We start from the raw sequence: 1,153,433 nt of genomic DNA, 5'->3' as shown, positions 1-1,153,433 counted from the left end.
GGAAGGGGTTCAGGTAAATGAATTCACATTATTTAGGGAACAAGAAGCCCTGAATTTGCTTCTTTAAATGTCTCAAATTTTGAAGTTTGATGAAAATTATATGCCAGATCTGAAGTTACTTTATTATTTTGTCCACCTAAATGACACTCAAGGAAAAGTAACATACGTTTAATTACTTATTATTCTGCTGTGTTGTAATGATCACAGAGTCAGGCTTGATGTTTCCCTAGAGTCTATTTTGTAGGAAGTATTTTCCTTATTCAGTAACCCTGTTAGTAGCTGAATCACTGCACAACACTCATGTTTCATTGAAAACTCAAGTTTCATGCATATAAAGAAAACTACATCCAATTGAGGGCTCAAATTAACATGTGGAATACATTAATTAAGTATATTTTATGTTCACTAACTGTAATCATACATTATTTGAATTTATGCTTTTTACCCTGAGAATGTAAACAAGATGGGGTTTCACAGCTGTTTAATCTCCTTTAAAGAAGCAGAATTGTATTAATGAAACAAAAAGGAATATATTGGCAAGAGAAGACTCACCTTGAGTTGATAACACATGGATCAAATGCTTCTCTTTGTTAGTTTATGAGCATCTTTAAGGCAGGCAAAGTGATGTACAAATTATCTTAGAATCTCTGAAGTAGAGCATCAAGCTTGCCACATGATAGGTGGTAAATAGCTGTGGAAAGAAGAGAGGAGAGAGAGTGTGAGGATGGCAGGAAAGGAGGAAAAGATGTAAGGAAGAAAAGAAGAAAGGGAGGAAGGGAGGAAGGGAGGGAGGAAGGAGGCAGCTTTTGCGCATCACTATGATACCTATAAAGAAAGAGGAAACCTAACCCACTTCTAGAACCTGGGTGTCTGGGGCATAAATGCAGATGTCCTTAAGTATTACTTCAAATGTTTCAGTTCAGTGAAATCTTACATATTCCATCAACATGATTAAATATTTTAGCTCCTTGCAGCAAAGATTACATAAGAATCTCTTAAGCTACATGCCTGAACTGGAATTTGTGTTTTCAGTGGTGTATGGCACTTGAAAGTCTCTGTGAAGTTGAGGAGCATGCAGCCCATGTCAGCAAATCTTATCACTCCGATGAGTCAAATATTTCTGAGCTGCACCCACGTTTTGAGAGGACTGTTTCTTCCTTTCTTAATGACCTAAACTTCATTTTTATCCTGACCCCATTTCTTATAACTTCCATGTCTTTTCTTTCAGCAAAAACTAAATTTCATAGACAGGATAGGATGGTAGAAAGCCTCTTGTTTTCTTCCTGCTCTTGCAGAGACCTCATCAACTCTGTAAATGTTTCTCTTCAAGGGGAGGAGTATTGTGACTGAACTGTACCTTCAATAAAACTCTTTCCAGCTCAGGGGGGAAATTTCCTTGGCTTGGTCAGGGCATTTTAGTCACACCCAGATGAAATAATGGATGTGAAAGCACTTTGAAAGTCAAGTATCTTGTCAAGCTGTATTAACGTGGCGAGTGTTATACTCTGCACGAGGATATGGGATGAGGATGGTCAGCCATGGGTAGACACACAGCCAAAAGCTAGTGCAGCACAAAAAGGTAGTATCCATTCTGCTCCAATTGTTCCCTCCCTTAGTCCAGGCTGCCATAGAAAAATATCATAGATTGCATGGCTTATAAACAACAGAAATTTATTTCTCACAGTTCTGGTGGCTGGAAGTCTAAGATCAAGGCTCCAGCAGTTTTGGTGCCTGGTGAGAAATCACTTCCTGGTTCATAGATGGCTATCTTCTTGCTGTGTCCTCACATGGTAGAAGGGGGCAGGAAGCTCTCTAGGATCTCTTTTATAAGGTAACTAATACCATTCGTGAGGGCTCTACCCTCATGACCTAATCACCCAAAAGGCCCCATTTCCGAACACCATCACATTGGGGATTGGATTTCAACATATGAATTTCGGGGGACACAGACAATCTCTAGCCCTCCCAAATGTGCAAATCACTGCCCAAGAGTTTCAATATGGGGGAACTACCAACAGTAGAAAAGAAGAGGAATGTACCGTGTTCTGAGAGGAACCTCAAACAAGGAAAGATTGGGGCCATAGACCTGAGTGACTTGGTTCTCCATTTCTTATGTCCCTCTGGAGGAGAGGGTGGGAGGAGTAGGGTCCCCTGGTCATAGGATTCTGGTTGCTGTTGATGTCACTTCCTGCCTTGGCAAATTTGACTGGGAGAAGAGTGTAAAAAAGAACATGCCTCTTATTTCCATCCTCCCACCATTACTCTTTCTTTCCTCATTTGCCCTACTCATCTTTCCTTTAAATATATTTTAAAAAATAATCTTTAATACAATTTTATTGGCTCCCCATCCAGGTAACAGTGTTTCTTCAAGTGTGATCCATAAACCTCTGGTGATTCCAGGGAATGTAGAGACAATTTGACAGTTTCAGAAGCTACAGCACTGATAATAAAATACTAATAATATCACAGCATAAAACGTTTTAGAGCTTATATAGTTGATAGCATACGTTCTGCTTCATATTTGGCTAAAACCACTGATGTATAGAATTTGAATAATTTCTCAGCATAAGTGGAGCATATATGAAGAAGAAATGATCAACATATTTTTATTATGTTAATATTGAAAAGTCATGGTATAGAAAGATAACATTTTAAAATAGTTAGCAAAGAGTTAAATACCAAAGAAAAGAGTTAAATACAATTCATGAGATAGGTGTATGGGATCAGTACTAAAGGACACCATTTATATATGCTGCTGTGAACATTAAAGGAGACTAAAGTACTTGAGCATTAGAACCCTACTGTTTGCAAAGAGAATAGTTGGCAGAATATTTCCTGATCTTGATCTAATATTGAAGTAAATGAGGAAAACTGAATACTATTATGTTCTAGCCAATAAGCATATATCTTTTTGGTTCATGAGCAAATACATAGGCATCTTGTATCAAAACCTTGCTTTTTTCCATTAAAGTATGAGGAAGCCAAGGGGAAATTTGTCATAAGAGTTTTTGAAATGAGGAAAGTGAAAACAATCATTTCTCCATGACACTAATGATGTCAATAAACACCATTTCAATGATTTCAAGGGTTTTTCTCAAGAGGGATATCTCAAAATACAGTCAATGTCTTGAATAGCTGAAATTCATTACTTGTGAGCTGAAATAGCATAATTTTTAAGGCTAAGAAAATGATACCAGGATTTCTGATACAGATCAAATTGAGCTAAATGTTTGACTCTCTACTGATACTTTTTTTTTTCAAGATAGGGCTGGTGTTGACTATACTATTATAATTATATTACATATTATAACATATAAATATATAATATATACAAGTTATATATATAATATATATATTTATATTATGGTAGACTGTTAGGGTCTTGATGATAACGTGACACTTTTAGTTAAGGCTTGAAGGAAGTGCAAGAGAAGAGCAAGCCATTGGATGTCTGGGGAAGAAAACTACACTCAGAGGGAACAGCAAGTGCAAAATTTCTGAAGCAGAAACATGCTTGGTGTCCTCAGGGGATATCAAGGAGGTCACTATAGATGAAGTACAGTGAGGAAGGGAGAGAGTAAGAGTGATGAAATCAGAGGTAGCAAAATATTGGGATAAAGTGAGGACTTTGGATTTTACTCTGAGATGAGAAGTTATTGGAGAATTTTGAGCAGAGAAGTGTTTATCTCCTTTTTAATGAGTTCACTCTGACCGCTGTGTTGGGAATAGACTGAGGGAGGCAAAAGCAGAAGAAGGGAAATCAATTAGGAGGTTATTTCAGTAACTGAGGCAAGAGAAGACGGTGGCTTATACCAGAGCAGAAGCAGTTGAGGTGGTAGGAAATGGCTGGATTTTGGGCATATTTCCAGTCACTTATTCAATAAATGCTTATTGAACATTTACATACCTGGTACTATCTTGAGTACTGGAAATGCCATGCTGAGCCAAACAAACAAACAAAAACAAAAAAACAAACACAAACCACCAAGGTCTCTATTCTCTTGAGTTATGGTCTATTTGGTGATGGGAGGTTGGGAGTAAAAACAGGCAATATAGATGTAAACAAATAAGCAGGAATACATACTATGAAACAAGTTAACCAGTATAACGCGAAAGAGTGCCTAGGTGGGTGGATGGACTTTGCTACTTTGAATTGTGTGTCCGGAAAAGGCCACTGAGGAAGAAGTGACCTATCCACTTGGACCTGAGTGAGGAGAAGGAGGCAATCAAGTGAAGATCTGGTGGATGATCATCCAGGTAAAATGAACTACAAGTTCACAATCAGAGAGCTTGCTCAACCAACAGACATAAATTTGGTAGTGTGGCTGGAGCATAGTGAAAGAACGGGAAAATGATAGGAAGTGAGATTAGGGAGGAAAATTATGTAGAACCTTGAGGGCCATAAAAAGGAATTTGGACTTTATTCTAAGTATTTTAGAAAGCCATTGGAAGCCTTTAAGTAAGAAAATGGCATGATCTACTTTACAGTTTTAGAAGAGCCCTCTGGAAACTTTGCAGAGGATGGATTCTGTTGGAGACATACAAATGCAGAGCTCAAGTAAGCAGTCGGAAGCATGAGTCTGAGGCTTAGGAGAGAAGTCAGGTTTGAAGGTACAAGTTGAGGAGTAATCAGTGTATGGATGGCATCGAAAGGGAAGGATATAAGTGAAATGACTTCAAAGTGAGTGTGGGTGGTGAAGAGTCAGGACCCCGAGGACTGCCCGGTCTCTTTCAGAGACCACTTGTTCATCTGCTTCCTGTCACAGCAAGACTCTCTAGTTCTTACCTCCCACCCCCTCCTCAGCCCACTGCGATCGGACATCTCTACCCACTGCTTTACTGCATCTGCCCCTGTGACGCTCACCTTTCCCTCCCTGAAACACACAGCAAATGGGTTTTAGTGAATGAATAACAAGCAGGAGAATCGGGGAGAATGAGAGCATTAGAGCGACAGGACGCCAACAGAGAAAGAGCAATGTCTCCAAAAACTGAGGAGTGACAAATTAAAGTGTTGAGGAGGGTCTCCACCATATTTGAGAGAAAATTCCTACCAGAAGTACTGTGGCTTGGGTCTGACCTCTCAAATCTCAACTGCTTGCCTGTGTTTCTGATCACCATCTGCTCCTGAATTTCCCAAGGCCAAGCTTTACTACCCATCTCTGTGACTCCAAGTTGGGCCTCCCCAGGGCTGTGCCAGCCTGGCATGCCACCTGCTATCTGTTATCAGGCCTCTCAGACTCTACATTATTCTGCCTGCTAGACTGAACCTCTCTCTCACACCTACTAATACATGTCCCTTTCCCACCATCTCTTGTGTGGCTCTAGTCCTAATTCCTGATTTTGCTAGTCTGTGCATCTTGCAACAATTAATGAGGTCCTGATGAGCCATGTCTCTCAATGTGACATTTCCTATAACTATTCCAACTTAGTATCCTTTTACAGTATTCTTTAGGGTGTGGAAGATAGCTTACGAGTGCTGAGTTTTAAGTCCCTAACTTACTATGCCGTAAGAATTTGCAAACCTTAAAAGGTCTCTGGGCTCAGTTTAATACATACGTTGTGATGAAGCTTGACTCCCAGTGAAGCCTGCCCCTTTACAAAGCATGTACTCTCATATGTTTATCAAAATTAATAGAAACAGTGAGGGAAACAGGGACTGAAATGAGGAGCACTTGGTAATAAGGTCTTTTTAATATCTTGTAACGGGAAAGGCTGGACCGAAATTCGGTGGACAGTAAGGGCTTTGCTGCAAATTATAACTCTTCTCCCTGCTACTTGGTAAAGGAAGACACAAGAGTCCTGAGGGAGTTACTAGAAGTTGAAAAGCAAATGTCACACTAATCTTGAAAAATCAACTTACAATTTAATATATATTTATTGAATTACATAGTCTATTATTTATTTGAAGCTTGTTATGGGTTGAATTGTGTCCCCTACAAATTCATATGTTGAAATCCTAACCCTCAGGATCGCAGAATGGGAAAACAGGTTTGCTGCAGTTGTAATTAGTTAAGATGAGGTCATACTGGAGTAGGGTGGGCTCCTAATCCAATATGACTGGTGCCTTAAAGGAGAAATTTGGACACACACACAGGGAGGTTGTCATGTGAAGATGAAGGCGGAGATCTTCAAGCCAAGGAACACCGAAGATTGCCAGCAGACCACCTGAAGCCAGGAGAGAAGAATGGAAAAGATTCTCCTTCAGAGCCCCCAGGAGCCAACCTTGCCAACATCTTGATCTCAGACTTCCAGCCTCCAGAACTGCGAGACAATAAGCTTCTTTTGTTGAAGGCACCCAGTTTGAGGTACTTTGTTACGGCAACCCCAGCAAACTAATACAAAGCTTGAGCAGACATAAATTAGATTTTCTACAATATTTTGGTCACATTTTCCATCTTGCATTAATAAACGTGCAGCACAGTTTGTCCGCACTCCAGAATTTTGCTAGCACAAACACTCATCTCATCACAATCACCACGGGGAGGAAGAAAAAACAAGCCAAGCCGAGGTGTGTGTGCAAACACATGCTCGCTCTTCTGAAGAAACTGAAGGCCCACTTCTTAATTTAGGCGTATTTCCAAAGAGGCTGAAGAAAGGAAATCACATTTAAAACAAACATTTACCCCTGTTGCTAAGTAAATGCCTCACAACATTACTATAGTATCAGCCATGAAAATTAAGCCAGAATTATGCAGCTGGGTCTAATGCTGTCTATTCAGGCGCTAGTGATTGACAAAGAGAAATAGTTGCATTTTGTATGATAATTGGTTGGGGATGTGCAGCATGCGTTTCAAAACCGTGTCAGGACACTTTTGCATATCAGAAAACAATCTCATTAACACATTTCATGAGACGCTTGTGTAGTCAAGGAATTTTAATAATTCCCGAGGCCTTGGACAAGGAATACAATTCAAACCATTTCAGTAACAGAAAAAAAAATCGATAATCTTTATATTGCCATTGGTAATGTCAAACTCATAATTCCACCTTTATTAATATTTCATCGTTTTATCGGAATAATTACTACTTTGTAGTATAAGTAAAATTATGTGCTTATGGAAACATGGACATGAGCAGCATATTTCTTCCATTCAGCTGACACAGTAGAATCTACTGAAATCGGGACTAGGATGACAGAGGGTATGCAAGAAAAATGCTGACATCTTATTTGTTGTTTTCAAATTTATACAAGACGCAAAGGGTAAAAACCAATCCGAACAACAGGTAACTTTCCCAAGCTTGATCTGGTGGTTTGACTTCATGAAACTTGCACTGAACGAGACATTAGGCTTCGCACAGCTGACCAAGGACTTAGGAAATCACCGCTTCTGTTCTGATGCCACATTCTTGATCTGCCCCACTCCCATCCCGCCTAGACACACAGGGCTCAAGACTCCTTCTGAGCAATTCAGACAGGATGGAGCAGCACATGGAATCCGCCTAGCAGACCCTAACCAGCCTGGTTTCCAAAGCCCGTCTGTTAGAACTAAGGTAAGGGTGAGTCATGGGGCCCATGTTCACCACCCAACCTGTTTGGGAGCATTGCTCTGTCATTTTCACAGCTAGACCTGAAGGCAACATGTGCTCTGTTATGATAGGGCAAGGAGTGCTCAGCTTATCAGGGATCTGATTGGCAGAGCAGCCTTAGTACTTTATAATAGTTGTTAGAACTGTTTACAGAACACTGTTTTTTGCACCTCAGGGTAAATCATGTGGCGTGAAGCCATGCCCCATCCCATGGGGAGCTGGGGGCCGGTGGGAAACTTCAGTTTTCCCAGGAAGGGGGAGCCTCTCTCTTTACTCTAAGCACTACAGAGGAGGCACTAAATTTAAATGGAAACAAGAGAGATGTAGATGAGACCTGAAGAGCTTAGGCTCCTACAGGAAGAAGAATGGTTTGTCTTTCTAACAGAATTCAGAGTCTCCTTGGAGGGGTTTTAAACAATGAAAAGGAAGATTTCTCTTTTACCCATTTTGGAATACCTATATTCCATGTACCTGGAAGATATCGAGAAATATGTCAGACAAACTGGTGCCTCATGGTTTAAAGGACTAGGACTCTGTTCTTTTCTGTTGCTATGAAATCCCTTGGAACTATAGGAAAGAAATTAGTTCTTCCAACTCTTAATCAATGAACACCTCACATTCCACCCACGGGTGCTCTTCTTTTAGGTGTCTTTGCTGTTAATCCTCTTTTTTTTTTTTAATAGAGCTTAATTTCCAGCCCCTCCCCCTTCCAATCCTCTATTCTGTTGGTCTTTCTGATGACCAACCCCATCTTTTTTTTTTTTAACATCTTTATTGGAGTATAATTGCTTTACAATGGTGTGTTAGTTTCTGCTTTATAACAAAGTGAATCAGTTATACATATACATATGTCCCCATATCTCTTCCCTCTTGCATCTCCCTCCCTCCCACCCTCCCTATCCCACCCCTCTAGGTGGTCACAAAGCACAGAGCTGATCTCCCTGTGCTATGCGGCTGCTTCCCACTAGCTAGCTATTTTACATTTGGTAGTGTATATATGTCCATGCCACTCTCTCACCCTGTCACATCTTACCCCTCCCCCTCCCCATATCCTCAAGTCCATTCTCTAGTAGGTCTGTGTCTTTATTCCCGTCTTGCCACTAGGTTCTTCATGACCTTTTTTTTCCCCCTTAGATTCCATTTATATGTGTTAGCATACTGTATTTGTTTTTTTCTTTCTGACTTACTTCACTCTGTATGACAGACTCTAACTCCATCCACCTCACTACAAATACCTCCATTTCATTTCTTTTTATGGCTGAGTAATATTCCATTGTATATATGTGCCACATCTTCTTTATCCATTCATCCGATGATGGACACTTAGGTTGCTTCCATGTCCTGGCTATTGTAAATAGAGCTGCAATGAACATTTTGGTACATGACTCTTTTTGAATTATGGTTGTCTCAGGGTATATGCCCAGGAGTGGGATTGCTGGGTCGTATGGTAGTTCTATTTTTAGTTTTTTAAGGAACCTCCATACTGTTCTCCATAGTGGCTGTATCAATTTACATTCCCACCAACAGTGCAAGAGTGTTCCCTTTTCTCCACACCCTCTCCAGCATTTATTGTTTCGAGATTTTTTGATGATGGCCATTCTGACCGGTGTGAGATGATATCTCATTGTAGTTTTGATTTGCATTTCTCTAATGATTAATGATGTTGAGCATTCTTTCATGTGTCTGTTAGCAATCTGTATATCTTCTTTGGAGAAATGTCTTTTTAGGTCTTCTGCCCATTTTTGGATTGGGTTGTTTGTTTTTTTGTTATTGAGCTGCATGAGCTGCTTGTAAATCTTGGAGATTAATCCTTTGTCAGTTGCTTCATTTGCAAATATTTTCTCCCATTCTGAGGGTTGTCTTTTGGTCTTGTTTATGGTTTCCTTTGCTGTGCAAAAGCTTTTAAGTTTCATTAGGTCCCATTTGTTTATTTGTGTTTTTATTTCCATTTCTCTAGGAGGTGGGTCAAAAAGGATCTTGCTGTGATTTATGTCATAGAGTGTTCTGCCTATGTTTTCCTCTAAGAGTTTGATAGTGTCTGGCCTTACACTTAGGTCTTTAATCCATTTTGAGTTAATTTTTGTGTATGGTGTCAGGGAGTGTTCTAATTTCATACTTTTACATGTACCTGTCCAATTTTCCCAGCACCACTTATTGAAGAGGCTGTCTTTTCTCCACTGTATATGCTTGCCTCCTTTATCAAAGATAAGGTGACCATATGTGCGTGGGTTTATCTCTGGGCTTTCTATCCTGTTCCATTGATCTATATTTCTGTTTTTGTGCCAGGACCAAACTGTCTTGATTACTGTAGCTTTGTAATATAGTCTGAAGTCAGGGAGCCTGATTCCTCCAGCTCCATTTTTCGTTCTCAAGATTGCTTTGGCTATTCGGGGTCTTTTGTATTTCCATACAAATTGTGAAATTTTTTGTTCTAGTTCTGTGAAAAATGCCAGTGGTAATTTGATAGGGATTGCATTGAATCTGTAGATTGCTTTGGGTAGTAGAGTCATTTTCACAATATTGATTCTTCCAATCCAAGAACATGGTATATCTCTCCATCTATTTGTATCATCTTTAATTTCTTTCATCAGTGTCTTCTAATTTTCTGCATATAGGTCTTTTGTCTCCTTAGGTAGGTTTATTCCTAGATATTTTATTCTTTTTGTTGCAGTGGTAAATGGGTGTGTTTTCTTAATTTCACTTTCAGATTTTTCATCATTAGTGTATAGGAATGCAAGAGATTTCTGTGCATTAATTTTGTATCCTGCTACTTTACCAAATTCATTGATTAGCTCTAGTAGTTTTCTGGTAGCATCTTTAGGATTCTCTATGTATAGTATCATGTCATCTGCAAACAGTGACAGCTTTACTTCTTCTTTTCCGATTTGGATTCCTTTTATTTCTTTTTCTTCTCTGATTGCTGTGGCTAACACTTCCAAAACTATGTTGAATAATAGTGGTGAGAGTGGGCAACCTTGTCTTGTTCCTGATCTTAGTGGAAATGGTTTCAGTTTTTCACCATTGAGGACAATGTTGGCTGTGGGTTTGTCATATATGGCCTTTATTATGTTGAGGAAAGTTCCCTCTATGCCTACTTTCTGCAGGGCTTTTATCATAAATGGGTGTTGAATTTTGTCGAAAGCTTTCTCTGCATCTACTGAGATGATCATATGGTTTTTCTCCTTCAATTTGTTAATATGATGTATCACGTTGATTGATTTGCGTATATTGAAGAATCCTTGCATTCCTGGAATAAACCCCACTTGATCATGGTGTATGATCCTTTTAATGTGCTGTTGGATTCTGTTTGCTAGTATTTTGTTGAGGAATTTTGCATCTATGTTCATCAGTGATATTGGCCTGTAGTTTTCTTTCTTTGTGACATCTTTGTCTGGTTTCGGTATCAGGGTGATGGTGGCCTCGTAGAATGAGTTTGGGAGTGTTCCTCCCTCTGCAATATTTTGGAAGAGTTTGAGAAGGATTGGTGTTAGCTCTTCTCTAAATGTTTGATAGAATTCGCCTGTGAAGCCATCTGGTCCTGGGCTTTTGTTTGTTGGAAGATTTTTAATCACAGTTTCAATTTCAGTGCTTGTGATTAGTCTGTTCATATTTTCTATTTCTTCCTGGTTCAGCCTCGGCAGGTTGTGCATTTCTAAGAATCTGTCCATTTCTTCCAGGTTGTCCATTTTATTTTCATAGAGTTGCTTGTAGTAATCTCTCATGATCGTTTGTATTTCTGCAGTGTCAGAGGTTACTTCTCCTTTTTCATTTCTAATTCTATTGATTTGAGTCTTCTCCCTTTTTCTCTTGATGAGTCTGGCTAATGGTTTATCAATTTTGTTTATCTTCTCAAAGAACCAGCTTTTAGTTTTATTGATCTTTGCTATTGTTTCCTTCATTTCTTTTTCATTTATTTCTGATCTGATCTTTATGATTTCTTTCCTTCTGCTAGCTTTGGGGTTTTTTTGTTCTTCTTTCTCTAATTGCTTTAGGTGCAAGGTTAGGTTGTTTATTCGAGATGTTTCCTGTTTCTTGAGGTAGGCTTGTATTGCTATAAACTTCCCTCTTAGAACTGCTTTTGCTGCATCCCATAGGTTTTGGGTCGTCGTGTCTCCATTGTCATTTGTTTCTAGGTATTTTTTGATTTCCCCTTTGATTTCTTCAGTGATCACTTCGTTATTAAGTACTGTATTGTGTAGCCTCCCTGTGTTTGTATTTTTTACAGATCTTTTCCTGTAATTGATATCTAGTCTCATAGCGTTGTGGTCAGAAAAGATACTTGATACGATTTCAATTTTCTTAAATTTACCAAGGCTTGATTTGTGACCCAAGATATGATCTATCCTGGAGAATGTTCCATGAGCACTTGAGAAAAATGTGTATTCTGTTGTTTTTGGGTGGAATGTCCTATAAATATCAATTAAGTCCATCTTGTTTAATGTATCATTTAAAGCTTGTGTTTCCTTATTTATTTTCATTTTGGATGATCTGTCCATTGGTGAAAGTGGTGTGTTAAAGTCCCCTACTATGATCGTGTTGCTGTCGATTTCCCCTTTTATGGCCCCTCTAAGTACTTTTTTAACAGCATTTTATAAATTTTTGTTTTGTGTCTTCATTTCCATTCTTTTCAGTCTATTTTCTATCAATATTTCTGATTTCTTCATTGATTAATTTGTTATTTAGGAATATGTTGTTTAATTTCCACATCGTCATGAATTTCCCTCATTCCTTTCTGTGTTTTGATTTCTACTTTCATTCTACTGTGGTTGGGGAGAATACTTTGTATAATTTCAATCCTTTTAAATTTTTTGAGGCTTTATATGAGATTTTTAGAAATATTTTTGATAGATATTGTCAAATAGCCCTCCCAAACCAGTACATATCTTCCCACTATGTGATTGATTAAAATATTCAAAGGATTTGTCAAAAACCAGAGTGAAATAAAATCTTTTGTAATTCCCTTTCTGAATTTATTTAGTTAATCACTAAAATTAGCTGAAATTATGTTACTCTTGTGGAGATCACAAAATGATAATTAAAGTGCCCACTTAACACTATGGTTCGTGCTAATGCTGCATATTTATAATACATTATCTGTAATCTTCACTATAAAATAGGTATTAATATTCCCATATTGCAAAGGAAGAAACTGAGTGTCAGATCATTTAAGTAACTTGTCCAAAATCACAGAGAAAATGAAGAAGTATTGGAATTAAGACTCAAACTTACTTCTACCATCATACTCTTCTTCTAAGGCCAAGGAAAAATGGTCACACAGAGATCATGCTTTTCCCTCATCTTTCCTTGCTTCTGTAATACCCTAAGACCTATCAGGAGTCATGTTCAGACTATTCTCAGCAGCCACAAACTTCCATTTTCCATTTCTACTTTTACCTTTTTCCCATTCCAGAGGCCAACTGCGTCTTATAATTGGACAACATGCTTATTGGCTTCTTCCCAAGTGAATTAGGTCTGCACAGTGGATTTTGTATTTTAAAATACTGAATCATTCATACCTTTAGATGGGGCATGAGCTCTCTAGTAATCTACTGTGCTCACAGCCTTATTCTGACTGGTATTGGTCTAAGCAAAAATGTGTGTTATCTGCCTGATCCTTGGGGATCTCTGAATATGTGAGTATTGATGTAGAACCTTGGCTCTTTTTTTTTTTTTAACTCAATCTATGGTAGGAAATGTATTTTACATTTTGATCCAGTACACACTCATTTCCTACATATGTATGTAAAAGAACACACCCTTACTATTGATACATTCTATTATTTAAAAAAGTCTGGTCATGATTCAATAAGTTTATTTCATGAGACAATAATGGGCTATAACCTATAATTTAAAAATAACTTATAGTTTGAGAACCCAGAGAAAAGGCTAAACTAGGCCAGTTGTTCATTGTGTACTAAATAATAATTACTAATCATTAAGAATAAAGACACATCTTTCTTCCCACCCCACCTCCCAAGTTCTAAGGTCAAACCTTCTATAATTATTGTCCTCAACAGCAAAGTCCCCAAATGCTTGACTACTTTGACCCCTAGAAAGCCACAGTAAATGATAAGCAGAGACTAGACAAATTACACTACTCAACTGCACGTAACCTTTTTGAAGTCTCCTTCGACTGGATTTCCAGCACTCCCATATTTGTATTGCAAGACCAAGTTTAGAAGAAGGTAAAATAAGGAAAATGGAAGGCTTGGCAGGAGGGGAGGAACCATACAATGAGTTACTTGGTTGGGGCTTTGGGGCAGCATGCCCTGACCAGTAAAGGAGTTCATTCTATGGCTTCTAAAAGGTTAAGTATTAAAGCTCTGAAATGGGACTTGGACCAGCCTGAGCTTCCCTGGAAGCTGAAGTAGAGGCAAAGGCGTGGATGGTGACATGAGTGAGGTGGGTCTGAGGTCCAGAGACAAATACTTTGTGAGAGGCAACAGGGCCCAGATGCCCATCAAGGGTCACTTTCAGGCAATGCCAAGGCAAAAATCAGCCTGTGATTCCCTCTTTGGGAGAGGCCATAATGATCCACTTCCACTATGAGGATGTGGACACCTTTTTCATATATCTGCCCCCCTGCATTCCCCCACCACTCCACCCACCCACTATGATTGCATTATTTAATGGGATTAAGAAGGTTGATCTAACAATGAGGCATCATTCAACACACTCTACTCTGAATAAAAATTTAAAAGAACAATATTTGGAAGGGACACTTTCTGGGCAGCTTTAAACAAACAAAATTACTTAATAACCCTTGTGGAAAAAATTACAGTAGGTTACAAGAGGGGAGGAAGCCATGGTAATTGGAAAAAATGTATGTTCCTTTGGAACGACTTAACTAATAGAAGACACTTGGTTTTGTTAGTAATAATTGAAACAGATTTCCATGATGAAGTAGGTGAAATTCTCCCATGCTTGGAATTTAATAGAGAATTGTTTTAACATGTTGCCTTTTCCTTTGCTGGTATTCTAGAGTCAAAACACAGAGTTTCTCTATAACCCTAGCAATACTTGTGTGGAATTCGGGATTGTTGAGGGTAACTTAGATCTCTTCCCAAAGAGTTAGTTACTGCAAGTATTAGAAGGATCTTGATACACAGTCATATCCATGGCACAGCAATACATCCTCCAGCAAAAATGGTTTCTATCAGTTTCTGCTTAGTTGACTATACACACACATACACACACACACACACGCACACACAATCTCAGAGTTTTCCCTGGAACATGCATGAGGTCCTACTTGACTTATTTATATGGCTATAGCAATCTGTTCAATTAGGCTCTCTGGAAGCTTTCCTTGGTTTTCTGAAGTTAAGTCCATCTGTTTTGCTGCAATTTAGTGCTAATATTAGTATGACTTGGAAATATAAGTTCAAAACCCAGTCTAGTTGTCCCACTTATATCCAGGGACACATACCCTTTTTGTGGCTTTTTCATAACCCTCCTATAGGTGATGTGCTTTGCTGAATACAGCTTGAGACTTATCCATCATTGTTCTCAGGCAATTTCTGTGCCTCATTAGTCAGGATAATTGAGAATCAGCTGGATTTGTCAAACAAAGTCCACTGGCTTAGCTTCAAATTTTTCTTGCGTTTGTCCTACACTAGATGACATTAGGAAAACAGTATTGGTAGCAGATCAACTCTTGTACCCAATCTTGTACCTAATGGCTTAGCTGCTTGACATAATAATGTATGTACTCTGCAGTGATGTCTACTGGCATGGGGTGAGACAAAATGCTGTCTGGCTGGGACAGATAGGGTCCCCACTCCTGGAAAATAAACATATTTGCTGGGTTATTCTTGGAAGAGCTGTTTGAAAATTCTTCAAGCAAGGGGTAGAGAGTGGTGATGAATTACAGACATAGTGCCAAATGAGTCCCCACCTCCCCAGCTCATAAGTCCCACAGTTGGCTACAGATGAAAGTCCATAGGGATAGAAGCAGAGATTAAAAGTGCTGGCAGCTTGGACCACTCCTTCCTGTGAGCTCATTCTATGCATAAAGTGAAAGAAAACCTTATGAAAATCCCAGACTTTGAGAACCTCAACAACCTGGACATTCAGAGTCAAGGATGACCTGCACCTAGGACCACAGCTGTACTGCACAGACCTCTCATTCATTCCCCCAACCTTCTCAACCATAGAATAGAACATCCTATAGAGAGCAGTAGCTAGAGATGTGAAGCCAAAACCCATGAGAGACCATGACTACTGACAGGCAGATTCTTCATGTCCAGAGTCAGAGGGTGAGCACCTAAGCCAAGTCCAGCACAGCCATCTAACTAAGCCTCTGTCTGGCTGCACCCCCCTCTCCTGCACTTCCAGGTCTCTAGCCCTTGTTTAGACTCTCCTGTTGAGTCTGCTCAGCTACTCTCTTTCTCTCTCTTATTGCACATTAATACTACTCTTTGAGTGGTTACTGGTGACTTATAACTTCAATCTGTCTTCAGCTTCTAGCACAAACCATGAGTATAGAATTCATGGGTTTTGTAATGAGGCAGATCTGGATTTGATTTCTAGCTTTTTTTTTTTTTTTTTTTTTGGCCTATTTGCAGTGACACCTTGAGCAAGATGCTTAACTTCCCATCTGTAATCCCTGCAGGATGGCTGGAAGAATTAACTCACCCTTTCATTCAGCAAATGTTCATTAAACATCCTAAAATAGGAAAAGCAGAAAGCACAGTGCCTGGCATATAATAAGTTCATGATCAAGAATAATTATGCTTAGTGTGATGAAAATAATAATAGAGACAGAAGTAATATTAAGCACCAATCTGACCTCGTCCCACATCCTTAGCTACTTCAATCTGAGATCAGTAAATATTGATCCATTGCCCATAGTTTCTATGGCTTTGGTTGGGCCTCTAACTTCTAGTTCATTATCACTATACATAGCATTTCTTTCTTGGCTTGGCTCTTGCAAAGTTCTCAGGTTGTAGTCTTGCCTTTTTATCTGGATAATATAATCATCTACGAGAATTTGAACTCTTCACAAGCTTTGTGTATCAAGTGACGCTCACTAGAAGAGTTCCTGCGCGGAGGAGCCGTTGGATGGCATCCTGAGATATCTCCACCTGCCATATGGTGTGGCAAATGTCATGAGGTAATTGCTTCCTTCATTCCAGGCCAGCTTGCCAGGAACCTGATGCTACCTCTGTAACACATGATACCAGTGGCTTAACTGTTCTAAGGCCTTCAAAAGCAACTACTTTGCATGTTCTAACGCCATGGATTCCCTAAAGTCTTCACCACCCTACAGAGCTGGGCTTTCCGAGTTCCTCCTCCTAAGTACAGCTCTCTAGTTTTATGTTAATTGTGCTTGTTCCTACTACTCATTCCTGGAATTGGTCTAAGTTAATAAGAGTGTTCTGAATACAATTACCAAGTGACTGTTCCCTTAGAATTTATGGTTCATACGCCCCAGCTAATAATATCATAACTTGAAAGAACTTGTTTGTAACTGTTTATGAATGTTCTGTCTATTTTATTTTCTTTACTTAGAACAAAATACTAATTATGTTTTTTTCTTGTTCTACAGCTGTTTATGTCATTATATGACAACATCTACAACATGGATGTCTAGAGGGCATTGTCTTTCTTTAGGTGAACATATTGTCTAATTTACTAAACACATGTAATGGATAATTGATCAAATTAGTGACTTTACATAAGAGGCCTTGTACAACAAGGTTTTTATTTAGTTATTTCTCTTGGTCACATCCTTAGGGTTAAGTAAGCAACAACATAATTCATCCTTAACTTCTTGCAACCTGTGTTTACTAATTGCCTTGTTAGCTGTTTTGATATTTTTTCTTAGGGCTGCATTCAAGTCTCTCAATAGAGTGAAAAGGGCACGTGGGAGAGGGCTGGAAGGAAATGATGAAGCCATGCTTCACATAGGCAAGCTCAGTGTTGCTGAGGTTTCTGATTTTTCAGAATATTAATAGATACTAGAAACCAAAAGAAAAATCAGTGGACCAGACTTAATTGATGGAATGGCAGTGTACAACCCCTGATTTACTATCCTTGGGTTCTTGCTTCCTTGAGTATTCTTCACATAATAAAGGCCAAGGTACTTAACAATGAGATCTATGCTGTCGGAGGCTGAGGACATTACATTATGCTAAGAATAGTAATTATTCTTAGGATTTAAAACATATTTTAGAGTTTTTTGGCTGTCAGTGGTTGATCTGTCAACTTTTCAATTGATTCTGGAGAATATGTGTATGTGTGTGTGTGTGTGTGTGTGTGTGTGTAAAAGAAATGACCCTCCTCAGTTCTACAGCTAGGTATTTTCTTATTAGCATAACGTACATGTATCTGTAGGACTTTGTTTCTACATTCATATAATGTCTCAGAGGGTTTTCTCCCACCGTAAAGTCATGGAGATACAATTCAGATTTTTCTCCCAAATCTTCAAGAATTTGGCAAAAGAAGCATCTAACCAGCATTTTGGTTGATAGACCCAGAGGTGTGTTACTAAGTGTTCGATAGGGCTTTCTCCTGTGGTTGGCATATCATGTTCCCTGGACTTCCGTACAGTGTGAAAATGTTAGTAAAATCTAAATTCTCGACTTCTTTAATCATCTGTTTAAGGAACTACTTAAAGCTCATGCCACAACTACTGAAGCCTGCGCGCCTAGAGCCCTTGCTCCGCAACGAGAAGCCACCGCAACGAGAAGCCCGCGCACCGCAACGAAGAGTAGCCCCCACTCGCCGCAGCTAGAGAAAGCCCGTGTGCAGCAACGAAGACCCAACTCAGGCAAAAATTTTAAAAAGTAAATTAAATAAATTTAAATAAGTAAATAAATAGTTTATTTACTTATTTAAATAAATAAATTTAAAGTTTATTATTTATTCCTTATAGTTTCTTGATACGCTCTTAATTTTTCTGTGTCCACCCTAGAAAGCATCTTAATAGACTCACACAGAGATAAATGCTGATGGAGCAGGGAGAACTGAAGGGGAAAGCAGAAGCGAAGGGAAAAGAAGATTTCATCATTCAAAGAAACTTTATATCTTTGACAAGTACAACTGGAACTTCTGCTGAAGAATAACTAGAGGAGTGCACAATTAAACCCCCAAAAATCTCTAGCACTTTCTAGTAGCCTTTACCCTCACAGCCTGCAGATAGTTTATGTAATATTTCAAACACATGCTTCCCTTTTCAAAAGCCTGGGATAATTCTTAGATAAAGCAGAAGAAATGTGACCTATCCCTAAACAAAGATTTTGCTTATATTGTCCCAGCAGGATATTTTCTTGCTCCATTAGATTTCTAGTTCTTTGTCTTTCGCTGATTTTTAAAATAAATTTTGTAATCTTAAAAAGCAACAAAATTTTTGGGAGAAAATATTTGCAAATGAAGCAACTGACAAAGGATTAATCTCCAGCAGCTCATGCAGCTCAATAACAAAAAAAACAAACAACCCAATCCAAAAATGGGCAGAAGACCTAAATAGACATTTCTCCAAAGAAGATATACAGATTGCTAACAGACACATGAAAGAATGCTCAACATCATTAATCATTAGAGAAATGCAAATCAAAACTACAATGAGATATCATCTCACACTGGTCAGAAATCTAGAAACAATAAATGCTGGAGAGGGTGTGGAGAAAAGGGAACACTCTTGCACTGTTGGTGGGAATGTAAATTGATACGGTCACTATGGAGAACAGTATGGAGGTTCCTTAAAAAACTAAAAGTAGAACTACCATACGACCCAGCAATCCCACTACTGGGCATATACCCTGAGAAAACCATAATTCAAAAAGAGTCATGTACCAAAATGTTCACTGCAGCTCTATTTACAATAGCCAGGACATGGAAGCAACCTAAGTGTCCATCGACAGATGAATGGATAAAGAAAATGTGGCACATATATACAATGGAATATTACTCAGCCATAAAAAGAAACGAAATGGAGTTATTTGTAGTGAGGTGGATGGAGTTAGAGTCTGTCATACAGAGTGAAGTAAGTCAGAAAGAAAAAAACAAATACAGTATGCTAACACATATATATGGAATCTAAGGGAAAAAAAAAAAAAGGTCATGAAGAACCTAGTGGCAAGACAGGAATAAAGACACAGACCTACTAGAGAATGGACTTGAGGATATGGGGAGGGGGAAGGGTAAGATGTGACAAAGTGAGAGAGTGGCATGGACATATATACACTACCAAACGTAAAATAGCTAGCTAGTGGGAAGCAACCGCATAGCACAGGGAGATCAGCTCGGTGCTTTGTGACCACCTAGAGGGGTGGGATAGGGAGGGTGGGAGGGAGGGAGATGCAAGAGGGAAGAGATATGGGAACATATGTATATGTATAACTGATTCACTTTGTTATAAAGCAGAAAGTAACACACCATTGTAAAGCAATTATACTCCAATAAAGATGTAAAAAAAAAAAAAGCAACAGAAGACTAAAATTGCAGTAGCATTCATTGGGATCTTTATAGTTGGATCACGATGTAGTGGATACTGTCCTGTACCACTCTGATGCCCCCTTCAGGACCAAGGTACTCATCTCCTCAGTTGCCAGAAATGTTGGCTGCTGATGGCTCGCAGCTGAGTCTCAGCTCCATACGGTATTTGCTTGTGGACAAAGGGACCTGACTCACGCAAGTTAACATACCTTCCCTGGAGGCGGCCAGAATCCAGTGACTGGTTCTGGTGACCTCCTAGCCTCAATTTGGGAAATCCCTGACATATCATCACAGTGCCATAGATCCCAGAGAGACCTGCTAAGGCCTCTATTGCAACCACATTGGAGTTCAATTTCTCTTTCTCACAGTCTTACTTCTCTCATTTCCCCTGCAAACTTCTTGCATACAAGTCTTTATCTCAGAGTCTATTTTCTGGGGAATTGACAAAAGAGAGTTGATACCAAAAGTGGTCCTAGGATGCAGTCTCTAAACTGGAATTTTTGAACTAGATTATTTGCCAGCCAGCTGCCAATGAGAACCCCATCACTAGTGACAGGTTGAGGACTCAGAGCCCCCAGTGTGTGTGGGTAGTACTGGTGCAGTTATTAATGCTATTACCAGTGGCAAACTGGAATGAGATACCAGCTAAAAAGAGTGCACTGGTTGGTGCAAGATCTGAGGAGAGTTTGAGAAGTATGGGGGAAGTAGAAATCATGACGATTATGAAATTGGATGGCTGCTCTTGTGCTATTGATGTATTAGGATAAAGACAGCAAAATGCTGAGGAAGATTAATCCCCAACATAAGACAAAATGTGAAAGTCAGAGGGTCTTATTGGCAGCATAGAAAGAGACTCATTTCTAATAACTGAGGACAGAAAAATCTGAGAACCAGGCCCAGAACTTAATTATCAGGATAGTAGAGCTCAGAGAAGGTTGAATACTCAACCCCAATCAGTCTGCTTCACCAACATCAATTTCTAAACTTGGGTCTATATCTCAGATTTGAACTCACTGACAGAAAGGGAAGCCATGTTCTGATCAGAAAGGGCCCTGCAGCATCATAGCAAGAGTGTACAGGAATGAGTCTCCCAATTGGAATGGAACAACATCTACTTCCTTGGGTAACAACATACCAAGGAAAGGGGATAACCAGACATTTTGAGAACTCCTTGGGAAATGTTCTGTGTTAATGTTGCTAGCCTAGGACTTAAAGCATCATCATAGCCCCTGTTAGAGCGGTGGCATCTGAGTGCCAGGTAATAAATGGGATCATGTCCTGTGTTTGGCTCAGAGGGTCCAGTTGGTGGACCCTTCAGCATGGACGGTCATGCTTAGAAGTTGGCAGAAACCCTACATTGGTTCCTTGGCCTGTGGTGAAATAGCTATTATAGTGGGTAAGTCGAAGTAGAAGTTTATGAAACTGCCCCTTCCTCTATCCAAGAGAGTGAATCAAAAAGATTTTTGCATCCTGAGTAGATTGTCAGAGGTTAGTGTTACCCTTAAAGACCTAGAGGGTGGTCACCTTCGCTTCTCCATTGAATTTACCAGTCTGGCCCCTACAAAAAGCAGATGGATCCCCACTGATGATACTGGACTTCCACTAACTCAACCAAGCATTAGCCCTAACTGTAGATGCTATGTCAGATGTGGTATTTCTACTCAAACAGATCGACATATCCTTAGGAACATAATTGGGCAGATGACTTCTTTTCCAACCTTATCAAAGGAGGATCAGAAGCAATTCCCATTCATGCAGGAATGACAATATTTAAGATCTTGCCTCAGGGCTCCATCAATTCTCTAACCCTCTGTCATAGTGTGGTATGAAGGGACCAGAACCATCTGGATATTCCACAGAATATCACATTGGTTCACTGTATACGTGGCATGTTAATTGGACTTGAAGGCTATTGCAAAATACCTTTGTTCCTGAGGGTGGGAGGTAAACTCTATAAAGATTTGAGTTTCCTCTACATCAGTGAGGTTTTTAAGTGTCCAGAGGTCCAGGGCATGCTTAGACATTCCTCTAAAGTAAGGGACAGATTGTTGCATCTTGCTTCTTCTGTCACTATGAAGGAAACACAGGTTCTAGAGGCAGCATATTTCACAGCTGGGAATACTGCTCCAATCCATTTACTAAGTGACACTAGGCTGAGAGCATTAAGTGGAAAATAAAGTAGCAAATGCAGTCCATGGAATAATCATCCCTGTACCCTGGACCACAAAATCCAGCAGATGCTACGGTACTAGAGGCACTGGTATCAAAAAGAAATATTCTGTGGAGCTTATAGCCAGCCCTTACAGGGAAATCACAATGTAGACCATTACGGTTCTGGAGCAAGGGCCTGCCATCTGAAGTCTAGAATCACATACACCATTCAAAATACAGCTCCTGCTATGCTACCGGGCCCTGGTAAAGACTGAGCTTCTAACCAGATCACGAAGTGACTATGAAGCCACAGCTGTCCATTATAGATAGGTTTTGTTTACCAAGCCATAGATCATGCAGTCTCAAAAGCAATCGTAAGATGGAAATGGTACATCTAGGATCAGAGATGAGCAAGGCCACAGACACAAGTAAGCTGCACAATCAACTGGTCAAGATTGCCATGTCATCAACCACTATTTAACTGGCTTCTCTCTCTCAGCTCACATCTCTGACCACGTGGGAGTCCTTCAGACCAGCTGAAGGAGGAAGAAAAAGACTGAGATTATTCATAGATGAGTCAGTTCAAATGTGGGCACAGATGAAAATGGACTGTTATTGTACTACAGTCTTACTCAGGAATGATCCAGGGAAAGGACAGTGAGGAAAAATCCTGCTAGTGGGCAGAGTTTGGGGCAATGCATCTGGTCATCCACTTTGTGTGGAAAGAGAAATGGTTGAGGGAAAAATAGACATGGATACTTGGGCAGTAGTGAATAGTTTCACTGGTGGTTCAGGGGTCATGAAGGAATAATATTGAAAAATAAAGAAGACAGAGGGCAAAACATGGTGATGGGCACAAAGGGTGAAGACCTTTTTTTTGCCTGTCAACACTCCCCAGAGAGCATCCACCCAGGAGAGTGCTTGCCAGGGTTCTAGGCAGAGAATAAGTCCTCAACAAAGATGTATTAACTGGGAAATAACAGGTAATGGTGGTTGTCCCCAGGAGAATGCAATGGAAAAAAACTAAATGTTTGCATCATATAGAGGAACAAAAACCAAAATATTCTCGGTTGAGATAGGTTTTTAAATATGCATAACTAGAAGCAAAAATGAGATAACAAAGCAACATCAAGTGACATTTAAATCTTACATTGTTCTGATGAAGAGGATGTTTTAACTTGGAGTCAATGAATGGGCCTCAGCATTTCAAGGGAGATTTTTGTGAAGCTGAGTGGATGTTTGTGTGTAGGTATATTAAATGGGAAGTGTTTCACTACCTTAAACACTGGCTAGTTCAAAGAGCAGTGGTTGAAGAGTCAGGGGACCTGCATTCGAGCCTCCTCTTTCTACAAACAAGCTTTGAGACTTGAATCTTTCTAGACCTTGATTTCTGCATCTATAAATAAGGGGGGCAGCCTAGATCAGAAGCTTTTTTCGTTTTTCCTGCTCTAGCATGTACGTGTCTTTGTGCAACCCAGGATCATATGTGATACCTAGACATGTACAATCAGACTTTGACCATAGGCAGCAGCCCCAATAAACTGACCACTTTAGAAATTCCCATGCCTCAACCACTACAAATAGGAGAAATCTTGGTCAATAACGTATTTAAATTACTGTTCAATTATGAAGTTCTATCTTTTTTATATAGCTTCTAGAAATAGAAATTGTTATGTAAGAGGCAAACACTAGGCTTTTTTTTGGGGAGGGGCGTCTCTTTTCTTGAGCTTCTAGAATACTCCAGGACCCACACATTTTTGTTTTTTCAATTGCCAGTCACCTTTTAGTAAGTGTGTCTTCATCTTGGCCCAAAAACGCAAATAGAAATTAAAAAAAGAAATTTATAATGTTCTAATGCCACTTTTATGCACTCTATGCTTTTCCTGTGAAAACATGAAACATTTCCTATGTGACTACAAGTCTACAGAAAAACAAAAAGAGCAAATAAAAGTGAATTTGAAAATATTTATTCCACAGGGAGGGTGTTAAGTAATTAAGAAGACATGTCTCAAGTGCCTTAAATACATGAATTAGATTAGAATAAAATGCAAAATATGACCCCACCCCATAAAAGGGCATTTTGGCCCATACAAGTATTTTTCTTAAAAAAAATTACTTTTGGATATACTTTAGCAAAATTAAACAGTAATAAAAGATTAGCCACCAGGAAAATGCAAATCAAAATAACAATGTAATACCATTGTGTACCTACTGGGATGGCTATAATAAAAAAGATAGATAATAGGTTTTGATGAGGATGTGGAGAAACTGGAAATCTTATACACTGCTGGTGGGATTTTTAAATGATATAGCCACTTTGCAAAACAGTGACAGTTCCTTAAAGATTAAACATAGATTTACCCAGACTTACCATATGCTCCAACAATCCTACTCCTAGGTATATATCCAAGAAAAATGAAAATATATGTTCCCACAAAAGCTTGTACATGAATGTTCATAGCAACATTATCCATAATAGCCAAAAAAGTGGAAACAACTCAAATTTCTATCAACCAATGAGTGGATAAATAAAATGTGGTATATCCATAAAATAGGATATTATTTGGCAATAAAAAATTGTGAAGTATTGATACATGCTACAACATGGATGAACCTTGAAAACATTGTCAAGTGAAAGATACCAGATGCAAAAAGTCACAAAGTGTATGGTTCTATTCAAATCAAATATCCAAAATAAGCAAATATATAGAGACAGAAAATAGATTAGTGGTTACCTAGGGCTGGGGTTGGGGGGGGAGAAATGGGGAATGACTACTAATGGGTATGAAGTTTCTTTTGTGGTGATGAAAATCTTCTAAAATTGATTGTGGTGATGGTTGCACAACTATGTGACCATAATAAACATCATTGAATGGGTGAATTGTATGATATGTGAATTATGTCTCAATGAAACTGTTGTAAAATATGATAGAAGAAAGACAAACACTCAGAATATAAGATATACCACACAGTGCAATGAAGAAGTGAATGCAAGAAATCCTACTATGACAGCTAGGCAGCCAACTGACAGAAGTTGATACATATTAGAGCAAACAAGACTACAGGAAGAATACCTTCAATAAGAAAACAAGTGTCACTACACACTTATACAATTTAGAAGTACAACAGAGTATTGATAAAGTAAAGACATATATCTCTTCTGATAAATAAGAACAAAGAAAGGCAATTAGAAGAAATACACACAAAAAAATCATCACCCAAACACAGCATGACATTTAGCAAATGATGCCCAAGGAAAAGTACTGTCTGAAACACTAAGCTACACCCCCGCAGGCTGAGTAATTCAGGCATGAGGAGATGACCAATGTCACTCAGAATTTATAGGTAATGTACTTGGGCCAATAGCAAAACAGCTAGAATTATTTTCTTGTGATGAATTTGTACTTTTCCTGAAAGTGAGTTGTCACTTTGATAGCATATTTGTTCACAGAACAGTCTTTCCCTTTTAATCATTTATGGAAAAACATTCAAAAATATGTTTGCATCTTAAAATTTGTTTTTCTTTTATAAAAATAAAAGGGCTTACATAAAGGATATTTTCGGATTTTTACTTGTGAATATTTTTTAGAAACAACTGACTAAATTTTATCTTCTGGAAAATTTAAACTTATTCCCATGTAAGAAACATGTAGCTTAAAAAAATAACCTCAATATCTTAAAGATTTCATAACCTCTTTTTAATTTATAATGAATTTTTAGGAACCAACAGCTCTAGTTTTGCTCTAGCTTTAGAGAACTTTTGGCTGAAGTTTAGCAGCTTTTAAAATTTCAACTCAATTTCTTTTCTTTCTATGCAATTCAAATATAACTATCAGATTATTCTTATTTAAAAAGCGAAATCATTACTTATAGCTTATGTAATTTATAATAATTATAATTTTCTACTTCTCCTGTTTTTTCAAAGTCTTTCTGACATGGCCATATGTTACTTTTAAAATAAGAAAAGTGTTATTTAAAATTTTAAGCTTGTCTAGTTCTAGTTCTACTTCTAGTTCTAGTTCTACCTCTTCCTGGTTCAATCTTGGGAGATTGTACCTTTCTAAGAATTTATCCATTTCTTCTAGGTTGTCCATTTTATTGGCATATAGTTGCCTGTAGTAGTCTCTTATTGTGGTCCTTTGTATTTTTGTGGTGTTGGTTGTAACTTTTTCATTTCTAATTATGTTGATTTGAACCGTCTCCCTTTTATTCTTGATGAGTTTGGCTAAAGGCTTATCAATTTTGTTTATCTTTTCAAAGAACAAGCTTTTAGTTTCATTGATCTTTTCAATTGTTTCCTTAGTCTTTATTTTATTTATTTCTGCTCTGATCTTTATGATTTCTTTCCTTCTACTAACTGTGGGTTTTGTTCTTTTTTCTCTAGTTGATTTAGGTATAATATTACGTTGTTTATTTGAGATTTTCCTTGTTTCCTGAGGTAAGCTTGTATCGCTATAAACTTCCCTCTTAGAACTGCTTTTGCTGTGTCCCATAGGTTTTGGATTGTTGTGTTTTCCTGTTAATTTGTCTCTAGGTATTTTTTGATTTCCTCTTTGATTTCTTCAGTGATCCATTTGTTGTTTAGTAGCATACTGTTTAGCCTCCACATGTTTGTGTTTTTTGCAGTTATTTTCTTGGGTTGATTTCTAATCTCATAGTGTTGTGGTTGGAAAATATGTTTGATATGATTTCAATTTTCTTTTCTTTTTAAAAAAATTTTATTTAATTTTTTTTAAGTCTTTATTGAATTTGTTACAATATTGCTTCTGTTTTACGTTTTGGTTTTTTGGCCACAAGGCATGTGGGATCTTAGCTCCTCGACAGGGATTGAACCCACACCCCCCGCATTGGAAGGCAAAGTCTTAACCACTGGACCCCAAGGGAAGTCCCGATTTCAATTTTCTTAAATTTACCAAGGCTTGCTTTGTGGCACAGCATGAGATCTATCCTGGAGAATGTTCCATATGCACTTGAAAAGAATGTGTATTCTGCTGCTTTCAGATGGAATGCTCTATAAATAGCAATTAAGTCCATGTGATCTAAAGTGTCATTTAAGGCCTGCATTTCCTTATTGATTTTCTGTCTGGATGATCTGTCCATTGATGTAAGAGGAGTGTTAAAGTCCCCCACTATTATTGTGTTACTGTCAATTTCTCCTTTATGTCTGTTAACATTTGCCTTATGTATTGAGGTGCTCCTATGTTGGGTGCATATATATTTACAATTGTTCTATCTTATTCTTGGATTGATCCCTTGATCATTATATAGTGTCCTTCTTTGTCTCTTGTAATAGTCTTTATTTTAAAGTCTATTTTGTCTGATACGAGTATTGCTATTCCAGCTTTCTTTTGATTTCCATGTTCATGGAATACCTTGCTGCATCCCCTTACTTTCAGTCTGTATGTGTCTCTAGATCAGAAGTGGGTCTCCTGTAAACAGCATATATACAGGTCTTGTTTTGGTATCCATTCAGTCAGTCTCTGTATTTTGGTTGGAGCATTTAATCTGTTTACATTTAAGGTAATTATGAATATATATGTTATTATTGCCATTTTGTTAATTGTTTTAGATTTGTTTTTGTAGGTCTTTTTTTCCCTTTTTTTTTCTTTTGTTCTCTTCTCATGTAATTTGATGACTATCTTTAGTGTTATGTTTAGATTCTTTTTTCTTTTTTTGTGAATATTTATAGAGATATTTGGTTTGCAGTTACCATGACATTTTGATATGGCAGTTTATATAGACAGGTAATTGTTTTAAGTTGATGCTTACTTAATTTCAAATACATTTCAAATACCCTTACTCTCCTCCTCTTATGATTATTGTTTAGATGTCATATTTGTGTGTGGATGATTTCTTGCCTTTAGAAAATATGAACAGACTAATTACAAGTACTGAAATTGAATGTGTGATTTAAAAACACCCAACAAACAAAAGTCCAGGACCAGATGGCTTCATAGGTGAATTCTACCAAACATTTAGAGAAGATTTAACACCTATCTTTCTGAAACTATTACCAAAAATTGCAGAGGAAGGAACACTTCCAAATTCATTCTATGAAACCATCATCACCCTGATACCAAAACCAGACAAATATACCACAAAAAAGGAAAATTACAGGCCAATATCACTGATGAACATAGATGCAAAAGTCCTCAACAAAATATTAGCAAACCAAATCCAACAATACATTAAAAGGATTATACACCATGATCAAGTGGGATTTATCCCAGGGATGCAAGGAATTTTCAAATATCCACAAATCAATCAGTGTGATACACCACATTAACAAACTGAAGAATAAAAACCATATGATCATCTCAACAGATGCAGGAAAATCTTTTGATAAAATTCAACATCCATATATGGGAATAACTCTCTAGAAAGTGGGCATAGAGGGGATGTACCTCAACATAATAAAGGCCATATATGACAAACCTACAGCTAACATACTCAACGGTGAAAAGCTGAAAGCATTTCCTCTAAGATCAGGAACAAGACAAGGATGCCCACTCTTACCACTTTTATACAACATAGTTTTGGAAGTCCTAGCCACAGCAATCAGAGAAGAAAAAATAAAAGTTAAAGGGATCCAAATTCAAAAAGAAGAAGTGAAACTGTCACTGTTTGCAGATAACATGATACTATACATAGAAAATCCTAAAGATGCTACCAGAAAACTACTGGAGATCATTAATGAATTTGGTAAAGTTTCAGGATACAAAATTAATACACAGAAATTGGTTGCATTTCTACACACTAACAATGAAAGATCAGGAAGAGAAATTAAGGAAATAATCCCACTTACCATCACATCAAAAAGAAGAAAATATGTAGGAATAAATGTACCTAAGGAGGCAAAAGAACTGTACTCTAAAAACTATAAGAAAGACACTGATGAAAGAAATCAAAGATGATACAAACAGATGGAGAGATACACCATGTTCTTATATTGGAAGAATCAGTATTGACAAAATGACTATACTACCCAAGGCAATCTATAGATTCAATGCAATCCCTATCAAACTACCAATGGCATTTTTCACAGTATTGGAACAAAAAATTTTTAAATTTGTATAGAAACACAAAAGACCCTGAATAGCCAAAGCAATCTTGAGAAAGAAAAACAGAGCTGGAGGAATCAGGCTCCCTGACTTCAGACTATATTACAAAGCTACAGTCATTAAAAGAGTACAGTCCTGACACAAAAACAGAAATAAAGATCAATGGAACAGGATAGAAAGCCCAGAGATAAACCCACACAACTATGGTCAATTAATCTATGACAAAGCAGGCAAGAATATACAATGGAGGAAAAACAGTCTCTTCAATAAGTGGTGCTGGGAAAACTGGACAGCTGCATGTAAAAGAATGAAATTTGAACATTCCCTAACACCATACACAAAAATAAACTCAAAATGGATTAAAGACCTAAATGTAAGACCAGATATCATAAAACTAGAGGAAAACACAGGCAGAACACTCTTTGACATAAATCGCAGCAATATCTTTTGAGTAATGGAAATAAAAACAAAAATAAACAAATGGGACTTAATTAAGCTTAAAAGCTTTTGCACAGCAAAGGAAACCATAAATCAACGTAAAGACAACATACAGAATGGGAGAAAATATTTGCAAATGATGCAACCAACAAGGGATTAATCTCCAAATATATAAACAGCCAATACAGCTCAATATCAAAAAAACGAACAACCCAATCCAAAAATGGGCAGAAGATCTAAATAGACATTTCTCCAAAGAAGACATACAGATGGTCAAAAGGCACATTAAAAAAATGCTCAACATCGCTAATTATTAGAGAAATGCAAATCAAAACTACAATGAGGTATCACCTCACACCAGTCAGAATGGCCATCATCGAAAAAATCTACAAACAATAAATGCTGGAGAGGGTGTGGAGAAAAAGCGACCCTCCTACACTGTTGGTGGGAATGTAAACTGGTACAGCTACTATAGAGAACAGTATAGAGGTTCATTAAAAAACTAAAAATAGAGTTAACATATGATCCTGCAATCCTACTGCTAGGCATATATCTGGAGAAAACTGTAATTTGAAAAGATACATGCATCCCAATGTTCATTGCAGCACTATTTACAATAGCCAAGATATGGAAACAACCTAAATGTCCATCAACAGATGAATGGTTAAAGAAGATGTGGTATATTTATACAATGGAGTATTAGTCATAAAAAAGAATGAAATAATGCCATTTACAGCAACATGGATGGACCTAGAGATTATCATACTAAGTGAATTAAACTAGACAGAGAAAGGCAAATATCATATGATATTGCTTATATGTGGAACATAAAAAAATTAATACAAATGAATTTATATACCAGACAAAAATAGACCCACAGACATAGAAAACTTACAGTTACCAAAGGGGAAAGGAGGTGGGTGGAAGGGAAAAATTAGGAGTTGTTTGGGATTAACATAAACACATTACTATATATAAAATAGATAACCAACAAGAACCTACTGTATAGCACAGGGAACTATAATCAATATTTTGTAATAACCTATAAGGGAAAAGAATCTGAAAAATATACATATATATGTATAACTGAATCACTTTGCTGTATGCCTGGAACTAACACAACATTGTAAATTGACTACAATTAAAAAAAGAAACAAAAATTAAACTCATCAAAATTATCTTTGAAAATATTAACATGTAATGTTATATTCTTCAATAAATACTATCAGGTTGACTGGCTAATTAAAAAAATAATAATTTTCTGTTCATCATACCATACCTCAAAATATATTAAAGATAGATTAAAAGCATATGTCAAAAAAAACCCTTAAAGTACAGTAAGAAAAAAAAATAACAAACACTGGTTTATTATATACTAGTATATACTGGAAGGGGGAAGTTTTTAAAAGCCTCACATTCAAGGCAAAGCCAAAGAAGGAAAAAAAATAGATTGGCCAACATAAAAATTATGTTTGTACATAAAGGCATACCTCAGAGATACTGCAAGCTCAGTTCCAAACCACTGCAGTAAAGCAGATATCAGGATAAAGTGAGTCACAGGAATTTTTTGGTTTCATAGTGTATATATAATTTATGTTTACAGTATGCTGTAGTCCATTCTGTGCAATAGCATTCTGTTTTTAAATTGTACATACCTTAATTAAAAAATACTTTCGTGCTAAAACAAATGCTAACCATCATCTGACAATGCAGGGTTGCCACAAACCTTCAATTTGTAAAAAATGCAGTATCTGTGAAGCACGATAAAGCAAAGTCCAATAAAACAAGGTATGCCTGTACATGTGAAATGAGAACGTTAGGATAAATGAAAGACAAAAAGAAAACAAAAAGGGCATATTTATAACATGTAACATACAATGAAGTTATTTTTTTAGTTAAAAAAAGAGATGTCGGGCTTCCCTGGTGGCACAGTGGTTAAGAATCCACCTGGCAATGCAGGGGACACGGGTTTGATCCCTGGTCCAGGAAGATCCTACATGTCACGGAACAACTAAGCCCATGAGCCACAACTACCGAGCCTGCGCTCTAGAGCCCACGAGCCACAACTACTGAGCCTGCGTGCCACAACTACTGAAGCCCGCTCATCTAGAGCCTGTGCTCCACAGCAAGAGAAGCCACTGCAGAGAGAAGCCCGTGCACTGCAATGAAGAGTAGCCCCCGCTTGCTGTAACTAGAGAAAGCCCACGTGCAGCAACAAAGACCCAATGCAGCCAAAAGAAAAAAAGAAAAAAAAGAGATGCCAATAAAAATTAAAGGGCCAAAAAATAAGAAATTCACAAAAGAAGAATTACAAAGGGACAATAAAATATTTACTCTCACTAGTAATCAAGGAATGCAAAGTAAATCACAAATGAGATACTGTTTTTCCTGAGCAAAGGAATGAAGATATTTTATAACAGTAGAAGTTTTATATATAATGTAACAGTATATGATATAATATAAAACTTTGTATATTAGCAGGCCATGAATTTGCTGAAAGAAAAGATTTTTGTATGAAAATAAAATATGAAAAGCTCTTACCTCTTTTTCTAAATTAAAAATTCTTTTTAGAATATGTTCTGGGGATGTAATGTATGGCATGATGATTATAGTTAATAATACCATATTACATACTTGAAAGTTGCTAAGAGAATAGATCTTCAATGTTCCCATCACAAAAAAGAAATGATAATTATGTGATGCGATGGTGGTAATCATTTTGCAATATATAAGTGTATCAAATCAACCTGTGTACACCTTAAACTTACACAGTGTTATATATCAATTATAATCTCAATAAAGCTAGAGAATAAATAAACTTTTTAATGAGGGACTTTCATGTATCATTGAAAAACTATCCATCTTACTGTCACTGAACTTAAAAATCTAACACAGTGGCTGGCAACTAAATAGTTAATATTTATCTGAATGAATTCATAATGATATATCAGTTTAATGAAACAGTCTTCCCAGAGTTCTTTTTTCTGCATGGCTGAGTCTTCACCCACAGAGCCTCATGAGGCAGCTGATCCTGCAGAAGTGGTGGGTGGAGCTCTTTTGACAGCCTACAGGGCCCTGAGGAAATAAGGCCCCATTGTGTCCATTGTGTCCAGTCCCGGAAGGAGCAGCAATTCCATAGGCAGGCAGGTCTCAGCAAGCCCAACCATAGGGGAACCATTCAGGTCAGCTATCTACAGGCTCGTCTGTTGAGAATGTCACCCATGAATAATTAACAAATAATGCTAGAAGATTTTCCATTTTTACCGTCTAACAAAAAGTAATGTTGGAAGCTAAATTTAAGCTCCTCTATTATAATTTACTTCTGTCAGTCAGCTTATGTAAAGCCTACAGGTTTCCACTTATTTAGAAATGAGGTTGCATTTGTTTAGGGGCCTGGTCCCCTAAACAGGATTGTCCCAGAGACTGCTACCAAAACATCTAAGAAATTAATATTTAATAAGAGCTAACATTTATTAAGCACATACCAAATTCCAAGTGTTGTTCTAAGTATTCTACATATTTTAATTCATTTAATCCAATGAGAACATTTTACAGTTGAGGAAAATAAGGCTCACATAAAAGATAACTGACTTGCCCAAGGTCACACAACTACAAATGGCAAGGCCAGAATTTAAACTCTGGTGACAGGGTGCCTGAGACTCTGTTCTTAACTACCAAGATATTTGACAAAGAGAAAAGAGAAAAAAGGACTGACTATGGAAGAATAGTTGGCTATTTTTCTAATTATAAATTGTTCTAGCAAATATAGAGTTGGAAATTTATGATGTGACTAAAGAAACAAAATTACTATCTCAAAATTTAAAGGAGAACAAAAAGGTTTCAAAGGCAGGTAGCGCTGGCTGGGATGGTGGGTTAAACGTGGAACTGTGGTTGCCAGCGATATGCGTCTTTTAACGTGTACCAAGCCAACACACTAAGCCTCATTACCTCAGTCATATTGAATTACATTTTATAGTTTAATAAAATGTGAAGTTAGACCATGAAGTGCAGTCATCAGCTCAAAGTGCTGACGTGTTCTCTGGCAAAGGATCAACTGGACAGACCTGATTCCCAATCTTCCCCACTGATGAAGGTGATCAGATCATGACACTTCGGCCAAAACGCCAAATGCTTCTTTTTCTGCATCTTTTCTCAAGATGGTTATGTTAGAAGTAAAATAGACAAATTATATTTTTATCTTTTATCATGATTTCTCTTTTCCTTTTGATAAGAAGGCCATGAGTAGAGAGACTGCTGGAAAAGTGTAGCCCAAGATTGTGAAGACTCTAATACGAGACAGAGCCTTGCTTAGATTGACTCCAGTGTCAATAGAGTACAGACCATTAAGCGTGCTCTTGGGGTTTTTAGAAAGATCCTGGTACTTCGGTAATTAGACCCTATTAGCTAAGCTGCAGGAAGAACTTGCCTCATGCCCAAGTTGTTTTGTTCGTTTTGTTTTTTAATCTTTATTTTTATACGGGAAGAGGAGGGTGTTACAGTGAGGCTTCAGAGCACGTATGTTGAACTGATGCTGTAAAGGTCCCTCAAAGTAAAATAAAGATAGGATGTCAGAAGAGAGGAGGAGGCAAGAATGGCTTATGCCCTCGAGTCTCTTTCTATTTTCTCTCTAGTCAGTTACTCCATGAATAAACAGAAAGAGTCAGCAGGCTTCTCTTACAGCAGTGGTTCACAGAACGTGGTCCTTGGTCTATCAACATAAGCAACACCTGGAAGTTTGTCAGAACTGCAAATTCTCAGGTCTACTAAATCAGAAACTCTGGGGGTGGGTCTCAGCAATCTGTGGTTCAACAAGCCCTCCAGGTGACTCATGCACACGCAAATTTGAGAGCCAGTAGCTCAGGTTACTCCTAAGCGTTTCCCATCTGTTGAAAATTAATAGTCAACAATTAATATTTTGGAAGCAAATAACTGATGTTAACCCAAATGCACAAAAATAGAAGATTTTGCCATTATGAGTTGTCTCCTGATTCATGGAGCTGTGTCAGATCCTCACCTTAAGTCCAATTTAATGACCTAACTCAGGTATCACATCCAGAGTTGGGAGTGACGGGAAATAAAAGCCAATATTTCCTCATCTAAAAAGACCATTTGAAAAATAAATATTTTTACAGATGATATCTGTACCCTTGTCCAATTATTTGCTTAAAACATACTCTTAGCAATGGACTTTCTGAGATGAAGACCACAATTATTTAAAATTGTAATCTGTTTTGCTAAATCCCCCTTGAGAATATTGTGATAATCTACACCCTCATCTCATGGGTGCAACGTCATCGCTTGGTACAATTTTTCCTATTTTTCCCAATTTAATTGGCAAAAAAATACAGCATTTTAAATTTGTTTCCCTCTGATTATCAATGAGATTAATTTATCAGATGGATTTACTTGTCACCCGTATTTCTTCTCTGAATAGCTTTTCTTTATTCTTTTTTTGCTTTCTCACTTAGCTTCTTAGCATACACTGATACTGATAGATTTCCTATTGTATCCCAGGGATAAATACCAGCTAGGCATGATACATATGCACATGAACACACACATTCACTCACTCACATGCACATGCTGGATTCAATTGAGTAGTGTTTTTAATATTTTTTATCTACCTTCATAAGAGTAATGGGACTAGGTATTTTTTTCTTAAATTTGTCTCATCTGATTTTGATAGAAAGATTATACTACCCTTACAAAATAAGTTGGGCATTTTTCCTTTATTTTTTTATGCTCTTAACAACTTTTATAGTATATGGATTATCTATTTCTTTACGTTTTGTAAAAGTTGCCTGAAAATTTGTCTGGGTAGGTGGGTGTTTTTTGTGAGAAAACTATTTTTGCTATAATTTCAAACTTTGATAGTTACTGATCTACTGAGATTGTCTACTTATTCTTGAGTCAATTTTGATAATTCATATTTTCTAGAAGAATATTTTATAAATATTGATGCAAAAACTTGAATAAAATCTGATTAACCAATTACAATAGAGAAATTCAAAGGCTACTGAGGTCTCCACAACTTAATAGTCTGATTTTTTAAAAATCTTTTTATTTTGAAATAATTTTAGACTTATAGAATAGTTGCAAAAATAGTACAGAATTCCCATCTTTCTCTAGTGTTAACATCCTATGTAACCATAGTAACATTACAAAAACCAGGAAATTAACATTGCTGTAATACTATTAACTAAACTATAGGCTTCATTCAGATTTCACCAGTTTTTTCACTAATCCTGTTCCAGGATCCAATTCAGGATCCTGATCATTGTACTTAATTGTCATGTTTCTTCCAGTTTGTGATAGTTCCTTGGTTTCTCCTTGTCTTGTAGGAACTTGACACTTTTGCAGAGTACTGGTCAGGTATCTTGTAGAATAGCCTTCAGTTTGGCTTTGTCTGTCATTTTCTCAGAATGGATTAAAGTTATGTATTGGGTTGGCCAAAGAGGTCATTCGGGTTTATCATAAGATGTTACAGAAAAAACCGAATGACCTTTTTGGGCAACCCAACATATTGGGAAGAACACCCGAGAGATTTGCCCTTCACTGGGTATCCTATCAGGGTTTAAATGATGTCAGTAAGTCTTACTATTGATGATGTTAACTGTTCTCATTTGGTTAAGGTATTATCTGCCAGGTTTCTCCACTGTATCTTGAGGCAGGTGATACTTTGAGGTTATACAATGTCCTGTTACTCTTAAACTTTTACTCACTAATTTTAGCAATCATTGGTGGATTGTACCTGTAACAACTACTATGGTATTCTATGGTGATTTTCTGTTTTCCTCATTTCTTCTACATTTATTAATTGGACTTCTTTGGTAAGGAAGAGTAGTCCTTTCTTCATCCTTATTCATTCAATTATTTATTTATACCATCACAAACTTATAGATATTTAATTATCCTTTCCTAATTCTGAAATCAACCACTTCTTCAAGTAGCCCTGGTTACTTTTATTGGAAATGGTATTTTGACACTAAGATCTGAGCATGGATATTTTAATCTTATTTTATATTATCTGTCTTTTAGAAAGTGAGTTAAATTCATTTATATTTTGTTATGGAGACTGACATATTTAGAGTAACTTCTATCACCTTTTTAAAAATAAGTTTCTGTTTACTATGCATTTTCTTTCATTCTTTTACATCTGTCCTACCATCTATTAACTTGGCGAAATTTACTTTATTATCTGTTTTTTCTTCCTCTGACTTGGAAGCTGCAGAGTGTATTATGTATTTAGTTATGACCATTAAATTTTTATTATAAGTATTTATCTAAATATTTTTCTAGCAAAGTCCAGCGTTATTCAGTATTCCTAGCCCCCTCCTATACAAGGCATCTATCCATAGCATCTATACACTGAATCCTCTTCATCTTCAATAACTGCTCTAATTTTACTTCAACATTTAAAAAACTTTTTATTTGAGTATACATATAACATGTGTACAATTGGATTAATTTTCGTAAAATGGACAATTAAACACACTGTATAAAATGCATGCAGATCAAGAAACAGAATATTATCAGTACTCACAGAAGTCCTCACTAATCCACTCATCCTGGAATCACAGCCTCCCCCTAGCCCCTTCCCTGGGTAACCATTACTTGACTTTTAGCAGCATAGATTTGTTTTACCTTATTTTGTACTTTTATGTAAATGAGTTTTTGTAGCATTTACTCTTTCATTTTTAGCTTCTTTCATTCAATATTATTCTCGTGAGATTATATTTTTGCATATAGTAAATAGTTTAGTCTTACTGCTATATACTATTTTGTTGTGTGAATATAAAACTTATTTATACATTCTCCTGTTAATAGGCATTTGAATAGTTTCCAGTCTTGGGCTACTTCTGCTGCCTTTTCATGAACATGTACAGAAGTCTGAAGCCTGCATGACTTTTTCTCCCATTTTAGGTGATCTGTGACTTCTGTCTCAATCCTTTTAGAACTATTTGCCTTTGAATTTCAAAATGTCATAAGAAATTGTTGACAGCATTCCAATAATTTCACCTAGTGGAGTAATTATTTTTACTCTGCACAGTTTCTTTTAATTCAACTACAGTTTTTTCTTTTGTATTTTTAACTTTTTTTAAAGTACTTCATTCACACTCATTATTCATATGCAGGATATCTGTTTTTGCATTTTATGTCTATTACTTTCTATTTTATTATTTCCAGCTTTCTGCCCTTCCCCTCTGCATGCTTTAGAATTTCCTCCTATTCATCTTTCAGGCTACGGATTTGCCTTTCTGCATTTTTGATTCTTTTCTCTATATCTATATCTCTGTCTCTTTGACTTACACTACCATTAAAAATTTGAAATAACTTATTTGTTTTTATAACTAAGCTGGTACTTTTAAATTTCCAGTCTCTTATTTCATCTCTTCTCTTTTTTTCTTAGTTCATGGTTTTCTCTTTTTTCTATATTTCCTTTAAAATGAAAATATTTATTATCTACTTTTTTTCAGTTTCCCAGAATAAATATTTTCTAAAACGATGTTCTTTCTTGGAATGTAGTATTTACTTTCCTTTTTTCTTACAGATTTTTTTCAGAAGTCTCGTTTATCCCTTTGCTTGAGTTAAAGAGACAAGGCTATCTATAACTGTCATTTTTAAATAAACAAACAATAAATAGTATAGATGGAGTCTTGTATTTCCTCTCATTGTACTTGGGTGAATTTCCTGTCTCTCCTTTGAATCTAGGCTGAATGCCTGACTGGACAAACTAATGTCATCTGTTCAGCCATTTAAGTCATTCAGAAGTCTTTTGTTGAGCAGATAGTTGGGATTATGGATGCTTACGATTAAAACAATGTTTAATTATAAGCTTTTCCTACATATGTTTGAAACTAGTTCATCAAGTTCCAGTTCCACTGAGTTGGGAGAATATTCTGTTTTATTCAGTAGGCTCTAGTTACCAGCCATACTGGTTCAAATTCAACATCAAGAAATTCCCACTACTATGTCCTTTTTGTTTGGTGAAAGGGCATATATTTTTTTCTTCATCACCAGTTTCTTCCCTTCACATACTACCATCCACTTTATATGTACAGCAGAAATAGCTCCAAGTGAGGTGAGTTCCATCTCTTCAATGATGCATATTCTAGACACTACTTCTCCAGATTACCACTGCTAATAAACTTCTGAGTCAAAGAAGCCCCAGGGAAAACATCCCTTGCTTTCCTCAAGGGATCTATGACTTCTAAACACAGCACACAGATGGTTTCCAACTTCAGTGGTTACTCCTAACTCTTTCAGTCTTTGTCCTTTCAAACTAAGGGATATTTAGAAGAATGTTCTAGAAAGATCTATTCTTATTTGTCGCAATTCATACTCCCCCATCTTTCTCTCAGTTGTGTGGTAGCTCACTGAATCATTTTCTGCTATGTTTCAAAGGTCATTTTTTTCTGTTAGAAATGTCAGAAATTTTAGAGTACCAGATTGACACTATTACAAAGATTAAATGCTGGTATAATTTTTATATTTCCCTCTTTGTAGTCTTTGAGTCGGTTTTGATGATTAGAAGGGAAGGACTGTTAAAATTGCTTTCACTTCCATCTTCTACTAAACCCGTGTATTTTCAGTATTAGATGTTGTATATCTTTTCTGTTTTTCTTAATGAATCCTGTATGGACCTAAGCCTTATAGGGTATAATATCTTGGGACAATTCACCACTTTCTTTATCTGCTTAATAAGTGTGGCTTTTCATAAATTAGGTTTAATACATATGGAGTTTAACTGTGGTTATGGCAACATACTTCCCAATTTGCTCACTTTTTTCTTTCCCTCTTTGATTTTTAATGAGGCAATTATACTCTTTTTCACATATGCAGAATTCTTCTGCTGGGAATAATATTGCGACTTACTTTGCCAATAAAATTTCTGTTGCAGCAATATGGCAGGAAGTAAAGTGTTTTTTCCATAAGAATTCAGTTTTAGTTCATTTCTTGAAGGTTTCCACTGCATAAATCGAATACACTGTAATCTATATATGAATAAGAAAGCTTCTGAAATCGCAAAAGATGATGAGAGATACTCTAACAGTGCTTTCATACAATCACTTTGTTTTAAAAATTCCTTTGCATGGTAGAGAGGTATGGGGCTAGGGGAAATGCACATGTAAAGTAAGTTATTAAAAATAGCATTTGTGATCTATAAACCTCTCGTTTCCACCCCTTTCACTTTCTTTTAAGATCAGATATGAATTGAGGGCTCTCAGTGCTCAACATCATAAAAAAAAGGAAAGAATACAGAAGCAGTGGGGCTGCTCTACAGTATGTCCTTCTGCAAGGGTATCATCTCTTTGAATTATTAAATCTCTTTTAAGAGTTTGTGAGTATGGTCTGATAAAAGAATCTATGGTGTAGTAAGTCAAGACTGGATTAGGAATCAGGTGATATGGGTCTAGTACTGCCCTTGCCCTAAACCAGTTGTGTGACCTTGGGTGAGTCACTTTACTTCTCCAAGCATCTGCTTTTCAATCTGTAAAATAAGGGGGTAACATTAGAGGTCCCCAAGCTTCCTTCCTGTTCTCAGACTCTGAAACGCAAAGAGCCTCAGGTGTGCAATTACAAATGAGGGGTCTGCTGAAGCTCCTGAGCATGAACAAAAGCAGTCAAGCAGGCAGGGAGATAGAAATAGTTTCAGTAGCCCCTAGGATATGCTTAGATATTGTCCAACTAAATATTGTGGGAAAACACTTTGATCACTATGCAAATCACTAGAAACTCATTTAGTCAAATACGAGACTAGGCTTGACAATTTAAAACCAATTGTGACGCCAGTACTGCTGCCTCAGACACATGGCAGATATCACTCATCCTGTCTGAGCATCGGCACTGAGCCCGTTCCTCCCACTCCCCCTCTCAACAGAGCATTCCAGAAACTGCCCCTGTCAGTGAGGGTCAGCATGTAAGATGTCACTGCTCTGCCATCCTAAACCCTAAAGAGTTACTCAATATCCACAGTAAGTTCCATTTTCAGAAACCTGAGGGAACTTGCTGTGCCCTACACTGCTTGCCAATTTATTTACTGAGAAATGCCCTGCCATCTTCCTTGAAGAAACTTCACAACTGAAAATACTTGGAGAAAACTTTGAGAAGAAATTTCTATGAAATATTCTTGGCTTATGGAATTTAGTTTATCTCTACTTTAGTTTTAGTTATAATTGATCCATTGTAAGAACACGATATTAATTCCCTCTTATGCGGATAAAGCTTGAAAAAAGTGAGCAAAGAGCTTTAGAATCTTGCCCTCTGGTAGAAGCACTGCTAGAAACTTTCTACAGAAGTTTCCTGACCTGGAGCATCTCATTACAGTGAGAATATACAGAATGACCTAATTTCAGGACTCACTAGCATACTCCCAGCAAAAGTACACTACTAGATCCTTGGAGAAAGAGTGCATTCTTAATTGCCATTTTCCATTTATATAACAAATATTCAATGTCAAAAACTAAGAGAGGGAGGGAAGGAGGAAGGGAGGGAGAGAGAGAGAGAAATCTAAAGAGAAAGTTAAAATTGCCTATTATCCCACTATTTTTGAAAAACTGCCATTAAAAGTATTGGTATGTAGATATTTTTTTAAACAAATCAATAATCAGAACATCTACCTGCTAAAAATGCCCATTTTTTTAGCATTTCTCTGCTCTCAAGCACATTTCATGTGTTGGCTAAAGTTTTTTGAGGTAGAGAAGATTCTTTCTCACCTAATTGAATCCCTCAAACCATAAAACTGAGACACGGCTTTTAACACTCAGGTTTGTGTCCTTTGAATTGTCCATTAGAAACAAAGATATATTTTTATTGGGAATGGGACCCAGAAACTCGAATCAGAACTAAGGAAACGTCCGGATTCGTCAGTCTCCAGTTTCCTTTTTAAGCATTGCCATCTGATTCTCTCCCTTCTCCACCCATCGCTTTGTATAGGATGAGCACTGTTTCAGTATTTCTCTGAAGCAGAATTATGCCATTGCCTGGAGCCCAGTGACAGTGACCTGATGTTTAAATCAGCGTTGTTATAACAGTGAGCATGGAAGTGGAGGAGAATGAAGAAATAGACTGCACTTTACTACGTTTTCTAGTGCTTTTTAGCCTATTGGCCCACCTGCAGGAAGGATGGAACTTGAGGAATTATGCTTGTTTACGTTAAGCAACTGGTCTAACTCATCAGCGGAGGAACATTTGGAAAGGTTCTCCTTTCCTTTGGAATGTTGGCCAGTCCTGCATCCTTCCCTCCACACGGTATGAAATGTGAACTGCTCACTAACTAGGATTTTTAGTATCCATGTGCTTTCTGAGGAGTGGCAATGTTCTTCTTACCTGTCAGGGATCAAAAACCATGTGACTGATATTCAAAGAGAATCAGAGGGAATCCCTCTTTTAGGAAAACACAACTGTCAGTGAGATAGTTAAAGAAGAAGGAACAGGGTGAATAATGTCCACTAATGGATGACCACATGCAGCCAGGACACATGTCCCATGTGAATGGGCAGAAGACTGCAGCAAGGTGCTCCTTTTCTTGCTTAAAACCCAATGACAAGGATGATGGGAGGACAGTTCTGGCAATGTTTCTACAAGAGCACATGAAACCCCAAAACACCAGACCCAAATAAAAGAACTGCCAAACCCTAGAGAAAACCATAACCACAGGGACTCCTAAAGCTTTCAGCAGGGCCAAAAAAAAAAAAAAAAAGACTAACTCCACCAACTTGATTAAATGAGCTATTCATCTTATGGACTGTGGTTCATAATTGTCATCCTATTACTTGGGAATCAAGGATGGATCCTGGTAGTGACCCAGTTAAAATTGAGGGGATAGAAAATTAAATTGTTGTGTCTGGTTTATCTTTTTTTTAAGTGAACAATGAAACAACTGCAAGGCATATACTGCATACTTCATGTCTTGGATCAACAAGGGAGCTATGCCAAATGTCAGATTAAATATTCCACAGCTGAAGTGTTTGCATAACTTTTTGGTGGCTACCATTTAAAGAAAGAAAAACAGTGATGGGCCTTTAAAAAAAATATTCCCTTAACTTGACATGCTCACGGTGTCCTGCCAGCAATTGCTCTCAACTTGGAAGGCGAGGCCACGCATATCTCGTCCCTCGAGGGACAGTGCCAGCTGGCAAGCGAGTCTCTGTGTTTCCATTCACCCCAGGAGCATGAAGTCCCACTGTGCGCCCTGAAGGCCACAGCTGCACTGCTGTACTGTTTAACCATCTCTGCTTTGGCTAAGAAGCAAGGCATTTCCAGAAGGAATCTCCTGGTTCCTGAAGTGTCCGTCATGTTTCAACAATGCGTTTGCAATGGCCACGTGCGTTTTCAGTCTGGGCTGGCTCTGTGGACCTGCTCAGGAAAGTGGAGGCAGGTCTCCTTTTGAAACAAAATAATAAGTCTGGACAAATCAGCTTTATTGTCATTGGCTCTGGCGCAGCCTGGATTAATTTTAGCTTTAAGTTTCTAAAGGATCGCTCAAGAGGTGACACTCTTCAATCTCAGATTATTTGAGGGAAGAGAGGGAACTGACATATTTTAAGTGCCTACTAAGTGTCAAGGGCTTTGCATGTATGATCTCAATGACTTTTCCTAACCATCTAAGGAAGTAGTTGTTCCTCTATTCATTTTACCAATGAGGAAATGGAGGCACTGAGAGGGTCATTCCCTTGCCCAAGGTCACGTAGTTAAGAGCACAGGCTGTGAAGTCCAATTGCTTTGTTTTATCCCAGACCTGCCACTTACTCTCTGTGACCTGGGGCAAGTCACTTCACCTCTATTCTCCAACTTTCTCCTCTGGAAAATGAGAATACTAATAAGAATCCTCCATCGAGGACTAAATAATGTGTGTAAAGTGATCAATACCTAAGCTGGTCAATACATTCAGCCCTTGTTACATGACGGTGCAGAGATTTCAACTCATTGCAGCTCCCTTCCATGCTGGTGCTAATGCCACCTGCTCACCAGTTTTGCTGACCAATGCCACTCTTCTCCATGGGGAAGGCTTAAGTCAACACTGATATTCAAGACCCAAAGCTGAAGGCAGATTTAACGTCCTTGTTTTAAAATTATTTTCTCTATTGAGGCAAACAAGGTCTGCAGCTCTGGCTCAGACTCAGGCTCCTATAAGAGAAGCTCTTTCTGAAAAGGAACCAGAAAGAGAGGAGAAATGGTGGGAAGTATAGAGGCTGGAGGGCTCTATTGTCTCATCGTCCAGGCCAGGGGCTTGGATTCAGAACTAAAAGCTGAAAATTACCATGTGATATGTTTTCTCATGACAGCTGATGTCTAGTGTATTCACTGCAGCCAAAATCAGAGTTAAACTGGTGATGCTAACTGATATCAACCATCACAGGGCCTGTCAGCCTGGCCCTCAAGCCCTGCCTGGGAGCTTCCAGGGTGCCAGGCTCTTTGCTGGGCCTTGGGATGCAAAGATGGGTAAGACATGGTCCCTGTCCTTGCAGAGCTCAGACAAGTGATCAAACGAGTCTAAACAACACAGGGACCTTGCTTTCCAGCAAGGCTGTTTAAAATCTAGATCCTCTGAAATCCATTCAGAAAGAAACACGTACTTCATTAGTTGTCTTATAACCAGAAATTTCTGGAGCTTTGTGAAGAGGCTTAGGTAACTTTCTTTAATAATCCTCAGTGAGAAATCAAAATCCAAGTAGGAGGGAGGCCCATAATGCAACCAACTCAGTTAATCACTTGGAAGTTTTTCCAGTCTTGCAAGGATTTCTTGGGCACCAGTTGCCCCAATAACTACCCCCAGGGACTTGGAATCAGAAGACCTGAATATAAGTTCCAGTCTTGCCACTTACAAGCTGTATGATTTTAGCCAAAATCACTCAACCTATCTGAGTCATATTTTTTTATCTGTAAAATGGGGAAGATAAATAATATTCAGACTACAGGTTTATTATCAGAGAGTAAATAGATTAATGTCTTTGAAAGCCTTCTTATGCAGTAAAGACTTGTAAATACTTGTTCTTGTTACTTCCTTTCATACTTTCTCTTGCATTCATCTTGGAATCATTTGTATCGTATGACTTTTAGATTCTAAGTTTGTTGCTTTATAGTTTGATGTCTGTGAATATTTCAATAAAGAAAGGGTGGGAAAGAATAGCATCAGTGAGCAATTTTTCAATACCACCTCCATGAAGGACAATAGGTAAAAAGAGGGCATCTCTCACTATTTTATTTTTAAACAATTATTTGTGAATTATTTACTTTATGTCAGGTATTGTGCAAAATACTGTGTGTGTGTATGTGTGTGTAAAATCCCACAACATTCTCATTCTCACAACAAACTCCTCAGGATATCATCATTTCCATTTTACAAATAAAGAAACTATGGTTTCAAAAGCCTAAGCAATATCCTCAAGGTCAGAAATCTGGAACCAATTGAACTGGGATGTGAATTTCTGTCTGCCTAACTCCAAAGTATGGGTTCTAAACTATCCTATATCTGAAGTGATGATAATAATAATCTGAAATGGGAAAGGGGTGACTAATAACGATGTCCACTTATTATGTTTATAGGAAACTGAAATGTGATCATTTACGACTATCTTTGTGGGTTGGATAATAATTATAAATATGTACCTGTGGATAGAAATGTATGAGTTATGATCTAAGCAAAAGATGAGTGAAAAATATAAAAGATTATGTAAATATGTGGTGCTTTTATACAAGCCTCTTCTTTAGCAGGACCTCTATTTTCCCTGAACTGATCTTGAGGGTCTTATATCATTATCGACTCTCTTAGCTAGAAATAATCTCATCAACTCTGAATTCCCAGAGCCTGTTAGAAGAATATTTTTTATGACTAACATACCTGCCTCTGGACATTTGCACTTGCTGTTTTCGCTGCCTGCAACATTATCCTCCAAGAAACCTGTTCAGCTCATCTGCTCACTTCATGGAAGTGTCTGTTCCAATGTTCCTTAGCAGACTGACCCTCCAGTCACATGACTTGACTAGGTCTTTTCTCATCACATTGTACAAAATAGCCAAGTCACCCTTACCACGATTTTTCCATTGCCTTACTTTATTTTTCTTCAAAGCACTTCCTACCACTGAATATATTATTTAATATTTATGTATTTGTTTATTGACTGCTTCCATGACTCACATAAAAGCTCTGTAAGAACAGGGAATTTTTTGTTTGTTTGTTTATTTATTGCTGCCCCAAATCTAGCACTTGGCACATAGTAGATGCTGAATACATGTCTGTTAAACAAATGAATGAATGAATGAAGAATGAATGAATATGGCCCTTTCTCTTTTGTATCATAGTTGGTTATACACGAGTCTTACCTCACCTAGGAAACTGAACTTTTTGAGGTTTTCAAACCTTTTCAAGGTCTGTACCTGGCTCATTTTTACATCTCTCTAGTTCCTAACACAGTACTCATAATTTGTTTAGTGATTGAAAATTTGCAGAGATTTTATATATGTCTCATTTGTGATCTAAGGACTCTATAATATAGGTTGGTATTTTTATCCCCATCTGTTTTAGTCAGCTTGGCCTGCTATAACAAAATACCACAGACTGGGTGGCTTAAAAAATATACATTTATATCTCACAGTTCTGGAGGCTGGGAAGTCCAAGAATAAGATGGCAGCTGATTTGGTTTCTGCTTAGACCCCTTTTCCTGGCTTGCAGACAGCCACCTTCTCACTGAGTTCTTACATGGTTGGGGAGGGGGGGAGAGAGAGAGAGAGCGAGAGAGAGCTCTAGTCTCTTCTTCTTATAAGGGCACTAATCCCATTCATGAGGGCTCCACCCTTACCACCTCATCTAAACTTACCTACCAAATCCCCACCTCCAAATACCATCATATTGGGGTTAGAGCTTCAACATACGAATTTTGGGGGGACACCAACATTTGGTCTAAAACACCATCTTACAGATGAGAAACCATAAGTCAGAGAAATGTAATGATTTTTCCAAGGTCAGAGATAATGGATAAGTCAGATCTCAAGCCCAGTTCTTTTCTCTACAAGTCTAGGACTCTTTGAAGGGCCACTGCCTCTCCCTGTGTTAGGCTCATAAACAACTACTGAACCAGGAAAGAATAAATGGATACTGAAGCAGTGGTCTCTTAGAGGTACAGAGGAGACAGGAACTGTAAAAGCCTTTCATACAGTCAATGTAAATGTAGATTTCTACTTTCAGGTTTTCTTGAATATTATTTTTTAATCAAACATGGTTTTAAATTTTTATTTTGTGATAGGAAATCTATCCTCACACTGTTACCCCCTCTGCCTTCAGGTTGAAGGAATAGAGGCTCTGTGAGGTAGAATAATTTGAATAGGCCACATAGCAACTAAGTTGAGAGAGACAGGATTTGAACTCAAGCCAGGCTGTCTCTTTTTATACCTGCAAGGGAGCTCAGTTCTTAATATGGCCATTGAGAAAATACTGTGTGTCCTATTTGGCTTGCTTGCTCTGGTGGGCATGGTTTAGAATAGAGCTCTCTTCTCCCATAGAAGTAGAAAAGACATAAGCCTCTGAAAATGTGAAGCTTTGGTTATTAATTCTTCCCTCCTAAGTGTGTGTGCATGTGTGTGTGTGTGTGTGTGTGTGTGTGTGTGTACACACACAAACATATATATTTGGGGGGACATCCTTAAAGGACATGCATTTTTTTCCTGGATTTGATGAGCTCTTTAATCTCCAAATACTTGTGTAATCTGTCACTAAGCCCCAGAATTCCTGGAACCCTTATATAAAGTCAACCCAGATTCCAAACTTAATGAGATTTATCCACTACTAATCTCCATATCTATTTTTAACAGAAATATCTCACTTATTTTCAAGACAGAACATGTCTCTATAACATGCCATTGCAGCAAATTCTACATCCTTGTAGATCAGAGTATAAGACAGAGTACAGGGTTAGATCTCAACCCAGAGAATGCTTTACCTTTTATGTTTTAGGTTGGACTACAGATAGAAGGAAGAACCGTGGGGTTTAGACATTAAGCAGACTAATTCAAACTCAAAGCTACATTTAAATTTGTTTGCCTGGGAATGCCTGATTATGTAATTCCATTCTCTGTTCTACCCTACCATGGGCCAAAACAAACCAAAACAAAATCCAAAACCTGCCTTGTTTGATGCCAATAATAAATTCACATGATAAGCTGCCTTTCCCCGGTACCCACTATACATAAAAAATTGCATGTACCGAGTGTGACCTGAGCCAAGAACCTTCAGAGGAGCCACTTCAGAAGGTCTCCACCTCTGAAGCCAACAATGCCAATCCTTCTTCGGAACTGTTCATTGGAAGTGGATCCATCTTTTAAGGTTAGCTTGGGAAGAGAAACAGAAATGCTTGGAGGACAAAACAAAGATGCCCATTCTACTTTTTGCACCTACAATATGAAGGATTTTGCCTGATTAAGAGGGTGCTAAGGACCATTAAAGCTCCAATATTCTCCGATGATCTGATTTTCCCCATATAACACGCTGTTCTGCCAATCCCAATCTTATTTTCTTTCTTCACAGAAATCCAAACAACTTGACATGGAGTAGGCAGTTTAATATGATTTCCCTGTGAGTAAAATAAAATGAATTTTCTGAGGTTGGAAATTGATTCACAGCAAATCAGTGCTGGAACAATCATTTTCTTCTTTGGCCTCTTATTCTGGATTCACAAGCCACACAGCACATGACACAGACAATTAGCTGTTTATCCTACTTCTGGCTGGCTTCAGAGAGCGTCAGCGTCCGTGCTAGAATAATGAAGAGAACACAGGTATGCAGCATTTCCAGCAAATCCAGAGTTCCTGGGAAATAAATGTTTTCAAACTTTAAAATGTACTAAAGCAGCTTCTTATTTAAAGTGTTGACACGTAAAGGACCCTTTTCTTTAGCAGACAATCACTTTGCCAGCTTTTCTATTTGGCAAGTCTAAATTTTTATAAGTTGTATTTATTTAAAGTGAGCACACCCGTGAGTAAACAGAGAGCATTAACCTCAGGAGAGTGACATAATTCCTGGTGGACGGGCTGGAGCTGGTGTTTGGAGCCTGTGGCAGCAAGGCCATGAGGGTTCCTCACTGTCATTGCATTTAGAAGCTAAGAATCTTGGACGTGACATTTCTTAAAAGCACATATTTATTGCTCCCATTTGTATATGACTACTTCCAGAGTACTTTCATCATGATACCTAAGCAAGGTAAATAGAAAACATTTTTAAAATGAAGTCTTCTGAAGAGTCATTCTTGAATGTAAGTAAAAATAAAGTGTCAAAATAGCAATTCAAAAAAAGAGGATGGCTGCAAAATGTTAAGATGTAGGCATGTACTCTGAATATTTTCTGAAGTAGACACAGAGACCTTTCTCTCTTCTCCATGTTGCACTCTGTATTTCCAAGCCCTCATTTAACTAAGCAGGGAATGGTTGAAATAAGCTGCTTTGAATATGAAACTAACTTGGGGAGGCTACAAAAGAGTCATTTTATAATAGCACCGGATCTGATAAAATTTTAACCTCCAAGTTTTCCTGAGGGACACTGTGAGGAAGATTTTTATTAAAATCCCCAGTTTCCAAGGCTTCAAGAGACACCACTGGCAGTGCAGGGCTGTCATCAGCATCACTTTTCACTTGATATGATGTGCGGGGTGCTTTCTGAGCCTATGCAGAACCTTCATGTTAGAGACTGAATGTTTGTCCCCCCAGAATTCACATGTTAAAAAACCTAACCCCCAATGTGATGGTATTAGGAGGTGGAGCCTTCGGGAGGTGATTTCATGAGGGTAGAGCCCTCATGAATGGGACTAGTGCCTTTATAAAAGAGACCCAGAGAGCTCTGTTGTCCCTTCTACCATGTGAGGACACAGCAAAAAGACAGCCATCTATGAACCGGGAAGCGGGCTCCAACCAGACGACAAATCTGCTGGAGCCTTGAATTTGGACTTCAGCCTCCAGAACTGTGAGAAATAAATGTCTGTTGTTTAAGCCCCCCAGTCTATTACAGCATTTTGTTATAGCAGCCTGCACAAAGACACATAGTAAGCCCTGATACTGCCTGACTGCACTGCTAAGAAGCAAATTTTATAAACTTCCCCTTCCTTCTTATAAACTCCAGCATTTTACCCGCAGCACCTTGTAAGCCCATACAAATCCCTGTCACATGTTGCTTAGCTTCTTTAAAGCTATTTATAGCTCAGGTTATATCCTCCTCCGACTCCTCTTTTTTTCTCCTCATTTCATAAATTGAGTGTCATGTTTCAACTTGTGAGGCTTGTTTTAATTGTTCCCTCCATCATTCCCCATGTTAGGGATAATTTGCAGTGGTTAGAGAAAAAAATTTATGCATCTGCCTAACATTCAGTGAACATCTACATGCAAAACACTGTGGAGCATCCAAAGTTGAATCAGGGTCAGATCCAACTCTCACATAGTTTCAATTTATAGGAAAGATAAAACATAAAAAAGTATGTTACAAGAAAAGGATGGAAGAAACTGTTAGATATTAGTAGCAAGTTCCAAGGAAAATGACATTTGGTCTCCCCTGGAGATCAGGAAGAGTCTCATGGAAGTCATTTTTGGATTGAGCCTTGAAATATTCTTTTTAATTTTATAGGAAGCAATATATTTTATTTTTCTGACATCACAGCCCCAGCAAGTGGTTTTGTACCGAATTTAATGGAAGTTCCGCAGAACACTTTGTGTGTGGGAGCAGGAAGAAAGGGAAGTAACCACAAAATTTCCAAAAACAAAACCAAAATCCTAGATAACTGTTAGCATCCGTTCCATCCCACATTAATAAAATTCACCTGGAAATTCCGCATAAAAGGAGACCAGAAAACAAGAGTGGAGGCAAAAGAGGGCATATTGGCAAAGAAAAAGTCACCCGGGAGGAGAAAGTCACAGAGCATTCCAGGGACAGACCTCACTCTCCCTCCCAAAACCAGGAGAATGCTCAGCAGGGATGTTGAGGCTTTACTAGATCTATCTCCCCAAAATAATGCTGAGTACGCAGCACCCAAGGGAAAAGAAGGGAGGGAGGCAGGGCGTGAGCAGGCTGGGGGTGGGCACGAGGGAAAGAAGCACACTTAATGGAGGAGATGGTGAAGGGTGAAGGAGGTGGATGTGTATATCGAGAGAGACAGACAGTGCTGAGGCGCACTTAAACTGAAAAGCAATGTCTTAAGTTTCATTATTAAAAAAAAAATAGATTTCCTTATTATTCCTACCCTACACTGAACTTAGTAACAGTTAGTTTTTTTTAAATTAATTGTGTGTCTGTGTGTGTGTGTTTCATTAATATTTTGCTCTTGCCTGAGAGAGGCCAGGGATCGTATTGGGTTGAGGCTTGGCATGGTTACACCTGTACCAGGAAGGATGCCCAGAGTTTCCACAAACCCTGGACCTCCCAAGCCAGGCAAAGCTAATACATTCTCGGGGCTGGTCTGCCCATCATCCCCTGCGCAAAAACCCAGGTCTAGGATCCCAGGGCTGTTTATGGCCTGGGACTTCCCCTCATGGAACCATTTCAGTGTCTGGCTGGGCTTCTCAGATGGAGTGTAGAGGACAGGTCCAACTCAGGTATGACTTCCTGCAGATCTGGGTCCGAAAAGACTGAAGACAGGCTATTCCCCAGCACAGTGATGGAGTCAGGACCCCTCGGGCCCCCAGGCTTTTAAAGTGCTGAATTCTAAATTGGGTGTTAGAATGGCCAAATGTGCCTTCTCCTGGGACACCCATGTCTCCAGGAAGTTGCTCTGCCTCCATTGGGGCCATGGTAAGAAAATGATACCTGCTGTGGGAGAGACTCATCTTGGAGGGAACTCCTGCGAAAACCCATCTGTCCTTGAGATGCCATCTCAGGCTCCTGGGACCCAAGACCCATCATAGGATTGTGTGACATCAAATCAGACCCCATTGAAACACCATGAGGAAGCATGTTGGTTCCCATGGTAACCAAGGAGGGCGTCTGGTTATAGTGAGGAGTGGCTGGGTCATTCCCATGGGGTTGAGTGTTGGCATCAGAACCTGAAATTCGAGGATTTTTATGTATTAATGCCCATTCCTGGCAGGTTATTCATTGATGAGAAGTTGAGTGAAGGAGCTGGAGGGGAGCTTGTCATCTGAGTCGATTGCCGTCTTGATGGTATGATGGAATAATCAGGTAGAACTGGACATTGCAAACTTGAACATTTAAGACACCACAATGGAGAGCACGCTTGGGGAAGGATAGGCTCTGAAGGCGAGTTGTACTAGAGAGAAGACATCTGGATATTCACAGAAGCAGATCATCCACAGAGCAGCAGCAAACCCTAAGAAGGCTGTTTAATGAAGGCAGCAGCGTCTGGGCCTGCCATCAGGCCTACCATGTACAAAGGAATCTGGAGGCACTTGAGGTTTCCTGAGGGTGAGCCCAGCATTGATGACTGGACAGTACATGGTGGGAGGTTGCAGAGGGTTCAGACCAGGAGAATGCACAGGGCTGCTTGCCACAGATTTATTCAAGGGCTTTTGCCCCGGGCCATTTCAAACTGGAGGAGCTGTGTTGAGGCTAATGGGGTTTCTAGAAGGGTTGAGATGTATTGGTGGCTAAGACAGAGCTGGCCATTAGTCCTTCTGGTGGGTCCAATTGTTTCTCTGAGATTCTGCAAACCACCGTTGCTTCCTGGACCTCGAGACACGGAAAGCATGGCCTAAAGCCCAGGACACACTCCTGCTGAGGGCGCTCACCAGATGGCAGGGAAGCCATCTTCTGCTCAGCAGGCAGCATCTCAGGGCCACCTGAGTGCAAGTCATCATCTCCCCAGGGCACACTGAGCCTCTCATCTTTCGAGGTATCGTCTGAAAGTTGGATCCCTTGTTGACATTTAAATGGACATTTCCTTTCATGACATTAAGGACCATCCCAAACTCAAATTCCCAACCAGGGCTCATTGGTGGGGAATTGTTTTTGGAAAGTTACCCTGGCAGGACTACAGGAAAATGGGAATGTTATCTGAGAGCCTGGGATCATGCTAGTCATCTCCATGTTGGACCTTATTCCTGTTATGCTTATCCCAGGGAGACCACCTTGAAATTTCTCTGCAAGCTGCTGTTGAAACATCTCTGCAGACAATCTTTGGGGATTTTGGAAGCAATCCCATCAATCAAAAAGACCCCCCTGGCCAGGAATGAAGTTTCAATTATTTGGAATGTTTGACATGTTGTCTGGCCAACTGACTCCAGAAAGATGTGGTCTGGATGCAGTGTTGGTGACATTTGCCCTTCCGTTTCAGAGATTATCATTCCTGCAAATCCAGGAAGGCATATCTGATCCCTGGTATGTTGGAGTCGAGGGCTGTGTCCCTAAGAGCAGAGAACATGGTGTAGTCATACTATCAGAAGATGGTTCTGCTTGCCCAGGTGCCCAGCCTTCACTAGGGGTCATCTGGTATCTAGGGAGAGGCCCTTAGAGAAATTCGAAGGTCTGTGCAGATAAACCTCTGTAACCTGGAGGGAGCACTAGGGTACAGCCACTTTTCCCTGATACCTCTTATTCTGTTTATTAAAAACTCCTGCTATAATTTCAGCCAAACTATCTGCTCAGGAGTCATATGATCTGGGTGGTTGGGTCTTAGAGGCCCAGACTGGGAGTTCATGGAAGGTGGAATCCCTTCATCTGGACAAAAGGGCACATCTCTGCATCCTGGAAGGACAAGTGGAGCTTCCACAGCTGTCTGGGACCCAGGTTCCCTACCTAAGCTTTGTTACTAAGCCACTCTGGCCTGTATCAACCCTTCTGGTTTCTTTGGAGGTTCATTTAACACTCCAGCATTCTGCATGCCTTGTGCTGCTATGAATGTCTTTTCATCAGGGGAAAGCATAGGCTAGATTTGAGAGTTTGTAAGGAATGCTCCAAATGCTGAAGCTGCTCATGATGTAGTCTATCTGGGGTTTATCCCAGGGTGGGGGGATCTCCACTGGACACTAGTGGAGGGAGGTGGGGAAAGAGTACATTGGGATCTGCCAGAACCATTGTCCCTGTAGGAGACAGAGGTAACTGCTTGGTTTGGGGGCATCAGGCCTGGCGCAGTACCATGTCGGAGCAGTGGAGTAGAGCTGGCAGGGCTGCCTGCAGAAGGAATCAGTTTGTTCTCTACCCCAGGCTTATCGCAGGGGACATATGGGAGCAGCAGGTGTGGGTGCTGGTGCCAGAATGCACAGAGTTGGCTGCGGTTTGGTATTCAGAGAAGAATTCCAACCCTGGTTGGCTGGAACTGGGAGAGGTTTCAGGTCATTCCAAAGGCACATATCTGCCTGTTCACAGAGGTTTGCTTCTCTCTGTCTTGCTGCTGGGGATGTCATGGATGTGAAAAGGGGCAGCAGTTTCAACTTGACCCTTAGTGCAGAATCTGCAGCTTGAAAACATACACACCATTTGGTCTAATGTCTTCGGAGCAGGTGTGGGCTTTGGATAATAGTCTGGCTGTGGAAAGGTCTGGAAGAGCTGTGGGTCGCGTAATATGATGGGATCATCAGTGGGTTGTGCACTGGGAATCCTGGGACTTTAGTGGTCAGCAGAATTCCATTCATCAGTCCCAGGAGCTCTGACCAAAGCAGTGAGGCGGGGGGGGGGGGGTGATGGTGAATACCTTGCTCCCTTGGCACCATTTGCAGCCCCATTCTTCAGGTCCAGGCTCCCACCAGGCCCAAGGAGTGCTTACACTGTATGGTTCCCACTCTTGGAGTCATAAAGAGGGGGGACTAGGATTGACTGGCCAGCCCCCTTGTTTTCTCTGCCTGGAGAATTTGAAAGGCAGGTGGGGATTCCCAGATGGGGTCATCACTGTAAGGGAAGGCCATCATCTCCTGCTTTGACTTGGACTCTTTTTTTTTTTTTTTAACATCCTTATTGGAGTACAATTGCTTCACAATGGTGTGCTAGTTTCTGTTCTATAACAAAGTGAATCAGCTATACATATACATATATCCCCATATCTCGTCCCTCTAGCATCTCCCTCCAACCCTCCCTATCCCACCCCTCTAGGTGGACAAAAGCACCAAGCTGATCTCCCTGTGCTATGCAGCTGCTTCCCACTAGCTATCTATTTTACATTTGGTAGTGTATATATGTCCATGCCACTCTCTCACTTTGTCCCAGCTTACCCTTCCCCCTCCCCGGGTCCTCAAGTCCATTCTCTATGTCTGCGTCTTTATTCTTGTCCTGCCCCTAGGTTCTTCAGAACCATTTTTTTGTTTGTTTTTTTAGATTCCATATATATGTGTTAACATACAGTATTTGTTTTTCTCTTTCTGACTTACTTCACTCTGTATGACAGACTCTAGGTCCATCCACCTCACTACAAGTAACTCAATTTTGTTTCTTCTTATGGCTGAGCAATATTCCATTGTATATATGTGCCACATCTTCTTTATCCATTCATCTGTCGATGGACACTTAGGTTGGTTCCATGTCCTGGCTATTGTAAAAAGAGCTGCAATAAAAAGATACTTAATACGATTTCAATTTTCTTAAATTTACCAAGGCTTGATTTGTGACCCAAGATATGATCTATCCTGGAGAATGTTCCATGAGCACTTGAGAAGAAAGCGTATTCTGTTGTTTTTGGATGGAATGTCCTCTAAATATCAATTAAGTCCATCTTGTTTAATGTATCATTTAAAGTTTCTGTTTCCTTATTTATTTTCATTTTGGATGGTTTGTCCATTGGTGAAAATGGGGTGTTAAAGTCCCCTATGATTGTGTTACTGTTGATTTCCCCTTTTATGGCTGTTAGCATTTCCCTTATGTATTGAGGTGCTCCTATGTTGGGTGCATAAATATTTACAGATGTTCTATCTTCTTCTTAGATCGATCCCTTGATGATTATGTAGTGTCCGTCTTTGTCTCTTGTAATAGCCTTTATTTTAAAGTCTATGTTGTCTGATATGAGAATTGCTACTCCAGCTTTCTTTTGGTTTCCATTGGCATGGAATATCTTTTTCCATCCCCTCACTTTCAGTCTGTATGTGTCCCTAGGTCTGAAGTAGGTCTCTTGTCGACAGCATATATACGGGTCTTGTTTTTGTATCCATTCAGCCAGTCTATGTCTTTTCCTTGGAGCATTTAATTCATTTACATTTAAGGTAATTATCAATATGTATGTTCCTATTACCATTTTCTTAATTGTTTTGGGTTTGTTATTGTAGGTCTTTTCCTTCTCTTGTGTTTCCTGCCTAGAGAAGTTCCTTTAGCATTTGTTGTAAAGCTGGTTTGGTGGTGCTGAATTCTCTTAGCTTTTGCTTGTCTGTAAAGGTTTTAATTTCTCCATCGAATCTGAATGAGATCCTTGCTGGGTAGAGTCATCTTGGTTGTAGGTTTTTCCCTTTCATCACTTTAAATATGTACCGCCACTCCCTTCTGGCTTGTAGAGTTTCTGCTGAAAGATCAGCTGTTCAGCTTATGGGTATTCCCTTGTATGTTTGTTGTTTTTCCCTTGTTGCTTTTAATATTTTTTCTTTGTATTTAATTTTTGAGTTTGATTAATGCGTGTCTTGGCATGTTTCTCCTTGGATTTATCCTGTATGGGACTCTGCACTTCCTGGACTTGATTGACTATTTCCTTTCCCATATTAGGGAAGTTTTCAACTATAATCTCCTCAAATATTTTCTCAGTCCCTTTCTTTTTCTCTTCTTCTTCTGGGACCCCTATAATTTGAATGTTGGTGCATTTAATGTTGTCCCAGAGGTCTCTGAGAATGTCCTCCATTGTTTTCATTCTTTATTCTTTATTCTTCTCTGTGGTAGTTATTTCCACTATTTTATCTTCCAGGTCACTTATCCATTCTTCTGCCTCAGTTATTCTGCTATTGATTCCTTCTAGAGAATTTTTAATTTCATTTATTGTGTTGTTCATCATTGTTTGTTGGACTTTGACTCTTTCGTGGTGGAGTTCCTCTCTTTTGGGTTACTGGACTGCACTGGTTGAATGACTGAGCCTGCAGTCATAGACAGGGACAAGCTCTCTGCGTTCTTCTTGGACCACAGCAGAAACAATTGCTGAGTCAGTGACAGTGGCTTGCTGCTTGCTGGGTGCGTTCCTTCATGTTGGCTGCCAGTATACCTTGTTCCTCTTTGTTTTTCTGTGCTCTGGAAGTGGGTCTTGCAGCTTCAGCATTCTCGGAGTGTGCTTCCTGCTGCCAGAGGAGAACCTTGCATGTTGAGGGCACACAGTACAAAAGGGTCACCATGCTGCCATGCTGATCCTGGAGCTCTGGGGTCTAGAAGCCATGTTCTCAAAGGCAACCCCCACCTTTCGGGAGTTCAATTTGCTCTTCAATCTACATTGGGACACAAAAGAACTTTCCAAAGATGATCTCTGCCACCTTAACTGAAGTGACTTTCTAGGTGAAAATTGGGCTGACACCAGCTAGTTCCACATTTAGTCCCTGGAGGCAGGGTGGGGGCAGGGAACAGGGAGTGGGCTTGGGTCCAGGTCCCAGCCAACTGTTCAGCTGGGTGGCAGCCTCCCCTCTTCTGTCTCCCCACTGCAGCACTTAGAGTGTTTTAACCACTGGAAGGACCACGTAAAGAAAGCATATAAGAAATAAGCTTGGAAAGGTAAGTTGGCACAGATTTTAGGAAAGTCTTAAATGCTAGATTATAAATTTGGAGGGTTTCTTTGGTAGGGAGTGGGGAACTACTGAAGATTTCTGAATGCGGGAGTAACATGATCTTGACTTGGCTTTAGAATGATTCACTCTCCCATTACTGTTTAGAGGAAAAAGAATCAAGATACTTCCAGATGCAAGTAAGAGAATACCAAACCAAGACGGTTTGGAATGATAGAGATTTATTACCTCATATAATAAGAAGTCCCATAACTGTAAAGAGAGATTCAGTTGTTTTTCACAGAGCAATGATGATATTTGAAACCAAGAGACTGACTGAGGGTGTCAAGAAAGGACACAGAAACAACAGCAACAAAAATTGACCACTAACAGAAATCTGGAGAATGTCAAGGAGGAAAACTGGGAAGCAGAAAAACAAAAAAATAAATTTCTTATTATCTGATTTTTGCTACTTCTAGTTTAGTATGAAAGCTCACCTCTACCCCCTAAATGATTATTTTTAAATGAAAATAGTTCAATATGAATACTCATTCTCTCAGGAATATTACATTCTCATTTCAGAAAACCAATTTAGCCAAGCATAAGGATAACTGAAAGAGTCCTTTCTCTATAGACAAGACCTCTGATCCATTTCAAAATCATTTTATTTACTGTCACCAAAAGTAATTAGAGCACTCATCCGTAGTCACTGGTCATCTTACGAGAAGTTTCCACATTCATATAGGGAGCACCCCTGAAATCTGTAAAGAAACTCAGCAACCCACAGAGCACTGTTTCCTCACTGGAAACAGGAGTGGGCAGCTGCTACAGCTGTCTGTAACCAGGCAAGGTGCTCATCAAGAATTTCAGAATGCCCAGGTCAGGGGCACCTCTTCACATGTCTTGGCAGAGTGTCCTCCAAGACCTTACTGTGATCACCATGAGATCCTATTTTGCACAGCAGGATAAAGGGATGTAGATTTGAAACTGAAAAGTGAAAACACTATTCTCCATCTTTTACTTTTGACTGAGCATAGTTAACACATCACCTCTATCATTCTTCTGAGCACTCCGGGTGCGAGTGGCAATACCCAGCCAAGGCAGGTGTCACTCAGTGCTCTGTCACATAATTGTTTTTTTTTGCCAATAGACCAAAATGACACAGTTATAAGAAATGGGCACTAATGATTCTGCGAGGAAACCAAAGGGGATGTTGAACCTTTGTAGGTGATGAAGTTGATGCCAGACAACCTGCCCTTGCAGATTGATTCTACTGCCCACACCTAAGGACTCAACTCCTTGCCCTTGGGGTGATGTGCTTTTGCCACAGACAATAATGATAAGGTCTAAATTGAAATGAACAGTGCTATGTTCTGTAAAATTATACCAGAGCTTTTAATTTAAAAAGCTCAATTGTATAATTATTAGGTTGATCCCTCAGATACCATGTATTTTTTGAGTGGATCTGAATGAATGAAAAAATAAGTAAACATCTATAGATGTATAGATAGAGGTATAGGCAGTTAATATTTACTGAGCACTTAGTATGTGCCAATATGTTTACATATGTTAAATCATGTAAACCTTATGAGGAAGATACTGTTATCATTATATTCTTTTCATAGATGAGAAACAACAGGAATAGAAAAAGACATTGATAGATGGGTTGCAATGAGTTCCAAAATCAAAGTAACAAATGGAATGTCAACAATGACATTTGCATATCCCCAATTTATACATACTTATCTTGTCTTTTTTTTTCCCCCCCTTTCTCCCAGCTTCACCACACAAAACAGTTTTGAACCTGGCTAGGCTGAGCAACCATCTTCAGGACTGTAAGGGAAAGCTGCTGTTAATTAGCAGCTCTTAATTAGCAGCTTTCCAGAAGACAATGTTCCATTCTCCTCTGGAACAATGTGTCCATGGACATTTGCCTCCAAGAGGTAGCTGGTAAAGAGCTCGTGGTGGCTCTTCTAATCCAGTCTTCATATTTTGCAGTTACAACATGCCCTCAATTCAATGCGTTAAGTAATTAGTTCTCAGCACCTTGTGAACTGAGGACCTATTTCCAGAATGATTTAGTGCAGTTTCCTCTGAAGTCCTTGATAACAGAGGAAATAATTAGGCTCAGAAGGGTTTTACTTAAAACCTTGTGTCTCTACTTATCTAAAATTACTGTGCTAATTAAGCCTCTCATAAATTTCCCTGCCATGCTTCACTCTGAGGACTTGGGTCTTCACCTCAGGTTTTCCCTCAGGGTCTGGCATAGTGCTGGGAACATCCTGAGGTGGGAGCCACTCAGACTGTTATCCCTAGAGACATGTAATTCACTTTGGGACACAGGCTCTTCTCTTGTACAGCCATACATTCAAATGTGTTTTCGTTTTTTTCTGTAATCATATTTAAGTCAGTTGGCTTGAGGTTAAAAAAATATTGGTCTAATCAGGGCTACATCAAGTGTGGTCTACAGACCAGCTGATGGTCTGTGGATTGTTACTGGCCATTTCATGGAACAATAAGTATAAAACATGGGAGCAAGCATGTGGAAACTTTTATAGCAATTTGACAGAATAATTTCTTTTATGTCCATTAAATTTAATAATTTTTTAAAAATGGGTCTTATATTTTTATGTCATTTTTTTGTTTCATTTTTATATAATTCATCTTCTAACAGTTGATTTTTTTCCCTTCGTAAGGATCATATTTCCTGCTTTTTTGCATACCAGGTAATTTTTTTTTAAATTGGATTGGAGACTGTGTAAATTTTCACTACTGGGTACTGAATTTTGCTGTATTCCTTTACGTAGCTGTGGTCTTTGTTCTGGCATGCAGTTATGTTACCAGGGCTCAGTTTGATCCTCTCAAGTGTGCTCGTGGGCTGCCTCCAAGAAATAAGCTGGGGTGATAGGGCTCACCCTGTTTGTTTCTTTTCTCTGAAGGGATCATACTCCTAATTCAACTTTTGTTCAATATCTGAAAACCATTGTTTCGTATATTATTCTGGTTTCCTAATTGTTTAAGGTAGAAGAGTGAATCAATCCCTTTTACTTCATTATGGCTAGAAACAGATGTACTAGGACTTCATCTTAACATCCTTCATCTTGATATCCAGTAATTCACTGGTGGTAATTTTACTGTATTTTATAAAAGTATCAATCTATAATGGAAGACAAGTTAAACAACAAAATAAATTGAAAAAGAACAACAACAAAAAAACCAAACACCTCAATTAAAAAATGAACATACAATTTGAAAAGACATTTCACCAAATAAGATTTACAAATGGCCAATAAGCACATGAAAAGATACTCAAAATCACTAATCATTAGGGAAATGCAAATCAAAACCACAATAAGATACCACATTATACCCATTAGAATGGCTATTTTAAACAACAATAAGCTCCAGAAAATAACAGGTCTTGGGGAGGGAGAAATTGAAATGCTTGTCCATCACTAATGGAAATATAAAATGGTGCAGCCTCTGTAGCAAACAATATGGCAGTTCCTCAGAAGATTAAAAATAGAATTACCCTATGATCTAGCAATTTCACTTTAGGATATACACTCAAAGGAACTGAAAGCAGACACAAACAGATATCTGTACACCATATTCATAGCAGTCTTATTCCCAATAGCCAAAAGGTGAAAGCAACTCAAGTTTTTATAGGATGAATAGATTTTTAAAATGTGGTGTATCTATATAATAGAATATTGTTCAGCCCTAAAAAGGAAGGAAATCATGACATATTCTACAACATGAACGAACCCTGAAGACACTGTAAGTGAAATAAGCCAGACAGCAAAGGACAAATACTGTATGATTTCACTTACATGAGGTACCTGGAATAGTCAAACTGATAGAGTCAAAAAGGAGAAGAATGGTTGCCAGGGGCTGGGGAGAGATCGGAATGGGGAGTTATTGTTCAATGGGTATAGAGTTTCAGTTTGGGAAAATGAAAAGAGTTTTAGAGATGGGCACTGGTGCTTGCACAACAACATGAATGTACTTAATGCCCCTGAACTGCACGCTTACAAATGGCAAAATGGTAAACTTTATGTTATGTGTATTTTACCACAGAAAAAGAATACTTAAAACAAAAAAGCAACTTCATCTCCCCCTCCAGATAGCTTGAGAATCGTTGAATTTCAGAGGCTGAAGGTAGGAAAACGCCTAAGTGAGGGGGAGTTTGATAAACTTTCTACCAGGGTTAAAAGATGACAAACAATACCCTTTCAGGCCACCCAGGCACTTCTGGCCAGGGAACCAGGGAGGTCTGTCAAATCTTACAGAACCTGCCACGATGGCTATTTTTGTATTACCTGTTTTCCTACTCAATTAGCAGTGAAATCTTTAACAATGGTCTGTGTGGTGGGCTTCATGGACAGTGAGGAAAGCAGAATCTGGGGATGCTGTATTGTCTTCTGCAGTACGTATTAGGGAGACACCTCAAGAAACTGGTGAGGGGATGGCTGCTCTGAAGAGGAAAGAAAGCAATTAAGTCCCTGTGGCCTGAAGGGAGGAAGAGAGACAATACCATCCCAGGGCATGCTGTTTATCATGAAAAAAGAGAATGCTATTAAGTAATATGTATAACACAATGCCATTCCCAAATATTAGGAAAATAAATATATATTTCTATGTATTATGCATAGAAGAAAATCCCCTGGAAGAATATAAGCCAAAATAACACTATAGTAATATCTTATGCATGCCCATATGTATGTATATGTTGGCTTATATGTGTATGTATATATAGAGAGATATATATGTATAGTCAATTTATAAATTAAAATATCTCTATGGAAAACAACAACAACAACAACAAACAGATATAATATGGTTACAAACATATAACATGGTTATATCTGTGTGGTCAAATCATAGGTGGTTTTTATTTTCTCTTTGTAAGTATTTTTTAATCATCTGTTGTTTTCACAATGGGTAGGTAAAACTTTTATATCAGGGCAAGAAAGCATTTTTATGTAAAAATTAGGAAAGGATTGTTAGGAGATGTTATGTGGTCCAGGCTTGAGATACCTTTAATTGTTTTTGGAGATTTATGCATAAATTAGTCTATGTTGCATTATCTCTCATTCCATTTTTGTTTTTAACATTAGAGATCAGACCAGCAGCTTACACATTATAAGGTAACAATGCCTACCATTTTACGTGGAAATGCATTTCATTCATTTAGGTCAGATGAGATTAGAGTAATTAAGGTCACTGGACTTTGCCATTTAACAAATCCTTAAATCCAATTCTAATCTCATTCATTAATGCCACAAACAAAAGGGTTAATTGCTAACATATAATGTTTCAGATCCACCCTGGCACAAATGTTATAATATTAGATGGTATTAATGCCTTGCTGTGTAACTTTAGAGAAGGGCTGATGTATTCAGTATTCAAAGAGTTACAGATTTATTGGTTCTGAAGAGGTTATCCCTGCGGTAACTCATTATCACTTGTACAATCATGGAATGTTCTGTGACAGGAGAATGTCTAAAATGAAACAAGCTAATTAATCAAGATGGGGCATGCATGTGGTGACTCTGCAGTACGAGCAGATGCTGTCAGCTCCTGAATTGTCACCATGCAGCCTCGTGGCTGAGGCAAGGCCCCAGCCAGAACAGGTTGGCCACTGATATGGGGATCCTGATAGTCTGTTGCCACATCAGACTTATGCTCAATTGCCTCACTTCAGCTCTGACCCAGCTGGAAAGGACAATCCTATTGTCTTATGATTCTCCCGCACCAAACCTTTCACCACTTTAAAAAGGAGAGAAACTGATTTGAATTTTAATCTCTCTCCTTTCTTCTTTTTCCAATTCTGACAAAGGTACTAAGGGGAAGCGAAAATTCCTAAAGGTGTTCTTGAAAGATCAGCCGACAACCAAATGTGTTATCTCAATGTCTGGAATCCTCAGCAGCCATTAAAAATCATGTTGCTAAAGGTTCTTAAAGGCATGGGGGTGGGACAGGGCCTGGGGTCTTGCCCTAAGGCAGCAGGTTTTGTTTTGTTAGAATTTCCCGGCCAAAGCCCACCTGACAATGAGAGCATCTCTGGAGCTCAAGTTTATGTTGAAAATACTTCAAGTTCTACCTGTCCTCACTCATCTGTGGATTTCTGTGAGACCAGGTATAAGGAAACCTTTCCCTCAAACTAATTATGACTTATAGTAATTTGCTAAATTATACCTTTGTAAGCAGAATTGAAACATTTATTTTGGGGGGGGGGGACCTTCAAGATGGTGGAGGAGTAAGATGTGGAGATTACCTTCCTCCCCACAAATACATCAGAAATACATCTACATGTGGAACAACTCCTACAGAACACCTACTGAACACTGCCAGAAGACCTCAGACTTCCCAAAAGGCAAGAAACTCCCCACATACTGGGGTAGGGTAAAAGAAAAAAGAAAATACAGAGACAAAAGAATAGGGATGGGACCTGCACCTCTGGGAGGGAGTTGTGAAAGAGGAAAAGTTTCCTCACACTAGGAAGCCCCTTCACTGGCAGAGATGGAGGGTGGGCGGTGGGGGAAGCTTCGGAGCCACAGAAGAGAGCGCAGCAACAGGGGTGCGGAGGGCAAAGCGGAGAGATTCCTGCACAGAGGATTGGTGCCAACCAGCACTCACCAGCCTAAGAGGCTTGTCTGTTCCCGCGCCGGGACGGGTGGGAGCTGGGAGCTGAGGCTCGGGTTTCGGAGGTCAGATCCCAGGGAGAGGACTGGGGTTGGCTGTGTGAACACAGCCTGAAGGGGGCTAGTGCACCACAGCTGGCCAGGAGGGAGTCCAGGAAAAACTCTGGAACTGCCTAAGAGGCAGGAGACAATTGTTTCGGGGTGCACGAGGAGAGGGGATGCAGAGCACCACCTAAACGAGCTCCAGAGACGGGCGCGAGCAGTGGCTATCAGCACTGACCCCAGAGACAGGCATGAAATGCTAAGGCTGCAGCTGCAGCCACCAAGAAGCCTGTGTGCAAGCACAGGTCACCATCCACACCTCCCCTCCCAGGAGCCAGTGCAGCCCGCCACTGCCAGGGTCCCATGATCCAGGGACAGCTTCCCCGGGAGAACACACGGCACACCTCAGGCTGGTGCAATGTCACGCCGGCCTCTGCCACTGCAGGCTCGTCCTGCATTCCAGTTATAACTACTGTACACCTCCCTCCTCCTGGCCTGAGTGAGCCAGAGCCCCCTAATAAGCCACTGCTTTAACTTCGTCCTGTCTGGGCAGGAACGGAAGCCAGAGGGCAACGTACATACAGAGGCGGGTCCAAATCCAAAGCTGAACCCCAGGAGCTGTGCGAACAAAGAAGAGACAGGGAAATCTCTCCCAGCAGCCTCAGGAGCAGCGGATTAAATCTCCACAATCAACTTGATGTACCCTGCATCTGTGGAATACCTGAACAGACAATGCATCAACCCAAAATTGAGGCGGTGGACTTTGGGAGCAACTGTAGACTTGGGGCTTGCTGTCTGCGACTGACTTGTTTCTGATTTTTATGTTTACCTTAGCATAGTTTTTAGCACTTGTTATCACTGGTGAATTTCTTTATTGGTTTTGTTGCTCTCTTCTTTTATTTATTACTTTTTAAATTTTTTATTTTAATAACTTTAAAAAAAGTATTTTATTTTATTTATTTAATTTTTAATTTTTTTTCTTTCTTTTTTTCCTCCCTTTTCTTCTGAGCCAAGTGGCTGACAGGGTATTGGTGCTCCGGCCTGGTGTCAGGACTGAGTCTCTGAGGTGGGAGAGCTGAGTTCAGGACATTGGACCACCAGAAACCTCCCAGCCCCATGTAATATCAATTGGTGAGAGCTCTCCCAGAGAGCGCCATCTCAACCCAAAGACCCAGCTCCACCCAATGCCCAGCAAGCTCCAGTGCTGGATGCCCCATGCCAAATAACTAGCAAGACAGGAACACAACCCCACCCATTAGCAGAGAGGCTGCCTAGAATCATACTAAGTTCACAGACACCCCAAAACACACCACCGATGTAGCCCTGCCCACCAGAAAGACAAAATCAAGCCTCACCCACCAGAACACAGGCACCAGTCCCCTCCACCAGGAAACCTACACAAGCCACTAAACGAACCTTACCCACTGAAAGCAGACACCAAACACAATGGGAACTAAAAACCTGCCACCTGCGAAAAGGAGACCCCAAACACAGTAAGTTAAGCAAAATGGGAAGACAGAGGAATATGCAGCAGATGAAGGAGCAAGGTAAAAATCCACTAGACCAAAAAAATGAAGGGGAAATAGGCAGTCTACCTGAAAAAGAATTCAGAGTAATGATAGTAAAGATGACCCAAAATCTTGGAAATAGAAAGGAGAAAATACAGGAAATATTTAACAAGGACCTAGAAGAAATAAAGAGCAAGCAAACAGTGATGAACAACACAATAAATGAAATTAAAAATTCTCTAGAAGAAATCAACAGCCAAACAACTGAGGCAGAAGAAAGGATAAGTGACCTGGAAGATAAAATAGTGGAAATAACTACCATAGAGCAGAATAAAGAAAAAAGAATGAAAAGAATGGAGGACAGTCTCAGAGACCTCTGGGACAACATTAAACTCACCAACATTTGAATTATAGGGGTTCAAGAAGAAGAAGACAAAAAGAAAGGGTCTGATAAAATATGTGAAGAGATTAGAGTTGAAAATTTCCCTAACATGGGAAAGGATATAGTCAATTAAGTCCAGGAAGTGCAGAGTCCCATACAGGATAAACCCAAGGAGAAGCATGCCAAGACACATATTAATCAAACTATCAAAAATTAAATACAGAGAAAAAATATTCAAAGCAGCAAGGGAAAAACAACAAATAACACACAAGGGAATCCCCATAAGGTTAACAGCTGATCTTTCAGCAGAAACTCTGCAAGCCAGAAGGGTGTGGCAGGATATATTTAAAGTGATGAAAGGGAAAAACCTACAACCAAGATGACTCTACCCAGCAAGGATCTCATTCAGATTTGAGGGAGAAATTAAAAACTTTACAGACAAGCAAAAGCTAAGATAATTCAGCACCACCAAACCAGCTTTACAACAAATGCTAAAGGAAATTCTCTAGGCAGGAAACACAAGAGAAGGAAAAGACCTACAATAACAAACCCCAAATAATTAAGAAAATGGTAATAGGAACATACATATTGATAATTACCTTAAATGTAAATTGATTAAGAGCTCCAAACAAAAGACATAGACAGGCTGAATGCATACAAAAACAAGACCCGTATATATGCTGTATACAAGAGACCCACTTCAGACCTAGGGACACATACAGACTGAAAGTGAGGGGATGGAAAAAGATATTCCATGCCAATGGAAACCAAAAGAAAGCTGGAGTAGCAATTCTCATATCAAACAAAATAGGCTTTAAAATAAAGACTATTACAAGAGACAAAGAAGGACACTACATAATGATCAAGGGAACAATCCAAGAAGAAGATATAACAATTGTAAATAGCTATGCACCCAACATAGGAGCACCTCAATACATTTGAGGTGAAATGGGGAAATCAACAGTAAGGGGAAATCAACAGTAACACAATCATAGGGGACTTTAACACCCCATTTTCACCAATGGACAAACCATCCAAAATGAAAAAATAAGGAAACAGAAACTTTAAATGATACATTAAACAAGATGGACTTAATTGATATTTAGAGGACATTCCATCCAAAAACAACAGAATACGCTTTCTTCTCAAGTGCTCATGGAACATTCTCCAGGATAGATCATAGCTTGGGTCACAAATCAAGCCTTGGTAAATTTAAGAAAATTGAAATCGTATCAAGTATTTTTTCTCACCACAACGCTATGAGACTAGATATCAATTACAGGAAAAAAATCTGCAAAAAATACAAACACATGGAGGCTAAACAATACACCACTAAATAACCAAGAGATCACTGAAGAAATCAAAGAGGAAATAAAAAAATACCTAGAAATAAATGACAATGAAAACACAATGACACAAAACCTATGGGATGCAGCAAAAGCAGTTCTAAGAGGGAAGTTTAGAGCAATAAAATCCTACCTCAAGAAACAAGAAACATCTCAAATAAACAACCTAAGCTTACACTTAAAGCAATTAGAGAAAGAAGAACAAAACACCCCCAAATTTAGCAGAAGGAAAGAAATCATAAAGATCAGATTAAAAACAAATGAAAAAGAAATGAAGGAAACAAAAGCAAAGATCAATAAAACTAAAAGCTGGTTCTTTGAGAAGATAAACAAAATTGATAAACCATTAGCCAGACTCATCAAGAAAAAAAGGGAGAAGACTCAAATCAATAGAATAAGAAATGACAAAGGAGAAGTAACAACTGACACTGCAGAAATACAAAGGACCATGAGAGATTACTACAAGCAACTATATGCCAATAAAATGGACAACCTGGAAGAAATGGACAAATTCTTAGGAAAGCACAACCTTCCAAGACGGAACCAGGAAGAAACAGAAAATATAAACAGACCAATCACAAGCACTAAAATTGAGACTGTGATTAAAAATCTTCCAACAAACAAAAGCCCAGGATTAGATGGCTTCACAGGCGAATTCTATCAAACATTTAGAGAAGAGCTAACACCTATCCTTCTCAAACTCTTCCAAAATATAGCAGAGGGAGGAACACTCCTTAACTCATTCTATGAGGTTACCATCACCCTGATACCGAAACAAGACAAAGATGTCACAAAGAAAGAAAACTACAGGCCAATATCACCGATGAACATAGATGCAAAAATCCTCAACAAAATACTAGCAAACAGAATCTAACAGCACATTAAAAGGATAATACACCATGATCAAGTGGGGTTTATCCCAGGAATGCAAGGATTCTTCAGTATATGCAAATCAATCAATGTGATACACCATATTAACAAATTGAAGAAAAAAACCATATGATATCTCAATAGATGCAGAAAAAGCTTTTGACAAAATTCAACACCCATGTATGATAAAAACCTTCCAGAAAGTAGGCACAGAGAAAACTTATCTCAACATAATAAGGGCCATATATGAGAAACCCACAGCCAACATCGTTCTCAATGGTGTAAAACTGAAACCATTTCCTCTAAGGTCAGGAGCAAGACAAGGTTGTCCACTCTCACCACTATTATTCAAAATAGTTTTGGAAGTTTTAGCCATAGCAATCAGAGAAGAAAAAGAAATAAAAGGAATCCAAATCGGAACAGAAGAAGTAAAGCTGTCACTGTTTACAGATGACACAATACTATACATAGAGAATCTTGAAGATGCTACCAGAAAACTATTAGAGCTAATCAATGAATTTGGTAAAGTAGCAGGATACAAAATTAATGCTCAGAAATCTCTTGCATTCCTAAACACTAATGATGAAAAATCTGAAAGAGAAATTAAGGAAACACCCCCATTTACTATTGCAACAAAAAGAATAAAATACCTAGGAATAAACCTACCTAAGGAGACAAAAGACCTACATGCAGAAGACACTGATGAAAGAAATTAAAGATGATCCAAACAGATGGAGAGATATACCATGTTCCTGGATTGGAAGAACCAACATTGTGAAAATGCCTATACTACTCAAAGCAATCTACAGATTCAATGCAATCCCAATCAAACTACCAAAGGCAATTTTCACAGAACTAGAACAAAAAGTTTCACAATTTGTATGAAAACACAAAAGATTCCGAATAGCCAAAGCAATCTTGAGAAGGAAAAACAGAGCTGGAGGAATCAGGCTCCTGGACTTCAGACTATACTACAAAGCTACAATAATCAAGACAGTATGGTACTGGCACAAAAACAGAAATATAGATCAATGGAACAGGATAGAAAGCCCAGAGATAAACCCACACACATATGGTCACCTTATTTTTGTTAAAGGAGGCAAAAATACACAATGCAGAAAAGACAGCCTCTTCAATAAGTGGTGTTGGGAAAATTGGACAGCTACATGTAAAAGAATGAAATTAGAACACTCCCTAACACTATACACAAAAATAAACTCAAAATGGATTAAAGACCTAAATGTATTGCCAGACACTATAAAATTCTTAGAGGAAAACATAGGCAGAACACTCTCTGACATAAATCACAGCAAGATCCTTTTTGACCCACCTCCTAGAGAAATGGAAATAAGAACACAAAGAAACAAATGGGACCTAATGAAACTTAAAAGCTTTTGCACAGCAAAGGAAACCATAAACAAGACCAAAAGACAACCCTCAGAATGGGAGAAAATATTTGCAAATGAAGCAACTGACAAAGGATTAATCTCCAAGATTTACAAGCAGCTCATGCAGCTCAATAACAAAAAAACAAACAACCCAATCCAAAAATGGGCAGAAGACCTAAACAGACATTTCTCCAAAGAAGATATACAGATTGCCAACAGACACATGAAAGGATGCTCAACATCACTAATCATTAGAGAAATGCAAATCAAAACTACAATGAGGTATCATCTCACACCAGTCAGAATGGCCATCATCAAAAAATCTAGAAACAATAAATGCTGGAGAGGGTGTGGAGAAAAGGGAACACTCTTGCACTGTTGGTGGGAATGTAAATTGATACAGCCACTATGGAGAACAGTATGGAGGTTCCTTAAAAAACTAAAAATAGACCTACCATACGACCCAGCAATCCCACTACTGGGCATATACCCTGAGAAAACCATAATTCAAAAAGAGTGATGTAAAAAAAAAAAAAAAAAAAAAAAGAGTGATGTACCACAATGTTCATTTCAGCACTATTTACAACAGCCAGGTCATGGAAGCAACCTAGATGTCCATCAACAGATGAATGGATAAAGAAGATGTGGCACAGATATACAATGGAATATTACTCAGCCATGAAAAGAAACAAAAATGAGTTATTTGTTGTGAGGTGGAAGGACCTAGAGTCTGTCATACAGAGTGAAGTAAATCAGAAAGAGAAAAACAAATACCGTATGCTAACACTTATATATGGAATCTAGAAAAAAAAAAGAAAATATGGTTCTGAAGAACCTAGGGGCAAGACGGGAATAAAGATGCAGACCTACTAGAGAATGGACTTGAGGATACGGGGAGGGGGAAGGGTAAGCTGGTACAAAGTGAGAGAGTGGCATGGACATATACACTCTACCAAGTGTAAAATAGATAGCTAGTGGGAAGCAGCCGCATAGCACAGGGAGATCAGCTCAGTGCTTTGTGTTCACTTAGAGGGGTGGGATAGGGAGGGTGGGAAGGAGATGCAAGAGGGAGGGGATATGGAGAGATATATATACATCTAGCTGATTCACTTTGTTATACAGCAGAAACTAACACAACATTGTAAAGCAATTATACTCCAATAAAGATGTTTAAAAAAAATAAGCAAAGACATGGGAATGTGTTCACTTCACGCTATTATTATGAAAGGAGCAGCTTACAAATGTAACCCTATGAATATAGGGTATGATTACAAGCTTTACAATCTTGCAAACTAAAAAGATGTACAAGATGAGAAGGAGTAAAAGACTTAATGTCAACATTAGAAGGGGAGATTAAAGGTTAGTTGGGTTTTTTGTTTTTGTTTTTCTAAGTTTTTTTTTTGTCTATATACTTTTCTACATTTTCCAAATTTTCTTGAATAGAAATATATTACTTTCTAAAAAATAAAGACTCCCAATAAATGTTATTTTTAAGGTTATTCTCTAAACCAATGAGAGGGTAGCTTCTATTTCCTAATATCAATTCGATAGCAACAGATACTTTTCTATAAATCTCCTTCATTTTGCCATGTTGAGATGAGGCCTAAACAGAAATAGTTTGACCATGCCACACTTTTCTCAAACTAAAATCTTACCCTCATCTTCTTTATCACAAATTTAGAAAACTTATCCAGAAGGGGGAAAAGACACTGCCTAATCAGCTCTGCTTTTTCTCAAAGGTTCTACAGGAAGATTTAATAAAGAGGCTGCCTTGGTCCAAGGGGTCACTTCCTTTGGGAATGCTTTTCTCTCTCCTTGCCCTGACACCAGGAGGGAAATAAATAACAATTGACATTCATACTCAGAGCCTTAGAAGTACTTTTGCAAGTAATAAAAAGAATGCAAAAAGAAACTCTCCAAAATAGTCTGATGCCCTGGTGAAAAACACACCCCCTTACCTAAGCACATTCTAACTTGGTTTACAAGTGGCAGCGAAGGGAATCCCAGAGGCACTGAATAGGGGAACTCACCAAGTCATAGAGCTGACTTTAGGCCAGGCACTGTTATCATCACTTGACGTACAGTATGTAGTCCTTATGACACACTGGTGAGACTGGAAGGAAGGGGACAGGGCACAACCATTAAAAGAATGATGCTACCATTAAGAAGAACATGATACAGTAAGTCCCCTACATATGAACCTTCAAGTTGCAAACTTTCAAAGATGCAAACATGTGTTCTCATGTCCAATCATATAAGTTAGTTCACGTGTCTGGCATACATTGTCACACGCCTGCATCCTCTACAAGTGGTTTTGCTATTGTGTACTTTACTGTACAATACTGTATAGAGTACGGTAGTATGGTACTTTTATTTCAAGCCCAGGATGTCTGCAAGCAAGCTTAAAAGCAACGGTGATGTAGCTGGTACTACTGTACTTTTCAAGGTACTGTACTGTAACATTTAAATGTTTTCTTTATTTTTTGTGTTTTTTTTAATGTATTATTTGTGTGAAAAGTACTATAAACCTATTACAGTACAGTACTATATAGCCGATTGTGTTAGTTGGGTACCTAGGCTAACTTTGTTGGACTTACAAACAAATTGGACTTATGAATGTGCTCTCAGAACTCGTTTGTATGTAGGGGGCTTACTGTACAACAAAAACTGATTAGAACCTACTAGGCCCAAGATGGAGGAAGATTCGACTTCCAGCAGACCTTGAGCCTCATTATACGCTCATTGTAATGCATCAGCTAAGTGACACATCCACAGGCGCCATGACAGTTCCAACGCTGACCACAAAAGGCCAAAAAGTGGGCGGTGGCCCTATTCCTGGAAATCCCCACCCCTTCTCTAAGACAGAATATTCCTCCCACTCATTAGCCTATGAAATTACCCAGCCCCTAAAAACTAACCACCCCTGCACTCCGGGGCCTCTCGCCTTCTGAGACAGCCCACGCTCTGTCTACAAAGTGTATATCTCTCTAAATAAACTTGCTTTCACTTTACTATGGCTCACTCTTGAATTCTTTCCTGCACAAAGGCAAGGACCCTCACTTGGAAGCCTGTACCAGGGACTCACCTGAGACCTGGGACATGACCATCCCCTCACGTCCCATCTTTCCTACAACACTGGGAGGAAAGTATCGTTATCCATATCGATATGGATATGGGGTCAGCAAACTATAGTGCATAGGCCAAATCGAGCCTATGGCTTGTTTTTGTAAATGAAATTGTATTGGAACACAGCCACGCCCATTTGTTTTTTGTCTATGACTGTTTTCCTACTATAATTGCAGAATTGAGTATTTACAACAGAGATCGTTTTTCCTGCAAAGCCTAAAATATTTATTATTTGGTCCTTAACAGAAAATGTTTGCCAACCCCTGATCTACATGATACCTATGAGGAAAATGAGGCTCAAGGAAATTCAATAATATCTCAGTGTCGCTCAGCTAATTACTGCGAGGACCAAGATACAAATACATATCTACCTTACTTTTAGCCCATGTTCTTTTCATTTCTCCAAATCAGAACTCAAAGAGTAAGACCCCAGCCTCCAACAAAGTATATCATATGTGTGACACATTACAAGCTGAGAAAGATGAAACATGAAAAGCTATGCTATTATTTTTAAGACACATTATGAGACATAACTGTTGGATTCCTTAAACTAAAGAACATTCTACTGAAAGTTACCTTTTTCCTTCAACTTCTAGTACAACTGTACAGTAAAAATTATGAGACAGACCATTTATAAAAATAAACTCATGGAATTTCACATGCAAAATTGCCATTAGGTTTCACTGTATAACTTTCACATTAAAACATTCAAAAATATTTGATGTGTGATATGGTACCACCTCTCTGAACTTGCTAGCTTCCTCCCATCCTAGAGAGAGAGAGGGGAAAGAAAACATGTGCTTAAAATAAAAGCCTAACCTATTCTTCATTTGTAGCATGACTTTTAAATGTCAGTTTCTCTTTCAAATCCTCTTTTGCTTAACTCCTTAACCACTTGATTAGCTGAGGCAGGGGGTTTCGAAGGGATGTTTTCTAGGCGCCTAATGGAAGAAACTGCTCTGGAAGAAATGCTCTCACTGCCCACACCACCTCACCTATTGGTGACGTGAAGGTATGAGGTGTTAAAGATGGAGACCAGAACAGGGTGGCAGGCTGGCTCAAGCCACACCAGGAGCAGCAAAGGCAGATCTTCCCAAGACCCCATTCTTTCCTAGACAGAGTCCAGCAGTTTTATGGAGGAAAAGTAAGGGAAACCCTAGAGGATTTGTCCTTGGTATGCTCAGTGGCAAGGAGGATCTGGTTCATTGTTTCTTCCTGTGAATCCCCAAGGAACACGTCTGACTCTGTGGAAAGACAACTGCTCTAATGTTTACAAAAAGGCATGGAGATTCAACCGTCTTCTGGAAGGAGTCAGCAGAGGCAGAATGAATATAGAGAGCATTTTAAAGTGACATCCCCACCATGGAAAGAGAAAGGAGGGAGATTAAAACAATGTGGTGGAAGTTAAGAACGGTGAAATAATTTGAAGCCTGTGAAATCTCAAATAAGAGTTCACAGAGGGGGACTTCCCTGGTGCTGCAGTGGTTAAGAATCCGCCTGCCAATGAAGGGGACATGGGTTTGAGCCATGGTCTGGGAAGATCCCACATGCTGCGGAGCAACTAAGCCCGTGCGCCACAACTACTAAGCCTGCGCTCTAGAGCCCATGAGCCACAACTACTGAGCCTGCATGCCACAACTACTGAAGCCCACGCACCTAGAAGCTGTGCTCCGCAACAAGAGAAGCCACCGCAATGACATGCCTGTGCACAGCAACGAAGACCCAACGCAGCCAAAAATGAATGAATAAATAAATAAAATTGAAAACAAAAAACAAAAAAGAGTTCACAGAGGAAGCTACTAACATAAAAGGCAAGTAAGAGCCTCAGTTGCCACTCTAATAATACATTAAGAAGAGTTAGCAACAGACTGAAAATGGAAAGAAATTTCCCCTTAATGTCATTTATTTTTAAACAGTTTCATTAAGGTATAATTGACATAAACTTTACATATTTAAAGAATACCTTTTGAGAAGTCCTGACATATGTATACATCCTTGAAACCATCACTGCAATCAAGTAATGAATATATCCATCACTGTCAAAAGTTTCTCCATGCCCTTCTATAATTCCCTCCTCCCTATACTACCCCTTCTACCCTCAGGCAACCATTGATCTGTCACATAAATTAGTTTGTGTTTCCTAGAAATTTATACAAATGGAACGCAGTTTTTGCCTGCTTTCTTTCTCTCAGCACAATTATTTTGAGATTCATCCATATTATAGCTCATAATGTAGCTTTATGCCTCTTTTTGTCTGAGTAATGTTTCATTGTATGGATATACCAAGGTTTGTTTATCCTTTCACCTATTAATGGACATCTCAGTCATATCCAGTTTGGGGTTATGACCATTCATGCTCAAATCTTTGTAGGACATGTACTTTTATTTCTCTTGGTAAACAACTACGAATCAAGTAGCTGGATCACATGGTGCATGTTTGTTTAAATTTTAAAGAAACCATTTAATTTTTCCAAAGTAGTTGTACCATTTTACATTCCCACTAGTATGGGGATTCCAGTGGCTCCCCACCCTCACCGACATTTGGTATGGTTAGTCTTTTTAATTTTAGTCATCCTAATAGATGTATAGTCGTATTTCTTTGTATTTTTAAATTACATTTCCTAATGACAAATGATGCTGGATATATTTTCATGTGCTTATTTGCCCTCTGCAAATCTTCTTTGGTCAAGTGTCTGTTCATGTCTTTTGCCCATTGTTTAGCTGGGTTGTTTGTGTTCATTTTAATGAAATCCAATTTATCAAGTTATTCTTTTGTGGATTGCATTTTGGTATCAAAGCTAAGAAATCTTTGGCTAACCCGAAGTCACAAAGGTTTTTACTTACGTTTTCTTTTAGAAGATTTTTAGTTAGGTCTATGGTCCATTTTCATGATTGTATACAGTGTGAGTTGTGGATTTAATGTTTTTTGTTTTCCATATAAATATCCAATTGTTTAAAAGGCTGTTCTTTTTACACTGAATTGCTGTTACACCTTATCAAAAGTCAGTTGTCCATATATATGTGGGTATACTCCCATCCTCTCTGTTCTGGCCCACTGATCTATTTGTCAATCTTTATATCAACAGCACAGAGCCTTGATACTGTAGCTTTATAATGAATCTTGAAATTAGATTGTGTTAGCTCTCCAACGTTGTTCTTTTTGTCAAAGTTGTTTTGGCTATATTATATCCTTTGCATTTGCATGTAATTTTAGAATTAGCTTGCTAACTGCTTAGGTTTTGACTGAGATTGTGTTAAATCTATAGATTAATCTGGAAAGAACTGATAACAATACTAAGTAGTTTACTCATGAATATATCTCTTCATTTACCTAGGTGTTCTTTAATTTCTCCCAGCACAGTATTATAGTTTTCAGTATATAGATCTTTCTCATCTTTCATCAGATTTTTCCCTAAATATTTAATTTTTTTATGCTATTTGAGATCTTTTAATTTCTACTTCTGGTTGTCCCTTGCTAGTATATAGAAATACAATAGAATGTTTTTATTGGTCTTGTATCCTGCCAACTTTCTAAACTTACCTGTTAGTTCTTGTGGGTTTTTTTGTGGATTCTGTCAGATTTTCTAAATAGTTGATCATGTTGTCTGTAATAAAGGTTTTACTTATTCCTTTCCAATCTAGATGCTTTTTTTATTCATTCATTCATTTATTTTTGTTCTTATTGTACTGTCTAGAAGCTCCAATACAATGTTTAATAGAATGGTGAGAGCAGAATCTTTGATATCTTCCTGATATTATTCCTATAGATCATTTTAAAAGTAGATTTTAAAGTAGAAAGAAGAAAAATGCAAGAAGCAGGACAATATCATTCAAGTAAAAAGCTTTAATAAAGGAGGAAAAAAGGACTAGGGCAAGGGAAAAACTAGCAGGTAGGGGCAGGATTTAGATCAATTCTATGGAAAGTTCAAGCATTGTTCCAGCATTTGGAGGAATGCGATGTAGGTAAACAGTACTTGTAATGTCCATAGCTGGGCACCAGTGCAGACAAGCTATAGAAAGATGCCCACAATCTGACCCCTCTAGTGATCATGGATGTGTCTTTCCAACACAATCTTGCATCATAATGGTGGAGACTCCATTTTGACACTCTCAGTAATAATTTATTTACCAGCCAGTGAGATTAAAGATATGCCTCAAATCCTTAGTTGCAATCTCTAGGTTGCTGGGACCTGACCCAACTTTTGGACATTACAGAGAAATAAAAGCACACATGGATAAAGTGACCCAAAATGAAGTAAATATATCCACACCCTAGATCCAGCATGAACTTATTTCTTACCCAGCAGAGCTTGATTATTGATTTTTTTCCCCAGTGTTTTATATGAAAAACAAGTTAAGTTTAAGTTAAAATAATTCTTCTTGGAACTGAATCATCAATCAAAACACAGGCAAAGTCTCCTGCTCTTTGCAGGGATTTTGCTGTATGCATCTCTTTGTATTATGACATGTGACCTCAAACATCATCAATTCGTGTTCATGTCAGCAAGTAAACCTGGTGCCACAAAAAGAGCACTCAACCAGGAATCAGAAGATTTGGACTCTAAGTTCATAAGACTCAAAAAAAAGAAAAAACAAAAAAACACAGGACAAATACAGAGAGGCACACCTGAGCAGTGGGAAAGGACACTGAAATCCCCGGAGTCAGAGGTGGAAGGGAAGGAGACTGAGAATGACGACAGAAGGGGTCATGAATACTTAGAAGATTCACATAAGTGAGATCTGAGAGGTAGAATGGGTGAGGGACTTGGGCTCTGTGGTGGGAGAGACATTCGGGCTCTACCACTTCCTGGTCGTGTTAAATTAGGCTTTTTACCTCTCTTGCCTTTGTTTCTCATTCCTTAAATTGGGATGATAATAATGCCTGCCACATAGGGTTTTTGTGTGGCTTAAGTGGTGCCACACAAATGTGCAAGTGCCTTATAAATATGTCTGGGTTATCTGATAACATTATAGCTGAGGTGACCTCATTCACTGAACAAATACTTATTGAGCACCTACCATGTGCTAACACTGTTCCAGGCACTTAGGGTACATTAGAGAACAAAAGAGGAAAATCTCTGCCTTCATGGTGCTTACAGTCTATCAGGGGTGATGAAGAAGGAGCATAATAAACGAATAAATGCTACAGCATGATAAAAAGTAGTAAGTATTCAGAAGGAAAGAAATGGGTCAAGTAAGGTGCCAAGGGGGATTAAGAGCATCATGGCGGCTCAGTTATCATAATAAATGGGATGGTCAGGGCAGGCTTCATTAAGAAGGTAACATATAAGAAATGGTGAAGTGAGAAAGGCAGTCAGCTCCATGGGAAGAGCATTCCAGGTAGACGCAACAGCAGTGCAAGGCACTAAAGCAGCAGCATGCCCGGAGGGTTTAAAGAACAACAAGGAGTTCAGTGGAGGGGAGACTTGTAAGGGAAGAGGTTAGGGGCCAGGTCATTAGAGCTCTACGGACCCTGATGACGACCTGGGCTTCGACTCTAAGTGAAATGGGAAGCCATTGGAGGGTTTGGCATAGAGAAGCAGCTTGATCCAATTTATGTCTGAAAGGTTCCTCTGGCTGAGAACAAACTCTAGAGTCACATGGGTGTCAGTCGGGTGGCTACTGCAGTGATAAGGAGTGGGGAGTGGGGTGGGTAACATTAGCTCAGATCCAGGGTAGTAACAGTGAAGTCATGAAATGTATTTTGAGGGTAACACTTCTGAGGAATTTTGGGAAGAACTGGATGTAGAATGTAAGGGCAAGTGAAGAATCATGATGACGTGGAGGTGTTTGGCCTGAGTAATGGGAAGGCTGGACTTGCCATCAGTGAGACAGGATACACACTGTAGGAGTTCAATTTGAGGCAGGATAGGCTTGGGATATCTTTTAGTCATGTCTATTCATTTCCGTGATGCTCAAATGAACTAAAGTATGTAATCTGGATGAATCCTTAAGCTGTACCTATGTAAGGAGGAAGCAGATGGAGTAGGTTGTTCAGGGAGCACGTGCCTGCAGGAAATCCACCTGAGGCCAGAAAATGTGAGGTCACTGCTTCAATCCCATTGCCTATCACCTGCTTCCTCTCTTCACCGTCACTGTTTATACTTAAAAGTATTTCAACGGTTACATGAAGCCCCAAGACTTCCAGATTTTCTTTCCACTTTTCTGTTACATTTCATTTAAAATGTTCATTCCGACCTTATTTCCAAATGTGAAAGGTGCAAGAGTGAGGTTTGGCTGTCACGTGGCAGAGAGTGGGAGTCTTGGACCACTTGACAGCTCACGCCCAAGTCATCACTACAAATACCATAGCATGGTTGCCTTCCACAGGAACTGAAGCAGGCACTGTATAAAAGACCATTTCCTTTCTTTTGCCCCCCTCCTCATGCCTGAAGTACCTACATATGCTCTGCTGGGTCTATCATGGGGCAGGGTCCCACTTCAGCAATCTTGTGGAGAGGCCCACCCTAGGTAATGGTCCAAGGATGTGTAACACATGCTCCTGTCCGCAAGAAGCACATTAGATGAGAAAACCCCATATTCTATCAGCCACACAGATTATTTGAAAAGAGGACCAGTCATCTGGAGTTTCCTGACTACCACTGAGGTCTTGAAATCTGAGCAAGGGAAACAGTAACAATGGCGTTTATGGTGTTTCCCACAGCAGTGCTGATAGCCACTTACTGCTGAGCCTTGTTCTCCTGAGGGCAGCAGATGTGTACCTTTAGGATTCACAACATCAGGAACCAAGGCAATGCCTTCCTGTCTCTCTGTTCTCTTTTAATGTCCTCCTTCTGTAAACCAGGTCTCTGGAGGGCAGATAGCAGGCTCTGGGGAACTACCCAGGAAAGCTATGATGCCATTGCTTTATTTCCCCTTCCCTGTGCACTGATTTAAAGACATCTTGTCCCCTGAAAAGCCAATTTCTGACTCATTTTTTTGCCTATCCACCAAAAAAAAATGTTTTTAACATTGTTCATAACATATTTGCACTGAAGAAAAGCGATAAAAGTCAGAACAAAGTTTGTCCTGAGATTCAAAAGAAATGGGGAAATATAATTCCCAGCTTAAAAACCAAGCTGTTCTTTTGAAATCCATTTGGGCGGGGGGGACATCAATATTCTGCATCAATGCCTTAGTACTTAAAAGGGATATATTGGGCTCTATAATTTAACTGCCAAATCTGACATTCATATCCATCTGGACATTTTTAAAAGGATCCTTGAGCTAGTCAGAATTGGCAGTTGGCTGTGTTATCACACCTGCATATGGCATAGGAGTTTTTTTTTAATGGGCAAGAGTTAGAGCATGAAAGTATTGCATGATATGCCTTTGCTGAGAACCCACACTTAAACATGTTTGCACATGTGAATAATTATATTTTAAAGCTCTCTGTTAACAAGCCTTTGTTCTTTATTTCCTACAAACCAAATTAGTTGGGGATCCAGTTTATTTTGAAATTATTTGGAAAATGTTTTGGTGTTCTCAAATTTCCTTTGCACCAAAGTTTTGCAAAGTTAAAAGGCAAGCCACAAACCTCCACAACCAGTGAAAGAAAAATGCATAAAACCTACAACAAATTAAATATGATAAACACCCACATAATAGGAGAGTGTAAGTAAATCTTGGGTCTCTAAATAATGTCGACCTCCATGTGGGATTTAGCTTCCACTCACTGCAGATGAAGAGAATCTTTAATGCTTATATTGATATATCCAGAAAGCCTGACTTCAGAAAGTCCAATTTAGGCTGCCAGGTTTCTCTTTTTACCTTCCCTGAGAGTGCAAGTCTAATTGCACATACCCCGGCACCATCTGGGAGTGAAGCTGTTGTATGATGGGGGATACTCTTTAAGACGATTTTCAGAGAAAGATCAAAGGCAATGGGAAAGGGAGCCTTCTTACTTGGGAGAGCCCAAGAAATTATCTTCAACTACCTACGTTGCTTCCTTTACCGGAGCTCAGTTTGGGAAAGGCAATGAGATAACCTACAAAAAGCACTTGGGATAGTCTTAATAAGAATGGACCACTGAGTCTGGCCACTCTACTTCTTGAGAATAATGGTCACTGTGTGAAAAGTCTATACAGAATGGCCACTCATCCCTATGCAGGAGATTCCATATAAACAGCTTTTGGGGAATGCTTTAATAACTTCCAACCACCAATGTGCAAGAGGACATCCAAAAACACATGGAAGATTAAAAATTGTATTTAAAATGCAGGGTGGGGGCCTACAGGCAACTTTTAACTCACATGTGCAGGGTATCTGTGGCTACTATTGTTGTGCTGGGAATTTCCTCTTCCTCAGTCTCCCCCCTCACCCACCCCTTTTCTGCTTTCCATCTTCCCATTCATCCCCTGAATGGACCAAACATTTCGGACACCAAAAGCCACTTTCACCCTTTTTGTGTAGAAAACTCTTGAAAAATCAGAGCTGCCTAACGTAAAAGACTATAGTCATCACAAACATCATTTGAAAATAAAATTATGTTTCTTAACTAAATTTGGTTCTTTTGGGTAGATATAAAGCAGATATATGAATTTATAGGATAAAACTCATGCTTGATTTGAACTCCCGAAATAAGTCCAAAAAAATCATTTTATATTTCTTAGCCAGGAGTGAAAACTTGGATGGGCCACATGGCAGTACAGAAGATTTTATAATCACCACAAATATGACTTGAACACTCAAGCCTGGGAAGGAAGTGTCCTGGTGGGAACGGTGGGGATAACATTTAGGAAGATAGTCATTCTTACCTAGGATCATAAGTTTGGATCGCATAGTTGTTTTCCTATGACTAATTTTTGTTTCTGGTGACAAAAATCCAATTTTTAAATGGAAAGAAAGGCACTCATATTAACATAACATGGCTCAATTCAGCCACTTTATGAACAATCAATGATTGACATGGACATGAATTTATATCTCACACAAATGGATCAGTCAGAATTCAGATAACAAAACCACTTTAGATGTTTTAAGTGGAAGAGGATTTAAAAGGAATTAAATGCTTACAAAATGGATCGAAGGGCTCTAGGCTGATTTCTGCATGAGTGACTTATAGAACAACACTGCAGAACCTGCTCACCAGGGACACTCTTCTCCATCATCATCAGGTACCCAGGAAATCAGGGAGTTTCTGTTCCAACTGCAGGCTCTCATTCCACTGCACCTCTGCTGAGGTCCAGCTCAGCAAAATGGTTACCTTACCTTTTGACATGCGGGAAACTAGAGATAAACACTGGGGCCCCTGAACTGCTTCTACAGGAAAACCACGACTGTGTACCAACGTATGCCTCCATACGTATGCCTCCCAAATAGTGCTCAGACACATTTACTTGGAGGAAGTCAGGTCATTTGAAGACATAGATCAGTAGAAAATAAAATATTTAGTTTCCCAGTTACTATCATGACATAAGGTGGTGGTTCTCAAACTTTGCTGCTTATAGAACTACCTGGGAAGCTTTCAGAATCCAAATACCCAGGCTACACCTCATAACAAGTCAATTTAAATCTCTGGGGCTTCATGTGTTATTTAATAAAAAGCATCACAGGTGATTGCAATGTGTAGCTAGCAGAGACACAAAGCATGGCTTCTCAAACTTCACTGTACACATGAATAATCTGGGTATTTTGTAAAAATGCGGAATCTGATTCAGTTGGTCTGAGTTGGGGCCCAAGATTTTACATTTCTAATAAGCTCTCAGGTGATGCTAAGGCTGAGGCAGATGAGACTCTGAGTAGTAGAGATGCACTGCAGTGGTTCTCAAATTTTAGTGTGCCTCGGAGTCACCTGGAGGGTTTGCTAAAACACAGATTGCTAAGGTCCACTTCCAGAATTTTTGATTCAGTAGGTCTGGAGTAGGGCCTGAGAATTTGAATCTCTAACATGTTCTTAGGTGATGCTGAAGCTGCCTGTTCTGGAGACCACAGCACCACTGACGCAAAGCATGCTACAAGGGGGTTGGAATGATGTTGAGCCAGCCAATTGCTCTATCTGCAACAGATGGCCACCATGTGGAGTTTCTAATGAATTCGAAGATTTTATATTCCACTTGGATCTAACAGATAGAGAGGAACTCAGAGGAGCAAGTGAAATGCAATTAGTTATGCCAAATCCAGTTACCTTTATCTATTTTCCTTCCACACATGGAATTACTGGTGAGTTAGCTGGGGAGACCTACCTCACAGGAACATATAGCTGGATGGCAGAAGCAAGGAAAAGGAAAGAGAATATTAGTTTTCTATCTCAGTAAACAGACAGGACTGTTTATCTCCACATTTTACTCTTTGGACAATCAAGGGACAATATCTGAATGTTAGATGGATGCCAGAGGTAATCTATCTGTGGCCCATGTGGTTCCCATGGGAAGAAATTTCAAGTGACATCCAACTTACTGATAGTTCATTAGACACACATCAGATGTTGGGTATTTATCTTCACTGCAGTGCACTCTGTGGGGAAATTTTCCTGAATGCATCAACCAATAGCTTTTAAAAAGAGTTTTATCATAAGCTAGGCAAATAAAATTGGTATAAGGCAATAACAGTCTTCAAACAATATGCTTTATTGTAATTTACTATATCAGATAGAGTTTCATTCAAAATTATGGTTTGGGATAATTACTTACAGTTTATTAGGGTATCTCCTATCTCCCCATTTTCACCACTTCTACTTCACATTCACAGGTTACTGGACTCCCAAAATGGAGGTCCAACATTTCACTCATGGTTACTACATAAGCCAAATGAACCTGAGAATACTATGATGATCTGATGCTCCATGACCTCCATTTATTGAGGAATTGAGATAGCTAAGCACCTGAACAACAGCTTTCATTAATAGAGGATGAAAGAACCCCATGTGAGAAGAAAGTTTGACTAGTTGTCCCTGATTCTTTTCTTGAGTTTCAACTCGAAATGTCCACAAAATCGCCCCCTAACTTGCCCCCAGTGGTTTCAAAGCATTTTCTCTGACACTAGTAGAGGGACTATCAAAACCACGGAAATGCAGGGCTTGGGAATGCAAAGACATATACGACAGTGAGCTGTTTTTACTCATAACACTTCTGATACCAGACAAGAGGGTGTGTGTGTGTGTGTGTTTCCCTCATAGCAACCAATTCTGATTCCAGACACCAACTGGGTGTCCAGCAATTCAATTCAGTGCTAACACTAACTGCCCAGAGTTAGCACAGCCCCACAGGTTAAGGGCTCAGTCCCACAAGACCCTTCCCCCACACTTCAGATGCCTGTCTCAAGTCCCAGGACTTCCATTCTTCTGACTGAATGACTCTGCATTGGGATTTCCCACGACCCCCTCTCCTCAGGTTTGATAATTGCTAGAATGGCTCACAGAACTCAGGAGCACACAACTTACATTGACTGGCTTATTATAAAGGGTATAACTCAGGAACGACAAAATGGAAGAGATTTATAGGCAAGGCGTTGGGTGGGGGCTTCCATGCTCTCTTCAGGTGTGCTACCCTCCAGCACATGAATGTGTTCACCAGTTGGAAGCTCCCTGATTCTTATCATTTAGGGGGGTTTTTAAGGAGGTTCCCTTACATAGACATAACTAATTAAATTATTGGCCATTGGTGATTAACTCAATCTCCAGCTCCTTTCTCCTCCCTGTAGATTGGGGAGTGAGGCTAAATCTTCCAAACTTCAATTGAAAATTAAAGGCTTGGGCTTTCTGGCAACCAGCTCCCATACTGAAACTAGGGGTCCGCCAAGAGTCACCTCCTTAGGACAAAACACATTCCCATCAGCGTTATCACTTAGAAATTCCAAAAGTTTTAGGAGTTCTGAACCAGGAATTGAGGACAAAGACCAAATACCTTTCTATTATACCACATACAGGGTCAACAGCCCTTGAATGTTTTGTAACCAAGTTGTGGAGGCAGGACATGGACATAATAGTATAATGAACAATAAAAAATACGTATCATCATTGAGTACTACTGACTCACTACAGTGTTGTTACAGGCCTTCAGAGAGGAGAGGATTCAATCACCAAGGACTAGGATAACCTGGACCAACCCAACATCCAAGGTGAGTGTGGAGGTTATTGTACTTACTCTGTCCCAGGCTGGGCGCAGACACACAAAAAGAAAATCCTTGAAGCTCACTTCTTCTGATCTGAGGGACAGTAGGGAAAAGGAGAGAGTGAAATCAGGAATGAAACCCCATGCCTGGATTTTATCATCCCCATTCTCAGTCTGTGCTCCAACCTTGGGGGGGAGGAGAGAGGTGACAGGAAGACAGGAGGAAAGACACTTTAGAAACATTAGATGAGTGACATTGGGAGGTACTGGCCTGCCTTGCTAGTCAGAGTGAAGAGTAGCCTGTAACCCCCTGGAGGAACCCCAGCCTACAATTTGACACTAACACAAATGTAACACAGAAATGGCTGTGTGGGAGAAGGCAGCAAGGAGGAAAGATGTTGCATGAGCATTTCAGTTCACCACACTTTGCACAGGATGTCAAGGAGCCGAGAAGTCCTTGGGGGGGTTCACGAGGAAATGCAGAGGTTCTGAGAGAACCTGCTGAGTGGCAAAGGCACAGGGAGGGATGGAAGATGTCTCTGTGGGCAGGAAATTCAAGATGGCGGCAAGTGAACAGGACCTTGATTGTTGGAAGAATATTCCAAAGAGCCGGACAGGACCAGTCATACTTCAGCAGGAACTCATCAAATGGGCAGACCATTCTGGCCTCTCACTGCAAAGGCCAGCCAAATCCAAAGATCACACACACATGTTTAGTTAGGAAAATAACTTCAAGAAGTTCAGAGAAAAAATAATGGGAGCATTCCATGATTCTAAGAGAAAATGTAGTTGGGTATGTAGATAAGGGGTTCACCCCTATAAAAGTAACAACTGAAGCCATGCTAATGAATGAAATCTCTGAGGGGCAGTGTAACATGTGCCAATCATATGGGAGGAAGGAGTGTGGCTCTCAAAGACAGTGGGGTGACCACAGTAAACTTTCACCTCTCCATTTTGTGGTAGAAAGTGAGGATCAAAGGCAGGGACAGAAGTTTGGGATTTATAAAAATGTGATTGAATGAGATTTCTAACGCTACCCAAAACCTGCTGCCAATTCACTATTCACACATCAGATGCTGGAAGCTGTGTTATCGACACCATGTGGCAAAAAAATTCAGCTAAAAAAAAACTTCTGAATTTTAGCAGTGCTTCATCAGTTAATGATTATTAAACTGAGATAACACAGCAGCTTTGGAGGTGGGTGAATGCACACATAGCAGGCAAGAAAGAAGACAGCTTTATGAAAAAGTGTGTCATCAACGATGAGGCTGAATGTCCAGTGAAGCCTGAATTCTAAGCTAAGGCTTGTAAGGGTTAGATTAGAAGAAACCAGAATTAGAAAAATGGGGGTGGGGAAGGACAGAGGGAAGAAGACATTTTTACTCATATATGAGAAATGCTGCAATAAAAAAGAAAGAGGGTGTGTTTCAAATGGTTGAGAGAAGAGTTTTTGAGTCACCAATCATTTAATATCTATTTGGGGGATGCCTACTAAGTTAGAAAGATCTGGTCTATATTTATAGACCAAGGGGGAAAGAGGAATTACAAGAGGAATAATGACGGATGAAAGAGAAGGAGGGGGATGGGTGATGGAGTAAAGACTTGGAAGAAGAAGGAAGGGTAGGGGGTGGAGGGAACCTCCTCTTCCGTAACAGCAGAAGTGGAGGACAGCATGATGGAATTCCAGACCATGAGCTGTGGACAAGGTGAGGTGCGGTCATTGCTTACAGCATGTTTTCTCAGCCTCAGCACGGTTAACACGTTGGGTAGGTAACTCTTTGTTGTGAGGGGCTACTCTGTGTGTGGTGTTTAGCAGCACCCCTGACCTTGATACATTGGATGCCAATAGCAAGCCTCCAGGTGTGAGAATCAGAAGGTCTCCAGATACTTCCAAGTGTCTCCTGGGGGAGGCAGGGGCAAAATCACCCTTGGTTGAGAGCCACTGGGTTAGATAGACTGCTGGGAGGCACCAAGGCGAGAAGGCTGCTCCCATATCAGAGGACCTTGAACCTCCAAGAGGTGAGACCTTCTGGGAGAAAGAGGAAGGTGTGTGCAGGACCCTGGTCTAAGCCTGAGGCGGGGCTTATAAACAATGGAGAAGGGGCTAAATCCCACTTTCCCTCCCTCTTCAGTGCTCTCTTAAAGCAGCAAGGTCACATGGCCTGGTTAGAACCATTCACTACCTTTCCTGAAAGGCAGCCATGAATCTCGCAAAATCCTTGTCACTGTTACAGATTCTGCAGTAGCTGAGGTTTATAGCTGACACATCTCTGCCTTTGTAAAATTATATAACCTATTCCTTAGGTTCAAAAGCCTTGGGGGATGTTTACAGCAAAGTATTGCAGCCGCTGACTTTCAAAACTGCTTGTGAAGGGGTGGAGGAGGTCACACCCTGCTGCACGGTGGGTCCTCACAGCCTCTTCAAAACCCCAAGGCCACCTGCCACGTGCCGTGGGAGAGGAAGCGTGGTCACGAGGCCAAGTGGGTAAGTGTGGCTAGTCTCCATGTTCTCAAGGAAGTTCTGAGGGATAGAGATGGGTAGATTAAATAAACTAGAGATTTTAGAACCCCTCACTTCTGAATCAAACTGGAAAGGAGAAGCTTACCATTTGTAGGTGTAAGCTTAGGAATACAAAACACTCTGTGGCAAGGAGGTAGCTCCCTCGAATCTCTCCTAAGCTCCGGTCTACGCTGCCACAAAGTGATCGGTGGCAATGACAACTAGGCATTCATTTCTTCACATATCAGGCATCTCTAGTAGCAAAGCTACAATACAAGTAGTTCCCCCACCTGAGTATTACATAAAATAAGACTAGGAACCTTCCCCTGGCCCTGGACAAAGCCATACTTGCTGCTGTTTAGTTAGACACACGGTTACACAATGCTCATCAAGCCAATGGCACAAGATGGGGCACATGCATTGAGAAAGTTGAGAAGAAGAACAAAAGCTTCCCTTTCCTCATGATTCTGGTCAAGGGGAGTTTTCCTGTCAACTCATATGAAGAAAAAGAGCTCCAAGAAAATGAAATAGAATTCCAGAGGAAAAAAATGGCTCTTGCCTTTCATCAAGCTTAGGAAAAGAATTTATATTTTTGCCACTTAGGAAAAGAATTTATATCTCCAGGATCCTCATTTCATTATCCTTTTCACAACTTGAAAAGAGCAACAGATGGCCATCATCATCTTCTGATGATATGGGGAAGAGTGCTACAGGGGAAATAACACTGGATTTGTTCATTTGTTCACTCATTTGACCTATACTGATTAAGCCCTGGCACTGTATTCAGCTCTGTGGATAAATAACGAATAAAAACTGGAATGTTCCTGCCCTCCTGGATTGTGAAGGGAAGGTGTAGTGCTAATCATCACTCTGCTTCAAGAAGGTATTGGTCTTTAGGCTTCTTTTATCCACAAAACAAAGGGCAACGACTTCAGTCTTAAAGCCTATTCTATTTTAACATTCACATTTGGTGAGTTGGTCTATAGCAGAGGACCAAAACAATTGGTCTATGCTATGAACTGAATTGTGCCCTCCCCCAACCCCCAAAAATTCATGTTTAAGTCCTATCCCTCAGTACATCAGAATGTGACAATATTTGGAAATAGGGTTTTACAGAAGTGATTAAGTAAAATGAGGTTATTAGGTTAGACTGTATACCAGTAAGACCGGCATCCTCAGAAGAATTTGGAAACACACAAGTACAGAGAGAAGACCATTTAAAGATACAGGGAGAAGGTGGCCATCTGCAAGCCAAGGAGAGAGGCCTCAGAAGGAACCAACCCTCTCCACACCTTGATCTCAAATTTCTAGCCTCCAGAACTGTGGGAAAATAAATTTCTATAGTTTAAGCCACCCAGACTGTAGTATTTTGCTATGGCAGACCTAGCAAATTAATATAGTCTCTATTAAGACCCGCTCAGAAACACTTATTTAAAGATCCACAGGCCTGGTTTTAACCCACCAATGAGAATGTCCAGGTATCAGGGGCCCAACATGTAAAAAATTTGAAAGAGATACATTTGATGTCACAAAACCAGAGATCCACTGGTCTATAGAGTTTAGTGAAGCATCAGTCCACTCACTCTATGGATATCCTTAACCTTTTTGGAGGAGTCACTTACTTTCACTGAGACACTTACTGAACCTTCACTTTATGTCAGATGCTTGTGAAACACAGAAACAAACAGGCACGCTTTCCTGAGACATCCACTGTCATGCACTCCTTGCTACCTAGGGATGTTCTGAAATTTAATTACTAAATGCTTGTTAAAGCTCTCCATGAAGCCTTTTGATGAAACAAACTTTCTAACTACAAAGTGTTGTTTAATATGGAGGTCCAGCCTGGAGAAAGTGCAGTCCCCAGCAAGGCCTAGCTGCTTTTTTATGCAAATTAAGCACCATCTCAATCCCCCTGGCAAATTACTGAGCCAGCAGCAAGCTTAGGTCAGGGGCTTTATGGGTGTCCTTGCTACTTCCTCCCAATTCCTCTCTACTTTTTCACCTCAATTGTTTCAGTGTGCTCCCCGTCAGAAAATCCCCCTAGTATCATTCGCATTAATGACCTTCTTGACACCCACGTGTTGTTATTCTGGTGGGGTGATACTGTGTTGACTTAAACATAAGCGTGACAGAACTAACTGGCTTTATGGATGTTGTACTCATTGTCCTCTTCTTGGAGTAGAGCCCTGAGGGAATGAATGTGCTTAGAGCGCTGGCTGTGTAGAGTTGAAAGGAGGTAGAGAAAGTTCTCTAGAAGCCACAGGAGAAGACCAGGCAGAGAGAGCTGGGTAGTAGGAACTGCTCTGGCAGTTTAGCCAAAGGCCTTCCTTATCACTGAGGTCATTTGCATTTCACATTGATTTCTTACAAGAGAGAACGTAAGCACCAGAGATAGGACTGAATCAGAGCTTTCAGAAGCTCTGATGTGCAGAAAAAGGCTTACAGATGTGCCGAAATGCCTAGATTAGTGATTCTCTTCAGCCCTTGGAGTAGTCTACTTGCCTGGGAGAAGCGGTCCCCAGGCCTGTCCCCTCCAAGAGCTGAAAACCTAAATCAGAGGATTTAAATTCCTTTCAATTTAACCAATATAGAAATATTGATAGAGACAAACATCAACTTTTTTTCACATGTTCCATGATGGGAAAAAAATCAGGAATGACAGGATTAATGACCTTCCACAGCATCCTCTACTTTCACTGCTTCCTCTCTCCCTCCTCCAGTTTAATCGCCACACACATCCAGGTGCAGCCTGCTAAAATGCCCTGCCTTGGTTCAGCTCCTTCCAAAATTGCCCATTGTTCTTAGTCACATTAAGGGATTTATCCTAACAACGCCCTTCATGATCTGCCACTATGCATATTGTAGGCCACGTATCTCACCATTTCCCACCTCATTCTCTGCTCTGACCAAGCTGTTTTCAGTTCCACCAAGTCATGTAGACTCTTAATTCCAGGTTTTTACACATGATACTTCCTCTGTCTGGAACACCACCGTCCACTTACACACACACACACCCCTGGGCAACTCCTACTTGTTCATGTGGGAAGAAATCATACCTGCTTTGTTCACCATTGGTCCCCAGTGCCTAGTACACTGTTTCACACATAGTAGTACTTATTGGATGGGTGGATGGATGGATGCATGAGTTTCTTTCATACTGCAGAATCAAGAGTTTTCTTGCTTTCAACTTTTTTGTTTTAGTTCGTTTTGTTTGCTTTTAATTCTGTATCTGCACTGGAAATAAGGTAACTGTTTCCTCATTGAATCTCCTCAAAAGGGTTCCACCATCTCTTGACACATTATAGACATAAACGTTCACAAAATCAGGGCTCTGTTAGCAAAGAAGAAGGCTGGGAAATAAATATTGGGTAAGAAACTACTCATGTTTTCTGTAGTGTTCAGGAGAGGAAATAAAGAAGAGGGAGGAAGTAATGAAGAAAGGACTGAAATTCCACAATACTGAGTCCCTCTTATGCCCTGGACATAGTGCTAAGACTTAGGGATAGAATGGTTTACCAGACATAAGATCTCTCCTCAGAGATCTTAGCCTCCGGATGGGAATCCATACACTGAAGTAATTTCATTCTGAAGAAGGTATGAAGAAGAGAAGCATAGTTGCCATGGGCAAGCTTAGTGAGACCATTTAATCTAATCTAGTGGCAAAGTTAATGCTTCCTTGAGGAAGGGACATCTTAGCTGAGATTTGAAAGATGACTAGGGGTTGAACAAGCAAAGTGTGAAGAAAAGGAGTGTTCTAGGCTGTATGCCAAAGGTCTGGCTTCCAGAGATAGAACGATGGGCTCAAAAAGCTGACAGGATATCAGAGTGACAGGAGCATAGACAGTGAGGGGTGTGTCCTGAAGTGAGTGTAGAGAAACAGATGGTTCATGCCACCCGGAACCTTGTGGACCATGTTACAGATTTGAAACTTTACCCCAAGAGCAAGTGAAAAAAAAAACGCTTTAAGCTGAGGAATGACACGATTGGATTTGTGTTTTATAAGATCACCTTGCACACAGTGTGGAGAATGTTCAAGAAGGACAAGTGGGAATGTAGGACTCCACACAGAAGGTCCCTATGAAACATTTGATGAGGGTGCCTAAACCAAAGGGGCAGCAGTGGGAGTGAAGAATGGTAGGTAGATTGAAGACAGACTTAGTAAGCAGAAGCAACAGGGCTTGATGATTTAACAAGTGAGGGCAGGAGGAGTGAAAGAAGTGAAAAGGAAGACTTTGAGGCTTCTTACTAGAAAAACTAGGTGAAACATGCTGCCAGTTCCTAAAACGGGGAAATATAGGGAGTGTGGCAGGCGTAGGGACTGAGTAATGAGTTCAGTACTGCATACTTGGGTTTGAGGTGAAAGAGAAATATCCACATTGAAAAGAGTCACAGTATTTGCCAGACCAGTGGTCATCAAAGTGTGGCTGCAGAGCCAGCAGTTTCAGCGTCACCTGGGACCCTGTTAGAAATACACTCTTTGACATAAATCACAGCAAGATCATTTTTGACCCACCTCCTAGAGAAATGGAAATAAAAACAAAAATAAACAAATGGGACCTAATGAAACTTAAAAGCTTTGGCACTGCAAAGGAAATCATAAACAAGACGAAAAGACAACCCTCAGAATGGGAGAAAATATTTGCAAACAAAGCAACTGACAGAGGATTAATCTCCAAAATATACAAGCAGCTCATGCAGCTCAATATCAAAAAAACAAACAACCCAATCCAAAAATGGGCAGAAGACCTACATAGACATTTCTCCAAAGAAGATATACAGATGGCCAACAGACACATGAAAGAATGCTCAACATCATTAATCATTAGAGAACTGCAAATCAAAACTACAATGAAGTATCACCTCACACCAGTCAGAATGTCCATCATCAAAAAATCTACAAACAATAAATGCTGGAGAGGATGTGGAGAAAAGGGAACCCTCCTGCACTGTTGGTGGGAATGTAAATTGATACAGCCCCTATGGAGAACAGTATGGAGGTTCCTTACAAAACTAAAAATAGAACTACCATATGACCCAGCAATCCCACTACTGGGCATATACCCTGAGAAACAATTCAGAAAGAGTCATGTACCACAATGTTCATTGCAGCTCTATTTACAATAGCCAGGACATGGAAGCAACCTAAGTGTCCATCGACAGATGAATGGATAAAGAAAATGTGGCACATATATACAATGGAATATTACTCAGCCATAAAAAGAAATGAAATTGAGTTATTTGTAGTGAGGTGGATGGATCTAGAGACTGTCATACAGAGTGAAGTAAGTCAGGAAGAGAAAAACTAATACAATATGCTAACACATATATATGGAATCTAAAAAAAAAAAATGCTTCTGATGAACATAGGAGCAGGACAGGAATAAAGACACAGACGTAGAGAATGGACTTGAGGACAAGGGGAGGGGGAAGGGTAAGCCAGGATGAAGTGAGAGAGTGGCATGGACATATATACACTACCAAATGTAAAATAGATAGCTAGTGGGAAGCAGCTCCATAGCACAGGAAGATCAGCTCGGCGCTCTGTAACCACCTAGAGGGGTGGGATAGGGAGGGTGGGAGGGAGACGCAAGAGGGAGCAGATATGGGGATATATATATACGTATAGCTGATTCACTTTGTTATACAGCAAAAACTAACACAACATTGTAAAGCAATTATACCCAAATAAAGATGTTAGATTAAAAAAAAAAAAATGCACATTTTCAGCCCTCTCTCCAGATCTATTAAAGCAGAACCTCTGGGGCCCCTGATCTATAGCTCATTGTTTTTCTACTTAAAATTCACTATTTATCAAGAACTGCTTTTTTTTTTGTTTTCTAATTAATTAATTTATTTATTTATTTTGGCTGTGTTGGGTCTTCGTTTCTGTGCAAGGGCTTTCTCTAGTTGCGGCAAGCGGGGGCCACTCTTCATCGCAGTGCGCGGGCCTTGCATTGTTGCGGCCTCTCTTGTTGCGGGGCACAGGCTCCAGACACGCAGGCTCAGTAATTGTGGCTCATGGGCCCAGTTGCTCCGCGGCATGTGGGATCTTCCCAGACCAGGGTTCGAACCCGTGTCCCCTGCATTGGCAGGCAGACCCTCAACCACTGCTCCACCAGGGAAGCCCAAGAACTGCTTTTTATGAATATTAGGATGCAGTGATATGTCATGGATATAATAACACTTGGAACCCAGAAATGCTGATCCAAGTCACAAGGCCCACCTTTAACAAGGCTTCCAGGTGATTCTGATGAACTCCCAAATTTGAGACCCACTGGACTATAGTCAATCTATGATGAACAGGAATAAAAAAGGGTTGGAGGAAAGGAAAGAAAGTAGGACAAAGAATATGCAAGATCTGCACTACTCTGGGTGGGAAATTATTCTACTTTCTTCTACTTTGTCGACCAAACTGGAATGATTTATCACCTCTCATTGGTCTGTTTTGTATTTCAAAGATGGCTCTTCCTTTCAACAGGTCTCCCTTCTTTCAATTTTTCTTGAGCCAATTTCAGATGGCTGCTAGAGACATCTTAAAATATAGCCCCAGAACTGTCCTCAGGTTAAAAAGCTTCAGAGGCCACAGGGGCCTACTTAACAAATCCCAAGCTCCTTAGCTGGCAGTAAGGCTGTCTGTACTCTAGACCTGGTGTGACAGCTCACCCACCTGCCTTTACCCCCTACTCACACCCCATGCTCAAGCCCAACTGAGCTGGCCATCAATCCCGGAACATGCTTGGCACTTGCCCACTCTTATGATGTGCCTCTTGCTCTTTCTCCTCCATCCATATACTCTATCTTCAACTGTTGATATCCTACACTGAGCCCAGAAGTCTTCAGTGATACTCTCAAGCAGTAATACACTGGGGCTGGTCTATACATTCCTCTTCCCAACTCCTCATTTAGTGACTTCATGCCTGTAACTTGAAATCAAAGATGGAGGTAGTATTTACACCACAGAAACGGGCAACCATTACAAATCAGGCTCCCCCACTCCCACCTGCAGATACCCAGTTGTTAAATATTTACTAGTACACCACTGCCAAGAAGGAATGAGCCTGTCCCCCTATAGCAAAGACAGACAAACTATGGGACAAATTTGGACTGCTGCATGTTTTTGTATATAAGGTATTATCGGCACATATATAAGATATTACTGGCACATAGTCACACCCATTTGTTGATGTGCTATCTACAGCTTCTTCAACACTACAATGACAGAGTAGAGTAGTTGCAATAGAGATCCTACAGCCTGCAAAGCCTAAAATACTACCTGGACCTTTCTAAAAACGTTTGCCAAGCCCTACTCTTTAACACAATATTGTATATTCACTACCTATCACATACTGCTTTCATGAATACTAGGATGCAGTGAGATGTCCTGGAAATAACACTTGGAATTTAGAAGATGTGGTTCAAGAGTCTACTTGCTAGCTATGAGTCTTGGTCAATTTACTTAACCTTGCTGAATTTGAATTTTCTCATCTAAAAAAGAATGGCCTACCTGGGAGCAATGTTCTGAAATCAAACGTCTGTGAAAATGCCTTGTATATTATAAAGCACCCATGAAAATACAAGATAATACAATTGCAACTTATGTGCAGATTTTCTTTCCCCACTAGACTCTCCCAGGGCAACTTCCACACCTCCTCCATGTTTGCCTCCATCACAAGTAGCATCTTGCATGCAGGGGGTGTTTGTTACATTGCTGTGGAATGGAGGATGAATGGTGGGGATTCTCTTTTTCAAGCCCTAAGAACTAATTCGTTTCCTAGCAACGACAGCAAGATTAGCCTAAACAAAAACACTGTGATGTGATCCCACTGCCTTCTTGCTTCCCTGATTGCCCCATTCTCTATTTTACCATTGCTGCTGCAATTCTCCCTATCTGAACCTCCTTCCTTCTGGGAATCACCTGTGCCCGTTAAATGCAGGTGTCAGCTGAACTGTGTGTGCTGATAAAAGTAGGCAAACTGTTTTTTGAACAGCCAACTCCTTGGGATATAAACATGAGACAACTTTTTTTCCCAGAACAACTGCCCACAAGATTGGCTTTGTTGAGTCTTTTTCCCCATTGGTGGTGGTTCCTTTAAGGATATCTTTCCCAGGTTTTATAATTTTTGTATCATTTTCAGTATTAACCTTGTGTCAGTCTCCTTTGAATCTTTTACTTTGTTCATTAATAATTTTATACAGCTAGAGCAATACTGGCATATAGTAGGTAATCAATAAATATTTGTGGAATGAATGAATGGCTTTCAGTATTTAATATTGAGTCCTCTGCATTTTAAAACTAAAGTGTCAAACTCAATGCAGGTGCACTCTTCCTCTCTGCTGCACTGGCCAGGCCTGTCTGGGGGAAGGGGGGCAGGTATGCTGTCCCCACACTTCCTCTGGCTCTTCCCAGCTCTTTCCCTTAGGTGTAGGAGCCAGGAGAAGAGATGGGGGAGGCGATTTTCCCTGGGGGACTGCTATAGTAAGGCCGAAGTCTCCTCCTAGGTTGACTGCTGCGGTGTCTCTCACCAGCACCAGTGTGCTCACATGGCAGTCGTCCACTTTCTGCCTGTCTCCCAAGCCAAACCGACGTGTTCCTCAGAGAAAACAACTAGGGTCTCCTCGGTGCATGGTTTCTGATGAGAAGATGCAGTTGTGACTTACCCGTTCTCCTCAACCCCTCCTTCAGCTCTCGCCTTGGTGGTCCAGCACCCACAGGCGATCTCTTCCTGCCACTTAGGCTGCTCTCCTTGGTAGGACACCCGCTGCTAAACTGTCGTTTGGTGGTCCACTCGATCTGAAAACTATTCACACATTCTTGCCGCGCTAAGCGGCAGGAGTTCAGGCTGCCTGGCCTTTACCTCTTCTCATGGCCCCATAGTCACTCTCCGGTTCTTCCTCTACTTCTGCTGGCTACACGGTTACCTATCAGGGTAATGAAATGGCAGCACCTCCAGTTTGACTGGTGAGTCTCTGGAGACTTTCCTGAGTTGGTTTCAGGGGAGCCAAAGCCCCACCTTAACAATGCGAAAATAAACGAGAGCTTCTCTCCAAGAACACTATGCTTCCTACAAGGGACCAGGCTCTCTCCACCAGTGCTCTTGCTATAATGATCAGGTGGGAAGAAGGATGGGTGATTGGATGAATGGAGCTGATTCTGGGGCCCCCTTTTATGCTGAGAGGACAGCTCTTCATACTGGCAGCTCTCTTGACTTTGCAAACTGGATTCTTGATAATTTGGGTATCCACTTTTGGCTTTGGCTACAATTCTGGGACCTTTTCAGCTCTTCAAGATGTAAAAGCTAAAGTAATTATTGATGATAGAGGGGAAGGTGGTTGGATCAAGGGTTAGGAGATCCCATGAGAAACAGCCATCCTCACCTTCATAAAAGTGGCCTCTACTGCAACAACACAAAATAAGAAGACTCTGTCTCTAAAGTTCTAAGGTCATGTCAGACTGTGCTTCCAACCTAGTCTACTGTTGGCCGTGAAGGCCTAAACTTACTGTACCAGAGAGCTGCAATCCAGGAAGACTGTGGAAGGGGCAATGAATAGGGAGCAGATAAAAGCGAAGCAATGCCAACTAAGGTCCAAGATTACTGTGATGGATTTGGAGGAGCAAAACAATGGATTTCTTGGAAAAAGACTATTTGGAGTCTGAATCATGAATCCTTGTAACCCAGTGTCTTAGTAAAATGAAGTCAAGTAATCATTTGAAACTTTTAATGAGAACTACTGGAAATTCTTTAAATTTGAGAAATTGTCGTTTTTTTTCATTGTCTTTCTTATTTTCCTTCCAATTAAAGACGTCTTGAACAATGTTTAATAGCTGTTTTCTGATAGAATATTTCTTTCTCACAAGAAGCCTCAGCCACAGAAATCAGTGAATAATCTGTAAGTGCTCTCAAATGATAAAAGGGATGGAAATGGAAAAGTAATTGTGTCTTGCACCTGCCTCTTGATATTCATTAGCAGCTTATGGTACTCTGAAATCCTCTTTGAGGATGTTAAAAACAATCACACGATTTTCTCCCTCATCCTGTGTTTTGTGATTCCAGCACTTAAGTGGCCCCAACACAGAGGAAGGTTTTAGATACCTAGCCTGTTTTCAGACACAGAATAGATCTCCACATGCCCTTAATGCTGAATTCTCACCACTTCTCAAAGGCACCTGTTTTTGCTTCAGTGGAGCCATACCAACTTGAAACTAACAAATAAGTAACACATGAGGCAAAGAGAAGTCTGAAAACTGATTGTACTTTTAAAGTAACTTCACAAGCAGAAACCTTGAATCGGTAGCTTCTGCAGTGCTGTAATTTATTTCTAAGAAACACTTCATTTCCTTACATAGAGATGCCAAACAAATTGAGAGGTTTAGGTGCACAAATAGGAGAATCTTTCTCCTTTCCGTATCTCACTCAACTGATGTTCCTCAAATATTGCACTATGGACACCACCCCCGACGGCATCGATGCCTCCTCTTGCTTAGTACTATTCTGATAGGGCTTCTGCAGGGTGCCTCATCCAATTTATGCCCCACAGTCATCCTGCAAAGTTTTCACAGCACCATTTTCACCAAAGAGGAATCTCACTTCTCCACTTACTGCCTCCATGCCCTTTTTGTTATAGCTGTTTGTGAATAACTGTCCCTAGAAGAGGAAATGGTAATCATCACTACCCTTCATTAAGCATCTACTATGTAGTGCTGTGCTACATTATTGATATGTTTTCACACCAGTCCAGAAAAAAAGTGTATTTTTAGCCCACTTGATAGTGGGGAGCTGAGGCTCAGAGAGATTGTGACTAGCCAAAGATCTCCTATCTCTTTCTGGAAGAGGTTTTGTCTCAACAAAAATGGTAAAGGGCTTCCCTGGTGGCACAGTGGTTGAGAGTCTGCCTGCCAATGCACGGGACACGGGTTCGAGCCCTGGTCTGAGAAGATCCCACATGCCGCGGGGCAACTGGGCCCGTGAGCCACAACTACTGAGCCTGCGCATCTGGAGCCTGTGCTCCGCAACAAGAGAGGCCGCGACAGTGAGAGGCCTGCGCACCGCGATGAAGAGTGGCCCCCGCTCACCGCAACTGGAGAGAGCCCTCGCACAGAAACGAAGACCCAACACAGCCAAAAATAAATAAATAAATAAAAATGGTAAAAAGGCCATAACTTGGGCCCACATATCTGAGGGGTGAGACTAGATTATTTATTTCAAGAATTCAAGTAAATCTGATCAATTCATCAGAAGTTAGTTTGAAACCCCAATGTCCCAGGTGCTGAGAGGGATGAAGAGCAAGTACATGACGTCATCCTCCTGCCCTCAGGAATATATCAATACATTTCACCTACTAGCCACGATTAGCCTGGGACAAAGAGAATCAGATACAACAGGTACAAGACAGTATATTCACAAAGTGGAAAGTTGTGCTGCAGATAAAACGTGTTAAAGAGGCCAGAGCAATGGCCTCAATTTCAGGAAGAGGGAACTGAGATGGGTCTGCAAAACTCCTTGTTATTTCAACAAAGGGGGAAGAGGGCAAAAGGATTTTCAGACCAAAAGTCAACTGGTTGCTGCTTAATCAAATGCTGGCCTTCCCCCCGACACTCTCCACTTCTGCTCAAAGGAGTAAACGTTACCTTGCTTTCGCGTAGTGCCCGGAGTACGGGGTCCTTTCCTACAGAGTGTGCACTTGAGGAGCTGACCCAGGCTGCTTTAGCCAGCGTCCAAACCCAGAAAGCCAGCTGCGACTGTGGACTCCCTTGGGCCGCTGCTAATTGAGCTCAGCTCTAATTAATTGACCAGCTATTTGGTGCTAAGTCGCTATCAGAACTACCTGGCACGAAATTTATTGCCAAGTTTTATTTGCCTTTCTCGGTCAAAACAGAAAATAGGCAGATATCAGGCTACTTAACTATTCACAGCCCCTGTACAACCTAGCATTGGTCATCTATCCATCAGGAAAAGGGAACCACACTTTTTTCTCTGGGAACCACACTTGTCACCATCTCCACCCGCAAGAAGGCTCCTTTGAAACAGCAGTTTTTGTATGATGCTTTCAAATGCTCAGATACAGTACATTTATTAACTATTCAAGCATTTTCTAAACTTATACATTTCATTAAAGTTCTGCCTTTTTTTGCCTTTATTTATTTCTTTAGGAATTACAGTGTTATTAAAAAATGTTTATCTTACTCCCTAGTATATAGTGGGTACCAAATCACCATTAATCACTCCTCTTCCTCCTGTCTCTTTCTCTTTCTCTCATGATTTGCAGATGAAGAAACAAGCTCATAGAGATGAAGAATCTTACCAAAGTCCCAGTTCTGAATGTATTGGTCCTAGGACTTAGAGCTGTGGAAGGCCTAAGCTCCTGTTCTTTATACTGAACAAAATTGTTTCCAAAGATATAACCAGACATTTAGTTTATCTGTGATCAATGATTCATAGTCTCTCTCTCGCTCTCATTCCCTCTCTCTGTTTCGACTGGATTTATTGAGCTATAAGTCACATACCGTAAAACTGAGTCATATGAGGTGTACAGTCTTATGGGTTTGGCAGATCCATACAGTTCTAGAACCAACACCACAATCACAATATAGAACTTGCCATCACCCCAGAGTCGCCCCCTGCCCCTTTTCTAGTTAATCTCCTCCCCAAACCCTGAGGTCTTACGACTTGAGACTTGGTTTCTCTTACTATGGTTTTGTCTTCTACAGAATGTCATATAAATGGAATCACATGGTATAAACTCTTTTAAAAATCAAGATCCAAAAAACTAAAAATAAAAAATTGAGATCTAATTCATATACCATAAAATTCACCCCTTTTAAGTGTACAATTCAGTGGTGTTTAGTACATTTGCAAAGTTGTGCAATTATCACAACCGTCTAAATCCAAAACATTTTCATCAGTCAAAAAAAAAAAAAAAAAACCACACACCCATGCCCGTTGATAGTCACTTCCCATTCCCCTCTCCCCCCAGCCCCTAGAAACTACTAATCTACTTTTTATCACTATGCATTTGCCTATTCTGGACATTTCTTATAAATGGAATTATACAATACGTGGCCTTTTGTTTCTGGTTTCTTTCACTGAGCATGTTTTCAAGGTTTACCCATCTTGTAGCATGGATCAGAACTTCATTCCTTTTCACGGCTGAATAACATTCCATTGTGTGGATATCCATATTTTGTTTATTCATTCATCAATTAATGAACATTTGAGTTTTTTTCTACTTTCTGGCTATTATGAATGATGCTGTTACAAACACTCACGTAAAAGTTTTTGTGTGAACATAGGTTTTAATTATTTGGAGTCTATACCTACAAGTGGACTTTCTTGGCTCACATGGTAACTCTATGCTTACCTTCTTGATCAACTGCCAAACTATCAAAGTGGCCATACCATTCATTTATATTTCAGTTGGGTTGTCTTTTTTATAGCCTTTTATCTGACTTTTTCCACATAGTACAATGATCTGGAAATTCCTTCATGTTGTATTCCTGCTTATTGTTGAGTAGTATTTCATTGGATGGATATACTATAATTTGTTTATCCATTCACTATTTGATGAACATCTGAGTTGTTTCCAGTTTGGGGCAATTTTGAATAAAGCTACTATAAAAATTCTTAGACAAGTTTTTATTTGGACATATGTTTTCATTTTTCTTGAGTAAATAGAAGTAAAATTATTGTGTCACATAGTAGTATATGTAGATCTTTACAAGAAACAAAATTGGTTTTCAAAGTAGCTGTACCATTTTGCACCCCCATCAGCAACGTACAAATGTACAATATAACTCATACAAAGCTTGATAGCTCCATGTCAGCACTTGGCATTTTTAGTACTTTTAATTTTAGCCATTCTGGTATATATATATATAGTAGTATCTCATTGCGGTTTTAAATTCCATATTTAATATGCAATGTCTAATAATATTGACCTTTCCTTTTCATTTTTAACAATTTTGTGGGGGGATTTTTTATTTGTTGTTTTGGCTTTTTAAGATCAGTTTTATGTTTACAGAAGAATTGAGTAGAAAGTACAGAGTTTCCATACACCCCACTCACTATCCTAGTTTCCCCTATTATTTAGATTTTTTATTAGTGTGGTATATTTATTACAATTGATGGGACAATATTGATTCATTATTATTAACTAAAGTCCATAGTTTATATTAGGGTTCATTCTTTGTGTTGTATATTCTGTGGGTTTTGAAAATATCCACTGTACAGTATCACACAGAATAGTTTCCCTGCCCTAAAAATCACCATGTTCCACTTATACATCCCTCTCTTCCACCCTCCAAACCCCTGGCAAACACAGATTTTTCTTTCTTTTTTTTTTACTGTCACTATAGTTTTGCTTTATCCAGAATGTCATACAGTTGGAAATATGTAGTATGTAGACTTTTCAGATTGGCTTCCTTTATTTAGCAATATTCATTTAAGTCTCCTCCATGTGTTTTCATGGCTTGATAGCTCATTACTTTTTATTGCTAAGTAGTATTCCATGTATAAATGTACTATAATTTGTTTATCCATTGACCTATTAAAGGACTTCTTGGTTGCTTCCAAAACTTGGCAATTATTAATAAAACTGCTATAAATATTTGTGTTCAGGTTTTTTTGTGTACATAAGTTTTCAACTCATTTGAATAAATACCAAGGAGTATAAATGCTGGATTGTATGGTAAGAATATATTAGTTTTGGGAGAAAATGCTATGATATCTTCCAAAATGGCTATACACTATTTACATTTGCATCAGCAAGGATGGGAATTCCTGTTGCCCAACATCTGCACCAGCATTGGTGTTGCCAGTTTGGGGGATTTAGCCACTCTAATAGATTTATAGTGGTATCCACTGTTATTTTAATTTACAGTTCCCTAATGATACATGATGTTGAGCATCTTTTTGTATGTTTATTTGCCACTTGTTTACCTTCTTTGGGAGATGCCTGTTTAGATATTTTTCTTATTTTTAATTGGGTTGTTTGTTTTCTTATCGTTGAGCTTTAAGTTTTTCTTGTATATTTTGGATATACCCAGATATGTGTTTTGCAAGAATTTTCTCCTGATCTGTGCTTGTCTTTTTATTCTTCATTATCAATGTCTTCACACAACAAAATTTTTGAATTTTAATGGAGTCCAATTTTTTCTTTTTCTTTAATAGATTGTGCTTTTGGTGTTGTGACTAAAAAGTCATTACTAAACCCAAGGTCATCTGAATTTTCTACTATGTTATCTTCTAGGAGTTTTAGAGTTTTGTATTTTAAATTTAGGTCTATGATCAATTTTGAGTTAATTTCCGTGAAGAGTTTAAGGTATGTGTTTAGTCATTTTTTTTGCATGTTGCTGTCCACTTGTTCCAGTACCATTAGTTGAAAAGACCATCCTTTCTCTATGGAATTGCCTTTGCTCCTTTGTCAAAGATCAGTTGACTTTGTATAGGTATTTCTGGGCTCTCTATTGATCTATTTGTCTGTTCTTTTATCAATATGACAATGTCTTGATTACTGTAGCTTTAAAGAAAGCCTTGAAGCCAGGTAGTGTCAGTCTTCAGATTGTTCTTCTCCTTTAATATTCTGTCGGGTCTTTTGCCTTTCCATATAAACTTTAAACTCAGTTTGATGATATCCACAAAATAACTTGCTGATATTTTGATTGATATTTGAATGAACTTACAGATAACTTGAAAAGAACAGATATCTTGATAATATTGAATCTTCCTATCCATATATATGGAATATCTCTCCCTTCATTCAGATTGATTCAGAGTTAGGAAGTATTTTTTCTGCTTCAGATCTTCTTTGACTTCTTCATCAGTTTTATAGTTTTTCTTACATAGAACTTGTACATATTTTGTTAGATTTAAACGTAAGTATTTTGTTTTTTCATTGTTGCTAATGTAAATGGTATTGTATTTTTAATTTCAAATTCTCATTGTTTATTGATGGTATATAAGATAGTAATTGACTTTTGTATATTAACCTTGCATCCTGTAACTTTGCTATAATTACTTATTAGTTCCATGAATTTTTTCACTGATTATTTTGGATTTTCTACAGACACAATCATGTCATCTGCAAATAAAGACAATTTTATTTCTTCTTTCCCAAACCATATACATTTTATTCCTTTTGTTGTCTTACTGCCTTACCCAGGACCTCCTGTATGATGTTAAGTAGGAGAGGCAAGAGCAGAATCTTTGCCTTGTCTCTGATCTTAGCAGAAGCATCTAGTTTCTAAGCTTTAAATATGTTTTAGGTTTTTTGTAGATGGCTTTTATCAGGTTGAAGAAGTTCCCCTCTATTCCTAATTTGCTGAGAGGTGTTTGTTTGTTGGTTTACCAAGAATGGGTGTTGGATTTTGTCAAATGCTTTTTCTGCATCTATTGACATGATCATATAATTTTTTTCTTTAGCCTATTAATGTGATAGATTACATTAATTGCTTTTTGGATGTTAAACAGCCTTGCATATCTGGAATAAATTCCACTTGGTCATGGTGCATAATTATTTTTATACATTGTTTTGGTTTGCTAATATTTTATTGAGAATTTTGGCATTTATGTTCATGATATCTGTTTGATATCAGATTAATGCTGGTCTCATAGAATGAGTTAGGAACTATTCTCTTTGCTTCTATTTTCTGGGAGATATTGTAGAGAACTGGCATAATTTCTTCCTTAAAATTTTTGATTCTAGTGAACCCATCTGATCTGGCTACTTTCTGTATTGAAAAGTTATTAATTATTGATTCAACTTCTTTAATAGATATAGGCATACTCAAATTATCTATTTCTTCCTATTTAAGTTTTTGAAGATTGTATCTTTCAAGGAATTGATCCATTTCACCTAGATTATTAAATTTGTGGGCATAGAGTTGTTCATAATATTCTTTTACTATTTTTTAATGTCTATGGAGTCTTTCATCTATGATATTAGGAATATGTGTCTTCTCCTTTTTTTTTTTTTTCTCTTCTTAGTCTGGCTAGAGGCTTATCAATTCTATTGATCTTTTGAAAGAAACAACTTTGGCCTTGTTGATTTTCTCTATTACTTTCCTATTTTCAACTTCATTGATTTCTGCTCTAATTTTTATTATTTCTTTTTTCTGCTTATGTTGAATTTAATTTGCTCTTCTTTTTCTAATTTCCTATAGTGGAAACTTAGATTATTGACTTTAGATCATTTTTCCTTTCTAGTATAGACATGCAATACTATAAGTTTCCCTCTAAGCACTGCTTTCACTGCATCCCACAAATTTTGATAGGTTGTATTTTAATTGTCATTTAGATCAAAATATTTTTAAGTCTCCCTTGATACTTCTTTGACTCATGTGTTATTTAGAAGTGTATTGTTTAATCTCCAAGTGTTTGGGGATTTTCCAGCTAACTTTCTCTTACTGATTCCTAGTTCAATTCCATTGTGGTCTAAGAGAATATTTTGTATGATTTCTATTCTTTTAAATATGCCAGGGTGTGTTCTGTGGCCCAGAATGTGGTCTATCTTGGTGAATACTCTGTGTGAGCTTGAGAAAGCAGAGTAAAGGAAGACAGATGCATATATATTGCTAGATGTGGTAGTGGCAAGTTTGTGAGAGTTCTCTTATATTTTAAACATTTTTATTGAACTATGATATATATGCAGTAAAGTTCCCAGATATTAAATGTATAGCTCAGTAAACTTTTATAAACTTTTACTCATGTATCCAAATCAAGAAATAGAACATTACCAGGAATCCACTGGCAATCACATTAAGTTCACTCTGTACTATCAAGGCTTCTTTAGAATGGTAGTGGAGCATAATACACAGGAGAAAAAAATCCTGCAGGAGGAGGGTTGAGGGGCAAACTACAGCCCCACTGCTGCAGTTGGTCACAGTGGTATAATGCAGTTCATTATCTCCATTCTCTACAACACAGTCTAGATTCTCTTCCCTCTCAGCCAGGATATCTGTCAGGCTAAGTGATTTGACTGATGGAGTAACGTCAAACTTCATACCTGAGGATCCCTGGTTACCGTGCTTGTCAGTCTACTGTTGACATTATTTCCCATTTATATGTATAACTGAGCATGGGTCATCCATGAGATGACCCGGTGGATCTCCTCAGTTGCAATATGGAGCCCCTGTCCCATTATGCAACAGCAAAATTGATCTCGTCTTGGTGATCAGGGTCAATTACCCCTGCCAATATGGTAGCTCCTTTCTTTACCTACAACCCAGCACAAATTACCCAAGTTACAATGTGGGAGAAGGTTAGCCAGTCAGTATCTGTAGTTTTATGTTTAGTGACATCTTGTGATCCATGGTAGAGGCATTGCCTCTCTTGAAAATAAGAGCTCTAGACCTATGCCTCCAATATAGAAGCCACAGGCATGTGTGGATATTTAATTTTAAACTGAATTAAAATTCAATTCTTCAGTCACAGTAGCCATATTTCAAGTATTCTATAGCCACATGTGGTTAGCGGTTAACATATTGGAAAGCACAGAACATTTCCATCATTGCAGAAAATTCTATTAGACAGTGCTGCTCTAGACTCATATATTCTACTAATTGGAGACACAGTACCAATGGCCACTGATATATATTTTATCATCTTATATTTGTATGTACATATACACATATATATCACCCAATTTCACAGAGTGTCATCTCTAATTTGGCACTTCAGCTGTGCTTTCAAGAAGGTAACCCCAATTCTCTCTCAGGCTGTCAATTTCTGGGCAATGTAATATGTGGTAGGAAAAGATCATATAATCATGTACTGTTTGTAATATCTCCTTCACCATAAAATGGCTCTCTTGATCAGAGGCAATGTCAGTAAATCAGATATTCTGTGTGTCTTTGGGTATTGGTGCTGGATTAGGTACAATAGGTAGGAAAGGCAACCTCAGAACTAGAAATTAGGTATTTCTTGGTTTGGACAATTCATGGCCTTTACCAGGGAAGAGGGGGTCTCATATAATCAACTTTTTATCAAGTAGCTTGTTAGTCTTGTTAAGGTGTGGAGCCATATCATGGGCTCAGAATTTCTCTCAGCTGCCAACAGATTGGGCATTCATTAATAACAGTAACTTGATCACTCTTGGTGCAAGAGGGGTCCATGCTCATGGGCCAGTGTGTAGCTTTCATTTCTTTACCAGGGCTACTTCTTCCACAGGCCCACTGTGCATGCTTTAGGATGATGGAGTGCAAGGGCTGGCTGCAATCCACTGGATGAATCACTCTTCCCACAAGGGTGTTCAGCATTGTGTCTGAAAGGAATGTTCTCTGGTGATTAACTTAATATACAAAGATCCTCACTGTTTTGAGGCCCCATTCCCATAGGTCTGATTACATGCCTCTTCCCCAGGCTTCCTTATCTTCAATCTCACACTCTGTCCCCTCCTGATGAGTGTTAAAATATAAACATTAGCTAGATCAGTAGTCATATGCCATGTATCAGAGGCTGTGTTGAATTTTTCTGTTAAAGATACTACATCTAGTGCAGCAGTTGTGATCAGCATTACCACTGAGTTGTTTATAGTACTCTGCTGTCATCTGCTTTTTGTAGGGGAAGGACTGGTGACTTGAATGAGGATATAATGAGTGTCACTAGCCCTGTATCATTTAAGTCTTTGAGAGTGCAATAATCCCTGCCATTCCACTGAAGATGCAATATTGTTCTTTGTTTGTTGTTGTTTTTTTAACTTACAATCTTGGCCAGGAAAGGAAATATTTTCAGGGGAAGACTAAGGTCTTTCCATAGGTTGAACAATAAAGGTGAAGGCTAAAAATGTTCATCCTGACTATGAATTTGGGAAATAGGAGAACCACCAGGTGGATATACGGATTCAGTGGGCTTACTATAAGATAGACCTAGGTAAAGATTGGACTTATCATCTCCCAATTGCCTCTGCCTCATTGCAGTTACTGGGTCTAGTGGACTACCTCCAATTACCACTGTGTATGTTCATGAAATAGAAGAGAGAGTTTTATATTATAAACTCATAATTCTATCATGACTGAAGGTTTAGAGGTCCCAATGCTTTGGTCTTTATAATATATCCTTTGATCCATCAGAGATTAGCAGTTACCACATACACATATTTGATTAGGGTGAATTTTTTTTTTTTACTTATCTCCCCAACTAAATTATTGGTTCCTTGACACTGTTCTATGTGCCGTTTGATGTTCCTACAAAGCCTAAATACTAATAATTAGTCAATAAATACTTGCTAAAAGAACCAGAACCTTTATAGGTTTTCTATATTTATGACTCTATAAATGACTCACGATAGTTTTACAATAATAGTAAGTGAAAGTTATTTTAAAATACATGTATGGGATCTGACACTCCATAACTGTAAGACATTAGCCCCCAAATTTGGATATCATGTGATTTGCCCATGCGCCATTCAAAACATAGTGCTCCCAATGCAAAGTACTGGCTCAGCCTGTCATCACATGTTGGCTCCAATCTCTTACCAGAGCCCATTTTTCAGCACAGGGCAGGAGACATGGCCACCAACTGCACCCAAATTGTATAGTTTATAACCTCCATGCCCTGACAGGAGCTGACCCATGCTCACTATCAAGTTAGAGAAATCCTGATGATGTTTCTGGTTTACTGGTTTCAGGTAGATGTACTAAGGCAGGTAATTTAACCTCACAAACCTCAAGGCTCTGAGAGCAGAGGGGTGGATTCATGTCAAAATATGGAAACTCCTTCTGAACCACTAATTGGAGTATGAAGAAGAGGCATTTCTAGAAGTAGTGACAATACTGAGATGACTAAAAAACAGGTGTCTATCATCTCCAGTAATAAATTAAAAAAAAAAAAAAGATAATTGTATCCTTTTCTCTTAACAAAAATCAAATAGCTTGAAAAGGAAAAGTCAGCACTTTTGGGATACTGTATTATTCTACCTTCACATATTAAAAAATTCATGTTTTCACAAATGGCTTTTAATGAAGGAATTAAAATACTTTCCTTCCTTTTTTATATTTTTAGGCAACAAAGTCACTGGTTCACTGACAATCCAAGGCAGTTGCCTCTTCATACACTTAGCAATTGCAGTAGTTACAGCTTTTTGACAGCAGAATCAGGGTGAGATAAGTCGACTTTAACATTTTTGTTAAAAATAAAAAGCCCCACAAACCTGGCCCATCATCTCTAACTGGCAAGAATATAAATAGCTGATGCACTTTACTATGTATAAAGCCAAACAAAGGCCAAAAAGATGTTGTCTAAAGGTGATTAGAATGTGTGTGTTTAAGGGATCAAGACATGACCACCCTCTGGCTTAGGGTCCATCTGATTTGGTCTGTTTATAAACAGAATTCCAAAGTGAATGAACCCACTTCCTGTTAGTCTCTCTCAATCTCATATTTTTTCCTCTAAAGTATAAATTTGATGTCTTGCACTATTTGGAAGGAAAAAACGCTGTTTGTCATTTATCAAAATCTAAACAGCTGCAATCAAACAACGTTCATCCAATTTTAATAGTAGGTAAATAAATGTGAGCAATGACTATATTACAGAAACGTGGATCTAAGGTTCTAATTCAACGAACTTTACTTCCAATCCAGTTTCACAAGGTTTCAGATTTTCTTAAGCTCTCTTCAGGTTATCCAACTTTGCTAGATTAGTATGGACAGCATATTCTGTAGAAATAGTCTCCTAACTCACTCCCAATCCATAGTGCTAAGCCTGTTTAGATTTGAAGACATTTTTTTCTCTTGAAAATTCAAAACAATTTACTTTGAGAGCAAGAGTGAGTGATTTGAAAATATGCTGGCTTGAAAACCATGGAGCAATAAAAGACATCATTATGCTTTCCAGATCAGGTGTAAAATGGACAGGAAAAACATATGTATTTCTCTATAACTCCATCCATGTGACTCATCCACAGTAATTGTGTACCTAAGACTTGCTTCAGTCTTCAGCCAGCCATTTCAATGTACTTGTACTTTGGATCAAATTTTGGGTTATTTCAGAGTTTTATAGAGTCAAGGTTATTAAGGTTATCAGTCCACAGCATTTCTTATGAACCCACTGTATGCCATTTCTAATTTACATCCTTCAAAAAGGAAAGATGGTGTGCCTTTGGACACTTGCAGGGGGTTTGCAATAAATCAATACATGGTGAGACAGCTTGAATTAAATAATGGTCTTTTAGAACCAAGCCAACATTTAACTCTATTGAAAGGCTAATTTGAAAATTAAAGTTCTGTTTTTCTGTTGAAGCATATGTAAATATAAAACATAATTTGGAGAGACCCCTATGCTAACATAAAATGTACTCTGAATAAATAAATTATTTTCCCTCAGCTAAGAGTATTTTAATCAAAGGGTTTTCTAAAGTTAACTAAGACAGCTATATAGTAACAAGTGGGTCATTATTAACTTCTTATTCATTTCCTAGAACACTCCCCATAGCAGCTGGTCTAAACCTTCTTTAATTTTCTCAAGGCCAAAGTCTGATGTTATGCCTCTATTCTCAGGAGATCAGAAGGGAGTAAAACTTTCTCTTTTAGCTTATTAGTTGTTAGACCATGAGAAATTGTATCAAGATATGATAGAGAGAATGGTCTACCACCTAGAGAGAGTGAACTTCAAGCTAGATGCAGTAACTGCATGAGATTTGGGGAGGGGTTTAGTGCATTCCATGCAAAACATAGGTATGGGAGTACTTCTCTTTACAGTCATGTGAACTAAGAGGCTTACCTTTCTGCCTTAAATAACTAGAACACTGGACCAGCTTTCCAACACTGGACAACAGGCCTCACAGGACTACGATGCCTAGGAGGAAGGAAACAAAGAACGTGTGCTCTAGGAGTGCCCCACATCACAATTTTAAGAAAATTTCCAGACTGCAAAACATGGAGGAAGAACCCAATCAGAGCCAGACTTTCCTGTGTTGAGGAAACAGAGTTTGGAATTCAGTAGGTGCCTAGAATATGCAAGGCAAAGTACCAGAGAGGAAAGAGGTGCACAGAGGAAAAAAGAGCCTCAGAGACCTACAGAGGGTAAAGTTCAAGTCTGTGCCTGAATACTGACTTGTGCATGCATGTGAGGAAACTAAGGGGAAGTCACCAGAAAGAAGTAGATGAAATAATCCCCACAGCTGACACAAAGCTGGGACCAGCTTATTTTTCCAACACTCAGAGACTAAGGACCTTCTAACACACAGGACATTGAGCAGTGTCCTAACATAGGTATTACCTCAGTAGTGAGGGATAATCAGCCTTAGAGTAAAGTCTGTTCTGGACCCACCCTAACAAAGCTCAAAACCAAGAATCAAACTGATTCCAAGTAACTGAATTTCATCTCAGAACACAGTGCCTAAATATTTAACAAAACATAAAAATTTTAAGATGGAGGGGCAAGATGGCGGAAGAGTAAGACGCGGAGATCACCTTCCTTCCCACAGATACAGTAGAAATACATCTACACGTGGAACTGCTCCTACAGAACACCCACTGAACGCTGGCAGAAGACGTCAGACCTCCCAAAAGAGCCGTGTGGACGAAAGGCTCTTGGTGCTCCAGCCAGGCATCAGGGCTGTGCCTCTGAGGTGGGAGAGCCAACTTCAGGACACTGGTCCACAAGAGACCTCCCAGCTCCACATAACACCAAACAGCGAAAATCTCTCAGAGATCTCCATCTCAACATCAAGACCCAGCTTCACTCAACGACCAGCAAGCTACAGTGCTGGACACCCTACGCCAAACAACTAGCAAGACAGGAACACAGCCCCATCCATTAGCAGAGAGGCTGCCTAAAATCATAATAAGGCCACAGACACCCCAAAACACACCACCAGACGTGGACGTGCCCACCAGAAAGACAAGATCCAACCTCATCCACCAGAACACAGGCACTAGTCCCCTCCACCAGGAAGCCTACACAACCCACTGAACCAACCTTAGCCACTGAGGACAGATACCAAAAACAACGGGAACTATGAACCTGCACTTTGTGAAAAGGAGACCCCAAACACAGTAAGATAAGCAAAATGAGAAGACAAAAAACCACACAGCAGGTGAAGGAGCAGGGTCAAGACACACCAGACCTAACAAATGAAGAGGAAATAGGCAGTCTACCTGAAAAAGAATTCAGAATAATGATAGTAAAGATGATCCAAAATCTTGGAAATAGAATAGACAAAATGCAAGAAATATTTAACAAGGATGTAGAAGAACTAAAGAGGAATCAAGCAATGATGAAAAACACAATAAATGAAATTAAAAATACTCTAGACGGGATCAATAGCAGAATAACTGAGGCAGAAGAACGGATAAGTGACCTGGAAGATAAAATAGTGGAAATAACTACTGCAGAGCAGAATAAAGAAAAAAGAATGAAAAGAACTGAGGACAGTCTCAGAGACCTCTGGGACAACATTAAACACACCAACATTCGAATTATAGGGGTCCCAGAAGAAGAAGAGAAAAAGAAAGGGATGGAGAAAATATTTGAAGAGATTATAGTTGAAAACTTCCCTAATATGGGAAAGGAAATAGTTAATCAAGTCCTGGAAGCACAGAGAGTCCCATACAGGATAAATCCAAGGAGAAACACGCCAAGACACATATTAATCAAACTATCAAAAATTAAATATAAAGAAAACATATTAAAAGCAGCAAGGGAAAAACAACAAATAACACACAAGGGAATCCCCATAAGGTTAACAGCTGATCTTTCAGCAGAAACTCTGCAAGCCAGAAGGGAGTGGCAGGATATACTTAAAGTCATGAAGGAGAAAAACCTACAACCAAGGTTACTCTACCCAGCAAGGATCTCATTCAGATTCGATGGAGAAATTAAAACCTTTACAGACAAGCAAAAGCTGAGAGAGTTCAGCACCACCAAACCAGCTTTACAACAAATGCTAAAGGAACTTCTCTAGGCAAGAAACACAAGAGAAGGAAAACACCTACAATAACAAACATAAACTATTTAAGAAAATGGGAATAGGAACATACATATCGATAATTACCTTAAATGTAAATGGATTAAATGCTCCCACCAAAAGACACAGACTGGCTGAATGGATACAAAAGCAAGACCCATATATATGCTGTCTTCAAGAGACCCACTTCAGACCTAGAGACACATACAGACTGAAAGTGAGGGGATGGAAAAAGATATTCCATGCAAATGGAAATCAAAAGAAAGCTGGAGTAGCAATTCTCATATCAGACAAAATAGACTTTAAAATAAAGACTATTACAAGAGACAAGGAAGGACACTATATAATGATCAAGGGATCAATCCAAGAAGAAGATATAACAATTGTAAATATTTATGCATCCAACATAGGAGCACCTCAGTACATAAGGCAAATACTAAACAGCCATAAAAGGGGAAATCGACAGTAACACAATCATAGTAGGGGACTTTAACACCCCACTTTCACCAATGGACAGATCATCCAAAATGAAAATAAATAAGGAAACACAAGCTTTAAGTGATACATTAAACAAGATGGACTTAATTGATATTTATAGGACATTCCACCCAAAAACAACAGAATACACATTTTTCTTAAGTGCTCATGGAACATCCTCCAGGATAGATCATATCTTGGGTCACAAATCAAGCCTTGGTAAATTTAAGAAAATTGAAATCGTATCAAGTATCTTTTCCGACCACAACGCTATGAGAATAGATATCAATTACAGGAAAAGATCTGTAAAAAATACAAACACATGGAGGCTACACAATACACTACTTAATAACGAAGTGATCACTGAAGAAATCAAAGGGGAAATCAAAAAATACCTAGAAACAAATGACAATGGAGACACGACAACCCAAAACCTATGGGATGCAGCAAAAGCAGTTCTAAGAGGGAAGTTTATAGCAATACAAGCCTATATCAAGAAACAGGAAACATCTCGAATAAACAACCTAACCTTGCACCTGAAGCAATTAGAGGAAGAAGAACAAAAAAACCCCAAAGCTAGCAGAAGGAAAGAAATCATAAAGATCAGATCAGAAATAAATGAAAAAGAAATGAAGGAAACAATAGCAAAAATCAATGAAACTAAAAGCTGGTTCTTCGAGAAGATAAACAAAATTGATAAACCATTAGCCAGACTCATCAAGAGAAAAAGGGAGAAGACTCAAATCAATAGAATTAGAAATGAAAAAGGAGAAGTAACAACTGCCACTGCAGAAATACAAACGATCATGAGAGATTACTACAAGCAACTCTATGCCAATGAAATGGACAACCTGGAAGAAATGGACAGATTCTTAGAAATGCACAACCTACCGAGACTGAACCAGGAAGAAATAGAAAATATGAACAGACCAATCACAAGCACTGAAATTGAAACTGTGATTAAAAATCTTCCAACAAACAAAAGCCCAGGACCAGATGCCTTCACAGGCGACTTCTATCAAACATTTAGAGAAGAGCTAAAACCTATCCTTCTCAAACTCTTCCAAAATATTGCAGAGGGAGGAACACTCCCCAACTCATTCTACGAGGCCACCATCACCCTGATACCAAAACCAGACAAAGATGTCACAAAGAAAGAAAACTACAGGCCAATATCACTGATGAACATAGATGCAAAAATCCTCAACAAAATACTAGCAAACAGAATCCAACAACACATTAAAAGGATTATACACCATGATCAAGTGGGGTTTATTCCAGGAATGCAAGGATTCTTCAATATATGCAAATCAATCAACGTGATACATCATATTAACAAATTGAAGGAGAAAAACCATATGATCATCTCAATAGATGCAGAGAAAGCTTTCAACAAAATTCAACACCCATTTATGATAAAAGCCCTACAGAAAGTAGGCATAGAGGGAACTTTCCTCAACATAATAAAGGCCATATATGACAAACCCACAGCCAACATTGTCCTCAATGGTGAAAAACTGAAACCATTTCCACTAAGATCAGGAACAAGACAAGGTTGCCCACTCTCACCACTATTATTCAACATAGTTTTGGAAGTGTTAGCCACAGCAATCAGAGAAGAAAAAGAAATAAAAGGAATCCAAATCGGAAAAGAAGAAGTAAAGCTGTCACTGTTTGCAGATGACATGATACTATACATAGAGAATCCTAAAGATGCTACCAGAAAACTACTAGAGCTAATCAATGAATTTGGTAAAGTAGCAGGATACAAAATTAATGCACAGAAATCTCTTGCATTCCTATATACCAATGATGAAAAATCTGAAAGTGAAATTAAGAGACCACTCCTGTTTACCATTGCAACAAAAAGAATAAAATATCTAGGAATAAACCTACCTAAGGAGACAAAAGACCTATATGCAGAAAATTATAGGACACTGATGAAAGAAATTAAAGATGATACAAATAGATGGAGAGATATACCATGTTCTTGGATTGGAAGAATCAACATTGTGAAAATGACTCTAGTACCCAAAGCAATCTATAGATTCAATGCAATCCCTATCAAACTACCACTGGCATTTTTCACAGAACTAGAACAAAAAATTTCACAATTTGTATGGAGACACAAAAGACCCCGAATAGCCAAAGCAATCTTGAGAACGAAAAATGGAGCTGGAGGAATCAGGCTCCCTGACTTCAGACTATATTACAAAGCTACAGTAATCAAGACAGTTTGGTACTGGCACAAAAACAGAAATATGGATCAATGGAACAGGATAGAAAGCCCAGAGATAAACCCACGCACATATGGTCACCTTATCTTTGATAAAGGAGGCAAGCATATCCAGTGGAGAAAAGACAGCCTCTTCAATAAGTGGTGCTGGGAAAATTGGACAGGTACATGTAAAAGTATGAAATTAGAACACTCCCTGACACCATACACAAAAATAAACTCAAAATGGATTCAAGACCTAAGTGTAAGGCCAGACACTATAAAACTCTTAGAGGAAAACATAGGCAGAACACTCTATGACATAAATTACAGCAAGATCCTTTTTGACCCAGCTCCTAGAGAAATGGAAATAAGAACACAAAGAAACAAATGGGACCTAATGAAACTTAAAAGCTTTTGCACAGCAAAGGAAACCATAAACAAGACCAAAAGACAACCCTCAGAATGGGAGAAAATATTTGCAAATGAAGCAACTGACAAAGGATTAATCTCCAAGATTTACAAGCAGCTCATGCAGCTCAATAACAAAAAAACAAACAACCCAATCCAAAAATGGGCAGAAGACCTAAACAGACATTTCTCCAAAGAAGATATACAGATTGCCAACAGACACATGAAAGAATGCTCAACATCATTAATCATTAGAGAAATGCAAATCAAAACTACAATGAGGTATCATCTCACACCAGTCAGAATGGCCATCATCAAAAAATCTAGAAACAATAAATGCTGGAGAGGGTGTGGAGAAAAGGGAACACTCTTGCACTGTTGGTGGGAATGTAAATTGATACAGCCACTATGGAGAACAGTATGGAGGTTCCCTAAAAAACTAAAAATAGACCTACCATACGACCCAGCAATCCCACTCCTGGGCATATACCCTGAGAAAACCATAATTCAAAAAGAGTCATGTACCAAAATGTTCACTGCAGCTCTATTTACAATAGCCAGGATATGAAAGCAACCTAAGTGTCCATCATCGGATGAATGGATAAAGAAGATGTGGCACATATATACAATGGAATATTACTCAGCCATAAAAAGAAATGAAATGGAGGTATTTGTAATGAGATGGATGGAGTTAGAGTCTGTCATACAGAGTGAAGTAAGTCAGAAAGAGAAAAACAAATACAGTATGCTAACACATATATATGGAATCTAAGGGAAAAAAAAAAAAAAAAAGGCCATGAAGAACCTAGTGGCAAGATGGGAATGAAGACACAGACCTACTAAAGAATGGACTAGAGGATATGGGGAGGGGGAGGGGTGAGATGTGACAGGATGAGAGAGTGTCATGGACATATATACACTACCAAATGTAAAATAGATAGCTAGTGGGAAGCAGCCGCATAGCACAGGGAGATCAGCATGGTGCTTTGTGACCGCCTGGGTGGGTGGGATGGGGAGGGTGGGAGGGAGGGAGATGCGGGAGGGAGGAGATATGGAAACGTGTGTATATCTGTAGCTGATTCACTTTGTTATAAAGCAGAAACTAGCACACCATTGTGAAGCAATTATACTTCAATAAAGATGTTTAAAAAAAACATAAAAATTTTAAAAAGAGAGAAAGATAAAATATAGTACCTCACAATGTAAAATTACAACTATTATAAATATATTTCACATGTCAGTGAAGGCAGAAGAAAGTGTGAGCATGATGAGAAGAGAAATGTTAGAAATAAAAAAGACCCAAATCAAACTTCTAGAGATGGAAGATACACTATCTGAGATAAAAATTCATTGACTGGTATTAACAAGAGATTAGATTTTCCAGAAGAAATATCACTAAATGTGAAGACAGAACAATAGACCAAAATATAATACAGAGAGGAAAAAAGTTAACAAACATCAATGAGCTGTGGGGTGACATCAAGTGACCTCCCCAGAAGGAGAGGAGAAGGGTGGAGGGGCAGAAAAAGTATTTGAAAATATAATGGTTGCTAATTTTCCAAATGTACTGTAATCTGTACACCACAGATCCAAGAAAAGCAACAAATTCCAAGCAGAGGAAACATTAAGAAAAGCACACCTAGGCATATCATAATCAATTGCTGAAAAACTAATGAAAAGGAAAAAATCTTAAAAGCAACCAAAGGAAAATAAGAAACACTATGGAAGAACAAAAATAAGAATAAAAGCAGACTTCTAATCAGAAACAGTGCAGACCAGAAGACAGTGGAGCAAAGTCCTTAGAAAGAAGTCTCACAAAGTAAAAGCCTTTTGTCTTGAGCCTTCCTTTCTGTCTTAAGAAAGCATGAGGATGTGATGTCTACAACACAAACTGCCAACCTGACACCATGAGGCAATAGCTTGGGGTCCAGAAAAAAACAAAAAACAAAACAGAAAATCACTCCGAGGATGGCAGAGTAGAAAGATAGGGCTTGGTCTGATGCATTTTTGAGTTGCCAAATCAATCTTGAAACCCCTTCACTCTGGATTATATATTAACTAATTAAGAAACATATTTATGTTTTAAGCCACAGGTCATCAAATTCCTATTACGTGCAGCCAAATGAAGACTATGGTCTTGGGGCTTTCTTCTCCACTAGGAAGATAAAGGTCATTTAGCATAAGTTCCCTCACGCAGCCTCCTCTCTGTCTCTGTAATGTTCTAGTACATAGCTTTGCCGCTAGTCTTAGAGGGAAAATACCTCCTTTTTTTTTTTTTTTTAAGCGAAGGCAAAGGTGTCCATTTGGGCTCTGTGTCTCTCTTTTCTTTCATTTCCTCCAGGAACTTGTGTCTTCTAGTATTTCCAACAACTGTCTTTTCATTGTTTTTATTACTGTTTCCTCTCTGCTTAATTCAGTTGACTCCTCATTGGGTAGAATTAATCGTTTTCTCTTTGGCACCTCAAATTAGTGGTCAGTGCTTGTTGTTCTATATTCCCCCCCCCTCATCAACTTGTTCCTCACCCTGTGATATTCTATTTCTTCCCCTTATTCTAATTCCTCATAAAACCTCCCAATATTTACTTGCCATATTTGATTTTTTTCCTCCATGTTCGTTCTCCTTGACTCCTACAATATTCAACTTTTCACCCAAAACTTTTCAACATTGACTTTCATGACATATATTATTCTGAATCTTCCCCATGTCTTTAACTGCTTTCCACTGTTGTCAAGAACATAACATTCTCCTATTCTCTGGCTATGGCTATGACCCAACATTGAATTCCTGGTATTCTAGCTCTTTCTCCTTTCCTGTAAAAAACTGATCCCTCATGGTTTTAATCATTATACAAATGCAGGTAATTTCCAGATCTATATCTCCAGCCCCCTAATCTCTCATAAATTTTCAGTGTCTTATCTCCAATTGCATTCTAGACAATCATTAGTCTAGTCAACATATCTAGAATCCAACTCATCCTTAGCTCCAATCCAGTCCCCTTCATTATTTTGCTACACCTATTGATGGTACTACTATTGTACCAGTCACCAAACTTGAAATTTTAAATTCACCTTCAACTATTCCTTTTCTATCCTTTATTTAAAAGCATTCATAAATTATGATCAAATCTTTTTGTGGACATTATCACCTTACTTTAGATATTTTTCATCTTCCACTTATAAAAATTCAGTAGCTTTAGCTCTCCAACCTTCAAATCTCTCATCGCCCAATGAATATACAACTATACTCCACTAGAAGCATATTGCTAAAGCATTCTTGTCAACAGATTACATTTAAAATGGCTTCAAATTCCTGCTGGATTTCTGAATCCAAAAGCAGATTTTAAGGAGTTAAAACCTGGCACAACAGGAAGCTTTTAGAACCCCATTAGAGCAGAGGCCTAAGATTGTAAAGTATTTCGTGTACAACACCTTCAGAGACCCAAGAGATAGCAGCAATTAATTACAGTCTAGTGTGACTAGACTGTTAGCCATGAGTAATAAAGGTGAAACTTGATTTTCTGAAATTTATGTAGTTATTAAAAAAAAAAGGGTTTCTTGATTTCTGGCAAGTATGTTATCAACAGACTTGATCTTAGTAGTAAACATTCAAGTAACCTTCCTTCCTAGGCAGAACCATAACTGCTAAATCAAGCTCTATATACTTGAACCAAATTGATGTTTCAAAGCCCACGTTCAGGTACAACTTACCTTTCACCACTTTCAGTTCTGTGTTTTGATCCCCTATTTCTTCCTAATGTACAATAATATGTGTAAAATCTAATTTTTCTTCATTTTTCCCTTCAGTTTCCATGATATGATCTCCACAGACCATATAATCTGTTAAAAATTAGTAAAGAACACTTTTTTTAATTGTGCACATATTAAAAGATTTGGGCTTAATTAACAAAATACTAACCAAAGTCCTTTAGTCCAGTTGCATCAGGTACACTCTAAAATGATAAGAAGTATGCTAATATGTCTAACATGAACATGTATGCAAAGCATGTCTTTTTCCACTTTGGACTGAGGTCTCAGCCTTTGACTAGACCAGATCAAAGAGACATGCTCCCTATGTTCCACGGTCAAGGATGGAAAGGACTGTTCCAAGATTTTCTAAGTTTGTCATCAAGATAATGTTCATGGGCTCTGATCCTGGGGTTCATCCTGATTTTATTGACTTTGTTCATATTTTCCAAACCATTCTTTTGCATTTTATAAATAGTAACAATTTTATACTAGTAACAATTTAATTTCTAGGGCTGTTTCTAAGCTTAGAAGTTATTAATAGTTTGTAGGGGATGGTAACAGATTTATTTCAAGGATAGGTAATTTAGAATAATAGGAATAATGGATTAGAAGTTTAGAGTCCTGGGTCTTCCTCAGAGCTCTGTAAGTAATCAACACTCTGATGTAGACCAATGTTTTTTCAGTATGCACATAATTACTTGTAATAGGTGATAAAATGCAGCTTATGGGACTCCATTTCTAAAGATTTTTTTTTGTTAGTAGCTCTAGATTGGGGACCAGAGATTTGCATATTAAGCAAGTTCCCCAGGAATTGAGACAAGTATTCTTCTAACTACACAGTTAGAATCACTGCCTTAGGCAAGTCAACTCCTCTGGGCTTCAGTTTCCACATCTGTAAAATGACAGAGCTGGATTAGATGACAGTTGGGGATAGTGTCAGCTCTTAACATTTTATGACTCAATTAAAGTGTTTCCTATTTCTAGGAATACAATCTTGATCAATTCAACATAGGTGGCATTCAAGTGACTGGACCTCTCTTCTTTCATTAGCGTACTGCCTAAAGGAATTTTTTTTTTCTCTTTCTATACCTACTGTTATCTTTTTTGTATCCATATTACCTCAAAGGTAGCCTTTCATGAATAACCCCAACAGCTGCCCATCACAGAACTTGACAACAGGAAAAAGCAATAGAGACTATCAAATACGGGTACCATCCCCCAACAAAATCCCAAATAGATGGTCATCCAGCCTGTGATTATTCACTTCCATTACTGGGAACTCATTATCTTGAAACATGGAAACATCTTCTTTCTCTTAAATGAAAATCTTTCTCATTAGAGGTTCTATCCATATGTCCTGGCTCTGATCTATGGTTCTATATAGAATAAGTATAATTCCTCCCCCATGTGACAACTATTTGAATATTACAGTCTTTTTTCCATACTCAGTTTCAGCTCTTTTTACACACAGTTTATGTTTAGTTGCCCTTCAGTGGATCTCTCCTAAGGTATGTGCCCAGCTGTTGTCTGGGTAGGACCATGTAAAACTAAGGGACACATTTGAAACTCATATCACAGAAAAAAGGGAATATCTCCCTAATATATTGTTCGACATTAGTTATACTCTTACGCAGATCCATATACTTATCCGCTTCCCTCCTGGAAGCCCTAGAAAAAGCTCATATTACTCCTAAGGTCATATGAGTTTTCACCATCTCTGCAGACCAAAGGGCTCAGTGCAGCTGCTGCTTCAGGATTCTCTTGCTGCTCATAGGAATTCCCACCACAACCTTACCCCTGCCCATACCCACAGCTCTTCCTTACTTCCCAGGGGTTTCCCTCTTGAGATAATTGAGACTGCTGAACTTAATCGGTGGCTTTTTTCCCCCCCAAGAAGAAATAAATGTTGATCGATAAATTTTTCTTCTTCCCTCCATCACCACAATGACCACCCCCACCAGATAGCCAAAAATGAAGAAATATTATCTTCAAGGGAACAACAAGAAAGATTAGAGCCGTTGTTTTAACATAAACAATGGGAGACAGAAGGCAATGAAATGGCAGTTTTAGGGTGTTAAAAGGGGAAAAAAACCTGTCAGACAGGAATTATATATCTAGCAAAAATATTCTTTAACTAATGGCTAAAGAAAGACATTTTCAGGTAAGAAAAAATGAGAATAATTGTTGCCAACAGAACCATACTACAAGAAATACTAAATGAATGTCTTCAGGGTAAAAGGAAATTATCCCAGATGGAAGCATGGAATTGCAGAAAGAGACAAACAGAACTAGAAAGAGTAAATGCAAAGGTAAGTATGAAATAAAAAATTTTACTTTGTAAAAAAGAGTGTTTAAAGCAAAAATAATAATGATTTGTGGAATTTATAGTATATATAAAATTAAACTATATGAGAACAATAGCAAAAAGAGCAGGTGGGGCTGAAAGCTTCTTACATTATTTGTGAAGTGGTAAAATCTTAATTCAAGATTTTATTAAATTAAGGATACATACTTTAATATATAGCATAAACACTAAAATGAAATACAAAACTGTGTTAAAAAGCCAACAAAACATATAAAATAGAATAATAAACACACTTGAATAATCCAAAAGAAGGCATGAAAGAAGTAACAATGCAATCAAACAAGATGAGGAAAATAGAAAACAAAACAGTAGCCTTAAATCCAAACATACCCAGTAATTACATTAAATATCAAAGAAACAAGCTTAAATACTCTAATTAAGAGATGGAGGTTATAGGAATGGATATATATATTTTTAAATCCGTGATTCGGTATGTGCCATAAAAAGGACACATTCTCATATAAGGATACAGATAGAAGGAAAGTAAAAGGATGGAAAAAGTTATAGCACAAAGGCATGAATACTAAAGAGGGATATTTTACAATGATAACAGGATCTCAGGAAGATGTGACAAGCCTAAATGTATATGCAGTGAATACCATAGCTTAACATATGATGCAAAACTGACAGATCTAAAAGGAAGAATAGCCTAATCCACAATCACAATTGGAGATTTTCACACACCTCCCTCAATCAGAGATAAAGCAAGCTATTTAAAATAGCAATATATAATAATTTGAAAATCTATTAACCAACTTGACATAATTAATATTCATATAACACAACAGCTAACAAATGGAGAATACACATACCTTTCAAATATACATAAAATAATAACAGTGTAAACTGTATACGTGTCCTTTAGATAATTCTTGTACATTTCAAATGATTGACTCATTCAGAATGTTTCCTAACCACAATGAAAATTAACTGGAACTGAGTAACAAAAAGTTAACTAGAAAGTCCTCAACATTTGGAGATTAACAACATAATTTTAAAAAGCCCATGAGTCACAGAAGAAATCACAATGAGCATTAGAAAATATTAGGAAGTAAAAATAATGATAATACATTAAGACTATACATTAAAAGGGTGAATTCTACTGTACGTAAATTATATCTCAATAAACCTGACTTAAATTTTTTAAAAATGATGAAAATACAACATATCAAATTTTGTGAGATGATGCTAAAGCAGTACTTAAAAGAAAAATGTACTGGCTTTAAATGCTCATATTAGAAAAGAATAAAGGCTTATTTGCAGAGATATGGATGGACCTAGAGATTATCATATAGTAAGTCAGAAAGAGAAAAACAAATATCATATAATATTGCTTATATGTGGAATCTAGGAAAATGATACAGATGAACCTATTGGCAAAGCAGAAATAGAGTCACAGATGTAGAGAAGAAACTTATGGTTACCAAGGGGGGAAGAAGGGGTGGGACGAATCGGGAGATTGGGATTGACACATATACACTACTATGTATAAAATAGATAATGAATGAGAACCTACTGTTTAGCACAGGGAACCCTCCTCAATGATCTGCGGTGACCTAAATGGGAAGGAAATCTTAAAAAGAGTGGATATATGTATACGTATAACTGATTCACTTTGCTGTACAGCAGAAACTAACACAACATTGTAAAGCAACTATACTCCAATAATATTGGCTTGGCCATCTGCAAGCCAATTAAAAAAAAAGAAAAGAACAAAGTCTTAAAAATAATGATCTAAGTGATCACCTCAACTGTAATAAAAGAAAAAAGTATTATCAAAGAAAGAAGGAAGGAAATTGTGGAGAACCCAGAGGCATGCCACTCAGATCCCCCATCAATATTAATGAAGACAGATTGCCCCAGCTATCAGCAGATAGACTCTGGCTGTCAACTCCTTCAGGATTTGCCTCAGTTGCAGAGAACCTCCTCACCCAAGGGCATGCCCTTCTTGGGCAGCCAGATCCAGTAACTGATTGCAGTGGAAGTATATAACATTCAGACATTTCCGACCAAGGCAGGACACCGCTGAAAGCCTAAATACGCCTCAAGATCTCCATAGGGTTGTCTGACATTTTCCAGACGCCATCACAGTTACATTTCTCCCTCTGACCAATGAGGTTTCACTCTCCTCCCTTCCATGTGAGCTAATCTCTAATAAATACCCTGCATGCAAAAATCCATCACAGAGTTTTCCCTCAGAGACAGACTTTCAACAGAATAATCAAAATGAAAGCAGAAATCAATGACAAAGAAAATAGGCCAAAAAAAAAATAGAGAAAAATCAAAAAAACTAAAAATTGGTTCTTTGAAAGATCAAAAACATTAATAAACACCTAGCAAGACTCATTAAGAAAAAAAGAGCAAAACAAAATAAACACTCAGCAAAAACTGTTTGATATTGGTACAGTCAAGATACACACTTCCAACACCACAAGAATCACTCTTGTTGCCCTTTTATAGCCACAAACACCTCCCCCTCCCCACCCTCACCCCAATTCAAAATCCCTGGAAATCACTAGTCTCCATTCTATGATTTTATCTTTTAAAGAATATTATATACATAAAATCATATGGTATAATTGGTATTGGGTTTTTTTTTCTCTCAACATAATTCCCTGGAGATTCTTCCACATTGTATGTATGTCAATAATTCATTCCTTTTTATTGCTGAGTCATAATCCATGGTATAGGAAGTACTAGTTTGTTTAACCATTTACCTATTGAAGGACATCTGGATTGTTTCTAGTTTTTAGCTATTAGGAATACACCTACTATGAACATTCATGTACAGATTTTTAAAAACACAGATCTTACTCTTTCTGGGATAAATGGTTAAGTACAATTGCTAGGTTATATAGTAGTTACATGGTACTATGGACTGATTTGTGTCTTTCCAAAATTCATATGTTGAAGCCCTAACCCCCAGTACCTCAGAATGTGACTGTATTTGGAAATAGGGAATTTAAGGAGGTAATTAAGGTAAAATGAGGTCACATGGATGGGCCTTAATCCATTATGACTGATGTCCTTATAAGAGGAGATTAGTATACAGACAACACACAGACTGAAGAGCGATCATCTGAGGACACATCAAGAAGGTGGCCATCTGCAAGCCAAGGAGACAGGCCTCAAAAGAAGGCCTGCTAACACCTTGATCTTGGATTTCGAATCTCCAGAACTACTAGAAAATAAATTTCTGTTTATTTCTAAGCCACTTAGTCTGTGGTATTTTGTTATGGCAGCCCAAACAAACTAATAAATGTGGCCAGTTTTACAAGAAACTGCCAAACAGTTTTCCAAAGCCACTGTACCATTCCCACCAGCAATGTATGAGTGAGTGATCAGACTCTCTGAACCCCTTCCAGCATTTGGTGTTGTCTTTACTTTTTATTATAGCCATTCTGACAGATGTGGTGATATCTTATTGCTGTTTTAATTTGCATTTCTTAAATAAGTAATTATGCTAAACCTATTTTCATGCACTTATTTTTCACCTGTATATCCTCTTCATAAAATATCTCTTCATGTGGAAGCCCATTTTCTAATTAGATTTTTTTGTTTGTTTTTCACTGTTAAGTGTTGAGAGTTCTTTACATATTCTAGATACTGGTCCTTTGTCAGACATGTGATCTGCAAATATTGTTTCCTTGTTTGTCGCTTCTCATTCTCTTAACAGAATCTTCTGCAGAGTAAATTTTTTAAAATTTTGATGAGCTCCAATTTATCCATTTTTCCTTTTATAGATCATGCTTTTGGTGTCAAGTTTATGAACTCCTCATGTAACCCCAGATCCCAAAGACTTTTCTCCCATTTTTTTCTACAAGTTTTATAGTTTTATTTTCCTTTTAACCATATGAACCATTTTGAGTTAATTTTTGTACAAAGTATGAGGTTCAGATCAAGATTCATTTATTGAAAAGGCAAGCCTTCCTCTATTGAATTCTATTATCCGATTCTGAATGGAGTATGTGACCCAAAAAGTCTAAGAATAATTGTTTTACATAAAAGAGCCTCCATAAAAATTCCTAGACTTTATTAAGGCAAAGCAAACACACTGTGAGTCTCTGTTTTATGTTCTTGCCTCCAAACAATGTACATGAGCCCTCTTTTATCCTCCTTAGCTGAAGAGATAAAAGAACAAATGAGCATGCTCTGAGATCCAAAGTTTTATTTGGTGATACTTACAGGTTCGTGACACTTATTCTGCTCTAATTCATTATTATGTTTGTGAGGGATCAATGCTTATTCTGTCTGAATTCCTGTATTAAACCTCTGGCCTATCTAAACCCAAAGAACCAGCCCAGTGATTTAAGACCAGGCTGCCTCTTTGGAATTCAGTCTCTTGTCCACTGAACCATCAGACTCTCTCAAACTGAATTTCAGTCTCCCCTGGCCACTCTGCACTTGGTTCATCCACACCGTTTTGTAAAGTTATGAGTACTTCCATGGTTGGTGTTTCCCCGGAAATGGTACCATTAAGTCACTTGGCAGAGGGAAGGAAAGTGAGCTGAATTTTTGATCACAGACTATGGCCTGGGAGAGTCATTAGTTCTGTAGACCAAATACTTCTTCTCTTTCTGGGCACATGAATTGTGCTACCCTACCCTACTCTTTGAAGTTTAGAAAACCATGTGACTTGCTCTGAACAATAAAATATAAGCTGAAGTAATATGTTCTGTTTCATTGAAGTTTTAAGAACTCATGTGCTTCACCATTGCCTCCCTGTATGGATTAGCAATGTTCAGATGGTAGAGACTCCATCAGCCTGCAGAACTAAGTGAAAAACAACATGAAACAGAGCCCTAGCAACCCAAATGGACATGTAGCATGAATGAGAAATAAACACTGTTGTTTTAAGCCACTACATTTTTTTTTGATTTTTTGAGTTTTGTTTTTTATCACTGCATAATTGCATCCATACTTATGGATATAGTCCCAATGGCTTTACATGTATTTATTTAGTTGTGAAAATTCATTAAATGAAAATCAAAATTTGAATTAATCTTGATATCCTTGTAAGTCTATATATAGAAATAAATTTGCTAATTGAAAAAAACTTACAGTCACACCATGTTCCTGAATTAGAGTTTTGAAAACGCAGTTTCTACATGTAGATTAGTAACAGCATTCCATGCGCTAAGACACAAGCAGACTAAAATTTATTACTGGCACTGAGTCAATACTTAATATTTTTTGAATAACTACAATCCACAAGAGGGAGATGAAGCAATTAAACAGCAAAATGCTGAGCAGAAATAGCTAAGTAAATATTTCAACTGTTTGACAGTAGCTTAACAACAAATAATTTAACAAAATTTTGTATCCTCTGAGCAAAGTGCTAGATAGATTAAAAACAAAGTAAAAACAAAAAAGAAGTCCTTTGCACTTTAGTTTGTGGGTGAGGCAGATGCTAAAAAGATATGACAGCAGAGATGTGCCCCCCGGTTCTATGGGAGCACAAAGAAGGGGTAACGTTATGGTATCCAAGTTTATACATCATGGCAAAAATCCATTTTCAGCTCATACCCACAATGGAAAATTATGTTCTTGATTAACCAGAGCAAAATTTAATCCAGAATGCATGAAGGCAGAACCCAGGAGAACCCAGCCAGAGAACACAGTGTACTCAGAGTACAGAGCCAGAGAAGTGCAGGGTGGGTGCCCCAGCAGAGACAAGTCACTCCTCACTGGAAAACAGAGACAGGCAGCTCAGGAGCTCACTGAGAGAAGCAAAATCTCCCCAGCAATGGAACTGATGGTGCCTAAACCTGCTTAAAGTAAACTTTGAGAGTTGTATAGGTCCTATGTGAACCTCACACAATTTTCTCCCTTGAGGTCCTCAGGGCACTCAGACTGGGAATATAATTGAGATCACTTATTTTAAGACGCACCAGACTGGGGTTTTTCAGCAATTCTTTAGTGAGGATGGAATGTATATTCATAGCAGTCCTTGCTCTGTGTGTGTGTGTGTGTGTGTGTATGTATGTATGTGTGTATGTGTGTATATATATATATTTGTAAATTGCAAATTATCCTGAATAGTTATGCTTAAATTTATAGTCAGGTCTAGAGTTTTCATTAGATTGTGGGTTTATTTATCATCAACTAATCCTACTTCCATCTTCATAAAATTCTGGATTGAAGAACCATTCTAGGAAATGTAGAGGAGTTTTGGGTTGAACTGCCCTGAATATTACCCAGAGTGGTCAAAATGCGTTACACAGCATCCTATACAAAGTAGTATCTTGACAAGGCTGTTTCCACATAATGCACTTAAGCGAAAATGATGCAATTGGGAGATTAAGCTGAAAAAAACAAGGAGAAAGGATTTGGGGGTAAAAATCTATAAAAATAAAGCCATAATATTCCTCATCCTCACCATCATATGCAAAATCATGATTTTCTTTCTGTTTTCCAAAACATGAACTTTAAGCAGGTCTATGTGCTCTGACCCAGAAATCCCACCTCTAGAATCTAACCCTATGAAATGATTTAAGACATACATGGAGATTTATAAGCAAAACATCTTAACTGCAGAATGAATAATATTGAGGTGATATTAAAATTTTAAATGATTATAAATATTAACAAGAAATTAAATGAAATTATTTTTTTCTAAATTGGAAAGAAAAGAACGCTATATAAATCTGAGTAGTGACTCTATGTGAAGAAATGCAAAATTATGATCAGCTTGGCTCAAATGCCAAGGAAACTTCTGACCTCTGGCTAGTTCTTAGAATGCACAGTGTTGAAACTATTTTAATCCTGGACCTCAAAGTGAAAGCCTGGATTCCCTTAGAGTTCACCTCTTACCTTCTTCCTCCTTCTAAAAATGAACACTTCTCAAAGCTGAAAATTTCAGAAGTTGAGTCATTTTCATGTTTTTTTTCTCTTTGCCTGTTTCAAAGAATGGGACACAAAATGCACTTTGTGAAGTCAGACTTTGAACCAGAACTTAATTATCATGCTGGCAATGAATCTTAGTGGGTGATTTCCCTGTCATTAACCAAATCATCAATTAACTATTTCATTAAGTCAAGAGTATGTGCTTAACACTATACTGGGGCTACAAGGATATAGAAACCGTGTATGTAAGAGCTGGGCTTTGGCCTCAGGGTACTTGCTCTCCAGCTGACAAGTTACCACCCATAAAAAATGAACCAGGAGTAAATGGCACAGGATGAAAGGGAAGAAAGAGCTAAGTCAGCATGTAGAGGCTAGATGCCAGTAACACTGGTAGAAACTCAATAAGGACCACAGTGACCATGGGGAACTTGATAGGAGAAGTGAACTTGCACTAGCCCTTGAAGGATAAATAGGGTTTGTGTAAGGAGATGTTAGGGAATTCTAGGAGTTTAGCACAATATGAATGAAAGAATGGTACCAGGGATAACCCGGTTTTAGATTCAAGGGACTTGACATAGAAAGAAGCAATGGAAAATGAAGGTGGGAGAGTGCTTGGGAAGAAAATAGAGTCCCTCTGGAGAAAAAAAAGAAAGAAAGAAAGGAAGGAAGAGATGGTTGGAGGGAAGGAGGGAGAAAAGAAAGAAAAAAAGGTGTATTTTGGTTTTTGTGTGTATGTATGTATGAGATATTTTTCCTGAAACTTGAAAGGTAAAATTGCTTTAAATGTTAACTACAGTCTTGATAAATCTAGACTTAAAAGTGTTTTGTGAATAATTTTATACTTGATTCAATATAACGAAAAGTAACAACAGATAGGATTTCCTCCATCAAAAGAGGGTGATAGCTAGAGCTCAGGTACCCAAGTCATAATTTCTAGATACTTTCTGAATGCTCCTCAGTTATCCCCAAATAATAATGGTGACCAAGCCAGCTACCCACACCCTCCACCAGCCTCAGCATTCAGAATATCCAGCCCAGGTCACATTTAAAAAAAAAAAAAAAAAAAAATACTTTCACCTTTGCTTATATAGCACCTTATCCACTGCTCAGCTCCTCCAGGGCATTTCTTTCCTTTGCACCAAGAAGATTTATTCTACATGTATTTACTACTACACATCAGTTACCATATTTTGAAATCACCTGAGGTATGCATGGAGAAGGAGAGGACAGATAAATAGAACAGGCAGATGAATATGGATAGACAGAAAGCCAGGTTGATTGTGAACACATGGAAATTCAATCTCTGCCCTCCAGGAGTTTACAATCCATCAGGAACCAGGTTTGCAAATCAGTATGATACACAACAGCTTCAATGCAGAGATACACAGGGCACGTTTACGTGGGGCCAAAGGAGCACCCAAGTCTGCCAGGGGAAGATGGGAAAAAGCTTCACAGAAGTATCTGAGATAAAATTGAAAGAATAGGTAGGAATTCTTGGAACAGGCTCGGGGAAGGCGTTCCAGACAGAATGACCACGCACAGAAAGACACAGATGCATTAGAAAGTATAACATATGTGAGAACCTCTAGGGAATCGAATATTGCTGAGAGAATGGTTAAGGGGAGACAGGTGGGAGATGAAGCCTGACAGGTAAGCAGCAGCCGTCTCATGTGTGATCAGGATAAGTCATAACGGTAGGATACGCCATAGAGAAAACTAAAAAGCATTCCGTTCCGTCATAAAGGTGAAGCGTGCTTCATTTTTGTTCTTTTTAAAGAGTCTGTTTTATTTATTATTTATATTTATATATTTTTAATTTGGTTTTAATGTGTAGTAAGTAGTGACTATATAACAAGGATATGGAAAACATAGGTAAGGTGTGAATAATAATAGAAATAAGGCCCATTTACCTGCTTTAACCAAAGGAATGTTACTATCCGTCTCTAAAGCCCCTCCCAGGGCCTTGCCCTGCCTTCGTGCTCAGAAATAACCATTAAAGAGCTAAGCCCAGGCTAGGCCACTTCCCTTTCACTCCCTGCCTCCACATGGATATTTAATTGACTCTTTCCTTCCCATCTTAATCCCACTCCCTGGACATGAAAATAAATGTTTTTGCTTTTTTTTTTTAACAGGAAGGGATGTCCCAGATTTTCTATTCTAACACCTTTATTTTACACCAGAAAGCTGAAGCACAGGCAAGTAATATCATCTTGTTAACTAGTGCTAAATTTAGCACTAGCACCTAGAGCTCTAAATGCCAATTCTAGTTTGAGTCAGAAAACCAAGCCTGATTTTGCCTCTAGTTGAGTTACTGCCCCATCTTGCACGAAGCAGTCATCCCTTTATGACACCCTCACTTCCTTGAAACTTCTTTAGTTTGAATCATAGGGAGGCTCAGGATAAAGAGCCAGAAGGAGATAATAGTGAGAACAGCATGGTAAATTGCTATCCTTGTATTTTTGTAACTTTAGGAGAGTTATTATAATAAATTACATCTTCTCCATCTCTGCTTTAATATTTTTTTGAGGGCTTGAGGGTGTATAGTTCCCTCATGTGAAATGGACTAATTATTCATCGTCTCAGCCAAGAGGTGTGCCCAATTAAAGTCTGAGTCACTAGGAGCTTCGATTTAAAATTCAAGAATCCGGTTGGCTATAGATCAAAGATACCATTTCAAGGAACACTAAAATGAGAAAAATTAAAACTTATTTTTTGTCCTTGCTAAGGAACCAAAAAATTACTACAAGAATTAAAGCATCATAAACAAGTACCACGGGGCCCTGCTCTCACATGCTGGGCACAAACCTCAGAGATGTTTGCATGTTGTCTGCAGATGTCTACTTACAGACTCATTAGGGAAGATGGCTTTTGAAAGGCTTTGCATCCTAGGTACGAAAATCATTATTTAGCAGGTAACTTCCAAGCTCCAAATCATTAGCTATTCTTCCCTCATCTGGGTCTTATCTTTTTGTCCTTTAGACTAAAATAACAATAAGGCTGGAACAGACATCCAAAGGCCATTTAATTGTTGAGTGTTGGAGTGGGAAGGGACTTCAAAGACTGATTAATTAACCCCCTCTGTTTACAAGAAGGAAACTGAGGCCCAGAAAAGTATCAGTATCTGTTGAAGGTCATGGAAAGGTGGGACTCGGAATATAGTTCACTATTCTTTTTACTAAATCAGTCATTTTAGCAGGCAACAATATAGATGGCACTTCTTGCACAAAATGCCTACCCTTGCCCAGAGACACGGCTGGTGGAGTCTGCCCATGAACAGAGCCATAGCCCTTGACTTTTCTCTTTAACTCCATGCTTTTGCTCAGAAAGAGCCAGCAATCTATGTTTCATCCCAGGAAAGCCATCTGGAAGAGTTCCCCGGCAGCCCACAGGGATACATCAAGGCTTCCAAAGTGAGCTTGCCTGTTCATTAGTCCTGTCAGACCCTGGGGTGGGGGTGGGGGCAGGCCGGGTGGAGATTCTATCATGAAATACACTAGGGAAAAACTAGCATATTAACCTATCAGTACTTTACAATAGGCTGCCTGACTTTGTTGAACCTAGGATATCTCCAACTAGTTTGACCACTGTTCCCTCTCTCCTTTATTTTTTCTTTTTAGATACCTATTTTTTTTTAATTTTTTAATTTTATTTTATTTATTTTTTTATACAGCAGGTTCTTACTAGTCATCCATTTTATACATATTAGTGTATACATGTCAATCCCAATCTCCCAATTCATCCCACCACGACCCCTGCCACTTTCCCCCCTTGGTGTCCGTACATTTGTTCTCTACCTATTATTAACCCACAGAGTTATATCCTGTGGAATGCACCTCGTGAATCCTGCTCCAGGGAACGTCCTCTGCCCACCCTGTTGCCTTGATTCAGCTTTCCAAAAAAGGCTTGTGTTCTACTTAGCCACACAGGTAAGCAGAACTTCATTGCTGGGGGTGTGTCCATTTCATCACTTTGTACAGATCCACAATATCGGTTACTGTGACCCATGACAAGTTAGTGATGTTTGTGAGGAGATGTGCTGTTAAGTGTCTTCCACAGGCTTTGACAGGATAAAAACATCAGATCCTTATTCCCATCCCTTATAAAAAATTGCCACAAACTCCGTGCCAACGTTTTTTGTTTTTTCAGGCAACAAGTACACATTTTTCACATTGAATCACATATCATAATAAACATAATTCAACTGATCCTTACAAATAACAATATTTATAGGTAAATTGAAATCCCTTTTTCACCATCTAACTCCTTCCTGAAGGCCAGTTCTTTCGTTCAGGTAAGCAAAAGTGAGTCGATTTAAAGAAAATATTTAATAAATAGCAGTGCAAGTAATTTAGATGTTGCAGAAACTGTGTAGTTGGAAAACAAGTGACTGGAGTTAGAAAAACACTATCCTTGCTTCACAAAAGTCGATGGCAAATTTCTTGATTTCCCTCTTGCTATTAGATTCATGTACCACTAGACAGTGGGTTGCTCAAAAAGCCATAGTTACTGGTGATTTTTATCTCTGTATTATATGTGGAAATTCCTGCCTGTGTCTAAATACCTTCCTGATGATAATAGTATCCTGTCAATAACCAATATGGGATTTCAGTCCTCTTTGAATCTGCAAGCTGCCCTTAATCCTTTGAAAATCTTTTTGCTTGTGGGTTTGGAAAAAAAACAAGCAGCAATCATGTCACATTGTATCTCCCCAATGACCTGACAATTGTTTTAAGGATTTCTGATGACACTTGTAATTGGAGTGCAAAGAGCCTCCATGCTGACTGGAAGACGTTACTGCAATTTTTCATTTGACTAAATGATTAGAATTGTTATAAAAATCCTGACATCTGTCATTAGTATCCTGGAAAGAGTTGAAAATTTACCCCAAAGCAAGGATATTTCAACTGGGTCAATTGTGTCAACTGAGCCAGTCACTCTTAAGTATCCATCCAGCCCTCCTGTCTCATATTTATAGATGAGACACAAGATGTACTGGTGTTGCAATGGTGTTAAAAATAAAATAACTCCCCATAAGCTTAAACATGATCAAAAGTAACACTCATGTAACACCTGGACCTTTCTATCCACCCCACATGTTCCTCCTACCAACCTGACTGCTGACAGTGGGGCTGGATGGCCTGAAAAATATATTTTTAGCACAAATCATCTTGTTATAAATCAGTCAGCATATCAAGAGAACAAACATTTTATTCCTCCTCTCTTCCCTCTCTCTCTCTCCCCCGCCCTCTCTATCTCTCCCTCTCTCTCTCTTTCTCTCTCTCACTCTCTCACACACCCTTTGCTTTTTCTAGAATGTGAGTCCACATGTGAATTTATCTTATCCTTCAAAGTTCTTGCATTTTTGTATTATCTTAAAACTTTGGGTTATTTCCTTCCAAGAAGCCAGTGAATCCAAACAATCTTTACCCTATTCTTCAGTTTGTTCCTCAAAAAACAGAATTTAAAATTCAGTTTTATGCAATCTTCCCATCCTCTGAAAGTAGCTGCTTACACTTGTTAGTTTTTATTAAAGTCATTTCAACAAAACTCGCTTCAGAAATTGGCTTTCTATAGATAATCAATAATGGTATTTTAAATAGTTCTAGATGAAAGCTAGGCAAAATTGGTTGAGTCTATGAACCTTTCTAATACATTCCCAATGAAACCACGCTGGGTTAAATTTCCTATGCAAGCACAGTAAATCCACTGAAGGAGTGGGTTATAAACTGATATCTGAGAAGCAGGGAATGAGTTATTCCACGATCACTATATCCTCTGCCTTCTGCCCACAGCGAGGCCAAGCAGGGTACAGAGTGATGCACACCAAGCCCAATGTGGCTGCAAAAACTCATGTTGCTTTTTGCTTCTGAGCACACATAGGCTGGGGTTGGCTTGCTTTTAATTTTTGTGTGTGCGTGCTTGCAATTGCAGCTCATTCCCAAGACATAATCCAAACAGAAAAACTATAAGGTTTTCAGACTGGCTCCACATGGAGTGTCTACAAAGGCCTGCAGTGCACGTTGGATGACTTTCAAGTTTTTTCAAAGCCATCTGGAGTCTTTTAAAGTTGTCATTGTTTAAAGAACCTGCAGAGAGGGGAGAGAGCATTTGGATTCTCAGGAGAAAAGGAAGAAATAAGATGTAAGGTAGCCAACAGATGTGGTAGAAAATCAGGTACTGTTCCCTCCACGTGCTTTGGCTATTATCTACCTTCCTCCTGCTGACTCAGCTATCCTCTCCTAAGGTGGTTCTTCCTCCATAAATACCACCTGCCTCAACACAGGGAGAGTGGCAATCTGCTTTGCCTTTTCTCTGAAAGACCTGGGGTCTTCTCATTCTCTATCATTCTATCTTGTCATTGAAATCTACACAATAGCTGTTTCTCCTTCATTTTTCTCCTACTGTCCTGGGCATACATTGCCAAACCTAGTTCTGAATCTGCAACCAGATAATTTTTATTCTTCCAAGTCTCTTTATCAAATTCTGGCACATCAGTATTTTACTAATGGTAACTTCTCTGCTTTTCATTTCTGGTACATTTAGGCTTTTGATCCCTTCCCTATAAGAAGATCTCCCTCTGCTGCCATGCCCTTCCAGTTCCCCTCTCTACAAAACTCTTGATTTGAATCTAACCATTACTCTCCTTTCAGCTCACTCTTCTACATCCTCCTGCCATATTCACTATTTTTCACTCCCTGCATCTGATCTACTTCCATCAGGATGCTGATTTCCGCTTTAACTTAGGTTTTAATTTCCTGTTTTTCTCTTTTTAGCCATAATTAACTTTCTTCTCTACCCCACTATTACTACTTGAATAAATATCAAAGATCCATGTGAGCAAAATGAAATTTTTATGACACAAGACTTTATTTTAACTGAATTTCCCTTGAAACGCAAAAAATAAAAGCACAAATCAAAGAAAAGTTGACCCAGCTTGACCCAACAATGTTCTTCAGTGAACGCAAATAAAGGTGATTTACTGTCCACACGTCTATTCAAACACATTCCCCATCGGTATCATAGAAACCCCATAATCACTGTTCGGGAGTAAAAGGTACACTCAGTTCACATTCTTCCTATTTAGATAATGTGGTCTTAATCAGCAGAGGCTAAAAATAGAGATCCCTGGTTCCTGGAAAAGACTGACTCCAATTTCTCTTTCCAAGGAATTGGAAATGAGATGTCGAAGGGTCTTTGCCTCCTGGGAACATCCAAAAAAAAAAAAAAAAAAATTCAAAACACATTTCCTCTACCAGTATTTTCCAAATGAAAGAAGGTTGATGAGTATATTTAGGCTTTGAAAAAACTTTTCCTATGCAATGCGTAACCTAGAGGAATACACAGTTCCTGTTACAGAATTGAATATATATTTCTGAGCCTTGAACTCTTGCAGACAAAGTCAGTCCTAAGTCTAGGAAATGCAGTCTTTTGAAATGTAAAGTTTTACTGCAAAAGGCTGATTTTCTTATCCTTTTTGTCTTGAGAGTTACTAGAAGTAGTGGACATATACATACAGTAGTTATCCCTTATCCATTGGGATACATTCAAACCCCCAGTGCATGCCTAAAACTACAGATGGTACCCAACCTTATATACACTATGTTTTTTCCTATACATACATAGCTATGATAAAGTTTAATTTATAAATTAGACATATCAAGAGATTAACAATAACTAATAATAAAATAGAACAATTACAACAATACTCTGTAATAAAAATTATGTGAATGTGGTCTCTCTCTCAAAATACCTTGTACAAATGTAATCCATTTTCCATCTCAGCTAACCACTTACCACACACTATGGTGGTAACTTTTGCAGTTTGAGGCTCTACAGCAAAACTAGCTCAAATTTCTTTTTCTTTCTTCACAATTTCACAGAGAGAAGATTTGTTCTTACTGTAGATCTTAGCAACCTCAGCATCTGATTTTTTTTCTTTCCTTATTAAATTGAGAACTTTCACCTTTTCACTTAGAGGAAGCACTTCACAGCTTCTCTTTGACATATCCAAATTGCCAGCATCTCTACTCTTTCACTAGGGCCATTATCAAGTAAAATAAGGGTTACTTGAACACTAGCACTGTGATACCTTGACAGGGTATCTGATAATTGAGTTGGCTACCAAGTGACTAATAGGTGGGATACGCTGGACAAAGGAATGATTCACATCCCGGGTGGGATGGGGGGACAGCACAAGATTTCATCACACTACTCAGAATATCACACAATTTAAAACTTATGAATTGTTTATTTCTGGAATTTTCTGTTTAATATGTTTGAACTTTCATGGAAAGTAAAGCCCTGCATAAGGGGGGACTACTGTAGGTATGTATTTATCTACTTATCTATCTATCTATCGATTTATGTATCTGCAGTGGGTTTTTTGGTATTTGGGGGATGGTCAATCTGTCCACTAGATCATAAATTGATGATTTCAAACATGGTCATCGGCATGAGTAGATCAATAGCAAACAACATATAATGTTATGTTCCTTAATCCTGAACTGATTTCAATTATCATGTGTTATTCCTCTCTGTTTGGACTTACAAAGTTAAGAAAATTGAAGTTCTGAATATGCCTGTGTTATGTGGAGAAGGGTAGTGTTAGAAGTCATTTCAGGTAATCTGGCACAGTGATAACTGGAGATGAAGAAAGCTCAGTAAATACTGATTATGCTCATTCCCTCCCATCCCAGGCCTGAATGAATCATCCGGAGTGACCACCCACACAGGCCTGTTTTTACTTAATGATTACTCTATGCTATTGTGACCATATATACTTTGATTACAGTATTTCAGAACACTCAGAGTTCTAACCGAACACAGTATTTTTATTCTTCCCTCTTCTATACAATGTCCTTATGGAGAAGAATGCATCTTCACTATTATCAAAGCTGAAAAACAAAAAATACCTATGATCACAAGGTTCAACAAATTTCCCTGAGAATGGGGGGAGGTATTTTATATTTTGTTATACTGCTATGTCACTGAGTCATTTTTATACTGAGGGCTAAGTTCCTTCCTGGAAGTAAATTTAGAGCAATGAAAAAATGGATTTAAATCTTCTGGGCTACCTAGGGCTAGATTATTGTTAAATTACAAGACTCTTCTAGGGAACCAATTTGTCTTTTCTATCAATTAACAGCATTTGTTCATAAGCTCAAAATACAAATTGAGTTTTAAATCTATCTAAGAATAAAATTGGGAGAGTAACAAGTGAATTATGTTTACCTGTAAGGGAAAAAAGAGGGATAAAGAGGTTTAAGTTATCTAATATACTATTTAGAAAAGACGAGAGTAAAATAGAACACTGCTGGCACAAAGAATCACATCTTACATCTTCTCTGCTTCTCTGCTAAGTGATAAAAGATCACATGATTTGAACAGCGAAAAGTGAGATGACGCCTTTGGCTGGGTTTTTCAAGGACAAAAGAGGTAATACTGGGTTGTTAAATGCGCAATCACCTTTTTTATAATACTGTTGTGCAAATGTCAACATCTTCAAATAAATGGCAGGTCACTAAGAAGCTAATAATTAAGTCCCAAGTTTTTGGCTAAAAATCAAAAAGGTAAAACATATCTAACATATAAAAATCATTGCAATTTAACAACAGGGATGAAAATGGCTACTTCTAGAAATACATCAGTTGCAAACTTCTGTCCTTTGCACACACTATTTCCATACCCAAAAGAGTCTTCTCTCACTATTCACTTGAACTCTGACATCCTTCAGATCTCATGCTAAAAAGTTATTTCCTCAGAAAAAAATTCTGATCTCCTTCAGACTAGGTCAGTTTCCCTGGTATATGCTTTTTTTTTTTTTTTAATTAATGAAAATAATTTATTTCACTCTTTTGGCTAGCCAATAATTTTAAAATTTTCTATAACAATTTTGACCAAAGGGGGACATACTTTTTAAAACCCTTAGATACACGATGCAGTAAAGCAATCATCAATAATTCATATGGTATTTAAACTTAGCCCAAGCACCGCAATACATAGAGTTTTGTAGCATAACTGAAAAAAAGAATGACTTTCATCTCAGTTTGGGGATCAGGGTATCAAATCATAAAGTTATGAACTCGCTTTCTATTAGATGAGAACTATAATAGAATTATACCTCAATTTTGGGGGGAATTTTTTAAAAGTCCTTATAAAATTATGTTTTCTTCCATGTAAAGTTATTTTTTTGGAGTCACGAATCTGCATAATTTCAGAAATCCTTTTTTCACCTATGCTTATTGTATTTATCATCCAACAAATGTGTTGGTACTTAACATTTCCGACGAATATGGTATTCTGTGATTTAAAATTCTTTAGTTATTATCATAATGTTGTTTACCTTGAATCACAGTGGTCTATACCAAATGTTTACTGTTACTTTATGTTTGCCTTATCTCTTCTCTATGTGCTTTTTATTATGAAATTGAATCAAATTATTTTAGAAACTATTTTAGTCATCTTAAAAAAATTGCAAGTCAAGCATGCCAAAAGTTCCCTTCTGGGCATACTTTTGAATATATAAGTGTGAATTACGTCTAATCTTAAAATTTCTATTAAAAATGGGTTGTTACGAAATCGGCCTAGTGCTGAGGTGATTACTGAAACCATTCCCTTGTGAATGGTTTATAATTTTCATGCTGGTTTCTCATTTTTCCACAACCTTTAAATGTCTGATTTTAAAACATTCCTTTTCTCTCCCTCATTTCTAAGTTTTTGTAGAGTCTCAGACTAGTTTGTTTTCCATGTTTTCTGCATGTAGACACTAAACTTTAAAGCTTATTCATTTTACCATTTTTCACATAAAAAGCAAGTCATCAGTGAATATTATGGTCAGAACTCATTTCTGGCAGCGAATGATTATGATTGGATGCAGGAGACACTTTCTCTAAGACAATCTCCTCCTCAAAAGTATGTGGGGTATGAGGCAGTGATGAGAAAGGTAAGTGTTTTTATAGGCACTGTATTAGACAAACCACAAATTATATGATATTAGGAACCATATATACTAGCAGGTGCTTAATATGTGTTTGTTAAGTAAGTTAGTTAATTCTCTGCTGCGAGAGACATCATTCAAGATACATCTGATGTACCAACTTTGTTAATTATTCAGTCCCTCTATCTCTTTTCATTTTGTTTGATTTTTGGCTATGTAATCAAAGACTGAGTTAAAAAATCTTTCACTACAGTTGTGCTCCATTGTGTTTGGCAACTTCTCCTTAATCTCTAGCAATATTCCTGTCCTTGTGAAGCTTACATTCCAGTAAAGTGGTCTGTCAGTAAAACAAGCAAGCAAATACACAAAAATGCATTTGATAGTGGTAAGTGCTATATTTTCATCATAAATTTTATCTTCAATCAATACAAAAATATAATGCTCTTAGTTTTTTGTAGTAATTTCTACTTAAATTTTATTTTTATGCTAGCATGGCAATTCCTAATTCTGATTTGTTAGCATTTGCCTAATACAACTCTGTCCTTGTTTTTATTTTTAATGTTTTTATTATATTTTATTTTGAGAGTCTGTGTCTTTTAATAGCAGAGTATGTCCATTAACATTTATTATTACAAATGATATTTGAATTTATGTCATAAAGTATACAGGATTTGTTATATTACTGATTTATTTGGGGAGAACTAGAACATTTAAGGAATACATAGATGAAAGTAGCCTGAAAAGGAGATTACAAATGAAGAAATAGGATACGAAGGAACCAAGGGAAACATATTTGATCAAAAGATGAAAGATGGTCAACAGATTCAAAAAGCTACAGAGAAATCTAGTAAAGTGATAATTGACTTTGACAGCTCATCAGCAACAGCAGCCTTCCATTTTCAGCAAGTTGAGAAGAATGCGAGGTAAAATCAAGGTCAAATAATGCACATTGTCTTCTTTAAGAGGTCTTCTCCTCTCTCTCTCTCTCACTTCATAGTTCTACTCTGTTTGTTTCCTTTTTCTTTCCCTCTACCCAAACTTCTCCCGGTACACACACAATTACCAACAGTTGCATTAAGAGGAACCTGGTCATACAACCAACATTCATTCTCAATAAGACATCTATGGCTTTACTGATCATCCAAGCTAATCCTCTAGAACAGCACTCACTACACACACCGCTGTCCTTCAACCAGAAAACATCAATCGCTGAGTTACAGTCCTGTGTAGTTGTGCCACCTACTCTCAGGAGTTGATTTTCCAAACTCAGATGTATTTATTTCAGGTTTTATACACTGCATCCCAGGACTGCAAAATTTTTTTTTAGAGCCATGGACTCCTCTCTGTTCTTTGTTTGCTTCTTCGCTACAGGAACGTAGCTTTTGAAGGAAGCTAGAGGGGTGGGATAGGGAGAGTGGGAGGGAGGGAGATGCAAGAGGGAAGAGATATGGGGACATATGTATATGTACGACTGATTCACTTTGTTATAAAGCAGAAACTAACACACCATTGTAAAGCAATTATACTCCAATAAAGATGTTAAAAAAAAAAGGAAGTCTTCTTAAACATACACTTGGTGTGCTTCTTTGACTAGAACCAAAGATTGAACTAAACTTAAATTCCACTGACTGCAAAATGAAGAAACAGGTCAGTAGTACTTATTTGCTAAGTGGTTCCTCCTTTTAATATTTTTGATCATTTTTGAAGGAACAGCAACATTTACTACTTGGAAATTGCATTCATACCTAATATTTCCTGCCGATTTGTAAACCTGTGGCCAAGCTGAGGTTGTATGGTGAAAGTGACATGGATAAAGATGCAGAGGACTTAAGTTCAGTCCAAACTGTGCCTCTTTCTAACTGAGTAAACTCAGCACATCACTCAGTTGTCTGGATTTTTGTTTCTTAATTCCTCAACTTTAAAGCAGAAATAACCTCTGCAAGGTTATTGTTGAATTAACCAAGATCGTGTGATGTCCTTGTTTACTGTAAACCGATAAACAGTATTATATATTATTAGGAGAGGCAGTATAGCATTGTAGAGTGAGAATCAATCAGATCTCTAATCAAATCCCCACTTTACCACTTACCAGCTGTATTAACCTGAGCAAAACATTTAACCTCTCTGAGCCTCTGTTTCTCAAGTCTATAAAATAGAGAAAATACTAGCTAACCTAATATTTGCTGTGAGGATTCATAACCATGTATGTAAAATATTTAATAATAATATCTAGTATACAGAAGATGCTCAATACATATTATATATTATTGATTTAATTATTATTGCACAACTGGGAATATCCAATTTTTTTGAGTGAGAAAAACCATTTCTACAAGAAAATATTTTTTGTCTACAAACTAGCTGAAGAATGAGAGGAATAAAAATAAAGATGAGGTATTTTAGGAACAGAAAGCATCCGCATCCAGTCTAATGTCCTGGCTCATTTTCTAGAACATTTCATTTAATTTAGTTTTCCTGAATTTTTCACCAGACTCCTCACAGCTCATTGAAAAGAGCAAGGTTATGTAACCAGGACACAAATTTTATTAACTCCAAGGATCCCAAAGACCCTTTTCTCCTCCAGTTTTTGTTTTGTTATATGCAAATCATGGAAGATGTGGGCTTAAAATTTACACTGAGGTCATTTGTTATTTTGCTTTGGAATTTTTCTTATTATAAACCTAGGTATAGTGAAATTCCCAAATGAAGCTATTTTATAGTCTTATTATATTCCAAGAGTCATTCTTCTTTACTGATATGTAGCTTGATATATTCCATCCATCTAGATTGGTTTTAGGAGAGAAAGGCGGAAAGAGTAGATTTTCAAAGTGCTTAGAACAAACTGCACAAATCAACACAGCAGCCATGGAAAATGCACTCTCATTCAGTGTGAATAAAACCCATCCTTAATTTTAATCCATCACATCTGCTTGTATCAAAACATCTCAAGTCAAGATCTTCCTCTACCTCCTTTGAAACACCTTATCTCCAAAATACACAAAAGCGATTGAATCATGTCTCTTTTTAATTCTAAAATTATAATCATATGTTTGATTCTAAATGTTAGTCTGGATCTCTCATTCCAAATTAAATTAACTCTCAGAAGCAAACCTAAATCAGAGATAACCATATGCTCTCATCTCAAACACAGGCGCGCAAAGCTATTTCTAGGATGTTATTTAGTTATGTAATCATCAGTCATTTCATTTTTAGGGTTTTCTCTTATATTATACTGACCACAGGAAAATTAGGTTAGTAAGCATGATATCATATATAACTCCTGGACAAATTATATCAGTAACACCTTCAGATCATATATAAAGTACCAGGACAGAAGCCAGAAAAGGGCATTGGAGCACAGCCAAATGCCAGTCTCAGAGGCCACATCTAGCACCAGTGAAGCAGCACTGAACTGAGTTTGTATGTGATAGATGGGCCCCAGAAGACATTGCCATATCATCAGTCATCATCATTGTTATTTGGAGGTGCCTCCTGGCATCACAATGGGAGTTAGGGGAAAGAGGAAACATTACCAAGCTACTATAAAGCTATTAGTGTCTCTTCTCATTAAACTAGCTTACTTTCTTCTTTTTTAATGTTAAACCATGCACTACAAATATCACAGCTGCTTCTGTATAGACATGAGGAAATCCTCTATCAAGTAAAAGGAAGAAACACACAGGAGCCCTTTGTGAAAAGGCAAAGTACACATAGACAGCCTACACTAAGAAGTCAAACCATGCAGCCAGGAGGCCAAGCAGTGCTCAGAAAGAGATGTTTTTATTTGAAGAAAAATACGACAGCACTGGAAGTGATAACCTGGCTAGATTCTAATAAGAAATACCATCCTCAGATAGGCCAAAGATTTATCCAGCTCGGTGTTGTCTTACATAGCAGCCCTAAGCACTTTTTTCTGGAATCTGACTGCTGTCATTATCGGCAACTTTAACTTTAAAAAAAACAAAAAAACCTAGGTGTGTACCTAGACCTCCTATCCTTTTATAACGTGTAGAGTTATCCTAGAAAAGTTTAATGAGTTCCCATAAGGAATCGTAGCTGGTGGGATGGTTCTTTTACTGCCTGTGTTTCATCCCAATTGAAAGGAACTTATATCCTGGAAAGAAGAGAGTCAATGTTTTAGCTGATAGTTGGCCAGAAAATGGAATATGGAGCATATCATTCACAGGAAGAAAAAGAAAGTATTGGATTGGCCAAAAAGTTCGTTTGGGTTTTTCTGTACGATGTTACGAACTTTTTGGCCAACCCAATAGAAGCCCAGAGTGTCTTTCATTTATCATTATTAGAGAATATCAGAAACCCACAGATTAAGATTAGAATAATCTTAAATTTTATCATCATCTCTATGTGTTATTCTGACTTTACTCTGACTCTCAATACAAATCTAAAAAGATACAGGGGAACTTCTTGGCCAGTTTTTGGTTGAAAGTCTATAATCAAAGGATAAGGAGAATGCTGAAGTTTCAAATGCTACTTTTGTCTGGAAATCAAGCTTTTGAACTCTGCTTCCAGCTGGGCCAGAGAGATAGAGTTCAGAAGCCCAAGCTCTGTCCAGAGTAGGAATACTTGTAAGAGAACTTCTCTCCATGGAGATGGATCACAAGAACCTATTTCCTCAGGTTTACAGTAAAGACCTAGATATGACTCAATGTCCTATTTAATAGTGAAAAATTGGAAGTTTTTCTTTTGGTACTAGGAATATGACAAGGTATCCTGCTGTCTTCACTTCTATGCAACATTGATCCTACCCAGTGAATCAAGAAATTTTAAGAGAACATAAGAATTTGAAGGAAGAAAAACTGTCACTATTTGCCAATGATAGGATCAAGCATATAGAAAATCCAAAATCATCCTGTGTAAATCTTCAAATAATAGGCTAATTTAGCAAGGTCACTGGATACAAAATTCAGTATACAAAAGTCAACTGTTTTTTTTTTTTGTATACCAGCAACAATTAGAAAACAAAATTTTTTAAAAGAATTAATTTACCCATAGCATCAAAAATGTCAACTGAGAACCAAGGAGTAAATCTTATCAAAGGTGTGTAAGACCTCTAGATAAGAAATTATAAAACTTTATTGGGAAATATTAAGACCTAAATAAACAAGAGACCTATCATGTAAATAATTTGGAAGATTTTGAAAAGATGTCAATTCTCCCCAAATTGACTTATAAATGCATTGCAGTCGTAGTAAAAATCCTAGTGCACTTAAGTGTGTGTGTGTGTGTGTGTGTGTGTGTATGTGCTTGCTTTTTAACTTGACAACTTCTTAAATTTATTTAGAAATGCATATAATATGAAAACACTAAGAATAACAGTGATACCCTTTAAGAAAAAAGAACAATGTGGAAGAACATGTTTTATGGGATGTCGAAAAATATTATAAAGCTGTAACGATAATTGGCAGAGTAATAGGCAAATAGATGATGGAACGAAATAGAGAGCTCAGAAAAAGACCCATGAAATAAATGTACGCTAGATTTATGAGCGAACTGGCACCAAGGATCAGTGGGAAAAGATGAACTTCATAATAAATAGTTCCAGGACAAATATCTGTTTGAAAAGGTATTTAAATGAACACCTACTTCATACCATATACAAAGATCAATTTCAGCTGGATAAAAAAGCTAAATATGAAAGCCAAATTGGGGCTTCCCTGGTGGCGCAGTGGTTGAGAATCTGCCTGCCTATGCAGGGGACACGGGTTCGAGCCCTGGTCTGGGAAGATCCCACATGCTGCGGAGCAACTACGCCCGTGAGCCACAACTACTGAGCCTGCGCGTCTGGAGCCTGTGCTCCGCAACAAAGAGAGGCCGTGATAGTGAGAGGCCCGCGCACCACGATGAAGAGTGGCCCCTGCTTGCCGCAACTGGAGAAAGCCCTCACACAGAAACGAAGACCCAACGCAGCCATAAATAAATAAATAAATAAAGGAGTTCCTTAAAAATAAATAAATAAATAAATACAAATCCCTGGGCCCTAATCCAGATTTGGGTTCTGTAAATCAGAGATAAGACTGGAGTATGTGGGTCTGTTACAAGAGTGTTAAAAAAAAAAAAAAGAAAGAAAGAAAGTCAAATATATAAAACCTTTAGAAGAAACTATATGAAAATTGCCCTTCAACCCTGAGGTTTAAAAAGATTCTCTTTTTATATAACAACTTTATTATGTTATAAATAACATACCATAAAAATCATTCTTTTAAAGTGTACAAGTCAGTGACTTTTAGTATATTCACAGAGTTGTGCAACCACCACCACTAACCAATTTTAGAATATTTTCAACTCCTAACCCCTAAAATCCTCTTCACCCTTTACCCATTACTCTTCCTCCCAGCCCCTGGTAGCCAATAGTCTACTTTCTGTCTCTGTGAATTTGACTATTCTGAACATCTCATTTAAAAGGAATCATACAATATTTGGTCTTTTGTGACTGTCTTCTTTCACTTAGTATAATGTTTTTAAGGTTCATCCACACTGCAGTAAGTATGTATCAGTAATTAATGCCTGGTTATGAATGAATAATATTCCATTGTTTGGATATACCACATTTTGTTTATTCATTCATCAGGTGATGGAGATTTGGGTTGTTTCCATTTTTTGGCTATAATGAATAATACTTCAATGAACATTCATGGGCAAATTTTTTTGTGGACATATTTTCATTTCTCTTGTGTGTTCATTACCTAGGAGTAGAATTGTTGTGTTATATGATATTACTATGTTTAACATTTGGAAGAACTGCCCAACTGTTTTCCATGGTGGCTACATCATTTTACATCCCCACCAAAAATATATGAGGGTTTCATTTCCTCCACAAATCTGTTAACACTTGATATTGTCTATCTTTTTATTTTAGCCATCTTAGTGATTGTGGAGTGCTTTCCCCTTATGGTTTTGATTTGCATTTTTCTAATAACTAATGATGTTGAATATATTTTCATGTGCTTATTGGCTATTTTTATATCTTCTTTGGACAAATGTCTTATTCAAATTCCTTGTCCATATTTTTAATTGGCTTGTCTTTATTATTGACTTGTAAGAGTCCTTTATGCATTCTGGATATAAGTTTTTAATCAAATATATGATTTTCAAATATTTGCTCCCATTCTGTGGGTTGTCTTCCACTTTCAGATGGCTTCCATTGAAGCATGAAAGTTTTTAATTTGGATGAAGTTTAATTTATACATTTTTTCTTTTGTCATTTGTGCTCTTGGTGTTGTATCTAAGAAACCATTGCCTAACCGAAGGTCATAAAGATGTACTCTAAGGCTTTCTTCTGAGAGTTTTATAGTTTTAGCTCTTTCACTTAGAACTGTGATCTATTTTTAGTTCATTTTTGTGTGTGGTGTGAGACAGAGACTCAAATTCATTCTTTTGAATGTGGATATCCAGTTTCCTGGCACCGTTTGTTGAAAAGACTGTTCTTTCCCCAATAATTGGTCTTGACGCCCTTGCTGAAACTCAATTGACCATAAATGTAAGGATCTATTTCTGCACTCAATTCTATTACAGTGATCTATATATCTATTCTTATGACAATACTACACTGTCTCAATTATTATAGCTTTATAGTAAGTGTTGAAATTGAGAAGTGTGATATCTCCAACTGTGTTCTTCTTTTTCAAGATTGTTTGGCAATTTTTGGTTTCTTGTAATTCCATATGAATTTTAGGATAAGTTTGTCAATTACTGCAAAAAATGCAACTTAAATTTTGATAGGGATTACATTGAATGTGTAGATCAGTTTAGAAAGTATTGCCATCTTAACAATATTAAGTCTTTCAATCCATGAACATGGAATATCTTTCCATTTATTTATGTCTTTTTAATTTCTTTTAATAAAGTTTTATAGGTATGCATCTTGTCTTTCTTTTGTTAAATCTATTCTTAAGAACTTTATTTTTATTTTTTGGTAGTATTGCTCATAAAATTGTTTTATTAACTTCATGTTCAGATTTTTCATTGGTAGTGTTAGAAAAAAATTGTTTTAATATATTGATCATATCCTGCAATCTTGCTGAACTCATTTATTAGTTCTGTTAGTTTTCAGAGTATTCTTTAGGATTTTCTATATATAAGATCCTTTGTGAATAGAGACAATTTTACTTCTTTCTTTCCAATCTAGATGTTTTCACTTCTTTTTCTTGCCTAATTTCCCTGGTTAGAACCTCCAATGTTGAATAGAAATGGCAAGAAGAGACATCCTTGTCTTATTCCTGGTCTTAAGGAGAAAGCATTCAGTCTTTAAACACTAAGTATGATGTTAGCTATGGGTTTTTATAGGTGTCCTGTATCAGGTTGAGGAATTATTCTTTTATCTTTAGTTTGTTGGGGATCTATGGAAAAAATTTTAAAGTAAACAGAAATTTTAGTAGAGTGGAAGATTGATCAATTTGGCCAAGTTAAAATTAAAACTTGTGCTCACTGAAATACATCACAAAAAAAGTGAAAAGAAGAATCATGGACTTGAAGAACTCTGAAACATATATTAACTAAAACATAGCGATTTTTTTCAGAATATATAAGGAACACCTATAATTCAATCAGAAAAGTGTAGACAACTCAATAGAAAAATGGTCAAATGACTTAAATAGGCACTTCACTAAAGAAGAAGTCCAAATAGCCAGTAACCCAGTAAAAAGGTGCCAAACATTAGGAAAATAAAAATTTAAGTCATGATAAGACACTCCTACTCATCCATTAAATTGGGAAAAAATAAAAGTCTGACAATACTTAACATGGGCAATGATATAAGCATCAGGAACTATTCTACTGGTAGGAGTGTAAATTGTTACAGCAACATTAGAAAACTGTCATTATCTGGTGAAGCTGAATGTATGTAAACACTATGATTTAGCAATTTCATAGTTTCAAATTTTGAAATTTAGCAATTTCACTCATACATATATACTTTAAAGATATGTTTGCTTATGTATACCAGGATTCATATTATAAAATGCCCATAGAGTACACTGAAAACTCTAAAACATTAATGAAAGAAATTGAAGAAGACACAAATAAATGGAAAGATATTCCATGTTCATGGATTGAAAGAGTTAATATTGTTAAAAATTTCCATACTACCCAAAGCAATCTACAGATTCAATGCAATCCCTATCAAAATTCCAATAATACTTTTCACAGAAATACAACAAACAATCTTAAAGTTTGTATGGAACCCCAAAAGACCACACTAGCCAAAGCAATATTAAGAAAGTGAAGCTGGAGGCATCATGCTGCCTGATTTTGAACTATATTACAAAGCTATAGTAATCAAAACAGAAAGGTATTGGCATAAAAACAGACACATAAATCAATGAAACAGAATAGAGAGCTCAAAAATAAACCCACCCATATATGGTCAGTTAATTTGACAAAGAAACTAAGAATATACAATGGGGAAAAAACAGTCTCTTCGATAAATGGTGTTGGAAAAAACTGACAGCCACATGCAAAAGAATGAAACTGGGCTACTATCTTACACCATACACAAAAGTTAACTCAAAATGGAGGAAGGACTTGAACATAAGACCTAAAACCATAAAACTCCTAGAAGAAAACATAGGTGGTAAACTACTTGACATAGGTCTTGGTGATAATTTTTTTAATTTGATACCAAAAGCAACAAAAGCAAAAATAAACAAGTGAAACTATATAAAACTAAAAAGATTCTGCAGAGCAAAGGTAACCATTCACAAAATGAAAAGGCAACCTACAGAATGGCAGAAAAATATTTGTAAATCATATATATGATAAGGGGTTAATATTCAAAATACAAAGAAATCATACAATTTAATAGCAAAAAAAACCCAACCTGATTTAAAAAATGGGCAGAAGATCAGAATAGACAGTTTTCCAAAGAAGACATACAAATGGCCAACAAGTACATGAAAAGATGCTCAACATCCCTAATCATCAGGGAAATGCAAATCAAAACTAAAATGAGCTATCACCTCACAACTGTTAGAATGGTTATGATCAAAAAGACAATAAATAACAAGTGTTGGTGAGGATGTGAAGAAAAGGGAACCCTAGTGCACTGTAAGTGAGAATATAAACTGGTGCAGCCACTATGGAAAACAGTATGGAGTTTCCTTAAGAAATTAAAAATACAGCTACCATATGCTCCAGCACTTCCACTTCGGGGTACTCATTTTATCTGAAGAAAACAAAAACAATAATTTGAAAAGATATATGCCCCCCCCATCATGTTCACTGCAGCATTAATTACAAGATCAAAGATATGGAAATAACCTAAGTGTCCATCAATGGATAAATGGATAAAGAAAATGTGGTATACATACAATAGAATATTATTCAGACATTAAAAGAATGAAATCACAATTTGGGACAACATGGATAGACTTTGAGGGCATTATGTTAAGTAAAATGGCAGACAGAGAAAGACAAACACTATACACCTTAAAAGTTCCCATCACAAGAAAAAAAATTTCTAACTGTATAAGGTTGTGGACATTACCTAGACTTAATTGCCGTGATCACTTCAAAATGTATACAAATATTGAATCATTATGTTGTACACCTGAAACTAATTAATGATATATGTCAACTATACCTCAATAAAAATATGCTTATAATAATATTGCTTATAATTACCCACTCTCTGAAAGAACCCCCATGCCCACCATTAGCAGAGTAGATACATAAAACGTTTATGTTCTCACAATGCGATACTACATCAAAACAGATTTGAATACACTACAGATGTGTATACAAAATTTACAATGTATGTGCAGGAAAAAGCAAGTCATAAAATAGTAATTACAGTATTATTCTATTCACATATAGTTCAAGAACAGGCAGCACTAATCTAATTTTTAAGGATGTATACACAGGTGGTAAAAAAAAAATGCAGAGAAAGAAAAAGTACTACAGAGATCAGGGTCATAGTTACCTTAAGATGCCATAAGGCACCTTATGAGGACATAGTGAAGTCAGAGCAGTAAAGGATGTAAGGGAAATTTTGTGGTTTCAGCAATTGACTTGATGGAGTTATATGGCTATTTGTTTTATAGACAAATGTTAAAAAATGTTTTACAGACAAAAGTACCTATAATCTTACACAATCTTCTGCATATCATATTTTATAATAAAGCTGTTTAAGCCAATAAACAAACACATTGCTTTTCCTTGATTAGCTAATCCTGCCTTTTATCAGAGATAGATGTTTGCAAAAACTAAAGTTTTTTAAAATGATAATCTTACACTGTTTTTGTTGGAAAGCAAATCAAACCTAGCTGTTCTATCTGAAGTGGGGAATGGGAGGCCTGGATCATGGTTCACTCAAATCTCTCCCTTGGACATCCCTTCCCTCAACCCAGTAACTCCTTCATGAAATCCTAGATCTCCAGGGCATGAACAGTTTGGAAACCACTATTAAAGACTTGGGGCAGGAAAAAACCTTGGATGTCATCTAACTTAAGCTCCTCATTTTACAGAGAAGGCTTTATGACATGCCCAAGGTCAATCAGCTAGTTAATGGCAGAACTGGCTTAAAACCCAGATTTGATTTTTAGTAGTGTATTTATTTTCATGGCTTAGTTTTTCAATGAAGTTACATTAAGAATCACTCATCTGTAGTTTCTTATATGTCTTTCAGAATTTTTCTTACGGCAACTAGTTCTATTAGCAAAGCATTAGCAATAAACCAAAGCACAGGCTGCAATTCTATGGGGGTGTGTTTGTGTGTGTGTGTGCATTATATTAATAAATACAAATCTATACTATATATGGTATATGTACTAATAAATGTATGTTATAATGCATATTTATGTATATATATTCTAAAAAAATAAGGCCACTGCATAAAGTTAAAATCAGTTGGGCCACTTTAACTTAAATGAGAAAAGCAAGCAAGGGGAATTATTTGTTACAGGGTAGGTGAAAATCAGCTGTGTTTCTTCTCCACTAAGTCAAGTCAAGATGAAGGGGGTTGAACAGAGCAGGATGAGAGATTTAAAACATTATTACAAGAATTTCTTTGTACTGTGAGAGTTAAATGTGTAAGTAAAATGTATTAATTCTCTTATGGAGAAGATTCTAAAATTCTTTTTTCTGATAGTATATAAAATAGGAGAGCTTTCTATGGGACTTTCATAGTAACTGGAAAGACTAAACGTTTTCTTCAGTGGCATTTTATGCATAACAATACAAGATTCAGGCTGTCATGAGGATATGGCCACAGGGCCAACCAACCGCACCCTATTTCCAGCCTTGTGTGGCAGCCAAGGAAATGCACTGTCCATATCTGCCTTCAAGAAAGAACTTGCCAGTCCGTTGTGATCAGTAACATTGGAGCCAAGGACATGCTCTTCCTGGGCAGTCTCTAGCTAATGTCTCAGCACAGCAGAGGTACCAGGGCACCATTTCCGACAATGTAGGATGGCTCCATGGTACTTTTTGTGCCACAGCCCCCAGTGGACTGGCCAAGACTCTGTAGAGCTGCAGTGCAGTCTGAAGTTCCTCCTACCTAACTCTCCTTCTCTCCCCTTCTCCTTTTATAGGTAGCAGACCTACACCATGATCTAAAGGTTTTCCTTGCTTAATATTTCTCCTTCTTCCTTTTATCTTTCATGAGCATTACCCCCAATACATCTCTGTACTTTGAATTCTATCCCAGGGGACTCAAGTGACATAGAGGGGCAGAGAAGCTTTGATTACTTCAGTCTCTACTCTTTTCTTTCCTAAGGACACTGTCACATGCAGGTACAGAAAAGAAGAAAGCTGTTTTGCTTCATCACAGTATATGAGGCTTAGAAAAAAACAAAAAAAATATATTTTTAATACCAGTCTAGGAAAAATTATGCCTAGAAAATGGTTCCTTCCCAGAAAGTTTTTAAAAGGGCTCCTTTCCATACCACCCCACCCATACTTTCCCTTTATAAAATTTAGAGAAAAAAAGAAGGAAAGGAGAACAGAGAATTTTGGGAAGAAGAAAAAATAGGGTGGGATGGGGTGGAGTGGCTCCTGTGGAAGGGTGCTGAAGAAGACCTCTGGATTTGCTCCTGCTGGCCTCCTGGCCCTCGCACTCCCATTGTATCCAGTTGTCACTACCTGTACAATTCCATCAGCATATTTTTTCTTCCTGAGATACCCTTTACCCTAGAGAAACAGCAGAGAAGTCCCATTGCTGAGGTAATCAAGACTCATTGATGTTTTTTTTTTTTTTTTTTCAGAGGGATGGGACCACATTCCTCTTCCTCCTCATGCTGCCTTTGACAACGGTTACACCTTAGTTAGACTCACCTTATGCAGACCTTCCTCCTAACAAGCATGTTTCTGGTTCCCTGTCTGTTTCCTTGCCTCTGCACTACCCCTGGAAATGTACTTGCCCTTCTGGTCCACTGTTTTGGTAGCTTTAATATGTGCCACACCCCCCTGCCTGTGGGATGATGTTGACAGGCAGCCTCTAAGGTTAGAATTTGACAAATGAAGTCATTCACCTCTGTGTGCTTGCCTAGACAATCATCAGGTTAGGATAAGCACTGAAAAATCATCTCAATTGACAAGGTCCAATTCAAACCCCACCAATAATCACCCTAAAAGTGATTATGTTTCACACAGAAGACAGAAAACACTATAAATGACTATTTGTTTGCCAATTATTCAAAAGACTATTCATTTGTCAATTATTCCTTCCAGTAACTCAATTCTGGCTCCATTGATCCCACTCTGTCTTGAATATGAATAGTCTATTTTGGGTCCCACTCACTTGCCTGTCTCAACTTCCTGACTTGTATTGTTCACTTCTTTGCATAGGAAACCCTTGAGCATTAAGGTTTATGATCCTAGGAGCTGCAGATTTGAACACTCATGACCTACTTACCCATGGCTACCCTTAGTTCTACTTGCAGATATCTTGAACTGAGAATTAGCCCCAGTTGTGGCTTTTTCTCTGGTGCCAAAGGAATTGGTAAAAGGGAGCCCATGCAGAAAAACAATGCAACAGTTATATCTTATTTTGCTTGCAAAAAAATACTTAAAATTTTTCTATTCCTGTGGATCTTTGAAACTCCTCACACTCCTGTCCCCCAGCATACCACACATGCACTCGCACACACACACACCTCGGGCACTCTACTCTCAAAGCTCCCCATACCCACACCTCTATGACTCAGTGTTTTTTCTCTTCTATGTGAAACATAATCACTTTTAGGGTGATTATTCTGGTCTTGTTGTCTTATGCATCATTGTACCCAAGTGCCTATCTTAACAGAAGAATCATAGTAGACATCAAATAATTCAAGGAGAAAGGAAGAGAGGGAGGGACTAAATGAATCTAGGGTCCATTTAAGTTTAAGATATACCTATACAAGTAAACTTGGTCAAGTAATTTGTTTCTAAACCTCAATTTTCTCAAGTGTAAAAGGGGAATATAATGCATTTAGAATATTGCTTTTCTAGTGCATATAACTCTACATGAAATCTAAATTTAGAATTGCTGTTAAGTCAGTAACCAATTTGTGTTCACCCAAAATAAGCTAACCCTTTCACATTTTTTAAAACTAAATATTAAATATCAATTTGTGTTTAAACCAATTTAGTTTTAAAGGTTCACACTGTGAGATTAATGTTCTACAATGAAATTTCATTTAATTCTCACCCTTACCCTTGAGCTACTTTTTTCAGCTGCACATTTTTATCTATGTATGTTTTCACGTATGTTCATCATGACAGTCTGAGTTTTCTCATCTACTTATTCAGGTTGACTTAAAATACATCCAGATATTTTGTGGATGAAGCAATTGCATTGACATTATAAAGTAAAATCTTCCAGAAAGAAATTGTTTAGACTTGCATATGTGTGACCTATTTGTTGAATTCTCCCACAAGGCTTTATGCCAGGCAGAATCATTTCTTCTCCCTGTAGATTTAATCGAATATATATTGCCAGCACACAGACACACTAAGCCACCATCCAGTAGGTTGACTCACTTGAATTTATAGTTATAATAAAGTCATTTGGAAAAACAAACTCAAGCTGTTAACCAGTGAGAACTAATCCCAGATTCAAAATCCAGTCCACGAATGGGGCTGTGCCACTGTGGCTGTGAACATTCGGTCATGTAAATGTTCCCCTGAAGGCTCTGCATGACAAGGCTGATGAAAAGGAAGGGGGAATATCAGGCCTCCAACATTGCTCACCAAATGTGGTGACTAAATCGAACAACCAATTCTGTACAGGACCCAGAGTCTTTGGCAGCCCTCAGGGCAGCTTCTGCCTTTGGTGGCAAAACAAAGTTTGGGTGGTTTTTTTGCATTGTTTTTGAAAGGGGATGAGTATAATCATTTTTTAGCATTGGCTCCTTTGTGTTACAGTCTGTTAGCACACATTTTCAGATCCACTTCAAAAAGGAAACAAAATAGAAGTGTGGATGCATGTTAATTACCCAAAAACATGGCGCACCAGATGGCCACCAAGGTCTGCTTCTGTCTAGTAGGTAAATAAGGCTTCCCAATCCCTTTGTCCCCTCTGAAAACCAAATTTTGAATTATTTTCCCTCCAATTACTGTTAACACAGGATGGAACCAAGGGGAACAAGAAAGCCACATTTATGAGTGGACCAGTGGGGGTAAAGGCAAACATTTTTTTCACTCTTGCTAAATTCTGCAGAATTCATCGGGTCCAGAATAAGTCAAGAGAAATTCTTACAATGCCAAAAAGCATGGAGTTGGACCTTCAGTCAAAGCTCAAACACCAGAGAAATGAGATTTATTTTTCCAAGCTTGAGTAATGTTTCAGGCCTTGTGTGCCTCTTTGATATAGGTGTGATGATTTTGACTTCAAGGCTCCCCTCACGGGCTGTGTAATAAGCCCTCTTGTATTACTTATGGAAGATTTTAAAATTCACTAAGTCGGTATATACAGTCATGGTCCATTATAAGACAAACAAAACTTGAACTTTTAAAATATCTTTTTGCTGAGCTGGGTATATGCCATAAATTCTGCATGACATTTCATTTCCTACATATCACCTCAGTGTGCTCTATGGTAGAAAGCATTACCTTCCATAATATGTCTGTAAACTTGAGGGGCAGGCAATAGATTTGTGATACTGACCTTTGGTCCTCCCTTCTCTGGTAGTCCCTTCCTTTTTCCCTCATCAAGTAGGTAATTAGCTTTGCATTCATTGTTACAAATGAGGGATGTGTCAGGTGGGAGAGTAGAAATAATGTGCAAGTCTTTGGTTTTTATAAAATTTTAAAAACTGAAGATCATAGAAGAACTTAGTGGCTCAGGATACAGACCAAATAATTAGGAGAGTCTGGGAAGAAAGCATAGCTTCCCTAACTTAGGGAAGGAGTCCTATGTTCTAGCACACATGCAACTAGAGGAGACATCAGACGAGATGGGACCGTGCACATAAGAACCACACCCTCCCAGTGAGACTAGTGATGATGGATGGAGATCAGGACCAGGCCAGAACACTGCGACCACTCCTTGCACATGTAAGGATAAATGCCCCTCCTTCCCAAGCTTTGGCATTATGTATGTTTCACATACTTACACATAATCCCAGGAAAAGGAGAGGGAAAAGGGGGGAGAGAGATCTCAAGTTGATGGAGAGTGTTTTTACCCTTCCTGGCAGAATAAAGTCTCAAAATAAAAATCAGGTTGGGTTTGAGGAAAATAAAAAATTTATTTTGTATAACTGAGTTTGCTGATTGGGGACCATACCTGTAACCTTTATAAAGACAATCTTGAAATTTGGGAGAAGGCGATTAAGGAGAGCAGAAAGACATTTAATAAATGAACTTGGGACAGATGAAAATAAACAGATCAACAATTCTACGGAGGGAATTCTCATGTTTAAGAATGTTGGTCATGCCACATATGAGTTTCCTGTATGCCATGAGCTTTGCCGTGTTAACTTATTCAGTCTTCCTAACAACCTTATGAGGATAGCAGCACTGTTATCTCCAATTCACAGATTAGGAGAGTGATGTTCATAGAAGGAAATGACTTGCTTGGGATTCAAAACTGCACTAGAAGGAAGTTAAAGGTGCTGAACACAGGATGTTAACCTCAGTGCTCTGCTGCATCCTGAACAAGCAGAACTGATGCAAAGTGGGAGGGGCTATTTAAAGCATCCTCCTCCTAGTCCCTCAACTGCCTTGGCTCAGAATCCAAGCAGAAGTTGGAGCTAGGACTCTTGCCTTCAGAACGCTATCTAAAACTACAAATTTATTGCGACCCATTTATTTCTTCCAGTTCCCATTCTCTCTATGGTGAGATTAGGGTTAATTACTTCCCAATAAAACTAGCATTTTTAGTGTCTTAAAGTAAAATGCTATACAATTGAAAAACAGGGCATAGAAGTAAACCTATCTCTCACTTTGGAAATTTTCCACTTATCCGAAATGAAGCAGTATATATATATAAAACAATAGTATATGTGTGTGTGTATATATATACATATATATATATAAATAGTAAAATGAAGACTCAGCTCTTTTTTATAAGGTCAGACAATCATCATTTTTTTCTAAATATAAGGAGGAAATTTTACAAAAAGGAAAATTAGGAAAAGGGATGGCTGTCTATTAAGTTATAAGTCAAGGAAACAAAATAATTTTTGTTGAAAAAAATTAAAGGTTATACATTGGCCAGAACTATGAGGGAACAGAATGAAACTTCCTTTCTTTGTACCTTTTTGCTTTCCTCTCTGACATCAGTGATATTTTTTCATTTTGTATAAATTGACTCAGTTTTAAGTAGCATCTCCCTATAGATGGAGAGTCTCATAAGAAATACAGATTCAACTTCCAGATGACCAACTGGTTGGCCCAGTTTCCAGGACAGAAGCCAAGATTTGATTTAAAATAAAGAACCAGATAGTTTCTCAACAAAGCTTGTTGCCTGATTATCCAAAAAGTCTGCTCAAGCCTCCGGTTTAATTTATCCAAGGCACACTTTGTAGTTTTCTACTCATTATAGCTTGTAACAACATGCCATATGATTTATGTCTTCTTTCAAAGGTAAGCTCACCTTGCCCACATGGGCAGAATTTTCCTCCTGTTTTGCTGGCTGCTGCCCCTAAGGCTGCTTTGCTGTTCGCTCTCCTCTGCTTGATCTTTAACAGTGGACTTCCTCAAAGTTTAACCCTTGGTTCTCTTTTACCCAGCATTCTCTCTCCAGATGATTTAATCAACTCTCATGGCTTTTGTTACTGTCAGAATGTCAAGGACTACAAAAGGTACAGCTCTACACCAGATCTCCCTCTGAGCTCCAGGTCCCGATGTCTACAGAAAGCTAACATTTATTGACTGTTCGCCAAGTGCTCTGCCAAGTGCCGTAGTGCACGTTTTTAATTTAGTTTTTTTTTTTAATGTGATTAGTTTTATTTATTTATTTATTTATTTATTTATGGCTGTGTTGGGCCCTCGTTTCTGTGTGAGGGCTCTCTCCAGTTGTGGCAAGCGGGGGCCACTCTTCATCGCGGTGCGCGGGCCTCTCACTATCGCGGCCTCTCTTGTTGCGGAGCACAGGCTCCAGACACGCAGGCTCAGTAGTTGTGGCTCACAGGCCCAGTTGCTCCGCGGCATGTGGGATCTTCCCAGACCAGGGCTCAAACCCGTGTCCCCTGCATTAGCAGGCAGATTCTCAACCACTGCGCCACCAGGGAAGCCCTAGTTTCTTATGTATTATCACATTTTATTCTTTTCTTCGTTTCTAAGTATACATACATTAATAAGATATACATTTTTATAAAAACTAAAATGATAAAAAAGATGAGTCATATCAGCCGACCTACTGTTCCCCTTTCTACACCACTTCATCTCCCACCCACCCTCAAGTATCTACCATTAGTTTGATGTGTGTTCTCATTTAATCTTCACAATAACTCAGTGGAGGTACTGTTATAGTTGTCTCCATTTTACAGATGGAGAAATTGATATATAAGATTATTTTAAAACTTGTCCAAGATCTCATAGATCGTAAGTGGCAGAATAGGTATTACAAATTCAGTTTCGTCTCACTTCAGCACCTCCACTCTTCCATTTTTATTTTGTCACCTCTCCTGGGTGTTTCTCAGAGACACACCAAATTCAACTGTCTGACCTTAAACTTATAAGTTACCTGCACTGTACCCATTCACCAAGCCTGGTCCTTCTCTTGGGTCTTAATGTCAGCAAATGACTCAATCAAATACACATTTGTTCTCTGAGAAAACTTAATACCCTCTTCTTCTTTCATAATTCATACCTAATCATTCACCAAACCTTGCTGACGTGATTCTGAAATCTTTCTTGGACCTGTGAGATTCTTTCTATCATCACTGCCACCAGCACCTCTTGACTAAATCTGCTTTCATGCTTGCCACCTTCCAAATCAACCTATGCACAATCGCCAAATGGACCTTTTAAAAATGCTCACATTGGAGTGTCACTCCCCTCCTTAAAATCTTTTGCTTCCCATTGTCCGTAGAATACAGTGTAAAATCATTAGTGTGGCTTACAAGGCTCTCTTAGTCCAGTCCCTGCCTACTTCCCTGGCCTCCTGTCAGCCTCTGTCCTCCAGTCACATTGGTCTTCTCTCAGTTCCTCAAACGAGCCAATCCCTTTTCAGCCACAGGGCCTTCAGACACGCTGTTCCCTCTATTTGGAGCTCTTCTGCCCTCTTTCTTAACTTGCATAACTCTGTTCAGTAATCAAGCCTTGCATTGCCCAGGAGAGCCTTTGCTGCCCCCCAGTCTATTTCTAGTTCCACTCTTAGATGCTCTCATAGAACCCTTTACTTTGGATTTATTCCATTTATAATCACATAATTAATTCATTAGTCCAAAGTGTGTTTTCCTCACTAGACCACAAGCTCCAGGAAGGCAAGAACAGTGTGTCTCTCCTCTCACTCACCCCTGTGCCTGGAACATAGCAGGCTCCTAATATCTTACGAAATGAAATTCAGTCTGACTCTTAGTAAGTAGCTTACTTAGTTGGCTCTCAAGTTTCCATTCCTGGAAAATAGGGATGGCAGCACTAGCTGAGAGTCACGTTACCTCTTTCCGGCAAGTTGGATTCACCTCCAGCAGCCCTGGCCTCTGGTAAGGGTATTTAGAGTTTAAACAGTTCAAGGAGTTAAAAATGTTCTCCGATGGACGTCCCTTGGGAAGAGAAATGGTGCACTTTAAATACTGGCCTTCTCCCTTTCCTCTTCTCTCCAACCCAAGAGTCATCAGAGGAAGTCTAAACATCACAAAGCAAGATTACAGGAAAATCTTTTGCAAACTCACTTCTCTGTATATTTCCAAACAGTACTGCTTTAATTGATTCAAGTTTGCAGGATTGGATTCTAATTTCAAGACAACTCCCCAAACAATTCACCACAGAACAGAACATTAGAATTATGGCAGGTATAATTAAAATGCCACTGCATTCTAATATTGTCTCTTCCTCCATTGCTCCCACCCACAGTTGGTTTTCTGTACCAACAAAGAAACAGCTGTATGATCAGTGGGCATCCATCTGTGTGCTTCCATCTGTGGCTTCTTTTACACTTGTACCAAGTGGATCTGGAAAAGCAAAATGTGTTCCATTCTTGATTTTACTCTTTTCCATTATTTCACATGTGCAAAAACAAGAGCTGAAAGAGGCTTCAGGGCTCTCCCTAAAATTAGTACTTCCAAGAATTTCAAGGGTAGTTAATAATATTTCTTTGGTCTTCTGATTAATGCCATTGTCAAGAACTCAGAAGCAGTTAAGGAGGAGTGAAGGACAGAAGGACAAATCCTTATCACATTACCTGGGAATGAACTGTAATGTTCCGGTTAATGGCACTGTTATGACAGTGCCTCATTCAACATAGAAAGAAATAGAATCTGAAAAAATGAAAATGATGAGGCACCTAGCACTTCAGAAGTTGTCAAACTTCTGCATTCCCAATACTTCCTTCCTTCCCCACCATCAAACTCCCATCATATATTCATGAAGCAGGTTTATTTCAAGCTTGTTGCCTCAGCAGACTTAAAAGCCCGGGGAACGGGAAATGTCCTGGAAGCTAGACTATCGTTTTTATCAGCTTTCTGGATGTTTGTTCTCTACAGCAGTTTTTTGGGCCACTGTTGCCATAGGCTCTGTACATTCTTTAACATGGTTGTAAGGAATCGACTGGCAATCCCTTACTCATCCTTCAATTCTCAGTTCAAGTGTCACCTCTTCAAAAGGTCTTCCCCAGTTTCTCCCGGAAGAGTTAAGGGCTTAAGAGGTCATTCTATTTTTCTCTTATTGTTCGTATCAATTATACGTATGATTACAATGCTATAATTTTTATATACATGCCTAAATCCTTAATTCACTGATTCTAGTGTTTCCTATTTTTCTTGTCTCCAGACTCTAAAATATGGATAAAAGAATGCATGAATGAATAAAATTTGTTTCTTGATTTTTATTAATTTCTCAATGGCACAGCAAAATGCACCAGACAAGTAAAAACTCTGTGAAGTACAGTAGGACATCCATTGTCCAGAATATTCTCTGTAATCCATGGACAGGAAAAAGTTTCTTTGAAGAAATCAACTATAAACTCAAATTCCCAATTTAGCCCCTCACTTCTATCTTCTCTCCAATCATATTTTTGCCACTTTTAAATATAAAGAATGAGAAACCAGCTCTAATTATGTAACTGTGACAGCTTACTTTATCTTGCCAAAGTTTAATTTCCCAAACTAAGATTTATAGGGTTGGTGTAGGCTAATACACAGCACACGTAACAGCACTGTTTATAGTGTCTGACAGATAGTGAGTGGTGAACAGTACTTAACACTCATTTTTATGAATATTAGGAACTTAACATCACATTTTTGATTTCCCCCTATTCTCCCTGTATCTGTGCTCTTACAAAGCTGTTAGCCATAAAGAAATGATCAAAAGACAGGAAATGAGAGGGAAAATGTGAAATAAAAATGGCCTAAAACCCAGAAAATCCATCTTTGAAGAGTAACGATATATTTTATTTATATCAGATCCACATGCAATCTAGCCAAAGGAATTTTCGCTACCCACATGTCATGTCTTCTTTGGTAACTAATGGTCTGACATATCTTTTGGCTCAAAAACTTAGCACGCTATAGTGCAAGGGATGTGTTTACTGGGGACAGCTGGCACACAAGCAGCTCTGCAGATGACCTTTATTTAACTAGCTGCTTTCAGACATCAGCAAACTGGCTGATATATATATATGGAGAGAAAGAGAGAGAGAGAGGCTAAAGTATTGGTCTCATAACTATACTATTCTAGTTAAAACTAATAGACAAAAGACTATAATATATCAAAGGGTAACCACATTTATATCTGCAAAAGTTCTATCAGTGACTCCAAAGGGTTTTTTTTTTCTTTTTTTTGCCTTACCAGAAAAAGAATAAACTGAATATCAATTAAAGACTAAATTTTGGACATAAAAAAAATATATATATATATATTCCTAAGATTCTCATCATGTGTACCAGGATCTCTCATTTGCCACCCAAGTAGGCTCAAGCACTCAATTATCAATCAACAGATACATACTGAGGTCCTGGGAGATGCCAGGTTCTCTGCTGTTTGTTGAGGATTCTTAGTTAAATAAAACACAGTCCCTGTTTTCAAGAAACTTATGTTCTAGTAGATAAGACAGGCTAATAAATTTAAATTGTCCTACTTAGTACAAGTATTATTATAACAATAGGGGCACTTGTGGAGCCCTGAGGGGGGAAAGCATCCTAAAAGAAGTGGCATAAGCTAAATTTTAAAGCATAATCAGGAGATATTAGTCACAGAAAGAGAGGGGTAACCAGAGTGGGGGAACCACATGTGCAAAGGTGTGAAGGCCAACAGTATAACTTGTTCAGTGAGCTGCAAATAGATCACCATGGTGCCAATGGGGTAATCTGGAGGCCATAGACAAGAGTCAAGGCTAGAAAATAGTTTAAGATTTCCAAGGGCCTTGTGTGTAAGGAACTTAATTTTTTCCATGAAAGCTATTGAGAGATTTAAAGAGTAAGTCGGAAGGTGACATAACCAGATATGCACTGCAGATCACTCCAGGTGACTTAAGAGAGAATGGGCCATATACAGAGATACATCAAACTTTGTCACCCAGAGGAAATGCTCTTACATAGCAACCTAATACACTCAAACAGAGAAATAGAATTAAAGAATAGTTTCATAAAGCAAAATAGAGTTGCACAGCATGTGATGCACTGACATTTTCTATTCTGTTTCATTGTTTAAAATTCTGGTCTCGGCCTATTCAATTGATTTCATAACCCTCTAATGGGATGTGAGCCATGGTTTGAAAAAACCTTGATAAGAAGAAACAGACTGGAGTCAGGAAGATCAGATAGGAGGTTATTGTGGTAATTCAAGCAATAAGAGATGTGGACCTCAGCTAAGGCAACATAATGAAAAGGATCTGGTAACTTTTGTCTTATTATTAAAGCTCTATTTATTTCAGTTGCTATAACCTAGTTAAGTAAACTTGGCAGCCTTAGTGCACTTATGAGATAATCATTATCTGAGTGCCTGCCATGTTTCACACTGTGCAAAGAGCTTTACACATATATTAACTCTAATTCTGACTGCAACACTGCAGGGTAGATATTATCTCCATTTTACTGATAGGAACACCAAAAGTCCAGGGAAATTAAGTAGATTTGCAAAGTCATGTTGATAGAAACTAGCAGATAGCTGCACAGCCAATCTATTTAGTGCTAGTTAATTCATATTAACTACTGAGCAGTAATGTGTTGAATGAATACATTGTAGTACTTTGAGGCTTATTTAGCTTATTTCTAGCTTTTTGCTACAACACTATCATAGACATTTGGGTGCCTATGTACCAGAGTTCCTTGAAAGGAAAATTCCTGCATTATAAGGTAGGGTTATCTTTAGATATATTTTATCCTTATTAAGGATGCATCCATCAATTACACTCTACTGAGTGCTTTGAAATGTAGTTGCTGGATTTTTCTGTAGGCCTTTTCTGCATCTGTGGAAATGATCATATGATTTTGTAATGTAGTTCTATTGGTGTGATAGATTTTTAATGTTTTTTCTAATATTAAACAGTCTTGCATTACTAGAATGAACCCCACTTGTTCATACTTTTTTAAAAAAATGTACCAATAGGCTCTGTTTATTATTGAACACCCTAATATTTAAATTTATTTGAGATGTTTGTATCAGTATTCACAAGATTAGTCTATTGTTTCTTTTCTGATGCAATCTTGTGTTAGCTTTGGGGATATAATACCTACTTCATAAAAATAAACTTGAATTTTTTTCTTCTTTTTTACATTCCTGGAATAATTTAAGTAGCGTTATAATCATGTCATCATTAAAGGCGTAGTTGAATTCTCCCATGAAACTATTGGGAGATGGTGCTCTTTCATGGGGGTGTCTTTAGCTAATTTTCCTATTTTTTTAAGGTAATTTGTCCGTGTAGACTATCTCTCCTAGGGTCAATTTTGGTAATTTTCATCAAAAAAAATTATCTACTTAGTTTAGGCTTTCGAAGTATTTCCATAGAGTTCCAAAGTGTTTCCAAAGAGTCTTAAAATTATTTAAAATTTTCCTCTTTTCATGGTTATTTACTTTTTATTTTTTCTAATTGTGTATAATATGCTTTCTCCCCTTCTTTCTTGATCAGATCAGTGGCTTTCTATTTTTTTTTTAAATACAGCTTTTGGTTTTATAGTATTTCTGTTTGCTAACTTGTTAATTTATGCTTTTTATTAATTCCTTTCTTGGCTTATTTTGGTTTATTTTGTGCTTTAATTTTTAACATTTTGAATTGAGTTTTTTAATTCTTTATTTTCCATTTTTTTTTTAGTCTTACAGATGTAGGATTTAATGGCATAAGTTTCCACATATTACAATGTTTTGTGAGTTTTTTAGATCATTAATTCCTGGTTTTATTGCATTATGGTAAGAAAATGCTCCTGTAATATATCTAATATTTGGAATTTATGAATTTTTCTATGGTCTACATTAGGCTCAGTTGTTCTGCATGTTCCTCACACACTAGAAAAATATATACATATATAATTAGATAGCTATATATAATCTATTTAATTACATAGAAAGATATATGCATATACATATATTTGATGATATTTTTTAGTTTTCTATATCAGGGGCTAGTTAGCAAACTACAGTCTGGCCCAGCCTGCTTTTGTAAATAAAGTTTTCTTGGAAAAGAGCCACACCTATTTATTCATGTATTATCTTTGGCTGCTTTGGCACTACAATGTCAGAGTTGAGTACTTGCAACGGGACACTATGGCCCAAAAATCTAAGATATTTACTAGCTGGCCCTTTCCAGAAAATATTTGCTGGCTTTGTCCTATAGCATCATTAATTTTCAGTCTAATCATGTTTTGCATTTTAAAAGTGTTAAATTTTTAAAATATTATTAAATTTGGACTATTTCCATTCAATCTCCTGTAGAATGAAAGATGTTTCTGTGAGTATATAAATGTAGGTAACTTTAATATTTTCATTGTGAATTTTAGCCTTTAGCTTTATAAAGTATCTTTATCTCTTTTTTATTATTCTTGGTTTAAATTCTACCTTGTCAGACATCAAAATTTTGACCACTGCTTTATTTGTCTGTGCTTGATATATCTTTGACAATTATTTTATTTTCAACCATTCTGAATCTCTGTGCTTTGGGTGTGTCTCATATATAACATAGCGTTAGATGTTATTAGTTTGCCAATCAGAAAAAAAAATTTATGTCTATTAACCCTTTTTTAATTTTTTGATATGATCAATATTTTGGCTTCAACTCTGCCATATTGTTGTTGTTTTTCTTTAATACAGCAGATTCTTATTAGTTATCTATATCTATACATATTAGTGTAAATAGGTCAACCCCAATCTCCCAATTCATCCCACCACCACACACCCCCCTGCCGCTTTCCCCCCTTGGTGTCCATACATTTGTTCTCTACACCTGTGTCTCTATTTCTGCCTTGCAGACCAGTTCATCTGTACCATTTTTCTAGATTCCACATATATGTGTTAATATACAATATTTGTTTTCCTCTTTCTCACTTACTTCACTCTGTATGACAACCTTTAAGTCCATTACGTCTCTACAAATGACCCAGTTTCATTCCTTGTTATGGCTGAGTAATATTCCATTGTATATATATACCACATCTTCTTTATCCATTCATTTGTCAATGGGCATTTAGGCTGCTTCCAAGATCTGGCTATTGTAAATACTGCTGCAATGAACATTGGGGTGCATGTGTCTTTTTGAATTATGATTTTCTCTGGGTATATAACCAGTAGTGGGATTACTGGGTCATATGGTAATTTTATTTTTCATTTTTTAAAGAACCTCCATACTGTTCTCCATAGTGGCTGTAACAATTTACATTCCCACCAACAGTGCAAGAGGGTTCCCTTTTCTCCACACCCTCTCCAGCATTTGTTGTTTATAGATTTTCTGATGATGCCCATTCTAACTGGTGTGAGGTGATACCTCATTGTAGTTTTGATTTGCATTTCTCTAATAATTAGTGACATTGAGCAGCTTTTCATATGCCTCTTGGCCATCTGTATGACTTCATTGGAGAAATGTCTGTTTAGGTCTTCTGCCCATTTATTGATTGGGTTGTTTGTTTTTTTAATATTGAGCGGCATGAGCTGTTTTTATATTTTGGAGATTAATCCTTTGTCCGTTGATTCATTTGCAAATATTTTCTCCCATTCTGAGGGTTGTATTTTCATCTTGTTTATGGTTTCCTTTGCTGTGCAAAAGCATTTAAGTTTCATTAAGTCCCATTTGTTTATTTTTGTTTTTATTTCCATTTCTTTAGGAGGTGGGTCAAAAAAGATCTTGCTGTGATTTATGTCAAAGAGTGTTCTTCCTATGTTTTCCTCTAAGAGTTTTATAGTGTCCAGTCTTACATTTAGCTCTTTAATCCATTTTGAGTTTTCTTGTGTATGATGTTAGGGAGTGTTCTAATTTCATTCTTGTACATGTAGCTGTCTGGTTTTCCCAGCACACTTATTGAAGAGACTGTCTTTTCTCCATTGTATATCCTTGCCTCCTTTGTCATAGATTAGTTGACCATAGGTGCGTGGGTTTATCTCTGGGCTTTCTATCCTGTTCCATTGATCTATATTTCTGTTTTTGTGCCAGTACCATATTGTCTGGATTACTGTAGCTTTGTAGTATAGTCTGAAGTCAGGGAGTCTCATTCCTCCAGCTCCATTTTTTCCCTCAAGACTGCTTTGGCTATTCGGGGTCTTTGGTGTCTCCATACAAATTTTAAGATTTTTTGTTCTAGTTCTGTAAAAAATGCCATTGGTAATTTGATAGGGATTGCATTGAATCTGTAGATTGCTTTGGGTAGTATAGTCATTTTCACAATATTGATTCTTCCAATCCAAGAACATGGTATATCTCTCCATCTGTTGGTATCATCTTTAATTTCTTTCATCAGTGTCTTATAGTTTTCTGCATACAGGCTTTTTGTCTCCCTAGGTAGGTTTATTCCTAGGTATTTTATTCTTTTTGTTGCAGTGGTAAATGGGAGTGTTTCCTTAATTTCTCTTTCAGATTTTTCATCATTAGTGTATAGGAATGCAAGAGATTTCTGTGCATGAATTTTGTATCCTGCAACTTTACCATATTCATTGATTAGTTCTAGTAGTTTTTCTGGTGGCATATTTAGGATTCTTTATGTATAGTTTCATGTCATCTGCAAACAGTGACAGTTTTACTTCTTCTTTTCCAATTTGTATTCCTTTTATTTCTTTTTCTTCTCTGATTGCCGTGGCTATAACTTCCAAAACTATGTTGAATAATAGTGGTGAGAGTGGACATCCTTGTCTTGTTCCTGATCTTAGAGGAAATGCTTTCAGTTTTTCACCATTGAGAATGATGTTTGCTGTGGGTCTGTCATATATGGCCTTTAATATGTTAAGTTTCCCTCTATGCCCACTTTGTGGAGAGTTTTTATCATAAATGGGTGTTCAGTTTTGTCAAAAGCTTTTTCTGCATCTACTGAGGTGATCATATGGTTTTTATTCTTCCATTTGTTAATATGGTGTATCACATTGATTGATTTCATATATTGATGAATCCTTGCTTCCCTGAGATAAACCCCAATTGATCATGGTTTATGACCCTTTTAATGTGTTGTTGGATTCTGTTTGCTAGTATTTTGTTGAGGATTTTTGCATCTATAATCATCAGTGATACTGGTCTGCAATTTTCTTTTTTTGTATTATCTTTGTTTGGTTTTGGTATCAGGATGATGGTGGCCTCGTAGAATGAGTTTGTGAGTGTTCCTTCCTCTGCAGTTTTTTTGGAAGAGTTTTAGAAGGATGGGTGTTAGCTCTTCTCTAAATGTTTGAAAAAATTCACCTGTGAAGCCATCTGGTCCTGGACTTTTGTTTGTTGGAATATTTTTAATAACAGTTTCAATTTCATTACTTGTGATTGGTCTCTTCATATTTTCTATTTCTTCCTGGTTCAGTCTTGGAAGGTTATACCTTTCTAAGAATTTGTCCACTTCTTCCAGGTTGTCTATTTTATTGGCATAGAGTTGCTTGTAGTAGTCTCTCATGATGTTTTGTATTTCTGTGGTGTCCATTGTAATTTCTCCTTTTTCATTTCTAATTTTATTGTTTTGAGTCCTCTCCTTATTTTTCTTGATGAGTCTGGCTAAAGGTTTATCAATTTTGTTTATCTTCTCAAAGAACCAGCTTTTAGTGTTATTGATCTCGGCTATTGTTTTCTTTGTTTCTATTTCATTTATTTCTGCTCTGACCTTTATGACTGTTTTCCTTCTACTAAATTTGGGTTTTGTTTGTTCTTCTTTCTCTAGTTCCTTTAGGTGTAAGGTTAGATCGTTAATTTGAGATTTTTCTAGTGTCTTGATGTAGGATGTATTGCTATAAACTTCCCTGTTAGAACTGCTTTTGCTGTATCCCATAGGTTTTGGATGTTTTCATTGTCATTTGTCTCTAGGTTTTTTTTTTTTTTTAATTTTTATTTATTTATTTTTATTTATTTATGGCTGTGTTGGGTCTTCGTTTCTGTGCGAGGGCCGTCTCCAGCTGTGGCAAGTGGGGGCCACTCTTCACCGCGGTGTGTGGGCCTCTCACTATCGCGGCCTCTCCTGTTGTGGAGCACAGGCTCCAGACGCGCAGGCTCAGCAGCCGTGGCTCACAGGCCCAGTCGCTCCGCGGCATGTGGGATCTTCCCAGACCAGGGCTCGAACCCGTGTGCCCTGCATTGGCAGGCAGATTCTCAACCACTGCGCCACCAGGGAAGCCCTCTAGGTATTTTTTGATTTCCTTTTTGATTTCTTCAGTGATCGCTTGGTTATTTAGTAAAGTATTCTTTAGCCTCCATATGTTTGTTTTTTTTTACGGTTTTTTCCCTGTAATTTATTTCTAATCTCATAGCGTTGTGCTCAGAAAAGATGTTTGATATGATTTCAATTTTCTTAAATTTACCAAGGCTTGATTTGTGACCCAAGATGTGATCTGTCCTGGAAAATGTTCTGTGTGCACCTGAGAAGAAAGTGTAATCTGCTGTTTTCGGATGGAATGTCCTATGAATATCAATTAAATCTATCTGGTCTATTGTGTCATTTAAAGCTTCTGTTTCCTTATTAATTTTCTGTCTTGATGATCTGTCCATTCGTATAAGTGAGGTATTAAAGTCCCCCACTATTATTGTGTTACTGTCTATTTCCTCTTTTATAGCTGTTAGCATTTGCCTATGTATTGAGGTGTTCCTATGTTGGGTGCATATATATTTATAATTGTTATATCTTCTTCTTGGATTGATCCCTTGATCATTATGTAGTGTTCTTCCTTGTCTCTTGTAACATTCTTTATTTTTTATTTATTTATTTTTTTTAATTTTATAGCTACTTTTTTAATTTTTTTATTTATTTATTTATTTTTGGCTGTGCTGGGTCTTCGGTTCGTGCGAGGGCTTTCTCTAGTTGCGGCAAGTGGGGGCCACTCTTCGTCGCGGTGCGGGGACCGCTCTTCATCGCGGTGCGCGGGCCCCTCACTATCGCGGCCCCTCCCGTTGCGGGGCACAGGCTCCAGACGCGCAGGCTCAGTAGTTGTGGCTCACGGGCCCAGCCGCTCCGTGGCATGTGGGATCTTCCCAGACCAGGGCTCGAACCCGTGTCCCCTGCATTAGCAGGCAGACTCTCAACCACTGCGCCACCAGGGAAGCCCCAACATTCTTTATTTTAAAGTCTATTTTATCTGATATGAGTATTGCTACTCCAGCTTTCTTTTGATTTCCATTTGCATGGACTATCTTTTTCCATCCCCTCACTTTCAGTCTGAATGTGTCCCTAGGTCTGAAGTGGGTCTCTTGTGGACAGCATATATATGGGTCTTGTTTTTGTAACCATTCAGTGAGCCACTGTCTTTTGGTTGGAGCATTTAATCCATTCACATTTAAGGTAATTATCAATATGTATGTTCCTATGACCATTTTCTTAATTGTTTTGGGTTTGTTTTTGTAGGTCCTTTTCTTCTCTTGTGTTTCCCACTTAGAGAAGATCCTTTAGCCTTTGTTGTAGGGCTTGTTTGATGGTGCTGAATTTTCTTAGCTTTTGCTTGTTTGTAAAGCTTTTGATTTATCCATCGAATCTGAATGAGATCCTTGCCAGGTAATCTTGGTTGTAGGTTCTTCCCTTTCATCACTTTAAATATGTCATGCCACTCCCTTCTGGCTTGTGGAGTTTCTGCTGAGAAATCAGCTGTGAACCTTATGGGAGTTCCCTTGTATATTATTTGTCATTTTCCCCTTGCTGCTTTCGATAATTTTTCTTTGCCTTTAATTTTTGCCAATTTGATTACTATGTGCCTCACCATGTTTCTCCTTGGGCTTATCCTGTATGGGACTCTCTGTGCTTCCTGGACTTGGGTAGATATTTCCTTTCCCATGTTAGGGAAGTTTTCGACTATAATCTCTTCAAATATTTTCTCGGGTACTTTCTCTCTCTCTTCTCCTTCTGGGACCCCTTTAATGTGAATGTTGGTGCATTTAATGTTGTCTCAGAGGTCTCTTAAGTTGTTTTCATTTCTTTTCATTCTTTTTTCTTTATACTGTCCCACAGCAGTGAATTCCACCATTCTGTCTTCCAGGTCACTTATCCGTTCTTCTGCCTCAGTTATTCTGCTATTGATTCCTTCTAGTGTAGTTTTCATTTCAGTTATTGTATTGTTCATCTCTGTTTGTTTGTTCCTTAATTCTTCTAGGTCTTTGTTAAATATTTCTTGCATCTTCTCGATCTTTGACTCCATTCTTTTTCCAAGGTCCTGGATCATCTTCACTATCATTATTCTTAATTCCTTTTCTGAAAGGTTGCCTATCTCCACTTCATTTAGTTGTTTTCTGGGGTTTCATCTTTTTCCTTCATGTGGTACATAGCCCTCTGCCTTTTCATCTTGTCTCTCTATCTGTGAATGTGGTTTTTGTTCCACAGGCTGCAGGATTGTAGTTCTTCTTGCTTCTGCTGTCTGCCCTCTGGTGGATGAGGCTATCTAAGAGGCTTGTGCAAGTTTCCTGATGGGAGGGACTGGTGGTGGGTAGAGCTGGCTGTTGCTCTGGTGGGCAGAGCTCAGTCATACTTTAATCCACTTGTCTGCTGATGGGTGGGGCTGGGTTCCCTCCCTGTTGGTTGTTTGGCCTGAGGCGACCCAACACCGGAGCCTACCTGGCTCTTTGGTGGGGCTAATGGCAGACTCTGGGAGGGCTCACGCCAAGGAGTACTTCCCAGAACTTCTGCTGCCAGTGTCCTTGTCCTCATGGTGAGCCACGTCACCCCCCGCCTCTGCAGAAGACCCTCCAACACTAGCAGGTAGGTCTGGTTCAGTCTCCTATGGGGTCACTGCTTGTTCCCCTGTGTCCTGATGCGCACACTACTTCGTGTGTGTCCTCCAAGAGTGGAGTCTCTGTTTCTCCCAGTCCTGTAAAAGTCCTGCAATCAAATCCCGCTAGCCTTCAAAGTCTGATTCTCTGGGAATTCCTCCTCTCATTGCCGGACCCCCAGGTTGGGAAGCGTGACGAGGGGCTCAGAACCTTCACTCCAGTGGGTGGACTTCTGTGGTATAAGTGTTCTCCAGTCTGTGAGTCACCCACCCAGCAGTTATGGGATTTGATTTTATTGTGATTGCGCCCCTCCTACCATCTCATTGTGGCTTCTCCTTTGTCTTTGGATGTGGGGTATCTTTTTTGGTGAGTTCCAGTGTCTTCCTGTCAATGATTGTTCAGCGGTTAGCTGTGATTCCAGGGCTCTTGCAAGAGGGAGTGAGAGCACATCCTTCTACTCTGCCATCTTGAACCAATCTCTGCCATATTGTTTTATGTTATATAATATACTTAACAACCTCCACTTTTTGATTATTTCCTATTTGGTCCCCACTATGAGCAATATTACAAGATAATAACCTCTTTTCTTTTCCTTGCATTTCCCCCAGCATCTGGTTTGAAATAATATTAATTACTCCTAATAATAACCATAAAGTAATTAGTAAGCTTTTTATACTTTTCATATATTCTTATTTTCCTTATATTTTGATAGTAATGGTATATCATAATTTTCAGACTATGTAGCAACTGCATACTACACTTTCTCTTATATAACTACCATTTGGTATTAGTTCTACATGTAAATATATTTTTAGTATTTATCACCAGCACTTTTGTCAATTTTCTTTCATTCTTTATTGTTGCCTGAAGTGCATTCTCTAGTACATACCTCAGGAAAAAATATATTCCCTGAATTATTGCATATTCATAGCAGTTTGGGTGCAACTTTTATATCAGAGAGTCATTTTGGCTGCAAGAAAATGACTGGCTCACACTTTCTTTTATTGAGTATCTTTAACATGATTCTCCATTGTTTTCTGGTGTAAAGTATTACTGTCAAGTAGTTTGATGACATCAGAATTTCTTTTCTTGATAAATGTATTGGTCTTTTTTCTTAGTTTTTATTTTCTTTTTCTTTATATTTCAGTAATTTTACTATAATATGACTTGCTACTCTACGCATATTTTAAATGACATAATCCTATGCCAAATTTCAACAGATATATGGTAAGGTCTTTCAGTGTATTGTATTATCTTATTTTTAATTTCAAAAACATTTTCTTGAGTTATAGCTTTTAATGTTTGCTCTTTTCCATTGTTTTGGTTTTCTTATTCAGGGATTCCTAACTATGTACATGCTGGACCTTCTTCGCCTATCCTCATCTTTCACTTTTTCTTGAATTCCTTTCTCTTCCTGCACTTCTTTTTCTTTTTGCTTACTATTTATCTTCAGGTGTTAATGGTTTTATTCACTTATTCTCATGTTTGCTCAAGTTTAGTCTTCAATTCTGAAATAATATTTTTTTGTTTTCTTTGATTACAAATTCTTTCCTGACTTCTATTATTTCATATTTCATTCATTGTATTCTATTGATGCTGCTCTTTAATATATTAATTTCTAGCTTGTTTTGAAATGCTAGGTTATCATGTTATATTTTGAATTCATTTTGTGGGCATATCTTTCTAGCTTCAGTTTTCTGTAGGGACATTGTTATACTCCTTATTTTCTTTTTTTAATAACTGTTTTACATTGAATCAAATTCATTTTTCCTTAACTTATAGGAGGTTTGGATGGACCATTATAACTTTTCTAGCATCACTTATCTAGAACTCTGACTTATAGTTTTAATGAAGTGTTAAAAGATACAGCCCCTTACTTTCTGACAATCTCTTGACTCTGTTCCCCTCCTCCACTTTTTAAAAAAAATTTTTTAAACATTTTTTTAAATTAATTAATTTATTTATTTATTTTTGGCTGTGTTGAGTCTTTGTTGCTGTGTGTGGGTTTTCTCTAGTTGTGGCGAATGAGGGCTAATCTTCATTGTGGTGTGCGGGTTTCTCATTGTGGTGGCTTCTCTTGTTGCAGAGCATGGGCTCTAAGCACATGGGCTTCAGTAGTTGTGGCATGTGGGCTCAGTAGTTGTGGCTCGTGGGCTCTAGAGTGCAGGCTCAGTAGTTGTGGCTCATGGGCTTAGTTGCTCCACAGCATGTGGAATCTTCCCAGACCAGGGCTCGAACCCATGTCCCCTGCACTGGCAAGCAGATTCTTAACCACTGTGCCACCAGGGAAGTCTCTTCTCCTCCACTTTTATATAAACCTTTTCTTTCTGGTCCTACTATCACTGTTCTGCCTAATTTAGATTATCTTTCTGTCAGTTTCTCAAAGATTTGTGTTTAGTTTTGAAAGTCAGTAGTGCTGCTCTGACCTTTTCAGACCTTACTATATCCCTTGCACTCATCCTCAGATTGGTGTGCATAAAAACTTTTTCCCATTTCAGCCGCTGTTCTAAAATTGGCCTATGGTATTTTCCAGTAAGAACCTGTTTGATTATTTTGAAATACTCCTGTGTTTTGCTCTTTATGCTTGCCTAGTCACACATTACACAATGTCATGTTTTGTCCTTACTTCTTCTCATCTGTGGTTTAAGAATACCTTGTCTCAAAACAGAAATATAGATCAATGGAACAGGAGAGAAAGCCCAGAGATAAACTCACGCACATATGATCACCTTATTTTTGATAAAGGAGGCAAGAATATACAGTGAAGAAAAGACAGCCCTTCAATAAGTGGTGCTGGGAAAACTGTACAGCTACATGTAAAAGAATGAAATTAGAACACTCCCTAACACCATACACAAAAATAAACTCAAAATGGATTAAAGACCTAAATGTAAGGCCAGACACTATCAAACTCTTAGAGGAAAACATAGGCAGAACACTCTATGACATAAATTACAGCAAGATCCTTTTTGACCCACCTCCTACAGAAATGGAAATAAAAACAAAAATAAACAACTAGGACCTAATGAAACTTAAAAGCTTTTGCACAGCAAAGGAAACCATAAACAAGACAAAAAGACAGCCCTCACAATGGGAGACAATATTTGCAAATGAAGCAACTGACAAAGGATTAATCTCCAAAATTTACAAGCAGATCATGCAGCTCAGTATCAAAAAAATAAACAACCCAATCCAAAAATGGGCAGAACACCAAATAGACATTTCTCCAAAGAAGATATACAGATTGCCAACAAACAAATGAAAGGATGCTCAACATCACTAATCATTAGAGAAATGCAAATCAAAACTACAGTGAGGGGCTTCCCTGGTGGCGCAGTGGTTGAGAATCTGCTTGCCAATGCAGGGGACACGGGTTCGAGCCCTGGTCTGGGAAGATCCCACATGCCGTGGAGCGACTAGGACCGTGAGCCACAATTGCTGAGCCTGCGCGTCTGGAGCCTGTGCTCCGCAACAAGAGAGGCCGCGATAATGAGAGGCCCGCGCACCGCGATGAAGAGTGGCCCCCACTTGCCACAACTAGAGAAAGCCCTCGCACAGAAACGAAGACCCAACACAGCCAAAAATAAATAAATAAATAAATAAATAAAATTAAAAAATACAATGAGGTACCACCTCACACCAGTTAGAATGGCCATCATCAAAAAATCTACAAATAATAAATGCTGGAGAGGGTGTGGAGAAAAGGGAACCTTACTGCACTGTTGGTGGGAATGTAAATTGATACAGCTACTATGGAGAACATTATGGAGGTTTCTTAAAAAACTAACAATAGAACTACCATATGACCCAGCAATCCCACCTCTGGGCATATACCTTGAGAAAACCATAATTCAAAAAGAGGCATGTACCACAATGTTCACTGCAGCTCTATTTACAATAGCCAGGATATGGAAGCAACCTAAGTGTTCATCGACAGAAGAATGGATAAAGAAGATGTGGCACATATATACAATGGAATATTACTCAGCCATAAAAAGAAATGAAACTGAGTTATTTGTAGTGAGGTGGATGGACCTAGAGAGTGTCATATAGAGTGAAGTCAGAAAGAGAAAAATAAATACCATATGCTAACACATATATATGGAATCTAAAAAAAAAAACATGGTTCTGAAGAACCTAGGGGCAGGACAGGAATAAAGACGCAGACGTAGAGAATGGACTTGAGGACACAGGGAGGGGGAAGGGTAAGCTGGGATGAAGTGAGAGAGTGGCATGGGCTTATTTATACTAACAAATGTAAAATAGATGGCTTGTGGGAAGCAGCCACATAGCACAGGGAGATCAGCTCGGTGCTTTGTGACCACCTAGAGGGGTGGGATAGGGAGGATGGGAGGGAGACACAAGAGGGAGGAGATGTGGGGATATATGTATATGTATAGCTAATTCACTTTCTTATAAAGCAGAAACTAACACACCTTTGTAAAGCAATTATACTCCAATAAAGATGTTAAAAAAATAAAATACTACCTCTGGAAAAAAAAAGAAAAAAAAAAAGAATACCTTTTCTCCCAGCTGTATTACATATAGTGTCCCTTGTTTTCCAAAGTGACATTCTCGTTACTTGTCTGCATTTGTAAAGAGATTTGGGGGATTTCTCTGGTGGCCCAGTGGTTAAGATTCTGCCTGCCAATGCAGAGGACACGAGTTTGATCCCTGGTCCAGGAAGATCCCACAAACAATGGAGCAACTAAGCCCATGTGCCACAACTACTGAGCCCGTGCTCTAGAGCCCCCAAGCCACAACTACTGAAGCCCGCACAGCCAAGTGCCCATGCACTGCAACTACTGAGCCCATGCGCCACAACTACTGAACCCACGCGCCAAGAGCCAGTGCTCCACAACAAGAGAGTCCACCACAGTGAGAAGCTCGCACACCACAACAAAGGGTGGCTCCTGCTTGCTGCAACTAGAGAAAGCCCATGTGCAGCAACGAAGACCCAATGCAGCCAAAAAAAAGAAAAAAGAGATTCAGGAAGATTCAAAATTGATACCACTTCTACCATTTCCCCCAAATCCTTATCTAACTTTATAAAGCTATCTTTTAATGGCTTATTTATAATGCTAAATAATATTTGCAATTGTGAGTGTTTGTACTCCCATCTCCCCAGAAATTATTGCTAAATCTATATAACTTTCTTTTGCCTCTTTTAAAAAAAAGAAACTTCTATCAGGTGACCCTTATAGAACCAGGTTCCAAGGCTACAACTCTTGTTTCTAAATGTATTTTTAAATTATTATTTCCAACTATTTAGTCCTGTGTCTTGGACTGAAATCCTCCCAAGGTGACCATGTCATCACCTCACATACTTACCATTTTGGCTTTTTTATTTTTTCTCTTTGTTTTTGACTCCTACAGATTTTTTCCCAGATACACATTGAAGTTGTTTTAAAATATACATTTTATCTTAAATTGTTTTCTATTTGTAATGAGTGGGGCTCTCAGAAGCTCAGTCTCTCATGTTGCTGGAACCAGAGGACCAACTTATCCTTTTTAACATATACAAAGTGTGTACTTAAATAAAATGAAATGCAGTAAGTGAGCATTTAGATTGTTTTCAGTTTAGGCTATGACTTACAGTGTTTTAACAACATCCTTAAATACTTCTATGAGTATTTTCATAAAATATATTTTTTCATTCCTAAGTGTTGAATTGTTCTGTGCATACTTCAAATTCTGGCGTAAATTTTCAAATTGCTTTTCAAAGAGGCTATAAGAAAGATCTAAGTTCTTACAGACTCAGACTAGCACTGCTACTTTTCTGAGAATTGGAAAGCCCAAGAAGTATATAGTGCTCCCTGTTGCAGAATGAAAGTGAGTCAAAGGTCAACCGATGAACAGCTCCCAGATTTTCCTCAAAAATCAGTTTGAGGGTTGCTCCATTCAAGCACAGACAGACAACCTGTCACTTGAAAAATCCGAAATCTCAAGCCATGGCTACAATAATTTTAACTTGAAAAAATATTATATTAATATTAACTCCTTTCAACTTTAACATTCCAGTATTCTCTGTTTTGTATGCAGGTTTTCTCCATGATTAGAACGCTGTTTTTTGTTTGCAATTTAGAAACTAAGTCATATTTCGTTTAAGATAAAGGCAGTAAAGATAAAGCAACATATAAAGAAAAGATAGAGGACTAAGATAATTAAATCTTAAGGTGAAGAAAACTTACAAATAACTAGCAGGATAAAACGTCTTAGAGAGAAAAATAATATAACGTAGCAAAAACAGTATTTAAGATACAGGGTAAAAACACAATATATTCAAAAACACAAAAACAGAGAGGAGAAAAAGATTACAAGAGAAGGTAATAAAAGCAAGTAAATTAAAAATAAATTTAGAGCAGAAGCAAGAAGAATTACAATCTTGCAGTATGCGGAACAAAAACCACATTCACAGAAAGATAGACAAGATGAAAAGGCAGAGGGCTATGTACCAGATGAAGGAAAAACATAAAACCCCAGAAAAACAACTAAATGAAGTGGAGATAGACAACCTCCCAGAAAAAGAATTCAGAATAATGATAGTGAAGATGATCCAGGACCTCAGAAAAAGAATGGAGGCAAAGATCAAGAAGATGCAAGAAATGTGTAATAAAGATCTAGAAGAATTAAAGAACAAACAAAGAGAGATGAACAATACAATAACTGCAATGAAAAATACACTAGAAGGAATCAATAGCAGAATAACTGAGGCAGAAGAACGGATAAGTGACCTGGAAGACAGAATGGTGGAATTCACTGCTGTGGAACAGAATAAAGAAAAAAGAATGAAAAGAAATGAAGACAGCCTAAGAGACCTCTGGGACAACATTAAATGCAACAATATTCACATTAGAGCGGTCCCAGAAGAAGAGAGAGAGAAAGGACCCGAGAAAATATTTGAAGAGACTATAGTCGAAAACTTCCCTAACATGGGAAAGGAAATAGCCACCCAAGTCTAGGAAGCGCAGAGAGTCCCAGGCAGGTTAAACCCAAGGAGAAACACGCCAAGACACATGGTAATCAAACTGACAAAAATTAAAGACAAAGAAAAATTACTAAAAGCAACAAGGGAAAAACGACAAACAACATACAACGGAACTCCCATAAGGCTAAGAGTGATTTCTCAGCAGAAACTCTATAAGCCAGAAGGAAGTGGCATAACATATTTAAAATGATGAAAGGGAAGAACCAAGATTACTCTACCCAGCAAGGATCTCATTCAGATTCGATGGAGAAATCAAAAGCTAAACACACAAGCAAAAGCTAAGAGAATTCAGCACCACCAAACCAACTATACAACAAATGCTAAAGGAACTTCTCTAAGTGGGAAACACAAGAGAAGAAAAGGACCTACAAAAGCAAACCCAAAACAAGAAAATGGTCATAGAAACATACATATCGATAATTACCTTAAACATGAATGGATTAAATGCTCCAACCAAAAGACAGAGGCTCACTGAATGGATACAAAAACAAGAGCCATATATATGCTGTCTACAAGACACCCACTTCAGACCTAGGGACACATTCAGACTGAAAGTGAGGGGATTGAAAAAGATATTCCATGCAAATGGAAATCAAAAGAAAGCTGGAGTAGCAATACTCATATCAGATAAAATAGACTTTAAAATAAAGAATGTTACAAGAAACAAGGAAGGACACATGTAATGATCAAGGGATCAATCCAAGAAGAAGATATGACAATTATAAATATATATGCAGCCAACATAGGAGCACCTCAATACATAAGGCAACTGCTAACAGCTATAAAAGAGGAAATCGACAGCAACACAGTAATAGTGGGAGACTTTAACACCTCACTCACAGCAATGAGCAGATCATCCAAACAGAAAATTAATAAGGAAACAGAAGCTTTAAATGACACAATAGACCAGATAGATTTAATTGATATTTATAGGACATTCCATCCGAAAACAGCAGATTACACTTTCTTCTCAAGTGTGCATGGAACATTCTCCAGGATAGATCACATCCTGGGTCACAAATCAAGCCTCAGTAAATTTAAGAAAATTGAAATTATATCAAGTATCTTTTCTGACCACAACGCCATGAGAGTAGAAATCAATTACAGGGAAAAAAATGTAAAAAACACAAACACATGGAGGCTAAACAATATTCTACTAAATAACTAAGAGATCACTGAAGAAATCAAAGAGGAAGTCAAAAAATACCTAGAGACAAATGACAATGAAAACACGATGATCCAAAACCTATGAGATGCAGCAAAAGCAGTTCTAAGAGGGAAGTTTATAGCTATATAAGCCTATCTCAAGAAACAAGAAAAATCTCAAATAAACAACCTAACGTTACACCTAAAGGAACTAGACAAAGAAGAACAAACAAAACCCAAAGTTAGCAGAAGGAAAGAAATCATAAAGATCAGAGCAGAAATAAATGAAATAGAAACAAAGTAAACAATAGCAAAGATCAATAAATCTAAAAGCTGTTCTTTGAGAAGATAAACAAAATTGATAAACCATTAGCCAGACTCATCAAGAAAAGGAGGGAGAGGACTCAAATCAATAAAATTAGAAATGAAAAATGAGACGTTACAACAGACACTGCAGAAATACAAAGCTTCGTAAGAGACTACTACAAGCAACTCTATGTCAATAAAATGGACAACCTGGAAGAAATGGACAAATTCTTAGAAAGGTATAACCTTCCAAGACTGAACCAGGAAGAAATAGAAAATATGAACAGACCAAAAATACAAGTAATGAAATTGAAACTGTTATTAAAAATCTTCCAAAAACAAAAGTCTAGGACAGGATGGCTTCACAGGTGAATTCTATCAAACATTTAGAGAATAGCTAACACCCATCCTTCTCAAACTCTTCCAAAACATTGCAGAGGAAGGAACACTCCCAAACTCATTCCATGAGGACACCATCACCCTGAAACCAAAACTACATAAAAAAAGAAAACTACAGGCCAATATCACTGATGAACATAGATGCAAAAATCCTTAACAAAATACTAGCAAACAGAATCCAGCAGCATATGAACAGGATCATACACCATGATCAAGTGGGATTTATCCCAGAGATGCAAGGATTCATCAATATAGGCAAATCAATCAACGTGATACACCATATTAACAAACTGAAGATGAAAAACCATACGATCATCTCAATAGATGCAGAAAAAGCTTTTGACAAAATTCAACACCCATTTATGATAAAAACTCTCCAGAAAGTGGGCATAGAGGGAAACTACTTAAACATAATAAAGGCCATGTATGACAAACGCACAGCAAACATCATTCTCAATGGTGAAAAACTGAAAGCATTTCTTCTAAGATCAGGAACAAGACAAGGACGTCCACTCTCACCACTATTATTCAACATAGTTTTGGAAGTCCTAGTCACAGCAATCAGAGAAGAAAAAGAAAAGGAATACAAATTGGAAAAGAAGAATTAAAATTGTCACTGTTTGCAGATGACATGATACTATACATAGAGACTCCTAAAGATGCCACCAGAGGGCTTCCCTGGTGGCGCAGTGGTTAAGAATCTGCCTGCCAATGCAGGGGACACGGGTTCGAGCCCTGGTCTGGGAAGATCCCACATGCCGCGGAGCAACTAAGCCCATGAGCCACAACTACTGAGCTTGCGCGTCTGGAGCTTGTGCTCCACAACGGGAGAGGCCGCAACAGTGAGAGGCCCACGCACCGCGATGAAGAGAGGCCCCCGCTCTCCGCAACTGGAGAAAGCCCTCGCACAGAAACGAAGACCCAACACAGCCAAATATAAATAAATAAATAAATAAATTTATAAAAAAAAAAAAAAAGATGCCACCAGAAAAGTAGTAGAGCTAATCAATGAATTTGGTAAAGTTGCAGGATACAAAATTAATGCACAGAAATCTCTTGCATTCCTGTACACTAATGATGAAAAACCTGAAAGAGAAATTAAGGAAACACTCCCATTTACCACTGCAACAAAAAGAATAAAATACCTAGGAATAAACCTACCTAGGGAGACAAAAAGCCTGTATGCAGAAAACTATAAGACACTGATGAAAGAAATTAAAGATGATACCAACAGATGGAGAGATATACCATGTTCTTGGATTGGAAGAATCAATATTGTGAAAATGACTATACTACCCAAAGCAATCTACAGATTCAATGCAATCCCTATCAAATTACCAATGGCATTTTTTACAGAACTAGAACAAAAAATCTTAAAATTTGTATGGAGACACAAAAGACCCCGAATAGCCAAAGCACTCTTGAGGGGAAAAAACGGAGCTGGAGGAATGAGACTCCCTGACTTCAGACTATACTACAAAGCTACAGTAATCCAGACAGTATGGTACTGGCACAAAAACAGAAACATAGATCAATGGAACAGGATAGAAAGCCCAGAGATAAACCTACACACTTATGGTCAAGTAATCCATGACAAAGGAGGCAAGGATATACAATGGAGAAAAGACAGTCTCTTCAATAAGTGGTGCTGGGAAAACTGGACAGCTACATGTAAAAGAATGAAATTAGAACACTCCCTAACACCATACACAAAAATAAACTAAAAATGGATTAGAGACCTTAATGTAAGACCAGGCACTATAAAACTCTTTAGAAGAAAACATAGGAAGGACACTCTTTGACATAAATCACAGTAAGATCTTTTTTGATCCACCTCCTAGAGAAATGGAAATACAAACAAAAATAAACAAATGGGACCTAATGAAACTTAAAAGCTTTTGCACAGCAAAGGAAACCGTAAACAAGATGAAAAGACAACCCTCAGAATGGGAGAAAATATTTGCAAACAAATCAACGGACAAAGGATTAATCTCCAAAATATATAAACAGCTCATGCAGCTCAATGTTAAAAAAACAAACAACCCAATCAGTAAATGGGCAGAAGACCTAAACAGACATTTCTCCAAAGAAGACATACAGATGGCCAAGAGGCATATGAAAAGCTGCTCAATGTCACTAATTATTAGAGAAATGCAAATCAAAACTACAATGAGGTATCACCTCACACCAGTTAGAATGGGCATCATCAGAAAATCTACAAACAACAAATGCTGGAGAGGGTGTGGAGAAAAGGGAACCCTCTTGCACTGTTGGTGGGAATGTAAATTGATACAGCCACTATGGAGAACAGTATGGAGGTTCCTTAAGGAACTAAAAATAAAATTACCATATGACCCAGCAATCCCACTACTGGGCATATACGCAGAGAAAACCATAATTCAAAAGAAATATGCACCCCAATGTTCATTGCAGCACTATTTACAATAGCCAGGTCATGGAAGCAACCTAAATGCCCATCAACAGATGAATGGATAAAGAAGATGTGGTACATATATACAATGGAATATTACTCAGCCATAAAAAGGAACGAAATTGGGTCATTTGTAGAGACGTGGATGCATCTAGAGACTGTCATACAGAGTGAAGTAAGTCAGAAAGAGAAAAATACTGTATGCTAGCACATATATATGGAATCAAAAAAAAAAAAAAAGGTTCTGATGAACCTAGGGGCAGGACAGGAATAAAGACGCCGACATAGAGAATGGACTTGAGGACACGGGGAGGGGGAAGTGTAAGCTGGGACAAAGTGAGAGAGTAGCATTGACATATATACACTACCAAATGTAAAATAGATAGCTAGTGGGAAGCAGCTGCATGGCACAGGGAGATCAGTGCAGTGCTTTGTGACCACCTAGAGGGGTGGGATAGGGAGGGTGGGAGGGAGACGCAAGAGGGAGGAGATATGGGGATATATGTATACACATAGCTGATTCACTTTGTTATACAGCAGAAACTAACACAACATTGTAAAGCAACTATACTCCAATAAAGATGTTAAAAAATAAATAAATAAAAATAAAAATACATATGAACAAGGTCAGATTGACACAACACTTATTAACCCTCCTGGCTATATAAACAATGCCCCTAACCTTTGTGAGCTTCTGTGCTAAAATTTGGGGGTTGGCTTTTTAAGCTTAATTTAAAAAGAAAATATAAGCCTATAATTTTGATGAAAATGCAGTTTTATTGTGTCCCTTTGATAGTAAAATAATCTTAAATTTTAGAACTTTCTTTTTATCTTGAATTGAAACCAGCTTTAGAAAAATGGAGAAAGGAAGGGGAGGAGAATCTTTTTCCTTAGTATCAAATCTACAGATGTGGAATCAAAGCCTGTGTCTATAAGACAGTTACATTGTTGAGTATATGCTTCTCTTGTTTCTCCCACATCTTACAGTAAAAAACCTAGGAGAAGACCTTAGGAAGAGACCTAGGTGTTACTCACTGATGGCCAGTTAAGAAGCCTTTATGTAAAAACTCAGAAGAGCTGAACAAGAGGGCTTGAAATATATCTTCTGATGTAGTTTCAGAGGGTAGTGGCAGCTCTACTTAAAAACTAAAGGTACACAATTTGAAACCTTTGCCCCATACATCATTCTCAACAGTTTTTTGCATTAACAATCCAGAACTCTGGTTCATGCAAATCTGATGATTCTAATTGAAACATTCAAAAAATCAATATAAAGAGATATAGTCTATGATATCCACTTTTGTTCAAGGAAAACTATACATAAAATACCCTAGTAGGAGCAATGTAAATATTCTATATTAATAGGTGATGCAAAAAAGAAAAAAAGAAAATGAGCATTTGGACTTTCCTACATCATCTTATTTCTACAAATATCTCCCAGCTTCAAATTAAGGTTCACATACAAAAACGACTGCCAATTGCTTCACTAAAATGACTTCATTAAATTTTCCCATGCAATTCCTTTAACACAAAATCTATACACTAAATGAAGGATTCTAATTATATAGGATAAAGGGTGTGTCTATAATGTTTCATAGAGAATATCATCAAGTTAAGTAAACAAGGAAAAAAATCATAAAGACCGAAGAAACATCAGAATTTTTTTTAAAAAAGAGAGGATATGAAAGAAAAAAATAAATAATGAAGCTAACAAAAATCTACAGTGTGGGTCTTCTACTATATGCTTCCCAAAGTGGGTTAAAATACATCCATTCCAATCAAGAATAGCCAATTATGTAAATCTGTGCTCTTAACATAGAACGTTAACTGAGGCCGTGAGAAAGAAGGAGCAGATGGAGAGACCCTTGGGAGAGCTGGTGTAAATAAAAACTCCTGAGGCAGAAAGGATCCTTTCACTCAAGGGAAAAATCCAATCTTTTCCCTGAAACAGTTTTCTCTTTGTGCACTTAGAGTGCAATACAAATGTGCAACAAGGAGTTGGGTCCATCAGGATATTCAACCTTCCAAAACAGTGTCCAGCTCCACAGTTAATAATTTAGTATGGTCCATTTCTTGGAGAAAAGAAGAGTCTCCTTTTAGAGGACCATTTTGTACCGATTACACTCATCTCTGAATTCAGAGCTCAAACTCACTTTATAGCTAGTAGGCCAGAGATCTCAGCCACTTTCTCATGGGCCTTACCAACCACAGCAGGTGGTAGTAACACAATGATGCTCTTTTGGACATGATCGTGATGTTGGTAATGTATTTCACTGCTAATATTCATACCATCATCCTCTATGGAGTAGAAGGAAGAAAAGGAGTTGGGTGGTATTTTATCTTACATATCATTTTTTTCATGGACAGCTCTTATCCTGCAGTCCCCATTTTTTTTCCCCATTGCCTTCTCTCTGCCCTTTCCATCTTTATCCTTTACTACCTCTCCAGCACCTCCTCATCTTGCTTCTCATGAACTAAAATAGACAACCTAGTAGGTATTCTCCCCTACATTTCTCCCTGGTCATTGAAACTATTGAAGGGAGGACTTGCCTTATCAGTCACAAAAATATTCTAGAAAGGTACTGCTAATAAAAGACTATGGTCTTGGAATAGACAGATAAGTTAGTGGAATAAAAAACAGTGAAGAGAAATAAATCCTAATATAAACTGGAGTTTAATATGTAACTAAGGTGATATTTCAATAAGTGGGAAGAGGTAGTTCATTTCATAAATGGAGCTTGAACATAAGTCACCCTTTCAAAGTGTACAATTAAGCAAGCCATTTATTTTTATTTTTATTTTAAACTTTCATGGAAAACTACCAAAGGAAACCTGGAGTGCAGAATGACTGTTTACTCAAGCAGAGGATAGAAACACAGAAGCATCAGAAGCTTATCCTTAAAGTAAAGGCACAGTTGAAAGATGAAACACTAAACATCTGTGGTTACTGGTGCCACATAGAAACATTCTTGGTGAAGAAGGTCAAACAACAGGATAGTCAAAATATATTTCACCTGGAGCTTCTTGTCATTTAACCTAAATGAAACTCTCCTTTTCCTGATTACTCCCCCATTGCAGGAACAAACAATATTAGAAGACCATGGCTAAGAATTTGATTGACACCTCATTCTAGAAAGGTTTTCTACCTCCAGGAATCCTCTCTTTTCAATGGCTCTAAACCAGATGTTCCAGAGAGCACCAATCTCATCCCCCTAGAGGTGTGCATTGTGGCAATCCTGGCCACATGAGGTTTAAATACTGAAAATGAAAATCAGCAAATATTAAACTGATGATTTTTACCTTTTCCTTTAATGCATCTTTCACTGCTGTTTTTCATCCTGGAGGTCAAGCTATGAGAAATATTACCCCATAGCAGGAGAGGGTGAAATTTCACTTCTTAGGGAGATTTTAGGCTTAAAAACCAGGTTTTGTGGAAAGAGAAGCTTTGCTAAATTCCTTTGTCTCCTTCTTTAGCGTATCGAGAGCAATCCTGGAGGGCCCAGGTAGTGGCCTTCTGTAGTATAGAGATGATATCCCCAGTACCCTTGTTTAAGGCTTAGCTAGAGTCAAGGGGAAGAAGTGGTTAAAGGAAAATCCTATTCCTTCATCTCCTTCCTGAGGAAGACAAAGGGAAACCTAGGTGGGAGAAAGTAGCAATGGAACACGTGTTTCCTGACTGCCCCTCTGGGCTTTGTTCCCAAGGGTGGGAGGCACGCGAGGTAACGCAGAAGTCAAGCTGCTCCTCTTAGGTTGCCAGACAGCCACCTGAGCTGGACCCCAAAAGGACACGGCATCGAGGTAATGTGACAGAGAAGCCCTGGGCTTTACTGCTGAGCTGATCTCAGCCCCCAGGTGGCCCACACACTGAGCTGGGAGAGTGGGCTGCCAGGGACCTTATGGGACACGGCTAGGTGACCTTGCAAAGGCAGAGGAGGGTAGGGCAGGCGGGGGATGTTTCACAGCCGGTGAGAGCTATGGGAAGGCCAAATCAGGAAGAGGAAGGTGGCCCAGGCTCCGAGGGGACATTCTAAGCCAAAAGAAGCCATGCACTTTCCAGCTGCAGATATGAAGCCAGTAAGGAAAGAGTACCCAGGGGGCCAAAGGACAGTGCCAAGGAGCTAGCTGCTACAAGCCACTGCACGGGTGAGCCAGAGGCCAGGGCCATTTCCTCCAAGTGACCCACAAAGCCAGACGCCATTGAAAGGAGAGAAACCTGCGGAGGAAGAGACTTTCCAAAGACTGAGCATTTTTGTTTGAAAGTCTTTGTTCTACCTGAAAAAGAGTAAGTAAATGACTGGGACAAAAGTAAAACTTTAAACCGCTTTAGGCCCTCAGTTAATTTTTGTTTTCCTGCTAAACAGCCAGTGAGGGCACAGGGAAATGCCGGCTAAATCACAAACAAAAGTAGTTAATTTTCACTGCAAAACCACGTGGCAGTGCACGTTCAACCTCTGCCTGGGCAGCTCGGCTCCCTGGTCTGTTTCTGGATTTTCAGAGAAGCAGCGCCAGGGCTCACTAAGAACCACCTTCAGGGGTTTGAAGAAGAACCCAAAGAAGACGATGCTAACTACCATCAGAACGTATATTCTTCTTAACCCACTCCCAGAGAAATTCAGGCACAGAAAAAAACACTTCTAAACAATTTTACTATCAACAAGTAATGAGCTGTGCAGCGTGAAAGAGCACGTGCAGAAACCTCTCATCCCCACTCCTCTATTAGCTGTTTCCAACCTCTTTCCACGTCTCCTTGGTTAGGCATTGAATCTTGGCTAAAGAAGATATTCTGATTTTTTTTTTTTTTTCCCTTTTTCTTCTCAAACCACAGTAACTCACACAGGAGCCAAACCCCTTAACTAAAGAATAATTTATGGCACAGCTGCTAGTGTTTTAAACAAAATCATTTGGGAGATGGGGGCTGGGAGCCAGGAGGTCAGAAGTTGATTTCTGAGGAATGTATGCGGGGGCCTCCTCCCCAGGCTGGCCTGCTGGGTTATCACATTACCCCAAGGCCTGTGCCAAGGCTAGGGACAATGCTGCCTGGACCCTATTCGTCCCCTCCGTGGACTCAGCAGAGCCCGCAGAGCGGTGGGGCTCTCCGCTCTAAGGACACTTGCCCTGCGGAAGGGCTCGTGTTTCAGTGGTGGAAGGGTTACTGAGATGTAAGAGGTTCTGTGACCTCAGTGAAGAGAGGCCATGTTGCTTGGATAAGTGATCCTTAAGCACATCATGTGGATCAACTGAAGGCAACCAGGCTCCCCAACAAAAGCTCTAAGTGGCGCTTAGCAAGGCAAGGTCCAAGCAGCACAATACAGAAGGGTGACTCATTAAAGACTTTGTGCACACACGCTTGGCCTGTCCTCTCTGCTTATAGATCCCACACATGACACTGAATGCCCCTCCTAGGTTACCTTGACAGCTGGGCAGGCTCTAGGCCGTGGTGTCGAACCCAGGTGTGAATGATTAAGAGCTGGCCTGCCACTGCAGACAGCGGGACCAAAACAACACCAGCTGGGAACGGCTTCTGCAGTAGGACTTCCAGATCTATGTGCTGGGTGTCACTGGAGGCAAAGTGGAGCCCGGACTGGCAAAAACCCTGTTTCTCCTTTTCCTGTTACAGAGAAAGTTTCAGCTGCTCTATAGAAAATGAGACAGTCAGGAGAATGCCCCCCCAACCAGGAGACTGGCAGTGAGTGTCCGGAACATAGTGTCCGGGCGCTGGCTTGAGGGAAAGTGCTTTAGGTGGAGAGAGCTGCCGCTGTGTTGGAGAACCCATGTCCTAGTGATGGCCCTTCCTCCTCCTGCCTTGCCGGGTGTGTGGACCAGAGCAAGCCGTCCAATGTCAGTATGCACGGGGTCAGCGGCTGGTGCTGCCTTGCAAAGAATTGTGCCCACTCCCTCCAGCATCCTGTGTGTCTGTGGGAAGCCTGGGATCTGTGAGCTGAGGGAACCTCTGTGGTCTACACATGGGCCTCCTTGGGGATACACTGTGCTGACAGAGTGAACAGGCTCGTGAAAACTTCTGTGGTGTGGTAAACTGTGGTCGACTTGGCAAGGCTTCTCTGCATACGAATCAACAACATAAGTGTCACTCCACTCAATTCAAAAAATACTTCCAGCAGAATTTCCCGAATGGTTTATAACAGTACATGCTCAATATTTTGCATTTCAAGAGTCAGCTTTCTCTTGGAAGACTATAAGGTATACCAAAAACCATACAAAATCCCCCATATCATATATGCTTTTTACTATGGCTCTAACTATACAACATCTAATAACTTTTCTCCCAGATAAAGAAAATTTAATCCACTCATCTTCCATCTACTATCTTTTCAGTTTCAATGGGGAAAGAAAAGCAAAAGTGGAAAACAAATTATTTTTGTTTTAAGAGAATTAATATAGTTAAGAAAGTATGCCCTTCTAGACCGGTCATGATAGGCCCCTGCCTGGCTTCAACAGCGGATACTGTATCAAACGTTATAGCACGTTACAGCATTTTGCTGATGAACATGCCCCACTGAATTTCTAACCATTCATTTGCGAAATTGTACTTTTTAAAACTTGACAAGACTTGTTTGGTTACTGAATTATATCCTCTTCCAAATTTCTTCCTTCTGAAAGGTTTTCTTTCTTTCTTAAAGGGATATTATCCTTGCTTTGCACAGCTTTCTTAATAGTCAGATGTTCTCAATATACTTCACAGCTCCATCTATCCCCACTGGTTAATTTTCACATCTGAATGGTATATGGTAAAGGCCAATTTCGCAATCAGAAGGTGTTGCCTTAAAAACAATTTACTAGAGAAGGAAAGGGAATCTGGTGTCAGAGCAGGTCTGACCAAGGCTCTGCATTTTAGTTGGAGGCTTTTACCCCCTTGGTTTCTCTTAAAAGGGTCAAATGAGATACAAACCAAAGGGCCACCGGTCCATCCTCCTGAGACGTGATTGTTTATGCCCAGCAGACAGAAAGGACTTCATGAAACAATGCTTGTTGCATCCCACTCCTTGTTGGTCTACACAGAAATTTAAATATAGAAACCATCTTCCAGGGCCAGGAAGGAAAATAGTTTTTTTTTTGTTTTTTTTTAAATATAGAACTATCTGGCCAACATTTAGGGTATATGTCATTTTTATTGTCATATTCCGTATACCCACAAATCCCAAAGTGTGTTCCATATTGAGATTTTGGCTGCTATTAAGACCACAACTTTGGAACAGAAAGGCCTGCCTCCTTTCATAGAAGCAGGAGAGAGAAAGAATAGAGGCCTCAAATGTATCTATTTATACTGATCTTACTAATCATTACTACTGATCTTTAATATTGAGCTTCAATTATTTTTTCACCTACTTCTTATTATGGGAAATTCTTATGCCATAAACAATCACTTAATTCTCTTTGCTTCTACCTAGGATATTAATTGCTTCTTTTTTTTTTTTTGCTAAAAATCAGTAGTTTCTAAGGTTCATGACCCTTCAGTCACATTACCCTCCTAGGATTCTTAACTTGGGGTTTACTTGGATGGGGAAAAAAAATTTGTAGTGGTATCAGTGACTTTAACAGTATAAATTACAGATTTTTTATATCATGTAAAAACTGTACATACAGAGGAATTATTTATGCTCATTGCTGTGTTCAAATCAGGTAATTTTTATAAAAACTCACTGATAGCTATTGTTTTTAGCTTATTTATAAAAGGGCAAATTTATCACCATATTACAGATCTTTAAAAATTTTGGTAATTGCATGTCACAATAATCCTATGCATTTTACTTTATGCATTTAATTTTTTTCTGAAAAGTAAAACAAATTAGCATTATTCTGAGAGAGAGAGTCCACAGGCATTGCCAGACTGCTGAAGGAGATGGTGGCACACAGACACACGAAAGCTAAGAAATCACATACCAAGTCTACATGATTGGTGGTGCAGCCCTGGTGATATATGAAGAAGGATTCGAAGGAGCTAGGGAAAGAGGGCCTTCTTAGTAATCAATGTTGGCCATACGTGGGGGGAAAATACAGGGATGTGTGCTACGTATATGCTATTCCCAACTCCAACACCGATGGGCAATATTTACATATTTGTTGGGGCGGGGGGGAATAATGAGCTACATTATGGTTCAATCATCATAAAAAAATGCTAATTTCTTTTAAGTCCACTAACTATTGCCAAACATTCTATAAGCAAAATTCATGCAGCTAATTCCATTGTAAGGATACTTTTAAAACCCTACAAAATGCTTCTTTATTTTGAGGCCAATCCAGGAACAACAATGTGAAACAATTTCTCATTTTCCATAGAAATGTTTTTCATTTTTTAAAAAAATCTCATCTAAGGCCTTAAATTGAGACTGCCTTGTTTTTGCATAAACTGCTCCCAATCTTGTCACATATTTTTGTGGCTTTGTGCTGCCAGTGATAGAAATCTCATAGTCACTTCAAATATAAAACCTTCTCATGAAGTTCGTTTCAAAATCCTTGTAGTGGAGAAGTCACCTATTAAATCACCCCCTCAGCAGATAGGGTGTCGGCCATGTGGTCTGGAATGGAGTACTTAGCAAGGAGTAGCTAAGGAGAAGGCAGGTAATTGAAGTAATTCGTGGCACTTGCACATTTGAAAGCATTTTACTACATTTCCTGACCAAGCAGAGGCCCTCTTGCTGATTAAAAAAAAAAAAAAAGTTGGGCATTTGAAAATGTAATACATAGAAAAATGGAAAGGTACAGTTAGGGAGTGGTCGATACTGGAAGAACTGTCGGGAAGTGGGACCTGGGGTTTCCAGACACTTGGGGCCCAAAGAGAAAGTACTTGTGAAATTTATAGCAGTCACTTTCTCCATCTTATTATATCCTTCACTATCCTTTTTTTTTTTAACATCTTTATTGGAGTATAATTGCTTTACAGTGGTGTTAGTTTCTGCTGTATAACAAAGTGAATCAGCTATACATATACATATATCCCCATATCCCCTCCCTCTTGCGTCTCCCTCCCACCCTCCCTATCCCACCCCTCTAGGTGGTCACAAAGCACTGAGCTGATCTCCCTGTGCTATGTGGCTGCTTCCCACTAGCTATCTATTTTACATTTGCTAGTGTATATATGTCCATGCCACTCTCTCACTTCGTCCCAGCTTACCCTTCCCCCTCCCTGTGTCCTCAAGTCCATTCTCTACGTCTGCGTCTTTATTCCTGTCCTGCCCCTAGGTTCTTCAGAACCTTTTTTTTTTTTTAGATTCCATATATATGTGTTAGCATACGGTATTTGTTTTTCTCTTTCTGACTTACTTCACTCTGTATGACAGACTCTAGGTAAATCCACCTCACTACAAATAACTCGATTTCATTTCTTTTAATGGCTGAGTAATATTCCACTGTCCTTCACTATTCTTTTCTACCTCCTATTCCTTTCCCTTCTCCTGTCTCCATTATTTTCTCCTCTAAATTTGCAAACCCTCTCTCTCTCTCTTCCATCTTCTCTATTTTTTGTTCTCTCCTCTCCCTCTCTTCCTACAAGAAAATCCCACTTTTGAAAAGGAAGTAGTCAAAAAATCTCTGAGGTTGTAGTGTTTGCATGACATATCATTTCCCATTCTTTTGCTTTCAAACAACCTATGTCTTTATATTTGAAGTGTGTCTCTTGTTAACAGTATGTATTTGGGTCATGCATGTGTGAACACAGGTGTGTTTTAATCTATTCTAATAATCTCTTTTAATTGGAATGTTTAGATCACTTACAGCAAATGTAATAATTGATAAAGTTGGGATTAGCTCTACAATTTTGTTATCTGTTTTCAAATTATCTAATCTGTTCTTTGGCCTTTTATTCTTCTCTTCCTTACTTTCTTCAAATTAAGCAAATATTTTTATTATTCATTATATTTCTTCAATTGGCTTTTTAGCTATATCTTTTGTATTATTTTTAATGATTACACTAGAGGTTAGAATATGCACACCTGATTATAATTTACCTTGGATATTTTATGATATCACAAACGTTTTTACCACCCGCTCTGCCTTTTGGTATTGTTGTCATATATATTACTTCTACATGTTATAAAAATCACAAAGCATTGTTATTTTGTTGTATATCTTTTTTTTAACTGACTTTTATGTTCACCCACATATGTATCCTTTCTGATACTTTTCCCTTCTTGTTAATATAGTTTCAAAATACACAAAGCAAAACCTGATAGATTGCCAAGATAAACAGACAAATCCACAAATGAAATTAGATATTTCAATACCCTCCTTCTCAGTAAATAATACAAGTAGACAGAAAATCAGTAAGAATATAAAAGATTCAACACTATCAACCTGATGAATACTTATAGAACACTCCATTCAACATGAGCAAATATACAGTCTTTTCAAGTATACACAACATATTTAACATTATATACATTATTTTGTGCCACAAAACAACTCTAAATAAATTGAAAACGATTCAAGATGTACATAATATGTACTTTGACCACAAAGGAAGTGAATTAGAGATCAATAACAGAAAGCTACCCAGAATACCCAAATATGTACCAACTAAATAACACATTTCTAAATAACCCATGGGTCAAATGAAAAATTAAAAGGGAAGCTAGAAAGTATTTTGAACAGAAAAGAAGGGAGTATATTAAACACAAATAAAGTAGAGAAAATGACATAATATAGATCAGAGCAGAAATCAATGAAATGGAAGAAAAATACCATATCGATGAACTCAAAAGCTGATTCTTTAAGGAAAATCAATAAGATTGCTAACCCTCTAGACTACTAATCAAGAAAAAAAATAAGAGAAAAGATATAAACTGCCAATATCAGAAATGTGAAATTGACATCATTATAAATTCTGCAGATATTAAAAGAATAATAAGGGACAATTATAAAAAATACTTTATGCCAATAAATTTGACAACTATATGAAATGATCAAATTCCCTGAAAGATGCTAAATATCAAGGCACACTCAAAAAGAAATCAAGAATATCAATAGCTACATATCGGCTAAAGAAACTTCTTAGGAACCTTCCCACAAAGAAAATTCCTGGTTTATATGGATTCATTAGTGAATTCTACCGAACACTTGAGGAATAAATACCATCAATTTTCATCAACTCTTCCATAAAAGTGAAGAGAAGTAAATAATTCCAAACTCATTCTATGAAGCCAGAATTACCTGATATCAAAACATGATAGATATTACAAGAAAACAAAACTAGAGATCGGTTCAAGATGGCGGAGTAGAAGGACGTGTGCTCACTCCCTCTTGTGAGAGCCCTGGAATCACAACTAACTGCTGAACAATCATCAACAGGAAGACCCTGGAACTCACCAGAAAAGATACCCCCCACACAAAGACAAAGGAGAAGCCACAATGAGATGGTAGGAGGGGCGCAATCACAATAAAATCAAATCCCATAACTGCTGGGTGGGTGACTCACAAACTGGAGAACACTTATACCACAGAAGTCCACCCACTGGAGTGAAGGTTCTGAGCCCCACGTCACGCTTCCCAACCTGAGGGTACGGCAATGGGAGGAGGAATTCCTAGACAATCAGACTTTGAAGTCTAGCGGGATTTGATTCAGGACTTTGACAGGACTCGGGGAAACAGAGACTCCACTCTTGGAGGGCACACACAAAGTAGTGTGTGCATCGGGACCCAGGGGAAGGAGCAGTGACCCCATAGGAGACAGAACCAGACCTACCTGCCAGTGTTGGAGGGTCTCCTGCACAGGCGGGGGGTGGCTGTGTCTCACTGTGAGGACAAGGACATTGGCAACAGAAGTTCTGGGAAGTACTCCTTGGTGTGAGCCCTCCCAGAGTCTGCCATTAGCCTCACCAAAGAGCCTGGGTAGGCTCCAGTGCTGGGTTGCCTCAGGCCAAACAACCAACAGGGAGGGAACCCAGCCCCACCCATCAGCAGACAAGATGATTAAAGTTTGACTGAGCTCTGCCCACCATAGCAACAGGCAACTCTACCCACCACCAGTCCCTTCCATCAGGAAACGTGTACAAGCCTCTTAGATAGCCTCATCCACCAGAGGGCAGACAGCAGAAACAAGAAGAACTACAATCCTGCAGCCTGTGGAACAAAAACCACAGTCACATAACGATAGACAAGATGAAAAGGCAGAGGGCTATGTACCAGATGAAGGAAAAAGATAAAACCTCAGAAAAACAACTAAATGAAGTGGAGATAGGCAACCTTCCAGAAAAATAATTCAGAATAATGATAGTGAAGATGATCCAGGACCTCAGAAAAAGAATGGAGGTAAAGATCAAGAAGATGCAAGAAATGTTTAACAAGGACCTAGAAGAATTAAAGAACAAACAAACAGAGATGAACAAAACAATAACTGAAGTGAAAAATACACTAGAAGGAATCAATAGCAGAATGACTGAGGCAGAAGAACAGATAAGGGACCTGGAAGACAGAATGGTGGAGCTCTCTGCTAAGGAACAGTATAAAGAGAAAAGAATGAAAAGAAATGAAGACAGCCTAAAAGACCTCTGGGACAATATTAAATGCAACAACATTCCCAGAAGGAGAAGAGAGAGAGAAAGGACCAGAGAAAATATTTGAGGAGATTATAGTAAAAAAATTCCTTAGCATGGGAAAGGAATTAGCCACCCAAGTCCAGGAAGTGCAGAGTGTCCCATACAGGATAAATCCAAGGAGAAACATGCCGAGACATATAGTAATCAAATTGGCAAAAATTAAAGACAAAGAAAAATTATTGAAAGCAGCAAGGGTAAAACGACAAATAACATAGAAGGAAACTCCCATAAAGTTAACAGCTGATTTCTCAGCAGAAACTCTACAAGCCAGAAGGGAGTGGCATAACATATTTAAAGTGATGAAAGAGAAGAATGTACAACCAAGATTACTCTACCCTGCAAGGATCTCATTCAGATTCAATGGAGAAATCAAAAGCTTTACAGACAAGCAAAAGCTAAGAGAATTCAGCACCACCAAACCAGCTCTACAACAAATGCTAAAGGAACTTCTCTAAGTGGGAAACACAAGAGAAGTAAAGGACCTACAAAAACAAACCCAAAACAGTTAAGAAAATGGTCATAGGATCATACAAATCAATAATTTCCTTAAACATGAATGGATTAAATGCTCCAACCAAAGAAAACAGGCTCACTGAATGGATACTAAAACAAGACCCATATATATGCTGTCTACAAGACACCCACTTCAGACCTAGGGACACATACAGACTGAAAATGAGGGGATGGGAAAAGATATTCCATGCAAATGGAAATCAAAAGAAAGCTGGAGTAGCAATTCTCATATAAGATAGACTTTAAAATAAAGAATGTTACAAGTGACAAGGAAGGACACTACATAATGATCAAGGGATCAATCCAAGAAGAAGATATAACAATTATAAATATATATTCACCCAACATAGGAGCACCTCAATACATAAGGCAACTGCTAACAGCTATAAAAGCGGAAATCGACAGTAACACAATAATAGTGGGGGACTTTAACACCTCACTTACAGCAATGAGCAGATCATCCAAACAGAAAATTAATAAGGCAACACAAGCTTTAAATGACACAATAGGTCAGATAGATTTAATTGATATCTGTAGGACATTTCATCCAAAAACAGCAGATTACACTTTCTTCTCAAGTGCACATGGAAGATTCTCCAGTATAGATCACATCTTGGGTCACAAATCAAGCCTCGGTAAATTTAAGAAAATTGAAATTATATCAAGCATCTTTTCTGACCACAATGCTATGAGATTAGAAATCAATTACAGGGAAAAAAACATAAAAAACACACACACATGGAGGCTAAAGAATACGTTACTAAATAACCAAGAGATCAGTGAAGAAATCAAAGAAGAAATCAAAAAATACCTAGAGACAAATGACAATGAAAACACGACAATCCAAAACCTATGGAGACAGCAAAAGCAGTTCTAAGAGGGAAGTTTACAGCAATACAAGCATACCTCAAGAAACAAGAAACATCTCAAATAAACAATCTAACCCTACACCTAAAGGAACTGGAGAAAGAAGAAATAACAAAACCCAAAGTTATTAGAAGGAAAGAAATCATAAAGATCAGAGCAGAAATAAATGAAATAGAAACAAAGTAAACAATAGCAAAGATCAATAAAACTAAAAGCTGGTTCTTTGAGAAGATAAACAAAATTGATAAACCATTAGCCAGACTCATGAAGAAAAAGAGGGAGAAGACTCAAATCAATAAAATTAGAAATGAAAAAGGAGACGTTACAACAGACACCGCAGAAATACAAAGCAACCTAAGAGACTACTACAAGCAACTCTATGCCAATAAAATGGACAACCTGGAAGAAATGGACAAATTCTTAGAAAGGTATAACCTTCCAAGACTGAACTAGGAAGAAATAGAAAATATGAACAGACCAAACACAAGTAATGAAATTGAAACTGTTATTAAAAATATTCCAACAAACAAAATTCCAGGACCAGATGACTTCACAGGAGAATTCTATCAAACGTTTAGAGAAGCTCTAACACCCATCCTTCTCCAACTCTTCCAAAAAATTGCAGAGGAAGGAACACTCCCAAACTCATTCTATGAGGCCACCACCACCCTGATACCAAAACCAGACAAAGATACTACAAAAAAAGAAAATTACAGACCAATATCACTGATGAATATAGATGCAAAAATCCTCAACAAAATCCCAGCAAACAGAATCCAACAACACATTAAAAGGATGATACACCATGATCAAGTGGGATTTATCCCAGGGATGCAAGGGTTCATCAATATAGGCAAATCAATCAACGTGATACACCATATTAACAAATTGAAGAAGAAAAACCATATGATCATCTCAATAGATACAGAAAAAGCTTTTGAAAAAATTCAACACCCATTTATGATAAAAACTCTCCACAAAGTGGGCATAGAGGGAAACTACCTCAACATAATAAAGGTCATATATGACAAACCCACAGCAAACATCGTTTTCAATGGTGAAAAACTGAAAGCATTTCCTCTAAGATCAGGAACAAGACAAGGATGTCCACTCTCACCACTATCATTCAACAGTTTTGGAAGTCCTAGCCATGGCAATCAGAGAAGAAAAAGAAATAAAAGGAATACAAATTGGAAAAGAAGAAGTAAAACTGTCACTGTTTGCAGATGGCATGATACTGTACATAGAGAATCCTAAACATGCCACCAGAAAACTACTAAAGCTAATCAATGAATTTGGTAAAGTTGCAGGATACAAAATTCATGCACAGAAATCTCTTGCATTCCTATACACTAATGATGAAAAATCTGAAAGAGAAATTAAGGAAACACTCCCATTTACCACTGCAACAAAAAGAATAAAATACCTAGGAATAAACCTACCTAGGGAGACAAAAGACCTGTATGCAGAAAACTATAAGACACTGATGAAAGAAATTAAAGATGATACCAACAGATGGAGAGATATACCATGTTCTTGGATTGGAAGAATCAATATTTTGAAAATGACTCTACTACCCAAAGCAATCTACAGATTCAATGCAATCCCTATCAAATTACCATTTTTTACAGAACTAGAACAAAAAATCTTAAAATTTGTATGGAGACACAAAAGACCCCGAATAGCCAAAGCAGTCTTGAGGGAAAAAATGGAGCTGGAGGAATGAGACTCCCTGACTTCAGACTATACTGCAAAGCTACAGTAATCCAGACACTATGGTACTGGCACAAAAACAGAAATATAGATCAATGGAACAGGATAGAAAGCCCAGAGATAAACCCACGCACCTATGGTCAACTAATCTATGACAAAGGAGGCAAGGATATACAATGGAGAAAAGACAGTCTCTTCAATAAGTGGTGCTGGGAAAACTGGACAGCTACATGTAAAAGAATGAAATTAGAACACTCCCTACCACCATACATAAAAATAAACTAAAAATGGATTAGAGACCTAAATGTAAGACTGGGCACTATAAAACTCTTAGAGGAAAACATAGGAAGAACACTCTTTGACATAAATCACAGCAAGATCTTTTTTGATCCACCTCCTAGAGTAATGGAAATAAAAACAAAAATAAACAAATGGGACCTAGTGAAACTTAAAAGCTTTTGCACAGCAAAGGAGACTACAAACAAGACGAAAAGACAACCCTCAGAATGGGTGAAAATATTTGTAAATGAATCAACGGACAAAGGATTAATCTCCAAAATATATAATATTTATATATTATAAATATAATATGTGAAATATAAATAATATATGTTTATATTAAAACATATAAACAGCTCATGAAGCTCAATATTAAGAAAACAAACAACCCAATCAATAAATGGGCAGAAGACCTAAACAGACATTTCTCCAAAGAAGACATACAGATGGCCAAGAAGCACATGAAAAGCTGCTCAACATCACTAATTATTAGAGAAATGCAAATCAAAACTACAATGAGGTATCACCTCACACCAGTTAGAATGGGCATCATCAGAAAATCTACAAACAACAAATGCTGGAGAGGGTGTGGAGAAAAGGGAACCCTCTTGCACTGTTGGTGGGAATATAAACTGATACAGCCACTATGGAGAACAGTATGGAGGTTCCTTAAAAAACTAAAAATAGAACTACCATATGATGCAGCAATCCCACTACTGGGCATATACCCAGAGAAAACCATAATTCAAAAAGACACATCACCCCAATGTTCATTGCAGCACTATTTACAATAGGAAGGACATGGAAGCAACCTAAATGCCCATCGATAGATGAATGGATAAAGAAGATGTTGTACATATATACAATGAAATATTACCCAGCCATATAAAGGAACGAAACAGGGTCATTTGTAGAGATGTGGATGATCTAGAGACTGTCTACAGAGTAAAGCAAGTCAGAAAGAGAAAAACAAATATCATATAATAACACATATATGTGGAACCTAGAAAAATGGTACAGATGAACTGGTTTGCAGGGCAGAAATTGAGACACACAAGTAGAGAACAAATGTATGGACACCAAGGGGGGAAAGTGGCAGTGGGGAGCTGGTAGTGGTGTGATGAATTGGGAGATTGGGATTGACATATATACACTAATATGTATAAAATGGATAACTAATAAGAACCTGCTGTATAAAAAAATTAATTTAATTTAATTTAAAAATAAAAAAAAAGAAAACAAAACTATAGACCAATATTCCTAATGAGCATAGATGGAAAAGTTCTTAAGAAAATTTTAGCTCACTGAATCTAACCATATATAAAAAGGATAATACATAATGACCAAGAAGGGTTGACTCCAGGAATGCAAAGGTAGTTAACATTCAAAAATCAATCAGTTAAACTTCCATTTATAAAATAAATGAGTCATGAAAAGGTAAGGTACAGCAGCGTGACTGTAGTTAATAATACTGTATTGCATGTTTGAAAGTTGCTAAGACAGTATATCGTAAATGTCCTCATCACAAGGAAAAAAATTTTTTGTGACTATGTATGGTGACAGATGTTAACTAGACTTATTGTGGTGATAATTTTGCAATACATACAAGTATCAAGTCATTGTTTTATACACCTGAAACTAATGTAATATGTCGATTATACCTCAATAAAATTTTTTAATCAAGAAAAGTAGTTTATTGTTATAGAAAATCAGAGTCTGGCTATCTTTGGGAGTGAGGAGATGCCTGAGTGGAAGCACAGAGAAGATTCTGGGAGAGGCTGATATATATCTTGACCCAGATAATGATTATGCAAATATATGAACAAAAGGAAAAAAAAATGGTTTCATTAAGACTATAAATAAAAAATATTATTTTTTATTAGTGATAGTGGGTATTATTCACTGGTGAAAAACAGTAACAAATATCTTCTGGCTGTTTTCAGAGACCATAAATTTTAAAAAAAAAATTGCATTTGATTTCATAAAAACTTAAACTTCTATATAGAAAAACATACTCTGAACAATTGAAATGGCAAATGATACACTAGTTTTAAAAATTGCAACATATCTTTAATATATAATGATTTTCCTACAAATAAATACAAAGATGAACGTAATAATAGAAAAAATAGACATCAACTATGTCTAGACAATTCAGAAAATTAAAAAATACAAATAGTCACTCAACCTATGAAAATTATGTTTATTAAAAAAAGGAAATCATCATAAAACATAACAAGGTGCCATTTTAGCTTATTAAAATGCTAAAGATTTTTAAAATATTTAAGAGTGATAGTATTTAAGAGTGAGAATATAAAATTCTCTTGAGACTCAGATGTCCAAGGCATCTAGACCAGAACTAGTTTGGTCTTTGAGCTCCCAGGAATAACTGAATTTTTCTACTGCATCATTTATTACTGAAATATTTGAGACAGAACACTGGCTATTTTATAATGAAACTGGCAAAACTAATCAAATTCTCTGCTTGTGCGTTGGTGAGAAAAGCTTGCAATAACTTTCTCATGACACATCCTCAATTTTAGAACTCATTTGGAACTTGATGACATTCAGACTGAAAGAACCAATTTATTTCTTCTCTAACATTACCCCAATATGTGATGAAATGTGGCTAAGAGAAATGGCTTATATAACCCATGGATAAATGAAAACAACTTTGTCATGTGATGACTTGAAAGCTGTCTTAAATTTACAGTAGTATTTCAGAGAATAGTGGTTAGAAAAAGCTCTACACACACTATAACCCTTTATCTTCTTTCTCTAGATAGTAGTTTTCAAAATGTGGTCCCTGAAGCAGCAGCACTGTTAGAAATGTAAATTCCTGGGCCGCCCTCTACTACTCAATATGAAACTCTGGGGTTGGAGCACTGCAGTCAGTTATTTAACAAACCCTCTAGATGATTCCAATGAATATAAAGTTTGAGAATGACTGTTCCAGGTGGTCTTTGATACAGATCCTTAAAGATCTACTTAAGAGAATAGAATAACACAATAGCTAAAATCTATAGGAAATTTTTTCTTCCATGATGTATTTGTGGAAATTTTACAGCATTTTTATCATTTGTTATGTCTGAAAGGTAAATATTCCACATTTATCAGAATTCTTATCATGAATAAACAATACAGTGACATTTCAGAAGAAAAACCATACGTCGGGCTTCCCTGGTGGCGCAGTGGTTGAGAATCTGCCTGCCAATGCAGGGGACACGGGTTCGAGCCCTGGTCTGGGAAGATCCCACATGCCGCGGAGCAACTGGGCCCGTGAGCCACAACTACTGAGCCTGCGCGTCTGGAGCCTGTGCTCCGCAACAAGAGAGGCCGCAACAGTGAGAGGCCCGCGCACCGCGATGAAGAGTGGCCCCCGCTTGCCACAACTAGAGAAAGCCCTTGCACAGAAACAAAGACCCAACACAGCCATAAATAAATAAATAAATAAATTTATATTAAAAAAAAAACCCATACATCAATGTGTTTCTGTTTAACATGGAACATGGGGAAGACAGCAAAATCCTACTAAAAGAACCTTGGTCTTGTTTATCTTCCATTACACATTGTCATGTAATTTTTCTATGTACCCTATGTGTGTTCATTAAGTTGGACTCATGCTAACACCAAAGCCCTAAAATCTTGGCATCCACCAACGCTAATGTAATAAGAATGTTCTGCTATCATTACCATACAGCTCAAAAATTAGAGTTTAATATTACCTCATTTAGCATCTCAGAAATAAGAGGATAGAGGTAAAGAATTTGGGGGTACACATTGCCAAAAATAAAAGAAATCTGCAAATTACCAATTTAGCTCAGTTGAGTCTGCATTCTACAGCAAGGATGTTTTCTAGAAAAGAAAATCACAATATACGCTTTGGTAGAAGGGAGCGAAATTTGACAAGAGCCTCATGCCCATTTCTAACTAGACAGGAAAAATATTTCAGCAGGGATGATTAATAAAGCCATTTTTGTTCCATAGTAATCTCTGGGATCTTCAGAAAATTTTTAATACATCCTCTCTCTAATCTTTAAAGCATAATGTTTCAGTTATCTGTTGCAGTTGTCTATTCTTCTTATAAATCTGCAATTTTTACCAGACATTGTGGGGATAGCTTGTCTCTGTTCTGCATGGCATCAGCTGGCATGGCTTGAAACCTGGGGGCTGGAGTGAGTGAAATCTCATTTACTCACATGTCTGATGAGTGATCCTAGCTGCTGGTTGAGGATTTTGCTGGGATTGTCAACCAAACACTTACCCATGTCTTCTTTATGTGTACTGGGCTTCTAAGGGTAAGCATTCTGAGAGAGAGCCAGGTGGAAAGCCATATTACCTCTTCCAGCCCAGTCTCTAAAGTCAAGGCTGGCAAGACTTCTGCCATACTCAAATAGTCAGAGCAGTCCCCATCCTTCCCAGGATCGAGGGGAAAGAACATAAACCCCACTTCTTGATGAGCAAGTGCCAAGGTCCTGGGAAAGCATGTAGGACCAGAAATAAAACTACGGCCACTTTTGCAAAATACAATGTAGCCACAGTCCACTGTCCATAACAATTCACATTTCTTCTCTAGACATGAGAGTGAGTAAGCCTGCAGATAATTCCAACCTCTAGCCTTAGCACCAACCCAGCTGATTGTGAGTGGAGGAAGAGAAAGCTATTCCCACTGAGCCCTGCCCAAGTTGCAAACTCATGAGCAAAAAAAAAATATTGTTTTGTTTTAAGCCTTTACCTATGGATTGGAATGTTATGTAGCAATAGATAAGCATAAGACAGATTCTCAACTCTTTTCCTTCATTAAACACAGGTAAGAGACACAATGGCACAGGAGACACTGTTCAACTCAACCGGACTTAAAAAATAAGATAGGCTGGCTCTCAAGCTCTCCCTCATTCTGTTTCTCCAGAAAGCATTTTGGAATATCTGAGGGTTATATCATTATAGTGATAATGCTGAATTCACCTGAATTTATACATAAATAGTATGTTACAAATTTTGGTGCCTTACCTATCATTTATGATACACCTCTGATTACACTCCGATGTGTTACAACAAGATGCAGGTTGAAAACCACTGTCCTAGATACTCGTGGGGGTAAAAATTTCTTCAAAAAATTTTAACAAATAACTCCAAAATTAACAAATGAAAGAAAAACCCTGAGTTCAGTTATGTCTGTCTTTCAGAAAGGTTTGCCTAGGGTAGCTTGTTGCTGGATAGACAGGAGCATGTACAAATGGAATGAGAAATGAAAACAGTATCAATAAGCAATTTGTTCTCTTCACACTGAGAGATGGTAGAGGAACCATCGGTCACTCTCTCCATCATTGGGCGAGTTCTTCTTAAGTACAGTGACCACAATTCTCATTGCGCCCAGTAGAGTCTCAACAGTCTACCTGATTTCACATTCTCCCCAAATAAAATTCTGAATAATAATTTATGTGGTCATTTTATCCATAAGTCAAGTATTTACAAAAACAACTTGCGGTTTTGTGGGATGTCTTCTGATGTCTCTGGACAAATATTTGGAACAATTTCTAAAAGAATGGATCTGGATAATGTGCTTTACATCCCAATGGATAGTCCCAATCTGGAATCAAGACGTGGGAATCATGTTTTCCATGGATTCATCATGTTACACTCTGTTAGCTGTCCTCCACTTAACAATCTGACACCCTTGCAGTTATACCACTACATCTGTTGGTTACAACTGAGCAGTAAGTAGAATTTTCACTAAAAGCACTCAACATATTTTTCCAATGGTCTCCATTGGCATTTTAAATTCAGCTTTTAAGTGCTTTGTAAAATTAATTTGCTTGCTCAGGATTTCATACTTCCTTTATCGCAGTATGTAAGGAAACTGCGGGAAGAAAGTCTTTGCCCAAGTTTCTGTTGATGGAGGAGCTTTGCTTTCTATACCACTTCCATACCATACCACTTCCATACCATACCACTTCCATTAAAACACTTTAACTGATTGCCTATTATGTCATCCCCATAATCAAAGCATTTTGTTGAGTTTTCTAACAGGTATTGACACATGGGTTTTGATAATTGTTATCAGACTTGAAGCTCTCAGACCAATCATTAAAATTTTTCTTGGTCTAAAAATAAATCCCCAAATAGTTTATGATTACTATAAAATGGAAAAATCTGAAACATTAAAACAAGTGGCCTAGTACATGCTGTTCTCAAAATGAAGCCAAGGTCTTGGTTTTCACCTGCGAGGAGCACATCACTGCACAGATGGGAAGGCACTGGGTCCTCAGTGCTCTGGGCTAGGCTATAAATAAAGGGCTTATCATATGACAGACAAAAGCAGAGCCTGATTTCCCTGTCCATCCTCAAACCCAAAAGATCAGAAGGTCAATTCTTATCTCTGAAGTCCAAAACCATCAATTATGAAAAGTCTTTCACTTAGAGATGACTTTTATTTTCATCAGTCACCATAAACTTGGAAGCACTGAATATCCAAGTTCATAAGATATACAGTAAGTGCCCTACATACAAACTTTCAGGTTGAGAACTTTCAAAGATGGGAACGTGTGTTCGCATGTCCAATCACGTAAGTTAGTTCACGTGTCTGGTGTACATTGTCATGTGCATGCATCCTCTACAAGTGGTTGTGCTTTTGTGTACTTTACTGTACAGTACTGTATAGAGAACAGTATCTTTATTTCAAGCCCAGGATGTCCAGAAGCAAGCGTAAAAGCAGCGGAGATATAGCTGGTACTGCTAAGAAGCACCAAGCAATAACGATGGAAGCAAAAGTAAAAATAATTGAAAGAGTGGAGTGAGGTGAAAAGATGCTAGACGTCGCTCGTTCTTATAACATGAATCGTTCAACCATCGGCATTATTCTAAAGAACAAGGACAAGTTCATGGAACACGTGAAGTCTGCTGTGCCAATGATGTCGACAATAGTATTGAAGAAGCGTGGAAAAGTGATGGAGATGGGGAAACTTCTCAGTGTGTGAATGAAGGATCAGCATCAGCATCAAGTCCTGCTCGGCTTAATGCTGATTCAAGAGAAAGCTAAAAGCCATTATGAAGACTTGAAAAAGAAACACAGTGAAGAATCAGAAGGTGTGTGTTTTAGTGCCAGCCATAGCTGGTTTTATGCGTTCAAGGCTGAGCCAAACTTCACAATGTAAAAGTAAGTAGCGAGGCAGTGAGTGCAGATATGGTAGCAACCCGGGGATTTCCTGAAATGCTTCAAGAAATTATTGATGAAAGCATGTATTTACCCGAGCAGGTTTTTAATGTGGATGAGACAGGACTGTACTGGAAGAGGATGCCAGACCAAAGTTACATCAGTAAAGAGAAAAATTTGATGCCAGGCTATAAAGCAGTAAAGGTTAGGCTAATTCTGTTGTCTGGTGGCAATGTTTCCGGCAATATGAAGCTGAAGCCTCTCTTAGTTTATGATTCAGAGAACCCAAGAGCCCTTAAAAACATAGTCAAGGGCTATCTTCTGGTTGTGTGGAAGAGTAACGCCAAAGCCTGGGTTACACAGGCCATTTTCCAGGACTGTTTTTTTTTGTTTTAACTACAAATTTTATTTATTTATTTTAACATCTTTATTGGAGTATAATTGCTTTACAATGGTGTGGTAGTTTCTGCTTTATAACAAAGTGAATCAGCTGTACATATACATATATCACCATATCTCCTCCCACTTGAGTCTCCCTCCCTCCCCCCCATCCCATCCCTCTAGGTGGTCACAAAGCACTGAACTGATCTCCCTGTGCTATGTAGCTACTTCCCCCAAGCTATCTATTTTACATCTGGTAGTGTATATATGTCCATGCCACTCTCTCACTTCGTCCCAGCTTACCCTTCCCCCTCCCTGTATCCTCAAGTCCATTCTCTATGTCTGCGTCTTTATTCCTGTCCTGTCCCTAGGTTCATCAGAAAGTTTTTTTTTTTTAGATTCCATATATATGTGTTAACATATGGTATTAGTTTTTCTCTTTCTGACTTACTTCACTCTGTGTGACAGACCCTAGGTCCATCCAACTCACTACAAATAACTCAATTTCATTTCTTTTTATGGCAGAGTAATATTCCACTGTATATATGTGCCACGTCTTCTTTATCCATTCTTCTGTTGATGGACATTTAGGTTGCTTCCATGTCCTGGCTATTGTAAATAGAGCTGCAGTGAACATTGTGGTACATGTCTCTTTTTGAATTATGGTTTTCTCAGGGTATATGCCCAGTAGTGGGATTGCTGGGTCATATGGTAGTTCTGTTTTTAGTTTTTTAAGGAACCTCCATACTGTTCTCCATAGTGGCTGTATCAATTTACATTCCCACCAACAGTGCAAGAGGGTTCCCTTTTCTCCACACCCTCTCCAGCATTTAGTTTGTAGATTTTTTGATCATGGCCATTCTGAATGGTGTGAGGTGATACCTCGTAGTTTTGATTTGCATTTCTCTAATGATTAGTGATGTTGAGCATCCTTTCATGTGTTTGATGGCAATCTGTATATCTTCTTTGGAGAAATGTCTATTTAGTTCTTCTGCCCATTTTTGGATTGGGTTGTCTGTTTTTTTGATATTGAGCTGCATGAGCTGCTTGTAAATTTTGGAGATTAATCCTTTGTCAGTTGCTTCATTTGCAAATATTTTCTCCCATTGTGAGGGTTGTCTTTTTGTCTTGTTTATGGCTTCCTTTGCTGCGCAAAAGCTTTGAAGTTACTCTAGGTCCCATTTGTTTATTTTTGTTTTTATTTCCATTTCTCTAGGAGGTGGGTCAAAAAGGATCTTGCTGTGATTTATGTCATAGAGTGTTCTGCCTGTGTTTTCCTCAAAGAATTTGATAGTGTCTGGACTTACATTTAGGTTTTTAATCCACTTTGGGTTTATTTTTGTGTATGGTGTTAGGGAGTGTTCTAATTTCATTCTTTTACATGTAGCTCTCCAGCTTTCCCAATACCAGTTATTGAAGAGGCTGTCTTTTCTCCATTGTATATTCTTGCTTCCTTTATCAAAAATAAGGTGACCATATGTGCATGGGTTTATCTCTGGGCTTTCTATCCTGTTCCATTGATTTATATTTCTGTTTTTGTGCCAGTACCATACTGTCTTGATTACTGCAGCTTTGTAGTATAGTCTGAAGTCCAGGAGCCTGATTCCTCCAGCTCTATTATTCTTTCTCAAAATTGCTTTGGCTTTTCAGGTGTTTTGTATTTCATACAAATTGTGAAATTTTTTGTTCTAGTTCTGTGAAAAATGCCATTGGTAGTTTGACTGAGATTGCATTGAATCTGTAGATTGCTTTGGGTAGTATAGTCATTTTCACAACATTGATTCTTCCAATCGAAGAACATGGTATATCTCTCCATCTGTTTGTATCATCTTTAATTTCTTTCATCAGTGTCGTATATTTTTCTGCATACAGGTCTTTTGTCTCCTTAGGTAGATTTATTCCTGGATATTTTATTCTTTTTGTTGCAGTGGTAAATGGGAGTGTTTCCTTAATTTCTCTTTCAGATTTCTCATCATTAGTGTATAGGAATGCAGGAGATTTCTGTGCATTAATTTTGTATCCTGCTACTTTACCAAATTCATTGATTAGCTCTAGTAGTTTTCTGGTAGCATCTTTAGAATTCTCTATGTATAGTATCATGTCATCTGCAAACAGTGACAACTTTACTTTTCTTTTTTCCGATTTGGATTCCTTTTATTTCTTTTTCTTCTGATTGCTGTGACTAAAACTTCCAAAAATATGTTGAATAATAATGGTGAGAGTGGACAACCTTGTCTTGTTCCTGATCTTAGTGGAAATGGTTTCAGTTTTTCACCATTGAGAACAATGTTGCCTGTGGAATTGTCATATATGGTTTTTATTATGTTGAGGTAAGTTCCCTCTATGCCTACTTTCTTGAGGGTTCTTATCATAAATGGGTGTTGAATTTTGTCAAAAGCTTTTTCTGCATCTATTGAGATGATCGTATGGTTTTTCTCCTTCAATTTGTTAATATAGTGTATCACATTGATTGATTTGTGTATATTGAAGAATCCTTGCATCTCTGGGATAAACCCCACTTGATCATGGTGTATGATCCTTTTAATGTGCTGTTGGATTCTCTTTGCTAGTATTTTGTTGAGGATTTTTGCATCAGTGTTCATCAGTGATATTGACCTGTAGTTTTCTTTCTTTGTGACGTCTTTGTCTGGTTTTGATATCAGGTTGATGGTGGTCTTGTAGAATGAGTTTGGGAGTATTGCTCCCTCTGCTACATTTTGGAAGAGTTTGAGAAGGATAGGTGTTAGCTCTTCTCTAAATGTTTGATAGAATTACCCTGTGAAGCCATCTGGTTCTGGGCTTTTGTTTGTTGGAAGATTTTTCATCACAGTCTCAATTTCAGGGCTTCCGATTGGTCTGTTTATATTTCCTATTTTGTCCTGATTGAGTGATGGAAGGTTGTACTTTGCTAAGAATTTGTTCATTTCTTCCAGGTTATCTATTTTATTGGCATATAGTTGCTTGTAGTAATCTCTCATGATCCTTTGTTTTCCTGCAGTGTCAGTAGTTCCTTCTACTTTTTCATTTCTAATTTTATTGATTTGAGTCTTCTCCCTTTTTTTCTTGATGAGTCTGGCTAATGGTTTATCAATTTTGTTTATCTTCTCAAAGAACCAGCTTTTAGTTTTATTAACTTTGCTATTGTTTCCTTCATTTGTTTTTCATTTATTTCTGATCTGATCTTTATTATTTATTTCCTTCTGCTAACTTTCGGGGGTTTTTTGTTCTGTTTTCTCTCATTGCTTAAGCTGTAAGGTTAGGTTGTTTATTTCAGATGTTTCTTGTTTCTTGAGGTGGGATTCTATTGCTATAAACTTCCCTCTTAGAACTGCTTTTGCTGCATCCCATAGGTTTTGGGTCATCGTGTTTTCATTGTCATTTGTTTCTAGGTATTTTTTGAATTCCTCTTTGATTTCTTCAGTGATCTCTTGGATATTTCGTAGTGAATTGTTTAGCCTCCATGTGTTTGTATTCTTTACATATTTTTTCCTGTAATTGATACCTAGTCTCATAGCATTGTGGTCAGAAAAGATACTTGATACAATTTCAATTTTCTTAAATTTACCAAGGCTTGATTTGTGACCCAAGATATGATCTATCCTGGAGAATGTTCCATGAGCACTTGAGAAGAAAGTGTATTCTGTTGTTTTGGGGTGGAATATCTTATAAATATCAATTAATTCCATCTTGTTTAATGTATCATTTAAAGCTTGTGTTTCCTTATTTATTTTCATTTTGGATGATCTGTCCATTGGTGAAAGTGGGGTGTTAAAGTCCCCACTGTGCAAACTGTGATTGTGTTACTGTCGATTTCCCCTTTTACTGCTGTTAGTATTTGCCTTATTTATTGAGGTGCTCCTATGTTGCTTGCATAAATATTTACAATTGTTATATCTTCTTCTAGGATTTATCCCTTGATCATTATGCAGTGTCCTTCTTTGTCTCTTGTAATGGTCTTTATTTTAAAGTCTATTTTGTCTGATATGAGTATTGCTACTCCAGGTGTCTTTTGATTTCCATTGGCATGGAATATCTTTTTCCATCCTCTCACTTTCAGTCTGTATGTGTCCCTAGGTCTGAAGTGGGTCTCTTGTAGACAGCATATATATGGGTCTTGTTTTTGTATCCATTCAGCCAGTCTACGTGTTTTGGTTGGAGCATTTAATCCATTTACATTTAAGGTAGTTATCGATATGTATGTTCTTATTCCCATTTTCTTAATTGTTTTGGGTTTGTTATTGTAGGTCTTTTCCTTCTCTTGTGTTTCCTGCCTAGAGAAGTTCCTTTAGCATTTGTTGTAAAGCTGGTTTGGTGGTGCTGAATTCTCTTAGCTTTTGCTAGTCTGTAAAGGTTTTAATTTCTCCGTCAAATCCGAATGAGAACCTTGCTGGGTAGAGTAATCTTGGTTGTAGATTTTTCCCTTTCATCTCTTTAAATATGTTCTGCCACTCCATTCTGGCTTGCAGAGTTTCTGCTGAAAGATCATCTGTTAACCTTATGGGGATTCCCTTGTATGTTATTTGTTGTTTTTCTCTTGCTGCTTTTAATATTTTTTCTTTGTATTTAATTTTTTATAGTTTGATTAATATGTGTCTTGGTGTGTTTCTCCTTGGATTTATGCTGTATGGGACTCTCTGTGCTTCCTGGACTTGATTGACTATTTCCTTTCCCATATTAGGGAAGTTTCCAACTATAATCTCTTCAAATATTTTCTCAGTCTGTTTCTCTATCTCTTCTTCTGGGACCCCTATAATTTGAATGTTGGTGTGTTTAATGTTGTCCCAGAGGTCTCTGAGACTATCCTCATTCTTTTCATTCTTTTTTCTTTATTCTGCTCTGTGGTAGTTATTTCCACTATTTTATCTTCCAGGTCACTTATCCGTTCTTTTGCCTCAGTTATTCTGCTATTGATTCCTTCTAGAGAATTTTAAATTTCACTTATTGTGTTGTTCATCATTGTTTGTTCACTCTTTAGTTCTTCTAGGTCCTTTTTAAAAGTTTCTTGTATTTTCTCCATTCTATTTCCAAGATTTTGGATCATCTTTAGTATCATTATTCTGAATTCTTTTTCAGATAGACTGCCTATTTCCTCTTCATTTGTTTGGTCTGGTGGGTTTTCACCTTGCTCCTTCATCTGCTGTGTGTTTCTCTGTCTTCTCATTTTGCTTAACTTACTGTGTTTGGGATCTCCTTTTCGCAGGCTGCAGGTTCATAGTTCCCATTGCTTTTGGTGTCTGCCCCCAGTGGCTAAGGTTTGTTCAGTGGGTTGTATAGGCTTCCTGGTGGAGGGGACTGGTACCTGTGTTCTGGTGCATGAGGCTGGATCTTGTCTTTTGGTGGGCAGTACTGCATCCGGTGGTGTGTTTTGGGGTGTCAGTGATCTTATTATGATTTTGCCCAGCCTCTCTGCTAATGGGTGGGGCTGTGTTCCTGTCTTGATAGTTGTTTGGCATAGGGTGTCCAGTACTGTAGCTTGCTGGTTGTTGAGTGGAGCTGGGTCTTAGCATTGAGATGGAGAGCTTTTGTCATTTAATATTACGTGGAGCCGGGAGGTCTCTGGTGGACCAATGTCCTGAATTTGGCTGTCTCACCTCAGAGGCACAGGCCTGACACCTGGTCAGATCACCAAGACCCTGTCAGCCACACAGCTCAGAAGAAAAGGGAGAAAAAAAGAAAGAAAGAAAAAAATAAAATAAAACAATATTAAGTTATTAAAATAAAAATTTAAAAGTAATAAAAAAAAAGGAAGAAAGTAGAGAGCAACCAAACCACAAAACAAATCCATCAATGATAACAAGCGCTAAAAACTATACAGAAAAAAAAAAGAAAAAAAACGGACAGACAGAATCCTAGGACAAATTGTAAAAGCAAAGTTATGGAGACAAAATCACACAAAGAAGCATACACATATACACTCAGAAAAAGAGAAAAAGGAAGAATATATATATATAATCTCTATATATTAAAAAAAAAAACGGAAGAGAGCAACCAAATCAATACTAATCTACCAATGATAATAAACTCTAAATACTAAACTAAGATAAGCATAAAATTAAAAACAAATTAGATGCAGAAGGCAAACCCCTAGTGTACAGTTGCTCCCAAAGTTCACCGCCTCAATTTTGGGATGTTTTGTTGTCTATTCAGGTATTCCACAGATGCAGGGTACATCAAGTTGATTGTGGAGATTTAATCCACTGCTCCTGAGGCTGCTGGGAGAAATTTCACTTTCTCTTCTTTGTTTGCACAGCTCCTGGGATTCAGCTTTGGATTTGGCCCTGCCTCTGCATGTTGGTCACCTGAGGACTTCTGTTCTTCCCTCAGACAGGACGGGAAGTAGCAGCTGATTAGGGGGCTTTGGCTCACTCAGGCCGGGGGGAAGGAGGGGTATGGAGTGCAGGGCGAGCCTGCGGCAGCAGAGGCCAGCATGACATTGCAATAGCCTGAGGCATGCCATGTGTTCTCCCGGGGAAGTTGCCCCTGGATCATGGGACCCTGGCAGTGGCGGGCTGCACAGGCTCCCAGGAGGGGAGGTGTGGATAGTGACCTGTGCTTGCACACAGGCTTCTTAGTGGCTACAGCAGCAGCCTTAGTGTTTCATGCCCGTCTCTGGTGTCCACGCTGATAGCCATGGCTCGTGCTCATCTCTGGAGCTCATTTAGGCGGTGCTCTGAATCCCCTCTCCTTACGCACCCCAAAACAATGGTCTCTTGCCTGTTAGGCAGTTCCAGACTTTTTCCCGGACTCCCTCCCGGCTAGCTGTGGTGCACTAACCCCTTCAGGCTGTGTTCTCCCAGCCAACCCCAGTCCTCTCCCTGGGATCTGACCTCCGAAGTCCGAGCCTCAGCTCCCAGCCCCCACCCGCCCCAGCGGGTGGGCAGACAAGTGTCTTGGGCTGGTGAATGCTGGTTGGCACCGATCCTCTGTGCGGGAATCTCTCCACTTTGCCATCTGCACCCCCCGTTGCTGCACTCTCCTCCGTGGCTCCAAAGCTTCCCCTGCAGCCACCCCCCAACCTCCGCCTGTGAAGGGGCTTCCTAGTGTGTGGAAACTTTTCCTCCTTCACAGCTCCCTCCCAGTGGTGCAAGTCCTGTCCCTATTCTTTTGTCTCTGTTTTTTCTTTTGCCCTACCTAGGTACGTGGGGAGTTTCTTGCCTTTTGGGAAGTCTGAGGTCTTCTGCCAGTGTTCAGTAGGTGTTCTGTAGGAGTTGTTCCACATGTAGATGTATTTCTGATGTATTTGTGGGGAGGAAGGTGATCTCCACGTCTTACTCCTCTACCATCTTGAAGGTCTCTCTGCAGGACTGGTTTTTCCACCACTTTATCCCGGAGGTAGAGAAATATTTCTTGTAGAAGGTCGTCCCATTCAACATTCTTTTGCTGCTTGACAGTGCTCCAGGCCACGCCCCATTCATGCACAACTTTCATCCCAAGGTCAAAGTAGTGTATCTGCCATCAAATACTACATCGCTCATCCAACCTATGGACCAGGGAGTTATAGCGACTTTCAAGAAATATTATTTATGTCACACTTTTTTGTCAAGCAGAAAAGGCAAGTAACAAATCAGGAATAACCTTGTGACAATTTTGGAAGGGCTATAACATCTACAAGTCCATAAAAAACACTGACTTTGCTTGGCATGAGGTTACAGCTGTCACCATGAATGGGGTTTGCAAAAACCTTTGCCCGCAATTTGTTCACCATTTTTGTGGATTTGAGAAGGTGAATGAGGAGTCCAAAGAAGTCTTCAGCAATTTAGTGACCCTCAGCGAGAAGCTGGAGCTAGATCTGCAAGAGGACGACTTCAATGAACTCCTTGCTGTGAAACATGAGGAGCTTACTAATGAAGACCTGATGGAATTGGAGGCCCAGAGAAAGGACGAAAAGAGACAAAAGGAAGAAGAAGTAACTGAACCGAAGAGATTCACAACGCAGTAAATGGCAAGGGGATTTCTTTATTTGAGGAGGCACTGTTAGTTTTTGAGGCACAGGGCCTGAACAAAGAATGGTACATGAAGGTTGCAACAGCCGTTCAGAATGCAATCTAGTGCTACTGTGTCATCTATGATGAGAAAAAAAGAACTCCTACCCAGACATCACTGGATCATTTTTTAAAGAGGGCAGATAGAATTGAATCTAGCAAGGAACCAGAAACTGTGCCATCAACATCAGGCATGAGTGAAATTTCAGCTTGCCCTCCATCTCCTATTGCTGACGATCCTTCAGCTCTACCATCTCCCACCTCCTCTCCCTCCTCCAGTCAATAACTCTTCTTGCCTGTTCACTTGATGCCAGCCCCTGTAAGCCAGCTGTTGTACTATACTACTGTACTTTTCAAGGTACTGTACTGTAAGATTAAAAATGCTTTCTTTATTTTCTGTTTTTTGTTTTTTATGTATTATTTCTGTGAAAAGTATTATAAACCTATTACAGTACAGTACTATATAGCCGATTGTGATAGTTGGGTACCTAGGCTAACTTTGTCGGACTTACGAACAAATTGGACTTACAAACGCACCCTCGGAATGGAACTCGTTCGTATGTAGGGGATTTACTGTATGTGCACTGAATATCCAAGTTCATAAGATATATATCTCTGATTTGCTCACAAATATACAGAGTAGACTTGTATGTGCATTTGTATATGCATAGATATTTGATAACAATAGCTAACACCACCTCTCAATATTTTGTGAAATAAAAGCAAGCCATCATTTGTATTTATAAAGGAGGCCCTCTCTCTTTTTCACAAAAACAAGGCTTTTAAAATAAAGGTGCAAAATTCTGTGAGGCAGGCCCCTGTTAATCGCCTACTACATTGGTCATTTTAAGTGTACTTTCAACTGAGGAAGCTGACCGAGTGTTAGTGGGATATTCTACAGGCTTAATCATCTATTTGCCCAAATCAAAAGGACTGTAGCTCTGGGGACTGTTGACTATAACTGGTCTCTTCCTCATTACCTAGCATTAATGAAGAGATATAAATTCAGAACATCTAATTTGGTCTAAAAGCCAAAAATGAAAGTTTACAAAAGTTAACTGGGGAAAAGGCTTTTGGGGCTGGGCCACAGGCATCCAGGAAGCTACTATGGCTAGTGTGCCTTGTGTACCCCTGACCCCGTGCTCTGTGCTGGGTGGATTCAAACCCAAACAAACTCTCCCTGCCATGCGGGCTGGTCCATGGATTTAACAACAGGTTGCCGGGGATGCTGAGCCTCTTCCCTGGCACCATGACCCTTCCTGGCTCAGCGTGGGGTGTCAACCAGGCAAAGTACATGAGTGTGAGGAAGTGCATAGTGCTGAGGTTCTTCTATGTGTGTCTCTGCAAGAAATCTTGTTCAAGGAGTTCAAGTTTGGGTAGCTTTAAGATGAAATACAAGAATCATAAACTGGCTTTGTTAAGCTGTCAAAAATAGCTATCACGTAGGTGGGCAGGCAGAAAGTAAATGAGACCATATTGAATGGTCCTTTCATGTCTCTTATCAATGAGATATCAACCGCCTATGTTTAAACATATCTATGTTCTGAGTTTAAACAGTGGCTATTTCTCAAAGGTTTGGAGCTTTGGCAGTGAGTCTCCTTTGGGGTCAGAGACTGTATTTAATTCACTATTATATCCCTAGAAGTTAGTAGAGTACCTAGCAAAGGTGTTCTGTAAATATTAAGAGAATAAAGCATTATAGGCTCAGTTTAGTGTATAAACATGCTTTAAGCCCATTCTAACATTCTAGAGCCTGTTCCTTAAATTTATGTATACGATTCACTAAAGTTCTTTTACGTGCTAACTGTTCAACCAATGTTTTTATTATCATCTGCAGGAAAAAATTACAGTGTGTCAGCACTCCCCTCCCTACTCCTCAATAATCTCTTCTGCTTATCTTGTACTTAGTACAATAATAAAAACATAGAAAAAAGCTTTTCTCCTGGGATAGCAGGATTAAAATATAAGTTACAGCTCTTGCCTAGCAGCTGTGCAGATTTAGGAAAGATGCTGTTAAAGAGGAAATAGCACAAACACAATGCTAGGTAGATCTGCTGTTCCTAGAGAGAAGTCTTTTTAGAAGCATTTTACAACAGTCCTTCCTCTCTCAAATCACAGTGACAAATAAATGTCAGTTCCCAGAAGGATCATGAAGACCTTAGAGTCAAGAAAACAATCCGTGAGGTAACATGCAACACAGCATTTCTTCTGCCTTCAATCTCTGCACCTTCTCATGGTACAAATACACTCAAGAAATGCTCAAGGACACAGCCATTTCACAGGTTTTCCATTTACACTGCCTTGGAAATTGCATAGTACTGATTTTTGCTCAAGACTCAGGTGCCTTGCTTTGGCCTAAATTCCTCTCAGGCCCATTTATCCACTTCTATTAGGTTTTCAGCACAGCTGGAAGGTAGATCAGGGAATGGCAAAGAAAACACTTTCAGTATATTCAAATCAAGTATATTTTATTTAATTAGATCCCTCTATGCATTCCATAAGAATGTTAGGAATACTCTCTTTCTAGTCTCAAACACACCTCTTAATCCGCTTATTCTCTGAAAGAACTAAGTTCACTACCAAAGAATAACTTGAGTCAATGATTCCCAGGGTTTTAAATTTCACAATACTGTAAAAATTAGAAAAAAATAATCAGGGAAGCTACATAAATTATTGATTTATTTTTCTAGGTAAGCACATTAAAAATTTCCCAACTATTATCCCCATTTTATTATTTTTCAAGATGATATTTTAAACCCCAAAAAGAATAATATAATTTGAACATTCAAACAAGGAAAAAGTTAATTTAGAATTATCAAAACTTACTACATTTTAATTTTACTTAATTTGTTATGTTAGTAAATTTAACTCATGTTGAGACTCACTGGTGTAAACTGAAGTGAGAAGGCCTCCCTCACCAGTAGAGGACAAAAGCACATATCTAGGAAGACACTGGTGTGGGTAAACTATCCTATTTCCCTGAAGATTTTGATGAAAAACATATTAGAATGAGAAACAAACATCAACCGGCCTGGACAATTGAGAATCACTTGTGCCTTGTCTTTTCTGCTATTTTGTTTACCAGCATTTACACTGGTCTTTAAAACAAGCACAAACAGAGTGCCTATCTTACCCTGCATGTACTAATTGGACCCAGGAATACTCTCACGAAAGTATGTACACAAGATACTAATATTGGAAAACTAAACCCCTCCCAGATCTGTTTCCATGCTTAAAATGAGACTCTTATTTAGTAAATAAGCTTTTCAGCTCGTTAGTAGTTGCCCCAATTTCACATACCCTGTTGCATGTTAGAAGAGGACACTGCATTCTTCGCAAGATAGTTTCAGTGAAGCACACACTGAGATTGAGTAATCATGCTGATTTGATTTACTTCTGCAACTCCTGCATCAATCACACCAAAAGGGTATAATTAGAAGGTAGATGTTCTTAAATGTTAAAAGCATAATGACTGCAAACCAGGTTGAGGAGCAATGACTATCAAGGTTGAACAGCTTCTATCAAGCAGGCATCAGGGTGAATTCCCAACATGCCAAACCATGAAGCAGACTTTTAGAGAGACCACAACAATTTACTTCCTATACTTCCTGAGAAAAGTACAAAAGGCATAGGTCCCTAAAATGATATCACATTGTCTTCTGAGGTAAGTTATTCCTGGTTATAATAAATTTGTTTTCTCTATTGATACATTTGCTTATTTCAAATAAGCTAATCTGTGTTTGTTTCCAGTTTGTATTAGCCTTGATTTTTGAAAAAAAAAAAAAGACTTTTTGTGACATGGTTAGCTAGAGTTTTTCCTTTACTGGAGGTCACTGGTTTTCCCAATTTTTATTCAAGAAGAAAATTTACTGGCTACATTCTGTCAGCCACACTTTACAAATCAATCCCCACGAATCTTCAGGAAAGTCCTGGCTTTACCTATAGAGCCCTCTACTAACCCAGTGCCATGAAGATGTAGGGTAAACTCTGTTTAACCATATCACGAGACTGTACAGTGGCCTAGGCTCACAGGGATCAGTAAAATGGAATACCATCACTCTGACCTTTACTTCCAGCTCCTATCTAAAGCCCACGAGAGGACTTCCAGCCAAGATGGGCAGAAAGTCAGCCCCCTGATGCAAACTTTCTGCTCCTAACATATAGCAACAATAGGAGAAATATACAAAGAAAAACCCCCAAGAAAGATATAGGCAGATTAAAATGCCTCTAAATTCTGCTTATAAAAGGCATTCAGAAATGCTGAAAGAAAAGGTATGGAAAAGTTCCATTGGGCAAATAGCTGCTATGGAAAAATAATAGGAGATAAAGTAGAATTTAAGGCAAAACTGATATTCTACCAAAGAGTTCTAACAAGTATGAATGTATTTGCTACAAGTAACAGAGTCTCAATATAAATTGAATAAAAACTGATAGAATGATAAGGAGGAATTACTCAATCTACAATATCAGAATAGGATATTTTAACAGTCCTCTACAGAAAAAAAAAATCCAAAACCTTGAACTACATAAAAATAAGAAGACATATACGTATTTATCTTTAGAACAATACACCCAATAAACACAATATGTTTTTCCAGTTCATGTGTAAACTTTATAAAAAATGATCACATACTAGGCCACAAAGCAAGTCTCCAAAATGTCAAATAATTTATATAATAAAGACAACACTTCACAATGCAATTTAAATGAAAATCAATAATTAAAAGATAATTTATAAGTATATTTGAAAACCCAAAATACACTCTTAAATAACTCCTTGGTTAAAGAGGAAACTAAAATGAAAGAGAATGACAATAAACATCCCACTAAAAATTGCAGCTAAAGTAGTATGTAGAAAGAAATTACAGACTTCTTTCTAAGGACAAGGCTTTCAAGAGGTAGAATCAGTGAAAAAAGAATTACAAAAATCCACAGATTCTAGGTGATTCTAGTTTTTGTTTTGTTTTAACCATTTTTTAAAATGGAAGTATAGGTAATTTACAATGTTGTGTTAGTTTCAGGTGTGCAGCAAAGTGATTCAGTTATACATATGTATATGTATAATATATCTATATTCTTTTTCAGATTCTTTTCCATTATAGGTCATTACAATATATTGAATATAGTTCCCTGTGCTATACAGTAGGTCCTTGTTGGTTATCTATTTTATATATAGCAGCTTGTATATGTTAATACCAAACTCCTAATTTATCCCCCCCCTCCCTATTCCCTTTGGTAACCATAAGTTTGTTTTCTATATCTGTGAGTCTATTTCTGTTTTATAAATAAGTTCATTTGTATCATTTTTTTAGATTCCACATATAAGTGATAGCATATGATATTCATCTTTCTCTATCTGACTAACTTCACTTAATATGATATCTCTAGGTCCATCCATGTTGCTGTAAATGGCCTTATTTCATTCTTTTTCATGGCTGAGTAATATTCTTTATCCGTTCATCAGTTGATGAACATTTAGGTTGCCTCCATGTCTTGGCTATGGTAAACAGTGCTGGGCTTCCCTGGTGGCGCAGTGGTTGAGAATCGGCCTGCCAATGTAGGGGACATGGGTTCCAGCCCTGGTCTGGGAGGATCCCACATGCCACGGAGTGACTAGGCCCGCGAGCCACAATTGCTGAGCCTGCGGGTCTGGAGCCTGTGCTCCGCAACAGGAGAGGCCACAATAGTGAGAGGCCCGTGCACCGCGATGAAGAGTGGCCCCCACTTGCCGCAACTGGAGAAAGCCCTCGCACAGAAATGAAGACCCAACACAGCCATAAATAAATAAATAAATAAATAAATAAATAGTGCTGCTATGCTGCCCATCAATAAAAGTCTACTAATAATAAATGCTGGAGAGGGTGTGAAGAAAAAGGAACCCTCCCAAACTATTGGTGGGAATGTAAATTGGTGTAGACATATGGAGAACAGTATGGAAGTTCCTTAAAAAAACTAAAAAATAGAGTTACCATATGATCCTGCAATCCCACTCCTGAGCATATATCCATCCAGAGAAAACTCTAATTCAAAATGACACATGCACCCCAATGTTTTAGCAACACTATTTACAAAAGGAGACTGTTAATGACAACTTTTGAACTCCTACACCATGTCCTATCAGACATTATTACATCCACTTTGTGGTGTTTCATTAAGCATTTATGTGTTGTACTTTTAGACCATAGCAGGTTTGATGGTTCCAAGGTTTATGCTTAAGGAGTTATTCATGAACACAGAAGTCAGATGGCGTGGGGCTGAATTTCTGCTCTTCTAGTTGAATGACTAATGGCAAGATTTTAGCATCTTAAGCCTCAGATTCTTCATCAAACAAAAATGTACATAGTAATAATATCTACCATGTAAATTCCTTATGATGTTAAATGATTTAAAACAGCTGAAACATATTATTGGGTTGGGCAAAAGATTTGTTCGGGTTTTTCCATAATATATTATGGAAAAACCCGAACAAATCTTTTGGCCAACACAATATAACACTGAACAAGTAGTAGGAGTTCAATAACTGTGAACTAGTATTTTGACATGTACAATACACACTTGGTTTCTTGTTCCATCACTCCTACATGATTATATGCTCCTTGAAGAGAAAAATAATGCTTTGTGCATCTTTGACCAATGAAGAGCACATAATAGTGTCAACTACACAGTTGGTTCTAAGTATATTTGTTGTATTAATGAATGAAGTTTAGCTAAACTTATCCAGGCTACTTTGGTGTTAGATATCAAAATTATCTAGCAAAATAAAGCAATAAATATGAAGATATTGCTAGTGATTTGTAATTATGTTTGCCCTATATTTAATTACCACTCCTCATTGAGTATTGACTTGACACTCGAAATAGTTAAATCAGTTTTGCTCCATCAAGTCTGACATTTTCAAATATTCATTAAGAATCAAAACTGTTCAATAGGAAGATATTATTATTGAGTGAGGGTGGAGTTGGAACCTGGTTTGTTTTTCTAATTTTAGACATACGATGGTGATGGAAAACATCCACTCACAGATGAGACACACAAAGACAAGGGTATAATTGTAAAGGGCACAGAATACATAAAATGTGTAATTAGATAGGAAAAAATACATTTATGTAAAGCAAGGTGAGATCCTTTGTATTCCAGAAGAAAAATTTAAATTCTATAATTTCCAGAATCAACTGTTTCTACAAAATTTGTTAAAATTAAAATGCTAATTTCATCCCAATTGCAGCACATTTATTTTCTTTTAATCCATTAATTATATCTAGTAATGTTCTGCAGGGCTTTTTTTTTTTTTTAGTAACTTACCTTTTATTAAATTTCATAGTAACTTAATGTGAGATATGGTTGGCTGAGTCCAATAAAAGGCCACAATAGATAACTGGGGGTTAATTTACTTTGCTGCTAGTGCAAACACCTCTGGCATACTTCTCACAATGCTATTGTTGGGGCAGAATGAACATCTCTTTTCTTCTTTTACTATGTAGATCGTCAAAGACTAGAATGCATCACTCAGGATTGAAAGTTTCTTCTGGAGATTGTTAAAAGGAAAGGAAAGGAAAGGAAAAGGAAAAGGAAAAGGGAAAGGAGAGGGGAGGGGAGGGAAGGAGAAGGGGAGGAAGGCAGGAGGGCAATTTCAGTGTAAAAATCAGGTGTCCTGACCTACTGGGAGTTGGGGTAAGAAACTAAATGGAATGACAATGTCTTTCCAATCCTTGGATTTAATTTTTTTCAAATTGTTGTGGCTTGAATTAAAAGTAAAAATCACGCAAACACTCACACACACACACACACACACACACAGAAGACCTGAAATGAAAAACTAAATATAGCATTAGTTTCCATGACAGCACATCCCAAGAATGGAGATTCATCACTCACCATGCAATACAAATGTATCCAGGAATCTCATATGCATCAGCTTCAACCCTACCAAGCCTTCTTTCCATCTTCCTGAATCCTGACTTTTTAAATACAATAGTGTCAGTATCAGTTCTCAGTCAGTATGCTTAATTTAGTTCTCAGTGACTGCCTGTTGTGGACCCATTTTCCTCCTTGTAAGTAGTATACGCTTCTTCTTTATTGCTTACTCTTTATGCTACATGAGGTGAAAGTAACTCAATATTTCTTGTTAGAAGTATAGAACCTACCCAGTGTTCTATGGAAACACCTCTTCAACAAGTGAATTAACTAATGAATATTTTGGAAAGGGGGAGGGGCTAGGATACATCTTTAGCTTAGGAGCTACACATGACAACTGGATTTTCAACTCTTCTTAACAATTATGACATCTCTCAGAAAAGCATTTATTTCACTTATAAAATTGCCCCAAGATTTTAATAGTGTGAGCATGTGTGGAAGGGAAAGATTTATATCCACCTCTTCTGAGGAAAATTTTCAAAGACATAAATTCCTCTTTTCTGAAATATCACTACATCCAGATTTATCTATTCAACCCGTCTTTATCAAACCTTTGTGTCTCCCAAATGAAAAACATATATTTACATGCTACATATAAAGAGTCTCAGTCACCTAAGTGATCCAACCTGCCTCAATTATCTGCTTTTTGCCCCCCTAAGATCATTTTTTGGTTCCTTATAAATTATTTTCTCATACAAATTAATGCTGTACTATAAGATACTAAAATAGGTATAATATTATTAAATTAAATCCTTTTATGGAAAAAGAGAGAGAATAGAACAATTAACATATTATAAAGGCCTGGGAAAAGACGCTATGGAGATCTGGAGGGTAAGGTGGGACCACTTGGACTCTTCTTGAGCTAAACTCCCTTCATTAATGGAATGGCGAATTTACTCTAAGAATCAAGTTCAAGCCCATACTTTTGGACAAAGGAAAAGGAAAAACAATTTTACACAATTCCAATGTTTGCATGTAGAAATGACTATTTTGATAACTAAATGCCATTTAATAGGGAAGAAAAGGAAGGAAAGACATGAAAATTGGGGAAAGAGCATTCACTGCTTAGAAAACCCTCCTATCAGATTTCCAATCTTCGGTTTCTAAAGAACACTCAGTGAGATTTCTCCACTGAGGGCTTGAACTCTTCTGAACAAATTCCCTTTTTGCTTCTTTTCTGGGGACACCTTTCTAGGCTGATTCATGAAATCCCTTTAAAAATCTCTCATGTAGACTAAAATGTAAGTTTACAAGGTTGCAGAATGTGAGGTCAACACACAAAAATCAACTGTATTTCCATATAGAAGTGGTAAAAAATTGGAAACCAAAATTTATATACATTATCATTTGCAATAAAAACAAATATGAAACACAAGTATAAATCTTAAAAACATGCACAGGGTCTATATTTAAAACCATAAAATATTGAGGAAAGAAATCATCAAAGAAGATCTAAGTAAGTGGAAAGGCATACCATGTTTAAGGACTAGAAATCTTACACAGTAAAACATTAATTGTCTCCAGAATGATCTATAGATTTAATGCAATTCCTACCAAAATCTCAGCAGGATTTTATGTAGATATAGACAAGCTGATTCTAAAATGTGTATGGAAAAGCTAAGAAACAAGAATAATTAAAACCATTTTTAAAAATAAGAACAAAGATGTAGAAATTGCACTATTCAATAGTAAGGCTTATTTTAAAGCAACAATAATCAAGGGAATGTAGTTTTAGTGAAGGAATAGACACATATCAATAGAATAGAATAATAGAGAGTCTAGGATTAGATCCACATAAATATGGCCATTTGATTTTGACAAAAGTATAAAACAATTCAATGGAGAAATAATAGTTTTTTCAACAAACGTTAGAACAACTGGTTATCTGTATGCAAAAATTGGACCTAGACCTAAACTTTATACATTATAGACAGATTAACTCAAAATGCACATAAATCTAAATGTGAAACCATAACACTCATAGACAAAAAATAGGAAAAAATTCTTCCTGACCTGTGATTAGGCAAAGAGTTCTTAAAAGTGACACCCAAAGCACAATCCATAAAAATGGAAATTGATAAATTGGTCTTCATCACAATTAAAAACTGTTACTCTGCCAAAGATACTGTTGAGAGAATGAAGAGACAAGCTACAGACTGGGATAAAATATTTGCAAATTACGTAATTGACAAAGGACTTTTATCCAGAATATAAAGAATTTTCAAAATCCAACATTAAGAAAGCAAACAACCCAATTTAAAAATGGCAAACGACCAAAGAAGACATAAAGATGGCAATTAAGCACACAGAAAAAGATGCAACATCATTGGACATAAGGAGATGCAAATTAAAATTACAAGGTGTCTACACACTACATATTTATTAGAATGGCTAAAATAAAAGGTATTGACAATATCAAGTGCTAGCAAGGATTCAGGACAACTGGAACTCTCATACAGTGCTCATATATATTTGTATACCCACTCTAGGAAAGAGTTTGTCAGTGAAACATACACTTAGTGTATTACATAGCATTCCCACTCCTGGATGTTTACCTAGAAAAATAAAAACTACGTTCACACAAAAACCTGCACATGATTGTTCATAGCAGCCTTATATGTAAAAGCCTAAACTAAACAACTCAAATGTCCTTGTATAAGAGAATGGATACAAAATGTAGTACGTCCGTACAAGAGAATACTACTCACAATTAAAAGGAATGAACTACTGATACATGCAATAAAATGGATGAATCTCCAACACATTATTCTGAGTGAAGAAATCAGTTTCAAAAGGTTATATACTGTTTGATTTTATTTATATAACATTCTAGAAAAAACAAAACTATACTGATGGAAATTAGTGGCTGCCAGAAATCATGGGTGGAGGGAGGTGTGATGACAAAGAAATAGGATTGGGGGCACTCTGGGGCGGTTGATGGAACTATTCTGTATCCTCCTTGTAGTGGTGACATTGCAAATATATACATGTGTTAAAATTCACAACAATGTACACCAAAAAGGTCAATTTTACTGTATGATAAGTTGAAAAATAAAATTGAAAAGCCCTGCATTTGACATTACAAATTCAGAAAATGTTTCAGCAATGCCTGGATTTAACAATGTGCCCTATTATTCAAAATCTAAGTTTTAATCTGTAACTCAGGAGGGAGCCAGCTCCACTATACACCCTCAGAGAATGGGGGGAGTTCTCCAGCACCACGCCCCTCGCAGTTAGCAGTCACTCTAGCTACAGCTACTGTGCAAGATATTTTCTGGTATGGCTTCATTCTCTTCTTGGGCAGTCCCTGGACCAGCAGTCCCACTGGCTACACCAGTGATAACAGAAGAGAGGACTGCTACTACTGCCATTATCAAGACTGGAAGAAGAGATAAGATGCCATTGTACAGACCATGATAACATTGCTTCAGGCAAGAGTTAGGGGAGGGTGTCCATGGTTGTAAAGTATTGGATTGGCCAAAAAGTTTGTTCAGGTTTTCCAGGCTATTAGGCCAACCTAATGGTGTAAGTTAAGAGAGAAGGAAGAAACAGGACCTTCCCTAGTTCTCGCATCTTCATAAAACCTTATATACACACAATCCTAGCTGAGTTCTTCTAGTTTTTGCTTCTTATGTTCTTTTCTTTCCTTTTGTATATATTCTGCATTCTACTGCTATAAAAGAAGACACAAGTGAATAGCTAATATCAGAGATTAATTTTTAAATAATTCCTAGGGATGTATCCTAGGCTTAGTATAGGCTCAGCACCACTTCCCAGAGCTTCCACATATGTAGTCCTGCATAATAATTTCTTGGTTGATCCTAGCAGTTTTTGTTTCTGTGTTTTAGTTTGGAAATTCCTAAACTATCTACAGATACAAATCAGATTAAATCATTTCCGGGATAGTGTTATTGCTAAGCGTACTGTATTAAATTCAAATTCATATATCAGAATGCTCGGTTAATCAGAATATTCATTTAACTGAAAGTAAGACCCACTAAAAATAAACACTCTTTTGCAAAATGAGCAAAGTCCACTGGTTCTAAACCATAAAGAATAGGCTATGAAGTCATCATTACCTCGTCAGCACATGATTGAAAAATATTTAATTGGTATTTATGAACCACAAAGAAGTAGGGCTGATAGTTGCAACTCTGAAAGTCCTACACTTGGTTTCATTTCTCAAAGGACATTTTCAAAGCTTCTAGGAAAAAAGACTCAAATAGCTAGTGCTCCCAATGACCTAACTACAATTTATCATCCTCATTTCCTAGAAGGTCCTACATAATGAATATTCTTTATATTTTATCTTCCCAAATATAATTGTCTTGACCCTTTGGACACTGACTCTGACTTTTTTTTTTTTTTAAGTACATTTTTTTTTAATTAATTTATTTATTTATTTATTTATGGCTGTGTTGGGTCTTCACTTCTGTGCGAGGGCTTTCTCTAGTTGTGGCAAGTGGGGGCCACTCTTCATCGCGGTGCGGCCTCTCTTGTTGCGGAGCACAGGCTCCAGACGCGCAGGCTCAGTAGTTGTGGCTCACGGGCCCAGTCGCTCCGCGGCATGTGGGATCTTCCCAGACCAGGGCTCGAACCCATGTCCCCTGCATTGGCAGGCGGATTCTCAACCACTGCGTCACCAGGGAAGCCCCTGACTTTTTTTAAAATATGATTTATTTTCCAGCATTTTGTGTGCAGAAAGTAATTATTAAATAATTGTTGAGTGAATTAATTAATGAAGGAATGAATGCAAGAACAAAGCACTGTGGGGAAAAGAAAAAGGAGTAGAACAATTCTATCCAGTTATGCCAATGAAGATGCTAATCACAGGTAGCATGCCACAGCGCTAAGGGTGTGTGCCCTGCACCTTTCTTCTGGGATGAGTAGATGGGTCTGTGGTCACTAAGCCCTCTCACAGACCCATTATCTTGCACTGTACCCCGTTTCTCTGCCTAATTAAAGTATTCTTTCCAGAAGGCATGACTAAGTCAAAGATGCTTCGAACCAGATGTGTGTGGCATGTGGAAAGATTCTGGCCCGAGCAAACTGCAGTCTTCTCATCTGGGTGACATAAGCACTGGCCTGGGCTGTACCCAGTTTTGACATCAGAAACTTGTCCATTTGTTCTATGCTATTTATCCATTATACTCATTCAATTTTCCCACATACCTTTCCCAATTATCTACCAATTTAATCCATTTAGTCTATCTCTACCACAGTAAATATGTTCCCCTTTAGCATTTACTAGCACTTGGGCTGGACTTTCAAGGGCCTCTAACAGGCCTTGTGATTCATTTATTTTTCCCCTTCCTGTTCAATTTTATACTTCTGACTCATCACTAAAGTGGACGCTGCTGCTACAGACAAATGCACCAGCAAGAACCTAACTACACAATAGACCATTTAGTCCTGAAACTAAATGAAACAGAATAATGGCTGCAAAATTGATCTGGGCCATGGGGCAGAAGTTATGCTTAAACTTCATTCAGCATAGCACCTGCCACACAGCTGATGCAGTGAAAATTGTATCATGATGAGATGTCCTAGGTCTGGGTGCCATTTGCTGTCTTTTCCATTATTGTTGATAATAACAGTGCTTTCAAATGGAACAACATTCCTCCTGCTGCAGATCAAAAGGATTTAGAAAAATATCCTATCATCTTATTTGAGAGACCAATAAAGTAATAATTCAATTTTCTCGGTTTTGCTGGGAACTTGGGCAGCTAATATTAATTATTATCTCTAGCCATTGGGCACCAGTGAAACTAGTACTTGTAAATTAAAATAAAGTGCATTTGTCTATTTTTGTTTTGTAGGAGAATTAGCCCATTCTGACTTTTTTTTTTTTTTTAATTTATTTACTTATGGCTGTGTTGGGTCTTCGTTTCTGTGAGAGGGCCTTCTCTAGTTGTGGCAAGTGGGGGCCACTCTTCATCGCGGTGCGCGGGCCTCTCACCATCGCGGCCTCTCTTGTTGCGGAGCACAGGCTCCAGACGCGCAGGCTCAGTAGTTTGTGGCTCACGGGCCCAGTTGCTCCACGACATGTGGGATCCTCCCAGACCAGGGCCCGAACCCGTGTCCCCTGCATTGGCAGGCAGACTCTCAACCACTGCGCCACCAGGGAAGCCCCATTCTGACTTTTTGAAAGAAAAAAGTTTAGCTCACTTGACACTTGGGTACTTCAAAGCACCCCTAAGTTTCTCCTTCAACACTGACCATTTGGCATAAAGATCTGGAAGGCTAATTTGTCATTAGTTTACCTTTGCATCACCCATAATATCCCACATGCCATCTCTCTATTAGGAAGGCTTCTCTGTCTTCATATGTTTCTTTGCTCTTCATGAAAGCTACTTCTCCTACGTGCCAAGAAAAATACCTCAACATTATGGAAGAAAAGTACACACACAACCTCAAGAACCATGAGGATGAATCAACAATTTCCCCCACTGGAATTAGAAAAACAGAAAAATATAACCACCTAGTTGACAGTAGCCGCATTAGCCTTCACAAGCTTGAGATTACTGAAAAATAGATCATGGCAAGGACGGCTGTTAGACCACCTGGTTTGCATTTTCCCCTTCTTCCTTACCTACAGAATCTGATCTTATTCAAGGAGGTGATATGCCCAGCTGAAAGTTTATATTTCCTAGTCTTTCTACAACTGGTCATGAATAGTGAAACGTAAGTGGAAGTAATTGGGTGGGGATTCTGGGAAAGCTCTTTAAAGGGAGCTGATTCCCCAGGGGGTGTGCATACGTAGCCCTCTCCACCTCTACGAACCACTTCTTTCTGACTGGAATACAAACGTGGGGGACAGCAGCACTCTAGCCGTCATTTTGGACCATTTGAAAGATGAATATGAGGCACAAAGGATGATGAAGCAGAAGGAAGAGGAACCTGGGTTCCTGATAACTGTGGCCCTGATTTGCCAGCCCCAGACCTCCTACCTCTTATAGAAGAGAGAAAAGAAAACCTGTGTCTTTTTAATGTCACAGATTCCTGGGTTTTCCATTTAGGGGATTCTGCAAAGCCTAATACTAACTAACAAACTGATCAAGTAATCATCTAAGTTGATGGAGTTCCATGTTCTTAACATTGGGTTAGTGCTTCCATTAATATAGCAGACATTCAAGAGGTTATACTTGGCCTCTTACTTAAAACTTAAGGAAATTAGACCGACATCGAGCACAATGAAGTGTCAACACTTCTGTCAGTAATACACATGAATTCACATAGCACTCTATACTTCTGTTAGAATGCCACTTTCCACATGATTTTTCCTTCTTAATAAGACCAGATTACTCTTGAGAGAGAAGCTGAGTCTAACTCATAAACTGAGTAATCAGTAAGAATAATACAACTATGACACAACAATAATGATGGTATATGAGTTCTCCTGGCCTTCTTCTTACCTCTTACAGGTAGAGATAATGCCAGCTTGGTCTACCCTGTGTCTTGCCCACTCCTTGCATGTAAGAAGCTCCTGCTTAACCATGTAAGTGCTTGGACTTATTTAATTAAACAAGGAGGTCATTAGACTGAGGGGGCTCTACTGCCATGGCTGCCTGCACAAGCAAATCAAAATCTAAGCCAGTAAATGTCTCAAGATTAAGAGACTGAAACCTAAGGACAACCAATCACAAAGAGCCAACTAGGCTTTAAGCTATAGCCAATCAATCATTTCCTTATTTTTCTTCCACCTTTTCTCTATAAAAGTCTTTCCCCAGCTCCTGTCCCCACAGTACTTCTAACCACATTTGGTTTGGCGCTGCTCAATTTGAATCAATTTTTTCTCAAATAAACTCTTAAAATTTTAAATATGTCTTAGTTTACATTTTAGCAGACTTCTGCAACTTAGATTCAGGAAGAAATGGGAGAATAGGGGTTCCTTTAGGCAAGGGACACACAGTGGCAAAGGCTGAAGGAATATTTTCTTCTTAATATTCAATACCTTTTTTTAAAAGTTTAAGATCTACTTCTCTCAGTCATCTGGTAAGTGTATTTTAATCTTTTCAGAAACTGCCAGACTATTTTCCAAAGTGGCTATTCCATTTTATAGAACGAGCAGTGATGAATGAGAACTCCAGTTATTCCACACTCTCAGACACACTTGTTACTGTCAGCTTGTTTATTTTAGCCATTCTGATGATATACAGTGGTATCTCACTGTGGTTTTAATTTACATTTTTCCGATGACTAACCATAGTATCTTTTCATGTCTAATTGGCCATTTGTAGATCTTCCTTTGTGAAATGTCTGTTCAAATTTGTGCTCATTTTTAATTGGTTCGCTTAACTATTAGGGAATTATGAGTTATTTCTATATTCTGGGTGCAAGTGCTTCATTCAAAATTTCCACACGGTTCTTTTTTATATATCTTCCATTCCTCTCTGCATTATGTTTATGTTTTATTTTAAATTGTGGAATATTTAAAGTTTCTTTTAAAGTCTTTGTCTTCTAATGCCATCACCTCTCTCAATGCTGGGTCTATTTATCATGCCTGAATTTTCTCTTGGTTATTGGTTACATGTTTTTGCTTCTTTTGATCTCTGGCACTTTTTGATTAGATGCTGCATTATGAATGCTATGCTGTTGTTTATCTAAATTGCATTGTCTTCCTTTAAAAAATGTTGCCTTTCAATTTGTTAGGCAGTTAAATTGAAAGGATCAATTTGATCCTTTTAAGGTTTGTTTCTAGGCTTTGTTAGGCCAGGTCTAATTTGGCTATATTTATGAAGTTTGACCTTTCAGGAGTCTCTATTGAATGCCTTAGGTGTCCACTGAGTCTCTTCATTCTGGCTGATTAAAACTAGAATGTCGTTCTTCCCAATATGACCTTGTCTGGCTTACAGCTCCTTGGTCATTCTTTGTCCTCCTAGAGTTTCACCCTGTATATACAGTTTGGTTTTATTTCAAAAACTCAAGAGCCACCCACCCATGAAGAGCCCTAAAGCTCTTTCTCTGAGAAGCTTCCCCTCTTCTGGTACTTTGCCCCAGCACTTCTAGCTGCCTCTGTTTCCATGAACTCTGGTATCTGTCACCTCAATTTGGTGAAGCCACCAATACTTTCCTTGAGTTTCCTCTCTCCGGGCCAGGGTCCATTGAACATCTACAGGCAGAAATTTGGGTCGGTCTAGGGCTCTCCTTGTTTGCTTCTCTTCTCTCATGGGACACAATCTTGTCTGTCTATATTCTGATGTCTGAAACCTGTTGCTGTGTATTTCTTCCAAGTTCCTAGTTGTTTACAGTGGAAGGGAAAGAAAGTTCATTGCTAGCTACTCTGCCATGACTGGAAGCACACTTATCCTAGATGAATATTTCTCTGTGTGGATGTGTAATGGAGGGTTATTGAGAAAAGAGATTGGAGTAACTGTGGTGTGTGAGGGCAGTAGATGCAAGAAAACAGAGAATTTGAAGGAGCTGATGAGTATATGCTCCTTTCAAATAAAGGACTTTTATGGACTACACATTTGCCTGTGACATCCCTCTGGAACTGGCCATGTGAATCATGACTTTATAAGCATTATACATATTGGCAATATAAATGTAAGTGTAAAAGTAATGAGATACTGACTACAAATGCTTTAGAAGACCAAAAACGAGAGAAATGAATGGACTGGAAAAAACAGGGATATTTGTTTAGAGATGGTTAGGCTTGAACTGAACCCTGAAAGAGTGATAGGACTGAGAATAAAAGTGAAAACAGGCTTCTGAAGAAAACTTCTCAAGTCTTCCAGCTGCCTCCAATAAAGAAAAGAATTACATATCCACCCAGTTTATGAGATATCCGTTAAAGTCCTTTGAAACCAATAGTACAAATAGTTATCAATATCATTATTAATCCGTGTATGTGGGATGGAGGTCCGGTAGTATTCCTCCCCAAATACTCAACAGCTGTTATCAGAATAACTCTGCTATGGAATTGAGGAGAATCCAACCTTCAAAGGCAGTGAGTGTCACATGTTTCCAACATAACCTTTACCCAATTATACTTTCCTGACCAGCCCAAGGGTGATGTTCAATGATACCACTTTATACTTAGATCTGCTATATTAATAATAAGACACCAACAGGCTTAGCAGATGTTGCAATGAAGAAGTAAATATGTTCCAGGCAATAAATCTGCAAATAGACATTCAGGATAGCACTAAAAAATGTGCTTCATTCTTTCCAATGTAATCACAACAAGTAATATTTTATGACTAATTATAGATGTATACAAATATTCATGATCTATTGAAAGTAGAATCTCCATGTGGTATGATTTGCAAAGACCCTACACATTTCATGCATTATTATATAGTTGAGAGAACATTTCAGCATTGTGAATATTCTTTATTTCACATATCAGATGGTTATGTGACTTGGTGAAAAAAATCACTACCTATTCTGGTCACATCTGGGTTACGAATTGAATATCCTAGCTTGAGAATATCATTTTATACCTCTCTATGCCTGAGTTTCTCCATTTCTAAATTGAATAATTAGCTAAACTGCCAAACAACTTGGTGTAATGAAGAAAGGACAGAAAGTTGTTCTGACAAAGAAAATATTCTATTTACATTAAAAAAATTATAATATAATATGGAATTATTGCTGCACAAATTTCCCCCTTGGATGCTAGAACGAAAAATTAAGGCTGAAGACAGAAGCAAATATGGCGTTAAATTATTTCAATGCTTAAGGTAAATAGGAGTCATCAATCATTCTCACTTTTATCCTTTCCTCTAACAAAATAAAATCTTATGTCTTATAAGATAGCAATAAAATTATGTAGAGAAACTGTACTTAGTGAGATAATTAAGTCTAATATTAAAGATCAGGATTATAAAAACACAGAGCTAAAAAAAGATATTTATTGCAAAATTTTAAAAAAGATTCATTCTTTGGACCCAGAAAAATTTTGGACAAATGTTTTTCACATTTTTAGTTCACCAAACAACTACTATTTGGCTTTATTTCTTCATAGCGGTTAAGCCAATCCATCTAATGAGACTATTTGCCTAATAGTTATAAGGTAAAGCAGTAATTAATTGGATATCAAAGAAAAGTTAACATGTTACATAATACTGTTAGTTTTTATTTTGAGCAATATCATCGTTTCCGTAGACCTCCTACGCTGTGGTGGCATATAATAGGTTCTCAAGAAATAGTGGATGAATAAATAAATGCACAGTAGTGGGAAATTCTTGTAAGATTAGTTATAGAAAAATAAGAAAATCCAAGAAATTTGTAACCCACATTGGCAAAACATATAACTTAGTAAAAAAGTTATTTTCAGGTACTCCAACATAATCACCGTTTTAGCCCTATATAGTAATGTTCTTTGTCCCCAGCTACCAAAAACCAAAAGAGGAAAGTAAGGCTTTCCTTTGTACGGTTCAATTTAATTCACAAAATGAGGAAACAATTTATATAATGAGACCAAGGGTTGCAAGATTATTTTTTTTTTGTGGTCCTATAGGTAGTTACTGTATATACCATCCCATATTTCACACACTAGCAATGTTAGGCAGAGTTAGTATGTGAAGTAACCTGCTTCTTCTTCTCCATACATGTTCATTATTCCCAGCCCTGAGCACTACTATTCTAAGGTATAGCCAATCTGCTTGAGTATTCAGTTTCACATCTGTCCTTAAAACAATGCCCTAAAACAATGCCTTAAAACAATCCAGATTAATCTTAAAACGTCTAAATAATCTTTAGCCTATATTGGCAAGGTGTATTCTCAGATCATACTGGAAATGTTTTCTCTGATGCCAAGTGGAACCATGAAGCAGCACTGGGCTCGTCTGTTTATGGGCTGGCATCCATTTAAAGCGAGGTTGGGGCAGATACTCAGCCGCTTAGCTGTGTGCACTATCCTCTTTCATCACCACAAATCAGCCACTTCTCTTTGTGTTGTAGTCTCCATGGCGGCAAGATAGAATCAATAATAATGAGTTCAGCATAAGAGTTATTCACAATAAAGAAAAAAAATAGTCTACCAAGTGCTTTGAGCTCCTGGGAAACTGCGTAAACACAGTTCATCATTTGTATTCTGAGACCTTGTCCTTGTTGGAATCATGTGACTCCCAGCGCCATGTTCTTGTGCATTCTTTCCACATGGGTTGCTTTTTCTGTTTGATGCTTGGACATGCCAGTGCAAGGTTTCACAATTTCCACCCACACCTTTTTTTTTTTGGTTTAAGAGAAAATTTTCCTATGCCCATAATCATGCATTTATTTTCCTTTTTAAAAAAGTGAGGTTCTTGGTTGTCATTTCAATACTAAGTGTTAATTTGAAAGTCAGGAGACAACTTCCAGACACTGTGTGATTTTTAGATGGCATTTAATCACTGGGCTGGGTTCAGTGTCCATTACCATCAAAATGAAGATGGCAGACTATGCAGTCTTGGGGCACGTTTCTCCAAATGTGGCCTGTGGGCAAGACCATCTGCAACAGAAAACTTAGAGGGCTCAGTGAGAATGAAGTAGATACCATCCCAGGCCTCACTAAATAGAAATATTTAGTTTGAGACATTTTTAATATGCACCTTTGCCACAGTTATCCGTGATAAAGTTTGAGAGCCACAGCTCCAAGATCAGCAATTGATGACCTCCAGGATTCAGGGACTTCAAAGAAGAGATTCAAGCTTTGTCACTCTTCTTAACTAATAGCTCTGAGGGAGACGTCCTTAGTGGGGCCAGCTCTGCCTTATACAACACTTTCCCTCTGACTATATTAGACAGAGCCAGGGCAAGCATCCCTCTGCAGTGCAGTGTGGCACAGTGTAGGGAGGCATCCACGATGGCAAGTAGGGTCCCATCTACCAAACTCTAATCCTGAAGAAGCAAGGCTTGGGTGTCTTCCTAGTCTATCCCTGTAATGGCTTTCCCCAGGTGCAGACTACAAGAAGCATAACAAGAAAGTGTGGTCTCAGATAGACCCAAACCCCACCAACTGGAAGCTAATATACTTAATTATTAGGATACAGTGATTTGTTCTTACATCTTGGGAGTTTATAGAAGCATTTCTGATGGCAACTCAACACAAAGGTTTTCATTAAATCTCTGCTCTAAAGACCATCTGCTTTTTAACTTTTAAGCTTCAGGCAAAAAACTTCCAAAAATGTCTTTTTCTTCTGTCTTGAAAGAAGAATGCACCTTTAAAGACACTTTTCAGTCTATCCAAGATATCAATACATAGTAAGAAGGGTGGAATGTTAGAACATCAATTCCAATTCTATAAACAGGAAAAAGATTGCATGATTTGGTCAAAATCCTCATTCAACATGGCCAGAGAGAGCAGCTTTCACTAAATTTGACAAGGTATCTTTTCATTCCATTACAAACCTATCATTCACATCTGTAAACAGTGGGGCTTTATACCTGTCAAAGAGTTTCTTTGACATTGTTCAAGAACTATATTAGGGATTTGAACCATATTTTATATATACACACATCTATATATGTATATCACCTATGTCATATAATTTTATAGAACATTTCATCTCAATTTTTTACAATATTCATTAAAGACAAAAGAATTCTTATAATTTTCCCCAGAAGAAAAATGTTTCCCATCTAATGAAGAACAATTAAGAAAAAGGGCTGCCTGACACATTCAGTCGTATATAAAGTTAATGGAAAGTAACTACAGAGGAGCAGTATGAAGGAGTTCCACTGTAGTGATAGAACAGTTCTGTATCTTGGTTGTGGTAGTGGCTACATGAATCTATACATAGGATAAAATTTCTTAGAAGTACACACATACAAAATGCGTACTTGTTAAATACTGGTGAAATTTTGAATAAGATTTGTAGTCTACTTAACTGTATTATGCCAATATCAATGTCCTGATTTTGATAATGGACTAGAGTTATGTAAGATGTTACTGTAAGGCGGGTGGCGGGTGGAGGATAGCTGAGTGAAGAGCACATGAGACCTCTCTGCATTATTTTTTGCAACTTCTTATGCATCTATAACTAGTTTAAAATAAAAAGTTAATGGAAAGGTTGAGAGTTCATCCCATTGTTTATTCCTCTTCAAATATACTGATGGCTGACGCTTTACCCACACACACATTATCTGTGCAAAATACAATTCATTTAATTTGAAAAATTCAATAGGGATCAGGGTCAGCTTCACTAATCACTCATCACCCTTTAAAATTCAAGCTAAATTCTACAGAACATAAGCAACCCGAAAGTGAAATTCAAGCAGGTGTTTTAGCTGACTTCTAAACACAGATTTCTCAGACTTTGAAAAACTGTCGAGAGATTTATTGCCCAGACCTCAGCCATTTGGTCACTTGAGGGAGTTGCCTCTCTTTTAACCCTTCTCTGTACACACTTGCTCTTTCTTCTCTACATCTTCCTATCTCTTCTCACCTCTTTACTTGCTAAAAACAATCTAATTCTTCTTGGAAGTTCCTGGATTTTTCCCCAGAATTTGGATCTTGGACAACCTTCATTGAGCACCATGGATGGTCTCATGGATCTGAGACGTAATTTCTTGTAAATTTGTCCTCCTATGCTCGCGGGAGCTTGAGAAGTACGTGCCTGCTCTGTTCCCTTTCTTCTGAAATAACTGCAGAGAAACCGATTTGAGTTTTAATTGCTTAATCACTACTTAAGGACACTCCAGGAACCCCAGCTTTACACTCAGCCTACTACTGCCAGTGAACCCTGAACAAAACCAGAGTTGGTAACATGGAAGTGTTTGGGGGGCAGGGAGTAAGCAAGGGATGTGAATGTGTGTTAAAAAGAATAAGACATCAGTGGGAAAGAAGAAAGCCTGTATACTAAGAAAAGAAGATCTATTTCTCTTGGCCTCAGTGTGTTCATCTATAAAATGGGAGTTTTGACTGGAAAGTCCAATACTATAATATTCTGTTATTTGGACCACTCTAATAAATTAAGCAAATAATCCAAAAAGCAGAGAAAATCACTTCTCCACATGTAGCTTATTTTGTAGATCAAAAATAAACATTTTCTTGTATTTTATATTAGAGAATTCAAATACAGGGAGCAAGGAGGGATTTCAGAAATAACTTTCTCCCTGGTTCTGTTCATAATTAAACTGTAGTCATCAGATCATGTGTGATTCTATTCCTGTCCACAGTCTCCAATCTGTTTCCTAGAGCTTGTTCTGAGTGAGAATTGGAATAAAGAGAAATGGTCTGCTGCTCTTGGTCCTTCCTTGTGAACAATCCACATACGGAATTGAAAAAAACATAAAAACCATACTGCAGGCTCCAGAACTGCCTTGTCCATTGAGCTGGGGAAAAAAATGTTTACCTATCTCGGTCTGCCTTTGCCCTGCAGGATTTATTGCCTGTGGAGGCCTCTGGATCACCCCAGCTCATATAAACAGGAAACACAATTCCAAGCAGAGAAGAAAAGGAAGAGAAAGCTGGAGCAAAGTAAGCACTGCAAGTACAATGCACAATGAAAAATTAGCATATTGCTAAATTTCCTTCCCTCAAGATTACACGATTCTGGACTTCCAAAGAGCTTGAGATTGTATATAGTTGATGCAAATCAGGTGCCTCAGAGTCTCAGATGGGAAGTTCATAAGTCCAAAGTTAAACATGGTGGAGGTGCCCTGTTGCAGACACTAGAAACAAAATTTCAATCTGCCTGGGTCACATCCTCCCATGATAGGTAGGCCCTGTAAATACTGAAGTGCTGGGGAAATGGAAGTATCATCTGACACCAGCCAAAATGCATTTAGGAAGTGAGAAATGGAACAGAATTTAATGATACGGTAAATTGTGATACTGCTAGAGTTTGTACAGTAATTGTGCAGAAAGTCAAGCTAAGCTTCCATAGAGGACAATTTCCAAAATAAGAAAAACCTGTGGTTAAGTACGATATTATATCTCTCTATATGTACTGTTACATTTTATATTTCTATATATAATGCATAACTAAAATTTTAATTTACATACTTTTAGTATTCTCAAACTTCAATTTATCTGCTGTTGTAAATAGATACATCAAAGGGTCATAAATCATACAGGTATTCTAATAGTGCGTTGGTGGCAAAAGCTACACAGATGTGGCCCTTTCACACTCTGGGGCTTCCTGTGTACATTCATGAATAGTAGCAGTGACACACTATTGTCTTAAAATTGTGGGGTGGGTTTATTTTTCCTTTTTGGGATACAATTTAGGCTGGTCTCTGGAATTGATTTACTGAGTAGAAAATGCTATTTGTGAAAACTCTGATAAGTGGGGACAGGAGGTAGGGATGGCATAGAGATAACAAATAAGAGAGAAGTAATTCCTACTTGAGGCGCCACAGTTTTGTAGTGGACAGAGAAATAAGCAGAATCTAAAGATATGTGCTTAAGGTGCTATGGGCCCTGACATATTAGGCGAAGCTTAGGAAAAGCTGCCTGGGAAGAGTGATCTGAGTCACAGAGTAGGTTGGGCAGAGGAGCAGCTTATACCAGAGATCATAAAGAGCATGGGACACCTTGAAGGAAACAGCCAGTGCATAATACTGCTATGGTTGAGTGATGACGCTACAAAGTGGGTAGTGGTCACATCAACATGGGCCTCGTGTGCCCTGTTAAGAATTATGAATTTGATCCTGAAAGTTATAGGAGACATGGAAGGATTTTAAGCAAGGGAATAATGTGTTCAGATATTCCTTTTAGAAAAATCATTCTGCCAATTATATGATGGTTGAATTTAAGTGCCAGTGAGACCAGTTAGGAACCTGCTGCAGGGAACTGATGAGAGCCTGAACTAAGACAATGCCAAAAGAAATGGAAGAAAGAGCATGAAATTGGCAGATAACGAGGAAGCAGAGTCAACAGAACTTGGAGATGGACTAGATGCAGTGAGGAGAGAGAAAAGAGGGACTTGGGTGTTCCCAGGCTTAATGAGAAGATGGACAGTGGCATCAAACACAAATAATAAATACGTGAAGGATTTAGAGGGTGATGAGTTAGCTTAAGACATGTTTGATTGGGAGGTATCCATGGATCGTGCAAAAATGAATAATTTGCAATAATCAGGGACTCCAATAAAGAAGTCTTGGGCTTTCCTGGTGCGCAGTGGTTGAGAATCTGCCTGCCAATGCAGGGGACACGGGTTCGAGCCCTGGTCTGGGAAGATCCCACATGCCGCGGAGCAACTAGGCCCGTGAGCCACAATTGCTGAGCCTGCGCGTCTGGAGCCTGTGCTCCGCAACAAGAGAGGCCGCGATAGTGAGAGGCCCGCGCACCGCGATGAAGAGTGGCCCCCGCTCGCCGCAACTAGAGAAAGCCCTCGCACAGAAACGAAGACCCAACACAGCCAAAAATAAATAAATAAATAAATAAATAAAATTAAAAAAAAAAATACAAGGTGCTATAGAAGCACTTTAAAAAAAAAAAAAAAAGAAGAAGTCTTAATTAGAGATGCAGCCTTGGAATCATCACAATGTCCATGATCAAAGCTATGAGTATAGCTTAGGTCACCAAAGGACAGGGTATAGTGTGAGGAAGCAGAGGAAAGACAATTTAACTCTGGGAAACACATTCATTAAAAGAGTGGATAAATGGGGGAGGTATCCATAAAGGCATCTGAGAAGAAGCAGCAAGACACAGGATCAAAGTGTCATACAACCCAAGGCAGGAGAGCATTGAGAAGGAGGGAATAATCAACAGAGAAGATGGAGGCAACACTATGGAAAAGTTCCCATTAAATTCGACAACTTTGGTATATTGGCAAGAGTAATTTCAAAAGATAACAAAGACAGGGAGTTTAGGTTGAAATTATGAAAGCCTTGGAGAAACTTATATACTGAGAGTGAAGATCATTAGAAATGAAATAACTGGGGCTTCCCTGGTGGCGCAGTGGTCGGGAGTCTGCCTGCCAATGCAGGGGACACGGGTTCGGGCCCTGGTCTGGGAGGATCCCACATGCCGCGGAGCGGCTGGGCCCGTGAGCCACAATTGCTGAGCCTGCGCATCTGGAGCCTGTGCTCCGCAGCGGGAGGGGCCGCGATGGTGGGGGGCCCGTGCACCGTGATGAAGAGTGGCCCCCGCTTGCTGCAACTGGAGAAAGCCCTCGCACAGAAGCGAAGACCCAACACAGCCTTAAATAAATAAATAAATAAATAAATAAATAAAATTTAAAAAAAAAAAAAAAAAGCAAAACTTCCAGGATCTTATTAAAAAAAAAAAAAAGAAAAAAGAAATGAAATAACTGAAGATCTAAAAGAGAGAAGGGACCTCTTATAGAGTTCACAGAATGAGTGTGCATTGGGGGGAGTTGGGGAGGATAGTTAGCAAAGGGGTTGAGAACACAGTTGAAGAGATAGGTCCTGAACAAAGGAATGAATATCTCTTTCACTGAGTTAGTGATGAAGGAGAGGAGAGTTACAGAAGGTTGAGACATATATCCTTAGGATGGTTTCTATTTTCTCCCATGAAAAGAAAGGCAAGGTTATCAGTTGCCAGTGAGTAGGAAGGAGGTGAGATGAGGAAAAGGAGGCTAGTATGAAGGTTTCTTTCATTCAGTGAACATTTACTCAATACCAATGTGCCAGTCAGGACCAGATACTGAATTCAAGTTGCTCGCAAGTGAATGGCAGGAGAAAAATCTAGAACAGTCACCAGAAGCAACCTAAGCAAGAACTGGCTGGTTACAAACTGAAGGATCACCCCAACCAGACTGGAGACTGTGCAGTGCTAACAGCATCAATGTGAACACTTAAATGGGGTGAGACTTTCTCTAGCAGTGCCAAGAAGTCTAAGTACAGGAGTAAAATGCAGATGCTCACATGGATCCAGAGTTGGAGATTGTGAGGAGAGTGTAGCAGAGAGAAAAAGGGAGAGTGTTGGTAGGAGAATTAGAGAGTGAGGTATTGGTAAGATGGGGAGATATTTAAATAGAGGAGGAAACAGCCCCTAAATTGCTAATACATCTGGATACAACAGAGCAGTCAAAGCACTGAAGGTCTCAGTGAGCTTAAAGGGAAGGTTTGGGAGGCAAAGAGATAAGACTGATGGATAAATAGGAGGTTTTTTCCAAAGCATGATATGGCAGCTATGAATTCAAAAGATATATTCTTCTGAAATGTGGCCATGGGAGCGAGTTGGTTCGGTTCCTTAGCCTCCAAATTTCTTAACCTCCTAATCGTCTCTGCCTCCACTTGAGCAACTCACTCCCATACATTTGGAGTAATAACTATATCCCAGGTTTCATCCTACTTTTACTAACCTTATTACTTTTCCTCACTTAATTTTTTTCTTGTTAGGCCTATTTTTATAAGACATCTCTACTCTGCTTAAAATGAGGAGGGGTATAAATACTAGGCATTTTAGTCTGTGATTAATTCAAGCTTTGCACATAGGACATAATTAAATACTCAGCTATTAGACACCTGAGAGAGAACATTTATTACCACAGAACTTTTAAGAACATTATTGATTCTGCAAGTCACATTTGTTGCCAGGTTTACATCTTGTATATATACTCTAATATTGATATTAAGATTTCATAGGCAGAGCTCAGGCTCCTAATTCCCATGAACCTCACTATTAAAGTGACCGAAAAATTATTGTCCAAACCCAGGCACTTTTGAGAGTCATAAAAAGCACTACTAACAATTCTGCCAGTACAATAAGTATATACTGAGACATGAAGATGTGGTATGTGTGTGTGTGTGTGTGTGTGTATATACACACACACACACACAATGGAATACTACTTAGCCATAGAAAAGAACGAAATTTTGCCATTTACAGCAACATGGATGGACCTGGAGGGCATTATACTAAGTGAAATAAGTCAGACAGAGAAAGATAAATACTGTATGTTATTGCTTATATGTGGAATCTAAAAACTACAATAAACTAGTGAATATAACATAAAAGAAGCTGACTCACAGATATAGAGAACAAATTAGTGGTTACCAGTGGGGGGTCACTATAGGAGTGGGGAGTAGAAGGTCCAAACGATTGGGTGTAAGATAGCTCAAGGATGAATTGTACAACACAAGGCATATAACCAATATTTTGTAATAGCTGTAAATGGAAAGGAACCTTTAAAAATTATATAAGAATAAAAAATTTAAAAATAAAAATAAAATAAAATATGGAGTTAAGTTCAAAATTACCCTGATTCTTTAAGGAAAATCCTTAATTTTGTTATATTACTCTAGTCATTTTCTACAAGAAAACAGCTTTGTATATGAGTTTGTTCAGTTCCAGAGAGATCTGGAGTGGCCACAGGGCTCTGCTGACTTTTGACAAAGGATTATAGAGCTATCAGTCATGATGGGTAGGAACTTTCCAGCCACTCAGTCAAACTGGTTAGCCCATTATGCTCATGGTGAAAACGTCCAGGAGGATGGAAATGGGGGAGAGTGACGGAATTTAGACAGCAGTTCTGTTCCCTTCGCTGTACCACTGAAATTTGTTTCATTTGATTACACCTATTCAATGTGAAAACAAGTCCCATGCATTTGAAATGCACAATGAAAAATATCACATGTACCCTGTGGACCAAATATGAATTGAAATCATTTGTGTTGGATCATGGTTCCATGTGAGCTGTCAGGGAATGATAATCGTGGCCATTTTGGTAGATAAGTTTTTAAAAAGTTCTTAAAAGGAGATTTATCCTTTTTTTTTTTTTTTAAACAGTAAACGTTAGTAAATCCATGTCCACATCTCAGATGGCCCTTTGGTCTCAGGCCTGTCTTCTCACTGAAATGTCAGAGAGAAAAATGCAGGGCACAGTTCCAAGCAGATGAGAGTGAGGAAACAGAAGGAAATTTCTGATGGAAATATAGAGTGACAATTTCCCATCCTAGAGTAGAACCCCCAAGACCACCCACATGGCAGGGTTTTTCCAACTCTGAAAGAAGGGCCCACCCTGAATGTGAACATTTATGTTAAGTATCTAAAAATAACACGTAGGGGCTGAGTTATTTAAGCTTCCTACTCTGATAGATTCTTTTTCCAGATCATTATTAAGCAATGCATCCTTTAGGAGGAGATGGTTCCAGAGACACTGAATGCTTTAGCTGTTTCTGACCGTAATTGTGATCTCCCATCTCCTGGCAAGGCAGGTAACCTTAAAGTGACAGTGGTCCAGGGGGAGAAAACCTCTTACTCCAGCTGCAAGTTTTTAAAACTGAAGGGCATTCAGTCTCAGAGAGGTTCTGAGGGTGAGTCCAGTGCTAGGCCTCCAAGAGTGAAATAAAACCCCAGCTAAAGTCTGGAGCTGAAGCAGAGAGAAGGGCATTGAGAAGAAGTACCACAGCAAAGCAAAGCACACAGGAGCCAGCCTGGAGAGATTCCAAAGAGGCTGGCCCTACTCACAGGTTCTTTTTTCTACTCCCAGCCCTTCTCCTCCTTGGACATCAGTTCACTTTGGCATCCCAACAAAACCTGAGAACCTTTTGGATGAGACATTATACCATACCCTACGCAGTTCAGATTCCATCAGTTTGGTGTTGCTTCCCTTCATAAAGAATGGTCTAATTCTCTGTACACAGCTGAAAGTATAACATATCTTAGGCCAATATTTATATAATAAAAATTAAACTTCCAACAGAATGTATCAATGCTGATAAAAGAAGATGTGCTATCTTTATTTTATTTTATTTATTTTTTATATTTTCTTGGCCGCACTGTGTGGCATGTGGGATCCTAGTTCCCCGATCTACGCCCCTGGCATTGGAAGCACAGAGTCTTAACCACTGGACCGCCAGGGAAGTTGCGCTATCTTTTTTTTAAAAGTACCAGTTCCTACATATGCAACTTGTGTGCATTAGCTTGTAACCTCCACAGCTATCCTGCGAGGGAAATTCTGCTATTCAGTCCATTACACAGATAAGAAAAACTGATAACAGATAAGTGAAAAAGTAAGTTAAGCAATTTGCTTAAAGACATATGACTTATGACAAAGCTACAATTTAAACCAGGTACTTTTGACTTCAAAATCTTAAACCTTCTAAATTTATTAATGAAATTTCCAAAGGCGATCAATACAAAAACTTCTAATTGTATAGCACATGTAGGATAGATTAGTGATACAGAGGCTCCCACTGAACATCTTTCCACCTTATTTACACATTTCCAAAAATGGTCTAATCAACATGTGGTTAGTTTTAATCACCCAAACCTTTTGCCATGACGTTTACCAGCAAGAAATTTTCAACACTTTGTGCTTATGGTTTGTGGGTACGTTAATGCCCTCTATTCTAGTAGTATTCAGAGAAACAAAATAGATTTCAAATGTTTCTACATGGGAAAAGGATGGCATGGTACATTAAAAGAAGGCAAAGTAATACAATGTTTTTTACATGTGGTAGATAATGTGACAAAGCACTGGCTTATTCTCCCATGGTTTTACAAGTCATTTACTGAGCCTGTTCAGAAAATGTGTAAATTTACCAAAATTTTTGCAAAGAAAAACTCTTTTCAGGGCTTCCCTGGTGGCGCAGTGGTTGAGAATCTGCCTGCTAATGCAGGGCACACAGGTTCGAGCCCTGGTCTGGGAAGATCCCACATGCCGCGGAGCAACTGGGCCCGTGAGCCACAACTACTGAGTCTGCGCGTCTGGAGCCTGTGCTCCGCAACAAGAGAGACCGCGATAGTGAGGGGCCCGTGCACCACGATGAAGAGTGGCCCCCGCTCGCCGCAACTAGAGAAAGCCCTCGCACAGAAACGAAGACCCAACACAGCCAAAAATAAATAAATAAATTTATAAAAAACAAAACAAAACTCTTTTCTTTGTTAGTGTGTAAATAATCTCAGTAGGTATTTACTAAGGATAAAATGAAATGACATTAGGCAATTAATCAGAAAAACTCTCCTAATGTGGATCTTTTTTGCTATAATCAATCAGATGGATAACTTGCCCTGAACTGAATCAATCTGAAATCATTAGTCGATGTGGCCTCAATAATTCTCTCACCTTCTTTCCCACTTAAAGATCCCATTGTTCTCCTCCAGTGCCACCAGACTCTATCCTAGTAGTCCCGTAAAACTCCGTATGAGAACTAAACATGATTTTCAAAATTTTATAGCACAAAAATCTGGCTTTTTAGAGTTATTACATTATAGACTGCAGCTACCCCACTGACAAGATAAGCAGAGTGCTCAACCAAAATCTTGGCTTTCCTTAAGCCCCAAGTGTTGAAATAAACAGAATGTTGAAACAGCACTGCTGTTTCACCACTCTACATTTATATCATCACATTTGGTACGCTCAGCTATCTCACACTAACTGCTATCCCAAACTGGAGATTTCTGCCTGTCTTCTACTTTCACCTTAGTGAGGGGGGAAATTTGATTGGGTCTCACTGGGATATAAAGTAAAAACAGTTTAATCATTTAAGAATCTATAATAAAAGAGAATGGTAAATTCCAGTTTGTTCAAGAAAAAGAAATGTATTTAAGACAGGTTTACAAAGAACATTTCATCCTTCCTGAAAGAGCCGGGCTTAGTTAATGGCTTTGCCAGGAAAGGAAGCAAGGAAGAGAAATCTACGTCCCACAGGTTAAGGCGGCACCCACTGTGGGAAGCTCTCAGCTTCTTCAAAGGTGAGTTTTCCTCCAGGTGAGCAATATGCTTGAGGGCAGGATCTATAGTCTGAAAGAAATGTACTCAAATTCTGGCTTTATCTAGAGCGTAACTTAAGCAAGTTACCTTATTTCTCTAACCAGAGCCCCAAATATGTAAATGAGGATGATAATAGTAATATCTACTGCACTAAGTTGTCCGCAGAATAAAGTGAGGTAACACATGTAGGTGTTTAATATGGTACCAGGCATGCAGTAAGCATTATTTATAAAGCATTATTACTTTCTTACTATTTTCCACACAAAGCCCTAAGGCTAAGAAATGTTTCTAAAGCCTAGTAAATTTGGAATGCTTACAGGCAGAACTAATGGTAAGGCCATCCCAAGGTACTCAGACAAATGTATTTACATTTTATGTAAATACGGGGTTTTATTACTCTCTACCTGTCACCTCTTCTCTAGTTCTGCCAACCTTTTTTTTGTTAATTTTCTTCACTGAAGTAAAATTATACACCCTTCCTCTTACATCTGAATGAATTACGATGTTCTGTGAAACATATTTGCCAAGGTCTTTGCTTAAATGAGAAATTTCAAATCCTACCGTTTAACTTACATATCATCAGTAAAAAACACCTTTTCCAGTTGTTGAAAAGTGAGCAGAGAAGAAATGCATGAATTTGAATAAAAGATTCCACACCTCATTACTGTCATGAATACTACAGAAGTTCTACAGAGCATGTGCTAGAAAACAACATGGGACCGTATCAAACATTTAGGGGATTTTTGATAGTTCAGACTGTAGCACTGGTGGGTCAAGAATCACTTAAATTTACCAGAACAGTCACGTCAAAAACACAGTTTCATTCATCACAGCCATATGCTGTATTGGCTCTCCATTAACGGTTTGTGCTTACAAAGTTCAAATACTTGGCCATTTTCCATTTATGATGTGCAAGATGTTGAAGGTTATAAACACTCGAGAGGGAGAAATTATTCTAGGTGGTCTTGGTAAGGGGGAAGAGGACATAATTAGGAAAAACATAATTAAGGGGAAGAAAGGCTTTAATCTGAGCAGAGCAAACAACTTTTCTAACTACACCAAAAGCTAAGATGATATTATCCAAAGAAAATTGAAGGAAACCAATGACACAAAATGATTTGATGAGGCCAAATGAAGAATTTTAATTCCTCAAACATCATTAATGCAATTTTCAGCAGAAAGCAAGAGCACTGTGAAATAAATAATAGCGTGTTTACTTTACCGTGAATGTGAAAGGAACAGAATAACCAAAAGGGAGCATGTATATTTGAGATCATGTCTTTCATGGCAGGCTTGGAAACCTCAGTTAACATGACAGCCCACGAGGGAACCAGGGCAAGGGCCTGCAAGAATCTCAAATTTTCTCCTGCCCATTCTCTGGCTTGGGATAGTGAACACCTCAGCCAAATGAGACCGGGAAACCAGGAAGATTTTCTTCTAGAACTAATATTTTGGACGCAGAAATCATGAATCATTCCCAAACTGGCAGCAGAAGTGTGAAGAATTTGGAAAGGCACAAGGAGAGCCGAGAAGCCAGCACAGACACCTCAAAGAGAAGGGAACAGAGAAAGCTGAAGGACGGCCAGAGGACAGCCAGAAACCTGTGGGGGAAGGGGAAGCCAGAATTGCTCTGAGAGAAAGGTGCAAGGCAAGGCATGATGAGAAAGAGTTCTTCCAAAGAGGTTAAGAGCAGACAGCCTGCCCTTATTAAAAGAGAAAATTGTTTACACTATCAAAATGGTAGAACTCTGATATTAGGCTCATCCCTCCCTCCCCATGTCCCCCAACCTCTATCTTCCCCAGGTAAAGCTTGCTTGGTGCTGGAAGAAAAGAAGGTAGAATTAGAGTTGCTGACCTTACTTCTCAATGCCTTTGGATGTGCATGATTAAAACTCAGCAAATGAGGAAAAGGAGGGAGGACTTGGGAGATGGGGGCAGGGAGAATGTGAGGATGAACACTGAATAAAAGAAAGAGATGGTCGGGAGCCTGGAGGAACTGTAAAGAGAAGGGGCAGATGAGAGTGAACTTCAAGAGTATAAGGGGAAGGGGTCAGGAGGACCCGCTGAGCTTGAGGATCTTGGGACATTTCCAGACACAAAACATATGGATGAGGAAATAAACAATACCAATTCCTATGGCTAAAATGAAAAAGAGTTCTCCATTTCCTGTGAAAAATTGGCGTCTGCTCAAAACACTGGGGGTGACTGTGTTTGGTTTTCTTTGCAAATGCTCTACTATAAAATGCTAGTACTAAATAATCTTGAAGTTTTAATTTGCAGGCTCAGTTAAGCTGCAGAAGAGCTTCCCCTGTTTTAATTTTCGAATTCTAAATTCTTACAGTTGGGACTATGGAAGTCAACTAGGCCAGCTCTTATCGGCTTCATAGAAACCCTGTCTCTCAATGAGCCAACACCTCCCATAGGAATCAGTTAAGCAATGTGGTCTAAGCTCCATGTATTTCCAATGAGGTGATATCTCAAATGATGGGCCAAGGTCTGGGATTGAGAAATGTGGATTTCATATCCCAGCTCTCTTGGCACGTTAATGAGCAATCACATGAAATCCTGGAACTCTCTTGACACTAATGATGACCTTTGCATTTATATAGCATTTGCAAGTTTGCCAAAAGCCATTTTCATCAATGTTCTCATCTGATTCTCACTGTAGACACAAGAGGGATTATATTTCCTACTTTTCAGGTTCGAACACTAGTAGGACTCAAAGAATTTATGAGACTTGCCTAAAATCACACAATTAATAAGGTCTTCTAACACCAATTTACTTCTGCAAACGTACAGAAGCACTTACTAAAGTAATTTTATTTCAAATCATTAAATTATATAGTACTTAAGAAACTTCCAATAAAATGGATAATTAAGAGTATGCTAATTCAAGCATATTATGGGTAATTAATCTGATCAAATACATTTTGCTTCTCTCAGTTTGTGTATGTAAGTATTTGAAAATCTGTGAACCTACAGCATCTTATTACTTCACAAAAATTATGTTATTAATAAGCCATTATTTTAGGAAAAAAAAGTTTCTGCAGAAATCAAGGTATGCTGCATATGAGAAAGGAATATATGTTCCATAAATCCAAATCAAAGCCTTGTATTCCTTAATAGAAAAGACCCTTCCTGTTGAGAGATAGGTTGGTGTGGTAGCTAAGCACATAGAATTTGGTATCAGTCTGCCCTAAATTTAAATCTTGGTTCCAACGCGGAGTAGATGTCTGATGCTGAGCAAGTTACTTAATCTCCTGTGCCTCTGTTTTCTCATCTGTAAAATGGGAATAACATATTACTGACCCATTGAGATATTGTGAGAATCCAGTGGGTTAATATCTTTAAGGCGTTTAGAACTATGCCTGATATATAGTAAGTCCTGTGTGTATGAGTTATTCCTACTTCTATCTGTCAAGGACTATTATGCTAGGCGCACTGGGGTCTTATCCAATCTACAAAATAACTGTGAGATGGGTATTATTACACTGTCTAGAAGAGGGGGGGAAAGAGCCTCATAGAAGTCCAGGAATTAGCACCATGTCACACAGAGCATTTGGCTTTGAAGCCCCGCGGGGCTTGATCTCAGGAACTCCTTAGGACTGGGGAAAACAGAAACTCTTCTCTTGGAGAGTGCACACAAGGTCTGGTGGGCACCAGGACCCAGGGAAAAAGCAGTGACTTCACAGAAGCTTGGACTAGACCTACCTGCTGGTCTTGCAGGGTCTCGGGGGAGGCAGGGAGCAGCTGTGGTTCACTATGGGGATAAGGACACTGGAGGCAGAGGTATCGGAGAATATTCATGAAGAGACTTTTTTAAAATAAGCTTTCTTCTGTGTGACTAAAAATTGCACTTCTCCACCTATAGCCACTAAAAATGTGGTCATGTTCCACCCTGCCTCAAACTGAAAAAGGTGGTAGGAAATGTATGCATATAAAGTGTTTTTCAAGGTCCTCATATAAAAACTTTCAGGAACATCAATGTGGAATTAGGGTGTTTTGATATTTATCTGGCAAAGGGATTGTGCAACCAGCCATGTTTTTCCCTTCTGATCACCCTATTCCAGGAAAAAGATCCAAAGGAGCTTCTCTGAAATTTTACTTTGACAAAATTTCAAAAGTACCCTCTCTAAAATTGCTACTCAGCAGAAAGAAATCCCTAGTTTCAGTTCACTTGGGAGCTATAAACTCAGAAATCAGGAGAAAAAGCTCTGCTTACACTGATTTGAGTTGGTTGGTGCAATTAAACAATTTCATTGGAATATTTCAGAGCTGCAGTTCTAAGTAGAAGGTGAAAACTAAATAAGATGCCATGGTATTTATCACTTCTCCAAGAATTTTAGACACTCTGTCAGATTTTATACCCTCTGGGGAACAAATGTCCATTTTGGAGCTCATTCCAATATCTTCTAAGAACAAAGTGTTTCCGGGACTAACTTCAAAGGGAATCACGTAATCAGGGCTTTTAAAGCTTTATACTAAAAACATTTCAAATCAGTAGGTATCTTAAATCAGTTATTCCGACCAATATCATTAGCTAGGCAATGAAAGTGAAAATAATCCAGTTTTTTTCAGGTCCGTTATTCTTCCTTTCACAAACTGGAAAAAAATATATTACTAATTGTGATTCTAACTATTGAGATTGGAGCCCTTAGAAGTATTCAATAAGATTTAAATTGTGTGTATTTCACATGGGCCAAAATGGGAGCAGTGCGGGGGAAGGGTTCTCTTGAGCTGATTCCATTCAAGTTACTCACTTTAGCGTTTAATTAATGGCCTGGTGACATGTTTTGAAAACAGCAATGTTTCTAAGTCCCTTAGCAATGTTAAGTCCAGGACTTCCTTCTCACTGCAGCCAAGGTTGAGCTTAACCTCCAGCTCCATGGATAATAAGGAAACAAGCTTTCTGTTATGGTAGCTAAAAAATGTATGTCCACCCCAGTGACTATGTCATGAAACAAAGAAACAAAATATAGGAAAGGTGGGATAGGAAGAGGGCTGAGACTGAATAACTAGGCAAGCTTACCTCAGCCACAATAAGCAGCAGATTATTTGAAACCATTCTTGCAAGGCTTCTTACATCCCTCATAAGAGGGAATAACTAGACATAAAAGAAGAGGCCCTGCAGAGGTACATTAACAGTGCCATGAAAAATAGAGAATATATATATATATATATATATACACACAGTACGTTCACTTTTGTGTTCTAAGAACACAAGATTTCTAATGTCATTTTCTCGAAAGCATGCCTAATCCATTTTTAACCTAAAAGAATACACTTCACATCAGAGAAATACAAAGTATGTGTTAAATTACAAATGTCCTTTGGTAACATGAGCTCCTAGCTGGTTGCAGTTTCCTCCTCCTTCCATCTATTATGTTGGTTTGAGTCAATGATGCTACTGTTGACTGACAGAAGGAAATACATCACTCAAAATCTTTTCCTCTCAATCATTTTCCCACTTGGAAGGCATGTACATACACTGCCTACTGTACGTCTATTCTTTAAACTAATTGCAGCTCAAATGATCTCTATTTACAAAACTAGTATGTATATTCTCTATAACTCTTTTCCCTCCTCTTTTCTAACTCTTGCCTAATTACTTCAGCAAAATCGCTCATCTTCTCTTGGTTATATATGCAAACAACAACTTCTTGTTGTTTTGGAGTTTGAGAAGTATAAAAACACAACTACTAGACAACTATATCAAATAAAAAGAAAGCCTTTAGATATTAAATGAAATTAGATATAATAAACGTTTATCTCCAAAACCCTTAAAAGTACTCACAAATCTAAAATCATCCCCAAAGTTTCTATCTACTTCCTCATCCTCCTTTCCCTTAAACACAACTATCTAAGAGTAAAATATAACAACTTTGACCTTCTCTTTTTACTAATATTGTAACAGCATTGCTCTTTTTATCTTATTTTATTGCAAATGAGCGTATTTAGCTATTTCATGGCTTAACTAGATTACAGGTTTGTCTGGAAATTTAACTACTCCTTATAAAAATGTTCCTATGGAGAAATATGTTAGTATTCCGGATTCTTCAATTTCAAAATAATTGCCAAACAGAACCCATTCAAAAGGTGCAAAATACAGACTTCTGAAGAATCTGACAGACTACACTATGTATTAAGGACTAGCAAAAATAGAAGCCCCCAAATGGGCTTGCTCTTTCATTCATTGTCACCAAGAGCTACAGTGAAAGGCAGGGTGGCATAGTGGTAAATAATGTGGGCTTTGGAGCCAGATGGCCGAGGTCCAAACCTTACCTCTGCCACATACTAGTTGGGAAAACTTAAGCAAGTCACTTAGTCTTAGTGCCTAAGCTTCTTCATCCTTAAAGTAGGGATATTTATAATATCTATGTCACAGAGAAGCTACGAGACTTTAATGAATTAATTCATATAAAGTTCATAGAACAATTCTTGGCAGAGAGTGAAACTTCAATAAATGTTTGGGACGATTATCGCGATTATTATTATATCAGACACCAGAATCTCCTCCTCTCTTGTATCTTCTTACCAAAACTCACATGGCAACGGACACACATCAGAAGAGATGTGATGACATCCTGCCATCGAAGCGTGCGTTGCGCGTGGTAATAGCTAAGCTGTGAGGAAGGGAGGCCTATAGAGTGGCTACTGCTATCACCCAGAGCTAATGAGGGCTTGAATTAGCCCAGCTGCAGTGGGAATAAAGATGGGTAAATCGGATCGAAAAATCAAAATGGGAATGTTACTATCTTTCTCACACTCATGCAAATACTCCTGGTACAGCACAGAAGCCAATCAATAATAAAAAAAACAAATATTTTTGGGTGACCAACTCTGCCGTGTTCCCAGAACCCTGCCTGCTTTCTAGAACCTTTAGGACTCAGCTTCAAAGGAGTTTAGAGTATAGGATCCCTGAGGTCCCATGCAGTTCTTAGGTAACACCACTTTTGACATGGCAAATATCAATATTACTGAAATATTTTCCTTAGCAAACATCAAGACGCCAGAGGCAAGATGGGGGTAGGCACTGACAGTCTCTGTAACGTTTTATTTCTTCACAAATGAGAACGATCTGGAGCCAATAGGGTAAAATATTAACATTCATTAAAGATGGAAGATGGAAATACGGGTGTCAATTCATTTCCCGAATTGTCTGTAGTTTCAAATATTTGATAATTAAATTAATAACTTAAAAATGTAAATACAATCCAGGATGGGCAGACTCAACATGCAGTAAAGAGGAATAAAAATACACCAATGTTTCTGATAAAATTTCTGTTTTAGTTTCTAGTTATGGACTTTCACTTGAAGGGACTGGATCTAGATAGACAGAAGCAGAAGTAAGGAGGCAGGTCAGGGTGGGGTGGAGTGAGGTGAGGAAGTCCGTTGCCGTCACTGTCTATAGAATGGAATCCTGGTCAGATGGGGGCTAATGAGTTGTTCGTTGAATGGTTGTAATGTCTTCCAAAATAAGCCTCTTTATGTTCAGGCTCTAAAATGCTTCAAGATTTGGGTCCAAATAAGGACCCTACATGTAATGCCTTCTGTCTAAAGGTCACCTGGTCTGAGGAATCTTCCTTCACTCCCCAGGCCTAGCTAGCTGCCTCCCCTCTGGGCTCATCATGCTACAACAGTATGACTAACACATGGAAGGTGTTGAGAAGGCTCCAATCATGCAACACTGTTCAATATACTTTGCTTAAGCATAGGGGTTTAAGAGTAAACCTGCCCTAGATCCTGATTCTTCCCTTTTGCCCTCCAGGATTAGGCTGTTAAAGAACCCCATCGCCTTATCTAATGAACAGAAACATTCAGTGATGATTCACTGTCCTTTTTCCCTAGAATATTTTACTTTCCCCATGCTCTAGTTTAGGGATTATCAAACCTGGGAAGAGTGTCAGAATTCCTTGGGGAAAATTTTTAAATATACAGTTACAAGGCTCCATACCTGACCCACTGGATCAGAATCTCCTCCCTTGTGGCCAGGTATCTGTAGCTGAACTGCAAATCAAACCAAGGTTTCCCTGCTCCTAGATGGGCATTCTTTTACAAATTGTTGCTTTACTGGTCATCCCCAAAGTTTGGACCCATTACACCTGCCTAAAGTTAGACTTGTTTCTAAATCTCTACCCACAGTCCCAGCAAATATTTGATTAGGAAGAAGATGACTCTGTGTGGCAGGAAAGCATGGAGATAACAGGCTGAGACCTCTGGTACAGGGAACAGAAAGTGAGGAACATACATTATCCAGAAGGCCTGGCTGGCTCTTGACTCATGTCTAGATCCTGCACAGATGGCTGAACACTGACGAGCAGAGAGGCAATAGTCAGCTGGTTACGAGCCAGGGTTTTAGAGTCAGACTTTTCTGAGTTCAGATTCTAACTCCGCCACTTAGCAGGCATGTGACCTTGGGCAAGTTACTCATCCTCTGTTTCCTCCTCAGATGGAGACAACAATGGCACCTTGGCTCATAAGGTTGTTATGGGGATTAAATAAGTTAAAACCTTTAAAATTTTTAGAAAAATGTCTAGAATATAGCAAGTGCTCACTAAGTATCACCCACAATTATCATCATCATTAACATTATTATTTGTCCTGCTATCTATTCCCTGGACTGGAGTATCAATTGCAGGGAACCATCTTTCTTACAGATACACAAACCAAGTCATTCTGAAATTCCATTCATCCTTTTGCTTCATGGTTTATAATAACTTCTGTACTTTTAATAGGTGAAAATCCATCTATATCAGCAGTGATGAAACTGACTGAACAAATAAAACAAAGAGAGTAAGCCTCAAAAGTCTAAAAGGATTTCATCAAGGTTGTACCAGGATGTTCTTTCAACCATGTTAGGAAAATCACTATTTGCTTGGATTATGAGTTAAGAACACATCCTCCAGCACCAAGACTCTTCCTGTGTAATCCCAGCCAATGTTACCCTGGAAGCAGCAGTACCACTGTTTCCATTCATGGCCAATCATTTTGTAGGTGGACTAAAAAAGGATTTATTTAAAAACACATTGCTGAACTTTAAAATATCTTTGGTTCTCAGAGTTGGAAAAATAGAAGTAGAGTGGTGCTATATGCAGGGGAAAAAATTACAGTTATACTACAGAGTCACAAATGTCACAAAATCTCACTCTCACATGTAATGTTGCTTATGTTAAAATTTTTTTTCTCATGTGCTGCTCAACTCCCTGAGGATACAGTGTCTAAAACCATTGCCACTACATCCTTTTACAGAGGAGAGAGGCAGAGAGACACCAGGGAAGGTACACAGCCAGAAAAGATATTGCAAGAGTATTTTAGAGGCATAAAGTACCAGACTGCATCGGCTGGCCCAAACTTTTCAGTATCATGGGTGGGCAAACTGAAGCAGAGGGAGGAACCTGTGTCGCTCAAGGTCACCTAGATGGCTGGGGGCAACTGTGGAACTGAGGTTTCAGTTGCCTGACTCTAGTCTAATCCTGTGCTCCGTGGTGCTGGTTTATACAAAAGAAAGAGTGGTGAAATTACATTTTATATCTAGCATTTTAATTAAATATATATATATATTTCAAATTAAAGTAACTAAAAAGCAAGGAATGTTGCTTATAAACTCCCTTTTTGATTTATATTAGCTTTTTTTTTGCAACCCAAGTCCTTAATAAAAAGAAAAAGAAGGAACACCATTTTAGTGAAGTATGTTGTATATATTCTATTCTAAAAGTGAAACACATGCATTTGAGCAAAATTAGACAATATCAGGCTAGAAACAACAACAATATCAAAATAAGCCTTAGACCCACCATCCAAACGCAATCACTCTTAATTGGTTGGTATATTTCCTTCCAGTTTTATTTCTCTGCCATAACTTTTATATATTTGTAGTTAGATTATATATATAATACTGAATTTTCATTTTCACTTAGTATAACATAAGCATTTTTTTCTGTTTTAAAAATGCATGCTCTGAGGAAAAACTGGAAAATAGAAAAATAAAATTTATTTTCACTAAATTTAACAATTAATATTAGTTTAAATAATTAAATACAATTTAAGTCACCTATATCACACCACTGGTATATATGATCTTTCCTATCATTGTTCAGTATAGCTTCCTGTCCCCTCCATTTTCCCTGCAGGAGCACCTACTCTGCTCTGCATAAATTCCAGGGACTGGCTTTGGAGCCTCAGAATACATCATGTAAACAGTGGAGAGAAGAGGAATTAGCAAGAGAGGCTGACCCCATGAGCTCTTCATTGTGTCCTGCTCAAGTCCCACCCAGGCCTAAACTCTCTTCATTTAGGACTGTATCATTCTCGTGTTCAGCCAGAGGAGATTCTGAGAGGATAAGGAGGGAACAGAATGATCCAAGGAGGGGCAGACAGTTAAAGGTGAGGCTCTGACCAGCAGTGGATAGTAAGTCTCAAACAGAAAGCCTCCAAGGACTCTGGGACCAAGCTGGTGAAATCCCAAGTGGGAGATGGAAGAAAGAATAATGGCGAAAAAAGAGAGAAAAACTAAGAAATAGAAAAGAAAAAAAAGAGATTGACAGAGAGAGAGAAACTGCTATTCCCTTCCTTTCTACCAGCTCTTCTGTAACCTAGACTCATAATAACATGACTGCCCAAAGCACATGGTGAATCTGGTGATAAATTTTCCTCCCCTGATGTTCAGCTTAGCTCTCCATGTTATTTTCCTTTTGATTTATGACTTGACCGCTGCCCAGCACCCCTCAAATGGTGGAGAACTGTGATAACTTACTTCTCTTACTCATTCTCCTGCCAGTTGGAACAAAAACTTGAGAGAGCCCATGGTTGAAACAATGGCATATTTATAGATATATTTGAGAGAAGCTTCTGAGGTTTCATATCCCTCAGTTTTTACAATGATGTTTTTACCTTCTTCCATAAAACAGGTTCTGACTTAAGGAAAGATTACCCATCATGTCAACTGATTGGCCATAGTAGAATTTATTCAGTTAGGATTTGCACTATTGTCCTTGATATCTTTCTTATGGTGGAGTACACAATTTGTTTACTTTTCCAATGGGTGTTTGTGGACATAACTATTGAGTTTAGAGTTCTATATTTAAAATATTTCTCTTTGCAAGAAAAGATACCAAAAAACAGGGGATTAGTAATTTACAACTATTAAAACAACAGTTCCTCATTCATGTTTTCTAGTGTGACTTTAATAGATTTATAAGAACTTTTATAATTAGATCATTTATATAAAATAATTGCCCATGTGTTTAGTCTATATATTTCTAACATGATTGCCTTTATTTGTAAATGAGCTACCCAAGATACCATGAGAAGCAAAGGTAAGCTCATTCGGCTCCCTCATTCCACCTGGCAGCTGGTTATTCCACAGCTTCAAAGGGTAACCCCACCATCCTGAACTAGTATGAAAAGTATAAATTATCCTAAACTGGACAAGTGTCCAGTAACTTCTGCAGAATTCCTAACCTAGGTTTCGGCCAGGTCTCTCACCTTTTCTGAACCCTTACAGGTTCATTCACGGCGCAGTCTGACGCTTGAAGAACAAGTAAACCTCTTCCCTCTAGCTTATCTTTAACCATTTCCTATCCCTCATACAAGCACCTATGCCAGTATTATACTGATAGAGCACATACACAGTTAAGTATCAATGTTCTATCTTTGCAATACAACCCTGTGTGTGTATGCACATGTAAATAGATACATACTTCCAGTCAGGAAATAATTGCAACTGTACTGTCACATATCACTGGAAGGCTTCTTTGAAAATGAACAAAGAGAACAGAATCTAGTTGAGGGATCAATCACGGCCAAATATGTCAGGCTACAGATTCATGACTTGGGTGCTTGTGAAGCACCAGACTGTACTGATGTATTTCCACCTATATAAAATGGGAAAAGAGCATAAAAATCAGCCAAGTGCAATGCTTGGAAGGAAAAAGAGTAGGAATATAGTGTTTTTTGAAAATAAGTAAACCTATGTGGGAAAGAATATACACACATTTTCTTACATACAAGTAAACAAACATTAAAAAATCAAAATGTCCCTTTAGCTTTGCTTGCCTCTTGTTCTACTTTAGATCTGTAGTGTTTTCTTATTTCTAAGGAATTATCCCTTTATTGACTCTAGACTTCAATTCTTACATTTCCAGTAGAAACATTAAACAACCCACCATACCCCCATTTACCTATGTGGAAATGGCTTAAGTAGCAGATCAGACAGAGCAAAGAGGGTATCTACTAAATGCTCACACCAAATCTTCTTTCCAAAGTTGAATGAAAGAAAGAGAAGGCCCATTGAGCCAGGGCCAGAATGCCACAAAAGCATATTTTATATTAAAGCGAGCTTGGCCAAGAATCTATTCTTTCAGAGTTTCCAGGCAGATGCCAGCACACGGTCTAATCATTGAACTAGCGCATAGCTGGTCCCTGGCCCCAAGACACCACCAGCGGAACCTGCCAATGTGCCTGAGATTCCATTAAAAACACATTCCCTCAGGTTAGGACACTGCCTATTCCTAGATAAACCCTTTACAAATTAATCCTCTTTTAAATTAAATTCCTAATGTTAGGAAGGATAATATACTAATATATTACTTATCCACAAGGCCATTTTGTAAATACTGTCCTGGCTCTTTTCTATCCTGACTAGAAAAGCTTCCTGGGGTCTGTATTTGTGTCCACCTCTTAGTAGCTGTGTGAGTGTTCACAAATTACTTTATCTTTCTGAGCACTGTTGCCTTTGTCCATAAAATAAAATATTTACCTTCCCAGATTATTGTACAGTTTCATTCATTCATTTCAAAACATTTATTGAGAGTACCTTTGTGTCAGGTACTCTTCCAAGAACTGGAGACACAGCAGTGCACAGAACAGGTAATATCCATGCCCTCTTGTAGCAGACAATGGTGTGTGTGGGTGTGATGCGGGGGCAGGGTTCAAGTAAATAGATAGACAAACAGACAGACAGTTGCCTGGTGGTAAGTGCTATAGATAGTTCCATTTTTATATAAGGTGATTAGCAATAGCCCCCAGCTGGTAATGCAGATATTGGATGGAACAGTCGTTCTGGCAGAGGTCATAGCAGGTGCAAAGGCTCTGATGCAGGAATGTGATGCAGGAACTGTGAAGACACCAGGCTGGCTGGAGCAGAGCCAGCGAGGTAATGAGAGGCAGGGGATGAGGTCAGAGAACCAGGAGGGCTGAGGATCGTGTAGGGCTTTCTGTTGTGGATCTTCATCACAAAGGCTGTGTGTGGTGGATGATACACAATGATTCCACTAACTAGAAACTGGCAATGGTCTGTGACATAGGCTGGAAGGTTCTGTCAGTTTTACTAAAAACAAAACAAACAAAATGAGAAAGCATACTAGAGAGATTCAGAGAAGGAGTTTTTCTTAACAGTCAGTGAAACTGTACCAGAGAAGAACAAAGCTGACTCCATGTTGGATCTACATTTGTGCTCAGTTGCCTGTGCCTTGTCTTCTCAATCAGTAAAATAATGTTGCCTATAGCCTGAAATATACATAAAAGCCCTTTCTTAAGGCTCTGGCTCCCAGGTTTGACCTTTAAAGGTATAATATGTTTCATTCATATAAAGATAAAAAGTTGCAGAACAGAGAATAACATTTGCCTTGTTGGAGGTTTACAGGAACTTGGTGACCAGACTGACAAGGCTTATCACATACCCTCCGGGGTCTGGCTGGCACCAAGAAGCTTGTAACAACCAGCTACGCTCCCTTCCCTTTCAGTACAAAAGAAGTCTGAATTCTAACTCGGGTAAGATGGTTCTTTGGGACACTAGTCCACCATCTTCCTGGTCTGCTGGCTTTCTGAATCAAGTCACTACACCATGCTCCACCACCTCATCTCTCCACTTACTGGGCTGTCATGAGGCAAGCAATACAAGCTTGGACTCAGTAACAACATGAGCAAACACTTATATGACATCTTCTTAGCCCTAAAAAAACAGGTGCATCCTGAATTGCTCCTCAAGTAACATTGTCATTACACCCTGGATATCGTGGGTTAGTCAGAAATGAAAAGTCCTAACGGGGTGGTGGTTTCCAAAGCAAGGTGAGAAGGGCTCCTCTCTGGGACAGCTTCTTGCCTGTCAGTGAGGATTTCTAGGTGGTCTACTGCACGCAGTGGGCTGGACCAAAGGACTCGAGTTATTTTCTGCTCTATCTCTATAGACAGGAAAAATAGCAAAATCCCCTGTAACCTAAATGACACATTTTATCAGTTGGGCTTTACAGGTAGTTTCAAGTACAAAGTGACCTGGAACAGAGATTCTCACCCATGATATTTTGGAAGTTCAAAGTTCTCAAATGTTTTCAATACACGTCATATAACTCTCAAACCAAAATAATTTTTAACTCACTTTGAGTTTTTAATGTCAAAAAATATATGCACCATGCAGTTTTTTTAGGAGGTTGTGCATTTGCATATGTGTGAATAGACTATGTGTCAATTCACACCCAGGTGTATGAGCATGTGTGCGCACACACACACACACACATGCACACACACACACATACACAGGAGTTGCTGAACATAGTAGTGGGCATTTCATCACCATCTGAGGCAGATTCTATATGAATCTACTAACATCTAAGCTTCAAGAACCTTCCCTTGTGTAGATCCCTTCCAAGGTCTTGAGTTGTCCTACTTAGTAATCTGATCAATTGACCATATGTTTTAATAAAATGTGTAAAAGAAGATGTTGTTTCAGTTTTCTACATGAAGAGGTGGTCCAATGTTGTGCAAGCTTTTGGCCTCACAAAGCTGGATGTATCACTGAGTAGCATTAATAAAGTCAGTATATGGCTGGAAGGAGAGGAGCCAGGAAGAGGGAGTGATATATAGCATTTATTGAGTGCTGAATATGTCCTAGGCCCAATGAAAGGTATTTTGTACAAACTAAAGCTTCAGCAGGATTCCTGAGCTTTGATTTCCTGCTGAGACTGCCCTTCACTTCCTGGCTCAGCGTGAAGTCAGTCCAGCTGAATTGTGAGGGCCTACAAAGGCAGTTGGTCCACAGCTACCCCCATAGGGATGAATGTAATGGGAAAGAGAAGGGGGATGTTTATCCCTGTCTCAATTCTTCACTGTCTGTCGCTTCTCTTCTTTCCTTGTTTGATAATATTGCATTTTATTTATAATCACTCTGGTTTTAAAGTGCTGTTTATCATATTTCACCTGACCCTTCAACCACCCTAGAAGTTAGGCAGGTGTTATTAAAGCCATTTTACAGACCCAAAAAACTAAAATTTAGAGATGTTGGATAGTTTGGTGAAGGTCAGAGGCAAATAACAGAATGATCACCAGTGAGCTCCCACTACTCCATCCCTTGAAGAAGTGTAAGAAGCAAATGGTAAACAGGCCAACCTTCCTCAACAAAATAACATTAGTTTCTAAATACAAAACACGCCCCCGGGCCCATCCCAGGCTAAATGCGAGTCACACACAGCCACAGGAACTCAGAAGGAGCAAAACCACTAACACGATAATCTTCTCTCATGACTTTCATTGTGAGAGCATCCACAAACGAGCCCATCCATCTAACCCAAGGCCAACACCAAACACTGAACCCTTGAATCTCTGCCTCTAAAATAAACGCTTTGCCCTCGGCCTCCACCACCGCATCCCCCAAATATTAGTCTTCTCAACTGTCTTCCACTAGCTTCCTCCTCTCCACCCCTCCCCACTGTCACTTTGATATTTCAACAAATTTGCCCTTTTAGGAACGCAGATCTCATTTTATTGCATGTGGAAACCATGAGAGTAGTTCTAACGTCAAAACAGAGCGACTCATCATTATCCAATGTTATTAAAATAGAGAAAGAAGTTGAATGTGAAGATGGCCAAAGAGGTGACCTTGCCAACTCTGCCCAAATTCCCCAGCTACAGGAAATACTTTTCCCTTCCTGACTCAAATGAAAAGTTTTTATAACTCAAAATGAGCCAACAGAATGGAAAAGTAAAGGTAACAGACGTGAAAAATGATATCCAGAGAACATGGCCACATTTCTAGAATAAGCAGGTTACAGTCATTGCTTCCATTTTCTCACCACTTGTATCTTATTACCTCTTTGCAATCAGCTTCCCTCCTTACCATTCTACTGAAATGGCACACTTCAGAGTCTCCAACAGCCCCTTTGTGACAAGTCAGATTCCTTCTTTATTCATTCCTTGTTTTCTGCATTCTCTAGGTGGCCCTTTACTCTGTTAATGAAACCAAGCAGGGCCCTATGGGGCCTTCCCTGTGGGGCACACCCTTCCGCCGTATCCTCTGCTTTAGCTCCTCTATGACGTACCTAGATAACAGTGTCTGATGCACATTCCCTGAGTTGTTTTACAGTTGCCAAAACCCCCGCCAATGGAAGATGTTAACTACTTGATGATCATATGCACATAGCCCTCAGGCCTCCTGGAGCCTGAGGATTGATAATGTTAACCCCTGAGACATTGCCCTGTTACCTCACCATCAACCAGTCAAAGAAGTGTGCATGAGCTGATAACATACCCTGAGACTCCCCTCCCTCACCTGGCCTTTAAAAATGCTTTCTGGGAGTTTGGGCTTTTTGAGTACTAGGTGTCCGGAACTCCTTATAGGGTGCCTTACAATAAACTCTGCACTTTCCTTCACTGCAACGAGGTGTCAGTAGATTGGCTTTACTGTGCATGGGCAAGCGACCCGAGTTTGGTTCAGTAATATTAACTTCCCCTTCTTGAAACTCTCCATGCCTTTGGCCATTGGGGCATACCAGGGTTCAGGTTCTTCCCTGTTTCTCCACTTGCTACTTTTCTCTTTTGTTCTCTGGGTCTACCTACAGAACATCCTGCTAATCTCTGTCCCCAGGTCTGTTTTGCTATTTTTCCCATTCCCATTCCCACGATAAAAAGGATTCAAAACCTATGTGTCACCCTCTCAGTCCATCTGATAGCACTTGTTCCTACTTGCAAATATAAAGTGTTTTCAGAGTTTAGCTTAGAAAAGACTATGGAGGAAGGCAAGGGACACTGCATTTTCCTTGGGTTGAGACATTCATAATCTCAAGCCGAATGAAGTTATCTAAGGAGTCAGAGACCTCTCTGCCAAAGTCTTCCCCAAGCTGGTAGCAAACAGTGAACATTTTTACCTCCATCATTATAGGCCAGCTGCCAAGGATTCAAAGTTCATCGCACACGGGCCACGCACTTAATTTGATTCTCCAATATCCAGAATTTTGCTGCTGATCAGTCGCAAGCTAAATTGATATATAATTAAAAGGATCTTTTGCCTGTAAGCACTCCGTGAGAATCAGCACGTTTGTCTAATAAAAGGGCAATGTAATTAAAGAAGTTCTGCATAATGGAATTAGGAACTCACAGAGGGATGCACTTGCCCACAGTGTCTCCTACTTAAACAAGGAATCCTCCAGAGCCTTTACCAGTCACATGCCCAGGGAAAAAAGCAGTGGTCATTGACTAAAAGCTTGATTGATCTGATACAAATAGAGGTAAAATTCCTTGCTGTCCCAATAAAATAGTCATTGAATGTTAATATCACTTTAAGTTTTACAGGGCTCCTTGTAATTCAGTAATTCGACAAGTCACCTAATTGACTGCTGGGCATGTGTAGGCACTGTAGGAAATAGTTCCTCTGGACAAGAAATTGACAATCTAGTAGTATGACTAAATATGCATTTAAATAACTACAATATAAGTGGAAAATAAGTGATGTAAGAACTGTCCAGATAAAATACTACATGTTTAGCTTTTTTAATATCAGGATAGAGAGATTACTTTTAAGTAGTATTTGATCCGTATTGCATATTCCAATTCATTCATTCAACAACTACTTATCACTTGCCCACAAAGTGCAAGGGTGTGGGGGGATACAGAGTGACAAGATACAGTGACCCAATCACTATGTAGCTCAGAGTCGCATAAGGAAAGCACACATTTTATATACATATGTGTATATTTATATAATATATATGTATATGCAATTGCAATAACATATATATATAATATATATGTATATGTAATTGCATATATATATAATATATATGTATATATATAATATATATTATAATATATATATATTATATATGTATATATATAATATATATATTATAATATATATATAATATATATATGTATATGTAATTGCAATAACACTGAGACTCACCAAAGTAATGTGCTGGGTCTTATAACTTGGCAATATCCAGGAAGTCTTGCCTCCTCCTCCCCATCCCCCATAAGATATCCTTGTGCTTTCCATTTCCCAGTCAGGAAGCCCTAAAATGTGGTCATGGGGTTGAAAATGTCCACCTATGGTACAAAAGATCCATTTATGAGTAACAGACAATATTGCTGTTCTATCTCCCAAGAACCCCATTTCTGCTGAGAAATAAAATTAGGGCAGTCAAACATATGTTGGCTATTGAGCTGACCATGAATGTAGCCTGACTAAATACTAGGTAATGTTCCTCAATTAGACATGATAATCTTCACAAAAGCCAGATAAGCATATTATGTGTTTATACCAAATCCCTCAGCTTGTTGGTGAAAATGACCTTATGTTAGGCAGCTGAGACAACTCACCTGGGACACAGACCCAAGACAGCAAGTGAAAAAAGAAGGTGACCCCTTTTACTCCACATAAGCAAAAGTACTCATATCCATCCTTGGTAATTCGTTCACTACAGATATAAAAAACTCATTAATAGATAGTTCTAAATATACTATGGCTCTGTGTAAAATGGAGGTTCCTTTATAAAATGCTCATGGTGCATTTTCTTAAAAAAACAAAACAAAACAATTCTTATCTTTTTCTGAAAGCTAAATGAACTTTAAGAAGTTACAAGCTTATTTCATTTATTTACCGATTTATTATTTTACTTGCTCGTGTACTCAGCACACATTTAGCATGGTGTACTAGACACTACACGTGGAATTAAAGACAAATAAAGTACAGCCCCTGCCCTCAAAGTGCCCACGGTCCAGTTATCAAAGCGCAGAAGAGGGAGCGATCAACTCTCAAAGCTTAACCAGGGCTTTAACGGAGGTGGGTCTTAAAAGAATCACACAGCCATTATTCACAAAATGTGGCCATGGGCATGCCAGGCTAAGACAACAGCTGATGGGGAAAAGCCCAGAGGCTTAAGAGAGAGCAGTGAAGAAACTTTTATATTTAGAGCTTGGTTTAATTAAATATTAACTTAATATTTAAATATTAATTTTTATCCCGAGAGAGTCTTAGAAGCATCTAAAATTTTTTAAAAAACACATTGACTATGGACTTTAAGTGTTTCTCTCTAGATAAAACCCTCCTAGAAGTCCCATCTTCAATCTGAGCTTCAAGTTTTATGAAAGTGCTGTTTACTAAAAGCATGTCTTCTCCAGAAGGGAAGATAAACTCTAAGTCCTAAGAACAAATGTGGAGGAAAAGTCAGAGTATATTGAGTGCTTTAACAGTTACATAGTTACTTGAGCAAATGCACCCAGAATTGCCAACAAAACAGATATTTACATGAGGGCAAACAATATGAATCAGTTACTTTAACAGCCCAGTTTCACTGAGAGAGAGAGAGAGAGAGAGAACACTTTCACAGCCATGAAAGAAAGACTAGTATTTTCCTCACCAGTTTTTCATTCCTACTTCCCAACGTTCCTGACAAGTATCATCTGATGGAATTTATATTATCCCACAGCTGAAGTCTACAGGGGTTAAGAATTTGACACAAATACATTAACTCAGGATAGCAGAGATGATGCTGGATTTCAGGCCCAGAGCTCAATCTACCATTCTACTTCCAAAATAATTCTGGACAACACTTTCAAAAATGAGCTATAAATCAGAAAGGAAATGAACTCTGAGTCACCTCGTAACTGATCCAAAACACCTCAATTCAGAGCCACCACACCCTCCAACTTAGAGTGACCAAGGGCCAAGAAATCTCATAGATCTTTCATCTTTCATGCTCAAACAGTGAATTTCTGCTTGCAACTGCAGAGAATTTCCCCTCCCCTCTCTTCTCATCCCTCAAAATATAGGAAGTGCCCTGTCCTGCTATACTCTCTGGGGAGAGAGTAAACTCTTCTTTTGTGTCCATTACTTTTTTCTATTATTTGCTCATATTAATTTATTTTTCATTTTAATTGTACAGCTTGATAAATTTTGACAAATGTATAATTTGGTATGACCATTACCCCTGTCAAGATATAGAACATTTTCATCACCTAATAACTTTCCCTAATGCCTTTCCCAGTCAATTCCTGTCTATCCCCAATAGAGGCAACAACAGCACTGATTTCTATCTCCATAGAATAGTTTTGCCTGTACTAAAATTTCATAAAAATGTTATGTTATCCAATATGAACTTTTTTGTGTCTGGCTCCTTTCACACAGCATGTTTTTGAGATTCATACATGTTATTGGGTGTATCGGTACTTTGTTCCTTTTCACTGCTGAGTAGTATTACATCACATGAACATACCACAATTATTTGTCCATTATCCTATTGATGGACATTTGGGTTATTTTCACTAATAGGCTGTTAATAATAAATCTGCCATATACATAACTTAAGAAATCTTTTTGGGAACAGCTGCTTTCATTCTTCTTGGATAAATACTGAAAAGGATCATAGATCAGGTATATGTTTAACTTTGTAAAAAAACAATTTTTGTTAACCTGCAAAACCTTTTTTCTTTGGAGTTTGCAATATTTTACCCTCCCACAAGTAATGAACTGTTGTTCCACAACCTCAGCAAAAGTTGTTGTAATCAGTCTTTTTCATTTTAGCCAATTTAGTAGGTATGTAGTGGTATCTCATTGTGGTTTTACTCTGCATTTCTCTGACTAATTGCATTGATCACTTTTTCATATTTATGTAGGCTATTAATAAATTTTCCTTTGTGAAGTGTCTGTTCAAGTCTTTTGCCCAATGTGTCAAATATTGTCATATTTGTCTTGTCATATTTATGTTTTGTGCCTATTTTCTGCCAGCCTATTTATTTTTTATTCATATCTTCTGTTTATGATGTGAGATAGGAGTTTGGTTTCTCTATTTTTTTCCATAGAGGTATCTAATTGTTCTAGCACCATTTGTTGAGACCTTTCCTTTCTTCACTGAATTGCTTTGGAACATTTGTCAAAAATCAATTGTATACCTCTGAGTCTATTTCTGGACTCTGTTTTGTACCATTCGTCCATTTGTCTAACCCTACTTCAGCCCACACTGTCTTATTTACTGTAGCTTTATGGTCCATTTTGAAATCCGGTAATATAAGTTCTTCAACTTTGTTCTTTGTTCTATTCTAGATACTCTACTTTCCCCATAAACATTAGAATTAGCTTGTCAATTTCAAAAACAACAACAAAAACCTGCTGGGATTTTTATTGGGATTGCATTGAATCTACACGCCAATTTGAGGAAAGTTGACATTTTTAACAATATGGATGTTTTTATCCTATATTTCTGCTTTCTGTATTAAAGGTTATTTACCTCATTGTGATTATTGGAAATACCAATCAGCCAAAGAAGAAAAGGAAGGAAAGATCATGCAGGGACTAAAATAAATAGTCTGTTAAAGGGATCAGCTTTATCATGGTCTGTGAAAAAATATTCTACCCATATCCTTTTTTAAAAGCTTTGCAGTATAAAGCATTCTCAGCCCTCTTCTGTTTAGTCCCTTGATTCTACTTACCAGTTGTTCCGAACATTTTACAGCTTGGTTTCCACTGATTTCTTTAACTGTGCTCAGAAAATATGACCACAGAATGTTCTCATGCCATTGGGGTATTAAGGAGAAAGTATAATAATGTTCCTACAAAAATAAAAACTGTGTCCTATAGTCCTGGCCAGACAGAAAGCATTTTTAAAAGAGAAATGAACAAACATCTTCTCTATTGTTTCTTCTTGATTAAACAGATGTGAAATAGGTAATATTCTTGGGATGGGTAATCTAAGTAACTGACGATGTATAATTGGCAGATTTCTCACAGTGGCTTGATTGGTCTGATGTCATCCATGCATAAGTGAGCAGGAGATACTTAAATTGGAAAAAAAAAAAAAAACTGCTAATGCAGGGAAGCATTTAATACAGCAACATTGATGCACTGCAATGATAAGAAGAGGCAGGCCTCTAAAATTTCCAGAGTTCTGCGGCAGACATTTGTTGGCAGTGCAGATATTAGAGAGCTGCATCTCCTTAAATTCTGTACTATGTGGATACATGAATACTAATCAAAACATAAATCATCATAGCTTTATTACAACAGATTATGAGGATTCTGAACTGAAAATTTGAACTTTCAGCAATTAAAAAGTGATAAAAAAATTCTCTTCAGTAAGTCTAATAATCATGATATGAGAAGCTTATTCATTTGATCTAAAGCAGATACAAACTGGAAGAAGCTTGAGGACTGCTCAGAACCAGGAGATGAAAGAGGAAAGACCATCAAGACTAGGATCGATACCTCCCTTAGCCCCTTCTAGATAAAGTTTCAACTGTACCTTGTTGCGGAGAATTGGTATGAAATACCAATTATCATCACAGGTGATGGCAACGTCATCCTTCTAATTGACTGGGCCAAAAACCATGGAATCATCACTGACTCTTTCATCTTATATCCAATCCACCAGGAAATCCTGTTTGCTCTACCTTCAAATATATGAAGAATCTGAACAATTCTTACTACCACCACTGTTCCTATCCTACCCAAGCTACCGCCATTTCTCAACTACATTACTGCAATAGCCTCCTAAGTGATCTTTCTGTTTCCAGTCCTCACTTTCCTATAGTCTAGTTTCAACTCAATAGCCAGAGCGATCATTTTACAACAAAGATACACCTTGTCAGTAATTTGCTCAGAACTCTGACATGGCTCCTCATTTCATTGAAAAACAAACCAACATCAACGACCACAAAACACTAAAGGTCTTCATGTGGTCTACGCATACTGGTGCAGAACCATCAGCAACAATCAGTCAATAATGCTACCATATGGCCCAGTAACCAGGTCCATATTTATGCACAAGGCAGAATAGACCACTTCCAACAACTAATGATATGACTTTATGGAGCCAGAAAGTCTCCCTCACTTAAAAACCCTCCTCTTGCTGATGAAAATTAGGAATTCAAGCAAGGGGATCTTTATGTCTGACCTTATGACTTTGATCTCTGTTGAATAACAAATATATATTCAAGGGCAAAAATGTATGCTCTTAGAAATTATTTATATTTAAGAGTATATGCATTTCTCATACTCTTCTGGGCAGTAAATTTTGATAGAAAAATAACATGGGTGCTGCAATAGGAGAGAAGGAAATGGAATCAAATCTTACAGAATAAGGAGGCAGAAGTTACAGACCACAAACTTTAACTGCATCATAATTTTACCAAGGGTCAAAACTGAAAGTAATTTACTAAAAATGTAATTTCCTTTTAAAAATTCACTATCAAAAATAATATTACATGCTTGTTGCAACAATTCAAGTAATATAAAAATACATATAGAAAAGTCTCTACTGCTGTCTCTAATGCTATACCCAACACCATCAAGATACATTATTTTAACAGTTTAGTGTATATTTATATTTGAAGTGTACCTCTAATGCTGAGCTTAAATTTTTACAATCAGTTCCATTATAGTTTCCTTGGATTAAGCTTATTTTTCAAAAAATTATCTTAGGTTTCTCTAGAATATTTGAAGGTAATTATTTTATTAAAAAGAAAGAAAAGATGATCCAAATGTAAAAGAACTTTTATTACATCTCTCACTAAGTCTGGCAAACTAGCTCATTAAGCAATTTTTTGCTTAAGTTTGAGATCTTTGTCAAAGGTCATGCATTCTTTCAGAAGGAAATGAGATGCTATTTTCCCAGTGGAAAATTTACAGAATTACTTTTCTTGTTTTTTACATTGAAAATACATTTGGGTAAATTAATAATTTCTGTGATTGAATCCCTATTCAGTGACAGTCTGTGTTCAGTGAGCACTCTCCATTAATTATCTTAAGTCCTCATAACAAGCAGAGAGGTTTATTCTGGTTTTACAGATCACACAGTTAAGGACTAAAAATTACTCAAGGATCTTCTAAAATCCAGAAACAGAATATGTTCAAACTAGGGTTTCTCTGATTTATAGAGAGGTGTCTACCTAAATTACATTCAATTCTAATTTTTTTTCAGTCTGGTCTTCAAACTTTCAAAAAATATGTTCTAGACTAAAATCTTCCATATTTTTTGCTAAAATAAATGGGAAATACATTTTTCTTTTGATAAAATATAATAATAAACAAAGTAACAAAGTATTATAATCAACTCAGGGTAGTATAACTTTGTATATCCAAGCCCTAGTAAACCATACCTTTGGTTTCTTGGAACCATTTTAGAATACAGGAAAAGAAACAGAAATCAAGGGAGAACGTGCGTAGAACCTGTTCTAAAACAAAGTCAGAAGGCAAAGTGCTAGACTGAGATGGGGTGGGTACTAAGCAGACAGATGTAGCTGAACCATATATAGAAATGGAAAAAAAAATCATCTCTCATTTATCCACGACAAGATGACAACTCTTATCTCATGTGTGAATTCTATCTGATTGACAGACAGTAGCAGCCTGGAGTGAGGGCTGAAAGGGATTCTAAGGCTCTCCTTGGGCTCAGCCAGAAAGTATTAGGAAGATTTTGACATGTCTAATTTGGGCATAAAATAGGGAATGGCAACATATATTCTATGTATCTGCTATCTCTAGGATAGGGGACAAAGAAGAGATGGGGACTCATAGTAACTAAGTACTTGCTTTGCATCCGGTGCTTCACACACATTCTGTAAATTTTCCTGGATCCAATGAGGTTAACATTATAATCTACATTTTAGAGATGAGGAAAATCATTCTCTGAGTGAAATTTGAAGAAAAAGGGAAAAAAAATCACTTTGTAATAGAGGGAAGGAAAGGCAATGTGCAAATGACCAGTCCTACATAAAAAGTTTATGGGCCAGCGGGCTTCCTTGGTGGCGCAGTGGTTGAGAATCTGCCTGCCAATGCAGGGGACACGGGTTCGAGCCCTGGTCTGGGAAGATCCCACATGCCGCGGAGCAACTAGGCCCGTGAGCCACAACTACTGAGCCTGCGCGTCTGGAGCCTGTGCTCGGCAACGAGAGAGGCCGCGACAGTGAGAGGCCCGCATACCGCGATGAAGAGTGGCCCCCACTCGCCGCAACTGGAGAAAGCCCTCGCACAGAAACGAAGACCCAACAGAGCCAAAAGTAGATAAATAAATAAATTTATTTAAAAAAAAAAAAAGTTTATAGGCCAGCTATTGTCATCAGGAAGAACCTATGTACACTAGTGTCTTCCCATTCCATTCCTTCTAGTGTTTCCAATGCTTCTTATATTTAAGTATCACAAATATTCAGCAGTCTAAATTGTCTCATTCTTCAAGATGTGCCATTATGCTAATTATAACCTCTTCATAAATGATGAATAATTTTTCCATTTGGAAATTATTTTAGAGTCTGAAAGAAACTTTATTTGAACTCTCTGATTACTACTCCTAGACGACAAAGAGATTATTTTAGAATGATCAAAAAGAAAACATGCTAGTCCAAGAGTACAGAAATTAACAGCAGTCTCAGCTACAGAGATACTTAGCTACTTACAACTTGGTCTGCACCTTGGATTAGTCACTGTCTTCCTCTGGGCCTTAGTTTTCCCATAGGGGGTTGGACCCCTCCCTCTAAGCTTAATGTTGACTCCCACATGCTGTGGTTTCTATAAGTTCAAATGCAACTCTTACTAGAAAGAGTCAGAGAGCCTTTACCATGAATAATAAATAATGTTGGCTGGGAATAAAAAATCTTTTCTTTCTTTCTTTTTTCAAGTCACGTAAGATATTTTTAAAATATATTGGGCATCTACTAGCCCACAGGCCCAGGGACTGGGTACTAACCAGTGGCTGTAAGTAAAGCACTGTGTAGATGTGAGAGGAATTTAAAGTTGTATCAAGTATAAATTTGCTCTGAACTTTTGAATAATAAAGGTAAGTAACTAAAATATATAACAGAAAGTTAAAAAGAATTATCAGAGTTACACGGATAAGTTTCTATGGAAGGTAAAAGGGGGGCATATTACCTCCTGTGGGACCATGGACATGGTAAAAGAAGTCTCATGGATAGAGTCTTGTGAGCAGGCCTTGAAAGATAAGGAAGACTTGGCCACATACGGAAGAGTGTGAAGAGGAAGGTGATCCAGCAGATGGTCCACCATGAGCAAAGGCAAGGTGGTGGGCAAGTGCAAAACATAAACAGAAAAGTAAAACTTTCATCATGGCTGGGCTGAAAGGCCCCTACAAGAGAGTAGTGGTAACTAACAGTGGAAAATAGTAGGGAATCTGCAGTGCCAAGCAAAGGAGTTAAAGACTTTATTTTCTAAATTAAATCTTTTTGAGCAGGAGAATAAAAATGTTTGCCATCTCTCAGATTAATCTGGTGAATAGAAGCGGAATGGAAGGTGAATTGGACTGAGAAGATCCTGGGGATGAGGTCAATTAAGAACTACTTCAGTGCCCAACCAAGAACCAAAAGTGCCTGGATTAGCATCGTTACAGGAAGAGGAGAGGGAGAGGGTGAGACACATGCAAAAACTAGTAATAATCATAATAGCTCATATCTATTGGGTATTTACTGTGTATCCTGCACTGTTCTGAGAATAAGTAAATAACTCATTTAATCCTCACAACAGGGCTATGAGGTAAGTTCTATTCTTTCACTTTTATAGATGCAGAAACTGAAGCACAGAAAGGTTCAAATTTGCCTATGGTCACTCATTAAGGGATTCAGCCTCTGGTTCCAGAACCCTGTTTCATAACCAATCTGGTACACTGCTTCCCTGAAGAATAAGAATGAAATAACGTGGTCATTGATTGATGATGGGAGGCAAGGAAGAAGGAAAACTCAGAGCTGATGGAGAGATTCCAAGCCTGGTTGCCAGGAAGATGGAGAAGCAACTGTCAAAAGATGGAGGAAGAAAGAGGCAGGGCAGTTTTGGAAGAAAGAGTATGAGTTTAGGGCTTGTTACTTTCAAATGGAAGCCATGAATTAAGGTATTGTATGTAATAACAAACAGAGGCAAGGAATTTGAGGGAGAGTTGAGGTCAGTGACACTGACTCATAGAGGTAAAAGTCGATGCCATGACATTCCGCAAGTGGAGAGTGTGATAGGTCAGGTCCTGGTGGAACATTTAAATGGAAAAGAAGAGGAATTGAACAAGAGAATGGGTTAAAAACCAACATTGCCCATAGACAAAGGGAAAAAGCCTGGAGACCACATGCTATGAAATCTAAAGAAAAAGTGGCTCCAGGAAAGAAAAAAGGAAGATGTCAATGTAATTAGGGAGAACAGATCAATGTGTGAAGCCAGCTAGGAAGGCCCTTTCCAGTGAGTTTGATATTTCATAGTGATCCCAAAAAGGCAACCTCATTTCTACAGGGATTTAACCTACGATCAAGGACACAGAGAAAGTCTGATTCGTCATTGAATGTAACTCATTCTAAAAAGCGGAAATGCACAAATCATTACCTAGATTCTGATTCTTTCAGGGAGCCACTGCTTGTATATATAAAAAAGAGGTAGATAAATAAAATATGTAATAAGTAAAATAAACATTCCCAACTTACCTATAGCATTTGCTCAACTCTTCAAAAATACGTACATTACTGAATGATCAACTCCACCATCAAATGGTAATCCCATGACCTCACTAACTGAAACAGGCTGTGGACCTCTCAGCCCTGCCTGCCATTGCGTGCACTCTTGGCTCCCCAGATGAAATATGTGTGAAATTCATTTTTGAATTTAGTAAGGGAAAAGAGTTCCCAACCCCAGCCCCATTGTGTGACAGCTAATTTTGCCATGGGAAGGTGTGTGGCTTTATGCCAGGTGAGCCAAGGGTGTGGATTCAATAACTGTCTCCTCCCAATTTTCCCTGACCAGTCAAGCTGACTCAGCCCTAGTCCTCTCAGCTTTCGGCCGCAAGACCTGACTCAAGCTGAACCAGTGATTAGGAACGATGTATCCTCAGAGAAGGACGCAGGACTGGAGTCTATTTTAAAGGAATGTAGAACAATATTTACAACTCCAATTTTCCCTAATTCTCAGAGGTAATCCTAATAGTTGCGAGAACAGGCAGTGACACCCCATAACTACCTATCCGCAGTCTGTATTTATGTGGCTACCACACCATTTTCTTTTTTGCTTATTTTATTGCTTTTTGTTTGGGTGTCAATAACAATGCTTAGGAAAACAATGACATAAGTGACATAAAATGCTGGAAGGAAGGAGAAATGTCAATGATTAAAAGTCAAAGAGATTCATATTTAGAAGCCGAAACAACTGCCAGTTACATAATTCCAAAGAATGTGCCCTTGCTTTGGAGTCAGCCCACTTCACGATCAGTGCTTCTATTCCCCTGCAGCCCTCTCGTGTTGGTCTTCTAGCTGGCAGAATTCAGTGCAGGGAAGAGCATAGTTACCATTTGACAAAACATATTTAATTTCCAGTGGGGAAAATTAACGGTCTTTACAGCACTGCTCTTGATGTAAATATGTTGTATATTTAATACCAAACCATGTACTAATTTGCTTTAAATTGGCCTAATAATAATTATTGCTTAAAGTTACGGCAGTGAAACAGCTTCTGCTTTTTGAAAAGCTAATTTTGACAGCAGGTGCTTTTCATGCCACTGTAATTTTTCCTATAAAGATCATTATCACTTAATTGTAAATGGCAGCTGCTTTGAGGGTATTTCATGATGATGGTTTGATTGATTGATGGATCCCCAATTTCACTATGATACCTACTCTAGTCTGTTGGATTTCCGAAAGGCATCATCAAAATTCTTAATACCAGCTCACATTGGTTCACTCTGTCACAAACTGGCAACCATGAGGTAATGTGTTTTCTTTGTAAAACACAAAGACAGTTATCTTTTCCTGGTCAAGAAATTTAAAAATTAAATAAAACACTTGTGTGTGGCTTAAAATAATATGTTTCTTTAGCTTCTAACTCAACTAGATATGCTTTGAAGAAAACTAATTTAGATAAAGTGTTTTGTTTGAAGGACATTATTATATTTAAAGAGGAACAGGAGTTCTCTAGATTTTAAGGAAACACATATGATGAAGGCAATGCATCTAAGACTTTTCATGTTTTAAAAAGTAATACCTATCTTCTTAGAAACCCAATTTTGTTATTTTCTCCAAACTGTATGATAAACATAAAAGTGAGCCAGTGTGGTTACTTATCCTTGAAACTCATGCAAACCTTAGGCCAAGATTCTGTAAATATGTGTCAATCTACATTTGTTTTCCATCAGAGAGAGGGATGTTGAATACGTCAATCGCAGGGACACTCTGTCTTCTTTTGGAGCCTAACCCAACAGAGGAAGAACATATACAGTTGCCTCTATCCCAGTCTTACTTCTTTTCTAACTTCTTAAAGACATACAGCTGCATGATCTTTGGCAAGTCCCTCAGCATCTCCATGCCATGACTATCTCATCAGTAAAATGGTGCTGACAATATGATCTGGTTTCGTGCAAACCAAATGATAGAACCTACGTTAAATTCTTAGGAGAGTTACTGTCACCTATGAAGCATTAAAATATTATAGGATATTTTATGTTCATTATTAAAGAGCTGCACATTTTTATTGAGCTCCTTCTCAGGGTCAGGCACTCTACTGAGTGACAGAATGAAATACAATCTCCCTCCTCTAAGGCTGACGTCAGCAGCCTGCAGCATGCAGCAGCATGTTTTTGCTTGGCCTCCAAGCCAAGAATCAATTTTATATTTGCAAAGGGTTAAAAAGAAGAACAAATAATAATATGCAACAAAGACTTGTAAGACCCTTGAATTCTAAAATATCTGTTACCTGGCCCTTTAGAGGATAAATTTGCCAAGTGCTGCTCTGGAAGGGCTCTCAGTCTAATGAGGGTGAATATTATTCTAGTGAATACTATGGTAAGAGTCCCACAAGGAACAGAAAGGTTCTGGTGAGGAAACACCAGGCTATTAATCTTGCCAGGGACAGTGGAGAGAACAACACAGAAGGCTTTACAGAGAGATTATATATGAGCCAGGACGTATGGACTTGCAGAGTAGGTAAGATCTCATCAGCCTGAGAAGGGAAAGGATTATGCACAAAAACATGATCAAAACACTAGGATGGTGTATTCAGGAATTGTAGCTAATTGAGTGTGGTTAATTATAGGGTGTCTATATGTGTAGAAGGTGGGGTGGGGAAAGGAAGAATTAACAGCCAAAAATGATTGTGGAAAGAGTTACGATGTGAAGGGCCTTAGATGCTCTACTTAAAGGTTAGAACTTTGATTTGAAGCTAAAAAGTTATCACCAAAGGCTTTTAAGCAGGAGAATGACAAAAATTAGACCAGAGATTCAGAACAATAATTCATGCAATAGTTTACAAAATTAATTGTAAAGAAACTCTGGCTTTGGGCCCAGATGGAATAACAGGAACCAGATTTAACCTTCTGCCTGAAACAACTGAAAAAACTAGACAAGATATATGAAACAAGGTTTTCAGACATTGGCAACAAGTAGTGCCAGACACTGACTCTTGAGAAGGGGGAAAAATTAACTGAGCCCTATGATTTCCCAGATTCCTGTGTGGAGAGAGGTTTTTGGCTTCAGCATCAGAGGAGGAAAATATAGTCCATAATGAGTAGAAAAAACAATCAACAGAAACAAAGTCAGAAATGACAAAGATTAAAGAATTGGCACACAAGTACATTAAAAGTTATAACTATATTCCAAATGTACAAATGTCAAAGTAATGTTTGAGCATGTTAAGTAGAGATTTAAAAGATATTTTTTAAACATCAAAATTGAAATCTAGAGACAAAACAAGTCTAAGATGAAAAATAAACTGGATAGGATTAACAGAAGATTAGATACTATGGAAAAAAAGTATCAATGAACCTGAAACATAGTAATAGAAACTATCCAAAATAACAGAGAGAAAAAAAGCACCCCCATGCCCAAACTTAAGTGAGTATTAGTGAGCCATGGAGAACTCCAAGCTTCCTAATATGCGTGCATTGAGTCCCTGAAGGAAAGATAAAAGAGGTTGTACAGAAAAAAATATTTGAAGAAATAATGGACCAAATTCCCCAAAATGGATATAAACTATAAACCCACAGATTCAAGGAGATAAATGAACCCCAAGCATAAAAAACATGCATGTAATAACACCAAGGTTCACCATAGTCTGGTTGGTTAAAAACCAGTGATATATTTGCAGATGACATGATACTATACATAGAGAATCCTAAAGATGCCACCAGAAAACTACTAGAGCTAATCAATGAATTTGGTAAAGTTGCAGGATACAAAATTAATGCACAGAAATCTCTTGCATTTCTATACACTAATGACAAAAAATCTGAAAGTGAAATTAAGAAAACACTCCCGTTTACCATTGCAATAAAAAGAAGAAAATATCTAGGAATAAACCTACCTAAGGAGACAAAAGACCTGTATGCAGAAAATTAGAAGACACTGATGAAAGAAATTAAAGATGATACAAATAGATGGAGAGATATACCATGTTCCTGGATTGGAAGAATCAACATTGTGAAAATGACTCTACTACCCAAAGCAATCTACAGATTCAATGCAATCCCTATCAAACTACCACTGGCATTTTTCACAGAACTAGAACAAAAAATTTCACAATTTGTATGGAAACACAAAAGACCCCGAATAGCCAAAGCAATCTTCAGAACGAAAAATGGCGCTGGGGGAATCAGGCTCCCTGACTTCAGACTATATTACAAAGCTACAGTAATCAAGACAGTTTGGTACTGGCACAAAACCAGAAATATAGATCAATGGAACAGGATAGAAAGCCCAGAGATAAACCCACATACATATGGTCACCTTATCTTTGATAAAGGAGGCAAGCATATACAGTGGAGAAAAGACAGCCTCTTCAATAAGTGGTGCTGGGAAAATTGGACAGGTACATGTAAAAGTATGAAATTAGAACACTCCCTGACACCATGCACAAAAATAAACTCAAAATGGATTAAAGACCTAAGTGTAAGGCCAGACACTATCAAACTCTTAGAGGAAAACATAGGCAGAACACTCTATGACATACATCACAGCAAGATTCTTTTTGACCCAGCTCCCAGAGAAATGGAAATAAGAACACAAATAAACAAATGGGACCTAATGAAACTTAAAAGCTTTTGCACAGCAAAGGAAACCATAAACAAGACCAAAAGACAAACATCAGAATGGGAGAAAATATTTGCAAATGAAGCAACTGACAAAGGATTAATCTCCAAGATTTACAAACAGCCCATGCAGCTCAATAACAAAAAACGAACAACCCAATCCAAAAATGGGCAGAAGACCTCAATAGACATTTCTCCAAAGAAGATATACAGATTGCCAACAGACACATGAAAGAATGCTCAACATCATTAATCATTAGAGAAATGCAAATCAAAACTACAATGAGATATCATCTCACACCGGTCAGAATGGCCATCATCAAAAAATCTAGAAGCAATAAATGCTGGAGAGGGTGTGGAGGAAAGGGAACACTCTTGCACTGTTGGTGGGAATGTAAATTGATACAGCCACTATGGAGAACAGTATGGAGGTTCCTTAAAAAACTACAAATAGAACTACCATACGACCCAGCAATCCCACTACTGGGCATATACCCTGAGAAAACCATAGTTCAAAAAGAGTCATGTACCAAAATGTTCATTGCAGCTCTATTTACAATAGCCAGGACATGGAAGCAACCTAAATGTCCATCGACAGATGAATGGATAAAGAAGATGTGGCACATATATACAATGGAATATTACTCAGCCATAAAAAGAAATGAAATGGAGGTAATTGTAATGAGGTGGATGGAGTTAGAGTCTGTCATACAGAGTGAAGTAAGTCAGAAAGAGAAAAACAAATACAGTATGCTAACACATATATATGGAATCTAAGGAAAAAAAAAAAAAGGCCACGAAGAACCTAGTGGCAAGACGGGAATAAAGACACAGACCTACTAGAGAATGGACTTGAGGATATGGGGAGGGGGTGGGGTGAGATGTGACAGGGTGAGAGAGTGTCATGGACATATATACACTACCAAATGTAAAATAGATAGCTAGTGGGAAGCAGCCGCATAGCACAGGGAGATCAGCTCGGTGCTTTGTGACCACCTAGAGGGGTGGGATGGAGAGGGTGGGAGGGAGAGAGATGCAAGAGGGAAGAGATATGGGAACATATTGTATATGTATAACTGATTCACTTTGTTATAAAGCAGAAGCTAACACACCATTGTAAGGCAATTATGCTTCAATAAAGATGTTTAAAAAAAATAAAAATTAAAAAAAATTAAAAAATTTAAAAAACAGTGATAAATAGAAAATCATAAATGAAGTTGGGGTTGAGGGGAGACATTACATACAGAGAAATAAACATAACAACAACAGCAGGGTTTTACTGGAGGTAATGTAAGGCAGAAGTCACTGAGAAACATCTTTAAAACACTAAAAGAAAAGACAAACTGTCAACTTAGAATTTTATACCCAGATAAAATTTCTTTTCAAAACCAGATTAAATACAGATTTATTCATAACATAGAAAAGCTGAAGGATTCATAGACCTGTACTACAAAAAAAAAAAAATTAAAAGAAGGTCCTTTGGGCAGAAGAAAAGTAATACCAGATGGAAATCTGGATCTACCAAAAGAATGAAGAGCACTGGAAATAAATTTTTTTCAATTTTTAAAACGTATTTAGGGACTTCCCTGGTGGCGCAGTGGTTAAGAATCCACCTGCCAAAGCAGGGGACAAGGGTTTGAGCCCTGGTCTGGGAAGATCCCACATGCCACGGAGCAACTAAGCCCATGCGCCACAACTACTGAGCCTGCATCTAGAGCCCATGAGCCACAACTACTAAGCCTGCATGCTGCAACTACTGAAGCCCGTGAGCCTAGAGCCCGTGCTCCGCAACAAGAGAAGCCTCCACAGGGAGAAGCCCGCACACCGCAATGAAGAGTAGTCCCAGCTAGCCGCAACCAGAGAAAGCCTGAGCACACCAACAGAGACCCAACGCAGCCAAAAATTAAATAAATAAATAAATAATAAATTTATTTTAAAAAAACGTGTTTAAAAGAAAATTGACTAAGGCAAAAGCAATGACAATGTATTGCAGGGTTTATAACATACACACAAATAAAATGTATGAAAACAATAGCAAATCAGAAATAGAGAATTCTTTGACCTGAATAAAGACAGCTATGTAAAACCTACAGCTAATATTGTTTTTTTTTTTTAACATCTTTATTGGAGTATAATTGCTTTACAATGGTGTGCTAACATTGTATTTAACAACCAAAGACTGGCATCAAGAGCAAGGCAAAGATGTCCTTTCTCACCCCTTGTATTCAACACTGTACTGGAACTTCTAGCAAGGGCAATAAAGCAAGATAAAGAACCAAAAGGCCCACTACTGGGCATATACCCAGAGAAAACCATAATTCAAAAAGACACATGCACCCCAATGTTCATTGCAGCACTATTTTCAATAGCCAGGTCATGGAAGCAACCTAAATGTCCATCAACAGATGAATGGATAAAGAAGATTTGTTACATATATACAATGGAATATTACTCAGCCATAAAAAGGAACGAAATTGGGTCATTTGTTGAGGCGTGGATGAATCTAGAGACTGTCATACAGAGTGAAGTAAGTCAGAAAGAGAAAAACAAATATTGTATATTAAGGCATATATGTGGAACCTAGAAAAATGGTACAGATGAACCGGTTTGCAGGGCAGAAATAGAGACACAGATGCAGAGAACAAACGTATGGACACCAAGGTGGGGAAGTGGCAGGGGGGTGGTGGGATGAATTGGGAGATTGGGATTGACATGTATACACTGATGTGTATAAAATGGATGACTAATAAGAATCTGCTGTATAAAAAAATAAATAAAATAAAATTCAAAACAAAAATCTGTTGGGGGCGGGGGGGGAAAGAAACAAAGGAATCCTGATTAGAAAGGAAGAAATAATTATGCTAAGTGAAAGAAGTTAGAAAAAGAGAGGACATTCCACTTATATCAAACTCTAGGAAATGTAAACATCTATAATAACAGAAAGCAGATCAATGACTGGAAATATATTTATGTGGGGAGGGGAGGGAGGGGTAGATTCAGGGAAACACATGGAATGTTTTGAGGATGAATGTATGTTCATTATCTTTAAGCAGTGATGGTTTCAAAAGTCCTCAAATTGTGTATTTTAAATATGTGCATTTATTGTCTGTCAATAATATCTCAGTAAATCTAAAAAAAAATAATGACGTTCATAATAATGAGATACAGAGGTAAGGATTTATCTAGGAGATAATGACAATAGACAAGTGGAGAAATGACTAAGATCCGAGCTAGAGAGGTGACTTTGGGAGGGAAGAGAATAAATGAATATGAGGTATCCTTCTGAGGTTGAATGGACAATTGAGTAACTTGGTGTATGGTGTAACTATCAACAGCATTAAGGAAGACAGAAGGAGCATCTGGTTTAAAGGCAAAGGTAATGATTTGAGTCCTAAACATGTCCTATGGGGGATCAAATTACAAACTGAAGAAACACTTGCATATATAGTACTTGGTTTCAGGAAAGAGGTCTTGGTTAGAGATATAGATTTGGGAATCATAAGCATATACAGTAGAAAATTGAGGCCATGGGAGTGGGTGAGAATGCCCAAGGAGAGTCCTTAGGTTAAGAAAGAAGTGACAAAGTGGAACCTTGGGGAATACCAATATTAAGGGAGGAACAACAGGCTTTGTTCTCTGAGAATCTCAGTCATCTTTGTATTATCTTATACTCTAGTGTGAATTTACTAATCAGGTCAGATGAAAATAAACCAGCATCTTCAGCAACGAGAGATGCATTTCTCTCCAGGAACTAAGATGTTTGCTTACGATTTCAACTCAGTCTTAGGTCAAATCAAAAACTGTTTCTTCAGGTTTTCAAGTGCCATACAAAATACATCCTTAACTCTTCTCAGGGTACACATCGTACCTATATTTTTCTATGCTAGGTAAGAGACAGTAGAGACCTGGGATATGCAGGAATGAAAGAAAGACGAGAGTCTTAGAAGACAATCTTCCTTATCCTGGCAAGTATATTTCTAATTCCCATCTCAGGTACTGAAATAAGATTTCAACAAATATGAAAAAAAATATTATGCTTCATTCTCCTTAAGATAAAGAAAAAGAAATTTCCACTCTAAATTCCTCTGTGATTACCAGGAAAAAAATAAAAGGGGTTGAATTGAAAGGTGCTCTTTATTGACCAAGCAGATAGAGATTATCTCCCTTCACATAAAATACAAGCTTTGGACTACCACCACTTCCTTCCCCTTCCCATCCCAACCTCAGCTGTTGTACGTGCTTAGGGAAGACAACACTGTTCACATAACCACCACCTCTAATGACAAAAATTCATATTTTGATTTCCAAGAAAAACTTTCAAAGAGCCAAAGCCTCTTTATTCTTTGCTCAGTTCAATTAATACAAACCACTCAGCCCTGTACACATCAAAAATGAAATGTCCATTGCAGCACTATTTACAACTGCCAAGATATGGAAGCAACCTAAGTGTCCACCAACAGATGAATGGATAAAGATGTGGTACACACACACACACACACACACACACACACACACACACACACACAGGAATACTACTCAGTCATAAAATAGAACAAAATTTTGCCATTTGCCACAATGTAGATGGACTTGGAGGGCATTATGCTAAGTGAAATAAGTCAGAGAAAGACAAATACTGTATGATATCACTTATATGTGGAATCTAAAAAATACAACTAGTGAATATAACAAAAAAAGAGGTAGACTTACAGATATTGAGAACAACCTCGTGGTTACCAATGGTGGGGGTGGGAGCAAATAAGGGTGAGGGAGTAGAAGGTATAAACTACTGGGCATAAGAGAGGCTACAAGGGTATATTGTGTGACATGTGGAATATAGCCAATATTTTGTAGTAACTGTAAATGGAGTATAACCTTTAAAAATTGCAAAAAAAAATTTTTTTTTAAAGAGTAAATTTGGACACAGCCACATGCACAAGAAGAATGAGATGTGAAGATGAAAGCAGAGATCAGGGAACACCAAGGATTGCCAGCAAACCACCAGAAGCTAGGAGAGAGCCCTGGAACAGAACCTTTCTCACAGCCCTCGGAGGAAACCAACACTGCTGACACCTTGATCTCAGACTCCCAGTCTCCAGGACTGTGAGACAATAAATTTCTGTTATTTTAGCCAACAAACGAACAAACAAACAAAAACAATTGGAACACAAAATAAGGAGCTACAGCAGGAGCATCCTTTCTTGAATATCCTTACAAGCTAGGGAGCATTTAGGCAGTAATTTTACTTTGAAAGAGAAAAAAGATTGTAAGCAGAGAAGGCTACCTCTTGCTCTCTGACATTTAACTTGGTCCTCTTTTCTTTTTCTACCTTCCATATGCAGGCCAAATTCAAACTCATTAAACTCTCAATTCATCAGACTCCTGTGTAGATTTAAATGTGGAGTCAGGTATTGGATAACACTTGAAGTTTTGTTTTTGTGTTTGTATTCTTGATTTACACCCTGGACTGCAAATTATCCTTTCTATCAGGTCAACTCAGAAATCTAAGTGTTTCTAGAGTGGATACAAGCAGAGTTGACAAGAAGAAAGCTTCAGATAAATAAAATAGAAAAAAAAATCCAAATTTCACTGCATGGATATATAGATAGGACTCCCACTAGGACTTCCTTCCATCGGAAGAAAAGCTAGTGGTCCTCAAGGAACTCCTCCTGTGTTTGCTATGGCTGGTCTTACAGTAACTGTTGACTGTCACAGTTTTCAGGTCACAGACAGAAGACATGGCATGGTAAAATCATCATCCTCAGAAAAGGATATGTTACTTGCTAACATAAGCAGATACCAATAGCATTTACTTTGTTTTTAATCATCTGAAATACACTGTATCCAAGAAAAACAACTTAACGGATTATCTTGGTAACAAAGGTAGATGAAAAGAGCAGAACAAGGGCAGTTAAAGCCCCGGGTCCAACCCTGAGTGCAGAAGGAATAAGTGAGTTAACCTCAAGTCTCTTAAAGATTTGTTGGTCCAGCTCTTAACTTAATATGTTCATCAGTCCTTTCATTCAAGCAGGCTTTTTTGAGTTTTAAAAGTTTTAATAGCTTTTCTTTCATTGTCTCTAGCATCAAGTTTTCTTTCTTATGTGTCCTCTTTCCTTACTTCTAGCCTTTTATCTACTTCAAAAGAACTAAAAGTACTTGGATCTCCTAAACAATAATCCTCAAAGAGATTCTGCACACAGTTTAGTTAAAAATACAATATGAAGGGGGAGAAATATAATTGCTGAATAACTACTATTTTATATATGTTTATAAAATATTATTTGTATATTTACATATATATATATTTCAACATGTAATCCAAAAGAATGGAAATACTCTAAAGACACAGCCCCTTGAGGAAATAAATGATAATAACCCATAAAGAGTAAATAGAACATTCCTGGTGTACTCCAAAGTGGCCAGAAGAATTTAATTACAAACTTCATAGTTACATTATGAAGGTTTACACCAAGGCTAGAAACAAGAGCATCTTAATCATGTTTCTCTCAGATTACCAATGGTCTCCTCTCTCATAGAAACATTTTTCACCATTTCTAAATAGCATTTACATAAACTTTTTCAAATGCCCTGTTAAGCTCACAAGTCACACGATGCGGAATGGTAAAGATGTCATATTTAAATCTTTCCTGAGAAAAGGTAATAGAAGCAGCCACATCCAGAATGGTCAGCAGTCATCACAATACCATTCAAAGTGTACATCCAGCAAAACACACTCTACCTGGTTCCATGAGCAAGGCAGGTAACTTTTAACGTAATGACATATAGGATTCTCCATAAGGCCTCATTTGCCCTAGAATAACTAACCTCCTACCAACTTAGAGTTCTGCTTACCTCTGATCAAGCCTAAGATTTGACTCATTAGAAACAAGAATAGATTAAACAACAAAGACAATGATATTGTTTCCAGAAGGCTTCTTTTTCAGTACAGATACTACTTAGGAGCAGAGACGGGTCTTATCCTATAATCCAAGATCAAGATTCTGAGGCTGCTTTTGGCCGCAAGTAATAAAAAACCACAGATACAATTGCCTTTATCAATTGGAAAATTTATGGTCTCACATATAAAGAAATACAAACATAGGGGAGATCTAGACACATATTGTGATATAATAAGAAACATATTTGGTCTTTGTCCCTAGTTCCTGACACAGAGCCCCTAAAACTCTGAGAATTTCCTGATTGATGGGAGTATCTGTTGCTGTTCATAAGAAGCCCCTTTCTATCACACTTGAGCTAATGAGGTGACTGATGGTGGGGCCCCTGGATAAGCTCATGATGGGGCTGGTCACCAGAAAGACCAAGCGGCTAGAGGGTTGGAAGTTTCAGCCCTAGCCACCAACCTCCAGAATAGGATGTGGGGCTGGACACCAAGCTCTATAAGAACTCTTGAATGATGAGATTTGAGGAACTTCTGGGTGGTGAATACAGCAAGGGGCTGGAAGGGTGGTATGCCCAGAAGGGGAAGGAAGCTCTGTGAACCTCTCCTCCCATACCTTGACCTATGTATCTCTTCTACTTGTCTGTTCCTGAATTGTACCCTTTATAACCAACCCATAAAAGTAAGTAAATCACTTTCCAGAGTTCTGTTAGCCATTTTAGCAGATTATTGAACCTGAGGAGAGGGTTGTGGGAACCCCGATTTATAGCCATTTGGTCAAAGGCTTGCCCTTGCCACCTAAAGTAGAAGCAGTCCTGTGGTACTGAGCCTTTAACCTGTGGGGGGCGTCTGTGCTAAACCCCAGTAGTTTGTGTCAGAATTGAGCTGAATTGTAAGACACCCAGTTGGCATCTGGGGCTTTGGAGAATTCTTTGGTTTCAGGAAAGACCCACCACACGTTTGGTATCAGAGGTGTTGTGAGTAGAAACAGATCATGATACACATCAAGCTAGATTCTACGTCAGGGCTTGGCAACTAGAGCCCAAAGGCCAAATCTGGTCTATGGCATTTTTTTGTTGTTGCTGTTAAATAAAGCTGTATTGGAATATAGCTTTGGGCATTCACGTATGTACTGTCAATAGCTGTTTTTGTTCTGCAACAGTAGAGGTGAGTACTTGTGGCAAAGATCATATGGCCATAAATCCTAAAATATTTATCATCTGGCCCTTTACATAAAAAAGGGTTTCTGACCCTGCTCTACCTTTGTCTTCCTATAACTCTCTAGGCTCTGCTCTCTTCCATGTATTGACTCCATGCTCAGACCCTGACTCTTTGACCTGGGGGTCAAAAGGTAGATATTCCAGGTATCATATCCAAGTCTGACAATATTCTCAGGCAGAAAGAAAGCCATAGTTTTCTTATATCTTTATTATGAACAAGGAAGCTTTTCCTGGAAGTCCATAGAATACTATTATGCATGTGGTATTGCCCTAAAACATATCACAAGCCAATATCTGAATCAATCACTGGCAAGCAGATTAGAACTGCCACCATTGGATTAGACCAATCAGAATCCACTCTCTGGGACTGGGGATGGGTCAGCGTATGACAATGGAGAAGACAGTGAATGTCTAAACTAAATCAGGACTCATTTAGGACAGAGGATGGTAAGGAGAATGACTGTTGGCTACTACCAAGGGGCTGAGTAATAGGCAAAGTAAAGGAACTGAGCTTGATCTGGATATCCACAGGGGAAAATACTAACAAGAAAGATATAGGAGCACATGAAGAACACTCCAGAGAGGAACTAGTGAGGGAACACATGCCACCCGTTTTGAGCTTTCTACAACTAGCCCTGCCAATATCCAAAGCAATAAATGCCTTACCATTCGATGGCTCTACTATTAAAAAAAAAAAAAAAGTAAGTTATATATTTTGTTGAAGAAGGAAAGAAGAAAAAAAACAAGAATGCAGTTCTTCTGAGGAAAACTCTCTGGAGTAAGTCTGACAATTTGTGCTTAATAACTACGTGACACATATTTAATGCAATCATCAATGCAGATCCGAATGACTTCTGAAGACTATTGTTAGAAAAGGATTCATAAGGTATGCTTCCCAACCACAACTAATCAATAAATAATTGTTACATACAATACATTAAAACATGAAATTATAATAGCACAAACAATTAAGATATGTAGCTCATGCTTTCACTTCCATAGGAATACTTTTCATCATTTTAGTATGGGAAAATAGTTTTTAAACATTTCCTATGTATAGCTCCTCTCTGATACATGAGAGTACATGGCAAGTGGTTTAAGTCTGCGGTCCCCAACCGTTTCGGCACCAGGGACCGGTTTCATGGAAGCCAATTTTTCCACGGACCAGGAGTGGGGTGGGGGGTTGGTTTCAGGATGAGTCAAACGCATTACATTTATTGTGCATTTATTTCTATTATTATTACATTGTAATAGATAATGAAATAATTATACAACTCACCATAATGCTGACATGAGGCAGAGCTCAGGCGGTAATGCGAGCAATGGAGAGCAGCTATAAATACAGATGAAGCTTCACTCGCTCGCCCACCACTTACCTCCTGCTATGCGGCCCGGTTCCTAACAGGCCACGGACCGGTACCAGTCCCTGGCCCAGGGATTGGGGACTCCTGGTTTAAGTAAAGGCAAGTAGGGACAGACTGCAGTATATTCTTTCAGCTGAACAATTTTATGGGTTCTGACTTTCAATAACATGTACATTTCATACGACCCATTGAGCACTCAAACATACATTGTTCTATCTTATAAATGGTTTCACTAAATTACAAGTTTCATTACAAAATGTATCCCCTCACCGCCCCCTGCCCAGGATAGCTATTTTATTTCCTCCTGATAAACCTTGCCAATAAGAGGTGCTCAGCATAAAGCACTCTACTTTTTCAGCAGTCCAGTTTTTAAAATATTTGCATTCAAAAATTTCACTTGTAAACTTGAAATTGAAAGTCGAGTCAACTTTTTCCCCTTAAAAGAAATGTGAAAAATAGTAGTTAGGTATCTAGAGTTGTCCATGAAAGATTATTTAACAAATAATTCAGCTAATACCGTTTACCTTTACAATGAAAAGCAGTAGAAAACCACACTAATAGAAGGCTGCAATGATTGCTTTAGAAGATCATGATTTCAAATCATAAAGAGTGCCCTTGAAAAGTAAAAGTATTCAGTAGTCATCATGGCAGGGAGTACCTCCACAATTAAAAGCATTGCAACTAGAAAACATTGACCCCAGCCCAAAATGCCACCCCATTTCACAGTCACTAGCATCCAAAAACTTCTTTATCTGGTTTTTTGTGTGTCAGCACATGCTAAAAAATTACACCAACACGCCAGCAGTCTTCTAAAAAACAGTGATACAGTGATACCAGTTTAAATAAACAATATTTTCATTTTGTTTGACTCATTTGCCACCAAAACAAAAACAAACTTTACATGCCGGTTGCATTGGAGAAGGGGAAAGATGGCATGGTGGGGAATGGAGCAAGATTCAGAACATCATACAATTTACCAATCAATGAGGACAATATTTTTCAAAGTATTGGTACACCACTTAAAATATTCAAGTATAAATACTCAAGTTTACACTGGTCTTATTTCTAAAATCTTTTGTTAAAAGGAATTTCTCTAAAACTTAGGATCCAGCCCCATAACCATCCGAATAATGTTTCTCTTCTCTTTGCATAGATACCTATTACAGTTACAGAAATGGTTTCAATACTCCATCCTGTGCCTCTGTTTAGCAACTCAAACCTAATTCTTAGAGTAAAATTCAAGTCATCATGCTTTCTGGCTCCCTACAGCTTGTTTTATAATTAGCATAATTAGTCAAACGTAGCTAAGTGGGGAAATCATATCATTTGTTTCCCAGGAACATAACCTGGGATGCCTCACCAATGTTTTCCATTAATGGAGAGAGCAGAGGTTGTGCAAACGATAAGCAATGTTTCTTTTGCAGGCCTATCTTTACCAAGTTATTCTTTCAACTGTATAAAAATATTTAATAGTTATTAAGTGCCAAACGTCCTGCATATACACTACATGTGATGAGAATCTGGCAATTCCAAAGTTATTTGGAAAATAACTAAAATGAGGATAAAGTAATATCTACAATGTAATTATTATATTAAGTGAGATAAATCTTAAAAGAGGAAGGTGACTAACACAAGTGGTCAGTAAAAATTACATGTATGTATACATGTGGGCAGTAGGTTGGTGATAAACGTTTAACAACTAGCTGGGGAGAGGGCCGCCTGATTTGTAACATGTGCTCATTTCTATGGTGTACATACTCTCTCATCACAGCTGATTTCAAGCTACCAACATGATTTCACTAACCAGGGAACTTGGAAGAGATGGGCACAACCAGAGCACCGTTGTGTTTATGTGGACATTAGGAAAAGAGAAAACAAAAACTAGAGTGAGTGAAAGAAAAAATGTCAGGGCTTCAAGTTTCCTAAGAAGTGTGGTATGAGAGAGATAACCTCTCACATAAATGTAGGATAAGTCCTATGAGTGAAAAATAAAGGGATTAACGAGAGACTGTAACAGGGAGACCTGGTTAAAGAAAATTTTTGAAGTGGTGACTTTTAGGCTGATTACTAAAGAATTAGTAGGTATTGCCAGGCAAAGTTGGGGGATGGTGCTCCAGGAAATGGAATTCAAGGTCAACGAGATGGGGAAAGCCTGTTTCAAAAACTAGGAAGGGAGGACTTCCCTGGTGGCGCAGTGGTTAAGAACCCGCCTGCCAATGCAGGAGACATGGGTTTGAGCCCTGGTCCTGGAGGATCCCACATGCCGCGGAGCAACTAAGCCCGTGCACCACAACTACTGAGCCTGCGCTCCGAGAAGCCCATGCACCGCAACGAAGAGTAGCACCCGCTCTCCGCAACTAGAGAAAGCCCACACGCAGCAATGAAGACCCAACACAGCCAATAAATAAATCAATAAATAATTAAAAAAAAAAAAAAAAAAGAACTAGGAAGGAATCTTCCTGTGATATTCACTGTGGGAATCCGGTCGAGATCCCAGAGCCACATGAGTGAATGCTGACAGCCAGAGCCTTTTTGGCTGTTTATGGGCCCTGGATCTGGCCTTGACTCCTGTCACTGGCCTGCCCTGCTGGGCTTAACTGCAGCTAGCTCCTCCAGCTGTGCACCTGCACCTGGCTGGCCTAACTCTCCTCACCAGCCTTCAGTGCTGTGCAAACAACAGTGGTGAGACCTACAGCCACAGAAGTGCACACTGACAACTAGGGCTCCTGCAGCCCCAAGTCCACCTGGAGTTGGCCCCAGCCCTTGCTGCTGGCCCTGGCCCTTGCCACCATATGTATATCTGCAACGGGCCCCTGCCACTACTCAGGCACCTGCTTTCCCTCTAAGATCAGGAACAGGAGAAGGGAGTCCAATCTCAACACTCCTTTTCAATATAGTACTGGAAGTCCTAGCCAGAGCAATCAGAAACAGAAATCAGAAAAGGCTTCCAAATTGGAAAGGAAGAAATAAAATTGTGTCTGTTTGCTGATGATCTTGCATATAGAAAATTATAAAGATCCACAAAGTGTTAGAAATAATAAACAAATTCAGTGAAGTTTCAGGATACAAAATTAACATACAAAAATCAGTTGTTTCTATACACTAACAATGAACTATCTGAAAAAGAAATTTAAAAACCAATACTATTTACAATAGCATCAAAAACAATAAAATAATTAGGAATAAATTTAACCAAGAAAATGAATGATATATATAACAAATCTATAAGACATTGATGAAAGAAACTAAAGAAGACATAAATAAATGGAAAGATATCCAGTGTTAATGGACAGGAGTTAGTATTGTTAAAATTGCCACACTACCCAAAGCCATCAATGCAGTCTCTATTAAAATTCCATTGACATTTTTTGCAGAAATACAAAAAACAATCCTAAAATTTGTATGGACCACCAAAGACCCCAAATAGTCAAAGCAATCTTGAAAAAGAAGAGCAAAACTGGAGGCATCACATTTCCTGGTCTCAAACTGTATTATGAAGATATAGTATGGCACTGGCATAAAAATAGACACATAGATCAATGGAACAGAATTGAGAGCCCAGAAATAAACCCATGCATATATGATCAACTAATATTTGACAAGGGAGCCAAGAATACTCAATGGGAAAAAGATAGTCTCTTCAATAAATTGTGCTGAGAAAATGGATATTCAACATGTAAACAAATGAAATTGAACCACTATCTTACACCATTCACAAAAATAATCTCAAAATGGATTATGGACCTACACGTAAGACCTGAAACCATAAAGCTCCTAGAAGAAAACATACAGGGAAAGCTCCTAGACATTGGTATTGACAATGATTTTTTTGGTTATGATACCAAAAGCACAAGCAGCAAAACCAAAAATCAAAAAATGGGAAGAAGAAAAACAGAAAGCTCTGCTCAGCAAATGAAACAATCAACAAAATGAAAAAGCAACTTAGGGAATGGGAGTAAATATCTGAAAACCATATAGCTGACAAGGTGTTAATATCCAAAATATATAAAGAACTCATACAACTCGATAGGAAAAAAAAAATAATCTGATTTAAAAATGGACAAAGGACATTTTTCCAAAGAAGACATACAGATGGTCAAGTACATGGAAAGGTACTCAACATCACTGATGATCAGGGAAATGCACAAAACCACAATGATGTATCACCTCACAGCTGTAAGAATGTCCATCCTCAAAAATACAAGACAAAGGACTATTGTCATTATTTGCCATTAAATAAAATTATCTTTTAAATATTCACAAATGCTGGTGAGAATGTGGAGAAAAGGGAAACCTAATGCACTGTTGGTGGGAATGTAAATTTGTACAGCCACTATGGAAAACAGTATGTAGGTTCCTCAGTTAAAATAGGACTATCATAAAACAGCAAACCCACTTCTGGGTATATAACCAATGGAAATTAAATCATTATCTCAAAAAGATATCTGCTCTCCAGTGTTCATTGCAGCATTATTCACAACAGCCAAGGCAAACAACTTAAGTATCCATAGACAGAAGAATGGATGAAGCAAATGTGAGAGATACATATCTCACTTTTATGTTTGTATATATACAATACATATTATTCAGCCATAAAAAAAGGAAATCCTACCATTTGTATCAACATGAATGGACCTTGAAGGCATTATGCTAAGTAAAATAAGTCAAACAGAGGAACACAAATACTGCACGATCTCATTTAAATGTGGAATCTTAAAACATTAAACTCATAGAAACAGAAAGTAGATTGAGAGTTACCAGGGACTGGGGGCTGGGGGGGGAATATATGGGGAGATGTTAGTCGTAGGGTACAGACTTTCAGTTATAAGATGAATAAATCCCAGGGATTTATTTAATGTATAGCATGGTGACTATAGTTAACAATACTGTATTGTATACTTCAAAGCTGCTGTGAGGGAAGATCTTAAGTGTTCTAACTATAACAACCACCAAAAAAAAAATAATAATTACATGATGTGAAGGATGTGTTAACTAACCTTATTGTGGTAAACATTTCACAATATATATAATTACCAAATCATCACATTGTACACCTTAAATGTACGCATTATATGTCAATTATATCTCAAGTAAGCTGGGGGGAAACTTTAACAACAACAACAAAAAAAGAAAAAGAACTTATTCTGAACAAAGAAGAAGCACAACATGAGGCCAGAGAAGTGGGCAGGGGTCAGATCCCACTCTTCCCTGTGCACCAGTCATGTTGAAGAGTTGGTGTTTTATTCTAAGTTTAACAAAAAGTCATTGCAAGTTTCAAATATGGGAGTAAAATGCAATTTAAAGTGTAAAACATCAATCTGGATGCAGTATGGAAAAAGGATTGTAAGAGGACAAAAGTATGAAAGTTGAAGAGCTATGAGGAAGATGAAGAAAAATTAGGAAGCTCAACGCAGGAAGCTGTGAAAGTACTTGCAGGAGAAATGTGACTTTGAGTTGATACAGGATAATCGGGAAGGCAAAGATGGAGAGTTAGAGATTCAAAACACTCTAGGAGAAGGAGTCATCAAGATGTGTGGGTAGTGAAACAGATGCAGAAGTCAAAGATGACTTCCAGTTTCTAGCTCATACTAGTGGGTTGATAGAAGCACCATACACTGAGAGGAGAAAAACTGAGGAAGAGCACATTTGGGAAAAAGACTGTTTGAGATGTCAATGGTATATCAAAGTGAATTTAGAATATCCTTTCGAATATGTGGTTCTGATCTTCATGTGAGTTTGAGATTGAAATTTTGGCTTTGTCTGTATATAGCTGGAATTTAAACCCACAGATGAAGATGTCTAGAAGAAGAGTGTAGAGTAAGACCAGGAAAGAGCCCAGGACAATTACTGGCTGGTAAGGGAAAGAGACATCTTCAAAGGAACCTGAGAAAGAGCCATCAGAGGAGAAGGAAAAATTCAAAAGAACATGGTGTCATGAAAACCAAGAGAGAAAATTTTTCAAAGAGAGGGAATAGTTAACCACTAAGAGGTCACATAAGATGAGTAAAATATAAGTCCATTGGATTTAGCAATTTGGGAAGTCATTGGTAATGTTAATGAAAATTATTTCTGGGGAGGGACTGAGGTAAAATCCAGGCATCAGTGGCTCAGGCAGAAAATGATTCTACCACATGATTCCTCTGATTTTGAATATAAATTCATGCCACTAGGATGGCCTGGATTGCTTAAGGGTTTACTCAGTCACATGATTCAAAGGCCCATGTGTGATACCCATTATAAAGACATAGGAATTCACCTTCTTGGAGCAAGCTGAAAAATTCACAAATTCTGCAGAGAAGAAGCAACTAAAAATTTCCACAGAGTGCAAAAGTAAATAATGAATGATTTTTGAAAACATGTCCTGTAGCCTTCTCAGGGCTCCTTTCACAATGGGCGATACATGCATGTAAGAGTTCAATGGAGGAAAGAAGTCAGCTAAAAAATAAGATGGCATTGACTTCCCTGTCCAGTGCAGCAGTGCTAGAAAACACTGGATCTAAATTAGTGTAAGAAAGATACAGGGTTTCTTGTTTGCTGGTTTCGGGGTGGTGATGATGGGTTTTGATGTTTTGTTATTATTCTCATTATTTGCTATTAAATAAAATGATGTTTGAAACTAAGTCCATCTATAACTGTGGCATAGAAAAATGTACTGTTTTCATTTCAAAGCGTTAAGTGTCAAAGTTCTCGGCAAACATTTTAAAAGAGGTATGTGCTATATTCCCAAATTCTTCACACTGAAAAGAGAAAAGTTAAATAAATTGTGATTCTTTCCTCAGAGTAAATGATTTGAATTCTACCATGACTAAGAACCACGATTGGTCAACTTCAGGCATTCCTGCTCTGGTTTCTTTAAAAGACCATTTGGCAGACTGAATTATTTCTTCTTGAGTTTAAATATTTGCTTAAAATAGATATTTCATAAGTCTGTTCTCTTTACAGCTGAATGTACAACTGTAAATTAAAAATCTTTAAGCAACTAGGAAGATAAAAGATTCTCTTACTCGATTTAAATAAATCTTTTTCAAATAAAAATGTGTATTAGCAGCCCAAATTATACATTTTTTTCACATTGTGCAGTACATGTAGAACCTACTTATACTACCATCATCACGGAAATTTAGAGTTGAAATTTAGAAGTTGAGAAAAAACTTAGAGTCCCTCTTAGTCAACTAATAATCACAGAAGATGAACATATCTGCATAACATTTTTTAATGAAATCTGCACAATGTTGAATTTCATATTTCTAACCAGACACATATGACAAATATCAGAAATGACCTTTTGTCATTTTGGAAAAAACACCAGAATTTGAATGTTGCATTGTGGAAATTTCTCTTCTGGGAATACAAGAGTTCTAAGGTATAGTCCCATCTTTAATGTACGTATTAACCAGATGTGAAAAGAGAATAGATAAGTGAGTGGGGGCAAAGGGTAAGATCAGTCAAGCAATCTTTGCTACAATCCAGGCATGAGGGGAGTAGGGTTAAGTTCTGGGGTACTGGTGGTGGGAAATAACAAATGAGAAGCGGGGAAGGATGTAGAGTGAAAGAGCCAATGGGATAGTCCCAGGTGACTGCTACATATGTTAGGGATGGGAGGGAAAGGAAGACATAAAGGCAGACTGAAGTTTTCAGCTGCAGTGAGAATAGGGGTGCACTGAAAGAAATATGGAAACCTAGAGTGGGACTTAAGAGAAAGTAGAGCTTTCTCTTAAGCAGAGCTCAGTTTTAGATGTACTGACTGAAATGAAGTAAGGGTAGGACCACCACATTATCAGGAAGAGAGAGATATGGGACTGGAGCTCAGGAGAGAAGTCGGGCCCAGAGAAGCAGATTTGTAAGTCATCTGTGTAAACGTGATGGTCGCATCAGAAATAGACGAGCAGTGTGAGGGCAGGAATGAAGAGGAAGGAGAGCAAAGGTGTCCTCCCGATGCCCCTGAGGAAACCCTAATTTAATGGGCAGCAAACGGAAGTCAGTTGGACATATGTACCCCTTGTCAAAGGAGTATAGTTTCACTTAGTCTTTCCAATACAGATTAAAATATTTAAATCTCATAACTCTATATTAAAAAGCAGCTACAAGCAGATTCTACCAGTAGAACTTTAAAAATAAAGGAGAAAAAATGAAAATAAATGAGACAAATTTTATTTAATTGCAAAATAAAATTTGAAAGTAATATCAGTAAATTAAAAAGTAAATTTTATAAAAACTTAAAGTTTTGAAATAAGTGGGGAAAACAGGGATCTTTTTTAAAGAGTTCTCACTGTCTTTTGATTTCTATTATCCAGAATACAATTTGTTGAATCTGAATATGAGACTCTCTATGCTGACCATTTTCTCTTTCTAGAAATATTAGTTTTCCCATTTAAGAAAACATTTAAGAGATTCTAAAATTAATTCCGTATTTTAAAAGGCTTACTAAGTAGTATGGCCTGGGTGTGTGTGTGTGCATGTGTGTGTGTGTGCTGTGTGTGTGTGTGTGTGTGTGTGTGTGTGAAGTACTTTAACCCCTTGAGACTGTTCGGTCAGCCACAGGAAGGACTGAGAATCATTCATGGGGTAATTTCCCATGTAGCTCACAGTGGGAGAAGCAGTAAGGGTAAAAGCCACAGCCCTCCTCCCACTGCTTTCCCTAACCTAACCTAAACTAGGTTTACTTTATCCTCAAGACTTTATCTATAATTAAAAGAACTAAAATTGAATAAATATATCGTTTTCCTTTTGCAAAGTGAAGACAGAAAATTCACCAGTTGTTAGCATTTCTTCTTCTGATTTCAAAAATCAAAAAATGTGATGCAGCAAAACAAAGGTAGAATGTTTACTAAAATGAGGTAGAAAAGAAGTAGAATGAGTAAACTTAAATACAGCTGGCAAACTTGGATTACTTCTTCAAGGAGGTAGGATATATTCTCACAATGCCAGATAGAGTTTATAGGCTATTTCTCTCCCACCATCTATCTAAATGCAAAATGTTCAAGTGCCCCATCCAAACAGATGTGCCAGGGCCTTCTGGAGCAGGCAAGTCCAATGAGCTGGGAGAAAGGAAACTCAAACTGTCTGGAAGGAAGAAGTGCAGATTTAAAAAAAGGAGAAAGAATTCTTTCTAGGTGGTTGAAACTTTCAGCATTTGCTGGCTGAGCCGTGGCACACTCAACCCCGCTCTCTAGCGCTGTCCAGTTCTGGCTGCCTGCCACTGCTGGGAGTTATAGATATGTAACCTCAGGAGGTATCCTGCCATCTTCCCCTTGTTGGTCATTCATCCCAGCTAACTCACATTCACATGGTATTAATATATGGGGAAACAGAGCTGACGGTGTATATTTCAGAGCACCCAAAATACACTGTGGGCGTCATTTATCTTAACACAGAGCAAAAGCTGTATCAATGTAACAACTCACATGGTGAGCTTATCAGTGTGCAAATGTCATCCCTCAAAGTAGCCCTCTCTGGGACCCCATTTAAATTTTCAATCCTGATTGCTCTACTCTAGCTGTGCTCTCCCCTTCTCCCCTTCTTTCTCTCTCTCCCTCTATCTATCTACCTGTCTACACAACACACATACGTATGTATTTACTAGCTTCGGTGTGGGTGTCACCTCAACTAGAATGTAAGTTCTTTCTGTGAGTACAGGTATTTCTGTCCATGTTGTTTACTGCTATACCCCCAAAACCTACAACCGTGCCTGTCATATAGAGGCACTAGTAGATATTTGTTAAATGAATGTATTATTTTAGATAACTAGATGTGTATATTTAGTTGATGGTCATAAATGAATATTCTATGAGCTGAAAGAAACCACGGTCTTCTTTTTTCTTACCAATGAACTGCTTGTTAGTTTGAAGATACATGCTTTCTTGCTAAATAAAAAATTGTCAAACACTTATACAATTACGCCAAGATTCAAAATGTATAATAAAACTGTAGGTATTTGGGGGAGGGTTTTGGACAAAGTGATTATAGAAATAAGCTCAGGAGGCATCTGATTCTCAGTTCCCTGCAGAAGAATAAAAGGCATAATTTACATCTTCCAAGTATACCCAATATAGACATAAAGGCTCTCAATCAGTGCTTTACAAATTGCTAACTTTAATAAACACAGCCAGTGACAGACTCTGCTCAGTAAGAAGCAGAGAGTCACCCACCTTTAGATGTAGACCTCATCTGAGATAGTGGTGATGACAGTGCTAGGAACTACAAAAATCACACCCGTAATTCGCAGCTACTAGCAATTTCCCCCCCTTCCCAACAACCTATTTCTATGAAGTTGCTCCTATTGGTAATAATTAAATGAAGCAATCTGTGAAAGGGACTTACAGCCATATCTCACACCTAGTAATTGCTCTAAAACTGTTAGATGTTACTTAGATTATCATTTTAAAGATGACGAAATTCAGTTAAACAGCCATCCCCCAAATCACAGAGATGGTAAGTGGTAGAACTGGGATCTGAATCTAGAAATAAATTCTATCCTCAGAACTGAGCCATTAGTCTGGACAATTCTGTCTCCCCCTGGCTCTGTGCCTCCATCCCTAATCTCATTCCTTTATGTTCCAAAACCCTGCACCTGTATATAACTGAAAAGACTAAGTCTGAATAATATAATCAGTAAATACTGTTGATCAAAATTACTTACTCAAAGAAAATTCAAACACTTCTGAATTCACTGATTTTGTAAGGTGAGCATTAATTTGCAAATGCTCATATATTGACACTTTTCATTCTCATTGTCACTGGTCACAGACCTGACTGGATCATTGAATGAAACTGTCACCAATTCAACTGGAAGTGAGAAAAATCCATCTCTTCCATATCAGACAACCAGCTACGTTTTAATTGCATATGGTAAAGCGAGTAGTCTCAACCTAATACCATGAACACAACTCTGAAAAACTTTAAACCCAATTTCCATCACAGAAGTTCTTTCTTCTTATTGGATTTTATACAAATTACATTTTGTCTTCTACTGGGAAAAAAAATGGGTTTCTAAATGAAATAATGTCATGTGCAAACAAAATACATGTTGTAAAATCACGTGAGAATGATAATATTTATAAAAAGCTACCTATTTCGATTAGACAAGGGACAATTAGACAAGTCCATCCTCCAAGTAAGTCGTAACATGAGTAAACCATGCTGGCACTGCAGCATCTTAAGATGCAGGCTGTCTGGTCCACTGTCTGCCTAATCTGCTTTGCGAACAGCAGGAATTTGAGTTAAGCAGTATTTCTGTCCGTTTCGATTTCCCTTACGGAATCTTCAAATAATAGCACAAAGATATAATAAATAATTCATTTATTTATACATTTCCTACCAAGTATTTTTCTCCCTAATCTACTTTAATGAACAGCTCTTCTAGAGAAAAGAAAGCTGACCATCTGGCAGACACAACCCAAATACTTCTTTTAGTCCGAGTAATTGAATATGAGGATGTGATGAGGAGAATGAGATTTTGCTGAACAGAGCTGATCCTAGTCAGCAATTCCTAGCTAATCAGTAGCTAATCCCACTTCGGCTGCATGAAACCTGAAGCTAGGAAAAACTCTAAGCTTCTTTCAAGCACCCAAGAGTCACCTTCTAGAAATAACAACTTCAGCTAAGAGGCAATCTATGCTCTTTCGTACCTTCCACCCCTTCTGGCTATGTAAGTTTAGTCCAAGTTTGGCTTCCCACCCTGTGATCCCAGCCCTCTTTGCAATGCCCCTGTACTTACCTTGTATTTACCTTCAAGCAGCCTATCTCCCACATTCCTACAAACAACACTACTTTCTACCAGGCATCAATGATTTTTAAGTCTTATTTCTACAACAAGAGCATACATTCTTTGAGAACATTGGCTGCATTTAATTCTTGTAAATGTTTTTAGAGCAAATGCATGCTTGATTGACTTAACTATACAGTTGACCCTTGAACAACGTGGGAGTTAGGGATGCTGACCCTTTGCACATTTGAAAATCTACATATAACTTACAGTCAGCCCTCCGAATACGCAATTCTTCCGTATCCATGGTTCCAACCAACCGTGGATCATGTAGTACTGTAGTATTTACTACTGAAAAAAATCTGTGTATAAGTGGACCCACGCAGTTCAAACCCACATTGCTCAAAGGTCAACTGGAATTGTTTATATGGGGTACTTACTCTGAGCTAGCACCATGCTGCAGAAATCAACTACCTGTTAAGCCATTTCTCTAGTCTGGTTTGAAAAAGTGTTTTAAATTTAATCTAGAATTGAGAAATTACTAGAATCTTCTCTCTCTTTTTTTTAATAGGAAGAACTGATGCAGAACTAAAAAAACAACGTTATTTCCTTCTTGTTCTTCATGATGAGGACCAAGTCCTGTTATCTATTTCCAGGCTTAAATCCTTGCTATTGAAAGTGTGTTCCATGGATTGGTCCATGGCACTGACATCACCTTGGACCTTCTAAAAACTGCAGCAAAAGAAGCTCCACCCCAGACCCAGTGAACCAAAATGTGCAGTTTAACAAATCCACAGGTGAATTATATGCACATTAAATCTTAAGCACTGATTTAGTTTATAACTTTTTCTTTATAACACTATATTTTGTCTTTTGTTTCATTTGATTGAATTTTTAAAAACTACTATGTACCTGATGTAACAAGTTAAACAATATAAAATTGTATGTGTAAAAAGTTAATAAACACTTCCATCCTAGCCACCTGTGATAATCAATGTTAAATGTTGACTGCGTATCCTACATCTTAGTCTACGTTCATATATACTCACACAAAAAATACACGTGCACATAAGAGATAAGTTGTTTCTTGTTTTTTTTTTTTTAATTTTTGGCTGCATCGCACAGCACGCAGGATCTTAGTTCCCTGACAAGCGATCGAACCCGTGCCCCCTGCATTGGAAGAGCGGAGTATTAACCACTGGACCGCCAGGGAAGTTCCAAGAGATAAGTTCTGAGTGATGGAACAATCTTATTTCCAATTAGCTCCAGAACGTAGACATTGACACAAAGAGGCTGTTAACCCAAATCAACATCAGCTGCCTACAACTGCCTAAGCCATTTCTCAGATTCCCTAGGTGCTAATGGGCATGTTCACAGTAATCTGTGCACAATTGCCAACCTCCAAGCAGTAAAACAAAGATGAATAAAGTGAACAAACAGAAAAATCCTCAGGTTATGAAGGCCTAAGCCTTTGTATATGATATATTTCATATGATGACATGCACATCATGTCGACAGAAAAAAATGTTTATGTTATCAAGTCAGCACAGTGTGGTATTTTCTTTCTCCATTTACAGTTGGGCAGCAGTGACAGTGATGAAAATTATATGGCTTGATTCAGAGGACAAAAGACATTGGTAAGCACAATTTGCCCCTAAAGTCAAATGGCAATGTTACAAAGCCAGAAAATGGCTCTGTTATATATTCACAAATTTTTTCTATGAAAACAGCACAGATTACGTAGGCATTTATCAGGTAGACTATATAAGTAAAAAGGAATAACTATTGCCAGATATTGTGCATGAAATAAAGTTATAGATTATCCTAGGACAACCGGTAGCTGAAATCATCAAAATAAGATAAAGCTGAAGAAAAATGAAGAATAATGTTAACAGTAATGAAAGGCAGGGTATGAATCAAATTATGAACTCACCAACTCTACTGATAGATTACTTCCTTAGTGTGGGACAAGTCTAACTCTAGAGCCAGTAACATACAGTTGTTACATTAGACACCCAAATTAGCTCATATAGTGTTTGTCCATGGTCTGAAAACTGGTTGTACCTTTTTTCTCTACAGATGGAAGTTTGATGGGTCCATCTAGGGCCCCACCAAGGGGTGGGTCAATGAAGGGTCAAAAGCCCTTCCTGATGGAGCAGCTCTCTCTGATGACACAACCCCTGGCATAGAGCATAGAGTCTATCATCAGCCGGGGAGTCAGTCTTTTTAAGTTACCCTTGAGATCTCATTCCATAGCTTAGCTCTCCAAATATCCAAATCCTAATACTACAGGGTATTCACCTTTGACCCAAGCCTTCTGGTGTGGTCTGCAAAAAAAAGTGGAACAGAAAAATCCTTAAGTTAATGAACAATGACTAGGTAAGCTCAAATGGTAATATAATACAAGACCATTAACCAAGTCCCAGTGCCCTGCAGTTAGTGGATACTCATCAGGGTCCAACCAGCCTGGATATCAAGAATCAAGAATCAAGAATCAGCTTTATTTCTCTTGTGAAACCTTCCTTGTGTATAATAGAACTCTATTACAGGAGAAGATGCAGTAAAACATAAGGAGGTTTGAAACATATTTCAAAAAGGGTAGTATTTTAAAAAATTATTCCCCATGAGTTACGTTGCCAAGAACATCCAAAGGCCTGACTTAAAACAGGAAACACACACACACACACACACACACACACACAGCTAGAAATCAGTACTACTGAACAAGAGCCAGCTATGTACCAGGCAACATGCTGAATGTTTTACCTCACGGAATCACTACAACAACTCAGTATGTTAAAAATTATCACCATGTTACAGATAAGGAAATAGAGACTTAGAGAGATTAAATAGCTTCCAAGGGTCACACAACTATAGTAGCCACAGAGATGTCTTTCGATTGCTGGTTTTTCTGCTGCCAGAGCCCATGGTCTTTTACACTTATCGATGGATAAATACATTAACATATGGGGGGAATAAAGCACTAGATTTGGAGTTACAATATGTAAGTCTAAAAGCTGGCTCTGCCACCTGCTGCAGGCAAGTTACTTAATATCACTGAGTGGCAGGATCCTCATTTTAACATAGGCTGTTTTAAGAATTAAATAGGTTTACAAAGAAAATAGAGTGCCTGGTGTGTAGTAAAACTTTACAAATAATAAGTCCCTCAAAGCGACCTTCATCCTTGGCTATTTAGAAGCACTGTAGCTACTTATCCTTGACATATATTTTAAAGCTCTTGCTGCATGTTAGACAATGAACAAACAAGGGCCATCAAGGTCTAAATGATCTTGTTGAAAGAAAGATGACATCATCCATACTTATATTGAAAAACAGAGTTGGAGAAAATGCCTGTGGTGTTTTACCTTTCTCATTAATGTATGGCTTGAAACATAAATTGACAAAGCTTATTACCCTCTTAATATCAATCCAATTAATTCAAACAGAATTTGAAATTAACATATAGATTTCAATTCAGGGGCATTGTTATTTTTTAACTGGTGGTGTATATCTAGGCTAATATTTATGAAACAGTACAAATCTTATTTAGCAAAAAGACTGCTTCTAAGCTGGGCGACGTGCAGGGCTCACTAAATCTCATCAACACAAAAGCCAAAAAAGGTTAATCCTGATTTAGCCGCCTAGACATTAAAAGCTGATCATCTGTTTCTGTCCTTTTGTTCTACCCCACCTGCACAAATCCTCAAGGCTTTATCTAACTCTGCTCCAATGTGCTGGGTGTCAGGAGGGCCCCAAGCTGGTGACATAAAGGGAATTTACTGAGAATGTTCCACCACCATCTCCACCCTGCACACATGTGCCACTGCCAAAGGACTCACACATGGAGTCCAGAAACTCAGAAGAGAAAATCACGTCTGTCCCAGCTTTGTATCATGTAGGGTCTTACAAGAGTTTATATATTCTCTTTATTTTTGTTTAAAAACAAGAGTGAGAAAGAGAAAACAATCAGATTTTTGCAGTATCAGGGGTTATAGGTTGGGGCTGGTACATCTGCAAACTGAGAATGTCCAGGAGCTGTGGTGCTCTAGGTGCCAACCCAAAAAGGTCCGAGAGTAGACAAGATGAGAAAAACTAAGAGTCAAGAGAATTCTGCAACTCAGTAGGTCTTTTGCTATCATCACACAAACAGTCAAGAAAATAATAAGCAAGAAATAAACAGGAAATCATTGGGTCCAACACATGCTTTTTGCCGATTTAAAAAAAAAAAAGTCCAAAAATGGGAAGGGAGGAACTCAAGTCTGTTTGATTAAATAAAAAACAAAAACAAAAATCAAAGTAGGCCTTCCTTTGACCCACTCCCCTCCTCTAATTATTATCTCCTTGCTCTCTGCCTCATATTGGCTTTGTTCAAATCTTGCTTCTGGCTGCAGGTTCATGACCAAGTTATTTAAATGACCTGTACCTTATTTCCTCATCTGTAAAAAGAGGATACTAAGGCTCCATACCTCGTTGAAGTGTTGTAAGGACTGACTGAATACCTGGAAAGAGTCCTAAACTTATGAGGGATGCTACGAGACCATGGCAAGTCTGGGATTGCACGCATCTGCAAGACAGGAGTGACCGCTACACTTTGAGGATGTCCCTGAGTGATGTGGAGTCACTGAGAAGCAGAGTTCTACAGCGGGCACTTCACGTAAGGAGACGAGGTAGCATGTAGTCTTCTGAGGAGCATTTATAGACTTTAACTCAAGGTTTGGGACATAAAAATCTGAGAAGATGGAGCAGGTGGTGGTAGAAAATAAGGAGAAACAAAAGGGCCTTTGTGATGTGTCCACTCCCTGGGGAAGAAACTTAAGGTTGGGAGAATTGACAAAAGTTGTTGGGAGGGAAGGAGGAAGATGAAGGCCAGAAGGTAGCCCTCGCCCAGTGTAAGTGACCAGGAACTCGGAGAGAAGGTAAGGATCACCACTGTGTTAGGTCAGGGCTTCTGAGAAGCAGAAACCAAGACATGATTAGATGGGTAGGGATTTATCGGAGGAAATGCCTGGGAAGGGAACAGGGAAGGGAGCCAGAGAAGGGCAGGGAGAACCTGGAGACTGTGATGCGGGTCTGAGTTCTGTGAAGGAGAGAGGGAAGGAAGGAGGTTGGGCAGGAAGAGTCCCAAACTGCAGTGCAGTTCCACCAAAGTCTTGGCCAGCCCAGTGGGATGTCCCCAAGCCAAAGTCGTCCATCAGAGACAAGGAAGGACCCGCTTTAGTCCCCCGCTGTGCCCTGTCATTGGCTAAGAGAAACCTGTAGGAAGTGAGGCTCCAGTGGGAAATGCTGGTGGATCCAGGGAAGTAGCTGGGGCCATAGGCCAACTATGCTCCTGAAGGAGAAGATCTAAGCGTGCCCTTCATGGCCACCACACACTACTTGTGCTGCACACGTTTTTTTCTGTAAGCAGACTTAGGAGCAGTTCCTCCACGGCTCCTGGTTGGCCTCTCTTACTGAAGGTGGTTAGTGGGTCTTAGGACCACCACTGCTTCTTAGCCTTTCCCTACTCCACTGTCCATTCCAAATTCCCTCACACTCTGCTATCACCTCAGCAGCTCTTGGTGGCTTATCTGGTAGTAGGACCCACACTTTCATTCCTTCTGGGAAATCACACCTTTCTGCACCTGAGGTTGCTACACATATTCATTCTCAGCTCCATAGGGGTAGGGAGTGCTGGCAGATGCCAAAGTGGATCAGAAAGTTTCCACACACATTCCTCCACACCCCACTGTGCAAACGCAGCCCTATTGCCCCTGCCAGTCGGGATGAGTTACCCCTGACAGGATGGTAACTTTTCTTCTTGCCTGCTGGGCTCTGGACGTGAGTTGTCCAAAGTGCTTTGGCAGTAGGGGTAACTTGGACTTCAATAGGACCTAACTGTGTCCTCTTCAACCCTGTGAGCACAGAATTTCAGGGAGAGGAAAATCTCGAGTAGGTCACTGGGAGTGAAGGTAAATGGAGCCACTCCCGATTCCACCCCTTATTTCCCAGACTTGTAGATTTTTCCATGGTCATGTCCCATTCCCACTCCTCCTGTGCTGCAAAGTCAGATCCCTGGTTGGATGCATGTCTGTGGATCAGACATTCTGTGAGTCCCTGGATAGTGGTAGTGGCTGAGATTCTGCAGACACAAAAGGCAAGCACATACCCAGAGGAGGTATCTATCTGTGTGAGGATGAACCACTTGACCTTCCAGGACAGGCCCAGTGTAGCCACTTTACCACCAAGTGGGCAGTTGGACTCCTCAAGGAATATGCTATATCAGGGGCTCAGATCTCGCTCTCTTGCAGACAGGTAGGGCATTGTGAGGCAGCGGGGAATACATCTGAGTGGCGCACCGTTCATGGCCACCACTCTATCTACACTGCCCAAGGGAATGGGCAACCTTGAGCAAATCACATGGCCTCTCTGCACCTTAGTTTCCTTTTATGAACAGTAAGGGAGGTTGGACTAAATGTTCCCTGAAATTTCTTCCACGACCAACACTATGAAATACTATGTTATGAAGATAAGATATTAATGAACTGGGATGGGGATGTCCCTCTAATCCCTAAATCCATGCACAGTAAGCCCTTCCTTGAATTGCTTGAATTACTATTTTCTTTTTTTTTTTTTTAACATCTTTATTGGAGTATAATTGCTTTACAATGGTGTGTTAGTTTCTGCTTTATAACAAAGTGAATCAGTTATACATATACATATGTTCCCATATCTCTTCCTTCTTGCATCTCCCTCCCTCCCACCCTCCCTATCCCACCCCTCTAGGTGGTCACAGAGCACCGAGCTGATCTCCCTGTGCTATGCGGTTGCTTCCCACTAGCTATCTATTTTACATTTGGTAGTGTATATATGTCCATGCACTCTCTCACTTTGTCACAGCTTACCCTTCCCCTCCCCATATCCTCAAGTCCATTCTCTAGTAGGTCTGTGTCTTTATTCCTGTCTTGCCACTAGGTTCTTCATGACCTTTTTTTTTTCTCTTAGATTCCATATATATGTGTTAGCATGTGGCATTTGTTTTTCTCTTTCTGACTTACTTCACTCTGTATGACAGACTCTAGGTCCATCCACCTCACTACAAATAACTCAATTTCGTTTCTTTTTATGGCTGAGTAATATTCCATTGTATATATGTGCCACATCTTCTTTATCCATTCAACTGTTGATGGACACTTAGCATTTTTCGCAGAACTAGAACAAAAAATTTCACAATTTGTATGGAAACACAAAAGGCCCTGAATAGCCAAAACAATCTTGAGAAAGAAAAACAGAGCTGGAGGAATCAGGCTCCCGGACTTCAGGCTATACTACAAAGCTACAGTAATCAAGACAATATGGTACTGGCACAAAAACAGAAATATACATCAACGGAACAGGATAGAAAGCCCAGAGATAAACCCACGCACATATGGTCACCTTATCTTTGATAAAGGAGGCAAGAATATACAGTGGAGAAAAGACAGCCTCTTCAATAAGTGGTGCTGGGAAAACTGGACAGGTACATATAAAAGTATGAAATTAGAACACTCCCTAACACCATACACAAAAATAAACTCAAAATGGATTAAAGACCTGAATGTAAGGCCAAACACTATCAAACTCTTTGAGGAAAACATAGGCAGAACACTCTATGACATAAATCACAGCAAGGTCCTTTTTGACCCACCTCCTAGAGAAATGGAAATAAAAACACAAATAAACAAATGGGACCTAATGAAACTTCAAAGCTTTTGCACAGCAAAGGAAACCATAAACAAAACGAAAAGACAACCCTCAGAATGGGAGAAAATATTTGCAATGAAGCAACTGACAAAGGATTAATCGCGAAAATTTACAAGCAGCTCATGCAGCTCAATATCAAAAAAACAAACAACCCAATCCAAAAATGGGCGGAAGACCTAAATAGACATTTCTCCAAAGAAGATATACAGATTGCCAACAAACACATGAAAGAATGCTCAACATCATTAATCATTAGAGAAATGCAGATCAAAACTACAATGAGATATCATCTCAAACCAGTCAGAATGGCCATCATCAAAAAATCTCCAAACAATAAATGCTGGAGAGGGTGTGGAGAAAAGGGAACCCTCTTGCACTGTTGGTGGGAATGTAAGTTGATACAGCCACTATGGAGAACAGGATGGACGTTCCTTAAAAAACTAAAAATAGAACTACCATACAACCCAGCAATCCCACTACTGGGCATATACCCTGAGAAAACCATAATTCAAAAAGAGACATGTACCAAAATGTTCATTGCAGCTCTATTTACAATAGCCAGAACATGGAAGCAACCTAAGTGTCCATCAACAGTTGAATTACTATTTTCTGTAGAGAAATATATTGGCAGAAATTCAGAACAATCTGGATTGTAAAATATTTGAGGTTTTGTTACTTTCAAGTACACTAGGCTAATGCTTAGTAAAGACTTTACTTTAATGAAAAGAAAACACTACGTGGTTTTTATTTTCATTTCACTAATTTGCACGTGAGTGGATTGTTAAAAACAAAAAAAAAAGCAAAGAAAACCCCAAAAAACCCTGTCTCCTCCTCGTTCCTCAAATTCACTGCTCAATCAGGTCTGTAATCACCACCAGCAGGGCCCTTCATTTAAACCACTTAGGATTAGGGTATCACCAGGGTGACAGCTGTAACCACAGCAGTAAAAATCCAGATGTTTCATTATCAAGACTGAGGTTTCATGGCTTCAGCCAGTTATCTGTTTTCCTGCCTATTTTGTCCCTGCTTCTTCTCTTCCTGAGAAGTTCCTGGTTACTCTCATCCAGGCTGACCTTATACAAGTTACTTAACTTCTCTGTGAGCTTACTCAGTTTTTTCACCCATAAAATGGAGATCATTCCATCTACCTCACAATGCAGTTGTGAAGATTCAATGAGATAATGTACTTAAAGTGGTTAGCCAAGATCTGGAGTGTGGTTGCATACATGATCATTTTCATTATTATGACTTGATAATGTACTTGCTCCAGTCTGCTCTCACCCCGCACTCCCCTTGCCAATTGATAACCTCTGCACTATTTGGTAGGGTTTGGGTCTCCCCTCATCGTTCTCAGTTCTCAGAAGGAAGTTAATTTAAATTTCCACTGTTCCCCTGTCCCAGATACTGTCGTTTCACATGTATCTCAGCCTTAATAATTTTACAACACCCAGGACCCTGTGTCACCTTGAAAATTCCAAAATGAGGGAGCTCAAAAGGAGTCTGATTTCAAATATTTTAAATAGTTTCCCCTTCCTACACTCAGAAACACAGTCATCTTTTTGTTCATAATAACTGGCACAATCTGGGAAGGAAGATTTCATGTACTCAACAAAGACAAGCTAGAGCTCAGACTTGGTCCAAAGTACCAAGGTCTGATTTGAGAGCAATATGCAACATGTGCTCAAAGCAAATAATTTGATGAAATGTGTTGTCCCCCAAACAAAGTTGCCACAAAATAAGTCCATCATTTTCCCTCTCCCAATTTAAAATCACTCATTTTTCAATGGAAAGAGGCCACAAGTTTTGGATGATTCTGTTTACTAATGTCTAGTTGCAGGTGATGGTTTTCAAACTTTCCCCCCATTTTCTTTTATTTGTGAGGCTGTCAGGTTTAATCATCCCAAAGTCACAGACAAGGGAGCAGACTCAGAGAAGACATGCCATTTGCCAGGGATCACAGAGATGATGGAATAGCTCTAGATCCTTTCTTACTTAGACTATATTGGAGTCAGCAAACTCTTACTGAAAAGAGAAAGATAGTAAATTTTTCAGGCTTTGTGGGCCACATTTGGCTTATGTTGCATATTCTTCTTTGTTATATCTTTACAACCCTTTAAGAATGTAAAAATCTTAGTTCACATGCTATATTAAAACAGGTGGTGGACTGATTTGGTCTACAGGCCATAGTTTGTCAACCTCTGTACTAGAACAATTTTATTGACGTATTATTTGCTTTTTATTTTACACCGTCCCATAAACCAGATAAAATTTTAAATGCCTTCAGGTTTTACACCAGTTTTTGTTTTTGTTTGGGTGAGACAGTGGTGTGCATTTGTTTGTTCAACAGCAATTGAAGGACTTTTGACTCTTTTTTCATAGTTAATTCTCTTCCCAAAGGTTTTAAAATTAAATTTAGAATTTATAGGTCTCTAAACTAAGTGATTTTTCTGCCAAAAAGAGCTAAATAATTTGACTATATTTCTATGAAGAGTAAAAAAATGTCAGTCTAAACCTTTTGATTTAAAAATAACTTATGTAGTCTAAACTTGCAAGGATTTTGCATGGTGTCTTTTATTTCTAAAAATTCCTGGATATAAAAGGAGGAGAAAATGGGACTTCTGAGCTTCTTGGGCTAAACTTTACTACTTGTCAGCACTTTGAACTTAACCAGAGCATTTCAGAGTCTCTGAAAAATCCATCAACCCAATGAATAGCACACAAAGAAGTCAAAATGAATATGAGGAATTAAGTTCTTTCATCAACATTCACTTGTCTGACTATTTAGTCCTCATAACTTTTTTAGGGGTTAAAGATCATTTGCCATGTTGACTCAGAAAAAGCAACCAGGAAATCAATACCATGTTAATAAATATAAGGGTCACCCTGGGTGAAAATAAGTCATTCTTCAAATGTTATTGGCCTTAATCTGTTATGGGAATTGCTCTTCTTATGACCTAGAGTTATAGGAAATGTGGAGTTTCAGTAAGCCAGATGCTAAGGTGACCCTCTTCATAATCTATTCCATATGCTAATTGTTTCCCAAGCCCACTCATCTCTACAACCAGGTGGGTCAAAATCTTTTTGGCATAATGTTGACAAAAAACATATCCCACATGTTATGCATTACGAGATTGGCATCTACACAATAGAGACAGGGTCCATCCTTCTCCAACTTTCCCCAACCTTCCTTCAGGGAATTAGGGACTGGCTACAGCCAGAAGCTGGATACTGCATGTGCTCTATCAATTCCTGTGGGAGCATTTCTAAACCAAGCCCCAGTCGGTCTCTGCCTGCTCTATATAACCACATGTTTCTTCTTCATGGGCCTCAATGTCACCTTCCATCCTCTTTTGCATCTACCTACATTTCCTTAGTATTTTCCTCGTTTCCCTTTAAATAAAATAATTACACTATGGGGCTTTTTCTGTGATGTTTTAAACTTGAATCTATCGTATAATTCCATCCAATGACAATAACTAGATCCTATTTAAAAGAAATATATAACCCATCCATAATTCATATTTCAAAGAAAATGTATAATCCATATAGCATTTATCATCTTATCATTTTCCTCACTGGTGAATCCTTCTTCAGTTGCTAGTTTTGGTCTCAGTAATAATAGTCTCCTCCTCAGCAATTTCACTGTCCAGGCAAAATCAAAAACGAATACCATAGAAATCAGTGGTTCTCAAACTTTTATGTGCAAGAGAATCAGAAGAACTAGTTAAAAATACAGATCACCAAGTCCCACCCACAGAGATTCTGATTCAGTATGTCTGAGGTGGAGCCTGGAAATCTGAATTTTAGCAAGCTTCCCAAGTGACTCTGATATAAATGGTTCATTGGACAGGTACATAGCTTAACAGGTTAGGACTCTTTGGGAAATGTTCTGAAAATCATTGGGTAAAAGTTGGTCTGAGTTTGCTTAATGATGCCACAAGAGAAAAGTAATATATTAATAATTTATAAAATTACAGGTCTTATAGGTCAGTATATCCATCAGGGTTCTCCAGAGAAACAGACCGTTCATATTTCATATATATATATGTGTGTGTGTGTGTGTGTTTGTGTGTGTGTGTGTATATACTCTTGCCTATTTATATATATAAAGAGATTTAATTTAAGGAATTGCCTCATGAGGTTGTGGAAGCTTGATGTTTCCAAAATCTGTTGGGGGATTCTAGCAGGATGGAGACTCAAGAAAGAGTTGCAGTTCAAGTCTAAAATAGTCTGCTATAGAACCAGGAAGAGCCGATGTTACAGATGAAGTCTAAAGGCAGTCCGCTAGAGAACTCGCTCTTGCTCAGGAAAGGTCATCCTTTTGTTCTATTCAACCCTTCAGCTGATTTGATGAGGCCCATCCACATCAGGGAGGGCAATCTGGTTTACTCAAAGTCCACCAAACTAAATGCAAATCTCATCCATAAACATTCTCAGAGAAACATCCAGAATAATGTTTGGCCAAATATCTGGGCACTGAGGTCCAGCCAAGTTAATACAAAATTAAACATCACAGGGAATCCAGTACAAGGGGTTGAGATTTGGGAGTCATGGGTTATAATGCTATAGCCCTCTGATTATAAGATTCATCCACTTTCCAGCTTTAGCGCCATCTCTAGGATATAACTTCTAACATAAAAGTCCCGCCTTTAATAGGCAAACATGCCTATTGACTATAATGGTTTGGGGGCTGACCATACTCCTCCTCCTTCCCTCACCTGCTCCCTCTCACCAGGAGAGTGAGAGCAAAGATTTCTAAATAATTCTTTTGTCTAAGAATACTGTCAGTGACTTTGGGAACTTCTTCATTTAGGAATCAAAGGCCTCAACTTCTTTAGTATCAGGCTCTAACCAATTGCATAACCTGATTATAAAAAAAAAAAGATAGGCTTTGGAAACGAGTGTGAGGTTTTCTCATTACTTTAAATGTGTAGGTTGTAAGCTGAGGATTCAGGAGGCAGTTTTATTTTCTCTGATATTTCACCATTTATTCATTCAATCACTTAACCTTTGTTAAGCTACTACCCTGTTCTAGGGTTTTGATGTGCTGGGCATGTTAATGTAAGTAAGGCAGTCTCTAACCTCAAGTAGGTCAAAATACAATGAGAAACAAACATACAGACAGCAAAAATAATCATAACCATTTACTAAGGGTCTACTATATGATAGGAACCATCCTGTATATATTTTTTTAGACCTCACAAACTTGCTGAAGTGTAGTTAATCCCACTTTGAGAAAACTGAGTCTGAGTGGTTAAATAACTTGTCTAATCTCATAGCCAGTTTCTAAGAGACTGAGCTATAAATCCATTACTGCATATTTCTGACTCCATAATCCACAATCTCACTCTGCTATAGAATTATCACACAACAGAAGCCCAATAATTGTCAGTAATTGTCATGCCACAGTCACCATGGCATGAAGAAAGAAACACAAGAATGACTGATTTGGAGAACATGACACTCAAACTGGCCCAAGTGAGCAAAATTTTGCCACACTGAAATGATAAGAAAGGGTAGTCTAAATAAATGCATCACCACACACATACAAAAATAGCATGGTAAAATAAAAGTGCCTATATTTAAATATCAAGGGGTAGCCTATTACAGCAGAATGTAGGGATGTAAAGAATAAAAATTCAGAGATGAGGCTCGGGATGTATAAAGTCTTAAATACTAACTTTTCCTTACAGGTATGGGGTGTTTTAAATTCAGAGTTTGCCATCACCGTGTGGATGGCTATCCTGTCATAACATCATAACACAAACAGCAGGAATTCAACTGTAGTTAGTATTCAACTGAGCTATTAACCTTTTTTTCCATTCAATCAGTATTTACAAGGGAATAGAAAGCTCTTAATTTTAAAAAATGTAATAACATTAAAATCAACCTTTTCGTTAGTAACATGGTACTTCTAATTTTAAAAACATCAGGCTATCATAAAATGTTTAAAATAATACCTGTTTCAATGTAGGAAAATCTATCAAAAACAAGAGAAATTTACATTCACAAATTAAAGTGGTTTTTTTTTTCTTTTAGGGTTCTAATAATGAAAGCAGTTTTATTGTGTAGGTATTTTTTTATTGTAAGCTAAAAATAAGTTGGTTGAACAAAGGCAAATCCTTTCTTATTAGCCCTTCAGTCCCCACGCTCAGAGGACTCCTCATCTCCTCTGTCATCTTTGCCCTAAACAATATTGCTGACAATTCCAGCACAAACACCAACAAGAAGTAGAAAGGCCAAAGGCCAGCTATTCAAACAAAGCCCTTCAACTTATTCTGTAGAGCTTTGATTTACTTTTGGGGTGCTAATTACAAATTCCAAACATATTCCAAATAACGGTTCACATCATTCAATTTGTGTTCTGTAATTAATTGACATCATATTTGATTTCAGTTTAATAACTGGCATTATAGAAACTCAGGCTTTAAGAGAAATGCCTGTGTAACACATTATAAAATATTTCTAAAGCAAGGTTTAAAATAACTATCTCTATTCAATTCAAAAGCTTACTTGCTTCTCTTTAATCTTTAAGTCTTTAAGGTGAGAAACCATTAGTTCTTTTCCATCATTTACTTAATTGAGATTCAAAACACCCAGACTTCTGGAGGTTAGAGTTCTACAGAACTCATTTATAGGTACACCCTTTGTCTCAACTTCCTTCATAACTATGATTTTAAAATTCTACCAGATGATTGTTATATGTTTCCTTAATTATCAGAGGAAGCATAGGTCATTGATATTTCCTTTCAAAAGATATTTTCATAAATTAAAACTCTAATTTCTCAAGTCAATGCCAATAAAACTGGGTCCCAAGGACCTCCAAGGGAATATTGAGGAATTTTCTTTTGCTTTTGAAACGAACCTATATGGCCTAAACAGAAACACTGTTTTTTAAAGGTGATATCTAGCAAAACAAATGTCCTTGGTGTTTTGAGGGGCAATAAAGTGGGAAATGCATGCTCTGTACAGATATTCCAAATTTTCCTGGTATTTACATGTACATTCTAATAATGAAACTTCTGCAAGAATAGAAGGAGGAGGATATCCAAATGCCAACACAAACAACTCTTATCAAAGCCTACACAGTTTTAGGAAGCATTGCCTACAAAAGAAGTTACTCCACACCAGAGCATTAACAGTCTAAAAACTCTTACAAGAAAATTATATTACAAGTCAAAAACCAGAATGACAAGCTCCAAGATATGGTCCACGTTCTTCATTTGCCCAGGAATTTTGCTGTATCAAACACTGATACACATAATTTAGCCATTACCTAGGGTTGAGAGGTGCATTTATTTTGTTTAGCATGGCATCAGACATCATCAGGTATTAGTGAGTAAACTGTATGCATGTGCCACCACAGATATATACATGGATCTACAGGTTTAGAAACCAGGTGTGACATAAAACAAGTATATAGAGCTCTATCTGGATATGCAAATTGAATCAATAAAAGTTATTCACTCAACAGGAATTTTTTTTTCATAGAATGTTACAGGAGCTTGCCACTCTGTGAGGTTCTTTCCTGAAAGAATTTAGTTCTGTCCAAATCTTGGTTCTGTGTGTTTCCTCTTCTCTCCAGCATAGAGCAAACTTACCACAGAATCATCACAAAATTTTGTGGGCCTCTCAAATTTTTGTGTGCGTGTGATTTTTTTCATGTGTACATTTTCTTTCTTCCAAAATGCTAAGAGATTCAGTTTGCTCTCTTGAAAGCCTGCATAAATTCTTGGATTAAGTCAGTCAGATCAAATTGCCAGTTCCAAGTGTTGGCTAGAGCACCAGAACAAACACATTTGTGCTTGTGGAAAGTGTCCTGGGCGTTACTGGTCAGACCCACTTTGGGTGTTGGCTTGGTTCCTCACATAGCACCTTGAGAAAGGTCCATACTTCTTAGGGGAAAAAAAATCCTCTTCAAAACCATCTATTCTTGAAAAAGTTAGGAGTTTTACTTATATTCTGAAAATGACTGATTGGTTTACCTGTACTAAGGGTACTAAGGGTACAAAGCATAAAGCTAAAGCATTTGTCCATCTAAATCTTCCTTGAGCATCTGTGCTAAGTGATGAGGATAAACAGATGAAATGGATATCTTTTCTCTCCTCTAACTGCTAAAATCTACTGAAAGAGACAGATACATAAACAGATAATTAGACTAAGTGCTATAAGGATATGTGAATACAGTAATGCGAAACCCAAAGGAGGGGAGGATTTGTGTGTGTGTGTGTGTGTGCGTGCGCGTGTGTGTGTGTGTGGTTGTTTTTCCCCATCACTGGCATCTCTTTCATGAAGCCTCATGAGTCGGCAGCCAAACAAAGAAGTTCTGAATATGCATCTGGAAGCATCACACAGGGCTGAGGGCTTCATTGTACTGGGATTGAATAAGGTGCCGATTATGTAAGTATCATTACCTGCCTGTGTTGAGCTCTGACTATTTCTAGCACATTGCTAAGAACGAAGGCTTCTCAGTGGCAGTGTCAAGGAAACTGTTGGAGGTTGCCAGTCATTTTAGAGAAATGCCACAGAACACTGCGTGCCAGATGGCTACTGATGAAAGTGATGAAGGTTCATGCTTGGAAATGAAGTCCAACTCCATATTTGGTCCTTCTTTCCTTCTTCCTTTTTTGAATGCATAAGAGAGCACAAACTCAGTCTTATTCTACTCTTGCCACACAAAATCCCCATTATCCTTTCTTCTTTTAATAAGGTCCTGGAGAGATGGAGTCAAGTTAAATCCGCTTTATTCCCAAAGCCTCAGAGGCCCCAGAATCCTGTCTCTCCCTCAGCCAGGCCTTTTCTCTTTTACCTCTTCTTATTCATGACTGCCAGAAACGACCGTCAATGGAACCCACTCAGGGTCAGCCTGCCAGGGACTGAAGTTTCTGTGAGGTAGGATTTTCCCATCTCAACACCTCATGGAAGGGGAAAAAAAGAAATGCCCCACTGGAAATGTTTTCTAATGGTTCTGCTTTGGGGAAGAAGTTCACCTTGTCTCTACTGAGGACATTCCCCACAACCAGAGCCCTGGCCACTTTGTCTTTCTCTGACCAGTGCATAACATTAGGAATAACTGTTTCTTCCTAACTTCTAATGTCTCACATGGAAGGGGCTCCACCAGGATAACAATCCTAGTCTATGTCCCCAACTTTTTTCATTCTACCCCAGGAAAGTGAAGTGGTAAAGGGAAAAATAAACTGAGGCTGCTTCTCCCCAAATCTTCCAAGTTGGGGGCCAAGTCACCACTGTTCCTCCATGCTGGGGCTTAGGTGGGTGAGTCTGCTTGGTGGGGGCTCAGTATCAGTAGGCTGTCTTGCCTAGAGTCATACAACCACTGTCCAAACTAAAGTTTTATCATAGTAAAGGTGACATTTTGGTTCTTTATCTGTTTTTAGGTCCTCTCAGAGACCTTCTGCAGGTGAGAAACAGTGATATGAATTCTAAGAAGACAGACTTCACTCCGAGTAGGTTTTTAATGGACAAAAGCATTAGGTTGCCTTCTGTTCCTCGGCTTGGAGGTAGAGGAGGGCTCACTAGGAGAAAGGGAAATGGCAACAGATTTCTCAGTCCATCTTGAGGGCTATAAGAAAGCCCTGAGATAGGGCAGAACAAGTTAGGAAAACTACTTTTTGATGGCTTTAACTTGATTCTTGTCCTTTAGGGTAGGTAAAAAAAACATTCTGACATTCACATATTCTGGGCACATAACTGCCTTAGGTCTCTCCCTTCCTCCTACCTACCATGTTCTCATAGCTACATCTACAAAAATCCCTCCTAAAACTTTCTAAGAAGTGTTCTCTAGTCTCTCTCTTCTAATTTTCCACTGTGCTTGCTCTAATCACATTTGAATGAATGAAGGGTAATGGTTTTTTAAAAATGGAATATCCCTTGCTTGCCCATCTGTATAAGAGAGATGGAACCTTCCCTGATCTTCTTTAGGGTTACTTTTCCTCTGCCACATTGAAATGTCTTGGGGACAACAGAAGCTCAAAAGCTCTTCATCCAATAGCTTAATAAAAAGTGTGAAGATCAAAGCAGCTCAGAGATCAGCAACTTGATTTTCATCACACTGGACTTCGCTTTGCATTGCCTTGGACTTTGGGGTCAGCATAAGGTCTGTAACATTTAGGCTTGAAGTCTTTTCATTTGGGCCAGAGAGCCGGACCGCCCAGCCTGAGACCAGGTCTCCACCAACACGGGATGGTGAGGCAGAGGGCAGTGTTCCAGGCAATTTGGAAGAACAGAGACTGAGCTTGGCTAGAAAAGACCTGAGAAAAGCAATTTTGATGCCTGGATAATCGCCCCCGTTGCTTGCAAAGCATGCCAGTGGAAACCTGTCCCAGGGGTTCCAAGCTTAGAAAGTAAAGTGATTGAAGCTCAATCCAGAATGGGGGTTAGTGAGGCAATTAAGCAGGGGAGCAAGTGGGGCCTTTGCCTGGAGCAACTTCTGTTCCATCAATTGAGAGAATTTACTTGCCCTCAAAGGAAGGTTATTTCAGCACCTGGCACCAGAATTCTCAACATATGAGCTAAGCAGTCTCCTTTGATCTGCACTTACTAGTTCCTGGATTATCAGGCAGTAACCAAGGGAATAAACATGTTCTCCAGCTGCACTTGGCCTCTGGGCTGTGATCAGCTCTGAAGGTTGCAGCTCCCACATGGTTAGCCTACTTTGTATATAGGTTTACTCATCAGGGTTCTTTTCCAAACACCCAGTTGAACAGAATTCAGTCACCTCTAAGGTCAGCTTACATCTATACCTATGCTGTAGGTTACTTTTAGCTTATCACCTTTTCATTTCCTAGCCCTACAATGATGACTCCAGTGATACGATGCCATCCACAGAGATTCAGGTACTACTTTTTTTTTTTTTTTTTTTTTTTGAGAGAGAGGAACTTGTATTCACTCAATCCTGCATTCAAATCTCAGTTCTGTGACTCAGAAAAGGAAACACTGACTTCTCAATTTCCTTACCTTAAAAAAAAATAGCAAGATATAATCTCGTAGATTTGTTATGAGGACCAAATGAAACATTTTATGTCAAGGACCAAAACAGTGACTGGCACACGGTAATTATAAAATAACTGATCACTCCCTTCCTTAATCCTCTTCCCCAAGCAGGCCCTGGAGAGCTGTTCTAGACCAGCAGTTCCATTCCCGTGGTGTGCTCATGAGAGCCGATTGTTAAATTTTTAGGAGTTTGTGACACAGTTGATATCATGCCAAGAGCTTGAAATTGGCCATGATGGGAGTATTCACATCAGAGAGATAAGCAGACACTTTAATCAGGCCTTCTACCCACCGACCCAGAGATCTGATTTATCATCACACCACCAGTGGTTCTCCAGGTGCCGGTCCTGCAACACCAGCAAGGAGGTCACCTGGAACCTCTTAAAAATGCAAATTAACCAATCACATCCCAGCCCTGATGAATCACAAATTCTGGGGGCAGGGTTCAGAAATCCATATTTAATTCTCTTAGTGAGAGTTGTGCCTGGCATGTTCAGTGACTAGCAGGGAAATAAATCAGTGTGGCTTGAGGAAGTGAGCCGGAGGGAGAGTAACAAGAGGCTATGGGGGGTGGTGGGAAGCAAGTTGCAGGGAGCATTACAGACCACCATAAGCATTTTGACGTGTGTTGCAAGGGATAAGGAAACCACTGGAGGGGTTTGAGCAGAAGAACATAATGTCCTTAAATCTCATTTAGAAGGATTCCTCTGACTGCTGTGTTAGGAATAAATGGTGGGGAAAAGGGTGGTAAGAGAAGACAGTGGATTGAACCAGGGGGACAGAGACACATGAGGTAAGAAGTGGTTGGCTTCCAGATATATTTTGGAGATAGAGCCAAGAGCATTTGTTGTTGATGGTTTAGATGTAGAGAGTGAGAGAGAGGAGTCAAGGATGACTCAAAAGTTCTTTAGCCTGATCAACTGGAAAGATGGATTTTCACTAAGATACAGAAAAGTTGGGCTGATGGAAGATAGAAGGCTGAGTTTAGGAAGTCTATTAGACATCAAGAGTAAGTGTCAAGGAGATCATTAGCAATAAATCTGGAGTTTGGAGGAGAGGTTGGGCTGAGGATTTAACTTTGGAAGTCATCACCTTCCAGGTGCTATTTGATGAGTTGGGATAATATAGTGAATGCACTTAGAGAAAAGTAGGACCTGGCCGTGGAAGGTGTAGAGGTCTGGAAGAGGCAAAGGACACAGGGAAGGGGCCATCAATGAATATTAGTGCTACACAAGTTATGGAAGCACTCAGAGAGTTGAAATAATACATTGCAAGTAGCTATAGAACTTTAGCTGGTGTAACATCGTCTTCATCCATGGCCTCCTAACTTAAGACACTGGACTCTGAAGGCAGTGTGAGCTACATGTGAAGGGTGACCCTACTAAGCCAGTCTGCTCTTTCTTCACCCCCTACCATTGGTGGGGCTGGCTTCTCCCTAGGGAGGAGAAGAGTCGTTACCACAAGCTAATCACAGCTGGCAATAGGCTCAGCAAGGCCAGTCTGGAACTACATCTGTGTTTGTGAATGTTTTTGCTTTATCAAAAGGAACATGTAATTATCTTAAAAATATAATTTTCCATCTTTAACATAAGCTGGAACAGTCAAACCTCCTTAAGCCCAGAGCGCTTTTACAAGGACAGTTTATTCAATTACCTTTTTAAGCTTTTAAAAGTCTCTGACTCATTTGAGCAAGTGGGGGAAAAAGACAAAACATCAGTATCTTGCTGGAAAAATATTGTGGTTATTGGCACTGAAACAAAAATAACGCTATGATAAGGGCATTGTGTTCCCCAAATCAAGTGTACACCTCATCTTTTTCTTAAGAAATCTTCCTGCACTGGGTACTTCAGGAACCGTGAATGTTTACAACCTACATGATGTACCCCTGGACAAGTTCATCTCTCTGAACATTAGTTCCCTTCTGGATAAAATGGGGATAGTAGTACCTATACAATAATATATGCGTGGGAAGCAACCAACACAATGCCTGATGCTCAGTAACTCCCTTTCCATTGGCCTTAAAACAAACATGACACATGTAGCTGGAACAATCATTCCATATTGAAAGAACTGCTGCTGCTGTCTGTCTATCCCATGCCTACCTCCGAGTCCCTCTCCAATCTCTACAACAATACAAGATGTACTTGGGATCGTTTTGCCAAAGATGGGCACTCTGACTTTGTTGTTTATTTGTACAGAATATCAGGACACAGCCTCATCAAAACAAATGTGAACAAAATGTGAAATGACTTTTTTAAAAATTACAGTGATGTGCAAAACAGATATCACTGATCTACTTCGACCATGGCCTTCGCCTTAACTGAAGCCCATCTTCAAGAGAGAGGTTAGGGATGTCTATTTCCCACATTATTTGAGTTTTTCTGAACTAAAAATTTAGTGCTTATTTTTGTAACCCAGTCAAAACATATGGGTCAAAAGGCATCTTGCTATGGACACATGCTAACATCATTACACATGTATCCAAACCTATAAGATGTATAACACCAAGAGTGAACCCTAATGTAAACCGTGGATTTGGGTGATAAACGATGTGTCGGTGTTCATCAACTGTAACAAATGTACCACTCTGGTGGGGGAGGTTGATGATGGGCGAGACTATGCATGTGTGGGGCATATGGGAGACCTCTGTAGCTTCCTCTTAATTTTGTTGAGAACCCAAAACTGCTTGAAAAAATAAAATCTATTTTAAAAATTTTAAAGCAAAACTAAATTATATTTAATAAACAAATTTTTAAAAAGTCATCCTGAAGTAGCACATACCCACCTTTGTGGTCAATAGGGAGGCTCAGTGATATCCAGGGAAATAGTTCTTAAACACTGAGTCGAGTTTATGTAAACAGCCTTGCTCAAGGTAGAAAGCCATGGGATGGCCTCCTCAGGGCTGAGGGTCTGAGTAAGAGCTGGCTGAGCCTCCCGACCACAGGTAGGACTTGGTATGTGAATCACTTTAAATGCAGTTTCGCAAAGTAGTTATTTCTCCCATATATTAGACTTCCCCAAGGGAAACCTTTCATCTTACTTCATTCTGGATCCTTCTAGAAACTTTCTTAAAAATGAAAAAATATCATAGCAAGCAACAAGAAATAGGGCAATTACAGTCACTATCTTCTGGGAGAATGTATCCAAGGCAACCTGGATTCTACCAGCACTGAAGAAAATTCAGACAAGTTGTTTCTCAACCCCTCTCTTTCTTGAACCTCTCCTGACTTAATTTCTGTGACTAGTGTTCGCTTGGAGTCCCTCCCACTTTTCTGATAGGCAAGTGAGTCCCCAGTGAGGTCCTCTGTCTCCACCTACCTCTGAAATGTGGAGACACCTCCACTTTTCCCATGCTTCACATTCTTACTCTTATGTTCCCCCTCCCAGACACAGTCACCTGGGTTTCTCTCGGGGTTGCTGGGGTTTCAGGAAATGGTGCTGGACCCAAGAAAGGGGAAGACCTGTTGTGGAAATTTGTATTGATGGTAAAGGGTAGCAGGCTTGAATGGGGGAGCCTTGCCTGAACTATAAGTGCAGAGAAAATTAAGAGCTAATTCTTTTTTGTTGCACTGATTTCAGTTACTATTTATATGCTGAGGAATTCTCCAAATCTATATCTCTAGCATAATACCTCTCACAAGCTTCATAGCCTTATATCTCTACCTGGATATCTCACAGGGAACTCAAACTAAAAATGTCTAAAATCACAATATTCATCTTCTACCTTCAAACCTATTTCTCATTCCGTTTTCTAGGCTTTTTGTGGGACCACCATCCATCTAGTTATCCAAGACAGAAACGTATTTCCAATCTCTCTCACTCCCATTCCCCAAATCCAATCAGAAATCTTATAAATTCACATTCCAAATGTTTTGTGGATCCATCACACATCTCCACCGTTAAGTCAAAGCATCAGGCATCAGTTCTAGAAGCTGCCCTGATCTGGCCCCAGGCTAGCCCTAGTGATTAAATCCAGAATACATAGGTGTCTTGTAAGGACCTCTCAAGAGACTCATCACCCTTCTAGCCACATACATTTTCTCCTTCCAGTAATTAGTTTTTACTCCTATAGTAAAGTCCTGGGCATTTTTAATTTTCTTTGGCATTTTATATTCCTCTAATCCTCCCAGTTTCTCTTTTGGCATGTAATCAACTCTTAAGAATTCCAGAATTCAGGTCTTTGCTAGGCCAATAACATCATCATCTGTTAGCTGCAGCCTCGTGACTATCATAAGTTGCAATGTAGAGGTTCCCAATGCCAAGAGCAGACACAGCCTTGGGCTCTCTGAGCCCTGGGAGGACACCATCACAGACGACATATGCATAAAACTAGGGCAAATGCTGGAAAAAGTTATTAGGCATTTTCTAATTCTACAAAGACTCTAGGAGTCCAGTTCCTACTTGAGAGATAAAAAGATAAACAATTTGGAGATAAGCAGAGGTTGGGAGAAAGGAAGGACACAGCACAGGGACATCTTCATCCCAATCAACAGAAAGAAAATCAGGAAAGGACTGTCAATTGTCATGAAGTTAAGACATCATTTCATGGTATTGTCACTCTGGCTAGGCAGTAGGGACAGATAGACAGAGCTGCAAATAAGACCATGACTGTTGTTTCAGCAAGTCTACAGTACAGAGGGAGATGAAAACAAGGAAACAAGCACTTACAAAGCAGTGTTATTAGAACTGTAATGAGTGTGATGGGGATAGTTTCTTACTAGCTACATGAAGAAATTTAGACTTTGTCATGTTCTGTGTCTTAGAAATATCACTGTTTGGTGGAGAGAATAGATTACAGTGGGAGAAAACTACAGGAAAGGTTATTTATTAAGAAGCTCATTGTAATAATTTAGATGAGAAATTATGGTGGTTTATACAAGAAGACTAGCAATGGGATGTAAATAAGTGATTGTGTTAAAAAAATATTTAGGAGTTAGAATCAATAAGACTTGATGATTACATGTGAAGGTAGAGGATACAGAAATGAAGAATGACTCCAGGTGTCTGACACTGGCAATTTGTTGGGTGGGAACAGCATTCACTATTATCAGAAACTAGACAGAAGAAGCACGTTTGGGGAATGGGAACAGAGAAGAAACATAAGCTGTGTTCCTGATACGTTAAATTCCACATTTTTGCAGTGTATTCAAGAGGAAGTATGCAGTAGGCAATTAAGTATGGAAGTTAGAAAAGTGATCTGGACAGGAGGTAAAACTTAGAGTCAAGAGCATATAATAGTGAATGGAAGTAGATGGTATCTGCCACGGAGAGGGTGGGAGCTAAGACTCTGAGACTCTTGAACAGGACACAGGAACTGGTCCTTGTAGAGGAGACTAGAAGATGCCTACAGAGGGAAGGAGGAGCACTGCTGTGGCCTGGCAAGCAGGATCTTCTCAGAAGGAGGGAGTTTACAACAATGCGCTGCTAAGTGAAGATGTTCAAAACACATTACATGAAAAGAGCACGATGAAGAACAATATGTGTGGCATGACCTCCTTGTATTTTTTTCATACTGAATCTGAATTGAATATTTCTGGAAGGACATATAAGAGACTGTCAAAAAAGGTCCTTAAGAAAGTAAGGCTGGAGAGTCATAGAAAAGAAAAGGGGACTGTAAGTTACCACTTAGTGTACCTCCAGTATCGATGGAATATTTTACCTTGAGTGTGTATTATATTTTATATATTTTCAGTTAATTAAAAAGATGAGAGTGATCAACAGTATCAATGGTGCAGAGAAATAAAGTAAAATCAAAATGAAAAATATTCATTAGCTTTGCAACAAGGAGGTCATTAGTGAGTTGATGGAAGGCTTTTCAGGGGAGTGATGGGGCTGCATTTGTGGATGGTTGTTTTGAAATGGGAGAAAAACAGGAGAAAATCTGTGTAGATAACTCATTCTGGAAGACTGGTTATAAAGAGAAAGGAAAAGATAGGGCAATTACAGGAGGGGGCATAGAGTTCAGGAAGGGGATTTGTTTAATATGTTGAGTTTAGAATACTTTGACATCTTGATAGGACTCACCTCATTATTAAGGGGAGCGGGGACTTGAGATAGTCATCTCAGAGGGCTAGGAAGGGATGGGACTTGGAGAAAAGGTTTAGGAATTAATCTTGGACAGGAAGAGAGATACCCCTCTCACTGCTACAAAAAGAAAAAGTGAGAAGGAAAGAGTAGAGGCAATGCAGATAAGTCTGTAGGGTCGCTAGCAGTAACACTCACCAGTATCTTAGGCTTTTGAAATTTCCCTCAGTGCAATAAAAATGTAACCAAATTCCACACTGCAGGCCTATAGCAGAGTAATTTAGAGTTTGAATATTGATATCTACGATAAAAACATATTATCTCTTTAATATCTTCACCGTGCAAAGCAAGCACATGTTAATAAAAGATCTGATGTACAATTAGCGGTTTTGAAGGATTATCATTTATATCTGAAGAAGTTGTATGAATTATAAGTTGTCTAATCATTCTTTATTTACACCCAAGAAGTCATGCAATGAACACGGGAACCTTAATTTATTTTATGAGTAATGCTGTGAGTTTCTTGAGGGCAGAGTTTGTCTTCTTTGTCTTTATGTCCTTGTATCCAGCCAGGGCCCAGCACAAAGTCACTGCTCAATTAATGTTTAATGAATAAATAAATGTAATTCTGGGAAAAAAGTTGCTGCTTTATTCTGACTGATATCACCAACAAAAAATTTTAATGGATATATGTACCTATATAAAAGTGCCATATAGATTTTATTCTTTACATCCTAAAAAGGTGCTTTTTTTTTTTTTTTAGCAATTGCAAGGGTGCTCTCAGGAACGGAGAGGAGAGAAAGTGTTACAAAAGCTCTTAACAGTGCAGGCTCGCCTGTGTATATTTATTCCATACTGCTCACTCCAGCTTTGGTCATGACTTCAAAATGATAGCACGAGTTAATGCATTTTCACACCTCAAAGAAAGGTTACACTCTTCATGCCAGCCTGCTGTGCACAATTAGAAGAGAGAAACAACAGGGAGTAACCAGCTGCTGACAAGCGTCCTCCAGAACATCCGAGGATTTTCACCAACACATCCACTCACCCAAACTGCCCAGCACAAATTCAATCAGACCTTTCATTTAGAAATTACGATTCCAATGGCAGACTCTTCTGAAGGACCAGCTTGTTCCAAGGGACGGCAGGGAGTGGAGCTTTGCATTATTTTTTTCTCCTCCTTGGCTACAATTAGAATTCATTACCATCTGAGGGCTATTTACCAGGCTGTATAAAAGGAGTTAAATGTTGAGCTAACAGATTGGAAATATGTCCTCGTAACACGATTTGCTCTCACCACTGGCACTCCTAATGGCAGCCTAGAAAAAGGGCCAAGAATGTAAAACACATTACATCTGCTTAGCCACGTCCCTAGGTGAGTCGGCTCCAACAGGGTTAAGGCAGACTGACCAGAAAGCCATTCGCAATCTGCACTCTGATTTTACTCAATAGGAAGCCCTTTCAGAAGTACTAAATTTATTTTTTAAAGTAGATTGAAAGGCTGGCTTTCTACACAGAGCACGCCCCGTACAAACTGCAGAGACGCTCATCACACACTAAGATGAGCGATGTCTGACCGAGGCCTCCCTTCTGAAATACCTTGCTTCTTTCTGCTCTCATTCTCACTGCATAAGCTAGAACTTTGACAAGCTAACCTCCAGCAAGTTTCTTTCTTCTGCCAGGCTCAAAAGATTTGAGAGGCAAAAAAAAAAAAAAAAAAAGAGAGAGAGAGAGAGAGAGAAGGAAGAGAGTGGGATAATGATGCAAAATTAAAGGAAAGCAGAACAAGATGGGGGTCTCCATGCGGGTGTATGTGACATCTTTCTTCTAAGCAGTTTAAGGCGAAATCACACAAACTCAACCGAAGACTCCAGAGTATATTCACGGCGTAAGCATTCATCACCTTACAAAAGCAAAGAAGCAACCATCTGATAATATGGCCCAACCTTTAGGCCTCAACTTCTTCAGCTGCTAAATGGGAATAATGCATATATCTCAGGGAAGTCGTGAGGATTAAAGAGATTACATAGCAAAGTGCTTAGCACAGACTGAGTACGGTGAAAGCACTCAATCCATTATGACCATAATTATGATTAAACAGAGTAAGAATCTTACCTTTGGATGACAAGATAAACTGCCAAATTATCCCTGTTTCCTTGTTTCTTTCTGAGGTTGTATCTTGTTCTTTTGTTTGGAACATATTCCTGTTTCCTCATTTTGCTTGATCCTCTGTGTTGGTTTCTATATATTGGATGAAACAATCCGCTCTCCCAGTCTTGAAGGAGAGCTTGTATAGGAAGTGAAACCTATTGTTCAGTCCTGCCCTAGCTGTCGGTTGTCTCTCAAACCTTTGTGAGTGTCCAAGCAGCCTATTTCATTTTTAATCTCTCCCAGTGGTTGACGGTGTGCCGAGACCTGTCGCTGTCCCAAGGCAGGGAGGGGGATCTCAGTCAGCACCTAGATTCAGGCTGATTGGAAGCCAGACCCTCAGGAAGCAGGGTTTAAAATATGCAAATATATACCATCCTGTGGGAATGCATGCGTAAGTCCCTCTGGCCAGATGATCTGGAGGTGTCCCCAGGGTGAAAGTCACAAAACTCGGGGCTCCAGACAAGTGTATGAGCTCCTTTCTGGGTGATACCAGTGAGCTGGAGCCAGGCAGAGGGAGGGCACAAAGATGGCATCCCCCTGCCTCCGCTTCCGAGAGCCCCTCCGTGGGCCCCTAGGAGTGTGCCAGCCCAGAAGCCTGCCTTCCAGCCGAAGCTCCAGAACAAGCAATAGGCCTCTTTCTTGGAAAGACTGTGGGCGTCTCATTCTGCCATCTGTGCAGTGCCCTGGGGGTGGTACGTTACCATGCCGAGGAGCCCAGGAACGTTAAGTCCCCTGCCTCCAGAGTCAGATCATCAAGGGGCATCTCCTGGGCAGCAGCTGCAGAAACCAGGCGCGAATGCTCCCCCGTGGGAGCCCCAGCTCTGTGGAGCGCGGCAGTGGGAGAATGTGAAGATGGTGCCCACCAACTGTCTTAAAAAAAAAAAAAAGTCTAGAATTTTTTTTAAAAATGAAGCCTACCGCCTTAGCGAGCATGAAAATGGCGTCCACCCGAGGCTTTACGATCAGCAGGTGAAGCTCTTTGACAGAAAGTCCAGGTGATTTTCAATCAGCTGCTTCTGCACATGCCCTTGGCCGGTGAGTTTGAGCACCAGCCCTTCCCCAGTTCATTACAACACTTTGGGTCCCGAGGACACAAGCCCTGTTGGTTTTCAAAGCCAGGTATTTTGGGGGCTTTCTCCCAGGTGAGGTCTTAAAAGCTGGGGCACCTGATGTGGGGTCCGAGCCCAGGTTGTGTGTTCCTTCCCAATGTGGGTTGCCATGCCAGGTGTGGGGTTTATGGAAAGATTGTGTCTCAGCCTCTCCTTCCTTTTTCTTCCCGGTGGATGTGAAGGGGTTGCTCAGCTAGTTTTCAGATCTTTTTCAGAGGAAATGGTTCCATATGTAGCTGTAGATCCGATGTGTCCACGGGAGAAGGTGACTTCAGGATCCTCCTATGTCACCATCTGGAACCACCTTCTGCCAGATTATATTGACCCATGAAGTACAAGGCCACTCACTACATCAACCTGCATTTTAGGAAAAATAAAAGTCCTTGGGCATTGATTCACAGCAGTTACCAAAAGGATCTTGTTGTTATTAAACATGGCAAATGACTGAATTACCCTCAAATGCACAGAGTGGAAGCAAAGCTATAAAATGAGTGTGGGCATCCTCCACCCCCTTTACAGGCTTCACCCCCAGACCACAGGGGGAAGGTCTGTGCCCTGGGTGAGGCCATAGCAGAAGCCATCCTGTGAGTGCCTCACCTCTATCGCCTCAGCACTAGCCAACCCAATGGCTTCCACCTGCACGCACCTGCGGCTCTTTGCTGGGTGGTTTTCTTTGGCCCACTGAGCTGGAAGGGGGAGCGGGCAGAATACCAGGGAGTTAATATCCCCTGGAGCCAAGCTCTACCGATAACTGGTGGAAGCTGGCGGATCACTAGCTCCTCGGGTGGGATAACCTGAGACATCTCTACACTGTCTCCAGAACTCCCCAGCAGATTGGGTCCCGGTTGCACACAGCAGTAACCTGTTCAATGAGGTCGGTTTCATTCCCTTCTCTCACTTCTCCACTTTCCTACCAGTGTTTCCTGGACCACCTCCCATTTCCTTTTCTTCAAGGTCTCCTTCTAGAAACATCCAACCTAACACACCCAAAAGAGTCCTTCGTTTAGGCTCCCATCACAGTTCCCATCCCCACCCCCATTCTATCACGGGCATTATAGCAATTGCCATTTCTGTTTGTGGATTTCTAATTTAGGGACATCCAATGCAGCTCCCAAAACAGCTTTTACCCTGTGGGAAACTACACCAGCCAACGTTTCTTGAGAGCTCAACTTGTACCAACCATCATAAGAATCAATTCTCGTTTACTGTCTCTAACCATCACAATAAAGACGGTATTATTATCCCCGCTTAATAGATGTGCAAATCCAAGTTCAGGGAAGTTAAGTCACTTGCCAAAGTCTAACAGCAAGTGAGATGGAGAGCTGGGTTGGAACGCATGTCGGTTTGGCATCAATGACCATGAAGTTTAATTCCTTTTGCTCCCTGTAAGACCTGCGGAGGGGCAGTTCTGGAGTCTGTATATTTATAGGGCATGATTGGGTGACTAACATATTTGGACTTACTGGTACAGTTTAACACTTTTTCCTTCTTCTTTCCCATTAGCAACTTGCAGTCTAGTCTGCTTTACCGTAATCCTCAATCATTTTTCAACATGTAATTTAACAGCATGAGTGATATTGGTCCCCTCGCATCATTCTCCACTTTCTCCATTTGATAATAGAACCCCTTAGTTTTAACTGAACACTTGGCTACCATCTAGAGACTTCCTCCCCCAGTCTGTCTTGCAGCTATGATGCCAAAAGATGTAGCCAAAAGGATGTGAGTGAAAGTGCTGAGGACAATTTCCAGGACCTACCAGGTGGTGCTGTACTGCCACATCTTCCTTCTCCCTCCATTTGGGAGTGAATGCAGATGTGAGGGTAACGGAGGGTCGACACCGACCAGGAGCACCTGGGCACCACCCCTACAAGGTGGCAGGACAAGCTAGAAGGAGCCTAGGTCCCTCTGATCATTCACCAGCACATACTGTCATGGGAGAGACAAACTCTTACTAGTTTGAGCCACTGTTATTTGTTCTGCTTTGAAGCAGCCAAACCCAAATCCTAACTAATACAAAGAGAGAAAAGAGAAGGAAAAACGGAGAAGAAAGTCAGCAGGAAAATGGTGTAAGACTGTGGGGATAGGCGTTGAGGAAGGGAAGACCAGGAAGGAGAGCAAGGCTCAGAGGGGGCTGAGCTATATTTTATTTGTTTGCTTGTTTTCCCATTTTCCAAAACATAAAGGAGGAAGAGAAAATCAAAGCCAGAGAAGAAAGGAAAAGCAACGACATTCTCTTTCATCCTGCCTCTCGGAGACTGCGGGTGGCAGGAAAACATAGGGGGAGAGGAGTCCGCAGCTGCTAGCAGGGCCCATCTGAAGTTCAAACTCAACCCTCTGCTGAGGAACAGAAGATGTCATCCACTCCGAAGCACAGGGGGTTCTCGGGATTAACTAAGTGTCCACAGGGGCCTTTGCACGGGCAGAGACCTCAAGCCGCCCTGGGTCTCCCACCCTGTAACAGAGCAAACCTTCTCACGTGAAGGGGTAAGGGGTACAGGTCAGTCACCAGGTTTTTACTTAACTCACAAGTATGCTAATCATGCAATGCAAATGTGTGCAAATTTCCAGTCATCTTCTAAGAGGACACATGCTTTGAATCATTTATTTCCAGAGTCCACCCAATAGGACACTGTCAGTTATTGACACAAAAGCAAACACAGCTACTCTGAATTAAGGGACACTTTAGAAATCACATGCTAATTATTCTCCCATGAAAGCCTTGTCGCAGCCGGCAGTTTTGTGAGTGAACCTCACTGCCTGCCTTTCAGGACTCAGCCAAGCCCCCATCCCACATGGGCCCCACACACAGCGTTGCTCAGAGTGGCTGCCAGGCCTCAGCAGCTCAACCACACTTCGCCAGGGCAGTGGTTGTGATGTGGCACTTTATAAGCAACACGCAGATCAACTGGAGAAGCAAACTTGCCATGGTCACTAAACAACAATAAGTGAGAAAAAATGCAACAACAGCAGACAATTTGAATTGGGCTGTATCAAAAGTCAAAAGCCAGCAACCCTGGACGAATATGAATTCGAATGTGCAATCCAGGTTTCCCATCTCTTTAACTGTCACGAGTCAGTCTTGCCTTTAACACCCAGTAAGTAGCCTGAGAACCCATTCTGCAGAACTTCAAGAAGCCCAGTTTGGGGGAAATTTTCCTTCCTCAACTATTTCTGAACCTTTCTGGAGATACCTGCACATCACACAAGTTCGTCCTTGTTGACACCCGCCACCTCAATCTGCCTCCTGGTTCTCAGCGACTCAACTTATCACTTGCATGGATCATTACTCACCAGCTCACAACTAGCTGTCCGGGCTGTTGTCTTTTTCTCTGAACGGCTACTCCCTGAGGTGAGTGTTAATGCCCTCAGGAATGGCTGAGACCAGGATATAATATCCAGCAATAGACAGGCTAGGGGATACTCAAGGGAATAACCATGCAGAAAGAAAACCTTAAACAGGCTAGTGGACATCACGCGTACAAGGACCCACAGACCAGGGCACTGCTTACGTGGTGGCCAGCTTGCGCCCCAGTGCTCCCAAGCCTGCCAAGATGTTAGGGGAGAACGGAAGGAGATTATACTTTACTCTGACTAGACTTCAAGTAGTTCAGCACCACTGGCATCTCCACTGGAACGTATCTTCCTCTTTGTCCTTGGTCATTGGTTGACCTAGGGAGGTCAACATCCCTCAGAGATGCAATTCTGGCTCAAGAAAGGTGGCTTCCATATCATCAGGCAGGGCCTCTTGATTCCTCAGTGTCCTGAACCTGATCTGGGCTTTATCTTGCATGAACCAAGTTACAGACGTGAGGAATCTGCTTAAGCCTCTAACTAAACAGGAACTGCCAACAGCTTAGAAAGAGCAGCTGTCACTCCTGCCCCTCACTTTATTCTGATTGAGGTTTCAGAAATATTGGGGTTCCATAAGGGTTGGATTAAACCATTGGAGAGCACTGAGAACATTCTCGTGCCCCCAGCCAGTATGAAATACAAATTGAAACCTACACCATAATATAAGTATAATGAAATCCCACCACATTCTCATTTTTCTCATCATGATGATTCTGGTACTTTTTCAAAACATCTTTTTAAATTCAAATACTTCCTCGAGATGCTCTCATTTTCTTTGGAATATTTCCCTGCTGGTGCCCCAAGGCCATTCAGCCTCCTGGGAAGCGCAGCACCGGGTCCAGTGTCAGAACCCCCAATTACACGTGTAGACCTTAGTCTCAGAGCCCCACTAATGTCACAAGAGCCCCTGCCGAGAAATCCACCAACCTTCTATAGTAAAAAAAAAAAAAACTGTGTTTCCTCTCCATTGTCTTTCTACTGGAGTGTTCCTGAGAACAATGGGCTTTTGTACTCAGCAGATAAGGTTGAGCTGTCCTCTAGATTATTTAGAATCAAAGGTATCCCCTCCCTTTCTTTTTGTCCTCTCTTTCCACTGGGGCTTAAACCTGAAGGTCAAAGGAAACCTCCTATGACTCATTTATTCACCAATGTTTGTTGAGCACCTGTAGAGGGCTGAATAGTGTCCCTCAAAAATTCATGTCTACACAGAACCTCAGAATGTATTTGGAAGAGGGTCTTTGCGGATGTAATTAGTGAGGATGCAGTCATATTGGAGTATGAGAGACCCTAAATCCAATGACTGATGCCCTTATAAGAAGGGGAGAGGACCCAGAGAGATCCAGCTGGGGAAGAAGGCCACGTGATGATGGAGGTAGGCTTTGGAGTGATGCAGCTACGAGCCAAGGAACTAACTCCAAGGACTGCCAGCAACCACCAGAGGCCAGAAGACAGGCAGGGAACAAGTTGTGGCTTACTTAGAGCCTCCAGAAGGAACCAACACTGCTAACACCTTGATTTCCAACTTCTGGCCTCCTGAACTGGGAGAGAGTAAGTTTCTGCTATTTGAAACCACTCAGGTTGTGGTAACTTACAGCAGCCACAGGAAACATACAGCTCCTAATAGTTTCTCGTCACAGAACCAAGCACTAAGAGTACAGCAATGAGCAAGACAAGTAAGATCCCTGTTCTCAGGTGGCGAAAAATCTAGTGGCGAAGACAAATAGGAAGTAACCAGATAAATAAATAGGGTTCTTCCAGAATGGATCGATTTCATGAAAAAACAAACCAGAGTTATGTGATAGAGCAGGACCAGGGTGGAAGGCAGGGCAATATTGCCTTTTAGAGCGGGCTATCTCTGGGACGTCCACCCAGGGCGGACTCACTCTCCGGTCCAGCCAGGACACTCCAGGGAGTGGCTCCCTTCCACTTCTGCATGCTCCTCTCATCCCGACCACAGAGATCTGGCCTTTCCTCTCCTCTCTTCTGAACCCAACGCCTCGGAGTTCCATCAGCAGTTCTGCTTCTGACATAGCCTTCTGTTTTCATTCCACAGAAATTCTTCTTCCTTCACGTGCTCCCGAGCTTGAACATGTACATAACCGACAGGAATTGTTTTTCTTCCCCACATCCAGCCTGTACATAATGGATGTCAGTATATTTCCTCACCATACTAAGAGAGCAGATCCAATTTGACTTAATTACTGCTGGAGCTCTGTAAACAGCCACGAGTTACTGCCGAGCCCTGTGGTTTATGAAGAGAACACCACAAATGACAGGAAGCTGCAGGGAGAAAAATAGTCTGAGCTGACTTTGGCGTGTTCATTTCCGAGTACAGATACTTCCATTCATCAGTGGGGACATTTATGAAATCTGGGCTGTCAAGATGATATTCTAGAAAGGAGCAACAGAGACCCAAAGTGTGGTAATTATGAGGCCATCTCTGAGCAGAAGCCCTGTGACTAGAATGCAAGCTGCTCCACGGGAACCAGAATCGGTCAGACACGGAGAACCTACCCACCTGAGGGTAATTTCAGTGCTACCCGCCCCCACCCCCCATCCCCACCAAAGCGACCCTGGCATTCGGGAATCAGCGAAGACCCAAAAGGAAACTCATTTAACCAGAACTTGACTTCTTAAGATTTCCACCCCACAAGAAGCTGCACCACCATCTGACAGACTGAGAAGTACACAATGGGCACAGAGGCGAAGAGCTGGAGAAAGGAAAGCAGACACCTCCTTTCTCCCCAGTGACACATGGGAGCCCTGAGCTGAGGCCTCACGGCTCACAGAGAGGAGCAGACAAAGGCGGTACCCAGAGAGGGCCGTGCTCAAGTGTGCAAGTGGGGATCCTATTAAAATGCAGGTTCTGGTTCCGTGGGTCTGGAACAAGGGCCTAGAATTCTGCAACCGGAACAAGCTCCCGGCGATTCCAACAGGCTGTCTAGAACCTAGGGAAGCAGCTGCAGTGTGAGGATGGACTGGGGAGGGGGTCCTCTTAGGAGGCTGTTGTGAGGCCCCAGGAGTCCAGGGAACAAGCAATGCTGCTCTGCTTCTCATCCAAATTTAGGCAAAGACAAACTCTGTTACATGATAGATGTAGTTTATCATCAACAAAAATCATTTATTAATTTAATTGCATACAGTAATTCCATGTGTTGAATTAAGACAATTTCAATAAGTAGTTTTTAAAAGACGATAAATCAGCATCTTTCAAATCCACCTGCATGTTACAGTCATCTGGGGAGCCAATCATCTGGTTAAAAATAGCAGTACCCAGGGGCTTCCCTGGTGGTGCAGTGGTTGAGAATCCGCCTGCCAATGCAGGGCACACGGGTTCGAGCCCTGGTCTGGGAAGATCCCACATGCCGTGGAGCAACGAGTCCCGTGAGCCACAACTACTGAGCCTGCGCGTCTGGAGCCTGTGCTCCGCAACAAGAGAGGCCGCGATAGTGAGAGGCCCGCGCACCGCGATGAAGAGTGGCCCCCGCTCGCCGCAACTGGAGAAAGCCCTCGCACAGAAACGAAGACCCAACACAGCCAAAAATAAAATATATAAATAAATAAATAAATAATTACTATTTTTAAAAAAAATTTTTTAAATACCAGTACCCAGGCCCCAATCCAAGGCAACTGAATCAGGATCTCTTGCCCTAGTGTGTATACAGGCAGATGCGGGGAGGGAACGGAAGAGGTAAAGAGCCCCGAAGGGAGAAAAGAGAAGAATCCAAGACAAGAGGGACTGGAGAGAAAGATTAAATCCACACGTTTCTTCCTTCTATTCCCACTTCTTTCAATTTCGCTTCTCTCTCCCCAGCGGTCTGCTAATCAAAGGATGTTCCACGGGTCAGCAGTTTCAGCATCACCTGGGAGCTTATTAGAAACAGACTCCTAAGCCCCTCCCCAAACCTACTGAATCAGAATCTGCATTTTAAGAAGATCCCCAGGTAATTAGTGGGCACGGTAAGTCTGAAAGCACGGCTCTACATAGACTTGAGCCCAAGCTTCCTGCGCAGGCGTATGCTAGGTACAAAGGCAATCAGCTGCTCGGGCATTGCAAATGGGGATCAGCTGCCGCTGGTACCCCGCCAGGCGACTGTAGGAGAGGGTGCCTGCAAACGTGTAATTGATTTACAACATCATCTGGCTGTAACCCAGCAAAAGCCAAGTTGTCTCTTTCTCTGTATTGATATAATTACTGACATGAGGGGAAGCAGGTTCTTTCTTCAGATCAGGTAACCTTGTTATTTATCAGCCTGTGCTAGCTTCGCTTCTGATTAGCAATTTATTCTGGGTGGTTATTGACTGGCCCCACTTGGGTCTCCTTATTCATTCTGTTCCCACCAGCAACAATGATTTAGCTCTCAGCGTGATGGCAACATAGATGCAGTTATATATATTTGCATTCTCTGTACATTTTCCTATTTTCTTGCCTGCTTTAATAGATAGAATATTACGTAAGGACCATGATTGCTTTTTTAACTCCTCACAATACCTAGCAAAGCAGCACTTACTGAAAAATGTAATGGATGCTGCTGGGTGGTGCCAGGAACCATTCTTAACACTGTTGTTCTCAATTCTCCATCTCATGAGCCAGAAAAGAAACTGTTTTAAAGGCACCTTGGAACACCTGCACTTCGACAGAACTCACCGCCTGCCTCTGTTCACCGACTCTGTGCTGTCAGTCATAAAAAGCAGATGCTGTCACCAGCTTAGAGGCTGCTTCCCAAGAGTTCATTTCAAAGTCATTTATTGGAACTTCGAGTGTATTATTCCCAAACAATTCCTTCAGTTCCCACTGTTGCCAGGCTGGACTTCAAGAGTGGGAAGCCTTACTCTTACAATACTACTAATCAACAGCAACAATGTTAAATTAAGTCCAAATGGGTTTTTATTCAACTTGATGTTTGGTGCTTAAGGAATAGTTTGCATCAGAAGACAATTAGGAGGTAGGAACAGATAATATTACAGATTCTGACTTCTGTATATTTCTAAGAGCTTTAAAGATGGATAGCATTAATTCTTCATAATAGTTTATTAAAACTTCTGATTTTCCTTTTTATTACAAAACATGTAGGTGTGCCTTCATTTTTACATTTATTTTCCACATGTATCACCATTCTGTGGCTCACAGGTGAACTCAGAAGAGGGAGAAAAAAGAAAGGAAAAAATAAAAGAGAGAAAGAAAAATGAAAGTGATCACAAGTTTAGCGAGCCTGGCATACTAGAAGGAATTTAAAAGGCTCCGTATACGAATGACTGCGTAAAGTAGATATAATTGAATAATTGAATCACTGAATTTTTAGAACTGGAAGGGGCCACAGTCAGAATTACCACATTTTCCCTTAGGGCAGTGTTTTATAAAATGGGGGATTTGGGGGTGATTTTCCCCGTGGGGGGACATCGGGCAATGTCTGGAGACATTTTTGGTTTTCATACCTGGTGAAGTACTACTGGCATCTAGTGGGTAAGGACCAGGGATGGTGTTTAACATCCTGCAATGCACAAGGCAGCCCCTCACGACAGAAGCTCAAAATGCGGCCCCAAATGTTGATAGTACTGAGATTGAGAAACTGCCTGGGAGGAAAGGAGCAACAGGTAAGATGGCCGCGGGCTGGTTGACTAGAGAGAAGCATTTCAGGTTGTTCTACAGCAAGGTAATGAGGTGGAGAACTGGAATGGCTGATCTGACAACCCAAGGCTTAATGCAATTGAGAAGATGATACTGTCCATCAAATACTAAGAGTAAGACAAAGCAGAAAAAGAGCCAGTTGTTGGGAGAGTTATGAGTAGGGAAAAGCAAGGTGCAAAGAACGGATCAAGAAGGACAGTTCCAGATTAAGCACCCCTGATATTGTGGAAGTGGACAGGATAGCCTAAAAGAGTTGCCTTGGGCAAGTCAAAAAAGTCCCTCCTGTGGAGTCTGAGACCTGGGCTGAGCCTCAGGATTGGTAGAAGTAGAGACTGGGCCGGCTTCTGTACAACAGTTCACTACTATGAACATGAGATGTCTGTAAGGAAGATCCCTGAAACTTGGAGGGCATCAGTATATAAAATGGCCTCTGACCTCCAGGAACTAACAATCTCATTAAGATAAAATTTACATATACATGCTGATGGCTCCCCAATTTTTCTCTCTAGCCAGACCTCCTCCCCTGGACTCCTAAATCATGTATCAAATGCCAATTCACCTTCTCACCTTAAATATCCAATAGACATCTCAAATTAGCATGTCTAAAAATAAACTGTTAATAATCCCCCAAACCTGTACCTCTTACAGTTTTCCCCATCTCAGTTGCTCAAATAAAAACATTGGCATCATTCTTTATTCCCTCTTTCTCACACCAAATATACAATTAGTCAGCAAATTCTCTCAATGCTACCTTCAAAATATATCCAGATTGAAAACATTTTGTTAAGTGAAAGAAGCCATAACAAAGGACTACATATTGTTTGATTCCATTTATATGAAATGTGCAGAACAGGCAAATCTATAGAGATAGAACATGATTGGGGTTGCTTTGGGCTGAGAGGAGATTGAGGAATGATGGCTAAGGGGTGCAGGATTTCTTTTGGGAAAGATGAAAATGTTCTAAAATTGATTGTGGTGACGGTTGCACAAATCTGTGACTATACTAAAAGCCACTGAGTTGTACACTTTAAATGGGTGAATTGCATGGTATATCTCAATAAACTGGTTATTAAGAAGTATACATATACACACATATATAGTTATATCTCTCTAGAATCCGCCCTCTTCTCACCATCTGCATCATGACCTCACTGGCCCGAGTCCCCATCGCCCCTCACCTGATTACTGCAGCAACCTCCTTACCTGACTGGCCATTGGCTTCTCTTCCTGCTCTACCTGGACCCTTCTGCATAAGCACCATAGTGACCCTTTGAAAGCTTAAGTCAGATCTTATCATTCTTCTTCTCAAACCCTTCTGGTAGCTCCCATCTCACTAGAGAGAAAGCCAAAGCAGGCCCCACATGAATTGGCCCCCCTGGCACCCAGCCTCCTCTTCCCTGACTCCCTCCCACTCACTGCTGTAACCACTAGCTTCCTCCCTGCTTCTCAAACACACCAGGCCTGCTCCCTCGGGGACTTTGAACTTGCTGTTTCCTATGCCTCTTCTCTCAGATCCAAGTGCCTTGTTCCCTCACCTCTAGCAATCTTTGCTCAGATATCACCTTTGCTGTAGGGCTTTTTGATCATCCTATTTAAACCACAAATCCCCATCCCCCGCTCCAACACTTTGTAACCCTGTGTCCCGTTTTAGTTTTCTCTGTAACACTTTTCGCTATCTAACAGAGAGTGTATTTCACTTATTTCTTTTTATAGTCTGAGTTCCCCAAAATGGAAGCTTCGTGAGAGCAATAATTTTTCTCTGTGTGTTCACTGCTTTACTCTTAGCACCTAGAACACAGCCTAACATAGTAGATGCTTAATATAGTTTTGTTGAATGAATGAATGAATGAAACAAAGAATAGTGCAAGACAGAATATAGCTAAGTGTTAAACTATGTAAAATTGAAAATACATGCTATAGAATTTTTATGATGAAATCATTTCATGTCTCTGTTTTAAAACCTTGATGCCTTTTACGCTCTTTTAGCTATGTTCTATTATTTTCAAAAGCAATGATTAGTAAACACAGAAGAGGACTATATGGTCTTTAGAGAAGCACAACTGTAAAAAAAAAATTCAGTAAGAATAATATACCTTTAATAATTTACAGTGTTAGGAGGGGCCATAAAGGAGGACAGGTTCCTTCCAAACTGGACATCATTCGCTGGTTAACCTGTCTTCTGTGGATTTTGGCTTCACCCCAACAATGAAAAGGCAGTCCTTTCATAGGTACTTAAAAAAAACAACAACAGAGAGATTATAAGAAAGAGGAGAGCTGAGGTGCCACGCATGGTTGGAAAAGAAAAGTGACCATTAAGAGCCAATAAGTCTCTTTGATTAGACTCTAACCACAGGTTTCTGGCACCTCCTAGGGTTACTGGAAATCCTAGAGCTTCTCATCTTTCCCCCAAAGGGCTTTTGAATCAGATAAGTGATTGCAGATGAATTACAGAAAATATCCTAATAAACCTAGGAGAAAATCATGATTTGATTGAAGAATCAATAATGATTAGTGAATAACCATCTATTTGTACTCATTCGTAAGCATTTCTCTCAGCCCTGCTCTAATATATATCTTATTTAAATAGACTTTAAAATAGAATGTGCTTAGCACATTGGGTGTAAAACCATGCTGAGTTCTGTTGACTGTGTGTTGGGTTGGTCCTAGAGTTGGGGGCATGCAGACCCCTAGTACAGGAGCCACTATTTACACCTGGCGGCCTCATGTTACAACTGCATTCAAAGTACCCAGAGGAAAGGGGCAGTGACCTGTGGAAACCCACAGCCACAAAGGAGTAACAATATCATATTTCTGAAGAAGGGATTTGTGGAATCAAGGAAAACTTCATGGAAAAAGTAGAATTTCAGATAATAGAGCGTTGGATAGGTGAAGAAGAGTGAGAGTGAGATTTTGGTTGATAAAGGGGATTCTAGGTAGATGAAAGCAAAGACAAGCCCTCTATGATGACAGCAGAGAAGCCCCTCCACTCATGCCTCCCAAGGAATTTAAATTGTGTGTCCCAGGACTTCCGTGGTGGCGCAGTGGTTAAGAATCCACCTGCCAATGCAGGGGTCACGGGTTCAAGCCCTGGTCTGGGAAGATCCCACATGCTGTGCCGTGCATCACAACTACTGAGCCTGCACTCTAGAGGCCGCGAGCCACAACTACTGAGCCCACGCACCGCAACTACTGAAGCCCACGCACCTAGAGCCTGTGCTCCGCAACAAGAGAAGCCACCGCAATGAGAAGCCTGTGCACCACAATGAAGAGTAGCCCCTGCTCGCTGCAACTAGAGGAAGCCCACACGCAGCAATGAAGACCCAACACAGCCAAAAATAAAATAAATAAAACTAAATAAATAATAAAATAAATAAATTTTTTAAAAAACTGTGTCCCAAGGGAAGTTCCCAGAGGCATAGTGCTAGACGCCGTCTGGAGGTCATGGTATTCCAGAGTGCTGGAGTTGGGGAGCAGATTATGGCCAGGAGCCCCAAAATTTTCTCATGTGCAACTTCGTGCATAAACAGGTCTGCTTCAAATATTTTCAGAGCCTAGGGCAAGAGTATAAATGGAGGCCCTCATGCCATATATCTGAATTATCACTCACAGAAGGAAACTATTAAATATGTTCTAGTCTCCTACTTAACAGATACTCCTTTTCAACAACCTGGATGGCCAGATTCCAAAGCAGAATACTCAGAATTTGTACCAGAACATGACATCAGAGGATGGCATCTAGGGGAGAACCAACCCCAGCCTCTGACTTGAGGACTGCCCCCTTGTCTTCCCAAACCCAGCTCTATCCTGCACCTCTATCCACACATATGTGGACACCCAGGTTACATATCCAGACTCCATCCACAGCAGTCATTTGACCATCCTTCAGACCTAGAAGTTTCCACATCAGTGGCCCAGGATGCCTTCTGGAGACAGACCTGGAGAAGAGGGATATGGAGGGCCATTTGAGCAGAAAAGTCCAGGGTCCTGGATACCAGGGGCATGATCTTAAAGGAGTAGTGCAGGTTCTGGGGAGTGGGGGGTTGGATATGGGGAAAACCTGCTTGGGAAAATGCCAGAGAGGATCTAAAGCATGTGGCCCCATTGTCTGTGTGATGCAGAAATAACTGCCTCAGAAAATTTCTCACGTCTCCAAATGTTCCCAAGGAAACAGGTGGGAAAATCAAAATTTATACTTCTCCCAAACAAACAGCACTAGGCTTTTTACTGCTTCAGAAGATTTTCATTACACTGACATCTCAAAAAATCATTCAGGAGAGAGGGGACAGATCTTTATTACAGAAGAATTCCAACAATATAAGTAGATATCCTCCCTCCAGAAACTGGAGCTTCAACCCCTCCCGCCTTGAGCATGGGCTGGACTTAGTGACTTGCATCCGAAGAATAGAGTTTAGAGTATAGAAAAGGAAAAATAAAAACTTTAGTGGAACAACCTGGCTACCTTAGCCAAATGATCAGGGTTAACCTCATCAGTGAAAGGTCATGTTGATAACGTGTACCCCCAAGAACATGCATGTTGATGATGCACGCTCTCCGTGGTTTTCTTTCCAAAATCCCATAACCCCAGTCTAACCAATGAGAAAAACATCAGACGTGTCCAAAATGAGAGACACTGGTAAAATAACTGGCCAGATCTCTTCAAAAGACTGTCAAGGTCCTAAAAACCAAAGAGAGACTGAGAAGCTCCACAGACCAGTGATTAAGGAGACATGAAAACTGAATGCAGTGTGGTGCCCTGGATTGGATCCTGGCACAGAACAAGGACATTAACGTGGAAACTTGTGAAATACAAATAAAATCTGGAGTTTACTTAATAGCACTATAACAATGTTGGTTTGTTAATTTTGCCAAATATACTATGGTAATGTAAGATGTTAACATTAGGAAAAACTGGGTGAGGAGTGTATGGAAACTCTCTGTGTTATCTTGGCAACTTCTCTGTAAACCTAACATTATTCCCAAATAAAAAGTTACTCAAAAAAAAATGTTCATCCACAGCAACAAAGAATCACAGAATATCCAACGTTCTGTCTCATTGTGGCCCACATTCACTTGATGGGGCAATGGGATGGCATTTCCCAGGTCTGGAATGTTGATGTGGAGCCCTTTCTCATGAGATCTCAAAGATGCCAATTCTCACGGTCAAAGTCAGTCTGATCCCAGAGGGGCATGTAAGTGACAGCTCCTCGGAACATCAAGATGTGTCTGTAAGCATTCCAAAGAAAATAAATAAGGTTTGGAAGAAGAAGAAAAAGGGAAGTTACTTGTGGCATGTTTACAATTTGGAACAGCATAAAATAGGAAATGAATGACATATATAAAACTCTGGTAATAAACTTAAGGAGGAATCCTAAAACAGACCACAGAGACAATAACGCTCTGGGATAGAACTTCAAGCTGTAAAACCTCCCTCTAGCAAGCACACAATAGGCGGTCCACAGATTTAACTCAAACGGAAATGAATTGTAAACATATGCCATCACTTGCACCTACTGGTTATGGAGGGGACATTGGGAATTTGCATTAAACTTGATAGATCAACTACCTTTAAGAAAAGCATTTGGTTTTCCATGGGCAAACAGCACAGGACTTAGATCTTGCCAGGTCCCATTCACTCAAACGTCCAGAAGAAAACGTGTTGTTTCATATACATAAATGTGTAGGATTTTATAGTGAAAAAAACAGAACTTCAAGTATTTTCCATATTTTCTCATCAAAAATAATAATTTCTTTCCTAATTAATTTAGTTATCCTTCAATCAGCCCCACCAGGTTTTAGGGGAGCAAAATCATGTAACTGTACCATAACTGTTCCAATTAAACAGAGAATGTCAGGAAATTCATCAGTACCTCTTTCAAAAGACACATTTTGCTCTCTCATTGGGATTCTTATTGTTGAGAAGTTGTTTTCAAAGTGATTAATTAATTATACAAAACTCTAGGCCTTACAGAATTTAGTAGCAACATCATTTACATTAGAAACATCATTTGCATTTATATAGACTTAGTTACTTTTGAATAGATGTTTCAACATCCATCTATGACTTAATTGTTAAGCCTTCCTTTGTCAGATCACCACAGGAAGAGGAAGAGATTTATGTGTATTGAGCACAGACTGTGTGCTATGAATTACATGTGCTATTTCATTCATTCCTCCCCCATCTCTGTGAAGCAGGTATTATACTTCTTTTACACACAAGGTAATCAGGTGTGTGAGGGCTTAAGTCCTAGGTAAGGCCACACTCCTGGAAGTGCTAGAAAATGGAGGTGAAGTTAGCATTGTTTCCTATCAAAGTGAAAGATGTTGCCATACTCCCACACTGACCCCAGAAATACTTTGGAAGACAGAAGAGATAGAGTTGGGATCAAGATCTGCTGTAGGCAAATTCTGAAGTAAAGCAAGTTTCTCTTTGTCTGGCCATGCTCTGATTGCTTGTTTTCCCTTCTTCCTTTCCTCCGCTCATCCGAACTTTCCTGTCTTGGAAATCATCCTTGCAGGTTTACAATCACTTCTGTTGCTAAGAACAGAAACTCCAGCTCAAAAAGGCTTGAATAGTAGAGGAAAAATTTTAGATCAATTACTAGAAAATCCAGAAACAGGGCAGGTTTCAAACCGTCTCTATCTTAGGCTCTCACAGTGGGGCTGGGACCTATTTGGTCTCTCACTTCCTTTTTCCACACCTCCACATTCATAGAGTGGCCTTCCCCATTATAGCTCCCAAGGAGAACTGCTTTCTCATTTGCATCCAAAGAGAGACATGTTAGAAACTGAGGTAAGAGAGTGGCATGGCAACACAGAGTAATACAGGAAGCCCCGAATTCCGCCTTGGCTTTATTAAGCACTGCCCCTCATCCTCCTCACCACTGCCCCCATCCCTCACCTCCAGCTTTGTGGTTTCCTGTGGGATGTGTATACATAGGACAAAGGGAACTGGGAAATAAAACCCCACCTTACCACTTGCCAGGTACACATAACCCACAAAGCAGAGTTCCCTGGTAAATTTGACAAGAGTCCTTGATGAAGGCTTAAGACTTCAGAACAGTCTTTCTTTTCCAGTCACCAAGTTCAATGTAAGGAGAACTCCCCAATACTTGAATGTTTCTTTGCGAAGAGGAGAGAGAGATCCTACCTAGCTGAGAGCATGGTGACGGAAGAGGAAGAGAAAACAAATCCAGGGCCAATTTCTTGTTCTAAACATTATTCAGATGGAGGAAGCAGCACACAGCCATGCCCACGTGTGGGACTTCTCCCACTAGAAAATGTGGCTCCATCAGTGTGTCCTGAAATCTGACCAAGTCATTTCAGTATTACTTCCTCTTAGAAAGGGAAATACATTATTATTAGGGGTTGCCTCCAAGGCTCAGAAGATATTTCTTCCTATAAGGAACTTTCTAGCTTCTTAGGTGGGATGAGTGGCGTTTTTCATGATACAGCTAGGACAAGAAAAGTAACCCAAGGACTAGCTGGGTACATTGCTTTGCATCACCATCCTGGGAAAATGTGCCCTTAAGCAGCAGTCAACTTTACTTGACTTTTCCAAAGTGAAGTGACAAACTCCATATGGATTTGTGGTACAGAAATTTGTTGGAAAATGTCTGCAGGATAAGACATTGGTCTTATCTTGGTCTTCACACCCAAGTTTTTCAACACTTAGAGACTATCACCTATTGGGTAACTCTAAGCAAATCACTTTCCTTCCCTCTGCTTTAGTTTCCTCATTTGCACATTGGGAGAAGGCGGGGGTTGGCTAAACCCTCAGATTTCTTCCAGAAGTCTCAAATATTGGAAAAACATAAAGGTATTTATATATAAATGTGGATTCTAGTGTTGTTTGCTCAGAAGTAACACTTATTTGTACACTATCTTGTTTTACAATAGATGTAAGGCTGTTATCATTTTTTAAGCTCAACAGAGAAGACACTGTGCCTTAAAAATGTATACAGCGCCTCGTGTTCAGAAGATCCCGGGTAAACTTTCAGTAACTGTACTAATGAGGGTGAAGTCACTCGCACTCAAGGGTCCAGTAAAGAAATAAGATCTCGGTCACCAACTCAGGTATGTAAACTATTCCTATACTGGTGTGAAATAATAGGCCCAAACAATAAAAGTAGGTTACAAAAATTAATGTATTTGAGTCTACAGAAATATTCTAATAACGTTATGCCCAGCTTAGCTTTCAGCTTACCATGTAGGTAAAAATGTTCCTTCTTACTCATTTTCTCTTTCCTCAAAGAGGATATTATTCTACTACTCCTCAGCAAAAGCTAAGCATTGAATATGTCATTGATTCTAGTGCTTTTTTCTCCATTATTAGTATTTTTAAAAATAAGCCATGTGGTGTAAGTGAAACAAGCATGAGATCAAAAGAACCAAGTTCAGGGTTCGATTCTTCTTCTGCATAGGTGTGTGACCTAAGCAAGTGACTTCTCTAAGATAAAATAAAGAGGATGATTACATTTACCTTACAGGATTACCGTGAAAATCATTTTTACTTATTTATACCTTATGCTCTTTCAGAAAAGAGTTAAGACAGCCCCCATGAATATATTGATATAAGAATATAAGCTGGCCCCCAAAATGGGACTAAGACAAGAAAAAACAAGACTTGGGATATAAAATGGAATTGGGAATAAAATTTAAATAGTTCATTACGCAAAGACCTAAATATTTGCTACAGATAAGCCGTAAATCAGACAGCTGTGGCAGTGAGTGACATCATAGACAGAAGAGGGCCGAGGAAGGTCTCAAGTGCTACGTGATTGTAACTTGCTTTCGTGGGAAAAGCCCAGGCTTTGATATCACGACAGTCTCAGTGTGACCACTGGCTCTGTGTGCTTCTTTTACAGCCTTTTAGGACCTCAAATTTTCTCATCTATACAGTGAGGAGAATAAATCATCCTTTGCAGGGTTGTGGAGCTACGAAGTGCCTTGTGTGTGGTGGCAGCCAGTGTATGTCAGCTCCCTTCACCTTCTCCCCCCACCCCACTTCAACCTCTCCTTTCCACTTACTCCAGGTAGTAAACAGTCCTGTGAGAAATTTTTGGTAGTTCACTAACCCTCTGTTTATCATCATTTTATTTATAATAATTATTAACAGCAATACAATACCAATATCTGCCTCAGAGGGTTGCATACGTCCGTATTTGATAGAAAGCTGTTTCCTCTCAAGGTGTCGACAACAATAACAAAACAGCAAGGTACCTTTAAGAACTTGCCCTGCAACACACAGAGCCATTAATGTCGCATGCAATATAGCAGATGATTTCTTGACAGAAGGTTAATTAGTTCTCTCCCATAGGATGGCATCACCATAATTAAACCAATAACAACGAGGAAAAAATACACCCCTGGGCAACTGAAGACATTCTGACAGTAATGAGAAATGGCAACGGGCATTGAGTACCAAGGCTATTTTCTAGTTGCTGTTGTTTAATCATCATTGGCACAAAAAGCCAGTCGTCCCATGCGAGATAACGTCTGTTCCTGAGAGAGCCCTGTTTAAAAAAGAAGGCAAGTATTTCAGCTTTATATTAGCTTTATACAATCTCTTGGTAAATGTAAGCAGGAAGCTCCAAATGGGGGTAAAACCCTGTACCTGTGGTTACGTGGTGCCATATATCATTTCCCCTGGTAATGACATGATTTATAGCATCTGCTCTGTGACCTAATTATAGCCAAATTCATGCATATTCTTGATGGGGAGGGGAGGAGTGGAGGCTACCTGCATAGGCAGGTTTCCCTAAAGGAGGGTCCTAAATAAGACCCCTGCAGAGACTGCTGTTCTGAGGGCTCACTGACACCCGCTGGCAGGGCTAGGGGGCACATTTTCCTCTCCTCCATTCAGGCATGCTGGACATCCACAGTTTCCCTGTGACACCCTTCTCAAAACCTGGAGAGAGTCCAGGGAAGCGGTATTCAGCAGCTTGGACGCACTGGGATGCCCTTCACAAAGGTTTGAGGGGTTTCAAATTCAAAAGAAGAAAAGCAGTACCTTGTGGTCACACATATCTCTACACCCCACTGCCTAAAGGTTGGGTATGTTGGGGATAATGCAGCCTCCCACCCCTGTACATTCAAGACTTCAGTGCGCTGAGAGGTGACCATCAGTGTCCAGTCTGACCTTGATTCAAACAAACACCTTCAAGGCTCAGCTGAGCACCTGGGGGGCTCATGACTCAAAGAAACCGGGAAAAATAGAACCAAACAAAGATGACTGCTAAGAATACATAAAAACTGCTCCAAAAGCCTTCAGTCTGAATCCCAGAGCACTGTCTGTCTTCTAAGCCTTGTCTCTTGGCATGATATTGGAAGATCACGGGCATTAACAGTTCCTAGGACCTTTACTGTGATCCGCCAAGAGAAACTCCAGTGCAGAATATGCAGGATCAAATGAACAGTAGTACTTCTCTATCTAAAATTTGGCTCCATGGGAATTTGGATACCCTGGTTTTCTATCCAGAAACACTTCTGCATTCTCTCTGTCCATTTTCTGGGCTCAGCCTTGTTTTCAGGGTAGCCCATAAACCAATGTTTGCCGAGCAAATAAAGGAGTCTGCTCCAAGGAAGCAGGTATGCAGGTGTTTATTATTTCCTCAAAGATCTAGGACATTAGCAGACATAATCAATGTGCACTGGAATCAGGTATCCTTGGAATATATTTTCAGTGTCACTGAGAAGTCATAAGTTGATACTACTTACTCCCAGATGGTTCCTAACACATGACAGTCAAAAAAGTTCGCCTGCTTGGAAATAATTTATAAGAATCTTTATTGAGATGTGATTCAAGGCAAGGTATCACAATATATCTAAAAATCTGCAGAGTTCTGCAGAAATTGAAACAACTTTAGCTAAGTTTTGATAATTTATGAGAAATTTCGGTCCATATATCAAGACACATGAATTATTAAATTAAAACCTGATGAGGGACCAGAGACCTTCAAGACGGCAGGGGGGTAAGACATGGAGATCACCTTCCTCCCCACAAATACATCAGAAATACATCTACATGTGGAACAACTCCTACAGAACACCTACTGAATGCTGACAAAGACTTCAGACTTCCCAAAAGGCAAAAACTCCCCATGTACCAGGGTAGGGCAAAAGAAAAAAAACAAACAAACAGAGACAAAAGAATAGGGATGGGACCTGCACCTCTGGGAGGGAGCCACGAAGGAGGAAAAGTTTCCACACACTAGGAAGCCCCTTCACTGGTGCAGACCTGTAGGGTGGGCAGGGGGGAAGAATCGGAGCCACAGAGGAGAGCGCAGCAACAGGGGTGCAGAGGGCAAAGTGGAGAGATTCCCTCACAGAGGATCGGTGCCGACCAGCACTCACCAGCCTGAGAGGCTTTGTCTGCTCATTGGCTGGGGCAAGTGGGGGCTGGGAGCTGAGGCTCGGGCTTCGGAGGTCAGATCCCAGGGAGAGGACTGGGGTTGGCTGCTTGAACACAGCCTGAAGGGGGCTAATGCGCCATCGCTGGCTGGGAGGGAGACTGGGAAAAAGTCTAGACCTGCCTAAGAGGCAAGAGACCATTGTTTCGGGGTGCTCAAGGAGAGGGGATGCAGAGCACTGCCTAAACGAGCTCCAGAGACGGGCGCAAGCCACGGCTATCAGCGCAGACACCAGAGACAGGCAGGAAACACTAAGACTGCTGCTGCAGCCACCAGGAAGCCTGTGTGCAAGCACAGGTCACTATCCACACCTCCCCTCCTGGGAGCCTGTGCAGCCCGCCACTGCCAGGGTCCTGTGATCCAGGGACAACCTCCCCAGGAGAACATACAGCGTGCCTCAGGTTGTTGCAACGTCACACTAGCCTCTGCTGCCGCAGGTTGGCCCCGCATTCCGTACCCCTCCCTCCCCACGGCCTGCGTGAGCCAGAGCCCCCTAATCAGCTGCTCCTTTAACCCCGTCCTGTCTGAGCGAAGAACAGATGCCCTCAGGCGACCTACACGCAGAGGCGGGGCCAAATCCAAAGCTGAACCCCGGGAGCTGTGCGAACAAAGAAGAGAAAGGGAAATCTCTCCCAGCAGCCTCAGGAGCAGCGGATTAAATCTCCACAATCAACTTGATGTATCTGTGAAATACCTGAATAGACAATGAATCATCTCAAAATTGAGGCAGTGGACTTTGGGAGCAACTGTAGACGTGGGGTTTGCTCTTTGCAACTGACTGGTTTCTGGTTTTATGTTTATCTTAGTTTAGGAGTTAGAGTTTATTATCATTGGTAGATTTCTTTATTGATGTGGTTGCTCTCTTCCTTTCTTTTTTTATATATAGATATATATATATTTTTTCCTTTTTCTCTTTTTGTGAGTGTGTATGTGTATGCTTCTTTGTGTGATTTTGTCTATATAGCTTTGCTTTTACCATTTGTCCTAGGGTTCTGTCTGTCCTTTTTTTTTTTTTAATAAGTATAGTTTTTAGCATTTGTTATCATTGGTGGATTCGTTTTTTGGTTTGGTTGCTCTCTTCTTTCTTTCTTCTTTCTTTTTCTTTTATTAGTTTAAAATTTTTTTATTTTTTATTTTCATAACTTTATTTCTTTTTATTTTTTTCATTCTTTCTTTCTTTCTTTCTCCCTTTTATTCTGAGCCCTGTGCTCCACCTGGGCGTCAGGCCTGTGCCTCTGAAGTGGGAGAGCCGAGTTCAGGACATTGGTCCACCAGAGACCTCCTGGCTCCACGTAATATCAAACAGTGAAAGCTCTCCCAGAGATCTCATCTCAATACTAAGACCCAGCTCCACTCAACAACCAGCAAGCTACAGTGCTGGACACCCTATGCCAAACAACTAGCAATACAGGAACACAAACCCACCCATTAGCAGAAAGGCTGCCTAAAATAATAATAAGGTCACAGACACCCCAAAACACACCACAAGACGCAGTCCTGCCCACCAGAAAGACAACATCCAACCTCATCCACCAGAACACAGCACTAGTCCCCTCCACCAGGAAGCCTACACAACCCACTGAACCAACCTTAGCCACTGGGGACAGACATCAAAAACAACAGGAACTACGAACCTGCAGCCTGTGAAAAGGAGACTCCAAACACAGTAAGTTAAGCAAAATGAGAAGACAGAGAAACACACAGCAGATGAAGGAGCAAGGAAAAAACCCACCAGACCAAACAAATGAACAGGAAATAGGCAGTCTACCTGAAAAAGAATTCAGAATAATGATAGTAAAGATGATCCAAAATCTTGGAAATAGAATGGAGAAAATACAAGAAACGTTTAACAAGGACCTAGAAGAACTAAAGAGCAAACAAACAACAATGAACAACACAATAAATGAAATTAAGAATTCTCTAGAAGGAGTCAATAGCAGAATAACTGAGGCAGAAGAATGGATAAGTGACCTGGAAGATAAAATAGTGGAAATAACTACCACAGAGCAGAATAAAGAAAAAAGAATGAAAAGAATTGAGGACAGTCTTAGAGACTTCTGGGACAACATTAAACGCACCAACATTCGAATTGTAGGGGTCCCAGAAGAAGAAGAGAAAAAGAAAGGGACTGAGAAAATATTTGAAGAGATTATAGTTGAAAACTTCCCTAATATGGAAAAGGAAATAGTCAATCAGGTCCAGGAAGCACAGAGAGTCCCATACAGGATAAATCCAAGGAGAAACATGGCAAGACACATAATAATCAAACTATCAAAAATTAAACACAAAGAAAAAATATTAAAAGCAACAAGGGAAAACAACAAATAACGTAAAAGGGAATCCCCATAAGGTTAACAGCTGATCTTTCAGCAGAAACTCTGCAAGCCAGAAGGGAGTGGCAGGACATATTGAAAGTGATGAAAGGAAAAAACCTACAACCAAGATTATTCTACCCAGCAAGGCCTCATTCAGATTCGAAGAAGAAATTAAAACCTTTACAGACAAGCAAAAGCTAAGAGAATTCAGTACCACCAAACCAGCTTTACAACAAATGCTAAAGGAATTTCTCTAGGCAGGAAACACAAGGGAAGGAAAAGACCTACAATAACAAACACAAAACAATTAAGAAAATGGTAACAGGAACATACATATCGATAATTACCTTAAATGTAAATGGATTAAATGCTCCAACCAAAAGACATAGACTGGCTGAATGGATACAAAAACAAGACGCATATATATGCTATCTACAAGAGACCCACTTCAGACCTAGGGACACATACAGACTGAAAGTGAGGGGATGGAAAAAGATATTCCATGCAAATGGAAATCAAAAGAAATCTGGAGTAGCAATTCTCATATCAGACAAAATACACTTTAAAATAAAGACTATTACAAGAGACAAAGAAGGACACTACATAATGATCAAGGGATGAATCCAAGAAGAAGATATAACAATTATAAATATTTATGCAAATAACATAGGAGCACCTCAATACATAATGCAAATGGTAAGAGCCATAAAAGGGGAAATCAACAGTAACACAATCTTAGTAGGGGACTTTAACACCCCACTTTCACCAATGGGCAGATCATCCAAAATGAAAATAAATAAGGAAACACAAGCTTTAAATGATACATTAAATAAGATGGACTTAATTGATATTTATAGGACATTCCATCCAAAAACAACAGAATACACTTTCTTCTCAAGTGCTCATGGAACATTACCCAGGATAGATCATATCTGGGTCGCAAATCAAGCCTTGGTAATTTAAGAAAATTGAAATTGTATCAAGTATCTTTTCCGACCACAATGCTATGAGACTAGATATCAGTTACAGGAAAAACTCTGTAAAAAATACAAATACATGGAGGCTAAATAATACACTACTAAATAACCAAGAGATCACTGAAGAAATCAAAGAGGAAATCAAAAAATACCTAGACACTAATGACAATGAAAACACTATGACCCAAAACCTATGGGATGCAGCAAAAGCAGTTCTTTTTTTTTTATAATTTTTAATTGACATATAAATCACATAACATTATGTTAGTTTCAGGTGTACAACATAATGGTTATATATTTGTACATATTGGGACATGATCATGATAATAAGTCTAGTAGTATATCCATCACCACATATAGTTACAATTTTTTTCTTATGATGAGAACTTTTAAGATGTATTTTCTTATCAACATTCAAATATATAATCCAGTATTAACTGTAGTCACTGTAGTCACCATGCTGTACATTACATCCTCATGACACTCATTTTAGAACTGGAAGTTTGTAACTTTTCACTACCTTCACTCATTTTGCACACACCAACCCACCTCTGGCAACCACCAAACTGTTCTCTGCATCTCTGAACTCGTTTTTCGTATTTAAGATTCCACATATAAATGAGATCGTATGGTATTTTTCTTTGTCTGATTTACTTCACTTAGCCTAACGTCCTCTAGGTCCATTCATGGTGCTGCAAATGGCAAGATTTTCTACTTTTTTGTGGCTGGATATATGTACATATCACATTTTCTTTATCCATTCATCCATCAATGAAGACTTGTGTTGTCTGGCTATTGTAAATAATTCTGCAACGAACATTGGGTCACAAAAATGTTTTCAAAGTAGTGTTTTCATTTTCTTCAGATAAATAACCAAAAGTGAAAGTGCTAAATCATACAGCAGTTCTATTTTTAATTTTTGAGGAACCTCAATACTCTTTTCCATAGGGGCTGCACCAACTTACCTTCCCCCTAACTGCACACAATCTTTCATTTCTCTCCACATTCTCACCAACTCTTGTTATTTCTTATCTTTTTTTTTTTTTAAGATTTTTTGATGTGGACCATTTTTTAAAGTCTTTGGAATTTGTTACAATATTGCTTCTGTTTTCTGTTTTGGCTTTTTGGCCATGAGGCATGTGGGATCTTAGCTCCCTGACTAGGGATTGAATAGTAATACAATCCTACCTCAAGAAGGAAGAAAAATCTCAAATAAAAAACCTAAACGTACACCTAAAGCAATGAGAGAAAGAAGAACAAAAAACCCCAAAGTTAGCAGAAGGAAAGAAATCATAAAGATCAGATCAGAAATAAATGAAAAAGAAATGAAGGAAACAATAGCAAAGATCAATAAAACTAAAAGCTGGTTGTTTGAGAAGATAAACAAAATCAATAAATCATTAGCCAGACTCAACAAGAAAAAAAGGGAGAAGACTCAAATCCATAGAATTAGAAATGAAAAAGGAGAAGTAACCACTGACACTGCAGAAATACAAAGGATCATGAGAGATTACTACAAGCAACTCTATGCCAATAAAATGGACAACCTGGAAGAAATGGACAACTTCCTGAGACTGAACCAGGAAGAAATAGAAAATATAAACAGACCAATCACAAGCACTAAAATTGAGACTGTGATGAAAAATCTTCCAACAAACAAAAGCCCAGGACCAGATGGCTTCACAGGTGAATTCTATCAAACATTTAGAGAAGAGCTAACACCTATACTTATCAAACTCTTCCAAAATATAGCAGAGGGAGGAACACTCCCAAACTCATTCTATGAGGCCACCATCACCCTGATACCAAAACCAGGCAAAGATGTCACAAAGAAAGAAAACTACAGGCCAATATCACTGATGAAAATAGATGCAAAAATCCTTAACAAAATACTAGCAAAGAGAATCCAGCAGCACATTAAAAGGATCATACACCATGATCAAGCGGGGTTTATCCCAGGAATGCAAGGATTCTTCCATATACGCAAATCAATCAATGTGATAAACCATATTAACAAACGGAAGGAGAAAAACCACATGATCTTCTCCATAGATGCAGGAAAAGCTTTTGACAAAATTCAACACCCATTCATGATAAAAACCCGCCAGAAAGTAAGCATAGAGGGAACTTACCTCAAGATAATAAAGGCCATATATGACAAACCCACAGCCAACATCATTCTCAATGGTCAAAAACTGAAACCATTTCCTCTAAGATCAGGAGCAAGGCAAAGTTGTCCACTCCCACCACTATTATTCCACATAGTTTTGGAAGTTTTAGCCACAGCAATCAGAGAAGAAAAAGAAATAAAAGGAATCCAAATCGGAAAAGAAGAAGAAGTAAAGCTGTCACTGTTTGCAGATGACATGACACTATACATAGAGAATCCTAAAGACTCTACCAGAAAACTACTAGAGCTAATCAACGAATTTGGTAAAGTAGCAGGATACAAAATTAATGCACAGAAATCTCTTGTATTCCTATACACTAATGATGAAAAATCTGAAAGAGAAATTAAGGACACACTCTCATTTACCACTGCAACAAAAAGAATAAAATACCTAGGAATAAACCTATGTAGGGAGACAAACAACCTGTATGCAGAAAACTATAAGACACTGATGAAAGAAATCAAAGATGATACCAACAGATGGAGAGATATACCATGTTCTTGGATTGGAAGAATCAACATTGTGAAAATGACTATACTACCCAAAGCAATCTACAGATTCAATGCAATCCCTATCAAATCACCAATGGCATTTTTCACAGAACTAGAACAAAAAATCTTAAAATTTGTATGGAGACACAAAAGACCCCAAATAGCCAAAGCAATCTTGAGAAAGACAAACGGAGCTGGAGGAATCAGGCTCCCAGACTTCAGACTATACTACAAAGCTACAGTAATCAAGACAGTATGGTACTGGAACAAAAACAGAAATATAGATCAATGGAACAGGATAGAAAGCCCAGAGATAAACCCATGCACATATGGTCACTTTATTTTTGACAAAGGAGGCAAGAATATACAATGGAGAAAAGACAGCCCCTTCAATAAGTGGTGTTGGGAAAACTGGACAGCTACATGTAAAAGAATGAAATTAGAACACTCCCTAACACCATACACAAAAATAAACTCAAAAAGGATTAAAGACCTAAATGTAAGGCCAGACACTATAAAACTCTTAGAGGAAAACATAGGCAGAACACTCTATGACATAAATCACAGCAAGATCCTTTTTGACCCACCTCCTAGAGAAATTGAAATAAAAACAAAATAAACAAATGGAACCTAATGAAACTTAAAAGCTTTTGCACAGCAAAGGAAACCATAAACAAGACAAAAAGACAACCCTCAGAATGGGAGAAAATATTTGCAAATGAAGCAACTGACAAAAGATTAATCTCCAAAATTTACAAGCAGCTCATACAGCTCAATATCAAAAAAAAAAAAAACCCAATCCAAAAATGGGCAGAAGACCTCAATAGACATTTCTCCAAAGAAGATATACAGATTGCCAACAAACACATGAAAGGATGCTCAACATCACTAATCATTAGAGAAATGCAAATCAAAACTACAATGAGGGGGCTTCCCTGGTGGCGCAGTGGTTGAGAATCTGCCTGCCAATGCAGGAGACACGGGTTCGAGCCCTGGTCTGGGAAGATCCCACATGCCACGGAGCAGCTGGGCCCGTGAGCCACAACTACTGAGCCTGCGCATCTGGAGCCTGTGCTCCACAACAAGAGAGGCCGCAATAGTGAGAGGCCCGCGCACTGCGATGAAGAGTGGCCCCCGCTTGCTGCAACTGGAGAAAGCCCTCGCACAGAAACGAAGATCCAACACAGCCAAAAATGAATAAATAAATAAATGTACTATTCAATTAAAAAAAAAAAAACTACAATGAGGTATCACCTCACACCAATCAGAATGGCCTTCATAAAAAAATCTACAAACAATAAATGCTGGAGAGGGTGTGGAGAAAAGGGAACCCTCTTGCACTATTGGTAGGAACAGCCACTATGGAGAACAGCGTGGAGGTTCCTCAAAAAACTAAAAATAGAACTACCATATGACCCAGCAATCCCAATACTGGGCATAGACCCTGAGAAAACCATAATTCAAAAAGAGTCATGTACCACAATGTTCATTGCAGCTCTATTTACAATAGCCAGGACATGGAAGCAACCTAAGTGTCCATCAACAGATGAATGGATAAAGAAGATGATGTGGCACATATATACAATGGAATATTACTCAGCCATAAAAAGAAACGAAATTGAGTTATTTGTAGTGAGGTGGATAGACCTAGAGACTGTCATACAGAGTGAAGTAAGTCAGAAAGAGAAAAACAAATACAGTATGCTAACACATATATATGGAATCTAAAAAAAAAAAAATGTTTCTGAAGCACCTAGGAGCAGGACAGGAATAAAAATGCAGACGTAGAGAATGGACGTGAGGACCCAGGGAGGGGGAAGGGTAAACTGGGACGAAGTGAGAGAGTGGCATGGACATATATACACTACCAAATGTAAAATAGATAGCTAGTGGGAAGCAGCCACATAGCACAGGGAGATCAGCTCGGTGTTTTGTGACCACCTAGAGGGGTGGGATAGGGAGGGTGGGAGGGAGACGCAAGAGGGAGGAGATACGGGGATATATGTATATGTATAGCTGACTCACTTTGTTATAAAGCAGAAACTAACACACCATTGTAAAGCAATTATACTCCAATAGAGATGTTGAAAAATAAATAAGTAAATACCCTATAAGTTATGCGATAGAAATTAAGATATAGCCAGTGAGCACCAGGAGCTTATAACCTAGGTGAAAAAGTGAATGATGTAAAAGAATAGCTTTAAGATGAAGGAGGATGTGAAAAATGTCATTGGATACCAACGAAAAATAAATGCTAATCTTGTCCAGGCATAGAAAAACAGGAAATCAAACCAAACCCGGAGACTATTATTCCATCTCCAAATAATGTGAAACTCCTTCTACATACACAAAAACATAAATTTTTTTTTTTTAATGTCTTGGTTCATCCTCAGAAATAATGGTTTTAAGTTGTTTAATTTATTTATTTTTATTTTTATTTTTTTTATTTTTTATTTTTGTCTGTGTTGGGTCTTTGCCTCCGTGCAAGGGCTTTCTCTAGTTGCGGCGAGCGGGGTCCACTCTTCATCGCGGTGCACAGGCCTCTCACTATCGCGGCCTCTCTTGTTGTGGAGCACAGGCTCCAGACGCGCAGGCTCAGCAGTTGTGGCTCACGGGCCCAGCTGCTCGGCGGCATGTGAGATCTTCCCAGACCAGGGCCCGAACCCATGTCTCCCGCATTGGCAGGCAGACTCCCAACCACTGCGCCACCAAGGAAGCCCAAAAACATAAATTTCTTATCCTTCATTGATGAGGTCCTAATCGATACGTATGTCAGATCAATTATTCATTTTGTGGCCTAATGTTATTACCTTCTCCAGTAGCCACAGCTCTAAATTCACCAAGATGATGAGGCCAGTTAAACAGATTATGAATGAGATGTTCTGGTGGCATCATAAACCCAGAAGGCAAACCAAGTCCTCAAGATGGAAAGCGTTTGATGTATTAGAATTTAATCTTGCTATCTTAAACAGATGGTGCTCCTGGGAGAAACGCCAAACACTCAAAATGGAAAGTTCATTGATTGAATCTAACCTCAAAGTTTAAAAATACATAACATCAAGACAAGATCCCTAGTTTGGGCCTAAACTAAAGAGCATTTAAAACTCAGTTTAGGGGCTTCCCTGGTGGCGCAGTGGTTGATAGTCTGCCTGCCAATGCAGGGGACACGGGTTCGAGCCCTGGTCTGGGAAGATCCCACATGCCGCGGAGCAACTGGGCCCGTGAGCCACAATTACTGAGCCTGCGCGTCTGGAGCCTGTGCTCCACAACAAAGAGAGGCCGCGATAGTGAGAGGCCCGCGCACCGCGATGAAGAGTGGCCCCCACTTGCCACAACTAGAGAAAGCCCTCGCACAGAAACGAAGACCCAACACAGCCATAAATAAATAAATTTAAAAAAACTCAGTTTAGTACTCAGTAAATATTTATTGGTGATTGACTGAAAGAATACAATTGCCATTCATATCGTATGATATTGTATCATTCAGCTTTTCCACAGCCAATTATTATTTACTCCCCCAGAATAGTGGGGCGCATATGAACTAAGACATTAACATGGAAGGGTATGGATCCCAGTGCTCTTGACACAGGTGTGTTTCACGTGCTGCTAAAAGCTGAATAATTGGAATGAATGTGTTTCAGTACACATGCTGAGCCCTCCCAACTTAAAACATCCATCTGTACTGACTTAAGCAAAATACTATCAAGGAAGTGTTAAATAATAAGTCTCCTTTCCTTTATTCTTCTACCTTCAGCATTCTCTCTTTTTACCTTGACAAAGGAATTCATTCATAACTAGGAATTTGATCAAGTGGTGTGGATGATTATAGACCTTGCACAGATCCCTTTTCACTAAGTTGGGATATAAAAATTAGATCACTTATCTTTAAATGTTCTAATTCAATGACTTCTAGCTCCCTTACGTCTTCCCTTCCTGTGATAAGTCCGAGACCCCAAGAATGCTGGTTCAGCAGGGAATCAGCAGGCCCTGACTGTTCCGGCTGTTTCCCAGAATGACCAGCTGCTCAACCCAGAAGTGCGGGGTTGGGGGGAGGGTTCTGAGATGCCTCTTCAGAAGGCCTCTTTGAAGGCATCCCACATGACTGAGCGCGAAGCTGCGGTCTGCTCTGTAACACACCCTCTTGTATTTCCTCTCCCTCCCTCCCTGCCTCGCATCTTTCCCCTCCACCCCACCCCCTGCCTTTTGCTTCCCTGGAATGATAAAGCACAGCGAAGCACATAAGCTTTTCCCTCAAGCTATTTTCTAGTAAATCTGGGATAAAACTCTACCTCTGCTGATTAAACTGAAACATCTCAGGTTCCCAGCAAACGGAGAAAATCTGTGTCCATATATGTTACGTGCAGCTCAGTTTACTCTACATCACTGTAGCCTGGGCTCCTAATGCTGCTATAGTTAGAAGCAGTGTACTTTTAGTATGCACACATACACACACACACACACACACACACTCTCTCTCTCTCTCTCTATCTCCAAGAAAATATCACACCTCCACCCCAGGGCCAGGGTAGCTAGGACAGAAGGGGCTTCAATCCTTAACTATACTGTGTCCAGGAACCCATTCCCCTCCATCCCCAACCGCATGACGTTGGTGCCTCCTTTAAGAGAAAATATCTCCCTCTTCTCGTCTTGAGAGCCACCCTATTTCCTGCTTTAAAAGAATGGATTTTTTTTTTTCAGAGAAAATTTCAGTTTACTATAAGAGGTTATGAGAACATCATGATCATTCAGAAGGCTGTTTCAGTGAGACCCCTTGTGTGGCTCTCTATTCCCCTGTGGGTCGCAAAAGGACATCACAAGGCTGACCATGACAAGAAGAATCCATTCTCCCCTCATTATTGTTTAGCTAGGACAAGGCCTACAGGCACACGTTTATTCAGCTACCTTCACTGTATAGTTTGAAGGGCAAATAAAGGACTTTCTCACCAAAACCAGCTAGTCCCTTCTTCCCTTCCTGACATGTTGTTGTTAATTCCTGGCCTTGAATTTCTTTCTTAATAACCCTCTGGATACATGTGAATCTCACCTGGATAAAACCATTAAGGGGCAAGGCAGAGAGGAGAATGGTTTGATATTAGCTAGTCAATATACTTGCATAGATTAACTGGCAGAAGGTCTGGTCCTAATGCAGTTGGATTTCATTCAACAACTTGTAGCCAACGTACAGAGAGCCCTTACTCCATGCCAGGCATTGTGTCAGGTGCTAAGGGAAAAGAGAAGCAAAACTCCCTATCTCCATCCCGAAGAGACACACTGGAAAATGGTTGGGACTTGTTTTGTTTCCTTTGTTATCATCAATTTTATTATAAAACGTCATGTTTTACAATAAATAAATATTGAAAAAAATCCACGTCTTTGTCCATCACTCCGAGTGCATTTTGGAGAGTCATATAGACATATAAATGCTTTTTTACACAAAATCATTATTCACAGAATATTTTTCAATAAATATGATGTCACACATATCACATCCCTACATAAACCTAAATGTTAACATTTCAACAATTGTATATAACAGTAATTTTTATTCTTCTTTCTGTTCCAATATACCTTATAAAGGTGATAACCTCCTACCAGTGACAATGACGTGTTAGAACAGTGGTCAAGGAGACCCCTCATTCCTATCCCCTATTCTGATCCTCATCAATATGTAAATAACATTTCATGGTGATGAGGAACCAGAGTTTACTTAAACATTACTCTACTGATCATCATTTGAGTGACTGTTCTCTTTCGTATATATTAATTGGTACATTTCACTGCTGTGGACATTTTTTAATAAATCATTCTTTCTTTCCTTTGGGGGTATATTCTTCAAAGTAAGTGTGTAACTTTTATTATACCATGCCAGGTCACTGCTCAGAAAGGCTAGAACAACAGAGAGCCACTAACAAACAATTAATGTGCATGTGTGCCCTTAGCCCACTAGGCTGGATCAGTTACAGTTATTTCTTCTAACTCAAGTTGTTGTCATTTTCATTTTCTCACTTATTTTCAAAGCTATGTATTTTATTCTACGTGATGTTTCACTTACTCTATTTTCTTCTATGTAAACCGTCTGTTCAAATTCTTTGACACTTAGAGGTGAATTTTTATGTGAAACAGGAGGAGTTTCTAGAGAATTGGGGCAAAGTCAGGCTTATGGGCTTTGACTGCCAGGGGTAGAGTCCTAACCATGGGGCCCAGATCCTGAGAGGAAGGAGATGGCATCAGGGGAATTCTATGCCAGGCCAGCCCTACCTTCTACACAGAAAGCCACAGACCTCCACCCAAGAAAGGGAAGTTCCCCCAGTGTTTGTGCCAGTTCCCAAACCATAGATATAGCCAATCATTCTACAGGAGCTGAGATTTTCAAAGGCCTTTCCAACATGCCTCACAGCTCTCGAATTAATCTGACCACCCCCAATTTAAAAAGAAAGGAGCTGAGTCACAGAGGGTTTGGCTGACTGACATGGAGGGCCAGGAGGACCAGGCCCCATTAGTGGGAGAGCTGGAGGCAAGAGGCAAAGCTCCTGAATTCTTGTCCTGGGCTAGGGGAAAGAGGCCACTCTGCCTCTTTATTGTGTCCATCAAGGAACAGACAACCAATTGTGATTATCCCAATGCCCACAAAAGAGCAATTTGCTGCTTTGCCAATAGTGGGACCTGAATAAACTGGCTTTGTGCTGAGAGTCTGCTGAGCACAGCTCTCTGCCCCAAGCCAAGAACAGCCCCAGCTTGCTGCCCAGCTGTATCATCTACAGGCCAAATCCCTGGGGTGATGGGAAGTCCTCTTGTGCAGATACAGTTCGTTTGGGTGTGAAAGAGGGAATCATTCCTTCCACTTTCTGGAAGAAGAAAATGAAAAATGCATAATGCATAAAAGTCAAATTTTTTCTAAAAAGGTAAATTAATCCTAATTTCTGAGTTAGACATTCAGATTCATTGACTCTCCAGAGGTTTAAAGACAGTATCAAAACACTGGGTCAATTTAATTGATTCCTCCCCGACCCCCCGCCACCGCACCAAGTTGCTTAACCAGCTTTTTGCCCAACATCCATGTAGGTTGTAGAACCACATTGCTGGTACCCAATGGACCAGATGTTTGGCAATGAATAAACATTTTCTGAAAAAGTCTGGGACTCCAAATACCAGTTTTTCAATGTTCTGACTTTTATATTTTGTATCACTTGCAAGTGACAGAAGAAGCAGACTTGTCTACGTCTAAATTAGCCCTTTCAGACTTCCCTGGTGGCGCAGTGGTTAAGAACCTGCCTGCCAATGTAGGGGACACGGGTTCAAGCCCTGATCCAGGAAGATCCCAAATGCCGTGGAGCAACTAAGCCCGTGCACCACAACTACTGAGCCTGCACTCTAGAGCCTGCGAGCCACAACTCCTGAGTCCACATGCCACAACTACTGAAGCCCGGGCACCCTAGAGCCTGTGCTCTGCAACAAGAGAAGCCACCGCAACGAGAAGCCCACGCACTGTAACTAGAGAAAGACCGCATGCAGCAACGAAGACCAACGCAGCCAAAAAATAATAAATAAATAAATAAATAAATAAATAAGCTCTTTCCACCTCATTGCAAGGCAATTCAGATGCTCCTTAAAGAGCTAGTCTCTTCTCCCATATAAAACCACATGAGATTCTGTTGTCAGGGTTTTATTTCACTTTCTGGCTATTACTGAATAGGTATATCTATTTATTTTATTTTTTTTATTGTGGTAAAAGTCACATAAAATAAAACATACTATTTTAACCATGTCTAACTGTACAGTTCAGTGGCACTAAGTACATTCACATTGTTGTGCAACTCTCACCATAGTCCATCTCCTGAATTTTTCACCTTCCTAAACTGAAACTCTGTCCCCTTTAAACATTAACTCCCCATTCCCACTCCCCATCCCCCCACCCCCTGGCCCCTGGCATCTACCAATGTACTTTCTGACTCTATGAATTTGACTATTCTAGGTACCTCGTATAAGCTGAATAGATATATTTATTTTTTAAGGGATGATGGATCATGAAAAAGAAAACCAAGGTTCATGCAGCCCCTTGGAAATTCACTACCAAGTGTATATAGTGGGAGTCTCAAGAATGGAGACATCTCTTTAAAAAGCCTTTCCTTCAAAGTGTTGTAATCATTCTAAGCAAATAAATAAAGCAGCACTCACTCCTGGATTCATTTGCAGCCAGAGACAGAGAGCTATCAATACAAAGGCTGCCAGTGCTCCTTGGGTCCTAGGCCAGCTCTTCCTGTCTCCTATTTGCTGCCCTGTTCCTCGCAGGCAAACAGACTGCATTTGTTGCGGGCAAATCCCCAGACTTTACCTTGACAGTAATGCATTCCATGAGTTTCACTCTCCAGTTGTAGGGGAAATGCCTCTGTTTTGATTAGGCTCCCAACAAACCAGCTCTTGCGTGCTAACTCTGCCCAGAAGGGCAGGTACATGGGGGCAGCTTGCTTACTGTGAAACCAGGGGCTGCTCACATATGGCTTGGTCCTCTATTCCCTTTTGCTTCCACAGTCCCTAGCATAGGAGGCCATAATTCAACCAGTAGTAACTTAGGACCTCGTGTACGAGGTTGTTTTAGGCTCAAGGGGATACAGGAATGAACGAAAAAGACAAGGTCCTTGCCTCAGAGCAGTTTACTTTCTAGAAAGGGAAACAGAGAATAAACAATAATTTGTTTGAATATTAATAATTAATAGATGTGACCATTGCAAGCACTGTTAGCATCTTGGTGAAAATGAAATTGGGTGACATGACAGTGACTGGTGTTACTCTGGGTTTCAAGGGAGTCCTCTCTGGGGAGATGACAACTGAGCTCCTTGTGGCTAAGTGACAAAGGCAGAAGGAATAAAACATGTAAAGATCTTGGAGATAGAATGGGCAGAAACATTTGCGGCCTCAGAAAAAGATCCATGAACTCCAAGCTCATCTCAGCCTGTTAGCCTAACCAGAATAGGTGTCGAGGAGACCAATTTACCACTGAGATACACAGCAGAGAGCCAACTGTGGCCCTGGATGTCATCTCATCCAACCCCTTACTTTAAAGCTAGAGAACAAAGGCTCAAAAAGACAAAGAGTGATTTGCCGTAAGTCACATGGCTTCAGGTGTTGCAAGCTCAGGGTCAGGGTTGGGGGTCTGAGGAGGTGGTGATATTCTAAGGTAGAATAGCCTTTCTAGAACCTCTAAATCATAGCAGACTACTCCACAACAGGGAAAGAAGACCCTGAATTCTCATCGGACCTGCTTAAAAATCGATCAGGATAGGCCAGGTGATGTCACCATAACAAAGAACTCCAAAATCTTAGTGACTTAAAAGCAACACAAGTTGTTATCATGGGGCAGCAGAAAGGGTCTCTTTATCATAGTCAAGTCAACATCCTGAGCATTCCCCAGAGGGAAGGGAGAGTTCTCGGGGGTGTTACATAGGCAAAGAGATATTCCAACTCAGAGGCGATGACTGTCACTCTGCTCACAACTCATTTGCCAGGTCTACTCAAATGGTCCCTCCCAACCAACAGGCGGCTAGGATATGCAGCCTACACATGTACCCAGGAGAGAGAAGAGCTAGATATATTTGGCAAATTGTACTTATGACTCTACACCTTGTTCTTCTAAACTCTACAGGCTGCACCAGCAAATAGAAAAATCCTCCACAGGACCAAACAACAGGCCTTTCACTTTCCATCCTAGAAAAGCTGAGGCACTACCAGGAATAAAGTAACCAGAGAATGTGATGAAGAGAGAAATACCCAACAAGCAATCACTGATTCTTACCGTCAACAGTAGGAGAGAGGGGAAAGGATGGTTGGCTGAGGAGGAAGAATGGCATGCAGAAAGCTGACAGTTGGGCCGGTGGCACAGTGGTTAAAGAATCCACCTGCCAATGCAGGGGACACGGATTCGATCCGTGGTCCAGGAAGATCCCACATGCCACGGAGCAACTAAGCCCGTGTGCCACAACTACTGAGCCTGTGCTCTAGAGCCCACGAGTCATAACTACTGAAGCCCGCATGCCACATCTACTGAAGCCCGTGCACCTAGAGCACGTGCTCCACAAGAGAAGCCACCGCAATGAGAAGCCCGCGCACCGCAATGAAGAGCAGCCCCTGCTCGCTGCAACTAGACAAAGACCATGCGCAGCAACGAAGACCCAATGCAGCAAAAAATAAAAAAAATAAATAAATTTATTATTAAAAAAAAAAAAGAAAGAAAGAAAGAAAGAAAGACGACAGTCAGTTCCCTGGGCAATCTGGGCTTTGGACCCTGGATCTAAGAGGTCCTATCCTATCAGGAATAGGAACCCTAAAGTATATCTTAATACCTAGTTAGTAGGAAGTCTTAATGTTATTTCAGAAGACAGCTTCAATGGTGAACTGGCTCCAGAAAGAGTCTTGGCTCTGACACAGAATCTGCTCATTTCAAACCTTGTAGAGCTGTTCTCTAAGGCCGTCTAAACAGGTGAACTCAGTCCTACATATCCCCTAGGACAGTTAATACCAAAATAAGACCCACCCACATGCTCAGACCAACTAGATCTTGCCTTCGAACTAAGTGTATACAGATTTACTGCCTGCCTGGACCTCAGGCATCTGCAGCCCACCTAAAGTTTTCATCTGCTGCCTCTCTGGGCCTTAGTGAGCTCGTGCATCCTGGTGACTCTTGTACTATTGCTGCACCTGGCGTAAGACACAGAAAATCACCACCAACATATGCACATGCCCACATGCTCTCAAGTGAGAGCTCACCCTATCTAATCGAAACACAGTGTGAACACTGAGGAACAGAATTATCTTCTGTTCTCTTTTGCCCCAGCATAAACCATGGCAGGGGTTTAGTGCTCTGTTCCCAAAGGCCACAGTGAGAGATGAGTTTGAAAATTCAGTCAAAGGATTCAGCACTTCAAAGAAACCACACAATAGAGCTCTAGTCACATGAACCCCAAGAATGCGTTTGTTATTTTTAAATCTTCAAAATCTGCCTGCTTTTTCCACATACATCACTCTTTTAGAATCCTCTTTACCAAAGCCCCCCTGCCAAAAGGAGAAGCATTCCAAAATCACATAGACTTAATGGCTACAGAATTCTTCACCACTTTTCCACGGAAATTGTGCAAAAAGCTGCCTTTACAGCAGGATGTCAAAATGGTCTCAGCCTGCTGACCTCTCTGTATGAAACACTGGAATCCTTCTTAAGGAAATTCCATCCAATGACCTTTTTCAGCACATAATTAGAGTGTGAGGTTTCCTTAAGCCCTGTGCTAAGATGTTTCTGATATAAATCCACTGGCGATCTGAAATCTCCTGTGATGACTGGAGATTGCCGTGCCACTTCTCAGAGTTCAAAAGCCAAGCAGACAAATACCACTGGGCTTTGGGGACACACAGCACCGATGTGTTTGCCAAACTAAAATGCTTTCTCATTAGAACTACATGAAATCTGCAATTACTGGTCTGCTGAGGCTTTTGAGAGAATTCCTATACATATCCTTCACCTCACAATGAATCTGCAGGAGTTCACAGACCCCCCCACCCCCCAGCCCCATCTGGCTCAACTTTGTCAAGGCTTGTTTTAATCATATTAAAATGTCACATCTGGGGGATAAACTTTTTCATGGGGCCGCACATATGGCCTTTACGAGGGACTTTTAATGCTGATTCATGAGCTGTCTCCTGTTTGAGTTGAGGTTCTGGTTCGGTTCCTAGCCAATGGTTATCTCTCCCACCACCCCTCTCCTTTTCCCTCCCTCCACCTTGCCTCTTCATCATCACCTTCACCACTGGTACTTGGTCTGCACTTTCACCAGTTCCACAGCTGGGGAGGAAATTCTCCCTCATCATCTACTGTGCAGCTCACCTCCTCCACTGAGTCATCCAAGAGCATTGGTTTCACCAGCTGAGAAGCAATTTTTCAGGGGTGGTATGCCCTCCCTCCTGCAGGCAGCCCACCAACACTCTCTCTTTATAAGGTCACCGCCCCCAAAATATCCCTATTCAGTGTCCCCTTCCCAGGTCAGGCTGAGAAATGTGAAAGTGGGCAGCAGTGGGTTACTGGTAACGACTATGAGGACATTATCACCATTGTGGTCACGGCTAACATTTTTGAGGGCTTACTCTTTGTCAGGCACTAACCTATTCCTCTTCCTATATCATCTCATTCAGTCCTAAAAACAAATGCATGAGAGGGCAACTCATTAGCTCATTTGAGTCTCAAGGAAAGTAAATAACTCTCCCAAGGCCTTGTGTCCACTTAGTGATAGAGCCAGGATAAATCTTGGACACTCTGACTCTGGAACTCATTCTCTTATCAGGAGTCTTTCTAAGTGATACACAGAAAAACACAAAAGGTTCCCCAGAAAAGGATGCTCTCATCACCTGTGACCTACCAGTTTTCTGCTCTCTCCTTCTTTCCTGCTGAGGAACAAAAGAACCCATCCACCCTGCAGAACCGTAGAGATCTTGGTGAGGGAGAAGGCAGCCCAGCCTCGTGCCCAGCACAGGCCTCACTTCCATTCACAGCCTGGTCATCTGCCAGGCTATGTGAAAAGGAGGCAGACACAGCCCCAGCTTTCACAGTCTTGGGCTCCTCTGGGACCTGCAGGGTCTCCATTTACATCTATGTAATGGATGTACCTGAAGGAAAAACCAGCCAACGGTTCCTGTTAGACCAGGATGAAAACCAAAGTTTCCTCTCCGAGGCCAGCTCCACCTCAATTCCCAGATGGCCACTAAATGGATCCAAGACCAAGTCCTCGCTCCAGTACTGGCAGAGTGAAGATGTGTGATCTGGTGTTAGTAACCCGACCTCTCTGAGACAGTTCCATTGCAACGGGGCTGCTGTAGGCCTGCAATGAGCCTAAGGGTGTGAAGCATGGAGCCCGCTTCACAGGCCCAGCGCATGTTGCTTCTCTCTCTGGAGATCGGTGGTCTGCCCTCCTGTCCGGGCTTTAGTGAGTTACACTTAAGGATCTCCAAATCCCACAAGCTCCTCCACTCCTGACTGATCCTGACTCTGTGACCTCTGACTTTCTCTCAGTTTTGTTTATAACCTCACCCCTGCCTGACCTCTACTTTACCTCTCTCATTCCTGGCACCGTGTCCTCATTCCCTGATTGCCTCCTGCCCTTGGCTCAGCCTTGCCAGCCCCCCACGTGGGTATGGGGCTCCTCTGGAGACAAGGGTGAGGACCACCGAGTATTTGAGGAGCGCACCACATGGAAGGTCCAAGGCAAAATGACTAAGTAGGTGATCTGTTTCAACACACCCACCAAATATGCCTGGTCTGTTCCACTCCTGGTTTATCTCCTGGACAAATCCTGGTGCTGGTTCCTTCACTCTCAGACTCAGATTTTGAGTACTATTTTATGGCCCACATAATTGAGCACAAATTCTTGCTGAGGTACTCCAAACTCACTGCCATCCTTTCCTTCGGCCACTTTTTGGCTTTATTCTCATTAGACCTCTCCACAGGACCTGCTCCCGCCAAGCAGAAGCATTGCCAGCCCCTGTACAGCCACTGACCTTCAGCAAGTTCCTTCATCTCTCAGGACGTCAGGTTCAACGACAAATTTCAGAGGCTCTCTAAATCCCTTTCCCTAAAATACTCAGCTTTCCGACATGAGAAAATGAAGGCTCGTTTGACAGCAGCAGGGCCAGGAAGCCACAACATTTTTTTTAACCTTGGCGGGAGTTATTTTTGAGTCCACAGTACCTTAAAAAAAACTGCCACTTCATTTCGTATAGCATCACCTTGACCTGTGCTTCAGGATGACTATCTCTGGTCCCTGGAGTAGCCCCTGCAGTGTGGAATAACAAGTGTCCTCACATCCCTCCAGACCATGCCAAAGGCTCATCAGGGTCCGGAATGACGCAGTGATAAAAACTTATGAAAGCTAAAGTTGCTACAAGTGAGAGAACATTTATGAATGAGATTTTTCTCACTGTACTAACATCAGGAAGTGAATCATTCAACCTCCCACTCACCAGAAATTCCTCTCTTTAGATCTGCAGGATTCACCATCCAACAGCTTTTACATCCAGTTGGGGAACAGGAAAGCGGGTCCCCCTATGGTGGGTGTTAAAATAAACAGGCTCTGGCAGCGTGAAGAACCTCCTGTTTCTTAAGAAGGATCTGAGACAGAGGAGGAAGTGCATGGACACGACATGCAGGTTTTTATACACTGCCCTAGTGTATAAGTCAAACTCAATTTACAAATGATGACACAAATGCTAATACCCATTTCCATATAAAGCCGCAAACCCATTTTTTGTTTTTTAAGAGTTTATGCTGCTAATCACTACAGGCAAGAGGACAGGAACTGAGAAAAATAAAACATCATGAGGGGCTTCCCTGGTGGTGCAGTGGTTAAGAATGCACCTGCCAATGCAGGGGACACAAGTTCAAGCCCTGATCCGGGAAGAGCCCACAGGCTGCGGAGCAACTAAGCCCGTGGGCCACAACTACTGAAGCCCACGTGCCTAGAGCCCATGCTCCACGAGAGAGGCCACTGCAACGAGAAGCCCGCGCACCGCAATGAAGAGTAGCCCCCACTCGCCGCAACTAGAGGAAGCCCGCGCGCAGCAATGAAGACCCAATGCAGCCAAAAATAAATAAATTAATTAAATTTTTAAAAAAAATCATGAAAGTTACAGATGCTTTAGAAACCTCCCAAGTCCTATTTGTAAGAGTTACATGTGTTCTTTGCTCAAAGGCAAATAGGTCCTGGCCCCCACCTACCCACTTCCAGGAATTGCTTTCCTTCATGTTTTACACTTCATTCCTGGCAGTGGCCCTCAAAGGACACATGAACCCCCTAAAACAGTATCCACATCCTTGCATTTATGTTTGTATGTGCACTCCTTTAGGAAGGAAGCTCGTACATTTCATTAAACACCAAAGGATTTTGAAACTCAACGAAGGTCAAGGACACAATTTGAATAAGAGGTCCTCAACCATCTTTCAGGGCAAAGAAGTAGATCAAATGGAGCCCACATGGATGTCTCTAGAGTCTATGGACTATTTACACCAGGAAGAACTTGAAACAGATGTCTGCAATTTGTATCCTCGATGCTCAATCAGGACCCTAACTGTATTATATTCAAATTGTCTGGTTACAACTCAAAAAAAGTATTTATTGGACAACTACTGTGCCATGATTGTTCTAAGCATTAGTGACACAATTGGCTTGCACCACTACAACTGTGTGGGTAGTTAAACTACTGAAGTTCTCCTGTACTGCCCCAGCCAATGTCCCCTCCATCTGGAAACCCTGGAGTTCTCCCAAATCCCTCAGCTAAAGGGTGAACACCTGGAAATGCAGAGGGCCTCCAGGGCCCTACTCAGCACTGCAGTCAGTGCCCTTATAGATTGGTTGGTCCCAGGGTCATGGCATCTATTAACACTTTGAATACCACCCCTGGATATAATCGTGAGCAAAAATTGGTCTGGTCCTTACCCTCTTTTGTTTACGGTCTGTATTAATCAGAGTAGTTAATAGAAGCTGCTGTGAGAAACAACCCCCAAATCTCAGTTACTTAACACAACAAAGTCTAGTTCTCATAGTCGCATACAGGCTGGCAGTATACCTGTCAGGACCCAGGCTTTGACATGGATTATGTCACTTCCATGATATTCCATTGGCCAAAACCCAATCACATAGCCAATCTAACTGCAAGGAAAGCTAGGCCCTTTGCCACCTGTTAGAAGGGAAATTTAGTTACCATCTTGTTTCTCTTGAGGGCATTCTGCAAATAAATAGGAAAGAGGATTAAATTCTTTGAGATCCTTGAAAAGGATTATTCTATAAATTCAAACCTATGATTATATAAACCTACAATATCAGTAAGTGAACTAAATAGACTATTTGATGTAAACTTGTTTTTCTAGATGAAAGATTTGTCTCCCAAGAAGGGATTATCTACAAATAATACCCACTGAGAATTGAAGTTGGAGGTTGGGTTTTGTTTTTTGGGTTGCTTGTTTTGTTTTAACTGATTTATGCCCACATGAGCCTGAACATGGAAGTTTTAACCTGAGATCCGATACCTAAATATTTAGAAAGGTTTTATAGCAAACTGAGGATTAAACATCAATACATCATTCAGGAGAAAGCAGACGTCACTATTTTAACCCAGGGCTGAGTTAGTGTAATCTCCTCTCTTTCTCCTTACGGCATATCGAGTACCTGGACCACTTAGCACGTGTTCCAACAGCCTCCAGAATCTGGAAATATCCAAAAGCAATGCTGCTGCAGAAAGGAAATTAGGAGAGCTGATGCCATCCATCAGGAAATTGAGTATTTAGGATAATGTGCTTTTCCAGCTTAAAGAAGTCTGTGAACTACATCTTTCTCACTCTGTTAATGACAGGAAATGAATCATTCCCTGCTTCAGTAAGCCAGTGAAGTTCCATTTTCCAATGTTAGGGAGTTAGCCTGCAGCAGGATTCCTCTCTCCAGAGGGCAGCACTGGAAAGGCCCCCTAACACTCAGAATTTCATAATAGGCCTGGACAAGACAGGAAAGGTTGGTACAACTCAGCACATGAGGAACACATATCCACTGGGCTGGGAATTCAAAAATGTAGTGTCCCTTCCCTGTCATTCTCCACAGAACAGTAAACCATCAGAGATTTGTGCATGTGTGGTTTTTGTTTGCCCCCTGTCCCTCTCCGCCTTGCACAGACAGAATGAGCTTAAATATACCAAAATCAATAAAGATGCCTAGTAAAATGATAGCTTGCCAGCCTAAAATCCAGCAAACAATATTACAATATTAAAAGTGGATTCTAATGAGTCAACACATTTTGTAATCTATCTTTTTCCCTGAGGCACCCCAAAGCACCCCTTTCACCAGGGAAGCCTGAGCAGGTCTTAAATGTTTGGGAAGAAAAATGTTAGGGAGGAATTAAAAGAAGGGAAAGATCATTGGTTAGCACCTAAATATGCCGAAGTCTCTTCTAAGTGCTCCATGGGGTTCATCTCATGTAATCTGAACAAATCAGGCCCAGGGTTGGTCCAGCCCTACACATTCATGATTTCTTTCCTCCCAGTGCCTTTTGCTTCTCAGAAGCAGCCCTCACTTGGTGTCACTGATTTTAAGCAGGGATACTTAATTACAGGCAAAAATGTAAACCCACAAAACAGGAAAGGGCATGGTCATCCCTGTATACAGAAAGAACCTTGGAGGGCTGACCTGGGAAAACAGGACTTCCTCATCCACAGAGAAAGCCTGTTCCCAAGCCAGTGCTCAGCACACATTTCAGATGGAACACTGCATCCTAAATGGGTAGTGTGGAGAGAAAAACAAGGAGGATAAGATGAAGGGCAGGTCTTCTAGGTGAGGAGAAACTGCACAAAAGCACACAATCATACAGAACCAATGCAAAGGAACAGCAAACTGATTCTTCAATAGTACTGACTAGGAAAGAACAGTGGGCCAATTACATATAAACAGAGGGAAGGAGGGAGGGAGAGAGAAGAGAGAGGAGAGAAAGGGAACAGAGAGAAAGTGGAAGGGTAAGAAAGACCCCTAGGGCAGCTTATGCTATATTTGGAGTGACAGGATCCTTACTCTTCTCTCCAAAGAATAAGCACTTTGATAGCTAAGCTTGAAGTTGAAAGTGGATTTTATTCTTTTCCTTTATGCTAACTACCTGCCCCCACCCTCACCTGCATACACACACACAGAACAGAAAGTTTGGTCATTTTCAGCCTGAGGGTTTGAAATGCTCAGACTCCCTGGAACCACAGGTTCAAATTCTAGCAGAATACTTAGAGCCCTCCTCCTTCAATGGTTGATGATTTGGAGGGGGTTATTCACTTTCTTCTTCAAGGTCCAAGTCAACAAATTTCCAGTATGTACCAAGAGTCTCTATTATTTATCAGGGTTGGTAGGACAAAGACGGGTGTGTTATCACAAGGGTAAAAGAGGAAAAGATCTAAAGTGCACAATGGGGGAAACATTTTAGCAAATTAATAACTCAGATCTCTTATTATCCATCTTTGTGAGGAATAATCATCTGTTAACTTAGACGAGTATGAGATGAACATCTTGATTCCAAGCACCAGGAGAAGAATATGTTGGTTAGAAATGAGTCCCAACTTAGAGACACCAGAAGCAGGAAAATCAAACATATTCATATTTGCTCCTGACGATTCATGATTTTAATCGAAGTGTTATATCTTTGGTAAAACAAATGATTAACTGTGACCGTAAGATGGAAACGGGTCATTGTTAGTGGTTCCAGAGCCCATTAGTGCTCCAGACCATTGGCTCTGGAACAAGACAGCCTGGGTTCTCTTCCTGCTTGATCACTGATTAAATGGTGTGATCTTGTGATCTCTCTGTGCTTCAGCATTCTTGTTTGTAAATTGGGGAAACAACAGTACCAAGATCATTGAGTTGTTGAAATAATTCAAAGAAATGACTTAATACATGTACAGCAATGAGGAACAAGGCCTGGCACGAAGTGTAAACTTGAAACTTATAACTTTCATGATGTCGAACATACCTGTAATGGGATAGAGCAGTGGTTTTTGAGGAACAGAGAGGACAAAGGGGCACCATCATCTACCATGTTGTTTAAGAGTGAGGGTCACTACCCAAAGTAAGAGTCAGGACAAGGGGTATGTGTTGCCTAGGGAAATGGTATGAAGGTTTAAAAAAAAAAGTTAACTGAAACATAGGCATTGGTTAGTTTAGTATTTAACCACGAATGTTCACCATATGTAGACATATAGCTGAAAGATGTTATTTCATTTTCAACAAAACTTATCTTGCAGGCCCTTCTAGCTACATGAGAGCTGCAAATATAAAGAAAACCATGATCCTCACAGTTTAGGGGCACACAGCCTAAAAAGAAAAGCTGTATTACAATGTAATGTTACAGCACTGTGTCAAGGCATGTACAAAGTGCTAAAGGGGCACAGAAGACGAAATTATTGACTCTCTCTGGGGAACTCAGGAGGAATATGTGTGCTGAGTTTCGAAGATATAAGTTAGTTCTTTACGGGGTAGAAAGTCCTCTAGGGACAAATTGGTTCAAGACTATGAAGAGCCTTATATGATATTCTGAAGAGAATGGATTTTATCCCATAGTAAACTCAGCAAGAGATTACTCAGTGAAGTGGTGTGACGTGTGTCTGTGTTTCAGAAAGCTACCTCCAGTGGCAGTGTGGAGGATGGGTCTGAGGCAGGAGAGAGACAGAGGAAGAACAGGCAGACTACTGAAACAGCCGAAGCATGAAAGGATGAAAGCCTGAACCAGGACAGAGTCATTAAGGATGGAGAGCTGCAGACAGCTGGACAGGAGAAGTAGAAATAGCAGGACGTGTTATCCTGAGATGTTAGGAGTCAAAAGTCAAAATAATCCCAGGGACTCCATCTTGCACTATTGGCTGGATGGTGGTGTCCGATTAGAAAGACTGTAGAATAGAAACAAATGTCCTTATTTTGGCTTTGGTTGGCATGGGGCAGATACAAAGGTATTGGGACATACTGAGTTTGAGGAGCCTCTAGGTGATTAGATGAAGGTGTCCACAGGTAGTTGAGATCAAGTCCTGGAGTTCAGGCAAAAGACGAAACACAGACCTAAACATCAATGACATTCAGACTATCTTTAAAGACAGAGTCAAGGAGAGCATGTAAATTGAGGGGAAGGTCAAGGACGGAGTCCATGGGCAAACAAAGGGAAAGGCAGCTGACAGAGCAGTCAGAGAGATAGGAATGTGGTTGGAGCAGCTGGTCGTGGAAGAACTCAGGTTTTAACTTCGGGACCTCCGGTGAAATTTCGACTCCCCAAGATTCTCTTTCTCACCATATACATCGATCAGGAGGGTGTTTACCTCTGATCTCACGATGAACAGTTTAGCAAATATCTGTGAAGAATACAGAGCCTGGGAGCTGGCATTAGAAACATCACGGATGTATGATGGGGATACCACTTTCTGTCTTGCTATCCTTTTGAGAGCGTGGACTCTGGCACAAGACTACACATGTTCTTTGTACGACCTGTCACTGCTGAAGGATTAGCCTTTTCACCTCTACTGTTTCTCGAGAGGCGCCACCCCACTTCTGGCTCTGTGCCAGATCACGCTGGCTCCACATAGCATTCTCAGCATTCCACATTGCTAAGTGTGAGGCTTCAGTTGCTCCACGAGCTTTTACAACCTCCTAAAAGAATCTTACTTCAAATGCACCCTCATGGTCTGAGTATTTGCAAAAGATGCAGGACAGCTATATATTTACCTGTTTTAGAGATGTGTAATCACTGGAGTCAAATGAACATGGATTATCATTTTATCTCTGCCCCTTGGTAGCCACAAGACATCACGCACTTTACTTAAGCTTTATGGTTGCCAGTTTCCTCATCTGAAAAATAGGGATGATCTTTTAATTGGATGCTATTGGGTACCAACCCTATATCCATTCTTCTTTCTTAACAAGACCCCAATTTTGCCAGGTGTCCACCTCTTCTCTTGCAGGCATGAGCTTTGGGGCAGCTAATCCCACCCTTAACTACAGGAGTGGACTTGATTGATCTAAGAATAATTATATTCGCTTTTCCAATGACTGATTCAGAAACAGGCAAAATTCTGAACACTAAAGTGTAATAGAAAGTCTGCAGCAGACATTTGGGGAAATTGTTCTCACTTTTAAGAGACAGCCAAGTGAAGAGATGATCTCACTCTGGACTTTGCTGTGTTTGGCTGTGATGTCTGAAACTACTGCCACCATCTTGCTTCTAGCTTGAGAGTGAGGCCAGTGTAGGGATGGCAGATGAGAGAGAAAGAAAAGCTTGCACTTGACATTTTCGATCACTGAATCAACCAACTCTGCAGACAGCTCTAATTCTGGACTTCCTGTCGTGAGAGAGAATGAATTTTCTCATCATTTAAGCTGGCTTGCTTTGGGATTTCAAATATTGTAATGGATAAAGTAGTGGTATCCACTTCCTAGGACTACAGTGAAAATTAAATGAAACCTGTGAAGTGCTTGGAATGTAGGAAGTACTCAAGTAGCTATTGCTACTACTGTACTGCTCCATTACTTCCATTTCAACACACCTTCCACATCAGTTACTCTTTGCAGGAAAGTTTCACCTTGTATGGTTTACCTTGGGAAAATGTCACTTGGATTCTACATATTACTTTGTTCTATAGTCTTGCAGTTGGTGAACCATTATATCCATAAATTGAGTACTCCCCATATCATGAGCAACTGGGCTGAGTGCATTTCCTGAGTTATCTCATTGAATCCTTAGAATAATCCCGGGTCAAGGGCTCACTTTTAATATCCCATTTTGCAGATGATAAAACTATGTCTAGAGAAATGGACCTGAATCTAGGCTTATACCTCCAAGCCTAATATTATACTGCTTTGCTCTTGAATGTTGAAAAGACCTATTTCATAGACACCTGTGAAGGAACAGATGTCTCCTGCAGCTCAGCCACGTCTAAAAACTTTTGCAAACGGGTACTTCTGTCTGTGATGCTCCAGGTGGGGCCAGCCGAGGTACAGAGAATTGAAGCTACTCAGATCTAACCAAAGGGTCAAGAAAGCATTCTGCAAAAGGGTGAGCAGAAATGCAAATGTTGAGATGTTTGTGACTGAGCTGAGCAGATTAAACTGAATGGTGAGCTCACTGGAAAGGAGCGTAAGCTCTGACAACACTCAGATCTTCTCTGAAGATCAGAGAAGGCCAGGGAGTAAGTTCCCTGTGTCAGGCAAAAGACATACTTATTCTAATTTAGCCTAAATAGAGTTATCAATAATGAGCAGACATGTGGTCATTCCTAATCTAAAATATATGTTATATATGCAGCATGTGTGTAGTCATACAAAGACAACTGGAAAGAAACATAACAATGTTTTGCAGAGATTTCTCTGGAAGGTGAAATTATGGATAATTTTATTTACCTCCTTTGGGTTTTTTCCATATTTTCCAAATTCCCTAACCAAAATTATTATATATGTATTAATTTTATATAATTAGAAAAATAATCTCATAAATATTTATGTGTGTATGTGTGCACACTCACACATATACACTTTATATTAACCATACTTAACCATACTTCTACTGGGCCAGCCCACAGAGCCAGGACGGGAGATGGCACCCTGGGAGCAGCAGAGGAGACAATGTGCTCTCAGACAACAGCTCCCCAGGGGCTCTTCACTCGGTCTGTGAGAGAGCTAGGAGGTGAGCGTGACCAACGAACTACTGCTCAGTGGGAGAAAAAGGAAGGATTCTCTGAAAATTCAATAGCACTGGAAAGGGACAAAATAACATTCAAGACACATATTGTTCTTGATATTAGAAAATACCTAACCAATGAATTCAGTCCTTTTCTTATGTTTAGGAACAGGGAAGTAAGGCAGGCGTGGAGGAAGGAAGGCAGGCAGGGAGGGAAGGAGAAAAAAAGAAGACCACCACCACCAACAAAAAAGGCTTCTCTTCCTTAAAATCAGTGTCAGAGTGAAAAAAGAAATTACCTTAACAGCCAGCTCCAGAATTCTCTTTAGGAAACTGTTTCATAATGAAAACATCTTAATAAGGTAGAGCATAATGCTGTGAGAACAGGAATTAGCAGGAGAAAAGGCTATAACAGCTATGACATGAACAATGTGGACTTTTAAGAAAAAGTGCATCCAATGTTGAACTGAGAATATATGTTTTTCTGAGAAGTGAAGATACAAATTCCCCTCTGAATCCCGCAGAGCCCTTGGTAAAACTTACTAAACATACACACAGGGGCCCAGAGAAATAGGGGTAGTTTTATGGAAATCAGAAGGACTAAATTCTACATTGGGGTTGACATGGGAGTAGAACCCAGGCAGCCAAGGATGAGACACTCCATGGACTGAATTTATTTAGCTTAAGTAGGAGCCCAAGTCCAGAAGTAACATCCATGGTAATCATTAGGCCCCGAGTCTTACTGTGTTCTTGCACGGGTGAACTAGTTTAATCATCACAACCACCCTGCGAAGTGGGAACCATTCTTATCTCTATGTTCGGATGAGGAAGGTGAGGCACAGACGTTATGTCCTCCACAGCCCATGCTCCTAATCAAGACGCTGAACTGCCTCTCCCAAAAAAGGATACGTTGTCCCCAAGAACTCACAAGATGCTGTTGGACTTTCCTCACATTTTTGGATAGTGGTGAGTTTCTTGTTTATTCATATCTGAAGTGGCAGGAGGGGCCCAACAGACGTTTGGGTTAAAGGGATATAATGTAATAATGCTTTGTAATCAGACACCCCAGTTTTGCTTTCTAATTTCTATCTCTGTGACCTTGGAAAAGTTATTTATCTTCTCTGACCTTCGATTTTCTCTTCAATAAAGTAATGGGCTACTAAGAAGACCCACCTCATAAGATCACCTAAGTAATAAATCAACTAATGAACCTGCAGCATGGAGCACAGGGCCCAGCACATAAGTGCCCAATAAATGGAGCCTTTTATTTGTTCTCTGCAGTTAAAATATATACTGATGCTGAGAATACGAGCTAACAGCTGGCAACCAGCAAACCTGCTAAGGCTCTATCAGGTGCACCTTCTGTAAATGGAAAACATCTGGTTCACTTCATATAGGCCACTAGGGTTTCAGTCAAATAAAATAAATATAGGCCTGAAGAAAGTTTAGGGAAAATATGCATTTAAAAGGTCACTTTAATGCATGATTGTGTGTACTAAATATTAAAATGGGAAATAAAATGTTCCTGCCACTGTCTGAATATACTGTGATTAGTTGTAATCTGTAATTGACACAATACTGTTTTTCCAAGGATTAAAGTTTCTCATTCCAAGTTCAACACATATGTTGAAGCTTTGCTTTCTTTCTCCCACCAGGATTTTTATAGAGGAGCCTGAATTAAGATTAAATAAACATATAACAAACCCATATCACATTTTTAGTTGAAAAAAAAAAAAATGAAGGCTTGAATCAGTCAACCCACCTCTCTCCTTCCAGCTGGGCCATAAATGTCAGTTGTTCTACTTAAACAGAAACAGAGGGCCTGTCTCATGTCTCTATGGGAGCCAAGTAAGATGAGAAACCAGAGAAAAGAGACGATTGTTTCAAAAACTGCAATGCTGGGTGTACTTGGAGCTCTCAAAAAGCAATAATTGCTGAACATCAAATTTTGTGCTATCAAAGGGCTCCTGTTCAAGAGTTAAACCTCATCCCATCCCACAACAGGGCTTTGATGACATGTGATGTGAATAGAAAAGTTTCTATACAATTTCTTTCTTAAAATGTTCTAGGGAAAATACCAAGGCTGGTAAAAGAGAATCACTTAGCGAAAGGGGAATGATGTACTGTTCCAGCTTTCAAAAATCACTGAAATGCATCCCGCATAGTGAGCTGAGTTGTGGAGTCACATGCATTCATGCTGACATGCACCTGAAACACTAAGGATAACAAGTGTAAAACTGAATCCATAAATTTATATCCAGAAAATAATTTTCCTTTAAAAAATTGCATATTTAATACGTCTTAAATGAAGAAGAGCTTTTGTTTAAAAAAAGAAGAAAGAAAGAAGAGAAATTCCATGATTTTCAGAATTCCAAATGGCTTAGATTGAATTTTTTAACCTCTGGAAACAAAATCAGAGCGCTCATATGAGACATAAGAAGGTCTCACTTATGCTTTCCCAACTTGTCCAGAGCAGATACAAGCTAACCTTTAACAGCAGTGCCCTAGCAACTTCTTTGTCAGCTTACTTCAGCCTGTGCCTTAGATTTGGACAATCTCAGGTGCCATTTCAAGGGAAGAGTTTTCCCACAATTGAAGGAAAATAAAGCTGCTAATGATGTCTGATAAACTCCTCACCCCAACACCCCCATGCCCCCTACTCCTATTAAGAAGCCCATGCTCTGTCTGTGACCGTCCCTTTGTCATGCATCACACTGAGAAGGTCACACTCAGGACAGGAGACACAGTTCTCAGAATATTCCGTAATCCCCTGCTGGGCGAGGCAAAATCCTTGGAACAAGAAATCTAAAGGAACAAAAATCACGTTGAAAGTGTTTTGAAACAGTGAATTTTGTGTATGTCAAACAGAGGATCATTTGATTTCATTTTGTTTTATAAAATGCTTGTGGGCAGAATGGTCTGATGTGCCACTTCTGTGGGTGTTCCCGGCAAGTTCACCCAGTATGAAATTCTACCCCAGGAACTCTTCCCCTTCAAAAAGAACACATTGTCCATCTCTACCTCCTTTTGCATGTGCAGAGGTTAATAATTCAGCAGCAGATGTTCCTTCACCAGAGGGAGAGGGTATCCTGAGAGTATGAAAAGATTCACTTGTCCAAAGATCACTTCCCATCAAGCTTTTCAATTAGAATCAATTGTTTGAAGACAGGGATGGGATGTCAAATGGGTATATCTGGGTGGACGGCTGGGGCCAGGGTGAAAGGGACCCAGCAGCAAAGATGTAGAGCAGAAACCTGCTTGGGCTTCACAATGGGGCTGTCCAAGACCCTCAGGGGTGGGATGAACAGGCACACTCAGGAACTGGGATGATTAGAGAACCTAGAGACTCATATTTCTTACTTCTGAATTATTTTTCTCCAGAAAGCCCAACCAAGACCAGGACACAAGAGTGGACCGGAGCATGTACCTGCAACTGTCCTCATGTTACAATGAAAACATAATAGATTTAGGGAATCACAGCCCCCTCACAGAATACACCAGAATAACCTTAGAATCACAGATGTGCAACAGCATATTCAAAGACTGTTAGGATATTTAAGGATCCAGTTCAGGAGTTCTTAACATTTGGGAAGCCATGGACCACTTTAGGGAATATGACCAAAGTAATGAGCCTTCCCCAGAAAAATGCCCATCTGCACAAAGATATAACACACTGCAAACCAGTTTGGAGGGTTCACAAGATCTCTAAGGCCCTCTGGATCATGAGCAAAAAACATCTAACCCAGCCACTTCTCACTTTTCCTACCCCATTATAAAATGAGAAAGCAGAGGGCCCAATGGGTAAAATAATATCTCTAGTTTTGAAGCGCCGAAGTCGCAGCCGAGCCAAAGCTAGTTCCATTTCCCTCGACTCTTAAAGCAACATTTTTTTCCACTGCTTTATAAATCATTTTAAGAATTTGTTATCCTTTTTGTTTATTTATATCTCAGTTCCAAGATACATAAAAATCAGTGTCTTCTGCTGCCACTCAACTCTAAAGGGGCCACAGGAAATGTAAAAGGTCTAGACAATTAAACAAGAGCATCCTTGTTTTATATGCAGATTGATTTTTTTTAATTTTTTTGATTCTGGGAAAAGAATGTTCTGATTAGAGCTACCTGGATACTCTTAAAGTGAGTGTCCCATTTATCCCTGTCCGGCCCCTCCTGGGTGTGACCTTCCATACTCAAACCATCCACCACATGCCCTACTGGCTGGACATCTTTTTGAAGTAGTTTCATCTTATTCTCATCAGTGTTCAGCTGAGAACTCTGTCCCCTTTTCCCTCTCTCTATTCAGAACATGGGCTGTCGTTCTTTCCAAATCAATGGCAAATGTTCCAAGTTGTCATGGGGCCAAACTCCCCGCTTGCCCCTGACTAATAAATCTTCTTGAAATCTAGGCCCAAAGTGTAAGGTATTTTATTGTGAAGGGTCTCTTTACACAATGAAGCAGGGATTTGGGTGGGCTCTCATAGAACTTCAGAGCATGTAATAATATATCTTATCACTTGGCTAGGGGTGCTAATTGAAAATTACTGTGGACCAATATTTTTTGGATCCCTTTCTTCCTTCACTCTGCAAGAGCAAGGACTAGTCCTTAGAGAGGCAAAGATTCTAGGAAAAAGTAGAACACCGGTTGCATAAAAAATTTTTTAACCAAGTATGTAGAATGCTAATCTTTCCAAGATTGGTCATTATCTGGGGGTGATATAGTCATTGCTTAATGGGAGAGGCAACGTGGAACAAAAATGCAGGTCCTTGGGGCACTGGCTGGGCCCATCCCAAGGAGGGGAGGCCCTGATGCCAGGTCGGATCATTCCAGGCCATCAAAGGTGACCATCCTAAGCCTTTGCTGTGACTTCCAAGCTATGTGCTTATTTCATCTGCCCTCTCCCCCAAAGGCTTTTCACAGCCCAGAGGGTACACACAGCAGAGCCACCTTTGGGGGGCTCCTTAAGAACCATGTGTTAAACCCCAAAGTCTGATTTGGCTTCCAAGGGTCATTTGAATGCAGGAAGCTGCAGGAAATGCACCTATCCTTACTACCCCAGAGCAGCTTGAAGCCCAGAACACTTTGGCTTCATCCCATTTCTCACATAGAAGAGCCGGCAGACATCTTGGTGCTGAACCATCACTGGGCCTGGGGCAGAGCTGCCCCATGGCAGGGCCTCACGAGCAGAGAGAGGGGAGAAGAGCTGGCCTGGTTCCCCTCATGCACTCCCAATGGTGTATACTGGAATGGCTCCTCGAGGTGCTGGCCCTGACTTAGCTTTACAGAGCTCCCTCTAAGCTGGCTGCAACCTCACCAAGGAGAATCTCAAGATCTCATCCTCAACTCGCCAATAGCTCAACCTTCTTTAAGACTAAGCCCACCTCTCTCGGCTTCTCCAGCCTGCCTGGGTGACTGTATCCATCAATCCCACTAGATTCAAAGTCCTGGATCATCTATGCCCCTTCTCTTCCAGTGTGTTGATAGTATAAATTGTATGACCTACTCCCCTCAGGATCTTTCCTTTCCATTTTTAAGAGTCCATTTTTGGCAATTCCGCTTCTGGATATACACCCAAAAGAACTGAAAGCAGGGACAAGAACACCCATGTTCATAGCAGCATTAGTCACAAGAGCCAAAAGGTAGAGGCAATCCCAGTTTGTCAACAGATGAATGGATAAACAAAATGTGATATATACCTACAATGGAGTATTATTTAGTTATAAAAATGAATGAAATCCTGATACATGCTACAATATGGATGACCCCTGAAGACATTATGCTAAGTGAAATAAGCCAGTCAGAAAAGGACAAATATTGTATGCTTCCACTTATGTGAGTTACCTAGAGTATAAAAATTCATAGAGATAAAAAGTAGAATGGTGGTTGTCAGGGGCTGGGAGGATGGGGAAGGGGGAGTTATTGTACAATATAATGGGTATGAAGCTTCAGCTTGGAAAGATGAAAAAGTTCTGGAGATGGATGGTGGTGATGGTTGCAGAACACTGTAAATGTACTTAATATCTTTGAATTATACACTTAAAAATGATTAAAAGGATAAACTTTATGTTATGTATATTTCACTGCAATTATTTTTTTAAAATATTAAGAGTCTGTATTTGGAAGCAAAATAAAACTAACAAAAAATAAATCAGGGCTTCCCTGGTGGCGCAGTGGTTGAGAATCTGCCTGCCAATGCAGGGGACACGGGTTCGAGCCCTGGTCTGGGAAGATCCCACATGCCGCGGAGCAACTAGGCCCGTGCGCCACAACTGCTGAGCCTGCGCGTCTGGAGCCTGTGCTCCGCAACAAGAGAGGCTGCGATAATGGGAGGCCCGCGCACCGCGATGAAGAGTGGCCCCCGCTTGCCGCAACTAGAGGAAGCCCTCGCACAGAAACGAAGACCCAACACAGCCAAAAAATAAATGAATAAATTAATTAATTAATTAATTAAATTAAAAAAGAGAGAGAGAGACTTCACGTGTTTCAATGCATCCTCTTAAAAAAAATTAAAAATAAATAAATCAATCAATCAAAGTGTCACCTCTTTGGAGCATATGTGCTGAATGCTATGCTACTGAAATTGAAGAGAGAAGTCACTTCCTGGGCTTCCCTTCACGTTTTCACTCCTCGGTTGTGCCTCAGCAGCTGCCCTCAAGTTGCCAGTGGCTCTTGGAGGCCTGGGAGGCGTGACATGGCTCTGGGAGAGACAGCATCCCTGCAGGCCCCAGGAGATGCCATCTTCCGCATGTGTTTCTGCTGAGATGATAAGTATTCACAGCGTGACATTCTGAGAGAGAATTACATAAATGCAATTTTCCTCAGTACTATTTCTGGACCGTGTATGAGTCATTCTCTGCCTTCTGAAGTGCTTGCATTGCTAATGAAGGCTTTCGATGCACAATACAGCAAGAATCCTTCAAAATTCTATTGAGATGGAGAACAAAAAATTTGCTGTTTCATTCTTATGTTCATCCTGAAGGGTTAGAGACAATTAGATGGAAGAATCAAACACTTATTCACTAGGTGCTTTATCTACAAAGCCAACCACCTGGGAAGTACTAGCTCAATGTATCTAAAACCCCCCAGTAATATTTAATGCTTCCAAGAGCTTGTTGTGCCAGTAATGAGAAACAGAGTGACACATTCCTTAGAGGTAGGTCCAGCTCACATTTTTGTGTAGAATTGAAAACTTGCATTGAGTATGACTAATGACATTTATAATGACCACCTTCATAACTGTTGTAAGTTTGAAGGACCTCAAGGTTGAAGGTCTCCTAAAACATCAATTCAAGACACCTTAGATCGACTAGGGCCCTAGGCCAAAAGCTTCTCATAGATGGACTGTTCACAGGACAGTCCATTACCAAAGGACTTGTGCAAATTAATACCTGCCTTCCTTTCTCTCTACCTCTCTGGCGGAATGAAATAAGCATGCATATGAGGTTACTTTGAAAAGTATAACTCATTACCCAAACATGAAGAATTCTATCAGCCCCCTTTGTAAAAATGAGGAAACAGAGACACACCAAGACATCAAAGAGTGTGACACAAGGCAGCTTTTAGTGACTTAAAGACCTTCGCTTTTCCTCCTCAACTCCTCTCACAATGTAAATCCCCAAAACTCAAGGGGCACCCACTTACTGACAGGGACTTAGACCCCTCAGTCTATTCAATGAAGGGACACAAGACCAAGGCAACCAGCCAAACAGAACTTCTCCCTCCTCCCCCTTCTACAAACGACCCATGTGGCAGGAGAGCTCCTTATTTGGAAGGGAGCAATGATCCCATTTTGAAGGGGACTTTGACGTCTAGTGAACTCCCCTGACAATGGGCTGCTTCCACCTCGTGTCCAGGTGGAGTTACTGTTTTCTTATTCTTCCCTCTGGACAGTATTGTCACCAAACAGAACATCCTTTCAGAAGTCCTTTCTGCCACTGACACCTAAGCTAGCCATCCCTCTCCCTCCCCCATTTCTGTTGACTTCTTAGACTCTCAGAGAGAGCAAGTACTAGAGATGCAGTCCAGTCCCAGAGAAGTTTAGTGACTTGCCGAAGGTCACACAGCTAGTTAGTGACATACCTAGTTAGTAGCATAGTGTTTTTCTTCTCATCACTCTCTCCTTTATCTCTAGCTCAGTGCCTGGCATACAGTTACCATTCAACCTATATCTGATACAATAAGTGAATGCTTTTCATATCTTCTATGGAACCAATCATTCTCTTTCTTGATGGGAGGTGGGATAGGGAACAGAAATGCAAACCACCTTTATTATTAATCCTATGGCCAGCAGATAAGACGACCAGGCACCTGGAGCTGAAGGATCTGAGGGTGTACTCAATCTTCTGAGTATTGAAAGTCACCTTTCCTGTCACCTGCACATCTAGATGTGGTCATGCTTTTTTGTAGCTTGTGAATGAGCCCCATGTCTTGCCCTTGGTCTTGCGTGGGAAATTATGAAATTGTGTGTGTGTGCGTGTGTTGGGGAGAGATAGGGCAGAGGCCAAAACATAACGACTGCCTCTCACAGGTAGGGAGAGCAGGTGATAAGAAAGACCAGGGGTGCAGGCCTGGGGCTGCAGTTCCTGTGCCACCAGGTCCCTCTGCGGCAGTCCATGCTGCCGGAAGCATCCTGCCGCATTTGCAGGTGAAAATGAAATTGAAGAAGAGCAAATTCTTACTTACTGCTATGAAATCCCAAACCCCATCAATACTCCCTCCCTCCGGGCTGGGAAAATTGTGTTGCCCTCCAGCACAGTGTTTCCCAGCCCTGACGGAGGGCTCCACCTATGAGTGGAGCCACAGAAAAGCTGCTTCCCTTGTGTTGAGAAGGACCCTTACAACCATTAACAGTAAGGATAGCTCAGGGCAGGAATCTCTTTGGGGCCGCTGACTGCTCCCTGGCCCTCGGGCAGCTCTGCTCCACCCTGGGCTCTGCTGAACTTGACAGGCTGAGGGATAAGGACCTGGTTGCTTGCTGAAGTTTTGTATGTGGCTGGCAAAGCTTTTGAGCATTTTAGAGGCCGTGTGCCATTTGAATGAAGAATGACACTGTGATTTTCAATCTAATTTACTATAAACTGTACTCCAAAATCCTTTCCAAACCTTAGTGCATTAAAAAGGATAAAATTATTGCCTTCTGTCTTCCTTTGCCAAGGAAAATCAGGGAGGGGCCAGTGCTGGTGCAGTCCTATTCTCTGCCAAAGGGATGACAAAGTGTTGCAAGCTCATCTCCCAGCTCTTTTATAAGAACAGAATCAATGCAGACAAAGGGAAAAGGGGACCCTTTGTGACCCACTGTCACTTTTCTTATCCCTATATATTGGCCTTTTATTTGAGGTCAGGGGGTCTGAAATCCTCTGAGAAGAGGTAGTAAAATTAAAAGTATGGTAAAGTTTGTTCAGACCTAAAGAAAACAAAAATTACGAGTTGTGGTTAAATTCTTACAAGGAATGTTATCCAAAGAGCTTATTATATTTTCAAGATGGAGTCAAGCCCGACACAGAGATGTTCAAAAGTATTTCTTTCGTTTAAAGCTTCACAAAAGCAATATATCACAGTAAAAATGAAAAGACATCTGAGGAAAGGTTTTCTTCTACTCAGAGAAATGGACAAGACAAAGCTTTTAAGTGGGCTCCACTGGGCACTCAGCCTGGCTGAAATAGCACCAGCAGAGCCTCCAATGGCCCCATCAGCATGTTGACATTCAGTGACTTTTCACACTTCAAAATCTAAGTGACAAGCTTATCTCATTGAAACTACTACCATCCTCAAAACCAAAAGATTCTCAGCACAAGTGGCTAAGAAGGAAGAAAATGTTTCAAAACCACAATGAACATGAGAAAAATGGAAATCAAAATAAAAAGGATGTTTGAACTTGAATTCATGTTGCTTTGAGGGCTTTTCTATCATTCATTCATTCCTACATCAGGCTGCTAGGGGATTAAGGGCAGTGCCAGAGAGCGGATGAGAAAACCAAGGCTGAGTTACCGCAGGCCAGGTCTAGGGCTTCTGACCAAATGCCAGACCTTAAGGCTGGAAGGAGCACCAAAGCTGCCTCCTTTTCCAAATTCCAAGTAGCATCTGGAGATGCTCTAAGACAAGATTCAACAGCTACAGCCCTGGGCCAAATCCAGCCTACTGCCTGTTTTAGTATGGCCTATAAGCTAAGAATGGTTTTTACATATTTAAATCAAAAGAAGAATATTTTACCACACGTAAAAATTACATGAAAATCAAAATGTTTCGGTGTCCATAAATAAAGTTTTACTGGAACATGGCCCCACTTGTTCCTTTACATGTTGTCTGTGGCTGAGTTTTAAAACTACAACAGCAGAGTTGAGTAGTTGCAACAGAGACCTTATGGCCCACAGAGTCTAAGATATTTACTATCTGGCCCCTTACAGAAAAGTTGCCCATCTCTCTCTAAGATCACAGAGGGAAAGAGTAAAGAACAGGGAACATTCTGTGTGCTTCTGCATGTGGACCAGGAGGAAAGAGGGTTGTTTTCCCCATTAAAGATTCCTTCACCATGGAGGAGAACCTGGAGGCCAAGTTGCTCTTGGATGCTGAGGCCTGAGATAAGCAACTCTGTCATGGGATTCTGACCCCTCTGGTTGTGCAGCCATTAAAGTAAACGATCTATGCATTTTCAGCTCCTGCACTCAAGTTGCTTGGGCCCCCCTGTTATCTTATGGTAAATAATAGACTGTAATCACACAAATGTGTAATTACATCAGCTAGACACTGAGGAGGGAAAAAGAGGCAAATGGGCCCCCAGTTTGTGGCACTGGGCTGTGTAACCTGTCAGACATTCCAGACTCATACCCAGGGGCAGAACTCTGGACTTGCCTTGTTGATAAAAGGATGTTCTCAAGATGAAAATTACTTGGATTGAAGATCTTAATGCTGTCCTGTTCTTACAGTGCTCAGATTGAGTGTCAAGCAATTCTGGATCTTGGGGTAGTTGGCATTTATCCATTGAATGCCCCACAGAGCTTCACACCCAAGCATGCAGTGCTTCCCAGAGCTCGGAGAATGTTGCCCTACTTGGGGGAGAGAAAGGGAAGACAATGCAGGACTGTTTGCCAACAACAAGTTTGATTCATCCCTTTGTTAAAATGAATCTAAAAAGCTGCTGCATCTGTGTGTGCTGTGGAGTCAGCACAGTTGGCACTGTTTACAGCCCCATTTGTTGTGGCTGCTTCATGTGCACAGATTTGGCGAGGGGAGAGATTTCCATATTAAAGTCATTCTTCTGAGCACTTGGTGGTTGGTTCTCCAGTTACACAGGTCTTTGCCTACCATGCTCCTGGACTTGACAGACCAGCCTGGAATAATTTGGGGATGGGGTAGCATACAGGGTAGCCAGTGCCTTGAGTCTGAGGATGAACAGGCATCTTGAGATGGAGGGAAAAGGCCAAAGAAGGACTCTGACACGGAGGACACATGCTGACATAGTTCTAACTTATAGCATGAATTTTTCCAACAAAAAGCATCCTAAAAATCCAATCTGCACCTTGGAAATCTGCTTGAATTCCAAATCCTAAAGAAGAAGAGTTCTGGAACTCTTTAGGAAGAAAGGAAGAGACGGAGGGAAGGGGGGAGGGAGGGAGGGAGGGAGGGGTGTGACGGGTTTTGATATGGCAAATTGGCTAGGGTAAACTATAAGGACAGAGGAGAGGGCAGCAGCCATTTTGCAGCAAACACGTACCTTCTCCCCGTTATTCAATCGAACACTAATCTAGGCACCGCTATAAAGGGATTTTGCAGATCAAATTAAAGTCCTTAGTCAATCGGCTTAAAATAAAATTATGTCGGTAGGCCTAACTTAACCAGCGGATGCCCCTTAAAGAAGGCGTGGGCATTCCCTGTGCCGCACACCAATAACATCTTGGTGTTCGGCTGCTCTCCCCTCACAGGCACTTCCATTCCTGCCTGCCCGCAACAGCCTCAGCCTATGCCTGTGGGGTTCAGATTGCTCTTGATCTTCCCTCCTAGATCTGTCTGCCCATGGATTCCAGCTTCTACAATCATGTAAGCCAATTCCTTGTAGTAGCTACTGGTTCTGCTTCTCTGGTTGAACCTGACTCATACAGAGGACAAGTTAGCTAGCCTTGCAAATCAGGACAGGACACAGGCCCATGATGTTATAAAGCCCACCAGCAAAGTTGTTCTCGATTCTCTTCCACCCCCACCTAAGGGATGTGACAGTTTTATATCTAAACCATGGCTCAGTTGGGCCACGATTTGCGATAAGGGGGTTAGTAGGGGACTACAGCAGATGCTCCAGAGTGTGTCGTTCACAAAGCCTCCAGAAGGTCCTGCTACCTTCCTCCCATACGTAGGCTGAGAATCTCTGCAGCCAAGAGCCTCTGTGAGGTGGGCAAGGGAACTTCGGTTTCTTTTCTTCCACTGATAATATGTTCACCCAAAGGTATATCCGGGTGGGAGAGTGCTAGAACCTGGCAATGATGGAACAGTCACACCACCAGATCTAGATTCAACACAAGCTTTTCTCTGTTCTCCCCACTTCCAGCACCAGAGCAGGAATGATTCGGCCCAACCAGCACATTTTTTGTTAGTTTGCATACTCCTTTTCTACTCAGTAAATCATCAAGTAAGAAAACTTTTTTCCTGTATTTAGCCACCACTCCCACCTGGCCTTAGGGCAGAGTCAGAAGAGAGTACAGGTTTGCATGGCGGGGAAGGGGGCTTTGTGGCCTTCAACACTGGCCCATCCTGGGATGCTCAGGTTCCCTAGGGAAGGATGCAGAGGGCCCCTCAGTGGTGGAAGAGGATAAAGGAAGGGGAGGGTGGGCAGGGATGGGAAAGAGCCCGATTTCTTTCAGCTTCCCCATCCAATTTCCAGACTCTTCACCCAGGGAGGCCTCAGAATCCAGGTGGGAGTCCCTGAGGCTAGAAACTCCTGTGTTTGATTTTATGTTTATGTCAGGCACAGTCAGATCAACAGGCCCTTGGAAACGCAACTAAGGAGGTTTCTGCTTGTTTACCTCACAAATGACCAAGAAGAAGTTGACACACAAGTAGTATGTTTTTAATGATGCACTAATTTAAAATCTTATGTATGCGAAGACATGGTACACACGGTTCCTATCAAAATCAATTTAGCCTGTGGTTTTGCATCAGAGCCAGCAGAGGCCCTCAGCTGAAGTGGGCATCATTGAGAAGAGCATCTGTTCCTCTCTCAGTATCCCTGCTCGTGTGGACCTTGATGGGCTGCACTTGCTGCCCAACTCAGTAATATTGCAGAAGCAATATTTCCATGTTTTCTTTATGAAGACGCTTTCTTTTCTAAAGAAAAAGAAGACAATAGTTCTTGCTGAAGATAAAGATCTTATAAAGGTTCTTTATCTTCAGCAAGAACTATTTCTGTAGGAATTAGACTATAGGATAATATCAATTCGGGAACAAACTTTTGGCTAAGACTGAAGATTCTCACTTGGCTGGATCAAGTTTTTGGAAAGTGAAAAAAATTTTAAAAAGAAAAAAGAAAGAAAACAATTCAGACAAGGCATTCCTTTGTATTTAGTTGATTCAAAATCAACTTTATATCGAATGAGGGAAAAATAAAACTGATCACGTGAATACTATTTCTAAAAGGAGAGAGAACCTTTTTACCAATTAAAAATACATTGGTAAACATAAATATTTAAACACACACGCACGCACACACACACACACACACACACACACCCTATGTTTCAGACCTACCAAAAGCAAAAGAAGTAATACATTCACACAACTAGCCTTTTGCCTCTTTCAAAACTAAAACAATTCAAATTATTAAAGAATCCTGTTAGCCTCAGTGAGGTTTGTGAACTTTCCTGTAAAACAGGCTTTATGTCTGTGATTAATATATTTCTGAACCAAAAATTGAGACACAATGTCTGACACAGAATTTGCAGGGGGAGAGAGGTTAGTTCCAGGAAATCCTAGACACGTGGTTGCTGTAATGACGCTACATGTAGAATAGCACCAATTTTTAAAGTTCTTCAGTTATAAGAATTATATTCTATATATTCCTTACATCCCTCCTCCCCAAAGGGCCTAGAAGATTACTGGTCATGCAGCCGGGCTCAATATGCTTGGATCCTACTTTATGGTTTATAAAATATTTTTACCTTTTTTATTTCATTTAATCATCAAAAATACCTTGACATGAAACAAAGAAGCAACTATGACTATACCCATTTTATTGAAAGTACTATTATAAGGACCTACTATATAGCACAGGGAACTCTTCTCAATACTCTGTAATGACCTATACGGGAAACGAATCTAAAAAGAGTGGATATTTGTATATGTGTAACTGATACACTTTGCTGTACAGCAGAAACTAATGCAACATTGGAAATCAACTATAATAAAAAAATGTTTTAAAAAGGAAAGTACTATTAAATTCCCCATTCTGCTTTTATAGACAAAGGGGCAAAATGCCAAAGGTCATATAAACAGTAAATGGCAGAGCTGAGACTCATAAACACTCATTGATTAATGAACTGATTGATTCAAGGAATTGCTCTTTATTACCTGTGTAATTGGCAAAGACAAGAATAGAACTGAAGGCTTAGCTGATGTGGTTAGCTGTGCATTCCCGCGTAGCTCTGCAATGAGCACAAGAAGCTGGAATATATCAAAATTAAGTTTCTGCAGCATAAAGACAGTTGGTAAAAATGAAAAGAAAAGCTGCATACTGTGAGAAAATATGCACAAAATGCATATCTGATAATGGACTGGTACCCAGAATACATAAAGAGCTCTCAAACCTTAATAATAAGAAAACAAACAACCTTAATTAAAAATGGGCAAAAGATTTGAAGAAACACTTTGTCAAAGAAATATGGATGGCAAATAGGCACATAAAAAAACTTTCAAAACCATTAGTCATTAGGGAAATGTACATTAAAATGACACTGAGATACCACAATACACCTATTAGAATGTAAACAAACAAACAAAAAACTGGCATTACCTAGGGTTGGTGAGGATGCAGAGCACCTGGAACTCTCATACACTGCCGGGGGCATGAAAAGTGGTATACCCACTTTGGAAAACTCTTCAGCAATTTCTTAGAAAGTTAAACATACATTTCCCACACAAACCAGCAATATCCATTCCTAGGTATCCATCCAAGGAAATTAAAATTTATGTTCACATAAAAAACTATAAAAAATGTTTATAGCATCTTTAGTCATAATTGTCAAAAACTGGAAACAACCCAAGTAGGAGATAGATAAATTGCAGTACATCTATACATTGGAATACTACTCAGCAGTAAAAAGGAACTACTGATACATGCAACAACATGGATGAATCTCAAAAATAGTATTTTAGGGTCTTTCCTGGTGGCGCAGTGGTTGAGAATCCGCCTGCCAATGCAGGGGACATGGGTTCGAGCCCTGGTCTGGGAAGATCCCACATGCCGCGGAGCAACTGGGCCCGTGAGCCACAATTACTGAGCCTGCGCGTCTGGAGCCTGTGCTCCGCAACAAGAGAGGCCGCGATAGTGAGAGGCCCCCGTGCACCGCGATGAAGAGTGGCCCCCGCTTGCCACAACTAGAGAAAGCCCTCGCACAGAAACGAAGACCCAACACAGCCATAAATAAATTAATTAATTTTAAAAAAAATAGTATTTTAAGTGAAAGAAGTGAGATACAAAAGGATAAATACTGTATGATTCCACTTTTATGACATTGTTGAGAAAAAAAAGATCTGTAGGAGTGAAATCCAATCAGTGGTTTCCAGGGAGTATGGTGGAGGGACAGAATTAATTATAAGGGGGCATGATGGAACTTTTTCTGGGGGTTGTGGAAATATTCTATAACTTTAGTTTGGTGCAATATGGCACCAAACTAAATATGGCAATACAAGGACATGAGTATACATGCCTAATTCGACCACAGGAAGTAGGCCCTGTGTGAATTTTTCTTGGATTGTACTGACCAAGGTATCATGTTGCTTAAATTGTTTCTCTACCTCTCAACATCACACCTGGTGGTGGGCCTGCCCAGAGGAAGAAGTAGAACCACAGCAACTGCAGTAGAGGCTGCTCCTTGCCGACCCAGTGGCCACTCTCCCTTCTTCCTTAGTAACAGGCACCTACACAGACTCTGCAATGAGCTCAGCAGACAAGCTACATTTCCAAACATCCCTTTTAGATACAGGTGGCCAATGAGATTTAAGTAGAAGTTACTGGGGAAAGCTGCAGAGAAAGGTCTCCAAAAGAAGTTGATTCAAATGGGATGCAATTGACTTTACTCACCTCCTTTCCTTCTTCCTGATGTCTACCAGGCAGAAGTGATGGATAGAGCTCCAGCAGCCATCTCTTGACAGTGAGGTGACCTTGAACATAGAAGGCATGCACTAAGGATAGAGTAGCAAGAAAGATAGAAGGAGCCTGGGTTCCTAAGGACCATGGAGCTGCTGTACTAGTTCTGAGCTGCTTGCTTCTGTTTCACATGAAAGGAAACACAAAAGGGCTTTATTTTGTTAAAACCATTGTTATTTTGAGTCTCTATTAGTAGAAGTCAAAAGCAATTCCTAACTGATTTCAGGATCTAATTAACTTTATTAAATGATACTGAAAACTAGAAAGTTAAAAATGAAAAGTTGTGAATATCTGGATTTCTCCTCTGCTTTAGTTTTCTTGAGAACAAATGTGCTGATCTCATAGAAGATTCCTATTATTTTAATCTGCTAATCTCTGCTTTTTTTCTTTTTCAGTTAAACTGAAAATGAATAGAAATGTACAAGTTAGTTATAAGTCACATCACTCTATGTCCTCAAAACTGCATGAAAAGAGTACCCAGCCCTGTTACTTGTTCCAAATCAGGAAAAAAGATACCTTAGCAGCCAAATTACTAATTCCCCCCATCTTCTTATATTAGTACCCAGTGTACTCAAAGAGCATCAAAACACTTCCTTACTAAAGTATGTAATTTTGCCTTTTTTAGGGGCTGGCTAACTTATTTGGATTCTAAAGAATTCAGACAATTTTCTCCTGATCACTAAAAACACAATTAAATCTACAAAACAGGTATAAAGATGCAAATTCTAAAATCTTAAAAAAAAAAAAAGTAAACCCTCAGATGAGGGGAATGAATAGGGACAATTGCGGAGTGAAGTGCTTAAAAGCAGATTTATAAAAGAATAACTAGAATAAATGATAAAAATGAGAATAAGAATAAAAGAACCTCCTGAGGCTATAAAATGTAAGAGGACCAGCAGCCGATAGGACTGACTGCCTGTGGGCCTGAACCTTCTCAGCCTCACTTCTGTTTACAAGAGCCCCATTCACACCACCTTACAAATCCTCCATTCACACCACCTCACAGGCTGTCCTGGGGGAGCAGTTTGGGGAAAGCAAGGAATATAAACAGAAGGAAGGCATAATAAACAAGATCACAAGTCCTGCCAGGTACAGGACATAAGGCAAAACAGTTCGTCTACACTGGGCTCCTAATCTAATTTTACCCTCGTTTGCGTTTCCTTCACCCCCATGTTTCCTAAAAGGGAGGTTTAAACCAGTTCAGGGGAAATCAAAACTGAGACGTTCTTGTTGGGTGCACTTCCTGTTGAAAGGAAGCCACTGTACACACACAGGGTGACACTCCATGGAGCACTGTCCAGGGAACCACCCTAAGGACACTTCCCAAACAATTGTAACCATAAATGTGTCTGTTCAGCTTATGCCACTGGGTAACAAAATTGAGAGGAATGGGGAGTCACTTCAACTACACTTTAATTTCTGCTGGGGAACATTATTATAGACATCTGAATCTGCCAAATCTGCTAGCAATCACACAGGGGTCCACTCAAACCACCATCTTTTCTTCACTCTACCACATCACATGTTCCAATACTGAAGTTAAACATGCCATTTTGGCTAATTCTACCATGATGGAGCAAGAGACTGAAAGTGAAATTGAAAGTTTAGTCAACAATTTACATGAAATCAAGTTATGGGGGAGGGAGGTTGAGAAGACACATACAGACACATACAGACACATACAGACACACACACATATACACACACACACACGGGTTGAGTAACCAATGATTGATTGACTATATTCATTTGTTTCCCTTTGTGAATTCAGTGAAATGAGTTTATGGGAATAAACAAACTATGAATCATGCACTTTAATTCCACAAATGTTAATTAATGTTTAAATGTATAACTTTATTCTAATTTGAGTCAGCTTACACTTACACATATAATCAAATATTAAATTAACTTAATTATCAAAAAAAGATAATTAGAACAAACTGTTAAGAGACCACGGAGAAAGAGGCACTCTCATATTGCAGATGGGAGTATGAAATGTTACAATCCCTACAAAGGGGAATTTGGAATTCTAGATGAATTTACCATTTAGATCTGAAAAAATCCACTTCTAGGAATATATCTTGAAAATACACCTGCATCCATGAGAAATAGCATATGCATAAGTGTATTAACTATCTATTGCTGCATCACAAATACACTTACCAATCGTCTCAGTTTGTCTAGGACTGTGGATTTTACTGAAACTCATAACTTTCAGTGCTCAAACTAGAACAGTCCCAGGCAAACACAGACTGTTGGTCATTCTAATAACAAATTGTCCTAAAATTTAGAAAATATATTCAGTAAGCTTGACAGAGGTCTTGGCAATGATTTTTTTTTTCTGACACCAAAAGCAAAAACAAACAAGTGGAAGTACATCAAACTAAAAAGCTTCTGCACAGCAAAGGAAATCAACAAAATGAAAAGACAATATACTGAATAGGAGAAAATATCCTCAAATTATATATCTGATAAGGGGTTAAAATTCAAAATATATAAGGAATTCATACAACACAACAGCAAAAAAAAAACAAGCAATCCAATTTTTAAAATAGGCAGAAGATCCAAATAGGTATTCTTCTAAAGAAGACATACAGATGACCAACAGGTACATGAAAAGATGCTCAACATCACTAATCATCAGGGAAATGCAAATCAAAACCACAATGAGATATCTATCACCGCACACCTGTTAAAATGGCTATTATCAAAAGGACAATAACAAGTAGAAAAAAGGGAACCCTTGTGTACTGTTCGTGCGAATATAAATTGGTGGAGCCACTATGGAGAACAGTATGGAGATTCCTCAAAAAATTAACCTAGCGATTCCACTTCTGGGTATTTATCCTAAGAAACCAAACACACTAACTTGAAAAGATATATGCACCCCCATGTTCACTGCAGCATTATTTAAAATAGCCAAGATACAAGAAACAACCTAAGTGTCCACCAGTGGATGAATGGGTAAAGAAAATGTGATACACACACACACACACACACACACACACAGAGGAATATTATTCAGCCATAAAAAAGAATAAATTTTTGCTATTTGCAACAATATGGATGGACCTCAAGGGCATTATGCTATTTCTATGTGAAATAAGTCAGACAGAGAAAGACAAATACTATGTGATCTCACACATAGAATCTAAAAAACAAACAAAAACCAAGCTCAGGTGGTTTGTGACCACCTAGAGGGGTGGGATAGGGAGGGTGGGAGGGAGGGAGACGCAAGAGGGAAGAGATATGGGAACATATGTACATGTATAACTGATTCACTTTGTTATAAAGCAGAAACTAACACACCATTGTAAAGCAATTATACTCCAATAAAGATGTTAAAAAAAAAAAGAAACAAGCTCATAGATACAGAAAACAATTTGGTGGTTGCCAGAGGTGGAAGATTGGGGGGGAGGGGAGAAATGGGTGAAGGGGCTAAAATATACAAACTTCCAGTTATAAAAATATGTGATGGGGATGTAATGGTCAGCATGGTAACTATAGTCAATAATACTGTATTGCATATTTGAAAGTTGCCAAGAGAATAGCTCTCATTACAAGAACAAAAATTGTAACTATGTGTGGTGATGGGTATTAACTAGACTTATTGTGGTTATTATTTGGCAATGTATACAAATACCAAATCATTATGTTGTACACCTGAAACTAATATAATGTTATATGTGAATTATATTTCAATTCTAAAAAAAAAGTTTAAAAAAACAGAACTTAAAATGCTAAAACTAGAACAGTCCCAGGCAAACCGGGACTGTCTGTCATGCTAGTAACAAAATGCACTAAAATTTAGCAGCTTAAAACAATACACGTTTATTTATCTCACAACTTCTGTGAGTCAGGAATCCAGGCAAGGCTCAGCTGAACTTGTGTTCACAGCCTCTGACAGGGCTGCGTTCAAGCGTCAAAGAGGGCTAGGGCCTCCTCTGAAGGCTCAACCATGGGAGGATCTGTGTCCAAGCTTACTTACGTGATTGTTGGCAGCACTCAGTTCCGTTGGGCTGTTGGAATGCAGGCTTTGGTTATTTGGTGGCTGCGGACGGGGAGGTCACCCTTAGTTCCTTGCCATGTGGGCCTCTCCAACATAGCAACTTGCTTCATTAAAGCCAAAAGAGAGAATTTTCTAGCAAGGAAGAAGTCACATTTCTGGTAACCTAGTCACAGAAGTGATGGCCGTTCAATATTGCTGTCTTCTTTGGTTAGAGGTAAGTTATGCAAGGGGAGTGGCTTACACAATGCCAGGAGATAGGACTCACCTGGGGCCAGCAAAGACTGTCTGACCCTTGGCCTCGGCACAGCAGAACACATCTGTGTTCTATTTCAAATCCTCTCAACTCCTACGTGTTACTGAGCAACCAGTGCAACAAAGCCCCAGGCTTTGATTAGCTTTACACAGGTGCAACCTGACAGTGCTTTGCTTCGAGCCTGTGCTGATATCTGATACAGATCATTGTATTCTGAGGGGTAACATAGATGGACAGAAGTACAGTGTTCCTTAAATTTTATTTAAAAGAAGAAAAAAAAAAAAACTTAAGAGCTACAGAGCAGAAAGCTGAAGTTGGATGCTACACTGGAAAAATCACGGCCCTCCACCTGGGTTTCCAGGTAAGTTTGTTCATAGACTCAGAGCCCATTGATTGAAGGGGAGACTGGGTCTCCTCGAAGAAGAGCCCTGCAAGTCCATTACAAGCATAAACAATAAACATTCCCTCAATCTTTCCCCAAAGTGACCTATGGACACCTACCAGAACAACTGTGTACTGGAGAAAGGGAAATGCAGAGTTGTTTCGACCTTACACTGCTACCAAGAAATCATAAATGCCATTTGCTACTATTTCTCTGGTTAGAGGAGAAAGTACAGAGGACAGGTAATAAATGAAATTCTCACCCTGCTCCATGTCATAGTGAAACCACTAGTTATTTCTCCAGTAATTGAGTTTATAATTGGGATGGGTAAACTTAGAAAATGGAAACCCTTCACATTAGTTCCCTGAATTTTGAAGTTAGAGCCTTTATAGTAAGAACTGTCATGTAGAAGGCCAGTGTGATTTTTATAGTTCTAACAGCTTTGGGTGATAGGTATATGCAAAGCAAAATTAGATACCACCCAGATTCTTCTCGGGCATCATTTCAGGGGTGTTTAAAAGTCCTGAAGCCAGAATGTGCCCTATGGGTGTAATGTGAGGCACACTGGGCACCCTAAGTATGCCCTCCACCCACCAGTCTACTTTTGTAAAAGGTAATTACCCCTGAGGGGAGTAATACATTAACAGGAAGTCAGCTATACCTTCTCTATCACCCATCAGAGGATCTTCTTAGCCCCAACTAGACACTCACATGATAATCATAGGCCACAACTGATCTACTCAGAACAATGTAGGGCAGGACCACAGGTCACCAGCAGGGCAGCACCAGGGGTCTCCATCAGGGAAAGTCTGTATATCAACCTGAACAGCCATTCAGCACTAGCTTCTGCTCAGATACAAGGGATGAGAGCCACACTGGGCAGGTGTGAGAGCTAACCTGGCTTAATATCCTCACTCCCCAAAGGAGCCAGTATCTCCTATAGCAACTTCCTAGACAGGCTTTCCTGCCCCCCAGGGGACACCCCGTTATAAAAGTCACCACACCCAGGGAGGCCTAAAGAATGGTGTCCTTAGCAGGAATGTATGGTCCTTGATAGCTCCCCCCAGCCCGAATACAAATGACCAGACAGGGGTTATTTTATTGCCAGCAATGTTGCTTGGAAATACAGTTTGCATTTTACCCTTAAGAGGTTGCCAGAATAACAGAGCTGTACAGTTACCCAAAGGTCAAGTCCTCATGCACAAGAGAAAGGCTTATTTGCCCTCAGCCACCCTGGGTAAAGAGCAGAGCCTACACATTCTGCTCTTCTTTAGGAAGGGGCTACTAGAGCTGCAGGAGTGTTCCGGCGTCTTTGGGGAGATGCATGGAAAGACATGGGTGGAAGGAGGGGAATTCCTGAACCAGCTTTATCTCCTCCCTTTGTTTTTCTGAAACAAGCCCTACTTGAAGTATGAGGCCGACGTGTTTGTTTGTTTGTTTGTTTCAAATATAGGGAGGCTAGGGTGGCGACAACCCAGACAAATCTTAGGGCTTCATCTGACAACAGAGACTGAGGTGCTTGGGACCATTAAAGCAAAATGTTAACTTAATAGATGTCCTACAAACAGAAATTCGGGAGATGGATGATGGTGAGAGTTGCACAACAATGTGAATGTACTTAGTGCCCCTGAACTGTACAGTTAAATATGGTTAAAATTTTAAAAAAATAAAAATAAAAAAAGCAGAACGTAAATGCCGCCCAGTCTCCTCCACTGCACCCTTTAGATCAGGCAGGACAGTCTTACCCAGGGTCCACAAAGTCCCCTAGTAGCTACCTATTAGGCTCGCCCTGGGGGGGTACTCAGGAGCAGCTCTCCTGAGCCCCTGAAAGCTATACTGCCTCCCAGGTAAGCCTGCAGGCCTTCAACACAGGTCCTGGGTTGGCAGGGGCCCCTCACCTAAAACCATTCCTCTCTCAGGCCCCTGAGCCCTTAGGCCCCTTCAACTCTCTGCTCCCTTCCATAGGGCACCCTCTTTTCCTCTCCTAGATTTTGTCATTTGGCTCCATTCCACGTCCCCTGGGATGGAGCTGGAGAGAGTTTAGGGTCCACACGGATGAAGGGAAGAATGAAGGTCAAGCGTTCATTTCCACAGTGATCAAACTGTTCTCCTAGTGAGAGTGGATGCCTCAGTAACAATCTTCTGTTCTATTTTGCTGAAAGGATCTCTGATTCTTTTCTCCCCCTCTGAGTTATGTTAAGAAAAGGTCTTCTTCTCTCCTCTTAGTTTGATGGGTGCCATCCCCCAGGAGATGAGAGGCAAGGAACTCATTCTGCATATCAATACTTCCAATTTTACAGAAGCCTGCCTTGTTTATTCCAAGACACTGAATGTCCGTGGAAAATGGTTTGCCCTGAAAGACTTCACCTCTTCCCAGGAATGTGCAGCAGGCGAACTCTTCAGGGCCTGCCCTGTCCTCCTTATGGCCAAGCTCTCCCCTTGCAGCTTGCGGACTGGCACCAGCCCAGTGGAGAAAACTCGGTTCTTTTCTCCCTCAGCAAGTCCAATATGCTCCTTTAATGAGTCTAGTGGTGCTACGGTCAACCGTCCAGAGAGCCGAGAACAGGCTTGGTGGGGGCAGGGAGGGTGGGTGAGGACAGATGAGCCGGCATCTGTGAGTCAAGGTGAGCTATGCAATGATTCCTTAATGAATTTGTTTAAGGGGGGGGAGATGAAATATGGGGCAGTCTGAGAGGACAGAGGGGGGCAACTAGGGAAAGAGAGCAGATGTTGTAAAAGATACTCTTTCATGTTTCCTGTGCACTAGAAATCTGCAGATGTATGTTGGCAGGGCTACAGTCGGAGAACAGAGGGAGGCTGGAGTTTACACATCTGGAAATCATTTGGCAGGGGGCAGAGTTCAAACACTTTCTGCTTCAGCCGCTCGCAGACCTTCCTTGCTGCGCCGGCTGTGGCTGAGCGAGGGGCTGCCATTCAGACTCCCTCCGGCCTCACCCCAGGGGAAGCCCTACCTAAGCCGGTGGGTTTGCCTCTGTATCGGTTCAGCCACAGAGAAAAGTTGAAAGGCTGACAGAGAGAACGGGATTGGGGAAGGACAGGAGCGAAGCAGAGAATTCACCACAACTGAGAGAAGGCTGGCTGGAAATCAAGAAACAAAATGTACTTGGACCAAATCCAGTGCATGAGTTAACTTGAGAGCAAAGAACACCATTCAGTGGAGGAAAAAAAAAAGGCCTCCTCTGCTGCATAGTAACACCCAGGGATCATGCTCACACCACAGTTACTTTTCTCAGAAATCCCTGTACATTTTGCCTTCATTGATTTCAGGAATGCGGAGGGCCCTCTTGATCCTGAGGGAATTACTCCCTTTGGAAGGATTTATGGGGTTCTGCAAAGAGAGAGAGCAAGGTCTCTGAGGGCCCGGTCATCACCCCACTGACCCGCAGCCTCTGCTGCCACTGTGAGACGGGGTCCCTCCCAGAAGGGGGCAAGGTCAGCTCAGGTGTTCAGCTTCCCTCTGAGGGGAAGCACATCTCGGGTGAACTGGTGTCCCGGTTCAAAGTTCCTGCCATGCTCAACCGTGTAGACATATTGGCTGCAGCTGCCGGCAGGCTAGGCTTCGGTCTCCATGCGGCCTGTGCGGGAGGTGAACTCACAGGGAGCGTGTCGAGTTAAAGGCACTGGGGCTCACCCAGGCGGGTTAACATGGCCCAGGACCGCAGAAGGATCAGAGTCCGCCTGGGGAGAGAACAGAGCACATGGAAAGATGAGCCCCAAAGTACAGCCAAATGGGATCAATGTCAAGTGTGAGATGAAACATGCTCAGATGGATCTCCTCATAACCCCCATCCCCAAACCCTGTTTAACTTCCTGTCCCCTCTACCTTAATGGATGTCTCTGCCATCCTGTGGTTGCCCAAGGAGAAATATTCATTTCTCCCCCTCAGCTTATGTCCAATTTGGCCACAGGTCCCATTGATCTTATGCCTTCACACCTATTGAATGTCTGTCACCCTCAGCATCTCTAGCCTGAATCGCTGCAGCAGCCTCTGAATCAGTCTCCCTGCTGCCAATCTTGTCCCTTGAGTCCATTCTCTGAGTTATCTTTCTGAAAAGTGAATCTGAGTGTGTCATTGCTCTAAATGGTTCAGTGGCTCTCCACAGCTTTCAGGATAAGCTCAGCCTCCTAAGCATGACACACAAAATCCTCACGACCTGGCTTTTGTCCACTTTCCGCACCTCATCTTCGGTGGTGCGCTGGTAAACGTTTAACAAGCAGGCTTCCAGACACGCCGTGTGTCTTCTTATACGACACACTCCCCCTGAACAATGAACTTCTTCCAGCTTCCTGGCCACGCCCCAATCTCTCCCTCCCCCGGGCCTCTGCACATCTTTCTCTCTCTGCCCAGAAAGACCTTCCTTCTGCCTCCCCGCAACCAAGTCATCCTTCCAGACCTAGCTCCACCAGGTGGTCAGCCCTTAGCAAGCAGAGTGGCCACCAAATGCTGCCTTGTAATTGGGTGATGGCAGGGCTGCTGCTGTAGCCGGGCACCTTTGAGAACAGGAACCATTTTTATCTTTGCATCCACGCTGCCCGCCGTACTGCCTAGCACATGTGTAGGTTTTCAGTAATCATTGACTTAAAGAACAAACTGTGCTGGTTTTTAATTTACTACTTACATTCTACCCTCTTATAAAAAGATTCAAGGTTGCGAATGAGTGCTATAAGCCTTTCCACAGACACAGAGCTCTGGGAAGTACTGAAGTCAGAGTAGCCAGAGAAGACTTCTTGGAGTAGATCTGCCAAAATTAGCAAATTAAAATACAGGATGCCCAGTAAAATTTGAATTTTAGAGAAGCAATGATTTTTTTATTATAAGTATGTCCCATGCAATATTTGAGAAATACTTATAGTAAACGAGCATTCGTTTATCTGAAAAGCATATTGAACTGGGCATCCTGTATTTTATCTGGCAAGCCTATCTTTGAGGAGGCTGCACTTGAGCAAAAGCCTGATGGATGAGTCAGATTCAGAGCGGGCAAGAGAAGGGGGACTGGTTTTTCTCACTGGAGACTGGTGGGAGGGGCAATAAGCAAAGTGCACGGAGAATGGGACCTGCAAGGAATTTTCAGATTGGTCTTGTTAGAGCCCGAGGTTTGTGCTCACCAAGGATGAGAGGCCGAAAAGGAGGAGAACGGTGAAATTGAAATTGAAATGGAAGTGATCAGAGAGAAGAGTGCGGCCATTATTCAGACATTTGTTCGGTTTACAAGTCCTGAACTGGCCCAGAGGCGACTGGAAGAAAGGACAAGAAGAAAGGGCAGATTTCTAAATGTGTTGGAGGATGGGAAGGTGATCTAAGAAATCCACAAAGATTTAAGACTCAAGAGGAGAGGCCAGAGTAGAAGGGGCAGGCAGAGGAGGATGAGCTTCATTTAGACCAAATGACATTGATATGAAAGTAGGACCCCCCAAGGAGAAATGTACAGCCAAGTAGGAGATGGGGTGCTAGGGCCTGGGCATGACAGTGATCATGGAGTGTCACTACATACGTGACAGGAATGGTTTCCAAGGGCTCTCAGTCACTTACATGGTCTACATACATGACAGAGGAATGGGACTATCCTCACACATATCCGAGGCAGTGTGACAGATCACTAACATGCTCGTGTGTTCAATGGCTCATCCTCATTCCAGGGATTCTCAAGAGTCCACCAGGCCACTGGGGAGATGTCTCACTCTTCCGTTTCTTGAAGGAACGACTGATGCAGTTCACTATAAGACATTCATAAGATGGAAAAGGGCATTTTCCCAGTAAGTTACCTGAATGTATTGTAAAGTCCAAATTTAATATACTTCAAATATGTGCCTAATTGGAGCAAATTTGCTTATCTACATCAAACTGGCAGAGGTACAGTCTGTGGATAGGAAAATACTTTGAAAATTATACTGCACTATACAAATTTAAGAATATTATTTATACAAACTGCATATCTAAGAGATAACTGAAAATAATCACCCAGATATCCAAAATTATGTTTGTGTATTGCCAGATGTCTGGCTATTTCAAGAAAATCAAATTCAGCCTTATGCCCCTTCACTCCCTATGCTCCTCTTGTCTTTTCCCTTTTTCATAGCACTTATCACTGTCTATCATACCCTATAAGGAATACCTTATTTTGTGTCTTCCCTGACTACCCACAAGACTGTATGAGCCTTGAGGGCAAGAATTTAGATCTGTTTTGTTCATGGCTATACCTCGTGCTCCAAGCAAAGCTTATTTCTGATTGAGTGAATTAACTTTAGTTTTCAAAGGGATGACTGAGCTTGCATAAATATATCTTGGTAGCTAGGAAGTATCCTGAAAGACAAATATGAAGAAATCTCCAAATCACAATATCCACTGTCCTATAACTGACCATCAAACGGTCATGCAGGCCCATTAGGAGACACTGACCATGTAAACTTGATTGTCCTAAAAATAAGACATGTGTAGGCCAATGCCTGAGTTATTCCTGGTAGAGGACACTATAGGCATCTCAGGTGACCCGTGAGAGTTAATTTCCCTCCCTGAGTATGGACCTTGCTAAGCTCAACTGTTTGATAGCTCTTCTCATGTCCCTAGAGGCCTCAGGTCCTCACCCCACCCCTGCTGAGGATTGACTTAACAGAGGCACCAGGCAGACTGTGCTTTTCCCATCTTCCTAGGATATTGTGTTTGTCTCAAGCATGAGAGCCACATTTGAATTCCAATTCCAGAGCTCAGCATGTCTATTTGAGCCTATGATTCTTTTTGCACAGTTCATTCCCCTGTTGTCTGTAGCAATCCTAATGGTCTTAGAGTGATGACTGGACACCGCCTTGCACATGGTGTTCCGCAGAGCAAATGCAAGAAAAAGGATCCCTGCTCAGCTTCCCAGCATGAACTGGCATCCCTGATGCAGACAAACACAAAAAAAATACACTGCAGCTAAGGCTCAGATGAGCCTTGAAAGGCATCCAGCTGCACTCTTAAACCCAGCCGGTATGTGTTCTGGTTAAATAATGGAACAGACTGGCAAGTCTCAGAGAACCCGGTGCTGAAGTCCAGAAGGCTGTCATGTCTGTGTGTGCTTGGCCTCCCTGGGAGGCAGGAGGACAAGGGGGAGAAAGACTCAGTAGCAAGATGCTAAGGGAGATGGAGCTGTCCCAACTAAGAAAGACCCTACTAAATAGCCGAATCCTTCTTGGAGTCTAGTTTCAAGGAGATGGGTAGAAATTAGCAGTGAGAGGTGGGCCACAAGGCCCATAGAGGGCAAACTGGAGAAACTGAAAAAGTCACGGATGGCAGTACCTGAATCCCAACAGGTCATTGTGAGGAAACCTCATGTACCTCTCAACACTCCCTCTGTCTCCTCTCATTGTGTCAATCACCTGGCCCCCCACAAAGAGCCAGAGAGGAGGCTCCCCTGCTGTCTCTTTCTACCTTGGGGGACTGTCTCCTGCAAGCCCTCCTCTTCCTCTGTAAAGCCACCCAGCTCCACAGAGCCTATCAACCCTTTCTCTTTTCCACTCCTGTCCTCAGTCGATTCATCACAGTGTTCCTCTGGCCTCCTAATTACTGCCAGACATGAAGCTGATGGGTCGGCCTTTATAGACACTATTACTGCCAGATCCTCTTCCCTTCACTGTCTGCAAGCCTGTCTCTATTTAAGCCCTAATCCTTTTTGCCATTTTTGACCTAGTTCCCATTATTTTATATTTTTCCATATTAAGTTAAATAAGCCACTTGTCAGCCTGCATATATCTTATCAGATCCAGCTCTTCTTTTGTGACTTAAATGAATGCCTAATGGGAAAAAAATTGCACCGGCCAGTCCCAGGGATTTATTCACTTTCTTAACTTCCAGCGTAAAGGACTAGATGGAAAGTCCCTTTAAAAATGCTGGTTACCACCTACAGGGGTGGGATAGGGAGGGTGGGAGGGAGACACAAGAGGGAGGAGATATGGGGACACATGTATATGTATAGCTGATTCACTTTGCTATAAAGCAGAGACTAACACACCATTGTAAAGCAATTATACTCCAATAAAGATGTTAAATAGATAAATAAATAAATAAAAATGCTGGTGATATTCCTTAACTAGGCAAAGAGGGGCTGTAACTCATTACCATCCTACTTTCTGCAATCTTCAGATGGACGAATATGTTTAAATATATCAAAAATGTATAACAAGTGTGGACAAAGCACTCAAAACTGGGAAATCTACCCATTCCTGGATGAAAAACTGACAGCAGTTGATGAATGTGTTTCACAGATAAGGAGAAAGAAGAAGAAACTGACCCAGAGAAAAAAAGGAGAGTGTGAGGAATCAAGAGTTCAACAACAGACACTCAGCTGAGGCATAATTAATCCTCCCTCCTCATCTTAAGCCCCAGATAACTGTATGTGTAACCGAACAAAAGCCAAAGAGGCACCACTTTAGAAAATATTATTTCTTGAAACATGCCTGACATGACCAGGGGTCTGAACAAAGACACCGCTCATGATAAAGAACCCACAGACTGGCACCTCACCCTCTTCCTGACAAATTTCAGAAAGAATTACACGCACTGTGTTTGTACCACAAACTCTTCGCACCAAACCAAACTTTTCAAGGCTCTCTTTATTGCTTGAATGTGCTCTATCTTGCTTGTCCATCACTTAGGGAAACATAAAGACTACTCAGTGGTGTTTTCATGTGCTATTCTTAGTCTGTTTTTCTCCTTCAAAATCAAGTAGTTTCACAGCTAACCAACTGAAACTGTAGAGCACGTGGAACTCTCAGGGATTATACCCAGAAATAGTAATGTCCAGGTGGTTTTATAATCTTGGCAAGGAGTGGTGGCTGCCTTGCCCTGGCTGGTGGCAACCTGCATTGCACAATACAGAGACGATGACAGGGACACGTGAAAAATAAGAAATATAATTTATTGGTTTTGACCCGCCTAGAAGAGGAGCTGATGCTTATTTTTTCAATTCTCATTGAATTGTAGAATCAATCTTTTCTATTTTGAAAGAGTAGTTTTCATTACTGATAAAATATCAACAGTAAAAAATAAAGAAATAACATTAACTCTGACAAATCACGTGCTCAACAAGATCCTCCCTGCCCATTCAGTTTAAAGTAGACTCCGTCACTCTCCTATCACATCCTCCTGTTTTATTTTTCTAAAAACATTACCATGAAAATGTTAACTTCTCTGTGTAGTGTGTATCTTCTCCCCTCAATTTGTCTCCCCACATCCCCACCTTGAAGGCAAAGTTTCAGAAGAGTCATAATTTCTGTCTTGAACATTATTGAATCTCTAAGGACTAGATGAGCACCTGACACAGAGCAGGTGCTCAATAAAAATCTGTGAAATGAATGAATAAATGAACAAACTCAGGCTTTGTGAGTCGTGGTGAACAGTTTGGTGCAAACAGCAGGCATTTTATAACCAGGCAGACCTATGTTTGATTCTCAGTCTCAGTCCTTATTTAATTTGAGCCCTTGGGAAAAATACTCAAAGTCTTAGAATATTGCTTTCTTTAGTCATAAAAATGGGGTGATTAGTTACTACCTCATAGGATTGGTTTGAGAATTAAATGAGAAAACATGCATAAAGCACTAGCATAATTTCTGGTACACAAAACTCAAGATATGTTAGCTCTTTGCCTATTCCTGAGCTATTTTCACTCACCGACTAGTACCTTTACCTATGTTACAACTGGGGAGCTATGGAATTTACTGCTCAGAGAGCCTCAATGTTAAACAAAACTTTCAAATTTGGTAAAACAAACAAACACACAAAACAAAGAAAGAAAGAAAGAAAGAAAGTGCTACCATCTGGGATGGGTCTTTGTTTCAATTAGTTTCCTGAAATTCAGAAGGAATACAGAGTTCAGCAAATTATTCCCTGCCCTAAATTGGAACATGGAGTCAAAGACAAGGACAGTTGAACAAGTCAACAAAAAACTTAATTTTGCTACAAATCAACATGATTTGGGTCTCTAATCTTAATGCCACATTAGGGGAAAATACTCACTACTCAGATGTCACATAGCACATTGGACTTATAAAAGGAGGTATTAAACATAATCCCCAATGGAGGATCCAAAATTCAAATAAATCGATGATTACAGTTTCCTAGAGCAAGTTCACTGAGTTTCCAAGAGCCTCCCAACATCAAGGGAGTACATAAATTATACAAGGCTATAAAGTCTGACACAGTAAAAGTGGTTCGTTCTGAAAAAGGAAATGAATTCTTTAACCTTGACTATCAAAACACCACCACTGATTTTTCTATACTTTCCTTTGGAGTTTACAATTGAGAAGCCACTTCATTTTGTTTCTCTTTTATTTATATTTTGGGGGTTTAAGCACTTGGATACAAGTTTCCTAAATCTCAGGAAGGGTCACCAGAAAGGAAAACAATCCCAGTTTGTGGCACCCTCCGAATTGTGAGCAGCCCTACTTAGGATCAGGGTTCACTCTACTTGAAATACTACCTGGAAAGTAGTAGACACAAAATTACAGGTCATCTGCTATTACAAAGAGATTTGTATGAGCCTGTTGTTTTGTAGTTTTTATTTTGTTTTCTTTTTTGTTTTTAAACAAACATGCAGCATATGTTTTCCCAAAAGAAGAGCCAGCCAGCACCAGACAAGAGTACAAGTGAAGCTCAGGGACTCAGAACATGGACTTTGGAGCATACTACTGGGTTTGAATCCCTGTTCCACATCTTACTAGCTGTGAGACCTCAGGCAAGTTACTTTACCTTTCTGTGCTTCAGTGTTCTTGTCTGTAAAATGGAATGATAATGATAATAACAGTACTCTACATTGTAGGTGTTGTAATGAGGAACCAATGAGAATTTGTAAGGAAATCAGTAAGCTTGTTAAACCTTTAGTAAGTCAATCATAACTCAAAGGAGATTTTCAGTGTTTTTTTTGTTCTGTGAATGTGTGTCCTCAGTGGGAAGGGTAGGGATAACCACCCCACCCTTAGTGGGGTGATGAACAGGGACTTCTTCACCCTTTTCCCCCCTTGTCCCAGAAGGTGGAAGAGGTAAACATGAGTTGCCACACTTTTATTAAGTGAAAAACTGACAGAAGTGAAATGAATAAAAAAGCCAATCCCATTCACCTTAAAAATCAAAGGAGGATACAGAAATTGAACCCTAGTTCTTGGGTTTCCAGGCCTCCCTGTCACTTTCTACAGGCATCATTATAAATCGTGATCTCTTCCCAGGACACAGATCCTGAAGATAAGTATTGGCAAAGTACGAATGTCAAAATCTCTACCTTCTGAGGGCCACCATGGAGTCAAAAGAAGTAAAATAAGACAACATCATTCTAATACTCCTGAGAATATAATGCTTCAGCATGAAAAGAACCCTTCAAATTCTTCAGAGTGTCAATCTGACTGTGCCCTGTTCCTTATCGCTCGCTGCCTTGGCTATGTCTACCTTTGCCCACTAAGTACTGGGTGGTCTCTTTGAAATCTAAAAATAATTTTCAGTACACTCATGAGAGCAGCCCATCCGCTAAGAGAAAATTTAAATGAAACTTCTGAATAGCTTTCTTTACCATGAGATGGGGATGGTTTTAAAACTAAAGTTTCTGAGGGGGAAGAGGAAGTGTAATTTGTGAACCCAACCTGGGTACCCACCAGAGAGGGCTGTTCATGGATTTTGGGCCAGTCCAGATGAGCTATGGATCTCCAGAACCCAGGGCAGACTCTCCTAACCAGAGGATAATTCTAGAAAGTGAGAACAGAGACAACATCACCCCACTCATCACTACTGTAATAATGAAGAACCATAATGACAATGGCAGGAGAAAGCAGAGAAAATAAAATGTTACAAGACAGAGAGGCAGTTAGGAAAACTGCATACCGATCATTTTTCTTCAGGACACACCATTGAGAAAAATTAAGTCTTTAACCTCTGATGGCTTCCTGTGGTGAAGCCATAGAAATCTAATTGAGAGACTCAGGTCCACAGAAATCTGCTGTCTGCTCCGGCTGCAGAATCATATTATGATAAGCCTTTGACTTGATTACTGTAAGAAACAACGAATTGTTGCTAAGACATCATTATGTAGACTGCACACCCAAACGATGCTTTTCTAGTCTTTGTTCACTGGTCTCTCCCCCCATTATCTCTAGCAAACAGATGAAGGAGAAACCTCAGGGGACACTGTATTCTGTTTGATTCTGGGGGGTTTCCAAATGCATTTTGTATTTCCATTGTAGAAAAGACACAATTGAGTGGTGTAGAAAAGACAGAAGGGCAATTACTTCTGGGATAGCATTGTAATATTACTGATATTACAATACACTTTCTATTTGTGGAGTTAGTAAAGATGCTGGAACCACAAAGGCTTCTCACAATTATGTGCTTGCTGCTCATTATATCTGCCCGTTGCACATTCTGAGACAGTAGAAGTATATCTTTCTGTTTGCCCACAAAATTTAACTCCAATAGTATCTGTACAGAATAAACCCTAGCCAAGGGGTGGGGGTCTCAGCACACTTTTATACTTTTTCTTTCTCTGGCTACTAGCAGGTGTAAACAACTTGACAAGGCCTGTGGGCTTTCAGAGGAACAAGAGGTGCCTGAAATTTTGTCTCAAGTCTCCCTCCCTGCTCTCCATTAGAGTAACTTCATTCACTGTTGCTGTAAACCTCCACCTCTTCTTCATCCAGGAATCCCCATGTGAAAAATGAGCTGCTCTGGCCTTCCCTAACTCTCCCAGAACACACAGCACAGCCCTCGCCCTCCTGACCAAACAGAGCTTTTCTCAGAAGCATCACTTCCTGTTACAGTGATCTCTCTACAAGTCTGTCTCCCCGACTTGGCATTTGCAACCCTAGAGCCAAGCTTAGTTCCCAGCTCTTGGGAAATGTTCTCTGAATAAATGAATGGATGAAAAAATTAATCAACTAAAGATTGCAACTAAACAGTTAGGAAGCCTAGGAACATAGGATGTTCACACCTCCTAGGAGTACAATTCTCTCATTAAGTATGAAGTTGAGGTTGCAACTGCAAATAGAGTACCCCCAAAGTAGCACGATAATTTTTGATTGACCAAAAGTATCCAGTATGGTTGTATTAGCTTAATCTTCTATGACATGAAACCAATAAAGGGCAATACAGGTTAATTTACCATAAAGAGTAACAGTATGAGTAGATGTTATTTTCAGTGATGTTCTTGTTCTGCAAATGGGCAGTGGGTTCCTAGGCATTCATTATCCTATTAAAAATATTGAACCACACAGGTCTTGAACCCAAGATTGTGATCAATGATCAATTAATTCTACACAACTAGGGGTTTAAAAAAATTAAAAAGAGCAAATCTTCCTGTAATGTATAATCCTCAATCTTTTATTATAATTATCTGTTTTTGTATAGCTCTTCAACTTAACTAGTACTCAGTGTTCTTACTTAATGATTTAGATTTTTTGTCTAAAGCTTAAAAAAATCCTTTGTTAATACTGAAAATGGTAGATAGACAGTGCTCAATATCCGTAAGTGAGCTGAACAGTGATATGAGCCTTTGATTTTAAGCAGATGTTCTGTTTAGGGGACATTATGGACTCATGACCTATTTGAATCTACACAATAAACTATGTTAATATAAAAAGAAAGAAAACAAAGACAATAGGTTTTGCTATATTCAGGCACAAAGCTTAAAAGAAGACTGTGAAAAACCAATTCAGTCCTATTTTCTCTCATTCATGAGCAGTGTCCTTTGCTGTCATAAAAACTAATCCTGGTTAAAGTTCAATTCAGAGGACAGAACTGAATTAATTAATGTTCCAACAACAATAACAACAATAAAAAGAATACTAACTGAGTGATGACTTTCCACTTGTATAAGGCTTTGCTGTTTCCATGACATTAGAACCCATATTTGTTACCAACGCTAGGATTCACCCAGCACGCAGCTAGCAGAGCAGAGAGCCCAGTCTGAGCTGAATAAATAATCATTTGTGACGGTCACTGCGTTGACGAGACTATCCACAGCATTCTGCATCAATCGTTCAGGAGTTAGTATGAAATCTGATCATAAACACTTCATTTTATGGCTTGCTTAGTACTTACCTAGAGAGAGCAACACGATTAACAGGAATGAGATTAGAATTTAAGCAGAGGGAGCATTTTACTATGTAAGGCTATAACGGTGCCTAAAACGAGTCAATCAGCTGCAGGTGGAGAGCTCACCCTAAACACAGGAGGATTTCCGATCATGAAGAAAATGCCATTTTGCTTTATGTTATTGGAAGGATCTCTGAGTTACCATTTAAACCTGGGCTATAAGAGACTATCACTCCTGAGGCCTTCATAACAATTGTTCTAAATGTGGATCTCATGGATGGCAACCTATCTGCAAGGACCTTAGAGGGAAGTGCAATGTCACAGAATATGGGTTAAGGAAAGGGTTTTGCTGAGGAAAGCGGAGGTTTGCACAGCTAGGCTCAGCAACAGTAGAGGAGGTGAGGTCACCCACTGTATCCATGGAGAGGGGGGCCAGGGCACCCTTCTGGACAAGCAGTGTGGCTTATGCCCCAGTAGAGGAACCCGAGCCCCTTTCTCTATGCCTTTGTTCAGGACACACAGGAGAAGGTGGCTTTGTTATAGGAAGGGCAGATAGACTCCTGCTGCTAAGTGGGCTGGCTTTAGATGCCAGCTGTTTATTAGAATTGTCCAGGAAAGCCAGGCACCCAGCAACCAGAGATCTTGAGGCCCATGAGGGATTGCAGGCCATCCTGCTAGGGAGAAAAGCCACCCTTCATGTGAGAAGCTGAGCTTGGACACAACTCCTCTCCCTGTCAGGGGGAAACCCCCAGGGCCAGCTGAATCACTGTCAAGGCAACATAGAGAGGGCATCTAAGGTCATCCGCAGATATCTATTCCTTACATCACAATATGACCCATGAAAGTTTGCAAAAGACTGTGAAATGAAATCATGCTAACCTAAATTCTTTGCTTCCCTGTGTCTTGATGTGGCTTTATTAGAATGATCCTGTTCTAACTAATGTTCAACAAAGTATTCTGTGAAAAGAGGGCATCCCTTGCCAGGTTTCTTTCTTTTCTTAGAACTAACTGTACATATTTCTCTACCAAGCAATTATAAATCCTTTGCCTCCTTTTATTTTGTAATTTATTACACTAGGACCAACGCTAGGAAAAAAAAAACAAACTGTGGTGTAGATCACATTTGTCATCAGAGCTCCCCACTTGCACACTGCTGTCTCCCTCCCCAGGTACAAGGTCCTTGCATTGCCCACTTGGGCCTCAGCCTCAGGGCCCTAACCTCCCAACCTGACCTGCTTTCACCAACAAGACTGACTGCCTGCTTCGTGCCTGATTCCGTAACAATAAACGCTGATTTCATATACAGGTAAATAAACTCTATTAAATTGTTTCACTTTCTAGTGTGCAGTGAACTGAGTGGTGATGAATATTCTAAGCACTCAGGGAGGATAGGCTTCTTAGTTCCTTACTTTGTGTCTGTGTCTTTGCACTTGGATTCAGCTTGGCTTGCTGCCACAGAGGAGGCCGGACTGTAACAGCCGATGAGCCCTCACGTAACACACTTGAAGCCCTTTGGTTAGGTTCACACCAGCCTCTTGTCCCGGTCTGCATCTTCCAGCTCCTCCAATTTACTTCTTACCATCATTCATTGTATGTGTCACTGTTGCGGACCACTTCACTCCTTTTATGGAATGAGGTTGTGTATAAATCAACTAGTGATAAATGTGCCCTCGGGCATTGCGCCCTAACAGTTAGTTTCTGGTGTATGTGAATCTCAGAAATGAAGCCACAGTCTCAAGTTCTTGTTGATTAGCTATTAAATACTTGGTTGACTATGAATAATGTCAAAACAGTGTACTGAACTTGGAACCACAAAATCTCAGTTTGATTCCTGACCCTGAATTTGCTTATTTACCCTAAATTTCCCTTTCTCCTTTGTTGTTTCTCCATACTGAGGAGGGGTGGGGCATAATAAAAAAAGAAAAGCAAAAGGCATATTCCACAGGAAATCACCAGAGACTACATTCTTGGCAACCCTTTACTGTCAGGGACAAATTTTTTTTTTTTTAAAAAGGAAATATCATAGAAAATAATTTATTAACTGATTAACTAGCATGACAAGATATGATTCGTAAGTCTCATTAACAAACCAACTGCTAGCCAACACTCCAAACCTTCTTTATGAGACCTTTTAATATTCCTTAAGCTAAGTTTCCGAAGGTCTAAGGCAGATTGCTTGACCTTGAGCCCATATAAACAAAGTTCTCCCAAGTATCCCCCAAGCCCTCCGGTGAGGGCCGGATGGCTGGATATGCGATGGCACAGGAAGTTCAGCATGTACTGCACGATGCATGCTGAGGAATGTCTGCAGCCTTGGAGAATCAGGCAGGTACCTGTCTGTGTTTCTTGTGATCTCAGGACCTGGGAACCAGACCAAGTCACACCATGTTTCAACTGCAGCAAATCATCAGCAAAACAGGCAAATGGCAACAGTGCAATTGCAACAACAAGCAGGTGGCACTTTTACCAAAGATGTTATCCTGAAAACACAACTAATAGGCTAGAATGTAAACAGCACACCTTTCTCAGAAACAAAGAAGTCTTACAGCTGTCAGTGGATCCAAGTCTCCTGATTCACTTCTCTACAGTGGGCATCTGAGGTCCCTTCATAATACATAGGAGTGAACAACTGAACAAAGAAACAATGAAATAAATGGCACTCCTGTCAATGTTTCAGAACCACCAGAGGACACATCAAAAACTTCAACATAAACCCCAGGTCTTCTGCTTCCGTCAAAATGTTTCTTAGTTGCTCTTACTTCTATATTAATCAGCCTCCAGCTGGTTCAAGATTTGTCATCATAGTGTGAGATTCTTTCCTTTTTTTATGTAAAATTAGGAATTCAATTCCTTTGTGGTGCATCTTTTTAAAATCTATAATGATTTTTTCTTCTCAACTATTATGTCTTTCAATTTTGAGAGCCATAGGACAAAGCGTATATTTTCTCATTTTTTAAAAACATCAAAATATCTGAATATTTTAAGTATGACTGAGTGATGAATTGTCCTAAATAAATCTCTTAGATCCTTCATGTATTATGGGATTTGACATCAAAATCGAATATTCCACAAGTACAAAAGCATTATATGTGTCAGAAGTAGCCCAGCTGCTCCAGAATAAGCTGAAGTGGATGACCAAAGCCCACCTGTCCCATTACACTCCCTCCACACACACCATCACCACTCTCACACACAATATTTCCCTACACACAACCTCCCAGATGGATACAGAGGCACCTCTGCAAAAGATAGGCTAAACACTACTACCCTAAATATAGTTCAACCATAAAGTTTAGTAATAGATATATAGTTCTTTCAGATACTTCAAAACAATAAAAAGCATTTTTTAAATATTTCTATAGGCTTAAGATTCTAACAGCACGCTGAGTAACTACTATATATCACCCTGTCCTTGGAGTTATATATTCTCATTAACATATTTTTCCCGAAGCAGGAACCAGTTGATTTCTATATGATGAACTGAACTTCCAGCTGGGTCAATGCCTCCGTAGTACGAATTATCTGGGAGATATCACAGCTACAATTTTCATGATCAACTTGCACTGTTTTCCCCAGCTACGGCAAAAATCCAGCAGTTTTTCCAGGCCTCCTGCTTTGTGGATGGTAGAAAATGTTATAGTTACGCTGAGACAGAAGTTGATGAAAATTTATATAAAAGAAGCAAAAAAAAAATGTGTGTGCATGTGTGTGTGTATTACGATATATACATCACTCATCTGGTTGTACAGGAAGCAGGCACTAGAACAGAGCAGGTCTCTTTCTTTCAAAGAGACCCATGTCATTTTCCCAGGTTTTATCCAAATACAAATTGCAAGACAACCTAGACCTTTTTCCCTTTCACATCCTTGCACTGTGCTCCCATGAATAATTTCTGGGCTTACCTCCTGAGTCTGCCACACAGTGGCTTTGTGACAGTTGACAGGTTACTTAACTTCTTAGAGCCTCTCCTTGAAAATGGAGATATTAACATCATCTGTCTGAGAGTTGCTATGGTGATGAAATAAAGGAGCAACAATGTAAACTTCTGGGCGCTTCTACTCACTTACATTAGATCATTTGCCACTCCTACCTTTCTTCAAGAGTAAGATTATCTGCACCATTATATCAATACCCCACCTTCAGGGTACAAACTTGCAAAATATCAGCTTTTCATCTCTCTGTCCATCAGTAAATGGATACCCTATGCACACACAGAATGCACAAACATGAAAATGTTCACTTTTAATGACAATGGTACCAGCATCAAGGGAGTCGCATAACAGACAACATGTTTTAAAGTAAGGAATTATTTTCCGAGTATTAACTTACCAACTTTCCACACGCCAAGTTCCCAAAGCAGTCAAGAACATTTGAGATCCTGCAGGCTTCATGTTTCCCCTAATGGGGCACTAATTGTTTTCAAATAAATGCCCTTAGTGTGCAAGCTCTCTGTGTAGAATGAAAATGGATTAAGGAATGGTAAGCATAACCCATCATTCTGGTGTCTACAATGTCACACTTCAGAAGATTCCCAGAAATATCTGGTTGGGATTAAATATACTTAATATCCAATAAAAATATTTAATACTTGAACTATAAGAGTATCAATTGTAAAACACCTCCCTCAAAAACAAACACAATTCTATCACTGCTTCCTATAACATTTACTCTTCCTAAAATGATTTTATCTTTAATACACACGTGCACACACACACACACACACACACCACTCCTTTGATACAAAGTATTTTCTATGTGAAAGGCTCTTTAATTTTGTGTTTTCCTTCTTTATTTGCAACCTTTTTAGGACTTTAAAATGAGGTGTTTTAACAGCGCCACCTTGTGGTGATGAGCCATTTCAAATTCATCACTTCTCTTCCCCCACCTTTTCTCGCTTCTGTTTTGTGAGCTGTTTTTTCATTTGTACTCATTAATCATTCCTCAGCTTTAATGCTACTGAGGATGATAAAGATTTCATCAAAACAAAGTAGGTCATTAAAGAAACTAACAAAAAAGCAATAGTGTGAGCAGAACAGTAGAACCCGTACACTTAAGAATATGCCTCTCTTCAGGGGAAAGAAGTGTAACTAAAAATCAACCAGAGATTTATTAAGAAGAATTTCCAAGTGGGTTTTAAAGGAAAAGCTAATCTGATTTAAAGCACTTGGGCTGGAGTTTTCCTTTCATCTCCACCACATTTTCTGCCCTGTTGCCAGTCTGAGAGCCAGGCAGTTCAGAACAGTAAGCAAATGTTTCCCAGAAACAAACAATGGAATATCGAAGCCATTGATATTCTTCTCACAGCAGCCGGAACCATAGCCAGGTGCTCAAGGAATTGGTTCTTTATGAAGAAATAATCAAATATTCCTTCCTTTCTTCCTTCCTCCTCATTTCTGCTTCCTCTCACATTAACTACCAGCATCCCTTTCCCAAGGGGCCAGAGTGCTACTTGGGAAACTAATAATAATGTACATTTTTTCCTAAATCGCTTCAGCTCCAAGGATTTAGACATTCATTAGGAGCTTATGCCCAGTAGCAGGTCTGACCAGTTGATCATAAAAACAGGTAATGCATGTACTCTTTTGAGGATTAGATCATTAAATCCATTGGAAACATCATCCAGCCTTTAAAAGTCCTTGACTCTTTCAACTTTGAAAAAGACCATTACGTGGATTTGCATGGTGAAAAATGAGAGGGAAGGAGTGAAGACTTGAGAATGGTGGCTGGAGAACATCTACTCATGAGTCTAACAGCAAGAGCACCCAGGCTACTAAAAGACCTTCCCTGTGCAGAGAGGCCCAAAGGGAAGGTGACCTCCTGATTTAAAGGTCAAACTCAGATACGCACACATATGTGCACAAAGGCACACACATGAACACACACACACACGTGCACACATATTAATACACACGTACTGAAACAGTCATCCAGTTCATTGGCATAAGCATAGGGTTGAACCCAAGCTTTTTGCACTGACCTTCTATGGAAAGACATTTGTCTTAGAGGGCCTCAGACCTGGGACTCAAAAGTCAAGTTGTCAAGTTTTGTGGAAGATGAAATTGAGAGAAGACAATCTTTGCCTATAGAAGATTTTGATTAACAGGAACAAAGGCTTAGCATTGGCAGATGATAAATGGGGTGAGGCGTGAAACGGTGGGGGGAATAATGTACCTGACTGTGAGCAGGAAAGGATGACTGGAGCAGCCAAAGGAAGCTCTGAGCAGGCCACAGAAATCACCAAAGCCCAGTGTATCATCCTGTGAGTATAGAGTCCTGGAGGCCTGCCAAAATCAGACATGCATCCTCGCTGACCTTTCCAGGTCTGACTGACTCCCAACCAGACTGAAGACTGTGACCAAGGAGTGAATTCCTTTTCCTTCCTGATGACCCTGCATTACTTTCCAGTAATTCTCCTGTGGTACAATTGTTTCTGTATCTGTACAGGAAGGGAATTTGTGATTCCTTCTGGAAACGGGAGTGCGGTGGGTGCCAGGCTCACTCTCTTGGCTGCTGGCTCAGAGTCCGATTATACACAGACCTGGAAGGCAGCCCAGTCATGTGTGGGCTGTGATGCAGCAGTCTGGCTCACCAGCAGGCTTGGTGGTGGCTTTAACTCTCTAGGACGCAGTAGCCTTTTGGTGACCATCAGGCAGAAATTGCCATGACTCCAATGGTGAAAAACAGGGGACAAATCAGGCCTACCACTGGTGTTTGTAAATAAAGCTTCACTGGAACCCAGCCATGCTCATTTATGGAACTATCCCCTATGGCTGCTTTCACATAAAAATGGCAGAGTTGAGCAGCTGTGACAGCAACCATTGGCCTGCAAAGCCTAAATTATTTACTATCTGGCCCTTTACAGAAAAAAATTGCCAACCTCTGATTTAAAAGAAGGATCATCAAGAGAAGGCAGTGTGGTACAACAGACGGACCATGAGAAGGGGGCTCCCAAGGCTTGGGTTCTAGCCCTGGTTCTGTTACTAACCATCTGGGTCTCCAGCTCTGAGTGACCGTGAATGTTTCTTCTAGCTACAAAAGATTTAAAAAATTCTGTGATTTAAGTATTTGGTAATGCACAGGTTTCAAATGCCAATTTTACTGCCCAATACTTTCCATTTTCAAAAAACGTCGTTTTTCTATTTGTAATCCAAGGATTATGATATTTAAAATCATTAGATTGGATTCCATACATTGTGCTTTAAAAAGAAACATACAAATATACATACATGCACACATGCACACACACACACACACACACACACATAATCAGAGCAAGCCATCCAGCCCACTGGTATACGTATAGGGTTTCACACCCAAGACCCTTGCACTGACCCTCTATGGGAAAGACATGTGTCTTCTAGGGCCTCACCACTTGCTCAGTGAAAGCTGCTGTGTCTAGGGCCTCACCATCTGTAAAGCTATGATCAAAACATCACTATTCAGTTTCACCTAAGACACAGCTGTAGAATTATGGAGAAGTGTTTTTACAAAACTGAGCAATTGTCTGAGTCTGTCTCCTGACTGAGGGAATAAAAATGCCTAATTCACAAAACATTTCATATTCTGTAGTACATTTATATAGTGGATATTATCCTATTTACTTGTATTCTGTACCATCTTTGTTTAGTGGTTACTTTTGAGACTTGCAAACAGTTTCCAAACATCTCTCAATCCGAGAAAAATATAGCATAGTGAAGCTGGTTTTAAATGAGGGCTTCTGTCTTAGTCTAGGTTCTCCCCAAAAGCAGAGCCTGAGACAAGAACATTTATTTTTGGGAAGTGATTCTAAGGAACAGGAGTAGAGGACTGGGCAGATTTAAAGAGGGAAGGAGGGGAAGCTATCCAAGGACACTTCATTGAACTAGTAACTAGGATGGGCAATTGCAGCTCCATACCCCTGAGATGCTTTGAATTGCCTTGTAGAATGAGACCCTGATGTCTTCCTGAATAATATGGGGTGGGGGGGAATATTTATCCCCCAACTCCCATCATTGCCCCAAGGGGTTTTAGTTCACTCCCACTTCCAGTGTGTACGCGGGGCAGAATGGCTAACCTGGTCTCTGCAAGCAATAGCCTCAGGGAAGCCCCAGGTCAGAAAGCAAGAGTTATGTGGTGCGATTGAGGCAAGGACCTGATGGGTCACAACTGCACAGAGTTGTCATAGCAATGGCTGGAGTCAAAAGGTAGGCAAAGAGGATATAAGGAAGGGCACAAGAAGTGTCCCAGACAGTGTGTAATGCTTAAGTTTTACTACCCCATTCTCCCAACACGCCATCAATTAGGTTATTAGCATGATGACAGCACTCCTTCACCCAACATCAGATGAGCATCTGCCTCATGCTAGAACCCTGGAAGAAAGAGATGAAGACTCTGTCCTTGTGTTCAAGGAGAACTCCACTTTTAAAAAGGACACAACTCTGTAAATAAACCATGTTAATGCATTCCGATCAACACTATCAGTTAATATGTGAACACAGACAGATTATCCTACTCTGTTGGATGGATAGCAACGAATGGAGGTCAATGTAAAGGAAGTCTTCAGAAAGAGGGTGATGCCTGAGAGGTCTCAAAGGACCAATAGCAGTTTTCCAGGAAGTAAAGCAGGATGGAAGAATAAATCACCTATGAAAGTCATGGAAGTTGGACAAATCAGAATGTGTGCAGGAAAATACAAGGATTTCAGAAAGGTTAAGATAGAGATAATGTGTGGGGAAATGGTCAACCACAAAGAGGGAGCAGAGTCTAACCAGAAACACTGGATCCCGTCCTAAGTACCTTGAACTCCTTCTATTGACAATAAAGGAACATGGAAAGACTGTTAAAAAAAATAAAGGGCTTCCCTGGTGGCACAGTGGTTAAGAATCCACCTGCCAATGCAGGGTACACAGGTTCGAGCCCTGGTGCGGGAAGATCCCACATGCCGCGGAGCAACTAAGCCTGTGCGCCACAACTACTGAGCCTGCGCTCTAGAGCCTGCAAGCCACAAATACTGAGCCTGCGTGCCACAAATACTGAAGCCCGCGTGCCTAGAGCCCGTGCTCTGCAATAAGAGAAGCCACCACAATGAGAAACCTGCACACTGCAACAAAGAGTAGCCCCCGCTAGCAATGAGAAAGCCCGCGCACAGCAACAAAGACCAAACTCAGGCAAAACTAAATAAATAAATAAATTTTAAAAATAAATAAAAACATAAAGAAGGGAGTTATTCAATTTACTTTGAAGAACGATAACTCCGATAACATCATGGAAGGGAATTTATATCATCTCAAAGGAATTTCAGAGGTAAATTAACGTTTGTATATCTAATGATCCCAAGATTAAAATAATTCAAGTCTGTCAAACATTTCAATTCATAGAATACACAATAACCTATTTTTCTGTAAATATACAGAACATTATAACTAAATTTAACACAAGACTAAATGAAAACCATGGCAAGGTTTCATCAGAGACTTTTGTGAGAGCGCAGGTCTGTTATTTATTATTTAGTGTTCACAGCACTTTACCATGTAGGTTTAGAAATAACTGAAACCACTGGTCACTTCCCTAGCCCTTTACCTCTGTGAAGCAATGTGATAATTCAGGAAGACTACTGCCAGGACTCAGTCCAGAAGTGTAGATTTTTCCCACCACATTGAGAAGAAAATCAGTCATTTAGGTTTTTTATTGAGATAATGAACAATGGGCATCCAATAAACAAAGTTGCTGTTCTCAACTTAAATTTGCCAAACCAGTAATTCTAAGGCTCCTTACATGAATTTGTGTGCCAAATACAAGAGGCAGGGTCACGTCAATGGAGGAAGAAGGCAAAGATGTGACACTAAACATGAAAGGACAGACACAGTGACAAAAGAAAGACTTAAAGGAGCAACAAACTTGCTGTGCCTCAGTTTCCACATTATCTAGAATGAGAGAGTACCCAATTTCTCCCTTTGCTAGACCATTCACAATAATTGATGTTGATTCTGGGTGGCTAGACATATGACCCATTTCTAGAGAGGCAATCCACAGCCCCTCAGCTTGTGTTCAAGCCCCTCCCGGTCATGGAGCCAAGGCTGCCATCTATTTTGGAGTCATGGTCCACTCTGGCAGTCTGGTGAGACCTGGAGACCCCTTTCCTATTTCTATTTTCTAAATAATAATGAATTTAAATGTATAAAATAAACTTATATTGAAATATAATTACCAAACTATTACAGAAAAAATTTTGTGATATACTAATGCATGTGCTCCTTTATCAGTACACTACACATCAAGATCTAATGGTGACTCTGAAAACTAGCATAATTTCAATGACATGATGAGCATGAATGATATTTTGAAATATCTGCAACACTGTGAGATGATATGAAAACATCAGTAATTTCTATTGGTGACAAATGCATGTGCTGATAATACTGCTATGGTTTATTGCCTACTAATAATTGAAACATATGCTAAAGTTCAATTAGAGGTCAGTGAAACTAAAGATTTAATTTACGAATCCCTGGTTAAGCCTGCTAGCCACACTTCTGAAGGTGTGGCCTCCAAGTTTCAATCCATTTCCTGGGAAAAAGCAACTCCAATTTCAAGGAATTCCTCAGATCTCCATAAAATGGAAGTGGTAATTTTCAAATCAATTGATTAAAAACATAAATAATAACTAAAAGCTACCATGAATTTAGAGTTACTTAGAAATATTTGAATTTCATAAATCACAATCCCATCCACATGGATTAGACCTAGAACAGTGCCCATATAGCCATACGTGTTAAGACCTTGTGTTTATTCAGGCCACAGACAATGCACTAAGCATATAAGAATTTGAACAGCTGTTTTTAACAGAAATGGTATCTGTTTAAAAACGGAATATAGGAAGAGGACTTTCATGACGGCAGAGGAGTAAGACGTGGAGATCACCTTCCTCCCCACAAATATGTCAGAAATACATCTACATGTGGAACAACTCCTACAGAACACCTCCTGAACGCTGGCAAAAGACCTCACACTTCCCAAAAGGCAAGAAATTCCCTACATACCAGGGCAGGGCAAAAGAAAAAAGAAAAAACAGAGACAAAAGAATAGGGATGGGATCTGCACCTCTGGGAGGGAGCCATAAAGGAGGAAAAGTTTCCACACACTAGGAAGCCCCTTCACTGGCAGAGACAGGGGGTGGGCGGGGGGGAAGCTTTGGCGCCATGGAAGAAATTACAGCAACAGGGGTGCAGAGGGCAAAAAGGAGAGATTCCCGCACAGAAGATCGGTGCCGACCAGCACTCACCAGCCCGAGACGCTTGTCTGCTCACCCGCCGAGGCGGGCGGGGGCTGGGAGCTGAGGCTCGGGCTACGGAGGTCAGATGCCAAGGAGAGGACTGGGGTTGGCTATGTGAACACAGCTTGAAGGGGGCTAGAGCACCACAGCTGGCCGGGAGGGAGTCCGGGAAAAAGTCTGGAACTGCTTAAGAGTCAAGAGACCATTGTTTCGGGGTGCGCAAGGAGAGGGGATTCAGAGCACCGCCTAAACGAGCTCCAGAGATGGACATGAGCCATGGCTATCAGCGCAGACACCAGAGATGTGCATGAAATGCTAAGGCTGCTGCTACAGCCACCAACAATCTTGTGTGCAAGCACAGGTCACTATCCACACCTCCCCTCCCAGAAGCCTGTGCAGCCCACCACTGTGAGGGTCCCGTGATCCAGGGACAACTTCCCCAGGAGAACACACGGCGCGCCTCAGGCTGGTGCAACGTCACACCAACCTCTGCTGCCTCAGGCTTGCCCCGCATTCTGTACCCTCCCTCCCCCTGGCCTGAGTGAGCCAGAGCCCCCGAATCAGCCGCTCCTTTAACGCCCTCCTGTCTGGGCAAAGAACAGACGCCAGAGGGGGACCGATATGCAGAGGTGGGGCCAAACCCAAAGCTGAACCCCAGGAGCTATGTGAACAAAGAAGAGAAAGGGAAGTTTCTCCATGAGCTCAGGAGCAGCAGATAAATCTCCACAAACAAGTGATGGACCCTGAATCTGTGGAATACCTGAATAGACAACGAATCATCCCAAAACTGAGGTGGTGGACTTTGGGAGCACCTGTAGAGCTGAGGTTTGCTTTCTGCATCTAATTTTGTTTCCACTTTTATGTTTATCTTAGATTAGTATTTAGCGCTTATTACCATTGGTAGATTGTTTATTGATTTGGTTTTTCTCTTCCTTTTTATTTATTCCTTCCGTTTTCCTTTTTGTGAGTGTGTATGTGTATGCTTCTTTGTGTGAATTTGTCTGTAAAGGTTTGCTTTTACCATTTGTCCTAGGGTACTGTCTGTCCATTTTTTTTTAGTATAGTTTTTAGTGCTTGTTATGATAGGTGAATATGATTATTGGTTTGGTTGCTCTTTTTTTTACTTTTTAATTTTTTTATTTTAATAATTTTTTTATTTTAATAACTTTATTTTATTATTTTTTTTCTATCTTTCATTTATTTTGTTTTCTCCCTTTTCTTCTGAGCCATGTGGGTGACAGGGTCTTGGTGCTCCAGCCGTGTGTCAGGCCTGAGCCTCTGAGGTGGGAGAGCCAAGTTCAGGACATTAGTCCACCAGAGACCTCCCAGCCCCTTCTAATATCAATAGGTGAGAGCTCTCCCAGAGATCTCCATCTCAACGCTAAGACCCAGCTCCACTCAATGCCCAGCAAGCTACAGTGCTGGACACCCTATGCCAAAAAACTAGCAAGACAGGAACACAACCCCACCCACTAGCAGAGAGGCTGCCTAAAATCATAATAAGGCTACAGACACCCCAAAATATACCACCGGACATGGTCCTGCCTACCAGAAAGACAAGATCCAGCCTCATTCATCAGAACACAGGCACCAGTCCCCTCCACCAGGAAGCCTACAGAACCCACTGAACCAACCTTACCCACTGGGGGCAGACACCAAAAACAATGGGAACTACGAACCTGCAGCCTGTGAAAAGGAGACCCCAACACAGTAAGTTAAGCAAAATGAGAAGACAGAGAAAAACACAGCAGATGAAGGAGCAAGGTAAAAACCCACCAGACCAAACAAATGAAGAGGAAATAGGCAGTCTACCTGAGAAACAATTCAGAGTAATGATAGTAAAGATGATCCAAACTCTTGGAGATAGAATGGAGAAAATACAAGAAATGTTTAACAAGGACCTAGAAGAACTAAAGAGCAAACAAACAATGATGAACAACACAATAAATGAAATTAAAAATTCTCCAGAAGGAATCAATAGCAGAATAACTGAGGCAGAAGAACGGATAAGTGATCTGGAAGATAAAATAGTGGAAATAACTACCACAGAGCAGAATAAAGAAAAAAGAATGAAAAGAATTGAAGACAGTCACAGAGACCTCTGGGACAACATTAAACACACCAACATTCGAATTATAGGGGTCCCAGAAGAAGAAGAGAAAAAGAAAGGGACTGAGAAAATATTTGAAGAGATTATAGTTGAAAACTTCCCTAATATGAAAAAGGAAATAGTCAATCAAGTCGAGGAAGCACAGAGAGTCTCATCCAGGATAAATCTAAAGAGAAACACACCAAGACACATATTAATCAAATTAACAAAAATTAAATACAAAGAAAAATATTAAAAGCAGCAAGGGAAAAGCAACAAATAACATACAAGGGAATCCCAATAAGGCTAACAGATGATCTTTCAGCTGAAACTCTGCAAGCCAGAAGGGAGTGGCAGGACATACTTAAAGTGATGAAAGGGAAAAACCTACAACCAAGATTACTCTACCCAGCAAGAATCTCATTCAGATTCGACAGAGAAATTAAAGCTGTTACAGACAAGCAAAAGCTAAGATAATTCAGCACTACCAAACCAGCTTTACAACAAATGCTGAAGGAACTTCTCTAGGCAGGAAACACAAGAGAAGGAAAAGACCTACAAAAACAAACCCAAAACAAGAAAATGGTAATAGGAACATACATATCAATAATTACCTTAAATGTAAAGGGATTAAATGCTCCAACCAAAAGACACAGGCTGGCTGAATGGATACAAAAACAAGTCCTGTATATATGCTGTCTACAAGAGACCCACTTCAGACCTAGGGACACATACAGACTGAAAGTGAGGGGATGGAAAAAAATATTCCATGCAAATGGAAATCAAAACAAACCTGGAGTAGCCAATTCTCAAATCAGACAAAATAGACTTTAAAATAAAGACTATTACAAGAGACAACGAATGACACTACATAATGATCAAGGGATCAATCCAAGAAGAAGACATAACAATTGCAAATATTTATGCACCCAACATAGGAGCACCTCAATACATAAGGCAAAGGCTAACAGCCATAAAAGGGGAAACCGACAGTAACACAATAGTAGTACGGGACTTTAACACACCACTTTCACCAATGGACAGATCATTCAAAATGAAAATAAATAAGGAGACACGGGCTTTAAATGACACATTAAATAAGATGGACTTATTGATATTTACAGGACATTCCATCCAAAAACAACAGAATACACTTTCTTCTCAAGTGCTCATGGAACATTCTCCAGGATAGACCATACCTTGGGTCACAAATCAATCCTTGGTAAATTTAAGAAAATTGAAATCAAATCAAGTATCATTTCCAACCACAATGCTATAAGACTAGATATCAATTACAGGAAAAAAACTGTAAAAACTACAGACACATGGAGGCTAAACAATACATTACTAAATAACCAAGATATCACTGGAGAAATCAAACACGAAATCAAAAAATAACTAGAAACAAATGACAATGAAAACACGACAACTCAAAACCTCTGGGATGCAGCAAAACCAGTTCTAAGAGGGAAGTTTATAGCAATACAATCCTACCTCAAGAAACAAGAAAAATCTCAAATAAACAACCTAACCTTACACCTAAAGCAATTAGAGAAAGAAGAACAAAAAAACCCCAAAGTTAGCAGAAGGAAAGAAATCATAAAGATCAGATCAGAAATAAATGAAAAAGAAATGAAGGAAACAATAGCAAAGATCAATAAAACAAAAAGCTGGTTCTTTGAGATGATAAAATTGATAAACCATTAGCCAGACTCATCAAGAAAAAAAGGGAGAAGACTCAAATCAACAAAATTAGAAATGAAAAAGGGGAAGTGACAACTGACACTGCAGAAATACAAAGGATCATGAGAGATTACTACAAGCAACTGTATGCCAATAAATGGACACCTGGAAGAAATGCGACAAATTCTTAGAAAAGCACAACCTCAAGACTGAACCAGAAAGAAATAGAAATATAAACAGACCAATCACAAGCACTAAAATTGAGACTGTGATTAAAAATCTTCCACAAACCAAAGCCCAGGGCCAGATGTCTTCACAGTCGAATTTGATCAAACATTGAGAAGAGCTAACACCTATCCTTCTCAAACTCTTCCAAATATAGCAGAGGGAGGAATACTCCCAAACTCATTCTACCAGGCCACCATCCACCTCATACTGAAACCAGACAAAGATGTCACAAAGAAAAGAAAACTACAGGTCAATATCACTGATGAACACAGATGCAAAAATCCTCAACAAATACTAACAAAGAAATCCAACAGCACATTAAAGGATCATACACCATGATCAAGTGGGGTTTATCCCATAAATGCAAAGATTCTTCAATACACGCAAATCAATCAATGTGAAACACCATATTAACAAATTGAAGAATAAAAAGCATATGATCATCTCAATAGATGCAGAAAAAGCTTTTTGACAAAATTCAACATGCATTAATGATAAAAGCTCTCCAGAAAGTAGGCATAGAGGATTCTTACTTCACACTACTAAAGGCCATATATGACAAACTCACAGGCACAATCGTTCTCAATGGTGAACAAACTGAAACCATTTCCACTAAGATCAGGAACAAGACAAGGTTGCACACTCTCACCACTATTACTCAACATAGTTGTGGAAGTTTTAGGACACAGCAATCAGAGAAGAAAAAGAAATAAAAGGAATCCAAATAGGAAAAAGACAGAAGTAAAGCTTGTCACTGTTTGTAGATGGACATGATACTATACATAGAAAATCCTAAGATTGCTACAAGAATACTACTAGAGCTAACCAAGGAATCTGGTAAAGTAGCAGGATAAAAAATTAATGCACAGAAATCTCTTGCAATCCTAACACTAACGATAAAAATCTGAAGAGAAATTAAGGAAACAATCCCATTTACCATTGCAACAAAAGAATAAATACCTAGGAATAAACCTACGTAGGGAGACAAAAAACATGTATGCAGAAAACTGTGACACTGATGAAGGAAATTAAAGATGATACAAACAGATGGAGAGATATATACCATGTTCTTGGATTGGAAGAATCAACATTGTGAAAATGACTCTACTGCCCAAAGCAATCAACAGATTCAATGCAATCCCTATCAAGCTACCAATTGCATTTTCCACAGAACTAGAATAAAAAATTTCAAAATTTGTATGGAAACACAAAAGACCCCAAATAGCCAAAACAATCTTGAGAAAGAATGGAGCTGGAGGAATCAGGCTCCAGGACTTCAGACTGTACTACAAAGCTACACTAATCAAGACACTATGGTACCGGCACAAAAACAGAAATATAGATCAATGGAACAAAATAGAAAGCCCAGAGATAAATCCACGCACATATGGTCACCTTATCTTTGATAAAGAAGGGAAGAATATACAATGGAGAAAAGATAGCCTGTTTAATAAGTGGTGCTGGGAAAACTGGACAGCTACATGTAAAAGAATGAAATTAGAACACTCCCTAACACCATACACAAAAATAAACTCAAAATGGATTAAAGACCTAAATGTAAGGCCAGACACTATCAAACTCTTAGAGGAAAACATAGGCAGAACACTCTATGACATATATCACAGCAAGATCCTTTTTGACCCACCTCCTACAGAAATGGAAATAAAAACAAAAATTAAAAAATGGGACCTAATGAAACATAAAAGCTTTTGCACAGCAAAGGAAACAATAAACAAGATGAAAAGATAACCCTCAGAATGGGAAAAAATATTTGCAAATGAAGCAATGGACAAAGGACTAATCTCCAAAATATACTAGTAGCTCATGCAGCTCAATATCAAAAAACAAACAACCCAATCCAAAAAATGGGTAGAAGACCAAAATAGACATTTCTCCAAAGAAGATATACAGACTGCCAACAAACACATGAAAGGATGCTCACCATCACAAATCATTAGAGAAATGCAAATCAAAACTACAATGAGGTATCACCTCATACCAGTCAGAATGGCCATCATCAAAAAATCTACAAACAATAAATGCTGGAGAGGGTATGGAGAAAAGGGAACCCTCTTGCACTGTTGGTGGGAATGTAAATTGATACAGCCACTATGGAGAACAGTACGGAGGTTCCTTAAAAAACCAAAAATAGAACTACCATATGACCCAGCAATCCCACTACTGGGCATATACCCTGAGAAACAATTCAAAAAGAGTCATGTACCACAATGTTCACTGCAACACTATTTCCAATAGCCAAGAAGCAACATAAGTGTCCATCGACAGATAAATGGATAAAGAAGATGTGGCACATATATACAATGGAATATTGCTCAGCCATAAAAAGAAACAAAATTGAGTTATTTGTAGTGAGGTGGATGGACCTAGAGACTGTCATACAGAGTGAAGTAAGTCAGAAAGAGAAAAACAAATACTGTATGCTAACACATACATATGGAATCTAAAAAAAAAAAATGGTTCTGAAGAACCTCGAGGCAGGACAGGAATAAAGATGCAGACATAGGAAATGGACTTGAGGACATGGGGAGGGGGAAGGAGGGTAAGCTGGGACAAAGTGAGAGAGTGGCATGGACACGTATACACTACCAAATGTAAAATAGATAGCTAGTGGGAAGCAGCCACATAGCACAGGGAGATCAGCTCGGTGCTTTGTGGCCACCTACAAGGGTGGGATAGGGAGGGTGGGAGGGAGACACAACACGGAGGGGATATGGGGATATATGTATATGTATAGCTGACTCACTTTGTTATACAGCAGAAACTAACACACCATTGTAAAGCAATTTTACTCCAATAAAGATGTTTAAAAAAATAAAATAAAAACAGAATATAATCCCAAGTGCAAGCCATAGACCTTGGTTTCTTTGTGTGACCTTGACCTTGAACAAATGAACTTAATTTTCTTATCTGTAAAATGGGTATTAAAATTATGTTGATTTCAGGACTTCCCTGGTGGTCCAGTGGCTAAGACTCTGCACTCTCAATGCAGGGGGCCTGGTTTCAATCCCTGGTCATGGATATAGATCCCACATGCCACAACTAAAGATCCCACATGCTGCAACTAAAGATCCCGTGTGCCGCAACTAAGACCTGGAGCAGCCAAATAAATAAATATTTTTTAAAATTATATTGCTCATAAAATTACTGTGAAAACTGAAATGAACTAGTGTTTTTTTTTATTTTCATTTTTGAATTTTATTTTATTTTATTTTTACACAGCAGATTCTTATTAATTATCCATCTTATACATATTACTGTATATATGTCAATCCCAATCTCCCAATTCATCACACCACCACCACCACCCCTCCACTTTTGCCCTTGGTGTCCATAGGTTTGTTCTCTACATCTGTGTCTCTATTTCTCCCTTGCAAACTGGGTCATCTGTACCATTATTCTAGGTTCCACATATATGCGTTAATATACGATATTTGTTTTTATCTTTCTGACTTACTTCACTCTGTATGACAGTCTCTAGATAAATCCATGTCTCTACAAATGACCCAATTTCGTTCCTTTTTATGGCTGAGTAATATTCAATTGTATATATGTACCACATTTTCTTTATCCATTCGTCTGTCGATGGGCATTTTGGTTGATTCCATGACCTGGCTATTGTAAATAGTGCTGCAATGAACATTGGGGTGCATGTGTCTTTTTGAATTATGGTTTTCTCTGGGTATATGCCAGTAGTGGGATAGTGGGGTCATATGGTAATACAATTTTTAGTTTTTTAATGAACCTCCATACTGTTGTATCAATAGTGGCTATATCAGTTTACATTCCCACCAACAGTGCAAGAGGGTTCCCTTTTCTCCACACCCTCTCCAGCATTTGTTGTTTGTAGATTTTCTGATAATGACCATTCTAACTGGTGTGAGGTGATACCTCATTGTAGTTTTGATATGCATTTCTCTAATAGTTAGTGATGTTGAGCAGCTTTTCATGTGCTTCTTGGCCTTCTGTATGTCTTCTTTGGAGAAATGTCTGTTTAGGTCTTCTGCCCATTTTTGGATTGGGTTGTTTGCTCTTTTAATATTGAGCTGCATGAGCTGTTTATATATTCTGGAAATTAATCCTTTGTCCATTGATTCGTTTGCAAATATCTTCTCCCATTCTGAGGGTTATCTTTTCATCTTGTTTATGGTTTCCTTTGCTGTGCAAAAGCTTTTAAGTTTCATTAGGTCCCTTTTGTTTATTTTTGGTTTTATTTCCATTACTCTAGGAAGTGGATCAAAAAAGATCTTGCTGTGATTTATGTCAAAGAGTGTTCTTCCTATGTTTTCCTCTAAGAGTTTTATAGTGTCCAGTCTTACATTTCGATCACTAATCCATTTTGAGTTTATTTTTGTGTATGGTGGTAGGGAGTGTTCTAATTTCATTCTTTTACATGTAGCTGTCCAGTTTTCCCAGCACCACTTATTGAAGAGACTGTCTTTTCTCCATTGTATATCCTTGCCTCCTTTGTCATAGATTAGTTGACCATAGGTGCGTGGGTTTATCTCTGGGCTTTCTATCTTGTTCCATTGATCTATATTTCTGTTTTTGTGCCAGTACCATAGTGTCTGGATTACTGTAGCTTTGCAGTATAGTCTGAAGTCAGGGAGTCTCATTCCTCCAGCTCCATTTTTTCCCTCAAGACTGCTTTGGCTATTCGGGGTCTTTGGTGTCTCCAAACAAATTTTAAGATTTTTTGTTCTAGTTCTGTAAAAAATGCCATTGGTGATTTGATAGGGATTGCATTGAATCTGTAGATTGCTTTGGGTATTATAGTCATTTTCACAATGTGGATTCTTCCAATCCAAGAACATGGTATTTCTCTCCATCTGTTTGTATCATCTTTAATTTCTTTCATCAGTGTCTTATAGTTTTCTGCATACAGGTCTTTTGTCTCCCTAGGTACATTTATTCCTAGGTATTTTATTCCTTTTGTTGCAATGGTAAATGGGAGTGTGTCCTTAATTTCTCTTTCAGATTTTTCATCATTAGCATATAGTAATGCAAGAGATTTCTGTGCATTAATTTTGTATCCTGCTACTTTACCAAATTCATTGATTAGCTCTAGTAGTTTTCTGGTGGCACCTTTAGGATTCTCTATGTATAGTATCATGTCATCTGCAAACAGTGACAGTTTTACTTCTTTTCCAATTTGTATTTCTTTTTCTTCTCTGATTGCTGTGGCTAGGACTTCCAAAACTATGTTGAATCATAGTGGCGAGAGTGGACATCCTTGTCTTGTTCCTGATCTTAGAGGAAATGCTTTCAGTTTTTCACCATTGAGGTTGATGTTTGCTGTGGGTTTGTCGTATATGGCCTTTATTATGTTGAGGTAGGTTCCCTTTATGCCCACTTTCTGGAGAGTTTTTATCATAAATGGGTGTTGAATTTTGTCAAAAGCTTTTTCTGCATCTATTGAGATGATCCTATGCTTTTCATTCTTCAGTTTGTTAATATGGTGTATCACATTGATTGATTTGCGTATATTGAAGAATCCTTGCATCCCTGGGATAAATCCCACTTGATCATGGTGTATGATCCTTTTAATATGTTGTTGGATTCTGTTTGCTAGTATTTTGTTGAGGATTTTTGCATCTATATTCATCAGTGATATCAGTCTGTAATTTTCTTTTTTGTAGTATCTTTTTCTGGTTTTGATATCAGGCTGATGGTGGCCTCATAGAATGAGTTTGGGAGTGTTCCTTTCTCTGCAAATTTTTGGAAGAGTTTGAGAAGGATGGGTGTTTGCTCTTCTTTTAATGTTTGATAACATTCACCTGTGAAGCCATGTGGTCCTAGACTTTTGTTTGTTGGAAAATTTTTAATCACAGTTTCAATTTCATTATTTGTGATTGGTCTGTTCATATTTTCTATTTCTTCCTGGTTCAGTCTTGAAAGGTTATATCTTTCTAAGAATTTGTGCATTTCTTCCAGGTTGACCATTTTATTGGCATAGAGTTGCTTGTAGTAGTCTCATAGGATGTTGTGTATTTCTGCAGTATCTGTTGTAACTTCTCCTTTTTCATTTCTAATTTTATTGATTTGAGTCCTCTCCCTCTTTTTCTTGATGAGTCTGGCTAATGGTTTATCAATTTTGTTTATCTTCTCAAACAACCAGCTTTTAGTTTCATTCGCCTTTGCTATTGTTTTCTTTATTTCTATTTCATTTATTTCTGCTCTGACCTATATGATTCCTTTCCTTCTACTAACTTTAGGTTTTATTTGTTCTACTTTCTCTAGTTCCTTTAGTTGTAAGGTTAGATTGTTTACTTGAGGTTTTTCTTGTTTCTTGAGGTAGGATTGTATTGCTATAAACTTCCCTTTTAGAACTGCTTTTGCTGCATCCCATAGATTTTGGATAGTTGTGTTTTCGTTGTCATTTGTCTCTAGGTATTTTTTGATTTCCCTTTCATTCTTCAGTGATCTCATGGTTATTTAGTAACGTATTGTTTAGCTTCCATGTGTTTGTGTTTTTTACGTTTTTTTCCCTGTAACTGATTTCTAATCTCATAGTGTTGTGGTCAGAAAAGATGCTTGATATGATTTCAATTTTCTTAAATTTACTGAGGCTTGATTTGTGACCCAAGATATGACCTATCCTGGAAAATGTTCCGTGTGCACTTGAAAAGAAAGTGTAATCTGCTGTTTTCAGATGGAATGTCCTATAAATATCAATTAAATCTATCTGGTCTATTGTGTCATTTAAAGCTTGTGTTTCCTTATTAATTTTCTGTTTGGATGATCTGTCCATTGGTGTAAGTGAGGTGTTAAAAATCTCCCACTATTATAGTGTTACTGTTGATTTCCTCTTTTAGAGCTGTTAGCAGTTGCCTTATGTATTGAGGTGCTCCTATGTTGGCTGCATATATATTTATAATTTTTATATCTTCTTCTTGGATTGATCCCTTGATCATTATGTAGTGTCCTTCTTTGTCTCTTGTAATAGTCTTTATTTTAAAGTCTATTTTGTCTGATATGAGAATTGCTACTCCAGCTTTCTTTTGATTTCCATTTGCATGGAATACCTTTTTTCCAACCCCTCACTTTCAGTCTGTATGTGTCCCTAGGTCTGAAGTGGGTCTCTTGTAGACAGCATATATACGGGTCTTGTTTTTTTATCCATTCAGCCAGACTGTGTCTTTTGGTTGGAGCATTTAATCCATTCACATTTAAGGTAATTATTGATATGTATGTTCCTATTACCATTTTCTTAATTGTTATGGGTTTGTTTTTGTAGGTCCTTTTCTTCTCTTGTGTTTCCCACTTAGAGAAGTTCCTTTAGCATTTGTTCTAGAGCTGGTTTGGTGGTGCTGAATTCTCTTAGCTTTTGCTTGTCTATAAAGCTTTTGGTTTCTCTGTCAAATCTGAATGAGATCCTTGCTGGGTAGAGTAATCTTGGTTGTAGGTTCTTCCCTTTCATCACTTTAAATATATCATGCCACTCCCTTTTGGCTTGTAGAGTTTCTGCTGAGAAATCAGCTGTTAACCTTATGGGAGTTCCCTTGTATGTTATTTGTTGTTTTTCCTTTGTTGCTTTCAATAATTTTTCTTCGTCTTTAATTTTTGTCAATTTGATTACTATGTGTCTCGGCGTGTTTCTCCTTGGGTTTATCCTGTATGGGACTCTCTGCGCTTCCTGGACTGGGGTGGCTATTTCCTTTCCCATGTTAGGGAAGTTTTCGACTATAATCTCTTCAAATATTTTCTTGGGTCCTTTCTCTCTCTCTTCTCCTTCTGGCATTCCTATAAAGCGAATGTTGTTGTGTTCAATGTTGTCCCAGAGGTCTCTTGTGCTGTCTTCATTTCTTTTCATTCTTTTTTCTTTATTTTGTTCCATGACAGTGAATTCCACCATTCTGTCTTCCAGGTCACTTATCCATTCTTCTGCCTCAGTTATTCTGCTATTGATTCCTTCTAGTGTAGTTTTCATTTCAGTTATTGTATTGTTCATCTCTGTTTGTTTGTTCTTTAATTCTTCTAGGTCTTTGTTAAACATTTCTTGCATCTTCTTGATCTTTGCCTCCATTCTTTTTCCGAGGTCCTGGATCATCTTCACTATCATTATTCTGAATTCCTTTTCTGAGAGGTTGCCTATCTCCACTTCATTTAGTTGTTTTTCTGGGGTTTTATCTTTTCCTTCATCTGGTACATAGCCCTCTGCCTTTTCATCTTGTCTATCTTCCTGTGAATGTGGGTTTTGTTCCACAGGTTGCAGGATTGTAGTTCTTCTTGTTTCTGCTGTCTGCCCTCTGGTGGATGAGGCTATCTAAGAGGCTTGTGCAAGTTTCCTAACGGGAGGGGCTGGTGGTGGGTAGAGCTGGGTGTTGCTCTGGTGGGCAGAGCTCAGTAAAACTTTAATCTGCTTGTCTGCTGATGGGTGGGGCTGGGTTCCCTCCCTGTTGGTTGTTTTGCCTGAGGCAACCCAACACTGGAGCCTACCTGGCTCTTTGGTGGGGCTAATAGCAGACTCTGGTTGGACTCATGCCAAGGTGTACTTCCCAGAACTTCTGCTGCCAGTGTCTTGTCCTCATGGTGAGCCACAGCTACCCCCCACCTTTGCAGGAGACCCTCCAACACTACCCTCCAGCAGGTAGGTCTGGTTCAGTCTCCTATGGGGTCACTGCTCCTTCCCCTGGGTCCCGATGCACACACTACTTTGTGTGTGCCCTCCAAGAGTGGAGTCTCTGTTTCCCCCAGTCCTGTCGAAGTCCTGCAATCAAATCCCGCTAGCCTTCAAAGTCTGATTCTCTAGGATTTCCTCCTCCTGTTGCCGGACCCCCAGGTTGGGAAGCCTGACGAGGGGCTCAGAACCTTCACTCCAGTGGGTGGACTTCTGTGGTATAAGTGTTCTCCAGTTTGTGAGTCACCCACCCAGCAGTTATGGGATTTGATTTTATTGTGATTGTGCCCCTCCTACCATCTCATTGTGGCTTCTCCTTTGTCTTAGGATGTGGGGTATCTTTTTTGGTGAGTTCCAGTGTCTTCCTGTCGATGACTGTTCAGCAGTTAGTTGTGATTCTGGTGCTCTTACAAGAGGGAGTGAGCACACATCCTTCTACTCCGCCATCTTGAACCAATCTCTCCAGTTCTTGTACTCTGGGATATAGTAGTATTTGCTCCCGAACTGGTCTGTGCCCATTTGCTCCTTCACTTCCTCTGACAGCACTCTCCACAAGACGTGGAACAAATTCTGAGACCAACCCATGCCTTCCCACCAGCTCCAGCCGAGCTAGTGTTTTACTAAACAATGGGTTATAAACCATTTAGCAGGATATAAAATGAGACATGAGACAACCAGCATTCTTTAAATGAAACAGAATAAAATGGAAAGTAACAAAGTGTATCACAAATAGTAAATATAAGTGTTGTTTCATGAAACTTTTTTCTGAATATATATATGTATAACTTAGTCCTGATTTACAACACTATTGTTTTTAACTATGAGTCAAATTTTTTTTAAATACTGAAATAAAACATGTGAAGTATATAGCAGAAGGCATGGTCCATAGCAAGCTATTGTTAGTGACAACAGGAAATCACTGGTACCCCAAGTTCTAGAGTCACAAATTGGGGACCACTCCTGTAAAGACCTGGCTTGCTAGGAATGTAGTGGGCCATCATTTTCAATATATCCTCCAGAGGCACCAGAACAAGGCTTACCATAGAGAAAGGAGAAAATAAAAATATGCCTCTAGAAAATAGGATAGAGTTTTATTTAGCTCGCCTCAAGAGACAGCTTGAATACCATCTATGTTAATTGCTGGTCATTTGACTTCATACCAGTTATTTAATTTCTCTGGCCCTCAGCTCCCTAAAATAAAGATAATAATAGTAGCTACCACATAGGTTTGTCATAAGAATTAAATTAGTTGAATTTTAAAAGTGCTCACTATGCCTGGCACATAGTAAGTGCTCAAAAATCATCAACTGTTGCTATAGTTGCTATTATTATTATTACTATACTGAGAATAGACCAAGCTACAAATAGTGACCATTTTTCTACTTCCTCTCTTAGTTTCAAATGATTTTTATCTCTTATTGTTATTCCTGCAGCAAAACAAAAGACTTTTTTTAAAACCAAATAAAAGACTGTGAACAACTTTTTCTTTAGGAAGTCCTTTATATATTACCACCTACATTCGTCTTTTCTCTGAGCTCTAAGTTATTTTTAATAATAATAAAGGGTTATTTATTTTTTGTCTTGGGTGCCTGGCAGAGGTTGTATGTATATAAATGCTCACATCCTATCTGTATACTGAAATTTCATTAGGAGATCCAAAGGTGCTAAGCCCAGCTTTCTGGATATGCTATTTCTTGCTTCCACGTGGAAAATACCATATGGAATTGATGTGACCCATGCAAAGGGGAGTTGAACTTTCTAATATTCACAGACATATTGGCCCCTGGATTAAATTTGAGATTTAATACACTGAAACCCAATCCCCTGACAGAGCCTGGTAACCACCAGACTGGAAATAGACTTTCTGGATGACCACTGAGTTTCTAAATCACATTAGCCTTTTGTCAAGTCACACAGCAGGTAAATAGTGGAATAATTTAGGTTCTCGACATCAGGGAAAAAGCACACACTCCAGCAAGGAATTAACCTCTCCAAGGCTGCATTTCTTCTTTGCCTTCCTCTTGCCCTACAAGTGTCTCTTAAAATCATAAGGCATCTACCTACCATGCTTTGACTCATGGTCCTGTTCTATTGGGGCCTGCCAGCCCAATCGGGTTTGGATGCCATCCATCTGACATCCCACCTGAATCTCTATGCTCTGTGTCTGTTTTAAGTCTCCAGAGACAAACATTTCTGGCCCAAAGTAAATAAACTGCCTAGGGGGCCAGGCAGAATCTCATGAGAATAAATAACAGCAACCGAAGGCAGAGCCAAAAGAAATGGACCATAACGAGGGAATTTTCCCCAACATTTTAACATGAAAATTTTCCAAAATGAAAGTTGATAGGCTAGTATAGCCAGTATCTACATACCCACCACCAAGATGGAACAGCTGTTCATATTTTGGCATTATGTATGTATGTATGTATGTATGTATCCATTTGATCCTGCCTATGTGTGTGTATGCTGAACCATGTGAAAGTAAGTTGCTGGTATCAGGACACTGCATCCCTAAATATTTCAGCATGTGTCTTCTCAGAATGAAGACATTCTCCTTTGTAACCTTAGTAGAATAACCACACCTAAGCAAATTAAGAGGAACTAATATCATCTAATATTAGCCCACATTCCAATCACCCTCCTTATCCTAAGAATTAAAACATGGTATTTGATTACTATAGCTCTTCAGGGCCTTTAAAATAGAGCAGTCCTCTTACCTCTTACTTCAATGGCACTGACTTCTGCACGTGTCTGGGCCAGCTGTCTACAGAATGTGCACTGGTAAGTTGTAATCGTGAACGGAAGGAGCAGGAGAGGAGAAAGGGGCACAGCTCAGGGTAGCAGGGAGAATAAGTTGGACTTTGCATCTCACTCAGAGTAGAGGACAATGGCTCCCCAGCCCGACACACCCCTGCCCTCACTCCACTTCTCCACCTCACAGACCTCACTGCAGCCACGCTGGCTTCCTTGCTGCTCCCCAACAAGCTAACAACACACCCAGCTCAACACGTTGGCTCTCTTTCCTTTCCTTGGAAGGCTCTTCTCCCCCATAGCCAAATGGGTGCCCCTACCCCACCCCCCTCCCCCACCACCTCCAGATCTTCACTCATCCTATTTAAAATTGCAAACCATGCTCCCCACCTTATTGTGTCCTCACAGCATATTTCACCATCTAGCTTTTTATGCATTTTGTTTCTTTTGCTGACTGCTTCTCTCACCACGTGGAATTTACGCTCCTCCAGAACAGGGTTTTCGTGTGATGGTGCTCATGGCTGCATCCCCAGCTCCTATATTAGTACCAGGCTCTGTTCAATCAACAAATATTTATCAAGACCCTCTGCTATGCTCCAGACACTGGCAGAGCAGCAGGACGTCAGATGTGCCCCTCAGAGTTGACACATGCCCTAGGCCAGCAGTGAGGCTACTGCTCAGCATTAAGAATGGCTCTCAGAAGTCAGGTGAGACCCTGGACCTGCCCAGAGCCATTCCCAAGCCTTGGCATTTGCTTGGAGCTAGAGCTGACCGTACAGCTCACTCCTGCTGTCCCACTGTCCCCCTCATGAATCCCACAGTTGCCTGTGCAGGTCTCTGACAATTCACCTGGGCCTGACAACTCCTCAGTGTGTCCACTACAACGTTGCCCTCCCCTTCCCTCAGGACCACATCATCCCTCCAGTCACCCCCTCCCACCTGTCCTCCTCAAGGCCAATGCACTGACCTTTCTAAGAAGCAACTGTGGCCAAGCCACTACCGCAGCTCAAAATATGTCACTGGCATCCCTCCCCACATAGGAAACACATCAGCACCTAGTCTCACGTACGCATAAGACCCTTCTTGACCAGACAACCACCTTCCCCACCCCCTCTCCTGCCACTCCTCACCTCACATTTGACAACACTGAATTATTTTTAGAAGTTTCTGGAATAATCCAGGCTCCTCATGCCTTGCACTTACTTAAACTTCTCTCCAGCATGCATCTCGGCTCCGACCCCATCACCTCCAGTTTGTGGTCCTGGGAAACTTCTACTCTTCCTGCCAGTTTCAACTCAAATGCTATCTCTCTGGGCACCTTTTCTGACTAGTAGGTGAACATGGCCTCTCCCTTCTGTTATTCTTACACAGGGAATTTTGTCTAAAATGAAACTCACTTTAACAGTGCCACCTCATCATTATTTGTTTCTCTGTCTACCAGCTAGACATCAGCATGGTCCTGGGAGGCATGCCCTATGAAGGGGCAAGGGTCTTTCATCTTCCTATCCAAAGAGTCTTTGACAAAATACTAGGTGTTTAATAAATTTGGACGACTTGGTCTAAGGAGCTATTTTGCCCTGGGGAGAGCTGTTTGTTGAGGGCCTTAAGGATCAGAATTAGTGACCCTCATCTTCCCCCATTCTGATTTTATGGCTCAGGCCTTGAGTTAATGGTAAACGTCCTCATTGTTTCGGTTTGCTGAAACATTATGTAAACCCAACATCAGGCGGCTGTTTGACTGGCGACAAACAATTCTGCATTCCAGAGCATGCTGACCCCGTGGCCAGTTTGTTTTGTTTGCTTTTCACTAACAAAGAGCCTCTCATTTAAACTTCTGAAAGTTAAACCACATTCTATGTTCCATCTTGTGCTCCTTCATACAAATGTCTGTGTGTGTGTGTGTGTGTGTGTGTGTGTGTGTGTGTGTAAGACAGGGACAGAAATAGAGGGATACAGAGACAGAGAGAGATTAAGCAGCCATGGAATTAGCTGGCTGCTATGCTTCAAACTAACTCTAATGCCCTGACCCAAAAGAGGACTGCATAATGCACAAGGGACTGGACACCAGGTCCAAAGGGTCATGGTGAGGTGCCACTAGCCTTAGCAGACCACCTGCTTCCAAAGTATTATTTTTTTAATTGGAGTATAATTGTTTTACAATGTTGTGCTAGTTTCTGCTGTACAACGAAGTGAAGCAGCTATATATACACATATGTCCCCTCCCTCTTGGACCTCCCTCCCACCAGCCCCATCCCACCCATCTAGGTCATCACAGAGCACTGAGCTGAGCTCCCTGTGCTATACAGCAGGTTCCCACTAGCTATCTGTTTTACACGTGGTAGTGTATATATGTCAATCCTAATCTCCCAGTTCATCCCACCCTCCCCTTCCTCCGCTCCCCCATGCCCACAAGTCCATTCTCTACTTCTGTGTCTCTATTCCTGCCCTGCAAATAGGTTCATCTGTACCATTTTTCTAGATTCCACATATATGCGTTAACATGGACAACATCCTTGCCAATTCTCCACTCCATTTTATTTCCCTCTTAGAGACAGTATCTTTTCTACCCAACTGAGTCCAGACAATTATATGGGTCTAATGTTCTGGTCATGGTCAACACTCAGTATAACAGCAGCATTAAGAGTTCTCCAAGGAGTTTAGGCTAATTTTCTACAACTAAGAATCTTCTATTTTGTGAATAAGCTTCTGTTGTTTCTACCCATGATATGTTGACATGGCTGCAATATCACCTAGTGTTATTACTGAAAAATTTTCAACCATTATCTTTTCCCATTGAAGACCTTCATCCATGGTTCTGTGCAGGGTGGCAGTGCAGAAGGACACTTGGACTGCTAGAAGGCTCATGCTAAGAGTCTACAGTCTTCAGGCTGAAGGTGAAGAAGCATTTCTTGCAGGGTCTAGAATCCTTCCTGTGACTGTTGACATTGTTTTAGTCTGTCTGGTTTGAACCAAAGCCAGCTGAATCTCCTCCAAGTTCCAGTCTTGGTCAGATCTCAGCAGACAGCCTGTCTGGTTGTTCAAAAAAAATATCTGCCTGAATAGCCACCCCAACCTGGAGTCACAGCAGATCACTGATGCCTTGTGAGCCCAGCAAGTGTCCCTATTCATGGTGGAGGGGAGGGGCAACAACATTAAATCCTGCAATCTCCACATCTTAGGTTACTGAAGCTTGAATAAGAAGCCCTATGAGCAGACAGTGAGGCTTCAGGGCCCGCTTCCATCTTGCACAATCAGCCTCTCCTGCCAGGCATCTATGTCGTCTTCATTTTTTCCCCTCTTTACTCATGGGCATCTCCTCTCAGGGCCTCAGAGCACTTTTGATTGTCCACCACTATTTAGTAAGCATATAAAGGGTCTGACCATGATCAGTTCCCTGAAAAGATAGGAGAGAACTAGAAAAGAGGTCTCCACTCACGAGGAGCTTATAATCCGGAGATGGAGATAAAAATGAAAACATTAAAAATGGATATGGGAGTTCCCTCCCTGTTGGTTGTTTGGCCTGAGATGACCCAGCTGGAGCCTGCAGGCCCTTTGGTGGGGTTAATGGTGGACTCCAGGAGTCACACCAAGGAGTACTAACCAGAAGTTCTGCTGCAGGTGTCCTTGTCCCTGCGGTGAGCCACAGCCACCCACTGCCTCTGCAGGAGCCCCTCCAACACTAGCAGCCGTGTGGCTGACAGGGTCTTGTTGCTCTGGCCGGGTGTCAGGCCTGAGTCTTGGAGGTGGAAGAGCCGAGTTCAGGACATTGGACCACCAGAGACCTCCCGGACCCACGTAATATCAATCAGCGAGAGCTTTACCAGAGATCTCCATCTCAACGCTAAGACCTAGCTCCACTCAATGACCAGAAAGCTCCAGGGCTGGACACCCCATGCTAAACAACTAGCAAGACAGGAACACAACCCCACCATTAGCAGAGAGGCTGCCTAAAATCATAATAAGTTCACAGACACCCCAAAACACACCACTGGACACGGTCCTGCCCACCAGAAAGATAACATCCAACCTCATCCACCGGAACACAGGCACCAGTCCCTCCACCAGGAAGCCTACGCAACCCACTGAACCAACCTTACCCACTGGAGGCAGACACCAAAAACAACTGGAACTATGAACCTGCAGCCTGCGAAAAGGAGACTCCAAACATAGTAAGTTAAGCAAAATGAGAAGACATAGAAACACACAACAGATGAAGCAGCAAGGTGAAAACCCACCAGACCAAACAAATGAAGAGGAAATAGGCAGTTTACCTGAAAAAGAATTCAGTGTAATGATAGTAAAGATGATACAAAATCTTGGAATTAGAATGGAGAAAATACAAGAAACGTTTAACAAGGACCTAGAAGAACTAAAGAGCAAACAAATGATGATAAACAACACAATAAATGAAATTAAAAATTCTCTAGAAAGAATCAATAGCAGAATAACTGAGGCAGAAGAATGGATAAGTGACCTGGAAGATAAAATAGTGGAAATAACTACTGTAGAGCAGTATAAAGAAAAAAGAATGAAAAGAAGAGAGGACAGTCTCAGAGACCTCTGGGACAACATTAAACACACCAACATTCAAATTATAGGGGTCCCAGAAGAAGAAGAGAAAAAGAAAGGGACTGAGAAAATATTTGAAGAGATTATAGTTGAAAACTTCCCTAATATGGGAAAGGAAATAGTCAATCAAGTCCAGGAAGCACAGAGAGTCCCATCCAGGATAAATCCAAGGAGAAACATGCCAAGACACATATTAACAAAACTATCAAAAATTAAATACAAAGAAAACATATTAAAGGCAGCAAGGGAAAAGCAGCAAATAACATACAAGGGAATCCCCATAAGGTTAAAAGCTGATATTTCAGCAGAAACTCTACAGGCCAGAAGGGAGTGGTAAGATATATTTAAAAGTGATGAAAAGGAAAAACCTGCAACCAAGATTACTGTACCCAGCAAGGATCTCATTCAGATTGGAGGGAGAAAAAAAAAGCTTTACAGACAAGCAAAAGCTACCAGAATTCAGCACCGCCATACCAGCTTTACAACAAATGCTAAAGGAACTTCTCTAGGCAGTAAACACAAGAGAAGGAAAAGACCTACAAAAACAAACCCAAAACATTTAAGAAAATGGTAATAGGAACATACATATCGATAATTACCTTAAATGTAAATGGATTAAATGCCCCGACCAAAAGACACAGACTGCTGAATGCATACAAAAACAAGACCCGTATATAAGCTGTCTACAAGAGACCCACTTCAGACCTAGGGACACATACAGACTGAAAGTAAGGGGATGGAAAAAGATATTCCATACCAATGGAAATCAAAAGAAAGCTGGAGCAGCAGTACTCATATCAGATAAAATACTTTAAAATAAAGACTATTACAAGAGACAACAAAGGACACTACATAATGATCAAGGGATCAATCCAAGAAGAAGATATAACAGTTGTAATTATCTATGCACCCAACATAACAGAACCTCAATACATAAGGCAAATGCTAACAGCCATATAAGGGGAAATCGACAGTATCACAATAATAGTAGGCGACTTTAATATCTCACTTACACCAATGGACAGATCATCCAAACAGAAAATAAATAAGGAAACAAAAACATTAAATGACACATTAGACCAGATGGGCTTAATTGATATTTATAGGACATTCCATCCAAAAATAACAGAATACACTTTCTTCTCAAGTGCACATGGAAAATTCTCCAGGATAGATCACATCTTGGGTCACAAAGCAAACCTCAGTAAATTTAAGAAAACTGAAATCGTATTGAGCATTTTTTCTAACCACAATGCTATGAGACTAGATATCAACTACAGGAAAAACAACTGTAAAAAATACAAACACATGGAGATTAAACAGCATGCTACTAAACAACCAGGAGATCATTGAAGAAATCAAAGAGGAAATCAAAAAATGCCTAGAAACAAATGACAATGAAAATATGACGACCCAAAACTTATGCGATGCAGCGAAAGAAGTTCTGAGACGGAAGTTTATAGCAACACTATCCCACCTCAAGAAACAAGAAAAATCTCATATAAACAGCCTAAACTTACACCTGAAGCAATTAGAGAAAGAACAAAAAAAAACCCAAAGTTAGCAGAAGGAAAGAAATCATAAAGATCAGATCAGAAATAAATGAAAAAGAAAGGAAGGAAACAATAGCAAAGATCATTAAAACTAATAGCTGGCTCTTTGAAAAGATAAACAAAACTGACAAACCATTAACCAGACTCATCAAGGAAAAAACGGAGAAGACTCAAATCCACAGAATTAGAAATGAAAAAGGAGAAGTAACAATTGACACCGCAGTAACACAAAGAATCATGAGAGACTACTACAAGCACCTGTATGCCAAAAAAATGGACAACCTGGAAGAAATGGACAAATTCTTAGAAAAGCACAACCTTCCGAGACGGAACCAAGAAGAAACAGAAAATACAAACAGACAATCACAAGCCCTGAAACTGAAACTGTGATTAAAAATCTTCCAACAAACAAAAGCCCAGGGCCAGATGGCTTCACAGGCGAATTCTATCACACATTTTGAGAAGAGTTAATACCTATCCTTCTCAAACTCTTCCAAAATATAGCAGAAGGAGGAACACTCCCAAACTCATTCTACAAGGCCACCATCACCCTGATACCAAAACAAGACAAAGATGTCATAAAAAAAGAAGAATACAGGCCTATATCACTGATGAACATAGATGCAAAAATCCTCAACAAAATACTAGCAAAGAGAATCCGACAGCACATTAAAAGGATCATACACCATGATCAAGTGGGGTTTATCCCAGGAATGCAAGGATTCTTCAATATATGCAAATCAATCAATGTGATACACCATATTAACAAACTGAAGGATAAAAACCATATGATGATTTCAACAGATGCAGAAAAAGCTTTTGACAAAATTCAACACACATTAATGATAAGAACTATCCAGAAAGTAGGCATAGAGGGAACTTACCTCAACATAATAAAAGCCATATATGACAAACCCACAGCCAACATCATTCTCAAAGGTGAAAAACTGAAAGCATTTTCTCTAAGATCAGGAACAAGATAAGGTTGCCCACTCTCAGAGCTATTATTCAATATAGTTTTGGAAGTTTTAGCCACAGCAATCAGAGAAGAAAAAGAAATAAAAGGAATCCAAATTGGAAAAGAAGAAGTAAAACTGTCACTGTTTGCAGATGACATGATACTATACATAGAGAATCCTAAAGACGCTACCAGAAAACTACTAGAGCTAATCAATGAATTTGGTAAAGTAGCAGGATACAAAAGTAATGCACAGAAATCTCTTGCATTCCTATACACTAACGACGAAAAATCTGGAAGAGAAATTAAGGAAACAATTGCATTTACCATTACAATAAAAAGAATAAAACACCTAGGAATAAACCTTCCAAAGGAGACAAATGACCTGTACGCAGAAAACTATAAGACACTGATGAAAGAAATTAAGGAAAATACAAACAGATGGAGAGACATACCATGTTCTTGGATTGGAAGAATCAACACTGTGAAAATGACTATACTACCCAAAGCAATCTACAGATTCAATGTAATCTCTATCAAGCTATCAATGGCATTTTTCACAGAACTAGAACAAAAAATTTAAAAATTTGTATGGAGACACAAAAGACCCCGAATAGCCAAAGCAGTCTTGAGGGAAAAAAACAGAGCTGGAGGAATCATACTCCCTGACTTCAGACTACACTGCAAAGCTACAGTAATCAAGACACTATGGTACTGGCACAAAAACAGAAATACAGATCAATGGAACAGGATAGAAAGTCCAGAGATAAACCCACGCACCTATGGTCAACTAATCTATGACAAAGGAGGCAAGGATATACAATGGAGAAAAGACAGTCTCTTCAATATGTGGTGCTGGGAAAACTGGACAGCTACATGTAAAAGAATGAAATTAGAACACTCCCTAACACCATACACAAATAAATTCAAAATGGATTAGAGACCTACATGTAAGACTGGACACTATAAAACTCTTAGAGGAAAACATAGGAAGAACACTCTTTGACATAAACCACAGCAAGATCTTTTTTGATCCACCTCCTAGAGTAATGGAAATAAAAACAGAAATAAACAAATGGGACCTAATGAAACTTAAAAGCTTTTGCACAGCAAAGGAAACCATAAACAAGATGAAAAGACAACCCTCAGAATGGGAGAAGATATTTGCAAATGAATCAATGGAAAAAGGATTAATCTCCAAAATATATAAACAGTTCATGCAGCTCAATATTAAAAAAGCAAACAACCCAATCAAAAAAGGGGCAGAAGACCTAAATAGACATTTCTCTAAAGAAGACATACAGATGGCCAAGAAGCATATGAAAGGCTGCTCAACATCACTAATTATTAGAGCAATGCAAATCAAAACTACAATGAGGTATCACCTCACACCAGTTAGAATGGGCATCATCAGAAAATCTACAAACAACAAATGCTGGAGAGGGTGTGGAGAAAAGGGAACCCTCTTGCACTGTTGGTGGGAATGTAAATTGATACAGCCACCATGGAGAACAGTATGGAGGTTCCTTAAAAAACTAAAAATAGAACTACCATATGACCCAGCAATCCCACTACTGGGCATATACCCAGAGAAAACCATAAATCAAAATGACACATGCACCCCAATGTTCACTGCAGCACTATTTAAATAGCCAGGACATGGAAGCAACCTATATGCCCATCGACAGACAAATGGATAAAGAAGATGTGGTACATACATACAATGGAATATTACTTAGCCATAAAAAGGAACGAAATTCGCTCATTTGTAGAGACGTGGATGGATCCAGAGATTGTCATACAGAGTGAAGTAAGTCAGAAAGAGAAAAACAAATATCGTATATTAACACATATATGTGGAACCTAGAAAAATGGTACAGATGAACCGGTTTGCAGGGCAGAAATAGAGACACAGATGTAGATAACAAACGTATGGACACCAAGGGGGAAAGTGGTGGGGGCGGGTGGTGGTGGTGTGATGAATTGGGAGATTGGGATTGACATGTATACACTGATGTGTATAAAATGGATGACTAATAAGAACCTGCTGTATAAAAAATTAAATAAAATTAAATTTAAAAGAAAAGAATATACAATGGAGAAAAGACAGCCTCTGTAATAAGTCGTGCTGGGAAAACTGGACAGCTACATGTAAAAGAATGAAATCAGAACAATTCCTAAGACCATACACAAAAATAAACTCAAAATGGATTAAAGACCTAAATGTAAGGCCAGACACTATAAAACTCTTAGAGGAAAACATAGGCAGAACACTCTATGACATAAATCACAGCAAGATCCCTTTTGACCCACCTCCTAGAGAAATGGAAATAAAAACAAAAATAAATAAATGGGACCTAATGAAACTTAAAAGCTTTTGCACAGCAAAGGAAACCAAAAAGAAGATGAAAAGACAACCCTCAGAATGGGAGAAAATATTTGCAAATGAAGCAGCTGACAAAGGATTAATCTCCAAAATATACAAGCAGCTCATGCAGCTCAATATCAAAAAAACAACCCAATCCAAAAATGGGTGGAAGACCTAAATAGACATTTCCCCAAAGAAGATATACAGATGGCCAAGGGGCACATGAAAAGATGCTCAACATCACTAATCATTAGAAAAATGCAAATCAAAACCACAATGAGGTATCACCTCACACAGGTCAGAATGGCCATCATCAAAATATCTACAAACAATAAATGCTGGAGAGGGTGTGGAGAAAAGGGAACCCTCTTGCACTGTTGGTGGGAATGTAAATTGATACAGCCACCATGGAGAACAGTATGGAGGTTCCTTAAAAAACTAACAATAGAACTACCATATGACCCAGGAATCCCACTACTGGGCATACACTCTGAGAAAACCATAATTCAAAAAGAGTCATGTACCACAATGTTCACTGCAGCACTATTAACAATAGCCAGGACATGGAAGCAACCTAAGTGTCCATCGACAGACGAATGGATAAAGAAGTTGTGGCACATATATACAATGGGATATTACTCAGCCATAAAAAGGAACAAAATCGAGTTATTTGTAACGAAGTGGATGGACCTAGAGTCTGTCATACAGAGTGAAGTAAGTCAGAAAGAGAAAAACAAATACCATATGCTAACGTTCATATATGGAGTCTAAAAAAACGGCACTGATGAACCTAGGAACAGGGCAGGAATAAAGATGCAGATGTAGACAACAGACATGAGGACACAGGTGGGGAAGGGGAAGCTGGGACAAAGCGAGAGAGTAGTATTGACATATATACGCTACCAAATGTAAAGTAGACAGCTAGTGGGAAGCAGCCGCATAGCACAGGGAGATCAGCTTGGTGCTTTGTGACCACCTAGAGTGGTGGGATAGGGAGGGTGGGAGAGAGACACAAGAGGGAGGGGATATGGGGATATATGTATACATATCGCTGTCTCACTTTGTTGTACAGCAGAAACTAACACAACATTGTAAAGCAATTATACTCCAATAAAGATTTTTTTAAATTATTATACTGTATACACATATTTGGAGCCTTTTGATCATTAAGTTTTTCTACAAATGGCTGAGATCATCTTCAGATTGTCATTTAAGACCTGTCCATGAAGGGGGCAGAGGTGGAGTGGGATATGATTCAGTACTTTAAATAATCTACTTTTAAGACATTTTAAAACACTATGGAATTGAACTATAGTGACTTCAAATATTTTTCATTTAATTACAGTCTAACTTTTAAATTTACTGAAAAAATCCTCATCAAATTTACCATTTCAAATTTATGTTTAAATGTGCAAAAATATACACATTTTATTAACACAGGCTTTTCTCTTCTCTTTCTCTCCTTATTGCTATCTATTATCTATCTATATACGTGTGTGTGTGTGTGTGTGTGTGTGTGTGTGTATGTTTCTCGTTCTACCAGGAAAACGTAGAGAAAATTTTAATGCTGATCTCCAAACACTAATATAACTGAGATATCTGGTAATTAATATTAAAAACAATTTAGTAAAGAGACAGATAAGTGTGGTAGAAAGAGCTTAGGCACTGGAGAAAGGAAGCATCAATTTAACCTGCTCCTTTCTCATTATATGGACTTGGAAAAGAATAATAATCCTTATCTCATAAGGTTTTTTATGGGGGAAAAGGATTAATGTACATAAAGTATCTAGCACAGTATTAAATATGCTGTTTTAAGCTGCCTTGTATACCTTTGGGAATTAGGTATAAATCATTAAAGTCCATGATAACTTAACTCTCTCTTTTTAGAAGTTAATAAGCATTTATTAATTAACTGTATTATCTTCAATAATGAAATCATGCTTTCAAGCCTTATCTGGAAATGTGTGATAACCAGGACCCCTGCACGTGGACAGTTTAATCAAAGTCAGGTTAAGGTTTACTTAGCAATAGGAGGAGTTGTGTGTTAAATGGAGGTTTAATTAGAAGGTATACATTCTGACAAAGGGAACGGAGAGGAGATTCTGCATGAGGAGCACATGAGTGAGAAAGGAAGAACAGAAAAAAGCTGGAGACAAGAGAAATCAAATCCATCAACTGAAATAGAAACTCTGGAGTCCCTGTGGAGTGACAGCGTGATCTAGTGGAATGCTCACAGGCTTGGCAGTCAGCTGGTTCCAAATTCCTGGTCAGCCACTGGTAGTTGGGTGACCCTGGGCGAGGCATGTGACCTTTCCGAACGTCCACCTCATAGTGGCAAAATAGGTAAGATATTCCCTACCTGGCATGGAAGATTAGAGGTGATCTACATAGAACACATGACACAATGCCTGTCCACAGGGACATCTAATAAGTAGCTCATTATTACCTCCTAGTTATCACCTGCTATTGTCATCGCCTAATGCCAGTGCGAAGCAGATCCATAACATAACAAACTAAAACTAGTCAACTATCCAGCTAAAATAAGAGCAGATACTGATGAGCTAGAAAACAAACAACAGACAACAAACAAAAAATCTTTTCGTAGCACTAGCAAGGTCAACCAAGAAAAAAAAATAGAAGGAATAATAATAGTATGAAAAAAAATGTTTTGATGTGCCTATAAGGAATGAGGTTTTAGAAGACCTGGTAGCTAAATATCAAGAAACCAGAGTTCACCAGCTACACCATATCACCTTCAGTAAATGCAGCCATGTTCCAGTGCAGAGTTGCCGAGGTAGAACCAGAAAGAAAGAAAGCTTGGCTAACAAACTAGAATTGCAGACATCGGATCAAGAAATTCAGTATGTACCTGGTGGAATAGCACTGGATGACACCCTTTCTGTGGAGAAGATTAACATGCTGATTTGGGAAGTGGGATTCTGGCCCTTGGAAGGGGGAGGAGGAGTCAGAGAGGTTTTCTTTCTCCCAGAGTTCCCCGACGATGGCTTACAGTACAACAGTGATCAACAGTAGAAGGACAGGGCTTAGAGGCTGACCGCTCCAAAAAGACAAGGGAAATAGGTAAAATCCCAACAACGTGGACCCACGACATTCCTTAAGAATTTCCCTGCAAAATTTCAGTTCCTGCAGGGGCCAAAGAGTGGGATCATTTTAGGAAAGACACATCCTGCTCGTGGGTCCTGGATGCCAGATCCTGAACAGCAGCAGCGGCATCCCAAAACACACAGGAAAACAAAGGAGCAAAAACCATAAGCTCCAGAATCCTTTAAAGTAGTAACACCATATCCTAAATCCTATAAAATAAGAATAAATATATTGTATGCACTGATTATACAAGGCCTCTCTGTGTTCTCTAAACAGCTCTACCGTGTAGCCTAAAAATGTATATTTTAGTTACAAGGAGCTTTAAACATGTAACTGACAATAATTGTCTTCTTGGAATTCAGAAGAGTCTTCAAGGTAATGCTACAAATGGCCTAGCTCTCCTAACAAAACTAAACAAGTACAAACTCCAACCCAAGAAGTCTGTGCTGCTGCCTTCTTATTCTCATCACATTTGTTAAATTAATTAAACAAGGAGGCCATTAGACCAAGGTGACTCAAATGCTCTAATACAGCTCTAATGCTTGGCACCTACATAAGCAAACCAAAATCTAAGCCTGTAAATGCCTCAGGGTTAAGAAATCGAAACCTAAGTAGAACCAATCACAAACAGCCAACTAGGCTTTCCCAAATGAGGCAACGGCTTAAGCTACAGCCAATCATATAATTTCCTTGCTTTGCTTCTAAGTCTTCTCTATGAAAGTCCTGCCTCTAGCCCCTAACTACCTCTGGTTTGTCTCTGCCTGATTAGCGTCCATATTTGCTCAGGTAAACGCTTAAACATTTTAATATGCCTCAGTTTATCTTTCAGCACATTGAAACTCAGTCCTAACTACCATCCTGGCTTATTATCATGTTCTCTGACATTTAAAAGAGATCACCTGGTCCACCTCACCCCCACTCTCACCCCGCCACAGTTTAAAATAAGGGAAGTAAGACTCAGGGAGGTTGAGGGATGGTCACAATCATAATGATGCCAGTGTTTATCCCTCCATGAATGCTAACCAAATCATTTTAATGATACCTATTATATCCACGTAGGTTGCCAGTCCTCAGCACGTATGAGTGACTAGTGTAACTCAGTTATGACTGATAGAAAAACTAAAATGAAAATTAAGGTGAGGTATCTTGTTCAGTCACATGAGAAATCTATTATTTTGAAGGTTGCCACAAATGCACTGCAATTTGGATGTTCATATCAGACCAAAGACAATTTGGAGTGTTCTTAGTCATGTGAAGCTTATAGTGACGGTCAGTCCTCCAAGCAATTCACACATCGCAGAAATGCATTTTTAATCATAATTTTATAGGGCTGTATATTTAAAAGCAACTTTAAAGATATTTCATTGAAACGAATATGTCACTAAAATGACTAGAATTCTGAAATCCAATTACAGCTTCCTTCACTTCCTCTCCTTCCCCACTCCCTCCAAGCCACCATCAGTCCACACTCGATTCTGACCCCACTTGCCTGACATAAGCCTGCAAGAACCATCACTGCAACACCCTGCTGGTCTCCTGAGAAAAGCATTCTGGTCTCTCCCTTTGTCTCTCTGCCACAAATTTGCAAGTCCCTCCCTAAGTCTTGGTGGTCCTTTTGTTTGCCTTGAATAGACCTACTTTCACATCCACTATAATACCAGCAGCAAACTGATTCCATATTGCAGCCTAAATCCTACCCAAATCCACAAGAAGGATTGGGCCATCCAAGCACCCATTACAGATACCAATTTATTAGGAACGTGCACTAAGCCAACACAGGAATGTCGGCAACTTGTTGCCAGTGAACTCAGCTGTCCACATGAAACTTTTCACATAACTGGCCAGACATAAGCCCACTCCTGGCTCCCACCAACATATATATTAAAGCATCCTGCAAGGCACTGCCTTTTCTCTACAGTGCACTTTAGCAAGTTAGATGGTTTGCCCATAGAGTCACAGATCTTGAGATCAGCTGATAGAACAGCCGAGGCCAGCACCAAGGGACCAATGACATGCTGAAACTACAGGATGCAGATTGTAGTATTTATCAGTAACAAGTGGTTCACATTATTATCTCAATTTTAAGACTTCCATGAAGTTGTCTGGTTCAGAAAAAAAAAAAGAAACTCAAAAAAAGAGAGAGAGAGAGAACTAAAGAAAAATGAGATCTGTTTTGCTATCATGTAAGTCAGGAAAAGAAACTTTTAAATACATTTTGAACTACACTTTACTACTATTCATGTATTCAATACATGAACAGTACACTTCCCCTATACTTAGTAAATAGGAGTACTTATCACTACAGAAAATATGTGATGTGCGAGACAATTTCAACTAAGTGTAAATGTTATGCTACATCTGGGTCTGTAATAAACCCCAATTTCTAAATATAAACATAGGCATGCAATTTTTTAAAGAGAAAACCAGCTTCTCTTTGCCATAAAAAAATGACTACTAGATAAATATTTAAGGAATACCACTTCAAGACTGCCAAACTATTGCCCTGCCCCGAGAATTACCCCACCTCCCCATAACATGCTGGTCTGGCCCTGACCTCAGGCCCATTTTATTAGCCCACCCACACATAACATGAATCCCAGCTCTTCTCCTGCAATCCCTCCTCTCCCGCGCAAAGTTATCCCCCTTGTTATTTCTGTCTGTGGCTTCTATTTCAAAAGCGGAGAGGTTCCTTTTCTTTCCAATCTTGCTTCTTACTCAGTTCCCACATATAATTTTGGTTTTATCAATCCCTTCCTCCCCCACCTCTTCAGTCTCCTCTTCTTTACTTCAGTCCTTCCTCTTGGGTCACACCAAAGGGAGCGCGAGTCTCCGTTACCCTAACACACCCATTCTTCTCCTCCCTGCTCCCCTGACTAACCACCCCGTCCTCTTCTGCATGTCATCTCCAATCTTTCAAAGGAGCATTCTACTTGAAAGAGTAAGTGACCTCTATTTCCTCACCAGTACCACATGCCTTAACCAAGTGCAAACACACTAACAGCAGAACTGCAACAAGGAGGCTGGGGGCAGCTGCGGCAACCTGGAGGGGGCAATCCCCCCCCCCCACCTCTCACACTCCCTCCACTACACCACCGACACAGGGCCTCCAGCCAACATCCAACCCAAGAGGAATGAGGGCTATGGGTGGTTTGAAATTTGTGATTTTTATATGAAATCTAACAATTTCTAAATATTAGCTATTAATCTGATTTTTTTAAACACTGAGGATGAAATGAATTACCTTCTTATGGTTGGATTCAGCCTACGGCCCTGAAATTTGCAAACTATGCTTTAAATCTAAAAACAGTTTTAAAAGTCATCAGTGACCACTTAGCTGCCATAACCAATAGCCTTTCTCACCTCATTTTTCTCACCCTTCCGTGTGTGTTGGTGGGGGGGGGCGTTTTATCACCAACTCCTGTGTTAAACTGCCATAGCCAAGATTCTGTGACTCCATTCTTTCCTTACTGTTCTGTCGTAACCTCTTTCCTTAGCTTATCTTGCTTGATCATTTTTTTTCTCTTTCAAAAACCCCTAATTGCAAAATCATCTAATAATCTGGGATTCAACTATTCCCACTACAGAGCTCACTCTCCCCGAAAAACTCCAGCTTCTCCCCCAAGCTCCAGTCTCAAACTTCTGTGTATAGGGTACAAGAACCCCCAAAAACCCCCTAATTCTCTTCCTTAGCATTGTTGCCACCAAATCCACTTATTCTATCCCTTTCCTTTTAGCCAACCAGCCTCAAAACTCCACCAACTGCTCCCTCACTCCTGACACCCAATCAGTCATCACTTCTCCTCTGTGCCCTTTGCAAAATCTGTCATGAATGTCTCCACCTTTTCTTTCTTCCTCCTTGACTCTCATTAGAGAGTCACCACCTCCCAGGCCCAGGTCCTTCATCTCTTCACCTCCACCCTGCTGCAAGATTCATCTTCCTGAAGGACTCACGTCCTGGCACTCCTGTGCTCAGAACAATTAAACTGGTCCCTGTTGCTCACCCAGAATGGAACTCATCACCCTACCTGATATTTTCAGACTGCTCCTCCTCCATTTCTTTCAAACCCTGTGCATTTCAACCAAGCTTACTCACCTGTTCTGCAAACACACCTCACCTTCTTTACTTAAGCCACTCTCCTGCATGAAATATCCTCCCTTCCTTCTACCAAAATCCTAAGTGGCAAGCACAGTCCTTTTTATAAATGTTCGGACTGCCTCCTGACTAATGTAATCCTCTTCTCTGAAACTCCATAACTCTGGATCTATTCCTCTGGTGGACTTAACACAGTGAAGCCTCCATTAAGAGCTCATGATTCGTGTGTTATCTCTGTAAGATGATGGGTTCCTTGGAGTGGCAGGTTTGGCGTCTCATTTGTCTTGGACCACTCACAATGCTAGCAGTGACTTCCATCTCCGTATTTGAGGACCAGATGACTGGGCCAGTTTCCTGACTGCCTGTAACAGTAATAATAATCACAGTATAGGTTTTCACAGACTGGGATGGAGCCTAGCAGTATGAGAGAGTTGAGGACCACCTGTCTTTCTGGCTGAGGCAATTTTGGGATTAGAATGATATATAGTGGCATAGTGGGCCAGTTACAGGTTCAATCTCATACTTCTTACTTTAACTTGACATTGGTTCCTGTCAAGTGAACTTTAACTGTTATTTCCAATTCTCCTTCCAGTTTGAGATTAGAGCTGGTGTTTAGTCACCAAGATAGCAAGCTCCTCTGTGGCAAACCAGATCTCCTCAAAGATCCCCCCTCCAGGGCTTCCCTGGTGGCGCAGTGGTTGGGAATCTGCCTGCCAATGCAGGGGACACGGGTTCGAGCCCTGGTCTGGGAAGATCCCGCATGCCGTGGAGCGGCTGGGCCCATGAGCCACAACTACTGGGCCTGCGCGTCTGGAGCCTGTGCTCCACAACGAGAGGCCGCGATAGTGAGAGGCCCGCGCACCGCGATGAAGAGTGACCCCCGCTTGCCGCAGCTAAAGAAAGCCCTCGCACAGAAATGAAGACCCAACACAGCCAAAAATAAAAAAAATAAATTAATTAATTTTAAAAAAATGGATGCCATTATTTGGCATCTATATTAAAAAAAAAAAAATCCCCCCTCCATCCTGTCCCCTGGTTCTCTATCCACTGTACTACCTTGGACTTGTCCTTCTCCAGGATTCAGCCCACAGCGCCTGATCCGCAAAGTTGCCTTGGACTACAGGGTTTTCATTTCATTCTCCTAAAAAATAAATGTAACATTTTTTATTGAAACATCCCACATGGCTAAAAGAATTCAAACAGAACAAAAGTGTACTAAATGAAAAGTCTCCCTCCCACACCATAGTTCCCCAGTTGAGGAGTCTCTCAGTCTCCTAAGGACAACCGCTAAACCATTTCTTTGGGTACCCTTCCAGAAGTTTTCCCTCACCTGAAAATATATATAACATATAATCACTTTTGCATAGGAACAAAAGAACACAACGCACCCTAGTGTGCTACTTGGTTTTTGTTCTTCACAATATTCAGCAATTACAAATATTCAGTAACTTGTAAATCTAAGTTAATACACAGAAAGCCCTTGGAACAGTACCTGGCCCCCAGTCAATGCTCAATGACCCTTCACATGGAACCTAGCAGAGGACATTCCAAGATTCTAAAGTTCATACCAATTAGACCCTAGGAGCACACAAAAAACCACTGCAGTTCTGCTGCACGAGAGCTCAGAGGTGCTTCTTCCAGCCCACATTCCAGAGACAGGCTCCTGCAGACTTGGCTGTCACCTCTCACACTGCCACCAGAGCTCATGCTCCTCTCAACCGAGACACACCTCCCTTCCTCGGATCCCACCAAGTCTAAGCAATCCATGCAAGAATAAAGGCCTCATAATGGGTTTTGCTGCAACCCCTTTCAGAAAACTGAGAAAAAGCCGCTTCTTGCCCTTTAATTTGATTACATGGCAACGAAAGATACATTCACCCGTATACTATGCGCTGTGTGAAATCAGCACCCCCGGTTTTGCCCAGGCTGGCTCGGCCCCGCACCCCGTCACGGTAACGTGGAGCGTCTCCGGCCTTCGGCTCCTGTCCCAAACCTCTCCCACCAAGTCCTCTGATTAGAGCAGAGCTCCCAGGAGGAGTAAATTAAGAAGTTAACCAGGACCAGGGCACAGCTGCGGGTTGGAGCGCCCTTGGGAGACCACCAGAGAAGTCTGTGCTCCCCTCAAAAGCAGTTTTCAGTTTAAAGCTCTGAAAAACTTCTCCCCACCCTCGCATCCCCGCCGTTTTCGCCATTTTCAGTCCTCCCCTCCCCCGCGCGGAGGCCTGCAGGACTTCCCGTTGTTTGGTTCACACACCCGGGGCGCCCCTCACTTCCGCTGCTGCTTACAGCCAGCCTACCCAGCATGCACCGCGGCAGACCGCGCACCCGCCGGGGGCGGGGGGAGGGGCGGGGGGAGGGGCGGGGGGAGGGGCGGGGGGAAGGGCAGGGCCAGAGAGTTTGGCTCTTGAGGTTTTGGGGGTGTCTGTAGAATTGGGGAGAGCTTGCGTTTAGGGAGAAGCTGGTGACCACTGCTCCTGAACAACGAGTTGAGAGTCCTTTTAAATTCCATCCCCCCTAGAGACTTTTCTTTCCAAGTACACGCGGGTTTATGGGCTGGAGGACACAATGTGCACGCACAAACGGGGTCCCCCAGCGACTGAAAGTGGGGAGAAATGCCATCACGGTGGCAGCTTGCTTCTCATTAGGGGAAGAAACATGAGATGCTTGACCCTTTCATGTTACTTGCTGAGAGGCTTATGTAGGGTGAGAGACTGGGTCAAAACAGGCCAGCCGTAGACAACTGTTTTGCCACTGACTTTGCAGACATTTCCCAAAGCCCTGTAGCACCCGATACCCGTACCGGCATAACTGCACACACACAGGGAGAGTGAGCCTTCGTTCATAACAGCTGCAGCTTCTTAACGGAATGGCCTTTCCACTGAACCTGTCATGGAGACTAGCCCAAAGCCCCTGCCAACAAGAATATTAAAAATTCAGGAAGAAGTTGAGTAAACAGGGCACTGTTACTTAAAGTGGCACTTGGTCAGGCCACCCCGCCCAACAGAGATCCAGGGGCTACTGAATGACCTCAACTGTTCTGGACCAGAACAAATGAGGAGAAACTTCTGTGAGCAAAAATAATAACCAGGCCAACCTCCTAGAGCCCTGGGTGTGAACAAGAGGCTAGGGTCAGAAGGGTACCCCAAGCAGTGTGTCAAGGCTCAGAACAACCTCGAGAGGAACATCCAAGGATGCCCTGGGATTGTGTCACGGATGGAATGTGGGCTGCAGGCTGAGCATTGTGCTGAAGGCAAAGCGACGGAGTCCCTGTGCACGGGTGTGAGAGAAGAGCGGGGCGTACGTTTAGGGGAGGGACCAGACACTCTCCAGGGGAGGACGGATGGCAGCTCTGAGCAGCTGTCTGCAAAGTTCAGGACTGCAGAGCCGTTCCAGTGGCTTTAGGGAATTAAGATGTTTGGGGCAGGAGTTCCAGACAAAACTCTGAATTTAGTCTAGCTTCCAGTTGCTTCCAGCCAAAAACCTGGGCGTCATTCTTGGCATCTCTCTCTCTCTCTCTCTCTCTGGCCCCCACCCCACGTCCAGTCTATCAGGGAATCCTACTGGCCCTGTTTTCAAAATATATCTCAATTCTGCCCAGTTCTCACTACCTCTGCTGCTATCTATCACCCTGGTCCAAGCTATACCATCTCTCACCTCAATTACTGAAGTAACTTCTGCAGGGTTCTTATTTCCACCTTTGCTCCCCTGCAGTCCGCACAGCAGCCAGAGGGATACAATTAAAATGTGAGTCAGATGGTGTCCCTTCTCTGCTGGAAACCCTCCAATGGCTCCCCATCTTACTCAAAGGAAAAGCCAAATCCTTCCACTGTCTTACAAGGTCCTGCACAGCCTGGCCCCATGGTCCCTTGGTCCTCATCTCCTCCTGCTCTCAGCCTCACTCCCTCACTCCAGCCGTACTGGCCTCCTCATCCTCCTTGAACTGACCATGTCCCCTCCTGCCTCAGGGACTTCCTCCACTGTACTTCCCTCGGCCTGGGAAGCTCCTTCCCAGGATATATTCATGACTCACCCCTCAGCTCATTCAGTCTTTTCTCAAATATGAAATTCTCAGAAAGCTCTACCCCATCCAAAATTACAAGTGCATCCCCTTTGAACTGCTCTATTATTTTCATATCATTTATCACTTTCTAATGTGATATATAAGCACTATATATAGAATGCATTTATTACACATTTATTATACATTATCCTTCCTCACACTAAAATGCAAAGTTCCATGAGAGCAAGGAGTTTCATGTAGTTTGTCATTTGGTGGATTTTTTGAGGCTACTAGAATGTCTGGCTTACAGATGGCTCTCAATACAAATAGTTTAAATGAATAAGTAAAGTAATTTAGGGTTGAAGCCACCGAATGGCCCCTTCACCAGACTAGTAGCTCCTCTATGGCAGGAAAGGTACCATCCATCCATTCATACATGTGATACATATTTATTGAGCACCTAACCTATACAAAGCACTTTGCTAGGGTCTAAAATATAATGGTGAAAAAAACATATACGGTCCTACCTTCAAGGAGCTTACAACTTAGTGACTGGAGACAGCTATTCAACAAATAACCCTGCAAATAAGGAGATAATTACAATTGACATAACTGTACTATTAAAATAGTCCAGGAAAGACATTCTGTTTTGAGTTAGGTTGGTAGCAGAGGAAATGGAAAGAGCCGAACTGATTCGAGATTACTTAGAAGATGGAAAATACAGGCGTTGTCAATGGATTAGATGGGGTTGGGGAGAATTTTATGACAAAGGTGAGTCCTGAATTTCTGGTTTAAGAAACTGGGTGGATTAAACTGCCCTTTGCATGGGTTAGTGTAGGAGGCTTGATAATGGACCCTCAAAATATATCCATGTCCTCAACTCTGGAACCTGTGAATGCTACCTTATCTGGAAAAGGAGTATTTACACATATGATTAATTTAAGGGTGTTGAGAACGAGAGATTATTCTGGATTAACTGGATGGGCCCTAAATGCAATCTTCCTTATAAGAGGGAAGCAAAGGGAGATTTAAACACACATGTACAAGAAGGCAATGTCAAGATGGAACAAAAAGAGATTTAAAGATGCTGCCCTTGAAAATTGGAGTGATGTGGCCACAAGCCAAGTCTGATAATTAATTTTCTGTGTCACCTTGACTGGGCCATGGGATGTCCAGACATTTGGTCGAACATCATTCTGGGTGTGTTTGTCAGGGTGTTTCCTGATGAGATTTTGTTTGACTCAGTAGACTGAGTAAAGCAGGTTGTCCTCCCTAATGTGGGTGGTCCTCATCCAATAAATTGGAGACCTGAATAGAACAAAAAGTCTGAGAAAGAGGAAACTTCTCCTGCCTAACTGCTTGAATCAAGACAGTCCTCTTCTCCTGCCCTCAGACCGGAATTTACAGCATGGACCCTCCTGAGTCTCTAGCTTGACGACTGCAGATCTTCTCACCCTCCATAGTTACATGAGCCAGTTCCTTATAATAAAACTATACATACACACACACAAACACACACACACACACATACACACTACTGGTTCTGTTTTTCTGGGAAACCCTCACTAATACACCAAGAAATTTTGGCAACCACCAGAAACTGGAAGAATCAAGGAACAGATTTATCCCTGAAGCCCCCAGAGAAAGTGTAGTCCTGCTGACACCCTGATACAGCCCAGAGGAACTAATTTTAGATTTCTGGCCTCCAGACTGGGAGTATAAGTGTGTGCTATTTTAAGCCAATCCATTTGTAGTAATTCATTACAGAAGTCACAGGAAACTAACACAATGGGAGACAGTGTAAGAGGATCATCTAAGGGTAGGGGGACATCAAGATTCAGTTTGGAATATGGGATCTGAGGTGCCTGTCACACACCTAATGGAGAAGCAGGCCAAAAAGGGATTTGGATACGCAGGTAGGAGACTGATGGAATGGTCTGAGCAAGCATTATCAGCCCCACGGTCCCAGAGCCTGGAAAGCATGAGAAGTAGAGTGAAAAGGAAAGATGGCCAAGCACCATGTCCTGAGGAACTCTCAAGATTGAGAGGACAGGTAGAAAGGTAGCCTGAAAAAGAAACAGGAGAACATGGAGTCATTGAGGCCAAGAGATATGAATGTTTTTGAATGACAAGAGTGATCAATTCTGGAGCAGAACCCAGTCTGGAGTAGATTTAAGATTGAATGGTTGATGGGAAAGCAGAGAGAGCCTGTGTGGGCAACTTATTCTTGAATTTTGTTTGACTTGGAATGTACATAAAGAGAGCGGATAGTTGCTATGGGCAATGGATCCAGGGAGGATTTTTCATTCTTATTTTCAGATAAAAGAGTTTCAGGCATTGTTTATGACTTGGAAATGACCCAATAGAATGGAAACAAATAGAAATTCAAGTGAGGGTGAGGTTACCTGCTGAAGCCTGAGAAGGGGAGCATACAGAGATCACGTCTCAATCCTGGCTGTAGTTTAGGTGTCCCTGAAGACATTTTAAAAATTCCGATTCCCAGCCTGCACTCAAGACCAAAGACATCAGATTTTCTGAGTTGGGACCCAGACATCAGTCATTGTTAAAGCTTCCCAGGTGATTCCTATGCGTGGTCCGTGGGATTCAGAGCACATCTGGAAGGAGTGGCATTGGGTCCAAGGAGGATCAGGTGCAGGTGCAAGTAAGTTTGGAGGTTTGGTGGGTATAAATTAGAGACTTCCCAACTTCACCTTTATATTTCCAAAATTCAAGACAAGGTCAAGTGCTAAGCATGTGCTGAGTGTATAACGGAATAAGGAGAAGACTGAGAGCTGAAGAAAAAATGACATTGTTCATACTGAGAGTGGAAAGGGGATGATGCCTCAACTGGAAAAATGTGGGAAGAGTGTGGAAAGGGCTGTGAGTTTATAGCTATACCTTCCATCCATTCATTCAACTAGCATTCGTCAGACAGACACCAAACCAGGCTGTGGGGATAAAACATAAGCAAGACATTGTCCCCAACCTCACAGCTTTCACAGTTCAATGGAGGAGAGGGACATACAAGGAAACAGAACATTCAAGAGCTGTAATAGAATCAAGTACAAGGGATAGTGGGGACTTAGACCTTTGTAGGGACAGAAGTCACCTCCTCCCATCACAGTACTTGGCACACGCTCTTGAGACATATTCATTGTACTCCAAGCACCTTATCATTCCGAGGAAACAGAGGAGGAAATGACAGCTCAGCTCTTATTCTGCAGGTATGACTAAAGCAGCCCTAAAACTGTAATGACATGTCAGCTGGTCAGTGCCACACGGGGTCTCTAAGCAGGAGAAAGTCTCAGCTGTCAGGCAGGGTGGTGGCAATGCTGAGGTCAAGATGGGATGTTCTACATCAGGGGTCCCCGACCCCCGGGGACGAGGACCACTAGCGGTCCTCAGCCTGTTAGGAATGGGGCCGCACAGCAGGAGGTGAGCGGTGGACGAGCGAGGGAAGCTTCATCTGCTGGTCCGCATCGCTCGCATTACCTCCGGAACCATCCCCCCCACCCCCACCATTCCCCCGCCCCCGTCCATGGAAAAATTGTCTCCCACGAAACTGGTCCCTGGTCCCAAAAATGTTGGGGACCGCTGTTCTACATGGTAATCTTCCAGGTGACATTCAGAAAGTGGTCACTAGGTGGCAGGGTTAACATTTGCAAAATAGCTGCCAATAGCAGTCACTACTAGCTGGATACTCGCTGGAAACATTTTTTGTTTCCATCCCAAAGGGAAAGTGGAGTCAAGTCCTAGGGGCATAGGATGCTTGGGTAGAGTTTCTCGAATTTCACCCAGAGCTCCCTCCATATGCAATCCCTCGCTTCTAAAGCTGGACCCCTCTCTGCTTTAGGGACACTGGCCTCAGTACACACCCTGTCCTAAAGAGCAGTTTCAGAGTGGGGCTTGCGGTGGGGAGGGGGAGGAGAACAGGCTGCAAAGTTTTCTTCAAAACACTGGGGGAAACAAGCGCCTCTGATGTTTTTTTTCCCTTCTTCAGATTTCCCTGTCCCCGTCTTTCTCCTGTTTTATCTGGTGCCAGGCTCCCTAGGTTCAAGCCCTACCTCAGCCACAGAGCCAAATGACCTTGAGCAATTTACTTAGCTTCCTTGTGTTTCTTTACCCAGAAATGACAGAGTGTAGTCATAAAGATTAAATGAGTTAAAATCTCTAACTTACTTAGAACAGTACCTGGCAATAAACAGTAAGCACTATGTACTAAATATTATTATTATTTTCTCGATGAAAAAAAAAGAACTTTTTTCTAAATTCCTTATGAAGATGGTAAATAGTTGGCACTCTAAGTTGTAATTTAAAAACGTAAACAACTTCCAATCCCAATTTTTCAGATGAAAGTATAAAGAAAAAAGTGACAACACAACAAAAGGTACATCTATTCTGGAATGGTGAACCATGGTCGGGCTCTTTTCCTGGTAGAATTCTGGACTGGAAATGGGCCACCTCCTGCCAGGGAAGCATCTAACCCTCCAGGTATCCAGCTTCCCACTCCCTTCCCTACAGAAAAACAAAGCCTGAGACCCCAGTGTCAGCAGGTGCTTTACAACCTGTCCTAGGTCTTGACCGTGGTGGTGGTTCTCTCATTCCCCATATGAGCACAAAATTCTGGCATCACAGCCAGCCTCTCCAGACACTCCAAAACTGCATTGCCCCACCAAGCCTATACATTTTTTTTTTTCCGAAAAAAAAAAAAAAAACACAGCTTGGGATAGCTCAATTTCAACCTTGGTTATGACCTTATCAACTCATATAAAGCAAATTTTTTTGTCATTTGTTTAGTTTCTAATTGACTCTTGAATAGTGACTGTGCGTGTGTTTAAAAGCTACAAGTCAGCCTCATTTTTCACAGCAGATAGACATGTAGTTAAATTTTGAAAAATCTGGTCATAAAAACTGCACGAGATTTGGTTACAGGAATTCTACGATACAGTGTAGTCACAAACTGAGTTCTTTGATAAAATAAATGCTTGTATTTTATCAATCCTGCAATTTTAAATTTTTATGCTTGATTTGTTTAAAGCAAATTCAACTCTATTTAGAAAGTAGTAAGTTTTAGAATTTCTTCCTTCTTCTTTTTTTTTGTTTGTTTATTAATAACAGACTACAACAGGAACAGACTGTGTTCCAAAGAGGAAGACTATGCTAGAATTGAAGCTACAATCTTATAATTTTCCCATAATTAGCCACTGCTGATTGACTCTCCATGTAGAGACTTTTTCTCTTAACTTGATGTTAATTTATGGAGAGTCTTATCACAATATATGTTTATTCACAATACAAAATGGATTTTTCTCTCTCTTGTTGAAAATCCCAAGATACCCCAGTGCTTGGCTTCCTGTTGTCTTCCCCCAAAGACTCCACATATTTGCATCTCATATGAAAAAAAAAAAAAAGGCCAAAACTAGATTGGTACCATCTCAGAGGTGAACTGCCTACTATGTTGGTCAATGTCAGGGCTGTGGGCTATGACACACGCCAGGTGTTTAGGGCTTCCCACTCCATGACTTACCTTCAACCAGGCACATCCCATCGACCAGGCTCAACTGACCACTGGGTCCCAGTCCCAGAAGTGAAGGTAGCTCAGAGCTAAGATCTCCAACCATCCTGGCTGCTGACCCGATAGGCACCTGGGCAACCCCACAAGGACTTGGAATAACTTGCACCCACAAAACAAAGTTCTAAGAGGAAAGAACAAATGCATGCTGCCTGGGCCCTCCAGAGACCAAGAAACACGATGATCCAACAGAAAACAAGTTTTGACAAGTAAGGGACAAAGGGGGGTGGGTAGGATGATGAACAGCCATTGCTAAAGGTGAGGTTCAAAAATAAAATATGAAAATCAGAAGGAAGAAATGTTAGAGAGAGACACAATTGAAGCGAGAACCAAATGCTAACAAAACAGTGAGACCTGACAAGAAAAAGATTTTCAGAAAGGAAATGCAATAGAAGTGAAATGGGAGATAGGCAAGGAAAGAAACGCAGCCTATAACAAAGCCAAGGAAAAGAAAGAAGAGGCCTTTTCCTGAGCACAGAGGCCAGGGAGATTATAAGGTATGGACCAGCTCTCCAGCTATCTCCATCTGAACAGATATATTCCTACCACTGGGGTTGGTTTGGTTTGGTTTTTAAGTCAGAAACAATAGTAACTTGGTAAACACTTATAGACACAATTTTTTGATGATTATTAAATTAAAAACTCTCAAATGTCAATTGTCCCAGACTAGCAGATCTTCCCTCCAAACCCCAAAACCTTCAATATGTTCCAACTATGCAGGGGCTAAAAGAGAAGTATTAGGAGTAGGTTTTATTACTGCCATTTACGGGCATTGGGACTTCAGGAGTTTACCTGGGGCAAATAGCACCTCTGTCAGGGGGAGGTAGAGGGAGAAGAGTTTGGTTCCAGCTGTGCAAAATTCAGTGGCTTATTGGAGGGACCGTCTCTGCTTTAAAACAGACAGAAGCTGGTGTGTGAAATTCAAGCCATCTCTAGAAATGTGTTTAGAAAACGTGTTCTGATGTTGCCACATTATAAAGGCCCTCTGTGCAGAATCTTAACCTTTTTCTTCTAATTCCTCAGCTTTTCCCCAAACCCCTTCGTCCTCCACCCAGGGATGATTCAAGAACTCCTGTGACTTGAGAGACCCTCCGTCACAGGAGGAAGCAGCAGCACTAAGCACAGATTGGGTATGCAAACCCGGTGAGCCACCTTAATTATCTTCTTCGTATGTACAAATATTTCCTCTCATCCCTACTTAACAATCAGCAGTCTTGATGGGCTCTAATTACAACGATAAATTGGGCCTCGGACAGCCACCTCCTGCTCCATCATTAAAGGGGACTATTTACCGGGGCCTTTGCAGTCAGTCCATCTCCTTAGTACTGGAAAGACACCACGGCTCACAGTGGTCACTGGTTCTGAGCAGGGAAGCACTCAGTGGCCCCAGCAGCAGCTCATAGCCATGGATTCTGCACAATTAAGAAAACACATCTGCATGAAATGAGGAGTGGACCAGGGGCCTGGGGACCAAGTCAGCATGTCCTTGGCATTTACTAAGTCCAGATGTCTTTATCTTCTGGGCAGGAAGTCAGAGTCTGTCCAGATGGCATCTTGATTGCTTTCAGCTCAGCTGATTAAATTTCTAAGGCTGACATCTCTTCCAAATACCCTCTCCATTCTATGAAAATGTGGTTGTCAAATAGTGCCAGGAAGAGTCATCTGAAGATGACAGACTGAGAGGGCCCAACTGAGAACCTGAGTGCCTGGGACATAGAGCCAGGCAAATTTCCTGCCACATGTCTGGGACTCTGGGATTCTTTCTGCTACAAGCAAGGGAATTTCTGGAGAGGCAGTGCTGAGGGGCAAGATCGTGACTGGATCAGAGATCCAATTAGGAGTCCTGGCTCCTCCACTTTCTGACCTGTGACCTTGTGCATATTCCTAAGCCACTCTGGCCTCAGTTTACTCACCTATAAATCTGGGATAACAAAAGGAACCACTTCAAGAAGCTGTTCTGAAGATTTATGAGATCATGCACATCAAGTGCTTATAAGAGAACCAGGCATGTGGTAAGGGTTCCCTGCATACATTTTATTAGTACATTTGGCCCTCTGTATCCACAGGTTCTGCATCGATGGATTCAACCAACCATGGATAGAAAATATTTGGGGAAAAAAATTCTAGAAAGTTCCAAAAAGCAAAACTTGAATTTGTCACAAACTAGCAGTTATTTACACAGTATTTACATTGTGTTAGGTATTATAAGTAATTTAGAGATGATTTAAAGTATAGGGGAGGATGTGTGTAGATTCTTTGCAAACACTATGCCATTTTATATGAGACTTGAGCATCTGTGGATGTTGGTATCCATTGGGGTCCTGGAATCAATACCCCACAGATACTTGGGATGACTGAAGTCTTGTTAATTTTTGTTCCTGGCTTTACTTTGCCTTCTGAAGAGGTGCTCCTTAAAAACACAAACCTGCATGAGGGCAAGGGACCAGCCTGGTCACTTGCACATGCTTTATACCAGAAATAATAAATAATTCTTTATAGTCCTTTGTGGGTTACCTTTCTTTCACAAGCACTCTTGAGAGGTAAGCAAGGCAGACGGTATTTCTCTTCTACTGAAGTTGAGACTCTAAGAGGGTAATGACTTGTCCAAGGTCACTTCGGTAGCTGTGTCTGAAGATGGAAACCCATAAAGGCTGTTGAACTCCTATCTGCTACAGATCCTACTCATACGAGGAAGTCAGTGCTACAAATGGAGCAGAGGAATGAACACGCTCCCCTCTGACCACCACCATCCCACCCCCAACAAACACTTCTGGTCATGCCAATGGGACACGCGGAGCATCACCAGGATGAAGAAAGGAGGCCATAGTGATATTTACAGAAACTGCTGCCTACCTCTGCTACTTTAGAAACTCCTTTCCTCCTATGCTTCACTCTAAAGGGCTGTGGGAACTTAATCTAATACTATGCTCACAGGAAGAAGCCTGACAAGAGACAGGATGTGGAAAATGTTCCAGAAGGCCTAAAAGTCAATGGCTTAATAATAATGTAAATAATCTCAACTCTTAGGATGTTAGACTCACATTATTCGTTTACATTCTTAAAGGAAAAAAGATGGCAGGGTTGGATTAGGTTATTTTAAAGCTTATTTTTAGCTTTAAAATGTTTGATTTAATGGACCACTATTAGGAAGGACCCCTTTATTTCAGAGTGGAGAGTTTATCTGAGAATCCCAATTCCCAGTCCTGTGCCCCCATATCTCACTGCCTGTTAATATCATTAACTTAAAGCTTGAGAGAAAAGCCCTAAGGATGCTTTTAAAATTTCTGCCTTTATAAAATACACCAGGTGAAAGAGAAGTTAGTAGATGGCACTTACCGTATGGTTAATTAGAAGTTAAAGCTGGACAAATATTCTATTTTTTTTTAGTATAAATTTATTTATTTATTTATTTATTTATTTATTTATTTATTTATTTATTTATTTTTGGCTGTGTTGGATCTTTGTTGCTGCACGCGGGCTTTCTCTAGTTGCGGCGAGCGGGGGCTCCTCTTCGTTGTGTTGCGTGGGCTTCTCATTGCGGTGGCTTCTCTTGTTGCCAGAGTATGGGCTGTAGGCACATGGGCTTCAGTAGTTGTGGCACTCAGGCTCAGCAGTTGTGGCTCGCAGGCTCTAGAGCGCAGGCTCAGTAGTTGTAGTGCAGGGGCTTAGCTGCTCCGTGGCATGTGGGATCTTCCCAGACCAGGGCTCAAACCAGTGTCTCCGGCATTGGCAGGCGGATTCTTAACCACTGTGCCACCAGGGAAGCCCCAAATATTCTATTATGTTACTCATATTTCCAGAACCATATATGTGTAACTGGATGACCACAGAATAGTGAAACCTAGTTTGGGGGAAATGTCCCAAATCAGAGAGTTTTAAAATTGTTATAACATGGGCCCCAGGGAGTGGATATTTCTAGTATCAATCATCTTGGGAAGAGGGTAAATCCTGGGGCAGGAAATGCAAGGAAGAACCCCCCATTTCCCTGGGTACAAAGCCAAGAAGGCTTGGACTCTGGGATGTGAAAAGGGCCGTAGTATTTTTTGTGATGGAGAGGAGCTGGTGATGCCATGGGAAGACACTGTGTCTGCTTTGATGGTGGTGGTGGCAGCAGTGCCATCAATTACAGGGCAGAGGAAGAGCCGGTTCTGGAGCAGCAGGATCAAGGCTGGCATCTTGAAGCCGTCAACACAACTGAGTTTGAACTCAAGCAGGACATGAGAAGAACCATGTCCCCTCTCCAGGTGGAAGAGGCCCGTTAGCATCGCTTGCCCTGTCTAGCCTGGGGACCTCACAAGAGCCCTCAACTGCAAGGCAGCAGTTAAACAGCATGGCAAGCAGGCTTGAGGGCTCTGTTTACGTGTGCCCACAAGGTAGCACACCCTCAGATAGAAGTGGGGACAACTTCCGGCCTTTATGGCTCTGAACCTTGTGTCATAATAATTTGGTAAAATAAATAAACAAATATGGAGAAATACAACGATAAAGAGGAAAACTGGGGGCTTCCCTGGTGGCGTACTGGTTGAGAATTTGCCTGCCAATGCAGGGGACACAGGTTCGAGCCCTGGTCTGGGAGGATCCCACATGCCGCGGAGCAACTAGGCCCGTGAGCCACAATTGCTGAGCCTGTGCGTCTGGAGCCTGTGCTCCACAACAAGAGAGGCCGCGATAGTGAGAGGCCCGCGCACCGCGATGAAGAGTGGCCCTCGCTCGCCGCAACTAGAGGAAGCCCTCGCACAGAAACGAAGACCCAACACAGCCAAAAGTAAATATTAAAAATAAATTTTAAAAAAAGCACAATACAACGGATATAGTCAGCCCTTTGTATCCATGTGTTTCGTATAAAATAAAAAAAAAGTAAAACTGACCGTAAAATGCATTTGAATATTCAAGTTAAAGTAGCATTTTAGATGCAAGTAGATTTAACCGTCTGGAGACAGTGGGGAAAGCAGGCGTGACCCAAAAAGCAGAACAAAAACTAAATGTACAAGAAGGAAAAAAAAAAAAGGACAGTTTAATACCAACCAGTGCCCATAAGCTAGAACAGATATTAAACATCTAGTTCTTTGCTAAAGGTGGATCACAAAAGCATATTTTGGTTTGTACACCCTTGGAAGAAAACAAACTAGCCATTGGGTCATTGCTAAGAAAAGGCATAAAGAGCCAGACAAGGTATCCAAGGACCTCACATCGCTCCCCAGACTATAATCGCCTTGAAACACAGAAAAGTGAGTTCACAGGTCTCCCAGACATGAAATTGGGGGTTCTATGGAGTCCCCCATGGGTGACAGCTGACCCTAGGGATGAACTGCATGGAAACCTGGTGCAAAACAAAACAGAATACAACAACAACAAAGAATGGTTTGGGGTTTGTATGTAAATATGTCATATAAGGGTCCTTGAACTTTATGAAAACTTCTGGGGTCCACAGATCTGTTGTTTCCCCACTGACATGGGTACCAGTCTGTAGAAATAAATGAGTTACCGGTGCCTTTTCTCAGCTTCTCCTTTCCCTCTCTTTATCTCTGCAAGACCTAGTCCTTGTAACAGGTAACAGCAGTCCATTCCTAAATGGCACTGGGAATGAATTAAGATTGCAGCAGTCATGATATGATGCCCATAGCTCCAGCCAAACCTCTCTCTCTATTTTTTATATTTGTGGAAGGGGTAGGACCACCTCCGTTAGTAAAGAAAGAACGATTGTCAACAAAGAACCAGTGTAACTCTATTTTAGTGGCTCAAGCCAATGACTGTTAGATAAGTAAAATGGAAATCATTGCTTTGAAATAGAATAATGGGATTTTTAGATGAAGAAGTGCCTTATAAATAGTTCAACTCCATCATTTTGCAGATGAGGAAATTTCGCAGCCACACACAACTAGTTAATGGCAAAGCTAGGAACAGAATTCAACTCAGTGCCTTTCTTGGGAGATTTGGAAAATATTCAGATAAAGAGACTGTTAGGGACTATAATGCATGAACTTGTGACACAGCTAAAGGAACTAGAGATTTTTAACCTAGAAAGGGGATAGTTCAGGTACATAATAACCATTTTCAAATACCTTAAGGACTCGCAAGTAGTAAAGGGTCTTGAACTTGTCCTGCTGGACTGAGGAAACAAGGACAATTGTGGGGAAGTTAGAGAAAGACTTTAGCAGTTCAGCATAATATAAAACCTTTTAAATGGTCAAAATTTGCCAAAATAATTCATTGGGAGATAGTAAGCTTTCTGTCACCTGAGGCAGTTCAGGAAAGACTGGAAGATAATGTAGTGTGTATGTTTTGTCCACGGAAATGAGTGGGGTAAGAGGTGTGGAGGAGAAAATTCAGGAATGAAAATCATTTGGATGGGGTGACTTTTAAGAGTATGTGATTCTTTACAACCTGGGATCAAATAAGGGTTTCAAACTTGCCTCCAAACTCGACAACTTATCTTCCCATCTGTTTGCAATAGTTTAAATTTTAATCTATTTCATATTTCAGGGTATTATGCCCTGAATATTTGATTTGAATGCTGTGGCAGAAGGTCACTCATATTCATTTATTTTCTTTTACTCTTATACACTTGCAGTGAGTCTTTTGAATTCATTATGCAAACATATGCAAATCATATGCAGATAGTGTGCCCTCAGAAAATGACATAATCTTATGGCCTTAACTGAGCCATCAAACCTTTCTTTAAGAGGGAAAGTAATACGCCTTTTGAATGTCTCTGGGGCAGGAGACAATTTCCTGAGAGTGATATTTACATGACGTTGGAATTGGTTACTCAGAGGAGTCTTTGCCTCACATTCTTCACATTTATGTAGGACTTTGAGGTTAAGAAAGTATTGTCACGTAAATGATCCCATTGGATCCTCATAATTACCCTGTGATGTTGGCAAGACAGGAATTGGAATTCTTGTTTTATTATTCAGATGGGAAATAGACTCAGAAAAGTCAAATGACTTGCCCAGGTTTGCTCTGTTGGTAAATGATGGGTCTGAGGCTTCAAAGTAGATCTCTTTTCAGTCCGAGAACTCTTCCATGACACTGTGATGCACGTCTTCTTCAAAGCAAGGTGGTTGTCATCAGTCTGGGTTTGCTTGGACGGCGTTTTGCCAAAAGCATCTTTGAAGGTGTTTTGTTGATGAGGATGGCATTTTAAGGGTGACCAGAAAAGTCTAATTATTTGTAGTAGCCCTAGCACAGTGCCAACTACATAGTTTCTCTAACCATCCCCTGCTTTTTCGCATCTGCTCTGAAATCTCCAGATGAAGAACTTTCTTCACACCGTACACTCTTCAGCTTTTTCAGGAGGCAAAATTCTTTCTTAAACTATCGGGAGTAATAGCACAGTCTCTGCAGTGAGACTGTCTGGATCTGAAGCCCCAATCTACTACCTTCTACTTGTGTGGTCTTGGAGAGGTCATTTATTCCTCTAAGCATCAGTTTCTACATCTATAAAATGGGGGAAATAATAGCACCTCTTTGATAGAGTATATGATAAGGAGATATCTATAAAACAAAAGAAAACCTACTTAGACACATAATATGTGCTCAATAAATGGTAGCTACTGTAATTATCATATTAGTGGTTGTAACACGGTAGTGGTAGTAGTATTATTATCTCAAGGTATTGTGAACTCTGATGCTAAGAATTGGCTCTTGGAAATGAAATGGGAGGACAGTAATACCAAATATCTCCTATATGTCAAAGGACTGGAGGACAGACAATGTCGGAGGTAGCCAAATTCAGCCCAGTGAGGAATACATGAACTTTAACTTTCTTTAGTCACTACCATATCTTGCATCATAATGAGGGTAGTTGCAATCCTGTTTCGAAGGTATTTCTAAGAAAAAATAGAGCCAAGGCTGGCACCCTTAACTCTTCTCTCTCTTAGTCAGACTGCTCTGTATATGGCAGTGGCCTCTACTTCCCTGGGTCACCTTGGGGTGGGAACAAGAGGGGATTCCACTCCAGCCGCTTTAGCAGGCCTGAATCACGGGGTCAAGGGATGGATTCGTCCTCCTCCTGTACCAAGACCGGAAGTGGGTACTGTGAAGGTGGCCAAGGCAGCAGCTCCACTCCCTTTCTGGGATGACCCTGCTCCCTCTTGCCCTAGTTCCCAGCTCCAGCAGGTGCCCCTGCAGGGCACCTTCCCTCTGCCCCCCACAGAGTGCTCTGCCCTTCCAGTGTGCCCCAGCACCTCTCCTGGTCACTCACCTAGGCCAGCTAACAAGGTGGCCTCCTCCGTGAGGACAGACTCCTGCTCCCACAGCCTCTCTGATGGAAAGGAACCAGAAGCTGTTGCTGGCCAAACCGTTGAAGCTCGCCTAGGGTCACTAGGAACCATCACCCTGAGAGTCCATGTGACCAGCGCAAAGGAACTGCACCACTGATTCACGTCGGCCAGGAAATGCACTGGGCCATTCTGAGGCTGGGTGCTCAGCTATTTTTGGCAAGAATGGGTACTATGCAGAAGTGACTTCCCCTTTTTTGCAGCAAAAAGCCACCAAATGCTGAGCAGTCAACAGCATTTCTTGTTCTCAGATTACCCTTCTGAGCACTCTCTGGCTGCCAGATTATCGAGGCCATCATAGCTTGATTCGATTTCTCAGCTCCAGGCATTAGCTAACCCTGCCAAGCTGGGTTGCCTCGGTCCTGTGATGGCTCCCCGTGTCGGCTGCTTCCTGTTGGCGGTGCTGATGTCTGCCAGCTGTGAAGTCATCACCTCCTCAAATCCAATGTGCACTGAGGTGAGTCCAAACTATTTGTCTTTGTCCAGATTAAACCATCTGGAAATGTTGAGATTCAGCATGCAGTCCTATCTGAGCCTTAAAAGGGCAACGAGGTGTGTAGGAGTTTTTCTTTAGAGTGAAAAAGGAACCAAAGGGCTCAGCCGGGGAGATGATCTTACTGATTCATAGTAGGAAGAAGTGAGAGTTGTTTTCCTCTGCAAACAATTTCCCCCAAATAATCCCAGTTGGGACATAAGATGTCAACAGGGTCCCAGTGCAAAGAGCAGACCTCCAAACCTGCTCCCTAGCATGGAGGAGCGTCTGTCCAACCTCCCAGCACATGGCCACTTCCCCAAAGAGTCCTTCAGTTCCCTGGCATTCAGGACAGAGACTAGTAAAGACCACCTGTGCCAGGCTTTAGAGCATATAAAGATCACTCTGAATGAGTCTGGCTTTCTCCTCGAGTTGGACAGCCCTCCATCTGTTTCACTAACCCACAGGAGAAGCATCTGAGCATAGAGCCAAGTTGCACCTTCTGTTTTGGACCATAACAGTATTTATCAACCTGTGGGAAGTTCTTGGGGAGGGTGGTGAGAGAGAGAAAGGAGAAGGGCTCATTCTCTTGCCATCCTCCACTTATTACCTCTGATCCCAGCAGGTATCCAGCACCATGTGGCCTGTCAGACAAGTGCTGTAAACAGGAAGGACCATCAGTCTTGGTGGCTGAGTGGGCTGCTTTCCTAGGTTGGGGCTGAATGGTGAGAAAGAAGCAGGAGTAGCAGGATGGAGAAAGGCAGGGCTTAGGAGCCAGGGTTAGGAGAATAAGGGAGAGCGGAGCAAGGACCCACCAGACAAGAGCAAGAATCAAAGCTAGGACTGGAACAAGGCCTAGAAGCAGAAAGCAACAGAACCTTGTTAGTCTGGTACTGGGATGGAATCAGGATGCATGCTCAGACCAAAAGGAGGTACGATGCCCAGGGGAAATTTCTCAGTCTGCTATAACAAAGTACCACAGACCAGGGGACTTCAACAACAGAAACTTACTTTTGTACAATTCTGGAGTCTGGAAGTCCAAGATCAAGGTGTCGGCAAGGTTGGCTTCTTCTGAGGCCTCTCTCCTTGGCTAGTTGATGGCCTTCTTCTCCCTATGTCTTCACATCATTTCCCCTTTGTATGCATCTGTGTCCAAATTTATTGTTCTTATAAAGACACCAGTCGTATTGGATTAGGGCCTACCCTAATGACCTCACTTTAACTTAGTTACCTCTTTGAAGACTCTATGTCCAAATAAAGTCTCATTCTGAGGTACCGATGTTAAGACTTCAGCATATGAATTTGGGGGAGACACAATTCAGCCCACAACAGAAGGGGGCAAGTAAAAGGCTTTTATCAGCTCCAGAAGGCTGTATCCTCATCATTCAGGTTGAAAAATCAACTGCACAGAGGCCTGTAGGTAACGTGTAAGAGGGTAGGAGTGGAGACACCATCTCCTCAGTAATCAGGTAGGGTATGCCATCCACCTTCTAGCAACATCCTCAGATGGGATAATATTACCATTAAATTCCAGCTCATTGGGAAACAGTCCATGTTAAATATCTTACTCTTAAGTCTACCAGTTCACTTTTTAAATCCCCACATTGCAGCAAAGTCTGTGCAGCCTTTCTGAAGCCCACAAGGGCCCTCACTGCTGGGAGATTTTGGAAATCCCTGAAAATATTGGACCAGTCTAGATTCCTATTGAAGACACCAGGCCCTAGAGTCACCAGTTGCTTTTTGCAAATGGTACCTGCTTTAGCAGAGGGAAGGAGAAAGAGGCAGGAAGAACTAGTCCTTTTGCTGCCTATTCAGAGGACTTCCATGCCATTCAGGTGGCAGGAGTGACACTGAGCATCCCAGGACCTCCAGGCCTGCCCTATGCTACAGTGAGAGATTTCCTTTTTGGAGAAGTCAGGTGAGACTGAAACCTTCCAATATCACATCCTCCCTGCAGCCCTGCCTCTGAAAGGACTCTGATTTTAAATGCCTTGGGACCTATTCAATTAATAGTGGGTCTATATTTTCCTTTACCTCTTCTATCATGTTTGAGTTCATGATAGCAGGATTCTAAGGCTATTTATAGAGCCCTCACTTCTATGTCAATACTGGGGAGGGAACTGGGAGATACGACTTGTTCCTGAAGGTAAGGACCGTCTAGGCTTCAGAAAAGTGGGATAAAGTAGAAGTGGTAGGAGAGGATGCTTTTGATTTAACGGTTTGGCCCTTTTTCAGGTGAAATTCACTCCAGCTTGCCCACTCCTTCCTCTTGTTTTCCTTTCCTCATTCATTCTTCCTCTTCAGTTTCAGCAAAATTAACACATACTGTATATATGTTTATGTGACCACCATGAATTTATCAGGCCCTATCCTGAAAACAAGGGTTTGGTTTGGTTTTGAGTTCAGTAAATTTTTTATTGAAGTAAAATATACATACAGAAAAGCTCACCAATCCTAAGTGTAGAGCTCAATGAGTTCTCACCAAGTGAACACATCCACGTGAGCAGCACACAGATCAAGAAACAGAACTTTCTCAGCACCTCAGAAGCCCTCTCATGTCTCCTCTCGGTCACTAGCCCCCAAGACCATCCAGTACTCTCATTTATGTCACCAAAAATTGACTTTGCCTCTTTTTGAATTTTGTGTACATGAGACCATACAGTGTGTACTCTTCTGGGTCTGGCTGCTTCCACTTAATATCAAACACGTGATATTTATATATGATGTTGTGTGCAGCCATCATGTGCTCCATTAATCACTGAATGGTATTCTGTTTCATTAGTGAAACTATTTATTTATACATTCTACTGTTAGTGGACATTTGCATTGTTTTCAATTTTTTGCCTATTATGAATGTTGCTGCTTTGGATATTCTTACCTAGGTCTTTAGTAAACAAATATTTATTAGGTGTATAATAGAGAGTAGATGTATTTGGTCATAGGGTACACATATGTTTAACTTCAGTAAATATTGCCAAACAGTTTTTCAATGGGTTGGTACACATTTATTCTCACCAGCAATGGATGTGAGTTCTGATTGCCCTACAGCCTCACTAACATTTGCTATTGTTTGTTTAAGAACATTAGCTCTTCTGATGGATAGGGGTATTTCACTGGGATTTTTTATTTTCCTGATAAATAATTAAATTGAGTATATTTATGTACCCTTGTGTGTGTTTGTGTGCCTGTGTGAGTGTGTAAGTGCCTATTTCAAGTCTTTGGCCCATTTTCTCTTATGTTGTCTGTATTTTGGTTTTTGTTTTTTGTTTTTGTAGTGGTTCTTCATGTATTCTGGATACAGGTTCTTTATCACATTACAAATATCTTCTCCCACTCTGTGGCTTGCCTTTTCACTCTCTTGACATTTTTGGATGAACAGAAACCCTTAATTTTAATATTGCTTGATTTATCATTGTTCCTTTATTTATTTTCAGTGCATATCTGTTCTGTTTAAGAAATTTTTGCCGGGACTTCCCTGGTGGTGCAGTGGTTGGGGGTCCGCCTGCCAATGCAGGGGACGCAGGCTCAATCCCTGGTCCAGGAGGGGCCCACATGCCATGAAACAGCTGGGCCCTTGTGCCACAGCTACTGAGCCTGCACTCTAGAGCCCGCGAGCCACAACTACTGAGCCCACGCGTGGCAACTGCTGGGGCCCGCCCACCTGGAGCTCGTGCTCCGCAACGGGAGAGGCCACAGCAGTGAGAGGCCCACACACAGCAGCGGAGACCCAGTGCAGCCTAAATAAATAGATAAATGATAGATAGATAGATAGATAGATAGATAGATAGATAGATAGATAGATAGATAGATAAATAAATAACTTAAAAAATTTTTTTGCCAACACAAGGCCATGAAGATATTATCCTATGTTTTCTTCTGGAAGTTTTATAATTTGGTATTTATGTCTAAGTTTCACATGTAAATTTACAGTCCACTTGGAATTGCTTTTTGCATATGATGTGACGTAGGAGTCAGGATGAATTTTTTAATAAAACTTTTTGTTCGAAAAAAATGTCAAACCTTGACAAATTCTAAAATATTCTAAAAATATTATAACGAACACTCATAAATACTCCACACAGAACCTTCCATGATTAAATGCTCTGTGTGTGTATTCATGTAGGTGTGTGTATCATAAGTAACAAAATTAGATCTATGACCAGGTTTTTGGAGGCTGACCAATATGCAAAGAGTAGCTGGAATTCAGTGTTCTGTGATTTGGACTCAGGTAACATTTTACATGTGCTCTTGAATAATTGCTTGGGAGTGTAGGCATGCCTCCTCATTTCAAATGGGCTCATCTTGACTATTCTGTCCCCTTAAAACCACAGTAGGAGACAGTCTTTTGGGTCTAGGTATGGGGAGAGTGTTTACGTAGAGCTATGTTTTAAAAGAACTCCAAGTTCATGGATACAAGGGCTTTCCAATAGCTCTAGACGATGACAATGATGTTTTGATGATCCAGGGAAATGCTAACTTTTCTTGTGAGAGTGACGTACATTACCTCATTAATCCTCAGAGTTGGTCTGTCAACAGGGGTTATTACCCTCGATCTACAGCTGGGCAAAAAAGGAAGCGCAGAGAACACAGCTTGGTAGTTGAGAGCTGGGATTTGAACCTGGGCAGTCTGCCTCAAGACACAGGAAAAGAACCACTTATAATTGGAGTGCCCTTTGCCTGGAGGAGTTAGACTGACAGCAAAGTTTTAGGGCTGTGACCTCTTGGGAGTGTTTTGTTTCATTTTCAGAGAGTAATTATGACTCTGTGATTTGGCTCAGTCAAATTGCTATCTCTGGATAGAGGAGTGATCACCAAGGGAGGGCTGGGGTTCAGTGTCCCAGACTCCTCGTGCCTGGCGGAGCTGGCTGCTGTGGGTACCAAGTGCAGAGGAGACATCCCAACAAGTGGGATCAGCACTTGCGTGAAACTCAGAGAATTTGAAATCAGAAAATGATCTCAGCACTTGTGAGGAGAGAAAATATTGTGGAATGGCAGGGGGTTAGAGATGCAGCAGAAAGAAGCAAAAGAAGATCCTGATTGAAAAAATGCATATGAATACCTGGAGGGAAAAGGGATTGCAGACACAAATGTAGCACTTGGGAGTCCTGCTCTGTGTAAAGGCACAGCTCTGTGGCGGAGCTGGAGATGAAGTGACCGGCACAGGTCCCAGTGCAAATGCCCATGATATGGAATAGGGATGGGCATGGGGCAGTTGTCCTGAATACCAGCTGGCTTTGTCTCAGCCCTGCTGGCTGCATAAGTTCACATCCAGAAGGGTCCTGTCTGCGATGGAATGGCCAAAGCAGAAGAATGAGAAAGTGACTTTGGAAACTGACCCTAGACTGAGGTCTAGCGATGAAGTCTGGGTCTGTAAGAAGTGGTCATGTGGGGCTCAGAGAAACCACAGGAGCTGCAAAAGCGGTGGTGGGTGTTTGCCTAGAAAAGCAACTGAACCCGTGATCCTCACAGCTGGCCCAGCCCTGGGCAAAATGGCAGTGGCTACACAGTCAGGACCCAGCAATCCTCTTTTACACCCTGTCCTTTCCTGCTCCGTTGTATTATCATTCTGCTGCCCGGGAATCCTGTGCTATGCTATCAGAACTCACCCCTAGAAAGTTTTGCTGTGAAAACTGACAGTGAATAAGATACAATCTCATTGATGTAGTTCTATGAAAAATGTATAACCTGAATCAAATCATGAGGAAACATTCAAACCCCAAAGGAGTAACATTCTGCAAACTATGCGCCTGGATTCTTAAAAAAATTAATCAATGCCAGGAGAGACCAGGAAAGGCTGAAGAATCATTTCAGATTACAGGAGACAAAAGAGACATGGAAATGAGATGCAGTGATTGTACGGGAGTGTGGCTGTGAAAGCCGTGGCAGAAGAGCCCAGAACAGTCTCTGAAATGTGTGTGGTTTTCAAATTTTCTCATGAGCTGCAGTTCTTGTCATTCACGTCTTTCTTTAGGAATCAAGGGCAGAGAGCTCATTGCAGTTTATGTAACTAGAGATTATTGAGTGTACGACCCAGGCTCGTGGTGGTGGACTTCTCAGTACTCCTGGGAAGTGTTATGCACTGGTTCTTGGGTTTTCACTGGGTTGAAACTGAGCTATTCCTTTCCATTTGCTAGGCGCTCCCTCAGGCCACTGGCTCAGGGGAGCTAGTGCTCCATTCCAACTTTGGGAATCACATTAATGCAGTGAAGTGCTTAGTAAAGCATACAATTTAGTTGTCACGGGCACGTTATATTCTGGAAAAGGAGGGAATTGCCAACGTCGAGCCTTTTGCTAAAGGACCAGAATAGAGTGAGATGAACTGAGAAAAGGCCCCCTTTCTCCACGTATATATGACATCAGCTATGCCAGTGGAGACCAGAAAAGAAAAATGTCTCCTCAAAGCTAATCCAGACCTTAGCAGCTGCACATACATCTTCTCTCTAGGTCTTCCATGTTCAGGGGGACCAAAGAGGGGTCTAGCAGCATGTGTTTCCCCCACCAGTCAATCAAATATGTTTTAAATGCAAAGTGTGCATTTCAAGGGCATTATGTAGATTTGTGGCAGTGCCTGAAGGGCTTTGGGTCTATGAAACAATTATGGATTACAAGAAAATATAAATATGGCAATTTCCTCAGTGACTTTCTTAATATTGCCACAATATAGAAGAAAACCAGTGATTTCCTGTAAATGAGCATGCTCACTGTACCTACAAAAAAGTGCCCAACTAAGCAGAAGTTGGAGTGAATAAAGGAAAAAGCAGTTAAATTGGCAACACCTCTAAAACGTCACACTTCAGAGCAAAGGCGGATGTGTGCCATCTTCTGTTTCTAACTAAGCAGACCTGTTTACAACTCAGGATGAGGACAACTGCTGATTTAGACTTTCATGGGGCAGGTCTTTCCCAGTCCAGGGCAGTCTCAACGGGGCGTCTAGTGAGACCAACTGCATGGCCCAGAGAAAGCAGGGCCTGAAAGGTTGGATGAAATCACATGGAGCCTGAGATGAGCTGAGAGATGGCCTATGGTTCCGGGATGTCTTTCTTCTTTGTATCCCCAAGTGTACTTTTCTTGGAGATCATTTCTTTCTTTCCCTGGAGCCTCCCCATGCAAAATAAACCCCAACAGACCTTCATACCTGCCCCACTACCCTTTATCCTAAGGCATCATCCAGATAAGTTATGAGCCCACAATTCTATAGGCTTCTAACTAACCCCTTCCCATTTTTACCTAGTTAGTCCAAGATCTATAACTTGAGTTTGCACCTCTAGCAAGCAGTAAACAACAGACGTCAGAACACTTGAGTCTCCTGGGGACCCAGAATGAGGAAGTCCTCTGAATCTGTGTGCAGGGCTGCGCCCAAATGTTAGGTCTGGTATCAGCAGCAGAGATTTAAAACTCAGTCATTCTTCAAGATTACAAGACCTATGACCTAAGATCTGTGCCATGCTGTTAGTTCTCTTTAAAAAAGATTGTATTAAGAAAATTTCTAAATATGTACAAAAGCACTTAGTTACAGGGAACCTTGCGTGCATCGCTCCACATTCAACAACCATCAACGTTTTGCCTACTAATTTCCGCTTTCCACGCCTTCCTTTCTTGCCAAAGTATTTTAAAGCAAATCCCAAGCATCATGTCATTTTGCCTCTAAATCCTTCAAAATGCAACTCAAAATAAGAACATTTCTCCTACATAACGGCAAGGTCATTATCATTAACAAAAGTCACAGTTTCTTAGTATTCTCTAATATCCTGTCCTCATTCAAAGTTCCCTGATAAAATGTCTTTTCCCAAATGCTTTATTTGAATCAGCATCTAAAGAAGGGCTACTCTATGTCATATGATCCAGAAATCCCACTCCTGGGCATATATACAGACAAAACTATAATTTGAAAAGACACCTGCACTCCAATATTCATTGCAGCACTATTTACAATAGCCAAGACATGGACGCAACATAAATGTCCATCAGCAGATGAATGGATAAAGAAGATGTAGTACATATATATACAATGGAATACTACTCAGCCATAAAAAAGAATGAAATAATTCCATTTGCAGCAACATGGATGGACCCTAGAGATTATCATACTAAGTAGATCATAAAGAGGAAGACGAATACCATTGATTTCACTTATACGTGGAATCTAGAATACAACACAAATGAACTTATTTACAAAACAGAAACAGACTCACAGACATAGAGAATAGACTTGTGGTTGTCAAGGGAGTGGCGGTGAGGGAGGACTAGAGTGGGAGTTTGAGATTAGCAGATGCAAACTATTATATATAAAACAGATAAACAACAAGGTTCTACTGTATAGCACAGGGAACTATATTCAATACCCTGTGATAAACCATAATGGAAAAGAATATGAAAAAGAATGTATATATAAAATATATATACACACATACATATATGTATAACTGAATCACTTTGATGTACACCAGAAACTAACATGACATTGTAAGTCAACTATACTTCAATACAACATTTAGAAAAGAAGGGCTCCTCTATTATTTGTTGGTTATGTCTCTGAAGTAGCTTTAGTATCTGTCTCTTTTTATAAGAGCAGCCTCATCTCTCATCTCACCCCCTTGCTCTCCGCGTCCGCCAAGCATCATTCACATTTTGATAAAACGAAGTCAGTCATGCTACGGAATGCTCCACCTTCTGCCTTTGGCTGACTGCTACCTTGTGGTGCTGTTTACCTGAAATCCCCCAAATCACTTATAGACTGAAAGTTAGGCCTAAAGTCTTGACTGGATTTAAGGTTAAACTTTTTTTGGCAATACTTCATAGGTGGTGCTGTGTACTTCGTACTGCATCACATCACAAAGTATGTAATATCTGATCGTATTCTTTTGTCGAAGCTAATCTAGAGTTGATTTGTTTGTTTCAAAGTGAAAGAGAACATTTCCATTGCGTCCAAAATCAAAACTATAAAACAAATTGCGTTCAGAGAAGGCTTGTTTTCATCCCCGCTCCTCCATCTGGTTCCTTCCTTTCCCTTAAATATGACCAGTTTATGGTTTTTCCCCATGGTTTCTTCTTGTAAATGTAAGAAAATACACACATACCTTCCTTACACAAAAGGTAGCATACTGTATACCATATACCATATACAATATATACTAATAGACGTTCTGCACCTTGCTTTTTTCACCTTACAGTAAACCTGCATATCACTCAATTATCAGTTTATGGAGATCGTGCTTACCCTTTTTTCAGCTACACAGGGTTCCATTCAGTGAATATACCATATTTTGTTCAAGTGGTCCTATATGGATGGAAAATCTGATTATTGCCAATCTTTTGCTATTGTAAAAAATACTAAAATGAATAATGTTATGCATAAGTCATTTTGCGTTTTTCCAAGTATTATATTTGGTGAAGATTCCTAGAAGTAAGACCGCTGCTCAAAGGATAAAACATGTAATTTTGCTAGATAGTCAACCATACACCATATACTGTCTGATACTAATTTACATTGTTTCTCTCATCAGAAAGAAGCCAACAAGACATATAACTGTGAAAATTTAGGTCTCAGAGAAATTCCTGACACTCTACCAAATACAACAGAATTTTTGGAATTCGGCTTTAACTTCTTGCCTACAATTCAAAATATAACCTTCAGCAGGCTCATAAATCTTATCTTTTTGGATTTGACCAGGTATGTATCTGAGTTCTTTGCATGTGCTTGATGTTTTACTTAGGTCAAAACACAACTTGCATTCAAATTGTTTCCACGACCTTCTTTTGGGGCACAGGGACAACATGCTTATTCTGCATGTTTACCCTTTCCCATGAAATATTTTTATACAGGTAAAATATAATTTAAATAAGCACCAATCAATGGAGAGGAAGGTGGCTTGTTCTCAAACTAGATTGTGTCAGCAGTGCTGTTTTATGAAGTTCTAAGGATTATCAATAACAAAACTGAAAATAAATCCTCTACTAAATCGGATGCCATATCGTACTATATTTTAGCACAGTTGACTATTAATGGGTGTGACATTTTAAGAAAAAAATTATAGGAGAAATACATGCCATCTACTAATTTTTTCCTGAAACTTGGTAAAAAAAGAGTTCCATTATTTGGTTTTAGAGGCAGAATTAGGATTCTAAATGCTGAACCAGTGCTTGTGAACCAGCAGGCAGAAGTATCATAAGAAAATAAGGAAGAGAGTGAAAGAGAAATGCAGCTGGGGTGTGTGTGTGTGTGTAATGGGGGAAGGGCTCCGTATGTGGATGAGGTCTGCACCCCTTGCAACAGCTCTGCTTCTTCTACTTTGGTCCTTCAACTTAAGCTTCTACAGAGCAGGAGAGTATTCACATACATAGAACTGTACGTTCACATCTGCATAACCACCACTGGGAGGTACATACTGCCATCCCACTCGTGTTAGATGGGAAAACAGAGGTTCAATGAGATTTTATGAGCTTGCTTAAGGTCACACGGGAAGGAAACTGGGACTCTGCTCTCCTGACTCCCAGTCCAGAGTCCCCCAAATAACCCTAGGCTACCTCCCAGCCAAGACTCCGTGAGATACAATTGAGAGAAAGCCTTGCCCTTTCAGATCTTTCTGTTACCTACCTAGTTTTGCCACAAAGAAATTTACTTTCCCTCTCCTTTATCATTTCTCATTTTCAGATGAGATGAGTTTGACCACATTTTTAAGAAGTGTTGGGCCAGGATAGCTTTTGTAGCTGAAGGACTTTTAGTTTCCTCTACTGCTATTTTGAAAAAGTGATAAAAACAGGACCTCATACTTTCTAAAATCCTCCTCCTCTGCTGCCCTCCCCGCCTGTAATCTGCCTACAAATGAGGCACTGTTTTTATTACTTAACACAGTCGTGGTTTCCTTAGCTTTACCAACTTGCTTTCTATCCCCTTTTCTCATTCTTCTGTCTTGCTTTTCAGACATTCCTCTCTGGAATGATTCCTCTCTGGAATCATTTTCCTTTCTCCTAAAGCACCTCCTTAGACATTTCTTTAGTGAGTGTCTGTTAGCAGTCAACTCCCTCAGTTTTTGTTTTTCTGAAGATATCTTTATTTCACTCTGATTCTTGAAAGATAGCATTTTCTGGCGTATGATTCTAGGTGGACAGTTGTTTTTTTCTCGGCCCTTTGAGGCTATCATTCCAGTCTCCCACTGTTGCTGTTGGGAGGTCATCTATCTGTCTAGTCGTTGTTCGCATGTTGGCAACCTGCCTTTTCTTCTCTGGACATTTCCAATAGCTTCTCTTGGTCCTTGGAATTCTGTAATATCACAATGATGCACTGTGTAGATCGTCAGGCTCCTTGAATCTGAGATTGGCGTCTTTCATCAATTCTAAAATATTCTAGCCACTATCAATTTGAACTCCGGTTTGCCCCCATTCACTCCTGTATCTCCTTTGGATTTCTGATGAGACTTATACTGCATCCTCTTATCTGTCCTTTATATATCTTAATCTCTCTTTCTTGTTTCCCAACTCCTTGTTTTTTGGACTACATTCTCGGTAATTTCCTCATATTTACTCCTAGTCCATTAATATCCTCTTCAGCTGTGTTTAATCTCCTGTATAAACTATCCATTGGCTTATAATTTCAATTATTAACTTCTCTCATTTCAATAAGTTTCACTGATTTTTCATTTTACAGATATATGAGATCAGTTTTAATATTTTTTCCTTCATCATACTTTTGGTTCTTGGTTTACCTTTAAACATATCAAACATATGTTTGACAAAAGCATATTTATTATATGTTCTGATAATATTCAATACATAAAAGCTATATAATATATTCTTTATATATCATATATATACATATATATATGATATATATACATACACATTATCAGATATATCTGATAACTCTGGCATCTGCTACCTTTTTTTTTTTTTAAATAAATTTATTTATTTATTTATTTTTGGCTGCGTTGGGTCTTTGTTGCTGCACACAGGCTTTCTCTAGTTGCAGCGAGTGGGGGCTACTCTTCGTTGCGGTGTGCAGGCTTCTCATTGTGGTGGCTTCTCTTGTTGTGGAGCACGGGCCTAGGTGTGTGGGCTTCAGTAGTTGTAGCACGCGGGCTCAGTAGTTGTGGCTCACGGGCTTAGTTGCTCCGCGGCATGTGGGATCTTCCCAGACCAGGGCTCGAACCCGCGTCCCCTGCATTAGCAGGCGGGTTCTTAACCACTGCGCCACCAGGGAAGCCCATGCTACCTTTTTTAATCTGATTCTGTAGAACTTTTTATTTTGGCTGACTTAAGCTAATGTGTTTTCCTTATGTGTTTAGTGAATTTAATTTTAAGCTCATTTATCATGTGGAACTTTGTGTAAATCTTTGTTTAAAATGTTTTCCTGGAACTAGATAATACCAATGAATTATTAATATTTTCATGTGTGACAATGGCATCATGGCTATAGAAAATAAACCTATTTTTTTGGAGATGCATACTGAAATATGTATGGACACCTAGGATTTGACATAAAATAATTTAGGAGAGAGAAGTAGGTATAGTTGAAGCAAAGAAGCATATATGGCAAAATTGTGAGAATTGTTGCATTTGTGTGAAAGATATATGGAAGTTCATCGTACTATTCTCTTTACTTTTATGTAAATTTGAAAGTTCTTCTTATAAAAATTTAAGTAAGTACATGACTCCAGAAAAGGTTTCTCTTTACTTCTGCTAGTTACCTGAAGTCACTACCATCCTGGAACTGCTTTAAGCTAAATTTTCCACTTGGGTTTCTTTGGGGAAGTCCACAGAGGTAGCATAAATTCAGGCTACAGTTCTCATAGGTGGAAGCTTCTGGTTAAAGGATCTCAGAGGAGACTTTTCTTGTTGTTCTTGTTGTTGTTGTTCTACCCAGAGCCAAGGCCAAGACAAAAGCATATCCTAAAGGTCTCCCTCTGTGGGTTTTCTTTTTTAAGGTCACCCATTGAAAGGATCCTTTGAGGGTGTTGGTAGTTGGCAGGTTTTGATAAGACCTCCTATCCTGTCCCCAAGTTTGTCTCCTGACACGGGTCCCTGTGGCTCATTAACACCCAGGCTCTAGGCCACTAGGGATTGGCAAATATTGGCAGATATGACAAAACTAGCTCCAGAAATCCCTTGGTTCTACGGATTCAAGCTTCCCTTTGACAATGCATTTCTACGTAATTCTCTTACTGACCTTCAGGGGAGCTCTCTGTGTGTGTGTGTGTGTGTGTGTGTGTGTGTGTGTGTGTGTGTGTGTGTATAATCCAGTATTTTTAGGTGTAATATCAGGATGGGTTTCTCTGAACCTCTAGTGTTCCATATTCCTATGGGGCATTTTCATATATACCATTTGAATCACAACCATTCTACAAAGTAATCATTGTTACTATAATTTAGAGAAGAAAAAACTGAGGTTGAAAAAAGTTGTGACTTGCCCAGGATGGCACAGATTCATATTTTACATAGCATATGTTATATATTATGCAGTATATAAGACATATTTTATATCACTTATAATAGTAAATAATAGTTTGATTTTGACTACAATCAAACCACTAAACTGTTCCAAACAGAAACCTCTGAGAGTTCAATCTAAAATATCTGGAAAAAAATTCTAAATCAGAGTGTTCAGATCTGAGGCTAGTCATTAACTCAACAGGCCATCTGTAGGTACTGAAGAAAGTTTATTATGTTTTACTTTGAATAATAATGTACACTGTTTTTACTATACACAAAAGATGGCTTTGTTACTACAGGTCACTGTGACAGAATTTTTTTCTTTTCCCTAATTAATTCTTATTAAATACTGTTATCTTTTTAAGGTGCCAGATTAACTGGGTACGTGAAGATACTTTTCAAAACCATCATCAACTGAACACCATTGTGTTAACTGGAAATCCCCTGATATTCATGGCAGAAACATCACTTACCGGGCCCAAGTTGCTGAAGCATCTTTTCTTAACCCAAACAGGAATATCCAATCTTGAGTTTATCCCAGTGCACAACCTGGAAAACTTGGAAAGTTTGCATCTTGGAAGCAACCATATTTCCTCTATTAATCTCCCAGAAAACTTCCCAACACAGAATCTGAAAGTCCTGGATTTTCAGAATAATGCTATACACTACATCTCTAGTAAAGACGTAAACGGTCTGGAACAGGCCACGAACCTAAGCCTTAACTTCAATGGCAATGACATTAAAGGCATTGAGCCTGGGGCTTTCAATTCAAAAATCTTTCAAAGTTTGAAATTTGGAGGGTCTCTCAACTTATCTGTTATATTGAAAGGTCTACAGAACTCTACTATTCAGTCTCTTTGGCTGGGGACATTTGAGGACACTGATGACCAAGACCTCACTTCAGCCACATTTGAGGGACTTTGTGACATGGCTGTTGAGAGCATCAACCTACAAAAGCACCATTTCGATGGCTTCTCACCTTCTACATTTCGGTGCTTCACTCGACTCCAGGAGTTGGATCTGACGGCAGCTCACTTGAAAGGATTACCCTCTGGGATTGAGGGCATGATCTCTCTCAAGAAATTAGTTCTCAATGCAAATAGTTTTGACCAATTGTGTCAAATCAATGCTGCCAGTTTCCCATCCCTTACAGACCTCTATGTCAAAGGTAACATGAAGAAACTTGACCTCGGTGCCAGGTGTTTGGAAAAACTAGAAAATCTTCAGAAACTTGATTTAAGTCACAGTGACATTGAGGCTTCTGACTGTTGCAATCTGCAACTCAAAAACCTGCCCCACTTGCAATACTTAAACCTGAGCTACAATGAGCCCCTTGGTCTCGAGGATCAGGCATTCAAAGAATGTCCTCGGCTAGAACTCCTGGATTTGGCATTTACCCACCTGCTTGTTAAGGCTGCACAAAGTCCTTTCCAAAACCTCCATCTCCTGCGGGTTCTGAATCTCTCTCACTGCCTCCTTGATACCAGCAATCGACACCTTCTAGAAGACCTGCTGGATCTCCGGCATCTGAATGTACAAGGGAATCACTTTCAAGATGGGAGCATCTCAAAGACCAACCTACTTCAGACAGTGAGCAGCTTGGAGACTCTGATTTTATCCTCTTGTGATCTCCTCTCCATAGACCAGCAAGCATTCCACGGCCTTGGGAAAATGAGCCACTTAGACTTAAGCCACAACAGCCTGACAGGCGATAGCATGGATGCGTTTAGCCCTCTTAAGGGGCTCTACCTCAATCTGGCCGCCAATAACATTCGCATCATCCCACCCCATCTCCTCCCCGCCTTGTCTCAGCAGAGCACCATTAATTTAAGTCACAATCCCCTGGACTGCACTTGCTCAAATATCCATTTCATAACATGGTACAAAGAAAACCTGCATAAACTCGAGGGCTTGGAGGAGACCATGTGTGCAAATCCCCCATCTTTAAGGGGAGTTAAGCTGTCTGACGTCAAACTGTCTTGTGGGCTGACGGGTATGGGCATTTTCTTTCTTGTAGTATTTGTATTCTTGGTCATCATTCTGCTCATTTTTTCAGTTAAATTTCTTCTTAGGTGGAAATACCAGCACATTTAGTGCTGAAGATTTCTAGAGATCGAAAATAAATATGTTTAGCAAAATTGCCCTCAGTAAAGGAACTGTTGTTTGTTAGTGACCAGACTTTTCAGATGGGTTCCTGGAGCCGGGTAGGGATTCACTGTGCTTTTCTGAGTCCCAGAACTAATGTCCCAGCCTCCTGGGAAGGTAAACTGACTAGGGCCAGAGGGCCAGATGCAGCTGTGAGAGACACAGAGCCTTTTCCTCACATGGTCGGTGGCTAGAAGTTGAGGAGGACCCATGGCAGGGAAAGGCCAGGAGAGTAACCTACTAGGAGGCCATCACTTCCATTCATGAGCATCCTTTGAAGCACCGCCCACCTTGACCCTAAAAGGAGGTCATCAACTCCCACAGCTTGGCAGTGCCAAGGACCCCAGCTCCCCAGCTCTCTCTCCCACAGCTCAGGCATTGTGCTTGGGTCTGAGTTCTCAGTAATGTAGCCATTTGGGAAACAAGTTGGAGATAAAGTCTCAAAGCTTATTTTAAATGACAAAGAGACAACAAAGAATTTAAAAGAAGAGGCTGAAAAATGAATCTTGCCATCAAATTGACTTCGTTAACCTCCTTAATCCTTACTTCTCCAAGGATTCTACAATGCCTCTGCAGTGCAAATAGCTCCAAGAAAAAAAAAAAAAAAAAAAAAAAAGACACCCCTGCCAGGATGGCCCTCCCCCAGGGTTTAGGAGTTTTGCACATTGGCCACCCTCACTTCCGAACCAAGGAGACTTTTGCTACCTACCTGGTGTTCTCGCTCTTATTATGTTACAGATCCTAACTTACAGGTGGGCTGTGGTCCAAATGCTCTTCTCATTTGAATGTCTGGTCCCTAGAAGGTTCTTTCTCACAGGAACCGTGAAATAGATGGTGGTTTGGTTCCCAGGCCAGCTCTCAAAAGCCTATTCACCGGGGATAGCAACTGAGATAGCACATTTACAAAAACTAGTGGAAGAAGGAAAGCATCCCGGCACACTCACCACTGGGAACGCAATAAGCTGCCTTAGTGAGCAGTAGTTTCTGTTGAGGCTGGGGGTACTGCAAAGATTACACCAGCAACAGAGAGGGGGCAAAATCATTAAATGCAGATAGACAACAGGGAAGCTGGCAGTGTAATGACTTAGGCCTTCTTCTCAAGGTCCAAAGGGTGACACCCATGCAGGGCTTGATCTTCTGAAATCTGCATTGGCAGACAAGAGAGTTGAGCTCTTGTACTCAGGCGTTGCATTTATAAGGCCTGGATTAAGCTGAATAACCCATTTTAGGCTAGAGATAGTAGCTTATAGTTATATAAAATTCTGATTGGATACCAAAGTGAAAATTAATTAACATCCAATGAGAATTAATTAGCCCTTAGGTTGAGGGCATATTAGTGGAACAGAGTAGAAACTTGGGGACCAACTCTTTACCTCTGTACCCCCCGGAAAAGCAGGAAAGACAAAGGAATAGTGAAGGAAAGCCATAAACTTTCACTGCAAATGCTCTGTCAGTCTTAGGGGATTTTTTCGTGTAATACTACACAGGAGCCTAAGTTTTCCCAGATGTTCTTGGTTAAGGACACAAGACGGGGGCTAGGGTAAGGGGAGTGAGGCACTTGATTTGGGTGCAAAATTTAAGGGGGAACCAAAAAACTCAGTAATCAGGCAAAAAAGTTACTTTTAAAACTTTAAATTAATGCAAAAAAAAATCCATGATAAATACGAAAAGTTTTTAAACATAGCCAGGACCCACAACGGCACCATGCGGAACCATATTAGAGCCTGAGGCAAAAGGAAAATCACTAGTAGCCGTCCTGCCTTTGTTTAAAATTTTGGTATTTTTGTTCATTGTGGACATTTTACATTAGTTTTGATATCTTAATGTTGCATTAAAATACTATTGTTCTTTGTTACTGAGTTTTTGGTGCCCCCTTAAATTTGGTGCCCACGGTGGGTGCCTCACTCACCACACCCTGTCCCTGCCTTGAGGACCGGGAAGAAGTGGGGCTTCCCAGCTAACCCAGGCCGCAGTTTACTGAAGGCCTATTAGCAGGCACATGACCTCAGTTTTACTCCAAAATGTCCCATCTCCTTCCCCTTTAGTTTCTGGAAACAGGAAGAAGTATTCAAGATTTTACACCTTGTTCCCTCATCCTCATCTAACTCCCAACTCCTGGGCTCAAAGGCATCCTTCCTTCAAAGCCAAGAGAGGTGGCAGAGATGAATGGGTACCAAAGCCCTCTGAGCGCTAGGCAGCCTGGGCCTGGTGAGAGAGGGCAAGCAGAGCACACTCTACTAATGAAATGAAACATCACACAATTAACTGCTTTAATTATCTTGAATACCAGCATTTGGGAAAACAGGTGGCTGGGAAGGGAGTTTTCTTCGGTTTTCCTGAGGGAGCGTTAGTAAGGCAGTCATTTAAGGATGTGGGTTAGAGGGAGAAAGAAAGTGCCTGGAAATATGAGGACATCGTGACACACCCCTTCAGCCACCTTCGTTCCTTCCCTAGGCCTAGGATGGTAGGGCATCACTCTGAGAAGGCCAGTGCGAGCCACTGCTGGGTTGTTATTGGCCCTGAGTCTAGCAGTGACCAAGGCCTTTTCCCCTTGAGTTTTGGGCTCAGGAGGGACCTAACGCAGAAGTGGGCGCAGCTGCCTTGGCCTGTGCTGAGCGGGTACTCTTCTAGGAAGCTTCCTAACTGCTGCTACAGGAAAGGCCCCTCATTCTAGGGACCCTTCTGAAGGCAGGCAGCCAACCCTCCCAAGTCAGAGAGCACACTTCCCTCTGACTCGATGCCACCCATGTGGCCCACTCTCATGGTGCAGAAAGCACTCACCTTTGGGAACTCAGGCAGGAATGTAGCAGGACACACAGTTATTTCGTTTTGTAGATTTTGTTCATTTGCTTGTAGCAAATTCGATGATCAGCTCTGGAAACTTTGGGAGATATTCCTGGTGGTGACCTGAAGATGCCAAAACCATGCTCACTGGTCCCTCCTTCCCTTTTCTTTTTCTCTTTCCTTTTACTTTCTTTGCTGTTTCTTCCCTTCCTTCATTCCTTAACTCTTTCTCTCCCTCTTTACTTCCCTCCTTTCTTCCTTCCTTCAATCCTATCAGAGAGTATGGAAGTCCACACTCTTAAGGGAATCCAGTCTGGGACTTCCCTGGTGGCGCATTGGTTAAGAATCCGCCTGCCAATGCAGGGGACATGGGTTCGAGCCCTGGTCTGGGAAGATCCCACATGCCACGGAGCAACTAAGCCTGCGAGCCACAACTACTGAAGCCCGTGCACTTAGAGCCCGTGCTCCCCAAGAGAAGCCACCACAATGAGAAGCCCGCGCACCGCAATGAAGAGTAGCCCCTGCTCGCTGCAACTAGATAAAGTCCACATGCAGCATAAGTAAATAAATAAATTTATTTATTTATTAAAAAAAAAATCCAGTCTGATAGCACCAACCCACTGAGTTCCCTGTGCATTCTAACAAACTTAAGCTCCTTTCTGCCTTAAGGATTTAAGCTGCAGATAGGAAATACTAATTGCTGACCTACCACTCCCTAGCCACACTGTCCTCCATAATATTTAATGTGTAACTTGGAAAAACAAAAACTTCCTGTAGAGCATCTTTGATGCGGATTGCATTGCACTAAAGACCGTAGGGACCCAAGCCCTAGCAATATGTAATTGCCCATCTTGCTTTCACGTATCAGGCCCCTTCCATGCGATGCCATGTGCTACTCCATAACTGAGCACTGGTCTATCTATAGGGCTTTGTGACAGCTCCTGTTTTAAGCAACAGTCAATTCACCCTACAAAGTCAGAAAGGGAGTTTTTGATGGCTGCTGTCACTTTTATTGCTTTATCCTGGTTACTGGGATAGACTCTGCAGACATGGTGTGTTCATTGGTTTTATGTATCGCATGTTGTGGCTGCTATGACAAGCTACTCCTATAAAAACGTGTTATTATTGCATATTGTAGCTCAGTGAGCTGACCCTGCATTTCAAAGTGTACTGAAGCAAATAGCGTTGAAGTCCATAAAAGCCGACTTGGCCTTCATCACAGGGGGCTCTCCACGTGAGCTGCAACTCCCACAGTCTGGGAGCACGTTTTACATTTCCCCTGTGCCAGCAGCCATCACTGTTAACTGAACGCAGCACAGACCCAGACACAGCCGTTAGCTATGTATCTATGTAAAATTTCAGGGCAGGAAACTGTCATTTTATTTCTACCCATCTAATTCCCCAGTAAGTGCCGCTTACAATTTTGAAGTTTACAAAAGCATGAAATAAATGACTATAATGTGTTCATATATTAGTATAGGAGGCAAGAGGGGTGGCTGACGTTGCTTTCTATCTGCCCTGAATGTTAAAGAGAAAATTAACTTGAATTACAGCAAGAGAGGAAGCAGTTAGTTCTACGCAAGTCACGACGGGGTGGTCCTGCGTGTTGAGTTTGAATCAGTTGCCCGATACATCAAGAGCTAGGATGCCTGGTGTGGCAGGAGTTAGTCTGAAGGCTGCAGAGGAATCAGCAGTCCAGTGTTTCTCCCAGAGCTCCCGGATACTGCTTTATCAGCAGAATCATCTGGGGAATTCTTTACCAAACAGATTCCTGTGCCCCACTTCTGGATACTGGGATTCTGTTAGACTAGGGTTGGCCTTGGACTCCCAGCCAAATGATCTCATGTAAAATCCTTCCCTTCTCTTAACTTTATCAAACAGTAACAGAAACCTGTGTTAGGCTCCATGAGTCAAATGAGCTGAAAAACTACGTCGTATCTTGTAAGAGGAAATTTCCGAACAAAATGGGAAAAAAGTGTTAAGGAGCCTTCCAAGCCAAGGGTGAGACATCTGGGCAAGCAGCTCATTAGTCTCTTCTGCCACCACTGCCAGGCCACAAGCCTCTGCTCCGCAACTACCCTGCTCTCCCACCTACCCCCATTCCATCCCAGCTGTTGACAATTTGAAATCACTTATGGAATACTGTGGGTCTTGAAAAAGGAAAGGACTAATCTATTATTCTTAAATTTGGTTTTTAAAAGCCATTATTGCTCATGAAAGATTAAACAGTGAACTGCATTGAACATTCAACTCTCACCACCCCTCCCCCCATCTTTAGATAATATTCTCTAAACATTTGGCTGTTCGAGACATGGTACTAGATACTGCAAAGGTAAGTAGAGGACAGGGGTCACCTGAGCATTCATCTGTCTTCCCCTTCTCCATTTATGTCGGTTCATGGGCTTTCTAAACAGCTTGGGAGACCTTTTTCTCTTTCTCCTGTCTTTGGAAACAACCTAAATATCCAACAAGAGATAAATGATTAAAGACATTCTACGTTCTTGGGTGGGATAACAACATAAACATGCTGATACTACTAGGAATTAAAGAAAAACAAGTTAAAATGAGATAAAGTTTTATATCAGTCTGGCAAAAAGAGGAAGCTGGATAACAGTGTAGGTGGGATGTGGGGTTATAGGAACTGCAGTGCACTGCTTATGGGTGTAGACTGGTGCAGCTATTCTAGGACCGTGAGGCAAAAATTCATCAAATTAAATATGTGACCCACCAATCCCGAGCTGGGTGTGTATCACAAAATTTCACAATTCCACAACAATATGCAGTACAGCGTTATTGATGGAGGGGGAAGTTCAAAGCAATTTGAGAGCTCATCACTAGGAAAATGGGCAGGTAAAACGTATAAGATGCACACCATGGGGTATCATACAGTAGCCAGAAGCGCTGGATTAGATACAGCTGCAGCAATGTAGTTGAATCTTAAGCATATAGTGTTGGAGGAGGTCACAGAGAGGACATGATCGCCAGTTGAACCAAAAGCTGGACCCGGGCAATTGTAGTCCTCATCTCCTCCCCTGGCCCTGTAAATCATGTGTGGTGTTCCCACAGTGGGAGCCATTTTCAAGGATGCGGCCTTGAGAGAGCAAGGTGTTGCTGAGACCATCTGCACGGTATACACAACTGAACCCCGGTAAGGTTTCTATATCAACTTTTAAGATCCTGGCAGGTGGGTGCGGAGATCTCCTCGTCTTGTGGCAGCCCAAGATAAACCTCATATGTAAGTTCCCTTGCTTATTAAACCTGCCACCTACCACTCTGGAGTGACTGCCTCTTTCTTCGGTCTCTCCTTGTCCTCTATGTATGAGAGTCATTTTGTGAACCAACAGATAGAGCTTGATGGAAAAAAAAAAAACCCAAATGACATATTAGCATGATTTTTATCAATTAAAAATACATGTATACAGAACAATGATACCTATGTTTTTTAAGAACACAAAACCAAACCATTAACAAAGTTGCCTGTGGGGTAGGAGAGGCGGCTGGATGGGAGTGTAGGGATAAGTTACATGAACCTTGGCGCCAAGGTTGATGAGCCAAGAACTGAAGAGTAGGATGACCTCAAACATCTGCATCTGAGCTTCTCTACTTGTGCACGTGGGCGTGGGAGAAAATAATGCGGCACGTCCTTAACATGAAATGCCATGCGGCCATTATAAATAATATTGCAGAAGTATATTTATAGACATTGAAATATATTTTTGATTTCATACTAAGCAAAAGAGGTTACCAAACATCATGCCCACTATTATTTCTTTTTTTTGGTAACATAAAAATCCATATACATTGAAGAATGAAAGTGGCTGGGGAATTGCAGTGATTCAAACTTTTTCTTTTGCTTTTCTGTATTTTTAATTTGCCTTCAATTGATCATGTATTGTGCAATAAAGAAAAAAATCAGAATTTTTCTTTTGAAAGATTTTTTTGTTTTCACAAAGGCACAAGAATAAGGAGGTAGTGAGAATTTACAGGTAGTACTGAGACAGGAGCAGCCTTTTCCTAAGGCTTTGTGATTTCAAATGCAAATGCTCAAGCCCAAGCTTCCTGGGTTGCTCTTTCCTTTTCCTTGAGGACAGAGGGGGCCATAGTTGTTCTAAGGATCTCCACTTGAAAGCGGCAATAGGCTGAGGAGCTAGGATTCGCATTACTGGGTAGCACTGAACTGATGGGAGTGGGAGGCCGTCCACAGGAACTACCCTCTGTCCCGACAAAGGACTGCCTCCAGCCGAGGAAAGTCACTTCAGCCCAGTACTGTTTCACACAGCATATGTAGGCCAAAGGGACAGAACTTTCAGGCAAAAGATTTTTATTTAGACAGGTTAGGGCTGGAGGATATGGAGACGCCAGCTGACATACGAAGGCTCGGTAGCTGCAACATGCTTGCTTTAGGCCTTGTAAATAGCTTCATCCTTCACCTCCAGGTTCTGACAGCCCTCTCCGGGCAGTGCTTCAGTGAAACAGCAGATGACTTTGTTAGAGTCTGTCAGCTTTACAATATTAAGAGACTTTCTGTAAAGCTGCGTGGAGCAATTCCTAGTAACCATATGCAACAGATCTTCCTTTTCCACACATCTGAACAGATCTGATGTTCAGTCCGTCTCGGTAGCAGATTCTCTTTTATTGCCTGCATCCAAGTATTGGGCTTGACAGTCCCACCGGCAGCCTGTGATAAGAGACAGTGACCTTGTCTTTTGGATTCCCAGGAATCCAGGCGATGCTGCTGCATGTTTTTTATGACGAATGGTGCTAATGCTTCCAGCACAGGGTCTGAGGTGTCTGAACTGCCACACACCTCAGGCCCTGAACCTGGGCCAAGTGACTGACGTTTAGTATACAGAAAGTAATAAAACCAAGGTTCAACAAAGCTGTGGGGCTTCCCTGGTGGTGCAGTGGCTGAGAATCTGCCTGCTAATGCAGGGGACACGGGTTCGAGGCCTGGTCTGGGAAGATCCCACATGCCGCGGAGCGACTGGGCCCGTGAGCCACAATTACTGAGCCTGCGCGTCTGGAGCCTGTGCTCCGCAACAAGAGAGGCCGCGATAGTGAGCGGCCCGCGCACCGTGATGAGGAGTGGCCCCCGCTCGCCGCAACTAGAGAAAGCCCTCGCACAGAAACGAAGACCCAACACAGCCAAAAATAAATAAATAAATAAATAAAAATGTGCATTCCCTTAAAAAAAAAAAAAAAACAAAGCTGTGGTCATTTCCAGCTTTCCTAGATATATGAGACGCATACAATACGAACTGGGGTAGGAGGTAGGAAGAAAGAGGAATAACACAAAATGATGACTTTGTGGAAAGTGTTAAAAACATACAGGTAGGAAGGAAATTAAACTGAGTGAACTGCCCTACCACTGAATTCCTTAATGTCTGGCCTATATTGAAGTAAGCAAATTTCCGCAGTTAACAGAGCTACACTTTTTCATGTAACATTTGTGTTGTGAACCAAAAATCTAGATGGGAAATTGCCTACTGATTAATTAGTAATTAATTAGGACTAATAAAGGAGCCCTATTACAGAGAACGATTAGCTTGCTTGGCTCATGGTTTCCCGCCAATCATCAGGTTTGTAATTTTGCACCATATGATTTTTTTGCACATAAACTTAGAAAATGAGATGGCTTAGATCATTCACAGAGGGCCCTGGGTCTTGAATTCAATTGCATGATACCTGGTAATGTTTAGAAAGGTCAAGAGCTTTAGAACCAGAAAAATCCACGCTCTAATCCAAGCTTTCTTTACAGGGTATATGTTAAATAAGTCACATAGCCTGTCTGGGCCTATTTGCTCATCAGTAAAATGGGGATGCCACCACCATCTGGTCTGAGGCTTGTGCTGGGGCTCAAATAAGACGGCAGATAAAAAGCATCTTGCCCAGTACTAAGGGTACACATATAGTAGGCAGACAATAAACGTTAGGTTGCTTCCTTCCTTCCTGATGGTCTTAATGCTTTTTAATTATGAGGGAGGAGACAGGATGGGAGGAAGAGAAAGATGAGAACACAACGGTAATTGATGGAGCAAGGTTTGGGGAGAATTGAAGTAGGTGGAGTCATGGAGAAAGGACACTTCTTCCTGAGACACTAGGGAAGATGGTGAGCATGATGTGAAAGTTGGTAAGTTCTGCAGGAAAGGAAGACGGTTGGTAGAAAACAGAGGAAGGAGTTAAAGGAAGACTTAATCTCAAAGAATGGAACATGTTCGTGTGGGTTAAAAAAAATTAGCAAACCATTCCACTCACCAAAAGGAATCTGCAGAAAACCATCCTTTCCATAAGAGAGAGTTACATTCAGTAATGTTTTAGAGATGCTATGTATGTGTGTATATGGGAAAAAACTTAATAGTCATGATCTTTTCATGCTAAATTTTTATTTCAATGTTATGCAACTGCATAAGTATAAATATTTGTTCAATATACAACAATTATGACATCCATAGGGAATTTCTTAGAGAAAATAAGACTGCAAACACTTTATTGCACAGATCCTAACAAACTTTTAAGCTGGTAAATCTACAGCTGGGAATACTACCGAGGAGCACATCTTACAATCACAGGAGACCGACCAAATAGAACACAGGAGAATTCCTACCAGCTGACTGGAGAGGTTTACAACAACAAACAGGTATTACATGAATGCAACCTTAGGTACTCTGTAGCCATCCAAAATGCAAAAACGTATTTGGCAAAAATGATAATACACTATACAAAATATACATGAAAAAATATCATTTGTAAACAAGCAGCTAGTTGTGCTTTAAAGGAAAGTGGACAGTTAAAAAGCAAAGGCTGTAAACCATAAACTACCTCCCCGATAGGCCTGTCTAGATGTCTGGGTGCAGAAGGATCAGGTTATGACAACCACCAAATGCACGTATGAATTATAAATGTTGAGACCATTTTTGAAACCCATTCAAGATCTTTCAACATATTTGTTTCTTCTACAATTCACAACATAGTGATGGGGAATGGCTAAAACCTCATGGGAAAAAAATTCGGAGCAAGGAGGAGACTTTTTTCTTTTTTCTTTTGCCGTTGCCAACTCATTTTACAATGAAGGACAACCGAGCAGTTTAAGTTACGCCTTTGTTTTTGGAGCGGAGTTTACAGCCTCACTGAATGATTTATAATTCACAGGGCTGTAAGATGAAGCTGTGCTTAGGTGAACAATTTTATAGCCTGAAGATACTAAGACATCCCCGAGGGGGGTTGGGTGCTGGATTAGTATTTCTTGGTGATTTTTTTTTTTTTTTTTTCTCTTACAAAACAAAAAATCCTGCTACGGATCCCAAGCATCTTATAAATACTTATCTGTGTGTATTTTCTCTTAGTGCCTTAGTACTTATGTCAGCCAAGTGCTGTCTTACAATATAAAACAATCCACCAGGAAGGAAAACTGCAACAAAAAACAAACAGAAAGACCCCCTCAGCACTAAAATGATTGGACAAATTCTACATATTCCATGGTATACAAAATTTAAATAAGGCTTAGCAAAAGTAAAAAGGACAGTCACATTCAAGCACCAAATAGCTCCAACAAGTCTTTTTGTTACAAAAATGCTGCTCTTTATCAATACAGTGTGTTTTTTTTTGCATACAAATAAAGAGATCATGTTATGAAATGTATGGAGCTACTTGATGCATCAGAAATGAATGTGAAACCCAGGAACTTGCTAAAAACAGCAAGCTTCATCTACAACATAAGGCCCCAGCTATGTATTAAAATGTATCTGATGTCCTGATTATTCCTTAAAATATATGCTATGATGCCAAAATCCACAACCCCACCCCGTCCCCTGACTTTTCCTCAAAAAAGCAAACTTAAAACCTCTTCCAATGCCTGATGCTTATTACTCAACCTAAGTACTAGCAGATTTGTGTGCGGCCAGCAACTTTCCTTTATGTTCAACAGCAGGGCTGGTGCAGAACTACTATAAAATGTGTGCTTCTTAGACTAGTGGCTCATAGCATAAAGGCCCGAGTTTAAGAGCATGAAAAGGAGAAGCGAGAGAACAGAAAGGGAAAGCAAAAGAACGGAAATAAAGTCGACATGTGTCTATAGCCCCCGCTCTACCTATGGTGAGGAGTCGACATACACACCCACACACAAGGACAACCGGCCTTTCAGACAGCTGGGCCCAGCATCAAAGGCTATTAGGATGCCCGTGAAATGAAAACGGCTAGCTCCATCTGTTGTGGCCATTTCTGATGGAGGAGGATTCCAAATGCAGTGATTCGAGCAGTTCTTTAGATCTGGAAGTATAGGTAGCCAGATACAGTACTATCAAAATCACCGGTTAAAAATACACATGAAAGCTTACAATCTATAGTGTATTTTGGGCTTTCTTTCACCTTCAACTCGACTTAGAATGTTTTAACGTAGAAAAATGTAGCCTTGAAATATTCTTTTCAACCACAGACCAAAACACGTGGGTGGATGTGTATATACACGAATATGGGTGTATCTATACTTTTACATATACCCAGGTTTAACCATTTTGCTTCATTACTGCATTATGATCAATGGTAGAGCAAAAATCTTATTAAAAAAAAAAAAGTTGTAGTAAATGACGCCATCAGCAGCAAAGTATCGACTCTATATCCCAAACCAAACACATTGCTAGGTATTTACAGAGAAAATCTCTTTCCTCAACAACCCTCAACCTCAACCAAAAAGATTTTTTGTTTTTTTATTTTTATTTTTTTGTACAAACACTATCTGGTAACAGTTTACCGGTTCCAATTGGGAAGGCATTTGGAAGAAGGTCCCTTCTTTTCCTGTCTCTTCTCTCCCCCTTCTTCGGTGAGGCTCCAGGCTCTGCCTGGGGGGGTTCCCACAGTGCTGGTTTCCAAGGTAGTCAAGATGCAGTTACACACGCAGGCTGGGTCCCCCAGTCCCGCCGGGGGCCTGCCCCATCACAAGGCCTTTTTGTGTGGGCTGCCGCGCAAACTCTCTTTCCCCCGCCTCTGTCGCACCCCGGAGTCCTTCTCAGAAGGAAGGGCGATGGGGCGCTCCGTGCTGGGAGCGGGGAACGGCTTGGTCACCTCTCGGCACACATTCTGCTTCCTAGTCTGAGCTGGCTGGGCGGGGGCTGGCTCTTTCCCTTTGGTTTCTCCCGCGGTGGCTGTTCCTGAGAGGGCCCTGTCCCGGTGGCTGGCGCCCTCCCCCACGCCTGGGTTGGGGTGATAGGACTCCAGAGTGATGGCTGAGCTGCGGAAGGATGGCAAGGAGTCGCTCTTTGTCATTTGGGTTCTGCCATCCCCCCCAGGCAGGGGCTTCCGGGGGTCCCTGCCGCTGGAGGCTGGGGGCTCAGCCGTGGCCCTGCCGGCCTTGGCAGAGAAGATGTCGCTGCAGGTTGTAGAAGTCTCTGGAGCTACTGACCTGGCCTCGGGAAAGCCAGAGGAGTAGCTCAGAGACTTCTCGGGGAGGGCGGCGCAGCGGAAAGAGCTCTGCGCCGTGGCCGAGGGCGACCGTTTCATGCCGCTGGGCTCGTCCGCCTCCGTCAGTGGCTTCTGGGAGCCGGGCCCTTTCCCCTCGGCCTCCGGCCAGCCCTTCCCGGCTGCTGCTGCCGGCCTCTCCGTGCCCTTGGGCCCAGCCTCACGTTGCGCCGGGGAAAGGCTGGCCCCCGGCTTCCCGCTGCCCACAGGGGAGTAAAGTGCTTCGGTGCGTTTCTTGCCTTCAGACGTCCCGGCGTCAGCGCGGGCAGCCAGCGGACTCAGGCTCCTGTCTGTCTGTTTGCACAGAGGGGGATAATCTTTCACAGTGGATGGTTTGGGGGCCTTTGGAGATGGGTTTTGCCTTTCCCCGACAGCGGGAAGTTTCTGGTCCACCGACTCACTGACCCCTGGGGGTCCTTGCCGCGGTGGATGTGCGGGCTTCTCCAGCGCCTCTGGGGGATGCCCACTGCTGGTGGGTCTCAGCTTGGTGTCTAGAGGACCCCATTCCGTGTGTAGGGGGACCGAGGGCCCACTTGCTCCCTGGCCAATCACATCGCGGGCTGTGTTCTGGGGCCCTGGGAGGGCAGGGAACCCCTCTGACACACCCTTACTGCTGCCCTTCCCCTCTTTGCCGGGGGGCTGAGCACCAGGCTGTTTGCCCACTGCAGCCTCAACGCTCAGCTTCTGGGAGGAGAGGGGCCGGTCTGGGTGCTTAGACTTTGGAGGGTCTGTGTCGGGGCCAGACCTGGGCTTGCGGCTGCTGCTTTCACAGAGCACAGCAGCGGGCTTGGGAGGGTCCTGGAGGCCCAGGCTTGAGTCTGTAGCGCAGGGCTTGCTCCCAGGCAGAGAGCCAGCAGGGTAGCTTTGTTGAATGTAATGCTGCTGAGCGGCCAGGCCAGGGAGCTCTTTGGTGGTGGGCAGGGGCTGAGAGCTACTGGTGAGATGCTTCTGCAGGGGCTGTTCTTTCCTTTCTGGTTCCTTGGGACCATCTTTCTGCACAGATCGGACACTGGAGAGCTTTTCACTCTTCCCACTCTCTGTCCCGCGTGGCTCCAGAGACCACCTGGCAGGAGCGGATGCCGGCTTAGATTCCGGGCCACTCCTTCCCTTGCCCAGCTCCCTCTCACAAGGAGCCGCTGCAGAGTGCAAAGAGGGCTCTTCTCTGGCCAGTGGCCTCACCTCATCTCGGCCGTCTTTGGGGTTTGCTCTCCCACAAGGCCCGCATGCTTTCTCCAAGGCCTGGGTCTGGGTGGAGACATCTGGGCGGGTCCTCCCCACAGCGGGGAGGGTTTTGGAGTTGTCACTGGTTTTAGCAGCTTCTAGTGGATACAGCTCCTTGGAGGGGTCTCTGCGGATGTCGGCCCTCAAAGCCAACCGCTCACTTCTGGCTGTGGAAGGGACCCTTTCGGACGACTCCCTCCCGCTCGGCTTCTCCCTCAAGGGGGCACCTTCAGGTGGGAGCGGGCTGTGCAATCTAGACGGCTCAGCACCTTGGAGGCTCTGCCCCAGGAGGGGAAGGAGCCTAACGTCGGGGCTGTGGTCTTGCTGTTGGCTGGGGCTGCCCTCTCCCCGCTGGGGGTGGCTTTCCGCAATGGTCGCCGGGGTCCTGGCTGCGTGGGAAATCTTCCTGTCCAGCTTCAGCTCTGCGTCAGGCAGGGGTGCCGCCGGTGAGCCCTGCAGACCCCGGCTGGGTGGTGGGAACCGAGGCTCGAGCAGGTAGGATTTGTTCACCTTGAAGCTGGCAGGGGAGGACTCCCTCTGACCCGCAGTTTCACCCTTCCTCCCCACGCTGCCGGCGGGAGCCTGTGGCACCGGGGGCCCTACATCACTGCCTGGGCTGGGGCTCTGGGCAGGCTCTGGTGAAGGCAGCTCCGTCTTGGAGGCCTGCGGTCCAGACAGAAGAGCAATGTCCAAAGTGCCCTCAATGGGCTTCAGGCATGACACAGACCTCCCTTCCAGCTTATACTCGGAGGGGCTCTTCCGGACAGGCGACTCTGGAGCAGCCAAGCCCGGCTTCTCCGCTCCGCTGTCCACCCGGCCAGAAAGGGCCTTGAGAGGGACAAAGGAGACGGTGCTGAGCTGAGCCACGTGGCCGCTGATGAATGGCGCGCGGCTCTCGGAGGCCGGCTGGGCCTCCTGCTGCCCTCCGGCCGGTCGGCCCGCGTTCCCCGGCAGGCCCTCCTGGGCACCGGGTGTCATCTTGGGCTTGAGCACAGGGCAGAGGCCATCATCTTTGTCTTCAAGGGACATCTTCTTTCGGAGGTAATCGATGTTGGCCAGCTTGCTGTCTAACTTCTCACACCGGGGACCCTCCTTGGCCTGCGGGGCCTTCTCTGTGTAGTCGCCCTTCCCGGAGGTGGCCCTGTGGGTGGCGTGACAGAGGCCGTCTTGGAGGGTGCTGTGAGCCGAGGCGCGTTTGAGGTCACCGGTGCCCTGGCTGTGGTCCCCGGGAGCTGCCGCCCCCTCCGAGGTGACGGCCTCGCTGGCCCGCACACTGGCGTGCTTGTGGAGAGCATCTTTCAGCAGGCTGCCCAGGGCCTGGGCCTCCTGCACGGCTGCTTTGTTTTCAAAATGATTTGACCTTTCCGAAGCCTTTGGATAGATTTTCTTCTCTCTCTCTTCTAGCCTAAAAGCAGAGAGGTTTTCCACATCATTGCCAAGTCCATGGGGTTTCTGGCGGGATTCCTGTTTCTCCGGGAGCCCGTCGGGTTTCTTCACCACCACCTTGGCCTTCAGCTTCTCTCGGTCCAGCTCGTCCACAGACTCCTGTCGGCCCAGCTTCCGGGACACAGGGCGTTTCAGGCAGCCTTGCTCCACGGGCCTGGCCCGGCTGAGGGCAGGCGCGTCGCACACGTTCTCCTCCAGGCTCTGCAAGGTCACCTCCCGCTGGGACTGCTCCCGCTGCACCTCCTCCTGGGTGACCTCCAGGCTGTGCTTGCGGGAGCACAGGTGCTTCTTGTCACTGCCGTAGGAGGGAGAGAGCTTCTCCTCCGACTGCACGCGCTTGAGCAGCGGGGACCGCGGGGGCTCTGCGCTCTTGGGCCTCACGATGTGTCTGACGATGGTCGGGGGGGAGTGCATTTTGCTGGGAAAGGCTTGAGAGATCTTGGAGTTGCCAAGTGAATGTCCCAGCAGAGGGGACGGTGACCGCTGAGGGGAGGGGGGCTGTGGAGTTGGAGAGGGCGTCCGGGCCAGCGGGGAGAGGGGGATGCTGCCCGCTGACTTACGTCTTCCTGACCGGTATCGCTGCCCGCTGAGTTTGGGGGCCAGACCGTGGAGAGTGCTGGGCCGGATGTGTCCTGACCCCGCCGGGGAGTTGGGGGCACTAGAGCTTGGGGAGCTGCTCTGCGAGGAGTTAGTACCTGTGGGTGGAAAACGGGATGCTGTGAGCAACGGCCACTTTCCCTTTTCTTTCCACGCTTCCAGACCTAGCTGTTTTAGATAAGGTCAGGTAAAGGTCAGCAAATTGTCTCAGCATCTACGTCTAGTGAATAAATGCTTTTCAGATAAACCTCCCCACACCAAGGGTTAACCCCGTACTTCCCGTCTTTTTTTAATGGACCGAACAAGCTGTATCTTCTGACCTTCCTATAAATCCTGTTCTCTGTCAATTACATCCTCAACCTTCTTTCCTTAAGTGGGAATAAGCCTCTCTTCCAGGATCTCAGATGGTGACCCCTCAACTCTTGAGAGGCAAGGAGACTCACTCACCGGATGGGAAGTCAGGGGTGGAGCGGTAGCTGGGAGTAGGAGATCGGGGAGACAAGCTGTGAGTGGGGGACCCCGGGAGGCTCTCCCCTGATGACAGGGATCTGTTCAAGCAGGAGAAACTTCGGCTGGTGTGGAGTAAAGGAGAAGGCTGCTTGGCTAGCTTTTTGAAAAGGGATCTTCTCCTAGAGTGAAAACAGGAGAAAACTGATCAGATTCTACATTCAGAACCACTCCTCCTACCCCATAGCACCAGTGCATTCAGTACACGCCTCTGTGCCGGAGACGGTGATAGGATGATGGCAGATCCTTTTCAAGAGAAGGATCCCACTTTTATATTCAGAACTTTTTTATGACTTAGAAAGGAAGAGCTTTTGATAATACACAATGGAAGCTCTCTTCTCTTAATTTCAAGCACTTTAAGAAGAGTTGTGAAAATAGGAAAAATATATAATAAATATACATTCATTTATTTATATGTCAGGTTTTTGAGGACACTGTTTTTTGCCTGAAAGCTTCTGAGTACATAGCCCCAAACACACTGACACAATTTAATTAATTAAGAGATAATAAAAAGTAAATCCCTGGAAGAAAAATCATCATCTTGGATACAGAATTCTTTGATGGTGATACACTGGGTGGAGGCTTTATCTCTGAGGGGCTGTTTTGCTGTGCTTATTCCATTGTGAGCTCTTGAATATTCCTAATGACTGTGCAGGCTGTACATTTACATAGAAAAACCGAGCAAGGTGAAATGAAGCTTATCACATCAGCAGGGCAGGAGACATCACGCTGCAGCACAAGCAAATGTGTAGTTAGTGTCCAACGAGCACATCTGAAAGCTAAAAGCACAGCTTCAGGTGGCTTCGAAGTGCAGGTGGCTGTACACAGTCCCTTCACCCCCAGGTAGTTTACACTCTGCTACCCCTTGAAGCAAGTGTGTTCTATATGACCTAAACCACAATTAAAATATAAAGCTCACATGAAAAAAAAAAGGAGGATCTCAGAATGTGTATGTGTGTGTGTGTGTGTGTGTGTGTGTGTGTGTGTGTAATTTTAATCACAGTAATACATGTACTTGGGTTAAAAAGTCAAATAGTTTGTAATGAAAAATAGCAACTCCCTGCTCTGCCTTTTTCCCAATCCCCTAGAGAAACCACTTTCTAGTCTTTTAGCTGTTTCTTCTCCTATTTGTCTGCATATTGTTATGAAATGTGCTTACGCTGTTTTTTTAGTTTTTCGATTTTAGAAATTATCCGTTGATTTCCTACCACAAAAAATGAGAATTAAGCTCTTATACAACCGTTTCCACCTTCTAATCGAAAACACTTCCCTGTTTCTGTTCCTCCTAGTATAGCTAAGCCAAAATAGAAAGAAAAGGCTGGTGTTTTCTTTATTTTACATGATAAATACTGTTCACAGCTTGGCCATAATTCTATTTTCCTTCCTTGTATAACTTTGTCTTTCCTGGAGTCAATAATCATTCCTTTTTCATTTGCTTATTTTTCTTCTCTATCATCAAAAGTCCTCATAATGTGATCCAACACACCAAATCCAAGTGGGTATAAAGTAGGGCTGCTGTGGCATCGTGCAGGGAGCACATCTAGACAACTGCCTGGCAAGAAATGTCCTCACCAGAAACACACACACACACCTTGCCAGTGCCTGCACGGGGCACAAAATGGTACTCACGGTACCTCTCACAGTGCAAACGTGTAGCCAAGTTAGGCTTTCAGTCAGTAAAACAAAGCCTTTTTATTTCTAGGCTTATTTGGATGCTTTAAAGATCTAGTTATCTTCAAATATCTGGCATTAAAAAATAGCAACTGTTTGTTTCTAGATAATGTAAAGGACATTATTAAATAGAGATATAATGCTAAAAACTGCCTGAAGTTTCAGTTCCTCAAATCCAACTCAACTGAAATGAAGTCTAGAGGCTTAAGAAAAGGCAAAGGGCTTTTCATGGTTCTCACACATGAGAAGAAGCAATATAAATTCTTCTACAGTGTAACTACGTTAAGTCTTTTCACTATGAAAAATAATGCTGTTATGAAGGAATATAAACTCTAATGTATAAATACATGTGAACCACGGGGCAACATTTCTCACAGAGAAATAGATCCTTCTCATATGCAAGCATTTAAATTAAGTAAGGAGTAAATTTCCCTCAGTGTGGGAATGCACCAAACCCATGAAGGGGACGGCTCTAACTCACCTTTCTAGACTTTCCTTCTTCTTACATTTCTTGCTCCGCCTCACCATCCGGCTCTTATAGCTGTTTCTCCTGGCTGGTCCCGTTTTGATTGATGTGTTTTCAAATGGGGTGGTCGTGATCGACACCTTATTTCCACTCTGTAAAACATGACGTGGTATTAAAGCGAAATGCTGTGATGAAACAAGACCAGAACAGAGATAGGAGAGCCAAAGACAAAGAAAGATCCATAAGGACGGACATACAAAAGGCTTCCATGTGTCAATGACCCTTCAAGCAGTGAAGTCCTGACAAACTCGGTGGAAAAAAACTGTGAGGTTTCCTTAAGAGGGTGGGATCTGGAACTCCACAGAGCTGAGTTCAAATCTGAGCCTGTGACCTGAGCACTTGCTTTCCATCTAACAGGAGAGTCACACCTATCTCATAGGGCTCGTCTGAAGATCAAGGCGATAGAGTCTGTAAAGCCTTTAGCACTGAGGGTGACACATGGAAAGGACTATATAAATAACAGTTATCCTCATCCATACGTATTAAGTATAAAGATGCCCAGGGGCTCTCTAGAAATCATAAAAAAAATCATAAAGCAGCAAAACTGAATGAGACTTCTATTTTAAATTATTTTTAAAGGTTCCTTTTCTACCACCAGAAAACCTGTCAGCATGCAGAGCTGGGAAGTTTATGCCAGCAGGTATGAAACAGCCTCTGTTTTGCCAGGTGAGGTCATTCCTGGTGGGTTTCTGTGCCCTTCCACTTGAACCTGGGACAGGGGCCGGCTGGGCAGGCCCTGGGGGTGGATTTGAGAGCAAGGTCAGAGGGCAGGCTGAGGTGTACCCTGGGCAAGCGGGCAGGACCCACCCCCTTCACTCCCGTATCAATGACCTCTTCTTGAATTTCTTAATAACCAGGAGACAAACATGTCCTTTCGGAGTCACAGATGGCCCGGATTACCTTAAAAAGACAAGAAGCATATGGAGAAGGGCCTTTTAAAAGGCCTATGCCTGGAAGATGCCTAGCAACTCAGCTCTAAGTGGTGTTAAGAGATGGGGAGTTGAGTATGATGGGGGCCGGGGACTGAAAAAACAGAGATTGTTTTAATATCAACATCCACCTCGCCTCCCAACTTGGGAAATAATACGTGCCATTATAAGAAGAAAAGAGTAAAGCATATATATATAAAAAAAAAATCATTGAGGGGCCTACCGCCCAGCTAACATCAGTAACATTTCTGTATATTTCCTGCTGGTCTCTTATCAGGCATGCATAAAGTATGTATATATAGAGACACACTTGATAAATAATTTAAATCTTAATTAAATATCTCATATTTAGTTTTATGTTTTTTGTTCACATTTCCTAACTTTGAAAAACTTGCCCTTCGTCATTGAATATTCCTTAAGAACGTGATTTTTACTGGCTATTTAAAAATATTCCATGAGATGGGTGAATCATAATTTAACTATTTCCCTACAGCTATTGTTTTCTATTTTGCAATTCTTGTAAGGGTTGAAATAAATACCTTTACCTCTAAATCGCTGTCCGAGCCTCTGACATTTCCCTTAGATTACCTAATTAGACCCAATACATGTAGCAAAGGGTCTAGGTGGACTTCTTAGCGACTGTTGGTGCCTGGTGATACACTGATTTCCAGAAGGGTTATGTCACCTCATGCTCTTGCCAGCAGCGCACAAGCAGCAGCCTTAGAACGGGCTTGTCAGAACTGAGTATTAACATTAAACAGATTACCAATTTTACAGGAAAAAGTTATATCAAGTTTTAATCTTTGTTCTTTGGCTATTAACAAAGCTGGACTTTGACTCATTTATTTTCGATCATTTCTATTTCTTTAGAGAACGATTTGTTCATGTCTTACATCCAACTTTGTATCAGAAAGTCTTAGTATTATTGATTGTAGAGTTCTTTATATATTTAAGAACATATAATACCATACTTAATGTCAAATTGTAAACAAATATTTTAGGGAAATTAGATTTGAACTTGAACAAGAGAAAAAATTTTTCTTCATTCTCAAAGAATAAATTACGTGTTTTATATGCAAATGCCAAAACTTTAAAAATAAACCTTAACCTGATAGTAGAGACTGACATTCAATTTATTCTTTAAACTGAAAATTCAACTTTTAAGTATGAAAGGCCTACCATTGAAGGTTGTTTGGTATGGGATTTTCTCTTTACAAATTGAGTGAGGCCAGGCTAACTGAGTGAGGCCAGGCTAAAGTTTTAGTTTTTCCTGCATGTCTTAGGGGAAGGAAAGGGGCAACAAACATTATGGGAGTTCATCTTTCATTGAAGTTCCTTCCGTCCTTTTCTACATCATATACAGAGTGGACACAGAGCCACAATGATCACTGGGGCTGCTAGAGCCCATGAGCCATCTAAGCTTGAATCCACTTCCACCCCTTCTAGCACAATTCAGCACTGACTTTTATATCTTTACCTGTAAGAGGCTCACAATGCCACTGAGCATTTTAAAAGCACATTGTGAATATTAAAGCACTTTTCACGTATATTCTCTTACTTTATTTTCACAACCAAGTCATGAGGGTTTTTTGGTTTTTTTTTTAAACCCTATGAGGTAGGAAGGGATTATTATTCTTCGACTAGAGGTAAGGAAAACAGATTCAGAGATACTGAGATTCTTTTTTCCCAAGGTCACAGAGCCCAGTGGGAGAGCCCAAACCTGGCTCTCCCGCCCCTCACCGCACACTGCCCACTCCTCATGGGCAGGGCACGCCCTGATCCCTTCCACCTCTTGCTCCCAGCAGAGTGCACAGCTTGTACTTAATGAGTGGTGGTGAGGGAACGAGGCACTGGATCCGTATAAGGAATGATCAATGTATCAGATTGTCAAGAAAAATTTTTAAAAATATAATCAACATTATATGAAAAAAATATAATATAAATGCTGAACATTCCTCACCAGAAAAGTTATGACCAGGGTTTGCTGAATCAGAGCACGTCATTAAGTTCTGTACAAAAGTCCCTTTCCACTACAAAACCAAACCCAGTTTTCTGTTTTTGTTCCTACATATGGCTGTTCCAGACGACAGTTCACTTGACTTATGGAAATACACAAAGAGATAACTCCCCTAAGGGGAAATACAGACACAAAAAATGCAGAGTGCAAACATCTGGTGGGAAACGTTAATGATTACAAAAATGGTAAGTAAATGACTGAAAAATATTATAATTTTATGGAGAATAGGTGAGAATTGTGAAGCCTGCCATCTGGTGGATCCATCGGCTATAGCAAGTGCTGCCAGAACTCGGCACACTGTGTTTTACTGGGTCCACTGACCTCAACAAATTCTTTTGAAGAAGAAGCAGTCTCTTATTAGGGAAATTCTGCGGCACTGTTTTAAAAAATAACAACAACGAAATGGGGCCAGAAGACTGTTAAATGTTCTATTAGTTAAGTTTTACTTTAAACTACTTGTGTGATTAGTGCACGGTGGGAGGGAAATTATTTTAAGCTGGCTGAACTGAATACAAAAGCAGAAGTCAGGCTATCCAGTCTCTTCACTCAGTCTGACTCCACATTAGCTTATCAGCTGGCCTTGGGTACTTCACTGAGCTAGACTGTTTTTACATTTCTTTCTCTGCAAGACGCACATGGGGAACAGCACTCTTCCTGCATACGTGCGTCCTTGCCCTGACTCAACCCTCCATGATCCAGCTCCAGCCATCCTGCACACTTCATCCCAGGTGCTATGAACTCAGGCTCCAGCCACACTGGTTTACTCATGCACCTCAAGCACTCTGAGCTTCCTGTCCTTGTGGTTTTAAGCATCTTCTTTATTTTGCCTAGAAGGGCCTGCGCTCCCTTCCCATACGCTAAATGTCCACCCATCCTTCACAGCCCTGCACAGAAAACCCCCAACTCTTCACCCCTGCCCACCCTGGCGGAAAGCTCTCTCTCCTTTAGAACTTGGGCCATATTTACAGTTTGTTCCTTTTGTCTGACACTCTGATTATAGCCTAGTGTTGCCACTGTTTCCCCTGTGAACGCTGGACTGTAAGTTACTGGCAATCAGAAGGCTTCATGTACAGAGCACAGTGGTGTGCTGGTTGAAAGCACAGGCTCTGGAGCTGCATTGCCGAGATGCAAATCCTCGTCTGCTCTTTCCTAGCAGATAACCTTGGCTGCTTTGCTAACTTCTCCCTGCTTTAATTTCTTTATCTGTAAAATGGGGACATCTATATTTATAGCACCTATGCACAAGGTATGAGGATTACCTGAGTTTATTCATGTAAAGGCTCTCGATTACCTATTATTCATATGTGTCATTTGTTGTGTGACTCTTCGGTACCTCGCACACTTTTGCACATTTTGGGGGCCCAGCTAATATGTGAAGATGGTAATAATGATGCTATTTGATGGTCCCCATTTTAGTTTCCAGAGGTTCTCCAGAGTTCAGGGAAAGGAAATTTTGAGGCAGGGGCTGGTGATATTTTAGGGCTTCTCTTACAATTGGGGATTTAAACTAACGCTGTCCTAAGAAAGCAACCTGGTTGAACAGAGAGTTTTCTGGATTAGGGAGGCTACACTGGGCAGGTAATTATGTGAGCAGGGGATATGACTGGGTCCATGTGGCCTCCACCCCTCACTACAGTGGCTGGAGAGAGATTTCAGTGCTTTGACAAAGTTCTTTTTTAACAAGCTACTTGCAAGCTGGATGGAGGTGATGAACTCCTTGTGGCAGGAGAGGTTTAAGGCGACGCCGAAGGAGCACATTTACAGGGATTCACAGAGCTCTGGGGAACTGAACCGGATGACCGTGACTTTCTATTTCCTTGTGCGTGTAAGTCAGTGCTTCCATAGCAGGCTCATTTTGAAGTTGTGAGGGTAAGTGAGACCAAAGCTGCAGCCATGAAACACGCGATACGCTGATTAGGTTCACAATCCGAAAGATAAATAAGTATTGCACATGTATCTCTAAATATACATACAGCCCTACGGAATGGCTCTTCCACCTTTTTCTAAGGATGCCGTGAGATTTTGTGAAGTAGTTTGCAAGTATAAAACATCGTGTAAAAAGCATCTGAGAATACCAAAATATAGCTGCTACCCCGATGGTCCGCCAGTGACGAAGCCATCAGGGAGCCCAATAGTATAGTATGCATTTGTGAGAAAGTTGACTAGAGTTAGGGGAACCACCTGTAGGTATGGAGGATAGCAAAGCCCGGCCTCAACTCCAGTGGGGCCTAAGGCCAAGACCAAAGTTTCATTAATGCTGTGAACTGATCAACGGCAATAACTTTCCTACAATCTGCCACTTCACAATGGACCTTTGAATATGCATGCTATTACTCTTCCTGGAACCTAGGCCACACACTGAATCATTTGAAGAATACACTTGTGTTGGCTGGGGGATGAGAGAAGGAAGAAGAAAAGTCATTTAACTGCACTTACTTTTCAAAGGCTTTGTACACCCACCTACCTGCACTACCTTCCAAATCCTAATTTTCTTTCAAGTTCCAGTTCAGTGTCACTTCTCTGTGATGGCTCTCCTCGTTCACAGAATCTTCTCTCCAAAAGTACGGGATTCCTCCCCCTGCTATGGCCCTGGCTAATCAAGTTGAACTTTATCTGCTTGCATACCTCTTCTATATCTCCCATAGTCCTCGAGGGCAAGGACCATACCTGAATTCCTATGTTGCCAACATCTACCATGGTACCTGCCTCAGAGCGAGTGCTCTAGAAACAGTCTGAATGTACCTTGTTTAAATGACACATATGTGTTTATATTGTGCCTCTCAATAGGCTGCAGGTGATCTGAGGTCATGGCTCACGCCTCTCTGATAGCCCCTTATAGCCCAGCCCCTCCCAGTGCTCACACAGCCAGAGGCCATCCGTAAACATCTGTTGACTTGTAAGATAATCCTACAATTAAAGACTGTATGTTTGATCACAGATAGTCTTCTTTCCTTGAAAAAACTTAAAATCAAACTCAAATTTATCTTTGTTTTAACCAGATCCATATCTGGAGCTATAACTTTATATTCTGTAGTCAGCAGGTGGCAGAGCAAATAACCCAAAAGAAATGAGAGGATCAGTATAGACTGTCTCTCTCTATCATACTCATGCTTCTTGTGATCTTCGTACTCCATTGGCTTGAATCAGCTTACATTCCAAGTAGAAACTGATCTACATTCAAATTCATTTGTACGTATGAATGGGAAAAGGCCTAATGGTCGCTAGAATCCCTTCTTCCATTACCACCTATTTCTATCATTTATAGTGTATGTGATATATTCACAGTTCTACCTTTCAAAAGAAAACCCAAGTCTCAGACTCAACCTTCAGATCTGACCTCACAGTTTAATACTACTTTGTCTTCTGCTATATAGAATAAAATTTACTGAAGAAAATCACCTTTAGGATGGACGATTTCCAAACAGATTTTACTATGTGTAGTATATAAACAAAGAGAACTCTATTTGTAATTTCGGATAAGAAGCAAAATTAAATTAAGAAGTGACTGTGCAGATATACGAACGTGTATGTCATGATATAAAACCAAAAAATTCATGTTATTTTTGCCTTTACATTAAACAGACTACTGAATATTCTCTCAGCGACGAGACTGAGTGTGTACGGATGTGCCATAGAAGTGCCATGTGTCAAGAAGTGCCATGTGTCAAGATGTGCCATGTGTCAAGAAGAACCCTAGACCTTGAGTAAAGAACTCTTGGTACTAGTTCTTTCTGGCTACCTCCTTCATCTGGATGGCCGTGACATCAAAAAGATAGTACCTTTAGCAGGAGCTCTATAACTTCTGTGTGGACGAGTCCATGCACTGGCTCTCCATTGACGTGTGTGATCAGATCCCCAGCCTTCAGTCCTGCCTGGCAAGCTGGACTTCCTTCTTCTACGTTCTAAAGTCCAAGAGGAGAGTATATATTAGTAAGCAAACAAATGACAACCCTGACACCTACTGTTTCTTGTGGCTCAGTGTTCTGAGTTAATCAGCACATGATCCTGAGCTCCTAAGAGGAAGCCAGTAAGACATGGTTTGCTATTCTTTTTCTGTCATCATCCTAAAATAGGGTAATTCCTATGGTTCCTTAAACAATTTCCAGTGATCTGAGAAAGTACTTAAAAAAAAAAAAAAAAAAAAGGAAGACCAGGGAAAAAAAACTAAGAAAAGAAGAATGAAAGAGGATAAAAACAGGACTATCTTTGACTATTTCTACCAGCTTGGTATGCAGAGTGGATAATCAGATACGAAGGCTAACAGAATTACGAGAAAGAATTAACTTTTGCTAAATTCAATCCCACCACATAGATAAAGGGCAAGAGTATGAAACAGGTCCCAAATGCCAGCTTAACAGAAAAAATCATTTGCTGTTAACTACGCCTCAGCTGACATATTTATTTTCCAGTTTGGCTGGGAGCAAAAACTAACCAGAAAGAGAGACTGTCGGTCTTACCCAAACGATATGATGCACTGTGTAAATGTCGCTGTCTCCCACATACACCCGGATGGCTCGGATGGTGAAACCATAGTTCTTCCCTGAACTGTGGATCACGACAGGCTGGTGCAGATTGGCAGAAGCGCCTGAGGAATCTCGGCTGGGAGAGGAATCCCTCGAGGAAGAAGGGTCCGAGGACAGAGAATGCGGAGACATTGGGCTTCCCAGTGGAGAAACAGCAAACATATCTGCAACAAAGAAGCCAGTCATCACAGCTCATTCTGGTCCCACAACCTGCTCGCAGGTAGCCCTCACTAGGTAGCCCTGCTGGGATTGGGAGCACAGTCACAAAACAAATCCATTCCTTTCTAATAAAGAAGAAATAACATAAAAATATTTATACTGGTAACTAGCATGGATTTCAAAACAGAAGCCTGTCAAGGAAATTTCAGAAGTGTCTCTTTTTAAACTAACTTTTAAACTCACATTCTGAAGTTACAACTCCTTAGTTCTCTACACAAATTAAAAAACACACAGAACTTCACTGCTATCTGACTGTGATCTTTTAATACATTCTCTTTTAATTAAAGAAACAGGAACTTCCCTGGTGGCGCAGTGGTTAAGAATCTGCCTGCCAATGCAGGGGACAAGGGTTTGATCCCTGGTTCGGGAAGATCGCACATGCCGCGGAGCAACTAAGCCCGTGAGCCACAACTACTGAGCCCGCATGCTGCAACTACTGAAGCCCACACGCCTAGAAGCCCGTGCTCCGCAACGAGAAAAGCCACCACGATGAGAAGCCCATGCACCACAATTAAGAGTAGCCCCTACTCGCTGCAACTATAGAAAGCTCGCATGCAGCAGCGAAGACCCAACGCAGCCCCCAAAATAAATAAATAAATAAGTAAATAAACAAATCATAGGTGCACAAATTTCAGGTATACCCTCACGCAGAGAAGGCTGTATGGACTATAGTAAAAGACACTCAGGCTCCAAATCTTGCCCTAAATAACTTTAACGTGGTTCTTTTCGAAAAAACCTGGCCCGGAAAGCAATTCATCAATTTACCTCTGCTTTTTTATAATATTACTGAACTAGTACTGATTAAACAATTTTGATCAAGAAAACACTGCAATGTTAACTTCTCTATAAAAGAATCATTCCTTATTACTATGATTAGAACTGATTCTCTTCATATATTACCTGTAATTCTAGCAAGGTTTCTGAGAGGATAATGCAGGTGGATAGAGAAATTTTAAGAAAAACTCACTTCATATTCTTCAACACCAATACTATTCTGTTTTCCTTGTTTTATGAACAAACACGCTTTTAATTTATAGTTCTTATCACTGTTTCACCTATGTGAATCTAAACAGATCCTAACTGGTCATGTGAAATTGCATGTGTGTGTGTGTGTGTGTGTGTGTGTGTGTGTGTGTGAGTGTGAAAAAGAATAACCTACAAAAAGATGCTGAGGTTTAAATGTGAGCTCAGTCAGGGCCAGGCTACAAAGGCCCAGCGCAACTGAAGGCTCCTGGGGTGCAGTGAGTAACAGCGTGGCCACAGCAAACTGAAAGTATCCAGACTATCTTTTGCTCTAATTCTTATGTCTGTCCAAAGGAAAACAATTAGCTAAATGTATCACTATCCAAGCTCCTTCACTTTCTGACTTCATGTGGCATCCTGACCCTTTCTTCCTGGCTACCTCTGTCTCATCCAAAGGCCAGGCGAACAGATGCACACTGGTGGGCAGGGAACTTCAACACATGCAGAGGCAGGAAGAAGATAGAGTGGATACACAGATCCAAACTGCTAAAAGAGCCAGGCCCCCGACCCTTTACCTCAGTACATTTTACCTTGTCTCCTCAAATTGAATAACTGACCTACATTCACCAAGATGTGCGCTTTCTCATCAGCTCTCAAAGCGGACTGGACCACATCCCACTTACCTTCCTGACTGCAGCTGCACTGGGGCCATTGCCTGCTGGTTATGAATAGTCACTCAAACTAGGGAGATAGGTGTTTGTTTTATGGTGCTACACAGACATTTCCCAGAAAACAGAATATGCTACAGTGAGCATTACCCGCCAGGGAGCTTTTGTTTTTACCCAATTTCTTTCTGCACGAATTTGAAATTTCAACAATGTAAACAATCCCTTTTATACATGGTCTGTATTCTTCCAACTGCAAGCCATCTGCAATATAATTCGACTGCCACTTCCACTGTCTTACTGTCATTTGAGTGATAAGTCATAACCACCAGGGTATATATTTTCATCACAGCCAGTGAAATTACTGTAGACTTTGTGATTAGTAGAGGCAAAACTAGGTTGTGGAAACATACTGCAATTGAACAAAACCATAATTAAGCCCAGTTTTTTAATATAGGGTAGAAAATAATACCAGTAGGAGGAAGCATAACCCAACAGACAGGGCTGGTAAACCTTGTAATTTCAGTGCTGTCTGTGACTCTGCATCCCCAGAAAGGAAAAACTTATGTTCTCTGTGTCGATTTCCTCGTTAATTAGATGAGAAGAACTATACTTAGCTTTCCAACACAGGTGCTGTAAACAGCTCTGTAAAGGATACAAATGATGCATAGTCTAGGGAAGGAAAATTATTCAGAAGAGGGAAATTTATCACTTAACTTGGGGGGAGTGGGAGACAAGGAAAGAAAACAAATAAAAGAAATAAGCCTTTGTGGGAAGGGAGCCTGCCTCATCTCCTGCTGCAGAAAGAAGCGAGAAGGAATAAACCACATATGCCCCTGGGGGCTCTGGAGGTCTTGCGGGGAGACACTCTGGAGGGCTGTGCCAGGACACCCCCCGCTACTGTTTCAAGCCATCTTGTATGTCAATCAGCATTGCAACCTGGGGGCGGGGGGTGAACATGCACAAATCACACAATTTCATGCAAGTAGATGTCTCTCTACCTCCTGGGATCATGAGGGACAGAGCACTGGCAGAAAGGGACTTGGTGACTTTCCCCGAGATTTTCTTTTTCTCTGTGCTTTCTAATCGCTGCCGAGCCATGTGAGAAGCGGGTTCACTGGAGGGCTTTGAGGAATTATCTGTACTGTCCACACACTCGCTTCGTCCATTTATCTGATCCAAGTGCTCTGAAAAACTGCCAACTGTACAAAGAAGAAGGGATAAACATGTTCAGGAAAATCTGGGATAGGAGAGGTGGGGAGAGGGGGAGAGAGAGAGAGAGAGAGAGAGAGAGAGAGAGAGAGAGAGGGAAGGACAAACGCTGGGAAACAGATGCCCATGTGGTTCATGAGTCCATGTGGTGTCAGGCAAACATGAAAATCATGTGACCGGTTTGAGAAAAGTGACGTGGAGGAGGAAGAATGAAAGAGGTGTCCATTCAGATTTCGTTCTACTTGTACACAAGTCCACTAACTCTCAGTTGACTCCATTTAACTAGGAGAATAATTACTTTTTAGAATCTGTCTTTTACAACCCTAGTAGAGACAACTCTTCCCCCCGACCCCGCCATGAAAGGCCACGAACCAAACATCAGCTTATGGACCACACAACGCCCACCGTATAGTATGATCATCCTGTGACACAAATGATCATCATTAGCAATGCTGTTAATATTGTTTTTTGCTATGTGGACATCATTTAGTCACTTCATGGACATTTATGCCCATGTCATCTCCTACCATCTTTCTAGGACACACCTCACACTTAGGCTCAGGTTTGTAACTTATGGAAAAGTGCCTAAAGTGTCGCCTTTGACTTCCCACACCTGCTTTCACTCTGACCTCCTTGTAAATTTCACAGGACAAGACAAAGGGTATGCTTCACTATGGTACCCAATGGTTCCCTACATCTTCTTGCCTTTAGTCTAGACAGTGCCAAATGCTGATCTGCCCTGAAGTTACTGGAAGTGAAAAGATCCGTCCCCCTCTAAGCCAGCCATCACACCTTCTTTATTTTTAATTTTATTAATCCTCAGTATACACTGGAGAGTTTTGTTTTTTTTTTAAGTTAAAAAATTAGGACTTCCCTCAGCAGAGGAACATAAGAGAACATGTAACCACGTAGAAGGATGCAGAAATGGAAAATCACTGATACCAGTCTGGTAATTGCACACGCCCAGAGTAAAGAAAGTTCTTTACTCTTGTCAGAAGTGACATGTTGAAAAAAGTCAAGTGACCATCCCTTTTGGTTTCTCCTATTCTTTCTTTCACAGGCTATCAGTTTTCTGGGTTCTTTTTCTTTCTTTTTTTAATCACTGATAATACATCTTTGTCCAGAAAAAAACAATGCTTATCTCCTTTTTCCTTCTAAATGCTATATTATAAGCCCCCTGTGCTTTAAAAATCATCAACACTATCACCACATTAAGATATACAATCCACACAGAGAATTTAATACCATTATAAATGATCCTTTGAAAGACCAACCAGCACATTTTAAAGTGCTGACCATGACATTCTTTGCCTAGAGAAGAGGCTTAATCAGACTTAACTAACATTTCTGTTACAGTGCTATATACACATCACTCAATTGCACAGCAGGTTTGGTCCTAGTTCACAGAGGTGGCACAGACCCACAGGTGGGGTCCAAGCTAAGGGAAGCCTGGGACTTGGGACAGTGGGCTTGGGCATAGCACAGCTCATGGCCACCTACTGTGCTGTAGGTACAGGGTAAGATTCACAAACTTCCATGTGACACCCATCTGACCTACTAAGGAAGACGATCTTAAGGCAGATATCAACAACCTTTCTACTTCTATATGCCAAACTCAGTCCCACATAACAGCATATCTATTCTATTCACTCTAAATGAAGAAATCAGCTGCTGAGGGACTTGACAAAAACTGCTTCACAAATCAAAAAAATCTTATCTCAGAAACATTTAGTTTACTTTGGGGTAAGTTACACACTCCCTTCTCCTTTCTAATTTGGCTTGGATGGGATCACTGACAAGCATGAACTGAAAAGCTGAATCTCTTCACAATGAATAATTTGTTGGATGCATTCAAGCACCACACCTAAAACTTCAAGACTTACTTTTCACTGATTCAAATACATCGTAGCCATGAAAAAAGAAACAGGTATAAAGCTGCACTTCCCTAAATGCCAGAGTGTGAATATTCAATGTTCTCTTTTATCATCCCTCCCTCTTGCCTCCGCCATTTCATCCCGCCATCTCATTTCATAGCACTGTATATAAACGTGTGTTTCTTTTCTGCCAGTGGTAGATAATGTCACCTTAATGTTCTATAAATGTCAAGGATTCTTTCTTTTTGATGGTGGAGCAATATAAAAATCAACAAATTTAATTTTACTACAGTCACGGTTTTCAGATTCCCTAATTACCCTTGGCTGTGAGCAAATCAGCTCATCTCTCTATTCTGTACGGCCCCCAAGGTCTTTGATTATTTTTAGTGTGTGTATGGGGGAGACAGAGAGAAAGGTGGTTTGAATCTATTAATCATAATGCATAGCAGGATATAGACAGATTTTTTTTTAAATTGTGAAAGTAATCAATCAAATGCTTAGACACCATTCCCCTCCTTTTACCTCCTACCTTTCTGATAGTGAGTAGGCAGAAGAGACCAAGAGATCATAAACAATTCATCATATTAAGAATAAATGTGAAGTAGAGGTAACTCTATTCAGAGTAAATAATAACTAAGAAACAGATGAGAACTTAGTAACCAGAAATATAAAACACTTGACATATCTACATTTGATCTGACTACCAAGATGAACTAAAAATGGTCAGGCATCTTAGACTACCAGCTTGTTTCTACAATACTTCTTCATTGCTGTTCTCTTGGCTCTCTAGATTTAGGACAAGTGGAATTACCCTACATGGAAACAGAACTGAGGTGAAGAGAGAGAAGGAAAAAACCCAATAGCATTCTTCCCCACGATCAACTGTAAGCTCATGTGAAGCTCCACAGAACCAGACTTTTTAGTGAGGCGGAAATAAACCCAGCCTGTAAAACTTGTAATTTTGAAATGATTCAAAACAAGATGAAAACATTACACCACGAATATTCAGTTAGTTAAAAAAATGTTCATGAAAATTCTTGGAATCACTCATGGTTATCAATATAGCATACTGGATATGGCTTAATGAAAACATTTATCATAGCAACCTTAATCCATATCCATGTTTTTATTTTTTAAGCATAAATACACATTGCTCTGTAGAAGGACATGCTGTGCATAAAATTTGTATACACCGAATAATATTTGAAATGCACTTCAAGGACTTGCTCTGAGGGAAGCACGAGGCCAATCATCTAATGAGGACACCTCCGTGATTAAAGGCCCCAAGTATCCATGATACAGTAAGCATTTTAAAAACCTGTGGAGATACTGCTCCTGGTGTCAGGAAGGTTTACTTCACACAAAAGTGACACCATAAAGCGCCCCCTAGGAAAGGCCCAAGCCCCACTGTTTCTCACACACCCAAAGATGTCTTAGGGTTATCTGCATCAGTTATCCAGAGGCTGGGAAGGCAGCTTGTGTGCAGCGGAGACTGTGTCGGTATTTCTGACTCCCCTCTCCCCGCTCCATCCGTGAACCTCAAAGAATAAGCATCTTTTTTTTTCCCCCTTAAAGAAACTTTATATCCAAGTTACTTTTGAAGTAAAACACTTCAAAAGTATAGATCGAGGTATGAGGTATTTTTTTTTTTTTTACCATCAAAGATACAAGATATTTGCCCACCTAATTTCTTGCTTGTCTTCTTTCTTATATGTCCCTGAGATTCTCAACAGCCTCTGTTTCTAGCCAGCTGTGCAAACAGAATAAGCATCTTGCTGCACTGACTGAGGGTCTCACGTGCAGACTGCTTGGTTATTGGGTATAAGTGGTCCCATAACAAAACCCAACTCCTCCAAAGAAACACCCACCCGTCTCAACAGTAGAAGGAAAACTGGCTTACACGGTACCTTATGGGTGGTGATTTAAGACACTGTTGAGGGTAATTTTGACCATTTGACTATTTAACAGGGTCGCTTACTAGTAACTTTGAGTTAGATGCAAGTCCACGAGGCATGCCTTTGTATCCACAACAGAGAACATGCTCCCTTATTGTGTTCTGACAGCCATCAAAGGACGCCACTGAAACCCAGCAGAGGATGTGAAGGCTACAGGTGAAGCAAGAAGGATCTGCCGTACAGCCATGCACTAAGGAGGGGTCTGAGACATGTGATCTCAGTTCTGAGGAGCCCGTCGCCCAAGCTCAAGGAGTGGGGCTGTGGAGAGAGTCTAGTGGCACAAAATGCCCATCGTCGCTGCCTGGCTGGGCCAGGCCTGGGGCTCCGAGCGCCAGCGGTCACTTCTCAACGTGGTGGGCGATGCCTGGATGGCAGGGGCCACGCCCAGGGCCTTACCTGACAAGGTGGAGCTGCTGATGGTGCTGGCCGGAGTGCTGACCTCGGGCTCCTCCTGAGCACTGTCTGCAGCGGGGAGGGCTGCCTTTCCCGGCTCCTCATGCAGCTCTCTGGGGTGGGGGGCAGCCTCATCTTGTTCTGCCTCTGCCGAAATAGCCAGCTTGGGAAGCAGGCCAGAACCGAGTTTATGTCTGTTGCTTTCAGTATCCGAAGAGTTGGATGTGGATAACTGTTGCCTTAATTAAAAACAAAAACAAAGTCACGCATCTATACATGCTATGAAACTGTGTTCAAGGTGAATTTTGGAAGAAACCAGGTAAAAATGGAACTGAGGTAGCCTAACCAAGACACGTCGAGGGCAGTGATTCTTACAGTGTGGTGCCCAGACCAACGGAATCAGCATCCCACGGAACTTGTTAGAAATGCACATTCTAAGCCCCTATCCCGGATCTCCTGAGTCAGCAATCTGCTTGTACAGGCCCTCCAGAAGATTCGGATGCACACTCATGTTTAAGAGCCACTGTCCTAGTAGCTGCTTTTCATGATATTTGTTTACAAGAATTTCACATACATTTCAGAATACTCTGAACTCCAGCTTAATGTTTCCGTGGATGGCAAAGTTGTGCTTTTGGTTTTGTCCCCAGGGTCTTCCTTCTCTTCTCCTGGATTCTGAGTACCTCGATCTATACTGCTGAAAACCTGCAAGGCAAATAGCCAGTGCTTATTAATACCTTCTTGAAAGGGATTGTCAGAATAAAAAAACAAACAAATCCTGGCAGAACAACCTGAGACTATGACCGAAGTTTGAATTGGGACTGTATTCAAAAGGTACTTTCCAATGCTGTTTACTTGAGTCCTGAGGTGAGTGGTCAATGTACAATTTTTTCCTTTTGGAGTGGGAAGCTATGAATTCATCACCCTCTCACCGTATCTCACTATGGACTTTGTATCTGCAAACAAAATCCATAGATGCATTGCGGTTTCTAGGCCTGGGATCGATGCACATGTTAGATTACTTTTTAACCATGAAGTCAATCAGAAAAAGAAAATCACAGAGAAAAAGATTTAATGGCCCCCAGTCAGGGGCGGGAAGGAGAAAAATGAATTGGAATTGAGGGCGAAGAGAAGAATAAATTACCTGTTTCAAGACATGTTGGGGGGAGATGCAGTGCATATTTGGTTAGGAGTCAGAGGTACTTGTTTGGCTTATAAATCTCATATACAGACAGGCAGTTTCATATGTTGGTACCAGGATTACTGAAGGGGAACATAGCTTAGGCAAACTCAGATCTCTGCTGTACCACAGGGAAGATGGAAGCTAAAATAGGGAGCTGAGAGCCCAGCCCAGGAAGCGCTCACTACTGCCCAACCCAGCCACTTGCTGCTCTCATGGGAATGGACCTTAGACCTCCTATAATCTCCTGGGATTTGGAGGAAGGTGGCTAAAGAACAGGAGACAGTGGGCAGGGAACAGTTTAGGGGCTGGCTTTGATGGGCCAGAGAACAAGTACTGGGAAAGCCCACACTCTGTGTTATCAAAGCTTCTGTCCCGTCTCTGGGCCAGACCTGCGCCTCCCCTCCAGGGAAATCCCTAGCTCTCCATGTCCTTCCTATGAATGGGGAGGGCAGAGCCAGCCAATTTGCAGATGCACCCTGGGCAGTCACTCAGAAAAAGATACGGAACACTTTAAAGTCACTCAATGCTATAGAAAAGCTACACACTAATCATGCAAAATGCCATGGCAACAGAAAATACATCGCTACTGAAAATAGCAAAAGGAAGGCAGGATGCCCTCTAGGTTCATGTCTATCTTCCTAGGGCCCTGCCCCCATCTCAGGACTATCAGGTGTGTCTTTGTTTTGTTTGTCTTTTAAATCTTACCACTACCAGTGAAAAAGCATCTTTCTCCAATGTCGATTTTATCTTCTACCGTTTCCAAAATTCTAGCTTGGCTTCCTACTGCCCCTTTAATATAATAACTTACACTTTCTATCATCGGTTAAGAGACTTTCTCATTCCGCAATCAACTGTCCCCAAGTGTCTGGGCTTATGTCAAGGACCAAGCTTTCTCCTTTGTGTTGTATTCCGTGGGATACTAGAAGAGGGCTCTGCACACAATGAGCTCAACGTCCTTCACTATAAGATGAAAGAAATGGAAGGACGCCTCCAGGGCCCGGCAGCACTGAGCTAGACCAGGGTCAGCATGTAAATGGTATCAGGTACTCCAATAATGACTATGAATGCAAGTCTCTGCCTCCAAGAAAAAAGATACTCATCTTTGGATCATGAAACAGAGAAATATACCCCTGCAGGGCGGTAGGGACTCTGGATTATCAAGATGGTGGGGTCATTACCCACCCCCCCAAAAAAATCTCAAGCCCCAAAACACTGCATGGGGTTGTTACAACTCTGTGCAGCTGTTTAAGGCACCAACTATCTGACCAGTAGGAAATTCTCCCAGAGACCTTCTATGTTTATGCCATATTTTACTTACTTTAGAAAACCTATGTGAACATGAGGAAAACTGCCTTATTTCCACATTAAAGTCTTCGTCATTTGTGTCATCTTCTTCCTCAGTCTCCATATGATGGTACTTCTCTGACCGCGCTGCAGGGAAATGTTTGGAAACAGTTCCAATTATTCAGAATTTCAGCTTTAAATTTAGATATTTTAATTATGAGTTTTTATATCAAAGCAGCATTATGTTTCAGAACCCATGCGCTCAAGACTGGAAGGTACTATCAAAAGTAGAGCTGATTTTCTACAAAGTAAAGGCCAAATAATGTTTTATGTCAGATAATGCACGTACTATCAAAATAACTTGTGTCATCTTCAGATTCCAGTTGGGGAATGAATTCTGCCTTCTGTCTCAGCAAACTGTTCCAGTCTAAGGAACGGAAGAATCGATGCTGTTTGACTTCATACGCACCACCTTGGGGTAGGGAGTGGAGGGGAAGGACAGAGGGAAATGTGTTAAATGATCCTCCCAGCAAAGGTAAGAATCAGTTTCAAAGAACAACCAAAAAAAAGAAAAACAAAAAAAAAGTTCTATCAACAGACAACTAAAGAAGTCAGAGAAATCTTTTTCATTCTACAACCAAAACCTCCAAAAATTCTTCCATAATTTATCAGCAGGAGATCTGATTTTGCTAACAGCAGTTGTTACAGCACAGTTTTTCTTCGTTAATTCTTCCATGACTTCCTCCATTTTTCAAAGGTTAATGATGCGGCCACTGAAAATCCCATTGTGCTGAACCTGGGGATGCGGACACACGCTGGCCCAAAGCAGACTTGCTCATTACAAACCCCCCAAAAACCTAAGAAGGTGCAAAATGTGTTCACAGCAATATTTCCTCTGGAGGTAAGGTTTTAATAAAGATGAATTTTCCCTAAATTGTATATAATGGTTAACATTTGATTTTATTGGATTGCTCATTAACATTGGTAGCAATTATATTCTGTGGATTACAGATTCTTAAGTAAGAATATTACTCAGCCAGAATAAGAAATGAAATTGAGTTATGTGTAGTGAGGTGGATGGACCTAGAGACTGGCATACAGAGTGAAGTAAGTCAGAAAGAGAAAAACAAATACCGTATGCTAACACATATATATGGAATCTAAAAAAAAAAAACAAAAAAAAACAAAATGGTTCTGAAGAACCTAGGGGCAGGACAAAAATAAAGACACAGATGTAGAGAATGGACCTGAGGACACGGGGAGGGGGAAGGGTAAGCTGGGACGAAGTGAGAGAGTTGCATGGACATATATACACTACCAAATGTAAAATAGGTAGCTAGTGGGAAGCAGCCGCATAGCACAGGGAGATCAGCTTGGTGCTTTGTGACCACGTAGAGGGGTGGGATAGGGAGGGTGGGAGGAAGACACAAGAGGGAGGAGATATCGGGATATATGTATATGTATAGCTGATTCACTTTGTTATAAAGCAGAAACTAACATACCATTGTAAAGCAATTATACTCCAATAAAGATGTTAAAAATAAATAAATAAAAATAAATTTTAAAAAGGAGAAAAAAAAAAGAAACTGGCAAACCTGTTTGATAGATTTATAATGCATGTGATGAACATCAATCACAATCCCTAAGTTTTAGGCTTCTTTTTGCCAAGTTAGCATTACAGCACAATTCAGTGAAACAATATTTTTAATTCAGTTCATGATTTTAAAGAGAGATTTTGGAAGGGCAGGCCCCATCAAAATATTACACTATCCCTCATGTAAAGAGAAGAAGGTACACATTTTATTAAATCCCAGCATGAAAATCAGACCCCCGCCCCGCCACCAACATGCACACTATTGATGGGGGAGATAAGGAAGAATCAATCTTCAAACAATTCCAGGAAGAGAGATTTCTCGCAAGACTAGTGCCAGGGTCTAATCAGCCTCCCTACCAGGAGATGCCCCTCGATGTGTGTTGCAAATGCCTCTTTAATACAGTTGTCACTCATGCTTCTCACCCTGTCCTCAGTGGGGTACAAAAGGAATAGGATGAGAAATGCAAGCTGAATGAAAAATGGGCTTGGATCTTGGGGCTGGGGAACTGTCTGTAAGCTTCAAAGACGTGGCTCTGTCCCCAGTGGGTCCCTTGAGCACAAGGGGCAGGCTGGCTAGAGCTCTAAACCCAGCCAGGGGAAACCAGTGTTCTGAAGACAATGGAACAGAGAGAAAAAAACAAAGTGGAAAAATCACCCCCCAAAAAGGGAGAATGGGCTCTTTACAAAGCATTTGATTAGAATCTTCATATAGAATTCCAGCCAGGCTTTTTCCACGTTTATAGCACAATACTCAAGTCTGATGTTGATCCCAACAGCAAAAGCATTAGCAGCTGTGATTTGAGGGCCAACTTTGACTAGTATTACACTAGATGCTAGAGGAAGTTGCTTCTTTTAATTAAACCATTGAAAGTAACCCCACGAAGTAGGTATTGTCAACCCCATTTGTGGATGGGGAAAGTAAATAAGCAGTAAAGCATACTGGACCATGATTACTAGGTGAGTAAGGGTTAGAGGGGCTGAGCCGAGGTCTGTCTAAAAACACCCAGGTCCAACCTCAGTGCCACAGCGCCACAGGCTATATAAGGGGGAGGCACGTTTCAGTTTGGATTCTACCCTGCCATCTTTCTCGCATCAGTTTACAACCGGATTCTCGACTGCCGATCCTGGGGAACACAGCCAAACAGCCAATTCCCAGCACCTCTGCCCAGTCCGACCCCAGTCCTCCATGTATCCTGGTTCTCTTCTATCCCAATCAACATCCTCAAACACAGCTGCCAGGGACATTTTCTTCCAGTGGTCTTTTCTTGGAGAAGTTAAAAGGGCTTAAGTATTTATCTATCCAACTCCCTCACTGTGCCAGTGACACTGAGGTCCAAAGGGTCAAGCCCTACTTAGTGGCCCACCATGCACTATCCAGCGATGACTATGACTTCAGCTGCCACAGCAGAGGACAGCTCTGACACGCCCAGGTCGTTCAACTTTACCCAGAAAAGCATAGTTCTCTAGACTCAAAGGCTCGAAAGACACTTCCAGACAATATCTGGAGTTTTAGCTCCCCGACCTGCTAACCTTTGGGACCCACCCACGTCGGTGAGAGCGTTCGCTTCCTCTCTGTGATGAGTGCCAAATGGGTTCTACCCAAGGAGCCCCAGCCCACTGCCGACCCAGTGCACAGTTCTCACCCTTTGGCCTTTGTGCCCCACTGCGAAGCAGTTGCTTCTCACTGGGTCATGTTTCTCATGCACTTTTGGAGAGATGGGGAACAAAAGAATCAAATGGACACATTGGGGAAAAATTAACTCTGGGCTAAACCGTTGGTATAATATAGATGATGGCTTTACGAGCCAAATACAAATCATCAGACACAGGAACTCATGCAAATGTCAGCTCTCACTGTAAGAATTCACCAGGAAGGGAAGGGAAAGTGACTATTTCTTGAGCTCCTATTATGCACTAGGTTAATGTACCAGATACCTTCATAAACATGCCTGCACTCAATCCTCACAATAATCCCTCGAGGTGTGTAACATGCCCATTTCCATAGATTAGGAAACTGAGACTCCGGGCAATGAAGAAATGACTCACGACCTCCGAGCTGGCTCATGGGTGGGAGTCAGTCACATCTGAGCAGCTCTCAAGTCCAGTGAGCCTGGCTGCCACTCAATACTCTGCAAGTTCAACAGTCGAGTTCAAGTACGACAAGGTCCCAAATTGCAAATTATGCTTTGGCACTAATGTTCTCCTTTGAGCTTTCCTCTCCCTTCATAGAAGCTTCTTAAACATCCATTATGTTCTTCACACTCCTTTTCTCTGTCTCTCTAGTCTCTCGGGCAAATGCGCACTTGCACATTTTCACGGTGCATTATTTTGCCCGCTAAATATGCATTAAATCCAAAATGCTGTCACTGGAAGCAGCATGGCAAGCCTGCGAGATTCTCAGCCTCATTCTCCGGGCCCTACTGGGACCTGTCACGTTGGACCTGCCTGTTTGACAAGCTCTCCTCGACAATGCTAAGAGCTTGGGCAGGGTCTTTTAAATGTCTCTTTTGAGCTTCTGCTAGAAGATTTGTTTCTCAATCTGTCAAACCCTGAAAAGACCAAAAGCAGCGGTCAAGGAGAAAATGTGCGGAGATAACTTGCAGCGTATGATATATAAACATGGATGTACTGACCACCATCATAGCCCTGTCTTGTTAAGTGAAGCCGAATCCAGTGTCCACATATTCTTTTTTTTTTTTAATTAATTAATTTATTTATTTATTTTTGGCTGTGTTGGGTCTTCGTTTCTGCGCGAGGGCTTTCTCCAGTTGCGGGGAGTGGGTGCCACTCTTCATCGCGGTGCGCGGGCCTCTCACTATCGCGGTCTCTCTTGTGGCGGAGCACTGGCTCCAGACGCGCAGGCTCAGTAGTTGTGGCTCACGGGCCTAGTCGCTCCGCGGCATGTGGGATCCTCCCAGACCAGGGCTCGAACCCGTGTCCTCTGCATTGGCAGGCAGATTCTCAACCACTGCGCCACCAGGGAAGCCCCACATATTCTTAAAGAGGACAGAAATGGGCAGAATACTAAGGAGGAAAACTCTCCAAAGTGACACACAAACACTGAAGGGAACTCTTTAGGGGGTGTGCTGATTCCAATATATTTTTAGCCCTACCTTAGGATAACACTCCCCTGGGACAGCTGATTAGGATATACAAATAGGTACTTGTATTGTTGTAGGACAATCTTAAAATGCCACTGTTTCTCATATTTGGCTCAAGTGAGTAAAATCACCCCTCAAAACTCTGCCCCACACAGAGCCTTGACACCCATTCTGGGACAGCTACTCTTATCGCTTGAACTATAAAGCAAATCTAACTGCAGGTCACAGATGGTGGGAAATAACCAGTTTGCTAGTCACTTCAGACAAAAGGAAAACCAAATAGGGCGACAAGAAATATAAAGGATTCTGTTCAAAGAGTTCAGTCAGCCCAAAAGTAGGGGCACCACCACAATTTCTCAATCTCACATGTCCAAAGGGGAAAGCAAGAGATTATATACGCAGAAAAATAAAAATGATAATACCGCAGCAGTGTCACATCTGGTCCTAAGAGCCAGAGTCGATGATCTTTTATCCTCACAAAAGTTCTGGGATATAGTGCTACTGTCAGCTCCATTTTATAGATGAGGAAGTGAGGCACACAAGGGAAAACAACCTGCTCATGGTCACACAGCTGAGATTTAAACTCAGGCAATCTGACTCCGGAGTTTATCCCTTTAAGTCCCATTATATTGCCTTTCCTAGTTAAAGGCCCACTCATCCACTGAAAAAGGCAAAAAACACATGGTATTCCAGTATGAAACTCAAAGCAGTTTTGCCAACTGAGTCCTGATTTTAAAACTTCTTGGGAATTACCTAGCGGTCCAGTGGTTAGGATATGAGCTTTCACTGTTGTGGACCCGGGTCCAATCCCTCATTGGGGAACTAAAGAGACCACAAGCTGCACAGCACGGCCAAAAAAAAAAAAAACCCCCAAACTTCTTGGATTCTCTAATGCAGGGTCTTCAAGAGTGTTCTGTCAAGAGCCACAAAGTAAATGTTTTAGGCCTTGTGGGCCATGCAGTTGTTCATGACTATTCGACTCTGCCAGAGTAGCACGAAGGTAGCCATAGACAATATGTGACTGAACAGCATCGCTGTGTTTCAATAAAACTTTATTTACAAAATAAAGGTTGGGCCCAGGGGTTTTAATGCATCATCATAACCTCTAGGTAGCACAGCATTCCATACTTAAGCAAGAACTGGGCTCTCCAACTGGGGAAGCTGTGAGCAGAAGTGGAGAACAATATAAGATATATATTTGGAGCTGTTGCAAATGATTTTGGCCTTGGAAAAACTGGGTGAGAGAATGATCTCGTCAGTATTTTCTGATTTTTCTAGCAAAATGAGGTAGAATGAAACAGCTCAGAGTAAACAACCCATCAAGTCAACAATTTTCACGGATGAAAATTTGTATCGACACGGTGTGCGTGTGTGGTGTGTGCTGTATGTGTGTGTGCATGCGTGTATGTTATATGTGTTTATTATTTAGTCTCGTCTAGATAAATTCACATACTGGGGTTGGCTAGGACTCTGTATTGGGATCTCTAAGTCTGTCTATTCAGAATATAAGGAAGAAAAGGAAAAGAGCTGGCAAAACAAAAACTGGTAGCAGAACAGTCAGGAAAATAATCAGCAGAAATAAATCTACTATCTCCGTAACCTTGAAAGTCAGTGTTTTTTAATCCTCTTTCTTGGGCCATGGTGCTGATCAACCCCAGGCACTCATTTCCAATAATTAGTTCAAGTACTGATAACCTGTTTCAAAGCCTGCAGATAGTAACTGCTGGGTCAGATCCTTCTAGGAATATATATATATTTTACAACCCCAAACAAACAAACAAAAAAACCTCCACATCCCTAATCCTCTGTTTCAAATTGTTAAGATTCATGCTTTTCAGGACAGAAGAGTTACATGTGCCCTTGAGGTTTTCTTCCAGAGAAATTTTATTTACTGAAACAAATTAAGAATAATTTCTGCTTTGCAAAACAGAAGAAAAACAACAACCAAAAAAGACAAACAACAGCCACCAACCCTCCTAGCATACATACTACTCTGAATCAGGAAAAAAAAATCCAAAATATTATTGTTATAAACATATTGGCAGTCATATTCTACTCAACCACAGATGTTTCCTATGAAGAAAAAAAGCAAAACAAAAACACAAACCTCTGAGTGCTCCACATTGACATTATTTCCTGCATATTAGCAAAATTAAAACGTATGTGCTCTAACCTGTTCCCAGTCTCTCCAGGGGATTCTGCCTGAGAAGCAAGGTAATCAGATCCTGGGCATCAGGTGGTGGCGCCTCATCCTTTTCAGGCCAGTTGATCTCATCTAAAAGGAAGAAAAGTAGTTTACGACTTCACTGCTGAAAGGCTGGTCCACATCCCAACAGCATGGACATCACCCGGGAGTTTGTTAGAAATGCAGAATTTCAGGCCCCACCCCAGACCTGCTGACTCAGAATCTGCATTTTTAACAAGACCTTCAGTTGAATCCTAGGCCCAGTCAAGTCTGAGAAGCACTATTGCACAAGATATGAATAGCACAGCTGTCAACAAGGCAGGGAGAGAACACTTCAACGAGCAGTACCTCTCATCTGCCTTTTTGATTCACTTTTCTTTGGTAGAACTGGGTCACTACTAATTGGTCCTCTAGTGATTAAGAGGGCTCAATATAGCGGAAACTCTAAACTTCTGTGTTTTAGGCGATCGCCCATCCAGGGATCGTGGGGAGTCAGGGTTTCTCTCTACCATCATCCTCAACTGAGAATCTGGCTACAGCCCCAGAGTTCTTCAGCTCCAGAAGCAAAAAAAAATTTTGTAAAATAACATTTCCAGAGACAAAGGAAAGGTCAAAATGCTAAGACTGAAGAAGAAGAAGAAGAAGAAGAAAAAAAAAAACCCCAAGGAATTGTAGTAATGGAAGTACTTAAAATCTGTCATAAATATTAGAATATGTTCTACATTCTAAAGGAGTTTGCCTGAAGATAGGTGTGCATGCTTGTGTGCATGGGAATGCAATAAAAACAAGAGTTATTTCTGCATGTGCCTGCCTCTAGCTTCCTCTGCTGCAGTTTAAATCTGATTTGGAAAATAAAACATGAATATGCATCTGAGCCATAAGGCATCGACAGAACAAAGCCAGCATTTGCTGCTTGTGTTAATTAAACAGTTGATTCCTTTTGCCATTCATCCCTGGTATATCAGAAAACAGCCTAGTTATAAATCCATAAAGAGCTCAGATATTGTATAAAAGGGTTATACACTGCAGGCAACTCACAAATCTACTTTGTTAAAGTTTACAAATATGCCTGGCTTGCAAAGTCAATGATGGAAAATAATGCTGTGATTAAGAGGCTCCTCATACCAAAAGGAATTGTCCCCCTATTTCCACTGTTGGACACTCTAAGCACAGTCCAGAATGGACCAGAGGTAGGTGATGAAGATGTGAGTGATGACTGACAAACTTTGAGGAAGAGAGGCCTTTTTGATCTCTGCTCCAGAGAAATTTATAAAAACAGCAGGTAGGGTAGTAATAATGCCTATTTAATTATCATTTCGTTTTGCCACAAGCCACATAACAATAGCTAGGGTCAGCTTGCAGGTTAAGATCTAAAGGTTACTGAATTTAAATGAAAGATGAACAGCTGTTAAGAAATAACATTACACCATAACAACTACCAATGAAATCTTAACAATCTGTGGATATTTGCTTCCCTCCTCCCATGTCTCATTATTTATGATTTGGTAGACATTTGTTTTAGGGTTTATTACATTTTTGTTAATTTTCGTCACCGTGCCAATAGCCATTTTTTCCCATTGTGTAAATGTTACCCATGTTACCTTTTCTTCCCTGGTGCAACTTTCCTACTGTGGAAAGGAAGACTGGACAGCAGTGAAATCATTTGCAAATCCCACACCATTTCTTCTGCAGAAAAGTACACCATAAAATTGGTCACATTGCTAGTACATTTCCAAATTCCATGTTAACAAAAACTTCCCTCAGATCAATTCCCAACACAAATTGCTCTCTTGAGATTGTTGAAAGTCAGTTATGTGCTAGTGATGAGTGAGTTCTTTTAATTTGTTGCTAAACCCTCTGATAAGGTTACACTTTAGTAAAAACAGGGATACTCCCCCGAAGTACATTAATAGCTGCTTCCCAACAGTGGCTTAGAGATAACTGCTGACAATATTTACCACTGAGACTTGTCCAATAGCTCTTCTGGAGTGTCCCCAAGAATGGCAACGCATCCAACCAGAAATTCATAGAGGATAATCCCCATGGCCCACCAGTCTACCGTCTATACCCGGCTTCCCATAGCCCTGCCCTCAGAATCACTTCTGGTGCAATGTATTCAGTGTGCCACAGACCTAAAGATGATTGCAATATTAGAATAATTAGAAGAGTAGACATGAATTAAAATGAGCAAGATGGCTAAATATCAATTATTTTGCCTAGAGTGCACCTGCTCAACCACATGGAACCACATGGACAAAGAACTTAAGAACAGTGATTCCTAAGTCGGGTAATCGTATCGTAAACCAAAAGCAATGAATTACTCTTAAAAATAACCAAAAAAAGCAAAGTTTAAAATGCTGCTCTAATATGAAACTGTGTGTAATGTCTAATTTCAAATTTAAGTAGTTTTACTTACTTTACAAAAACATTTGTAATCCTTGGATTTAAAATAATACTGCATTTTTTCGTCTGTCACTATCAGAGAGAGTTTTAGTATTTATATGACTGAAATATATTCACAGCCTGGTTACTTCATAAAAGCCTGACAGTTGAGATGTGTTCACCTTAAGTAACTGTACAATGAACAGATTGTGGGCACAGGGTAATGAGGCATGCTTAAAGGGAAATGGGCCATGGCTCGGAGTTTGGCACCTGTGATTGTACAACGCATCATGAGTTTCATGAAGGCTCTACTGAGACTCCCGAATTCCTTACAAAACCAGTTTTTCCATTTGTCTCTCTCACACTCTCACTTGTGTGCAATTAGATCGTTCATCTTACTAATAGACCATAATGTCGAGGGAGGAATGTGGAGGGACCGACATTTCAAAGAGGCCCAGAGAGAAAAATGGAAGCAATTTGCGCTTTATTAAACTTTAAGGCTTATACAGACATCTAAAGCCCCAGCACTAATGTCAAGATGGCCTAGGCGAGCTGATTCTGAATTCCACTGTCAACCTTGCACTTTGTATTTCTCTCTGGAACCAAACAGCACGCAAGCTTACCTGTTTGTCCAGGAACTCTCGAGCATCCTTCTCAATATGACCCTCATAAAGATTGGTAGTCATGCTCATTAGTCCCACCTTGGATAATCCAAAATCTGTCAGCTTTATGTGCCCCATGGAGGTGACCAACAAACTGTGAAGCAGAAGGACATATATTACAACACTCACTTTGAAGCTCATTTCTTGTTTTTACTTTTCTCCCTCCCACTGTGAATTGATAAGACTATGGAATATATAGGTATCAATCTTATCACAAAACCCAGCCTGCAAAGAGGTGAAGTCACACAAAGATGTTAAATATGTGTATCTGGCGGCCGAGAGTAATCCACAAGGGAGGACCAGAGACCGGGCTCAGCCCATCTTCCTTGGAGCAGTCACATACAACATCATTTACAACTTGAAGCTCTCAGAAAAATTCAAGTATGGGACTCTGACACCTTTCCATTTCCAGAATAAGAAAAGAGCTGAGAAAGGGCTACTGATAATCCCACGTCACACATCAGCAACTAACATAAGCAACCAATCTGTGATTCAAATGAGACAAAAGATAAAGAACTTGGAAGAAAAATGTAGCATTGTTCCAGATTTCAACTTCTGGCTCGAACTTAAGTGTCTACTCACTAAGCACAAGACCTACACGTCTTATACATGCAAAGAATTCACATTTGAAAGCTTTATGAATTTACAGTTAAATTTTTTTCATTTTAAGTGGCAAAGAAAATTTTAATTATTTTAAAAATTAAAGGAGTGGAGGAGTTAAAAAAAATAAAGCTATTGGAAGGATACATGCCAAAATTCTAATAGTTGTCTTCGTTTGGGAATGTTGTGAATGAAGTTTTTTCTTTTTGTACTTCCCAAATTTTCTGTAATGAGCATAAGTTAATTTTATAAAATTTTGGCACACTTAAAATCTTTACATATTAATAAGAAATACTTCTAGAGGTGTCTCAGATTAGTGGAGAAAGCATGGAACATTTAATAAATGGTGTCAAGATGAATACCTAGTCATTTGGGGAGAAATAGTCTATCCGTATCTCAAATCAGACACCAAAATGAACTCCACATAGACTAAAAATTAAATAAAAAATTAAATTGTGAATAAAATAGAATAGAATATAAAGGATATCATCTTGGGGGAGAAAAAATTATCTAAGTATGATTCTAAATGCAGAAACTATCCAGAAAACAACTCATAGCATTCTATGTACCTATTATTTACATAATAAAAAAACCTAAAAAATAATTAACTAACCCTGGCTTAATACTCTTTTTCTGTTTGTTTGTTTCTTATAAGCTGCTACTGTAAACACCATAGCCTTTAAAAAGATTATACAAAAATCATCATGTATACTGCTAAAAATAACTCATTTGGGAACATTATGGGAGAATTTTAAAATGTACAAAGCAGCATTAAAAGAAAACATTTTTATAGACATAAAAATTTTTGTATTGTGTGATAAAAAGATGTATTTTATCAGTGTACATACTTGTCTGGTTTCAAATCCCTATGTACAATTCCATAATTATGTAGATATTCCAAGGCCAGGACTGTCTCAGCAAAGTACATCCTGGCCATATCAACAGGGAGAGGACCCATGTTCTTCATTAAGGTAGCACAGTCACCTCCTATAAAACACAAGAAAAAGACTTAGCAGGTATAGTATCAGCTAGGATTAAAGACCGCCAGTTTAGACTGCAGAATTTCTAAGTAGAATGGTATCTATCCATAGACATAGTCGATCGTGTTCATAAGTGGAGACTGTGTTAGGTAATCATGTTTCTACTTATGATGTGGTGTGGAGAAAATATAGACTTTTATTTAAGAAGCGCTGCTCATGAGAGAGCAGATGTGGCCTGAAGTGAAACTAAATGTTGAAGAACTGATGATGTGTTTTAGGAACAGTGTGACGATTTAAAATAAACCATTTTAAAACATGGATTCTGGAATCAGGCTGCCTGAGTTCAAATTCCAGCTCTGACTCTTACAGGTGGGGACATCTTAGGCAAGCTGGTCTTGGTTCTTTCAGCTGTAATATCAGGATATGAATAGTGTCATCCCTTTTATTGTGAGGATTAAATGAGGTAATCTGTGTAAAGAATTCAGGATGCTGTCAACACATATTAAACATGTGATAAACGTTAGTTATTGTTGTTAAAATAACCATAACAAAAGTTAATAAAGCAAAGTACTGGTGTGGTGAAAAGAACAATGGGTGGAAATCAGGCAAGTTGTGTTTTTGTCTTGTACCTACCACTAAATATCTAGTGAAACCCCTTCTTGGGTTTCAGTTCATTCATCTGCAAAATGAAAACGATATTTAACGGTTCTTCAAGTTATAAGTTTTGGGATTCTGTTCAAACAATCACAAGGGCTTAAACTAGATGCTTTGAAAATTGTTTTGGAGACTGAGATTGACATATATACACTAATATGTGTAAAAGAGATAACTAATAAGAACCTGCTATATAAAAAAATAAATAAAATAAAATTTTTTAAAAAAAGAAAATTGTTTTGGCCCTTGCTTATCTATTCATTTTATTAGCTTTATTTATGTCAATAAGTCATGGCTATGGAAACACTCAACAATTTCATGTAAAACTGATGGAAATAAGATTACTTGGAGCATTTAAAAGGTAGACCACAAACTTCCAAAAGAAAACAAGTTAGTTTTTAAAAATTAAACTATAGTTGATTTATAATATTGTGTTAGTTTCAGATGTACAGTTTCAGACTCTTTCCCATTATAGGTTATTACAAGATACTGAATATAGTTCCATGTGCTGTACACTAAATCCCTGTTGTTCATCTATTTTATACATAGTGGTGTCTATCTGTTAATCCCATAGTCCTAATTTATCCTCCTCCCTTTCCCCTTTGATAACCATAAGTTTGGTTTCTATGTCTGTGAATCTATTTCTCTTTTGTAAATAAGTTGATTTATATTATTTTTTTAGATTAGAAGTTAGATTTTCTTGAATGTATCTTTCTCCTAACTCACCTTTAATTTCACACCATACACCAAAAAGGATATATTTTTCATACTTTCCTTAAGAAGATCCATTGTAATGAATGTTTTCATGATATGTGATAAAAATAAGTAGGAAAAAGCCCATCACCTATATTCTAACTTTAATGACCGATTGAGAGGAGGTACTTAGGATGAAAAGCTATTAAAAAGGGAAAACAACCTTTTTCCAAATAGCACTAATTTTCCCTTTGTTATAGTAGAGCTGGCACTTTGCAAGCAATTATGAGAAGATAATGACTGGGAATACAGCCATCTAATTGCCTGGCCTTGGATCCTACGTGGATACAACCATCGTATGGCACAAGTACAGAAAGCGTCAGCCGCACAAATGAGCCAGTGGTTTCTGGGTACAGGTGTCATGTTCTCTGTGTCAGAGTGACTCACCTTCGACATATTCCATGACCATGCACAAGTGGCGCCTGGTCTCAAAGGAGCAATACATGCTGACAACAAAAGGGTTTTCTGCAAAAGTCAGGATATCCCGTTCCACAAAGGCCTGCTGGATCTGGTTTCGGAGGATGAGGTTCTGTTTATTAATCTTCTTCATGGCAAACCTCTGCCGCGACTCCTTATGCCGAACAAAATAGACTGCCCTGAAAAGGAGCACAAGAGTTGGGGTTCAAAGGAAGAGGGGATGTTTCTGGGTACAGTACACCACTTTTTTTTTTTTACGTTCACGTGATAGCCGGGATCCAGCCCACATAAGCTATGCTGGCAACTACAAACATTCCATTCCAGGCCAAAGTCCTTTGGCTAATTGATTTTTTTTTAAAATTCTTTCAATAAAAGTTACAGGTCACACATAAGGCAAATTCATTTCATTGCTTCATTTCACGGAAGAAAATGGACAGTCTCCAGAGTGAGCTACTTTCCAGTAGCTAGCTGTTGTTTTCAGTTTTTCTATAACAGAACAAAATCTGATATATAAGTTAAAACAGGAAAACAATGAACAAAAGTACATAACATATTCTGAGCTAGATTCTTTCTAGCATTAGATATCTATTAGGCATTTTTTCCCAACTGACTAAAGCAATAATTTTCTATATGATACTCATGGGATCTACAAAAAGGGACCATAGACTATAGCTTCTTAAAGTAGCTGGCTTCCAACTTGAGAGTAACTTACTCCCCATGAACTTTCTAGATAAATAAGAAGTATGTAATAGGTCATATGAGGCTGCCGTCCCTGCTACAAAGAGTAGCATATTTCTTCACTACAGACCTCGGCATGAGTTACACCTATGCCTGTTTCAACAGGAAATGCATTTCCCAACCTAAAAGGGGGTCCAGAGTACACTGCATTTCTGGTCCATGTGACCCACAGCTGAGGTGTCTGGCAACTGTACTGTAAAATGAGCAGGCCGCATGGAATTTCTGCCAAAAGCCTCACCCAAATACTCTACAGAACCAATTCTGTCTGGGTAAAGACAATGGACTCCCTGAAGCTTCAAATGATGTAGAAAAAAGAAGTAATTCGGAGGAGGATCCTTCAAACCCCACCTGGAAATGATGAGCAAGAAGGAAAATGTCTTGGACGGGCTCCTTTTCTCATAAGTTACTCCTCACTTATCTCATTATTAAGGGACAACAGGTTTGAACTCTCAGGTTAGACAATTCTCAAATAATTAATAATTTACCTAAAGAGCCATCATCATTAGAAGTGTGTAACAGGTTATACGAGGCTGTCCTGAAACAAACGCAATGATCAACTAAGTAATAATTTACCTGAAAAGCTATCAGTCATAGTAAAGTACATCCAGTAGTCTGTTTCCTAAACAAGGGGTTATCTGAGATGCATTTTTCACTAGTGATTTTCACTGTCTCCAAAAAATGAACTCGAAGGGGACTAGGACACCCTATATTCCTGCTGGACCAATATGTCAGAGTGATCCACTTACATAAATCTTAAGTATATTCAATCTCAGTTTAACCAATATTCACATTTTCCTCTTAAGCGTTCAACTAGGAATTCATCTTTCTTTGAAGTGTGTACGTCTTTGTCTTCTCACTGTATCCATCTTTTCCCTTCACTCACAAAATCACACATTTGTGGGGTCTCTGGTTAAACATTCTTTTTTTTTAAATCTTTACTCCTTTTTCTCTCTCCTCTTTTCTCTGGCCTTCTAGTTCTTCCTTCCCTGTATAGTAAAAAGCTGTCTTAGCCACACTCCACATAACCAACTCGAGGAATAACCTGGTACTCTTATTCCCACTGTACAACAAACTGACAAGGGAGCTGGCTGGCTGGATGCTTACTGCTTTCTGCAGAGGCTGGACATCCTCTTCAGGATTCCCAGACACTTGGGCTCCCACCAGCTGGGTTAATTTCTACACCTGTTCTTCTGGCTAGGCTTGATATCATGACTGACTAATTTAAACAAATATTTAAACTGATGAAACACGAGTGTGAAAAGAGAAAGCACTGTTGTTTATAAGAAAACTGAGTGGAATGCTTGGGAAAGCACTGATAAATGTGAGTTACTAAATAAAATTCCTATTGATTTAGTATGAGTGAGAAGATTCCAAACGTTGAGAAAATAATAAAAATCTAAGCAGACTGCTTCCAGTTCTTGCTTCACCTGTAAAAAAGCTAAAAGTGGGAAACAAACAACATACTACAGTCAGCCCTACATAGCCACGGCTTCTGCACCCTCAGATTCAATCAACTGAGGATTGAAAAATATTAAAAAAAAAATCCAGAAAACTGCATGAAGCAAAACTTGAATTTGCCACACTGGCAACTACTGATATTTACACAGCATTTACATTGTATTAGATATTATAAGTAATCTAGAGATGATTTAAAATATATGAGAGGATGCCATTTTATATAAGGGACATGAGTATCTGTGGATTTCGGTATCTGAGGGGGGTCCTGGAACCAATACCCCTCGGATATCAAGGAATGACTGTATAAGTATTGTTTATACTGGCTGTCTTATAAAGGGCTTACATCGAAAGGCTAGTCAATTTACATACATTTAAGTTAAATTAAAATGTTTAGAGTACATATCATTTTTTGGTGATTTCCTACTTCAACTTTTTCATTTACCAACTACTCATTCTTTCTGAATCAGATTAAAGGCTACAACAATTTTTTTCTTTTTCCAATTACTGATTGGATAAAATCAAGATCCAAAGACACTTGAGCTTCTCCTAATCAGAAGCTGATAGCAGGACAGAGAGATTCAAAGGGAGCACAGAAAAGAACTTGGCCTCCCCTTACATATATGAGACAAGCATTGGCAGATATTGTCATGAAGAGGGATTCTTGAGATACAGAATCTGTTTTTTAAAATGAACTTTAGAATCGAAAATGTTAAAAGGAAAAAGCCAGAATCTTTATATAAGCACTTGCCTATTCTTGAGAGTCAACTGGAATACAGCTCACTTTCTATCACTTCTTTCAATATTTAATATTGAGTAAGTTTAGGGCTGAGGACCTCCAGACATATGATATTGTGAACTTCACTTTTAGACTATCAGTAGGCTGCCATTTTGATTTTCAACCAAGCTGCACCATTTCTTACATAAATAACTGCTCCTCAATATGTCTGAGAACAACAGGAAGTGAAAGAAAAAGAATAGGGTTGTACATGATTTTATGAAAGAACAAAAGAGAAAGATACCTCAGACCCAATTTGACCAGTACCTACATTAGGTACTGTGTAAAAAGGCCTTCAATCTTTATTCTTAGATTTTCAATTCATAAAATTTGATTTGACTTTCTGTTTTCCCTTGCTATTGTACTTAAAATAATCAGGTAATCCTTAGGGAAATTTACCTAAACCAGTTGAAATTAATCCTATAGGTAGCTTGGGATACCATTTCCTCAGGAGAAACATACCTCGATCAAGTTGCAAAAGTCAACTAGACTTAATTAGAATTCCCTGTAGCTGCATTTTTGTTTGTTTCGTTTATGTTATGTTTTTACATTTCTGTACTGCTTTGGAAATATTATTTCTAATGCTGAGATGTGTTTATTTAGTAATACGTGTTGTCTCTCACATACTCCTGTCCTCCCTTCTTATAAATTGCTGTTCTAAATCTACTCAAGTCAGCAGAGAGTGAGGCAGAGGGAGAGAGAGAGAGAGGGGGAGGGAGAGGCTGAACAAGAGAGAGAGACAAACAGAGCGGGACAGACAGACATCTAACACTGCTAAGCAGAGCTGCAAACTGCCCAAGGTTATAAAACTAGACTGAACTGATTTGGCCCCCATTTCTCTGTTTTCTGGCCTCAAGGGTTGTTTTCTTTGAAAAGGCTTCTGTGTCTCTTTTCCTACGCTGGCCGGCCGTGTGAAATAGGAAGACCCAAGGGTGGGAGGTGATGCGTGGGGGGAGGCAGCCAGTGGAGCCAAGCATCACTCCACTCATGCAGAACTGAGGCGGGGGAAGGGAGAAATGGAACCGCAGGCAGGCAGGATCTAGAGCAGAATGAATCAGTCCTGTTGGGAGTGTTAACGTCTCATGCATATAAAATTATGCATGAATCTGAGAGCCTGATACACGAACCCCTGTGAGCAGATCCGCATGTGGGAAGGAGAGTGCAAGTGTTAGGGGGAAGCTGAGGGGAAAGGCTATCAAGAAGGAGCATCCGTCAACTTGCACACCTCATCCGTCTCTCAGGTAAATGACCCTGTCCTTTGAGGGTTAAAAAAAGCAGAAAGGGCAGCAAGGCTAGAAAGCAACGTGAAGTGGGGAAGAAGCGTTGTGCCTCTCAAATTTAGCTTTCTTACTTTAAAAAATTTTAGGTCAATCTTATTCTTCTACTTCGAAAACATTTGAAATTGTTATTTAAAAATCTAGGTGGAAGCGCTCAGTGGAAGAAGGATTTCTATACCCCGATTAAGACGGCTAAAAGTTATAAATGATATTCAGAGGGAGAAAAGAGCTCTGCTTGCAGTCAGGGTATGTGTGACCAGGCTTGGGAGCCTCTTTCTCCACATCTAAGTGGAAGTGACATCAACACCTCACAAGGGCTTGTGAGAAGAGAACAAATAAAGAGAATAAAGAGACTAGTCCAGTGCCTGGCACACAGTAGGTGTTCGCTTTCTACAAAGTGCTAAGTTGGCATGAAGGGAGGTGCAACTTCCCGTCAGAATCTGAAACCTGTTAAACAGAGAAGGAAATTGGGTGCTTCTCAAATTGGCAAATTGGCTTTATACCATGAATTGCCACTAAGTAGGATGTTGAGAAAAGCATGACGTGTTAGCTCTCTCGAATGAAAGGGTTAGTTTCCAGCATAATCAGTATTTGAAAAGTCACAGAACGGTTATCACTATAAGTCACTGATGTGAGCGAGGGACTCGGTTACAGGGATGCCCAAGAAAGCCTCGAACGGCTCCAATTCATGGACCTACGTGATCCATCTGTTCAGCCAATTCACATGAGCCCACTATCAGCATCCTCATCAGGTGGGCCAATGGGCGTAGCTCCATTCAAATTTTAAGTTAAAAATAATTAAATCGTAGAGGAAATCTGTCAGAAATGTAATGAGAGATTAACTTGGAGAAGAGCAAAAGAGAAAAAAAAAAGTTTTGGCTGATCGGCAGAGGCTCCCACAGGCAGCTTGTAAGCCCATTAATGACTTGGCCTGCATCCTGGGTGTTTACTGATTCACAGCTTGTTTAACTTCTTGTATATTCCCAACCATTCCCCAAAGTGTGATATACCTCATCTACTATACAGTGGTTTAATTGCACTACAAATGAGTTTACTCAACCAATTAGAACTCCAAATACTGCTAAGATATATGCCCAAATTTTATAAAAGTGGTGCTTCATAGACAATCCTATGCCAGAATTCCACCGGCAATAAAATTCAGCAGTGCTCAAACCCACAGACCCCTTAAATCAAAGTTCAGTCTTTTCCCTAATCAAACAAGAAATCCTCAGATGATTTCCAGAACTAAAAAGGACTAAAAGCCAATAATATATAAACAAAACCCACAAACAACTGCATGCTAAAACAATCTTCTTAGGTAGAAGAGTTTCAGTGAGGTCCTCAAAAGAAATAAAATGTTGTAAAAATAAAACATCAGAAAGCATTTATAAGCCACATCAGGAAATATGCCATTTGACATAATCCTGAAAACAAATCAGTGAAGCATAGAAAGCACTCACAAATATTTAAGTTCTTCACTAAGTTAATGGTGTGGAAAATATTAGAGGTGAAAAAAACAGCATAAGGAGAAACATCCCTTGTGGCGTAACAAAAATCGATTCTATCTCATCTGCTGTGTGTGTTATAAATGGCAATAAATGTCTATGGGATTGTTTATTGCTCTCCACCTACAGATGGAATTGGGATTAATACTTAATTAAACTAGAGTTCTGGGCTGTCTAAAATGGATCAGGACATAGTTTGTGTATTAATTACTCTTCCAAACTATTAGTAACTCAGAGGGATCTTGTCAGTATTGACCTTATGCCCTGAGAGGGAAACCGTGAATCTATAAAAATGAATCAAGGAAGGGGCACCACTAACGTGGTCGGACTATAGCATAGAGTTCAACTGAAAAAAAAAATCCTGGTGTTATATAAAGACTAAAAGAAGTGTATTGCTTTAAATTTTCAATCAGCCTTCTTATTAAAGTACTACTCTCCCAAGGTTGACTGCTGGTCAGACAGGAAGTACTGGCTAATTCTCAAGTAGAAATGCTATAAATGAATTTATATATATTCAGATATATATATCCAGATGTGTATGTGTATCTACATAAAAACAGGCATATACAAAAATTTTCCCTTACTTTAGAAATTTTTACTTTCTAAATTCTTCCTCTCCCACGCTCTAAAACAACCCCCAGGTCACTTGAAATGTTTTCTGATTGGGTATCCAATGAAAAATGATTTGGGCTTCACCTGATACCCACCAATGAAGGAGCAGTGACCTGAAAACTCAAGTCCCCAACAACATCTATTTGGCATAAGATCAATGTGAAGAATATATTTCTCAGGTGTGTTAAAATATAATAGAGAGTTTTCCTGAATTACTCACCCATAGGCTCCATTGCTAATCAATTTAATCGTCTCAAAATCACTTTCCCGAGGTTTCCTTCGAAGTTTCAGGGAAGCATTAGAGCTCTTGGAGACAAAATATGGATGTTAAAAAATAGCTCAGAATTTAAGAAAATGATTTTAGCAGCAAAATAACTAATATTTGAATTGCATGCTCTATTGTTTAATATGTTAAAGTGCAGTATTCTAGTCAAAGGAACCTGGGGGACAGCTTTAAAGCTCAATTTTCCACAGCAGTGCTGATAAACTACTCCTCATGACTGGCTCAGTTTCATTTAAGTGAACATCATTTCCAGGAGATAGAGGCACCACGTTTTTGAAAATTCCTGATTTTTAATTTACCTCCGTAAACTATTCAGGTGAGCCTCACCCCAGTCTTTTAAAGTTTTAAGATTTAAGTCCAAAATGCCAAACCTTAATTCTAGTTTCAGTCAATCAGAAAAGAATGGGCTGGAGTGGCTCTATACGGGTTGGTGGATCATGTGGCTTCTCTGCCACTGACCAGAGCGTGTCTATTTCATTCCTGTGGCAACCTTTCCCGTTTGGAAAAGGCAGCTGGCAACAAATGAGACAGCCAGGCAGAGCATGCCTGTCTTTCTTTACTTCCATCCACCGTAAGTCTTACTTACCGTGGTTTAGACACCAATTTTCAAAACGATAGCTCTTTAAAAAGTTTAGTTCAAAGGACACGAATAAACAAAATTTTTTCTTTTTTTTTTTTACAAAATTTTCTCACGCCCCATGTATCTTAGCACTGAGAGGGGAGTTAACAGTCATTTTGCTCCCTCTGCAGAGACCAGAATCCCCTTCCCATAATTTTGGAAGAAACCCCATGACTCTGAGGTATGTGCCATTCTCCCCCACTCAGTGCTGGCACCTGCCCACTCGGCTGCCCCACCACCTTTGGAAGATTTAGACCGAGCTTCCCACTGTCCTCAGTGCCTGCATTCTCTCACCATCCTGAGTGACTTCAGTGTCTACACAGATAACTCAGCCAACAACCTGGCCTCTGGGCTACCTGACCTCCTCAATTCAACCAGCTCCTTTCTCTGTTTCTCCTTGGCCTCTGGCCATAGGACCTGGGTCTACTCATCACCTGCCAACACCCCACCTCAGAAAACATAATCCAAGACTGGGCCCCCTTACTTCTTCAGCCACCCCACTCTGACTGCTCTCCACAGCTCCAGCTACAAGGCCCTGAACCAGCCCTCTTGTCTCATTAACTCTTCCTCACCCGAGTGACCTCACCTATGCCTATGGATGACCCCTAAGTCACCTAGACCATCCACCAAAAACTCTCCCTCTGAGGGCCGGAAGATCCCACACCTTATGTACAATTGACTGCTTGATGGCTCTCCTTGGATGTCTCAAAGGAACCTCAGCTTCAGCTCATTCAAAATTATGGCAGTTATGATGAAACTAACAAAAACAGCTATCCTTTACTTAGCATATGTGAAGCTGTCCTAACCATTTTACACAGACTACCTTACTTAATCTTCTATATCTATTTTACAGTTGAGGAAACTGAGGCACAGAGAGATTTTTTTTTTTTTCCCCAAGCTAGTAAGAAGTGAAGCCAGCTCTGAAATCTGGAAACCTGACGCCAGAGCTTGGGTTTTTAAGCCCCCAGGCTACACAGCTGCCCCTCTTTCCTGACCACCCCCGATGCTGGGGGTGGTCCATCCTGGTTCCTCTTCTGCTATTCACAATTAGGAAGAATGGCACCAGCATCCAGGACCTCTCATCTGTGTCACTGCTGCAGACTTTCAAATGGCCTCCCCAGGGTCACTCCAGCTGGCTTTCCTCACCCCATCTACTTCCTACACTGCAATCAGTGTGATTTTTTTTCACGTCGTTACTCTGTTTGGGTCATCTCCCTATCTACTCCTCCTCATCCTCCACACACATACATTTCCTCCACAGTTCAACAGCTTCCCACTGTTCTTTGAAAGAAACAATTTGACAAAGATGAACAGCAAGCACGTCTGTGTCCAGTTTTTACCCGAGCTCTCTAGGCTGCACGGTCTCCCTCACTCTTAAGCCTTCAGATATACTCTCTCCCTTGTGTCACATGATGGTGGACACCATCATGGAATGTTCCCTCTGCCCCTTCTGATCCTAGTAACTTCTCACATCTCGAGCGTCCTTTCCTTAGGAGATCTTTCTGGACTGGTAAATCTCTTTATATTATGAAGGTAAATCTCTTTAATGTTATGTTCCAGGAGCACATGGCCCTTTTTCTTAATAGATCTTATTCACGTTTCTCATTTTGATTTTTTTGTGCATGATTTGTCTTTATTAATTTGTTTCTCTTTGAAGAGAGGGGCTAAAACTGTATGCCTGGTGCCTTGCATATAGAAGCACAATAAATAAGTGTTGAACAAATAAAGTAATTAACACAGCCAAAATCTCCAGATGCTAATAAACAGAAAAACCAACATCACATTTCATCGAGAAAGATACTTACATTCACTGATTCGTCTGTTTCTGGTGTTTCTGCTGTCCCACTATCATAGTTTCCCAGCTGAGCCATTTCTAAATTAAAAAAAAAAAAAAAAGCTAAGTTTAAGAGAAATAGGACAATTGTTACTAGAGTACTATGCTGAAACAAAAGAAGCACAATTTCTCCAATATTAAAAAAAGAAGAATTTACTCTATACTCCAATGTACACATGAGAAAATCTTAAATCCAAAATGGCAAGAACCAACAACTGATATTGATATTTTGAAATCGTTCATTTCATGCCCTTTTTCCTAGAACTCCGTTTCTTATGAACACATAGACACAGCTACTTAGAGCTGGGCCTCTGCTCATGTTAGCAGGAATCACTGGCTGACACAATCACCACAGCTTGGAAAGGGTTTGGGGGCTCAGTGATTATGCTTGTAATCAGATACTCAAGAGAGGTAAGTTTCCCAGGCTCTGACAGGCATCAGAGATGCACTGACTACAGCTCAGAGATGAGTCTCAAGTTGTCATGAGCATACCTTGCCCCATTCCTTCACATCCACTGAGAGCTAGCCCTCCTAGTACATAAGAATCTGCAACTTGTCAGAAAGGAAGCAATAGTAGTTGTTAAGAGGAGTTTGGAGTTGAAAAGACTCGAGTTGCCACCACTAAGAGCACTTACTAGTGGCTTTTTAACCTTGGGTTCTTCCTCTGTAAGATGGGAACAATATTGTTTATCTCTTGGAGTTTTTTATGAGTATCACATGTGATAATGCATGTAAAGCTCTTAGCATGTTGACTAACAAAAATTAAGTGCTCGCTGAATGTTGATTGTTATTTATTACAATTATATCATGTAAAGTAGTCAGTCCTAGGCTGGATGCCACATGCTTGACACCAGCCTAAATTCTACCCTAGTGGTCTAGTTAAGAGACAAAGCATTTCATTGCTCAACCTACATTGGAATGCATCCTTAAGTCTATATAAGTAAATGAGAAAACCTAATTATTTTACTGTTCATTTTGATTTTTATCAAACAATGCACACTTAAGAAAAAACAAAACATGTTTTATTAAAAAAAAGAACATGAAAAAATTTTCTCCAAAACTTTAAAAGGGGGTTATCACTAAGTGGCAGGATCACAGGTAATTTGAATTTTCTAATTTTTGAAAATCGAACGTGTATAATAAAAAGTTATAGTTTTTAGTTACATATTTTTGTGTGCATCTAATATTATTTCTTAGGCTCTCAGAATTTTATGTATTCATGTTCTTATAAATATAATCATCCTTTTTTGGGAGAGATTACACATAAAACACATGAAGCAAAGCAACAATGGAGTGCTGTCTTTAGAGAAAAATTAACTCCAGAAACTAAAACAACTGGAGATTGACACTATCCCAATTTACTTACAGAAGAAGTTCAGGAATTAAAAATGAGCTCAGTACAAACTGTGTGCTTTCTTGGTGTCATTCAAATGACCTCAACGTCCTATGTGACTAGCACTTTAGATTTATAGACTAGGAGGTAGACTATAATGTATTCAGTTGGAGGGGCTCAAAGGGGCAATTTTACTAATATTTATTTATTAAGCATTATTACATCTTAGGTGCAGAGGTGAACTCATATAATCCTAAAAACAACCCTATGAATAGGGACCATTATCCAGTTTTTATGAAGAACACTGAGGCACAAAGTAGCTCATCACAGTGTGATCAAGGTCACACAGTCTGCACTGACACTCTGGGTAGTCCCATTCTAGACTTTCACTCTTAACCTTTCAAAGGTCAGGCTTTAGGTCTGCTGGTGTCCATGATGACAAGAAGGCAAACAAATGTAGATCAGAGTTTGTAATAATCACATTTTAAGTGATTATAGCAAACAGATTAAAAATTACCCTCAGATCTGAATCAAGAAAATTAAGTGTTCAAAGTTAAAAACAACTCCCAGTGATAGATTTGTATAATTAAACATGAAACTTGTCAAAAATCACTATTAAAATGTTTTAAAGACAATAAAGGCATATAAATGGGCCTCAGATTATTCACCTACCAAAGGTTCAGCCTACAGTGATATTTACTACCAGGTAAGAAAACTGTGAAGAGCTCACTCAGTCTACAATTCAAAGGCTGACACAACTAACTCTGCCGGCGTGAAGAGTCACCGTAATATACTTTGACGGTCTCCCCCACTCCAATTACTTCCATAAAAAAACAAATTAAAAGATGGTTCTGTTTTAAATAGAGTTTCTGCTAAATAACTATTATCTGGGAAATACATATTATTTGTAAGCAGTGGGTAGTAATGGAATGGAACCGAGAGTCAGCTTTTGAAGCAGGAAGCTAAGGCATCATTTTGTAATGCCTGAAGAGATTTTTAAAACTCATCTAAATACCATTAAACATCTGCCCTTTTTATTTCAGTGATTTAAACCATTTCTGAAGACTCATGATTCAAAAAGGTAAAGATGGTAATTTAAAAGCTATGGGGAAAAAATCTCTCCCCAGGGAACTTTTCAGAAAAGCAGCCACCAGACTCTGATAAGTGATGAATCTGCTGTGGTATTGCTTTCAGTACAGTATAAATTTATCCGGCATTATCTCCCAGTAAGGCATGCATCATTTCACTGGAAGCAAAGATTTGATGGCCATAAGAGCAAATAAAGCAGGGGAAATAGGAGAGCAGGCAGAGAACAGCAGGTTCCCTGGCTGTAGATGGGAAAATATCTGCCAACAGTTAGCCTCACCACAAACAATTTAGCATATAACACTTTGCAAATTCAACTTAATGAACCAGGAAGACAGTTTTGAATAGAGGAGTCTATGATTGTTTTTGAGTCTTTTCAGGCAGTATATAACCTAAGTGTTTTAAATGACAATCCCAAACAATAATGAACAGGAAAAGGTGGTGGAAGGAGTGGTTTCCCAATATCACATTTGAAAAAAAATCACTAACAGGGTGCTTCCTCTTCTCTGCATTTAATAGCATTAGACCTATTTTTTTTTTTTTTTGAATCAACCAGAAAGCCTTGTATAAGTTCTGAAAAGCATTTCCCCCCGACTGGCTCTCCAGTATATTACTATTTTTCATACCTTTTTGAGACAAGTAAGTAAAAACAGATTTACAAACACTGAACCTGATTTAAAGTTAATCATCAGTTATCAGTTACCTGACTCCCAAATTACATTTAAATGTCACTTTTAGATCAAATGTAATTAATTGATTTACCAACATTTTCAAAATGTGCACCCTTGAGAAGAATCCAAAGGAGCTCTGCAAGAGAAAAAATACCTCCAGAGAAGATGGAAATCTAAACCCTTCTTGGATGCTCTGGCATTGTTAGGCTGATAAGACTCTAGGATTTCGAGGTCTCTTCCCTACTCTAGTTAAACACAAAATTCAACACATAGTTCTTTCCTTTAAATCACAATTGGTCCCCAAATTTGGCCTTTTCAATAGATAGAGCCAAAACATGAGGAAAAAATAAAGATTTGCCACTAAGTTTTTCCATGAGGTCATGGTGCCTAAGCAAGTAAAAGTTTAGCCCAACCACGGTACTCACCTTCCAGAGGATCCTTATTGAGACCCAGCTGGCTAATGATGTACCTGGGAATGTCAGTTTTAATACCCTGTCCTTCTTTTGCATGGCCTTCTGCTGCTTCCAATAGGTAGTAAAATTCTTCAGGATCAAATTCCTAGCAGAAGACAAACAGAGGTGGATACTTCTTCGAGCCAAAATTGTCTGCGGTTTTATTACATAAACCCCATTCACAGTAAAATTGCTGGATATACATGGTAATAAGTTATTTATACAGAAAGAAGGCAGATGGATTACTTCATTTAAAAAGCATACAATTTTCAGTTCATATTCAAAGCCTAATCATATTCTAAGACAATACATTTAAATACTTGGTAACCCAAAGATAATTTCCATTTCCAACTTCCTTGTAAAGTGACTTTGAAGGTACTAGGCTCCACTTAAGATATCTATCTTATTGAAAATGAACAGGTCGGAATTTTTGATTGTGCCTTTTTAGTAAAGTTTTAAAAATCTGTGAATCTCATCCAGAAGATTCAGTTTCTCTCTCTATACAAATAGCCACAAAAGAAGTAATGTTAGGATGCATTTTTCTCAAAGGTTTTGTAGGGAACTCCCTTGGTACAGAGGTGTCCAAAAATATTAGAAAGAAAAATCCCCAAATTTTATCACCGAGCTCTAAAATTAAGTTATTAATATTCACATAATGTGAACATTAAGAAAGAAAAATATGACATTAGTACTTCCAGTTACCTCTGTCCTCAGTAAAAATTTGGGAACACGTTTTTCCTAAGCATGTTACTTTATTTTGCTGTCTGTTGCTTCTAGTATGCAATAAAAATCTTAGGATCACATCACTGTAGCCGGATGCCGCGGATTTATGTGTTGTAAACAATTGTAGATTTAAAGCACAGGTACCGTTTTCAGTTATATTTCCTAGATCCTCCCATTCCCAGAATTTTTCTCATTTTGATTAGTGCCCCATATACTGAAATCTCAGTATTTCACCTGAGAATTACTCAAGTATTTCTAAAGGCCATATGAAAAAGCATGCTACAAAGGGAGTAAAGCCAAACCAATGTCCACGCTCAGTACCCTTTATATAAACCTACAGCCAGAGACAAGGCAAGCCTGGGACTACAGGCCTAAGATGACTGGTTGGGGGAAACATTCCCTAAAACTCTCAAACTCCAGTTTCATTTGAGCTTTAAACATCATGGAAAGCAGCAACATCTTCAAATCTACTTCTAAGCTCACTTGTTTCTATCTTTGATAGGCTACATGTACTTTTACTGTTTCTCTTCTGATTAAGAGTGATTACCGTTAAAAAAAAAGTCATTTCCCCTTTTAAGGCAACATCTCTCTTAGCATGTCTTCTGCCGTCCAGAGAAGCAAGTTTTGATGCTCAATGGTATTTTCCCCCAAACTGAACAACTGCAGGGAAGTACAAGTCTGTGGTGCATAATTCAAAAGGTACAACAGGAAGAGCAGGAAAAACTCAGTCTTCTGCCTGCATCTGCCAGTCACACAGTTCTCCCCCTCCCAGAGGCATCCTGAGTATTTTTCTTTCCCTTTATCCTTCCGGAGACACTTAGTGCTGAATGATGCTTTTGATTCTGTGATCGCAAGGGTCCTGGCCATTGATGGAAAGCCTTCCTCCACCACACACCTGCCTTTCTCCTCCAGACTCACCTTCCACCACATCTCACTCTGCACAGGTATATGTTTACAGGGCCGTGAACATTTCACTGTTATAGAAAACTATGAATTTTAATTAAAATAAGAGCAAAACCAAAGCAATATCACCATGTCTGTACATATGTGTACGTAAAATTCTGAAAAGCTGTACTGTACTCAGTAGTGTTATACATAACTATTAGCGAAACTTAAAAGTGAGTTTTGACACTACATTAAGCCCCATAAAACTATTCTTATGTTCGAAGCTTCGTCTTTGTTCAGTGTTGACTGAAATCTCAATCAAAATTACGTAAAATAAAGCAAAGATTTTAAAACAGGAAAATGGTCACTGACTAAAGAAAGTATAATTGATAAAACAAACTAATCTTGGAAAGTCTCATTCCTTTAGGTCTGGATAAGGCCATACTGTATTCTCCAAATGGACTGCTGACTAGCACTTATTTCGAACATGCCACATTTTAAAAGTAACAATTATAACCACAGGTCACCGTATATCGTATCTCTGATTTCCCTCTCTGCATCTTGGCACCTCCAAAAAAGTGGGGTACAGCGAGTGTTCTAAATGAGCTACAACATAGAAATTATGCTGAGATAAAGTCAAGCACATTACTCCATGATCATTTTGTAGGTTTGACCAGACTGTGATACAACTATCTCTTAACACAACACAAGTCCTAGAACTTTTACTGAAAACCAGACAAGGAAAAGCACACACGGCTGTTGTCATCAACCTTCACGTGTTGCTGTTTCTCTTGACTCTTTCTATTTAGCTCTGTCTTTGGAGCCAAATGCAATTGGAGCTTTCTGGTGGACCCTGCTTTCCCACAGTTAACAATAAATAACAAAATCACCTCGAGGGGCAACTCACCAGGCACTCTAATAACCGAGCAGGACGGGCAATAACAATTAGGATCTTTCGAACTAGCTGTTTAATAAACGCCAATTCTCCACTTTCTGAACGATCATGAGCCTACGAGGAAGCAGTGAAAAGAATGATGAGACAGAGTTGCTCCCCTAAATGGGAAAGAAAATCAGCAAAGCATGCTAATCAGATAACTGCAAATATCCAAAAATTAAGTGACTTAGAAAATACTTTTAAAAGATTGATAAGCAGACATTATCTCTACATAAATGGACACTATTAAACGTCTATATCTATCTACAAACAGGTCTATCAGCTAAATTTTAATTGCAAAACTTTGATTTATTCTCTGTGTTAAAAATCAAATATTAGGGCTCTCAATGTGAACCATGAGTGAAGTAGACATTAAAAGTTCATGATACATTGAGTACATGGTACAAGTAGAGTGGGCAGCTGATGAGGAACCTTGATTTTCCAGACGTAACTTCTTAAATGTATGAAATGGCTAACATAGTGAAGGACTGATTTTGTTAACCTGGGCATTTAACACATTCATGAAATATGTTTTATATATACAACACTATTAGCCTGTAAGTTAGTTATTTCATAATATGTAAGAAGTTGTACACTGCTTATTTCAAATGTTAGGTGAATACTGTTTATACTTGGATACATACATATGAATTTGATTTCACATAATGAATAAATAATACCTAGATACTCAACTCAGTAAAATTTAACTGACTCAAAATCTTCTAAAATTTTATTTTACGTGTTGCCTAACATGTGAAATCTAAGCACAAAAGATATCCTGAGGACAGAACTTAGTTTATTAACAGTCATTTTAATTTTCAATATTTTTTGAAGAAATGAGGTAAATCTGTATCAAGACAGATATAAAACCAAAGGTTTAAAAGTTTAAATATAAACTTCTACACATGCTCACTTTCAGGCTTTCTTAATTTTTATGATTTGCTTTCCTTCAAGGATTAAAAAAAAGTATCAAGGTGATGTTGGTGCAATAGAATATAATTTCATAGATATGGTAATAAACATTTAAAGTCATTCTTGAAGGTGCTTTATTCTGCCAAGAACTAGCCTGCCCATAAAAAGTGTCAGACCAAATCTATGAAAAATGATTATACTTAGAAGTAGTATGTTTACTAAATTTAAGTCATTAAATCAAAGGCAACTTTCCAAAATGTAGGCAGAGAAACCATATACAGGAAAAGCCAAAAAGCTAACATTTAAAAGAAAAAACACAGAGAAGATGACCACTGGTGAATAACTGTACAATAGAATGTGTTTAAAGATAACCAACTGTTAACTATAACTATAGGTTCTAGTAACCAGTAAGGATGTCAGGACACATACGAGGAGACATACATAATACTTGAACTGTCTTTAAGTTTTCTTTTCATTTTTTGTTTTGTAACAAAAACGGATTTAGGAAGATACAGTGAATGCCAAGAAATAAGGTTATATGTCTTTTTTATAGTTTATCCTTAATCAAAACTAAACAGAAAACCTTAAAGATGCAGCAAAAAAACCCCACCTAACTTCTGGATTGATAATCCTCTTACTATAATAATTACTGCTTTATAAATTAAGGCATATAAAGAAAATCTAAAAAGCCTAAACATGTTTTGGTGGTCTCTTCAAGGAGAAACAAGATCTTTATATCTTAAAAAATTAAAAATAGCTCAGATTATACAAATTCCATTTCAGAAATTGTAAAAATAATCAGTTCATTCCAACTTCTTACTTCTGAGAATTATCAGCTGCAACCAAGGCCAAAATATACAATGAGTTATACTAACACAAATACTATTTTGTCTACTATCAATAGGGGAGATGGGAACTTTGTTAAAACAACACCAAACAAAACCACACACTCAGCATGAGAAGAGAAATAGTTTAGTGGCTGCCGGCAGCAAGCTCCAGCATTCCTGGATTCCCTGTGTTTGTACTTTAAGTGTTGGCCAGTATAAAAAATACTGAGACTAAGATTTGAGAGTAGGTTATAGCTTCCTGTGCATTTTATTTTCTTTGGCTAAATACACCTAAGTGAAGAAAAGAATGGAGACATAAAAGCTTTCCTCTGGAATTGACCTAGACCTCAGGACTTTAAAAAGGCATCAGTTAAATCAAGCTACTCAACCTCAGGGGGACTTGGCCTGAGTGTGCAAAGGATTGACAATGGGAACAGTGGCGGGGAGGCAGGCTAGACAGGCACACAATGTCATGGCTGGGAACTGACAATAATTGCATCGACGGGAAGGCAAAGCCAGGCCTCACAATGTGATTCTATCCAAAGGAGCAAGTTCCCCTGCGACCTGTTAGCTCCAAACTCTGGAAGGACATTGTGAATGTGATTCTGAAGACAGTTTTAATTTTCACAAAAGGACTGAAGGAAAATGTCTATCTGTGAAAATAAACAAGAAAACATCCTTATTCAAACCTGACAATGCTCTTTATGTTACACACGTATACATGCTTCTCTGCCCAAGAGAGAAATTTCTCTAAAAGTCAACAATGTTAATCTATTACATGGTGCATTCAGATGATTTTTGAAACCCTAAGTTTTTTTAGTTGCCATGAAAAAACCTGCCACGTCTATCATACAGAAACAAAATTAAGTGGGGGATTTCAATGTAAATAGCTTCAGCTTTGGGTTCTACCCTTTTCAGGGAATGCCTGTGAAGGAATGAACCACAGAACTTAACCAGTAATTATGGTAATTGCCTGGGACTGAACTATGGAATTAAGGAAGAAGTATCTCACAGAGGTAAATTAATTTTCATCATAATTTATAGTAGAATTGGTCCATGACAAATTGGAAATTGACAACAAAACCTGAAGACAATGTGTTCATCCAAAGACAGCCTGAGAAACATTCCCTTAGTGAGCTGCAAGAGGCTGAAATGTGAGAAATGGGAACGGAGCATAGAAAACTGTTGGGAGGTTTAGAATGGGAAAGGGAGGAAGAATGGGGGCTGCTAGTGAGAGAGGGATCACCTCATCTTGCCACAACTAAATTCAGGGTGCGCAAGGACAGATGGATTTCTAGAAAATTAGGATGCCAATATTTTCCTTCAGTTCCATGCAATTATTTACACAGTCATGCTTAGAGAAAACCACCTACGATTTTATTTACATGGGCATAATGTACGCCGATGGGATACAGAAATACAATATATCCAAATATATTGGCTAAATAGGTTTTACTTATAGGCTGTGGCTGATCAATTTCAGTCAGGACAGCAATATTATGCATTAATTGCATTCCACTATACACACTCCCTTCCTGTCCTGGGTGTTATCAGGAGCTAGGGCTGCAAGTGTTAGGCCTGGAAGGGGCCTGTGTTTATCTGTCATTTCAGAAATTGGATATTTTGTTAGAAGAAAAACTGACACTAATGAAAATACAAGTTGCCGTTTACTACCCAACACCACCTGCAGGTTAATTAACAGGATACATGGCCTGGAAGAAACCAGCAATTTTCCATTTAGCTTTTCCAGATATTAGAACTAGATAGCATCATCAAATAATGTACATACACTCAGGCAATTTCTAACTTTATGGTTAAGGAGGGAAAAAAAAATCACTGCTTCAAAATCCTTCACAATCCACTTATCCTAGAGCCATAGATTGTTGGGACCCAAGGTTCCTGTAAAGGTTATTAACATTAACTTTCTATTACTCTAAATGTTGACCAGAATCAATTCACAGCAAGTAGCGATCAATTTTTTTTTTTTCTTCTTCCTCTTCGCTTCCCTGGAATATGAACTCTGTCTCATGGCTAAAACTTGCTGAGCAAATGCTCTCATAAAATTTTTCTTGTTTCAGGGGAAAAGCAAAACAAATCAGAAAACGTTATAAGGTGTAGGGTCTATACCTCCTGTAGCAACTTATCTAATTTGTGCTGTAATTCAACGAAGTATCGTGAGGTGATGAGACCCTGGTGGGATTTATCCAAGCAATCACGAGCCAGTTCAATAATCTGATGGTGAGTGAAACTAAGCACTCCATCTGCGAGGGGGAGGACGTGGTCCGGAGAGTAGTTGGTGATTATTTCCTTTAGGCGCTCTTCCATCTGAGCTGTAGCCTATTTCGAGATGACAGGCACACACGGATGTAATACAAGGAAACATATATGTAAACAACTCAATAGTCACATTTATCTAGCATTTACAGAGACCTCCACAAGTTATTAAATAGAATTCTAGAAATTAAATTTAAAAGAAGCCTCCCTTCTGTAAGATACTATAATGGTACACATATATCATTATACCTTTGTCAAAACCCACAGAATATACCACACAACAGAGAACCCTAATGTAAAGGATGGACTTTGGGTGATTACGATGTGTCAGTATAGGTTCATCGATTATAACAAATAGACCGCTCTTGGGCTTGGGGGGGGGGATGTTGATGGGAGGGAGTTGTGCATGGGTAGCGTCAGGGAGCATTTGGGAACTCAGTACTTTCTGTTCAATTTTGCCATGAACCTAAAAAATAAAGTCTATTTGGAAAAAAAAAAGAAAGAAGAAGAAGAAGCAGCAGCAGCCTCATCATGTGGGAAAAAGATCTGAGGTATATAGGAGAAACTGAATCTCCCAGGGTGATAATTACTTTTTTCCTCTGCCCTATCAAATGTAAAGTGGTACATGTAAGCTTCTCCAAATAACTCAGTATCTGTGAATCACTGTGCTCTCATTTCAGATCCTGGGCTCTTTCAGATAGATTGCCAAAAATATCAAATACTGTAGCTCTGTTTTTACCTATTCAAAAATCAGGATCGTTGCTGGAGTTCCACAGGGTGGGCCAAGAGTTTGTTCCTTTGGCTGTGTTTTAATGTACTAGGAACAAGCATCCTCTACCATCTTTACTCACACCTCAAAAAGCTACATCATGGGCAAATGGCCAAGGGGATCCCCTTGGTAACATAAATCTAAAATTTCCTTCCCAACTTTTATTTCATTCTCTGGGATCCCCGACTGCCTAATCAATGTTCCTTGCCTGCATTAATTGTATATGCTGGGAGACTCCTTCTGCCTCCTGTTCCCTTCTAAAATCCTAACCAGTATTAACTAGTATAGTCAGGATCTATTTCCCTGGTGAACAAGTGACATGTGATAAATGGCTAAAATGGCTGTAATCAATGACATCAATGTTGGGTTCATTACAAATAATAAGTACTCTACTCCTGATTTATGAAGCCAAAGATTTCCTTTTGCTCTATTGCCTAGGGTTACAAAGGTGATGGGGGAGGGACAGGAACAGAATGGAGAAATTACTTCTCCCACACGTGTAGGAACACGCTGGTGGAAAAGCTGTGGAGACGAGGTGACGGGAGCTCCTTGCAGCCAGGGCATCCGGCAACAACCCTTCGCCAAGGCCTCTCTGGCTCAGTCCAAATTGCTGGTCTAACAGGGAACACTGCAACTGGACCTTTCCTTCTAAGTTGAGAGGATTAGACGTATGATTGCTAAAGAGATTGGAAGCCACAGAAAAGAAAAATCAGGCGAAAAAAGTAAAAGACTTTCATGACACATACCAATTTACAGGCTTCTGAGGAAGAAAAACAATTTCTGCTTGACCATACAGCAGCAGGCCTAGAACACAGGCAGAAGGAGAACCAGGGTCCAGAGGCCTTTCAAAGCTGACGCTCTCTGGAGTACCTCACCAGACTCACCCAGTGGGTAGGACAACCAGCGGGATTCACGTTACAGCCAGTTCAGCCCACGGACTGTGTGGCTAGTTCTCGGCAGCTTTTAAAAATGTTTAGTGATTTTATCTTTCTAAAGAAGGCTATGGTGCTATTTTATAAAGAGAGTCATGAATGGACTGGACCATTACTCCCCACGACAAACACCTTACAGACGCTAAACCTAGGTTGCCTGTTTGTTTAGATGGTAGGCATCTTCAATTCAACTCATTACCTTTGGGAATCTTTCCTTGTAGACATGGTTCATCATAATTATTTCATGGTCACAGCAGGCGGGAGAGCGTCCAGGGCTGCAAGCAAAGCAAATTACCATTTTAAACTTGCCACAGCATGAAATGAAAATAAGCTTTTCATTTATAAACAATTGGTTGCATCAAAAGTACTATGCAGTCTTTGTAAGAAAAGTATATTAGGTAATAAACTACAAAATCAGTCATTAGCACACACGCACGCATACATACTCACGAACGCACAGAAACCCCGAATAGTGTTCATAAAGAAAGCTCCAGAAGTGGAATGCTGCAAATTAATTATAGCTACAATATAAAGGTTCAGAAAACGTTCTTAAATTGCGATTATATTTTGTATGTAGCATGCGTTTGCGTGGTTCTAGAAACCAATTAATGAACTGCAATATAAAAGAAGACAGGGTAGCCACAAACAGCAACATCTAGGGCACGCTGAACTGTATAATTTCACACTTTCATCATACACCTGCGCTCTGCCACGTACCACTGAAGAGGTTTAAGAGTTTTCCACGGCACAGGTGTCACCACTGAAATCCATTTTCTGGCCTGGCAAATATTTATTTGGGATGCTGAGGAAGGCATTGCGTACAGTACAAGACACAGGCATACAACTCTGTGTTTTCCCTATTCCAACAGTAGGTGCCTGCTCCTTCCTAGTGGTATACAGTCAGGCAATTTCAGTGTGAGTTTATATATTCCTCAGAGGACATAGCTGCTTGCAGTAGATATCCTAGGAACTCCTTTCATAAAACCAAAAATGGCACCCATTTTGTGGTAAAATACGATGAATGAATATGTGTTGAATGAATACAGCTCTAAATGAATTCATAAAATTGGTCTTTTATTCCATATCTCAAAATAATCTAACACAGTTATGCCATGTAGCTGCACTTACTATATGACACTAAATAAGAAGGGTACAAAGGGAAAAAAACCCTTCTGAGAAAACTTTGATGCTCAACTGAACACCTGACAAACTATGTTTTACAATAAACCTTAATATGTCAAAGCGGACCAGTTCTACAGCATGAAGATCTCATACTGTGGAGGACCTGAAGAAGGACTACCTTGCTTCCCTTGCAGAGAAGGGCCTGTTGTCCAGCTGCTGGGATTGCAGAAGGCTTCAGCTGCCAGTTCCTTCAGGGATGGCCTCAGCTACAGAGCCCCCTCCCCCAAGGCCATGTCCTACCCAGGGTACCACATTCCAGGACTGAGGCAGGGATATAAAGGAAGGGCCATTTGGCCCAGAGGGACGGCTCTGATGGGTCGTGTCATCCCTAGAGCTTCCTGTGTGGTTGGCTGCGGCTGTCAGGTCTGCACTGCAGCTAGATTTCTCCCTCTGCCCAACCCTGCTTCCTCCCCACCTCCCACAGATGTACTTCCCAAGCACTCCCTAATAAACATCCTGGTTTCTGTGTTAGAGTCTGCTTCCTGAAGAGCCAAACTGTGATATACGTAATTTTTTGAGACAAGGCCAAAACAAAACTGGCTCTGCTCAATGTCAAATGGACTACATATGGTACCCACAAAATACAAGGGATACAAACTCCTAACAATTTGCTCATAATCCTGGAGAAAGTAAGACTTGTGATGGGAAGAAAGAATGAAAGATCTGGGTGGCTTTTCGTAAAGTGGAATCTGAATTCCACATGTGAACCTGAACGTGCTGTCCTTCCTTTTCAGCCAAGCCTCTTCCTCGTAAAATATTAATTGATGTAGCACCATAATTAGATGGTCTTGAAATTTCCAATGGCTCGAAGTTTCTCTAGGTGGTCCCTGCAGTCCATCATGGTTACTGCTACCAGAGCAATTAGCAAATTGTAAGAATTTAAAAGAAAAATACTAAGATGCCTTTCAATGGTAATTCACAATATCACGTGTAGATGGAAAACTATATACAGTAGTTCATAAATTAATTAACACATATATGAATTACAGGACCAAAAGTCTTCCCTTGAAATGGTTGAAAAGAGATTATCCAGCTCATTGAAATTTTTCAATCAGGGCTACAAACCTCAGACTTCGGGAACGGGGGCGCATGGGTGTATTCCTGCCTCTGCTCTCTGCGGCGATGCTTTCGGTGGTACAGAAATGTTTCGATAAGAAGTGCAATTCATCTGGTGTTGGTTGATATGGTAACTGATGCAACTTCTCCTGGGAGGAGCAGGATGACTGAAACAAACCAAAGTGAGGTTTTACGACTATCTCAAAAAGAAATTCTTTAAATGAATATGAGATCGCAGCGTTAAATTTTGTTATATCACCATTTTATACTACATCCTTTCCATGTTATAATTACAATAGCTAGTGCCTCAATGTATACCTTGATGTTGTCTCTGGGAGGTCAAAATGGCTTCCATATTTCATCTCATTTGTCTATAAGATAATTTCCCAAAACAAAGCTTACTCTCTGGAGAAAACCCAGGCTCCGAAAATGGATAGGACCCAGTCAAAGCCACAGCAAGAAAGTGACAATTGGAGTAAGAATTTAGGTTCATTAAATGACAGATGAGTTCACATGGTACCCTTGCTTCTACCACTCGCCACAAACACTGAGACTTTTAGGTAAGTAACATAAAATGAATTCTGTGATGTATGGTCATAAATAGGTAATGGGATCTCTCTTTACAAATCATGCTATCCTTTGATGCAATTTCCATCAGTATGTGTCCTGGGTAAAAAGGGGAGGGGATAAAGAAGATACTTGTCTTACTAATGCCATTGTTTTAAAAATTGGGATTTTCTCTTTCTGTCTTCTTTGGCTTAGGCTTCTTTATGTTAAAAAAAACAAAAACCTTCAATGGTGGTGAGTTTTTTATCCCTTGAATATAGATTTGCTCTTTGAAAACTGTCACTCACCACTTGGAGCAAAGTAAGGTAGAAAAGGTGAATGGCTAAATAACGCTGTTTTTAATCAATCTGAGAAATATAACTATAAAGCAAAGTGATTGCTTTTTTTGTTTGTTTTTATTGAGAGGTGAACTCTTTTAGCATTCTAACAAAAGAGATGAGAAATGTCTGAGTAATGGAAACACAGGTAGAATAAGCATATTTTGAAAGATATCCCTCATTTGAATATTCCATTCTAGCAGGGTTTTTTTATTTTAAAAAAACAAACAAACCTGCCACACTAAGAGCACACTTCATAAACACTGTAGCACCACAATGCAGTAACTAGAAATTAATGACTAAAGCTTAAAAGTATCCTTATACCTTGAAATTATAAAACACCTTCTAAGTACATACTGAGATAAACAGGACTTTTTACAGTGTAATGAGATTACTTTATAAACTATAAAAATGAGAACACTACTAGAAAGACTTATGAGGTAAACCAAAGCTCTATTCACAAAGTACAGGTATAGTCTTAAATACTGTCACTACAAAGAAAGAAATAAAACACACATAAACTAAGTCAACTCAAGAGATCAGTAAAAGAATAAGAAAATCAATGCCAGCAGAAGAGAAGCAGCAGCGATAAAAGCAAAGATGATGAAATGAGCAAATAGAAAAACAGAATTAAGGATTTGTACATATGTCTCAAAGGTAAAGCAATGTCCACAATTCTGAATCCAAGAATTCAAAACCCCAAAACCCAGAAGTTTGTTCATAAGTATACAGTAATCCCTTTTGGTGGCAAAGCATTAATTGAACTGATGGAAAGCTATTTAAAATATGTATTTAATCCACTTAGTATGAATGTTGATTCAGGTTGCTGTAGAAATATTAATGTAGTTGATTCTGAGCTGCTGACCCAGTTGCTGCTGGGCTGTGATGTACAGTACAGGGAGGATCATGTTACCTTTCTAAAATGTGAAAGTTAATTCCAAAAACACACCAGGCTCAAGAGTTTCACATAAGGTACTACAGACCCTTGCTTGCAGGGCAAGGACACAAGCTACTTCAGGAGGGTGGTTCCCTCTGTGGAGTGAGGGAAGAGAAAGGGAATGGGTGCGAGGGACTTTAGCTGTATTTTAATGTTTAATTTATTTTAAAAGTTTAACAAAAAGCTGTAGCAAATATAACAAAATATTAATACGTGCTAACTCTAAGACGAAAATTTTGTGGTTATACCATATAACTGAACTCCATAGGGAATGTGCTCTGGGCTTACTGATGGGGACATGTTAAAATGAATGAGGAGGTGGGATAAGTAAGTATTAGAGAAGTGAGAGGCAAGGGGCTTCTCTGGGGAGAGAGCTTCTCTCCTTTCAGTTGGAACAAACAAGGTGTAAATGGGAAAAGGGTGACACTGAACCCAAGCGACGCCGAGATGAGTTTATGGAACTGGGAACAACTGTAGGCTCTCCAAATGGCCCGGGGGTTCAAAAGGTACCAAACAGGGCCCCAAAAGTGAGTCAATAACGGACAACAGAGAAGTCCAGGGGTCAGTTTCAGCAGAGGTCAAGAACTCAGAGGAGAACTTGTGAGTCCAACAGAGGCTGCAGGTGTCATCCTCAGGACCTCATATACTTACTGAAAAGATACTTCCGCTGGTCAACGCATCCTTGGAACAGCACTTTTACTAGAGTTTCAAGAATTAGTTTGGGAATTTCCTAATAAACTGAGTCCCATGACTTTATATTTCTAGTATGTTCTCTAAGTGTGGTGCCAGTGAGTCTCATCATCCAACTAGTTTGCATATGACTTCTGACTACATCAAAAATCAAATCCACTTTCAAAGAGTGAAGATTTACAGAAGAAAACTGTGCTTCTAGTTCTCAAGGCAATTAGAAGAGTTCCCCCAAAATGTTCTGAGTAATGGTATCATTCAAATAAACATTTAGTCTCTCAAGATAACCACTTTGCAAGGGACAGTATCCATATGCATGTGTAATTTTCCACTTGTTATTTATTAAAAGTAATATTATTTTATAGTCATACCTCATATTTATAGGTATTTATTTTCGTATTTCCATTCTTCCCCTCAGCAGAAAATAATTCATCTGGTAAGAAATACATGGGAGATGTCCTCCTACTGCTTCAATTCCATATTACTTATATTCAAATTAAAAATTATGTTCTGAATATTATCTTGGAAAAGCTCCGCAAATTAATTTTAACTACAAAATTTGAAGTTAAGAGAAGCTGCAATCGTAAATATTCTGTGGAAGGACTGATTAACTTCACATAGCCAAATCTTTCCAATTTCAGAATAGAGCATTTTAACACTTGCGAATTTTGCAGTTTCCATAATATCCAAGGGATCAAGACATGGCGTTTACTTTTCAGTGTTAGCAATTCTGGAATTCAGCTAACAACAATTATCTGTAAAACTTAAGCTGCATTTTCAAAGTGTTTGTAACTTATTTGTACATATTCTGTGTTTTCATCTTAAGAAACAACTAAAATGCATTTCTAATTAGCTAAATCACAACCAGTTAACCCAGAAAATGAGACTCTAAGAGTGATTCAGGTTAGATTTAGAAAAGAAGAAAATGCAACTCCTAAGCAGTTTTGCACAATGTTCGCCCTAATATTTGAAGGGCAAGAACATAAAGAAACTGGGGGAAATGAGAAGCAGCATTTTAGATTTTCAATTAGCATTTTTATCAATAACCAATAAGGAGAAAAAATAGCTGAACTTCTGGGCAACAGAACCTACACTCCACAAATTTAACAGTTCCTTTGGTCTTTTGGTAAAAAGGTTAATTTTGAAAGAAAATTCGAGTTTGAAGGGAAAAATAGGAATAAGAGATCAACGATTATACGATACTACCTTCTTCAATAAAATAAACACTTAAGAGAAAAGCTGCCCTACCTCTGGGCAGAAGCTGTTAGAAACACAGAATACATGTGTGTGACTAAAAATTGTCTCAGGAAGCTTTCTCTTTAGGCCTATATGCAAGTCAGGTACAACAGTGATTCCATTATGACAGATGGCCAGGTCAGATTTATTAATTATCAGGTTTGTTTTAAGAAATACCTTGTAAATTCCTTAAAAAAAAGCCAAGCGCCTAGAACCCTTACTTGTATTCTTATTGCTACGACAAGGGGTTAGTAGACAGCCCTTCGGTTCATTCTCTGTGCCTCAGTTTTGATCCATAAAATGATGACAATTATGACAACCACATTATGAGGTATGTTTCTACAATTAAACAAGCCAATGTGTTGTAAGTAGTGAGACTAGGACCTAACACATAATAAGTATTTATAAAAATATAATTTCCAAAGTAATTTGTACCAAATGGGGTCCAATTCTATGTAGCTCACCTTTGCTTTTTAGAATCACTTTTTAAAATAACGTATGATTTACTAGAGATGGAAAGAAGAAAGATCCTGTGCTCTCCCCTATTTTTCTTGCAAAAGAGAAATTTCTGTATCCAAACTATAATAAAACTTGACTGAAGGGCAAAGCAAGGTGATACAGTAAAAATAAAAAGGATTTAGAGTCAAGGAACATGATACACGTTTGGGGCATGGGGAGGATTCAATGAGAGTATGTACGAGTAAGCCACAGACCAAAGAGACAAGTACTCTGTTTACTGGTGGTTGGGTTCTAATCGGAGACACTTAGGAGTCTAGGGAAGAACACCACTTAAAATTTGAAAATTATTTTTTTGCTTTTTGGTCAATCAATTTCAGCATTCATTTTCACACTGTGGCGGCCCATGCTTTCAACATCTAAAATATGTGTATAACTGAGTCACTTTGCTGTACAGCAGAAATTAACAACATTGTAAATCAACTATACTTCAATTTTAAAAAAGTAAAATAAATAAATAAATAAAGCTCTGTGGAGACAAATATCCCACAACATCACTAATTTAAACTGAGAAAGCATGTATCTGACCCACTGAATCACTTCTAGTAATTGCTAGGGCTCCTGTTGAAATGTTGTAGTTTGCGGCAAGAGTATCCTTCTTCCTCTATCCTATTTTCATGGTTTCATCTTGTCTCTTTATTGATCTTAATCTACTACTAAGTTCTTTTAATCTCTCCTTAAAAGAAAGTTCTTATCCAGAAGGCACAGATTTAAGGCTTGCCATTTTTTTTCCTTTGAATGAGAAAAACTAAAAAAACAAAACAAAACTCCGCATCTAAGCCACACAAGAAAAAAACGACCCAGGCCATCAAAGTTTAATGGCATTTTCAGTACTAATATCACTGGTGTGGAACCAAAGCAATGAAACCAGATTGTGCTTCCTCCTCCCACCCAAAACACCAAATGGTATGAAAAAGAAAGCTCCCAGTCTCCTCCCAACTGGTGGTCCGGGGACTCACTCAACTTGTGCATCATAGTTTAAAAGCCTGCAGCAAAAAGTATGTCCTTTTAATGTTTGTCAGCTCATCATTTGATGTGTTGCCTACTCTGAAGGGCAGACATGCAGAATTTATCCTCTCCTTCCTATCAGGAAGCACCCAGAGAAAGCACTGCCTATGTAAGAGCTCTGGGGTGTGAGAGAGGAAAAGTCGGGCACTTACAGAGACCGTGGAGCTGGGCGTGTTTGTCCCATAGCCAGAGGAGGGAAGAGAAGCCAAGGACCAGCGGCGTCCATCAGTCCTGGTGAGAAAGTGAGATTAGCTTAGGCCAACACTGGAGTACGGTTACATGGGAACCCCAGGGAAACCGAGTATTTTTAGTTGAACAAATGACACAAACACAGTCAGTGAGGATGTGGAAATGTTCAGCAAGGGCCAGAGTAAACAAACATTATACAGTAGGTTGACTTTTATTTAAAGTGAATCAATACACCCAAACAAGTAGAAAGTGAATGGGGTGGTCCATATTATTGATCTCTCACTAATACACTTTGACAAAATGAATACCAGGGATAATTACATCAGTCAGACTCAGCAGATTCAGATGACTAAAAACAGAAAGGGAAGAGGAAAAACACTCTTATCTGGAAACTGATAACCGGGGCCATGATCTTTGGAAGGGCCTGAATTCCAGCATGGTACAAGAGCCTGTGGGGACTTCCACTGCATCCTCAGGACTTCTGCTTATTATTTTCCGGGGAGCAGTCCTACTCATCACACCGAGGGGAGAAGGGATCAGGGGGCTCAAGACCGGCTCAAACCTTAAGTGGCAAATAATTTTAGCACTAAGAAAGTGACTGACCTTGTGCACAGAATCTCTTAAGAGTTATTATACCTTCTGACACGACCTGGCTTTATAAAGTGTTGCAGCAAAAGCCTCTTGCAGGGTTTATGAGCATGCAGCCCAGCTCTAGCTAGTGACAGGGAGTGAAGAATGAAAATTCGCCACTAGTGATAGAACCTAATGCAAAGAGTAGGGTTACCTGCCCTAATCATAGAGGCAAAGCTGTCAGGAGTCTTAACAGAGTATGGTTTTTATCTCCGAGTCGTAACAGGATGGATAGCTTCTGGGTTGAACTCTGGCTATGAATTATAGTCATTACAAGGGTCTCAGATGAGTTGCTGAAGTAGTAAAGACAACACTGTTGCTAAGGCAAGGGGACACCAGAAGGTCAATTTTCTGAAATCTCTGGCATTCCAGAACCATTAATTTACTAGCAATTTTGAGTGGACTATGTCTTCAAAATCACATAACAGTGTGAAAACAAATATACACACATTTGCCACGAGGAATACAGGAAACACATACTTTTCTCAAGAGCTATACTGCTTTCTTAGGTGCAGGATCATATGTAGACTTTTTGTAACACATGATTTGATTAATTTACCAAATGAGAGACAAGAGTAGACCAAATTTACCACAGACACATTCACAGTAAGTTGAAGTCAGGGAATTCATCAGCATTCGACTTGACTTTGAGAAATGTCACAATCAGATGTTTATATAAAAAACTGACATTTTAGCCTAAATTATAGTCAAGGGAGAATACAATCATAGGCCACCAGGGATGTTGCCTCCAATAAATGCAAATGGTCCACAAAGACAAAATGGAGAAATTCAGGTGGACAAATCACAGAAGTAGTACAATGTTAAGATTTTAGTAAAATTTACCTGTCGTTTCTGTGACCACGATTGGAGTACAATTGAATCAAGTATGTTTTTTTTTTAAAAAAAGAAGCAAAATAAGATGTTTGTAAATATACCAGATAAAAGGAATGAAAAGAAGTAAATCACATGTTCTCTAGAAATAATTTTATACTATTGAAAATGTTAAAAGAAAATAATTCTAAAAACATGCTTATAAAGACATCTGACCATCAATTAAATGGACACAGGTTGGTTCTAGTTTATTTGCCTAATTATTAAAGACTTAACCCATTCCTGGACTTTCTATTTTAAACACCTCCAATTTTTAAATGGACTTGTTCAGTCCGTTTAATAGCAATTATCAGAAACTAATCTCTGGAAAGAGTGAGGGACACAATTTCCCCCACCATGATCTTGCTTTGTGATTCCTTAACTCTCCTTTCCCTCAGGTATCAATGAACATATTTCAGATGAATGAACAACTCCAAGAGGAGACATGTTCTTATTAGTTCTGAAGCATAAATTACATTTGCTTACTCTGGAAAACACACAACTAGAAAGATGTTTAAACAAGAATATGCTCAGTACTCTGTTCAGCCACGGACCAGAAATAAGTTATGTTTCATAAAGTTCCCTAAGTTGTCCGTGTCTATTTACTCAAACGGAGCACAAAGGACCATTGCATTTTCATTACCATGACAACCGCACGTCAGAAATTCCTATATATGCTATATACAGTGCTTAAGAGACAGCATGCCCTTTTCTGAAGAAAGCTATCACACAAGTATAATTTGGATCCTACTAACAATGTTCTCTTTTCTTTGCAGCAGCTACCAGTAAAATGTTACCTGAAAACAAGAGTATATTCTTGCCAAAGCAACAAGGCTTTTTTGAAAAGAGTGCCTTCTTTGTGGGTGGAAACCTTAATTTTACACTAAATGAAAAAGTAAGAAGGGAAAAACATCTGATGGGAACACAGGATACAAAGAGACTGGCAAACAAAAAAAAAAAACAAAACCCCCCAAACCCAAAAAACCCACATTATTTCAACACTAACCACAAAAAGTTAGATTAATATGGTATATAACAAAGGAAGAAAGAAAAGTCCCTATTACAACTGTATGAAGAGGAAGAAGATTCTTTGTTTGTTTGTTACAGTCATCTGGTGTGAAACATTTTATGGTCTAGCTGATATTGGAGCAAGATGAACTACGCCAGTATAATGCAACCAGAGTAACTCTGCCCACCAGTGCTCAACAAGTGCCTCATGACCTGACCTCTCAGCAGGCAGGTCTGTTCCAGTAATTTGCTTATGGAAATATATTCTGAGATTTAACCTGATAAATAACAGCTAGACAGCTAGGAGACATCTACAACATTTATTCAGGGCTCTCTCTATATTTCTTTTTTTTTATTTTTAAAAATTTTTTAAAATTTATTTATTTATTTTTGGCTGCATTGGGTCTTTGTTGCTGTGCACAGGCTTCTCATTGCAGTGGCGTCTCTTGTTGCAGAGCACGGGCTCTAGGCACATGGGCTTCAGTAATTGTGCACATGGGCTCAGTAGTTGTGGCTTGCGGGCTCTAGAGTGCAGGCTCAGTAGTTGTGGTGCATGCACTTAGCTGCTATGCAGCGTGTGGGATCTTCCCGGACCAGGGCTCGAACCCGTGTCCCCTGCATTGGCAGGCAGATTCTTAACCACTGCGCCACCAGGGAAGTGCCTCTCTCTACATTTCTAATGAAAGTGAAAGCAACTTATGTTACCTAAACCTCTACAACTTCTGGGGAAGGCAGAACAATGTCATTACCTCCATCTTACCACCACCAAGGAATAAAACATTAAGTAACTCCACAATCAGATGGATTGTAAACCAGCATCATCACAGTGATTAGCAAATTACACAATATGTTTCCTTGCTCCAGACAAAATCTACTACACTATGATGCTCATTTTCATCCTTTTATTTTAACTCAATACTAAAAAACTAACTTGATAATTTTGCTCTCAAACACCTATTAGATAATATGGAAAGCAGTGTGTGTCATCCTATTTCCCAGTCTGAAATTCAACTTTACAGGGGATGTCTACTGGGGGGTAAATTATCACGTTATAAGTAAGATCAGAAAAGATTAATAAGTCTGACCTTTATCCTGTCACCCAAGAATAATTTTTAAAATAGGACAATCTCTCCCCTCTGTTGGACTGAATATACAAAATGATAAAATGTGGGACTCCCCAAATGGCATTACTTCCTAAAGGCTCAGAAATGCATGCCAAATGGTAGGGAATGGAGACCCATGGAATTTCCATGTTTCTTGAATGAAAAATCAACTTTAAAATGGAAGAGAAAGATGCCTGATGTCAAATAAAAATAGGCCAATTTGAGTTTGCATAGCAAACACAGGGTTCTATTTACGTGAATAAAAGTTCAAAAAGATGATCACTCATGTCCTAATCTAAATTAATGCTTTTTGAAGAGTGTGGAGGGAGTTCCATCTGGAAATTCCTGCAAAATGAACCAGAGGTCTCCTGTGATAATCTTCTGTTACGGTTTATGGTTTATTTGTTGAAAATTAACATGCCTAGGGGTTTGTGTATTTTTTTTTTTTATAGCATAGAAACCAGATTCATCTGTCCTCCAGTCAGCCACTTAATTATTAGATTATCTTCATTTTTATAAATCTGGCAGGATTAAAAGACTGATTTCAGTCACGTTTAAATGCGGGCTATAATGAGATTTGCATTTTCTTTCTACTTGTAATTAAAGGCATTCCCTTTTTAAGAGAAATGTATTTTAAAGACTATTTTCTTTTAATCAGTTTTTATAAGATTTCCCTTTTCACTTAGAATGGTACCACCACAGTGAATTAATATTCATTGGGCAAACAAACACAGGCTTTGTGGGACCAGTTAATTGTCACATTTTCTTTATGGTGCTTAAAATGAGCACCGAAAGTATCAAAAGTTGGAATTGGGGAAAATCGGGGTATCGGTCTCAGGAAGTCCCTTGGAGATCACATCTTAATTACTCTGTGTCCTCCCTATGGTGGAGGCCTGGTACACATAGGCATTTACCATATGGTGGGGAATGTGTGATTTTACAAGAGAATCTTAATTATCAGGAATTCCGAAAATGCTGCAAGCAGGTCCTTTTCTCTGGATTTAGTTATATAAAATGCATTGAATGCTGACAAATGACAGTGAAGACGCTACAGGTTTTGCTCGTTAGTAACACGTGTTAAATCTATTTTTTTAACCTACCTATGTGTCTTAATTAAACGCTACTTTTATTCATTTCAAGGTACGATTAGGTCTCTGAAGAAAATTTAACAAATATCTAGGACAGGGACTTCCCTGGTGGCGCAGTGGTTAAGAATACACCTGCCAGTGCAGGAGACACGGGTTCGATTCCTGGCCAGGAAGATCCCACATGCCACGGAGCAACTAAGCCCATGTGCCACAACTACTGAGCCTGAGCTCTAGAGCCCGTGAGCCACCACTACTGAGCCCACATGCCACAACTACTGAAGCCTGCGCGCCTAGAGCCCGTGCTCCACAACAAGAGAAGCCACCGCAATGAGAAGCCCGCACACCGCAATGAAGAGTAGCCCCCGCTCGCCACAACTAGAGAAAAGCCCACGCGCAGCAACGAAGACCCAACGCAGCCGAAAAAATATATGTATATACACAGACATATATATATATAAACAAATATCTATGACATGCAGACCATAAAATGAATTCATTCTGAATATGCAGAAACCTAGCTAAAGGGGCAATTTTGTTTTCCGTGTGTTTTTCCTGGGTGGAAGAAGGCAGGGTATATACATGTTGAGAGGGATGATGGAACCCAGGAAGGTGAAGATTTGAATGTGACAGGGTGAAGTACACTAATTCCACACACAGAACGCAGAAGAGGTGGCTGTGTAGACTCCTCTGACTGGGAGAAATCACAGTAGAAGATCCAGAACTGAAAAGGTTTGATAATAGATCATATGCCCACTGTCCTCTGAGCAACAATACTTTCTCATGACTCACTGACCCAGATATGAGACATATAACTTTGATATTTGGTGTCCAATTCTAACTAAGATAGGAAGAGAAAACATAAAACATCCTCATGGCTTTACCTCAGGGGGATCACTAAATTGCTGGCTTGGTGCCCTCAAGGAAAGGCGTCTTAGAGTTTATACCTTGTGATGCCAAGTAACGTCATTTTTTTTTTTTTTTTTTTTTTTTTTTTTTTTTTTTTTTTTTTTTTTTTTTTTTTTTAAAAGCACTTTTCTTTTTTATAGCTACTTTATTTATTTATTTTATTTTATTTTTGGCTGTGTTGGGTCTTCGGTTCATGCGAGGGCTTTCTCTAGTTGAGGCAAGTGGGGGCCACTCTTCATCGCGGTGCGGGGACCGCTCTTCATCGCGGTGCGCGGGCCTTTCACTATCGCGGCCCCTCCCGTTGCGGGGCACAGGCTCCAGACGCGCAGGCTCAGTAGTTGTGGCTCACGGGCCCAGCCGCTCCGTGGCATGTGGGATCTTCCCAGACCAGGGCTCGAACCCGTGTCCCCTGCATTAGCAGGCAGATTCTCAACCACTGCGCCACCAGGGAAGCCCGTAACGTCATTTTTATTAAAAAAAAAAAAAAAGGTATTTCAACAACAACAAAAACAATTGCACCAAGACATATAGGTGAATCAAGTCCTTATAATATAAGCTCAGATAATTCAGTAAAAATCTGTTGATCATCAAAAGCATGTATGAGACACTGCACTGGGGATGGGAGAAAAGGTGGAAATGGTTTTCTCCTGCCCTCAGTGAGAGCCCACCATCTAGGAAGGAGCAAGAGAGGTACATATAGCTCTAAAGGGTAGTGGAGGGAGTCGGGTGGGGGGATGGGATTCTCCACGTAACACTTCATTATTCTACTCACAAGAAGTCCTTACCTCCGTGCAAATGAAAAATGGGCAGAGGCACTGGGGGAGAAGTTTCTTGGACTATCTTGAGGGCTATTTCCTGTAGAGAGAAAGAAGAAAAAAACTTGACACCATGACTTTGTTTTTGTATCTTTATCTACATCCAAAACCTTCTTCTCTTTAGTAGTAAGTTTCTGTACACCTTCGTAAAATGTCCATCTCCTCAAAAAATGTTTTACTTTTACCTGGAGCAGAAACAGGGGGTCGGCTTGAGTTCCAGCGCAGCTTTCCAAGTGTGTAATATACGAATAAACAAACCTACATCACCAATCAGCAGTTTTCCATATATTTAACAATCTAAATATTTCAGTCCTACAGAATAATGAATATACAAATGTCCTGGTTCCTACTCTTCCAGATGTTAACATTTCCAACAGCAGGATGGATGGAGAAGTATATGCTTCAATTGGGAGGGCGAGGCTTTCCATTTTAAGGAGGCAGTCTTGATATTTTTATTTACAGAAACCGAAATAAAATTCTGAGCTCTCAAAAATGAATCCTCATATTTCAAAGTACATATTTTAAAGGGAGAAATGTCAGAACAAGTCATAAAATACTGGGGAGAACCCAACAGTTCAGACCTATTCCTCAAATGATCCAGCTCTGTCTCAGCATGGCCTAGTGGCCCAGCAGGACTAACCCTTATCAGTATTTTCTTCAATAGTCTCTCTGCTCCTAAGCAGCTGGGTGGTGACTGGCCAGGCAGCCTTTAAAAGCCACAGTCACACAGAGGCTGGCAGAGGGTGTCCCCCCCAAGTCCTCTGGAGGCAGGTGGAGCACGGGTTGCTTACTGTAAAGTGGCAGCTCCTGGGGGACTCGCTACTTTCCCCATCAGAACCTGTAACCTGCTACTGATCACTGAGAAAGCTTGGCAGGCAGCAGGTGAGGGGAGGTTCAGGGCACTCCAGACCACCCTACCTCCCTCTGCATGTTTAATTAGGTTGGCAGAATTTCCTGAGGACCGGATGGGACTGTAGCTGGTGTAAATAAGGAGGTTAGGAAAGGCGGCAAACTAATCCTGTATGTTCTTGAAACGCAGAAAATAAATCAAGAAGACATGTTTAATCCTTAACAACAAGCCAGTTGCCACATTACTGATTTCTTACCGGAAGTGACAATTGTAATTAGGGGTAAGGAATACAAGACGGCACCTTCAAGTCAGTACCTAGCTATAAAGGTAAACAATTTATTACCTGTGTGCAAAAAGAATAGATTAACGCATTAAAGTGGATAATTTCAGTGTTACCTTGAGGACTTCTGGACTGGCTACACCTCTACCGAAATTTTTCAATTAAAGTCGCAGATTTTATAGTGATGGCATCAACAGATGCCATTAAGTTTATGACAGACAGCACAATTAAAGCCATTTAACTGGGAAGCGCTGAAAAGCCCATTTCTTTAAGGACAGAGAATCAGGAAGCATTTTCCCCCTGCAGCAATGAAATTTATCATGCCTTTGCATCTGTTGTTCCTTGGGCCCCCGGAGAAATGGATTCTGCATTTGCCATCCAGTAATCCAGGACTCTTTTTGTCCATTTATCTACACAGCTAAATTAAGTTCTTTGAACTTTTCCCAACAGCCTTCATTCCCCCTGCCCCCCTCCCCAATTTAGTTTGTGCATCACTCTTCATATTCCTTAAAAGGTCTTGATTTCAAGATGGCTAGAAATCTTGTTTCTAAAGGGAAACAAATCAAATGCCAGAAATCTCCATGTCGATTTTGTTTTTATTTGGGAAAAAAACGTTCGCTTTGCTCACACCCCACATAGAGCAAACTACCAGTAAATTATGAGGAGAAACAAAACAATTGATTGAAGCCAAGGCATTTTGAGAACAATCCCTGCTACCCTATTCACTGAGAATAAATAATAAGGCCAGTGAAACTTGGCACCAAATTCTTAGCCCTGTGTTCTTTGTAAAGAGAACACTATATCTGGAGATTTTATGAGATCAACCAGAACTAGAGAGAACTTGTTAAATGTTTTTAAGACTCTGAAGGAGGGAGAGACAAGGAATTATCTTAAAAACCTTTTCACTTTTAGAGATTTTAAGGAGTGGTCCCCCAGGAAGCTGTGTAACATCTTATAATACATGGCGGACCATCACTTTGAGGATGAATGGGCAGAGATAGAGATAGAGAGGTAGGTTAATTTTACTCTGCTTTTTAAACAAACAAACAAACAAAAAACCCAGGGCTACCATTAACCATTTCTCATCTTGGGGTTTTGCCTTCCTATTCTATGCTGCCTTTCCAGGCACTTCCATTAACAATGTTCCTCAACTCCAAGCTATAGAGCCATTCCTATTATCTTACTAACCACAGATCTTTCTTCTTGTTTCATGTCCCACTGAAGAGCTAGTTGAAATGCAAATACACACCCCCACATTATCACAAAGGCCCTTAAGTGCAATGGGATATTGGAGAAAATGAAGGTGGCCTGAACTAGACTGATAATTCCTTAAGGACAAGAGACTATAGCTTAATGTGAGGTCAGTTCAGCAAGCTGGAGATAAAGAGAAGGAATGGAAGGACTTCAGGAAGGGGACAGAATCAACCCAAACACAGCGGGGCAATGCAGTGGAGACAGGCTCTCTACAAGCAGGGAATTCAGACTGGTAAGGCCAATGAGTTGTGAACTACATGTATTGGTACTACCTAGTGGAAGGCCTTAAGAGATGTTTGGATGCAAGAGAGATGCTAGAGATTTTAAGCTGGCATGAGTATGCCGAGTGGACAGATGTGTTGCCGAGGAGAAGGAGCTAGATTAGGGCATGGAAAGCCAATAGAAAGGATATTCTGGTGAGCAAACCAAGGGTAATTGGTGATGGATTAGAAATAAGTCATGAAAAAGATTACAGACTAAAAGTGACTGAGGCTTCCAATGTGAGTAGACTGTCCCATTAACAGGGAACTTTCAGAGAGAATTGGGGCGGTAGTAATTGTAGAAGAAAAGGGTAGATGAGTATTCTAGACATTTTTGTCATTTGTTACAGAAAATTCCTCTATTTTCCTTAGGGAGAAATTAGAAGATTAGCAGATTAAATAGGCAGAAGTCAATCTTTGAGGTCTTTGTTCTCATTTGAAATAAAAATTGATTTCTATGTTGTCTCTTAAGTCTTAGGGGTACTATTTTGTTATACAAAACAACACTAATTTAGAACAGATTGAATTATAAAGCACACCTTATATAGTCTTAACTTAGAGATGAGGACCGGACTGTTGTGGACACGCACAGCACTTCCCCAGGACAAGAAAGTAAGATGGATTGAAACCAGAGTCCTATACTTGACCTTCACTGCTCACAGCGCTGCTCTCTGAATTCATCCACCCATCTGCAAAGCAATACCTGAGAGACGCTCAAACGAAAACTGGTGCCAGTTAATTCTCTGCCCATATGTGCAGCACTCGCTTATAACTCAAATCCAGCTGTTCCCAGGGATTTGCTGGCTCTCGGATGTTTGAGTGCCGTGACACTTTATAGACTACTGTTTCTGACCTGGTAAAGGAAACCTTAGTAGTGGTCAGGCGTTGAATAGGTAATTAACTCCAGGATCCCCAGGGGCAACTAGCGTTGCTAATACACAGGCAGTACATCAAAACAGTACTTTACCTAACGGAGCTACACAGGGTGCCTCATTTTAGAGGCAGTTATTGTTAAGAAAGTGATTTCCAGATTAATTAAATTGTTTGATTGCTTTGTAATTAGGTTGGAGAAGTCCTGTGTCTTTACCACAGAGAAACAAGCTGCAAATCTTTTTAGAAGGCATATGCTATACCCACTATAGATTATTAATGTGCTTTTAATAGCTGTCTGTTCACAAAATGATAGTTTCTGGTTGCCTTGATTTTCTATCAGGACTTGAGGGATCCAAGAATTAATGATAATTGCCATTTGAAACTCTTGGTAGATCAAAAGAGCAAGCCCCCACTTGAATCCTTGTTATCATTACTTGGTGATCGGCTTAAATGAGCTGTGACTTCTTTACACCGTAACAACCAGCGCTGTGTTTCTTAGTCGTTCTGTAGGAGATTCTCAGCGACGAATTGACACTGCTGAAAAACCTTAAGTCCAAACTTCACAGGACCAAACCTAGGACCCCCTCACAAGATGTTATGGCAGCAGATAAAGGGGGCAATGGAACAGTTATGCAGGGACCTCAAGCTGAGTGGACTTTGAAAAATAACAGTTCAATTTCAAGTGAGAACTTTAAGTCTATGCTACCAGATCCAGCGGACGCCAGAGGAGAGTTAGAAATCCTCCTTTCACTTAGCTGTCTCAGAAACTGGCTCCTCTCCAGATATAACTGCAGAATATTAATTAAACCTGGGCAGCTGTTTAGACTCTAAGTGGACGGAGAGAAACCTTGATTGGCCTTCGGTGGCATTCTCTCAGGGTAAGCTGTGAAGTGTTCACAGCAGGCCAATAAATAGACTTTTATGCCTGGGTTTTCAAGTAAAGAGAGAATTATGCACAATAAATCAAGCCTTTCTTAAAATCTGGCCTCTCTGAACCTCTTTTGGTTTTCCCATCCCTGCCACATTGATCCTTCTTATCCAGCACCACTATTCACTGTCATCTGATTAATTCATTCAACAAATATTTATCAATAAGTAAATGGTGTGATTTGATTTGCATTTTAGAAAGAGCCTTCTAGCTGTTCTGTGGCCAACGGGCTCTCAGCAGGCACAAATGGAAGCAGGGAGATCAGTAAGGAGGCTACCAGCATAGACAAGGTAAGAGATGATGGTGGTTTGGACAGGATGGGAGTAGATCTCAGGTATGTTCTGGTTGTAGAGCCAACAGGATTTACTGAAAAACTGGACTGAGTGGAAGTATGGGGGAAAGAACAAAATATTGCCATTTGCAACAACATGGATGGACCTGGAGGGTATTATGCTGAGTGAAGTAAGTCAGACAAATACTATATGATACCACTTATATGTGGATTCTAAAAAGTAATACAAATGAATCTATATACGAAACGAAACAGACTCACAGATATACAAGACAAACTTATGGTTACCCAAGGGGAGAGGGAGGGGAGGAGGGACAAATTTGGTGTATGAGATTAACAAACTACTATATATAAAATAGATAAGTAACAAAGGATTTACTGTATAACACAGAGGATTATACCCAGTATCTTGTAATAGCCTATAATGTAATATAATCTGTAAAAACAAACAAGCAAACAAACAAAAAAACCAAAGCACTATGCCATATGCCTGAAACACAATCTTGTAAATCAACTATACTTAATTTAAAAAATGCGAAAAGCCCTGGAAAATCTGGGTGAGATTTATGCTCTTTTATTTACGGAGGCACCACCTCAAATAATTTTAAATATATTAAAATGTACTTATGTTCCATATTATATGCAATCACATGTAACAATGTTACACTTCTTAGATGTAGCATTTATATTACTCAATTAAACATTGAAAAGTTCTATTATAGTTTTTTATTGTACTTGAGAGCAAATAACATTTTTCCAGCTCACATTATTCAGTACCTAACAGATTTAATAGCCCTATCTGTTTGATATAGCCAAACTAGAAAACAGTGCTAGTTAAAGGTTTGCAGAGAAGGAAAATTCTATAGGCTAACTAGTGAAGTTTGAGGAATGATAATTTCAATCATTCTATATCATGTCACCATAGGTAAAACAGAATGACGTGTAATGACAGGTATACTGTATTTCATTTCTCTCTTCTTCTCACTAACTTATAATTCTAAATGCTGGTGAGGGATAAATTTTGGTTATACATGTAGACACACAAAAAGCGTATTTTGAATTCTCAGTGCCTAAGCTAGTCCCTGTTACACTGTAAACTAGAAATGTATTTTTTTCTAATTCATCAATTATGCATTAAGTTCTTTTTATATACAGAGCTTTGAGTTACCTGCTAGAATAGATTAAATAGGTAAACAAGACCCAAAGAGCTAAAAATCTACTGACAGAAGATCTGTACATCACCAACTCTAGACTCATCTTGTGAAACCAATTCTGGATCCTTATTCATGTGAAAAAGAAATTTTCTTAGATCAAAGCCCTTAAATGTGTCAAAATTACTCACTAAAAACAAACTCTCAATGATGATACCACACAGAATGCACTATGTCACCACAGACACTTAAAAAATGGACACGCCCTGCTTTCTAAGGAATGACTGATGAGTTTATAGGGTGGAAAACATGTAGGGAGTAAGAGAGATATCCAATAACAGGTCAATTTCTATGTCATAAGACTCTCACAGATGCCTATTGCCTCCATTTCATGAAGCCATTCCTCTGAAATTTGTGTAGTGTATTTGAAATGCTGTGTCATTGACACGAATCTCTTGGAGATGTGTTATAATGAGTTCTTGGGAATGTTTTAGCTTTTCATTGACCCCTCCTTATTACTCTGAATTGATGTCATATCTCAAGGTGATCCCAAGTAAAGACTGGTGAATGTCAAGAGTGATGAAGAAAGTTGATTTTTAGTTGTATGTTTTCCTCCCATCTACAGTAATTCATCTTCCCAGCAATAGAGAAGAGATTACTTTTAGCCTTTGTTTAAATTTACTGAGAAGCGTCTGTAAGGTCAAGGTAGGGGAGGTAAGAACATAGCTACTGTAACAGATATTCCTAAGTTTCATGCAGTTTTATGAAATGTGATGTATTCTATTAATCTTAGATAATTAATTAGTCTCTGAATGTGGATAAAAGACTGAGTTAAAGAATGTAATCTAAGGTGTGCATATTTTTTTTTCTATCTTACATGAAGGGATTTCAATTCTTTAACATAATTAGATACAAAGAATTTCCATTTTTACCTAGAAGAGGGATGGACAATATCAGGAAATTGGTTCCTCTCAGACTGTTTGCTTCAGTTGCTGAGTAATTTCTAGTCAAAGAGACAGTATTTAAGTGAAACGCTGCACATCCATATAACTTGCTGAAAGTAATCTGAATGTATTCTCTATTATAAATCTCCTCCTTTCAGCTCCCCTTAAAAATATAAATACTAAATTTAAGGTGGTCCTACTTAACAAAATGGTAAATGTTCCTTTGGCTTTTGATAAAAAGGCATTCATTCCATCTGAAAGAAGCAAAATAACTGTTACGTATTTTTTTAACAGTTAATTATGTTTGGTTTCTAACTCCAGAAATATCTTGAGAGTTAAAAGAATTGAAGACATTCAGTTCTATTGTTTCATAATAAAATAATATGTAATGTGCCAAGTATCTAATAAATCAGAATGCTGACTTTCAGTTCTCATAAACCATTCTATACAAGATCTTAGAAATTCCCTGGCCCCAAGACTCTCCTCTAATATTTTTCTCCCACTCTCCTCTTCCATACCTTTAGATTAATAAACAGTTCTCAATATGAGGTGCACAGGTGGATTACTTGGAAAGCTTTAAAAATGCTGATGCCCCGGCCCTAGTCTACCCCTTTTAAATGAAGTGACTCTAGTCAGCTGCCAGGGCTGAGAACTACGGCCTTAGAATTTCCTTGTACTCCGTAAATCATACCCAAGACTTCATTAGCCATTTAGAGTTCTCAACCAGGAAGTCTTGGATTTTTTTACACTCCCCCCCCTTTCCTTCTATAACTCAACTTTCCCCGCCTTCTTGTCTCAGCTATACTAATTTAATGTCCCTATTATACATTTACCTCACTCTGACCTCCAAGTAGTCTCAAAACAGGACTCAGACTGGAAATTCCTTCTCTATCAGCCCAAACAAAGAGTATCCCACCATGTCAACACTCCAGAAATCCCACCTGCCTGCAGGTGTCCTCTTAGGTTAATCAAGTAAGTTATTACACTTCTTCTACCCGAGTTCTATTGCTATTCTCCTCTAAACTCAATTATTTCCACAATTTCTCCTTTCCTCTAAAACAGGAACATCCCCCAAGCTAAGCTGTGTATCATTCCTATGTTCCTGGGTTAAGATTAAAAGTCTCTGTATAAGGAAATCATAGGGAAGAAAACACTCATAAACCATAACCCTGTTTATACTTTTACTATCAACTTTAATCATTTGATTGCTCAAAGCTGAAACACCAGCTATCGTTATAATCAGTATCTAACAGTATACGAACGAGATATTTGCCTTAAAACTGTACATCTCATTCTTTCATCTTTGTAATAAGCAGAATGCCTAATATTTGGCCCAGGTAATATCAGAACATGTAAAATTATTAGAAACGTTAAAATCAAGACATGGGGGGCTCAATTCAACCAGTGACTATCAGAAGCAAAACTAAAATCATTCTAATTATCCTAATCATTCCTCCTTGCAGAAAGCATGATTTGCCCTTATCCATAATAGGGATGTGTCCATTCAGGGCCTTATTCTATTTATGGTCTATACAGGTATCCATATTTTTAGCATACAATCCTAAGTAACTGATGGGTGGGGTGAGGGGAGCTTGTTTCAAACCACATGCAACCCTGAGATTCTGTATACACAAATATCAACCTTCAGGGACTCACTACCCTAAGGAGCCACAGATATTAATTATAACGTGTTGAACCCTTCAGGTATGTTGGGGTGTATTGAGGCAGGGAAACAAGTTGTAATTACTCTCTTAAAAAGCACAACAGGGTCCTCAAGGTCCTCTGAATGAAAAATTAGGTACATAGCAGGTACATAATTTGGCATATTAAATCATTTAATAAATACTTATTTATCTTACTAAATATAAGACCTGATACTATAAAACTACTAGAAGGAAACGGAAAAAAAACTTCCCTGGTGGTGCAGTGGTTAAGAATCCACCTGCCAATGCAGGGGACATGCGTTCAAGCCCTGGTTGGGGAATTTCCCACACGCCACGGAGCAGCTAAGCTCATGCGTCACAACTACTGTAGCCTGCGTGCCTAGAGCCCGTGCTCTGTAACAAGAGAAGCTACTGCAATGAGAAGCCCAGGCACCGCAACGAAGAGAAGCTCACACACCCCAACGAAGAGTAGCCTCCGCTTGCCGCAACTAGAGAAAGTCCGCACTCAGCAATGAAGACCCAATGCAGCCAAAAATAAATAAATAAATAAATTTATATATAAAAAAAAAACTTAAAAAAAATTCCTTGACATTGGTTTTGGAAACAATTTTTTGGATATGACAGCAAAAGGGCAAACAACAAAAGCAAAAATAGACAAATGGGACTACATCAAACTAAAAAGCTTCTATGCAGCAAAAGAAACAATCAGGGTTTCCCTGGTGGTGCAGTGGTTAAGAATCAGCCTGCCAATGCAGGGGACATGGGTTCGATCCCTGGGCCGGGAAGATCCCACATGTCGTGGAGCAACTAAGCCCGTGCGCCACAACTACTCGCCTGCGCTCTAGAGCCCGTGAGCCACAACTACTGAGCGCATGTGCCGCAACTACTGAAGCCTGTGCCCCTAGAGCCTGTGTTCTGCAACAAGAGAAGTCACTGCAATGAGAAGCCCACACACCGCAAAGAAGAGTAGCCCCCGCTCGCCACAACTAGAGAAAGTCCCCGCACAGCAATGAAGACCCAGCGCAGCCAAAAATAAATAAAACAAACAAATTAAAAAAAAAAAAAGAAACAATCAGTGAAATGAAAACGCAACCTACTGAACGAGAGAAAATATATGCAAACCATGTCTCTGACAAGGGACTGATATCCAAAAAAATAATACAATTCAATAGCAAAAAACCAAACAATCTGATTAAAAATGGGCAAATAACTTGAATAGACATTTTCTCAAAGAAGATATACAAATGGCCAATGGGTACATTAAAAGGTGCTCACCATGACTAGGCATCAGGGAAATGCAAATCAAAACCACAATGAGATTTCACGTCACAACTGTCAGAATGGCTATTATCAAAAAAACAAGAGATAACAAACAGTGAAGATATGGAGAAAAGAAAACCCTGGTTCACTGTTGTTGGGAATGTAAACTGGTGCAGACACTATAGAGTCTCCTCAAAAAATTAACAATGGAACTACCATATGGTCCAGCAATTCCACTTCTGCACGTTTATCTGAAGAAAATGGCATCACTATCTCAAAAAGACATCTGTACTCCCACGTTCACTGCAGCATTATTTACAACAGCCAAGACATGGTAATCACCTAAATGTCCCTTGACGGATGAAAGGATACACACACACACACACACACACACACAGTGGAATGTTATTTGTTCATTAAAAAAAGGAGATCTTGCCTATTGTGACAACATGGATGGACCTTAATGGCATTATGCTAAGTGAAATAAGACAGAGAAAGACAAATACTGTATGTTCTCACTTATATGTGGAGTCTAAAAAACTCAAACTCAGAAATAGACAGTAGAAATCTGGTTGCCAGTTACTTGGGGTGGGAGAAATGGGGAGATTGTTAAAGGGTACAAATTTCTAGTTATAAGATGAATAAGTTCTGAGGATTTAACGTATAGCATGGGGACTATAATTAACAGTATTGTATTATATATTAAAAGTTGTTAAGAGAGTCAATGTTTAACATTAACACCATACACACAAAAATCGTAATTATGTGAGGGGATGTAGAAGTTAACTAACCTTATTGTGGTAATGATTTCATAACACATACATGTATCAAATCAACACGTCATATGCCTTAAACTTGCATACGTTATATGTCATCAATATCTCAGTAAAGCTTGGGGGAGAGTCGATATATGCTGGGTACCTTGCTAGACCTATTAAGTCAAAGGTAATTGATATGGGGGGGCTTCCTTCAAGTGATGTTGGCAGTGATGCTGGATGAAATGGAATACTGTCATTCTGGAGACTGTTTAAGCTAGAGCTCTGTATCCTGAGAACACTCAAAGGGTCAAAAATAAACAATCACTTTGGGTGTCAGGTCAGTGTGAATGTAACGCAGACCAGTGCTTAGCAGTTGGACAGGAAAGCCCTGCCATATTTCCCTCCTTTTTGGCTACCACGTGGCAGACCCTTGGTAGCCTTTGGAGGAAGTTAGATGAATCACACCATCTCTGACAATGCTCTCACCCACCAGGCAAGAAAGAAAGACCCAACAGAACATAATGGGATACTGCACTCATGGTGATATGTATACATAAAGTGAGGAAGCCACAAATTCAGAAGACAGAAGAATGGATGGCTGCAGAGAGGCAACCTTTCATCTGAACCCTGAAGGAAAGTGGTAACTGAAAGGAAAGGAGCCTTTTGAAGCAGAGGAAACTGAACAAACAAAGGGACAGAGTCTCAAAAGTGAACAGCACATTTTTACATGTCTTAATTTTATTACAAAAGCAATTATATACATTGTAAAAAAAAATTCAAATAGTTCAAGGAGGTATAAAATAAAGACTGAAAATCTCTCCTAGCCTCTGACTCTCACTCATTGATTCTTTCAAACACTTAATATGAACTCATTATGGGCCAGGCACCGCAACAAGCTATGGGCCACATGCTGCCTCCTCACCCCCAGTTCTACTCTTCAGATGTATGGATTTATCTAGAAATACATGTAGATATATAAGTATATATTAGGTATATTTAAAAATTCCCCAAATAATACCATGCCATATATATATATATTTATACATATGCACACACTTATATATACAGTTGAGCCTTGAACAACACAGATTTGAAGTGTGCGGGTCCACATATATGCAGATTTTTTCAATAGTAAATCCTACAGTACCACATGTGTTCAGCAGGTGACTGAATGTGCGGATATGGACTGCAAATGCAGAGGAATTGTGAATCAGAGGAACCTCAGGTACAGAGGGACGACTCGAAGTTATACTGAGATTTTCAACTGCACAGAGGGCGGGTACCCATAACCCCTGTCAACTATTTATATCCTGTCAACTATATATATATTCTATAATTGCTGTTTTTTGTTAATAATCTAGCTACAACTTTCTATATCAGTTCATCTAAATAAATCTCTGTCATCTTTAGAATCAAATAAAATTCCAATATATCTTGTACCATAATTTACTCAGTCTTCTATTAATGGATATTTAGACTGATTTCAGTGCTTTGATTATCCAATGAATATCTTCTGAATATTTAAGTGATTATATCCAAGAGCTAAATTCCTGGAAGCAGAACTACTGGCCCCAAAAGTGATTTCAGAAATCTCTTGCATTCCTATACACTAATGATGAAAAATCTGAAAGAGAAATTAAGGAAACACTCCTATTTACCACTGCCACAAAAAGAATAAAATACCTAGGAATAAACCTACCTAAGGAGACAAAAGACCTGTATGCAGAAAACTATAAGACACTGATGAAGGAAGGAAATTGAAGATGATACAAACAGATGGAGAGATATACCAAGTTCTTGGATTGGAAGAATCAACACTGTGAAAATGACTATACTACCGAAAGCAATCTATAAATTCAATGCAATCCCTATCAAACTACCAACAGCATTTTCACAGAACTAGAACAAAAAATTTCACAATTTGTATGGAAACACAAAAGACCCCGAATAGCCAAAGCAATCTTGAGAAAGAAAAACGGAGCTGGAGGAATCAGGCTCCCAGACTTCAGACTATACTACAAAGCTACAGTAATCAAGGCAGTACGGTACTGGCACAAAAACAGAAATATAGATCAATGGAACAGGATAGAAAGCCCAGAGATAAGCCCACGCAAATATGGTCACCTTATTTTTGATAAAGGAGGCAAGAATATACAATGGAGAAAAGACAGCCTCTTCAATAAGTGGTGCTGGGAAAACTGGACAGCTACATGTAAAAGTATGAAATTAGAACACTCCCTAACACCATACACAAAAATAAACTCAAAATGGATTAAAGACCTAAATGTAAGGCCAGACACTATCAAACTCTTTGAGGAAAACATAGGCAGAACACTCTATGACATAAATCACAGCAAGGTCCTTTTTGACCCACCTCCTAGAGAAATGGAAATAAAAACACAAATAAACAAATGGGACCTAATGAAACTTCAAAGCTTTTGCACAGCAAAGGAAACCATAAACAAGACCAAAAGACAACCCTCAGAATGGGAGAAAATATTTGCAAATGAAGCAACTGACAAAGGATTAATCTCCAAAATTTACAAGCAGCTCATGCAGCTCAATATCAAAAAAACAAACAACCCAATCCAAAATGGGCAGAAGAACTAAATAGACATTTCTCCAAAGAAGACAGACAGATAGCCAACAAACACATGAAAGAATGCTCAACATCACTAATCATTACAGAAATGCAAATCAAAACTACAATGAGGTATCACCTCACACCAGTCAGAATGGCCATCATCAAAAAATCTACAAACAATAAATGCTGGAGAGGGTGTGGAGAAAAGGGAATCCTCTTGTACTGTTGGTGGGAATGTAAACTGATACAGCCACTATGGAGAACAGTATGGAGGTTCCTTACAAAACTAAAAATAGAACTACCATATGACCCAGCAATCCCACTACTGGGCATATACCCTGAGAAAACCATAATTCAAAAAGGGTCATGTACCACAATGTTCATTGCAGCTCTATTTACAATAGCCAGGACATGGAAGCAACCTAAGTGTCCATCGACAGATGAATGGATAAAGATGATGTGGCACATATATACAATGGAATATTACTCAGACATAAACAGAAACGAAATTGAGTTATTTGTAGTGAGGTGGATGGACCTAGAGTCTGTCATACAGAGTGAAGTTAAGTCAGAAAGAGAAAAACAAATACCATATGCTAACACACATATATGGAATCTAAAAATAAATAAATAAATACAAATAAATAAAAATGGTTATGAAGAACCTAGGGGCAGGACAGGAATAAAGATGCAGATGTAGAGAATGGACTTGAGGACACGGGGAGAGGGAAGGGTAAGCTGGGACAAAGTGAGAGAGTGGCATGGACTAATATACACTACCAAATGTAAAATAGATAGCTAGTAGGAAGCAGCCGCATAGCACAGGGAGATCAGCTTGGTGCTTTATGACCACCTAGAGGGGTGGGATAGGGAGGGTGGAAGGGAGACGCAAGAGGGAGGGGATATGGGGATATATGTATAGCTGATTCACTTTGTTATAAAGCAGAAACTAACATACCATTGTAAAGCAATTAGACTCCAATAAAGATGTTTAAAAAAAAAAAAGGGCGTTCACTTTTCACTTTGGTGCATATAACTAAATTGCTCTCCAAAGACACTGCCCTAATTTACACTGTCACTAGTGGCATCTGGAACACCATCTCCCCTCAGTCTTGCCAACACAGAATTTTTTCATATTTTGGTGGTATCGTTTTGATATGCGTTTCTTTAGGATGAGTGAAACTGAGCCTCTTTTAAAATGTTAACTAACCATTTGTTCTTTTTTGTACTAACCACCTGCTTCATACTTTACTCCTCTGAGTTATGTAAGTCTTTTTTTGAAATTAATTTGTTTTTTTTTTTTTGTACAATGAGGCAATTCTGTCAATACACTGAAGATGTTTCTCCCATTTGTGCTTATCTTTTAATGTTGCTTATGGTAACTCATCTGCAGAGAAAATTTTATGTAATCAAATTTATCAACCATTTTCCTTTATGGCTTACAAGGGTTTGTACCTTGTTTGGAAAGACCTTCCCTACTCCCAAATTATTTTCTAAATGCAACCATATTTTCTTCTAGTAGTTTTATGGGGTTTTTTTTTAATTAAAAATTTTTTCTGTATCTACATGGGATTTATATGATTTAAGGAGTAAGATATAGCAGTCCAGTTTACTTCTTTTCCAAATGGCTAATCAACTGATTCAAGACCATTTATTGGCTTTAATAATCTACATTTTCCCCAATGATTTAAGTCAGGCATATTTAAGGAATGCCAAGTAACATGATGCCATAGAGGGGGAGCTGTAGGAAGTTAGGACAGAGCAGTAAATGATGGGGAGCATAGAGAATGGATGAGAATCAAACTAGAGAAATCTGAAGACCAGTTGGAAATATCCTTTAGGGCAGTATTCCAGGTGATTTTTGACCTGGATGGGACCGTGGAATCCCTATTTGTATCAAGTATTCCAGGTGATTCTTAGGCACACTAGAGTTTCAGGATGGCTTTAGAACAGTCATTCTTAACGTTGGTTTCAGATACAAACAGCCTAGGGAACTTTAAAAAATCCAATGACCAAGTCACACTTCAGTCCAATTAAATCAGAATGGGGATTGGGGTGAGGGAAGTATCAGTCATTGTTAAAGCTTCCCAGGTGATTCCAATGTGCACTCAAGTTGGAGAAACACTGCTTTAGATTCTGCTAAAGAAAGTGAATTTTATAGATTAAGTTGTTCTCTAACCTAACTATGTATCAAAATCCCCTGGGGAGCTTTTAAAAAGATATACACTGATGCCAGGCCAGACAGATGAAGTTTCTGATTTAATTGGTCTGGGACCTGGGTATTTTTTTAAGCTCCACAGGTGATTGTAATGCGCAGCAAGGCTTTAGGACCTACAGTACAATCATTCTCAAACTGCAGAGTGCATCAGAAAGAATCACCTTGAGGATTTACTGGGCACCACCCCCATAGTTACTTAATTAGTGAGTATGGGTTGGAGCCTGATAGTTTGTATTTTTTTTTTTTTTTAGCCACAACACTACTTTTTTTTTTTTTTGGCTGTGTTGGGTCTTCGTTTCTGTGCGAGGGCTTCCTCTAGTTGCGGCAAGCGGGGGCCACTCTTCATCGCGGTGCGCGGGCCTCTCACTATCGCGGCCTCTCTTGTTGCGGAGCACAGGCTCCAGACGCGCAGGCTCAGTAGTTGTGGCTCACGGGCCTAGTTGCTCCGCGGCACGTGGGATCCTCCCAGACCAGGGCTCGAACCCGTGTCCCCTGCATCGGCAGGCAGATTCTCAACCACTGCGCCACCAGGGAAGCCCCGATAGTTTGTATTTTTAACTAGTCTCCCGGTGCTGCTCATCAGTGGATCACACTTTGGGAACCACTACACTCATGCACGTCATGACAAACCATGGGATGTTTTTCTTTAGTTAAAAGACATAATTAAGTTCCTGTCTTAAAAAATAATAGCTTCAATGCTGAAGAAAGATTTGAGAGGCAGTGAGAGTATGCAGGAAGATGGAACCCAGTTCTCATTCCACTGCAAAAGCCCTGAGCAACTGGTTGGGGAAAGGAGCCAGGTGTACAACACATTTCAGGGGAGACTTAGCAGGGAGGGTTTAACGAAAGATGATGCTGAAGTTGCTAGCTTGGGTGACCGTGTGGATGATGTTGCCAATAGCTGAGAATAAACAGCATTGGTGACAAGATACTTGGTATTGAATAACAGTTGGATTTAAGGTGCTGGTGGGACACATTCAGATGGAGAAAGTGCTAGTAAGTACAAACAGGCATCTGCGTTCAGGAGAAAGGCCCAAGATAAAACTGCAGGAAAAATCAGCACATGCATGAATCAGAGGACCTTGGACAAGAAGTGACTGTCACAAGTAAAAGGGTGACAAAGGATTTAACCCAAGGGATCCCAAGAGTTAAAATGGATGAGAAAACAAAAAGGAATCATAGGAAGCAAGGGAAGAGATAGTCAAGACGTAGAAAACGGTTCCTGACGTCAAATCCTGCAAGGGTACTCACACTGAGTAATATTATTTTACAAAGAAGTCATTGCATTTGACCACTGGAAGACCATGGTTTTCGTAGAGCAGTAGGACAGGAGTGGTGTTGTGCCTGGGTGCATCATCAGTGAATCCTGGCCAGTGTTGGACCTGAACGAGTTTCCCAAGGGAACCAGAGTAGGAATATTTGGCTTTGTTTAACTGAGACATTAAATGAAGATAACAACATCTACACTTGGTTATTAATTTAATCAAGTTATAATTTTTAAAAGACATTTCAAATGTTATAATAGCTCATAATTTCATAGAATGATTTAAAACCTAATATTAAAAATGTGCTATCAGGTGGAAAATCAAGGAAGTAATACCTAAGTGAGGGGTTGGCTTTCACATTTTCTGACAGGAAGCTACAGCAAACCAAAATGTTTCCTCTATAGTCTAGAATATCTAATTGTCAAACCTTAGTACAGAACAATTTTACTCAGGATATTTTTAATTAACAACATCTCTTTTACTAGAAAATATAGGAAAAAGTTCTGCTAAATAGTTTTGTAATGTTTTCCAACAGCAATTAACTCAGATAAAAAAAGAAAGAAAGAAAGAAAGAAAAAAGACATTTTTATTCAGCAATGTATGTCATAAAAAAACAATCTTCACCCAGATCCTACACTACCCTTCAGCAGACGTATGCTTTTCTAAGTGATGTTAGGGTAGAATATAGTAGCATATGCCCATCACCCCCATGGGGCTGACTAAGGATAAATTAGACTGAGGGGATAACTTTAGTAGTACTACTAATATTGGAAAATGCTAAACATAAAACTGTTTAACTGCTTTAAACTGGAGGCAGATGGTGAGGGTGGAAGCAATATGCACATAGGATCTTGCTGGTGAAACGTTTAAAATCCGTAGAAAAGGAACTGCTCACTTTTAAAATAACCTTAAAAAGCCTGAGTCTAAAGCTAACACACACTCATGGTTGAGGACTTGAAAATACCTAAAATTATAGAAATGAAATTGGTAATTCTACAAATGTAATGTGGGGTTTTTCTTTGGTCTGTTTTTTATAGTGTGTACTCGTATACACAAACATACTTTTAAATAGGATCATGCACCATATTGTTTTTGTATCCTGCTCTTTATAATTAGATTAGAATTATAATAATATTAATATTAATATATTATATTAATATTATTATATTATATTAATAATATAATTATTAATTGTGATTATAATTTTCCTATCCATTAAATATTTTTTAAAATGTGATGATTTTTTAGTGGCTACACATTATTTATTATACAGGTGGCCTATCATTTAAAGCATCACTCTTCTTACTATTCAATGTTTAGGCTGTTTCTATTTTTGTGCTATACAATGCTGCAATTAACATCCTGAAATATGTATTTCTGAATACTTTTCTGATTTTTTCCTTAACTTATATTTCATGAAGAGCAAATAATAGTTCAAGGGATATGAACTATTTTTAGGGTTCTTGACATAAAATATCACTCTGGTTTCTAAAAAGACTGTAAATTTACATCAATGTACTGAGAATACCCATCTCACTGTACCATTACCAGAAAATGATTATTACCATGTATGCTTTTAATATTTGCAAATCAGGTGAAACCTGGTATTTCATTATTTTGATTTGCATTTATTTGATTAGTGAGAGAATGAACTTTTCATTTGTTTACTTGTCATTTCCATTTCTTCCTTTGTGAGCTGTCTGTTCATGTACTTTGCCTATTTATTTAGTGGGATATTAGAATTTTTTCTTACATTATTTAAAAGAGCTCTTTATGACTTAATAATACTAAACTTCTGCCCATTATATTTGTTGCAGATATTTTTGGTTATTTGTTAGTGTTTTCATTTTGTTTATGATATTTAACTTACAGAATTTTAAACTCTTAATATACTCATATTATCAATCTTTTCCTTAGCAATTTCTTCCACTTTTTTATGCTCAGAAATTATTTCCCCATCCTAAACATACAAATATTCAACTGCATATTAATTTTACTTTTTAGGGCTTACTTTTTTGCAGGTAAGTTAAAATACATACAGAAACCATTTTAGTATATAGTATGAAGAAAGCTCACCTCACATATTTTCATACAGAGAGCCAATTTTTTCAATATCATTTGCTGATTAAACTTTTTCTTTCTCAGTGGTGTGTGATGTTTCCCTCATCATATCATCTTCAAACTCTGTCAACTTTTATTTCATGTGTAAATGGCTGCTTGCATTTGTATCATTTTATGATATGTGTTAATCTCAGGTAGTCAGGTCTGACTCACTGAATTCACTTGGCCAACTCTATCGACCCAGTCTTCCAAATGTGCTCTAGAGTCATCATGCCATGTTACCACAGTGAGCACTTGTCATCTTTATGGTCACCCAGTATCTTCTGAACAGCCTCTCTACAGGAGAGAAACTTCCCATATCATGAGACCTGCCACCCCAAGCTTGGTACTCTCACCCACTTTTCCAGTTTTCCTTGTATCTAGAGCAGGGGTCCCCAGCCCCCGGTCTGTGGCCTGTTAGGAATCAGGTCGCACAGCAGGAGGTGAGCTTCATCTGCCGCTCTCCATCACTCGTATTACTGCCTGAACCACATACGCCCCCACCCCTGCCCCCGCCCTGGGTCTGTGGAAGAACTGTCTTCCACAAAACTGGTCCCTGGTGCCACAAAGGTTGGGGACCGCTAATCTAGAGCACAGGTGAGGCTTTGCCAATTAAGTCTAACTCAACTTTAGCTTGAAAGAAGGCAGTATGAGGAAGGAGGTGCCAGAGGAATCAATTTTGGTGGCAAAGGTGGTGGTGGAGGCATCCCTCTTGGATGGCAACAGTGTCAGAGTTTCTGGAATCCAGATATCAGGGGGAGCAGTAGCCATGACTTGCACTGGCACAATGCCAAACTGTGGTTGGGCACCACGTGGCCGTGGCTATGTGGCCTTCAGTGGCTATGTGGCCTTCAGTGGCTCACTCTCTGGCCCTTCTGACAGTTCTGTGAGCTACGTAATACACCTTAATAAATTCCTCTGCTTAAACTAGATAGAATGAGTGTGGTGCTTGTAATGAAGGAAACGGAGTTACACACCACACACACACACACACACGCAAGGATTCTGATGGGAACTACCTAAGTACTGTAATATAATTTGGGGAAATGATAATATTTAGGCTTTTTTAACCTTTTCTCCAACGAATATGGCGTGTCTTTTCATTATGGAAAAACAGTTTAGATTACAAATAAAGTTTTGTTGTTTCTTTATAGCAATCTCTTTCAAGTCTCTTTCTAATTACTTCAGAGGCATGATATTTTATGACTTTTTTTGCAGGGGAAAGGGAGTGTGGGAAAAGAAAGTAGAATGCTATCATGAATTGATGCCTTTCTTTCAGTATCGTTTATAACTGGTTAAAATTGATAATATACAGTAAGATTAATTTCTATATATTCATCTTATATACAACCTACTTAATGAATGCTTTTGTTAATTTTAATGCACACCTTATTCTGTTGGATATTCTAGGTTATTTATATCATCTAAATTAAAAAAATTTTTACCACCTTTGAGTTACAGATTTTGTTTCAGTTTTAAGTGTTGCTTGACTGCAAAGAACCTCTAGAATAAAGTTAAATATTAATGGGGAGAGATTTTCATAGAATTCCTCTAGTATTTTACTTTAGTAAAGTAAGATATTGACCATTAGTCTAAACTAGATATGTCTCTTACTACATTATGGAATTCTTTGTTCATTCTCAGTCTCTAAAGAGTTTTGAGCAGAAATGGATGTTTAATTTTATAGTGTTCTTTCAACATCTGTTCCGATGAACATTTGACCCATTGCTATGATGTATTAGTAGTGTTCATACTATTAAACCAATCAGCATTCTTGGGATAAACCTCAGGAGTTTATTGTAAATAATTCTTACAGTATTCTATTAGATTTTAACATTTATATTTCAAAAGTGAAGTTGGGGGGCTTCCCTGGTGGCGCAGTGGTTGAGAATCTGCCTGCCAATGCAGGGGACATGGGTTCGAGCCCTGGTCTGGGAAGATCCCACATGCCGTGGAGCAACTAGGCCCGTGAGCCACAATTACTGAGCCTGCGCGTCTGGAGCCTGTGCTCCGCAACAAAAGAGGCCGCGATAATGAGAGGCCCGCGCACCGCGATGAAGAGTGGCCCCCACTTGCCACAACTAGAGAAAGCCCTCACACAGAAACGAAGACTGAACACAGCCATAATTAATTAATTAATTAATTAATTAATTAATTTAAAAAAGTGAAGTGGGTTGGTGGTTTTCTTATTTTGTGCTATATGAGCATTTTCTTTTTATTTTCTTCTGTGAGGTACAAGGAAATCACTGTTTTTCATGCTAGTATGTTATTACCTTTAAGTCTTTAAAACACACACCTGAATGCATATTTTACTAATTAATAAATTCAAAAGGAATGCAGTATAACTCTTGTTTCCTGCCCCACTCCCCAAAATCAGTCAAGGAACTTAGTGTATGTGTACTTCTGCCACATCTCCATCTCTCATCTTAGTTGATATGAGTTCCAGATCTACATTGCTAATGGTGAGTCATTATTTATACTACTACATTTTTAAAAAACGTTTTCAAGCTTTCATTTTTCTATTAATGCTCACCACTGTACTTTTATACTTCATTTTTCCAATTCTTTAATTCTTCATTTTAATTTAACTCTCAGTCATCTTCTATTTATCTTTAAGTGAGTTTCTCAGGAAAGATATGGAAAGTACATTTTACATGACCCCAAACATATGAACATACACATATATATGTATAATATCTTAGCAAATAGAGCTCTTTGACTACAACATCATTATACAGCAATTTGTGGAAGGAAAGTCTGAGGCCAGTATGAATTTTATACCTTTGTAAGCAGTTTGGGGTTTTTTTTCCTGTTCAGATATTTTTCCTTCATTACTCAAAAATTTAAAAGTCATGGGACTACATTTAGGGCAGAGTTTTATTTCTGTTTCTTTTCTTTTCTTTTCTTTTCTTTTCTTTTCTTTCTTTCTTTCTTTCTTCTTCCTTCCTTCTTTCCTTTCTTTCTTTCTTTTTTGTTACTCGATTTTTCTTCCAACTTGGGAAAGTCTTCATTAGTAGTATCTTTCATTATTGTTTTTGTTCCATTTATCTGGTCCCGCACCAAAAGGATATATTGCTATAAATTAATTAATGAATTCCCAGTTTATCTGGTATGGATGTTTAATACCAGAAAGTATAGTTTCTTAAATCTAACACAGAAATTTGAGGCTGTTGCGGGGAGGTGGGCAGCTGATGTCTCTGGTCAGCTCAAAAAGCAGCTTTCCTGTTTCCGGAAGTGACTGCCAGATATTTTGGTGTAGGAACTAAGTCTCCTCTGTTGGGGTAAGTAGCGTAGGAGGGTGAGATCCATCTTTGTCTTCTGCCTATTGAGTTGTCATACTGTTTCTGAGATCTAGCCATGAGCTGACTGTTTTTGAATCATGAGATTTAGTGTTGTACACAGGGGTAGTTCTTCCTAAAGACGTAACCAATCATTGGTGTATTCTTAATCTACAGTATTGCTGCAGTTTTACAAATTGGGGATAGTGGGATATTACAAATATTTCAATGAAAAGCATGATTAACTACCAAACACTCAAGGGTTGACCCGTAAGTTAACCATTCACTCTGAGGTATGTTAATGTCAGTGACTAAAATTAGGTGTTGTAACTTCTATCTTGCTAGTTCAGATAACAACTTCTATCTTGGCATTTCAGGAAACAAAATGGTAAGTAGGAGCAGGTTAGATAGAACATATTCATGACAGAAATGGTTAAGGCCTCACATCACCAGAAGAAATAAATATCCATCATTTATGTCAACAATAAGAGCAGGAGGGAGGAAATAGAACAACAGACAAAGCAGACTGCTACTGGTTACGTGAAATTTGTTGCAGAGGAGGTATCTACATCTCTTGTGTTAAAAGTCTGCCTGGGTCTCCAGAGGAGGGAGAAGAATTTGCATTTGGCCTTTCTCTTTTGAAAATCAAAACTGTCAAATGAAATGACTAGTGATAAGCTTAAAACCCACATTTCCCGAATTCCACTGAAATAATGGCACAAAAGAAATAAATGTGAACTAAGTCAAGGTATTTTTTTTTCTTTCAATTTCAAGGATGCTAGAATGTGTCCATTCCCCAGCCAAATTACTGATCCCACAAGGAAGCAGGCTTTTTTTTTTTTTTTTTACCAATTAAGGAACTTGCTTCATTTCCTGCATTTGGCCTATTTAAAATGATTTGCATCTCTTAACATTGAAGTGGGGCATGTTCTTTGCCTGAGGATCTCACATACACACACACACACACACACACACACTCTCTCTCTCTCTCTCTCACTCACTCCCTCTTTCAAAACCTTCAAAACTAAATTCATTCCTTTAATGACTGGTTGGTCACTCCAGTAACTATTGTAGAGTTCTGGAACATTTCCACATGTGCAAAAGGAGGCTTTCAGGCCTAAAAGTTCCAGTTTATAGATATACCTACCACTAACTGAGATGTAATGTTACACCAAATAATCAAAGGGGATAGCCTTCAAAGTGTGCCTGGGAGGCCCAGGCAACAGGACAACCAATTTTCCCATCGAAAGTCCAAATGGAACATCCATCCTCATATGATGATAAAATGAAAAAAGTGACCATATCTAGAACATGCTTGTGGGTCATTCAGGCATGTCCCCCTCCCTCCATTTAGGTCTGCAGAGTCCAACCTGCTGTCCCACCCAACTCTTTTCCTTAATATTTTAGATGCTGACAGACCATTTTCCTTCAGACCCTAAAGCATGATCCCAATGAAGAACACAAGGCCAATGTGAATTAATACTGAAAACACAGGGTGAAAACAACTCCTTTAAAACAAACCAAAAAAAAAAAAAAAAAATCTGGGAATATGGAGTTATAGCCTTAGAAAACATACTTCAAAAGATTATTAGAAAAAATACATGTAATTCAATCTTCTCCTTTAACAGAAAAGGAAATTAAAGCCAAATAAAGAGACTTGACTGACAGCAGACCACCATAAAGCTTTAAGAATATTAACCTGAAATATCACTTCTTTTTATCTAAGGAAAAAAGATGAACATAGTGCATGTAATCAAATGCTGGGTTTTAGTTCACACCTGATACCTTAAGTGACGGACCACTTTGGAATGTTTATGCTTTAGGGGAAATCCTTTGGTGCCCCTATATCAGAGATTCTCCACCAGTGAGGGGGAATGTCAGCATGAGATTCAGCAGCAGTATAATTAATGGATGCACAGTTTTCATAAAAATGGGTAGGGATTTCCTCTCTCAGCCCACTTGTTTACTAGGTAAGTGCCATTTCCTGCTGACCATCCTTGATCTGATTTAGTCACATTGAGGGTTGTTAATACACTATTATCCTGCTCATCTCCTGACTACCAGTTACTCTTTTCATGTATCAGAGCAATAGTTCATTCCTAAAATAATCTGGGATTTTTCCTCTATCCTCAAAACACAACATGAATGATAACTGTAACAACAAAATGCCTGTAAACCTATGTGTTTCTTTTTGTAAAAAGTGAGCTCCCCCCTCCACTTTGGGGGAGGCGGGGGCAAGTTCTTTGACAGAGTAGAAGAGAAGAAACAGAAGTGAAGAAAAACATTGATCTAGGCACTGTGTCTCGCCCAGGAGAAAAGAGTGAATCAAAGCTCACTCTGGAAGGCAGCTATGCTCACCACGACTTGGGATTAACATATACACACTACTATATATAAAACAGATAATCAACAAGGACCTACTGTATAGCACAGGGAACTCTATACTCTGTAATAACCTATATAGGAAAAGAATCTGAAAAAGAATAGATAGTATATGTATAACTAAATCACTTTGCTGCACACCTGAAACTAACACAACATTGTAAATCAAATAAACTCTGATACAAAAAAAATAAAACATAAGATGTGAGGTTAAATAAAAGAAATAAAATAAAATAAAATAATAAATAATAAATAAATAATACTGAAACTGGTGGGGGGCGGGGGGGGAGCTCACTCTGAGGATGTCCCAGGTCTTCCCTGATCCCTCCAGAAGGCATTTTTGGGGCCAGATTCCAGAGCCTCTTCTGGGAGGGGTGCAAGAGGCAGTGACCGGGAAGCAGCGTTCCAGACCTGGCTCTGACACCAACAAGCCATGCGATCCTCAACACTTGGCTGCACGGGGTCTCAGTGTCCTTAAAACCGTTTTCAAACCTGAATGTGTATGTGTGCGCGTGTACATGCTAAATCTTTAACTCAAGCAAAAGTCTACTTTCTATCCTCAAATGTGACAAAGTTTGAGCTTCTCTGGCTGAAGCAAAGGTGGAGTGGGTGACTGCAAAGCCCACTTCCACATCACCCTTCCCGTTCCCTAACCCTGAGGCAGCTCCTCTATAACTGCTGTGGTTCTGACCCACTGGAGTTGGCTCTTTTAAAAAAATGCTGTTCATTTCCCAAGTCAGCTCTAAACCAGAGGAAGTACACAGCAGAGGGACCTCCAAAGGCTGGTGTGCCAAAATGAAAATATCACAGACTACTACAAATGTGTCCCAGCAGAGACTGCTACAAGGAGGCCACGTTCCATTGCCAGCACCCCACCTGCAGACTGCGACAAGCCTGTGCTCTACTTTGTTTTGTATTTACACACTGTATTATCTTATCATTTTAACTACATTATGAATTCAAACTGGTCATAATAATACTTTGACAGTTTCTTCAAACCTCACACTGTGTGGCACTTTATCATATTGCAAATACTATCACATTCAGGCAATCATATGAGACTACAAGGGGAAAGTTCTATTATTTCCGTTTTATAGATAAGGAAGTTGAGATCTAAAGAGTGACTTGCCCGAATTAACGCCGCTGATACACGGAGCGCTGAGGTCCGGTGTTTATTACATACACCATTTAGTACGCTTATCAATTGTTCGAGATCTCAAAATTAAAAGGGTTTGGGGAGCATGATTACTGAGTTACATAGTAGCTGGAGGTTTCTACACTAGAGTCTAGTCCTCAATGCCTGGGAAAGCAGGAACACAGTGTGAAGTGGTAACAACTCCACAGCTTTGTGTAATAGTTCCTTCTCTATTTACCTCACTAACTTCACCAGGTCACCATGATGTTAGTGGGTGCAAAGTTCCTGGAAGTTTATAGAGCTAGCCATTGTTTCACCTAGAGAGAACACACTTGAGATGTACTTGGAAACGCGTAAAGTTGTTCTGGTGCCTACATAACACATTCTTGATCCTTATTAAATGTCATCTGCAGCAAGCATTAAAGAGCATTTCCTGTGGACCCAATCTTTGACTCTTAATGACTCAAAAATCTCAGTCAGACAACAATGGATGGCCCAACGACACAAATACAAGACAATAGAAGGCCAGCACTTTAAAGAATACCTTCCCAGATTAGGCTGAGAAACTAATCAAAGTTGATCACAAAGATTTATGTACAATGCTATTCACCACAATATTACTTATAAGAACAAAAAACTGGAAAGAGCCAAAATACTCATTACGGGGAGGTAACTATGGCACATTCATGAAATGGAATATATCTACTCATTAAAACCAAGTATTTGAAACAACAACGAAAAGGTATTTAATGGTATCTAAAAATCTCAAAATAATACCAGAAGAAAATGATCTAGATACAAACTTATATCTGATCCCATACTTACATATATATATATACAAAGCTATGTGTACATATGTAATTTTATGTTTGTATATACAAATTTACAGATACATAAATGTTATAAACATTATAATAGATGTAGATGTGTAAAATCTACATATTTAGACAAGTACCCAATTGTTAAGTAGTTAATTCTGAGTGGTAAATAAGAATATAAATGATGTTTATATTCTTCTTTATACTTTCCTGTATTTTCCAAACTTTCTGTAACAAACACGTACAGCTTTTGTGAACAGGAAAAAAAGGTTTTTAAGGACATTTTTTAAAAACCTAAAATTTCTTTTTTTAAACAAAAATGATCTCTTCTTCCTAAAACTATATGACTTTTCTTGTATGTATGTATGCTCTCCTAAATTTTCTCCACCTCTCTCTTCCCTAGTCTACAGAAACCAAATCTGCTATCAATTCTAATGTAGGAGTGTGGATGGGCTCCTCTTCCCACAGCTGAACCCTCTAAATTGGTGATAGTTAACAGATTGTATGTACACCTTAACATCCCATGACAAACTCTGCAATTACCCACTGTTACTCCTAACATCAAAGCTTAGAACTTGAAAAGCCTGCAATTTGCATGGCTTTGTGGAGAAGTGCTCACACATTACCACAGTAAACACAACAATCTGCATTAAAGCATCATTAAAGCTGAAATTGTAATTATGCCAGGGTAAGTTCAAAGATAGAGATGGCATTGCTAGACGTGATATTTAAGAAAATGCTCTTTAGTGTAGGTACTTGAATTTAAAACACAGACTTTTAATCCTCCCTTACAGGTTGCCCAAGAGGGAGCATCTAGCCTTCTACCAAGGGCGCGGGGCTCTTAATGAAGACAGCTGGCCGATCCCCAGGCTAACAGGACCCTTACCTCAAGTTCTTTTATCTCTATGGAACAGTTAGGTTTCCTGTGATACAAATCCACACACTCTCACCAGCCTAATGGGCTGAAGAAGACAGTCTGTATTTACATATAGCTGAGAATTTTTCACTCTAGTTCAGAGACAACTTGGGAGTAAGCTAGTGAAGAGGGTGCCAGAGCATCAAAGTGCCAGAAAAACCGAAGTCACTGTGACAGTCACCAAAGCAGACTGTCCAGTCTGAGACCATCAGGTAGTGAAAACCTCAAGGGTGAGGAGAGAAGTGATTCAGCAAGGATTTTAAATGTACCTTTTTACTTTCTAGGTCATCATTTACTTATCATATATCTTAGAATAAAAGCAACCCTAAACGTAAGGCAATCCCTTATTTCTCAACTAGCATATAAAAAAGGTTTTTTGGGGGGCCAATTTGAATATATAAACTTCCCAGAGATTTAGAAGATATAATAATACATGTCATTTATATATTTTAAATCAATGAAATACATAATTATCATACTTAAGAGATTTAAATCTGAAAATGTCTAATCTCAAAGACAAAGTTGATAAACCAATTATTTTAATATTCATTTGTAATATTTTATAGAATTTGAAATTAAAAATATTCTATATCTCACTAACTTTAGAGAAAACTGGCTATTTGAGACCTGAGTTTCTTAAGTATTCTTATCCATCTAAAATTTTTAAGAATCTCTTTTCTCGGAGACAAAATAACTTCAAGAATTCCCAATGTCTTTTCTCTATCAGAAAGAGAACATTTCAGATTTCCTTAATTTCAGTGAAACACTGCCTTGTTTGATTGCTCTGTGGACTTGGGAGGGAGTAAAGCACCTTAGCAACCAAACTAATAAAGAGTATAAAAGGCAACAGCTCCCTCTCAGCTTTTAGCAATGGTTGAAACAGATTATATTATGGACAAGGCAAATGAAAGATTTGCTAAAATGACTTTCAAAATAAAGTTATTAAGATAATGCACTATAATGCATGGGGCTTCGTAAGTACTCAGACAGATATTTCAGAGGACTTTCTCTTTGCGGGGAAAACAAACCTTGCCTTCGATCATAAGTTCGGTGCATTTTTAGTCAACAGAGTAAAAATGACCTCTGTGCATTTCTTTATAAACAGTTATTTACTCTTTCAACAAATATTTGTTATGTGCCCCATAGAGATTACTGACTTGATGCTAAAATTCACCAGTCCCTCTCTGGGAGCCCTGTCTTCTTTTGGCATCTGTGACACTACCTTCTCCTCTTTCCCTCCTGCCTCTCAGCTTGCTGCCTCTCAGTTTCTTGTCGGCTACTTGTCTTCTCAGAATGTCTAAATGTTGGCCTTGTAGACTCAGTTCAAAGTTCTGTCTTCAGAACCTCCAAAACTCTTTCCCTCAATGATTTTATCCCCTCCCCACGTTTTAAATACTGTCTATAAATACATAGTCCAGACTGTTATCACCAGCACAGACTCCTGAATTTCAGGCCCATGGAACAACTGTTTATTTACATCACTTACAAGTCTCTTGGGCATCTTAAATCCAATCAGCAGCAAAGTGAACTCTTAAGCGTTATCTCAGATCTGTTCTTGTCTCCTGTATCTTGGGAAGCACCCCTTCCACTGACCCATGTTCTCAGCAAGGTCTCTGGAAGCCACCCTTGATCAACTCTCTCTCACCCCACAAATCCATCAGTAAATACTGTCAATTCTAACTTGAAAAATATGTAATGAAGATCCAATTGGTACTTAAGAAACCAAACCAAGCCAAAGAAAATCCACAGTTGATGCATAAACACAAAAAAAGTTGCCAAATTTTGATTTAAAAAAATAAATAGAAAGGAATAGCGCTTCCCAAAGGATGGAAGAGCAAAATCTTCCTGAGTGGCTGCCCAGGGGACCCATGTTCACAAACAAAAACAAAAACAATACCACTTTTGTTAACACAGGGGTGCATTAAGATTAAATTTAGCAGTAAGCTTCCAAAAGCTTCAATTTATAATAAAGGAGAAACCAAAAAGCTAAATCAAAGACCATTCAGGTTAAATTCTACATTTAGATTTAGGGGACTATCTAGAGATTAGGGGAAAGATGCCAGTCTTTATTTATCTATCTATCCATCTATCTATTTATTTATTTATTTATATTTAGAGATTAGGGGAAAGATGCCAGTCATTAAATTATCATTAGGAATATACTACATGTAAACATTACACTCTTCTCAAAGAACCAAAATGATAAATGCAGGTCACAGGACAGATGGAGCTGCATGAAGGAATTAACAAATACTAATGATGTTGGTATATACCCCTGATTAGTGACTCAACACAAAGCCATACCCAAAACTAAGAAAACACAATGACTGACGTCAGTTCATCTGATTTTATCATCCTTTTCCTTAAGCAGGAAGGGCAAGATGTGTCATTACTCAAGCCAACAATTGGCAATTACACAAAGGCTAAGGATTAAAAAAAAAACCCAAAAAACAAAAAACTGTGGGTACAACGTGAAATAAGAAAGATGTATTCTCTGTAATTCAGAGAAACTGATTTATGAAATACTTGAAATCACAGAACAGTTGCATTGCGAAATCATACACCGTGGACACACATACTAGATTAAGAACTCTGGTCTTGAGCTCGTTTAAGGTTTTAATAAAAGCAGATGATTCCAAGGTAATGTTCCACCCAAGGGTGACTATGTTCAGCCATATGATTTGCCAATTTTACCTACATAAAATGAAACTCTATGAGGAGGACATCAAGGTGCTCTCACCTGAACACAATGTTTTACAAGTTTAAGTTGATTTTGTTGAGATCTGCTTATAAGTAGAAAAAAATAACGAATGACTATATCAGAGATTGCTCTTGAGTAAAACAAGAAAGTTTCTATCACTTTAAAGAAAGAGTGGTTATATGGGACATCTGCCAACTTAATTTGCATTAAGGTTAGCCATCAATTTGCTATGACTCTAGAAGCACACAACCTTGCTTTGTCGTATTCCTCAAATATAAAGAAGCAAAGCAACCATCTGTCTTGTACCATCATGTCTGCGTAGCCAAAGGAGGTCACTGCCCTGCTGATTGAACATTTTTATTAAAGATCTACAAATCATATTTAAACAGTCTGGCAAACAATATTTCAAGCACAGAAAACCTACTGAAAGCTTGAATGAAAGTCACAAAACAAAATGATGAAACAAAGGCACTCTTACGCTCAGGGCTATGTCCCTAGTCTCACCTTATCTAAGAAGAAATCTTTCACTTATACCTAAAGATCATTCATCTCTATTGACTGGGTTGTTCCCACCAGCAAACTAAAATTCATGGTAACGGCTTTCCTTCTGTGTGCTGCATGCAAACCTGATGGGGCCACAAATATCTGAGCAGAAATATGTAAGTGTACCGTCTCCCCCTAGTCATCTAGGGGGTTGAGAGAAACTGTCTTAATGCCTTTTTTTTTTTTTTTTTTAATACCGCTATCTTCCTCCCTTTGTAGGCTAGCCTATAAGGTTTAGGAAGAATTCAAAAAAGACCTTGTTCCTCAAAAATTCACTCACTGCTTGGGAAAACCATCACCCTAAATGGCAGACTAAGAACACGAGGAGGTAAAGAAACACTTCACTGATATTAAGCTTGTCAAAATTAAGAGGCAGGGGAAACAGTGAGGTCAGAGCAGCGATTCTTAGAGGAAGACCAGCCTTGTTTTTTAAAAAAAAAAAAAAGAAACTGTACAACAACTAGATAAGACAAAAACAAAAATGGAAGAAATCCATTTTATATATATAAAAAAAATGGAAGAAAGAAAAAGACAAACTTGATGACAACAAAATTAAAAATAAAAACTTGCATTCATCAAAAAACAGCATTAAAAAAATAGCAAATCATGGGGCTTCCCTGGTGGCGCAGTGGTTGAGAATCTGCCTGCCAATGCAGGGGACACAGGTTCGAGCCCTGGTCTGGGAAGATCCCACATGCCGCGGAGCAACTAGGCCCGTGAGCCACAGTTACTGAGCCTGCGCGTCTGGAGCCTGTGCTCCGCAACAAGAGAGGCCGCGATAGTGAGAGGCCGGTGCACCACAATGAAGAGTGGCCCCCGCTTGCTGCAACTGGAGAAAGCCCTCGCACAGAAACGAAGACCCAACACAGTCATAAATAAATAAATAAATAAATAAATAAATAAATTTTTTAAAAATTAGCAAATCAGAAAAGAGTATCAGTGAGATGACAAAAGATAACTAAAACATGCACAAATTATTCAGCTCACACCTGCTAGAATAGCTATTATCAAAATGACGAGAGATAACAGGCCTTGGTGAAGACGTGGAGAAAAAGGAATCCTTATACACTATTGGTGGGAATGTAAATTGGAGTAGCCACTGTGGAAAATACTATGGAGGTTCCTTAAAAAATTAAAAAGAGAACTACCATATGATCCAGCAATCCCACTTCAGGGTACATATTGGAAGCAAATGCAATCAGTATCTTAAAAAGATACCTGCACTCCCATGTTCACTGCAGCATTATTTACAGTAGCCAAGACATGGAAACAACCTAAGTGTCCTTCAACAGATGAATGGATAAAGAAGATGTGGTGTGTATGTACAACAGAATACTCTCCAGCTATAAAAAAGAAAGAAATCCTGCCATTTGCAACAACACAATGAATCTTGAGGGCATTATGCTAAATAAAATAAGTCAAAGAAAAATACTGTATGATCTCAGTAATATGTAAAATCTACAAACAAAACAAAAACAAAAAAACAAACTCATAGATAGAACAACAAAATGGAAGAAATTAAAAACCACAAGACTGGTGGTTGCCAGAGTAGGGGGGTGGGTGAAATGGGTGAAGGTGATCAAAAGGCACAGACTTCCAGTTATAAGGTAAATAAGTTCTGGGGATGTAATGTACAGCATGGTGACTATAGTTAGCAAAACCGTATTGTATATTTGAAAGCTGCTGAAAGAGTAAATCTTAGAAGTTCTCCTCCTAATACACATATATGGAATCTAAAAAAAAAAAAAAAAGGTTCTGAAGAACCTAGGGGCAGGACGGGAATAAAGACGCAGACGTAGAGAATGGACTTGAGGACACGGGGAGGGGGAAGGGTAAGCTAGGGTGAAGTGAGAGAGTAGCATTGACATATATACACTACCAAATGTAAAACAGATAGCTAGTGGGAAGCAGCCGCATAGCACAGGGAGATCAGCTCGGTGCTTTGTGACCACCTAGAGGGGTGGGATAAGGAGGGTGGGAGGGAGATGCAAGAGGGAGGGGATATGGGGATATATGTATACGTATAGCTGATTCACTTTGTTATACAGCAGAAACGAACACAAAACTGTAAAGCAATTATACTCTAATAAAGATGTTAAAAAAAAAGTTCTCCTTATAAGGAAAAAAAAGTGTAACTATGTGAGGCGATGGACATTAACTAGACTTACTGTGGCAGTCTTTAAAAAAAAGATATATAATCATTGTGTTGTACATCTTAAATACAGTGTTACATGTCAATTATATCCCAATAAAACTGGAAAAGGTACTATGATATTATGCTTGGCCTCTGTCAACAGAACCTGAAAAACTTTAACATTAGTGTTGGCAAGTGTGGAGTAAAGAAAAAGTTACAGCATATGCATTTCAGTCACATGTACAGATGTACAGACACATACACACACACACAATATGTACAGGAAAAAAGGCAAGAGATACAATAAAATGTCAGCAGGGTTATCCTTGGATAGTGGGTTTAAAGGGGATTTATGGGCTTCCCTGGTGGTGCAGTGGTTAAGAATCCGCCTGCCAATACAGGGAACATGGGTTCGAGCCCTGGCCGGGGAAGATCCCACATGCCGCGGAGCAACTAAGCTCGTGCTCCACAACTACTGAGCCTGAGTTCTAGAGCCTGTAAGCCACAACTACTGAGCCCACGTGTCACAGCTACTGAAGCCCGCACGCCTAGAGCCTGTGCTCTGCAACAAGAGAAGCCACGACAATGAGAAGCCCGCGCACCGCAACGAAGAGTAGCCCCCGCTCACTGCAACTAGAGAAAGCCCGCGCACAGCAACAAAGACCCAACACAGCCAAAAATAAATAAATAAATTTAAAAAAAGAGGGGATTTATATTTCCATATAATTTCTTATGTTTTCTACAAACTCTCAGCTTACTGTTACAATCAGAATATCACATTTTATTTTTTAACTGTATCAGCCTTGAAGATCAGAGTCATGGGAACACAGGCTGCAAAATATCTTGTGAGATTTTATCATACCTTAAAAATGGCTCAGGGTCATGTGGATATTGGTAAGTGGATTAAGGACTTGGTTGGCACAAAGCGCCAACATTTCAGGTTTTACTAAATCTCTTACTACCCAGCTACATATCTTCCAAGCTTATCGTTCACATTCTTGGGGCAGTGTGTTATAATGAAGTTCCTCACCAACATCAGGGATGCTCTCACGTATGTCTCTGGCACCCTGGAATGTTGACTAATCCTGTTCTATCCCAGACTCTCTTCGTTGAATTTATTATTCCACCTTGTGTATTTTTTCTCTATCTCCACTTCACTGCTGGACTACTGACTTTCAATTCTTTGTATCAGCGTGCCTGTCTACAAAACCACTGCCTTTTACCCCCATCCTATTCAGTGTCACATCTGAATAAGTACAACTGATACAGCAGAAATGCAAGGAGAGCAAGTTGTGAAGTGGTGAGACCAATGCATGGCTCCAAAAGAGATGCCAACACAAGTTCAAAAGAGGAAGGGCCTCACAGTTTTCTGAAACAATAAAAACGTTATTGAAAAAGTGTACATGATGTCTCATAGTTTCTATTTGGTAACCACCTTAATTTATACTCTCGGTTGTGTTTGTTAAGCCAAGGCCCCAAGGGTAGAGGTGGGGAGAAGGGAAAATAATGAAGAAATGCACATAGAAATGTTCTCAGGGTGTTTTGAAGAGTGGGATTCGGGATGTTTCATTGCCTAACCCCATGTGTTACCCCAATACTTTCCTGAGTTTTGCAAGTTTCCACTTGGAGTTGTATTGTTCATACAATCACTCCAGTTCTCTGATTATTTTCACCTGGATGGGCCTCCTTTAGCTCAGTTATATCTTTGAAGAGAGACTTGGTGAGTAGAGCAGCAAATACAGTGGTAACTAATCCTTCAGAAATGAGGTCCCTATATATGACAGATAGATAGATAGATAGACAGATAGACAGGTAGCTCGATAGATAGATACATAGATAGTAATTTATACAAGTTTTACCAAGTAGATACAAACCTAATAGGTTACGTGTACTTAGTGGTTTAAGAATACTTCCTGTCTTTAATAACTCCTAGAGTTGTCCAATAGGAAAGTGAGGCTTTTTTCCACCTTTCCATCCAGAAACCCTTGTATAAATGAATCTAAGTAGCCAGCTGCAAATTCCCAGTAAAACAATTTTTGAAGACACCAAAGGTTAGGTATTTTGACCAATGGGACAACATTTGATTCTAGGACTCTAGAAGTTTGGAGTCAGTGGGTCTCAGTTATTTGACTACATCTAGTCAGTGGCTCATCCTCTGTAAGTATCACTCTTAGAGCTCAGACTTTAACCATTTGAATCAAAATACAATATTGAAGTGATATTGTGGTAGGCAGAATTCTAAAAATGGTCTCCTCAAGATTCCTGTCTCCTAGTTATCCTAACCCTCATCTAGGTACTACTATGAAGGGATTTTGCAGACGTAATTAAAGTTCCACAGCACCTGACTTTAATATACAGAGACTGAGTAACCCTGACCCAATCAGATAAGCCCTTTAAAATAAAAAATTTTCTTTGACTGACAGCAGGATAAGTTAGAGATATGAAGCATGAGAATCACTGGATGTGCCAGTGCAGGCTTGAAGACGGAGGAGGGCAGTTTCCTGCTCACAGCCAGGATAAAATGTGGATCTCAGTCCTACAGCCGCAAGGATCTGAATCTGTCCACAATCTGCATAAGCTCGGAAGTAGATTCTTTCCCAGTCTCTAGATAAGAGTCCAGCCCAGTGTGAAAATAAAGAAAGCCTCATTTTAAATGGAATGGGGAAGCCCTGAAAGGGGAGCTCTCACACACTACCACTCACACCCCAGCAGGGGGAAGGAAGACTTTCTCCGGGTCCAGCAACAGCTCAGCCACTGAGAACCAACCACCACCCTGGACTCTCCTCCCAACTTCCTCTTTTCTTCTGTAAAAACAAAAGCCTCTCTTCTCTGTGTTTTGGACTCACCTACGGTTTGCTGTAATTCTCTGCTATTCCCAAATAAACTCATTTTGCTGGTAAAATAACTAGCTCTTTTTCTTTTTTTTTTTTTAAGGTCAATAACTGACACTGACTCTGGCCTTATGATACCATGAGCAGAAAAAGCAGGTGAGGGTTCCTACAGAAATAGGAGCTTATCCTTTCTACCTTTCTTTGATTTTGGCCTTGAGATACCTTGAGAGCTCCCCTGAAGGCAAACAAGTCAAGCAAGCCTACCTAGACTTGTATAGAACTGTAAGATCAATAAATGGATATTGTTTTAAGCCACTAAATTTTTGGTAATTTACTGCATAGTAAGCAGGTATTATTTTGTTTCCTTTACCAGTTTTATTTTTAGAGCCTTATTTTATTATAAAACCACTACACACTAATTTCCCTACTTTCCTATTCTACAAAGATAAACACTGCTTTCTCTTTCCAAAAACTCCTTATGAATATGCATGAATATACAAGTATTTATGCATGTCTATATGCACTCAAACACACACACACACACACACACATATAAAATTACACAGCGTATTTTTTCGCTGAACAGCCTATCTTGGGCAGCTTTCTAACATCAGAACATAAAAGCCTACCTCATTCTTTGTAACAAACATGCAGTCTTGGATTATATACCTGAATTATTTTCTACTAAACGAGCCGCTTAATGAAGGGCATGTTAAATAATAAAGTGGTAACAACTTAATTTTCCATTTGCTAGTTACAAGCAATGCTAGATTTATTATTTTCTGTTATTCTGTGAGATATCAGTAAGATAAATTCCTAGAGATGGATTTGCTGGGTGAAAGGGTAAATGCAGTTGAAATTTTAACTGATACTGCAAACTAACCAAAAGGGTTGTACCAATTCACATCAACACTTATGTGATGTGAGAGGGACTGTTTCTCCACAATCTTGCTATCATTGGATTCTATCAATTTTACAAAATTTTTGACAATATGCTAGGTGAACAATAGTGTCTCATTATTCTGGTTCATATTTCTCTTATGATTGCAATGAATCATCATTTCAAACATTTTTGTTGGCCAATTTAATTTTTTTCTATGACATGCCTTTTACATCCTTTCCCCATTTTGCTCCTGGTGCATTCACCATTTTCATATCAAGTTACACAAGCTCTTTGTATATTAAGGCAATCAGATATTTGTCAGTTATGGGCATAGAAATATTTTTCACACTTTGTTTTCTTTTGATTTTGTTTATTACACAGAATTTTTCATTTTAGGAGAGAGATACTAGTCTTTTCCTTTGGGGCTTCTGGATTAAATTTCATGCTTAGAACTAGGAGCCTGTGATTTTTACCTTTCTTTTTTTTTTTTTTTAATGGGACTGACCTGTTCATGGTTCGTTTAGGAATGCCTGGCTGTCAACAAACACTATTTTGTCTGTGGAGATAAGCTCCAGAACATGATGCCTGTATCTCTTCTTCCTCAGGGTACCACTGACACATCTACACAAATAAATTAATGTTCTCGTTTCTACCGATTCATTCAATGGGTATAAATTCATGTGTCAGTGATGCATGGTCTGACTCACATAATCCCTACCTAAGAAAAATAGAAAGTGTATCTACTGGGTGACTAAGCACTGAGAGATGGCACTTATTCTTTCTCTTGTTTTTCATGGGGACATCAAGGAACTGTCCCCCTGGCCTCTGTGTACCATACGCAGTAGAGAATGTAGCAATAGGAAGAGGTAAGAGATGCAGTGAGTGAGAAAGCGTTTCGCATTATCAAGATGTGAGGACAGGTCCTTTATTTAATTTACATTTTATTCATCTTTTATATAGAAATAGGAACCTACCAGACTGTGATAAATGCCATTTCTCACAAAAAGTCGACAGACTTTTCTACAGCTTCTGAGTGAATAACAACCTGTTATGTTCCTCCATAACATAAGGGGAAATGCTCTCGGAACCTGAAAGACAGGCTTCTCTCTGCCCATTCCTCCGATTAAATACAAAATTATGTTTTGAAGGAAAAAGAACTCTCCAAAGAGAAAAAAATAATAATTAAAAGGATCATTAGAGTCTTAACAACACTTTCTTTAATCTCCATATTAGAACCGAAGGAAATAATGGCAATAAAAGACTAATCAACAGGCACATCAAGTATGAAGCAATTACTACAGAACACTACAAAGAGGAGTAGGATTAAATTTGTTTAATCACAACTGAATTATATGTAAGAAATAAAATTTATCTTATACTTAGCACCTTGTATATACTGCTGGGCACTCTGACAGAGGAATGAAAAGATAAGACAAAGATATAATTCCAGCCGCTGAGTAAAGTATTTGGCCTTGCTTGACCCTCTGGTCAGCTTTCACTATTATGACAATGATATAATAAAAATCTCCAAAGTATAAAGGTAAGAATATAAATAGTTTTGTATTCACCATTCAGCTTTGGAAATATAATATTGCCAACTGCTTACCCCTCTCCACAATTATACCCCCTGACACCTTCTCAGACGTAACTACTAACACAAAATGGGTCTTTAAAATGACCATATTTTCCTTTAGACTCTTACTATAAATGTACATACACAGATACATATTTATACGTGTATGTGTGTGTATCCCTAAACAAAACATTGCACGTAGCATCACATTAACCTTGTATGTATGGTTTAAGTAAGATTCTTTTGCAACTTGCTTTTGTTGCCCAACACTCTCTTTGAGTGCTAGTTCATTTGTTTTCTAGGCGCACGGTGTTCCGTAGATAACTATGCCACAATTCATTTATCTACTTTCCAACTGATAGACATTTGGGCCACATTGCTTCAAACGTTTAGCTATTACAAATGATGCCACTACGAGCAGTCTAGAGCACACCTTCTTGCATATACGTGTAGGAGTTTCTCTAAAGTTTTCCCTCAGAGTAGCATTTCAGGACTTTAGTGGTCTTACTACATACAGTATCATAATTTTATGAATTTGTCCTTTGTCTTTTTAACTTTACCATCTTTATTTATTACTATGAGGAAAATAAAATTTATTCCAAAGGGGCAACTACGTCTCTCTCTCTCTGTCCCGTCTTGTCCCCAAACATGTTTAGATAACTTCCACTCTCAGCTAGAGAGCCCCCCTAAGCAAAAGGACTGCTTTCTGGGGGCCAGTCATAGCCTAGTTTATAAGTCAACACCACCTGAAAGCCTATCGTGTGACAGTTTCCACAAGAGTATAACAGAGGTAGGGCTTAAACACTCATCCTTTCACCCCATCATCTTCCATATCTTGAACACATCTTCCTACAGATCCTGCTCAAAATCTGTGAAAGGCACTCAAAGTCAAAATTCATTCTACTTTCTGACTTTCATCTCTCTTTTCACCTTTACATTCTTGTACAATCAAGCATGTACTTCCCACACTCTAGCCACACACTAGAAATTCCCCCATCTCTCATCCCTGCCAAAGTCTTGCTCATCTTTCAACATCATGAGCAAGTGGCTCCTTCAATATCTCCCAAACTTTCCTGATTGGAATTAACCCTTCTCTCCGTTGCACCATCTTAGATAGAATCCCAACAAACAAGCAAAAAACACACAAAGCAGTCTTCATTGCATAGTTTTTGTAATATGGTTCTACCATCCTTCTAAGTAGTTCTTGAGGCCAAGAGTCTCATCTCTTGAATCTTCATTGTCCCAACAATGGTTCTGGATGAAAAGATAAGTTATATCGACACCACTGGCAGGTAAAACTTTAGATAAACTCTTGCCCACGTTACAAGAGGAGACATGTTCTAGACGGCTCAGAGCAGCATTGTTTGTGCTAGCTAATATATACAATAGATAAGTTCAACTTTAGGGAGAAAAATGCTGAATAGTTTTGACACACTTTAGGACATGAGACCCCAAAATATGGAGCACTGGCACACTGGCTATTTTAAGGTGAAGGGATTTGAGAAACAGCATGTGCAGGAAGGGCCTTCTGACCTGCCCCGTAAGCAGGTCATAAAACCTTCTTGTGAGAGGCACCTTCCCTATACTTGGAGGAAAGAAGCCTTCTTATCTCTGAAGACAAGGGACACAGAAGAATCTGAACAAACAGTCCTTGCTAACTTTCCCCCAGTGTACTACAACTAGCTCACCTTTGTCCTATACGTCTTTGCACAACTCCCCTCTCTTCACCAAACTACTGTAAAAACAATCCGATTTAACCGTTCCTTTGGGTTTTCATTTCCTCATGAATGCTCCCATGTTCCGTAAAACGTATGTTAAATAAATGTGTATGCTTTTCCTTTGTTAATCTGTCTCTGGTTACTGGGTCCCCAGTGGAGAAGTTAGAAGGGGAGAGGGAAAAGATATTTTTCCTCCCTTACAGTTCTTGACACTAATCCTCTTCGTGTGAACTGTCATGGTCACGTTTCCCAAAGGAAATCCTAACATGGGAGCGTGACTTGCATCATCCACAAATTCAGATGTGGAGAAAAAAAAAAACTGGAATAGGACCCATATAAAAAGGATTTCTCCCTTTCAGATCCGAGCGCTCAAAGAGAGGATAAGGTTTGGGCTGACTGATGAGAAAGAACAACTTAGTGACAAAGCTACAGGGAAACCAAGATAACAAGGTGGGGAGACGCATCTAAATTTCAAAATGCCTGTATTTTAAAAACTAGCAAGAGGAAGTAAAACAGAACTCGAGAAAAGGTATTTCATTACCTGCATGAGCAGAGAGAGGTGAGTGAGGCCGTGGCAGTGCTGGGGGCTGCCCATTACCAATCAAGCTCTTCCGGTTGCTGGTTCGGCAACTGTCCAAAGGAAAGGAAAACCACTTTTAAAAGCAATAATAATAATAACGTTCAAGTATGTTCAAAGTAGACATAGCTTAGGTTGAACAATCTATCCGCGCATGCTACTTCTAAAATTTTTGCAAGTCAATATGTACTCACTAATATTTGAAGGGCGGCTGTTTCCTGAATATTAGAAAATATAATGTATTCATATCATATATAACACCATCAATATTCCTCACCACCAAGTTGTCATCAAATGCCTTCTTTTGGCTCTTGACTGCAAATATGTGATATGCCATACACACAAGTGATAAATTAAGGATTCAAATCAGCAAACCACAGGTAGCATCTTTGTTGACATGAAATTTCTAATACAAAATTACATGCAATGAAGAACAATGACATTAATCTTACAATGATGCACTAATTAAAAATCTAATTATTTAGACAAATTTCATAGCTGTGCCTTTTGTCAATAGAACAGCCAATGCCTAAGATAAATGTATTTCACTACTCATTCATTTTTCATCTTCATACTGCATTCAAACTCCTTATTAAGGTAAATATTTTGGAATCATAAAAACAGATTCCAGTTTGTATTAAAATAACAATGAAGGCCTTTTCTCACAGGCACACTACCTACTGTTTTTTATTCTGGTACCCAGTGAGTAGAAATAAATTGCTACATATGGGCACAGGGTAACTATTTTTTCCTATTTCTGCTACTAGAAAGTTAAAAAATAGCTAATATGATTGCAAAGTAACTTTCACAAGCCTCAAAGAATAACATAAATGCAAAACTGGTTGATGATGAAGTGGATGTTATCTTACTTTCATTTGCTTTTCTTCAGTACTGACTGGTACTTCACAATCAGTATAGTGGTTAGAAAAGGATAATACAAACCAGCAGGTTACCTCATTGAATTCACCTATAATAAGGCTCAGGGCACTATGATTCCATCCTCCTACACTTGGTGCCCTTATCCACCATTAAAGATTTATTGTAATGTCTTCTTAATTCAGAATATACCTGTTACAGCATTCTTGAAACAGGAATTTTCACCTAACTTCTAAATAACATATAGTGGACATAATTGAGAATTTGTATAAAATATTTGAAAGGAACATTTCTAAATATGATTCAAACAACACATTTCAAAGCCAAACCAAATCTCTTTCTCCAATATTGACTTGGGAACCAATCCTCTCTCTTAGATGTTTGCTGCTTATTATCATTTGTCAACATTCCCATATTTATAATTTCTTAAGGTCAGGCTGCATCATTTTATTTTCCTTACTGGAGCAATCAACACCCCCTAGCATTATCTGTGAGTTTAATTAAGATCATGTTTACTCAGCCTTAAAGAAGTTGTTGAATAAGAATAGACCCTTGATAATTATGAAGATGGAATGTGGTATTATCAACTCATCTATCAAGAACCATTATTTGGCCTATTAAATTCATAACCGTTAAGTCAGATCGTGTGATTGTTTTTTTAAAAAAATATTGTACAATGTATTTAGTGTTAATTCAAATTAATGTCTCCTTTAATTTTAATATAGGAATATTAAATATATCAACTTGTTGATGTTAATAAGAGAAATTATAAATGACAGATTTATATCCTGGAACTCTCAGCAAAGTTATTTGCTAATTTGAACAAGTTAATTGTAATACAGGTTAGCTTACACAAAAATGGCTATTTGTATTATTTTTTACATTTAGTATTTGATCTAAATCATTTATGAAAATTTCCTATTGACATTCATTTATTAATTTTTATATACGTAAATCAAATAAATAAGAAATATATATCAATAGAAAGAGTAACCTAACGAATATCTTACATAAGAATTTCAGTGAAATATGCTGGCAAAGCTAAAATTTAGAAAATATTTCTTAAAAACATTTTAATTGAATTTTCCTAAGAAACAAATAGAATGACTAATACATTACCACAACAAGTCAAATAAGTAGCCAATAATTTGTATTTAAAACAAAGAAAAACACAAACAAAAAATTCTCACAATTGTATCAGTTATTTAAAGTCTACCAGAAAAAAAAGGGTGGAAAAGTACTGATGTGATTAAAAAAATGTGATTAAAAAAAAAAAAAACTCAAAAAGAAACGTGGGAATAAAATTTGATGGAATCTGCTTGGCCAATATAAAAATATAACAATATAAAACATAAAAACAAGAACAAAGTTTATATTACATTCATCCCATGTTTGCCCACCATCTAAAAAGATTTGTAAACTTTACAAACTGGTGATTATGAATGTAATTAATGATGAAAGAAAACATAGGATTCTTTATCTAATAATATAAAAGTAGGTTAGAAGAAGTTAAAAACAAGTTGCCTCAGAATTTGAACAGTTCACCATAATTAAGGTACTGGTATTATGTTACACAAATCCTTAAATAATCGGAGGGATATCTTATTGACAAATGTGATGAACAATCAAAACTGAAAGTGTCTTCTCTAACTTCTATATGGCTCTTTAGCCTGAAGCTAGTGAGAGTAGTAAAATTTTTGAATCTCTCAAAGTCAAACAGGAAGCTTTTAAACATGAAATGTTCCTCAGCATGGCAAAACCAGACTTTACAAAATACAGACCAAGACAGAGATTTACATATGTACACAAATCTCTACACTCCGAAGTAGGGTCTTGGCCTCTCAAAGGAACTTATTTGTTGCTAACATTCTTAAGGGTAAAGGGGCATATTTTTTTTTTACTGTATTTAACCTTAAAATACCTAGATCTTGATATATATATTAATACTTTAAAAATACTGGGACCCTATTGAGATATTCTGTATATAACTTTACAAAGTTGGAGGGGAGGGGTGACCATCCAATCTGACTATCACCCACTTCTGGTATCCCTGACAGTCACTTAATCTTATTGTTCTAGGTACCTGATTCCCAATAAATGAATTAAAATCTGCATTTAACCCCACAACAAGAGAACTCCTAATGGGCAGGACCTGTGAGTATTTACTACCTAGACTGCCACAGCACCTGGCACTGCCGGCGTTAATAATGACACTGGTGTAAAATGCTGAGCTGACCTCTGTTGTCATTATTTACTCATCCAGGTATCACACTCTCTTCTGCTGATGAAAGGAGAAGCTCATGAATAGCAGGTGTGAGGAGGCTCCTGCGGTGCTGGCGACCACACCATACTCATTTAACCCATAAAGTGATAAAATAGCAGAAACATCACCACCTGAGCAAACTCAAGGTCCCTTTTCTTTCACCAGCATAACTAAGTTGAATCACCCTTGCTTTTTCTCAAGCCATGTCACCCAAGGGAAAAAACAAGTGCCATCCTACCAGGTAAAATAGGAGCATCATTTCTACTCTAGCAAGAATCTCTTGTTGAAAACTTATCCTCTTCTAACCATTTGAGCTTGTAAAGAGTTATCTCTAGTTCAGCCTTAGGAACCTTAAAGGTATTTGATTGCAAAAGTGAAACTAAAGAACAGTTATGAATTCAAGTTCCAGCTATCCATCCCCAAAATGCAATCTTTCTGCTTCACTCTTTAAGAAGAAATGGAAGCCATCCACCCTGCCCGTGCTTGCTTCTGAAAGCTGAAGCCAGGAACAACCATTGCCCACAAAGCACCTGCTCCTCTTCAGGCCACCCAGCTGAAAAAACACATGGGGACACAGCCTATGATGACATGCTCAGTCTGTTCTCTCAGTTGGCAAGGTGACACAATGGCACAGATTCTTTACTTGGAAAATCTGAATTTAGCCCAAGAAGATAGCCATATATAACGTGAGACAGAGGCAAAGGTAAACGATGGATTAGAACAGGGGCTGATGGTGCTAAGTGAGCTTTCCTTGTTACCTCATTCCTTTGGTTCCTGCCTAGAAAGATCCACCTACCAACAGAAAACACACACACAAACACACACACACACACACACACACACACACACACACACAGAGTACAATAAGTACTGCTGACTGTGGACCTGGGATCTGAGAAGAATGGGAGGGTGAAAGGCAATGACAGTACTTCTGAGTCAGTAGGACTGTCTGGCCCCTGCGGGCCGGGAGGCGAGGCAGGTGGGGACAGAACCCTCTGTGAGAAGAACGTCACAGTTGGAATGGGCACTCGGTTGGAGACGCTTTAGCAACAACAGGAAACCACCACTGGGAAGTGTTTTATTTGCTGGTGTGGTGTTTTGGCTCAGACAGGTGACCTGGGATCACACAGGGTGCCGCTCTGCTCCCTGAGTTCACTGTTCCCGCTCACCAAAGCAGTTTCACAAGCAGCTTCCCCATCTCCTAACGATTGCCAAGAGCACCTTCCATTTGTCAGGAGCATAAAGAGACAGATCACGCATGTCATCGTGTAAGTCAGGCCTGATCAGAGTGAGGGACAAAGGAACGCGGGCCACTAGCTGAGGGAGGGGAGGGGAAGGCGGTGTATGGATTTTTGGTCCAAAGCGCCCATATTCTATTTCTGCCTAGATCGTCCTTATGCTCAGAGCTCCGTATGAAGGGCGTGGCGGGACCTGTAAAAGTCTCACAGCTGGATCTGTCACATCTCTCCTGGCAGAAGAACCTGTTAATTATCCTCTACCAGGTCTGTAAAAGCTGTGAGGCCCACCAGGCTGTGGCTTTCTGCAACTGTTCTGAGTAGCTGAAATGCAGCTTAATTTTAAATTACAATCATTTGGGGACATGAATACTGATCATGTCTGATCGTGGTAGGACAAGCTGAGAAAGAGAAACCCAAACAGGCAGTAATTTCTAACAGTCACAGCCGACTTGAAAGGTCAACACTCAGTACGACATATGACTGACCACAATTGAGGGGCAGTGAATTGCCTAAGAAGAGCTCCAGGAATTCTGAAAAGCTAGCCTATAATTTATTAATTCATCTTGATGAAAAATTTGATAAATCTGCACAGGAGGCCAATTATAGACCATAGCTTTACTGAATGTGAACATCTGCTAACTATTTCCTGATACCTTAATAGAATCTGAACACTGAATATTCCTTGAACAAAGAGGAAGGCAGAAGTGGAAGAAACTGGGCATGAACAGGAGGCAGAAATTGTCTAGCTAATGTGGTATTGCTGAAAACATGTTGTAAAACAGGCAGGCTTCTGTTTCCTTATCTTTACAATGAAGGGGTTAGACCAGATTAGAGGAGTTATTAACTATTTTTGTTTGGTTTATGAAATTTTAAAAATATAGAAAATATAGAAAAATAATCAAACAATTCCCACCACGTGAAATGAACAATGGTATCATTTTCTGATGTTTATTCTCAATCTTTAGTATATATATGCCCTTTCAGTGGCTGGGAAGGCTTTGTGCAGTGAACCTCCCGGGGATTATCTGGTTCTATAAGGGTGTACACCTTTCACTGTCTTTCTAGTGACTAGGCTACTTTAAACGCTGTAGGGGTTGCAGTTAAGTTGGAGAAAACTAGTAGTAATACAAGTGATTCTTGTCCATAATAATGTAAATGAATTTTGTCTTGTGCAAATACAGTTAATATCCACCCACAGAGAGATGACCCCAAACATTTAATATCATTCTCCTACGAGATATTAACTGGTTTTGTATCTATTAGCAAATTTTATTTCATCATTTCTGATTATATGTATATAATATATACATTTATATATATTTTAATATATTTATATATTTTATGTATATATATGGTTTTCAAAATCTCTTACTGTTGTCCTCATTAATCAGTTAAATAAAATCTCTGACACATATTTATTTTATATTTGTATGACACTCATGTTTTTGACTTTTTGGATAAATTGCACTTTAGCACACACTATATATTATAGATATTCTGTAACTTACTTTTTTTTCCATTCAACGTTATATTTTTGAGATTTAACCATGGCAACATAAATATGGGTTTAATTCATGCCTTTTTTAGATTATTCATTTGAAGCAAATTTTAGGATTATTAAATGCACTAAAATTATGTATATCATGGACATTTCTTTTTTCTTTGTGCAACATTAAATATCTAGGCCTCTGTGTATTTGCAAATCTGATTGTAAAAGCCTTGGAAAGTATCTTCGAGACTGAATTTGAAAGAAAAATTATATCATGCAACATAAAGCAAGTCTTCCTTACAATTTTCTTTGGACACTTCTCCAAATCCTTAATTCCTTCAGATGCTGCCTTGCCCTTCTCTCCATGTCTGTCTTCATAGTATTGTCTTCTGCAGAAATAACTTTTTTGTCTTTCATATGTAAATCAGTCTACCCTTCCTCTGGGCCTCTTGTCTACAGCTCTACCCCTTTTCCTGTAGAGCACAATGAGGCCACAGCTGGTAGCTGGCTGGATAAGCTTTAGTGCGCCTTAGAAGGCAACAGGAAGCAAAGCATTAATATTCCTGTCCGTGACATACTCTGTTATTTAGGTGAAGTTATGACACTGCCGATGTCTTCCCTATGGCCCATGAAATCAGGGCTCCCTCCAAGGTTCCACTGATTCATTCAACAAATTACTTTTCGAGCTCCTCATACATGCTAGGTACTACTCTAAACAAACAAATACCCTGCTGTCCTCTAGAGACCTGTATTCTAGAGAAGGAAGCAGATAATAAACATAATAAACTAGTAAGATAGTATGGGAGATGGTGATGACCTCTGTAGTAGGAGGGATGGCGATGGAGAACAATGACGCAGAGGGTAGGACACGGAGCACGGATGTGGGAAATCATGATCTTAAACAGATGGTTAGGGAAAGCCGCATGGGGCGGGGGGGGGGAGGGGCGGGGGCGGTGTCTGAGTAAGACGGGAGGATGAGGGAGTGAACATTCAGGAAGAGCAAAGGCCCTGGTCAGGAGTGCTCCAGGACCAGCAGGCAGGCCAGTGTGCGGGAGGGGAGCCGGCCAGAGGCGGACAGCCAAGAGGACAGTGGACAGAGCCCGGGGCCACCTCTGGGGCAGGTGCAGGCCACGGCACGGAGACTGGTTTTACTCTGGGTGAAAAGGGAAGCTGTTGGAAGGTTTTAAACACCATCCGAGTTTTGTTTTAAGAGAATCATTCTGGCTGCTAGATTGCAATAACCAAAGGAGGAGGGAGAAAGGCCAGTTAGGGAGCTAAGCGGACGGGCACGCCTAGTACACCCCATCTCCTGTGACTCAACTTCAAAACACAGCATTTTATTTGAAAAACTCATGCCAAAATCGCCCCCAAGATTCAATGCAGGTATGAGAGCAGTCCATGCTCTTTTGCACAGCCTCTGAAACACTGGAGAAAGAGCAGGTAGCTAGAACTGTGGTGACTGCCAAGCAGAGAGCTTCAGCCCTCTGCACGTGGACATCAGTGCAATGACCTAGTTTATCGTCATCCGGGGTATATTATTGTGAATGCTTCGTATTGATACTATCGGCTTGATACTTGAACTTAACTTTTCCGTTAGTAGAAAAACTCCTTTTAAAAGGCGTTAATTATAATGGAAATGAATGACTGCTCATACTGCTTTCACCTAGGAGCAAAAAAATTAGGTTAGTTACATGCCTAGAGGAAGGTATAGGTCTCCAAGCTTTCAAAAATTCTGACGAAAATATATATATTACTGTATACAGTACTTCCTGTAAATATATCTAATCCATTAAGATAAGCCCTTGGTGAGGTCTAGCCCAATTTTCTGTCTTTGTACAGGAAGAGAGAGATGGCTGAACATACAGATATTGGCAAGATGCTATTCAATGTAAAAAACATTTATGGGCAAGTACGATGGGCAATAAGAAAATGAAGAAAACACTCTCAAAGTGTTTAAAGTATAAAAGAGGAGCTAAGAATGATTCACAGATAACTGTATTCTAAGGCAGAATCTGGAAGAGTTGTACAAACAAAAATGTGTTGCTATCTAAAGTATGAGATAAAATCCCCATCAGCTTTGAAACGTATTTTCATAACTAATAAGCACTGGAATTTTATAGTATATGCTAAGTATGACAAGTTGCCCCTCCATTTCATAGGTCTTCCCTAAACAACCCCTTAATCTTGGTGATCTGCCTGACACAGAAACTTTTTTAAACCTATTTCGTCTCAGTTATTCCATTTGTGGCTATTTCAAAGTGAGATACATGAACACAGCTATCTCTATGTGGCTCACATGGCGAGCCCTGATGTCGTATGTGAGCATGTGACTGATGGGGGGCTGACGTGCACCATGTTGCACCAGAGTGACCCTGGCAAGCACAGCATCCACTCTGTGGTCACGCATTCATTCAGTAAACATAACCAGGGATTCCACCTGGAGCTTACCATCTAGGATAGGGCATAAGATCCTTGAGGTCGAAGATTATATTTTCTATTATAGTGAATCTCTTTGGATACCCAGAAAAATACAGAAAATACAAATGACTTGAATAGAGATTCAGTAAATATTTTTGAATAACTAACTAAATATGGTTCCTACCATTAAGGAGTTTCTAATTTAACTTGGAGGACAAACATAGTCTAATCTACAAGACTAAACTGATCTAAGACGATATTATAGTCTAATTCTACTAGCTTGATCAAGACCGTGTATAACTGAGAAAACACAAAGAGCTGACAGGTTTATATGATGTGAAACATCTTACTGAGAATACCTACATACACGTCATTCTGAATAAAATTACAATGGGAAATCAGAGGAATTAAAAGACGGGCATATCACAATGGTCAAAGTCAAGCAGGAGCTGCTAATAATATGGGATTTATAGCAGCAGAGTTAAGTCCACCTGCTGAAAATGTCAGAAGTAAAAAGTAATTAAAGTGAGAAGGCTCTCAATACCTGTTAATTTTTTTTAGTGCAATTTATCTGCAACATGCATTATGGGACATACCTAGCCTGCACATCCCCCAAGAATCCTAAGACATCAGGGCAGGTCATCTGTTTGAATGAAGACACTTAAGGGCTGGAACAGTCAATGATGAGATGAATTCTGGACTTTTGACTAGTCACGCAGAGCATAATAGCTCAAACCTCACACCAAAGACACGTAATAAAGATTGTTTGTACTTGAGATGAGGGTGTGGAGAAAGTGCTGCAAAGGTAAGGTCATTAACTCTGATCCAAGAGTTGAAGGGCATGTACTGTAACTTGGCAAACTGCTTCAAAGGCTGATTTGGCCAAACATTGCATGGAGTCATTCAAAAATATGGTCTAATCTGTCCTGCAAGGCTAAGAGCTGTTATTACCTGGCTGGGCTGACCTCTGGCTGGGCTATCAAAGTGGCAATGAGTCAGCTGAGGGAGGGACCAAGGTGGTGGCCCCAATTTTATAACTGGCTAAAGGGTTTTAAAAACAAACACCTATGAGACTGACACACAAGCCTTTGGTTGTTCTCAGGGCAGCTGTAGACAGTGACCAAAGATAAGTCTACAGACATGTTTGAGAGTTAAGGAAAAATAAACAAAATACAAACTAATGTTCTTCTAAACCTCTACTTTACAAGTGTGTTTGTGTTTTGGGGGTTGGGGGATGTGTGTGACATTTTTTTTTAAAACTTCCATGTTTCATACTCAATATGGAGAAAAGTCACAACTTGATACATTTTTTTTTTGAGTAGTAGAAAACCAAGTTCAAAGTCCAACTACAAAAATTACCTTTAATGAATTTAATTTAATAGCATTGGATTTTTCCCAGTTGGCCAGTGCTATGCAAAGAACTCTTTCCAAAAAAACTAAGTGGTGGCGGCATCAAACCAGAGCAAACGTAACAGCTTAAATCTAATGTTCCACTCCGCCTTTCTAGAAATGCTATAATAAAACTGTACGATTAACTTCTTTCCCCTGTACCTAGTACCTCCTGCTTTATTGCTTTAAGGAAATGGCCATCAACTTTATAAAGCTGGATTGGAAGATTTTCTTACATTCAAATCTTATTTGAACAAATATATATAACAGTTGAACTGATATAATATTGTTTTACCCACTCTGGGCTTCTCCATACAGAAATTAAATCTCAGTTTAACTTGCTACACCTAGAAACATTTAATTTGGTGGATATGTTTTACTGTAGTAGGGTAATTTATCTATAAAGTTAAACACGACCCATACGAATCAAAAGCTCCGCTCCCTCTTTCTGGTTCACAGGATTCTGGGGCCGCTCCAATCTGACCCACAAAAAGGGAGGGGGAGCTGACTTCCGTAACCACCGGATCTCCTTTTATGACACTCAACAGAAATTTATGTCAAGCCCGGGATGAACAGCATGACTATTTAACGCCCTCCCAACTCGAAAGCATTTTGCATTCACAGCAATTTGGCATAATGCTTTGCCCACAAATGAACTGTCTCTGATTCCCGGGCCTCCACAGTCAGAAGACAAACAGACACACATGGAAAGCCCACATCCGAGCTCCACTTCGTGCTTTTCTGTGAGGAAAAGTCACGTGGCAAAAAGCCATCCTCTTTCTGGTATGTTTTGTTGCTAGCTGCGCCCAATTCAGACTCTTGCAAAATGACATTCTGCTAATGACAGGAATGTCAAAGCTGTGATAATGGGCACAAGTAGAAGAAAATGTTTCCTAAATGGAGAAATAACAGGAAAACTGCCAAACGGATATTAAAATGAGTTGTGTGTTCCTCCCATACTTAAGCACTTAGTCCCCTACTATTTGTGTCCAACGTGAAAGGGAAGCAGACCTCTAAGGAGGGAAGAATAGCCCACCTAGGTGAAAAGCACAGAAGAAACAAGACGTTGAAGGACTGTTTTCCCTTAATTAACTGACAGATGTCTTTTCTCTTCCTCATTTGCATCCACTGATGTTTTCTTAGTCAGTCTCTCACTTTGCAATGATGAAATTGGCCACAAGGAACCAATTCTGTTTCTGAAGACAGGAGGGCTGGGGTGATAACAGAAGATGCTGGTCTTTAAATTGCTCAGTATTCAGTCTGGGTAATGAATGCTCCTTGCTCTTGCCATTTGTGGGCTGAGCCACAGAATTTTAGCTCGGGAAGATGAAGTAATGACTGCCAAGGCAGCAGCACCAGCTAGTGGCAAATAGGGCTTAGGAAGGGAGGTCATGTGGGCTCCCACAACCAGGGCACATTCGAAGTTAGAAATACCTGCATTAGACAGAGAAATACATTTAACTACATCTTATATGAATGTATTATACATTCCACAAGGGAAAAGGTAGTTCTGTTTTAGATTTCACTGACTGGCTATTTCTTAGGAGAGTACAGTTACAAAATACAAGGACTTGCCATTGGCACACCTGGCTTCAAATTCCAATCCCCTTAAGCCTCAATTTACTGATCTGTAGAATAGGAATAAGAATATGAACTACCTTGGAGGGCGAAGTACAGGTGAAATGAGATAATGCATGCGAAGAAATTATCACAATGCTTGGCACAGTAAGTGCTTCATAAATATTAGCTGTCAGAAGACAACATTTTGGTCTTTCTTTCTTGCATACATTCTTTCATGCATATATGTCTTCCTATTTAGAATGTTACACTAAGGCTTTCCCTCAAGGATCCTGGAACAAGAAGCACAAGATTGCCCATAGAATTAACTTCTAAAATCAATACAATGAATTATGCAAGAGCTAAAGGGGCTGATTCTAAGGCAGCAGACTTGACAGTAAATGTAAATATTAACACAGTTATAGAAGGAGTATAACAATAAGTAGGGCAATTGGTTGGCTTCAGAAACAGAGAAAAACAAATGCTGCAGAACCACAAGTTCAAGTGTTCATCCAAGGGCTTCAAATTGGCATCCTCAAGGTGAAGGACATGCAAGGGACTGCACCCAACACAGACATCAAAGTTTCAGATCAACTGTCAAAACCATGTGCATCTGTCCACCTTTGCCCAATGCTGTGGATCATTTAAGCCATCTAATAAGTCTTGCTCTGCTACCATATTCCCTAAGCCACCTTCTGACTACTTCATGGAGAGGTCTGCCCAAATGTGAATAACAAGAACAACAATAATGACAACTGCTAACTTTGACTGTTTTTTAATACACGCCAAGCAATGGTTTAATTTGCATGAGAATCCCAAGGTAAGACTTATTTTTATCCACATCTTATAGATGTGAAAACTGAAGACCTGAGAAATTCAGAAACCTAAGATCACACAGCTAGTAAGTTGTAGAACTGGAATCCAAACCCAGGCAGCATGCCTTCAGAGCTTGTGCTTTTAACCATTTTGTTAAAATGTCTATAAGGCAGAGAATAAGAACTTTGAAGAGCCTAAGCCCCATACTGATTATTTTTCCTCCCTGTAAATTAACGTCTCAGCATTCTGGCCCTGTACGTAAATCAGTGAGCTTGCTAACTACAGACCCATGCCTAAGAGAAAGGGCTGCTCTTCGGATACCAACCAAACTGGATTTCTGAGTCTGTAAACCTGGCAGTCACATACAGGAGGTAGGTCAAGTTAACAAGCTTCACACTCAGATTGTGAGGTTTTTCTAGAAGCAGCAAGCCTGACCCAGGCAGACAGACACCACAGTGTCACCAAGTGAGGCATGCTTTTTATCCTGTGATATACTTGTACACACAGTTATCAGGCTTACAGACAGACAGGTAAGATGTCACGATTTGGACATTCCTTCCTCCACAGTGTATTCTTGAGGATCCAAAGGCAGATGACCCAGCACTTGGATCATACATTTCAAGCAGGCACTTCCTTCTTATCTAGCTGCCCAAACCAGCTGGTCTAGTCAGACACAAGTAGGAAAGAGACTTGTGTTTAAGCATGTGTGATTCAGATTCTTTGAGTCCACTGTTTCTTAATAAGATTTTAAAATAAATCCAAATCTCTGAATCATATCCTCCTTAACATGGCTTTTTTTTTTTTTTTTTTTTGCTTTTTGATATCTAGATATCTGACTTAGAGAACACAGAAATCAGATATGTGGTGTGAAGCCTCTTTGTATGTTCTACTGGTTTTAGAGAAAAGGAGGACACTGTAATATGCATTAGGAAGTGAATCTGGCCAGCAGAAAATCTAAAACATATATATTGACCGTATTGAGACAAGCTTTTTTTTTAAAGAATTATTTACAAATGATATATCTCAAATGATATACAAATGATATATCTCAAAATACAACAAACTCGACATTATAAAATCTATGTATTTACAACTTCTATAAACTTGTGACCCCAAGATTCTTCTCTTGTACTTATTCTTTCAGGATGTCAATCTTTTAGTCTGGTATCTCCCCCCATTTTTTTTTTAAATTGAAGTATAGTTGATTTACAATGCTGTGTTAGTTTCAGGTGTACAGCAAAGTGATATATATATATATATATATATATATATATATATTCTTTTTCAGATTCTTTTCCCTTATAGGTTATTAAGATATTGACTATAGTTCCCTGTGCTATACAATAGGTCCTCGTTGTTTATCTATTTTATGTATGGTACTGTGTATCTGTTAATCCCAAACTCCTAATTGCATCTTCCCGCATTCTTGCCTCCCAAAGACCTCCCAGACTCTAAGAGAGCATGTATGAGAATGTGTCCGTGGAAAGAGGTTTCACTGAATTGTGTGAATTACATTAAAACTATGGCAGGAGTTCAGACAAGGCAGAGTGCCAGGAAAGCGTCAGTTCCTAAGGAAAAGTTTAATGCTGGCTTCACTCACCTTCAAATCACCAGCCTGCCTCTTATGGGCATGGCCACCTATTTCTCACAGGGCCAGCCCTGTGTTCAAAGAGGTGACCTCATTCGTCCTAGCCTGGAATCTGGCCCTTAATGAGTAAGTACCCTGAGCCCCAGAACAACACAGGCACTCCGCCTCTTCACCATATTCACCAGGCATCCTACCTCAACTCATACTGCATTCCCTGCAGCTACTCAGAGAGCTCCTCTTCGTTGTGTTCCTGGATTCCTGTTTACTAAAGTTATGGAATTCCTGACCTTCACACGAAAACATTTCTAAGTAGAAATTCAAAGGTATAGAGAGATGGCACCCTACTGTGTAAAATTTCTATATCCAAAAGGATCCAGAGTAACTCGCCCCATGAAATTAAATTGCATATCATGACTAGAATTAAGACACTTAATTTACTGAAAACAAACCAACTGACACTATGAAAGAAACAAATGTGAACTCTTCCACTGGCAACTTTTGCTTTTCTTTTTTCTAAACAGACCCTAAATCCTATTGAAAGAGCAAAATACATATGAAAACAACAATGCAGCTAAACCATCATGAAAATAAAATCTGTCAATAGCTACCAAGTGAGTCATTCTTTTGGCTTTGTGGTCACATCATATTTTCATTCACAGTATAATCATAAAATTGTAGGGTTTGCTTATATAACAAAGAGTGTTTTCTGCCTGGGTCTTCAGATATTAGCTACACTGACTATTTAGTACAGGAGGCCCCAAAGTTTCTGAACTCACAAAGTTATATGGTAAAAAGCAAAAACACTTTGTGCTATTAGCCAATCTGCCTCAAGGACAGTACATCAAAACTGTGATGCTATGTTCTTCAAATCACAAAAACTGTTTTTCATTTTACTTAAAAAAAAATCACACAAACACTTTAGTTATGCATTTTGCATCTGAAAGCATCAATATTCTAAAATAATGTATAAGACGGCCGATGAGTGGTAAGCAATAGGTCGTATCATCTTTCTACAAACTGGGGACTAGCACCTGGTGATCAACAATTTCTCAAGACAAAGTCACCTCCTTCCCCTCCTCCAACAATACCATCATGAACTTGGTTTTCTTGTTTTATCTCAACTTGTTTTCCTGATGTGCAGCTTGATTACCCCACCAAAACCCCCCAGCAGTTTTTAAAGAGTGTCTCTGCCCCAGGCAGAGGGAAGACAGTTACCAGGACCCCAAAGAAGATGTGCTTATGAGTTTGCAATCAGGAAATCTGGGGAGGGAGACATTTCCCTAAGTTTTTAAATAGCTCCATTGTTTAGTTAGACGACACTGCATATTTGAGAGGGGAAAAAAAAAGGCCTACCCAAGGTTTAACAGAAACTAGGCAGTCATGCTTAAAAAAACAAAAAAGAGTGAAGACCAAAATGAAATAAACATATAATCCCCTAAATTAGAAATGCAACTGTCAAAGCTTTCAATATCCGGGTAGGCAAATTGTTCCTATCTTAGGCAGGTGAAGACATTTTTCTCAAGTAAGTACTATAGAGAGTAAAGATTATTAATGTGGGAATATTTTTATCCTTGAGAAATAGGAAATAGGAAATAACTGGGTAGGGGAGGTCCCAGGAAGATTATGTAATGTGTCCATAATACATTGTTAAACTAAAACATATAATTCCATTTATTAAAAAATTTTAATTATTTTATTACAGTAAATACCAGCAGAACCAATAATTAATATTTGTGTTCTAGTTGGAAAAAAAAAATACTGGCAATGAGTCTGGCCCCAAAGTTAGGAAGAATTAATGGTATATTACTTATAAATAACTCTATCTCCCAAATCCTCCTGGCCCTCATCGTCACAGCCTTGCTTCAGAGATTAGTCATTTTTCAACTGTTAAAACTTCCTTTCAGAAACGGAACTTTGATTCGTTTTTCACCTCTTCCTGTAACACGATTTTTAGCTCAACAAGATTAACCTCTAACTCAACTATGTGAAAGAGTTAATCAATTTGTAAAGAGATGAAGAGAACTACTTCCCTACTCTTTTAAAAATGTTTTTTAAAAATTGATAAGACTCAGGAATAGAAATAGGGTTGGCCGCTTTTCTTAGGATAGTTCATTTTTGGGTCATTCTGTCCTCCAAATGCTTTTTAGGTACTCAATGAAATATGTATTTTAAAAGATCTATCCCACAATAAGGACCTACTTCTGCCTGGGTCACACTAGCCTGACATCGAACAACAAAAAAGTCCAGAACTGAGGGAAGAAAAGGTGGCCCAAAGAGGGCCAAGGACTGAGGCTGACAGAAAACTGTCTTTTTGCCTGAGAACCGCAGCGCTTGAACCTGCAACAAAGGCTCTCCGCTCGCCCACCCACTTCTGTCTTCTCTTAAGATCACTAACCACCACCTAGAATTAACTGCCTCCTCTCTGTGAAGTTTTTTTGTTTCTAATCAAGCCAATGGACCGCCACCCCTCTCCCACCCCATACACACATCCCTTTTTTTTACCTTTTTCTGAGACGGCAGCGAACAAAGGATGATGTAGAACAAATAAATGATCAGTGTTGCTCTCTTAAAAACCCTGAATGAAGTAGTTAAATAAGCTACGCTACAATCACAAGATGGGATATTTTTCCCAAAATGCTTACTTACAATGGTGAAAAGCGTAGAGTCCAAAGCTTGATATCAAACATGCTTGAAAATACATAGAATGCAAAGAAACTGGACTGGAAGGAAATGTACATAAACAATAACAATGATTACTTCTCAGTGGCAGGAATATGGGAAAATGTGTGTATGCTTGTGCTTTAGTTTACAAAAAAATTAACTATGAATCCTGCAACCTCTTAATCTGGAATAATGTGTGTGTGTTATAAAGAAAAACAGAAGCCTTCTAAAAATACTGCTGGGGGGCTTCCCTCGTGGCACAGTGGTTAAGAATCCGCCTGCCAATGCAGCGGACACTGGTTCGAGCCCTGGTCCGGGAAGATCCCACATGCTGCAGAGCAACTAAGCCCGTGCACCACAACTACTGAGCCCGTGCTCTAGAGCCCATGAGCCACAACTACTGAGCCTGCGTGCTGCAACTAATGAAGCCCATGCATCTAGAGCCCGTGCTCCACAACAAGAGAAGCCACCACAATGAGAAGCCTGAGCACCGCAACAAAGAGTAGCCCCTGCTCGCCGCAACTAGAGAAAGCCCGCGCGCAGCAACGAAGACTCAATGGCAGCCAAAAGAAATAATAATAAATAAATAAAATAAATAAATAAATAAATAAATAAAATAAAAATAAAAATACTGCTGGGAATTTCCTGATGGTCCAGTGGTTAGGACACCGCAATTCCACTGCAGGGGTCCCGGCCCAGGTTCGATCCCTGGTCAGGGAACTAAGATCCCACAAGCTGCGCAGTGTGGTAAGTAAGTAAAATAAAATAAAGTAAAATGAAATAAAGTAAAATAAAATAAAATATAAAAACACTGCTCACCATGATTCCCAGGAGGAATGGAGAGAGGTAGAGAGTGATGACAAAGTACCGCACGACAGGACAGTTTACTGAGATATTAATTTGCGATATTCTTTCTACTAGAGGAGAATGAAAGGTATGTTTCCTTCCCTCATTCCAAAAAGTCTTTGTGTTCAGAGTCTGGGCTCCTGGGCCTTAGAAGGTCTTTAATAGGCTTTGGTTTCAGGAATGGAAGCAGAACTTAGGAAGAGCCAGAAGGTAAGTCTCACCCAGACCCTTCCCCCTCAGAACACAAGAGCCTGTGAGTGACGCTCCTACAGGAAATGAGCAGCGAGGAGCTGCCTGAACCTAGAAGACAGGGGTGAGTTTCCCTGAGACCAGGTGGGGAATGGGAGAAGGGCACAGGTGTCTGGTGGTGTGAATGGCTAGGACCTGTGTCCACTCCTTTCCAAGGCAGGGCTCCAAGAGGTACATGGTGACAGAGTTAAGAACAGGAGCCATGCTTGCTTTGCCAGTGCCAGTTGGCGATGTTCTTGCCCACTACAGTACAGGCATCCCAAGTGCCCACATCCCAGCTCGGGACAGGCCTCCTCATTTCACGTGGGCTTCGACTGGAAGTAACGCAGATGAGTAGGAAGCCACTGCTGGTTTCCACGTCACTTGACCATATCAGAAAGGCCACATCAAGCAATGTGGTGGCATTGACTGTGGTGATGGTTTCATCGGTGTATACTTAGCTCCAAACTCACCAAGTTTTATACATCAAATACGTACAGCTTTTTGTATGTCAACTCTACCTCAATAAAGTGATTAAAAACAAAACAAAACAGTTATAGTAGAAAAAACAACGCACCAGATCCCCTTTGGCTGGGAAGTACCAGCCAGTCCTAAGTCACAGCAACCCAAAGTATCAGCTAACTGTCTCTCTCAGGAAACCATCAATAAATGCCATTTTATTATTTTAGCAAAGCTCAGCCCTCTTCAGAACCTGATTTAAAACATGAAAACAGAAACAAAGCATGGAATGTTGACCATACAGTTTGCTAATGACAGGAATTGTTCACACCCCTTTAATTACAATCCAGTGGCTGCTGGTTGTATAGTCACAGTGGTGCTAATCAAAGCCGGGCCAGGCCCAATTCTAATAGTTATTAATGATGTGGGGAAGACACAGCTAGACTTTGGCAGCCTTGGTCAGCTCGACAAATAGCAAAGCCAAAAGGAGTAAGGTCTCCTTAACTTAAAATGCCAATAAAAGCCCTACGTATAACCTTAGAGTTGCAGAGGTTTGAAAGTGAATGCAGGTCATCTCAATGGTTCCCTCTAAACTAGCAGTCCTTCAGAGGAACCTTTCTTTTGTTTATAAATTCAACCCCTGGAGTTAGAGGAATACACTCATAAATGAAGATTATCCTTTTAGAATATCCACACAGAGCACACAATTTCTGTAGTGGTACACATAATCAGCTACTCTAAAACAACAAAGAACTCTATAGACATCATCTTTTCCCAGCATTTATCGTTAAATATATTCACTCCTCTTAGAGCTTTAATTACTGAATTTATATTCCGGTGGTGGTTACCGTATTGCATTGGAATATTAAGTGTCCCACATTCAATTTGCAGAAAATCTGCAAAGTTGAAGCTGCAATGCAAAACTAACTAGAATCATACTGTCACATGTTAAGAAAGCATAAAGCTCCCAGTATTGGGGTTAGTGATATGGAACGAATCATCTGTTATTACATAGCCTGAGATTTTAGGAAGGTCACCTAGTTCTCACTACAGAACTTGTGGCCACAGAACCGATGAGGGAAAAATTGTAAATTAGGAATCCAGTACCACAGGGAGAACAGAGGGACCTGTGGTTTTGCCATCACTGTTTTGTAACCCTCAAGCTCCACCCAAATGCCCACAAGTATCACTGGGCATGGACCCCATCCATTTCCCTCCTGAGCCTTCTCCAAAGGTTGCAGAAATGCCATACTTCTGCACTGACAGGGAGCATTTCAGTCAGGTTAGGAGTTCAGGGCCCAGAAAGGATATGTTGCTTTTCAACATCTTACATAAAGCAGCTTAGCAGAAAACATCTGAATAAGCTCTAAGGAACAATTCTAAATTCTCAGGTGTGGCTTCTGATGACACCACAACAAAAGATACAAACCTTTTAGGTAACTGGTTTTAAATGAAGAGATTACACGAAGCCAGATAAGGCACTGTATACTTAAGTCACTGGCCAACTGAGGCTTATGCTCTAATCTCTGGTTGGAAATGCGGTCTGGTGTGAAGAGTAAACTACCGTGAAGGGCCTCTTCAATTGAGAACCAAATAAACAGGGTACACCTATAATGAATGGCAATATAGTGTAAAAACCTATTCTTAGACTTCATTGTTTATATGCATCTCCAGATGAATATATATGTAGATGAGGTTTCACAATGTCATATTATTTGACAATAAACTGATACTGTCCTTTGAAACAAACTTATTTTACTTATCACAGAAAATGGCTGCAAAAGCAAAGATAAAGGTGACAACTGTAAGGAGAAAACGAAAACAGGCAGACTGTCTTCCCACAGTAGAGTCAAAGTTAATCAGTTCATCATATAGTAAAATCTAGATCATTCTAACATGACAAAATTCACAGGGCACCACGCATCTTTGCTGCGGCATTACAACTTGGCTTAACCAACGTTCATTTATTTTAGAATTGGTTGCTTCACTTATGACTTTGACCAGAAGCTTCTGTTTCTTGGTGGAAAAGCACAGAATATTTTCTAGAATATAACACCATGTCTATGTTGCAATGTATCACAGCAAACTACCTCAGTCTGATCCTGAGTTTTTTCTCTATGTGTTCTCCCCAAAAAGGAGAGGTATCTGCAACAATCTGAAAAAAGCACAAAGAAATTAAGACCCAAATAAAGTAATGCTCACAACTCCAACAGTTAGCAGAGAACAAAGTTCTACTTTGTTATTTTAATGTTAATAGCTGCCACTTTTTAAAAAGTGCTATCAAGTCAGCATGAGTTTCTTTTTTTAAGGGTGAGTTCACAGTAAAAACTAATTAACTGCCAAGAATGAGATAGGTTTCAAAAATACAATTCTACTTATCAAATGCTGGTTTCCGTTTACTTCCTCTATACATTAACTTTAAGACTGTTCATTCCTAATCTGAGAATCTGTAAATATGGTTAGACCAGGGCAAAGAATATTTAGGTATTATTTTAAGACATACAATGATTATCTTAAATAATGCTGAATTGAAATTTATCTTGTTTAAGTTGTAAATATGGCCTATCACTTATAATACGTTGAGGTCTGTGCAATACTAGACATGAAAAAAACAGCAATAAATCTGAGCTACTATATGGTGTTTGTCGTTGCTACACATATGTGTGTTTCTGTATCTGTGCTTAATAAAATATATAATACACATTGCTTTCTTTTTCTGCAGTTTAGAATTGTATTATTCTCAATAAATTCTTTCACCATCTGCATGAAGTTCTATGGTAAATACCCATTTCACATACTGACATATATGAGTGTGGAGTGAGTAAACCCTCTGGATGGGAATGACAAGACTAAAGCTGAAAGCAACAAAGTCAGGTAAGAAGTAATCCTAATTTTGGTGTTGGTGTGGAATGTTCTGCACTACCCCACAGTTAAAATGATGTTTAAACTGGGTTACTCTAAAATGACTCCATGTAGCTCTTCTACTAGGGATTGTAAGCTCCCTGGAGCAAGCGTCTTATTCTTTTTGTGACCCTAGTATACTATACCTGGCAGAAGGGCACACTTGATTTTAAACCTTGTTGGATAAATGAATAATCTCTAAGAATAAGCTAATAAAAATGAGAAAAGGAAAGTTTTGCTGAAAATGGAAGAGTGAGGAGTTTGATCACAGCAAACCCTGGCGTAACAAACCTTCCTTTCTTAAATTAGTAAAAGTTACCATTTTACAGTTTCTCCTCAAAAGCCAAGCATCTTCATTAGAAAGCAGAGATCGTGGGTCAGGACGTACTGAGAGCTATACAAAGTCAGATTCTATCCCTGGCCTCCAGGGCTGAATCCAAAACGAACTGCATGTACAACAGAATAATTGACAGATTTAGGTAACTGTAAATATTATAAAAGAACCTATAGGCTAAGGGGTTAAAATGGCAATGGAGCAAGAGTTTCTGGAAGGGGGACAGATCGCTTTTGACAAATAAGCACACTTTCAATGAAAGTGACAGAAGTAGGTCACAATGAGTAAGTGAATTTTCCACTGACTCATTTCCACTGTATCATGCGGCAGCAAAGGATACCAGTGATCTAATTCTCCAACTGGAAGAGCTGTACAAATCAGTACTCTAACAAAAGAAGTTGGAATTAATACTGCCTCGGCAGGGAGAACCGCCATCCTGACCTAGGAACAGGTTAGCAGGCAGGAAGGTCAATAGACCTGACAAATAATATGCACTTAATAAAAATCCTCATGTATTCAGAAAAATCTAACAACTTAGATTGTAAGCACAGGAGAGTAAGGTGATTCCTGTGCTTTCTCCAGCTAAAGATCGATTCAATCAGGTTTAATGGGATTCCACCAATTAACATATTCAGCAAATCTTCACTAAGTCTGCATGCAGTTTTTCAGTTTTTAACTTTGAATGCAAAAAACCTCTATTTTAGGTTTGATAGGAACCCACACTGGCCAATTATTTTTAAATACAAATTCATTTATTTTAGTGCAAATGGAGCATACCATTGTAAATGTCAAACAGTCACCATCCATTATGATAATAGGGCCCAGCCAATCTTACCAACTTATTCAAAGTTCACTGCATGAATGATCAGAGCTCTCAGTCCCCAGACAGACCTTAAAATATGTCCTTATTAAAAAATTCAAAAGCAATAAATCAGGTTAAAGAGGTGACAAGAGATGACCCTCATCTGCCATCTCTTCCAGGAAATGCCCAGTGCTTTCTGCTGGACCAGCCAGAAAGCTGACAGCTTCTCTGCCAGTGCAGAGGACACCAGGATGGGATATACAAGTACCATGGAGACTGATGGTCTCCATCTACCAGGAACTTACACTGAATTGAAATAATGTGTATATTTTACTCTAGTGGGAGATCACCCACAGACAAAAGTAAATGCTTTCCTTCACACAGGAAAAAACACTATCCCCATCTGGTAAGAATCCACCCGATGAACATCAGTTTTATTTTTTCCAGTACAGTTAATGAGTTAGGTAGCCTCATCCATACTTTGAACAAAAGTAGTCAAATATTATCAGCCAGTTCTGAAGCACCAGTTGAAGCTATAGGAAAAATAATTTTCACTGTAAAAGCTGACTGGCTTGGGATCAACACTCACGACCTCGGTCTCTTTAGCACAATGCTCTACTGAACCAAGATACAAAATTAAAATATAGCTATTGAGACACCCAAGGCTCTACAAAATGAGACACTGTAAGTGAGTGACACAAACACCAAAGACAGGAAAAGGCTGAGGCAGAGAACATTTACACATTAGGTGCTCCAAATATATAAAGATCATATGGTTTTAATGTTGCAAACTAAAGCCACTTGAAACTACAAAACAGAATGGAGGGGTTTAAAACCACAATCTCATGACCATACACAAAACAGGTCTTATTCCAAATACCATGCCTGGGACTCTGACGACACTACTCTGGAATGCAGATTTACAGTAATGAAAACGTATCTTTTCTGAAGTAAAATGTCAATCAGATGATGTGCTTCTGCCCCCAGGGCTATGATTACCCCATCAAGAAGCAAACGGATGAACACATCATTTCATAACGGCTACCCAATAACCATCAGGTGGTCATCTCAGGGCTTTCAATCACTACTAGCCTGGGTCAAGCTGAAGTTCAAAAGGAAAAAACCTAAACCATCAAATATTGCCTCTGAGACTATAAAACAAAAGAGATATGGAATAGAGGTATCATGTCATGAAACTACTAAATTACTTGGGCTTTAATATTGTATTGTCCTGGAAAATTATGTGTTAAATGAAGACCTGTAAGTATGTGAATGAATGATATTTATCCACACATATACAAAACATTTAGATAAAAATATACAGTTGACCCTTGAACAACATGGGTTTGAACTGCACAGGTCCACTCACACGTGGATTTTTTTCAATAGTAAATACAAGGGTACCACACGATCCCAGTTGGTTGAATCCAGAGATGCAGAACCTTGGATCCAGATGGTTGACTGTAAGTTACAGGTGGATTTTCAACTACTTGGAGTGACGGCGCCCCTACCCCCCACCCCTGCATTGTTCAAGGGTCAGCTGTATACTTAATTTGGAATTTGGGTTTACAATTCTCTAACTGTTCCTAAACATACACAGCATTTCACAATGAATTGTGAAATCATAGTAAATTCCACTTTAAACATGTCTGCATTAAAAAATTTTAAATGTAGTACAAAAAATTTCAAAATGTATAAAAACAATGTATGTCTTATTTTCGGATTAATTAGCAACTTTGTACAGACCTGTACACAGCACAAACTTTAAGGCCATTTCAACGATGTGGTTAACAGCAGATTTTAAACTTAACAAGAACAAACATACTTTTCTTACTCCTACCCTTTTCCCCATACGAGGAAACATGCTTTCCTTCTAAAACTTCCACCATTCTGTCCACCTCATTCTTCCTCTATGTGGACCTAGAAATCATACTGCCAACAGAGCACCTTTAAATGGAAAATGCTTTTTGTTTCAGTCAAGAAAAATAGAACAAAAAGGCAAAGCAAAACCAAACAATCAAAAAACACTATCATTATGCCACAGAATTTTGCAACTTCAATTTTCTACTCAACTCCTATTGTCTCTTTCCATCCTTATTTCTTTTGTCTTAGAGATAGAATACACAGGATGGTGAGGTTCCCCAAAATACTTTTTTTCTTCCAGTTTTATTGAGATATAACTGACACACAGCACTGTGTAAGCTTAATGTATACAGCATAAAGATTTGACTTACACATATCATGAAGTGATTATCATAATAAGCTAAGTGAACATGTGAACATCCATTATCTCACATAGGTACAAAATTAAAGAAATAAAAAAATTTTTTTTCTTGTGAAGAGAACTCTTAGGCTTTACTCTCTTAACATCTTTCATATATAACATACAGCAGTGTTCATTACATGTATCATGCTGTAGATTATGTCCTTAGTACTTATTTACCTTATAACAGGAAGTATGTACAGTACACTTTGACTACCTTCATCCAATTCACCCTCCCCCTACTCCCCACCTCTGGTAACCACAAATCTCGTCTCTTTCCCTGAGTCTGTCTGTTTGTTTTTGAAGTATAATTGACCTATGTTAGTTCCTGTTACACAACATAGTGATTAGATATTTCTATACATTTCAAACTGATCACCATGATAAGTCTACTTACGATGTGTCAACATACAAAGATCTTACATAGTTTTTGATATTTCCCACACTGGATATTTTATACCCGTGACTCATTTATTTTGCAACTGGAAGTTTGTACCTCTTAATCTCCCTCACCTATTTCTTTCCTCATCCCAGTCCCCTCCCCTCTGGCAACCACTTGTTTGTTCTCTGCTATCTATAACTCTGTTTCTTTTTTGTTCATTTCTTTTGTTTTTTAGATTCAACACATAAGTGAAATCATACAGTATTTGTCTTTCTTAGCATAGGAAACTATCAATAAAACAAAAAGGCCACCTACTGAATGGGAGAAGATATTTGTAAATGATATATCCAATAAGGGGTTTATACCCAAAACACAGAAAGAACTCAACATCAAAAAAACAAACAGCTTGATTGAAAAAATGGACAGAGGATCTGAATAGATATTTTTCCAAGGAAGACATACAGATGGTCAACAGGCAAATGAAAAGATGCTCACCGTCACTAACCATGAGGGAAATGCAAATCAAAACCACAATGAGATACCCCCTTACACCTGTCAGAATGGCCATCATCAAAAAGACAACAAATAAGAGTTGGTGAGGATGTGGAGAAAAGGGAACCCTCGTGCACTGTTGGTAGGACGTAAATTGGTGCAACCACTATGGAAAACAGCATGGTGATTCTTCAAAAATTTTTAAAAGAACTATCATATGATCCAGCAATTCCACTCCTGGCTATTTATCCAAAGAAAACAAAAACACTAATTCGAAAAAATATAGCATTTCTTTGTTCATTGCAGCATTATTTACAATAGTCAAGATATGGACTGTATACAGCACAGGGAACTATACCTTTAAGTTTTCAGAAAAGAATCTGAAAAAGAATATATATATATAAAACTGAACCACTGTGCTGCACTCCTGAAACTAACATAACATTGTAAATCAACTATACTTCGATGAAAATAAAAAATATGGAAGCAACCCAACCTCAGTGCCCATCAATAGATGATAAAGAAGATGTGATTACATATATATATATATACACCATAAAAAAGAATGAAATCTTGCCATTTGTGACAACATAGATGGTCCCCAATATACTTTTTTAAAAAAATAAATTTATTTATTTATTTTTTTATTTATTTATGGCTGCGTTGGGTCTTCGTTGCTGCATGTGGGCTTTCTCTGGTTGCGGCGGGTGGGGGCTACTCTTTGTTGCAGTGCGCGGGCTTCTCATTACAGTGGCTTCTCTTTGGTGCGGAGCACGGGCTCTAGGCACGCGGGCTGCAGTAGTTGTGGCACGTGGGCTCAGTAGTTGTGGCTCGTGGTCTTAGTTGCTCTGCGGCATATGGGATCTTCCTGGACCAGGGCTTGTACCCATGTCCCCTGCATTGGCAGGTGGATTCTTAACCACTGTGCCACCAGAGAAGTCCCCTATACTTTTAACTATAAGGAAAATTCCAGAATTACCATGAAACTTCAGTAGTTATGGCTTCTCCTATGACCAAAGAAACTTAGATCCCAAACACTATTCCAAAGTAAAAGAAAACACACGTCTATGGAAAAGATAAATACATGGTTCTGTGGCTTGTCCTGCATAGAAAACACTACCTAAACCATCTACAAATCATCTCCATTTTGCTTGGGAAAAGACAGGGCCCAAAAGATTAGATTCAGTCCCTGGGTCTAGGCAGCTGTAAATAGTTGAGACTCCTGGAGGAGAAATACTCAACACTAAGTAACTTTGGCTCTTGTCATTAATCTTTCTGTGGATGACTCTCAATCCCCAACCTGCAACTCCTTCCTAGTTCCAGACTCTTGTATCCAACAGTCAGCTGCATATCTCTACGTGGGTGTCTACAGAAGCTCCAGTTCAGTGAGTCCCCAACTAAAATGATCATCATTACCCAACCTGCCCTGCTTCCTGTGTCTCCAATTTCAGGGATTGGTACCATTACCCTACAGCCTAAAGCAGAAATAAGGGCACAAACCCTTTGGCCTTCCTCACTCTAGTCACTCAACTGGTCATCTGGTCCTGTGGGTTTCATCTCCCTTCACCCTCACAGCCCCCAACCTGGTCATGGTATCATCACCATCTCTGACCTGGAAGCTTGCTGAAGCATGCTCTAACTGAACTCCCAGCCACCTCCTTGTCCAATTCCAACTCATCCTCCACTGCCAGAAATCTTCCCAATGGGCAAAGGTGATCTTATCACTGCTCTGTGTAAAACCCTTCAGTGGTTCCTCCTGCTCGCAGAGTAAATTCCAAGCTTCTAATTATCACGCTCATCAAATTTTTCAACTCTCACACCAAGGTCTCTTTGTACAGGTATGTGTCTCTTTGCCTAGAATATTCTCTTCCATCTTTCACTAACTAACCAACCTGCTTAACTTTCCTGAAAGCCCACTCTCTGTTACATGTCCCTGAGATGCTCTCAAAACTCTTTGTATTCCCACCACCACAACATGGCTAAGGGTGGGTAAGCACAGACATATAATCACACACAGGGTTGTAAATCCTTCTTAATCCTTTGTGTCTTCCTCTCCCTCTACCCACCCTACTGCATTCCCCATGAAACTGCAAGCTTTCAAGAGGGCTGGAACCACCTGCCTCCTTCACCATTGCCTCCCCGGCACAATGCCTGACATAAAGAAGGTGCTCAGCTAATATTTACTGAATTCGTGAGCAAAGAGATGCAGAGGATGGAGGGCAGACTGCACCCAGCTCCACAGTCCAAGCCTCATCTCCCAAGTGAGATCTCCCCTGCTTCCAGCACATCTTAAACTCAGACGTCACCACGACAATAGATCTGACACTAAGGGGTGGCTTCCATGAAGTAAGGATGTTTCATACCTGAACTGCTTAAAACAAACTGGGAGTCAAACAACTCCTTCATCCAACTCTCTATTCATTGACAATCCATAAACCTTCTTTGGCCCAAAAACTCTCATGCAGAAAAGGCTTATCATTCTTAGGGAGTGTAGAGCTTCTACTTTCCATGCTGATAGGTCAAGTTTTTATTTGGAATGATCTAAAGAAAAATAGAAAGAGGTTCCCTCATCTTTCATGCAGGTCTATGGGTAGAGGCAACTATGCATTCAGGCACCATATCTAAGACCCCATTACTAAATAGGGTTTCCTTTTGGAGTTATACCATTAGCCCATACAGACCCCGTGATGTACACAACACATCTGCATTCATCTGTGGGTGTGTACAGGGATATGCATACAGCTAGAGTTAACTTTGCTTCCATGGCACAGTTGGGACTCTGATGAGAATAAAGCATACATGTATGAGCTACTGGTCAAGAAAGATATAATTTACTTTGTTTTTGTTAATAACTATATATTTCAGTTGAGTTCTGTACTACAAATAAATGTGAACAGTAGTCAAACCATCTATCTTAGTACAACATTAAAGTAAAAAACTGCTATATTCTATACTAATTATCTGAATTATATCATTAAATATGTAGATAAATATCCTTACACTTCTTTGGGCAATAACTCTGATAATTTACAATAATTACATAAGCATGCCTTCCTGATGAAGATAACTTTTAATAATCTTATGTACCAACATTAAAATAGGATATATTATAGTTATTCTACTTTTCATATTTAACACGATCTATTTGCATTTTCACAAATAAAGGTAACTGGTTAATTTAAACTCAATTTCTTTTCACAGGGAGTTCATTTGCATTTGCATTCAGAATTAAAATATAAGGTGAAGTCCAAAGATAAGGAGGGAAGGAGTCCTTACCATCTACATCTGTGTCAACTCCGTGAGTCACTGAAAAATGATGGATTGTTTTTCTCATCTCTTTTGAACATAATTCTGTGGTCTCAAGTATTACAGGAGGGAAAAATGTGTCTAAGGGGCTATGATTTACAATTATTCTGTTTCATGCTGATTAGCATAAACGACCATGATAGAAAATTGCATGCAAACCCTAGAAGTCAATAAAAGATATTGATCCACAGCAACACCTGAAGGAGGAAAAATAGCTTACTGCCTATGCTTCAAACTTCCTATCTAATTTGGTAGAGGATCTTTTAACCTGAAAATGAGTCCACGTTTACAAAGCATTTTTATGGTCACATGAATTACCTTTCACACAAGTAAATGGACAAATCAAATCACAACACTTTGCTCTACTCCTAGGTCTATTAGACTAAGAGTTCAAACCCAGATTAATGCAGAGGCATTTATAATGCAACTGCAAAGCCAAAAAGAATCTCCCTTTCCATCTGCAACCAATATTGTGAAATGATGCTGAATTAGGCAAGTGGTGTGACATGTAAAAGCATTTATAGTTCTCTTCCCCCCCAAAAAAATAATTTTCTCTCCAAAATGCAAAGTTGAAGGGGGTAGGTAAGTAATGAGAAGAAATGGCTTCCATTTTCTGAAAGAATCAGGATGAGTTTTGCTTGCCACTCCTCTTATGTAGAACATACTTAGACCTTCATGATGAAAACACTTAGAAAGTCTAGGAAAGAAAACAACTTCAAGACAAGTAAATGAGAAGTGTTTTATCACTACTATTCCTTAACTTCTTTTTATTTCAAAGATCTTACTTTCCAGCCGGGCAATACAATTCCAGCCTGGTAAGTAGGTAGGCGCAGCACACGATTTCTGTGTGTTCATGCCCTACTTAATTAGGGGAAGACGTGTGGTTATGACAAAGAGATGGCGATGCTCTGATGGCAAGATGCTGGAAGATACAGGTTCCTCTAATGTAAGTAAAGGACACAGCTTAATACACATGGAACAGGGATACAGTCGCATTCCCACAAGCCCTGGTTTTTGGGTCCCTCCAAAGGGAAACGACCAGGGTGACAATTGTTTCTACTACTCCCGTGTTATTGTTTCCTGAGCTTCCTAGCTACATGCTAAATAAAAGCAACATATGAAACACAGGGAACTTCTCACTGCTTACTTATCACGTAATTACTAGGTGAATCAAAGGTAACTTTTCTGGCATAACATCCCCTTAATTATGCCAGCGCCCCAAATCAGTGTTCTGATAAACTCAAGAGACCATCTGGGTCAGCCTTTCTCTGTACTACTAGAGTCTAAGCTGCCAGGGATGGCAGTGAGCTTCTGGATCTAGCTATTCCTGACCTCCACAGAATACATGGACATCTAAGAGGCCTATGAATAGAATTTAATGGGTCTACAAACTTGGACTGTTTTGTGGTTTTTCACTAACCACAAACTGAAATGTATCATTTCCTTCATGTACATTCACAGCATTAGCATTCCTTTTGATTTTGTTGCCAATAGAAATCACATATGTTTTCATATCATGGTACAGTTACTGCAGATACATTAAAAAATCATTTATACTCATTACCACTTCAAAATTATGGTATTTAGTGGACTCACCTCTAGATCTTGATATCTGATGTGCTGGTAAAGAATCACAAAAATCCCCAATATTTAATGTTTTAATGATGAGTTCAATATAACTGGTTTCCTTTATAATTCTATACATTTTATTTTATGCACTTAAAAACATTATTCAGAAAAGTGGTTCAAAGGCTTCACCATACTGCCAACGGAATCCAGGATTTTAAAAACAGGTAAGCAGTAGAGGGCCCAGGAAATCTTGCTAACATCACACAGCTCATTGGTGGCAGAAATGTGACTAGAAACAAGATCCTGTGACTTTGTTGCTCATAGAGTCCTTTACAGCTGCGGCTTGAAATGACCCAAGTGTGGTCACGTGCCACCATGTAATTGTTGGCTTCTCAAAGATCCTCCTACAAATGTCTAACTAGATCAAGGCCCAGAGACTGTAGTTTGCTGGGAAAGATGAGGGATATTTGCTGAAATCCAGATCTATCATATAGAAGTTTTTCTAAGTCTTTTATCTCACTCTTTTTCCAGAGACTGAAGTCACAGCTCTGAGTATGGATTGAAGCTGAGCTGTAAGAAAATATATACGCAATGGAATATGGAACACAGAACACTCATAAATCCTTTAGAATATCAGTTGAACCCTCGTATTCATGAGAATCCCTGATCTCCACACAGGACATTTCTAATTGAACGATGCCCTTGCTCTATTCAGCCTAGTCCCCACAAACTTTGTATGCCATCTATGAGGTGGCATTTAGGTGACTCCAGGGGTTCATCAATAGCATACTTTGTACCAAAGGGTAGATATGGCTATTTATCAGTGGTCATTTATGAGCCCGCCAAGTACTAGCTGAGGGAGGGGAAATTATCAAACTCAAAAAAAGCTAAAAAAAAAAAAAAAAAAAAAAAAGCTAGTGCCGCCCAAGGTCACAGCATGGAGACTCAATCTTATTTCACATACAAATCAGATCAATTGAAGATGGAAATGCATAATACATTAGACAAACAGTTTCAAGCCTTGATAAAAGTAGACCTTGGAATGTGCATTAACGGCAGTTTGCAATAAGTAATGTTTCACGTTTGAACATTAAATGTGTTGAGGAGAGAAAACAAATAAAAAAATATCCAATTGCTTTCCTGAAATATTGATGACAGCACGGTAAAAGTTCAGAGCAGTAATAAAACTCCAGGAGTTATTTGCTCCTATAACAGTGTCTTTTACCCTATACCTCGCCCCTGCTGCCTGCCTCCCTCTAATTCCCAAGTTCCACAGAAGGAATTTTGATTCTTTTAGAAGCTTTTCATCTTAAAGCATATGCAATGTTCATTCCAGACCTGAATCTGGCAATGATATACCCTCCTGTCATTTTTTTTTTTTTTTTTTGCTAGAGAAAATATGGAACACCAGACCGCCAATCTAGTAATAATGTACCATGTGATATGAGAGTCACAAACTTGGAAGGAACCTCAAGTAGACATAAAAGCTACTTGGCACTATGTATCAAAATTCATAAACATGTTCACGTCACTTTGGCCTAGAAATCTCTCTTCTGGGAATTTATCCTAAGGAAATAGCTCCAAAAGACAGAAAAAGTTGTATGCTCGGATATGCTCACTGTGGAGTGCTTTCATTCAATAAACCTTTATTAAGTGCCTATTATGTGCCAGGCACTAGGCTGGCACAAAGTCTGTGCTTCAAGGCGTTCACAATCAGCTGGGAATTCAGAGAAGTATACACAGAATTATGACATGTTGGGATAAATGCTAACGGGCCTGTACAGAAGCACTAGAAACATTAAAATGTGCTGGAATAGGAAGGCAAAGAAAGAGTCAAGGAGGACTTTACAAAATTTTAGATAATGCTTTTAAAATTTATTCCCCATGTTATTTTTAAAGATACAGGGAATGTTAAAATGTTTTAAAAATCCCTTTACTATTCTGTAAAAAATTCCTCAATACATTTTTAAAAATAAAAAATAACAAGAAAGCCTAACAGCCCTTAAGGGCTTTTAGAGGCCCTCAATCTTTCTCTCAACCACATGTGGGAGGTGGGGTGTAGCCACTGATTGCTAAGTCCTCACTGGGCACATGCCACCAGTCTGTTCCCCGTCTTAGTCTTCTATTACACACCAGGGTGTCCCTCATCAAAACTGCGGAAGAACCCTGAGTTCATTTGGCTTAAAACACAAAACAAAATAAACCCCAAATTTTATCACCCCTGTGAGAACTTTCTCTTTCAAACAGCCCAGGGTCGCTGCAGAAAACTCCTGCTGTAGGAATCCAGAAGGTCCTTTGCTAAAGACAGCATTTATAATGTGGTATGATTTTTAGTGTATTTTGAAATGAAAACAATTCCACAGTTTGAGGGGCTGTGTCGGGAAGCTTTTGAAGAAGTGTAGGTTGGACACACCTACTAATTCATTGGGCGAAATAATTCAAACTAAATTGGACATGCTGCAATCCAAAGAGCAATGACTTTATTTACACTTGGATTAGAGAAAACTCTATTCCTGTAACGTGCGCGACACCCAATGCAAGTCCAGGCACGCTAGATCCACATCAGGGTGTGGGAGCCATGGAGATGCCTCTCTCAGCATGTTCTGGTCTGAGTCATGGCTCAAGGTTTGGCCAGACTCCAGAAGTGGGCAGGGGCTTTAGAAGAATCACTAGAGAAGGCCACCCCAGAACCGCCTTTCTTTAAAGAGTGCCACAGGAAAAGACTGCAGTTGAAATAATCCATGGAAAGAAGGTGAAATGAACATTTATTGAGTGCCTATAGTTGCGAGGCATTGCCCTAGGTCCTGGTCTGGTAAAGATTTTCTGTAGAGGGCCAGATAGTACAGTACATGTTTTTGGCTTTGCAGGCCAGAGTCTCATGTTACAACTACTGGATTACACTGTTGTAGTACCAGCAGCCATAGACAATATCTAACTGAACTGGTGTCGCTGAGTTCTAATAAAGCTTTATGTATAAAAACGAGTGATAGGCTGGATTTGGCCTATAGAATGTATCTTGTCTATCCCTGATCTAAATGTTTTACAATTTATCTTATTTAAGGCACAAAAAAAGATTTGTTGGCTATTCTTCCTACTTAAAGATGAGGAAACCAAGTATTAGAGGTAAGTTTACCTGCCGAAATCACATGTCTAGCTTGTCACAGAGTCAGAATTCCAACCAAGGTCTCCCTGCCCCAAAGTCTGAACTCTTTCTACTATATGAACAGAGTCTGTTAGGATAAATACAGATAAGGAAGAACAGCCAATGTGAAGGAAAGAGAAAAAAAAGTCAAGTCTAAATCCTTTCTTTCATTTAACATTAACCAATCTATGCCCGACTATGACAGCAAAAATGCTGGTAGACAGAGTTACAGGTAAAACATTCCTCCCAAGAGAAGCTTCTGGAATATTCAGTACTGAACTCCTTCATAACCATAAGGGAAAAGGAAGCAAATTCTGTATTATAATGTGTCAGATTATGGCAAAGCTATAAGGTGGTCACACTCCTAGAATTCCAAACCGTCCTGAGAGGATTTTGTAAAATAACCTCACTGATATTCACATATTCAGTAATTCATTCATTCCATGCCCAGACAGCACACTTTATAAGTGCTTTAAAAAAAGGACATGGTACTTGGTACTTCAGGAACTTTGAGTTGGAGGCAACACACAGCACTAAATAGTTAATCGCCTGTTGATATCAATTGCCACTGAGTATGAAAAGAAACTATAGGCGTGATGCACACAGCTCAGTGCCTGAAAATCAAGAGGAAACAGGCGATAAATATGAGTGTGCTTCTTCTCCTGGTTGAACCTTATTCAAGGGTTCTCCCTCCTTTTATTCCCCTTGAGAAATGAAAGATTCTGTTTTTAACACCGTTGTCCTAATTTGGAACCTGGAGACCAGGTTCCAAGTTGCTTACTAGCTTGAAACTTTGGTACCTAAGCATCAACTTCCTCATCTGACAATGAGGGGGGCTGACTAGATGTTTCTGAAGCCTCTTCCAAGTTAAGGCTTCTATGAATCAGTTTTTTAAAATATGATTCTGTAATGTCCAACTTAAAGTACCCTGGATGAAACTTAGATGTCCAGATATTTTAATCCATGACATAGGTTTTTTTACATCCTTTGAGTAAGAAAACGTTTCAATTCTAAAACCACCTCCCTTAAAAAGCAGAAAGTGTCACTTAGAGAGTTGCACAATTTATTTCTGAAAATTAAATGATGATTTTCCCCAAAGGACAGAGGGGAAAGGAAGATGTGGAGCAGATGGGTTCATTGTTCCCCTATGGAGAAAAAATATTTCTACACCTTGCAAAAATATATTAATTGGCCTGCCATCTGGCAAGCCTGCTCACACACATAAGGGATAAAGTTTAGATCTTGAGGTTTAACATTTAAGCCTGTGGGGAGATGTTAATTGGAATCTGAGTTAGCAGGAATATTTTTAAAGGGAACATTTCAAAAGAGATCTGAATATAGGTGGAAAAAAACAGAACCTAAAATGTGAGACCATCCAAGGTGACATCACAGGTGCCCATGGCCTCACTCCCACTCTGCACCCCAGTGAGCCGGTGTGGACACTCCCACAATTAGGTGAGGCTGTGCATTAGCAGGGCAGCTTTCACAGCATGATTTTGAATGCTTCCCCACAACTTTACAAATAACCCCCCACCCATATCTTCTTGTACATTACAAATATTTTTCAAAATTTCCAGAAATCTTATCATTGTAAAGGTGGGTGTTTAAAAGAACCTCTTTAAGGGAAAAAGAAAGCTCATCAAACAGGAGGTTCAATAAAATATGAGTTTTGTGGTTGTACATGCACACGTGTGCACACATACGCCCAGAAAAAAACACATGGAAGGATAACCCCATATTTTTCATGGTGGTTATATTTGAGCACTAGAATTTGGGGTCGTTTTTTTTTACGGCTGTTCATATTTTCTCCATTCTTTGTCTTAGGCATAAGTTTAAATTTTCTTCTCAAAGCTATATATATTCCACTGAAATTAAAATATAATGAAAAGACATGATAACTTATTTTACAAAGCAAATGAAGTGTCTTGAATTTATCTTTTGTAAAATGCATGTGCTGGTCTGTCTTCACTTGCACTGAAAAACTCCATGCTTCCTTCTGGATCTCTATATTTTCCAACAACCATAATCAATGTCTTAAATCACACAGCTTCCACATCTTCCACCTCATGGCTCTGTTTCCTTCCCCAATAAACAACCCCAAATTATTTATAACCATTTCCTGCTAGTAGAATTTGTTTATCTGGTTTCTTAAAACTTCTTCACCTATGTAGCATCAAAGGGACTATTATACACTAAGACTGGACCACACAATTTACGTAGTTTAAGCTTCTCTTTCGAGTATCTCATTCCGATGCCTTTTCCTGGTACCTACTTGACATTACCAACCATGTCATCAAACTATGTGTTAACCATCTTCCTCATCAAAATGATTTTTTAAAAGGATGACACAATGTAACACCATATCCTGGCTGGCATCCTGGAATAGAAAAAGGACACTGGGGCACAACTAGGCAAAACATAATAAAATATGGAGCTAATTTTTAAAAGGCAGGGGGTGGACAAGGGAGAGCAAAAGAAAACATCTTATTCTAACCCTTTATTAGCATGATCAAACAATCAAAAAGGACCTAAAACTTTCTAAGGTTTCTAAGTTTCTAAAACTTTCTATATCCTAATTGTGGTGATAATTTGTCAAAATTCACAGAACTGCACACCTATAAAGGATAGTTTTACTGTATGTAAACTGTATCTCCACAAACCGTGTCAAAAACAAAACAAGGGGCTTCCCTGGTGGCGCAGTGGTTGAGAATCTGCCTGCCAATGCAGGGGACACGGGTTCGAGCCCTGGCCTGGGAAGATCCCACATGCCACGGAGCAACTGGGCCCGTGAGCCACAATTACTGAGCCTGCGCGTCTGGAGCCTGTGCTCCGCAACAAGAGAGGCCGCGATAGTGAGAGGCCCGCGCACCGCGATGAAGAGTGGTCCCCACTTGCCGCAACTAGAGAAAGCCCTCGCACAGAAACGAAGACTCAACACAGTCATAAATAAATAAATAAATAAATAAAAGAACGTGAATTTCTTAAAAAAAAAACAAAACAAAAAACAAAACAAAACAAAACAAAACAAAGCACGTATAGCTGCCTGGACTTTTTCTAGAGTGAGTAAATTAAAGTGGTAAACCCTGTGTCAGTACGAATCTGGATTAGTGGCCGTGAAAAACACCTTCTTCAATATTTAAAAGATAGCACCTGAAGGAAAGACTTTTTTTTTTACTCCATCCTTAGTAAGGAGCAGCCATTTCTCGAAAGCAGCTCACATACTGCACCACTGAGAGCTAAGACATGGCCAGTGGAGGATTTTTGTGGTTTAGAGAATTCTGGATGCAATGTTTATGCCTTTTCCGTGTTGTAGATTGTTCATACTTTATTCTCATACAGTTGTTTTAAGCACAGCAAAGCAGTCTTAGTTCTCTAAATACAATGATCTTCACAGAGTCTTAAATACTTAAATATGTATTTAAGTCTCATCAAACATCTCTCTAAAAATGTAGTTAGCATTAGCATATTTGTAGTTAGTATTAGCATATTCAAGAGAAATTACTGTAGTTTTACAACGTGAAGAAGAAGCCTGTAAGCAATTCATCTCTAAAATCCCAACAGCTCTTTCCTGGCATTCACACTGTACCGCCATGTAAGATGCAAGAACTTTTGTCCCTTCTATGAAATGAACTATATATGCTCTACTACAAGATCGGCAAGGATTTTGAGATGAGTGCATAATAAATACACTCATGTAAATGCACAGGATTTCATAATACGTAGAGAGAAATCTCAGCAAAATAAGCATGGGTGCAGTGTAGTGTTATTCATTCAAAAGGCCTGTAAGATAGCAGCTATCCAGAGCTACACCATAAGTGAAACCTCAATTTCAAAAGCACAAGCCCACTCAAATACCATTATAAACTGTGATACTTTACGATGGGGAAATTACAGGAGAATACATATACAATTTCCACTAATGGGAAAGAGAATCAGCAGGTGGCATTTTAAAACAAAGTAAAACCTACTTCTGTTTTTCACTCTCTTCCCTCAGACAGCAGGTGGCATTTCTATAGCAAAGATCAAGATTATCAGGGTTCAATATTCCACAAATACCTTTGAATTGCCAGGAGGCTGCTGTATGATAAAAATTAAGTGACTAAAATCTTACTTTACAAATATTATTTTCAATAATTAGAATATTGTTGGAGCTGTATTTCCTTTGGAGGTAGGATAGTGCAGTTACATCTTTATCTGGATTTACCATGTACTACTGGTAATTTGGGGACAATTAATTAACTTCTCTAAGCCTCAATTTTTTCATCTGTATAACAGGTATTACATATACCATTAAATGAGACAACATACACCAAACTACCTCAACAGATATTCTTCCTCTCCCTCCTCCTATGCTGATGTTGGTGGATCTCCTACTGGTTATTACACGTTACCGTAATTATCTGTCAACATCACTTTCTAACCCCATTAGATTGAGCTACTTGAACAAAAGGACCATGGCATATATATCTTTGTTTCCCAGGTGATAATCATAGTCCTGGTCACATAAAAGGTACTCAATAAATATGTGGTACATAAATGAATAAATAAGGCAATGCGATAAATCCACAGGCTTTGCCCACAGAAGTCAGACAGAGTCAAACTAGGTTATTAGGTTATCAGGTTCCAGAAGGTGATTCAGCCTCATCCATGAGCCACAAAGCAGGAAAAAGGATCACACAAAGATACATAACTCATAAATAAGCCCCTCCAAGTATTTTTAAATGTAATCAACTTCCCATGTTTCAGAGGTTAATCCCTCTTGGCTTCTGGTTTCTCTATTTTTTGGCCCAGTTTATAAACATTTGACTTCTCTTTAGTGCTTTTAAGGCAGCCAAAGACAAGGAATTGAAAGAGAAGCTGCATGGCCTTCAGGAATGGGGGCTGCCCCCTCTCAATCCAATCCCTAATACATCTTATGACTAGAAGGCAAAAACAAAACAAAGCAAAGCAAACCAAAATCATTCCAGTCTAGCATGCCTTAACATAGAGTTTAAGATATATATACACACCTGGAACTTCCCAACAAAATCCATAAATGTTGGGCCATGAATCCCCTCCAAACATGTTAGTTTCTTATTAAATAGATTTGAAATCAAACCTGTTAAGTGGCTGAAGGAGCAGCTACAAGCCACTGCTTGTGGGACACACCTAAAAGAATGGAAGGTTTGAAAAGCGAAGCTTGTTTCCTCGGCTCCAGGCTGGGCATTTCACTTACATGGGAACTAGAAAACTGGCTTAAAATGAGAACTATAATCTTTCTGGAACAATAGGTCATGACGAGCTTCCTTAATGCCAAAATAAGTGTTCAGAAGTGACTTCTGCTAACTGAAAGAAAGTGTAAAGGGCATATATATTTACTCTGGCTTGAATACAACATTTCTGAATATGTCTATCAGTGCCAAGAGTCAGAACGCTTTTCTTTATGGATTTCAAACCTGGGACCCATTAAATGGAATGTTTGTATTCCTCCTGAGGAATGCCATCAGAAAGTTGCATCATATTAATATCTAACCAGTTCAAGTATTTGTACCTTTTGATCCCAAGATCACCCTAGGTCTTACATGAAAAGGTAGAATAATTTTAAGGTTAAGTCTCAGAAGTTAAAATAAACCACAATTTCTCTTGTTTAAAGAGTTTTTTGTTTTTTTTTTTTAAAGAAGCCATCAAATGATAAGTAATCAAGAACAATTTCAGAGAAAACTGAAGTCTGCCTGCCAAGAGGGCATCTTGGCAGTAGCGATGCTGGTAAAAATGACATCAAAATCACTAAGATCCAGGAACTGCACTGAAGGAAGCAGAGCTCTGATCTCGAGCCTGGATTCCTATGTTAAGGAGGCTTACAGAAACCACTATTGATTGTTCACCTTAAAAATCCTAGCTTTCCATGGCTAACTTATCTAAAATTGACAGGCGTCATCTACTGAGAAAGAATGGTACATACAAAGTTCACAGGTCATACAGTAAAAATGAGGTAACTTTTATTCCTTACTAATTCTGTGGTCCAAACATCTAACCCCAGACATCAAATCCTAAAACATACAGGAAATTATAATTCATAAACATACTGGCTCATTTTGCAGAATCCTCATCAACTATGACCTAAAGCACCCCTGAACTATCCCATACTCTACCTGTCCCACCATGGCCATTTGAATCAAAAATTAAAAATTCCTTTGCTTGGGGACCTATCGTTTATGGAAAATGCAAATTCACAGCCATCCATTCAACCTGCCAAGTCAGGTGAGTGTGCCTATCAGCTGTCTTGCCACCTGTCTGCCCTTTGGAGCAGTTAAGCAAGGGTAGGCTAATTTTACAGTGAACTATTTTTTGGATTAGCAAATAATTTGTGTTTATATACGTGGGTCTAGAATGGAGAATACCAAGAGGATAAAATTAACCTTTACCTAGAAAAATAAACTATCTGACGTGGCTTCTATATCTCCAATGCTCAGTGTCTGACGTAGGTAATCTACTGGGAAAAGTCTTCAATTTTTGTATCAGAAATCTTGACATTAGCCAAGTGAAACTAATATTTGTACAGGAGTTATATCTCAAGTTCCAAGATCAACAAGCCACTCCAGATCAGACTTAAGAAATAACATTACATAATAGTCACTTAATGGCCATTGTTTTACAGTAACAAAGGTTTCATTTACCGTATTTCCTAGAGTGCTTTATTCAGCTAGCAGCTTTTCCCATGACAAACATACTTTTTCCCCTTAACCCCTTCATCTACCTGTAAAAGTAAAACATTTAATAACTATAATTTCTAATTAAAAGATACCCATGATATAGCACTTTAAAAGATAGGAATATTAAAGGGACATCGGTGATTTTTACGCAAGCCACAGGTTCAGTGATATTCTTCAGATCTAGTGGTTAAGAAATCTGGCAGTGGCTAGATGATGTAATAGTGACTCTCAAGAGAGATGTCGTAAGGTCCAAGTCAGGGTCCTGAGACATCAACGTGCAGTGTAATGTTTAAAATTAGACAGAATAAAGCACGGCAAGAACAGCTTCAGCAAACACTCACAGGGCAAAATGGGCCTGGTGGATCCATCAGTTTTCCTCCCTTTCTGATTCTACCACCCTAGGAGACTTCACCAAGTTTCACCCGTTCCTCATTCCCTCCACCCAGGTGATTCACTCAGAACCTAAAACATTATCTCCAAAAGCTATCTCCTATATGAATTTCCATGTCAGGTTAGAAAGTTTCCAAAGACATGGAGCTCCAGATAGATAGATAGATAGATAGATAGATAGATAGATAGATAGATAGATAGATAGATAGATAGATAGATAGATATAGATATGGATTTTGCCTGCAATTAGTTTCCCAAGAAACCCCAAACTGTAACAAAATCAGAATCACTGATAAATGTAAATTCCGAAGTCAGCAGATTGTAGAAAGTCCCCAGGTTCTATAATAAAGCAAGTGATGGAGGAGCTTAAGATAAGATAAACATTAATGACTGTCTATTCTTCTTACCAATCTACTTTACCTTCAAATGTTGATCAAAGCCTAAATCCTCTGCTTGGGCCTTTTTTCTTTAAAACAAAACAACATGATGTTTCAGTTTGATATTGCTATAATTACCTCTCTAACAAACATATCCAATAACCATTAGTGTAGCTAAAACTCCCACTGGTCTTCTCATGCTATTAATAAGATTTAAGGTCAATATTTTCAGAATTTAAAGCCAAGTTCACAAGGGAACTTTCCTAACTACCAAGATAGAGGAAAGAAAATAAAGTATCAGAACAAGTATTAAAAACCACGTGAACTTCTTATTTAGAGATATTCCTCTAGTTACAAAATGTGCCACGGGTCACTAAAACCAAGTGTGCTGCTCGACATCCAAGGCTTCTACCAGTGGAGGTTGACTTTGCTTTTAATAAATGGTTTTACACACACCCTGTGCCTACTTTCATCCAGGTAGCCCCAGGACCATTTTATTATCTTGGATCTCCTATTAACTTTCAAAGGGATTACTCAGTTACCATGATGTCACTCCCAAATGACTAGGTTACACGTAGTGAAGACAGCTCAGATTAAAAATAGCTTTGTGAGTGCTTACTCACACTGAGAGATGGGTGTGCTGGAGAGTGAGGCAGGGGCTCAGAGCCTCTAGTCCTGAGCTCCCTGAGAAACCAGCCTATTTCCATCTCAGCCTATACAAGGCGGACGCTCCCAAAGTCTTCCGAATAAGGCCCTACCCCAAGCCTTCTCCTCCATGAGCTGTCTCCACACAGGGGAGATTTCTCAACCCCAGCGTCTGTCAGTTTTTAGCCCAGAAGGCAGATGGTCTATCTTGAGGCTTACGATTCCCCTGTTTTAAAAGTATCACTTGGGCTTCTGATAACAGGATATATGCGTAAAGAGAAGCAACAGAGCCATAAAAGCATATAACATTCACCCCCCTCACTGTGAACTTACTGACACACATATACCCCTTCCAGTGTCGACCAGGTAGAGCAACAAACAGCCCATGCGTCCCCAGGGAGCATATGCTCCATATTCTAAAGCTTTGTTTTTAATGGACTTGTTTTGAAATCTACTTTTTAAGGTCTCACACATTTTTCTCTCTCATTCCTTTCCTCCTCCCTCTTTCTGCTTCTCTCTCCCCTCACAAAAGACCTACAAATTCAAGGGGCAAAACAAATGACCTGTCATCTCCTGTTGTAAACCTCCCACTAGAAGCTTAAAGCAATATTTCTGAGATGCGCATATTCCGGCTCACATCCTGTGCATCTGGCCAGCCTGAAGACCCGGAGAACACGCTGCTCTGGTGTGGAGCAGCGAGGCTCTGCACACAAGTCACTCAGAGAGCTGCTGGGAGCTCCTAACCTGGGGTCTCAGCGTTCTCCTCTCCCCCAGCGGTCTCCCTTATTAGGCTGGGGGAGGGGTGCAGGAGTGAGGGCCTTAGGCACCAGTGCCGACGTCAGAGCTAACTAGAGACAAGATGAGAGGATGACAAGATGAGAGGATGGAAGGGCGAGCCCCGCAGTGATGGGCAGGCCTGTCCCACCTACGGAAAATGCAGTCCAGAGCCTGAAGAAAGGAGAAGGATGAAAGGAAGCAGCTATGAAACAGGCCTGGGCAAAGCAAGGAGTGGGAGGAAACGGGTGCAAAGACTCGGGGAGGGGCAGAGCCTGCAGGTCAGGCGTAGAGAGGACGAGAGCGCGGATGTGAGTGCCAGGTTTCCGCCGCTGGTGGAATAGGCTGGAGGGGCGGGGTGGACCGCGTACCCTCCCTCCATCTGTACTTGGCTCAGGTTCAGGCTCAGGCAGAGTCAACGAGGGGGCAGGTAGGGGCTAGAGACACTCAGAGCAGCTCCAGCTGTAAACATGTCAGAAAGGAGATACTCAGGAGACCGGGGAAAGAACTTGAGCTTCCAGAGGGGAGGGGAAAGGAAGCTGTCATTGCCTATTTGGGTGATGAAGCAGACAGTAAAGTGAGCAACACTGAGTAAGGGGATATGATTCAGGGCAGAGGGCCGACAGGCCAGCTGCGAATGTGCAGAGGCTGGTACACAAGAATGTGTCGCTGCTGTGCTTAGCGACCCACACAGGGTGGTTGCCACCCATGGTCTCCAATGCCTCACTTCACTCCTGCTGTCCTGGCTCCTCACGCCGCCCTGACCCCATCCCTCTGCTGCCAGGGTTCACGCTGAAGTCACCAGGACTCCCCAGTCGTCAGACACAATGCACACCACGGTTCATCTCTGTGGAGCGACGGTTGATCATTCTGTCGGGATCTCTGTGAGAACACCCTGCTGGCTTCCTTCCCTCTTACGGGACTCTCCTCCACGTCTCCCTTCCGCTTCCTATCTGCATCTCTGCCCACTCCTTAAATGGGGCATCTTTAGCTCTCCCACAGATTAATCTAACATATTTCTCATGGTCCTAATGAGGACTCCCAAGCCTATTATCTCTGGTCCAGCCTCCTCGAGTGCCCCGGACCTACCATCCAACTGCCTGCCTTGAGGCTCCTTCTTTCTTGCTGCAGACCCTTGGCTGTTCCCAGATGCCTGCTCCCAAAGTCTTCCTGCCGACGGCTCTTTCTCATACTTTAGATCTTCTCTTGAATATTACCTCTTCAAAGACCTTCCCCGACCACATGACCTAAAGCAGCCCCCGCACTGTCACTCTCTCTTCTCAGCTCTTGCTTACAGCCTTCAGAACACAGTGACCACCACTTGACTTATTTAGATGTTGGTTTATTTGTGAGGCCCAAGCATTCTGTCGGGTTTACCTCTATATCCCTGGCCCAGCACAGAACACTGGTGCTGTGGGTACCGGCTGAATGAAGGAATGGATGTTCCACGGTACTCAGCACACAACAGGTGCTCAATAAATGTGGATGAAGGAGCCTCTGGGGACACAAGGGGCGAGTACAAGTACTTGCGTCTTATATGTACAGGTGATTCTCCATTTCCCTGGTTCCCCAAGTAAAAACCCCCAGGGCCATTGTGGTATCTTTCTTCATCCCTCAGAGCCAATAGCTCATCACCTTCTCCCAATTTTATATCCTTAATATCTCTCAAGGCGTAATCTCACCACATTCTTTGCTCAGGCCTGCAAAACCCTTTAGAAAGGCTACCGCAATAACTTATTCATTGGTTTCGAGGTCCCACCCTCTCTTCTCAGACCTAAATTCCCCAAGTGCTGCTAGACGTGTCTCTCTCCCACTGGATAAAGGCCAAGCTCCCACAAATATCAAGTGTCTCAACGCTCCTCCTCAGTCATTACCCACTACTCATCCCCTTGTTGTAATGACAGTAACCGTATTAATAGTTAGGGTTTATTAAGGCTTTTCGATGTGAGTCATTGCATTAAGCATTTTATACATATGAACATATTTTAATCTTTATACCAATCCTACGAGACAAGTAATTTACTTGTCCCTACTTTATAGACAGAGCAACTGAAGTCCAAAGAAGCTAACTTACTCAGTATACAATATCACAGAGTTAAGGTTCGAACTCAGGTAAACTGGCTTCAGATCAACCCTCTTAACCATTGTGCTCTATTATATAGCCTCTTTAAACTTTATGCTCCAGCAGCACTGAGTTATGCTTCTGGTTTTTTATGCTCCAGCAATGCTGAGCTATGTATAATCCCTTGAACTCTGTTGTTGCCAAGGCCTCCATGTCTTCGTACACACCATTTCTTTCGCTTCCTGGGAAGGCCTTGTCTTCTTGTCTGATAAATACCAACGTACCCTTCAAAACTTCCCCAAGGTTTTCTATCTGGTGCACCTCCCGGCTCCTTTGTACCTGGTATATACTTCTTGATTGCCCTGGTTTGCAATGATTCATCTGCATGTCTTCACTGAAGGCATGCCTATGGCTTTCAGCTTTGGGTCACAGTGCCCAGGCAAACAATAGATGCTCAATAAACGTGGATTTAACTGGGCTTTCTGTAAAAGGGGTAAGTACGGGTTAACCAATACCTAACATGCCAGGGCAGGAGAGAAGCATATTCCATGCTTTTTAAAGACATATATTCATGCTCAAAACAAAAGAAAAACTCACCAAACACTACAGATGTTTCTGAAGAGAAGATGCAGTGTGCATAAAAATTCAATGCATTCTGACAACTACAGCAGTTAAAGATCCCTGAATGTACCTGCAGTTCATTGCAACTGCTGAGTAATGTGAATTTAGCAAAAAACAAAGCAAAACCAAAATAACCTTTTATCCCAAGGTTCTCAGAAAAATACATTTGGAACCTCTCTCAAAGTGATGAACTGAGTCACAAACTACCCTATGGCCTGGGTAGGATTGTATTGACTTAGGTGTCACTGAGGTTTGTACATTATCACTTAAGCCCAAAGAAAACATGACAGATTTCTGACCACTGAGGTTAAAAATCAAGCATCTTCTAGAGTCTCTAGACTTCAACAAAACTAAAAGCGCACTTCAAAACTAAACAGCAACATTTATAAATCAATGGTAGTCCTTTCTTTACAGTGAGACATAGAGGAGATATGTCAAAGAGAAGTTTGATCCCTTCTGCCTCGAAATTTTTAATCCAACGGGAAAGGAAAAGATGTTACAAACAAATAGTAACATAAAGCAGGCAAACTAATTCCCATCCTACCTTGCAAGGGGATCCTGAAGTGAATGGAGAATCTGCAGGTCTATGAAACTCACAGCCTCTAAAACATGCAATTCTTACTTCAGTTTAAAACAACACATTTTCGTTTAAATACCCTGTTTATTCAGCCTAGATTTCTGTCCCTCAAAGCAGCAGGTGAACGGCTGTATTGAGACTACCCTGAGGAAATGAAGGAGGAGGAGAGGTAGGCAAAGCCCATCATAAAAAAGGAACCATTACCAGTGGAAACGTGAGCTTTACAGCAAAACAGCAGACAAAGTCAGTGCGCATCCAGACCACGCAGTGTCTGCCGCAGTCCAGGCAAAAAGGAATGAAGGGAACAACATTATCATCGTTGGGATGCGGCACAAGTAAGCCAGGCTTTCGGTGCATCAGGACCTGTTTAAGAGTCTAGGCCTGAGAGTCAGTCTGTAGGTGCCTTTCCCCAAGAACTCAGGGAGTTATGGGCCCATGCAGGGCTTTGAGTTGGAAGGGAAACCTTAAAAGTGTTCCCATGAGAGGGCAAACCAACAAACCAGAGCCATGCTAAACTGGCAAGGTAGATGCGATGCAGCAAAAACCCAAAGTCCTCTGTGCTGACAATTTCTACCATGATATGGATTTAAGGGAGGAGTCTGAAACCATTCAGCCTCTCTTTTGTCTAAGTGGTACCAAACATCCTATCCCCAGGAGCTCCAAGATGCTCATTCACAGGCTCAAAGCTGGATTTTACTCTTTGATAGACGCAAGAAGCTGATATAAAGAAAAGGTTATGATGAAGTCCTCTGGGTTACAATGTAATCAGAACAAGCAGCTGGGATAAAATATGCAAAATGAATGATCTGTCGAACAAAGTCAGCAAATGTGCAGAGAAGCAGCCAGGCTTGGGCAGGAGAGCTGTTCCAAGGGCTCAGGCACGTCCAGCTGAGGATGAGCGCGAGGCACCCTCCCCTGGACAGTGGGTACACCCTCAGTGAGGCTGGCAAAAGGATCGGGCTACTTGGGAAAGGAGAGGTCCTTTTAAAAGGGCAGATTTAGGGAAACTGATCAGTGCTGTAAGAAACAGGGTTAATGTGGCACTTAGAGGAGGAAAAGGATGTAGAGCAGTTAAGGGAGGTCACAGAAGGGGAAGAGTCATACTATAAGCATACACTTCATGTCCTTACGAAAGGACACAGAGCCAGAACTGTTCACTGTATAATAAGAGAAAGCAACGGCCACGTACACTGACCCGGAGAGAGGGACACCTGCTCTTCACCTTCCTGAATCTACCTAATAAATAGAAAGCAGTTCCAGCCCTGTGAGACCTGTAAGTAGATGTATCTAGAGATGATCTTCAGGATATATATTTCCAAACTCCATGAATCCAGGAAATCCCCAATAACAAACAGGCTGTGACAACCTCTACTCTGAGAAGGGAGGGAAGAAATTCCACCTCCCTCTCTGTATCACTCAACTGAAGATACGGGCCCATGACCTGGGGAATGGACACAGCCCTCCCACAGCCTCGTTTGGTTGGGAAGAATCCAAGTTCCTTCAGAACCTAGGCTCTCTGCCAGTGTGAGCTGTCTAAAATGGAGTGTTCTGGGCTGGATAGATATTGCCCTAAGGCCATGGTCAGACCAGCCTGAGAATTCTTTATGCATTTGACTCAATAATACTAATAATACTATCAAACAGGTAGGTGCCGGAAAGAAAGATTCCAGATGCTTTTCAGTTTCAGGCACACAGGTGTGATGCCAGAGCAGACTTATCTCCCCAAGAAGTGGTTCCAGGTGAGAGTAGCAGCTGCATCACCGCCAGGGCTACAATCCCTTGGACATATTTAAGGGCTCCTGACAAACAAGTTATAGGATTTACTGCCATGAGGAGTAGGGGCCTGGTTCAGGAACAGTAAGTATCTCTTCAACTGATTCGTTGTTTGGGGGGTTTGGTGCACGGATGACACAGCCTGTCAAAAAATGACCAATACCAAGAGTGTCTCTGAACATTATAGCAGAAAAGCACGGCCACCTTATTTAAAAGGCACAACTTTAGAATCATATGGTTTAGTGGCACCAATATTGTTCAAGTTGCATTAAAAGGTAAGTATAACTTAAAAATCGATGCAATCATGCTCTCTCGCTCTCTCTCTCTCTCTCTCTCTGAGACACATACACACAAACACACACACACATTTGTGTATGTATAAACAGCATATGTCAGGGTATTCCAGGACACTTCTGAAAATTAAGAAATACCATGAGAAATGTCAAAAGCAAAAACTACTAAGTTTTCCAAAGTATTATGTATTTGCACTTATGCTACAAAAAGTTACTGGTATAACCAAACACAATGAACCATCTTCCTGTGTTCTTTAAACACTGGAGCATAGAGATGAATCTCCCAATCTGATAGCCAAGCATCCTGTTTATTTGACTACACCCTTGCCCTCGTGCATGTTCACGTGTATGTTCAAGGCAAGTTTTGAAGAAAAACAAAGAATCTATATTTACACAACTCAAAGGGTGTGCCCCTCTAAAACCAAAATCATGCCACCTGTCTGTGCTGGACACAAATGTGGAGAGAGGAGAAACACCTGCTTTAAAATCATTTTCTCTCACCCAAGTGTCAGCAACTAACTCTCAACTGTCTTTCACTTGTGGCATGAGCTTCACCTTGATTTTAAGTCTTTCTTCTTTTCACCTATTCTAACAAATATATGTTACAAAATGAAATGGCCGGTCTATTTTTAGAAATAAATGTCAGCAAATCAATTTAAAAAAATGCAAAGTTATGCAGACTTTTCTCTTTAAGCAGACAATATGAAACAGACAAACTTGAGCTCTCTTTGAATCGTACATTTGCATCGTATAAAGGTTAAATATTTCATAGAGGGAAGCATCTGAAAGGCTCTACACAGAGTAGCAGAAACTCCAACGCCTGAGTGAATGAAACGGATAAATGATCAGATCAAAGAGAGGGAGAAAGTATCTCCTCCCCCTTCCCTTCTCTCCCCACCACTCACAACTCGAGGTCTGATTCTCCACATTTCTGAAGAACTCCGAAAAGCACATTCATCAGGATGACCCAGGAAAACCGCAGAGGAGGGAACACCTGAACCAGGGCCCCCCAGTAGAGTATAAACTTTTCAAACTGTCACCCAATCAACAAAACCCCAGTTGCTAAGGGGGCCCAGGCAGCCGCGCAGCCTCCTAAGCCAAAGCATTCATTCCCTCTCCAGGCTAAAGGACCCCCAAGTTTTTTACCTTTGTGTTCGCCGAAGCCTGTTCCCACTCCTCAAATGAGGCAAAGTAAAGTTTGAGAGCACAGTCCAAAAATTGGGGTCAGACATATCCATTTCTTTCTCGCTTCAATTCACTGTGGGTTCAAGGCCATAAGACCAAAACGGAGAGAGGAGGGGGGAAAAAAAAAAAGACAAAAAAGATCCCAATTATCTACTCACTGCCTCCAGAGGAAACGTGCTACGAACTGTGATCTCGAGAACAACTTGGAGCGTGAGTGAGAAGTACCCGTCCTAGCCTTTAATCAACACACAGCTATTTCTCCAAGGTTCAGGAAACTTGTTTCCTCCTGGGTTTGCCCTCTCCTGGTCAGCCCTGGCCAGCTATAAACAGTAATTACAAGAGTTGGGCCGTGCGTTCGGCTCAAAATGTTGTCTGTGTGTGATTCAGTCCAAGGTACTTTGTCATATGTTTGGCAGATACCATTTGCAGCTCCTGCGGGGGGGTGGGGATGGGCAGGGGAGAGGACTAGTTAAAGTCTTTGGTTCCGGGAGGCTGGTGCTTATCAGCAAAACCATTCAACATCCGAACATGCCCAGTGCTGAGTTTCCTCCCGGTATCTACATACAAGGAAAGGAATGTAAATGGAAAAAGCTCCTCTTCTTCGCCCCTCCTCGAAAAAGGGAAACTTAAAAGCACTTATAGAACGCTGGCCTGTTGGCGGACTCCAGCCGGACACCTTTGTGCAGCCTCAGCGGGAAGGGGCCAGGCGGCGGGACCGGTCCCCACCGCAGACACTCCCCATAGGAGCGGGGCCTCATGGGAAAGGGAGCAGGCGGGACCTGTGCGTGAGCCCAGGAGGACCGGGACACCCTAGCATCTCCCGCCGCCGCGCCCCCAGCGCGGAGCCCCTGGTGGATCGGTCCCCCCAAAGAAATAAACCCAGCGCGCTCCGGAGACCGGTGGTGGAGAGTGCAGAGCGCACACCTGGAGGCTGAGGCGTGATTCACTGAAGACTGGATCACCAGGAAAACACTCCAAGAAAGTCAGTAATGGCTCTGCCGAGGGACGCTGTTTGTCGTGTAGGAAAAGCACGCCGAGGGAATGCCACACTCACCTAAAACCTCAGTAAACTGAATTTACGAGTTTACAAACATTTGATGAATTGCTACAGCGCACACCTGTCTGGCTTCACCCTATCTAGGGACTGGTCAACCACTACCTGTGAAGATACGACCTGGCACTTAGTTAACCAATGCTAGAATCATTTTCCTGCCATGAGTGTTAAGACTTTGAAAGGAAGGAATGAAGGGGAGGTTGAACCAATGTTACTGTTATTCATTTCGAAGAAAGCCACAGGATTCCAATAACTCCCCAAACCCACCAATGCTTATGATTAAGTACATAAAGAAAACACTAGAATTTAAATTAGCTACTTTAATCTGGTGTAATATGGCAAGAGATAATAAATTTAAAAAAAATGTTTAAGCAAAAATAACGTTTAAAAAATGGTTTAGTTCAACCAGTAAATACTGGGAACAAACTTGCTTATAGAAATATAAGGGTGAGGAAAAAGGGGATGGGGGGGTCAGCTGACAAGGGATGGGGCTAAACAAAGAACAGGAGTCTACTTTGAGATGCTCTTTAATTCTGGAGACCCCCAGAAATATTTTCACCCCAAGCACTCTAAGAATTTCTGATGGGCCTCCTCAGATCCTTGAAATCTACAAAGGTAGACAAAGAAGACAATATTTTCTCAATTTTACATGGCAAAATACACTTCACCAGATACTTAGGGACTTGGTCCAATGTTTTTTGCCCCATACTAAGCCATGTCTTCTCTTAAAAAAATGCTTTTAAATATTCAAAAAAGTATTTTTTAAAGGCTGACACAAAGATAGTACCATACTCCAGAGCAGAGCTTCCCAACCTCAGCACTGTTGACGTTTTAGGCTGGATAATTTTTTGTTTGGGGAACTGTCTTGTGCATTGGAGGATGTTTAGCAGCCTCCCTGATCACTCCCCACTAGATGCCAGTTGCGATCATCAATAATGTCTACAGACATTGCCAAATGTTCCTTGGGGGTGCCAAATTGCTCCTGGTTGAGAACCACCACTCTAGATAAAGGCTTTCTCTGAGATAGGTAGTACAGAGCATTGCTTAAGAGCAAAAATCTTGGGTTTGAATTCTGCATGCAACACTTACTGTGACCTTAAGCAAGTCACTTAATGTCTGCCCATTTTCCCTATTTTTATGGGGTCCATGATAGGACCAACCTCTAAGAGGTTCACACACATAAATGAGATGACATACATAAAGTCCTTCATGCAGTGTCTAGAGCACAGTGCACATAAATGTTGGCAATATGCAGAAGCTAAAAGAATACCATGCGGAGAGATGCAAGACTGGAGCAGAGGGCATCCTACATCATACTCTCTACTTTCATGGCACTCCGAAGATGCCTCTACGGGGGTGCTGGTCACACTGTATTACAACTGACTGTTCACTGCTGCCTTTCCTGTTAGTCTATGAGCTTCCTCAAGGCTAAAGTCATGTTTTATTGATCTCTGTACTTCTACAGTCTGACAGTTCCTGATTTATGTAAGCGTTCAAGACATGCTTTTTGAATGGAGACACTTCAGATGCTCAGGTATCTAGTCTTTCTTTTAAGATGCCCTGAAATTTATCAGTTTTAGCAGGTCAATTGAGTTTCTCAAAGAATCCTGAATTTTTAAGAATCCCATGAGGATATTTTTAAATTCTAAAGACTTTCTCTTATTGATTCATTTTTATCTATATTCTGTTAATTGCAAACAGAAGTGTTAGGCTAACATTCTTCAGGTCTTAACATGGCTTTAAGAAATGTCACAACCAAATCCAGGGAAAACTCTCTTTGAATCCTACCCCCTACCCCATCCCCAAAGATAAGCCCAGGGAAAAATTTTTGTGCTCACTTTTTAGGTATCCAGATAATTACATATCAGAGGCTGCTCAGAGCAGAACAGTGAAGCTGGTGAAAGGGGACTTGAAAGTGTGCTATATAAATTGTGGGTTGAAGGAACTCTGGTGAATGTGGAAAAGAAAAGATTTAGGGAACAAGCAACAGCTGTCCTTGAATACTGAAATAACTACCATGTGGAAGAACCTTCAAATGCAAAGATGAAAAAGGCTGAAACAACAAGGAAGGACTTCCTGTGTGGGTGTTTGAGGTAAACTGTAGTGATACAGTGGGTGAGAGTCAAGTTCTGGATGATTTAACTCTGGGGCAACTCTGCACCGCCAACTCTCATATCCTCCATGGTCCTTCCAGAAAAGCCTACATATGTGGGCAACACCCATAAAAATGATAGCAATAAAATGGATAAATCAATAAAACATTAATTTCTTCTCTTGACTGAATAATACATATTTTGGTCTGTGGGCAGCAGATGTCATAACTCTCTCCACCCTGTACATTTTGGGGAATCCACCGTGCAGATTCTCAAAGTGCTGGGGAAAGACCTGAGTATTTTAAACTACTTCAATGTTTACTTTAAACATTTAATGTTTACTTTAATGTTTTTTGCACTTCAAAGGCTTTGAGAATTGGGGTTGTATCCAAAATGAAAAATAAAATTTGGTAAATTGCGTGAAGAGCCGGAAATGAATTAGTTAATATAGTGAAAGTGGCTGATATATTCCCACACTCCTTTAAGAGTAGGAGTAGGTGTGACACTGAAGTGTAATTGTCTTCTAACCTGTTTGACTTGATTTGGGAACTTATGATTCAGAAGGTAATGCAGTCAGCAAATACAAGAATTAAAATTGTCAGAACTGCTGACATTTTTCTACAGACAAAATAATTATATGAGCAGAAACTAGATTTTAGTTACAAATGCAGTAAAACTCTGGCTACGGAACTAAGAAGGAATTGAGATTATTGGAAATTCTTAAGACTACAGCTGATCTAGGTCACTATACAAATACCCAGTCAGATTTTCTACTTATTGCACAACAACTAAGCCTATACAGCAGTGGACAAGTTTTGTGATCTAGAATGCTCATTCATTTAATCAGGCTGATATTATCAGTCATTGTTTTCATGAGAAAGGTGAATGAGATTGAAAAATAAGCTTGTCAAGCTCCTGAAATGCTAGCTCAAGATGAGGTAAGTATTTAATGAAGGGTCAAATTCTTCACTATTCACCCCTCTCCTACATATACAAAATTCCAGGTTCTTTTCACTGACTTGAATTCTCCTGTCTACGTCCCATCCGCTGCCCCATGCTTATTCAGTAGGGTTTCCTTCACCCTACACAGAACAGCATTAAGGATAATATGCCTGGAGCCTCACCTTGAACTTAGACACTATAGGAGATTAAGTCTTCTAGTGTAAGCGTGAGGCATGGGAAGCTGTCAGCTCCCTGCACTGACACTCTTGCCACGAGGCCATGTCCAGTGAAAAGATATGAGGGCAAGTGGAGTTAATATGGAGTTTCAAAATGTATTCTGATCATGGCCTGGTCTGGGGATTCTGCTATAAATTTACTTTGATCTCTGTCCACTCTTGTCATCAGAGTACCCAGAAGTGACTACATCCCCAAGGCTGTCCATACCTACAAGTGTACTTTGGTCATCTTCTAAATGCTGTCTTGAGAGTTTGAGTATAGTAGTGTGAAGAGCACATGGCCCATCCTGAATGAGCAATGCTTGTAATCACTGTATACCTTAAGAAATAAAGCTTAAAAGCTGGGCTAGAAATGTAAAGAAAGTTGCATCAATGGGAACGGGTTGTAAGAAAGCTCTTCTAGAATTACTAAGCGAAGTTTTTTGCTTACATTGCTAAAATATGAAGGAAGATAAAAAAAGATCAATGAAAATTAACTTGTAGGGCTAGATCTGAATGCTGAAAAGCTAAGAGATGGATAATAAGTAGGGTTACAGCGTGCTGGGAATATTAAAAAAACATTTTTAAACAATATCATAAGGCAAGAGAGATTCAGATTTCTAAAGGGAATAGATAAAACAAAGGAAACCAAATAAAACTGATTTCTCTTTCCTGATAGGTTAAGTAGAGAAGTACATAATCCACAAGGGCAGGTTGAAGGACAAGGTCCGAGAGGAGAAAGGACAGACTAAATACGAGCCAGAATGGGAAGAGAATGTGATATTTTCCTCAGGTGTTCCCTGGATCCCAGGAGAATCAGAGGCTCAGAAAATGTAGCAAATAACCAGTAACTTCACAAAATCAAAGAGGAGAGAACAGATAGACATGGGAAATGAAGCACTTTTCTCCCAAATTAGTGACTCCTTGATTTGTACAAAAGATAAGTAGATTAGAACATACGATGGTGCCATTTGCAGCGAAATGGATGCACCTAGAGATTGTCATACTGAGTGAAGTCAGACAAAGACAAATATATGATTATCGCTATATGTGGAATCTAAAAAAATGGTACAAATGAACCTATTTACAAAACAGAAATAGAGTCACAGATGTAGAAAATAAACTTATGGTTACCAAGGGGGAAAAGGGAGGGAGGAATAAACTGAGAGATTGGGACTGACATATACACACTGCTATATATAAAACACATAACTGTATAGCACAGGGAACTCCACTCAGTACTCTGTAATGACCTATATGGGAATAGAATCTAAAAAAGAGTGGATATATGTATATGTATAACTGATTCACTTTGCTGTACAGCAGAAACTAACACAACATTGTAAATCAACTATACTCCAATAAAAATTAATTTAAAAAAAAAAGAATATGCATGGTGGCAGCCCAGCTCACAGGACCAGGGAGGGTTTCAAAATCACTGATTGTAAGCATATTACCCTACCACTCTATCTACCCAATCACTGACTCCCAAGCAGGGTCCTGGGAGAAGCCCCATAGCCTAATCTCCGCTGGGAGAGGAGTTAGGCTGCTAGAAAATGTGTCATACTTACAGGGCTGGAGGGGGTCATCCTGCAGGAAGGAGACTACTGGGAAAGAAACAGAGAAAAGTGTGTCTCTCCGTTTGAAATCAGCTGTCTGCAAGAGCCATCAATAAACCAAGCAGAGCACTGGCCTCTAACAGAGCTAAGCAATCCAATTATGGAGCAGATGCAATGCTTCGAGACCAACGCCAACATCTGACAAATAGGAAGGCTAACTTCTAGACTGCTTTAAGACCAAACTTCCTTGCCACTTACTGTAGACGAGCCTCCTTACCCCTACTAGGTTAGGTATCCCTCTATTGAGCTCTGCTCCTGAGAGCTCCTGCATGAAAAGTGTTCCCCCACCATATCAGAATCTATATGTTTGCAGATCACTCCCCCTTAGAGTAAGAGCTCCGAGAAGGCAGGGGCTGTATCTCCACCTTTTAATCCTCAATACACCATTAGGATGAATGTTAAGACAAAGGGTGAAGGGAGGAAGGATTTGCTCAGGGTTAGAAAGATACTTGAAAGCAAGTATTTTTAAGACGGATCCCTGACCTGTTTTAAAAAGCCTTTTCTGTCTATTCCTCTTGGAATTTCATGAGCCCATACCATTATTCATATACACTGCACCTGTTAGACAGGTCTACTGCCTCAGATTTCAAAGTCTCAGAAAAGAGAACCACGCACATGTAGCTGTGTATCTGTAGACACATGTAAATATATGTCTAACTAGTTTGTATGAAATCCAAAATGCTTTTTGAGTAACAGTGGACCTCAGACACTAATCATTACATTAGACTCTCAATCTGGAGTTAACTTCAAGGACATGGTGTTTCTTGATCCAGAAGCTTGGTCTAAGGTACATCATTTCTCATCCAGCTCCTGAGCATGAATTACAGTGCAATTATAAGAAGTGTCAATTAAGTGGGTCAGTGTGGTTATATTTAGCCCTTTAGTAGCTGACACTAAGACCTTTCTGTAATATAAGATTAAGGTTAATTTATCAGTTCTTCTTTTCTTGAATATTTTTCCAGGTCAGGTATCTAAAGTTATTGAAAATTATCCCATTAAAATAAGAGGTAAAAATTTCCATTGAAGTACCACATAGGGAACATATACAGACAGAGGTAGAAACCATGTGCTTCTGTAGAAATCAGAATTTTATTCCATTCTTAAAGTTGACTCAAATTATTCCACAAATCAGAGGATAATGTGTCAGTGAAGACACAAAGTTTTTTAGCCAAGGATTTCTCAAGCAAGCTTCAATCATTGGATTTATTAATTTATATCATTTTTATAACAACAACAAATTTTTTCTGAATGTTAACCTTTCATTGTGTTTCAATTTAGGTGTGTTTAAACTTTTGTTTTTTACATCTTTATTGGAGTATAATTGCTTTACAATGTTGTGTCAGTTTCTGCTGTACAACAAAGTGAACCAGCTATATGTATACATATATCCCCATATCCCTTCCCTCTTGAGCCTCCCTCCTCCCATCCCACCCCTCTAGGTTTTCACAAAGCACCGAGCTGATCTCCCTGTGCTATGCGGCAGCTTCCCACTAGCTATCTATTTTACATTTAGTAGTGTATATATGTCCATGCCACTCTATCACTTCGTCCCAGCTTCCCCTTCCCCCCAGTGTCCTCAAGTCCATTCTCAGTACCCTTTTTTTAGATTCCTTATATATGCATTAGCATACATTATTTGAACAAAATTTTTAAAGAAATATTAACTCATAGGAGAATAAATATGATGTTAAGCATAAAAAGTGATAATATTTTCACTTTTCATAAATCATAGAAATGCAATTAAAACATCAATCAGATATTTTTTACCTGTTTAACTGGCAAAGACTAAAAAAAAGGTAATACTCAATGCTAGTGGGAACACAAGGAGATAAATATGCTTTACCAACTTTCTGGAAAGTAATCTGGAGAATGAAAACACACACACTACACAAATGCACATGCATATAGATGTATGTGTACATATACACAGATATTTACATATAAATGTATATGTGTGCATATATACATATAAATAATATACACACACATATATATTTGAACTAAGTCCGCATTCTAGAAATTACACAAATCTAATTGAGTAAATGCACAAAAATCTATGCATATGAAAATTAATCTTAGAATTCCTTATAATAGTATAACATTGGGAAAACCCCAAAGGTACAAGACAAGGGCAACTGTTAATAAATATTGAACAGCCATAAAATGAAATATTATAAAACCAATAAAGACCATTGTGGTAGAAAGAGTAATGCATTCCAAACATACGAGGTTCTAATTCCTTGAACCTGTAAATATGTTACCTTAATAGGAATTTTGCGGATGTGATTAAATTAATGATATCGCAACAAGGAGATTATCCTATATTATCCAGGTGGGCCCTAAATGTAATCACAAATGTCTTATAAGAGGGAGGCAGAAGGAGATTTGATTATAGAAGAATGTAATATGACACTGAAGCAAGATGCTATGCTGATGGTTTTGAAGATGGAGGAAAGATCCAGAGTCAAAGAATACAAGGAATGCAGCTCTAGTAACTGGAAAAGGCAAGGAAACAGATTCTACCTAGTGTTTCTAGAGGGACCTCAGCCCTGCTGACACCATGATTTCAGCCTAGTGAAACTGACTTTAGACCCTACAGAATTATTAGAGAATAAATATATGTTGTTCTAAGCCACTTCGTTTGTTGGTATTTGTTACAGTAGCCATAGGAAACTAAAACAATGTTTTTTAAAAATATGTAATAAGTGGTAAATGCTCCTGAGGAAAAAACGGAGTTCTATGATCTAAATTATTTATAATGTAGTAAATATGAATGTACATGAATAAAAGAGATGGAAGTAAACAAAGCATTTTTAGTGGACATTTATGAGTATGGGATTATGGTGATTTTATTCCTCTTTATACTTTTTAATAATAAATCTATATTATTTTTAATTAGGAAAAATCCCTTAGTTTCCATTTGACAGTCTTATCAGGACCTGAAAGTTCAAGTGCCTGAGAACTTACAAATAATTAGTAGCGTTTACAAACTTAAGACACACACCTTAACCCCCAAATTTGATAAAATTTGATTGCTGTTTTTTGACAAACAAAATTAATGCATTATGTAAAAGCTCTACAAACCTTAGAAATATATACTAAAATTGCTTTAAAAAAGAAATCTTCTCTACTCTTGGGAATTTTATAAATAAAATTGAAAAATATCTCTTTTCCAGACATAAATCCTTACCTGTCTATGGCAACTGGGCAAATGGGTATTTGCAAAGCTGACTGGGCTATAAATCCATACTGAGCTTTGTTTTGGGTTGAATATATATGTTATTACTTGCAGATTGGTCAGGCTGTGCATTTTATGCGAGCAGTTTTGAATTCCAGACCTGCTTCCCTCCACTGAGCCGCAGATGAAAGCTGTCTTCTTTCATTGCTCAGAAAAATCATATACTCTTTAAAGCAAGCTCAGTTTTAATATTAGCCAAATATGGGTGCAGTAAAAAGTGATGTTCTTAATTTCCAAGAATTATATTAGCTATAATTTGGGATCACCTCCCCCCAACACATAGGAACATTACTCTATATGAGGCTAGATAATTCAGATTTTACTGTCTTTACTTAGCTAGACTCTGAGGACTGAAAGGCTGCGACCAAGTTTCTGGTACCAACCGTGGAAATATTCTTTGAACCAATGTATTGTCATACATGTCATAGAAGACAACCATATTAATCTTCAAAGGGATCAACAAACTTTCAAAAATAAGTTATTCCAGTTAATAAGAGCTACAACAATAGCCAATCATGTCATCCATTATAGTGATAGATGGGAGATGGATGAACATCTATCAACGTGAAACAAGAATTATCTCTACCAGTGGCTCTTAGGACACAGAATTCTAAAGAATGCTAATATATCAAGGTTAAAGAAGAACAAGGGCAGATGACATATACATGGCAGAAATAGAAAACTGAAGAGAAAAGAGAAAATCCCGCTCAAAAGTGGCAGAAAAATACACTAGTTTGGAAAATTAGAAAATGGGAGAAAAGTAAATTGGGAAAGCTTTTACTGTATATAAAGTGATAAAAGAACAACGGTTGTTCCGGTTTTCTCCCTACTGGCTTCACCCTGGTCGTGGCCTCCATTACCTCCTGTCTGGGTTAATTCCATTCTCTCCCTGCTCCCCACTCCAAATTATTCTTCCAGAGCTGCCCAGCTCCATCGTATGCATATAATCATTTCACTCTCCTGTGAAACAAGATTCAGTAGCTCCCCACTGCTGCAGCAACATTTCTTCAAGGATGGTTTCTGTCCTACTATCCTTGAATTACCTGGAATGCTTGTTAGAAATGCAGATTTGGGGAGGCTTCTCCAAACCCCCTGGTTTAGGATTTCAGAACGTGAAGCCCAGGAATGTGCATTCTACCAAAGTGCCCAGGGGATTCTTATCTACATTAAGGTTTTAGAGGTTTTTCATAGGAAAATCAAAATCTCTTTAAATGGAATACTTGATAGTGCAGTCCCTTGTTATCTCTCCTGCCTCATCCTTTGACATGTGCCCCTCCGTGTTTACGCTCCAATAAGAGTAAAATATGTACTTGTCAGAAATATTGAATCACTTGAAGCTCCCCAGACACAGTAGCTCTGCCATACCTCGTTGCCTTTGTACATCCTGTTCCCTGTTTCTACAATTTCTACCTCCTCTGCCTGGAAAACTTCTGCTCATCTTTCACGTGTGAACTGAAAGGTCACCCCTCAAGCACAGTCTGCCTAACTTTCTCTCGCATGCCTGAGTGTTTTTTCTCCTGGATCGCCAAAGAATTTTATGCATATACATTCCTCTTTTATAGCATTCATTCTACTGCGCACGATGATGTGTTTATAGGTCCAACTCTCCACTAGGCTTTAAGCTCTCCAAGTACAAGGTCAGTTTTTATTCATCTGTGTATGCCTCAGAGTACACAGTATATACTCAGCAGAATGTGTGGATGCACATACATTATTTTCTAAAGTTAGTTTAAAAAAAAAAACTAAACCGATTATTTTTCTTTCACCCTAATAGAAAGCTTGTGGACTTCTACCCACAAGCCCTGGGGGGATGCTTCCAAAACCATGTTGGCTTTTGTCGACTGGTTGGATGATTTTTCTTTCTTTTTTTTTTTTTTAACATCTTTATTGGAGTATAATTGCTTTATAACGGTGTGTTAGTTTCTGCTTTATAACAAAGTGAATCAGTTATACATATACATATGTTCCCAGATGATTTTTCTTTTAAAGCACTGCCATTATTGACAGCCTTCATGATGATTAATAAAAAGAACAATAGAAATTTAAGTCTATGATTTTTAGGCAGATTTTAATGACTCACTAAGAAATGAATCAAAAAACACTATCAGCTTTTTACTTTTCCTTCACAACAAGTATGCCTGAAGTAAAGTGTTACTTTGTCTTCCTTGAAAAAAGTGACTAAAAACTGGAACTCAGGCAGGGTGACCTTTATCTGAGGCTGGAAACTCAGTCCTACTGGGGACATGATCAGTACAAACAACTCACTGCTGTGATCAGAGGAGAACCGAGAGCACCACAGCAGTAGCGTTCAAGGTGTGCAACCTGCTGACGACCACCTCGCAGCCCGGGGCCCCGGCTCAGCAATGTCAGCTTCCACAGCAAAACCTTCCGTCCTATTTAAGAGGAGCTGCAAAGGTGAACAGACACAGCCGATCCAAGCAACACCGGACAATCAGCCTCCTCTGTCCATCTCCTGTCCTGGCACCTCAATTCCTCTGGCAAACGTCCATTCCTACATCTCAGTCCGGCTCTTATTCCACAGTCAACCAATCTCATCTGAGAGTTTAGCTAAGAATTAATGTTTCCGTTGATAATACTGAAGATGCGACTATTTAGCTGGGTTTATATTATCCTTTTTTTTAAATTGAAGTATAGTTGATTTATAATGTTTCAGGTGTACAATAAAGTGATTCAGTTCTACATACATACATATATATATACACACACACACACACACATATATATATACTTTTTCAGATTCTTTTCCTTTATAGGTTATCACAAGATATTGAGTATAGTTCCCTGTGTGATGCAGTAGGTCCTTGCTGTTTATCTAGTTTATATATAGTAGTGTGTATCTGTTAACCCCAGATTCTTAATTTATCCCTCCCCCCCCGCTTCCCCTTTGGTAACCATAAGTTGGTTTTCTGTGTCTGTGAGTCTATTTCTGTTTTTAATTTGTATCATTCTTTTAGATTTCACATAAAATTGATACCATATATTTGTCTTTCTCTGACTTACTTCACTTAGCATGATAATCTCTAGGTCCATCCATGTTGCTGCAAATAGCATTATTTCATTCTTTTTTATGTCTGAGTAATATTACATTATGTGTATATACATACATATATATGTCACATCTTCTTTATCCATTCATCTGCTGATGGACATTTAAGTTGCTTCCATGTCTTGGCTATTGTAAATAGTGCCTCTGTGAACACTGGAGTGCATATATCTTTTCGAATTAGAGTTTTCATCTTTTCTGGATATATGCCCAGGAGTGGGATTGCTGGATCATATGGAAACTCTATTTTTAGTTTTTTAAGGAAACTCCATACTGTTTTCCATAATGGCTGCACCAATTTACATTCCCATCAACAGTGTAGGAGGGTTCCCTTTTCTCCACATAGCTGGGTTTACATTTTCAAGAGGATTGAAAGCTTTAGAGAAAGGTACAAGGAGTAGATGTGGGGCAGAGTCCACCCCTGACTGCAGGAGTCTGAGTTCAGTGGATGAGGGTGCCAATCAGAATCTGGAGACAAGCTTCCCAATGAGAGGTGGCCATCATGTCATCTCCCCACTGCTTTTCATTAGAGAAAACCAGAAGTGAAGACGCAAAACCTTGCCCTGATATAGATTCTACCGTCTCTTAGTTTCCACACAAGCATCAAGGGTGGAAGACTTATTTAATAATTATGCAGCCACCAAAAGTGATCATTATAGATTATATAAAAGCATGGTTATTTGTAACTTGAAAAAGACAAGAGAAAAAGTTTAACTACAGTATGATTATAATCATATGAAATCATGTATGCATACAGAAAAGGATTTGTAGGCATCATAGAAAACTGAACACAGTTCCTCCTAAGCGATTTATTTCAGTCTTTTATTTCTGCTATTGTTGTTTTAATACATATGAAAGAACACTGTAAATTTTAACAGTTATTTCCTGGTCTTTAGCAACTTGCTCCACGATTATACCAATTTGCCTTGCTGCCAACTCATCTTCCCCGAAACAACTCTAACTACCTTCAAAATAACACCGCCTGATGCAAAACACACAGAAAAAGCAGGAAGGCTTGGGCTGTCTCTGGTGGAGGCTCAGGGAGGGATAACCTTCAGTTGTTCACAAACACTAAACTATAAATTGCCAGGGGCTAAAACTGAACGTCTGAACATCCTGAGTGGCATTTGACACTATCAAAGTCCTTTCTCTCCCCTTCAAAATAATCTTTTCCTTCTATTTATCCTTTATTAGAGTCTAGTACCACAGCTTTAAAAACATAACTGCAGAATTCATGGCTCTCATAGATCCATCTACTGACTCTGTCCCAGAAATGGGATCAGATATAGCCCGCTCTCCGTAACCGCTGTTTCCCCATCCATGGATACAGAGGGCCCACCATCCTACACCATTTAATAAAAGGGACATGAGCGTCCACAGATTGTGGTGCCCATGGTGGGTCCTGGAACTAATCCCCTGTGGGTACCGAGGGATGACTATATGCAATTCAGTGAGTTGCCAGGTATCCACAGAGTACATAAAACATGAGGTATTGTTTGTCACTTTCAGCTTTTCTGGGGAGCAAAGCCTGCTGCATATAATTTTCATAAATGGAAAGCTCTGGCCCAGTCCCACAAATCACAAAGGCCTTTTTAGTATGTGTTTTAAAAATACTGATATAAGTCAAGGAATGGAAGTTCTGGGTGGATCTAATAATACCCACCTGTCAACAGGTGATCAATGGGTTGAGCCTACCGGCTAACCTAAGTAGGCAAACAAGGACAATTTTGGAAAGGAAGGAGGAAAGAAGTCTTTGTGATGTCTCATAAGTAAGTGCCACGCCATAAATTATTGAAGTTTTCAATGTGCTACTTCCAAGGGAAGCAAATGAAAGAACAAGTGGGAAACAATGAACAGATGAAGAGACCAGAGTATGTAAACCAGACAGCCAGGTTTTATAAATGCATACTAAGTACCACAAAAATGTGTCACACCAGCAGTCTGTAACATCCCTTCTCCTATGCCATTGGTTACCTCAGAGGAGATTAGGGCATAACTGCTTCTTTGAGTGATATAGGAATTTAAGGTCCTACCATTTCAGCGTCATCATGTCTTGAGAAGCTTTCACTGCAACAATTCTGAACCTTGTTTATTTTTGCTTTTCATCCAAAGACTCGGCATTTCCAGAGGGAATAACTAAAATCTATGCTATTTTCCTACAAATAGCCCAGTAAATAAAACAATAACAACATCTCCTTCGCCAGTGAAATCATATCTAATCTACCTGTCAGATTCCTGGGAACTCTAGAATAGATTCATATCTCAAAGTTCCCAAGAATAGTTAAGTAACTTAAAAAACAAAATCTCATAGAGAAATGTGACCACATAAGTGTATCATCACCTGAGAGATGAAGGAATATAGAATAGTTGTGGTCACATGGCTCTTTAAATTTGGGTGGGAAAACTGACTTCATGAATAGAATATACTTCCAATTAAAATTTATTATTGATTTCAAAACAAAACTCATAGTATTTCCAAGGCCATATAAAAATTTATTTTTCTTTCTTTGGTTAAAGAGAATAAGCAAAGCATGAGTAACAGAAATTCACTGACGATTCATAAATCTCATCTTATGAAATTATTTTAACTTCTTGTCACAATGAACCTTCCACAGAGCTGTCAGCAACTGGCAGACTCAGTCTGAATTCACTTCTTATGCTTCTCCCTATGAAACCTGTGTGGACTTGCCAGGTAGCAGAGAAATGCCCTAAGGTAGAGATCTAGAGAAAAGCGACAAAAGCAAAATTCTCAGCTTGTGTGTGTGTGTGAGAGCCTCTGTGTGTGTGTGTGTGTGTGTGTGTGTGTGTGTGTGTGAGAGAGAGAGAGAGAGAGAGAGTCAGCCTGACTTTTCTGGCACTGACGACAGATAAAAAAAAAAATTAATGAAAATGAGACATGGAATACAAATATCATTGAAAACATATTTAAGATAAACAGTATAAAAATTCTTTTATGTTTTAAGTAAAAATATTGATCATATTTCACTTATTCTAGAAAAACATTTCCTTCTTTCTTGGTTGAAAATGCTTTTACTTAGTGTGAATGTGTTTAATTGCAGACTCTTGGGAACTCTGTTAAAAAGTTTCTCTGAAACTGTATTCCTTTCCTTAAAGGAGCTGGTTTCAACATGTCAGTGGGGGAAAACAAATAACACTTCACCATATAAAATAGCATTTTCACAGGGCTATGCTTGTGTGCCAATATGAGTTTTAACCAAACCCACACACCTGCATTGCTGTTGTGTATCTATTTCCAAATATTAAAGACTCTGCCCAGTTTGCTTGAATGACTCTGGGCTGACACATACTTCAGTGACGCAGTGAGAACCTCAACTGATCAATGACGGGGCAAAATCACTCTGAAGACAAACAGCTTTCCCCAGATATTCTATACTGTTGCTATTTTTAAAGACTTGATGAGCTTATCTGGCTTCCTAAAGGGAAAATAAGTAGCCTTAACCAGATAATGTATAAATAGGGGTGGGGGAGAGAGACATGGTTAAAAGGTGCTTCTGAGAGTCCAAGAAGATAATTCAGGGCCATTTAAAAAGCATCAAGGTCCTAAGAACTCTTACCTTTGGAAGTCACAACTGACATACTACCAAATGTATTGAAATACACCCAAATCACATATTAAATCTTTTTTTCTCCCCTGTGAGATATGTTTTAAGTATTTCACATTTTTGCTTTATAGCTAAACAGTCATCACACATACTTGAGAATTCTCATGAAGTGTGAAGATCTAAAATAGAAATTGTTTTCAAAGATTACAATTTTATGAATGTTAAATTTAACAATTAATAAAGTGGATATGTTATGTTGACAGACAAATATTCCTCTAATAAAGCTGTAAGCAGAACCTGACTTCAGACATGGAGTCAGGTTAAAATGTGGAAAAAATGTATGTTTTCATGGATAAAATATGGTATAAATTTTGATTCTGCAGTTTTCTTTTTGTGTTTTTTGAACAAAAACACCTTTCCCCTTTGCATCAAACTTGGCATAATTCTACGAATGTCTCTTCGTGCTCGGGAAACTGGGTATGTACAGAGAGGTGATCTCCCATAGGGGTGAGAACACGAATTCTGGAGCCACTGCCTGGGTTTGTAATTACAGCATTGATCCTTATTAGTTCTGTGATCTTGGATAAGTGCCTTCGTTTTCTATTCTATAAAATGAGAATAAGAGTACTTACCTCCCAGGACCTTTGCTAGGATTATGTTAGTATTTTTCGAGTGTTGAGAACAGTGCCTGATATTCTAGAAATATTAGTCATGTTATTGTTATTTCAGACCTAATGCATGAAATGGTTCTAGAGGAATCACTCACTTTCCCCAACAAAGCTGCTCATCTACTGGGAGCTATGTTGAAGGAAGTAGATGGACCCCAATTTTCAGGCAGATATATCCAGATGCCAAGTCCTGGACCAGTGTCCTTATCTTCCTTTTCCTTCCCAGAGATTGTTCTCCACGTTAGGAGCAGGAATGATCCCAATGCTAAGGATAGGTCCTTCCAGGTTAAGGGTCAAGGAATAGGCACAGGATCAGAGAAATTAAACACCTTCTCTCCCCAGAATAAATACTAGAGTCACCTCCCTCTAGGGGCTGAGATAGTCAATTACAACTCCCCCAGCCAATTGTAACTTTTTTTTTTTTTTAACATCTTTATTGGAGTATAATTGCTTTACAATGGTGTGTTAGTTTCTGCTTTATAACAAAGTCAATCAGCTATCTGTTGTAAAGAAAATAGAGACCATGGTGAACTTAAGTGAAAAGTCCATTCTAAGCCAGTGGAGAGCAAGGCACAAAATAATAAACCAATTAAGTTTTTTCATAAAGAAATATTGAACATTTGCACAGTGTCATAATTATTAACCGTAGCATCACAAAAAGAGCAACTTTAATTAAATGTAACCCCATTGTAGGTATTTAATACCTACTTCATTGTCCTCTAAGTACAGTCAGTGTAATCCACATGATAAATAGCTTTTTCTTTCCCTAAGTTTTTTCTAATGGATTGGGCTCATTAGTTTACATAATCATCCCTAAAACTAGGACAGTGCTCCCACTGTCGCTGTGTAGTAAAATATTAATCCTACCAAACCAAATATTTGACATGATCTGTTAGGCTTGGAGTGTTTTCCTTAAACCATTAACTTCTCAGGGGTATGAGGAGACAGGGAAAAAAAGAAAAATACCACATCTTTCACTACAGTTGTGTTACATAAGGAATATATAACAAAGAGAACTGGATTTTGTTGAAAAGTATTGAAATTATTTTTTAGCAGTTTATGTCCTAAACCATTGCAGACACTCAGACATCCAGCTCTTCTGAAAGGTTCTGATTTTAAAAACACAATGCACATGGTTCATCAGTACACACTATGTGCTGTATACTGATGAAAGAAGGTTACAGCAAATAAAATGTAAAACTGTGACTACTTTTTCATTTATAAATTCACTTAAGGAGGCTAAAAAATGTCAACCTACCAGATAAAGAAGATCTGCCTGAAACAAAGCTCTCCTGTTTTTTTCACATAAACTTTATACACACACATACACACACTTGACTTTAAAAAACTTTTTATAAAATACACCCAATTAAAGTGTATTTCATTTTTATTTTTGTTTCCTCCCACCCCTAAAGAGTGTATTTTTTTCTCTCATGCTGTTAAATACACCAACATCAAGAAATATTTTTTTAGCACATAAAGTACCATGAAGAATCTAGTAAATCTACATCATTTCATACTCACTTAAGATAATTGAGAGGTGTGTAAGAATACATACATGTGCATGCATATTTGCATGAAGCAAAATATTGCGTTGGAGAAGGAAGAATATGAGTTTTAGAAGTTTTTATTTGATGTGGTGTCGATTCATCTAAGGAGCAATATTCTCTCAGCATTTGGACCCACAGGGCTAGAAATAAGCCATGGAAAAGAAAAACTGATATGCACATTTACAGATTCTCTTTCTATACTAAAGATCAATTATTTCTCTGTTTAAAAACCAATGAGCCAGACAAACCTAAACATACTCTTACCATACAATCCCCAGCAATGGCACTCCTTGGAATTTATTCAAAGGAGTTGAAAACTTGTGTGTCCACAAAAACCTGCACATAGATGTTTACAGCAGTTTTATTCATAATTATCACAACTTGAAAGTGATCAACATGTCCTTTAGTAGGTGAATGGATAAACTGTGCTATATCCAGCAATGGGATATCATTCAATGCTAAAAAGAAATGAGCTATTAAGTCATGAAGAGACATAGAGCAATCTTAAATGCATATTACTCCGTGAAAGAGCCAATCTGAAAAGGCTACATACTGTATGATTCCAACTAAATGACATTCTGGAAAAGACAAAACTATGGAGACAGCAGTGGTTGCCAAGGGTTGGAGGCTGGAGGGAGGGGTGAAGAGAGGCAGAACACAGGATTTTTAGGGCAGTGAAAATACTCTGTATGATACCATAATGATGGATACACGTCATTACACATTCATTACACATTTGTTCAAATCCATAGAATGTACAACACCAAGAATCAACCGTGATGTAAACTATTATGGACTGAGGTGATAATGATGTGTCAAAGTGGGTTCATCGATTGTAAAAAATGCACCACTTTGGTGAGGAAGTCAGTAACCGGGAAGGCTGTGCATGTGTGGAGGAGGGTGTATAGGCTGTATGGGAAGTCTCTGTACTTTCTCCTCAATTTTGCTGTGAACCTAAAACTGTTCTGCTTTAAAAAAATAAAGTCAATTCAAATTTTTTGAAAAAATTTGGCCTATATTTTAGGCCAAAGGATATCTATGACGATCGATAAATTATTCTTTTTAAAAAGACACAAAAAACCCCCCTATAATCCCTACAGCCCACAAAAATAAAGCCCAGCTTGGTCCAGTCTCCCGCTCCTATCTCAGCACTTAACACGTTTTCCCTTCCGCTCAGTTCCCCACGCTGTGCTCACCAGGACCCGTGCTCCCTGTGCTGTAGCCACAACACAGGCTCTCAGCCCGCCCTATCTGCCCCTGCTGTGCCCTCTGCCCAGGAGGGGCTCCCCTGCGAGCTCCTCTTCTCTTCCTGATTGACATCTTTTCATCCTTCTACAGCCAAAGAGCATCTCCTCTGGGAGCTTCCCGCTGAAACCGAATCAGACAGAATTCATCCTCTCTCCCCTTGTCTGTTAGCTGTTTTTAGTTAACTGTTTAATATGACAGTTCACTGTTTTCATGCTGGTCTTCCCTGAGGGAAGGTCATGGATCCTCCATCTTGGTAGCCCAGCCTCTGCTGTGAGGTCATTACTGGCAATCAATACGTGTTTGTAGGATGAATGACGGGTTCTACAATGTGTGTCTACACGTAGGTGGCTTCAAATCTCTTTGAGCAGGAGGAGGTACGTGAGTAAAAAGTGAGGCCCAGGCTCCCCTTGTTGCTGTACTACTTACTGGCGTTTTCACTACCATGTTAATACAGTGCTGATTTTTTTCCTAACTGGATTGTTTCTACTCCCCTCCCCATACACCACACCCTTATTCCATCTACCCAAACCTTATCCTTCCTCCAAGCCTGGCCTCCTATCTCACCTGCCCTGAAGGCCTTTTTCAGTTACACAGACATGCCCAGGCAGGCTCCAGGTTGAAGGAAAAGAAATAGGTTCAGTCGCAAAATCACTCCAGGGCTACTGCTCACGTTAAGGCTGGCACTAAGGAGAAAGCTGATTTGGTAACAGGGACGGGAAAGGCCTCAAAACCGATAGTTCTCAGGGATCTTGCCTTGACCAAGAGCTTGATCTTTCCAGGAGGAGAATCTAGTGCCCCTGAAGCTGTTGGAATCATAAAGGCCTTTGTCCTTTGTCAAGGGTCTCCTCTGGCACCTGTATTCTACCTCCTCCCACCCACCTGTCCCCACCCCGGACCCCTTCATTCCATGGCCTCTGCCTGGATCACCACTGGCCTGTCAGCATCACTCTACACAGGGGTCAACTCTGCTGCTGAAGCTGTTTTGTTTTCTCCTGTGAAACCGCTCACCTGGTTTTCCTCCTAATCTCCGGCCACATCTCCTCCAGCTCCTCCTCGACCTCTCTACCTGCGGTTTCTCAGGAGCTGTCCTGGAGCCTCTTTTCACTAGCTGTCTTCATCACCTCCCCTTATATACCACCTACTGGCCTACAAGTCCCAAATTTGCTTCTCCAGACCTAACCTTTCTTTGGAATTCAGACTCCACGTGGGTATTGCATAGATATCTCAAATTGAACATAAACACAACGAAACTCTTGTTTTCTGCCACAAGCCGCTCCTCCCCAAGCCTTCCCCACCTTGGTAACCAGAACCACCGTCTACTCTGTTACTCCAGGCAACAATCAAGAATCTGTCCTTGATTTTGCTTTTCCTTCAAACGCCCTCTTCCAACTCATCTGCCAGCAAGTCCTGTGCATCCTCTTCCAGAACGTGGCCTGACTGCAACCACTTCTCTCCAACCTCACCACTCACACTCTGGGCCACCCACCGTTATCTCCCCCCCACACCCCCCAGTGCCCCTCCCTATCACACCCTCCCCTTTGCCCGAGTGGCTCTTCCTTAGATTGCTCTTGCCCTGGGGGTCTCTCAACTTGGAATGCTTTCCCTTTGGATTCTCATGGCTGGTGCCTTCTGGTCATTCTGGTCCAGCTGGAACGTTATGCCTTCAGAGAAAAAGAAGCCACCAGACAGCCCTATTTAATTTCTCTGCAAATCACTTGTTGCTCTCCGGTGGTTTTTTTTTTTTTGGCTTTTATGCTTATGGTAGGCGTTCTTTTCCCCTGTCCCCATACCTCGCTAGGATATAAGCTTCCTGAGAGCAGAAACCTTCTCCATCCTGTTCCCTGCTGTGTCCTCAGAACCTAGAACACAGCCTTGTCAGGGACTGATGCTCAATATGAATGAGTCCTGTATGAATGAAGGTCAAGTCCAATGCCTATGTCTCCCGTGTGACCCCTTAACACTTTTGGCCAAAAGACTTTGGGATGCGTAGGTCAAGATTTCTCTGTTCTCTCCCCATTTACGCTTAATGATAATCTACACTCCATGCTCCATAATCTGATGCCATGAGTTAATCTTTGTACTTCTCCAGGATTTCTATCTTTAATAAGACTTCGCAGAAGGTATACCACTGGAATAGACCATCTGTCAATAAGTTGCAACATTACATTGAAAAATTACTCTAAGCCAGCCTCCCCCTCATCAGCTTGATGGCTATTATTTGCTAATCATCTTCTCTGTACTTAATCATCCCCACCACTGAAAGATAAGCATTGACTTCTTTATTATATAGATGAAGAAACTGGGGCTCAGAGATACTATATAACTAGAATCAAGTCCCTTAAAGCAAGTGAAAAAGCCGCATGAGCCTCGAAAATGGTAGGTTAAAACATCTCAGAGGGAAGTCTAGATATATTAAATGAAATAACTATCTATTCACCTTTATATCAGCGTCCCAAACTCCAGCTTCTGTCAAAATCATGAAAAAGGTCAGATCCAGAGTCACACGTTCAGATTTCTGGAACAAAGCTAAGTGGCAGCCATCTGTGATCACGGGGAAGCAGCACTACCACAACAAGTGACATTAACATTAGTGTCTCCAGAACTAAACCTATACATTGGCTTAACTTAGGGTCTCACCCACAAACGCTGCCATTTGTGACAGCACTAGTGACATTTCACATCCTCCTAATGAAGAAGCAGCATAGAGGTTTCGAGAGCACAGGAAAGGCTCACTGAAGGCTAGAACTTCAAACTGTTTCTCCACTGCTCCTATGAAATGAAGCTGGCTACACAGCCACAGCAATGCTCGCCACCGAACTCCCTAAATAAAAATGCTAAATTAAACCTATAACTTTTTGATGAATGGGGGAGCATTCCTCGATACATATTTTAGTGTATTGCAAATTGATAGTAAAACTAAATCTAACTAGGCAATGAACCCTGTGTAGTTGGGGAAATTAATCACCAGCCAAAGGGCACCACAGCACAACAGTGGTTGCAGGCTGGCAACCCCCTTCGAGCAAATTGAAGATAGGCACTTTAACGAGGGAGAAAATATGAGCTAACAGAACTGTAGTCAAATCAGTTCCTACAGGGGGGAGAGCACATTAACTGATGTGCTGATACCGGCCGCCAAAAGATCAGCTAGAGAGAACAAAAGGCTGTCAAAGCAAGATGCCATCACGAAGCCAAGACAGCCCGGGGTGTGGGCTTAAGCTGCAATACGACATTCTCAAGGGGAACATGAGTTTTGTTCTTCATGTCAGCTCTTTAAGTGATTTTTATTGATGTCATTTTTTTAGGACCTGCTAGTTCTCCCTGACTACCAACAGGAGATTCCAATAGATTGTCATGATGTCTTCAGATATACACACTTGGATAAATAATAAAAATTTCCTGTCATCCTTAAATACTCTTTTTTGGACATAATTTTCCTACCTATGCAGGTAATGGTGTCCAGACACATTCATATCACTCGACTGCATCTCTGAGTAACCCTCACACCACGAGAGATGCTTTACCAAACCCTGATTAGAATCAACTTCAGCCCCCTTAAGACAAATGGAGATTCTAAAGGTGACAGTGCACACATACACATGCACACATACACAGTGACGTCCTGGTACAGGATGGGATAAAGATGATGCTGCTAAAGGAAAAAGAACATTTCACCTGCAGAAAAGTGAGATGTACTAGATGATCATACAAGGAGAAACTAGGTCCTGGCCTTGCCATTTTCTAGTTTGAGACACTCTGAATGGTAACTTAAACCCTGTAAATCCTGATTTCCTCACCTATAAAATGGGAATAACACTGCTGAATAACCCCACCTGTTCTACCTATTCCCACAAAGTGGCGGCCTCAAATTATGTGAGGCTGCCTCAAACATTACAAAGAAATAAATGATGGGATAAAGTTCAAACAAATAAACAGTAAGAATGACCTCACTGGGCTTTTATGAGGAACCAAGTAGAGTTTGTATGTGAGAAGTGTCCTTAAATTGGAGAGCTCTGTACAATTACTGAGCCAAATTGATCTTGGCAGAGACACGGAGTTTTTAATGCTTCTCCAGAAGCAATATCACTGCACAGCCCTCAGAACCAAAGTGGGTCAGAGAGTCTCTTGAAAAATGAAATCCCAAAATTAGCTGGGGCAAAAATGAGGCTGGTCCTAGACTCCCTTATCTTTCAAAAACCCAAATCAATTTATAGGGTGACAGAATGCATGCTCTCCAAATACAAGTCAGGAATTTTTTTTTTTTTTTTTTTAAGAAGCATCTAAAGCTTCTGGCCAATTTCTATCAAAATGAACCCAATGCTACTATGCCAATTTCACAACACAATTTCCATCGGCAAACCTATGGCATAGGTGCTGTTGCCACCCCTATCCTATCCTCATTCCTATCATTACCACAGTAAGTACTGCTGACTGATTACATAGTTTTTAGCCACTAAGCCCCCAGTTGAGCCTCAGAATCCTTCTTAACACGGAGTTCTGAGTGCCTCTTACACAAGAGTAGTTGAAAAGAAGCATTATTATTAGCCACCTCTAGAATAGAGAAATGAGCAAATGACATAGTCAAATGGCTTTCCAAAATGAAAATTTCTACGTTGGGCTGATAACTTCCAACAAATAAAAGTATCAATATTAAATAATTTCCTTCATCAAGTCAATATATTCAGCTATTCTAGGTAACATTTTGCAAGTCCCTCACACTAGAAGGCTTAAAAATAGCAATGCTCCTCAAAGTTGCACGTTCTGTTATATTATGTAGAAAAGGCAGCAGGTTACAAAATTTTCCCTTTAAAGTTTCTCTGCCCCGATGATCTCTTCCTTACTCAACTGCACAGAGCTTGGGGTCTCAGTCCAGGGCTATTTTTTCTTTAGGATAGTCCTTGTTCTTTCTTGAGAAAAGAACAGTAGCCTGGCCAACAGCTGCCCCTGCAGTCTAACTCCACAGGTGAGAGGGAGAGACACTTCTGTCACTGTTAGAGCTCCTCAGGTCCTCACTGGCACCATAAAAGAAGGAACTTTTCCACGGGCTTCTGGGGGCATCTCTCCGGGATCTAGAGGCTGGGGATCCAAACTGGAACTTCAGGCTGTTCAGATGTTTCTCCATTTGGAGCATTAGGCTCACTGTCGGTTAGCTGGACTCAAGAAATCTCGGTTGCAGGTTGCAGCCGGAACATGTCTCCTCAAGGTCAGTCCTTGTTTTCCTAACTGCGAACTGCTCGCTGTTTTTCCTTCGTTGAGACCCAAACCACAGGGACACGAAGCAAGGCAGATTCTGCAGAGCGTCTACCTCCCACCAGCGGCCCGACAGAGGCCTTGGTGACTCAGCCGATGTATCCCACACCGCCATGCCCATCACACACCGAGTCCTGGAAACAAATTCCAGCTCCAGGATGCTGTTCCTCCAGCAGCACGCAGGATGTTTCCACTCGGCCGTTACGTCCTCATTTTCAGACTCGACGTAACTACACACACCTAAAAGTGAAATTGTTAACTCCCCAACTGATTTTTCTCCTAATTCCCTATTTCTCTCTGAGCTACCACAATTCCTTTGGTCCGCATCCCAGCTGGTCCTGTTGACTCTTCTTCCATAACGCCCGTCACATTCTTCCTTCCCTTTCTCAATGCCGTCTTTCTAGATCTGTTTTTTTTTTTTAATTTATTTATTAGTTTATTTAATTTATTTTTTGGCTGCGTTGAGGCTTCGTTGCTGCGAGTGGGTTTTCTCTAGCTACGGTGAGCGAGGGCTACTCTTCGTTGCGGTGCGCGGGCTTCTCTTGTTGCGCAGCATGGGCTCTAGGCGTGCGGGCTTCAGTAGTTGTGGCTCGCGGGCTCTAGAGCGCAGGCTCAATAGTTGTGGTGCACAGGCTTAGTTACTCCACGGCATGTGGGATCTTCCTGGACCAGGGCTCAAACCGTGTCCCCTGCATTGGCAGGTGGATTCTTAACCCCTGCACCACCAGGGAAGTCCCTCTAGATCTGTTCTTGATTTTTTCTTTTTCTGTGCTTTGCTTCCTCTCCTATATTCATACTATGCTTCTCCAGTGCAGAAATCTTACTAAAGTCCCACTTTCCCGGTTAAAAACCTCAGACATGCCCCACATTGAGAAAAATAAAACCTAAATCTCATAGACTGGCATGTGAGACACTCTACAGTCTGTGCCCAACCTTTCTTTTCCATGAAATTCCTTCTATCCACACTCTAGGTAACTCAAGCTCAAAGACAAGCTGGCTTATTCCCCTTTCCTGATCACATCTCCACCATCCCTTTCACTCCTATTCCTGGCTCATCCCTGATGACCTTCTCTCCTTTCACTTACTTTGCTCCTGATCGACTTTCTTGGTCCAGTTCAAACCCTGCTCCTGAATTCCTAAATCCTCTGGCTGTACCACTTATGTGACCTTCGTAACATAACCCTTTACATTTACAGGTGTCCAGGCTGAACTAAGTTGTTACTCAAAACCAAAATAAGTTCCGAGAAAATCAGAACACCTCTTCTTGATCTCCCATGGCATTAGCAAAGCAAACCAACCAGAGTTGGTTCCATTTGCTGACTGACTGATATGCTGCAACTTAGAAATAATTTTAAGATGACTTCCTAAGGACTGATTTTAGAATACAGAATAAACTAGAAATGGGTGCACTTTAGGTCTTGCCTTCCTTTAATAAACCTTATTCTCATTACCATAACTCACCCAAGGGCTACCCAACCTCGGACGAAACTCTTAAGAAACCACCATTTTTGAAGGGAAGAGGAGAACAGGTAAGTTCATTTTATGTAAAATAAACGGAAAAACTATTTGATTTTAATACTGTGTTGCACTGATCACAGTAACTGCAAAGTATATCCTCTCTCATGTTCATTCATAACCACACTTACAAACGTGTACGTATCATATAATAACATAGTGTCTCAGAATAAGCAAGCAATATAAAAATGCGTGCGCTTTTACAGGAACCTACACAATGGATTCTATAGTGAAAAATAAGATCCACTTGGAAGCTCCAAAGAAGCAGACAATAGAAGTGAAAATGCCTTTGGAGACAGGACAACCACAGAGTTCAAGTGCTGAGTTCAAATCCTCTGCAGTCACTGCCATTTTACTGGAACGCACAAAATTAAGCAAACACCGACAAAACAATAAAATACATTTTCTGTCAAACTCTTTCAGCTTTGTTTTCACAAAAAAATATAACATCAAATGGAATCTCACCTATTTCAATAGCTGTCGTAAGTTATAATCTTTTTTCCTTCTGGAAAGAGACAATGCCCATTGTAAGCTGGGCGTATAACCTGATGGATCATGAAGGTGGAGGACGGTGACTCATACCCGTGAAGCTATAATGAGGGATCTGTGAGTCCCAACACTGCCAACAGCCTGAATAAACAAAGCCACACACAGAGGCACTAGTATTTTTTTTCCCCCAAATGTCTGTAGCTGTTGTCGTGATCAATAAATTAGAAAATATTAAATGTCCTGAAATTCACAGTCGCTTTCTGCTTTCTATCTTTTCTTAATCAAGAGATACGTTCAATCAAGGGATTGTATGGGATGTTCTACAAAAAGCCTGACATTAAAAAGGATCCCCAGAGCAATAAAGGTGAGACCATCTATACCAGATCCCTGATGCTGTCATCCAACGCCACACAGACCTGGGGCTTTTCAAGCTCTCTGGCTGCTGCTGGGCTCTGTGCCAAGTCTACAAAAGCCAGCTCCTTTTATAACTCCCACCATGATAGAAGACTATAGACGCAAGTGAGTTGAGGATGGTGGTCAGTGGCTACTAAAAGAATAAATAGGGTGTTCATGTATCCATACTCTATTTATCTCACACTGAGCTAAACAGAAAGCCCATACAATCGAGGTTCCTAGGTAGCGCTCTAAGGTAACAGGTAAAGGATGGATAAACCAAAACACGTGATAATCATCACACACAAAATATCCGGATCTACACCGCAGGGGGTGCTAACCATTCAGATCCCCCTGCCGGATGCCACGGTCTAGGGACTCCCCGCCTGGTTCCTGAGCGAGCCCGCAGGGTCGTCTTTATTAAACACGTGGCTTCGTTCTCCTACTGTCTCTGCGCGGGGAGTAGCGTGGGATTATCATCGCCTTATTATTGCTATCACACTTCAGTCGAGCTGTTTCCTTGTTTGCTTCCCATACACAGCTGAGAGCTCCCTGAGGGGAGGGATGGAATCCCACTTGTTGTCATCTTCTCCCGACCACGCCTGGCTCTCAGAAGCAAAACGACTGTTGAACGAATGAAGGCACATAAAGCCCCATCATCGGGGTCGGTGGCAGGAGCAGCAGTGCAGGCCAAGGCCCCTAGAGCACAGATCCGTAGCAGGGCGTCCGAGAGGAGAATTTTAACCGATGCCAGGGAGAAAAAGCGAGCCAAGGCAGGCACTTTGCAGCGGGCTGGAACTGCAGATCTTTCTGTGGCTTTTATCTCGAGCCTTGTGCAGGCTTACCCAGATCCCATTGCCTGTAACGTGTCAGGAAGCCACCACATACATGAAGACTGAAGAGGGGAAGATCCATGAGATGGGACTAAAATGCACCGTCAACCAGACAGCAAGGGATTCGCTCCTCCATGCAAATACAAACACATGGACACACATGCTCAAAGGCATCCACAGTCTGGAAGGCTAAAACAGCACTTGAAAGAGGGAATAAGTCCCCTGGGCTGTGGGAAATAGGCTGGTCATCGTCCAACTCTTTAAGAATCTTTACCCTTTAAGGATGCCCTTGGGGTTGCACCTCTCTCACATCCGTCCCCGATCTCTCTGGCCATGGTGGTCTGTCTCTTTTATGAACTATCTTCACGAACAGTCTGTGTTGTTCGCTGGTTATTAAGTGAGGCAGGTGCCTGAGTGAAAGGAGCCCTGGACTGAGAATCAGAAAAGCTGGTTCGAGTTCCATGACTCCCTCAGCCCCTGGTCCTTCTTCAATGAAACGGAGATAGAGGGCTCCGATACATGGCTCTCACAGGGTCATTTGAGGGTGAGAGAATATACAGTTTACCATTATATTTGGTTTCTATGGCTGCAGTAACATTACCACAGACTTGGTAGTTTTAAACAATGGAAATGTATTCTCTCATAGTTTGGAGGACAGAAGTCCAAACTCAGTATCAATAGGCCCAAATCAAGGTATCAGCAGGCCATGCTCCGTCGGGAGGCACCAGGGGAGAGTCTGTCCCTTGCCTCTTCCAGCTTCTCAGGGAGTCAAATCTCCCTCTGCCTCTCTCTTAGGATACTTGGGTTTGGATTTATGACCCACAGGACAATCCAGCATAATCTCTTCATCTCAACATCCTTAAATGAATCACAACTGCAAAGGCTCTTTTTCCAAATAAGATAATATTTACTGGTTCCAGGGATTAGGATCTGATATCTTTGGGGCCACCATTCAGGTCACTACACCCATCAACTACACTAAGTGTTAAAGTACAATTCTTGCCCCATATTCTTTTCTGAATTCTCATCATCACAGCTAGGACAGAAATTCTTTGAGGATAAGAACAACTCATACTTTGCAAGTCCCATGAAGGTTTTTAAGGTATTATTTGTTCATATAGAAAATAAAGCCCTTATTCTATTTAATTTTTAGTTCCCAGCATTAGATCCCATGTAAAAATTCTAACATAGTGTCAAGTGTCTCATTTTTTATTTCTAAAATAGCCAGACCTTCTGTTCAGAGAAGCTGGGGAAAAAGGAATTGCATTGTAGATGCTTCCACTGTTACTGCCAAGTGCCTTGCATTGAGTGTCATTTGTGATGCACTGTTAGTGAAAATCGTTCTGAACTATCACCAGAATCCAAAGGCGGGAGAGCTACTAGAAGTAAAATTGCCATAAACGCCAGACGAATGAGTGTGAACTCCACACAGCCTGATCCGTCTCAGTGTCAAGAGGAGAAAAGCAGCAGCTTCCAATCTGGAAGAGCTTGATGCAGGCTCAAGATGGGGGTAAATCCATTCACTCATTTTTTTTCAACAAATATTTGTTGAGGACGCACTATGTACCAACACTAGGGACCCAGTGGTGAGGAAAATAGGCAAATCGCTGTCAATTTAAAAGTTTTGTTCTAGTTGGGTAAAATAAACAACAAACAAACAAGCAAATGTTATATATTGAGTGGGGATACACACCAAAGGAAACATCATGAAGCAGGGTTGGGGGAACAGGCTGGGGCTCTCCACGAGGGGTGGGGAAGGCCTCTCTGTTGCACTAACATTTAATTCAGACATTAAGTGAAGGAGAGAGCAGGTGACTGGGGACCAGGAGGGGCAGTGTTCCTCTAGCTGTTCCGATCAGCTAGAATAGCTTGTTGTACCAGAAAATGCACTGCTCAAAGAACAAGAGGATAATGTCAAAAGGACCCAGGAGTCAGCTTGAAAGGCTTCCCTCTGATTGATTTGAGGACAACCTGACCAACAAGAAGAGGAATGGTGGTCACGTATCATTACACACCAAATATATGTTATCTATTTTATTCTTCAAAAAAATGCATGAATTAAAAATAACATTCCTAAAAATAGGGGGAAAGAAAGGAGGAAAATTTCTTCTGTAACAGAAAAACACCAGCTAATAACAGAATTAGAAAACTGCCATTTGACAAACGGCAATATAATAACTGAGTTAAGCAAGGTCACTGATGAATGTAAAAACCATTGGGTAAAATTTTGTTGAGAAAAGGATATTCATGTGAACTCAAAATGCTGCTCCAGAGATTACTTAATAAACCAAAAGGCATAAAACCACAAGGGAAAGGTCTGGGAGGCACCAGATTTGGGGCTTCGCAATATGATGCTATGGGTAAGACATCTTCACCTGATCTTTTCAAGTATGTTTAACCTGAATCTAATGATGAAGAAACCATCAGACAACCTGAGATTGTGGGACAGTCAACAAAATAGTTGTCCTGTATTCTTGAAAAATGTCAATATTATGAAAAGATAAAAAAAAAAAACCTCTAAAAGTGTTCTAAATTAAAGGAGGTTAAAGAGATATGACAAATAAATGGAATATATAATCTTTAACTGGATTCTGGATTTAAAAAATACAACTCTAAAGAACTTTTAAGGGGATAATTGGAGAAATTTGATATGGACTGCATATCAGATAATATTGTAATCATTTTCAACTTGGGAGTATAATAATGATATAATGTTTCGATTTGCATTTCTCTAATGATTAGTGATGGTGCTTTGTAACCACCTAGAGGGATGGGATAGGGAGGGTGGGAGGGAGATGCAAGAAGGAGGAGATATGGGGATATATGTATGTGAATAGCTGATTCACTTTGTTATACAGCAGAAACTAACACACCAGTGTAAAGCAATTATACTCCAATAAAGATGTTAAAAAAAAATAATGATATAATGATGTTATGGTTATTAAGGAGAATGTAATTGTTCTCAGGAGATAAATATTGGAGTATTTAGGGGTAAAATGTCTGAATGTCTGCAAATTACTCTCAAATGGTTCAGCAAAAACAAACAAACCAACAAACAAAACCCCATTTCTTTTAATATATATATGGGCTAAAAGGGAAGGAAGCAGGAAGATAAAGCAAATGTGGCAAGTGTTAACTGATGAATCACGGTGAACATGGGTCTTGACTGTACCATTCTTCCAACTTTTTTCATAGGCTTGGAATTTTTTTAAAAGGGTAGGGGAGAAAACTCTAGGAACAGGAGACAAAAAGGCCGTGACACAAACACGCTTGGAGTGGTCACGAAAAAGCAGAGTCCAATGCAGCCAGCAGGAAATGAGTGAGAGGCAGCAGGAAGCGGGTCATGGAAGATGGGAGGGCAGCCACTGGAAGGCTCTGAGCAGAGAAGTGACTGACACGACAAAGACCAATCTGACAGCTTGATGGAGAATGAGCCTAGGAGGACAAAAGCTGACCTGAAGCCAGCGTGGTGGCGGTGGCGGGGGACAAGATAGGAGGCTGCTACAGAAATCCAGGGATATGACTTTTTGACTCAGAACTTAAGATTGAGCCAAGTTCATATTTTACATAAAGAGGAAAAGAAAAACAATTCCAATACCATTTTAGGAAAATAAATGTTCTCTCACTTTGGAGTATCCCCATATTGTTTTACTGACTGGACCCAGTGATAGTTCACATTGAATAGTAGCAGTTCATATTGTCATGGAAAAAGTAGTAGAATAGCATAAGAATCCATGAAACTGAGCTCATCTCCTTTTCACCTGGGATCACGAGTACAGCTGTCCCATTTTCATAATATCTCATCATTGTCATGTTCATTAGCATATGCAACATCCTCGATACAAAGGTCAGGTTTTGCAGTTCATTTTGAATGCCGGGTTTCTAAGAACAATATGAAGATAATAATAACAAAACAGAATGCTCAGGTTGGAATTTTTCACAAACGTTATCTAATTAATTCTTATAACACCTCCAAGAGGTATTATTATCCCCATTTACTGCTGGAGAAACCTGAGAAATTTTTTTTTAATTCTGCATTTGTATCACTCCTCTTACTGAGACGCCTCTGAGCTTCACATCGTCATCACCATCTTTCGCTTTCAAAGAATATCACAACTCAATTCTCTTATCAATAGGGTGGGTGTTAATGGTTGTAGCCACATTTTAAGTGTAGGAAATAAGTTTTGAGAAATGGCGTGAAATGTCTTTTTCCTAGTCTCAAAGCAATGCAGTAACAAAATGGAACATACAGCAGCACTCCCCATACACACACACACACACACACACACACACACACACACACACAGCAAAGAACTTTTTTCATTTGCCCCAAGATGATCTAGTAATTGAAAGATAACTGCTATAATTTCAATGTATTCTAAAACCAAAATTCAAAATTTGGTTAAGTAAAGGAGTCACAATATTTGGTCCAGGAAAACTATGTAATAACGAATACTCCTGAGTGATGAAGGCCAAATGAGTCTCTAATGGTGGGTGGTACAAAGGAAGTTTCCAGGCTCCTTGTACTTGGGGTGGGGCTGAAGAGGCACATCTCCTAATAGGGCTCAAAGGGTCTGAGACCATCACAGCAATGGTGAGACACTGTCTCCCCAGGGCAGAAACAGGCCAGCCCTGGCTGAGGGAACTGGGCAGAGACTGCTCAGGATAGAGCAGCGGTAGATATCAGTGCCTTGGGGGCCCATGGCCTGATTTCCAAATGAGATCAATTTAACCTTCATTGCATCACTTAAGCTCTGTCTAAAATAAAACTTTTTAAAAAAGAGAAATATAGGGCGCCACACTTCAAAACATGCTCCCCAGCCCCATAACCACACTCTCAACAGAGGACTGAAAAATTTACTTGTACGGTGAAGCAAGCAGATGAACTCCAGTCACAGTAACAAAATCACCTTCCCTGTAAATAGCATACTCTACTTGGAATGCAAATTTAAAATGACTGCAAACTGGAACGCATTCAAGTAAAGTGTAGACAGTGCAACCTTATGCTGTAGAATAAAAGTGAGGGCTCTTCCCCCAGAAGCCTGAGTTTGAACCAGATCAAGCCTCTTTCTAGACATTGGCAAGTGGGTACAGTTTATTGTTCAAACATGGAGGGCTTGAAAGTGAGAGGGGACACTTTTGATAATCACACTGGGCTAGGAGGCATCAGCTGAACTGAACCTGGGCAAACAGAGATGTGTGGTCACTACAGATACGTCCGTTTCTCTGGGCCTCAGTTTTCACATCTGTCAAATGTGAAATCGTCTTCCTGGACTCAACGGGTCCGGTGTGAGGACTATAGGAGTTAATGTATGGGAAGCACTAAGAACAGCACCGGGCAGGCAGCAGAAACCAAGGCCCCTGAAAGGCTCTCAGGGCCTGGCCATGGAGGCACCTACGCCTGCGGAAGCGAAGGCTTTGAAAGGACTAACGTGTTCCAGGGACCCAGGGGGGCGTGAAAGCTCTGTTTGCCATCTGACCTCATAAAACCTGATCCCCTAGGCTTGATAACTTTGTAACAGGTAAGTTTGTATTATCAGTTCAGAAAATAATAAATTCCAGAAAAAAAAAATCAACGGAAAGCACCTAAACGTCTTCTGCAGTAAGTTTATTATATTCACCCTTCCCCATTACTGCACATCAGTCTACTCCCTGCCCCCTCACCTATCCCCCACTTGGAGTACCACAGATGCATCATCTCATTCTCCCTTCTTCGGATTCTTCCAAGAAACAGAAGCCTCCAGCTGGTGGCACCTGCAGAAACCACGGTAGCCGAGAGGAGCGCTAACTGGCCTGTCCACGCCTCCCCTGCCACCCCTCCAGTGACACCTGAGGCCCCAGTTTTCCCACCTGTGCCCAGCCCACGCCCACAGGACCAGCAAAGTGTTCACCACTGTGCTCATCTCTGCTTTGCAGAGCCATTCCGTGGAGTGCCTACACTAAACAGACCCGGTCCTACACAACAATTCAAAAATAAAACTCACGGATGCACGAGGCAGTTCATTAAACCATCACATTCACAAAAGCACCGGAACTGGTGTCTGCAGACTACGAAAAAATTGCCATCTGGTACCAGCTTCTTCAGATTTTTTTCAATACGCTTCACAAAGTGAAGTGGAGAAAACAGAATAAAAAAGACAAATGGTCCTGCTCATCCTACAAAGTCAATGAAACTAAAAGGGTTTAGTAGTCAGTTGACTTTCCCGCACTTACAGGAGTCCCATGAAGAGGAGACGCAAATAAATTCATTTGTATCCTTTTTTAGATTTCACAAATAAGTTATATATGATGTCTTTCTCTGTCTGGCTTACTTCACTTAGCATGATAATCTCTAGGTCCATCCATGTTGCTGCAAATAGCATTATTTCATTCATTTTCATGGCTGAGTAATATTCCATTGTATATATGTACCACATCTTCTTTATCCATTCATCTGTAGATGGACACTTAGGTTGCTTCCATGTCCTGGCTATTGTAAATAGTGCTGCTATCAGACTGGGGTGCATGTATCTTTTTGAATTATGTTTTTTCTCCAGATATATGCCCAGGAGTGGGATTGCTGGATCACATGGTAGCTCTATTTTTAGTTTTTTAAGGAACCTCCATACTATTCTTCACAGTGGCTGCACCAATTTACGTTCCCACCAATAGTGCAGGAGGGTTCCCTTTTCTCCACAGACATAGAAAACAAACTTATGGTTACCAAAGGGGAGCAGTGGAGAGGGATAAATTAGGAATTTGGGATTAAAATACACACACTACTATATATAAAATAGATAATCAACAAGGACCTACTGTATAGCACAGGGAACTATACTCAATATCTTGTAATAATTATAACAGAAGAGAAAATAAAAAAAGAATATATATATATAATATATATATAAAAAACTGAATCATTTAACTGTACACCTGAAACTAACACAACATTGTAAACCAACTATATTTCAATAAAAATTTAAAAAAGGAAGACATTAAAAAAAGGAGGCACAAAATCACAGCATATTGCCATGTATTTGGTAAATGCTTATGATGTCTGCCCCTCACCATGGCAACAAGTGGAGTGAGGGAGATTCAGGCAGCTGTGGACACCCAGTAACCTTTCTAGCAGCAGCAGGACAAATGCACAAGCTCTTGGCAAAAATTGGACTAGGTGACCATCATCCCCAATGCCCTCCTCTGCTAAAGTATCCTCTACCTGTCCTTCCTACCGACTTTAGGACCACCACAGGTCCCATTCTTGCTAATAGAAATTTATCCCACTAAATGCCTATAAGCTATTATTCTTATTCTTGGGCAAGGCAGGTGAAGACAGTGAAGGTCCATGAAGTTCATGACTTGCCCAAGGTCTCAAAGCTTGTATGTGCTGGGGGCAGTGATCAAGATTCAGGCACCATACTGCTAGTATTTTGGGGTCCCATACTCAACTCCTCCAGGGCCGGTCAGGTAACAGGAATGAAAGGAGCCAGCCAGGTGGGGTCTGCAGTAAACTGGGGAATAGGAGCCCCACAGAAAAAGGGCAGCAGTGGCCCAGCTCTAGGCAAGACTAGAATCACATCATGAGAGAATACAGACTCACGGAAGGGCTTCTGTTTTTACAAAGCAGCCCCCGAAGTCCCCAATTAAAACTCTCTTGCTGCTTCAAAGCACCTTCAGCGACAATAGTTAATTGATTTTATGAAGTATGTGCTATATACCAAGTGCTGTTAGAGGTGTCAGGGAGATGGAAGTAGCAAAATAGACAGGCCTCCACTCCGTGGGGCTTACATTTAACTCTCTTTCATTAAAGAGACTTAGCCTCTTCAGCATGTCATCTGCCGTGACTTGGAGATCATTTTCTCTGCCCCTCACCAGCGCCAGGTACAGTTGTTAATATACTCTGAGGTTTACCTTTCTATAATAATGCCTTTCTACTCTCTCCTTGAACTTTTATTTATAATTAATACCTGGTCAGTTTTTACATTTTGAAGGTTATAAATTAATAATTATGGCAGCATCAAAATGCATGCCCTACCTCTCAAGGTGTCAGCACCAGTCCCAAAGCATACATCCTGTGTAAGAGTGTGCCATGTTGTGAGCACAGGTAAAAACATCAGACCAGGCTGGAGTCCCAGGGAATCACATTCATTCCATCCATACACACTTAGGAAGCCTCTACTCTGTGTGTCAGGCACTATTTTAGGCTTTGTGGATACATCTGTGAAAAAAAAAAAAAATAGAAATCCTTGTCTTCGTGAAGTTTATGGCACAATGGCAATAGCCTTCTCTGAAACTAGTACTGAATCCTACCAGCTGTGTGGCGTGTGTGATTTCAGTCCCAGCTGAAACAGGGAGATGGGGATTTGGGAGGGGAAAGGAGAAGGAATGGAAGAGCCACTCCACTGCTACCTCTGGCCTAGCTGTGTGTCCACCATCTCGAGACTCCAGAAACCAAATGGGGAGGTGGACAAAAGGATGGATTAAGTAAAATAGGAGTGCAGGAAGTGCAGCAGATGCTCTAATGGTTGCCATCCACTCAGCAGTTGGGGCATGTGATGAAAATGCAAAAGAACATCGCTCTATCTACAGCAATGTGGTCCCTGAGGGATGGTAGCCAGCCTCCAGCTACTACTTACTGGTCCCTACTGAGGGCGAGGCCTGCCAGGTGCCAAGAAAGAGCCCGAGAACGTAAAATGAGGGAGCTTCCTTTGGAATCCTGCTACCTAATAATCACAGCCCAGATTATGAGCTGGCCTGGGTCACACTCACATTACTCATGAAGCACTGATGTCATCATTATATGAAACAGACACTAAATTGAAGTAAATTTATTAAGTACTGGGGATTGTGGATATTCTGAGTGGCTGTGGTTGCCTCAGAAGGGAGAAAGGGAAGGCATATATAAATTCCACTCAAGGTTTTTAGGATGTTTTCTATCACATTGGTATGGATAAATGGATATTCGGGCCATGTTTTGTTTTTTTTTTTAAGCTTGTGGACAAACTGTGTTTTGCCTTTCTCTCTCCAGCCCTGCTGCAAGACAACAAGAATGGGAGAATTTCAGGATGAAAGGGCATTTGGGAATAATGTGGTTGAATTCTCTGTTCTACAACTTCCCAGGTAAGTGGGAGCTTGGCCTTCCTGGGAGATTTCCAGTGGTGTGAAACTGATGGTCTGGTGATCCGGCCCATTCTACACTCTGAAAGCTTTCTTAGAAAATTCTTCCCCTCATACGGAGCCAAAATGTGCCTTGCTGTAGCCTCCCCGTAGCAGTGTAAGGTTACACTCCTGAGACACACTCAACTAAATTTACATTTCATTCAGCAGCTGAGCTGCCCCAGAAGCTACAGATCTCTCATTTCAGGGCAACTCTCAGGAAGCCCATGGAGACGGAGGGTAGGAGGGTCACTCCCATCCCAGCACAGCCTGCCTCCAGGGCTTCACCATGAAAGGAACAGAATATTCCACTGCCGCATTTAGAAACTGTGTGTCAGCACCTCAAAAGGGCACAGACACTGTCAATGCTCACCACCATCACTCTCTCCGGACCTTCAACCCCCGCTCATAAAAAAGGAACAAGAAGAAATCTGATCCATCACAATCAATGGAAGAAAAAAAAGTCTATGCAGGGATGCAATAAATGCTTTTCTGTGGTAACAGCATGAACCTATTTGGAATCTCTACCATGCACATTAGACCATCATCTGGGGGCACACTATTGGAGACACCCAACTCCAGGCGGCCAGCCAGCTATCTCTACCTAGAGATGTCTCAGTGTGGTCAAGACCAAACTCATCATTACTGTAATTTTCCTCCCTCTCCAATTCTGCTCTCTTGGGTTCTGCTTAGTTAATGCTAGAAATCTCAGTGTCAATCATTCATTCAAAACTATCCACTGAACACCTACTGTGTGCACCTTTCTTTCAACCTCTGTAACAAAGATTGTTATCTATTTACCAAACTCATTTCCTCTGTTTCCTGGCCACAAGGAAGCTGTATTTTCCAGCCTTCCTTGTCCTTAGGTGTAGTAGAATACTAAATTCTAGGCAGTGGAATGGGAGTGAAGGTAATGCATGCCACTCTCAGGTCTGGCAATGCACCATCTCCCGTGCTCTTTCCCTTTTCCACCAGCTGCAATGATGGCCAGGGCAACCTTAAAGGCCATGTGTTGAAGACCCCGCCCCCCATCCCAGATCCCTAAATGACTGTGTGGAGTGGATCCTCTCCACACTCTTGTTCTGTGAGTGAGAAATACAATTCCATTGTATCTGAGCCAACTGTACGGTGGCTGATTTATAAGCAGCACTGTAATCAATACATCTTCTATTTCCGATTCACTCATTCATTCATTCTTTAATAAACATTTTGCAAACACTTAACTACATTCCAGGCATTGAGAAAGGCACTGGGGAAATAAAAATGACTAAAGGAGGTCACAAAGTCTACCTAAACTGGATAATTTAAACCCCATATAAATGATCCCATGGCAATGTGTCTGTCTTAAGTTAGTCACAGTGGAAAGATTTGAGACTTCATTTTGAATCCTAGGCTAGTTAAGCCACTTAAATATCTAAATGTGTTAGCATCTTCATCTATAAACAGAAGCAATATTCCGTCCTGCCTAGTGTCAGGTGGATTAAATTGAAAGAGATAGAAAGCTTTCTGTCAACTATCAAGTTCTCTGCAATTTTTAATTTAATTCACTGCAAATGTCCTAATCCAGGACCTGTTATTCATGAAATATCGTACCAGCATCCTCATTGGAGTTTCTACCTAAAATCCTATCTATTCCTAAAGAATAGATTGGTAAAGGTAAATTTTCCCAGTCTGAGCTTGGATCGGTCATTTCCTTTTTTCAAAAAAATCTTCCAATACTCTGGAATGCTTACAAAATGAAAGTCAAACTGTTTAGCTCAGTATTCAAGGCCCTACATAGCATGGACCCAAATTAATAGTCCTTATCAAACTCTGTACAAGTCCATGCTTTTCTTCTACCTACCCACCCTATCTTCTAGCCATACACACCATTTCTACAATGTGCCACACTCTCTCACCTCCTTGCCTTTGTTTTATTCTTTGTCTGGTTTTGTTCTTTACAACCATCTCTCCCCATTGAAACCCCCCATTTTTCATGGTTCAGCTCCAATATCACCAGTTCTAAAAACATCTCTTCCCAAAAACAGTTTTCAGAACCTCTGCACATCATTTACTCTGAGTCTCTCTTCTCCACTACTGATAACACCTTTATTTCGAATAGCCTATTGTCTTCGGGAAGGAAAAAGAAGAGGAAATGTGAGCATTTAATAAAGTCATGTTACACTGAAGAAAAAAGTTCAGAAGACAGTCCAATTACTTGTGGTTGGATTACCAAAAATAGACATGTTACAAGAGTGATGGAATTCTCTGGATCATCAGAAAACTCTTCCTATGCTTTAGGATCTATTATATTCAGGGGGTGCTTTATAAAAACTATTAGTGGAACCTTCATGTTGAAAGTCACTTTTAAAATAATAAATATAATCCCATCGGCAGAAGAGTAGAACCAAAGTTCAAAGTCGTTCGTTCATTTCCCTAGTCAATTCTTCAGATTTTGGTTCAGTCTTATTTTAGAAAGATGAGCGAAACAAATTTGTTAAGTTGTCCCACTGATATGTAAGCATAAAGCTTGTAAGTTAGTACTTTTAAGGAACTGGTCATGCATGGCGAGTTCTTCATTCATTTGCATATATGAAATAAAAAGTATTCATTAATGAAAAAGTCATTTAAATCACTCTTTCCATCAACTGAGAGTTTGCGTCTACTTTCTCCTTTAGGATTAAAAAAGGGTGAGGGGAAGCTGGATACTCTGTATTTTTTCTGGTTAGATACAGGGAGACCAACTCTACCCACAGACACTAAATTCACGAAAATCCTAATAGAGCGTATGTACTATACATACAATAGTAACAGCATTTTCTCTTATGTACTCTTGTAACAAACTAGGCTAAAATGCAAATATAGTTCCTTGACGATATTTCTCTAGGGAACAGAGAAGAATGAATTTATATCAGCTTATGAGTGAGAGGGTGGGGTATGTAACTGGGAATTCTAAAAAAGATTTTAAAATACTAATGCTTTTAGACAATTCAAGTACTTTGTCCTGTAAATAACAGGATATAAAATAATTTGTGGCAACAGATATGATACTCCAACGTGAATTAGAAAATGTTTCTTAGAAATTGTCCTAAACGGTATCATTATAAAAGATGGATCAAAATTCATGAAATTCAGTGCAGACCATTTCCTAAAGAAAGCCACACGTAATACACACACAGGAATCAAACAAAGGACTAATCACTGGACACTAAGTGAAACATTAGTAAGATAGACTCAATGGGACAAGCATAGTACATTTTCTCAGTGTTCCTGTAAGTCATCAAGTAAGCAGCTCAACAAGTTTCCTTACTTTATGTTAACACTAAGAAAACAGTTAAGAAAAAACTGTTTATTGCGTATTGTGGTCCAAAGTGCTACAAATACTCGTGGTGGGATCTGGGGGAAGGGAAGGGAAGACAAGGCAGCCCCGGGCAGGCACTGGAGCGCGCTTACCTCCAGAAGTGAAAAGCGAAGAGAGGACTACAGGGACTGCCTGGGCTGGATGGGGTTGGACTCAGGCTCCTTGGGGTGAGACTGAAAGTTAAAAGAATGTCATTCCAAGTGGGAGAAAGGATGGCAGTAAAAATAGCACAGCTCATTGAAGGGACTGTGTTCCCTTTAGGCGAGAATGTTCACGGCATGCCTATCAGTACCACTAGGTAATCATCTAATCACGTGCCCCTTTTTAGCTCTAAAACAGAGAACAGGCACAATGCTTCCTGCTGAAATTTACATGCTCAAAACTACCGCTGCCATTTTTATTTGTGCCTTTTCTTTGTCACAGAGCAACTTGGCAGATATGTTCGACATGTGATTTTTTGCAAAGTCAAGCCAGTGCTGTTTTTTATATTGAGTATATTCTATTTCTGATTAAGAACCAATGGTGAATCTGTAGCAGAACTATAGGGAAGTAGTTATCAGAACAGAAATGAAAATTCAGGTTAAATACTGTAGTTTTTAAAAAGCAAAGCAACAAACATTTCCATATTTTTAAGTGCTTTGCAGTGAAAAATATCCAACAACATTTTGTCTAATTCTCATGGTAAAAAGTGTTCTTATGCTTATATTCATAATAAGTAACTTCAAAATTTCTCACATATGGTTATAAAGTGTTTTACTCTCCAAAGAGGTTTTTTCAAGTTCATCTATCAACGGACCATTATAATTCCTACTCCCAACAACCCATCCAAACCACCAAGCATATTCACCAGCCAACTCTCAAATATTCAGCATGGGGTGGTGAGCTTACAGTCCCTTTATCTTTTTTCCCTTTAGCCTCCTGGCTCTTCTCTTTTAGGGAGGAAAGGAAACAAATTTGTCAGATATCTTACTTGCAACAACTTTGCCAACAGATCTATCAAAATATGAAGTTAATACTAGTCAATTTCTAATTATTTTCACATGGCAAAATCAAAATAAGAATTAGCCAAGTGTTCTAGTACCAACTCTTAGACTGAAGTGAGCCCTGGAAACTCCTGCTATATTGCAATGAGTTTCTTAACATTCTTCTGCCTCTCCTTTGGTCCATGACTCTACATCGTAACCACATTTTCTTACCTTAGGCAAAGAGGTCTTGGAACTGAGCTGCATATTGGCTAATTCAAGCTGGTTGTGCCCTTCACTGAACAGAGAAGTGGCAACAGTGGCTAGAATCAGATTTTGGCTTCCCAAATTCTTAATGCCATCCTTGTTTCCCATTATATGGATAATTGAGACTTGGCTGTATTTGTTTTAAACCAAAATGTAAATCATTGCTCACAATGCTCCAATTTGTTTAATAAAATGTTTTAATAGAGTAACGTTTTATATCTGTTTTATATCTTCTAAAACCATTCTCTGGTTTGGTACCAGTACTCGGTAAACTAAGGAATTGGTTTCCTTATACATTCAGAGCACGTTCAAAAAGCTGCTGCTCTTAAGCATACTGTACTCTAACTTAGCAGCTCATTGGAAAGCCCTCCTGAATGCCCACTGATACAGCCATCATTTGGTCTAAGTACAGTCTTATCTGTTCCTTCTGGTCCTAAAATAGGCACGCAAAGGCACTGAAGCCACTCCATGCCTCCAAGCTGAGATACATTATCACGTGTGCTATGAAGTATCTGTGAACCTAATTCTATACTAAAATTGAAAAAAGGAAGAAAAAAAAAAAGACCCAGTTTCTCAGAAATCGGAAATCCATGCATAGGCTATCTACGTGTCAGAAATTTCTGAATAAATTAATAATCCATTAGTTTCTGAAATACTTATATATTTGCTGTCTCACATCCAGGATTCCAGCTTCTGAAATAGGAATCAGAAACTGCCTCATGTTATTGATAAATCAGATGGAAAATTCTGAATTGCCTCTACAGAGTATAAAATATGCTACTGTAAGAGTCTGTGCTGCAGTACCTATGGAATAAACTCTCCTGAAGAAAAACAGAAATATCTCATGAGAGAACATCCAAAAGCTGTTCTGCAGAGTTAGTCTGTTAAAAGGTCCCCAAATAAATAAAATTATATACACTAAATGTGCTCTTAATAAAATCAATGATAAGACTTTCCATTATAACCATTCTCTGCAGTGTCAAGAAACTGAATTTACTCAAAGACTGCAGAATTAGCTTTCTCCATGAATGAATGTAAAATCAGCTATGTCTACCTAAGAGTAGTTTTACATTTCAAGGTAAACAAAACGTTCAAAGTGAATTTCATGCTCACACAACAATGACATTGAAGAGCGATACTCTAATTCTACTGTCTCAAGCTCCTCAGGTAAAGGATACGTTATTTCAGATGCACAGTAACATGTACCAGGGTAGAGCCTAGACTGAGGGGGTGTGGCCTGGGATGAAAACAAAATGCACGGAACCCCCTGTGTTGAGCTGACCTTTATGTCCTGCATCATCATAAAATTTGTGGCATACCTCAGTCTTTCAAATTATAGATGGAACAATGAATACAACTGAGTTTGTATTTTACAGAGTAACTTTGAAGCATCTCCTGTTAATGTGGACGAGATACCAAAAAAGAAAGAAAAGGTGTAATGTGAAATGGTATATACCAAGGCCAAAGAAGACAACAAGGAAGCAGCACAATCAGAAATAGAGGTCAAAGTGAAGCTGGGGGTTAAAGCTAAGTTCCTGGGCCTGGCACACAGAGCCAGGGGCATCTGAGCTGTGCATTTCCAGAATGCTAGACAGATGAGGGTTAAGTAGAAAAATTCACGCATGCCACTAAAATATTCCACATAGGTGAGGAAGGCTGAATGCCAGCGTGGAGATGGGGACAAAACAGTAGGCAATGGGTAAATACTCTTTGCATCTCTATTATATTAAAAGCCACATCTAGCAAGAAGGTTGTAGGAGCCCTCTAACTTTTGTAAGTGAGCACTTGTCAGTAAAAAATCAGTGTATAATTTTAGAGCAAGAACTGATTGAGAAAGTGCTCACATCACTTCAGAAATGTCATGTTTTTATTCACTTATTAACCAAGGAAACAGTTTCCCTTGTAGGACGCGTCTACAGGGTTCAAGAGGAAGAGTTGCTCCTCAGAACTGGGTACAGGTCTCCCCTGCAGTCGCCTCCTGGAAGGAGATGAGATGATTTGGGTTGCACAGATTTCAATGAAAATGTAATTTGATATCTGTACTGCAAGTTAGAAGACATATTTATATTTTTCTAGCAGATTTCTATTGTACTGTTTATTATTTTAAGTGTGCCAGCACAGACTAACTCATAGCTGCTGCATCTTTGACAAACAGATTTAAAATAAAAATTTGCTGACACTTCCTTCATCACAGATGTTTAACTTCGCCACAAATTAGATGTGGGCATTTTACGTGGCTGCATCAAATCAAAAGGCAGTCAGATGCGTTAATGGGTTAAAAAAAAAAACAACAACAAAAAACCAGCTAAGCAAACACAGAGCTCAACTAGGTAAACACACTGCATGCGGTGGCTGGAGACTCTGCAGAGAGGATGCAAAATGTACTACAGTTCATTACTATTCTGTTGCACAGATAAAACATGGATCACATCTAATGAGTGTCACAAATAACCCTTCTTTTGCACTCTTATCCATTGTAATGTCTTCTGTTATTCAAGACAGACAGAGGCCCTTCTTTAGAACAAGGCAGCATGGGGATAAACAAACAGTAAGAGAGAAGAAAAAAAAAAGGCAGACACACCACAGGCCTGCTGATACATTCTTTCACAATGAGCTGTTAAGATGTTTCCAGCACTGAGGTTTAGTAACTTTAAATATGCAGCAGCTCTCTTCCTCTGACTGCAACGCAAAATGCTGGGTCTGGGCTTCCACATCAGCTGAAATCAAATGCCATACATTTAAGACATGTTCCTTCCAGCTCACACTGCAGTGCTCTGAGGCTGTCAGTACAAACAAATGCTAAATAGCTATTGGTCGCAGGAAAGCGAGTGCCATGCAGAAAGCATTAAAATATTAAAGAGAGACAATACTTACTCCAAGGTCAGCCCCGGAATCTGTAGCCTTTCCCGCTGGGCTTTCATGGTTGTTCTATGTTACCACACTCTATTGTAACCATGACACATATTCTCTGCTAGCGTCCCGGTGATGACAGAGAGCCGAAACGAACCTCTAGAAAGGGCTGGACTAACAGTCTCTCGAGGGGGAGGGGAATCCTGCAAGTTTGGGTCCTTCCACCTCCGGTCGTAATCAAGGGATGTCAGCCGCCTGAGGATCAGGTTAACGGCAGTGCACACTGCACTGATTTCCTTAAGGGAATGAGGCTTTCGGCTCTGCATATCAAGTAATTGGTTTCTGGTTGTTGTTTTTTTTTTTTTTTTTTTTAAGAAAGTCGCTCCTCTCACAGACCCAGTTTTCACCTCAGTGAAATGAAAAGTCCTTTTCACCATGCAGACTGGAAAAAATAATAACAAAGCAACAGTATCATACTTGTAAAAGAGTTTATCTCCGCAAACCTCAACTATTCCCCGCCTCCCGGGGCTGCTCCTGAATAGAATGTGGCCGCCCTGAGGAAGTTCTGCTTATTCCTTCCTTGGTGGAGTTAACAAAATCAGTCATGTTCCACAAGAAAGACACGGGGATCGGTGCCCAATGAAAATAAATAGATTTTTTTCCTATATATGGCAATCATCAGAAAGAGGAATAAACTAACCGCTTTAATTTGGGGGAAGTTGAACTCTGCTGTGAGGCAAAGACTTGTGTGAACAGGCAAAACCCTACGGTGGGAAAATACCAACTGGATACACAAGAGATGGGAGCTTGTATTTTTATTTTGGAAAGCTGATTTTTAAGAACCTCACAGTGATACATACATACGTTAACGAGCAATCAAATACAAATAAGGAAAGGGAGAACATATATTCTGGAAGACTGAAAGTTTCATCCTGTATTTATTCAACGAACACAATTTTTCACAGTATTCATAACTTGGGACTCAGTGTACTTCCACTGTCGTGTATGAAGAACGTATCTGACTCACTTCCTCTAATGCATTTTAAAATGTTTTAAAATTTGGCAACCACTGGTTTGTTGAGAAGAAATACTAGAACAAATTAGGATTTTATTTTAGCAAGATTTCTCATTTTCAAGCACTGCAAGCCTACCCACACATAGCCAAGCTGTGGTGAAACAACTGTGTTCAAGTGGTTACATTTTAAAGGCCATGAAGTCAAACTCCATCTTTTCACAGATGACGAAGCTGAGGGCGCACAGTTGGTGGCAGTGCCGGAATTAGATTCGGGTGTGTTTACTCCTGTCCCAGGGGCTGTCATATGCAGGGATGCCGTGTGCAGTTGTTCAGGTTGTGCCCTGCACAAGGGTGCTGGGCAGGGAGGGAAGTCAGGGCTGAAATCCAGCCTGCTTCCCACTTTGCCAAGCCTGCACCAATGCTCTGTGCTGCTTCCACCCTATTATTTCTCATTTTCACAAAGTCACCCTCAGCTCTGCACCATCTGGAGGGTCACCTGTTTCTAAACCTACAAAGGTGCCTGTGGGCCAGAGGAGGTTCACGTGATCTTCCCATACCCTTTCTCTATATCCTAACCTGCCAATTTGCTCTGGGGCATCTGTTAATGTTACTTCTCCTTCTGTGTGAGCTCACAAAACTAACCAACCCTCCTCCCTGTTAGAGGCAACAAATCCACACCGGGAACACAGTCATTGGTTAGTGACCATAGGGAGGCAGACAGAATGTAAACAAATATCTGTAATTAGCATAAAAGCATAACAACAAGAAATAATAAAGACACAATGGCATACAAAAGAGGAGGGATCATCTTTGCTCCCCATTCTACCCTTCCCCCCCCAAATAAGCTTCTTTGCTAAAATACCCAGAATCTCACCATTCTTTCACCCAAATCACAGATGATCCAAGATATACCACGTCCTGACTAGATTACCGTAATTTCCTTCTAACTGGACTCTCTACTTCTTCCCTGCTACCCTCCTACCCTTTGTTGGCCACACAAACTCCAAAATGATCATTTCCACAATATATCACTCCTCCCCTCAAAATCTTCCACTAGCTTCCCTCTTATTCCAAATAAAAGCCAAAAATCTAGCAAACTTGGCCAAAAAAATGGGACAACTGAGCATCAATAGGATTGACAATAACAATATATTAAAATGTATCCAAAGTTTGAAATCATGAGTTCAAGAAGATGAGATAGGGAGGAAAAAAGGAAGGAAGGAAGCCAGCCAGCCAGCCAGGGTCACCTTTGGAGGATGCTGGAAAACTACCCAATTAATTTTGAAAACTGGTAAAGGAAAAAAAGCAAGCACTTATCCTGCTTTCCCTATAAATTCCACCTCATAGATGGGAAATGATTCTCTTCATAGACATATTCCAAGTGGTAAATAAAGAAGGGGTGACAAAATGAGATTATCACCGTCTTTCAAACCCTAAGCAATCAACAGACCTCGGTCATAACCAACAATGACTGCTGACATCACAAAGAGACAGCTGGGTATTACGTGCTGCTTGATGCAACACCTATGAAGTAGTTTCACCAAAAAAAGCCACATCACCCCGGACACAACCAAGCCTCTACTTCAAAATATCATTTTATAGGAAATATAGTGACAAAGGAACATGTTAATACCACAGAAACACGATCAGCAAAAGCTAGACTGTGAAAGCCAGAACAAATGATCTGATTTCTTAAACATTTTCAAAGCAGGAGGGAAAAAAAAAAAAAAAAGATGGAAAGAGAACCTCAACATTAAAAAAGACTTAAGAGATATATTGACTAATTACAACATAAAAACTATTTTTGGAGTCCTGATATCAAACACATAATCAAACATTTAGAAAATAATCAGTATAATAGACATATACACACAAACACACAAATACATACACATACACTGGGTATTTGTTAATAGTAATCAATTATTTTTAAGAATAACATTGGGATCAGGATCATTTTTAATTCCTTACCTTCCAGAGATGCACCCCAAAATATTCACAGATAAAATAATATGTCTAGGCTTTGCTTCAAATCAATCTGGAGAGGGATTATAAGATATATTGGGTTGGTCAAAAAGTTTGGGTTTTTCCCGAACTCTTTGGCCAACCCAATAATATATATAAAAGAAAACTATCCCTGAGTTACTATTTAGTAAGCCTGGGTGACAGGTAGATAGGGGGTTCATTATACTCTTCTGTCTAGTACATGTTTGAAATTTTCTGTAATAAAAAATTGAAGAAGAGTTCTTACCAGGCCTGAAAAGCTCCACGTGACATGTACAGGCCCACCTCCCTGGCCTTCCCCTACAACTCCCGCTCTCACTCCTGGCTGTTCTTCACATACACCAAGCACACTCCTACCCCAGGGCTTTTGCATTTACTGCTTCCTCTGCCTGAAACTCTTTTCCCCTGAGGCATCCAAACGTCCTCCCTATGTGAAATTGCAAGCCTTCCCCACACCTAGTGTTTCCTTATCATCCTAATGTCTTTCTCTCCTCAGCACTTATCATCACTGGACATATTTTATATTCATTTTTTGATTATCTGTCTTTCCCTATGAGAGGAGGCTCCTAGAAGGTAACTGGGTCGTTTGTATCTCCAGTGCCAAGAATAGCTCACACAGGTATCCAATACCTATCTGCTGAAACATGAATAAATGTCCCTCCCTATACTGCTGCAACCACCAACCAAAGAGACTTACCCTCCTTTTTCTTATAATTATAGATCTCCACAGCGTTAGATAACTTAAGTGCCAGAGCCATGACCTCAGAGAGTGGCCTCCAAGAAACTGGAAGATCAGGACACGTCCAGATACCACATGAAGACCCAGAAGGGCCCCCACTGGCTGGAAGGCACACACCAAGGAGCAGCTGCTCACATGTGCGTGCAGAGAAAACCAAGGTCACACTAGACTAGGGGGCTGCGTTTTGATGGGAGATGAGTATTTGGGGAAGACACTGGTTTAAACTACTTTGGCATCACTAAGAAGACATGCATACTGTCTGGAGCTAAGCAGCCTTCTCTTCTTACGTATGGGAAAGGAAACCACGCAGCCACATTAATGGTGGCAATACATATGGGTTTTGAACAAATCCAGTGGCATGGCTTAAGGCAGGGTTCTTCTATGTATTACCTAGAGTAGTAGTTCTCAACTAGGGCTGGCAGTGTTTGGAGACATTTTTGGTTGTCACACCTGGGCAGAGGCCAGGGACGTTGCTGAGCACCCCGCAATGCACGAGACAGCCCCACAACGAAGAATTACCCAACCCCAAATCAACAGTGCTGCTCTATGGACTCCCCTGGTGGCGCAGTGGTTAAGAATCTGCCTGCCAATGCAGGGGACATGGGTTCGAGCCCTGGTCCGGGAAGATCCCACGTGCCGCGGAGCAACTAAGCCCGTGCGCCACAGCTACTGAGCCTGTGCTCTAGAGCCCGCGAGCCACAACTACTGAGCCCGCGTGCCTAGAGCCCGTGCTCTGCAACAAGAGAAGCCACCTCAATGAGAAGCCACAGCAATGAAGAGTAGCCCCTGTTCGCCACAACTAGAGAAAGCCCACGTGCAGCAACGAAGACCCAACGCAGCCAAAAATAAATAAATAAAATAAATAAACTTTAAAAAACTAATGAAAAATTGCAAAACCTCTATTTAAAAAAAACAAACAAACAGTGCTGCTCTAGGAATCCTGCTGTAAAGGCAAGCGTCAATTTCTGCAGGACCCTCGGCATCATTAACCAGTTTCAAACATTTTGGTTCTCATTTCACTGCATTCAGCTTAGGGGGAAAAAAAAGAGCAGTCTTATTGTTTCACTTCTCAGTCGATATTTCGTCTCTCAGCAATATTACTAACCTAAGCGTAGGCAATGCTCTGTCCTGTTTTCAGGCGGAAGGGCTCTGTCCTGTTTTCAGGGGGAAGGGCTTTTTACAACCAGAGCCCCAGAAGTATCTGTAATCACAGAAACCTAATTACCAGGGTCTCTATGCCACACCCAAGCAGTAACCTAGATACGGAAATCTGCAAAGCAAGACATCCCAAACTACAGCCAAATGAGCTCCACCGTGATTCCGAGGCCATGGATAAAGGGGTGTCTCACACGTCTGGCCGGGTACATTGACCTGAGGTACATAGGCAGACAGGATTTACACATAGGGTTTGACTTCTTAGATGAAATTCAAGGGGCAGATCTCCCCAATCCAATATTTTCTGATATTTTGTCTCTCTAGGTTCAAGAAAGATACAAAACCTTAAGGCAAGAGTGAAAATGAGTATCACCCTGCCTGAATGTTCAATTATTTATATATTCTTAAAAGGTGAGCATGGTTGAGGAAAATGTTCAAAAAAGTTGTGTATGTGTGTGTGTGTGTCTGTTCTCTTCTTTTACAACTCACATAACCCAATAATAGTTAGACCATATTATTAACATTTTCACTCTCTCAATAGCTGATATAATTCATAATCACGTTACTGTATACCTGAAACATTGCAAATCAACTATACTTCAAAAAAATTTTTTTTTAATAAAAACAAAATTTTATTTAGCAGTCCCTGTTCTAGGTATGAGAGTTACAGCAGTGAATGAGATGGAAAGAGCCATCTGTGGAGTCCATTTGAGTTGGGGAAACTAAATAAAGACATAACTAAGATCATTTCTGATAAGGACGGGTATTGTGTAGGGGCCACCACAGGTGATATGACCATCAGTGACTCAGGGAGTAGACAGTGCTTTTAGATCGGGACCAGGAGGACTCGGTGATGTGAAAGCTTCATTTGCAGAATGAAAAGGAACCAGCTCATGAAGAGTCGGGAAGAAAGTACCACAGACAGAGGGAACAGCAACTGCAAAGTCTCTGAAGCTGGGACAGGCTGGCTCATTTAATGGCCTTAAAGAAAGTCATGTGTCTGATTGTACTAATGCAACAAACATTTGTTAAGCATTTATATAAGGCATGGCATTGTGTGGGATGTAAGGATGAATCATATAAAAGTTTGATCCTTAAGGATTTTATCATTTAGCAAGACAGGAAGAAGGATAGAATAAAAGTTATAAGAGGAATCAGTTTTATGTTCTATATGCCATGGAGATAAAGAACCAGGTTTCGATTTTAGCGATATCTTTAATAAAGGGTATTGGGTTGTTCAAGCAGGCCTTTTTGAGAAGCCAGTTAATGACCTCTAAGGATTGTCCATCACTTCATAAAGCAGGTAACATGAGGCTGTCCATGGGTGTTCATTCATTGAAGGACATATCTCAACTGCTTCCTATGGGCAAGACATTAGAGAAGCAAGATGACTAAGATAGGACCCCTCCTAGTGGGGCATGATGAGGAAAAATCAGGGCAGAAGCATCTTCTACTCTTTCTCCCCTCCCTGTCTCCTGGTCTCTCCTGTTCCCCTTCCTTCCCCAAACAAAATGAGATCCTTTCTTGACAGAGAAGGCTTATCACCATCATCTACATAGCTTGCTAAAGATAGCTTAAGACATATAAGGTACCAAATTAACCACCGGTACACTTTTTCTCAAGAAAGTACTGGGGGATACACTAAACAATGAAGTAAACCATTTAAGAGAAATGCATAAGATCAAGGAAAGGACAGTGCATGGAGAGAAGTGAAGGGAATGACCAGGATGAGCGTAGTGATGGTAAAAGGAAATCCCAAGAAAATAGCCATGCAGCAGACCTACAGAGCACACAGACCAGTCTGCAACAGAAAGATGGAGGTGTCCATCGATGGATGAACAGATAAACCAAATATGATATACACATGAAATGGAATGTTATTCAGCCTGAAAAGGGAAGGACATTTTGACATATGCTGTAACATGGGTGAACCTTGAAGATATGTTAAGTGGGGCTTCCCTGGTGGTGCAGCGGTTCAGAGTCCGCCTGCCGATGCGGGGGACACGGGTTCGGGCCCTGGTTTGGGAGAATCCCACATGCCGCAGAGCGGCTGAGCCCGTGAGCCACAACGACTGAGCCTGCGTGTCTGGAGCCTGTGCTCCGCAACAGGAGAGGCCGCGATAGTGAGAGGTCCGCGCACCACGATGAAGAGTGGCCCCCACTTGCCGCAACTAGAGAAAGCCCTCGCACAGAAACGAAGACCCAACACAGCCATAAAATAAATAAATTAATTTTAAAAAAAGATATGTTAAGTGACATAAGCCAGCCTCAAAAGGATAAATATTATATAATTCCACTTATATGAGGTACCTAGAATAGTCAGATTCCTAGAGACAGAAAGTAGAATGGTGGTTGCCAGGGCTTGGGGGAGGGGAGAATGGGGAGTTAGTGTTTAATGGGTATGGAATTTCAGTCTGGAAAGATGAAAAGGTTCTGTGGAGGTAAGGTGGTGATAGTTGCGCAGCAATGTGAAGGCACTTAATGCCACAGAACAGTACACTTAAAAACATGGTAAATTTTGTTATGTGTATTTTACAATTAAAAAAAGAAAAGAAAAGAAAAAAAATGTATACCTATCCTGTGACTCTACTTATAGGAAGTTCAAAATCAGGCCAAACCAATCTATACTTTTAGAAGTCAAGATAGCGGTTATGGAGGTACAGACAGGAAGTACGAAGGGGGCTCCTGAGGGACAAATAATGTTCTGTTTCTTGACCTAAGTGCTGGTTATATAGATATACACAGTTTATAAAAATTCCTCAAACTTGTGAATCTGGGGATTCCTCTAAGTCTCAAGCTGCATCTCTCATAAAAGCAAAGAATCTATTTTAGAGGTTTTACAGCTTTCTCACACACTTCTCAAATATACTCCCTCTTTTTAAAAACTTATTTATACTCTACATCATTCCATGCAGGATTTGGGGCAACATGTAAGAATACATACATACACTACTCACTATTTGTTAAATTAATAAATGAAGCAAAGTAAAAAAGCAAAAGTACACACACATACACAAAGGTACAAGTACATTAGGTCAGAACCAAAGAAAATAGAAAACTAGAAAATGGAATAAAGGGACAAATCCACAGGAAAATACAAACCCAAATATTCAGAAAATACAGAATGCTAAAGTAAAGGGGCCAATTTTATGCGGGTATCTGGGACCAAAATAACTAATTATTCACTCAACATTATATAGTTAGTAAGTTGGATTTTTCTGACCTCAACTACTTTGTTCTTTTTATTAAAGTACGCTACACTTTTCCAGATCATAAAGTATAAGCATTGACATTTACTTGACAAAATGATTCCAGGAGCATTTTTCTAGGTAAGATATTCAACATACTTAATTCACCAAAAATTGATTTTCAGTAGCATTTTGGAAAACATATTGCATAAAATCAGATATATTCTGGATACGTAACCCAAAGGTAAGCTAGTAAACTCTATTTTTGGACAGGTAAACTGTCAAAAATGGCCAACAAACAAAAATTAAATTAAATGACACAGGACCTGGGAAAAAGCTTCACAAACTACAAAGCACTTTCTAGAGGTGATAACCGATAAAAGACCTCTTCTGTCTCCACACTCAGCAACACCATAGTTATCTCCTGTTTGGACAGATTATCAGGGGCAAAGACTATATAGCACCATTCTTACTATTTTCTATTTTTGTTAACTGCTGACCCATTAACAGCTACACCATCATCTTTCAAGAGCTCAACCCACATTAGCAGAGTTCCTCATTAGAGAAAGGCCCTCTTCAATAGGTTATCCTAATGATGTCTAATTTTTTAATATATTTAAAATTTTTTTCACACTGTGAATTACACAATTAAGGCATTTTCCACAGTTGAAGCTATGTGAAAATTTTTATAAATAATAGATGCAACATCTATAGAGACCTAAAACGGTAACGTGAAGATTGACAAATGAAAGAAAAACCTTATCTTTTAAATAAGAGGGGGAGAATGGTAAATTCAAACCAGTTAAAAGAAAGAAGGAAAAATTCAGAAGATCATCAGTGAATTTTAAACATAAAGGGCCATATGCAATAGTTAAGCTCTTTTAGGGAAATGTCATCATCAACATGTATGGACACCCCAGGTTTTGAAACCTGGGGAAGACAATGTGTAACGAAGAGGCACAAATGTTTGCATCATCATTGAAGATCTTTAGCCTTCTTTTAAAAATGCTCATCTTTCTGAAATTTCTGGCCCCAACATATCTTGCATAATTCCAAGTCAAGCATATCATTTAGTTATTATGAAATGCTATGACGATCTGACAACCCGTAACAGATGACCCACATGTGTGTGTCGCCCTGCTGTTTGAAGTCATAGTGACAAAAACACCAAAATTACATGACTAGGTGCAATGCACTCGACGGAGACCAGCAGACCAATGAAAAAACAAATGCCCTTTCTTTATATTCCATGTTTGATAGCTGCCATTCCTTCAGCGAACATTTACTGAATAACTATTATGTGCACCTTCCTGGAAATAATAACGAAAATCAGTATTTCCTAGTTTTAATATAAAATGTTTACTTGGCTTAAAAATAGGATTTTATGGAAAAGGTTTTATTGGCTATATTCTGGGGGAGGAAGCGGGGGAAGGAAGGACAAGTTGGCCCAAACTTGTCTGCCTTAACAACAGAATTTATATTGATTTTAACCCTGATATTCCAAGTTCTACTAAACAATACAAGAGGTGAAATTAAAGTCTGGAAAGACTAATGTTGCCTTTGTGGTCATAATATCTGCTCGGAATTCAAGCATCTTGTTTGAGCAAAAGAGAAAATGAGGGCTCACGCCTGTCTATTTCAATTAGCCAAGCAACACAAAGAGAATTACATGTTGTTAGTGTTGTATTTTCCATCTTCATCAATGTGTATTTTTAAAAGTTTTTTAAAAAGAGTGTATCCTATCTCATCTCCCTCACAGTCAACTTTTTTTTTTTAGCTTGTAAGAGCTGTCCCCCAAGTACAAATAAGCTGGGCCTAGGTGGCATCATGAATCCAAAGAAGAAAACCAAAAAGAGAATGCAGTCTGAAATACAAATATCACTTTTTTGTAATCTGAAAATCCTTCTCCAATTCCCATTTCTTCTGTTGAAAATTACAGTCTTTCGATGCAAATATAGGACCTTTTCAGGACACCAGGAATTGCTGAAATAAGCATCTTATAAAATCAAAGATAAATGAATTTTGCAACAATACCAAGTGATTGCTGAGGTATATACATGGAGATGGTCACCTGAAAACACAAAATGCTTTCTATATGCTGAAAAACACATTTTAAACTATTTTCTCCTGAGCAGAACTTGAATTTTTACATTTGTAATATTTTGGTTGATCACTATTACCCTTTAAAGAATTTCTAATTATAATTTTTATGTTTTTCTTTTAGTCAAATTTCATTTAGGAGAACATTCCCAAAATTTTTGAAAAATCTTGTTAATTTCTAGTATTATACTATAAAGATATCTAACTTGTAGCATTTGTGTCAATTTCATATACTTGAACCTATAGGCATTCTTACCCCATTTTACAAATGAGGAAAGGAGGCAGAGAAGTAGTAATTAACCTGTCCAAGGTCACCCAGCTAGGAAGAGAAGAGAACCTGTAATAGTCCGCTTTGGATAATTTATTGAGATTGCTTTCTGTAGCCTAATGAAGGATCAATTTGATGAATGTTCCTTAAGTATTGCAAAGTGCATTGGGAAAGTATAGTGTACATTTATAGCATATAACATTCAACAGGGATCCATTTAAATCCTAATTAACTTTACTTTTATTTTCTTGACCTAATATTGACAACATTATGTTAAAACATCTGCTACCTCCCCAAAAGCAAGTGCCTCTTAGACCAGTGTACTGAACATTTTTGGCTTTTAGGATTACTGAAGGCCATCATCTGTTTCTGAACTAAATGGCACACTTGTGGTGGTTGACACGGCATCTTATCTCCTAGTACACACTCTGACACATCATAGTTACTCAAATTTGTTGTCTGAACTCAGACCTTTCCTGTTGCCAAAATAAGTAATTATCTTCATTCCCAACCCTCATTATTTCCATATTCAACCATTTTACCACAATATTTATTCTCTGTCCCCAATATTCTTCCCCTTAATAGAGATTATTATTTATAAACATTTTATACATTTTGAATTTTTTTACTTTTTTGGGGTTTTTTTGTAACACCTAAAGTTTAACACTTAGTTAGCACCGTAAGATTAAATATATATGAAGGATCTATGACTTTAACTGCTTTAAGAACCCTATGATAAAACGACTCAAATTTATCTTACAAAAAAATGCCTTTCTTCTACTTTACTAAATTAAAATATTTACCTCAACTTAAATGTCACTTGCTCAAAGGGGTCTCCCCTGACCTCCTGACCTAAATTAGACCTATAATTATCTTCACCTAGAATATTCTGCTCTTTTCCTTCGGAGCACTTATCACAAACAGGGTGAATTTTAATTAATATATATTAATATAAACCCCATAAGGGCAGGGGTCATGCCTTTTCTGTTCACCGTTTTATACTAAATGTTTACTTAGCACAGCGCTCACACAGAGAAGGCACTCAATAAGTACTTGACAAAGAACAGTTAACAAAGATAACTAAAAGTATAGTCACAGGGGTGAAGGCATCAAATTCAACTTCTAGAGATTATTTCTAGAAGGCTTAGTCACCATTCTTGACTAGAGAAATCAGAATCACTCTGGGCTATCTTGAGAAGTCCAGCGTGCCATGCTTTATTCAAGTCCATGCAAGCCAGTGATACAGATGGCATCATCTGTGAACAGCAATAATAGCCATGTAGCTTGCAAAGTGCACTAGAGCGCTACCTGGAGAGAGAGAGGCTGAGGTGGCTGGCCCTGGACCAGCCGCAGAGATGGGGAGAGCCAACAAAAAGGCTTTGAGTATCAGAGGGTGAGAAAGGAGAAGTGTAAAGCCACAAATTTTGATAATTCTGTCATGCCAAACAGCAGAGAACCGCTCAAGAGGAATCTCCGATGACATGACACAGTTTTCATGTGAATATCAGCAATGCCTTACCCCCTCCCAGATAACCTAAAACTTGGAATCAGATTATACATCTCTCTTATCATGCCCACATTCTAACAGAACTCAGTCTTTGGTTCCAAGACAAATAATCCAAATCAGAAAATGACATGGGTGTTCATCTTCACCTTTCCTTTTCTACCTGCTCAGCCAACTTGGGAGCTCAGTCTTTGAGCAGGTTTAAGCCCTATAAGCCACCAGTCCTCTTCATCACCCCACCCCCTTCTTTACAAATGTGGGATTCAGAATGGATGGGACCTGTGACACCTGCCTTGTGGATGAGAGGGACAGTCACTTCATATGTGAAGCCTGTCATCTAGATACTCTTATTTTCCTTCATATTTTGCATGGGAGAGGAATTCTTTTTTTAAAAGTCCCCAGATAGCACAAGATAATTAAATAAATGTTAATGTATCTTTACCAAGTTCAGTCCCAAGCTTCCTCCTCACATCGTAGGCTGCTGCCTCGAAAAGAATCAAATTCTTGAGAACCAACATTAAGACACAAAATGTCTTATGATCTCAAATGATCTCAAATCCAAATTAAAATTCAACTTTCCTTTCCTGTGGGGCCTGAGCCTGGTTGGTACAAGCTTTAAGGGTTATTCTGTCTCCTGCCAGAGAAAATGCTTTGAAGGATGGAGAAGCATTACAGCAGGGAAGAGACTGTCCTATGGAAATTTCACTATAATAATTCTTCTAGAAAGAAAAGACTGCAGTGAAAATGGCATTGAGAATAACGTGAGCGGGAGGTTAGCTTCCAATATCTAGATGGCAAAGTGGAAAACTTAAAATACTTGAAATCCCTAAGTAATCAGAGAACAATGTTAACCCATTCCCTCATGATTTCCATAAAAGTAGAGACTGAAATTTGATGTGCTTTATGAGAAAATGCAGAAGAGAGAAATGTTCATACATTTTTTTCCTCGTGTGGAGATGGACACAGTATAGGAATTAAAAAAAAAAGCTGTGTTCCTTTATTTTAACGTTCCTTTGACAGGTCAGGATCAGGCTGAAACTCACGTCTGGTCCAAACCCTACAGGGACCATAAAAGTCATCCAGAAAAAAAAAATATATCCGTTTTCCAGGGTCCTACTTCTTCTAAGGCAGAAACAACAATAAAGAATTCAGAGGTGAAAAGAATTAGCACATCATAAAAAATAGGAAAGAAAAATAAAATACTCTCACATTGACTGTCCCTAAGAGAATTTACTCACATACTTAAATTTATGCAGCAAGTTACCAGGAGCCTCATAAATACTGGACCCATAATCAAGCTGTAATCATTCATTTTATTTACATTTCATTAGGGGGCACTAAGGTAATGATTTTGGAAAGATTTCACTGCAGCCAATGCAAAAGGAAGTAGACATCTTAAAGGGAGAGGGTATAAAAAGGGAATGGCATTTGTCCCAATGGCACAGAACTGTTAAAAACAACCTGTTTAAAAAGTTACTGTGTGCTTTTAAAAAGTTACTGCTTCCCCACTTGTGATTGCATTCTAAATTATTTTTACTCCACACATTGCATGTGAGATAAGACCCAAATCTATCTGACTAAAGAATTTAGACTGAACTTTGAGTATTACATGGGAAACAAACAAACTTCCATGAATTAGGGGCTGCGACGGTAATTTCCAATACACCTAGAACATTCGCTGTATATATTACGACTTGTCATTTACCCTTGGCAAAATCCATGACAACCTTTCAGGCACTTCTGTAGCAATCTGAATAGCTGCAGCAAAGGCCAGAGCAGCAATACACTGAATAAAACATCCAAGGCCTGCATTATTCCTTTGAAGGCTGTCAGCTATACATTTTGAATAACCTGAAATGAAGATCAAAAGGGAACAGAATTCATTTATTTATTTATGTTACCTGAGGCAGTGAATGAAAAGAAAGTAAAATTTAGGATTTAAAAAAAAAAAAGTTTAAATGTAGGCAAACATCAGTACTTTGTTCCTAAGATCCATAAAGTTCAATAATTTCCTCAAAGTCACAAAGCATGACACTGAGCTGTAAAACTGAAGGCAAAGCAACAAAAAGAGTTAAAGAAAAAATAAAACCAGATATTCCTCCCTCTCTCTTCTCTTCTCAGTCACCTTCCATCTGACCTTCACCGACACAGTTCCTTCCCCCCTGCATTCCGGTCATGGGCACCACCTCGGTTCTCTTCAATAATTTCAGCCTGAGAGTGGTTCCTTCTGTCTGTGGGGATTCCCTGGGAATCATTCACGTTTCTCTCTCTTTCCTCAAGCACGTTTTAAAGACAGGAAGAACGTGATAGACCTCAAGATGGGAAGGAGAGAGAAAGAGAGGCTGTGCTGTTTTGAAATGATTCTAGCTAACATGCAGATATTAGTTTGAAATAAGCTTTCTAAGCCATTTTTTTAATATATAGCCAAAAGAATATGGTTACAGAAAAGTGAAGAGTAGAAATGATTGTCGAATAGTTTCACACATAAGCTATGGCACAAGTTTAACGGCCCCATTTAAAAACCTGACATCACTTGCCAAATGATTCTGTACACAAGATAATTCAACTAACAAGATTCTGTATATAGAGTCTAACATAATTACCCAATTGATAAACTAAATATGATCCCAATACTCAACGCTGGAAGCTACTCCCATGACAACAGAAGCAGATATTACTGTTGTCCCCATCTACCTGCCAGCAGGCACAAAGACAGCTGAGGGCAGCATCTCCTGCCCTCCCTGGGTGGCCCGGGCCTCGGGGACTTCCATCACACAAGGCAGCCACACCAGCTGCACAGTGCCAGGACCTTTGATCGTCTCCATGGGTCTCAGGGATTAGGACCCGAGGGGTTCTGCACTACTCAGACAATTTGCCTGAGAGTACGTGTTCAGTCGGACTCTGTGGGGCAGCCTGGGAACTCACCCATCATTTCTGGCATAGCTTCCCTGGGGAAATGAGTTCAGAGGTCTCAAACAAGCATCTGAACATGAACTGTTCGAAAAGAGCTCATTTGAAAACCTGTGCCTGTTTAAGAAAAAGCAGCTAAAAATGAGGCTCTCCCTCAATTGGAGATTCTGCCTCTAAGGATTTTTGTTTGGCCCTTTAAGTCAGTGAGACCTTGAGCTAGTGATTTTGTTTCTGTGAGTCTAAGTTTCACTCGTTTGTAAAATGGAGGTCATAACACTACCTCGCCACCAGGAAGTAGTCATGTTCATGTATCTCTTTCCTCAGAGAAAAGTTTTAAAAGCCCAGGATATGACAGGCAGAATTCTAAGAAGACCCCAATAACTTACACTCATGTATACTCCCCCCCACTCCGTCCACTGTGGCCAGACCTGTCAAGATGATGGAATACCACACCAATGACTTGATTACTCATCAGCTGGCGCCGAGTTAATCAAAAGGAAATTATCCTGTGTGGGCCTGACCTAATCAGGCAAATACTTCAAGAAGGTGAAGCATCAGAGAATGGCTTCACTGGATCAAAGAAGGTGGAAGATACTGTGAACTCAGCAATTGTAAGGAGCTGAATTCTGCTGACCATGTGAGCTGGGAAGAGAACAGAGCTGAGACCTGCCCAGACTTCTGATGTCCAGAACTAGGAGATGATAAATGGGTGTTGTTTTAAGCCATTAAGCTTATGGTAATTAGTTACACAGCAATAGAAAACTGGTACAGAACACAGCTATAAATTCATGTCTATAACTACTGGGAAAAGAGGCATCAGAAGAAACATAGTATATACATACTACAAAGAAAAAGGTATAGGGAGGGGAGAGATTTGAGATGTATTGGGCCAGACACTCTCATAGGTGCTTTACAAATGTTGTCTCTTGTAAAGAAACAGTTTTATTTAGAAAGAACTTCCAGTGTCTTCTATTACTCTAAAATAAAGTTTCAAATTAAAGCCAAATTACCACCAACTTAACAAAAGTTTATCATGATAGAAATCTTTTAACTAGTAAAAGGATATAATCCAAAGATGGCTTTGAAGATTTTTATTTTAAAAACTCTCAGAGCAACCAATGGGTAGGTGATTGTAACCTTTAAAACAACTATACAAAATAAGGTTATTGCTTATCATATAGGTCATTCAGAACCAACATCCTCTATTAATGGGAAAACTAACCCATTATTTTAGAAATAGATGCAACATAACATACATGGCAATGCAAAAAGCAATTAACTGCACCAAAACCATTCAGAATAAAATATAAATTGCAAACTTGTTTTTTTAAATAGCAAAATCAGAAAATACCTCATAATCCTTTAAAAATAGGAATCATACTCATCCACAGAGCAAAGTGAGAAGAGGGTTACCTGTACCTTAAAAAAAACTCAACATTTATGTAAGATATGTAATGTTAATGTCACCAGAAACCTTGAGGTTCCTTGAAAACTGAAACTGACTTATCAGAGAAGACCAGTGAATGCAAAGCATATCTTTGCTACTTCAGAATCATTTTGAAATTTCTACCATTCTTCATGCTCTAACTTTGATTCTTTAAAAAAAGAAGAAAAGCATATGCGTTCAGCATAGCCTCCAAATATTTCAGAATGCTACTATAGGGAAAAGACAGCACTGTTCTTCTGTAAGCACACAACTCTCCTTATTGTCACTGATAGCCTGGCATTCCAGGAGAAAGAATGGAAATATTCAAATAAATACTAAAAAGTCTTAAGTACTATTAGCAGTAATTTTGGCTTAAAGACAGAATTTGACCAAGTGATTCCACCATGCAACACTATTAAACAAATCTGCCTCTTGGAATTTGTTACAGTCTTAATTTTATGTAAATATATTTCAGCTGCTGTGCTACAGCTTCCATGAGATAATGACATCAAGATCTACTTGGGCACGTGAAACTTCCCTGCAGTCACCGCTCACTTTTTAAAAGCAGTAACAACTTTAGAACACAGGGAAGAATCTTTACATACTCTTTAATCTCAGAGTCTGACCTCTGTATTTCAACCAAAATGTGAACAGGCAGGTTTTACCAGAAATGCTAACTACAGTTTCCATCCATAAGTGCTTGCTCTGGGTGAGCACCTGACATGCGTTATCACATTTAATTCTATGAGGTGATACTACTCATCAACCTCATTTCACTGGTAATGAAATTAAGACCTAGAAAGGTTATTTAACTTGTCTAAGGTTAAGTGGGGTGGTAAGTGGTAGAACTGGGACGGCCAGTCTTCAAAGCCAAAATAAGCAAGCAATCCTCAGGTGAACTATCTTTCATGACAGAATTACCCTTAATGAAACATTTGAGGTATGACATCTATCATGGCTACTTTACCATGACAGGGAGAAATCAATGGAAAATTTTTGTATGTATGTAAGCCAATAATCCAACAATTCTGGATCTACAAGGGAACAACATATGTGCGCCCTCCCACTTACACACAGAGACACACTTTCATGCTGGTATCAATAACAGAGTGTTACCTTGAACTGCATGTAAGCTACTAGCTATTTAATTATACCTAAATAAATGTGTAATGTGCAAATTAGACAATAGTTATATTAATTTCTAAACATAAAGTAAAATGACATAATTAATCCAAGACCCAAAAGAAAATCATTAAGAAAGTTAACTGAGAACATGAAGTTATCTCCAACAGCTTTTGTCATACAAGCTAAATTACAAGGGTAATTATGAAATACGTGCACACACAAACTTGTATACGTGACAGTCTGGAATATAGAAAACAATTACTCTATTCTTACCAATGTAATTTAGAATCAATTGTGAAAGCTAATTTTTTTTTTATTAAAGTACAGTTGATTTACAATGTTGTGTTAGTTTCCAGTGTATAGCAAAGTGATTCAGAAATATACATATACATATATATATATTCTTTTTCAGATTCTTTTCCATTATAGGTTATTATAAGATACTCCTGGAAATCCCCACCCCTTCTCCAAAATAGTTGGAATAATCCTGCCACTTGTTAGCCTATGGAATTACCTAGCCCATACAAACTAACCACTCTATATTTCAGGGCCTCTCGCCTTCCGAGACAGCCTGCCCTCTGTCTGTGGAGTGTGTGTCTCCCTAAAAAAGCCTGCTTTCCCACTTAGTTCTGCGGGTAGGGCCCCTCGCCTGCTGCTCGTATCCCTTGCAAGGGTCCTATATTAATAAATCTACTTCTTGCCTAAAAAAAAAAAAAAAAAAGATATTGAGTATGCTGTGCTATACAGTAGGTCTTTGTTGTTTACTTATTTTATATATAGTAGTGTGTATAAATTAATCCCAAACTCCTAATTTATCCCTCCCCCACCCTCCACTGTGCCCTTTGGTAACCACAAGAGTGTTTCCTATGTCTGTGAGTCTATTTCTGTTTTGTAAATAAGTTCATTTGTATCATATTTTTAGATTCCACATATATGTGATATCATATGATATTTGTCTTTCTCTGTCTGACTTACTTCACTGAAAGCTAATTTGTATCATTTTATATACAGTTCCAGTATAATTGTCAGTATACAAATCCAGATTTTTTTGCTGCAAATTAAAATAGCATATTAATCAACTATTTTACATATAGATCTAGAAAATATGTTTGTAATGGAGACAACAAAAGGTTATATCTCATATACAAGAAAATGTACAAATTGATAAGTATACACTCCCAGAGACATAATGGCAAATATATGAATAAATATTTCTCAGAAAAGAACATCTAAACAGGAAAATAAAACATAAAATGTTTTGTTAGTGAAATACAAATTAAAGTAACAATGAAATATCACTTTACACATAAAGTGGCAAAATATAAACAGTATTAAAATACCTATTCCTTGTAGGGATATGGAAAAATATGGTTCTTTTCAAATCATTAGCTAGTGGAAATACATGCATATATTATTTCTTCTCTCTGGTTCAGTTTGGATATTTTCTATTAACCTGTCTTCTAATTTACGAATACTGTCTTCTGCTGTGTCTAATCTGCTGTAAAACCTATTCAAAAAGTTCTTAATTTCAGACACTGTATTTTTCAGTCATAAAATTTTCTATTTGCCTCTTTTTCCACAAATTTCAATTCCTTGGTGAAACTTTCCAATTTTTTCTTTTTTTTTTTTTAACATATTAGTCATGTTATTTTTAAGTCCCTACATTCTATTCAATCTTTGGGGCAAAATTCCAACTATAAACTATGTTCTCTTTCTTTTCTCGTGTATTTTGGTCATATAGGCTTGTCTCTTAGGATACTTACAACTTTTGATTATCAGGTGTTGTGTAAAAAAAAATTGAGGAATCTAAGTCAGTGTTTCCCCCACCCCACCCATGGCATTTTAATAACACAGATATACTGTATATCTCTTTATGTGTTGTGACCTTTAAAAAACACAAACCACTGTAATAGTCAATATTTTTTCACCACTTAAGAACCAAGGTTTACCCTCTTGGGAGAGATATTACCCACCTTGAGAACACATGCTCTAAATAATGTCATCTTCTACCAAAAAGGGTTACTCTTCCTCTTCTAGACAGAGAATGAATCACATTTAATCTAATCATAGCCTGAGCTGATTCAAGGTTATTGCACTTTTGGAATGATTTAGCCTACTTCTGACTGGCCTCTGTTCCTACACTGCAGGCCCTCTAGGGCATTCAACTGATGGTTTGGTGGGTTTTGACCCAATTCCTCTCTAAACTCATGACTAGAGCATAGAAATTAGCATCCTCACTGTAGAACCAATCAAGAAAGAGTTCTGATTAAAAGGGATCAGTCCACTAAATTCAGGCATTATACTCATTTCTTGAAGATATTTCTCTTTCTGGATGGCAAGCAATTCTTCATTAAATATGAACAGAACACTATGTGACAAAATTACTATGTAATGTAAGAAAAATGTTCAGTTTTATGTCCCTTTCAACTGTAGTATTTCTTACACTAGAGTGTATTTTACACTAACAGTCTTTCACTTCACAAGGCACTAGAAGCATTCCAGGAGCAAACCATCTACCGTGATTGTTATGTAATGCTTACTTGAGAATAGGGTTCAATGTGATATGACAGTTAAAAAAGAGATAAAGATACTGAAGAATAAAAATTGTTATTTGTACATGATATAATTTTATGTCAAGAAAGCCAAACAGAATCAATTGAAAACCTATCAGAGTTAATAAAAGAGTTAAGTAGCCTGGATAGATCCCATATAAATATATAAAATCTAACCCTTTTGCTACCAATAATGAAAACAAAATGTGATTTAAAAAATTCTATTTATATATAAAAAAAGTTAAAAATACTTCAAGGTATCTTAATGAGAAAACTGTGATCTGTAATAAAAAGGAAAAAAAAAACACTTTACAAAGAGAAGCTATTATCAGTATGGTTAAGCTGAGTATAATAAACATTTCTAGAATGAAAAAAAAGATACCATAAGATGACACTTCCCTCTAAATGAAATGTATATTTTTAATATTCCATTTAGGGAAATGTGGCATGGTGAGTGAATCTCAAATACAATTCTAACATTTACCTAGAACAAAATGAATCGGTGAAAAAAAAAAGAGATGAGCCTATCACATAAAAACCTGAAGAAGAATAAACATGAAAATATATGTCTACAGTTGCTAAAAAGAGTGTGGTACTGGTTAAAGAAAACACAGAGCACAGAAAGAAACAAGATATTACGGGACATATATTAAATATGATGAGGTATAACGAATCAGCAGGGAGAGAATTATTTAGTAATGGGAGAAGGGAGTAACTGGATAGCAAAATGGGAAGAAAACGTTATCCTACTATGTACAGAATAGATTACAAATCCATTTAGACAAGAAACGTTTTGTGCCTGTTTGTGCAATACACTTAGGTATTGGAGATTCAAAAGTGAAAAGACAGTCTAGTAGTATAATAAATGAGGTAGCACATGTGAAAGTGCACTGAGGTCCCCCTGATCCCTTCTAGTGGGAAATATTTTGCTATGCTAATTTGAGTAAGCACTGGTGAAACTTACAAGGTGCTACATGTGTCCTATTACTGCATGTCCCAATGCCTTCACACCCAAACACACAGTGCCTGACACACAGTAGATGCTCAAGTGTTTACAGAATAACAAATTACAGTAAGTATTTTGAAATAATATGAGTACTCTTCTGTGTGTGTTTCTCTTAGAAAAGCCTGAGCTCTCATCCTTCCACTTCCAATGAGGGAAAGTCTACTGCGATTTGTCACTGGTAGAATGATTAGAGGGAAAGAAAGCAAGGGAGGAGATTTCATTAAAGAAAGACATTTTTCATGTTTTTCACATTATGCCAAGCACTGTACTCAGAAGGAGAGAGAAGGTCCAAGCAAAAGGGACAGAGTAAGTAAGAAATGGAAGAAAGTATTTCTGAGTAGCAAAGAAGATATTGCTAAAGATTGCGAGCATAAGACCAAAGACCCAAACACTTCAGTTTTGTGACTTTTTAAAAGGAAAGACAGGCAGCATAAGAGCTCAGAGATGAAGATTACCTAAGAAAAAGACATTTCTGGGCTTCCCTGGTGGCGCAGTGGTTGAGAATCCGCCTGCCAATGCAGGGGACACGGGTTCGAGCCCTGGCCTGGGAGGATCCCACATGCCACGGAGCGACTAGGCCCATGAGCCACAACTACTGAGCCTGTGCGTCTGGAGCCTGTGCTCTGCAACAAGAGAGGCCGCAACAGTGAGAGGCCCGTGCACCGCGATGAAGAGTGGCCCCCGCTTGCCGCAACTAGAGAAAGCCCTTGCACAGAAACGAAGACCCAATACAGCCATAAAGAAATTAAAAATAAATAAATAAATAAAGTGAAAAAAAAAAAAAAAAAAAAGAAAAAGACATTTCTGGGAAAAGAAAAAACACTTTTTCATTTGCTTATATTATGAAGTCATTTTATTTTATTTGTTTAACACACCTACATCATGTTTCATAGACATAAAGAACTCTTCCAGGTGTTTTTACAAATATTATTTCATTTCATATTTCTCTATACTGATGAAAGACACTGAAGACACTAACAAATGGAAAGATACACTGTGCTCACAGATTGGAAGAATTAATATTGTTAAAATGACCATTCCACCCAAGGCAATCTATAGATTCACTGTAATCCCTATCAAAATACCAATGGAATTTTTCACAGAACTAGAAAAAATAATTTTAAATTTTCTTTATGGAAACATGAAAGACCCTGAATAGCCAAAAACAATCTGAAGAAAGAACAAAGCTAGAGGTATCATGCTCCCTGATTTCAAACTATACTACAAAGCTACAGTAATCAAAACAGTATGGCACTGGCACCAAAAAAAGACACATAGATCAACAGAACATAAAGAAGAGATAGCCCAGGATGAACCTACTTATGCGGTCAATTAATCTACAACAAAGGAGGCAAGAATATACAATGGAGAAAAGACAGCCTCTTTAATAAACAGTGTTGGGAAAACTGGACAGCTGCATGCAAAAGAATCAAACTGGACTACTTTCTCACACCATATACAAAAATAAACTCAAAATGGATTAAATAATTAAATGCAAAACCTGAAACCATAAAACTGCTAAAAGAAAACATAGGCAGTATGCTTTTTGACATGGGTCTTAGCAATATATTTTTGAACATGTCTCCTCAGGCAAGGGAAACAAAAGCAAAAATAAACAAATGGGACTACTCAAACTAAAAAGCTTTTGCACAGCAAAGGAAACCATCAGCAAAACAAAAAGGCTGCCTACTGAATGGGAGACAACATTTGCAAACAATATATGAATAAGGGGTTAATATCCAAAAATATATAAAGAATTCATAAAACTCAACATCAAAAAAGTCCCAAACAATCAGATTAAAAACTGGGCAGAAGGGCTTCCCTGGTGGCGCAGTGGTTGAGAATCTGCCTGCCAATGCAGGGGACATGGGTTCGAGCCCTAGTCTGGGAAGATCCCACATGCCGTGGAGCAACTAGGCCCGTGAGCCACAATTACTGAGCCTGCGCGTCTGGAGCCTGTGCTCTGCAACAAGAGAGGCCGCGATAGTGAGAGGCCCGCGCACCGCAATGAAGAGTGGCCCCCACTTGCCACAATTAGAGAAAGCCCTCGCACAGAAACGAAGACCCAACACAGCCATAAATAAAATAAATAAATACATACATACATAAAAAATAAATAAAAAACAAAAAAACTGGGCAGAAAACTTTAATCAACATTTTGCAAGTAAGACATACAGATGGCTAACAGGCACTTAAAAATATGCTTGCTATCACTAATCATCAGGGGAATGCAAAGCAAACTACAATGAGATATCACCTCACACCTGTCAGAATGGCTATTATCAAAAAGACAACATGGGACTTCCCTGGTGGTCCAGTGGTTACAACTTCGCCTTCCAACGCAGGGGGTGCGCGTTCCATCCCTGGTCAGGGAGTTAAGATCCCACATGCCTTGCAGCCAAAAAACCAAAACATAAAACAGAAGCAACTTTGTAACAAAATTCAATAAAACTTTAAAAATGGTCCACATCAAAAAAATCTTAAAAAAAAATGACAACAAATAATGTGTTGGCAAGGAAGTGGAGAAAAGGGAACCCTCATGCATGGCTGGTGGGAACGTAAATTGGCACAGCTGCTATGGAAAACAGTATGACGATTCCTTGAAAAAATTAAAAACAGAACTACCACGTGATCCAGCAAATCCACTCCTGGGTATTTATCCAGAGAAAATGAAAACACTAATGTGAAAAAATATATGCACCCATATGTTCATTGCAGCATTATTTACAATAGCCAAGATATGAAAGTAACCTAAGTTTCCAATGGTAGATGAATGGATAAAGATGTGGTATATATACACAATGGAATAATATTTAGCAATAAAAAAGAATGAAATCTTGCCATTGGCAAAAACATGGATGGACCTAGAGAGTATTATGCTAAGTAAAATAAGTCAGAGAAAGAGAAATACTCTATGAGTTCACTTATATGTGGAATCTAAAAACCAGATGAACAGACATAACAACAGAAAGAGAGTTATAGATACAGAGAATAAACAGGTGGTTGCTGCAGTGGCGGTGAGGAGAAATAGGTGAGGGAGATTAAAAGGTACAAACTTCTAGTTACAAAATAAATGAATCACAGGTATGAAATGTACAGTGTGGGGAATATAGTTAATAATAATATCATATCTTCATAGGGTGACAGATGTTGACTAGACTTATTGTGGTGATCATTTTGAAATGTATTGAAATGTATAGAAATACTGACTCACTATGTTGAACACCAGGAACTAACATACTGTTGTAGGTCAATTATACTTCAGAGACAAGCAAACAAAGTCATAGAAAAAATATTAGATATGTGGTTACCAGAGGTGGGGGGTGGGAGAGGGGGAATTGGAGGAAAGTAGCCAAAAGGTACAAACTTCCAGTTATAAAATAACGAATGTTCACTAAACGTATCGTGGTAATCATTTCCTGATGTATATCATGCAAATCATTATGCTGTACACCTTAAATTTATACAGTGGTGTTTGTGAATTATTTCTTAATGAAATTGGAAGGGAAAAATAAAATATCTCTCATAAAGAAAAAAAAAGACTTCTAGAGGGACAAAATAATAAAAAGGTTCACAAAAATGTAAGCTCATTAAGATGAATTTAATTAAAGGACATGACAATGTAATGATATAAAAATAAATTTCATTTATGCAGCATAAAAAAATCACTAAATATTATTTAATTTAATCTTTATAGTAACCCATGATTTGGATGCCATTATGACCACGTCCACTTGACCAAGACCATGGACCTATTAATTGGTAAAGACAGGATTTGAATTCAGGCTGTTATAAATAAATTCCCAGTGATAAAATTTATCCCAAGTGCACGACCCCCAAATGAACACTTTCTCCTTTTAAGATGAGAATAACAGAACAACAAGAAATAAAGGGAATAGTCAAAGGAGAGATGAAGACCAGAGTTTTAATCCTCTTTTTATCAATTACCAGCTATGAGACCCTGGGCAAGTTAAATAAACTTTCTGGGCCTTGGTTTTCACATCAGTTAAATGGAGATAATACAATTTAGCCTCAGAATTAAGGACTGAGAAAAAAATGTCTATGGAGAAGCACCTGGGAACTAAGGGACACAAAGCTGGAACAAGGGCAGCAAATGTAGCTACGGCTGCATTAGTATTGAGCATCATACTAAGTACTGAGTGGGCAAGGCATGCTGCGGGGTCCCCCAGGACAGAGAGGAAAGAAAGGACAGAACTGGAAAGATGACTCAGAGAATTTAAAGGAGTTGAGGGATAACTAGGTTGGAAAAGGGTAAAAGGGCAGATTCAGAGGGCAGCAAGGAGGTTACAAGGTTACAATATAATTGACTCCACAGGCACCTTGGAAGATGGTACTTCCCCTCGTAAAAGAAATAGTAATAAGAGTACACCAACTTCAGGACTTCCCTGGTGGCGAAGTGGTTAAGAATCTGCCTGCCAATGTAGGGGACACAGGTTTGAGCCCTGGCCTGGGAAGATCCCACATGCCTTGGAGCAGCTAAGCCCGTGCGCCACAACTACTGAGCCTGCGCCCTAGAGCCTGCGTGCCACAACTACTGAAGCCCGTGCGTCTAGAGCCCGTGCTCCGCAACAAGAGAAGCCACCGCAATGAGAAGCCCGCACACCGCAACGAAGAGCAGCCCCCGCTTGCCACAACTAGAGAAAGCCCACACGCAGCCAACAATAAATAAATAAATAAATTTATTAAAAAAAAAAAAAAAGAGTACACCAAAAACACTGCAGAGTATCAAAATCTAAGGACTAAGTTGAAAAATGGGGAAGCCTCTTCTCAGACCTTTACCTGTGTACTCTGTATATAAATTGAATAACAAATTAGATAGTTTGAACACTTTTCTTCTCATACTAGTATTCTATTAGATGTCAGCAAACATTCACTGGTGCCTAGCATATGCCACACTCCATGCAGAGCATTTTTGATGCACCATCTCATTGAATCCTCATAACAGTCCTATTTCCATCATTCCCATTTTAACAGAGGCAAAGTCACATAGCTGTGGGGGGGCAGAACTAGACTGGAAGATACACTTACTTCCTGAAAAAAGGCATATGATCTTAACTAAATATTATAGTTACTGTTTTCAAATACAGAGGTTTGGGGGAAAATCTTTAGAGAAAACCGGGAATCACCAAGTCAAGCGTGCCATGTTTCCACTCACTACAGAAGTCCACCACATGTTAACTCATTAACTCCTGGTCTGCAGACATTTTTCCCTACCCCGCCCTTGGGACCCCTCCTGGGCTGCCGGGTTAGTTTACCTGCAGTAGGTGAGACAGATCAAAGCAAGGCTGGATTTTGAATAAGAGATGACCAAAGCCAAATACAAAACAACAACAGCAACAGCAGGAGCAACAAAACCCCACAAAGCTTAGGTCCAAATAATTATTTCAGTAAAGTCATTATGAAGACAAGGATTAATTAAACCCAGGCTCACTCATTTTAAGTATAAATATTAAATTAGACTAGTTATAAATCAAGTTATATCCATTAACACACTAAAAGTACTTTGCACCAACTCTGGCCCTTCATATATTCTATGTCAGTGTTCCTCAAAGCGGAATCGAAAAATGATTCTTAGGGAAATATGAATATTTAATACATTAAACATTTTTTATTGACATTTCATTGATGCTATGTAATGACTATCCTTTAATTTCAGACTGCTCGATGGTTTCAGTGCCATATTTCCATCTGTGTTAATGATCAAGTTGGCCAAGTAGTACTATTCCAACTGCCCTGAGCTAATGAGAAAAGATCAGAGGCCCAAGTACACAAGTAAAGTGAGGGCTAAATGGTATCACGGAGCAACATGGAACCATCACTAAAGGCTTTTTATCAGAAAAGTCATAGACCTGAGCTTCACACTGCATATGCTTAACATGCTAACTCAAAACACAAGCAAATGAAGGAAGCAGGTACCAGAGCAGTATGTAATCTTGATATTGTCATTTTAAGTGTTACTCTGCAGTGTTGTAATATTTGTTTTAATTTGTTTTAGTTGTAGTGATAAAACTGTTAAATGCAAGTTTGTACCTGACTTTTCCTTTCATACATAATTATCATTAAAATAAATATATGTAAGTCAACATTGTGGGTGTGAAAATTTTTCTCTTTTAAAAGAAGTTTACACATCATACAATTTAGAGGAACACTTCTAAGTGCATGGTCACAAACTACATTGGTTTGGGAAGCACTGAATCAGTCAGCATTCTCCATAAGCTGCCACTGTGCTATCTGTACTCCTTATAGAACAAGCGTGAGGCCAAGTGCCTTACCACAGGGAGCTCAAATTTTAGGTAGAGAGAAAAGGTCCCTTTGAGAAAAACAAACTAAGCCATCTTTTTTTTGGTCATGCTGCGCAGCATGCGGGATCTTAGTTCCTCGACCAGGGATGGGACCTGTGCCCCCTGCAGTGGAAGCTCAGAGTCCTAACCACTGGATCACCAGGGAATTCCCAAAATAAGCCTTCTTAATGAGGCTCTTGAGAATCAGATGAAAGCTATTAGAAAACACACACACGCACACACGTTTACATATAACTCCAGGGAGTTCACAGATTCCAGAAAGCTGTTCACAGCTCCTAGGATGAGAACACCTAAATAATCAGAGAATAAGAATAATTTACAAAAGGTAAATTATTCTATTTAATTAGTAAGTGGAAATGAGACGATGACATGCAACCAGGAAAGAAATAAGTGGGGACCAAAAAAATTGAAAATAACTTGCTAGATCAGTAAAAGAATTAGGCACAACTATTATTAATAGTTTTGGCTGGGGAAATTTTGCTCAAATACAAGTATATACAATTCCAAATCTCATGATCTCACTTTCAAGGAGTCAAAATACAAAAATCTCATCATCACTGAAATATTTTTATTCATCAGAAATTTAACTACATAAGAGGGGCATATAAGTACAATATAGGCATAAGGAGTTACCAGAAATATAAGTACTTGGTTTACTCCAACTAAAGAGATATAGACAGAATCTACAGATGGTTAAATGTAGTAATAAATGATAATAAACTTGAGATATGCAAAGGATTGGTCATATTAAGCTCTGAAAGGCCAAAGAAATCTCTGGCTTCCCAATGTATTTGATTCATTTTTATATGAGAATTAAAGGATGAAACTATCAGATTAGAAATAATTATGAAGAGATATGTTTACTGGTTGCAAAAGAACCACTAAGTAATACTTTGAAAACCCCAACACAATGTTTTGTTGAAATGTATTTTAACCAAGTGCAGACTTTGAATAAATAAAAGGATTTAATTACTAAATTTCATGGTTTGTCATAGAGAAAATATCAAATTTCACTCTATCAAAGATTAACAGAAAAATCATAATAAAAACTGTGCAAATTACTTACATAGCTTAAGTAGATATCAAAGATTGCAGACATGCTCTGAGGAACAGAACTAATTGTCAACCCATGACCCGTGCATAGCTAATTATCAACCCCAAAACGGAGAAAACCTTCATTGCCTATTCAGTTTGTACTGCAGCTTTCAGATCAAGGTTTCATCATTTCTGGTCATAAATAAGAACCAGCCACGCAGGGAATTTAATTCAAAGTGCAAGCACAATTTCAACACAAGTTTATTTCATCTCTTTTTCTCTCCACATTTTCCTTTTTATTTTCATGAGAAAACAAACTACATTATTTCTTGAAACGCACAACCTGCAGGGTGGCCCAGAGTTCTCGGTCACCTCCAGTTCTGAAATCACACTATCCAGCTACGAGAATAAAGTCTTCTATGGAAAATGCATCTTATGAAATTGCTATCTGAGTGAGCAAACTAGAGGTTAAAACAAGACATTCATTTCTAGGCTTGAACGCCTCTTTCCACTCCCAAGAATTCCCAGCGAAAAGGCCAATCTCTTATAAAACTGAAGAGGTTTTGTCATCTTTCCCAGTAAATGTGACAGAGCTTTTCCTGATGAAGACTTCTTACCTACTCATCTCCAGAAACCTCTCAGGTAATTGAAGTGTGTCAAACAGACCCATCTATAAAAAGCCCTCATTGATTAAGATTTTATGTACAGCAATTCAGAAGGGATAGTTAATGGAAGGCAGTCAGGGTGTTCTATTTCTCACCAGCTAGGTTATTATTTGAAGATAGTCTCTGTACCATCACCAGCCCTGAAAAAAAAAAAAAAAAAAGAATGCTGGATACTAACCTCATTTTATAGTGTTTCCATAATTTTCTGAAGATAACATGGACTCAGGGCTCCTTCCAAGATGTCTTTTAAACACCTGTGATACCATCTAACAGGATCACCATGTGTCAGTACTCCCATACTGGCTGGAATTTCAGTGGGAAGTCACTAGAGTCCCACATTTGAGAAACTGGATGCTGCCCCTTTTTTACAGTATCTTAATATACACATGCCTTCCTGGAGGCAACACTGCCTTCAATATAATCTGAATATTTCTGGTGATGGAGGCCAGGGAAAATATGGATAAATAAAACACAAATAATTTTCAAACTTTCTAGATTGCTTCAGATTAACAGCTAGAAGTTAATAAATGAAATCCAGTGTAATGTCATGCCCAATCCTGTTTTATCTACAAGTGACAACTATCACTTCATCAGGAATGTGGTAAGAAAACTGTTTGAGTCAGAGTTAGCGGGGCTCCTTTCACGAACTTCACCATTCCCCCATCCTCGCTAGCTAGCTAAAGAAATAATACTTATCCAAAAACAATGCAGAAATTCCTCTCCCACCTCAAGAATCAGGATCCTGATAAACACCAAGAAAACTGATGAAATCGACAGTTTGGGGGCAAAAATACAGTAATGGGAACTGAGGATAGGAGTGAACCTTTAAAAAGCCTTGGTAAATATTTGAAACCCCTTAAAAATAAAATAAGGAAAAGCATACTCCATGAGAAAATACATTTTATACACTTTTAAGTAAGTATAAATGGATGGCATTAATTGCCTTCTAAGTTCCTCAAGCAGTAGATACCTTTTAGGATCTCACACCATTGTGACGTTAAATGAGACACTTAGAAAATGACGTCCGCTTGTCATAGATAAAATAAATGCTAAGAAGCTATATTTCCCTTAAATCTGGACCTCCATGAAAATGTTCACCTCTAGGGGCTAGCTGTGAATCTGGAAATGCAGAGAAACAAAAGTAGTTCAAGATGGATAGAGAGAGCTTTGGGACAACTTTTCTTTATCCTACACAGCTGTGTGGAGTGGGTCCCCAGCTCAACACCAAGTACATAACCTCAGTCCTGCCCCAGCAGTTTTATAAACCTTAGCTTCTCCTTCCTTCAGGTCCACAAGTGCAGTCCTAAAGCAGCCTTACTCATCCTCCTTTCCTCCCAATTCCTTACATTACATCACAGACTCAGACGCTAAACAGATAGTGAATCCCCATATAAAGACACTTTTCTACTTTCCTGCTTCACACACCCCTGAAAACATGTTAAAGAGTCAAATATATAATCAGGACTTTCTAAATCCAAATTTCCTAATTATTCTTCATTGCTATATGTCAAATCTATGTCAATCTGTGACACATTGCTATGTGTCAAACCCACATCCTTTAATTCTGTTCTTTTCACTCACAGTCAAATACATACACCACTGGCCTAAGAACAATGAATGTCTGATGGAAGCTAAGTATTAGTCCTTTTTTGGAAAGAAATAATTTCCCTCTGGTGTCAGCTGCATTAAGTTTATGAGCACTACACATCTAATCACCGATATCAGCATGTTCCTTGCTCTGTTTTCTAGTCAACTTTCTGAAACAATGGTAAAAAGCAATGAAGTACTCAAAACAGTGTTTTGCTACCAAGATGGTGTTGCTGCTAAAACTACATGTTAGTGGGCAGAAACTGGTAACGACTACCACCACCTACGGTATCAGGAAAGAGAGTTGTGAATAAATAAGGGAGCAGTTAAAGGGGGCACAGTTTCAGAGTCTTCAGCTCACATAAAAGATGCTTTGGGGAGAAGATGACAGGGGCACAGCAGACTAGTTCTTCTTTAGGTCTTAGAAGGAAATTCTCTTTTCTTCATTATCCTTGGACCAGCCTTTCCTTTCTGATACACTTTAAAGAGCAGTGATGGGGGGTTCCTGTGGAGAGGGTCTCTGCATCACTTAGGATACTGCATAGCTACAGCTGCACCTAAATATGTGGCTTGAGAAAAACAGTGTATTGCTTGCTCACGTAAAAAAAGGTTCAGAAGCAGGAAATCCACAGCTGATGTGATGACTACCAAATCATCAGATTAAACTACTTCTATCTTTCAGTTTCATCATCCTTAATAGGTAATCTACCCTCACATTCTACCTCATGGACCAATATGGCTGTTGGAACTCTGACCAACACAAACCCATTCCACACAGAAAGAAGGAAGTACAAGAAAAGAAAAAGGATCCTCACCAGCCATCTATCTCCCAAGTAACGTCTGCTTAGATCTCACTGGCCAAAGCATAATAGCATATGAGGGAAGGTGTGAGGGAAGGTGGCTCGTAAGTATATTCTTTTAATTGAGCGCTTTACCACCCTGACAAAAATTAGTTTTATCAGTAAAGCAGAAGGGGGATCATGGATACTGGGGATACAACTGGACGTCTCTGCTGGTGCCCTAGCTGGTGTTAGTTCTGGACATGAGCCCAGTTCCCAGGAGAATCCTTGAGGCACATGAAGGTCCAGCCTTGTTTACCAAAGGGACACCACTGCCAAGTGGGGCGACAGCCTTCCAGCAGGGAAGAGCACCCTTGCTCAGAGTGCCCCTCTGCATCGCCCCCCAAGCACCCTGACGTGGGAGGGAGAAAGCTGCCATGACCTCTAGTCATGGGCAGCTCCACTTCCCCAGCTCATCTCAACAACACTCTAGGCTGTGCTCTGAAGGTGCATCTGTAAGGTTGAGACACCAGACCGCATTCTCAACGAAACAACGTTATAAACAGTGCGGGAGGTTTCCAGGCTTCACCACAAAGGCCTATTTCACAGGTAATGTAGTAGAAACAGTATTCATTGGCCATCAATCAAAGTGGAATTGACTGGATTTTGACAGATTAGTCTTTGCTCTAATGAGGTGTGCGGAAGAGCCTGAATAGAAGGAAAAAGAAAACAGTAGCAAGGAGCAACTCCTATTTCTTCCTGGCTTTGTTCTCTGGCAAGTGCTCCTTTCAACTGCTCTCTCCCTCACAAGTAACTTGTCTTATCCCTGTGTTTTTCCGCAGTCCTTTCTCTCTAGCAGCAGGGCTATGGAGCACATTCAGAGGAATTAGTGAGCAAACGAGGAGACATTGCACAGACCACAACAAGCTTAAGCCGACAGGTAGAATCTACCTTCCAGATGTGAGCAGTGAGGATGAGAATGGAGGGGCACTATGCATTAAACTGTGTCCCCCAAAAGATGATGAAGTCCTAACCACCAGCCCCTCTGAATGTGACCTGATTTGGAAATAGAATCTTTGCCGACGATCAAGTTAAGATGAGGTCATTAGGGAGGGTTCTAATTCAATGTGACTGTGTCCTTATAGAATGGGGACACAGGAAGTCATGAGCACAGGGGAAAATGCCATGTGAGGGTTCAGGCAGAGATGGGAGCCATGCATGTACAAGCCAAGGAGCGCTAAAGCATCAGAAGCCACTAGAAGCTAGGACAAAGGCCTGGGACGGATTCTCCCTCACAGCTCTCATGAGAAACCAACCCTGTCCACGCCTTGATCTGGGACTCCTAGCTTCCGCAACTAAAAGTTTCTGTTGTTTAAGCCACCCGGTTTGTGGCACTTTGTTAGGGCAGCCCTAGCAGCCTCATTACGTGGCGTTGCTGAAGCATCTTCACCCACCTTGCTGGCCCAGGCACAATGCTTCCTTTCTCTCAAGCATCCACCTCCTGTGTGGGCCTCAGGTGGCTTCTCAAGGCCCTTAGCTTTCAGCCACCATCATTTACATACTTGGGGCTCCAGCCCTGCGGGTTCCAGGAATACTCACTGCCGGCTGGGGTAAGAGTGAGTATTCCCCGCCTAATAGGGCCTCCCAACTCCCAACAAGGATCATTCACCACTATGCAAGATAATGTGAAATCAGGCATTGCTAAACAGAGTACCTGTGTTTCAAAGTCTGTGCCCATGACAGAACTGCGTGGAGACGCAACTGCCTCTGGCTTAATGTAGAAACAACTGTCTGAGCCAAAGCAGAGTGAGGGTAAAGGATCAAGCAGCAAGAGGCATTGCAGTCACTCACTTCTGAGGATTCAACCATCTCAGTGTACTCTGCTTGTCAAGATCTCTCAAACACGTTTCTGTGCTCCCGTAACACCTGTCCTTTCTTTCCCTCTCCTGGCCTTTTCATCACAGGATCTGTCTGGAAGACGCTGGGAATGGCAGGGGCTGAAAAAGCTGTGAAGAAAGCTAAATCTTTCAATGATACAAGTGACCTGGGGGAAATCTCCCTTCTATGCATAGCCACTCTCTATCTTTTACTGTTTTTAATATAAAATCTATGAAGGGAATAACAGAATGAACATCTATATCACCTGAATATCACCTAATCAACTTGATAAATCAAAGACCATTGAGTTGATTTATAGGAAATAGGAGTTGCTCCTTGCTACTGTTTGGGTTGATCAGCACCCCTTCCTGATCTGTTCCCCTCCCTCTTCCCAGAGGTAACCACCAACATGAATTTGTTTCTTATTCTCATGCAAGCCTTTATACTTTTACTACAAAAACAACCCTCCTAAAATCAGAGTGCTCCTTGGTCACAGACCCACTGGTTACTTTTTTTTAAACTCTGTCTCTTTCCTTTCTTTCCCTCATCTAGAAAAAGACTAATTATCAGATAAATGTACTCAAACCATGGGGACCACAATTGCCAATAGCTTAATCTGATTCCTGCCAACAAATATCTATTTTATTTACTGCATTACCTCCCCTCTCCCCTCAATAAAGCTGTGAGGTAGGGAATCCAAGCCAGACCAAGAGGAAATACACTTTGAATAGTTATCTATTTCTGGCACTCCTCAATTCAAATTGGTAAACGGAAGCCTGTTTCACCTACGCTCAAAATTCTCTAACAAACCAAAACAAACAAATTATTAGAATTTAGGAGAAGAGTAATTGCACTCCTTTATACAGAGAACTGGAAAAACATGAAAACATTTATCAGTAATGAATCCATCACTCTTACCTGTTTTCATAAAAGACAAACGCAAACAATAAAATAAAATTGCACTAGACTCAAATACATTAAGTGGAGGACCCAACATTTACCACCATATTTGGAGCATGGCATATTCTTATTGGAAGTTGGAACAATTTAATGTAGGAATACAATAATTGCTCAGTCAACTAACTAATGGGTTAGTCCATGAGAGTATTAAACAGTAAAGGAGGTACATGATTTTAAAACACACATAAAAATATTTATGAAACAACTGTTACATGCCAGGCATGGTTCTAGGCATGGAGGATATAGCAGGGAACAAAACTCCCTGGCCCTAGGGAACCTCCACCCCAGCAGGACAGCACGTGCAAAGTTACACTAATGACATATTCTGAGGAACTCTGGGAAACCCTCCCTGATCAATAAATCACTCTACAAATCACAACTTGGATAAGAATGGCCACAGTGTTGGTTTCTGGGGAAATCTTATAAAACCCCAAGTGTTAAAGCCAAGCAAAGAAAATCTGTTCTATTCCCTAAATGAATATAGCATCTCTTTGTTGACTAGTGGAACCTATGAAAATGTGTTGTTCAGCGTGATTTCCCACACATAAAAAGTAAGAGCTTTTCTGAACCTAAACAAATATCGCCAACAGCTGTAGAAAAAACGTTAATATTTGGAATTTTATAAAACGAATTACTGAGAGTAAGGAAGTGGGTCAGGAACCTAAACAATGATACATGACCATTAGAAACAGCCCAGCGCTTAGCTCTCCTGGCTGTTTCTGTTGGAAGACACAGCAAATTTTGTGGGCAAGCAGGGCACTCAGCTCACATATGGTTGGTCTGCTCCAGAAAGTACTTTCCAGCTGGAAAGAAAATGGACTCCAAGAATCAATATGCATCAAAGAATGAGGATTTAGAAGAAAGCCTAAAATACACTAAAATGCTGATGGGGACTCTCTCTACAAGGTGAGATTATGGATGAAAACTTTTCTTCTTCATACTTCTCTACTTGTCTACAATGGAAATAATCAGGAAAAATGATCAATGCTTTATGATCTAAGAATTTTCACAGTAAAATAAAATGCTACCCCATTTCTTAAATGCTACAAGACTACAACACTGAAAACACCCGAAGGAAAAATTATTTAATGCATCAAAAGACACAAGTGAAAGCTAAATGCTCTGCTTTTTTAAAGTGTCTTTTCTCTAAGTGATAAGATACAGGGAAATTTTGAATGCTTTTTTTTCCTGTGTTTACTAGTTCTTCCACAATGATTCCCTGCGTGATTGATAGAAGTATTGCTTAAATTATTATTTTCTACAAAGGCCAATTAGCCCTAACTTAATAAGATACTATAAATTCTACATTATTACTCAAAAAATAGACCACAATAATAGACCACATATCAGTTCATTCTCCAACAACAAGTCTCGGAAATGCCTCCTAGACTGAATTATTTCCCTCTTTGAAAGGATCCATATAAGTTCAGAGAGGTGAGAATGTACAAACTCTTCTGAAATTAGCTATTTCAGCGGAACACAGGTCCCTGGTTCTCCACTGCTGCTACTCTGTGAGCAGATCAGCACCAAGTCTGACGAGTAAATGAAAGGACATGGTAACAGGGAGAAAATGGAGAGCGAGGTGGTTTGGTTTTTAAATCTCTTTCATATGACTTACACTGCAGGATTAAAGTATTTCCTGATGATAGAAGCACAACTGAACTCAGGGCCAGCTACCTCTTTTACGACAGGTTTTTATGGCTCATCTTAAGATGAGCTTTTCCTTCCTTCTGCTCTGAACCCCATTTCCCAATAATCAAATGGTAGGTTATGAAGCCAGAGAACAATTTGTTACGTCTATGAATCCCTCTGCCTGCAAGGCCAAGTTTCATCAGCACCCCCCTCCCCCTGCTGCAAGCAACTTGAAATATATGACTGTGTTCTTAGGTTAAGGTCAGTGCTCTGGGTTACAAACACGGGCAGAATGATTTCTATATGGGCAACAAAAAAAGCAAGAGCTCGGGCATCCTCAATAGAGTCATTTACACTCTACAGAGAAGATGGATGAGTGGGAGTCGCCCCCAGGTGTGAGGCAATGGAAGCTTTGGGGCTCTCAGGAGGATGCAGTTCTAGAACCACAACCAAAAGAAGCCAAGAATGAGGGGATAACTTGAAATATGTGAGCCACAACCTTTGAAAGTACCTACAACCCTCAAGCACCTACTTCCCTCACTGGCCAGCTTCATTTCTTTTCGAGGCAGTCCTCCCAGTGGCTGGCTAGAGATTTTTTTCAGCCTTCATTTTGAAGGCTCCTGCTGCCAACACCTGTCTCGGTTGTCACTGGCTGACCCCTAAAGACGGAGAGTGCGATTCCCCAGTATTAATGGACCGCAAGAGGACAATTCTTTCTGCCAGGCTCACAATGGGTAGGAAAGCCTTCAACTACCTGGCATTTCTTTTAATCAGTTATACTGCTTTGGGGCTCATTTTACAAAGCCATCTGGCTTTGCAGACATCAATGCAAGGACTATGAAAAACCCTCACTTTTTACTGCGGCCCCAGAAAGGGGAGAAATCCACTTCAAAGTGTGTTAAGCTCCCAGGGTTCTGGTGTAGAAATTTCTCGCTCCGATTCTTCATTGTTCAGACATCCAAAGAACCTAGCCATCTAGGACATAAAAGAATTCTTCTGAAAGCACCATGTAAAATAAAGTGTTTGTTCAGTCACAGTGTCCCTACAAATGTGATCTTATGCTCCATGGCGGGGTGTCTAAGAAGATGAAAATGAAGGGGTCTCAACAGAGCTCGTGGAAACCTGGTCAGATAAATGGGAGGTTGGGAGACATGAGCCGTCCCAAATTGGAGAACCCTGAGGTGCCCTCCTTCCTATGAATATTCTACTCATTCTCACAAAATGTTCCACACCTCAGTTTGGCATTAAGGAGAAATGCTTTGACTTTTTTTCTCACTACTGAATACAACTGCAATTATATTTAAAATACCTTTACTTTCTATTGCTTTGACAGGTTCACTTTTGAAGTTTTCTATTCATACATTTCAATAGTCCTATCCCTTTTTAAGAGACAGTGAGCTGGCTTTTAACAAATCCAATACTAGGAGAAGGGACCAATGGTATTTTTTTCTTTCTTTTTTAATTTTTTTTTTTTACCAAGAGTTATTTCATTCATCAGAATTTAAATGCCAGCAGAAACTACAAAACTCTAGGAGACTGACACATCAACATTTAGATGTATAAAAACACTATGGGGATTGATAACTAGCACCCAAATTTAATGTACCATTTAAAAAAGGCATCCTCTGACATAACTAACCTGGAAGTTAAATGCAGCTGGAGGTTCATGTCACCAGCTCACAATAGGTTTCTCAAAAGAGGCAGTTATTTCTCTTTTGAGGAATGAGGGTCATTGACTACTGACCCAGTGGCTTCATGCAAATAAATGGAGAAGTCTCAACACATTTCTTAATGGCCAGAAGACCTGACAGCAGAAAGGACAAGTGGTTAGGTCACGATTACAGTTGATTTATCATTTCTGCAATGAGCCCAGGTGCAGGGTGGGTCTTCATTCCAAAGGAACCTTATCTTCTCTGGTGATAATACACCTGACTTCCAACAGACCTGTTCAAAGCGAAGCAATATGGAAGAAGTCTCATCCTTGCATTTGATCTGCTGTAGCAATATTTTGTTCTACCTCTTACATGTCGGAGGCTTAACATATTCTAACAGTGAATTAAGGCAAAATAAAGATAGGAAACTGGTGATATTGTATTTTGAGACAATTTAAGATAGTATCAATCACACGAAGGTAGTGTTTAACAAGGGTAACATTTTAACAAGAACAAGAGAATCGTATTAAATTAGAACAGTATTAAGTGAAGTTACATTTTACTGTGGCCATTTGTAACATTTACAAATCTTAAATTGATAATTAATGTGTGCAAAATATTTACCTTGATTCAGTTTTAATTTTTAGTTGTAAGACTTTTTTCATCTTTTAAAAGTACAATGTCACATAAGGTTATTTTACTTCAGTTTGATCTAGATTAAGAACACCTATGAATTAAGGTGGGTTCTGGCCCTAAGGAATATTGCTTTGAACATAATACCTGAAATATTTTTGGAGGTACATTATTGTTCTTTGGCCAACACAGTAATACCATCACTTGCTTAGTATCTTCATGTAAGGTGGAGAGGCTGAACATAACTTTAGTTGATTCACTTAAATCCACACATATGATTATTTTTACCCAATGCTTCAGTTGTGGGGCATTTCCTTCCTCATTCCTTAAGTCCCGTGAACACATTTTAATTATTCTAGCGCTTATATCTTCCCAGTTTATCACTTCAAGCCCTTGAAATCACAGTGGCATTTTGGCTATGATGGCACACTTGCGGCAACTAGAGTTCTTCTAGCTTCAAAAACAAAAAACTCTGTTTATTGCCTGTGGACTCTACTACAGCCACTCCAACCCCTGGTCACAAATGGTTATGTTTGTTTTACGAAAAAGGAGAAGTTCTCCATTCTAATTTAAACAATTTTATCTTCCAGAGTCTAAGCTTGGGCAGCCCTGGAGCAAATTAAAGGCTTAAATATTTGGCATATTATAAAAGAAACATCCCTTTATTATGAATCTTATGACATCCTTATTCATTGTTTACTTACTGTGATTTTAAGTTCCTGTGATAGCCTACATATACTTAAAAACAACTTTATAATTAACAATACAGAATTTACACACATGCAGAATTATATTTAAAATATACTCTATATCTTTTTTTAAAATTAAAGTATAGTTGATTTATAATATTGTGTTAGTTTCAGGTGTACAGCAAAGTGATTCAGTTTATATATATATATATATATATATATATATGCATTTATATGTATACATATACATAAATTCTTTTTCAGATTCTTTTCCATTATAGGTTATTGCAAGATATATTCAATAAGCTTAATGGTAATTATAAGCTTGTTCAAAGGCTCATAATTAGCATTTCCTCTGTCACTTAAATTTCCACTATTGGCCAGCAGAAGTTCCTTCAGTTCTGTTCATCTCTTTAAAGCTCCACACACTATTGAAAGCATCCCTTTTCTTTAGCAAAAATAAAACAAAACCAACCAAAACCCAAAAAAAACTGTTTTGAAACCAAAGAAAACTGTTTTGAAACCAATAAAACTTATCCCAACTATAGCAGCCAGTTATGTTCCCTGTGCTGTACAGTAAATCTATGTTAATTTATATATTGTAGTATATATCTGTTAATCCCACACTCCTACTTTATCCCTCCCCCCTTTCCCCTTTCCCCTTTGGGAACCATAATTTTTTTTTCTATGTCTGTGAGTCTATTTCTGTTTTGTAAGTAAGTTCATTTGTGTTATTGTTTAGATTCCACATGTAAGTGATATCATACAATATTTGATAAACATAAATATAAAAAGACACTTATCATCTTTGTCTATTTTGATGATGATTAAAACTTAAGTGCAGGAAACACAATTTGAGTTGGTCAAAATACAGCTTATTAGGAAACATGAGAAATGTGATACGCCTTTTATGTAGTACAGTTTATATCGTGTCAACCTTTGATAAAACATGATTGACTCATTTTCAAAAACATAATTATATTTTTCAAGTATATCACTCAATAATAATCACAATATATTATTTCACCATTTCCTTTTTTGGCTATAGAACAAATTAATGGCTTTTTTTCTAATTAACCAAGTAAACATGGGCAGAACCTACATGGGGATGTCCCTTTACTTACATAAGCAAAATACAGACCTCATGTGTAAATGCATATGTGTTCATTGTATTGAGACAATATTACCATTATTTTTAATCACAAACAGTTTTAGAGTTTAGCTCCAATATTTCAAATGCCTTTAGAGAAATGTAAAGGTATTTATTACCTTAATACTATAACTAAAGTTTCCAAAAAAGCTATTAAGAATGTCAGGGAAAACAATTAAGTTAATATCACATTAATATAAACTTAATGTTAAGAACTGTCAAAAACATAAAGTATTAGACAACTTTACCCCAAATTTCAAATGTGACAATTTCTTAAGTCAACATTGTTTAAATTTTAGAAAAACCAAATCATAAAAGATTGCAAAACACATAGTTTATTATGCACTTCAGTTACAGTTCTTTGTTCACATTATCATATTTACACACTCCTCAACCAATCCAGGTATGGGTATACTTTATAGTTCGTTACATAAGCAGAAATACAAATTATTTATAAGCTCACTTTAGCTTTATTACAACCTAATTTTTAGACAGATTAAAATATGTCATGCCTGCATCCCCGTTTTCACATCTTAGGGTAATTGTACAATTATCACAAAGTAAAGTCACATTTAAAGAACTAAAATTGACAGAAAAACCTTTAGGTTATCAATAAATATTTTGCAATTAGTAACATCAAGTAAAGAGATCCCCAAACTGAGAAATAATTTTTTGGCTTTATTTACATGTATTATTATATATTATCTTCAAAACATTTAAGATAAAACTCCGCATCTTTAACTTTTAAAATTTAACTTAACCAGATCAATATGAAACAAAAAATAAATGGCTAAAAACACCTATGAAAAGTGTGAAAAGCAGACCAGTGAGGGAGAACTTACCAGACATTACAACTCACTAGAAAGCCACTGCATTCAAAACAAAATGGTGTTGGCACAGAAATAGAGATCAGAACAGAGAGGCCAGAAATAGATACAAATGTATATGGCATCTTTATATGTGACAAGGGTAACATTTCAATCCCATGAAAAATAAAGTTTCTCATAGTAACTAGGACTTAAGTAACTGGTTATCTAGGGGGAGAAAAAAGGAGGAAAGAATCCTACCTCTTATCATGTACAAAACTTAAAACTGGAGTAAGATTTGAATGCTTTTAAAAATGGGGAAGAATATTTACAAGAATACTTGTATGACCATGGGATGGACAATACCGTCCTAAGCAAAACAGATAATAGAAGCAATAAAGAAAAAGACAGACATAAATAATAACATAACATAATAATAACTAAGGATTTTCTTTTGGTAAAAGACATCATACACAGAGACAAGAACTATAAAGAACTATAAAGTTATATTTGCACATATGTAACGATAAAACACAATAAATACCTCCCAGAAATTGTGACGGGAAAACACTACCAAGTAGAAAAATGGGCAGTGAAAATAAATAGGAAATGAAGAAAAGGGAAATTCAAATGAACAATAAACATGTGAAAATATATTTAACATCAGTGGCAGTCAGTGAAGAAAATGTAAATTAATAATCAGAGATAATAAGATTGGCAAGAATTAAAAGGAACAGTGGCATCCAATGCTGGTGAGAGTGCAGGAAATGGGCATTCTTATGTGCAAACGTGATTTGCTATTCCTTTGGGGAAAAGAATCTAGAAATATATATTAAAATTAAAAATACACATACCGTTTGACCAAGCAATTCCACTTCTGGGAATCTATCCTATAGGGAAAAAAAAAGGACCAGTATGTAAGGACATAGGTACAAAGATGTTTAATGCAGCATTGTTTGTTGTGGGGCAGAGGAAGAGGGGGGACTGGGAATAACATGACTGCCCATTAATGAGGAAATGGTTAAATGAAATGTGGAATATCTATAATATAGAAGATTATGTATTATTAAAAAGAATGGGATAAATCTGTAGATAGTGACTTGGAAGGCTGATAAGGTGAGAAAAGCAAATTGAAGAGCGATACTTCCATTATGAGAACGGCAACAACCACCAGAAAACAATGGACGCGCAGACACTCACATGCACATGGAGTAAGGAATGGAAGCACACAGACCAGGCTAACAATGGCCACCCAGGATTGGGAGTGGGAACAGGGCATGGAAGGGATGGGGATTATTTACTTCCTCCTAGTGTCTCTCTGTGCTGTTTCACTAGTTACTATGAACCCTATATTAATTTTACAACTTTCAGAATACATTTAAGAAAAAAACATTAGCTTTCATTAGTGGTAGTAGAGCAGAAGTACTTCCAGACATTCATCTGTAGTAAAATAGTAGCCATTAAATAAATAGTCCCTTCTTTGCTTATGCCAGTCACTGCAGTGTTCATTTTTGATGGCTTGCCCAATATCCATTCCGTCTCTCTCCCATAGGTGTATCAGCCATGTGGTTTGGGTGGGGTTGACTCCACCCCATTCCCAGAAATTCCTGAATGGTCTAAGCCAGTTCTGTCCACCAGAAATACAATTTGGAGCCACACAATTTTAAATTTTCTAGTAGTCACAGTAACCATGAAAACTGCTGGCAGCCATCTATGAGCTACGAAGGAAGCCTGCCCTGGGATGAGGGAGAGACTGGGTCCTTGTGTCAACACTGAACCTCTGGATCAACCCTTGCAAGAAGCCTGGACTTTTTAGTTACATGAGCTGGTAAATTTCCTTTATTTTTTTCAGCCACTTTGAGTTAGGTTTTCTATTACTTGCAATCAAATGTATTTCAGTTGATAAACTCATCTATGGACTAAACAAATACTTCCTTCTTAAGCGAAATAACTCAAATGTTCAACATTTCTTCATTTGCAGTCAAGGCATGTTTTTGTTAAACTAGCCTTACTTGATAACACATTTAGGCAGCTTCTGAAAACATGCCCAAAGAAGATTTCCAAAGACGAATTCCTGATCATGCAGGGTAACTTTGCATGGTCACAACTCAGAGTATTTCTCCTTAAGACAATACAGACATGAGGCGTCAGAGCAATCAATTAGCTCCACTCTCATTCCACCCTCTTTGCTGACCCTCCCTTTCTAGACCAGTGTGTCCCACCTTTGGCACTATTAACATATTGGGTAGATAAGTCTTTGTTGGGGGGCGTGTGTGGTTTCCTGTACACTGTAGGATGGTTAGCAGCATCCCTGGCCTCTCTCTACCCACTAAATGATAGGAGAAATCCCACCCCCCCCAAGTAGTTGTGACAATCAAAAATGTCTCTAGACACTGTCAAATGTCTCCTTAGGGGACAAAATCACCTCTGGTTGAGAACCACTGTTCTAGACCAATAATTAGTTCTAATGTAGAACTGACCTTCATTGTTTTACCACATGATGGCCTCCCCCTGCACCCCCCCCCCAAGTGTCCCCTGCATCACAATCTTTCCAGGCATTATGGCCTTCTGCTCGACTAGACATGAATACGTGAACCTTGTCTGGCCATGCTCTTCCTCCTCTAATCCCCGCTTACGCTGAGCCTGAGCTCTCCACTGCAGGTCTTCTTTCCGGAAGAAATGTAGCTAGTCCCCTCTGACTTCAGCTTGACATCATTACCTGACCTGCTCCCTGAATCACCTACCCAACCATTTCTTTGAGCTTCTCTGAGGGGATATTTGCTCATTTGTGGTCACCCATTCCTCAATTCAGCCTTCCCCGGTTGGGTCAGCCACCTCCTGCATCAGTATATCGTGGGGGACAATTCCATCCCAGTCTCTCCACATTGTATCAACTCACACATTATTCTCCCTAATTCATCCCTAAGACTAAAGATAGGTTATAACCACTGGAAAATTCTTCATAGCTTCTCAAATTGATTGACAGATTTAATGCAATTCCAATAAAAATCTCAACAGGCTTTTTTGGATGGAAATTGACAAACTGATTCCAAAATTAAAGAACCTAGGATAGTCCAAGCAATTTTGAAAAAAAAGAACAAAGTTGGAAGATTAACACTATCTGATATCTGAACTTATTATAAAGCTACAATAACCAAATCAGTGGGGTACTGATATAAGTCAAACAGGCCATGAACCAGAATAGAAAGTCTGTAGATAGACACCCATACATGGACAACCAATTTTCAACAAAACTACAAAGAAATTCAGCAGAGAAAGAACAGTCTGTTCAACAAACGGTGCTGGAACAATTAGATACCTGTATGCAAGAACATAAACTTCGATCCATATTTTACCCATATACAAAATTAACTCAAAATAGATCATAGATATAAAAATCAAAAATTTTAAATCTAAAATTATAAATCTTATGGAAAGAAAAAGGAGAAAACTTTTGTGACCCTGAGTCAGGCAAAGATGGCTTAGATGCAACACCAAAACCATGAGCGCTCACAGAACAAACTGATTATTTATACTTCATCAAAACTAAAAACTTTTGCTCTTTATTAGATGCTGTAAAGAGATTGAAAACACAAGCCACAAGCTGGGAGAAAACTTACCAGTCATGTATAACAGCTTTATTTATAATGGCCCCAAACTATAAGCAACCAAAATGTTCATCACTAAGTGGATGGATAATCAAACTATGGTGTATCCATCAATAGGATATTACTTAGAAATAAAAGTAAGGAACTATTAACATACGCTACAATAGAGCTGAATCTCAAAATAATTATGTCAAGTGAAATAAACCAGACAAAAAAGGGTACGAACGGTATTGTTCCATTTATTTAAAATTTTAGGAAATGCAAACTAAACTCTAGGGATGGAAAAATATTAGTAACTGTCTGATTGGGCATGTGAGGGCTGGGAGGAGGTAGCAATTACAAATCGGTAAGAGGAAACTTCTGGAGGAGATGGATATTTCAATACCTTGACTATGGAGTCTGTTTCACAGGTGTGAATATATATATATATGTCAATTTATGAAATTGTGTATTTTAAGTGCAATTTATGGTATGCCAATTATAGGTCAATCAAGCTTTTTTTTTTTTTTTTTTTAAAGGGGAGAGGGGAGCACTGTTAGATGTTGGGGAAAACATTAACTGTTAGACCATGTAGGGTTTTGCTGCTGTTGGGACACCCTAAATTGGTTCATGCTACATGGGATTTCATGAGAGGAAGTGGTTTTGTTGTTTTAATTTCTTTTGTGGTTTAATACAAATAGAATTCACAATTCCTGGGTACTTAACATAACACAGCCTAGGTGACGTTAAACAGTAGATAAAAGGTCCATGGGTGGGAAGAGACTACACAGAGCCTTGAGAAGTACCAATCTGAACTATGTTTGCTTTAATTCTCCTTTTAAGTATCTCCCCATATAACCACCACCATCACCACCCCCAGCTGTGGTCTTAAGGATGTGTCCAACCAACATCTTCCAGCAAAAAAGAAAATTAGAATAGAGCCAAGTGGCCTGAATTCTCAAAGATAATAATTAAGTAACATGCTTTTTAACAGATGTTTGATGACACTATTTTTCCCCATGATTCTACCAGAATCAACTGCATTTACATACAAATTGGTAATACCTTAGAATCCCAGCTAAAAAAAGCCACCATTGTTCCCCTAAGACATGAAACCATGTACTGATCTATTAATTTCATTTCAGTGTATGATGCCAAGTGCATTTAAAAAATATATTCCACGGCTTCCAAGGGCTTCCTTAATCCACAAGGACTGGTTTTAGAGTTTAATTTATCATAGACATAAAAAACCTTCTGCTTATTCTCCCAGACAATTGATTCTTGATTTGTTAAGATACTAAACACTATGCTTGACATCCTGAAATACCAACCCCCTGGTGAACTCACTCATACGCCCCATGCAGAGTAAATCCTCTCAGTCGAGAGGCCAAGGGAAGCCCGGGAAAGCAGACCACTCCCTCCCTTGGACCCACTGCCAGCCCAGGGGGACGTCCCCCATTGCCCCTGCAGTAAACATCATTTGTTCCACAGCAGTGACATGGGGAGGTCAGAGGCTGCCAACTTCTCCAAGAAAATGCCCTCCTCAGTTTTTGAAAAATACAAATAAATCTGAAAGACAACCTCTGCCTCAAAGCCGACCTTCCTAAGTAAAAGCACATACCTCCACCACAAATAACAGTAGAATCAGCATTGGAAAATCGGGGTTTAGTAAGAGCTCAGCAACCAGGGCTAATGTCACCACGAGGTTAATCTCACTGATCTCTAGGACACGAAAAAAGTTAGAAATCATTTTTCCTGCACAATGAAAAGCACAACGCCTAGGCGAAATCAGTATTTTCTAATAGGGAAGAACAATTTCACTTAAGCATCTACAAAATAGGCAAATATTTCTTGAAAGATTACTTTATAGTTCTAGAAAAGAGGCATTTAAAAATCCTTTCCCTCAATATATTATGCCTATTTAAATTTATTATCATTAGAATTTTCATTCTTTAAAAAAACATTTAAATTTACCCTTCCATGCTAAGCACCCATTTCCACATGCCGATAAAATTCATAGAATATACTTAATAAAACTTTTTCCTCTCATGCAATTGTATTTACGGAACTATCTGCATACAATTTCCTTATGCTATGAGTCAAAAGATATCCGGGTGATGCCTGAGGTGAAGCAGAGCCCAGAAGGCCACTGGGAAGAGAGGTGTACGAGCGCTGGCATGTTCTATGGGCACGTCTTATGTTCCAACACAGAAGCATGGAAAAGTCCTAATCCTCATCCTCACCCCAGAAGAGGTGACTTTATACAACAACATGTTCAAAGACAAGGCATGTGTTTTCAGATGAAAGAAATGACCTGCCAGAATTCTTAGAAGTTGAGGCCTCTACAGCAGAAAACCAGAGAAGGAAACCCTAGGATATTTTTCCCCCAGTCACTTACGTTTGACAGTCAGCTGCCACAAAGAGTCAAAGAGCAGGGATTCTAATTCTCAGGAGTCAGAATGGCAGAGGAAACGGTAGAGATTCTAAGGAGGAACACCAAGACATAAGCAAAATCTGCTAGCCACCACCCACCTCTCGACGATTCCCCTCAGAGAGCCCGACTTACTACACAACGGGGTCAGGAGAACAATACAGAATTCAGCTGCCCTGCTCACATGTCTCACTGGACGATGGACACATTTGGGGACTGCCAGTTACCACAGTGGGGACTACCATACCCACCAGTGAAGCCATCACTAGTCTCATTACTCGTCTGAGTAAACTCAGTAACCTGGTAGTGCTGGTATGTGACAAGGTTTTCCCTCTGGTTGCAGTTTTAAGTGTACTCTTAAGAAGAGTTTGAGGCCATGCTTCCCAAAATGTTCAAAGAAACCATGACGAGCAGGGTGAAGTCAAGTGTACTCTGTGAGGTCCACCCTTTACATGACCCATACTGTGGATGTCGATGCTGTAATTCATGTCTTATAGAACAAAACGCTCCCACACCCTTCCTTGCTCATTATCTCTTTCTCACTCAAATGTATTGCCCTGAAGAAGGAAAGTTTGCTTTCCAGTCCCTGGTGGGTGGGACCCCTAAATTGTGGCCACAGTTCACGGTGAAGAAACAGTCTGAGCACAAGCAAATCTCAAGTCCTCCGAGTTGCTGGTTCTTCACTTACCAAACAAAGGTATTTAAAATCAGTTTTCTGTTAAGGTTTCTCCCAGCTCTGAAATCCCATGATTAAACTTTTCTAAGTGGACATCTATAATATCCCACTTCATTTTCCTCAATACCTGTCTGTCTCAAAACACAGTTTCGAGAAGTAACCTATATACTATGCTGAGAAGGATGGGCAGGTTTCTAGTGATGGATTATTCTAGAAGAGGGGCCACTGAGCACAGGGAGTTCCCTCTCAGCTTCATGATACAGAATATGTGTGGGGTCTGTCTCCCTCACACACCTAGAAACCTCCTGATACCAGTGTTGACTGTGGAGGGACACAGGAAAGATCTACCCAAGGATATGGGGTCAGCCGCCCTATGTAACACCTCTCCCCTGATGGAAGGGCTGGTAAACAAAGTTGTCCCCCCACCCCAGAAAATGCTACTCAAATAATCTGGCTTTAAGGGAACTTCCTCAGCCTACTGGCAGTCTTTTGCCTAACACTACCGGACAAAAATAAGTCGGAGGGTGGCCTTAATTCCCATTGTGCTTTATTTAATAAAACACATAGAGCTTACTGCATGCCAGGCACTGTTATAAACATTTTACAGATATTAACTAATTTAATCCTCAAAACATTCCAGGATAGAATAGCATACATACTTTTATGGATGAGGAAACAAAGACACATAGAGGTTAAGTAACCTTCTGAAGGTCACAGGCCGCTTAAACAGCAGAAGTAGGATTGAACCCAGGCAGTGTGGCTGTGAAATGCCCACTGAATAACAGACCTGAGAAGGTGGCTTTTAGTGAGAAAGCGCAGGCACCCACCTGCTGCAGTGGGCCACCCTCCACAAGGCTTGCTGAAAAGATGCTCACTGAAAAAGTCTCCAAATTCCTGTCTGACTCAAGCTTGCTAAAAAGTCATTCTAAGAAATATGAAATAGAGAATTTACCCTCATGCTTTTGGACATCCAGAAACCCACTTTGCCATTACACACACCCTGAAGCTCTCCTAAGAACGGCAGTTCTCATCTAGGGGTGGCATTTGAGATTCACCCTGAGAATGGGCTGAAAGTCCACAAGCCTCCGTGCTCCCCCTGCCTCTGCCCCCAATGCACATACGTGCAGATTCTGATTTGCACTCCCAAGTGTGTCTGGAAATGCACACACACACGTATTTTGATAAACCTCCCTAGGTGACCCAACTCTCCCTCCCACGGGCAAAACTAAGGTCTTCCTAATAATTTTCAAAGGTGAGAAGATCAATCCTACATTGTTTCTATCTCCCAGGTCTCCTCCCCCAGCCCCCTCACAGAAGGTGAATGCAGGCGTGATACAGGATGCTGCAAATACGTACCAAATACCAAACTGGCTATTCGATGAATATATAAATGCAATTGACATTCTTTCACAGTCTGAAATCCTCTCTTTACTCTCAGGATATATTACACCATTCTGTTTTTATATAAACATGCCACTTTAAATGCTAATTCAGATGCAACACTCAATTTTTTCTTCATTTTGTTTCAGGGTTTCTAACATTCAAAATGACACTGGACTTCCATTTGGCTTCGACGATAGGCATTTTGAATTCTTGTTGTTTCAATATTTGTGGGGGTAGGAGGGAAGAAAGTACTAAGAAGAAAACTACATTTATTTTAAAACTTATCCAAATACGGTTTACATGCCCTTTATTTTGCTTGAATTAAGCCCTTTCTCTCTCTTTCAGAAAATGTTACCTTCACCTTACTGAAAATCTCGTAAATCTAATTTGACTCCGTTGTAAAACCAAGGTGATTCCCTCTCCTTGCATTCTAGAAATAACCTCATTTTTACTCAAACTGCTTTTCTAAACAGCCCATCAAGGCAGCATGTTCTGGCTGAAATACAACTGGCCTGAACATACGTCTTCTTTTTGAAAAATACACACACCTACAGATGCCAATGACATCCACCTGAGCCTCTCCAATTACATAGAAGGTCACTTCCTATCTTGTCTCAAAATGAGGAATTTCAACCTAAGAAATATCCTAATCCAGTGCACCCAGTTGAATCTAATTACAGTGAGACAGACTGTCTTCTAAGTCCAGCAGGCCCCGCTCCACCCAGAAGCTTCCAGTAACCCTCAGGGTCCTCTGCCTCTGTCATCCTAAGCACTGTGACAACACTCTCTCCCTCTGTGGCTCACTCCAGTCTTCCATCCCACCCAAACACCCTTTCCTGCTCCTGCCCAAGAGAGACAAAATGGGAAAGACGTGAGACAAGTTTATCACCTTTTTCATATACTTGTTAACTTATCCATGTGGCAAAATGGTTCTTGACAGCAGCTCTCCTTGTCTGTCGCCAGACCACCAGAAGCATCCCATTAATGACTCGTGTTCTGCTGTGCTAAATGCAGCTCAGGGACACCGTGCCCAAAGGTGTGTACATTTCAATGAGACCCCGAGGAGAAAATACCTTTAAGATCCAACTGAATGAATTTCAGTTCTTTCAGATCCAACTGAATGGATGTCTGGCACTGTGGTTAAAAGTGTGTTTAAGATGCCTGTTTTCTTTGTGGAGAGGAAGATGGACCTCCTAGCAGACCTGAAACCATTGTATGCCAGCAGCACCTCACCCTACTTAGTCCATGGCCAGCCCTACTAGACCCCAACCATTTCAGAATAATGATAAAAGGAAAAGGGGAATGGAGATGGGACAAAACTCTATGGAGAGAAATAGTTGCTAAACACTAGTATTGTTGCTAGGTTGAGAAATTGAAATTAAGCCGAGAAGACTCCTAAATTACTTTTAATACTTTCAATACTCCCAGAAATTCCTCAGCATGCAGAAACATACTTCTCCAGGCCTTCTGTGCACAGGAGGAGCTGCCTTCTGCTTTGGGTTTCTGCTGCTAGATGTGTGTGGCCAAACAACATAAAGCCAAGAAACTAACTGACCAAGTGCCAGTCACTGTTCTACTAAAATACAGAGATAACTGCAGATAGTCCTAGGATCCCTGAACTACAGGGCTCCAAGAAACAATGCACTCATGCTCACAATTAAAAGACGTAGAAGAAAGGCTATTTTAATTTTGGGTAGCAAGGAGAATTTACTTGCTAAGAAGAGATACTGCAGTTTCTTTCTCTGTGGGGGGAGGGCTTGGGGGGGTCTTAAAGATCATTAAAAATCAACATTGGAGGAGGCAAGGGAGCTGGCCCCAGCCAATTTCCTGCCCCTCTCTCCAGGGAATTCTGAGAAGAAAAGAAGCTCCCTCTGTCCTAGAGAGCTGTTTATTTGAGCAATTAACAAAACATGAGGGGGTCCTTTAAAATTAAAGGGGACCTTGGTTTTGCTCCGAACCATCCATTAGCTCACACCTTGGGCTTTTATCCTTTTTCCACTTTCCGTGTCTGAAAACAAACACCACCCAGAGAGCTTTGCCACTTAGAAATGTCATTTTAGGACCCAAGTTCAAAAGACTAGTTAAGGGACCCACAACACTAGGAACTTTTTAATAAATATGGACAGTTTAGATTCGCTGTTAGTAGAAATTTTACAACATAAATGTCTTGTATCTGGAATTTGCTTTTAGCTTTTGCTCAGCATTGTTTGTTTTTTATAATTGTACTTGTTGATGCATCTTCTTTAGTTCAATCATCCTACACACCGTACAGTATTTCATTGTATGACTATATCATGATTTATTCAAAGGATATACAGATTTTGACAGGCAGCTGTGAGGAAAGGGAGCAGAGAGTATGGCAACTTTTGTTCCAAGGAGAAAGACAAGAACATGCTAGAAGAATCTGGGGAAATGGCTACTCTTTGTAAGGAGAAGACAGCTAGCTAAAATCCACCCATACAGGGAGCTAGAGTAGAAATGGGATTTGGGACCTTGAAGTTGGTAAAGGGCTGGAAGAGCCTCTGGAAAACTGATCGGGGGTCACTTGGTTTTTTAGTAACATCAGGTCTAGAAAGAAGTTCCCTTGACCTCTCTTGTCTGCTGACCTTTGCACCATTAAAAAAAGAAAAGTCACATCACTGTCTTCGCAACATTTTAAAACACATGTGAAACACAGACTTCAAGTTAGTCCTTGAGAAAATGATCGTAAATTACAAATTAGTGGGGATCTGGATTACTTTTTTTCTAGAAAGAACATAGGTTGCTTTTTTATGCTTTTCAATTAGTAATAAAAAGAAAAGTCTATTTTCTGTGTTCTTTTATTTGTAAAAGCTTTAACTTTTATATAGTATATACATGCTTTATATAACACATATGTTTTTATCACATGATTCCAGACAAACATTGTCTATAAGCTTACTTAAAACAATACTAAAATTTTTTAAAAATCTGATAAATCTATGTGTCTGAATGATGAAAATGCATTTTTAAAATATTATCCTTCAAGGCATACACATTAAAAGTGGCAGATATAACAAAATCAGGTGCCTTCTTCCAAGAGCACAGCTTTTCTGAAGGTACACCCCCTCTGACAAGTTCAATCGCATTGCCGGGTACCATAGACAATGAGGAATACATCACATTGCACAGTTGCTTGCTGTTGACATGGAAAGACAACTCAACAGAAGAGCGTGATCAAATCCTCAATCTTTCTGGGAGAAGGTAATAAAAGACTTGAAAGCATTTATGCAGTAAATAAACGGAGGAAGTGTTAACAGGTTTAATGATCAGGTACCATGATGCGGGCTAGCACCAATACCTAATAAAACCACACGTGTGGGGCTTCCCTGGTGGCGCAGTGGTTGAGAGCCTGCCTGCCAATGCAGGGGACACGGTTCGAGCCCTGGTCTGGGAAGATCCCACATGCCGCGGAGCAACTAGGCCCGTGAGCCACACCTACTGAGCCTGCGCGTCTGGAGCCTGTGCTCGGCAACGAGAGAGGCCGCGACGGTGAGAGGCCCGCGCACCGCGATGAAGAGTGGCCCCCGCTCGCCGCAACTAGAGAAAGCCCTCGCACAGAAACGAAGACCCAACACAGCCATAAATAAATAAATAAATTAATTAATTAATTAATTAATTAAAAAAACCCCACACGTGTGCTCTTCTTCATTAGATTTGTATTAAAATCACTTGAGCATTTATTTTATAAGTATTTTCTTTTTCGCAAAGTCATAAAAGAACCTTGCATGAGGAGAGTAATGACTGGCATTCTGTGTGGTGGTCACTGAAAACTCAGAGTGGCATTACATCCCAGAACATCTACGTCATAAGTCATTAATTCTTTTGGGAATACTTGTATTTAATAGAAAATTTTAAAATAGCATGTTTATTTCTTGTTTGCTTTACTTGCAATTATTAATTTTTCCAAAGTTCACTTAAAAAGGTAGATTTATGTTGACATATATATATGATGTTTTATTCCCATCATCTGATTGATAGATCAACTGATTTTTATTAGGAGGCGATTTTAATTGGCTTAAATGTAATTTATCTTAATAAGTATTCAAAGCATGTACTCCAAACAAACTGATGCCATCATCACTTTTTTATTTTTTAATTAAAGAGTCCATGCTCTCAAACAGAGAAATTTAAATATTTTCCTTATCATGTATTTCCCCCATCAACTCATGGCTATCAGCTAACATGAACAGAATTGAGACTTACACAAGTGCAAAAGGAGATATAGCCCTTCAGTAGGTATAAAGAATCTACTTTGCTAACTAACATTATTGTAATAATAATTTATAGGAAACATACTAACTTAAACAGGAAAAAAAAAAGCACCATTTATTATAAAGGCTAAAAGGAAGCTCTGACTAAAGTTCTAAAGTTTTTAAATAAAGTATACAAGACAAGCCTAAGATGCTTTAAGCATTAAACAAAATTATGAAGGAAAAGAGATTTTTGTCTACAAACATATTTTATGTAGATATTTCTGTTTTTCTTGTTTCTGATTTCTCATCATGTTGGGAAATATCAAAAAGTTCAAACTTTTACAAGTCTAGGCAAAAGAGTCCTAATCATAATGCAGAAGAATGGAAGTTTTTGATTCTAAGGACATTTCCTATGCTAAACTATTAGGCCGTTAACCCGTAGTGTCCAGAGATGTAAGCTGGGAGCTAGTCAAAATTTATTTAGGCACATTCTCCAAGAATAATGATCCAGTGTTCTCCTGGCAACTAAAAAAGTACAGACCAAAATGGAGAGTAATAAAATGTTCATGGTTCACGAAGTTTTGGTTCCTAGACGCAAAGACTGAAATTTCCCAAAATTGAGTCAAAAGAATGAATTCTTACAACAGTCACCACATACGTTTCTAATCCTCCAAGTTGAGATTTGCATGAACTTATCTTAAATATTATACTTATTTTTTTAAAAAGGACATTGCCACATCCACTAAATTCAGCATAAATCAGATACCAAATCCAAATATTTCTAGACCAGCCCTTACACAGTACTAGTTGATAGTAAATCTACCTTAGTAGAATATTAAAGGCAATTAACTTCATTCTGCAACTTGCTGATGCAGAAAACTATGATTTATGCAAATATATTATTAGCCTTAAAAATAAAAGGTGGAAACATCCTATAAAGAAATCAAGTCAATGTTCACAAATTTGCTATTTTAATATAACAGAATTACATGAATCAGTTCAGTAAGGTCTAGATCTAATAGAAAGTTTAGCTGATGCAAAGTCTTCATCAATTCAAAGGCAAAAGTGTATCATTTACTCTGCGTAAAATTCATAGTATAAAGATCATAGAATTCCAGATCATGTAGATAAGCACTAATTCTTTAGTCAGATCATTTTAAACTATCTGCAGACCAAATAATGCTTGATTACATAATAGAATTTTTAAATTTAAGATTCTCCCAGGAATAACCTGCTGGATAAAAATAAATAAGTAAATAAATAAATAAATAAATAAATAAAGTAAAATTAAAAAAAAAAGATTCTCCCACGAATAAATATGCATTTTGGCTTACAATGCCCATAAGGAACCCTGGAAACTTTCTTCAACTTATCTTGAAATCATTAATATTTGACATTTATAAATAAATGCAAAGCTTTGTGTTTTCTTAATTCAGTTGATTATCATTAATCTTCTGATTGCCATTGAAAATCTAACAAGTCAGAAAATAATGACATTACAAACTGTATCCCAGAATACAAATGAATCAATAAAGAAATTATTCTACTTACAGACTTCCTCTTCTGGGGAGACTCAGCTCCTTCTGCAAAAGAAAAAACGAAACATGTATATGAGATGCTACATTAACCTCAGACTACTATAGGACACCAAACAGGTAACATAAAATGTATCACCCTTATTATGCTTGATTTGGCATTTTCTATACTGAAAAGATTTTAGTGTAATTATTTTATGCTGGATCCCTTCTTACATTGTTCCCTTTATACACTGTATTTAACGTACAAACCCTGTTTACCTAAATTCCACAGCAGAAAAGACATCAGTCCTCCCAAAGCAATGACAGTCAAATACTCAGTTGAGCTACGTGACCCTATAATTGAGGGTAAGGGAAATCTGAGCAACCAAAGAACTTACCCAAAAAGGAAACAGAAGGAGGAGAAATTTTGCAGAATTATAATTAAGTGAAAGGTGAAATGAAAAGGGTAGTGAAATCATACTATTTGCCTCCAACAGAAATAAACTCATGCAAAACATTATGTCTACCAAAGATTATAATTTAAAAAAGAAATATAGCAAAAGTTTTCCTTCTGGTATTATTTCTTAAAACAAATGTGACTTATGATTTAGGATATTTAAAAGTAGGTTAACGAACTTCTAAAAAGGTAACCAGACAGCAACAACAATTAATATAGTGCTTTATAGTTTCAAAGGATGCTCTCACACTTATCTCAAATTAAGATCATTATCTACCTTTCTAGAGATAGTCTATGGGAAAATAAAACAAAATAACCCAGCAAACAAACAAACAAAAAGGGATACAGAAATACCTCCACCCACTAATGGAGCTTTCAGAAGCCTGGGCACTCCAGAATGATTACTTGATGACAATAATTAAAGAACAGGAAGTAATGAGTCACCTGGCTATTTTAACTCAAAATTTGAAAGGCTTGACTAAATTTGGGCTTTCCTTCCCATAATTACCATTTATTGTTTTGCCTGCCAGGAGCTCAAGCATCATTTTTTGAAAGGTGCTTCCCCTTCAGCTTCAAACTCACCTTTCCTGCTCCCTATTTTTATTGGATCCTTAAATGTTTGTCATGGCCTGTGGCCTCACATCTTACTTCTAAACCATGCAATTTACTCCATCACAGCTTACAAAAAATGGACTTAAGAGCAGCAGCCCAGAGGAGGATCCTGCCTTAAATAGAACTTATTCAAAGTTATTACTTTACTCACTTATTAACTGGAAAATATATTTTGATACAGAGTTATAATAATCAGATCACTGTTTAATTGCAAGAAAAAAAAACAATTTTAGGGACAGAGTATTTTCTTCCTTCTCCCAATAGCTAACCATTTTCTTTTCACAGACGCAGCGTTCAGTGGTGAAATGCTTTTGTTTTGTTTTGTTTCGAGTTTTTCTTTAATCCTTCATTAGCCCCAAGAAATTATAGCGTTTGCCGAAGTTGGCTCCCTGATTCTGAAACATAAATATACCTTTATTTACTAAAGCCTCTAATGAGAAGAGTAAAGTCTCCGACCAAGACAGTTTTCCTTGGGAACTGAAATGTAAATAGAACACCAATGAGTAATTGTCTCTACGTGTGTCTTGGGTTATGACAAGCACTGAGAAATCTGTTTGTATTCAGGTTAAAAAAAAAAAAAAGAAAAAAGGAGAACTGCCTAGAAGTAATCATTCACCAGAGGGTTTCTTTTAAAAAGAAATTACTGATCTGAAAAGGAATACATATATATAACTGAATCACTGTGCTGTACACCTAAAACTAACACACCATTATAAATCAAATAAACTTCAATAAAAAAAAGAAATTACTGAGACCCACTGCACAGCAAAAGGCCTAGAGCTTAATTAAATAAGTAAATACTGCTGTTTAGTAAGTTCATCTGACAGCAGCGTTAAAAAGAAAAGGAGGCGCACCTGAGGTGCCATCATTAAAAACAGAAAAAAATAAGTCAGATGTTGTTTCAGTTCTGTACGCAAACAGATCACTCAGAAGATATAAGAGGAGAAGGGCCAAATAAATGATCCCCAAATAGTTCAATCAATCATATTCCACCAAATGACCCGACTGTAAGCTGGCTGCTTTGCTATGAGAAAAAAACTGCTGAAACGGCAAGATAAGGGATGAAAACCGACTCTGTTTTTAATCAGAAAGCCTTTCCAACAGGTCTAGAATTATGGGTTCTAAACAAGAAGAAAGGTCACAGTGGGTAACCCCGCACTGCTGCTCCCCGGGACGGCGGCCGAGGTTCCAGGATGAGGAGCAGGGGACATTTAATAGGTCACTGTCAACTGACCTGCAGGGTCTGTGCTAACCAGGCTGAGGAGCTAATCCACCTGATGGCTTGAATGTCAGGCTTGGAACTGGAAACTCAATTTGCTAGCAAATTGGAATCAGATGCGATGGTAATAAAGTGAGAGAAATGAATGTGCTGCTGCCAAGACCTTGTGAACAGTGGCTGCAAAAGCCTGCAAATACCAAGAGGGCAAAGCGATTGCAGACAGAGCCAGGAGGGGCTGCCGTCCTGCTGCGTGGGGACCACCCACTGATCAAACTGCGCGGCTGGACGCAAATGAGCAATATCAAGGCACTTACTGCCCCAATCCTAGTGGTACTGTGCGTGTGTGTCCTTATTCTCTTAATGTCAGGATAAGGTCACTAAACCATGCTTACATAATTAGATAAGACATGTGGTATTGGTTCCGGTCATAGACCAAAGCTTGTGCTTAGTGTATTTGGAACATGTGTAAAAAATTAGCATCAGATTAAGAATAGAGACGGGAAGGGGGCAGAGAGAGAAAAAAGGGCAAGAAGAGTCCATCTGAACTAAAAAATATGTGATTATTAATCATCACAGGTTAAAGAAATGCATGAGTGTATTTAAGAATATTAAAATTTTTAAATTATTTTCATTGATATTGATTTTTCAGTGACATCTAATATTTTTTAGAATTGCTGTGTATCATTACTTGCTTGATAATATGATGTCCTTTGCCCCCCTTTCTAAAAATGTTGACTAGCAAATATGTACATTTGAAAATAAAGACAAAGTTAATCTAATAACGCTGTTTACCTTCTTGCGATCTCTTGATAAGACTGAGAACACACAGATTCCTCAAATACTGAAAGAGAATTTCTGTGAGTCTGGGAAGAAAAGAAAGCATACCAAATGATCCTGCCCCTTTCCTCGGCCAGCCTTGGCCTCAAAAGGAGACGATAACTTGTCTCGTTCATAAAGGCAATTGAGAAATAGCTGCAATGTTTAATATGTACAAGCAATTTCCACAATGGCAATTTAAAAAATATATACTATTTAATAAGTATTTAATAGTTATACATACACAAATAAAACAACATGGCAACACATGCCACATGTATTTAAGAAATCTTTGAACTATTCTTTTTAACTGATGGGCCACTTTATGATTTAAAAGAGATAGGAGGGGCTTCCCTGGTGGCGCAGTGGTTGAGAGTCCGCCTGCCAATGCAGGGGACACGGGTTCAAGCCCTGGTCTGGGAAGATCCCACATGCCGCGGAGCAACTAGGCCCGTGAGCCACAATTACTGAGCCTGTGCGTCTGGAGCCTGTGCTCCGCAACAAGGGAGGCCGCGACAGTGAGAGGCCCGCGCACCGCGATGAAGAGTGGCCCCCACTTGCCGCAACTGGAGAAAGCCCTTGCACAGAAACGAAGACCCAACACAGCCCAAAATAAATAAATAAATAAATAAATAAATAAATATTAAAAGAGATAGGAGATTTTATATCATATTACAAATATTATATTACAAATAAAATATCCCCTCCTTCAAGAGGTGGGGCTTAATTCTCTTCCTCTGGAGAGTGGGCTGGACTTAGCGACTCCCTTCCAAAGACAGAGGAGGGAAAAGGAAAAGTAGCAACTTTTCAGTGGAGAAACCTGACAGACACCATCTGAACCAACCAACATTAATGATACCAACAATAATCATAGATACCACGTGCCCCTGATATGATGTCACGAGAAGAGACTTCACCTCTGTGGCATTCTCCCTAAAAATCCTTAACTCCAGTCTCACCCTGGAAGAAGTACCGGGGAAAACCAAACTGAGGATCATCCTACAGAGCATCTTTAAAACTGTCAGGTTGTGAAAAACAAGGAACAACTGAGAAACTGTCACAGGTCAGAGAAGACTCAGGAGAACGATGACGAAATGCAGTGTAGGATCCTAGACTGGATTCTGAACCATAAAAAGGACAGTAGTGGAAAACCTGGTGATATCCAAATAAAGCGTTTAGTTAATAGTAATGTACTAATGTCAATTTCATAATTTTGACAAATGTATTAAGGTTACATAAGATGTTAACATTAGGGGAAACTGGTGGAAGGGTATGCAGAGATTCAACTGTCTTCAACTTTTCTATAAATCTAAAATGATTTCAATTTTTTTTTTAAAGTTCTCTAAAAAGAAAGAGAGAGCTAAGGAGAAAGAAAGATGCACGTGTGTGTGTGTGTGTGTAGGCTAGGGCATGGAATGTTTGAATAAATATCGAAATATTCTAAGCTTATTTTAAGGCCATATTTAACCGAGTATTTTCGAAGTTTATAGAAATAATCTAAGTGAGAGAAGCTTGTGACTAGGACCACCAGTGAAGATGGTGAGAAGCAGTCAGGTTTGAGATATGTTTTTACAGAATATACAAAAGAACTGGATGTGGAAGATGGAAGAGAAAGCCCGAAAGAGTAAACGTTCTTGGCCTGTGCAAGGGGAGTTTGAGGGAGGAACGGTTCTATCTGGATACATCACATCCAAGATGTCTGTAAGAAATCCAAAGAAAAATTTCCAAACAGGTGGTTGGACACACGAACCTGGGTTCAGGAGAGAGGTCGGGGCTGAAAATAGACTTTGAATTCATTATCGTATAAGATGGTACGTAAAACCGTGTGCTGGAAGAGACAGGAGAAGAGAGAACAGACAGAAAAAGAAGTGGCCCATATACCTATATGTATATATACAGGACCACTTAAAATCTACAAGTGGGGAGAATCCTGCTACCCACTACACCCTGTTAAATGATGTGCTGAACTATGCAGACCCTGGGTTCTTCAAACAACACAAACTGAATGAGGCTAGCAAGTAAAAATACTACTGGGTACACACCAGCTCTCACACAGGTGACGGGATTGTTGCACAGACAATGTCAGAAAATGGGCGGCAACTAGGAAATTAATCCCCAGAGAACATGACCACATCTGGGGAACAGCCCGTTAGGACACCTCTGCTGCTCAAGGCTCAACTGGAGCTCAGCCTCCAGGAAGGACCTCTCCACTGTCCCAGCACCTTCCCCTCAGCACTCTGGCAGGTCCCCACTCCCCATGAGTGTCCCATTACTGCTGGGTGTCAGCCAGCATGATCACGCCTGAGTTTCTGCCCTAGCTGCCCAGGGAGCAGGAACAAGGAGCGCTGGCTCCCTTCGTGAGCACAGTGGGAGATGGGGCCAGGCCACCATGCCTCCCATACTCTGGGAGGTCCTCCAAAGAAAGGGGAGAGGATTTGGAATTCAGTAACTAGCCCTTCCTCCCCCACCTCCAAAAAACAAAACGAAAACAACATCCTGCAAACAAATAGAACAGTGATGGCCAGCACGTACCATCCCCTCACTATTTTCCAGAAAACGATTTGATTTAACGTTCCTGTATTTCCCCGTGATCACTGTCCCTTAATAAGTCCTTGGTGTCCTCACCCTACCGTCAAGGGTGACCACAACTACTCTGCACTGACGGACCAACCATTCATTTAGGGAGAGAGTTCAAAGAGCCGAGATGCGGGAAGCAGTGTATCCGGCACTGTTAGGGACACGTAAGGAGGAAATAAAAGAAGACAGATTTAAAAGCTACTTGGGGAAACACACACAGCAAAAGAGATATCACCAGGTGCAGGATTATGCAGTATCATTTGAATGAATAGGGCTTCCCTGGTGGCGCAGTGGTTGAGAATCCGCCTGCCAATGCAGAGGACACGGGTTCGAGCCCTGGTCTGGGAAGACCCCACATGCCGCGGAGCAACTGGGCCCGTGAGCCACAATTACTGAGCCTGCGCGTCTGGAGCCTGTGCTCCGCAACAAGAGAGGCCGCGATAGTGAGAGGCCCGCACACCGCGATGAAGAGTGGCCCCCGCTTGCTGCAACTAGAGAAAGCCCTCGCACAGAAACGGAGACCCAACACAGCCATAAATAAATAAATAAATAAATAAATAAATAAATAAATAAATAAAGTTTCTAATTTGAATGAATAAATGTTAACAGGGGAGAGAAAATAAAAGGGGATGAGATAATTCAGCTCAAGCAGTGGTTCTGAATGCAGTCCAGCTACACATCAGTGTCACCCAGGGAGCTTTTACAAATACCGATGTCTGAACACCACCTTGGAGATGGAGAGAGAGTTGTGTGTATACGTTGTTTCATGGAGGCTGGTACTTTTAAGTACCCTTAAGGCCTATTAGTTTGCCTTTGGATTTTTTTCTTTATGGAATACTACTTTTCTAGCTGTCATCAGAGTAGTGAAGGTTTAGGGTTTTCTGTTATTTCCTTTCCAAGTGGGAAGCACTGTAGAACAAGGAAGGGTACCCCAAGTGGAACTCTCCCTACCTGATGGGGTGTAAATTTAGCTGGGGGTATAGGCTCAGCAAGGGATTGGCTCTTTTAAAGGGATGGTTTGGGCCCCATTTTTCTGACCTCCATTTCTGAGTTACTTGTGAAGGTAGAAGCAGAGAACAGAAAAGTTCACACCACAGAACCAGATCTTACAGAACCAGGCTTGGTTCTGAAACATAGCTGCACACAAAAGGGGCTTATGTTCAAACCTCTTGAAAAATTCAGTGAATTACCCATAAAGTACATAGCTCTCTGCATAAAAATCTGTAGAATAAAGCTGGAGAAGCAGTAGGTAGACCTCTACAGAGAGGCTTGGACATTCAAACTGTTCATCCTGTAAAACACCACTCAGTGGGAATGTGAGATGGGTGGAGAATCTTAAAGGACCTCTCCTTTCTTGCAGGTTTTATTTCATTCTGTTTCTGGGTCTATAACCACAGTGCACTTTAACATATTTACCTGTGGTAGTAAAGTTCGACAAAATAAACTGTGAAAGGTGCACACACAAAATCCTTGCTGCGTTTTCACGTAAATTTTACTCCATCACAACCACATACTCACTTTCTCCGAAAAAACAGAAGTAGTTACTCCCTTCCTTTCTTTCTGGGTTGGCTTTTTCTGCCGTGAATTCAAATCAACGGCCATCGTCCCCAAGACTACGCATTCGCCTTACAGGCCCTTTCCATACACAGAGTTTCTCAGTCACAATATGGGTGTCTGGCTCTTTGAGTTTTATAAAATCCTATCCGAAACGGAGTCTATGAATTTCTTAACAAACTCACCTGGCTGTTTGGCAGGACACGCCAGCCTTCCCACGGAAAGCCCAGAGATGAGCAATTGCCTAGGATCGCAAAGCCAGGAGACGATGGAAGCAAAATGCGAACCTATGACACCCAGCCCCAACTTTCCCACTACACTCCAGTGCGAAAGTGCTGGAGAGCAGGCCAGAGGGGTGGTGCGAACGACAGGGAGGGGAGTCTGAATGAGGACATGAGCACAGAGGGTTGGCTTTAATTAAAAAGAAAAAAAAGAGGGCAGCTTTTCCTCTAAAGAGGGAGAAAAGTACAAGTAAAAACAGGTACCTTTTAAAGAAGAACAAAGGAAAACTGAAGCAATTTACTTGGAGTTCTGTAATTTCAGAAACAGAGAAGACAAAATCTTCTGCCAAAGGTGAAAACAAGGGGCACACATGGGGATTAAAGCAAGCAAAATGGGGTTCTTTTATCCAATTGCACACTTTTTAGTAAAGGCTGCTGAGGCAAGTGCTATGCCAGGCACTGGGGATAAAGGACTTGGCTTGCTTTAGAATGTAGTGTGGAAAGGCCTGGAATAGGGGTTTTTGCAATAGTACCAAGGGAGGGGGTGGTCAATTTTCTTTAAGGAGAGTCAGGATTGTTTCTCGCCCAGTGATATTCCCCATTATTCATGACAACAAAATCTGGTGGAACTGACGCTATTCTCAACCTCCAGGCTTAGCTCAGGTTAAGTTAAGCTAATGACAAAGTTCATTGTCTGAGCCAAAGTAATTGGTTCAAAGATGGCATCTGATTCAATCTGGGAAAACAAGATGCAAAACAACGTTTGCTCCAGCCTTCTGGGAAAGAATGCCTTCCTTTTTCCAAGAGAGTTAACAGGAAAGGAGGATCATTAACCCCAAGAAGCTAATGACAGCCACAGGGTAGAAGGTGACAGAAAAGAAAGATAGGTAGAAACTGGGTCTTGGGTGATGTCTTTGAAACAATGGATCTAGTCTTGCTTATACCTGGATTTCTCAGTTACGTGAGTCAATCGAGTCCCTATATTGTTTAAACCAGTTTAACCTGTGGTTTCTGTTCCTTACGATTCAAATATTCCCAAGTGATGCAATACTCAATACTCTGGGAGTTGGCTAGGCAGCCTCAGGAGTGGGTGAGGAAAGGGGCATTCCAGAAGAGGGAACGGATGCTGCAAAGTACGGCGGAGTGAAACAGTACACAGCTCTTAGTAAACTTGGAATGGCCGGAACTGAGGGTAGAAAGAAAAAACCAACAGGACATGAGAACAGAGGCAGGGACAAGGCAAATCATAGAAGGGTTTTGGAAGAGTCTGTCTTTATCCTATAGGCAATGGGGAGCTCATGGAACATTTTAAGTAGGAGAATAAGATGGTCAAACTTACACGTCAAAAAGGATCACTCTGGTATCAGGGTGTCAAATGGCTTATGGAAGACACATGGGAAATTAACTCAGAGGCTTATTCAACTGTCCAGGAAGCATAGCCCAGTGCCAGGACTAAGAAAGAGGAAGTGGGGAAAGAGAGGAGGGGCAAATTCAAGAGAGAAGTGTGTGTATAGGATCTACGGGAGTTGGAAAAGAAAGGCTTAACTCCTGGGAAGGTTTAGAACATTAGGAGCTAAGGGCAGGGCTCCATCCAGAGATTAGGGAAGAGGGCCATCCAGAAGTTAAATAATGGAAATCTGAATGTGGGTAAGGGGATGGCAAAACCATTTAATTTAGACCAGGGAGTCCCAGACAGGAGGGAATGTGGGATAGATTTGCAAAGTAAGGTAAGAGCAAAGGTGGGCATCGCAGGTCTTTCTTGCATGAAAGTTAAATATCATTCATCACAAACCCCTCCTCCACTTAAAAATTTTTACACAATCGATGGGAATTGTTTTTCTTTACTAAGCCCATCTGCATTCATCCATCTAGTAACAGCCCCTAATGTTTACTGCATGGTGATGTACATTATCTTAATTTTCACTATTATTTCCGTTTGACAGAACTGAGGCACAGACCAGTTAAGTAGCAACACAAGGTCACAGAACTGGTAAATGGCTTAGCTTGCCTTTGAATCTGCAGCAGTCTGAGTCCAGAGCAGTTCAATTATTTTTCATCACCAAGTAAGATTTGGTGTATCTGTACCACAGACTCCCCTCATGTAGGCTATCAAGTTGCATTCACAGCTGATAACACACCGGCAATTACTCTTAGAAAGGAATGTTATAACACAGCTTTGCAGCTCTTTCTAAGCAAATTTCACACTTAAATTATTTTTATAGACTCTGGTTTTATTTGAAGCAAAGCCTTGCAAACACATTACTTTTAACACAGACCTTTTTAAGTAGAAAAAGCGTAACAAGTCAAATCATCAGTTAATCCCAAGTCAATGAGCAAATGAAACAAGCTTCCTTTCCAGCCAATTACTAGGGGTTTTGATGCTTCCTACACCCTTGACATCAAAAAATCAAGCTTGGGAATCTCACATTTATATGTATATATATATATGTATATATGTATATATATATATATATATATATATATATACATATACATATATACATATATATATATATACACACACACACACGCACATATATACTGCCTTCCAATTCAGTATTATATAAGGGAAATCTGCCTCCTAAGTCTCCACGTTTTCTGCAGGGTTTGCTGAGTAGTAACTAGTATTTAATGTTAATAACATCTCCAGTTTATTGAGTGCTTACTCTATACTAAGTGAGGTGCATTTATTTCCTCAAGATTAGGAGCTTCCAGCCCACAGTCATACAATATTTTATGTCTTCATTTTCTTCTTAAAGAACAAAATACTGTCTCTTTCAAGCAAAAGTGTGTCACTTTTGATCAAATGAGCCACAGTCCTTTGCAACAAAGGAAGCAAAACAAGAAAATGTATATTAGATCAGCCAAACTTTATGCTAAACAAAAATACTTATTTAAGCCCATTGTATACTTCATAGTGATGAAATGAATAGGATCTAGAGTCAGATATACCTATATTCTAATGTAAGTCAACGCTGGAAAATGTCCTTGAAAAATCTCTTTAACTTCTCTAAGACTTAGTCTTCTAAGTTATAAAATGAGGATATTACAGTTGATGCCATAAGGTGTTGAGAAGACTACTGAGAACGCACGTCCTGCATGTAGCACAGCTCCTGAACACACCAGCACCCTAGATGTCAGCCATTACTATTGAAGTGTGATACTCGCATCAGATGTGCCACCTGGGGCACAAGTGAAGAGCTCTAATCAAGAGAGAAATGGGTAAAATCAAAGAGCAAGTGCTCAGGACGCCTACCTTGTCCTCTCTGAATGCAGAACCTGGGCACAGTTCTGTCAAACAATTGGAAGATTCCAAGCAAATCAGGCTTCGGTGAAATCACACACCCTGTTACTAATCAGCAGAAAAAATTCCTTTAGCAGAAGGAGATCAAACACAAACGCTGGATATTTAAAATTTTAATTGCCCTTAAGACTGCACATTTCGAGGTCCTTCAGGACTATAAAATTAAGGTCACCGTGGACAAGTTTTGTGATTCTCCTTTTTCCCTTAGAAGAGACTTACGAAGGCTCTTGATAAATACGCGTATCAGCCCTGCCACTTAACTATGTTTCTTGTTACTTGGGAAAGCCTGTGACCTACGGTGAGCTTAGATTAAAAAGGCAACACTGCACAGCTGTGCCCTGCAAGTCTTCACAATTTTTTCAGGTCTTCCATCCATTACCAGCAAATTACAGTAAATTCAGAATATTGATCTGCACACTCCTATATGGGAAGAAAGTTACTATGGACTTTTATTGCTTATCGTTGGGTACAATTCCCTGGAATCAATAAAAGCTACAATGTTCATAAGCTTCTAAAAGGATAGTTAATATAGTGGATATGAGACACCTCTTAGGATCACTATAAATCTATAGGATTCTTCAACAGAACAGTGGCAAACATCTTCACTGTTCGAAAGCCTTATTTGATTTTAGAATCTTCTCATTACCCAGGAAAATGCCCTGGGAAAGAAATGAGTATCAATGACTGGCAAAACTAGAAAAGACCCTGCTTAACAGATTTTCTGTTTTACCTGTTGGTTCCCCTGCATTTCCACACCAACGTTACTGTCCAATCCAGAGTCAGTCATTAAGAGTTGTGATTGTTTGTTTTTTTTTAAGAGTGTCGTAGCACAGATTTAAGATGAGTTTTCTTGACCGAGGTTTCCAGGGTCCATCAAAGGAGACTGCTGGCCCATAAACAATATTTCAACCACCCCTAATTTAAAGAATCAATATCCTTTTATGAACCAATTTTTAAAAATCAGATAATAATTCAAAGGTTCTATTAAAATTACAGACAACCTTAATACAAAAAGAAAAAGGCTTTTTATAGAACCAGGAAACAGAATTGGATGAGACTATTTGACCAGTGATAGTGAATTTATTCAGCTGATTAATCATTTTTATTTACTAAAGACACTCTATAGTTTATCTAGCAGTCACTATTCTGAAAGCCCATTTTAGTGTAGAAATTTACAGGCAAATCAGCTCAAGGGAGCTCTTGAAGTGCTATATGAAGCTGATACCCACAAGTCTGCTTTCTTCTGAAACCACTCTTCTCCATCTAAATGCAAAAGACGATGTTTAAAATGTGCATATAAAATGTATGAGGGTGATGGAAGATTAATGACACACATATTCAAATAATCAATAATGTGTCTTAAGCCTTTAATGGTACTGAAATTTATTGTAAAGAGGTCACAGAATAAAATAAACAATTGCCTTACAAAGGATATATTTTACTTAGTAAGTAATAGGTCCTATTTGTTAAAGGGTACGATATTGGACTTTTTTGGAAGTTATTTTCTCCAATGTGCTATTTCAAATAGCATCAGCTGAAAGTACACTGGAATTGGGAACCCTGAGATTGAAGAACACAGAGTAAGGTAGGATCCCCTATTTCTTGCTTCACACCTTCCCCCCATCCCCCATGAAAACTGGTGCTGCTGGGCTGCTCCTGTGATGCAAGAAACCTAGTGGGTGCCAGGCCCTGTGCTACTCATTTTCTCCTACAGAGTTTCATTTAAGGCTTACCCCTACCCTGCAATTATAGGAAGGGTGACTGCCATTTTTTTCTGATGGGGAAATTGAACCTTGTAAAAATTACATTGTGATTTGCCCAAGGTCAGTGGTCTCACGTTAAGGATAGTATAGCAAAGACAAAGTAGCCTTGATGACCCTTTCCCATACTGCACCAGCCCTTTACACTCAACCAAAAAACATTTTTATGTGACAAATAATAAGTCCTTATTTATTTAAGCTGCTGTTAGTTGTGTTTGCACTTATTTGCAGCTAAATACCTTCCTGATACTCTCCAAAAATAGTAGTGAACTTTGCAAGCTCCAAAGTCAGCTTTGGAGCAGTGTATCCAAAGGTCCACCTGGCATTAAGACAACCCTGACACCATCAACTCTCAGCATTAGGAGGGCTGGTGCTTGTTACCCAGACAAAAAGACCAAATGTTCCTTAAATTAGGATTAGATTGTATGAGAAACAAAATCCTTGGAAACACTGATTACAGATCTGTCAATGTGGTTCCTTTTTCCAAAATCAATTGGGAGGGCCGCGCAGTGTGTGTTAATGACTTTGAAGTTAACCAAAGAGACTCCAAACTTAAAGGTATCACATTTGTGACAGTTAATTAGCAGAAAATATTAAAGTACAGTGGAGTTTTTGCCTTTTTTTTTTTTTTTAAGCATCAAAAGCAATAAAAGGCTTTGGGGTTTTAATTGCTTCTTCCCTAAGACTGAATTCTATTCTCATTGCAAAGACAGAATCCTCTCTCTCAAAGTCAAAATGATCCCTTGTGTGATGTTTTTGGATCACAAGGACTACAACAAGAGTGGACATTTAAACTGAAGACCCAGGAAAGTTTTCATAAGGTGGCCTCTTATTTTTACTAACTGAAAAATTAAGTATTTTCCGAGCAGGAAGCTCTCCCCCTTATCATATGTGAACGCTGCCATTTTAATTCAGGGGTGAGCTTACGTGATTTCCACTATGGTTTCTATTATACTAATTAGGTTCTTCCTTTTAAAAATAAAAAGCATACTAGACCTTATTGTACTGACATGATTGCTGTATTATAGAGAAGTTATGTGTTACTGGATTACACTATCACCTTGGAAACCTGAAATTCATAGTCAAGTCTGGGTGCACTGTCTATAGAAGTAAAAAAAAAAAAACAACAGTCTAAACTGACTATACTATAACATAGTATGAACAAAGGGGGAAAATCAACTCTCAAACACTGAAGAATACAAAATTACAGGCAGCCTAAACTATCTTTCAAAGTCACACAATTTAGACAAGCTGATGAATTGGCACTAATGCTTTTAAATGGTCCTATCACTTTAAATGCTAGTAAAAAAAGAAAAGAGAAAGTAAACTAAATTACACTGAATAGAATTATGTATCAATTAGGAAAAAAGTAGCTAAGTAAAATAGACTGTTAAAGAACTACATGTCTCTTTTTTTTATTGAGATATAATTGACATAGCATTGTATGACTTTAAGGTGTACAACATACTGATTTGATACATTTGTATTGCAATATAATTGCCATTGTAGTGTCAGCTAACACCTCTATCAGGTCACATAATTACCATTTCTTCTAGTGATGGGAAAAAATTAAGATCTAGTCTCTTAGCAAGCTTAATGTTTATAATACAGTTTGTGGTCTATAATCACTGTATTGTGTATTAGCTCTCCAGGACTTATTTATGTGTTAGTTGCAAGTATGTCTCCTTCAACAACATCTCTCCCATTCCCCCAGCCCCAGCCCCTGGTAACCACCATTACTCTCATTTTTCTAGTTCAGTTATTTTAGATTGCACATACAAGAGATTATATGTGTCTTTTAAAGATAGAATCTAAATATAAAAACCCTAAGTGCTAAATGCTATACGCTAATTGAATTAAGTTGTTAACCCACATGTCCTTAGGCTCATCAGGAGGAAAGCGCTGAGATGGCAGAGCCGCAAGAAGGCAGCCAGGCAGGGAGGCTCAGGAACCTGGCTTAGGACGATGGCCTTGGGCAAATGACTTACCCTCTCTGTGGCTTCCTTCCCTCACTGGAGACGATCAATCATAAGAGCTCATAGTGTCATTGTGAGGATTAAATGAAAGAATACACATAAAGTACCTAGAAAAGTGACTGGCACACATCGAGCATGCTAATATTAGGTTATTATTCTATCTTAAATATTCATTCACAAATCTGACATTGCAACCCTAAGGTTTTGCAATTCGAAAGTGTAAAGTGTTCATCTACACAATAGGTAGTTATGCTGATATATCGTCTCTGCACCAAAGCACAGAGGAAAACTAGTAATACATTTAAATATTCTACTTGAATGAAAGCTTAGAGAATCTATCCTTGAATTTTTTATTGATACTCTCAGGCGCTTTCCAAATGAATTCTGCTGCGTTTAAACTAAGCCAAAATAGATTACCTGGGCCATTGTAACTGCCCTCTGTCAAGCACAAAGTCCATCTCAATGAAAACCAAACTTCTTAAAAAGCCAGATTCCATTTTTACCCCCACACATGCTAAACAAGTTGGCATATGTTCCAAGCATTCCATAGTGTATCTTTTAAGCAGACCCTTTTTATCTCATGTAGCCTTCATTAAATTACAAGAGAAAAAGTATTTCTCACTAGGACAGGAATAATGCTAGATTTGTCATCTACTCTGTTTTCATTCTATATTTCTCTCAGTCTACCTTTCATCAATAAATAACAGTGTTGCTTTAACTAAAAAGTGTGGAAAATTCTGATTGAATTTTCTACTTCAGAGTACACAAAATCATTCCATCTAACACGCTGTGTTAGAAAATCTATGCCCTATTCTGACCTCCTGTTGCAGCCTATTTCAAGTACTGGTGATGCACCGTATCACACTGCATGGCTGGTGAAGGACAGTAAACATATTGACTGAGAAATGTTTTGAAAAAAACCTCTATTCCACCTAGATCCTGGCTACTGTCAAAAATCAAAAACATGTTTGCATTCTGTCTGTGCAAGAGCATGACAGAGTTCTCAGAGAAATTCCCACAATAAGTGACACCAGCTACTTGCCTAATTCTCCATCTAAGCAGGGCCATACAAGGTGGGGGCTTGGGGAGAGGGAGCAAGAGTCAGCCCAAATAATATACTCAGAGGCGTAGGGGAGAAGATGTTATTAACTGTGCCCTTCCTTTCACCTATTTGCAAGGTTAAAACAAAATTTAGTGGAAGAGATTACCACCGCAGTGCGAAGGCACAACTCAGCCAGCAGGCAAGGAACACATGGAAGGAAAGGTAATATATTGATTGACCTTTCCTTCCAATTGCAGTCTAGGCAGCTTGCTGTCTTTTTTCACTGGGGGGGATGTGACAGCTGACCTAGCCTATTTTCCTGGACTAGCAAACTGGGACAGTCCTTGGACAAGTGAGGCTGAGACCAGTACACATCTACAATGGCAGAGCACAACATTAGCTGTGTCCTAAGCAGCAGGCCCTAAGTATAATGCTGTAATCTTCTGGATTAGAGCTCTTCCTCCCTCCAAAAATGCTAGTTTCCTCACCAGAAAATAGTGGGGAAGACGTTTCCCAGGTGTAGAGAGTGGCAGCCAATATGAATTATTCATATTTCTTGAAATAAAGAGCAACAGGTCCATTTAACTCAACATTTCCCAAAGAACTTTGCTAATGGGTATTGACAGGAAAAACTTAAAAGTTCCTTTGTAAAAGTTCTGTATTCAAATAAGTTTGAGAAACACCTAATACAGCTCAGAGAATTTACTTACTGCAAGATTTCCCCAAGATTTTCTAAATTATTGGCATTTTATTTAACAAGATCAAGGGCCATGGTCTGCAGTGCTCCCCAAATTAATGGAACCATGGAACACTTTGGGGAAAACATCACTGAGGCACATACACAGAACAAGCTTTGAGAAATGTAAGTTTAACTGAGCCTTTACTTCAGTACAATGATAGGATGACCATAAGAAAAGCAGAGACCAAATCACTGCCATGGGATACACCAGTGACTGCATTTAGTAACTGAATTTCACAGTCTGGTATTGCACTCTGATGAAAGAGGTAGGTGCCTTACACTGTAATTCAATCAAGTGTCCCCTAGTACACCTTGAAAGACTGCACAACAATTCCAAGAGAAGACTGAAAACAACAGCTACATAAACAAATCCCTCGTGCACAACAGTGATCAAATCGCTAAAGATATAAACCCAAGGCATAAAAACACATGACTACCATGCCATAGGTCTACAGTTCATGTGAAAGATACACCCAGGAAATAAGGACTATTATCACAGCTATGTGTTTCTAACAGTGACAGAATAATACAACTAAGCCCCTATTTATGAATGGTTAGGCTTACCTTTGTTCCCTTTTCCCCACTGGCAAATTCCCTGATCTCCTTGGACAAATCTCCTATTTCTGAGACTTCCACTTCCATTCAGGAAGTAGACAATCACAAGAGACCATTACTCTCAATTACATGTGTGAAGATGTGAAGAAAAGCTAGAAATGAAAAGTATGTTATCACTTTGTTTGGTTCCTCTCTTACCCATCTATGGCAGATTCCTCCTCCTCCTGACATTCCACCATGATAGTCATGGGCCTTTTCCTTCAAGAGTTTATCACTCTGGAGTTCCCTTTTTAGGTTTACTTATGCCCTTAGCTTTTTAAATTATTTTTTAAAGTATGATTTTGTAGCTTACACAACTTGTTTGACTGTGAAGATAACAACAATGGTCTCTTGTCATTGTCCACATTCTAAGTGGAAGAGGAAGCCTGAGAAATAGGAGATGTTGCTTTTTCATGTGTTTATAATTCTGAGTAGGTGCCAAACATTTTGAATGAAAGAACAGTAGAAATTGAGGTAAATAATATTTAGCTCCAGGAAAAGGTGCGTCTCTTCTATGCCACACCACTTGAGTCAGGGTGATGAGTCATTCTGCTCACTACCTGAACTGTGCAGGTACTGTTGAGATCCAAGGTCAAGAAAAGAAACCAGCAATACAAACAGATGTGGAGATAGCCAAGATCTTGATGTTACCAGACAAAGACTCAAAAATAACTACGCAAAAGGATACAGTGGCAAAGATGGGTGACAACATGAATGAAGACATGGCAAATTTCACTAGAGAGATAGAAACTATTATAATAATAAAGAACAAGAGGAAAAGCTGAACTGAAAGATACCAGAGTGAAATGGACTTACCAGCTGACCGAGCAAAGCAAAAGAAGGGATAAATAAAGTTTAAGTCGAAATGACAGAAATTATCCAAAACGAATCACCAAGAGAATAAAGCAAAAACAAAAAAGAGTGTCTAAGATCTGTGGGACAATATCCAACTGCCTAACATAGGTACAAATGGAGCCCCAGAAGGAGAGGAGAGAAAATGAAGTAGAAGATATATTTGAATAGATAATGGCCAAAGGCTTTCCAAAAAAAATTGATGAAAGGCATCAATCCACATATCCGAGAGGCTCAGTGAATTCCAAGCAGAATAAATACAAAGAAAATCATACTTGGGCACATTTTAGTCAAATCTCTTTTTCAGGCAAGAAGCAGATAAATATGTGTGAGATAGTGGGAAGGGAGAACTTATCAAAAAAAAATTAACTTGAAAAAATGTTAAAACAAGCAATGGTGTTATCAAGATAATCAAGCCAGTTACAAAAAGATACCATGGTCTCCAAGCATTGGCCAGCAAGTGTGTTTGAGGTGCTCAGGTTGCTCTTCTCAGTACGGTCAGCAAAGAAACTACTTCCAAAACCCTACCAGAATCCATAGAACACCCCCCCCCCCCAGGCAAAATAAGGGTTGCCTAGCTAAATGTTTAAATTACTTTTATAAGGTTGCTGGTTATGTTTTGATTTGTTTTTCTTTTTGCCTAGGGGTAGAGGGGTATAAGGATACAGAACAGGATACAGAAGTCCTTGAAGGCAAAGAAACAATTTCAGTAATTCTTCATAAAGCTAGAGCTAAATTGGATAACCTGTACTTAACCCAACTGATGATCTTTTCACCTCTAAATTAAAAAGATTTCCTACACCCTTCCTCAAATAAATTGCTAATCTCATCTTGGCCAATTGCCTGTTACACAAGTCTTTGGTAAGCACTACTCTGATGACTCTGAGAAAAGTCAACAAATGTAATTCACCAGTTTTTTAAAGCCCTTGAAAAAAAGAATCCACCTAAGGACAAAACAGGTTGGGCTGTAACAATTCACCTATGCCTACTTAACCTTTGCCAGCTGAAACAAAAAAAGAGAGAGAGAGAAAACTGCTACAAAAATCTGTGTTAGGAAAGAGAAACGGGCCAAATTAAATAGTTCTTTCCCCTAAATATTTTCAGTCACAACATTTAAATGGCCTTAAAATAGAAATTCCAGCAACTAAAATATTAAAAGCCAATGATTATGGTTTTTACACTTGTTCTTTACCTCTATTTTGAAGCCCAATCCCATCCTTTTCTTAAAAACAAATATTTACTGGATAATGAATTAGGATGTTGGCAAGTAGTATCAGGAAAGAAATGCAACTTTGAAAACAAAAATAGAAATTTAAAACATTCTGAAAACTGCTACAAGGGTAACACAGGGGTCTGCTGGGGTGCTGGTAATGCTCTGTGTTTTAAATCTTGATGTTGTTACCTGGGTATAGTCAGTGTGTGAAAGTTCATTGATATCTGCATTTTTTGGATATGTGTTACTCTTACAGAAAAAAAAAATCACTCAGATCTTTGGAATAATATCAAACTTAAAATATCTGTACTTTTCTGTATATATGTTACACCTCAATAACAAGATTTTTTTTTTTAAAGATTAGGGAGTGATTCTTCAAAAGGCAGCAGGCTATACTCACCTTCAAGCTTAAGCACTAAATCCCATAAATGCCTGGCCACAAAATGGCCAAATCGTTCAGTATGAGTTACCGGAACTGAATTCCAAAGGCATGTTTTAGCCCTGTAATTTTGAATGCTTCAATACTGTGTTTACATTATACATTATACACAGAATCATGGAAAATAAATAAGTGGAATCCACTTTCTGTAGAATTACTTGTATGTATCTGAGTAGAGAGATGTTCGGCTGAAAAAATTGGGGTGCCCTTTGCCCACTTTTCAACTGAATTGTTAGGGCTCTAGAATTCTGTTAAAGCCAACAGAGAAATACATCCTTGTAAACTGGGAGGGACACACAAAGGAACAGTAAGGAGAATGAATGCTTTTCAGATAGTTCTGCAGCATTACGTAGGACCCTAGTGCTGTGGAGTCAGGTGGCAGGAGAGTGGGATATAGGTCAGAGGAGGTCTCTGGCACAGGAGGCAGAAGAACATCACCACGGCTACTGTGGTTGCCTTCCTTTTGAACCCTGAGAAATGCCGCTCAGTACAGGGTGTCGCCCGGGAAAGGGCGGAGCCCCTCCTAGATGCTGGTGCAAAGGGCACGGTGTGGTGGCTAAGCGCACGGACTAACTGGGCTTCCCCGTGTACTAGCCCTGGACCTCCTGCAAGTGATTTAACTTCTCTGTGCTGTCTGCCAAAGGCAGTGAACTGTGCACAGGTGTGCCAGGTGGACAGATCATGTTTTAAGTGTAGCCCCAAAATGCAACCTCAGACTCAGCCTGAACCTGAAGGGAACTGATCGTTTGGAATATGGGAAAACATTACCCTTCGAGTGTGATGTACAATGTCATAGCTTTGTCCTGTAAGCTGACAACTGCAGTCCATAGGAGTTTAGATTGAACATCAAAGACATGGAGTTAAACAATGACCAGAAGAGAGGTGAAAATTCATTTACCTGTCCATTCAAGGCCTTCCTGATGATCCACACCATGTAGGTGTTTATCTATTTATGTCTAAGCCCTGCAGCTCAATCTGTTTTATCCTTTGATAACGTGAGTTTGCCTTGAACTCATTAAGAGACTTTCTGCTTTCCTTCACGAGTGGTCTGTGCCCTCCACTACTGGTAACGGAAGCAACTAACTGTGGTAAAAATCGAGAAAAGGTAGAGGGTTTTTTCCTACACCTTAGAAACACCCAAAACTTGTAGCAATTTTTAGAATCTCTGACTCTTCTATTGTTTTCACTTTTAAAGGCTTATGTTTTTCATGATGTTGCTTTCCAGCAATCCTAACTTCATGCCCAGTAAAAGTGACAGAAGTTTTGGTTTTTCAGGTTTACCCACTGTGTTTTGTTCCTGAACCTGGGTGCTGGTCACACAGGATTGTCCAGTTTGTGGAAATTCATCAAGCTGTACGCTTGTGAATGTATGTTGTGCTTCAATAAAAAGTTTTATACACATGCGTACACACCCAAGTACACGCAATTTTTTAAAAAAATTGGCAGCCTCCACAAAAAGGAAGTAGTTGCAACTGCCAGGCATGGTCCAAGGGCACCACGGGTGGAAAGGGTCTGGTCCTCCTTCACCACTCCAGCTATGTCCATCACAGGCAGCCAGGCAGCATAGTTAAGAACAGGGATCCCAAGAGCCAGACCGACTGGGTTCGAATCCCGGCTCCCATTTTACTCTAGCCGTGCGATCCCGTGCAAGCTTCAGTGGCCTCACCTGCCAAACGGCCATCAACAGTACCACCCTCCTGAGGACGCTGTGAGGAGTAAAGTTGTTAGTCCTGTGTGTACAGAACCTAGAACCAGGCGGACATGCGTCAGGGCTGCGTAAGGGTCAGCGGCTCCATGATTTGTAGGAGCACTGCTTCCATTCCCAGAGACTTCTTTAAGTCTCCCTTATACCGTATTTCTTGGCCTATCTACCTACTTTCATGTGGGGAGATTCAAGTGTACAGGAGAGGGTAGGGTTAATCATACTCCTCAGACAGAGAATATTATTCCCACCCATCAGTTTATTTACTTGCACACCTAACTTTCGACACCCCTTCCCTGTCTCCAGCCCACCTTTCTAACGTGCCTGATGGATATTCAGCTATTTGTACGAGCTCCCGGAAAATGCAAGTTGTATGATGTGCATGTATTTTTAATCGACATTACCAGCATGGTCGTAAAGCACTGAATTTGTTTAAGCCCTGTTTTTCCACACAGTAATATGTTTTAGGCTCCATCCACATTGCTGCCTGCCCCTTCAAGGCTGCTGCTTCTAACTGCTGGATGTTATGTGACCTACCCTGTTTTTCCAATCACTCTCTCAACTGCCTGCACCCACAACATCCCCAAGCTTTCTGGGGTAACAACAATGCTGCAAGAAGCATCTGTGTCCTCCAACAGCGGCCAGTTCTTTTGGATCGGGATTGGTGGGTCGTAGGGCAGACTGTGTCTAGTTTAACTAAGAACTGTCATTTTCCTACCCAAAACAGCCCGGTCACTCTACGGAATGTCTGCACCAGACCATTTCATTATAAGAACAATCTTAATGAGGTTATCCCCCCGCGGTATGGATGAGGAAACAAGAGACTCTGCCTCGGCCACACAACTAATACACAGAACTTGAGAACAGTCTGCGTGACGGCAAAGCCCGCCTGCATCCCGCCAGGGACAGACGTACAGGAGCATCCCTTCCATGTCACCTATTCCCTCCATTCCGGTCTGGCCCATCACATTACCTTGTGCATTCTCCTAATGTTCACGCCCATACTCAAGGTTTAAAAAGCCCTTTCTGGGACTTCCCTGGTGGCCCAGCGGGTGGCACTCTGAGCTCCCGATACAGGGGGCCCGGGTTCAATCCCTGGTCGGAGAACTAGATCCCGCATGCATGCCGCAACTAAGAGTCTGCGTGCTGCAACTAAGTCCGCATGCCACAACTAAGACCAGGAGTGGCCAAAATGAATAAATAATAAATAAATTTTTCTTTTGAAAGCCTTTTCCTTCTTTCAGGGCCCTGATGAAAACCCACCGGCTCCAGGAAGCCTTTTCTGACTGTGGCTCACAGATATCTTTTGGTTCAAAATCAATGCCCCTCTGATATTATTTACCAAACAATTGATTACTGTCTCTGCATTATTTCTTTGCCAATGACATTACATTCTTGAAGGTAAGAACTAAATCCTACAAGTTATATTCCTCCATGCCTACCACACAGCTGAGTATATGACAGACATTCAAAAATGAGTATAATTGTACAGACTTTTAACAATGCAGACATTCTACCTCAAGGATCATCTAGTCCTAAGCCCTTATCTTACAAGACGGAAAAAAAAAATCCTCTAAAAGTTAGAAAATGATTACCTGATAACCATAGTAAGAGTAATCATAATTTAAAGGATAGCTACAATTTTTCTGGCACTCATTAAGTGCCTATCTATGTGGTAAAAACTTTTCATACATTCTCTCATTTACTCCTCAAAACAATCTCATGAGGTGGACATTATTTTGTTCTCAGATGAAGAAACTGAGGCTTTCTCAGGGTGATTAAGTAACTGCCGCAAAGTCATAGCTATTAAGTTGCAGATATGAGATTCACACCTACTTTAGCTGGGACCAAAGGCAATTCATAGATGGCTGATGTAGAAACAAACAAACAAAAACTATAAGCTGCCTCAAAAATTTCTGTCATCAATGTATCACCCCTAAAAGCCTTTGCAAACAAAGTTTACGTAGTACAACATTTTATATGACTAAAATATTCCCAGAATAATTATGGCAACCAATCTTCCCAGCCCCTTCCCCATCTTTCTACCTCCTTAAATATAGTAACAAGTATTACATCCTCCAAAAGAGAAGAAATTATTCTTTAACACTTCAAATTCCTGGGACTAGGAGGGTGTTAATTACCATCCAGAAATTCAAAGCATAATAAGGCTCAAAAATGTAGATATTTTAAAGCCTATCCCCTTAGTACTTGAAAAATCAACCTATTTTTTTTTTGCTCTTATAGAGAGAAACACAATTCCACGATTTCCATGGCTTCTATTCTACATCATCTTTGCAACTATGAACTCTGGTCAATGCAGCCTCTTGCCCCCTCTGAACAGTGGGTTTCTAAGGTCTCAGAGACATTTACTCTTCAGAGAGATAAAAATGAAAAAAGGATCAATCCTAAAAGGTTTATAGTAGTGAGAAAAGAAGACCATCTGCTCTGAGATAGCTCTGGGCTGATTTTCCCAGCAGGGGAGCCCAGGTTTTATAAACCTTATTCTCATTAGAAAAAGGTAGAGAAATCGCTGAGAATTAGTATAAAGGATTTTCAAGCCCTAAGGCATATTGAAACAATGTATCTTAGAATTATATGCAGGGTTTTGGTTAGCTGGAATATCTGTCCACTTGGGGAGTTTGGTTTGTTTTTTAAGAGGATAGAATGTTACAGCACTTTCTGGTTTTGAAATGTATTAGATGCTATGCCCACCGCTACTTACTGTCACATGCTCAAAATTTCAATACAGTCTCTATGAACCTATTTATTCTGGATCAGCAAAGCTTCCAATGAAAAATGACAGTTCATCTAGAATAAATCTTCATTATTCTTTTATGCTGAAATGCCAGGAGGTTTGAAAACTAATCCTCTGTACACTCTTGTGTTACCTTCTGTCCACCTCCTGTCTCCCCAGATCGTGTCCCCGACGCTCCCATATCAAATTGATTTTTATTTAACAGAAGCCTTTACCAGCTCCACAAATAACTGCTCTGTGGTCTTTGAACTATTATTCCTATTGCCCGTTTTCTTCATTCTTTGTTCATTTAATGTGTTACAGCATTCATACTGGGGGTAGACAGGTGAGCATATTCTCCAAACAAAAGACATTTTAGAAATTCCCAGTGGACAAGTTTAGCCAATCAGAGGTACCTTACTTACCTTTGATTTCTCCCTAACTCTTTAACTCTCATTCAAATAAAACAGGTTTAAAAGCTTGTTTTCCTATACTCAAAGCACTTTCGAAGGCTTTCGAAGACTAAGATTAAAAAAATGCAGGTTAAAAAAAAAAAAAAAGCCAACTCCTTGAGCAGAAAATGAGCACCTTATTTCTGGTCCATATTTTCCCCCATAGCTTTAAAGTAAGTAATTCTGTTTTAAAAATTAACATCCGTTGAAGACACTGATAGAAGACCACCCAAAAATAATGCCTTGCAAGTCATGAGAAAGGATGCCGTTTGTAGAGGGATTTTAGGATTGAGAAATGCTATTCAAAAATCTCAGACTAAACGGTGAAGTATCTAGTTATAAATAGCCTTGATGGAAAAGAAACATAATTCCATAATTTGATTAAGGGAACATTTAATAAACTCTCATTTAATAGAAGAGAAAACCTTGAGCAATGGGGTCTCAGTGATAAGTGGCTGCCCACCGCCATAGAGCTGGTTTATGACAAAGCCCAATGTACAACCCAGTCAAGGATATTCTTCCCGCCCCGCTGTATTGCTAATGGGAAACTAAGTATCTCTACTTGATCACACTTCTTCCCAGATTACAATGCCGACTCAACAAAATCAGTGTCCTCAAAAGATTTGGCAGCTGGTTTACTGTAAATTGTTACTGACCCAGGGTTTTTTTTACTACAACTCAGATTACTGAGTTGAAGAAAATACAGTGCAGATTCTAAGCACCAATGTACTTATAACAAAAGGTCACTGGCTACACTGGTGCATATTTCCATTTTCTATTTGTTGTCCAAGTAACCTATCCACACAAGAAATGTGGTTTCCCCCATCAGTTCCTAATATTAGGGGAAAAATTTAGGCCTTTCTCAAATTCCTAGTCCTGCAGTATTTGGGGGAGGAAAGGATTTGACCTTTAAAGCCTATTTGTTAACACTGGCTGAACCTATTCACACAGCACATTAAGGCACCAGACATTTTCTTTATAGCAGTTTAATGAGTTCCTCTTAGAGTGTGTCTAGAAAAATAAGCCATGATTCTCACTCAAGACAAAATGGAACAACAGAAAGACTCAACAGAAGAAACGCAGGTAATTTACAGTGTAATATACAACTGTTTGCACGGGTGAGGCACAGCATTTCTGAAAATGCCAAGCAGAATGAAATGAACACAGGAAAAAGGAAAGAGTAGGAACAAAAGCACACGCTAAGTTGAGTCCTTAAAACACCACTGACCAAGAGGTACATGCTGGGTGTAATAGTGGATTAACCACTTCATAAGCGGTTAAGCACATTAACAGTGTGCTTAACCACAGGATGTTTTAGTGCCTCATTAATGAAAACTCTTAGGCGGGGTCTGAGAAGGACCTGGTGTACTCTGAGCTGTGCTCTACTTTAGCAAGATTCACATGATGAATCCATTCACCTTATTCAGAGCTAGTTTATTTTTTTCCCTCACATACTAACAGAACTTTCATAACTTCATCACAAGGATCCTGAGCCAAAGTGAGTTGTCTGGAGCTTGGGTGTGGGGGTCACCCCAGGTACTTAATAAATGTAACAAAAGGCTATGACATTTGGAGTCCACTTTCAAATACTGCCACACAGGCAGTGTGATATTATGTATTGGTTAAAATTATATCCTATACCCAGTCAGTAGGCCTGATCAGGATTGACTCTCCCTCCCCCAGGGTGGTCAACTAGCATTACATCAGAGGTATCTGTATCTCAGTCACACCTGAGATTTTGCTAATCGGCATACTGAAATGGGTTTTCATTGCCGAAATCAAACTCAGTGTTCTCAGGATGTTAGAAACAGGCATTCATTGTTGAAACTAGCGGTATTTCAGGTAAGTGAATCGGCAAAGTCAATTTAGAGATATTCTCTACCCTTGCATGAGCAGCGCATAAGAATCTATGAAGGTCTGTAACTTGGACCCTTAGGACTGGCACCCGAGGCCCAACTATTCAATGGCCTTATGTCCAGCAGCTGGGGCACAGAAGCCCCATTGCACGATGCCCACCATAAAAATGAGAGAATCCTGCCTCCGGAAAGTTGTCAGGTCATCAACCTTAAGTGGAACCTTCCAACGAGATTTGGCTAGAGCACTTAAAAGGCGTGAGAGCAGGGACTTCACTGAGTTTATAGGACAGGCTGCAGGAATGCTTTGTGCCTGTTTGCCAGGAAATGTCTGTTTAATAAAAGTCTGTGTGCAGCAGAGCTGGCCTGCGACTTACTTGAGCTGTGTGGGAACAGCAAATCCTTGCTCAAAATCTCAGCCACTTTTCTGTAGACCATAAGAGTTGGGCATGACCAAAATGACTTAAGACTATTCTCAACGAATATGTCACACGTGGAACTGCTGTGCTGGAGCCCACCCACACCAGCTTGGTAAATTTCCAGGAATTTTACAAGCCAGTTGTTAGATACAGTCATTCATTGATTAAAAATATCTAAACTTCCAATGAAATACATTATATTGAAAACAAAGGTAAGAGATACTCAAAATTGGTTCACTTCCTAATTTTCTGCTATATTTTAACTAGGATTTGTGTCAATTGGATCTGTATATGTTAGAGCTCCACTGGGCATCTCTTCTCAGCTCTGAAGTCGCTTTTGTCAAACTGCTGTCTGAAATTGGCTGCGGTGGGAGTATTTACACCACAGAAACCAGCAGGTGCTACTTATCAGGGTTTTGCTTGTTTTCAGGTCTGGTGATTCAACGCCAGAACTCCCTTGGTGTGAATGGCCTTCGATGAATAGAGAAGACTTTGCCTCCTCTAAAGCCTTCAAATACACCAGCATAAATAAAAACCCACAACACCCTTTTCCTCACAAGGACCACACCGCCATGCACCATGCGACAGGACACACTCACTTTTGAAGCAGCTGGGTCCACTAGTCTCTGGCGATGTCGGGCTGAGTTGAAATGGCTCTTCGGAGGCTGCCCTTCCTGACAGGGAATGGAAGATGGGGATGAACGAGGTGGGAGAGGAGAAGGCGGGGCGTGGGATGATGGGAAAATGGTCGGAAAAGGGAGAGGGACAGCATTTAACGGCACTGTACTTGTCTGTTTCAGCTAAAATCCAACAATAAAAAGACATGACACGATTTTCCCCCACAAAACCACATGCCACGTGCAAGCCATTTTATTAAAAATAGCCTTGTATATGCATGTGTGTGATACAGTCATGAACACAGCCCAGTATCAGATTTCCCATCAAATCTGCACTTTCCTGTTACCTGATATTGCCCCTAATTATATTTCAAGAATACTAAGGAAAACTGGAGCACGATTTCCCTGAACGTGAAGTCAATCTTCCTAGAATAGCAGAAGGCAGTAAGGGGCATTCTTAGACTTGCCGCCCATTTGGATATCACCAAAAAGACACGGAAATCACCGTCTTCCCCAAAACCATGAAAACTCTCTTGCCTCAGAAGCTCCTCTCTTCTTCATATTGGCAGAATTCCTGGTGTCTGAAAGCCACCAAAAACTCTGCCCCTGAATGCAGTTAAATTTTATTGGATCGAACAGAGATTGAGCATTAAGTTTATAACCTAACCTGTGTAGAAGGGTGGTCGTTTCCTTAGACAAACCCTTGTATATATATTGGACAAATGGATCACGCAGAAAGACTTAACACCTCCCATCACTCATTCCATGTCAAACACACACAAACACACACACACACACAAACCCAAGGAACTGTATTTTAAAGGAAAAGTCTGGAATAGGGACCCCCATGAATGGTATAGAGTTTCACTTCTCCATCTTTCAAAGTTGGATAACAGTAAACAAGAATCTAAGAAGCAAGCACAATACACTGTGAGCACTGACTTCAGGGGTGGGGAGATGAAAGCAACAGAGAGACGGTCTCAGAAAACTCCTGGGCGTAAAGCCCCTGGTCCAAGTGAGCATCTACCTAGAGAGTGAAATATCTGTCAGATGAGTATTAGCATCTGCTCACAGAGGAGAGTGAAAAGACCTCTACTTCGGTAAAAATGCAATGTCTGTATTATAATACTTGAGAATTCTTTTCTTTTTTTCTTCTAAGAATAACAGCTCTGTTACTTTTAAGACATGGATCAATCACACCCACTTGAATTGCCAACAATCACTGCTTCGGTATCCAAAGTATAAGGCTTACCTTTCAAAAAGGAAATGTCATAAGTAGCAGATTGCATGTCAGGATTATGTTTTTCCTACTAACTGCCCTGCCAACACACATTCTTTCCCTACCCTCTTCTGAAAAAAATGCAAGGCAATAGTTTTAAATCTCGGTTGACCTAGAAAACTTACCAAAGCTTTGACAGCAGAAATTGTTCTCATTAATTCACTGAATATTTGGCAAAACAAAACAAACAAAATTGAGTATGATTTCCCATTCAATAGAATCAATAGATTTTACATGAGAAATAGTTTTTTTAAATCAGATTATTTATTTAGCTTGATTTGAAGCCTCCTTTAAATTTAATGGTTTATCAGAAAGTGGTTTAATGCTTTTTCTCCTAAAAAAAGTTATCAGATGTAAATAAATACTTATCCTCATTAATATATCTGGAGAACTATCTGCCCTTATCAACCTCCCTATGGAATGATTACAACCAATTTAAGAGTTCCAGTGCACAGTGCCAGGCTCCCACTCATCAGGAAAAAAATTAATCTTGGCGTTAAATACACAATTACAGTCAATGTGCAAATTAACTAAATCCTGAGCCTGTGGTTTATTGCTTTTCTTCTGACTTCAAGGTGAAAAATGTTATATATTTTTTAATTAGCTAATTGCACCATGAACTCAGCAGGGGGCAGATGTAGATATTAAACTGAGACTCTCAATCTTAAACTCCCATTTTGTGAAAGGCTGGTTTAAAGAGAGCAAGCACATCCTTCAAGGGGAATGGAGGGGGCAGGTGGGTTTTTAAAACCTGGTCTCCACTTTGTCTCATTTATTATGAAGTACAATGACTCTGTAACAATAGTCTGCTTGTGAACAAATAGGCCTATGAGATAATCAATATATTTACACAGATTCCAGTAATACATCTTAATAGAAACCAAAGAACAGCCTGGAGGATTAATGTCATTTTAATGAATTGCTTATGGAATAGAAATAAAGGGATTCTGAACAGCTCAGAGCAAGTTTTTCTCCATATGACTCATGTCTTAAACTCATCTTAATTTTCAAAAATAGTCACACTGTATGTATTCTGTTGTTGACAAAAAAAAATTGGTGGTGGTCGGTGGCTTGTGTGTTCTAGAGTTACTGAGGCTTTGTAGAAAGGTGGACATAGCTATGTCCTAGATAGGAACCCTTGAGAAGAATTTAATTCATTAGACACTGGACATGTCACCTTCTTCACTTTAGGGAGACCTTCATTTAAAAGCTTTCCTTTCTTATTACAGGCCAGATTCCCACATACAGCCAGGGAAGGTATCTGACCATAGCCAGCTCTATGAGTTCAATTGTGAAATATTTTACATTCTTTAAAAAGCAAACAGGGCCCTCAAAAATGCTATGGTAGGAAAGCAACATCCTTATATAAAAAATTTGTATGTATAGCTTTCCATGTTCAAGAAAAACATTAAATTATATCTCTCAGGCCAACATTAAAGACAAAATTTGTGCCTTCATTTTCTTCCAAAATTCTTAGTCCCAAGAATCCATTTCTCCTCCTAAATGACAGCCTTCAGCCTCTGGTATCTGTCATTCCAGTCTGAGACATCAGTCTCCAGGTACCATTTACCTCCTGGCTAATGCCATCAACATCAGCAAAATAACAGGTCGGACCTGGGTGGGCCCCACGGGGCTCTCAACTGGATGGCTTATTTACATATGTAAATAGGGGCTCTTTACTACCAGGGGAGGGGGCAGAAGGAGGAGGGTTGGATTCCTCACCATTAGTTTTGTGGAAACAGAAGCACATTATGTTGCTTAGGTTAACTTACCAAAATCATTTGCTGTGATCATCACCACTAATAAAAGTAACAGCCCTCAGTTATGTAAATAAACTATTGAAAGATGACAAAAGAAGTGTTGACATGTACATAACCTGGAAACTTAATGAGGCATATTTCATCTCCATGCTAAATGCTTTCATCAAGACTTCTCCTGTTAAGTAAGTCATTTTGGAAATTATAAACTTCCCTTAACACTGCAGATCATACTTTTTAAAGAAATTATTGGTCCTTAAACATTACACATCTGATAGCGTAGTACTTTAGCCTAATTTGCATCACATAAACATATTTACAAGAATGTTCTGTGGAAACATTCTTGTAAATAATGTGTGTGTGAAATAATGGGTGCCCAATGAATTTAGTGGCTGACATCAGATTATTTAAATGCCTAACTCTTTAAATCAGGTATAAGTTACTCTATGTCAAAATTAGAGCCACAAGGAAAATTTTAAACTAAGTGTATCTATAATTTTGGCATTAGTTCCATTATTTTTTTAAGAAATATATCATTAGACATTTCCAGCTAGATATTTTAATATAAGAAAAAAAATAGAAAAATCACATAATTGTTTCAAGGGCTCCTAGAGGACTTCTTAGAAATCCATTCAAAGGAGTTTTAATTCTGAAAAGAGTCACATGCATTCTTGGATAAGAATAAGCATTTTTACCCAACTCTGAGACATCCTTTTGTCTGAATAAGTATATTTCACCCCCAATCGAAGCTCTTACTTAACACTATACTTAAGTACGTACAACAAAGCTACTGCAAACTGGCCCTGGTAAAGGCACCCCTGCACATCAATAAAGCAATTTAGGATCATGCAAAGGCAAAATACCCCATGAAAATAAATCAATTGGAAGAATTCACAAGCTGGGGAGATCTAGCAATTACCAGGTGTATCAAAATAGGGATCAGATACTCAAATGAACATGGAAGAAATGTGCTAGGATACATTTTCGACGATGATATTATAGGCTTCTAAAACTATGGAACAAATCCCACAGTAATTTATGAAAACCTTCATAATTCATAACCTTGTAAAGATGAAAGTACATCATGTTTTTCTTGTCTCTTTTCAAACCCAGGTTTTTCAACTTGGCTCAAGAGGAGAGTCACCAAAATAGGATAGGGGAAGGGATACTCCCACCTATGAAAGCAAACCCAGTGACTTTCTAACTTCTCACTGTGATGCTCATTGAGAAATATATTTTGCATCATGAAACAATGCCTCCCAATACTACCAGCAATGACTCTATTTTCTGATCTAGTTTAGTTCCTTTTTAAACAAACGCTGGTCTCTACTACTAAATTGATAATTTGACCTGCAGTTAAAAAACAGACCAAGGAAGTGTTCTTCAAGGGTCATGAGGGGACTTCCCTGGAGGTCCAGTAGTTAAGACTCTGTGCTTCCACTGTAGTGGGTGTGGGTTCTACTAAGATCCTGAAAGCCGAGGGGCGTGGCCCGCCAAACAAAAGAAACTTTCATGAGATAGGACTCACCTAGTAACTCCTTACAAATGCTTTAGGCTATGTCCTAAACTTCGGTCATTTATTTTTTCCCCATATCCATGTACTATGTGTACTATTACATCCACTGCATATACTATTCATTTCTTAATTGCTTTCTTTAAAAAGATGACTCTGGTTTTTAAAAACTTCTATACTTCAATTTTTAATGATGGTTTAAGTAATAACATCTTGAAATCATGACTTGGTTGTGCTAGTTACATTTTTTCTACTATATATTAAGAAAAATACATTAAACATTATATAAAAACATCTGTGTACTGACTAGAATCATCTGTGTGAAACCTGTAGTGTCCACGGCACCTCGGGTGGCAGCCGATAGGCATGAACAGCCCAGGCTCTGCAGTGTTTGTGGTGGGAAGAGGGGTGGTCACCATTTACGACTCTGCCGTAACATCTCCCCCCTCAACGCCAACTGCCTACTCTGAGATGACAAACAGGGACTGTAAACTCACACATCCCTGACCCAATTCCGGACGTTTGTCCCCCAGGTCTGCCCTCCTCGGTGTTCCTCATCTCTAGCAAAGGGCACCACCACTCACCCAATGACCTAGGAGTCGCTGACCGTCTTGTCCTTAAATTCAGTTCCCATGGGCCAAATATCAACCCCACGACCCCTATCCAACCTGTCAGCAAGTCCTCCTGGTGTTAACTTCAGAATGTATTTCAAAATTCAACCTTTCTTACTTTTACCATTATCAGTCTCATCCAAACCATTTACCTGTATTTGGTTCCTAGGGCTGCTGGGACAAAATACCACAAATGGGGTGGCTGAGAAAACAGAAGTGGACTGTCTCCCAGTTCTGGAGGCTAGAAATCTAAAGTCAAAGTGTCAGCAAGGCTGGTTTCTCCTGAGGGCTGTGAGGGAAGGCTCTGCTCCAGGCCTCTCTCCTTGGCCTCTAGACGGTCACCCTCTTCCCACGTCTCTTAACATCATCTTTCTTCTCTGCATGTCTGTCTCTGCGTCCAAATGTCTCCTTAATTATAAGGACATCAGTTATATTGGATTAGGGACCACCTGAAAAACTTCCTTGTAACTTGATCACCTACTGTTAAGACCCAATGTCCAAATAAGGACACATTCTCAAGTAGAGGGGTTAGGACTTCAACATATTTGAGGGGAGACACGATTCAACCGATAACACCATTCCAGCCATCCAGACACCAGCAATAGGCTCCCATCCCCGTTCGCTACTTTTGTCCTCTGTAGAGGCTGTCTTTCCAACAGCAGACAAAGCCACCCTAATAAAATATATATGATATCACTATTCTCCAAACTCTCCATACCTTTTCCTTCCACTCATACCAAGTCCTTCCAGGTCATGTAAAGCAGGGGTCCCCAACCCCCGGGCTGCGGACCGATACTGGCCCGAGGCCTGTTAGGAACCAGGCCGCACAGCAGGAGGTGAGCGAGCGAAGCTTCACCTGCCGCTCCCCACCGCTCCCCATCGCTCGCATTACCGCCTGAACCCTAACCCACACCCCGACCATGGAAAAACTGTCTTCCATGAAAGTGGTCCCTGGTGCCAAAAAGTTGGGGACCACTGCTGTAAAGCCTCAGGCAACCTAGCCCTGCTCCCCCCAACCCCTCACTGGTCTTTGTGCTGTTCCTAGTGCCCTTCAAGCACCTTCCCAGCTCAGGGTCCCCGAGAGTCCCTTCACTGGAAAACACTTTTTTTTTTTTTTTTTTTTTGGTATTTTTGCAAAGTATGCCTATTCACTCCACTCAGGAAACCTCACCTGTCCCCTCTTCAAAGAGGACTCCCCCCCCAATCACTCCGTTTCCCCCTTGTCCTCCTTTACTTCCTAACAGTTATTGCTGCCTGAAGGTACATTGTATGTGTTTATCTTTTTTTCTATAAGCTCTACGAAGCCAGGAGCTTTGTCTCAATGGTTCTGGCACTTGGTAGATGCTGGATAAATAATTATGAAACCAATAAATGAAGCATGTGTATTTATATGATGCACTAGCTCATCCATACCCCGTGTTTCGGTCAGGGTTCCTGCAGGAAACAGAGGGCACCCTCAGACCAGGTAGTTTGAGAAAATTCTGATAAGAGAATCACTTAGGAGTAGGGCTCCTTCACCTTCTATAGGCCAGAAGAGGTAAAAGGGAGGGAGCTGCTTCTAGAACCTGAAACAGAGAGCTGGGTACAGAGGGTCACCTTCAGAAGAGCATTCAGCCAGCCTGGACTGATGCTGGGGAAGGGAGACAGAGAAAAATGACTTCCATCACTTTCTTTATTTCTCCCTCCTTTCCTCCAATCGCCTGCTCCCCCACTGGTCCAAACCCGATGGCAGAAGGGGGATGCAGGTCCCCAGAGGAGGGGAGTAGAGGGAGAGAGAAAGGAGGAGGGAGGGTGGGGAGGCAGGAAGAGAAAGGATGAGGAGTGGGGAAAGGGAGAGGAGGAGAGAGTGGGGAGAAGGGAGGGGACAGAGTTAGGGGAGGGGGAGAGTAGGGAGAAGAGGAGAGTAGGGGGAGGGGGAAAGTGGAGGGGAGCGGGAGAGAGAAAGGTGCAAAGTGATTTGGACATCAAAGAAAAGATAAGAGGTACCCACTCCATCACTGAGCACACGCTAACAGCAGCAACCACAGTGGCTGCGTCCCTCCTAGCTCCTCTTCCAAGTCCCAGTTTCTTCCACAGCATGTGCTGTTCCACCTTCAAAATGGCCCTTGCTGTACTGAATCCGGGGTGTGCATTAGCACCGAGCCCTGTGGACACACCTCTGGGAAGCCACACGGTACTTCTCTTATCTGGCTCTCGCTTCCCAGAAATGCTGAAAGGGTGAACTAGATATTATCTGTGAAGCACCACATATTTAATGACGGGGATTTTTCTTTCGTCAGGGTTTCACATTAATGTAATTTTGGTAGGTCTGCAGTCTCAAGTCAAAAGAAAACCCTGGGATTGGATTCCTGATGAAATTCTTGCTTTGAATTTCAATTTACTTCCCAACCCTGGCACATTTCAATTTGCCTTTTAAAGTTATTCAACATTAGGAAAGTAAAAAAGCTAGTCTGCATCTAATCCGCTAAGATTCCATGGAGAAGGGAGCTCTAGCAGTCAGTCTCTGAGGGGCGTAGGGAAAAGATCACCTGGGGGCCAGTCTCCTCCCCACCAGTCACTCAGCCTCCCTGGACCTCAGCAACCACATCTGTAATGAGGCACGATGCACTTGAGGGTTTGAAATTCCAAGACCCTCTCTGAAAGTTAGCTGCATGTTGTAAAGATCAAAAATATCCAGGATACCCTGTTTGTTTGTTTTTTTTTTAACATCTTTATTGGAGTATAATTGCTTTACAATGGTGTGTGAGTTTCTGTTTTATAACAAAGTGAATCAGCTCCACATATACATATATCCTCATATCTCCTCCCTCTTGCGTCTCCCTCCCATCCTCCCTATCCCACCCCTCCAGGTGGTCACAAAGCACCGAGCTGACCTCCCTGTGCTGTGCAGCTGCTTCCCACTAGCTATCTATTTTACATTTGGTAGTGTATATATGTCCACGCCACTCTCTCACTTCGTCCCAGCTTACCCTTCCCCCTCCCCATGTCCTCAAGTCCGTTCTCTACGTCTGTGTCTTTATTCCTGTCCTGCTCCTAGGTTCTTCAGAACCTTTTTTTTTTTTTTTAGATTCCATATATATGTGTTAGCATATGGTATTTGTTTTTCTCTTCCTGACTTACTTCACTCTGCATGACAGTCTCTAGGTCCATCCACATCACTACAAATAACTCAATTTCGTTTCTTTTTATGGCTGAGGAATATTCCTTTGTGTATATGTGCCACATCTTCTTTACAGGATACCCTGATTTAAAAACATTCAATTACTGGAATCATGTCATAGCTCAAATTTCTTGCAGGCTTCGTAACGTGTGCGTTTTGGGAATCACAGTATTGACTTGCTATTTAGAAAATGTTTACGTTTACTGCCGTTCATAGAGAAATGTTTGGGTCTTCGACTGTATTATACCCGTCAGTCAATGATCCTTTGTTAGAGCATTTCAGAACATTACATATTGATTCAAATTAATGAATTTTGTGTCGATGACGGTTAACATATTTTACCATAGACAATAAGTTTATGGATGTAATTACTGACTTGAGCTCCAAAAACACAGCACAATTATACTGCAGCACATATGTCAACCCACTTAAGTCACTTCAATTTAGAAAAAAAATTTAATGATATCACATGCCACACTTTTTTTAATGAGAAAAATTACAAGATACCTAAATTAAGAGGACCAATTTTCCACAGGGAAATCTGGGAGAAAAATTTAAAGGTAAACCAATTTTCTGAAGGCAAAATAAAATTTTCAACATAGCTCTGAGTTGTACCCAAAGCAAATTATTGCTGGCAAGTAATATGGCTCTGATAATTAGACTTGATTGGGGTTTAAATTAAGCAGAGGGATGAACTAGACTCCTCAAAGCCATTCTGATTTGTTTCATCTGTTCTAGCAGCCATGGGGAGAATGGGCAGGGACCCAGGAAGGGGAAAGCAGCCTGGCTTTGCAGATGAGGGTAGTATACTGTTTAACTGATCTCTCTCCCTCATCTTGTAGCTGCTTATCAGAGATTCCTCCGTGAAAGAGATGAAGTGCCTACACACGTAGCCAATCATAATTACAACACTGAATACCTGATATAACACTGCTAAACCACAACACAATGACAACCATGTGTTTTTTATTTTTAACCACAAGGGAGATCACTATAAATTCTTGGGGGGGGGGTATATGGGTGAAAGGTCATCTTGTCACTCCTCATTAATAAGGCCCTGGATGCTTAGAAGACATAAACTTTTTAAACAGGTACAAAAAAAGAAAGCTCCTCATGTTCAGGTCACGTTGCTAAAATTCCATTTGCCACTCTTGAAACAAAGCCCACGTTTATCTGGAGAATGTAAAACATCGAATTTTGACTTCTCCACTAGTGTTTCCACTTGCTAGGCTTTGCCCTGTGGGGTGCATAGCATGTGTGGAAGGCACTTGATCATAGTGGAAAAGGTCCCCAAGACCCGCAGATGTTTGCATCTGTAAAATGGGCAAAACAGCTGCCTCCACTGGATTGGAGTCCTTAGACTATGCAACAATTTTCCAAGGGGAATCTTTATCTTACCATCTATTTTTTATCAAATTCAAAGATAATTAGAAAGCAGTGATACTAAAGAGTGAATTAAATGCAGCCACTGGTTTTGGGGAAGCCGGGTGAAAGCCTGTCACTGAGTGCAATATCACGTGAAATGAATGATTTAAGTACGTGGAAAAATATCTAATAGGGACAGCATGGTCCTTGAGCATCTCACACTCTTCAAAGTGAATGACAGCCGTGGTGGCAGGAAGAAGGCCGTGCTACGTAAGGGCTCTTTCTCCTGGAAGCCAGGACATGAGTAAGACTGTAAGTCACATGTTTATGGCTCTCTTAGAATTGTACTTTTAATACAGCAGTAAGGTTTTGGGTTTAGCAGGTATTTGCTCGTCCTTTACCAAATATCTCAGCATACTTGAGGTCACTGAATTTAAAAAGCCAAACTGATAAATCAGTGCTACCCTCAATACATAGTTCAATATATCTTATTATTGATGGATTCTGACCAGTGAGAGATCCTTTGGGGTACTGATTAAAAGCACAGACAGTGTGGCCACTCTTCCTGGATTTGAATTCCAGCTTCACTTCTTACCACCTCTGTGATATCAGCTACATTTCAAATCTCTTTATACCTTTATTTTCTCATTTGTAAAATGGGGACAGTAAAAGTGCCCATTTCATAAAGCTGTAAGGAGGATTTAAGTAGTTAATACATGTAATATACAATAGAGTTGGGTCACAGGAAGTGCTACGTATAACTGTTAACTATTTAAAAATGTATATTCACAAAAATATTTATTCTCCTCTAAGGACCTTGCAATTTGACTTAGACAGTAAAATATGCTACCCTAGGTTTTTTTGTTGTTGCACGAGAAGCAAGGTTCACACTTAGAGAAGTGTTGCTCCTTACTGGAAATCGCGGAATACCCCTGATTCCTCTAGGAGTGCTTTAGGGTTAAGTATTTTTTCAAGATTAAGTATTGTATTAAGGAGTTAAAGACCAAAGTCTTACAATGTTTCTTTAAATATCTGTTTCAGCTGCATAAGATTAGCACGTTTTTCTTGGCAAGGAACACCTTTTCCTTTTTCTGCTGGAGTATTTTTTTTTGTCAGCAGCCTTTCTTGTTTTTCTTCCCAAACGCTTCCTCTGCTTCTGTCTTTCTGTCTCTGCCCTCATTCTATTCCCCGTGCTTCAGCACTTCCCTCCCACCACTTCCCATCCTCTCACTTTAAAAAAAACAACTTTGTTCATTGATTGTTTAGCATGTTTCCTTCCTATTTTGCATTCCCCCAGGGGGCTGGGACAATCAGAGTGGCAGTGCACTGACAGCATGGGAAAGTCACTGTGTCACCATGGGTGGACGGCGCTTTTATAATGCAGTCAGGATACACGACAGAAGGGGTAACAAAACGCAGGGCCAGGTCTGTTCTGAGGCCAGCTATGAGGCCATCTGCTTCTAGTCTGTTAGTCACTGCTCAGTTACTCTCACAGAGGTTAGCCCAGGATTTGCCTTGTAATGGGGTAACTGGAAGTACCTATTGTATGCTTCTGCTACGTGTGATTTCTTTCTGTGCGACAGGGGATCTGAGTCATCAGTGATCCCACAAAGCCTGGAACTCCCGGGTCTAGGCTCCATTGCTGTGTTCATTCACAAATGTAGAAAATGCTCAAAATTCTCACACAATCAATTATATAGAGTTTATAACTAGAAGTGAAGTGGGTCAATGTTAGAGGTGCAAGAAATAAGCAGTTCCTGAGAGCCACCTGGATACCATTAATAACTAACCTTTATTAAGTGTTTCCCCATTCCAGTCATATGCTGGATTTGGGGAAGGATTTCTGCACCTGCATGTTCACTGCAGCATTATTTACAACAGCTAAGACATGGAAACAACCTCAGTGTCCACTGATGGATAAATGGATAAAGAAGATATGGTATATATCTGCAATGGAATACTATTCAGCCGTAAAAAAAGAAAGAAAGAAACCTTACCATCTGCAATAGCATGGATGGACTTGGAAGGCATTATGCTCACCGAAATAAGTCAGACAGAGAAAGACTAATACTGTAGAACCTCACTCATATGTGGAATCTAAAAAATTGAACTCAAAGAAACAGAACAGATTGGTGGTTGCCAGGGGCAGAGCGTGAGTGGTGGGCAAAATGGGTGCAGGTGGTCAGACGTACAAACTCTTCCAGTTGTAAGTCAGTCCTGGGGATGCAATGCACAGCATGGTGACTACAGTTAATAACACTATATTGTATATTTGAAAGTGGCTAAGAGATTACATCTTTTTTTTTTTTTTTAAAGAGATTACATCTTAAAAGTTCTCATCACAGGAAAAAAATCTGTAACTATGTGAGGTGATGAATGTTAACTGAACTTTTCGTGGTACTCATTTCACAACATATACATATATCTATATCAAACCAGTATGTTGTACAACTTAAACTAATGCAATGTATATGCTAATTAAACAGAGAATAAATGTACAGAAAACATGGTTAAAAAAAAAAAGGATGAACAAGATCTATAGAGTGAAAATTGTAAAATACTTCAATGGGCACAAATGCATACCAGAATTATAGGAGACATCTACTGTACATAGATGGGAAGATTCAAATACTTCTCAAATTAATCTGAAGAGCCATTAGAATTCTAATCGAAATTCTAAGTATATTTGTTTTGGCGCACTTAGACAAATGATTTCTAAAATTCATTGAGAAGTCTAAATAGCCAAAAATATACAAATCAACTCTGAATAAAAGAAAAACAAGAAGAGGGGACTTGCCCTACAAAAGTCAAGATTTATTATAAAACTGCAGTAATTAAATCATGTGGTATTCACAAGAGAATAAAGAGACTGGGGCAATTAGAGAACCCAAAAACAGATCCTTACACAGATGGGAAGGTAGCAAAAAATAGAGATAGAATAACAAACAGGAAGAAAAGATACACTAATTCAGTACAGTGAAAAATCACTTTCCGCCTGGAAAAATAAACTTAATCCATACCACACACCACACTAAGAAAAAAAATAAGAAGAATAATGAGAAACTAAATGTCAAAACACAACTTTAAAAATTTTAGAAGAAAAAATGAAATCTGAGATATTTTTATGACCCATGAATAGGAACATATTTTCTAAACAGGTATGAAAAGCAAAACTCTTGTAAAAAGATTGATAAACTGGACTGTATCAAAACTTAAGCCTTCTGAATGATGTCATAAATTTTAAAGGAAGGGACAGACTGAAATAAGATATTCCTAATTCATAAAATATATAAATTAATAAAAAAAAGGAAATAAAATAAAAACGATGGGCAAAAGATGTGACCCAACAAATTAGGGAAGATGAAACCAAATGGCCACTAGCCATAAAAAGATACACAACCTCTTTAGTACAACGCAAAATAAAAGAGCAAAATAATCACTTTACACCCATCAGAATAGCAAAAATTTAAAAAGTCTTAAAATACCAGGTCCTGGAGAGTAACAGGGAAAACAGCAGTCTGCTGTAGAAGTGTTCAAGTGTAGAAGTTCAAGTGTAGAAGTTCAAGTGTAGAAGTTCAAGTGTAGAAGTTCAAGTGTAGAAGTTCAAGTGTAGAAGTTCAAGTGTAGAAGTTCAAGTGTAGAAGTTCAAGTGTAGAAGTTCAAGTGTAGAAGTGTAGAAGTTCAAGCACTTTAGCAAAATGTTAGCAATACCTAATACACTGAAAATGTATTTCAGTGTATTACATTGAAACTGTATTGTTGTATACAATATAACCCAGGAATTCTGCTTCTTGGCACTTACCCTAAAATCCTTACACACAGGCAGCAAGACATCCATACATGAATTTCCACTGAAGCATTCTTATAATAGAAAAACAAAAAAAAAAACAAAAAAACCTCAAAACAGCTAACATAGCTAACATATCTATTATTAAGGGAAAAGATAAAAGAAATTGTGGCATATCCATAAGATGAAATACTAGCCAGGATTTGAAATGAACGAATTAAATCTATTTGAATAAACATAAATACATTAAAAAAACAATTCTGAGTGGGGGGGGAAAAGCTGCAAAATATTTATGAGAGAATAAAAACACAGACTGGAAATATTCATACTAAAATTATGATGGGGGTTGCTTCTGGAAGGGAGTGTGGGATAAGGAAACAAAGGCCTGGAGATAAGTTTTCAGTCATACTTCTTTTATGTTTTAAGTTTTTTGTTTTTTTTTTTTTGCTTATTAAAATGTTCAATTGCTTTCATTAAAAACACTATTGGAAGGAAAATGACAAAATGTAAACATTTCTTAATTCTAGATGTCAGCTACAGAGGTGTTTGTTATGTCAATCTCTATATTTTTGGTATTTTATGAACTTTTCAAATTTTTTAAAAGACCACATTTAACAGCTGGCCATGTAACCACAACTCTTGTCTAGGTCAGTACTTCAAACAAGGACATTCCAATTTCATAAAAAGCACAATCAAAAGATCTTCCTCCAATAATATGGGCATAAGGGCTCTCCTTGTGCAAACGCACAGTACTAGATTCAAAATTAGATAAAAAGTAAATCAGATTTAACACCAGGAAGGCAATCAGTCAATATGTGTCTTCCTGATAAAGACAACACACAGGAACTTCTAATCTCTTTCTCCGGACAGCACTGACATTGACAGGCACATGTGAGGGCAATTAATAACTCTTCAAAACTGAGGTCAGCATCTCACTCTTCCTTTTGTTCAAGTGGAAATAGTAAAGTAAAATAGCATAAATCTTCCAGAAACTACTGTACAAAAGGATTTATCCATTTCCATCCCAGGGAGGGACCAAATAGCTCTTTGATCTCCCTCATTTTCCCACTCTGACCATCAAGGTCTAAGGTTCCACATGTGATCAGGCCGCAGTCCCCCTCTGCCCGTGTAGCAGACACAACGGGTGGCCTGCATCTCCTTCCTGAGGGCCCAGCCCATTCTCCCTCCAACATCAGCCTCAGCTGCTGTGGGGACGCAGAGCAAGCTCAGACCAACCTGTTACTAATGGTGTCGCATCTTAAACACACCCATTAGGCATTTTTCTACTTCTGCCCCAGGCGTTCTCCAAGACCGTGGGAGCCTGCCAAGCCCAGAGTGAGGAGGGGTTAATTCCTCTGGGACAACCTTCAACCTAAGGGACTGGAGCCAGTGGTGGAGATGCCCCAGCTTCCTGTAGGAGTCCTTCCAATGGGTGACTCTGGGGTGGTGCTCTTTCCATGCGTGCCTCAGGAGATCCCAGTGGAGTGACACCCCAGTGCCCACTGCAGGGATCTCATATAGACTTTCCTTTCACATCCCACCTTTGCCCTCGTTCCTGCTTCCTGAGATCACCTCTCAAACGACTTGCCTTCCAACCCATACTTCCAGCTCTGCTTTCAGGAAAACCCAAATTAAGAGAACAAATACCACCTAGTCCAGCTCTGAATGCAACTTTTCTAATTCATGGGTCCCATTATTTTTAAAATATTTACGTGCCAAACAGCTCATGTACTGCAATCACAAAATTAAACAGGACAAGGTCCCTGTCATTAAGGAACTCAATCTCATAAGGGAGAATTCACACAAACACACTTGGAATAAATGTGACATGAGCCAACGTCTGTGTAAGAGGTAACCATCTTGTGAAGTAGGGGTGCCCACTTCTGCCTGCGGAGGTGCTCCCAGGACACCATCTGTTCCCACTTCGGACTCTGTAGGCAGCATCTAAAATGACTTCCAACCATTCTCAGCTCCTGGTATTCATCCCCTTTGCCATCTCCTTCCCCTTCAGTGTGGGGCTCAGTGATTCAATTTGCAAGACTAGAATATGACCAAAGTGGTGAGGTGTCACTTCCAAGATTAGGTCTCAGAAGACTGCGACTTCTGTCTTGCTCTCACTTGCTCCCTCTGACGGAAGTGAGTTGCCATGTTGTGAGCTGCCTTACAGTGAGGCCAACGTAACAAGGAACAGAAGAGGGTCTCCGGACAACACCCAGTAAAACAGCTACATTTGGAACTATTTGTTCTGCAGCCATGACCTACCAATGCATACACTAACCATGATTAAAAATCATCACCAGTATGGATATAGTCTTGACAGACCATATCTGATGTCTAATTCTTGTTCTTTTATATATTCATTCAATAAGCAAATACTATGTGCTGGGCAGTGTGGACACAAAAGTTAACTTAAAAAAGACACTGTCAATGCCTTCTTGGAAAAGGCAAGCTTGCAAAATTTGTAGCAAACTTCTTTATGCAACTTCACTAACCTAAACTATGACTTTTTATAAATGTTTAATTTCTGCTGACTGTATAATTTACTAAATCTATAATTAAATGTCTTTGCTATGTTAATGCACTTCATGTTCAATGCAAGATACCTAAAGGTATGTTCTATCTGCTCAAAACATGTTATATATTTAGAAAAGAATTCTGATTTTCTTCTGCACAAAAATCCTTAACAGGAATTATGCCTTTTCCTTCCATTCATTCAAAAAAAAACTACTCCCATAGGCAGAAAACCCACTAAGCAGTGAGCGGGAAACCTTTATATCCAAACATTCCGTTATATTTTCCAAATCAACTACTCGGAAGGCTACATTCTCCTCTTACTCTCTGATGAGACTCAGTAACCACTGTGCAAACCCAGGAGAAACACTTAAACATTACTGAACAATATTACTTATGTGAGACTTCCATCTTTTGTGACAGAACTTTTCCTTTTCACGTGATACTAACTAGAAAAAAACAAACTGATAAAAAAACAAAAGCGTTCTCTCGCTCATTCATAAAATATTTCTTTAGTCCTATTTGTTTTAAAAAAATACCATCGGCTTTCCCACAGCATCATAAACAGCTCTGGGAATAAGCAGAAAAAGATAAGAGGAAATGATTTTTCAGTGAAGGATTTAAACATACACAGACACACTTGGATCTATCAAACATACACAACTAAAATAATTAAAAATTCCAGGTAGGTCTTTTAGTGTGTTAACTAAATTATCACACTGGTTGCGCAGCCTTTTTCAACATGCTCTATTCTCTTCCCATTTGTACAATCCTCTTTAGCCAGCCATGGCCTGAGCAAAGGTTAACTTTCATCAGAAGCAATTCCTTGACTCTCCAGCAGTGGCATAGGGCCATGAACCAAAGAATTTAAAAACCAGAAAAGAGTGGGGGGAAAAAGTCACAAAAGACCTTGAGATTTATTAAGCACCCTCTCTTAGACTAGCTTTGGGCTTCAAGAGGGGCTGCCCCCACTATGACATTCTTAAGAAGAGTATGTCATCCAAGTTCGTTTTCCAGTTTCAAATGAGGTCATACTGTAATCTTCATCTCATCATGTTTTCCACACACCCCTTTCTTTACTGATCAAAAGGAATACAAATGGGAAGTCTATTTAGGCAGGGAAAATAGTTTACATTTTGTTAGGGTATCCTTTGAAAAGGATAGTTAACCTGTATCTCTGAAACCTGTAAACGTGCTGCACATAATTGAGCGTTGCAGATTTGCACTGCGATATCTTCCATACAAAAGATTTTCCTGTGTTTCTAATTTTGGGGAAAAAAGGTAGCACAAATTCATGAATTTCAGCTATGCAAAATGTGTTTCAGTCCAACCCCTCCCCCCAAATCACTTTGAAGTAAAAAAGGACCAGACCATGGTATAGGGGAAAAGTATAAATTATGAAGCAAAGAAACACAGGTTTGTATCCACATAAACAAGCCCTATGATGTCACCGCATTCTGTTGAACATCTGAGCCTCAATTTCCTCTTCTATAAGATAGGGTTAATCATGCCTCGACAGGTCATTTCGAGAATCACAGCTAATACACATCAAATGTCTAGCACAGCATCTAATACTTAGTAGGCATCCACTATACTGTGAAAGATTATTATTATGTATTTTCAAAATATTTTACCACATTGACGCTATTACTGGAACTGCTAATGGAAATTATTATTGGTTAAAAATAAGAGAAGTTTAGCTAGTGTCAGATAACCTCACCTGGCTACACAATAAGGGGATAAGAATAGGTGGTCCTCCAGAACCTCTACAGCCCTAAAATAAATAATGCAATGAAATGAAGTACCACTTAGCAAGTTGGAAAACAGTCAAAAGGAAGGGTGTAGGTAGAAACTATTCTTAAAAAGAATTATTCCAGGGCTTCCCTGGTGGCGCAGTGGTTGAGAATCTGCCTGCTAATGCAGGGGACACGGGTTCGAGCCCTGGTCTGGGAAGATCCCACATGCCGCGGAGCGACTGGGCCCGTGAGCCACAACTACTGAGCCTGCGCATCTGGAGCCTGTGCTCCGCAACAAGAGAGGCCACGATAGTGAGAGGCCTGCGCACCGCGATAAAGAGTGGCCCCCGCTTGCTGCAACTAGAGAAAGCCCTCGCACAGAAACGAAGACCCAACATAGCAATCAATCAATCAATAAAAAATAAATAAATCTTTAAAAAAAAAAAAAAAAGAATTATTCCACAATTAATTAATGCCCACCTTCAGAAGGAAATCTACACCAAAGTAATGTTGATACAAATAGACACTCAACAGAGAGAGCAGACACACTATAATAATCCAGTGACATGCAGAGCTAATAAAAACAAAAAGCGTTTTAGAGATGTAGCACAGGTTTTTAAAACATTAAGAAAATGGTGACTCTAAAGAGTCATTTCCCAAGGAATGAAAGAGACAGCAAGCTGGAACAGTATCTCACACAAATTTAACTGTCCTTTAAGAGCAACGGCCAGCACAAAAAGAGTGCATCTGAGGCTACTTGCAGCCTCCTTATGGCTCTGGCCACCGGTGTTAAATTTTGCATAACAAAAATTTGTAACTAACGGGTTGGCCCAAATTTCCTGGCAGCCTAATCAATTAGACTGCTGCCCTTGCCCCCTCTCCTATTAAACCCTAGTTAGCGAGATGCTTTACTGGAGTCTTTTTCTCTTCTCCAAGCCTTTCTGCCAAGTCTTTACATAGATACATATAAATAGATAGATAAATAAGTAGGTAAGATTATGGTTCTTACACACAACAAAGCAGGGCCAAGATGGAATACTGTGCTAAAATTCCATTTGTTTCTAGAATGATTTTACATCATTCTAAATTATAAAAGACTGAGGTTACCATCTACGGGGAAATCTTCAGCATGCTCCGAGTATAAATACTGCCTAAGCAGCCTCTACTGGCAAGAGAAGATCCTTCTCACTTGGATGCAATTTTGTGATGTGTTTTCAAAAAAAAAAAAAAAAAAAAAAAACTTAAATTGGGTTCTTTGTAATTTTTTTTTTTTTTTGAGGGCCTAGATTTGATAGAAATCACAAACAAAAGATTCTAAGGTTTGTTCTGGCCTATGGATAGGCTCTGTTTAGGGTTTTTAAATAAAAATGGAATCTGAATGCCTTTCAGCAAGGGATAAGCTCTGCGGTTTGATCACAGGCCCCCATCACTCTCTATTTTTCCCCTAGTGTCCTTTACACATGTATCTTATGTGTCTAGTCCCTGAGGGCATTTTAGTTTGCCTTCACTCTCCTAAAATATAAAGTTAAATGGTTAGGAAATGATATATATTCAAAGTCTGGAAAAAGAGGGGTGGCAACAATACTTGGGACAGACTTTCACTATTAAGTTAAATCAGAAGCCTCACTCAAAGGGTATTAATAAGCTTTCTGAAATGGCATCATTTCTGTTAGGCAAGGACTAGTTATTTAAAAAGTTATTATTCAGTCCGTCAACAGAAGAATGGATTAAGAAGATGTGGTATATACATACAATGGAATATTCCTCAGCCATATAAAAGAATGAAATAATGCCATTTGCAGCAACATGGATGGACCTAGAGATTATCATGCTAAGTGAAGTAAGTCAGATAATGACAAATATCATGATATCACTTATATGTGGAGTCTACAAAGATGATACAAATGAACTTATTTACAAAATAGAAATAGACCCACAGACATAGAAAACAAACATGGTTACCAAAGGGGAAGGCAGGGGGGATAAATTAGGAGTTTGGGGTTAACATACACACACTACTATATATATAATAGGTAACCAACAAGGACCCACTGTAGAGCACAGGGAACTATATTCAATATTTTGTAATAACCTATAAGGGAAAAGAATCTGAAAAAGAATATATCACTTTGCTGTGTACCTAAAACTAACACGACATTGTAAATCAACTATACTTCAAAAAAAAAGTTATTATTTAAAAGTCCAAAAAGGACACAAAAGAACTCAACCATCTGCTATGCATAGGATGCCAGAGTGAACAGACTATACATGAAAACACCTTGATTCTGATATTTACTATTTTGGTAACGTTGGTTCAGTCACTTTACTTCTTTGAAACTCAGTGTTCTTAGCCAGAAGATGAAGAAATCAAGCTAGACTAAATCTAAGGTTTCGCTCTTGGACTTGAAATTCTATGATCCTCAAATTCTAAGCACCTCAGGCATTAGGTGTTGAAGAAAAAGGAATTTTTTTTTTTTTTTTAAACAGAAAAGCTCTAAAACTGGACCTTGGTGAAGTGTTAAAGGCAGTGAAAGGCAAATCAGGCAAATTCTTTACTTGGAACCCTGCAGTGAGTGCAGGGACAGCAATCTAGAATTTATCATTTTTATTCTGGCTGATGTAACCACTATAAATAATTGCCTCATGCCTGTGAGGTAATATGCTTTCTGCCAAGGACCCAATTAACATCGGAACGGACCTTGAAAGATTCTCCTTTATTTCACACATAGTTTTTAACAAATTATATTGATATTTCTTTTTTTAAACTTTCCATTCTGATTGTAAAAATAACAGATAAAATAGATTCACAAAAGAATGACTCAAAAACGCAAAGAATTAAAATCATGTGTAACCTCGCCCCTGGAGATAACAAACTTGATTGATCATTTACCAAGTCTGACCATGTATTTGGGATCTAAGAGGGAACAGGACAATTTTCTTAATCTCAAGAAGTTTACAGACACTGGGGATGGAGAGAGACAAGGAGAACGGGGAATTACGATGAGGTCTGACAAGAGCTTAGGTAGGTGATGGCGACCTGCAGGGGCACACGTACCTCGGGCTTGGGGGTTTACAAAGGAGAGTTACTGCTCTGGGAAAAAAAAAAAAAAAAAAAAAAGTCCAAATAAACTAGAAAAAGGGAGAGGTGGATTGAATGAAAAAAATGGGAAGAGTAAAGGGAGATGGGGCAGGGAGGAGAACAGGTAAGGGAAGCGGGGGAGGGAAGCAGGGTGGAGGAGGAGAGCGTGGCAGCCAAGGGAAGGGCAGGGAGAGATAGTCTGCTCCAGGCAGAGTGCAGAGGTGCTTCCCTGCTGAAAATCTGATAAGAGATTTGGGTTTCTGCTGCTTCCTCAGCCTCCCACTGGGGTAGGAAGCAGAATGGAGTAAATTGGGCAAAGTTAGACAGAACCCTCAAGATGTCCATCAACTCTGCTTTATGGTCAACCTCTAGGCCACAGAGGCCCAGTTTGGCTACATCACAATTCCAAGCTGCCCAAAAGGACCAAAAGGGAACCCAGAACAAGGACACTCCTATTTATCCCAATTACTTTCACTGAGTCACAGAGGTTTCCTATTTTGCAGTGGCTACCCACCCTCACCAAAATCTCACCACATCAACTCGTGATGTGAAGAGAACATGAGGCTGGGGTGGGCAGCATGAACTTCAACGGCCTCTGCTCTAGGTGTCTGATGCAGCTTTCTGGTATGAGCACGCCAGTCACCCCAGCTGCCTGCACCATGTGTATAAATGCTGCAGCCACAGACATACGTGTGGCTTGGCAAGAGCATCTGTGGAATTGGATGTTCCATTGTAAGCACAAATCTGAGAATATCTCACAAAGTCTATGCACTAAAGAGAAGAGGAAAACTGGGAAGAAAAGATGGAAAAGAAATGGAGAATAAAAAATAAATCATTAGCCAGGATTTCCTGTTCCACACATCCTAATCCTCCCATAACTGCATCTAATAGCCGACAGATGTGAACAATTATTTAGAGCAGAAATGATAAAAGGCAATAAAGATATAAAGCTTTATGCTGACTTGCCACATCAGCTATCTATCACTGTCAAATCATTTAGTATAAAAATTATAATAACTTAGGCTAACTGATCATTGGTGAAGTCATGCCTAATAATTCTTTACTTGTTAAACAAATACCTGCCTGCTTTTAAGAGGTTATCACAGTAAGAATACAAACATACTAATCCTTCAAAGATGAAAATATTTCATTTTTATTGTAAATGTCACTGACATAAATTTTCATTTCTTATGTATCATCTTCCTTGTGCATCTTCGAATCTCTTCATAAACAAATTATATATTAAATCACATTTACATTGTAAAATGTCAAAAGTAAGACATCTTTGTAGAAGGAAAAAAAGCAAGATATTTCAGGGGAGAAACACACTAAATTTACTTTGTCATCAAAATAAAAATTTCTAAATACTGACAAGGAAAAATTGCTAACTTAAGCAAATGATAACTAAATAAAACCCACCAAATAATGAGGATGCTTTTCGTTCCAAGTAACAAACTACTCAATTCAAAGCACCTTAAATAATATAAAAGAGTTACCCACTGGTGTGACTGAAAAGTCCAGTGAGAGGTTTTGTTTCAGACAATGTTTAATTCAGCAGCCTGAATCGAACGGTTAAGGACGTGGTTTCTTTGCATATTTTGGTCCTACTTTTCATGGTGCAGCCAATTTCCTAAAGGACACTTTCTTCATACACCCCAAGTAGTTTTAAGCTACCCCTGTGGCTATGTATTTCCTAATCAATGCCCAGCAAGAAAGAGCATCTTTGCCTCACCATTCCCAATAAAGGGACAGAAGTTCACTCTGCTGGACTCAGTTTAGGTCTCATGCCATACCTGCAATCACTATGGTCCATGAGATGGAATATGCTGATTGGCCCAATCTACATCACATTCTCCCAACATAGGGACCTGAGTCAGCTTTTCCAAAACCCAATGCAAATCAGGGGCTGTTAAGAAGGAGCAAGGGAGGAATGGATGTCAGGGAGGTATTCAGCATGAGGGTACCACATCTTCTAACTCAATAAGACCTCAATTTGGTTAAGTCATGCAAAACTATAGGATCCAACTCAAAATTATTTTCCCTAATAATATTAATAACTGTTCCTAGACACCCCTTTATCTCCATGAGCTCACTGGATGTCTTTCACCCTATGTTCCAAACAACTAAAATTACCTAACAACTAAAATTTAAAATCTTCCATCTTTTTTGCCTTATTCACATCTCCCTGTTTACAAACAGGCTCTCCATACATCAACTAGTTTATGAAATCCTTCCAGGATTCAAAAGAATGTTCCAGGGATTTTAAACCAGAATATACCTTTCTGATACAATTATGTATATAATTTACAACTTACAATTATGGATTAGCTCTATTTTCTTTAGGAAGCAATTCATTAATCCCTAGCAACAAACCAGCAACACCTCCATAGACCAGGACAGCCTACCTCTTAGAACACTGTACATTATTTCACACAGCCTGCCATGAATAAAATGCCCAGAACTGCTATCTAAGCCTACAGTTGCAAAAATACTATACAATATAGCGTTAGTCCCTCACAGCCACTGGAGAAGTATGGATGAATGGAACTCATTACTATTTCTATCCAGGTAAACACCTTAACATGGACACCCTACCACATGCATCTCTCGCCTACCATGTTATCCTGGATACAATGTCTACTAAAGTTATCAGAGTAGATGAAAACTATACTTGGGCTGTCTTGCCCACCTCAGAGAAGCAAAAAAAAAAAAAAAAAAAAAAAAAATCATAAGACGATTAAGAGTGTGTTCAAACCGCCTAGATTCAATCTAGGCATCTTAGATTTGAAGCCAAGTTCTGCCACTTACTAACTTTAAGACCCAGAAACATTAGTTAACTGCCCAGTTTTCCCCTCTGAGAATTGAGGATAACAGTACCTTTCTCAAGGGGGGTGATGTAGAAGTGAAATGAACTGATACATGTAAAGCACTTAGAATGGTACCTGGTACTTAGAAACTGGTAATGTGTATGACAATTACCATACCTCTTCTAAGAGCACCCTTGAAGTCCCAGCACAGAGTAGGACCCAACAAATACTGTGGACTGAATAAATCTCTTTTTTATTTATTAATTTGGTCCTTACAGTGTTCCTAAAGATGAACGACCATAGTGGATCAAGGTTATTTTCTAGACTCTCTTTTTTTCTCATGCCCCATACTCTCACTGGGTGATTTCATCCATGGCTTCAGTGAACACCCATATGATAATGCCACATAGATCTCTATCTCCAGGCCATTTTTGTCCTTATCTCTCCAAGCTCTTACATAACCTTCTTGTCTACTAGACATCTCCCCTTGAGTTTCCTGAAACTTAACATGAGCAGAACAGAAATCACTGGCCAACCACCATCACTGATGTCATGCCTCTGATAACCCCATCGCTGGGTGTCTTGTTATGTGCTCCCATGGCATCCTACAGACTCACCCTCTTCGTCCAGCCAGCCAGCCAGCCAGTCAGCACCTACTATGTGACGGGTTAACCATCATAACACTTATCCCTCTGCATTTAATTGTCTAGTTATTAGTCTGCCTTCTCTACTTCTGGGTCATAAACTGCCAGAAGATAACAGGAATTAGATCTTTTTTATCCTTGTAGCCCCAGCTTTGCACAAATTAAAAACACATGGTAAATATCTGTTGGGTAAGTGACTGAATGTTCCCATGACACTGGTGCAATTATGAAGAGTTAAAACACCTCCTAAAGATTGTAAGTTAACTGCAGGAAGAGAAAAAGGTGCTAGAAGAATGTAGCCAATCACTGTTTACAGTGAAGAAATATAAAATTCAAAGATACTTTCTCAAATGAAATCAATATTCTTATACTATGTCCAAAGCAAGGCTGTTTTTAATTTAAAAAAAGGAAAGGAGATTAAGTGTGGGTCTGAAGGTTTAAACGGTCATAGTCCCTAAGTGAGAAAACCTGACACACACACACACACACACACACACACACACACACACACACACACACACACACACACACACACACACACACACACACACACACACACACACACACACACACTGACCGGGAGCAGCTGTTAAAGATGAATGCCAGACTTCACACCAGTTTTCAGTTTAGAACAACTTAAGGAAAGCATCTGACAATGACGGGAAGGACTATTATAATGAAAGACACTCTACTGGTGCAGGGGCAGGAAATGAAGCAGCCACTGTTCACCACCAGCACTGCCCACCCCAGCATATCCACTGGAACGAATCTGAGGGCCTGGGGGGGAAAAGGCTGAAAACTGAGATAACTCATCAAAGAAGGAAAGAGTTTCCAATCACAATAATGTGTGCAACTCTTTTCTGCACTAAGCATGGACACTGATATATACCCAGGCTCAATTTTGTGTCAAAATTCCCATGAACATTTGTTATTTTCCCAGAATAACTGACCCTCCTTGGAAATTACAGAACCTTCGAGAGTGCTAAGAGAACTAATAAAGTCCATTTTCCTATGGCTCCCAGAAGGTGACAGAAAGCTAAATTCCAACTATCACCAAAATTCCTCTATGAGGACACAGGCTTAACTAGGGATGGCGCATAAGCCTGTGTTCCTTCTCTCAGACACAGTGCTGGATGGTCAGCCTCTCAGGCTTTGAAGGCTTTATCAGAAAAAGCTGGTGCCAGCACCCAGAGGCACTAGGCAGGAAGTTGGGTGGGAGGGCTCTGGATCTGGCTAGGAGAATCATTCTCTCCTGTGTCATCGGTAAAGTGACCACCACTTAGGAAAAAAGGGATTCTTGAAGTTATTAACTGTTCCAGGAAGGCTAAGATGTAGAGCAGATCAAATGACAAGAGTAACTACCTTGCTGACACATAATATTCTTTTAAAGTACTTGACAAATGAAAAGTAGTGGATGACTGCTTTGAAAATACAGGTGAATGGACAGCACAGAAAAGAGTCTCCCATTTCAGGACCACCAGTGTGACAACTATCAAACAAAGAAAAAATGCTTTGACATCAGTGCTGTATCTCATGGAAGCCTTATAAGCAGCAGATACTAAAGATTCAGGTTTTTCTGGGGAAAACACCATAAGGAGGTTTTGAGTTCTTACCCATTTATACAGAGTAGAGTTGAATAAAAACAGCTGTAGATAAGGCAATGACATAGGTATATACATAAATGCATTTACACAGACACACACAAGAACTCATTTTAAGTGTTGCATTTCAAATTATTTTGATTGGGTCAAGTTGTCTAGGCTAGTGTGGCACTAGAGATACAAAGTTTCATTCATGAAATTTTAAATAATGCTGATAAGATTTATCTTGGGATACAAGCAGAACCTAAATGTATAGCACATGAATAATAGAATGTGCATGAATTTTGAATGCTTATTTTTCAGAAGAAAACAAAGAATTGCATGTGTGAATTCTTAGAGACTCTAAGTGTAGCCTGTATTTGCATTTCAATAGCTTGCAAGGAAAGCTCTGTGAAATTGGTCAGATGTACAGACTCTCATCTCTCCTCCACCCCAAATCAGTCAATTAGCTTCTGGAGAAAGGAACATACAGAAGTTAATACCCAGCAGCTCAAGACTTATTCCAGCTGATACAGATCAAAACAGATTCAAAGCAAGTATGTTGAGGACACAGGTTTTCTATGGAACAAATTCTGGGTAAGAAGCATACAACGCCAGGAGCTAATGCTGTTGTGGTCAGAGAACACACACACAGAAATGAAACAGACACGGCAGTGCACAGCAAGAGGAAAAAACAGGCAAATATCAGAAGACTGAGACCCAACACATCAGAACGGTTTCCAGCAGGCAAAAAGTTAAGTTTAGCAAATTTCGTCCATTTAAAACAAAGGCATTTTGGATGCCAGTTCTGCTACACTGATTAATATAAACATGCTATAAACGAACCCCCCTGTCATTCCACATTCCACCCCAATCCATGCACTCTAATGCTGTCTCTTCTAATTAGCATTTTTCAGTCCTCCCATCAAAAGCCTTTACTGACTCCACATTAGCTACTCCCTGCCCTTTATAAATATCCTTATTTCAAAGCAGTTATTTTTTTAATGCCCACAAGAGCAAAAGTATAATACACAGGCATCACATATGTGAATGATGTTATCAATATATGTCTTTCGAATTGCAGCACTTTGGTTCCTTTATTTTCTGAAAAGCTACTTTTACTAAGTACTGACTCGCCTAGCCATGGTTCCTGCTATGGGCTGATTGTCTGTGCCCTTCGACCCACACCCCACACGAATTCATATGTTGAATGCTGAAGCCCTAATATGATTGTATTTGGAGGTGGATATTTGGGAAATAATTAGGGTGAGACTAGGTCATGATGGTGGGGCCCTCATGATGGGATTAATGCCTTTATAAAAAGAGGAAGAGACATGGGATCTCTCCACCAGGATGAGGGCTCTCATCAGATATGGAATCCCTGACAGCTTGACCTTGGACTCCCAGCTTCCAGAACTGTGAGAAACACATGTCCACTGTTTAAGCCTCCCCGTCTGTTGCTTTGTTAGAGCAGCCTCAACTGACTAAGATATTTGCCTACCTTTGCTGTAGTCCTCATAAAAATCCTGCCAGGTAAGTGTTAGTATGTGCATGTGATACAAAAGGAAACTAAGCCTCAGAAAAATTTTAACCTGCCCCAGAGTCACACAGTTAGGATGTGGCAAAGCCACACGGAGCAAGGCAAACAGAGGAGAAGGAAGGCTCAATTGTCTACAAACACAGTAACCACTATCTGCTTGACACTGTTCAAAGTAATTGACACGCATACATCTTATTTCTATAATATTCCTGGGAGGTAAGTGATATTCTCATTTTACTGATGACAAACGTAAAATGCAGAAGAGAGCCCAGGAGAGGAAAGCCAGCGGGTGGTGGATCAACATTCAAACAGAACTAAAAGCTTCAATGCCTCTGCTCTTAACCACACAACACAAGCTTGCCCTCTGTAAGAGTTATCACTGTCACCGCAGTGCTCGGTAACAACCCACCGCACAACTAGTGACTAACAACAATAACCATGTGCAGGTCTGCAGGTCGACTACGGGTCTGCTGGGCTTGGCTTCTGGCTGCAGGATTATGTAGGTCAGCTCCACCAGAGTTTATTCTGGGACCCAGGCTAAATGCGCAGGGACTACCCAGGGCAGGCTCCTCTCACGGTAGATCACCAAAGGGCAGGATGGCGAGGCCAACCACACAAGCATAGTTCAACAGCCTCTGCTTGTGACACATTCACTAACAGCTCAGTAAGACACACAGCGGAGCCCAAAGGCAAGTGGGGGAAAGTATCCCTGCCGTCCATGAGGCCACTCCCTGGGCAAGGGAGTAAATGTATCCTTCTATTCCAGACAAGTGAAAAATTAAGAGCATAATTGAATCTATCACACTATCCAAATTCAATTTGTATTTATCATAATGCCTTTTGGTTTGGATTGCTAAACAGTTAATGGAAAATGAATCTATGAGCCTAACAATTTATATTTGGAATAAAGTTTTAATGGAAAAGTGTAAATAGTCAAATCAATGTATTATTCCATCTTCACCTTCATGACAATGCTAAAATTGAGACAAGAGGCAATTAGAAAATATAAAACTATCAGTATCTCATAATGAAAAATATCACTATGATGAAGATCTTATAAAATGAAATATTTCTAGACCTAGCTGTTATCTCACTAACTTTGAGCACTAAGCTAAAAAAAAAAAAAAAATCCATTAAAGAATACTTAACGTTTTCTACAATCATTTCTAGCTCATTGTAATACATTCTAGTCTACCTCTAAACTCCCCACCACTTTCCTGAGAGTTTCCATGTCCTCAACATACTAAATTACTAGGCAGGAACTCACAAAATTCTGCAGCTAATAAAGTTAAGTTTGGATCTTCATTTGTTGCCAAAATGAAAAAAAAAAAAGTTCAGTAATCAATGTGATTTAATGCCTTTGTGTATACATACACAAATTGAAACCACTGTATCAGAAAACTGATAAAATTGTACATATGCCATGTGTCTTTCTTGGTCGAACTCCCTATCTTCAATTACGGATATTCCACTCAAACGGAACAAAAATCTTGCCTGGATTTGATGTAATCTCACTCAGGTTTTAAATTCACTCACTGTTTCAAGCAATATGGCACCAACCTCATCATCTTCATTTAAGAATGAATTCCTTTTTCCATTACAGCCTCCAGTTTGAGATATTTCATTTTGCCTTTTCAAAACTGTATTGGAATAAGACTTGTAGGCAAGTTGTCAAAGTTGGAAGCAATTTGCAGAAATACACACACACACCCCTTCAAAATTGGATACATTAGTTTCAAGGCCTGACACTAAACCATAAAACTACTTTGCTCTCTATGTAATTTTAACCAGTCCTGCAAAATAAGTGTTAAAATACACATTATTTTTGTGCTATTTTTTAACATCTTTATGGGAGTATAATTGCTTTTACGATGTTGTGTTAGTTTCTGCTGTATAACAAAGTGAATCAGCTACATGTATACATATATCCCCATATCCCCTCCCTCTTGAGTCTCCCTCCCACCCTCTCTATCCCACCCCTCTAGCTGGTCACAAAGCACCGAGCTGATCTCCCTGTGCTATGCGGCTGCTTCCCACTAGCTATCTATTTTACATTTGGTAGTGTATATATGTCAATGCTACTCTCTCACTTCGTCCCAGCTTACCCTTTCCCCCTCCCTGTGTCCTCAAGTCCATTCTCTACATCTACATCTTTATTCCTGTCCTGCCCCTAGGTTCTTCAGAACCATTTTTTAGATTCCATATATATGTGTTAGCATATGGTATTTGTTTTTCTCTTTCTGACTTACTTCACTCTGTATGACAGACTCAAGGTCCATCGGTAATTCTTGAAAACTATTCAAATGGAAATCTATTACTTTGAGAGAAATTGTGTTCTCTCTTTATTCACAGTCTAGTTCAATTAATTATTTAAAGGGGATGAATTCAGAATCTATATCCAGACTTGACCTCTCTTTGGAAGTTTCAGCCCATACATCCAGCTGCTTAGTGAGCATCTCTATCTAAAAGCTTCCAGAGGTGCTGCAAACTCAAGATGCACAGAACCAACTAATCACCTCACCATCCACGTTATTTTTATTTCTTGCTTTCATTTGTTTCTTGTTATGCCTGAAACCTGACAGTCACCTCCAGCTCCTTCCATTTCTTTTCTCAACCATCCCAACAGGTCATCAAGTCCTATTAATGGTACCTTCAGTTGCCTTTTCTCTACTTCCACTGCCAACATCTCAGTCCAGCAGCAGCATCTCTTACCTCCCCATTTCTAACCTCCTAGCTGTTCTTGGCTTCTTCCCAGGCACTACTCATTAATGGCTGACAGTCGGTAAAATATTTCTGTGCCCTAAGTGAAACCTTTTAGTGGCTTGCTACTGTTTAGTCTAAAGTCCAAACCCTTCAATATGGCGGTATTCTTGGGACTCTGCTCATCAATTCCTGCTTCTCACATGCACTGTTTGCAGCACCTTGAAAAGGACACACCCTGTGTGGCCACCACACCTTTGCACACGCAGCTGTGCCCCCTGCCTGGAACACCCTTCTTGCCTAGTCAGTACCTGTTCATCCAGCATCATCTGGCAGAAATAGCCCCATCTCCACAAAGCCTTCCCAGCTTCCTACAGCACAGCGGGGCACCAGCCACCTCCAGTGCCCATGCATTGTGACTGACAGGGGTTACGGTACTTGCTGTTGCAGAAACTGCTGTCTCCCCGACCATACTATAAACCCCTCACAGGTCAGTACCATACTCCACTCATGTCTGGACTGCTAGAGCCTGGGATAAAAGTGCAAGAGTGTAGATTTAAGACACAACACTCAGTCCTCTGACACAAACCTGTTCAATATATACTGCTGGTGCTCTTATTTACTATTATTATTATTATACATTAATTGAAAGAAAGGCAGAGAATGGAATTTTTTTTCTTGACTGCCTGAATCAAAACACAATCTAAGTAAAATTGCAAGTGTTTTGAGAACTCAAGCATGTACCTTACTGAAGAGTATCTATGATAAGGGTTCCAAATCACAGGCGTTTGTCATCTTTAACATTAGAACGTTTCAAGGCGCAAAGCAACTGTCTTACCATGCCCTGGAGGTAGCTTCGTAAGGCAAACCATGTGTGCCAGCGATTGAAAAAATGTAAAACGGCACCTGGACACTGCCAGTGCCCTGGGTCCTTTTGGGGTAAAGGTCTAGGGCTCCCTCCAGCCACACCACTGTAAGAACAGTTCCCCAAGGTGGTTTAGTTAATGGTTTGAGCTCTCACATTACTACCTTTGCCATTATTTGGGAAGTCAAGAAACAAATGCAATGGGTATACATCCCCTTCATGCACCTCTCCCTAAAAATAAAACCCAGTCTCACTGGAAGAAAGAAGGCAAAGCTGTTTAACACACCTGCTAAAGGTTGTCAAACCTTACATTTGGGGATACAGAAGTGGTATGTGCCATGACTTAGGTGTTCCTTGGACACGTGATCCCCCTAGGAGCAGTGGGTCTCAAGCCTGGCTAGACACCACCAAGAGACTGATGTGGATTGCTTCGAGGCCCTAGGCTTTAGAGAGCTCTCCAGGTGATTCAAAAGGGCAGCCTCATTGAAATGCTGGCCTAAGGTTTGGAGTGAGGCATCCCATGGAACTGATTTACCTTCCTCAATGCCAAAAGAATGCACAAGATAAAAAACAGCTTTAAGAGCCTTTTATTGATGGTACTGAGTGGTATAAAGTTTTTTTTTCCTTAGACAATGAAACAAAAAAATTAAAAATTGGCCACCAAAACCACTTTTTCAACTGATTATAAAAGTAATACAGGCTTAATATAGAAGAGTTCAAGGAAAAAATTCTTATGGTGCCACCATCAAGATATAATAAATTAAGGCATCAGGGCTCTGCCTCTGAGGTGGGAGAGACAACTTCAGGACACTGGTCCACAAGAGACCTACCAGCTCCACGTAATACCAAACGGCAAAAATCTCTCAGAGATCTCCATCTCAACATCAAGACCCAGCTTCACTCAACGACCAGCAAGCTACAGTGCTGGACACCCTATGCCAAACAACTAGCAAGACAGGAACACAGCCCCATCCATTAGCAGGGAGGCTGCCTAAAATCATAAGGCCACAGACACCCCAAAACACACCACCAGACGTGGACCTGCCCACCAGAAAGACAAGATTCAACCTCATCCACCAGAACACAGGCAATAGTCCCCTCCACCAGGAAGCCTACACAACCCACTGAACCAACCTTACCCACTGGGGACAGATACCAAAAACAACGGGAACTACGAACCTGCAGCCTGTGAAAAGGAGACCCCAAACACAGTAAGATAAGCAAAATGAGACGACAGAAAAACACACAGCAGATGAAGGAGCAGGGTCAAAACACACCAGACCTAACAAATGAAGAGGAAATAGGTAGTCTACCTGAAAAAGAATTCAGAATAATGATAGTAAGGATGATCCAAAATCTTGGAAATAGAATAGACAAAATGCAAGAAACATTTAACAAGGACGTAGAAGAACTAAAGAGGAACCAAGCAATGATGAAAAACACAATAAATGAAATTAAAAATACTCTAGATGGGATCAATAGCAGAATAACTGAGCCAGAAGAAAGGATAAGTGACCTGGAAGATAAAATGGTGGAAATAACTACTGCAGAGCAGGATAAAGAAAAAAGAATGAAAAGAACTGAGGACAGTCTCAGAGACCTCTGGGACAACATTAAACGCACCAACATTCGAATTATAGGGGTCCCAGAAGAAGAAGAGAAAAAGAAAGGGACTGAGAAAATATTTGAAGAGATTATAGTTGAAAACTTCCCTAATATGGGAAAGGAAATAGTTAATCAAGTCCAGGAAGCACAGAGAGTCCCATACAGGATAAATCCAAGGAGAAACATGCCAAGACACATATTAATCAAACTGTCAAAAATTAAATATAAAGAAAACATATTAAAAGCAGCAAGGGAAAAACAACAAATAACACACAAGGGAATCCCCATAAGGTTAACATCTGATCTTTCAGCAGAAACTCTGCAAGCCAGAAGGGAGTGGCAGGATATACTTAAAGTGATGAAGGAGAAAAACCTACAACCAAGATTACTCTACCCAGCAAGGATCTCATTCAGATGTGATGGAGAAATTAAAACCTTTACAGACAAGCAAAAGCTGAGAGAGTTCAGCACCACCAAACCAGCTTTACAACAAATGCTAAAGGAACTTCTCTAGGCAAGAAACACAAGAGAAGGAAAAACACCTACAATAACAAACCCAAAACATTTAAGAAAATGGGAATAGGAACATACATTATCGATAATTACCTTGAATGTAAATGGATTAAATGCTCCCACCAAAAGACACAGGCTGGCTGAATGGATACAAAAACAAGACCCGTACATATGCTGTCTACAGGAGTGCCACTTCAGACCTAGAGACACATACAGACTGAAAGTGAGGGGATGGAAGAAGATATTCCATGCAAATGGAAATCAAAAGAAAGCTGGAGTAGCAATTCTCATATCAGACAAAATAGACTTTAAAATAAAGAATATTATAAGAGACAAAGAAGGACACTATATAATGATCAAGGGATCGATCCAAGAGGAAGGTATAACAATTGTAAATATTTATGCACCCAACATAGGAGCACCTCAATACATAAGGCAAATACTAACAGCCATAAAAGGGGAAATCGACAGCAACACAATCATAGTAGGGGACTTTAACACCCCACTTTCACCAATGGACAGATCATCCAAAATGAAAATAAATAAGGAAACACAAGCTTTAAATGATACATTAAACAAGATGGACTTAATTGATATTTATAGGACATTCCACCCAAAAACAACAGAATACACATTTTTCTCAAGTGCGCATGGAACATTCTCCAGGATAGATCATATCTTGGGTCACAAATCAAGCCTTGGTAAATTTAAGAAAATTGAAATCGTATCAAGTATCTTTTCCGACCACAACGCTATGAGACTAGATATCAATTACAGGAAAAGATCTGTAAAAAATACAAACACATGGAGGCTACACAATACACTACTTAATAACGAAGTGATCATTGAAGAAATCAAAGGGGAAATCAAAAAATACCTAGAAACAAATGACAATGGAGATACAACGACCCAAAACCTATGGGACGCAGCAAAAGCAGTGCTAAGAGGGAAGTTTATAGCAATACAAGCCTACCTCAAGAAACAGGAAACATCTCGAATAAACAACCTAACCTTGCACCTAAAGCAATTAGAGAAAGAAGAACAAAAAAACCCAAAGCTAGCAGAAGGAAAGAAATCATAAAGATCAGGTCAGAAATAAATGAAAAAGAAATGAAGGAAACAATAGCAAAAATCAATAAAACTAAAAGCTGGTTCTTTGAGAAGATAAACAAAATTGATAAACCATTAGCCAGACTCATCAAGAGAAAAAGGGAGAAGACTCAAATCAATAGAATTAGAAATGAAAAAGGAGAAGTAACCACTGACACTGCAGAAATACAAAAGATCATGAGAGATTACTACAAGCAACTCTACGCCAATAAAATGGACAACCTGGAAGAAATGGACAGATTCTTAGAAATGCACAAACTGCCGAGACTGAACCAGGAAGAAATAGAAAATATGAACAGACCAATCACAAGCACTGAAATTGAAACTGTGATTAAAAACCTTCCAACAAACAAAAGCCCAGGACCAGATGGCTTCACAGGTGAATTCTATCAAACATTTAGAGAAGAGCTAACACCTATCCTTCTCAAACTCTTCCAAAATATTGCAGAGGGAGGAACACTCCCAAACTCATTCTACGAGGCCACCATCACCCTGATACCAAAACCAGACAAAGATGTCACAAAGAAAGAAAACTACAGGCCAATATCACTGATGAACATAGATGCAAAAATCCTCAACAAAATACTAGCAAACAGAATCCAACAGCACATTAAAAGGATCATACACCATGATCAAGTGGGGTTTATCCCAGGAATGCAAGGATTCTTCAATATACGTAAATCAATCAATGTGATACACCATATTAACAAATTGAAGGAGAAAAACCATATGATCATCTCAATAGATGCAGAGAAAGCTTTCGACAAAATTCAACACCCATTTATGATAAAAGCCCTGCAGAAAGTAGGCATAGAGGGAACTTTCCTCAACATAATAAAGGCCATATATGACAAACCCACAGCCAACATTGTCCTCAATGGTGAAAAACTGAAACCATTTCCACTAAGATCAGGAACAAGACAAGGTTGCCCACTCTCACCACTATTATTCAACATAGTTTTGGAAGTGTTAGCCACAGCAATCAGAGAAGACAAAGAAATAAAAGGAATCCAAATCGGAAAAGAAGAAGTAAAGCTGTCACTGTTTGCAGATGACATGATACTATACATAGAGAATCCTAAAGATGCTACCAGAAAACTCCTAGAGCTAATCAATGAATTTGGTAAAGTAGCAGGATACAAAATTAATGCACAGAAATCTCTTGCATTCCTATACACTAATGACGAAAAATCTGAAAGTGAAATTAAGAAAACACTCCCGTTTACCATTGCAACAAAAAGAATAAAATATCTAGGAATAAACCTACCTAAGGAGACAAAAGACCTGTATGCAGAAAAGTATAAGACACTGATGAAAGAAATTAAAGATGATACAAATAGATGGAAAGATATACCATGTTCCTGGATTGGAAGAATCAACATTGTGAAAATGACTCTACTACCCAAAGCAATCTACAGATGCAATGCAATCCCTATCAAACTACCACTGGCATTTTTCACAGAACTAGAACAAAAAATTTCACAATTTGTATGGAAACACAAAAGACCCCGAATAGCCAAAGCAATCTTGAGAACGAAAAATGGAGCTGGGGGAATCAGGCTCCCTGACTTCAGACTATATTACAAAGCTACAGTAATCAAGACAGTTTGGTACTGGCACAAAAACAGAAATATAGATCAATGGAACAGGATAGAAAGCCCAGAGATAAACCCACGCACATATGGTCACCTTATCTTTGATAAAGGAGGCAAGCATATACAGTGGAGAAAAGACAGCCTCTTCAATAAGTGGTGCTGGGAAAATTGGACATATACATGTAAAAGTATGAAATTAGAACACTCCCTGACACAATGCACAAAAATAAACTCAAAATGGATTAAAGACCTAAGTGTAAGACCAGACACTATCAAACTCTTAGAGGAAAACATCGGCAGAACACTCTATGACATACATCACAGCAAGATTCTTTTTGACCCAGCTCCCAGAGAAATGGAAATAAGAACACAAATAAACAAATGGGACCTAATGAAACTTAAAAGCTTTTGCACAGCAAAGGAAACCATAAACAAGACCAAAAGACAACCCTCAGAATGGGAGAAAATATTTGCAAATGAAGCAACTGACAAAGGATTAATCTCCAAGATTTACAAGCAGCTCATGCAGCTCAATAACAAAAAAACGAACAACCCAATCCAAAAATGGGCAGAAGACCTAAATAGACATTTCTCCAAAGAAGATATACAGATGGCCTACAGACACATGAAAGAATGCTCAACATCATTAATCATTACAGAAATGCAAATCAAAACTACAATGAGATATCATCTCACACCGGTCAGAATGGCCATCATCAAAAAATCTAGAAACAATAAATGCTGGAGAGGGTGTGGAGGAAAGGGAACTCTCTTGCACTGTTGGTGGGAATGTAAATTGATACAGCCACTATGGAGAACAGTATGGAGGTTCCTTAAAAAACTACAAATAGAACTACCATACGATCCAGCAATCCCACTACTGGGCATATACCCTGAGAAAACCATAGTTCAAAAAGAGTCATGTACCAAAATGTTCATTGCAGCTCTATTTACAATAGCCAGGACATGGAAGCAACCTAAATGTCCATCGACAGATGAATGGATAAAGAAGATGTGGCACATACATACAATGGAATATTACTCAGCCATAAAAAGAAATGAAATGGAGGTATTTGTAATGAGGTGGATGGAGTTAGAGTCTGTCATACAGAGTGAAGTAAGTCAGAAAGAGAAAAACAAATACAGTATGCTAACACATATATACGGAATCTAAGGAAAAAAAAAAAAAAGGCCATGAAGAACCTAGTGGCAAGACGGGAATAAAGACACAGACCTACTAGAGAATGGACTTGAGGATATGGGGAGGGGGTGGGGTGAGATGTGACAGGGTAAGAGAGTGTCATGGACATATATACACTACCAAATGTAAAATAGATAGCTAGTGGGAAGCAGCCGCATAGCACAGGGAGATCAGCTCGGTGCTTTGTGACCACCTAGAGGGGTGGGATGGGGAGGGTGGGAGGGAGGGAGATGCAAGAGGGAAGAGATATGGGAACATATTGTATATGTATAACTGATTAACTTTGTTATAAAGCAGAAGCTAACACACCATTGTAAGGCAATTATACTTCAATAAAGATGTTTAAAAAATATATATATAATAAATTAAAGAAAAAAGATATAATAAATTAACATTTTATGGTGCCACCATCAAGATATACTAAATTAACATTTTAGTGCAGTTTCTTGCTATTAGTTTAGATGATGATAATGAAGAAAAAGAAAATAGGTCTTTAATAAATGTTAGATATGATGGATATTTTTTAGCCTTTTCATACCTCATTTTAATTCATTCTCAATAATTCTGCAAATAAGTGTATTTTACCAGTGAGGAATTAACCAGCCTGGCCAAGCCCATACAGCTTAGTGGCAAAGATGGTCTTAAATACTCCAAAACCCACAGGGCTATCCTACACGTGCACGCATGCACACACACACACACACCACACACACACATTTTTATAGAATTGTACATACATTATGTATACAGATTAGTAACCTGTTCTTTTCCTTGCCATTACTGTCAAGCTTTTGCCCATATCATCAAATATTTGTCAAAAGCATGATTTTAATGGCAATAGTGTCTTCTAACACATGTGTTTCACAAGTTGGATGCCAATCTCCATGCTTGTGGTTGCTTCCAAGACAAATGTATGATTTCTAGGACACTTTAAAAATCTATCATGGGACTTCCCCGGCGGTCCGGTGGTTAAGACTCCACATTTCCACTCCAGGGAGCGAGGGTTTGATCTCTGGTCAGGGAACTAAGATCCCACATGCTGCACCATGCAGCCAAAAATTTTTTTAAAATTTAAAAAATAGATGATTTTATAAAAAATAATAATAAAAATCTATCGTTACTCTTATTTAAAATGTAAGTTTCAAATAAATTTCAACACCCTATTTGATTTCATTAGACTCTGGTGCCAACAATAAAATTATTGACCCCTGCTTGCATATTGATCTTTGTAAGTTCATGTAATTCTTGATTTTTATATTTTATCTAGTTTATTGATTATTTGGTCTTTTAGTCTTTTCTTCTTGTCTTCTGACATTATTCATTATTCACTGTGTTTCAAATGCAATGTTATTAAATTTTTCGGTCTTACTTACTTTGAGAAATCTTTTCAGGCAACTTAAGACTTTCAAAAGCTATGATAAATGAAACCACACAATTCTTAAAAAGAAGGAACTAAGAGCTAAACCGTGAAGAAGTGGTGGCTCATTTTATCTACAAACTATTGCAACTGAGTATGAAACCCTGTCCTGATTGGCTAAGACAAAAATGAAGACCAAGCCAGCTCTCATTATCTGATTAAAAGAAGCAAACTTGCTCACCTAGAGAGGAAGAAACTTTTTGAGTACTGAACTCAAAGCAAATTTATCACGTGGGCGTGATACAGAATAAGAGACAATGCACAACATAATGGATAAGGCTTCAAGGGGAGTTTTACAAAAAGTGCAAAGATGTTCACTCAGAGCCATTTCTTTTAGAACCCTCAGTAAAAGCCAAGGACATAATGTGAAGTTGTAATTCGGATGGACAGTCTACGTGTGATAGGACCTGCTGGAGGGCAGAGCTCAGGGAATCCTGGAGATGAATGGTAAGAGATCTCTTGGGCTATTGCTCTCACCCGTCACTTCTCAGCCAGGGTCTGCAGAGCAGAGCGATTCAAAATTGAGATTGTTTGCAGGACCTGAAGTGCAGGCATGCTGCATGACTGATTCAAAGGAGACCCACGTGCTTCAGTGGAAGGGGAAGGACTAATATTTTCCCAGGAGGATTAAGAGCCTGGTTGGAAAGACATCATTACACAAAAGTCGGAAACGGTTGGGGGCCATGACTTTTCAAAAAAAGCAGCTCTGAATCTGTTCAAATGCTTGAACTCAGTTCAGGCCCCAGAGATCTGTGCCTATGAAAGTTGAACACTGTCTTTGGCTGGCAACTGCTAAGAGCAAGGGGCAATAAAACACATGCATGCTATAAGCATGCTGCATGTATTTCCACTGCCCAAACAGATCTACTCTCCACCCTATACTGGGCCTTGGCGTTCGGATGCATGGACCACGCACGGCTGGGGGCTCCTGTGCCCCTCTGGTTTCTGTTGGGTTTCGCTAATAGGGAGCACCGGAAAGAGTGCAGAAGGAAGGAGAAAAATAAGGCTGCGATGTCCCCGTCCACCTCCCTGCAGAGTCACTTCGGTCTGTGTCCCTCACCTACGGTACCTGTCACCTGCCTTCTCCATCTCTGGGTTCTGTAACTGCTCCCTCCCTCGCTCCTTCAGGCCTAGTGAAGGTAATGGCTCCCTGTGGCTTCCAGCACCTTAAACTTTCCCTATACCCTGCCCATACCTTTTAAAGCATCCCTTTTATAAACTCCCCTCAAATTATCCAATTCATGCTCACCATCTTTTTACTGCCTAAGCCCCACGTGATACCCACATTTAATTATTTAAAATCACACTATGCAAGGCTCTGTGCCGATCCAGAGGGCAGTGAACTAAGGTTAACTGAATAAGTACTACATGCCAGAGGCTGTGCTAAAGGTTTACAACTGCCTTCAGTCTTTAAGCATGTATTATCTCCATTTTACAGCTGTGGACACAGAGATCAGAGTGGTTAAGAAACTTGTCTAAAGTTACAGAGCTACTCATTGTCACTGGACACTAAGCCTCAATGTGTTTGTAGTTTCATTATAAGACACTCAAATCAAATAATTTTAAAATAATGTATCACGCAATAGGATTAGGTGTGCAAGTAAGTAAAATAGACAATGACTATTATAAAATTCAGAATGAAACATAGTAATTATGGAAAATTTCAGGAAAGAATTATAGTTTACTTTGGTCCCGAATGAGCAGGGAGAATTGGAGAAAATAAGGAAAGGATATTGTAGGTAAAGGGGATACATCAAGTCTGGAGAGGGGGTGATGGAACGGGGTTTTGGAAGGCAAAGAGTTGGAAATGAGACCAGAAAAGTAGACTGAGCTAAATCAGAGAGAGTCAGGTACATTTTTACTCTATCCTCGAGTAGATGACGCAAAGTCATGTGGGGATTTTAAACCAGGGATTGATGTGGGGATCTACAGCGACAAGCAGGATGGAACGGAGAAGGACCTGGACACAGGGGTACCAGACAATACAGAAATTTAGGTGTGAAAGAGGCTGCCTAGACTCTAGAAGTATTTTTAATGTAGAATTGACAGGGGTTGGTGACTGCAGGCAGGAGACGGAGAAGTCAAAGGTGGGAAAAGGGATGACCTGGAGAACAGGTATTGCCTTGACAGAAATACAGAGATGACAATTTTCTGGTTTATTAACAGCTGTACCAGAGAATGAGAAGGTGCAAAAGAAGAGCTAGTATTCAAACCTGTTTATTTGATGTTGTTTTTAAAAAAAGTTTGTTATGAAAACAATCCTTAGAGTACAAAATAGAAATTTGAGTGAACATAAGATTTTAAGGGCACCCCATCCTTACCCCTTTGTGGATCAGGAAACTAAAACTACAGTATTCTATCTCTATTTCAGAGGCAGAAATTCAACTCCTTCAATGGATAAGAAACACCACTTGGATGTGACCACAACGGGTCTCACTGATTAGGTACTCATCACTACCAAAAGTTCATGTGCCATTTTGATTCTTTCTGTCCCAAAGTCATCTCTGTGCCTTTCTGGAACCTCTGGAGATCAAAAGTACCTTATCCCAAAGTGTAATTATCATAAGTGTTTCTATTATAATCCTCTAACTAGACTTCTTTCCTGTAACCACCCAGAGTCTTCAAATGATAGGAACCAGGGTAACACTCCCAGGTAATGATCCTGCTATTAAGTTCAGGTGAGTGTAAACACATCCATAAGCACATTAAAGTTAACACAGAAGAAACACTGAGACATTGTGACTGGAATAACCTACATCCAAGCACTGCTGACACCCAGTCAGAATGTAAGAGTCCAGAAGAGTCTTCTCTGTTTTCTAAAACTGAATTCCAGACCAAGACCAGGGGAAAATCAGAGCCTAGGCCAAGGTAGGAATGTTAGGTTTTCGTTGTTGTTTCAAATAAGGTTGGGGGATGAGATCAGGTATAGGGGAAAGAGAAGCAAACAAAACAGAAACCTGAACACAAATCTAGAAACCTAAATTATAAATATTTAGTTGGTAACCTCGTCATATCTGAAAAAAAAATTTTTTTAACATTCCAGCTGCACGTGACAGTGGACTAAAATGGTAATATTTAATTGGAGAGGGGAGAAATCAACAGAAGATGCTACCAAGCAAAGGAAAGCACAAGAGAATGGCAGGAAAGGATCACAGGAGGCCTCTCTGAGATACCCCTCCCTCTTTTAGTGCCTTCTTCCTGCTTTAATGATGCCCGTTGTTCATTTTTCTCCAGCCTTGGGATCTATCACATTAGGGATAGGGACACTTTCATTAAAACAAATAAAAGGGAAACACATAACGGAAATCACTGAAACAATTAATTTCCCTGACAGTTAAAAAATATGACCCCTGTTTAAGGGATATTAGGCCCGAAAGGAGCCAGTTATCCTTTGACGAATTAGACCTGTCTAGAAATTCAAATTGCCCCAAGTCCAAAGTCTGCCCAAGCCCATCCATCCGTCAGAATTTCCCACGTTTGGAGATGCAATCTGAAAAGTTTTCCAGATTCTAACAGGGGAAGCCATTGGGACCTCTTTCTCTCATTCTCATTTCAAAGGCAGTGATTGAAGTGCTATCAGTAGTACTGGAAATACTAATACATTCCACAGAAAAGATGGAAACGTGCAGTCACTTAAGATGACCAACTAAGTTGTGTTGCCATTTTATGAGGTAGTCATGCCTTGAGAAATTATATGCTCTGACTAAAAATCATTTTTCAAAGTCCAAATTTTAAAAACACCACTAGTAGGCCTGTGTTTTAAGAGCTAGAGGTACTGAAATTCTAAAAATAAGTTCTAAACACACACTGCATTATTCTATACTAAACACATTCTGAATTATTGCAAAATTAAATTTTAGAGAATTATAATATTCGTATGCTCCATATTTTTGACACAAGGCTTTAAGTTATTTAAAAAATGGATCTGTTCCAATTCTAAGCATCTAACACTAAGCATCTATTCAGTGTAACAGGCCAATAGATTCTTATTATTAGATAATATATTCTGTCATAATGACCCCTGTAAGTAATGCTAACTGTCTTTATTGGTGATTCTTCTAAGTTAAAAATAAATTCAAACAACAAATACGGAATAAAAACATAACTATTTCATCTGACTAGTAATGATATGGAATGTTATAAAGAATAGAAATCATCTTTGCTTTCAACAACGTAATACTTATTGAGGACCTTCTATATTCTAGTGTATTTATTACATGGCCTTTAACTTAAAAAAATTCAGTTATGCCTATCTCCCATGTAGTACACTCAAAAGTCATGTTACAGCATGCATTTTACAGAAGAATAAACAGACACCAAGAGGGTATGTGACTTGCTCAAGATTACCTAGCAACACAGTCAGAATCAGTCATACAAATGTGTAAGTTTCAGCCTAGGTTCACTACAGGTATACCTCATTTACATGTTGAAATGTTTCATATACAGTAGTATGTATTTGTAGATTAACTTAATTTCTAAATTCACCAGGTGGCGTTGCTCTTAAGAACTCTACAGCAACATCATTTGTAATACAAATGTATACTTACATCTTGTATTTTGTAAGTAGTTTCCTAATATTGGAATTTCTTAAAACAGCTACTCTGTATGTGCAATGTCTTTTTTAATAAATATTGGATATAATGGGAGTAAAAGAATAATAGGCTTTGTTTAAGCCAAAATAAAGTTGTAACTATGAGGTGGCAGAACTTTTACACACTGTTACGTTACTATTTCTCACAATGTGGAGAGTTTTATTTCATTTACAATAGAAAGCAGACATTCTTTATCTATTATATAGTAGAATATGGCAGGTGTAGTAAAAGTACGTTAAGTACAACGAAGATCTAACGGTCTAAGTACTATATTAACTAGCAATGTTTCCTTTGTTTTGTTGCAAATCTTAGAAAATAGCTTCATTATTTTAAACAGCCACAATAATGATTTCTTTATTTCTAAAATTAGAAGTTCTATGAAATCTATACCCCTCAAAAGCACCATATATCTCAATCATATCCTCTGAAGTTGTGATGATATATATTACAGAAATAAACTACAAAAAAGAGTTTCTTATCAAAAACACATTTTAAATTATCTAAAATGAATTAAAGGAAAGAGAAAACTCTCAGCAGAATTGCCATCAACATCGTAATAATCTGAACCATTAGAAGTTTAATAGAGTTTATCATCTTTTTAACAAAGAGCCTTTCCATATTTAACCAGCGACCCCAAAGAGGACGTGAATCCACACAAACAGCTGTGCATTACCAGAACTTCATAGATGTGATGAAAACAAAGAAAAGGAAATCCACAGCAGTGACTAACCACACTGTACATTCAAAACAATGACCACACTGAAAATCATTAGAGTCAGTCTGTTTACTTAGGTTTGGAACAATAGATGACATTTAACCCCAACTTTTTTAACCCCTCTTTTGTTTACCTACAAATAATCCTTTAGTTTATCTATAATATTAGAGTAACATGAATAATATTAGTATTAGTAACTGACATTTAAAACAAAAAGCAGACAGCTAGCCCAGCTGTGAGTCAAAGACCATCAAGGAATCTCTGAAACATTTCTACATGTGCCGTATATTCGGTCTTCCCAAGCACTTTTTTTTTTAATCTCAAAAATAATGAATGAGAGTTTAACGATGGCTAATGATTAGATCCTTTCGCAGAGAAAACTACCACTTACACACAGGAAAAAAGAGTTATCAAGGAGTTAAACATACTAATTTTGAACATACTCATATTTTGGCTTCCTGAAACTTACAAACGGCCAAGCAGATGTTTTTTTCCAAGTTTTCTGATCTGCCAAGTTTTGACTTGGAATACATTTGTATACTAAAGTCAGAGTCATTAAATTAGAGAAATTTGGGCACAAAAAGCAAGGCAGCAAGACACATATCTTTCCTCATCTCAACATAAACAAATTACAGGGAACTTTGATTGAGCTGCCAGCAGAAACTTTCATCTCACTGACAGGAGGAAACATCCCAGCAGCTGCACACATCTGCCAGGCGATCAGACAGACGCTGCTGCCTGCCGTACGGGTTGATCCCGACACAAAACTGAGTCCCGCGTTCCCAGAACTGAACGGAGTTGCTGCCCTCGACAGACTTCCCAGACTTCTGACAGAATGCCCAACCGGCTCCTCAGATGTCACTGCCAGCCACGATTTAACTATTCTTGAACAGCCAGCAGAAAAAAAACAAACAACCAACAAAGTCTCAAGCTAAAAGTCGTATCTATTGTCTCTGACAAAAGAGCCTTTCTCGTTGAACCCTGTGATGGGTCACTTAGCTCTGTAACTAGAGACTTAGCGTATTCACGTTGCTAAGAACTGTGCACATATCTGTGCCCAGTAAAGGAATGAAAAGGTAACTTTGAAATCCTCCACGGCTGGCCACTGGCAACCCTACATTTCAAGAATGGAAGGATCTCCTACCTGGAGCCCTCTTCGTCTTAGAATGCTGGACTCATCCATCTCCCCCTCCGCTTTCTCTGAGCCTCTCACAACAGTCTAGCCATGCTGTACTACCTCTACTTCAGCACGCTAATTCAGAGCCCAGCAGCTGCTAAACACTTACATCACGCTCTAGCTGATTGGAGCCCGGGGTCAGCTGGTCCCGCTTAGTTATTCACTCCAGCAACTTCGGGGATCACGGATGCTTGCAGTTCGGTGGGAGAGCGCAGCAAGTGGGCTCAGACGCCTAATGCATCCATCCAGGCGGAGGAGCCTCTTGCTAGTAGATAGGAAATTGCGGGAGCCCTGTTTTTTTTTTCTCCTTCAAAATACTGGCCCTGGCATTCCAGGTGACCAGAAGATGGCTTTCGGCAGTGGCCTCGGGTCAAGCCCCTTCGGAAGCAACTATAAGGTCAAGGTGGCTAAGTAAATCAGCGGTGACAGACACCTCTGTAAAAGGCAGCTGCTGACTGGGATGGTGAGAAACTAGGGCACAGCTGGCCAGCCAAGCAGCACCACCATGCCTGGCGCTCATCTTTTCTGATGGCATCAAAGAAAAGGAAATGTTGCAGAACACACACGCTGCCGGAAAACCTGAAAACAGAGGACTCAGGGCGGCTGTTCTCCAGCCACAGCGGGTGGAACACCTTACCCATCCCAGCGTGAAAGCCAGTTCATTTACATAAATACCTTGCCGGTCGATTCCTAGCCCAAAGATACAGTTTAGATTTTTAATTTCCCTTGTGATAACAACTTCGTTCGTTCTGTTGATACTGGACCAAAATGTAAAAAGGGAGAAGAAATTCTAAGAGCCATCATTAGTTGGAATAGTAACCTATTTCTAGTCCAGAAACAACTAAAAAAAAAAAAAAAAGATTCCCATCATGTGCAATTTCACAGTCTGTTTCAGCTTGTTTACTCCACTCATCCTCATCTTATTTCAATTCAAAGCAACCAAGAGATGAATATTAAGTTTTCATTACTGGCCTAGCACAGGAGTAACAATATACGATGCTACCAATTTATAATAAATTATTCCCCCTTGATTTCTCTTCTAAAGATATTTAAATTGAGAGCATAGTATGGTCCTGAGAAGCAGACACTAGGGCTACCTGTAGTTTGTCTCAGAATTACCTCTTCCTTCACTTTATCCCTTACACAGTCCTTTTTTCTTGAAAGAAAGGTAGTTAGGAAGGCAGGCATAATTTTTTTTTAAAAAATCGGTAATTTCTGTTTTTTACCTAATCCAGATAACTAGCGATTTCTAAACATGGGGGGTGGGGAAGGAAGAGAAAAATGGTTCCTTACCCAGCCACCTGCTATTACACTAGCTTTCCGTCTCTTTCTGGCTGTCAACACACTATTAGGCTTGCCATCAATTGATTAGATTATGTCATTAAAAATAGCTCAGGGATTTATGAATCTAACCACGGAGGAAAATTGATTGCATTTTATGTTCCCAAACCATCTTTGCCTACATCTCCAGACATACAAAGGGAAACCCTGTCAAGAAATGTCACCCCTCCCTCGCAGACGCAACCTCGGAGAAGGGTATCAGGGTATTTTTTCCACTTAGGCGTGCTCATTTGATACCACTTAAAGGAAGAAAACCCCAGAGAGTTTTTTTGTTCTTGTTCTCAGGTGGAGGAGTAATGCCACCTCTAAAAGCAAAGAAAAAGCACAAACCTGGTTGTTGCTCAAACCAAAATGTACCCCCAAATTCTAGCACAAAAGATTTTTAAGATTTTTAAAAACTACATATTTTTGTTTAAATTCAAGGACAAAAAAAGGAAAAAAAAAAGAAAATCTAGGGGTGGAAGGGAAGAATCAGTGTGCTATCTGTGGGAGAATCTGCAAAGCTGGTGGAAACAGATCCCATCCTTGACAGGCCCACCTGTACTTTAACCTTTTCCTGCAAAAGGAAGGCCGGTCTCTTCAATGAAAACAAAAGGAATGACAGTTGTTGCCCTTTCTCCCTCAATTCACCCTCCTGAGAGACGAGGTTAAACAGCTCCCTGAATGTGAAGTGCCAGTCTTCAACAAAGTGCCTTGGCAGGGGGTCAGAATATATTTACCAACTTAGATGTCACTGTATCTGCCCACAGAGGCATAAGAAAGTCCTAACTGAATTTAGGAAAAACAAATCACGACCCAAGAAGCTGAACTTTTAAAAAGCAAAAGCCGAGCATGGTGTCCTTAGACGTGCCTGTGATCTGAGGGCTGTGATCTTCGTTGCGCTGGCCCTTCTAGAGAAAGTGGGGTCTGATGGAGGACATCAAGTTCCCACTAGAGAAAAGGAAGGGAAAAGACTTTTCCCCTTCAAATAAAGATCATAGGATGCCAGGAGGAAAAAAAAAAGTAGAGCCCAGAAGTATCTTTTCTGTGGCCAATCAAGTAAGCTGGTTGGAAGTGCTATCAGAAGACATTTCCAGGATAGAGTGACAAAAAGTCAGGTGATGTGTGTCCCAGATAAGTGGGTTCTGTGCATCTTAGGCACGTGGCACCTAGACCTGTTTGGTGGCTGGGAGTGATAAAAAGGAACTTGGCTAAGGGTGAAAAGTATGTTTCTTAACAAAGGAATATTCTGAGATAAAAATCTAGGTTAGTATTCAACCATTAACTAAGTCTAAGATGAGGATTATGACCATTGCACCATCAAATCTAGTATGAAAAAATATCGATTACCTGTCAAAATGTATCACTTTGAGAAGTGATACACATACATTTTAAAGAAATAAAACCAGCCAGAGGCAAAAACATTTGGGACAAAAATGAAAGGCTGCTGAAAAATAACATCCAGCAATAAGGGCTTAGCAGAGGGAACAGTAAAACGAAAATTGCTCCATTTACCCTTTGCTATATATTTTCTCATCAAGATAAGCCATGTGTTAAAATGCAATAAAAACTTCAAATGATGACACTATTCACAGGTAATAATTAGGAGTTAGTCTAATTTCCATTAATAAACTCAGTTTTCCTGCAATTTTACACCTTGATGGAATATTTTCACAATACTGTGAGTCAGTTCACAAAGTACCAACCTCAACATGTATAGCTTTTACACGTGTATTCAAATAAAACCTGGTAGGCTTTGTCATTAACTGTAATCTAAATCCAGGAGCTTCACAGTACTTGATTTAAAAAAAAATTATTTGTGTGGATACATCTCATGCACACTCTACCGTAGGCATAATTTACTTCATAGAATACTCAGCATCTGTGGACACTCTAATAAGGGCCAAATTCAAATTTTATTAATTGTAAAAATTAATTAATAAATGGCTCACAGAAACAAAAACAAGACCAAATCCAGAGTGAGAAAAATCAGGGGAGGGGTGGGAAGTGTTTGGTTAAGTATTTTCACAAAGGGAAAGGATAAGGTTTTGTGATCACTGACGTCCACATAATGTCATTTGGTGGCAGGATACAGGTTTGTCACCTGATTTACACAGTCACATATTTCTCACAAATTTAAGAACCAGTTACCGCTCCACTCTAGATCCACATTGGTTACACTACAGTAAATGCACCATCTGATCTTACCTACTCTTCAGCAACTGAATGTGCACTGGGAAACGGTGGTGAGGAACACCGTGAGGAATTTTTTAAGCACCACAGATGGGGGACGTTTCCAAACGTAGCCTTACCTACTACACTCCACTGGCTAAATCCACTCCCTGCCAGCAGCTCTCAGCCTGTGGCTCCTGGACCACTTATCCAAAAGCCACAGAGGTGACGTGTGAGGGGTGTGAGAGGGTAAGTTCCTGGTGGAAGCAGGGGCTTCCCTGTCCAGATCTGCCAGGGGGAGGAGAGTCATAAGAGCACAGCTGTGACCCTATCCCTCATCTCCCCAGAGTCCTCAGTGTGCTCGGAATGTGATTTCCAGTACCATCGCCCCAATCTGTGGTGGGATTTCCCCTTAATGTCACTTTGTGTATCTGTGGCAGCGATTACTACGTAGCAAGACAGACAAGTACCCACAAAATGCATTAACTACCATATCCTGTCTGTTACTTTTAGACAACAGACCAAGGATTTGTACATCTCTGTTCATTCATGAGGGAAACCAATACGGCCAAGTGGATAAATCCCTTCATTCAGTCATTGATTATGTCTTCCACTCACAGATAAATGCCAGTGGCCAATGAGTATGTTGTATTTTTAAAAAGGTAATATAAAGGTCATAAAAAGTTACAAATAAGAAACAGGTCATTCATGAAAATGTATATAAAGCATCCGTTATCGTGAATATTATTATTCCTGTGTCAATTTAAGTGGTAAAGAGAACCCTGAATGCCAGTGACCAATGTAACTGTGAGATCTGCTCAAAATACATATAAATATTTCAGTGCTTATATTTAAAATCCTTCTTAATTTTAGCACTTTATTTTCCTCCATGTTTTATTTCTAAATAACAATAGCTAACATATATTGAGCACACAGTATATGACAATCACGGCTCTAAGTACTTTATACAAGTCATCTCATCGAATTCTTACAACAGCTCCATGAATTAGCTATACTATCATCCGCATTATACAGATAAGGAAGCTGACATCAGAGAGGTTAAGTATCCTCCTAAGATTCCACAGCTAAGGAAAGGCAGAACTGGGATAAGAACCCTGACAGGCTGACTCTTGAGTTGGGGTTCCTAACCGTCCTATTGCCTCTTAGTGCTTAAACAAAGAAGGAAAATGTGCTTTCAAGGTGAAAGGAACACATGAAAGGTGTCAGATTCTTTAGCTTGAAAAGGCAAATTAGCACATTCTAAGCTGTCAATGGTCAGAACACACCAGAAAAGAGCATTTGGCATCTCAGATTCCATGGCCATGTGTCTCTAAAAGACAAAAGGAGGAGGGTCTCAGCCGCCTTGGGGCCGGAAGGGAGAAAGGTGCCCCTGGGCAGGAGTGCGTGGAGGAAGAGGGTGGCCAGAGAAGAGCTCTGGGGCATGGCTCTACTTCTTAAATGCATCTGGGCCTCCAGAGGCTTCCCTCTTGGAACAACTCTTCTTCACCCTTCTGGGTCCAAAATTATACAGTTCTGAATATACCATATACTTACTTACAATCAAGTGAATTCCACAGAACTAAGGCCCCCCCTTGCAGTTGTTGGCCAGCGTACTACACATCCCCATTAATTTGTGGGCTTTTGGCAGCTCTTCAATCTCTAGTCTGACACTCTTCCGTTTTCTGGAATTTACCACTGAAGGCACTCCGTAAATCACTCTTTCCTTCCAGGTGAAATGACTCAGGGCAAAGCTGTCCTGGGCAGTGCTGAGAAGATGAAAGGGAGGGCAAGTCCCAACCCTGACTTTTCCTTCCGTTTTCCAGAAGTCCTGACTCCCCAGAATCCTCAGAAGAAAGTACCCTGCCCTGAGAGCCAGTGCCCAGGGCAGGCTCTAGCAGCCAGACACTCAGGTAGCTGGGGGAAGGTCCCTTCACTTCCTTGAGCTTCAGTTTCTTGTTTGTGAAATTAAGATATTACTATGGGCTTAGCAGTGGGAAGCTGGGAAGAGCAGGAGGCCACCTGCTGGGAAATTGCAAAACTGGTCCCAGTGTCCTCAAGGTACGAGCAGCCCGTGCGCCTCACTCTGGACACCTGGTCCCTCCCCTACTGACTCCACAATCATGACTGCAAACTCCCCTTCCTCCTCCAGGCTATTAGCATCTCATCGAGCATCTGCTTCACATGCCACTCAGCTACCTGCCTGGTTCCAAGCCTCCTTCGCCGGGCCGGGAACACGGGAGAGGCTGGGGGCGAAGCTCAGCTTCCCCGGCAGTCCCTTCCTCATCACTATGCTCCCAAGTGAGAGAGCAGCGCTCTGACACCAGGGACGTGCTGAAGCATGGGGGCTGAAAAGCACGCTGCAGACTTCAGTGTTAACGCTGAGAGCAGGTTAAATGTCTGGCTACAGTTGACACTTATCTTCATCCCCGCCTAACACCGTGATATTACAGCATTAGTCTAATCTTCAGAAACATTATTTATTAAAGTAACATACAAGTGAACCAGAGAGGGATCACCAGTGTCATCAGTGCCCAAAAGTATAAAGACACCCAGAAATAGGCTCCATTCCATTTAAAGTCCCAGGAGATACTATGCTCAGGAACAAACACTGAAACTACAAATTACCTTGTCCTATATTTTAAAATGGTCATTTAAAATTGTCCAATAAAGTTCAATCTTGAAGGTCAACAAAGGTAAAAAAAAAAAAAAAATGCAGTTCATATTGCATGTGTCTTTTTCTCCCCAAAGAAAAAATTTTAAACCTGTCAAGGAGACTAAAACAAAGGGCTTGATGCCTTCTAGGGAGAGGAGGAATTTTCCCACTCAAAAGAAAAGAGGGGATCTAACGTCTTCCCACTGATAATACGCCAAAGTCTGAATTTATCCAAAGAGTAGCATTTTCTAAAACACGTTTCATTTAGCAAAAATTGCAGGTGGTGTCAGTAGCAAGCATATGCCTCTGAAATATGCTGCATCCCAGGCTTCCTGCATGTAGCTGCATTTCCCATCCTGCCTGTAATCCTGAAGACTGTTACAACGTATGCGATTGGGGATTTGCACAATGTAACATGCATGATCTCGCTTAAGCCTTTTCACAAGAAAGCTATATTGTCTTGACATCTGCATCACCTTTTTAAATCTAATTATTTCTGGCATATTAGCCATCAAATCACCACTGACAATATGACAGGAATCATGGTATTGAAAAAATTACATCCTAGGAGGAAATAATAAAATATAAATCACATACGTAATTTTCTTTTGAACATTTTAACAATGACACCCTCATATACATATGAAATATAGCAGACTATCCTCATAAATGCCCCAACATCAATCACAGAAGGAAAATATTCTCTACTTTGTGAACACACGGATCCAACAAAATATAGCATTTCTAATAAAACTGGGTAATACAACTTCATTTTTTTCATCGAGGGCATTTATGAAGATCTGACAATGGAAAATAGCTCCAATATTTTTTCTTCAATTATGTCCCTTCATCTCCAAATGACACAGCCAACACTGGGACCGTAAACTAACATTTAGCAAACTCCTGTATTTCATATTAATATAGATGGAGATGGGAGTAGATGAGTCAACTGACATTGGCCGTACCGCCAGCATAGGGTGCCTGCCCATTGTATGAGCTTCAGACATGAGTATGTCAATCTATCTATATGCCTGATAATACTCCTGGCATCAACTAAGTACTGATATTTTATGAGCTTCTGAAACAGAGATATTCCTAAAATTATTCCTAAAGTGATGAGATCTACCTAGAGATAAAAGATGAAGATTATTTTCAAATTTTGAACTCTATTGTCTATATTCTGAGTTTAACTACAGAATCAGAGATTATAAAAGCACTTTCAGGCTACGCATGTATTAAACTTTTCTTTTTTAATCCTACAGCGACAAGCAACTAAGTTCTAGGTTAAATGTACTGTTACCTATCTAAACTTCTCAAAAAAAGTAAACAAAAGGGAAGAAAAGATAAGAAAAATCTTCTAAGAAGAAAAATCAAGCTAGTCACCTTGGAATTTAAAAGCTGATTGACCAAAGACAGCATGCTAAATAAAATTAGCATGGGATTTTATACACGAAGTAACCAAGCATTCTTTCTATGTCTCTGTATTTGCATCGACATGAATTATGATATAGATCTGAAGAGACGAGCAAGCTGTTTTAAACCTGACGATCATGTCTAGAACCTTATTATACCTTGAGGCTCCAGGTTAGATTAATTCTGAAGTTTTGCTGGGAACCTCATTCTGATCTTGTTTGGATTACGTACAGAGAGCCAAGCACTTCTGGTGACTCTTCTGCAAATACTGAGGAGCCAAATAGGTCTGACAGGTACATATAAAAATGATTTTAAAAATAAGTGGCTTTCTTTCAGGCAAGCAGGTGGCAGTCAGATGTCCCCCCTGAATCCTGTCATTCTACTGCTCCTCACATTTGGTTTGCCTTTCTTTCCATCATCCTGCACTAACACGTCATCCGATTTAGAAGTGAGTAGAAACGGGGCTGTGCCTGCAATTCATTTTCAGTTGACGGACAGTTAAGTACTCCTTGGAACTCTATCATCTAATATGGTAAGCAATGTGAGCTCCACTTCTCTACGAAGATATTAACTGTCTTCCCTGAAATGTACTCTTCAGAGAAGTACAAAATGTACTCCAGATTCTACCTCATTAATCCTCATCAGCTTCTTTCGAAGGAGAAAAGGAAGAGACTGGTCCAATTTACCAACAAGGAAAGTGAGGCGATGAGGTGAAAAGAAGAGCCCAAGGTCAAGGAAACAGTAAAAAGGCAGAGCAAACAAAGGAATTCAGGCTTCTCAGGCTGGGTCCCAGTGCCCAAATAGTAGCCACGTTCCAAAAATACCTCCCCTCCCTCCTTCACTTTTGTGGTTCTTCCCACCACTGCTTCAACAGCAATTCACGGGCAAGGGCTGCCCTGAAAAACTTTCAAACAGACAAATAAGAAAACCAAACCTGTGCGTTCCCACACATGCACACGCATAGGGGAGAAACAGAAGCATTAACTGAAGGTCAGACCAAGGAGACAGACTTACGAAGTCATATTAAGCACTACCTGATGACACAGTGCCTCTTTCTCTCTCTAGTTCAGTAAGAGGATGCTGCAAACACAGCACTTAAATTACAAGTACATGCACCACAGATAAATCGGGTTTTTTGTTTTTGTTTTGTAGTGGCAGAGTTTCTCTCTACACTACAAGAACACACAGTCATGCATCATTACTCAAAATACCATGACTCTTGGGGTCACATTATACATTTAGTCCATGACTCTCATCTAAGACCTTGATGAGCAGCCTCTCCCAGTTGTTCCTTTCTCCATCTCTTAGCCCAAGAAAAATACTCACTTGCCTAGCTTTCTTAATAATATTTTAAATTATAAATGTAATAGATGTCTATTGTGGAACATCTGGAATAGACACCACCATGTCACCTCTAATTTACTGAACAATGATTTAGGACCCTGATTTTTTTTTAAAACACCAAAATATACATGCACTTTCATATATACAAGACATGGAAGTTTCTAAAAAGGGGTCTTGAAAATAATTCTTAAAGTAAAACTAATCAGTGGCTTTCACAGACTGAAATCAGTATACAACAGTCTTCCCAAGGTAGCTGATTTAATTTCTCTCTAGTCTATATGAAAATACAGCAGGGGCTCTGGCGCATTCTCCTTAAAAAATCAAGGAAATCTATCTCAAGTTTTACAGACTGATATAAGGTCACTATGTGCTATTTGAAATCCCCAGCTCATTCATTTATATTCATTAATCTTAATGATACCATTAAGGCACAATGTGTTTCACAGAAACTAATTGTATTTTGCCAGAATCAAACATTAACAATTATGCCTCCCATTATCACCTAATAAAATAATATAAAATTTTAGAAGTCTTAGGCACATCACTGAATATTTAGCATGGTAACTGATTTGCATTTTTAATGCTACAATAAATTTACCAGATTATCATCAGTTAGATAAATTAATATTCTTTAAGTAAGGCAGGCAATAGGGAATTCTTCCCCTAGAAATCAACAACACTCTACACTTCCTTCCTTGAACTTTATTGAATACAGGCTTAGTCCTCCTTTTTCCCCTTATCTAAAGCTGGCTTTTGTGACACAAGCTAATACCACACAAGAGAACATATTCTTCTTTAATTTTATATACTTATCAACGCTTTAAGAAAAGATAGGAGACGAGGAAATCTAGGCTCTTCAAGTAAAGGAGAAATATCTACCTGGGCAGTAAAAATGCCCTGAGTCAGAAGTGCATGAATCAACTTGTTTAAATCACTGTATTACTATATATATATATATATATATATATATATATTATGCCCTTGATTCAGAAACCAATCACTAAACAGCTGCTATGGGTTAGGCATTAAGATGGATATTGAGAATAGAAAGAGGAAAAAGACTCAGTTCCATCGGAACATAGTCATGGGATTCTAACACACATGAAAAAAACAGACAAAATACAAGGGGATGAGTGGAGTCACATGGACAAACATACACTCAAGGTGCTGGTGCTGCAAAAGTACCAAGGAAGGATGGACTCAGAAGGGTGGGTGGAGAATAAGGGAGGTTTGGGGAGAGGAAGTAAATGGTGGTTCCCAAATTTATCTGCACATTAGAATCACTGGAAAACCTTTCCAAAACGTAAAGCCACGCCCAGACCAATTAAATCACAATCTTGCGGGTGGGGGGAGGCATCAGTAGTTTCTGAATCTCCCGAGGTGCTTCCACTGTGCAGACAAGCTTGGGAACCACTGGTCTAAAGGGAGTGGGACTACTAAGTGGGGGAGATAGGGAAGATGACAGGAGCTCAGCAGTAAGAAGGTCTCCACTACTTACCAGTAAGCTCCTATCATCTTCCCTGTAAGTGATTATTCAACTTGAGAAAAGGGCGAGAGGAGACAGGTGATGGGAAAGAGCAAGGAAAAGGAAGGATTGATTCCTGTAGCCATAAAAGAACACCACTTTAATCTCTTTTCACCAAAGACTAGTATTTCTACGGAAAGACAAGGCACTTTTTGTACAACCTTCCTCTAAAATTGAAGTTCAGTGAACTGGATAAGTCCTGTCTTGGTCTTACTAAACACATTACTATGACTCAGTTATTAAAAGCAAACAGGATCCTTCATCTTTTCCTTCTTGAGGTTTCCCCAATGCCACCAGAACTCTGGTGATGATTTTGTACCTCACCTGACAACCTTGGATGCCTGTCACCACTCTCCTCCGAGACAGATAGGAAAGGACATTTGTGAGGAACCTGTTAATTGTGTTCTTTAACTGTCCTCTAAAGAAAACGAAACACAATAGGACATGTGTATCCTGACTGTTTTATCTATAGAAAATATTAATAGATTAACTCTGATTCCATTTTGTCAAACAATACACAGATTCCTTACCTTAAGCCATCAGGAAAGATATAGACTTCTTTAGGGAAAAATGTGTAATGCAATTCTAGTACTTTGCTGGAAAGCAGGAATTTTTAAAAAATCCTTACTTGCCTTCTGAAGTGCATGATTTAGAAATACATTACCAGTTTCACTACTCAGTTTTCAGAGGGGACACCTGTATTTAAGGAGTGAAAATGCTGCTTCCTTTGCATGCTTCCGAAGAAGTATCTTTAACTATCTTTGAGTATAAAAACCATAACACATTCTTAGCATGGAGTTGCTGTTTTGGCACGTGTTTAATTACATGTACATTAAGTTTCTAACAATGCATTCCAGGAACATGCAGTCTATTCCTTCAAGAAGTTACACCTAACATGTTGCACTAAAATGTTTTTTTTAAAGTTACTGGAAGGAATTTCTCCAGCTCAAGTATTCAGCATTTTCTGAACATAATTCAAACATACAAATCTGATACCAAAACATCTATCATACATTATTCTCTAAAGCTCAAAATGCTATCATGATTAGCAGCATTCTCTTACTTGTAGCAGTAATCTGCAGCCCAAATGTTGTGGAAAAAATCTCCATGTGACGTGATAAAGGATTTTAATTTCAACCAGACATTAGCTTTCTGTAAGTTCTTCCCAAAAATTTTCTTACAATGAGAGAGTTAGTTTTACATAGTCCAACTGTTTGTTTGTTTTTTTTCCAGTTGACTTCATGAACCACCCTGCACACAGGGCATACCTTTTGCTCACATGCATTATGAATGCATCTTTTAAAAAATCCTCCACGTGTTTACTTCTATCAGCTACAAATGAGATTTGCTGAGGCGCCACCTACTGGACAAAACACCATTAGCAACAGTGCACTTCACCTTGATTCTTTCTTCCAGCTTTTAAAACTCTGGATTTTCTCTGAGTTAATGCAGATGAAGATAGGTGAAAATATGTTTCAGAGGAGGGTGATCTAACAAAAAACACAGAGTATGACCCGTCAAGGGTGCTCTAGGTGACGATGTTTTGAATGCTCCTGATGGGAGCGCTGGCCTCTTTTTACCTATCTACAGCTGCTCGTCACGCTTAACGAGGCACAAGGGAAGCAACTAAAGGTCATGAGAGATCCACGAGAGGGCGATGCTTGCTTCAGACCAGGATGAAAGTGATCACCTCCCTTCCAAGCTGATGAACCTCCCAGAGCTCACCCAAGTAACGATTCTAGCTTTTTATAAATGCCATCATGTCAGTGAGGTACGCACCCATCATACACAGATATTTTGATTTCACAGTTTGTTACTAGGTCAGGTAACAATATAAAACTCTGAAAACTATCCAGAGACCCTCCTTCCCCGAAGTTCCAGAAGAAGACAGTTATAAGATGGGGAAAGGCGCCAGGCAAATACCACTGTCTGTTCATGTAAAGCTGCCCCTGGAGACCCACCTCTCCTTCCTCTAAACCCAATATGGGCCTGGGCTCAGGCAGAGCCTGGGGTGTGTTCAACATCTCTCTCCTAAATTGCCACAAGCTCAACAAAGAGGACGAGGACCTTTTCAGAGTCTACTGGTCACAATGCCCTTCCAAGGACAACAATGGAAGAATACACTGTGCAATTCTGACTTTGTCTCCCCTTCTATCAGGTTTGCACCTAATATGCCTTCCTTCACTACCAAATACTGCTGACCACAGAATCCTTTTCTGTTTCAAGCTGTCAGACATGAAAATCCTAGGTTCGGAATTAGAACCACCCATTTCTTCTCAATGGGTGAACTATATACCTAATGCCATTCATTGAGCACCTTTATAAAGCTGACAGGTCCCTATCTCCTGCTTTGCCCATTCGGATAATTTGTAAGTGGAAATACACAGCAATGTTGCCAGGCTCAGAAACACTTTGTTCAGAAGCAGTAGGCTAGAGGAAACTCCTTCTTACATCTGTCTTTCCTTTAGGGAGGAGATACGGCCTGAGAAGCACTAGAATGGCAACTGAGCCACTGAAATCTACTCCAGGTCCTCCCATTTAACTCTTGATTGCCCTTGAGAAAGTCATTTAATCAATTGCTTCATCTGATTTGTCTAAGTTTCCCTAAGGGAAGAGAAAACACACTTGCCCATTTTTACCCTCCAATATTTTATTTTGAAATTTTTCAAGCCTACAGAAAAGTTAAAAGAATACAACATTCCTTAGAGTCTTCACCTTGATTCACCAATTGTGAACATTTCCCCTAATGTTTTTTTTTTTTTTTGCTATCAATATTTGTGGGAATACAATGCAGACTGTTTTTTTCAACTTAATAGGAAAATCTTGAGATGAAAAGCTCCACAAGCAGGTGATCAGTGATCATTAACTATATACTAAGCAAGACTTCCCAAGTATAATTTTTATCAGGAATTAGACTTCTTTAAAAAATTAGAACTGCAAAAGAGTTCTCACTAATGTTTCCCAGGAAATGCTTCACTAAGGACGGCCAGTCAGAGGTGAACCCCAGAATCATTCCACTGCAGAGCTGGAAGTCATCCATTCCAAACCCTTCCTTTTAGAGACAGGAAAACTGAGACCCAGTGAGGCTGCTTCTTACCCCTGTAAATAATACACTCACAAGAGTGGTGGGAACATGAGAAGGAAGACAAGAGAGCCAGGAAGGTGGGACGCAGGGAGTATGAGGAGGAAGCCAGGCGTGGTCAAGGGCAGCAGCTCCCCAAACCCACTGACATTCACCCACGGCAGCACTGGCCTCCCAGGGCGATGCAGGACAGCCTTCTCTCCCGGCACCACAGCCTTACATCCCCCTCCTTCAAAGGTCTGACCCTGCGTCACACACTCCAAGCATTTCTATTTTTCCTCTTTGTCGTTATGCTGTTAATGTCTCTTCTAACTCATTATGAAACACAGGTTCTATGGGAGCAAAGATTCAACCACGGCCAGTGAAGCTTTACCACGGGCAGCTTCGCAAGACAACCCCTTCTCTCAGCCAACCTAGGCAGGGGCCTCTGGAGGACACACAATGCAAGTTTTACGTTTACTGAGCCAGGTTTCTGGGTTTTATGTCCGAGATGGGATTTCCTCTGTTACTCTGGTCTTCTGCTCAAGAAATACAAATGCCTTTGCTTCTTAAAATTATCTTTCAGAATCCCTGAATCAATAAGATTAATTCGGCAGCAGAACATGAATTTTCAGGAATACATCTATCAATTGTTTCTTGGCATCCTTCTTGGTCCAGCATGGCTCTGTGGTCAGCTCGGCACCCACTGGCTGTGCCGCAATGATGCTTATCGACAGCACGCTAATGCAAAAGATCACACCATTGTCCAGCGGGCCGTCTCCAGCCTTTCATTCTGTTATTTGCTCTTCTCTGCCTCCAGACTCAAACACAGACCTAGGCTGTGGATAGGTTTATGGTCAGCCATCAGTGGCTTCATTTGTAAAATTAGAGCACTCCTGAAGCCTTCCATAAAATACTTCTAGGAGCTTTGATAAATTATAGCTCATGTACACAATTACAGTATCAGTCCCTGAAGTCACCAGGTTTTCTGTCAGTCCCTGTTGCATTCACACCTATCTTTTTAATATCTTTTCTCCTTTCTTAGAAAAAGTGTCCAAAAACCTGACAGGCACCATTATTTAAGGAGTGTGCAATGCCTTCATCTTCTGAGAGAAAAAGGTCTTTCTATTCCTTATAACATATCCATTTGGCTTCTTTACAAGCTACCGCACTGGGACCAAACACGTAACTAAATCAAGATGCTGACCAGATTATACTTTCCTAACACGACTGAGTAGTAAGACACTAGCATTCTCACAGCAGATGTCATATAGGTCAGAGCCGCAGGGCTTTTCAACTTGTTCGAGAGTTGACCTAGGGACTGCTCGGGTAATTTATATGATGATGTCTCCCAGCCTCTCGTGCACTTGAGTGTGACCACAGACTGAGTTCCAGACAATGGACGATGGGGTAGATGTGTGCCACTCTTTAAGATCTGTCCATGAACACTTCCCATGCAATTCCTGCCCATATACTATTACTATCTGGGTGTTAACACCCAGGGTGACCTTGGAAAGGATATAAAGATGTCAGAACGTCTGTCAGCCTGAGTCCCTGAATGACTGCATGGAACAGAGCACATCTCTGCCAAAATGGCCTGCCGGTGAGGAAGAAAAACTACTGTTTATAGAAACAAACAATAACAATAGTGAATAAACTTCTGAGCCATTTCTTCTACGCAACGCAATGCACTCTATGTCACTCTGATTAAACACTGGGAGAAAACTTACCTCACCAACAAACTACAAATCATCCTAAAATAATGTGTGCAAGCATTCTCACAGCAGATGTCATACAGGTCAGAGCTGCAGGGCTTTTCAACTTGTTTGAGAGTTGACCTAGGGACTGCTCGGGTAATTTATATGATGATGTAGCCATGTGATGAAATACTGTAACACAATTAAAATGGACTCAGTAAAGCTGTATGTGCTAATATGAGAGATCTTCATATTAAATCAAAAAGCAAGGTTCCAACAGTGTATGAAGTGTTTCAATTGTTTTATTTATGGAGATATACATATAATTTTTTTTCTGCAACAAGTAACAAGAAACAATTACCAATGAGTGACCTTTGGGGAAAGGGACAAGGAGGAGAAGTGAATTGTTTTTTTATTTTATACCTTTTCTAATATTGTATATGTATTACTTTTTATAAAAATGTCAACAGGGGTAGCAACACAGTGGGTTATTTTTTTTCTTTTTCATACATTTTTGTCCAATATTAACAAAAGGCTACCGCTAAAATGTCAATCAGAGCACTGAAGGAAGGATTATATCAATGGAATTGAATGAGCTTTTTTCCCTCCTCCAAGGCAGACGATCCCCCAAATGAGGACACTGTGAGGTAGTTGCTGATCGACTGCGCATCGTAACCACACGGTACTGAATTTGTATTGTTGTCATGGATGACTGTGAGGCTTTCCTATCTGTGTATTTGGAACTCAGGGGTCCCTATTTGTTTCTTAGAAAAGTGACATACGGCAAGAGCATTTCCAATTAGTGATCACCGAGGGAATGCCTCGAGAGCCAGCCCCTTATAAATTCTCTCCCAGATGCATTAATACACCTTTCCCTCTGAGTCCAATGCTATTTGGCTAAATGCCCCATTCTGTGGGGGAGAAAAAGCACTTCAGTTTCAAACTCTGGAGAAAGGGCACCAGGAAAGAAAAAGGCAGGGTGAAAGCAGCATCGGCTGGCACACAAGCGGTCTCTGGTGGGTCTGGAGTTAGGAATGCTCTCTCCTAACCCTGGGGGAAATCCTGCATCTCATTTAAAAAATATCCTCAGAAGAAGAGGATGTCATCAACCTGCTCATTTTCCCAATAAAGTACAAAACTGCAACTTTATGGCTCTGGGCTCATCTCTTTTGCCTGGGTTCAATTTCCACGGCAGCGGAGAAAAGGCTCATCCGGGACACAGGCTCCACATCCAATATAATGCAGGCTCTCGCTGAGCTGTTTTGAGATTTCGTTTATAACAGCTGAATGCAATTCCACCGGAACACAGACGTTAAGGCAGAGAGAATGCGTGTTTAAATATTCTGAGACACAAGGGTTATGCTAGAGGCTCAGGTACCACGACCAAACGGAGGGCAGAGAGGATGCTGTTAGTCTAAGCGAGGATTCCGGAGCACCTTGCATGTGCTGGCCCTGACCTAGGACCACAGAGGACACAGAGACACAGGCTCCTGAGAATCTGAAATTCACAGCGGGGACAGGCGGGTTAAAAAAATGACAACCAGCCAAACATTCCAACATAATACATATTTTTAACAAGAGCTGAGCACTCTCCTGAATTTGATTTCAACTCTGCATGATCTTCATCTTTAAAGTATTCTGAACCAGGAAACATGACTTATTTGATTTGGGGCTGTATATTCGATGTTATGTCAAACTGAGTTGCTCAAACACAAATTGAGCTTCGCAAGCCAGAGGGCCTGCCGAGAACTAGGAGAACAGGGCCCAGCATCTAGCATTTTAGTTCCTGCGCCATGCTTGCAGCACTACCCACCAGCCCTCCTGAGTGTTCCTTCGAAAAATTACTAACAGAAAACCTCCGGCAACATTTTGAAGCAGTGCTCCTCACAACAAAATTACCGACAAAATATGACTGAGTAATTCGATTCCTGTCTCTGGCTTCGTGAGGTGGAGACCATTGATGAGCCCAGGATAAGCAGGTATTGGATGTTCCCACTTCATGATTGTCTGCAGAGCTGAAAAAGCACTTGACACAGGAGAAAGGGCAAGGGGAGGCAGGGGTCGTAAAGACGAGGGTGACACGCTAAACATCATCCTTGGGGCTCCAGTCAACTGTTCTTTCCTAGTCTAGCCTCAAGGCAGAGGGAGGTAGACACTGCCATCTAGAGGCATGTAGGGATATCGGCTCTGACAGCAGTGCAGTCAACACGAAAGGGCAGTGGAAGTCTCGAGGAAGCAGCTGCCTGAGGGACACACTCGTTCAGGGACAGGTCCCCTGCTTGTGTGAGGAGAGGGCGTGCAAGGAGGAAATGCCCAACCAGACAGAGCCGCTTCAGCTCCACAATTCCCACGAGAGTTAAGAATGGAAATTCTTCTGTGAGGGGGAAAGTGGGCACGAGGAATAAGGAGAATTGGAAGGGATCACCTGAATAAAAGATGGGCCAGAGGTGGCACCCAGGACAGAGGGCTAGCACCTTCTGAGACACAGAAACCTCTAGAGTTCCACTGCCAGAGTTAAGAACCACAGACAAGGAAAATGAGCAGAAAGAAAGCCAGAGGGAGAACTTAAAATCCGACAGGTAATCAGCCCAAGACTGGCATCTTGGAAAGAAACAAGAGATGTGAGCAATGAAAAGTACACATGTGCTGTCATAAGATACTGAGATGCACATAAAGAAAAAGAAAATCTACGTTTAGAGAAACGATGTTAAGATTGCTTGTATATTATGCATGATTTCTGTCCCAACCTTTTAAGAACATTTTCTAAATTTCCTATGGGAATTTACCATCCTATGACAGAAAAATAAACCTTACTTTTTAAAATTAAAGAACACAGAAGTTATCAAATCCTGAATTTCCCAACTGATTGACTGGATCTAAGATTCCTGGGATAGAAAGCTAAATAAAGTGCTACCTGATCAAAGCTGTGGTTTCATTTGCCCTGGTATCAGATTCCCAATCTTTCCCTCTTAATGAAGAGCTTTCTGCACTGACAGACTCAGATGATGGTCATTATTCAGATGAGAGTCTGTCACATCCTTTAGCCTTGTGGGACAGGTTGTAAGCTTCAAACTTTAGTGAGAACTGTTGCCACCAGCAACATCAGCTGCATCTAATTTCATATCAAATTGAGATTTGTTTAAAATGCCAGGCGAGTGGGGACCAGTCAATCCTGTTCAAGCCTCTCCCTGCTGCAACAGGACGAGGAATCCAAGGGTTGTCAGGCCGCATGGATGAAAGGAATTGTTCCTGTGCGCTGTCAGTGCCCATCCCCTTTCGAGCACACCCTTCTCATCAGCACAAAAGGCAGAGGATGCCCTGAATAACTCAGAATAAAGGCAGTATGGGAAAAGAGCTCATGCCAGCAAACTGGTGGGGTCGTTAACTTTTCACATCTTTTGTGGGCTCTTGTGACACTGCCACCAAAAAAAGTTTCTACAGCAGAGGACATCTCTAGAGCTAGCGTGGCAGTTGGTGGCATTTATGATTTCACAGCTGCAAGTTATAAGGACGCTTGGTCACTCTCTTCGGGAAATCAAAGAAGCAGCCTCTGAGATTGGCAATGGAGTCTAATCTCCACATGGAGAGGGGGTGCCAGATCGCATACTCCGGCCTCCTGTCTCTGAAAACATCCCCACAGAACTTGCAGACCCGCTATCAGCAAGCTGCAGTTTCTTAGGCTGGTGGTGGCAACAATCCATGGGTCCAGCTCCAGGGAGCAGCCAGGTCCGGGGTTATGTGTTGCACAACTCCGCGAAAACAATCCACATTAAAGCCGGGGTGAGTGGTGCCCTGACACCGTGCAGTGCACAGGCCCGGAGGCTGAACACGGAACCCCGACAAAATATGAAACTGTTCTCCCCCCACCACTGACAACCCAAAACAACTATGATTTTATAAAAGTAGCAGATGTTTAATGTTTTCACAACAGGGGGACTTCCCTGGTGGCGCAGTGGTTAAGAATCCACCTGCCAATGCAGGGGACACAGGTTCGAGCCCTGGTCCGGGAAGATCCCACATGCCGCGGAGCAACTAAGCCCGTGAGCCACAACTACTGAAGCCCGCGTGCCTAGAGCCTGTGCTCCGCAACGGGAGAGGCCACCGCAATGAGAAGCCTGTGCACCGCAACGAAGAGTAGCCCCCGCTCGCCGCAACTAGAGAAAGCCCGTGTGCTGCAACGAAGACCCAACGCAGCCAAAAATTAAAAATAAATAAATAAATAAAAATAATGTTTTCACATGGGATGATTTTTTTCCGCCTCACTGGTTTTCAAAGAAATGAGGAAGTTATTTCCAGAGATAATAAAAATATTAAAGCAAGGGGCAGTCTTTTAAATGTAACTGAAAATAAATTTAACTGCAAGAGTTATGAGGTTCCCCTACCAGCCCACTAGATGTTAGAAATAGCATGAAACTATAGGAGTTAGATTATATGATATAAATACAGGAAGACAAATCAAAGAAATAGGACAGAGTCAAGGAATAGACCCATAATATACTCAGGAATTTCGTATATCCTAAAAGTGGTATTAGAGATTGAAGGAAAGAAAAGTTGTTTGGTAACAGTGTTGGAATAACTGGCTAGCCACTTGGAAAAAAGAATGATAAGCTGAACTGCTCTTTTACTCCTTAATAAAAATAAGTTCCAAGTAGATTAGAGATTTAAGTATTAAAAACTAATGCATAAAGATATAAGAAAATATGAAATACTAGTGTTCAAATCTGAGAAGAAAAAATACTTTTCTAAGCATGACATGAAATCCAGAAGCCACTCAAAATTAATAAAATAGACAAGCCTCTGGCAAAATTAATCAAGGAAAAAAAAAAAAGAACGAGGGGGAGAAAACACAACTAAACAACGTTAAGAACAGGAAAGGAGTCAAAACTGGAGATGCCACACAGAATGAACATAATTTTCAAACTTAGTTTAGTTAAACAAATTCACACAAAATTACAAAGTACCAAACTGACTCAAGAAGAAATAATCTGAATATTCTTGTAAATATTAAAAAATTAGGTCAAAAATGTCCCCACAAAGAAATTATCAGGTGCAGATGACTTTACAGGCCACATTCAGAAGAGCCAAGAAAGAGATCCATCCATTCTTACAAAAACTCTTCCAGAAATTAGAAAAGGAAGGAATTTTTCCTGTGGTAGTAAAATTATTGTTTAGCAGATACTCCTTCCCTCGCACTCCCCACCCCATTGATGCTGGATTTAACTATCCAGCTTTTGCCAGTGGGCAGAAGTGATACTGGGTCAGTTCCAAGCCTGATCCTTAAGAAACAGTCAGTGTTTCAGCTCCCCCTTATAGGACTTTCCAACCTCCACCATGGGACAATCACACCCCAGGTAAGTGCTGCTCTTCACCCTGGGCCCCAGAGTAAGACACAAAGAGTACATGACTCAGACCTGCAGACTGGATGGAAGCCAAGCCAACTCACAGATCCGTGGCCCAAAGCAGCCACCCCAAGCCAACACACAGACCCACAGGAAGAAAGAAATATTACTGATGACTGCAACTGAGGAATTGTGCTTTATCATGCAGCATTATTGTAGTACTGTAGGAGTGACTGATACATTCCTATTCATTTTGTTGAGCTACTATAACCTAACAAATGCAATACAAGAAAGGAAAACTACAAGCTAATACCATTTATAAACACAGATGGCAAAACACTAACAAAAATATTAGTAAGCTGGATGCAGAATAATATGAAATGTCCAAAATATTCTCTTTACGTTTAAGAACAACGTAATATATGGTATCACCACTTTATTCAACATAATCCTAGAAGTTATGGTAAATGAAGTATGATTTTAAAAAAAGAAAGAAAAGCTATAAAGATTGGAAAAGGAAGAAAGCTATAATTATTTGCAGATCATCACTGTCTACATTGTCTACAAAAAACTCCCATTCCCCCAAATCTAAAGATGAGTAAGAGTCAGTAAGAATTAGCAAGGTTGATGAATTTAAAAATTAATATACAAGAGCCAATTCAATTTCCATACATTAGCAAATAGGTATACATGTTTATTTTTAAAAGATGTTATTTAAAATTCCTAAGAATAAATCTAACAAACGATATATAAATTCTTGCAATAGAAAACAATAAAACCTTATTTAAAAACATTAAGGAAGTCCTAAGTAAATGGAGCAATATACTATATGCTCTAGAAGAGTAAAACTCAACATCATAAAAACGTCAATTTCCGAAACTGGGCTCTAGATTTAACATAATTCTAATCAAAATCTTAATAAGCTTGCAGAACTTCACAAGTGATTTTATACAAAAGATAAACATGCCCAAAATAGCCAATACTCAAAGAACAATGAAATAAGGGAGCTTTCTTGACCAGTTATTAATAAGACTTGTTACAGTAATTAAGAAAATGTGATACTGGCACAGGAATAGACAAATTGACCAATTACAGGATAGAGAGTCCAGAAAGAGAGAAACACACAAAGAATGCCTAATACTTAGCAGTTACCTGTGATATGTATTATGTTCTTTACCTTAACGACAATGCTGTCGGCATTAACCATTCCCGTTTTACTAATGAAGATACCAGGGCTCAACAAGGTTAAGTGACCACTGTCCAAAACTACTGAGCCAAGAAATGTCAGTCCTAGAATTCAGTCCTAAGTTTCCCAAGCCCAAACATGCCAGTCACTTTCATCATCTGTTATGTTTCGAAAAACAGTTAGCAAATAAAGCAAGGCAAAGGGCCTGTGTGCTAAGGATGATGGGAGCCCCACAAATGCGGAACAAAAATCTTAGCAGAAAAATAGGCAGCACACAACACCTGCCAGCAGAATTACGCAGTGATTGCGGTAAGAGGGGTTAAGAAGAAATGCTCTGCCCTTCTGAGCACATCACTCTGGAGTCAGACCATGAGTCCACTTAATTGAGAAAGGTATATTGCAAGTCCTAGAGAATTAAGGTCATGGCACTAAAAGAGCTGGGCTGATTTCTGTGTGTCACAATTGGGAAAAAAAACCCCTAAACATACTCAAATTAAAAGATGGGCACTCACCCTCAATAGAAAAAAATATACTCAAAACTCTAAAAGAAACTATAGAGAACAAAACTCTGTCTTCAAACAATATGGCCCCCAAATCATCAGGCAGAGGCATATTTAACACTCTACATACATAAGAAGTGGTGAGGATTTAAAATCAACAAATAGAAACACTATTTTTAAAGAACTGTAACAGAGGGTAAATTAGGAACACCATGTCCCATAAAGTTTGTTTGCAAAGAGCCATAATTCTTTGGTTGGGCTCTCAAACACTTATTTAGTTACTCCTATTGAAACTCCTATTAAAATGTTTTATGTTCTCAGTTCACTTAAAGGCTTGATTTTTCTAGGAGTTAGTTTATGCCTAACTTCCATGAATACAGACAGAATCATGCTTTAAATAAAAATGAAATACAAGAAAAATGGCATTTTAAAGAATGAAAATCAAATTAAAATCTAAATTGCAAATCATCTAACATGTATAAGAAAGCTAAATTAGAACTCCAAGAAATGCCGAAAGGAAATATACTTTTAAGGGTCATAAACAAAGCTATAATATTAATTGCAATAAGAAGCCTTATTTAAATGAAAAGCCCAAAACTAAGGATTTCATAAGCAATGTTTCTAATTTATATGCTTAACATGTTAACATTTGTTTCTGTCTTTTACATAGCGAACCAATCAAAGCATATTTCTAAAGAACGAATTTTATTTGCTGACAATTATTTGTTATCCTAGCTGTAATTCTGTAGCTTTTCAAACAACAAATAAATGAATATCTTATATCTGGAGGAGAAAACACAAAAAGTGATGGTATAATGTTTGAATACATGCAATTACTGGTATGTTACATTCTAATTAACATAATTAGCTTTGAAACAGTTCTCACAATAGCTGTTAACATTTGTGTCAATTTAGTGGCAGTTAATGACATGTGTAGCAAAGAACTGCTATTCCTTCCATTTATAAGTAAAATATAAAAACCCTTTCCAAAAAAGAAAAGGCAACCTCACTGAATATTCAAAACTCTTTTTAATCAATAAAACTCTACTCTGGCAGGCTTAGAGGAGAGACCTTATAGTTTATTCCAAGGATCTACAAACTGGAATATGGGCACCCCAGGGGGTACGCAATATAACCAAATGGGGTTTAGGAAAAAATTAGAATACCAGTTTCCATTTTCTAGGTCTCTGCCTTTTTTTTGGTTTTAGTACATAAGTTAGTATTCGGGCTGACAGTCAGCTGATATGCACCAGTTCTGGTGGCTAAAATACTTCCTTACAGGTTATCAAATAGCCATTGCCTCAAGCACTCTGAGTACATTCCACCTCTCCCATCACCTACCCCAGGACACCCTGGACCTCTTTATGAGGCAGCTAAATGGTTAACACCTGGCAAAACCCTACAGTAAATGTTCTCTTTAATGGTTTCCTAGTGGAGATGCACAGGTCTGTTAAAATATTTTTGAATACCCCCCTCTAACTACATGTAAATCATTTTAAAATATATTCACACATTAGGGGATGCATACTCAAAATGTTTTACTGATGGTGTGAGCCAGCAAAAATATTAGAGACCCGACAGGCATCCTCTAACTTTGTTACACCTGGACAAACAATAGCTAAATTTGGCAATGACAAATAAATGATGGCAAGATTAGTAACATTTTCAGTAAAACTGATGTTAGTACCCTAAAGGTCCAACTATACAGGCACTGTGATACATGGTACACAAAATGCCAATCCGAAAGAAAGCAAATTATATTTGATACAAAAAGAAGACTCATGAAGCCTTTGTGTAATCCGATGAGAGGAATGAAAGGAAAGGAGTTGGGGTTTCTTTTTTTCTGGTTGCTTTTTTATTGTTTAGTGACTTCATCCCTAAAAGTGTACTTTATGTTGAAAACACCACATTATCCTTTCCCCATAACTTTTAATTTCAGACAAGCTTCATGCCTTACAAATTACCCTGCAGAAAACATAGTAGACCTGCAATTATCTGAAAAGAATCAGAGAAACTTACCTTTATGAGGCCAGCATCATCAATTCCTTAAACCATAAACTTCAGATATGCGTTTAATGAAACTCAAATTCCCTGGTTTAATAAACACAGCAGCTTTCTGCTCTTGGACAAGATGATAACAGTTAACGTTATTGTGTTCTTCCTATGTGTTCCATGTGCCTTAACATGTATCATCTCACTTGATTCCAGCAACAACCACATAAGATAGGTACCACTAATATTCCCATTTTTCAGAGGCACAGAAAGGTTGCATTCCTTGGCCAAGGTCACACATCTACTAAGTGGTAAAGCCCAGATGCCAATCCAGGCAGCCTGGCTCTGGAGCCCACATTCTTAAACATAACTCTAAACTGCCTATAGTAATTAAATTCTAAGTCAAGTGCTTGTAAAAAATGATCACAATTTAGATAAAGGCCACTGAAGTGCACTGTCTCTCCAGGCAAGGGGAAAGGGCTGACCCAAGGTCTGTTCCATCCATAAAATTCTCCAGTTTCAGGATTCATTTTCAGAAGCAAGGCTCTCAAAGGTCAATTAAAATGTAGAGAGGTCCTATGGACGCGACCTAATATAAAACCCATGATATTTCACCTAGTGTCATTTCTAAAAGCCCATCCAATGAAATATTTAGGCTCACATCTTCACCAGCTACAGACCATTTCCCTGGGCTCTTTAGGCAACCAGACCATTTGGAGATGAGGAGGGGAGTGGGAGAAGGCAAGCAGAGAAACCCTTACAGTTTTATGTGATAAATGCTTTGGTTCAGACATGCACAATTCAAAGGCATGAGGATGGGGAGAGACATCAGGGAAGGCTTCCTGGAAGAGGAAGTGCACATGCTAAAATACAGACAGGTACTGGCCAGGAAGAAAGAAGGAAGGTGCATAGAGAGGTGTTTTCTTTCCAGAACAAGGTAGGACATTAGACTAGGAATCTAATGTCCTTTGGGGAATGGTAGGTGGTTCACTACTGCCCAAGTTATTTTGCCGAACTTCAGAAGCACTTGAAGATGAGAAACCCCTCGACTCTCCATCAAGTGAATCTGTCAAGGGGACGGATGTTCCAGCAAATGGGGAAAACACAGACATTTCTTAACAACATTTTGATCAGAGCTATGTAAAAAGGGGGACAAAATGTTATGACTGGTTCATATTATTTATCAGGCTAAAACTTATCACTGCTTGTGTCTAGGAACCAAAAAAGGAAAAAAAAAAAAAAAAGAGCAAATGACTTACACTTATACAAACAAGCAAGGAAAGAAACATATTTAACTGAGCACCTATATAAGCTAAGCAGGGGGGGCATCTATAATGAAAGAAAAACAAATAGGTCTCATGCAGTGAAGAGATTTCACAGGAGTTCTAGAAGAAGCATCCATTCTTGCAAAAAAAATGATAAATGTATACCCCTGTTTTCTTGAGGATATATACATCTATGGCATACTGAAGCCCAGTTATTACTTAGTGAATGCAGAATTCTACAGTGCAAACAGTAATGTAGTATCTAGGATTCTTAGATGGTTAGGATATACACCATCAGGAGAACAATTCAAGTTTTAGTGGTGGATCATCTTGGATAGGAAGGTAGAGAGACAAAGAAAAACAAGTAAAAGAAAGAAGAAACAGAAATTAGGGCTCTAAGGAAGCCAACTTGAAGAAGAAATAGGGCTTAGAATGACTATCAGTCCTACTATGAGGTGAGGATCACCAAAACTTAAGCGAGAGCTTTATGCCTTTTCATACATTTGTAAAAATGCTCTCTGCTACTCAGCACCCGTTCTTTAAGTGTTTTCTTTAAATGAAGGTGGATGTACCATGAACAATAAAACAAAGTATTTAGTATATCACAGATAGCTACGGTGGACCTGCCACATGGTTCTACTCTTAAAAAAGAGAAAATAGCAGTGTCAAATCACAAAGAAAAGATCTCATAATCCCTTGAGCCATTATTAACATCTAGTCAATGAATCTAACAAATATAAAGACTTATTTCCTTATGGCTAAAATACCTGAAGGTTAGAGGCTTTCTACCTGAGAGACTTCCTAAGTAAAAAGGCATCATTTGATGGGGTCTTTGAAGGCTCCCCATCTGCCTCATGCAGACATTCTTCTCACTAAAAGATAGATGGTGGCAATCCTGGTGATCTTCTAGGGTTCAAATTAAGTCAGAAATCATTCTATCACTTATACCCATGAGCTTCCAGGTCTTCATGTGGTCCTTTGCCTCCCTGACTATTCTAGAAACATCATGTGAAGAAGAAACATCACTGTCCAAGTCACATTGTTCACTTTATCTACCACGCCCCACCCCATTCCACGATGGACATAATTCCACTATGCGTTGAAGTTTGCCCAACCAAAACCTTCCAGAACCTGCAGCCCATATCATTCCTCTAAGTCTAGGAATACACTGCAAACTATGCAGCCCGTAATCATCTTCTACTTTGCTCTCTAATTTCTCAGAAGCCTTATTTCAACTATCTTGGAAGTTCCTTAAAAAGCAAGAGCATGTGTGACATCTTTGCCATATAGGTTTTAACACCAGCTGTATAATAGGGACTCCATTAATAATCAATTAACTGCTTAATGAGCATAATGAAGAATACACTGATTCAGAATCCAGTACCACAGATTGATACTGTGGATACCAATGAACAAGGAATAAGTATAATTACCAATACTGCTCATTCTTAACTAAACACCCAAGTATTCTAGAAAAATAAGGTAAGAAAGACACTGAAGTATGTTAGCTTTCCCAGAGCCACAATAACCAGGAATTTCCTGGTTAAATAATTGGTGGTTAAATAATAATTTTTCGTTTCTCCCAAGAAAGGAAATGTTACATCCCAATACCTTCCCTCCCACAAACCACTGTCTAATTACTACGGGTTTCTTGGTTTCGGAACTGCAGAATTCTTTTGACACATTAAGATAGCAAATAGGCAAGTGCTGTAAGTTTACCACGGGGGCAAAAGGACACCAGAAAGGACAAGCTGTGTCACACCAGGAGTCCACCCTAGCGGCACACCCAGGGACAATTCCATGATGACAGCTGTGACTGCTTCATCACCTTTATCTCCGCCATGTCCCCAGACACACAACCCGATCAAATCCTTGACAGCCCAACCGTTCAACTAGCCTGGGCTCCAGAAACTATCAAAACTTGGAATTAAGACCGCCTCGAGAGAGTTCCCTGTTGGCCTAGTGCTTAGGATTCTGGGCTTTCACTGCCGTGGCCCGAGTTCAATCCCTGGTCGGGGAACTGAGATCCTGCAAGCCGTTCAGCATGGCCAAAAAAAAAGATCTCCACAACATTTCTTAATAAACCACCATTACCTAAGTACAAAACAGTACATACCAGGCACTGCCCTTGGTGCTAAAGATACAGGGAGGATAAGACAGCTGAAGTGCCAGCACTCTCCACTCTCTGGATCATTTCATAACGCTTGGTAAACAGGTTGGCCAGGTCCGAAATATTAATAGGTATACCAGTTGGGTAGGTGGGTAGTAAGTGAAACCTAAGTTCTCTCTCTCTCCCTCTTTCATACACACACACACACACACACACACACACACACACACACACACACAGTATTGCTATTATCAATCTGTTTTGCTCCCCTCTATGATGGTAAGCAATTAAAAGTGAGCCTGCATTTCCACTCTGTAAACCCACAGAATATTTATGGACGCCATTCATCTCACTGACTCTCAAATGCCTTTGGTAACAAGAAGCCCACACTTGCCCAGTCTGTCCAGGCACACCCACACAGACAGCCGCAGGCACCCCGTCCTTCCCAGGAAGGACAACACATATATATGGTAATGAACATTTTTTTTAACCTCTGCAAAATGTAAAGAATAGCAAACTGGGACTGAAAGTTTTAAGCAACTACTTCTGGGTGGAATTCCATCTTAGAAAAAAACTCTCCCCCCCCTCCCCAAATAAGTAGTAGTTCTTCACTCATTCATAGTCGGAATCACAATGCACTTCACCTGTTTTCTGCTAATTATTCTCATGGCACCCAGGCACATGTATAGCAAGGATGCACATTTAGAGTTCCTTTTCCCAGAAGCAGTGGTTGGATTATAGCAAGGATTTTACAGAACATTTTTAAGCTGAGTTTTGATTAACAGACTCCCACTAAACCACCTACCCTGTGGATGGGCCCAGGTGAGCCTATAATGAGATTTATCTTCCTGGATTAGGCCTGACCTATAATAATCTGCTCAGGGGTCCCTACTGCTATTTCAGCCCTGAGTTATGAAAATTCATCCCTTTACTATCAATAGAACCTAGCTCAGAGGGTAATAACTAGATGTATTATTCCTGGAATACAAGCACTCCTGAGACTTTGATTATAATGTCCACAGCTGAAGGCACTATTTCACTATTGAGATTACTACTTTCCAGATGAAAAAAGTTCTGATCTGTGGAATAATGCCTTCAGCTACACACACTGTAATCATACTCAGCAGTTCTCACATCCCAAGAGCAATACAGGTTACCAATAGTTGGTATGGTAAGCTGATTTAGGGAATGGAAGGAAGAAGTTATAGGAGAAAGCATAGATAACCCTAATTTCATATTTGCTTTATCTGGGGGCTTTGCTGTAAGAGTTTGACATGTCTAAAAGCCATATCAACTTCACTAAAAATAAAAACTACATTAAAAACAAGAGTAATTGTTTTTCACCTAACAAACCAGCAAACTTGGTTTTTGGGTCGGTGGGGGTGGCGGTTTGGAATACTGACTGCTGGCCAGAGTGTAGTGAGATGTGATTTCTCAGTATATGGAAGCACACATTTGTACAGTATTCCTAGAAACAATTTAGCAAGAGTATGGAAAACCTATATAATGCTCATATCCTTTGTCACAGTAATCCCCTCCGAGAATCTACCCTGAAAAACCAGTCAGAGGTGAACACAGACTTATTAAAAGCCTGCTCATTACCATTATTTTCAATAGGAAAAACTTGGAAATAATCTAAAAGGGGAAATAGTGTAATAAATTGTGAGAAATCCATTCATTGGAGTATTATGCAGCCTTTAAATTGAGCCATGATGGCTAAGGAGAAAAGCTAATTCACAGTTGTATCCTACAGCTTTTGTTATGCAATTTATCCAAGGACATTCAAATTGTTCCTACATCAATATGTAACACTCACTCAGAGTTAACTAATTGGACTTCGGCACAGGTTTTTGTTTTTGAGCTATAAGGCTAATGAAGTATTGATATAATATTAAATGACTGCAAATAAAGTCTGCACCCTAAATAAATGCTGACATTATGTCGGTACATTCTGCATGAATTAAAAAGGGAAAATGCACTTTTGCATACATTTAGTGAATTTTCCCTTACTCTTCATCATGCACTTTTGCAAATGGAAAAGATGAATATTCATCAAGGCTCTTTGAATATATTACAGTTTAAATAGTTTGGTTTTAATATTTATAGTACATCATGAAACATAATTTTTCCATTACAAGAAATGGATACAATGTCAAAAGAGGGCCACTGATGAAACATAAAATTATACCACTTAACCTAATATTAAAAATTGAAAAACAATATCTGAAAGCACTTCCCCCCTTCAAAATAGTTAACTGCTCTAGAAAAATAACTTTCAGTTCGTTGGGTTGGTGAATTCAGAGTGAAAGTGAGAAAGAAACTACAAGGTGGTCCACCATCATGTAAAAAGCTAAGGACGAAAGGTTAAACTTCTACTCAAATCAAAGATCTGATTTCCTCCCTTCTGAGAATACCACTCCAGCTAAGCCTAGCTGACAACCCCCAAGAAACAATTTTTCTACCAATCCCAGGAACATCGACATCAGCACTTCTTGTGCAAAGTAGTGCACAAGAGTTTGCTCATTTATTCCTCACAATAAACTTATGAGGTGGCTACAACCATTAGCCCCACTTCACAGATGAACAAACTGAGGCTCACACAGCTAATAAGTTGTAGAAACTGGAGGTGATCTCTTAAACACTCTGCTTTTTCCCCCTCATTCTCATTGTCCAACTGAATAATTACAGTTTAATTCCTGAACATAGTTTCCAAAGTTAACTGCTCTTTGGCTTGAAGAACATCTTGATTAGGCTAAATAATAAAAATCTAAAAGGTGAAATACAGATTAAAAACAAAAAAATAAACAAGAGTCTGTTCTAGGGCACTTAAAAGGTACGGAAAGGAAATATATTCACTTACACATTCAACAAGCCTTTACTGAGCACCTACTATGTGCCAAGCACTGTTCTACCTCCCAGGGAAATAGCTGGAAAAACAGAAAAAAAAATCTCTGCTCTCAAGAATTTTTCATCAGAATAATAGGAGATGTATAACAAGCAAATTATGCGGTGTATTGGAAGGAGACAAAGCTATTGAGAAAAGTGGGTGAAATGGGGTGTGTGGCATGCAGTGTGGGAAAGACTTTCAAACAGGATGGTGAAGGAAGCCCTCAATAAGAAAGAATGTGGCAGGGATGTCCACAAAAATCAAAACAGATGAGGCTCATGATTCAAATCAAACAGAAAACTGGAGAAAAATACTGGAAACCAATTTTCACTGTGCTTCTGCCATCCATCTATTACTCCAAAGTACAAAAGAAGTGAATATTTCTTATAATGGCCATATATACCATTTCTAAACTTTAATCATCAAGGCTTACAACCTTATTTTCCTATGGAAAAATAAGTTACCCCTGGTCCTGTTTTGCCTCCTGAAATTTCCATCTTTCTCGCCAGAAAGCAGCATCTATATAAATCCCCTGCTTTTGACGACTATGACTTCTTTGATAAACTACCCATGTGTGTGGGGAGGGACAGAAAGATGGAGGAAGCAAATGGGGAAATGAGTTTTCCCCTCTTCAGATTAATGTATACAAAGTATACATCTGACACTTCATCAGCACCCCCCGCTGGTGTCCCAGCAGGTGGACACTGGCTGAGCATGTATTCTGCCAGCTACCAGGCTACTTAGGATGAATTGGCAATGTGTCATTTATCAGAAATGCCCAGTGTGTCTGGGAGACAGAATACAACTCCATTTACCATTGCCAAGGAAAACTAGATACTCCCTCCTAGGAATTAATCTCCTCCTTGAGAAGGTAGTTAGCATTACTTTGAAGCTTGCCTATGGCATTTAAATCACAATAGGTCATGCATTTACTGAAATTCATACCTCCCCAACCACGGGCCTTCATTTATATCTTCCTAACATATGACTACCACTCAGGTGGACGGTCTATACTTTTCTGACATGTTCTGTTGCTGTGCTGAACGTAAAACTGTGCTATGAAGTGTAATCTTGTCCTTTGGACATAAACCACCTTGATTCTGATTTTACCCATTTTTCCACACTTGAACACATACTTCCCTCTTCAAATAATCAACAAAATACTTAAACCAGTGTGGCTGCAAGACTGCTTACAAGCAGGTTAAGGAAATTTCCTTGAAGGTGGACACTGATAATTTCTTCAGAATTCTGTCACTGTATTTTTTGAGCAGCTGATACAGAACTAAGCGGGATTCAGCCCACTACATGGGCTTGGAGGCTAATCACGATTGTAAGATGCACACTGGAGAGCAAAACCAAAAGGGCTTTAGGTGGATAGTCTTATTAGATGGTCCATTACAGCATACAGAATCACATCATCACTCTCGCCTTGCAAGTAAAGCAATCTGTCACTTTTCACTAACGATTATCCGTTCCGTCAACATTATTTACTGAATGCCTCCTACATATAAGGTGTTGTGTTAGGAACAGCGAGGAGTAGAACGTCAGATCAGACAGGAATTCTGCCCTCAAGGAGCTTGCAGTCTAGCATGGGGATATGAGGCATAAACACAAAGAACTAAAACAAAGGTGGACCTTGATAAATGCGAAGAAGAGTCAGGAGGAAGGTCAACTTACAGCTCTAAGATGGGGGCAACAAGGATTAGGATAGTGGCCAGGGGAGAAGATTAGAGTGAAGCATGTTCTACCATACAGTGCAGCTCCAGAAACATCACACTTATTTAGAAGACAAGAAAAAGGGGGGGGGTGTGCAGGAAGAAAAAGAAAAAGTTCTAATAGGTGTACATTAACACCCTTCAGCACCATTCTCTGTCAAATCTGTTAGTTGTAATCGGCAGGGATAATTTAGATGTAATCCTATCCAAGAAACATAGATTAACTTGAATGGTTCTGCAAAGGGTACCAAAAGCAGGCAAAGTCATGAAAGTGTACTGAGTGACACATTGAAATAAGTGATATGGCAGAGAAACCTGAGCAGATTGCTGCCGAACAATGAGGAAATCAAGACTGTGCTGTGCCTGGCAGCTCTCCTACAGCTGCAGCTGCTCATGTTACGACAGAAGGCTGGGGACAGAAGACATGGTCAAACAGCCCGCAAACAAGTTTTCTTTAGACTGCAATTAGGAAGTAAGGAAACCTCTGAAGTAAAGATATGATGAGGGTTACACTTTAAACCTTCACTGTCTAGTAGTAAATGGTTAGTCGCAGTCTGGCTTCTGTGCCCAAGCTTACCCATAATATGTTAATAACAGAAGTATTAATATTGCTAACATTTGAGACTTGTTAGGTGCCAGGTACTATTTTAAGTTTGCTCTCTACGGTATTTTAGCATTTTCTCTAGTTTTTCTCCTAAACGCTATAAAAACTCACACGGTAAATAAGCTGGTAAGTTAAGTGACTCTTTGATGTCACTGGACCGATTTTAGGGGGTACTCTCATGTTTTCTATTAGTAGTTCTCCTTGTTTTTGTATCATATTCCCAAATATCTTAGGTCACCTGACATGTGTTTTATCAATGAATCAATCAGTTTCTATGTCTGAGTACATAACTACCAGTATTAGGTACCTTACTTTGTAACAATGTTGTTTTAATTAGAATGATTTACCTGGCAATAAACATACAGGATTACTATTTACGTGTTAAGAATAACATTGCAGTGGCCCCCAAAGCACTTCTGTTTAAAAAAAAAAATCACTGATTGTGAGGAATTTTCCTCTTTCCTTAAAAAGTAAATGCTTACAGTAAAATAAGCTTTTAATAAAATTTCCCAAGAAGAAAAAGTAACTTTGAACCTGGGGATGGGATGGAGGAAAATGCTAAAATGCATCACTTTAACTGTACCTTTAAAAATAAGTCCCAAAATTTTCATGGGAAGGAGAAGATAAATTTTAGTTTAAAGATCATAGTTAATTTTGAAGTCATAAAATATCCTCAAAGAAACTTTTTTAGGGATAATTACTCAGTATATTCAGAATCTTTATAATTCTGAAACTAGAAACAGGGAATTCCGAAGTTGAATTCCAGAGACTGGAATAGGTCTTTTGATCTTGCAGTTTGCAGATGAGCTGATAAAATCTGAGAAACTAAGCAACTGCTCAAGTTTATACAGCTACTTAATGACAAAAGCAGGATTAGAGGTTAGACCTAAATCAAATCTCTCTATAATATTGAATGATTCCCAAATATCCCACATAATTTACTACCAATGCATAAAATTATAAGGCACCATAATGCACTGACATACATTATTTGTATCATCATCAGTAAAAGACATTTAAAAATCTATTCCATTACCATACAACCCTACCACCGATGCAAAAGTAACCTGTATAGGGGCTTCCCTGGTGGCGCAGTGGTTAAGAATCCGCCTGCCAATGCAGAGGACACGGGTTCGAGCCCTGGTCCGGGAAGATCCCACGTGCCACGGAGCAACTAAGCCCGAGCGCCACAGCTACTGAGCCTGTGCTCTAGAGCCCGCGAGCCACAACTACTGAGCCCGCGTTCCACAACTACTGAAGGCTGCCTAGAGCCTGTGCTCTGCAACAAGAGAAGCCACTGCAATGAGAAGCCCCGGCTCGCCGCAACTAGAGAAAGCCTGCATGCAGCAACGAAGACCCAACGCAGCCAAAAATAAATTAAATAAATAAATTTATTAAAAAAAAAAAAAAGTAACCTGTATAGACTTCTAGGCTCTGCCAAAGGTTAAAGCTGAAAAGTAATGGGCCCACTGGAAAACAAAATTCTAGTAAGCATCATGGTTAAAAATAAAAGTCTACATTACTTTTTTTAAAAAAAGGAATGCAGGAGTCCATGCTGCTAACAAATGCACAAATATTTATGCCATGTGCCAACTTGTAGATGTGGAGAGAGTGCTGGAGATGGAATAATGACCATTTTCAATGATTCTAGAAAAGAAGGACCCAGGCAAGAATCACCAATGAATATGAAATCTAAAGGAAATTTTTGATGAGGAGAAACATGTTTGCAAGGCCTCAAAGTATCTCCCCCACCCCCAAAGGCTTATCGATTGTAAAAGAAAAGTTCTAACTACAGTGGAGAAACCGGCCAACCCCTTGACTGGGTGAAAAAAATTCGCATCATAATGAGGGGCAGATGGACATCATGCACCTGCCCATGGCAAGACCTGAAAGGACACGACATCATCAATGTCACATTCTGGCCTGGAACGCAAAACCCGCAGCCCACCATGAGAAAACATCAGACATACCAGACACTGTAATATGAGAAATATTCCATTAAAAAATAAGGTGGCAGTGTTGCATAGTCTTCAAAAATGACGATGTCATAAAAGGCAAAGAAACGCTGTGGAGCAGTTCCAGAGTAGAGGATAATTAAGTGGCATCCATGACCCTAGACTGGATCCTCTACTGGAGGAGGAAAAATACTATAAGGGACATTATTGGGCCAAATGATAAAAATAAAATACAGATGGCAGAGTAGATAAAAGACTTCTTTCATGCATAAATTTAATGAAGTTGATAACTGTGATAACAAAAGGCCATGATATAGATAACCTACTCTCAAAGAGTTCAAAAAAATTATATGTGTGTATACGTGTGTGTGTATACATATACATATATATACACAGAGAGAGATAGCAAACAGTACAGCAAATAGGGCAGGAGGTTAATACTTGAACCCAGGCAAACGATCAACTGGAGTTGTACGTGTTTGTCTTATTCTTGCAAATTCCTTTAAGTTTGAAATTATTTTCAAATAAGAAGTTAAAAAAAAAAAAGCTTAGAAACATTTTCATTCCTTTTGAGGGAAAAGTTGAGACAGCATTAAGTTTACAGAAATATTCCAACTTAGGTTGGGGGGACTTGGAGAAAATTACCAAGCTGAAAGCAAGGAATTTCACGTTGCCAAATCTGTGCTTAACGTTAATGGTAGCTTTAACTTCATACCTAGAACAATAAACTCAGAACAGTCCCTAGGCTGGTGGTGAGATGGAGCAAACCCAACCCACCGCAGACAGAGTCCGAGGACACTCACCGGGCTGGCCGTGAGCAAGGGCGCCGACTGGCCCAGGACCTGGCTGCGCATGCGCACGAGGTTGGACGTCTCTGCAGAGGTTGCCCAGGCCTGCCCCGCCACCGGGTTTGGAAGGAGGTACCTCCCTGTTGGAGTTAAAGAGAAGACAGTATGAGTAGCAGGCAGAATGGCAGTGCTTCCCTAGAAATGGCATCCTTCTTCTATACCACTTCTGCCATACATTGCAATTACATTGATTTATAGCAACCGGAAGCAAATTGTTTTAATTAAGTTGGGAGATCTAGTTGCAAGTTCTGACCCCGATTTTCCACATAAACTCAGGTAAACCTCTTCACCTCCAGCATCTGTAGCTTCCTGTTACTGTGCTGAGGATATATATAAGTATACAAAGCATTCTTACCATCGTAGAAATAAACATGTGCATTTACAAATGTACTTTTAAAATATCTAATACAGAAAGTGATCTAGCAATCAACTAGAAAAGTGTCTACAAAGATCATGACCAATAAAAGGAAGAGCTGTAAGTCTTTCAAGTTGAAATGGGGCTGGTGCCCCTTTCTCCCAGCTTCTCTCTGTGAAGAACTGGTGTATATCCAACCATGTCCACAGGACAGGTGATGTTACCCATTTGCATAAATCGGGACATTAATGTTAGTGTAGGTTCACTGAGCAATTTCCATCAACCTTGAACTCTCATATATATGTATATATCTTTAAAAGTCAAACAGCTGAACCAGCTCACACTGTATTACTTCTTTAGTACATGAATTAGACTAGTTATCCACACACAAGATATAAGCCTTTAAGTTAGGAGGGACATGAATATTCACACAGTAATGAAGCTCAGTAAAAGCAGAGACCATGTTTGATTTTTATCTGTAGCACAATGACTGGTCATAGTAGGTGCTCATTAAATATTTGTTGACCGATGAAAGAACAAGTGGGTACGTCTCTCCCAAAAAACACGTGAAGACAATGAAAAGACGGCCGGCAACCCGTAGAATCTCATCTATGGGCTGCACGTGTGGGGACTCCAGCTTTGCAGCTCCCGGAATCGTGAGGGACTGCAGCACGTGTGGCTGGTGGCCCTGCAGCAGAAGTAACATTCGTGCCCTGGATTCTCCCCAGCAGATCTGTTCCTTGTAAAAGAACCCCCCTCTCTTTCCTCAGGCATGCACTTAACAAGCACCCACTGGTTAATAATTACTGAAATATATTAACTAGTGTGAAAATTCATATTTTATGGCAAGACAAGAAAAACGTAAACATAAAAAATTTTCTCTGCCCTTTGGCCTCCTCTCTCCCCTCTACGGTGCATTGTGTATCTGCGTTACGCATCCACCAAACCTCTCCATCAGCAGGCATACCTGCTCAACCATAAACAGCAACATTCTCCTAGCACCAACAAGACAACTCCTTAAAAGATAACATTCCTTTTTAATCTTGTAAGGGGCTGCAATGACGCATGACCCACTACTCACCTTGTCCTTGCTGATCTGGATTATGCAAACTATCTATATCATTTAATGTACAGACCTCTGTCTCTAAAAACCTACTTAACTGTGCTTTGATCTCTAATGGGTAGAACAGTTCTCAGAGCTTTCTGAGAGGCTGTTCCCAGGTTATAGTCCTTAATTTGGCTTGAATAAAGTTTTCCATTTCTTTCTTAGATCAACTGATTAATTTTTTCATCGACACTAGTTTGCTATTAGTGCACAGGCTAACTGGCAGTACAGGAGCTAGGGTCAGCTCCCATCAACTGTCCATGTTAAGAGGTCTAATGCTGGGACTTCCCTGGTGGCACAGTGGTTAAGACCCCATGCTCCCAATGCAGGGGGCCCAGGTTCCATCCCTGGTCAGGCAACTAGATCTCACATGCAACTAAGAGTTTGCATGCCACAACTGAGGAGCCTGAGTGCCGCAACTAAGGAGCCCACAAGCTGCAACTAAGACCTGGCACAACCAAATAAATAAATAACTATTTTTAAAATAAGAGGTCTAATGCTCTAATCTAAGTGCTTTCAAAAATTTGTATTTTAATTGCAAAGGAAAAATATGTCTTATTTTGCCAAAATTGTTCTCTTACTCTCGTATTATATAGTGAAAGCACAGACTCGAGAGAAAACTAGATCTACTTTTGAGATCTTGACTTGTAGCTCAGTGATATGGGGAAGGAAGTGAGTCAACCTCTCTTGGCCTTGGTGTTTCCATCTCTAAAATGGAGAGCATAGGATTGACTATGTCAAGTTGTTGAGGGGATTAGTGGGTTTTTTAAGTGAAGCACTCAGTACATGTTAGCTATTTAGCCATAACAGCAGTAAAAATGACAAGTATCTTTTTTGCTTGGGTTTGGTTTCTCTTCACTCTCAAGTAGTAAATATAAATATATATATATATATTTAAAGATCACCTATAATCATACCAGGGAAAACCACTATCAACATTTCAGTAATTTTTCTGCCAGCCTTTCTTTCTGTAACCTGTATTTTCTTGCAAAAATGGGATCATACTTATTTTTGTCACCTGCCCGCCACAACCCCACATAATAGATTGTGATACTTTCCTAGAAAATAAATGCAGCAAATACCAATTAATTGAAGCATAAATGCTATCACTGAAAATTCAAATATAATTACCCTCTATGGTTCCAGTCACCATCTTGAACCACTCATATATATTTTTATGTGAAGGATGTATTACATTTAAAGTCTAGAATTTAAAAAATTCTTTTCTTTGCCTTATTTTGAAACATTAACTAAAAGCTGGACTAACAGGGGTTTTGGTAAATCGGCCCCATTTAGACCCCAAAGCAGGACATTAAGAAAGAAGGACAGGAAGACCACAGACTGCATTTAGGAATGCCAACATCAGTAGTACATGAATAAATGATTTCTTTAACATAGAAATAACCCCCACTATTTGAAAAACATTACTTGTTAAAAATATACCAACCTCCAGTCATCAGAATCAATAGGGTTTCCCCCACCTCCACCACCCCGGTCCCTCCTGTGTCTTTCCCTATATTTTATATTTTACATATTTTTTGGTTCATGTTTCAGAAAAGGCCTGATAGGAGGTATAGAAGCTACGTGATGTCAAGATTTATATAATGGAATGAATCTACTCTGGTCTCACCACTGCTCTGCCCCAGATGCTTCGTTTTAAAGAAAACTTGGGGTAGAAACAAAAACACTAGAATCTAATATAATCATGGAAAAATTTGAAGGGCTAACATTTTAATTCACTAAAGAATTCTGTAAGTCACTTTTTTTTATTCTTTTAGTAGAAAATAATTATTAGACTATAACCCTATAATCCCCCTGAGATGAAAAAATAGGTATTTATTTCTGTATCCCTAGGACCTGGCATAGTGCCTGGAACTTAGTAAGTGCTCAAAAAATGTTTGTTGACTGACATGCAGTTAAAGTACACTATTTGATTAATACCTGATCAAGTCTAAACAGGAACAATAAAACTGAACAGATGATTTTCTTAAATTTCATTTGTAGTATACTATAATAGCTAAAATACATCGAGGACTTACTATATGCCAGGCACTGCAACATCTTAACCACGCTTTTGGGTGCTAAGTAATATTACCTCCACGTTAAAGCCCAGAGAGGTTACATGATTAGACAAGGGCACACAGCTAATAAGTGGGCAAAACCAGGATTCTTACTCTGAAACCCAGATCCCACCACAGGAAAATATTCATCACATATGCTTAGGTGAAAAAACAAGTTATAAGACAGGATAATTCTATATTTTAAAGTAAATAATATGTATTTTACATACTATTTGAAAAATAATTTTTCAAATAAAAATTATTTTCAGAAAATTGTCTGAAAAGATAGGAAATGGTAGCAGATAGGATTAAATGAGATAATGCACTTAAGGCACTCAACCTGGGACATGGAAAGCAGTCAATACACTATGACTCTTCACGTTATCCTGAGAACTTTACAGTTCCATCGATGCATCCCGACCACCACCACCACCACAGCAACGATATAAAACATGGTAATGGGTTCTTAGACCAGATCACAAAAGAAAGAAAGAAAAAAATAATGACTAGGATTAAAATAAAGACTAGTATTTCTTTGCGGAAAGGAAATAGCAAATTCAGAATTGTCGTTATCTCTAGCAGGGAAAATGGGGAATACATCCAGGGAGGAGTATTGCTGTAATATTTTATTGTTTAAAAAGTTATCTACAGGAAATAATGGGATCTATTAGTTGAACTTAAAAGTTTAAAGTATTACGTTTTCACTTGTAGTTTTTTTTTTTTAATTTATTTTTGGCTGCGTTGGGTCTTTGTTGCTTTCTCTAGTTGCGGCGAGTGGGGGCTACTCTTCGTTGTGGTGGCTTCTCTTGTTACTGAGCACGGGCTCTAGGCGTGCAGGCTTCAGTAGTTGTGGCTCGCGGGCTCTAGAGCGCAGGCGCAGTATTTGCGGCACACGGGCTTAGTTGCTCCACGGCATGTGGGATCTTCCCAGACCAGGGCTCGAACCCGTGTCCCCTGCATTGGCAGGTGGATTCTTAACCACTGCACCACCAGGGAAGTCCCTTCACTTGTAGTTTTAATAAATTCAGTATTAATTTTTTTTAATATATCTGAAGGATGTGGCAAATATTAAGCTTTGATAAAGCTGGCTGGCAGGTATTTGAGGTTGGGACTAAATTATTCTGTATTAATTTCTGTATGTGGTATTATATAATATTGCTTGTAATGATTCCTATCAAAACAATGTGCTCCATAGTCGAACATGGCAAACTAGCCAGGAGCACATTCCCTCCACTCCTCAAAATGGTAGCTCCTCAGGCCACATCAGGGAGGGGTCTGGGCTGGGGAAGCACGGAACCAGGGAACAGGTTCCACGGAGAATGGGAGCAAAAGGGAACCACGAGAACCCTCATCCTGGTCCCAGCATAAAAGTCACAACAGCTGTGACTGGTAGATGGCCCCTTTCTGAAGCCGGTGGGAGGGCAGAACAAAAGCAGGGACGGCCCTGAATAAACCCTCAGTGCAGGCGACCCCTGTGTATGCTAGCATCGTTGCTGGATGAGCCGGGGCATGCTTCAAGTAGGAAGCCAGACTCTGGACAGACCCAGAACAAGCACTGGGGGAGGGGACTCAAGGAACCAGAGCCACGTCCCTTCTCTTCTCTCCATATGCGCCAAACCACACTTTGAACCTTTCAGTTTTGTTAGATCTCACAGAGCACTTTCAAGCAAGCCGAGACCATGGCCAATGGGACAAGTATGCCGTCTTCTCTAAAATCACTCAGTCTAACTCGGCCACATATGTTTTTGGTTTTTTTGTTTTTTTTTTTTTTTAATTTATTTATTTATTTTTGGCTGTGTTGGGCCCTCGTTTCTGTGTGAGGGCTTTCTCTAGTTGTGGCAAGCGGGGGCCACTCTTCATTGCGGTGCGCAGGCCTCTCACTATCGCGGCCTCTCTTTTTGCGGAGCACAGGCTCCAGAGGCGCAGGCTCAGTAGTTGTGGCTCACGGGCCTAGCTGCTCCGCAGCATGTGGGATCTTCCCAGACCAGGGCTCGAACCCGTGTCCCCTGCATTAGCAGGCAGATTCTCAACCACTGCGCCACCAGGGAAGCCCTGTTTTTGGTTTTTTTTTAAACATCTTTACTGGAGTATAATTGCTTTACAATGTTCTGTTAGTTTCTGCTGTATAACAAAGTGAATCAGCATATATCCGCATATCCGCTCCCTCTTGCGCCTCTCTCCCACCCTCCCTATCCCATCCATCTAGGTGGTCACAAAGCACCAAGCTGATCTCCCTGTGCTATGCGGCTGCTTCCCACTAGCTAGCTATTTTACATTTGGTAGTGTATATATGTCAGTGCTACTCTCTCAAGGCCACATACGTTTTATTTGTTGCTATCTCATGTGTAAGTCTAATCTCGGTAACAAGACCATAGGTGTGCCTGGTCGAAGATAAACAAAGTCAGACACTACTTAAAGCGGTAAGGACAGATTTTAATCAGTAATAACCACTGCAATAGGGAGAAAGAGTCCAGCATGGACTCTACTCATCTTCGATTGGTACAGAAGTAACTGGGTGTTTTAACAGGAGAATGAGGGAGTAGGGCAGGCAGCAAGCGAGGGCTGGGTCGAGCCAGGGAAGTGAAAAACAGGAAGGGTTAGTCAGTGTAACTGCGATCAGGCCAGCTCTGTGGGCTAGCTGGCAAGGACCGAAGTTTGGATTCTACCTTTCCACAGAGACTGGGAGACAGAGGCCCTATCTGTTGGCATGAACAAATAGTAAAATTTTTTGGTAGCCTGGAGTTTTCTGAGGCAGGCACTTTAAGGGGATCAGGGTTATCCTAAGGATGTGGCCTTGAGCTGTTAGATACTGTTAGTGTTTGTTCGAGTCTTTGTAGGCCAAGGTTGGGGGGCCTAATTGAGAGAGAGGGCTCCGAGAAGCCTGGTGAGGGTTTGGTCAAGGAGAGACTTGGTCAGCCTTCCATTTTTTTGTTACTTCAATAGACCCTAACTCATGTTCATTAACAGATCAGTTTTTGAACTAAGTCTGAACTAACTTTTGAACTTAGCCCATATACTTATCTTATATGTCTTCAAACCTTCATACAAGACATAAAGCTCCTTGCCAATAATGGTAAAAATAATTGCTCTAGTTAGGGGTGACACAGAGTCATATTGCTGAGTGCCTATTCTGACCCCCCAAACTGATTCCATCACTTATTCATGAACGTCTCCAAGCCTCGTGTTCCTCAGCTGTAAAATAGAGGTAAACTTATGGAGAGGTTCTAAGATTAAAAAAGAAAATGCATCATACAATGGGCATTCAATATATATAAACTCAAAAAAATAAACACAAAGAGATATGCAACACATGAGGGATGACAAGGTGAGCAAGAAATAAAATTCTGTTAATTATTTGGAACAAACAATAAAATTAGGAAGCGTTTATATACATATGTAATGAAATGTTTATCATCCTGTCATGAGTTAGATTTTAGATGTCGTTATACTTGCACAAGTCTCATCTGTAGGAACCATATGAATGTTACAAATTAGAGGGTCTGTTAGCACAACACATGGGATGTTTTATTCCTGCCTGGACCCCCATTAGTGTTAATAGGGAAAAGAGGACAACAGATGGATTTAAGGCAGTCATTAGAAGGCATTAGCATTGTGCCCTAGTTGGTAGTGATTACATCAAACTTTACACAAATTCACTTTCTGATGACTACCAAGAGCCTCTAAAAAGTGTGTTGCTGCTATATTCATGCATCATTTGCTGCCTACAATTTAAGAAAATTAGCATCTGTCAACTGCATTATTCAGCTGCACAGGGTGGAAATTAATGGACAATACTATTCCCTCTTTGTTGTAGGAGAGGTGAGCTTGCCTAGCAATCTGGCTGCTCTATTTTAATACCACATCGAGCTTTCTGTTACAACTGGAAATTTGATCAGCTCTGTGTTCTTTGGAAACACATTGCTAAAATTCCAATATGCTTATTAAAACATTTATTAGATACCGTCTACTGACATAACTAGAAATTTAAAGGCAATAAATAGAGGTCCATATTAAAGCTGAAATCTGTTGGCCAGAGTGAAACAAGAATTTGTCAAGCTTCAACCACAGAGCTATGGGTTATTGGAATGGGCTTTTTATACTGGTTATTGTTTCTCTTTTGGTCACAGGGCCTCTACTTAACCGAATAAGTAGAAATATCTCCAGCCATTTATATATGACAATAAGTAGATTACTAAGACTCAGCTTGTGCCTTGGTCTACTTAGGGTACATATGGTCTTTTTCCTGGAATGGGTTTTCCTTTGTTTTCATCCTGAATTTCAAAATAACAAGAAGCAAGACCTCCACAAAGAGGTCTTCAAATGTGAGATACATGCTTTCAAAGCACCCGGAAGCTTAAAGTATCCCTCTGAAGTACGAAAATATCAGGTCAGAAATAATTTCAGCAGAAATTAAATATAGCCTCTGGAGACCTACTTTGTCATTGGAGAATAATGGTTCCTGCCTAGATTTAAAAGCTTCCAGTAAAAAAGTTCCGTATCACCTGAAATGCAATACAGATTGAGCAGTCAGTCCATGGTCTTACATTTTGGGTTACCTCTCCTGACTACAAACAGGACATCAAAGACAAAAGAAGACCCAGGAACTACATAACAAAGCAGTCTTGAGAAATGGTTTCTGGTGCTCAGTTATACATAAGAACTCTGGAAAAGCTTGTTTATCCCTCTAAGGTCGCCACCAGGAAGAAAGGGTAGCTGAGGTGGTCCACGTGTTGCTCTCAAGGGTTTTGGTGAGGGAGGGGGACCCACAGAAGGGAGGGAAATAGATTGGTGCGTGCCAGCATTACAGAGGCAAGGAGCTAGGGACAAAACGAACAACGGGGAGCTGGCACCGTGCTGGTGCCATGAGCAAGCAGATGGGGCCACATGCTCACATCTCTCATCTGTTAGCTTTACCTTTGGGCTACCAGGCTGCTGCTGACCTCAGCGTCTACTGAAGCTCTCACAGCAGCCCTCAGAAAGTTCACATCCACCACTAAAGTGGGAGGAGGGCCATTCCCACCACTTTACCTTCCCCACTGCCTACTAAAACCTCCCTTGCTTAATTCCACTTTTGGGTATATACACAAAAAAAGTGAAAGCAGGGATTCGAACAGATAGTTGTATACCCTTTATTCATCTTCAGCTGTGCTACTACAACACAGAGACGCGGTTCCTTTCATCTTCCCTCTCACATGGGTGACTGACTTCCAATTTCTTGTCCCCACTGCGAAAGAATAACTATACCTAGACAGCATCGACAATGCTGCTAAATCGTTCTTCTTAATGGCATAAATAAAGATAATTTGAGAAACCAACAGGTTTTGTGACCAGGGAGAGCTGAAGTTCACTGACTCCTATACTGAGCTGCTATTCTAGCCTTAAAAGAAAAAGTGGTGTGTGTTGACTCACACAAGAAAAGTCCAAAGCGTAGGCTTGACCCCATGTCCTTGAAGACATCACTGCCTACTAGCCAGGGATCTCCAACTGACAAGGAAACTGAAAGATGAATGGAGAGAGGACACATGCCTTTAGGGAGGTTGGCTGTCAGAGCACAGTGACACCAATGGGGTATATCAAGGTCTGAATCAAATTAATCGCCCAATGCAGCAGTCTCTAAACTGTTTTGCTGCTAGACTCAACTCCACCAGAGATACCCAATTTCACTTCTTAGAATATTATCAGCAGCATTCTATATTTAACATAGAACGGCAAGGCAATATTACTAACCACAAGGGCCTGAGGACAAAGTTAGGAGGGTGCTTGAAAGGGTGGGACAAATTTAGGGGGATGCTTCAGAAGGAAGCTTGTAGCAAGCAGAGCAAATAGCAGATGCTAACAGCTTAGGGCAAGCCCAGACTGACTGGGTCCATGACAATTATTTCACAAAGTCTCTAAAGCCCAATTCCATACCGTGAGAGAGCTAGGGGCTGCGGAAAAATACCAGAGCAAACATGTCTACCATGCAGGAATCAAAGTCGCTGGACAGACCGCAAGGCTATGGAGCAGCATCTCAAGCTGCCGCTGCCACTGTCAACTGTAGCTTTAAATCAAAAGTAACATTCAGAGTGAAATGTGCCAAGATGATTCAACGGTATAGTGGTCTCTTTACCCTCAATTACAGAGAGCCACCCTGTTACCCTTGCCATCGAATGACAAGAGGGCAAAAATGCCAACACGCAGTCTATTTTTAAATGGAAACAATTCAAATCCACACTTACAGAGAAATATATTTGGCCTCTCTTTTCTTTTCCCTTAACTTGTTCTTAAAGCAGAAATATTTCTTCTCACCTACCAAGATTACCAAATTCTAATAAGGGAAGATACTAGGATCATATGAGTTAATACACGAAACAGAGCTTAGTAAGCGTCAGTGCTCCTATTACTTTTAGTACGTGCACTGCCGCCTTTCGGTATACCAACACCCAGCAACTTCTCCCATTCTGCTATGAGACCCAGCCCTCGCCAGCAAGTCCCTCTTGCACCTAGACCACCAAGGTAGTCTCCCTTCAAGGGGTGATTGTATGGATTTAAAATTCTTATCAAAAAATACAGAATGGTTTGGCTCTAGGCTCTAGCTGTACAGACCAAAGGCTAATGTGACAACCTAAAATTGATTTTTAAGGAAGTATTAAGTAGAGCTACTCTAATGAGAACATGGTAACAAGAATCTGACACCAAGCAGCATCGCCTAGAATGTGTGAGTGAGGGCACCCGGGAGCTGGGTGAGGACGGTGTCTAAGCGACGCCAGGCACAGGTCAGAGCGAACATCTGCAATCTCGCCTCCCTCCATCCTTGTACTGAAACATAATTCAGCAGAAAGAATTGCTAGACATGTCTAAACCCCCTGGGAAATGACAGATATTGATGAATGCTGTTGGGAAGATATATGGAAGGAAACGGCAAATAAATAGAACCATTTTTTCTCAGAGTCATTTGGCGGATATGTGGAGCAGCTGTTAAACTACCTGTCGGCTCCCCTGCTCTCTTCCTCTTTCTCCTTCCTCACCCCCATCTGCATTCTCTACACCTTTCTAAACCCTCCCGGAGGACCCGTATCTTGCTCTCTTCAAAATAATCATCAAGCAAGTAGGAGTCATCTCCTCCTCCCCTGTCACAATCTGGCTGCTCAACCCAGTTAGCCCAACCCTCTCCAAAATGTCATTCTGTCCTAACATGTTGGCTGCCCCCTGTGGATCCTGGAAAGACAGCTGACCCTTGAACAACACCGGCTTGAACTGCGCAGGTCCACTTATTTGTGGAGTTTTTTCAATGGTCAATACTCCAGTACTACACGATCCGGAAGGGTTGAATCCGCAGACATGGAACCACGGATGTGGAGGAACCACGGATAGCGAGGGCTGGCTTTAAGTTGTTTGCGGATTTTTGACTTCACAGAGGGTTGGCCTCCCCAACCACCTTGTTGTTCAAGCGTCAACCGTATGTTCAATTTTTAAACTCATGAAATGAAACTGTTGGATCCAAATCCATTACCATTTGGCCTCAGTCACGAGACTCAAATCTAAAATTCAAAGCCTGACTACTACCATGTAGTAGCTCTGTGACCTTGTTAACCTCTTAAGCCTCAGTTTCCCATAAATGCTCTGTAAAAATGGACACGATTGACCAACCTCCTGGGGCGACGGTGAGGACAATCTAGAATGTACACAGAGGGCTTGTCATACCATCTGGCAAATAGAAGGCCCACAATAAACAATGACTTATTATCCCCTCTACTTTCCCTTGCTAAACAACTCTTCCTGGCAAGTGCACTCCTTCTCGATATCGTTCTCAGGCTGGATCAAATACTCTCCAGCTCAGGGCCCTTCGGGGTAAGAGGCTCTCATTCCATTCACCAAGTGGACTCAAGAGCACAGAGTGGGAAACCAGTCAGACAGGGATTTGCACCCTGGTTTCACCATCTATTAGCTGCGAAACCCTTGATAAATTACTTTCCCTCTCTGAGCTTCCATGTCTAGACCTCTAGTGATGATGATCATAGGTAACACACACCAAGTGCCCAGCACAGTGTTGAACACACAGTGTGTGTTCCGTGGTGGCTCAGGTCCCTTCCAGGATGCTTTACCCATTTTGGCATCATTGGCATTGAATCTACAACCAGGGGCGTTACTAGCCTTACCTTCCCCCCCATTAATCACCTGCTTCTATGGGGCTGCCTGTGTATAGGGTGCCATCTATTTCTGTACATAATATGCTTTTCTACATTGCAAACTCAGTGTCAGCTGGGACCGTACCTCATCTGTCTTTGTAGCCCCACGTCACAGCCCGCACACAGAAGCTACTGATAGTTTACAGGATCCCATACTTACGCCTGTGCATATTAACTCTCCACTCTGTCTCTCATTTATATTTCTCCCAGGGTTCGGATTTTTTCATTTTTGTTTAGTTCCCCATTGCCTAGAATGTTCAAATGTGGTTCAGTTGTTTGTTTTGTAACCATAGCAATAGTGAAAAAAGGCTCAGCGGCCTTAAACTTGATACAAGAACCTCATATCACTTCTCCTGGCTTTGATTTTCTCTTCTAAAACCCATCTCCAAAAGAGTCTGACACCGCCACAAAACACTGTGTATATCCAAGGCCAACTGTTTAACCTGAGTACACGTGAGGACAATTTGTATTTAGTATCTTACTTTTTGAAGAAATTATGAATCCTACTCAGTAACATTCTTTTGCCCACTAAGATGCTTTGATTGACACACCCAAATGTCATTGGCATCCTGAGATGCTAAACATTTCTGACAACTGCCCTACATCTAAACAGTTAGGACAGAGGCCAAGGAAGAATTGGGGATCAGGAGCTTTCCAAGAGAAACGAAAAGAACAAAGGCAGCCACAGGGGCATAAAATAAACTCCATATGACAGTCGAAGCAGAAATTTCCAGACAAGTCCAAATTTCCTAACAAGTTCTCTAGTTTTATTACAAGGAAACGTCTATGTACAATCTAATTCACTTAATGGTGTATTTCCATATATATCTCTTTGGAATAGTTTCTAGTTTCATGTTAGCTTTTGTTCCAAACAGATTCCAATTCTTCTTCCGTAATGTCTATGTGTGCCCCCTAAAGAACATATTATTTTTGTCTTAAGAAATCTTTGTTGATACTGATTAATGAATAAACAGGAAATCTAGAGCAAACCTATACTATTTTTTCCCCAAAATACTGCATAGTAGATCTCCTCCAGCACCTCCAAATGGCAATCTATTAAAATGCCCTACTTCTGGGGTGGGAGATCTCAATCAAGGACTGTATAACCCTTACTAGGAAAGTTAATGTCCACTCTACCTGGTTTAAAAGCAATAGGATCTAGGAGCCACTGTTATCCAAACTATAACCCTATGCCTTGAATTAAGTTCTAACAAATCACTAAGTGCCTTGCAAAACATAACATTGTCCTTGTTTTTAAGCAGAGAAAATTTTAAGCCAAGGTTAGCATCATGATTGCCTCAAGCACTGCTTGGAAATTAATGACCAGTGTAGGGTTGGAATTCAACCTTTCCATTTCTGGTCTCTTATGTAGCCCCTGACTTCTTCTGAAAGTTCAGATGACATTAAGTAGCCTTGAACTCCAGGATCAGTGCCTCATGTCTTAAAGTTAACAGTATCACTAGGCTACTTAACATTCCTTTTTAGGGAATTCAGTCATGCTTATGAGGAAATCAGTGTGCTCTGGCGCTCAGGTAGGGGGCAGGTAGCTATTGGGTTGTTCCAATCATCCTCCAAATAGTCATCTCTCAAGATCGAGAGCCTGATCATTTTCTTCTAGCCATTTGTTAAATGCATTTAATCTCCTACTATTTGAATCCACCGAGAGCACTGTGACCGTTGAAAGAATGGCAGTGGGCATATACACACAGACTTAACACACACCAAAGAGCATCATACGTCAGATCTGCTTATGGTTGTGCAGAAAGCTGGTCCTGTCTCCAAGGTGACTGCAGGTAAAGGGGTGGAGGGCGGGGAGCATGAGAAAGGATAGTGTACTAGTGTCTGTGTGTAAGAGCCCTAGCCCCTTGCCCCTCGTGCCATGCATGTACTTATGAGACAACATGTCTGATAAAGCCTCAGTACAGAACCCTTCCTGTAGTTACTGACAGAGTTGCCAGATTTCACAGAACTACAGGATGCCTAAATAAACTGGAATGCAAATAAACTGGATTATGTATACCACAAATATTACATTGTACACGTCAATGCTAAAAATATTATTACCAGTCTCTCTGAAATTAACATTTAACTTAGTGTCATGTATTTTATCTGGCGACCCAATTCACTGAGCGCTTAGGATTGGCAATGCAGGAGGCTTTGCTTTGAGGGTTCAAGGAAAAGGTCTTCAAGGAATTTATAAAGTAGTAAAAGGGATGATAGGTCCACAAATAATAGGAAGTTAAAAGTGATCCATCCTGGAAGAAGAGGACAATGTAAGATGGTAGCAGGAAGGAGAGAGTGAAAGTATAGCTGTGGAAGTGATGTGAAGGGGTTTGAGATGGAATGTGAGTGTAGCAAAGAATCATGAGCTTCATCTCGTTGTTTTGTACACCGAACATGGGGGTCTCATTGCTCTGGGTTTGTGCATGTATCACCTACTATCATTTTTATATTATTTATACACACCAGTGCAGCCAAAAGCTAGTAAAATGGAGTAAAAACAAAACAACAACAAAAATGCTTTGCACTGAGACTCCCAGCAAACAAAGCAAAGACAGAAACACAGTGGGATAGCCAGCTCTCATTACTTAAGAAAAGAAAGAATTCAAATTTGTCAGGCCACACAACCTCTTTTTCCTCATTTTGAGCTCAGAGAAATTTGTTTGGGAGGTTTTAATAAAAGGGCAATGACATACATAATTCTCACTGTCGTCTGGAGTAATTTAGGGCAAAAATGCGGGCGCCTCCTACATTATGGAACACTAAATAAAAACTGAGGGTGCAATGCTGTGTGTGCACGCATACATGTGAACACATGATCAAAGTCTATGTATACACTTTACATGCATACATGCCTCTCCTTTGCAGGGACTTGGAAACTGGGAACTAAGGTACCTTAGGCAAAATTCTTACTCAAGTCTAACTTGGTGCAGTGTTAATAATTTACACAGTGGTCATGACTCCACCTGTATTCTTATTCAGAAAAAGGGAAACAGATATTTAAATGGTACCATTCTCTCTTTTCAAAGGTTTTACCCACCAGGGATCAAGTCAACAAGGAGTTAAAAAGCAAGGAGGGGACTTACTTTCAGCTCTCCCTTCAGGCCCTGTTGGGATGCAGGGGCCTGAGACAATACTGTCAAAAAACAGAGAAATGATCTGGCTAGGCAGACGCAAGAAAATAAATTTAGCCCTGACAATATGCATTGATTAAGTACTTGAATGACAATGGAACATGACAATGACAAATGCAGGCTACCACCACCAGAGTCATTAATACAGCAGAAACACTAATTTTTACCAATCTTTAAACATCCCGGTTGGTGGCATTTGCATTTCTTTGCCTACTCTTTTTTCCTGCCGAGATGACAAAAAGTCAGCTTCATTTTCGGTTTCCATCCAGGAAGTTAAAAAAAAAAAAAAGTCTACATTCCTGATCTTTGATTAGCCCCTGAAAATGAGTTTTGAACAAGAGATGGATGGCCTGGTGTGCTCAGTTTCAGAGGACAGGACGTCACTGCAAGGCTCCTCCAGGGGAGAAGGTGGGCTTCCTTGCTCAACAGTGGAGAAAGGATGTTAAGTGTAAAGGGAGAAAATGAAGGAAAACCAGTCTCTGCAAAGACTCCCCCATCCCTCATCTTGGTAGCTAAAAGTATTCACTATGCAAGGTCAAAGCGACCTTGAGAGTATCTGGTCCAACGCACTCATTTTACAAATGAGGAAACTGAGAACCAGAAATGAAGGCATAGCTACTTAGCGGTTGACGTGGAACAAGAATCTGGGCCTCAGATCCCCACTTCAGGCCCTTCTCATTACACCTCGAAAAATCGGTACAGGAGTTGTCGAGACACTATCCCCACCCAGACAAGTCACTTGCTTTCCCATCTTTAAACCCCATTCAGTGTAACTCAGGTATTCCATTCTCCTTCGGATCTGCATCCCCCCCAATCACTGTTTTCCGGAGGACGTATGTGTGGTCCAATGTACTGATTCCAGTACATGTGCAGTTAGCACCCACATGCACCTCTGTGCAGCTGCACTGCAGTTGGATTGTATATAAGAAAATGTCACCACGAGAGCCGGCTACCTACGTCCAACTTCCTACGTGGGTTCCAGTGTGGCAGGAAACGGCAGCACCCACCATCTTCCTTGCCTTCCCCGACCTTACCTCCCCTTCCCCAATAACTCAAAGAGCTCTATAGGGGGGATTTAATAGTTGATACTAATTTCCAATTATTTAAATTCATGTTTCATATTCTTAACTGTAATACAATCAATTCAACTTTTGTGGCGTTCTCATTTATGCTGAAGAGTCACGGGGATCTAAGACCACGGCATCTCTTAAAGACGATACATATACAAAACTGAGAAGACAAGCTTGGAATCAGCATGCTTTTCAGAACCTACAAGTACACAACGCATGAAGGAGAGGAAAACCACCTCCTGCCATACCCAGGCCTCGGTCTATCCTATCAGCATTAAACAGATTTTCAGGCAAGTCCTAGGAAAAAACTGGGGAGAAAAGAAGGAAAATGATTATGCTCCTTAAAAAAATTTAACCCCTCGATAAAATGCTTTAACAAAAACCTGAAATCAGTTTTCTATTCTAAATAAAATTTTAAGAACAAACAAATTTTTGAGATATGGATTCAGTAAACTCATTTTCTTCAATCAGGAATAACAGAAGTCCATTATTTATAGAATCACCCTAGAACACAAGAAATAAGGGGGAGAGACAGAGAGAAAGAGAAACAGAGAGAAAACACTGGGAGAGAGAAAAACTGTTTTGGGGATCCTAATATTCCATACATCTTTGGTTTGTTTCTATTAAGTTTCTTCTTTAGCCTAATCGGTATAGAGAACTTCCTTATATATTTGGACACATACAACCTTTAAAATAATGCCAGCAAAAACTTTAAATGACCACTAGACACTCTCTTCTTTGGGGTACTTGGGAGAATTTCAGTCACGGGGTTTGATCACATCCAACATACCCAGCCTAAGGTCAAGAAGGCCAACTTATTTTGCAGGTGATAATGGTTTAGCTGTATCTCAGTATGCAACTGATGTTCCTACCCTAGCAATCTTGAAATTCTGTATCACAATGATTTAAGGCCCAAGTTACCTTTTGCCTCACAGAAGGCGCTTCAAGAAACTTAAATCAGGTCTTCCAGCAACAACATCTTCTTAATTAACACTCAGGACTAATTTTAAGTCCTTCAAACTCTATCTGGTACAGAACTGAAAAACAGATTTCTGAAGAGCCGGACTCATGGATGTAGCACGGCTCCCAGCATTCTCTGGAGCTCATGCACACATCAAAGCAAACAGCCCAGTCTCTCATCTGACTCTCAGTATAAGAGCAGCACATTCGAGTCCTCATGTCTTCATTTACACTCTTTCCTTGATTCTCCTCTCACGCCTGACATCACCTCCTGGGATGCTTTCATTGGTGCCAAATGTCTGAAGGAGAGATCTGAGCTTCAAATAGGACTCTGCAGCCCGGTGCTGAACAAGGTGGCCACTTGGCAATTCCCAAGCAGCAGGTGACCAGGGGCCTGGGAACCACCAAGTGATGCTCCCCCGTCAGTGGGAGCAATGACTCATGGGTAAGCCATCTGCATGGGCAATGAGCTACAGCAGAGGGCCCCCGGACAGACAGCCACTGGGAGGCAGCATCTGTCAAAGGAGCTGGCTAGCAGCTGCATGTCCCATTAAGGCGGAGTCTCAGGAGATCTTCCTACCCTGACAAGGAGATACTACAAACACAAAATACATCTACATTGCCATCTTCTAATTAGAACACCTAGATAGCAAACAAAATATCCAGACTTAAGCTGACATAGGAACAGTGAAGACAGCAAGTGGTTTTAAAGGCTACTTAAAATCATGCACCCTCACCAGAAAGAAGATGCTAATGGATTTGCCTCTTGATCGCTTGGTGACTCAGAAAAAATAGGTAGAGACACTCTCCAGACTCATAAACCACTGTGAAGGAAGTACACAATGTTACAAGTTCTAAAACAGAACACTAAAGCCACGTAAAAGAATTCCTGACCCAAGTTATATGCCCTCAGTGTAGAAAATTTGTAAGTATTGAGAAATAGTAAAACAAATAGAAGCCAGATGTTTTTAAGCCAGTAAAACCCTAAGTGTGAATTATCTAGGTTCTTTTTCCTGTTGGCCAAAAGCCAAGAATCCAAATTGAGAGCATCATTGTCTTTACAACAATTGTAAAGACCTTTACCCTTTAAAAGTTTTAAAACTTGCCAGATTTCAAAATATGAACATATCCGTCATCCTTCATGGGCTGGTTTAGTCGAACAGCCCACCCACTGCTCGGTCCACAGTCCCACCACACTTCCCAGCTCCCATGGGCTTTGGCTCTGCCCCTGGAGAATCCCACGCTGGGCACCAAAACCCCCTGACTCTTACACAGCTCAGCTCCACCCTCCCCATGGCTCTCCTGAGTGACCCTGGACCAGGTCCCTCTGCTATATTCTGTGGAACTGACGTTCCCAGTTCACAAATTTCCCTGGTGTCTTAACATTTCCCTCAAACATGTACACTGACTCCACTTTCAGTTCATGATCTCAGACCTTGAATGGGCTGTCAGTGCTTCCAAGAAACCCTACTACATTTATAGTCTGCCTTCCTATTCTCTAAGAACATTTCAGACTTCCTTCTCTAGTCAATTCCCATATAACCCTCCCGAAGCCCACCCAGATATCTCATAATGCACTGAGAAGTGAAGCCACTAAGTCAATTCAACTACCTGCTTTTTTATGAAAAGAAAATTTATTAAAATCACTGATCTGGAAAGGGAATATTTTAAAATTAAACTTATTTTGAAGTAACTGTGGGTTCGCATGCAGTTGTAAGAAATAATGCAGAGAGCTCCAGGTATCCTTTACCCAGTGTCCCTCAATGGTAACATCTTACAAAACTATGGTGTACAATCACAACCCCGATAATGACATTGCTACAGTCAAGATACTGAACATTTCCACCACTGCAGAATCCCTCACGTTGCCCGCTCATAGCCACACCTACTTCCTTCCCATGTCCTCCTCCTTAAGTCCTGACAACCACTGATCAGTTCTCTACTTCTATAATTTTGTCATTTCAAGAATATGATATAGAAATGGAATTACACAGCATGTAACCTCTTGGGTTTTTTTGGTTTTGTTTTTGTTTTTTAACTCAGCCTAATTCTTTGGAGATTCACCCAGGTTGTCACGTGCATCACCTGCCATATCAGTAAACAAAGGATGGTGCAGCCGTCAAGCCAGCAGTCACTGCAGCTGCCTCCCAACTGTGTACCCTGAGGGGATTCAGGGTGGAGAAAAGCAGGATTCTGGCCCTAGATAGTGAAGGTGCACATCAAAGGAATGATTTCACTGAGTCCAGACTCTTGCATCTTCCCATACACAGAAAAGCGCTAAATTCGTTAACTTGAGATGTGTGTTTTTCTTTAACCAACAGTAATCTTTGGATGTCCCTACTACCTGTGTTTGTTGTTGTTGTTTCCGAAAACTGTTAAATATCCCGGCTTCTTCCTTACCTCTTCGCAGCAGTTCCTCAGAGCTACCTGACAGGCAGGCTGCTTCCCAGGTTTAAGTCCTCAGCAAGTCCACCGAATTAAACATAGTTCTCAACTTTTAGGTTGTGCTTTTTTCCTTTTTTTTTCAGTAGGCAATTGGTAGTTTGCTCCTTTTTATTGCTGAGTAGTATTTCATGGTATAGATGTACCTACACTACCTGCTTTTGCATCCATTTTCTCCTCCTTCCTCCTGTTACAGTGAAGGAAGTACCTCTCTCCCTGCCAAGGCCAACCGTTTGACATGTGCTCCGGATACCCTGCCAGGTGCTTCCACAGCACTTGACTTCTCTGGTTATCATCTCTTTCTTCTGAACCATCCTCAACACCTTACAAACATGCTTGCCTGGTACCCATATTACGATGGTCCCCTCTGACCCCTCATGCCCTTCCAGCTCACTCTCATTTTCTCTAGTCTCTTATAACTGGACAACTTCTCAAAAGAGCTATCTACACTCTCATCAACACATCAGCTACCTTGAGGTCCTTCATTACTGTTTGCTCCTAAGCCGGTTCACTCTAGCTGCCATCCACACTTCAGCACCCTCCTCCTCAAGGTTTGCAGTGACTTACACTGCTGAATCCAATGACAACTTCTTGTTCTCATCTTATTCTCTTAGATGAAGCCAATCCTTTCCTTCTCAAAATATGACTCTTGCTTCTGTTACTGCACAGTCCTCCCTGGACATTCTGATTTAACATGCCCCACAGGCATTTCAGACCTCACATACTGAAAACTAATCACACCCAATTTCTTTATTAAAACCTATTTCTCAGTCTTCCCTGACTTTGTAAATGCCATGTTTCCCTTGCCTCTTGTGTAGCTGGACTCAGAGGCCACAGTCCAGCAGGGACCATACTTCCTAGCACTCCCCCAACAGTAGCACCAGCCTTGAATTTGGCTCTGACCATGTGAGAGGATCTTGCCAAACAAATGCGAATGGAAATAAAGTGTGTCTCTTCCAGGATGGGACTTTTAGGAAGTCAGAAAAGTTTTTCTTCTCTTTCCACTTCTACCAGCTGGAAGCAGAGTGTGGAGGCCATAAAGAAGAGCCAGAGGAGAAGGTGGAAGGAATGCGGGTCCCTAACTCACCAGGAGGGAGAGAGCTGCCTGATAACCCACAACACTTACATGAGCTAGAAATACGTGACAACTGTGTTAAGCCCCAGACATTTTTTGGTTTGCTTGCTCTAGCACGTGGTATTATCCTAATACACACCATTTTTACATAGGCATTCTTTTGATGGTATTACAAACATGAAGAAATCCAGAGCATATACGAGAGTATTCAGGTGCAATATTTACTGAATACCAAGGCTACCTATAACATAGTTACGTTTCAGGTAAATTTGTTTTCATCTAAATTCTGTCAGACTTGCCCACTAAGCTAAGGAGGCCTTTAGGATGAGAAACCCATTAAACTCTACACAGCACTTAAACAGAATAGCCTTCAAGTTAATTTTAAAGAAAAGAATGTTTTCTGGCATTGTGTGGTTTGTTTTTCCTTTCCCTCTTGAAGTAAAATTCATTCTGAAATGTGTTTTTTTTGAATTTTCAGATGTTATCCCCAACAAGCAGGAAAAATCTCTCAAGTTTTTCCCCCAGATAGAATACAACGATGCTAACAACAGTTTTCGAAGTTCTAATTTATACTGTCTACAAAGTTGATTTCCTATTATTGTGTGCAAGTGACACACATACAAAGATTCCTCTTTGTTTTACATTCCAAACAACCCAAATATGTTTTGAAAAACACAATTCTCTGCATAAGAAAAAGAAGTCTTCCTTCATTTTCTGCGTGTTAGGGCTACAACACACAAACATCACAGCTGTGGAATGCAGGAGTAGGATTCAGGGCAATCTTTTTTTTTTTTTTTTTTAACATCTTTATTGGAGTATAATTGCTTTACAATGGTGTGTTAGTTTCTGCTTTATAACAAAGTGAATCAGCTATACATATACATATATCCCCATATCTCCTAGGGCAATCATTTGCATATCAAGAAGCCAGGAGTCAAGATCCTGAGGTTCTGCCCTTCATTCTGCAGCTTCCTTGCTGCGAACTGTCAGGCACATTACCACTTAGTCATGCCCAGATTTAAGAATCCATATGATTTGAATAATGCTTCTATTCCTCATCAGGGGGCTCCAAAGCTCAGTCAATGTTTACACGATGCTTCTGGGTGCCTATTTAGCAAATTGCGGGCCATGAAGATATAAAACATCATCAGCTTCAAAAAAGAAAAAACAATAATCCAGGCAGGGATGGGCATGGTGAACACTAGGTCTGTTGTTTAAAAGGTACTGCATAAAAGGTACTGGTTGTTTTTTCCTCTGATCTAATACTCTTAGTCATCCAAAATTTTAGTTGAGGAAGAAAATGTCAAAAGTTCCATCAAGGGTTTCTGCATGGTAGAATTATGGGCTTATGGCTTTTTCCTTTATGGTGCTCTGTATTTTCTAAACTGTCCACATTGAACACATATTACTTTCTTAATTGAAAAATAGGTAAATGTAAATATTTTCACTCTATAAGATTGTGTTTAAAGAGAGACGAAAGCTAACTATGTCAGACTGAACTATTGGTGCCAATTCTTCGCTTCCCCCCAGGAGTGTTATAGATCTGCATCTTTGCCAAGGTATCATGGTGGGTGGAAGATGCCTCTGCCCATTGATGCTGGGCTTGGCCATGTGACTTGCTTTGGCCAATGGAAAGTTAGCAGACATGGTGCCAGCAGAGGCTTGAAACCTGCCTGTGCAGGTGGACGTGCACACGCTTGCTCCTGTCTCTTACCAGGGGAACATAATACCTTGGGTAGCTTCTGGCTCAAGGAAGAGGAGAGACACATGGAGCAGATCTAGACCCAGACTGCATCCTAGAACCAATCACAGCAGAGCCCAGGCTAAATAACCCAAAACCCAGGTGACCTGCAGCCACAGGAGAAAAAAGGGAATATGTATTGTTGTCTGATAGTGAAACTTTGTGGTTATGTAGCATTACTGTTGTCAACTGGTATACCACCTAATACCACAAAAAACCTCAGGGGCAAAAGTAACTCATGGATTGAATTGCAGGGTATAAAAAGGGCCATGTAGCAAACTTCACTTGCCCAATTATAAAGGGGACCAAGTCAACCATAATTCCAGTTTGAGAAAACTCTTCAGTAGACAGGAATTGTTTTCCTTCCTCTCATTAAATATATAATTATTTAATTACAATTATATTAAGTCCTATGAAAAGATGAGTCCATTCAACAATGAGATTTCACATTAAAAATATATTGTGAGTTTTTCAATGTTAAAATGTATTTTTTCACAACATGATTTAATGTTTATAATTGTTTTCCACTTTATGTGTATACCATATTATGTTTCACTAGTATTCTTTTGCCAGATATCTAGATTTTAGATAATATGCGATTTTAATTATTATAAGTGGTGCCGCTCTAAACATAACTAAACTTAATTCTCTACACATATTCATGACTATTTCCTTGTGATGAAATCTGAGGAACAGAAAGGCTGGATTAAGGAATATGTAAATCTTAAAGTTTTTAATATGTCTTAATTGTCTAGTTTTAATTTACTTTTGTAATTAATGGACCAGGATCCATACAGATTGAGTCAGCCCCAGATATTAACTGAGCACCAATTTTCCAATTAATTGAAAAAAAAATTACTCCAACTAATCCTGCTGGAATATATTGAAAACCTATTGGGTACCAGCTGTGCTAGGCACAGTGTAGTGGCCACAAGTACAGACTGTGGAGCCACAACACCTGGGTTCAAATCTTGGCTCTGCTGTTTCTGAGCATCGTGATCTGTGCAACCCATCTGTGCCTCAGTGTTCTCATCTGTAAAATGGGTATAAGAGTGCCTCCCTCATAAGTGCACAGAGATGTTGTAAGGATTAAATAAGTCAATAAATGTAATTCCCTAAAAGCTGTGCCTGCCACATAGTAAAGTCTTCATGTCAGCTGTCATTAGGGATGAATAGATGAAAAGGTCACAGACCTTCCTCTCAAAGACCTAAGAGTTTAGTGAAACTTATACAGGCTAATTGGGTGGCAAAATTTTCAAACTATAAATTAAGCCTTCACATAGTCTTTGTTTCAAAGAAAACAGTAGAAAACTGCTAAAGGAAAACAAACCTTGGAATAAAACAAAGTTAAACAATAGGAAGGTGGCTGGTCTTTAAGTTACAGAAACTATCAGGCACAAACTTATGAAGTCAAAACCAGTTTGACATAAGTTTAGCAACAAGGTCTATTCCAAGGGAAGATCATATGTGATTATTTACAGTTGCCTAAAACTAGTGGAAACCATGTTTCTTAATGATCAGAAATGATGCTTTCTTCTCTCTGCTCTAATACCTGATACTAGCACAGTGCCTGACACAAAGCAGAAAATCAATTGATAAGGGTTTCAAATTGAGGTTCACAAGACCAAGTTACCCATAAACTGCAAAAATCCTAAATTCAATTTGTTATGCACACAATACTAATAGCCACCATTATTGGGCTAACTGCTTTGTATGTGTTACTTCATTAAATCCTCAGCTAAGCTATGTAGAAGACCAACTAAGAATGTTTTCTTCATATTCCAAAATCACTTTCAAGCTACTGTTGTTTAAAACAGGCTGATGTTCAAGAGATTTTTTTAAAAGCTCTCCTAAGGACTATTAAACATTTTTGAAAATTATCTGACCAAAAATTAATTACCTAAAATAATTTTATACGAAGCTAAATTGCAAAAGGCTAGCTAGAATTGCTAGAGCTGTTGAGATTTTGAAATGAGAATCAAGTTCAGCTTTTTTTTTTTTTTTAAAGCTAAAGGCCAAATTTCATGTTTCAGGTCATATATCTGCATCAAGAGCTATACCTTTGCATTATTTTAAAGTTTTAAGTAAACTGATTTAGCAAAAATTGGAGCAACCATTACTCCCCCCCTCCTATTGGTCAAAAATAGTTTAACCAAAGTAAGTAAATTCCCTAAGTGAAATTAGTAAGTAAGGGGTGAGCCTTTTAACCGTTAAGGTTTAATCTCCCCTGCTAAAAAACTAAGTGTTAGACTAAATCTTTAGGATCTCCTACTTAAAAAAGCAAATATTCTGCATTTATAGAAATGAAAGCAAAGAAAAATGTCCTAACAAGCATTAAAAGAACATCAGTAAAACTCAAGTGTGAACATTTGCCCTAATTTTAATGAAGTGCAGCAATTTTTTAATGAATTTTTTCCCCTTGGCCTGAAGTCAGCTTCACCCTATACCACAGCAGTGTGCCACAGTGGGTCACATGTTCTAGACTCTGCTGATCATGGTACAGAAGCATTTCTGCTCCCAGAAATTTTATCTCCAAAAAGTCAAAATCCATAATTCTCCAAAAAAATGAAGAACTCAACTTGTTTTCCAGGTCATTTATTAACTGGCAGACAAGACTGTCATATGTAGAGAAAACTTTACTGTTAAAAAGCAATAAAGTTTCTTTAAAATATTTATATTTAGAGGAAAAATTAATCTAAAATGAAAAATAGAAATCTAACCTTTAGTGATTTAAAATTAAGTTCAACAACATGAAAATTTATATGGGAAATTATTTTTTTAAAAAACATGCTTTAAGTTATTTTAATTTGGCTATCTTTCAAGCCAATAAAGGTTATTTGTAGATTTTCTGGATTTTAATTTTTTAAGTAATTAAATTTTAACAACACAATTTAAAAATGGGTGAAAGGAAAAAAATGGGTGAAAAATTTAAATAAGCACTTCACAAAAGGAGAAATATGAATGTCCAATGAGCACATGAAAAGATGTTTGACATCATTTAGTCATCAAGAAAATACAAATTAAAACCAGAAAGTGATACGACTACTAACCCATTTAAATGGCTAGAATTTAAAAAAACTGGCAATACCACAGATGGGCAAGGATGCAGAGCAATTAGTTCACTCACCTGTTGCTGGTGGGAATGTAAAATGGTACCATTTTGGAAACAGTTTGGCGGTTTCTTATGAGGTTCAACACACACTACTGATACACCTAACAACATAGATGCATCTTAAAAACATACTGAGAGAAAGAAGCCAGACACAAAAAAGCATGCAATGTATGATTACATTAGTATAAAATTCTTAAGAGAAATCTAATCTATAGTGACGAAAAGCAGCTCTGGGGTTGCCTGGGCCCAAAGAAGGGGCAAGGGAGCATGTTATATCTTGACTTTGGTGGTAATTACACTGGTGTGTAAATTCGCTAAAACCCATCCACAGGTACACTTAGAATGGATACATTTTATTTTATGTAAATTATACTTCAGTAAAGTTTACTAATATAATTCTCAATTTAATGGCTCTCTGAACTGGATTAGGTTGTACCAAATGGTCTGTGGAGGGGCAGGCACATTCTAAGGGGCTGATTTTCACACCGGGAACTCCACTGTCATTGGGGACACGCTACAGTTGTCCCCACCTATCCACAGGGATTGGTTTCAGGATTCTCACAGATGTTCAAGTCCCTTATATAAAATGACACCGTATTCGTTTATCAACTATGCATATACTCCCGGATACTTTAAGTCATCTTTAGATTACTCATAATACCTAATACAACGTAAATGCTGTGTAGATAGTTGCCAGAAGATGGCAAATTCAAGTTTTGCTTTAGGGAACTTTCTGGAATTTTTTTTTTTTTTTTTTAATATTTTCCATCTGTAGTTGGTTGAATCTGTGGATGTGGAACCCGTGGATACAGAGAGCCAACTGTACTGTATAAATGTAACCCCCTCTCTTAAACAAGTCACCCATGCGACTCACCAGTCAGCGCACCCCCCAGGCTTCCCCGCCGCAGCTGTCTTCCATCCTCACTCAGCTGTCTTTTAAACTTCAGCGACTTTCCAGGGCCAGAAGCCACGTCTGGGTTGCTGCATTTCCGAAATGGCATGGGCGGAGGGGATAGTATGTGGTCAAGCTGCAGAGAGAAGGACAGCGGCATCACTTCCTGGGGACGTTCTCAACCAGAATGAAAGACACCGCACCCCTCCCCACCAGGCATACTTTCTTCCCTCTTTTCCTTCTCTAAACCCCTCTCTCCTAACACTGTTTTGAATTTGGCTGGTTTAGAGACTTCAGGGTTCCACTGTTGAGTCTTCCATCTGAAAGAGTATCTGGCTTGCTGCAAAACCTCCATTGCAGTGTTTTTCAAGCGAATTAGTGGGTCATGGCATATTAGTGGGTCATGAAATCAAGTTTAGTAGATGGTGACCAGCAGAACAGAAATTATCAGAATCCAATGAAGGAAGGAAAAGAATCATTTCATGAAATGGTTAAGTTATACATGTATGGGTGTGTATCCAGAGTCATTATGTAAAATATATCTTTCTGTGGGCCATGATCCTCCTAAAAAAATAAAGAATATCGCTCTATAGATTCTACAGAGAATCCATAGATCACTTTAGTTGTTCACAAAAGAAAATTCACAAGCTTTTGGTGCTCACAAATATACGTAGGGAAGGGAACTTTCTAAGCATCACAGCCTTTAATAGAAATCAATACGTCCTGATATCACTTCATAGCTTTTTAAAAGAAATCCTGTCACAAGAGTCATAGAAACCAAAGTCACTTCAAAAGACAGCTTTCTACAAAAGAATCCCTTGTGTCACAACATTTATTTCAAGATCTGTCCTGCTTTCAGAAGAAAACCTCTCACACCTGAATAGGGCCCTATGTTTTATAATGTTCTCCTTCAAGTAAGTATATATGCATGTACATGCGTCTAGATAGTTATTAAAGACAAAAATATTAATGTGCACATGCATATACCCAGATAGTTATTAAGAACAAAAATGAAGTACAAAAAATATTCATGGATATTCCAACTGCCACAGAAAAGAGCCAACTTCGTAGAAATTTAAAAACAAACAAGAGTTGGGTAACACTGCTCAAAGCCAGGCATTTTTAGGGATGCTTCACTGAGATTTGTTTTGTTTTCCTGGGTAGGAAGAAGGTCATCTGCTTATACCTGTCAGAATTTTTTCAGATTAAGACTCTCATGGGGGGCTTCCCTGGTGGCGCAGTGGTTGAGAATCTGCCTGCCAGTGCAGGGGACACGGGTTCGAGCCCTGGTCTGGGAAGATCTCACGTGCCGCGGAGCAACTAAGCCCGTGAGCCACAACTACTGAGCCTGCGCGTCTGGAGCCTGTGCTCCGCAACAAGAGAGGCCGCGACAGTGAGAGGCCCGCGCACCGCGATGAAGAGTGGCCCCCGCTTGCTGCAACTAGAGAAAGCCCTCACACAGAAACGAAGACCCAACACAGCCATTAACAAATAAATAAATAAAAAAAAAAAAAAAAAAAAAAAAAGACTCTCATGGGTGTATTTACAGGAAAAAGAAATTCAGGGATGAAGTCATCTATATGTCTGTCTATGCCATGCAGCATATTTAAATCCATGGCACAAAAAGAAATTTGACCTTGCCTATGAGTAACTCCTCTCAAGCCGGTTGAAATGAAATAGACTACACTCACTCAGCTGTTACATGATGTCAACTCTCCCCCAAGCTCAGCTGTATTCATTAGTAACAGAACAGCTGGATTTCAAGCACTTGTCAATCAGTACCATCTGAAATTCATTGCCAGTCAGTATTTTACTGTATTTCATTGCCACTTAGTAGTTTAGTGAGAGGTCCTCAAGAAACTAGCGGTGCCTCCACTCCAGGATCTGCCCTGATCAGCAGGGAAAAGGAATTGCAGATTGTACTTTTGGAAGTATTTGTTAGGGCTGTTGTTCATTACATCAGTGTCCTACTTAGAACGGCCTCCAAGAGCGAATTTCTGTCTAGTGTTAGACACTTTGCCCTTAAACCTTACAGACAATGAAATGTAGCAAGGGCACCTTGGACAGTAACACATCAGCTACTAGAAAATGCAGAACTCAGTCAGGGGTCCAAATGCAGTCAGTCCATTATACAATGCAGAGGTTAATTTTGCCTCCTTCTTAGCTCTATTTTATGCCCTTACCCCGGTTTTTTTTTTCTTTTTTCTGCCAACATTTTGGGGAAATCTTAAGGAAATTTGAAACAACAGAAAAGTTTTAAGATTAGTACAATAAAAACCATATTCCCTTGACCAGTGGTGAATTGTTAACTTCCACCCATGGCTTTTGCTCCTCTTCCTCTCTCTCTCTCCCCCTTTCTCTTTGCCCTACCACCCCTATAGTGAGAGTTAGTTGCAGACATTGTGGATTTTTACCCCTCAATACTTCGGCCTGCCTCTTCAAATATCAAGGACACTGTCTTAAACTCTCCTGCCCTGTATTAAATGTATTCTTCTAAGATGTCTCAAATCTTTTGTTATCAAGGGAAGTATAAATACTAGGCAAAAAATAAAATATCATGTAGACTTAATATTAAAAATTTGCTTTTACAGTGAAAGAAAAACATGCAGCCACAAGGTGGCAATGTGTCATAGACATTCAACAAAATGCTCCATAATCGCTACTACTCGCATAAATGCACCAAGAACCCCTCAGAATAACCAAGTGAGTTAGGGTTCATTTCAGTTAGTCATTTTCTCTTAATTACTAGTGGCAGCTGCATTAAATGCAAATATTTATTGTTTAAGGTTCATCAACTTCTGCTACTTATTTTTCACCTGAAGTTAAATTTTTCAGCTTGTGGAATTATAATTAATTTCTCTGGGGAAGTTTGTTATATTGCCAATTAACAGAGGGTGAAAAAAATAAGCAGAGGAAAGAAGATAATTCCTAAGGAGGAATTATGTGATTTTCTTACATATTTCCAACAAAGCCATAAAAGACATGAAACAAGTATAGAAGAAAGAGAAGGAAATCAAGGAGAAGGTGTAGGCAAATAAAAAAGAAAATCCATTTCATCACATATAGAGTCATAAGCTATTAGTCCATAAGCCAGAGTTTTTTAATCAGAATCACAACCCCTAGAGAGGAGTACTATTTTAAATCTGGCAAAATCGAGGCAGTGAACTGTGAGGGCTGCAAATGTTCCCAACACAATATAAGCAGAAAAACCCATAAGCATTGTGCCATATTCCAGGATCCCATTTTCTTCCTCACATCAAAATCACACTCCCAACAGCGCTCTCTCTAAATATATCATTTTTCCAAATTTGCTGTGTTGTCAGTCGCTCTACTTTTCTTTCTACAGTTAGTCAGAGCTTCTCAAAATGGTCCACTACAGCCTTGCAATTTATTTTTTATTTTTTGTCCTGATTCAAACAATCATGATCCCTTTAAAAACATTTCATCAGACCCTGGAGCTTAAGGCAGACAGTCAACATATCACTTCGGACACTGCCCTCTGAATGATTTCAGTTTAATGTTTTCCAACCTTTCCAAACTTCCAAAGTCTCCACACTACAAGGAATTCAACTAAAGACAGAGGTTGTCTTTACAACTTTCACTCATGTTCAAGGGCATCTAAGCCTGCATTTGTCATACTTGCTCTGAACACTTCTAATTTCCCTCACCAAGCAGTCAGTGGACTCCTGGAGAGCCAGACCCTACTCCCTTGTCACATACTCACCTAGCACGCCGCTAGCCACAAAGTATCCTGGACTGAAACACGTTCTCTGTACTTCATTCGCTGATGGCAAGCATTGATTCGTGGTAGACTAGCTTTCCTCAAAACTACCTACCTTTAGTTTTCTTAACCGCTTTTAGCTCCAATAGCCACAAAACAGTTTGAAAAGGTGCATTTGCATATTACTGAATTTGGAAGTCAGACAGACAGGGACCAAACTTACCTCTTACAGGTAAGCAACCTCTCTTGCTAGCAGTTTTTTTTTTAATTGAAGTATAGTTGATTTACAATGTTTCAGGTATAACAAAGTGATTCAGTTAAACACAGACACACACACATACATATACACACACACATATATGTATATATACACACACTCTTTATCAGATTCTGTCCCATTATGTTATTACAAGATATTGAATATAGTTCCCTGTGCTATACAGTATGTCCTTGTTGTTTACCTATTTTATATATAGTAGTGTGTATTTGTTAATCCCAAAGTCCTAATTTATCCCTCCTACCTTCTTTCCCCTTTGGTATCCGTAAGTTTGTTTTCTATGTCAGTGAGTCTGTTTCTGTTTTGTAAGTAACTTCATTTGTATCATTTTTTAGATTCCATATATAAGTGATATCATATGATATTTGCCCTTATCTGACTTACTGACTTACTTCACTTAGTATGATAATCTCTAGGTCCAACCATGTTGCAGCAAATGGCATTATTTCATTCTTTTTTATGGCTGAGTAACACTATTCCATTGTATATATACCACATAATCTTTATCTATTCATCCGTCGATGGACACTTAGGTTAATTCCATGTCTTGGCAATTGTAAATAGTGCTGCTATGGACATTGGGGTGCGTGTATCTTTTCAAATTAGAGTTTTTGTCTTTTCCGTATATATGCCCAGGAGTGGGATTGCTGGATCATGATAACTCTATTTCTGTTTTTTTAAGAAACCTCCATACTGTTCTCCATAGTGGCTGCACTGACTTAACATTCCCGCCAACAGTGTAGGAGGGTTCCCTTTCCTCCACACCCCCTACATACAGCATTTATTATTTATAGACATTTTGATGATGGCCATTCTGACTGGTGTGAGGTGACACCTCATTGTAGTTTTGATTTGCATTTCAGTAATAATTTTGCTAGCAGTTTATCACAGGAAACATGTAAGCGTCCTAGAGAACAAACGGCGTACACAACTACTGTAAGTCTGATCCAGACTTGGGGAAAAGTTTCCAAAATTACCAGTCCTACAGAAATGCTAATCACCAGAAATCTATATCTATCTTCTATATTGATCATCTCCAGCCATTGTTTGCTGTTTTACAGCTATCAGGATGAGTAAAACAGAAGAGTCCACCACAATTACACTGTGGCTTCTGCCATCAGTGAATATGAATTAAAGCCAAATCATCTACAAGACTGGGTCTTATATTGTTTAGTGTCTCTGCCATCACCACCACAACCACTACCACTGTCTCCAAACATGGACCATGTGTTTCTTCTATGGCTATATCTCACAGTTTCATCCATCTCTTTCTAAAAAGGCATATTATAACTTTCGATGAACACTGAACTTGCAGCCTTCTTAACTGACAGTTTTCTCCGGCCTCATCTCCAGACACTTTCCTGCCCAAGCACACAAGTTCTCTCATTTACATGTTCACATAACCATTGTTATTTGGAAACTAAAGAGATTTTTCCAACTTCAGTAAATGGCAACTCCTTTTGTCTAGCTTCTCAAGTCACAAACCTTACACTTCTCTTTCTCATTCTATAGCTGATCAGCAAATCCCCTAACTCAACCTCTAAAATATATCCAGAACCCAATCACTTCACCACTTTTACTGCTACCACTCCTGTCTCTGCCTTCCGGATCTCTCTTGAACTAGCCTCCCAATAGATCTCTTTGCTTCCATCCTACTCTCAGCACAGCAGCCAGTGACCCTTCTAAAACATAAGCCAGATGCTCCAGATCCTCTGCTTGGAGTCCTCCCATGACTTCCCCTTCACCCAGAACAAAATCCGAAGTCTTGACAATGCCCTACAAGGTCCTACCACCTCTACCCCCTTCTCTCTGAACCCAGCTCCTACTACTCTGCTCACTCCACTTCCGTCTGTGGCCGGACCTCAAAAGCCCCAGGCATCTCCCCACCCAGGACCTTTACACTGATTACTTCCTCTACCTGGGATACACTCCAGATATTAGCTACCATGATCCCCCCCCCCCCCGTCCTAAAGGTCTCTATTAAAAGGTTACTCTTTTGCGGTGGGCTTTCTCTAATGGCCCTACGTAAAAGTGTTACTGAACACAAGTTTGTGTGTCCCATGTACAGTGATGTCAAATAAACTGAAACATTGGCGTTTGGAGCAGAGAAAGGTTTATTGCACCGCCAAGCAAGGAAAATGGGTGGCTCATGCTCAAAAAACCCAAACTCCCTGAAGGGTTTCAGCAAAGCATTTTTAAAGGCAAGGTATCCCAGGGTTTGTCATCAGCCCATGCACAATTCTCTGATTGGTTGATGGTAATCAATCCTTAGGTGCCAGAAGGTCTGGGGGCTACAGCTCATAATCATCAAGCAGTTAATTTCTCCCATTTGGTGGTGGTTTTAGCATCTGAAAAACTCAGGAAATATACATCAGATACTATCATCTAGGTACTTCAGAGAGGAGCTAAAGCAGAGGATATGGGGGAGAATTCTGTCCCGGGAAGGTCCCATAGGGTCCTGCTTGGTTACAAAGGGTAGGCCCATCACTTTTTTCCCTTTTCAATTTTTCACCTTAGCATCTATCACTACAAACATGTTACACCTTTTATATTTGTTTATTGTCCTTCTTCTCCCACTAGAATGTAAGTTACATGAAATTACATACTACTCTGTTTTGTCCACCATTTGTCCACTGCTCTACTTAAAAGGCACCTTATAAATATTTGTTGAGAGAACAAATTGCAAATCTCTGGTATTTAGATTAAACAAAAAATTAAAAAAAACATATGCAATAAAGGATTTTGATTACTGGAAAAAAACAGGATCAACTTATAATATTAAATGTTACTCAAGGTAAAAATGCTAAAGGGAGTCTAGCATTTTGACAAAGTTGAACACTTCATATATGAAAAAGACCCTTAGCTTAGAGCAAATGGCATCTTTTCAAAGAATCTTTTCTATATACAAACTAATATGCTAATTTTCAAACACTGCTACCTCTGAAGGTGATTCCTAAATAATGAATTATTCGACCTTTTAAATCTATCCTAACTAGCATAATCACTGTGTCTATCAGCTCCTCCTTTCAGTAATTCCTTATTCAGTCCCAAGATGTGGCACCTGCATTTTAAAGGCCCATCCAGAATGCATGTGCCCTAAGGCCAAAGTTCATTAGTTCACAGGGATCACCGCACACATAATAGGGTCTGACAGTAAAGTCTTTTTTATGCTAAAAAAGAGAGAGAAAGAGATTGACTAGTAACAAAGGGTTATGAAGACACTGTTCACTTATTCTGTTTCTTGATTTAAAATATTCTAAGAAACCGAAGATATGAAAATAAATGAATAATTGTAACACTGCATAGACTATGCTTGTAATCTTAATTAATTGCTCTACTGCCTCCATCCAGAAAGGAATCAAATTGGCAACCTGAAATGAGTTTATTGCAAAACTGGATTTTATTTACATTTAAACCAAGTCCTATAAACAACATTTTGAAATTTGATAGGGTTCTATAGTTAAGACAGTCATTATTGTTTTCATACTAATTCCTCAGTGGCCAGGAATGCCAACACTTCTTATCCTAATTAGGACATTTAACTTTCTATGCCTGTTCCCTCATCTGCAAAATGTCAATAAGAATACTATCTATCTCTTGAGGTGGCTGTGAAGTTTAAAAGAATTCATATATGCGCTTAAAACATTACATAGAATGCAGTATGTGTGCAATAAATATTAGCTGTGGTGGCTATTAACATCCCCATGTAGAAGTTACTTCATTCGGAAACATCTCTGTGTGTGTACTTCATCATAAATGGTTTGCAAGGAAATTAAACTGATCATAGTTTTACTGAGTTGTCTTTTCTTTTCTTTATGGCTCAAATGAGAACTTGGTTTGAATGAACTGCTTTAAAATTATTTCAGGCCAAAACAAGAAATAACTAAAAAATAAAAATAAATAAATAAATAAAATTATTTCAGGCTGTAATTCTTGTGCTGTGCTCTCGAGCACAAACTCCTGGGTCTTGATAATGGGGTTCTCAGCATGCATGAGGTGAGGCGCCTACTCCAAATTCGAATTCTCAGGCACAGAATCCCATTGTCAAGCTACTTAACTCCTCTCTGAAGTACGGACCTCAGAGGTGGTGAGGACGCAGAGGGAGGATGGATGAAAAGGGCTTGACACAGGGCTTGGCACATACAAGCACTAAGTAATGATGTTGATGGTAACTGTCATCACAGCTCAAGTCTCCCCTTGCCTTAGCCTGTTAAATAAAGTTGCCTGGCCCTTCCCAGTGGTACGTCTCCAGCATTCTTATCTCTACGGTGACTCAAAGAATAGAGAGAAGAGAAAATATTTAACATTCTCACCACTGCCTGAAGAAATATACAACCTCCCTTCCCCCAGCATCCTAAAATCTTACTACAGATCGAGTCAGACACTGAGAGAGCTACAATCTTGGACCACATTTTACTGGGGCCCATTTAACTGAATTTGCTGACATTCATATTGGACTATGCCACCCAGAATGCATGTTTCCATTTAATGATATTGTAAGAAGCAGCCCTCTGTAAGTCCTGCCACTCTGTTCTATAAACATAAGGGCCTATATTGAACAGTACCATCCTTGCCAAGACTCATCTCTATACAAATATTAAGCAGCTGGGAACCAGGTATTCCTCTGGGCACAACAGTGGACAGAACAGACAAAAATCCTTGTCCACTAGGAGCTTCATTCCAGCTGGAGAGACAGAACCCTGGAGAAAATGCTGTCAGTTCTCTGCACTAGAAACAGCTCTGCTTCTGCTGGGTTATGGTCTTATTTTATCCTGGGAAGCCCATGAACCATATAACTAATCATGTTCCTCTAATTCAGCCACTTGAAATCACAGGACAAAGCTTGCAGTCCATCACCAGCAAGTGTGGCCTGTCCAGTCTCCATCAAGACTTCATGGATCTGGCTGTAACCTGCAGGAACCTCACTGGATTTCACCTTACCCTCTGCTAGACTGAATGTTTGTGTCCCCACCGCAAATTTATATGTTGACCCTTAACCCCCCAAAGTGATGTTATTTGGAGGTAAGACCTCTGGGAGGTGATTAGGTCATGAGGGCAGAGCCGTCATGAATGGGAAATCCCACAGAGCTCCCTTGCCCCTTCCACCACGTGAGAACATAGCTAGGAAAAAATCTGGTTAGGAACCAGGAAACAGGCTCTCACCAGACACTGTATCTGCCAACGGCTTGATCTTGGATTTCCCAGCCTCCAGAACTATGAGAGATAAACTGTGCTTATAAGGCACCCACTCTACGGTATTTTGTTATAGTGGTCTCAAGTAGTGGTAATCTTGTTGCCTGGGGGACGTTTGGCAATATCTGGAACCATTTTTGGTTTGTCCAACATAAAGGGGGCAGGGCGTGTGCTGGGATCTACTGGCTAGAGACCAAGGGTGCTACTAAACATTCTGCAAAGCCCAGGACAGCCCCCAGCAACAAAGAATTATCCAGCATACAACATCCATAATGTCACTGTTAAGAAACTCTGCTCTATACTTGCTTTTCTTTTGTCTATCTGCACCTATTTTTAAGTTATTCATCTTGCTGAGTTATGTGTTACTGTAGGTCATCTTAAAACCTTTTGAGAACAAGAAGTGGGGGGCAAACGGAGAGCACAGACAGAATCTAAGCAAGAATTGTTCATGTCAACAAGATTTGTTAAGCAAACCATTTCCTGAGCCACATTAATTTACCCAACCTATTTAGCTGTTTATTGCATTTCACTGTCTCAATGAACATCTATGTTTTAAAAACTACATCAATAGAACATATTTAAACTGAAAGATGTACTAGATACCAATATCATTTTCCATCTTCAGTTTTGTAATTAATTCTTTGAATCACAAACTTCAATTAGCAATACAAAAAGTGTTTCAGAAACATCCTAACATACATTAGATCAAACTACAATGGCATTCACCTAAACAGAGCTGCACCACTAGTTTCATCTCTTAAGAGAATTGATTTTCTTTCTTCCTTCCTGAGAGAAATATGTAAATTAGCACTTTGATACCACAATCTCGCTTTTGTCTGTCAACTCAGCTTCAAGAAAGTTAATTCCTTTGCTTATGAACATCCCCCCGCCAACACACACACCACCAGCTCTATCATCATAGTCCCAACGACAAAGCGCCACACAGCAGGCGTTTAATTGTGATGTGTACATTAAGCATTAAATTCAATTGTCTGCAGATGAAAAAAACAGAGCTAATATTATATTACAGTATTTCGAAACATAGCACTTCTTAATTTAGAAACAATGACACTGGGGAAGCACAGGGAATATACTGATTTGACTTTGCATACATATCACCTATTTTCCTGTCACTTTAATATTCTAGATGTGTCTCTGACCTTTAGTTAGGGATCTGATCTACGCCTGAAGTTGTTTACTTATCTGAAGACATTAAATTCCCCCGGCACCATCATGTCCCCATCAGCAACATAACTAAAGTTTCTGACCGCGGTTAACAAAGCAGGCAGAGAATATACTCCTGCACTTAAAGTCAGAGAGGAAAATCTCCACGATGCCACAAAACTTGACATTCTGTGCCAGCTTCCCCCTCTGGTGGGGAGAGTAGACCCCCAGGCAGGTAGTGGTAGCATTCCCATTTTACCAACAGGCAAACACATTGGGAAAGATTAACCCCTCCAAAGTTATCAGCTCCACAGGAGGTACAAAAGGAATCAAGCTCAAGATTCCTAACTCCAAAGCCCATGGTCCTTCCGCTGTTCCAAACCGTGAGAGGGGCTCACAGCAGCAAAGCACATGAAGCCCCGGAAAGTTGATTTTAATTCCCTCTTTCATCCCCGGTCCTAGAAGGCTCCCCAGAGAAGACTGGGTCTTACACTCTGGTGTCAACCAATCTGAATGATCTAGTTCAATCCTAATTGGCAGTCTACAGAAGCGGTTTCTAGGACTTCTTAGCTGAAATCCTCAGGTCAGAATTACAGAATCACAAAACAGAATCACCTGTAGTCTAATTTCCTGCTTTTCAGAAGACAGAGGCCCAGCCAAGTCAACCGCCCCGGTTTGCAAAGATAACCGCCTAGGTTTCTGGTGCGTGACTCCTGACCAGAACCCGGATTTCCAGACCTACAATCTATGACCTTGCTTCCCTTTCCTACTCCTGCAGTCCTGCTGGTATCCACCACTCTATTATAATTGACTTGTATGATTTTCTATGGGTTTTGTTCATACATGCTTTATCAACCAAGAGTTGTTTTAACAACTAGACATTGTGCTAAGGGCTGAAGATAAAAAACAGAATGCACACAGAGCAGAGTTGTGGTCCAGCACCTCATTAATTTCCGGTCCTTACTGTATTGGCTAAGCCATGAGGTGTTACTTAATGCCTGAAACGCAGAAAGGAGTTAACTGTCATTTACTCACATAGATTATGGTCTTCTCGGGGACCCTGAAGCCAGTGCCTGAAGGAACACAGAGCGGTGTGTAAACACTTGGTAATTTTCCTTCTAGCTTGGGCTTTTCAAGCTTTTCTTTCATGGGGTACAGAAAAAAAATTATTTTCTAAACAAGTTGGTCTAAGAAGGACGTATGAGGAGAATCCTCTCTTTGTTGAGAAGCTGCTGTGCTAAGTAGCATAGAGGGGAAATACCTGAGTCCACAGGGTCTGAGGCTGAGGGAGAACTATTTTGTGTTATGGCAGGAGGAAGGATTTGCTGTTGCTCCAGAGACGGAAAGAGAAGGAACATGAAAAATGTGAAATAAGCACCAAAAGACAAGTGTCTTTTTTCAACTAAATGAAAACCAACCAAGGAGAATAATTGGCAGCTAAACCTTCTCTGAGAGGAGGTGTAGGAGGAAGAGCAGAGTTTCTCCCACCATCGGTGCCACACAGCCTGACCCTAAACATCCGTCCTTCTTCAAGCACCAACCGCCCCACCATGGCGGGTGGTCTAAGAGCAGTGCGGGAATCACATCCTATTTCCTGAGGGGACCAGAACACAGGAGAGAGGGGGAGGCAGGGCTGTGAGGCAAGCCTACAGCTGGGACAGCACTCAGCCACTTACAGGGGGCGAATGCTAACTTCATCTATAAAATAAGAAAAATTACTTCCTCCTCACGGGATTCTTGAGGATTAAGTTAGCTGATCAGTATCAAGTTCCTAGGAAGAGAAAACGCTCAAATGTTTCTTCTCTTCCCCCTTCCATTTCCTCTCTTCCTCCGCTTCATTTTGCCAGAACCATAAAAGAAAAATAATCAAGCACTAGAACTTCTGATCAGTAACATCTATTGACCCTAAAAATAAACTTTCCACAAGTGTCTGGGAAAGACTTCAAAATATGCTCTTCTTGTAAAATAATGTGCAAGCTCTTTAACTGGACAAACGTATAAATTAATACTCATTTCATGATTTTACATTAAGAGGAAGAAAGGTTTGTTTGAAGAAGTCTGCATGGGTAGCGGTAGCAAACCGAACCCTGACCCAAGAGACAAAATAAACTCTCTTCAGAAAAACATTCCTAAGAAGCATGAGTCACACGCTCTCAGCAGCTCAGGGGCCTCCTCACCTGGTTAAAATGGAAACATTTTAGAAGGACAGGAAAAACAGTCACTGAGAAATTGGCAAATAGTAAGAGAACTCAAAGGAGGGCTCTGGGGATGGGGGGTGGTGCAGGCCCATGCAAACTATTTTTATCAGCTTCATTTCTTCTTCAAGAGGGAAAACATAACCAGAGAGTGTGCAGAGAATGGAGAAGAAAGAGAAAGAAAGGACTGAGGGAGAAAGGAGAGGGCGATGGGAAGAGGAGAAAGTGATCCAACAAGACCTGTTCACAGACGCTAACGCCCTGTCAGCTCCCATGCTCCGTGTCACCTCACGCTTCCATCCTGGATGTGTCCCGCTCCCACCAGAGCCTAACAATCTTCTCTCTTAGCAAAAATAACCCATAATAAATAAATAATTATATAACATTAAATGTATTAAATACTCATAAATGAATATAGTCCACAATTCTAAATAAAGAAATCCCAAGACCTTCAGTCAGTAGCTCCCTGGCTCAGCACCAAATGGCACTTACTCCTGGATCTCTATCTGACCAGGGTCCGCCCAGCTGTCTACCCTGTATCCCTGGGCTGAGTCTCTGCTGCTCAGTTACTACTCTCCCTGGCCTGGGCCCCCAGAACTCAAGGTCTGGGGGCTGCCTTGTGCCCAGGGTCTGGCACTGACTGACTCTTGCCTCTGAAACGCAGCCTGCTGGGGACCAGATCCCAACACAGTGCCTGACCTCAATGCCTCCTGCCTGTTGGCCCAGTGAACGGCCGCACGTCTGCCCCACCTCTGCTGGGAGCCACAGCCAGGCTTTAGGGCTTGCTTTAGAACTTTAGGTCATGGTGCTAACAGCCCAGCTCTCCTTTGTCTGGTCACACCATCCCAGGGCTGAATCCCAAGTCGTCATCCACCACGTGGACTCCCAGCCCCCAAGAATAGGCCAGGTCTAACCTACCAGGCCCCCAGGGGAACATGAACTAGGGAAACATAGGAAGGAGAAAATGACTCAGAAAGACATGTAAGAGGAGGAAGGGAGAGGGTGGGAAAGGTAATGAGGGAGACAGAAGAAAAAGGAGAAAGAAGGAGCAATGAACAGCTTGATAGACTCTCAGAAAGGAATTCGTCTTAACTTCATAGTCTACTATTCACTTGGGTCATGAGTGCATGAGTAACTTGATCACTTTGATCTTCTGATTACTGATTATACTGTCCTTGAAAAGTCTGATTGGCTGACCAATCATTACTGGGAACTCACATATTTTTATCTATTCTCTACAAAAGGGTCTGGCTCCAAACAGGAGCCCTCTGTTCAGACCCCCCAACCCCACACTTGCTGGGAAGAAAACTTCTCCAGGTTCCAGGAGTGAAGGACAAATCAAGACGTTCCCAACAACCACATGAAATCAGGCGAGGAAAAGATCTTGCCTTTGGATACTGGTTCATAGCTCTGCTAAAAGAAGTATTCAACAGAAGCCACAGTGTAGTAAAAACAGACAGAAGATAATTCACGGTCAAGAATCCCTTGAGTTCTCAAATCAGCCCCCAAGGATTGGGTAGAGTTGCATAAATAAGACCAACACAGCAACAAGAAGAGTTGAAGAGGACTGAGAGTTCTATCATATTTTTTTAATCATGTCTATAAACAAGAATTCTAAAACTACTATTAAAAATATACTTACTTTGTGAGTTCAGCATGTGAGAAACAGCAAGTAAGGCGGCTGGGCAACACCCACTTTCCCTGGTCTCAATCCACCAGCCCCTCTCTTGCTTGCTAGGCACAGCCCTCACTGCACACCAGGCACCACCCTAAGTGCTTTAGGCAGGTTATCTCATTTAATCTTTAAAAGCACCCTCTGACATGGTATTATCATCATCCCCATTTTACAGATAAGGAAACTGAGGTTTAGGGAGTTTAAGTGACTTGCCCCAGGTATCAAAGCTGGTGACCGATAAAGACTGAGCCCCATGGCTAGTTACGAGACCCATCCTCTTCCTCTATGCCATCTTTGTGCAGGCAGCACCAGCCCCGTCACCCAGCTACAGACCAACAGCTTTATGTTACTGTTGTACCTGGTGCAAGGTGTGGGCCACCTGGACTGGTGGAAGAGGCTTCCCTGAGCCTGCTTCCTTTCCCACTCTCTGTTTTTGGACCAGATGCTCCGTGAACTCCTCTCCTTCCTCCTTCCTCCTTCCCTAACGTTACATAAGCCTCCTAAGACTACTTCCAAAACAAACTCGCCAGGCTACGGAAGCCTCACTGATGCAGGGAAATGACTTGCAAAAGAAGAAAGGAGGAAGGGAACTAATATTTACAGAAGGCCTTCTGTGGGCCAGGCACCGACATAAACACTGTGGACTTTATTTCTGGGAGATGATGCTTAGTGAGAAGATCGAAGTAGAAAAACACAACATCTTCCATTTAGATTTCTGCATTCCACAGTGCAGGAGCTGCTACAGGAGGCTCCAGCGCAGACATGCTGTGACTTTTGTACTTTTGTACTGTATGTACTACTGTACTCTGTGCCTCAAGATCACTCATCGTCCAGTGTCCTGAGACAAGATGTGCAGCAACTTCCTATTCTTTCCTACCTCAGCCCATGTTCTCCGATGCCCTCACTCTGCCTCCCCTCTCTCCTTTAAGAGCTTACATCAGCCTTTATGCTTTGCTCACAAGTGTTACAATGGTGTCCTGGGCACAACTGATTGGTTCTAAAGCAACCATCTACCCATACACACACTTACCTCTTCCTAGAGGTGCAAGAGCCCACAGGCAGTTAGGACCCTGGGTGATTTACCACCACGATTTCCCAAGCCTTCCCAAGACAGGTTATGTGGACCAACGCCCCAGTGTAGCCTTCAGTTTAGAATACTACTAAGAAACCTAAGAGTCATTCACAGCACAGTTCCAAAGCAACATGGACGAAGAGAGCGAGGAACACACCTCAATAAATGCTACCCATAAGAAATGGAATGGAAAAGTGTTCGGAATGGTGAAAAATAACCTTCCCTGCTCAGTGGAAAAAAACTAGAAACACGCCTTGCCAATTCCTCTATTTTAGCATAATACACAGGAAAACACAATCTTCTTCTTGGTTAGTATGTCTGCTGCCCCCCCCCCCCATGAATCCTAATCACTTATCTGGGCTTCCCACAACTTAGCAAAAGGCCTGACAGAGTCAACACTTGGCATATGCATCACATGAATAAATGTCTACTTCGGACTTGGGGGCGTTATTATATGACAAATACCCCGAGGAGTTAAGAGATGCACCACTGAGAAGGAATGAAAAGAAGACTGAAATAAGGTCACAATGCCTCCATACGTGTAAAAGGAGAGGAGGAGTCACTATGCAAAAAAATTCCCTGAAGCTGGGTTAGGAATGGGCCCAGTTATTCCTTTCACCTGACTACTATTCCTTTCTGATTGAGGCAAACCAGTTTTACCCATCTCCTCTTTTTTCTCCCCAGAATTCCTGCCATGGTTGGGGCGGGGGAGAAAGGGCAAGGAAAGTAAATAAGAATGATGACCTCTCCTGCAACAACTAGAGAAAGACGTGGCTAAACAGGTGGGTGTCCTCTGTCTGGGGAGGGAGTCAGTAACAGCAGGATTATCTGCAAGTGTAAAATTATTTTACTTTTTATGTTCCACAAATAAATACTAAAAAATGGGGAACTATGCACCATTTCTCTATTTCCCAAATGAACAGGAATAAAGGAAAAAGCCGGAAAGTCAACGCTGAGAAATATTTTTGAAAACAGAAACGACTTTACACAAATCACACAAACATAATTAAGTAAGGGCATTTTTCTTACTTAACAAGTCACGCTTCATCACGGTAGCTAATTAAACCAGAAAAAAGAAAATCTACAGGAAAATGACAATGAAGGTATCAATAACTCAAGACTTTAATAACTGCTTTAAAAGAGGGAAACAATCTACCTAAAATCTTTAAAGAATTCTTACATTTCAGAATCTTATACAGTCACAATATCTCATAACAAAAATTTATTCATCAACAATGGACATAATCAAGTTGAAGTAAAAGGTCAGATAAGTTAGATGAAATCTATCTGTAAGCAGCCTAAGAATATGGTATGCTCACAGTGCCACAGGCCTGGCAGTAGCTATAAGTTCACCACAATCGAAAAAACTAAGAAGGCAGACCTGTCACAGCATCTTCAAACTGAAGGAGAATGTCGTGACCATCTACTCTGGCCTCCCCAAAATACCTTTAGCATCTAGAACTGCCCCCTGCACCCGCCCGGCCACGGACACACACACACTCTTTACCCTCTCCCTGTTTTATTCTCCTCCACAGCACCTATCGACACTTCCTTGTTTGCTTATTGTTGCCCATTAGAACACAAGCTTCAGGAAGGCAGAGATTAGGATCTGTTTCTTTCCCTGGTGAAAGCCCAGAGGCTAGAAGAGTGCCTGGCATGTAGGTACAGTGGCCATTAGTGCTGCATGGACCATCTTGAGCTCTCCACCTTCCCGGCACACAACAATATTGCACTTCCTGCCCCTTGGGGTTGGATAGAGCCACGTGACAAGATATGACCAGCGAGAGTAAGGAAAAGCGGTATGTGTCACGTGCAAGCTTAAGCGCTTAACTGGGGGTGTGAGACCCTCCAGAGCACTCATCTAACTCTGCTTCAGCGACCACCTGCTCCAGACGAGGCTGCTCTGTCAGCCTGTCCCAGACAATACAAGTCGAGCCCCAGCAAACCCCCGATGGTTATAAAGCACGAGCAAGAAATAAACCTTTGTGCTATAAGCCACCGAGGCTTACCTGATAGGGTAGGTGCTCAGTAAAAATGTGTGGGTGAATGTGTCAGCTTCCCTCACAGAGCTCACGCAGCATAATGAGCTCTGAGAGGACCTGTGTACTCACAATGCAGCCCATTCTAAGTTGGAACAAGTCACAGCTGCTTCCTGGTACTAAGTCCAAAACTGTTCCTAAAGAAAAGGATGTTGTGATGCTCATTTTATATGTCAATTTGGAGAACCCTAAATTAGGAGAACCCTAATTCAAATGCATATGGCAGGACAGGGTAAATGGCAGGAAAGGGTTGTTATCCACTCACTCCCTGCTTTCCATATCTGCTTCAAGCTTTCCTGAAGGGTCCTTTGACTGAACAAGGTCAAGAGAGAGTGACTCAGAAGCTATGTTGTGAGAAGTGATCAGTATTGGTAAGAGAAACGTTTGTCTTACAGATGTTTCACTCAGAAGCCTCTGAAGAAATTAAGCCTCCTCCTAGCAAAGCAGACCTCCAGGATGAAATAGCCCCTCCAGGATGGATCTTAGACTTGAGGAGCCTAGAAGTAGAAGCAGGTCTAAGGCATCAAAGTATAGGGATGAACACTAGGCCAAGAAGGGACTCTCAGCTGCTCAGATGTGGTAGCTTTACTATATGCCCAGGAAGGAATTCTTTGGTACTCCTCCCTCTAAGAGGTAGACCTTGATAACACTCCCTGCTTCAGTGTAGGCTATACTTAATGACTTGCTTCTAAGAATCATAACAGGGCAGAAATGATGGTGTGTAACTTCTAAAACTTGGCCATAAAAGGCATTGTGAGTTTCTCCTTGTTCTCTCCTTCTCCTCCCATCTCCCCCACTGGTCCATCAATCCATTCCTCCCCTCCCATGCATCAGATACTTCATCTGGGAGAAGCCAGCTGCCATGTCATGAGGACATTCAAGCATCCCTATGGAGAAGCCCGTGTGGTAAGGAACTGAGGCTTCCTGACTACAGCCAGCACCAATGGGCCAGCAGGTTGAGGGAAACATCTTGGAAGTGGGTCTTCCTTTATTTTTATTTACTTATTCTTTTGGCAGCGTTGGGTCTTAGTTGCAGCACATGGGGTCTTCAGTTGAGGCGTGCGGGATCTTTCATGTGGCACGGGCTCTTTGTTGTGGCGCACAGGCTTCTCTCTAGTTGCAGCATGCGGGTTTTCTCTCTCTAGTTGTGGTGCGCGGGCTCCAGAGCGTGTGGGCTCTGTAGTTTGTGGTATGTGGGCTCTCTCATTGAGGTGTGCAGGGTCAGTAGTTGTGGCACACAGGCTTAGTTGCCCCACGGCATGTGGGATCTTAGTTCCCCGACCAGGGATCGAACCCGTGTCGCCTGCATTGGAAGGTGGATTCTTTACAACTGGACCACCAGGGAAGTCCCAGAAGTGGGTCTTCCTGCCACAGTCAAGCCTTCAGATGACTGTAGCCCTGGCTGCAATGAATGTGCCCAAGTCGGAATCACCCAGCTAAGCTGCTCCTGAATTACTAACTCAAAAAACTTTGGGGGTAATAACTCATCGGGTTTGGTTTTGTGCTGTTTTGTTTTTTAAGCAGCTAAGTTTGGGGGTTAAAAAAAAAATTAAGTACAATTGATTTACAATGCTGTGTTTCTGGTGTAAGGCAAAGTGATTCAGTTGTACATATATATACTTTTTCAGATGCTTTTCTATTAGAGATTATTATGAGATATTGAATATAGTTCCCTGTGCTATACAGTAGGATCTTGTTGTTTATCTATTTTATATATAGCAGTGTGTATCTATTAGTCCCAAGCTTCTAATTTATCCCTCCTCCCTTTTCCCATTGGGAGGAAAACAAACCGTAAGTTTGTTTTCTATGTTGTGAGTCTGTTTCTGTTTTGTAAATAATTTCCTTTGTATCATTTTTTTTTTAGATTCCACATACAAGTGATATCATATGATATTTGTCTTTGTCTGACCAACTTCACTTAGTATGATAATCTCTAGGTCCATTCATGTTGCCACAAATGGCATTATTTCATTCTTTTTTATGGCTGAGTAATATTCCAACCACAACTTCTTTATCCATTCATCTGTCAATGGACACTTAGGTTGCTTCCATATCTTGGCTATCATAAATAGTGCTGCTGTGAACATTGGGGTACATGTATCTTTTCAAATTAGAGTTTTCTCCAGATATATGCCGAGGAGTGGGACTGCAGGATCATATGGCAAATTCTATTTTTAGTTTTTTGAGGAACCTCCATACTGTTTTTCCATGGTGGCTGAACAAATTTACATTCCCTTTTGTAAGGGAAGGTTCCTTTTTCTCCACACCTTCTCCAGCATTTGTTATATGTTGGCTTTTTAATGATGGCCATTCTGACCAGTGTGAGGTGGTATCTCATTGTAGTTTTGATTTGCATTTCTCTAATAATTAGCAATATTGAGCATCTTTTCACGTGCCTGTTGGCCATCTGTATGTCTTCTTTGGAGAAATGTCTGTTTAGGTCTTCTGCCCATTTTTTGATTGGGTTGTTTATTTTTTTTGATATGGAGCTGTATGAGCTGTTTGTATATTTTGGAAATTAATCCCTTGTCTGTTGCATTGTTGGCAAATATTTTCTCCCATTCTGTAGGTTGTCTTTTTGTTTTGTTTATGGTTTCCTTTGCTGTGCCTAAGATTCTAAGTTTGATTAGGTCCCATTGGTTTATTTTTGCTTTTATTTCTTTTGCCTTGGGAGACTGACTTAAAACATTGCTACGATTTACATCAGACAATGTTTTGCCTATATCCTCTTCTAGGAGTTGTATGGTCTCATGTCTTATATTTAAGTCTTTAAGCCACTTTGAGTTTATTTTTGTGTATGGTGTGAGAGAGTGTTCTAACTTCATTGATTAACATGCACTGTCCAGCTTTCCAAACACCACTTGCTGAAGAAACTGTCTTTTCTCCTTTATATATTCTTGCCTCCTTTGTTGAAAATTAATTTATCGTAGGTGTGTGGGTTTATTTCTGGGCTCTCTGTTCTGTTCCATTGATCCATATGTCTGTTTTTGTGCCAGTACTGCACCGTTTTCATTACTGTAGCTTCATAGTATTGTCTGAAGTCTGGGAGGGTTATGCCTCCAGCTTTGTTCTTTTTCTTCAGGACTGCTTTGACAATTCTGAGTCTTTTGTGGTTCCACATAAATTTTAGGATTATTTGTTCTAGTTCTGTGAAAAATATCACAGGTAATTTGATAGGGACTGCATTAAATCTGTAGATTGATTTGGATAGTATGGCCATTTTAACAATATTAATTCTTCCAATCCAAGAGCATAGGAAATCTTTCCATTTCTTTGAATCATCTTCCATTTCTTTTATCAATGTTATACAGTTCTCAGCATATAAGTCTTTCACCTCCTTGGTCAGATTTATTCCTAAGTATTTTTCTTTTTTTAAGCAATTTTTAAAGGATTTTTTTTCACTTTCTCTTTCTGATATTTCATTGTTAGTGTAAAGAAATGCAACAGATTTCTGTATGTTAATCTTGTATTCTGCTGCCTTGCTGAATTCGTTTATCAGTTCTAATTGTTTTTGTATGGAGTCTTTAGGGTTTTCCATATACAGTACCATGCCATCTGCATATAATGATAATTTTACCTCTTTCCTTCCAATTTGGATACCTTTTATTTCTTTCTCTTATATGACTGCTGTGTCTAGGCCTTTCAATACTATGTTGAATAGGCTGTACAGCAGAAATTAACATAATATTGTAAATCAACTATAGGTCAATTAAAAAAATACTATATTGAATAGAAGTGGTGAGAGTGGGCATCCTTGTCTTGTTCCAGATTTTAACAGGAAGGCTTTCAGCTTTTCACCATTGAGTATTATGTTGGCTGTGGGTTTGACATAAGTAGCTTTTATTATGCTGATATATGTTCCCTCTATACCCACTTTGGTAAGAGTTGTTTTTTTTTTATCATTAATAGACGTTGAATTTATTCAAATGCCTTTTCTGAATCTATTGAGATGGTCGTGTGGTTTTGTTTTTTCTTTTGTTGATGTGGTGTATCACATTGATTGATTTGCGTATGATGAACCATCCTTGTGACCCTGGGATGAATCCAGCTTGATCATGGTGTATGAGCCTTCTTATGCTTTGTTGGATTCAGTTTGCAGGGGATGATTTCTTACACAGCAAAAGATAAGTAATATATCAAGCGTCCTCTGGCTTGGATGTGTGCCTGTGTATGTATTTTGTATCAATGACAGGTTCACAGTGACTTTATGGAATGGACTACACATTGAGCCTGATAGCCCAGATATAACTGAGGGGATGAAAACATGTTCAACCAAGGATAGTACTCCCTGGGGTCCCTAAGCCTACGTTTCTTCTTTGTCATATTTAAGCATAGAATAGTGCTTTCCTTCATTGCTATCAAGATCTTTTGAAAATATATATATCACACCATCTATCATCATGATGGGCCTTTCACTTCAGTATGACTCAGAAAACTACTGAAGAACACAGAGAAAAAAAAAAGGAATGGACCACTGCTGATATTACCTTAATGTAAGACTATGAAACAACTACTCATATCTTTCTTTTTTCATATTCTAACTTTTTCCAAAAAAGACTTAAAGAATTTGGTAGAATAACTCCAGGAGGAATCCCTTCCTTTGACACTAACCCATTGCCATTTTCAGTAGCTAAATAGTTGTTATTGCCTTCCTACCTCTCCTGAGAAACTGCATTTGATTCTCCAAGTCATTTACTATCTTATTAACCAGTAATTCAGTGAGTGATGCAGAGTAATAATATGGCTCAAATCATGGGCGTGTCAGCAGGCTGGGAAGTACACACAGACCAAGGCACACACACGCTAAAGGACAGAAAGAAACAAAACACATGGTTACCAAAGTATTCTTCATATCCTGGCATTTTGCATTTTCTGCCTCTGTCCTACTTGCAGGTGTCAGTGATAGCAGGGACATGCTCATTAAAGTCTAAGGTTTAACTTCTGAAAAAAAAAAGTTAACTGAGTCACTAACCCTCTCTGGATGAAGACAGGAAAGAAAGGGACAATGGTATGAGGGTAAGGAAGGTTAAAACAGGATGGTGCTAAGGTTTGCAGTGGAATCAGTCAGCTTCAACAGAAAGCAAGCAGTGGAAATGGGAAAATTAACTTCTCCAGATTCTCCAAATCCCAGAGCTATTTCCTCTAGGATTAAGTGTTCCACATCACCATATCAGGTAGAACAGTGGAAACCTTATACCAGAAGCATTGAAAAAATAAATGTTATTAAGATTCATTTTACTTGGATAAAAAGAAAGGCAGTGCATCAACTCGAAAGAAATGATTTCCAATTACATCCCAAAAATATTGATTGAATGTTTACTCTCTGTTAAGGCATTATAACAGGAATGGTAGGATAAAGTGGTAAGTCAGCATAGCCCCTGCAATCAGGAATCTCTTAATCGAATAAGTGACTCGTGACCTTTGAAGTTCTCAGATTCTATAAAAATAATAGCTCTTTTCCCCAAATAAACACAGAGGCAGAATAAATACAACATTTTGCTCAAATCCTCAAAGTCTATGGATCCTATAGTAAGTACTTCTTCATCTACTGGGAGGAAAAACAATTTAATAAATGTATTACATAACATATAACATTAGATATTAACCTAGCCTCTCTTCCAAGCAGCTGACAACACCACCTTCATTCTTATCAAACACCAGATATTGTAGAGGACAACACACATACATTCATGTAAAAGTAACATTTACTAATATGTCTGGCACCACTTTTTACAGGTAATAGTAATTAAACTGAAATGAAGTTTGTGTAAAACCTAAATTTGTAACATCTGCATTTTTGAACTGCATCCTTACACTGGGTGTAGTTATTTTGTATGATTAATTCTGAATATAAAACATTTTCTGTAGCTCCAAGATAGCAAGCTGAGCACTTCAATTGTTTCAATGGTTTAAATAATTTTTTGCTGTATTATTGGTACAAAAAAATTCACTTGAATATTTCAGTTTTTAGAAAAGCTCAGTTCCTCTACATCAGTTGTATTTACACTGTCAAAAAAAAAAAAAAAAAAAGAATGACAGACAAGTGATTTAGGCACCAGCGATCTTTTTTTTAAATTTTTCTCATCATTTCTGCAGTGTCTTCCAAGAAACATGTTCTCAGATACAAAGCATAAGATGTTCTTTAGGATAGAGCAGGAAATGCTAACAGGTTGCGCAGATGGAGGGAAAGAGGAGTAACTAGAACTGAGAGAAACAAAGAACAACTAGAAAACAGGAAAGAAACATAAATTGTTTTCAAGCTTCAGTAACCCTCAACCACATATGGCTATTTAAATTCAGTTTAAATGAAAAATTCAGTTCCTCAGTTGCATTGGCCTCATTTCAAGAGCTTAAAAGCCACATGCAGCTAACGGCTACCATATTGGACACTGCAGAGTATAGAACATTTCCATCATCTCAGAAAGGTCTACTGGACATCACCATTCTGGAAAGTGAAACCTCAGAAAACACTAAGAACCTAATTAGTCTTGAACATAAAGTACATAGATTCAGAGATGAACTATTTTCAGCTAAGTTCTTCTATTTCTATAGGAACAAGGAAGTAGAAAACAGTTAAGAATTTTGAGAGCAATGGAAAAATGGTCCCACATTACATAGTAAGCACAAAGTACTCTGGACTCCATCTGAGATTCAAGTGGCTCTGGGGCTACCAGCCAGTGGAAGATCTGTGGATTATTCCTCTTTACCAGCCAACAACAACATTTACTGAGTTCCTCATATCTATATATGCTCTGCATAGAAACACAGTGCTAAAATAACAAGACATGTTTTAACCTTCAGGAATTTAGTGGAGAGGGACAGAAAAAAAAAATTATATATACATAAAACTTATTTATTTCTACATATATTTTAGAAATGAGCAGATATAACCTAACTCAACAGTAACAGATGTGAAAGCTGTTAAAGGAAGAGAAATTGATAGGATGCCATCTCACCGGATGCTCTTGAACCAGGAATCAAGCAAACTCCCAAGAAAGGTGATGTAATTAAACTATCATGACACATTAACTGAAACACCTTGTTCTATATGCAAATGTCTGACAGATACACCCCAGTGGCTCTGCAGATAACAGCTGTTCTGATCTTTGGATATTGCTAAGCTGCACCCAATGCTGCTTTATCATTAAGCATGTCATGATGAAACTGAAGTGTTATTATGCACCTGTGCATCTCTTTGGGAGCTCCAAAACGCCTCTAAACAACCATTTCTCACCTGGGGCACATCCATGATGTTTTTCCATAAATGAAAACATAACCACTCCAATAATTTTCAGAGGTGGACTAATGTCTATTTTAAGGAGTATGTGTAATAGGTCACACTGCTCAAGACACACTTGATTAACATTCCAAAACCTATTTAGATTAGAATTTGATGTGTTTCTACTGCCAATATCTTGAAAATCTTGAAAGTCAATATTCCATTCTAGTCCCAGCTTTCATTTTCTAAAATGTGTTCAAAAGTACTTTTTTTCCTTTTTGAGAATGTATATGGGTACATAAAGTAAAACGCCAAGTTGTTAACCCATGTCTTCTTTCATGAGAATTTAATTAAGCTGGGGAGAAACACAGCAGATAAGCATAAGATGTACGTACATGCACCTGATAACCAGCTTCCAAAACCTACATTTTACTTAGAGACTTTGACTGATATTTGTAATTTAGGCTATCCTGATCGTAACTGATTAATGCGAGAAAAATGTTCTACCTTAACTACTGCTCAGAATCCCTTTAAATTACCACTGATTGGCAATCCGTCATCAGCAAATATGCTTATGTCAAATGCCCTTATAATGAGCCATCACATTTTCAAATATTTTCCTCCATTACCTAGCCCGGAGATTAACACAATGCGTACCACCTACAAAGAGGAGAGGAAATGAAATATTGGCTCTTGGTTTAAATGAGCAAACCCCATCCTGAACAGTAGGGGGGAAAGGAATGTATAAATTGAGAAAAGAATTACCTATTCATCTTCATCAATAGTTGACACCATCATCATGTGGCCTCTAGAAAAAAATGATGTTTTAATTTGCTGGGAAGAATACATCTCTTCAGGGAGGAGATTTGGGGATCTGACCATGAATAATAATGAAGTGAGCAGAGGCAGAGTTTTCTTCCTGTGTAAAATCTAGCTCTAGTCTTTCAATCCAAATGAGATTCTAAAAGTTACAGGTGGAGGGCAAGGGATTCGATTTATTTATTCAAGTCCACGCAGGCGTTCTTCATCCGTACCAACCAGATCTATATTTCTTCTCGCTCAAATTAACATTAAGACAAAAAAAATAAAATAAAATATTCCCATTTGTATTGGGCAGCTTGTAGCAACAACCCGAGGTTCAAAGAACCACCGCTGTTCACAGGGCTGCTCACAGCCCTGCCTAGAATGGTCCCCTGGCAGGGAATCCAGGCACCACTGACAATCCTCTTGTCATTACACCACCCCTTCGGTAAATGCAAAACATCCTCTTGGCAACAGCAGTTTGCAATAAATCACTCAGGTTCATGCCAAAGCTGGAAACTCAGCATTTATTAATTTTAAGTAAGTTCTGATACCCATTATCAGTTATGGACAATGATAACATTTCTCTAAGCCCATTATTTGTTCTCTGCACTTCAGAAAGCTGAGAAAAAGCAACAATACGGCTGACCTTTTGGGGCTTCCTTATCATGACTGCTTCCCACAGGAAAAAAAAAAATTTAACAGGGTCCCAAAGCATTATGCAAGTCAGGTAGAGAGAATGAGAATCCGAGTAAAGCAGAAAAAGAGACCCTCAATATGCAGCATTGAAGCGATGTATAAATCAATAGAGAATGATTAGAACACTGCTCTATGAAGGGTCTGCATAGTTAATGTACATTTCATTATGAAAAAGAACGCTGTCTTCAGACCAAATGCTTGGGCATGCAGTAGACAGGCAAAGTGTGTACCATACTGCTTAAATACATAGAATTCCGAGGAATAGAGCTAATTAACACCATCATTTCTTTAATTTCACTTAAACAAAGCCCCTTCAAATATTTCATTTGTAATTTAAATGTCCCCATTAACACACACAAACCCCAAAAGACCTGATTTCTAATGTACTCTATCATTTACCAGACACTCCCCCTTCAAAGCCCATCATCAATAAAAACCACACTCTTCTTACTCAGATTACAGCCCAAAATCCATAGCTATATATCCCTAATTGCATGATCATTGTATTCACTTAAGTAAAACACACATTTACCTCATCCTTCCTATTAAATGGGTCAATTAAGTGCTGCTCCAGTATTTTCCCTTTTCGAAAAAGCAAATCTAACAGCTAAATATGTTTTTGCTTCAATTAACTTCGCTGAAAATGTAGTATTGTGTTTACAAAGCAGAGCAAAAACTATCAAAAAGCAAATGGTACTCAAAGAGAGCCAGGAACCACAGACTACTAGGCAGGCCCCCCTTGCTCCTCCCCTCTTAGCTTACACCACCAATACCTCCACTGGACCCAAATACTGGGGACTGACCTCTGGGTGATAATTAGTACCTACTGGTGTAAAAATAGCCATCATGACTATTGTTAAAGAGCATTTTGCCAACCCCTTCCAAAAGAAAATGAGGTCCCTTCATCCTGTTTTCTACATTTTACTTAAAGGGAAAGTGAAAATTGGTCCCAGTAAAATTCATCTGATGGAGGTGTTCTCTGTTGCCTATTTCCATAGACTTCTACCAATGACCTCTTTGAGCTAAACTTGTTCACTATACAACAGAAATCAAATCTCTTAGTCACAACTTTTCCATCATTCAAAGAAATCTCATATTCAAAAATTTAAACTTAGTTATCTGAAATGCACTGGAAACCTACCATGCAAAAGACTAGAGTGAAGATATTAAAATATTCAAGATCATACACATTTATATGTAATTTAGGGGGCATAAAGCCAGTATTGTTTAAAAGCTTTGTTCACTCCAGGAAAATTCAGGGTGTGCTATTCCAAAGAACCAAGGTCCTTCAGAAGCCACCTATAGAACTATCTCAACTTGGATGTATCTTTCCTTCCTGAATTCGAATGCATTTTTTTCATGGAAATTTATACTCTGTTAAAAATTTCAGCACACACCAACAGAAGAATTTTGATTTTAGCTTATTCTATACATGAAACTCAGGAAGGTTCCAGATCTTTCCTAGTGCTAATTAAAATGGTCAAAGTAGTCTAAAGCCAATAATACTTTAGTTACATGAAGAAAATAACAGTGGTCTTTTATTTTAAATGTTTCCTATACTTCACTGTAGTTTCTACATGTTAGTTATCTCACTTAATCTTCATGAAACAAACCAACCAGGTAGGTGGTATTATCCCCCATTTTATAGGTGAAAAACCTGAGTTATTTGGTCAAAGAAAACCAACAATGGTGTCCAACTTGGGCCCAACCCAGACTCCCACATAAAAACACAAGTGCAGCACCCAAAATTCTGCCATTCTGTATCTAATGAAGACAGGCATGTTAGCAGCAAAGAGAATAAAAAAGGAAAGATGACATCTTTCTCCCTTTCCAGTCCCCCCATGAAATAAAAACCCACATAAAAAAGGTTTCCAGCACAACTAACCACCTTCTCAGCAGAGATACATTACTTAGGTAATTGGCAGTGACATAATGTGTGTGGGTCTTTAACTGTCCTACTGAGAGGTCATCAGCTGCCTCAGCACCTTACTTCCTCAATGGAAATGTTTCCATAGTGTATGGCACTTGGAAATGATACCTTTTACTGCCTTCTCCCTCTCCCCCCTGCCCTGAGTGGAAGGTGTCTGGAGACAAGAGACCACAAAGAACTCAGAGAGGGGGACGTCCTGTCTATTAGAAGATAACCTAAAGAAACCTGTGCAGGTGTTTTCCACTCTGCAGGTCATGACCCCTCAGCAGAATCCATTTAACAAGTCAAGGTCAGCATTTTAAAGAAATCAAAATCGAATGGAATAGAAAATATCAGAGTATTGCTACAGACAATAGGGTAAACTGTTCTATGTTAACTCTGCTTCAGCAACATATTCCATAATCAGTTAGCTGTGTATTTACAGCATGTGTACTGGGTTAAGATATAAAATGTATTTCTTACTGCAGGTTAGAAAGGTTACTGGACTCCTCTCACCTACACCCCTCATGTGGAACTACCAAATTCTGCTGAGATTACTTCCTAAGTATATCCTGACCTCCACACCCCACCCAAGTCCCTACTTCCTGCACACCACTTCCTAGGTTAAGTCAATATCTCTCACCAGAACCATTAGAATAGCTTCCAAAGCCATCTCTGTTATACTGTCATGTCCCCTTAAATCAACCTCCACCCCTTTTGCCAGAATGACCTGTTCCAAATGAAGACCTGACCCTGCCAATCTCCTCCTTAAAGCCCTTCAGCGCCTACAGAATCAAACCAAGGCTCCCTAGAGCCACCCAAGCAGCGATCGTGTCCTGTATAACATAGCCGTCTCTCACCCGATGCCTCTGCTTACGCTCTCCCTCTGAGACCCGCTCAAAGAGTCTCCCTGGAACCTTGGAATATGGGTAGGGGAATCTGCTCTGGGCTCCCAGCATAACCTGAATGTACATCTGTCTGATTCTTACCTCATAAAAATTAGATTTCCTATGTGCCTATCTCTTCCACTAGGCAAGAAGGTTTTTTATCTACTTCCTTCAGATCTTTACTCAAACGTTACCTTCTTAGTGAGACCTTCCCTGCTTTTCCTGACCACATTAAATAAAATTCTAACTTATGACTGCCTTCCCATCCCTATCCTAGCTCCCTTCACTGGCTTCTTTTCTCTTTATCACTTACCACTAACCTGTGTGCACATGTGTGTGTTAGGTATGTGTATACATGTTACATATATGCATACACATACAATATTAGTACATGTATACATATTTTTAACTTAACAGCTTGTTTAATGTCTGTTTCCCCAATTAGGAATGCCAACTTCAATTTTATCTGTTTTATTGCTGCTACATTCCAGTGCCTGACACATAATATTTTCTCAATAAATTCTTATTTAAGGAATAAATGAGCAAATACCATCAAGATCAGATATCACAACGAGGTCAATTTTGAGTCTCCAGCATATATCATGGTGCCTACTGCAGAGTCAGTACCTAATAAATGCTTGCATTTTAAAAAGTGAAAATCGAAAGTCACGTATGACGCTTTCTCTTTTTTTGCTTCATACTCTTCTCCTTTTAATAGACACAAGGACACAAAAAAACATAAGGCTAGGCAGGCCAGTTAGCAGACCAAAAGGGAAGAAGAAATTTTGGAATATCATCATACCTGGATAATGGGCAAGCTATCTAAGAAATGTTTAGGATTCTTGCAAGTCAACACTATAAAAAGAGGCATTCCCTAATTTGGCATGAAGATATAAGAGCTTTTAAGATCCATATTTTCAGCATTCTTATTTGTTGGTATTAAAACCATTAAAGCTCTGAAGGCATCTGAAGCAAATGAATCATCAGGCATCTTATTCTTTTGGGGGAAGGAGGATCTTACTTGGTAATAAGTCACAGGCACATCCAATATTTATAATCATTTTGAAAATCAGATTAAGAATGTAAGGAGAATGATAAAATATGCATATGTTCTTGGAGCTTAAAACTAAATCTCACACGTACTATAACAATTTCTGTTAAAGCACAAATTCGTGAACAATACTTGAAACTAAAAAAGAAATATGAAGCCATTTTTAAAACATTCCTTCAGAACAAATAAAAGATTAATACACTTTTCTTACTAGGACATCTGTATCACTTCATCCTTAAGACATAAATTAAACACAACTGGCAGAAGTTTAAAATGAAAAAAAGTGAAATCATAACAACCAGAAAAATAGTGGCATTTCTTAAAACTGACATAATATTTCATTAAGAGCAAGGCAGACGTAGGTAGAAAATAAGGAACGAACCACTTTTGAGTGTTTTCAAAAAGAAAAAAAAAAAGGGACATTTAAAGAGAAAAAAAAAAGGATGGTTACAGCCTATAGAAGGACCATTTAAGATAATACTGCTTGAAAGGGTTTCGACATTTCAACCCTTTATAATATATAAATATACTCTCCAGTTACTCAGGGCAAGAATGACCCAAAACCCAATCTCTAACTCATCACTAGCAGTCAAAATTCCACCTGGTTGAGGAGTTTATGGTATTTGAGTTTAAAACTTGCTCTGACTGTGAAATCTTGGTTAACCAGGGAGACAGATCAATACACAAAACCCTGCCACACCTTTTAAGTGTATTTTAAAATCAACAACTTACAACCAAAATCTCAAGAATAATGATATAACTCTTGTTAAAGGAAAGAAAAGGGAATGAACAAGAACTTTTTCCTCTGCCAAGAGGAAAATTAATACCTTGCTTAGTAAGGTGGGCCAATGGGCAATCATCATATTTGCTTGGAAATGAGAGTAATCCCACTAAAAGTGACAATTTCACATTTTATATCCTTGAGTCAAACTTTCAAAATATCTCCCTTGTTTCCCTTCAGCTCACGATCCCCAGGAACATCCTGGCCACGTATTGGCAAAGGGAGAGGTGGGGGTTGTTCTAGAGACTGCTGAGGGGAAAATGTGCCTGGTGTCAATTTCACCATCACCCAATGTTCTGCCTGAAGTATTTTGTTTAAAACACGAGACAAACTATGAGAAGTCAGTTTCATAAACCATCATGTTTTAATAAAAATGTGATTTAGTTTTAAGTAATTTGGTCTCTCCTCGTAAATGACCTAGTTAAGTGAGAAAAATATTATGTAATAATATGATTAAAAAGGAAAAAAGAATCAATTTGAGATCATTCCTGGGAAAAGCACTCAAGTACCATCTCTGAAGATTCCCATTTTCATAGACAGCCACAAAGAAAGCTCAAATTTTTCACAAGGGAATAAACAATTTCTCTTGATGTATCAAATTATTCATACCTCTATGAGATACCAAAAATGAAAAATAATTAGTAATTTTCTTATCACTAAGGTTCTCTGTGATTTTCAAGAGTTCTAGAAGGAAGTCCTCTGAAAGGACAGTCAGCAATGCCATAGTTAAAGCTCTTTTTAGCAATGCTAGTCCACAGCACTGCCATTTGTATAGCAGGGAAACAAACTTGGTTCTGGGCTATTTCTCAGGCCACTTAATAAACTAGTCTTAATAGGAGAGCTAAAGTCAAGAATTCTAAAATAGATTTCATTGTGTTTAAAAAGGATAATTTCAATAACCAAAAGAAAGAACCATCTTTCAGGAACTGGAAATGGTCAGCCAATATTCTGGACAAAGGCTTCTATAAACACATCTTAAAAGATTTCTTATTAAAAACAGTGTCCATTTAAGCTCCTGGTGCTGCCTCTCCCAACTTCTCACCAAAATGTCACTGAAGATTTAGAAAGGAGTGAATATTCATAGTACCCCCAAAAACCAAGCTTGCTGAAAACACAAACGACTGCCAGAATCTGGCAAGTCCCCACTATAATGATACGACAGAAATACCCCAATGCTTCTGCTCACAGCACACCCTCATTTCACTTCATTAATAGATTTTCTTTCAAAGGTGGGAAGTTGTTTTATAACTTTTCTACCACTTCCCTGACTCAAGCACATACCTTTCAATGAAAGATGGAGCTATAATACGCTGCCTCATTCTCCCCTTCAGACAGTGATGTGGGAAGTAAGGAGGGCATTGCTTCCCACATGCCTCTCCCTTGCTACTGCAACTATGACTGCCTCCCTCCTTCAGTGGTTACCTCTCCCCACCCAGAGAGAGGCTGCAAGTCCCAGACAACTATTGAGAAACTAAGGACAATGAGTATACTGAACATCAAAATTTATGAGCTGGAGCCAGGATTTCTCACAGCCAAATCACAGCCTTCACTCACCATTCATCTGACATAGACTCACTGAGTTCCCTCTATGTGCCCAGCACTGTTCTACGTGCTTTGGACACACTCGTGGAAAAAGAAAGGACAAAGGTCCCTGCCCTCCTAGAATTTACCTTCTCATGAGGAGGCAGATAATAAACAGATACAATAAGTTATATAATTTGGTAGATAATTAAAAGCACTATGTAAACCAAAAAATTAGAACATGTTCAACAGAGTTGGGAGTGGATGTGAGGGGCTACAGTTTTAAATAGAGTGACCAGTGTGAGCCTCAAAGAGATGATGACATTTGGTAAAGACTCAAAGGGGTTGAGGGAATTCACCTCCTGGATATCTAGGGGAAGAATTTCTAGACAGAGGCTTGAAACAGCCATAGCAGAGGCCCTGAGGCAACAGCAGATCTGGCACATCCAAACAACAGCAAGGAAGCCACATGGTTGGAGAGCAGCAAGGGAGGGGAAAAGTAGGAGTTGGGAAAGTGAGAAATAACGGGCCAAGTCACGTTGTAAGGACTTTGGCTTTTATCCTAAGTACAATGTGGAGTGAGGGCAGACTTTTGAGCAGAAAAGTGGGTTGATCTGCCTAGCATTTTGAAAGGATCATTCTGGCCGCTCTTTTGGGCAGAGACCATAGAGGGGCAGTGATGGAAACAGGGAGACCAATTAGGAGACTACAGAAGTATTTACAATGAGAGAAAGCGGTAGTAGCAAGAGAGAAGGTGAGAAGTGACCAGATCCTGGCTATGTTTGAAGGTAAAGCCAAGAGAATTGTTCTGGATATGGCATGAGAGATAATCAAAAGTTAAGAATAATTTCAACATAGCCTGGGCAACTGGAAAGATGAAGACGTCATTTACTGAGATGGGGAAGATTTGTCGAACAGGATTGGGAAGCAGATGAAAAAGCTCAGATTGAGACATGTTAAGTTTGAGATGCCTATACATCATTCAAGTAGAGCTACATATCAAGTAGGCAGTTGGATATGCTCATCTGGAGTTTGGGAGAAAGATTAGGGCTACAGATATAAAGTTGGAGGCCATAAGTATACAGATGGTAGCCATCGTACCAGGTAAGATCACGAAGGATAGAGTAAAAAGAGATAAGAGAGAGAGACTAAGAATACACTCTGGGCCAGGGGAAAAAAGAGGAACCAGCAAAGGAGAGTGAGAAGGAACAACCAGTGACATAGAAAGATAACCAAGAGTCTGAGGTGCCCTGGAGGCCAAGTGAGAACCATATGTTTCAATTTTCTCACCAATGAAGGAATCAAGTTCATCAGCCTTAAGTGAAGATGGAAGGAGAATTGTTTAAAGTTTGAAGAGAGATGAGGTCAGAAAATAACAGCTTAAAAAAAAGGCATTGTCATTATTAAACAAGAAAAAAATTTTTAATTAAATTATTCAACTCAAGCTTTTAAAAAAAATCAAATAAACCTAAGGGAACCAAAAGAATCATTAAAAAGATAAAAGCAGAAATTAAGGGATTAGAATATAAACAGTAGAACAGCTGGTTCTTTGAAAAGATTCATAAAATATACAAAACTCTTGCAAAGCTCATCTAGGAAGAGAAAAAATACAATTACACGACCTTGGAAATAAGAAAATGGATATAGCCAAAGAGATAAAGGAGATTCAATACAAGTAGAAGGGAATATATACAATTTTATGCTGAAAATTGGGAACACTAGGTGAAAAAGGTGATCCCTAAGGAAATATAAATTATCAAAATTAACTCAAGAAGTACACTCCAAACAATTCAATAACCATACAGAAATAAACAATGTTGACCATGATTTTACAGGGGAGCAATATCAAACCTTTAAGAGACAGAATTGTTATACTATTTAAAACGTTACATGATACAGAAAAAGAATGAAGTTTCACATTTCATTTTCTAAATCCCAGCATAACCTTGACATCAAAACTTCAAAAAATTGTATAAGAAAATATAAATCCATCTAATTTATAAATATGTCAAAAATTCTAAAATAATTACAAGTCACATACAGCTATAATGTGGTCATATTGTTAGACGCCAAAACTGCATTTGAAAAAAATCCAAAAAAAATTCCTGATAAAAAATTTTAGTAAACTCATAATATCACTAACCAACATTTGAGATCCTATTTCATGATGAACTACCAAAGGCCTTTCCATTAACCTCAGAAACACATGATAAGGGCTCAGTAAACGTTAGCTGCTACAGTAGTAGCAGAAGTAGTAGATTAAAACAAGAGTATCTGTTCCTACCACTGATATTTAACATCTCTATACAAGGTAACTCTTCCCAGCCCTCAATGGAGGTAACGGTCCAATGAAGACGGCCAAGGCTTAAAAACACTTGAGCATAAAATCATGTGACCAACAGGGCTTAATTTCCAAAATATACAAAGAGCTCATACAACTCAATAACAAAAATAAATAAATAAACAACCCAATCAAAAAATGGGCAGAAGACCTAAACAGACATTTCTCCAAAGAAGACATACAGATGGCCAACAGGCACATGAAAAGATGCTCAATATCACTAATTATTAGAGAAATGCAAATCAAAACTACAATGAGGTACCACCTGACACTGGTCAGAATGGCCATCATTAAAAAGCCAACAAATAACAAATGCTGGAGAAGGTGTAGAGAAAAAGGAACCCTTCTACACTGTTGGTGGGAATGTAAATTGGTGCAGCCACTATGGAAAACAGTACAGAGGTTCTCCTAAAAACTAAAAATAGAGTTGCCATATGATCCTGCAGTCCCACTCCTGGTTATGTATCTAGACAAAACTCTAATTCGAAAAATACATGCACCCCAATGTTCACAGCAGCACTATTTACAATAGGCAAGACATGGAAACAACCTAAATCTCCACTGACAGATCAATGGATAAAGAAGATATGGTATTCAATACATATATACAATGGAATACTACTAAGCCATAAAAAAGAATGAAAAATGCCATTTGCAGCAACATGGATGAAACTAGAGATTATCATACTAATTGAAGTAAGTCAGAAACAGAAAGACAAATACCATATGATATCACTTACATGTGGAATCTAAAATATGACACAAATGAACTTATCTACGAAACAGACTCACACACAGAGAGCAGACTTGTGGTTGCCAAGGGGGAGGGTGGGGGGAGAGATGGATTGGGAGTCTCGGATTAGCAGATGCAAACCAGTATATATAGAATGGATAAACAACAAGGTCCTACTGTATAGCACAGGGAGCTATATTCAATATCCTGTGATAAACCATGATGGAAAAGAATGTGAAAAAGAATGTATATATACATATAACTGAATCACTCTGCTGTACAGTAGGAATTAATGCAACATTGTAAATCAACTATACTTCAATAAAATAAATTTTTAAAAACCACTTGAGCATAAATCAGGCAGGCAGGCCGGCCACAAAACTTTCTGAAATATAACACAAAACACAAATACTTTAAGAAAAAAAAAAAAGTGTTTTAATTGCATTTTTTTCTTAACAATGTAGTAGATATTGGTGTTTGCCCAAATTTCAATGAATTAAGAAAACAAATCTGTGAAACACTGAACAGTGAAGCAAGAATATTTTATTTCATCTCACTTTATAAATAATTCAGGATAATGCATAACCCACTAAACATTTGGTCATAATGTTTACTCAGCTGACAGTTTACAAATAGGACATTCTCAGCTTAAGGAGGAAAAGAAAACTTTAAAAACTCTTGTTTCTCTTTTCCAGCTTTAATTCACTGTGATTTCCGGTTGGAAAGAAGGCTCATTAGGAATCAAATTAGTTTATATTTCCTCCAGAAAGGATTAGTTACATACTCACTTGCAACTCTTGAGGTTTGAGAAAGCTTTTTAAATCATCAAGCAAAAGGAAGTAAGCAAGGTGGTGCCTTCTTGGTAGTAGTTGGCCGGACTGCAAAGCAACTTCATGCCATCCACTGTAGCTGGATACTTAGCTTCCTAAAAGACGATAATTTCCAAACACATGCACTTGACTTCTGTTTTCTCACTTCAACCCTTTTGTACTTGAAAGATCTACTGCTTCTCCTCCAGAGAATTCAGGAAATTTGATGTTTCTTGGAAAATGCCAGGATATAACTGCACTTGTTAAAGACCAAAAGAAGAGGGACTTCAAAGCCAGACAGTTAAACGCGTGAATATACAAAGGTATAACTAAGAATAACGCAAGGTTACTCTTGCAAAATGCAAAGCTTTTATTGAAGGACTCAACTGGAAGCCAAGTAAGAGGCGAAGAAGAGAAATTGAATAGTGAATAGTGTAGAAAGTAACCAAGAGGGAACAAGACCTCAAATGTAGGATACGCACGAGAAGGAAGATGAAAGGAGGAAAACGAAGCATTGTAGTAACAGGACACAATCCTGGTAAACTTGGGGAGATTGGGAATTAGTGAAAACCTCAAACACTGTATTTCTTGAAGCAATTAAACTGTATCACTTTCAAACACACACAACCCTGTAATAGATATCTTCAAGGTTGACCAGCAAGCCCGTAGCCCCCTTCTCTGGTAACAGCCACCTGGGAGACACAGCAGCTATGTTTCTACCATGTGACCTTGCCAGAGCCTGTGGCCCTGAGGCAGGTGCCTGCACACACCGAGACCATCAGGCTCACTATGGCCAGCCTCTGCCTGACACTTGAACCGGATCCAGACCCTCATGGGGCCCTCAGGTTCAGTAGATACCAAAAGAACCTTCACTAAGTAAAGCCCCTATAAACTAACAAAATACCAGCAGGAAGAAGAGGCCAGATGTCTGATTTCATGAGCAAGAAGATGTTATATTTTAATAACCTGTACTTAAAGGCAAGCTTTAAGGGTGCTTTTTAAAAAATACCTTCCAATATGGCCCCTTTCATTTTGCTTACGCTTTATTTCCTTAGCAAAGCTAACAAAATACTGGTTTCAAATTACATATATGTGTGTGTCTCACACCATATAAACCCCATAGATACTGAAAAGAGTCTTTGAAAAAAAGGACATTTTTTAAAGCACACAGGATGTAAGCTGCTGTGCAATGGCCAAGAGCAACAAAACATTGTCACAGCTGAAATGAAGTCCCTCACGTCCCAGGGAGAGCTCAGGGTGGAGGAAGGCTGACATCTGTGCAGAGGTGGTGGGAACCAGGCCCCGACTCAGCCCTCACATGGCCTCCTCCTTTTCTTCAGTCAGTTAATTGGGCTTTGCCTAACTGGAAATGACTAAGACAGCTAATACCTGAGGACTATCCCGGTGACAACAGGTACAGATAACCTAGAGAGATTTAATACATATGAACATACAGGCAGTTAGATGCAGCCTCCACCACATAAAACTGAGGCCAAGGGGGGAAAAAAAAAACACCTAAGACTGAAATGCTATGAAGAATTTTCCGAACATGGAGATCTATTAAATGCCTAGCAACCTCCCCAGGGAAACTGTAGCGAAGTCACTCAGAGTGGAGCGAGAAATTCATTTCTGAAAGCCTCTTTTCCAACTTGGGACATTTAACTCTATGCCTTTGTAATCTCCAGAGACGGCTTGGCTGAGGCCGTGCTGGGTGTAACCATATGTCAGAACTAATACATTGGATATGGCACTTACTCACGATTTGCAAGGAAATAGTCAAAACTAAAAGTGCCAAAGGAATATTTTCTTTACAGATAGGAGCATAAGCTATGACTTTGTATTATTAAAAATATTTTGTCCTTTGCCTAGATCATTATTTAAAAAGAAAATGTTTAAAAGACATTGGGGGGAGGAGGAGAAGAGCAGGAATGTTGGCCATCTTGCTGTCTTAATAGCAGCATTTTTACTAGAAGTACATCCTTCCTTTCCATCCTCCCTCACCTGACGAAACAGTCTTGGTCCACTCCTAGGTCCTCATCCTCTAGGACTCAACTTAAGACGAAGACCTAGCTCTGCTAAAAAAACCCTCCTCTTAACAACCAAAGCACCATGGAAACCTTTGCTTTGCTCTAGCTTAGTGCTCTTCACCTTAGGTTACATGGCCAGTCTCCCTCTACAGACCTGAGCTCCTTGAGGGAGAACTCTTGTCCTCCCCAGCTGTGAGACACACTGGAGGCATGTGACTACTGAGCGAACGCTGACTTACCAGGGATTGAGTCAAAACAGAAGAAAAGATATAATCGATAAAGGCAACATTAGTTCTGGCCATGGGACTCCACTAGAGTGATTAAATGTGATCAAGGTGATGGGCCAGAAAAACAGAACAGGGAAGCCATGAGTCCTACTTGCCCAGGTCAAGTTCCTTGGAGAAGTGGTCTGCAAATGTTTTGGTCTTCCAAGCTCATCCAGAGAAATTTGAAAAACTATGTAAGTCCTAACAATTTAAAGTTGACATCTAAGCTTGTTCAACCTAGGTTTAAATAGTGGCACAGAATCTAATTTCTAGCATTTTGTAAATATTGACATTTTTAAATGAAACTGCTTTTATTCAAGCTTTTCAATGTGTCCATTGTTATCTAAATACCATAGGGATTTGATACCAAAGATCTATATTAAAAATACATGAACAACCTTTTCTTTTGCTTTCTTCTATTTTTATAGTTTTTTTTCCCTTGAACTTGTACTTCCATTCCATTTCTCCCACATTACATTTTGTCCTAATGTAACACTTCTTTGCTTTAAGGTTTTTTATTGATCACACTATCATACTTCTCTGCAACAAAAAGTTATAAAAATTAAAATTTTTTATTTCCTGTGACCAAATGGTTCTAATTTTTTAAAACTTCATCTGGATTCACTTATTATTACAACTATTAACTGATGCAATTTAACAAAACAAATGTCTAATTGTAATAGTTAAAAATTAAAGCAAGCATAAGTCACTTTTTATTGGAAATGCATTTGTTAATTAGATGAATGATGATGGTTTATTTTTTTCAAAGTAGTTCATTTGTCCATGAATAAATATTCTTTATTGCCAGAATAAAAACTATTTCAACAGCAATTCTATTCCTTTTCTTTGTATTAGAAATACAAAGTAAAAAACCTTGTTCATGTAAATAATTTTAGAGAATGAAACTTTATTATACCAGTGGTACTTACTTCTTTGATCTCCTTCTGAGATTTATGCCCCCCAAATCATGGATAATTCAACATAATTTTATATGATAATTGGTATTCCTTGACAAACCGTTTTGGGTCATCTTCAATTTTGTTTCCAAAAAAAAAAATTAGAAGCCACTAGATTTGCAAAAGGATTAATTTACAAGTCATTAGATTCATTTCCCTTTCTCAACAACACACCAATACTGACTGTCTCTTTGTCTGGCACCCCAAAGTAGAGGAGGTTATTTCCTGTGACAATACACCATGATGAGATTTGGGAGAGGTAAAGTCAGGCAACCCATTCGTACAGGTATGTTCCTGTACTATCCACTTTAGGAAAGAGTACATAGGGAAGGTAAAGGTCTGAATAGTTTCCTCACAACTTTGTAGGGGCCTGGTACCTCCTGCAGAGTCTTTATGCACCCCCAGAGGTGACACACCCAAGTTTGTTGACCTCAAGGGCCAGAGTACCAGAGGCATGGCCCTCGGTAGAGAAAACAGATCCAAATACCAGCAGAAGGTGAGAATGCAGAACAGAGAAGCCAACTCTCTAGTAAAGCAGAAGACAAAACAAGCCCAGCAGAGACACAGGTAGGACACCCCCCCACAAAGTACAGCAAGCAAACCCCAGTGCTTCTCCACTGGCCACACTTGAGCAGGGGGTCCCACTCAATGTGTGGCAAAGCAAGAATATGCCACCTGAAGACTTAAATTTAAAGAAGGGAGGAGTGGGGGGGAAAGAGCAGCATAAACATAAACACAGGGAGAAACAGCAAAAAGCTTAGGGCATTATATTTAGATTCTGGATTTAAGAAAACACAGAGGGAAAGGGAGACATCACCTTCAGTGGAGAAATAGGATTTGCCGGCAAAAGACAATGCCCTGAGTGCCAAGGACAAGCAAGGACCAAGACGACACAGAGGAGAAGAGACACGAGATAGTGACTCTAATCGCTGTGCCACAGGATTAACCCAGGCCTGGGCTAGGCTCTAACACATCAAGAAAGAGGTCTTCAGTGTTCTCCTCTTAAGTGAGAGGTCTGTTCTTCTCAGTTATTGGATTTTGTTTTGTTTTGTTCTGTTTTTGAAGTATACTTGATTTACTATATTGTGTTAGTTTCAGGTGTACAGCATAGTGATTCAGTATTTTTGCAGATTATATTCCATTAGAGGTTATTACAAGATATTGGGTATAACTCCCTGTGCTATACAGTATATCCTTGTTGCTTATTTATTTTATATAGAGTAGTGTGTATGTGTTTATCCCATACCCCTTATTTGTCCCTCCCCACCTCCCTTTCCCCTTTTCAATAACCACAAGTTTGTTTTATCTATGAGTCTATTTCTACTCTATAAATAAGTTCACTTGTATTATTGTTTTACACTCCACATATAAATGATATCATATAGTAATTTGTCCTTCTCTGACTTAACTTCACTAAGCATAATATCCTCTAGGTCCACCCACATTGCTGAAAATGTCAGAATTTCATTCTTTTTTATGGCTGAGTAATATTCCACTGTATATATATATACACCACCATCTTTTTTATCCATTCATCTGTTGATGGGTACTTGGGTTGTTTCCATGTCCTGGCTATTGTAAATAGTACTGTTATGAACACTGGGGTGCATGTATCTTTTCGAATTGTAGTTTTCTCCAGATATATGCCGAGGAGTGGAATGGCTGGATCATATAGTAACTATTTTTAGTTTTTTAAAGACCCTCCATACTAATCAAAAGAAAGCTGGAGTAGCTATACTCATTTCAGATAAAATAGACTTTAAAATAAAGAATGTTACAAGAGACAAGGAAGGACACTACATAATGATCAGGGGATCAATCCAAGAAGAAGATATAACAATTATAAATATATATGCACCCAACATAGGAGCACCTCAATACATAAGGCAACTGCTAACAGCTATAAAAGAGGAAATTGACAGTAACACAATGATAGTGGGGGACTTTAACACCTCACTTACACCAATGGACAGATCATCGAAAATGAAAATAAATAAGGAAACAGAAGCTTTAAATGACACAAGAGACCAGATAGATTTAATTGATATTTATAGGACATTCCATCCAAAAACAGCAGATTACACTTTCTTCTCAAGTGCGCACAGAACATTCTCCAGGATAGATCACATCTTGGGTCACAAATCAAGCCACAGTAAATTTAAGAAAATTGAAATCATATCAAACATCTTTTCTGACCACAACGCTATGAGATTAGAAATGAATTACAGGGAAAAAAACGTAAACAACACAAACAAATGGAGGCTAAACAATACGTTACTAAATAACCAAGAGATCACTGAAGAAATCAAAGAGGAAATCAAAAAATACCTAGAGACAAATGACAACGAAAACACTACGATCCAAAATCTATGGGATGCAGCAAAAGCGTTCTAAGAGGGAATTTTATAGCTATACAAGCCTACCTAAAGAAACAAGAAAAATCTCAAGTAAACAATCTAACCTTACACCTAAAGGAACTAGAGAAAGAAGAACAAACAAAACCCAAAGTTAGCAGAAGGAAAGAAATCATAAAGATCAGACCAGAAATAAATGAAATAGAAACAAAGAAAACAATAGCAAACATCAATAAAACTAAAAGCTGGTTCTTTGAGAAGATAAACAAAATTGATAAACCATTAGCCAGACTCATCTAGAAAAAGAGAGAGAGGACTCAAATCAACAAAATTAGAAATGAAAAAGGAGAAGTTACAACAGACACCACAGAAATACAAAGCATCCTAAGAGACTACTACAAGCAACTCTATGCCAATAAAATGGACAACCTGGAAGAAATGGACAAATTCTTAGAAAGGTATAACCTTCCAAGACTGAACCAGGAAGAAACAGACAATATGAACAGACCAATCACAAGTAATGAAATTGAAACTGTGATTAAAAATCTTCCAACAAACAAAAGTCCAGAACCAGATGGCTTCACAGGTGAATTCTATCAAACATTTAGAGAAGAGCTAACACCTATCGTCCTCAAACTCTTCCAAAAAATTGCAGAGGAAGGAACGCTCCCAAATTCATTCTATGAGGCCACCACCACCCTGATACCAAAACCAGACAAAGATACTACAAAACAAGAAAATTACAGACCAATATCACTGATGAATATAGATGCAAAAATCCTCAACAAAATGCTAGCAAACAGAATCCAACAACACATTAAAAGGATCATACACCATGATCAAGTGGGATTTATCCCAGGGATGCAAGGATTCTTCAATATACGCAAATCAATCAATGGAATACACCATATTAACAAACTGAAGAATAAAAACCATAGGATCATCTCAATAGATGCAGAAAAAGCTTTTGACAAAATTCAACACCATTTATGACAAAAACTCTCCAGAAACTGGGCATAGAGGGAACCTACCTCAACATAATAAAGGCCATATATGACAAACCCACAGCAAACATCATTCTCAGTGGTGAAAAACTGAAAGCATTTCCTCTAAGATCAGGAACAAGACAAGGATGTCCACTCTCACCACTATTATTCAACATAGTTTTGGAAGTCCTAGCCACGTCAATCATAAAAGAAAAAGAAATAAAAGGAATACAAATTGGAAAAGAAGAAGTAAAACTGTCACTGTTTGCAGATGACATGATACTATACATAGAGAATCCTAAAAATGCCACCAGAAAACTACTAGAGCTAATCAATGAATTTGGTAAAGTTGCAGGATACAAAAGTAATGCACAGAAATCTCTTGCATTCCTACACACTAAGGATGAAAAATCTGAAAGAGAAATTATGGAAACACTCCCATTTACTATTGCAACAAAAAGAATAAAATACCTAGGAATAAACCTACCTAGGGAAACAAAAGACCTGTATGCAGAAAACTATAAGACACTGATGAAAGAAATTAAAGATGATACCAACAGGTGGAGAGATATACCATGTTTTTGGATTGGAAGAATCGATATTGTGAAAATGACAATACTACCCAAAGCAATCTACAGATTCAATGCAATCCCTATCAAATTACCAATGGCATTTTTTACAGAACTAGAACAAATCATCTCAAAATTTGTATGGAGACACGAAAGACCCTGAATACCCAAAGCAGTCTTGAGAGGAAAAAAACGGAGCTGGAGGAATCAGACTCCCTGACTTCAGACTATACTACAAAGCTACAGTAATGAAGACAATATGGTACTGGCACAAAAACAGAAACATAGATCAATGGAACAAGATAGAAAGCCCAGAGATAAACCTACACACCTATGGTCAACTAATCTGTGACAAAGGAGGCAAGGATATACTATGGAGAAAAGACAGTCTCTTCAATAAGTGGTGCTGGGAAAACTGGACAGCTACATGTAAAAGAATGAAATTAGAACACTCCTTAACACCATACACAAAAGTAAACTCAAAGTGGATTAGAGACCTACATGTAAGACCGGACACTATAAAACTCTTAGAGGAAAACATAGGAAGAACACTCTTTGACATAAATCACAGCAAGATATTTTTTGATCCACCTCCTAGAGTCATGGAAATAAAAACAAAAATAAACAAATGGGACCTAATGAAACTTCAAAGCTTTTGCACAGCAAAGGAAACCATAAACGAGACGAAAAGACAGCCCTCAGAATGGGAGAAAATATTTGCAAACGAATCAACAGACAAAGGATTAATCTCCAAAATATATAAACAGCTCATGCAGCTCAATATTAAAGAAACAAACAACCCAATCCAAAAATGGGCAGAAGACCTAAATAGACATTTCTCCAAAGAAGACATACAGATGGCCAAGAAGCACATGAAAAGCTGCTCAACATCACTAATTATTAGAGAAATGCAAATCAAAACTACAATGGGGTATCACCTCACACCAGTTAGAATAGGCATCATCAGAAAATCTACAAACAACAAATGCTGGAGAGGGTGTGGAGAAAAGGGAACCCTCTTTCACTGTTGGTGGGAATGTAAATTGATACAGCCACTATGGAGAACAGTATGGAGGTTCCTTAAAAAACTAAAAATAGAATTACCATATGATCCAGCAATCCCACTACTGGGCATATACCCAGAGAAAACCATAATTCAAAAAGAGTCATGGACCACAGTGTTCATTGCAGCACTATTTACAATAGCCAGGTCATGGAAGCAACCTAAATGCCCATCAACAGACGAATGGATAAAGAAGATGTGGTACATATATACAATGGAATATTACTCAACCATAAAAAGGAACGAAATTGGGTCATTTGTTGAGACGTGGATGGATCTAGAGACTGTCATACAGAGTGAAGTAAGTCAGAAAGAGAAAAACAAATATCGTATATTAATGCATGTACGTGGAACCTAGAAAAATGGTACAGATGAACCGGTTTGCAGGGCAGAAGTTGAGACAGAGATGTAGAGAACAAACGTATGGACACCAAGGGGGGCAAACTGCAGTGGGGTGGGGATGGTGGTGTGTTGAATTGGGCGATTGGGTTTGACATGTATACACTGATGTGTATAAAATTGATGACTGATAAGAACCTGCAGTATAAAAAAACAAACAAACAAAAAAACAACTAATACTAAACTTTCTTTGGGTTATTTGTATGGAAATACGTTAATATAAATCTTTCAGACATTACATGAAATTTCTAAAAATCTTATATGTTCTGGTATAATGTTATAAGTCATAATTTTAGTTATTACTTTAAAATGTATATCTCAGAAATAACTAAATTTCCTTGTCAATTGCATTATTATGAACTTTCATCAAATCTTTAACGGTGGTCATTTTTAAGTCTTTTGTCATTTAGACAGTTCTGGGTGTACTTTGATGCTTTTGCAAAAATGTTCCTATAAAAGGGTTTCATCTTCAAGGAATTCATGGAAAAGACTCTGACGAGAACAGGTTTCTGGTAACTGACTATACTGCTGAACTGAATGAATAAGCATTTTCAGAACTCTAATGGAAAACTGATGAATTCATAAAACTGCTAACAAAAGATCAAGATGAAAAAAAAAATTAATTACATGGGACTGAGTGAACTGATGAGGATGATTATAATTTTTGTTACTTTCTGTTTGAATTAAAAAAAAAAATCCCACAAGGACTCAGAGGCAAAAAATATACAAATTAATTTTCACTGCAAAGTAAAGGAGCTGTTACAGTGGAGGATTACTGGACTGAATGTCAATATTATGACATAGTATGAGTGTGTTTCATGTTTGGTAATTGCAATCATTGTTGCTTTTGTTGTGGTCATCCATTTACAATGTTTGGTGTCAGTTTATTTATCTCTTGTAAAAATAAAATACACTGTGTGTGAAAAAAAAAAAAAAGAACCTCCATACTGTTTTCTATAGTGGCTTCACCTATTTGCTTTCTCACCAACAGTGTACGAGGGTTCCCTTCTCTCCACATCCTCTCCAGCATTTATTATTTGTAGACTTTTTGATGATGGCCATACTGACTGGTGTGAGGCAATAAGTTCCTGGATTTCTAAAGTCAGAGAACTCCATTCTTGTGTTCTATAAGGAAAAAACATTAAAACCTGGCCGACAGTCCCAATCATTTTGTCCACATGGTGCACAGTCAGAAACTGGCTGGTCATGGAATCTCCTAGGCCACTGGGGACAAACCAGCCTGCAACAAGCCCTGGGCCCAATTTTTGAATCCACTGTTGATGCAAGCCTCCACCCTTGCAGATGATCTGAGTAGTTGAGAAAGACTGGAGACCACAATGAAGGGCAACTTGGACTGGTTAGTTGTGTAGTCAGAGAGAGGTCATCTACCAGAAGAATTAAGAACATGGACTGTGAGGCTAGACTGCCTGAGTGTGAATCCTGGCTCCTCTATTTACCAGCTTGCTGAGTAATCTTAGGGCTCTGTGCCTCAATTTTCCTATCTGTAAAATGGGAGTATCAAAAGTATCTACCCCATGGGATTATCATGAGGATCAATGAATATATATATATATTTTTATAATATATGGCATTTATAAGAGTAACAGGCACATAGAAATAAGTTTTAGCTATCATGATTACCATCATCTCCAAGAGAGAACTAGGCCACATCAAAAAGTGACTTAAATCATTAAACTGTAACCCTAAACTTATACAGTGTTGTATGTCAATTATATCTCAATAAAACTGGGGAAAAAATTAAAAGATCTGCAAAAAAGAAAAAAATAACAAGAGGCCATGTAGTCCAGGCCCCATTTCGAAGTATTCAAATCTAAAATGAGATGACCAACCTCAGATTAAAACCTCAGTTCTAATTTTCCACTGGCCTCACCAGCGTCTGTGGGGAGAGGTAAATATTCACAACTGATCCACTAATAAAAGCATCACAACATTCCCTCAAAAGAGTCATTTCTCCCATAATTGTGAAAAAGTTGCAATAAGAAACACAAAACTAAAACATAAAAAATTCTATTGAAGATCTTGATCCAAGTGAATAAGAAATGCAAAAGAAATTAAAGAGGATAAGCAATTAACGCCAAACTTAATAGCCTAAAATATTATTTGATCATTGCATTCTGTATCATGTCTAGCTTGGTACTCAGCATTTCCCAAGGCAGGAGGATGAAGTAATTATGGAGAGAATGCTCAGCATACACTGGTTATTTTCAATTCCAAACTAACTTTTACCCACTGTGAGTGGCTTCTCCTACTCATATTCCATGGCCCTATCAGTCCCTGCCCCTCCTTCTCCACCAGACCAACACCAGCAACACATTAATACGTAATCAAGAAAGGAAAAGGGCTGTTTGAAGCAGGAGAGCTGAGTGGCTTCTAGGTAGGCTGTGTCCCAAGAGCAGGAAGGAGTCTTATCTTTTGTGATGCTACAAGGAGGAGGCTCAGGCGATGCAAACAAGAAAAAAAACCTCGAGCCAGACCAGGAGAAAGAACAAACGAGAAGCAAGGAGCTCCCTCTATTGTAGACTGGTTCAGAGAAGTAAAAAAGGTAGAAGAGGGACAATGTGTGGAAAGATCCAGATGGAGAAAAAGTACACCAGGGGCAAATACTTTTGGATGAATCCCACCAATTCTGGGATTTCCAAATTCTGTTTCCAGTCAGAAGTTATTTTTTATACTGGGCTCCTTGGTTCAAAATTTAGCATCACAGTAATGCAAAACAATTTTCCTAAAAGTACTGTACAGGCCTCACTAAACGAAAACAAAATAGAAGCAAATTCAACCTATTTTCTGATGGGTTTTACTTCTCTATAGATACATTATGTAGAAAATACTCAAAGACATAGCTAGTCTATGTTTCTAAAACATAACTGTAACAACTTCTCATTATTTTTTCAGCAAAAACCATCCTGACAATATTATCAAGATGTTAGTTCTTCTGAGTTCAATCTATAGATTCAGTTCGATCCCAATCAAAATCCCAACAAGTTATTTTGTGTAATTGATAAATTGATTCTAAAGTTTATATGGAGAAGCAAAAGACCTAGAATAGCCAACACAATTGAAAGAGAAGAACAAAGTCAGATGACTGACATTAACCCGACTTCAAGACTTACTACAAATTAGTGTGGTATTGACAATAAAATAGACAAATAGATCAATGGAACAGAACAGAGAACCCAGAAATAGACCCACACAAATAAAGTCAATTTATCTTCAACAATGGCACAAAGGCAATATCATGGAACAAAGATAGTCTTTTCAACAAATGGCACTAGAACAACTAGATATCAACATGCAAGAAAATGAATCTGACCCAGATCTTGAACACTTTACAAAAATTAACTCACATTGGACCACAGAACTAAATGTAAAACACAAAAATCTAAAACTACAACACTGGAGAAAACCTAGATGAGCTTGGGTATGGTGATCACTTTTTAAAAACAGTACAGAAAGTACAGTCCATAAAAGAAATAATTGATAAGCTGGATTTCATTAAAATTAAAAACTTGTCTGCAAAAGACAATGTCAAGAGAATGAGAAGATAAGCAACAGACTGGGAGTAAATATTTGCAAAATGTAACAAATATTGTTCTGATGAAGAAATGTTATCCAAAACATACAAAGAATTCTTAAGACTCAACAATAACAAAATAACCCAATTAAAAAAAGTTGGGGCCAAAGATGTGAACCCGGCAAGATATACAAGTGGTAAATCAGCATATGCAAAGACGCTCCACCTCATATGTCATCAGGGAAATGCAACTTAAAACAAGAATAAGATGCCACTACACACCTATTAGAATGGCCAAAATGCAAAACACTGACAATACCAAATGTTGACAAAGGATATGGAGCAACAGGAACTCTCATTCACCGTGAGTAGGAATGCAAAAATGGTACAGCCACTGCACAAGACAGTTCGGAAATTTCTTAGAAAACTAAGCACACTCTTACCATATGATCCACCAATCATGCTTCTTGGTATTATAAATATAACAAAGGAGCTGAAAATTTACATCCACACAAAGACCCATACACAGGTGTTTATAGCAGGCTTATTCGTAATTGCCAAACTTGGAAGCACTAAGCTGTCCTTCAGTAGGTGAATGGATAAACAAACTATGGTACATCCAGATAATGGAATATTTTTCAGTGCTAAAAGGAAATGCACTATTAAGTCATGAAAATGCATGGAGGAACCTGAAATGCCTATTACCAAGTAAAAGAAGTCAATCTGAAGATATTACGTACTGTATGATTCCAACTATCTGATATTTGAGAAAAGGCAAAACTATGGAGACAGTAAAAACATCCGTGGTCACCACAGGGTAGGGGAGAGGAATGAATAGGCAGAGGACAGAGGATTTTTAGGGCAATGAATATGCTCTGTATGATACTATAATGATGAGTACATGTCATTACGGGCATACCTTGAAGATATTGCCAGTTTGGTTTCAGACCACTGCAATAAAGCAAATATTGCAATAAAATGAGCCACATGAATTTTTTGGTTTCCCAGTACATATAAAAGTTATGTCCACTCTATACTGTAGTCTATGAAGTGTGCAATAGAATTATGTCTAAAAAACAATGTACATACCTTAATTTACAAAATACTTTATTGCTAAAAATGCTAACCATCATCTGAGCCTTTAGTGAGATGTAATCTTTTTGCTGGCGGAGGGTCTTGCCCCAGTGTTGATGTCTGGTGGCTGATCAGGGTGGTAGGTGATGAAAGCTGGAGTGACTGTGACCATTTCTTAAAATGGACAGCAGTGAAGTTTGCCGCATCAATGGACTCTTCCTTTTAAGAAGGATTTCTCTGACCCAAAGAGGTAAATCCATGGAGACAGGAAGCAGAGCAGTGGTGACCAGGCACTGGGGTGACAGGAATGAGGAATGACTGCTTAGGCGGGGGTGGGATTATCTCTTGCGTTGATGAAAATGTTCTAAAATTGTTTCTGGTGTTGGTTGCACAAGTCTGTGAATATACTAAAAACCATTGAATTGTGTACTTTAAATGGGAGAATTGTGTGATATATTATCTCAATAAAGCGGTTTATAAAAAAAAAAAAAAAAGAAGGATTTCTCTGCAGCATGCAATGCTGTTTGATAGCATTCTGCCCACATTAGAGGTTCTTTTGAAATTGCAGTCAATCCTGTCAAACCTTTCCACTGCTTTATCAGCTAAGTTTATGTAATATTCTAAAGAAATTGCCTTTTTTAGTGACAAAGTACGTTTTAGTACTACAAATCTTCAATTTGTAAAAAACGCAGTACCTGCGAAGCACAAGAAAACAAGGTATGCCTGTATACATTTGTCTAAACCCATAGACTATATAGCGCTCAGAGTGAACCCTAAGGTAAACTATGGATTTTGAGTGATTATGATGTATCAGTGCAGGTTCATCAGTTGTGACAAAGGCACCACTCTGGTGGGAGATGTTGACAAAGGGGAGGCTGTGCATGTGTAGGGGCAGGGGACATATGGGAAACCTCTGTATCTTCCTCTCAATTTTTCTGTGAACCTAAAACTATCCTTAAAAAAAATAGTCTTTAAAAAGAAACCATCCTAAATTTGGTTTATTCCCAAATTTTCAAAGGGTATTCCTTGGAACTCTTTTTCTTTGAGATCTTAATAGAGGGAAACTGAGTCAAAGTTAAATCCATTTGGAAGACTTAAGTCAACCAAAGGTAAAACTAAACAGGCTTAAAACATTTCACATGTTCATCCGCAAAGTAAATCTCCCAGCAGATCCACTATTTCACCAATTCATTTGATAAAAGAAACCTTTTCTCCTACAGGGGTATCTCTCAGGACTCCGTTCCCATAAACACACTTTGGAAAATCCTCGATTACAAATAAAGGTCTAAAATGGGGATCTAGCAATGAGTTAACTTCTGAAGCAAAGCTGCCAGGTTCAAACTATGCTCTATTCTTTATGAAAGATATATGGCATTCTATTACACTTCTAGGAGGGGTCTAAGTTGGTGCAGCAACTTTGGAAAACTGTTTGGCATTAACTCTAAGGGTTGAACTTACACTTACCAAATGACTGACTCCTAGAATACACAAGGGAAATGTATTTGTGATGCGTGTGTGTGCACACACACGCACGCGTGCGTGCGTGTGTATGAGGCAGAGGGAGATATGATGACACAAGAGGCGATGTGAAGAGTAAGCAGATATTGGAGTGATGTACTTTGAAGGTTGAAGAAGTGGCCCAAAGCCAAAGAATACAGATGGCCACTGGGGCTGGAAAAGACAGGGAAATGGATTCTCCCTCAGAGCCCGCAAAAGGAAGGAGCCCTACCAACACCTTGACATGAGCCCAGAGAAAATGATTTCATGTTCTCACCAGCAGATCTGTGGAAGAACTAAGGCGTGTCATTTTAAGGCACTAGCTTTGTGATACTTTGTCTCAAAAATAACAGGAAACTAATGCAATGGGATACCATACAGAAATTAGAAAGAATAAACTATGTTACATACAACAATAAACACCATTCTCACAGAAACAGCATTTGGTAAGTGAAGCAAGACACAATGGCACATACTGCATGATAGCATTTACATAAAGTTCACAAACTAACTAACTAACTAATGCACAGGGTTAGAGGTCAGGACAGCAGTGATTGATGGGAAGTGGCACTGACTTGAAGGGAGCTGAGGGGGCATCTGAAGTAAGAGTCTCAATAGGTGCTGGTTACACAGGCCTATGTACTCTAAGAAAATTCAAAGTGTGCACATATAATACGTATACTCTTGTCTCCAAATATTATCCATAAACAAAAGGGTTGTTTTTTTTTAATCATTAGACCCAAATGACTCACAAAATAAGTGCCTCTTGGGGAAGCACTGTCTGGGAGCAACCCCAGAGCTTGGCTGTTCTCACACAGTGAGGGAAAGGAACCAAGATAAAGAGGCCACCGACCAGACCCAAACAGTCAATACGGAAACAGGAAGAATGAGGTCTCTGGCAAACAAAAATAAACCAGTGCTTCTAGCAGAAGGAAAACGATATGCTTCTGCAAATAGAAAGACTCCATACCTAGAATTCTTTTTTTCCAAAAACTCAATCTATTACTTTATATTAACCAAAATAAAGTAAGAATTTAGTAGAGAAGTTCCAGTGGACCCACTGGGCTCAGGAAGATGCACAAGGGACTGTAGATTCATGTCTAGGGAAGAAAAATAAAGGGGAACGAAAATGATCAGTGAGAACAGCCCTGCCCACCTAACAAGGTCAAGACGCTGCTACAGGGTCCTTCTCTTTTGTTCTTAGCCAGTGAAAGAAGAATAAAAGTATGACTACATTGACCTTGACATGGTATATATTATAAAACATAGCAACACCCTATACCACAGTAGAGTTTAAAACAAACATATAGTATTCCCGTCTGAAAAAAAAACAACCGCCGTTGCTTCCTATAGCAAATCAGATGAGAATGAATCTGAATGGAAAGCCACATCGTTTCTATAATTAAAATGAACAGATCCAGAGGGAGGTAGAAGAAACTAAACTAGAAGTACTATAAGCAGGGCGAAAGCAGAGATGAATCACACCAACTCCACAAGGCCTGACTTCAGAAAAGGAGAGAGGCTGCAGAAACCAGCACTTTTCCCTTCTGTTACATCAAGCTACACGGTGGGCAACTAGCAAAAGCCAGCTCGAAAAAGTAAGTCACTAGATTGAAATAGTCCACAGTCCACATGCTTGTATGGCACCAACTTTGGTGGCACACTTCATTTTCTAAAGCTTAAAATTGCTTTACTGCAACACCCAGAAGAGTGGAAGGAGGCTCAAAGAGGTCAGGAATCACTAAGCTAGTAAGTCACCAAGTGGGGATTTTCAAACACTCTGGTGATTCTTCTTTTCCACATTCAGCCTCTGGTGCAGGAGTGCCAGCATTCATATATTGATATGAGACTGGTTTTAATATCGCACTCAAACATCAAATTCAGATGTAAAATGAACATTGCACACCTGGATCTCAACTGAATTCATTTGAACTTCACTGAGTTTTCATTGAATTCATATAACTGAATATAAGTTCAATAATTAAACCTAAAAGAGAAATAGATAAATAGCCAAAATGTCATTCTTTTTGGCCTTAAAAATGCATTTTGAAGCTTCAATATCCCTGAAGGTAACATAGTCAAGCCCAAAACATACATTCTCTGAAACTTATAAGGTGGCACAGTGAAAGATTTTTAAGCTTCAGAAAACTGAGACTTTTTTTTTTTTAATCTAAGAAAAATCAAGATGTCAAAAACAGCTAAATCTGGGTAGTATCTGTGACATTCTTGGTGCTTTTCTGGAAGTGTGGAATGTTTCATAATTTTAACAGAAAAAGAAAAAAAAGAATCTTACAGAAAATTTCTATCAAAACAGCCACCTGCAAAAAAATGTTTTGGGTGCCTTTGGAGAAAAGTAACAGATATAAAAGAAGGGGAACCCTAAGTTTGAAAGTCCAAGTCCTAATTAAGAAAATGATATGCTTTCCATCTGCACAACCTATAATTATCTCTCAGTGTACATTCTTATTAATATCTACCCATTTTCTCATTATTTTTAAATGTCAGCATTTTTTAACGTTGTGTTTCCCTCCTGAGCATTTATATTTTTTGAAATACTACCACCACACCAGGAAATAAATTCGCCTATGGTCAAAGGAAATGCATGGAAACTGAAACTCAGCTTTTGGGGATGCCATTGTTGTTTTAAATGATTAATTGCTAATAAATGGGGTTGCAACAGACAGCCCATCTAAAACCTTAATGATGGCAAAATGTGCAGCTCACTATCACCAGGGGAAAATGAATATTTTCCACTCATCAACAGAAGGCCAAGTTTACACAAAGCAGAAAGCCAAGAGCAAGCAGGATCCTGATAAGAAATCTGGAACACTCTACAACGGCTATCACTTGCCAGCCACTACTTTTTTTCCTCTGTAGAAAAGGAACTAAAGCTCAGAGTTCAAGTGGCTTGCTAGAGTCAGTTAGTTAAATGGATTCCAATACCAGATTCTTTGTGTAATTATGCAATTCTGCCTTTACCAACAAAATTCAACATGCCTGAGAGCTTACTGAGATTGTGAGAGGCCTATTCACACTCTCATTTCATCCTTAAGCCATCTGGTGCTAGAGATATTAACCCCCATACCACTTCACCAATCAGGAAACTGAAGGTCAAACAGAGCTGTTTGACCCAAGCTGGTCAGACTTTGGTGGTTAAGTCAAGACACCAATCTTGTCTTCCATCTTCCACACTCTTTTGACAAATAATAAAAGCAAGAATGATGCAGAGACCACACAGTGTAATAAAACTAAGACAGGCTTTGCAGAACTGGGTTTGAATCCCACTTAGTAGCTGTATGGCCAGAAAAGTCATTCCATTTCTTTGCATTTCAGTCTTCTCATCTGTAAAATGGGTCTATCAGCACCATCCTCTTCCCTGGGAGACCTAGAATCAATGTGTAAAGGATCTGGTACTTACAGGCACTCAAGTGGTAGCTGTTGGCTACTGTCAATAACCCAGGTTCTGTCCTTATAGTAACTCTTCCATAAAGCACACTACAAAAAGGAATCAACCTTAGGAAATCAACACAAAAGAGTTCCACTGATTAAAAGAGTTTGAAAGGCACTACTCTTTATCACACTGTATGCCCTTGGTCTCCATAACTCCAGGATCTAACAGTTTTTCCACTGATAGGGACTGAATTATGTCTCCCACAAATTCATGTGTTGAAGTCCTAACCCCCAGTACCGCAGGATGTGACCATATTGGGAGACAGGGTCTTTAAAGAGGGAATTAAAGGTTAAATCCAATATGACTGGTGTCCTTAAAAGAAGAGGAGATTAAGACACAGGCACAGATGAAAGACCACGTGAAGACAAAGGAAGAAGATGGCCATTGACAAGCCAAGGCGAGAGGCCTCAGAAGAGACCAAACCTGCTAACACCTTGATCTTGGACTTCCAGCCACCAGAAGTGTGATAAAATAAATGTCTGCTGTTTAAGCCACCCACTCCCTGATACTTCGTGAAGGCAGCCCTAGCAGACCAATACACCCACCCACAGCCATCCTCTCCCCACTTGCAGCTCAGCTCAGGAGGAGGAATACCCAGCTGTGCCTCCACCATCACCACATAAGGTGCCAGGAGATTCGCTGGGCTCACAAATGAGTGGCAAGACGGAACCTGTTATGTACTAGCCATTCCAACATTTACAGCCCACGAAAGGACAAACTTTTTCTAGCACTTTCATCATTAGTGCCTACTTCCAGCACTCCATGAGGAGGGACTGGTATTCAGGAACAGAAGAGCCCTGGTCTCTTACTGGTAGCTTCTTAAGAGAGATGGGGTCTCTTCAGGTTTCCCTGGAGGGAAACAAGTTAAGGCACGAAAAACGGAGCCTTATTGTCTGAATGACCAGGAGCACCACGATGCTTTCAGAGCTATGGTTGGTGTAGTTACAAGGAAAATTCACAGTGGCATTGAAAGGCTAACACTGCATTTGTCGTTTCTCGACTTTTATCAGATTATGATGAAATTGTATTGTTATTACTACGATTATTAGACATTCAAATGAGGCCTTAGAGCAAAGTTTCTTGTGGCCCAAACATTCATTAGACAAGGAGTAATTCAGCTGTGGCTCTTCATAAATCTAATTCAAACTGCTGGATCATCCCCAGAGAACTAAATCCCCTTTTCACATAATGGCAATTATTCAAAATGCCTGGTTTGAAGAATGAAATGGACTACCCGAAGATGAAAAATGTTTATGAATCATTAGTTTGAGGGTTTTATCTGATCATTTTAAAGAACAAAAAAATTACTATTTCTTTCTTCCATCATTACTCGGATAGAACACACATTTCCCTAGAAAATTCTACACTTTTGCAGAGTATCATTCAGTGAAAGAAGTTATGAACAACGTTCATTACGACAAGTCATAAACATTCCTTAAAAGAACACATAGCATAACATGTCTTATTAAGCTCAAATGCCGCCCCCCTTTTACAACGAATTTAAGTTAAATTTCGAGTTACAAATTGCACTGCCATTTCACACGGCATTATGAATAAGAGGTAGGTTTGGGGCTTGGCTCTGTCCTCCAACTCACCTTGTGATTTTGAGTTCTCTCTGCCCTGGGCACGGATTACAGTCACCATCACAGACAGAGATTAGATCATGAAGGTCTCTGTGTTCCCCTAACATCCTCTGTACTGGTGAAGATGGAAAGAACTCCGGGGAACAGTAGAGCAGTATTTCTCGGAGAAGTCCCCTAAAAGACTCCACCAGAGTGGAGTCTCGTTGAAAATGCAGATTCCTGGGCTACACCTAGATTTATTAATCTTAGGGCCTCACCCAGGAATTTTCACATTCATCATGCTCCCCAGTTGATTCTTCTACGGAGTACAGTTTAACCCAAGGCAGCATAGAGTATCTGCCAAGGCCAAGGGGCTGTGGAATTGGACACAGCCGTTTATAGCACGTGTGACCACGGGTAAGTTACTTCACCTTACTCAGCCTTGATCTCCCCCTTCCTGTATTCTAGAGACAACAACAGTACCTACCTCGGAGAGGGGTTGGAGGATGACACAAAATAATCTATAGAAAGCTTTCCACACACTGCCCAACCCACTGCAAATATTCAAAAATGTTAGCAATTATTATTATGATATGCAAAAGGACTTTGAATTTATTAATTTTGATTGAGTGACCAATTAACCCTTCATTACAGCAAAGTGAATATTCTAAGGGAACCATGGAAACGTGTCTTCTGATTAAAACTCTGAGAGCTTTGAGCACTCAGAGTTTAAATAATATTTAATGGTAAATGCCAGGCATATGGCTGTAAGAACACATTCTGAAAATGCAGTTCTGTAGTCAGCTAGGTTTTCATTTCACAGCATCACAAATGGGGGTGTCACAGCAGACACGGGGGAACCTGAAACTGTTTCTGTGAAACATTATTTGTCTTTGCTGCCCAATATCACACAACAGCATTCGACTGTATAATTATGTATTTGGCTCAGTTTTTTTTTTTATCATTTATATCTTTTGTTTCTATCTTTAAAAAAAAAATCCCTATATACTAGTAAAGCAGAGATTAGAAACCCACCTGGGACTTCTGTAGAACTGAAGCAGCACATATATTTAATTACCGAGAGGCTTCTGGCATTATCATTCTAAACATGCTCATGCTATTCCCCATTAAGAACCGAAAAAAGGAAGCTACAGGGAAATGCAGACAGCACACAGTAAGTTTAATCTTCAGATGATCTCAAATGAATTTGTGCAAACAGAATTACAAATTACTGCACGTAAAGAAAAAGCAGGAAATCTGCCCCTCCGATATCCACTCTCCAGAGTCGGCTTCAAGAGCATTTCTGAAATGGGTCCTCATCCAAAAAACTAGGTCCCCAGAAGAACCATGGTGACGGTGGCAGGGCAGTTTCTATGCCTTGGTGGGCACCAAACAGTCAGGGCTTGATCCTATACCAGAAAGCTCCAGAACCCTCATGCTGGGCTGAGTGACCCCTCCTCCAGGGCACCCAGCACACTGAAATACATGAAATTTCCATTTCCCTGGAAGATGGGAGATTCTTACATATAGGAAGAGAAGACAAGACACAAAAGAAGAAAACAGAGGAGTAGTAGGTATACACAATCCAGGCCTGTAGTCCAAAACTGGGGCATAATACTATAGACGGGAGTGATGGTTATTAATGGCTACCTATTGGTGAAAAGTTCTTTCTTTACTGCCATGACTAAGTGCTTTGCATACACTACTTAACAGTCTTTGTAACAACCCTTGAGGTAGTTGTTAAGAGCCCTGTTTCACAGATGAGGAAACAGAGGCTATACACTTGGCACTTAGTAAGCACGCAGTACACTGTCAAATGAGTTGGACCAACAAGGTAGACTTTTAGAAGGATGACTTTGGCACTCTAAACAGACATGGCATAATAAAACGAGATAGAAATGGTTATACGAAAAAAAATCAGGTATTCAAGAAGTCTGTGTCTTAATCATAAACTCTGGAACACACTAGCCCAGGAACAAAACAATAATGTTGATGAAAATTAGTCCATTTGAGCCTTCTGGCCTCTTCCACCATAATTAATCACTAAAAACACAACAACCAACCTCATCCACCCACAGAATTCCTGCACTTTATATAAAATATGGACAAGCTGATGGTGTTTGCATGTGTTCATGCTTCAGATTCCTATAAAAGTCTGTGATTAAAAATATTACAGTCTTTGTGTTTCAAGAAAGCTCGTATTTTCTGATTGCCTAAGGAGTTCAAACTAGAGCATAGATAAACACAATTTTTCCCTGATTTGATCTTTTCTACACAAAATGATGGCTATTTCTGAACTTTGGACATTTCTAAGAGTAACAAAACCACTCCCTTGGATGCATGAAACAGGGAATGATTGCAAATAGGCATGAAGGATCTTTGAGAAATGATCTAAAATTAGATTATGGTGATGGCTGCACAACTCTCTATATTTATTAAAAACCACTGAATTGTACACTAAAAATGGGTGAATTTTATGGTATATGAATTATACCCCAATATAGCTGGTAAAACAACTTCTCTCCCTTGCTACATGCCTGTAGAATTCACCCTGAGAGAGCAGAATCACTGACTCGAAAAAAAAAAAGTTCTGATTCCCTACCCCACTTCCCCACTCCCACCAGGGATCCAACTTATTTAAACCTTCACATTACTCAAAATGTAAAGGGATTTTTTATGAGAATGATCGTACTTCTTTCAGAGACTATATAATACCTTCAAGATGAGAATGATAATACTTCCTTTAGGTACTATGTAATACCTTCAAGATTATCCTGACTTCTTTTTAATAACTTTTTTTTTTAAGGTGTCATTTTTAAGGTCGCTTATGCCATAAATGCTGTGCAAAATGAGCTTAAAATTAAGAACATTTGTCATGTCAGTCTTCGTTCTGAAGATGTTTGCTGGAAATCGAGCCTTCCTCAAGACACCAAAGGAATCCTTGATGGCTAGGAACTTACCCACCTTTCCTTCACCTATGAGAAGACACTCATGAAGGGTGAGAGAAATGAGGTGATGAGCATTATGCCAGCCACCCTGGGGAAACCACAAGGCTGTGCATCTAATCCATAGTGCTTTCTGGCAGATCTACCCTCTACATGTATCCAGATTCTGGTCACATGTCACATGTCTTGGTTGAAGCCATAGCTCTCTCCCTTCTCGACTCTTGAAACAGCCTCTTCACCGATCTCCCTGCTTCCATCCATCTTCCCTGTTGTCTACTCTCCACACACCAGCCAGCGAGATCCTCCAAAACTTCAAGTTGTGTCCTGGGTCACTCCTCTCTGATCAAAACCCTCCATTTGCTCCCCATCTATTCAGTATAAAAGTCCAAATCCCGACAGCAGCCTCAAAGCTATGCCTCATTCAGTCCCTGATACCTCTGATTTCCTTTCCTAATGTTCTGTCCCTCACTCCACTCGATCCACACTAATCTCTTTCTTCACACACACAGTCCTACCTCAGGGCCTTTGCACTTGCAGTTCCTCTGCCTGGGGGACTCTTGCCACAGATGCCCTACAAGTTGGACTGTTCACTTCATTCTGCCCTCCCACAACCGTCACCCTACATGAAAAGCCTTCCCTGACCAACTTATCTAAAATACAACCTCCCCACCACACACACCCTCCTACCCTGCTTTATCTTAGCACTTAACACCATCTGACCATATGTAATTATTTGTGTGATGCCCATCTCTACATTCCCGATACCTGAAGGTCAGTCCATGAGAGGAAAGACTATCTTCAGAGGCTTGTAGACCCATAGAAGGTTCTTCATAAATTCTTGGTGGTAGTGAGTGAATTTTTTTTTTTAAAGTTAATTCTATGTCAGAAAGGTGAGAGTCCACTTGGGATTAAGATGCTCTGCTTTGTACAAGGGTAGTTACATATTCCCAGCAGCCAGATACTCCCATCTCCTTATGGAAGAAGAGAGGAAAGGGCCAAGAAGAAAATCAACATTAGGGACTTTTTCAATCATGAAAATTTCTAATTCTGCTCCTGGAGGTGGCACTCACTAAGGACCCACCAATAATCTGGGCAAAAACCGCCATCCTTCAAAAAAAACTTCCACGTAAGAAATATATTTCAGTGATAGAAGAAACAGATAAAATTAAGTTGCATATAAAAGTGAATGAAAACAAAAATAAGTCAATACAACAGTCTGGTATATTCTCAACTGTATGTAAATTTAATTTTTTAATTGTTTTCAACTTGAAAAGTCAATTTTTTGGTACAGCAGAGTCCTCTGAGAGCTGAAAACTATTATTTTAGGGCATTTTTCACTTTTTTTTTTTCCAACAACCACCCTATGAGGTAGGTATGATCACCATTTCCATTTGGTAAAAGAGCAAACAGAAAGTTTAGGAAAGGTTAAGTGACTTGCTCAAGGCTGTGAAATTCTAGCATCAGGACTTGTCCTTAGTCCTTCCATTTCAAATCCACTATTTTCCCCATTATTTATATGTTGTTTTTACTGAAAACCAAGTTTTAAAAAAGGAAAAACGGTCTTTGAAGTGAAGCCCTAACTGAAGAAATATCTAAATTCAAATAGCAGTGGCCTTAAGCCCTTGAGAAACTCAGTGGTGCCAGATCATAAAATCAAGGTCTAATGTACCACAAGAAACTGGAGAGGCAAAGACACAGTGACTTGTCTATCATAAGATACAGGTGCAGGAAAATCATTAAATGAAACCGAAAATTAGATCTAAGAGGTACATACCACCGTAAGGAGATACATAGTGAGGTACCTTGCTAATTATAAAATGGAACAGAGGCAAAACAACACAAAAGAAAACACAGCCAGTACCACAAGATATCAGGCATAAATGCCATCATCTCTCAAAATAAGTTTAAGATAAATTTAGAGAAAAGCAAATTGTACAATTAAACTCAAAGGTCATGCAAATTATTGCATACATATCAAACCTAGGCAGAAATAGCCAAGTTTTAGTCACTGAAATTCAAACTTAAATTAACCACCATTTGTTGAAATACGTTTAAAATATGCACTAGTAGTGATTTCAATAGAATAATCATTAGTAGTGATAATCAATAATTCTTTTAATAATTATTATATTAATGATTATATCTATGATTAATAATAAATGTACATTATAGTATAAGTAGTAATATAAATAGCATTTACAATGCAACACCAAAAATTAAAGATATATTTGCTAATCAGTCTTAAATCATTCCCAAGTTCTACTTGTGAATATGTAAAGACCTAAAGGCCATAAATTAACCAATCTGCTTTGGAAAATAAAAGTATTTGAACTTGTTATCCAGAAATTCTATGCAGTGTGTGTGTGTATGTATGTGTGTATATGTACGTGTGTGTATGTGTGTGTATGTATGTGTATATGTGTATATGTATGTATGTGTGTACGTATTGTGTATATGTATGTGTGTATGCATGTGTGTATGTGTGTGTATGTGTGTGTATGTATATGTGTGTATGTGTGTATGTGTATGTATATGTATGTATGTGTGTGTGTATGTATGTGTGTATGTGTATGTGTATGTGTGTATGTGTATGTATATGTATGTATGTGTGTATGTGTGTATGTGTGTATATGTATGTGTGTATATATGTATGTGTGTATGTGTATGCGTGTGTATATGTATGTGTGTATGTGTATGTGTGTGTATATGTGTGTATGTGTATGTAGGTATGTGTGTATGTGTATGTGTGTATATGTATGTATGTATGTGTGTCTGTGTGTATGCATATGTATGTGTATGTGTGTATATGTATGTATGTGTGTGTATGTATATGTGTGTATGCATGTGTGTATGTGTGTGTATGTGTATGTATGTGTGTGTATGTGTATGTGTACCTGTGTATATGTATGTGTGTATGTGTACGTGTATATATGTGTGTGTATGTATGTGTGTGTGTGTATATGTGTGTATATGTGTGTATATATGTATGTGTGTATATGTGTGTATATATATGTATCTGTGTATGTATGTGTGTATATATATGTATGTGTGTATGTGTATGTGTGTGTATGTGTGTATATGTGTGTATGTGTGTATGTGTGTGTATGTGTGTATGTATGTATCTGTATGTATGTATCTGTGTGTATGTATGTATGTGTGTGTGTGTGTGTAAATGTGTATCTGTAATTTTTTTCCCCCACAGCCTCATTTCCATACAGGGAAAGCACTTGCTCACAGTTTTGCTTCACATCACAACAGATGAATATTCAAAGGCAAAAAGCCAATGAAGAAGACTGACTTTCATGCAGGAGAGTCTTTAATCCAGGACAAATCAACTAGAAAGCACACTTCTCAATGTCCTAAATCGCTAAATGGTCTACATAAGAATTGCACTAAGAAGTTTAAGAAGACAAGAAATATCTTAACTGTTGACAAGCTTTCCAATAAGCAATTTTTTTCAGCTTCTGTGTGACTTTTTGGCTTATAAAATTCCGATAGGCTATCCAATTTTAACAAATTCTAGCAAGATTAACACAAGACATTCATGCACATCATATCACAATCTAAGGCTTAGAGGATTTTACCAAGATTACAGACAACTTGAACACTAAAGGAGAAACAGAACAAAAATTTGTACGGGGTTAGGATGGAGACAGAAACTATTAGAATTTCCCATTATAAAACAGCAACAGACAAATTTCTATTAAATATCTTGGTGTTAAGAAACACAAAGGTAATATAATTCTGCTTTTCAAACTACAATTTATATTCTCTCTCTCCCAGTAGAGCAAACACAGAAAAATCAGTTTCCATTTGAGTCCCAACACCCTAATGCTACATGGAAAGAAGGGAGGGAAATAGCTATAAGGCCAACAAGTTCAAAAAGAAACCAGGCTACAGGTAAGACCAAAAATAACTGCAACAGCATCTATTCAGCATCTATCATATTCCAGTTTCACAATCACAGCTGCACCACTAATTGATTTCTTCATACAAAAATATGTGTTGAACTCCTACCATGAAACAAGCACTGTTGATGGAGTGGTGACCAAGACAAAGTGCCTTCAGAACTTCTGCTCAAATAGAGATGGATGACCATCAGCAAAAACAGCTGTATCTCAGAGGACATGGGTTCTCTGAAGACAATACAGTAGGATAATACACTCAGGAATGCCGGGGCCTGGGGGTGGGGGTGGGGGGATGTCCTGCTTCAGCTAGAGCCGTCAGGACATTTCCATGAGGAAGTCAATATTTGACTGAGAATTAAAGGAGGAGAAGACGTAACCACAACATCTATGGCAGACAGCATTTAAGGAAGAAATAACAGCAAATTCAGAGACTGAGGTGAGAGCTTGGTATTAATGAGGGAAGAATAATGGCCAATGTGGCTGAAGAGACCTTGCTGGGTTGGGGGAGGGGGGGCAGAGTGAGAGAAGGGGGTTGGATCACACAGGGCTGCCTGGAGGTGGCAAAAAGAAGTTAGGTTTTATCCTGACTGCACTGAGAGCCATCGTAGCAGATTTTAAGCAGAGAAGTGATGTGACTGAAGCTTGAAACAAGCATATGTTTTAAACAAGATGCAAGCTAATGAATGAATGGAAGATGGAATACGGGAAGGAAGAAGCCAAAGCAGAAACATCAGTAATGTGCAAGAATTCAAGTGAGACAGGTGGTCTCACTTGGTCAAGGTCATGGTCAAGGGTTGTGACAGTGGAGGTGGTGACAAGGCTGCAGCTTAAAGGTAGGGACCACAGAATGTGCAGAGCTTGGGTTGCAGATTTTAAAAGCACAGGGGAATGAAGAAACCATTCACAATTTGGGGGGCTGAAGGTACACGGTGATGCTACTTTTGAGATGAGAAACCAAGAACTCTGTCTTGTGCTTATTAGTTTACCTATTAGATATCCAAGTGGAGATGCCAGGCAGATGGTTGGACCATGAATCTGGAGCTCATGGGACAGGAAACACCACCTCACAGGTATGTTCATAGTCAAGGGACTAACTAGATCACTTCAAGCAAATGTCTATATGGAGAAGACAGCCAGGGACAAAGTCCTGAACTATTTCAACTCTTGCTGATGGAGCAAAGGAGGAGGTCCCTGTAAAATGGGGAAGAAAAACCAGGAGTATGTGGGGTTCCAGGAGCAGAAAGAAGACAGGTGGGTGGGTAGGGATGGACAATGCAGTGGAGAATAGAAGGTCTGAGGAGAGAGAAGGGCAGGTGATGTGACACCATCGTCTCAGGAAATGGGAACAGCAGAGGGAGGAGTAGCAGAGCTGAGATTAGACAGTGAGCTTGGTTGTATGGTTGTCTCCAGAACACTCAGCTGCAGGTACTGAGGGGGAAGATGCTTGGATTTTGCAAAGTCAGAGCTTTGTGTTAAGGCCAGTTCACTGGGGAAGGGAAAGAGATGGGCAAGGGATTGGTTGAGAGTCCAGATTACATACTCTGAGTTAGGAGGGAAGCCAGGCCATAAGAGGGCTGATAGACTGCAAAACAGAGGCAGAGCCGGTGTACTGGAGGCTGCCAAGCAAAAGTGAGGGTGTACGTATGTTGAAGGATAGGAAGTGGTGGTGGTCAGATAATGGAATATTGGAAGTTCAGATTTTGGAGGTGGCGCATTATTGGAGTTGACTTGGCCTAGGATAGCAGTTCTTAAACACTTTTGTCTCAGGATCCTTTTGTATTCTTGAAAGCTACTGAGTGTCATATCTATTATATATTATTATGGTTATATCTGTTAATAGTTACCATATTAGAAATTAAAGCAGACATTTAAAAATACTAGTTCATGGGACTTCCCTGGCAGTCCAGTAGTGAGGACTCGGTGCTTCCACTGCCGGGGGATCTGGCTTCAATCCCTGGTTCCGAGAACTAAGATCCCGCAAGCCGCGAGACACAGCCAAAAAATAAAGTAAAATAAAATAAAAATACTAATTCATTTTAAAATAAATCCAATACATGTAAACATAAATAATATTCTTATGAGCAAATAATTGTTTTTTCAAAAAACAATGGAAGAGCACCATTCTTTTACCTATTTGCAGATCTCTTTGATAAAAGAAGAAAGCTGTATTGCCATATCTGATTCTTCATTCAATCTACTGCAGTATATTGTCTTGGTCGAAGTATATAAAGAAAATTTGGCCTTGTACAGATATATGCAGTTGAAAAAGGGAGGAGTATTATAATAGCCTTTCAGATAATTGTAGATATTATTCCTCAATATTACACTAAACCTCAACAAGTGCTAGTTTCTTAAAGGTTAGTTGCAATAGGAATATGAAACCATATCTCTGAACAGTTCAGACTCTGTAATACTATATCCTTTGGTTTTTCTTGCACGTCGAATGGATGGATCTTTTATCCATGCAGAATTTTGTTAAATCATGTTTCAGTCATTTGGAAAATACTGCTTCTTTACATTATACAGATTTTCCAAAAATTTACACATCAGAAAAGTCTTTAAGTTTCCGGGAAGTTTTCAAGCTCAGGGTAGTAGATGTAAGTTTTCCAAAATTCTAATTTTCACTTGAAGGCTTAAATTTATCACTGGTAACAAATACAATCAATTGATTTTCCTGAAGTGGCAAGTTGACTTCTTTCAAGAAAATGTCTGCCAACTAACCAAGTCTGATAACCACAATTCTTCTGCCAGTCATGTTTTCAAGCCAAAATGGTGTTCCATAGAGGAAAAAAATGCCTAGTTCAGCTCCCAATTCAAACAATCACACAGGTACTTTTCCTTGAGACAACCACCATATTTCACTCTGCAGAGATGCTTTGTGCATACTTCCCATTTCAGCACACAGAATAATAAAGTGTTCTCAAGGGTTGAGATATAATAAAATCAATACTATTTTACTGTTCCATCAGTAACATTCTTAAGTGCAACTGGCATGATTTACTGCAAAGTGAGAGTGAAGAAAACAGTAATAGCTCGTACCATTTGGTGCTAAGGTGCTAGAAGTTTCACTCACCACTGCTTTTGCCCATCAGTGCAAACATCAACACAGTAAAAATAATGTCTTAGTATTATTATGAAAACAACTGTGGCCTTGCAGACCTTTGAAAGGGTCCAGTGGATCCCAAGATGTCCACAGATCACACTTCAAGAACTATTAGCCCAAGGCATGTCCACGAACGTGTGTGCGTGGCTGAACTCAGAGGGAGAAGAGTTTGTTGGATTGAGGAAGCCTAAGACCTGAGAGGCCCAAATGTTGACATGACCATCATGTGGGTGCTATTGTTACTGAGAAAGACAGGAGTATTAAGGGAAAGGGAAAAAAAAATAAATGAGGAGATGACACTAATGAATGACTGGTTGAGACTAGGAAGACTCTAAAACCTGTAAGGGGTACTAAAGCCTGATGACATGCTTCAAAGAATTGCAGATTTTCTAAGGAGAAAGAAGGAACAATAGCTTGGAAGTGGCAATAACAGCAGTGAGAATACCTTCCCCACTTCCAAGCTCTGACAAATGTGAGGTAAGGGAGAGGGACTCCTAGCTGACAGAAACCAGTGAGGGGTGGGCTTCTGGCACACCTTCACTGGCTTCTCTTACCTACGGCATGGTACTCAGATCCACACCTTACAGTCACCCGGGGAGCTCTTTAAAAACAACCAAGCTTGGGGCTCCACACCAAGAAATTCAAATTCAAAGAAGTCTGGGGTGGGCCCTGGGCAACTTATTCTTTCAATAGATCTCCCTGATGATTCTGATGCTTAGTCCATGCTGAAAACCACTGTCAGGTGGTAGAAATGCCATTTGAAACTTATTTCCACCTCTAAAAAGCCTCCACTCCAGCCAACTTAAAGAGTGTGAGCTTTCCCCCAAGTATGCACACATACCATCTACCTTACCTAAAATATTCTATCCCTACCTATGTAAGCCTTATCCATGCCTTCAAGGTTGGAGCAAATCCTTGTTTAAAGCCTTTTTGTAATCATCACAACCTTGGTGAAGGCCTCCTGACCTCCACTGTACTTGCCAGCTTCTCTTTCCACAGTTACACACCCTTGTGTTATTGTGCTATCTCTAAATGTACTATGGCCCTACCTGGATTGAAAGCTCCTGGTGAGTCGGGGCTGTATCTTAGGGGATTTTATAGCATCTAGCACTGTGTTTTCAACAGTGGGCATTTAAAATATGTGATCTAAAAATCACATTTTGCTCATATTGTTAGTGACATTTCTTTCATATTCTTGTGATGGAGTGAAAATAAAACACACATTTGGTAGTTCAGATATTTCATTCCCAAATCAGGGTCTTCCTCAAAGGGCTTCACTTATTAAAAGAATATGAAAATGAATAATAAAGTATTTTATAGCTTTCATTTTCCCTGTAAAACACATTCACACATTTTAAAATATTTTAATCTTGGATTGTTTTAAAATGTATTACAATTATAAAGTTATATTACAGGCATCAACATTTGTAAAATTTTCATACTTCATATGATTGCAATACTGATCTTTAAAGACTGTTGAGAGGGCTTCCCTGGTGGCACAGTGGTTAAGAATCTGCCTGCCAATGCAAGGGACACGGGTTCGAGCCCTGGCCCAGGAAGATCCCACATGCCACGGAGCAACTAGGCCCGTGAGCCACAACTACTGAGCCTGAGCTCTAGAGACCGCAAGCCACACTACTGAGCCCATGTGCCACAACTACTGAAGCATGCGCGCCTAGAGCCCGTGCTCCGCAACAAGAGAAGCCACGACAATGAGAAGCCCGCGCACCTCAACGAAGAGTAGCCCCTGCTCACCGCAACTAGAGAAAGCCCACGCACAGCAACAAAGAACCAACACAGCCAAAAATAAATAAATAAATAAATTAATTAATTATTTAAAAAAAAAAAAAAAAAGACTGCTGAGAGCGAGGCAAAGCACAGGATATGAAACGTTAGTAAGGAAGTCCCAAGGGAGGCTAGCTGCTAACTCCACAACAGAGGACCTTCAAACTTTCAGTCCCAAGAACATGTTCAACAGAGCAAGAGACCCACTAGTCCCTAGAAAAAATATCCTGTGAAATCTTGTAACCTTTGCACTATTGTGGCTAGTTCATTTGGGAGCTTCTTAATTCAGTGAAAAACAATACAAACTTTACAGTCAAAAAAATACATTTCTGCATTCACACGAGCTAAAGATTTTCATTATTCAGTTTTTATACAAGACTCTCTAACCCCATCCCTTTCCCTTTTCTTCTTACCTGCCTGACAGCTACCATTCGCCTATTTCAAAGCGCATTGGGAAACTTACTGCAGAATAGTTGGGGAATCAAAAAATAAGGAATGAAATGCAAACGAGTTGACTAATTATCAGAATCTCTAGCAAAATGGTTTAATGAGTCCACTCCGTAGAAGCAGTCAGTAAAAGACCCGCTTGAGTGTTCTGGTGGTGGACAGCTATTGCCTCTAATATATTTTAAAAAACACCTACCAGGGATGGAAGATGAACATGAGCTGTTCTGCAAGCTGGGTCTAGCCTATGTGATTCAGGAGAGCCCTAAAGTAAGGCTAAGCAAGACCCATCCAAAGAGAAGTGGGCTTGAACAAAGAATGAATATAAGCATAAGCACAAAAGTGTTTATACAGGGAAAAAGAGGATGTGGAAAAGTAATGAGAGAAAGAAGTGTGCCTGAATCTCTGATCCAATCAGAGTTAACTTAGAACTAAGGTTGAATTTTCTTTCAACTCCTTGCAAAGTTTTTCTTATGTGGAATTGAGTTTTCAACAATGAGAGAGGAAAATCACCTTTTATATAACTTACCTGAGGGAGTAGTCTAACATTCAGTATCTTTCAAGGCTACACAGAAGAAGACTCTTGTTAGGGATATCCTATGTATGTCCTTGGACTCCTACAATTATTTACACACACACACACAGACACACACACACACACAAATTCCTCCCTTGATGTAAGTCAAAATAAAATTAGGGGAGCTTCCCTGGTGGCGCGGTGGTTGAGAATCTGCCTGCCAATGCAGGGGACACGGGTTCGAGCCCTGGTCTGGGAAGATCCCACATGCCGCGGAGCAACTGGGCCCGTGAGCCACAACTACTGAGCCTGCGTGTCTGCAGCCTGTGCTCCGCAACGAGAGGCCGCGACAGTGAGAGGCCTGCTCACCGCGATGAAGAGTGGCCCCCACTCGCCACAACTAGAGAAAGCCCTCGCACAGAAACGAAGACTCAACAGAGCCATAAATAAATAAATAAATAAATAAATAAATAAATAAATAAACAAACAAACCCAAAGTTAAAAAAAAAAAAAAATTAGGTACCACTAATTGTACATTAGTAATGAAGCCTCAATCTTGGACATGAACAATCATTACCATAAACAACTAAGAGATGGCTGTTATCAAGATCATTTTCTATGTAGCCTTTTGTTATTGTAACCCACCTACTCTGAAAAATGTTTTACTCAATTTGATCTTCGCACATTAAAAATGGACTTAATATTATATGAGATATTTCTTTGGCTTTGGCAAGAAGCCTAGGAGAATTAAGACATTTGGAAAAAGCAGTAATTTAGAATTAAACCATCATAACCAATAGTACAAAAAGGTAATAATTTCTCAAAAAAGAATTCTCCAGCAAAGGGATCCGAAATTCCCTACTTTTGTGCCAAGAAAATTTCTTACATATTCAAAATTTCTTAGTATATACAATTTGTGGGAAAGGAAATCAATCCAGTTTTAATGCTTGACAACAATAACAACTGCAGTTCCACCATTTACCAGGTTTTGGAAACTTAGTAATTTAGGTTAGCAACTTGCCTAAGTTACTGTCACTCTAAATGAGTTATTTGGAGAATAAATAAAATCCAACGAGGCAATATCATATAAGTCACTTAGTAAAGTACACTCAATAACAGTCACACAATAAGTATGTTGAAATGAAAATGCCCGATTCTTATTTACCAACCTAAATTGAAAGCAGCTATCAATATTCTACTTCAAGATGCCCTACAGGCTTCATAATGCTGGAGAGAGTAGCCATTCTACAATAAGGTATCATCAGCAGGATGGACACATTCACACTTCCAGAACTACAGGAATAAGGTTATTAAAGTAGAGACAACAACTTCACCAGAAGTTCCATGGTTCCGGTGCTCTTAAAATACACCTCTTCAAATTGTCAACAGTACTAGATAAAAAGTTCCTTGTTTTCTTCTCTCAGAACTGACACAAGTACACAAAGAAGGCTCATAAAGGGTCAACTGCTTGAATGAAGTGATCATAATCGAGGTAAGAAAAGGGAATAACCAGTTATCTTTCAGAACATTCTAGTATTTCAAGAAAAGGGAGTTTGAAATTCTTCTGACAATTGACAGCTAATGACCCATGAAGTTTTAGCTCAAGGCTAGGAAACAATAGCTAGAAAAAAACTACAGCAAATATTTTCAACCCTAGACAATGAAAACAAACACACAATTCCTCAATAAAGGTTATGTGGTTACCAAAATACAAAAAACATAAAAACTAATCTCCTTCGCAGATTTCAGTCCTATACATTCTTATGAAATAGCAGCCCTAAATATATTACACTGACAAAACATTCCAAAGTTTTTCAAATGCTCCTTTATTCATTACTTAACCCTCAGATTAGCAATCCTGTGAGGTAGACAAGGAGGGTATCATGGTTCTCATTTTAAAAATGAAGAAATTGAGACATTAAAAGTTAAATGATTTGTCCAAGGTCACAAGCCCAGTTAAGTGGGGGAACAGGAACAGAGTTTCCCTAAATCAGAGCTATTCCATCACCCCAGGCAGATTAATTATTCCTTAGGATGATTAATATGACTGCAAGGACTAAAAAGTTTCACATCACGCGCCTGCAACACACTTAAAGCTTTCCAACAGAGGAGGCCAATACCAGGTGCACCCAAGTCACGTGAAAAAACTAAAACCCAAATGATTTATGTTACTACTCAGTAGGATGTACAGAATATAATTTGAGATTCTATTACCTTCTTGTAATACTTACACTTTCCAGGCAGACAGTACTCTACAATGTACTATACTACCAGGTACTGTCCATTTTAATGATTGTTAGATTAAAAAGTAAACTATTTAATCAGAAACACAGAGCTCAGGTTACCTAGTCACTGGAGGTGTTACCCATCAACTTCAAGGACAAACAAACACCCAAAGGTAACCAGCACACATTGGACAAGGCTTAGAATTCCCAACAATTTGGAAGCCATTAGATTTTAAGATCAAGGTAGGTCAAATAAATAATAAGGTACTGGGCTAAACCTTCTCAGGGAAGATGGGACAGTGGTAGATTTAGGAAGGAAAGCAAAGAGAAAGAGAAGCCTCTGAGAAGGGGAAGTCAACTAAAAAGGAGAAGAGTCAGTATCCCGGAAGTGGAAGAGTAGACAGTCTAAAAGCACAGAGTCATCACTGGGGATTCAGTAGACGTGAGTCTTCCAAGGAGACCCATCTCCCCCTCTCCTTGGGACTGAGGAAACCCTGATTATGGTACAGTACAGATCAAATCTGGCCCTTGTCTCTCTTCTAAGAGCTCACAAGATGTTTCAGGGGAGACCTAAGATAAAATGATAAAACAGCATGAGATCAGAGAGCCTGAAGAAAAGAATACTAAGTAGCAATGAATGATCTCTATGAACATGAAGAATTTTTATAAAGATCAAAGTAACCAACTGTTTTCATTTTCGCTAAAGCTTAAATTGCAAAAAGAGAAACTGTTTAAGCAGAGCAGTTACTCTTAAAACACTGTTACTAGGAGACCCTCAGATCCTCCTTTAACATTTTTTTTTTCCCAAGGATAGAATAAAATGCCTGAAATAAAGTGCCTGAAATGCCTGGAAGAAGTCTTTTGTGGTTCTGTTCTGATGAGGAGAGTATCATTTTAGGGGCATAAATTTACATGTAAGCCTTTTAAACCAAATTTTTACCAAACGCTCCTCTTCAGTTCAGTATATCCCTGGTCCCCACACACTAGAAGGGCTGCCTGGCCTTAGTGGCCAGTCTTGGTCCAAGGAAGGTCCTTCCCCATCTCTCCCCACCTCTCCCCTAGCCTAGCTAAGAGTTCAGAATGTCACCCTAGTTCTCAGTCCCAGAAATCACAGAACACTGAATAGGAATCATTTTCCCATAAGTTAATCTTGTATAATACAGCAATCATGCTTTCCTCTTTGTCTCATTGCAGAAGTACTAGAAAAGATACCACTCTACTCAATACCCATCTAAGAGACTCTGTGGAAAGACTCGTTCTTTCCTTGCCCAAGGAAATAGAGTAAGGTGTTAAGAGCCAGCCCCTTTTTGTCTTACCCTCACCAGAGCACAGCGTCCCGGTCACCCCTGTAGGTTCGACCTCTGCAGAATTCAGCTTTACAAAAGGGCAATCGTGGGAATCAGCCTGCCTAGTAAGGCTTGGCACATCCAAACTTGGTCTGAAACCATGAACAGGACTGGTTCCAGATAGTGCTTCAGGAGGTATGATTGCCAGAACATTCCTAAGGTTACTTCATACTTATTTGAGTGGGCATGTCAAAGCTGCAGGCACCCTTACCAACGTGCCCAGGGACACCGGTGTTGTAGGACGGTCTTGGCATGGATGTGCTCTGAGGCAGAAGCACCTGAGCCTAGTGGGAACTGTGCTAAAAAAAAAAAAAAAAAATCTGAAGGTACCATGACCTTATATGGACAGTGAATCATACTGTATGATGTCCAAACCAAGCCAAAGGTTTACCCGACAGTGGAAAAGTTTGACAATTCTCATGGGTATAAGATTTGGACATAAGACCCGTTCAGTTACTTATGCAGCATCATCACAAATGAATGTTTTGTGCCACATGCATGCCCCTGGAGAACTGCAGTAGGATCTTCAAATATGACAGAAAATACCAACTGAATTTAGGATCAATGCCTTTTTTAAAATCAACTTTGTCCTTTAAAAAAAAAAAAAAAAAGCTGCTGGAAAACAAAAAAGTTATGAAACCAAACAATTTTAGGTAGGCAATTGAAGTTAGGATTTCCACCCATTCACTAAATAAAAAAAATTTTTTTTTAAAGGAAAAACATTCTTCGCACACTGACTTTCAGTCTTCCAAATGACAACTAATTCAAAACCCCTTGAAATAAAAGCGAAAGTTTACCTAAATAAGGCTTAAATATGATGGCTATACTTTTACATTGTAAATTTTGTATAAATACTTTCCATGTATAAGGTACCAAATTAGGTATCTGACAAACCAAAAATGTACATGCTGTAATCCCTGCCCAGAGCTCACACACTCTTACAGGGGGGGAAGGGGGAGAGGGTGATAGAGGAGGGGGAGAGGGTGATAGAGGGGAAGGGGGATGGTTTGAAAAAGAGTGAGGAAAAACTGGAACCTAGAAAGACAATTTTTTTTTTCAAGAGCATAAAATGTAAGGGTTAGAGTGCGAAGAAGCACAGGGAAAGAGTTGATTATGGGCTAATGAGGAAGCAATCCAACTTGAAGCATACAGTTGGAATTTTGATACTGTGAAATGTGCTGCTTTTAGGTTCCATTCGGGCAGTGGAGCTAATGGAGGGAAAGCTCGTCCTAGTAGGGGACAGCTGAGAAAGACAAACAGGAGCCCTTCCTTTAAATCTTATTAAAATAACTTTACTCCCATGACAGATTTTTATCTAATTTTTAAATCTCCAAATTAGGAAATTCAAATCTTCAGTTTGCTTACTCAGAAAAAGACATTTCTATAAAACTGTCATATACTTTTGAAAGTGTATACAGCTATAATAAAAACATAATAATAACAATAATAATAGTAGCAATAACTACTAATGGCTATCATTTGTTGAATGCAGATTATTGTGCCAGATCCTGTTTAAATACTTAAAGATATTAACTCAGTTAATCCTATAACCACCCTCTGAGGTTAAGGAATCTTATGATTCCCATTTTACTGGTAAAGAAACTAAGGCATAGGGAGGTTACTACTACCCTCAAGTCACAAAACTATTGTCAGGGCCTAAAGACTTTAACCTAGGTGGTCTGACTCTAGTGCCCACATTTTTAACCCCCATGCTCTGATGGAATCAAATGTCACTCTTTCCTCCAAAGCAAACTCCAATAGGAAATACATCCTCTTTCTGTAGTAATGGACACAGTGAGAAGATCTCTCTCCTACACATCGTTCCTAAAACAAAGGACAAAATTATGGTGAATCTACTTATTTCTATGAAACACATAATTAACTCAACCACTACCATTCTGGAGGAACTTTTTCTTCCATACCTACTCTCTTATTTTATCAATGATTTCTTTCAGAAAAAAAAATTCTCTAGAGAGTAAGAAAAGCAAAATGGCTAACTATATGTTTGCCTCTATTGAAACAACTATGCAAATATTTTACTTCCTGATTTCTAATTCCTAGGAAATATTTTGCTTCCTAATTTCCCAATACCTAAAACGAGTATTTCCTAATTCCTAATAATGTTCCTAATTTCTATTTCTCTGATCCTTTAGAACTTACCAGATTACCTTTGTAGAACTCATTTGACTATGTGTGTAGCTCTTATTTTGCTAAGTGCACAAGCCCAAGCCTTTGCCCATCTGTTCCTGTTCTTACACTCTAAGAACCACTAGAATCCTAGAGGCCAACAGCAGGCCCTCCATCGCCCACAAGAGCACAGAGATGCTGACTTAGCACCAGCAAATGCTGGTTCCCTGCAGCATTTCCAATCTGTCAAGGTGACCCCTCTTCATAACCCTTCTTCTTGCCTACTATAGGCCCTCAAAAATGACTAGTCCTTACTCTTTCCAGGAAAGGTGTGATGAAAATGAAAACCTCTCTGATTGTAACTGACAAAGCAATTGTTACACTGTCTAGGCCTGACTAATTAGACATGTGACTGGCAACTAGCCCTTCAGGCAATTTTTCATCCCTGACTTTTAGCCAAGTATATGTATAAGACAGGCACATGCACCTACACCCATGTTCATAGATATACATATGAATATATATGAATGAATATATTTATGTAGATATGTATATTTATGTATATATGTATATTTATGTACATATGTATATTTATGTGCATATATATATATACACATATATACACACACACATATATATATACACGCACACATATAAAACAAATTCCTTCCACAGCAATTTATGCACCTGGTTTCCAAACACGTTTAACTGAACCTACTGTTGCTTCAAATGAAGTTTCTACTTAATTGTTAACTGTGTGTGAATTATTAACTAGTGCTCTTGCAGAACAGAACATAAAAAAGAAAAGAGAAAAAGAGCTCCTAGTATAGCTAGAAGATTCAAGAAATGACTACACGTTCCCTCAATGGTTATACGATAGACTTCTTCCCTTTCCTTGGGGTTTGCAGTTAGCTTTCAAGTGCTGTAGGCAGGCTAGCCTGAACGGCCATGCAGGAAGAGGGCCATTCTTATCTGTGCTCTATTTGGAAGAAAAGATGCTGAAACAGGCTCTGCAGAGCAAGCACTGACTCAGCTTTCGTCTTAAGTGTAGAAAAGAACACACTGATCTCCCTTAAATATCCACTCACCCTACTGTGCCTTTTAAAATAAGCTGCCATATTAGTACTTAAAGCAATGAAGCCTTTCTCCAAAATCTAAGAGATTAGGGTGAAAAACACAGAAGGTTTGTATGCTGATACTGTAATTCCTAAGGTATACTACCTATCTTCCCAGCACAAACCCCTGCGCTCCACTCTCTCATCATGAACAGCATGCTTGGATTCCAGGTCCATGTGAATACCAGTTTCTACATCATATATCAGCCCACCTCACATTGCCAAGGGGAACACTGATGTTTAACCTTGACCCACTTGTTATCTCAAAGCTAAAAAAGGGAGCTGGATGATGTGCCCAGGGGTCTAGCTTACCTGGAGCAAACCAAATCCCACTCTTAGGTCATCTTCTGGGGACACAAAACATTTACTGACCCCAAGGCATGCCTTGGAACGTGGTTGTTAGGTATGCACAGCTGACCAGGGAAATCTACTCCAGAGGTGCTGGGGTGCCAGCTAAGCTTTGGGACATTCTTCTTTCATTATTTTAGGTGGCCCATCAGCCCTGATCCTAGCTGGAAGACTTGAAGGCTGGTCAACTAAGAGAACAGGATAGTACATGTAAGAACAGCAGTTTGAAGACAGATGTCTACTCCATCAGGTCAGGCACTAGCTCTGGGTTACTTTGGAAAACACTACTACATGCACCTTTTAAATACAGGTGGTCAACAGCCAGCAGAAAGCATCTGATGGTCCAAAGTATCAGAATAACTGCAGTAAAGGGGCATCCCGATGTTAGTTCTTGATGGTACTCTTGCTTCAATCTACATGATGCCAAAGGGTTAACGTCCAAAACTAGAGCTGGGGGTGAATTAAGGTATTTAATCTTTTAAATGGCAGCCAAAATAATGCTGACAGGCCCTGGAGAAAAATGAGCTTGTGTTGTAGGGCAGTGAGATAGCTGCTCATCAATCAGAAGGAAGTGAATACCCATTTCTAAAACTCAGGGTCTTATTTTCTAATCGAGGTGAGTCCTGGGGGCTGGGTCTCCTCTACTGGGTCCTTCTTTCCTCCAAAGGCCCCACCATTCCTTCCCCATCTTTCATTCCATCCACAGCTCCCTATTACCACCAGCCAAGGGAACAGCCAAAGAACAATGTAGAATACAACGAACAACCTCTTTAAAGGTCAGCCTCTGTGGAAGAAAAAACCAGATGCTTTTCTAGCTTACTTATACAATTATTTGTCCCCCACCCCCTTCACCTCTTCAGATAAGTAGGTTATTACCAATGGCACTCTCCCTCTCACGCAGTAGGAACAATACATAATATTTCTTCCCTCCTTACTCTGTGTCAGGCACTATACTAAATACTCTTATGTATTATCTTATTTAACAATTCCAAAAGATAGGCCCCACTATTGTCCTCTTTTCCTAGTTATAATGTCAAACAGTAGGTCTAGAATTCAAACCAGGCATGACTCTAGAGCCCTAATGAAACTGAATCCACCTTTACTTTTAGCTTATCTCTTGACAATTCACTGCTCTCAGCATCAGTACTGACATAGCATCTTTCATGTGTGAAAACTTCTAGTGTCTAGATGATTCCTCAAGTGGCCCTTTCGGTACTCACAAGCTTATGAAGGCAGTTCAGGAACTATAACTTAGATTAATGACAATGCTAATGAGATTAACCTCAATGCCCCCATATTTCAGGCACCAAGCATGTACGGCCAGGTGTGCCTGACACATCCTCATCCATTTCTGGGGTGTGAGTCCATCCATGACTGTTCTTGGCTCTGATTTAAGGGGCAGCCTTGTAACTTCGGTCCACATAGACATTTCACCACAGGAAGTGGCAGCAGACCTATCCAACCCAGATGTTTTCATATAGGTCAGGAAGCAAGTATGTTTATGATCTGAAATAAAGCGTGGACACCTGTTTACACATTAAAGCAGTTAAAATACACACAAACAGACATACACACTAGACTGTCCAGCGTCCCATCCTCCTGCCTACTCCTGAGTTACCCGTCACCTTAACTGATGCTCCAGCTGTCTTCACCCATCCCCCCAAACGATCCTATACTGAGGAGTTAATGATGGTAAAGCTATTTGGTGGTATGGGGGCTGGAGGAGAATGTCAGTGAGAGAAGAGGTGTGCAAGAAAGCAGTGACAACTGAAGGCAAGTTTGCTGTTGTGGCTTCATGAAGAGGCAGTGTGGGAGAAAACAGAAAGTGACATACGTACAGGTGGGTCGGGGTTCAGCAGCTGCACTGTCACCACCACAGGCCATTCCTGAAACACCCAGACCTTCCCTGCAATTCCCCTTGTCAGCCAAGCTGTGCCCTTTAGCATGAGAAGCACAAATATAAAGCAATTAGGGCTAAGGAGGCATGTTCAGAATTAAGTTTGTGGTTGAACAGAGAAGGGCAGAGCCAAAGTTAAACCCAGAGGATCTCTGCCACCTGTTTTCACGCATCTGTGTGGTGAGTCAGCCAGGAAGTCTGTTCCAAATGCAGATTGCTGAGATCTATCCCTCCTGGATGCTGAGTCAGTCCTTCTGGAGTGGGGCCCTGGAATCCGTCTTCTCGATGGGCCCCAGGTGATGTGATGCAGGTGCTTCTGGCCACAATGGACCAAATGCTGATTCAGCCGTCCCTGACCAACAGCTGGGGAAGAACTTCTGGATGAAGAGCTGGAGGCCTGGGCTCAGGTCCTGCCTCTTGCTGCTCGGAAGTGTCAGGACCTGGACCAAGTCATCTGATTGTCTCTGGTTGTCCTTTTTCTGTTAAATGAGGAGACTGGAAACGATCTCTCAGGGTCCCTTCTAGCTCTGAAATACTGTGACTGTGAAAAGTGCTTATGACAGTAAGCCTGGTAGCCCAATACATTTTTGCTTCATGAACTCTCAAAGTTAGCACCTTTGGTATGCACATGGATGTGCCCGGGCGTAAGGGGTGACGTCAGACTGGATTTGGGAGCATCCCGTTGTTAAAACCTCATGGAACTGTACACATCCTCTGCCACGGTCCCCCTTGTGGCCAAAGGCACATGCCCCGTGACAGGGAGGTCAGAGGTGCAGGTGACACAGAAGGGTCTCAACAACCGACACAGATGCCAGGAAGGCCCGTCCTTGCCCTTGGGCTGCTCAGACTGAGCATCTTGCTCCCATGTGCACATGTGCTCCAAGTCACGGGGACTCCTGCTCTAGAGAAGCCTCCTCCAATAACCGCCCAGGGAAGAGACCATCAACGCAGTCTTGATTCTTTTCTACTTCAGATTTGCCTTTTGAGAGGATTGAGGGGAAGAGTGGCACCCCAAGGAACGGAGGGAGATCTCCTTTCCGCTTCAGCACGAGCGTAACTGCACCAAGAGCTTCCCCCCTGCCCAGAAGTATAGCACTTGTTCACTCTTCTCTGTAAAATCACAGCTTGTTTGTTCAGTAAATAAAGCATCTGAACTAACAGGGGATTTAAAGAAGGTGGAGGGAAAAGGCCTTGCCCTAAAATAAGATCTGTGGGCACCGCCGACGCTGAGCAGTAAAGCTGAGCTGACACTCTCATTCCCTCTCTAATTACTAAGGGAGGGGGTGCCAGCAGCAGACGCAGAGGGGACTATCAATGAGGTTAGGAGGGACCCTGAAGGGCGATGAATGACAGCACAGATACAGGCTTAGCAACTGCTGCCTGGCTCTTCCCTTATTCCCTTCTAAGACAAGCAAATAAATTAGATTACCAACCAGTGAATCCTATAAAGAAAAAAAAGTCCATAGAACTCTGCCTCAATTTAATGTCTCTTTCCAGAATGAAAGGAGCCAGGAACTAGTAAGTTGAAAGGGACCCAGGTTCACAAAGCATATTCCCAGCCTTTCCCCGGCTCAACCTTCAATCTGCGTGCAGCATTTCAGATGGAGGCCACAGGCCTGATCCAAACAATGAAACTGGGCTCTCTGATATGGATGTAAGATTCTCCTTCCTTCCTCAAGGTGTGCAAGATCAGCCTTTACCCATAGGGGAAGGGGGGACCTAATTTATACTCAAGGAATTTGTGAATTTATGCATAAAAGAACAATAATATTTGAGTAATAGCAACTGTAACAGGAAGAAAAAAGTCTACACTGAGCTTAGTGATTCAGAATATGGGCTTTGCAGGATGACAATTCCACCATCAGCCCAAGGGCATTGGTCAAGGTGAGAGCCACGTGAGAGTCCTGCCCAGAGCACAGCGGAGAGCGTACATGCTCGAAAGTACAGAGTTTATGCCTCCCCGACACTAGAAAAAGCCCGCAACCCCACCGAGAAGCCCACAGCTTCCATCTCATTAGAACTGCTGTAAGGGTGTAGCTCTGTGTGCTTTTCACACAGCATGTTTGCTCTAGGATTGCCAAGTTTATCAAGTTTAAACCGTGGGCAAGGAAGACGGCTAAGAGGTTATGGCAACTGGGAAGAAAACACCTCACCAGGCTTCCTCTTCCGTGAGGTCTACACACAGGGTTTCTAACTGGCCTCTCTCCTGTTAGGAAACCAGAGATGGCAAACATCACACACGGAAGCCGCTCGGGGGCCCAGGTCTGCCACCAGCGCGGGTGCCACCCTGGTGCTCCTGAAGCAGCTTTCTGAACATAAAGCGCCCTTGAGTTCTGCCAGAAATGGAGGAGTTGGCCGTATCCAATCATCACTACATCTGGTCAATTCTACCTCCTAAATACGATTTGGGTCGGCCCCCTCCTCGCTGACCGCCACTACAGCTTTAACCCCCGCCCTCATCTCTCCCTCCCCCGAACTATCACCATGTTCCATCTACCTCGAGCCTCACGTCATTGTCCTCTGCCTCCACTGCCGAGAGGAATCCTTCTCAAATCTAATCTGAGAAAGCACTCACCAGCTCTCTGTTTTTCAAATGCCCCCAATCCCCACAAAAGAAGGTTCTCAAACTCTGCCAGACGCCACAGTCGCGTAAACCTGACCCCACCTCCAGACAGTTCTATCTGACGGCGGGGCAAAGGCGTCGGGCCCAGAACCCGCATTTTCAACACGTTCATCAGGTGATGGAGCGCTGGCGGTGTTTACCTTCGGAGGGTCTTTCATTATCCCAGAATAAGACACTAAGAGAGAGGTTAGAGAGTGGGAAGGAGAAATGCCCAAGGAGGAAAATAAGCCCAGGGATCAGCACAGACTTTCACAACGCAGTGTCTGGTGATTTGCACACTTCCGACTTGGGGATCCTTTACAAGGCTGTAACTTTCAAATCGCGCCGCGAGCTAACTGCTTTTATGCTGATCTCTCTCCATAAATACCATTGCTGGAGAGGACGCACGCACTGGTTGTCATCGTAAAGGCCAAAATCCTGGAAAACACCGCTTTTTCAACTTTTAACTTCCATTCTGGGTCCAGGTCCCAGAACTTTCCTCACTTGCGATAACGGATGCAAGAGGTGCTCAATAAATGTCCACCAAGGAGCGTGGCCAATGCAGCCTACAAAGTATACGAAGCCCGAAAAGCTGCTCCTCCACTAAATGACCTTCCGAAAGGAGATGTTCTATGAACAAACTCTTCAGCCCAATTCCCAATACTGGATGATGAATCAATACGTAATTTTCTTGACAGAACCATTATTTTGCAACTTGTTTATATTTTTTTAAAGTATGAAAGAGACTGCTTGAGGTCTCTGGCAAGTTAAACTCCCATAACAATTACCTTTGGAATTTACTTCATCAGCCAGGCAATTCTAACATACTGACATCTGAAGGATGAAAATCAGTTTAAAGGAAAACACCTTTAATGTGAAAACCATGAGCCTCCTAAACAGTGGCCACTTGGGTAATGGCAGCCTGGTGCCAATTAAGAAAAACCTTCTCAGCAAGTGCTCTGCTGATTAGTTTATGAGCCCATCTTTTCAAATCAAATATTGATTGTGTCATGTAGCTCCTTTTTATAAGACCTTCCCTTCCAGCTTTATGATAAATTAATATTCCCAGGTCTGAAAGCTATTTTGAGTCTTTCACTAGCCTTGTACAGATTATTAAAAATTTTCAATAGCCTTGTGAGGGGAGCTTTGGGGGAACTTCAACCTTCAGGGAAGCTTAAGGCCTATGAGAGCAGTGTGGGCAAATACGCTGGTGAAATATTTGAAATTGCCCCATGGCCTAGCTGGTCACAATTAGTGGTCACAAGCAATGTGCGACTTACTAGGCTTCCCTTCCAGGTGGACTCAGCTTTTGGGGTTAGAAACCCCCATCTTCACAACTGACATCCGCTGGCTTCAGCTCTGCCTCTGTGGTCACACCACCCACCCTTGCATCCAGACACCTGCCTAGATTTGTGGACAGAAGTCACTTCTCCCAGGTCTCCAGGGGAACAACTCACCCCTTTAACTGCCCCTCACATGCCATGATTTTATAGCCCCTTGCATTTTGGTCACTCTCTGCCCCCCAAAAAAGCATTCTTGAGTGTAGCCAGAATCGATGAATACTTCATATGCCATGTGACCCCGGAAAAATAGAGGGGAAATCCCTCCCTTGTGATGGACACTTTATTTCCAGCAACACACTATAAGATCACCTTAGGAGTTTTGTTTTGTTTTTTTAAAAAAAGACGTCAAACTACTGACTCATATACTGCTTCCATTCAACTGAAATTGAAATGTTCAAGGCATTTCCACTTGTGATGCTGTAAAGTGGTAACTTCTTTATTCATCACACATATGAAGCTGGTTTTCCGAACATCAGAACAAGACGTAGTATTTATTCCCTATGAAATTTCATCCTGTTAGATTCAGCTCTTTGTTCCAGTGCACTCACTGTATCCCTTCCCGCTTAACTTCAAAAGCAGATTTGATAAGCATCCCCTGATGTTCTTGGACAAATCATTAAGGAGCCCAGGCTCTCCCCCCTTGAGATGCCTCAAGGCATCACTTGCATTACCCAACGGTCTTTGAGATCAGATGTTCTATCAGTTATGACTTGTACATGAGACTTTGGGCGGGTGGGGGAGTTTAGCAAAGGTCTTTCTAAAATTCAGAATAACCATCTTTGTGCCACTGTAACCAAAGAATCCCAACAAAAAGGATGAGTTTCATCTGTTATGAATGGCCCACAGTTAACCACACTGGTTCTCAATGGCAATCTCTTTCCTATGGCTACTTTAGTGAGCATTCACCGTGCCTGATGGCTCTCCAATTTCTGGACACTTTTCTTATGTTTGAGGGTTCAGCCAGTGAGGGAGACTTGGTGGGGATGAGGGAGCCTCACTTTCTCCTAAAGAAAGTAAAAAGGAAGCTAAATATATGCATAGTCCCCCAGAACACAGGCAGCTCGAGTATGGACAACTTACTTAAGCTCAGCAAACACCTGTGCCTACCTAGGACTCTGAGTTTGCACTGAATAGCGCAGAAAAGCCAGGGCAATTCACAATGCATATTGGTGTCAGAGTCAAGAGCCCAGCAGGCAGCAGTGAATGTCTAAGAGCAGGGGTCCCAGTGGCAGCTTTCTAACAATTCCTTTACCTCAGCATAGGCTGGCTGTGTTAATTCTCTGGCCTCGCCCGGTGTCTGCCATTCCCTGAGACTGGCTCTCTGGTGTTCCCATCAAGATATCCAATATCCTTCTAATAAGACCCATTTCTATCAAGTTAATCAGAGTTGGATTCTGTTGTTCACACCCAAGGACTGATAACAGCCTCACAATCAATTAATCAGTCTAGAATTCTGCCCAGAGTCCATATCAACATGGACCCACCTCTTATCCCTTTTAAAAAGTAGACAACACTATCTCCACTTCTGGCTCCATTCTCACTCCCCAAGAGTTCTGAAAGATGGATTAGCTATAAGTTCAGCAATTCCATCTACACATTTTCTCAGTACACTGGGACACAATTCATCCGAAACAGAGAATCTGAGCTCATTTAAACCAAAAGGTGCTTTGTCCAATCTTTTCACTCATCTTAGGTTTCTAATCCCTCTTACCAATATTTGTCCTTACCCTTTCCGATCAGCTTATCATTTTCTTTAATAAGGAAGCAAAATAGAAACTTAATATTTTCTTCTTCTCTGTCAGCTATCCAGAACTCCAAGAAATAGTCTCATTATCTCTGTGTTTGTTTCTTTGAATAGCTAAGTGGGCTTTGCCCACAAGGTCCACAAACTCTCTCACAGCAAAGCAAGCAGGGGGTTGGGCTCTGGATGTAGTATTCAAAAGGAAGCCAGTTACTCTCCCAAGACCTATTACCTTTCCCCTCCCCTCAAAAAATTAGTCATTACACTTTGTCCCAGAACAAGTCAATAAAACATTTTATTCCCAAGTCACACTTCCCAAGTTTAGACTCTAAAAGTTCCCACATAATATATTCATTCTTACTTTTAAGGGAACATCAGATGCTATGAATCGATGACTAGGCACATTTTTGTGATGCTTTGACTTTCACATCATGTATCTAAAGTTCTTCTCTGGGGAAACAAAGCTGAAATAAATAGATTTTCCATAACATGACTTTCCAGATTTTGTGTAATCTAGAAAGCCTTATACTACATAATGCTGATTTTTACCTAAACATAAAAATGCAAGGTACAATTTCATGTAGATGACCAGTTTGCTATGTTAATGAAAGATGAAGGCTCAAAAGCCATGAAAGAAGCTAAACCTTTCAACTTCTATTTCAATTAAGTTGAAACTGGTCTGTCTACAGAGTAGTTTAAAAATCTAGACTATTAAGAGTTCCAATAGATAAAAATATAACAGTTTATAATATGTCTCAGAAAGGTACAGTGATTTCATAAGATGCTAAGTAAAAATGACGTTTCCTCAAAATTAAGATATAATAACTACTTTTAGAAAAATATAACACCAAAAAAAGAAATGAGGTTAGTGGCCTAGGAATCTATAAAAACAAACAACAAAACACTGACTATGACATCATCAAAATTTAGAGTATCTGTCTAAAGGATACATGAACAAAGTCAATAAATAGCTGAGAAAATGTAGGCAGATACTATTTTAAATGTATACAACTATAGAAATAATTCATTTCTACAATGGGGTATACAAGAAACTCTACAAATCAACAAAAGAAAGATAACTTCAGCAGAAAAACAAGGATGTGAGCAAGCAATTCGCTGAGAAGAAAACCACACATTAAAAAAAACGTAGTTGATGGCATGCTCAAACACACTGGTAATCAGAGAAAAGCTATGAGAACAAGGAGTTACTACTTTACACCATCCAGATTGGCAAATATCAGCAAGGTGGAAGATACCAAGTGCAGGCAGGTATATGGGGAAAGGGAAAACCTCACGGAACTGTACATGGTGTGACCACTAGACAGAGGGCTCAGGCATTGCTGAAGTAAAACAATGTATCTGAGTATCCCATGACCCAACAGTTCTGCTCCTGCGTGTATGTCCACTGAAGTGCTCTCACAAATCCAGAAGGCAACATCAACAGGAATGCTCACTGGAGTGTTGTTTGTGTCATCCCTGGCCTGGAGTCTGGGAGAGGCTGCACTCTGATCAAAGTGGCCCCTGACAGGGCTCGCCTTGCTAACGAATGCACCTCTCCCAAGGTGAGATGAGCAAGAAAGTTGCTAGGTGTGAAGGTATGTCTGTGGCCCATGAAGTGAGACCTGGGAAAAGACCACCACGCCATTGTGGGGTTACAAGGGCCGGACGGTCAGGAGGCAACCTAAATGCCAATCAATGACAAAGTGAAGAAGTAAATGTGGGAGATGTAGCCCAGGAGACAGTTGGATACATGGACTCCGTGTCTGCATAGCAACACGGAACTGATCTGAAAAACACCGCGTGTAGCACAAAAAAGCAGAAATACTTTACGATACTACTTGCATTTAAGATATTAGGTATCCTTTCTCTTTCTTCCATCATCCTTGGGAGTATACAATAGTTTAAAATGCAAATAATATAAAGAGAAGCAACATAAAATATAGTATAATAAAACAAAATATAAATGCATTCAAATGATACTTATTTTGCAATAGTTCAAATAAAAAGATGCACTTTGACTGATTATAAGGGATGGAAAAATTGAGAATTGACTATGGGATAAAAGGAGGAGGAAGAAAAAAAGGAAGGACATGAAACTTTCAACTGTAACTTTCAACTTTTAAACTTTCTTTTGTAAAAAAGAAGATAGTATTTCCAGGTGTCAATGGTTAGGGGCAATTTTTCTTTGGGATGGGGAAAAGGAGCTACGGAAGGCTAGGTAGGTATGCATACCTGGGTAAGCCAAGCTAAAGCCCAGGTATAAATGTGTAATTCAGTTACATTTTGTTACCTGTAACCAACATTGACATAACATGCTTTGTATTCATAGCAACACCAGATATCATAAAATACACTGTATATTTAAATTAAACAAAATTAAGGCACTTGCAAGGATCTGAAAGAATTAGAATATTCATGCACATCTTTGGTGAGTTTCTAGCTCAGCTAAAAATGGGAAAAATTAAAGTTGGTTTGCCAATGTAATATATTTGACATTACAAGATGCTTTTAAAAATTAAACAGCATTTTTCCCCAAAGTTTTAATGATATTAAGTACCTTGTAGAGTTGGTCATGCTTAACACAATCTAAGCTAATGAAACACACTCTTGACACAGCTGGTGAATCAGTTAGATTTTCAGAATTAAATGAGGAAAAAAATTAAGTTGGACATTGTGTAAGATCCACCGCACCTCACTTGAAGGAGCTCAATTTAACCTCTCATAATTCTTGCTCAGTCATGGATGTTACAGGGGTTTGTAGCGGTGCATGGCTAAAACTTAAAAGGAATTATTCCAAAAATCATGACTTCTACATCAAACAAAAGAACATTTTACAGCTGTGGCAGCTGCTGTGGACTGGTGACCATTCACAGATGGTTCTTCTTAGTCATCCTCTAACACAGAACTTGAAATTTCCCAGAAACACTTGCAGCTAAGGGTAAGCATGGGACCCACTTCCGACCAACATGACATTCACAGAAGTTGCTAGGTCAGTCTTAGGGAAAATTTCTACCAAGGGACAGATCTAGCTGGCAGGGCCTCTTTTGCTCTTAGCCCTTCCCTCTACCCTCACCCACTGAATAGAGAAACAATGCCTAAAGTGAGGCAGGGGATAAAAGCCATACCCTCAAGATGGCAGAATGCAAAGACTGGGTCTCCATTCTTGATAACATCCTCGAACAGCCCTAGACCATCTATTTCCAGATTGCTTGTTAAGTTAAATAAACGAAATCCATATCAGGAAGCCACTATTAGTTGAGTTTCAGCTAAATGCATTCCTAACTGATACAGCAGCAATGAAAAAAACACGGAAACTATGCAGCAAAGCAGTACATGAGTAAGGTTTTTAGTTTGTTCAAAAATATTCAAATAACATCTTTATCTCACCCTTTCAATTACAAAAGAGCAAAAAATTCATGCTTACCTCTCTAACCGACCTCCCAACCACAGCCCTTTATCTCCTTTGGAATGGATTCTGTGCTTGTCCTTATAAAGATGCCAGTGCAAAATAGTTGGGACACACTGCCCGCAATCCTTAGTGAAAAGAAAATCGCTTAATATTTTTCTATATACCTTCAATTAGAAGTCATTTTTCTGAGAATCTCTCCAGCCAAAACTTCCTTGTAAATTAGTATACTTTATACAAAATACAACTCATGTTCATCAGGTAACATAATTAAGTAGCTTCCAGAATCCTGATTTATAACAAATCTGGAAGAACTGATCAACCCAGAAGAAAAGTAAATCAAAGATGAGGGGTTGGTAAATTATTTCAAATGAGTATGACTTTTTTGAAAGTTAAAATATTTTAGTTATATGTTTCTTAATACTGAGACCCACACGCAACCAAGCAGAAACACCGGAGCAGAAGCTACAGAGCTATGACTAATTCAAAGTAACAGTAACTCCAAGAGGCATTTACATTTGACCTTGGAGCATTTGTTCTTGTACTTCCTTCTGAATAAGATCAGGACACACAGTACTGTCAACTCCTGTAACAGCCTCACAAAAATTATAACCACCTAGTGCAGAAGGTTAAATGCCACACCTTCACTGGGAATCACCCCAATTCTGCAGTAACCTGGCTTAAATCACCAAATCCTAGCAAGGCATTACAAAGCCCTGCACGTCCCAGCAGTCACCTGGCTTCTAAGGCTCATCTCCTGTCACCTTCCCCTACTCACTGCGCAGATGTTCAACTTCATGCTTAGGAGATAAGCTTTGTCCTCCGGCTCTGCCTTTGCCCCCTTTTCTGCTGGCAAACGTCTATTCATTCAAGATGCAACACAAATGTCCCCCTCTTTCAAATGCTGAGGCCAAGCGACCCAGGTCAAAAGTATAATTCCTTCCTCCACGCTCCCCACTGAACTAGCTCACTCATTCCAGAAACAATTCTCCTAGGTGCTGGCAGAGCTCTCCGGGCCCTCAACAATCTGCTTTTCTCCAGTCCGGGTGCTGCGGAGAATCACTTCAAACACCCTCTGCAGCCAGTACGGTCAAGTCCCCACTCCCCTCGCCTGTCTGTCTTCTAGGCCCAGTGCACTGCCAGCCCTGGCTCTGTCCTGCTTTCCTGGTCTTTGCTCCCACCCCCAGCCTCACTGCTGCTGAGTGCAGGGGAGAAAATCTCCAAAGGGTGGCAACACTCCATAATCCTTTGTTTGGATCTTCAACAACTCCTTCCCACAGTCATCATTCCCAACTCCGATCTCACCCCAAACAGCCCCAGATGGCTTTAGCCCTGCAAGTCTCACAAAGAAACAAAGAGTTATCTGAAAATGGAGACTTATCACTATACCAATCCATCTCTGCTCATTTTAACTAAAAAGGAACTGGTACCCCCTCCTCTCCCCCACCCCCAGCAGCACCTTTTCTATAGAAACGTAGCACATTTCTAGATTGTCAGGATGCAGGCAGTATCTCAGCCTCAGAGCACCCTGAGCTACAGATTATTTGAGAAGACCACACTTGCATCTCTTTACAGCTAGCCTCTCTGAGACCTAAGCCTGGGATGTAACAGATGCTGGAAGAGAGGGAAATTCTCTCATGCTGGTTCTACAGTTTTCCTTGAATTGAACTCTTACACAGGCACTAGACTGAGATTTAAGGAAAGGAACTTGTAACCATGGATGGCTCGTTCTCGCTATAGCCACTAAGCTCTTATTCTTAGAGCTTTGGACACTTCCCGACTTTTTTTTTATCCTTCAGCAAGAACAGGGTAGCTTTCAGATTTCTCGCCCACTGGATTCCTCCTCTCCCTGCAACAACAGCTCTGCTAACTTCCACTCTGCCTGGTCTCCGAGCAACCAGCAGCTAGAGACCAAATTCAGCTAAGGCCATGTTTCCTCCTACCCCCTAGCTTCTCTCTTCTACTACCTCCGATCATTAAGCAAATCATATCTTACAAGCATGGACAGTTTTCTTGAGACATTAAGTCTGATGTCCTGAAGATTCTCTGAAACAAAATTATACTAAACCAGTAACAGTGAACATTTCTGCACTTCCTATGTGCCAGGCACTCTTCTAACCACTTTACATGAATTCACATTTAGACCTCACAACCACCAGTGAGTACTATTACTGTCCCATTTTACAGAGGAGACTGGTCCTCTTGGGGGACCTCGCTAGGACAGGTAGTAAAGCTGCATAGCTCCCCTTAAGATTACCCCTCACCCTCAGCATCTCCCACAACTGGCTCTAGTCCTTTCTTAAATAGGTCCAAATTAAGCAGAAAAGCCATCTTTCAAACCCTTTCTAAAAAGGTGGGAGCAAAGCTTGGAGACCGGATTTCAAACATCTCACGCATTTGCTACAAGCAAAAGAACTAAGATGTCAAAGCAAGTAATTAAGTAGAGGTGATGCTAATACTCAAAAGAGCTGTAAAGGAGACTTTGTGAGGATAAAAACTATATATAAAATTGACTTAAAAATCAGAGTTAACTACTTAAGCTTCCTGACCATGGGTATTGATATCTAATTACAGAATACAAAAAAAAAAAAGATAAAAACTATAACTCTAGTTCTTCCTTTGCATCTCAAATTGTGATTGTTACAAAATCAAATTGTTCCAAATTAGCCCAACTTTGATTGCACTCTGAGTGGTCTGGTATTTGGTGCAAAGCCATGGGCCAACTCACTAATCCCATAGAATTACTTCCTCCTTGTTGGAATTCAAGTGGAAGATTTTCCTTAATATAGAGCGAATAGGAAGTGATTCAGTAAATTAGTCAATCTAAAGTTCAAGGCATGAGGAAAAAATTAAGTCATCAACTGTTAAAGCAAACTCTAAAATGCAATCCTTTTAAAAGCCAGTCTCACCGTTGATAGATAGTGAAGCTGGTCCTTAACGTTTTTTTCTTTCCTTTTTTTTTTTTAAGATTTTTTTGATGAGGACCATTTTTAAAGCCTTTGTTGAATTTGTTACAATATTGCTTCTGTTTTATGTTTTGGTTTTTTGGCCACAAGGCATATGGGATCTTAGCTCCCCAACCAGGGATCAAACCCACACCCCCTGCATTGGAGGGTGAAGTCTTAACCACTGGACCGCCAGGGAAGTCCCCCTTAACATTTTCAAATTGCGATGAATAGGTGAAAATGAATTGTTATTTGACAATGTGAATACCAAATTCAACCACCATTTACTGGAGAACAAAAACTCAATCATTTCTTGGAGATGCCATTAGCAGCAGCAGACCCATTCCACAGGCCAAAAGTATCAAGCAAACAGGTAGTGTTTCCAAGATTTCTGTCTGTGGGCAGTAAAATGAGGAACAGGACAAAACTCATTTATAATGATGAGTGGCGGAGTGGGAACTCAGCATCAACAAGGACTAAGAATAACTAGGTGACAATCTGAGATAAACCATGAATTGGGGGCTGCTAACTGTGGGGGGGGCATGGTCATTGGATAATGTTGCCAGCAGCATTTGGGGGTCTAGTCCAGGCCACAGATGATAAAAGAAATGAAGGTACAAGGGCCAACAAAAACATGGTAAGATTATTATATATCCTAAAATGGGACTGGATTTCATGAAAAAGAAAAAAAAGGAAAACAAAATAAAACAAGAAATGTCCCCCCTATCCCAAGGAACAAGACATTGGTAGTAATCTTACAGTAGTACATTTAGAACAATCCACTATTTCTACAAGGACTAATTATCTAGGTATGAATGATAAGCCATTTGAAAGGAGAGCATCTAATGAGTTCAACTCCTCTACCTTTACTTGTATCATTCCTTTGTGTAAATCTTAACCATGAGTAGGGGAACTATATATGTAACTTGTTGCCCAAATCAGTTCTTTTTTGTGAGTACAAGGGATGCTATTAATTATTATACACAATAGGCATAAATATCCCAGGAGCCACACCATTTCATAACCCACCCCCCCTTCTCATCTGGCTTCCTACTCATCCTGCAGCTCTCAGTGTAGACTCTGCCTTTTTCCCTGGGTTGCTGCCCTCCACCCCAAAAGACGCTGGTGAATTCCCCAGCTAAGTGCCTGCTTGCACCCCAGCATCTATTCTTACCCCAGCATTTGCTGCACTGCACTATAAATATCTGTTTACTCATCTGACCCCTCTGCTAGCTATGCCCAAAACTTATTCCTAAATTTCATTTGCATGCTGTGATTTTTAAAATGGCCTCGCATTTCTCAATCCTATTAAGTTATGGGGAAATAAAATTTAAAATTATAAAGTTACAGCCACAAGAGTTGTAGGGGCTTTAGTATCAATCTGCGGGCTTGTAAACTTTATGGAAAAACAGCAGTCCTTGAAAAGTAGAGACACTAAAGTAGTTTCATGTTTATCTCTATTAGAGAAGACACTCCAGCCAATTTCTCCACTAAATTAGCTTTCTTTGCCATAATGGAGTCGATGTGATAACAACTGTCCCAAAGGCTGTACATTCTAAGTCACATAAAAAGCAAATGTGCAGGAATGAATATTCCATTTTATTTTTGGCATTACCACACAATCCATTTGGTGTGATTTGTGCAATTTCTCCCAGACTACAAAGTTCCATACAAGGGAAGCATACAGCAGAATACAGGTTACCAGATACGACATGGGGAACAAGAAGGATACATACGTTTTCTAGCTGCTTAGGGGTCTGTAGAGGTAAATATCACTACCCTCAGAGACATTTCCAAGTCATCCAGAACAAAAATACAAGTCAGATTTTGAAGGCTCAACCCAAAGCACATTTGTAAACATGGTCTTGGCAAACTTAAGCCTAGTACAAAGATTCTTGAGGGCAGGGGATGCTGAATGACTGAATCAATCACATAGGGCAAGTGCAACCCTGGCTACAAATTAGAATAATTGAAATGTTTCTGTTTTTATCAAAGTACTAATGGTCTACAAAGAACTAATGGTCTAGGGACCTGACACTAGATCAATTCAATTAGAACTTCAAGGGATAAAACCCAAGCATTGTTTTTTTTTTAAGAGTCCCCATAAGCCTCTTGTAGCCAATGAGAACTATTCTTCCACTTCCAATAAGTTTTCCCAGAGCCAGAGATAGTAGCAAGCAACATCTACTATTTCCTATGTGCTAGGCACTATTCTAGGAATGTGTATGTACTAACTCATTCGAAACTCATAACCATCCCACTACATTTTACCAACAAGGAAACTGAGGCTCCAACAGGTTAAATAACTTGCCCAATTCTCCCCATCTAATAAGCGAAGAAAACAGAACTCAGACCTGTCGTCTACCACCCAAGTCAGCTCTCTTAAGGACTCTGTAGTTCAAATATTACCACTAAAGAACACTCCCAGAGGTCCCAAGTAGATGCCTCCATATCTAACAGGACCTGGGGAGTGGGAGTTTAGGTGGATTGCAGAGTGAGACATGAGAAGGATTCTGCTTAAAGATGCTATTAACACCAAACAAGCCAATGATAGTGCGAATTATACAATGTAAAATACTTCTCTGCTTTCTAAAAAATAATATTCTTATAGCAGATCTACTTTCTTATCTACATCATTTAAAGCCAAATAGAGACTTGGGGGCAGTTATGCAGAAATGTTGGTAATACCCTCGGCCACTGGATCCTAGTCAATGTTACCTACTGAAGGACATAGTACAAGCAGTGGTCCCCACTCTCCTGTACCCACGGTCTCTCTCCTGGATCATTCCTATCAGCATATAAACATATTCCAAAATCTAAAATGAAACAGAAAACCTTGCTTGTCCCCATGCCCCATTAGCCATCACCTCATTTCTCTGTTCCCCTCGACACAAAACTCTTCAAAAGAATTCACCAAATGCTTATTTATTCCATCAAATAATGGAATTATTTATTCCATCAAATGCTTCTCCCATTCTGCTTTTATCGGTTTTGAAAAATTCTCAGCCACAATCTCTTCAAATACTGCTGTGTTCTATTTTCCCATTTCTTTTTTTGGACTCCAGTGACATGTATGTTAAACCTTTCTACCATATCTCATGTAGCTCTTCAGCTCTTTTCTCTGCTTCAGTCTGAAGATTTTCACATGATTTACCTTCCAGTTAACTTCTTAAAAATTCTGCATAGGGCTGGCCCTACCTTTGCTTTTTAGAGCAGCTTTAGGTTCACAGGAAAATTGAGAGGAAGGTACAGGGATTTCCCATGTACCCCTGCCCCTGCATTATCAACATCCACAACTGGAATGGTACATTTGTTACAATCAATGAACCTACATTGATGCATCATAATCACCCAAAGTCCATAGTTTACACTATGGTTGGGTCTTGGTGTTATACCTTCTATGGGTTTAGACAAATGTATATTTAATGACATGTACCCATCGTATCATACAGAGTGTTTTCACTGCCCTAAAAATCCTGTGCTTTGCCTATTCATCCCTCTCTCCACTGATCTTTTCACTGTCTCCAAAGTTTTTTCTTTTCCAGAATGTCATATAGTTGGAATCATACAGTGTGTAACATTTTAAGACTGGCTTCTTTCAGTTAGTAATATGCATTTAAGGCTCCTCCATGTCATTTCATGGATTGATAGCTCATTTCTTTTTAGCACTGAATAATATTCCACAGTCTGAATGTACTACAGCTTATTTAACCATCATGCACTAAAGCACATTTTGGTTGCTTCCAAGTTTGGGAAATTATGAATAAGGCTGCTATAAACATCTATATACAGGTTTTTGTGTGGATGTAAGTTTTCAGCTCCTTTCTATAAATACCAAGGGGTGTAGCTGCTTGATCGTATAAGAATAAAACATAAGAATATGTTTTAAAAGTTAGTTAACCAATGGAGTTTAATCTCCCATTAAACCCATCCATTAAGTTCTGGTTACACCATTTCCACTTGTTTTTCTAATTTCTAGTTCTGACAAGACTCTCAATCTCATCTTTTAATTCCTTGGACATACTGACAGTTATTTTAAAGTTTGTATTCATTTTCTCAATTTCCCATGCATCAGTTTCTATTTTTTTTCTTGGTTTTTGGACAAGTCTTATCTTTTCCTTCTTCTCTCCCCTATGTACACTGACTGCCTTTAGGACCTCATCCAGCCCCCTGTGTTTAAGTGCTTCCTATATGGTGATTACTCCAAATTAGTATCTTTAGCCCTGATCTCTCCCCGTAAGTTCAAATTCTTATCTCCTACTGCCTGCTGGATATCTATACTTGACTGTCTCATAAGCGTATCATCAAAGTTAATACGTCCAAAACCAAACTCTTAATTTTTATCACCTCCTCTAGCAATCCTCCACCTCTTGGTAAATGGCAATTCTATTTTCACTCCCTGGACCAGAAACTTTGGAGGTATCATTATCTCCTTTCTTCCTTACACCCCACATACAAGCCCATCAGCCAATCTTTGGATCTACCTGCAAAACGTACCAGGGATACAACCACCTCTCACCACCTTTGCTTCTGCCACCAGCCTGGCCTGAGCACCAGCCCCTCTTACCTGCATTACTGCCTTAACTTCCCAGCTGGACGCTTCCTGCTCTCACCTTGGTTTCCCACAGTCTATCAACACAGTAGCCAGCGTGATCTTGGCTTGAAGACTTAAGAGGTATCATCCACTCCTTTGTTCAAAACCTTCGATTGGCCTTTCTTCTAAATTAGTATAAAAAGCAGAGCTCTCCAAATCGTGCTTAAGACCCTCTGTGGTCTTCCCCGTTAATTCTCTGAGCACCTCTACTTCCTGTCACTTGCTCACTCCTCTCCGGCCACAGTGGCTTCCGTACTGCGCCTTGAACGGGTCAGAAGGCAGACATCCTCTCCTTCAGGACTTGGTGCTTTCTGTTCCCTCCATCTTCAACATCCTAGCCCCTGACAGCCATGGGACCATTCCCTCTCTTCCCTTAGGTCTTTATTCAAATAAATAAGTCACCTTCTCAAGGAGACTTCACACAACTGACCAATAGAAAAAAATAAATAACAACCCCTCCCATCACTTCTTATTCCCCTTACCCTAATTTTATTTTTCTCCATAGAAGTTTTCAGCATTTGGCATTAACTGTGTGTTTTATTAATTTTAACTCTCTCCCTTTTCTAGATTTCAAGCTCTGTGAAAGCAGGAATTTCATCTGTTTTGTTCACTGCTGTGAAATCAGGGCCTGACATGTGGTAGGTACTCAAATCGCCAGTGAAAAGAGGAATGAATAATGAAAAACCAAGTTAATGGATCACTTTGTACCTGCCTGACTTACATGAACAGATGAAGACCATTCCTAAAAAGGTGTATCTTTCTAAGGGTTTATGACTTACTAAGTTCAGTACTAAAAAATGCACAACACCCGAAGCAGCATACAACAGAAGTACACAATACTGAGTTCAGCAACGAAATATCCAAATTATCAAAGAATCTGTAACTGCATAAATATCTTGAAGAGACCAAATATTTCCTTCTAAAAAGCACATTCTACAGCTAACGATCTACGGTCTCCTAGAGGATTTTTTTCCAGTTTCTTCCTTTCATTATCTTTAAACAGATGGAAGCAATAAAAGGCACCCAGCATGCTCAGCGTGCTAACTACGTGACTATAGCTCTTTTAAAATGCCACTGTCCCTTTAATTTTAAAATAAACTGTTTACACGCCCAAAGTTCAGAATATTAAGTGTTCTTGAACACACTAAGAAGTGCCTAAAGAACTAAAAATCCTTGACTGTATTACAATATTTAATTAGGAAAAGAATTCTGTAATTAAGGTACTTTACATGATGGAAACGTGAAATGAAGAGCTTAAAATGAAATGATTTGACAGACTCCAAAGAAGTCTTCCTGCTCACAGCTTTTGATTGCCTGTGTTTTGTCTCTCTGAAATTGAAGACTGTAGCTTAATTAATCAACCATTACATCTCAGTCAACAAAAGTTTCAAAGATAGAAAAGCAAAATGGAAGGGCAATAATAGTCCAAAGAGTGTTTTTTAATAACCCCAATTATTAAATTATAAGAGCTCACTCAACACGCTAGATTGTAAGTTCTATGAGGGTCGAGATTTTTTTCTCTGTTCTTCACGGCTATATCCCAGGAGCCTAGAATAGGTCTTGATACATGTCAGACACTCATTAAAAAAATTTGAAGGGTTAAGTAGTACCCTGAATACTGGACACAGTATAGGGCAAAGCTACTTGTTTTGATTACTGCCACCAGTGACAAAACATCACCTATGATGCATGGCTCCCTTTTGGTTTGGTTAGCATCTGGAAAGTGTATTTTAGAGGGGAAAAAAGCAAGCTTAAAACAGATTATTATTACATCCTGCTGCTTCTTTCAAAATAAAAACTTAGGTGGACCTAAAATTGACTATAGCTCTTGGAACTCCATCTTGTATTTGAGAATACACGATTCAGTTAAAAATATTAAGAAATTCTTTGTGTAGCCTATGTTATTTCTCAATTTATTAGGGGCCAATACAGGTGTCTACTTCGGCTTTTTTTGAATTTTCTTTTTCCATCCACCCTCTAGCTGGAGTGAATATTAATTCCATATCCAAGGTGATGGGGCAAATGCATGAAAAATCCAGGCTCTAACCAGGCATATTTGAAGATCCTTAGATTGGGTATGGTGACATACACTATAGTTGTCTGCCAAATATCCTTTTCTCCTTCTTTCTCACTAGCAGAGTCCAGATTTGTTTCCAAACAGCAATATGCCCACCCAAAGAAAAAAAAAAACAAAAACCTATGTTCTCTGGACTCCTTTGCGACTAGAAATGGCCACACAACAGTTCTGGCCAGTGACATGAATTAAAAAAGGGGTTAGGTGGGATACTAGTCAGGCAGACAGCAGGAGCATGTGTTTTACCTATTCCCTTCATCCTACTGGAATGTAGATGCAATACTAGAAGCACAGCAGCCATCTTAAGACCATAACGGGACACGCACACACCAAGGACAGCTGACAATAAGGAGAGAAAGGTCTAGATCCCTGAAGGAACACAGGAGCCACCACACCAGCTATGCACCGCCTACCTTATTTTTTTCCTTCAGTGAGAACAGAACCTCTCACTAGGTCAAAGCCACAGTTTTCAGGTTGTATTTCGTGATACAGATTTGAATCCTAACTGATACAGATATTAGTGGGGACTAGAAAACCAGAGGAAACGATAGCTTTTGGTACTGCTTTCCCTAAGCTTAACTTGGCACATTTATAAAAATGAAAACAAACTACATGCTAATATCCGATTTTTCACATTTTAAGCAAGGCAACAGCATTGAGAGACTAATTGTTGTCTGTTGCTAAGAGAAATTAACTTTAAGAAGGCACATTCTTTTATTAAATAAAATTAACTTAAATTCATACGGAGGTTGGGAAATTCAAGCACCACTAATGAACGTCTGAATTACAGAATTTAATTTTTATCCCTTTTATCATGGTAATTAAGATAATTATTTGTATATAAATAATGTTTCCAAAATATTTGCTACCATCAAAAAACAGCTGAATCTCAAAAATTAAAATCTCTCCCAAGCATACCAAAAAACATTGACTTGCAACATAAAGACAGTGTTTCCTACACCGTGGTCAGCAAGTCAGACCAGCCTTACTGAATTTATCACAAATTGAGTTACTGCAGACAACACAATGCAGTTTTACTGAACACTCAACAGATGTTCTTTAAATAAGCCCTGGTCATTGTCAGGCTGGAGATGATGTGAGGCTTGACCTCTACAATCCCACAGCCTCTGGTTTTGGAGAAAAGAGAGGCTACTGCTCACATACAGCACATTCCACAGTGACTCCCAAACCCTGGGCGGTGCACAGCGGTGAACTGCATCCCCGTCCTCACCAGCACTCTGCCATGTGCCAAGAAGTCCTTCCACCGCCTTCCCACCCAGCAAACGCCTACTGACCCTCGAAGACCCAGAACCAACGCCTCATTCTCTCTGTAATGGTTACACCCTCAGCACCTTACATTCACACCTTTACTACAGCATGCTCTACACAGCACTGTAACAGTCTCTTTGTATATCTGGTACTTCTTATTTGGCTATAAACTGCTCACCAAGACTATGCTTTCTTCATCTTTGTATCCCTAGAGTCCACAAAATTCATGTAAAAATAATCAAAGTTTGCTGAATGACTGAATGAATGATTCAATGAATACATGATGGCATTTACTATGGCCAGTATCATCGGAAAATGCATCAAAATTTAAGTTATGACTTTAGATGGAATCTTCAAAGGAGAACAAAGGGTTGTTTTGTTCACCATTTGGCCTAGAAATCTTCTAAACCTGGATATCAAAGGCCACCTTACATTTGAAAGCACTTGAGTATCTGTTCGTACAGACACTGTCTGACGAAGCTACAGCATCCAGATGAGGTAGAGACTGTGTGGCAATGGGGTGTATCAGAGATAACACTGGAAATCGGACGACTCGAGCTCAAGTCCCAGCCTGGCTACTTCCAGCTACCAGACGGTAATTGCTTTCCCTCCTACCTTGCAGGCTGCTGTGAGGATAACATTTTTTATTTGCTGCTGCTCCCCTGCCCTGAGCCAGAGCACACTGTCTGGCACCTAAGGGGCATGCACATGTCACTGAAGCAATGACCCGGAGAAGACACAGTGTCTGGCCTCAAAGACCAGGCCTTTGCCCACCATGCCCTGCAGGCTCACAATGCTTCTTTACAAAATCCCACTTCACTTTTCCTGCAAGTTCAAAATATCGGTTACTGGTCCTCAGTGTTTTCCTGAAAGACTATATGCCAGTTGTTGCCTTGACAATTCTGCTTGCCTAGGTTTAATTTGATATTGATTTAAAAGGAAAGAGGGGGAAAAAACCATAACCGTTGTACAATTAACGGTTAAGCTTACATAAAACTTGGTTGGAAACTGGTTGGTCTCTGCGACACTTTGTTTTCTCTAGAATGAAACTGCATTCCTTTTCAGGCTAAACAGGCCAAACTAAATGTTCGGCTGGAGAATCAAGGGCATGTTCACAATTATGCCTGAAAACCAACTACTTAATCTGTGTATTTTTATGATGCAAATTTTAAAAGTGGAATAATGTAGCCTGTGTTCATCTATTCCTAGGCTCTCTTTACACAGTGTACTCGTTCCATTTAAGGCTTCTCTTCAGAGGTGGTCAGCTGGCTCTGAAGCAGCAGCAGCTTGCACTGGAAAAGGCAAACTGATAATACAAAGCTTACTAGTATCCACAAAATAAATGTTTACACACAGACACGAAATTTGTACACAGTCGTTCTTTGGTCGGTTCAACACACACATATTTCCCCATATAGGAACACGAGAGAGGATTTTAAGAAAGTATGTGTCACTTTTTACCTTCCTCCTTTATTTTCAGTTGTGCCATCTCCTGCGTGGGTGGGTTCCATTTTTAACTGTTTCCATGGTTTATCACACTGGACTACAGCTAAATACTCCCACATACCCATCAGTAACCAAAGCACACTTTCAGTCATCTTCATGGTTAACAAGGAAGATGACAGACAGCAAAGTAGGAAGAGAGAGCATATAGAAATAAGCAGAACTCAAACTGAATGGAAATTAAACTTCCCTTGCTGATGGTACTCACACACGCATCTTTCATTCAGGATGATACATTTACAAAAGCAAAATTCTATTAACTGGAAACGTATATGGGGAATTATATTACAGATACCGATTTCACTCTGTTATAAAATGCTGAAGAAAACTATTACTATGGAATTGGGGGGATGGAATATCAGCACATTAATACAGAATATGCAATTTCTTCTCCACGCAATATTAGGGTAGCATTATTTCATGAGGATACAATTGGAATTTTAAAGGGTCTCTGGGTGTTGTCCAATTGTCATGAGACTGCAGATTGCTCATCTATTAGAAACTCTGAAGATATTCTCCTTGGTGATAAGACAGTGTCCTCTGTTAAAACAATGATAATTTTTATCTGTGCTTGTCACCCAGTAAACTAGATAGGCTATTGATTTAGACTGGACACCCAAATACCCAAACAACAATGAACGGTGAATAAATTCAGTCATTAATAGAAGACAAAGACAGATCTGTTTTATGTAGCTGGTCAGCAGTCAGTCTATAAAGCAGAAATAATTTATAAAACCTCTGGAATGAACATTTTTCTTGTAAGTTTCTTACCTCTACGGAATCTTCCCAGAAATATGGTGAACAACATTTACTCTACAATTGCAAAAATAAATAAATATATGAAAGAAAGAGATATTGGATACTACTGGGCAAAGTAAGATACATGGGCTCTCGAAACTCAATTTTGCTTGGGAAAAATGAAACTGATATACCCACTATTTGAACTTAACCTGCATTATATACCCAAGAATTATGTCTCACAGGTATAAAAAGGCATTTTGCCTTTCCAAGGCACTAGAGAAGGAAAACATTTCATTTAGCAATTTATAAAACATATGTGAGCCTAACACTTCAGAGTACTTTAAAACTGGGGGGTATTCTTTTTTCATAAAGTCAAGTCACATAAGCAAAGATATGCTTGCAATGCAAAAAGCATTCTTTTAGCCAATAAAGCAAGCTATCTTAGATTTGTCTCTCCATTACATGGAAAACCCAGTGAACCTAATCAGCTGAGGTTATCAGAGTTTTCTTTAATCAATCAAGAGTCCCACCCACACTGTCTTCTCATCAATATTCCTCACCGCTTCCTCTTCCCCAATTACAAAAGACCAGATAACTCTGTGACCGATGGGAGATACGCACAAGCTTATTTTCCACTGTTAAACAGAGTTAACATACCCAGGGAAGCTATTTCAATTACTGAATAAATGGAAAAGGGTTAAATTGGAATTTAATGGAACAGGATTTAACAATGTTCCCAACCTCATCAAGCAGGCAAACAGGCAATTTCTGAGGAAAATATACTAGAGAAGATAAATCTCATGAAAGGTAATGTAGAGACAGCATTCACATTTCAAGGTTATTTCAAATCAACAACAACAAAAACCTGAGCAGTATTTGATATGCCGTGGCCCATTAAGCCAAACCAGAAAGTCCTCTGCCCTCACAGAGCTCCGCTGCAGAGTTCCCACCTCCGTGCGTTTGTCCCACATGTGGCCACCTCCACCAAGCCTGCCTTTCCTGCCTCTTCTGCTATGTCACATGTGCCACTTTCCTCATTACCAGGTTCTTGGGTCACCTCCTTCAAGATGCCATTCCCAACTTTCATACACCACTCTTGAGCTTGTAAAGCCATCACATTTCTAAGGGCTTTAATTTTCAACAAATATTCTCCAGGTTCAAAAAAAGAACTGACGGCTAATGGTTTGTGGTTCTTTTTTAAAAACACACAGTAAAAGTTTTGAATCATGCCACTCATTTGCACTCAGAACAGGTACTACCACGCTTCATCTGGGTTGGCCTGTTTGTTAATGAGCCCATTTTCACCTTGCGAACGATAACACACAGGCACTTTACACTGCATTTTGACACATGAGTAAGTGTAGCATCATCGTGAAGTGAGGCATCATGTTTCCCAAACTGGGGTGTAATCTCCTTGAGAGAGAAACCTCTCAGGGTGCGTTCTTTACATTCTCTCAGAGCTCCTAGGTTTGAGCATTTGCTGCAGAGCAGGCTGGACCCACCTAGACTTCTGTCCTGAAGAAGAAACTTGGGACAAAATGCTGCCCCACACCATTGAGATTACTAGTCTTCGGCCAATTCGCCCTTAGAACTGAAATCTCTTAACATCCAGATTACTGTTCTTTCCATTAAAGTCCAGTTTCTAAAGTGGGCCCTTTGCCTTCTTTTATTACTCACTGGGAGCCAAATACTTGGGTTGTGGCTCCAGCTCTGCTGCCACACTTCTACTTCTCTCCCTCAGCTACAAAATGCTGAAGCCCATTCCTCCATGAAAGTTCCATGATTCTCAATTTAAAACAGTTCTGTAAAGTGTAGCAATCTTCTAACAAAAGCAGTAATACCCTGACACTCAAGTCAGTCTCGAAGCATTTAACACCAAAATTCTAGGCTCCAACCCCTGCGCCACATGTCTGAGCTGATTCAACGGGCTAAGAGCAGTGTCTGCCTCCCAGCGCTGCTGTCTGTGGTGAAAGTCCAACCAAGTAATGAATGCAAGGCATTCAGCTCAGTGCCTGGCATTCCGTAAAACACTCAGTAATTAACAGCTGTTACTAATATTAAAACAAATACAATTGGAACTAGTTCTACAGATTTCATCAAAACTCATCATTTCAATGTAAGTAAGTTGACAGAACTGAGTCTGTTTAGAAACTTCTTAAAAAAAAAAAAAAAGGGAATAATGATGTATTCACTTGAATGCTACACAGAATATAATCAAGAGAAAGCACATCCCAGTAATGCAGAATTTCTGTATTTAATTTTGTGTGATTCTCTTAGCTGAATCTTGTTTCTGCTAAAAAATAAACTGAACATAATTCTAAATAAAGCCATCTATCAATAAAGTGAAATTTTCTTTACTTGTTCTATTAAAAAGGTATACCGATACCTTTTTAATATATCCAGAAAAGACAAAAACTCTAATTAGAAAAGATACATGTACCCCAATGTTCATAGCAACACTAGTCACAATAGCCAGGACAGGGAAGCAACCTAAGTGTCCACTGACAGATGAATGGATAAAGAAGATGTGGCATACACACACACACACACACACACACACATACACATACACACACACAATGGAATACCACTCAGGCATAAAAAAAAAATGAAATAATGCCATTTGCAGCAACATGGACGGACCTAGAGATTATTATACTGACTGAAGTAAATCAGACAGAGAAAGACAAATATCATGGTATCACTTATATGTGGAATCTAAAAAATGATACAAACGAACTTATCTGCAAAACAGAAACAGATTCACAGACATAGAAAGCAACCAAAGGGAAAGGGGAAAGGAGGGATAAATTAGGAGTTTGGGATTAACAGATACACACTACTATATATAAAACAGATAAGAAACAAGGACCTACTGTATAGCACAGGGAACTATATTCAATACCCTGTAATAACCTATGATGGAAAAGAATCTGAAGAATTTATATATATATATGTATGTGTAACTGAGTCACTCTGCTGTACACCTGAAACTAACATAACACAACATAGCAAATCAACTACACTTCAATGAAAAGAAAAAACAGGTATATTGACAGTGATTATGGTTCCCTCTAAACCTCCTTTCCACCTTTGTTAATTTCCAAAAAAAGGCTTCAACAACAGTTAAATGTCCCATTTTTTCCTATCTACCCTGTTCATCTGAACTTTTCCCTCACCACTTCATCTCTTCTCCGAATCAGTAATTGCGAGGCCCCAACTGCTGCAGCACTGTCATTATCCTCAAGCTCCCTTCCAGCCCCTTCTCTGACCACTCATCACCATCTCTGGGTCCCCAGTTCTTTCATGAAGCTCCTGGAGAGCTTTATCTACTCCACAGCAACCACAGTCCTTCAGAACCTAACCACCTCTGCTTGCCTTATGAAAAGATCAAGAGTGTAGGATGCTTGGTGGACACCACTCTCCTTCTGGATGCTTAGTGGAGATTATCCTGTACTTCTTTCTATCTGTGAGACACAAAGCTTCAACATCAGTACTTTATCAAACAGTATCTCCCAGTGAGGTTTCCCTGACTGACCCACCTGAAGCCCCCTATTCCCCTTTGTCACAGCACAGTTTCCCTCACAACAGCTAGCACAGCATTACTAGTTGATGTCTGCCTCCTTCACCAGTCTGCAAGCCCATGAGGACGGGACTTTGTTTATTCATTCATCAATGGATGCCAGATGTCTAGTACAGTGTCTCATAAGACAAAGTATTTAATGTATGTGTTGAATAAATCAATGAAATTTGGGATACTTATGTGGTTCAGCACTGTGTCAGGCGCTATGGGGAAGAAAGGTAATAGAGATGGTCTTCCATTATGGAACTGACAACTTAACAGCAACAAATTTATTCGAGAAACTTACAATTTTACGGGACTTACCATTTATTTGGGAAACAAGACACACCAACTAAAGAAAAATATACACAAGGCATGGTACAGATTACAAGCACCCAACAGTAAAGAAGTCAGTGTTGAAAGAGATGAATGAATGACCACAGTCATCAGAGAAAGTTACGTGGATGAAGTAGGACTCATGTTGGTCCTTTAGCAGATGGAGTAAATTAGGGCTGGAGAAGAGTCCAGATGGCACTCCTCAATGAGAGGACGCTGGCAGAGCATATACCAAGGAAGGAGATGTGTATAAGCCCGACCCACACGGAAATGAAATATTTAAGACTCACACTGAAGAGAGAGCCAGCTGGGCAGCCTGGAAACAGATTAGGAAGAGCCAGATTAGGAAGAAGCTTGAAGAAGCAAGAAGAAGCCTGAAGAAGAAGCCTTTGCAGAGGAGGCAAGAAAACCTCCCCAAGTTCAGTGGGGAACATCAGGCTGGCACTGGGAGAGGATTGGCCTGGTGGTTACAATCAACCAGCTAACAAAAGACTGGAGGCAAGGAGACCAACAAAGATGTGGTGGTCTTTCCTAGGGTAACAACAGTGAGAACAGAGAAGTAACAAATACCCAAGATTGTTGAAGTTCCTACAACTGCTACCTCTATGTTAGAAAAGGAGAAGAAAAGCAAAAAGGGAGAAATGATGTGGTTTCAGTGGGAATAAGAATTAACATGCATTCTTTGCCTCAGATGAATGTACACTACATGCCTGGGAGATGAGAACAATATAGTCACTATCAGTGACAAAGGCTAAGTCCTTATGCCCCCTCGTTACACATAAGATGAGCTAAGTGAGGTTGATCCCAAGAATGAACCGTTGAAAATCTATCAGGGACCCAGCACAGCTATGAACCTGTGAACCACCGAAGACCACTATATGACCTGCTCCCTGAAGATGTGCAAAACGACGACGCCACGTGGCCGGCATTTCATGGCACCAGCATCCACATTAACAAGGCAAAGCTCAAAGTCACACTAATTCAAATGTTCAAGGCTGGTACTTAGAGAAGTGAGCAATGGAGTACTTGCCTCAAATAAAACAGATATTTGTTTTCCTTAAGTAAAAACAAAGAAGTGAAAGGTAATGTTATTTTATGTCCAAATCCCCAAAGCCACATATGTTTCTAAGACTCTTAAGACCTACTATGACCAAAGAACTGTTAAAAAAAAAAATAGGAAAACTATATTATTATCTCTCAGCTTGCATTCAAGATTGAATTCTATTTCTTAGGCAACATGGGTATTTGGGTAGATAAATGGCTATTGGTAGATAGTTATATTGCTCTTTATACCTCATTCTGAAATAAAGGCAAAATTATAATTGTAACTGCTGTGCTGATAAATTAGTTACATTATTTTAGTGGAGAGCAATGATTTTTAAACAGGTTGGAGCAATATGAATAGTCCAAGCTGAAGGATTATTTTTTTCAAGCTTGAAAAGTATTTAAATGTGTTTGTTATATGGTACTGTATCTTTGTCTGTAGTTAAGGAAATAAACACAAAGAAAACCAGAGCAATAGCAAAAGCTAAGAAAGTCACACTATTATGATCATTTCATCATTCACCCGTACAAGTGTTTATGGAATCCTGACTACATTTCCGGCACATCGAGGGCAATACTGTACAACGAACACCTCCTTCACGAAGTTCACGTCCTAGCATTTGCTTTGACTTCAATGTTCCAAATGGTCTTCTGGGTTGGAGAAGATTCCAATCTGAAGAACCAGTTACACTGTGCACCGGTATCTGAGCCTTGAAACAAATAATGTAACCTCTCCAACCCCTCATTTCCTAATCTGAAAGATAGGAATTTGATAGGGCACCAGATACAACAATGTAACTGTGGTAGGCAACCACTAGAATAGCCCCAACAATTGCCGCCTCCTCAAACTCATGCCCTTGTGTAATCCCTCCCCTTAAACGTGGGCTGAACCTAGTGACTTGCTTCTAATGCACAGAACACGGCAAAAGTTACAGGTATCACTTCCAGTATCAGGTGATACTGTCACTTTGTTTTGCTCACCCTGTGGAGAAGTCCCATGTAGCAGGGAGTTCTCTGGCCAATAGCCAGCACAGAACTGAGGCCCTCAGTCCAACAGCTGCCAGGAAATGAATCCTGCCAAGTCCATGGGTGAGCTAGGAAGTGGCTCCTCTCCTAGCTGAGGACTCAGATGAGACTGCAGGCCTGGCGGACACTTTCATTGTAGTTTATGACAAACCTTGAGGCCAAGGCACCTAGCTAAGCCACACCCAGATTCCTGATCGCCAGAAGCTGGGAGAGAATAAATATTTGTGGTTTTAAACTGCTAATTTTGGAGGAATTTGTTACACAGCAATAGATAATATAAATGCAATTTATAAAATAAAGTACATTATATAAGGTTTTTAAAAATTACATCTGGGATAATAGTAAACAGGATTTTTTAAAGTCCTCTTAAGACCTTCCTTGTCTTGAATAAAAGTAATCTATTTCTTATCCATTATCATCTAATACACGTGAAATCTAATTAATTCATCAATGGTACTATCCCAAATTAGAGGTGAATCAACTATCAAAAGAAGAATTTTGACAAATTTTATGAAGATACCAGAGTATCTAGATTAAATATGCATCATAGCTGGCCCTGGAACACCAGATACCAAGTACCAGAGCTACTTGGGGACACACAGGGCCAAAACATAAACGGAGAGTAAGAATGAACATTACTATCAGACAAAAGTCTTTAGAGGGGAAAAAAAATCAGCATCAAAGAATATACTGAATGATAAAGGAGCAGCCTGCTAGGAAATAACCCCGCATCTGTGGTTGCCTGACACTGCCTCACAACATACACGGCAGAAATTCAGACTTCATTTTTTTACCCCTAAATCTTCGCTGAATAACAGCTATATACACTGTATGAGACATACGTTAAAAAAGAAAAGGATTACTACCTTAACCAAATCTGCTAATAGAATTTATATCCAAGGCTACTTGCATAAGAAATATGATTTAAGCATTTCAAAGACAGGATTAAATGACATTAACATAATACAGATATATTGTTTCAGTGGTCACGGGCATGTAGTTTGTTTCAATGGCATGGATAGTAGACATCGTGTGTGAGACAGTGAATCACTGGCCCCAATCCTTCACCCTCCACTTAGCCATACCCTTTGCCACCTGACCCCGCACCTCCTCCCACTAGAGGCAAAGTGTACTTCCCCATCCATTTACTTCAAACTCTGCCTCAAGACTTGCTTTGACCAATAGGATATGAACAGAAGTGACAGCATGGTGGTTCTGAGTCTAGGCTTTCCTGCACTTCATGTGTTTGGGTTCGCCCAGTGAAGCACTGCAGCCAGCTTGTACCAGCTCAGGAAAACCAGCTGTTATATTTTCAGCAATTTACAGGCCAGTAAACACAACATACCCATTAGTAAAAATTAAATTACATAAATTTAAAAATACATATTTTAAAAGGTACTCAAAATTCACAGCTGCCTAATTATTTTACTACATTTTACTATCGCATGTGCTTTTGAGGTGGTCTATTGCATCCGTATGATGAAAAATACTGTATAATCATGTTACTGTGCAGTTCTTCCCAGTGATGTCACATTGGTGGCTTGAAATCAGCCATTATAAGAGTATATGCACCACAGAAATGGGCAAATGCTACAAATCAGGGCTCGTCTTTTCCAGAGAGCTGGTTAGGCTTTTATCACCATGAAAAATGCTTCCTGGTAGTGTCTACCCTTTCAGCCTGTTCCAGAAGGAACACATATGCAGCAGACCTGAGCCCAACCGGACCACAGTTGGAAGCAGAGCCACTGGCCAAGCCCAGCCCAGGTCAGCCAATCCACAGTCAACCAGGAGAACCCTGAGTCTGCGAACAAACGCTGATTGAATAAGCTGATTTAGGAGAGAGTTAGTTACTGAACATTATTGTGGGAATGGCCAAACAAAACACATGGTAAAGTGCAGTTTGGTCCATTAATCTAACTGAAGAGGTAAGATTGGCATTAAAGAAAAAAAGTGAACAGGTATAGGCCCGGAAAGTGAGAAGTTGAAGGGCAACCACTGAGAGAGCAAAGTGGGAACAGCTGTGCTGAGGACTCACGGCGATGTTAAGGGAGGATGGCCCAAAGAGGGAATTCAGCAAGAATTTACTTAGCCCTCCCACACACCAGGCACAATACCAGACACCATGGACTCGACAATGAAAATGAGAGGCGGTCAACCTGCTTCCAGACTAGTGGGAGAAACAGGTAAGCAGAGAGGCCATTATAATCCGAGTGCTGAGGGGCAGGTGACAGGACCAGGGTGGGGTGTTCTGGAAGCACAGAGGAGAGGCACCTGGGCCAGTTCATGGCATCCCGGAAGGTTTCCCAGGGGAAGTGACCTGGGAGCTGAGAATACTCCAACAGTTCAATTAGAGATAACTAAAGGCTAAGTAATGAAGAAGCCTGCTGGAATGAAAAGGGAAAGATTCTGCAGGGAAAATGGGCAGGATTTGGCAAGTGATTAGATTAAATATGCATCATAGCTGGCCCTGGAACACCAGCTGGGTGAGGGTAGAGCCCATCGCTGCTCCCCCTACATCAGGGGTTTGCTGCTCAGAGGAAGAGGCCCTACTCATCTACACAACCCCAGGGATAAGCATAGAACCTAGCCAAACCCTTGCGCTCAGACACTGATTACTGCAACTGTTCTCACTTCTCAGTTGATGCTTTATCCATTCACCTGCCAGACAATCCTAAACATGTCCCAGAAACGAAACTCAATAGCACAAATTCAGTCAGCATTTCATAGGAGCATGTATGCTCAAGTACTCTATATAAATGGTACGACATGCAAGTGGATCAATTCAGTGTTTGGGCCAGGTCTTCCAGGAAACATGGCATCACAAAAGCGGGAACGCCCTGTGCTCCCAACAATGGGGAGAACACACACATGTGGAAACCACCACATTCTTGATATACTTTTTCTAAATCCAAATTATACATACCTATTACTTACACTTATGAAGATACGTCCAAACTACCCAGCTAAAACAGGCCATTTTCAGTAGAAAAGTAAAATGTAAAGGTATCCTGAAACTTAATCTTTTTTTTTTAACATCTTTATTGGAGTATAGTTACTTTACAATGGTGTGTTAGCTTCTGCTTTATTTGAACAGTCCCAATTCATACTGGATGGTCATGACGACAAACCATCAGGTCTTACTTTAAGATTTTTGCTTTAAGAATTAATTCTGCAAGGATGACTACCCTGCAAATAATGTAAAAACCAACTTCATTTTAGCCAGGCTGGTAAATGAAGCGTACTAAAGCCATTCCACTAGATGACAATTCAAATATTGAAAGGAAAATAAAATATTTGACAAGGCTTTCATTTAGAAATATCTCAGGGTACAGTTCAATCAACCATTAATCTCTTCTTCTGAGATTGTTAGCCTGCAATCAAGTATTAAAATTCATAATGCCATTTTCCTCAGAGAGTTGGATAAAAAACTCAGTAGGAATGCCACAGAAAGGATAGAATCATTTAAGAAAAAAATAAGTTAAATCATCAATCCATTACTGTCTTTCTCTGCTACCATTAAAATATACACCCAAAGCATTTCCGGTATAAAAACCAAAATATAAACTGTGGAAGAGACAGTCACCCTGTTTTATTTTCCTGCTTCTGCTGGACTTTACTCTTAAGCATCCTGTACATTCTTTTTTCACCAAGTATTTTTTCTGCTCAGCTTGAATCTCTGCCATGCCAAGTTAAACTTTCCCAAATCTTCTTGTTCTAATCATAGCACGGCAAACTCTGGTAAAAATAACTAAGTAAAGCTTCCTTAAAACAACTAGGATCTATAAGAAAAAGCAGCTTCAGAATTAAGATTTTTTAAAAATATTATGGCCAAAGTCACCATGTTACCACAAAGTCTGAAACGTCATGTAAATACTAAGTGCAATTCACACACACACACACACACACACACACACACAGGCTACATTAACTACTCAAACTTAAGAATTTCCCTCAAACTGTATATGCACAGTATGTAAGTGACTTATTAGATATAAAGTACAGGTTATTAGAATTAGGTCTCATTCCTGTCTTGACCCCTATATTTCTAAAGTTCAACTCAAAAACTCAGTATTTTCCCCTTTATATTTAAGGCAGCAGAGATCAAGGCATGAAAACTGAATGGTCCAGTCAGTTCAAGAAGCAATGATGGTCCATCAGTGGCAAAAGACACAGGAGTTCACCCTGTGTGAGTATATAATGAGCTTTACTTCTTGTACCACATTGCGGGAGCCCAAAACCCATCACCCCCATGCCATAGGAATTTTGTTTGGTTATGCAGACACTAAGTCTTCAATCAAACTACAAACCACCTAAACCAGAGTTAGATTAGACTTAGGACATTGTAACTTCTCAATGTTTCCCCTTAATGAAACACTGCAAATAATTCTAGGTAATGTTTTTAAGAACTGGTTGATCTATGCAAAACATTAGATAACTTCCCACCTTCAGGATACAGTAAACACGTAGCTTTTGCTCCTATTTATTTTTTTACTCAATATCTAAGTCATTTGGTGGGAAAAAAAAGTCTATTAGATATTTTGAAGCTAATTATTTAGCTGTTAGACTCAAGGGTAACAGGGCAGCCACTTGGAAGTGGGAGGAGAGAGTGTAGAGGTCTGAAAAACTAGTTTTGAAGAGGGATCTTCCAACTCACCCTTTCTTTAAAGATTTAAAAATTTGTTATGGAGATACGAAATACTTAAATCATGTCCCGGTCAGTGATTCTGGTGCCAAAGTTTTGAAAACTCAAGTTTTTCAGTAGAGAATGAGGAAACAGGTTATGAGCAACAGCTTACTTGGCCAGGGATTCAGTATATGAAGGCCATTTAGAAGTTTGTTTATGAAGCACTGACATTGATAATCCCAAGTCTTAGTACTACAACAGCAGTGACGTGCCTTGGAAAAAACAATCGATGTTCTATTACATTTGGAGGCAGAGGGCAAATCTCCAAGTTTGAAATTAACAGGAATGACTTAGACAAATAGCAAAGTAGGACTACCTTATTTAAAGGCTATTTTAAAAGTCATTTAAATGTTCAATCACATTGATAACGATAAGCTTTCAGAAGTTACAGGCTTTAAGCCTAGGCATTGCACAGAGACATGAGTCAATCTCGAGTCCGACATTGGCTTCTGTCAGCTAGGGTAGCTGCTTGGGGCTACAGCATTCTTGAGTTATTTGGCCTGTTCTTTGGTTGTGATAAATGGTTTCATAAAGTCCTCATGGCACATCTGACATCATCCACTAAAGCTTAGGAATAAGTGAAACCTGTCTTGGAATTAAATGGAAAATAAAGGGTACATGATTTTCTAATACTTGATGTTAAAACAGATTAATAAAGAAATTAATGATATCTCTATGAACATGGATAATGAACATTGTATTCGTCCCAAAAATAATACTAGCTTTCTGGAAAAATTGTATTAGATTTATACTTTATCACCATGTTTTTGTTATTCCTACATAAGCTAAAGTGACAAGTTAAGCAGCAAGAGAATGTTAGTTTTTTAAAAGTAGCAATTGAAGAGAATTTTTAGCACTTAGAGAAGCTCAAGTTTTCAGCAAGAAGTAAAGGATTAAAATGAGTCTATAATTGAGATTTAAAATATATGTTGCTGTCACAGTTCAATTTCTGATGTCTGCCTATAACTAGTGGCATACCTTATAAATCTGGGGCTCTAAAAACAGTCAAGATGATTTATCACAAAACATTTTCTGTAAGTATACCCTTTATCAATGATTAATAACTAAAAAGTTCTCTCATCCAGATATCTGATTGAATAGCAAAAGGGCGGGTTTATAGCGTTTACCCACTGCATGTTGTCGAGGGCATGAATATGAAGCAATGGTGGGCGGGGGAGTGAAATGTACAAGGCACATTGTCTCAGTCCTTAGCAAATGCCTTATAATTTCTCATGCTATCAGTCTCAATTCCAGGACATTTTAACCTGTTACCGTAAAATCAGAGCATTAGCATTATATGGAACAAAAGATACAGCTATCTTACATCTTATGTGAATAAAGAAAATATTTCTCTGCAAAATGTTTTAAAACTAAAAGGTGGGGAAAAAATTCAAATCTGGGAAGAATGTACTACTAGGAGAAGGAGGAAAGGGGAGGAAAGATGGAATGCACTGCAATTAGAAGGACAAAATAAGAAGGTTAACATAGGAAAAGTTAAAGTTCAAAGTAAAATGGCAAACACTGCCAGAGAATTCCAAGCAGTTCAAAATGGTTTATTATTATAAAAGCACATAACTTTAGACCCAATTTACCTTTTTTTTTTTTTTAAATAATAAAGAGGCAGCTAAGCAAATATTCTAAGAGTGCTTTGAAGACATTTAACTACTTGGGAGAAAAAAACTTTGTCCAAGTCTCTCTTTACACGTAGACAGTAAGTTAGTTAAGGCATAAAATCACCTTCCTTAACTGTGTTCCACTGGCTGGGAATTATGTACATACGCAGTTGAAAATCATAAAGTTGAGATAAATATTCTTTAACTCCAGACCACCCAACACCACTACCAGCTCCCAGAAGCCCCAGCTCAGTTGTTACATTATTAAAATAGCATTGACCTGGACATGGTCTTTGCCCGTCATTTTGAGAAACTAACTGGAATAATTTTTTCCCTTCCACTTCATAGTCTGAAAGACTTAAATTTAGGATGTCACGTTTTAGGCAATGGTCTATGAAGTCAGTGCGCCTATAAAAGCAATAGATAATGAGTAACAGAAACTTAGGTCTTAATACAGATTTTTCTGACTCAGAAAAGTGGTTTAAAGTACAGCTCTTCATCTCTCTGGGCCTTAGTTTCCTCATCAGTAACATGAAAGACCTGGGGTTACAGTGGTTCTACGCTTTCCTGGTCACAGGGCCTCCTGTGATATTTGTAGTAAAATCCCCAGGATATCCCCCTGCAAAAAAATGGACACATGCTCACCACTTGATATGTGACTATGGGGAGGTAGACCACCACCATCTCCCTGAAGCCCACCCATCAACCCCACCTCTAATCACTATACTGCAGGACTTCTCAGGCCCCACCTAGCTCTCACACTCTGACCCTGTTATCAGGGTATACAACCCCTTGATAAATTACCTTCCAAAATGAAAATATTGGGCCATGCCCACCTAATGATAAAAGGTTAGAGCCTGGCTATGACACGGTCATGTACATTTCAGAGAGCTAAGAAAAGTCCTTATGTGAAAGCTTCTTCAATTTCAATTAAAAAGAAGAACAACTACTTCAAATGTAGCTCTCCAAAACAAAGAACCCTAACTCATTAGAACTGTGTCTTTGTGGTCATCTCTTCTAGATCCCTATTTGGGAAATTACATAGTGTCAGTTTGGATCCCAGCTTCTGTAGGCTTGACCATCCCCACCTGTAGCCCTTGGAAGCCAACCCTACCAGATGGAATGCCCCCATTCTGGAATAGTAATAATTCCAAAGCCATGCATACCTCTCTCAGGGAGATTCAATCCATGAACTGAGCTGAGCCTATGAGCTCTCTCTCTCAAAAATGTGAATTAAGAAACAAAGCAACTAGAGTAAGATGGTAGGAAACTATGAACAAAGATTACCCAGAACACAGATTTTGATTGACACAATAAATGTGTAATAACCATTTTCACGCTTTCCTCTGCCTAAATGAAAACTGGCAGAAGTGCCAATAATCTCCTTAATCCCTGGAGAAATGAAGGTCTGATCAGTAGATCCTTATTACATAAAGAATTTAAGAGCTATTAATATTGTTCACACATATATCTAATGGAATCTTAATATTTCCTTTTTTAAAATATTTCCTTTTAAATCTGAAAAAAAAAGGAAAAACTAAGTCACACTGAAGTTTTCCCCAACATTAACTACCAAAATCAAAGGATATAGTTCAAAAAAAAAAAAAGGCTTGTAAATGAACACTTATTTATATAAAGGACTCTATAATACAGAGCACAGTAACTCATATTGCAAATACTATTACAACTCTTCATCAAAATTCATTTTCTACTTCTGAAAGCTATTTGGATTACTTGAATATGATAAAAAAAAAAATCAAGCCATGCTCTTCTTTCCCTCCCAACAAATCCTTTAGAAACAACAGCAACAATTTAGGAATATAAATGGATTTTCCATTTGCAATTATACTTAATGATGACTTAAACAGAAGGAATATAGCTTAATTTTTTGGAAGGAGATTGAACCCAGAGGAATATGTTGTTTGCGGGGGGAAAAAAAAAAAGGAAAAACTCATCTGGACCAGTAAAATAAAAAGAATGTCAAAAGAAAAAGCCTGGTATTAAAAAAGCAGCTGAAGCCAAAGAGAAATTTAAAAATACAGCACTCTGATGCCTAGTCTAACGGTGATGGAATAGGGGGTGCCCATCCTCTTCACGACATTAAATACTGAAGAACACCTCACATTAAAAGCCTACATATACCCATTTGAATTCATTTCAGTTTTACATTCTCACTTATTTTAATTCCTTTTGCTACCTTGGACTTTACATGCAACTATAACTAATGTTGAAAATCAAACTCTGATTTTAGAAAATATGTGTGGCTATCATAATATGAGACACCATCCCACACAGGGTACATCAATAGCTTCAAAAGATATTACCTCAATAATAAGGGAATTTCCACACAGATTTCCTTAAGTCGGCACTCTTGGGAAGTCCCTTCCAAATGGTCCCTTCTTCTGAAAAAATATGCTTCCCCTGACACTTCACAGGAAGCAGAAACTTAAAGTGGATTTTGCTGAAGTCTACCCTGCAAGTACTTTTCGTATTTAATTCTATAATGTCAGACAAATGACCCAACCAAAACCCATTTCTCTCCTAAAATATACATCTGAGCATAAGCCTATGTCAACTTATTAATATATATATTAACAGTCATTCAGGGACTTCCCTGGCAGTCCATTGGTTAAGACTCCGCACTTCCATTGCAAGGGGCACGGGTTCGATCCCTGGTTGGGAACTAAGATGCCACATGCCACGCCGCACAGCCAAAAAAATTACAAAAATAAAATTAAAATTAAAAAAAAAAAAGCCTCAGAGCAATGATCAGCTGCCTGTTAACTCAAAAAAAAAAAAAAAAATTCAGTCCATTGAAAGAAAAATTAAATAATACACGTTCAGAAATTCATATGTCCAAAAGCTACAGGTTCAATTTTAGATTAGAACATGAGCAATAACATAAGAACTACAGCAAATCATAACCCATGGTATTAAACAGAAAAAACAACACTAGACAGCGTAAGAGACAGTGCAATACAGTTCAGAACCAGTATTTGACAAAGTGCTCGGCTACTGATTTTGAGTACTCTCAGAATTGAGTATTCTCAGCATGTATAATTATGGGTAATAACACCGTAATTATACCTAGTGATTCTTGATGGGGATAAGATTAAGAGTCATTTTAAAAAGAAAAATTTCAAACCTAGACAAAAGGAGAGTATAATGAACGATCCAGCTCCTACTATCAAGTCATGGTCATTCTTGTTTCCTCTGTCCCTGCCCACTTCCCCGCCCTCCTAGGCATCATTTCATTGCATCCATAAAAACTTCTGTCTATATCTTTAAAAGATAACTCATTTTAAACATAACCATGAAATCACACCTAAAAAACTGAACAGTTAATTCCTTACTACCAAATATCTAGTCATTGCTCAATTTCCCCAGTTGTCTCAAAATGTTTTTGGTTTGTTTGAACTGAGGTGCGAATAGCATTCATACATTGCGATTGATTGATACCTTTTTAAAGTATTTTTTAATCTTTAGGTTCCTACTCCACGTTCGTACCCATTTCAATTTATTTGTTGGCAAAACCATATGGTTTGTCCTATATATTGTTTTCCATGGTTCAGATTTTGCTGATTGCAACCCTATTTAACAGGTCTCTCTTTTCCCAGTATTTCTTGTAAACTGGCAGATCCAGAGACTTGAACAAAATCAGTTTGGGTTTTTTTTGTTTTCATTTTTTTGCTAGAATACATCCTAGGTGGTGTTGCCTACTTCCATGTTAGTTGCTGCTAACGATCATTACCTGAATCCATTACAGTTGACCCTCGAACAACACAGGGGTTCAAGTGCCAACCACCATGCAGTTGAAAATCTGCGGATAACTTTGCAGTTGGCCCTCCATATCCGCAGTTCCACATCCACAGATTCAATCAACCATGGATTTTTATAGTACCATAGTATTTATTGAAAAATATCCACATATAAGTAGACCCGCACAGTTCAACCCTGGCTTGTTCAAGGGTTAACTGTATTTTATTAGTGTTTGCAAAATGGTAACATTCTAAATCAATTCTTCTTCATATATTAGCAAAAAAAAAAAAAAGAAAGAAAAAAAGAAAACACTTCTGTAAAGAGAAAGATCAATTATTTGGTTATCCTGAGGAACAATTCCAACTGGAGAAGCAGGATAAATGATTTTTTTTTTCTCTTTTGATTTTTAAGGATTTTAGTTGTCGTTTATGGTGGTAAGGACTTTAAAGATGAGATTTACTCTCTTAACAAAGCTTTAGTGCACAATTATTAACTATCGGCACAATTTTTTTAATTTTAATTTTAATTTTTAATTATGTAAAACCACTGCCATAAGATAGAGACCGTTTAGTCAGAAGAAGCACTACAGATTTCTGAGGCGAATCCCAGACAGGAATTCTTCCTAGGGGTAACAGATTCTCCCCTCACTTATGGTAGACACGACGATGAATTTCATAGGTATGTTTATTACAACACTCTACAATACAGGCTGATGGAATTCCACGGATGCTAACTCAGTAGAAACAAGTCTACTGAGTTAGACTTGTTAACTTGATACTTGTTAAGCATCATGTATATGCTAATGACTACAAATTTATATCTCTAGCCTGAAGCTCTCCTCTGAGCTCCAGACTCAGGTACCCAACAAGCTATAAAACTTTGATACTCGGTTGTCTAATAAGCACCTCAAGCATGAGATGTTTTCATATCTCATAACTTAGACATCTTGAAATATGGATGTAGACTGCATACCAGTCCACATCCCTGTACTAAAATTGAAATAAAGTTTCAATAAAATTGAAACTTTTAAGCTACAATTTTACTTTTTAATTATGTAAAACATTTACTTTTCCTTTTTTCCTTTTCACTTTTCTCTTCCATTTTTTAACATAAGCTGCCGCTCAACAGCAACTAGACTGACCACTCTCTCCTGGAAATACTCTCCCCTCTTGGTTTCTATGACATCATGCTCTCCAGGTTTTCCCTGTCTCTCTGGTTTTTTCTTCTCACTCTCCGATTGTTCCTTCTCCCAAACCTCTACTTAGTGGAGCTCCTCAGGGCTCAAACTAGGATCCCTTCTCTTCTTTCTACACCTTCTCCCCAGCAAATTATCTGTTCTTATGCCATTAAGTATCATCTATATGCTAATGACTACAAATTTATATCTCTAGCCTGAAGCTCTCCTCTGAGCTCCAGATTCAGGTACCCAACTATCTATAAAACTTTGATATTCGGTTGTCTAATAAGCACCTCAAGCACATACAAAGCAGAACCCTAAACCACTACTGTTCCCGCACACGTGCCCCTCCTGTCCTCCCCCATCTCAGTAAATGGCAGCTGATTACTCAAACGGAAAACCCAAGCATCATCCTTGATTTCTGCCTCTGCCTCATACTTCTTAGCCAATCCTGTTGTAAGTTTTGTTTTTTCCTACTTCCTGTCCCCTCTTCTCCATCTCCTATGCCACCGCCTTCCTCCCCTCAGGAAACTCTATGTCCTCCTCTCAGTCCCCCAAGCTTCAGGCCTCTCTCCACACGAGGCATCACCCAACATCCAGAGTGGTCCTTTTCAAGACTAATTTGAACATACCACCCTGAAGTGTAAAATGGACCAATGCCTTTCTTTCATACTTTAATTCTATAGTCCTTCTCAAGGCCTACAAGTTCCTGCATGATCAGCCCTGCCTTCCTCTCCAATCCTCTTTTGTTAAATTCTCCTGCTCTCTTACCCCCACGCTGAACCACAGTGGCTTCCTCTCAATCCTCAAAGGTGCCAAACTCTTCCCTCTGCCTTGCAACCTCAGCACAGGTGGTTCCTTTGGCCTGCGAACTCTTCACTGCACTCTTCTTCCATTTTTACATGGCTGGCTCCTCCTCACCCTTTTAGCTCTCTGCTTAAATGTCACCTCTTCTAAGAAGCCCTCCCTGACAATCCCTACGCCCAGCACTTCAACTTACATATAATTATGTATCACCCAGCATATTAACTTCTCACGGAGGGAGGGTCTGCATCTTGCTCCCTGCACTGGCTCACAGAATGCACTATATATACATTGTGCGCTACTTATTGGGTATTGGCAGATTTCATCCCAGCCTCCCCAAGTATTCCTTGTCTATTTCTGACTCACTTGGTAACTGAGTCCTTCGACTTCTTCTCTACTCAAGAACTTCAGAACATCTAGCCCATCTCTTAGTTTTATCTCACTGGACTATGCAGTAGATTCACAGACCTTAAAATGAAGGCTACAGTGACTATTCCACCTAGAAAAGAGTCCTTTGGTACACAGATCCCCAAGCAATCCAAAAAGATAGAATTCAGAGGGCCATGAACTTGGATGAGAAAACAATTCCATGTTTTGTTCAAACTCTTAAATTTAGCATTTCTACTCATTATGAAGGTTGGCTACAAACTACTGTACTAGTTGCAACACCTGTGACTTTGTCACCAATGGAAATCTTCAGATGTTTTCATATCTCATAAATTAGACATCTTGAAATATCATTTATCCTCATTACTACTTTGAAATCACAATTATTAAACCTACTACTAGATCTTGTCAGTCAATGCTTTAATAAAGGAGCAAATATTTTTCTGTATTATACATTTTAATATTTTGATAACTATATTTCAATAAAATTGGTTTCCTTTGTAACCCTTGTGTTTTATTTTATGTATTTAAAGTTTTGCCTGGGCCCACATACTAGTGATATAATGGAGGAGTAAGAGGTAAAAGAAATCCATCCTAGTGGGGACAAGCATTCACTTATCAACTTGCCCAGAATTGCCAGCACATGGTGACAATGAAAAGGAGACTGGCTTTTTGTCAGTTTCAGTATTGTTTTTAAGTTCTCTCCAGGCCATGCATCCCCATTTTGCCCGCACCCAGAGTGTATCACTCCCATCACCCTTTCCTTGGAACACCGCTGCCTGGACCACCACAGACCTCCCCAGTCTTCCAACAGGGCTCATGACACACAGATGGTTAAAGAATTCCTGAGCTGGAACTTCCATATACTGTAAGAATAAGGAACCCTTGAAGATTCATAAAAGTGACTAGGTAGCTAATTTTAAAATCCTTGATATAGAAATGAAAGTCAACAAAAATTTCATCAAGAAAACAGAAAACATGTCAACTGATACAGCAGAAAGTTTTAAAATAAGAGAAATTGAAACTTTCAAGCTACAATAAAATGGATAATTTCACCCATTCATATACCACTAAAATTGATAGGAAGCAATCAGTACTCTAAGAACATACAGAACTCTTACAAATCAGAAAGAAAAAGACCCAATAAAAAATGTTAAAGGACACAAATTAGCAAGTTAGAGGAAAAAAATAAACTGTCCACAAACACATGACAATTTTCTACTTCACTAGTAATCAAAGAACTGCAAACTGAAATAGGATAATATTTCATCTATGATAGATGATAATATTATCTAGATGATAATATTATCATCTATCAGATTAACAAATTTTAACAATAAATAGTACCACTTAGTACAAACAAAAGGATAAGAGAAATACTCATATACATTACATTGTTTTTCTAAAGGACAACATGGCATACGCATTCAACATCTTAAAAACTTATCGACTCTCTGTCCCAGCAATTCAACTTCCAGGAATTTATCCTAAGAGGAAGATCACACAACTGTGTAAAGATTCATGTGAAAGTGTGTGATCAAAGCATGATTTACAACTACAATTTTTTTTTAAACAAATGAGAATAGTACACATATCCAAAAAGAAATTAAATTATGGTAAATTCATACAATGTGCAATCATTTAAAAGAAAAATCTAGTTTTTCTGATATGGAAAAATACTTAAGGTGTATTAAGTGGAAAAGCTAGATTATGAATTTATATGTCTCTTATAAGCCACATCTTGGTTTTATTTTTAAGTACATACATGTACATAAAACCCTGAAGCCTATCAATATTTCCAGAGTAGTGCCACCTATAGGTCATACACAAATGACTTTTTATAATTTAATTTTCTGATATTTTTAACAAAATAACATATTACTTTTGTGATTAAAAAGTATTTACCTTTTAAAAATGAAATTACCATGTTTAAAATATTCTGGGTCATAGAGTAAGAAGAAAAGTAAACATCCTCTTAAACAAGATGACTTCTAAAGACAATCTGGGTACGTCTCCCAAACCTACTTTCAGGTATCTCCAAGTCAAGGTGGCATGCCCTTCTCTTTAGTATATATCGTGGCCACATATGCCATACTAAATACTCAACACAGGAAAGCTATACCCCACGTACTATTAGTAATTACCATCTCAATGTCAGTACCACCAAATACTTATCAAAAGCTGGGTGAAGGGAAACAAGGTTGGGGGATCATGACTTGAAGGATACGGAACCCACCTTTCTTCTCTATCTACATCTAGAGCACGCCAGAATCAGCCGAGAAGCAGTTCTGGCCTCATAATTTGCTCCAAACACCACCTCTGAGTATTAAGCCTACCACTCCCCATCCCTTATAGACTTGTTTCTACTGAGTTAGCATCCGTGGAATTCCATCAGTCTATGTTGTGGAGTGTCGTAATAAACATGCCTATGAAATTCATCATCGTGTCTACCATAAGTGAGGGGAGAATCTGTTACCCCTGGGAAGAATTCCTGTCTGGGATTCGCCTCAGAAATCTGTAGTGCTTCTTCTGACTAAACGGTCTCTATCTTACGGCAGTCAGGTGGGGATATGGTCATACATGCCCCTGAGAATCTGACGGAAGTTGTGACTCCTCTCTCCATATGCACACACTACACTTTGCAAACAATTTCAGGGAGTGCAGAGACATCGCCCCCGTCTCCAGGTTAAGAATCCACATCTTACGGACCAAGCTTCCTTCTCACAAGTTCTTTTCTCACATGGACTGCTAGAAAGTCTCATTTCCAATTTAACTCCCACCTTCAGCAAATACACAGCTCAGCTTGGAACACATTTGCAGTAGCTGCATACCAGTCCACATCCCTGTACTAACCAACCTTTAACTTATTGTTTTGCTGAAGTTCATATACCCTAGCAAACTGATTTTTGGGGAACAAAGGTAGCAAGAGGAGTATCAACAGCAAAACATCACGCTAATTCCAAAACCTAGTCTGAGTCATCGGTGGGATCAAACTTGTATTTCTAGTCCTCTCCTTTTCCAGGCACATAACAGCATTGCCCTTCCTGGTTGCAGACCACGTAACAAGTTCCAGCAAATGAGTTGCAAGCAGAAGTAACACGTGTTATTTCCAGACCAGCACACTTAACTGCTGATGGAAAACCCTCAGAGCTCTTTTCCTCTGGCACCACTCCCAGCAAGGTTAGAAACAGAGGCTGCTCAGGGAGTCCGAGTCCCCAGGTGACCACAATGCCCCTGTGGACCTGTGACGGGCCTGATGCTGCTCTAAGCTAGAGAGATTTGGTGGTGTTTTTATCTGCTTAAGTGGACTGATGGGACTGATGTGCAAAAACAAGAAGCCATACACCTCTCTCGCTCGGGAACCTAGACCCTAAGATTTTCAAAGGAAAGACAGGATGGCAGGGGTCACATCCTGGAGGCAGGCCCAGGTTTTCAGCAGGGCTGGTCACATTTGGAGCATTGATGTCACCAGGTTCCTGCTGACAGGGAGCACTGAAGAGGACTATCCTAGGACAGGAAGCAGAGGGGTCCATGTTGGGTTTCAGCAGAGTGGGCCGGGCTGGCTTGATTGGGGTAACTAGGCAGAGGCTTGTTCCATCACTCAGGCCATCCCCTGGACCCATGCCAGGGCACTCAACACCCAGAATGCGAGAGCTACAGCAAAGGGGCAACACCTTCCATCGAGCTCTGCTGACCTTTGCTGAGAAGATTTCAGTGAATGTGCTTCCACAGTCACTGAGGGCCTCTTAGGGTTATTTTGTCCCTGGTTGTGTCCCAAAAAGCACTTAAAGTGGTTCACCAAGTGTGTGCATTTTTCTACAAGGGAAGAAATAAGAGTTCAATGGAAAAAAGATAAGAATTTTTTTATTTTAAAAAGATGAGTTTAATTTTTTAAAAATCAAATCAAGGCAGAAACGACATGATTTGCAGCTCTGAGCTCTATAAATAGCTAGGCCACAAATTAGAATTATCATGTTCGTAGGCAGCATGAGAAAAAAACAGAATCAGTTACATGAAAAACAAGGTCCCTAAGAACAAACAAACTGGTGACTCTAGAGCAGCCCAACTCTCAGGACAGAGGCCAGGGAGGAACTTGGCCCCTGTGGCTTCATAATGAGGTGACTGTGTAACACGATCCTTAAGGGAAATGAAGGTTTCAAGGGATTTTTCTCAGGAGATGCCTCAGCATAAGCTGACAGCCTCCAACCAAGAGCCATTCAGAAGAACCAATTCCGAGGGTCTAACGCTAGGCTTTCAGGAACTCAGCTGTCTGGTGAGCTGAACTGATCCACCAACAAATTTTAGAATATCTAGAAGAATTAGATGATATGCATGTATTAAAAAATTAATTGAAGAACAAAGGCAGAAACTGTGGTTAGAAAAAAAAACAAACCAATAAACACTTTTCAACACTTCTGAATTCTCTGAAACTATTAAGATCCTAATTACTAAAATAATAACCTTTTCAGCTTCAGAATCCAATAGGATGCCAGAGTGATCTTTGGAAATATCTGAGACCGATATGCAACTGGTTATATAATAAATTGGACCAGATGAAGGGCAAATAAGGCATGGTGATAATAAAATATTTTAATTAAAAGAATACTGGATTGGGCTTCCCTGGTGGCGCAGTGGTTGAGAGTCTGCCTGCCAATGCAGGGGACATGGGTTCGAGCCCTGGTCTGGGAAGATCCCACATGCCGCGGAGCAGCTGGGCCCGTGAGCCACAATTACTGAGCTTGCGCGTCTGGAGCCTGTGCTCCGCAACAAGAGAGGCCGCGATAGCGAGAGGCCTGCGCACCGCGATGAAGAGTGGCCCCCACTTGCCGCAACTAGAGAAAGCCCTTGCACAGAACGAAGACCCAACACAGACATAAATAAATAAATAAATTAATTAATTAATTTAAAAAAAAAAGAATACTGGATTCACAGCATATCCTTCAGGCAATTCTCCATAACTATTATGTTCCCGATTTAGCATTAGATAACTGAATGGCAATGGGTTCTTGCTTGTACTCCCCACAAACTACCTGGTGGAAAACGGACACTTCAGGTGCCTCCAGTGCAAATCTAAATATGTTACACGTTAACCAAGCTGGAGATGGTAGCTCGGAGGAACCTATCCCTGAACAGAAGGCATTCTCACATTTCTTTGCAGAGAAGTCAGCTGAGGAAATAGCAACAGGCATGGCCAGATTTCCCTCAAAAAATAACTTTGGGGCCTTTTTCCACGCAAGGGCAAATGGGTAAGCCAGGATCCAGAACCAGGCTTCTCAAACTGAGGCACCTGTACCCCAAAGAGTACGTGATAGGTGAGTTGTACACGTAAGCCACAGCATGGACACGGACTTCTATCTAATGCATCCCTTTTACAGTGGTAAGTAGTCACTTTAAAGAACTTAACATGTTATATATATGGCAGAATGCAAAATGTACATGATTCTTAAAGTAAAAATAGAAGACTTAAAAAGTCTGCTGCTATGAGGTACGTTGCCAAACACCCAGGAACTAGCACTTATTACTAATTCAGGAAGTCTGAAGAGACACAAAGAGAATTAAGTCAATAGAAAGAAAAAAATTCCAACTCATTTATACTAAGATATATATTTAGTTATTTATAAAAAATGTTTTTTATATAGAACATATATAACATTTATGTACATATATTTAATACAATTGGTTTTTCCACTTACCAACAATACCTGAATTGTGTAAGATACTCTTCTACATCTCAAGGGCAGAATAAATTTTAGCCGGGAAAATATTTTATACCGAGTATGATCAAGTACCTACCTCAGCCATTAACACACACACCCCACTTCACCAAGGTAAGTTAGGCAATACAACTTTTTAACAAACTCCCTGGAAAAACTGTCTGGAAAATAGTGCTCGGTTGCAGACAATGTGCACAGGGATGCTAGGCAGACATGAGCCAGATGCAGGGGAGGGTAATAGCTAATAACCTCTGGCTACCAAACACACAGCACGTAAGACAGACATTCCCATCCCTGCCTCACAGTTAGGGATTTCAGCTCAGGTCTGCCGCTCCCAAGCCCCTGCTCAGCTACCACGTTGCCCCCTAATAATATTACCATTACTGCATTCACAATATTAATGGCATCATTAGGATTGGTATTTAAAAATACTCCTCAGATCTCTACCACCCCAGCAGAGCTACTTTACAGAAGAATAAATTAAAAACACTAAGGAGATAAATCTACATTCCTTCTAACAGCCTTCTTCAGAAGGCAATCAACAGCAGCAGAACTATCGATAGCAGCCTAGCTGTGCCTCAAACCTGCCCACAGCTTACTATGAGTCCAGGAAGCCCAAGTGTTTTAAGCCCAGCTTAAACACATGGCAACTGTCACACTTTCCAGTGGTAAAGTAAGAAAACTCTAAACCATGAGAGAACAGGGCAGTAAATCTCCCCAAGGCAGAGGGCGGCAACTGACTGCTGTCACATTTGGCTCTGTCTACGTGGGTTCTGTGTGAGGAATGCAGGATAAAAATCAAAAATCAAACTAAGAAACATATCCAATCAAAGCATGACACCTTTCTAGAAGGCATTTAACTGTTTCAGAAGTCACATCCACCCCCAGAGTCGGATTTTAAAGACTAAGGGTATGGATGTTTATTTTGAAGATGCTCTCCAGGTGTGTTCCACCTCTGCAAAATAGTGTGTCCACTGGAGATTCAAAACCAGCCAGTTGCTCCCAAGGCCAAGGTTTGGGGGACAGTCCCAAGGCAGAACTGCTTTCCTACTTCTTTCCTGATTTGCATAATACCACTGGCCTGGTAGACTCCCAGCCCTATGATGATGGGAATAGAGACCACAGGTTCTTAAGTATGCAGTTCCTCATATAAAACAACCAGAAGTTATGTGTGCCCTCTGGATAGAAATTATAATTATTGCCTTGGGAGAAGGAATTCTGTTGATCTTCCAAGTCAAATCCACAATTTTGCAAGATAACGACAAAGCTATTAAAATATAAGTGGTTACTAGGCTACCAAGAAAGTTGATGTAAATTATTGGTTAGCAAATACAAAGAAAAAACAAAATCAGATCGTACTAAAAATAAATATTATACTGAAAAAAAATCACTTCATTTTACACTTAAGATTACCAACAGTTTTTTAAAATTACATTACTCATTGCTGGTAAGTTGCAGTAAAATAGTTATGCTCAAAGTTTGTAGGATGGATTGATACATCCCTTTTAGAAAATCAGTTTGGCAATACCCGTCAGAGCCCTAAGAATGCTGAGGGCATCACAACTAAAGACAAGTCTGTCAATATAATTCTAAGAGGACCAATACGGTGGGTCCAGACACAAAGCTCTCCAGAGACTAGGTTCAATTCAGGGATAGGTTTTGGAGGTTACAAAGGGACATACACACCATCAATCCTTCCAGCAGCCTCCTACACACCACTCCCCTATTTCAGTCAGGGTTGACTTGGTTATCAGAATTGAAACTCACAAGGAATTTAATAAAAGTGAATAGAGGTAACTCCCCAAGTCCAACTGCAATAAAAACAACGGGGCATCAAGACAAAGTCAACCCCCAAACTGTACAACATTAAGAATCAAGACATCAGCTCTAAAATTCTCTTGTACTCTGGAGCCATTGGTCTCTGTATTTGTCCCACTTCTGCTTCCTTCTCCTCTGTTGCTGAGTCCAGCTTCTCTGTTCATACACCTGCTTACAACCCTTCCAAGGCTTCCCCCGAATGTTCTCATGACCTTTATTTATTTATTTATTTATTTATTTATTTTATTGAAGTACAGGTGATTTACAATGTTGTGTTAGTTACTGCTGTACAGCAGAATGACTCAGTTATACATATATATACCCCCATGACCTTTAAACTAAGCTCCCTAACAACTCTCTGTATCTCAAGTGCAGATAATCTGAAGAGCCAATCCGATTGTTCTTCCTGGGGTCAGGTGCCCAGCTCGGGCCAATCAGCAGTGGAGCGAGATCACAGTGAAGAAAGCAACACCTGGCAGATGGATGGGGACAGTTATCTAGAAAAGACAGAGGCCAGGAAGAAATGATAGGCATGTTTGCTATGGTTTCTCAGAGTTTCTGAGAGTTACTGAATAGTAGTGAGTTTAAGATTATCCTTTGACCTAGGAGAATTTTTTTCCAGGAATCTATGTTAGTTTCCTAAGGCTGATGTAACAAAGTACCACAAAATAGCAGCTCAAACAATAGACATTTATCATCTCACAGGTCTGGAGGCTAGAAGTCTGAGGTTAAGGTGTCAGCAGAGCCAGGCTCCCTCTGAAGAAGGCACCAGGGAAGGATCTGTTCCAGGCCCCTCTCCTAGCTTCTAGTAGTAATTCCTTCCCTTGTGGCAGCATAACTCCTACCTTCACATGCCATACTCTGTGTGTGCATGTCTGCGTCCAAATTTCCCCTTTTTAATAAGGATGCCAGTCATACTGGATTAGGGGTCCACCCTACCTCAGTATGACCTCATCTTAACTAGTTACATCAGCAGTGACTATTTCTAGATAAGGTCACATTCTGAGGCATGGGGGTTGAGGGGGTAGGACTTCAACATATGAATTTTTTTTTAACATCTTTATTGGAGTATAATTGCTTTACAATGGTGTGTTAGTTTCTGCTGTATAACAAAGTGAATCAGCTATACATATATATATATCCCCATATCTCCTCCCTCTTGCGTCTCCCTCCCACCCTGCCTATCCCACCCCTCTAGGTGGTCACAAAGCACCGAGGTGATCTCCCTGTGCTATGCAGCTGCTTCCCACTAGCTATCTATTTTACATTTGGTAGGGTATATATGTCAATGACACTCTCTCACTTCACCCCAGCTTACCCTTCCCCTCCCCGTGTCCTGAAGTCCAGTCTCTACGTCTGCGTCTTTATTCCTGTCCTGACCCTAGGTTCTTCAGAACCATTTTTTTAAAACTTTTTTTAGATCCCATGTATATGTGTTAGCATACGGTATTTGTTTTTCTCTTTCTGACTTACTTCACTCTGTATGACAGTCTCTAGGTCCATCCACCTCACTACAAATAACTCCATTTCATTTCTTTTTATGGCTGAGTAATATTCCATTGCATATATATGTGCCACATCTTCTTTATCCATTCATCTAACGATGGACACTTAGGTTGCTTCCTTGTCCTGGCTATTGTTAATAGTGCTGCAGTGAACATTGTGGTACATGACTCGTTTTGAAATATGGTTTTCTCAGGGTATATGCCCAGTAGTGGGATTGCTGGGTCATCTGGTAGTTCAACTTTTAGTTTTTTAAGGAACCTCCATACTGTTCTCCATAGTGGCTGTATCAATTTACATTCCCACCAACAGTGCAAGAGGATTCCCTTTTCTCCCCACCCACTCCAGCATTTATTGTTTGTAGACTTCTTGATGATGGCCATTCTGACCAGTGTGAGGTGATACCTCATTGTAGTTTTGATTTGCATTTCTCTAACAACATATGAATTTTAAGCAGATATAATTCAACCCATAACACCTAGGATTCTGCTTATGGGATTTTTCTCCCAGGCAACTAATTCAAAGAAGAGAATTTTATGTATGGAAATGTTCAGTACTAGTTGTTTGTAATGAAAAAAATCAGAACTGAGTTCCTAATAGATCGGATACACTCAAGCATCTCTCAAGGCAGTAGAGCACAGCTTGTGAGGACGTGGGGTCATGAGTCAGACTGCCAAGGTTCAGCTCAAATCCAGACTCTGGCAGTTATTAACTGAGCAACCCTGGGAGAGTTACTTAAATTCTCTTTGCTTCAGTTTCCCCATCTATAAAATGGAGATGGTGGTTATACCTCACAGAAGAATTAATACAACAAAACCTCAACAGTATTAGAAGGAGCCAAAATATTAAATCATGCAAAATACAAAATCTTGCTATTGCAAAGTTATGCATAAGGCAGGCTTTTGTCATTAGTCTGACTCCATAAATGTCCAGTAGTCACCAATAGCTTTATATTCAACGTTATATTATTTTAGAGCACATTACTGAGGGGTTTGTTACACATGTAAATCTCTTACAGCACTGCCTACCACACAAAAGGCATTAAATAAATCCTCATATACACTCTCCTAACTCTGGTCTCCCACGGCTCACTGTGACATGTGGTCCTATTGTGGCTTCTCTCCCTAATGTGTACATGTGTGTCTCATCTCCTCAACAAGATCACATACTGAAATACCAGATTCAGATTTAGAGGTGAATGTGTACATGAAACATAGGAACTTAAGATTCCAGAATGTTTTACATTTACGGCCCCACTTCACTGCTTCTTTTCATATAGTAACTCCTTATCCCCCATTTAGAAACTACCCATTAAGCTCACCTTTCTAGAGCATAGCTAAAGGACCAGAAGTAAACCGAAAACAAGTTTATTCACTGCAATTTACAGATTTTGTTCTTTAAAAAGGTCCTTAGGTCTTTACTGACAGCTTATTTATTCTTTATTTGACCCACAATTCTAACTAATTTGATCACGTGGTTTCCAGGACTATGGCAGAGTAGAAGCAACAAATTAAAAGGGAAAAAATGGGAACTACTATAGAAAAACTATAGAAATAAGACGGAATACAAAGTACAGCAGTCTGAGGTCATTTAATAAAAGGACAAATAGTCTTATATACCTTCCTGTTTGCTCCTGAATGTAGCACCTCTATGACCCAGCATGGTTACTATGTGTGTAAGGCTAGATCTGAGTCAGTATGAAATAGTTTAATTATCCTTAGAAATCTGTAAGGCAGCAGAGATTCAGAGAGACTACTCTCTGGAATGACTTTTTCCTTTTTTTTTTTTTTTTTTTAAGTTTTGATGCTCTCTACTAGAGTAAACTCTGAACTATATGAGAAAACTGAGATATTAGAATAATCTTAAACAGTTCCAGTCATCCAAGTTTAACTATACATACACTGTGATTAGGTTTGTCAGATAGAGTCTTAAAGAACCTTTAGAGAAATGACATATAATTAACAAATAGTTTCAATTTCAGTATGTGCTCTAAAGTACTTATTAATTTGCTTTATCAACTAAATTAAACTTCCTTAAAACCTAGTTTATTCTGTTTATAACAAAGTCCTTTTCAGGGTAGAACAGGGATAAACTTCAGTCCAGATACCACCCAACCCAACTCTCAAAATAAAATCTAAATTATTACTATTACCCACAACACTTGTAGAGTTGTTTTACTTTCCTTAAGTACACTCATGCAAACGGCATGCAGGTTTAGCGTAATAACGCTGGACCAAAAAAGCATCATTTCGGAGGCTCTATCAACTCTTTACAGTTGTGGTTTAATATCACGGCAACCTGATGGCCAAAGTTTGCAATCTCTTTGAACTGAAGTTCTCAGCCCTGGCTGCACCTTAGAATCACCTAGGAACTTAAGTAATAGCGAGGCTCCATCCCAGAGAGTCACACTTAATTGGTCTGGGGTGGGAGCCAGGGATTGTTTCTCCCCCCAAACTCAAGTGACAACCAGGATGAGAACCACTGCCCTAAAATGGTCCTTTCTCATCAATAAAGAACAAACCTTATGAGCTAAAAATGGTGTTCAACCCTGCACTCCATTCTGAAAAAGCACCTCATTCCATCTTTATTTACAAGTCAATAGTTTTAACTCAAGTATTTCAAAGTTTCAAAACAAAACTTCCTACCCAAATGTGCATATTAACAACTCACAGGCACTCTTTACCACTGATTAAGGTTAGTAAGCACTAGCTTTTTTAATAAGTTGTTTTAATGTTAGTCCACACGTTTTCGGTCATTCCTGCACCAGCATCCAAGGGCAAGTGAGCAGACAATCTAGTGGTCTGACAATATCTCAGAGTGTTCCACTAAATATTGACTTACAACAAAGAAAACCAACTAGAGACAGGGAAACAGCAGCTGCAATATATGCTGTAAAACACTCTGAAGCTTTACTTGAAATTCTTTCACTGAGACAAATGGAGACATATACGGGCCCAGGTGGAAATGGTTCATAATGTTTAATATGAAATGCTCTAAAGTAATTTGCTAAAACTTGAACAGAGTAAGACAGCTGGGATTGTAAAGAAAAAGACTTCCAAAGGGAAAGGCCGGTCCACAAATGGATCAGAGCTTGGCCAGGCTCATCATACGGCTGAGCTCGCAGGTATGAGATGCAGGACCTCCCTGGAAGTGTGTTTCTTCCAAACCTCCTCACCTTTTCTAGCTTTCACTAAAGCCATCAACATCAAAACCAGAATTTATACTGGGCCTTCTAAAGGAGTCTGAGGACAGGAAGAACATGTTTTTAATTGCCAAGTATGTTTTTCTTTACCTAAAGAGATTTCAGTAAGAAAGAACCACAGCCCTCCCTTGCCTCCCCTCCCCAGGGCTGGTCATCCATGCAGTCACACAGCCCCATGAGGCTTAATATCCAAAGTCAGTCCCCAGCTTGCAGTCCACTCTCTCAACTGTTAAAAGACATAGAGATGACTTAAACTGACAGCATCAATTAACAGTAGAGCAAGTTTTCCCTAAGAAACAATAGCATTCAGTAAAAAATGCCATTGGTAATTTGATAGGGATTGCATTGAATCTGTAGATTGCCTTGGGTAGTATAGTCATTTTGACAATATTGAGTCTTCCAATCCAAGAACATGGTATATCTTTCCATCTGTTTGTGTCTTTGATTTCTTTCATCAGCATCTTATAGTTTTCAGAGTACAGGTCTTTTGCCTCCTTAGAATAAAATACCTAGGGATAGACCTACTTTTTTGATGCAATGGTAAATGGGATTGTTTCTTTAATTTCTGTTTCTGATCTTCTGTTGTTAGTGCATAGAAATGCAAGAGATTTCTGTGTATTAATTCTGTATCCTGCAATTTTATCGAATTCATTGATAGAGACACAAAAGGCACCGAATAGCCAAAGCAATCTTGAGAACGAAAAACAGAGCTGGAGGAATCAGGCTCCCTCACTTCAGACTATAATACAAAACTACAGTAATCAAAACAGTACTGGTACAAAAACAGACACAGAGATCAACAGAACAGAATAGAAAGCCCAGAAATAAACCCACACTCCTATGGTAAATTAATCTACAACAAAGGAGGCAAGACTATACAATGGAGAAAAGACAGTCTCTTCAACAAATGGTGCTGGGAAAACTGGACAGCTACATGTAAAAAAATGAAATTAGAAAACTCCCTAACACCATACACAAAAATAAAGTCAAAATGCATTAAAGACCTAAATGTAAGACCAGATACTATAAAACTCTTAGAGGAAAACATAAGCAGAACACTCTTTGACATAAATCAAAGCAATATCTTTTCCAATCCAACTCCTAGAGTAATGGAAATCAAAACAAAACTAAACAAATGGGACCTAATTAAACTCAAAAGCTTTTGCACAGCAAAGGAAACCATAAACAAAACGAAAAGACAATCCACAGAATGGGAGAAAATATTTGCAAATGATGCAACTGACAAGGAATTAACCTCCAAAATTTACAAACAGCTTATGCAGCTCAATATCAACAAAACAAACAACCCAATCAAAAATGGGCAGAAGACCTAAAGAGACATTTCTCCAAAGAAGACATACAGATGGCCAAGAGGCACATGAAAAGATGCTCAACATCGCTAATTATTAGAGAAATACAAATCAAAATTACAATGAGATATCACCTCACAGCAGTCAGAATGGCCATCATCAAAAACTCTGCAAATGATAAATGTTGGAGAGGGTGTGGAGAAAAGGAAACCCTTCTACACTGTTAGTGGGAATGTAAATTGATACAACCACTACAGAAAACAGTATGGAGGTTCCTTAAAAAACTAAAAATAGAGCTACCATATGATCCAGCAATCCCACTCCTGGGCATATATCCAGAGAAAAATATGGTTCGAAAGGATACATGCACCCCAATGTTCATTGCAGCGCTGTTTACAATAGCCAAGACATGGAAGCAAACTAAATGTCCATTGACAGATGAATGGATAAAGAAGATGTGGTATATATATATACGATGGAATATTACTCAGCCATTAAAAAGAATGAAAAATGCCATTTGCAGCAACATGGATGGACCTGGAGATTATCATACTAGGTGAAGTAAGTCAGACAGAGAAAGACAAATATCATATGATATCACTTATATGGGGAATCTTTTAAAAAATGATACAAATGAGCTTATTTACAAAACAGAAACAGACTCACAGACTTACAGAATGAATTTATGGTTACCAAAGGGGAAAGGTGGGGGAGAGGGATAAATTGGGAGTTTGGGATTGACGTGTACACACTACTATCTTTAAAATAGATAACCGACAAGGACCTACTGTATAGCACAGGGAACTCTGATCAATATTCTGTAACAACCTAAATGGGAAAACAATTTGAAAAAGAATAGATATATGTATATATATATAACTGAATCACTTTGCTGTACGCCTGAAACTAACACAACACTGTAAATCAACTGTAATCCAATATAAAATAAAAATTAAAAAAAAGAAAATAGCATTGTTTGGATCCTTAATATAATCATGCTTCTAGCATTATCCCTCAATGTAAGATGCAATTCTAGGTAACTCTGGAATATTTATTGTGGGGATGTTGTTGAGGACATTGTACACTCATCGTTCACCATTCCCCGTGTTGTGGGAAAATTTCTCAGACCTCAAGACCAAGAAAAGCTCTCTTTCGCCTGAGTAACCAGTTTGTTTTTGCCTTCCTAACACTGAATCACGTAACAATCATGTTTCTTTTTTGGTCTAGACTGCTATAATTCTGTCAAATTCAGACTCAAGTTTTGGCCCTTTTCCAGCAACTACATAGGATCTGCTCTCATACATTCTTGTACACTACCCTCTTTTTTTCCCCTCTACCTTTAATTTTCCCTTTGCTCCAATTTTCTGATTAATTTTATCCTCTAAGCACAAGAAAAAAATTTCCTCTAAGATCTACAGGAAGAAATTCAACCTGACCATGTTAGATGAAGTAATTATACATAATCAACATGTGATTTTGGCTAAATAGACAGGCTATAATTTTCCTTATACCTTTGATCTACAGACAAGAACCCTCTTTGTCCCTTGTTTCATAGTTCTGCGATCTAAAAAAAAAAGGAAGCACTGATAGCATTGTGCCCAAGAGGAGTTAAAGGGTATTTAATAAATCTGCACACATTTTTAGCAAATCTGAAAGAACACGATGTGAAACTGTAGTGACAACAAGCAAGACCCCAAAATCACGTAGCTTAACTGAGAAAGACCAGTGAGTGTTTTGTAAAAGAATTTTACTATAGAGAGTTGTTTTTTCTTTACCTAGTACTATTAAAATATTAATGATGATGAATGTTAAATGGTTAGAAGAAAAATGGCAATGATTAATACAGGCCGCAGCTGCCCAAACTGTATACACTGCGCTTAATTATTTGCAGCCACGGATCTAAAAAGTTCCCTCATAAACACACCACTCTATCCACACTGCTCTAAGGTTGCCGATGTCTTGTACCCTGGTAGACTCACTTCTCAGTCCAGCCCTCCTTGTTCTTTCAACAGCATTCAACATGGTTAATCACATTCTCCTCAAAACATCATCTTTACTCGGCTTCCAGGACACCACTGGTCTTCCTCTCGCATCTCCCCTTTGGCCATTCCTCCTAGTCTCCTTGTTTATTGCCACTCACCTCCCTGATCTCTAAGCTCCAAGTACCCTAGGATTTGGTTCTGTTCTATCTATGCCAACTCCCCCAGTTATCCCACTGGTCCCACAGCTTTATCTACCACCAGTGACTCCCCAGATCTCTCTCTCTAGCCTGGATGTCTTTCCTCACCCCCAGATTCATTTATACTACCTTCTTCACATCTCCACTTGGATGTCCAATAGAAATCTCAACCCCTGCCACTTCAAAGGATTTAATACCTTCTTTGCATTGCATCTTAAGCACTGACATACAACTCCCTAATAAGATCAAGGTAAGACAAAAGCATCTGTCTTCTTAGAAACAAGAACCACCACTTGGAGTCTTCAAATCACTATTGAACTTTAACTGTCATAAATTTGGCAGTGCATTTGAGAAACAGTCTAGAGATGTTTTAGCAGACAAATTACAGAACCCTCTAAACAGACATGACTGTCCTGAATTGCTTTTTGGCACTGAATTCTACGTGTTATTTATATGCACATTAACAATGGAGCAGGAGAGTATTGCACCTTCTCCAAGAGGCACAGAGAACCATCAATAGTATGTAGAATTGATGATTCATTTAAGACCCTGGCTCTTGTAGCCACCAGATATCAGCCTACATATCTCCTTGTGTTTGAGGACCTATGTGGTCATCTACTGGGTAATGGGATTTCTTTCAATAACTTCATGAATTAAAATGGATTCACTCAAAGAATGTGTGTGTGGAACCTTCACCTGCCCCTTAAGAGTTCAGAAATCTCGGGAACCTGTACTAGCACAAGACATGAACCACAGCAAGAGGCTGAAGTCTGCGACAAACCCCAGCCAGCATGGACACAACAGACCTCAGCCTGGACACTCACGGCCACCAAGGCACACACAAATCCAGGAGGTGACAGATTTGCCTTGAATCTCAGGCTGTATGCTCTATCAGGCCAGGGGCTCTGTGTAGTTGAGACTGTTGGCTGTCCTCCTACTATCTTCCCCACTCAGTAAATGGCACCGCACTCTCCCAGTTCACTTTTAAGTCACCTTTGACTCCTCCAGTCCTCGTACCCCACTTCTACGGTGAACAATTCCTGTCGAGCCTATGGCCAATGCACATCCTGAACACGGTTGCTTCTCACCACCTCCGCCACCATGAGTCTGTCCAAGCACCATCATCTCTGACCCGATTACTTCAATCACCTCTTAGTTGGTTCTCTGGGTTTCCACCCCAGCTCCCCTACAGTCTATTATCCATACAGAAGCCAGGGATCCTGTTAAAAGTTAGATCCTCTCACCCTTCTACTCAAACTCCTCCAGTGACTACCCAACTGACTTGCAAATTAAAAAATTAAAAAAAAAAGGCTTACAAGGTGACATGATGTGACCTCATCCTTCATCCTCAGCCTTTGCCTCTGATCTCAACTTCTACCAATCTCCCCGTCACTCACTCTGCTCCAAACACCCTGATCTTCATCCCATTCCTTGAATTGTCCACCTATGTCCTGCCTCAGGACCTTTGCACGTCCTGTTCCCTCTGTATGGATCATTCTTTTCCCCACATATACACAGGGCTGAACCCATTTTATTCAAATTTTTACATAAGTCACCTTCTCAGTGAGGTCTACCCTGACCACCCGTCAAAAACTGCGGCATCCCTTGCCCCTACAGCTCAATACTCCACATTCCCTTTCATTCTATTTTCTCCTTAGGACATACTGCCACCTAACATAGGGGTCTGCAAACTACGGGCTGCAGGCCAAATCTAGCCCACCACCTGATTCTGTAAGTAACATTTTGTTGAAACGGAGCCATACCCACTCATGTACATACTGTCTATGGCTGCTTTCACACTCCAAGGGCAGAGTTGAGTAGGTGGGACAGAAGCTCCCTGGCCCACAAAGCCTAAAACGTTTACTATCTGGCCCCTTACAGAAAAAGGTTGCCCACACCCCACTCTAACACATTGCTTAACGTATTGTCTGTTCCTCTCTAAATAATGAGATCAGGCACTTTTACTTGTTTTGTTCATTACTGTATTCCCAGAGCCACTAACAGGCCCTGGTGCATAGTAGGTGCTCAATAAATGTGTGTTAAGTAGAGGGAGGAATGAATAATGCAGTCATATGGTTGAGCTGGAAAATATAAAAGATACACTGATGACTTTTCCATAAACTATTTTTTTTTTTTTTTTTTTTTTTTTTTTGAGCAGCAACTTTATTCAAGCATTTGCTCAGTCAGTCAGTCAGTGGGTGTCTGTGTCCTCCTAAGAGTCATATGTTGAAATTCTCACTTCCAATGTCATGGTGTTAGGAGGTGGAATCTTTGGGAGGTGATGAGGTCATGAGGGTGGGGCCCCTGTGAATGGGATTATTGCCCTTATAAGAAGAGACCAGAGAGCTTCCTCTCTCTTCCTCTCTCTCTTCCTCCCTTCCTCCCTCCCACTTTCTCTCCCTCCCTCCCTCTCTCTGTCTCTCTTCCTCTGCTATGTAAGGACACAGCAAGAAGATGGCCAACCAGGAAGCAGGTTCTCAATGGAATGGAATCTGCCAGCATCTTCATCACTGATTTCTCAGCTTCCAGAACAGTGAGAAATAAATGTCTGTTGTTTAAGGCATCCAGTCTACGGTAATGTGTTAGCCCCAGCTTACTAATACAATGGGTATTTACTGAGAATCTTTTTCTTTGTTCCTACAAATTGACATATTTCGGAAAGGATCTCAAGTAATGTAGAAAGGAAAAGAATTTACATTAAGATATTCATTCTGTAGAACATTATGCAAATATCAACGCCCCATTCTACTCCCTGACTCCGGGGGCTATAGGAAGAGTGAGGGAGAGATATAAGCCTCTCTCTGAGCTAGTGGCTGCAATCCAAAACTCAGGGGAAGAAGCTGCTGCCTTTTCTTAGGGGAAATTCTTTAGTGTCAGGCTTTATTGCCACCATCAGCTCAACCTGAGTCAGCTGGGAAGCCACAGTCCCCAGAAGTTCTCAAACATCAAGCTTAGTCCATAAACTATTTTTAAATGTACAGAAGAATACCTAAAAGTACAGTGTAATAAATTATAAACTCATGTAACCACCACCCAAGGAGGGAAATATGGCTAACGCCTTTTCAGTGAAAACATTGTGTTTCCCTAAAATCCACAGTTAACGAAAATGCAAAGTAGAATTATACCTGACATGAAAATGTTCATGGCACAGAAGAGCCCTGGTTCACTCCACACCCCCTGGTTCACTCCACACCCCCTGGTTCTTAGACACTTCTCAAGTTCTTTCTCACTCCTTCTCAGACAAGAGCACACTTCAGACAAAGGAAGAACAGGTAAAATTCTGGACCCTCACTATAAAACCACCCTGTTATGGCTCATGTTAAGTTGCCTCCCAGTAGGGCTTAGGGCATTTTAATACAACCATCCCCTCTTATCTGGGATCCCCAAATCCAATTCTACTCTCAAATGAGCATGTACCACTGAGGCTCCCACATATTTATGTGATCCTCCAACTTCATTTTCCTTAAGCATTTGTGATCCCTCAGAGCAAAAAATTAAGACAGTCACCCTCAACTTCTCTTCCTCTATATTTCTCTTCCATTTATTAACAAGACACTGTTGCTGGTGCCCAGAGAATTCAGGAAAAAAAAATAAAAACAATCTATTTAGAAACAATTCCGGCTTAACCACTGTGTCAATTCCTATCCACATCTCCCTTCCTCTGAATCAGGGGGGACATTTGCATTAAAACAGTATCTCTCTTACTTAGAATGCACCTGCTCAGGCTGATGAAGCCCCAACTGGAGTCATAATCCTCCACTTTTGAGATCAATACCATTCTAACAAAATGAATTAACACTTCTGGTGAGATATAAGGAAAAAAAAAAAATCGGGACCTATAAAACCAGAATTGTCCTCATGTGAAGTGGGAGAAAAGGATGGACAGAGAGGCAGGGAAAAAATTAAATATTAGCAAATATTCTATTATAAAACTCATAAAAATGTTCAGTCACAATTATAAATAATTAACATTCCATAAATGAGACTACTGCCCACAGAGCTCAATTCTTCTCTACTACCAGAAATGCTACATATTGTTTTGTCTTACAAAAGGCCACGTTTTATTTTTTCTAAAGTCCATCAAGGTTGACTGCTGTAACAATATCACAGATGATCTGCCCATTCTAATTTCACACAGTAGCTTCTTTATTTATAATAAACAGTAAGTCCCACATAACTTTATACAAAATTCAAAATTGTACTGAGCGCTTAAAACATAGTTACAGGCATAATTCCATATGGTTTTAAGGTGGAAAACAGCAGTCCTGTAGTTCCATGTACCTTCCCACTCACAGATACACATACACACCATACAGTACCATCACTTGCTAATAAAAGTGCTGGAGAAAAGGACAAGCTATCCCTTTTATCCTGTATCAAGGTTTCATCTTACATAGTCAAGCATAATGAAATATGATTTTCCCTAGAGAATATTTTGGAAACGATGCACTATCATTACTGGGTAACAGTCATTTTTAAATATTGCCCCTTTCCTCACTTTATCAAAAGGAAAAGTGACCTCAATCTCAATTTAAAGACCTATATTTAAAATATCATAATTCTGGTATAATGTATTAGGCTAACATTATACTTTCTTTTTAAGGGCACAAGAATATACACAGTGCCGGTAAGGATTTACAAATCTGTTGTTTCCAACACAAAAGGTGACCTCGCTAAAAACGTTTATTGTAAAAAAAAATTAAATCCACTACTTTTCTTTCCAGATACACAAGAAAGCAAAGCATCATCATGGTAATAAAATAAATAGATATGCTGAAAACGTATCTGGTAAAATATATGCAAGGTTAATGAAATTTAAAATAGTCCGCAGAATGGAGTCTTTTAAGAATATGCATGAAAATATCTTAGTCACACTGAACCAGTGTGGGGAAAATTAGTTTATTTCCCTCAGCAAACCCACTTTGGCATATACACGGGCCTCCTATACAGATTCACAAGCACACATCTGTATCTGTGTGTATGAGGAGAATGACGTATCTATTAGGAGAAAGGGGCATAAGCAGCTCAACAAAATTTTACAGGATCTTGCGGGCATTGATATTGCAACATGAATTTTTATGAGTTTTCAGGGAGAAAAAAATATTCTTACGAAAGGTTGATAAGACCTGACAGCTCCGAGTGAGTGAAATACATACACCCTCAGGCTCTCGCCCGCCAAGTTGCTGCTTTGCAGGTGTCGCGGCCATAACTCGGCATCCAGCGAGCCCTCACTGTGTTCAGGGATCCGAAGTTCAGGACAGAAACCCCACAACCCAAGTGTAAACCATCTTCTCTAGCTACTCCAGAAGTAATTCTCGCATAATGGCCATACTTCTATTTGAGGATCAAAACAAATGACGACCAAAATCTATTAGACGAGGGTTAGTCTCCTCTCTGCCACTGTTTTCACCATCCACATCATACTCCACGTGGGTTACAGGCCTGACCTGGGGTGACAGGCTGGCACGTAGAATGTTGCCATGAAAAGAACACCGTATTCATAAATGGTACTTCGGTTGGACAACCTCCTTTTGCTGGCTTAACGACCACAGACAGACACTGGCACCCTAGAAAGGGAGAGAGGTAGGCTTCCTTCTACATTTCCTCTCCCCTCACATCCCCAAATATCCATTAGTTCAGCAAAATTAAGTCAGGAAAAAAAAAAAAAAAAAACTTTCTCTTTTTGTAAAAATGTGTACTAGCAATCCTCAGACTACTAAAGGAAATGAAAAGCACGATACTCACAATAGGAACGACACTTTTTAATAGCTGCCTTGCTATTTGAGGATCCACTCAAAGATGATCAGGGTAAACATCCAAAGTTGCATCCAGTTAATGTGAGGCCTTTTAAACTAGCATGTTTGTTGTTCCTCAATATAGAAAAAAGTGTTTAGTTCTGTAATGAGACATTAACTTTGTCCAAAAGTTAGGTTGTGGTGAGGATATAAATTTGCAAGGAGTTATGCCTTCAAACACACACACACACACACACACAAAACCTTCAAGTCTTCTGCAGGTTACAAAATACTCATCAACAATGCAGTAAGTACAGCCAAGTATGCAAAATCCTTTGCTACTCTGAGGACACAGGCCCGTGTCCTTTCCATAAAGCCCTCAGGTCAACACTGAAGGTCAGGAAAAATCTGAGTGTAAAAACTTAGACAGTTGAAAGGCAAAGAGATGAGCTCCAATCCTATCCCTGTCACTAACTAGAAGACCAGGTACCAATGACTTGAGTTCTCTGACACGCCTGTTTCCTCACCTGTAAAATGGGGATTCTCCCCTCTACCTAGTGGGCCTGCAGTGAGGACTGAAAGGATGTGTGGAGAGTAACCAGTACGGCTCCTGTTCATAGAGGCGCTGGGTAAATGGCACCCACAGTAAACATGAACTTTCTCCACAAGCCAGCGGGAGCCAGGCCAATGCTTCTACACCCCTGGCCACTCACAGAACCACCTGGCAGCCTTTACTAGACGGGCAGGCAGAGTCACGATCTCCCAGTTGGAACCTGGCGTGTCAAAGCTCCAAAGGGACTTTGAATACGGTCAAAGCTGAAACCAAAAACACTGCTGTACCACCCTATTCAACCCTAGCTGCTGGAAGGACAGGCTAAATATTGCGTTTACTGTGCTCCTAGTTTTCCCAGGCATTGTCTGTCCCCCTTTATTAGTTTGCTTTGGCGATTTATTTTCTTAATCGTCATTGGTCCTTCCACATTTGTGCTTCTACAGTAAGCTCTCCTCAAGGTGGTACTTTGCGGGGAGAGGGCTTATTATGGGAAGAGTAAACAGCTTCAGCAAGAGAAACAAAGAATCAGGCCATGGGAGCCGGTTATCTATCATGTGTTACATTCTATCCCAAAACTTAGTGGCTTAAAACAATCACTGTTTCATCTTCCTTCACAAATTTGTGAGCCAGGAATTCAGGCCAGGTTCAGTAATTCTGCTCCACATATTTTTTACTATTTTTTTTATTTTAAAGCAACTATTACAAAAAATTGGTCAATCTGTTCATGAACAACTTTAAAAAATCACCTCCTCTCTGCTTCTACTGACCCACTGTGGGAAAAGCACTGGTTTTTACACCAAATCCGTGAGCAAGTTATTTAAGTTCTGTGAGCTTCACTTTCCTTAACTAAGAAATGGAGATATTCCCACCTTCCCTGTAAGATCACAAGTAGGATTAAAAAATATAATGTATGTAAGCACGAGTAAAGTGCCTAGCACATAGTAGGCCTTCAAAAAGGCCTATGCAGAAATGCTTTGTGTTAACACTTTCAAAAGCTAGGGAGCCACAGTCAATTCTAATAAGCAGCGTCAGAAAACCCAGATATATTATTGAGATACTGCTTCTGCTTGTACTTGAAGGTAACTTAAGTGCCTCATACTCAACTTTAGTGTTTTCTTTTACATTTTAGAAAGAAATTCAGTCCATTAAATCATTAATGACACATCCAATGGTCTCCTTTCAATCCAGATGTGAATGCACAGGTGTCTGTTTTCAAGGTTCAGCCACTTTGGTTGCAACCATTTTTTCCCTGGCTTTATATGTTTTTATAGCATGTTATTACACAGAAAATTGAGCTTTGTAATTCAGCAACCAATTGTGGCGAAGAGCCGCCAGCAAGGCTGTCAGGGAAATTAATTCGTAAAAGCAAAGAGAGGAGCAGGACTTACCAACTATTTACACGGGGAAGTCTTGGACTTCTTTCTAGAATTCGCTTTCCCAAACACTTTTAAATGTTTGCCCTTTCGGAGGATGGAGCACCCACGCCCACTCACACAGAGGCCCCTGCCAGCTGCTCATCCTGGGAGCTTGAGAAAGCAAAACCCTGGCTTCCCTGGGGCTTCACGGAACTTGTCAGTCCAGAACAGAGGCCCCTCACCTCCCAGGAGGCCGGCCTTGGGCTTCACCCACTCCTTGACCCGCACTCTCAGGAGTTACAGGAAGAGGACCAGGAGCCCTGAGCTATCCACTCGGACGTCCAGCCAGGCTGAACTGGTCTCATTCCAGGTAGTTCTGCCTAACTGGTGACACGTGGCCAGCCAGCAGTGCCAGCCTTCTAGAAACTGATTCGTACTTATAACCTGAACATATACTACTAAAAATGTTTTGTTTTTTTTTTTTTTTAATTTATTTATTTTTTGGCTGTGTTGGGTCTTTGTTTCTGTGCGAGGGCTTTCTCTAGTTGTGGCAAGCGGGGTCCACTCTTCATCGCAGTGCGCAGGCCTCTCACTATCGCGGCCTCTCTTGTTGCGGAGCACAGGCTCCAGACGCGCAGGCTCAGTAATAGTGGCTCACGGGCTTAGTTGCTCCGTGGCATGTGGGATCTTCCCAGACCAGGGCCCAAACCCGTGTCTCCTGCACTGGCAGGCAGACTCTCAACCACTGCGCCACCAGGGAAGCCCTAAAAATGTTTCTAAAATAAAATCTTCTTTGAACCCCACTCTGAATTGCTCCCTTAGACAAGGGGACAAGGAACAAAGGTGAAAAATGGATGTTCCGCACCCGCCCACAATCCTTGAGGTGAAGCGAGGGGACTCTACCCCGGAGTTCTACCCTGGAGTTCTCGGCTCGGTCTTTCAGGGCCAGCGCTTGTTTCAGTCAGAGCTTCCCTTAAGCTGCAGAGCAAAGTTTCCTCCGTGCATTTATTTACTCAAAGATTTACTGAACACGGGGAGGCAGCCGCTGTGGCTACGAAGATGAGTAAGACGGCTCTCTGCTCTCGTGGAGCTTGCAGTGTGGCGAGGGGAGAAGACGTCCAAACGCGATGAGGACAGTGCAGGCCCCTGGCTGACACCCAGGGCCAGAAGCCACTCGTGCTGGGCGGGCAAAGGGGAGGGATGAAGTCCAGATCACCACACTTTTTTAGTAAAAATCACACAGAAGGGCAGGACCAAGCTGTTAAGTGTATGGGGTTGTAGCATTTCATCCAGGCATTTTCAGGAACCCATGTTTGGATCATGGGTACAGCAGGTGTGAAACCTCAATTCACACAGTTAGATGTACCAAACAAAAAAACCCACCCTTCTCGTGGAGTCCAATTAATTCTGATTCCAAGGCCCATGGTAAGAAACTGATCCCTCAGAGTTGTTCCTGTGATGTGACACCAAGGGAAGCCTACCATGCTTGCTGCTCACGGTCAGCCAGCACCCAAGGGCCCCAGAAATCCAGCACGTCTGTGCTACCACGCCCACAGGTGCCCCAGAATCTTTGCCAAGGCAGGAAGCTCAGGTGTCTAAGTTCTAGCCTTCCCAGGCCCACCCAGGGGCCAGTGCCCACCCCCCTTACTTCATGCTGCCACAAGAGGATCATGAATCCTAACCCCTGTATCCCAGGGCCAACCAACCCTGACCGCCTCCCCAGTCCAGGCAATCTGCTTTCTCTCTCCCTGCCCTCACAGGGACACCACACCTCCAGCCCGGGACACACAGTGTTCTCTATTTCTTAGGTGTAGACTGAGAAGAACCTGTTCTTCAAACTGCTTCCATTTTCTGCCAGGCAAGTATCCCCGAGGCAATGACTTACCGCCGTTCCAGTTTCTACTTAAAATGTCAGAGAAGAGAAAAAGCAAAGAGCAAGACACAGATTTAAAAGCTTAAAAAAAAAAAGATTTCTCTGCCATGTGTGTTCCCCTCAGAGCGTCACAAAGGACACCGTGTCTTTAGCTGCAGATATGCACATCCCCAGTAGAAGCACCACCACACCTCCCACCAGGACGGGTCCCCGGTGCTCTCCCTATCTGTGGACCATGAGGTTCCCCTCTCCCCAAACCACTGTCCCAGCAGCCCCTTCACGCTGGGAGGTGCGCAAGGTACCATGTCGTTTCAGCACAAAAGACAGCTCAAAGAACAGGAGGAACGCACTCTCCAAAGAATGGGAAAGTTGGGGTCCCTTAGTCTTCCATTCTGCAACATGGAAAACCTCCAATGAGATGTTTCAAAGCTTAATTTAAGATTGGGATCTCACTGCCCTCCTCAAGAGGGAAAGAAATCTAGAGACCCCAAATGCCTTTCAATAAGGGTAAACCAACTCCCTGACTTCACAGACCAGACGACTCAAGGCTTCCCGGAATAGCTGCTACCCTCTCAATCATTTCATGCGTTAACCAGTTCTGCAAGCTCTGGGTGAAGAGTGAATATTTAGTTTTCAGAGTTAAGATTAATAGCATAGTTGTAAGTGTAAATTTCAAAAAAAAAAAAAAATCCAGAGTACAAACTGTGGTTAGAATAAAAATAACTGGGACAGAGAATCTTTGAACAAGTCATGGAACTAGCCGGGCACACACATGGGGCTCACAGACGGCTTTCTTCATTATTTTTCCCGAGGGAAGAGTGAAGGTAAGATGTGCTGGGCCAGGGAAGAGGGGGTAGGGCTAAAAGTCGGTTCACTTGGGAGCTTAATGTTCATTCTAAGAGCAGAACTGCCCTAACTGCCCACCTTGGCTTGGTCACTGTAAGTAACACCATCTCCTCTGAGTTTTCCCCACTCCCGCTATAAACTCATTCTCTCCAGACCCCCAGCTGCCTTGCTTTGTAGTTTTGTACCACTTTTGCCAGCAGTCCCATATCACGCATGCCCCCCACCAGGAGCCCATGACTGGTAATCACTAACTCTGAGGTGAAGGAACTCTCCCCATGCCTGCAGATCCTGAAGGAGACAGACACAGTCCCAAGGGTTTTTCAGAAAGTCAGTTTTACCCTCAGTAGGCTCACGTCCCTCCCCACCTGCAAGCACTGGGAACCAGCTACCCTGACAGGTTTGAGGCCTGGAGAGAGTACCTTTTATAAAAATCACAGGCGCTGCCTCGTAAGACCAGTTGGTCTGCGGATGCTGAGGATATCAAGCAAGTCCACATGGCTCAGAGGTCTCGGAAAGCTGCCGGGGCAGGGGCTGCCATGGCCACAGGGCAAGTCCTCCGCTGTGCAGGCAGCTCTGCTCTGATGGAGCCATGGTTCCTGCCAAAGACCCAGAGGGTGAGAGCTTCTCCTTCGATTTTTTCAAGCACACTTGAGGAGAAGGGGAAGACTGAAAGAGTGTTTGAAATTCCAGCTGGGCCAAAAAAATCATTGCTCAAAACTTGACAGGTTTCATCTAACGAGGAACCAAAAGATACCCCAAAGCAAGAAAAGCAAGTGCTATCTTCAAGAGATAGCACCAATAACGGCTTACCTGGTAAATTCTCACCAATCATGCTTCCTCCCTCAACTCTGCCCACACAACAAACAAGTTTGTTAAAACAGTTATTTAAAAAAGTATTAGGTGAAAATATTGCTTAGTTATGTAGGGAAATATTAAGCTTAAAAAAAGTACTCTTGATTAGAAAGTTATGAAGCCATAAATAAGCTGGTATTAGAGAAAAATACTACAACCCTAGTCATATATTTTTACTAGTAATTTTAAATTACGCAGAGAGTAAACCATAAACAAATGGAAAAAAGTCAACTGCCAATTACTATTCCTTCTAAATATTACTACTTTTAAAGAGAAAAGAAGACTTTCCTACGACTACAACGTATCTAATGAACATACCTGATGGGGCAAAACATTTAATCTAGTTACAAGCGCTTTTGCTTTCCAATGCTTACATCTTCAAGGAACTAGGAAAACCCGCTCCCAGATAAATCCCATCAGGTTGAGGATTCTGTAGTGGGTTCCCTCCTCACTCCCACCTTCAGCCTGAATCACATTTTCACTTGTTGAAATGAGCACTGTGCATATCCAGGTCAACTCACTCTGTGTGCATTGGGTCTCCTAACCCGACTGTCTGTTGCTTTAGGCGCCGACCAGATTTCTTAGTGCTTTTACATCTCCCGTTCCTTCTACCGCCAACTCCTACAGATCTTCATGAGCAGCAAGGCTCAATAAATACCTCTTGATTCGACCAAGAAAAACGTGCACTTTCACACCAGCTCTACCCCACAGCAGGAAGGGTTCGTGGCAGCCTGTGTACCAGGGAGGAGTCTTGCACCTCACTTCCAACAAGGGCATCTTCACCAGCACCTACTGTTGCAACAGCATGCTGACATAACACCCTTACTTTCTAGGACCTACGTCCACCCATCCAGTCCTCTAACATGTCCTCCTTCTCTGCCCTTCACAAGTGCAGGCCAACAGGCAAGGGGAAGAAAGAGAGACACTGCAAGAAAAAAAAAGAGAGAGACCCAAGAAGAAGTGGACTTGGCTCAGCTCCCTTGCCACCCTGGACTTTAATAATACCAGATATATAGCTCCACTGCAAGTTCAGATTTAAAGGAGCCCCCACACACAAAACCTACTGTATTCAAAACCTAGTTTTCTAGAATATACTAAGTGAGCAGCAGTTTTAACCACACCAAACTGAAAGCTACCCCCCTCCAAAAGTCAAATGAATGTGATTGCCCAAGACTTTTTGATAATGCTGTAAAAGTCATCCATCCATATTGCAAGTTTAGAAACAAAATTTTGAACAACCATGAAACTTAACTTTAAAAAAAACTCTACCTTAATGGCAATTTCGTTACATAATCTGCCACTTTTCATTCAAGCCCACAGAGAAAGCAGCAGCAGTAATTAAATTTACATCCTTAGATGTCCTTAAGTGTCAAAATAAATTTCTAAAAACTGCAGGTAATGGGATCTGAACAATTTCACAACAGTGCCCACCTGATTACAGGTTTCTGAGGAGTACAAAGTGAGAGCCCGTGATGCTTCTCAGCAGGGCTTCCACTAGCACCATGAAATCACTTGGCAAACCTATATTTATCATTTTTCAAAAATCTGTGTTTTACTTTCCTTTTAATTACCACAAATGATCTCTAAAGGGACATTTAGAGAGGCTCCGATGAAATCATCCTTGTCGCTGGAACATAGCTATAAACTACTTGGATGGGGCCTTCACCATTAAAAAGAAATGGCACTAATTCCACAATTCAGCCTTAACCCTCCCATGAGGGGAGGGGAGGGGAGAGAGATAGGGGATAGAGAACAAAGAAAAACAGCAGCTCACAGCACAGTGAAGAAAAACCATCCTCCAGTTGCAGTGATGCGGCCACCCTTCCTCAACTCTGGATTCAGGTTCAGGAAAAAAGGCCTTAAAAATACACATTTAAGTGTAAAGCCCCAATGGAACAAGGATATGTGGCAATTATTTACAGCCTCATCTACAGGATCTATCATTCCTCTCATCAGAGTTAAACTAAAAGAACAAGCATGGGAGAATTTAACGTCTGCTAGTGAGAAAGAGACAGACTATGCAAATTAAAGCATCATTTGTGGGCTTCCCTGGTGGCGCAGTGGTTGAGAATCTGCCTGCCAATGCAGGGGACACGGGTTCGAGCCCTGGTCTGGGAAGATCCCACATGCCGCGGAGCAACTGGGCCCGTGAGCCACAACAACTGAGCCTGCGCGTCTGGAGCCTGTGCTCCGCAACAAGAGAGGCCGCGATAGTGAGAGGCCCGCGCACCGCGATGAAGAGTGGCCCCCGCTTGCCACAACTAGAGAAAGCCCTCACACAGAAACGAAGACCCAACACAGCCAAAAATAAAAATAAATTAATTAAAAAAAAAATCATTTGTTCTGCAAAGACATGTTATTATACAAAGAAACATTGTTTTGGAGAATTAACCCCTAGTTACTTCTCTTAATAGTACTTGGTTTATTTAAAAGGCACTCTGATGGGTTTTCAAAGGTAACCACCTTCCACCATTTTTTTAAATTGAGATATAATTAATATAATTATATTAGTCTCAGTTGTACATGATTAATATTTGTACATATTAGAAAATGATCACCACAGTTAAGTCTAGTTAACTAGTTATCCGTCATCATAGTCACTAATTTTTTTCTTGTGATGAAAACTTGATACCTACTCTTAGCAACTTTCAAGTATGCAATAGAGTACTATTAACTAGAGTCACCAGGCTGTACATTACATCCCCAGAACTTATTTTATAACTGGAAGTTTGCACCTTTTGACCCCCTTCACCCATTTTGCCCATAGCCCCGCACCCCTCCCACCACTGGCAACCACCAATCTATTCTGTCTACGAGTTTGGGTTTTTTTTTAAGATTACACATATAAATGAGATCATAAAGTATTTGTCCTTCTCTGACTTATTTAACCTAGCATAATGCCCTAGGGATCCATCCATGTTGTCACAAATGGCAGTATTTCATTTCTTATGGCTGATTAACATTCCATTATGTATCTACAGAACACACACACTCCACATCTTCATCCATTCATCCATCGATGGACACTTGTTTCCGTATCTTGGCTATTGTAAAATGCTGCAATGAACATGGGTGTGCATATATGAGTTAGTGTTTTCATTTTCTTTGGATAAATACCCAGAAGTGGAATTGCTGGATCATACAGTAGTTCTATTTTTTGAAGACCCTCCATACTGTTTTCCATAGTGGCTGCACCAATTTACATTCCCACCAACAGTGCACAAGGGTTCATTTTTCTCCACACCTTTGCCCATACTTGTTGTGTTTCTGATAACAGCCATTCTAACAGGTGTAAGGTGGTATCTCCTACCTTCTACCTTAAATTCTGAGTCTTTGCAGGTTTCCTCCATTAGAACTGAACTGAAAAGTGGCAGGAGACAATGTTTTGGGTTAAAATAATTTGCCCCAATATGTGAAGGCATCTTGGGCACCCATGTAGGTGCCCTAAAGACAAAGAAAGGTCATTGCCACACCTCCAGAGGATACCCAGAGCCACCGTGTGGATGGAGTGGAGGCTCCCCCAGCTCACCTGTTCACTAACTCAGAACACCTGGGAGGGCAGGGGCCTGCTCATTCAGGTGTTCAGATGTTGAGACCAGCCAAGGTTTACTTGTGTCACAGTCATCCACCTCAAGAAGACGTTATACTGCCCCTCAGTACCCCAAAAAGAACTTCATGTTAGAGACAGAAAGCTAGAGGTGACACTGCTCCAGCTGGCAGGAACAGATACAGATCAGAAGGCCTGGGCTCAGGTACCTGCTCTGGCCAAAGTATACTTAGCTCTCTAGATAAAACAGGACGCTAAGCAGCCTTTGACCTTTCAAATCCAAAATTCTACTTCCTTCACCATTTCTAGCATTATTATCCCATTTCTCGGACTTTACATTCCATTCTAGGGGTCAATCAGTCTTTTGTAGGCTGATCTGGAAACCAAATCACCATTTAAAACGTCTCTATGGGACTTCACACTCTGCAAACAACTGACTTTCAAACGAACTTATAAAACAATCCCAAAAGCTTAGGCTAACAGCTTAGGCTGGAGCTGCCAGCCCCCAGTTTAAAAAAAAAAAAAAAATCACCACACTGGTAAAAAGTAATTTCTCCTGATAGATTCTGATTTAACTTTGCAAACAAACTTTAGTCCACTACAAGGGCTGGGTAGCTAAGATCCAGAACAGTACAGGAGGGCCCTGGCTGCCTAGAGTAGCAGAGATCATACACATCTTTTCAATGAAAGAATGATTTTTAAAAATCAAAAGGTTTCTGGTCTAGAACATGGGAATGACAGACTTGTGACAGGACATGTGGCCCAGAGTAATTCCAGGCAGCAAGCAAATTCCAAACCCAAGTTGCTCTTTGGAGGCTATTGTGAATAAGCAAATTCTGCTACTGATCTAAGGATCTGCAGATGCTCTCAGGGAAAAAGATCCCACTATGCAGTCAGTCTCTGAGAGCTGGCACCAAAAAACCATCTTTTATCATTTCACCTACAATAGTAATTTCTGGTGCACACAACAGTGTGCTTACTGCATCAAGAAAAATGCAAAAGTGACCTTGTTATCCAGAGTTCAACTCCTTTGCAAGTTTGGGAGGTAAGAGCACACTCAACGTGTATTCATGATGACTGACAGAAACATACCAAATAATTTTAAAAGATGAACAAAAGCAGAACATATATGTAAACTCTATTTCTTCTGTACGTTTAAGCATGTGCCTATTCACAAATTCAAATTCATCAAAGGGGGAGGAGAGAAGATGGCGGAAGAGTAAGACGCGGAGATCACCTTCCTTCCCACAGATACAGTAGAAATACATCTACACGTGGAACTGCTCCTACAGAACACCCACTGAACGCTGGCAGAAAACGTCAGACCTCCCAAAAGGCAAGAAACTCCCCCCGTACTTGGGTAGGGCAAAAGAAAAAAGAAATAACAGAGACAAAAGAATAGGGACGGCACCTGCACCAGTGGGAGGGAGCTGTGAAGGAGGAAAGATTTCCATGCACTAGGAAGCCCCTTCGCGGGCAGAGACTGCGGGTGGCAGAGGGGGGAAGCTTCGGAGCCACGGAGGAGAGCGCAGCCACAGGGGTGCGGAGGGCAAAGCGGAGAGATTCCCGCACTTCCCGCACGGAGGCTCGGCGCTGACCAGCACTCACCAGCACGAGAGGCTTGTCTGCTCAGCCGCCGGGGCGGGCGGGGCTGGGAGCTGAGGCTCGGGCTTCCGTCGGATCGCAGGGAGAGGACTGGGGTTGGCGGCGTGAACACAGCCTGAAGGGGTTAGTGCACCACAGCTAGCCGGGAGGGAGTCCGGGAAAAAGTCTGCAGCTGCCGAAGAGGCAAGAGACTTTTTCTTCCCTGTTTCCTGGTGCGCGAGGAGAGGGGATTCAGAGCGCCGCCTAAACGAACTTCAGAGACGGGCGCGAGCCACGGCTAACAGCGCGGATCCCACAGCAACAGGGGCGCAGAGGGAAAAATGGAGAGATTCCCGCACAGAGGCTCGGCGCCGAGCAGCGCTCACCAACCCGAGAGGCTTGTCTGCTCCCCCGCCGGGGCGGGCGGGGCTGGGAGCGGACGCTCGGGCTTCGGTCGGATCGCAGGGAGAGGACTGGGGTTGGCGGCGTGAACACAGCCTGAGGGGTTAGCGCACCACAGCTGGCTGGGAGGGAGACCGGGAAAAAGTCTGCAGCTGCCGAAGAGGCAAGAGACTTTTTCTTGCCTCTTTGTTTCGCGGCGGGCAGGGAGAGGGGATTCAGAGCGCCGCCTAAACGAACTCCAGAGACTGGCGCGAGCCGCGGCTATCAGCGCGGACCCCAGAGACGGGCGTGAGACGCTGGGGCCGCTGCTGCCGCCTCCAAAAAGCCTGTGTGCGAGCACAGGTCACTCTCCACGCCGCCCCTCCCGGGAGCCCGTGCAGCCCGCCACTGCCAGCATCCCGTGATCCAGGGACAACTTCCCCGGGAGAACGCACTGCGCACCTCAGGCTGGTGCAACGTCACGCCGGCCTCTGACGCCGCAGGCTCGCCCCGCCTCCTCTGTACCCCTCCCTCCCCGCGGCCTGAGTGAGCCAGAGCCCCCGAGGCAGCTGCTCCTTTAACCCCGTCCTGTCTGGGCGGGGAACAGACGCCCTCAGGCGACCTACACGCAGAGGCGGGTCCAAATCCAAAGCTGATCCCCAGGAGCTGTGCGAACAGAGACGAGGAGGGGAAATCTCTCCCAGCAGCCTCAGAAGCAGCGGATTAAAACTCCACAAACAACTTGATGTGCCTGCATCTGTTGAATACCTGAATAGACAACGAATCATCCCAAATTCAGGAGGTGGACTTTGGGAGCAGGATATATTAATTTTTCCCCTTTTCCTTTTTTTTTGGTGAGTGTATATGTATACGCTTCTGGGGGAGATTTTGTCTGTATAGCTTTGCTTTATAATAGCTTTATTTTACTTCACTATATTATAGCCTCTTTCTTTCTTTCTTTCTTTCTTTCTATTTTTTCTCCCTTTTACTCTGAGCCGTGTGGACGAAAGGCTCTTGGTGCTTCAGCCAGGCATCAGGGCCGTACCTCGGAGGTGGGAGAGCCAACTTCAGGACACTGGTCCACAAGAGACCTCCCAGCTCCACGTAATACCAAACGGCAAAAATCTCTCAGAGATCTCCATCTCAACATCAAGACCCAGCATCACTCAATGACCAGCAAGCTACAGTGCTGAACACCCTATGCCAAACAACTAGCAAGACAGGAACACAGCCCATCCATTAGCAGAGAGGCTGCCTAAAATCATAATAAGGCCACAGACACCCCAAAATACACCACCAGACGTGGACGTGCCCACCAGAAAGACAAGATCCAGCCTCATCCACCAGAGCTCAGGCACTATTTCCCTCCACCAGGAAGCCTACACAGCCCACTGAACCAACCTTAGCCACTGGGGACAGATACCAAAAACAACGGGAACTACGAACCTGCAACCTGTGATAAGGAGACCCCAAACACAGTAAGATAAGCAAAATGAGACGACAGAAAAACACACAGCAGATGAAGGAGCAGGGTCAAAACACACTAGACTTAACAAATGAAGAGGAAATAGGTAGTCTACCTGAAAAAGAATTCAGAATAATGATAGTAAGGATGATCCAAAATCTTGGAAATAGGATAGACAAAATGCAAGAAACATTTAACAAGGACGTAGAAGAACTAAAGAGGAACCAAGCAATGATGAAAAACACAATAAATGAAATTAAAAATACTCTAGATGGGATCAATAGCAGAATAACTGAGCCAGAAGAAAGGATAAGTGACCTGGAAGATAAAATGGTGGAAATAACTACTGCAGAGCAGGATAAAGAAAAAAGAATGAAAAGAACTGAGGACAGTCTCAGAGACCTCTGGGACAACATTAAACGCACCAACATTCGAATTATAGGGGTCCCAGAAGAAGAAGAGAAAAAGAAAGGGACTGAGAAAATATTTGAAGAGATTATAGTTGAAAACTTCCCTAATATGGGAAAGGAAATAGTTAATCATGTCCAGGAAGCACAGAGAGTCCCATACAGGATAAATCCAAGGATAAACACGCCAAGACACATATTAATCAAACTGTCAAAAATTAAATATAAGGAAAACATATTAAAGGCAGCAAGGGAAAAAAAACAAATAACACACAAGGGAATCCCCATAAGGTTAACATCTGATCTTTCAGCAGAAACTCTGCAAGCCAGAAGGGAGTGGCAGGATTTACTTAAAGTGATGAAGGAGAAGAACCTGCAACCAAGATTACTCTACCCAGCAAGGATCTCATTCATATGTGATGGAGAAATTAAAACCTTTACAGACAAGCAAAAGCTGAGAGAGTTCAGCACCACCAAACCAGCTTTACAACAAATGCTAAAGGAACTTCTCTAGGCAAGAAACACAAGAGAAGGAAAACACCTACAATAACAAACCCAAAACATTTAAGAAAATGGGAATAGGAACATACATATCGATAATTACCTTGAATGTAAATGGATTAAATGCTCCCACCAAAAGACACAGGCTGGCTGAATGGATACAAAAACAAGACCCATATATATGCTGTCTACAAGAGACCCACTTCAGACCTAGAGACACATACAGACTGAAAGTGAGGGGATGGAAAAAGATATTCCATGCAAATGGAAATCAAAAGAAAGCTGGAGTAGCAATTCTCATATCAGACAAAATAGACTTTAAAATAAAGACTATTACAAGAGACAAAGAAGGACACTATATAATGATCAAGGGATCGATCCAAGAGGAAAGTATAACAATTGTAACAATTGTAAATATTTACACCCAAATATTGCACCCAACATAGGAGCACCTCAATACATAAGGCAAATACTAACAGCCATAAAAGGGGAAATCGACAGCAACACAATCATAGTAGGGGACTTTAACACCCCACTTTCACCAATGGACAGATCATCCAAAATGAAAATAAATAAGGAAACACAAGCTTTAAATGATACATTAAACAAGATGGACTTAATTCATATTTATAGGACATTCCACCCAAAAACAACAGAATACACATTTTTCTCAAGTGCTCATGGAACATTCTCCAGGATAGATCATATCTTGGGTCACAAATCAAGCCTTGGTAAATTTAAGAAAATTGAAATCGTATCAAGTATCTTTTCCGACCACAACGCTATGAGACTAGATATCAATTACAGGAAAAGATCTGTAAAAAATACAAACACATGGAGGCTACACAATACACTACTTAATAACGAAGTGATCACTGAAGAAATCAAAGGGGAAATCAAAAAATACCTAGAAACAAATGACAATGGACATACGACGACCCAAAACCTATGGGACGCAGCAAAAGCAGTGCTAAGAGGGAAGTTTATAGCAATACAAGCCTACCTCAAGAAACAGGAAACATCTCGAATAAACAACCTAACCTTGCACCTAAAGCAATTAAAGAAAGAAGAACAAAAAAACCCCAAAGTTAGCAGAAGGAAAGAAATCATAAAGATCAGGTCAGAAATAAATGAAAAAGAAATGAAGGAAACAATAGCAAAAATCAATGAAACTAAAAGCTGGTTCTTTGAGAAGATAAACAAAATTGATAAACCATTAGCCAGACTCATCAAGAGAAAAAGGGAGAAGACTCAAATCAATAGAATTAGAAATGAAAAAGGAGAAGTAACCACTGACACTGCAGAAATACAAAAGATCATGAGAGATTACTACAAGCAACTCTATGCCAATAAAATGGACAACCTGGAAGAAATGGACAGATTCTTAGAAATGCACAAACTGCCGAGACTGAACCAGGAAGACATAGAAAATATGAACAGACCAATCACAAGCACTGAAATTGAAACTGTGATTAAAAACCTTCCAACAAACAAAAGCCCAGGACCAGATGGCTTCACAGGTGAATTCTATCAAACATTTAGAGAAGAGCTAACACCCATCCTTCTCAAACTCTTCCAAAATATTGCAGAGGGAGGAACACTCCCAAACTCATTCTACGAGGCCACCATCACCCTGATACCAAAACCAGACAAAGATGTCACAAAGAAAGAAAACTACAGGCCAATATCACTGATGAACATAGATGCAAAAATCCTCAACAAAATACTAGCAAACAGAATCCAACAGCACATTAAAAGGATCATACACCATGATCAAGTGGGGTTTATCCCAGGAATGCAAGGATTCTTCAATATATGCAAATAAATCAATGTGATACACCATATTAACAAATTGAAGGAGAAAAACCATATGATCATCTCAATAGATGCAGAGAAAGCTTTCGACAAAATTCAACACCCATTTATGATAAAAGCCCTGCAGAAAGTAGGCATAGAGGGAACTTTCCTCAACATAATAAAGGCCATATATGACAAACCCACAGCCAACATTGTCCTCAATGGTGAAAAACTGAAACCATTTCCACTAAGATCAGGAACAAGACAAGGTTGCCCACTCTCACCACTATTATTCAACATAGTTTTGGAAGTGTTAGCCACAGCAATCAGAGAAGACAAAGAAATAAAAGGAATCCAAATCGGAAAAGAAGAAGTAAAGCTGTCACTATTTGCAGATGACATGATACTATACATAGAGAATCCTAAAGATGCTACCAGAAAACTCCTAGAGCTAATCAATGAATTTGGTAAAGTAGCAGGATACAAAATTAATGCACAGAAATCTCTTGCATTTCTATACACTAATGACGAAAAATCTGAAAGTGAAATTAAGAAAACACTCCCGTTTACCACTGCAACAAAAAGAATAAAATATCTAGGAATAAACCTACCTAAGGAGACAAAAGACCTGTATGCAGAAAATTATAAGACACTGATGAAAGAAATTAAAGATGATACAAATAGATGGAGAGATATACCATGTTCCTGGATTGGAAGAATCAACATTGTGAAAATGACTCTACTACCCAAAGCAATCTACAGATTCAATGCAATCCCTATCAAACTACCACTGGCATTTTTCACAGAACTAGAACAAAAAATTTCACAATTTGTATGGAAACACAAAAGACCCCGAATAGCCAAAGCAATCTTGAGAACGAAAAATGGAGCTGGGGGAATCAGGCTCCCTGACTTCAGACTATATTACAAAGCTTCAGTAATCAAGACAGTTTGGTACTGGCACAAAAACAGAAATATAGATCAATGGAACAGGATAGAAAGCCCAGAGATAAACCCACACACATATGGCCACCTTATCTTTGATAAAGGAGGCAAGCATATACAGTGGAGAAAAGACAGCCTCTTCAATAAGTGGTGCTGGGAAAATTGGACAGGTACATGTAAAAGTATGAAATTAGAACACTCCCTGACACCATGCACAAAAATAAACTCAAAATGGATTAAAGACCTAAGTGTAAGGGCAGACACTATCAAAGTCTTAGAGGAAAACATAGGCAGAACACTCTATGACATACATCACAGCAAGATTCTTTTTGACCCAGCTCCCAGAGAAATGGAAATAAGAACACAAATAAACAAATGGGACCTAATGAAACTTAAAAGCTTTTGCACAGCAAAGGAAACCATAAACAAGACCAAAAGACAACCCTGAGAATGGGAGAAAATATTTGCAAATGAAGCAACTGACAAAGGATTAATCTCCAAGATTTACAAGCAGCTCATGCAGCTCAATAAAAAAAAAACGAACAACCCAATCCAAAAATGGGCAGAAGACCTAAATAGACATTTCTCCAAAGAGGATATACAGATGGCCTACAGACACATGAAGGAATGCTCAACATCATTAATCATTAGAGAAATGCAGATCAAAACTACAATGAGATATCATCTCACACCAGTCAGAATGGCCATCATCAAAAAATCTAGAAACAATAAGTGCTGGAGAGGGTGTGGAGGAAAGGGAACACTCTTGCACTGTTGGTGGGAATGTAAATTGATACAGCCACTATGGAGAACAGTATGGAGGTTCCTTAAAAAACTACAAATAGAACTACCATACGACCCAGCAATCCCACTACTGGGCATATACCCTGAGAAAACCATAGGTCAAAAAGTGTCATGTACCACAATGTTCATTGCAGCTCTATTTACAATAGCCAGGACATGGAAGCAACCTAAATGTCCATCGACAGATGAATGGATAAAGAAGATGTGGCACATATATACAATGGAATATTACTCAGCCATAAAAAGAAATGAAATGGAGGTATTTGTAATGAGGTGGATGGAGTTAGAGTCTGTCATACAGAGTGAAGTAAGTCAGAAAGAGAAAAACAAATACAGTATGCTAACACATATATACGGAATCTAAGGAAAAAAAAAAAAAAAGGCCATGAAGAACCTAGTGGCAAGACGGGAATAAAGACACAGACCTACTAGAGAATGGACTTGAGGATATGGGGAGGGGGTGGGGTGAGATGTGACAGGGTAAGAGAGTGTCATGGACATATATACACTACCAAATGTAAAATAGATAGCTAGTGGGAAGCAGCCGCATAGCACAGGAAGATCAGCTCTGTGCTTTGTGACCACCTAGAGGGGTGGGATGGGGAGGGTGGGAGGGAGGGAGATGCAAGAGGGAAGAGAAATGGGAACATATTGTATATGTATAACTGATTCACTTTGTTATAAAGCAGAAGCTAACACACCATTGTAAGGCAATTATACTTCAATAAAGATGTTTAAAAAAATAAATAAATAAATAGTAAAAAAAAAAAAAAATTCATCAAAAGACAAATGTGAATGACAGTTCTGTAACAAATTATATACTGATGACAACTTTAAGTTTTTAAATCAATGTTTCTATAGAAAGAGGAGACAAAAAACTGGAGCTGGAAAGGACCGCCTTTCATCACACAGGAAGACCGTGGAGGCTAATTCCTTGCCCAGTAAGGAGCCAAGGCACAGTTCAACTCCCAACTCCTACATCACCACTTATCCAGCCCTGACAAAGTTGCCAGAATTCCTGACATTTCCATTGACAGCAGTTTATCCTGAGCACTAATGAATACAGCCCAGGATCACTGTTAAAATTTTAAGGATAGTTGTCAATATTTCATCAGCAATTAAAATAATTCCTTTAAACATGTGGCCAAAAATGGCTTAGAGCTACAAGTGTGATGGTAGTGAACAACTTAACAGAATACGGTTTCCCAACGCTAACAGAAAAATAAGAATTGGTTTACAGTCAAAACTTCATTTGTAGAAACCCACTCAGACCATTAAACCTATGATCCTGGGTTTTAGGCCACCAGTTAAATCTTCCCCCTGACCTTAAAAGTTCTGCAGATACTTAACTCAAACTCTTAATGCCAAATGGACAGGACATATAGTGGATAATAATAAGTATTGCCCCAAATTGCCATTGAGGCATATTTGTGTCAAGATGCCATTCTGAGTGTTTTACATGCACTTACTCAACTTTTACAAAAGTCTTCTTAAGCTTAATTGGTAATTCAATTGGCCCACACTACCATACTGTGGCTAAGTGACCCTCTCAACGTTATACAATCTAGTGGGGTGGAGGAGAGAGAAACTATTAACTATACTACAAAAAGAAGTGTGTACAAAATGAGAATGAGAGAACAGTTGAAATAGTACCAGGAAATCCTGTGCAAACTGCTAAGTACTGTACAAATTTTAACAATATATAAAAGATCTGGCATAACCCAGGAACAAAGATAATGCAGCACAACCCTCAGAAAAAGAGTACTTTGCTAACTTCAACTTTAAAGTTAAAGAAATAAAGACTATCTATTTGTTAACAGCACATGCAATTTTATACTTCTTATGCACTTTCCCATCTTCAATAGTTTTCAAAGGTGATTGATACCCAAAGTGAGAGCCCTAAAGCATTACAATATGTCCAATAATTTAAAAAAAAAAAAAAAGCTAGCTTGTTCAGCACAAAATAAGGCAGGAAAACCACACCTCGAAATTATAAGAAAAAAAGGTAAACAACAAAGTGAGAACAAAAGAGCTTTCAAGTTAATTTTCAGTGAATCATAAAACTGAGTAACCAAAAGAAAGTCTCTCCCCTAAACATTCTGTTTAACAAAGGTTTTACTACACTCTTCCAACCAAAGTGATTTGTGATGTTCTTTTTAAAATTCTGATGACCAAGCTATATATAAAAAGGGGATGAAAGAAACAGGAATGATTTAGAACACAGAATGACAGGCAACCTAACACACAGAAAGTGATGACTCAGAAATAATTTTTAAAAAATTTAAAACAGTATGATTGTAGCAGGTTACACAACTGTCACATTGCTACTCTATCAGTCTAACTCTTCCCAACAGGTCTTATTCTATAATTTTAAAACCGTTGCCCTCAGCTTTTTCCAGGTAGAAATGTTTTAATTTCAAAAGCAGCAGTCTTGAAAAGTCAAAGTGATACTGACATTATAATAAAGAAAACCAAGAGACTTCACAGTGAGAATGCCCATGTTATCTCTTGTCCTCCTAAGAGACGCTGCATCAGGGCTAGGACCCACCATCACCACGGATTAAAGCGAGTCCTGAAAGGTCTCAGAGGCACATTTTGGACCATCCTCCTCTTCCCAAACAACAGTGAACTGCGGTAGCTTATTAGGGAAACAGTGTCTATAGAACAAAAAAACATAAATCCCAAAGAAATAAAGTGGTACATGAAGTAAAATTTACAAAGGTAAGATTTCAACAACACATAAATAAAGTACCAAAACGTAGGGGAAAGAGAAGATAGTCTTTCCTTACTTGACAAGCAGTTTTTCTCTCGTTCTCCTTCGCGCTCTCGTGCTCACACATGCTTGCTCAGTGTTTAAACTAAGGCTACACTGGCTTAACCTGGCGATTCAACTTACTAGTCTCATAAGAGCCACAAGAACAGGAAGGTCAGCATTTTCTTGGGTCTTTCTGATTTGTACTCTACTCATTTGAGATGAGTCTGAAGTCCTCCTTAAGTAAAACTTTCTGATGGTCCTTTCTCTCCAAACAAACATTTGGGACTACCCTTTTCTCTAGAGCAACTCTCCCCATCTCTTCTTGGCTGCATCTAAGTGAGTAGCCTCAGAGCTGCCCTGGGCTGATGATGATTTCAATTAAGCCTCAGGTGCTTTCAATTAAGCACTCAGCTAAAACTAAGGGAGTGACAAAGCAAATTCTGTGAGTTTGGGTGTATAGGAGCTAGACACATTCCTATGGAATCAATTTATTCATAAAGAACCTCTTTGTGAAAATAATCACTTAACCTTTATACACAAAATGGATTTCATCACTACTGCATTCTATATCAATACCTTAATGCAGTTTACCTAGCAATGATTGCCCTAAGAAGCAATTTTAAATTTGTAATTTCTGAGAATATAAGTCTCAAGGACAGTGTACAGGGACATAACATTTTAACCACCAATTTTAACCCGATTTTACTTTATTTCCCTACGACTGGTGAGGCGCTGGGACCCTTCCTGCACTGCAGAAGGTACATCCATCTCTGCATAAAGAAATGACACTTATGACACACATTAACACCAGAACCCCAAGATATGATGATATTATTTTTAAAACAAACTTGGAAAGGCACAAAATCATCAACCAGGAGGGAACTACATCCCTAACTTCTCAGCTTATTCAAAAAGTAGCTGACCAAGTTCTAAGGCAGAGGCCAAAAGACACACACCTGATGTGAGTTTGTGAATGTATGTTCAGCTACCCACACTAAACTGGGTGCACCTGTGAGCTTGTTGGCCACTGAAAACACCTCAAAAACACAAAGTCAAGAAAGTTAAAATTAAATTTTTGTTTTCCACACCATAGCCTATGAAATTAGTTAAGAAAAGAAAGCCAATTTGTCAGTATTTCCATCCTCCCCTCCACTTCCCCCTGCCCCCAATATCAATACAAAGCATTTGGACTGAAAGGTTCAGTGGAAGTAAGCACCATAATCAAAAATATATGGACTGTGTCTAAGAGGAGAATTGATGGGCTAGCAAAAGAGTACAGGCCTAGGATACAAATTTATAAGCTGTCTCACAGACACATCTGCCTAGTTATGAATTCAAATCATTAAATAAGCAGTGAATGCTTTTCATTAAGAGAAGTTGGAGAAGCAACCAGAAATTTCACACAAGTTCTATACATTTAAATGTGACTTGAATGTTTGTGTACTGCTGACCACGGTCCTGAACTGACATTTCACATTTAGGGGTTTTCTCTCCTAAGCCTGGAAACACACATGACTACTCTCCAACCCTTTCCAGGAATTCTGAACCAGGTGAGAGAGAAGGACAAAGACAGGGAAAGAAACAAGTGCACACAAGCTGCTGGAGAAAGAGACTTCTGCTTAATCATATTTGATCTTATGCTCTACCCCAAGATAATAGAACCAGATAAGAAACCAGACTAAATATCAGAGACATAAAAGGACACAATCATCCTTGAACTAAATGATGCGAAGCTGTGTAAATGTCAACCTAAACAGGTACATAGGGCAGAGCACCAGGCTGGTGGAAGGGAAAACGACCTGCAGTCACTGCACCAGCATTTATCTGAGTTACAGCAAAAGCACTCCTAGGTTTTTGCAATTTTGCCTTAAAAAACTGAAATGTTTACATTGCCCCAAAGGGACAAAACAGACTTTTTGTTGGACAATTCACATACATGAGTTCTTGCATTTTTAATAGTTCTATCACATGTCTAACGGATTTCCCCTCTGTGAAGTTGGGGTGGCCCCTGGACCACCTGCCTCCCCACCCAATGCTTATAGGAACCAAAGTTGGCTTCCAGAAAATCATCTGATTTCCTTGTTACTCCCTTCTCAGCCCCCAAATCATCATGAAGTACCCGGTCATGTCACCAGCCTCACCACAGGGCTGACATTCTGCCTTCTTACTAAATCCCTGGGCACAGCTAGTAATTTGCATGTTCACAGAGTCTTTTAGGATATCATTTAATACATGATCACTAAGAGCAGTTTCCATGAGCAAAAGAGAGATCGTGTCTTACAAGAGTTAATGAACCATAAGTCTTTGCTATTAGTACATCGTAAGAAATGCTGTGTCCATGAATTTAAAAGTGATCGCTATGTTACATATCCACCTACTCATGAATGAAAGGGCCTCCCAGAACCACCAGCAAACCATGCCGGTAGCATAATCCATCAGGGAAGGGACGTCTAGGCTTCCGATTATTCCTGGCTATGGAGCTGATATTCTGCATCAACCAGCTTTTCCATACTCAGTCATACTAGCAAACATCATCATGGAATGCATACTACATGCCAGGAATCATGCTGAGTCCTCAATATAAAACACCTCATTAATTCTCATAACGACCCTCTGCAATAAATAGGGGCATGTCCATTTTACAGATAAGGAAACAGTCTCAGTATTAATAACCTTCCCAAAGGCACACGGCCTATAAGTGGCTGAACTGGGGTCATTGGTCTGTACCCTTAGGCAATACAGACCCTGACCCCAGAGTAGGGAAGCCTACCCCAGTAGGCTGCTGGTCTGAAGGGATGGAGGAGGGAAGCACAAGTCCTTTCCAGGCAACACTACAGAATGTGTGACCGTGCTTTAACGTGGCCTGGGGTGTCTTCCATCTAAAAAGGACAATTATCTCTTCTTAGATATACACGTGCATGCGTACCTGCATGCACACACACACACACACACACACACACACACACACACATATCCACCACGCTCAGTTTTCTCTAACTCCGGGTTATGGACCCTTTTCATGGTGAGAACTTTTCTACCAGGATTCTTCTCGCAGTTTACCATCTTCACAGCCTGCACTCTAATGTGCTTCCACACCCTTCCTTGCAGGGGCAAAATGAAAAACAGCTGGACTCATACACTGTATCCACTAAGTCTGAGGGAACAGAGTCAGCCTTTGTCACTGGCTCCGAAACACTGGTGAAATATAAACATTTGACATTTCCTAGAATACCTCAGACCCGGGGTGGAAAGGGTAAAAGCCTCAGCCCTTCCCTGACTCTGACCCTACCTTCTCTAGGAACATCCAAGCAAATAAGCCAGACTCTCATAATGCGTGTTAGCTCACAAACACCACACTTCCCGCCGCCAGAGGATCTCACACCACCTCCAGGCAATTTCTCCTCGTTTCACCTCAGGTCAACGTCCCCTGCAACTGACTGTGGACATGAGCATTCGCAAGGTCCTCTTCTCTGTCTCCATTCATCATTAAAGGTTTTCCTTCAAGAAAATACTAGGCTTAAGGCAACATAGCAGTGAAAAGCAGCATTAATAGCCACACGAAGGTGTTCTCTCGATCCTGTTCCGTTTCGTGGATGCCTGAGCCGCCAGGAATGAGTCCCCCGTTCCGCCGACACACCGCTTATTAAGACGGCTTCTTCTCAGGTCATCAGCTCCCAGGTAACCTGGAACATTTCAACGAGCTACACCTGCAGTTCCCAACAGGTGGGCTCCAGGCTGCCTGGCTTCCCGAAACGCCAATCTAATGGAGTCACTTCCTTGCTTCAAACCTTCGGTGGCTCCCGGTGCCTTAGAATAAAGTCCAAAAGGTGTGCATGACCCAGCCGCTGATTCTCTCTCCAGCGTCCCCCGAGGCCATGCCCTCCTCGGCTCCACACACGTGACCCAGAGTCCTCAGTCCCCAGAGCCACACGCTCTCTCTGCTACCTGCATTACTCTTGTCCCTCCACTTCCCCAATAACTCCTCAGTGAGGCAGTTCCCACCTCCCAGGGGAGATGAGGTGCACACTCCCTCAGAGCCTGTTCCCCATCTACCACGTTGGAAGCCAATTAATGAAAACTCATGTGGCTAGGGACTATCTCCCCCACTACACTAGAAGCTTTGTGAGGTCAAAACTATCCCTGTCTTGTCCACCCTCGTGTTTTCAGTGCCCAAGGTGATGCTTCCCGAGAGTTAATATACATTGGCTGACTGACGTTCTAAACCTGTGGCTCTTATTGAAGCAGGGAGTCAAAAGCAGACTCAATAATAAACATGCCAAGATTTACACACTACTCTTCTTTTCAAATTATGTAGCTGCTATGATTCATAAAACACCAATTCAGTGAAAAGTTTTACTGAATTCATGGTTGCTCTTTGCTACTTATTCTCTTCACCAGTGAAGACTAGACATTCATCTACACATCTATACATGACATTAAGAGCAGTCTTCAAACTCACATCATTAATAGAACAGTTAAAAGACATCCCCACAAAGAACTACAAACCTGCAGCATGTGGAATGAAAACCACATTCACAGAAACATAGACAACATAAAAAGGGAGAGGGCTATGCACCAGATGAAGCAACAAGATAAAACCCCAGAAAAACAACTAAATGAAGTGGAGTGGGCAACCTTCCAGAAAAAGAATTCAGAATAATGATAGTGAAGATGATCCAGGACCTCGGAAAAAGAATGGAGGCAAAGATCGAGAAGATGCAAGAAATGTTTAACACAGACCTAAAAGAATTAAAGAACAAACAAACAGAGATGAACAATACAATAACTGAAATGAAAACTACACTAGAAGGAATCAATAGTAGAATAACTGAGGCAGAAGAATGGATAAGTGACCTGGAAGACAGAATGGTGGAATTCACTGCTGCAGAATAAAATAAAGAAAAAAGAATGAAAAGAAATGAAGACAGCCTAAGAGACCTCTGGGATAACATTAAACACAACAACATTCTCATTATAGGGGTCCAGAAGGAGAAGAGAGAAAGAAAGGACCAGAGAAAATATTTGAAGAGGTTATAGTTGAAAACTTCCCTAACATGGGAAAGGAAATAGCCACCCAAGTCCAGGAAGCGCAAAGAGTCCCATACAGGATAAACCCAAGGAGAAACACATCAAGACACACAGTAATCAAATTGGCAAAAATTAAAGACAAAGAAAAATTACTGAAAGCAGCAAGGGAAAAATGACAAATAACATACAAGGGAACTCCCATAAGGTTAACAGCTAATTTCTCAGCAGAAACTCTACAAGCCAGAAGGGAGTGGCATGACATACTTAAACTGATGAAAGGGAAGACCCTACAACCAAGATTACTCTACCCGGCAAGGATCTCATTCAGATTCCATGGAGAAATCAAAAGCTTTACAGACAAGCAAAAGCTAAGAGAATTGAGCACCACCAAACCAGCTCTACAACAAATGCTAAAGGAACTTCTCTAAGTGCGAAACACAAGAGAAGAAAAGGACCTACAAAAACAAACCCAAAACAATTAATAAAATGGTCATAGGAACATACATATCAATAATTACCTTAAACTTGAACATACATATCGATAATTACCTTAAATTAAATGCTCCAACCAAAAGACACAGGCTTGCTGAATGGATACAAAAACAAGACCCGTATATATGCTGTCTGCAAGAGACCCACTTCAGACCTAGGGACACATACAGACTGAAAGTGAGGGGATGGAAAAAGATATTCCATGAAAATGGAAATCAAAAGAAAGCTGGAGTAGCAATACTCATATCAGATAAAATAGACTTTAAAATAAAGAATGTTACAAGAGACAAGGAAGGACACTACATGATGATCAAGGGATCCATCCAAGAATAAGATATAACAATTATAAATATATATGCACCCAACATAGGAGCACCTCAATACATAAGGCAACTGCTAACAGCTATAAAAGAGGAAATCGACAGTAACACAATAATAGTGGGGGACTTTAACATCTTACTTACACCAATGGACAGATCATCCAAACAGAAAATTAATAAGGAAACACAAGCTTTAAATGACACAAGAGACCAGATAGATTTAATTGATATTTATAGGACATTCCATCCAAAAACAGCAGATTACACTTTCTTCTCAAGTGCGCACGGAACATTCTCCAGGATAGATCACATCTTGGGTCACAAATCAAGTCTCAGAAAATTTAAGAAAACTGAAATAATATCAAGCATCTTTTCTGACCACAACACTATGAGATTAGAAATGAATTACAGGGAAAAAAACGTAAAAAAACACAAACACATGGAGGCTAAACAATACACTACTAAATAACCAAGAGATCACTGAAGAAATCAACAAGGAAATCAAAAAAAACCTAGAGACAAATGACAATGAAAACACAATCCGAAACCTATGGGATGCAGCAAAAGCAGTTCTAAGAGGGAAGTTTATAGCTATACAAGCCTACCTCAAGAAATAAGAAAAATCTCAAATAAACAATCTAACCTTACACCTAAAGGAACTAGAGGAAGAAGAACAAACAAAACCCAAAGTTAGTAGAAGGAAAGAAATCATAAAGATCAGAGCAGAAATAAATGAAATAGAAACAAACAAAACAATAGCAAAGATCAATAAAACTAAAAGCTGGTCCTTTGAGAAGATAAACAAAGTTGATAAACCATTAGCCAGACTCATCAAGAAAATGAGAGAGAGGACTCAAATCAATCAAATTAGAAATGAAAAAGGAGAAGTTACAACAGACACCACAGAAATACAAAGCATCCTAACAGACTACTACAAGCAACTCTATGCCAATAAAATGGACAACCTGGAAGAAATGGACAAATTCTTAGAAAGGTATAACCTTCCAAGACTGAACCAGGAAGAAACAGAAGATATGAACAGACCAATCACAAGTAATGAAAATGAAACTGTGATTAAAAATCTTCCAACAGGGGCTTCCCTGGTGGTGCAGTGGTTGAGAGTCTGCCTGCTAATGCAGGGGACACGGGTTCGAGCCCTGGTCTGGGAGGATCCCACATGCCGCGGAGCAACTAGGCCCGTGAGCCACAACTACTGAGCCTGCGCGTCTGGAGCCTGTGCTCCGCAACAAGAGAGGCCACGATAGTGAGAGGCCCGCGCACCGCAATGAAGAGTGGCCCCCGCTTGCCGCAGCTAGAGGAAGCCCTCGCACAGAAACGAAGACCCAACACAGCCAAAATAAAATAAAAGTAAAATAAATAATAATTAAAGTTGCTAATAATTAAAAAAAAAAACCTTAAAAAAAAAATCTTCCAACATACAAAAGCCCAGGACCACATGGCTTCACAGGTGAATTCTATCAAACATTTAGAGAAGAGCTAACACCCATCCTTCTCAAACTCTTCCAAAACATTGCAGAGGAAGGAACACTCCCAAACTCATTCTATGAGGCCACCACCACCCTGATACCAAAACCAGACAAAGATACTACAAAAAAAGAAAATTACAGACCAATATCACTGATGAATATAGATGCAAAAATCCTCAACAAAATACTAGCAAACAGAATCCAACAACACATTAAAAGGATCATACACCATGATCAAGTGGGATTTATCCCAAGGATGCAAAGATTCTTCAATATACACAAATCAATCAATGTGATACACTGTATTAATAAATTGAAGAATAAAAACCATATGATCATCTCAATATATGGAGAAAAAGCTTTTGACAAAATTCAACACCCATTTATGATAAAAACTCTCCAGAAAGTGGGCATAGAGGGAACCTACCTCAACATAATAAAGGCCATATATGACAAACCCACAGCAAACATCATTCTCAATGGTGAAAAACTGAAAGCATTTTGTCTAAGACCAGGAACAAGACAAGGATGTCCACTCTCACCACTATTATTCAACATAGTTTTGGAAGTCCTAGCCACGGCAATCAGAGAAGAAAAAGATATAAAATGAATACAAATTGGAAAAGAAGAAGTAAAACTGTCACTGTTTGCAGATGACATGATACTATACATAGAGAATCCTAAAAATGTCACCAGAAAACTACTAGAGCTAATCAATGAATTTGGTAAAGTTGCAGGATACAAAATTAATGCACAGAAATCTCTTGCATTCCTATATACTAATGATGAAAAATCTGAAAGAGAAATTAAGGAAACACTCCCATTTACCATTGCAACAAAAAGACTAAAATACCTAGGAATAAACCTACCTAGGGAGACAAAAGACCTGTATGCAGAAAACTATAAGACACTGATGAAAGAAATTAAAGATGATACCAACAGATGGAGAGATATACCGTGTTCTTGGATTGGAAGAATCATTATTGTGAAAATGACTATACTACCCAAAGCAATCTACAGATTCAATGCAATCCCTATCAAATTACCAATGGCATTTTTTACAGAACTAGAACAAAAAATCTTAAAATTTGTATGGAGACACAAAAGACCCCGAATAGCCAAAGCAGTCTTGAGGGTAAAAAGTGGAGCTGGAGGAATCAGGCTCCCTGACTTCAGACTATACTACAAAGCTACAGTAATCAAGACAATATGGTACTGGCACAAAAACAGAAATATAGATCAATGGAACAAGATAGAAAGCCCAGAGATAAACCCACGCACCTATGGTCAACTAATCTATGACAAAGGAGGCAAAGGTATACAATGGAAAAAAGACAGCCTCTTCAATAACTGGTGCTGGGAAAACTGGACAGCTACATGTAAAAGAATGAAATTAGAACACTCCCTAACACCATACACAAAAATAGACTCAAAATGGATTAGAGACCTAAATGTAAGACCGGACACTATAAAACTCCTAGAGGAAAACATAGGAAGAACACTCTTTGACATAAATCACAGCAAGATCTTTTTTGATCCACCTCCTAGAGTCATGGAAATAAAAACAAAAATAAACAAAAGGGACCTAATGAAACTTCAAAGCTTTTGCACAGCTAAGGAAACTACAAACAAGATGAAAAGACAGCCCTCAGAATGGGAGAAAATATTTGCACACGAATCAACAGACAAAGGATTAATCTCCAAAATATATAAACAGCTCATGCAGCTCAATATCAAAGAAACAAACAACCCAATCCAAAAATGGGCAGAAGACCTACATAGACATTTCTCCAAAGAAGACATACAGATGGCCAAGAAGCACATGAAAAGCTGCTCAACATCACTAATTATTGAGAAATGCAAATTAAAACCACAATGAGATATCACCTCACACCAGTTAGAATGGGCATCATCAGAAAATCTACAAACAACAAATGCTGGAGAGGGTGTGGAGAAAGGGAACCCTCCTGCACTGTTGGTGGGAATGTAAATTGATACAGCCACTATGGAGAACAGTATGGAGGTTCCTTAAAAAACTAAAAATAGAACTACCATATGATGCAGCAATCCCACTACTGGGCATATACCCAGAGAAAACCATAATTCAAAAAGACACATGCACCCCAATGTTCATTGCAGCATTATTTACAATAGCCAGGTCATGGAAGCAACCTAAATGCCCATCGACAGACGAATGGATAAAGAAGATGTGGTACATATATACAATGGAATATTACTCAGCCATAAAAAGGAACGAAATTGGGTCGTTTGTTGAGACGTGGATGGATCTAGAGACTGTCATACAGAGTGAAGTAAGTCAGAAAGAGAAAAACAAATATCGTGTATTAACGCATGTATGTGGAATCTAGAAAAATGGTACAGGTGAACCGGTTTGCAGGGCAGAAATTGAGACACAGATGTAGAGAACAAACGTATGGACACCAAGTGGGGAAAACCACGGTGGGGTGGGGATGGTGGTGTGCTGAATTGGGCAATTGGGATTGACATGTATACACTGATGTGGATAAAATGGATGACTAATAAGAACCTGCTGTATAAAAAAATAAATTAAATAAAATTCAAAAATTCAAAAAAAAAAAAAAGACATCCCCTAATTGTGCCTATTGTTAATAAGGGAAATTGTTTCCCACCTCATGCCAGTAAAGTAAATCCTTTAGGGTAGCAAAGTATAAATTAGACGCTTTATATTGAGTTGAAAGTCCTTTTAGCTACTAAGCCTTTTTTCTGCCATTCTAAGAATCCCTGAAAGTTTCAAGTTCTAACACACACAGTGAAAAGCAGAGTAAATATGCAAGTCCTGCACAGGCATTGTGAGTGGATCCTCACTGATTTGACTTTCTTCAAAATTTACGTGGAAAAACTGCTCTTAATATTTTCACTGTGATCCAGGAGGCTTTTTTGATAAGAGATCTAGAGGTTTAAGCATAATTCACAACAGACAAAACAATACACACATGGTCACCCTTCAGTCAAATGTGCAACTGTTTTCAAAGACGTATTTTTCCTCTTTCATTCAACATATATGTACCGAGCCCCTACTAATATATTAGAAGCACTGTGCTAAACACACAAAGACAAAATTCCTGCCCTTATGAGTTCATCGACACACAGCAAACGGCACTGAGTACTTTATGAGAGTTATCAGAAGGTGCTTTGAGAAGGGACAGGGCAGAGCGCCTAAGAGCAAATCTCAGAAATGTTAGAGGGACACTCCTCCAACCCAGATCATCATGACTATCCGAAACACAGTCCATTACCCTCAACTTGCAGAGACCCCCAAATCCACAGGCTTGAGGAATCAGGGGTTAAGTGAGATGCACTTTATTTAAACAAAAAACCATGCACTGTCTCTCTCGTGTGTTTGATTATTAAGTACATAAAAACTACAATCATTGCCATGGTAAACTATTGTTTTTAAGACACCAAAAGCTTAAAGGGCTGATTTAAGTCTATGAGACTTTGTAAGTTTACACAAATATTGACAGTAAGATAAAATATGAAATAGGTCAAACACTGTTGACATTAATAGTATATGCAAGCAGCTTCAACAAGGGTGCCCAAAAAATTAGCACTGCAATAATACACTAGGAAATTGAATTTTGCTGCTTTTTAAAAATTGATGCAATAACTTACTGAAAAAAAAATTGGAAGACAATGAGTCTCCCAAGCCAGACCTAACAATTTTTAAATCTAAATGAACCTCCTTCCATTTTATGGGTTTCCCTTAAGCCTTTTAAGGCTTTCTACCACTCAGTGCCTTGCTACCGTATAACTAACACTATGCTAACAGTACCTTGCCATAATGCAACCTGATCCAGATAAAAACTGTTTCCCAGCTAATACTAAAAAAGTGGTAATAAACAGTATAGACAAGGCCTCAGGTTCTCTGAAAGTAGGGAGATTCATTATGCATAAATAAAATAAGCCAGCCCAAACTTGTACCTCCTTTCACAACATTTTTAATCACAAATGAACTTGAAAAATTAATATTTACTTAGCACTCAATGCTAAATGTTAGATACTATACTAGGATTAAACTAGGTGGCATGTATAAAATGCCTAATGACCCTATTGCTATTATTCCCATTTAAGACGGGAAAAATCAGGCCTTACATCAGCTGAGTGGTCCACATCTCACATCTAGTTAAGGTGGCAGAGGCAGGAATCAAACCCAGGTCTTTCCACCAAACTGAGAGTGTGTAACCCAGTGTTCCTCACTGAACCTGCTAGAATGGTATTTATAGTGGTGCCCGTTTTCTGAGGAGAGGAGGGAGAGCGTTCATTAGGTTCTCAAAGAGACCCAAAACACCCTCTCAAAGTTTAAGAGCCCCTGCACCATACTGGCACCAGTGTAAGAGCCGGAAAATGTGCACTGGACTTCAACCCCTCTCACCAAGACTATAACTTCTCTACTCCACAGTTTTAGCTTCTCTTTAAAATTCTCAGAGCAAGTCAAGATTTCCACTCCTGGACAATTTCCAGCATCCACTGCCACAGGTTTAGTTACACAATAAATCGCAGTACTGTATCACTTTACATCCAATTCTGAGATTTCACAAATACTGACCAATGTTATTTAGTCATTCCACTTTCCAAAATGTGTTTCAATCAACCATTCCTCACTGCAGTGCCTGTGAAATAAGCTATCGTTATATCCACTTCCAAGAAAATAAAACACTGTCACCCTGAGGCCAGGCAATAAATCAACTACAGGATTGGGATTAAAAGTGAGAAGTTCCTGACTTCCCCCACCTGGGATCTGCAAGACCATGTTATGTATCATGAAGTACCCTCCTAGCTACGCAGAAAACATAGGGCAACTAACTCTACCACCTTCTCTACCGTTGGCAACACTATATTAGAAGCTAGTGGTAAATCATTAAGTTGGGTCATACCCCCTACTGCCCAGTGACCAGTGTGCTCATCTCGGAAAGTACGCCAGCACATGCCTGGCATCTTTCAAAGGGAGATGCAACCACTGAGAACACTGGTTTAGTCTGGGGGTTTGGTCAGGTAACTCTGTGGTGGGTGTGATGCTCAGCTTAACTCCTGGCACCCCGTCCCTAGGATCAACCTGCACTTTGGATCCATCCTAAATTCCTGATCAGAAAAGGGGAGTGTTCGTGTTAAAATAAACTTTACCTTGAAGTTCACTGGTCATACCCCTCATTTTACAGATTATTAAACTGACCTCAGAGGAATCAGCTCATCCAAGATCTCACAATTCAGAAGCAGAGACAGTTCTGGAAAGCAAATCTCCAGGCACCTGTCCAGGATCCTCGCGTTCCTCCGGGCACTGGGGAATGGGTTCTGTTTACTGCCAGAGGCTTGGCCCACCACTAGGGTTTGCTCCATCTCTGCCAGGCTAGGACTTGACTCGCCTCACTTTGTGCCAGATCCAGTCTGTGCCTCCAGGCTGGGGTCCCACGGGGCTACTGTCAGAGCACTGGCCTCAGCTTGCATCTTCTGACGGACAGAGACAATTACTTACTAAAACTAACCCCATCAGAAAGGAAGAAAATACCACTCTGGCACTGAGGAATTAATTTCACAAGGAGGCTCTGTTAGGGTGATGTTTTATTTATGGCCTTGCCTGATCAAGATGACTTCCCCCTCAAGAAACGTCCAAAGCAAACAATCAAAGACACCAAGAACCTTATGCTTCCTTAACTGTCCTCCAAAGGCAGAAAAAAGCCAGAGAAAACAGGCGAGAGGACACCAAGTCATAGTTTCAATGTGTAGTTTCATAGTTTCAACGCGACCCACAAGTTTCCCACGAATATTCTTCCAAGAAACCAGGATGGACGCAGTACCCCGAAGAAGGGGGCACGTTCCCCATTCAGTCTGGCGACCAGCACGCATCTGGACACCCCGGAACAAGTCCAAATGGGAGATGCAAAAGCGCAGGTCTGCGCCGCCGGCCGAGGGCCGGAGGACCGACACCGCGGGACCAGCCAAAACCACCCGCGGGGGATCCCGGGGCCAATGCAACCGAAACTCCGCCGCGCAACTTCGCGGGTACCGCTGCCAGCCGTCCCCCACCTCCAACACACCCACTCTCCTCTCACACCCGTCCCTTCACCACACTCCCCCCTCTGCCCAAGCGCTACGGTGGGAAGCAACGCCCACTTCGGAGAACGAGGTCTCAGTTGTGGGGACAAGCCAGGCGTCCAGCTCACGTCCATTCACAGACCCAGAGGAGCAAATCCTGACCGACGGAGTTTGCTGCTTTGACACTGGAGAAGCACACTATCAGGCAGCACATGTACACGCACGCACACACACACACACACACAGGTAACAGCCATGGAGAAACCGGTGACCCACAGGGAAGCTCCTGTCATTACCCAGGGCTCGGGGCACAGCATCTGGGGTCCCTCCCCCTCTCCAGGCCCCAGCGCGCGCTGCCCACCACCCGCGTGCAGGATGGAGAGCTGGGGTCGCCTGGCAGCCTAGACCAGAGGGGCGGGTGGGTGGGGGGAGACGGGCCCACCTCCTCATCCTGCTCTTCCTGGGACGCGCTGCTGCCCCGGGGCGCGGGGGGCGCGGCTCCTCTGGGCAGCGGCGGCGGCGGCGGCGGGGGCGCGGGGACTCCACGCTCGGGCACCAAGCGCACGGGAGCCCACACGGCGGGCGGCCGAGCGCCGCCCGGCGGCGGCGGCGGCGGCTGCTCGCGAGAGAAGCTGGGCTCCCCTTCCTCCGACAGAGTTTCTGAGCCCGATGAGGACTCGGCCGAAGTAGCTCCCGGCGAGGACGCGGCAGCAGCCGCAGGGGCGGGAGTCCGGCCACCGTGGCCGCTGCAGCCGCGGAGCACTGGCTCCAGCACCTCCGAAACTTTCTCCATTTCCCTCTCGGGCCCAAAGTGCGGCCCGAGGGCCGGCGAGGGCGCGGCACGCACTCAGCGCCTCCGGGGAAAGCCTCGAACTGCTGGGCTCCTGCTCGCTCTCGCTGCCGCTCCCGGGCTGCAGAGAGCCCCGCCGGCAACTACATGGCCGCGGCCGGGCCGTCGGAGCCTGCAGCCAAGTTAGCAGCCGCCGGGGCCCGGCGGCCGACTGGGGCTTCCGCGCGCGGGGACATGCCAGCGCGGGTCCGTGCTCTGCGCTCCACAACCCTCCCGCGCAGCGCCCGAGCCGCCGGGACTGCGGCTTCTCCAGCAAAACCTACCCCTCCGGGACCGAGCGGGGCCGGCGAAAGAGACGGGCAGCCGGGGGAACCAATGGCAGAGCAGGCACGCCGGTGGGCGGAGGCTACGGCGCCCCAGGCGCACCTGCGTCAGGTAGGGGAGGCGGGGCTGAGGTACCGGCTGCAGGGTCGGGGTCCGGGGGACCGGAACTAGACACCTGGACTGGGAGGGTGGGAATGGAGCCCGGAATCGGAGCCTAAGCCTGGTACTCTGAATTTAGCCAAGCAGTGGCTGGCGGTCCTGGGAACGCCAGGGGGAGATGGCCGAGAGGGCAGTGAGACCTTGGACAAGAACTGGACTTCTTTTCCAAAAAGTGGAATCCAGGAAACTGACCAGAAGGAGAAGTAGCTGGGCTTTAAGGGTAAAAGAAAACACACACACACAGTCACACACTTGCACGCACCCACCAGCGTGCTGGAGGAGAAAGGGGAAAACTTCATGGTACAGTGAGTGCATCCAAACCGAGCTGATCTCCGATCCCGGATTCTCCACTTCAGCTCCCTGGGCTTCAGTGTTCTCAACTGGAAATGGAGACAGTCATATCTGTCTTGTCTCCCTATGAGCAGAATTAGAACAAATATATTTAAAGCTTCAGCAGACTGCCTGGCTTAGACACATGGAGAGTTTTCAAAAGACTATTTTCTGTCTTTATTTCTGTTTGTAAATTAAAAAGTTAAGTCAAAGACGTGTACCATTTGAAAGGGAGGAAAGTGACAAATTATGCCCCTGTATTTAATTAAGACCAAGAATATGCCCAGCACTGTGCCAGATACTAGACAAAACTGAATTAGAGAGGGCTGCTGGCCCACCATTGCCTGTCTTTCCACATCAGCTAAGCAGAGGATGAAAAGAGATCACATTTCCACTTTACTTTCTCCTAGCCCTGGCTTGTAAACCAACAAGATGCAGGACTGGTTGCTTCATTTTCCTTACCTCTAAGAACTAGGAGAAAGAACTTTCACCAAGGGCACCACCTTGGTCACCGAGGGCACCAATAGAATCAACTTAAGGCCCTCTCTGGGTGGCCTTCACAGTGATGGGGTGACTTGAATATCTCAGAAGCCAGCAGTCAGCTCAGCGGTGGGAAATAAATGATTCCTCACTTGCCCTCAGCTCCAGTCCTACTGTGAGCTCTGGCACTGCGACCTGGGATCGAAATTCAACCAGATTCAATTCCACAGACGTTGACTGAGATGTGTGCCTGGTGCTTGCAGGGGATACAAAGATGAATAAGTCAGGTCTCCTGCCCTGGAGGAGCCTATGGTCAAGAAAGAGATTGATGCTGCATAATATAGTTCCATTATTAATTTTCAAAAGCTATGGTAGTGCTACACTAACAATGTGCCATAGGAGAAGAGTAAAGAGTCATAGGAAAACAATTAGGTCCTCAAGCTCAGGAGTCCTCAAGAATCTTACATTTCTCCTTGTCAGAACAGCCTTGCCCAAGGTCCTTAAGAAGTGGAGGACTCGAGTTGAAAGCCCCTTCAGCTAATGAGCCCTTTTATGCTATCACCATATCTACATATAAGTGATACATCATACAAAGTGTTTCATCATATTGGACAGAAAGCTTTGTCCTGATCAGTTTCCCTCCCCAAGATAAGGGGGAAGGAAATATAATGTGACCCCATTGCCATAGACAGCCATACTGTAAAACAGCTCTGGCTGTCAGGCTTCCATTGTGACGCTTCAGAATTATCTGAGGGGCTGTGAAGACCTGCTGAGGCAAAAGAACAGTTCCAGTAAACTGACTAGTTATGAGAGCAAGGCTATAGAGAGAGCACAGTGGGACAGTCTGAATCCGATCTTGGGCTGCACAATTGCTTTTCTAGTCAGGAGTATTGGTCTTTATCTGAGCCCCTATGTGGTTGATTCACCACAGCTGAAGTAAAATGATGACTTAAGCAAGCCATTCACATGAAAGAGGAGGAGCGGTACTTTTCAGTACATCAGAAAAGAAGCAAGACATGATCTGAATTGCTAACAGGAAGAATGATAATAGCTATTATTGCTTCCTCCCTAAGCATCTATGGGTATTTTCATTTAATCCTGGCAACAGCCTTATGAGATAGAGTCTATTAGCCCCACTTTATAGATTAAGAAACTGAGGATCTGCAAGGTCAAATAACTTGCCAAAGGTCACACAGCAAGTGAGTGGTAGAACTGTGATTTGAACACAGCAGTCTGGTCCGAGGCACTTTCTTAAACATTCCAATATATTGCCACTCAGAACAGACAACTTTTTCAAGTACATATATATATTAGACTACAAATATCCATAGGGCAGGGACTTTGTTGTCTTGATTTAATATGTAAAAGGATATAAAAGGATACTTGCAGAACTGATATTTTTCCCCACAAACATTTATAAGGCACTTAGTGTATGCCAGGCATAGTTTTAAACACTTGACAAATATTAATTTTCTTAATCCCATATCAACCCTATAAGGTAGCCACCATTATTATTCTCATATTACATATGTGAAATGTGTGGAATGGCACAGAGAAGTCAGGTAATTTTCCTAAAGTCACACAGCTAGCAAGTGATAGTTGAGCAATTTGGCCCCAGCATTCATGCTCTTGACCCCTACAGATCAAAGTCAAGTAATAGATCAGTATTTCCTGAACTTTTTAAACCTCAACCTCAAATAAGAGATATATTCTATATTGCAACTCATGACACATGTACATACATACAAATATAAATAAAATTCCATGAAACAGTACTTACCCTTCCTATAAGACTGGAATTTTTTATTATAGTTTATTGAAAATAAAAATACTAGTTGTGATCAGCTAAATGAATTTCACGCTCCACTTTGACACATGCAGTTGAAAGCAATGTACTTAATCATCTCCTTAGCTGACCCATGAGGAAAATATGACGATGGTTCAGGCTGAGAGTTTCCAGACCAGAACTGTGCAAACTCAAAGGATGACTCTATAAATAGAAGATGATCAGAAGGTCAGGATAGTTCCCCAAAGGTATCCCAATTAGACCTATGGGCAAATGCTGGGGTATGGCCAAACCACTAGACCAGTTTTGATTGAAACCCTACAGTTCACGTTTCTTATCTTATTAATTAAATTATAAATACCATCCTCAGTGGCCAGAAAAGCACCCCTCCAAGGGAACTTCTCATAAATATCCCATGTTGGAGACTTTGGGACCAGAGATAGGCATAAAAGCATGGCTTTTTTCCTGCTGTGTCACTGTAGGCAAGAGCCAGAAAAATAAAAACAACTTAGTCATTACTCCTGGGAAGCCAATACTGTAGCTTCACATGACAGAACCAGATTAGCCTATAGACTGGGAAGGATAAGGTCAGCCTATTCCAGGGTAATCAGGGTCCACACATTCTACTAGACGTGCTCTCAAGTGTTTGGTTCAGGGACAAGCACCCCAGGCACTGCATGTTCATTTTGTCTTGTGATTGGACACTGGCATCAGTTCTCTGTGCTCTCCCAAGTGATGGGAGACCTTGCCTCTGGGAGTCTCTGTTGTCTCTGCCAGTCTCTGCTGTGTGGGTGAGGCCAAGTGTGAATGTCAGCGTCAAGCCCTGTCTCTATGAGATGGAGGATTTTCGAGGACAAGTCATCACACCCTTAGTCTATTCCCAGTGTCATGACCTTTCTCCCAAGTTAGCACTTGATAAACTTGAAGTCAATTGTCCTTCTTTCTTACATACGTAAAATTAGAACATTATAAATTCAGAATGAAGATTTTTGTAAAATTACAAGTGAATATGTTCATATTCAATACCCCCCAAAATCCTAAATATCATATGCTCTTTGGATTATAAAGATATTATTCACCTTTGGTAGGTTTTAAAATTTTCATTATTAATAATAGGTTTGCCTGATGCCCCGTGACCAATAAAGTACAATTTTGTGACAAAGTAAACATCAATAAAAATGTGGCCATTGAGGTGGCCTTGACTGGGATTTTTGATTTATACCAGAGGGTGTAGCATGATATAGACCATGACAGTTTCTGACTATCCAGCTGGAAGGAAAAGCTCTCGTAGCATCTCAACCTCCTGTTTGTGTTTGAGGGTCTAGGAAAGGAAAGGTTACAGTACAAGGTTTCAGAAGGAAGTAGAAGAATTTCTTCAGTGATAGTTGAAAAGGACAGGGGAGGAAGAATAATATCCTGATTTGCTTCTGTTGGAGTCTCTAACCTACATGTTGAGAAGGATGGGAAACTAAGTTATATTAACAAGTTAAAATAAGCCTGTAATGGACCAAACAAGAGGATGCTGCTGATCTGATCTCTCAGGTGAATATTTCTCCACGTGCCGTACGTGGAGCCCTTGCTTCATATCGCCAAGATACAGGCAGGGGAACAAGGTGTTTGTTCCCTGCCCCCAGCCAAAGGTTTGGGGATCTGCATTTTTAAGGAATACCCCAGTCGTGTATCAAGTGTATGAAAGCTTGAGGATTGCTGAAGATGATCCTAATTTGAAGATCAGAGAGCTGTTTTGTGGGGCAAATGTGCATGCGTGGCTCTGTAGAAAGTGACTAGAAAGAGCTTGATGGATTGCAGTCTGTGTCTCTCTGGACCTCTTTGTTCTTAGAGAACAACTACCTTGGGGAGACCAAGGCAGCTTAGCAGATGGACAGGAATATGCATGTTCTGAAAACAGCTGGAAAAACTGAGCTAATACACAAAGAGAACTCAGGATAACATTCCCTGGAGGATTCTGTTTAAACAACATTCAAAATGGTGACCCATTTCCCACAGAAGACTCCAATCTTTTGCCTTTGCCTTTCCAAGATGGATAAGATGGATATTCACATCTGGGATTTTTTTGTTATGCTTTCAGCATGAAATGTTCTTTTATTATCATTCTTCATTTTTCAAAAGATTTATTCAGGTCTCTTCCCCTGTTTAGGAAATAGAAGACATGTAAACACATTTACTCATTTTTATTCATTATAGCGGTTTACTTTCAGAATCAATCGGTTCCACTTTCCATTTTCAATTCATAAGAGCAACCTCCTTGACTCTGTCTACACTGCATGGCAAGTAGTTCCTTCTACCGCTCACTCCAACTAATTAGAAAATAAAATGATGCTGAATAGTAACCTAGCAAGTAGCAACTCTTTCCACAATCATAAGCCAGCTTGCAGCCCTAGAGGTAATGTTTAAGGATTTTTGTACTTGAGGAGATAGTCTTCCAGTCCCTTTCCCCTCAGAGTGTGTTCTGCCACTAAGCTGACCTAGGAACTTGTTAGAAATGCAGAGTCTCAGTCTCCGCCCCAGACCCACTCTATCAGAATTTTAACAAGATTCCCGGGGACTTCATATCCACATTACAGTTAGAAAAGCACTGTTTTAGTTTGGTTCTCACACGTGGCTGTATATTAGAATCACCTGTGGAACTTTAAAAATTATTGACCCTTTGGTCCTACCCTCAAGATTTTCTGATTTAACTCGTTTGGGTTGGGGTCTGAACACCAGGATTTAACAAGTTCCCTAGGTGGGAAGTGGTTGATCTTTGGGCCAAGGTGGGGAAATACAAGATAAGCCTGGACCAATTCATGGTGCCACAAACTAAGGAATTGCTCAAAAAAAGATAGGACCTTGTCGGCAGAACACAGGTTCCAGGCTAAAGCAACAAAATAAATCATGATAATGTTGGTTTTAAACCATAGAATAAAATCAGTAATTGTGAATCCAAACTCATATAAATATTGAAATAAGAAAGTAAATGGAGGAGCAGAGATAACTCTTCTTCACAATAGAATTCTAGTTAACAGATGTAGAAAGAAAGAGGGAAATAAGAATCACCATTAGGCACACACCACAAAAATAAATGTAGCAGACAAGATCCAAAAATGTGTGCTCACATTAGCCAGCAAAAGTTTGAGGAAAAGGATTTTCGTAGACTCGAAGTACTTCCACCACGATACTTACCAATATGAAACCAACCAGTATAAAGTGAAAGATAGTCACTTTACATTACAGAAACCCAACAGACACCAACCTAACCATATAAATAACACTGGTAATAAGACATATCAACATCCTGAACCCCATGCTATGAAGTACATCATTATTTTTATGACATTCTTTTTTAAAAATTTTATTGGAGTGTAGTTGATTTACAATGTTGTGTTTTGTGACGTTCTTGACCCCCCAAAAAATGCATAACCTAACACCAATCACAAGAAAACATGACAAATCCAAATTGAGGGATATTGTTCAGAATTACTGATCAGGACTCTTCAAACGTATCAAGGTGCTGAAAGATAAGGAAAGTGTGATGAACCGTTACAGAAACTAAGAAGTGACAACTAAATAAAATGTGGGATCTTGGGTAGGATCCTGGAACCACAAAAAGGACATTAGTGGGGGGAAAATGGTGAAATTTGAATCAAGTCTGCAGTTTGGTTAATAATATTGGACCAATGTTAATACCTACACTTGACAATTATACTACGGTTATATAAGATCTTATCATTAGAGGAAGCAGAGTAAGGGATAGTAAGGAAATCTTTGTACTACTGTTGCAACTTTTCTGTAAATTTAAAATTAGTTCAAAATAAAATGTTAAAAAGCAAAAGTCCCTAGGTGAATATAATGGTAGCCGAAGTTGAGAAAAATAATTGGGCCACCCTCAATGGCCCAATTCCTCCCTGCCTCCTCTCTCCTTACTCAAGGAAAATAATTTTTTCCTGTCTTGCCCTCATCAAGTGGACTAGCTTGGGGTGGTTGGGACAGGGGACAACGCTAAGTAACAACATCGATGCTACAACCAGAGAAATGTCCACAGTGCGTGCCATGGGACCACATACTTGGAGCATAAACATAGTGGTAGACACATATGGTACTTGGCTGCCCTGATTCCATTCTGCCTCCTTTTGATACGAGCATTCCAATTTATTTTTAAGGAATTGCCTATTTCCTTTTGATGGTCTTGTCATTCCAGGAGTGGGCTATCCTTGGATTTTGAATCTTGAGAAGAGTAATACAAGGACAGCAATCTCTGGACAAAGCTATCAATTAGCTCCTGTTAACTAGACCTAGAGTTGCTGTGGTTCCAGTACTTTTCCAAGTCTTAATCTCTGGCTTTTACTTTGATTCTCTGAGTTACCAATAACACTTCCTTCTTATTGAATTAGCTAAAATCAGCGATTCCTTGACACCAAGAAACTCTAAGAAATACAGGTGTGCTGACCTAAATCCACTGGGCACCCAATCCAGGTGGGAAGCAGACATCTGAATGCCATCCAAAAGCTATTAGTGATACTAAACTTAAAGATGTATTCCTGACCTCAATAAGGGTCAAATTTAAGGAAATTGTTAATGTTTCAGGCAGAAGAAGGGGGTCTCCCTTACTGGAGGGTCAAATACTTGAGAAAAAAGAGTACACTTACAGAAAAAAAGACATTTCAAGTTATGGCAGAAACAGATCTCAGCACAGACTATGTTGGAATTGTCTGTCTTCCTACTAGGTTACGAGAGGCCTGAGGGCAAAAGCAAACCAAACATTTATCTAGCACCTTATTTGTGCTAACACCTAGCACAATGTCTGACATAGAGTAGCTCATGATAAATAATTATTGAATGAATGGATAAAACAATTGCCACCACATGACTTTAAACCAGCTTTATTAAAACTCTATGTTAATCTAAAGTTTGCTCAGTCCAAGACTTGTGTAGGTTGATAGAAGAACCCAAAAAAAGTCTAGGAGGAAAAAAATCTGTTTATGTAATAATGTGGCCTCATTCCTGAAGAGACCTTCATTTTAATAAAAATAATAATTGCATAAAAATCTTTAGCTCAAACTACCACTATTACTGTCCTGCTCACCGAAGTTCCTTACCAACTATGTGGCTTCCTAAAACAGCCAAACTAATAAGAACTGCCTGCATGTGATGTGAATAAAGTAGAAGGAACACTTGAGGAACATTTAAGACTACTTGCTGGTCCAGGCTGCTGGCAAGGCAGGAAAGGCTACAAGAACCTCCCTGCTGGCAACCCAAGGACACCACTCAGGACCCTACACAGGGTGGGAAGAGTCTGTACCCTTATTTACAGAAAGCCTCATTCTTACAGAAACTCCATTCTTATATAAGAATGTTAGGACCCTTTATTACACTTAACCATGTTGCATAATTAATGCAAGGGAATCGTGGTGGCAGGGAGGAAGATGACATGAGATAATGGGACGTTTCAACATCGTACAACTCAGGGTTCTTCGCTGCCAAACGCAGAATCAATTCTATGTGGTTAAAGTAGGAAGTGATTTATTAAAAGATATTAGAATCCTCACAGAGTCTTTGGAAGAACTATAGAAACAGGCTGTGGAGTGAGCTTCCAGAAACAATCCCCAGAATCCCAATGTAGAACTGGCTGGGGAGGGAATTGCTGCTCCTGGTGATTCCAGAACTACACCGCCACTCCCACCATCTGTGCTTGCAAAATAGATACCCTGCACCCCACCTGCTTCCTCACATAAATCACTCCTGTATCCATATCTCTGTGTGTGCATCTGATTAGCAGAACCTAAGTCACATGCTCCCTGGAGGCAAAGGAAACTGAGAAACGTTGGGGCTTTGCATTCTATCCTGGGAAGATAGGATTCACACCATGGGGAACCAACATAATGTAGAAGGAGTGTCAAAAGATTTGGCTAACAGGGTAAACTAGAATGATTTAGACTTTGAAAGGCTCCAGCCCTTGATTAATTATGCTAATTTGCCCCCTGGCCTAATGTTCTCAGCCATCAGGTTGAAGTGGGCCTGAGTATCAGCTTCAGGATGCTTGCTCCCAACATCAGTCGTTTCCCTGCTAAATATCTCATAAGGGGAAAGAACTGTCACATACTGAACACATTCTATGTGCCAGACACTGTGCCAAATGCTTTATATGCATTATGTATTTAATTTCCCCCATAACCCAATTCAATGGTACTGTCTCCATTTATAGATAAAAATTTGGTGTTGAGAAATTAAATAGTTTTTCTCAAAGTCACTCAGTAAGGTGGGGCTAGGATTTAATCCAAAGTCTCTCTCTTGAGTTATGACAGATGGTCCTCAACTTATGATGGTTCGACTTACAATTTTTCAGCTTCACGATGGTGCAAAAGCGATACGCTTTCAGTAGAAACCATATGTCAAATTTTGAATTTTGATCTTTTCCCAGGCTATACTCTCTGGTGATCCTGGACACCTCCCTCCCAATCAGCCATGCAATCACAAGGGAAAACAACTGAGGCACTCACAGCCATTCTGTACCCATATAAACTTTCTGTTTTTCACTTTCTGTACAATATTCAAGAAATTACATGAGATGTTCAATACTTTATTATAAGATAGGGTTAGTGTTAGATGATTTGGCCCAACTGTAGGCTAATGTAAGTGTTCTGAGCATGTTTAAAGAAGGCTAGGCTAAGCTCTGATGTTTGTAGTTTAGGTGTATTAAATGCATTTCCAACTTAGGATATTTTCAACTTATGATGGGTTTATCAGGACATAACCCCATCGTAGGTAAAGGAAGATCTATACATTGGATTCTTACGTAGACCATTCATGAACCCACTGAAGAAGGTACTGGTTTCAGGAGACCTTGTAAATGTGGCTGTGCATCTTTCTCGGGGGTCATCTATAGCTTTTATCAGATTTCCAAAGGGGCATATGATCCTCAAACAGTAATGAACTACTATACTACCCAAACATTTGGTCCATTTGCTTATGATCATAAAGCTGTTGTTGGGAAGGGGGGGTACACTCCACCTAATTTTTTTTTGATCTTAGCACTTATTGACTATGATATCATTTTGTAGTATGAGATTCAAATTTAAAATCTGAGTCAAGAGCCCTATCTTTTGGGGGGGAGGGGAATACATGTCTGTGTAAGAATGAGGAAGGGTTAAAACTGACAAGAAAGGTTCTCTCTGCAATAGGAGAAAGGGCTGAGCAAAACAGAAACATATTTTTCATTTAACTACTGAAGTCCTAGCTGTACATCAGAAAGCCTAGCGTCTATTTGTGACTTTGTCACCAACTCCATTTATCAGGGCTTCCATCACCTGTATGATGGGGGTAATATAAAACCTGCCATCGTTTCCTCCATCGCAATGTTATGAGATTGTTTTGAAAGTACTTTCATTTCCCCAACAGAAAGGCATTATAGACCTATATATATATATATACCTGTTATGATTTCTTTGGGGGAAAGAAAAGCACCTTGGAGAAGACTTGGCTTACAACTTCTAGGACTGAACGATTTCCGAGCCTCACAGGCATACGTCGCGGGAAGTTCTTTGTGAAGAATGCCTTGTTTATTTCTTAGTTTTTCGTTTCTAGTAGGTTGCCTCTTCTCCTCTTTCCATTTGTTGTGTTTAAAACAAAAGCCCAATATAAATAATCCTCTCAAATTGTGTTAGCTAGATGGAATGTTGCTTTAGATGGTTCATTATTTATGTCTTGCTGTCCACATGCATATTATTTTCACAGAACACAAAAGCTTTACTCTAGAAACAAGATAACAATTGTTTTAAATCAGAAAGATGCGAAGGAGCCCAGGAGAGTTAGCCCGGTCCACTTGTAGACGTAGCAGTAAACCCATAAATATAGGAGCCTGTCTAAATGTAGCATTTTATGAACAGGGTCAACCATCTGAGTGTGAAATGTCCCCTCCTTTGCCATCTAGTCCCCAAGCAATCAGTTTTTTAAATGGCATTTTAGAAAGGTAATGAATATCTACTAACACCAGATGTAAACTTAATTTCAAAGCTGTGGAATAGGCCATAAATAAAAACATTGAGTGATTTCCATAGCTCAGCCTGTTCATGCCCATGGAAATATGGATGATCAACAAGGAAAGTCAAGAGGTCTTCTCAAATAGGGTAAAATGGCAGATAGTATGAAGCACAATTGGTGTTTCTTGTTGTTCTTGCTGTTATTGTTGTACTGTTTTTTTCCTTGAGTGGTTTTCATAAAGAAAAAAACATAAATAGATTAACAATTATGGTGGTATCTAATATAAGGATTCAGCATATGATGTTCATGAAGCAGGTGGCAGAGAAGAGAGACAAAGGAGAAATTTTTAAAACAGTGCCCCCTTGATTTTTTCTTCCAACTATTGTAGTTCATAATTTCAAACCACAGTATTACATATTATATCACTTGGATGAAGATTAATTGTACTTATTCAATTAGATACCTAATGCAGGAGCAGGCGGTAAGGAATTCTTCAGATCACCACTGGCAAAGGAAGCCTGAGCCACGTTGTTCTGCGTTCATAGGAAGCAGACAATGCTCCAGCTCTCAGAATTCCCTCCATAGCCAGTCAGTCATCAAGTCTTGTTGATTTTTCCTTCGTGTAACTTTCCCATTCACTGCTTGTTTTCCATGTTAATCTCTGCTCCCCTGCCTCTGGTCCCCATCACCAACAAGATTATGGCAATAGCCCTGTAAATGATTTCCTAGCTTAAAGTCCAGCCCTTCCAATTTATCTTGTATCCCCATACCAGATTAATCTTCCAGAAATACTGCTTTGATCATGCTACTCTCTAACAAATCAGTAAGATAAAGGCCAACATTCTTAGCCTGGCATGCAAGGCTCCACATCTTTCCAGGTTCACCTTCCAAGTCTCACTGCACAGATCTTACACTCATGCCAAACCGGATTATTCATCGTTTGTGACTCAGACGCTAGGTCAATCTTCCCCGCCATAAGTTTCAATGCACCTAGGAGCCTATTTAGCCCTTCTTGCCACCCATTCAAGTTTTACAACTACTCAAATTCTATGTATTTGCCGAAACTCAACTAAAATCCAGACCCCTTGGTGGCAATTGTAAAACATTTCCTCCAATTCTTTGATACTTCTCCCACTGAGAGGTGGGGTCTAGGTCCCCTTCTTTAAATGTAGGTTGACCTTTAGGGATTCTCTTTTAACCAATGGAATGCAGCAGAGGGGATGCTGCATAATTTCCAAGGCTCTGCCAGAAATGGTCATGTACCTTCCACCTGCTTGCCTGGGAATGCTTGCTCTGGGGGCAACCAGGAACCAAGTAAAAAGTTCACATACTCTGAGACTACCACAATGGAGAGACCACATCTAGATACTCCGGTCTACAGCCCAGCTGAGCTCTAGCATAACTGCCCATCAAGGAAGGAGACATCTTGGATATCCAGCCCATAGAGCCTTCAGATGACCGCCTCAGTCAACGCCCTAGGAAAGAATTGTTCCACCAAGGCCTGCCCGAATTCCCGACCCCCAAATCAGGAGCAAAATAAACGATTATTTTAAGTCACTAATTTTGGGGGGTAATTTGTTAAGCAACAGTAGTAATTAGAACATTCCCACAAATTCTCCCCCTGACCTCCCTAGAATCAACTCTCTTTTAAATTCCAAAGCAATTATTCTCTTTTCTCATGATTCCAGCAGTATTAATTGAAACATCTACTAAGTCATATAGACCCTGTGTTGGATACTGGGGAAGCAGCAGATTTTGAGGCAGACACGAATTCCTGCTCATAGATATTTATAGTCTGATGGAGAAAGATGAAAAAACAGGCAATTATAATACATTGTGTCTACAATAAATATTTTGTGCAGGGCAGTGTGACACAAAGAGATGAATTTGAAAATGCTGAGTTTTATAGGCTGTGGGACATTGATGCAGAATTATCCTGGAGATAACTGAGTATGTAAATCTGAGGTTCTGTAAAGAGTAGTGGGCTGGAGAGTTAGATCTGGGAGTCACCAGCACTTGATGATAGTGAAAGCCATGAGCAGGGATGAGATTCCCCAGAAACTGGGGTGGGAAGGGCAGGGAGCCTAAGCAAGAACCCTAAGGCAAAGGAAGAGTGTCCTTCAAAGGAAAAGAAGGATCAGAGAAAAGGCAAGGGAACTGAAGTCTGTAAGTCCCCCAAATCAAGGTCAGTGGGTGTTTCAAGGATCAGGGAGGAATCAACTGTGCCTAATGATGTGGGGTCCAGATAAATCAGGCCCAAAAAGCATAATGTTGATATAGACAATCAGAATATCTCTGACATCCATTTAATTGTGGTCTAGGGCAATTATTTGAAAACTAATGTCTCTCTAAAGCTTCCAGTTCTTTGCAGATAGTGACTGCTTATGTTGCAAATTTCACAGAGTTACAAGACTCAGATGTGTAAAATGAAAACTATTTTTTTTAACTGAAAGGAACTATCTGGTTCACATTCCTGCTGTTGGCAGATTTAATCTTGCCATCATTCATGTAATGTAGTTCTTTCTATTTTAAAACACATTCCTTTTTTTTTTTTAGTACATGCTCAAATCCAATATAATCTGGGGTGCCATCCCAGGGGTGCTGATGTATGGTCCTGGCAGGGAATCTGTTTCCCATTAGCGTCCACTGCATGTGCTGAATTCTGCTTGGGTGGAGCTCATTCCTCCAGATCTTGATCATCAACCTGTGTCTTCATTGTATCCACTGCTAACATCTGAGGCCCCATCGTGGCCTGCAGTTGTTGATCTTCACAACCTGAATCATCTCTGTTCTCTCTCAGGTCTGCTAGTCACTCCCTCCTTGCTACTTACCTTATCCTCCACTATGGTGGCCAGAATCCTGGGAACCCTAGACACCTCCCTCAGTCATTCCTCCTCTACCACCCAAGAACCACAGGGGACATGGAGCTTCCCAAGAGTTCATGGTAGAAATTCTCTAATTTTATACTAAAAAGAAAAAACACTGTTATATATTTCTTATTATGTCTTGTTATATATTTCTTATTATACCAAAAAGAAAAAAATACTGTTGTATATTTCTTACTCAATACCAATTCAGATCAAAGAATTTCATACATGAAGCCAAGTTTTCAAAATCTCTCCCCAAACCTATTCTCTCTTAAGAGCCTTAAGATCTCTTGAAAATCAAAAATGTTTTAGGCTTTCAGACTACTGTCTCTGCTCTGTACTTTAATAACCTTCCTGAAAGTGAACATTGCTTTATTCTAGACTGTATCATTCACCATTTCTTGACCAATAAATGCCATTGATACAATAGGGAGAAAACAGGACAACTAAGATTTTTCCAGGAAAAAGAATTACATCAGATAATATTTGTAAAGTATTATCTAATTCTATTGGTTATGTACATAGCAAATAATTAAGTTATATAATTAAGTTATATAATTTAAAATATTTGCTGATGGTTATTTGTTATGAGAAAGGCAACTGAGTTGGCCTAACATTTGCTATCTTTTTGTAAATTTGTGTTTCCAAGGTCAATCTTTAGAGGACCCTATCCCATTACTAGGACTTAAACTATAAACATTTAAACTATAAATAGTATCAACTATCATAGTGTTGTTGGTGGTTATGGCTTTTACCCAAAAATGATGTCCCATAGGCATTATTAAATGAGAAATAAAGATTAGTGTGTTTTCCCCTGTAATTATCATTCTTTACATGAAAGTAAAATTCTTTATTAAATCAGACAAGCACAAATACTTATTAATATTACTACATAATTGCTGTTTAAATGGGACACATAATTAGGATGTAATTTAAAGAAATATAAGATTAAATAAATATAAAACTACATCCTCCTTTCTCATAATCTTTGTTGTTAATCATTGCTTAATTTAACCCTGGGTTTATTCTGAGTTTAAATTGAATTAACACACACTTTACCTTCCCAAAAATCAAACCTCAAATTTCTGGACCACTTTCCCCAACTGACACACCTTGACTATTTCTGATTAAGGAATATTCCTGTAACTGCTGATTTTTCCAGGGTACTGTTAAAGCAATTTCCACAAATTCTAACTCTCTTCTTTTTAGAGCATATCCTTGTTCTTTTTCTCTTCTTTTTCCAGAAATCTTAGCAGAAATTGAGAGAGAAATAGAGAGAGACATGTAGTATATTGGCAATTACAGCATAAATGCCCTAAAAAACCTCTTCTCTAGACTAAGAGAAAGTTCTCCATATTACCACTTTGCCAGCCCTCTCTACTGAGGAAACATCTTTCATCTAGTAATCAATCCTGAATCATGCCTTCATATGTAAAACTGCTTTCAAAATGGGCTAGGTTTTCAAAGCAAAGCTTATCAAAATTACCTTTTCTAGTTAGAGCCTTGGATTTTTAAAAAAGAGATATAAAATAATGTCACCCTAGTTGGGCTAACTTTCCTCTAGCAGAAAAGCAAGGCAATAATTTTAAGGGTGAATACATGTCCTTGACAGTGTTTTTGTTTTGGTTTTTCACAGGGAAGAGAAGATAGAGGAGGTAAGAGCCAATCAAATCTTAGGTAGCGAAATGCAAATATGGCAAAGTTGGGCATATAAAGTTATTGAAAATAAAAGAATGGTGGGAGAAAATAATAAGAAAACAAAATGCTACTAAAGAAAACAAGGGAAGAAAAAAGCTAAATCAGACTGCTTCAAAGAGAGATCTAAGAGTTTAAAGTCAGTGAGGGAAAAGGAGGAAGCATATAGATGATTTCAAAACCAGAACTAAGGAAATGTTGGTCCTACGGTTGGAAAAAATATTTTTGTTGTAATATTTATGGTGAGTGAAGCAATTTACAAGCAGTGCCTACTACCTCCCCTGTGAATTATTAATACGTATTTGTTGACTAACAAAAGCTAGGGAAGGGGCCTCTTGGAGGACACCGGAGTGTGTGGATGAGGAAGTGGCTGACAATGTTCTGTGCAGGGAAGATTCAGCTGGCTTACAAAAAGGGGGAACGTCTGCGGCTGACACCTGATCTATGAGGTACTTAAATATTTTAGGGATGTGTTTATTGCCGTGATCTCCCTCCCATGGCTCATAGTGGGTGGGTACGTGGCACACCACACTCTAAAAGGCCTCTTTACTGACTTTAGAGGATCACACTGAAAAATCCGTCTCCTCATATGAACCATTCCTTCACTCTTTTTCTTTCTAGCTTCAGTGCTAAAAGCACAAAATGAAGTTACAGAAAATTGTATATCATTTATAAAGTAAATACGTCTTCTAGTTACTTTCAACATTTTCTGTCTTTACAATTTGTGGAGATTAGAGGTGACGTTTGTTTATCTAGAAAGCACACTTACTTCCTCTATTTCAGACAATCTTTGGCTGGAAAGTACCAGTGATGACTCCTTGTCCTCAGACAATCAGGCATAACCTAAATTTTACTTAATTATAATTAATTTACTTAAAATTAAGAACGGCGTGTTTATTTGAGAACCACATTTTCAACAATGTTCTTTTCTACTTCTGGTGAGTCTTCTAACACTTTTTCTAATAAATTACTGAATTAAAAATGCCAGATATGTTCAACAAAAAGACCATGAAATGTTATCTGCCTCATACGACCATTTTCCTATTTCCTATAAGACAAAAATGTTCTGGGCTATTTGCTTTAAAATAATCCTCTGGGGAATAGGAATTTGGAGGTCATAAGCAAAACAAGATTGGCATCTGTTGATAGTTGTTGAAGCTGGATAATAGGATGAGAACGTTCATTATTCTATTCTGTTTTTGTAATTAAATAAAATGTATATACAAAGATGTTCACAGTAACAATATTTATAACACCACAAAAGTAGAAATAACTGGATTATTTAATAATAGAGAATGGCTAAAAAATGATAAATGATGATACATTTTTAAAAAGTTAAATTATCATAAAACTCAATTATCATATGGCCACTAAGAAAAATCATGTTTTCAATGAATATTTAATGATATGGAATAATGCTCACAATCTGCCAAGTGAAAAATCTGGGTGGAAATCAATATGTACAGTATGATATCCATTTTAAAATATAAATGTTTGGGATGAAATTCCCCAGGCTGGCCCAATTCTAATTTTCACCCTAAGAAGATAATAAGAAATGCATAAAAAAGAGTTATGTACACAGGTGCTCATTATAGAGTTTATTATAGTTTTTAAAATAGTAGATAATTTAGAAATTGGTTAATTTAATGTGATATGCCTATTTAGTGGAAAACTATACAATCATTAAAAGACACATTTTTGAAGATATTTAATGAAATTGGAAAATGATATCAAGTTAAATAGCACAATACCAAACTCTATAGATAGTGTTGTTCATATTTATTGAAAAAGGAATCAAATCAATTTATAGCTTGGTAATAAGAAATTTTAAAATTTCATGTATAGGGCCAACCATTGAAACAGAAGGTAATTTTCTGGGTTAGAGTTATCCTTAGGTTAGGACAAAGTCACAGATAAAAACTTAACAGCACTTCTACAGATTTCTAGTTGTTTTCTAAAACTCACGAGGCCAATCAAATTAGGCTCTCTGATCCAGGCTTTAAAGCAAACTCTCTCTTGGGCAATATGGTAGATGAAGAATTCCCCACATGTGTTCCTTGGTCCCTAGGCTGAAGCTTCTATGCTTGTGATATTTTGACGACTGACTAAACATCCACTTCTTTCTTAAGCCCCACAATGGCTTCTCCCAGGTGAGATACCTTCCCAAACTTCATCTCCAGGATTGATAAGAGAGACCTACAGACTTGGCCCTGGGGCTTAACACCCACGACCTGTCCTCCACCGGAGATGGGTGCTACTCTCAGGTGGGCATTTTCTTTTCCTGGCTTCGTGTAGTTAGGAAATGGACCTAAGTGAATCAGTCAATAAAGGGTCACTTCATCTTAAATCCCTACCTGCCTTCATGTTTGTCCAGCATGAGACTTCTGACATTCTTTTTAGAGGGCTTCCCACGCTGATTCATTTGGAACAGGAGAATCTAAAGCAAGATTTTGGCCTGATTGCTTACCTTTTACCAACGTTGCTCAGCATCCATGCTCGTTCAATAACCTTCCATTCTTGTTCGTAGCGAGGTATGACGACAGGAAACCATACCTCCAAATGATCCAAGTAACGTGATACTTCTGGAGGACAAATCATTCCTAAAACCACCCCTACACACACACACACACACACACACACACAACATACACACACACATCAAATAATCCTTAATATAAAAATAGCTCTTAAAAATCAACCCACAAAAAAAAACCTCCTTAACCTCCAATAGAAAATTAGGTAAAAGGCATAAAGAGATAATTACACTAAAGAAGAACCCAAAAGACCAAAACATGTGAAAAAGAATATTTAGTCTCTCTGATAATTAAAGAAAGATCAATTAAACCACAGTTAAATATATTGCTTGCCTATCAGTTTGGTGTTTTTTATTATATGACAATATTCAATAGCAGCAAGAGAATAGCTTCATGGGTACCATCATGTCTTCAGGTGTGGGTGTAGAGAAGTGTAACCTTTCTTGAAAGCAATTCAGCAGTATGTATTAAGAAATATCAAGAGGTTTGTTTTCTTTCACCTAGTAGTTTAATTTCTAGGAATCTGATACAAGTATCAGCAATGTTAACAAAGATTTAAATATAAGCTTTTTCATTACAGTAGTATTTATAATGGTAAGGAATCAGATACACCCTACCTGCCCAATAATAAGAGACTAGTTAAATTGGGGCATGTTTATACTGTGAAATATTATGAAGCCGTAAAAGCAATCATATTTATAGGCTAGCCACTACTAATCCTTTAGCTATCTGCTCACTTCTAGAAAGTCTTACCAGATAGGTGCTACTCTCATATTTTCTATTCCATGTTATGCTACTACCTCATTCCATTATAGTTGCTTTTTAATTGCATGTCTTCTCATTCGACTACAAACTCCAAGAGGGCAAGGGCCATGTCTATTTTTTAATTAGATATATCCCAAGTACCTGGAAAAATACCTGACACATTGTAAGCACTTAAAAAATAGTTGCTAAGTAAATATTAAATAATTTGAGGAAATTGTCATGATAAAATTTTCCGTAAAGAAAACAAGATACAAAAATATGTATAAAATCTGATCCAAACTCAGAAGATAAAGAGGAGATATTATGTGTGTATATAGTCATATATATATGTATATATACTGAAGAAGAAACAAAACTGCTTGTATTTGAGTGGTATCTGGATGATAGGAATGTAAGTTATTGTTATTCTCCTTTTCAAACTTTTATACATACATTTTCTGCAATAGGCATATATGTATTACTTTTGTAAACAAAGAAAAAAAGTTTACGAATTCCCAATGCAAAACCGAGTGGAAAATCTCCAGAACTAAATTTCAGTACATTTCTAACTTCTCCATAATTTGGAGTTTTTTTCCTACCCTTAAAGTCTTTTTCTTTTTGTAAGAAAAGAAAAAAAAAATCTACTATTAACATCATTTTAAAAAACAAATGGCATGTGAAAATTGTACTTTTTTCTAGTCTCATGGGACATTGTGTGTGTGTGTGTGTGTGTGTGTGTGTGTGTGTGTTTGCCACTAGGATTTTCTAGGTCTGAAACTAAACTCAGTTATCACTGATAATGACTGCTCATGCCACCTACTCAGACTGGGTGTGTTTGGAAACTCGCCCTGCGAATCGGGTGAGCTAACAGTCTCCCATCATGCCTTCTGGCTCACTGTGCATTCCAATGTGCAGAGGTAGTTGTCCTAGTTGCTCTGGTTACCAATTTTTAAAATGCAACAACACAACAAAAATTATAGGAAGAATGAAACCTTTGAAGCTGGAATCATTAAGTATTCATGCTATTACTTGAAAATTAAACAAAGACAACTTTTCCCCCTAAAATGTGTAGGTATAGATTACTTGAAGTTTAGTTTCCTACTTTTTATAGATACTATTGACTACAATTTATGATAATATTAACTGTGATTTATTTATTCCAGTATTTATACACAACACCGAACACTTTTTCAAGTGCCACAAATGACAAAGGGGACATTTTGAAGGTCAAAAAGTACTTCAAGGACAAAGAAAACGATGGTACAGGATGAGAGAGAAGAGTCTCATGGTGAATAGAGAAAGGGCATTTAGGTAAAAGAGCACTGCCCTGACCCATTAAAGGTTGAGTCTTCCCTGAAGGAGGTCACTAACTCAAAAATCCTCATCACATTCACTCTGAGAGGCGCTCTGCCTTGCCCCTCATCTGGGGAACTGCAGCCTCGTCCTCCTCCAGACTTCACCTGCCCTCTATTTCCCAGCCTCCCAAACTCTGCAGGCCTGCAGGTAACCTCAGAGATGAATCAGCACAATGCAACTGAGGGCCTGCATAATCTGTCCACACGAGCCCAGCATGTTCTAGGAAGTACAGGAAAGAATGCTTGGTCCCTCCCAAGAGCTCAGCAGTGTCGGGACAGCTGGAGCCATGGAGCATTTGGTCTGTAGAATAAAGCAACCCCCTGTGATCATATCTGGCTCCACTCCACAGGCCCCAAGTGCCTACTTCTAAATTGGATGCTGCAGTTTTGAATTATAATGGTCTCTACAATCAAGATACATAATGTTATCAGTTAGGAAAAGAGACTGTGTGAGTGGGTGGGTGCGGAGTACTTCAGGCTCTTCACTCAGAGTAGCGATCCTAACAATTTATTGTGTTTTCTATGTCACTCTCTTTAAGATTTATGAAGTATATTGTTAACACCTTTTGGAAGACATTATCAAAACTCTTAAAATGAAAATAAAAATTTATAAATTTGTCCCAGCAAATATTCTTCTAAAAAATTACTCTAAGGAAACAATCAGTAAACAAATCTTTATGCCCAAGGTTATTTATCAAAGTGTTGCTGTAATACCAAACTATGAGAAACAATCTATGAAGCGTGATTAAATAAATGATGGTACATACACACAATAAAATATTATTGACCCATTAGATACTAAAATGCAGTCATCTTTATTATTAACTTAGAAAGAGGTCTAGACTTCATCAAATGAAAAATTTAGGCTAAAAATAGTATGCATGGTATGATCCCATTAAACTTAAACATATACATAGAAAAGAGTCTAGAAGGTTCTCAACCAAATTATTAGCAATATTTATCTCTGGAAATATTGCGGGTAAATATCACTCTCTTCTTTATATATTTCTATGCTGACTGAACAAAGCATTAATAAAGCAAGTGAAAAAGAATCCAACCTTGCCTTCTGGGGCACAGAAAGTTTATTATTAGAATGATCATTTGAATAGCCTAATACCCCATTTTTCTGTGTAACATGCTGTTTGTGTCTGCACTGGGAAGCATTATGATCCTGGCTTGAGTTTGAACCAAGCAGTAGGCATACAGATATGACATATTTTATTCTCCAACTTACTAGCTCTGGAGTGTCAGGAAATCATACTGACTACAAGTTGAATAAAATCAGTCCAAATAGCATTAGCATCTTATCTCCATGCTGTCAGAATATGCCCATAATCTTCCAACTGCAATCTGGCAACCTCATGGATGAATAGTTCTATTCATCAGAAGATTCTTATTCAGGGATTAAAAATACATGGCATGGTTACCACCACCACCTCCTCTCACAACCTTGGCAGACATCATTAATCACACTTCGTCCTGTGAACCCAGATGTGGCCTCAAAATCTTTTCCAACACAGCTGTGCTCCAGGCAGCCCCTATCAATCATTTATTTCAACTCAAGTTGAAACCTATTAGCCATATCTGCTCTGATTACTCTGGCTGCAACATTATTATTCCTTTGACTGGTTCCCAGACTACAGAGTTGAGAAGCATGACCACTTTCCTTCTCTAATGATCTCTCTTCCCTTAAAATGTCTAGAACTTATAAAGGTGTTACTGACATAAGGTTAATTCTCCAAGCAGCCTCTTTTAAAAAGCCTTCTACCTCCAGCCCTGAACCACATAAAAGAACTATCTCTTTTCAAGAATTACAGGACAAAAATTTGAACCCTATTTTCCCTATGACGGCTGCATTTATATTCCATATAGAATAATAGAATAATTAAGAACAGTCACAAATATTAACAGAAAGTAGAACCTTAAAAGGAATATGACAAACTAGAATGGCCAAGCTTGACTTATATGGAACCAGAGCAATAAAGGAATAATATTTTGTATTCCACATCCACAAAAAAATACTTCTTCCAAAAGTTTGTCTGAGGAAAGTGTTGTGAAATCCCAAACGGGGAACCTCAAAGCGTAGGACAGGCAGGATCCAGCTTCATAGAAATGATCACTTGATAACCTGGATCAATATGGCAGGTTCATCACATATTTCTAACTCCCAGCCTCAAATCCCAATAAACAAACTAAAATACACACACATGCGCACACACACACACACACACACACACACACACACAGACTCAATATCAGCCCTAGAAAAGTAGAATTGTGTCTTACCAAAAATCCAGAAATTTTGAAGAAACCCTGAAAAAACAAAGACGATGTGATCACACTGATAGAGGAAACCACTACCAAAGTCATGTAGAAAAAATACAACTAAGGGAGTGGGAATGGTTTAATAGGAACTCCAGAATGGGAAAATACTAAAACTAGCAGAATAAAAAAAAAAAAAAAAAAATCAACGAAATAATATAAGAAAATTTCCCAAAGGTGAACAGTGACACAAGTTTTCAGATTTAAAGGTCCCACAGAATGCTACGCAGATTGAAATAGACACATCTTGATGAAATTTCAGAATACTAAAGATAAAGAGAAAGTTTCCATAGAGAGAGAGAGAGAAAGAAAAGATTACTTAGAATAAAAATCAATATGGCATCAGACTTCTCAGCAGAAACACTGGTTGCTAACTGACACTAGGAAACCTCCTCAAATTTTTAAGGGAAAGGTAGTTTGAACAGAGTATTTTGTTCCTAGAAAAACTAACACTCAAGTTAAAGAGCAACAAAAAAAGACAACTTTTAAGAGTGAGGAACTTGTTGCAGTAAAGAATTTATAAGGGGATTACAGTTCTAAAATGAGAAAGCAGTTGGGAAATTGTATTTTAGTTTGAGAGGAAGCAGGATTTTGATAGCTTTTAAAATAGTTCTCAAGAATATTCAGCAAATTTGCTAAAGATGTACATTAAAAAAAGAAAAAGAATGGAGCAAAGATAGTCTTCTCAACAAATGGTGCTAGAACAACTGGACATCCACATGCAAGAAAATGAATCTAAAAAAAAAGAAAAAGAAAATGAGTCTAGACACAGACCTTACACCCTTCACAAAAATTAACTCAAGTTAACTCTTAATGGAGTTAACTTAACACCATTAAGAATGGATCACAGACCTAAATGTAAAATTTAAAACTATAAAACTAGAACATAGGAGAAAACCTAGATGACCTTGGGTATGGTGATGACTTTTTAGATATGACATCAAAGACATAATCCATGAAAGAAAATTGATAGGCTAGACTTCATTAAAATTAAATTTTTCTGCTCTGCAAAACACAGTATCAAGAAAATTAGAAGACAAGCCACAGACTGGGGGAAAAAGACACATCTAATAAAGGACTATTATCCAAAACATACACATAACTCTTAACACTCAACAATAAGAAAACAAACAACCAGATAAAAAACTGGGCCAAAAACCTGAACAGACACCTCACTAGAGAAGATGTGCAGATGACAAATAAGCATTTGAAAAGGTGCTCCATCTCATATGTCATCAGGAAAGTACACATTAAAACGAGATACCACTAGGCACCTATTAGAAGGGCCCAAATCTGGAGCACTGACAACACCAAATGCTGGTGGGGATGTGGAGTCACGGGAACTCTCATTCATTGCTGGTAGGAGTGCACCTTGGAAGACAGTTTGGAAGTTTCTTACAGAACTAAACATACTCCTACCAGATGATCCAGTTATCATGCTCCTTGATATTTATCCAAAGGAGCTGAAAACTTATGTCCAGATAAAGACCTACACATGGATGTTTAGAACAGCTTTATTCATAGTTGCCAAAACCTGGAAACAACCAACATGTCCTTCCGTATCCAAGTGAATGGATAAATAAACTTTGGTACACCCAGGCAATGGAATATTATTCAGTGCTAAAAAGAAATGAGCTATCAACCCATGAAGAGACATGGAAGAAACTTAAATACATACGACTAAGTGAAAGAAGCCAATCTGAAAAGGCTACATATATTATGGTTCCAACTATATGACATTCTGGAAAAGGCAAAACTATGGAGACAGTAAAAAGATCAGAGGGGATGAATAAGCAGAGCACAGAGGATTTTTAGGGAATTGAAAATGCTGTGTATGATAACATAAAAGTGATACATGTCAGTATACATTTGTCCAGACCTATAGAATGTACAACACCAAGAGTAATGTCAGCTGTGGATGTTGGGTAATAATGATGTACCAACATAGGTTCATAAGTTGTCAAAAATACCACTCTGGGGGAGGTGGTGTTGATAATGGGGGAGGCTATGCATGAGTGGGGATAGGGGGTATATGGGAACTCTCTGAACCTTCCTTTTAATCTTGCTGTGAACCTAAAACTGCTCTTAAAAAATTAAGTCTTAAAAAAAGATTATTGCAAATGAAAGGAAGAAACGGGGAGAGGGGAGAAAGAAAGAAAGAGGAAGGAAGGAAGGGAGGGAGGGAGGGAAACAACTTCCTTCAGAAACTTAGTTAAGGAGCAGTGAAAAGTCATGACCCTCCGACAACCATTCAGTGACTTACGTGAAATGAGCCTGTCTGAAGTCCAGTTTCCTATATTTGGAATTTTGAGTTTTATATTCTCAGGAGATATGGCAAGTGCTCTGTCCATGTCCCCTGTTCCATGGCAAGGGCAAAGGGCACACAAAAAGATCTACTTCCCTACAGATTCCTCATCGTCACCAAAAGAATAGCTGGTTTCCTATGAAGCTGTATGAGACCCTCTTTCACCTATGGAATTAGGTGACAGGAAAAGGCATTTTTTGTCCTACACAGCAGTAGAGCTTTGGCTTCCTCAAATAACCACATAGATAAAATGGTTGTTTGTATGCTGTCTCCCTTACCATGGTGTATATAAAGTGTCATTCATTTACAGTATTTTCCTGATCCCACAATATGTAAACAGGAAGATGGTCCAAGGGAATCATGTGGTAACCTTCTTGTAAAATAATAACAGCTAGCTTTGTGTCCAAAGTGCTTTCACATAATTCTCATTCAACCCTCACAAACAGCCCTGTGAGTTGGGAAGGACAGATATAATTATTATCTATTATTTTACCAAAGGATAGTTTTCATCCCAGAGCATTTAATAAACGTCAAAGAACATTCAGCAAGTCAGTCAGGCTGGCTTCATAAGCACCTCCTGCGTGTCAGTAATTACTGTTCTGAACACGGTCCAAAAGCTGGGAAGTCCCTCAACAGGCGGACGAGCAGGGAGAGACAGGTGACAAACACACGTCTTAGTCCTTTCGGGCTTCTATAACAAAATACCACAGACTGGGTGGCTTATAGACAACAGAAATGTATTTCTCACGGTTCTGGAGGCGGGAAGTCTGAGATCAGGGTGCCAGCATGGACGGGTGAGGGAACCTCTTCCAGGCTGCTGACTTCTCTCTGTGTCCTCACGTGGCGGAAGGGGTGAGGGATCTCTCTGGAACCTCTTTTGTAAAGGCACTAATACCACTCACCTCCCAAAGTCACCACTTCTTAATACCATCAGCTTTGGGGTTAAGATTTTAATATATAAATTTGGGATGGGGGCACACATTCAGACCATAGCAGCACATGTAGATAATTTCAGGCACTGGTAATTGCCACGAGGAGAATGAATAAGTCGCAGATGATGACCTGAGCTGTGGGAGGTGGGGGGGTCTCTGCTTTGGCTCTGGTGGAGTTGGGGAAGTTCTCTGAATTGAGTCCCAGATGTTGAGAAGGAGGCAGGTGTGTGAAGATCTGAGAGAACAGCATCCCTAGCAGAGGAATAAATATCTTAACTTGGCACGTTAGATGGGTAGAATCAGGACCAATGGAGCTGGGATACAGTGAGCAAAGAGGAGGTCAGGAAGAACTGAGGTCTGAGAGTTAGGTAGGGGTGTAAACTTTGTGAACGATGGTAAGGAGTTTGGGTTTTATTCTAACTGTAATGGGCAGTTATTTTTAAAAACATTGTTATTAAGGTATATTTTACGTATCTAAGAATTCACCTATTTCAGGTGTGCAATTCAATGATTTTTTAAATAACTAAGGGGTGCAACCATCACCATAAATCAGTTTTAGGACACTTTTATCCTCCCAATAAGATCCCTCATGCTCACTTACAGTTATTCCCTGTTCCCACCTATCCCCCTGCAACTGCTAATCTAACTTCTGCCTTTTAAAATTTGCCTTTTGTAGCATTCCACATAAATGAAATCATAGCGTATATGGTCTCTTGTGTCTGACTTCTTTCACTTGGCATAATGTTTTTAAGTTTCCATAGCGTGTGTCAATAGTTTGTGCCTTTTTATTGCTGAACGTGTTCCACTATATGGATATACCAGGATTTGTTTATCCATTTACCTGTTGAGGAACGTGCAGGTTGTTCCAGTTTACAGCTGCTATGAATGATGTTGCTATGAACAGTTGCATGCAAGTCTTTGAGTGGACAGATGTTTTCATTCCTCTTGGGTAGCTACCTAGAAGTGGAATTGCTGGTTTGTACGGTGGTTTTATGTTTAACATTTTGAGAAACTGCCAAACTGTTTTCCAAAGTGGCTGTACTACTTTACATTCCCACCAGCCGTGTATGAGGTTCCCATTTCTCAGCATACACACCAACATTTGTTGCTGTAGGTCTTATTTATGATAGTCCTTTCTAAGTGAGTATGAAATGGTATCTCATTGTGGGCTTAATTTGCATTTCCTTAATGACTCATGCAGCTGAGAATTTTTTCTGTTCTTATTACCAGTGGACAAGTTGTAAGCAAGGGAGAGATATATTTTATGCTTTAAAGCTCAATCTTGTTGCTAAATGGCGGCTCGACTATAGACAGGAGACTAGTTAGGAGACAGCTGCAGTAATCCAGAGGGAGGTGATGGTGTCTTGGACTCAGGTTATAATAGTAGAAGTGCAGAGGAATTGGAATACATTATGTATTACGGAATACATTATGGAGGCAGAGCCAACAGAGTTGGCTGATGAATTGGATGTGGGGTGTGAGTGTGTGGGAAAGAGAAGTATTTAGCTGAACCACTGTGTAGGTAGTGGTACCATTTATAGCCTTGAGAAAGGTTTATAGGGAGCAACTATGGTGATTATACTGGGGGTTGGTAATCAGTACTTATTTTAGTCACATTACATTTTTGGTTTTTATTACACATCCAAGAGGAAATGTTGAGGATGTAGTTGAATATGAGGGTCTGGAGCTCAGAGGAGAGGTATGGGCTGGAGACATAAATTTGAGAGTCATCAGCATATGGCTAGTATTTAAAGCCTCAGGACCTATGGAGAAAATGTAAAGAAAAGGAGAATAGGGTGGAAAATGAAACCCCAAGGGGCATTTCAGAAGAGCTGCTTATAGAGATCAGAGGGTAAGCCCGACAATTTGATAGTTGGGATTGGGGTGAAGGCAGGCTAAGGGAAGCATCTAGAAATATGTTCAGTGGATTAGTGAGTCTATACCTGTCCTGTCCTCTCCTGTAGTCACTAGGCACCTGTGGCTGCTTGAGCACTTGAAATACGGCTCATCGAATTGAGATGTGGGTAAATATAAAATGCACAGTGGATTTCAAAGATTTAATACAAGGAAGAATGTAAATTCTCCTTCATAATTTTTTGTTTTTATTTTTACTTTTTGGCCGTGCTGCACGGCACATGGGATCTTTGTTCCCTGAGCAGGGATGGGAACCTGCGCCTCCTGCAGTGGAAGGGCGGGGTCTTCACCATGGGACCGCCAGGGAAGTCCTCTTTCATAATTTTTACATTGATGGCATGTTGAAGTAATACTTGGATATACTGGGTTAAATAAAACTATCATTAAAATTAATTTCACCTGTTTGTGTTTTTTTTTTAATGTGGCTTCTAGAAATTTTTAAATTGCATATGTGGCTCACATTCCATTCCTATTTCTATTGGACTGGTCTATAATGTTCTGCCCACAGTCTCATCCTGGTTTTCCTGAAATGTCATTGCGGCACATTTGTGTACCTTTGAATTTGTATGAGAATTCCATAGGTATTTGCTACAAGTCTTTCTAAAGACATAGACCATGTCCACAACTTAAAAGTGCCAGTGTCTTGGGTATTTTGGATACGTGTTTACATTGTACAGGTAGACCTATATTTTAGTAAGGACAATGCCACATGGGTCATTTGATCCTTGCTGAACTGAGAAAGTGTTAAAATTCAGGTATCATATCCTTGATAATTGTAAGACTTAAGATGTTCTTGCTGACTATAAAAAAAGTTCAATTAAATAAATCCCTTCTTCCATCTGGTGAAATGCAACTTTATTAAATGAAGAGAAATTTAATTATTTAATAAGGTCACAATATGAGTTAGAAATTACTTGATTTTTTTCTTTACCATCTCTGAGATTCTTAACATACCACAAAAATCAGTTCTATCAAATTCTGTTCCCATTGGTATTATGATAAGAGTTTGCCTTTAGAAATAGAAAAAGTTCCCTTTGATTTGAGATCATAGAGATAAACTGTGTGGATGCAATGTAGTAAAACTCCCCCACTTTTTTCCCTGCCCCCAGTGAGTAAGGTCATTTGAACAAGGTAATACCCCCAAAGGAGTAGAGCTACATAGTTTTTTACGTTTTATAAGACAGATAACTGGGCAGATTTTACATAGACCTCTGTGAGAACTTTTGTGATCTCAATATAGACTTTTCCCTAATGCTTTTGATTAAAATATCCAATCCAGAGGTATAGTAATAGCTTATTCCTCTAAGTCATTGAAGGGTTGGTTGTCTGTTCCACAGAGATGAATTTTCTTAGCGGCTAAGCTTTGTACATGTTACTTCTTATAACACTAAATTTTCCTTTCTAAGTACACTACCCATGGCTGGCGTGGCTGCACTGGCAGAGAGTGCTAAACACTTTCATCCTCACTGAATACCTCAGAGAAGCTGCTTGTTGTACAAAGACAGTTGAAATTGTCTAGAGACTAGGGAGTCTGATCCTGCTTTGCCATTAGCTTCTCACGTGATTTAGGGAATGAAATCCAACCTCTCTGGGCTTCAGCATCCTCACCTGTGGAAAAAAGACATCACCCTAGATCAGTAGCTCTGAAATAAACTTCAGCATGCATCAGAGGGCTTGTTAAAACACAAATTGCTCAGCCCTACCCCTAGAGTTTCGGATTGAATAGGGTCTGAGCTGGGCCCTAAGAATCTGCATTTCTGATCATTTCCAAAGGGATGTTGATACTGCTGTTTTGAGGACCACTCTAAGAACCGCTGATCATCTCTGCTGTGTCCCTGTGTCCCTTGTAGCTCAGCCTTCCATGATTTTGTACATGTTAAGTGGAAGTTTGTTTGTTGGTTGTCTCACTTAATGCAGAAATTCCCTAAAGATCTCAGACAGTCTGATAACTCTAAAATAGGATTTCATAAGGCAAACCACTCATCAGAAATTTAGACATCTCTAATTTTGATAAATGGAAACTAGATTATTAGCATTCTAAGATTGTATATAAAAATACACTTTGCAGTTTGGAGAAAAGATAATTCAGTATTAATTTCTTGTCTCAATGTACCAATTACTGCTTCTCCACCAAAGCATTACATTTCAGCTGAAATATAAATCTGGGAAAACATGTAGCACAGACTGCCTAATCACTCCCTACACAACATCCTCTGGTGTGAGAGCTTTTCTCCTTGGGTCATTTCCATTAGACAATCGTGTTTTATTTTTCATTTCTATTACAGTAAAGCTGAGAATCAAAAAGATTATTTAAAATAGTGTGTCATGAAACTATCCTTATTAATTCAAATCTTTGCAATGGGAATTAACCAGTGTTTTAGTGTTTTAGCACTGAATCAAACATCATTCCTTTCCTATGTCTGATGCAGAATCTAGTTTTTGGTGCAATAACTACAATACTTTGAAATGTCTTAAATCATGAGAACTTCAGGAAAGTAAATGCTAACTGTGACTCTGCTAGAGACTTGCCAGCTATAGTTGAAGTCATTTGCTCTCATTTTATTTCTGCTTCTTTATTTGTGAAACAAGAATGGCGGTTTCCCTTGTACACAGTGTTTACTGAGGACATATTTCATTTTAAGCAACATATTCCCCCAAGTTACTGACTGAGAAATGCTGGATTCCCTATCAGAGCAGGTTGTCCCCTTTCCCATGAGTGCAGCTTCTGAAGGTACAAACTCCATGGAGGGAAGGGAAGAAGGTGTCTCCAGCCCAATCAGCCAGCTGGACGTGAGTGGTGCAGCCCACTAACCTCACATCCGAATCTCAAGCAATAATGATCATCAGCATCAGAAAAGGTCAAGAAACACCTCACTGAAAGGACTGAAAATATAGTATTCAATGCAGGCCAGGGCCCAGTGTTAATAGGAATGAAAGCTGATACCTCACTTCTGGAAAGCAGTTTGTCAGGAATCATCACGCTCTGTAGAAATCTACTTCCTTTAACTCAGTAATCCTCTTGCTAGGAATCCATTCCCAAGAAATGTCAGAGATACTGACAAAGATTTATATGCACAGAGAGTTACTGCAGTGCCATTTGTTATACAGAGAAACAGAAAACATTCTAAGTTACCAGTAATAGAGGGATGGTGAAATAAATAATGGTTTATCAGAATTTCTTCCAAATTAGTTTAGAGGAATATTCAACGATATAGGAAAATGCTCTTGCTATGTTACATTGTGGGGACAAGGGAGGGGGGCAAAGCCAGATGAAAACCTATAAAACTGTATGATCATGGGTTGGAATAGGCTGTGTAGACTTAGTTAAGTTGGGAACCATGGGTCCCAGAACTCTGAATTCAGTTCCCTACATGGGTTAGAGCTGGCCCAAAGAGAAACTTGTGTGAGATTTAGAAGGCCAAAGCGACAAAGCCACCATTGCTTTCTGAAGGCATCTGTGGCCAGATATAGTGAAGGACAGATCGAGAGGTGACTAAGAGGCTTCCAGCTCTTCTCTGCTGTGTGTCCAGCATTTCTTGCTTCTGGCCTTGCTGATCACCCAACAGCGGTCTCGGGCCCAGCACCAGATGTATCTGCAGGTCCATAGAGGACACAGCTACACAGAGGCGACAGCTTTCAATAGCTTTCTTCAGACACGTTCCCTTAGTGATCTCACTTTATGACTGAATGTGTGCATTTGTTTCCTCTTGCTCCTGTAATGAACTCCAAACTTAGTGGCTTAAGACGACACAGATTTACTCTTTCACAATTCTGGAGGCCAGATGTCCAAAATCCGTTTCAGTAAGCTAAAGGCAATGTGTCAGCAGGGCTGGTTCCTTCTGGAAGCTCTAGCAGAGAATCTGTTTCCTTGCCTTTTTTAGCTTCTGGAGGCCACCTGCATTCCTTGGCTCAGGACCCTTTCCTCCCATGGCTCCAGCTGTCATCACATTTCCTACTGCTACGGTCAAATCTCCTACTTCCTTTTTATAAGGACACATTATACTGGGCCCACCTGCATAGTCAGGATAATGTGCTTGGCTTCTTAGTTTTCTGGTTAATGACTCCTCTGCTCCACCAACATCCCCATCATGCGCCTTTACTTTCCTCCTTGCAACTGTGGAAGGTCCAATTCATATAATAAATCCCATAGCATGGTGACTCTGCTCCCCTGTTTGAACCCTAACAGATTGAAATCCCAATGATGTATAAAATGTATGTTTATGTATGTATAAAAAAGACTAAAAGGAAATATAGCAATATGTTAACAGTGTAATCTCTGGGTGGTACACAGTGTAACCTCTTTCTCTGGGAATATAACTGCGGAGAGAAAGAGGTTGAGAGGAGATGGAGGAGATGGGAGAAGCGCTGCGGAACGGGATCCAGAGCATCTGAGAGGACACTGGCTTAGCAAGGAGGACGGACAAAGTAACAGAAGGAAATGGGCATGAAAACAGGTGCATTTGTAGGTTTCTTGTGGCTCCTATTTTATCTGTGAAGTGGAAAGTGAGTTCACATGTTAAGATGTGGGGGACGAGGCTGGGTCTGAAGTTTGAGGAGAACATCTGGGACGGTCCTTACACAGAATGAGAGAGTGAGCCGGCTCGAGGGGCACCGTGGTATTTGTAGTGTTGAGAGCTTGGTTGAGTACCATCAGTCAGCCTGCGTCTGTGATTTTCTCTAGTCACACTCAGTAGCCGGGGAACAGGGAAGAGAAGGCAGACAGTAGGGCCATCCAGAGTTGGGGTTTTCCAGGCAGGTGAGAAGGAAAGACAACGGGGCAGGGAGTTTAAGCTCTCTAGTGCAATTTCTCTCTGTTCCCATGTGCTTTAGAGGAGGAAAGAGAAGCACAGGGTGTTAGATTGACTTATCTGAAGCCCTGGCCTACTAGAAGGTGGAGCTGAAACTAACACTGCCCCCTGCTTCCTCCTTCCCCCACCCCCCATGAACAGCACAGGGTTGTTCAAAGTGTTGTCTCCTCACCAAGTCAGAATCACCCGGGATGGGAGATGGAGGCTGCTGGTCAAATTGCAGATTCCCAGGCCCAGACCGCCTGAGTCAGAAACACAGGACAAGTGGCCCAGGAATTTAACAAGCACCCCCAGGGATTCTGAAGCACAGCAGGGTTAAAGAACTGTTGGGATAGGGAAGAGTCCCTGTCTTGCAGAATTATGGCGGGGAGGGCAAGGGAGGGAGGAAACAGTCACAGTTCAATGTTGAGAGGCAAGATACATATCTTGTGAACATCTGGGGCAGGCAGTTTGGGCATAACGGAGGTCGATGGATACCAGATGCCAGGTGGGTCTGCAGGGGTGGGTGCGGTTATGTTACAAATGCAGGAAAACCCAAGACGCTGCACCCTGTTACCACACTGTTTTCTTTTTTCTCCTGCTGAAGGCTCAAGGGTATCCATAGTCCAAGCAGTATCTCTGCTTCTAAGTAAGACTTAGAGAAATTTAATATTCTCTCAACTCTCCTACTGACTAAATCTCAGATGCAAATGGAACTACCACAGACTCAGCAGGCTTTACCTGCAGACCTGCAGCTAGGATAGGCAGGGCTCCCTGACTCCGAGAGTGCCAGAAAGGAAATATTGTGTGCCCTAGCTGGCAGGGACGCTGTAAGCGTTTCACAAGATATCAACGTCCAAAACCCATGCCAATGGATAGAAAGAATAGATGTACTTCCGTGGGTAGTAAGCCTCCTGGGATTTGCATTGTCAGTTCTAAATTAGAAATAGGTTTCATGCAGCAGAGATTTAAAGGGAAAAGCTGTCTTGTTTCTACTTCAAATTTATCTAAAATGTGTAATCAGACACATTTACCTTAAACTTATTTTACCTATAAAACATCCCAGGTCCAGGAAAAACTTTTGTTAGTTTGATTCTGTTTTGATCAACACCTGGTTTTAACAATACTAGTGTAGGCAGTCTTGAGATATTGGACATGTAATAAATGTATCTCCTCTTGCCTGCCCATGACCTGCTAGCATCAGGGACCTGTCATCTCTTAGAAAGATGAGTGCTTTAAGAAATAGGAGGAGAAAAATCATAAAATGATTACTTAAATTTCCTGTTTATTGTTACTAAAATTTGGAATCTCAGTGGCTCCAAGCCCTGTTTTTGTGGTGCTCTGGATATCCTAAGTTACCTTCCCAGGTATCACAAAAATATTAACTTAATATAGCACACATGTCATTTTAAGGGTTAATAAAATTGAACAATAATAGGATGCTACCATGCCAAACTAGTTCATATATATATATATATATATATATATATATATATATATATATATATATATATATAAATACAAAGTATCTCGAAGAAAATTTCCTCAGTAAATTAGAGTGATCAACTTTTAAAACATACTGCTATATATCAAATTTATAAATGCTTTTCCCTTTGATATGTCAAATCCATTTCGACAGATACACATGCCCATATACAAAATGATGAAGATATAAGATGTCTATCTGAAGCATTTTTTTTATAATAGCAACAGACTGGAAACAGTCTAAGTGTCCACAGTGAGGAACTGGTTTAACAAACTCTGATACATCCACATCATGGAATACTATGCAGCTGTAAACAGAAAAGAAGGAAGCCAATCTCTGTATTGATATGGAAAGTTAGAAGGATATACTATTAGGTTTAAAAAAAACAAATCAAAATAAAGCAAAGCAAAACAAATGATCAAGGTAAAGATCACAGTATAAAGTAGGCTGCTGCCTTTTGTGGAAGAAAGGGGTAATAGGTATTTGTATTTGCTGGTATCTGCACAAAGACCCTGGAAAGAAACACAAGAAACAAGTAGATGAGAGGGAGGGAGACTGCTTGGTGTTTACCTTGCTAAGGTCTTTCGAATTTTGAATATGAATGTATTACTTGTCCAAAACAAATAATAAAATTTTAAAAGACAGAGAATGATGTAAAAATATTTGAAATGTCGTATTGATGTTAAAGGAAGGGAACATATCTGTTTATTTGGTTTGTTATAGTTTCCTTCCTTCCATTGAGCACTTACGATTGGTCGAGACAGATTCAGTACCCACCGGCTGATGCCAAGGCTGAGTAGGATTTTCCCCCTCCCTTATCCCTTCCTTGGCCAGTCACCAAATCTAGTCCAAGCAATTACCTGTCTAGTCCATCATTTCTTTCTATCCTCCACTCTCGTTGCCTAAGTTCAGGCCACCAGCTTCCCTTCCCTAGTTTATTGCCTCAGCCTTCCCTGGGTCTTCCGGTCTCCAGTCTCATCCCTCCAATTCATCCTCCAGGTGTAGCCAGAGTGTTCTATTTAAAATAAAATCTGATCTTGTCCCATTCCTGTTCAAAGGCTTTGGTTATCTCCCCTTCGTCTACTGCCTTCAAGATAAACTCTAACTCGTTATTCAGCACAGAAGTTTCTGCATGATCACACCCCTGCTGACCTTTCCAGCCTCGTTCCTTCCTGGTCCTACACTCCCCTCCCCACTGCCATATGGAAAGCATAGACGCAGCTTTCCCAACCCACCACCTCTTGTCTCCAGACGTTTCTGAGGGCTATTTCCTCTGCAAGGAACACTCCTTCTCCCCTTCTTGGTTTTCTCTGGCATACTGTCATTTGTTCGTAAACCCTAGCTTTGGTAGGATCTTTGTGGGAAATCTCCCCTGACCACATCAATATATCTCACATTTTAAGTGTTAATGAAATTGAATGATATCAGGATGCTACCTGGATAAACACAGTACAGGATTTACCAGATTATATTTTCATATAGAACTACAAAATCTTGGAGAAAGTTCCCAGGTTATTTTGGAGTGATCAGCTTTAAAAATTGTGTTATTTAGCCAAGTTGTAAATGCTTTTAGCCTTTCTGGGTTAAGCCACCTTTCTGTATGATCCTATAGCACGTTCCCCGTCCCTGCCCCCGCCCCACACACCTGCACTCCTCACATATCATAGCACTAGTCACACCATTTTATAATTATCTGAGTCCCTCACCAGACTATAAGCTCCTTGGGGACAGGGTCACTGCTCTTTAACTGCTGCATCTCCAGTGCCAAGCAGTGTGACCTACATGATGTTAAGCAAGAAGTGATTAAAGGGCAACACCTCTGAGCTACTCCCTACCTACTTCTACCAGGGAGGGTGTCAAATAGTACTGCACAGCAATTGTCATGGACTCCCTAATTCTGAGCTATGACAAAGGTCTTTACAGACCTCCAAACAGGAAATGACTCTTTTGCTTCAAAGGGCTTTAAACATCCCACCCAAAGCCATAAGGCTGAGATACAGAATTCCACAGAGAGAACACTTGGAAAGCTTTCATAAACAAGACCTAGAGTAGTTCTTCCCAATGTTAAGAAACAAAGTCTAATCCCTCTCCGGAGCTAGTAATAAGAGACCTGCGGCAAGGAAGTCATCTCCAAACCCATCACAGGAGGACGTCACATAGATACACAACTACACTGGAAGAAAACAACCCAGTCTGGACCAGAACTTTTCTCTTTGTTATAATAGTTAAAGAAGGATTACCAATTTTTCTGGTGAGGAGAAATTAGAGGCTTATATCAGACTCACTGTTGGAGCCTTTATTATTTGTATGCTACAAGATGAATGAGTAAATATACAGTTTTCATTTATAGATTCAGTTATTCTTAACAAAGCTTTGTCTTAAACAACCTCTAGTTATCAATTTTATAAACACCTAGACCCAGGGGCTCCCGCCAGATTAGAATCAAAATTCTAGTCTTCAGAATGGGCAACACCGGGTAAGTAGCTCCCCCATTTCCCTATCTCCTGTGCATTCTTCCTGCCCCACATCCCTTTCAGATTAGATCTTATTAGGGTTTATTTTTATCTCAGTGCATGACATGCATACATAATTGATGCTTAAGGTTTGTTGAATGAATAAGCGAATGAATGAATGAAATATACATGCCACCTACCAACATTTCATTTTCTACAGCTTAACATTTTATACCTTGTACCACCTTCTCCATTACAAGCATAAAACTAATAAATGGATTTCATGTAATTCTGCTATGTTATATTAACAGCTAGTTGTAGCTCTCATGCCAAAGACTATATTTCCTTCCACCATTAATCTTTCTCTAGCTCGTGAGCTGGAAAAGTCATAATGATGGGAGTTGTCATAATGAACCCAAACAGTAATTGTAATAAGAAAATGGAGGAAGAAAATTGAAAAAGAAAATGTCTCTCCCACAGCACCACAGATAAATGACCCTATTCTCTCCCGATTCCAAATCCACACGGTTATATTTGTTCTTGTCAAGATCATTAGGTACCAAAAGACCATTTGACATTAGTGGGAATGATATTTTTAACAGGAGTAATATATTGATGAAAAAAAAGAGCATACCTCTTATTTCTGCAGGTTCTTGTCTAATTTGCAAAACTTTAAAAGTTAAAATGCATTTAAGATACTTAATATAAAGTTTGTATGAATGAGACATTAAAGTGAGTAACCTGCCTTAGCCAATCTTCTTAAATCGAGATAAGTAATTACTTCTAATAAAGCAATCAAGGACTTGAATGAGAACAGGTTTAATGCTAACTTAGTTAAATATTAACTTGGGGATTTAAAAGATTCTTTCCATAGCTCTTTTCTTCTCTTTTTAAAAAAAAAAAAAATAGATGTTTTCAAAGTCATTTTGATAAGTTACATCCTCCTGTCATTCCAAAGCATTTAGCATACAATGAGAATTACTAGAGAATATAGAGAAATTTATAAGACTGCTAAATCATTCTGACACCTTCTGGGTCCTGATGGATTTAGTAATGAGTCCCACAATGAGATCCCAGACAAATTAAGTAATGAAGTGCTTGATCCAGAGAAAAAAGTGTGGCCTTATTCCAAAGTGCCAAGAACTTGCTTTGGAAAGATGGCTCTAACCACTCTGGCCATTTAGCAGTGACACCCTAAGAAGGCATTACTTACATTAAACTGATACTAATTTCATACTGCCTCCTTCCACAACTTCCTTGTTCTTGCCCTGATGCTTACCTCCCTCCAGGTAAGTTAATGACAGAGAACGATGATCTTGTCCCAACATTTATGCTTTAATTTTGGAGAGGGGAACGCACATTCTTAAAATAGAGAAATTATTTCTTCTCCAATCTCTTTATTTTTCTCTAGCTTCCTGAAAGTGACTACTTTACATTCAGCCCAACTCTTAGACAAAAACAAGAAATCAGAGAAGTACTGGGTTAAGTCCAGATTCTCAATCCTGGCTGCACATTGGAATCACCAGAGAGCTCTTAAAATAGTCCCATGCTCAGACACCATCCCAGGCCAATGATGTCAGAAGATCTGGGGCTGTGGAGGCTGGATCCAGAGATCTGCTTCTAAAGTTCTCCGAGAGATTCCAGTGTGTCACCAGTGTTGAGAATCTTTAGGAGAGCTGAATCAAGTTGATGGGGTGTGCTTTGAATGACCAAAAACTCAGTTCGTTCAGCACTCCGCCCATATGTAACACTGGGCCCGCAGATGCTCTAGCAACCTACGGCGTACAAGAACCTGAAGGATGATTTATATCTAGGAAAATATCCATGAAAAGACTTTTACTTGGTTTAATTTAAAAGACTTCAAATTCATGCACCATGCTAGTGTAGGGACTCTCGGCCACCTACCATAACAGGAAGAATCAGATAAAAAAGTAAAGCGTTGCTATGAACCCAAGGTTCCCAACACCAACTTTTTCATCAAGTTAGTTTCTGCAGAGAGATCTGCCAAGACCTCACGGACCTCTAAAGGGTCAATGCAAAGGACATAAAAACCTACTGGGAAAATTAAGCCAATCTCTTCTTTAAGAGGAAATAAGGGAAGAAAAGTTCTATCCAACTTGAAGGAGATGATGCTGCACTGCTATAACACCCAAGGCTGTAGCCCACACCCAGGGTAACTTTCTGACACCTTAATATTTCAGGCTTAGAGGACTGGTGATGTGGCAGATGACCAGGAGCAAGATAGCACTTTCGGGGAGCTGGAACTGATTTCATGGAGGGATTCCTAGATGGCTTTTTCAAGGACTCTCCCTCACACTGAAGTGAGATCATTAAACTCATAAGCCCAGTGCCCAGTGGGCCAGATGTATGATCATCGTGGCGGGTAAAGCTACACTGTATGGTTGGGTTGTATCTGCTCCTACAACAATGCCTGTAGAAGTGTCTCCATTATTAAGGCCAGTTGGACTCTTTTGGATTCCTACTTCAAGAATGTTTGCTGTGTAGACCTGTCCTAAGCCCAATTCACAGGAATGAGCAAGATTTTCTCCACATTTATTTATCTTTCTTTTTAACTGTAAAATATAAGGTTTTTGAGGATAGGGCCTTTGCTTTGAAGTCCTCTGCAAGCATTAAAGAACAAAATTGTTTTGGGGTCTCTGTTTCTCTATTAATTTAACAATATCTGGTATAGGTTCTAAATTTTATAGTTTTGCTATTAACCAACACATTTGGCCAGGATTTTATTTTATTTATTTATTTATTTTTTTAATTTAATTTTTTAAACATCTTTATTGGAGTATAATTGCTTTACAATGTTGTGTTAGTTGCTGCTGTATAACAAAGTGAATCAGCTACACATATACATATATCCTCATATCTCCTCCCTCTTGTGTCTCCCGCCCATCCTCCCTATCCCACCCCTCTAGGTGGACACAAAGCACCGAGCTGATCTCCCTGTGCTATGCGGCTGCTTCCCACTAGCTATCTATTTTACATTTGGTAGTGTATATATGTCCATGGCCAGGATTTTATTTCTAATGAAAATACCCAGAGTTCACAGGTTAATCTATACAGACTTTCTGAAAGACAACTTTTGCGATATTGATTAAAAGAAAAAAACAAACCTCTTAAAATATGCATACCCATTCACTCAGAATTTCTGCTTCTATAAAAAGTGTCCAAAGGAAATAAATATATATATAAATAAGCATATGTGCTAAGATTAACTATAAAGAAGTTCACTGCAGTGTTGTTTATAATAGGAAGTGTTTGGAAATAACCTAAATGAAGATAGATTGGTTAAAAATATTATGGCACATCTGTAATGACCCTTGGGTCCACAGGTTTCCTTGGTGGTACCTTAGGGGCCACAGGTAGGTAGGGAAGGAAGAAAGTCAGTGGGAGCCTAAGTGAGTGGGGCCCTGGGTCTCCCATTCCTGCTTCAACTTCAAAAGCTTGAATTTTATGTTTCATGTAGGGTGGCTCCTTTTGCAAAATTAGTTCTGCTGCCAAAAATACCTGGAAACTGTCTGAACATGATTGAAATAGATGTCTACAATACCTTGTAAAGTGGAATAAAGCAGACTGTAAAACTACCTCAGTTTCACCTCATTTTTGTTTCTATGCATGTATATGTATATAGACATAAAAGATACACACACACCAGGGATTTATACAGCAACGATCATGTTATTCTTTTGGGTAATAGGAAAAATGTTATTTTTAACTTTAAAAATATGTTTTCTACATGATTCTCAACATTTCAAGTTTTTCAACCATTATGACCCCTAAATCAAGTCAACAGTTAACTATCAACTCTTCATCTTAAGACTATAACTTTAAAAAGAATCTTGAAACTAATTGTTGTCTATCACTTTCAGAGGTAGAGAAACTGAGGAATGAAGTGATACTGTGAATTACTGCAAAATTGAAAAACCGCCACAGATCCCACAGATAGTTTCCTTTTCAAGTTATGTTTCAAGTGTTACCACAGAACCGTTCAGTTTTTCAAAGTTGGATAAATTAGTTGGTAGGCAGAGGAAAACCATATGTTTCCACAGTAAAAACATAAAATTCTAACATGTTTTGTACTCATTGAAATTATAAGAGCAAAGAGATGTTAATGAAAAGTTAATATAACCAGAGGCAGATGGCAAGGTAAGAGGAAACCAGTGGGCAGGATGATGTGTGGCCATTATGAACAGCTGAGGATGGCAGAGAGCAGCGGGGCAGTAGCTTCACCTGGGCATCACAGGCACTGGAGGCATGTAATTCACCTCTAAATGATGGCAGTGGTGATGACGATGATGATGGTGACAGTGATGGTAACACTAACATTTACTGAGAGAGTACAATGTGCCAGGGACTGTACTAAGTACTTTACATGTATTAGCTCTTGATTCTCACCACACCCTTATGGGGTAGGAACTATTAATAGTACCAGTTTCCTAAAGTAGAGACTGAGGAACAGAAAGACTACACAATGAGCATTGATGCCAGGATTTGAAATGCTTCTTTCATTTTTTTTTTAACATCTTTATTGGAGTATAATTGCTTTACAATGTTGTGTTAGCTGCTGCTGTATAACAAAGTGAATCAGCTACACATATACATATATCCTCATATCTCCTTCCTCTTGCGTCTCCCTCCCATCCTCCCTATCCCACCCCTCTAGGTGGTCACAAAGCACCAAGCTGATCTCCCTGTGCTATGTGGCTGCTTCCCACTAGCTATCTGTTTTACATTTGGTAGTATATATATGTCCATGCCACTCTCTCACTTCGTCTCAGCTTAACCTTCCCCCTCCCCATGTCCTCAAGTCCATTCTCTACGTCTGCATCTTTATTTCTGTCCTGCCCCTAGGTTCTTCAGAACCACTTTTTTTTTTTTTAGGTTCCATATATATGTGTTAGTATACGGTACTTGTTTTTCTCTTTCTGACTTCACTCCGCATGACAGACTCTAGGTCCATCCACCTCACTACAAATAACTCAACTTCATTTCTTTTTTATGGCTGAGTAATATTCCATTGTATATATGTGCCACATCTTCTTTATCCATTCATCTGTCTATGGACACTTAGGTTGCTTCCATTTCCTGACTATTGTAAATAGGAAATGCTTCTTTCATTTTATTATCAGCACTCTAAATCTAAAAATACAAATGAGATTATTGTCATTGGTTTTATTTTGGAACACATGGAGGCATAATGACAAAAGACCTCTGATGCCAACAGACTTAGGTTCAAGTTCTGGATCTGATTTTCCTCTCTTAGGCTCAGTATCCTCATCTGTAATGGGGGCTAATACTACTCATCCTGTAAAGGTGCTGTGAATAAGATTTCATGTGTAAAACCTTGGCTCAGAGTGTGCTGCAAGTGGCTATAGAATAAATGGAAGCTAATAAGGTTATTAAGGCAAGAAAATGAAGCAAGTGAAGGGACTTAACTGGATAATATTTTAAGTTATTTTACTACTTTAAAAAGTAAATGAATAAATGAACCCAGGAAAAAGTATGCTTTTATGGTGACTATATAATTGATTATATAAACCAGGAGACTTTAGAGAAGAAAGGGGTTCTATTAATAATTATTCTGAGATAACAGGTATAAGCAGACTCTGTCCTGGGCAAACCAGGATGTGCAGTCACCTACTGGTGAGCAGTCATTCTGAGCCCACAGCTGTGGGACCTTTCCTGGGTCTTCACCTGGCCCACCAGCCCCTTCTTCAGGATGGTCATGAGCCCAGGGAGGGAGGAGCACCAAAGAGGAAACTTTCTAGCCTGTACATTAGCAAATGCAGGAGACTGAGTTTATATTGCCTTCTACTTAGATGAACTCTGTTCTTAAGAATTATCTTAATTATTAATTATTGAAAAAAACAATTCTCATCTGGAATGCATGTTCCAGTATGACATCTTGTCATATGATCACCCACCCCTCTGTGGTCTTCGAAAAGAAAGACTATACAAGCTCATAGGTAGAAATTTAAAATCAAACCTCACATACACATCCTCCTTCAGGAGGCTCTGTTGCCCCAACAGCTGTGATTTCGCTGCATGTGCAATGTGCTTTCTGAACTTACGTAGCTCTTGCAATGACACGGTACTTGGCTTGCAAATAACACTTCCCATTCACAGGATCATAGTATAGCAGAGCTTGCAGGCATTCCTTAGTCCAATCCCTTCATTTCAGGCTAAGAGATCTCAAGTGACTTAACTTCAGAAGAAGAACCAGAACCCGAACCCAGGATGGGGCTCAGAACACACTATTTTTTTCACTGCTTTACACTTGCTTCCCTGAAAAATAGCCCTACCAGCTCAAAGAGCAATATAGTAATTCTAAAAATAACACATGATTTCAGACATTTCAAGGTTATTAGTAGGAATTGAATATTTCTCCCATTGTAGTCTGTAGCATTCTTACAATTAGACATATTTTTCAGTTTTTACTGGGAGAAAATTAAAATTAGATTTATGTTTAAATTCTCTGCATTGGCCAGGTAACAAGGAGGCTAAATAAAACATGTGCAGCAAAGGCCAGATGATAAACATAGCCTCTAAGTTGGGACATTTATTTCCAACATTGACATAGATGGGAATATTTTTTTAAAAATCAGATATCCCAAGCCAGAGTAAAGAAGCCAGGAAAGAAAAACTGATAGTCATTAATCTGGTGGCGTGGGGATGCCAGTCTAGGTATAAAAATGAAAAGTAACCTAAGTCGGTTATTTGTTTGCTTTCTATTGTTTAAAATTTTCATTTTCCCAAACTTTGTTTTCAGTATGGTGGTTTAAGATAAGACAGGAGACTGGGGTGAAAGAGAACTGGATGAATGCTGCTTGCTGGGACACTGGGTAATGTCAACGAACACAGTTTTTTAAAGAAAAAAAAGTACTCTGCCTCGAATACATATTCCTTTCTAAATAGAGGAATCAGAGAAGAGAGATGGCTTAATTGGGAATGAAGAAAAAAGAACACCAACAAATGGATTTATTTGCAAGATACTGGATTCCTAGACATACTTGGCCTCGCCCTACTGAACTTTTTCTCTTCTGACAAAACAAATTCCAAATTCTCCTGACTCTTCTTAAATTGGATTTAGAATACTCAATGAGCCAGGGAAATCAGGCAATAAAAAGAAATAAAAGGCATCCAGATTGGAAAGGAAGAAGTAGATCTATTTCTATTTGCAGATGACACGATCTTATAGACAGAAAATCCTAAAAAATCCACCAAAAACACTATTAGAACTAATAAACAAGTTCAGCAAGGTTTCAGTGTTAAACATTGATATTCAAAAATCAATTGTATTTCTATACATTAGCAGTGAACAATCCAAAAAAGAAATTAAAGTCACAATTACAGTTATATAGCATCAAAATGAATAAAATACTTAGAAATAAACTTAACAATAGAAGTACAACATTTGTACACTAAAGAGTATAAAACAATGTTGAAAGAGTTAAAGAAGACCTAAAAAAATGGGAAGGTATCCCATTTCATGAAACTAAAGACAATACTATTAAGAGGGCAATACTACCTAAACTGATCTACAAATTGAGTGCAATCCTTGTCAAAAATCTCAGTTGTCCTTTTTGCAGAAATTGACATGCTGATGATAAAATTCATGTGTAAATGCAAGGCCCTAGAAAAACCAAATCGATCTTGAAAAACAAGGACAAAGTAGGAAGACTCATGCTTCCCAATTTCAAAACTTACTAGAGCTGCAGTAATTAAGATAGTGTGGTACTGGCATAAGGACAGACATATAGATAAATGGAATAGATGTACAAGTTCAATTATGTAAAAGTCCAATTAATTTTTTGTAATGTGACAGACAATTCAATGGGGGAAAAGAGTCTTTTCAACAAATGGTGCTGGGACAACTGGACATTCACGTGGAGGAATGAAGATGGATACCTATTTCACACCATATACAAAAATTAATGGAAAATCGGAGACTAGATGACCCAAAACCTATGGGATGCAGCAAAAGCAGTTCTAAGAAGGAAGTTTATAGCAATAAAATCTCACCTCAAGAAACAAGAAAAAACTCAAATAAACAACCTAACCTTACAACTAAAGCAACTAGAGAAAGAAGAACAAACAAAACCCAAAGTTACTAGAAGGAAGGAAATCATAAGGATCAAAACAGACATGAATGAAATAGAAACAAAGAAAACAATAGCAAAGATCAATGAAACTAAAAGCAGGTTCTTTGAGAAGATAAACAAAATTGATAAACCTTTAGCCAGACTTATGAAGAAAAAAAGGGAGAGGACTCAAATCAATAAAATTAGAAATGAAAAAGAAGTTACAACTGACACCGCAGAAATACAAAGGATCATAAGAGAATACTACATGCAACTATCTGCCAATAAAATGGACAACCTCGAAGAAATGGAAAAATTCTTAGAAATGCACAACCTTCCGAGACTGAACCAGGAAGAAATAGAAAATATGAACAGACCAATCCCAAGTAATGAAATTGAAACTGTGATTAAAAATCTTCCAACAAACAAAAGCCCAGGACCAGAAGGTTTCACAGGTAAATTCTATCAAACATTTAGAGAAGAGCTAACACCTATCCTTCTCAAACTCTTCCAAAAAATCACAGAGGAAGGAACACTCCCAAGCTCATGCTATGAGGCCACCATCACCCTGATACGAAAACCAGACAAAGATATCACAAAAAGAAAATTACAGGCCAATATCACTGATGAATGTAGGTGCAAAAATCCTCAACAAAATACTAGCAAACAGAATCCAGCAACACATTAAAAGGATCATACACCATGATCAAGTAGGATTTATCCCAGGAATGCAAGGATTCTTCAATATACGCAAATCAATCAATGTGATACATCATATTAACAAATTGAAGGAGAAAAACCATATGATCAGCTCAATAGATGCAGAAAAAGCTTCTGACAAAATTCAACACCCATTTATGATAAAAACCCTCCAGAAAGTAGGCATAGAGGGAACTTACCTGAACATAATAAAGGCCATATATGACAAACTCACAGCCAACATTGTTCTCAGTGGTGCAAAACTGAAACCATTTCCACTAAGATCAGGAACAAGGCAAGGTTGCCCACTCTCACCACTATTATTCAACATAGTTTTGGAAGTTTTAGCCACAGCAATCAGAGAAGAAAAAGAAATAAAAGGAATCCAAATTGGAAAAGAAGAAGTAAAGCTGTCACTGTTTGCAGATGACATGATACTATACAAAGAAAATCCTAAAGATGCTACCAGAAAACTACTAGAGCTCATCAATGAATTGGGTAAAGTTGCAGGATACAAAATTAATGCACAAAAATCTCTTGCACTCCTATACACTAACAATGAAAGATCAGAAAGACAAATTAAGGAAACAATCCCATTTACTATCACCACAAAAAAGAATAAAATACCTAGGAATGAACCTACCTAAGGAGGCAAAAGACCTGTATGCAGAAAACTATAAGATATTGATGAAAGAAATCAAAGATGGCACTAACAGATGGAGAGATATACCATGTTCCTGGATCGGAAGAATCAATATTGTGAAAATGACTATACGACCCAAAGCAATCTACAGATTCAATGCAATCCATATAAAATTACGAACGGCATTTTTCACAGAATTAGAACAAAAAATTCTACAATTTGTATGGAAACACAAAAGACCTTGAATAGCAAAAACAATCTTGAGAAAGAAAAATGAAGGTGGAGGAATCAGGCTTCCTGATTTCCGACTATACTACAAAGCTACAGTAATCAAGACAGTATGGTACTGGCACAAAAACAGATATATAGATCTATGGAACAGGATAGAAGGCCCAGAGATAAACCCATGCACCTATGGTAACCCAATCAATGACAAAGGAGGCAAGGGTGAACAACAGAGAAAAGACAGTCTCTTCAATAAAAGGTGCTGGGAAAACTGGACAGCTACATGTAAAAGAATGAAATTAGAACACTCCCTAACACCATACACACACAAAAAAAAACTCAAAATGGATTAAAGACCTAAATGTAAGGCTGGACACTATAAAACTCTTAGAGGAAAACATAGGCAGAACACTCTTTGACAGAAATCATAGCAAGATCTTTTTTGATCCACCTCCTAGAGTAATGAAAATAAAAACAAAAATAAACAAACGGGATCTAATTAAACCTAAACGCTTTTGCACAGTGAAAGGAAACCATAAACAAAACAAAAAGACAACCCTTAGAATGGGAGAAAATATTTGCAAGGGAAGCACCTGACAAGGGATTAATCTCCAAAATATACAAACAGCTCATATACCTCAATATCAAAAAAAGAAAAATAACCCAATCAAAAAAAGGGCAGTAGGGGACTTCTCTGGTGGCACAGTGGATAAGAATCCGCCTGCCGGGCTTCCCTGGTGGTGCAGTGGTTGAGAATCTGCCTGCCAATGCAGGGGACACGGGTTCGAGCCCTGGTCTGGGAAGATCCCACATGCCGTGGAGCAACTGGGCCTGTGAGCCACAACTACTGAGCCTGCGCGTCTGGAGCCTGTGTCCTGCAACAAGAGAGACCACGACAGTGAAAGGCCCGCTCACCGCGATGAAGAGTGGCCCCCACTTGCCGCAACTAGAGAAAGCCCTCGCACAGAAACGAAGACCCAACACAGCCAAAAATAAATAAATAAATAAAAATAAAATTTATAAAAAAAAAAGAATCCGCCTGCCAATGCAGGGGACAAGGGTTTGAGCCCTGGACTGGGAAGATCTCACATGCCGCGAGTAACTAAGCCCATGAGTCACAACTATTGAGCCAGCAGTATAGAGCCTGCGAGCCACAACTACTGAGCCCGTGTGCCACAACTACTGAAGCCTGCCTGCCTAGAGACAGTGCTCTGCAACAAGAGAAGCCATCTCAATGAGAAGCCCACATACTGCAATGAAGAGTAGTCCCCGCTCGCCGCAACTAGAGAAAGCACGCGTGCAGCAGCAAAGACTCAATGCAGCCAAAAATAAATAAAATTAAATTAAAAAATGGGCAGAAGATCTAAATAGACATTTCTCCAAAGAAGACATATAGATGGCCAAAAAGCACATGAAAAGATGCTCATCATCACTAATTATTAGAGAAATGCAAATCAAAACTACAATGAGGTATCACCTCACACTGGTCAGAATGGCCATCATCAAAAAATCTGCAAACAATAAATGCTGGAGAGGGTGTGGAGAAAAGGGAACCCTCCTACACTGTTGGTGGGAATATAAATTGGTACAGCCACTATAGAGAACAGTATGGAGGTTCCTTAAAAAACTAAAAATAGAACTACCATGTGACCCAACAATTCCACTACTGGGCATACACCCTGAGAAAACCATAATTCAAAAAGAGTCATGTACCACAATGTTCACTGCAGCTCTATTTACAATAGCCAGGACATGGAAGCAACCTAAGTGTCCATTAACAGATGAATGGAAGATGTGGCACATATATACAATGGAATATTACTCTGCCATAAAAAGAAACGAAATTGAGTTATTTGTAGTGATGTGGATGGACCCAGAACCTGTCATACAGAGTGAAGTAAGTCAGAAAGAGAAGAACAAATACCATATGCTAACACATATATACAGAATCTAAAAAAAAAATGATTCTGAAGAACCTTGGGTCAGGACAGGAATAAAGATGCGGATGTAGATAATGGACTTGAGGACACAAGGAGGGGGAAGGGTAAGCTACAAAGAAGTGAGAGAGTGACATTGATATATATACACTACCAAATGTAAAATAGATAGCTAGTGGGAAGCAGCCACATAGCACAGGTACATCAGCTTGGTGCTTTGTGACTACCTAGAGGGGTGGGATAGGGAGGGTGGGAGGGAGACACAAGAGGGAGGGGACATGGGGATATATGTAAACGTATAGTTGATTCACTTTGTTATTCAGCAGAAACTAATACAACAGTGTAAAGCAATCATACTCCAATTAAGATGTTAACAAAAAAAACTAAAGATAGAGCTAATATATGACCCACCAATCCCACTCCGAGGCATATATCTTGAGAAAACCATAATTCAAAAGCATGCATGAACCCCACTGTTCTTTGCAGCACTATTTACAATAGCCAGGACATGGAAGCAACCCAAATGTCCATCGACAGAGGAACAGATAAAGAAGATGTGGTACATAAATACAATGCAATATTACTCAGCCATAACAGGGAATGAAATAGTGCCATTTGCAGATATGTGGATGGACCTAGAGACTGTCATAGAGGGTGAAGTAAGTCAGAACGAGAAAAACAAATATCATATAATATTGCTTCTATGTGGAATCTAAAAAAATGGTACAGATGAACTTACTGGCTACGCAGAAATAGAGTCACAGATGTAGAGAACAGTCTTATGGTTACTAAGCAGGGAAGGGGGGCAAGAATTGGGAGATTGGGATTGATATATATATACTACTATGTATAAAATTAATAACTAATGAGAACTTACTGTTTAGCACAGGGAACTCTACTCAATGATCTGCTGTGATCTACATTGGAAGGAAATCTAAAAAAGGGTGGATATATGTATACATATCTGATTCATTTTGCTATACAGCAGAAACTAACAACAGAATAAAGCAACTATACTCAATAAACATTTTAAAAATGAAGAAAAACAAAAGAAAAAGAAAATCAGAGACTAAATGTAAGAGCTAAAACTATAGAATAATTAGAAGAAAATATAGGGACAAGTCTTTGTGACCTTGGATTAAGCAATGGTTTCTTAGATATGACACCAAAAGCACAAGCAACAAAAGAAAAAATAGGTAAATGAGACTTCATCAGAATTTAAAACTTCTGTGCATTCTTCACCAAGAAAGCAAAAGACAACACACAGAATCAGAGAAAATATTTGCAAATCATCTATCTGATAGTGGACTTGTATCCAGGAAACAAAAAGCGCTCTTATAACTCAAAAATACAAAGACAGCCCAATTTAAAAATGGGCAAAGGACTTGAGCAGACATATTTTCAAAGAAGACGTACAAATGGCCAATAAGCATATGAAAAGATGCTCAACCATTGGTAAAAACATTAGCCATGGGGAAACCTTCAAGATGGTGGAGGAGTAAGATGTGGAGATCACCTTCCTCCCCACAAACGCGTCAGAAATACATCTACATGTGGAACAACTCCTACAGAACACCTACTGAATGCTGGCAAAAGACCTCATACTTCCCAAAAGGCAAGAAACTCCCCACGTACCTGGGTAGGGCAAAAGAAATAAAGAAAAAACAAAGACAAAAGAATAGGGACAGGACCTGCACCACTGGGAGGGAGCTGTGAAGGAGGAAAAGTTTCCACACTAGGAAGCCCCTTCACTGGCAGAGACGGCAGGTGGCGGGGCGGGGTGGAAGCTTCAGAGCCACAGAGAAGAGCGCAGCAACAGGGGTGCAGAGGGCAAAGTGGAGAGATTCCCGCACAGATGATTAGTGCCAACCAGCACTCACCAGCCTGAGAGGCTTGTCTGCTCACCCGCCGGGGCGGGTTAGGGCGGGGAGCTGAGGCTCGGGTTTCGGAGGTTGGATCCCAGGGAGAGGACTGGGGTTGGCTGCGTGAACACAGCCTGAAGGGGGCTAGTGTGCCTCAGCTAGCAGGGAAGGAGTCCAGGAAGAAGTCTAGACCTGCCTAAGAAGCAGGAGAACATTGTTTCAGGGTGCGCGAAGAGAGGGGATTCAGAGCACCACCTAAACGAACTTCAGAGATGGGCACGAGCCACAGCTATCAGCGAGGACACCAGAGACGGGAATGAGATGCTAAGGCTGCTGCTGCAGCCACCGAGAAGCCTGTGTGCAGCACAGGTCACTATCCACACTTCCTCTCCCAGGAGCCTGTGCAGCCCACCACTGCCAGGGTCCCGTGATCCAGGGACAACTTCCCCGGGAGAACACATGGCACACCTCATGCTGTTGCAATGTCATGCTGGCCTCTGCCGCCGCAGGCTCGCCCCTCATTCTGTACCCCTCCCTCCCCCCGGCCTGAGTGAGCCAGAGCCCCCAAAGCAGCTGCTCCTTTAACCCCGTCATGTCAGAGAGAAGAACAGATGCCCTCAGGCGACCTACATGCAGAGGCAGGTCCAAATCCAAAGCTGAAACCCAGGAGCTGTGCAAACAAAGAAGAGAAAGGGAAATCTCTCCCAGCAGCCTCAGGAGTAGCAGATTAAATCTCCGCAATCAACTTGATGTACCCTGCATCTCTGGTATACACGAAAAGACAACGAATCATCCCAAAATTGAGGCGGTGGACTTTGGGAGCAACTGTGGACTTGGGGTTTGCTTTCTGCATCTAATTGGTTTCTGATTTTATGTTTATCTTAGTTTAGTATTTAGAGTTTATTATCATTGGTAGATTTGTTTATTGATTTAGTTAATCTGTTCCTTTTTTAAATATATATATATATATTTTTCCTTTTTCTTTTTTTGTGAGTGTGTATGAGTATGCTTCTTTGTGTGATTTTGTCTGTATAGGTTTGCATTTACCATCTGTCCTAGGGTTCTGTCTGTTTTTTTTTCTTTTCATTTTTTTTTAGCATAGTTTTTACTGCTTGTTATCATTGGTGGATTTGTTTATTGGTTTGGCTGCTCTTTCTTTCTTTCTTTCTTTTCTTTTTTTAAATGATTTTTAAATTTTTTAAATTTTTAATAATTTTTTATATGTTTTATTTTAATAACCTTATTTTATTTTATTTTATTCTTTCTTTCTTTCTTTTTTTCTTCCTTTTATTCTGAACCATGTGGCTGACAGGGTCTTGGTGCTCCAGCCGGTGTCAGGCCTGTGCCTCTGAGGTGGGAGAGCTGAGTTCAGGATATTGGTCCACCAGAGACCTCCCGGCTCCACTTAATATCAAACGGTGAAAGCCCTCCCAGAGATCTCCATCTCAACGCTAAGACCCAGCTCCACTCAACGACCAGCAAGCTACAGTGCTGGACACCCTATGCCAAACAACTAGCAAGACAGGAAGACAACCCCACCCATTAGCAGAGAGGCTGCCTAAAATCATAATAAAGTCACACACCCCAAAACACACAACCGGAAACAGCCCTGCCCACCAGAAAGACAAGATGTAGCCTCATCCACCAGAAAACAGGCACTAGTCCCCTCCACCAGGAAACCTACACAAACCACTGAACCAACCTTACCCACTGGGGGCAGACAGCAAAAACAACAGGAACTATGAACCTGCAGCCTGCAAAAAGGAGACCCCAAACACAGTAAGTTAAGCAAAATGAGAAGACAGAGAAACACAAAGCAGATGAAGGAGCAAGGTAAAAACCCTTCAGACCTAACAAATGAAGAGTAAATAGGCAGTCTACCTGAAAAAGAATTCAGAGTAATGGCGGTAAAGATGATCCAAAATCTTGGATATAGAATGGAGAAAATACAAGAAATGCTTAACAAGGACTTAGAAGAAATAAAGAGCAAACAAACAATGATGAACAGCACAATAAATGAAATTAATACTTCTCTAGAAGGAATCGATAGCAGAATAACTGAGGCAGAAGAATGGATAAGTGACCTGGAGGATAAAATAGTGGAAATAACTGCCACACAGCAGAATAAAGAAAAAAGAATGAAAAGAATTGAGAACGGTCTCAGAGACCTCTGGGACAACACTAAACACACCAATATTCGAATTACAGGGGTCCCAGAAGAAGAAGAGAAAAAGAAAGGGACTGAGAAAATATTTGAAGAGATTATAGTTGAAAACTTCCCTAATATGGGAAACTAAATGTCAGTCGAGTCCAGGAAGTGCAGAGAGTCCCATACAGGATAAATCCAAGGAGAAACACGCCAAGACACATATTAATCAAACTATCAAAAGTTAAATACAAAGAAAAAATATTAAAAGCAGCAAGGGAAAAACAACAAATAACAGACAAGGGAATCCCCATAAGTTAATCCCCATAAGGTTAACAGCTGATCCCTCAGCAGAAACTATGCAAGCTAGAAGGGACTGACAAGGCATATTTAAAGTGATGAAAGGGAAAAACCTACAACCAAGATTACTCTACCCAGCAAGGATCTCATTCAGATTCAACCGAGAAATTAAAAGCTTTACAGACAAGCAAAAGCTAAGAGAATTCAGCACCACCAAACCAGCTTTACAACAAATGCTAAAGGAACTTCTCTAGGCAGGAAACACAAGAGAAGGAAAAGAACTACAATAACAAACCCAAATCAATTAAGAAAATGGTAATAGGAACATACATGTCGATAATTACCTTAAATGTAAATGGATTAAATGCTCCCACCAAAAGACATAGACTGGCTGAATGGATGCAAAAACAAGACACGTATATATGCTGTCTACAAGAGACCCAGTTCAGACCTAGGGACACATACAGACTGAAAGTGAGGGGATGGAAAAAGATATTCCATGCAAATGGAAATCAAAAGAACGCTGGAGTAGCAATTCTCATATCAGACAAGATAGACTTTAAAATGAAGACTATTACAAGAGACAAAGAAGGACACTACATAATGATCAAGGGATCAATCCAAGAATATATAACAATTGTGAATATTTATGCACCCAACATAGGAGAACCTCAATACATAAGGCAAATGCTAACAGCCATTAAAGGGGAAATCGACAGTAACACAATCATAGTAGGGGACTTTAACACCCCACTTTCACCAATGGACAGATCATCTAAAATGAAAATAAATAAGGACACACAAGCTTTAAGTGATAAATTAAACAAGATGGACTTAATTGATATTTATAGGACATTCTATCCAAAAACAACAGTATACACTTTCTTCTCATGTGCTCCTGGAACATTCTCCAGGATAAATCATATCATGGGTCACAAATCAAGCCTTGGTAAATTTAAGAAAATTGAAATCATATCAACTATCTTTTCCAACCACAATGATATGAGACTAGATATCAATTACAGGAAAAATATCTGTAAAAAAACCAAATACATGGAGGGTAAACAATACACTACTTAAAAACCAAGAGATCACTGAAGAAATCAAAGAGGAAATCAAAAAATACCTAGAAACAAATGACAATGAAAACACGACGACCCAAAACCTATGGGATGCAGCAAAAGCATTTCTAAGAGGGAAGTTTATAGCAATACAATCCTACCTTAAGAAACAAGAAACATCTCAAATAAACAACCTAACCTTACACCTAAAGCAATTAGAGAAAGAAGAACAAAAAAACCCCAAAGCCAGCAGAAGGAAAGAACTCATAGAGATCAGATCAAAAATAAATGAAAAAAAATGAAGGAAACGATAGCAAATATCAATAAAACTAAAAGCTGGTTCTTTGAGAAGATAAACAAAATTGATAAACCATTAGCCAGACTTATCAAAAAAAAAGGGAAAAGACTCAAATGTATAGAATTAGAAATGAAAGAGGAGAAGTAACAACTGACACTGCAGAAATATAAAGGATCATGAGAGGTTACTACAAGCAACTGTATGTCAATAAAGTGGACAACCTCGAAGAAATGGACAAATTCTTAGAAAAGCACAACCTTCCAAGACTGAACCAGGAAGAAATAGAAAATATAAACAGACCAATCACATGCACTAAAATTGAGACTGTGATTAAAAATCTTCCAACAAACAAAAGCCCAGGACCAGATGGCTTCACAGGTGAATTCTATCAAATATTTAGAGAAGAGCTGACACCTATCCTTCTCAAACTCTTTCAAAATATAGCAGAGGGAGGAACACTCCCAAACTCATTCTACGAGGCCACCATCACCCTGATAGTGAAAGCAGACAAAGATGTCACAAAGAAAGAAAACTACAGGCCAATATCACTGATGAACATAGATGCAAAAATCCTCAACAAAATACTATCAAACAGAATCCAACAGTATATTAAAACGATCATACACCATGATCGAGTGGGGTTTATCCCAGGAATGCAAGGATTCTTCAATACACACAAATCAATCAATGTGATAAACCATATTAACAAATTGAAGGAGAAAAACCATATGATCATCTCAACAGATGCATAAAAAGCTTTTGACAAAATTCAACACCCATTTATGATAAAAACCCTCCAGAAAGTAGGCATAGAGGGAACGTTCCTCAACATAATAAAGGCCATATATGACAAACCCAAAGCCAACATCGTTCTGAATGGTGAAAAACTGAAACCATTTCCACTAAGATCAGGAACAGGACAAGGTTGTCCACTCTCACCATTATTATTCAACATAGTTTCCAATGTTTTAGCCACAGCAATCAGAGAAGAAAAAGAAATAAAAGGAATCCAAATTGGAAAAGAAGAAGTAAAGCTGTCACTGTTTGCACATGGCATAATACTATACACAGAGAATCCTAAAGATGCTACCAGAAAACTACTAGAGCTAATCAATGAATTTGGTAAAGTAGCAGGATACAAAATTAATGCACAGAAATCTCTTGCATTCCTATATACTAACAATGCAAAATCAGAAAGAGAAATTAAGGAAACACTCCCATTTACCATTGCAACAAAAAGAATAATATACCTTGGTATAAACCTACCTAAGGAGACAAAAGACCTGTATGCAGAAAACTATAAGACACTGATGAAAGAAATTAAAGATGACACAAACAGTTGGAGAGATATACCACTGTGTTTGAGTGGAAGCATCAACATTGTGAAAATGACTCTACTACCCAAAGCAATCTACAGATTCAGTGCAATCCCTAACAAACTACCAATGGCATTTTTCACAGAACTAGAACAAAAAATCTCACAATTTGTATGCAAACACAAAAGACCCCAAATAGCCAAAGCAATCTTGAGAAAGAAAAACAGAGCTGGAGGAATCAGGCTCCCAGACTTCAGACTATACCACAAAGCTACAGTAATCAAGACAGTATGGTACTGGCACAAAAACAGAAATATAGATCAATGGAACAGGATAGAAAGCCCAGAGATAAACCCATGCACATAGGGTCACCTTATTTTTGATAAAGGAGGCAAGAACATACAATGGAGAAAAGACAGCCTCTTCAATAAGTGGTGCTGGGAAAACTGGACAGCTACATGCAAAAGAATGAAATTAGAACACTCCCTAACACCCTACACAAAAATAAACTCAAAATGGATTAAAGACCTAAATATAAGGCCAGACACTATAAAACTCTTAGAGGAAAACACAGGCAGAACACTCTATGACATAAATCACAGCAAGATCCTTTTAGACCCACATCCTAGAGAAATGGAAATAAAAACAAAAATAAAGAATTCGGACCTAATGAAACTTAAAACCTTTTGCATATCAAAGGAAACCGTAAACAAGATGAAAAGACAACCCTGAGAATGGGAGAAAATATTTGGAAATGAAGCAACTGACAAAGGATTAATCTACAAAATTGACAAGCAACTCATGTAGCTCAATATCAAAAAAACAAACAACCGAATCCAAAAATGGGCAGAAGACCTAAATAGACATTTCTCCAAAGAAGATATACAGATTGCCAACAAACATATGAAAGAATGCTCAACATCACTAATCATTAGAGAAATGCAAATCAAAACCACAATGAGGTATCACTTCACACTGGTCAGAATGGCCATCATCAAAAAATCTACAAACAGTACATGCTGGAGAGGGTGTGGAGAAAAGGGAATCCTCTTGCACTGTTGGTGGGAATGTAAATTGATACAGCCATTATGGAGAACAGTATGGAGGTTCCTTAAGAAACTAAAAAACAGAACTATCATATGACCCAGCAATCCCAATACTGGGCATATACCCTGAGAAAACCATAATTCAAAAAGAGTCATGTACCACAATGTTCACTGCAGCTCTATTTACAATAACCAGGACATGGAAGCAACCTAAGTGTCCATTGACAGATGAATGGATAAAGAAGATGTGGCACATATATACAATGGAATATTACTCAGCCATAAAAAGAAATGAAATTGAGTTATTTGTAGTGAGGTGGATGGAGTTAGAGTCTGTCATACAGAGTGAAGTAAGTCAGAAAGTGAAAAAGAAATACCATATGCTAACACATATTTATGGAATCTAAAAAAGAAAAAAAAATGGTTCTGAAACACCTAGGTTCAGGACAGGAATAAAGACACAGATGTAGAGAACGGACTTGAGGACATGGGGAGGGGGAAGGGTAAGCTGGGACGAAGTGAGAAAGTGGCATGGACTTACATACACTACCAAATGTAAAATAGATAGCTAGTGGGAAGCACCTGCATAGCACAGGTAGATCAGCTCGGTGCTTTGTGACCATCTAGAAGGGTGGGATAGGGAGGGTGGGAGGGAGATGCAAGAGGGGAGAGATATGGGGATATATGTATATGTATAGCTGTTTCACTTTGTTATAAAGCAGAAACTAACACACCATTGTAAAGCAATTATACTCTGATAAAGATGTTAAAAAAAAAAGAAGCAAACATTAGCCACTAGAAAAACACAAATTCAACCCACAAAGGGAGGGGAGTGGCGAGTTATTGTTTAATAGGTAGTTTCTGTTTGGGATGATAAAAAACTTCTGGAAGTGGATGGTGATGATGGTTGCCCAACATGCATATGTACTTAATGTCACCAAATTGTATACTTAAAGTGGTTAAAATGGTAAGTTTTGTTATGTATATTTTACAATGATAAAATTAAAAACCATAATGAGGTGCTACTTCATACCCACTGGATAGCTATAATCAAAATGACAATAAGTGTTGGTGAGGATGTGGAGAAGTCAGAACGCTCATATACTGTTGGTAGGAGTGTAAAACGGTGCAGCCACTTTGAAAAACAGGTAGTAATTTTTCAAACAGCTAAACATAGTGTTACCATATGATCCAAAAGTACCACTCCAGGGTATATACCCAATAGAGTTTAAAACCCATTTCCACACAAAACCTGTAGATGAACATTCAATGGCTATTATTCTGAAAGGTGGAAACAATTCAGGTGTTCATCAACTGATGAATGGATAAACAAAATGTGGTAAACTCAGGTAATGGAATATTATTCAGCCATGAAAGTTAATGCAGTACTGATACATGCTACAACATGGACAAACCTTGAAAACATTATGCTAAGTAAAACAAGCCAGACACAGAGGGCCACATATTCTATGATTCCGTTTGTATGGAATGTCCAGATTAGGCAAATCCATAGAGACAAAAAGTAGATTAATTGTTTGCCAGGGGCTGGAGGAGGGAGGAATAAAAAACAACAGCTAATGGGTACACAGTCTCTTATTGGGTATGAAAATGTTCTGAAATTAGATACTGGTGATGGTGGTAGCATACTCTGTGAATGTGTAAATTATATTTCAATAAAGCTGTTTTTTTTTTAAATGATCAAGTGGAGTGCTGAGTAGGCATGTCACTTCAGAGAGTTTAACACCCTATAATTATAACACTGCTAAGTGCACTGAAAGCAAATATTTTAGGGTTGGAAAAACCACACACCTGACATACCCCTTTCTCTGCCTGAGGCCATTGTTCATCATTTCCAGGTGATTCACATCCCTTTGCTATGATCTCTTGCTCTACATAAGAAGGATCAGCTGAAAGAATGGAAACCTACAAGTGTCTGTGGGTTCCCTTGTGAAATATCGAGAAAAACAGTGATGATCACGCATGTGACTCACTGCTTCACTTGTCCCTGGCTTTGGTCAGGGCAGAGAGCCACATTCTTGGGGAAATGAAGCCAAGCAAGACATAGTTATAGGTAAGCACATGTTGGTCAGACAGTAGCAGTACACACTCATACTTGAGACAGAGCTTGTGCTCTCAGCATCCCCAGAGCCAACTACAGAGAACTCCATGAAATGGATCCTCGCAAAAGAAATGTAAACAGTTCTAGAGAGACTTTAAGCATAAGCAACATGGTGCTTGGGAAAAGCCTCCACCACACACCAAGATGTAACTGTGGTCTGCTATGTGTCCAAAAAACTAAAACCTTAGCTTATTACACTAAACAAAATTTGGTGCAAAATGAAGTAAAAAGAGTAAATGAAGACTCTCTGCCACTTTGGGAGAAATTGTGATATCTTTAAGCATTAAATACCATTTTAGGCATCTTTTCTTAGTAATATCTTGAAATAAATAGAATCTAAAAGTGGTTTTAGGTTATTGGAGAGAGATAATATAATGTACTGGTCGAGTTCAAGAGTTTAAACAACTCTAGCACCTCTTCTTCCTAGCTATAACTTTGGGGAAATTACTTAAACGCTCTGAGCCTCTGTTTCCTTATTTGTAACATAAGGATAACAATAGCATGGACATCATAGGGTTGTTGAGAAAACTAAAGAAGGTACAGTGCAGGTAAAGTGCTTCAAATGGAGCCTGACATACGATAAGCCCTTAACTGATAAATCAACTCTTTTGAGCAACAATTCTCTTTCACCGGAGTAGGGAACATAAAGGTCTGGGAAGTGCCTCCTCCTAATATTACTTGTGTACCAGGAACTCCAGTCTCCCTCCCATCCTGGCCTCCATCTCCTACGGGGTACATTGTGCTCAACGGGAGCTTCCTTCTCTTCTTCCTACAAATCGCCTTCTCCTTCAAATCTCACCGTTTCTCTCAATGGCAACCTTATTTGAAATCCTGAAGATACCTTTGACTCTCTCTCCATTCCCTATACCCCCCAAAATATTTTATTTCTTGTCAACTCTTCCCTTCAATCTGTCTTGGCTCTCTGACTTTCACTGTATGTATTGATGTTGTCATCCCTGTAATTTATGCCCATTCTTGTCCCTGATGGCTCGCCTTACCTGCAGGTCTTTTAAGGCAAAATACTCTGTTACATATTGGATCAAAGCTACATATCAATTCTGACTAAAGACCCAATCATTTTGCCTGTTCAGTTTCATCTACCACCATTTCCCAATATGAAATGTCTGCTTTATTTTATTTTTTAAATTGTATTATGCAAGTAAAAAGTTTAACCCTTTATTTTCATCAAATTAATCTCCTTATCATCTGTCACAAATACCAAATATTCTTTCTGATCCTAGTTGTTTTTTTACGTAAATTTTACCTTTAAAATTATCATACAGTAAAATTTACTTTTTTCTTCTGATGTGCAGATGTGTACTACATGTTAATACATGTGTGGATTCATGTAACCACAACCATAATCAAGATACAGAACAATCAAAAATAAAGTATGGATGAAAAAGACAGGTCAAACTGGGGAGTCACAAGACTGAGACTCAAGAGTTATGGTCCCATTGCTGTCGATAAAAAAAAAGATATAGAACAGTTCCATTATCCTCCAAAACCCCATTTATAGTGCTATCCCTTGAGAGTCACCCCCTTCTTTCCACCATAACCCCTGACAGCCTGACATACATTTTGTTTATGCTAATCTCACTACCTAGCATGTCTCCACCCCTCTGCTCTTCCAAGTCTATAGAACTCATCTGTCGAGATATCACACAAGGGCTTCCCTGGCTTCCCTGGTGGTGCAGTGGTTAAGAATCCACCTGCCAATGCAGGGGACACGGGTTCGATCCCTGGCCCGGGAAGATCCCACATGCCACGGAGCAAACAAACCCGTGCGCCACAACTACTGAGCCTGCACTCTAGAGCCCACATGCCACAACTACTGAAGCCTGTGTGCCTAGAGCCTGTGCTCCACAACAAGAGAAGCCATGGCAATAAGAAGCCCGCACGCCACAACGAAGAGTAGCCCCCCGCTTGCTGCAACTAGAGAAAGCCCACGCACAGCAACGAAGACAAAACACAGCCAAAAATAAAAAGAAATTAATTAATTAATTTTAAAAAAAAGATATCACACAAACTCCATGTCTCTGTGAATCTCTGATTATAAACCATGTGCTGGTCTATCCAGATATTCACCCATTTATTTATTCATTCTTGATTCAAGAAGCATTTATGAAACACTATATGACAGACACAGTGTGAGGCACAGGGAGTACAAAGAAGGATCAGAGCAGCCTCCTGCCCTGAGGAAGCCCGTAGAGGGAGGTAATAGTGAGTACCGATCACTGTACTACGTGCAGCAGGAAAGACACCTGCACGATATACAGTGACAGTCCAGGAGAGGGGATGTCACTTCTGTCAGAGGGGACAACATTTATACCATGTCTTCTGAGGAAATGAACATCCCATGAACGTCTTCATGTGCTGCAGGGACAGATTCAGTTTATGAGGCCTGAGGAAAATGCCATTTGGGGCTTTTGATTAAAAAAGAATGCAATGTTACAAATATGAAGATAGGTAAAATTACAAATTCTCTAAATCTGATAAATATCATAAGCATCAAGAATTCCACAAAACCAACACATTATTGTTATTGTTTTGGGGTTTTTTTTTGTTTTGTTTTAGTGAATTAACTCCCCAAAACACTTGTATGATATTTTCCCTCAGCACTTTGGCCTCCTCCTCTGATTGATTTTTTTTTATAAATTTATTTATTTATTTATTTATTTATTTATTTTTGGCTGTGTTGGGTCTTCGTTTCTGTGCGAGGGCTTTCTCCAGTTGCGGCAAGTGGGGGCCACTCTTCATCGCGGTGCGCGGGCCTCTCACTGTCGCGGCCTCTCTTGTTGCAGAGCACAGGCTCCAGATGCGCAGGCTCAGTTGTTGTGGCTCACGGGCCTAGTTGCTCCGCGGCATGTGGGATCTTCCCGGACCAGGGCTCGAACCCGTGTCCCCTGCATTGGCAGGCAGATTCTCAACCACTGCGCCACCAGGGAAGCCCCTTTGATTGATTTTATATTATCCTTTTCAACAGAGAGACTGGGAAGACAATTCAGTCTTTCCTCTGTCATGGGTGTGAGAAATCCGATTTTTGTGACTGATGATTTTAGAAATTCCTTTTGGTTTTACAACTTTGTTATCAGCCATGCCTCGTCTGTAACTTGCTCTGCAGCATCTTTCTGGGGCAGTGGAAAGCCTGAGAGGCTCCCCGTCCTCTGATGGCACCCCTGGGATGGAGGTGGGAGTGCGAGGTGGCTGTGGACCCTGAGGCATAGCGGCCCCCAAGCAAGGGCACAAGCAGCTTCTAGTTCAGATCTTCCCGTGGAGGTCAAAGACAGGCAGATGCTTAATGAGGCGGTCAGGGGCAGGTTATCACTGAGGTCTGGGCAGGTGGGGAGGCAGCATGGGCAGCCCACTGGCCCTGCTTGTATTCCAAGGACTACCACCCCAAGGTGTGACAGTGCTCCTTGGCTCAGGTCCCTAGCTGGGCTGTTGCTTCCTCCTTGAGTCCCAAGAATATGCCAAGCCTTGAAAGGTGCACATGCAGATGATGGGCCCTAAAGCATAAGGTTCATAGCCTCATCATAAATCCGCTTCTGTGCAAAGCAAGAGTGTTTAAGACAGCAGGTCACAGTCAGAGAACTGCCCATTGTCTAGTATTGCTGGGGGACTGCTGGGAAGTTTGAACCTGATTTTTCTTCAGGCAAAGGGAAGCCAAAGAAGCTTTCAAAGCATGTAAAAGAAGGGCTCAACTTTGTCCTGTAGGAAAGGCAATGAGGTGAAAGCTGCAGGATGGATTAGGGGAAGAAGTCTTGAGAAGGTGATTGCAGTGGTTCAGGAAAGGAATGACGACGGTTGGAATGAAAGCAGGAGGAGCAGAGTTGGAAATGTAATGACAATAATGAAATTAGGAACCTCAGTAGAAACTATTGAGCATGGTGCCAAGTTCTTGTAAGTGTCTTAACTTATTTAATCTTCAGAGATCCTCAGAAAACAGATGAAGAAACTGAGACTTTCAGAGGTTAAGTAACTTGTATAAGATCAATAGGTAACAGAGATTAGGACTCAATGCATCTGTTTCCAGCACCATGGAAAATGATGCCAGATTAGATTTGGGGGTAGAGGGAGACAAAAAGAAATGTTGGAAAGGGAAGAATTTAAGGTGAATAAGATACTGTAAACTGAATCAGGAAATACTTTTCCCTCCTCTTGATTCTTATAGCAAAAAATTTATATTATTGTCTAGGTGTTTCACAGGTGAGTGTGCTATTTCTACAACCAGACCATAAACTACCTGAGTACAGCATTACTTATGCTATGAATCATATACTCAATCAACAATGAGTGGGTGTCCACTTAGAGCCAGAGCCTGGGCTAGTCACCAGGGTTACAAAGATGAAGATGACAAAATGCCTTCCCTGAATTTCAAGAGTTATAGCCCAGTGTGAGTGACAAAGGATTTTGATGTGATATTACAGGACAACCCTAGAGTTATAAACACTGTAATCTTAAGAGCACAGGGGTGAGAGCTCATCTAGACCCACCTGAGCAGGTCATGAAAGTATTCAATGGCAATAATACTTAAACTAGGGATCGGCATATATAGAAGAGTTCATTAGATAAATATATTGTATTGAATAGAAGGGCCTTCCAGCCTGATGAAACTAAATGCATAGCAGCTAGAGATGCTAGGTGTATTTGGTAAGAGACAAGAGTGACTTAGATGGAACAGAGACCTAGAGGTGACGGGTTGGAGACTGACAGTAAGTAATTCTGAAAATTACCATTAACGACCAGTCTGTACGTACTTGACTGCCTGGAATAACTGATGCATGGGATGATTTAACCAGGGTGTTGAGAGCAGGTGAAGCAAGATGTGGCTGCTCACGGTAGATTGCCGTTCCTTATATGCACACCCTTTTCAATGTGACTTCGCTACTCTTCCCATCAAAAGGTGGGTCTATTTCCTCATTCCTTGAATTTGGGCTTGGCCATGTAACTAGCTTGGACAAATGGGTCACTAACAACTGTGACGTAAGCAAAAGCTTGAAAAGTGCTTACACGTTGGGGTTTACCATCTCTTGCTGTTCTCTGGGAATTCTTCTACCACTGTGTGAACAAGCCCAGGCTCGCCTCCTGGAGGAGAAGAGGCCTAATGGATAGAGGCTCTATCCCAGCCATTCCTAAATCATCTAGACCTCTGAGTGACACCAACCTAAATGATCCAGCCCCAGCTAAGCTGGCCTAGATAAGAAATGCCCATTAAACCCACAGAATAGCAAGAAAGTATAAATATTTATTGCTTTAAGCCACTAGATTCTGGAGTGGTATGTTACATAGCAAAAGTAACAGACACACTGCCCTACTGACTCTCTTCATTTTGACCACAAACAGGATTATGAATATCAAAAGCAGTTATTCACTTGGGTTCTTTCCTTAGACTTTGGGAGGGTAAACCAGTGAGTCTTTACGATTAGAAAAAAAAAAAAAAAAATCTTCCAAACCTGGATGCCATTACTATTTGATTTTAGGATTCCAACGGCATTATAATCTGTGAGTTAGTACAAGGACTTTGTTGGACTACTTACCAGCTCTCTCGTCTCTCTAACCACATCTTTTCTGGAGATGCTAAGTTGGGTTTAGGCTCAGGGGTGATAACAGCAAAGCGGACTCATGTTCTATGAGGAGGATGGAGTCTTTCTCCCCTTTGAGCTTTATTGAAAAATTGTGGAGAGATATTATGGGGCTGATTCTTCCACCTCAAGGGGAAAAACTCTGGGTTATTGTCTTTTCATAAACCTATTTTGTACCGGCTGTTCTACAAAAGAAATAGTCTCTTACTTATGATCCCGATGGAGTAAAGCTTAAGATTTTCTGCTTTGTTTTCTACATAGTTAAGTTCGTCGGTTACTTTCATTAGTTAATCTGAAATATCTTGGAAGAGTGTTGAAAGGGGTTTCACAACAACAAATAATTCTCCTAGAGGGAAATGTCAGGAACTCAGCTACAGATGAAATAAATGTGAAACATGCCATGTCTATCTGCTCCACTCCCCATTCCATCCTCTGAGAAATGAGTAAAGATAAAGATGAAAGATAGTAATTTTTGATACTTGAAACTTTTCTATAGTAAAACTGACTTGAGGCTAAAAATCAAAAGATATTTCTTAAGTGCATTTGCTTAAACACAGAAGTTGAAGACAGTGAGAGCTACAGAAGAAGGAACTAAATCTGTATATCTATCTCAGGGTTCTGAGACTTCAGGGCAGACCACCAGGAGTCCAATTGGCATAAGAGCAAGAGACACCAAGATTAAGACTCTTAGGCAATGAGAGGAAGCAGAGGTAATACTTCAGTATTCACTCTCTCAGAAAGTAGCTCTCCAATTTGCACACTGGAGGAGCCATTCATATCTCCAAACTCAACTCGAACATCACCTCTTCTAGAAGCATTCCTGACTACTGTACCCTAAAAGGGAGTTCATAGTTAATTTGTGTTTCTATCTTTGCACTTACCAGCCTGCTTTATAATGTACTTTCTCACATATCTGCTTCTTCCACTAAACTGAGAATGGCTTCAGATAGCAAGGGATGGAGGGGCTGTGTCTCATTCATCTAGCAAAGGAGTTACCATACAAGAAATAGAAAATAAGTAATTGTTGAATTAATAAATTAGACACCAGTTAATGGAGAGTGAATAAGATAGAGGGTAGAGCTACTCAAATATTCTTTGGTACAGACACTATGGAACTTATTCCAGGTTCCTCAATAAATGTAACAGACAGAAGGCATGCAGTAATCTAGGTCCTTGTTATTCAAAGTGTGGTCCACAAACCAGCAGCATCAGCATGATCTGAGAGCTTGTTGCAATGCAGAATCCTAGGTCCCACTCTAGACCTACTGAATCAGAATCTTGATTTTAACGAGATCCTTAGGTGATTCACATGCACATTAATGGCTGAGAATCACTGATCTAAGACAGTGGCTTTCATAGTTGCCTGTATATTGGAATCACCAGGAAAGTTTTACGAAATATTGATCTCTTGGTCCTATGTCCATAGATTCTACTTTGAATGGTCTGTGACTTCTTTCTAGCCAAGACTGAGTTGCAGAGACCTAATTTATCCTTCCTGCCTTAAATGACAGAACAAAAATAGACAGCATATATGACACAATGATTTTCAGACTGCATTAGTTATCTATTGCTGAGTAACAAGTTACCCCCAAATTCAGCAGCTTAAAACAACACGCATGTATTACCTCACAGTTTTTGTGGTTCAGGAAACCAGGCATGGTTTAACTATTATGAAATTGCCACAAATTATCAATATCTAGAATGACCCAGGGTCTCTCCCAAAGCTGCAGTTGAAGTGTTGGCCAGTGCCATGGTCTCATCTGAATGACTGACTGAAAAAGAATCCACTTCTAAGCTCACTCATGTAGTCATTGGCAGGACTCAGTTCCTCGTGGGCAGTTGGACTGAGGGCCTCCATTACTCTCTGGCTGTTGGCCAGAGACTGCTCTCAGTTCCTTGTGCTTCATCAAGCAAGTGAGAGAGAGAGTGTTCTAGCAGGATGGAGATTAGAGTATTCTGTAACCTTCTGTAATCATAGAAATGACATCCTACCACACATGCCATATATTTGTTAGTTACTGGATCTAGCACCCACTCAAAGCATGAATACCAGAAGGTGGGGATCATTGGGGGCCACCTTAGAAGCTGCCTACCACACAGATATTGAACAACAGATATCAAGGCATTATGATTTCTAACAAAAGGGTAACAAACAAAGCCAGTTGAACAACTGTACCAGCTTATTGTCAGAAGGCAGTTCTGGGCTGCAGTGCATGAAAGGGGACATCAACAGAGTTCTCTATGAAGTGGTCCTTATGAAGTGAAGATACAGAGAGGCCAAGGCTGTAAGAATTTATGAGTCAGAGTACTATTTGCAGAGAGAAAGCTCAGGAAATCTACTGAGGGGGTCCCCTTGAGTCTCTGGCTGTGCTAATATGTGCATGTCTGAAAAGAAACTACCTGAATACAGGGAAATGACCATGAGAAAGGAGTAAATAGAACAATTTCCAGAGTTCACACACAGGGCAAGAATGGAAGTGATCATAATCCACAAGACATAGAGTAGAATCCTCAGATATTCTTTAGCCTATACTAAAGGCTGCACTGGACTTGTCCTAACAAAATTCAAAAGGAAGCCTCTAAAGTTTCGACTAATTCCAGGTAAATTAATTGAGTGCCAGAGCAAAATCCACCACTATTTGAAAAAATACCACAAAATCCAACAATCAATAATGTAAAAGTCACAAAGTCTAACATCCAATAAGAAATTAGCAGGCATGCAAAGAAGTAGGAAATAGGCCTAAAACCAGGAGAGAACTCAGTCAGTAGAAACAGATCCAGAAGACAGAGAGAATGGAACTAGCAGATAAGAATCTAAAAAAAAAATGTTAGAACAGCTATTGTAAATATGCTCTGAACGTTTAAGAAGGTAAAGAAAAATAAGACCATGATGTCAAGAAAAATGGAAGATATAAAAAAGACCCAAAAGAAAGCCAAAAAAAAACCAAAACAAAACAATCCAACATGTGAAATGAAAAATACACTATTTGGGATTAAGAGAAGACTAGACACTGAAAATTTCAATGTTTTTGAAGACACAATAATAAAAATATCCAAAATGAAGCAGAAAAACACTGAAAAAATGTGAAGAGAGCAGCCGTGATCTGTGGGACACTATCAGGCTAATATACGTGCAGTTGAAATTAGGATCTATGAAGGAAGATTTTAAAAGGGTTGGAGGGGCTTCCTTGGTGGCTCAGTGGTTAAGAGTCCGCCTGCCAATGCAGGGGACATGGGTTCGAGCCCTGGTCTGGGAAGATTCCACGTGCTGCAGAGCAGCTAAGCCCGTGTGCCACAACTACTGAGCCTGTGCTCTAGAGCCTGAGAGCCACAACTACTGAAGCCCACGTGCCTAGTGCTCCGCAACAAGAGAAGCCACTACAATGAGAAGCCCATGCACTGCAAAGAAGAGTAGCCCCTGCTCGCCAAAACTAGAGAGCCCCCAGAGTGCAGCAACAAAGACCCAACGCAGCCAAAAATAAATAAATTAATTAATTTTAAAAAAATAAATAAATAAAAAGGGTTGGAGGTAATTTTGCATGAAAAAGAAAAAGATAAAGAGTGACTAGCTGTTTTCAAATAAATTAAGAGTAATTACCAATAGATAACTAACAGTATTGCTCATTCCTACTATACAAGATAGAAACAAAAAGAAATGAGTTTAAATTTCAACAGTGAAATTTGGTCACTGAAAGTAGAATTTATTGACCAGAAGGGTGATTAAGCACAGAGAAAACTCTAGGTTCACAAAACATTTCAAGTGAAGCTATGCTCTCCTGACAGCAAAACATCTGGTGATACTGAAAATTTCATCCAGCTGACCTTTTAAAGTCATGTGGATAAAACATCTGTAAGATAACTGGATTTTTTAATGGATTAATTGAACCGAGAAAATGTTTTGTGGCTTTGGGGAAATTTCACATAAATAATGAAAAGCAAAGGAGTCATATTCTGTTTGACCTTTTGGGGGGAATAATTTATATTACATAATTAGAATAACAATCTCCATCTGGCAGTGGACCCATTCCTATGGGCTCATACATACAGCAGACAGAGCTCCACCTAATTAGTCAAGTGTTTTCAGTGAGATTACAGTAAGATTTACTTAAATTACTCAATGTCCTGACTCCCCAGTGATTCACTGCTCTCTGCCACATATAAACCAAAAGCTTATAAAAACCCTAAACAAACTGATAATTCTTTTTCAGAACAGAGAATGAAGGTATTGAGAATTCTCATCATGTTCCAAACTTATCTTCTTGGATTCAGGCAAGAAAGGTCTTTATTGACTAACGTTTTAGAGCAAGTAAAAACTAAGATGAAGTGAAGTTGGAGGACTGTCATGCATCTATAAGCTCTTTTTCCAGAAAGCTAATCACCAAATGATCAAGGCAGTGGTTCTCCAAGTGTGTTTTCAGCATCAGCATCACCTGGGAACTTGTCAGAAATGCAAATTCTTGGGTCCCACCCAAGACCTACTAAATCAGAAACTTTGTAGGTGGAGCCCAGCAATCTGTGTTTAATAAGCCCTCCAGGTGATTCTGATACAAACTGAGGTCTGACAACCTGTGGGTTAAAAGAATGATTATTCCCAGCTGAGCTGAAGCTGGGTTTCAGCGTCTGGCTGCTTGTGTAATCCTTGATCCTTATGGGTCTCTCTCCATGAACTGGGACGCAAAGGAGTTTCAGGTTTTCTAGTTGAAGGAAAGGGACATGGAAGATGGGAGTACAGCAAGATGTCTGGACATTAAACATTATAGTGTATATTAAGTCTACTTAATTTTAAAATTAAGTCTACTCATTTAAAATCTACTCATTTTTAAAAATAGAACTTTTACACATAATAGAATCCATAATTATTTGTTGATTATCTAATTCAGCTTAGTCCTTCTGCCTAATGAACTGGTTTTGATCCCCAAAGGAGTGGGGAGGGCCAGAAACGGAAAGATTGATGCTCATTGAAACAAATAAAAAAACAAAAGCAAAACCCATAATGGGACTCAGAGCATAAGCGACTTGCTTTGGGGCCCAGGAAGAAAAGAAGAGGTCAGCCCTGGACCACTTTGGAGCCTGGGCCCTTTGGGGGCTTGGAGCAGCTCCGAGGAAAAGCCAGCTGTTCCTAGTTTTAGAATGTTCTCTTACAAGACAGCAGCAGTAGAAACAATGGTAAGAACACCAGAGAAACCTAGAGAGGGGCTGAAGTACTACAGCTGCTGTGATCGGAATATCAATATGACCATATCTCTTCATCCACAGGTTGGTAAGGCCTGGCACAGTCAAATTACAGATATAATACAAAACAACACTAAACTCAACTGGGAGAAGTGAAAAAGCATGTTACCCAAGTTCCCTTCTGGGTGTTACAGAGATGGTAATTTGAAGCTCTGGCAAGCATGGTCTAGGTGCTTTCAGATTCAAAGCACTACAGTGATCGTCAGGCTCAATAGCTAGCTATCTGCTGATGTCAATAGTTTGGGAATTATGCACCCCTCGAAAAATCAATCCCTATAAAGTTTTTTATATGGAGTAAGCTGCAGTAGCTTCTATATATATGATCAGTAGAACAGAGAACATTGAAGCCATGAGGCTTCAGGTCTATCTTGAACCAGGGGTCAACACACATTTATTGCTTTTATAATGTGTGTCATTCATTCATTCTAGAAATATTTGTTGAGTGCCTCTTATGTGTCAGGAATGGTGCTGGACTCTGTGAGCCATTGGAATCAGACAGACTGTGGTCAGGTGCTCTAGAGCTGCTCTCTTCAATACAGTAGCCACTAGTCACATGTGACTACTGCAATTCAATTCCTTTGTCGCCTTTGCCACATTTCAAGTATCAATACTTAACAGCCACGTGTGGCTAGTGGCTGCCATCTTGGAGAGCACAGATACAAGACAGAAGGTAACAGAGAGGAGTTTCCCATTGTCTGTCTTCCTAACTCCTAGTGCTGGGCTTTTCCTTGCCCACTTGCATCTCCTCCATGGTCTCAAAGCCCTCCTCCTTTTTTCCAGGTTGATGTTGTCATGAGCATCCTGGACCAGGGCATTGGCAGAAGGTGTCTATGGGAAATATTTTGACTAAGTCTCAGAAAAATCTTGAGGCAGATGCAAGCCTCCATCGGCTAAGCAGACCGTGGGCAGTATGCCACATTCTCTTTCCAATTCCATCGTTATGGCATAAACCCTGGGTATGGTATAAAGCCCTCAGACCTCCCCATTTGATTCTCAAAAACTCTGTTTTGAAAGTTAAGGAAAAAAAGAACTCTGAAACATTAACAGTTTCCTGCTTTTCTCTTACTCCTGTTTTTTTTTCCCGAGGCAGTGTAGATGCCTCTGCCTGAGAGGGGGAAAGTCACTTGCAAGGACAAGAGGAAAACAAAAGCACAAAGATTAATATTTCAAGATACCTTGCAACATCAAAATAGTAGAAAACATGATTCTTGCCTCTAAGCTGCCTATATAACCGAGGAAACATGAAAAATGGGGAAATTCATGGAAAGTTAATAACTGTAAAGAGTAAAGGAACAGTATTAAACAGAAAGGAAAGAGATGTCACCCAGATCTACATGATGCATAGCTCTGGGCTGGTACAGACCCTAAGTGTGGCTTTTCACCAAAAAGTGAGTTCTGAGCTGCACAGATTTAGATGAAGAGAGGAGAGAAGAGGCAGAATTTCAGGTGGGGCCACACTATAAGCAGATGTGTGAATGTGCAGTGCAAGTGTTGTTTAAGGTACAAGGAAGGTAGGAGTTCGTCATGCAGGGCGACGGGAACTAAGACTCCAAGAGTAGGCTGAGGAAATACCATGGAAGACCTTGACTGTCAGGCTGAAGGATTTGGTCCTTATCCCATAGCGGGATGGGGATGTCATTGACGATTTGAATAGGGAAGTGATGTAGTTAAAGCAGCACTGTGTTGATGAATCCGACATTGAACCCTAGCAATGATATTTGGATCTACTGAAGCCGAGGCAGGCTGGAGCGCAGAGGGTGGTCAGGAGTCTACTGCAGAGGTGTAGGCATGAAATGCCATGGGCCTGGAACAAGGTGGGTAGCAGTGGAATGACAAGGGTGCAAGGAGTGAGCAGCATGTTGAAGGAAAATCAACAGGGCTTTGATTTTTGCAGCTGAGAGAGAGAAAGAAGTCAAATATACTATTAACTTGGGCAAATTACTTAGCATCTATAAAATAGCGATAATGGCTATGTTTTACAGGTTTGCCACGTGAATTAATAAAAAGACCTTTGTAAAATGTAAGAAGTCTCCGGCATACAAATGCAATTGAGATCCACTGTTTGGAACTCAGATGGCCCAGAGCTGTCCTCCCCATTCCAGCAGTCAGGGCCCCAGGCAAGCTGATCCTGCTTCAAGGGCAAGACCAAGGTGCCCTCTTTTCTTATGGCCCTGGAGTCATTGAGCCTGCCTGCAGACTCACATTCTGAACACCTCCTGCCCACACAGGGTTTACATCCTCTTAGTCCAACACTCAGTGATGGTCTCAGGCCAGAACTCACTGGAATATGATAGAAGTTGCCAGAATATACTGGGTCCCTCTGCTCTATTTCCAAGCACGTGCCAGGTTCCAGGTCTCTCTTAAAGATTTCTGAGGCCCCTCCCCTAACAAATAAAAGATGCAGCTCAAAACCTGATGTGCTTTTGCCTTTTATTGTCTCAGACATTTAGTCTCCTATAAACCACCTCACCACCTGCTTTCCCTTGGTTTCTAATCATTCCTAAGAAAATGGTGCTTATATTTCCACATAGTCCAGAAAACCTTGTTCAACACACAATATTGCTGCATATGCCTTAGAATTATGATGAAAACTAGAAAAGGGTGCTGTTGTAATGTTAGCTATCATTTTTAAAAAGTAAAAAAAAAAAGAAAATAAGAAAAAAATGGGTAGGAAATTATTTTCTTCTATTTATGTTGAATACTAGTACTTGAGGAAAACTGGTTAAATTACTGAACAATAAAGGGGCAGATAGATATTTTTGTAAGAAGTTTTTAACATCTTAATTGGAGTATAATTGCTTTACAGTGGTGTGTTAGTTTCTACTGTATAACAAAGTGAATCAGCTATACATATACATATATCCCCATATCTCCTCCCTTTTGCATCTCCCTCCCACCCTCCCTATCCCACCCCTCTAGGTGGTTACAAAGCACCGAGCTGATCTCCCTGTGCTATGCGGCTGCTTCTCACTAGTTATCTATTTTACGTTTGGTAGTGTATATATGTCCATGCCACTCTCTCACTTCGTCCCAGCTTACCCTTCCCCCTCCCCGTGTCCTTAAGTCCATTCTCTGTCTGCGTCTTTATTCCTGTCCTGTAAGAATTTTAAAGGAAATCTTCTGAGCACTTTCAAGTGGTCTAGAAATTGAAGGCCCTGAGTCTTTATTATGCTTAATGTAAAATCTCTGACCATCCTTTTTACTTCAAACAGGTATATAGCAGCAGTCTGTAAGGATATAGATATATGGGTGTGTGTGTGCGTGCATGCACACAGGCGTACACACACACACACACACACACATGAGTGTATATACCCATAAAAGGAACACGAGAAGAGAAAGAGAGGATAATATGTCAGAAGAAAGATTTTCCTGCGGTACCTCTAAATAAGGGCAAAGGGGGAAAGAAGTTAAAAAAAGAGCATGTGTGTATAGAAACAGGAATGAATTGATCTGTGAAAAAGCAAGAGCGGAAGGGAAAAAGAGAAGAAGATAAAGACATAAGTCCGGCACCAGGAGGTGTTTGGTGGTGGTCTAGTGAATGAGACCCAGATACAGAGGCAGTGCAGCTCTACAGTGCCAAGAGGAAAATCAGTGTCTGACTAATCATATGAACGTTCAAGGTCTGAGGTGGTAACTTGGAGAGTGTCTCCTTTCTGGAAACTAAATAGAAGTAGCACAAATCAAAAGTTGGATTATAAATAATTGGTACTCTCTTCCAAAGGACACTGTGCCTCTTCCTGCTCTGGTTAGACAGGAAGTGCCACCAAGGCACCAACTAGAGCACCACTGCCAGATTTCCTTATTGCCCTGGCCCGCTCAAAATATTCCAATCTGCCGTCCTCTAATTTCAGAACACTGTTCTAAGTGATGGTTTGCTAAACTTATCCATACACATCTGAATGGGAATATTAATGAGTTAATCTGCAGCAGCACTTATGATTTCCTAGATGATTCTAGATTTTCTAGATGATTCTAGATGGTTTTCTAGAAATATCTATTTAGGCTCCAAAGATGTTGGAGTTGACAAGTTGACAGGTCTATAGGAAAGACAAGTTTGGATAGGGGAGTTTCTATTGGCACAACTTGTTAGATCACAACATGTAGAACTTTGATTCAGCCCGAACAGGGGAGGCAGGGCTTCCTTCCATAGGTCATTGCCAAGGGGCAGGGCCAAAAAACAGAGAGAGGTCCCGTGAGCTGGGGCTATTTTGCCCTTTTTCAATTAATTCTCAGAGGATCCAATCAAGACTGCTGGCAGCTCTTGGACGAAGGGGGGCAACTATCCCAGTGAGTCTGGAACTGAGCGGCTCCAGGGACATGGAACTCTCAGTATTAAAGTCAGAATTCTAGGCAAACTCACTCTGTTGGTCACTCTAATATTCCTTCTCACCTAGGTCAGGCCTTGACTTGAGTGAGGAATACCAGAAAAGAATAGTACTTCATCTGCACCCCAGCTAGCTCTTTAGTAGAGACGTGGTAGAGCTCAATATATATCCTATCAAGTCTTTACTATTTCCCAATGTCTTCCCCACCTCCATCCCCACTCCCCAGACATTTGCTGTTCTGTAGTAACAGCAAAGGCCAGGTCTGTTGTTTGGTAGCGTCAGTGCAAGTTAAAAGGGCAAGTCCGAAATTATAGAAGGTCACAAAACATCCCATGCAATAGTCTGAGTTTATAAAGCCCAAGGCTGGCCCTGGAAAAAATTACAGTGTTCCTATTTTAGGTGTCTCAAGTCCATTACTATCTTCTCTCAAGCAGGACTGGAGTGCTTCATGCCCTTTCTTCCTCGTAGTAAAACCTGTGCCCAGGGAACTATCTAATACCAGCAATTTACTCATTAGTGTGAATGAAGTAGTATAGCCCCCAGGCTGAATTAAATTGTTAAGTCTTATCTTTAATTATATTCTTTCATTCCTTCTCCTAAGAAATGTTCACTGAGAGCCTTCCATGACTAAGTTGGAATACCATAAGTGAAAGCAATGCAGTCTGCTCCCAGGGAACTTAGAAATTTAGGCTCCATTAATTGCAGGCACCAGCTTGCCAGCAAGAAAGGAGCAGTTCAGGGCAGGGATGGATTTCCTAACTGCCCCTGAAACGGGAGCTCTCAGGCTGGCACTCAGAGAGGTTGTGGTGTCAGGGTGAGAGGGTTACCGACTCACTGGAGGAATTAATACGGATATTAAAGCTTAAAATCTCAGAGTCTTGTCTTACTTCTCTCTGTATTATATTTGTTCTGAATTGAAAGATGATGTGAAGAGCAATATCTTGAAGAGGGAGATTGGAGAAGGGGTCCCACAAAAGTCTAGACAAGGAAGAAAATTTTAAAAAGGAGAAAATTTTAAACAGAGAAACATAAAATCTTGATTGTGGTCCAAAAAGTCATTTGATTTCAGGATTATCGTAAAATCCCCCCCAAAGAAACCATTTTACACGCAATGATAGAACCACCTCAATGTCTGAGACAGAGAGTGGGTGAGTAAATATGGTATATCTTACTGTGGAACTTAATGCAGCTATTTTAAAGTATAATTATAAAAAATAATACAGTAGCTTGGGAAAATGTTAATATGTTAGACTTCAAAGTCAGGATATGAGAAATTGTCTAGGCTATGCTGAAAACTATATAAAATTTGTATAAGCCTATGAGCAAGGACTAGAGAGGAACTTGGACAATTAAAAATTGCTGATGTGGGCCTAGTAAGATTCTAGGTCACTTATTTCATTTTTAGCAGTCTTTCCATGATATTATCTGTACAACAAATATTATAATGAATCAATTGGGCAGGTAAGGATGGGGGAAAACAAAGGCTTGTTTGCAAAGCATCTGGTGATTTGACTGACTGCCAACTCAGAATAAGCCAAATGACAGTATTATGAGACTACTTTTTCAAAAAACGGATGAAATCAGACTTCATTAATGGAAATATAATGCAGATCCAACAGAAAATATAAGCTTCAGCATTCTGTGCACTAATATGACCACATCTGGAATATTCTGTTTAGCTCTGGTGACTCATTTTAGGGGAGACGCTGATAAATTACAGTACAGTAAAAGAAGACAACCAGAAGATCTGGAAAGACCCAAAAAGAATAGTAAGTGACAAATGGCTTTAGAAACTTTGGGATTCTAACTTGGAAAAGAAAAAACTCAGAGCGGCTGCATCTGTTGGATTGTTATTGTGAAAATTGTATCAGGTTTTTGTAAGTTTAGAGGGCAGAATTAGAATCAAAAGATAGAACCTTTAGGGAAGCAGTTTCCTGGCTAAAAATAAAGAGGAACTTTCTAATAAGAACTAGCCAACATTGCAATGAGCTATTTCAAAAGTGACCTTCCCAGTGTGGAAAGTGTTTAAGTAAAGACAAGGTGCTGACATTTGTGGGGAGGTTGTTCTGGATGGTACCTAAAGACCCTCTGAATCCTTATATGGTATGTTTTTGTCAAATTTGAGAATGAGAGAAATTCGATTATGTTTCTACAATTCTTTAGGTATAGACATGAGACAGGTCAAGTTTTTCCTACCATATCCTCATTCAATTTAGAGACATAAAATGTAATTAGACTGAAGCCAGATGAGAAGAAACAGATTTTTGTCAGCTCCCACTGGATTGTGTGGGTATCTCCTCTGATTTTATTTTAAAATTCCATTGCTCAATATCCATTTGATTACATCTCAGCCTAATTACTTTTGGCCACATTGTAATTACATTCTTGACCTTTAGTCTAATCACTGAGGAAAGAGTTAAAAGAAATAACCTTTATGAAGCATCCTCTATGTGCCAGGCACCATATTGTGTAAATTACATACATAATTTAACCTAGTCCTCCAACCACATGAGGGAAGAATTATCATCCCCATTTTACAGTTAAGCAAATGCACCTAAGTTCCCATAGCAAGTGCCAGAGCTGGACTTCAAACCCTGAGTCCAGTTTATTCCAAAACTCTGTTGCCTATGCTACTGCTTCAGCTTTCCCCAAGTCAAACCACCGTGGGGCTGAAATTCATCCAGAAGCAACTACAGCCCTATCTCTGGGTAAGTCTCTGCCTATGTGTTTTTTTAAAATTTGTTTATTTATATATATTTTTGGCCACTCCATGCGGCATGCGGGATCTTAGTTCCCCTACCAGAGGTTGAACTCATGCCCCCTGAAGTGGAAGCTTGGAGTCCTAGCCACTGGACAGCCAGGGAATTCCCTGCCTATGTGTTTTATTTGTTTTGTTTTTGGAAACTGAGCTCATTCCCACGAAAGGACCTAAAGCTGTTTGTTCTTTGAATGAGAATGTTCAAGCCAGTAACTTGCTTCTGGGGTTACTGGCTTCAGAGCTGTAGTAAAATAATAATAATAATAATAATAATAATAATAATATCCCCAAAGAAGTCCATGTGGCATGTAAAAGGGACTTTTCAGATGTGATTAAAAGGTTTGAGATGGATTATCCTGGATTGCCCTAGTAGACCCAATATAATCACAAAGGTCCTTATAAGAAGAAGGAAAGAGGGTCAGAGAAGGACAAGTGATGATGGAAGCAGAGGAGGGAGGGAGGGAGGGAGAGAGGGGGAGGTGAGGAGAGGGAGAGAGAGAGAGATTTGAAGATGCTATACTACTGGCCTTGAAGGGACCATGAGCCAAGGAATGCTGGTGGCCTCTAGAAGCTGGAAAAGGCAAAGTTACAGATTCTCCAGAAGAACTCAGCCCTGCTGATACCTTGATTTTTAGGACTGCTTTACTTCCAGAAATAAGATAATAAATTTGCGTTGTTTTAAGCCACTGGATTTGTGGTAATTTGTTACAGCAGCACAGGAAACCTCGGCCTTAAATATTCTATTTGAATAAAGAGAAATTACCATATTGAAGAACATCTTGACAACTGTGGAGGGGCTGGGAACCTCTGTCTCTTTTCAGTTCTGTCTGCTGATGAGAGAACTAGGTTGGCTGTGAATGTCCCTGGCAGGCCTAAGACCCAGGTGGGAGAAAAGGGAAAGGGGGTGAGGAACGGAGAGGGGGAGAAGGACAGGAGGAAGGTGGGATCAAGAGAAAAGGATGGATAAAAGAGTGAGGGTAGAGGAGAAAGAAAGAACAACGTACAGGTGGTAACGAGCAGTACCTCATCACTAACTTCTGTCCCACTAAGAATGATGTATTTCTAAGTAGTCTATTCCTGAGTGAACTTACAAAGTCAAAGTTAATATTTCTGTAATACAGGTACTGTATTAATACAAAGAGCATCAACTTGCTTCAAATTGTTGGAAGGGTTTTAATTTGTTTCTAAACTGCTTGGATTCACTCCAGCATTACTCTGTCCACACACACACAACCAAGGAGGAGAGGCCGTCAGAAAGCCATGTTACAGGCAGTGATCACCGCGAGCTCTGAGTAGAGAAGGCATGCATTACCCCTAGTTTCGAGCCCACGCGGGCGAAGTGCACTGCAGTCCAGCCCTGCTCCATATCAAGAAGCAGCACTCAAGCTGTCAGCCTGGTAGCAAGTCCCTGATTCTAACCCTTCTCAGCTTTTCAAAAGACAGCCACAAACTGCAGCCCCTGAAGCACCCCCTCCACTCCCTCCTCTGCCAGGGTGATGATTTGCATACTCACAGGGCTGTAGGCAATCCTAATTCTACTGAAGCAGATGGATTTGTCCTTAGGTGCTCTGTAATATTAGGAACTTTTGTCTTCCTATAAGGTTTGCCTCACTTATCTCAACCAAGCCATAACCCGATTTGAGCTGATATAACCAGAATCTGTACAAAATGCTGCACTTGATTCTACATGATCGCTGACTGTAAAACTAGCTAAGGAACTTCTGGGATTCCAAGGAACTTTGGAAGCTTACTAGCTGTGGGGTCCCAGTAGATTTATGTTTAAGTAAATACTGCTTCAAGAGTATTTAGTATACTGCATTGACAAAAGTCAGCTCAGACATTATTTCGCTGTGTGACTTTGAGTAAATTACTTCATCTCTTTGTACCCCTGTTTCCTCATCTAGAGTTCAGCTTGTGCTGGGATTCTCTGAGTCTAAGGAAATGCAAAGTGCTTTATTCCTATTTGCATTTCAGTGACACTCTCCCTGGACCCTGTATTAGATGGTACATTTTTCTAAGTTGTTTGGTATGAAACGCTCTCTTCAATGCCAGGAAATATATCTTCTCTCAATATGAAATTCAGCTGTTTCTCTGCTCTCCATCTATTCTCCATTTAAAATGCTCTCGTCATCTCTGTAAATCCAAAAGTCATCAATTGTGATCTTTTGCTTGGTCACTTTGAATGCAGGAAAAAAAAGATTCAGAGCAGAGTAACTGGAGAGCCAGCCCCCAACAATCAATAATAATAAAAATATATAACCACGCCTTTACTGAGCTCCTCCCATAAATATTAGTTCTTTCTTTCAATGAATACTTATTGAGGGCCTCCTATGTGACAGGCACTTGGGATGCAGTAATGAACAACACAGAAAAAGTTCCTGCCTTTCAGGAAGTTACATTCTAGTGGGGGAAAACACATACTAAGCAATAAGCACAAATCAGAAAAATAATGCTGGGTGAAGGGATAGAGAGGGATGAGGTAGGCGGAGGTGGGCGGGCATTGCACTGTGCTGGGCAGGTGCTGTGAGTAATGGCAGGAATCATAAAATATCATCCACGTGATGAAAGCTTTACAATTGGGATAAAGAGATCGAACACCACAGGTTGACATTTAGGGGACCAAACAAGATAGTTTACGTGTTTTGAGGTAAATTCAAAAAGCCTTTGGGATACGCTGAGGAATTAAAGAAATTGGGAAGGAAAAGAAAGACAAAGACTAGAACTTCACCCAAAAGGTCCCTTGGATCCACTGATAGATCAGAAACAGGGGGTGTGCTGAATTAGTGGAGCTACTCCCCTGCTGGTTCCCAGGTGCAGGAGCCCCGCCATGGACCCAGGAGCCCACGTCCCTTTCTCAACTGAGACCCACACCTCCGAGTCACGTTCCTAAAAGAAAAGCCTGATTTCTGCTTTCTCTTCCCTAGCACACCTGACCTCATCTCTCCCAAACGACCACAAGGGAGGATTGATGAGGTAATGTCTCCAAATGGGTGAGTTAGTGCTCTGCTGACTCTCTCAGTAAAATGCAAATTATAACCAGGTGAAGTCACACAGTCTAAAATGGAAATCCTGAAGTTCAGATATTCTAAACATAACACCGAATAATCTCTCCCTAATCAGACAGTTGAGAGTACATATGATGTGGCAGGTTTTCCTGTCTTTCCTTACCATTTAGAACCCTCTAACCTTTGGCAGTAGTATGTGGGTTTTGGGATGCAATGTGGAAAATGTACAACTGACTTTTTGTGAGCCGTGGAACGGCGTTCCAAAGTAAATCAGGACACACATATATCAGGCATGTTCATTTCCTTGGCTCTGTGTTTGGCCAGATGATGTCAATACTTAGTTTGCCGTAACTCTAGTTCCAGCTGGCAAGCTGTGTCTGCACAAGTTATAGGACTGAAAGATGCAGCGTGACCCAGAAGATGAAGTACAGGACGGTGAGATAGAGAAGCTTTCACTTTCAACAGAAACTCCACAAATCAGCTTATCCTAAAACTTCAATTCATCATCTAAGTGAAAGCCTCTTGTAGAGCTGTGAAGCGTCTGATTAGTAGATGCTTTCAAAATACATCTCAGATATGAAATTCTATGGCAATACTGAAGGACAGTCAAATTACATCCTTTAACTCTCCCTTCTGAAGGTGTTGCCTTATGAATTGAAGGTCTTAACGGGGTTGTTGAAAGTGGTAGGCTTAAACATGAAAAACTGACCAAAAATACGTGTGTTATTCTTTTCTGATAATATATCTTTATTTTTTAAACCTTAGTATATGTAAAAATACATATAAAAGTAAATTTGTACCATCCATAATCCCACTGCTCTGAGATAATCATAGAAATAATTTGGAAAATAACTTCCTGTATTTTTGAAGGCACATATGTTTTTAGTAAACTTAGGATCATATTTTCTATGTTTTGTAACTGGCTTTTTAAAATAATTTTGAATCAGAATAGAAATTATATGTGATGTGACTGGTTCCTTGAAAGGCAGCTCAAAGTTCGACCTTCTCAAATACGTTTTCCAGTGTTCACTTAACGAATGCCTAGGAGGAACAATAAAAGCCCCAGGCTAACCATAGAACAGACATCACACAGGGAGTGGCTATAATATAGGACTTTCTTCTGTATAACATAGGACTGTACCATGAAGAGAACGTATTGTTGGAGTGACGGACATCAGTCACTGTGATGGTTCAGTGAGGTTTTTCCATAGCATCTGCTTCTTTCATATACTTACTAGACTTTCTAACTGGGTTGTGTAGGAATTGAATTGACCCTAAAAAAACATAGGTTTCCCACTGCAGCTAACAATAACCTACACACAGGCATTTCTTTCTTAATCAAAGTAGTTCACAGATATTTACTAACCTCTATTTCAACCTAATTTATGATCTCAACATGCTGTGGAACTTGTGAGGTGAGGTGGGTGAAAGCTATTTTAACTCGAATTTCACAAGTTATCAAAGTGTGGGAAAGATATACAGAATTTGTCTAGAGCCATTAAATAAGCTGATTAGAATAGGAACTCAGCTCCCCAATTACTGCACTGATTCCTCTGTGCTCCTAGCTAACACTAAAGACTTACTAATTCTTTAATGAAAGTGTCCTTGTTCGAAATAATATGTATTTTTCTCTACTTTTTTCTTTCCCTGACTTTAATTTCTATGAATACTTAAAATGATATATTTGTTTTTAAGAGTTCATCAGCTTCTGCTACATACACTGCAGGCATAATGTTCTTTTCATGTTGGCCTATACATGACTGGAGGGGGGAACATGGATAGAGGGGGAAATGAGCTTTATTTTTAAAGGCCTATTTCCTGTTTCCTCATGTAAACTTTTCTTTTTCTCTGTCATATCCTTTTAGGTGGACTAGTTACTCTGCAATGCCTCTGTAAATGACTCCTATCCCAGCCAGAAACCATGTGGGAACTTGTTGCTCCCACCCCTGGGTCACGCATAGGGATCTGCACAGTTTCCCCACTGAACACTATGGTCAGAGTGGTGTGCTGGTAAACTGGCTCTTTGGGAAGAAAATCCTTGAATTGTAGCATTTGCCAATTCCCATGGTGTAAATATTAGCACCAAAGGTAATTTCGATCTACCAACATGATGTCACTAAGCATGGAGCTGGGATAAGACGCATGCAGACCACTCAGACATAAGCCAGGGTTGGTGCACCGTTGCATGGAGCCCTGTGGAACGTGTTTGCCTTTCTCCAGGGTGGCACTGGGGGAGCAAACCCTTGTACTAACACACAGTGAGTATCCCTAGATGCCCCCCCAGCAATCTTTTGCTTAATGTACATAAATCCAGGGATTGTTTTGGACCCACAATGAGTTCTCAGAAGCCCTAAGAATAACCCCTTCCACAGGGTGTTCCTGGTGAGGCCTGAACCCAAAGTGTGGTCTGAGGACCCAAAGTGTTGGCCACACCTGAGAGCCTGTCAGAAATGCAGAATATCAGGTCCTCCCCAAGCCTACTGAATTTGAATCTGCATTTTAACAAGATTCCCAGTTGAAGAAGCCTTCATTTAGTAAATTTCATCCAATCTCAAAGCTATGATACGACCCAAGAACAACACTGTATATCCCATATGTAATTCTCCAAGGTAAGCATTAAACAGAATCTGACACCAGAGACTGCAGATGAAATGAGCCCCCTGAAATGAAAATAAGTATACTAGTAAACTTATTAGGACAGGTGGATTTTAGGATCCCAAAATTGCTAAGGGGAGAAAGCCTTTATTAGAGTTTGGAGATCTTTCTCCTACCAAGAGCCACAGACTCATAGGAAATACATAATCAACAGAGAGCCACTGAATTTATCTGACTTGCCTGTCTGCTTTTATGTTAGAGTTAGATGTAAAATATTCTTTTACTTTATTTTAATGAGGAAAAGGGAATTAAAAGTGCTTTCCATGTTGCTTACGTAAATTTAGTTAATTACATCTGACTGCTGCATAACATTCCATGCATATAACATACTGCAGTGCTTGAGTTCTCTGGTAAAGGACATGTAGAATGTTTCCTACTCTTTGCCACTACAAATAATGCTTCCATGGACATCTGCATACCTGTCCCTTTTTGGATCAATGTGAGAGTTATTCTGGGTGTGCATCCAGGAATGGGATCACTGGAATTGCAGGACACGCACACACATAATTTCACTGAATACTTTCAGATGGCTCTCCAGGATGGCTGCACCAATTTACACTCCCACCCGCAGTGCTTCGGGGTTTCCTCTTCTCCACTTCCCTTTTATTTTCTGACTTTTGAGTTTTTGCCAGTTTGATGGATATAGAACGTTATAACATACTTCTTTTCATTTGTATTTTTTCTGATATGAGATTAACCATCTTTTCATATATTACTGGCCACTAACATTCTACCTCTGGGTGATTGCCTACTCATCTCTTTTCAATGGGACTCTGCTCCTTTTCATGTCCATTTGCAGGAGTCTGTTCACTCAGTTACTTACATTTTTATTGAACATTTACTGTATCAGGCTTTGTTCTAGGGGCTAAGACAGTAAAGTGAACAGAGTAGACAAAAAGTCCTGACATCACTGAGCTTAGAATATATTGGGGAAAAAGACAATGAACAAATAACTGTACAACCTTGGATTTTGATAGGTGTTATGAAGAAAAGTAAAGTAAGTTAAGGGTATTAAAAAGTAAGGAGGGAGTAGTGTCGTGGATAGAAATTCAGGGAAGTCCTTTCTGAGGTGGTAATGTTTGACTAAAGAACTGAATGAGGGATTTCTTTTTTTTTTTTTTTAACATCTTTATTGGAGTATAATTGCTTTACAATGGTGTGTTAGTTTCTGCTGTATAACAAAGTGAAACAGCTATACATATACATGTATCCCCATATCTCCTCCCTCTTCTGTCTCTCTCCCACCCTGCTTATCCCTCCCCTCTAGGTGGTCACAAAGCACCGAGCTGATCTCCCTGTGCTATGCAGCTGCTTCCCACTAGCTATCTATTTTACATTCGGTGGTGTATATAAGTCCATGCTACTCTCTCACTTCGTCCCAGCTTACCCTTCCCCAACCCGTGTCCTCAAGTCCATTCTCTACATCTGTGTCTTTATTCCTGTCCTGCCCCTAGGTTCTTCATAACCTTTTCTTTTTTTTAGATTCCATATATATGTGTTAGCATACAGTATTTTTCTCTTTCTGACTTACTTCACTCTGTATGACAGTCTCTAGGTCCATCCACCTCACTACAAATAACTCAATTTCATTTATTTTTATGGCTGAGTAATATTCTGTTGTATATATATGTGCCACATCTTCTTTATCCATTCATCTGTCGATGGACACTTAGGTTGCTTCCACGTACTGGCTATTGTAAATAGAGCTGCAGTGAACATTGGGGTACATGACTTTTTTTTTTTTTTTCTTTTTTCACACACACACACTGTATTTTATTTTTACAAGAGATAAGTAGACTGACACCAAGCATTGTACATGGATGACCACAACAAAAGCAACAATGATTGCAATTACCAAACATGAAACACACTCATACTATGTCATAATATTGACATTCAGTCCAGTAATCCTCCACTGTAACAGCTCCTTTACTTTGCAGTGAAAATTGATTTGTATATTCTTTGCCTCTGAGTCCTTGTTGGATTTTTTTTTTAATTCAAACAGAAAGTCACAAAAATTATACTCATCCTCATCAGTTCACTCAGTCCCATGTAATTAATTTTTTTTTTCATCTTGATCTTTTGTTAGCACTTTTATGAGTTCATCAGTTTTTCATTAGAGTTCTGAAAATTCAGTTCTGCTTATTCATTCAGTTCAGCAGTACAGTCAGTTACCAGAAACCTGTACTTGTCAGAGTCTTTTCCATGAATTTCTTAAAGATGAAACCCTTTTATAGGAACATATTTGCAAAAGCTTCAGAGTACACACAGAACTGTCTGTAAATGACAAAAGACTTAAAAGTGACCACAGTTAAAAATTTGATGAAAGTTCATAATAATGCAGTTGACAAGAAAATTAGTTATTTCTGAGATATACATTTTAAGGTAATAACTAGGATTATGACTTATAACATTATACCAGAACATATAAGATTTTTAGAAATTTCATGTAATGTCTGAAACATTTATATTAACATATTTCCATACAAATAACCCAATGAAAGTTTAGTATTAGTTGTTTTGTTTGTTTGTTTTTTTATATTGCAGGTTCTTATTAGGCATCAATTTTATACACATCAGTGTATACATGTCAATCCCAATCGCCCAATTCAGCACAACACCATCCCCACCCCACCGCAGTTTTCCCCCCTTGGTGTCCATATGTCCGTTCTCTACATCTGTGTCTCAACCTCTGCCCTGCAAACTGTCTCATCTGTACCATTTTTCTAGGTTCCACATATATGCGTTAATATACGATATTTGTTTTTCTCTTTCTGACTTACTTCACTCTGTATGACAGTCTCTAGATCCATCCACTTCTCAACAAATGACTCAATTTCGTTCCTTTTTATGGCTGAGTAATATTCCATTGTATATATGTACCACATCTTCTTTATCCATTCGTCTGTTGATGGGCATTTAGGTTGCTTCCATGTTCTGGCTATTGTAAATAGTGCTGCAATGAACATTGGGGTGCATGTGTCTTTTTGAATTACGGTTTTCTCTGGGTATATGCCCAGTAGTGGGATTGCTGGGTCACATGGTAATTCTATTTTTAGTTTTTTAAGGAACCTCCATATTGTTCTCCATAGTGGCTGTATCAATTTACATTCCCACCAACAGTGCAAGAGGGTTCCCTTTTCTCCACACCCTCTCCAGCATTTATTGTTTGTAGATATTTCGATGATGGCCATTCTGACTGGTGTGAGGTGATACCACATTATAGTTTTGATTTGCATTTCTCTAATGATTAATGATGTTGAGCATTCTTTCATATGTTTGTTGGCTATCTGTATATCTTCTTTGGAGAAATGTCTATTTAGGTCTTCTGCCCATTGTTGGATTGGGTTGTTTGTTTTTTTGATGTTGAGCTGCATGAGCTGCTTGTAAATTTTGGAGATTAATCCTTTGTCAATTGCTTCATTTGCAAATATTTTCTCCCATTCTGAGGGTTGTCTTTTCGCCTTGTTTATGGTTGCCTTTGCTGTGCAAAAGCTTTTAAGTTTCATTAGGTCCCATTTGTTTATTTTTTGTTTTATTTCCATTTCTCTAGGAGGTAGGTCTAAAAGGATCTTGCTGTGATTTATGTCATAGAGTGTTCTGCCTATGTTTTCCTCTAAGAGTTTTACAGTGTCTGGCCTTACATTTAGGTCTTTAATCCATTTTGAGTTTATTTTTATGTATGGTGTTAGGGAGTGTTCTAGTTTCATTCTTTTTTTTTTTTTAACATCTTTATTGGAGTATAATTGCTTTACAATGGTGTGCCAGTTTCTGCTTTATAACAAAATAAATGAGCTACACATACATATATGTTCCCATATCTCTTCCCTCTTGCATCTCCTTTAATTTCATTCTTTTACATGTAGCTGTCCAGTTTTCCCAGCACCACTTATTGAAGAGGCTGTCTTTTCTCCACTGTATATTCTTGCCTCCTTTATCAAAAATAAGGTGACCGTATGTACATGGGTTTATCTCTGGGCTTTCTATCCTGTTCCATTGATCTATATTTCTGTTTTTGTGCCAGTACCAAACTGTCTTGATTACTGTAGCTTTGTGGTATATAGTCTGAAGTCTGGGAGCCTGATTCCTCCAGCTCCGTTTTTCTTTCTCAAGATTGCTTTGGCTATTCAGGGTCTTTTGTGTTTCCATACAAATTGTGGAATTTTTTGTTCTAGTTCTGTGAAAAATGCCATTGGTAGTTTGATAGGAATTGCACTGAATCTGTAGATTGCTTTGGGTAGTACAGTCATTTTCACAATGTTGATTCTTCCAATCCAAGAACATGGTATATCTCTCCAACTGTTTGTATCACCTTTCATTTCTTTCATCAGTGTCTTACATTTTTCTGCATAAAGGTTTTTTGTCTCCTTAGGTAGGTTTATTCCTAAGTATTTTATTCTTTTTGTTGCAATGGTAAATGGGAGTGTTTCCTTAATTTCTCTTTCAGATTTTTCATCATTAGTGTATAGGAATGCAAGAGATTTCTGTGCATTAATTTTGTATTGAACAAGGGATTTCTTGTGTATGATGTATACTATGTCCACTGGGATCCTTTGTCCATTTTAGATGCTGTGAATATCTTTTCCCAGAAGGTTACTCATCTGTTAACTTTATCCATGGTTCCCTTTGTTATTCAGAAATCTTTAATACTGATGTAGTCAAACTCATCATTTTTTCCTTTATGGATTGTGCTTTGTTGAGTCTTGTTTACGATATCGTAACTCAAAGTCACAAGGATATTCGCCTCCATTTTCTGCCAGTAACTTTATAATCTTACCTTTACACTTAGGTTTTTACTTCACTTGATATGGAAGATCAAATTTATTTTCTCAGACAGAAAGCCATTTGTCCCAGGATGATTTATTAACTAACCCCCTACTTCTACATTGATTTGGGTTGTCACCTCATTATATACCAAGTTTTAAGATGCTCATGAGTCTTTTAATGAGCTTTCTTTTTTGTTTCACTGGGGCATCTACCTGTTTCTGATGAGCACCACACTTTTGTCTTGTCTTATTGAACTATGGCTTTGTAATATATATCTTCATATCAGCTGGGAATCTGCTCTTGATAATAGATAACTGTAAATTTCTGAAAAAAGAAAACTTTAACTTGTCTAAAGGAAAGCCTATGATTCATTCATTTTTGTGTTCTTGGTAGAACATAGCATACGGTCTTATAGGCAGGTGTTGCTTAATTATGATTTTAAAATTATATAGAGGTAACCTTGTTCTTCAGATGTTGCTATTCACTTGGGCTTTGAACATCATAAACAGTTACCTATTGTCCTGTCCATTTGTAGTGCTAAATTTACTTTATCTGGATTGGGAAACTGATTTTCTGCTTTTATCTTAGCATAAAAGCACATTTTGAAAAACAGGCTTATTTTATCATGTAAGTCAGAAGATTTTACATGGGTGAGTGACAATGGTATAGGAACTTAAAATGAGTCTATCCTTTTATGATTTAAGTTTTTCATTACCTCGAATTTTGTGAAAAATTAAGATTCATACATTCTATCATATTTTAAAAGTAACATGAAACTGGCATGTATTTCATTATTCTTAGCATTTTTTCTGAATCAATTCCAGCTCTAGTGAGGAAAAGATAAAATTCAGTTTCTTTTATCAGTATTAAATTAAGTACTTTGAGAATAGGACTCCTGTTTCAGTTAATGTTGGACTGGGTAATGTAGAACAACCCTCTTTTTTAGAAACATTGAGACCATAGGGGAGCTAATAAGACAGTGAAGAATTGTGAAGCAAAGATGCAGAAGAAGGAAACACCAGAAAGTTATGCCTAGCATTTAAATCTGATTTTCCCCTAGGAGCATCTGGCAATTAAAAGAGTCATACAGGAGACTGAGAAGTTAAACACAGATGTTTGTCAGTCTTACCAAGGGAATAAAAATGAGAGTCAAGGACCCACCAGGGAGGAGAAGCCCTCCTGTGCTTTTGGTTAGGACCCCTAAGTGTTACACCTTAGAAATAAAGGTGAACT

General features: G+C 39.8%; 2 protein-coding genes and 1 pseudogene across 2 annotated transcripts; 1 reads left to right on the top strand and 2 right to left on the bottom strand.

Moving 5' to 3' along the window:
- Positions 1–48,330: 48,330 nt before the first annotated feature.
- LOC118892486 lies at positions 48,331–56,837 on the bottom strand (annotated as a pseudogene).
- Positions 56,838–471,412: 414,575 nt separating this feature from the next.
- CD180 (CD180 molecule) lies at positions 471,413–487,239 on the top strand. The gene is made up of 3 exons (XM_036847926.1): positions 471,413–471,661; positions 481,180–481,346; positions 485,467–487,239. Exons 1-3 carry the CDS (start codon positions 471,572–471,574, stop codon positions 487,193–487,195), a joined length of 1,986 nt encoding a protein of 661 aa, XP_036703821.1. The 5' UTR covers positions 471,413–471,571; the 3' UTR covers positions 487,196–487,239.
- Positions 487,240–497,055: 9,816 nt separating this feature from the next.
- MAST4 (microtubule associated serine/threonine kinase family member 4) lies at positions 497,056–1,065,958 on the bottom strand. Its single transcript, XM_036848868.1, is given in 32 exon segments — positions 497,056–502,842; positions 503,192–503,373; positions 505,404–505,540; positions 512,174–512,296; positions 512,852–513,081; positions 515,766–515,966; positions 520,202–520,437; positions 520,773–520,900; positions 522,697–522,809; positions 523,012–523,134; positions 529,531–529,658; positions 531,510–531,610; positions 531,612–531,629; positions 531,631–531,662; positions 531,665–531,674; positions 532,548–532,680; positions 534,035–534,173; positions 535,961–536,169; positions 542,576–542,661; positions 545,063–545,130; positions 548,607–548,739; positions 551,149–551,250; positions 555,042–555,251; positions 557,089–557,164; positions 559,137–559,294; positions 564,548–564,626; positions 570,975–571,044; positions 611,139–611,227; positions 758,491–758,522; positions 866,009–866,133; positions 892,150–892,303; positions 1,065,328–1,065,958. Coding segments are annotated over 32 exon segments (7,860 nt in total). The 5' UTR covers positions 1,065,679–1,065,958; the 3' UTR covers positions 497,056–498,958.
- Between the last annotated feature and the right edge of the window lie 87,475 nt (positions 1,065,959–1,153,433).

Source organism: Balaenoptera musculus, chromosome 3 (assembly GCF_009873245.2).
Source record: "Balaenoptera musculus isolate JJ_BM4_2016_0621 chromosome 3, mBalMus1.pri.v3, whole genome shotgun sequence".
Classification (NCBI taxonomy): Eukaryota; Metazoa; Chordata; class Mammalia; order Artiodactyla; family Balaenopteridae; genus Balaenoptera; species Balaenoptera musculus.
The sequence above is the reverse complement of the archived record's forward strand: the minus strand, read 5'-3'. Positions and strand labels throughout refer to the sequence as shown.

What these genes read in the sequence shown, in the direction of transcription:
- CD180 (XM_036847926.1), top strand. Translation starts at nt 471,572, where the DNA reads ATGGCTCCCCGTGTCGGCTGCTTCCTGTTGGCGGTGCTGATGTCTGCC. An exon ending in CAAATCCAATGTGCACTGAG is followed by an intron (nt 471,662 to 481,179) that starts GTGAGTCCAAAC and finishes TTCTCTCATCAG; the next exon opens with AAAGAAGCCAACAAGACATA. An exon ending in ATCTTTTTGGATTTGACCAG is followed by an intron (nt 481,347 to 485,466) that starts GTATGTATCTGA and finishes TATCTTTTTAAG; the next exon opens with GTGCCAGATTAACTGGGTAC.